The sequence below is a fragment of the Bos grunniens genome, chromosome 23 (genome assembly GCF_055505025.1).
Source record: "Bos grunniens cultivar Pamir isolate PY7600 chromosome 23, Bosgru_T2T1.0, whole genome shotgun sequence".
Taxonomy (NCBI): domain Eukaryota; kingdom Metazoa; phylum Chordata; class Mammalia; order Artiodactyla; family Bovidae; genus Bos; species Bos grunniens.
Genome location: NC_141187.1, coordinates 41,621,615 through 42,727,500, shown reverse-complemented (window position 1 = coordinate 42,727,500; position 1,105,886 = coordinate 41,621,615). Strand labels below are relative to the sequence as shown.

Sequence of the window (1,105,886 nt, the reverse complement as noted above, 5' to 3'; positions counted from 1 at the left end):
GATTTAAAGGCACAGAGACCAGTAGTATGAATGAGCTTATGGAAATACTTGTACCAGTTCCTAAGGGAGTAATTACAGAGAGACTTTGAAGCTACTTAAAAACTGGCAGCATCATAGATTTGTATAATCACCCTAGTAGCTGCACTAGATTAGCCTAATATAGTTCTGGACACATAAAAGATGTACAGTAACCACTTGTTGCATTGAGCTGAAGCTTAAGAAGGACTGAGGCTTAGTGCATGTAAGAGGGAAGGAGCATCTAATCCTTTTTCAGAAATGAATTAAATTTCAGTGTTCTATTATCCTCTTTAGAGTTTGAAGTCTATTTTCCTAAGGTCGATGCTTAAAGGAGAAGCTGAGTGTGTAGCAGAAGAAGATAAAAGAAGAGGTTATAAAGAAAATATCTCACATTTATAGGGAACTTACTATAGAACGAATATTATGATGATGACTTACCATGGCATCGGGGGAATAAAATGAAACTCTGGACCTATTAGCTTTGAACTAACTCTGTTCCTTAATTATGAAATTAATTTCTAATGTGTCTTCATAGTATTTCAATATACCTGGGCATTTTAAAATAAAGCAAAGCATTTTAGTTTGCTCTTATACTAGAAAACTCACGATAAAACAATAAAGGATTCATTATGTCAATGAAATGTAGGCTGTGGGTACAGCCAGACTGATGTTGATTTATAAAGAAGAAAAAATTGATGGGCCAAATTTTAACATGGCTTTGGACATTAATCACAATAGTCTTGAAAATAATCTATTGCAACCAGCCTGCCATTCTCCTCTGAAACAGGAAGAAAACAGTGTTCTGGGGGCTGAACAGGGGAGAAGGGCTTGCTCATTCATTTATTTATTCAAAAAATTTTTGTTGACTTTTATTAAGTGCCATGGGCTGTGCTAAGCACAGAGGATACATAATGACTAAAACTAATTTCTTCCTCCCAAGGAGCTCATGTCTAGAAAGGAACACAAATACATAAACAATTAGTGTTTATAGAATGTGAAAAAATCTTAATGGGGGAATGATCAAGTGTAAGGAACCTAAAGGGGAGCATCAAATCTAGTCTTAGGGAGGAAAGGGAGAGACGAGGAGGGCGTCTAAAGCAAAGTCCTGAAGAATAACTTAGCAGGGAACCAGAAGCAGGAACAGGAACATTCCAGGGAGAGGGAAAGAACCACCATTAAACAAAAGCCCCGAGATACTGGCTGTAGACAGGAAGACACAAAAACAGTAGTGGAGTCACATGGTGAAATAAGGTGTTGATGTGGGCACTCAGGCCATGTTCCCAAGGGCGACAGGACAAAAACCATTCATCCAAGTGGTGTCAGTAATTGAAAAGACTAGGACATTAGACACACGAAGTATGTCTCATGAGATCTGCGGCATGAAACCCACTACTTTAGACTCATAACTTGCACTTGTATTACATGGCTGACTGTGTGAACCAAAGAAAATGCATACTAAAAACTAACGTTTAATGACATGTCCACATGTATATAAGTGTAGGCCTATTTACTATTGAGCTGCACAGAAACTGAGCTTAAATAACTATAATCAACAGCGCTTTAACGAGTTAAGCCAATTTTCTTTTTTCACTCTGTTAGCTTCTAAATATCTATTATCAGTGAAATGTCATTAACTGTTCCTCAGCTCACAGCTCACTGGCAGATTATATACAAGTTAAAAACAAAAATCCTATATATTATTTCCCAGGATCTGGGGTTCTTCCCATCACTTCACACGCTCCATGTTGAAATAATTTATGTGTGAATAAATCAAACAAGTGTATTATTGTGTAGTTAAACAACAGTAGCCTAATAAGGCAGTGAGTAGATTTTGAAACACTAATTACTTTGGGGAGGAGCATTTTTATGCAAGCACGCGTGCTTTGTCACTCAGTCATGTCCGACTCTTTGTGACCCATGGACTGTAACCCACCAGGCTCCTCTGTTCATGGAATTCTCCAGGCAAGGATACTGCAGTGGATTGCCATGTCCCCCTCCAGGGGATCTTCTTGACCCAGGGTTTGAACCCCTGTCTCCTGTGTTGCAGGCAGATTCTTTACTGTCTGAGCCACCAGGAAAACCTCTACATTTTTATGGTGAGACATGAAAAGAACCACAGAGTAAAAGCCTCCTAAGGAAAGGCCAGAGAATATCTGGATTCGTGAAAACAAGAGGGCTTATATGGTTATTTAAAGGGTTTTGGTTGCTGTCATTTTATATCAGGCTTTCTCTTCTCTTTTTGTGTGTGTTTTTACACTAAGGGGAGTTGTACCTTTAGCAATGAAATAAATTGTGCAGCTCATAACAATTATGAACAAAAACAATAAATCAATGGAAATACAGTTGGCAAAGGCTTTACTTCAAAGATTGCCATCTCAAAAACTGCAAGCACAGAAAGATAAATCTTTGTAATTTGCATATTGACTAGAATGAACTTGATTAGGCTGATGGAAGCTACAAATGAGACAAGCTTCAGATGAACTAGCCCCAGAAGAACCGCAGAAGCCAGGGCCCAGGCCAAAACCAGGAGAGCCTTTCTCCCACCACTCTTAGTTACAGGTTCCGTCACTGACCTGCTCATGAGGAGGGAGGGCGTTCCACTCCTGGTGATCTGAAGTTATGCTGTGAATGATAATCAGTGTCAGCAAGAAACAAATTTTCTTCTCTTTTTGATCATTTTTGCTCAAAGTATGAACTACAGACCAACACTACAAGTATCACTTGGGCACCAGATAGAAATGCAGAATCTTGGGCCCTAAACCCCAGACCTACCGAATCAGAATCTGTATTTTAACAAGAAGCCAGGTGGTTTCAGTGCTGTGGATGAGCCACCCTAAAGAATCTGAAGCACCTTATGGGACTCTAAGAAGCCACCATCATCCAGCAGAGCAGAGCCAGGAATGCAGTCTTCACAATGTTCATGACAAGGGTCACCTGTTGGATGGATCCAGGATGCTGGGAAAAGTGGAGTAGAGAGGGGAAAATGAAGGGAGAGGGATGTTAGGGCCTCCTAGGAGCACACTAAGGCAGACTCTGAATGAAATGGGAGGTGAGTCAGCAGGGTAAGTGATGTTTTGTTCTATTCCTCCAGGCTCTTTTTCATTTGTAATCAGCCTCTTGTAGAAATGTGTTGCCTATGTGTGTGCTATTTTATGTTATTATAAGGCATGAAGACATCTTTCAAGTTTTCTAAGGGTATGTTGTTGTTATTGTTTAGTTGCTAAGTTGTATCCGATTCTTTTGCAACCCCATGGACTGTAGCCCACCAGGCTTCTCTGTCCATGGGATTTCCCAGGCAAGAATACTAGAGTGGGTTGTCATTTCCTTCTCCAGGGGATCTTCCTGACCCAGGGATTGAACCCACGTCTCCTGCATTGACAGGCAGATTCTTTACCACTGAGCTACCAGGAAAGCCCTTTTCTAAGGGTTTTTTTTTTTTTTTTCTAAGTCACTTCAGTCGTGTCCAACTCTGTGCAACCCCATAGACGGCAGCCCACCAGGTTTTTTTTTTTTTATGGCATCAGGGTATTTCAAAGAGTTTCCAGTGCTACTGTATCAGGACCGCCTCTCACATTCACGTCTTCTCTTTAGGGCCCCTCTCTCCTCCCTGCAGTGGACTCGGGGCCTTGGCCTGCTTTCCTCTCCTGTTGGTGTGATGAGCAGCCTATCTGTCCCTTTGTGTTCTGTTTCTCCCAAGACTGACTGCCTCCAGGGTAGCAGCTTGCACAAATAGCCCAGGCTCCTGCTGTACCTGAAGACTAACACACAAGCCGTGTACATTTGGTTTTGTTGCTAATCCCTTTAGGAAGCAGACCTGGGAAAACAGAAACTAAAAACATAGGGAAGTTCTAAATTATATAATCTTACAATGTTCTTTCCATTTTACTCTGTGGATATTAAGAATAGTTAACATCAAAAATAACCAAGATTTATTGGGCAATTACTGCATGCTAATCTCTCATAAGCATTTTCCAAACATCACAGTTGAAGTAGGTTCTGTGATTATCCCTATTTCACAAAGGAGAAACTGACATTCACAGAAATTAAAACCCTTAGGTAACATCACACAATGGCAGATTCACGGTCATGGTTTTCACCTTCGTCGTATAATTCTTTTCTATATTCTATCTTTTAGTTCATTTCTGAAATGGCATCTAGAACCTCCAATAAACTTCCCTTGCTTCTGTTTAACAGAGTTGTATTCAATAAGGTTCTTCACCAACTGCTCCCACCCCCATCAACAGCTAGTTGGGGATCTCTATTAGGAACCAACAATGGTGTCTTAAGAGATGTTGATACCTGTTTCATTTAAAAACAGGAGTTCTGTGTTAATACATTTGGAAAGCACTGGGTTAGACAAAATTTGAGAGATTACTTTTCTGAGACAACATAGGTATATATTCACCAAAACCATTTTTTTTTCTTTCCTGAATCCTAACTAACACCAGTGACAAATAAACCCATGCTTCTCAAACTTTAGGGGCTTCCCTGGTGACTCAGATGGTAAATAATCTGCCTGCAATGCAGAAAACCAGGTTTGATCCCTGGGTTGGGAAGATCCCTGGAGACAGGAATGGCAACCCACTCCAATACTCTTGCTGGGACAATCCCATGGACACAGGAATCTGGGGGCTCCAGTCTGTGGGCTCACACAGAGTCGGACACAAGTGAACACATCAAACCAAGAGGGCGTCTCAAACTTTAAGATGCAGACATGAGACCTGGGAGTTTGTTAAAACGAAGATTCTGGTTCAGTTAAAATGAAGGTTCTGGGATGGGGCTGAGATACTGCACTTTAATAAGCTCTGAGGACCACACTTTGAATAGGAGGGCTAGAATACAGTTTGCTCAGTGCTGGTCATGGAAGACATGCCTGCAAAAGGTTTATATTATAGAACCTCACCCGGAGATACAACTGAGTCAGAATTACAGATGTTCTCTTTGTCTCAAAGGAGCATTTGGCACCTTCAAGTGTCGCTACTGCTCCTCATTCTTTCCTCTGGATAGTTCTCCACTATACCCCAGTGACTGTTTAGAAGAGATACCTTAAAAAACTTACGTGGGAGGTCAGACAGAGCTGTGGCCAACATTTGCAGTGTGAGCCTCAAAGAGGGCCACTGGCTCAGTGGCCTCTCTTATAAACTGGCTCCTGTAGTCCAGCTTGGATGGGCTGCCCCAGGCCGGAGTCCTTAGCATATGCAGCCCTGCCTTACCCTCCTGTGGGTAGCCAGAGCCCTCCTGAGAGCCAGCATCCTTTCTGATGTACTTCTCTTCAGAACCAACCACCAGCACAATTTGATTTGAGGGCTGCAAGAGCCCTCACTTCATCTCTCTCTCCACCTTCCCCCTTCCTTTCCCCACCTGCTTGCTGATGTCTCACCCAGGTCGTAGAAGAACCAGGTAGAGCACTCAGCTCTGATCCAGCAAAATGCCTTTCCAGAAATGGGATATTTAAGTCTCTCTTCTGTTTACACTGACAGGTGCTCTCACAAACTGTGCTTTGGGGGAGGCCCAATTTCGATAGGATTCTCATTTGCAAACTTCTGCAGTGAGTTCTGAGTGAGTGGGGAGAGAAAGAAAATGAATTGGGGGCCCTCTCACTCCTGCCCTGCTAAGAACAGCTTCATGGCCATGGCCACATCATTCAGCTTCTTTGAGACTTGCTTTCTCATTTATCATAAAGAATAGTGAAGCTGCCTTGCAGAGCGGATATACGGAATGGATAACCGAAGGACTGGCACAGAATGGCCCCTGTGGCCGTGCTTTCTACTACAAATAGCTTGTACTTGACTAGACTCTAACACACAGCCCCAGGGCCCTCTAACTATCAAGAGCATGTGAATTTCTGACAGGCTAGTGGACATAAGCTGTGAGGACAAGCTGTGACCTCTGTCTCCCCTGGTGATCACCAGATCAGTGGGGCTCCTCCAGCTGGCTTCCCTCTCAGGCCTGTATGAGACCATTCCTCCCTGGGAAGAGGAGGCTGCCCACTCCTGACCTTACTGGGTTCTCTCCCCTGCATGTCTTCTGTCCTCCTCAACTTCATGGCCCAGCTTTTGCAATCTGGTGTCACCACTATCCACTTCCTATAGGCATTAGTGACCACTTCCTTCCCTCTGACCCAAGTAACCCCAACACACCAGATATGCTTATGTATGTACTACACATACCTTTTCACATACACACATCACACACATGCATGCATCACACTCACACACACAATACACACACATGAACACATGCACACACAGAATTGCTTTCCAGCAATGCAATTGACCTCTCTCTTATTCTTACCAGCTAATCAGTAGAAATTTGAACGGAATGTTTCAGAAAGCTCGTAAATAACATTAATGTCATTTTCTCCTGGTTTCAAATGCTAATTTCCAAATTTCACATCAGAACTTTAAAGAAAACCAATCTCATGATCAAATATTTTTAAAAATGTGTTTACTGAAAAAGACTAGCTCGAAGCTAGAAAAGATCTGAGTGCATTCAGAACAATATTACACCACAGAGTCTCTTCCTTCTACATTTCCTGCTCTACTCTCCCCACCTCTCCACCTCCTCTGTCTTTTTTTTCTGGCCATGCCACGTGGCATGCAGGACCTTAGTTCCCAGTCAGGAATCACATTCCTGCACCATGCAGTGGAAGCACAGTCTCCACCACTGAACCACCAGACAAGTGTCTCTTCACTTACACCCTGCCTTCATTTTGCTCTGTCTTAGGGCAGAGAAAACGATGATCTGTCCGTAGAAACTTTGTTTCAAGTTCTTCCATCATATCCTCTAAAGAAAGGCAGAAAAAATGAGGAAGAAAATGCAGAGTTTAAGATATGCTCCTGGAGTTTGACGCCTTGGTTTGAGATCCAGATCTGCTATGCACCAGCTGGGAGATTTGGAAATTTTGCTTCATCTCTCTGAGCCTCAGGTTACCCATCCAGCAGAGAAGGATAAAAATGCCTACTGACAGGGTTTTTGTAGAGGAAAAAGATGAAAAACTTATAAAAGTACTTGAAGTTCTTGAATGTTGCCTGACACAGATAATATATTATTTATGTGAAAGTCTTTTGTCATCTCTAAGCCACTATATAGTTTTTAAAATTAGCTTTATAAATATTGGGCTTCCCTGGTGGCTCAGACAGTACAGAATCCACCTTCAATGCCGGTTCAGTCCCTTGGTGGGGAAAGATCCTCTGGAGAAGAGAATGGCTACCACTCCAGTATTCTTGCCTGGAGAATTCCATGGACAGAGGAGCCTCGTGGGCTACAGTCCATGGGGTCACAAAGAGTCAGAAACGACTGAACAACTAACATTTTCACTTTATACATATTAGTTGTATAAATTAGTTTTAATATTATAACTATAATACATATGAAATGAGTTTTATATATGACTCATTTTTTTACACACCCTGATTTCTATAAGGCTCTAAATCCACAGTCTCATAATTGTTCACATTGTAAGGCAAAAAATAAATAACAGCATTTTGTTTCAACTAAAATTTTGCTGTTCATAACTGAAAACTAAATGGCCTTGAAATGAGACATTTGGGGATATGCTGCTAGGCCCATTCAATTCTTATATGTAATAAAACCCTTCTTTAAAGAAAAAAAAAAATAAGTAATGCAACTAGAAAAAATGTACAATTAAAAGTAATTCCTGCTTCTAAAAGCTTTTCTAATCATGTCCACTACCAGATTATATTAAAATAGAGGAAATCTGAATAAATAAAATGTGTAAAAAGATCAACACACCTCTTGTCTTGGTTTTTATAATCAGATTATTAGTTGAATTTCATTTAATCATAATTAGTTTTTTCTCCCAAGTTTACATGTGAGCACAAACATCTATTTTCTTTTGTTTTTATTTTTTCTTCTTGAGTATCCCATGGAAGTGAAATCAAAGTGATATAAATTCACCCTTTCTGCCACCTCTGGTTTTATGTTATAATCTGATAAACAAGACATACATTTCTTTTCTCAGTTCCAAAAATATTGAACTCCTATAGCCAGAAATCAATTATAAATATTTAATTAGACTTCTAGAGGAAACATCTCAACTCAGAATGGTGATTTGGTTTTAAAATTTGGGGGGAGAAAACTATGCTCTGTGGCTCCCTCTTTGATTGCAGTCCTCATGGTTTTCCTAGGAGCAAACCACCACCAGGTCCCTGGCCAGTTAAGAGATGAGCCTCACTGCTGTGAGGAAGGTTGGTGGTGGGTGGGTCTTTTAATCAGTAAGCTGACATTTCCATGAAGTCAGAGTGTTTTGGTTGTAATAAAAACCTGGTTTTCACTACATTTAGAGGTGGTTGATTGGCCTTATTCTATCTTTCTATGCCAAGTGCAGAACTGTAACTCAGCTAATATTTTCATTTCAGTTGAATTAGATCTTGCTCTTGACCTTGTACTCAGAAACCTAAACAATGGCGGTGGGGGGGGGGTGGTTAATTCAGTTGAGAGTATAGCCTTTTGTCATATTTATAACTAATAAATTAGCAGACTTCGACATGAGAAGGTAAAAGAATACAAGATCCATGTCCAGGTACCTAGAGAAGGATAGAAATAAAAATAATTTGGGGAGATGGACTGGGTCATATTAAATATATGTGATGTTTCCCAGTTGGAAGAAAATGGCTGCTGGAAAAGTGAGTTGAAGGTCAAGGTTTTAGGGATACTTCCATCTCACTGATGTGTACTTAATTCCATGAGTGTCTAAGCATGGATGCCTCTTATTTTCACACATCATTGTTTCTACTCTAGTGACCCCCAAGACTATGTATATGTATGTCTTACTATAGAAAAGTCATCTGTTCAGTTTCAACATTATGTTACCTTATTCCTCTGCCAGCTTTACTGAGATATAATTAACATATACCATTGTGTAAGTTTAAGGTGTACAATGTTATGATTTGATTTGATATAGATATAGATATAATTTCAGTGATATGCACAATTAGGTTAGTTAACACATCCATCACCTCACAAAGTTAACTTTTTTTGTGATGAGAAGTTTTAAGACCTATTCTTTTAGTAAATTTCAAGTATACAATACAGTACTGTTAATTATAGTCATCATGCTGTACTTTTAGATCATGCTGCTGATGCTCAGTCCCTTCAGTCGTGTCCGACTCTGTGTGACCCCATAGACGGCAGCCCACCAGGCTCCCCCGTCCCTGGGATTCTCCAGGCAAGAATACTGGAGTGGGTTGCCATTTCCTTCTCCAGTGCATGAAAGTGAAAAGTGAAAGTGAAGTCGCTCAGCCGTGTCCAACTCCTAGCGACCCCATGGACTATAGCCTACCAGGCTCCTCCGTCCATGGGATTTGCCAGGCAAGAGTACTGGGTCTTATTAATTCTTGTAACTGGGATTTTGTACTATGCTACATTTTTGTGATTTTTTTAATAGCATATGAATTTTTCAATACTGGTGAAGATCTTTTTGATGATTCCCTTAAAGACATTTTAAAATAGAAAACATTAAATTTTTCTTGAAATAATAAAAGGCTGGAAGTCAAATCATAAAATATATCCATAATATAATAATGAGGCTGTGGTTTTTAGCACTATGAAGGGAGATTTAAGATAGGTAGAAAAATAGGTGTTTGTTCTAGAAGGAACCTCAGAGATCATCTCAACTGTCCTATTTTACAGGTCAGAAACTGAAGCCTGGAGAGTGTTCATGACTCGCCAAAATCACATTCAGTTCTCTTGACAATTCAGTAATTCTTATGCACTGTCATTATATCACTTAAGTGATTATATAAACATTATTTTTAAAACATTTAAATATTATAATTAATACTTATAAAATTATATGATTTGTCTTATAATCTTCATCAAGGATATACACTTAAAAATGTATTATTACACAAATCTTCTTTCCTCTGCCCAGGAATCAGACTTGTTCTAATAGATCCTGAGTAGTTGGTTTCCCTTCACATTCAAAGCAATAGGAAATACCCAGCTGCTTAGATAATAAAGCCTCTTATTTGTTTTAGGAAAACAATTCATTTAAGAAGTTTACCAGAAACCTTTCAAATCTGAGATATTATCTGTGTGAATAAACTGTTTTGCTTAAAAAATAAATATTTAAAATAAGAGATCACTGGATTACTATTTATCATTGCTGTACAGCTCTCAGGATTTTGGAAAAATAAAATAAATGTCTTTCTTCCCAAACCCAGAGGTAAAATTCACTTGTTCTCTTCATGAAAGAAAATTCATGAAAAGAAAAAAGATTCAAAGCAATTCCAATCAAAAGCCTTGTAAGGCTTGTTTCATTTCCTTTTGTTTTTATTAAAAAAAAACTAACTCACTGATTCTAAAGTTTATTTATGAATGTTGACGGAGAAGGAAATGGCAACCCACTCCAGTAATCTTGCCTGGAAAATTCCATGGACAGAGGAGCCTGGCAGGCTACAGTCCATGGGGTTGCAAAGAGTCAGGCATGACAGATCGACTATCACTCATGAATGCTGAGGGCCACAAACAATCAAGGAAAGCCTAAAGAAGTACAAAGTGGAAGAACTGGCTCTACCAGACATAAAAAAATAATGTAAAATGATGAGACGGCGTGGAATTGTTACAATGGTAGACAACCCAACGGAACAGAAGAGTCCTAGAATAGTTCATGTGCATATGGTCACTTGATTTTTTACCATGCTGACACCACAAAAGAGAGGAAAAAGGATGATCTTGTCAATAAATAATGCTGGGTCAGTTGAGGTCCACACAGAAAAAAAATGTGACCTCTATCTCATGTCGCAAACAAAAACCCATTCCAGACAGATTGTTAACTAAAGTAAAAGGTTTTGTTTGTTTTTTTTTTCAGCTGAAGCTGAAACTCCAACACTTTGGCCACTTGATGCAAAGAACTGACTCATTAGAAAAGACCCTGAAGCTGGGAAAGATTGAAGGCAGGAGGAGAAGGGGACAACAGAGGATAATGGTTGGATGGCATCACTGACTCAATGAACATGAATTTGAGCAAGCTCCAGGAGTTGGTGATGGACAGGGTGGCCTGGCATGCTGCAGTCCATGGGCTCACAAAAAGTCAGACATGACTGAGCGACTGAACTAAACTGAAGGTAAAAGTACAACAATAAAATTTGTAGAAGATGCTAGATAGAGATTTCTTAAACTAAATGCCAATAGTATAACTGTAAAAAGGGGACTAAGTTGGGCTTCATCAAAAATAGGAGCATATGTCCTTTGAAAGATACAGTTAAAAGAGTTAAAGGCAGCTGAAAAAGTAGAAGATCTGTGCTATATTCAGCATATAAACAGAATTTCTACAACTGAATGAGAAAAAGATAAGAATTCTACATGAATATTCAGCTAGACATAGTTCATTTTGGGAATAAGTCCGTTCCTTCTCAGAATCTTTTGAGCTCTCTTTGGGCATAGAGTATCCTACCCTTAGGAAACCACCCACTCCTTGATTTAAGCAGTAGATTCAAAATAAAGAATATGAGAGCCCCGTGATAGTAAAGACAAAGAAATAGAACTTGAGTTGCTTTGAATCTGTTATTTCGTGTAACCTTTCAGAGTTTTTAATCTGTGTTTAAAATTTAAAAAACAATGAAACAGTGCAGACTGCAAGGTGTAATTTTGTTTGGCGATGAAAAGTTTTACCTCATGCGTGAAATATTTCATAGAGTTTAAATAATATTTTTAAGATTTAAGTTTACTATTTTTAATTGTTACTTTATGTTAAAACTAAGAATAAATCAGGAAAATTATTTTTCCTGATAATTATGTTAACTGCTTCCAAAGTGTTATAGATGCCTACCCAGGTGTCAAATGCTCTCATATTCTGATGCCTTGGACTCCAAAGATGTGTAAGACTTCTACTCAAAAAACTATAAAATGTTATTGGGAGATATTAAGGATATAGATAAGCAGGGGGTGTCTCTTGTTGAAGGATTGAAAGACAATTATTGTAAAAAATTGTGTGTGTGCACATGTGTGTTAGTCATTCAGTTGTGTCCGACTCGTTGTGACCCCATGGACTATAGCCCGCCATGCTCCTCTGTCCACAGAATTCTTTTTAAATTGTGTATTACAAAGTCAAATCAACATCCCTCCAATTTTTAAAATGAGACATAAAAGAATACAAATAAATTTTAATACTTAAAAATTAGAATATGTGCTTTCCAACAGTGACTATTAACAGAGTAAAAAACAAGCTATAGAGTGAGAAAAGTATTTGAAATACATATGACTGACAACTAACTCATCCAAAATATACTATTAAGAAACAAATATATAATTAACAAATATAAAATGAAGAAACAAAACATTGAACAAAACAATCCAAAAGCCAGACACAAAATAAAGCACAATGAAGATTTCCATTTATATAAAGCTTTAAAAGAATAGGTAAATGTGTTAATAAAGTCTAGTTTTTTGACTGGATAAAGAAAATGTGGTATATACATAGAATGGAACACTGCTCAGCCTTAAAAACAGAAGGAAATACAGCCAATTGTGAAAATACAGATGACTTGGAGGACATTATGATCAGATGGGAACGTTTACACCCCCCACCAAAGGGAGGTGCAGAAGTTCTGTCCAGTGTAACTGAAACCATGTACCACAGACATGCTTCACATGCAGGTCCTAACATGACATATGAATCATGCTTAGGGTGCAAGTATTCTGATCTAATGGCTTAGATATCTTGATCTTGACTAGGGGTCCTTTAAAACTATTAGCTCATGAAGTTACCGAAAAAAAAGCAAAATATTTTATTTAAGTAAAGGACTCACAATCAAGTCACATCGTTGGAGCATTTTAGAAATTGATTCCCATTTCTATTAGTTGAATGCATAATTTAGTGATTATTAAGTATATGGTCTAATATTATTTAGATTCTGAAAGAGTCAAGAAAATGTAGTATAAGCGATAACTTTATCTGAAAATGGGTGTGCTATAATAAAAGTCTATATAAATCATCTTAAATACTGCATATCAGTTTTTAGTTCATTTTGTTAGAAATCTTTGCATTTTCCTATAAATAAAAAAGGTATTCTTTTATTTTTCCATATTAAAATGTACTCCCTCTGCATGGGAAGAATGACATTTCCTAACAGGAATTTAAAAGTTCCAAAATAGTTAATGTCCATGGTTTAATAAATGACCACGGTGTTGTATGCAAGTATAACTCACTGTTTGATGTTTCATTTTAATCCAGTTTTCAGTGGACACATACTCTTCTGGTATAGTAAGGGAAGAAAATGTATAGTACTGGGAAGAAAATGAAGAATCTTTCTCCTTGGAAAGCTAAATATTTTAGTTAGGTTTAAAAAGTATGAGCACAAGCCCCATAGCAGTTGTAATGAACGATAAAAGTCATTCTCCAAGGATTTGATATAGTGTGGTCATTTTTCATCACTATTATTTTTCTGTCATTTCTTTAAAAAGCCCAGCAGATTGCCTTTTCATGTTACTGTGTGTGACTTTTTGCCCCCTCAAGATTTCTAGGCTATTGCTATTGCAAAAAATAATGAAATTTTGCTTAATGTTCTTTTGCTCTTGAATTTTTTAAAATATAAATTTATTTATTTTAATTGGAGGCTAATTACTTTACAATATTGCTCTTGAATTTTTTAAATGAGGAACTCTGTACTGCCTACATCTCTTTCGATGACCACCACCGGCCTTAATCATGAAAGAGAAAAAGGTCTCCCCAACCCATTTATTTTGGAAAACAGTAATTTCACTGGTAAGCAACAATTTCACCATTTCTACAATCCATTTCCACTGGAATGAAGAACAGTTTTGAGATGAATTTGTATAGTGCCACTTAGGTATTGTTTTCCTAAATTCAGATAGTGATCCCTAGAGAGTACGTAGGAATGCTGTAACAAAACTAGTAAGACTATATTGTATTAATTTATTCTACAAATATTTATCATTTTCTACCAGTATCCAGGCTTCTCTGGTGGCTCAGATGGTAAATAATCTGCCTGCAATGTGGGAGACCTGGGTTTGATCCCTGGGTTGGGAAGATCCCCTGGAGGAGGGCATGGCAACCCACTCCAGTATTCTTGCCTGGAGAATCCCCAAGGACAGAGGAGCCTGGCGGCCTACAGTCTATGGAGTTGCAAAGAGTCAGACACGACTGAGCGACTAAGCACAGCACCCCATTAGCCAGGCACTAGGCTAGGGACCAAGGATACAATATGGAAAAGACACCCTGCCCTCATAGGAGACACAAGCTCATGTCAACCCAGAAAAGTTCATGTCCCAAGTATTACAAAAGCACAAGATAAAATTGGAGGGTTACTTGATCAAATTTTAAGGAATCAGAGAAGACTGCCTGAAAGAAATGATAGCTAAACAGAGACATAAACAATGAATAGAAATCAGGCAGGCAAAAAATAAACCCAAAGGAGAATATTAGTTATTTCACTTGGAGTGTGGATTTTAGGGGAGTGTGGATTGGAGGTGAGGGCAGTGTGCCAAGATGAGGCCAGAGAGAATGCAGGAATTGGAAGGCCAGTTTTTTTAAGGACCTTGTATGCTGAGATAAAGGGCTTCCCTGGTGGATCACTGGTAAAGAATCCACCTACCAATGCAGGAGATGTGGATTCAATCCCTGGGTTAAGGAAGATCTCTTGGAGAAGGAAATGGCAACGTGCTCGGGTATTCTTGCCTGGGAAATCCCATGGACAGAAAAGCCTCGTGGGCTACAGTCCATGAGGTCACATAAGAGTCAGACAAGACTTAGTGACTAAGCAACAACAAAGCTGAGATAAAGACTTTGGGTTTATCTGTGTAATAGGTAGAAAAACACTGACAGTTTTTCGGCACGTACAGTTCTAATATCACAGCTGGCTTCAGAGGAACAGAATCACAGGATGAGTTCTGTGAATTGGTGACTGTTCCATGTCCATCCTACAGAAGTCCTCTGGGGCTGTCATTGGAAAGTTGCTTGATGAAGGGGCACCCTCTGAGCTGATGAACAGTACAAAGAACCAGTGGGTAGTGGCTAATGTGGCTTTGGAATTAACTCTGTTTCACTTGGCTTGGAATTTTCCTTTTTTTTTTTTCCTGAATTTTCACTCAGGTTGAGAGTGAATTTGGAGGGAGGAAACTAATGATTAGGTTGGGTCTGTACTGGAAAAGTTCAGGGCATTGGTCGAGTTATTCTTCCCGAATGAGCACTGCTGCTGCTGCTGCTGCTGCGTCACTTCAGTCTTGTCCGACACTCTGTGACCCCATAGAGGCAGCCCACCAGGCTCCTCCATCCCTGGGATTCTCCAGGCAAGAACACTGGAGTGGGTTGCCATTTCCTTCTCCAGTGCATGGAAGTGAAAAGTGAAAGTGAAGTTGCTCAGTCCTGTCCAACTCTTAGCGACCCCATGGACTGCAGCCTACCAGGCTCCTCTGTCCATGGGATTTTCTAGGCAAGAGTACTGGAGTGGGGTGCCATCACCTTCTCCAGAATGAGCAGTAGTAGTTGCTAAAAATAACATCAGCATTGCTAAGTAGAGAAAGGATCATTTTCAAGGCTTGTTGTTTCCCCACTCCCGGTTTTCTGTGCTATTTAGGTTAGGGAGCAGGTCACTGTTCAGGAAGCAGGGTGCGGGACATCCCCTGGGGCACATGGTGAGCACAAACGCAGAGAATTGTGTTCTTCGCCACAGTTTCGGCTCAAATTGAACACAGATGTCAGTGCAGACTGTCATCACATCCTCATGACTGTACTATTGAGAGAGACTCCCGACAGACTCCTCCTTCCAGGCCACCCAGGCTCCTGGGCATCAGCTCCCTGAGCATCAGTTCTAACATGTTCCTCCACTAACATGTTTCAAACTGCCAATGGCCCCTCAGTCCCTGTACAATGGTTCTTAGCTCTAACAGCATGTTATAGTCACTTGGAGAGAATTTTTTAATACTAATGGCCAGACACTTGAATCAGGGCTACGGACTGAATGTTTGTGTCACCTACCACAAATCCACATGCTGAAATCCTAACCACTAATGGAATGGTAAGAAAGAGTAGAGCCTTTGGGAGGTGATTAGGTCATGTGGGTGGAGCCCTAATGATCTGGATTAGTGCCCTTAAAAAGGAGACCTAAGAGAGCTCTCTTGCCCCTTTGCCATGAGAGGACACAGAAAGAAGATGGTTGTTTCTGAACCAGGAAATTCTCACCAGAAACCTAATTGACCAGTGCCTTGACCTTGACCTTGGGCTACCACACACGTGTCCCTGTGTTTCACTGCCAATGTATGAGAGAGTATGCCAATGTAGCCCCAGAAGGGAAATGACACAAAAGCTTGTACCTGAGCTTTCTAGACACCAACGATGCAAACCTTTCTCCTGTTGCTTTTGCTCTGTATTGTTGCTATAACAAACCTGACCCATGGATAGGACATTCTTTGAATGAATGAATAGGTGAATGACATGAATGCAATAAACAACGAAATGAAATGGCCATCCAACACATATGATGTCTATCTTTCAGTGCAGAATGAATGAATCTGTACTGAGATGCATTTACTGTAAACTATAAAGCCTAAGATGAGCTCTGCTTGGGAAAATATTGAACATATATGATCAGATATAATAAAATTTAATAAATTCCTTTCAGATCTTGGGTACCTCTTTTCTTACTTAGTTCCAAAGAGACACTTTAAGACAAATTTTCTCATCAAATTGTTTGTCAAGCAGTCAGACTTCCTGCTGCTTCTCACCTGCTGTGGTATGTCCAGAACACTTTCCTTCCCAGGAAAATAGGATGCTACAGTTTCATGATGCATCCTCCATCATAATGTGAGTCATTTATATGCCAATATGAGGTTTATCTGACTGCATATACCAATGGAGAATGGTTTAGATAAGGAAGAATAGAAATGAGTTTAATAGTATCTATTGAGGAAGGCTAGTAGGAAAAGAAAAGGTGGCCATACTCTGAAATCTATGCAACTATTTTCTGAATTCTGTTCACACTTTTGATAGGGGAGATGTGGCAGGAGTGGTAATAGAACTGATTGGGATGACCTCTGGGAGTAAAGAGGTGAGAGACGTGAAGAGGAACAGATATAAAGTTCACAGACCCAGGCAAGATCCTTAGTGATGCTCATAATGGATCATCCTTGTTTAAATTTTTTAAAAGCCTTCCTCTAAATTTCTCTGTCCTCTGTGTTTTGAGAAGCTATAGCAGACACTTCTTCCTGAGGTTGACATTTTCATCAGAAGAGAAAGCCTGGGGACTTTGATAATAGCTGATCACAGGACTCCTGGGTGACCAGCATGGGCTCCCCATCCTTGATCCTACTCTAATTAGGTGATCACAGCCACCCCTCCTGACATGTCTGCGAGGGGCTGCAGATACTTGGCAATGAATCTGTCAGTCATGCAGAGAGCACAAATGGGCTGGGTCAGAGGTAACCAGAAGCCTTGTCTTTATGTCACGTATCTATTTGGAAATTGGTCCACAGGCATGGAAAGGAGGATATAAAACACTGTAAATATACACTATATATGAACATTGCCATTATTTAGTCTAGATTAAAATATCTGAAATTTGAGTTATTCTTTAGTACTAAAAATGAAGAACAATTTCACATAAGCTCAGGAATATTAACAAAAGCTATAATAATAAATTTGGGTAAGTTAATACTTTTTTGATATGCTGGAATAACTTGCTACTTAAAGGAATTCTGTAATGAGTATTTTTGTAACACAAGAAAATCTTCTATAGGTCTCTCTGCATTCTAAACTGTTTTATAATTTTGATTTTTCTGAAAGTTGTATATACCAAGGAGTTTATTACTGTTAGATAAAAGCTGTTAAATTTTGGATTGTGGTTATTGCTCCTTATTCTTGCTTCTCTGGGATATTTAAGCCATGATGGCAGAATGACTGCAAATTAGGGAATGTTTTTCTTATACTTAGCTCTAATAGTGTGGAGAGGGTGCAACCCAGGGGGTGCAGTGGTAAAGAATTTGCCTGCCAGTGTGAGATTGATGTGGCAAGAGATGTGAGTTCTATCCCTGGGTTGGGAAGAGCCCTTGGAGTAGGAAGTGGCAACCACTCCAGTAGTCTTGCCTGGAAAATCCCATGGACAGAGGAGCCTGACAGGCTACAATCCACGGGGTTGCAAAGAGTCAAATACAACTGAGTACAGCACAGTATGGGGCACGATTATACCACAGCAGTGCCCTATGCAATGAGGAGGCACGAAACGAAAACCATCTGAGCACCAATCATCGGTTTGTCTTCTCCTGTGTCCTGTAGACACCTGACCTTTGTTTTTGGCCTTGTGCTGCATGTGGGATCTTAGTTCCCCAGACGAGGGATCAAACCTGCAACTACTGAATTGGAAACTTGGAGTCTTAACCACTAGATAGCCAGGGAAGTCCCTGACATCTGACTTTTGAGGTGTCTACTTCAGAGCTGCAAGTTAGGGACCAAAGATGTTTCTTCACTGGGAGCTCTACTGGAGAGAAGGGATTCTTTGACACTCAAGACATTTTTGGCTCTAAAGCATATACCTATAATCAGAAGGAAATGGCAATCCACTCCAGTATTCTTGCCTGGAAAATCTTATGGACGGAGGAGCCTGGTGGACTACTGTCCATGGGGTTGCAATGAGTCAGACACGACTTAGTGACTAAATAACAGCAAAAAGTGATACCAACACATGGCCACAGTCAAAGCTGGCAAGAGGCAGAGTTAGCGAGGGGGTCTGGCTCCTGAGTAAATACTCTGAAATATTATGACCTCACTGGAGTTGCCACATCAATTTCAGTTTAGCATTAAGCTATTATTTCCTACTGAATCCCTTTTCAGCTTTCTGGATCCTTTTTACATAAAGACTCTAAATGCCCAGGCCTGCTAATTATATATTTGTATCTTTATGTATGCATCCTTGCATCCTTCTAGGATACACCGCAAAGGAAAGGTGACAAGCACGCTACTTATTTATCTGCCTATTTATTTCACCTGGTTTTAGACAACACTTTTAGTCCTGATACAGTCTTCATTTCCATCTGTCTTGAGGCAACAAGATGGAGAGAGAGTTCCTGCTGATGCCTGTCATAACTGATAAGCTCCACGGGGACAGAAAGCCCTCACTGTTCTCAAAATCTCTGAATTAAGTTTTAAAAAGGGCACTGGGGTCCAAGCACAAATAGCAAACCTTCCTTCCAATTCCATTTTTAGGCCAAACCGTTGGATAGTACCCGAGCACAGTAATGCTCAAATTCAAAGATAATTGTTAATGTTGATCACCCTAGTGAGTATCATTGTTCCAGCCACAAAGAACCAAGTTCATCACTATTACTGGTAGTACAAGGAATACAGAAGCAAAATTTACATGAAAATAAGCAGCAAATAATCTCTGAATACTTCTCATGTGTCACTAGAGATGCGATACTGACCCTCACGGTGCAGCAGAGAAATAAAAAAGTAACCATGCAACATCATCTACAACTGCAAAATGATTTCTCAAGACTTCTTCTCAGTCCTCATCTCTATTTCCCTTCTCTTTCCCCCTCCGCCCACTACCCGCTTCCTCCTCCACACAAACATACATCTCCTTTGTGTGCCCTGAATCTTTAGAGTCAGTGCTGGCTTTCAGGGCATAGGAAAGCCCATGAAGACCTCAATTTTTCCATAGCAGCAAAGATAAACCTGTACCAGCTTTATCACATATAACAAAATTTAATCTTCCTGAGTCCTACTTCCTCAAATGACAGATAGGCTCATCCAAAGGTGTTAATTGCTTATTAAGTCTTAACAACCATTTATATGTTAGCAATCACCTATGATATCTTGAATCCTAGGAGCAAGACTTGAGCTGACAAAAACAATAGGTACTGAGAGACGTGAACATCCTGTTAAGAGGCTGAAATTTTTAAAACTGTCTGTTTGGGCTTTTTAACATGAGATTTCCAATCATGTCACAGTTTCCAATTTGAAATACTCACCATTTATCTGAGCCTTCTAGAGATTTCTCTGATCTGTATATAATTTAAGAGGAGAATTTTATTTTCCGCTGTAAAGATTGATTTTGTTAGTCAAAGACAGCAGCAGCAAGTTTAAATTTGCATTTTAAATTTAGAATGATTTATTTCCAATGAAAAGTGTATCACTGCTGCAGTTATTCTAGGAGTGACTAGGGGACAAATAATTTATATTGAAAGACTATTAGAAATGTGAGCTTCCCTATAAAGGAAAAGATTGGCATCTTTGACTTCATATTTTAAAACCTCTATATGACAAGAGACTGCCTAAACGCAATTATGTGACAAACAGCAGACCTGGAGAAAATACTTGCAACATACATAATCAAAGGGTCAGTATTAAGACTGCATGAGAAGCTCCTGGCACTGAATAGCAAATGGCAAACAACCTAATTTGTATGGGGAAAAAAAACAACCCTCAGAGAAAAGTACAAATGACAAATAAGCACAGAGGAAGCTTAACCTCACAAGTCAGAGATGTGCGGATGTTCTCTTTGTCAGATTGGCAAGGTTAATAAGATTAATATTTAGTGTTATTGCTGGCAAAGGGTATTGCCAGTTGTCAGTAAAAATTGGGAGAGTCAACTGGCCTCAGTTCTCTGTAGAGTTATTTGGCAACATTTATCAAAAATTTAAGTGTCTTTTTGACATAGCAATTCTCCCAAGGATCTATCTGGCACAAAAATGTACAAAAGTGGAGCCTGTTATGTTAAAAAATCTTAATTGTAGCTTTCTAATGATGAAGTTTTAGAAACAATCTCAATGTTCACCAGCAGAAGAATGGATAAATGCATCAAATTACAGCCACACCACAGGGCTTCCCAAATGGTTCAGTGGTAAAGAACCTGCCTGCCAAGCTGGAGACACAAGTTCCATCCCTGGGTCGGGAAGATCCCCTGGGGAAGGAAATGGTGACTCTCTCCAGTATTCTTGCCTGGGAAATCCCATGGACAGAAGAGGTGGTGGGTTACAGTTCACGGGCAGCAAAGAGACATGACTGAGCCACTAAACCACGACAGTCACACCACACATGCAAAGCAGCTGAAAAATAAGTGAGCGTGTGCTCACATGGAAGGATGTTACCTGCTTTATTTTCTAAAGTTCTAGAGCAATATATACACTATTTCTATGTAAATAACAACAAACACCATAGTCATATATGTAGGTATAAATGTGGATGTGCGGTCATAAAAAAAATGCCTGGATGATCCAACTGTTGGCAGTGATCCCCAGTGAGGAGCTTGGGATTGGGGCAAGGGATTTTTTTTTAATTGATTTCTAACTTGTATTTAAAATTTTACTTATATTATTAACGCATCAAAGAAAAGTTCTAGAATTTTCTTGTAAAATAGTGTGCCAAATGACTCAGATCCCACTATAGTGCTGTTACGTTCCAGAATTCATATATTATCTCTTTACACGCTCCCATTGGTAATGCTCGTTTTGGTAACACTGGGCACCAAATTTCCCACTGATTCTTTAGAATTCTTGAAAGTGCACTGCACTGAAAGTCAGGATATTCAAGTTCTAGTTGCTGTTCTATCCCTCCCTCCTCGCTACAGGTATCCCCACTTTTCAAAGTTCACTATACATCACTTTACTTTTACAAAAGGCCTGCATTAGCACCTGTTTTTGCTAAGGGAAAGAAATCCAAAGAGGATTTTCATTTTCAGGCAAACAGGTGAAAAGGGAAAATAGTTCCAGCTTTGGTTTTGCTGCAGCTGTTAGAGAGGTAGTGTGCACCCCACCCTCGACCTCCCGAGCAGAAACAGTACCCTCCAAGCTCCTTCTCCAGGCTCAGCATCTCAGCATCTAGCCATGAGAGCTTTGAACTGTGTCTGTGGGCATCTGTGCTTTATCTCCTCTTACTTTTGGCATCTGTTAGCAAGACGTGTCCTAAGGTAACCGCTTCTTCACTTTACACCACTTCGGTTTCTGTTAAAAGGTTTAATGGGGGTGCCCAACTTTCAGATGGTGGGGAAATATGTTATCTCTTTGCAGACCAGTCATTCATCTCTATCTTTCTCTGAAAAACAAAATCTGGGCCCCATTTGTTGCTTTCTAACTCTGCTTCCCGCTGACCCGTGGCTCTTCTCCGCACTCATCTACAGTTCACCACTCTGCTTTTCAACTAAAGCAATTCTATTTCTCTTTGTTTTAATTATTTGTTGATTCACCTAAGATTTGGTCTGATTTATGAGCAAAAAATCATTTGAAAATATCCAGAAGAGATTCTTTTAAGGTTCCTTCCAGAACTAAGACTTCTTGAATCTATGAAATGCAGGCTCTGGTCAGGAATGCAGACCTGTTAGTCAATCCTTAAATTATCTCAGCCTGGAGCTGCCTCTCTCTCTGTACATTAGGCCAGAAACACAGACCTTCTTTATTTTTTTCCAGAACATAAAGTTGAACTGTACAGGCTGTGATGGAGGTAAGTGAGAAAGACCAACACATGTGTGTCAGGAAACAAGGGGCAACGTGGATGGCTGGCGGAGAGCGGGATTCTTCCTCCCCTGTTTCTTCAAACGGCCACTAGGTCAGTTGGTGTTGCTCCTAGCACGATGGTTTTGCTTTTGCTTATGAACATGCTCTGTTCAGAAATAATAGTTGGCAGAGAGCCCTGAGAATGCATTCATCAGGGAGCTGTAATTCAGGCTTCCCAGTTAAAAGTCAAACCAGAAACCAGCACCAGCTGTTAATCAGCAGCTGCTGAAGGAGTCAGGGCCTGATTTTCACTCTCAATGCCAATGAAACTGAGGGCCTGTGTTCAGGGTCAGCTCCATCCATTCTGTAAGCTGGGTAAACTTTGACAATTGGGTGGCCTTTTCTTTGCTCAGGTGAAAAAACAAAATTGAGAACTTCTAGATGCTGGGAGGGATTGGGACAGGAGGAGAAGGGGACGACAGAGGATGAGATGGCTAGATGGCATTGCCGACTCGATGGACATGAGTTTGGGTAAACTCTGGGAGTTGGTGATGGACAGGGAGGCCTGGTGTGCTGCAATTCATGGGGTCGCAAGGAGTTGGACATGACTGAGCGACTGAACTGACTGAACTGAACTGAGAGAGTTCTAAAAGGAATCAGAGAGAGCAAAGTTAGAGCAGATGCTACTCTACTGCTCCACCCAACCCATTATTTCAAGACACACAACAAAAACTCTGTGACTCATCTCTGACACCACCAACTGCATCACAAGGTAAGAAATCATGAAACTGTTTGTCAAAGAGGCAAATAAAGAGGTCAAGGTACAATATTCATTTCACAGCCCAAACACCATCTGTGAGGCCACTTTAGAAGTGAAGCAAATAGATTATTACTTATTTTTTCTATCCTATTTTTTTCCGTAGGAAAGTCTTAACAGCATGTTTAAAATATCACAGACTTAACTTACTTGACTCCAACTCCTTGAATCCCGTTTCCTCTCAACACCTCTATATATACCACATATCATTAAATTTGTTCTTATTCTTTGAATTTGTGTTATTGAGAGGAGGGCTCTGTGCCTTGTTTCTCTTCTACACCCGCCATCAGGAGCCCAGATGAAATGCAAACAACCTGTATACTAAATATAACTAAAATACTATGCCATTAAAAGGACAAGATACAGTATAGAAGCAATTTGAAATATGTTAAATTGCTAAATAAGCACATTACATTTGACAGGCACTTTAAGAGTAGATAGATGGAAAACTAACTACCTCTGTGATTTAAATAAAAATAAATTTTGATAACCAAAGGGCTACTATGTAAACCACCTTTAAGCACCTCCTGTGTGTCAGGAGCAAATCCCAATGTCCATGTACTTTACAAGCCTCTGCTTTCATCATGTCTGCTAACATCCTATTGGCCAAAGTAAGTTGTATGGCTGAATCCAGTGCAGAGCAGGAGGGAGGGCACTCAGAGGTAAGAATGTGACTATGTGAAGAAATAAAGAACTGGAGCCATAAATGCTGTTTCCCCAGAGGCCCTGTACTAATTTAATTGACTTTATCTCATTTAACTTCATAATAACTCTAAGAAGTTATTACTATTATCCCCATTTAATAAATGTGAATACTAAGGATAAGAGGGGCTTCCCCCATGGCTTAGTGGTAAAGAATCCACCTGACAATGCAGGAGACACAGGTTTTACCCCTGAGTTGGGAAGATCCCCTAGAGAAGGAAATGGCAGCCTACTCCAGTATTCTTGCCTGGAAAATCCCATGGAAGGAGGAGCTTGGTGGGCTACAGTCCATGGGGTCACAAAGAGTTGGACATGACTTAACGACTAAACAGCAACAAGAGAGGGAAAGGCTAACTAGCTGGAAATTGACACAGCTACTAACTCCTTCTGTTCTAATATGTGATCTTCTGGCTCCACACATTTCTAAGTTTCTTGGACCTTTATTATTTACCAAAAATATGAAAATTATGGCAGAGAGATATTTGGCAAAATTAGGAACCAAAGAACCTAGTTGTCTTATTTCATTCTCATGAATGAATCCTTTCCAAAAGGAATGGATTTAGTATATGTAAGTTATATCCAAATAGAATACAAAAGAAAAGAAAAAGAATCTTACTGAGTTAATTGACACCCAAAGAGAACACCTACTAGATTTTTGGGAGGCAACCAATCAAAATGACTAAAAAAAAATATGGAAAACTAATAAATAACAATAGCCAAGAACATTTTGAAAAGTGAGAGAACTGGAAAGTCATTTGTCTTTACAGACATTGCAACACATTTAAAAGTTACAATAATTTTTAAAAGTACTATCATATGAATTGACAGACAAATCAGACAGACCAGAAAGCACAGAAACAGGCCAGAATCCACACAGGAATTTAGACTATGATAAAGGTAGTGATTCAGGTCAGTGAGGAAATGATGGATTACTTAGTAAATGGTGCTGTGATAACTGGATAGTCATCTGAAAATTTTATTATATTTCTCCAACATCTTATACTATAAAAATTTCACACCTATCAAAGATGTAAAAGTGAAATGAAACAGTAATAGCATGTGAACAAAACACAAGCGTATGTTTTAAATATATGCAAAGTGAAAAAAGATTTCTTAGGTTTGACATAAAACCCAAATCCCACTGCAAGCCAGTGGAGGAACTGTGGAACATATCTCAGAATTATCCCACTGAGGAGCGAGGAGGCCAAGTTGTTTATCCAGAGCTCCTGGGGCATTAATTTCTGGCACTTATGGTTATTGCCAGCAACCTCCACAGCAGGCCAAGGGGATGTGAGGGCACTGATGGTGTCTGAAAAAATATGGGAAATAAAAAAATGTTGTCTGTGTTTTTATTTCCATTATTCTAGGAGGTGGGTCATAGAGGATCTTGCTGTGATTTATGTCATACAGTGTTCTGCCTATGTTTTCCTCTAAGAGTTTTACAGATTCTGGTCTTACATTTAGGTCTTTAATCCATTTTGAGTTTATCTTTGTGTATGGCAGGAGGAAGGGGAATGTGGGATGAATGGAAAGAGTAGCATGGAAACATATACACTGCCATATGTAAAATAGATGGCCAGTGGGAATTTGCTGTATGACTCAGGGAACTCAGACCATGGCTCTGTAACAACCTAGAGGGCTGGGATGGGGTGGGAGGTGGGAAGGAGGTTCAAGAGGGAGGGGACATATGTATACCTATGGCTGATTCATGTTGATGTATGGCAGAAACCAGCACAATATTGTAAAGCAATGATCCTTCAATTAAACATAAATCCTTCAATTGAAAAAAAATTTTTTAATGTTGTGTGTTTCATTCATTAGGTGAATAGTGAGAGAGAACTCTCCTACTTCCTTTCCTTGGTTCTGCACTCATGAAGTCTGGTTATGAGTGGACAGCACCAAATATTAATTGCTCTTTCAAAGTATATAGAACATCTTGGAAGACAGCCCTCCAAACTGTAAAAGTGTTGGTTTGCAGCTTCCATCATAGCTGGATCTTCTAAAGGCCATCCTACCATTTTTAAGGTCAGTTTTTCGTGGGTGAAAGGGTTCACAGTAGGATCAGTGAACCCCACACGTATGTGCTTATTGCCTACCTTCTCAGTAAAATGAGTTCCCTGTTCAGAAGCAAGACCACCTTTGGGTCATTAGGCCATGATGTCCAGGTAGAAGAGCTGCTTGCATTTCAACTTGAACCAGTACCAGTTACAGAACCTCTCTGGCTTTGAGTCACACTCAAGACCAGAAACTTTAAGGGTTACTTGGCAGGAGGTTGGAGCGTTGTGCCTCTTTCTTAATGTTAGAGAATGTAACATGCTGCAGATTATTTTTCACCTTGAAGGAGATACCTTGAATGTCTCACAAATCCCCAGAACCTTCACTGATATTCACTGAGGTCTCTGAATTTTCATGAGATTTATCACTCATTCTCTGGTACACATGTGTTTTGTCAATATATTTGGGGTACTTGGTACTTTTGGCTCAATCAGCATGGTCTAATCAGTATAGTGGAACAGAGTGTCCTATGGGATGATGAAATTATCAAGATCTCTACATATTAGATTAAGGCAGCCAATGGGATGTTGTGAGGGTATATAGCTGCTGGATTAAAGCAAACTGTGTTGAGTGGTGTCTGCTTATTGGTTGGGAAAAAAGTGTTTGCCAGATTGACATCTACATATGAAGCTCCAGGGATTATGTAGATTTGCTCCATAAAAACAGATCATATCTGTAACAGCAACTGCAATTAGAGCCACTACCAGTTAAGTTTCCTAAAATCCAGCTCTCCTCCTTGACCTCCAGCACATCTGCTCAGGCCAAATAGTAGAGGAGGCTAAATAGGGAAATGACTGCAATCAATTCCCACGTATTTTCCAGGTCCTTGATAGGGTCATTAATTCTATAACTCCTCCTAGGATGTGGTATTGTTTTGGAGTGGGGCTCCCACGTAGCCCTTCTTTCCCTAGTAGCCCTCCTTTCCCTAGTAGCCCTCATCCCAGAAGCCAAAGAATGAATATGGAATTGTTTTCAATTGCCAGATTAAGCATTCAGGAACTAGAAAAATAAACTCAGGATCTCTAATGAAAACTCTCTTATGTCACTAAAATCCCACATCTGCCAGTCTGACCAGTGGGCCTGTTGCCAGGGTCTCCAGGAAACTCTGTACACTGAGATGCTTGTGGTGCCCTACAACATTGCTTCCAACCAAGAAACTCCTCTTACCGCAAAAAGAAAAGTAATGAGCTCACACTCATGGGATTCTACTCAAAGACAATATCTAAAATTATTTTCAAATCTGGTATCCCACTTTCCCTGTTGCACAAGCACCTTGGTAGGTCATGGCAGAACTCTTTAAGGGTGGCTAAGAAAATTTATGATACATATAGGTGGTAATGTTGTGGGAGATTATTTTTAAAATATATATTTATTTATTTTCAGCCATGCTGTGCAGTCTGTGGGATCTTAGTTCCCCAACCAGGGATTTAACCCAGGCCCAGGCAATTGAAGTGTGGAGCCCTAACCATTGGACAACCAGGGAATTCCCATGTGGAAACTTTTTTAAAGGAATGCAGTCTCTCCTACAGTTAGGGGTTTAGAGAATGTGAAGTGGCTCAGATAGGGAAAACTTTGGTGGGGATTTGAGCATCCTCTGATGAACAGTCACCAGGCCTACCTAAAGTTTCATCAAGTATACAAATCAGGCTTTAGAAAGTTGCCCATATATTTCAACACTAGAGATAAAGGATCTGTTATCTACTACCAAAGATCTCTGAAAGGAAAACCATTTTGATCACGTCCCTGGCTCTGCTTCCTATTGCCGTGACCACAGCCATCTAGGCTATTGTGGTAAAGCTGCCTCTGTTGCTCTAGGATCTAACCAACCTCACTACATTTAGGAATCCCATTCCAACAGCAGGACCTCCCACCTTCACCCCAGGTTCACTGTCAGAGCCAGTTTCCTATCTAGAACACTAGCTGCAAGCAAATCTGGGAAATGTCATGTTTAGTTTTCTATGTCCTGTGATAACAAGAAGAGGTTGGAATGGATGCCAAGTCTAATAGGTGAGAACCTCACGAGAGGAAAGAATGTTTTCGGTGAATCTGGAGAAAAGGCTGAGCTTATGCTCATGAATAAGATAGATGAATGGATTAGGATTGTACATGGGGTGTACAAAAAAGCTTTTGAGTCTGAAGGGGTAGGAAACATGTCCTTTTGTAAAAATGGCCTTTCAATCTCCTCAAAAATAAGTGTAAGAGGACACATATCATCCCACAAAGACCGCCAAACACAGACCTTTGCAGTCAATAAAAACTGTGTTTGCAAAGAATACTGAATGGTGTGAGGATGTGCTGACTGTTACATTGAGTGAAAAGGGGGTTATACAAGAGCATGTATGCATTTTCAACTAGTGGGTGGGTATGTATGTATATGCACACATGTGCACACATATGTGTACACACTCATATACTGAAAGGAAGCATATCAAACTGCTAAAAGTGAATTAGAACTACAAATGACAATATTTTTTCTTTTATTTTTCCAAAAATTGGACTAAGTCATTTTAAAAGTTAGCATTACTTTATAAAAATATTATACAAGAAAATGGAATAGCTAATGAATGTGTTTTGTCTAAATACATTCCAAACAAGTCTAAAATAGTCTAGTGTCATTATTCTACAACCCTAGAGTTTGTTTTCTAACATAGTATAAAAAAAGAGTACTTTAAGAACTAAGCCCAGGATTGGGAGATAAAAATGTGTTTCTAAAATCCTTAGTGTGGGCTTGATCTCAGAATCCTGGAAATAAAAGCTAAATTCTGGACATTTAGCCTGATTTCATGTTTGATTGTAGCAATAAATCCTTCCAATGTTTTTAAATAAAAACATAGATGAACTCTAATATCTAGGAGAAACATGCTTCATTTGAAAACAAACTCTCTAGCAAGATGCTTAATTTTATAGAAATCTACTTGAAAGCCATCATTTTCCAGATAAAGAGATCTGCAAAGGGGAGGGGCTGATTGCTTATAACCAAAGGTCAGATAAGAGAAGGTCCCCATGACACACTCAGGAGGCTGTGGCCAGGGGCCTCTTATCACTATTCAGGGTATGAAGTCAAAGGTACAAAAGGAAAACATGTCCCAGAGGACTGTGAGAGGGCAAAGCCAAGGGTCAAAACTACACTGGTGCCTTGAGGGGTCAGAAGGCAGGGAGAGAATGCAAAGATCAGCTGGTGCTTTTCTGAGGCTTCAGTGATGGCTTAAAGAAGTATTGTAGGTTGGTTTAAAGAGTCCGAAAGGGGCAGACAAGTAATAGCTTGCTGATGATTACATGACCCTTGGGACTTAAAAACCAGGTATCTCAACTCAGCAGGATGGCCTGGCTAATCACACACACACACGCACACACACACACACACGCACGCACGCACGCCTGCCTATAAGTAATCCACATAAACTTGGTAGCTCCCGTATTCACCTTACTCGAACAGCATTTACCCAGGTCCTCAGAGACAAGCTTATTGCCAATCTAATGGAAAACTTCATCCATTTTCCTACTTGGTTTCTTTTTAGTCCTTTCCTTCGGCCACCCTCTCGGAATTCTACTGCCCTATCCGACTGCATCAATTAGCATCTTACTATGTGATCATTTCGTAGCTCAGTTGCTAAAGAATCCACCTGCATTGCAGGAGACCCAGGTTCGATTCCTGGGTTGGGAAGATCCCCTGGAGAAGGAAATGGCAACCCACTCCTGTATTCTTGCCTTGGAAATCCCATGGACACAGGAGACTGGCAGGCTACAGTCCATGGGGTCGCAAAGAGTCAAACATGGCTGAGTGACTAAACCACCACCCCATGATGATCAAACTTCAGTGTGCTTGATAATTATCTGAGAATTAAAATGGGATTTGAGGTTCCAATCCCAGAGGACTTGGGGAAGGGAGGTACAACTGTACACAGATGGCTCTTGAGTCACAACTTGAGAAAAACTGAAGAATATGGTCATGAGTCTCAGTCTCCAGCCCAGATCTTTTTCTGGGGTTTAAGGCCTGAAATATCAACTGCCTGATTGATTTGGACAAATTCTGCCACCTTAAAATCATCATGCTCTTATCTGCTCACTCCCAAATCTACTGTGCATTTTCCTACATGCCCCCTGTGGTCCTGCTGCCAGCTGGGCCCAGGTCCTCTACAACCATGAGTCCACGGCTGGCCTCTGGTCTTCTCTCTCACTCATTTCTAATGGCTTTAGCTCACCTAAAGATAGGAAGAGCCACTGACTTTGCATTGCAGGCAGATTCTTTACTGTCTGAGCCACTAGGGAGGCCTTACGATCATCTACTGTCCCTAAATCTCTGAGTCCAATCACTGAAAAGGCTGCTACCTGTTTCGATGGAGGGAAGGAGAAAATATGAGAATAAATATATGACTATTTATTCATATATGAATATGGTGGCTCAGACGGTAAAGAATCTGCCTGCAGTGCAGGAGACCTGGGTTCCATCCCTGGGTCAGGAAGATCCCCTGTTGAAGAGAATGGCAACTCACCCCAGTATTCTCGCCTAGAGAATTCCACAGACAGAGGAGCCTTTGGGCTACAGTCCATGAGGTTGCGAAGAGCTGGACGTGACTGACTGACACTTTTACTACTTATGCCCATGTGAATTCCCCAAAACACTATGTATCAAAAGCAATTAGGTAGTCAGTTGAGGGACATGAGTAAGAACAGTGAGCAAGGGGATTATACAACTGATTTCTTAAAGCTAAATACTGAGTAGCTTTATTCTAAAAAACCCTTCAGTCAACCCCCTCCCCACCTCCCTCCATGTGGATCCGACTTTGTTTGAGCTTTCTTCCCTCTCCTCCCTGTTCACCCTCTGAGACTTCCACTTCGTGGGCATCGTTCCTGCAAAGCGTTGGAGCTGTTCCTTTATCTCAGCCAAGCTCATCCCAACCACACTTGACGAGCAACACTCTCCCAGCCCTGCCACTGCCTCCCACCCCATCCAAGCTAGAATGAACCATCAGTGGATTTTAAATACAGAGATGTTTCTCCTTCAAGAAAAAAATTCTGCTACCAGCTCTTAAACCAACGATTTTTCTCTCTCTGTGCCATATCGTTACTTGGCTCTAGTGAAATTGCTTTAATATTAGCCACAGTCTGACCACAGTGGTATTTTTAACTCCTTTCCTCTTGCGAGGGCAGCTGTCAGTTGCAATCAGGTGTTAATGAGGCTGGCCTGGGGTTAAATCCTCCTGAGTACTAGTTAGCTTTGTGCTGGTCCCAGGTGGCAGTTCTTTCTCCTCCCTCCTGCTAGCAACCTTGCCAATGCATGTTGTTTATTACAAGGAAGGCCAGTGTAGTGGGGAGAAAAAGGAGGGAGTGGGAAGATATTTTTCTCATTAACCCTAAAATACATTTTTTTTAAATTGGAACCAGAACCCATATGTCGCTGAGCGTTCTGGTAGTGGATTTTTATGATAATACTTAGTAGCCCCCGGTGCCCTAGATGTTTCTTGGTAAAATTAGGTTGGTTTCTTGTTAAATCTCTTAGACAAGGCAACAGGCTCTGCTTGTCCTTGACAATAATTAGCACTTTCTATTGAAGGTAGCCCTGAAGAAATTATGTTTTCAGTTTTTGAATTCAAAATGTAAGACTTTACATGTGCCAAAACTGGATATACCAATTGCAGAACAGAGACTTGTGTCACCAGGAAACAGGCTGGATAGGCATGCTTATTTTTAAAGGAAAAAAAGCTTTTAAATAGTCATTCAACAATCACCTAGCTATGAGCAGAGAGACATAAGGGTAGTGGATTGATGGCCATTTTAACAGGGAATGAACCAATTACAAAGTTTTACCGATATGATGTATTGATGATGTCGATACAAGAAAAGATATGGCTTAAATATTTCTGTAAGGGTTTTCCTTAGCTCCAGGACTATCTCAGTATACTGAGGAACATACTATCCAGTAGGGTCCCTGGTTTTAATGGCTGTCAAATGAAGGAGTTACTATATCTAGATCTCTCCATTGCTTTATGACCCTTTTGACAAAAAAAATTTTTTTCAGTAGGACTAGCAATACAGTCTGTTTCAGTGAATAACTCAGGCACCTTCAGGCCTCTGTGCTATTCTTATGTTGGACAAATTCAATATTGCTCTTCTACTTCCATTAAGTGGTCCTTTTGGGGGTCACAGATCCTTTTGAGAAGCTGGTAGATATGAAACATCTCAGTTTTGGGTAAAAAGAGGAATCTATACACAAATATACAACATATTACATACGATTTTAGAAGATTCATTATTCAAATCTAAATTCATTAAGATTTTAGAAGATTCTTCAAGGCTTCCTTCTGAAGCCTGTCAATGGACTTTGTAAAGGGGCATAGGCTCCAGTTTTTTTAAACCCTGGACTAAATGTTAACTTTCAGATTCCATCCTTAAGAATGAAAATGTAAACAAGATAATGAATGAATATAAAACAAGACTATAAAAAAAGAATCTTCCTCAACTTAAGCCATATTTTAGAATATTACCAAACAAGTCTTACAGCAAAGGCAGGATACATTTCTCCCTGTTCCGATCCTCTGCAGCCCCCAGTGCCCTTGAATTGAGGGCACAATGCTCAGGATGACCTGCAGGATCTTGTCTACTCTCCTACCTTATTGCCTAGGGTTTCCAAAGACCTCTGTCGCAACAGGTGTGATTTCTTCCCCCGGGATTGCCACCTCTGAGCCTTTCCCATGGTTTCCCCGTTGTCTGGATTGCTGCGCTCCTTCTCGATTTATTTGTCAATATCTCTCCACTATTTGCATCTAAGACCAAATGTCACCACCTCCATAAAGTTTTCCCTGAGACTTTTTACTGGATGTGATCAGGCCTGCCTTAAAGCCCCGTGGCACCTTATTATCACACTTTAACTTAGTTCCTTACACTGATATCGGCCATGATGTACACTCCTTGTCCTGTGCAAGTCACTCATATAAAGGTTATTGAATGGATAAGTGAATGAATAATAGTGATGAAAGTTTGCATCAGAAAGAATAAACTTCAGACACTGTGAAGCAGAACATTCTAAACAACAGGATGAGAATGATCAGCACTGGTCTAGGTGCCAGGATTCCAGAGTTCCAGCCCCTGTTCAACCACCTCCTCACTGTGTCAGCTCTAGTAAAGTCATTTAATTTCTTTGATGCTCATTTTTCTTATGTAAATCAAATGGAATATGTATGTGTGTGTGCTTTGTAAACTGGTAAGTGAATTGCAATGTCAAATTTTATATCAGTCATTATTGTTCATTATATGACAATAATATTGTCATATTATCATTATGACAATCAAGAAGAAAGTGGAAAATCTATCAATCCAGATATAGATAGCTCAAATAACTATGTCAACCACTTTGAGTTTTTAACATTTGCAGACATTTATGAACTAAAGTATAGACAGTCACAGACAGTATATCACATTTGTATCACAATGTGATATTGATATCATCCACCTTTCCTTTTCTGTGAATTTTTTAATACAAGTTTTTGAAAACAAAGTTTATTTCAAATCAATTAACCTAACTGGCCTTTATTGCAGAGATCCTTAGTGTGGAGTCCATGGATCACAGGTCCATCAATGGGCCATGGGATACCGGAGGTTCCAAGAGTCTCTGGAAGTCTATGCAAAAGTATATGAATATGCATTCAAGAAGAGAGATTGCAGTTTGCAAACCCTCAGATTAATGACCACAAACATTTAAGAATTACTATTAAAGTTTAATTGCACCTGGGAAACCCACTGGATTTGTACTTATTTAATGCAATGACAGGAATAGGGCCCAACGGTGTGTAGGAATAGGAATCTAGCTAAAAAGGTATTAAGAGTTGTCGAAGGAAGCATTAAGAGGGCCTGATCTGAGGATGACAGTGAAAACAGAAAGGAAAGAGTAAATGCAAAAGGCATCTTTTAGACAGTCCCACCCTCCTGTGCTTTCTCCTGGATGGGTTTTCATGGATGAGGGATCCTCTTCCATCCCTGGGTATTTTTAACATTATCTACAAGTTATCTCTCCTGGTGTAAGAGTTCCATTTTCCTTCTAGCCTTATAGCTTTCTGAAATGTAATACATAAATAATTTAGTCCTAATTTTGGGAGGATAACTTGAGGCTCCTGATGTATGAGTGAGGAATAAAAGATGTTTTCTTGAGTTTGATTTGAGAAGCAGTGTAGAGAAAAAAAGGCATGGCTATGGGAGAAAGTGGTTTGAAATGCTACTGGGGGAAAAGGACTTCTGGGAGAGGGAGAAAGAAAGGAGAGAGAGATGACTCTTTAGCAAAAGGAACTTTGGAGAAAAGCAAAGATGTTAAATAAAAAGGAATATTTTAGAAGCTACACTGCACGGCATGCAACAGAAGGCTTTACAGTACTTTCTTACTGATGCTTTAGTAAAATCTACATCATGAAGATTGGCATAATCCAGTGTAGACGAACAGTTTTCAATCTTGCCAATACATTCTAATCACCTGAAGAACTTCTAATAAATACCCAGCCTGTTATAACCCCATCCCAGATAGTCTGATATATTTGGTCTCAAAGTGGGGCCTCAGCATCAGCATTTTTTTAGAAGTTCTCAAGGTGATCTATGTGATTTTGAAACCAGTAGTCTAGGGTCTGGAATTGTGGTTTTCAATATGCCAGTCATCAGAATTATCTGGTGAGCTTTTAAGCAAGATGGATGCACCAGGCCCCCTCACACCCATTAGGTTTGACTCTCTGGGCATTACACTTTTCTTTTAATTTCCAGATGATTCTGATGCAACATGAAGCTGCAGAGCCACTGACTATAGAAGAAAATTATATACTAGAGCCTAAATGAATCTATTTAGGCAGGATTTAGGCAGGATTTAGGCAAGATGAATCCATTAAGAAGCCATATATACTGCCTATTATTGGCACTAACTAAATAACTAGTTCCCTGGCTTCCCAGGTGGCACAGTAGCAAAGAATCTGCCTGCTAACACGGGAGATGGGGGTTTGATCCTTGCATGGCAAAGATCCCCTGGAGGAGGAAATGGCAGCCCTTTCCAGTATTCCTGCCTGGAGAATCCTATGGATAGAGGAAACTGGTGGCCACAGTCCATGGGGTCACAGGGAGTCGGATACGACTGAGCAACTGAGCATGCAACTAGTTCCCTGCCCTTGGTGTCTCATCCTCAAAAACTATCAACATTTTATTTCTATGCCAAATGAGTGGGAAAAAAAAATAGTAAGAACCTAATAGACACTGAAACTATCCTCTGGATGAAAAAAGAGCAAGATGTTTGGATTGAAAGAAAATATCCAACACAAACCCTGTTTTGTTTAAATAATTAGCCCTTTCAGATTGGCTTCTTATTAAAAAAAGAATTCCAGGCGGTAAGCAAATGACAGGAACTCTGGTTTACAGTGATATGGGGTAAAATAAAAAAAAGACCACCTTTAGAAGAGCTGAGCCCTTTCCACACTGGTACGTGGTAATATCATGAAGGCTTTTGTTTCGCAGCAAAATAGCTTCCAAATAACTCACCACACGGTAGCAGGAGGCATTTACCACTGTCACAATATAGATATTTGGAGCTCAGATTTTTACAGAATTACACAGATTTATGGGCTTCCCTGGCAGCTCAGCTGGTTAGGAATCCACCTGCAATGCAGGAGACCCTGGTTTGATTCCTGAGTCAGGAAGATTTCCTGGAGAAGGGATAGGCTACCTACTCCAGTATTCTTGGGCTTCCCTGGTGGCTCAGATGGTAGAGAATCTGTCCGCAATGAGGGAGACCTGGGTTTGATCCCTGTGTTGGGAAGATCCCCTAGAGGAGGGCATGGCAACCCACTCCAGTATTCTTGCCTGGAGAATCCTATGGACAGAGGAGCCTGGTGGGCTATAATCCATGGGGTCACAAAGAGTCAGACATGACTGAGCAACTAAGCACAGCACATACAGATTTATACACATACACACATGATATCTTAGATATATGCATGAGCATGCTCACACACGTGTGCACACATGCACTCACATGGTTTAGCTGATTCTGCAAGTTCTGCTCTTGTTTGTAATATACAGAAGCAGTTAACTGATAACTACAGTGACTATTGCAATTATTAGGGCAATGAAATAGGTTTCCTGCAAGTCATAAAGACTCTTTAATTTTCAAAAACAAGGCCAGCATTTTGTTTTTTGGCAAAATTAGTTCCTTACTTATAGAGGACAAACTGTAATTACACGATAAACCTGCATTTTGTCACTCTGAAAGCTGCTGGCATACCACGTGTTTAAGAACGTGACACTATGATTACCCTCAGAGTACCTGAATTCTAATCAAGAATTTTCAGTGCTGTAGTTTCAGCATGAAAAAGAAAACAGAAAGAACAGTTGAAGCAAAAGCCTAATCCTGAGAACTAAACAGAGCTAGAAAGAGCCCATAAGCCATTCTAGAGAAAGGAAGATGATCTTTAATTATCCTAGAACAGTTTGAACTGAGCCCAAAGTCCAAGAGACTAAAGCCACTGAAATAAGATCAGATTGATTAAAAAACTATCCACGTTGCAGGAAGAGTACTGATATGAAAAATGCCTTTCTACTGACACATGGAAGATAATTCAGGCAGGACTTATTTTGTTTTGTTTTACCATAACAAAGTAATAAATAAAATGGAAACCTTAATCATGATACCAACTGCTGTTATGGAATTTTTTTAATTGAATACAATGGCAGAGTTTTGTGTTGCCTTTTAAAACCACTACCTATTTTGTTTCAGTAACAAAAACAAACTTGTTTCCAGGGACTGTGGTTACTTTCCCTTTGCTTCTGTGAGTCGGGACAAGAGGGGATTCAATTGGCATGTGTTTATTGAATGGGCAGAGGAGAAACCATCCAGCTGGGAATTACCTGGTGAAAGGTGGGTGGGAGGGCTTCCCAGGTGGTGTTAGTAGTGAAGAACCTGCCTGCCGATGCACAGAGTTGAACACTATTGAAGCCACATGGCACACACACGTGGGGTAGGAATGAGCAGAGCACCACAGAAGGCAGGATATTGAATGACTACTGGTGAGACATGGGTTAGAATTCTGGAGAAGACATAGAATCTCCAGAAATGCCTCAATTTTCTTATCTGTTAAATGGGGATACTAATACTATCTACTATTAGAAGGATCAAATAAGTTAACACATGTAAAGGGCTTAGCACAGCTTTCAATAAATGTTCGCCCCTATTAGTCATCTTTGACTCATCCTACCTACTGCATCCAGTTCATTACCAAGACTTACAGGTTTTATCTTCACAATACCTCTTGCATTGCCTCCACCTTTTTTATTTCCACTGTTGCTTTCCTGTTCAGGCAGGACCTCATTATTTCTGATCTGAAATCCTGCAGTAAAACTCCACATTGACCTCCTCACCCTCAACTTTCTCTCTGGTCCCTTGTGTACACTGAGACCAAAGTAACCGTAAGAACCATGGATCATGGGCCTCTACTGTGCAAACAGCCAGGTGTGCCCTGTCCCACAGAATGAAGCTCCAGGAGCTAAGGCTGTGCAGCCTGTGGCCCCCAGCAGGTCTCCCCACTATACGGCAAGCTTACGAATGAGGCGCTCATCTGAGCAAAACACTGGGTGTGCCCTGTACCGCCTCCTGTGTTCAGCCTGGGCTGCATCTCAGCTCCCTTCCTCTTCTCTCTCCCCTACTCCCTCCCACCCCATCTGAATGTCTCTGCTTGTTAACATCATACCCAATCTTCATGTGTGAGCTTATATGCCACCTCATCGATGAACCAGCCTCCCTCCATCTCAGCAAACAGATTTAATAGCTCATCCTTGAATCCTTGTAGCACTTTCTGAATATTTCTCTAAAGTAATCCCCCTTCCCTCCTGGGGCACAGTCATGTGTAATCCTCCTTTTGTCATTGTGAGCTTGTTCAGGGCCTGGCCCATGTCTTACTTTGTCTCCACTGCAGTACCTAACCTCTTTGGTAGCACCTAGCCTGTATTGTGGAGAAGGCAATGGCACTCCACTCCAGTACTCTTGCCTGGAAAATCCCATGGACGGAGGGGCCTGGTAGGCTGTAGTCCATGGGATCACGAAGAGTCGGACACTTACTGAGCGACTTCACTTTCACTTTCATGCATTGGATAAGGAAATGGCAACCCACTCCAGTGTTCTTGCCTGGAGAATCCCAGGGACGGCGGAGCCTGGTGGGCTGCCATCTGTGGGGTCGCACAGAGTCAGATACGACTGAAGCGACTTAGCAGCAGCAGCAGTAGCAGCCTGTATTGAGAGCTCACTAAATGTTTATGAAATAAAAGATGTGCATTGCAATTGAAAGTTGTTGATTTTGCAATGACCAATATAAATATACACACACAAAGAGATGATTGGAATAACTAACCATGAGAAGCTGAGACTAAAAATTTGAAAATATATTTCCATCACTGAACAGAGGTCACTTGGCAAATATATAATTATTGTGGAGGTGGCACCATCCAGCCTCTTGAAGCACATAGAAGATATTCCTTAAGGAATTCTTTGCCCTTTGTCCTAATGTTTAATGAGGTGTTTCAGGTGTCTGGGTTCCTAGGAGAGAATAGACTTTTCAGTGGTAAACACCTAGATCTTCATGACATACATTTTCCATAGAAAATTAATAGGTCAGTGCTTCTGTTTACAAATTAATGCAGAGTGGAATCTTAATTCAAGGCCTGATCATTGCTGAAGTGGCAAAGGGCTCTAGATGTCCAAGCAGCTAAGGTCTGGTCCTGTCTTTGGATGCCCCACTCAAGGCCTTAGAAGAAAGAACTAAAGCAAACCAAGAAACATCCTGTGAGAGCCCACCTCTTACAAGTTCAAATGCTCCTTTGGATCTCAGAGTACTTCTGGGCCTTCTGATTCACGCCAAGCCTTTATAAGCCATCTCTCCTGCCCTCTCCACACTCTGCTCAGGGCCATGTCTAAAGGTCAAAGATGACAAGAGTTGGAAACTCGGGCTGGTAACTTATAGTGATCTGCTGGCCAAGGAGGGAGAACCAGTGGGCAAGTTCTGTCCTCGCAGGCCCTCTGTTTTTCCTTTAGAGCCCTCCCAATCCTCCTTGATCTCATGGAACCATCCCCAGCTCGTTCCCAAGCTTGGTTTGTCTCTGGGTGGGAGTCTCTGAATGTCAGCCTGTGTGTGTGTGTGTGAGCATCTGTCTCTGCTAATCTGTGATGCTATTAAAGTCATCAGGATTGTATAGATCAATATGCAAATTTATGCAACAACTAATGCGTAACTTAGCATTTTACTTTTGAGCCAAAAGACAACACATGATTACTTACAGTTGAATATATGTCCCCCAGAAACTTTCAGTTGCTGAAAAAAAACCTCTCTGCAGCTCATCTGGTGTAGCCCTTGTCTCTCTTGTTTTGCCACCAAGAGAAGGCAGAAGGAATGTTACCGAAAGGGCTGAACATCTTGGAGTGGGCCCTAAAAAAATAAAGCATAAAAGAGAGGTGTACAAACTGCTAGCATATGGAAGCCAAGAAGGGAAACTTTAAGCTGAAGACACTGAGCATAATCATTTTTAAATGGCACTGTGTGAGTGGGAAATGCTTTTCTAACCAGTCCTTAGAGAGTTGAGTTCTACACTAAAGAAGGAAGAATCAATAAGCTTAAATGACCTGAAAAGAAAGCAAATGCATGACAACATTCATCCACAGCATAGAATTAATGAACAAAGCAGCCCAAGTTTGCTACATGGACCTAAGGATTTATATGATTAGAGTTTTCATCAAAGTAAATTCCTTCTATTTCCTATTTGTCTTATTACACAATAAATCAAGAAATTTAAAGGAGCTAGATAGTTTGAGAACCTCATCATTCAAAACAGTATCAAAAAGATTTTATTCCCAATATTCTGCTCTTACCCTTTAAGGACAGTCAAGGTCATTTCTCACTGCTAGGGCAGCCACATTCTGCAAGGACAGATGCTTAGGCTAATGATTCAGGGACTGTGTTTTGTCAATTAGCCTCAAATTCACGATGTTTAAAACAATTCCCCAAGGAAGCCTGACTATCCAAGCACCATGCCCCAAACTTCTAAGAGAAGAAACGAAGTGAAGTCACTCAGTCATATCCAGCTCTTTGCGACCCCATAGACTGTAGCCCACCATACTCCTCTGTTGATGGAATTTTCCAAGCAAGAGTACTGGAGTGGGTTGCCATTTCCTTCTCCAGGGGATCTTCCCGACCCAGGGATTAAACCCAGGTCTCCTGCATTGCAGGCGGATTCTTTACCAGCTGAGCCACAAGGGAAGCCCAAAAATACTGGAGTGGGTAGCCTATCCCTTCTCCAGCAGATCTTCCCAACTCAGGAATCGAACTAGGGAAGTCCCTCATAGCTAATGGGCACCTAAGAGCTGCCCATTGGTGCAGACGGAGGCTGCGTGATCAGGAGCAGGCAGTAAATGAGATGAGACGTGAAAGGCAGCTTAGCCTCTGATCTGAGTTTATCTAGAGATGTTTCCCCATGCTGTAGGGTCTGTGACACATCCAGCTTCTTTTCTTCTCTGTCTCCTTTTCTCTCCTTAGGTTGACTTGGTTCTAGAATCTCATTTGTCAGGGCTTTTTACACTTCTACAACATGTCAGTATCCCTCTGGGTCATATGTAACAAAAGCCAACTATATTGGCTTAACCAAATCAGCTTTATAAGCTGAACTGAAAGTCTAAGTATCAGCAGACTAGGGCAGAAACTTAAAGTCATCAAGGGCCCAGGCTCCTTCTGGTTTTTTGCTCCTCTGTCCTTACTGTGGGTTCTCATCCCAAGGGTTGCAGGATGCATACCCCACATACAGAAATGTATCTACATCCCAAGCTGGAAGAAAATGGAAGGGAAGAAGGGAAAGGGCATAGCCCAGCTGAAACTACCTTTCTTATCAGATTAAACAAAAACTTCCCTCGAGGTCCTTCCCTGTAGACTTTGATTACACCACCAAGCCTGGGTCACATGGTCACTCTTAGCTGAAGAGACCCCTAAAGAGGTGACGATTTTTAATGAGGCACATTATCCTTCTAAATAAATTTACATTTCTCTTTGTAGAAAAGAAGGAATGAATTTGGGCAAGCAAGTAATTAATCAAGAATATACAAGGTGTTGCACCAAACAGAGGTTAAGACCATCACATTACTTACTGTATAAACACTATGGGAAGCTCGGTAAAGGTCAGGGATATCCTAAGACCTGACACTATTTACAGTAGGAGTCTGCAAGGTCAAAACTATTTTCCACATGAAAAGATGTTTGACACCATTGTCACTCAGTTCAGTTCAGTTCAGTCGCTCAGTCGTGTCCGACTCTTTGCGACCCCATGAATCGCAGCACGCCAGGCCTCCCTGTCCATCACCAACTCCCGGAGTTCACTCAGACTCACGTCCATCGAGTCAGTGATGCCATCCAGCCATCTCATCCTCTGTCATCCCCTTCTCCTCCTGTCCCCAATCCCTCTCAGCATCAGAGTCTTTTCCAGTGAGTCAACTCTTCACATGAAGTGGCCAAAGTACTGGAGTTTCAGCTTTAGCATCATTCCTTCCAAAGAAATCCCAGGGCTGATCTCCTTCAGAATGGACTGGTTGGATCTCCTTGCAGTCCAAGGGACTCTCAAGAGTCTTCTCCAACATCACAGTTCAAAAACATCAATTCTTCGGCGCTCAGCCTTCTTCACAGTCCAACTCTCACATCCATACATGACCACTGGAAAAACCATAGCCTTGACTAGACGGAACTTTGTTGGCAAAGTAATGTCTCTGCTTTTCAATATGCTATCTAGGTTGGTCATAACTTTTCTTCCAAGATTAAGCGTCTTTTAATTTCATGGCTGCAGTCACCATCTGCAGTGATTTTGGAGCCCAAAAAAATAAAGTCTGACACTGTTTCCACTGTTACCCCATCCATTTCCCATGAAGTGATGGGACCAGATGCCATGATCTTCGTTTTCTGAATGTTGAGTTTTAAGCCAACTTTTTCACTCTCCTCTTTCACCTTCATCAAGAGGCTTTTTAGTTCCTCTTCAGTTTCAGGCATAAGGGTGGTGTCATCTGCATATCTGAGGTTATTGATATTTCTCCTGGAAATCTTGATTCCAGCTTGTGCTTCTTCCAGCCCAGCATTTCTCATGATGTACTCTGCATATAAGTCAAACAAGCAGGGTGACAATATACAGCCTTGACGTACTCCATTTCCTATTTGGAACCAGTCTGTTGTTCCATGTCCAGTTCTAACTGTTGCTTCCTGACCTGCATACAAATTTCTCAAGAGGCAGGTCACCACTGTCACTAGGGAAATGCAAATCAAAACCACAATAAGGGACTTCCCTGGTGGGCCAGTGGTTAAATCTGTGCTTCCACTGCAGTGGGAATTGATCCCTGGTCAGAGACCCCACATGTGGCACAGCCAAGAAACTTTTTGTAAAGAAAAGAAAAAATGTAAAAGTTTGGGACTTCCCTGGTGAGCCAGGGGCTGCAGTTCCAATGGGGGCAGGGGGCTGGGTTTGATCCTTGGTCATGAAACAAGTCCTTGACACTACCCCCCACCCCAGCAACACGTCCTCTGCCTGCCTTTGCCTGTGGAAAACTTGAGTCAAAGAATAAGTTTAATCAGAGAAATGAGAACATACAAAAGCAAAGGAAAACAGACAAAGACCAAATGATAATAATGTAGTCATTAAGCATAGTTCTTTAGTTCTATCTCAAGAACTATAGATAATAATCTGAGGCATATACTGTGAGCGGTCTTATAGATACTAAAGATTCCCTGATGGCTCAGACGGTAAAGAATCTGTGAATCTGCCTGCAATGTGGGAGACCTAGGATCAATCCCTGGATCAGGAAAAATCCCCTGGAGAAGGGAATGGCTACCACACCAGTATTCTTGCCTGGAGAATCCCATGGATATAGGAGCCTAGCAGGCTACAGTCCATGGGGTTGCAAAGAGTCAGACACGACTGAGCAACTAATAAACACATTCACTTTCTTCGGGTGGGAGTCGTTAACTACATGATGACCAGACTGTACCATGACATAAGCTGCTATAATTCTGAGAACCGGCCTCAAAGAAATGGGGACAAATGGACCCTGAAACTGAAGATTAACTGTACCTGAAACAACCAAGATGACTCTGGTCAACCACCATTGACCAATTTGAAGATGACTGTCAGAGTTGACTATACTGTTTCTGCAGGTAGCCCTGTCCTTCTGTCTATAAAAACTCTTGCCCCACTGGTTGTCAGGGGCGGGGTGGTGGTGGGGGGAAGTCAGCCTTTGGACAGATGTCTGCACCCTCCCCCAACAGTTGCGGGTTTCTGAAATAAAGCAAACTTTCCTTTCCACAAAACTGGCTTATTTATTGGCTTGTGAGCGGAAACCAGCCAGACCCCACACTCCGTTAGGTAACAGTCAGGGAACTAGATCCTGCAAGCCCCAGCAAAAGATGCTGGGTGCCGCAATGAAGGCTTTTAAGGCTCCTCTATAATTTTTAAGGTCCTGAGACCAAAAAGTTTAAGCATCACATCTGTAGATTGTGCCTTGGGCAAAGTACCACTTAATGAAGATTGAGTTGAAATGAAGGTCTGAGAGAGGAGGTCTAATTTCAAGCAGACCCTGAAACCTGAGAAGGACTCCGTAGGGAAGCGTATGGTAGGGGGAGGGGCAGATATTTCAACCTGAGACAACCATCTGAATCTGTATGCTCAATTTTTTGTCCCACCAAATACACCAGACAAATAATATTTATAAATGTGAGGCACTCCACTTTTTTCCTTCAGAAAACTGAGAGCAACATCGTCATAGTTCAGTTCAGTTCAGTCGCTCAGTCGTGTCCGACTCTTTGCGACCCCATGAATCGCAGCATGCCAGGCCTCCCTGTCAAATTCTCTTTAGTTTTTTTTTTTTAATAAGTCACTGACAAATATCAGTAATTGAAATCTTACCAATGACTCTCTGTTGATTACAGTAAAAAATTTTTAAAAGCCTCCTTTCAGTTGCTCTGGTCTCTTTAAATACCACGTGGGCTGCTTGCGGCACCTGCTTTACCTTGAAAGTCTCGCCTTTATAAACAGCACTTCTGTGAGACTCAGTTTCCTCACCTGTCAAATGATAGCAGTGAACCAAGCTCTGATGTTCCTTCGGGTTCTAAATTTAAAACTGGAATTGTCATGGCAAAGCCCCTTAACAATTCCTAGGAAATTAAAATAGAATCTGGGTAACAGAGTCTAAAATTTTTTTTTTCTTCTCATTTCCCTTGTGCTTAGTGAGTTTCACTGGCTCACAGGGTGCCATGGGCAGAGGTCCCACATCCGGCACCTGAATTCCTCGTGCCGACTGTCAGCAACGGAAACCTCACCTCAAGAGCCGCGCACGACACTGGGACTCAAGATGGTGGCAGCGGGCCGTGTGCAGACACGCTGCACACACCTCAGTACAAGATGGTGGCAGCGGGCCGTGTGCAGAGACGCCCTGCACCCTGACCTGGACCTAGGGCAAGAGCAGCACAGCTGCAGCCCCCTCCCCACTAAAGAGATCCCAACAAAACAGCCCCGCCCACCGCCTACGGGAAGAGCATTTGCTCTGAGCTCGCACGTCTCCGATCTTTGATGAAAGAATAAAGATCAAAGACCTTTGCTTCTGAACTAAACCCGGTCTCATTCTGTTGGCACAAATGACACTGGGCAGGAGGACCCTAGCTGGGACCCGACTAGAAAGGGTCAGTAACAGAATGAATGTCACCCGCCCTGAAATGGGCCCAGAGGGGTTAAAAAAGCAGTGCCTGCCCCTTGGCTGCTAGGGTGTGTACACCTGTTAGACTCCTGCTAGCTTCAGGAGCATATAGCGTCTGCAGCCACACCGGGCCTCACATTTGGCTCAATGCTCCACTGCTGCAGTCTTAAAATCCTAACAGTTTTTGAACAAAGGACCCTGAGTTTTCCTTTTGCATTGAGCCCCACAAATTACACAGCTGGTCCTGCTATAGGTTGTTATAGAAGAGTGATAAAGGACCCAGATGCAGAGTAAACACGTCTGGCCCCAATCCCTGGTCTATTGTTGACTAGCTGAGTAATTTTTCATACATGATTCTATATCTAAACTTCAGTTTTACCACGGGTAAAGTGATACCAAGGGCTTCCCAGGTGACTCAGCGGTAAAAAAAAAAAAAAAAAAAAATCCACCTGCCAATGCAGGAGATGCAGGTTCCATTCCTCTGCCAGGAAGATCATCTGGAGGAAGAAATGGCAAACTGCTCTAGTATTCTTAACTGGAAAGTTCCATGGACAGAGGAGCCTGGCAGGCCACAGTCCATGGAGTCGCAAAAGAGTTGGACATGACTGAGTGACTAAACAGCAAAAAGTGATACCAACATCACAGAGTAGTTGGAAGAATCCAATAAGGTAATGCATTAAAAAAGACTTAGTGCAACACTCAAAATACCAGGAAATACACACAAATATTAGCAATTGTGATTTGCTATGTTTCATTTGTTAAATTCATTCAACAAAATATTTATTGAGTACCTACTATGTCCCAGACTATCCTGGGCACTTGAGCTATGCCTGAAAATAAAATAGAAAAAGAGTCTCATCTTCCTAGAGCTTGTGTTTTTCAGGGTAAGGGAGGAGTTTCACAATGAGTATAACAGATGCTATAGTAAGTTAGAGGCTTCCAGTGGTTCAGTGGTAAAGAACCCGCCTGTCAATGCAGGAGACACCGGAGACATAGGTTCGATCCCTGGGTGGGGAAGATCCCCTGGAGAAGGGAATAGCTACCAACTCCAGTTATTCCCTCCCTAGTGGCTCAGATGGTAAAGCATCTGCCTGCAATGCAGGAGACCTGGGTTCAATCCCTGGGTCAGAAAGATTCCCTGGAAAAGGAAATGGCAACCCATTCCAGTACTCTTGCCTGGAAAATTCCATGAACGGAGGACCCTGGTAGGCTACAGTCCATGGGGTCGCAAAGAGTCAGACATGACTGAGCGACTTCGCTTCACTTCACCAACTTCAGTATTTTGCTAGGAAAAATCCCATGGACAGAGGCATCTAGAGGGCTACAGTCCATGGGGTCTCAAAGAGTTGGACATAACTGAGTGAGCCCATGTGTACACATAGTAGGTCAGAAGGAGGGAAGAGCTATGGATATAAGAAAAAACACAGCAGGATAAACAGGCCAGGGAAGATAGGGAGGGTTGTAGCATTAAGTGGGAAGTTCCAGTGAAAAGACAAGATTTGAACAGACTTGAAGGAGCTAAAAGAGTGCACTAAGTGGATATCTAGGGGAAAATATTCTAGGTGGTGTTTCCCAATTAATGAGGGGAAGGGGCGTGCTTAAAGGCAGTTGTTCAGTTGCTCAGTTGTGTCCAGCTCGTTCTGACCCCATGGACTGTAGCCGGCCAGGCTTCCCTGTCCTTCACCATGTCCTGAAGCTTGCTCAAACTCATGTCCATCAAGTCAGTGATGCCATCCAACCATCTCATCTTCTGTCGTCCCCTTCTCCTCCTGCCTTCAATCTTTCATCAAGGTCTTTTCCAATGAATTGGCTCTTCCCGCCAGGTGGCCAAAGTATTGGTCTTAAAGGCAGAGCCTCTGCTAAAGTTAGGTCCATCCCAGCAAAAGACAAGAGAAGTCTAGAACTATCTACCAGCAGTACTCCTCCACAGCAGTGAGGAAATACTGTATAATCTGCAATTGCTAAAATGTTTTTACATGGTTAGGGGTTGCAACTCCCAAGTATTTGCATGAATTTATCTGATAGCACCCAGTTAGTGAAATCTCTCATTTTCTTAAAGTTTCACTTTGAGGCGTAAAGACAGAGACAGAAAAATTCTTACAGATATTATTCAGATAACCAAGAGAACAGTTTCTTGTGAATCAAATAGTCCAATTAATTGAGCCAGGATGGATTGTAGAAGAGCAGCCAAGGAGAGAGGACCAAGATAAGAACCTGGACTGAGGTGTTCTTCTCAGCCACACCTGGGAAAGGCTTTCACCTTGTTGATGGTGGAGGGTGGTTTATAATGATCAGGGCTGCTCTGTGTCTATCCTGTGTGCTATATGGTAGGTTTTGCATTGTAAACAATTCAGGAATTTCTGTGATTTTATTTAGGGAATCTGCTCTGATCAAGGTATAGTTAAAATCTGAACCAGATGACCCAAACTGGCAATTACCACCCCAATTCTGGTATCTAGGCTGGATGTTCTATAAAGCAGCATTTATAGAATGTATCCAAAACAAGCTACAATTCCTATTCCAGAAGGCCAAGTGTCAAGAAAGAAAAGAGGGGAGGAGGGAGGGGGAAAGGAAGGGGAGAGAAAAAAAGAAAGAAAAGAGACACATACAGTGATGAAATACTATTTACACCACTTGACACTTTTGTGTGGCCTCAGGGAAACGTCTAACTTTAAGATAAAAGAGATGCCCGCGGGCAAATTGTCAATCATGAATTGTTTAAAATATAACTTCAAATCCCCAATATAATGAAGTCCATTTTGAATCTTTTGCTGAACAAAAGTAAAAGAAACCATGAAGTGAATGTTATTTAACATTCTAAAGGCAATATCCTTGTAACTGGGATAATTAGATGTTCACAACAGAAATTTCAACCCAGCATGCTGATTCAGTCTCCACAGTAAAATCTCAGTAATTTAAATCCTGCTAAGACACACAAGAACTGAACTGAACTTTACCTTGGTACCATCTATGAGGAAACAGATTGCTTAGCCAAATTAAATATGAATAAGGATTTAGATGGGCTGCTTAATTTATCAAGACAGCCAAACACTCCTTAGCAGCACTATTTGCCTTCAATGTACTAATTACAGTAAAAATTGAAAATGGTGTTAGTGTATATTACTGGCTTAAACTTCACCTATTTTTTTTTTAATTTTTATTTTATATTAGAGTATAGGTCTTCCCTGGTGGCTTAGAGGGTAAAGAATCTGCCTGCAATGCAGGAGACCCAGGTTCGATCCTTGGGCTGGGAAGGTCTCCTGGAGAAGGCAATGGCAACCCACTCCAGTATTCTTGCCTGGAGAATTCCATGGACAGAGGAGCCTGGTGGGTTGTAGTCCGTGGAATCTCAAAGAGTCGGACATGACTGAGCAACTAACACAAAGGTTCATAGTTGATTTACAATGTTGTGTTAGTTTCAGATGTACATTTACATGTATCCTTTTCCCATACGGATTATTACAGACTATTGAGTAGAGTTCCCTGTGCTGTATAGCAAGTCCTTGTTAATTATCTGTTTTATTTATGGTGGTGTGTATGTTAATCCCAACCTCCTAATTTACCCCTCCCCCTAACCTTTCCCCTTTGGCAACCTTAAATGTGTTTTCTAAGTCTGTGAGTCTATTTCTGTTTTGTAAATAACTTCATTTGTGTCATTTTTTTGACTCCGCATATAAGTGATAGCATATGATATTTGTTTTTCTCTGACTTCAGGTAGGATATAATCTGCAGGTCCACACATGTTGTTGCAAACACTATTTTGGTTTTTTATGGCTGAGTAATATTCCATTGTATGTATGTACCACATCCTGTACGTACCTTTGTATGTGTGTGCCATTCCTTTGTTAGTGGACATTCAGGTTGCTTTCATGTCTTGTAAATAGTGCTACAATGAACACTGGGGTGCATGTATCTTTTTGAACTATGGTTTTTTCCAAATATATACCCAGGAGTGGGATTGCTGGTTCACATGGTAGCTCTATTTTTAGATTTTAAGGAAACCTCCATACTGTGCTCCATAGTAGCTGCACGGGTTTACATTCCCACCAACAGCGTGGGAAGGTTCCCTTTTCTCCACACCCTCTCCAGTATTTACTATTTATAGACTTTTTGATGATAATCATTCTTACTGGGGTGAGGTGATACCTCGTTGTAGTTTTGATTTGCAGTTCTATAACAGTTAACAGTGTTGAGCATTCTCCATGAACTTTTTGCTTATCTGTTTGCCTTCTTTGGAGAAACATCTGTTTAGATCATCTGCCCATTTTTTTGATTGGGTTGTTTGTTTTCTTTGATATTGAACTGCATGAGTTGTTCGTATATTTTGAAGATTAACCCCTTGTTAGTTGTATCGTTTGTGAATATTTTCTCCCATTCTGTGAGTTCTTTTCATTTTGTTTATGGCTTCCTTTTTTGTGCAAAAGCTTTAAGTTTAATTAGGCCCCATTTGTTTATTTTTATTTTCATTACCTTAGGAGGTGGATCCAAAAAGATATTACTGCAGTTTATGTCAAAGAGTGTTCTGCCTATGTTTTCCTCTAAGAGTTTTGTAGTATCCAGTCTTACATTTAGGTTTTTAATCCATTTAGAAACTTCACTTATTTCAAAACACAGTGTTGAGTAATTCAGATCGTATTTTATTTTAAAATAATGAACTGTATATTGTGTCAGGCAGATTCTAGTTCTGGCTGAGGCTCCCACAAAACAGAATCTAATTGTTAGTAAGGGTTGTCTTCAGGTTAATACAAATCACAGTTCTGTCTAGAAATTTCTCCTCGAGCTAACTTGCCATAGGAAAGAAATCTCTGTTCTGCAACACATCTTTGAAAGCAGCTTCTAAAGAGCTGACATGTGGCAACTGTCAAGCTCCCACCCGAATTCTGGCTCCCTGGACATCTAAAACTATTTTTAACCAACTCTGCCCTCTTCCACTAATAAGTGATTTCTGCAGCTCCACCATCGTACTGCAACTCCTCAGTTTTCCCGAGCACGGCCTAAATGCAGGCGTTTGTCCTTGTCATAAATTTGCTGTGTGGTTCGGTCTCCTCTGTGCGATGTTGCCCAGACACACATTTGAGCTTCTTCGCTTTGCAGTGATACACAGGTGCATCTCGGAGCTGAGCTTGGGGGTTAATTGTCTACCTGTGAGAAGCTGGTCAGCCCATCTCATCGTCTTTCCTGCTGGCTGAACCAGGTGGCTGCTGCTGCTGAACCAGGTAGAGGCCTACCCTAATGATCGTACTTAAAGAGAAAGAGCAAAGGGCAGGAAATGAGTGGTATATGTTTTCTTTGGGAATTACCATATAGCATAGGGAACTCTACTCAATATTCTGTTGTAACCACATAGGAGAAGAATCTGAAAAAGAGTGGATATATGTTTATTTATAACTGAATCACTTTGCTGTAGCCTGAAACTAACACGTCGTAAGCCAACTCATCGTCGTCCCTTCGTCACTAAGTTATGTCCGACTCCTTGAGACCCCATGAACTATAAACTGCCAGGCTCCTCTGTCCATGGGATTCTCCAGGCAAGAATCCTGAAGAGGGTTGCTATGCCCTCCTCCAGGGGATCTTCCCAACCCAGGAATTGAATCTGCATCTCCTGCTTGGCAGGCAGATTCTTTACCACTGAGCCACCTGGTAAGCCCCTGTAAACCAACTATACCCCAATATAAAATGAAAATTAAATTTAAATAAATAAATAAAGGGATGGAATGATGTACCTATAGCTGAATTGCCTCCTCGAAACTGTCAAAAAATAACTGAGGTGCATGAAATCCTCCTGGAAAGAAACAGGGGGGCTATACCTGCCCACCAAGTCAAAAGCACCTCCTGGTGAGTGGACTACACTAAGAGTGGTGAACGGTTTTGTCCTAGAACAGAGAGTTAAGAGTTAAGATCTTTCTTGTTCGTGCTGGGACCATGCTGAGACTGAGCGTCTTCTACTCCTTAGTACTGAGGACAGGAGCAGTTCAGTTTACAGAACAAGTGCAAATTAGCAAAAATCAAAACTTATTGTAATTAATAGGCTAATGAGAAATATCATATTCACTGTTAACCTCCTGTTAACTCTTCCTCTTTTTTAGGGAAAGGCACTCAGTATGCCATGCAGGTGTCTTTGCTATTTATCTCTACCTCTGAGTGGTTCTCGGTTCTATCTTTTCCTCTGTTGATACTTTATTTTTTTTAATTAATTTTATTGGAATATATTGCTTTACAATGTTAGTGTCTACTGTACAACAAAGTGGATCAGCTGTACATATACCTATAACCCCTCTTTTTGGGATTTCCCTCCCATTTAGGTCATCACAGAGCATTGAGTAGAGTTCCCTGTGCCAAACAATAGGTTCTCCTTAGTTATCTATTTTATACTCTTTTGATACTTTAGAACAAGTTTGCTGATAGTCTTGAACACGATATTTGTTTATTCCAAAAGAACATATTTATAACAAAATCATTGTAGAAGGAGCTCTAAAAAAAAAAAAAAAAAGACAAACAGATACAGAGAGACACATCATAAACAAAAACATACAGGGCCCATGACATCATTAATCGTCAGGAAAATGCAAATCTAAGCCATAATGAAGTATCATTTTACACTCATTACAGTGACTATTGAATAAAAAAGAGAGAATCGTAAGTATGGTGAGGATGTGGAGAAACTGGAACTCTTATGCATTGCTGGTGGGAATATAAAATGGTGCAGGTGTTGTGGAAAATCATATGGAGTTTTCTCAGAAAATGAAACTACTTTATGACCCAATGCCACCTTTGAGCATTTACCCAAAAGAACCGAAAGGAGGGACTCAGATATTTGGATCAGTGTTTTTAACAGTGTTTTTCTCATTAGCCCCAGATGTAGAAACAACCCAACATGCATCAACAGATGAATGGATAAACAAATGTGGTACATATATACAATGGAATATTATTCAGTCTTAAAAAGAAGTAAAATTCAGACACATGCTGCAATATGGATGAACACTGAAGACATGCTTCAGGGAAAGAAGCCAAGTAGTAAATGACAAACATTATATGATTCCATTTACATGAGGTACCTGGAATAGTCAAACTCACAGAGACAGAAAGCACAGTGATGGTTACCAGGGGCTGGGAAGCAGTAATGGGAGGCTATGGTTTAATGGGAACAGAGCTTCAGTTTGGGAGGATGGAAGGGCTCTGGAGCTGTGTAGATACGATGATTGCTCAACCATGATAACGTACTTCTTGCAGTGAATTGTCCTGTTAAAAATGGTTAAAATCAGACATGTGAGTTGTGCATATTTTACTGCAATTTTTTAAAAAGAGCAAATGTGACCCAAGAGGCAGAGTGGGCTTCAGTAGGATTCATTCCTTTTGCAAAGAGGAAAACTACACTGAAAATTGTTTTGTTTGTTCCTTAAGTCAAAACTTAGCTTGTCCTTTGTTTCTACTGGCTGAAAAGTCTTCAGAGAAAGTATTTGTGGTATCAAATCTTATCATAAAATCAGATAAGAATGTTCAGGAATTCAGAACATCAAAGGAAATGATATAATTTCATGGCTAACCTGGATAAATTTTTTTGCTTGTTTTATTGGCCGAGCCCACAGCAACTGTCTCCCCTGAGGACAGTGCAGTAATGGAACGCTTGGGAAGGGGACCCCATCATATGCCAAGTAGGGTAGAGCCACCTCTAGAGGCACCACACAGAGGATGGGCCAGCATCGAACACATCATCAAGGATGCCAAGAGCAGGTGAGTGGAAGAGAGCCAGGGCAGGGTTAGTGTGTACCTGGGCCATGGTCCAGACTCGTCAGGCCGACACCCCGGGAATGGGTCTGTTATTTCTAACCAGTTGCTTCCTGCTTCTTTGCCTTCTGCTTGCCTTGAAGAGGCCAGTCCAGGTGGTGTTTGTCAAATCAGGTTGAAAGCATATGTATCCCTTACCCTTATTTCCTAAATATAACGAATACTTTTTAAAACTGGGGGAAAAATGTTAAACCTGGGTAACAACTCTTGTCAAAAACTCCAGTCCCTGAAAATCTCCACAGTTGTGTGAGTCAAAAAGTGAATGCTTTCAAGCAGGATGACTCATTTATTTCACGCAGACACCTGTAGCTTCTTACCTAACGCAGGTCTAGAGTGCGTTTTACCTTGTTTGAGGGACCTATCGTTATCATCTCTTGATCCAGCTACACGACTGTTTCACACACGGCCACAGACCTCCCTGTGGCTATTTGCGTAACTGAGCTGGGAAGTCTATAACCTGTCATCTTTGGGGCCAAGAAATGAAGAGACTGAAAGAATACATTTGTGTGGACTTCCCTGGCCATCCAGTGGTTAAGACCCTGCACTTCCAATGCAAGGGGTGCAGGTTCGGTTCCTGGTCGAGGAGCCCAGGTCCAACATTCCGTGAAGCACAGCCAAAAGAAAAAGAAACACATTTGCTTGACAGCAGTCTCATGAGATGATCCCTACCGAAGCAATTATTTTGGGTGAGTGATATGACTGTCTTCTATTAGGCGGCTTTTCAAATTTTCATTATAGGCCTCAGCAAAGTTAAGTGATTTCTCATCCCTGTGATATGCACTCAGCTTTCTGTCAACATCTAAATCAACATTGAGATAGGATAACTGCTTCTACTTTCATCTGGCCCTCTGGCTCAAGGAGATATTTGCAGTTTTGTAGAAATTTAAATGACCCACACTCCTCGAAAAGCCAAGAACGTCACAAAATGTTGTCTATTTCAGTCTCGCTAACACTCCCAATAATGGTGACAGGGAATGTAGGTTTAAATGTCAGTTCTCTGAACAGAGTTCCCTGTTCTGAAAGATGCCTTCATTTTGCAGCTTCCCTTCTTGAGCCTTGAAAACCTGCAGAAAATCTGCAGGGATAGAAATTACTAAGAGTTTCTTCTGTTTCCGGCATTATTGAAGCTAAGTTACTCCAGGCAACCTTCCCTCTGAAATGACTGAACATGCTGGATAAGGTTTTTAAAAGTCATTGACGATGCATCACTGAACCAGTGATAAAGAAAGGCATCCACAGAGAGCAGACATCCGGTGAGAGCAGGAACGTGGAGATGGATGGAGGCTCGGAAACTGGCTTTCACCCTGGGGGCAGGGGTTGTCTCTGGCCCCTTGAAATTTCTGCTTTGACAGCTGTGGGGGGTGCTGGGACAGAGAGACAAAGACAAGAGCCCATGCAAGGTGGACATCTACTAAGAGACCCTGCAGAAAGCCGGGACACCAAAGGATGATGCTCACTGTGAAGGTCTACCAGAAATACACCCGCCTCACAGATGGAGACAGCAAGGAAAAAGGCAGCTTCCAGCATGACTCTAGGTAGAAAGGAGAACAATTCGATTCCAAACATTCACAGCCAACAGCTGTCTCTTCTGAAGGTCTCCTGTCCAGATTCACCCTACTTATGTTGTTCTGTGGGCTTCCCCGGTAGCTCAATGGTGAAGAATCTGCCTGCAATGCAGGAGATGCAGGAGACATGGGTTCAGTCCCTGGGTCGGGAAGATCCCCTGGAGGAGGGCATGGTAACCCACTCTAGTATTCTTGCCTGGAGAATCCCATGGACTGAAGAGGCTGGTGGGCTACAGTCCATAGGGTCGCAAAGAGTTGGACATAGCTGAAGCAACTCAGCACACACACCTTGTCCTACAAACCTCGATGAAGTAAGTTCAAGTGTCATGGGTCAGTAATGCCTGCAGTAGCCTAGATAAAGCCAACACAAATCCTTGTTGGATAAGCCAAAAGGAATTATATATCAATCCTCAAAGAATTCATACAAATGAAGTATGAGACGATGGTGAGTCAATACATGTGCACAAATATACACACACACATACACACACACACACGCAAATTATAAGTCACCGCATGCAAGAGTCAGCAGAAATAACACATAGCAAAATTAAAGCTGCAAAAATTTTAGGTATTGGACAGAGGCTAAAAATTAAGTATGATTTAATTGTTTGAAACTATAAAAGAGAGAGTAAAAGTATAACTAAGAGATGATAAAAATAATAGAGGTAGGGAAAGAAAAACTATTCATTTTATTAGTAAAAAATATAACAGTTAAAAAGGAAAGTTTAAAGGACTTACTGATGGCAAAAGAGGCCCAATTCAAGAAAAAGTGAAGAAGAAAATGGATTTGAAGAAATTGCTCAAAATGCAGCACAAAAAGAGGGAACATATGAAAGATTAATAAGATAAAGAACAGAATGAGATCAGATATACATTGACTGGCAGTTTATTTATAAGAGAGAATGAGACAGAGGGGATAGTCAAAGAGATAGAGTTTCTACAATTGTTGCAAGATGCCAATCTTCATATTCAGAAATCGAAAGGAGGTATCAGTTCAGTTCAGTTCAGTCACTCAGTCGTGTCCAACTCTTTGCAACCCCACGAACCGCAGCATGCCAGGCCTCCCTGTCTATCACCAACTCCTAGAGTTTACCCAAACTCATGTCCATTGAGTCAGTGATGCCATCTAACCATCTCTTCCTCTGTCATCCCCTTCTCCTCCTGCCTTCAATCTTTCCCAGCATCAGGGTCTTTTCAAATAAGGCAGCTCTTTGCATCAGGTGGCCAAAATATTGGAGTTTCAGCTTCAATATCAGTCCTTCCAATGAACACCCAGGACTGATCTCCTTTAGGATGGACTGGTTGGATCTCCTTGCAGTCCAAGGGACTCTCAAGAGTCTTCTCCAACACCACAGTTCAAAAGCATCCATTCTTCTGGGCTCAGCTTTCTTTGTAGTACAACTCTCACATCCATACAAGCCTACTGGAAAAACCATAGCCTTGACTAGACAAACCTTTGTTGACAAAGTAATGTCTCTGCTTTTTAATATGCTGTCTAGGTTAGGGTTAGTGGTCATATATTAGCTTCTTTTAAAATAATTACCATTGAGTGTAAGCACTGTAATAACATTTTATTATGGAGTAATTTTACAGTCACAGACTCAGGCTTCCAAAAATGTATCTTTATCTTTGTAAAACTCAATGCTGTATTGCATCTCTAAGCCCTATTCTGTGTGATACAGACATCTAATCCAGTGGCTTCTACATAAACTCAGTCTGTTTAAGTGACTTTTTGAAATCCTCTTCTCACTGTTCCCCTGCCCTTGCTCTACGGGAGGTATCTGCCTGTAGGGTGGGAGCTGTCAGCTTTTTGATGGAAGTCAGCAGTTCTTAACCCTGGTGGCTCGTTACCATCTACCAATGTGCTTTTGAAATATGGCAAAGCCCAAGTCTGTCATCCACATGGCTGCTGCTGCTAAGTCCCTTCAGTCGTGTCCAACTCTGTGCAACCCCATAGATGGCAGCCCACTAGGCTCCCCTGTCCCTGGGGATTCTCCAGGCAAGAACACTGGAATGGGTTGCCATTTCCTTCTCCAATGCAAGAAATTGAAAAGTCAAAGTGAAGTCGCCAAGTTGTGTCCAACTCTTAGTGACCCCATGGACTGCAGCCCACCAGGCTCCTCCATCCATGGGATTCTCCAGGCAAGAGTACTGCAGTGAGTTGCCATTGCCTTCTCCAAACAGCAGCCTTCTCTAAATTTAATGTGTATATGTGATCCCTGAGATTGTTTTTTTAGTTGTAGATTATAGTACAGAAGATCTGGGGCCTGAGACTCCATATTTCTAACACACACCCAGGTGATGTTGATGCGGCTAGTCTGTGGACCCCACTTAGAGTAAGTACAGAACAAACTGAATCAATGCTTCCTAACCTTGATTCCACGTGGAAATTACACAGGAAACTTTAAAACCTAGTCATGCCTGGATATCATTATGTGTTCAAGATTGCGATTAATTGTACTGGATGTGGTCCAGGCATTGGGAAGTTTAGAAGCCCCCAAGATTGAGAGTGTGCCTGTTAGGTCATCTTCAGTTGTGTCTGATTCTCTGTGACCCTGTGGACTATAGCCCACCAGGCTCCTCTGTCCATGGGATTCTCCAGGCAAGAATACTGGAGTGGGTTGCCACACCCTCCTCCAAGTGCCACCTGGCAAGCCCCAAATAATGACCTATGTGAAAGTGAAAATCATTCAGCTGTGTCCGACTCTTCATGACCGCATGGACTATTCAGACCGTGGCATTCTCCAGGACAGAATACTGGAGTGTGTAGCCTGTTCCCTTCTCCAGGGAATCTTCCCAACGCTGGGACTGAACCCAGGTCTCCCGCATTGCGGGCGGGTTCTTTACCAGCTGAGCCACCAGGGAAGCCCAATAATAACCTAGGGTGATGGTAAATTTTGTGTTAAATTGGCTGGATTGCAGGATGCCCAGATATCTGGTTAAATGTTTCTGAATGTGCCCGTGGGGATGTTTCAGAAGAGATTAGCATTTGAATTGCTAGAATGAATAAAGCACAATGACCCACTCCACCCAGTGCATGTGGGCCTCTTCCAATCCTTTGGGGGCTTGTATAGAACAAAAACTGGGAGGATGGGAGGATGGGCTCGCCCTCTGCCTGACTGTGCAGCTGGGACTTCAATTGTGTCCTGCCTACCCACTCCTGGTTCTCAGGGCTTCCATCTCTGGCTGGAGTCTCTGCCATTGGCTCTCCGGTTCTCTGGCTTTTGAACTACACTGCCAGCCTCCTTGGGTCTCCAGCTTGCAGATGGTAGACCATGGGGCTCCTCAGCCTCCATAATCACATGAACCAACATCTTATAATAAATCTCTTTCTACGTATAAATACACATCCTGGTTTGTTTCTCCGGAGAACTCTGAGTAACTCACCTAGCAACCTGCTGACGTGGACTGTTCCCCAGGCGCTGGTGCTGAGGGTCTGCTCAGCACCTGCTCAGCCTGCCCCACCTCATCCTTGTTCCCACTCTAAAGCAGCCCGTCATTGCTGTTTGCTCTCACTCTTGCACCAAATAATGTTTTCCTCCCACTTGGGGACCCTGGGGCCTTTGAAATGAGCTGCAGCCCCACTGCTCATCTGGAAGACGCTGGCATTTTGGGATGGTCAGTAACCGCTCATCCTGTCCCTCACTGTCCTTCAGCCAAAGGTCTCTGGGGCTTCTGGGGGACTTGGGAGGGGTTTTTTCCTGCTCTCACATCCCCCAAACTTCAAATAGGAGCTCTTTTCCTGTGCTTTCAGACTTTCTCTTGGTAGGACCTGGAGACCCATCTAAGCTGTCTTGATTTCTCCTCCAATGCTCACCTCCCCTTCAGCTGAGAGAGAGAGTCCTTATCTCTGGGAGGGAGTATAAGCTACTTGAGTTCACACCTGCTTTGGTGTCTGCTTTGTCCCAGTATTAAGATCCATTTTAACTTAAAAGCAAAGAAGTTGGTACAAAGATACAGACAACATGTGTAACTTAGCCAAGGACGCACAGGAACCAGGCAGCTGACGCTCAGCACCAGCACGTCCAGAGCTGTCACACCAGCCTCCCTGTCACCATGCCCTGTGTTTCCTAAGTGAGTGAACATCTGGTACCTTTAAACTACACAGAACTCCATGTGTAGCTCAAAGGGCTTCTGAAGTCTGTAGCTGGAGAAGAAAATGAATTCAACGGCCAGCCGGGAAAAAACATTCTGTCTTCCTTCCTTTTCACCTTAAACAACCCTTAAGTATATGAGGAGCACAAAAAGCATTACTCACCAGAATCTTCTAGTTGTATATGCAGTGAACTAAAAGAAGAAAAAAATTAACCATATTGTTAAAAGATTCATAAGTTAATCTTGACCTAATGGCAAAAGCTTAACTCTTAAAACAGAACCTCTGTCAACACCTCTCTTCTGACAGTAAGTGTTCCTGATGCTCTGTGTGAAAAATGACATAAAATGTGGATGTATAAATAAAGATTAGAAGGGATAAAGCTATGTAGTCACATTAAAAGTAATGTTACAGATTCTTATTCCTTTGACAGTCATCTCAGATTGTCAGGCTCTAATCAACAATGATGTGAATTCAGCTGTGAATCAAAGATATTTTTACAATTCACATTCTTATATATATTCTGATTTACTTGAGGCGAAGAATGATGGTAGATAATTCCAGCTGTGTCTAAACAAGGCAAATGTTTTAGGCTGAACAATCAGTTATAACTGGGAAAATGGGCTTTAAGATTTTTTCCTATTCATCTTCCATGATTCCTGAGTATTTGGAAAGTTAGAACATGAAAATATTTTGAAGCAGATAAGATTCACATCATTATGAAATCTCTCAGAAGTCAGAATTCAAGTCAGTAAAAATAGCAATTCTGGAACAAGTCTCTTCAGAACCAAAAATATTTATTGCAAGAAGCTTTGTTCTACTTCTAGCCTCAAAGCTGTGAGAAGTTACAGGGAGTAGGGTGATAAGCGATCAGATAATAAAGCTCTTGTCACCTAAGGACTCACGCATTGAGAGCAACCCAGGAATTGTGGAAGTCCTCTGGATTCCTAAAGAGGAAGAGAGAGCTAGAAATTATTTTCCATGTCTTCATGACGTTGGCAAAATAATTTGGTCATAAGCCTCTCCTTATTACAACATATTAAGTGTTTTTTAAAAAACATTCAATGTGACTAATGTTCTCCTTGTAATCACTGTACATGTATCCAGGTGCCTAAGTCTATGTTTTTCCAGTAGTTTGATTTCTAATATTTCTCATGTGTGGCATGATCAAGAATTTTTAATAAGATAACACTATTAATAAGTGCTAGAGAAAAGAAACATTCTTTATGTTTATGAAGCTTTTTAGGAGTTCAAAACTTGTTTTTCTGTCTGCACATGGCTATATATATATATATATTTCCCCCTTAAGAGGTTTCCTTAGGAGGAATTAAAGAACTTCAGTGTGAAATGATGTGGCTCAGTGGTAAAGAATCCGCCTGCCAAGGTTCAATCCCTGGGTCGGGAAGATCCCCTGGAGGAGGAAATGGCAACCCGCTCCAGCACTCTTGCCTGGGAAATCCCCTGGACAGAAGAGCCTGGCAGTTAACGGTCTATGAGTTCAAAGAGTCGGACAGAACTGCTCGACTGAGCACACGTGCACACGAGACCGTGAGAAGTGATAGGTTCTTGGATTCCACTGCAGAATTTAGGACTGAAGTATGACTCAGGAGAGAGTGATGGGACAGCACAAGGGCTGAGGGACTGACTGCATATATTGGAGTCCAGCAGATTTTCCACTGGCCGCTGCCTCCTCCCCTCATTGCAATAAGTTGGAGAGAAATGGGGATTGATTGTGTTACAGTGAGCAAACCTTCCCTAGGCACTGCTGCTGCTGCTGCTGCTGCTGCTGCTAAGTCACTTCAGTCTTGTCAGACTCTGTGCGACCCCATAGACGGTGGCCCACCAGGCTCCCCGTCCCTGGGATTCTCCAGGCAAGAACACTGGAGTGGGTTGCCATTTCCTTCTCCAATGCATGAAAGGGAAAAGTGAAAGTGAAGTTGCTCAGTCATGTCTGACTCTTCGCTACCCCATGGTCTGCAGCCTACCAGGCTCCTCTGTCCATGGGATTTTCCAGGCAAGAGTATTGGAGTGGGGTGCCATTGCCCTAGGCACTACTGAATCAATTATTCCTCATCTGATACCTCTGAAGCCCTAAACACCCAACCTCAATTAAGGTCTATCTGCTCAGGCTTCTAATACCCAGCATCCAACACCCGCCCTCAATTAAGGCCTATCTGCTCAAGCTTCCCAGGTGGCACTAGCAGTAAAGAACCTGCCTGCCATTGCAGGAGACATAAGAGACGTGAGTTCTATCTCTAGATCGGAAAGATTCCCCCTAGAGGAGGGCAAGGTAACCCGCTCCAGTATTCTTGCCTGGAGAACCCCATGGACAGAGGAGCCTGGAAGGCTACAGTCCACAGGATGGAAAAGAGTCAGACACAACTGAAGCGACTTAGCATGCATACATGCTCAGTCACAATAGTTCAGCCAGAGCTGACATGCTCTTCTTGTATCCTCTGCTTATATTTACCTCAATGGATGGCAATTACCTATTTACACTTTGATCTATTCTGCTAAAATATGAGCTCAGAATTCCTTGGGCTAAAGAATCATGTATGATTTGTTGTTGTATCCTTAATGCTTAGATCTGAGCCAGGTACACAGGAAACTCAGGGCCAGAGTGTACTGCAAGGATAATGTGCAGGGAGACCAGGGAGTCAGCGATGGGAGATAGTGTCACAGCCCAGACTGAGATCTCATATGTTAGCATCTACCTCTGTGTCCGTATGCTCTGCAGAATTCCACAGAGGAGCCTGGTGGGCTACAGTTCATGTGGTCACACACACATACATACACATACACACACCTCAGTGTCCAGGACACTTTTGCATTGTCTACACTAACAAAGCATCCATGGGAGATGGCTCTTGACATATTTTTGTTGGTGCAAGAATGGCTTGTCACTTACTCAGAATGACCTGTTTGTACCTTTGCTCGTGCAAAGCTTGTTACTGTGATTGGAAAAACTTTTGCAAACTGCAAGGGCAAACTCCAAGTAATTGCTAAGGAGATTTTTCTTTTCCATTTTCTCTTTCATCTCTTATGTAAAAGGAGAAGCGAGAGTATTTCCTTCCACAGAAATGATAACCATTAAGACCTGGCTTCACCATTTCCCAAAGCAAGACGAGTACATTTCATGTCTCTTTCCAAGAAAACAAAAGTTATCCCAGCGTGCAAAGTGTGTAAAGCTTAATGCTTACATAGAAATGAAGTCTTTAAAGAAAACTGGATTTTAATCATTGCCCTGTTGTAACGCCGGCAGAGCAATCTGTGGTCAGGGAGGGGCTGCTATACACTAGAGAACCAAAGGCTAGAGAAGCTATCATTTCTGCTCACCTACCTTTTGTGAATTCACACAATGAATTATGTTTCATTTTTATGCTTCACAAAAACTTCCAGAAAAGACAGATTTCTAAAAAACCAAAATCTCTTCCTTCATTAAAAAAAAAAAAAACCTCTTTCACATAAGCAAAGCTTTTATTTCAGCTTTTACAATACTCTACGCCCTTCTTTGCTTTGTCCTGAAATCTTATAAAACCAAGATTTCGTTCTTTATCATTCATGGCATGTGATGTTTTTGGCCCTTGAATTTTCTTTAGACAAGGAAAGCGATTATACAGTTCAGTTTTATTAGAGCAGAGAGTCTTTATTTTTCTATGAAACCTCAGGATTTAGACTTTTCCTGACAAAGTAAGGTACCGATATGCTGCTGTTTCAGAGCAAAGTCTAACAAAAAAATATAATCCAGTGTCACAGTTTTTAAACTTAACTAGATGAGAAAGCAAACTAAATCAATAAAAAGTTTGAGTTATTGACGCCACTTAAAAGAAATACAATTTTATTTGCTTTCAAGCACATATAAACTCATGTTAGGTTAATCAAATGGTGTCTGATAAAGGTTCTTTGAGGACTTGCTTTAGCAAATGAATAAGGATGAAGTGCAATTACCACAATTCATTGACTAATTAGTATTCTTCAATAGCCCTGGTTTATTTTTATTGCACAACCATCCTGCTTGTGTAGGAGCAAACGTCTCAGGTTTATTTACTTAAGTAATTTGACTAGTCTGTATATAATTCTTTTTTACACTGTTAATGTGCTTAACACAGCATGATTTCAACCTTACCACTTTATAGTCAAGGTTTAGAGCAGGGGTCCTCAACCCTTGTGGCATGAGGGACCAGTTTCATGGAAGACAATTTTTCCACAGATGGGGTGGGGTGGTTTCAGGATGATTCAAGCACATTACACTTAGTGTGTATTTATTTCTACTTTTACTACATCAGGTCCATCTCAGATCATCAGATCCTGAAACTTGGGGATCCCTGGTTCAGAGGGAATCTATGCATAAGAGGGATCTGAGGCTAAATAATCTTTGCCTCTGCTTTGATGGTGCCCTTCAGCCAAGTGTGATTTAGTAGAGGGAAAAATTAAAAGATCTGGGTGGGAAACAAATTATGAACCCTCCCTGACTGTATGTGTTCATCTGTTTGGGACCGATCCATACCTCCAGAGATTGTGTTAGGATGAAATAGGTTTGTGAAATTGCTCTTTATACAGAAAAGCACTATTCAAATATTGGGTATCATCCCTATTTCAAAATCTGGATTGCTGAAGTTCAATTTAATAAGATGGGTTTTATTTTATTTTTTTTCATGCATGGAAAGAACTTGTTTACAAGGGTGAAGAGCTCCCTGTGAGTATGGAAGCTTATCAGGAACTCCTCTACCATTTCCAGGAGTCCAGAGGGCTACCCTGTTTGCAAAGTGTTATCAAGGAGCGGGGTGTTCAGAAAAACAAACTCGCCTGTCCTGGGGTGGCTAGATTAAGGTCTGTCTCCTCCAAAAACCTCCTGGGATAACTTCATCTCAGTTCTCTCTCTGCCTCAGAATGACTAGAGCCTGCTACTAGATTCAATTCAACAATAACCTTGTGGGGAAAAGGTCACTTTGCTGGGTGCCGGGGTAGGGGGTGAGGGTGGTGAGATCTGAGATGGAGAGAGGGCTCAAGGGCAGAGCCTGCAGTCCACCGGCCTGGTCCTCAGGAATTCACGGTCTGCAGATGGACACTTGTTGGACATTCACACCCTATCAGGCAAGTAGGGGTAAATGCAAAATACAGATATAAAATGTGTATACAAAGGAGAGATCGATTAGGACTGGGAGTGTCTAGACTGGCTTCCAAGAGGAGACGGGATTCTAGCCACATCTTTAAAAATGTTTGGGATCTGGGGAAGAGGTTAGGAAGTGGACTAGAACACTAAATAGAGGCTCTATGAGCTTCCTCGGGCTGCTATAGGAAATTACCACAAACTTGGTGGCCTGTAAAAATAGAACTGTATTCTCTCATGCTTTTGGAAGCCAAAAGTCTGAGATTAGTATCGCTGGGCTAGGATCAAGGATCAACCGGGCTCTCGCTCCTCCCAGAGGCTGTGGGTTCTGAGACGCCTTCCTGGCCTCTTTGGGTTTTAGTGGCTCTGACTTTTCCTGGCTTGTGGCTGCCTCCCTCCAGTCCTCAGGGTCAACAGCCTCAAATCTCCCTGCTTCATCTTCATACCACCTTCTCCTCTGGGTGTTAAAACTTCTTCTGTCTCCCTCTTACGAGGGTATGTGACTGCATTTAGGGCTTATCTGGATAATCCAGGATAGTCTCCCAATCTAGAGATGCTTAATTGAAATCACATTTGCAAAATGTTTTTTCCATATAGGATAATGTTCACAGGTCCCATTGATTAAAACATGAATATCTTCTAGGGACCACTTTTCAGCCTATCATGCAGAGGTTCTTATGACCAACCCCAGAGACCCTCTATTATTAATATTAATGGGATGATTATCTAGTGTGTAGATTATTTGGGCTTTTGCTTCTCTTCTCCATTTCTCTTTTTTTCTGCCCCATTACCCTAGGAGTTGGGAGATGAGGCACAAAGAAGTCAATTTAACAATTATCAGCTCTGGTCAAATATTGACGAAGAGCTTCATTAGGTGACTACAATGAAAATACTATTACCTGAGATTTATTTATTTATTGCCTAATTAAACTCAGCTAATCAAGAATCAATGATATTCCTGCAGTAGAGAACACAGAGGTAGGTCAAATAGATCCTGAATTTTCTTTCTGCCTTTTCTTTAGGCTTTTACCTTGCTAGTTTAGCAAACTGAAAATTAATGAGCCATGGAGAAGTGGATTGTGAAATACTGACCTAAGAGACAGATTCTATTTTGGACTGTTTACTCTGGATTTACTCTGACAGTCACTTCACTTCACTGTAGAAAGTTTAAAAAAATGAAAAGAATGGTTATATTTATTTTCTGTGTATTGCATTTTTGAAAAAAAGTAAAAGTGTTGGTTGCTCAGTTGTGTCTGACTTTGCAACCCCATGGAATTTCTCCAGGCAAGAATACTGGAGTGGGTAGCCATTCCCTTCTCCAGCAGATCTTCCCAACCCAGGGATTGAACCTGGATCTGTTGCATTGCAGGCATATTCTTTACCATCTGAACCGAAAGACAGCAGATATAATGGACTCATTTTGTACAAAAGCTCTAGAAAGTAAAATATTCTAAGGTGTTTGAGGAGGAAACGGCAACCCACTCCAGTATTCTTGCCCGGAAAGTCCCGTGGACAGAGAAACCTGGAGGTCTACAGTCCACAGCGTTGCAAAGAATCGGACATGACTGCAGTGATTTAGCACAGCCTACAAGGTGTTTCTAATGAAATATTTAAAACTGTGGGTTTAAATATTTGTACATTCATTAATTCATTTAACTGTTTGTTCAGTAACTATTTACCCGATGCCAACTGTGAGTCTGCCACTGTTCTGGTTGCTGGGTATTTTAAAAGCTGAACGTGCCTTGTAGTACTCTAAAAGCATGGCTTAAATACTGGGATAATCTCTAGTTTAATTAACATACATTGGTTTGCACTCCTAAGAAGAAGGGGGTTAGAGAAATCTGAGTCAATAGTGGCCTTCTCTTGCTCCTTTGTTTCAGGCAGCACAGCAATGATGCACTGCAGATAGAAGTACCTCTTCTCAATTCCTCCCAGACTGGATGATGCATCAGAAAACAGCTTTACAGCAGGCCTATTCTGCCAACTAGGATGGAGACTGGAAGGCATGCCTTTGGAGAGTTTAAATTTATGTTTCAACAACCCCATGTGAAATAAAGGTCTGGTTGATTAATCAGTTTCTTGAGTCAATGAAGAGAGCCAGTCAAAAGTATTCTAACTCTGGAAGGGATTTCTAACCTGAATAATCTACCTTAACAGCCCAATACATCAATTAACTGTATAGTGATCATTATCAAATTACCAATTTCACTTAGCTTATATGATTTTAGTGCTATGTAGACACAAATTCGAATTTTGCATAGATGTAGGCTCCCTTTCTTCTGTACTTCCTTTATGACCTGACTTTGTATGCTTATAATATAATTTTTATTATAAATAAATATCTATTCTAAAAAAAGTAAATTCCTTTTTTAATTAAATCTCTTTACTTACAATTCAGGCTATGTTGGAGGAGGAAATGGCAACCCACTCCAGTATTCTTGCCTGAAGAATCCCATGGACAGAGGAGCCTGGTGGACACAGTACATAGAGTCACAAAGAGTCGGACACGACTGAGCTGCAAGCAGCAGGCTATGTTAGGATGGTTGACTTTCTTCATTGCTTGGTGCTTACTTCCCAAGTGACATAAGGGATAAAAAAACACCTGCCAGCGAAGGAGATGCAGCTTCGATCCCTGGGTCAGGAAGATCCCCTGGAGGAGGAAACGGCAACCCACGCCAGTATTCTTGCCTGGAGAATTCCATGGACAGAGGAGCCTGGTGGGCTGCAGTCCATGGGGTCACAAAGAGTTCGACATGACTGATAACACACACATATGTGTGCATGCAATAAAACCAAGAAGCAAATGAATGTAACTTAAAAACTAGAGCTAGCAGTTGAGAGGAGGGTTAAGAAGGACATTGTACCATCCTGGTATTGAGAGTATGCCTGATCCAGAAAACAGGAATTCTCTTTTTCTGTTTAGAGTGACTAGGCTATTTTTTGGCAGGAAAAACTGCCTACTAATTCATTGATTTCATCTCCTCCTATTTAAAAATGTGAATATTGTATTTATTTCAAGGATTATTTCTGAGTATCAAAGACAAAAATATTAAGGCATCACCTTGACATTTGCATACTCCAAACATCCTATCTACTTTTTTACCAAGAATTTTATATTACCAAAACAGGTGGCTGGGTTTTACCTATTTGCTCACATGTGTTTATGAAAACCATTCAGTACAAATGAATGTTCACTGGGGCACCACAGTCAATCCCCAGTCTTTAACTGTCTTTCCTTGCTTGCGTGCATGCTCAGTCATGTCCAACTCTTTGCCACCCCATGGACTGTAACCTTCTAGGCTCCTCTGTCCATGGATTATCCTGGCAAGAATACTGGAGTGGATTGCCATTCCCTACTCCAGAGAATTTTCTCGACCCAGGGATCAAACCCACATCTCTTCCGGCTCCTGCCTTGACAGGCAGATTCTTTATCACTGAGCTACCTGGGAAGCCCCATCTTCTCCTTACTCCCACCCAAAAACACTTTCTGAATTACTAGTCAGGTGATGTTTTTATGGTTTTGTTAGTGCAAGTGTATTGAATCTAGGCTATCCAGATGACCTGGCATGGCTGGGTAGGATTATATCCTGAAAGCATTGATATGACAGTAGGGGGACAGAGGGGAGGATGCCAAAAGGCTCTGGGAGGAACAAAAAGGAGTCGCAATGGTTTGCCCATTGCTAGCTACCTGATCAAGGCCAATAGATCTACCCTTTCAGAACTGTCAGTCTCCCCACTCTAAAATGTAGTCAGTGATAAGCCCAGTGATTGCCAAGTTGATCAGTACAGTTCAGTTTAGTCCTTCAGTCATGTCTGACTCTTTGCAACCCCATGGACTGCAGCATGCCAGGCTTCCCTGTCCATCGCCAACTCCCGGAGCTTGCTCAAACTCAAGTCCATTGACTCGGTGATGCCATCCAACCATCTCATCCTCTGTCATTCCCTTCTCCTCCTGCCTTCAATCTTTCCCAGCATCAGGGTCTTTTCCAAGGAGTCAGTTCGTCACATCAGGTAGCCAAAGTATTGGAGTTTCAGCTTCCGCATCAGTCCTTCCAGTGAATATTCAGGACTGATCTCCTTTAGGATGGACTGGTTGGATCTCCTTGCAGTCCAAGGGACTCTCAAGAGTGTCCTCCAACACCACAGTTCAAAAGCATCAATTCTTTGGCACTCAGCTTTCTTTATTGTCCAACTTTTACAACCATACATGACTACTAGAAAAACCATAGCTTTGACTAGATGGACCTTTGTTGGCGAAGTAATGTCTCTGCTTTTTAATATGCTATCTATTTTGGTCATAGCTTTTCTTCCAAGGAGCAAGCATCTTTTAATTTCATGGCTGCAGTCACCATCTGCAGTGATTTTGGAGCCCCCCCCCCCAAAATATAGTCTGTCACTATTTCCATTGTTTCCCCATCTATTTGCCATGAAGTGATGGGACCGGATGCCATGATCTTAGTTTTCTGAATGTTGAGTTTTAAGCCAGCTTTTTCACTCTCTTCTTTCACTTTCATCAAGAGGCTCTTTAATTCTTCTTCACTTTCTGCCATAAGGGTAGTGTCATCTGCATATCTGAGGTTATTGATATTTCTCCCGTCAATCTTGATTCCAGCTTGTGCTTCATCCAACCCAGCATTTTGCATGATGTACTTACTCTGCATATAAGTTAAATAAGCAGGGTGACAATACACAGCCTTGATGTACTCCTTTCCCAATTTGGAACCAATCTGTTGTTCCATGTCCAGTTCTAACTGTTGCTTCTTGACCGACATACAGATTTCTCAGGAGGCAGGTAAGGTGTTCTGGTATTCCCATCTCTTTAAGAATTTTCCACAGTTTGTTGTGAGCCGAGTTGATGGACTGAATCAAATCAGAGTATTTATTTATCTAAGGTGCACAGTCAAGTGCTAACTTGATAGGGCTTATCTATATCCTGTTCCCTCTGTTCCAACCAGTCCTCCACACCTTGCCTCAAGGAGAGTTAAACAGAAGTGAGCTTTTGGTTTGACAGACGCCCTTTCTCTCCCTCTCTTGACTGTGAATTCCTTAAGGTGTGGACTTTGTCAGTGTCATCTTTGGCCACTGTCTTACAACATGTAGTTGTTTCACATGGGTATGCTAAAATGAAATATAAAGTAGACATAGAACCCTCCAGAAGGTTGTTTCTCCTCAAATCTGAGTATAGACGAATATATGTATTCATGCATGCCTCAAATTGTATTAAGTGTTTTTTATGTGAAATATCTCCAAGCTTCTCTTATCAGCTGTAATGCTTCAAGTATATAGAAACCTTCCATTGTGCCCATGAGGAAATATAAACATAGCATTTTTAATGACTTATCTAAGGTAATTCAGCTATTTGAAGGCCTTCTTAGTGCAAAACATTACTATCTACACTGTGAGAGTGTGTGTGCGTGTGCGCGCGCGCGTGTGCGCTTCAGTCGTGTCCGACTCTGTGACCCCATGGACTGTAGCCCGTCAGGCTCCTCTGTCCGTGAGATTATCTCAGTAAGAATACTGGAGTGGGTTGCCATGTACTCCTTCAGGGGATCTTCCCAACCCAGGGATTGAACCCAAGTCTTCTGCGTCTCCTGCATTAGCAGGCGGGTTCTTTACCACTGAGCCACCTTTAAAACCCATCTATCTATATATGTACCTTTTATTTTTTTAAACCAGGATCCTCTCACGTAGAAGCCCCAGTCAGCTTTGGTTGAAATCTGCACTGTTTTGAAGAACTTGTCCTTCATTTTCTTTGCCTTGGGGAACTCGGAACACTCCTCTGCTATTTTCGTCACTCCATTTGCCACATACCTTTACTGTCTGCTTTGCAATCTTGCCTGGTCTCTCTCAACCTGTTCACTCCAGACCGTCCTTGCATTGTGTCATCTGAGAGAATAACTCACTTGCTAGTGAAACTGCCCTTGGTCCCAAACGATAAACAGTAGTAGTAATAATAACAATCACAAGAGTATGGCTAACACATACACAGCACTTACTCTGTACAGGGTGTCATTCTAACAGCTTATACTTAATAACTCACCTTCATCCTCTCAGGTAGGTATTACTCTCCCCATTTTGCAGACGAGAAACCTGAAATTAACTTGCTCAAAGCCCTGTATCTGGGAAGCAGTGGAGCTGGAATCTGAGCCCAGGCAGCCTATCAGAATCGGTGCCTATCCCCACCAGGCTCTGCTATCATAGGGTCCAATGAACACTGCAGGTCAGCTACATTCAGAGCTTTATCTATACACAGACAGGGGCTGCATATGCAGGTGGAGAAGCCCTTTGAACACTCCCGTGACTCTGCGGTGTCATCTAGTTAATCTGTAAACCTAGAGGGAGTCCTCCCTTCTGTTGTACGACTGTGATGCTTAGTATCAGCACTGTATTCAGGAGCAGCCCAAGATAGGACTAGAGTCGGTAGCGGACCTCTGATGGTGAGTGCTCAGTCGTGGCTAACTCTATGCGACCCCACAGACTGTAGCCCACGAGGCTCCTCTGTCTATGGGATTTTTCAGGCAAGTGTACTGGAGTGGATTGTCATTTCCTTCTCCAGGGCATCTTCCCAACCCAAAGACTGAACCTGCATCCCCTGCATCTTCTGCATGGCAGGCAGATTCTTTACTGCTGAGCCACCAGGGAAGCCCCATAGTCTGTAGTGGGTGCTCAGAAAGTACTAAGCAAAACACAAAGCCATTATTAGATACAAAAGGGAGAGAGCTTCAACCCTCATGGCAGTGGCTCGTAGACCTCCCTCTTAAGTGATAAAGAATTAATTTATAATGTCAATGTAGCTTTTCTATATATCCTGTACTCAACATAATATGGCGATGTTTTCAAACTGAGTACAAATGTTTGCTGCTCCACACATATTACTCATGGCCCCTTTATTTACACTGAATTATTGTAATTTAAGTTGGCGGCCGTGGTAGTTTGATGCTCAGCCACTTGCAAATTTGGTTAGCCAATGTAAACTAAGAAGTTTGGAGTTAAAACGAAGATTCTTGTTTCCAATATGTAGGCAATAGAGTGATTCGGTGTGGGGGTATCAATTTGATTACTTCGTTATCTGTTACATAAATATCTCAAAAGAAAATAGAGTCTGTTTCTGTCTTATCTTGTAGACTGTTACAAAACCAAATGAGATCATGTCTGTACACTGTTTTGAGCTTTTCAGTGGAAAATACATTATAAACAATGTGTCTTCTTATTATACATAATAACTTGTTGCTGATAGAGAGCTCAAAACTACCTTAAATGGAAAGTTATTAGGAAATTAATGTTAGTCTCCGTTGCACTTATTTTCGGAAATGGCAAATTTTCTAAAATAAGAAATGGAAAGTTCCAGGGGCAAGTGTAGACTATTACAATAAAGTTTTGGTTTATTTAAAATTCTTCTCTAAACTAAAGAAACAAAACCAACTCTGCACATTGGGGGAGGGGGAGTGTAGTTCTCATGAATAAACTAGGTCCATTGATTTTGGAAACTGTTCAATCCCTTTATGATGGGGGAAGGGGAGGGTTACTGCTGTTCTCATTGTGTCATTGTTATTTCTGAAGTACTTACTATACTATATTCCCTACCCTGAGTTTCTTTCTACATTTGCAACATGGACTGAGGAGTGAGACACTACTGAAGTAATCTAAGTGACAGTAGTGTGACAGAGATGTCACAACTTTGTAACCATATCAGATCTTGGCACCCTGGGAATAGGCAGAGGCCAGTTCTGGGTCTGCTGGCTCGGTCACTAGGACCCAAGGTCACCTGCAACCGTGGCCACATCATGAGCAGAAGCCTAGTAGCCATGACTGATCGGGCAAGGCAGCCTCCAGGGGCCCTACCAAAGCCTTTGGAGGGACCACAGCCCAGGAGGAGGAACCGGAAGAGGGAGCAACGACCTGGCATACAGAGGCCTGTGCGGACTTAGCAGAACCTTCTGTGGCCATTTTAACTGACTTCTGTGGCTACATGCTCGGGCAGAGGCTTCCACGGTGAGGCAATTCACAGGTACCAGATGAACTGTGGCCAGATACGTTGGGCAAACAGAAGCAATTGTCCAGATTATTATAGGAATTGTTCACTTTATACAGCTGACTAGAACCTGGGACCAGAACTTTGTACAATAGAAATAAGGTTTTCCTTCCAGGATTTTCTGAATTTGTGTCGCAATCAATTTCATTAACACAGAGCAAAGTCCCTCAACAGGGCAGATGTGAGAAGCAGCTGATGTGAATGGAAAATCACCCACAGTGTTGCCTAGTGGATATTGACAACACCAGTCCAGGGTAGGCCAAAGGTCTGTGTGTCCAGGCGAGGCGAGGTCAGGTGCTGAACACAAGGTCAGAGGAGTGCTGGACTTTAAGGGACCATGGCCGTCAGGAAGGATCATTTTTGTCCATTTCACAACTTGACCTTGGATCTAAAGGGTCTGGGTGTGGATGGCCCTAAAAAAACACTTGCATTTCCTTTGCTTTCAGGTAAAGGTAGACACCTTTATATGTATTCTGAGGCTGGGAAAAAACTGACCCTAACCATACAATTACATTTTTTTTTTCACCTTGTAGAATAAATGAATTTGATTAAACCACATGAAATTATCATCTGTGACCTTAACAGATTCATGTTACTCAAACTAATATTCCTATTCATCATCATGCTTAGTCAGTCATGTTTGACTCTTTGTGACCCCATGGACTGTAGCCCACAAGGCTCCTCTGTCCATGGGATTCTCCAGGCAAGAATACTGGAGTGGGTTGCTATGCCCTCCCCCAGGGGATCTTCCCAACCCAGGGATCGAACCCAGGTCTCCTGCATTGCAGGTGGTTTCTTTACCATCTGAGCCACCAGGGAAGTCAATATTCCTATTGAGTATTGTTTAAACATATTGGTATTACTTACTGCATCAATGAAAGAAACAGGAACTAGTAAATGTAAACACACCAGGTGCAATGGTCCCCAGCCTTTTGGACACCAGGAACTGGTCTCCAGAAAGACAATTTTTTCAGGGAGCAGGGTGGTGGGGATGTTTTCAGGATAATTCAAGCACATTACATTTATTATTATTACGTCAGCTCCACCTCAGATCACCAGGCACTGGATCCCAGAGGTTGGGGACCCCTGAGTTAGAGGATGTTTCTGACTCAAGGGAATTATTAGTAGAATGACCTTATAAGTTGTAATTTTAAAGTCAGACAAAGCCATACAAAGAATCTGTTCAGTCTAATGTTGTATGGTCCTAAAACATAAAAGACTGAAAGACTTCATCAATTTCCAAGATCTTTAAAATGACATTTCTTGTAATCGCATTAAATTTAAGGTGTAGAGTTAGGAGAATGACCCTTATTTGTCTTAAAGACTTAGCAACTTGAGTGGAAGCTGCAGGCTCTTAGGGTTGACAGAAGAACAGGTCATGTGCTTAACTTGAATCCAGGGGAGGGGCAGGTGATCACCCCCACCCCTCTTAAGGTACTATTGACAAAACAACTGTAAACAGGTTTAGGCACCTTACCTTGGTGTCACAAGAGAACTAGTCAGCCTTCCACCTAAATCTCTATTAGCAGATATCATCAGTTGCAACAAAACCGGCTGCTAGCAGCCTGAGGCCCTTTCATGTATGCTGACCAAAACGGCTACCTTTCAAAGAACTCTGGAGCTCACCCCAGAAGGTTTCGATTCTCTTTCAGCTGTTGCCTTCCAATGCCTGGAGGGCACACTCTATTATCATCGGCATCACTTCTATTCCAAGTATTTTTTATGCAAAAGTGTGGACTGCCAGGCCAACAATGGACTCTCAGCAACATAGCCTTATGGGCCAGGAGTGCATGTGTGCAAAGTCTTCTCCAACTCTTTGCAACCCCATGAACTAGCCCAACTAATTTGCCAGGCTCTTCTTCCATGGAATTTTCCAGGCAAGAATATTGGAGCAGGTTCCAATTTCCTACTCCAGGGGATCTTCCTGAGCCAGGAATTGAACCTGCGTCTCCTGCTTTGGCAGTCAGATTCTCTACCACTGAGGCACCTGGGAAGCCCACCAACCAGCCAGGAGCTATGACCACAAAGATTCTGGGGAAAGATTGTCTTGGCCCCAGTGAACTGAGACGGTGAAATTATCTTGACCATCCTCAAAGACAACAAGCATGTCATTGTGAGCTCTTTCTATGCCACTTTCAGAGACACTTGAATGACAAGCCCCAACCACATCCAATTTACCATCAAAACTAGATGAGGCTAGTATTCCAAAATATTCAAAAAAAAAAAAGAACAATCTGGACTTTGGTATAAATAGGCTTATTTATTTTATTTCAGTTGAGAAGATAAACTGACACACATGCTACCATTAAGGGGTTAACAAACCCTCCTAAATTTGTAATATGTGCTTAGAACATTTCTCAGTAATCTATGAGGTCCATACCAACTGGATCTAGAATGTCCTGCACATCAGCTATTGATTTTGAAATAGATGAGAAATAATTTCATTAAGGCTTTTTTTTTCATTATTCCTGTAGGGAAAAAAAGATGAGGCTGATTTATACAAATTTTGAAGATCATTTAAGACCTCAGAAAAGTCCTAGAGGATCTTCCACAGCTTTGTGGCAGCTTCAGATAAGAGGCAAAGTGGCTGAACAAAGACCACAACCAAACTTTGAAGGACTGGGTAAGAAGGCAGAAGGCATGATCTCAGGGCTGTTAGCATGAACAGGAAAATCAGCAAGCTGATACCAGTGGTGGGTGCACAAGTCTTGCTTACCGCTGTGGTTTGCTCCTCCCTACGTGGAGGATCTCGGAGAAGGCACTGGCAACCCACTCTGGTACTCTTGCCTGGAGAATCCCATGGATGGAGGAGCCTGGTGGGCTGCAGTCCATAGGGTCGCTAGGAGTCAGACATGACTGAGCGACTTCACTTTGACTTTTCGCTTTCATGCATTGGAGAAGGAAATGGCAATCCACTCCAGTGTTCTTGCCTGGAGAGTTCAGGATCTACTTATGCACATCCATGCATAAGTGCATGCCTGATTAAATATGCAGGGGGTCTCCCAGCATGTGCAGGGCCACTCAGAGACACTCTGTTCAGGGCTGGCTGCTTCTTAGAGAAGCCCATAGGTGTACAATCTGTATATCTATACACATGGCTCCTACTTCTTGGCTTCACTGGCCATCCTGCGAGGGTCAAAAGCCTGTGTTTTAGCATGGGTCAAGTTGATGGCTCTTTAAGGCCAAACTAGGAGTTCCGTGAGAGGTACCAGACCATTTCACTACAGCAAAAGCCCAGAGCCCCCCAAAATGTTCAATGTAGTTTTAGACTTACTTGTTTTACATGCATTCACTGACAAGGGAGCCTCTTGGCTCATTAGTTTTAAGTGCTCCAGCTAAATCATTTACATTTCACAGAAAATGTAATGTGTCATTTAAAATGTCACCAGAAAAAAGATATGCAAAAATACCACCACTGCTCTCTCTTTATTCTTTTTTTTTTTTTACTGAATTTAACAACTAGTTTCCTTTATTACCTTTCATTTTCTCTGCAATTGCCTAAAAAGTGAAGTCAAAGAAAATGTTTTTAAGGATCACTGGGTTAAATTTCAGACACACAAGGAAAACGTTGCCACCCGCTACCCTCAGAAACCACCCCCTTGTGTCTCTATGTAACACACAGTCAAATGTTCCAGTAGGATTGCTAAGGTGATGGCAGTCTTCTTCGGAAGAGCTGAGTCAGAGTCCCTGTCCCGGCTTCTCCATCTATGAACTCTGTGACCAGGTTACTAAGTTACTGAATCTGAACCCCAGTTTCCTGTTCGGTGAGATCCGGGCAGCCTCACAGGGTTGTTGTCTTAAATAACACATGGAACCCTCAGACAGAGCCAAGCATGGAGCAAGCACTGTGGCTGTAGCCTTGGGGTAGGAATACAAGCCAATACAAACTTGACAACCCAAGCCCCGCTCTGCAATCTTTAAGTAGCAAAGCAATATGGCTGCTCCCATGGAAGAAAGGGAGCAAGCTGAACGTGGTTACTCCCTTGCTGTATGGCAGGGAATATTCATTTCCTGCAGCTACACTCAGTGCTAAAGAAATCGCCTGCAATGCAGGAGATGTAGGTTCGATCCCTGGGTCAGGAAGATACCCTGAAGGAGGAAATGGCAACCCACTCCAGTATTCTTGCCTGGGAAATCCATGGACAGAGGAGCTTGATGGGCCGCAGTCCATGGGGTTGCAAAGAGTTGGACACAACTGAGCAACTAAACAACAACTGGATTGTAACAAAATGCCACAAACTGGGTGGCTTGAAATAAGAAGAATTTATTCTCTGCCATTCTGGAAGCTAGAAGTCTGAGTCTGAGGTATTGACAGGTTGCCTGCTTCTAGAGTCTCTGAGAGAGAATCTGTTCCATGCTTCTCTCCTACCTTCTGGAAGTGGCCGGCAATCCTCAGCATCCCTGAGGATGAAGACTGGTGCGTGTAGCAGCTGTCTGAATTTTGTTGTGATCAGCAATGACCCCAAAGCCTGTGGTAGTAACCCTTGCTGACATGTCTTAAAATATATGACATTTAAGGGACTTTACCTCCCCAAGTTCATCTTGGGCACTATTTTAATTGTAGTTAAGCTGATCTTAGGAGAAGGCAGTGGCACCCCACTCCAGTACTCTTGCCTGGAAAATCCCATGGATGGAGGAGCCTGGTGCGCTGCAGTCCATGGGGTCACTAAGAGTCGGACACAACTGAGCGACTTCACTTTCACTTTTCACTTTCATGCATTGGAGAAGGAAATGGCAACCCACTCCAGTGTTCTTGCCTGGAGAATCCCAGGGACGGGGGAACCTGGTGGGCTGCGGTCTATGGGGTTGCACAGAGTTGGACACGACTGAAGTGACTTAGCAGCAAGCTGATCTTACAGATAATCAAAGAAAGTAGACCATTACTGGCTTGTTGAATGTAATTGTCCAACTTTTCTTTGTAATTATGAAAGAAGAATGAAAGGCATACAGCACAGAATTCTCTGGAAGCAGCAGTGCACTTCTATTTCCCATATGTATCTTATTGGTGGTGGTTTGCCCCTAAGTTGCTTCAGTCGTGTCCGACTCTGTGCGACCCCATAGATGGCAGCCCGCCAGGCTCTGCCATCCCTGGGATTCTCCAGGCAAGAACACCAGAGTGGGTTGCCATTTCCTTCTCCAATGCATGAAAGTGAAATGTGAAAGTGAAGTCGCTCAGTCGTGTCCGACTCTTAGCGACCCCATGGACTGCAGCCTACCAGGCTCCTCCATCCATGGGATTTTCCAAGCAAGAGTACTGGAGTGGGGTGCCATTGCCTTCTCTGTTGGTGGTGGTTTAGTCGCTTCTATTTCCCATATGTATCTTTTTAGTGTCTTACTCTTACGCCCCCATGACCTGTAGCCCACCAGGTTCCTCTGTCCATAGGATTTCCCAGGCAAGAATACTGGAGTCAGTTACCATTGACTTCTCCAGGGAGTCTTCCCAAGACAGGGATCAAACCCAGGTCTCCTGCATTGCAGGCAGTCTCCTGCTTTATTGCAGATAAATTTTTTACTGACAGAGCCACCAGGGAAGCCCCATGTAGCTTTCTGGATTCTTTTAAATTGTTCAGAACTCTCAGGGGCAAAGTGAAAGTGAAAGTGAAAATCCCTCAGTCATGTCTGACTGTTTGTGACCCCATGGACTGTAGCCAGCCAGGCTCCTCTGTCCATGGAACTCTCCAGGCAAGAATGCTGGTATGGGTAGCCATTCCCTTCTCCAGGGGATCTTCCCCAGCACAGGGATGGACCCCAGGTCTCCTGCATTGCAGGCAGATTCTTTACCATCTGAGCCACCAGGGAAGTCCTAAGAGGGGCAACATCCACATCAAATCAGTTTGACCAAATGAAAGTGTAATGAATACTAATCTTTCAGCCCAGTTTGACAATAGTATCTGGTCTAAAGTATGAATATGAGGTCAGCCTACAAAGGATTAAAGCCAATATACAATCTTGCTTCACACATGAGACCATGTCCAACCAAAGACCAACAGGTTTTTAAAGCCTGGTAGGTTACAGATTTTACAGTAAATATAGTGCTGGAAAAGTCATAGCCAAAGCTGTGGTTCAGACTTGTTAATTAAGACAATAAGAAGTAAGAGTTGATTTTTGATGTTGTTGTACTGTCTTAGGCATCTTTTCACTGCAACCTCACATGGCAGAAGGCACAGGAACATCTCTGGCATCTCTTACAGACACTAATCCCATTCATGAGGGTTCCAACCTCATGACCTAAGCACCTTCCAGAGGCCCCATCTCCTACTACCATCACCATCTCCTAATACCATGGGGATTAAGATCTCAAAATAAGAATTTTGAAGGCACATAAACAGTCAGTCCATAACATGTCCCAAGCATATTCTAAGAAGTCACTTTGTTTTTCTAATGCTCAGAGATCTTTAAGAGAATATCAGTTTGGCTGACACATAAAGTGACGTATCTATATAGATTAGATCAAGAAAGGGCATTTTCATATCAGGAATAATATACTGGAAACCATGCTGTTGTTTTGTATAATAAAATTTACTCAAACAATGAAAGCAGGACTTTGATAAGAACAAATGATACAACATCTAAAAGCACAGAACTTCCCCGCTGGCTCAGCGGCAAATGCAGGAGGCGCAGATTTGATCCCTGGGTTGGGAAGATCCAATGGAGGATGGCATGGCAACCCACTCCAGTGGTCTTGCCTGGAGAAACCATAGACAGAGGAGCCTGTCAGGCTATATAGTCCATGGGGTTGCAAAGAGTTGAACATGACTGAAACAACTTAACACGTATACACTAAAAGCACAGACTATCTTGCCTTTTATAAACATCCTTCTAAGTTAGGAGACTTGATGCTGTTTTGTCAAAACTTAACTGCTCCTTCTTTTAGTCTAACATATTATTGAAATGTACAGCTTTATCCTAAAGTAGGACTGATTAAAATTTAACGTGTAGAAAAAGTATAAAGATTTTTAAAATAAGCATTTAAAAATCTAGGCGCTGAGAAGTTTCTGAGTCAGATATTTCACTACGGTTAGGGAGTTAAACAGTAGGCAATGAAGGGAAAACATTCCAAGGTAAGTTCTAGGTGATATCTTATTTCCTCATTGGTTTTAAGCAAACATGTGATGCATAAGGACGAGTTTTTTCCATTCATTTGTTTTCATCATGATAATATTTTCCATTATAGTGCAGGGAAGGGTGGACGAATGTCTTATTTTGGCAGGCCTAAAATGCCAAATAGTATCTACAGTCAAAACTTGTTGTGGTACAAGTACACAGATCATGGACACACAGTGTGTGGTCTCTTCTATTTTTATTTTGTGTTGTAAATGGAAAATAACAGACTAGACGGTCTGGCCTTTATCCCCACAGATGCTCTGCTATAGATGGCTGAGAAACGCATGGTAGATTTGTTACCTATGTTGTTGTTCGGTCACTAAGTCATCTCTGACTCTGTGATCCCAAGGACTGCAGCATGCCTGGTTCCTCTGTCCTCCACTATTTCCTGGAGTTTGTTCAGATTCATGACCATTGAGTTGGTGTTACTGTCTAACCATCTCATCCTTCCGCCCCCTTCTCCTTTCACCTTCAATCTTTCCCAGTATCAGAGGCTTTTCCAATGAGTCGGCTCTTCACATCAGGTGGCTAAATAAAGTATTGGAGCTTCAGGCTCAGCAACAGTCCTTCCAATGAATATTCAGGGTTGATTTCCTTTAGGATTGACTGGTTTGATCTCCTTGCTGTCCAAGGGACTCTCAAGAGTCTTCCCCAGAAGACAATTTGAAAGCATCAAATATGTTACCTAGGGGTTAGCATCTTTCTGGTGTTCAGTATTTCCCTTTGCCATGGCCCTGGGTCTCTGAATCTGATGACACTGTGATCCTATTCCAACTGGTGGATGCTGGGAGTGTCCCAACTAGAGGTTTTGTGAATTGCCACAGCAGATGGTAAATGGCTCAGTCTTCCCCAACAGGGACTGAGTTTATCGCTGGCAAATTGAAAACAGAGATCGATGAGATAATCACTGACAAGGAACTTCCTCCTCATTCCAGCCACTGTTTATTCCAGCATCTGTAAGCATTCATTTCCTTCAGCAGACTGGGAATTACTGGTTATGGGCGGCAGCAGTAACGATAGAAGAACTTTGTTGACTCCTTTGGATCCCTTAAGGAAATCCAATGAGAGAAAACTCCTATTGTGCCCTTAATCAGTGCTCGTTCTTCCTAAAGAAGCAAAAAAATTCATGCTAATTTCTGCCTTATTGCTGCTTCTAGATGAACATCAAGTTGATTAGGTATTTTTTGTTGTTGCTTAGTTGCTTAGTCGTGTCCGACTCTTTTTGACCCCACGGACTGTAGCCCACTGGGCTCCTCTGTCCATGGGTTTTCCAGGCAAGAATTCTGGAGTGGGTTGCCATTTCCTTCTCCATGATTGGATTATAACAATTTTTTGTTGGAAAGATACTAGCCTGAGCTGATAGGATAGGAGGAGAAATGGGATTGATCCTAACATGAAACCAGAGGTTTGTTTCAAAACACACCGAACCTTTGTAATAAAAGGCTCATTTTCTGGGATTTCTCTGGTGATCCAGTGGCTAACACACTGCACTCCCAATGCAGGGGCACGGGTTCAATTCCTGGTCAGGGAGATGGATTTCACATGCCAGAACCGAAGATCCCACATGCTTCAGTGAAGATGGAGGATCCTTCGAGCCACAGCTAAGATCCAGCACAGTCAAATACATAAGTAAATAGATTTTTTTTTTTAAAAAAAGAAGACTCATTTTCTCATTTACAGGTGAAGCTAGAAATAGGTTCACATTCTGCTACACTGCTAAGGTTGTGCTCAAAGAGGGGGCTTGTACTCACCAGGTACAAGGGAAACACAAGCAAACTTTGAATGCCACCAGCCATTAGGTCCCCAGCAAGGAGTGGACTAGAGATTCTGTTTCCCACTGCTTGTAGGGGGGCACTGAGCATGCAAGGGGGTGAGAGAGGGAAATATCACTGCAGGCACATCTCAGGGGACACACAGCTCTCCTGCAACAGACCCTAGCTGTGGCTCTGACTGGGTAACTGCTGTGTCACATTGGTCTTCCCCAGAGAGAGGGGGCCACCAGTTTCTGTTTATGGAGTCATTGAGCATCCCCAAGCACAAGCAACCAGTTTTTAAGAATATATTGCAATATGCCACTAACATCCTTTAAGCTTTAACATAGCATTTGCAAGTAAATTAAAACTACCATTCTAAATTCAAGTGGCCTGGACCAGCTGTTTATGTTAGGGTCACAGGCTTCAGCTATCTCAGGAAAGTCAGCCAACTAAAGGAGGGAAGGAAGTCTGTTGCAAATTGGTATTTGAGAAAAATACAGATTTCCCCCACCAGAGTTCCAGGAGTCTTCTGCCAAAATGCAGCCTTTACATCCGCGTCGTCTGAATTTCAGTGGACATTTGGAGAGTGCCCGTTTCCATGGCAAATCCAAGGAACATATAGTTTCCCCAACTGTTTACTCTTTGAGTACAACCTAAAAATGGCAGTACAGAAGAAAGCCTGACCCACTTATGTAAGAGGCATAAGTTCACCTTCTGATGAAAGCTACAGTACTTTAGAACTTCCTATGCTATTGTATACACAGTAGATAATTAATGTTTGAATTCCTTTCCATAGAGACTAAAGGAAGCCGTAGAATATCCTGGAGAAAATTCTAGGAGTAGAAGCCAAGAGTTCTTCTGCTGGCCCCCAAATTTGTCGTGTGATCTTAGGCAAATGGCTTTAAATCTCTGGACCCAGTCTGCACGGTGAAAATTATGTCTGGGCCTCTAAGATCAGACTTAGTGCTAAAACTAGGAATGTCTGGTTGTGCTATAGCCTAGAAAAACCGTTCAGCATTCATTTTCAAGTCTTATATCTAGAAATACACTTTCCAAGTTTCCTTTACTTGCTGAATCAATATTTGCATAGGAGAACTTCCACAATAATATTTCAGAGATAGTCACCCTATGAAAAATTGCAGAACTCTTGTTTCTTCACATTTCATTTTTGTGTGTTTGTATTACATTTTTCGTAAGACTGTTTATTCTTTTCACTCTTGAAGATTAAAATATTAATAACTGTATCAGCCACAAGGCCACAACTGTGAACCAGAGTGGAGTTTACCTTCATGAGAAGGGGTTAATGTTACCCCTCAGGAGAGAGTGTTTTACTCTCTGCTGTCATAATATTTGGATTTTTCGACAAGGTAGGATTAAGTAAACATATGGGATGTTAAAATACACACACATGTATGTATGTAGGCACATAAGTATATATTGGGTTAGCCAAAACTGTTGTTCAAGTTTTTTGGTAACATCTTACAGAAAAACCCAAATGAATGTTTTGGCCAAACCAAAATGTCTATGTATGTATAAAACCATGCTAATTTTCATCAGAATTTAAAAGCTAATTACCAGGTTTCACTTAAATAATGCTCTAGAAATATCTATCAGGCAAAACATAAAATATTTATAAAAAGAAGCTTTATTGAACAAAGTTCATAAACTATAAGATATCACATTCAAATAAAGACTATAAGTACATTTAAATCTCTACTTGTCTCATTTCAGATCACAGTAAACCAGCCTTACTCTCACTGGTCTTTACAACTTGCAAAATGATTTGGCTTAAGTTTCCTTGGGGATTCTGTCCTGAGAAATCTCTCCACGATCTCACCATTACTGTGAAAGTCTCACATTTTAGAAGGCTGCTGCAAGCAAGTCTCCTTACCCCAAACTTATACAACTCCAGACAGTTTTTAAGGGTGTTTGTGTACACGCACATGTGTTTCCCCTCTCCTTTTAGCTCAAGGAAACAAAAGCAATACATGCCAACTATTTATTTATAATTCCAACATACCTAAATAAGATTCAATAAAAATATTTTAACCTGTTTCATCACAATAGCTATAATAACCAGTCTTCAAATTGTATTCAGCATCTGTCACAAATTATCTCAAATAGAAGTTTAATTTTACTTACATGCCCATAAAACAGAACCATTTTAAATATTTATGGTAGTATATTTATGCACTATGCAAATATTTATGTAGCTCTTTGTTTTTAGGTACTTTGCTAAGGATTGAACACTCAAAAAGCAAAAATCAAATCAAATAAAGATATTACACTAAAGCTATTACACTTCCTGACCCTGGATCCCTGGCTCAGGAAGATCCTCTGGGGAAGGGAATGGCAACCCACTCCAGTATTCTTGACTGGAGAATCCCATGGACAGAGGAGCCTGGCAGGCTACAGTCCATGGGGTCGCAAAGAGTCAGACATGACTTAGTGACTAAACAACAGCAACACATAAGCACTCTCTGCCTGGCAGGTGCCAAAGACTCAGAACTTCCACTGTGGTCCAGTGGTTAAGACTCCATCCTTCCCATGTAGGGGAGTGGGTTTGATCCCTGGTTGGGGAACTAAGATCCCACATGCTGTGCGGCATGGCAAAAGAATTTAAAATCTCGGACTCCCCAAAGCAAAGCAGGGGTGCGGCATAAGCCATGTTGTTTGTGTAGACAGCCTGGGCACCGTGAATCATTCTTGTCAGTTCTAGTACTTGTGAGTAGTTGTTTAGTCGCTGTTGTGTTTGACTCTTTGTGGCCCTATGGACTGTAGCCCACCAGGGTCCTCTGTCCATGTCATTTTTGCCTGTCCATTTCACAGGCAAGAATACTAGAGTGGGTTGCCATTTCCTCCTTCAGGGGATCTTCCTGATGCGGGGATTGAACCCGGGTCTCCTGCACTGGCAAGCAGATTCTATAGCTTTTCATTTCTGTGTGTAAACTTGTCTATATTATATATGCTGCTGTTGTGCTGTGCTCAGTTATGTCCAACTCTTTTCAACCCCATGGACTATAGCCCGCCAGGCTCCTCTGTCCATGGGATTTTCCAAGCAAGAATACTGGAGTGGGTTGCCATTTCCTTCTCCAGGGGATCTTCCCCACCCAGGGATCGAACCTGCGTCTCCTGCATTGGCAGGCAGATTCTTCACTGCTGAGCCACCGGGCAAACCCAGGACTGGTGGGAACCCTCCTGAAATCCAAATTCCCAGACCCAAGCCAAGGGCTAGCCTTGCAAGTTGTCCTTTCTAAAGAGCAGTCTCAGGTATGTTACAATGATCTATTACTTTTTAATTGACCAAACATGGAGCACTTTCGAGCTCAAGAGCAAGATAAGATCCATTAAAGAAAGTAAAGTTTCTAGTTTTGCAAATTGGAATCCCCTTGAATAGATTGTGAGCTTATTTATATTTCTCAACACAGTTTGCATGTTTTTAAAGTAACCTGGCATGGAAAGAAGATATGGTTAGAACTTCAAGCATTGCTTGGATTCTATACACTTAAAGATCTGTTTCTGAAGGGGATGAGAAGAAAGCTCTAGATGAAGTCAGCATCTATGAGATGATGCCTTTAGTGTGTGTATGCTTAGTCACTCAGTCATGTCTGACTCTTTGCGACCCCATGGACTGTAGCCTGCCAGGCTCCTCTGTCCATGGGATTCTCCAGTCAAGAATACTGGAGTGGGTTGCCATTCCCTTCCCCAGAGGATCTTCCTGAGCCAGGGATCCAGGGTCAGGAAGTGTAATAGCTTTAGTGTAATATCTTTATTTGATTTGATTTTTGCTTTTTGAGTGTTCAATCCTTAGCAAAGTACCTAAAAACAAAGAGCTACATAAATATTTGCATAGTGCATAAATATACTACCATAAATATTTAAAATGGTTCTGTTTTATGGGCATGTAAGTAAAATTAAACTTCTATTTGAGATAATTTGTGACAGATGCTGAATACAATTTGAAGACTGGTTATTATAGCTATTGTGATGAAACAGGTTAAAATATTTTTATTGAATCTTATTTAGGTATGTTGGAATTATAAATAAATAGTTGGCATGTATTGCTTTTGTTTCCTTGAGCTAAAAGGAGAGGGGAAACACATGTGCGTGTACACAAACACCCTTAAAAACTGTCTGGAGTTGTATAAGTTTGGGGTAAGGAGACTTGCTTGCAGCAGCCTTCTAAAATGTGAGACTTTCACAGTAATGGTGAGATCGTGGAGAGATTTCTCAGGACAGAATCCCCAAGGAAACTTAAGCCAAATCAGTTGGACTAAGTCATGTCCAACTCTTTTGCGATCCCATGGACTGTAGCCTACCAGGCTCCTCTCTCAATGGAATTTCCCAGGCAAGAATACTGGCATGGACTGCCATCTCTTTCTCCAGGAGATCTTCCCAACTCAGGGATCAAACCTGTGTCTCCTCGATCGGCAGGTGTATTCTTTATCACTGCACCACCAGGAGAGCTTGTGCTTATGTGACCAACTTACAATAAAAACCCCCTGGCCCCGAGTCTCTAATGAAGTTTCCTGGTAGACAGCAGTGTGCATGTGCTGTCATGACTCACTGCTGGTTGAATTGTGTTCTGTGTGACTCCACTAGGAGCAAACCCTGGGAAGCTCATATCTGTTTTCCCTAAACTTCACGCCCTGTGTTTTTTCTCGTACTGAATGCACCAAGTAGCCTTTCTCCGTAAGCAGTCTCAGCTATGACTGCTGCCAGTCCTTCTAGAAAATCACAGACCTGGGCGTGGTCTTGAGGGCCCCCAACACACATGTAATTAATGAGTATCTCCTCTCCGCCAAGCACTTTCTAACAGCTGAGCATATTTCAGTGAGCAAAACAAAGGCCCCTGCTCCAGGGAGCTTACATTCCATTTGGAGCAGTTAGAGGGAAGACAGGGAGAGGAGGGAGGAGTCAGGCAACTGAAAAAACAAACAAGCAAATTATATTAAGAAAATATGCTTGATGGCAAGAGGTGCTATGCCAAACAAGAAAGCAAGAAAGGGCTTCCCAGGGGGTCCAGTGACACAGAATCTGCCTGCCAATACAGGGTACACGAGTTCACTCCTGGGTTCAGGAGGACCCCACCCACTGCAAGGCAACTAAGCCCAAGTGCCACAACTGCTGAAGCCCACACACCCTAGATCTGTGTTCTTCAACAAGAAAGCCCACCATAATGGGAAGTCTGCAAACTGGAAAGAGAGAGTAGCCCTAGCTCTCTGCAACTAGAGAAACCCCTGAGCAGCAAGGAAGACCCAATGTAGCCAAAAGAAAATTTAATAAAAGAAAGCAAACAAGAAAGAAGGTATGGAGTTTAGTCATGGAGGGCTTTGAGTTAAGAGTGGAAGGAGGTATGGAGTGAGTCATGGAAATATCCAGGGACAGAGCTTCCTAAGCAGAGGGAACCGCTGGTGCAAAGGCCCTGAGGCACGAGCATGTTCAGTTCAGGAATAGCAAGAAGGGCAGTGTGGCGGCAGGGCAGTGAGCAACCCCCAGGAGTGGTAGGAGATGGGCTGGGGAACGTGGAGACCAGACCAGGTGGGCCATTACCAGCTTTCTGGCTTTTATTCTGAGTCAGACAGGAACCCATCAGAGGGTTATGAGCAGAGGAATGATTTGATTTTAAAACATCATTGTGGCTCTTTATGGAGGATACACTGTAGATTACTGCCAGAATTTGTGGATGACTTAGATGCAGAGTGTGTGAAAAAGAGGAAACCATGATTCTCGGGCTTCAGTTGGTGAAGTTACTGTGTATTGAGGTGGGAAAACCGAGGAAGGAGCGGGTTTGGCAAATGTAGTTGTAGATCCAAATCAGAGATGTAATTCTCTCCTCCAAAAGGAAATTTTCATTTCTCTTTTGTGCAGACCAGCAAGGGAGATGGCAGAGCTTCCTTCAAAAGCCACCGCTGCTTCGATGGTCATCACACAGAGATCTGGCAGGATCCCATATTCTACATGACTCTTAAAAGAAAACACATGTGGCTTGTGATATCATTGCATAGCACAGTGTTTTTATAATTTTACTTACATTATGTTATGTACTTTAATCCTTTGAACTTTAAGAAACAGAAAATTAAGTATCTCTCCGATTGTGCATAAAGGAAAATATATCTTGCCTCATATTTTGATAATACTTTTATGTAACTGATCTCATTTAAATCATATAACAACCCACTGTGGCCAATTACAGGTCTTACCCCAACTTTACCGCTCTGAACACTGAGCCTCGGGACATGGCTTTGATGTGATTTACAAGGTCAGCATTAAAATTCGCATGAGTTTCATTTTCTAGCCTATCAGTCTGAAGGCTGGCGATCTTCACTGACCATGTTTCCATTTTGCCTGTGTGGATATTGCATAAAGGACTCTGAATGAGAACTTAGAGCAGAATGATCTTACAGGGAGGAAGAGGAAATATTAGAAGTTGGTAACGAATGACCTACTGTTTAACTTAGCTCATAAGTTTTTAGAGACGGCATCGCTTTATTTCTCTCTGGAAGTATCTCAGACATTATCATATTAAAATATGTACTTGGTGTATATATACACATAAAGACACTTCCTTCCATGTGAAAATCTCTTTGGTGTGGTACAGCTTGTTTCTCAAGTTAAATTGGCTGCTTCCTTTGTATCTGAAGCTACATGTTGGTGTTACAGGAAGCACCATCAAAAAGGTCTGCCTTAATAGTTGTCCTGGAGCAATGAGATAATATTATTATAATTAACAAGGTTCAAAGGACTTTCAGGTAATGAGAATGTACAGTGTTTTTAAAAATAAGAAACATGGGCTTAATAGAATTTAAAGACTGCAAAAACTCCCTACTTCTTTTCCAGTAACCTACTTGTCCAAGCATACATATCCGCTAAACAGTATTTGGGGAAATAGCCTGAATAGTTAATGAGTACCTTGAATTGACAGAGTGGGTAGAATAATATAAATATTTATCCTTTGAAGTGTAACTAATGGAGCTTCAGTGTATTCATAGTGGAGCTCCATATCAAAGTTCCATTTCTTTGGTTAGTTTAAAATACCTCATTATATTTTGAGTAATGCTGAGGAACTACAAGACTATTTCTAATACTATTTTTAGATAACAAAAACAGTGGCGACTCACTTATATAAAGTTCTAAACTAAAGAAAATTGGTTCTTTTACATCTCTTTTTATAAAATTCTTGCTCACTGAAACAATCGCAGCCAACCAACACTTTGGTATATTTCCTTCCAGGTTATTTCAATTCATAGATTTGGTGTGTGTTTTACATTCTAGTTATATTACCCCCTGGGTTCTTTATTTATGTATTTATGTTTTGCGCAGTGCTAGGTCTTCATGGCTGCACGGGGGCTTTTCTCTAGTTGCAGAGAGCAGCGGCTTCTCATTGAGATGGCTTCTCTTGCGGGGAATGGGCTCTGGAGAATTCAGGCCTCAGTGGTTGTGACTTATGGGCTGAGTTGCCTTGAGGCACGTGAATCCTCCCGGACCAGGGATCGAACCCGTGTCCCCTGCATTGGCATGCAGATTCTTAACCACTGGACCACCAGGGAAGTCCCTGCCTAGTGCTTCTTTCACTTCACTCAGCAGTGAAGTAAGGAGGGAGGGTAAAGGCTCTGCTACCCGGACAGATTCTGTCTGCCCTTTGTTCTTCTATTAATTTTTGCTGGGTATGGTGGATGCTGAGCCCCCAGTTTTTGGTCATCCTCAGAGGCCTGCAGGAGAATCTTCCCCTGGGGTGAAATATGCAGACAGAAGTTGAGAGTACCTTGAAGGTTAAGCACCTAAGGGCGAGACTGGACTGAGGTATGTGACAAGCCATTCACACAGGACTTGCCTGCTATGTGCCAGTTGATGCTTGCATACTTTTCCTTCTCCCAGGTGGACCTGATGTTCATTTTCCATTGCCACAGCGACAGGAAGGAAAGCTGAAACCAGGAGTGCCGGCGGGAGAGCTGCAGGGCAGGACGCAATGCCATCAAGTGACTGGAGTCTCGTTATTAGGAAATGTGGAAAGGTTACTGAAACTGGTAAGCAGGTCACAGGAACTGAATACTCCCAGGGATGAGGGAAGCACTGGTGAACACTGAATCCTTTTTCATAGTTTGATTTCTTTTGATGACAGCATCCAGTGAAAGCTTTATAGTTTTTAAAAACCTCAAAATGAAGGTTAGTCTGGCAAGGGATGGCCAACCCCTCACAAAGCTATTAACCCATCTAATTGGAATTTGATCATGACAATTAAAGGCACATGTCAGTCTTTTCTTTTTATGACCTTCAAATAAGATCTACGTCTGAAAGCCCTGTCTATGACGACAATTGATTTCAGTTCAGTTCAGTCGCTCAGTCGTGTCCGACTCTTTGTGACCCCATGAATTGCAGCACGCCAGGCCTCACTGTCCATCACCAATTCCCAGAGTTCACTCAGACTCATGTCCATCGAGTCGGTGATGCCATCCAGCCATCTCATCCTCTGTCGCCCCCTTCTCCTTCTGCCCCCAACCCCTCCCAGCATAAGGGTCTTTTCCAATGAGTCAACTCTTTGCATGAGGTGGCCAAAGTACTGGAGTTCCAGCTTTAGCATCATTCCTTCCAAAGAAATCCCAGGACTAATCTCCTTCAGAATGGACTGGTTGGATCTCCTTGCAGTCCATGGACTCTCAAGAGTCTTCTCCAACACCACAGTTTAAAAGCATCACTTCTTCGGTGCTCAGCTTTCTTCACAGTCCAACTCTCACATCCATACATGACCACTGGAGAAACCATAGCCTTGACTAGACGGACCTTTGTTGGCAAAGTAATGTCTCTGCTTTTGAATATGCTATCTAGGTTGGTCATAACTTTCCTTCCCAGGAGTAAGCGTCTTTTAATTTCATGGCTGCAGTCACCACCTGCAGTGATTTTGGAGCCCCCCCAAAAAAAAGTCTGACACTGTTTCCACTGTTTCCCCATCTATTTCCCATGAAGTGATGGGGCCAGATGCTATGATCTTCGTTTTCTGAATGTTGAGCTTTAAGCCAATTTTTTCACTCTCCTCTTTCACTTTCATCAAGAGGCTTTTTAGTTCCTCTTCACTTTCTGCCAAGGCAATGCCAAAGAATGCTCAAACTACCACACAACTGCACTCATCTCACACACTAGTAAAGTAATGCTCAAAATTCTCCAAGCCAGGCTTTAGCAATACATGAACCATGAACTTCCAGATGTTCAAGCTGGTTTTAGAAAAGGCAGAGGAACCAAAGATCAAATTGCCAACATCTGCTGGATCATCGAAAAAGCAAGAGAGTTCCAGAAAAACATCTATTTCTGCTTTATTGACTATTCCAAAGCCTTTGACTGTGTGGATCGCAATAAATTGTGGAAAATTCTGAAAGAGATAGGAATACCAGACCACCTGACCTGACTCTTGAGAAACCTATATGCAGGTCAGGAAGCAACAGTTAGAACTGGATATGGACTGGTTCCAAATAGGAAAAGGAGTACGTCAAGACTATATATTGTCAACCTGCTTATTGAACTTATATGCAGAGTACATCATGAGAAACGCTGGGCTGGAAGAAGCACAAGCTGGAATCAAGATTGCCGGGAGAAATATCAATAACCTCAGATATACAGACAATTGGTTTAGAAAACAGAAAATTGTGTGAGGGGCATTAAAAAGAAGGTCTGGCCTTCAGTAAACCTTTTACCCTTCTTTGGAATAAGTGTGTTACTTCGTGTTATCTTTGCTTTTACTTTTAAAATGATTATTCTCAACTTGAGGCATAATCTACAAGATCTGTGCTCTTCAAAATATCAATGTCATGAAAGACAAATAAAAGCTGATGAAGTGTTTCAGGTCAAAAATGGGTAGAGTGACAAATAAATGTAAAAAACAACACTGGGTTTTTTTTTTTTTGCTATAAAAGACACTAATGGAAAAAGTGGTGAGATATGAATAAGGCCTGGATATTAGATAACAGTCTCACATCAATATTAATTTGCTAATTATGATAATTGTGTGTGATTCTGTAAGATAATATCCTAATTTGGGACTATGTAGATATTCATTTCAATTAATACTTATCCTTGAAGTATTTAGGGTTAAAGGTAGCATTGTGTATGCAACTCACCCTCCGATAGTTCAGGAAAAGATTACACATACAAAGAGAAAGAAGAATAAAGCAGTGTGATCCATATCTGAGGATCTGGTGTGAAGCTGTTTGGAAATCATTGTATTATTCTTTCCTGTAAGTTGAAAATTATGTCAAGTACAAAACTGAAGTAATGAAAGATGGCTTTTAAATCTTAAAACATGTTTAACATGGTCTTATTAACATTATATAAATACTGCAAGGCACCACCATAAACACTTAGGATAGTGCTTTTCCCAAAGCTTTTTATTTTGTATTGGGGTAAATCTAATTAACAATGTTGTCATAGTTTCAGGTAAACAGTGAAGGGACTTAGCATACACAGTCATGTCTGCATTCTCCCTCAAACACCCCTCCCATACAGGCTGCCATATAGCATTGAGCCGAGTTCCATGTGCTATACAGTAGGTCCTTGGCGGTTACCCATTTTAAATATAACAGTGTGTACATGTCCATCCCAAACCCCCTCACTATCCCTTCCCTCCATCTTCCCCACCACCATCCCCGCCTCAGCAACCAGAAGTTCATTCTCTGTCAGTCTGTTTCTGTTTTGTAAATCATTCATCTAATTACTGATAATATGTGTTTTCCTTTTCATGACATATACTAAAATCCTAATGGTGAAACCTGATTTTGAATTTATAGTAAGAAATGAGCTAACTAGTCTTACTATTATATATATATATATATCACCAGGAGCAGCAAATCCTGCCCGTCATCCAACAGCAAGAATTGTCCCCTAAGAGAGCTGATTTACACAGCAGGACATCAAATAGATGATAAAGGCACAGAATATTGGTGAGCAATTTAAAGGAATACTATCATTTTTACCACTGTACATTTGAATATCACTTTTCTTTTTTTTCTAAGTATTTTTGCCCATATTATCTCATTGTATACCCTGCCTTATATTTAAAACTTGCCGTTTTTCAAGTGGCCATTTTCACAGCTAGATGGGATTTTTTAAAAATCTATGTATATTTGAAGCTGGTTAAAAACATCTATAATCTGAGAAAGACCTCTTATTGACTGGAGCTAGAAAAGGAAGAAGGGGATTTTATTATTCTCAAAACTCCTGGAAATTTGATGTTGCTTATTGTCAGTCTATATCACAATGCTGAAATCCAGCACTTGCTCTGGGCAGTCTGTCTACGATAAATAATTTTTAGTCATGAAAAGAATGGGCTTCCCTGGTGGCTCAGACAGTAAAGAATCTGCTTGCAAAGTGGGAGACCTGGGTTCGCTCCCTGGGGTGGGAAGATCCCCTGGAGGAGGGCATGGCGACCCTCTCCGGTATTCTTGCCTGGAAAATCCCCATGGACAGAGGAGCCTGGTGGGCTATAGTCCATTGGGTTGCAAAGAGTTGGGCATGACTGAGCGACTTAAACTTTCACCTTCACCCTCACCAAGTTCTGTGTCACACCCATCCATACAATATATCATGTTAGCTCCTTTTTTTTTTTTTCACGAAGGGCATGTCCAGACACGGTATGAAGGGCTGGGAAGAGGGGTGTCATTACAGATCAGTTGGTTGGAACACCTACCAGTTAGGGCAGGTTTGTGAGTATGAGCCTCAGGCACAATGGATCTGTTCTCTGTTCCACGGCTCCCAACTACATCCCCGGCATCTACCTACACAAATTCAATCAAGATCAGAACGACTATATACCTTGTTGTGGGTGGATCAGCCTTTGCATATCACCAGACTTGAGAAGTAGTTGCCTAATCATCTATCATCTCCATAAATAAAAGACATGTATCCAAAGAATGAAAAAATTATTTTTGTTGTTACACAACACTTGCCAAATTAGAAATTATCTCCCAGTTCTAAGCATCTCTCAACTAAATGATACATGCATTTCAGGGTATACTAAGAAGGGAAACAGAAGAAAGGGTAATATTTCAGAAGATTTTTTAAAAGGAGAAAGCTGAGAAAGAGTAATAATTGGAATTTTTCATGGAGGTTATTCTTTCTGTTTATGAAAATGAAAGTATCAGTTGCTCAACTGTATCTAACTCTTTGCGACCCCATGGACTGTAGCCCGCCGGGCTCCTCTGTCCATGGGATTTCCCAGGCAAGAATACTGGAGTGGGTAGCCATGCCCTTCTCCAGGGGATCTTTCCCACCCAGGGATCAAACCCAGGTCTCCCACATTTCAGGCAGATTCTTTACCATTCGAGCCACTTATAATTGTTTATAATTTTCCTAATATTCATAATACTAGGTTTAGATTTGGAATTCCCCACCGCAAGTGTCTCTTGATCCTTCTCCAGAATTTCATATGCAGTATTTGATTATACAACAATCAAAATTTAGAGCGCATTGCATGCAAAGTACAAAAGTAAAACATCAACACTAACTGGAAACACCTGATAAAATACAGGTACTTCGTTCTTCCCTTGTACTTTTCAGTCTTTTCTAAGGAGAACACCATAAACTACAACTAGGGGAAAAAACCATTTAAACCGCCTGCTAGTCAAGACAATGCCATTTCATATGTTCCAGAGTCTAACACAGGTGTTGCTTCTCCTCTCCTTCTTCCACTCTTCAGACAGCCAGATTTGGAGATGAGATGCTTTACTTTGATGGCAGGCCAACACCAAATTAAACTACTCCTGAATTTCACAAGTCTAACGTTTCAAATGAGAGATTTCAGCTCACTCCACACAGTTTAACACACTTGTGCTTGATGAAGCATTGCTGATAGAATAATTAGCTTGAATAATGTGTGAGAGGGTAAAGACAGCTTTTTAGGCAGTTGCTCACCGTCCTTCCCTCTGTGCCCTTACAAACGAATGTGTAAGAGGTAAAGAGAGAGAAGGGCCTTTCCTTTGACCCAGCACAGGATCTCTGCAGCAGTGTGCAGTGTTTAGAAAGGAATGCACACGGAGAGGTAGCCAGCTAGCCAGATCAAACCTCGTGCTCAGCCAGAAGCAACATTTTGAAGCCAGACTACCATCGTATCGCATCTTACAAATCTTATCTAGTGGTCCGTCTTTAGCCTTCATACCTGTGACAGAAAAAAAAGGTGTGGACGTGGGTGTACTTGAACAGCCATTTAAGCTATGGTTTCTATTAGTATTTTTAAAATCTACCTTCCTGCAACCAATCCTTTTACTTTGCTGGTTAATTTTAACACCATCTTTAGGAGGTTATAGCTAATGGAGAGCGTAAGAGAGCAGACACAAGTAAAATGTAGCACTTCTCTGGCTAATCCGGAACTGCCAGTCACAGCTCAATCCAATACAGTTACCACCCCCAGGCCTGGGTGTGCAGGCTTATTTTGGAGTTAGACCCAGCTGGGGCTTGAAACCGGCTCCAGACGTTTCATAGCATTGCCAGATGGTGGGATCCTCTAGGAAGCAGTTCTCCTGTGGGATTTTTACTCCCTAACCAGGTCTTTGAACATAATCTGCTTTCTCACCCAGGCACCAGCAAACTCAGCCTTCTCATTCCTAACTAATCTGCTCTCTATATCTCTACTCAAGGAAGAAATGAGGAAAGAGAAAAACCAGGGAGAGAGAGAGGAAGAGAGGGAAAGATTAAGGTCTCCTATTTCCTGGACATGCTAATAGAAGCCAGTATTCTTTTTCTTCTTGGTCATCATGATTTCTACCCTCACCCCAAGTGCTGCTTTTCCTATTTTTAGCTTTGTTTTAAGAAACCCTTCTCCTCTTCAGTCTTATCTGATGATTCAATTTCAAAACCCACTGACATCTTTACCAACCGTCCCACAGTCAAAGCATGGTCTGGGTTTGTATTAAGAAATATCCCTGGCAAGCCAAAAATATGCTATTTTTAAAGTAGTTTCTCCACAGCATGAGTATTTGGTTTCGGTGTTCGGTTGTTTTGGGTTTACGTTTCATTTTTTAATTTTTGTTCTTGGCCAATTGATATGTCTCCCTTTCCATTCATTTTCAAGCCTCGTCCCCACTGATTCTGTGAGCGCCCCCAAATTTTGTGCACCAAATTCTCTTTTGCTTTAATTAGACAACTTTTGGTTCACTGGCACTGGTTTAGCCAGCGTGGTCACTCAATAAGCAAAAATGTTTACTGATACACTTGGCCTCTGTCTTGCCCCTCACCTCTTCTCCCAGTTCTAAAATTTCTATAGATTAAGCACAGATTAGATGACAATTACACAAATGTTATCTCCTAGATAAATTTCCTAGATCAGTAACTGAAATTAAGTGAATCAGGAACAAGAGTTGATACAAGACAGGACTGTTTCAGCAGCATATCTTGAGATGTATTATATATATATATATATATATACACACACACACGGCTGTGTTTGGTCTTAGTCACGGCACAGGGAATCTTCCTTGCATCATGTGGGATCTTTCCTTGTGGAGCAGGGACTCTCTAGTTTTAGTGCTAGGGCTCAGTACTTACAGGGCTAGGCAGTTGAGGTGCACTGGCTTCTTAGCTCCCCAGCATGTGGGATCTTAGTTCCCCCACCAGGGATGGAACTCATGTCCCCTGCATTGCAAAGCAGATTCTTAACCATTGGACCACCAGGGAAGTCTTGTGAGGTGTATTCTTAAAAGACACAAGGAAAGATATGTGTGTGCATGCCCTTCTGCAGCACTGGAGGTTGGGACGTGGTTTAGTTTTAGCCATCGTGGGCTTTAGTGAAAGACTGTGGTAGGATCCTGACTAGTAGTCTTTTCCTCTGATATTCTTACTTCTTTGTAAATAAATGTTAGCAGGACAGAAACAATCTGAATTCCGGGAAAGGGATAATGACGGAAGTCATCAGCAGGTGGTGACAGAGCTGGCTATATAGATCTCCTTACGTATACCATAAACCAGGTCATCCAAATGCTTTCTTGAAAACTACCTCTGCTGCTCTTCCCAGCAACCCTGGGGAAAGGCAGGACAGACACTATAGTCTCCATTTGCCTGATGAAACACTGAACCGCAGAGAGAAGTCAGTTTTCAAGGGTCCAAGGCTGAAAGCCACATCTCTGGCTTCTCCTATAAAGAAACCAAAGATATAGGCTGAGTAATGTGTTGGCTAAGAGAAACAAGTGGCAAATGAGGGAAGAGTTGGAGACTTTTAATTATTAATAGCTTCCATGGAGGTTCTGAGATGAGTCCCTTACCCTGAAGTTGAGGATAACACCTGGTTGTCTGAGAGAAAAGGCTGGCACTGGAGCAGGTGCTCAATTAATGTTTAATGAACAAATGAGACAGGGCATGAGACAAGGATGGGCAACCTGAGAGAGGGCCTTAGTGCCCTACCAGTGTTTTGATTCAGCACAACGGGTAAACAGAAGCCTTCGGAGAGGGTTCATAGAGAAAGCACTAGAGGAGAAACTCCCTGCCTTATTGAAGAACAACTGCACAAACTTTTATACTCAGATTTTGGGGTTTTTTTTTTTTTTCAACGACGAGATCTAAAATAATGAACAAGAATTCTGCCTTCCAACCAGTCACTGTGGCAAACCCCAGAGACAAGAGTTTTTTCAAGCTTTGGAGCTGCTCTGCCTTCACCCCAGAAACGTGCTATTGGAGCGACCCAAGGCTTCTAAAGAATAGCAGCAGCTTGCAGACGATTAATCACTGTAAATTCAAGCCCGTCAGAAAGGCTCAGGAGCTGCAGGCGGTCGCGGACTCGGAGCAGCGTCGCCCAGCGGGCAGACGCAGCGGCTGCGCTCCGAGGCCTCCCTCCTCTCCACAGCGTTCCGGCGCCTGGGAGCTGCCACCTCCGGGGCGGCCGGCGTCGGGGCCGGGGGGACACTCCGCCGGCGCTGGGAGGGCGGGCGGCGGTCGAGCGGGCGCCGCTATTGGCTGGCCGGGCGGCGGCGGAGGGGCGGGGCCGCCGTGATTGGCGGGGGGGGCCCAGCTGAGTGGGGCGGGGCCGTTATATCTGAGGAGTCCCGGTCGCGGCGCAGGCAGTCGGGCTGCTGGAGTGCGGCGCCGCCGCGGGACCCGGGAAGCCGGCTGACGCGCGGGCTGGCGAGGCGGGGGGGGGGTGGTTGGTGCGCGGGGCGCGGCGGCTGCGGGGCGTAGGGCAGGGGTCTGCAGGGCTGCCGTCTCCCGGGAGCCAGCCTCGCCGATCCCGGAGCTGGGTCTGAGCCCCGCGCACACCAAAGACGAGGCGGCTGTGGCAGCAGCGGCGGCCCCAGCCATGCTGTGCTATGTGACGAGGCCGGACGCAGTGCTGATGGAGGTGGAGGTGGAGGCGAAAGCCAACGGCGAGGACTGCCTCAACCAGGTGAGGACCGGGGGCCCCTGCCGGCCCCCTGAGGCCGGGGTCAGGGGGTGCCTCGCGGTGGTGCGGGCGGCGACGGCGGCGGTGGGGAGTGCGCCTCGGGCGCCCGGCCTGCGCCCCCTCCTTCCCGAGGCCGTAAGGGCGCGCGGCCCCCTTCCTGGCGCGCGCGGGGGGGGCCCGTTGGTGGGGGTGGGGCGGGGGCGCGGAAGACGGGCCCGGGCCTGCCACCCGGTCCCCCAGCCCGGCACTTTGCCGGAAGAAAGCGGCCCGGCACACCTGCTGCAGGTGGTGTGTGCACGAGGCTGCCTGTCGTCCCCGCGGGGCCCGGCGGCGCCACCTGCGTCCCGGGATGAGGTGGCCGGAGGCGGTCGCAGGTCCCTCAGGTTGCTGGGCAGACAAGCCGGGCCCCTTGCCTCTCACTGCTTCTCAAGCGGACGGTTCACCGCCCTGCCTCTCCCGATTCGCTGGGGACGGTGGGTTTGGGTCATAAACTCCTTGGTTGTCTGTCAGCACGCGCGTTTCCTCGGGAGTGAAAAACCGTTCCAAACAGCGCCTAGTGGTGTGGCAGACGGCAGGATTTGCTCTCAAGTGAAACGCTGTGCCTTCAACCCCCCTCGACCTGAGATGTTTGGAAAGCCTTCTGTAAAGCTTAGTGGACACTTGTGGCGTGTTTCCTCAGTGTGTTTATTTTTTTGGAACCCAGATGGTTAAAATTGTCCAGATAATCTGCCAAATCAGCTGTGCAGATTGTGCTGGTGGAGGGAATTCCAGTGATTGGAATAAGAAGGAAAATACCCCGTGGATTCCCCTCCTCAGGCTTTCTGGAAGGCTGCATTTTGAGAACTCCTTTTGTGCCTGCCTCTGTACCACGACTAGCGGTTTAGCATCACTGGAGCCTTAGAACTTTGTTCTTACAGCCTACAACGGGAATTGTAAGACCGTTGTTGAACTTTGTGTTTTTTTAAAAAAACATATGCAAGAATCTTCGATGGAGTCTTGGTTTGCTTTGACCACATGGACCGCTTGCTTATCTATGCTGCATTCATTTTTGTTTTAGGTGTGCAGGAGATTGGGAATTATAGAAGTTGATTATTTTGGACTGCAGTTTACGGGTAGCAAAGGTGAAAGTTTATGGCTAAATCTGAGAAACCGGATCTCCCAGCAGATGGATGGGCTTGCCCCTTACCGGCTTAAACTGAGAGTCAAGTTCTTCGTGGAGCCTCACCTCATCTTACAGGAGCAGACTAGGTAAAATGATGCTAAAATAAACCAGTGTCAAATAGACCTTTGATTCCCTTTAGGGAGAACCACTGCACCTTCCTGGAGATGCTCAAGGCACGTTTGTTTTGATACAGAGGTGGTTCATAACTTACAAGTTTTCCATAGCACAGTTATTTTGTTGAGGTGAAAAGAGAGCAGCATAGTTGGCCAGGGGTACATTTTCCAGCTCTTGCGGTATTTTTCTTGTCATTGTAAACAGTGGGAGAGCAGGGATGAATTCTTACAAACATTTGAGATCAGCACCACAGCTCAAAAAACTTTTAAAAAGAAAGAAGAAAGACCCAACTGACTTCCTGATAACAGCATCTACTGCCCGATAGTAACCTCTGCCTCAGCAGTGTTACTATAGGTCATTGCAGACTGTTCTAACAGAAAGCAGGAAACAGTTCCTCTTGGGTTACTTAAACTTGGTCAACTTCTTCAGCCTAGTGTCAGATTACAGTCTGTAGCAAAGAGCTCTTTCCGAATTTTTTGAGTTGTTCAGTTTCTTACAAATGCAGTTAAGAAAACTCGTCTAACGCCAGTAGTAACATGCTACCCCACAAATACATTACACGTGATTGTTGAGTTTAGACTGCTAAATTTCTCTCTCTGCTTCTAGAAAGCTACCAGTAGTGCGAGACAATCAGAGTGTGCGGTTTCCTTTTTCAAACAGAAAATGGATTCTCCCCTGGACTAGACGTAATACTTTTCTCAAGGATGAACTAAGCTAGGAAACTGGTGTTTAATATTTATTGCTGAAATGCAAGAGACCTAAATCTTATATAGTGGTGTATTTACTTAAAAAAAAGGAAAATGACTACTTTTAAACACAGCAAACTTTGGATCTTTGGATCTTAGTTTTAGTGTTTTCCTACTTTGGCTTAGAAATTTGCCACGACCATAAAAAATGTGAGTGTGACAGTTTTGAGTAATGATGAGTGAGCCATATTCTTCAGCATTTTTTAGCATGTCATTTTATTTTTTTGGTCGTTTACCAGAGGATGGCTAGACACATATTTTGAAATACTGTTTATTTGAGTTTGTAATCTCTGCTTTGCCTTGTTATGGAGCTTTAAAGGGTGAGGGAAATGTTCAATTTTGTATCTGAGAGAAGCTACTATATTGAATTCTTAGTGCTTCTAAAAATGTCTTGCAAAATATTCAAGTAATTCCATGTTTAAGAATGTCTTAGCTGTCTGTATGACATCAGGATAGGTTGTGTTATTGCTTTTTTAACTTAAAGCTGATTTGTGAATGCTTCTACTTTGCAGTTCAGTTTGATAACTTGCAATTGAGTAAGAAAAAAATATGTGTGTATATATAAAACACAACCTCTTGGAATTTTCATTGTTTAGTTTTATCCTGATTTTGCAGTTATTTCAGGGTCTCCATTTACAAATCTATTTTGATGACAAATTTATTTTTTTAATCTGCAGAAGCTTGGACTAAATACATCATTAAATGGTAGCAGTCATAACTGTATAACATGTGCATTTGTATTATAAATGCTTACAGATTTTACAGTTTGCTACCAGACATTCTTTACCTGTGCTTTCTTATAATACAGTTAATAACTATTATCAAATCCATTTTATTCATGCAAGAAATACATTTTATGAGTTAGAATTGGAATCAAATTTCCTACTTTATTGACTCAGTGACTTTGACTCTTGAGATTCAAGCCTAACAGCACTCAAAGAATGCACATACCTGGTTAGACTCGGTAATTTTAATTGATTTTCATTCCATTTGAAATCATACCAAAAAATTCAGGTGATCTAAACTTTTGATTTTTAAAATATTGGTGTTTTACTTTTCTGTGGGGTTGTCTGAAGTAACAGAATTTTAAGAAAATGCCACCTAAAGTGTATATAGCATTCAGCTTTAATAAATAGATAAAGTGATTTATAATTAGCTTTATATCTTTTCATTAGGAACATAAGTTGTGCTGGGCCCAGTTTTGCTACAATTAGCATTGTGTTTATATGCCAGATACTACAGAACAGGAACACTTACTTCCCTTAATGTTAACATGATAAAGCTGGTGATTAATGTTTTTGATGTTCAATCATTTGTTATAAAATATTGATATAAAATGCCATGGAAGTAAAATAGATCTATTTACATAGTGAGTAAGCTCAGCTCTGCCAGTCCAGTTATGAGAGGTGATATTTTAGCATCTCCCAGTCAAGTCATGAGGGTACACTTAGTATACTGAAAGTGTCTGGACAGTTTATTAAATGGTGCTGAAATATCCTGGCCAAGCTGTCCTCCGTGGACAATTAAAGCAGCCTGCTTACAGTAGAGCTGGCCTAACTGGGGGCACTTCATACATTAGTTTGCATCAAATTAGGGAGGCTGCTAGATGACAGGCGGGAAGGCCTGTCTAATAGCAGAGTCCTAGGGGCCACACGGAAGCCCTGCGTTCTAGGTTCAGCTCAGCCACCAACCACCAGTGTAAACAGCCTTCTAAGACTTGAGCCCTGCTGAAAACCCTGAAAAGAGTTTCTTTAAGATCCCTTCTAGCCGATTTTTTTTTCTTGGCTTCTGTTTCTCTTCATATCACTTTTCTAATGCTTTTTTTCTAGATAACATTTCTCTGAAGATAGAAAAAACATTTCCAGTGTCTGCTTAGATAGGGAGATAGAGTTAGTCTGGTTTCTGATGTGGCCTAATTTTAGATTTGATTCTTTACCCAGACTATTTTGTTTGCTCTTGAATGAGGAATTCTGGAAAGTAACCGGAGAGGTTTGTTTAGACTCAGCTGGAACATTTCAGAGAGGAAGACAGCAGGTATTTTCAGCAGATGTTTGCCATGCTGTGGATTAAAACAAAACGTGAGACTAATATATTCTGAAAGTGGATCTGAAATCCCAGTGATCTTTGAAATTCTTACGTTTCAGAGGCTCTTGGTTATTCACAGCAATTTAGACCAGATTTTGTCAACATTTTCAAAACCAGAGGTTAGAGAATTATATGCTACATCTTCAGGGATCGTAGGTATTTATACCATCTACTGCCAATAAAAGCTTTCTGTTTCTCCTGATTTTGCCACATTTTAGCAGAGCTCTGTGTTCTTTGCTAGAGGGCACCCTTATTAGTTAGGATTCACCAACACCTGAATCCTTTATCCCAGAGAACAATCCTAATACAAGCACTCTGTGAGTACTGAAGTACATGTTCCTGGAAATGCTGTAATCCTGAATGTCGCATCCCATTAGGGTCTTAAAGTTGTGAGCAGTGATGAGTGTGATTGCAGGCCCCAGCTCATTCATCACTCCTTGGAAAAGCCTTCTCTAGGCCCGCTTCGGAGAAGGCAATGGCACCCCACTCCAGTACTCTTGCCTGGAAAATCCCATGGACAGAGGAGCCTGGTAGGACACAGTCCATGGGGTCGCACAGAGTCGGACACAACTGAGCGACTTCACTTTCACTTTTCACTTTCATGCATTGGAGAAGGAAATGGCAACCCACTCCAGTGTTCTTGCCTGGAGAATCCCAGGGACGGGAAGCCTGGTGGGCTGCTGTCTATGGGGTCGCAGAGAGTCGGACACGACTGAAGTGACTTAGCAGCAGCAGGCCCACTTAGGAGACTGAACTCTCCGAATGTATCATGCCGCTTTCCTTTACAACATTTAACGAATGTGTAGCACTCATTTACTTTTGTGACCGTTTGCTTATCATCAGCTACTCTAATTATCTAAATTCCATTAAGAAGGAGCTGATCAACCATGTATCCCCAGAGTCTAACAAGTACCTGGTGTGTAAATATTTGCTGAATCAATGAATTAAGAACTTGGAAGTCAGTAAAAATGGGGTTAACTGATACTGATAATACAGATTTTCTTGTAGATGTTGACATGTTTTGCCAGTTTGCTTCTATAACCTGAAACGTTTGAGATAATCTAAAAGAAATCTCACCATTAAAAAAACGTTTTCTAGAGGTTCTTCTTGGTTAATAGTTTGCTCGGTGCTTGGCATTCTTCTGTTTGCTGGCTGCCTTCCTTCGCCCCCTCTACTCCATTCAGAGCCGTTTGTTCATTGTGGCTATTTGTTCTTATCAAGGATGAACTACCGCCCACCTGGGCCTTTTATGACGTTCAGATAGTTTTCAAGCTGCAGGCCGGCTTTATCTAATTTGAGCCAATTTGTAGGTCCTTGGTACTTATTAAATTCAGTTTTTCCCCATCTCCCAACAAAAATCATTTAGACATGTGAAAGTTCAGGAACGATGGCATCACTGAAACCCACAAAGCAAATACCAGATGTAAACTATAGGCAGAGATGAGGTGATAATCTCAAATCAGTCCACAGCTGAATCAGGTTGACCCTAGCCCATGCCTGTAATCATGTTGAGAATCTTATAAAACATTGTCATGAGGGTAAATGTTGATTACAGAACTTACCTTTGTGTGATTCAGGATGGGTAAATTCCATAGGATGCATTGCAGGAATATTATGTTTTTTATATCAACTACATGTCTAAGAGTGGAACAACACATTCTTTTTTTTTTTTTTTTTTGATATGCCCAAATATAACATAGGCCCCAGGAAAGTAAAAAAGGTTAAAAACAGACATGTATATTATTTCAAAGAAAGTATTAATTACATTTCTGAATTCTAATTTAAGTCTTTCTGCTCAGAATATGGGATGTTTGTGTGGTTTTATGTTTATTTTAGCCACAGGATGCCCACCCGGGCACCTTCAGTCTTTTTTGAACTTCTGATACTTATATATACATATAAAATATCAGAGAACATTGAGAAATTGATTTGTAGCCCAAATGAACTTTTCATTTTGAATGTCATTATAAATAAACTCTGACTATTTAGAGGGCATTGAGAGTGAGACCAGGGTGACCAGTGTGGGATTAGGTTCCAGGTATATTTATTCTGAGTTGTGTCCCTGATTCCAGGCCTCTAATCTAGATTGCTGAGAAAGAGATTGTAGTTGACACTCTTAAACTCTGCGATTGCCTGGATTGTTATTTGCCCAGGGACAGCTATCTCCAGTGAGTGAGTAATCATACCTTTTAGAAGTGAGATTTTATGCTTCCAGGTATTTTTCTGGAGTGAGTTGTAATCAATTTGAAGTTACGAATTTCTCACACCTGTACCCTCCTTACCATTTAACTGCTTTGGAGCCTGAGGAGGAAACAAATTTATCAGGGATTCCCATTTTACATTTTGGGCTTTGAGAAAGATTTCCTTAAGCCTGAATAGAGACCTGACTTGGTAATTACTGGCTGTGACAGGTTTCTCAGTTGCAAACTTTCCATGAAATGTGTTAGATTTGATGGTTCATTTTAGTTATGGCTCCTCATTTGAATTCTGAACCTTGACCCTAAGGGGTTTTTACTAGTATTATGTTCTCAATCTCTTACTATAAAGATTTTCAAATGTACAGATAAGTTGAAGATTTTTAGATTGAACACCAAAAACACCTAGATTCTGCTATTAACAGTTTAACATTCTTGTTTGATTGCATATTTATCTACTTATTGGCCCCTCTACCCATCTATCAGTGTATCTTTTTTTATGCCTTTCAAAGTAAGTTGTAAGTACATATCCCCCTAAATACTTCACTATGCATATCATTAACTAGAACTCAGTCTTTGCCTACAGTTCTTTTTTTCTTTTGATATAAAATTTACATATGATGAAATGCATAAATTGTAATATTTCACTTAGTTTTGGCAAATAGATGTACCTGTTTAAAACCCTTATTAAGATTTAGACTATTACCATCACTCCAGAAAGTTCCCTCATGACCTTCTGCAGTCATTCTCTACTCTCCTTCCCTACCTCCACCCACCCCACTCCACAACCAGGTTGTATGTTTTTCCAACATAAATTAGTTACAACCTGTTCTACCTCTTGTCGGTGGAATCACACAGGTATTCTTTTGTGTCTGGCTCCTTTTGTTCATCATAAATTTTTTGAGACCCATCGTCTTGTTGTATACATTAGTGACTTGTTGCTGTTTATTGCTGAATAGTATTCCATTGTATTATGTACTGCTGTTTGTTTATCCATGCTCCATTGATGAATATCTGTTTTCCAGCTGTCATGAAGAAAGCTGCTATAAACATTCAAGCACAAGTCTTTTTTTGTAGACATGTGTTTTCATTTCTCTTGAGTAAATAAGATTGAAATAGCTGGGTCATAGAGGAGGTAATTGTTTAACTTATAAGTAACTGCCAGACCTTTTCCAGAAACGCTTGTACCATTCTGTGCTCCTGTCAGTAGTGTACAGGGGGCCAGTTCCTCCACATTCCTGCCAGCCTTCTGCTGGGTTTGCAGTGCTAGCACACTGTGGTTTTAATTTCTACATCTCTATTGATTAATAACGCTTTCTCATCGGCTTATTGGCCTTTCAAATATCTTTTGTGAAATACCTGTTCGGGTCATTTGCCCATTTTTACTTTAGTTGTTGCCTTTATTTTGAGCGGCACACATTCTTTGTATATACCAGTTTTTTGTCAGATATTTGTTTTATAAGTGTACTTTTTTCCTGTGATTTGCCTGGTCTTTTTTTTTTTTTTAATGCATTTTGACTGGAAGAAGTTTTTAATTTTGGTTAAGTTTCACTTATGCACTTTTTTCTTTTATGATTTTTGCTGACTGCATCCTGAAAAACCTTTGCCTGTCTCCAAGTCATGAAGATACTCTCCTGTGTTTTGTTCTAAAACTATTACCGTTTTGGCTTTTATATTTAGGCCTGGATCCATCTTGAACTGATTTTTGTTGCTCTGGAGTTTAAGATACAAAACAAACGTATAGCAGTTCTGTTGTGGTTTGATAATTTTTAAATATAACCTGGCAGTTAGAGCTTGTGGTTTAATGACTCATTGAACTGAGGCACGCGTTCAGGTGACCTCAGTGGGTGTCTCACTCTGCGAGGGACTAACCAGCTGTTAAAATGGAGAGCCAGGTTCAGTCAGTCTCTTGGGGAGAAATTCACTTCAGTTATTGGGACCGGAGAGTTTTAAAAAATAACTATTTAGTAATTTGCATGCAATGCAGGAGACCTGAGTTCGGTCTCTGGGTCTGGAATATCCACTGGAGAAGGGAATGGCAACCCACTCCAGTATTCTTGCCTGGAGAATTCTATGGACAGAGGAGCCTGGTGGGCTACAGTCCATATCTGCAGAGAGTCGGATATGACTGAGCAACTAACACTTTCACTTTGAGCCATTTGAGAGATGTTTTAGTTGGTTACTTCATTTGGAGTTTAATAGTGAGTGTGGATATAGTTGTCTTATATTTGTGTCGTGAAAAGCTTTTCAAAATTACATAACCGGCAAGGTAACTGGAGGGCAGTAATAGAGAGTAACTGTCCGTGATGAGCAGATCCACAACTCCCGATTGGTTTGCAGAAAATTCTGCTTTGATTATTAGATGATTTCTTTATGAGACAAGGCAGGGTTTAGAGGAGAGCATTCTGATTACAGTTCTTAAAAGATAAAAGACCTAATTTTATGGCTTAAAATTGTGGAAAGGAATTCATTTTAAAAATAGAGGAAATTCCAAGTACATATTTCTAAACAAAACGTATTAAGGATGTGTGGCTCTTTTTTTAAATTAAAATATATATCCTCATATTTATTCCTATTTTCTTTTTTTTTTAATCTTCTCTAATGCTGCAGTAAGTGTGAATTCATGAATACAGAGATATGAGTTAGCTAGTAACTTTTCACTTTGGGCTTCCAAGCCCCATCCTATGCTGAAAGTATCCAATTTCTTAGTAACTGAGTAAAACTGGAAAAATCAAGAATTTCAAGGTGCAGCCAAAGGAATGTTTAGAAAATGAGCTTGTCTGTTAAGATATATTCATAGACATTTGCTTAAGACATGAGTTTTTTCAAAGGCTTTCTTTCTGTTTATGCTTCTAGCATGTAGCCTAAATTGAATTAGATATGCCAATCACTTTTGATCTTTAGTTAAAAAAAAAAAAGCAATTCACTGCAGGTCTGACTTCTTTGAATACATCTACTTATTTTGATACTATTGGTAACGGTTAACCCAGCCTACAAAAAGGGAGAGGGTGAAATCCATGAGCCAGTCAGTTACAGGCCAGATAGTTCAAGGGAAAATAGAAGAAAATACTTGACTCAGAACCACCCCTAACTATTGAGCCATCCCTGGATTCCTTGCTGGCAATGGTTCTGCACGCCCTGTCATCCTCCGTCTGGGAAGAGCACATTAAAGAAAGTCTGCTGACAGCCTGCCGCCACTGTGACCTTTGCTATCGCTGCTTCACGTGCTCTTCTGGAGAGCATAAACTTGTCACCTAAGTGCCAGTTTGCAGCCAGTTATTTTGATAGGATACTTTCCTTCACACCAAAAGGCTGTAAGTTCCATCAAAAGAGGAACTATCACATATGTTCACCCTGGAACCCCAGAACTCCAGCATAGGGCTTGGCACAGAGACAATGCATGACAGACTTGTTGACTTGAAAAGGTTGCTTGATAGCCATGAAATGGCAAAATGCAGGAAGCGCCCTACCAGAAAGTTTCTGTAAAGAGGGGGATTTTTGTACTTAAGAGGGTAGCAGTTGCAGTACAGCCTAGAATGTGGAGTATATAGAAAAGGCTATTGGCCTGCACCCCCTTTTTAAAAATTCCAACTCACATGCCGAGAAAGGATCAGTGTTACTCTCAGGCCGCTGGCCACCTGTTAATATTTTGTTATTGCTTCTCTGCCTTTGATTTTGGCAGCTGTCTGTCTAGGAGTTGGCATGGATAGTTTAGAAAAAGAAATTAGATTGATTTTGAACCTCTTTTGCCAGCTATACTAGTCTCTAACTTAATACCTAGGAAATCAGTTAAAAGACACTTTCACATACTGCTAAGTCACTTCAGTCGTGTCCAACTCTGTGCAACCCCATAGATGGCAGCCCACCAGGCTCCCCCATCCCTGGGATTCTCCAGGCAAGAACACTGGAGTGGGTTGCCATTTCCTTCTCCAATGCATGAAAGTGAAAAGTGAAAGTGAAGTCGCTCAGTCGTGTCCGACTCCTCTCGAACCCATGGACTGTGTCCTACCAGGCTCCTCTGTCCATGGGATTTTCCAGGCAAGAGTACTGGAGTGGGGTGCCATTGCCTTCTCCATAAGCAGTGATTAAATCGAGAAGACTTAGTTTGGGTGATACCCTTGAAAATCTTTCAGCACATGCTTTCTTGTTTAATGTAAGCATATACTGAGATTTTTGTTTGCTGCTAGCATGTCCTCTGATGACTGCAGAGACAGGGGTACATAAACCAAGATGAAGTTTACCGAATGGTTGTCTAAAAAGCCTTCTGGGGACTGAAGCAGTGTCGCAACACCAAGGTTTTATGGGGCTGCTAGATCTCAGTCTTTGGATATTTTAGAACAAGTTATTTTTGTAGTCATTTCTTTCCCCCAGTAGGGACCCCCTTCTCAGTTTAGCAGTATGTCAGAAATACTTTAAAGACAAGCAGATGTTTGGTTTAATAAAAACCATGCTTATCGTCTCTCAGTGCTATTATTATGCATTCTTACTGTGATTTCTTCATCACAGTAAGGGGCTTTGAATGAAAAAAAAAAAAAAAACACTGCAGTGTTTGGCAGAGTCTGATAATTTTAAACATTTCTTTATCGTTGTAGAAGGCACAAAATGTTGAATTTAAGCATTTTTTTAAAGGAGGATTAATGGCTCTTGTCAGCCCAAAGTTTTGAGACACTTAGCAGTGCCCCTTCTTGTTTTTTCTAGCCTCAGGTTCTCCTACCTCCTTTTCTTGCATTGTTCTCATTATCCCTTCTACCTGGATGTCAGACACAAGACTAACATAAATAAAAGTGACTTGAGGACTCGAATAAGGGTATCCAGCTGGAGGGGGAAGCTGAGTTTAGGAGCCCTGTTCAGAGCTTTACAATGATGATCACAATTCATTTGTTAATTGAGGGAGTAGTGTGGCATTTCAGCATGTTTGAGAGGATGTATTGAATCATCAGGGAAAGTTATACTTCTGCATTTGCCAGAGGCAAATTTCATAACCCTGGCCAATCTGTCTGTGACAGTTTAAGCACTCTGTTCAGAGTCTTGGGCAATACAAATTATCAGGTAACAACATCTGAAGTTTTCAAGGATTCTAAATTTCACTTACTTTTTGGTAAATGTGGAATGCAGTGTTGTGTACAATTAGGACAGGGTCAGATGGAATGAAACTAGGATGGGCAGGCAGTGTGTAGTTTTATGTACATTTACAGAACTCTCTGATGTTAGACACACTTAGAGAGTCAGTTCACATGCAGCTAAATGGTCTGTGTGTGAATTAGACAAAAGGGTATCCGATGAGGGGATAGGAAGAGTGGCCTTCAGGACAGAGGGAACAGCAAGACCAGAGACGTGGGAGTGTGAATGTGCTTGGTTTTTCCAGAAAAAAAAACTTGTCTCTTTCCTGGGGCATAGTGGCTGGAGGGAATGACAGGAGTGCACGTGTGTTTGCTCAGTCGCTTCAATTCTGTCTGACTCTCTGCGACCCTACGGACTGTAGCCTGCCAGGCTCCTCTGTCCGTGGACTCCCCAGGCAAGAATACGGGAGTGGATTGCCATGCCCTCCTCCATGGGATCTTCCCGACCCAGGAATCGAACCCACGTCTTTGATGTCTCCTGCGTTGGCAAGTGTGTTCTTTATCACTAGTGCCACCTGATATGGCTGGAAATCTGGGGCAAGACGTTGAGAAGTCTGGGTTCATGCTGACAGTGTGCTTCCTTGGCAAACAAAGGGGATGTCTTGAAGGATTCTGAGCAGAGGAATGGCAAGTCTGTATCAGAAGCAAGCAGCTTGGAAGGTGGATTCACGCAGAGTCTAGAAGAGAGATCAGCTTAGGGGACATTGTGAATTCTCTGACGGCTGAGAGCTACAGCAGGACAGAGGAAGTGAAAGCGGGGAAAACGGAACTGGATTTAAAAGAACTTTCAGGGACAGAAATTAGACAGAAAGAAAATGAAGAATCAAAATTGAGTGTGCCGTAAAAATAGCAAATCAGTCGCTGGTTTCCACTGGGAGAAAAGTGGGTTTGGGGAGGAAGATAGTTTGGCTCCGAACAAGGTGAAATTGGGATACTGAAGAACATCTAGCGGAGAAATCTCTAAGCTCTTGCACATTTGAGTATGATCCTTAGCAGAGAAGTTAGGGTGAAAACGAGAGATTTGAGTGTCATTTGAATCAGATATCAATTACACATCAAGATAAAGTTTTTCTGATTAAGATCATTTCTTTTGAAATGTATAATGCAGAAACGTGTATATAATTATTATGTGTGTATGTAATCCTTAGACTTATTTTTTCTTACTCCTCATGATTTTAATAAAAGGTCTGTAAGTGTAAGCATTTCCCAGGTAGCTTTCTACCCTGCTCTGTTTTCCTTACTTAAAAGGGATTATGGAATTGCCATGCAGTGGGTCTGATAACCATGTTAGTCCCCCGGCATAACCTCATTCTCCCATTGCTTTGCAGACATATCTTTTTCTTGCATATCAAGGAAGCCCTCCTGGCAGGCCACCTCCAGTGTTCCCCAGAGCAGGCAGTGGAACTCAGTGCCCTCCTGGCCCAGACCAAGTTTGGGGACTACAACCAGAACACAGCCAAGTACAGCTATGAGGAGCTGTGTGCCAAGGAGCTCTCTAGTGCCACCTTGAACAGGTGAGGCCTCACTTCAGGCTCCTGTGTGTTGTCATGGATCTAGCAGATTTATAAGAATCTCCAGGAGAAACATCAAACTATGATAGATACAGGTAATTTGTGAGGTTGAGACTAAACCATTGCCCACTCTAACCAACTGTTTTCAAAAGATTCTTATCCTTTTCTTTGAGAAACTTATAAACACAAGATATAATCCACACAAATAAATGCCCTTATACAAAATGCTGTATAACGGAAATTATAAAGTCTCTGGCCTTTTAAGAATGTAAGTCTCTTAGAAAGTCTATCAGATATGTTGACTTTTCCTTCATTCCAGAAAGGATTAAATCAAGAGACCTAACATAGGTGTTTTAATTATCTATTCATGGCTAATGAGTTGACCTCCAAAACTTAGTGGCTTCAAACAGGAAACGTCATCTCACAGTTCTCTGGGTCAGGAGTACCGGCCATGGCCTGCCTGGGTTCTCTGGCTTCGGATCTCTCAGGAGGCTGCAGTCAAGCTGCCCGTGGGGTTCAGCCTCATCTGAGGGCTCAGCTGAGGGAAGGATCCGCTTCCAGCTGGGCTCAGGTGGCTTGTTGTTGCCTGGCCTGTGCCCTCACCACATAGGCCTCTTTCCAGAGGCTGTTTGATAACATGGTGACTAGCTTCCCCCAGGACAGGCAATCTGGCCAGAGCAAGAGCGAACACCCAAGATGGAGTCTTTATAAATTAATCTCAATATTGAGTGACAGCCCATCCCTTCTGCCATAATCTGTTCATTAGAAGCAGGTCATTAATCCAGCCTATACTCAAGGAAGTTATACAGGGGCATGGATACCAGGGGGTGGGGTTCTTTAAGGACTATATTGGAGGCTGTTCCACCTCAATAGATAAAATAAATCTTGCATATTTCAGTTGCAAATGACCTAATCAATCCCATATAATGCTATATTATAATGAAACAGAAAGTAAACCTAGACAAACGCATGAGACATTCCTAGGTATAAATTTCTTACATATATTTTTAGAGATTTTCTGTTGTTTTTTTAATTCATTCTCATCTGGCATCCCCAGTAGTTTTTTTCTACTAAATATTTAATAGTTGAGATCTTGAACAGTGTCTTAAAAGTATTTTACAATAAGTTTGCTAAATAGATGAAACATCAATAATATATAGCTTTAAGTTTTTATGATTCATAAATGACAGTGTCAATCTAATTCACTAGTGGAAATAATAGATTTCTCTCTGAAAACTGCATCAGTTAACCTCTTTGTACACTCTGGCCTTTTGGTGTCTTACAGCATCGTGGCAAAGCATAAGGAGTTGGAGGGGACCAGCCAGGCTTCGGCCGAATACCAAGTGTTGCAGATTGTGTCGGCAATGGAAAACTACGGCATTGAATGGCATTCTGTGAGGGACAGCGAGGGGCAGAAGCTCCTCATCGGGGTTGGACCTGAAGGAATCTCCATTTGTAAAGATGACTTCAGCCCAATTAATAGGTATCCCAAGTCTTAAATTTGTTTAGACCTAAGTGTGTATATACTCTTGTAGCTCTGATCATGAAAATAGGAAGTGGAGAGGGCTTTACTAGACAGTCATCCTTTAGGGATAACATGTTTCATTTGGGGTAGGTACATTAATTTTATTCAGGCCTTGATAAGCATTCCATTATTTTTTTAAATGCAGGCTTAAGTGTACTCATGTGGCAGAGTTAATATTTCTCAAATGTCACTCACGGCTATAAAAATCTCATTTCACCTACACACAGTTCCCCAAAACTCACTCCAGTGCTCCTCTTCACGTACCCCAAGCGCTTTTCAACGGACCTTTATAACTTGCGAGCAGAGTGCTTATCTGATGGTCTTATTTGAGCATCTGGTTTTGCAGCTGGACCACGGCACATGGGAACCTGACTAGGTGCCTGCGCAGTGGTGGAGCTCCCCTGAGCCCACGCTTTTCCTCCCCCTTTCAGGATTGCTTACCCCGTGGTGCAGATGGCCACCCAGTCAGGGAAGAACGTGTACCTGACCGTCACCAAGGAGTCTGGGAACAGCATCGTGCTCTTGTTCAAGATGATCAGCACCAGGGCAGCCAGTGGGCTCTACCGGGCCATCACAGAGACACACGCGTTTTACAGGCATGTACCCCGCTGTGCTCCATGACCCCCGTGTCTGCCTCAGGGTTGAGGTTTCCAGGTGACAGCAAGCCTCCTACAGTTCCTGGGATCATTGTGTCAGTGAACCATGTACAGAGTTTAAGAAATTGGCTATTTGTGAGCCCTTCATTTCTGCCCTAGCAGCGGTCCTTCTCAACGTTGTCCTGCTTTTCCTTCAGCACGTGTGCATGTGGCGTGGAGGATGTGAGTGTGATTTGCACGGACTCGCCCCACTGCTCATCTCTTAGCCCATTTCCTCACCACCCCCACCACCCCCACCCCCCGACCGGGGTAACTGAGTGAGGGCTTGTTCAGCCACTGTTTTTGCCCTTACCCTGCAGAATGACCCAAGTTGTTTTTCCTCCCTGGGAGAGTAGCTGCCCTGAGTCCTCAGTGTGTAATGAGGATCCCTGGATAACCATATTGATTCCCTCATTTCTGAGGGTGCTTTAGCATTGTGATTTGACTCAAATATTTGGAAAATCAAAAGCTACAAAATGTAATTGGCGGGCAACCGAACTATTTTTTGTTAAAATAGACACATTGTGAAGCAGAATGGAACATTTGTAGAAATTTTTAGCATAAATCCAAGGTTACAAAGAAAAACGTCCCTTTTCTCGCCATAAGCTGCTTTCCACTGTAGCTACTGTCCCTGGAGGTAGAGGTGCCCTCTGTTTTCACCGCTGCCCGACCAGAGATCCTTACTCAGGAGACATTTGAGAAGCATAGAGGTGGCATCATTGAGATGCTTAACACACATGAGACTGGAAGGATTTATTTTCAAGCATGCAGACAAGAATGTTAAATATCTGCCAACATGAGCCTCCCTGTTCACTGCAGCATTTAAGGTCCGGCTCATGGGGCCACCCAGGCCTGTTAGCACTGAGGTGGGTGTGCGTCTCTGTCCGTAGGTGTGACACGGTGACCAGTGCCGTCATGATGCAGTACAGCCGAGACCTGAAGGGCCACTTGGCTTCTCTCTTTCTGAATGAAAACATCAACCTGGGCAAGAAGTATGTCTTCGATATTAAAAGAACCTCCAAGGAGGCGTATGACCACGCCAGGCGGGCTCTATATAACGCGGGTGTGGTGGACCTCCTGCCCAGAAGCGACCCCAGCCCCCCGAACTCTCCCCTGAAGTCCTCAGAGAGCAGCACCAGCTGCAGCAGCTGTGAGGGCCTCGGCTGCCAGCAGACCCGCGCCCTCCAGGAGAAGCTGCGTAAACTCAAGGAGGCCATGCTGTGCGTGCTCTGCTGCGAGGGCGAGATCAACTCGGCCTTCTGCCCCTGTGGCCACACTGTGTGCTGCGAGGGCTGCGCCGCCCAGCTCCAGGTGAGGGTCTACCTGGTTACAGGTGAGGGGGCTGCCTGGTTCCAGGTGAGGGTCCACATGGCTCCGGGTGAGGGGCTGCTGCTTAGCTGGCTGCCACAGCCCAGGTGCTGACTTGTGGAGGCACTGATGGAGAATGTCCATGTCCACCTGGGGAAGGTCTTTGTACTTGGTGACTAGGAAGGTGTGGCCCTTAGGAAACAGTATAGATCAGCACACTCTTCTCGACAATGTAATTACTGAACCACAGGCTTCTTTCCAGTCCTGGAAATGAGGATCAGATTTACATGGTAAGACATCTAGTTGGTTGGCTGAGCTGGGTACTGGGATCCAGGCCTGCTGGGCTGGATCTCCCAACAAGATCTCCCAAAAGAAGGCTGAACTCCTTCTTTTCTGTTTCATGTTTTCTCTGCTTCCTGACACTTAGGAGGACGGTGTCTTTTACTTCTTATTTGTGGAAGAATTCTTAGAGTTTTGGGTGATAGTTAACTCACAGTAGGTTGTTGCCTGATTATTTATGATTCATTTCCTTTTATTACCAACTGTGCCTCTCAGGTCCCCTTGGATTGGCTCTCAGTTAGCAAGTCAAACTACTTTTAAAGTTTGTACTCAAAATAAAAGTACCGCTTACATAGTAGGTTTTCCTTTCTTGCACCTTGCATTTCCTTTTACAATAATTTTTTCAGTTTGTTTTCATCCCGCAGAACTGTTAGCTACATGTTGCTGTGGTTTTATGTAAAATTAGTCCTAAATAACTTCTGGTCCTTAAGAAGCTGCTTTTAGGGCTACACATGAGCCAAGAGGATGCCTGCATTCTTCCTTAGACTGTGCAACACACTCTTTCCCCAGGAGTGGTCATGAATTTGCCTTTTGCTGTCCACATAGTCTGACCCTCACACCCAAGGCCCCCCCTGTGATTGAGCAGGGGATCTGCTTGCTGAAAGGCCAGCCCTGGGGTGGCGGGGTGTGACTGTCCTGTGACTGGAGCAACCATGCTCCCTGGCCACGTGGCATCTGCCCAGTGATGTTGCCCAAGCCAACTAGCCAAGGACACAGTCTCTGGAATGGTCTCTGGGTCTCCTGCATCCCTGCCTGAGGCTTCATAGTCACCCCACATGGGGACTACAGCCTCATCTCACAGCAAAAGACTGTGAGTAATCACTTTACTCACTGTGCCATGTTTAGGGTCTGACTGAAAACCTGATTAATTTCCTTCAGTTTATACTTTTTCATAATCTTTAGTTTTATTTACTTTTAAAACTTCTTATTTTGTGTTGGGGTATAGCTAATTAATAATGTGATCGTTTGAGGTGAACAGTGTAGGGACTCAGCTATACATAGACATGTATCCTTTTCCCCCAAACTCACCTCCCATGCAGGCTGCTGCACAACATTGAACTGAGTTCCCTGTGCTATACAGGAGGTCCTTGTTGGCTATCCATTTAAAATATAACAGTGTGTACATGTCCATCTGAAATTCCCTGACTATCCCTGCTCCCCATTTTTCCCCCTGGCAGTCATAAGTTCATTGTCGAAGTCTGTCTCTTTCTGTTTTAAGTAAGTTCATTTGTATCATTTCTTTTAAGATTTTACCTGTAAAGGATGTCAGGCTTCCCTTGTGGCTCAGATGGTAAAGAATCCATCTGCAATGCAGGAGACCCAGGTTCGATCCCTGAGCCAGGAAGATCCCCTGGAGAAGGGAATGGCAACCCACTCCAGTATTCTTGCCTAGAGAATTCCATGGACAGAAGAGCCCTGGTGAGCTACAGTCCATGGGTCGCAGAGAGTCGGACATGACTGAGCAACCACACTTTCACTTTCATAGGTGGTGTCATACAATATTTCTCCTTCTCTGCTTGACTTACTTTATATAACAATCTCTAGGCCCATGCATGTTGCTGCTGCTGCTGCTGCTAAGTTGCTTCAGTCGTGTCCGACTCTGTGCGACCCCATAGACGGAAGCCCACCAGGCTCCCCCATCCCTGGGATTCTCCAGGCAAGAACATTGGAGTGGGTTGCCATTTCCTTGTGCAATGCATGAAAGTGAAAAGTGAAAGGGAAATCACTCAGTCATGTCTGACTCTTAGCGACCCCGTGGACTGCAGCCCACCAGGCTCCTCTGTCCATGGGATTTTCCAGGCAAGAGTACTGGAGTCGGGTGCCATTGCCTTCTCCAGCATGTTGCTGCATATGGCATTATTTCATTCTTTTTAATGGCTGGGTAATATTCCATGTATATGTGTATTATCATCTTTATTTTTAATCCTTTGTCAAGTGCAAACTTACAAACTGGTCAGAAAGCAAAGATCTCTCCCAGGGAAGAGCTAGAAATAATTGTAACCACAGCGTATTTAGAAAATGCACTGTAACAGGTACCACAGGTAAACACTGAAGACACAGATCCGTGAAGGTGTCCTAACCTGTAGTGCCGGCTTCTTTTCCAGTCGTGTCCCGTCTGCAGATCACGGGTGGACCACATCCAGCACGTCTACCTGCCAACGCACACCAGTCTTCTCAACCTGACTGTGATCTGATCTGCTGTGCACTTACAGGACATGCCGTGTCTCCATGAACTGCACTAGTATAAGCTAAAAAAAGATAGATTGTGGAGAGAAAAAATACTCCAACACCCATCTGCCATGCAACGTATAGGGAAAAAAAACCAACAAGGAAGAATAGAAAGAATATAACTACTCCTCACCGCCAAAATGTACCATGTGTAGAATCAGCACCTGCTGGGTGGCGACCAGGAGGAGCTCTGGGACCCAGACACATTCCTTGGACTTCCTTCTTTTTATGATCAAGTAAGGAATCAGGAAAAATCTTTGACATCTGTTAAGTGGCAGCCTAACCCTAAAGTGGGTACCTTTTAGAAAATGATGTTTTAAATCTCCTTAACATATCCCAAGGTAAGTTTCCTACCTGCAGCCAATTTTGTAAGAATTTGTTTTAAGGATTTACTTGGTTCTTTTTGTACGGGTCACGGAGCTCCGGACATTTTTAATAGGAAAATTTTTCTTAAAGAGATAGTCATCGTTTTAATGTCATTTCTGTTTTTTCTAACTTGTTCAAAATGATTGGGAGGCAAGCAGATTTAAAAATTGATTCGGGGACTTTTGTTTTTAAAGTGGGCAACAAAGTTGTCAGATTTAAACCAGTCTGGCCAGTGGAAAAGAGATCACTCCACATGGATGGTTTCCTATCCCTTCCTCCTCCCTTCTTCTTACCACGTCCCCGAGCCTTTCAGTGATAAAATGCTACCAGTTTAGTTAGACGATTTCTATGTAGTAGTTGGCACTCCTTGGGCCTCTTGAGTTGGGGGAACGTTTTATTTTAAGATTGAAAAGGGAGCGCATGTTCCTTGGAAGGGAGAGCATTGCTCGCTGAGACGAAGCTTCGTGGCATACAAAGGGGGCGGTTCGTGAGTTCTCCCATGCACCCTGCTCCAGCTTCACCCAGTGGGGCTGCTTTTGCTTGATCCATCCAGCCTTTTACAGCCTTGTCATAGATGTCCTAGATATTGGATGCTTTTCTTCTTTTTTGGTAGTAAATGCTTAAGTATTAACTTTTTGTTGTCCCTCTATGTTATAGAGGGGTTTCGGGTTTGTTTGTTTGTTTCTGTATTCTTAATCATGTTTTTCCACTCCCACTTGGGAATTTTGGACGCTGGTCAGCTTGTGGGTTTTCTAGGATGTTGGGAAACCTAGATGACCTCACTGGGTGCAATACTAGCTACGTTAAAGCTAGAAACCTACACTGTCACTTTACTGAGATTTCTGAGTATACTTTCCATATTGCCTTAATGTAGCAGTAATGTGTTTATGCATTTGTTTCTTTGCACAGACATTTTGTCAAATATTAAAACTCTACTTTTTTATGGCACATATTAGCATATAAGCCTTTATTCCAAGAGGTATTTATTTTTTCACTTGTAAAAAAATAATGTTTCCACATAAAAAACTCTGTTATATCCTAGAGGACTTCTGTCTTTTATATTCAGGATAATAAAGACTTTAAAGCAAACATGGGTGTTTGTATTGTCATAGTGATTGTCATTTAAGCCGGTTTTTAATCATTTAAAAAGAACATGGATAACATCCTGGTTGGTATCTACTGTGGTCCTTCATGGAAAGTTTGAAAATGTTCAGGGTATTGGCTCTAACTGAGGAGACTGTTTACCAGTTACTCGTTCATCTGTGTTTTCTGGTTTATAGGATTGGAATGTAGGTGACAGCGGGGTCATATGCACAGGCAGAAGAGAAGTTGGGAAAAGGACTATGAAGTATTGGAGAAGGAAGGGAGTGGCAAAGTTGGAAGTTAAAAATGTAAACCCGGGTGGTACCACTAGTACGTGGCCTAGTCAGGACAGGTGAGTGTCGTCCTGGGTCCCAGCACAGACAGCCCCAGGCTGCAGACACGACGGCTTCCGTAGGACGGCTTGCCTGCTTCTGCCAGTACCTCGCTGCCCTGCGTGTGCCAGTGTGTGCTCACGAAGTACGTTGTGGAGCAGAGAACAGCACACGTAATAGAAAGAACTCAGAACTCTCTGTGGCAGTTGAGTACTTTCAGCTGCTGCAGAAGTTCAGTACAAGTGCAGTGACTTTAAGTAAATAATTTTCTAAAAGTCAAGAAAAGCAAGATTTGTTTTCCACAAGTCAGCCCACCATCAATTTCTAGGAATTAACTCATTTGTCCAATCAGTACATTTATGGAGCACCTGCTAGGTTATTTTGCAGCACTGGAAATTTAAGAATGACCATGACATGAATGATATAGGACTTAACCTGTAATTTACACTGTTTTCTCTCTATATAGAAATTAAATAATATTCAGAGTCATAGGATATTAACACTGGAGGGAATCCTAAGAGTGATGGTCTCAAAATGCTGGCCAGAATAATGGATGGATGGATGACAGGCCAACAAATGAATGAGATACTGTTCATTCTTCTAGACCATGGACTAAAGTTTAATGACTAACATAAAAACTACTATATTACAAGGTGACTTAATAGAGCTATAAGAAAAGTGCCATGGAGGCACAGAAGTTGATGGTTAATTCTCCTTAGGAGCCAAAAACCCTGTAAGCTGAGCCTCAACGTTATAGTGGAAGTTTACTAGGTGGTAAAGAAAGTATATGGTGCACACAGGGTTAGAGTGCAGTTTGGGGGTCTGGACCGTCCGCTGTTGTCAGTGACGTGGTAAGAAATGAAGCTCAGAAGGGCATGTGGTTAGAGTTACAGTAGTGGACGACCTTGAATTCTAGGCTTCACTTGGACTTGGTTCTCCACTGCATTCAGAACCAAGAACTTTTGGGGATGAGAGGGTGGCAGTCAGATCTGGTTCTTGCACAGGGAACTCCTGCCTCAGAGGAAAGGATGCACAAGAGCAGGAAGAGAACAGAAAACTCAGTTTTGATCACCTGTTGACATTACTTTGCTGACAAAGGTCCCTATAGTCAAAGCTAAGGTTTTTTCAGTAGTCATGTATGGATGTGAGAGTTGGACCGTATAGAAGACTGAGCATTGAAGAATTGATGCTTTTGAACTGTGGTGGTAGAGAAGACTCTTGAGAGTCCCTTGGACTGCAAGATCAACTGGTCAATCCTAAAGGAAATCAGTCCTGAATATTCATTGGAAGGACTCATGCTGAAGCTGAAACTCCAATACTTTGGCCACCTGATGCGAAGAGCCGACTCATTAGATTAAAGGCAGGAGGAGAAGGGGATGACAGAGGACGAGATGGTTGGATGGCATCACCAACTTGATGGACATGAGTTTAAACAAGCTCCAGGAGATGGTGAAAGACAGGGAAGCCTGGCATGGTGCAGTCCATGGGGTCACAAAGAGTTGGACATGACTAGCGGCTGAACAACAGTTGACATGAAAATGAGACAGATCAAGAGACTTCAGAACTATGATCAGTATTTAGTGGGACAGACAAGTCATACACCAATTCTAATTTGTGTAAAAACCTGGGTTGGAACTTCCAGAGGATGGAAATGGTAAAGAGAAGCATTTGATGGCCATTGCATTTAATTGATATTTGAAGATGTGACAATTTTAGAAGTCATGCATAGGAGAGCCTTAAAAGGAGAAAAGAATAAAGCTGAAGAGGACCCTGAAATGACCCAGATCTAAGGTGGACGGTGAGACTAGGAAGGAGTCTGAGAAAGACAAAGGGATGAGGAAAAATCAAGAGATTGAAAGCCACACCTGGAGACAACTTCAAACAGTCAAGACTGCTACATCCAAACAGGCCAGCAGAGTCAAGGAGCTGGGGGACCGAGAAAGGTCCATACAGATGTGGCAATGTTAGGTGGTCCCAGGATCCAAGAAAGAATTGGTGCATTGTGAGACTGAGGGGATACTCCAAGGTTGCCAAATTGTGGTGAGCTGAGTACAAATGTGAGATAGAGACATGGCAGCAATACAGCGGGGCCGACATGCATTGGTGGGTGTGGAGTCAGTCAAGGTGGTGCCATAGGACATAAACAGAACTTTATAAGGGAGCGTGATTCAGCGATGCCACATGAGAGGATGGTTGTTCCATAGGTTTCTTTTTTTTTTTTTTTTAAACTTTGCAATATTGTATTAGTTTTGCCAAATATCGAAATGAATCCACCACAGGTATACCTGTGTTCCCCATCCTGAACCCTCCTCCCTCCTCCCTCCCCATACCCTCCTTCTGGGTCGTCCCAGTGCACCAGCCCCAAACATCCAGTATCGTGCATCGAACCTGGACTGGCGATTCGTTTCATACATGATATTATACATGTTTCAATGCCATTCTCCCAAATCTCCCCACCCTCTCCCTCTCCCACAGAGTCCGTAAGACTGATCTATACATCAGTGTCTCTTTTGCTGTCTCGTACACAGGGTTATTGTTACCATCTTTCTAAATTCCATATATATGCGTTAGTATACTGTATTGGTGTTTTTCTTTCTGGCTTATTTCACTACCCTTTCACTGCTATTTGACACTCCCAGTAACGTAAAAGCAGCATACCATTCACGCTTCACTGGGTTGTGTGCTTTAAAAAAAGTTTCAGCATGCTATTTCCTTTAGTGTTATAATGCATATAGAAAGCACTTTTTACAAAATCTAGGAAGGGTCCACTTTAATTTGGAATTCTGTGTGAGCTAAGAACAAAGTTACTGGCTCTTTCCAACTGTAAATTTTTTTATTGTTAAAACACCTTCTTAGAAAATTTTAAATATTTATGTCTAGAACAGTTTTCCCAAAATAATGAACTGTGCAGTTCTTGACATTAAAAAAAGAAAAAGATGTTACCATAGGAGGAGGCAGGCTCAAGAGAAGCATTTGGGTTTTGCATTTTAAATGGGAGGGTGTGGAAGGCATAGAGGAGGGGGCCCTGGATAGGGTGAGTCAGAAGGTGCAACAGAGAGGAATCAACTTTGGAACTCTGGAGAAGCTGTGGCTGTTCTGCCAAAAGTCATGGTTTATGAGGCATTGGGAAAAAAGCATTCTTTCATCTTTTTATTAAGGGCTACAAAGAAGCTAGACCCCACCTGACCCCATTCCGGTAGGTCTGCACAGATCCTGTTGCAGATGTGGAGCTCAGATGCAAGGCGGGTACATTCTGGGGTTGTCCCCTTAACCCTGCCATTGGACACTAAGGATCAGAAGCCCCACAGGTTCCTACTGCTGGGCAAGGCATAAACTATATTTCAAGAAAAATGTGAGAAGGAAATGCCCCATAGACCGGAAGTTGGAGCAATTTCCAAACTCAAGCATGGGGAAAGTGTGTATATAAGTTGCTGCAAGTATGCCTAAAGCAGGATGGTGCAGAAGATACTCGGGTGTTGAGAGAGCCCAGAATAAACCAGGAAGTCAACATTTTAAAGGTAGTTTTATCAAGCAATGGGAAACGAAGCCTAGATGGAGTCCGAGCACAGTCAGAATTTAAGTCCAAATGCAGCCATTGTTGCCTTTCTCATTGCTTTATCGTATTTAGTGCCTTCTCACAGAAATCCTACAGCACTGCAAATTACTTTTATTCATATTTGCAGAATCTCCTTGAAATGAGTTTTAAAACAAGATGTTAAAGACGGAGCCCTATGCCTTTTAAAAGCAAAGCTATGTCAAGACCACACCCATTACACAGAGTTAACACACCTGCCAGAGGTTTATGGAAAAAAAATTCACTTCAAGCACAAGCTAAACATCTGTTGCTCATAAACTTGTACTAATGCTAAGGGGAAGGAAAATCTCAAAGGCAGAAGCAAGCGAGCCATTCTTCTAGTTGAGAGAAATATTCCTGTACGTGTGTGTGAAACAAAAAGTTGATAATCGTTCTAAGACCAAAAATACTGCACGCAGAAGTATGTATGTATACGTATGCACATATGTGCATATGCGTGTAATTTTTCATGGGTGAAATGAGTCACTGTGGATTGGGTGCACTTGGGGAGGCTTTTTGAAGTAGGTAAGTTGTTCTCTGTCTTGCAGTCAGTACAGAATTTGTACTGGCGGGAAGGAAAGCAAAGCGTGAGGATCTGGAAGTGCCTGCAGGTGAGGGACAGAGGATGTGAGAGACGAAATAGGAAGAACGTAGAACCAGTTCATACAGAGACTTTGGGAACAAAGATCTTAAGTTTGATTTGGTGAGTGTGTCAAAGATACTGTAAGATTCTTCCTTATCTGTGGTTCACTCGGTTTCTATTCATTAATTTGGACATTGATTTATTAACTCGACAAATATGTATTAAGCACTTGGTAGACATCAGGCTGTCTGTTAGGGCCAGAGCTGTGGTTCTCATCCAGGCTGACCTTCTCCCCCAGGGGGTGTTGAGAAGTCTAGAGATGGTTTTTGTCACCACACTGAGGATGACGTGCTACTGGCATTTAGTGGGCGGAGACCAGGAATGATGCTACACATCCTGCAGTGCGCAGGACAGCCCCCACTCCAAGGCGTTTTCTGGCCTGAAATGTCAGTATCGCTGCTGTTGGGAAACACTGGGCTGGAGAGTTCAGATATCCCAGGGCAAGTCCTCGCCCTTTCAGGATCACAGGGAGAGCCGATACTGTAAAATATTCATGATAATCCTGCTGTCCTAAGCGCCACAGTGAAGTGGGTGCTGGGTGCTATGGAAGAGCAGAATCAGATGTCACTGACTGCTTGGGGTTGAAACGATTTCTGGAAGAGAGTCACATTGGAGATCAGTCTTAAAAGATAAGTTGAAACTTACCAGGAAGTTTGGAAGGTAGGAAGCGGGGGTGGAAGGAGAGTGTTCAAACATGCGGCACATTTGGGACCAGTGGCTGGTGTGGCGTAACTGGAATACAAGGTGTGTAGTTGGAGGTGATGGTGAGGGATGGGGCTGGGCAGTGAGGTTGGGACTGCATGCAGGAGGGTGCTCCAGGCCCTACGCCTCTCTTCCCTGCGTCCACCAAGGCCACGTAAGGTAACCTAGAAGGTGCTGGGTTCCACGGTTCTCTCCACGGCACTCTTGTCTGTAGATTTTATTTCCTCATCTGGGCTCCGGTAAGCATGTGTCCTCTGAGTTTTGAGTAAAAGTAATAGAGAAGTAAAACCCTTGCTAATAATTTGCCCTAAAGATGGAATCTGTCAGATAATCATTCAGAATTTAAAAGCTCATCTCAATATTCCTTCAGATGAAGAAAATGGTAGGATAAAAATATAGCAGAGCTTATTAGTAACATCTTACCCATTTTTTCCCTAAATGGTTAGAACATACTGCCTTAACCCGCTCTTTACATCAACGTTCCTGTTACTAAAGCTGTCTATATTTCAGTTCTAAATCCTGGGAGGATTTCCTCCATGAATTTAACATGACTGAGGAAACTTGCTCCAGGGTAGAACCTTGCTGCAAATTATCTAACTGAGACTAGGCTGCTTAATAAAGAGACTAAAAACTAATCACAGCCTTTTTTGTAGCTTCAAATGTGGAATTGCCTTTCTCCTTCACCCTCAATTTCATGATTATTCATAATAGAAAGAGACCAGCTTTATACGATGATTGCATGGAACAAATGTCCTTTGTGTTCAAAACCGGATGCTGCCGCTGATACGGGCCAGGAGGGAGCATGTGGGAGAGAGTTGAGGGTACTACCTAGTTCTAGTTAGGGGAGTCAGCATTTCTAAGATGCTTATAGGGGGGCGTGTATGACACCTCTAGGGTCAGGCAGTGTCTTCTGAATGACCCTCAGGCTATCTGTTCAAGCCCAAATCTCTACTAAGGTATAACCATGACTTTCCTGGGTTTAGATATTATGTAAGTTCTGCCAAGAGTCAGTTCAGTCGCTCAGTCGTGTCTGACTCTTTGTGACCCCGTGAATCGCAGCACGTCAGGAGTAAGTGTATACAAATAATCCATTATGCTGGAAAAGGAAACTTAAAGCAGCGTTACAGATGTTTCTCAGTGCCCTCGCCCCGCTTCTGCCCTCTGCATCTTCGCAGGGCTAAGTGTAAGGCACACCCTGCACTCAGTCTGTGGGAAAGCTTTTCCCTCTTCATATCACCTGATGTTTGAAAGGCGTTTATCCTTCGGAGCAACCACCAAGCTTCCCGTCTCCCTGCTGGTGTTTAACCTCAGTTTATGTACAGTATCACCTAAGACTGTTCGGAGGGTCTTAGCACAGGTGTCAGCAGCAGTCCAGTGTCCAATGCTAGACTGTACTAACGGCTTTAGGGGAATCAACTTGTTTCATCCTCACAACGTGCCTGTGAGTAGGTACTGGTTTTGGCCTAATTTATAGATGAGAACCTTAGGCCCAGAAAAAAGGAAGTGACTTCTCAAGTTCACAGAGCTAGAAAGACAAGAGAGCCAGGAGTCAAAGTGTGATGTTGTGATTCATAATAAAAGTATATATTTGGTCTTTGTCACCATTTCTGACACAAAGCCCCCAAAGCCCTTGCTTGGGATTTCTTCAGTGATGAAAGCAATAAAGATGTCTTTGGTTATGTTAATGAGGTAACATTGGAACCGCACCTTGCCAGGGGCCCCAACCTTGAGATTAGAGGGTCAGAACTTTCAGTCCCATCCTTCAGCCTCTGGGGAGGGGAGAGAGACTGGAGCTGGTATCAATTACCAATAGCCAATGAATTGATCAGTCTTGCTGATGTAATGCCAAAAGGAGAGCTTCTGGTGGTGAATGTGGAGATAAGAGAGATTCACAGTGCCTAGAGAGGGCGTGGAAGCTTGGCACCCCTTTGCACACACCTGGCCCTATGCACCCCTTCCATTGTCTTTTTCCTGAGCTATGTATTCTTTTTTTATAGTAAACTGGTGATCTGGTAAAGTGAAAGTGAAGTCGCTCAGTCGTGTCCGACTCTGTGCAACCCCATGGACTGCCGCCTACCAGGCTCCTCCGTCCATGGGATTTTCCAGGCAAGAGTACTGGAGTGGGGTGCCATTGCCTTCTCCAATAAGTGAAGTGTTTCTCAGAGTTGTATGAGCTGCTCTAGCAAATTAACCAAACCTGAGGAGGAGGTTATGGGAGCCCAACCTGGGCTTTCAATTTGCATCTCAAGTTGGGGAGAGCAGTCTTGTGGGACTGAAGCCTTACCTTGTGGGATCTGACGCTGTCTCAGGGTAGATAATATGAGAACTGAGTTGGATTCTAGGACACTCTTGCTGGTATCTGAGAATTTCTTGATGTGGTGTGGGAAGCTTTCCTCCATCCCCAACACCCACACTGGAATTCGTGCACAGATGCAGGCCAGGGGAGGTCTGAAGCGCCACCCAACACTGCTGCAAAGGCACACAGGGCCTCGGATGCTCTCTCCCAGAACATCTGAAGGGGCTTAATGGGCAAATAAATGGTTTCGTGTCTCTGTTTTTGTTTTTTAATGAGCGTGACTAACAGTCCAAATTCTGCCCACCCCCTTAAGTTTGAGGGTACAGCTGTTGATTGCAAGAATCCTCACTATTAACCGTTCTTATGCTTTGAAGCAGCCTAGTTCCACCCCATGAAGCAATGTTTTTTTTCTTTTGAACTTATTTTGTATTGGGGTATAGCCAATTAGCAATGTTGTAATACTTTGAGGTGAATAGTGAAGGGACTCAACCATACGTATACATGTATCCATTCTCCCCCAAACCCCACTCCCATCTACGCTGCCACATAACAGAAACGGTTTTTTTTTTTTAACAATCCTGTGTTTTCTAGGAAATAAAAAACTTTTTGAAAGTATACAGGTAGAATTAAATGGGATTAGGAGTCTGGGATTTCCAGCACTGTGTTTTTTGACCAACCGAAAGGATTGTTGAAAACAACTGAAGGACTTAAATCTTGACTCGCTTTTTCCCTTTCAAAATATCAGTGTTAATACCCATTTCTTTGCCAGCCCTCCTCTCTACTGGCTTCATGTTACCACCACTAATCCCGAGGAAAGAACAAGAGCCTGGGCATATTAGCCCTTCCAGTTGGAGGGGAGAATGTGTGCATTGCATCCTCTTTCTGTAACCAGCACAGTGGACCCCCGGAGGGTCTCCCCTATTCCAAATCCACACCCACCAGGGGAAAAAAGCCAGCATACTAGAGCCAGCTCCACAAAGCATTCCTGAAAGATGGATGCGTCCCTCAAGACTGAGGAAAAGTGGAAAAAGACTCTCCTCACGTACACAGTGTGGGAAAAATGTCTACAAACCCTCATGCGTTCGTTACACCATAAACAGCAACAAAGAGAGAAGCAAGTAAATGGTCCTCATAAACGTAGGGAAGGAAACTGTGGAAGAAGAAAGAACAAAAGTTAAAAATAGTTTTCTTTAGACTCAGGTGAACCAAATATGTTTGTCTGAGTTAGCAAGGAGAGTCAGCTGGGGGGTGGGTGATAGACACATAGCTGATGAGATAGAAGTACGGGTTCCTTCTGTTTGCGCGCGTGCTAAGTCACTTCAGTCATGTCTGCCTCTGGTAGGCTCCTGCATTGGCAGGCAGGTCCTTTACCACTAGCGCCACCTGGGAAGCCCTCTCTTCTCTTAAGGCCCCCTATTACTTATGAACCACGAGGGTCAAGGGCAATGTCAGGAGAGTGAAGATGGTAGAATTCATTCCTCATCATATGTCTCTGACCATCGACAGCCATCCCTCAGTATCCACAGGAATTGGTTCCAGGACCCTCCACAGATTCCAAAATCTGCACATACTCATGTTTGTTATGGTGACTCAGATGGTAAAGAATCTGCCTGCACTGCAGGAGACCCAGGTTCGATCCCTGGGGTGGGAAGATCCCTTGGAGGAGGGAATGGCTACCCATCCCAGTACTCTTGCCTGGAGAATTCCAGGGACAGAGGAGCCCGGCAGGCTACAGTCCATGGGGTTGCAAAGAGTCGGATGCAACTGAGCCACCTTCACTTCTAAGCACACCTTCCTGTGTGCTTTAAATCCTCTCTAGATACTTATAGTACCTAATATGATGTAAATGCCATGTAAATAGTTGTCAGCATACAACAAATTTCAATTTTACTTTTTGGAGTTTTCTGGAATTTTTTTTTCAAAAATTTTAAACTTTCTATTTTATATTGGAGTATAGCCAATTAACAATGTGTTAGTTTCAGGTGGACAGCAAAGGGACTCAGCCATTCATATACATATATCCATTTTCCCCCACACGCCCTTCCCATCCAGGCTGCCACATAAATATTTTTGATTCACAGTTGGTTGAATCTTACGAATATGGAACCCACAGATACGGAGAACTGACTGTATATGCAGTTTGTCAAGAGAAGGTACAAGCCACACCCTTTGTTGCAGGCCATCTCGGAGGCTTGGTGTAAGAAATCATTATGTTATCAGTTGATCTCAGCTTTTCAGCTCCCTAGTTGCTCAACTACACTGTAAAAGGAAGAAGCTGTGAATCTGTCAGGGCCTCGGTGTACTGCCCTTAAACTTGAATATCAATGGCTTAGGAGTGAAGGAGAGATCATGTTTGAATGTAAATGTCAACTTGTTATCTTGAACCATCTGAGTCATAAGATAATGTCGCCTGTTTTTTAAGGAAAACCAAAGACAGCTTGTGCTTCCCTAGTGGTTCAGTGGTAAAGAATCTGCTTGCCAATGCAGGAGACATGGGTTCGATCCCTGGGTGGGGAAGACACCCTGGAGAAGAAAATAGCAACCCACTCCAGTATTCTTGGCTGGAAAATCCTATCAGAGGAGCCTGGTGGTCTACAGTCCATGGAGTCACAAAGAATCAGACACCATCTCAATGTTACTGGGTATCAGCCACCCGGCAGGCACCAGCCCAGATATCTCCTGCCCCTGGTCAGTGCATCTAGCTGATATATCACCGTCTGACACATTGCTGTCTGTAAACGCATTAGCTCAGGGTTCTCTCCCCTGCCAGCAGAGCTCAACCTACACTCCCTGAAAGTCAAAATGCTTCATCACTTGGCCTCTACATACTTTTCCAGGCTGCGTTCCCGTCCCACCTGTTATCCCACTGGTGCTGAGACTAGACTAAACTATTCAGCTCTTCTGAATGTGGTTTGCATCCCCTGTCTTCTCACACCTGGACCTTTGCTGAAATGTTTCATAATGTCTGAAAGTGTTTTCTTCTTGCCTCTTTGCATTGTGGCTGTATTCACTTGACCTAAACTTTCTTCCGGGTCCAGCTTCGATCTCCTCACTTGCACAAAATCTTCCACAAATCTCCCCTCCTCTGTTAAAGTGAATGTCTCCTTCCATTGTAAGTGAGAGCACTATGCACCAGCACACAGCATCAGGGGGTTTTCGTTGCTTTCCAGTGTAAATGCCTGCATTACAATAGTTCCTCCTTTGTACTTATCATTATCTAGCATGCTAGATGTTTACTTATTTATTTCTTCACTGTCTGCACCACCAGAAAGTCCTGGGACTTTATCATCTTTTTTATTGGCTTTTTAAAATGCTGTATCCCCATTGCCTGAACAGTGCCTAACAGATAGTAGGTGCTCAATAAACATTTATTAAGTTAATAAGTGAATGAGTCATAGGAGCCTAGAGGTCCCAGATTGCCCCCATCTTTCCATCACCTCAGAGTAGCTGGCAAAGTGCTTTGCACATGCTTCTCAAATCCAACTGCATTCAAGAGCCAGCCACCTGGATCTGGCTATGTATATCTCTTCTGCTTTGAAGAGAGGATGTGGATTTAACTGCAATTATACAGCTGTGGTGCCATGAGGCAGGCAAACACGATGGAGGATGAGTCTTTTATAGGAAAATTCTAGGTTAATGGGCAACCCTAATTGCAAAATCTAATTAGGAAGAGGAAATCAGTTAAATTAAGAATCCTTCATGTAAGAGAACCAAATAAGCTGTTGGGCAAAATTTTTCATTCCTCATTCACTTCAATCAGCTTCCTCAGAGAAGATGGCAAGACAGCAGGACTTCCGTAAGAGGATTTTATTGGCCCAAAAACTATACTCTCATGACTACAGAAACCAAGAAGAAAAGAAAACCTGGCCTTTGGTCACCAGATTCCTCTTTGGCATGTGTTAGGAGGAAGCTGCCATGTCGCCTCTCTTAAGATCGAAAGGATTATCACTGTGAAAGCCCAGGCTCTCATGCTTGAGTCTCTGCCAGCATGCTTCCAATTTGAAGAACTAATCCTCCTAATTGGTCACAATCACACCCATCCCCACTGAAGCAAGCAACACAGAGGCCCCATGCAATTCACCTCTATTGCTGAAACAGTTACTTGTCTTCTTCAGTCATTGGTCTGAAAAGACAGCTTTTTTTCCCCCTTAATATTTGCAAGTATAAAGTGTTTATATCCTCATCTTCTGCAGCACCTTAAGAATCACAGAGTCTATTCCTTTTTTTCCTAATAAATCCAATGGAAATATATTAAAATAAAGAGACATAAGATGAATATAAGAATTACCAACATCAATTCCAACAGAATTATTTTATATAAATATATGTAATCAGAAGCAGAGTGATAACCTTAATATCAGCTCCATCAAAATATCACCTTTATCACTAATGGTGTGAATTAGGGCAAGCAATAACCCTGACGTTTGTCATATGTAAAGCAGGGATAAAAATAATCCTGTTCACAGTTCTGCAAAGATTAAATGAGATGACACTCATATGGCACTTAGCAGCGCACCTGGAATATAGTAACCAGTCCATTAGAGCTGAATGAATAAATTAATAAACCTCTAGATATCCTTCAAACCACTGATCCAGACCGGCTATGTTTCTGAAAGAAGACTTATTCTCATGCCCCAAACAAGTAGATCCCAAGGCTTCTCTTTACAGCTGTACTACTTGTAACTTAAGGGACACCACTCAAAGTTCATATCCCAAGGATTTGTATATTGACTGTTGACGTTTACTGAATATTACAGTGCTTTTCTAATAGATGGGAAAGTATTGTGAGGAAGAGGAGACCTTTTCTACTTTGCACAAAGCACTATATGGACAAGGGCTGGCCCCGGATAGTGAGACAAGCAGTGGCGCCAGCTCCCTGGATGAAAGCAAGCCGGGTTGGATGACTGGTTTTAGCCACAGTTGGGCTCATTCACAGGACTCTAAACACTGTAAGTATTGTTGAGTAGAGCTGAAAAGCTGCTCTTGCTGGACAGTCATTTGGTTTGTAAATGTTAGCTAATGTGTTTGCTGTCCTTATTATAATCATCATTTCATCTTACTGTATGATTTATTATGTTCAAATTCATCACAGAGGCCATGCTTCTCTTCTAAAATAGTCTGCCAGCATCATCTATCTGCCATATTGAAGTTCAAAGGCAAACCCAAGTCAGCATCATATTGTCCTGAAACCAGCCATTCCTCCCTGGAATTAGACCCTCTGCAGATCCACTTCCCTCTCTGAACTGAAAACAGGTCCTGAGTCTGGACAGAGTACTTGAACTACCCCCAGCTGCCTAACTGGTTGACGACAAGTTCAGTTTAGTCACTCAGTCGTGTCCGACTCTTTGCAACCCCATGGACCGCAGCACGCCAGGCCTCCCTGTCCATCACCAACTCCCGGAGTCTGCCCAAACCCATGTCCGTTGAGTTGGTGATGCCATCCAACCATCTCATCCTCTGTCGTCCCCTTCTCCTCCTGCCCTCAATCTTTCCCAGCATCAGGGTCTTTTCAAATGAGTCAGCTCTTCGCATCAGGTGGTCAGAGTATTGGAGTTTCAGCTTCAACATCAGTCCTTCCAATGAACACCCAGGACTGATTTCCTTTAGGATGGACTGGTTGGATCTCCTTGCAGTCCAAGGGACTCCCAAGAGTCTTCTCCAACACCACAGTTCAAAAGCATCAATTTTTCTGTGTTCAGCTTTCTTTATAGTCCAACTCTCACATCCATACATGACAAGAAGGATGGGCAAAATTAAACAAGGGTTGTGAGTTCTGGGAAGCAAAGTTAACCATCAGGACAAGCACAGGGCAGCAACCAGAGATGGCCTTCTGAGTGGCTACCTGAGCAAGGTGTCCTGGGAATCAGAAATAGTCACAAGGACAGAACAGACTATAGCTCCAGAACCAGGAGTCTCTCCCTTCTTTAAGCCCCCATAACATGCTATTTGACTTCCTGGTGGCTCAGATGGTAAAGCGTCTGCCTGCAATATGGGAGACCCACGTTCAATCCCTGGGTTGAGAAGATCTCCTGGAGAAGGAAATGGCAACCTACTCCTGTATTCCTGCCTGGAGAATCCCAGGGATGGAGGAACCTGGTAGGCTACAGTCCATGGGGTTGCAAAGAGTCAGACACAGCTAAGCGACTTCACTTCACTTCACGTTAGACTTGTACATTGCCTGGTCATCTTCTTGGAAGTGTGTTCATAAAGGACAAAGGTGGGAAGAACCATAACTGCTCCCTCTCCTTGCTGCTGTCATGATAGCAAGTGCATGCTGGTTGATCAACCCACTTTTATAATACACTTTTCTCTACCTTGATTGTCATGGTGCTGGTTACACAACTCGATGCATTTGTGAAAACCCACTGAACATGACATCACAAAGAATGACTGTTACTGTGTGTAAATGAGGAGAGGTGATGACAGACACCGTTGCTGCCTACCCAGTGACCTTTCTCCCACGCCCTGCTCCCTTACTAATTTTGTTGTTCAGTCGCTCAGTCGTGTCTGACTCTTTGAGGCCCCACAGACTGCAGCACGCCAGGCTTCCCTTACTAATAAACCCTGATTTTGTTCAGGTATCTATTGGATTTAGAGGTGGCTGGACCCGCCCAACCTCTCTTGGAGATAAATTTTGATTAATCTAAAACAACTGGTAATCTAATTCCTCTTGTCATTGGTTGGTTTAAGAATGACCTTTGAGAATGAAAACACTATGTCAAAGAGATATTTGAATCTCCACATTCACTGCATTATTTACGATGGCCTAGACATGGGAGCAGCCTAAGTGTCCCCCAACAGATGAATGGATGAAGAAGATGAGTTTGGCCATAAAAAAGAAGAATATCCTGCTATTTGTGACACCATGGATGGACCTTGAGAGCAATATGCTAAGTGAAATAAACCAGATAGAGAAAGGAGAATACTGTGGCATTTGACATAACTCTTGGCAATCTACTATGTAAAGCTCTGTAAGCTTCTGCTTGAGTTCTGCCTTTTCTTTAAAAAGGGGTTTAGGGTGCTCCTGTACCCTCTTCTTTTGTGACTTTCAGTTGTGTGCGGATATGATGCCTGGAGCTGCTACTGCAAGCTCGTGAAGATGAGGAGGACTAGCACACGGGCGAAGGATGGCAAATCAGACAGATGGAAAGAACCTCGGTCAACCTGACAGCACCGAGCAGCTGAGTTCACTGCTCCTGAAGACCCAGCCCACCCCTACCACCCCCTGACTTAACCACTATGAAAAGTAATACATTTTTTTTTCTTATTGTTAAAGCTGCTTTATTCGGTTTTCCAATTACCTACAGCCAAATACATCATAATTAACACACTGGTGCCATGCTGCTAGAAATGGGTCAGGAGTTCTCCTGTGCATTGTATCCAACAATAAACACACGTCAGGTGTCTGTTACACCATCGCCAAGATACCTTGTTTGTTTTGTTGCAGAACTGTCTCTTTGATTACAAGTTGGCTTTTGTTACCTGGGAGCCACTTGTAACCTAATTCAACCAATGACAAATGCTAGAAACTAAAGCCAATCGTGCCTTTAAAGCTGTCGAAATTTGTCTTTATTTCTATGATGATCTTTTTCTTCTTTTTCTAGGCTCTTTCCTGCTGGATAGAGCATTTTCAGCCCTTCACATGCACAGTTTCTGACTGAGTCTGCTCTTAGGCTTTCTGAGGACTTTTTGTTGTCTTCTGTCTAAAGCTTCATCGTTCTTTAGCATTTATTTTTATCTAAAAATTCTATATTCTTCCTTTCCCTCTTTTCTCAACTTTACATAAAATCAAAGTGGTCCACTGAAAGTAATGTTTAAGAAATAATGTGAAGAAAGCAATCTTTAAATCTTTGATGTCTTTTTTTTTTAAAACCACTTTATTCATCGCCTTATTATTTTTGTTTTTCATATTCTTCTCTTGGTTGAAAATGTTTATCATCCAGGAAGCCTTTTTATCCCTATTGAACTCTTCCAGATTCGACACCTTTGTCCTTTATTAACTCAGATTTGATGATTGCCTTATTAATCCAACAGAAAAGGCTCCTCCCCTATCCTTCCACAATTGCAAGATAAAAAATTATCTGCTGCTGACATCTTTCAGGCAGTGTGCCAAGCAAACAATACATCAGGCAGCCAACATTTTTCATCAGAACTCAGAACTATTTCATCAGAACTATTTCATATATCTCTCCATAAAATGCCTAGTGTAATAATTTGTTGAGTAGAGGTTCAATAACACATTTTTTTAATAAAACAAAGTTGAATGTTTATAGTCACTACTAGATGACAAATGACACGTGTGAATTTTGGCTGTTTTGGAACACATAGTAAAGGACCTCAACACTGGCAGCATCTTGAGACCCCAGTATAATTCAAGCAATTCAGGACCATCGAGGTCTGAATGTTTATGATGTGAATTATCTAGTTACTTCACCTTCTGCTTGCTGACACCTCTAGCACATTTTATTCTAATATTTAAAATGTCATCCAGGCTTCGCTGGTGGTCCACTGGTTAAGACTTCATGCTTCCACTACAGGGGTCACAGGTTTGAGCCCTGGTCGGAAAACGAAGATCCCACATGCCGTGTGGTACAGTCAAAAAGTAATAAAAATTATTACTTTTTAAAATTATTATAAAATATCTAGAATGTATAGATTAATTAGTTAGATGCCAGGAGTCTGACCCTAATGTAAAGATTTGGGAATGTTGGAATTACAATACCTAGGATCTTAGCCTTCATGTGGAAGGAGACAGGATGAAATTTGTATGAAGATTCTCAAAATGTCGACTCAGTTTATTATATTTTGTTATTGCAGTATGATATCTTATAGCCTTTTCATCTCTTGGTTTTTATTCCTTCTTACCTCTGATGGCAGCTGGATTTCATTTCATTAATTCATTTTTTTCCATTCATTCAACAATTATTTTTGTGCATCACCTGGGGGACCAACCACAGTCATGGGTGCTGAGTATATAACAATGAAGAGAATAGACAGAACCCCAGCGCCACTGGAGCTTACATTCTAGTTTTGGAGACAGTAGAATGTAACACAACCATAAGCTCATGAACCCAGTTCTTTTCAGGTAAATGAGGGCTGAGTAAGGGATGGAGCGATGGCCTCTCTAAAGAGGTGCCATTTGAACTAAGGCCTGATTTTAAGAGATTTCTTGTTTTTTGGACACTTTCGATAATCCCTTCTTTTGTCTCTATTAGAAGTATCTTGCATCAAGGAATAGAAAGACTGAAGTCTAGTGATGTGATATTCTCTGGTCCCATGACAGCAAAATAAGGAGGCTGGATCATCCAGAGCCTCTTTGCTGCTCTGAAATAATAACACTTTGTTCCCACAGAACACACGCAAGAAATCCATCTCATTACTTTTTCAGTATCAGAAATCTAGGAGGCCAATACTCTTTTAATGACTTTATCTTTGGGATCACTTTGTTTTGTAAACCGTGTAACGACAAGTTGGTACAACCCTAGCATTTTCATGAAATAGGAAGCAGGATTCAGACATGTTGGCAAGATACCCAATACCGGGGACATGTCTTCCTTTGGGGTTTGGATTGTCAACTAACTAAACCAGAAACATGTCTAAAGGGGTTCTGAACTTGTCTACTTCTGCTCGCTCTATTCTTTTAAGGGATAAAAAGTTCAGAACACTCAGGAGAAAAATAAGTGAAGAAATAAATATTCAAATCTCTTAAGGCAGCTGTTTCTGACCAGGAAAAACCAGCACTAAATGACTGTCAGTGCAGGGGTCCGCGGGGGTGTGGGGAGGAGGGAACAGTGTTGCGATTTACAGACCTCTCGTGCTCATTTTACCGCGGGGAACTTTATGGACAGCAGATGCCAATACTCAACGACAGTCATGACTGCCTGGTTAAAAGTCAGGTCTCATTATCTCCTGGTTAACAATTCACATTTTGAAACAGACGACCTAGACTCAAATGTAATCCTGTCTTCAGGCTTGAAGGGAAGTAAAACCCTATTTTAATCTAACACATAAGTAAAAGCAGGAAAATCCTCGCCAGACAGTGGAAGAGGTTCATGGTTCTATTGTACTTCCTGACTGTAAATGTGTGAAAGAAACCTTCAGGAGAAGATGTTCCCCAAAGCAGCCTTTTTAAATGTTAAACCACTGCACTTTGGAAACCGAGATAAAGAGCTTTGTACTGCGAGCTGCTTCTCTGTTCCTTTCTCCTGAGCTAAACCTCCTGTGTAATAGCTTCTTCAGTGTGCTTTGTTCTGCAGAGATGTTTCATATTGCTGCAGTGCCTTCTGTCAGTAATCAAAGGCACACTGAGTCAGACTTGGCCTTTGGAAAACAACCAGGATAATGACTGCCTGTAATTATATAAATGTTTAAATGACAATGGGTTTTTAATTTAATTTAATGAAGGCAAAACTGAGCACACTCTAACACAATGCCTCTCCATGTAAGTGGCTACCTTGTCCTTTGGGTAACCTTAGGATAGAACCTGGTAGCACAATTAGAAACATAGTAGGTGCTTTAAATACATATATATATATATATATATATATATATATATATATATATATATATTTTAAATGAATATATGAATGAATGCTTAATAAATGTGCCTGGTCTGATTCTAAAACACCCTTATCTTCCCTTTAGAAATTTGGCCTTTTAGTCATCACTTTTTTAAGTGTTTACCTCAAAAGCATATGAATATTGAAGAATAATTAACAACTGAAAGTAACATACAGTATGCCTTCTTTAATGCTGCTTGCTGCACCCTCCCACATAAATTCATGTGATATGACTCTCCAGAGATTTTTGTTGTTCAGTTGCTCAGTTGTGTCCAACTGTTTCCGACCCCTTGGACTGCACCAAACCAGGCTTCCCTGTCCTTTACTGTCTCCCGGAGTTTGCTCAAACTCATGTCCATTTGAGTCAGTGATGCCTTCCAACCATCTCATCTTCTATCGCCCCCTTCTTCCCTTGCCCTCAATCTTGCCCAGCATCAGGGTCTTTTCCAATGAGTCAGCTGTTTGCATCAGATGGCCAAGGTATTGGAGCATCAGCTTCAGCATCAGTCCTTCCAATGAATATTCAGGGTTGACTTCCTTTAGAATTGACTGGCTTGATCTCCTTGCTGTCCAAGGGACTCTGAAATTGAGAGTCTTGGTATTATTGGTATTGGTATACCAATAATACCAGCACCACATTTTGAAAGCATCAATTCTTCAGTGCTCAGCCTTCTTTATGGTCCAACTCTAACATCCGTACATGACTACTAGAAAAGCTATAGCTTTGACTATACAGACCTTTGTCGGCAAAGTGATGTCTCTGCTTTTTAATATGCTATCTAGATTTGTCATAGCTTTTCTTCCAAGAAGCAAGCGTGCTCGCCTAGGCAGCACATATACTAAAATTGTAACGATACAGAGAAGACTTTGGGGGTATTAGTTCTGTAGGAAAGAGAAGCAGTCCCTGACATTTGAGAAGTGGCCTGCCACAGCTGGACCTCAGAGCTACCAGGAGTTTGCCTGGTACTGATGGCTAGATGGGTGTCCCCCCATTGGATATAAAAATCACAAAGAACACTAGCATCAGATAGGGTCACTTTGCAACCATGATAGACAAAGCAAACCAAAACAAACACCATTTGAGAATCTTGTCTAAGCACAGACAAAAACACGATTCCTGTGTAAACCACAGAAAACAAAACAAACATGGTCATCTTCCTATACTAGCTAACATGAGTAACTGCTGCTTCTCTACCAATTATGGCTTTAGCCTTGATTAATTTCTCCTGCCCCAGAGATAAAGTTTAATAAGGTATTCAATAATAGATTTGCTACTGTTTCCTGACAGGATCCAATGCAGAGCAAAGCTCCACTTTCTTGAATGTTTGCCAATGATGCCTAACCAAAGCCCAACTCCTACAAAAAGTCACTTTCAAGACAGTCTTCCTGAATCCCACTGTGGTGGCCCCTGGCATACAGTCTCCATTGTTATAAGGGGCTTAAATCCTAACTCATTCATCTGCAGGTGTGTGCTTGGTGGTCTCTGGCTGGAAGGTATTGATTACATTTTGTGATTTCAGTTGCTGATATTTTCCCCAGTTTGTCATTTTCCATTTTACTTTACCAAAGTCATCTTTTTCACTATGCAAGTTTGTATTTTTTAAGAAGTAAAAAATAATTTTAATTGCTCTGGATTCTGAATCATAGCAAAGGAAAATTTCCCCAATCCCCAATGTCAGCAAATTAGGAAAACTCAGCAGTGGCCACAGGACTGGAAAAGGTCAGTTTTCATTCCAATCCCAAAGAAAGGCAATGCCAAAGAATGCTCAAACTACCGCACAATTGCACTCATCTCACACGCTAGTAAAGTAATGCTCATCATTCTCCAAGCCAGGCTTCAGCAATACGTGAACTGTGAACTTCCAGATGTTCAAGCTGGTTTTAGAAAAGGCAAAGGAATCAGATATCAAATTGCCAACATCCACTGGATCATGGAAAAAGCAAGAGAGTTCCAGAAAAACATCTATTTCTGCTTTATTGACTATGCCAAAGCCTTCGACTGTGTGGATCACAATAAACTGTGGAAAATTCTGAAAGAGATGGGAATACCAGACCACCTGACCTGCCTCTTGAGAAACCTGTATGCAGGTCAGGAAGCAACAGTTAGAACTGGATATGGAACAACAGACTGGTTCCAAATAGGAAAAGGAGTACATCAAGGCTGTATATTGTCACCCTGTTTATTTAACTTATATGCAGAGTACATCATGAGAAACGCTGGGCTGGAAGAAGCACAAGCTGGACTCAAGATTGCCGGGAAAAATATCAATAACAGATATGCAGATGACACCACCCTTATGGCAGAAAGTGAAGAACTAAAGAGCCTCTTGATGAAAGTGAAAGAGGAGAGTGAAAAAGTTGGCTGAGAGCTCAACATTCAGAAAACTAAGATCATGGCATGTGGTCCCATCATTTCATGGGAAATAGATGGGGAAACAGTGTCAGACTTTATTTTTCTGGGCTCCAAAATCACTGCAGATGGTGATTGCAGCCATGAAATTAAAAGACGCTTACTCCTTAGAAGGAAAGTTATGACCAACCTAGACAGCATATTAAAAAGCAAAGACATTACTTTGTCAACAAAGGTCCATCTAGTCAAGGCTATGGTTTTTCCAGTGGTCATGTATGGATGTGAGAGATGGACCAAAAAGAAAGCTGAGCACAGAAGAATCGATGCTTTTGAACTGTGGTGTTGGAAAAGACTGTTGAGAGTCCCTTGGACTGCAGAGAGATCCAACCAGTCCATCCTAAAGGAAATCAGTCTTGAGTGTTCATTGGAAGGACTGATGTTAAAGCTGAAACTCCAATATTTTGGCCACCTGATACGAAGAGCTGACTCATTTGAAAAGACCCTGATGTTGGGAAAGATTGAGGGCAGGAGGAGAAGGGGACGACAGAGGGTGAGATAGTTAGATGGCATCACCAACTCAATGGACATGAGTTTGGGTAAACTCTGGGAGTTGGTGATGGACAGCAAGGCCTGGCGTGGTGCGGTTCATGGAGTCGCAAAGAGTTGGACATGACTGAGCGACTGAACTGAACTGAACTGAACTGAAGCTATAAAGGAATTTATTCATTTTTGCTTCTAGTATCTGTATGGTTTCACTTTTTACATTTGGATCTTTGATTCAGTTGGAATATATCCAGATATGTGGTGTGAAAAAGACATTAACTTTTTCTAAATAGTCATTCAATTATCCCAGTACCACCAATAAAAAATCCAACTTTTCTCTGATTTGAGAGGCCACCCTCATTACATCCTACATTTGTGTATGTAATGACGTCTATTTCTGTATTTTCTATTCTCTTCCACTGGTCTGTCTGTCCATTCTTGTGCAATATCACATTGCTTTAAGACAGAAGCTTCATAATATGTTATTTCTGGAAGGGCTAGCCCCATGCTCTGCATTATGAGGTTTGCCTACTATTCTTGTTTTTTTTTTTTCCCCTTCTAGATGAATTTATAATCAAGTTGTCTTGTTCTAGGGGAAAGCCCTAATGTTAACTTTATTGGGATTACATTAAACTTATAAACTAACTTAGTGAAAACTAGCATGTTTATGCTGTTGGGTCTTCCCACCCACGACCACAGCGTGCCTTTCCACTTTTTCAGGTCTTCTTTTATATCCTGAGCAGTGTTTTAGAGATGACCTCACATAAGTCCGAAGTGTAGGTTCATCCCTAGCTCTTTTTGTCTTTTTACTGTCAAAACTAGTGTTCTCTCTTCCATTGTGTCTTGTATTGGATTTCAATTACCATATGAGGTGGTTATTGGTTTTATATGTTAATTTTATAACCTGAAACTCTATTTTTATTGCTTAGGGTAGTTTTTCACTGGATCTTTGGAATTTGCACATATGTAAAACCCTATCACCTGCAGAGAGTTTTGCCCCTTCCTTTCCATTTTTTAACCTTTCTAATTGCTTTTTCTTATCTGATTGTATAGGCTAGTACCTCCATCCCAGTGTAAAATAGTAGTAAAGATAATGCATCCTTGTCTTGTTAATCATGTTATTGAAAAGTTTTTAGTGTTACCATGCTACTAAAATTTTGGCTTTCGATCATAAAAAGGAAGTAGTCATCAATTTCTATTCTATTGAATACTTTTAACAGGAGTGAAATTTCACATAACCAGATGCCTTATCTACCTCTGTGGAGATGATTATATATAATCTTTCTTTTTAGGTCTCTTAAGATAAAGAATTATATTATTGAATTTTCTAATAATGAATCACCCCTGCTTCTCAGAATAAATCCCAGGTGCTTGTTATATATTTTTAATGAGCTGATATATTGTGTGTTTTAATATTTCATTTAAGATTATTTCCTATGATATTCATAAATGATATTGGTCTGGAGTTTTCTTTTTGATGCAATCTAGTGTACTTATTAGTATAGTCTTTCCAAATCTGGAAGATACAAAAACAGCACTGGGAAACAGTGTTAAAGATAAAACCTGATTCCTGTAGCAATTAAAATTAAAAATGGAAAATGACACAAATTATTTCAGAAAAAATCCACATCCGATATTTGACAAGGAAAGAGAATTTATATACCATTCATGTTTGTGACTAAAATAATCCAATGCTACTTTAAGTTTTTAACTCTCCCTGCACAGCAACTATAATTAGAAATGAGTTCTATACACACCCTTTTTTTTTTTTTAGCAGCTACCGCCAAGCACATCCCCAATTTCTAAAAATGCTTTTATTCTTTAGCTGAGTAAATAGCAAAAAGTGCTGGAAGGCAAATAATAATAAATGTTCAGGACACAGATCAGCAGCTGCTCAGGGTAAGTTTCTTGCTGTGTAAAACAGTTTGGTTTTGAAGAGAGTTAAAGAAACAACCATCTGATGTTCAGAAGTTAAGATGAGAAAGTTAAAGAGCTGCCTCCCCCAAACCCATAACCCCAGTCTAAACATAAGTAAAGCATCAGTTGAATCCTAATTGTGGGACAGTCTACAAAATTCCTGACCAACACTCCTCAAAACTGTCAAAGTCATCAGAAACATAGAGAGAGATACTTAAGGAGTACTGAAGACTAAATGTGACCTAGATGGGTTATTGGAACAGAAAAAAGACATTAGGTAAAAACTGAGAAAACACGTAAATTATGGGCTCTATTCAATAACAATATTATTGCTTCACTAATTGTGGCAAATGTGCTATAAAAATGTAAGGTGTTAATAATAGAAGAAAATGAGTGTGATGTACAAGGCAACTTTCTGTACCATCATCACAATTTTTCTGTAAAGCTAAAACTATTCTAAAGTTAAAAGTGTATTTTTTTAAGGTTAAAGGAGCTTAAAATATAATATGCTGCTGCTAAGTCGCTTCAGTTGTGTTCGACTCTGTGCGACCCCATAGACAGCAGTCCACTAGGCTCCCCCGTCCCTGGGATTCTCCAGGCAAGGACACTGGAGTGGGTTGCCATTTCCTTCTCCAATGCATGAAAGTGAAAAGTGAAAGTGAAGTTGCTCAGTTGTGTCCGACTCTTAGCGACCCCATGGACTGCAGCCTACCAGGCTTCTCCATCCATGGGATTTTCCAGGCGAGAGTACTGGAGTGGGTTGCCATTGCCTTCTCTGAAAATATAATATAGGTGTGCCTTTTCTCCTGCTGCCAAAAAAAATACAGAATTAGATCAACAGGTACATGCAGAGGTGCTCATCACTAATCATCGGGGAAATGCAAATCAAGGCCACAATGAGATGTCACCTGACACCTCTTGGAATAGCTATCACTAGAAAGACAAATGATAATGTTGATAAGGATGTAGAGAAAAGGAATGCAAATTAGTGTAGCTACTATGGGTAACAGTAGGAAGTTCCTCTAAAAATTAAAGACAAGACAGAACTACCATATGATACAGCAATTCCACTTCTGGTTATATATCCAAAGGAAATTAAAACAAAATCTCAAAGCAGTATCTGCACTTCCATATTCATTGCAGCAATATTCCATTGTGTGTGTGTGTGCGTGTGTGTGCGTGTGTGTGTGTGTGTGGACTATTATTCAGCCATGACAGAGAAAGAACTCCTACCATTTGCAACAAACATGGATGGACTTTGAAAGCGATGTGCTAAGTGAAATAAGCCAGACAGAGAAAAGCAAAATAAATGGCATTGATTGCATATGGAATCTTAAAAAAAAAAAAAAAGGCAAAAAACTAATCAAAGCAGATAACAGATTAGTGATTGCAGAGGCAGGAGACTGGGGTGAGAGAAATGGATGCAGATTGTCACAAGGTACAAACTTCCAATCATAAAGTAAATAAGTTCTAGGGATGTAAAGTACAGTTTGTTGACTACAATTAATAACACTGTTTTGTATTTTTGAAAGTTATTTAGAGGATACATCTTAAAAGTTCTCATCACAAGAAAAGAAAATTGGCCACCATGTGAAGCAATGGATGTTAACTAGCCTTCCTGTGGTGATTACTTTGCAATATACACAGGTATCAAATCATTAGTGGTATGCCTTAAACAGATACAATTTTATATGTACATTATATCTCAAAAAAACCTGGAAAAATGTAGAATCATATTCTCCAACTCTCTATCAGACTTTTCAAAGTACCTACTAGTGTCAGCTCAATTTGCAGTTTGCTTTTTCACTCAGAAGTATATTTAGGCTTGTTATGGTGAAGACGAATGGTGGGTGGAGTGAAATGGGGAAATGGTTTGTTTGGAAGAAAATCAAGATGCAGAATCAGAGTCTCAGGAGGGACAGATTCACTGCCTTCCTTTTACAAGAATTTGCTGATCAACAGCCCTCTTTTCTTTCCTCTGATCCTTTTCTGCTGCTCCTGTCTTTTTTCATTCTGGGAACTTGTTGGGTCAAACCTGCAAAGTGAAACAGAAACAGTCCCCCTCCAGGCCTTGCTAGCTCACGGTCATGAGAATGTGGGAGCCTGCCTTGAGGCCAGTCTGGTGGCTTCAGGTCATGACACACTTTTCGCGTTCCTGTTTATCATTGGCTCTTGTTTTCCACAGTCTGTCCTAGAAAACAGTCAGTCCTTAACCGTGATCTCTGAGTTAGTATTTTCCAAGACCCTTAGTTTTGATTGTCCTTCTATCCTGCCCAACATAGAGATAAAGCTCTCTTGTTCTTTTGGAAGCAGCTGGAGTCACTACCCAGAAGATGTAGCTGCGTCTTCCTCAAGATGTCCATAAAGAGGAACCAGGCTCAGTTCCTCAAAAGCATTTCAAAGACACTCAAGCCACTTTAGCCTTAAGAGCCATTTAAGTATATGGTGCTTGGTCAGGAAACCTGGGAAAAAATCCATTGCAAAGTTCATTATTTTAACTAGGAAGCAAAAGTATCCTGAGTTTTGTGACATGTCAAAGTACACAAGGGAAAAGATACAAATACGAGGCGGGCCTAGACATCACCCACGACGGCTGTTGTCCAGCCAGCTGCGGGGCCTGGGGCATAGCTGGCTGCCCAGGCCAGCTGTACGTTTCAGTCCCCTGGGGATCTTAACCTTGGCCCTAGAATGTCCTTACTGTAGTTTAGTTCCCTTTCCTTTGCATTCAGATTCCATTCAGTTCCTTTTTTATCATATTTTCTGTGAGTAGAATTTTAAAAAGGACTGCTTGTGGTTTGGATCCGGAGCGAGACAGGGAATTTGTTTGAGTTAACACAAAAATGACATTAGAAGGGGAATGTTCTCTTAGTCTTTGGGGATACCTACCCAATACCATCAGGCTTTTAGAGAGGATGGCTCTAGTGTTCAAAAGATCACAGCATGATATAACGAGTTTTTGCCATTAACATTTTATTACGGAATATTTCAAATACATACAAAAATATGTATGTTTTGATTGTGCTGTTATCCTGCCCAACATAGAGATAAAGCTTTCTTGTCCTTTTGGAAGTCGTACCTATAAAGAACCCCCAACCTCAACAGTTATGCCCTTAAGGCCAATCTCATTGAACATATACTTTCAATCACTCCCTGGATGCCTCCCTGCGTCTCCACCTGCCCCAGTATTCTGAAGCAAATCCAAGACTGTAATCTCCTCTAGAAAGAGCAGGGCTCTTTTTCAAAGCATAACCACTATTCTGCTATCACATCTCACACATGGACAGTAATTCCTTAATATGATCTCATATCCAGTCAGTGCTCACTTTTGCCCATTGCCTCATAAGTATTTTTTGAGTTATTTAACTCATTTATTTTAATCCGGATCAGAATAAGATCTATACTTTGCAATTGTTTGACATGTCTCCAGTCCCTTTGATGTACAAAATTCTCTCTTTGTACCTCTCTTGCATTGGGCACAACTTTTTTTTTTCCTAAGAGAAACCTGATCATTTCTTCACAGCCTGGACTAGCTGGACTTTTTCTACAGTCTAGATTTTGCTGTCTACATCCTGACATTGTTTAATGTTTTACTCCTTCCCCTTGTAGACTCCCCACCCTTACCCCCCACCCCCACCCCCCATACCTATTTTCTTTTTTAACTTGGATTCAGTAAAGTAAAGGTTTTGAGCTTAAACTCAAGGACAACAGATTGCACTGAATACGTTCTCCTTTTGAAAAAGGCAGGGCTTCCCTGGTAGCTCAGCTGGTGAAAAATCTGCCTACAATGCAGAAGACCCCAGTCTGATTCCTGGGTTGGGAAGATCCCCTGGAGAAGGGAAAGGCTACCCACTCCAGTGTTCTGCCCTGGAGAATTCCATGGACTATACAGTCCATGGGGTCGCAAAGAGACACAACTGAGCCACTTTCAGTTTTGAAAAGGTGTTTCACTTTTTTCCCACAAACCCCACTGGTCTACCAGGTCACCCTGTAATTTGTCTGGAGGGTTGAAAGGAGAGCAGTAAATCCCAGAACACAAGCAAATCTACTCATTTTCCAGAGGTTTAAATAGAAGCACCCAGGTCCTGAGTTTTAAGCAATCAGCATTTGTATGGACAAAGTGTACTCTTATTTATGGCAGCATTTGGTTTTTTAAATAATCTGTTTTAACTCACTCCACCCCTCTCCTGCTTGCCATCCATCCAGCCACAAGGGGAAAAAAAAGAAGAAAAGTTGAAATATTTAATATGTTGCCACCTGAGTCCATTTTAGTTACATCACACAAACTTAACACAAACAACCTACGATCTTGGTCTTAAAACAGCACAACAGGCTCCTTCAAGACTTCATGCCTCTCTCTTCCTTTCCCTTCCTGTCCCATCTGACCCCAATCCGCAAATGGTTTCATGGAAAAGCTGTGGACCAGCACTGTTGAGAAGGAAATGCCGAGCTCTTTCCCAACTTGAGGTTTGATTCAGATACCTGGTCTACACTCCCTGACCTGATAGAACACTGACCTCAAAAAATTAGGATGTCTGTCCAAACACCCGAGGTTTCCGTTCCATTACAGACTGATTATCATCAGTTCAGTTCTCTAAAACTTCCTTCTAAAGCAGAGTCTGGCTGGAAGAGGAGCTTTTCTAGAGCACTTGGCATAGCCTTTAGTTATGCTCACTGCAAAGCAGGCTTAACTACATCCTCTCCAAGGAGCCCCACCTGGGGCTTCTGTGCCCATCACCTCCCCCACCCCAGGGGACTTTACTCTTCCTCCCCACCTTTCTCAACACCCATTGTCTCTTCTCTCCCTCCCCACTGGGCCGCACTTGGGTTGAAAGATTCTTGGTTAGTTGAAGGAAAATAGCAGCTGGTCAAAGAATCTGCCCTCATGGTGTTTCTTCTAAAACAGCATCTCTTGAATTAGAATAGGGGAGATAAAAGAAACGGGTTTCTGCTAAGATCTGCTAGTTCAGGGCAACTGATTCAGTGAGGGGTGTGATCCCCACTCTAGCCTGCCCTGTTGTGCTGGGGATTTCAAGACCTTTGTGATCAAAGCCCTGACTACTTTTAACGGTGAATGCTGTATGTGATCTGGAATCTTAAAAACCTGAGATCAAATTCTACCTCTGCTATGTATGACCCTTCCTACTTTGGGCACCTTTACCTCTCAAAAGTTGAATTCATACCTCATGCCTACTTTTTGGAGTCTTTAAAAATTATACATGAGCCAGAAAGAAAAAATACTCTAATTGACATATTGCCATAAAAACAACTTAAAATAGATGTTTAAAGCTTTCAGCTAAGTTTCCTAGGCAAATGAATCTTTCATATAACAAATGGCAATAGCAAAATCTTATGGCTTGAATTGGAATAGCTATACCTGGTTTTCTCCGGTGGGGGGTGGCGGGGGGGGGCAGCGGGGAAGTTAACTCTCCAAAGGACCCATTTTGAGAAGGAGCCAGTCCAAACCTGAGGATATGTAGAGTTGCACCCTTCAAGCAAATAGGGGAGAAGGGAACTAACCCAAGTTTATTTCCATGAAAGTATAAATATGTTGGGATCGAGTTTACTGTAATGGTTGCAATCTACCATGTAGTTTATGTCGTCTCATTAGAGCCGTAGATTGGTTGTATAAAACATACATATGGAACCTATAACACATCCTCTATTTCCTCATCAGCAAAAGGAAATAAAACAAAATTGAATGCCTGTTAAGCACTCGATTCTTCATACAACAGTATGGAATTAGACTGTGGTTAAGAATCCCATTTTTCAGCCAAGGAATCCTATGTCCAAGAGCAACTTGCCTGAGGTCAGTAGGTTAGTAGGCAGCTTAACCAGGAGTCCAACTCCAGCGTGCCAGTTCCAAAGTCCATGCTCGTTTTGTTGCAGTGACACAAATGAATAACACACCAGAAAACTGTTAGTAGGCATTTAGTAAATGTAAATATGCAGTAAAAACACATTCCACTGAGAATCAGGGGGAATAAAGGTCATACTGAAACCAGGAGAGAGCAGTCCACTTCCCCCAAGTGCTGTCAATTAACTTTTTAAGACCCTGTAGAGCAATATGAGGACAGCCATTCAATCTGGTCATAAAAACTGGTTGGAACCTTTACCACCACCTAGAGGTCATTGGCTGAACTGCAAAAAAAAAAAAAAGGAAAATGTTATTGAAGTGGCTGTACTCCTGTGCATATTATGGTTTTTTCATTACCATGTTGAACTGACATAATATTAGATCCCTGGGAGAAACAGATGATCCTCAGAAAAGAGAGAGTTTCCAGCCTCCTGAACATCAAGTAGGTCAAGGAGTGGGGAAGACCATCTGGAGAAAGAGGTTGTTCCAAGAATATTCCTGCCTTAGTTTAACTTGCCACTTCCTGTACCAGCAACTACATTTTGAAGAACATATGTTCCACACGTGCTCCAGAGAGGCAGCCATTAATACCATCATCTTGCTTCCTGGGAAGGATGATGTAAGGGGCAACGAGAAAGGAATATGTAAGAATCCAACCTTTCACATTCTTGAACCTGGACTCCTGGTTCATTCTTGATGGCAAGATCTTTGGGCAAGATCAGAAGAAGCAAATTTAATATGTAGTCCATGATTTCATTTCCTTGAAAAAATAATCATTTTTATTTTAATATTTGTGGAACAGATCACAAATCTCCCATCTGAGACACTTGAGAGAAAGAAAAGGAAAAGGAAAAGGAAGGGTCTCATACTGCTTTAAAAGAAATATGTCTTCTATGATTCAGACTTTGCCTCTCAAAGCAGAGACATTACTTTGCCAACAAAGGTTTGTCTAGTCAAGGCTATGGTTTTTCCAGTGGTCATGTACGGATGTGAGAGTTGGACTGTGAAGAAGGCTGAGCGTCAAAGAATTGATGCTTTTGAACTGTGGTGTTGGAGAAGACTCTTGAGAGTCCCTTGGACTGCAAGGAGATCCAACCAGTCCATTCTGAAGGAGATCAGCCCTGGGCTTTCTTTGGAAGGAATGATGCTAAAGCTGAAACTCCAGTACTTTGGCCACCTCATGCGAAGAGTTGACTCATTGGAAAAGACTCTGATGCTGGGAGGGATTGGGGGCAGGAGGAGAAGGAGATGACAGAGGATGAGATGGCTGGATGGCATCACTGACTCGATGGACGTGAGTCTGAGTGAACTCCGGGAGTTGGTGATGGACAGGGAGGCCTGGCGAGTTGCGATTCATGGGGTCGCAAAGGGTTGGACACGACTGATCGACTGAACTGAAGGGTCTCAGTCCATTTTGTATTTACACAGCCAGTGTGCTGGTGACTGTGAAACCACCTTAGATCTGATACTCTGGGTTTGGGTTGACTTCTTCTCTATGGCACATGAGCGGAAAGTTTGGTTATGAGTCATTGCATACCAAGACCCTTCACACAACCAAACAGACCTTCTGGTGGAGGTTATGGAATTGACTCCTTCTGGAGAAGGCAAGGGCAACCCACTCCAGTACTCTTGCCTGGAAAATCCCATGGACGGAGGAGCCTGGTGGGCTGCAGTCCATGGGGTGGCTAAGAGTCAGACACGACTGAGCGACTTCACTTTCACTTTTCACTTTCATGCATTGGAGAAGGAAATGGCAACCCACTCCAGTGTTCTTGCCTGGAGAATCACAGGGATGGGGGAGCCTGGTGGGCTGCCGTCTCTGAGGTCACACAGAGTCGGACATGACTGAAATGACTTAGCAGCAGCAGCAGCAGCCTCACACCTATACATTTTATAATTAAATTGTCAAAAGCTAAAGCCAGGGAAAGCCTTTTAAAAGTAGCAAGAAAAAAGCCACTTATTCACATACGTGGGAATCCTCATAAGACTATCAGCAGATTTTTCATCAGCAACTTTACAGGCCAGAATGGAGTGGTATGATATATTCAAAATCCTGAAAGAAAGAAATAAACTTGCCAATCAAGAATACATTATCAGACAAGGTTTTGCTTCATAACTGAAGGAGAGATAAAGAGTTTTCTAGACAAACAAAAGGTGAAGACAAGTTCATCACCCTTCGACTAGCCTTCAAGAAATTGTTAAAGGGAGTTCTTCAAGCTGAAACAAAGATACTAGTTACTAGCAGGAAAACAAAACAAAGTTATAACTCATTTGTAAAGGTAAATATATAAAGTCCTGAATATGCTAATGTCATAATGGTGGTGAATAGATCATTCATAACACTAGAATGAAAGTTAAAGGACAAAAGTATTAAAAATAACCTAAACTATAATACAATTGGTTAATGGAAATACAATTTTTTAAAGTTGTAAATTGTGACATCAAAATCATAAAATGGGGGTTAGTGTCTAAATGTCAAATTTTGTTCAAAATTAGGTTGTTATCTGCTTAAATATACTTATTAATATAAGATGTTTTATTTTAAAAATACAATAAAAATACATGCCCATCAGCAGGCCACATCATTAGAGTACCACCTAGTGGTCCAGCCTCTTGCCCAGAGCATCCTACTGTAAGTGGAGCTGATTGAAGCTATGCCTGTGGATAGGCTACTTAGAGTGTGAAGAAGGGGAGAGCACACAGAATTCCTCATGTCTTCTGGGTGCCGTGTGTGGTATAATGAATAACTGTTCAACATCCAAAGTGACTTGAGGTTCAGTTTAGTTCAGTCCCTCAGTCGTGTCCGACTCTTTGCAACCCCATCAACTGCAGCACGCCAGGCCTCCCTGTCCATCACCAACTCCCAGAGTCCACCTGAATTCACGTCTATTGAGTCGGTGATACCATCCAACCATCTCTTCTGTCGTCCCCTTCTCCGCCTGCCCTCAATCTTTCCCAGCATCAGGGTCCTTTCCAATGAATCAGCTCTTGGCATCAGGTGGCCAAAACATTGGAGTTTCAGCTTCAATATCAGTCCTTCCAATGAACACCCAGGACTGATCTTCTTTAGGATGGACTGGTTGGATCTCCTTGCAGTCCAAGGGACTCTCAAGAGTCTTCTCCAACACCACAGTTCAAAAGCATCAATTTTTCTGTGTTCAGCTTTCTTTATAGTCCAACTCTCACATCCATAGATGACCACTGGAAAAACCATAGCCTTGGCTAGACAGACCTTTGTTGACGAAGACCTTTGTTGTCTCTGCTTTTTAATATGCTGTCTAGGTTGGTCAAAACTTTCCTTCCAAGGAGTAAGCATTTTTTAATTTCATGGCTGTAATCACCATCTGCAGTGATTTTGGAGCCCAAAAAAATAAAGTCTGACACTGTTTCCACTCTTTCCCCATCTATTTGCCATGAAGTGATGGGACCGGATGCCATGAGGTCAGTGAGCAAAATTAATAAGTTAGACTTCAAAAAGGAGTTTACTTCCCAATTGGATGACATCAAAATGAACTGCCTGCAGACGGTTTTCATTGCACGTAGCTGGAAAGTGCGTGCTTTTGCCAGGTTTGCCCAGTTCGCATCTGGGACTGTAGTGGGGGATGAACGGCCCTCTGTGGTTAGACGCCCTCTCCTTTTATGGTGATGCTGGAGTCAGACTTGGCTCCAGGGCTCTCGAAGCCTTCATCTCTCCACTCAAGAAATTGCCTTCCACCCAGTGTGCTCCTTTGAAACACAAGAACAATACAGTTCCCTGAGATGCTCTGCTAGTAATTAACTGCCTCGGGGCCCAGGATTCTCAGATGGGAGCTCAGCATCCTTCTTTCATTTACAGGGAAACCATTCAGACCTCCTTAGATGAAAGCAACCAGAGTTGGCCATGAAAACAATTAGTGTACTTTAGAAATAAGCAATTTAGAAAAACAAAAGACAGGAGGTTTGAGGCATCCCTTTAAGAGTAATTCAAATGGGAATGGTAAGGAAAATGCCATGGGAAGAGTTTGGGCATGTTATATATTTGTGACAAATACAGGGCAACAGGGGGAAAAAAAGTGTCACATAGATGTCAGATGGTGTCAGTGAAATCTCAGTTGGGTGAGAATGGCGTTGGACTAAGTTGGAATCCTGCGAAGGTGGGAGTCTCTTGAGTTAGAATGTGGTGGTTCTAAGTGTAGAACGTTCCTGGTGGCTCAGACGGTAAAGCGTCTGCCTACAATGCGGGAGACCTGGATTCGATCCCTGGGTCGGGAAGATCCCCTGGAGAAGGAAATGGCAACCCACTATTGCCTGGAAAATCCCATGGATGGAGGAGCCTGGTAGGCTACAGTCCATGGGGTCACAAAGAGTCGGACGTGACTGAGCAACTTCACTTAAGTGCAGACTAGAGCAATGCAACGGCACCCCACTCCAGTACTCTCGCCTGGAAAATCCCATGGATGGAGGAGTCTGGTAGGCTGCACTCCATGGGGTCGCAAAGAGTCGGACATGACTGAGCGACTTCACTTTCACTTCTCACTTTCATGCATTGGAGAAGGAAATGGCAACCCACTCCAGTGTTCTCGCCTGGAGAATCCCAGGGATCGGGGAGCCTGGTGGGAGGCCGTCTATGGGGTCGCACAGAGTTGGACATGACTGAAGCGACTTAGCAGCAGCAGCAGCAGCAGCAGCAGAGCAATGACAGAAAGACCAGTGTTATGCAAAGAGAGATTCTCAGAGAGTTCTCCTCAACCATGAATAAGTCAAGGAGCTGGACCGAGGGTAGGTTGTTTTGTTGGAAGGGAAACTTTGCAACCTTTAGGGGAAGTTAGAAGGGGAAAACTAGGAGAGAGGTGGGGCCCAAAGCATCCACTGTCCTGGTGGATACACCCTGACTAGAATAACTCCTTTTCACCCTCTAAGAGCTCTCCAGGCTCTGTTTTATGGTAAGAAAAGTATGACTCAGAATCTATTTAAATTACACTGTGAAAGTTGAGGCCCTTGAACTAAAACTTACAGAGGCTTACGTCTAGTAAAGTGGTTCCAAACAGAAATGCCTGAAAATTTTGATTATTTTTTTTTGGAAGGCTTGAGAGTAGGAGGAAGCAGAAATAAGAACTCTTAAAAAGTACCTGGGACTTTATTATACGGAGCTCTCACATTCCTCTAGGGTTTCAAATGGAGTGTTTGCTCTTCTATCTTGATGGTGATTGGTGGTCAGGATTATTATAGCTAATTATAACATTTTGGGGGATTGCTAGGTATGACTTGAAGTATCGGGTTCATGGGCTCTGTGGTACACCCAGCTTAAGGAATTTGGTGTTTTCATCTTTTGCTTTCCTAGCACTTTAAACTGAACCAGTCCCCAGACATCCCTTGAGAATGTGCAATCAGAAACACTGTTTACACATGCAGAGACAAAGATGCGCATTGTTAATGCAGAGATGCAGGGGAATCCAGGGTGTCCTCTTTCTGTGGACATTGCTCCTGACTCTCGTCCTGTTATACCGACTGCAGAATACAGCTCTCTCCCGATCCTCTCCCTGCCTATGGTTCTGGGTCAGTGAGGTCTAGCTTTCCTGTGGAATTTTAATTATGCTTGTTTGAGCCTATGCTAACCTCCTGTTTGTGCGATGGCCTGGTCTTGAACACATAAAAGGCTAATGCCACTTGGTGGGGGGTGTGCTTGGATGTGCTATGCTCACATGTTCCTGCACCACTGAAAGAGGGGATTCGCTGATGGGTTTTCCATTTTAGCATCTAACTGTCCTTTCTAGAAGACCAGTCTCTCTTTTCACTTCCACACCACAGATACCACGAGTTATAAATTCTTTAAGTTAAAAAATTGATACAAAAGTGCCAGGGTCCAGCCCCGGTGGATCCAGGGAATTCGAAGCGAGGATCAGGAAACAATTGCTTAATTAAACGTTAATTAAGGATATAAAGAGTAATAGAATAAGGATAGCTCAGTGAGACAATTTAGTGGAGAAAAGAGGCTGAATAATTCAGCCAGAAGATGAGAGAAAGAACGACATGGGGAGACCAAGCTTCGGTGAACAAGGCCCACACTTTATTTTCCAAAATAGTTTTTATACCTTAAGTTATGCATAGAGGATAATGGGGGAAGGGGTAGAGTCATGCAGTAAGCCAGGCTTTCTTCCTGCAAACTTATCATATGCAAAAGTTTAGGTGATTTGCATCATCTTCTGGCCCAGAGGCCTGTTAACATTTTAAGACCCTTTCTTCAGAAAACTTATTTTTCTCTAAAGGTGATTAGTCAGGCGCCACCCTCCAAAAGCATTAGATAAAGTTGCATTCCAATAGGGCAAAGGTGTGGTGGGCTATAACAAGAAAAAGAATTAACTCAAGGGTCCAAGGTTACAAACATTAAAGCTACTTCTTACACCAATTATATTAATCAATACACTGCCAGGGACACAGCAGGTAAGGGATATGGAAACTTAGCAGCAAACATTGGCCCAACAAGTGAAAAACCCTTCACCAATACAATTTCTAATCAATCTTTTAACTGCTCAAAGGAATCTGTATTCAGACAGTTTAGAACATCTCATGCCTCTCACAATTGTGAACTAAAACACTCTTGTCACACCCAGGACAGCCCCCCCGTAAAGTCAGAGGTGTAGGTGAGAGCCCAAAGCAGTAAAGTAGGCAGACTCTGGTTTTAGGGGTAGATGCTTGAGAATTTCCAGGGGGAACTCCTGAGGCTCGATCCCGCCTTTGCGTATGCCGAGCCTCCTTCCTCATGACCTTTGCCAGGGGCGGAGTTCCTCACGCTGGCTCCCGGCACAAAAGGACAATTGGTTTTTCCAGTAGTCAAGTATGGATGTGAGAGTTGGACCAAAAAGAAGGCTGAGCGCTGAAGAATTGATGCTTTTGGACTGTGGTGTTGGAGAAGACTCTTGAGAGTCCCTTGCACTGCAAAGAGATCAAACCAGTCAATCCTAAAGGAAATCAATCCTGAATAGTCATTGGAAGGACTGATGCAGAAGCTGAAACTCCAATACTTTGGCCACCTGAATTTGAAAAGCTGACTCATTAGAAAATACCCTGATGCTGGGACAGGGTGAAGTTAGGAGGAGAAGGGGATGATAGATGGTGAGATGGTTGGATGGCATCACTGACTCAATGGACAGGAGTTTGAGCAAGTTTTGGAAGATGGTGAAGAACAGGGAAGACTGGTGTGCTGCAGTCCATGGGATCATAAAAAGTTGGACACGACAGAGTGACTGAACAACAACAACAAACATTCTCAACTTGAAGCCTGTCCCATTCTTCCTGTAGCTCAAAGTCTACATGCTTGACTAGTAATAGTGACCCCTAGGCTGCTCTTCTGGCAAAATCTTCCCAAACCAGGTCTGGATACCTGTGGTGTTAAAGTATGGTCACTCTGTCCAGTTTCCCATTCTTTAACTGGTTTATAAAAATTAAATTGGAACTGAGTTGAATAGAAATGAATTGAAATGTTTAGAATGATGGCAGATTCATACTTGGGGGAAAAACATGTATTCATTCATTTATTCATGCAACAAAATTCTGCCATTGTGAAGCTCACAGCCAAGCAAATGTCTCTCAGAAAAAAATATGCCCAAGGTTACAATGAGGATGGAGAACGCACTGAAAAATCCAAAAATGTAGAGCCCAAACTTCCAAGTAAGAATGACAGTCTTCCTTATTATAGCAATGGAGAGGGAACTATATTGGAAAAAATGAAAAATTACATCTAAAATTTAGTAATTTGAAAATTTTTTCAATTTTATTTATGCATATTTCTACACAACCAAAGAATTTCAAAATAGAGCTACATCAGAGAAATCTTGGGGAAATGCTTTAAAATAATGAGGCTTTTGAAAGCAAAGTACGTGTTACAGAATCAGCTATTCGTTTTGCTTTTGGGTGAAATCATTTTCAGAAACATGGACCATCTGAGTTCGTAAAACAAAATCTTGTGTTCCAGCAGTATGGACTTTGAGCAGCTTTCACTACTCAGTTCACATAAAATTGCAAGGAAACAAGCAAGGCTCAAGGCCCAACTTCAAGCTTTCCAAAGACAGCCAGTGGTGCTCAGAGATCTAGGATAGGGAAATGGAGTTCTCTAGCCTGAAGTATGAAGCATGCTGTGACCTCTCCCTGCAGAGGAATGAGCTATTTCTTTAACCTCAACCCGCCAGCTTGATTTGGGACTTTGGCAGCACTTACTGGATCCTGGCATCATCAAGAAGCCCAAAGGAATAATTGCTTATTTAGTGTAGATGGCAGAAAGAAAGCTCAAAGCTCAGATAGGAGACCCACTCTGATACTCTGCTCATTGTCTCCAGTAGAATTTCCACAGCACTTAAGACAACGTGCTTTCCCTTTGCTTGGTAGAAGCAATGTCAGAGTCTGCGGGCTTGAGATACTTGTACAATATGAGAAGAGGGAAGGGTGTCCCTGAACTAATAGTCTTAGAATATCAGGAAACTCAAGAACAGAAACCAGTGAAGCCTCAAAGGCCTGGGGCATTTAGTTAGGGTATGGCAATCTCTCTGGCTCTTCATGTAAACCGTGAGCCACAGTTAATACACTGCCCTCTATATAAATTAAGAATATTCAGACTCAATAAATAAGGTCAGTAAATATTTGATGAATGAAGGAATGGTGAAATTTATGTGGTAGAAGCCAGTCAATTATTATAAGTCCTCAGTGGGTGTTCCAGGGAGTGTTTTGATCCTTTCTCCTCCTGAAGCTCCAGAGGTAACAAATCCAAGAACTTAAGCTTAGCTTGAAGGACACGGGTGAAATGAACTGAAAATAAAGGCACAGGTCTAGGTCAGGCACAAAGTGAATAATCAGTGCAGCCACCGATATGTGTTGGCCAGAGCTTGGCAACCATTGTGGTTGGGCTCTTCTGAGAAGTAGGGATAAGTTGATGGTTAGACTCCTAGAGTCAAGACACAGAAGAAGGAAGGAAGTTATGGTCCTCTGCTCCACCCAACAGATCTGCTCTGCTTGCTCCTCAGACCACATGCCACTTCCCATCCCCATCTCTTTACTCTCACCGTTCCAGACTTGAAATGCCCTCACTTAAACCCTCTACCTGTTGAAATTCTACTCATGCTTTTTTTTTGGTATGTGTTTATGCAAAGCTGATTCACTTTGTTATATGGAAGAAATTAACCCAAGACTGTAAAGCAATTATACCCTAATTCTTAAAATTCATTTAAATAATAGAAAATAAAAAGTTAAAAAGATAAAGACAAACCCCCCCCCCCCCCAAAAAAAGAAATAAGCCCCATGCCTGGCACAGGGAAAGACCCAGCTATCGACAGGCACGTTCAACTTTCCTCTAAGAATGTAATTTCTTAGACCCACTCATGTAATCAAGATGTCAGCAGTCTCCCTGCCCCCTGAGGTCTGATAACCTCATCAAACGCCTACTTTTATGGCCCGAGATAACACAAAACCCACCTCATAATGTCTGCAAATACTTGCATCCTGTTCCCTTCTGTCTCTCAGCCTCAACAGTCTCACCACCTCCAGGCCTGTGTGTGCGTGCTAAGTTGCTTCAGTCATGTCTGACTCTCTGCCACCCCATGGACCGTAGCCCCCCAGGCTTCCCTGGCCATGGGATTCTCCAGGCAAGAATACTGGGGTGAGTTGCCATGCCTTTCTCCAAGGAATCTTCCCGACCCAGGGATGGAACCTGCGTCTCCTGTATATCCTACATTGGTAGGTGGATTCTTTACCACTAGAGCTACCTCCAGGCCTGCTGACTCCTAAACAGCTTGCCCAGCTCTCTCTTCTCATTTCAGCAAGAAGTTCAACCACAGCAAGCAGCCCTGGTTGTTTTGCAGACCTCCTTCAGTCGCAGCACAGGGGCATTCAGGCAAGTCTGGGCTCCTCTACACTCCCCACACTTCCTTTTCTCCTCCCCTCACCATCCTGGAGTTATCAATAAATCCCTCCTCCTACACTGGCCACCAGGCCCATCCCAGATTCCTTGGGGCTCTCACCTACTATCTCAAAGGGCTTATTAAAGTATTTTTTTCAGACCTATACAGTGGTTTTATATGAAGAATTCTGGAGAATATTCTCTCCATTCATTGCCTACCTATATGCCATTGTTTCAGTTCAGGTCCGACTCTTTGTGATCCCGTGACGCCAGGCCTCCCTGTCCATCACCAACTCCCAGAGTTTACCCAGACTCATGTCCATTGAGTCGGTGATGCCATCTAACCATAGAACTATGATATAAGGAGCCTGTTTGAGGTCTTCCGGTTTTCCATACTCTTAGAACCAGATCAGTCAGTCTTGTGTGCTTTTTTTCTCTTTCACTTCAGTATTCCTTATTTCCAATTCTTAGCTCCTAGTTCTGATTTCTTTCATTCATTTATCTATCTGAGATAGATTTACTGAGACTCTACTATGTGCCGTGGGGCTCTCTGGGCAAGAACACTGGAGTGAGTTGCCATTTCCATCTCCAGGGTATCTTCCCAGATCAAGGTTCAAAACTGCATCCCCTGCATTGGCAGGTGGATTCTTTACCACTGAGCTGCCAATAGCAGCTGGTAAAATCGATCATTTTGAAATTCAAAGACAGACATCTTCTAGTCCAGTATTTCTCAAAAGTGGGCTGTACACAGGTTAATCAGAATCACTTGGTCCATGTTGCAAAATAAAGATTCCTGGGCCTCTCCCAGGTCTTCTTCAGCAAAGTCTTCAAGGCAGGATACTGGGAATCTGCATGTTAAAATTTCTAATTTGATTCTCCTCATGGCCTGCTTTTGGAACCACATTTCCAAGGCTGTCTCCAACTCAACAGAAGAATCCACCGAACACATTTTTGAGATGTAAACAAGCAGCCTCATCCTGGACACATGCAGAGATAGAGAATTTACAACTTCACAGAGAGGATTTTTTTGTGCGTGGGTTTTTGTTTTTTTAATGGGATAACACTATTAGTTTCTTGCATGCTAAGTTGCTTCAGTTGTGTCCAACTCTGTGCAACCCCAGGGACAGGACAGGCTCCTCTGTCCATGGAATTCTCTAGGCAAGAATGCTGGAGTGGGTTGCCATGTCCTCCTTCAGGAGATCTTTCCCACCTAGGAATCGAACCTGAATCTCTTATGTCTCCTGCATTGGCAGACAAATTCTTTACCACTAGCTCCACCTGGGAAGCCCTTAATCTTTCTGACCAGTCACAAATTCAATATCCTTCCCAATATCCTTCTATCCTTCAATAGAAGGACAAATCCAGAGGCCACAAATATATAAACATTAATAGTATGGAGTATAAGTTAAAATAACATTTTATTTTATACCCATCAGAATGGCAAAAATTAAAAAGAGGAATAGTGTTTATTGTTGGTAGAGATGTAGGGAGAAGAGTATTCTTTTGTATTCTTGGTGAAAATGTGCAGTTATGCAGACCTTTTGGAAAACCGTCTGGCCACATCTGTTAAAGTTAAAAACACATACACACTTTGACTTAGTAATCTCACTTCTGACAACCTATCCCACAGAAATTAAAGAAAAAAAAACCCAAAAACTTATGTACAAGAAAAATGTCAAGTTTTGGCAAAAGCAGGGAACAAGCAAAACTATGGTACACTCCTGGTAGAACTGTAAACTGATACCGCCTCCTGAATACCTATTTGTCCCTGTCTTTATGCCCACCGGAAATGTTTACGTATGTTCACCGGAAGAAGTGTAGAGGAATGTTGACCACAGCACTGTGCATACTGGAAGCTACACAAACAGTCACGAAGAGTAGGATGGACAAATGAATTGTCATATCCATGTACTGATACACGGTACAGGAATAAGAATGAACACATTATAACACCAAACATCAGTGTGGGTGAATCTCACAAAGGAAGCTATGTATGAGAGAGTCATAAAAACCCTGTGATATCATAGGGTTATTATTCCCATTTACAGATGAAGAAACGGAGGCAAGAAAGATTAAGTGACTCACCCAAAGTCACAATGCTGGCATATGGTGGAATTTCTGAAGCTAGAAAAAGCAAAATAGAAAATTTCAGGGACAGTAGCGAGAACCACACAGAGAACTCTCTATCGATATTTAGTCACAAACCCAAACTCTTTGGAAATGAATGTTCTATAAGGTGCAAAGCCATCTGACAATGTTACCATCCAGTGTTTAAATGTCTTTTCACAAGACTAATAATAAGTTAATATTTGTGGAGCGCTAACTGACCAGGAGTCAGCCACAGGTCTGAGCCCTTTACCTACCTTTTCATTAAGCAACCCAACCACACACGAGCAAGTACTGCTGATCGTCTGCGTCCTGCCGATCAGCAACAAATTCCGGGCCTCGTCTTCTCTAGCGCATGCTCTTTCCTGTGACTTCATGGAAATCGCATATGCTCTGAAGTTGGTGATCTGGGTCTGGGTGAAGTCCCAGGTTTTTACTAGCTGTGGGACCTTGAACACGTTATTCAGCTTCCATGTAAAATTCTATAACAAGACCTTCATGAAGCTGTTAGGAACTGATAAGCTGAGGAGTAAGAATTAGGAGCTCACCAGCTGGCACACTGAAGAAGGCTCTCTAAAAGCTGATGTCATTTGGAACATGGAATACCCTTCCATTGCCACACTCCACCCCCGATTTTTAAAAAATTGTTTTATATTAGACTGTAGTTAATTTACAATGTTGTGTTAGTTTCAGGTGTACAGAAAAGAGATTCAGCTATACACATATGTATTCTTTATCAAATTCTTTTCCCGTTTAGTTATTACAGAATACTGAGTGAGTTCCCTGTGCTATATAGTAGGTCCTTGTTGATTATCTATTTTATATACAATAGTTTGTTAATCCTAAGCTCCTGTTTTTTCCCCCCACCTTTCCCCTTGGAGTAAGAAATGGCAACCCACCCCAGTATTCTTGCCTGGAAAATTCCAAGGACAGAGGAGCCTGGCAGGCTACAGTCCATGAAGAGACTCACAAAGAGTCAGACACAACTGAGCGACTGAGCATGCACACACCATTCCACTTGTTGTTCAGTCACCCAGTCGTGTCTGACTCTTTGTGACCCCATGGACTGCAGCACTCCAAGCCTCCCTGTCCCTCACCATCTCCTGAAGTTTGCCCAAGTTTGTGTTCATTGCATCAGTGATGCTGTCTAGCTATCTCATCCTCTGACGCCCTCTTCTCCTTCTGCCCTCAATTTTTCCCAGCATCAGAAACTTTTCCAATGAGTCATCTGTGTACACCAGATGACCAAAATACTGGAGCTTCAGCATCAGTCCTTCCAGTGAATATTCAGGGCTGACCTCCATTTAGATTGACTGGTTTGATCTCCTTGCTGTCCAAGGGACTCCCATGAGTCTTCTCCAGCACCATAGTTTGAAGGCATCAATTCTTTGGCATTCTGCCTTGTTTATGGTCCGGTTCTCACAACCATTATTGACCACTGGGAAGACCACAGCCTTGACCATAGCCTTTGTCAGCAGAGTAATGTCTCTGCTTTTCATCACACTGTCTAGGTTTGTCATTGCTTTCCTGCCAAGAAGCAATTGTCTTCTGATTTCATGGCTGCAGTCACTGTCCACAGTGATTTTGGAGCCCAAAAAGAGGAAATCTGTTACTACTTTCTCATTTTTCCCTTCTGTTTGCCATGCAGTAATGGGGCCGGATGCCATGATCTTAGTTTTTTTAATATTTAGTCTTAAGCTGGCTCTTTCACTCTCCTCCTTCACCCTCATCAAGAGGTTCTTTAGTTCCTCTTCACTTTCTGCCATTAGAGTGGTATCATCTGCACATCTGAGGTTGTTGATGTTTATCCCGCCTATCTTGATTCTGACTTGTAACTCATCCAGTCTGGCATTTCTAATGATGTGCTCAGCATATAGGTTAAACAAGCAGGGTGACAGCATACAACTCCTTTCTCCATCTTGAACCAATCAGTTGTTCCATACCAGGTTCTCACTGTCACTTCATGACTCTCATACAGGTGTCTCTTACCTTTCCCCTTAGGTAAACATAAATTTGTTTTCTACACCTCTGACTCTATTTCTATTTAGTAAATAAGTTCATTTGTATCATTTTTTGATTCTGCATGTAAGTGATATATGATATTTGTCTTTCTCTGCTGACCTACTTCACTTAGTGTGAAAATCTCCAGGTACATCCATGTTGCTGCAAATGGCATTATTTCATTCTTGTTAATGGCTGAGTAATATTCCATTGTGTGTGTATATATATATATATATATATATGTATATTACACACACACACCACATCTTCTTTATCCATTCATCTGTCGATGGACATTTAGGTTGCTTCCATGGCTTGGCTATTGTAAACAGCATTACAATGAACACTTGGGTGCATGTATCCTTTTGAACCATGGTTTTCTCTAGATATATGCCAGGAGTGGGATTGCTGGATCATATGGTAGCTCTATTTTTTTGTTTTAAAGTTCATCTTGATGGAAAAAGTACCATTTTGTTTAATTTTGAAACCTATTGTAGTACAACTTTGCAGCACAAAGATGCATATCCAAGTTCTGCAGATTTGATATTAATACCTCTGTGTAGTAGACATTGAGCTATGTACTTGGTATACATTATCTCACTTTTTAATGAATTAATTTTAAATATTTTATTCTGAAATAATTTTAAATTTACAGAACAGTGTCAAGAATCGTATCAAGAGCTCTCCTATACCCTTCATCCAGTTTCTTGAGTTTTTACTGGTTTTCAGCGTGGGCCACATTTGAGTGCTCTGTGTCCTGCACGCTCCCTCCCTCCCTCTCTGCACACAGACATACGTTAATCTTCTCTGAACCATTTGAGAGAACTCTGCAGACATCATGCCCCTTTACTAGTTCAGTGTGTATTTTCTGAGACCAAAGCAGCTATCAAATTCAGGAAATTTAATACTGATATAATACTTTAATCTACCATGTTATGTGAATTTCATCCATTGTCCTAATAATATCCTGCAAAGCAATTTTGGGTACATTATCCTGTCCAATAACACATTGATACTTTTTAGAATAACTAAGACATCTGTACATTATTTTGAAAACATTTTGTTTTCATGAATTTATTTTTAATGTCGGATTTCCATAAAGTTTCTTCAAAGATCAACTGACCGATTCCCCTTAAAGAGATCAGTCCAGTCTCGAAAGGACCAGGTTTGTGAAGATAAATTCGTTTACCCATTCATTGAAGCATCAAGGCAAAAATAAATAAATAAAAAATTCAGAGGGAAAGACTTCAAACTATCTGTTTGCTATTTGCCCGAGGGCCAAAGGGTGAAAGAAAACAAACCCGTTTTCCACTTCTCTGCCAAAATCCTGGTATGTGGTGAACCCTCTGTTTTCACAATTAACTGCAGAATCTTGACTGATGAATGGGCATTTTTTAACCCATGTCTGATCATTTCAAATTTAAAGATAGCAACATAATTCCATTTAGTGGGCCACTGATTGAAGGGAAATTGCACTCAGCTGATGAATTTCCATGTTGCGAAATGGGTCATAGCAGCAGATGGCCTTCGAAGAAGCAAAAAATAACTTTGGAGTTGGTTGCTTTTTCTCCTGGCTTCCTTAATTGAACCCTGCTGCCTGGGAATGTAACTCCTCAAAGTAGGTCAGGGGAATTTGGGGTGTTGGATAGTCAAAGGGAACTGTGAGTTGTCAAAGAATAATAATTTGAACTTAAATCACTCTATGTTGAGATCTGAGTACAAAACTAATGCTAACTGTCAGATCATAATTAATGTTTATTAAGCACTGACTATCACCGGCACCACTCTAACAACTACACGTGTATTGACTTGTTTAATCTGTAAACCTATGAGTAAGGATTATCATAGTCTGCATTTGACAAATGAAAAAAACAGATTTGGAGAGTACATCAGTCAAGTTCAAAATAAATGCTTTTCTCTTTTGTCATATGAAATACTCCATTGAAGGACCAAGAGACTTATGTGCACGTGTGCTAAGTTGCTTCAGCTGTCTCCAACTCCAACCCTATGGACTGTAGCCCACCACGCTCCTCTCCGGGATTCTCCAGGCAAGAATACTGGAGTGGGTTGCCATGCCCTCCTCCAGGGGATCTTCCTCGCCCGGGAATCGAATTCTCTTACGTCTCCTGCTTTGGCAGGCGGGTTCTTTACCACTAGTGCCACCCGGGAAGCCCTATGTTTTTAAAATTGATACTATTGATATAATTTTATCTATATTAAGCTCTAAAAAATCATATTTATACTGTTTTGTAAATACATTTCCCAGTTAAAAAAACAGAAACAAAACAAAACCAGGGCACCTTGAAAAAAATGATTCATTCCGGGCCTGGTGCTGGAAATGCAAGAACCTGGTATATCTTGTCATACCAGAAACAGATCAAAAGCTATGTGGATTGTGTGAAAAAGACTCGGGAACTTTGTGCAAAAAGGGACAAATTTGAGCATCAGTAAGTGTGATAATTTAAAAAAATTTAACACATAGAATATGTTTATATAAATACATAAGTGTTAGTCACTCAGCTGTATCCAACTCTATGATCCCACAGACTATATAGCCCACCAGGCTCCTCTGTCCATGGAATTCTCCAGGTAAGAATACTGGAGTGGGTAGCCATTCCCTTCTCCAGGGTATATAGTGGTCCACAATAATAAGAAAATGGTAACACACTGATAATTCTTTAATGGCTCATGGGAGCCAATACTATATTTTGAAAATTTTAAAGTAGAAAGAATCGGATTTTTTTTCTTGCCCTGTCTATAGACGTTGTATCCCAATGTAACCATTTAACAAGAGGGTGTTTATTTTTGCAGAAGTAATCTAGATAATAAATGAAGAAGAGATGATAGAAACGTCACGAATTGAAACACCTAATGAGTTAGTGTTTTTAGTCAATGATCAACCATGGAACATTGCATGTCTCTCATCAGGAGTATTCCACTCACCTATATAAGAGTGTTGCCAAAGAAATCAAACCAGAATCTGTGTGAGCTGCTGTGCCTTATAGGAAATACAGAGGACAGAGGAATATACCAAGAGACACCATGAGGATGTCATCTGGACTAGGGAAAGCTGAAGACACAGGGGCCAGTTTTGTTTCTGTTTTTTAAACAATAACAAAAGAAGAAGTATAAAGGTGGCACTGCTGCTGCTGAGTCGCTTCAGTCGTGTCCGACTCCGTGCGACCCCATAGACGGCAGCCCACCAGGCTCCCCGTCCCTGGGATTCTCCAGGCAAGAACACTGGAGTGGGTTCTAGTGGTAAAGAACCTGTCTCCCAATGCAGGGGATGTAAGAGACTTGGATTCGATCCCTGGGTTGGGAAGATCATCTGGAGGAGGGCACGGCTACCCACTCCAGTACTCTTGTCTGGAGGGTCCCATGAACAGAGGAGCCTGGTGACTACAGTCCATGTGGTCACAAAGAGTGGGACATGACTGAAGTGACTTAGCACGCACGCATGAAGTGTAAAGAGGGAGAATCTTTACTAAAATAGACTTAAACAATTATTAACCAATAGTAACATATGGACCTTTTTGGATCTTATTTCAAACAAACTGTAAAACAAAACACAACAAAACATGCTAAACACAGAAGTGTTAGAACATTTATAGACAGTCAGGAAGATAGCAGTGAAATTAAGGATTAGACTTGCCATTTTCAGGGTGTGCTAATAATTGAAATTGTGTTTAAAAAAGAGATTCCTTGTCTTCAGAGATACATACTGAAGTGTTCTCAGATGAAATCATGTGTCTAGGATTTGCTTCAAAATAATCATGAGTGGTTGGGGAAATGAGTGGTGGTATGAAGAAGCTAATGACAAGTGCTGAGTTAGGTGATATGCACATGGAATTTATTATACTAGCCTCTCTGCTTTTGCATACAGTTGGGCAACTCCATGTCAAAAACATGTTTCTGAGTTGCCTCATACATCTAAAATTGAAAGTTTGTTGTTTATTTTGTTATATGATAAAATGCAGCCATGATATTAAGAGATGCTTGCTCCTTGGAAGGAAAGTTATGACAAACCTAAACAATGTATTAAAAAGCAGAGACATTACTTTGCTGACAAAGGTCTGTATAGTCAAAGGTGTGGTTTTTCCAGTAGTCATGTCCAGGTGTGAAAGCTGGACCATAAAGAAGGCCGAGCGCTAAAGAATTTGTGCTTTCAAACTGTAGTGATGGAGAAGATTCTTAACAGTTCCGTGGACTGCAAGGTGATCAAACCAGTCAATTCTAAAAGAATCAACCCTGAATATTCACTGGAAGGACTGATACTGAGGCTGAAACTTCAACACTTTGGCCACTTGATTCAAAGAGCTGACTCACTGAAGAAGAAGACCCAGATGCTGGGAAAGATTGAAGGCAAAAGGAGAAAGGGGCAGCAGAGGATGAGATGGTTGGATAGCATCACCAACCTAATGGACATGAATTTGAGCAAATTCCAGGAGGTAGGAGAAGGCAATGGCACCCCACTCCAGTACTCTTGCCTGGAAAATCCCATGGACGGAGGAGCCTGGTAGGCTGCAGTCCATGAGGTCGCTAAGAGTTGGACACAACTGAGTGACTTCACTTTCACTTTTCACTTTCATGCATTGGAGACAGAAATGGCAACCCACTCCAATGTTCTTGCCTGGAGAATCCCAGGGACGGGGGAGCATGGTGACTTCCATCTATGGGGTTGCACAGAGTCGGGCACGACTGAAGCGACTTACAGCAGCAGCAGCAGTGGAAGACAGAGGAGCTTGGCATGCTGCAGTCCCTGGAGTCACAAAGAGTTGGACAAAACTTAGCAACTGAACAGTAACACCACCAGCATGATATGATGCCATGTTTCTTAGAGTACATTCTTTGTAACATTAGTTCTGAAGATGTTAATAAATGTCCTTCATGTAATAGATTCTGCTGTTAGATTGTGTGCATGTGTGTTAGTCACTCAGTCATGTCCGACTCTTTGTGACCCCGTGGACTACAGCCCAACAGGCTCCTCTGTCCATGGGATTCACCAGGCAAGAATTTTGGAGTGGGTTGTCATTGCCTACTCCAGGGGATCTTCTCGACCCAGGGATCAAACCCAGGTCTCTTGCATTGCAGTCAGATTCTTTACCAAGTGAGCAATTAGATTAGAAAATACCAAATTAAACAGATTTCTTCACTGCTCAGAATCTTAAAGATGTGAATGTAATTCTTCAAGAGGATATAATATGTAAAGTTTCCTAACTTAACTTGGTCCATATACGCTTTTTATATCCTTTTATAGGATTGTGTTCCACACAACATATTTTAGTAAACTCTAGTGTGGTGGATTGAGTCGTGGATGAGGAATCATTCAGAACTCTGAAGTTGAGCTGTTAGGTATAGACTGAGCACAAGAGTTCTGGAATGAGCATAAGACAGAGGTCAAGTTTAGAGTCAGAGTAGTTATAGAGCTTCCAATTACTGCAACGATATTATTGCTGGCAATTATGGTTGTGGTCCCACTCCAGGCAATTTAAGGATCTTAAATTCCAGCAGTGCATAAAAATGAACAAAGCTGGCAGTACAAGCTTTGTTTCTCCTGTCAATATCACCTGTGAAAGGAAAAATGGCAGCCCTGAGTGCTGTTTGGCGCTGGGAACTTTGACCACGCCAAGGTTTTGCCTCTCAAGGCGAGATGCTTGCAAAGCTCAACTTCTCACTCTCCTCAGAGATTCCTCACTGTACTGCCTTCAGGAATGACTAAAACAGTTTAATGAAACCTCATGTAAAGTGTCATGTGATTGTATTTGAAATTGATGTCACCTTTTGTGGCGGTTTCTGAGGGTTGGTGGGTCTGTATCTTTAGTATTTGGGAGTCCTGTACTCACAGGAGCTGCAATGGACTTCATGTTACCCCATCTACTCCTCATCCACAGCAACGTTCTTGGGAACTGACCCAACTCCAGACATCTAGGGCTTCCCTGATGACTCAGACAGTAAAGAATCTGCCCGCAATGCAGGAGACATGGGTTCGATCCCCAGGTCGGAAAGATCCCCTGAAGAAAGAAATGGCTACCCATTCCAGTATTCTTGCCTTGAGAATTCCATGGACAGAGGAGCCTGGCAGACTACCATCCAGGGGGTCGCAGAAGAGTCAGACACGACCGAATGACTAACACTTTCATTTTCCAGACATCTAAGTTAATTTTAGGAAACCCATTTCCTATCTTCAAGACTGGGATGGTTACAGGGTCCAGTGATGGCAAGTGATCCACGTTGGCTTTATCAGATTTCAAGGAAGACCCTTTATTCCACGATGACAAAGAGCCTCCTTTTCCCCCTATGAATGTGAATTATGAACCTTGAGCCTCAAATACTGCTGACAGCCCTCCTCGAAAGGTGCCCAGCCATAGGGCAAAGCTGACTCTCGAACAGCGTTAAGAACAGGGGCCGGTAATAAGATCCTTTTAAACACCAATTGTTTGTCAGATGGATCCAAAAGCCTCCTCATACTTTAAAGTGGTGAAAGATAAGAGTTGAGTTTGCAAACTGCAGTTGGCAAACTACTCTTCTTCTGAGATACTCTTGATAATTAGGTGAAGGAATTATATCCTCGCCATCACATAGAATTATAAGAAGTTTTCATTTTTTTCCCATCTCCTCTAATTTACATTTCCCTGATTACTAGGGAGGCTGAAATTCCTTTCTGTATGTGTATTAGCCAATTGGATTTCCTCTTCAGTGAGCTGCTTAATTATATCCTTTGCCTATGTTTCCACTGGATAATTCTTCTTTCCCATGTTGATTTTAAAGTTATATGTTATTTATATAATTCTTGTTATTTATTTGTATTTATTGCAAATACCCTCTCCCATTCTAAGTTTGTTTTGACCTTTGCTCTTGGTCTTTTACTGTGTAGAAATTTTTAATTTTAATGTATTTGAACATATCTTTTTCTCGGTAGTTTGTGCTTGTCTGATACATTGCTTTAAGAAATCACTTTGTATTTACAGAACATAAAGATGCTCTTTTTCTTTCTTTTTTTTTTCCCTTTTGGCTGTACCTTGAGGCTTACAGGATCTTAGCTCCTCAACCAGGGATTGAACCCTAGCAATGAAAGCTTGGAGTCCTAACCACTGGACTGCCAGGGAATTCCCTATTTTCTTAATAAAAATAAACTTTTGCTTGTTTACCATTATATATTTATTGCACCAGGGATCTATTTTATATTTAATGTTGGATGGAGTCCCAAGTTTTTTTCTACATAGATTACCCATTTTTCCACAACCATTTATTTAATTTGTTGTTCAGTTGCTAAGTCATGTCTGACTCTTCGAGACCCATTGGACTGCAGCACACATGCCAAGCTTCCCTGTCCTTCACTGAGTCCCAGAGTTTGCTCAAAGTCATGTCCATTGAGTCGGTGATGCTATCCAACCATCTGTCCTCTGCATCAGGTGGCCAAAGAATTGGAGCTTCAGCTTCAGCTGTTTATTCAATAGGCAATCATTTTCCCCATGTATGTAACATTAACTCTGACAAATACATTTTCCACATAGGGTTGTCTTTCGTTTCTAGGTTTCTATTCTGTTTCATTGAACTATTTGTGTATACCTATACCTGTGTTACACAATCATAATTAAATATCATGGCTTCCCTGATAGCTCAGTTGATAAAGAATCCACCTGCAATGCAGGAGATCCAGGTTCAAGTCCTAGGTTGGGAAGATTCCCTAGAGAAGAGAAAGGCTACCCACTCCAGTATTCTGGCCATGTATCCAAGGGGTTGCAAAGAGTCAAACATGACTGAGCGACTTTCACTTTCATTAGCCAGATACTGTATCCAGGTCTCACTGTTCACCTCAACATTCCAGCCAGCAAAAAGAATGAAGTACACTCCTTTTGTTTAAATGGCATCACATGGTGGTAAAAACATTTCCCTTCATATACTCCCCTTCATTATTTCTTTATTCTACTAGGAAAGCAATAACCAACTTCAGGTTTATCCTATTATTGTTTTCCTAGCCTCGAGAGTTAAATCTTATTTTCAGTCTTTCCTGTTTTTGCTTAGTATATTTGTGTCTACCACTTAAATTACATCCTCAGTCCTTAAGATGCAGTCATTTCACTTTTTAAAAAACTCCTAGTATTTAAAAATGTTCACTGATAAATTTGGTTAAATTAATATCTATTTACATAAAAATTTTAATTGATTCTTTTTCATACCTTCCCAGTTTATATTTGGCTAATTTTTAGAAATATGATCTCCTGTTCTAGTTCATGGATATAATTTCCTTATCTCTCTGAGTATTCCAGGCATAACATTTTCTATTCCTGATCAAAACAAGTATTAACTGCATAGAAATATGAAATGGTATTGTCATTGAAAACTCATAACATTGTTTCTGTGAATTTTATCTCTACCACTATAGCAACACACTGTACTTGGAGAAGGAAATGGCAACCCACTCCAGTGTTCTTGCCTGGAGAATCCCAGGGATGGCAGAGCCTGGTGGGCTGCCGTCTATGGGGTCGCACAGCGTCGGACATGACTGAAGCGACTTAGCAGCAGCAGCAGCAGTACTTGAAGCAAAGCATAACTGTTAGGAGCTCTTGATTCGTTTGCTGCTATTTGAGGAAGCATCCAGTAACAGACTCCTTAACACAAACCTATCAGTTTCAAACTGCTTGACTAGACATGTTTTTGCCAAACCCCTTTAATATAGGTTATTGCAAGACCATTGGCTAGCTCTGTGCAAAGACCTCAAAGCACAGTTTGTCTGAAGGCAGTAGGCACTCGCAATGCATCTTCAATCAACCAGGAGAGAGCTGCCCTTGTTTCATCAGGAATAGCAAAGAAGTCTGAGTCATCTCGACCACTCGTGGCAGGTTCTCCCTTGTGGCTTGACCACATGCCTTCTCTTCCTTTGACAAACGGTGGCATCTCAAGAGCATACTAAATATGTCGTCTGAGATTTCTGTTTAGAGATGACAGCAGAAGTAAATGCCTCTGCCTGTCGAGTCTGATTCTGTCACAGGGCATCTCCTGCTGGGGTCTTTTGAATTCAGACTTTTCTCTCCCAGCTGCCCTCTCACATGCTTGCTTCAAATTGTCAGCTTCCAAAAAGCGATTTTGCAGATCATTTTACCCGGGGTCTTCCCTTCCCTGGGTACTGTTGAGGTCAGGACAGAATGAACTCCCAGGTAATGTTGCCACAGGAGGTTTCCCATAATCTTCTCTTTGCATTTTTTCCTATGTTTGCTTATTTTCATCTTTGGCACCTTGGTTTCCTTTGAGTTCCCCAACTATCTTCCTTTCCTAATTTTTTTGGCAAGCCTTCATTTCTTTATTTCAATTATAAAGAAAAAAAATTTCTAAATCCTCCTTAAAGTTCAGAGCTTCCTTGGTGGCTTAGCAGTCAAGAATCCACCTGCCAATGCCGGAGATGCAGAAGATGTGGGTCTGATCCTTGGGTCAGGAAGATTCCCTGGAGTAGGACATGGCAACCTGCTCCAGTATTCTTGCCCGGACAATCCCATTGACAGAGGAGCCTGGCGGGCTTCAGTCCATGGGTTCACAAATAGTCAGACATGACTGAGCAACTGAGTATGCACCCACTTAAATTAAAGCTCATCTCAAAGATGCAGCTGTAGAACAGTTTTGCATCAGGAGACTTCAACCAATCTGTTCTATTTCCATAGAATAGCTTTAGGGAATCTGTGTTTTTGTGTTCATGTAGAATTTTCTGGGAAGAAGGTCCATAAATTTTATTAGAATTTCAAAGTCAACTAGGACTAAAGAAACTTAAGGACTATTACTGTTGTCAAACTAGCTTTTTCCTGCCGCATCCTAGTAGTGAGAGGTGGAGAAAGCTCTTAGGACCAGTTATTCTAGTTTACAATACACCTTGTCTTTGGTGGGTTCTTCTGTCAACCTCACCAGTAAAAATAATAGACATTTGAACCAAAAGTCTTGAGCTTGCTTAAGTTTGGGGAAGTTAAGTTTGCTTAACAAGGGGGAAAAAACCAAGATCAATGTCAAAGACTTAAGACTGAAAGATAATCCCTGTTCTGTTTCAATTGCAATAAAAACTCTTGTGTTTTGAATTAAGTGGTGAGATTAGAAGGGGCAAGAGTGACAGAGCAGGGAAGAAGCCTTTGAAAAGCTCAGTTTGAATTATTTAAAAATCCTAATTACAAATTCAAAGTATAATTGCAATCATTTCATTACATGTATCGTATACATTAAAAATATAAATGGTCACTCATAAAGGAAAGTGAGAGAGGTTAATGAAGAGATTACAGTCCAATGTAATAAGCCTTCAGTATATTAACATAAAAGTTAGTTCCTTCTAAGAAACCTTTATTAAAGAAAGGTATTTCTTAAGTCATAAGACTCTTCTGCTATTAATTCTATGAAAGGTCAACCTACTTTCCTCCCCAGTGGTTAAGGCTCCTGTGGAGTAATATCTTCATTTTCCATTTCCTTGACTTTCTTGGTGTTTGGGTTCACCAGATATCCTCACAGATCTGTAATTCTACTTCTGGCCTCTGGGCCTTGGTTACTGACCCCCCTCAAGTCATCGTTACCAAGTGTCTCATCATTTGGTGTCAAGGAATTGGATGGAGCCTGGATCCTACAGCAGTGCAGGAGATACAGGAGACACGAGTTCAATCCTGGGTCAAGAAGATCCCCTGGAGGAGGGAATGGCAACCCACTCCAGGATTCTTGCCTGGAAAATCTCATCAACAGAGGAGCCTGGCGGGCTACAGTCCACAGCATCGCAGAGAGTCAGACACGACTGAGCACACGCGTACTTGAAGACACATAAGCAGCTGTCGGCCAAGCATGGTCAGAACCCAGATGTTTCATCAGGGTCCGTTGCCTTGCTTGACTCTGCAGTCAACATTCCTTACTCTGAGCCTGGCTGGCTGCTCTCTCCCATCCTCACTTCATGAGCACTGCCTACCAGAGCTTTCCCCAGCAAATCTGCTATGGAGTCTCAACATCGGTAGGGGCCCAAGACGCCACATACAGAGAACAGGAAAGGAAATCCCCCACCAGCAAGCCCCAGATTCTATTTTAGCCACACAATTTGCTCCCTTTTCCTGATCAGATCGCTTACAGGAATTGCTCACATATGGTAAAAATATTTTTAGTCTCTTTTTCATTCTTTCTACTCTTTGGCCTCAGCTGAACAGCAACATCCCTAAAAGTCAGAAAACCCTTTAAAAGGAGGAGAAGCCCAAGGCCAGTGAATCCATGAAATGGATAATCAGCCCCTGAATAATCAGGATCTGACTGTACCGTAAACAACTCCTCGCCCCCCTTTCTGGGAGCCAAAGGCAAAGCACAGCCAAAAACTCTCTCTGCAGGAGATCCAAGAGATTTCCTTCGGCATGCACCCTGCCCCCACCCCTACAGTGCATTCAGGACCATAAACAATTCCCCTTCAGCTCAGACATATCTTTCTCCACATGAGTAAATTTTCTGGACTTGAACAGGAATGCAACTTGACTGGCTTAGAGTTTGCATAAGCACCGCGTCATGGCTCTCTGAGTTCGCCCCAGTGCACAGATTTTACATCTGCTGGCAAAGCTGGGCAGCGGTACTCAGAGGGGCATTTGAAACCACATTTTTTGGCTCATTAAAGCTATTCTACCGATGTTGCTCCCCATGTCATTCAACCTATTTTCAAGCCGTTTTCTCAATGGGGCACTTCAGGGAGGTTGGGCATGGATTTTGCTAAAAACTGGATTGTGTCCATAAGCTGCATCAAAGCCAGTTTATTCTCAGGCTCTGGCAACCTTTGAATAGCTCTTCGACCTTTGCAGGCTCCCCCACAGAGCCTGCTCTGCACGGTCTGCCCACGGAACGCTGATTTCATCTTGTTGCTGAAGTTGTGGGGAACAAGATGTTGCCTCCAGTGAGGGAGAAGGATCTGTGACCACCTCACAGCAAACAGCCCCCCGGCAAAGATATACAATCTCAGCTCTCTTTGGCTATTTTCCTGAGCCCAGCCAATCAGGGAAGTGTTAGGAGCACAGAATGCTTGAAAGCAATAGAAAAACATGCCTGGCTTGGCGCTTTCTTCATTAATTAGGATGGCTTACAGAGTTTGTTGACTCCAAGTCTGAGAAGAAAAGAGCCTACTTGGTTAGTAGCCTGAAAAAGCAGTGATTTTATTTTCTGTTTTGACCTGCAGTGGGCAGTACAGATGGCTAAAGCTGGGAGGTTTGTCCAGGCCATGGCTGCAGTTCTATGTATGTGTGTGAATCCCAGTCTCTTCCTCTGTGAGCTCCACGTGTTATTGTTCAGCCACTCAGTCATGTCTGAGACTCTTTGCTACTTCGTGGACCGCAGCACGCTAGGATTCCCTGTCCTTCACTATCTCCAAGAGTTTGCTCGAACTAATGTCCATTGAGTCAGTGATGCCATCCAACCATCTCATCCTCTGTCGTCCCCTTCTCCTCCTGCCCTCAATCTGTCCCAGCATCAGGGTCTTTTCCAGTGAGTCAGCTCTTCCCATCAGGTGACCAAAATACTGGAGCTTCAGCTTCAGCATCAGTCCTTCCAATGAATATTCAGGGTTGATTTCCTTCAGGATGGACTGGTTTGATCTCCCTGCTATCCAAGGAACTCTTTAAGAGTCTTATTCTCCAGCACCACATTTTGAAAGCATCAGTTCTTTGGCACTCAGCCTTCCTTTTGGTCCAACTGGCCGTCCAAAAAGGGCTCCGTGTCCAAAGCTGTCCCTCTTCTCTTTCTTTTCTGGTGTCCCAACATCCCACCTAGGAACATGGAGTGAACTGACCAAGCATGTGTCTGATTAGTGCAAGAGGCTGGTTTTTCTCTACTGAAATATACCCTGAGGAGTGTGTATCTTTCGATTTGGGTGGTAGGCTAAATATTAAGCATTAACTGCCTGGTTGAAGGAGCTGGAGCATTTAATTCATCCTCTGTGATGGCTGATAACAGAAATCCAGCTCCTTGGACAGCTGAGATACAAAAGACCTTGGCCAGGGCAATTAGGTAAGAATGAAACAAAGAAATCCAGATTGGAGAGGAAGATGTTAAACTATATTTTCAGATGACCTAATCCTGGTGATAGAAAATCCTAAGGAATCTGCTAAAGAACCATTAGGATGAATAAATGAGTACATCAAGGTTATGCAAAAATCATTTGTATCTTTATGCAGGAGCAATGAGTAAACCAAAAATAAAATGAAGAAATTAATTTCATTTATAGCCTTAAAGTAGTAAAATACTTAGGAGTAAATTTAACCTGCCAAAAAGGATAGAACCAGTATACTCTGAAAACTACAAACATCGTTGAAACAAATAAGATGTAAAAAGATACCCTATGTTTGTGGGTAAAAAGCCTTAGTGTTGTCAAGATGGTCATACTACCCAAATTGATCTGTAGATTCAGTGCAATTTCTACCAAAATCCCAGCTGACTTGTTTTCAGAAATTGACAAGCTAACCAGAAAATTCATATTTAAATCGAAATTGTAGGTATCCAGAGCAACCAAAATCATCCTGAAAAATAGAACAAAGTTGAAGGAATCACACTTCCCAATTTCAACACTTATTGCAAAGCTGCAGTAATCAGTACAGTGTGGCACTGGTATTAGGGCAGATGCATAGATCAATAAAACAGGTGTAAGAAATGAATAATGCCTCTCACATTTACAGTCGGCTGACTTTCAACCAACATACAAGACCATTTAATGGGGAAAGAAGAATTTGTCAACATATGCTGTGGGGATAGTGGATAGACATACACGAAAATAAATTTAAAACCAGAATTTGGACTCTTTCAAACACCATATACAAACCAGAATGGATCAAAACCTATGCAATAGCTAAAACTAAAACTTTTAGAGGAAAACACGGGTGTAAATTTTTGTGATCTTGGGGTAGGCAGTGGATTCTTGGATACGATACTAAAAGCATAAGCCATTAAAGAAAAGATTAACAGGGCATAATTAAATTTTGAAACTTTTGTATTCCAGAGGATATCATCAAGAAGGTGAAAACAAACCCACAGAATGAGAGAAAGTTTTTGCAGATAGTATATATGATAAGGGACTCGTATCTATAATATACAAAGAACCATTGCAACTCAACAACAAAATGACAACTCATTTGAAAAATGGACAAAATATCTGAATAGACATTTCTCCAAAGAAGATATAAAAATATCCAACAAGCAGATGATGCTTTACATAATTAGCAATCAGGAAATGTAAATCAAAACTATAGTTAGATACCAATTAGCACCCACTAAGATGGCTGCAATTTAAGAAAAAAAAAACCAAAAACAGAAAATAACAAGTGTTGTTGAGAATGTAGAAAAAATTGGAACCCTCATATACTACTGGTCATTGGAACATAAAATGGGACACCTGCTTTGGGAAACAGTCAGGTCCTCAAATAGTTAAACAGAGTTATCACGTGATCCAGCAACTCCACTCCCATATATATCCTCAGGAAAAATGAGAATATATGCCCAGGGACTTCCCTGGCGGTCCAGTGGATAAGACTCTGTGGGCTTCCAATGCAGGGGGCACAGGTTCAATCCCTGGTCAGGAAACTAGATTCCACATTCCACAACTAAAGAGCCTGCATGCCGCAAACTGAGGCCCTTTGCTGCTGCTGCTGCTAAGTCGCTTCAGTCGTGTCTGACTCTGTGCGACCCCATAGACAGCCGCCCACCAGGCTTCCCCGTCCCTAAGATTCTCCACGCAAGAACACTGGAGTGGGTTGCCATTTCCCTGTGCAGCCAAATAAATACATAAATACATAAAAAATTAATATTTTAAAAATAAATAAATAAAATAGCCAAATACAGGAGGCTCAACTCTCCCAAGACCTTAGAAAGAGCAGCTTGAGGAGTAAGAAGAACGTCAGGTAGACACAGTGTATGAAAAAAAAAAAAAAGGTAAGTCCACATAAACATTTATACACTAATATTCAAAGCTACATTGTTCATAACAATTAAAAGTGAAAACAACCCAAACGTCCATTGTTAGATGTATTAGGAAAGGTTCTGAAGAGAACAGAAACAATGGAATATATAAAGGTCCCACTCCAGTACTCTTGCTGGAAAATCCCAGGGACGGAGGAGCCTGGTGGGCTGCAGTCCATGGGGTCGCTAAGAGTCGGACACGACTGAGGGACTTCACTTTCACTTTTCACTTTCATGCATTGGAGACAGAAATGGCAACCCACTCCAGTGTTCTTGCCTGGAGAATCCCAGGGACGGGGGAGCCTGGTAGGCCGCTGTCTATGGGGTCGCACAGAGTTGGACACGACTGACGCGACTTAGCAGCAGCATATATGTAAGATGAAATTTATTATAGGAATTGGCTCACTTAGTTATGGAGGCCACAAGTCCTAGAATCTGCCATCTGCAGGCTGGAGAAACAGGAAAGCTGGTAGTTAATTCACCCTGGGGCCAGGAAGCCCTGAAAGCAAGGGGGCCACTGGCATAACTCCCAGAGTCTGAAGGCTTGAGAACCCAAAGCTTGAGGTCAAGGGCAGGAGAGGATGTACATCTTAGCCCAGAAGAAAGAAAAAAAAATTGTGTCCTTCCTTTGACTCTTTGTTCTCTTTGGCCCTTCAGTGGATTCAACGATGCCTGCCCGCACTCGTGTGGATAAGCCTTCTTTACTCAATGGAAGCCAGGCCTTATTTGATTCTTCTTTTTCCCCGCTATGTCTCAGAAATCCTCCTGGTTTGTAGAGAGAGTGGTCTCACTTTTGGCTTGTAAAAGGCAAAGTTGATGTTTTCTGTTGTGTTTTGTTTTCAAGGCTCAGACTAGCAAGCAACAAAGGCTTGCTGGACCTCACTTCCTGTCTGGTTCCCCAGCTCCCTGGAGACTTGAATCTCAAATAAATGTTTCTGTCAGGAGACTGAGCTCCCAGCTGTGTAAATTGGTCACAGATGTAATTGCATTTGCCCTCTGCCCTGGAGGAACACAGGCCTGTGGTTGTGGGGTTTAGACGTCTCAGAATGAAAGACATTACTCCTGACTCTGGGTAATAGCCGTGAAGCCCAAAATCAGCTGCCCCAGAGACAGGCTGCAGTGTGGCCAGATGTCCAGGGCTGTTGCTAGCCAGACTCCAGGCCTACATAGCCAGCTACCCAGTTGGGATCATTTCATTGGCCAGTTGGGCACAGTAAAAAACAAAAAAATAAAAAAACAGCTTTTCCATTGGTTCTTCTTCCTTCCAAACATGACTCCGCCCACCCTTCATCCTCTCCCTCCCTAATGCCCACAGGACCTCTGCCAACAGCTCCAATCCCCATTTTCTTGAACAGTAGGCAACTGCAGCCCCAGTACATCCACACTGCCCATGGGGTAACTACTAGAATCCAGTGAAAATAAATAGAGAAATATGCAGCTGACCTCCATCCAATACCTCGAGATCCTAACACAAGGTTGACTTAATCGACAGCATTCAATGGGGCCTGGCAGAGAAACTGAAACCTGGCGACCTCAGCAGGAGGAAACAAGGCTGCGTTAGACCAACTCTTTGGGCATTTGAAGCCCTGGACTTAGGAAGAAGGCTGTACAGGATGGAGAGTCAGAGCAAGTCTGTACTTTGCTGGGACAGAAAGGGTGAAAAACACTGCCTGACAATCCCTGAAAATACTGTGAAAGGCTCTTACATCACGGCAATCCCTCCAGCTAGCTAGCAGTCTAAAGATCACTGGCCAGGCAGCTAGGTCTTTTGTTCAGGAGCTGCTGGGTAGCAGATCTCCAGGAAATTGAAGATGGGTTGAATGAACTTTTAAACAACGTTTATGGAGCTTTCCTTTTTCTGGGGTTTTTGCCTTCATTAGAGAACCAGCCGGCAAATCCGTGCTTCAAGTGCTGGGACAGAACTGGACTTCACGGTGCCACCTGCTGTGAGGGGTCGTGGCTGGGAGGGCAGGCTCCAGGGTCATGCTGCCTGGCTTTGAATTCATGTTCTGCCACCTATTAACCTTGTGACTTAGAGAGTCAATCTCCTCAATTTCTTCATTTGTAAAATGGGAATAATAAAGGGCCATACTTCATAGAGTTGCTAGGAGACTACATAAAATAACTCATGTAACATGCTTTGGAGAGAACCTAGCATATGAGAGAGAGAGAGAGGAGGAGGAGGAGGAGGAAGGAAAGAGAACATCATATGATTCTTAGCATATAATTCTGTTTTCAAAGAACAAGCAATTTGCTGTGACAGAAGTATACCAATTCTCATTCAACTATTTTTATGAGCTAGTTATTCAGTATTTACACTTAGTTATAAAAGAATAGGAATAGAATTAATGTTTAACTGTGTCTGAGAGCTCTAAAAGTAAGTAATATTCGTTCGTTGATATATGAACTAAGTGGAGGAAACACACATCTCATTAATAGATGAATTTCTAATAAAATTTTACTTTCTACATGTAGTTATCCTTTTCAAAACGTACTAAATTTGTAGATTGTTTTGATCAGTTGTGTAAGAACAATAAATTAATAATAACTCAATCCAGATTACTGTTTAACACTTTAACCATTATTCACAGAAATTTTTAAAAAACTAATTTCATTTGTTTTGTTGAAGAAAAATATAATAGGGTGATCAGTAAATGACTCTGAAGTATAAAATGTATTATTACAATAGGATGTAATTATTTGGGGAAGTGAAATTGAGATACAATGTCAAGGAGAAAAAGGAGTGATTTACAATTTGTGTTCATTAAAAAAGAACTTGTATTTTTTAAATAGTAAATGAGCAATGTTCTTACTTTTACTTTAAAATTTCAGTGTTCCCAATACATCACACCAGACGTTTAATCTTTGGCAACAACTTAAAACCTTTTAAATGACAGTCTAAAAATGCAAGGAATTGGATAGCATTACTATTACTATCAAAATTACTATGGTATGTGTGAAAAATGTCTGAAGAAGACCTATTCTATGTGTGCATGTGCATGTAATTATTTCCTTGAGACAGTTTTTACCTTCCTTGCGTTCACAGTCACTTCAGTCATGTCTGACTCTTTGCGATGCTATGTACTGTAACCTACCAGGCTCCTATGTCTGTGATTCTCCAGGCAAGAATGCTGGAGTGGGTTGCCACTTCCTCCTCGAGGGGATCTTCCTGACCCAGGGATTGAACCTACGTCTCTTATATCTCCTTCATTGCAGGCGATTATTTACCACTGTCCATGGAAATAACAGTTCAGTTGAGTCACTCAGCCATGTCTGACTCTTTGTGACCCCATGGACTGCAGCAAGCCAGGACTCCCTGTCCATCACCAACTCCTAGAGCTTGCTCAAACTCATGTCCATCAAGTCAGTGATGCCATCCAACCATTCCATCCTCTGTCGCCCCCTTTTTCTCCTGCCTTCAATCTTTCCCAACATCAGGGTCTTTTCTAATGAGTCAGCTCTTTGCATCAGGTGGCCAAAGTATTGGAGTTTCAGCTTCAACATCAGTCCTTCCAATGAACACCTAGGACTGATCGATCTCCTTCAGGATGGACTGGTTGGATCTCCTTGCAGTCCAAGGGATTCTCAAGAGTCTTCTCCAACACCACAGTTCAAAAGCATCACCGAAAATTCTTCGGTGCTCAGCTTTCTTTATAGTTCAACTCTCACATCCATACATGACTACTGGAAAAACCATTGCTTTGACTAAATGGACCTTTGTTGACAAAGTAATCTCTCTGCTTTTTAATATGCTGTCTAAGTTGGTCATAACCTTCCTTCCAAGGAGCAAGAGTCTTTTAATTTCATGGCTGTAATCACCATCTGCAGTGATTTTGGAGTCCCTAAAAATAAAGTCAGCCACTGTTTCCACTGTTTCCCCATCTATTTGCCATGAAGTGATGAGACCGGATGCCATGATCTTAGTTTTCTGAATGTTGCACTTTGAGCCAACTTTTTCACTCTCCTCTTCCACTTTCATCAAGAGGCTCTTTAGTTCTTCTTCACTTTCTGCCATTAGTGTGGTGTCATCTGCGTATCTGAAGTTATTGATATTTCTCCCGGCAATCTTCATTCCAGCTTGTATTTCATCCAGCCTGAAATTTAACATGATATATACTTCTATACTCTGCATAGAAGTCAAGTATTACTTTCTAGATCTTTTTTCTCCTGTTTCAGGGCTCCCCAGTCTTCTCCTGGTGTTATGGATGAATTGTATCCTCAACAAATGTGTATGTTGAAGCCCTACACCCCAGTGTGATAGTATTTGGAGACAGGGCTTTTAGGGAGGCAGTTAAGCTTAAATGAGGTCACAAGGATGGAGTCCTAACCTGATTGGATTAATGTCCTTGTAAGACGAGAAAGAGATACCAGAGATCTTTCTGCTTTCTCTGTCTCTCCCCACACACATTCAGAGGAAAGGCCATGTGAGAACACGGCCATAAGGCAGCCACCTGCAAGGCCAGAAGGGAGACCTTACCAAAACCCAACTCCGACAGCACCTCGATCTGGGACATTCAGCCTCCAGAACTGGGAGAAAAATACATATCTATTGTTTAAGCCACTCAGTCTGTGGTATTTGGTCTTAGTAGCCCTAGCAAACCAATAGACATGGTGATGATCCTTTAAATGATCACTTGGAAATATACGTTGATAATGCAAGCTGGCAACAGTTACAGGTGAGGCAGGGTTATGAGGTAGGCTGCAAGACCAAGATGACCCTGGCAGCTGGTGATCAGACTGCCAGCAGATATGCAATGACTTCTGTATGGGGAGATTTCCTTAAAGACGCGATAAGAAGAGAGCACTCACTGTGGGCAGGATCACTGCGGAATATTTCATAGAGGATGGAGGTGAGCAACGAAAGGTGGGAGAGTTCTAGGGGTGGCATTTAGGATGGAAGGAGAGCATGACCCATGGCTCCAAGGAGGAGAGGCCATGACTGTGCCAACTGTGAGTAGGCATAAGGTAAACCTGATCAGCTAAGTGGTGGGCTCTGTCTCTACCCTGAGATTCACCAACACATTTACGTAGAAGGACCCCCAGTTGCTTTGTGCATGAATGTGCTTTGCTCTGCAATTGGATTTAAACTCTTATAAGGCTAAAGAGCCCTTGACTGACTTCTTCCACCTGCTGGACCTTCTGCTGTCTGCATGTCCGTCTTAGTATGGAGGGATCACACACTCCCACAGCTTTCCTTTTCACCTTTGCACACTCTCCTTTATTTCTTATCCTTTAGGACAGCATCATATGGCTGCCCACTCTCCCAAACTCCACCCTGCATGCCCTTCATCCATCACCCCCTGAGTACCTTCATGGACTTCACACCACCTGTGAGTATACTAAAGACCATTGAATTGTGCACTTCAAAATGGTGCATTTTATGGCATATTAAAGTTAGACTATAGGCTTCCCAGGTGGCTCAGTGGTAAAGAAGCCACCTGCCAATGCAGGAGCCACAGTGACTGAGACTCCTTGCTTCCAATGCAGGGAGCCGGGGTTTGATTGCTGGTTAGGGAACTAGATCCCACATGCCACAACTAAAGATTCCGTATACTATAACGACTGTGAAGAAAGCTGAGCGCCGAAGAACTGATGCTTTTGACCTGTGGTGTTGGAGAAGACTCTTGAGAGTCCCTTGGACTGCAAGGAGATCCAACCAGTCCATTCTGAAGGAGATCAGCCCTGGGATTTCTTTGGAAGGAATGATGCTAAAGCTGAAACTCCAGTACTTTGGCCACCTCATGCGAAGAGTTGACTCATTGGAAAAGACTCTGATGCTGGAAGGGATTGGGGGCAGGAGGAAAAGGGGACGCCAGAGGATGAGATGGCTGGATGGCATCACCGACTCAATGGATGTGGGTTTTGGTGAACTCCGGGAGTTGGACAGGGAGGATGGACAGGGAGGCCTGGCGTGCTGCAATTCATAGGGTCGCAAAGAGTCGGACACGACTGAGTGACTGAACTGAACTGAACACAGCCAAATAAATAAGTAATTAAAAAAAAATCTTTCCTATAAAAATGCAACTAAGAAACAGGTTGAAGTACAGAATAATTATTATTCTGTTTAGATTGAATGTTGATGTTAGATAATCAATATAAAGTTTTATGATATTTGTTTTAATTTTTAAAACCCAGTGGTAAATAATTAAACAAAAATAGTGGAAGCATGGGAGAAATGAAGGGAATGGAAGGCATTTCTGTAGGAATGAGAGAGCTGGGTGGGAGACCAATCTGGAAGGAGAATAAATGCTGGCTGAATGAATAGTTTCACATTTTTGTATTAGGGTAAACAGGAAATTAACAGCAATCACTTGCATTAACATTTGAACAAGTTCTAACACTGCTGTGCATGCCAATGGAGCCAATTTCCAAGACTAAACAATCTTTTATGGGACATGAGCTTGCAAATGGAATGATGAAGAATTCTGAAAACATATGCTGGTGTCAGATTTTACAGGCAGTGTTTGAATTTGCATTTTAATGTCATAAGAAACATCTTTAGTGAATAAAATCCGTGCTTCTGGCCAAAGGGTATCTTTCTATCAGGGGTTTTCAGCTCTTTGACTGTCTTCATTTGGGAGTTCCTGGACTTTCTTACATTCAAAAGCCGGTTCCTCCCAAAACAGTTACCATCTCATAAACAGTACAGTTGGTTGACCTTTCCGTTGAAGGGGAATAGCGATACCATCTCAGGAACTGTCTTTTGTTTCTCCCCATCCAAGCAGAAATCATGTGGGGGTAAGTAGATACAGTATAAAGTCGGAACTAGAAAACATGTTAATGGCATAATGATTAAATCTCCCAGGAAACACAAAAGAAGGGCAAATGAAGATTTAATACATCATGGGATAGTATAATATACTGAGCTTAAAAGACCTTGGGAGAACAATATGAGAAAATTGAACTCTGATGACTGCCAGCTGTATGCCTGTGTCAGACAGAGCTTACACTTCAGTCTGCACTGTTTGGTAAATCATAGTATTATTCTGGGTGCTTTCCTACTAAGGCAGACAACCAAAGCACAGGCACCATCTCTTCTGAGTTTCCCCCCCCTAATTCCTGCATTTAGAATTCTGCCCACACTAGAGGGTAACACTTATCAATTTCCTCTTAATTAACTAGAATCCCTTGCAACTGTCCCCATCATCAACCAATATTTGTTAAGAATCACAGACTGTTATCTTGGACAGGGAGAGCATTTCTTTAGAGCTGCTACGAAATACTACTAATGTGTAAACACAACAGGTACCGATGTTTGCAATTCGGGAGTCTGAAAAACTGTAGTCAAAAACAAGTGTCAAAGTGCCCTCTAGTGGTAAATACAGAGTACTGACACAATGCCTTTCTCCAGAGCAGAGACATAGGTTGTAAATGATACAGGATGATTGGATGCCTGGCTTCTTGAATCCTATTTTCTTCCAGAAACCCTGAGGTTCAGACAAGATGTGACACACGAAGATTTAAGTTAACTGGAAGAGACTTCCAGTACCCAAGACCAGGAAGAAATAATGAATACCGAAACGCGGCAGAAAACACTCATTTTACCCTAAGGATAAGCCTTCTCAGTATCTCTTGCAGTCTTTTCAGAAAAATTGAGTTCTGGTTAGCAGTTTTTCATCCAGGAGCGACACTCTTTGATTGGTTAATGATGCATTGCTTCATTACACGTTGACTTAGAGGGAGCACCTCCTCTAGGCCATTTCTTCAGTTTGATGATAAATAACCAAAATCACTGCAGATGGTGACTGCAGCCATGAAATTAAAAGATGCTTACTCCTTGGAAGGAAAGTTATGACCAACCTAGATAGCATATTGAAAAGCAGAGACATTACTTTGCCAACAAAGGTCCATCTAGTCAAGGCTATGGTTTTTCCAGTGGTCATGTATGGATGTGAGAGTTGGACTGTGAAGAAAGCTGAGCACCGAAGAATTGATGCTTTTGAACTGTGGTGTTGGAGAACACTCTTGAGAATCCCTTGGACTGCAAGGAGATCCAACCAGTCCATTCTGAAGGAGATCAGCCCTGGGATTTCTTTGGAAGGAATGATGCTAAAGCTGAAACTCCAGTACTTTGGCCACCTCATGGGAAGAGTTGACTCATTGGAAAAGACTCTGATGCTGGGAGGGATTGGGGGCAGGAGGCGAAGGGGACGACAGAGGATGAGATGGCTGGATGGCATCACTGACTCAATGGACGTGAGTCTGAGTGAACTCCGGGAGTTGGTGATGGACAGAGAGGCCTGGCGTGCTGCTGCGATTCATGGGGTCACAAAGAGTTGGACACGACTGAGTGACTGAACTGAACTGAACTGAACCAAGAAGTATTCCTTTCTGAATTCTTTGAGAAGAATCCTTAATTTCAGTTATTCAAGTTCTTCTGGTACAGGTAACAAGATTGTACCATTTTCATTAAAACTTAAATCCAGTACAAATGATCTAGGGTTGATTAGAAATCCTAATCTAGGGTTTAATATAGTAATTGAGTTCTTACCTAAGGGGCAAGACAGTCTTCTGGAAGCAATACTGGCCTGAAGACAAGGAGATATGGACCATGGCATTGCCTCTACCACTAACGAGGTGACTTTGAGCAAATCCTTTAACATCTCAGGGCCTCAGTTTTCCCATAAATAAATGCGAGAACTAGACTAATAATTGGTTACCCTTTTCAGCTCTAAAGTAGTAGAATTTATAAAAATCATTTGGCAGGTGGTATTTTGAAGCATGAGAACTTCCCCGGTGGCTCAGACAGTAAAGGATCTTCCTGCAGTGCAGGAGACACTGGTTCAATCCCTGGGTTGGAAGGATCCCCTGGAGGAGGGCATGACAACCCACTCCAGTATTCTTGCCTGGAAAATTACATGGACAGAGGAGCCTGGCGGGCTACAGTCCATAAAGTCGCAAAGATGGACACGACTGAAGCGACTGAGCAAGTACACACACATTTTGAAGTACTGTGTTTGTCTTGGGTGTGTATTTTTCCTTCATTGATTTCAGGAGCCCTCTCCTAGCTTGCTCCTCAGCAGAAACCAAGATTCAAAGAAGCAGCTGAACTAAGAGGGAGACAAAGAGTAGGATGCCAGAGCTTTCCTATTCCTGAACCTAGAAAACACAAGGGCTGGGGAAAGGGGAAGGAAGAAAGACCGTGATGAGTTAGTCAAGTGAGAACAAAAAGCCGGGATGGGTGGAGCTAGGAGATAGGAAAGAAGAGCTGAAACTTTTCAGCATTAGGGTCAGGACCCAGCAGAAAGGGACAGCAGGAAGGATCAGCCTCTGGTGTGTGAACCCACAGACTCAGCACCCACAGAGAACCCCATCCTGGACTCGGTTGTCATTCCTGAACAGAGGTGGGGTGCGGATGCTACATGTGGGGTCACGGCATAAAGGGAGCACTTCCTTCACCCCTCCCCCCCCTGCAGAAACGTTGAAGAGGACAAGTCGGGCAGATGTCCACGAGAGGGACCCCGATCCACTGCTGCTGACCCACGACAGAGCCCACAACAGAGCCCACAGGTTTGTGCAGGTGTCCTTGGCAACACCAGTGAGGGACGTGGAGACGTGTGCTTATCAGGTTTTACCATCTGTCCTGTTTGAGAGGAATTTTCTTTTTCCTTTTTAAAATGGGAAGCAGCTTTGGCTATAGAGTTGATTTCCTTTCCCAATTGAATGAATTGTCCTGCAAGAAACTAAGGCTTTGGTGATCTCTGATAACACTTTCACATGTGAAATATAAGTGTTCTAGGTCTTCTCAAAGCTTAGGTTGTTATATGTTGGGCCTTAAAATAGGCTTACTCATACTGGAATTTTACTACATGAGATATTACTTAAGATGGGTCACTCACCACCTGAAATGTGGAATTCTTTATATTATATGGCAGAGTTGTATGTGTCTAGTTTATGTATTAAGTTTCTATATGAAGTTGTTGGTAAGAGATGGAGCACATGCCCCAAATTAATTTAAACATTAGTATAAATGTACTAAAGAATGGGTTTCCCAGGTGGCTCAGTGGTTAAAAAAAAAAAAAAAAAAAACCCCACCTGCCAATAAGGGAGACATGGGTTCGATCCCTGGGTTGGGAAGATCCTCTGGAGAAGGAAATGGCAACCCACTCCAGTACTCTTGCCTGGGAAATCCCATGGACAGAGGAGTCTGGTGGGCTACAGTCCATGGGGTCGTAAGGAGTTGGACACGACTTAGCGACTAAACAACACCAACAACATAACACCTGAAAAAATACATTCTATCAATACAATACACTAGGTACCACAAACAGAAATTACAGGTGGCCTTGAATTTGATCAGAAACAGAGAAAACAATGCACCAACAAAAAAGATAAAAAAGGGAGAGTTTGATTCATTCCTAAAGAGAAAGTAAATGGGCATATTTGTATGTGTTTGCGTTTTTCAAGGAAGACTTCTTAGGACGCAGGATTTTCATTTGATGCCATTTTTATTTTTAAAAAGAGGTTGAAAGAAGGCAGAGAGATCAATAAAACCTTCTTGGCTGGAAAAGAGGAGCTGTTTCCAGGGCAACAAGGGAGGATGATATGTTATGGATTTGAAGGAGACAGCATTTGACTAATGCAAAGAAAGAAGTGAGAGAAAACGGAGATCAGACTCTTGGCCAAACGGAGAATAAGAGACTGTGACTCGAGCCTCTGCCGCTTCTCTGTTGAGCGCCCCAAACCGCCCTCCCCCAGCTCCCAGCGCCCAGCTCCCCTCCCAGCCCACAGGCCTCTCAGGCTTCCATGGCTCTTCTCCCTCCGGGGAAACCTCACTACAGAAAGAGACCAGACACACGGAAACTCTCGACTTCTTGCAGAGGCTGTGGAGTTTCAACGTGAGGTAAGATCTCCTGCTAGAGTTTCTTCAAGGATGGCAATCACTTCTCAGGAGCCGGGGTGGCAACACCCAAGACTGGGGAAGAGTGAAATGTACCTGAAAGTCTCTGGTCAGTCATTTTTTTATTCCAATTTATTTTAAAAAATGTTATTGATATATAGTTGATTGGCAATGTGTTAGTTTCAGGTGTACAGCCAAGTGATTCCTATATATATATATGTGTGTGTGTGTGTATTCTTTTTTATATTCTGTTCCATTATACGTTATTATAAGATATTGAGTATAGTCCCTGTGCTGTACGTGTATAGTAGGTCTTTGATGGTTATCTATTATATATATAGTAGTATGTATATTTAATTCCAAATTCCTAATTCATCCCTCCCCTCCTGCCCTGAGGTAACCATAAGTTTGTTTTCTACGTTTCTGAGTCTACTTCTGTTTTGTAAAGAATTCATATGTGTCATTTTTTTAGAATCCACATTCGTCTTTGTCTGGCTTACTTAGTATGATAATCTCTTGATCCATCCATTTTGCTGCAGATGGCATTATTTCATTATTTTTAATAGCTGAGTAGTATTCCATTGTACATCTATATACCACATCTTCTTTATCCATTCATCTGTTGATGGACACTTAGGTTGCAACATATGTTTAGTCTTTAACATGTACACACAAATCCACATTACTCATTAATTAGTCTGAGTTCACGTCTACATAAAATAATATTAAAAATAACATTATTACGGCTACTATTTATTAAATCATATGTTCCAAGCACAGTGATAAAGAATATATATACATTATCTTACTTAATTCTCTCATTGAACTGGGTATCAGTATTATCTGAGCATTTACATGAGCAAACAGGCTCAGAACAGATGAAAAACTTACCCAGGAACAGTTAACAAGTGGCAATGCTGGGTTTCAAACCTAGGTGTGTCCTGTCAGCAGAGTGACCTTGAAAGCTAGAATTCATCAATCAGATAAAGCTGTGAGAGAAATCCAAAAGTCAGCTCGCTACCATTGGTAATATCTGTAAGAGTGGCCTGACCTTAAGAGGCAGGAAGTTTATAAAAACATTTCAGGATTCCATCAAGTTCAAAGATTTTAAAAGTTGGCCAGAATAGAGATCATTTGTTAGACAACAAAACGTGTTGAAAAGGCCTCACTTGCCAAAGCTGACATGATTTAAGCTTCAAAAAGAGAATAATGACTGTGCCCTCTGATATACATTAAAAATTGGAAAGCCATGGGGTCCAGAGTGAGATGCAAAAAGTGAGAATTAACAGGATTTTAAAAATTTGTATAAGCAGGTGAATAGATGCATTTTTTTAAGCCTTGTTGCTGTTATTGGCTCATTTATTAAATCAATGAAGAATACAGAATGTGGAAAATTGAACATTAAAAAGCATCGTCTGGCTAATAGAGAATATCAGTTCAGTTCAGTTCATTCGCTCAGTCGTGTCCCACTCTTTGCAACTCCATGAATCGCAGCACACCAGGCCTCCCTGTCCATCGCCAACTCCCGGAGTTCACTCAGACTCACATCCATCGAGTCAGTGATGCCATCCAGCCATCTCATCCTCTGTCGTCCCCTTCTCCTCCTGCCCCCAATCCCTCCCAGCATCAGAGGCTTTTCCAATGAGTCAACTCTTCGCATGAGGTGGCCAAAGTACTGGAGTTTCAGCTTTAGCATCATACCTTCCAAAGAAATCCCAGGGCTGATCTCCTTCAGAATGGACTGGTTGGATCTCTTTGCAGTCCAAGGGACTCTCAAGAGTCTTCTCCAACACCACAGTTCAAAAGCATCAATTCTTCGGTGCTCAGCTTTCTTCACAGTCCAACATTCACATCCATACATGACCACAGGAAAAACCATAGCTTTGACTAGATGGACCTTTGTTGGCAAAGTAATGTCTCTGCTTTTGAATATGCTATCTAGGTTGGTCATAACTTTCCTTCCAAGGAGTAAGCATCTTTTAATTTCATGGCTTCAATCACCATCTGCAGTGATTTTGGAGCCCCAAAAAATGAAGTCTGACACTGTTTCCACTGTTTCCCCATCTATTTCCCATGAAGTGATGGGACCGGATGCCATGATCTTCATTTTCTGAATGTTGAGCTTTAAGCCAACTTTTTCACTCTCCACTTTCACTTTCATCAAGAGGCTTTTGAGTTCCTCTTCACTTTCTGCCATAAGGGTGGTGTCATCTGCATATCTGAGGTTATTGAGATTTCTCCCAGCAATCTTGATTCCAGCTTGTGCTTCTTCCAGCCCAGCGTTTCTCATGATGTACTCTGCATATAAGTTAAATAAGCAGGGTGACAATATACAGCCTTGCTGTACTCCTTTTCCTATTTGGAACCAGTCTGTTGTTCCATGTCTAGTTCTAACTGTTGCTTCCTGACCTGCATACAAATTTCTCAAGAGGCAGATCAGGTGGTCTGGTATTCCCATCTCTTTCAGAATTTTCCATTTTATTGTGATCCACACAGTCAAAGGCTTTGGCATAGTCAATAAAGCAGAAATAGATGTTTTTCTGGAACTCTCTTGCTTTTTCCATGATACAGCGGTTGTTGGCAATTTGATCTCTGGTTCCTCTGCCTTTTCTAAAACCAGCTTGAACATCTGGAAGTTCACGGTTCACGTATTGCTGAAGCCTGGCTTGGATAATTTTGAGCATGACTTTACTAGCGTGTGAGATGAGTGCAATTGTGCGGTAGTTTGAGCATTCTTTGGCATTGCCTTTCTTTGGGATTGGAATGAAAACTGACCTTTTCTAGTCCTGTGGCCACTGCTGAGAATATCAGTTAGTTAGCTTCATAAGTAATAACTTCCAGTGAGTGAAAAACACCTAAAAATACAAAATTTAATTGATAATGTTTCAATGTCTGAAAGGGTTATATCATCTCGTTTTTAAATACGGAAGACTAGAAGGTTCTGTGAGGCCTGGAGATCTTTAAACATGGTAGGGTCCCATCATGTTCAAGGTTTCCAGGGTTTTAGGAAAAAAGAAAGTTCACTTATCTAAAAGTTTACCCGTGAGGTGGAGCTGGGGCCTCCTGCCTACTCCTCAAAAGAATTAGGTCAGGTGCATAATTTAAACCCAAGGAAGCAGGTGAGTGACCACTGCTGTCTTGTTATGGAATCATATAGGAATAGCAAGAACCATGCCCATTTTGTCAGGGTCCCAGATGAGAATCCGGGACCTTCAGCTGTATGTCTCGAAGTATAGAACTTGAGTTAACTGGTAGCGAAACCATCTTCCTTGAACAAATAAGTGTTTTGCAACCTGGGGAGATTCAGAGTTAAATATGGAAATGCTTAAGAGAATTGGAACGCTAGTGTCAACACCCTTATGTTAAGCAGGTGTCTGCATATTTGGTATTTTGCCTTTTGACTGTAATTTGAAATGTGTGTTTGTGCAACTGATTTCAATATGTGGTTTTAAGGTGAAATCTTCCAAAGTCATTTTCAGTATTGAAACATCTAAGATAACTTCATTGTTGTTATTCAGTTGCTAAGTTGTGTCCGACTCTTTTGCCACCCCAGGGACTGTGGCCCGGACTTCCCTGGTGGCTCAGATAGCAAAGAATTGCCTGCAATGCAGGAAACAAGGGCTCGATCCCTGGGAAGATCCCCTGGAGAAGGGAATGGCCACCCACTGCAGTATTCTTGCCTGGAGAATTCCATGGGCAGAAGAACCTGGCAGACTGCAGTCCACGGGGTTGACAAGAGCTGGACACGACTGAGTGACTAAGCACACACGCACCTTTGGCACACGCAGACTGTAGCCCACCAGGCTCCTTCTGTCCATGGGATTTCCTGGGGAAGAGAACTTTGTTTACTTTAGTTAAAGGATTTTTGTGAATAACAATTGCTTAGTGTTCAGGAAAGCTGTGTATGGATCACTGATGACTTAAGAAGGAAAAACTTGGGTTGATGCAGCTGCTAAAGGCACTTCCCCCACAGAGCATCAGCCCTCCACCTTGCCACCTTTGCCATTTCCTGAGCCAGTGCCTACCTCCAGGCCTTAGAAGGGTGCCTCCGCTTCAGTGGGCGTCTTCCTACATCTGGTCATAAATTCTGACTATGACCAGATGGATTTTCCATAGCCCCAGGTCCTCCTCCCTGCCTGAGACAATGCATAACACTCAGCAGCATGTTTGGGCACAGAGAGGGCAAAGGAACAGACTAAAAACACTTGTTTGTGTCTGATTTTTCCAGTTATTACTTATCATGTGCTTTGGCCTATTTGTGCCCAGTGTCATTCAGGGAACCCAGTCCCACCCAGCATAGCACCCAACTGTGACATTATCATACCTGCCCACCCAACCTGGCAACTGACTTTTTTAAACTTCCTTGGTCAATGTGATATTCCCATGTCTTAGTTGTAATACAACACTTCAGTCTGCATGGCCCGAGGCTCTCCCCTGCAGGAAGGAAATGCTATTATTATAGCAAAAAATTGCTCCAGAAATAGTCTCACTAGGCAATTTCCTTGCTAGGGAATTTCTCTTAACGTAGGCTCGGAGCCCAAGGTTCTCATTCTAAATAGACAGGTTTTCCAACATGCATGCAAATGTCAACCATGTAACCTGTACCACCCTCAGAGCCCTGGCAAGGAAGAAAGGAAAAAACTGAAACCTGAAAGCAAAGGTTAAGTAAATTTGTTTTCAATCACCCTTCCAATGATCCTGTTGAACAGGGAGCCACAATTCAACTGCTCAAATGACTCAAAATGCATGGAGATAACATGAGAGGAGCCATAGTCCACCGGTTCCTCTAGCACTTGGAGGACACCCTGTGGTCATGACCATAGGTCACTTGTCCTCCAGGGATTTTAAAGAGTGCTGTGGGTGCCCCGACACAGTTACTCCTGCCAGGAGCTAATGTGAACTAGGATTCTTATCATCTTCACTTCATAATGTGTTCCTGGGGCCAGGGTGAGGCCAGCAAGCCACCTCCAGTGCAGACGTGAAGGAGGCTCTTGGGCTCAGGGCCCCGTATGCTGACCCCATCCTCCTTCCCCCCTCCTCTCCATGTGTGTTGTCTTCAAGACTCTCTGTATTCATTTGCTAGGGTTGCCGTGGCAAAGTGCCACACACAGGGTGGCTAAACACAGCAGGAATGTATTCTCTCAGAGTCCTGGAGGCTGGTGCTAAGTTGCTTCAGTCCTGTCCAACTCTTCGAAACTCTCTGGACTATAGCCTTCCAGGCTCCTCTGTCCATGGGATTCTCCAGGCAAGAATACTGGAGTGGGTTGCCTTGGCCTCCTCCAGTGTCTCAAGCTTCACTCTCCGTGTCTGAGGACAGCATCAGCGCTCAGCATTCTTGGGCTTGGAGATGTATCACTAAAGTCTCTGCAGCCATCCTCACCCTGCATTTTCCCTGTCTCTCTTCTTCTAAGTTCACCAACTCCAATGGATTAGGGCCTAATGACCTCAGTTTAACCTGATTATATCAGCAATGATCCTATAACCAAGGGAATAAAGGTCACAGTCATAAATTCTGGGAGTTGGGACTTCAATGTATCTTTTGGGAGGATCTTAGTTCCTGACCCAGGGATCAAGCCTCTCAACTGGAAGTGCAGAGTCTTAACCACTGGACCACTAGGGTAGTCATTTGTTTGCTGATTTTTTGATGACGGCCATTCTGACTGGTGTGAGGTGGTATCTTGTTGTAGTTTTGATTTACATGTCTCTAATAATCAGCAATGTTGAACATTTTTTCCTGTGCCTGTTCACCATCTATATATCTCCTTTGGAGAAATGTCCAGACTGATGGTTTTAATAAAAAGTACATCTTAATGTTATTTTACTTTTGATGCTTAAAATTACTTATATACATAATTTATTTAGGTAGTTTTGATCAGTGGTGAGTACATCATGAGAAACGCTGGGCTGGAGGAAGCACAAGCTGGAATCAAGATTGCTGGGAGAAATATCGATAACCTCAGATATGCAGATGACACCACTCTTATGGCAGAAAGTGAAGAAGAACTAAAGAGCCTCTTGATGAAAGTAAAAGAGGAGAGTGAAAAAGTTGGCTGAAAGTTCAACATTCAGAAAACTAAGATCATGGCATCCGGTCCCATCACTTCATGGGAAATAGATGGGGAAACAGTGGAAACAGTGGCTGACTTTATTTTTCTGGGCTCCAAAATCACTGCAGATGGTGACTGCAGCCATGAAATTAAAAGACGCTTACTCCTTGGGAGGAAAGTTATGACCAACCTAGACAGCATATTCAAAAGCAGAGATATTATTTTGCCAACAAAGGTTCGTCTAGTCAAGGCTATGGTTTTTCCAGTGGTCATGTATGGATGCGAGAGTTGGACTCTAAAGCTGAGCGCCAAAGAATTGTTGCTTTTGAACTGTGGTGTTGGAGAAGACTCTTGGGAGTCCCTTGGACTGCAAGAAGATCCAACCAGTCCATCCTAAAGGAGATCAGTCCTGGGTGTTCATTGGAAGGACTGATGCTGAAGGTGAAACTCCAATACTCTGGCCACCTGATGTGAAGAGCTGACTCACTGGAAAAGACCCTGATGCTGGGAAAGATTGAGGGCAGGAGGAGAAGGGGATGACAGAGGATGAGATGGTTGGGTGGCATCATCGACTCAATGGACATGGAATCCACCCTGGAGTTGGTGATGGACAGGGAGGCCTGGTGTGCTGTGGTTCATGGGGTGGAAAAGAGTCGGACGACTGAGCGACTGAACTGAACTGAACTGATCAGTGGTGTCAAATAAAGGTTATAACTCAACCCATAAGAAAACACAGGTGATTAAATCATTACAATCACAGGAAAGAATAAAATATAAATTGTGGTGGCAGATATAGATTTTTCTGATGGAGAAGCATAATGGGGTGATCGAGAGAAGCCTTTTATCCCAATTCAATTCATTTCATGAAGCTTGAAATGGGTTATACTATAAATTCCTGTCGGGAACATGGAATGGAAATAGGAAGTCAAGGACAAAAAGGAACGATATGAATTTTCAACTCTAAAAGCAGAGTTTTTTCATGTATTTTGCAAGTGAATAAGGATAAACCCTGAGTAGTCCCGGTGTTGTTTTCATTTGATATGTTTTAAAATAATATAATGTTTACACTTGAAATACGCTAGGAGCTACATCTTTTTCAACTAAACTTACGATGAAAAGTTTTAGATTTCAGTTAAAATATGCAAGAGAGGGACTTCCCTGGTGGTCCAGTTGCTAAGACTCCGAGTTCCTAATACAGGCAGGGGAGGGCCAGGTTCAATCTCTGGTCAGGGAATTAGGTACTACACGCCACAACTAAAGATTCCATGTACTGCAATGAAGACTGAAGATCCCACGAGCTGCAAATAAGACCTGGTTCAGCCAAATAGATAAATATTTAAAACACATGATAGAGAATAGTTTTGGAGGGACACGTGGGAAAAGAAATTGAAGGCCACAATCTGTATCCATGTAGGGCAGGGTGTCTAAACCTCAGCACTAATGAAATTTTAGGTCGGGTGAGTCTCTGTGATGGGGGTTGTCCTATACGTTGAAGAGTATTAAGCAGCACCCTGGGCCTCTACCTACTACATGCCACTAGCATCCCACCTTCCCAGCTGTGACAACCACAAAGGTCTCTGCTGCTGCTGCTGCTGCTGCTGCTAAGTCGCTTCAGTCGTGTCCGCCTCTGTGCGACCCCATAGACAGCAGCCCACCTGGCTCCGCCATCCCTGGGATTCTGGAGAAGCCTGGTGGGTTGCATTCCATGGGGTCGCCACAAGTTGGTCGCGACTGAGCGACTTCACTTTCAAAGGTCTCTAGACATTGCCAAATATCCCCTGGGAAAGTAAAATTGTTCCCACAGGAGAACCACTTGATCTGTGGATAAACGCTCTTTTGTCTTCTCATTTCCACTCTCTTCAAAAGCATTGAAAAGTGAAAGTGAAAGTTGCTCAGTCGTGTCCGACTCTGCAACCCCATGTATAGTCCATGGAATTCTTCAGGCCAGAATACTGAAGTGGGTAGCCTTTCCCTTCTCCAGGGGATCTTCCCAACCCAGGGATCGAACCCAGGTCTCCCACATTGCAGGCGGATTCTTTACCAGCGGTTGTCCAAAAACACTGACAGTCACCCTAGAATCCCCTCAACCTTATTTATATTCTTGTCCAGGCTTATGAGAAGTGGCCGGGAAATGACGAGTTACACCAGGACCAGTAACTTATTTATATTTCCTGCCTGCCCCTGCCACACACATGTGTGTGACCCCTGGTATAAACTGAATTCAGTTTGGATGAAGAATGAGAAACTTGAGTTAGCACTGCTCTGGGCTGTTCCATGCCAAACTACATTATGTCCAATATTACGTTAGCTATATGAACACACACAGGAGAAGAGAGACTCTGATTTTTTGGAGATCTTACTGATTCTTGAAAATGGGATCTTTTTAGCTCTTGAGGAATAATAGGTAGGGGGAAAGAGATTTTATGAATCAGTAGAAGCAAAATAAAGGCAGCTCAGTTCAGGAAGAAAATGGGCTAAGGGTCAGCAGCCAAGTAGAAGAAAAGAGTGGCCGTCACCTCATTTTGTATATTCTGCATGTAAACCAGCCTGAAGCTGAGAGCTGAGGTCTTCATTCATTAACACAGGAGGAGGGAACATCGTGGTCTCATTAAACGTCTGCAGAAGCCAGATGCTGTGTGGATAGTTAGCTTTTTGTGGTCTGAGTGTGGGGTTGTTTTTCTTGCCACCCTATTTAACTTGCTGCCCTGCAAGGACAAGAGAAACACAGGGAAGAAAGTCAGCTCTTGGTTTTGGAAAGTCCAGAGAACCTAATTATTTAGATACCCAAAAGGTTATGGGAAGAGCCAGAAGAATAGATTTGATTTGAGTTTGCTCCCTCTGGTACTGGAAGAAACAAAATTTTGCTGCTTAGGGTGCCCAGAATAGTTCAGTGCTTGGTTTCTTACTGCTCTCTGTTCTCAAAGAGGACCCCTTCCCTTTAAAAAGTATAATGGGACTCCCATGGTGGTTCAGTGGTGAAAACTCAGCGCATCTAATGCAGGAGGTACAGGTTCAATTCCTGGTCAGGGAGCTGAGATCCCACATGCCACATGGCATGACCAAAAAAAAAAAAGATAAAAATTATAATAAATCAAAAGTATGATGGGGGGGTGCTATGAGAAGAGTGCTGAAATGCTCCCCCTTGATTGCTCTCCCTCCATTGTTTTTCTACAAATTTTCATAACTTCAAGGGAATAAAAAAATCCCTAGGACAGCAAGGAGATCAAACCAGTCAATCCTAAAGGAAATAAACCCTGAATATTCATCGGAAGGATGATGCTGAAGCTGAAGCTCCAATATTTTGACCACCTAATGTGAAGAACTGAGTTTTTTGAACGTTGAGCTTTCAGCCAACTTTTTCACTCTCCTCTTTCACTTTCATCAAGAGGCTTTTGAGTTCCTCTTCACTTTCTGCCATAAGGGTGGTGTCATCTGCATATCTGAGGTTATTGAAATTTCTCCCAGCAATCTTGATTCCAGCTTGTGCTTCTTCCAGCCCAGCATTTCTCATGATGTACTCTGCATAGAAGTTAAATAAGCAGGGTGACAGTATACAGCCTTGACGTACTCCTTTTCCTATTTGGAACCAGTCTGTTGTCCATGTCCAGTTCTAACTGTTGCTTCCTGACCTGCATATAGGTTTCTCAAGAGGCAGGTCAAGTGGTCTGGTATTCCCATCTCTTTCAGAATTTTCCACAGTTTATTGTGATCCACAAATCAAAGGCTTTGGCATAGTCAATAAAGCAGAAATAGATGTTTTTCTGGAACTCTCTTGCTTTTTCCATGATCCAGTGGATGTTGGCAATTTGATCTCTGATTCCTCTGCCTTTTCTAAAACCAGCTTGAACATCTGGAAGTTCACGGTTCACATATTACTGAAGCCTGGCTTGGAGCATTTTGAGCATTACTTTACTAGCGTGTGAGATGTGTTCAATTGTGTGGTAGTTTGAGCATTCTTTGGCATTGCCTCTCTTTGGGATTGGAATGAAAACTGACCTTTTCTTGAAAGGTTGTAGTTGAATCATGCATACACACCAGGATTCTTGGCCCCCGGAGGAGAAGAATTCAATCCGGGGCCAGAGACGAGGCTTGATCGCTCGGAGCTTTTGTGTAATAAAGTTTTATTAAAGTATAAAGGAGATAGAGAAAGCTTCTGACATAGGCATCAGAAGGGGGCAGAAAGAGTACCCGCTTGCTAGTGTTAACAATGAAGTTATATAATCCAAAGAATATCTGGAGGTTGTAAAGACCTCATCAGACCTACTCCCATAATTTACATTTTAAGATAACACTGTCCTCAGGCAAGATACATCCTTGTAAAGACCAGGTCTACTCCCATAATTAACATTTTAAGATAACAGAAGGTTGAATCCAAAGACTGTCCTTAGGCAGGATACATTATTGGTATATAATCCTAAGGAATGTGGAGAAAGAAAAAAAGTTTGTCCTTTCTTCCTCCTTGAGAATTCCAGACCCCTCTCTTCTTGGGGACCCCTAGACTCCCTATCAACCTGCCTAGGAAATGACTCTCTCATTCTAGTCCTGTGGCCACTGCTGACATGGGGAAACAGTGGAAACACTGTCAGACTTTATTTTGGGGGGCTCCAAAATCACGGCAGATGGTGACTGCAGCCATGAAATTAAAAGATGCTTACTCCTTGGAAGGAAAGTTATGACCAACCTAGATAGCATATTCAAAAGCAGAGACATTCCTTTGCCAACAAAGGTCCGTCTGCTCAAGACTATGGTTTTCCAGTGGTCATGTATGGATGTGAGAGTTGGACTGTGAAGAAAGCTGAGTGCTGAAGAATTGATGTTTTTGAACTGTGGTGTTGGAGAAGACTCTTGAGAGTCCCTTGGACTGCAAGGAGATCCAACCAGTCCATTCTGAAGGAGATCAGCCCTGGGATTTCTTTGGAAGGTATGATGCTAAAGCTGAAACTCCAGTACTTTGGCCACCTCATGCGAAGAGTTGACTCATTGGAAAAGACTCTGATGCTGGGAGGGATTGGGGGCAGGAGGAGAAGGGGACGACAGAGGATGAGATGGCTGGATGGCATCACTGACTCGATGGACATGAGTTTGAGTGAACTCCGGGAGTTGGTGATGGACAGGGAGGCCTGGCGTGCTGCGATTCATGGGGTCACAGAGTCAGACACGACTGAGCGATTGAACTGAACTGAACTGAATGCGAAGAACTGACTCATTGGAAAAGACCCTGATGCTTAGAAAGATTGAGAACAGGAGAAGGGGGCAACAGAGGATGAGATGGTTGGATGGCATCATCAACTCCATGGACATGAGCTTGAGCAATCTCCAGGAGATAGTAAAGGACAGGGAAGTCTGGCATGATGCAGTCCACAGAGGTGCAAAAAGTTGGACACGATTGAGTGTCTGAACAACAACAAAAGGGGAAAAAAAAGCAAATTAGTTATCAGCTTCTCAGCTGTAGGAGAAGCTTAATTCTTCTTACTGATGTCCCAGGTCACCTAGTCCTGGAGACAAGAATGTAGCCATCTTGGTAGCCAGCTGATAGCAGATGTTAGAAATTAGGTGATGTTCTCCTTTCGTCAAAGCTGGGAAGAACACTAAACAACGTTTTAAAAATGAGGAGAGCCTGGGTATTCGCCTAGGACACAGCATTGAAAAAAACTGAGCTAATACAATCATCCAGTCTCCATGCAACTCAGCTGAAAGTCCTCCTCACCAAGAGACTTAACAGCACCTTTTATTTGAAGAGATCCTAAAATGTTTTACACGGTGTACCAAAGACGTGTCACATACTTGTGTTACACACTTAGAACCTTTGTCATTCTGTTTGCTCTCCCTCCAAGGCACGGTTCTGCCTAAAATAGCTCTCTGGTGCTCCTGGGTTCTGTTACAAACCCCAGAGACACATTCTAGAAGTAGAAATCAAATTAGATGGCCTTTTGTTTAAAGTTTCTTAGCAGCATTGGAGAATGGTGTCCTGTAAATTCAATGAATCAGTAGCTGTGGAATGAGATTGTCATTATCATCACAAACGCGTAGCTAATGAGGACAAAGGCCATGGGAGAGGGGGGAAGTTGGACACTTTTATTTAAGCCCAGCTTCTTATAGTAATGGTCAATGAGAAAGAGAAAAGCATATCTCCTATGAGAAGACCCTAAGGTCTGGAACACTGAAATAAAAAAAATCTCAAGCCAAACGTGATGCTGAAAGGTCACTGACCGTTCGCTTTGTATCACACAAACCCCAGTGAGATCCTCAACGTGATGAAGCAGAATAACCCTAATCAGCTGAGTAATAACAGTAAAAGCCAGGGTGTATTTTTTTTACAGCAATAATTAACAGGTGTGAAGTCATTCGAACATTGCAAATAAATGTCTGCAAAGGTCAGGCAAGCAAAATAAATACATATTATCAGGCTGGGGGTCATATGGTGGAAATTGGTGGGATCTGCTCTGAGTCAGAAAATGTATCATCTGCTAACAACAGGCACTTTCAATTGAAAGAAAGAAAATAAATAAAAGCAAAACAAACAAACAAAAAAACCCCAAAACACTGTGCTGGTTAAACCAGACAGGTGAAGTTTAGGTGAGGCAGAAGTTTGCAAGCCCTGTAAATAGCACTGGCTCTTTCTTATTCACTGGATTCTACCCCGGTTCCTGGATGAAATCTTTGAGGATAGGTTGAGAATTTGTCATATTTATGCAAACAGCTTAGTGAGTCAAGAAATATTTGTTGAGCTATATAACATAATCTTTTACCTACAGAGTTTCTTCCCTTGAATTATTGCTATGGGTTTACCTATACAGGCAAATGTCATAAGAAAAAAATCATGGGACATTCTCACATTTCCATCACGCAAAGTTCTCTTAGCAGAGACCCATGAGAAAAATGCCTTTTAAATCTCAGTTCAGGAACAGGAAGAATCTGGGACTTTGTTTTCATATTTATGGACATTGAATACTGTAGCTACATTTTGATCCTAGAAATCGGAATGCCATATTTGGAGAACTTTTTTTAGCTTTAGGACCATGTAATGCATTTCTATGTGATGAATTTACACTGGCTTTTATTATTCTCTTAATACAATTTTCCTCTCTCCTTAATACCCTGATCTATATATCCTTTTGAGTAGATTTTTTTTTTTTTTTTTTGGTGTGCCATTTCAAATCCACTGAGAATTGAGTATACTTTAATTGAGTTCCAATCGGAATTTGGAAAACCTACATAGACCATTTCTCAGTAAATGGTTTTAGGATTGGGACCATGTTTTTCCATAACCCCAAATGACATTGCTTTAGAAGTACTGAATTAAGGTAAAATATGGTGGGGTGGGGGGAATGAAATATTTTATATCAACAAACTACTTAAAAAAAAATAAAACATGATTTACTGCATTTACATTTTGGTGACTTTTTACTGTGGTAAAATACACATAACACAAAATTTACCATTTTAACCATGTTAAAATGTGCAGTTTGGTAACATTATGAACATTTATAATGTCATGCAACCATCACTACTATCTCCAGGAAATTTTCATCACCCAAGCAGAAACTCTGTATGTACCCATCAAACCCTAATTCCCCTCCTCCCAGCCCCTGGTAACCTCCCTTCTACTTTCTGTGTCTGTGAGTTTGTGTAGATTCCTCCTATAAGTGGAATCTTACAAGATTTTTCCTTTTGAGATGGGCTTATTTCACTTAGCATAATATAGTCAAGGTTCATTTATGTTAAAGAATGTATCAGAATTCCGTTCTTTTTTAAACGTTGGATACTATTTTATTGTATGAATATACCACATTTTGTTTATTCACTCATCCATGGACAAGTTACATATTTCCATTTTTTGGCTACTGTGAATAATGCTACTATGAACACTGATGTTCAAGGGTCTGTTTGAGTCCCTACTTTCAGTGCTTGGTGTATATACCCAGAGCTGGAATTGCTGGATCGTATGGTAATTCTGTGTTTAGCTTTTTGAGGAACTGCCCAATTGTTTCCCACTGCACCCTCACCATTTTACATTCCCACCAGCAAGAACTAAGTGTTCCAATTTCTCTACACCTTTGCCAACACTTTATATTTTTAAAATAATATCCATCCTAATAGGTGGGAAGGAACAACAGACTGGTTCCAAATAGGAAAAGGAGTACGTCAAGGCTGTATATTGTCACTCTGCTTATTTAACTTATATGCAGAGTACATCATGAGAAACACTGGACTGGAAGAAGCACAAGCTGGAATCAAGATTGCCGGGAGAAATATCAGTAACCTCAGATATGCAGATGACACCACCCTTATGGCAGAAAGTGAAGAGGAACTAAAAGGCCTCTTGATGAAAGTGAAAGTGGAGAGTGAAAAAGTTGTCTTAAAGCTCAGCATTCAGAAAACGAAGATCACGGCATCTGGTCCCATCACTTCTTGGGAAATAGATGGGGAAACACTGGAAACAGTGTCAGACTTTATTTTTTTGGGCTCCAAAATCACTGCAGATGGTGATTGCAGCCATGAAATTAAAAGACGCTTACTCCTTGGAAGGAAAGTTATGACCAACCTAGACAGCATATTCAAAAGCAGAGACGTTACTTTGCCAACAAAGGTCCGTCTAGTCAAAGCTATGGTTTTTCCTGTGGTCATGTATGGATGTGAATGTTGGACTGTGAAGAAGGCTGAGCGTCGAAGAATTGATGCTTTTGAACTGTGGTGTTGGAGAAGACTCTTGAGAGTCCCTTGGACTGCAAAGAGATCCAACCAGTCCATTCTGAAGGAGATCAGCCCTGGGATTTCTTTGGAAGGAATGATGCTGAAGCTGAAACTCCAGTACTTTGGTCACCTCATGCAAAGAGTTGACTCGCTGGAAAAGACTGATGCTGGGAGGGATTGGGGGCAGGAGGAGAAGGGGACGACAGAGGATGAGATGGCTGGATGGCATCACTGATTTGATGGACGTGAGTCTGAGTGAACTCCGGGAGTTGGTGATGGACAGGGAGGCCTGGCGTGCTGCGATTCATGGGGTCAAAAAGAGTTGGACACGACTGAGCGACTGAACTGAACTGAACTCAACTGAATGTCTCCAAGATATATTTTTAATTAATGGAGTCTCTCTTGAGAAACCTGTATTCAGATCAGAAAGCAACAGTTAGAACTGGACATGGAACAACAGACTGGTTCCAAATAGGAAAAGGAGTATGTCAAGGCTGTATATTGCCACCCTGCTTATTTAACTTACATGCAGAGTACATCATGAGAAACGCTGGATGAAGCACAAGCTGGAATCAATATTGCTGGGAGAAATATCAATAACCTCAGATATGCAGATGACACCACCCTTATGGCAGAAAGTGAAGAACTAAAGACCCTCTTGATGAAAGTGAAAGTGGAGAGTGAAAAAGTTGTCTTAAAGCTCAACATTCAGAAAACGAAGATCATGGCACCTGGTCCCATCACTTCATGGGAAATAGATGGGGAAACAGTGGAAACAGTGTCAGACTTTATTTTTTGGGGCTCCAAAATCACTGCAGATGGTGTCTGCAGCCATGAAATTAAAAGACACTTACTCCTTGGAAGGAAAGTTATGACCAACCTAGATAGCATATTCAAAAGCAGAGATATTACTTTGCCAACAAAGGTTCGTCTAGTCAAGGCTATGGTTTTTCCAGTGGTCGTGTATGGCTGTAAGAGTTGGACTATGAAGAAAGCTGAGCACCGAAGAATTGATGCTTTTGAACTGTGGTGTTGGAGAAGACTCTTGAGAGTCCCTTGGACTGCAAAGAGATCCAACCAGTCCATCCTAAAGGAGATCAGTCCTGGGTGTTCATTGGAAGGACTGATGTTGAAGCTGAAACTCCAATACTTTGGCCACCTGATGCGAAGAGCTGACTCACTGGAAAAGACCCTGATGCTGGGAAAGATTGAGGGCAGGAGGAGAAGGGGACGACAGAGGATGAGATGGTTAGATGGCATCACCAACTCAATGAACATGAGTTTGGGTGGGCTCCGGAAGTTGGTGATAGACAGGGAGGCCTGGCGTGCTGTGGTTCATGGGGCCGCAAAGAGTCAGACACAACTGAGTGACTGAACTGAACTGAACTCTATTCAATTCAACAAGGATTTTTGTTTTTTTATAGGTAAGACTGTTTGCCTAGCGGAAGTCTGAAGTCAGGCAGGTCCTAGTTTAAACAGCTCTATTTTGCCTTGTTTCTTCAACCTTTAAATGGGAATAAAAACAGACTGTATTTCATAGCTTTGTTTCCATAATCCACGGAGACAATGCACCGCAAGGGTTTAGCAGAAGGGCAGGTGGAAAGTAATCACTTTAGAAATGGAAAGGACCGTGGCCATACTTTACCAAACGTGATTCCTTCAAACTTGTGTCTGACAAATGACAGCTGGCCCAGTCACTGTTAATCCATAAGCCTTAGTGCTTTTTAAAAATGATTTATTTTTGGATGTGCTGAGTCTTTGTCGCTGCAGTGGGCTTCTTCTAGCTGCAGCGGGGGCTGCTGTTTGTAGTGTGCAGGCTTCTCCTTGCAGGGTCTTCTCTTATCGACGAGCACAGGCTACAGGGCATGCCAGCTTCAGAAGTCGCGGCTCCCAGGCGCTAGAGCACCAGCTCAGAAGTTGGGGCAGTATGTGGGATCTTCCCAGACCAGGGATTGAACCTGTGTCTCCTGTATTGGCAGGCAGATTCTTTACCACTGAGTCATGAGGGAAACCCTAAACTTTAGTGATTGAGCGACCATTGTCAGGTTCTAATTGCTGGTTAACGATGGACTAGGTCATACAGATCAACCCTCCCTCTAAAAATAGTGAAAAATATCAGACTTCACAACAACTTGAAGCCTGTTCAGCATTGGAGAACTGAAGACACTGGGAAGCTCATGGGCTAGTGTTCAGCCAGACATCAGTATCTGTAGAGGTAAACACATTATTGGAGCATCTGCTGACACCCCTCACCTCTGCTTCGGTTCAGTATCTGTGTCAGGGGAAAGTGAACTGTCAGAGCTCAGGTCTCATGCAAGGAAGAGGGTCTGATAGTAGACCCTGCCCACACAAAATGGGGACCCCCCAAAGGGGAACCCTAAATCTTCAGTGTTAGGATGAAGGGGATCTACATTCAGCTCCCAGCTTCTCCCCACTGCCCAGCTGAGTGAAAAGAGGGCTGTTTGACTGTTGAGCAGAATAGAAAAAACAACAAAGCAAAGGGGGGAAATGCCTGAGCCATCATAGCTTCAATACAGTACCGCCTCCGTTAAAGGATGTACAGGTAGATTTACAACTGACTCCTTCACAGCAATAATGGACACCAAAAGGCACTTCTCAGAGAAAGATTATCAGTGTGCTGATGAAAGTAACTAGCAATCTAGAATTCTATACCTGTGAAAAATATTATTCAAAAATGAGGACAAAATAAAGACATGTGCAGACAAACAAAAACTGAGAGTTCATCACAAGGAAAACTTCACTAAAAAAAATAAAAGAATCCTAAAGAATAGTCTTCAGAATTAGACATCCATCCCAGCTAGCAGACCTGAGATCAAAAAGATTAAAGTGGTAACATGGGTGAAACTAATTAGTGATTTAAAAATAGCAACAGCAATGAAATAAATAAATATTAATAACAAAGAGACTCAAAATATTGTGCTAAAAATAGCATGTAAGTCAGGAATGTGATGAATGGACTTGGAGTGTTTTGCAATCTTTGTACTATTTGGGGATGAGGTAAAGATTTTAATAATTTAAGAACTTAATAAGCCAAATACACGTTATTCAGTTCAGTTCAGTCACTCAGTCGTGTCCGACTTTTTGTGACCCCATGGACTGCAGCACGACAGGATTCTCTGTCCATCACCAACTCTCAGAGCTTATCAAACTCATGTCTGTCGAGTCAGTAGTGCCATCCAACCATCTCATCCTCTGTCATCCCCTTCTCTTCCTGCCCTCTTTTTCAGTGTCAAGGTCTTCTCCAATGAGTCAGTTCTTCGCAACAGATGGCCAAAATATTGGAGTTTCAGCTTCAACATCAGTCCTTCCAACGAATATTCAGGACTGATTTCCTTTAGGATTAAATGGTTTGAGCTCCTTGCAGTCCAAGGGACTGTGAAGCGTCTTCTCCAACACCACAGTTCAAAAGCATCAGTTCTTAGGCACTCAGCTTTGTGTACAGTCCAACTCTCACATCATGACTACCGGAAAAACCATAGCTTTGACTAGACAGACCTTTGTCAGCAAAGTAATGTCTCTGCTTTTTAATATGCTGTCTAGGTTGGTCATACCTTTTCCTCCAAGGAGCAAACGTCTTTTGATTTCATGACTACATTCATCATTTGCAGTGATTTTGGAGCCCAAGAAAATAATGCCTGTTACTGTTTCCATTGTTTCCCCATCTATTTGCCATGAAGTGATGGGACTGGATGCCATGTCTTAGTTTTTTGAATGTTGAGTTTTAAGACAGTATGAAAAGGCAAAAAGATATGACACATGTTATAGTTTCTAGGAACTGAATAAAAAAATAGAAACAGAGACTTCCTGGTGGTCCCGTGGTTAAGACTTTGACTTCCAGTGCAGGGGGTGTGGGTTCCAAACACATTTAATAAAGACTTTTTAAAAACATAACAGAAATAGAGAATATAACTTTCATATTAGTAGAGGAGAAGAAAAGCAAATAGTAAAAAATTTTCAAACATGAATGCTAAAATTAATAGAAGCTTCAATGAGAAATAGGATAGTTGTACAGCCTCAAAATATCTCCCCAAATTTATTTACTAATTACTGAGCAGTATTAAGGACTTCCCAGGTGGTACTAGTGGTAAAGAACGCAGGAGATGCAAGAGACACGAGTTTGATCCCTGGGTCAGGAAGATTCTCTGGAGAAGGAAATGGCAACTCATTCCAGTATTCACACCTGGGAAATCCCATGGACAGAGGAGCCTGATGGGTCCCAGTCCGTGGGGTCGCAAAGAGTCAGACACGAGTGAGCATAGCACATTAACATACATCATGAACTTTTTGACACTCTTCCCTCCAAGTGAAGTGAAGTCGCTCAGTCGTGTCTGACTCTTTGCAACCCCGTGGACTGTAGCCTACCAGGCTTCCTCTGTCCATGGGATTCTCCAGGCAAGAATACTGGAGTGGGTTACCATTTCCTTCTCCAGGGGATCTTCCCGACCCAGGGTAACCCTTCCCTCCAAGAGGTGGAGCTAAATCCCCTCTGCCCGAGTGTAGACTGGCTTAGTAACTCTCTTCGAAAAGAACGTGGAGAATGGAAAAGGATCACTTTACAGTACAGAAACCTGGCAGACACGACCTTATCAAAGTCATCAACTTCCACATCACCAGTAACAAATCACATTAATACCATGAGCCCCTGACATAATACAATGAGATGAGTGCTTCACGTCTGTGGTATTCTTCACACACGCATACACATCCTAACCCAAGTCTTATATTAAGAAAACATCAGGTAAACCCAAACTGAGGGAGAAAATCTATGACCAATTCTCTTCAGAAGTGTCAAGGTCATGAATGATAAGGAAAACCTGAGAAACTGTCTCAGATTGGAGGAGACTAAGGATGCTCTTGGTGCCGAGAACTAAATGAAATACAGTTCAAAATTCTGGTTTGAATCCTGGGATGGGGGAAAAAAAAGTAGAAAAACAGCTATGACAGGCCCTAGAGTTTCCTCCATGCTCCCCACCTCCCGGAGCTCATGCCCTTTTAATATTCTCTTTGTTGAGTGTGGACAGGACCTGAGCTTCTTTCTAACAGAATATAGCAAAGTAATGAGACATTAGTGATTACACTTTGTTGAAGAGGACTCTGGTCTTCCCAGGTGGCTCTAGCGGTAAAGAACCAACCTGCCAATGCAGGAGACATAAGAGACATGGGTTCAATCCCTTGGTCAGGAAGATCCCCTGGAGGAGGGCATGGCAACCCATTCCAGTATTCTTGCCTGGAGAATCCCATGGACAGAGGAGCTGTCACGGTGGTCTATAGTCCATAGGGTTGCAAAGAGTTGGACACAACTGAAGCAGCTTAGCACACACGCGCGCACACACAGACAGGACTCATCTGGCTAGTAAACTCAAATTCTATTGCCAGCTTTGAGGAAGTATGCTTTTAGGAAATACGCGGGCATGTTGGAGAAACCTATATGGCAAGGATCTGCAAGCAGCCGCGAGGAGCAGAGGGGCTTCCCAAGTGGAGCTACTGGTAAAGAATCCACTTGCCAGTGCAAGAGACACAAGAGACGTGGGTTCCATCCCTGGGTAGGGAAAATCCCATGGAAGAGGAAATGGCAATCCACTCCAGTATTCTTGCCTGGAGAATCCCACGGACAGGAGCCTGGCAGGCTACAGTCCATGGGGTCACAAAGAGTTGGACATGACTGAGTGAATGAGTATGAGCAGGAACAGAGAAAGACCTCTGAAAGACTGAAATCCTCAGTTTCAGAGCTGCAGGAAATGCATTCTCACAACAAACTGAGAAAGTTTGAAAGCAGGTCTTTCCCCAGTTGAGGTTCTTATAAGATCACAGTTCTGGCTAACACCTGGATTGTAGTCTGATAAAAGCTTGAAGTAAAGGAACTGACTAAGCCAGACACAAACTTCTGACCTATAGAAATCGTGTTTTTAAAACTGCTAAATTTTTTTTTGATAATTTGTTATACACCAATAGAAATGAAGACAACTGCTAAACCTACCCCCGCCCCCCGAAGTTGCACTTTTAAAACCTCAAATTCTTTAACTTTTCAAAGTTAGGTTCCTAATCATCTTTTTATAAAGTTAGGAAATTTTACCATCAAGAAGCCTTTGAAAGTGTTTAGTCCTGTTCATAAATGTAATTAAATTTCTATAAACATGTTATACCGCATATTTAATATATTCATTTTCCTTTTAGTGCTTCAATTAAGTCAAATCTTCCCCTGTATTTAAATACCTTGTAAATCTATTACATTTAAATCATAAATAGATTGAACCTTATGTTCTCCTATTTCAACTCTGCATACTGACTTGGTTAGACTGTAACTTAAAATAACAAATTTTAGAGAAGAAACAATTGTTCCTCTGCCCTTCTGAGTTCTTAGCTAAGACCCCTGGAACATGATTTTGTGCCTGGGAAGAGGAAAGGTATGATGAAACATTCCAGAAGGAAAGGAAATGGAATGCACAAAGTGGGCTTCTGTCTCTATCCTATAGAAAGGGAGTGGGCAAGAGACCAAGAGGAGAGGTACCTTCCTAGTTAATCAGCAAGGTCATCCAAAGGAGGCTTTTCCTTTAAGATGTCAAAGTAAAGTTGCTCATTTGTGCCCTACTCTTTGCGACCCCATGGACTGTAGCCTACCAGGCTCCTCCATCCATAGGATTTTCCAGGCAAGAATATTGGAGTGGGCTGCCATTTCCTTCTCCCTGGGATCATCCCGACCCAGGGATCAAACCCAGGGATCAAACCCAGGTCTCCTGCATTGTAGGCAGACGCTTTACCGTCTGAGTAAGATGTGGTAGGTAATAACAACTATAAAGCACACATTCACCCCTGTTACTGTAACCCCAGGCAGATCCTTCATAAGCTTAGTTTCTCTTCCCTGCTGGGAGTATCATTTTCAAATAACCATACCATAAATAATTACATTTTACCTTGTTTTTAGTTAGGAACTTAAGATCAGAATTAAGATCAGAATTAACTTAAGACTTTGAAAATAAGCAGCCCATCTGGCTGGCTCCCTTATGATTCCATAAGGGTCATAAATATTTAGCCTGTCCAGCTAATTGTGGTGATTTTCACTCTCTCCCTGATAACTTTCATTTCCTTTCATGAAAGTTTAGGAACTTCCTATGCTGCAAATGTGATGGGCTGAGAACTTTATCATTTGCAGACATTTGTGTTAAATGAACATTGTGATGTTTCTTTATGGTCAGTTGTACCAAATATGAGTTCCCTGAGAACAGGTCAAGCCTGCAGACAAGTGAAAGAAAATGAAAGTTGCTTTTGCGCAGTTAGCAATCTAGTTTGAGGATGCAAAGCAAAAAGCACATAATGCTACATGTGAACCTAAATAAACAGTTCCCATGTATTATGGGAAACCCACAAGAACAAACAATTTAATTCTCTCCCAAACGTGGGAGAGGATAGCGTTAAATGTTTTTCATCTAACTTATGAGAAAACAGGTTTAGATAAATTAAGTGGCTTCCCCATGGTCATCCAGCTAGCATGTGGTGGGCTCAGGTTTTGAACCCAGGCAGAGAGAGGTTCCAAGACAAAAGCAGCTTTAGCTAAGGTTGTAATAAGTTTTAAGGACTGAGAGATTTCTATTTAACTTTACTATAACCTTGGGCAAGTTATTTCCTTTATATGTCCTCAAGTTCCGTATCTGCAAACCGGCTCCTTCTTCCTTGGGCTGTTGTGCAAGCGAATGAGCAGGTGCAGGGCGGGCACTTAAGCACATTCCTAATGCATAATGACGGCTCAGCGTGGTCAACAAGTGGACTAAAAATAAACTGACATCACTCATTCTCAGGAGGACTAAGGTCCCTAGAATCTCAGGATCTCCGCCGACTACAGACGTCACGCTTTTAGATTAATACAAACTCGTGAAATCCAAAGGGAACACAAAGATTGCCTCAACAAGTCCACCACGGCTAGAGTCACCTGCCCACTCTCTTTTCCCAATTCTCTCCACCTTCCCAAGGGTTTCTTCGGTTTTGGCATGTGAGAGGTGTGACTCAGCACCTGACGGGCACACGGGGCTTGAAAGGAAAGAAGGGAAGCCTTTCAAGGAGTGGACTTTTCCGTGGGTGAGGGGGTCACAGGCCAAGTCTCCTCCCTACAGGGGACCTCGGTGACAGACGAGACGGTGTGCACTCCTCCTCCCCCCACACACATACTTTGGTCACCGCAGTGAGCACGCCCGTAAACAGGGGCGGGCAGCGGCTAGAAGTGTCACACGAGCGGACTTCCTAGCGTCCATCTGGTCTGTCCGCACCGCGTCAGTCCCCGGATCCGCTCTTTACCTCGGCCGCCGCCGTTGGGGGCGGGGCCTCCGGAGCGCGGGGCAAGGCCGAGAGCGGCTGGGGGCGGCCCGAGGCCTTAAGGGGGCCGCGTGCGCGCCGGCAGAGCACCCGCCGCGGCACAGTCTCCCACCCTCACGCTCCCGCGGCACCGCCCCCGCCCGCCGGAGCCCCGCCCCTCCCACCGGAGGCCCCGCCCTACCCGCCGGAGCCCCGCCCCGCCCGTCCTAACCTTCCCGGCTCCCCGCAAACCCCGCTGCTAGCGTCCCGCGCCGCCTGTACTGCAGGAAGGAGCTGCGGGCTCCAGCCGCGCTGGCCCGAGCGCGCTGCCCGCACCATGCCCCGCATAGATGCGGACCTCAAGCTAGACTTCAAGGATGTCCTGCTCCGACCCAAACGAAGCAGCCTCAAGAGTAGAGCCGAGGTGGGGCCCTTCGAAAGCCGCATTGGTGCGGGATTGTTTGTTTGTTTGTTTTTTCCGGGGTGGCGCGGGGGAGGTGGGTGAGAGGCGCTGTACTGTGCGCCCACCTCACCTGCTTTTTTGTGTGTCTGGGGGTGGGTGGGACGCCGACCCCTTCTGCTCTTCTCACCACCGGAGAGAGGGAAAGCCAGCTGGTCCCCTGCCAGGACAGGAGGTGTCTGTAAGAGGTCCGAGTTGTCCTTAAGGGGTCCGACTCCGGCCTAAAATCCTCAATGCGTCCGGTTGGGGCGGCGAGGGGAAAGGCACCACGGAACTAAACCCCAGAGGAGCGAAGACCAAGTGGTCAGCTGATTCAGAAAGAGTGACGGCGAGGGCAGGGGCCGGTTGAGGGGTGTATATATGGTGAAAAGGACGCAGCGGAGCCCAGGTGTACAGGGACGGGGATTTTTTTGGCAGCGTCTCTCTGCGGAGAACTCTGACTGCTTTAGTATCAGGTCCAGCCATGGAATTTATTTTAGGAGGTCTGAAACTCAGGGAAACTCCGGCGCAAAAGTTCAGGGTTTACCTTCTGCGTTCCAGTGACTTCTGGGAGAGAGGCTGGGGACCTGTGCCTGGCGGCACCCCCTTACTGGACAGCTGGAGTCCAACCCAGTCTTCCAGAAGCTGGAAACACTGGGGTGCGGGTGTGGGGGCTAATGGGACCGCTGAGGGGCAGGGGTGGGGGCAGTTTTGCCCATTGTGCCTTAATAATGAGAGCAAAGCCCGAGGAACATGTGGAGACCAGACTGGAAAGAGCTAGAGGGTGGGGGCAGGAGGAAGGTCAAGTCTTGAAGGATAAACTAGTTGCACAGATAGGCAGAATCCCCTGGAGATTTGTATATGGGTGATGATGGCTTTGCTTGGGGCTTCGAGCTGGAGAGGAAGGTGAGGAAACTGCTGTGTCCGGAGGCAGGGGTTGCACAAGTAAACAGGGGGAGGCTGAGCCAGCATAGGTTTCTCCCCCCACCCCCCTTCCAGGACCATAAATAAATCCCCTTGCGAGGATCTGGGCTGCCTGCCTGCCTGCGCCGGCTGGGACTCCTAACTGCAGTGCCTGGTGCTGCCAGCTGAGGGCTTGTTTGAATTAACTAGAAGCCTCCTGCTTTAGCCAATAATCAGAACTAATCAACTCACCTTCTCAAGCTGGAGGGTTGGCAGCTGGAGCCCAGACTGGAAGAGGCGGGGAATGAGTAACACTTTTCACTCTGGATTGGTCAGCTCTCTTCCTGCCCCTTCACTTAGAAGAACAATGAACAGCTTGGATGGCAGGCCCAGACTCCTGAAGTCCCAGCAGTAGCTGGTACCTGAGTCCACACTGAGACGAGATGTGGGGATTTGGGGCAGACTAATAATTTGGTGGCCGCAATAATCTAAATATTGGGTCACAATTCACTTAGTAAAGAAAAAGTTATTTTGAGAAAAATCATATATTTAAAGCAAGGATGTATTATGTGTATTTTCTGAAGCAGGAAACCTCTTGTAAAGGTAAAACATTCAGATTTTATGTTTGTTGTTGTTGTTCAGTCGCTTAGTCGTGTCTGACTCTTTGCAACCCCACGGACTGCAATACACCAAGCTTCTCTGTCCTTCACTATCTCCCAGAGTTTGCTCAAACTCATGTCCCTTGAGTCGGTGATGCCATCCAACCATCTCATCCTCTGTCACCCCCTTCTTCTTCTGCACTAGAATGAATTACTCTTTTCCAGGGAATAGTATGATGTTGTCTTGAGTCATTTGGTTTCGTAATTTGGGCTGACTGAAGCTGTGAATGTCCCAGCTTCCCATGATACATTGCAATCTACATGCACACACAGCAGTGAGATCTCGGTGCCCTTGAGAAGTGTTTTCATATTTCCATGTTTGTGGGAGTTTACCAGCTCCCTTCCTGGAAACCTGAATTAACTGGTGTTGCCTTTCCATTTGGTTCCTATCATGGCTTAGCTGCCTGCTGGCCACCCCCATCACCTGACTGCCTGTTTCATTGATATTGTGGGATCTAGGAAGTGAATGGCACCCCACTCCAGTACTCTTGCCTGGAAAACTCCATGGACGGAGGAGCCTGGTAGGCTGCAGTCAGAGAAGGACACAACTGAGTGACTTCACTTTCACTTTTCACTTTCACGCATTGGAGAAGAAAATGGCAACCCACTCCAGTGTTCTTGCCTGGAGAATCCCAGGGACGGTGAAGCCTGGTGGGTTGCCGTCTATGGGGTCATACAGAGTTGGACACGACTGAAGTGACTTAGCAGTAGCAGGAAGTAAATTTGCTCAGTTGTGCCTTACTCTTTGCAATCCCATGGACTGTAGCCTGCCAGGCTCCTCTGTCCATGGGATTCTCCAGGCAAGAATACTGGGGTGGGTTACCATTTTTTTCTCCAAGGGATCTTCCTAACCCAGGGATCAAACCCGGGTTTTCTGCATTGCAGGCAGACTCTTTACCATCTGAGCCACCAGGGAAGCCCATTTGGATACCATCATGGTTTAGCTACCTGTTGGCCACCCCCATCACCTGACTGCCTGCTTCATTGATATTGAGGGATCTAGGAGGACCTCTAACCTCCTCTCAAGTTGTGCTCAGTCGGCTGTGGATGCCTGAAGTTTCCCATAGGCAGATGAAAACTTTGCATTGTACGACCAGGTATAATCCTGAAGTGCGTGCCCGCAGGCACAGGGATACCTGAATGTAAATTTGAAACTAAATGGTAAATGGCCGGGCTCACGAGAGCAGATGTGAGTGGAGCCAGGAGAGCAAACAGCCCCCATGATAGCAGTCTGGCTGGGAAGGGAGCCTGGTGACTGTTGACAAGATTCATCTCTGCAGCAGTTTTGCTCAGAGCTGGACCAGCTGCTGGATCCACCAGACAAGTGAGCAGGAAATGGGGAGAAAGGCAGGGTGCCCTCCCACTCAAGTTTAGTGCTCCTTCCAGGGCATTGCCACAAGTGTCACATGAAATGAACTTGAGATCAGCTCCCGGAGGCTAAGGTACAGGTGGAGACAGCCTAGGTGGCCTTCCTGTGGTTGTACCACATCAACAGTCATCGTCAGCTGTCCCTCTGTTGTCCATGCTCCTGTCTTCATAAGTCCTTGGGCCACAGGAATAGAGGGCCATGGGGCTGCATTTAGGTAGTGTTTTTAGAGGAAGTGACATGTTGGTTGAGCAGGACCTCTGCCACACTGAGGGGGTGACCTCCTCCCTGACTGCCTGAGAATTTTCTTCTTTGGGACCCATTCCTTGCTCCAGTGTCCCATCCTTGTCCTTAAGCTAGTAAGATGTTTAAAGAAAACCACAAACCTAACAGCACAACCATAATGTTGGAAGTCGGGCAGTGAGGAGTTTGCAGTGGAAAACCGGTCACTTGGGCTGGGACAGACAAGACATAACCCAATGAGTGATCAGTCTCCTAAATGCTCCATAGTCTTTTTCTCACCAGAGGTCCAGTGAGAAATGAACCAGCTCTGGTGAGTTCTGGTCCAGCTTCCGTGGACAGCAGGCTGGCCTGAGAGGAACAAGACCATGGCAGAGTAGAGAGGATATTGGCTGGAAGAAAGGAGACCTGGGTTCTTCCAGGCTCTGAGCCAATTGTGTTATTACCTGGGCTCTGTTTTTTCTGGGGCTGCTGTAACAAAGAACCACAGACTGGCTGACTCATACAACAGGGGTTTACTGTCTCTCAGTTCTGGAAGCCCCAGGTCAAGATGTCAGCAGGGTGGGTTCCTGCTGAGAGCTGTGATGGAGAATCTTCCTTGCCTCTCCCCTGCCTTCATGTTGTTGCCGCACAGCCTGGTTATTCCTTGGCTGCAAGCATTGTTCAGTCTCTGCCTTCCCCGTCAATCAACATTCTCCCTTGCTGTGTCTCTGTCCAAATTCCCCCTTTTTATAAGAACACCAGTCATACTGGAGTGGGACCTACCTTAATGATCTCATCTTACCTTGATTACCCACAAAGAGCTTATCTCCAAAAAGGTCATGTTCACAGGTACTGAACTGGTTGGTATTTCAGTGCCTTTTGGAAGAGAGAGTCCAGCTGTAACAGCCTCTGTAAATGTGGCTGTGTAACATTGGAGGATTTGACTAGGCTTGCTTTTCATGAATGCATCAGAATCACCTAGGAAGACATTCCTAGGTACACACAGTGTCTCCATCACAAAGGTTCTGATTTAGGAGGTTGGGGCGGATTGAGCATGTGTATTTTGGGAATCATCGTGCGTGATTCTGATGCGCACACAGGCGCCGGGGCTGGCCACTGGAGCCTTTCCACAGTGGAGCACTGTGGTTTGGTGGTGGTATGCGACTACACGTGCTTCCCTGAATCCTGACACGTGATGGTGAAACATCCAGGGGGCCAGGCACGTTCAGAGGGCTGGGCTGGGGCCCACCACACAGTGCCCTGAGAGACTGGGAGCCAAAACACAATCCCATCCTTACCCTTAGCCAGACATGAATTATTTGCACCCTTTTGAGCCACTCGGACCACAGAGGGGAGAGGCATTGCCCTGCGCTTATAGTCCAAGGTAAGCAAGTAACCTTATAGGTACCAAGTAACGCAGTCAGAGAATTGCTTTAATTGGCACCATCCATAGATTTAGGCCAAAGAGGCCCCTGCCCCAGACCCCATTTTTGTCCCCTCCTCACTGGACAGAGCTGAAGGCTGGGCCTTTCCCTCTGGGCCGTGCTCTAGATACTCAGAACCCTGGATTTCCTGCCCAGATGACTTTGAACTGATTCCAGGGCCTGCACAGGGCAAGAGGGCAGGGGGGTGGGGGTGGGGAGTCTTCCCGGGGTGTGCTTTCTAAGGGCCAGCCATGCTGCTCAGATGCTCGCCTCTCTATCTCAGAGAGTGGCCAGGTCACTGCTGTTTGAGGGATAGGCGTGTGGACATGGAGGTTAGCATGTAGACTGAAGTGTCCCTGCGTGCACAAAAGGATGTGTGCGAGAGGAGATGGCCAGGACTGGCTCCCATGATGCCATGTTCTAGTACTTTCTAGGCCCTGAATGAAACTGTTGTCCAGGAAGGAGGACAGAGCAAAATTTGTGCAGCAGCTTCTTACACATTGCTCCTGGCATTGAGATATTTAGAAATGTGGTAGATGGGCTTCTGGTTGTACTTTTGGGCCCTCAAACAATGGGCTGTAGGGCTGACTGTGATAAAAGTGAAAGTGTGTTTGCCCAGTCATGTCTGACTCTTTGCAACTGTATGGGCTATAGCCCACTGTCTGTGGGCTTCTCCAGAATACTGGAGTGGGTTGCCATTCCCTTCTCCAGGGGATCTTCCTGACCCAGGGATTGAACCTGGGTCTCCTGCCCTTGCAGGCAGATTCTTTACCGTCTGAGACACCAGGGAAGCAAGGGCAGTAGAAACATGTATTTTTGAGGTGGAGGAGGGGTGGCTTATTACTTTATGTGCCCTTTCAAATCAGGCTTGGCAGAGAGGGGGTTTGGAGGTGCTATATTTGGTGCCTTGACCAGCTGTGGCAGATTAAATGCCAAGTTTAGTTTCTAGTGGCTAGGATATTTAAAATATTTCTCTCAGCAAACAACTGGTCTGTTTTAGGGTGTGTGTGTGTGTGTGTGTGTGTGTGTGTGTCTTTCTGTCCGTGTACATAAGGTCGGAGCAGATATTTTATTTCTCATTCCCAGAATTAAGGATTGCATAGACTCTGCCACGTGGAAGAGACTAGACATGAGGGGAAGGGTTCATTGTCAAGGCTGACCTCTTCCACGGAGAACAGCTTTTTGCCTACTGCCTATAGGTTTTTGGAGTGCCAAGGAGAAAAAAATACCATTGTGAGCTCAGCCAGGTGCAGAGTGTAGCCGCTATTCCCATGCTTCTTGGAAGGAGTATTAGTAATTCGAGACCAAGAAATCCTGATTGTCGTGAGCCTGCGAAGCCAAAATGTTAGAGGGCCATTAGCAGCCCAGAAGGGTGCCATTAATAGTTCCCATCAGTTATCTTTCAGGATGCAGATCGAACTTGCTTTACTGAAGTAGAACCAAGCATGGTAATAAAGGAAGTGGGGGAAAGGGATGTGCCGCCTCCCACCAGTGCCCCCGCAGTCAAGCATCTCTTTTCCCCTCGCTGATGCTGTTTAAGGCCGATGTCGTCATGTTGATGACCTCATTGGCTCAGGAAGCCTTCTGTGTGTGGAGGAACAGGAGATGTGAAAAGGCCAAAAGACCTAGGTGTCCCCTGGTGTCTTGACATGCTGATGGCAAAGCGAGGGTTACTTCCTACAAATAGGTGTCTCCTGGTGTCTTGACATGCTGATGGCAAAGCGAGAGTTACTTCCTACATATAGGTTCATCGGTACCGTTTTTTCCAGATTCTGTGTATGCATGTTACTATGCGGTATTTGTTTTTCTCTTTCTGACTCACTTAACTCTGTAACAGGCTCTAGGTTTATCCACCTCACTACCACTGACTCAGGTACTGAGGAACCTATTTGCAGGACAGGAATGGAGACACAGATGTAGAGAAGGGACTTGTGGACATAGCGGCTGAAGGAGAGGGTGGGGCAAACTGAGAAAGTAGCATTGACGTGTATGCACTGGTGGTGGTAGTGGTGGTTTAGTCACTAGGTCATGTCCAACTCTTGCGACCCCATAGATTGTAGCCCACTGGGCTCCTCTGCCCATGGGATTCTCCAGGCAAGAATACTGGAGCAGGTTGCCATTTCCTTCTCCAGGGGATCTTCCCAACTCAGGGATTGAACCCAGGTCTCCTGCATTGCAGGTAGATTCTCTACCAGCTGAGCCACAAGAGAAGCCCAAGAATACTGGAGTGGGTAGCCTATCCCTTCTCCAGCGGATTTTCCCAACCCAGGAATCAAACCAGAGTCTCCTGCACTGCAGGCGGATTCTTTACCAACTGAGCCATCAAGGAAGCCATGTGTACACTGTCATGTGTAAAACAGATAGCTAGTGGGAAATTGCTATATTACATGGAGCTAAGCCTGGCTCTGTGATGACCTAGAAGGATGGGATGGACGAGGGGTGGGAGAATATAATTATGACCAATTCACGGTGTATGGCAGAAGCCAACACAACAGGGTAAAGCAATTTTTATTAAAAAATAAATTTAAAAGAAGAGAAAGTTACTTCCAACGAAAAATAAAAGGCTCTAGATAAACACTGGTAGGAAATGATTATTGCCGTGGTCTTTAGTCAGCTGGGATTAATGTAGGTCCAGATTCTTGCGGCAGCTTAGGATTCACACCTGGGTTTGTGCTGCCAGTTCTCCTTGGGAAAGCGTCCCCTTGCTTCTGTGCGGGCCGTGTCCCGCAGGGTCTGACTAAAGAAACAGACAGGACTGAATATTTAAAACAGGAAATTTAATGCGAGGCAGCATGGCTCAGCAGAGATGCCAGAGGGGATACGAGGGACCCCAGAGATTGGCTGCAGAGAAACCACTTCCAAAGGGGAGGGTCCCAAGGCCTGGGATCACTCTGTGAGCTAGAACCATGACCTGGCAGGCCAGGGCCGAGGGGGTCTGCAGAACTACTCTTCTTGGACCCAGGCCTGTCTCCTCCCTTGCCCCACCAGTGACTCCATTGGCCAAACCCAGCCAGAAACCAGCCTGGGAAGTGGAGCCTATGGTGGTGTGTGTGTGGGGGGGGGGTGGTGGTGTGTGTGTGGGGGGTGGGGGGGGCGGTCCTTAGATAAGAGCAGAGCACTTAGATAAGAGCAGGCGTAGGATGAGCACTGCATCTGGGCACATACATGGCTGCTTTTGTATGGCAGCCGGAGATCTGGCCCAGGTTGAGACCATGATTTCAATTCTGCTAGCTCTTGGAGTGGAGAAGGCAATGGCACCCCACTCCAGTACTCTTGCCTGGAAAATCCCATGGACGGAGGAGCCTGGTAGGCTGCAGTCCATGGGGTCATGAAGAGTCGGACACGACTGAGTGACTTCCCTTTCATTTTTCACTTTCATGCATTGGAGAAGGAAATGGCAACCCACTCCAGTGTTCTTGCCTGGAGAATCCCAGGGACGGCAGAGCCTGGTGGGCTGCCGTCTATGGGGTCGAACAGAGTCGGACACAACTGAAGTGACTTAGCAGCAGCAGCTCTTGACGAACACCTGGCCCTACTCACTGCTTTTGCTGAGCCCGCCTTCCTGGCTTAGCTCTCATTCTGGATTCCTGATCACTTGAGTTAGTCATAAATACCCTGAAGCTGGAATTAGGGTAGAATTGGAGCTGTATTTGCAAATCAGAAACCAGTGGTTATGTGCACAGACATGGCTATCTTTGAAAGATGCTGGTAGTCATGAAACAGTGGAGAAGGTTGAAGGGCAAAGGGATTAATGGGGGTTGCAGCTGACTGCAGGGTGAAGGCCTAGTTCTCTCTGAAGGTGGGAATTAAAGGGAGGGTCTTGAATGGCAGGGGAGACTGGAGTGGATTTTCCCAGAAGGGGAACCGTCCCTCCAGAAGTGGAGAACAGTGACTTGTGTGTGGATGTTTGGGGCTGGCATGAAGCAGGCTGGGGACAGAAGGTGGCGGGAGATGGGAGAGGCTATTGAAGGAGAGAGCTTCCAGTTTGGAGGCTGGGCTTGATGGCAGAACATGCAGTGCCTTGTCCTGGTTTCTTGAGGATTGTAAGGAGCTGGGTTCAGTTTTTGCACCTGGATAACAACCCATGATTCCATTTCCTTAGGGACTCGCTTGTGTTTGGAGCCCCTGGCCCAACCCCTAACAGGACCCAGGGACATACACTTCCTTTGTGTCTTTTCATTCGCTCCAAACTCTAGAAATTCTGCCCCAATCACATAAAGAACCAAAGACTTCTTTTTCCTCTTGCAATAGGTGGACCTTGAGCGAACCTTCACATTTCGGAACTCGAAGCAGACCTACTCGGGGATTCCCATCATTGTGGCCAACATGGACACCGTGGGGACGTTTGAGATGGCAGTGGTGATGTCACAGGTAGGACGGTGGGCTTTTTCCCTCTGGCGCTCACACTGGACAGGTTGTCATACATAGGGGAGAGGAGAAAAGCGAGACATTTCAGGTCATTCACTTTGGCCAAACTAATTGGTTCTGAGTCTGATTGTTGCTGGAGGCCCTTCTTTTTCTCTCTTCCATCAGAAGGTAGGTGGAGTCTGGACTTTGTATTCATTGAGATGGTCTAGATCTGATGCCCAAAGCTCAGCTTCTTTTTACATTGGTGCCAATCAAATCTTGGAGACCGTTCTTAATCATTAACTTCTCCCACCTGGAGGGTGTTTCAAGTATCTGCAAAATAGCTCAAAGATATTGTCGTATGTATCCCATGATGGGGAGTTTTGGGTGAAGTGGAAAAGGATAGCTTTATTGCTTTGCCATTGAATCTACCTGCAGTGCAGGAGACTTGGGTTCGATCCCTGGGTCAGGAAGATCCCCTGGAGAAGGAAATGGCAACCCACTCCAGTATTTTTGCCTGGAGAATTCCATGGACAGAGGAGCCTGGGGGCTATAGTTCACGGTGTCACTGACTGAGCAACTAACACACTTGTTGCTTTGCCAGGCAAAGGGGGACACAGTGGACTAATGTCTTCAAAACTGTGTGTCTGCACTTGGGGAAGATAGTGACAGGTTTTGTAGTAATTGTTCAAAGAGGGTGTGATCAGCTCTCAGACATTCTTCTGATGGGTTGGTGGCGAGGTACATAGGAGTCAATGTTTTCAACCTTCAGGTCCAATTGTCTGCGGTCTACAGGCTTGTGGGCAGCGTGAGAAGTAGTGTTAGTCACTCAGTCGTGTCTGACTCTTGCGGCCCCTGGACGGTAGGCCACCAGGCTCCTCTGTCCATGAAATTCTCAAGGCAAGAATACTGGAGTGGGTTGCCGTTCCCTTCTCTAGGGGTCTTCCTGACCCAGGGATCGAACCCGTGTCTCCTGCACTGGCAGGCGGATTCTTTACTGTTTGAGCCACCAGGAGTGTGGGCAGCATACCATCCTTAATCATTAACTTCTCCCACCTGGTAGGTGTTTCAGTATCCGAAAAATAGCTCAAAGATATAGTCATGTGTATCCTTTGATGGGGAAACAGGACCTTGCTCCCAGGCTGCTCTTCCCTGTTTGTTGCTCCCTGGTCTCCCCTCTCTTGCCTGATCAGTAACTGAATCTGCCCATTGGAGCTCAGGGAAGGTCATGGAGGCTGAGGAAGGCTGTTTGCTATAATCAAAGCAATGGGGGACACTGAAAAGCTGTGCCCAGAAGCCTCACAAGACCTCGCTAAGTTTCAGACCGGCATCCATTTCTTCCTTGAAAATGCCTGTGATAGTTTTGGAAATTAGAGATACAAAACGAAGTCGGATGTCATGCCATATTATAATGTTAGATAAGTGTTGTATTTAGTAGAAGAGTGACGGCACCTTTAAAAAGACAGAATCACTTTGCTCTGTAGCATTTATTATATCACAATATAGAAACCTTAGGTGCCAAGAACTGGATGGAATGTGGAGGAGGTGGTCGCAACTCCACCAGAGACAGAGAGGAGAGGTCACTTCGCCCAAGGCATTTCAGCAAAGCCGAAATCTCGTAGAGCCGAGATGCAAACCCAGACTGGCTCTAGCATCAGGGACCTGCCTCCCAACTTACACTGGCAGATAATAGTACTGATATAAGCTCAAGGTCCCTGGAGCCGGCTGCTGTCTTTCTGCCTGTAAAGGGACTAGTATCCTGGGCTTGGGAAAATAAAGGCAAAGTTACTGTGGGCAGAACCTTCATCTCATGCATCTGCCTCTGCATTGGATTCAAGGTTCAGTGCATCTTAACTCATCATCGATGTGAAATGTGCGCTTCTGATGCTCAGAGTCTGTGCATCTATTTCCGTAGACAATGCCTGCCAAGTGAAAAGATAAATCCAATTAGTTGAAAGAGCTTCTTGCTGTGGGCAGCATGACTAACCTCAGGAGGTGCTGGGATTCATTATTAGCCAGTGATTAGAAGGAAGATTTTCAAACAAATTATAAACTCACCAAATAGTGTAGGGGGTGGTCTGCCTGAGGTCTGAGTCCAGGATCAGTTGCATCATCTGTCTGCCCTCAGCCCCCATTGAGCTTTGGGCCGGAGGCTAACAAATTAATTGGAAAAGGAATTTGTGTTTTTTTTTCTCCCTATCTTTCCCTCACTCTGCTGTGATCAGCCATTGCTCTTCATGAATTCTGTATTTGTGTAAAAGTGCATGGAATCAGGGAGTGATTAATAGCCCTGATTAATTCACATATCAGATTACTGTTTCATGAGAAACAGAGAACTTGCTAGGCTCTTCCCATTTGCACAGGAAAGACTTTCCATAAATGAAACAGTGTTCACTGAAATAGCTAATTATGTGTGGGTCCTATGAATTTTCCATTTCTAGAATGCTGAGTTAGTTCCGTGCATCAGTAAAGTCAGAGAATTTTTTAATGGGGGAGATAGACTGAGAGAAGTTAGGAGTGAGGCCCCTATACAGGAGGAGGAGGAGCCTGGGTTCTGGATTCAGATTTGAGTTTGATTCTGTCCTTTGCCCCACTTTTGGCCAAGCAGTTGTTAAGTTTCTTAAATGTCAGTTTCTTAAGTCCTGTCTTTGCCCACGAAGTTACTGCTGTTGTACAAAGTTGTTCTGAGAAGTACATGAAATAACGTATGTGAAGTTCTTGCGCAAAATAGATGTTCAGTAAACCCTTACTGGGTTGATGGTCATAGTTTTAGAATTAGGATTTATGTACTTCCTTCCCTCAAGAATACCAGCTGCCTGATGGATGGGTTTAGCTTTTATCAGGAAATGTTTAGATCGTGAACACAAAGAGAAGCTTTCGCATAGAAGCTGAGGTTCTTTTGGGTTGACTAAGCATCACTCCAGTACTCTTGCCTGGAAAATCACATAGACGGAGGAGCCTGGTAGGCTGCAGTCCATGGGGTCGCAAAGAGTCGGGCACGACTGAGCGACTTCACTTTCACTTTTCACTTTCATGCATTGGAGAAGGAAATGGCAACCCACTCCAGTGTTCTTGCCTGGAGAATCCCAGGGACAGAGGAGCCTGGTGGGCTGCCGTCTATAGGGTCACACAGAGTTGGACATGACTGAATCGACTTAGCAGCAGCAGCAGCAAGCATCACTAAGCTCCAATACTTTGGCTACCTGATGTGAAGAGCTGACTCATTGGAAAAGACCCCGATGCTGGAAAAGATTGAGGGCAGAAGTGGGCAACAGAGGAGGATGAGATGGTTGGATGGCATCACCAACTCAATGGACGTGAGTTTGAGTGAACTTTGGGAGAAAGTGGACAGGAATGCCTGGCATGATGCAGTCCATGGGGTTGCAAAGAGTCAGACGTGACATAGCCACTGAACAAGAAGAAGAAGCATCACTTTGCCTTCGGGCTGTGCTGCCGACCAGCAGGAGACCAGCCCTCTGTGCTGCTCTTGGCCTGTCACGTGTGGGCTGGACCAGGGCTCTCAGAACCCTCCCCTATCCTCTCCCACCCCTGCTTCTTGGCATTGCCTCCTACATCTTGAATGCTGTGTTGGCTGATGAGATTAGAATGGAACACGGTCCTGTGATTTCCCTGGTTACACCTTCCTCTGTTTGGGGCTCCTCGGAGCACATTCAAAGCAAGCGAAGCGTGAATGGCTGGAACACTGGATGGTTTTGTGTTGCTGGTTTAACCTCGCCATATGGAGGAAGGCGGGGCAGGGCTCCCTTGACTTCTCGTCCTAACGGTGCCTTTCCATTTTGTTTCCTAGCACTCCATGTTTACAGCGATTCACAAGCATTATACCCTGGATGACTGGAAGCTCTTTGCAGCTAATCACCCAGAATGCCTGCAGGTAAGACTCTACGCTGGTTATAAATGGCCTTTGTTGCCCTGGAAAGGAAATCATCAGGGTAGTCAAAAGGATTTGAGTTGGCAGCAGATAGAGACACAGACTCCCAGGAGATAGTGAAAGACAGGGAAGCCCGGTGCTCTGTAGTCAACTTAGCAACTGAGCAATAACAACAGACACAGTCCCAAAGAGAAACTGGGGAAGGCGATAGTGAGTCCCCAGCCCTTGATTGGTGCTAGGAATTTGCCAAGGAAACCTGTTCTGTACTCCTTTTAAAAAATATGATTTACCTATAAGGAGCCTATTTTTTTCCCTTGGAAAGTGAAGTGTTTTGTCATGAGAGCTTGTGGAGGTCCCAGCAAGGTCAATCCTGCCAGGGATTGAGTCTGTTCCAAACATGCCTTTTATCTAGAAAAAAAACCCATCTAATTATAATAAGTTATAATTGGAGCTGAATATGATGGAGCAGAATAAACAGTATGCTCTCCAGGATGACTTCAGTGAGAAAGGCAGATAGCACAAAGTATTGGTGTAGGTGTGCAGCAATGGGAACCCTCGACATGGCTGGTGGGATTGTATTATGGTGCCACTGCTTTGGAAAACAGTCCGGCCATTTCTCAGAAGGTTGAGCATAGGAGTTACCATGTCACCTAACAATTCTATTCCTAGAATAGACCCAACAGGTGTAAAAATACATGTTCACACAAAACCTTATACACAGATATTGAGGCATGCTTAGTCGCTCAGTCATGTCTGACTCTTTACAACCCCATGGACTGCAGACCACCAGGGTCCTCTGTCCCTGGGGATTCTCCAGGCAAGAATAGTTGAGTGGATTGCCGTGCCCTCCTCCAGGGGATCATCCCAACCCAAGGCTCGAACCGAGGTCTCTCATGTCTCCCGCATTGCAGGCCGATTCTTTACCATCTGAACCACCAGAGAAGCCCACACAGATGTTCACAGTAGCAGTATTCACAGTAGCCAAATGGTGGAGACAACCCAAGTGCCCATCAGCTGATGACCAAACAAACAAAACCTAGTATACCCATAGGGCGGAATATTCAGCTAAGGGCAATACAGTATTGATTCATGCTACAACATGAAGGAACCTTGGAAATGAAACTGTTCACCTCAGAATGAGACTTGGACCCACATAGCTGGGACTCAAACCCAACCAAACCCACGGGCTTTCAACTGATCTCACACCCTGGGGTTTCAGGACCTAATGAAGCTCGAGTTCTTGATGTTTCATCGCAGAAAGAATTCATGAGAGACAAAGTGATGGGTGCGCTGCATGCTAAGTGGCTTCAGTCGTGTCCAACTCTTTGACCCCATGGACTGTAGCCCACCAGGCTCTTCTGTCCATAGGGATTCTCCAGGCAAGAATACTGAAGTGAGTTGCCATGCCCTCCTCCAGGGATCTTCCTGATCCAGGGATCAAACCCACATCTTTTATGTCTCCTGCATTGGCAGGCAGGTCCTTTACCACTCATGCCACCTGGGAAGCCCAAAGAGATAGGTAAGAAGCGGATTTATCTGGAAGGAACACATACCACAGAGTGTGGGCCATCTCAGAAGGCAAGAGTGGCCTTGAAATGTGGTGCTAGTGCTCAGTTGCCTCCGTTTTGTCTGACTCTTTGCGAGTCTCTGGACTGTAGCCTGATAGGCTCCTGTGTCCATAGGATTCTCCAGGGAAGGACTCGGGAGTGGGTTGTCATGCCTTTCTCAAGGGGATCTTCCCGATGTAGACATTGAACCCACACCTCTTACATCTCCTGCACTGGCAGGCAGTTTCTTTTACCACTAGTGTCACCTGGGAAGTTTGAAATGTGTGGTTAGCTTTTATGGTGGAGAAGGCAATGGCAGCCCACTCCAGTACTCTTGCCTGGAAAATCCCATGGACGGAGGAGGCTGGTAGGCTGCAGTCCATGGGGTCTCGAAGAGTCGGACGCAACTGAGCGACTTCACTTTCACTTTTCATTTTCATGCATTGGAGAAGGAAATGGCAACCCACTCCAGTATTCTTGCCTTGAGAATCCCAGAGACGGGGGAGCCTGGTGGGCTGCCGTCTGTAGGGTCGCACAGAGTTGGACACGACTGAAGCGACTTAGCAGCAGTAGCAGCAGCAGCTTTTATGGGGTGCTTTCCTGCTGTCTCAGTCAGTAAAGAATCTGCCTGCAATGTGGGAGACCCAAGTTTGATCTCTGGGTTGGGAAGATCCCCTGGAGAGGGGCATGGCAACCCACTCCCGTATTCTTCCCTGGAGAATTCCATGGGCAGAGGATCCTGGTGGGCTACAGTCCATGGGGTCGCAAAGAATTATACACAATGAGCTGAGTGACTTAACACTTTCAACTTGTCACTTTCACTAGCTTCTATGGCCTGGGTAATTTCATAGGATAATGAGTGGGAGGATTATTCCATCTATTTTAGTGAGGGGGTGGAGATTTCCAGGAACTGGGCCACTGCCAACTCTTTGGTCCTTGACGGGCGGCCTTGGAACTGTCACGGTGCCTGTGGTGTGTCGTTTAGCTTGCTGATGTGTTACAGTGAGCATGTGCTCAGGCTCAGTTTCTAGTGGAAGTCTGCTTGTTCTCCATCTTGAGCGTATTTGGTTCTGATCAGCTTTTGTTGAGGGTTCCAACGTCCTCCTGCCCATGGCGGCTCAGCAGCTAGTTGTGATGTTGATGCTCTCTCAGGAGAAGATAAGCACACGTCCTTTTACTCACCGTCGCCTCGGCGTGCTAAGTCGAGTTAGTGACTGAGCAACAACAAAAACTGTTTGTGTTGTGTCCTTGGTCTGTGTCATTCTTTTAAAGGTCCGCTTCACTCTTGTTTCAAAAACATTTTGCTAAGTGAAAAAGCCAGACACAAAAAGCCCCGTATATGATTCTATGTACGTGAAATGTTGAGACAAGGGAAACCTGTAGAGACAGAAGTGGATTAGTTGAGAGTGAGGGCTAAAGGGTGTGGCGATTTCTCTTGCAGGTCGATGAAATGTTCTAGAATTGATTGTGGTGACGGTTGCACAACTCTGAATATACTAAAACCCACTAAACTGTGCACTTTAAATAGATGAAGTGTGTGTGACTAGATCTCAATAAAGCTGTTACTGAGAAAAAATAAAGGCGATTTGAAAATAATAAATCCAGTAGAACATGCCAGTCTTTGATCCTGGCACCTTTGGGTGGTCCTGCATCTTGATCCTGGCACGCTTGGGTGGTCCTGCATCCATACCGAAGAGACATCTCTACACTGGAGATGGTTTCCTCCATGGTCAGATCATCTGGATCGGAAAAGGACTTCATATTGTACCGCTTTTGAAGTTACACTAGTTTCTGGCTATTTTTCTTTGCTGTGCCATGACCGTGTGTGGATTTTGATTGGCGGAGAGGTGGTTTCAGAGACAAAATAGTTCTGGCTCACACTCGAGTCTTTTCTTTTTGGCATACTTTATTCTAATGGATTATCTCTGTTTCACCTTCTCCCCGTCTTCTCTGGAGGAAGTTTGGGGAGCGTGAGTTTCCAGCAGCGCACTGCAAATCAGAACCGGGGCTTTCATTACCAAGGGCGATCATTCCACTTACTACCCCACTGCCACCGAAGTCAAAGCTCATTAAAAAGGGAACGCATGGTAAACTCAGTGGCACCGAGAGAAACTAACCAGTCTCCAGTCCCAGCTGCAAAACTGTAACAGAAATGAAAGATTAAAAAGAGAGCAGAGCTGAGTGGGAGGGACAGAACCTGTGGCCTTGGGGACCGGTCAGACTGTCATGGGAGGGAAGGTGGGCATCGGTGTGTGTCACATTATCAGTCGCTTTACACTCAGCCTGTGGGGTTGAGTTGTGATTTGTGGTTTGGGGGGACTAACAAAGGATAGTAAGATGTGCTGCTCACCGGCAGTTTATAGTTTAGAGGTGTGAGCTAAAATATTGAATTTACAAATTTTAAATTTATAAAAAATAAATACATCATAGAACGTGAGACGCAAACTCTGGGCACAGTCCCACAGGCTAGTTTTAATGAGGCATAAACTACTAAAACCCACAGAGCAGATTTTGAGAGCCGCACAGGGGTGGGTTGGAGGCACCGGTGCTGAGGAATGTTGGGGGAGAGGGTATCACGGAGGAGGAGGTGGCGGCATCAGATGGAAACACGTCCCAGCGCAGATAGGAAGGATCCTTTCAGTCTCGTTCATTCTTGTGCTTTGGGACATTTTGTCTTTTTTATTGGAGACATTAAGACTTGTATGTCATTTTTCTTCTCTCTTTTTAAAAAATACTTATTTGGCTGCACTGGATCTTAGCTGCATCATGTGGGATCTAGTTCCCCTGACCAGGGGTTGAACTTGGACCTCCTGCACTGGGAGAGCACAGTTTGCATGTTGTGATAATGTGGTATTGGGAGTAAAAATGAAAACAGGAAGGAGTTTTATCAGGGAGGTTTTAGACATCCTTCCCTCTCTCTTCCCCCACCCCCATCTCAGTGGGATGCTCAGGGTAAGGCCACGGCTTGGGCGTGAGGAACCCGAGCAGACTGGTCACCTGGTTCTCCTTGCCTCTCCTCTGCTCCAAGAGGAGAATTTGCACCAGCCACTCCACGTGGTTCTGCTTTCCACGTGGCGATGTTGTTCAGTTGCCAAGTCGTGTCCGACTCTTTGCAACCCCATGGACTACAGCATGCCAGCCATCCCTGTCCCTCACCATCTCCCCATTGAATTGATGATGCTATCCAACTATCTCATCCTCTGCCATCCCCTTCTTCTGCCTTCAGTCTTTCCGAGCATCAGGGTCTTTTCTAAGACTGGCTCTTCGTATCAGGTGGCCAAAGTAGTGAAGCTTCAGCATCAGTCCTTCCAATGAGTATTCAAGGTTGATATCCTTTAAGATTGACTGGTTTGATGGCCACGTGGAAAGCTTGAGGAAATTGAACAAAAGCCATGGATGAGATTGTGTGGCCGAGGTGCAGGGCTCAGTTTAGCATTTATATGCCGTTTAGTGTTGGAAAAGACAATGGTCAGTTTAGATAACTGACCGTGAGAATCTCCTTTGCCTCTGCTGCTGCACGTTTCTTGAGCCGGTCCCCTGTGTGTGTGATCAGGGTGAACCTCAGACGGGCACGGTACTGTCCCCAGAACTGGAGGGTGGATGGAGGCAGGGTCTGGCCTCTGAACGCCACTTACCATTCCTGTCTTACACCTCTTGGTTTATTCGGTACAGCATGTAGCCGTGAGTTCGGGCAGTGGGAAGGATGATCTGGAAAAGATGAGCAACATCCTGGAAGCTGTGCCGCAGGTTAAGTTTATTTGCCTGGATGTGGCCAATGGGTACTCAGAGCATTTTGTGGAGTTCGTGAAGCTGGTCCGGTCCAGATTTCCAGAACACACCATCATGGTAAGTGTAATGGGATGACCCTCTAGATGGGGAAGCAGAAAAGAGTTACATGGTGTGTTGGGAGAGCTGTGTTCTCTTGGGAGCTTTTGGTGCCTTCTTTCTAGAAGAATAGTTGAGAATCAGTGGGAAAAGCACAGGCAGCAGCTGCGAAGATCTGAGAAGTGGCTCCGCTATACAAAGTAAAATCCAGATCAACGCCATAGGGTGTCGGCTCCTTGTCTCTGCTAAATATCATCAAGTGTCTCATACCATATGAGACCTTTAAACCAAGGTGTATGTCACTGCTTAACAGAGTCTATTTAAAAAAAATAAAAACAACACAGTTGGTTTTCTCTTTATCATATTTGTCATCTCTGCCCTACTCTCCTTGCTAGGAGAAAACTGCTGTGAGAGTTGAAATCCACAATATGAACATTTCGCCATAGTCAGCTATTATTTGCAAATCAGTTGGTGTATTGCTTTATCTAGGATCTTTATTTTTGAACTTCCCTACCTTTTGAGGAGGGTATTTTACTAATTTTTTACACCTTTACTGATGAGAATGTGTGTCTGTTATCGTTGGGAAACATAGATGTATAGAAAAAAGAACTAGAAGCTTTAGGGTTAAATTTGGGCTTTTGGAAAATTTATATGGTAATTATGTGTCTTTATTGGTCTTAATTAACATGGTGCTTACTGATTGACCACTAGATAATTTACCTCTCTTTTTATAAGTTTTTTCGAACCCAGTTCTTTTCTTTTTTACAATTTATTTTATTGTTTAGTGGATTTACAATGTTGTGTTAATTTCTGCTGTACAGCAAAGTGCTTTAGTTATACATATGTGCACATATACGTTTTTTCATAGTCTTTCTTGTTATGGTATATCACAAGATGTTGAATATAGTTCCCTGCACTATACCATGGGAGCTTGTTGTTTATCCACTCTGTACATAATAGTTTGCATCTGCTAATCCCAAACTCCCAAACCATCCTTTCCCCAGTCCCCCTTCCACCCTGACAAGCACAAGTCTGTTCTCTGTGTCTTCCTTTTACAAATTTTTAATTTATCTTCACATTTCATCATTTTAAGGAAGTTGGGAGACAGGAATTGGTATTCTGTTGACAAAGTTAAATCACCTGTGAAGGATTTCCAGAACATTTTAAAAATATATTTTTATTTATTTCTGGGTGTGCTGGGTCTTTGTTGCTGCTCAAACTTTTCTATAGGGTTGTGGCCAGCGGGAGCTACTCTCTCGTTGCGTTGCACGAGCTTCTCCTTGCAGTGGCTTCTTTTCTTGTGGAGCACGGGCTCTAGGGAACGTCGCTCAGTGGTCGCAGCTCCCGGGCTCTGGAGCACAGGCTCAGTAGTTGTGCTGCTCGGGCTTAGTCGCTCCATAGCATGTGGGATCTTCCTGGACCAGGGATTGAACCCTTGTCTCCTGTACTGCCAGGTGGATTCTTTACCACTGAGCCACCAGGGCAGCCCCTCCCCCCCAAATTTTTGAGATAAGTATTTTTATGCTTTCCAATCAAGTGAGAAGAAAGCATCAAGTATTGTCCTGAGGTCAACCAGCTGTACCATGTTTGAAGTTGGGGGGGAAACAGCAAGATTCATTTCACCTCCATAAGAGTGCTGCCAGCATTGTTGGGTTTTGATAAAGAAACACCATTTATTGAGTTCCTGGAGAAGGTGATGGCACCCCACTCCAGTACTCTTGCCTGGAAAATCCCATGGACGGAGGAGCCTGGTGGGCTGCAGTCCATGGGGTCGCAAAGAGTCGGACACGACTGAAGCGACTTACCAGACTTACCAGCATGTTTCTCAGAAGGTAGAGAATTCACCTGCAATGCAGGAGACCGAAGTTCGACCCCTGGGTTGGGAACGTACCCTGGAGAAGGGAAGGGCAGTGAACTCCAGCATCCTTGCCTGGAGAATCCCATGGGCAGAGAAGCCCGGCAGACCATGGGCCATGGGGTTGCAAAGAGTCAGACACGACTGAGTGACTGACACTCTCACTCCTCCGTTTCAGGAGGCTTCCTTCTGTACTTTCTCTTTACAGCATCTCTGTAAAGAGTAGGAACTGTTGTCCCAAGTTTACTGCAGATGAGAAAGCCTTATTCCTGATCCTTTGACTTTGGGATTTTCACAAGGGCACACCCTTGTGAGTGTGGCACACCTTGTGGAGTGGCAGAGCTGGGGTTTGAGGTCAGGGTGGTCAGAATTCAGAGTCCAGACTCTGCCCCTGGAGACCTGTAAACATGCCCCATCCTTGTTAACTTTAATGCTGAAGCTCCCTCCTTCCACTGGGCCATACACGTGACCAGTCTTCTGTTTCTCAGTCCTGAGCTGGGCAGCTTCCTCAGGCTCCTGTCGTGACCCAGCAAGGATATGTATCTAGTCCTGAGGCCCCAGCTGGCTCCTCTGCCCCTAGTCATCTGTGGCAACGGAGGAATGAGAAAACTGGCCTCCCGGGAGGGCAGACACCCCCTCCCCTCTGCTGGGACCTGGGAGCCCTGCAAACATTTGGTGTTAAACACAAACTCTGTGCAGTGATGACTGGGATGGTAGAAGTAGGACAAATATTTGAGCAGGAGAGGTCCTTTGTTGATTCCTTCTGGTGAGTACTTCTGGGTTGCTGTTGACATTACCCCTGCTCTCTGGTAGTGGGATCTAGATCTTTCCAGGTCATTCCAGTGCACCTCCAGTACTTAGTGACCAGAAATTACACTTTTTGAACGAAGCAATCTAGTGGCTCTACTTTTTTGTCTTAGATAATTGAAGTATTCAGTTGTGAAATATGACATACATACAAACAAGGGCATAAAACAGAGGTGTTTAATCAGTTCAGTCGCTCAGTTGTGTCTGACTCTTTGTGACCCCATGAATCACAGCATGCCAGGCCTCCCTGTCCATCACCAACTCCTGGAGTTCACTCAAACTCATGTCCATCGAGTTGGTGATGCCATCCAGCCATCTCATCTTCTGCTGTCCTCTTCTCCTCCTGCCCCCAATCCCTCCTAGCATCAGAGTCTTTTCCAATGAATCAACTCTTCGCATGAGGTGGCCAAAGTACTGGAGTTTCAGCTTCAGCATCATTCCTTCCAAAGAAATCCCAGGGCTGATCTCCTTTAGAATGGACTGGTTGGATCTCCTTGCAGTCCAGGGGACTCTCAAGAGTCTTCTCCAACACCACATTTCAAAAGCATCAATTCTTCAGCGCACAGCTTTCTTCACAGTCCAACTCTCACATCCATACACAACCACTGGAAAAACCATAGCCTTGACTAGACGGACCTTTCTTGGCAAAGTAATGTCTCTGCTTTTGAATATGCTATCTAGGTTGGTCATAACTTTCCTTCTAAGGAGTAAGCATCTTTTAATTTCATGGCTGCAGTCAACATCTGCAGTGATTTTGGAGCCCAAAAATATAAACTCTGACACTGTTTCCACTGTTTCCCCATCTATTTCCCATGAAGTGATGGGACTAGATGCCATGATCTTTGTTTTCTGAATGTTGAGCTTTAAGCCAACTTTTTCACTCTCCTCTTTCACTTTCATCAAGAGGCTTTTGAGTTCCTCTTCACTTTCTGCCATAAGGGTGGTGTCATCTGCATATCTGAGGTTATTGAGATTTCTCCCAGCAATCTTGATTCCAGCTTGTGCTTCATCCAGCCCAGCGTTTCTCATGATGTACTCTGCATAGAAGTTAAATAAGCAGGGTGACAGTATACAGCCTTGACATACTCCTTTTCCTATTTGGAACCAGTCTGTTGTTCCACGTCCAGTTCTAACTGTTGCTTCCTGACCTGCATGTAGGTTTCTCAAGAGGCAGGTCAGGTGGTCTGGTATTCCCATCTTTTTCAGAATTTTCCACAGTTTGTTGTGATCCACACAGTCAAAGGCTTTGGCATAGTCAATAAAGCAGAAATAGATGTTTTTCTGGAACTCTCTTGCTTTTTCCATGATCCAGAGGATGTTGGCAATTTGATCTCTGGTTCCTCTGCCTTTTCTAAAACCAGCTTGAACATCTGGAAGTTCATGGTTCACGTATTGCTGAAGCCTGGCTTGGATAATTTTGAGCATGACTTTACTAGCGTGTGAGATGAGTGCAATTGTGTGGTAGTTTGAGCATTCTTTGGCATTGCCTTTCTTTGGGATTGGAATGAAAACTGACCTTTTCCAGTCCTGTGGCCACTGCTGACTTTTCCAAATTTGCTGGCATATTGAGTGCAGCACTTTCACAGCATCATCTTTCAGGATTTGAAATAGCTCAACTGGAATTCCATCACCTCCACTAGCTCTGTTCGTAGTGATGCTTTCTAAGGCCCACTTGACTTCACATTCCAGATGTCTGGCTCTAGGTGAGTGATCACACCATCGTGATTATCTTGGTTGTGAAGATCTTTTTTGTACCGTTCTTCTGTGTATTCTTGCCACCTCTTCTTAATATCTTCTGCTTCTGTTAAGTCCATACCATTTCTGTCCTTTATCGAGCCCATCTTTGCATGAAATGTTCCCTTGGTATCTCTAATTTTCTTGAAGAGATCTCTAGTCTTTCCCATTCTGTTGTTTTCCTCTATTTCTTTTCATTGATTGCTGAGGAAGGCTTTCTTATCTCTTCTTGCTATTCTTTGGAACTCTGCATTTGGAGGCTTATATCTTTCCTTTTCTCCTTTGCTTTTTGCTTCTTTTCTTTTCACAGATATTTGTAAGACCTCCCCAGACAGCCATTTTGCTTTTTTGCATTTCTTTTCCATGGGGATGGTCTTTATCCCTGTCTCCTGTACAATGTCACGAACCTCACTCCATAGTTCATCAGGCACTCTATCAGATCTGGTCCCTTAAATCTATTTCTCACTTCCACTGTATAATCATAAGGAATTTGGTTTAGGTCGTACCTGAATGGTCTAGTGGTTTTCCCTACTTTCTTCAATTTCAGTCTGAATTTGGCAATAAGGAGTTCATGATCTGAGCCAATCAGTTCCCAGTCTTGTTTTTGCTGACTGTATAGAGCTTCTCCATCTTTGGCTGCAAAGAATATAATCAATCTGATTTCGGTGTTGACCATCTAGTGATGTCCATGTGTAGAGTCTTCTCCTGTGTTTTTAGAAGAGGGTGCTTGCTATGACCAGTGCGTTCTCTTGGCAAAACTCTATTAGCCTTTGCCCTGCTTCATTCTGTATTCCAAGGCCAAATTTGCCTGTTACCCCAGGTGTTTCTTGACTTCCTACTTTTGCATTCCAGTCCTCTATAATGAAAAGGACATCTTTTTTGGGTGTTAGTTCTAAAAGGTCTTGTAGATCTTCATAGCACCATTCAACTTCAGCTTCTTCAGCGTTACTGGTTGGGGCATAGACTTGGATTACGGTAATATTGAATGGTTTGCCTTGGAAACGAACAGAGATCATTCTGTCATTTTTGAGATTGCATCCAAGTACTGCATTTCGGACCCTTTTGTTGACCATGATGGCTACTCCATTTCTTCTAAGGGATTCCTGCCTGCAGTAGTAGATATAATGGTCATCTGAGTTAAATTCACCCATTCCAGTCCATTTTAGTTCGCTGATTCCTAGAATGTCGACGTTCACTCTTGCCATCTCCTGTTTGACCACTTCCAGTTTGCCTTGATTCATGGACCTGACATTCCAGGTTCCTATACAATATTGCTCTTTACAGCATGGGACCTTGCTTCTATCAGTAGTCACATCCACAACTGGGTATTGTTTTTGCGTTGCCTCCATCCAAAGCCATTAAACATCCACGGGTGTTTAATAAACAGTCATAAAAGCAGGGGCCCTTCAGCGCACCTGTACTCTGCAGCCCCTCCTCCCACCTCGGACAAAAGCCCCACCCTTCTTGGTGCTCTTTTCCTTCCTCGAGTGTCCCTGGTTTTGCCATCTACCAATGCGTTCCTAAAGGACAGCACTTAATTTGCCTATTTTTGAACCTCGTATAAATGGTGATTCTACTGCATATCTTCTGGGCCTTTGCCTCTGTAGTCCATTGCGATGGCCCACATCGTTTTGTGGAAGCTGTGGGGTCATATACTGTTCCTGGGGTGAATCTTTTTTTTTTTTTTCCTGGGGTGAATCTTAAGCCTGTTTCCCAGGCGCCTCCCTTGCCCTTGACCTCTTGCTCTACCTGCATGCTGGTTGTACCAGCATTAACATCGCTGAGGGTCCCTGATGTCGGTGTGGCCATATGAGCACCATGGTTCAGCTGAACCACGTTGGGGACATCGCCTACCTCCCGAAGCTCATTCTTCTCCTTGTGAAAAGCTGGTCGAGATAAAAATGGTTGGAGCGTCATCATGGGGATCAGATGGGCTGATGGTAAGGGTGCAGTAGTCACCCAGTGGCAAGTGGGCAAGTACCATTGAGGGCACATGCTCTGGGATCTGAACCAGAGGCGGGAGGCTGATGGAGAAGAGAAATGGGGGTGGGATGAGGGGGTGTTTATTAGTTTTAAGAAGAAGGAGAAAACATGAGCCACTTTTTGAAATAAGGACAGTGAGAGCAGAAATGCCCCAGCGCCCCAGAGCTCCCAGTGCACCCTGCACACGGTTGCTGGTGAGTTTAGCTCACAGCTGGCTGTACCCGGGGCTGAGCAGGCTGCCTGTTGTGGAGCCTGGCTTCCAGCTCCAGGGAGAGGAGCAGGGGAGACGGGCGATGCAGGAAGGAGGTGGGCTGGCAGGGCAGGGAAAGGGCCTAGTGCAGTGCCTGGGGGCTGCTGGGGTGGGGTTGAGGTGGGGAGGGGGAGAGTGACACTGAGTTCCCACGCCCCCTGGGCACCCAGGGGTGCTGAGCCACACGGAGGCCCCGCCTGCTCTGTGCCTCTTCCCCGGCGAGGCAGCGTCGGGGGGGTACGGGGTGACACTTTCCAGTGTTCCTCTGCAGCGCCTGCCGACTGCCCAGGGGGCGTGTTCCCAGTGTTGGGATTGGTCTCCCCAGTGATGAGCAGGAGGCTCTAGCCTTTCTCCCCTGGCTGCTTTACCTACACTGACCCCTCAGGTTCACGTGGAAACCTCCAGTACTCTTAACACCCTTGGTCTTTAGGAAGATAATTTTTCTCGTGGCATTTGGAGGTGTTGTGAGGATGTACTTGTCCACTGATGAGGAAATGAAAGGTAGATAACTTAGGGGATGCTGAGTGCTGTCCTGATGGTTACTCTGCAGTGAACGGAAGGGCGGCTCAGAAGCGTCTTGGCAGAGCCCCAGTTCCAGGCTTGCTGCTCCCATTGCCCAGCACATCTGGGATTCACGTGGACCCTTTGCTTCTTACCTTTCACCTAAGGAAAGCACCGCTGCAGGTCAGGAGGGAGGAAGCGGGGATGTTTAGAGAATGTCACTGGCAGAAAAGGGGCTTGTGAAGGTGCTGAGTGTTAGAGTGTGACAAGTCCTCTGGGCCTCTGCCTGGTGGCTTTCCGAGAGGAATGGGAATGGTGTGTTCTTGGGTGGATTCCAGGGACTGTGGAAAGAGGCACTAGCAAGGACCAGGCACTTGTCTTTTGTGATAACTCGTGCTCGAATAAGGCTAAGAGCACCTACTTTAGTTGGTGGGAGGCTTCAGCTTAGAGGGGTCAAGAAACTTTTTGATGTTCACACAGCCAGTGAGAGGTGGGACTGAGCTAGATGGTGTGTCCCCAGGGTCTGGAATCCCCCTTTCCAGGCCCCCTCATTGCACCCTGCTGCAGCCAGACCCCCTCCCAGCTCAGGCTCCTTGTGACGGAGAGGTTCCTATGTTGGGTCTCTTTTGTGGGTTCAATCGTGTCCGACCCTATGGACTGTAGCCCACCAGGCTCCTCTGTCCATTCAATTTTCCAGGCAAGAATACTGGAGTGGGTTGCCATTTCCTCCTCCAGGGGCTCTTTCCAACGTAGAGATTAAACCCACGGTGTCCTGTGTCTCCTGTGTTGGCAGACAGATTCTTTACCACGAGAGCCACCTGCAAAACCCAGGTTGGGTCTGGGAGGTGCTTTTGTGCTGGTGGCTCTTTCTGATCTGGCCCTGAGGACACAGGCTTGTGACACCTAATCTGTTCAGAGGAGACTAGCTCTGCTCTGCTGGGCAATGTCAAGTCAGCCACTGTTGGCAGACCCTTGGAAAGCTGTGGGCACGTCCTTGGCCTTTCTCTGTGTGGCCAGTGGCTCAGACACCTGTCTGGATCCTTTTCTCCAGCATTTCATGGTCACACAAGGTTCTGAGTCACACGGGGGCCCTGCCTGCTCTATGCCTCTTTCTGGGGAGGCAGGAGGGTGGGGCGGGTGATGCTCTTCAGTGTTCTCAAAGGTGGCGGCCGTGGGCACCAGAATTTACCTCCCTGAAGCGCAGATGCCCTCTCAGGCCAAGTTAGCCTAGATTTTCTGGCTCATCCTCTCTTTGGAACTGATGTAAACTGAAACTGCGGTAGGAGCTAGGAAGGGCCCCCAAGATTCAGCTGATGTGTGTCTTCGAGAGTCACGCAGTAAATTTGGTTGCTTGTGTTTTTCATGTGAAAGGTGGTTATTGCCTTGGTGGCATCTCCTACTCCCTGGGATGCCCAGGTAAATAGAGAGAGATCCTCGGGTGCATGGGGGAAGACTCTGGCATTGATGTTCCAGCACTTTCTGTCAGGAGTTGGCCCTCAGGCCAGATTCAGTCTGCTGCTGTTGGCTGCTTGCTCAGTTGCTCAGTCCTGTCCGACTCTTTGTGACCCCATGGACTGCAGCATGCCAGGCTTCCCTGTCCTTTGCTGTCTCTTGGAGTTTACTCAAACTCATGTTCATCGAGTTGGTGATGCCATCCAACCATCTCATCCTCTGTCATCGCCTTCTCCTCGTGCCCTCAGCCTTTCCCAGCATCAGGGTCTTTTCCAATGAGTCAGCTGTTTGCATCAGGTGGCCAAAGTATTGAAGCTTCAGTATCAGCATCAGTCCTTCCAATGAATATTCAGGGTTGATTTCCTTTAGAATTGACTTGTCTGATCTCCTTGCAGTCCAAGGGACTCTCAAGAGTCTTCTCCAGCACCACAGTTCAAAAGCATCATTTCTTCTGCACTCAGTCTTCTTTATGGTCCAACTCTCACATCCGTACATGACTACTGGAAAAACCGTAGCTTTGACTATATGGACCTTTGTAGGCAAAATGATGTCTCTGCTTTTTAATATGCTGTCTGGGTTTGTCATAGCTTTTCTTCCCAGGAGTGAGCGTCTTTTAATTGCAAGACTGCAGTCACCATCTGCAGTGATTTTGGAGCCCAAGAAAATAAAGTCTGTCACTGTTTCCATTGTTTCCCCATCTGTTTGCCATGAAGTGATGGAACCAGATGCCATGATCTTAGTTTTCTGAATGTTGAGCTTTAAGCCAACTTTTTCACTCTCTTTCACTTTCATCAAGAGGCTCTTTAGTTCCTCTTCACTTTCTACCATTAGTGTGGTGTCATCTGCATATCTGAGGTTATTGATATTTCTCCTGGCAATCTTGATTCCAGCTTGTGCTTCATCCAGCCGGGCATTTCTCATGATGTACTCTGCATGTGAGTTAAATAAGCAGGGTGACAACATATAGCCTTGACCTACTCCTTCCCCAGTTTGGAACCAGTCTGTTGTTCCATGTCTGGTTCTAACTGTTGCTTCTTGACCTGCATGCAGGTTTCACAGGAGACAGGTAAGGTGGTCTGGTATTCCCATCTCTTTTAAGAATTTTCCACAGTTTGTTGTGATCCACACAAAGGCTTTAGCGTAGTCGATGAAGCAGAAGTAGATCTTTTTCTAGAATTCTCTTGCTTTTTCTGTCCAGCGGATGTTGGCAATTTGATCTCTGGTTCCTCTGCCTTTTCTAAATCCAGCTCGTACATCTGGAAGTTTTCAGTTCACATGCTGTTGAAACCTAACTTGAAGGATTTTAAGCATTACCTTGCTAGCATGTGAGATGAGTGCAGTTGTACAGTAGTTTGAACATTCCTTGGCATTGCCCTTCTTTGGGATTGGAATGAAAACTGACCTTTCCCAGTCCTGTGGCTGCTGCTGAGTTTTCCAAATTTTCTCATTCTACAGAAAGGATTTTTCTTGGCAAAAGACTTCTGAAGAGGCAGTAAAAAGTGGGTAGAAAACTTATTGTTTAATGGGTATAAAATTTCAGTTTGGGATGATGAAAAAGTTCTGGAGATGGATATTGGTGAAACTCCTTTGTAAACCCTCCAGTGACAAGGACAGGTGGGTCTGATCAGCCCCGCTTTATAGCAGGATAAATGGAGACTTGGAGTGGATATGATTTTCTTAAAATTACCCAGTGAATGGGAGGGCGTTCAGTCAGCCCCAGCTTTCTGAAGTTATCTTGCCATGGATGTCTGGGTCCAAAGAAGAACTGGAAGAATTGGGGTTGGATTTTTCCCAGAAGACTTTTTAATTTATTTTTAAAAGTTTTAATTAAAAAAAAAATTTATTTAATTTTTGGCTGTGCTGGGTCTTCGTTGCTGCGCAGGCTTTTCTCTAGTTGCGGCTGGCGGACATCTCATATGGTGGCTTCTCTCATTGCAGAGCTGAGCTCTAGGGTGCTCAGGCTTCAGTACTTGTGGCACAGAGGCTTAGTCACTTCTCGGCCTGTGGGATCTTCCTGGACCAGGATTGGAAGCCACGTCTCCTGCCTTGGCAGGGGGATTCTTAACCACTGAGCCACCAGGGAGGCCCCTAGAGGCCTTTTTTAAATGGTACAGAAGTACGTGAAATGTTCGTTTTGTTCCTTTTATGTGTTCTTTGGGCCCTCCCACCTGCCCTGGACACAGGCGCAGGAGGTGGTGTCCGGACAGTGCTTGGCCTCCCTGGGGAGAGGGGCCCTAACAGAAATCTCCGCCTGTCTGCACTGGGACCCAGCTAGGGTCTGCGGCTTCTATTTGTCCTGGCTGCCCCTGTCATGACCGAGCTGGACGTGCTGCTACCTTCTGAGCCTCTGGTATCCACTCCCCACAGAAGCTGTTTCTGGCCAAGATAAGCCGACTGCTCGCTAATCACCCCCGGCCAACTACCCACCCCCACCCCAGCGCATCCCACCCCGAGCCCGCCGGCTGCCTGTGCTGTGGGCTGGGCTTCCCCCAGAGCCTAACCACACTCCCGGGGCCTCTCGTGTTTCTGAACGTGACTTCTCCTTTCAGCTTTTGTGTTTGCCCGTCTTGGTTTCAAACTTGGATAGGTTTTTGTTCTGCAAGGGGACACTCAAAGTCCTCTCCTGGTCATCAGCATTCTTGTTGTGTGGTCCTCGGGCTGGAGGCTTTTCGTCATCACTCTGGGTTTTTCCATGCTCAGTCCTCTTTGTGGTGCCCGCCTCTGGTTCAGGAGCCCCGAAGGCAGCTCAGGGGACATGGGGACACCTTGAGAAGCCCCTGGACTCTTAATGGCATCAGCTCCCTCCACACTTTTAAACCTACCTTGACCTCACATGGTTATACTTGCTATGTCCATCTGAGGTGATTTGAATTGACTTCTTTGGTATAAAGTGAACCCTTTTAAACTGGTCTGTAGGCAATACCAGAATGGAGAGAGAAATCCACAGTGAAAGTGAAACCTTGTAGGGAGCTTCGAGTAGCTTCTTTAGGTGTTTTATTTTTAACTTCTAATTGATTTTTATTTGTAAAATTTATTTTGAATTTTTAGCAAGTCAACCAGGGAGGAAGAATGAGAGCTTGGCCTGCTGTTTCTTGGGTTCCTGTGTGCATGCTAAGTCACTTCAGTTGTGTCTGACTCTCTGCGACCCTATGCACTGTATCTGCCAGGCTCCTTTGTCCATGGGATTCTCCAGGGAAGAGTACTGCAATGGGTTCCTCTGCCCTCTTCCAGGGCAATCTTCCCGACCGAGGGATCGAACCTGTGTCTTCTGCAGCTCCTTCACTGCAGGCAGATTCTTTATGCTGAGCCACCAGGGAAGCCCTTCTTGGATTCCTACTAAGTTTTTTTCCAGGTTCAGAGTTGTATGCTTAGGAGAAAAAAAAAAACCCTAAGAAAACAGAAACTATAACTTTCAATTGTAAAAGTAATGCAGTTTCTACTGTCAAACTCAAGAAATTGTAAGGAATTATTGATAAAAGTCAGAATATTCCCTCACCAGGACATGTTTTATCAGCATTTTGGTGTATATTTCCATCTATACGTATACTTTGGAGAAGGCGGTGGCACCCCACTCCAGTACTCTTGCCTGGAGAATCCCATGGACAGAGGAGCCTGGTGGGCTGCCGTCTCTGGGGTCGCACAGAGTCGGACACGACTGAAGCGACTTAGCAGCAGCAGCAGCAGCAGCATACGTATACTCGTTTAACAAAACTGAGATCTTACTATTTCCTTCTGTTTCTCCTAACATTATACTGAAAGCATTTAAGCATTTTCCCATGGCATCAAACCAATCTTATAAACATCACACGGGTTGGCCAGAGATTGTTGAACCATTCCCCTTTGGGGGAATGTATTTGCAGTTTTGCACTGTTAACAGTAATACATGTTTGTAGTTAAATCTTTGACCTCATCCATAATGATTGCCTTGAGAGAAAATCCTGGAAGTTATTGGATCAAAGGATATACATACTTTTCATTTCTGTATATGGGCAAATTATTTTCTAGGAAAACTTGTACTGGAGTAGGCATTCCACTGGCAGAGAATGAGTGTCTGTTTTCAGCATTTAGTTTTTATAATCACTGACAATTTGTTAAGTGAAAAGTGGTAGCTTGCTGATGTCTTCATTGAGATTTGATTGCTGTGAAGGTTAAACACGTTCCCTGTGTTTATTGGCCACTGTTATTTCTCTCGTTAGTTCATGTCTTTCGGAAGTTATTCTGTGCGGTGCTTGCATTTTTCTTGTAGATTTGGAAAAGCTCTCATAATGTTAGTCTTCTTCGTAATTGTAAATCTTTTTCTCCAGCAGGTCATTAATTTTGTTGATTATATGTATGAGTGTGTGTTTATGCAGATTTTTAACTTTCATGTAGACAAATCTGTCTTTATGTTTTTTCACTTGTATGTGTATTACGAGTATTCAGTTTTCCTCTAAATCTGGGAGGAGACAACTTTTAATTTATCTGAAGCTTATTTTGGTGCAAGGTATGAGTGATAATCCATATCTGTTTCCAAAAGATCCCTTTCCCCCCAAATTTCAATATTTCTGTCTATTGAAATATTGTTCCTTTCCTCTGTGACATGAAATGCCGTCTTTATCATATACTGTATTCTCATATGTTCCTGTCCTTTCTCTGGACTAGCATTTTCCATTGTCAAATGCTGTTGGGATTAAAGTAACTTTGAGCCATCCTCATCACCCCTTTTGAAGATGCTTATATACAAAGTTAAAAGTCATGTTTTCCAGGTGGAGAAAGAAAAATTCCCCTTGGAATCAATTCAGTGAACAGACACTTTTGGGGCTTCAGTGACAAAAAACAAGTTGTATGAGTTAGGGATGCACTGCCCAAAATAAGACTGTGCACAGTTGTGAACATTCAGACAGGCATCCTGCCAAGTATTCTACGCACCAACCGAAGAATCCACAGGCCAGTGAGTTGTAATAAAAAGGGCTATTTTCATGTTCCCAGGCTCCTGCAGTGAAAGAACATGCACTGTTTTCAAACCAGATGCATCCGTCTGGTTTTTAGTTTCTACCACTTCCTGGCTTATGGGTTTATTCTTAGGACCACAGTTTCATGTTGTTCTGAAAATGAAGTATGTACCAGTCCCCAAGGTGCCTTTGGGGTTTGGGGTTCATCTGCCTTTTCATATCTCAGTGGGAACCACTGACCCTAGGATGGGTTTAGTTCACCCCAGTCGCTCAGTCGTGTCCAACTCTTTGCAACCCCGTGGACTGCAGCATGCCAGACTTCCCTGTCCATCACCAACTCCTGGAGCTTGCTCAGACTCATGTCCATCAAGTCAGTGATGCCATCCAAGCATCTCATCCTCTGTTGTCCCTTCTCCTCCCGCCTTCAGTCTTTCCCAGCACCAGGGTTTTTTCGAAAGAGTCAGTTCTTGGCATCAGGTAGCCAAAGTATTGGAGTTTCAGCTTCAGCATCAGTCCTTCCAATGAATATTCAGGACTGATTTCCTTTAGGTTGGGATACCTAGGCATTTTCCCAACTGTGAGGTGACCAGTAGTCCCTAATTCTGGGTTCTATTGGTTCCATAGAAGTTCTTCAGGGGTTTTACAAACTGTGAACCACGATTAACATTTTAATCAGCTGAGAGAGTGTTTCATTGCTATTTTATATGTTTGGGTTCTCCGTAAGAGTTTGTCTTGCCTGACCTGGAAAGACCAAGGTCTCTTGGAGTTCCAAAGTCATGTAGTTCTGTAAATTCCTCATGCTGTCAGCTCACCCAGAGGTAGCCTGGGGTGTCCAATTCTGTGTTCTTGATAATTGTTGTTATTTAGGGTTGTTTCCAAATTTGCTGGTATACTGAGTGCAGCACTTTAGCAGCATCATCTTTTAGGATTTAAAATAGCTCAGCTGGAATTCCATCACCTCCACTTGCTTGGTTGGTGGTGATGCTCCCTAAGGCCCAGCTGACGTCACACTCCAGGACGTCTGGCTCTCGGTGAGTGATCACACCATCACAGTTAATTGAGAAGAAAGGAAACCTGGAGAAAACCCTAAGCCACCAACTGGCTGAAAGTTGATTCAGGGGTTGGGCCCTTGTCTTCTCCTGTGTTTTACTTTTGTCCCCTTGGCTGCCTGGTGGCCTCAGAACTGGCTCCTCCTCGTGTTCAGGTGTGGGGCTCCTCCATCACTCACCTTTGTTCCTCCTGGGGTAGTTCATGATCATGAGCTATATTCTTTCTATCCCAGGCAGGGAACGTGGTGACGGGAGAGATGGTAGAAGAGCTTATTCTTTCTGGAGCAGATATCATCAAAGTGGGAGTTGGACCAGGTAAGACTTGCTGGGAGGATTGGGGTCTAACACTGGGAGATGCCCAGAAGGGACCTCAGGAATGATCCAGCCACAGGTTTAAAGCACATTTCTTTTGGAAGTATTGTTGAGCTTCTGATCGGAAGAGGCTCCTGAATAGAAATATCACTGAGCTGCTTTCTGATGCCTCTGGGAATTTCTGAATGAACTTGAATGTGGTTCGATTCAAATAAGGTCTTGGTTTCAGAACATTCCTGTGGAAGAAAAGAGTGAGAGTCATGAATGATCCCATTCACCTCGAAGAGGAAGGTGAGGGATGAAGAGCTCACAGGGACAGTTAATGGATGTGAATGACTCCAGTTTATGTGAATGTTTGAGGGACCCCAAACATTACAAATAAGCATGCAGCTGAGGCCACATTTGAACTTGACTCATGGCCCAGGCAGTTATCACCTTTGGCTCTTCAGCTGATACATATCCAGCTCAGATTTTGCTGCATCCTCCCAGGCCTTCTCTCCCAGGGCCAGCAGTGGCATTCTGAGTGGAGGAATAAGGTGGCGCCTTTCTACCGTCTTCTGGGTAGATCTGTTTCTCTCAGGGCCACTTGATGCTGACCTTCCCTTTCGGCCAGACAGGTGCATGAACTTCCTTATTTTTAATTTCTTCATATTAAAAATTCCTCCTCGCACATCCATGACTAACCAAACACTAAAATGGGAGAGAAGGAAAAGAGATATACATTTTCACTTGAGAATAAAAAAAAACAGCAAAGTTTTTTTTTTTTTTTTTAACAAATACCATGCTCTCAGAAGACACTACCAAAAAAGGAAGCAAACCATAATCTGCGAGGGAGGCAGAAAACTTGGTTGTGTTGTGACCTGGCACAGTCGTCAGCCTTGAGGGACCTGGATGGGCAGGAAGAGACTCTTCAGGAAGGAGAGCCCTGTAGGCTTGTAAAAGGCCCTAAGCATTTTTTTTTTCTTTAAATAATTTTATCTTTATTTTTGGCTGTGTTGGGTGTTTGTTGCTGTGCAGGCTCTTCTCAAGTTTTGGTAGACGGAGGCTACTCTCTAGTCGTGCTGCAGGGGCTTCTCATTGTGGGGGCTTTTGTTTCGGAGCGCAGGCTCCAGGCACGTGGGCTCAGTAGTAAGGGCTCCCGGGCTGTAGAGCACAGGCTCAGTAGTTGTGCCACATGGGCCTAGTTGCTCCCTGGCACGTGGGATCTTCCTGGACCGGGGGTCAAACTTGTGTCTCCTGCCTTGGCTCAGCTCCTTACTACTGAGCTCCACCAGGGAAGCGCGGGTGACAGCATTAAATAAGGTTCATCATAGAACAACTCCTGGGACCTGGGGGAGAAAAGCATTAAAAATGCGCCCCACGGCCACTGGGGCTGGGAGGAAGTGGGTACCCAGTTTCTCCTTTTAACCTGGGGGTTCATCAGGACCACTCCCCCGCCTTGTCCCCCACCCATGCAGAGTTCCAGGCCACTGCAGCTGAGTCCCTGCCCACCAGGATCTCGCAGTGGAGTGGGAAAGGAGAAAGGCCGATTCTGAACCAGAACCAGAGGTTGTAAAGCTCCAGTTGTGCCTCGCACAGTGCGTGTCTGGGGCAGGGGTGCCTTGGTCGGGAGGGAAGTGCCACAGCCCCCAGGGAGCGAGTGGCTGTGTTGTAAGGATGGACAGAAGGAGACGGCTCCTCCCTGCAACTGGATGTGGGGGAAGGCGGCTCCCCTGGTCCCGGTGTCTCTGCCGGAGCCAGGCCTCAGAGTATATATATAGCCTTGGCTCTTGACCTGTCGGGAGAGGTTTGTGGGCAGCTGGGAAGCCACTGGTGATGGTGGGGGAAAAGGAGAGGAGGCAGAGGCTTAGCACGAGTCTGGTGGGAGTGGAGGAGTTCATGCCCAGCTTTTACACGGGCCCATAGGCAACACCCCCAGACAGGCAGGAGGGACGGAGTGAGTGAGTGAGTGGTGAAGCGGTGGAGACAGGGACGTGACTCATTCATTCTTGAGTTCACGCATTCTTTCAGTGACTATTTATAGAGGCCTTATTATACACAAAGCTATGTTCTCAGTGCTGGATCCACAACAATGAATATCCACGGAGCTTACCCTCCAGCGGAGAAAACAGATCCTCAGTTCTTACACAAATAATGACTTAAATGCTCTTTTTGAAATGAGGCTGTGACGAACAACGTGCCTGAGGCAGTGACATTGAAGTTGAAGCCTGGAAGATGAGAAAGGGTTGGCCAGACCAGGGGTTGGTGCAGAGGGGAGCGCTCGGGGAACAGAACATCACGTACAGATCCCTGAGGTGGGAGGAACGGAAAGGTCATCGAGGCTGGGGGGTGCCGAGTGGGGCGGGCAGAGAGAAGAGGGGACAGGCAGGTAGACAGTACAGAGTGTGAGCTGGGTGGCCTCGGAGCGGGCGCTGGTCTGCTGGGAGGGAAGGGGAGGTTTGAGCACGGAGATGTGCTGGAGAGGCCCGTCTAATTTGGCCTGGACCTAACTGGGCTAATGCACTGCAGACAGTGAACTAGAACTGGAGTTGACCATGGGGAGGGCAGAGGTCAGGGGGGATGAAGGCATCAAGGTGGCTGGTTTGAGTTCTGCAGTGGAAGCTCACCTCAGAGGCTGGGCTGGACAGGGTGAGAGATGGACCAGGAGAGGGTGAGGACCGGGAGGCTGGCGTGTGTAGAGGCCAGAGCCGAGGCAGAGGGAGGCTGGACTGGGAGGCTGGCATGTGTAGAGGCCAGAGCCGGGTCAGAGGGAGGCTGGACCGGGAGGCTGGCATGTGTAGAGGCCAGAGCCAGGTCAGAGGGAGGCTGGACCGGGATGCTGGCGTGTGTAGAGGCCAGAGCCGAGGCAGAGGGAGGCTGGACTGGGAGGCTGGCATGTGTAGAGGCCAGAGCCGGGTCAGAGGGAGGCTGGACCAGGAGGCTGGCATGTGTAGAGGCCAGAGCCAGGTCAGAGGGAGGCTGGACCGGGATGCTGGCGTGTGTAGAGGCCAGAGCCGAGGCAGAAGGTGGCTGCTAGCACGCCCTGAGCACCGGCCTCTTTTGCTCAGCGGATTACTGGAGGCTGGGCAGTCTTCATCCCTCATGCCATTTCATCTCCATCACAGCCCCATGAGGTCAATGCTTTCATTTCAACCTTTTAAGCGACACACTGAGGCTTAGAGAAGTGAGTCATTTGACAGAAGTTGAAGGTCAAGGAGGCTCAAGGCCATGGGAGGCATCTGAAGGTCCCTTGTGGTTGTGTGGGAAGTGAGGGAAGGTGGGAAGGAGTGGAGTTGGAGGCTGGGAAGTCAGTAAGAGGGAGCTGATGTCGTGGAGAGTGATGGTGACCGGTGTAGTGGGGTGTGTCCTGGACTTGAGCAGATGAGGGTGATATGGCCCAGAAGGGATGAGTGGCCAGGACAGCGGTTATACCCACCTCTGCTGAGCTGCGGGGGGCTGCTCTGCCCCGCGCCCCACCTCCCCCCTGCTCCGCCCCCAGGAAATGGGGGTAGGGCTGTGTGATGGGAGAGGAGGCTCATTGTCTCGAGTCCTGCTCAGCCCTAACCATCTCTCTCTGGGGTCCCCCTCCTCCTCCATCCAGGTTCCGTGTGCACCACCCGCACCAAGACAGGGGTGGGCTACCCCCAGCTGAGCGCTGTGATCGAGTGCGCAGACTCGGCCCACGGCCTGAAGGGGCACATCATCTCGGTAAGTGTCCCGGCAGGGCTGGGAGGGGACGTTTCCGGGAGGCCCTTGCTCCCCGGCCACCCTTCACCTCGTTGGTGACCCTGCAGTCTCGGGAGCCAGCTGGGGACCATGCTCGCAGTGTTCGGTGATGGTGACACTCAACAGAGATACAGGCCCTACTGCCTAGGGACTGCAGAGACGGGGGCGGCTCCTTGGTCAGCAACTACTCTGTAGTCAGTAATAGCTGGAGGTGGTGCGTATCATGATGGGATACATGGGGAGCTTTGAGAAAATGAGAGGGTCACGTATTTGCTTGCTAGGGCTCGATGTAACAAAGTGCCCCTTACCAGAGGAAGCACAAGCTGGAATCAAGACTGCTGGTGGAAGTATCAATAACCTCAGATATGCAGATGACACCACCCTTATGGCCGGAAGTGAAGAAGAACCAAAGAGCCTCTTGATGAAGGTGAAAGAGAAGAGTGAAAAAGTTGGCTTAAAACTCAACATTCAGAAAACAAGAGATCATGGCATCTGGTTCCATCACTTCATGGCAAATAGATGGGGAAACAGTGACAGACTTTATTTTTTGGGCTCCAAAATCACTACAGATGGTGACTGCAGCCATAAATTAAAAGATGCTTGCTCCTTGGAAGAAGAGTTATGACAAACCTAGACAGCATATTAAAAAGCAGAGACTTATTTGCCAACAAAGGTCTGTCTAGTCAAAGCTATGGTTTTTCTAGTAGTCATGTATGGATGTGAGAGTTGGACTATAAAGAAAGCTGAGCACTGAAGAATTGATGCTTTTAAACTGTGGTGTTGGAGAAGACTCCTGAGAGTCCCTTGGACTGCAAGGAGATCCAATCAGTCCATCCTAAAGGAAATCAGTCCTGAATATTCATTGGAAGGACTGTTGCTGAAGCTGAAACTACAATAGTTTGGCCACCTGATGCAAAGAACTGACTCATTGGACAAAACCCTGATGCTGGGAAGGACTGAAGGCGGGAGGAGAGGGAGAAGGCAGAGGATGAGATGGTTGGATGGCATCACCGACGCAATGGACATGAGTTTGAGTAAACTCTGGGAGTTGCTGATGGACAGGGAGGCCTGGTGTGCTGCAGTCCAGGGGGTCGCAAAGAGTTGGACATGACTGAGTGACTGAACTGAACAAATAAGAGAAGTATATTGTCTCACTCTTCTGGAGGTCAGAGGTCCAAGATCAAGCTGTCAGCAGGGCCACGAAGTCTCCAGGGAAACCCCCGTTCCAGCCTCCAGAGTTTCTGGTAGTTGCTCAGCTAAGGGCACCAGAGCTCTGGTTTTCACAGGGCATCCTCCCCGCATGCACGGCTGCCTTTGTGTCCAGATTTCTCCTTTTTATAAGAACATCAGTCGTATGGGACTAGAGCCCACCTTCCTCCAAGGTGACCTCATCTTAGCTATTCACATCTGCAGTGCTGTCAGTGCTCCGGCCGGTCACCGGTTTCTGTAGTGAGCACGATTCGGTGCGATGCTGGGGGCAGAAGTTAGATTATGCAGGTGGAGGGGTATATGGATGGAGGTGAAGAGAGTCAGTGATCTAACAATACTGTTATGGAGCTCCTTGAGGGAAAACACCCCAGTACTCAGCGACTACATGTTACAGATTGAATCTGTGTCAATTTAACCCTCATTTTATCCGTCATTCTCCTCTACCTTTATTGACATGTCCATCATTCAAGTAGTCATCACATCTGTCTCCTTCTAGGTGAGATGCTCAGAACAGGGCAGAACTTGTCAGATACAGTTGGATGGACTTGGACAGAGCTATGGCTTCAGTTTATGTGAGTTATACATGTATATCCTGAAAGTGAAAGTCTCTCAGTCGTGTCCTACTCTTCGCAACCCCATGGTCTGTACAGTCCATGGAATTCTCCAGGCCAGAATAGTGGAGTGGGTAGCCTTTGCCTTCTCCAGGGTATCTTCTCAACTCAGGGATTGAACCCAGGTCTCCCACATTGCAGGCAGATTCTTTACCAGCTGAGCCATAAGGGAAGCCCGGATATATATCCTATAAACATTTGAATTATATATACTTAATAATATATATCTAAATTCTGAACTTTTGGCATGTTTTTAGCGGTGCTATAACAATGGACTCATATTAAATATAGTAAATTAAATCTTCAGTCCTTTTCACTTGTTCAGTTGCTAAGCCAAGCTCTCACATTAAATAATTGACAGGATATTTTGGTTAAAAAAAAAAGTGGGTATAGTAAATTAACATATTCTGGTGGAATGATCTGTTATTGGTTTTGGTTCAGCATTGAAACTAGTGAGATTTGATTTCTGGACCTGCTTTGAGGACATAATTTGTTGTTGTTCAATCGCTTAGTCGTGTCCGACTCTTTGCTACCCCATGGGCTACAGCACGCCAGGCTTCCCTGTCCTTCACTGTCCCCTGGCGTTGCGGAAACTCATGTTCATTGAGCCAATGATGCCATCCATTCATCTCATCCTCTGTTGCCTCTTTCTCTTTCTGCCCTCAATCTTTCCCAGCATCAGGGACTTTTCCAGTGAGTTGGCTCTTTGCATCAGGTGGCCAAAGTATTGGAGTTTCAGCTTCAGTCCTTCCAATGAATATTCAGGACTGATTTCCTTTAGGATGGACTGGTTGGATCTCCTTGCAGTCCAAGAGATTTTCAAGAGTCTTCTCCAACACCACAGTTCAAAAGCGTCAATTCTTTGGCACTCAGCTTTCTTTATAGTCCAACTCCACATCCACACATGACTACTGGAAAAACTGTAGCTTTGACTAGATGGACCTTTGTTGGCAAAGTAATGTCTCTGCTTTTTAATACACTGTCTAGGTTGGTCATAACTTTTCTTCCAAGGAGCAAGTGTCTTTTAATTTCATGGCTGGAATCACCATCTGCAGTGATTTTGGAGCCCCAAAAATAAAGTCTGTCACTGTTTCCATTGTTTCCCCAACTATTTGCCATGAAGTGATGGGACTGGATGCCATAATCTTTGTCTTTTGAATGTTGATTTTTAAACCAGCTTTTTTACTCTCCTCTTTCACTTTCAACAAGAGGTTCTTGAGTCCCTCTTCGATTTCTGCTGTATGAGTGGTGTCATCTGCATATCTGAGGTTATTGATATTTCTGTCAGCAATCTTGATTCAAGCTAGTGCTTCATCCAGCCTGGCATTTTGCATGACTTACTCTACATATAAGTTAAATAAGCAGGGTGACAATGTACACTCTTGACGTACTCCTTTCCCCATTTGGAACAGTCTGTTGTTGCATGTCTCGTTCTAACTGTTGCTTCTTGACCTGCATACAGATTTCTCAGGAGGTAGGTAAGGTGACCTGGTAGTCCCATCTCTTGAAGAATTTTCTACAGTTTGTTGTGATCCACACAGTCAAAGACTTTAGTGTAGTCAATGAAGCAGGTGTTTTTCTGTAATTCTCTTGGTTTTTCCATGGTCCAGCGGATGTTAGCAATTTGATTTCTGGTTCCTCTGCCTTTTCTAAATCCAGCTTGCACATCTGGAAGTTCTCAATTCACAGACTGTTGAAGGAGCCTAGCTTGGAGAATTTTGAGCATTACTTTGCTAGAGTGTGAGATGAATGCAATTGTGTGGAAGTTTGAGCATTCTTTGGCATTGCCTTTCTTTGGGATTGGAATGAAAACTGACCTTTTCCAGTCCTGTGGCCACTGCTGAGTTTTCCAAATTTGCTCGCATATTGAGTGAAGCCCTTTCACAGCATCGTCTTTTAGGCTTTGAAATAGTTCAGCTGGAATTCCGTCATCTCTGTTAGCTTTGTTCATAGTAATGCCCCCAAAGACCCACTTGACTTCGCACTCCAGGATGTCTGGCTCTAGGTGAGTGATCACACCACCATGGTTATCTGTGTCATGAAGACCTTTTTTGTATAGTTCTTCTGTGTATTCTTGCCACCTCTTCTTAATATCTTCTGCTTCTGTTAGGTCCATACTGTTTTTGTCCTTTATTGAGCCCATCTTTGCATGGAATGTTCCCTTGGTATCTCTAATTTTCCTGAAGAGATCTCTAGTCTTTCCCATTCTGTTGTTTCCCTCTATTTCTTTGCATTGTTCACTTAAGGCTTTCTTATCTCTCCTTGCTATTCTTTGGAACTCTTCATTCAAATGGGTGTATCTTCCCTTTTCTCCTTTGCCTTTCCCTTCTCTTCTTTTCTCAGCTATTTGTAAGGCCTCCTCAGACAACCATTTTGCCTTTTTGCATTTCTTTTTCTTAGGGATGTTTTTGATCACCGCCTCCCATACAGTGTTAGGAACTTCCATCCGTAGTTCTTCAGGCACTCTATCAGATCTAATCCCTTGAATCTCTTTGTCACTTCCACTGTATAATCATAAGGGATTTGATTTAGGTCATACCAGAATAGTGGTTTTCTCTACTGTCTTCAATTTAAGTCTGAATTTTGCAATAGGAAATTTGTGATATGAGCCACAGTCAGCTCCCAGTCTTGTTTTTGCTGACTGTATAGAGCCTCTCCATTTTCGGCTGCAAAGAATATAATCAACCTGATTTCAGTATTGAGGGTATATAATATACTTTAAAAATCCCTATGAGCACACAGTCTCTTTCAGATTTTACTACAGCATCTGAGCCTTGCCGCCAGTGCTTCCCCCACATGACTTGATAAACCGAAATGAAGATCTAGGTCTTTGATTCGTGGTCCCACGCTCACTTCCTGTGCTCCTTCTGGTTTCTCATCCAGGCTTTCCGTCCATCCATCCATTCAGTTAGTTCGTACTCATTGAGCATCTACTGTGTGCTTGGGGCTGGAATAAATGACCGAAGATTTATCGGGTGCTGATAGAGTCCTTTCCCAGGTGGTGCTAGTGGTAAAGAACCTGCCTGCCAGTGCAGGAGGCATGAGATGCAGCTTCGATCCCTCGGTTGGGAAGATCCCTTGGAGAAGGGCATAGCAACCCACTCCAGTATTCTTGCCTGGTGGGCTATCGTCCACAGGGTCATGCAGAGTCAGACATGACTGAAGTGACTTAACGTGCATGTACGACAGTTCTAAGTTCTTCCACTCAATATCATTCTTTTATCTTTTGCCTCAGTGAACAAATTAAGACCCATTTGTTGAACAATTTGTGCATAAAAGGCTGACATAGAGCCAGCATCCTACATTTACGGAGTGAGTTGATTTATGGAGTGACATCATTGGAGTTACCAAACAGGGCTGTCCTCCAGGGTGGTTCTTGAATGCTCACCATAGCCGCCTCTTGGGCTGGTTGTATGACAGCAGGGAAGCTTTTCACCATACACATTCCTGGCCCCCATTCTGTTTAATTAAGAAAAAGTTTTTATTGAAGTATAGTTGCTTTACAGTGCTGTGTTTCTATTGTACAGCATAGCCACATGGATACACATATCCCCTCTTCCTTCCCACATAGGTCACACAGAGCATTGAGTGGGGTTCCTGTGCTATGCAGTCGGTTCTCACTAGTTATCTGTTTTATGCATAATAGTGTATAAACGTCAATCCCAATCTCCCAATCCATTCCACCCTCTCCTTTCCCCCTTGGTATCCCTACATTTGTTCTCTACGTCTGTGACTATTTCTGCTTTGCAAATAAGTTCGTCTGTACCATTTTTCTCGATTTCACGTATATGTGTTAAGATATGATATTTGATTTTCCCTTCTGACACAGGTCCATCTGTGTCTCTGCAAATGGCTCAGTTTCAGTCCATTTTATGGCCGAGTAATATTCCATTGTGTGTGATTGTGCGTGTGTACCACGTCTTCTTTATCTGTTCATATGTCAATGGACATTTAGGTTGCTTCCATGTCCTGGTATTGTAAATAGTGCTGAAATGAACATTGGGGTGCATGTATCTTTTTGAATTATGGTTTTCTCTGGTTATATGTCTGGAATGGGATTGCTGGGTCATATGGTAGTTCTATTTTTAGATTTTTGAGGAATCCCCATACTGTTCTCCATAATGCATGTATCAATTTACATTCTCACAATCCTGTCGAATTAGACTCTTCACAGTTTGGCCCCTAGAGCACCATATGTAATTAGTCATAAGTCTCCATTCACCATCAGGAGTCTTAATAACAATTTAGACCTTATATATATTCCTTCAATGGCTACCATTTCTAAACTTCAAATTAATGACGTTTTACTGTGGACTTACTCTGAGATTGCATACTTGTGTCTTTCTGGAAATTTCATACTTGCTTAGTTTATAGGACTTTGGGGGGAGTAGGGGTGGTAGGCTTGTGGTGACTTGTATCACAAGTCACTCTGAACATCAACCTGGGATCTCCTTACCCAGCACCCTCTAATATATAGCTTCTGTCAGCCGTTCTCTAAGTGTGTGTCCAGACCAGCAGTGCCAGTATCAGCTGAGAACTTGTGAGAAGTTCTCAGGCCTCATCTCGGACCTAGTGAATGGGAAGCCCTGAAGGCGAAATTAACAAGCCCTCCGAGTAACCTGGGTCTGTTCTCAAGCTTGAGAGGCACTGGCTTCTAGAGTCGAGGCTCAGCACACACAGGCTGGGTCCACGTGCCAGAGCCATCTTTTGACACCCACAAAACAGCTTCTCTGAGTTTGTCAGGGACAGTGACAGCCCAGGCTGGTGGTCCTGATGCTCTGAGGTTCTTATTTTTCCATTGATGGCCAGAGCTTTTGTAGGTAAGGCTAGAAATTCAATTTATAGCCAGCAGAGACCCCATGAAGTTCACAGACTTACATAGGTTCTGCACCCCTGACTTCAGCTCATTCCTCTGATCAGCTAAGCATCTTGTGGTTCAGAGCAGCTGTTTTCTTTGCTATCTGTCTAATGGAGTTTCACAAACAGGTTTTTCCCGCTTGCCTAGAGTCCTAAACCCAGTGGAAACCTGTCAGTTGTTTGGATCCTGCCACTTTGTCTGGTTTCCTTCCAGCTGCCTCATTTTACGGTTTAATCGCTGAATTTGCACATCTTTGCTACCGGAGTTCGGAAAGAAGCCACAGCAGGGTGTTGGCCACCGCCAAGAGGCTGGACTTGAGCTGGGTTTCTATTTATTGTGATCCATGTGGGCTTCCGAGAGGCAGAGGGCTGAGAAATCCAAGACACTCCCTGGGATAGGTGAAGAGTAAGGTGTGACCAGTTCATTTTGTCTTGTCATCTGCTGGGGACGTGACACAAAGCATTTTAAAGGTAGAAACAGCTTTAGAGGCTGTCAGGTATTGAACATTTATCTTCTGGGCATGGTATATCTGTAATGTCTAATCCCTGGAATGGTCTAGGTATTAAGTAGCTGTTATCTTCTTTGGACAGGTGTGTTAGTCAGAATTCTCCAGAGAAACAGAACCAGTAGGGTGTGTGTGTGTGTGTGTGCACATGTGTGTTTAGATAGAAGTAGATTTATTATACGGAGAAGGCAATGGCACCCTACTCCAATCCCATGGACGGAGGAGCCTGGTAGGCAGCAGTCCATGGGTCTCTAGGAGTTAGACACGACTGAGTGACTTCACTTTCACTTTTCACTTTCATGCATTGGAGAGGGAAATGGCAACCCACTCCAGTGTTCTTGCCTGGAGAATCCCAAGGACGGGGCAGCCTGGTGGGCTGCTGTCTATGGGGTCACACAGAGTTGGACACGTCTGAAGCGACTTAGCAGCAGCAGCAGATTTATTATAAGGAAATAAATTGGTTCATGTGATGATGGGACTGAAAAAAATTGCAAGATCTGTCGGGTGAATTGGCAAGCTGGAGGCCTAGGAGAGCTGATTGTGTGGTTCCAGGCTTGAGTTCGAAGACCTGAGAGCCAGGGAGAGCCAGTGTTTCAGTTGGAGTCAGTATCACAGTTCTAAGGCAGTCACTGAGGAAGAATCCTCTCCCTTGGGGAAGTCTCAGCCTTTTTGTGCTACTCAAGCCTTCAAGTGATTAGGTGAGGCCCATCCACATGTGGGAGAGCAATCTGCTTTACTCTGATTTGCATATTAATCTCATCCACAAAGGGCTTCCCAGGTAGTACCAGTGGTAAAGAATCTGCCTGCCAGTTTAAGAGACATGGGTTCAGTCCCTGGATTGGGAAGCTCCCCTGGAGAAGGGTATGGCAACCCACTCTAGTATTCTTACCTGGAGAACCCCATGGACAGAGGAGCCTGGTGGGCTACAGTCCATAGGATTGCCTAGAGTTGGACACGTCTGAAGTGATTTAACACACACACACTCTTATAACCAAAACACCCTCTCAGAAACACCCAGGACAATTTTTGACCAAAGGCCACTCCACAGCCCAGTCAAGTTGACATATAACATTATCACACCTGGTGAGGAGACTGAAGCTTTGAGACCTTAGTGATTTGCTCAGCATCACACTGCTGGTGGCGGGCAAAGCCAGCTCTGAAACCGAGGCCTGTTGACCTCCTGTGTTCCACGCCTTCCCTTGATCACCCTCATTTAGAAAATGTGGAGACTCAGAGGGTGAGGGCTCGCTGAAGTCACCAAGAATGCAGGGTTGGCCCAGCATTCCCGGTCCGCCCCTTTCCCACCCCAGCGCCTTGGGGGGAGCTTCAGCTTAATCTGTGCTTATAGCTTGGCCTTTCCCTCGGGGCTCCCAAGCTTGTGTTCCAGTGAAGAGATCAGAGTCAGTACCTGATGAACCCTGAGGAAGGGGAGGGATTTGAAGAACCAGATGAGTTCACTGTCCATACCCAAAATAGTCTGGACTCTGTAGTGCTTCCCAGGCAGGACCTAAAAACAAAAAAGTCCTGTGGTGAGGTTGGCTGGAATCACTGTTATCTCTTTACTCAGGGCCAAAGTTTTAACCGTTGTAATTGATAAAGACTGAGAGAGCGTACTTCTCCAGTTTGAGGAGAGAATGATAGAGGTGGGGCTGATTCAGAGTAACCCCCAACCCCCTGCTTGTCTCCACCCAGTCAGTAGAGCTCTCATCCACTTCACTGACCCTCCACAAAGAGGGATCCATTGATCCACAGATTTATTTTGTTGCTTTAATGCATTAGCTTAGGAATGGTTAGTTTAGGAATGGTCAGACCATTATTTGAAAAGATCTAAACAAAGTCATTCAAAAAATTGCATTTTTTGAGGCTTGAAAAATCCCTCCACCAAATACATTTAGCCTAGTAAAAGGTAGAAATATAGAGGAAATAAAGATTACAAGAAATGCCATCTTTTAAAAAAATTATTAAAGCATGGTGATTTACAGTGTGTTAATTTCTGCTGCGCTGCAAAGTGATTCAGTTACACACACATATATATACTTTTCCATTATGATGTATTGCAGAATATTGAATATAGTTCCCTGTGCCATATAGTAGGACACTGTTGTTTACCCATTTTATGTGTAATAGTTAGCATCTGCTAATCCCAAACTCCCAGTCTAGCCTCCCTCCAACCCCTCCCTCTTGGCAGGCACAAGATGCCTGGTTCTCTGTGTCTGTGGGTCTGTCTCTGTTTTGTAGATAAGGTCGTTTGTGTCATATTTTAGATTCCATACATAAGTGGTACTGTATTTGTCTTTGAAAAAAATAATCTATTTTTGGCTGTGCTGGGTCTTTGGTGCTGCGCGGGCTTTTCTCTGGTTGTGGCGAGCAGGGGCTAGTCTCCAGCTGCGGTGCGCAGGCTTCTCATTGCAGTGACTTCTCTTGCTGCCGAGCGTGGGCTCCAGGGTGCGCAGACTCAGTGGTTGTGGCTCCTGGGCTCTGGCACGCAGGCGCAATACTTGTGGTGCACGGGCTTAGTTGCTCCACAGCACGTGGGATCTTCCTGGATCCGGGATTGACCCCACGCCCCTGCAGTGGCAAGTGGCTTCTTTACCACTGAGCCACCAGGGGAGCCCCTGTCTTTCTCGTTTTGACTTGCTTCGTTTGGTATGATAATCTGTAGGTCCGTCCATGTTGCTGAGATGGCATGATTTCCTTCTTTTTAAGGCTGTGTACTGTTGCTCTGTGTGTGTGGAGAGAGCTTTATCCATTCACATGTCAATGGACAGGCTAGGTTCTCTCCGTGTCTTGGGTGTTGTGAATAGTGCCACTATGAACAGAGGGATGCGTGTTTCTCTTTAAATTAGAGTTTGGTCTGGATGTATGCCCAGGAGTGGGATAGCTGGATCACATGGCAACTCTAGTTTTAGTTTTTTGAGGAACCTCCATACCCCATCCTCTTCCATAGTGGCTGCACCAATTAGATTCTCACCAACAGTGTGGGAGAGTTCTTTTCTTCACACCCTATCATTTGTCATTTGTAGACTTTTTAATGATGTCCATTCTGACTGGTGTGAGGGGTACCTCATTGTAATTTTGATTGCATTTCTCTAATAACTAGAGATGATGAGCATCTTTTCATGTCCCTATTGACTATCAGTATGTCTTCTTTGGAGAAATGTCTATTTAGGCCTTTGGCCTATTTTTTGATGGGGTTGTTTGTTTGGTTTTGAGTCATATGAACTGTTTGTATATTTAGAAAATTAAGGTCTTGTCAGTTGTATCATTTGCAAATAGTTTCTCCCAGTCCATAGGTTGTCTTTTTGTTATGATTATGTTTCCTTTGCTGAGCAAAAGCTTAGAAGCTTGATTAGGTCCCATTTCTGTTTTTGCTTCTATAGAAATGCCATCTTAAGATAACCACTGCTAATGTTTTGATATGTATGCTTCTAGACATTTTTAGAGTTGACTCTTAACTAGGGTTCTAATCTCATTCATCCATTATTACAGCTGTGTGACCTTGAACAAGTCATTCCACCTTTCTGAGCCTTCCTCTTTGTTTTTCCCCACCTACAAAGTATCAACTTCTGGTACTTGTGGTGCTTGAATAGAAAAATGAAATTTGTAAGAACCCCTTGTTCATAGTTGGTGCTCGATTAGTCCCCTCTGTCCACTACATCCTTGTTTTCACTGCCCCTTCCTTTAGGGCTGGGCAGCTGTTTTTAAGAAGAGGTCATGCTGACAGTTCACAGATCGAATCATCACTCATGTCATGTGATACCTTTTCTACTAAAAGACTTCAACACTCTTGGAAAACAAAACAAGTAACCCTTGAAATATTTGCATGTTTAAAAAAAAACAAAACCTCCCTGCAGCTGTGCCTGTTCATGAATGAAAGTTACATGCATGTCTCTGCCTCCTGAGAACATGAAAGGATGCTTTGAACCTCCTTTGGAGATTACCTGTAAAAGTAGTTGGGGGCAGACTCCTTTGCCCTAAGGTGTTGTGTGACGTTGGGTTGCACTGGTTACACTGTAGCCCTGCCTGCTGGCCATGCGTTGTCTGTTTCATAAATCCCAGCCTGGCACAGTGAGTAGATGAGGTGCTATGTATGGTTTCCTCTCCCAAGCACATCATGCAGTCCTGTTAACTGTGGACATCTTGACATCTGTGGACATCCTGGGAGGAGAAGAGCTTGTTTTCTGGGGGTCCCTAGAGCGCAGGCTTTCTGAGTCAGGCCTCATCACTGACCACACAGGTGTGACATTTGCAGAAGCCCGCACGAGCAGTCACGAACTATTCACAAGTGAGATAAAGACTTAAGAACACGCTTGTGTGTGTGTGTGTGTGTAGGTGTGCACACATATTTTAAGTCAGGCCATGCTAGGGACCTTCTTATTGGGAGCATGAGTGTATTTAATCTTCTTTGTTTCTGGCCATACTGCATGGCGTATGGGATATTAGTTCCCCACCCAGGGATCGAACCCACGCTCCCTGCAGTGGACGCTTGGGCATCTTAACCACAGACTGCCAGGGCCAGTCCCTATTTATTCTTTTGAGGTTATAAGTTTGAAACCCTATTGTGGAGAACTGGTTTTGATAAAAAGATAAAGCAATTTAAAAATAATTGGCAAGTCAAGTGAAGGGCATAGAGAGGTTGCACCTTTGAAAGAGAAAGTAAAAATATGCGGTAAATTTGAAGCACCAACAAGACACACGGCCATGTGTGTGACTGTATTCACATGAAGAGCTTTGGCCACGTGCCCTTTATGGAGAGCCTGCTTCTGAAATAAATCCTTGCTTGTGACCCCATGGTCCTCCCGGGTCAGGAAAGCCAGACATGAATGATGCAGTTGATGGAGGAGGTAATTGCAGTCAGTATATATTCATAAAAACAAGAAATTGAACCCCCACCCCTGCCTTTTGATCAGAATTGCAATGAAGCAGTGTTTGAGATTCAACCAGCCAATCCTAAAGAAAATCAGTCCTGAATATTCATTGGAAGGACTGATGCTGAAGCTGAAACTTCAATACTTTGGCCATCTGATGTGTAACTGACTCATTGGAAAAAACCCTGATGCTGGGAAGGATGGAAGGCGGGAGGAGAAGTGGATGACAGAGGATGAGATGGTTGGATGGCATCACTGACGTGATGGACATGAGTTTGAGTAGGCTCTGGGAGTTGGTGATGAACAGGGAGGCCTGGCGTGCTGCAGTCCATGGGGTTGCAAAGAGCTGGACACGACTGAGCAACTGAACTGAGTGTTTGAGGTCTAGCTCCTGGAAGGACAGGCTTAAAAGCAGACCAGAAAAGGAGGATTGAGTCATAGGGACCCACGTCCTCAGTCAGAGACGCTGTTTGTAAGGTGGTTCCTCTCAGTTCCACGGAGATGCCCTCCACCTTCCTGCCATCACCATATGGGTAGCTCGGGTGGCCTGGGTCTTCTGCATCCTTCCCAAAGTGTGTCCCCTCTCCTGGGGACAGGCAGCACCTGAGCACTGACCTGGCTTCCCAGGGCCTCTGCTTCCTTGCTTTTCTCTGTTGGGTGGGCAGCTACCCCAGGCCACGTGGCTGGCCTTTTCCTCCTCGGACCTCACACAGGCCACACTGCCAACAGCAGGTAGCAGCCTGGTTCTTTTGTGCCCCTCGTGCTTGTAAGAAAACCCAGTAGGTGTGTCCTGTGGTTTTGTACTGGGTCCCTGGTGTTGAAACATAACCCCCGTGGCCAAACTGTGCCAGCAGCCCACAGTGATGGGCAGTGAACCAGTGCAGGGCGCTCTGTGGGTCAAGGGGGTGCCGGGAGCCTGTGTTTGACTTGAAGGAAACTGGGGACCTTACAAGACAGTGACAAGGAGACACAAGGCTTGAAATACAAAGGAGCAAACTCAGTGTCCTTTGAGGCTCATAAAATACTAGTGCTCTTGTGCTAAATAAGTTTCACTTCATGTCGGGCAGCGGGGAGAGGGGATGACTGAATGCTAGTTACGTGGGGATGGCCAGTGGCCAGGCATGTTGTACGAGGGCTGGTGGAGATGAGGTCCAGCCCCCCGATCCTGCCTGCTCAGTGGTTCCTGCATCCTAAGTGGAGTACTGATGCCCAGTGGGGGAGCGTGGGCGGGTGGTGGGGGCGGCGGGGTTGGGGGGTGGGGCGTGTACTGGCCTGAAACATGACTGACGGGGCCTGGGAATAGCAGGTGCAGTGGTGAGGGAGGGTATTAGCACAAGTTGGAGTGCCCGATGCAGTGAGGCCAAACAAACGGAAACATTGGAGTTTGGAGCAGAGAAAGGTTAATTGCAGGGCCATGCAAGAGACAGTGGCTCGTGCCCTAAAAAAACCCTAAGCTCCTGGAAGGGTTTTGGCAAAGCACTTTTAAAAGCCAGGTTGGAGTGTGGGGGGCAGATTGCAGGGTCACGTGATCAGCTTGTGCACAATTATCTGATTGGTTGACGGTGAGGGAACAGGGTGATGTCACAGGGGTTCATGTTATTGGTCCTTAGGTTCCAGGAGGCCTGGGGCTATGTGCTCATGGTCATCAAATATTAGTAGAGTAGTTAACATCTTCTGTTTGGTGGTGGGTTTTCATACCTGCAAAGCGACTCAAGAACTGTGCATCAAATAGGGGCTTCTCTGGTGGCTCAGATGGTAAAGAATCTGCCTGCAATGCAAGGGACCTGGGGTCAATCCCTGGGTCAGGAAGATCCCCTGAAGAAGGGAATGGCAGCCCACTCCAGTATTCTTGCCTGGAGAATTCCATGGCCAAGAGGAGCCTGGCAGGCTACAGTCCACAGGGTCACAAAGAGTTGGACACGACTGAGCAACTAACACTTTCACTTTTCACTTTCATATCTGCAAAGCAACTCAGGAACTGTGCATCAAATACTATTATCTAGGTACTTCAGAGAGGAGCTTGAGCAGACAATACGGGGGCGGTGGCCTGTCTCCCAGGAAGGGCCCCATGGGGTCCTGCTGGGTTGCAGTTTCTCTCTTTTTTCCTGTTACTCCTCAGTCTTGAGGAGAACAAGGTTTTGAACAAGAAAAGGAATAAAAGTTCAGAGAAGGAGGTTAATCGTAAACTTGACAGAGCTACCCACACGGTCCGGCTTGGTCACAAGGGGAATGCTGGGCCTGGACTCTGCTGGGTGTGGCCGGAGGGGGCCAGGCCAGCAGACACCATCTCATTCCCCCGGGGGGAGATGGAGGGGGCAGGCAATGGCCTGGCCCAGCTCCCACTGACCTCCTCTCTCCGCTCTTCCCCTTTTTGAAGGACGGAGGCTGCACGTGTCCAGGAGATGTCGCCAAAGCCTTTGGTAAGAGGCCGTGGAGGGGCGGGAGCGTGCAGGGTTTGGCGGGGAGAAGGGTGAGCTCCATGTGGGGGTGCCGGAGGGAGGGGGCAGACACGTTCGGAGAGGATCGGGGCCAATCCTGAGTTTCCTCTCCCTGGATCTCAGCCTCTGATTGGGCCACATCCTGGCATCCTTTGGTTCTAGCCCAGTGCCCAGGGATTAGATAGTGGGCAGAGTCCAGAAGTCACCACTGAGAGGGCTCAGGGGACCCGTTGGAAGGGGACTGTACCAGGTCTGATGCCCCCCGAAACTTCAGCGAGGGGGTGTTTGGAGCCTAACCTGGGGTTAATATCCCCAGGGAGGGACTGAGATCCCAGCCGCAGTTTCACTTACCAGATGCTGAGGAGCCTGTTTCCCACTGGGGGCAGCAGCGTCCGGCTGTGGTCTGGTGGGGCTGGACCACGGGCCGGCTGGCCAGGTGTTTCCTTGGGAAGGCACTGGGCCATGCAGCATCTCTGCAGGCTGTGCCCCGTGCCCGCCACTGAACCTTTGCCAACTGCAGTCCACAGCTGTGAGGTGTACCAGCCGGAGGCAGCCCTTCCCTCCTTTCCTGATGCCAGGACCGGGTTTGCTGCTGGTTTATTTTTTTCTTTTTCACTGGAGGGAATTTTCTGCCTTGGGCACCCCTCAGAGATGCCGCTGGCCCCTCCTCTCACCTTAAGAGGTGATACCCCCTCTTGTCCTTCTTTATCACTGTTTTGGTTCAGTCCGTAAATCGTCTTAGGTTCATTACGCAGGGCAGTGTTCTTAGCAGCTAGGTTTCGTAGCAACCCTGGAGAACGTGCAGGGGACAGAGGCCCCCAGAGGCGAGTGACAAGGTAAGGGTCCCGCACTCGAGGGCAGAGTCGGGATTCCTGCTCCACTGGTCTTTCACTCACCTCTTATAATAACGATCAGCCGCCAGGGACGTTTCTCCTGTGGGGTTTTCAGCTGGATGTACTGAACACTGTGGGGTTTTCAGCTGGAAGTACTGAACACTGAGGGGTGTCTGTCTCGGGCTCCCCTCTAATAGGGCACACGGGCACCCTGTGCAGAGTGGTCTCTGGACTCGGGCTCTGAAGGCTTGTCTCCACCCCCATTCCAGGAAGTGTAGCCATGCCTTCGGACGGAGAGGAACCACTTTGGGAAAAAATGCTGGTTGGGAAAGGACACAAGAGCGTTCAGAAAGGGAAGTGATTGGAAGCCTCTTAAAAGCACTGCTTCCTGAGTTGTGGTCATCAGGAGGCCTGACCAGACACCAGTTGTCCCTGCCCCCTTATCATCATGGCAGGGGGACCGAGGAGCTGGCATTTGTGTTGGGTACCCTGCGGGGAAGTCGTCAAAGCTTGCTGCCAAGTCGAGAGGCCCTTGCTTGCCTGATTCCCAGGCCCAGGGTCCAGCCCTGCAGAGCCGGCCTTCTGTGATGCTGGACGGAAGGGCCTGGGACACCCGAGGCACACCTCGAAGTCCTCTTACAGATATTTAAGCGACCAGCTGGAAGTGGTCAAGGCCAGTTTTTAGGGGAGTCTGTGCTTGCTCCTTCTGATCCTTCATCCTGACTGTGTAACACTTCTGTACCCTGATATCCCCCAATTCTGAACTTAAACCCTCAGTAGGATGGTCAGGATGGTGAACGGTGACTGTTTCTCTTTCTTCCGTGTATGCCTTCTACTTTCCTGACAGATAGTCACGCCACCTCTGCCATGTGCTGTGATAAACACTGAGGACAGAGCAGTGAGCCGGCCCTGGTCCTACCACTCCTGGTTCGGATCCAACATAACCTCCAAAGGCCGCTGCAACACCCCAGTCTCCTCTGTACCTGTCCTGGAAGTTTCATGTCATTCGGTGGTTTATATGGGGTGTTGTTTACACTGGAAGTCAAATGTTTCTCACAACAGAGGTGTGAGTCGAGTTTTACAGGATATATCTTTAGACAGATGTGTGTATATGTTTGATGTACACAGACATACACATGTGTACACACAAACACACCTATATACATACGTACAAATATCTCTCCTTCATGCCCAAGCTCTAGGGCAGGAAGTTCTGTCTGTTCTGAGGTCCCTTCCCGTCTCTACAGAATGTGAGAGTGCAGAGACCTTTAGGTAGACCAGATGCCCAATGGGGACATGGCAGAGGATTTATTGTATTAAGTATGAGATTGGACAACATGCTGAGATGCTGCTCACTTCTAAAGCTGCTCTGATTTTAAGAGAGACCTGTGGAAGATGGTCATAGGAAGTCAACAATAACCATTAAGGATTGCCAAGTGTACCAGTCACCAAGCTTCAGTAGGCTGTGTTGCTCGGACTGTCTGGTGCCCGTCTGCCCTTAACTTTTTTCCCCGAGTAGGGAAGTCGAGCTTTTTCTCACTATAGCCAGGAGAGGGAGTGGGAGTTGGTAGTCCTTGCATCTTTCTGGAGCTGATTTTTCCCTGACTCTTTTCTCTGCTGCTGCTTTTTGTCCCCACTTTGGGGTACAGGGGCTGGAGCAGATTTTGTCATGCTGGGAGGAATGTTTTCGGGCCATACTGAGTGTGCCGGAGAGGTGATCGAGAGGAACGGACAGAAGCTCAAGCTCTTCTATGGGATGAGCTCAGAGACGGCGATGAAGAAACACTCCGGAGGGGTCGCGGAGTATAGGTATGTAGGGGTGGGAAGGGGAGTGGGCACAGCGCCATCACTGGTGAGGTTACATTCCCTTGCTTCTTACAGGAATGGGATGGAAATAGGTCTCAGAGAGTACAAGTTTATATTATGGTGGCTTCCCTTGTAGCTCAGCTGGTAAAGAGTCCGCCTGCAATGCAGGAGACCCTGGTTCAATCCCTGGGTTGGGAAGATCCCCCAGGATTCTTGGGCTTCCCTGGTGGCTCAGCTGGTAAAAGAATCCACCTGCAATGTGGGAGACCTGGGGGATGGAAGTAGGTCTCAAAGAATACGAGTCTCTCTATATTATGGTACCAGGGGAAAGACCTGGGAAACACTTTTAAAATTAAGATATTTAAATAACTGTATGGCTTACCTTTTTTTAATGGAAGTATAGTTGATTTACAGCATTGTTAGTTTCAGGTGTGTGGCAAAGTGATTCAGTTGTACATACGTATACATTTTTTTTTCAGATTCTTTTTCCTTATAGGTTACTGCAAAATATTGAATAGAGTTCCCTGTGCTATACAGTAGGTCCTTGTGGGTTATCTACTGTAAACACAGCAGTGTGTACATGTCAGTGCCAGACTCTGAGTCTGTCCCCCCATCTTCCTTCCGGGTAACCGTAAGTTTATTCATAAATTCATTTGTATCATTCTTTTCAGATTGTGCATAGAAGCCGTGTCATATGATATTTGTCTTTTTCTGACTTCTTAGTAGGTCTATTCATGTTGCTGCAAATGGCATTATTTCATTTTTAATGGCTGAGTAATATTCCATCGTGTACATGTTATATGTACCACATATTCTTTATCCATTTATCTGTCGATGGACATTTAGGATGCTTCCATGTCCCGTCTATTGTAGACAGAGCTGCAGTGAATGCTGGGGTACATGTATCCTTTAGAACCATGTTTTCCCCCAGATACATGTCCAGGAGTGGGGCTGGATCATATGGCAGCTCCGCTTTTAGTCTCCTAAGGAGTCTCCATACTGTTTCCATAGTGGGTGTACCAGTTTGCATTCCCACCAATGGTGTAGGAGGGTTCTCTTTTCTCCACACCCTTTCTAGCATTTACTCTTTGTAGACTTTGTGATCATGGCCATTATGACTGGTGTGAGAGGTGATTTCTAATATTGAGCCACATGAGCTATTTGTAAATTTTGGAAAGTAATCCCTTGCTAGTTGCCATCATTTGCAAATATTTTCTTCCATTCTGTGGGTTGTCTTTTCATTTTGATTATGGTTTCCTTTGCTGTGCAGAAACTTTTTTGAGTTTAATTCAGTTCAGTTCAGTTCAGTCACTCAGTCGTGTCTGACTCTTTGTGACCCCATAAATCGCACCATGCCAGGCCTCCCTGTCCATCACCAACTCCCGGAGTTCACTCAGACTCAGGTCCATCGAGTCAGTGATGCCATCCAGCAGTTTATTTTTATTCCTGTTACTCTAGGAGATGGGTCAAAAGATATTGTGATTTATGTCAAAGAGTTTTACTTATGTCTTCCTCTGAGTTTCATAGTATCAGGTCTTACATTTAGGTCTTAAATCCATTTTGAGTTTCTTTTTGTGTATGACGTTATGTAATTGACCATAGGTGAGTGGATTTGTTTCTGAGCTTGCTGTCCTGTTCCATTTACCTACATCTGTTTTTGTGCCAGTACCATATTCTTTAGATAACTGTAGCTTTGTATATAGTATAGTCTGAAGTCAGGGGGCCTGATTCCTCTAGCTTCATTTTTCTTTCTCAAGATCACTTTGGCTATTTGGGGTCTTTTGTGTCTCCATACAAATTGTAAGAATTTTTTGTTGTTGTTCTGTGAAAAATGTCATTGCTAATTTGATAGAGATTGCATTGAATGTGTAGATTGCATTGGGTAGTATAAGCAAGTTGACAATATTGATTCCTCCAATCCAAGAACACGGTTTCTTTCCATCTATTTATGTCATCTTTGATTAGAAAACCCATCCTGGCCTCTCTCAAAACAGCCATAATTTTTATCCAACTAACATTGGCAGTGTTTGGGGTCGAGTTGGAAATGGAATTAGGGGTATGCGTGAGTAGTTATGACTTTTGTTGCCAGCCCTGGAGGGGACCCACTAGGCTTCCAGGGGGCTAGGCCAGAATATCCCAGCCTCGTCCTGAGAGAGCCCCTGTGGAGCCTGGCGTGAGTCAGGCTGAAGGGTCTCCCACCGCATGTGAGATGGGGTGGGTGAGACCCCCTCCCGGAGGTCAGACCTTTGGGAAGAATGCCCAGTGTCACCTGCAGCAGCTCCCACCGGACTCGCCCCGCCTGCAAGTTTAGACAGCTGACACAGGCAGCATTTGTAGGCATCTAATCCTATCAGTCTGTGGAAGGGATGCTCACGTCTGCTTATCTGCTCCACTTCCGTTTTAATTGTGTGTACGTGTGTTTGAAGAACGCTATGGCAGAATTTACTCACCACCTCGCCCTGCTCTGTAGAGCCTGCCGTTGCGTCTCATCAGAGTTGGCAGTGATGACAGGCTGCACCATGTGGATGGGACAGGAGCTCGGGCATTCTGGCCCCCTGCCATGGGCCGATACCCTCCATTTCCTACCACTTATTCCACACCCAAAAGCTTACCATGAGGACGTGGGATTTGGATGCATCATGTAAGGTCTGAGCCAAGCTCAAGGTACACAGTTCAGTCACTGAGATATTTCAGGTGGGCAGGCTGGTGGGAGGGGTGGGGTCCCCCCCCAGAGCTCTGCTCCTCGGTACTGGTAGTCTAACTTCACTCCTCTTTCTCTGCAGTCTTTTTCTCTCTTGGGGGGAATCGCAATAAGAAAAAGATGTTGTAGTTATGGGGACAGCGGGGTGGGAACAAGGAGCTGGGGGCTACATTCATACCTTCATCCTGGAAGCTGCAGACAGTTTAGGACAAGAGGGACACCCCTGTCCCACGCAGCCTCCAAAGGCCTCTTTCTCCTGTGTGATGACTGGTGGAGGAGGCTGGACAGTGTCGGGGGAGAGAGAGAAAGGGGTTTACTGCCTCCCCTTCGACCTGAACCTCTGCCAAGCAGCTTAGTGCTTTACCAGTACCACTGTTCAAGGGCCTGTGCTGGTCTGGGAGAGGAGCCATGGCGATTGCATGACAGCCAGATGCTTTGCCTGGAGGACTTTTTTTGCCCTCTAGCCACTGCATCTGTTTTGGGTTTCTAAGAAAAGCAGGTAGGGAAGGCCGGACCAGGCTAGAGCACGAACAGAAACCAGCTAGAGCTGAACAAAAAACCATCTTCTGTGATTCCAGCAGGGTTTAGACAAAACAGAAAATAGAAGATTTGGGAGTACCAAGACTCAGTTCCGGAAGTGGATTCAATCAAATCTTAGACACGGAAGGAAAGTGCTGAAGGAGTGAGAAGCGTAATCCAGAGGCAGCGTGAGCCCTCTAGGCTGCATCCGTGTTCTGTCTCTGCACCACCCCCGCCCCCCCATCATCTAATCTCCTCCTAAGACTGGTTCTCTTACTTTGACGTTGTATTTAATTAAGGCAGAGTTATTTATGCTTTGCTAGTTCCTTCCCAGTCATTACCCATTTAGTTCTCACACTGTCCTTGGGAGACACATCAAAGCCCTTCATTTTACAGATGAGAAGACTTGGGCATCGATGATAAATGACTTGCAAAAGGTACCATCGCCACTTAGAGAAGAAGTGATGCTGAGGATCTGGAGGGTGTCTGTAAGCCTGGGGAGGCCATGGAACTGTTTGTTAAAAAATGAAATGGTTATCATTTCTGGCACATGTTGGTCTGTGGTCAGAGAATATAGCAATACCAGTCATCTTGGGTGTGACCAGTGACCGGCTTCATGAACTTGCTGTAAACTAGCCACTAGGCCAGCCCTTGGTCTGGTCAATGGTTGTGTTTTTGTTTTTCCTTAATTTTTATTGGACTCTAGTTGTTTGTTTACAATGTTGTGTTAGTTTCTGCTTTACAGCAAAGTAAATCAGCCATATGTATACCTATATCCCCTCTTTATTTGCATTTCCCTCCCATTTCTGCTTTGTAGATAAGTTCCTTTCTACCATTTTTCTAGATTCCACATATACGTGTTATTGCATATTTGTTTTTCTCTGACTTGACTTCACTCTGTATGACTGTCTCTAGGTCTATCCATGTTTTTGCATATGGTACAATTTCATTCCTTTTTATGGCTGAGTAGTAGTCCATTCTGTATGTGTACCACATCAGTAGCCATTCCTGTTGATGGACATTTAGGTTGCTTCCACGTCTGGGCTATTGTAAACAGTGCTGCAGTAAACATTGAGGTGCCTGTATCTTTTTTGAATTCAGGGTTTTCTCTGGTATATGCCCAGGAGTGGGGTTGCTGGGTCATAGGGTAGCTCTATTTTTAGTTTTTTAAGGAACCTCCATACTGTTCTCCTTTAACCAAGGAAAGGTCTTTGCTTCAAGTAGGCTTATTCCAAGGTATTTTTATTTTTTGTTGCAATGGTAAAATGGTATTTCCTTAATTTCTCTTTCTGATCTTTCATTGTTAGTGTATAGGAATGCAAGAGATTTCTGTGCATTAACTTTGTATCCTGCAGCTCTACCAAATTCCTTGATTAGCACCGGTAGTTTTCTGGTGGCCTCTTTAGGATTTTCTGTGTATAGTCTCATCATCTGCAAACAGTTTTACTTCTTTTCCAGTTTGGATTCCTTTTATTTCTTCTCTGATTGCAGAGGCTAGGACTTCAAAAACTATGTTGAATAACAGTGGCGAGAATGGACATCCTTGTCTTGTTCTGGTCAATGGTTTAAACTACTAGATCTTACCTGAGGGTAGTCTTACATGTGTAGATTTCAATGCACAAGAGTTAATACCCTTTTGAAATTCTAGGTAATGACTTTTTGATCAAGAGATGCTGTTTTTTCATGTGAAGAGACCAGCTAAAGTTCCGGTATTTGGTAAATTGTTAGAATTTCCAGATTTCCTGACCCTTGGATGGGGGCTAGTTGTGTGTGGACTGGAGATTCCCTTCTTGTAATGTCCCTTCTAACACAAGTCTAGATGGTATCTTCAGAACCTGCAGTAAGGGGTGTGACGCGGAATCTGGCAGTGTTGCTTGGTGGCCTTGGGAAGAGTGGGACAGGCACTCAGCAGGACAGTCAGATGTGGTTTAACGTTTGTGCCATGAGCCAGACCTGAATTTCTAAGTGTCACCCAGAAAACATGAAGGATGCTTACCAAAGCCTTGGGTGTTGAGGAGGTCCTTAGTTCTGCTCTGGGTCCACCTTGCAGAGGCCCCACACCACGTCCAGGCATGGTGATTTGTGCAGACGCAGGGAGGTAAGCTGAGGGGTGCCCAACAGAGGCCGTGTGAGTGGAATCACTTACCTCACTCGTGGAGGTCTCCATGCAACCTCACAGTGCCCACTTGTCCATTTTCTCTGTCCCTTCTTCCTCTCTCGATCGTCTCCTGTGAAGATGCTCTGTCTGATGCCATTTGGAGGGCTGGCAGGGGTACGGGGGAAGGGCACACTCTGGGCTTGTTCTGTTATTGGTTAGGGTGGGCCAGCAGGAGAGGCCTTGGTGGGAGGTGGCCGTGAGGTCTGCTCCCCCACCCCATCGGTGTTCTGGACTCTGGGTCAGCTGGAGGCCCGTATACAGATTAGCAGAGGATGGAAAGAGGGGGCTGGTTTCCGATGGAAGGTGTCGCGTACCTGAAGGAGGTGGTGGGGTGCGGGCCAGGTCTGCAACTCTTCCAGGAGTTGCTGATGGAGACTGTGTGTTCCCAGCACTCTGGGCAGTCAGCAGCCAGGTTGTGCGTCTTGGGTGGGAGGAGTGCGTTCACCCGCGATGCTGGCCTGACCCACGTGGCGTGTGCAGCAAGGCTGAGGTCCTCCCAGGGTGGGTTGGATCAGAGAGTGGCATGCAGCTGCCCGAGTGCCTTGGGGTGGGTTCAAGTGCCAAAGCTGGGGATCCTGGCTGGGTAGTTCAGGGAAAAGAACCAGACTGAAAGAAACGCTTCCTTTTTCTTCCAGAGCCCCTGAGGGCAAGACTGTGGAAGTGCCTTACAAAGGGGATGTCGAGAACACGATTCTGGATATTCTCGGGGGACTGAGGTCTACCTGCACCTACGTGGGGGCCGCCAAACTCAAAGAGCTCAGCAGGAGGGCGACGTTCATCCGAGTGACCCAGCAACACAACACCGTGTTCAGCTAACCCTGAGGACGAGGCCACCTCCGGCCAGCGGAGGCATCCACACACGCCTGCTTTTCCATCTCCCTCCTCGTGTTAGGGCAGAGGTTCCAGCAGGTCCTGGGGTGTGGGGGCTGCCCCCTCTTCTCCCGTCACCTGGAGGCTGCGGGGCTCCCCTAGGTCGAGGGGCCCAGAAGTCAGGCACTCAGTGGGTCAGCGGTTAGAGCTTACCTGCCCGAAATGTGTAACCTCATTGTTAAAACGAGTACTCATGCCTTTTTTTTTTTTTTTAAAGAAAAGTTTCACTTTAATATAATGCTATGAAGACTTGCTTGCGTGCTGGAGTTTGCATTTACAGGACCACATTGTTGGGGGAGCTGGGGGTTTTCTGCTTCCTTCCCATGATTGGCTCTTGGTGGTCAAGGTACCTGGGTGGGAAGGGTGGGGCCGCGGCCAGGGGAGCCAGCCCCCGCTCCATCCAGCTCACAGATGCTGCAGAAGAATGAGAGCAATCAACCGGACAGCTGAACTTGGTTTCCTCTAGGTGTCCCCAAGGTGCGGGGACACACTGTCGCCACATCTCTTACCCATGCCTTTGGGTAACAGGTCCTCTGTCACTGTGCTCACGCTGCTTTTAGTCTTGTCCTGGGTTTTCGTTAGGTTCATTTCCCTCCATCTCTCCCCTCTCCCCCTCAGTTCCAGGCTGTCCTCTCTCTCAAAAACAGAACATTATTTTGAAGTTCCAGGGGATTTTTCCATTGCAAGGTTATCCACTAAAAAGTTGGCAGGTAGAGTCCCAGTGAAAAAAAGCAGCTGAAGCCTTGACATTGGTTTAGAATCGGAGCTAGCGACCCCTCGTCACAGCGATGAATACTCCCCAGGAGGGACCCTGGGTACTGCTAAGGGTCCATTCATTCATTGGTGACATTCATACTTTGTTGGAGAAAAGACTCATGGCCTTGGTGGGAGTCCCACCCCAGTGCACGGTGACACTTGTCTAAACGGTGAACCCGCGTGCATTAATGACTGGCCACTTCTTTTGAAGCATTACTTGAGTATTAGGACTGGGAAGTGTATGCAGCCCAGGATGTTTTGCTTCATTTCCTTTTAAATGGGGCTAAAGAAGCAGATACAGGAGTTAATTTTTCTTTGACGAGACAAGTGACGGCCCTAGAGGAGAGAGGAGCCACTCATTCCTGCTGCATGAGAGCGAATTAACAGCCGATGCTCCTGGTGACTGACACTATGAGGAATCCGAACAAACCACCACACTCCAGGGACTCACAGGCCTGAGTTTATAGTCTTTGCTGTTCATGCAGTTGCTCAGTTGTGTCCGACTCTTTGTGACCCCATGCACTGCAGCACATCAGGCTTCCCTTTCACTATGTCCTGGAGTTTGTTCAGATTCATGTCTGTTGAGTTGGTGATGCCATCCAACTATTTCATCCTCTGTCGCCCCCTTCTCCTGTCCTCAATCTTTCCCAGCATCAGGGTCTTTTCCAATGAGTCAGCTCTTTGCATAAGGTGGCCAAAGTATTGGAAAAACTTCAGCTTCAGCATCAGTCCTTCCAATGAATACTCAGGGTGGTTTTCCTTTGGGATTGACCAGTTTGAGCTCCTTGCTGTCCAAGGGACTCTCAGGAGTCTTCTCCAGCATCATGACTCAAAGGCATCAATTCTTCAGTGCTCAGCCTTCTTCATGGTCCAGTCTTAGAAGAATACATTCAAAAATCCAGCAACTTGAGCTCCATGGTAATACTTTTTCCTCCTAAATCCACCCAGAGTAATTCTTGTAGGAACACGAACACCCACACACTCAAGGGTTTGAAGGATACTGAACCTCTGGCAGGATTTGCGTTGCTGCTGGAGGTACCCCACCTTTTCTGTCTGGTTGTCTGAGGTGTGAACCCCTGTACCTGTGCTAAATGTGTGTCACACTCGAGCCCTTGAGTTCATTAGTTTTAAGAGATCCTTTATGGCAAAAGAAGGGAAAGAAGTGGAGGAGAAGTCTTAAACCTCTTAAAAAGGGACTGCCAGTAAGTAGTCAGGAAACTTCCAGAACAGCATCCTTCATACTTCTGTCTTGGCTTGGGGCTGTCCAGTCCTATCTGTGAGGACGTGTGCCTGCTTTATCCATCTTGTGCAAAGACTTTCCAGACTACCCGCTCTGTTTCCACCAAGGGGAGTGAGGCAGTTCCTCACTCACCTGGTTTTTAGGGAAGCGAAAACAGATCACAGAAGCCAGAACCTCATCAGGAACATGTTGAAGCAGAGGTTTCACTTCTAAGGCTCCCTGACCCTCTGCAGGTTCATCGCTGCCTCCAGTAGCAGTGGGCGTGGGGGAGCCTGCCCTGGATGCCCTCCGACCTGCTGATTGTACAGGGCTTCCTGTGCACTGTAGGCTCCTGGTGGTTTCAAGGTCGACCTCGTTGCCGCCTGTGAAGCAAAGGCTTTCCTCTCATCAACCAGACTGGCTCAGGTAAGACTCGCAGCTCTTGGAACCCAGACTTGTCAGGACCATTAGCAGCTACTATTACAACAGCAGAGCAGGTGGCGGTCCAGACTGCTGCATCAGAGCGGCCCACGTCTGCCCAGACTGTTCTGGAGGATGAGGGCTTGAACAGCCTTGTTGTCTGGGTTTCAAGGCTCAGTGCATCACTGCTAATTTACACACCAACATTCGTTCACACTAGCATTCTTAGTACAACAGGACCTCGATGCCGCAGGCCTAACAGCAGAGTCCTGGTGAGATGTCCCGATACACCGAAACAAGACGACTAACAGGAAAAGAGATACCCGTCCCTGCCTGGGGTGAGCAACAACGCTGAATTGGATGCCAAGAGTTCTCTTCCAGCGCTGCAGAAGCTGGAGCCTGGAAGGATTGGACAGCCACGTGTGCAGATGCAGGTAGAGGGCCTTACCTGACTGGGTCCTGGAGGAATTCCTTTCTGGGGCAACTGCCAAGTCTCCTCCATCTGAGAGCGGACACCGTGCAAACCTCTGAGTTTCTAACAGGCATGAACTCCAAGAAACACAAATGAACTTTCCACCTTCAGACCATTAACCAGTGTGCAGCAAAGCTTACAGAAACATACCGATAATGCTACAAGCCCACAAAGATGCCAAATTCTGTTGAGAAGAAAAATCTCTTGTAAAAACAGCAGTGTGCAGAGAGGAGAAACAAATGGAATGAGCTGAAACATCAGATGTTGAAACCTGACTTTTATCTGATTCTCATCTCAAGCACAACCGACCCACTTACCACTCCCCAAAATTAGTAAGAAAGGCAAAGCCTTATGTCACCTTTGCCACCACAAACCTACCCAGCGATCACAGCGGATCAAGAAGGCGGCCCACCACTTCCTCAGCCTCCCTGGTTTCCAAGGACCTGACACAAGGCACAGACACGTTTGCAATTGGCACGGTTATTTTATTAGTACGAGTATACTGAAACAATAAACTTGTACTGGTTTACAGACAATTTATTTAAAACAATTTTGTTCAAATTTTGAATCAAACATTGTTTTATTATAATAATGAAATAATTTCTACCTAGAAAACCTGCAAGCACCATCAAAGAAAGGGACCATAAAATTCAATAAACAGACTCGAGTGTATCCTACAAATAGACACACCACGATTAGAAAATAGAATAGGAATTCTTCCTTTTTTTTTTTAATATTTGTTTTAAAAAAGCTAGTGCAAGTACAATATTTTACACTGGAATTACAGAGAGTATGCACGCATATGGAAAAAAGTTCTCCTGTCACAATAAAAGCTCTTAACTATGTATGCACTTAAGTTTTTCTTTTCAATAAGGTGCAAATCATCATCCCTTCCCTAGTTCTCCTCTGTACTGGCCATGTCAGTCTGATAGTGCCCTCAAAGTTCTGGTGTCTCTTTTTCCTTGGCCGGTGGGAGGCGTACAATTGGAAGGTTGGTAGGTCGTGAGCTGATATTAGAAAAACACATTCGGTGTGATTCTCAGAGATGGCCCTGGGGCCAGGACCCCACTGGCTAGAAATTAGGACTCTTGTCTTAACCAAAGGCCACCAGAAAATGCTGGCAGGGCTCTGCTGGAGCCTTTCAGCTGACACTAATTTGGGTGTACAGGGAGCAGTGAAGGCTGAGGAGGAAAAAAAAAAAACCTCCCCTAAAAGGCCAAATTCACAGAACTGATGTACACAGGTATCAAGTTTAATGTTCACTGACAATAAAGAAATTCACCCCACTCCTGAACTGGATTAATTGAAGAGTAGGCGGTTCGTGTTAGGAACCAGAGGAAACCTACACACCCAGCTTGGTAACTGTTCAGACTTGCCATTTATTCCAGAGGACAGTTCCTGTTACCTCGGCAAGGATGACTGCAAACAGCACTTCCAAAGGGGGCCTTCAGACTGGCCATGGAAAAGGAGACTGGCTCATCGGCCGTCCCAGACAGCAAACGAACAAACTAAAGGGAAAGAAAACTTGGGTGAAGTCTCCAATTATCTGCAGTGGAAGACTGGAGTCCTTTCAGCTGAGAAAAGTGACGGAAATTCTTAAGAGACGGTTACTGGAGAGCTACCACCTATTGGCCAAAAGCACTTAATTTTAATACAGCTGAACCATTTGTATGCAAGTCGTGAGGACGCGAGAACTGAAGCCGCTGTTCCCTCCCGCCGTCGTACAGGTGAATGTCAGCTACCAGAAACATTGCGTGTAATGTAGGGAGGGGCTCAGATTCTGAATTTTAAGAACTGGAGGGGGGATCTGCCCAACATCCTGCCCCTCCCCTGCCAGCTGTCCAGTTTCTGCTGGCTTGATTTCTGGACAGAATATGACTTCTGAGAAGTTGCTCCACGTTAATTTTGGCCTCTTAATGGTAAAGAAAGAAAAAAAAAAAAACCAAAGTGAAATGAGGCATCTCAACTAAAATTCTTGTTTAACCCCCCACCCCCCGCCATTGAAATGAGGTGTCGGGGGGCAGAGAAGGCTGAACATTTGTGTGTGTGTGTGTCCTCGTGATGAGCCCCGTTTTCTTGGTAGCCAGGATCCCTTGTTACAAACACTTCTTGTTCAGAATTATATTCTTTGGGTTTACTGGAACAGGAAGTGCTGAAAATGTCAAACATCATCTCTGGAGAAAAAGGAGTTGCAATGGCTTAAGAGTTTAAACTAAGAAGGGAGCTCGGAGAAGTACTTTCGGCATAGGAATGAACAGTATTCTCTAATTGCAAAATACAGAATTAGTCTCCCTCAGAAGAGGGTTCTATGTAACAAAAACCTAGAGGAAGTATAGGCATAGTTGAAGAGCCTTTTAAGTAGTAATCTTTCAGGCCATAACCATACAAATCTGATCATTTAGACATGACATATTTCTATATACAAAAAAACATGTAACTTTCAACCTTTATGCTTTTTTTTTTTTTTACAAACAAGGTATGAAACTCATTGTTTCAACAGATCCATATCTTTCAAACACTGAATGAATCATTTTGACATTCATTTTTCTTTTGTGCAATTTTGTAAAACATTACCTGTACTCCTCAAAGTGAGTGCTTCAAAGTTTTTTTTTTCTTCAGCTTCTCAAATTAGGTGTACATTAAAAAAAAAAAAATTTCCCACAAGGTATAGTGCTACAAGAAAAGATCTATCAGTAAGGTAACTTATTTGAAGCGAGGTCATCTATGTAAAAGAAATCTTAGCTCCGGAGTAGAGATGTGCAAACAGTTTGGAGTTTCCCTATCAACAGAAACACAACACTGTCCGTGGAGGAAAAAAAGAGGAAACCAACCTAACACAATGGCATAGATAGGCATGTGCTTTATAGCCAAGTATGTTCTCTGTATAGTTATTACTAGATGTGTTCTTAAATTTTCTATTTCAGAAATTCTGGGTTGAAAACAAAGGTGGGAAGCAGAGACTTCCGCTTCTCTTGAAAAGCCCACACAGCGTCATTTCCTTTGCTTTCACGTCACCCTGAAGAAGCGGGATTGGACCACGGAGACTGCTGGCCCTTTTTTCACCTGGGATTATCATGGGTGACTAGGACATAGGATGTGCAAAGGGTTTTAGGAGGAAACGGACCACGGTTTGTCGAGCTGCTTACAGTTCATCAAACAGTAGCCATGACAACCAACACAGCTCAAAAAGCCCGGCCTTCCATCCCCAGAGCTCTGCTTCTTCACCCAGATCTGAAACAGCATGGCATTTAGTGTCTTCAAAAGCATTTGAGACTTTTTTTTTCCTCTATGAAACAAACAGGCTTCCTTAGTAGTCACAGATGTTAAACGGTATTGTCGATTGTTTCCTTAAAAAAAAAAATTCCAAAGCTATACAACAAAAGTAAATTTTGGCAATGTATTTCAGTAAAGATCGAACTATGTGCAAAGAGTGGATTTTATGATTTCTAGGAGCTACTGTTCGTCTTGAACATGCAGCATTATATTGCAATCTATGCAGTATCTAAGGAGAAATCCACAAGATGCAGGAAATCCAAACATTCCTTGAAGTTGTACAACCCTACTCCCAGAACAGTCAAAGTGCTGCTTCTGGACACGTCAGTGTACCACACACACGCCAGCCCCGTCCCTGAGTTAGAGGTGTGAAAGGTTCTGCAGAGTTCCTTGGGGGGGAGGAGGAGGGGGTGCTGCCATTTCCCGGTGGGCGAGAAAACCCGAAGCGCTCACCTAACCGAACACACAAAGGGTCATGATTCAGGGTGAGATGGGATTGAGGACAGCAATGGGAAAAAAAAGAAGAAATTCCTCCCAAAACAAATGGGGGTGAGTTGGAAAAGACACAAAATTGACCGACATAGAAAATCATCCTGAACGTCCAAATGAAAAAGCAATTTTGGATTTCCACTTGAAAAGATTTGAGGTAAGTGGTATCCATCTCTCTAGCCGTCCCGCCCCGCCCCCAATGTGGCCCAAACTGAGATAATTCTGAAGTTGAAACATCCTAAGGAACAGTCATTTTATAGATTTAGAAATCCCTAGAAAGAGAGGTCCTTGTTTGTTGGTGAATTTTTTTTTCTTTTCTCCCTGACTAATTTCTTTGTGATTGTGTTCCACTGTAAACGCGAAAGGCCTGCTGTTACTACTTTAAAAATGGAAAACGGGTAAGAAGAACAAAAGATGGGTTAGGTAAATATTGCAAAGTGGGCACGGCACAGAGGCACATGGCTGCTCCTCGCAAGCTGCGCGGCGCCGGAGAGTTTCTACGCCCGGCAATGTTAGGTGGGCTACGCGGGTGCGGTGACCGGGCTGCTCTGGGGGCCTCGGCACTCGCCCACGTGTGCCAACGAGAGGAGGGCCCCTGTCCTCCGGATGGCCTTCCTATTTGGAGGCGAGAGCTGCCACAGAGGAGCGGTGGCCATTGTCCGCAGGAGGCCCGGCCCCTCCGCAGCCGCCTGCACCCGAGGCTCGGAAGGCGCGCACGCGGTGGACCACGCTTCCTGCTCACGCTCGGAGGAGGCAGGGCTCCAAGTCTCCAGGATACAGACCTGAGCGGGTGGGGGCCCACCTACTTGAGGAAAGGACGGTGGAACAGGGGCTGATCCTGGCTCGATTGCCCCAGAGTGCGCCTTAGAAATGAGTCTGCCTGCTTCCCGTCTGCGCGCCACTATTCCTCGCGGAGAGGAGGGGACGATCTCCTTTGTTTGCTCTTTTCTGCACCAGGGGAAGGGAAACGCGGGGCTCCTCCGAAAGTTCCCTGCCCCGGGGCCTCGGCTTCCCCGAGCAGGGCAATCGCCCAGCAGGAGGCTCTCCCCTTCCTGGCTCCTTCCTTCCAGCCCTTCTCCGGCCGGCCGGCACAGGAAAAGGATGGAGAGAATAAGGAAAAAGCCAAGAGGGGCCTACCTACACTTTCTCTAGAGCACACTGATCAGACTCTATTGGCACGGAAAGTATTGCCCACACTAAAGAAGCAGGAAGGTGAAACGGGACAATGTTTAGAAAGAACCGACTCTTTGATAATTCCTATACCTGAAACAAAAGCACGAAAAACAATGATGATGTTCCTATTGCTCCAAACCACGCATGTTTTCCCGTTTTAGTGTTGGAGGTGTGGATCCGGTTAGTTCAATACTCAAAAGAAGCCAAAAGGTGGTGGGTGTTTCTCTGAGTCCACGTGAATGGGACTGAGGAGGACAAAGTCTGTATGGCAGCCCCTTATTCCTCTTACCGTCAAAACAAAAAAAGAAAAACAAAACCTAATAATTGCAAGTGCCCTGAGCAGAATATATGGAAGATTAAGCAAGTTCTCTGAACAGAGACGTTTAAAAAAATACAGCACTAAATAAGCAATATGACTGCAAGAATGGACTCACCCAGCTCTCTGCTAGCATGCTGAGAGGGTAATGAACACCGAAGAAAGTCAAGGACTGATCTAGCAGTTCAAAACCTACTCCAATGTTTTTGGTACACCCCAGAAATGGTTTCTAAAAATCATCAGTTCTGCTGAGAGCTAAATGTGAAGGAATACTGGAAAGCCAGAATGTGGGCTGACGAGAATTTTTTTTTAATCTGTGAAATGGAAAAAGTACTATTTTCAATGGCAAAAGAAAAATCAGGTATTTGTTCAGATTCTTTGCAGCCATTCCAAGTAAGAATATTTAAAAATTTCTCTCTCCTTATAAAACTTTTAAGCACTTAAAACGCACACTCAAAACCCACAAACAATTTTTCAGATCTCTGGGGATAAAAGGTCTCAACTGTGAAAGACCCTATCTGGGTTTGTACCAAACATTAAATCTTGATTTCAGATGGAAAAAGAAAGTCATTTTGAAAATAACATTAATAACAACAATAATAATTGTTTTCTTAAAAAAAAACAAACTTGCTCACATATATAAATGTCTTCATGGAAAACTCTCTCAATGAATCTGAAGAAAATTCTCAGAGTTGTCCTGCTAAGACCTGGTTTTATGTGACAGATACGGTAAGAAGACCAAAAATGAATCTTGAAAGGAACATAACCTTATAAAAGGCCTAGAGTTTAGGCAGGTTAGAAAGTAATTTTGCTACATTTATTTATGCTCGTTCAGTCCCCCAAGCCTTTCCCACAATGTTATTTGATAAAAACTGCAGGAATATCACACAAATTTATAAACTCAAGATGTGCAAATCGCAAGGTTCTTTAAAAGTTCATCTTAAAAAGAAAAACACTGGACAAAAGTGAGTATTCTTTTTTTTTTTTTTTTCCCCATCCCTTCCCTCTCAGTTCCTCTGCCAGCTCTGCATATGCTTTTTAAATCCTTTCAGAGACATCAAAGTGAAGAGTGCCTCCTGTCAGGCTGTACTTGGTGGTCATTCATTGTCACATACAAGTTCATAATTCACATTCATCCCTTGAAACCACTTTGAAACTTTCAGCATCTTGCTCCGTGAGAAACTCTGCAGAGCTGAAATGTAGTTACAGTGTTAAAAAAAAAAAAAAAAAAAAAGAAAGCAACTTAGTTTTTTTTTTTTTCTTTTCTGTTTTTCTTCCCAAAGAGTTTAAAGTGAGATACAGTACTTGTTGAATGAGAGACCAAGATGCTTGGTAATAAAGTGTGAACGGCATTTTAAGTACTTAGAGATAGTAATATATATGCTTATCTTCAAAATCTTATTTCCTCACGTCACACTGGAATCTGAAAAAAGTGGCACCCGAGTTGTCCATTGTCATGAACTATAAACAGTACTAGAGTTAAAAGACAAAAGATTTGCAAACCCAAAGCAAAGAGCTTCTGCAGCTCTTTTGAAGGGCAGTTTGTCTGTCTCTTGGGAGCGAAGTCAATGCAATTAACCTGATTGGTTTTCCTAACACTGCACAGAGACTGGAGGGGGTGTTCACTTTCCCCCACCCCTGCTGCCCAGCGCCCCCCCCCAACCAGTGCGGAGCGATGCCAGCAAGGGCCGCCTGCCCACCACGATGCCCTGGAGACATCACTACTGCACTAGTAAAGCAGAAACGAAATCCCATGGGTGGCAGTTGCTCTTTAAAAAAATATCAGTGCAGTCAGGCCCCATAGGGGGAAATATATATATATATATATATTTATCTCTATGATTAAAAGTTGCTTTTATTGTAAAATAAGTTGGGGGGGGGGGCGGGGAATGTTCCTTTACACGGTTAGCTTTCCATCTGCTGTCTGGTACCTCTCTCGGAGGCCCCGATGCTGACTCTGCACGGGAGAACCTCCTGAGGACATTCCCCCAGACCTCCAATCTGGTGCTGAGAGCAAGAGAGAGGGAGGCAGAGAGAAAGACACCCTCACAGAAGTGTCACCCAGGCACACGCACACCCCCCTGACGCAGCTCCCTTCCCGTAGACCATCCCTCTGAAGCCGGTGGAAGTCGGTGCCCCCGTGGGTGCATCCACGATGCCAGAAAAGGCGGGTGCCATGGGGCCACCTTCATCTCAACCAGGATGCCCACCACCTGCCTGGAGCCTGGGCTGGACCTACCCTGGCACCCCACCTGCCGAGAGACACGCCTGGAAAAAGCATATGCACCGATCGCCTGCCCAACGCCCGCTGTAACTCTAAAGACAAGGTTATAACAGAACCCTAAAGTAAGAGGATAACATGTAAATACTGAGTTATTTAACCTACAGTACATCTGTAATCTGGATACAAATGATAAAGGAGGGCCAGCTTTCCCTTCCCCACGCGGCTTCTACTTGCCTACGTTAGAGCGGCCTTCGATGCAAATCTTAACCTCCTGAGAAATGAGAGAAGGCTTGGGAAGAGTCAAAGGTGGCTCGTCTTCCGACTTCTCCAGTTTGCGGGTCTCGGGCGCTGACCACCTCCTCTTCCTCGTGGCCGCGGGCTTGCTGGGTTCTATTTTGGTGAGCAAGGGCGTGGCCGGCAATCCTATTTTTTCGGGAAACTTCAGTTCGCCGTTCTCAGAGAGCATCTGGGCGCTTCCCTGACTGATCCCGTTTTCCTGCTCGGCATACCTGTGTCTACTGCCCGCGAGGCTGTCGGCTTTTGAGTGCTTCAGCAGGACGCTGGCCGGATCCACGGGCTGGCCCTTTTTAACAGAGCCGTTCTTCAGGTTCTTGAGGGTGAGCGAGATACAGACGTCCCCGACGGAGAGTTTGGAACACGGCAAATCAAAGAGCTGGCTGGTCCTCTCCGGGCAACAGGATGACCAGCCCTGTCCAAACACAAAAAAAGGATACTCTACCAAAACTTCCACGCTGACCTGTGGGAACAGGGAGAGAGAGGGAGAAGAGAAAGAAGGAAAAGATGAAGATGTTTCATCCTTGTTTTATCGCATATACACATGTACACAAACATACATTCGCACATAAGCTGATGGGAAGAAAAGACAGACTCAGTTCCCCAGTCTGCCTCTACCAACACATGTAAATAAGCCTCTTAATTTTCTGCTGTACCTGTGTTTACCGTATAGCGAAGCCAGTCAAAGTTAAATTCAGTATTCAAAATATAGTTTTACTGTGTATCTGCTCTGTAGCTGGTCTCTGTTAAAACAAGTCAGTGGACCCCCCCTAAGGATGACGGAACACCTACTTAGTGTTCAGGCGCTGAGCGCTGCATGTGACTCAAGCCCAAAGTATGTTCCTGTGCTTTATTAATCACTGGACAGATGCTATCCTCACCGATGGCAGCGCTGAACAGGCATCAGAGTTAAGACTGTATTTTAGCTTCATGAGGCAGGCACTTACGTGTTCATCACTGTGTCCCTGGCCCCGAAAAGAGTACCTGGCACGTAGTTGAAAATAAGTATTTGTTGGACAAATGAATGCATATTCTAGGAATTTAGGAGAAGGAGAACCAAAGAGAGCTGGAGAAAACAGGGAGGGCTTCCCCAGGACCTGAAACCGGGCAACACTGCAGGGGTTTGAGGGTGCAGTGAATACAAAACAGTTCACGGGCTTGGCCCAGCCACACGGTCAGGCCCAGGCACTCCAGTCAGTCTCTCTTTTGTCTGAAAGACAAATACTGAAAGCAGGGGAAGCCCAGCATGCTTTCAGTAGCTGTTGTTTTCTCTAGGCTGCAGGCTTCCCAGGTGGCGCTAGTGATAAAGAAACTGCCTGCCAATGCAGGAAGTGCAGGAGACGCAGGTTCAATCCCTGGGTCAGGAAGATCCCCTGGAGGAGGGCATCGCAACCCACTCCAGTATTCTTGCCTGGAAAATCCCATGGACAGAGGAGCCTAGCGGTCTACAGTCCATAGCATCTCAAAGAGTCAGACACGACTGGAGCACGCACACGTGTGCCATGTATTACCATAAATTTCGATACATTGAAATGACTGAAAGGATACTCAAGTCCATATAAAAGGGCACGGTATTTGCATATAACCTACACACATTGTCTGCATACATTAACTCATCTACATTACTCATAATGTAAATGCTATGTAAATTGTTGCCTAGGAACTACTCAAGTTTTGCTGTTTGGAACTTTCTAGAATTTTTTTTCTCCATAAATATTTTCCATCTGTGATTGGTTGACTCCACAGGTGTGGAACCCGCAGATATAGAAAGATGGCTGTATTGACTAAATACAATAATATTGAAAATGTTGTTGAATTTCATGCACAGGCACACATCCAGAAACACATAAATAATTAAGCTATCTCACTTTAAAAGTAGTATAATTTCATGTAATTTACATGGATTGTGGCTTTTCTACTTAACCTATTTTTTTTGATAACTGTGATTAATCCTGTTTTAGATGCACTTCTTGAATGATATATTTTATTTGCTCCATAGAAGACCTAAGTGTTTTTAGAAAAAACAACTAGAATGAATTTATATGAAAGCCTATGACTACAGTATGTGTGTGGGCATGGTGGTGGTTTAATCGCTAAGTTGTGACCGACTCTTGCGACCCCATGGACTGTAGCCTGCCCGGCTCCTCTGTCCATGGGATTCTCCAGGCAAGAATACTGGAGTGGGATGCCATTTCCTTCTCCAGTGTGTGGGCATGAGCCCATATAAATGTTCATATTATCTGGGGAAAATTTCATTGTTATGGACTATCTGAATAACGAAAAGAGAATTAAAAAAATTTTTGAGTTCCTACTATCTGTTAAACATTTAGGTACACACTTCACAAAAAGTATTTTGTTTGACACTCACATAAACTAGTGAGAAAAATGCTGTTGTTCCGATTTTACAACTAAGGATCTCTAAGTGTCAAAGAGATTGAATCAGTGACCTAATGTCATGACTATACCCTGATGGAGTTGGGATTTAATCCCAGTCTCTGTAGCCCCCAAACCCGTTTTCTTTTTTCTTATGTTATGATCTCTGCCCCTGTGAACAAAGATATTATAGTATCACCAGAAGAGATGAACTTAACATTTACACTACCCCCAAAGTGGTGAATGTTACTTGGAATAAATAGAATCCAATGACCCGAGGTTATGGATTTGTTCCATGAGACAAAAAATTGTGAAATAGCATCAGCCTTACATCTGCTATGTGAATCAAGTATCTCTCTATATATGAGGCTGATATTCAATTACAGAGCTATGTTCACATCATGCAGACGTATACAAACATACCTACGCGTTATAGTATCAGATGGGGATACCCACTGAGTTCCAATTGGGAGGACCAACCTGGAGCTAGTTCCATGAATCCTGTCCCAAACCTCTTAAAGCCATTATCATCATACACAGAGTAGAGGAAACAAATCCTACTTCAAGTGGGGACTGTTGGCTGCATTTCCTAGGTGAGCCCTGCTTCTGGGTAGAGCTGTGCTGACGGTCAGCCCAACAACTACCAACCAAGGGGTTCTTGCTGTGTCAGCCATATTACACACATCCCTCGGAGCAGCCGGTGTTCACATTCTGAAAATAACTTCTGTGTACAAATCTACCTGAAGACTTTTACATGTTGCCAAGTGCAACAGACTCATTAAGAAGATGGCTTCAAAGCCTTTGTGACAAGTAACGTTACTGATGACTCCATAAGGAATGATACAGATGTACCTGCTCCCCCGTTACATACACCATATTTGGGGGCATTTTAAAAGCCCTTCATTGTTCTATCATCTCAAAACTCTAAAAGCAGGTCTTAGAATGAAATTCTGTGAGGTGCCTGATAGCTTGAACAGCCTACCTAATAATGCATGAAAGAAAAGTGATGAGGAGAGAGGAGAATATTTGAGAGGTATGCTGAAAAGGGCAATGATAATGGGTTATTTTAACCTAGAGAGCTTTGGGGAAATCTCTGTCATTTCAAAAGCTTGCCTTTGGTCCCTTCCTCCTAAAAGCTTGCTTTGTCTTCTCCCCAGAGAGCTCTGCCATCCCAGGAAAAGATGCCACCCCTTCAGCTGGGTCCATACAAATTAGGAGCAGAAGATTCAGGTCATCTGATTGTGGTAAGCATGGCTTACCTGCATGGCTCAGGCCCCATGTTATCTTTCTCCTAGTTATTTATCCTCGCTAATATTTATCCTCATGAATATTCTTCCCTTCCTAATGCTGTAGCCTGAATTATCTAGGTAATGCACTTTTTTGGGGGGGGGGCTGGATATATGTGAACTAAAGTAAGGTTTTGCCCTTCCTCAAGTGAAGGTTAAACTCTCATTTACACATATCTCAAATAAGCACACTGAAGTAGTCATAACAAAAGTATTTTCATTTTGCAATTAGGTTTCTCAGAAGGTCATAAACATTCTCAAAGGTTAACTAATCATTAACAATTAATGAAGAAATCATACTGACAGATTTTCCAGTGAGAATGTATATGGCTGGGTCTGCTGCTTGAAATTCCCTTACAGAGGAGCATTATCTGCCTCAAAACATGCTGTCAAGGCCAACAGGTACGACTGTGGATATGAAACAGACATGGTGGGATTCTGGGACATGATGTCGCTTTAAACCAGAAATGAGTCTGAATTCCTTGAACTTGAGGCCCGTGTGGGGCTCCCTCTGGTGCTGAGAAATATTATTAAGTGCTTCACATTCCAGGTTTTGCAGTTTGAATCAAGTTCAAAATGTAACACTGAGAGTGTGAGACTTACTGTTTAAGACCTAGTTCCTGCCTTCAGTGAGGAGCCAGAACACGCATACAAAACCAGTAATTTCACCAAGGCCTGTTTGGATACTGGCAACCATGTTACCTGGCGATGTCCACTTGGCTATATACTGGCAACTCTAACTGAACATGTCCCAAACAGACCCCTGATACGCCCCTCCTGGGTTCCTCCTGGCACCTCCAAGAGCCGCGTCCTCACACTTCCAGTGTTCAGGTCAACAGCCTGGGCATCGTACGTTCCTGGGCTCCTCCTCCCAGACCGCACGCATCCAAATCACAAGCAAGTCCAAGGGGTTCTCTCTTCCAAATACAGCTAGGATGAGCCTATTTCTCACTGCCTCCTCGGTCACAGTCCTGGCCAAGCCAGCTTCTCACTGGGAGAAAAAGCCCTGTGAACAAGCCTGGCGTGGTCTGCATCCCACCCCTTCAATCCTGCACCGCAGTAATGCTGGTCTTCTCGTTGGTCTTTCACTTCAAAAGACGCTTGTGCCTCTGGGTCTGTGCATCCGCTATTCCCTCCACTTGAAAGCCTTTTTGCTCTGTGTCCTGTCACCTCTTGTTCCCCTTCTCAGAGTGTCACCAAACACCCTGTTGAACTATTCTGCATCCTTCTTTTCCCCATCCTCTTTAGTCTGCTTTATTTTTTCCCACAGCACGTGTTATCTTTTGATGTGTCATTTTCTTTACTTCCATAATTCTCCACTTCACCTCGGCCCATGAACTCCCAAGAGACGGTATGTTCTGGGTGGGGGGTGCTGTGCTGAGATCCCACCTGGTTTGCTCACTGATTTATCCCCAGGGTGCAGGACACCTCCTGGCTTGTAATGGGTGCTCAGGACAAATCTGAAAGACTGGTTCTGTGTTTGCCCTCCATGAGTGAAAACACCGCAACGTACCACTGGCCAATAGCGGCCAGTGTTTAGATGCTACAGAGAGACTGCCTGGGCCTGCGACTGCCAGCCGGGACTCCGCGGGACACATGCTCCTGGCCCAGAGAGGAGCTGCACCTTCCCTGGGTCTCGCTCAGCTCTTCACAGGCGCCGTTCCAGGCCGAGCCACAGCTGCCTCACCCCACGGTCCCCTGTCAGACGCAGTGCTCACCCTGAGCTCACTGAGTCATACTTCAGTTACTTTCTCCCCAAGCGTGAGGTTCCTTTCTGTGCTTTCAGCTGCGCTAATAACCACGATTTCGTTTTATGACCTTGTCGAGGTTCAAATGGGCTCCGATTAAACCCCAACAAAAATATATTCATGAGGGCAGGACCATACAAGACCAAAACCTGTTATATAACTCCTGGCAGCTCGACACAGCCAGTTTCTCTTTTTTCATCACATAAATACATCCTTTTCCAAACACTTGAAGCAAACTGGAGGATGAAATGGGAGCATGAATAGCCTTTGTTCTGGTGTCAGCTTGAGGCCCCCTCTGCCTTTCATCCCTGGATGCCTTGCATCCAGCACCTCTCTTTTTCAGGGGTGGTCACCTTCCAGCCTCCTGTGCCCTTTCCCGCCCTCCTCCCGTGGCTCCAGACACACCCACTGCTCCCCAGGGCTCCAAAGAGGAACCTGCCCCCACCTCTCCAGCCCCGCTAAACCAGCTCCTCTAAAACGATCGCCTCCAACTTCTATTCAAGATGAAGAAACCAAGACAGGGAGATGCCATCCTCACTTTGGGCTGATAATTATTTAGTGTTGCCTCCTGATCTGGCGACTGACCACCTTTTATGATCATTCTTAGCTCTTGTTTAAGTTCAGTAAAATACCTCTAGCTACTCAAAGACCGCCATATCTAAACTGTGCATGCATATACGCACATCTATGCTGTTTGGCTGTATTTTTCAACAGTAGATTGGTGCTCTGTCTAGACACACACATATGTACGTATCACCGAGAGCAGGATATAAAGAAAACAAAATGCCTGTTGTTTAAATTTGTCTCCCTTTTCCTTCATGAGAATCCCTGTTTTCACAAATGTGAAGGGCTTCTGTTTTACGAAGCATTTTTTTCTCGAGCCTATGGCAAATATACACATTTTGCCTGCATCCAGGAGTGAGGACATGACTCAGAAGTGGGTGTCGGTGAGGACCTCTCACTTTCGGTGACATGCTTACACTGGGAATCCCTAACTTTGTCTGCAAGTGAAGTTCTGGGTCCTGTTTCACCCATAGACAAAAGTCTGTCTGCTCTCCTCGAAGGCTAGTTTGCATGACCACATTCTCCATGTCAAAAAAAAAAAAAAAATTGAAAACACTGGAGCAAAGACGGAGGGGCTGACGGAGGCCCAATTTACTTCAATGTTGAAAAATCATTAATAAAAACAGTCACACCTCTTCAGTCGAGTGTAAGAGCGTCTGTGAGTGTTCTATTTAAAACACTTCATCACGTTCACGCTAAGCCTGACTCAGTCTTTGGTGGAAGCTGTTTCATTAAACCCACATCCCAGCACAGAGACGCCTCCAAACACAAGCCCCACATGATGGATGAGCTGAGTTCTTCTCGCAATGTCGCTTGGCTCCCAGAGACCCAGTTGGCAGGTGCCAGGGCAGCTCTGGGGCACACGGGTCTGTCCCACTTGCCTTCCCTCCCTACCAGGGTCTGAAAATGCATGCCTTAAAGAACAAACGTGCACTATTCAGTGCTATAAGGAAACGAGCTTTCAAAACCACAGAACAACATGAAGGCACTGTAAATTTATGTTCCCGAGTGATAGAAGTCTGAAAGGCGACACACTGTAGGAGTCCAACTGCATGCCGTTCTAGAAAAGGGAGAATTACAGAGATGGAAACAGATCAGTGATTGCCAGGGTTGGGGGTGGGGTGGGGAGTACCCATAGGTAAAGCATGAAGGATCTTTTTAGGGTGGGGAAGCTATCTTCTAAGACGCTTGGAAGGCTGGATATGTGATATTACACATTTCTCAAAACCTACAGCATGTACAGCACAGAGTAAACCCTAATATAAAGTATGGACTTTAGTTAATAATAATGCATCAACATTAGCTCATCAATTACAAGTCACACATGTTCCATTAAAATGCAAGATTTTAATAACGGGAAACTCGAGGTGTCTGGGAACTTTGTACTTTCCGCTAAAACTACTTTCAACAATAAAGTCTACTTAAAAAAAAAAAAAAAGCTATAAGCTACAATGGTCCCAGATAATCTGCTTCAATAACACATGTAAGATCCCCAAGCTGGGGGCACTTATATCACACACATGCTAAAGCAGAGTATTTTTCTTCTTTTGGGGGGAGTGGGAGGGAACACAGACAAACAAAAATGTGTTTGATATTGCTTCTCTGCTAGAGCCTTTCTGGCATTAGAGCTAGGAGGTTTATCACCAATCACTGGACCCCAGGGCCGTAATGAGCTTTGCATCGAGGGCAGCCACTACCCACTTTCTGATTCATCAGGGTTCACATCCACCAAGCCCCACGTGTAAAATGTTTGGCAAGTCGGTCTGCCTTGGCTGCTTAGGGACTATACAGGCGTCTGTGCTGCCTGCAGGAGGGCTCTGGCTATTTTTAGGCACCGGCTAACCCATTAAATGCATAATGCAGACACTGGTGGCTCACAGAACACAGCGGTCAAATGAAAAAATAGTGAAATGGAAGAAAAGCCAACAGTAGATTTACAGTAAGCATGTCATTGTAACATGCTGTATGGGTGTGTGTGTGCATGCACACGCATGCACGCACACACACACACACGAGTTGGGAGAAGAGAATGACATGGAATATTAAGCAGCCACCAAGGAGGTAAAAGGAAGCAGGCAGCTCCTGACTCTGGGGGAGCGACAGACAGCCCTAATGAGAGACAGAGCCCAGCACTAACGGAAAAAAGGCAGCCTCATCACAGATAAATTGTACTGACAAAATGTTGTGTACTCTTCAGAAAAGTCAAGCTTGGGGAACATGAGACGGAGGGCTGCAGAGGCTGCTCAAAGATGGAAGCCAGGGCTCCCCCAGTGGGGCTGTCCCAGGCCGGGGGTTCCTCAGTGGGCATGGTGCCCAGATCCTTTCTGCAAAGGAGAGGTGTGTGAGCCCGTTTCTGCATTGGTCACTGATGTGCAGGGCTCAACCATTAGATGACCCCTCCAGTCCAGCTCACACTCAGGAAAACCAGACAGTGTTGTGTGCACACAGGCTGGCGTGAGGTCATGGTACTTCCTTCACAGAAACACGATGGCGAGGGATGCTCCTGGACCTCTCCTGGGAATATGCCGCAAGAACACAGGCAGAGTGAAATGGCAGAGACTCACCAGAAAAGTTCAGCCTTCCTTCCAGACTTTTCTAAACTGTCCCTCCTTCCAAAAGCTCTTGTAAGAGCATGAAGCCTTTTACTCATTCACTTTTCAGGACCTAACCTTTCTCTTCTTAGGGTCAAAGTCCCACCCAAGCAGAAGCAAGGAAGGGAAACTAACACTGCTGAGGCCCTCCTATCCACTACTGACTGAACTGGTTCTTTTGAGCGAATTTCCTCTCTTCCCTGGTGGTTCAGCTGGTAAAGAATCCGCCTGCAATGCAGGAGACCCAGGTTCAATCCCTGGGTTGAGAAGATCCCCTGGAGAAGGAAATGGCAACCCACTCCAGTATGCTTGCCTGGAGAATTCCATGGACAGAGGAGCCTGGCGGGCTATTGCAAAGAGTAACACCACTGAGTGGCTAACACTCTGGCTTCACTTCACTTTCATTCTTACATCACTTTCATTCTTCACACTACAACACGAGCCGGATGGAAGGCACATGTGTCATTTGCACCATCAAGCATGTGTGCACTAGTCTGTTTGTGATTTGCACCAAGTCCCAAAGCTCCGGGGGTGGAGGACAGATTCAGCCTCGGGTCTTTTCGGCTCCAGGTCTTGCATTTTCTGACCTCTTAACCTGCTTCCCACCCAAGCAGACGATGCTCTGCCCTCCAGTTGAATCACACGGGCTCCCATGTGGATGTTATTATCATCTCAGGATCCCTTCTGGGCTCACCATAGACTCTGGAGACCATGGGTGGCTACCGAGAGGCTTCATGTGGTGCACACGGGCTGACAGATGGTGCCTGAGATCCTTCAATTCTCCTGGAGGAGAACCAGCCTGGGGGAACTGGGATGCAAGGATACTTTGCCTGGGCCAAGAAATACTGCTCTGGGAAGGACAAAACCACAGAGATGGGGATGGATATGCGAAAGCATTCTTCTGCTACACTGCCTCACAGGGAGCTTCAGATCCACCACCCTGGAGGGCTCTTTTCACAATAATAATTAGGAATTCAGCTCCTGAAAATAATCCCTCAGTGAAAATTCCCTTGTTTCTATAGAGGGTGGCTTTCCTTCTCCCTGGATCTACATGCTGATTATTAGCATAAAGTCAGGTAACTTTCCCTGTATATATCCCTCCCCCCACTCCTTTTTTTTGTTTAGTGGATGCTAGTAAATTTTACAAGGGCTGTTCTGCACGGCAGGAAAGCAAAGGAATACAAAAACAAAGAGGATGCTGAAGATATGATCTTGTATAAGGAATCATTTGCCCATTTTAGTGATGAGAAAAACCCTAGCTCAGAGAGAAGTGAGACCATTTTTGTTCTGCTATTGTCCAGACCCCAAGCTCGGGGCTTCTCCCACCAGCCACACCGCATCCACTGGGGACGCCTGTGGTAGGTCATGAAGTCAAGTGTCCCTGTGGTCCTGCCTCCATGCAGGATTTACGCCTGGGGTCACAAAGCCATCCGTCCTTTAGAAAACCACCCCCTTCCTCCCACAACTTCCCCAATCAAATCTGTGATTTGGCTAATTAAGTGAAAACGCTCTGCACATCTCTCAACCTTCCTAATGGGTGCAAGTGTTAAGAGATTTCTAATCAGTTGAAAAGACCGAGACTGGATCTCCAGGCCTGGGGAGAAAACCCCTCAGAGAGCCCCCTGAGGAGGAAGGGAAGCCCTCAGCCCTTAGAGTGTAAATTAAATCCGGACCTTCCTTCTCCCTTGCCGCCCCTCTCCCCCTCTCGCTTTCTCTGATTCTCGGCTGACTCTGCCCCCGTCACTTGTGGCAAACACAGCTGGTGGAGTATTTTAGCTGGGATGATGTCAGCCTGTTTCTGATAGGCTTCTGGGTAAAGAGACACATCACTGGCGTGCCGGGCCCTGCACTTGTGTTTCTGAAGCTTGGAACCCCAGGCACCCTTTTGAGTCCTTCCCAGCGGGCGGCCGGGCCACACAGGGGCGGCCTCACAGGCCTGCAAACAGGCCCCGACAAACCCGCTACCTTCTAATTTGCACCTTGGCCGTCAGCAAAGAGACCGGTGGCCTGGCGACGGGAAGGAAATGAGACTTCACACTCGGAAGCCAATTTCTCAATCGTTTAAGCATTCGCTCTGCGGAGGATCGGGCGGGAGGTGCATGCAGAGATGCTACCTCTCAGCACTGCCGGTCAATCTGGAACTTAGAGGTCTGTGAGGCTCTGGTCTATGGGGTCTCCTACGGCCTTGGAGATGAGCCTGCAGCTCAGAGCGCTTCTTTACTGAAAGCTGAAAAGAGGTGCTGGGCGGGAGATAGTTGCATTTCAAAATAACCCCTCTTCCTCTGCTTACCTCTGTTCACAGTAGTGCTTTAAGGATTAAAAGGATCATTAAAAAAAAAAAAAAAAACACATTTACTTTTCCTTCTTGTTTATTTCCCAGGCTTCACTTGGGTTCTGTTAAAAGACAACTTTGCTAGTAAATCAGTTCATTCTTTTTTCAGTGAGGATCCACCTACTCCTAATCCGCGTAGGATGCGGAGAGGGAGCAGACACTTAGACATGGGTAGGGAGTTCTACATAATGATGCCCTTTTCCAAATATCCTGATTTTTGCAATTTTTTTTTTTGCATCAGAACCCTGAGAAATTTTCTTGGGCCTCACCAAACTTTACAGCGACATCTCACCATTAAAAAGAAAAGTCTTCAGGGCTAAAAGCTCCTGGCAATGCAGGCCCTCTGATATTGAGCAAGATCCCACATCCGGACATTCACAAGCAGTCCTGGAAAACGCTTTGGAAAATCAGACTCCCCCACCTCACTTGATCTTTTTAAAAATATTCTAAAAACAATTCAAACCATTAACTAGTTTGTTTATCTTTGACTGTCCCAAATACCAGCTACGCCATGACCATTTTTCAACTCATTTCAAACTGAAGGAGGTGCTGTCATATCCCATTCCCAGAGGCACTGCGGCTCTATAGCCTGGGAAGTTCCCCGCCTTGGGGCCAAACCTGACTTCAAGCAAGCTGGTCAGTGAAACGGTTGTTTCCATACACATGGGCAGAATAAATGCATTCAAGTGATTTAAGAAGCTGGAAAAGAGTGGACTGAAGGAACTCATGGAAATTAAGAGCTGATCTCGGTTCTAGTTTTAACATGACTCAGCTTGGCTGCATCTGGCCCTTGGGGTTCCTATTTATCAGGAGTCCAGGAGATCACCTGGGACAACCTTGACCTTCCACCTTCCAGATTATATGAACCATGCTTTTTATTTTATCTGATGCTTTGACATCTTGGGGTCTTGCTGACACTGGAGGGACTGTCCCTCCCTCCATTAGGTAATTCCTAGACACAGCTAACAGCTCCCCTACCGGAGATAATGTTCTTCACATGTAAAGAAAACACCCACACCCCAGCTTCCTCCTCAGTGAATGGGACTTGCACTCTCTGGGCCACTATCAGACACCTAGGGACAGCTCCTGTACCCAGAGCCTGCTGAAATGATTCCAACTAGCCTACCTACCGGAGAAGGCAATGGCAAGCCACTCCAGTACTCTTGCCTGGAAAATCCCATGGATGGAGGAGCCTGGTAGGCTGCAGTCCATGGGGTCGCTACGAATCGGACAGGACTGAACGACTTCACTTTCACTTTTCACTTTCACACAATGGAAACCCACTCCAGTGTTCTTGCCTGGAGAATCCCAGGGACGGCAGAGCCTGGTGGGCTGCCATCTATGGGGTCGCACAGAGTCGGACACGACTGAAGCGACTTAGCAGCAGCAGCAGCAGCAGCAGCAGCAGCAGCAGCAGCCTACCTACGCTTGCTACCCTGCCTCACCCACTCCTTCCCACTGAAACAACAACAAAGGCTCTTGTCCATGTTTTCTCCTGGGTCCCAGTGCCTTGTAACAGACCCTGGGCTTCTTCTGCATGTCAGCCCATGTGGCCGGACATATCCCCTCTTCTTGGGATCTGAGTATAACACACCACCTTTTCAATGGCAGATGCATTCTCCTCTGTTGGCCTCACCATACCTAAATGATAACAAAACCTACATGTTAAAACATGGATGTTGGGACTTCCCTGGTGGTCCAGCGCCTAAGACTGCAAGCTCCTGATACAGGGGGCCTGGGGTCGACCCCCCGGTCAGGGAGCTAGATCCCACACACTGCAACTACGAGTTCACACACCACAACTAAAGATCAGATTCCAAGCGCTGCAACCAAGACCTGGCACAGCCAGATTAAAAAAATAAATAAATAACAACAACAACAAAACACTGATGTTGTAATGGGATATGGCAACTCTGGGCACCTAACACCCTCCCCTGAAGCAGCATTGTCTTTCCCTGACCAGAAAAAAAAAGGGGGGTGGGGGTGGAAAATGGCTTTTCTTAATCAGGGTTAAATTGAAGAAAGTAGGGAAAACCACTAGACCATACAGGTATGACCTAAATCAAATCCCTTATGATTATACAATGGAAGTGAGAAATAGATTTAAGGGACTAAATCTGATAGATAGAGTGCCTGATGAACTACGGAATGAGGTTTGTGACATTGTACAGGAGACAGGGAGCAAGACCATCCCCATGGAAAAGAAATGCAAAAAAGCAAAATGGCTGTCTGGGGAGGCCTTACAAATAGCTGTGAAAAGAAGAGAAGTGAAAAGCAAAGGAGAAAAGGAAAGATATAAGCCTCTGAATGCAGAGTTCCAAAGAATAGCAAGAAGAGATAAGAAAGCCTTCCTCAGCGATCAATGCAAAGAAATAGAGGAAACCAACAGAATGGGAAAGACTAGATATCTCTTCAAGAAAATGAGAGATACCAAAGGAACATTTCATGCAAAGATGGGCTCGATAAAGGACAGAAATGGTATGGACCTAACAGAAGCAGAAGATATTAAGAAGAGGTGGCAAGAATACACAGAAGAACTGTACAAAAAAGATCTTCACAACCAAGATAATCACGATGGTGTAACCACTGACCTAGAGCCAGACACCCTGGAATGTGAAGTCAAGTGGGCCTTAGAAGGCATCACTACGAACAGAGCTAGTGGAGGTGATGGAATTCCACTTGAGCTCTTTCAAATCCTGGAAGATGATGCTGTGAAAATGCTGCACTCAATATGCCAGCAAATTTGGAAAACTCAGCAGTGACCACAGGACTGGAAAAGGTCCGTTTTCATTCCAATCCCAAAGAAAGGCAATGCCAAAGAATGCTCAAACTACCACACAATTGCACTCATCTCACACGCTAGTAACGTAATGCTCAAAATTCTCCAAGCCAGGCTTCAGCAATAAGTGAATCGTGAACTTCCTGACGTTCAAGCTGGTTTTAAAAAAGGCAGAGGAACCAGAGATCAAATTGCCAACATCCGCTGGATCATGGAAAAAGCAAGAGAGTTCCAGAAAAACATCTATCTCTTCTTTATTGACTATGCCAAAGCCTTTGACTGTGTGGATCACAATAAACTGTGGAAAATTCTAAAAGAGATGGGAATACCAGACCACCTGATCTGCCTTTTGAGAAATCTATATGCAGGTCAGGAAGCAACAGTTAGAACTGGACATGGAACAACAGACTGGTTCCAAATAGGAAAAGGAGTACGTCAAGGCTGTATATTGTCACCCTGCTTATTTAACTTCTATGCAGAGTACATCATGAGAAACGCTGGACTGGAAGAAACACAAGCTGGAATCAAGATTGCTGGGAGAAATATCAATAACCTCAGATATGCAGATGACACCACCCTTATGGCAGAAAGTGAAGAGGAACTCAAAAGCCTCTTGATGAAAGTGAAAGAGGAGAGTGAAAAAGTTGGCTTAAAGCTCAACATTCAGAAAACGAAGATCATGGCATCCGGTCCCATCACTTCATGGGAAATAGATGGGGAAACAGTGGAAACAGTGTCAGACTTTATTTTTGGGGGCTCCAAAATCACTGCAGATGGTGATTGCAGCCATGAAATTAAAAGACGCTTACTCCTTGGAAGGAAAGTTATGACCAACCTAGATAGCATATTCAAAAGCAGAGACATTCCTTTGCCAACAAAGGTTCGTCTAGTCAAGGCAATGGTTTTTCCTGTGGTCACATGTGGATGTGAGAGTTGGACTGTGAAGAAGGCTGAGGGCCGAAGAATTGATGCTTTTGAACTGTGGTGTTGGAGAAGACTCTTGAGAGTCCCTTGGACTGCAAAAGGATCCAACCAGTCCATTCTGAAGGAGATCAGCCCTGGGATTTCTTTGGAAGGGATGATGCTAAAGCTGAAACTCCAGTACTTTGGCCACCTCATGCGAAGAGTTGACTCATTGGAAAAGACTCTGATGCTGGGAGGGATTGGGGGCAGGAGGAGAAGGGGACGACAGAGGATGAGACGGCTGGATGGCATCACTGACTCGATGGACGTGAGTCTGAGTGAACTCCAGGAGTTGGTAATCGACAGGGAGGCCTGGCGTGCTGCAATTCATGGGGTCGCAAAGAGTCGGACATGACTGAGCGACTGAACTGAACTGAACTGAATCAGGGTTACTCATGTAAACCACAGAACAACATCAGCAAAATAACCCGAGTGGTGATTTTCTTAACTGTCCCAAGCATGGTACCTGACCAGCCCCCATTGGAGAAGCAGAGAAATTAATTCATAACAAATAGCGGATGCTTCGGGGTGCATTAGGGCTTAATTCTCTTAGAGAACGGTGGTTGGGGGAACGTGAGAAGTCTAACTTTTAGGTACAAAGTGAAAGTGAAAGAAAACCCTCAATCACCCCCACAGCCGCAGAAAGGCAGACAGGTCTGCTGCTTGGAAGAAACTCACGGTGGCCAGGAGGTAAGGGAGGCGGCATGGCGCGGTGTCCCCCCTACCTGCGTGATGCGGAGGCAACATTACCTGCGCTCGGTGATCCCCGACGGCAAACTGGATCACGGCGACGCCGGGGCTGTGGCTGTCTGCGATCCTCTCCACCGTGCTGGAGTCGATCTTCAGGTCAGTGCTGATCTCCGCGCTCTGGATGAAGTCCTCCGTCTTCAGGTCCTCCACTTTCTTCAGCTCCCCGTTGGCCAACTGGATAATGGAGCCTTTCATGAAGTAGGGCGGCAGCGTAGGGGGCGCAGCGGCAGCGGGGGAGGCCACGGACTGCGCCACGGGCAAGTGGATCTGGGCCTGCACCATGGCCGGGTAGGCGGCCTGGGTGACCAGGGCCTCGGGGCCGAAGTTCTCGCTCTTGGGCAGGGCGGTGGTGACGAACGTGTGAGGCACTGCAGCAAACTGGGGCGACGATGTGACGATGGCCGAGGCGGCGCCCGACCCCTCCAGGTCAGCACTGCCCACGGGGATGAGCAGGGGCTGGGTGCCCGGGATGACCAGGTGCGGGGGCAGGCCGCCGGCGTAGGTGATCGCTTGCTGCTGGCCGCTCAGGTAGCCGATGACCGGCGGCTGCGTGCCCGCGTAGAAGGCCGTGGCCGGCAGCCCGACGGGGAGGGCCTCAGAGGCGCTGTGTGTGGTCTGGATGACCGTGTGCGGGGACAGCGTGGCGACGGCCTTCACACCTTCGGGGCCCAGCACCTGCTGCGGGGACAGTGCATAGGAGCGGTGCCCGGGCTTCCCCAAGTGCAGGCCACTCTTGTCGTTGAGGGCGGACGGCGAGTTCTCCCGGTGGGTGACCTGCTGCCCCTCGAGGTCGGCGGCGGGGGTGCTGCTGTTGGGCAGGACCATCACGGAGGCCCGCACCCCCGACGCGTCGCGGACGCTGTAGTCAGCGGGGCCGGGGTGGACCACCACGTGCCTGGACTCGTACGGGTGGGGCACCGCCTTGCTGGCCGCCTTCACCAAGCCCAGGTCGGCCGCGGGGGGCGCCCCGTACCGGCGGCCCTTCTCCACCTCCCCGTTCAGCATCTCCTTGGCCTGCATGGCCTGCTGCAGCCGGCTGCTCTCGGCCTTCTTGGTGGCCTCACGGGTGACAAAGTGGCTGCCGGAGTCGGTGTACTGCACGACCACCTGCGGGGAGGGCCCCAGGGTGAGCGTGTGTGGGATCATGGTCGGGTGCGTGTGCAGGTGGACGGGGAGGGTCGGCGGCGAGGCCGGGCGTGCGGCGTTCTGCGGCGAGCTGGAGATGCGCACGTACTGGCTCTGCTGGGGGTGCGGTGGGGACCCCGGGGGGAGGAGCCCTGCTGTCCGTCCTAGGTGCTGCGGCGGTGGCGGCGGTGGCGGTGGCTCAGCCTTGTGTCCGGAGGCTCGGCTCAGCCCGCCCATGTCGGCCAGCAGGCTGCTATAGGCCTCCAGCTGGGAGCGCTGAGCGGGCGTGGCGGCGCCCACCGCCGAGGCCACCGCGCTGGTGACCGGGCTGGCTGTGGGCGAGATCAGCTGGGAAGGGATGAAGCCGGCGTAGGGCCCACTGTACTGGGAAGACCCGATGAACTGTAACGTGTGCGGCAGGTGGGCGTACTGCACCGGGGATACTGGGGCCCCGGACGGAGGGGGCGGCGGGTACGCCGCGGGCATCGTCGTGGTGGACGTCACCGCCGGGACGGACCGGGGCGCGCTGGGCGGGGAGTAGTCCAGCCCCGTGGACAGCGCTTTGTGTAAACCTATTCCCTGCTGTAAACCGAGCTCCGCTGCGAGCTCCGCCGGGGGCCCCGCTGGCCCCAGCCGCCCGCCCACGTGGCCCCGGGCGCCGGGGAGCCATGCCGCGTTCTCCGCGCGGTGGTTGTCGCTGGGCACCGCCTTGTCCTCCGAGGACGGCCGGCTGGTGGCGGGGATCTCGCGCTTCTTGGGAGGCAGGCATTCGTTGCTGCGCTCTTGGTTGGATTTCATTTTTCGCCGTCCCCCCTCCACGGTGACCGTCTCACTGTCGGACTGGCTCTGGTTTTAGTCTGATAAACGGAAAGTCACATTTGATTTCTGTAGGGGATCCAGGCTCTTCATGAGGAATCATCTCCCCGTGGGTGCGATCCTCCAGCAGCTGCTCTGGAATCTGGGAAAAGGCAGAGGGTCGGGACCAAGGGGGAGAAAGGGGTGGGGGAACAGGGCGTCAGAACATCAACACCGGAAAAGAACCCCCTCCCGCGAGATTCATGTGAATCCCCCAAAATCCTGCCGCCAGCCCCACTATTAGAGCAGGTAAAACGCTGGCCGTGCTGGGTAGGACATCAGGAAGATCATTAAGCCACGGAGCAAGTCAAACCTTTTTTATGGATTTAGTCAGTCTTCTAAGATCTCTCTCTCAATACCCTCTTCTCCTACCCCCACCCTTTCCTTTTTGGAGGGCAAACAATGCATTTCTTAGTTTCCCTCCCAGAAATGGCCCTCCCACTCTTCAGCTCTAGCTTTACCCAGTCTCTGGAGGATCAAATGAAGCCTACAAGGAGGACGGCACCAGTGACGATCAGCGGTCCTCAGCCAAGCACTGCAAGGACCAGGTTAGGAACGGAAGTCCCCAGTGGATTTCATAGGTTATCTGAGTCCTCCTCTGCCATAGTGAAAGTGGAAGTGGCTCAGTCATGACTCTTTGCGACTCCATGGAATTCTCGGTTTGACTTGCTCCATGCCTTAATTCTCCAGACCAGAATACTGGAGTGGGTATCCTTTCCCTTCACCAGGGTATCTTCCCAACCCAGGAATTGAACCCGGGTCTCCTGCATTGCAGGCAGATTCTTTACCAGCTGAGCTATCAGGGAAGCTCTGCCATAGGCGCTACTCAAAGATTCTAGTGATTCTGGGTCCATACTGGATTTACAACAATTCTCTCTTGCCTAACACACACACACAGACATAAACACACACACTACATACAGGCCAACTGAGCAGAGGCAGCCCCAAATAATTATGTTCTCTACACGTTTCCAAACAGCTCCCAGTACAGCTACTCATATGGTAACAGCCAAAAGGAATCTATGAGACAGTTAAAACAGGAACATGGTTTGGTTTTTAAAAATGCAATATTCAGGCATTGAGGGTGTCCTTCATGAGGGCAACATGCTTGCTTCGTCTCTGCCTCGTACTTCCTATCCAAGCTCTTTGAATTCTCTCTCCATCCTCTCCACCCTCTGCTTGGAAAGGGCCAGTCCACCATGAACCCTAGAGATGCAGCCTCTGCCAGACCAATCAGGGCTGTGTGTTTCAGCCTGGACATACAAGTTGCGAGCCAGTTTTAATCTGAGATAGGACACCTATCTCAGTCTTTCAGGAACCACTGAACTCTGTTTCCAGGACTGTGTAGGCAGACAGATGTCCACCTGGCAAGAGGCAGATCATCAGTGGAACCAACAGGAACTAGGCTAACAGGAGGCAGATGTGAGGGTTGCCTACAGGCTTTGAGCAGTCTTGTTCTGTGATCCTGGACAGTTGCTGAATCTGGGAATTCCAGGACCTGGGTTTTAGCATTTCTCCTACCCAGACCCACTTTCTATAGTATGATGTTAAAATAGACACAATAAGGCAGCAGTTTTCAGCATTACCCTCCCAACCTCCGGCTTTATTAAGCCGCAGGTATATATATAGCCTTCTCTTAGGAAGTTCATGGCATGTAATTTACACCTAATATTATACAAATCTACTGAGATGACAGTGCTGTTTTCAAAACGACAGAATAAAATTAAACTACCAAAACTGAAAACAGTTGACGCTTTTGACTGCTTAAAAAGTGCTGATACTGATCTTTTATCTCTAGGTTTCAAGTTACTCTAAGAAAGAGAACTGCATAAACTGGCATTCCCACTGGGACTAGCAAAGGAAAGTAATTTAGGGGATGGACTGAACGTGAACTGCTCCATGCGCCCCCTGCTGGCCCCACAGTAACACTGCTCCAATAAAACCCCACAGGATTTCATTAGGGATGTTCATGTAAGAGTAGTGTGTCAGAATCCAGAAGGAGAGTATTTGCATATAGTAGGCCCAGCCAGTAAGGGAATAGGTTAATTAGCCCAAGGCAGCTCTAGGGAAGGAAAAAATAGCAGCATAAAAGTCCTTTCAAAGCCAAGCAAAATGTCAAACACGTTTGCAGAGAGGTCCATTAGCAATGCAAATGTGAAATTGCTGCACGATGGAATGCACCATACACAAAGCTAGAAAACTCCTCTGAAGGTACTTTTTAAAACAGAACTCAGCTTTAGTGAATTTGAAAAAACAATGCCGACTTGGTTCTTAGCAGTGCCCTGGTTTATTTACAGTTTGTTTGTTTGTTTTGAGAGACACTGGGTGGCTTTGTTGGTCTTAAAGATCTCATTATAGATTCCATGGCTGGTTTTTCTGCTAATGGACCACTAAAACACATCGGCCTTAACACACAACTTCAAATGCACTCTTCTGAAAAGTGGTCCATTGATAAACATCTTTTCCAGATAATACTGACAATAAGTCAAGGATACAAAGATTAACTGGAGCAACCCTGGGGCCAGACGGATACAAATTTCAACTCCCCCTCCTACATTTAGAAGGACCATATTTCCTATTTACCAATGCAGCTACCGACTTGGGTTGCTGTAATTCTGGGGCACCTGTCCCTGTTCTGCGCTTCAATGGCTCTCCGTGCTGTCTGTATCTCTCAGCAGGGGAAGTCATTGTGAGAGTAGGGACTGTGTCTAGCTATATTTTCAGTGAACCACGAGAGGGCACCACAGGATGCCACCATGTCCCTGGTACACTGGATGATGGTTCACGGGATGAAAAAAAACGGAGAGGTAAAATCTATGAAGGTAGAAAGTGCAGGAGGGAAAAGGGAGAGAGAAAGAGACTAGGAAGAAGAGAATAAGAAAGGAGAGTGGATGTCTGCTTTTAGGGTTTCTTTCTAGCTGCAGACAAATGGCCTTCATGTCCCTAATTGCCTTTTCAGTGCTGAAACACACCAATGGTTCGTTCACCTGAGTCCCCCAGTGGAGGCGTGTGCCTCCGGATGCACCTGCCGCAACAGAAACATGGGGCTGAGCACGATTATATAACTGCAAAGGTAACAAAGAGCCACACATGCAGATCATGTTTAAACATTATTATTAGGAAAGGGGAAGTGGACAGGGGTCAATAGATGGATCAAGGCAAATTTACATAGGGTTTACTACGTATGATTTGCCTGTTAATCACTGTTCTGAATAGAGTCATCTTAAGCATCTTCACATCTACATTTGTATCTCTCTCTCCATCAGTATCTTAAAATTTAGCTCAGTGGCATAGGGCCTTACTATTCCAAGTGTGGTCCTCAGACCAGCTCCCCCAGCAGCTTTAGAAATGCAGAGACTCAGGTCCTATCCAAAGCTCCTGATTCAGAGTGCATTTTAACAAAATCCCCAGATGATTCATATGCACAGCAAGGTGTGAGAATCTCAGCCTGTACACCTAAGCTCCTAAGTAAACACCTCAGCCTCTTCCTAATGGAGTAGGTGCTGGGAAACCAAACTAGGCGCTGTGAGCAAACAGAACTGATGGCGCCTTGGAGACCAGCAGCTAATATTTAGGGTTATTCCCCTGGTGGCTCAGTGAAGAATCCGCCTGCAATGCAGGAGACCTGGGTTCAATCCCTGAGTTGGAAAGATCCCCTGGAGAAGGGAATGGCAACCCACTCCAGTATTCTTGCAGGGGAAATCCCATGGACAGAGGAGCTTGGCGGGCTATAGTCCATGGGGTTGCAAAAGAGTCAGAAACGACTCATTGACTAAGCACGTACAGGAATATTTAGGGAGAACTCAGCTGTTTCCTTTGAGGTCACCTAAACCTGATACAGTTCTAAATAACAGATGCTCCTTTTCTTCTGGTTCTTTCTGTCTTTGAAAACTCTAAGGAAACACACTTTAAAAAGACTATTATTGTAAATTATACATATGATTCAGTCATCTCTGGGAGGAAAAGCAAACTTTAATAAAGGAAGACACTTCTATCTTTGCTATCATTCAAAAATCCCTGGAACCCCCTACCCATTACCGTGGATTCAGCTTGTTCCAGAAGTGACAGGAAAATGAGATGGTCCCTACTGATTCCAAGTCCCATAAATACAAACTAACTGCTCTGAATGGAAAACACGCCTAGAATCTGATACATACAGTCCTAAACATGCATTCCAAGGTCAGGGCGATACACTGGGTTGCTCTGCCCAGCACCCACCATCCTGTGAGTTTCTCAGTTTGAGTGAAACCCATGACTGGCATATAATGTCCATGCACAACAGATACACAGTTTTCGTTTTAAAGAGGAGGAAATAGAGCCTGGTGAGCTTGTGTCAGCTCTGGAAAAACCATGCGACCATTTAAAAGACAGAACACCTGGACCCGATGGGAGGGGTCACTAGGACTTGGCAAGGATTCTTGAAGTCCTGGCATACAAATCTCTTGTTTTACTGAATTATTAAACAGGTTGATCTGTGTAGTGCAAAGGCAGAACGCACTTTGTTTAGGTTAAATGTTAAAAGTAAGCCCAACTCTGACATGTTTGAAATTTCCAAAATGGAGAAAGGTATGCTAGGTGATAGCATAATTAGATATCTTCATGGCTGACTGAATAAGCATACCTCAAAGGAGGTGTATCACATAGTCATTCATCAGACACTTAGTTTCTGTATCGTGGACCTTAACTGTTCAATGTCAGTGTGGGGCAAATGCTACGCTATGCTTTGCTAAGTCACTTCAGTCGTGTCCAACTCTGTGCGACCCCATGGACGGCAGCCCACCAGGCTTCCCCGTCCCTGGGATTCTCCAGGCAAGAACACTGGAGTGGGTTGCCATTTCCTCCTCCAATGCATGAAAGTGAAAAGTGAAAGTGAAGTCGTTCAGTCGTGTCTGACTCTTAGCGACCCCATGGACTGCAGCCCACCAGGCTCCTCCGTTCATGGGATTTTCCAGGCAAGAGTACTGGAGTGGGGTGCCATTGCCTTCTGGTACGCAAGAACTCTATTTTCAGTTCTATTCTGTTCAACATCTTATTAAGTGGTTTGGTTATCATATTTAGAGGCAACAGAAGGCTGGAAGGGGTGCTTACTATATTATACTGAATACTGGAGTGGATAGCCTATTCCTTCTCCAGCAGATCTTCCTGACCCAGGAATTGAACCAGGGTCTCCTGCATTGCAGGCAGATTCTTTCTCAACTGAGCTATCGGGAAGCTGGCTTAATATATTACCTGCAATTAATATTCAAATATATCCTAAGAAGCTGGAAGTGATGGCACAAAGCCAGAAATACTAAAATGAACAAGAATAAATAAATGTCCTACCCTTGGTTTCAATAGCTCAATTAATAGCAGGGTTAGAGAGATCTGGTTGAAGAATAGTTCATTTCAAACAGCCCAGGAATTTTCTGTTCGACCATCCATTCAATATGAACCAACAGTTGGGTTGGTGCCTAAAAGTTGGTATAGCTTCATTTAAAAAGCACAGTATTCTCAGTAACAGGATAAATACTGCAATAGCATACAGCATTGGTAAGGTCACAAAGTCCTGAGGCAAGGGGATACTGGCGGGCATGCCCAGGATGGAGTGATGGGGTTAGCAGGAGGTCTGGACCCAAGACAGGTAAGTAACAGCAGCAGAAACTGAAGATGTATGGCCTGGGGAAGGACAGAAAAAGCCAGAGCAGAGATGTGATGCTCAGATCTACGAAGGACCATCAGTGAAAGACAGCAGAACAGAACTGAGCTCCAGATTACATTGATATACACTTTGCCCTTGAACAACGTGAGTTTGAATTGCACAGGTCCATTTATATGGGGATTTTTTTTCAATAAAGACCTGCTGTGTGCTGTGCTCAGTCACTTCAGTCCTGTCTGACTCTTTGTGACCCCATGGACTGTAGCCCGCCAGTCTCCTCTGTCCCTGGGATTCTCCAGGCAAGAATACTGGAGAGGGTTGCCATGCCTTCCTCCAGGGGATCTTCCTGACCCAGGGATCGAACCCACGTCTCCTGTATCACAGCACGACATAATCTGCGGTTGGCTGAATTCCAGAGTGCAGAACCACTTCTATGGAGGGCTGACTATGGGACTTGAGCATCGGGGGCTCCTGGAACCAAACCCCCAAAGATACTGATGGACGACTGTATACAGTAGAAATTAGAAACTAATCAGAACTGGTCAAATGGGCTGGGCTGCCTCATGAGGTAGGGAATCCCCGTGTCATCTTAAGCATTGAGGCAGAGTTTAGAGACACTTGCTGATGGTCCCATGTGGAAAAGAGAATGCAAAGGGATCAGAGGGGAAGATGATGTCAAGGGCACTGCGGCATCCCTCCTAGCTCTGATCATGGGCTGCAGTGGGTGTGGCATTCCAGGGTAGAGGCTGAATTGAATAAGGAGGTGAGCCCGATCTTCAGACTTCCCAGGCAAGGGAGCCAGGGACCCTCAGCCTCACCCAGCACCAAGCTCAGCACTCCCACCTAGTGGTGATCCAGGGCACAGCAGTGCTGAAACCCCCCAGAGGGCAAGTCGTACAGATCAGGCATGGAGAACCATGAATACCATCGTGCGGTTAACAAGCTCGCTCTCTTCCTCTGCTGCTGCTGCTAAGTCGCTTCAGTCGTGTCCGACTCTGTGCGATCCCATAGACGGAAGCCCACCAGGCTCCCCCGTCCCTGGGATTCTCCAGGCAAGAACACTGGAGTGGGTTGCCATTTCCTTCTCCAATGCATGAAAGTGAAAAGTGAAAGGGAAGTCGCTCAGTCGTGTCCGACTCTTAGCGACCCCATGGACTACAGCCTACCAGGCTCCCCCATCCATGGGATTTTCCAGGCAAGAGTACTGGAGTGGGTCTCTCCCTCTAGGGTCACCAAAAGCAAGTTTGGTACCAGAGTCTGTATCAGGATGCAGGACCCTTCAGTCAGAGCAGTGATGTATGCCACACAGGGCCGGGGAGGCCCTGGTCTGCCATTACCATCCACACTGGGATTTCAGGGGAATGAGGATTGGCAGGAGAAAACTGTCTCCTTCATAGAACCAAAAATAATAGTTTTGGGGTGGCCTGTTTATCTATAGGGGCTTCTCTGGTGGCTCAAATGGTAAAGAATCTGCCTGCAATGCAGGAGACCCAGATTTGATCCCTGGGTCAGGAAGATCCCCTGGAGGAAATAATAGCAACCCTCTCTAGGATTCTTGCGTGGAGAATCCCATGGACAGAGTCTGGAGAGCTAGACTCTGTGGGGACTTGGGGGCAATGAATACAATCACTCAGTGTCATATGTTAATTCAAAAATTTAAGTCTACCCACAAGAACACAGCTGCATTTGGGGGCTCCCTGGGCTCAGGGAAGCTCTGAGGGCAATAAATGGACTCAGAGTCTTTGTTTTGATTAAAATCCACCTCCATGATGGAGACGTGGAGGGGACTGCTCCAGACACACGGCTGCTCTGCTGTCCTCCTTCCCCTGAACTCCTCTGCTTGGCGTGGAGCTAACCCCCATCTCCCTCCTCCCTACGTCAGGCTCCAGCATCTGCTTCTACTGTCTGCATCACAGAGCAACAGGATTCATCAGGCCCAGGAGAAGCTTTCCTCGGCTCCTGGCTTCTGCCCTACCCGTATCGCATCCACGTGATAACAGTGTGACACTGGGATGGTTTCTAGCGGGTCCTGCCACCTCTGGAAAACAGTGAGGTCTGTCCCATGGGTGGGGCCCACAGTATGGGGATATGGTCCACGTCTCTGTCTGCAGGAGGCCAGGCCGAGAGAGGAGGGCCCAGGCCCGCAGCTGGGCTGGCCTGTCCCTGGCTCACATGGGATGTCGCTGCAGCATCTGGGCAGCCAGTGTCCCCTGGCAGCCTGCCCGTACTGGAATTCCTGGAAAGGCTGAAGATGGAAAAATAATCACTTGGAGGGATCACCATCTGGATTGAAAGCGGTCCCAAGTGAGCTGTCCAAAAGACGTTTTTAAGAAAAGCTGGAAATGCCTTTCTGTCAAGACCTTCCCTGGTTCCATACGTGAGCAAATACCTTTCTGCTCTCACGTGTCCTGTGTGGCAGGTAAGCTACCCCAGGAGTGACGCCCAAATCTCCATTTACCCACCGAAGGCTGCAAACAGTTCCCTGGGTGCTTTCCCCAACCCCGCAGCAGTTTGCACCCCGCTCCAGGGTGAACTGCTTTAAGGACAGAGGGACTGTGGCGACAAGGTGCAAAGAACCGGCCATAGTAACACGGTGAGAACTGGGGTTAGAAGACAAGTTATTTTTGACTCTCAACTGAATGTGCTTATTAGCACGGCAGTGAAAAATCTCACTATGGAAGTCATTCTGCACTCACTTCCACTGGCATCTTTGGAGTATCAGGATAAAATATTATTACTGATAGGAAGGTAACATGCATAGTCTTACTAGTACTAATAAGGAGGAGAACACAGAGAGTAGTAGGAAGAATAGCCTACTCCTGGGGTGGAGGTGAAGGACAAGGTCAAAGCCTGGCTTCATCCATGAGTAACAAATGCTGGCGACGGTGCAGGGAAAAGGAAACCCTCGTGCAGTGTGGTGGGAATGTAAATTGGTGCAGCCATCATGACAAACCCCTAGAGAAGGAAACAGCAACCCGCTCCAGTATTCTTGCCGGGAAATCCCATAGACAGAGGAGCCTGGCAGGCTAGAGTCCACGGTTGCAAAGAGTCAGACACGACGGAGAGGCTGAGCACTCACACGAATTATGACGAACAGCATGGAGGTTCCTCAACGAACTAAAAATAGAACTACCATATGATCCAGCAGTTGCACTCCTGGGCATATATGGCGGGCAATATATGCAAAAGCAAAAACACTAACTTGGAAAGATACACGCACCCTAATATTCACACCAGTACTATTTACAATTGCTAAGATGTGGACACAACCTAAGTATCCATTAACAGATGAATGGATAAAGAAGATGTGGTCATGGAATATTACTCAGCCATGAAAAAGAATGAAATTTTGCCATCGGCAGCAACATGGATGAACTTGGAGGGCATTATGCTACGAGAACTAAGTCGGGGAAGATAAATTCAGAGTGATACTTATTATATGTGGAATCTAAAAAATACAACCAACTGATAAATACCACATAAAAGAAGCAGACTCACAGGGAGAACAAACTGGTGGTTAGCGGTGGGAAGGAAGGAAGGGCAACATAGGGGTGGTGGGAGGGGAGGTACAGCTGGTGGGTGTAAAGACAGGCTCAAGGATTTACTGTACAACATGGGGAATATAGCCAGTATAATAACTAAATGGAAAGTAACTGTTAAAAATTTTATTAAAAAATTTTTTTTTTTAAAAAAGACCCTCAAATTGAAAAAAATAATGACAAAAACACCCTGGATTCACGCCTACTGCCCGTCTCCCTTCTTTTAATGTCATCCTTATTTTACTCCAAATTATGCAGGTGTCCAGTTTAGAGAGATTCTCAATACTGTGTGACCTTGTAATGAGTATCTCTGCCTATAAAATGGGGAGGAATTAACACGCCCGGTGCCTGGCATAATGTACACACTCAATACACGGTCGCCATCCTAACTGTACTTCAGCACACGCTTCCTGCGGAATCCCTTGTTTTCACCCACGCTGATTTGTCACTGATCTCTCCTGGTTCCATGATCAGATTAACACGATACCCTCAGACTCTCAATCCTTCCCAGCATCTGGGACTTTTTTTTTTCTCACACCTGTAACTCACACAAGAAAAAGTCATGGATGTTTGAGCATTTATTCTCTTTCTTCAGCTGACAGAAGAGATTATATTGGTAACAGCTCCCAGTGCACAGGCCCCCAGTTTATACCCCAAAGCACAAGAGCCGCTCAGCCTATACAAACGGAGTCCACAGAAGGGTGAGCTGGGAAAACTGGGGCCTGGTGTGTCTCTGCGAGGGTTAAGCGTGATGCTTCCTGGTTCCACGCGGTCCGCTTTTCCACAACATGAAGATGAGTAATTCCCCAAAGGCCTGGTGGGGAAAGGCGGAACCTTCTCTCCCTACCCCACAGGGATGGCTGCCAGCTGTCTTCTGACACATGCGCTCAGCAGCTCTGCTACGCACTGCACAGCAAAGGGCCAGCGGGAGCTGGAGGAGGCTTGGTCAGATCCCACCAGTGACCAGGGTGCCGGGGGCTCCCACGCTGACAATTGGAGAACATGAAAATCCCTATTGGGTCAGAAAAATGCCTTTCTGGAACTGAGGCATCCTGAGAGGGTCTTGAGGCATCTGCTGCCCTGGGATGTGGCTGAGTCGAAGGACAGTGGGACGTTCTAGATAACCATGAACTAACAAGTCATTCCCCCTGGGAGTGCCATGGCAGCGTCCCCTCTGTGGTTGTCCTCTAGTCTCTAGGATGCTATACCACTCTGCCCTCTTCTTAGTGACAAAGGCCCTGAGACCTCCTGGGACCCAGCGTCCCCAAGCAAAGCGGGTTATGACAGAAGCCACTGAGGCTGTTTTTGTGTGTGTGAGGAAAACAGAGCAACACTTTTCCTGCAAGCTACACCAGTGTGTGACCATCCCATTGTAAAGACCAGGACACTGAGGCTTAGCATGTTAAACAAGTCCCCTAAGGTTCCATGAAGGGCTTCCCAGGTGGTACAGTTAGTAAAGAACTTGCCTGCCAAGGCAGGAGACCTGGGTTTGATCCTTGGGTTGGGAAGGTGCCCTGGAGGAGGAAATGGCACTCCAGTATTCTTGGCTGGAGAAACCCATGGACGGAGGAGCCTGATGGGCTACAGTCCATGGGGTCACAGAGAGTCAGAGGCGACTGAGCATCCACACACGAATCTAAGGTTACATGGCTCATAAATGACAGAAATAAGATGAAAATCTTGGTTCATCTGATACAAATATCTGGGTCCCAGTGCTCAGATTATGCAGTGAGCTGCGGGTATACAGTACAGGATTAATCTCACCCAAACAGACTTCTCATCATTGTCTTTGGCGACTGGGAGGTGACCTTTAGGCCTCTGGAATGTCCTGCCTATGGGACTGTGTTTGCCTGGGGGCTTTGACCACTGGACAGTCTAAAATATCATTTATGATGGGGGCTTTGGGCCATAGGCGGTAACAGTGCCAGCCTCTGGAGGAGGTAACCTCCGGGAGGAGCTGGGAGTAAAGACCAGCCATGTGCTTGGTTTGCAACTGAGCTGCAATGACTCTCCAGACACCGGGGCTAGGGGAAGCCTTGCTGGGTGGCTGTACTGTGAGTGAGCTGTCACACTGAAGGGGTGGGAGAAGGTGACACCCTCCACGACCCGCCCCACCCGAGGAGAGGACGCCTGGAAGCCCCAGGTTTGGACCCCCTCCAGACCTCTGCCCTATATGCCTCTTCCTTGTGTGTGTGTGTGTGTGTGTGTGTGGTGAAAGTCCCCTAATATAAAATATACTATTTTAATCATATTTAACTGTACATTTCAGTGACACTAAGTATGTTCACATTATTGTGCAACTCTGGACGTCAGACATCTCCCTAATCTTCCCTTTCCTAAACTGAAACGCTGTCCCCATCAAACACTAAGTCCCCATTCTCCCTCTCTCTCCCTAAACCCCATCCCTACTCCTGCCCCTGATCTCTACCATCTACTGTGTGTGTGTTAGTTGCTCAGTCGTGTCCAACTCTTTGCCACCCTGTGGACTGTAGCCCACCAGGCTCCTCTGTCCATGGAATCCTCCAGGCAAGAATACTGGAGTGGGTTGCCATTCCCTTCTCCAGGGGATCTTCCCGACCCAGGGATCGAACCCGGGCCTCCTGCATTGCAGGTGGATTCTTTACCATCTGAGCCACTAGGGAAGCCCACCATCTACTGGAATCATCCCCTAAAATCATGACAAAGCCACTTGAGGCACTGCAGCGTTGCACAGCCCTTCTTCTGAGGCTTGACCATCACTTATGTAACATGTTCACTGCATTCTTTACCTACTTCCATGCATTTTTCTCACTAGACGGTCAGCTCCCTGTGCTGGAGGCAGATTGAATTTCATAACCCTGTGGGACGCTCGGGCTGCTGTCCTTTCTTCATTGGCTGACTGTTCTCATCCTGTGTCTGTCTATTGCTGTTCGGTCTCCCTTAGAAGCTGGCTTCTAAAAGGCAAAGTGTTTCTGGATCTTCTAAATTTCTGGACATGATCATGCAGTGTTGGATCGAAAGTGAATCTCATGACAGAGGGACATAAAATACTGGGTAACTAAAAAGCATCTGGCCTGAGAGATTCCATTTCTAAGCTCAGATTCTCATGTGAGATTATGAACCCCGCATACTTCCCGGAGCTAGGCTGCAGCCTCTTTAACCCCTAAAAATCCACATCCCATGATCCAAAACTATGTCCAGATTGTCCCCCATTTATCCCAGGGGAATGCTGAGGATCCTCTTTGGATTTACTGGAAGGAATACGTGCTTACAAGGACAGTGATCTTATTGAAACCAGCTTAAATCAAGCATAGAAAGAACAGGGAGAGGAGCTAGTAAGGATCAGCCAAGATAAGAATTCTCCCTGAAATAAACGTTTGTTTTAAAATTAGGGCTCTGACTCACAGTCACTGAATGGGTGGCTGAGTTCTGACCCTCAAAAGATGAATGGTTCATTTTGAAAAGCGGAGCAAGTGGGAACCCTACTCTCTACCTTGTTCCCCGCATCCCCAACCCCCGCTCCCCGGAGTGAGGCTGCGCAGTGGAGACCAAGATGCCCCCAGTCATTTCCAATCACCAGCAAAACGGACAATGGGATGACGCGCTACCTGCAGCTGTTTTCAATCAAAACGCTGAGTAATTACCGGCGGCCCCTCCCGGGGGCTCACAGGCGGCCCAGCACGAAGCCGGTGGAACATTAAGGACGTTGAATGAGCTGCCAGGAATTCGGCTGCCAAATCGCTCCTCCTCGCCCTGGCTCAGCACCATTAACTTAATCAGGTATTCATTCAATGAGAACAGTTTACACTCGCCCTGGAAGAATGCCGCCGCCCTCCGAACGAGGCACACGGTCAAGTCGACAGCTTTCAGCAAGGATGTCAGGGACGGGTTTTAGATTCTTTTATTCAATTTAGGGTCTGGGAAGAAGGGAATTACCCCCTTCTAGGCAGGACTTCTTGGATATGCCATGAAGGGAAGGCTCTGATAAAAAGCTGGTCAAAGACGGAAGAGAGGACAGGCTTTGCTTATTTCTCTGTATTTAGAGACATCCCATCCAGACTTTAGACTACAGCTCTGACTGCTGGGCAGTCAACTGATGATTGACTTTGATGTTGCAGAGACCCGGGAGAGACTTCTGGCATTTGGTGACCGGTGACTTTAAGGAAGATATTCAACTTTCTAAGCTTTGGTTTCCTCTTTAAGAAAATGGAGATAATAATGAACTCTATTTCATGGGGCCGTTAGGGAAATGGCACGGGATCAGGCAGTGCCCCGCAAGCAGGCTGAAGCAGGCCAAAGAAAGTCATCCCCAGCCATGAACCACTTCCAGGCATCAAATGACCTCCCCTTGTGGATGCTGAGGGCACAGGCTTGGGACCCCAGTTGCTGGAGTGGAAATCCTGGCTCCTTCACCCACCAGCTGTGCCTCAGTTTCCCCATCTCTACAGTGAGAATACCAGTCCTCTGCTCACATGGGCTTCCCAGGCGACACAGTGGTAAAGAACCTACCTGCGTTCCATCCCTGGGTCGGGAAGATCCCCTGGAGAAGGGAATGGCTACCCACTCCCACTCCAGTGTTCTTGCCTGGGAAATCCCCTGGACAGAGGAGCCTGGTGGGCTGCAGCCCATGGGGTCGCAAAGAGTTGGACACCACTTGGTGAATAAACAACAAATCGGCCCTTATAGACTTGTTGGGAGTTCACACATTCAAAGAACTCAGACCAGGGCCTGACCCACTGCGTGACCGATAAATACTGGAGGCTGAAGTGATGATTCTCTCTTGAGAAGGACCCTCCTCCCCACTTCCTTCACAGAGGTGGTATTTTCTTCTGTATTAAAAACGCATACTTTCTTCCCTTGACTTCTTTCCTGGATTACTTCAGGCAACACAGGTGCCAGTCAACTGCAGCAAAGATGATGTGTGCAACAGTCTCTGACTCCTTGCCTCACCTCCGCTAATGAGGAATTTCAAGTCTCAGCTGCTTAGAAAGTTTACTATTAGTAAGTCTCTAAAACTTCTTCTAGAAAATAATCGATACAAGTGCACTGGTATTTTCCCCCCTAACTGGACTAAAGCCTTGCCTGCAGAACAAATGATCAATCACATCTGCATTCAAAAATAAAATTCAAATACGCTCATGTTTAAAATGTGGAGTTGTTTGTATTATCTGCTTTCTCCCCACAGTTATCAATAGAAGCTTTCTGGCTTCTTTGAATGTGGAGCACGGTACCTATTTTACTCACAATTACTCATTACAAATGAAATCAACCCCTTTCCTATTTAACCTCTTTAGAATACCCAGGCCCCACTGAAAATCTCCACATTATAAATGCACAAAAATTGGCCAGCTATTTTATTTAAGACCCTCGTAGCAAATGAAAGACAACAAGCGAGGCTGCTGGAAGCTGCAGGCATCGAATGAGTATAATCTAAAGAGGCAATACAATGTTTACTGGAGAAGCAGAAATGCAAAAAAGTCAGTCAGCGCCCTGTTGACAACAAAGCTCATTTTCTTCACGAGCTCTGTGACCTCTCTGAACCTGAACTGAAATCTCTGAACTGAAAGACAGTTCACCTCTCTGAACCTCCATTTCCCTCATCTATAATATGGGAATGATGATGATAACATTTCCAAAAGATTGCTATGAGATGAAATAAGATGACAGACGGGAGAAAGTGCAACGTCTATCACAAGAAATGCAAGTACGTTCTCTTTCCTGAATGTTGCTTTCAGCTCCATCTGCCTCTTGGGAACCTTCATGTAAATACTTCAACTTTGTGTCTGACTCTGTGACCCCATGGACCGTAGCCCACCAGGCTCCTCTGTCCATGGGATTCTTCAGGCCGGAATACTGGAGTGGGTGGCCATTCCGTTCTCCAGGGGATCTTCCCAACCCAGGCATCGAACTTGGGTCTCCTGTGTTTCAGGAGGATTCTCTACTGTCTGAGCCAAAGGGAAGCCCTTCATGGAAGAAAGTGCAATGTCTATAAGAAAAAATCCAAATATGTTCTCTTTGCTGAACATTGCTTTCAGCTCCAATTACCTGTGGGTCAGATACCTCCATGTAACTGCTCCAACTTCCCTTTATCATCCCTCTCAAGCCAGCATCCCCTCTGTGTCCATGCTGGTGCCACAGTTCTGCACCCTTTCCCCAAGTCTAGAAGCACTGATTTTGAAGCCTTCTTGCCACTTAACCCCTCTATCCAGCTACTCCCCTAGAAGGGTCAATCTTTCTTCAAAACATCTCAACCATCATGGAAAGAAGCCCCCCCCCATCTATCCCTTTTTTCCATCTCACCATGGAGAAAGGAATTTAGCCTTGTTCCTCCCTAAATGGACTAGGCTTTGCCTTAGGCTTCTGGGAGATAATCTATGTTATACCTGATAGCTATAGGGTAGGTGCCTTGAGTCACAGCAGGTTACTTAACCCAGGGCTCTGCTTCCGTATCTTAACATATCTACTCTGCAGGATTAAGTAAAAGTGTTAAATGCTCAGTCGTGTCTGACTCTTTGCAACCCCACAGACTGTAGCCTACCAGGCTCCTCTGTCCATGGGATTCTCTAGGCACGAATACTGGAGTGGGTTGCCATTTCCTCCTCCAGGGGGACTTTCCCGACCCAGGAATTGAATCCTGGTCTCCTGCATTGGCAGGTGGATTCTTTACCATCTGAGCCATCAGGGGTGAGATCATGTATATTAAGCATTCAGTGCAGTGTCCAAGCACAGGGTATGATGCAGTATGTTAGCTAAGAAATGCTCCTTATCTTCAATAGGAACTACAGGCATAGTAGGGTTTCCTTTGTGGCTCAGTGGTAGAGAACCTGCCTGCCAATGCAGGAGATGCAGGTTTGATCCCTGGGTCAGGAAGATGCCCCAGAGAAGCAAATGGCAACCCACTCCAGTGTTCTTGCCTGGGAAATCCCATGGACAGAGGAGCCTGGCGGGCTACAGTCTGTGGGGTTGCAAAGAGCTGGACGTGACTGAGCGAGTAAACACCACCACCAATAACACCCACAGTAACTTCTTTCCCTCTATGAGGAGATGATGGAAATGGTCAGAACTCTTGAAAATTCCTTCAGTATATTTAGTGGTTGCCTCATTTGCCACAAAGGATTTTCATTTTGAGTTTTTTTGCTTGTGTTCTTTTCTAGGAAATCTATTATTTTTCCCAATTGATTTTTTTTTTAAAGTTCTGCCTTCAGTCTGGAGAATGTAGGGTTGATGCGCTTTCCTTACAATGTAATCCCAGCACAGCGAAGGGAAACCGTGCCTCATTTCAGTGTTTTCAGCTCCTATCCGTCAGCGTGCCCTGACTTCAAGGTGTGGGCTAGCCACAGTCCCGGATGTGTGCAGAGGACGACTATCGCTCCTGATCTCTTCCAGAGTGTACTTTAGACTGGGAAGTGGGGGGAAAAGGCCTTTATTTCACTAAGAGATAATTTCTTACAATAAGTTAGGCTTTTCCTAAAATAAACAAAAATATAAATAAAGGAGCCTTCCATTAGAAAAATGTCTCAGTGTCAAGTAGAAAAATGTGCCCCTTCCATTTTGAGACATATGATCTCCTTGTCTGGCACACTTTCCCCACCCCCTCATAAGAGCACATTTCAAAAATTGGGATCTTTCTCCCCTTTGTAGGTTTGAAAAATATACAGTTAGCTTCCATTTTGCTGGGGTTACCTCATGAGGGGTGGGTAGCCTGGTGAAGACCAACAGGAAAGCAGTGACCGAGGCGATTGATAATGTTTCCGAATTAAATGATAAAAATGAACCCATCCTAAACGTATGTGGTAAAACATACAAAGTGTTAGCTCCAGAGAACTTCACAGAGAGCTCTCAACGGGTGATCAGAAAGGGACCGGCCTGGGAGGCTGACACGAGCTCCAAGCAGCCAGGTAGGAATAACACTTCAGACGGGTGGGTCTTGTTTTCTATTTCACAGCTGTCTTGGAACTCTCCTCAAGGTCAGTGTGGAAGACGTTTAATTAAATGGATTTACAAGCTCCCCCACGCTGACTGCCAGGACCACTGTGTGGTCAGTGAATCTCAGGACGGTGGGAGATCTTCAGAGAAAATGAACAAAGCTAGACACATCGCACAGAGAAGGAAACGGCAACCCACTCCAGTACTCTTGCCTGGAGAACCCCAGGGATGGGGGAGCCTGGTGGGCTGCCGTCTATGGGGTTGCACAGAGTCAGACATGACTGAAGCGACTTAGCAGCAGCAGCAGACACATCTCGACGACCGGCTTTGTGGTTCATGAGACGGTAAAGTTACAGATTCAGTAACAGAGGAGGGCTGTAGATGCATCAAGATGGGGACAGAGGAGCCTGGTGGGCTATAGTTCATAGGATCGCAAAGAGGTGGACACAACTGAAGTCACTGAGCATGCGCGCACACAAGAAAACACAGCACTTAAAAGGGATTATTTTAACAAGGCAGAAAACAAGTTCCCTGACAGACACATGGCAGAGAAAAGAGCTCAGAGAATGGGGAGAGCTGTTGGTGGACTGGTAGCTTTAGAATTGTGAAATTCTCGTTAAGAACCACTACAAACACTTGGCCATTATCCAAAGGAGTAAAAATGGCTTTGTCTATGAGAATAAAGGAATCAAAACTGTTATAAGCATTATGTTTCTAGATCACAACCACGCATGAGTACATCGCAGGGGGGCGGGCTCCCCAAGCTGGTTATCAGAAACACTGGTGACTCTAAAAGTACACATTCCCTGTAGATTCCCAAGATTCAGCAGATCTGCGCCGTGACCCAAGAATCTGCATTTTAAAAAACTCTGGCGATTCTGATCAGCAGCTCAGTTTGGGAACTTACTACACCAGACCCACTGGCAGCAGGTTAGGAATGTGTGGGGAGCTTTATAAAAATCCTTCTGGTAAGGCTACACCCCCAGCCATCATGTCATAAAGCCTGGACCAGGAATCCAGAATTTCAGCTCAGGTTGAGAACCATCACTCAGAGCCTAAGTTCATGTTCATTTAAGTACCAGCCACTCCAGTACCTAGGACTGTGGCTGACATACAGCAGGCCCTCCTAAAGCCTGCAAATGTCCCAGCTTCAGAAAAACATAAATGAAATGCCAAGTTCCCCAACAATCTATGAAGGTACTGAGCTCCGACTTTATTTATCAGCTCATGTGAAATTTGCTTTTATTGAACCATGCTTTCCCTAGAAGACAAAACCTAGGTTTTTGTTTGCAGATTTTTTTTTGAGATGTTTAGAGATCATTTCCTGTGACTTTGGGGGTGCAGAGCCCCACAAGAAGTGCCGAGTTGCTCAAGGGCCAGCCTCGAGGTCAAGAGGAAAGACTGGCTGGAGCCTGATGTCATTTGGACTGTGATAGGGACAACAAATACTCCTCATGGATATCAGGCCCCCAGTTCTCTGATAATCAGGAAGCTCCGTGCGGCCACGGCCATGCTGTTTAGCTCACATCTTACGATCAGGACCACAGCCAGCCTCAGCCACCAGGCCCTGCCAGCCGCATGCTCCTCTGTGCTATAACACGTCTGACTTCAGCACACCTCGAGTCTCCGGGTACCCTGTGTGCACGCATCTCCTCCTCCCTTCCTTCAGAGAAGACCTCGATTGTGTATAGCGTCTATCGGCCTGTACTGGGCTGCATAAAAGAGAAGGCAGGTCCACAGCTTTTTTTCCCTTGGCCTGATGCAGGCTTGCTCCAGGTGTCTGAGAGCAGAATCCAGTCTGCTTTGCTGCCCACAGGCACCTCTGGCCCCAGGACAGATATCTGTCACTCGCCTGGGAGGACAGAGAGCAGGTGAGGGGAGCAGAGATTTCAGGAAGCAGAACTATTAACATCCCAGGAAGGAAGTTGAGGCTGAGAGAGATACCCAAGAAGGACAGTTGAAAAAAAAAGGAGGGGCCAAAACACCCAATTTTGGCTCAAGAGAGGAAAAGTGGTCAAGGAAGTGGAAGAAAACTAAGACATCAGCTATATTAAATGGAGCCAAGAAACTGAGTAAGACATGAATTAAGGAAGGCCACTGATTATCCCAGTGGTTGAGTCCATGCTGAACATTAGAAGCACTGGTAAGCTCCAAAAGATATTGACTCAGGATCTGGGTTAATGACCATTGGATTAAACTGTGTGACTGCAGATGACTTCAAAGAGAATACTTTATAGTCCTCCTTAAAAGGAGGGGAATGGATATATGTACTAAGTGACATCTTAAGTGTGTTCTCTAGTCCTTAGGTTCAATGGCGACATTGGCATTATTGATTATCTTAGTTTAAATTTAGGTATGTCAATGGGAAATAATGTCCTTGAATAACACATCCAGCATTTGGAAACCTCATGCCTGGGATTATTCTGGCTGAGCCTCCCACATCATCAAGCAAGTGCTTGAATAAACAGATGGGCTTTGTACAAGTGCCCCGAGAGCTAGGGAACATGATTATGCTTCAGTTCAAGGGAAGTAAACCTCTTGGAAAATACTGTTCTTGTGGTTTGCTCCCTCTTCAACTGAGTTTTAAGCCTAGGGCTCAATCGTGGGAGACCCTTAGCCAATCTCAATTCCTCTGATGGTAAACTTGGTGAGAGGTAATGCAAATTATGAGTAACATGATCTCGCAGGTTTACCTTTGAAGAAAGACAGTGGAGACCGCACACACACACAAAATCCTATCTCCATTATCCCAACACATCACTAGAGTCCTTCCTTAAAGTAGAAAACTGGATTCTAGAATAGCCCTGTCAATCTGTGATGGACCAACACACCAAGGTAAGAGGTTTGAATCCAACAATTGAGAAGGTCTTTACCTATCCAGCATAGGTAATACATGCCTCCCAGGGATCAGGATGCATGGAGATAGAAGCTTCTCCAATGCCGTTGTACATTTATAACAGGCATTTGTTTTGGGTAATTAAAATACTCAACAGTTAATATTTCTCTGGAAAGCAAATTGTGTAATACTCAAAACCATGAAGCATTCTGAAAGGCAAGAAAAGTGAGGAAGATGGCTCTATACAAGGACATTAACTTCATAGCCAAGAAGGTACTAGCGATGATTATAAAATCTGGAGTAACATGGGGGAAAAACAAGGAGAGAGAACTTAATGTTTCATTCAAGTTCTGTTTTGAAACAGGATTCAGAAAGGATATGGTACCATTTGGTATTAATTATTTTGGTTCGTGCACATGGCTAATTATTTCTACAGCATCTAAGATCTCTTTAAAACAAACATAGTTTGCACATACACACCCACCTCTTAAACTATGCCTTTTATCCCCTTTTCCAGAGCCTTGAGGAAATTTCTGATGGACTGTCTCAAGGGCAGCACTCTGGGAGTAAGTGTGGATTGTAGACTAAAACATGTAACTGGCCCCTAAATGCGTATAAACAAATTAACTAAAAGGATATTGCAGCATTTAAGATATAAACAAAATGACTCTCAAAGGTAATTTGCAGTTTTTTTTAATGTTCCATAATAAATTTTACTCCCTGAACATTCCACTGACCTCTCTCTTCCCAAAGTTCCCCTCCTCCACTCCTTCCGTTGTCTTAATGTCAGACTCACAATTCCATTGTCCAATTTGAACTCATTGCATAAATTCTTATATTAGATTTTCCTGTGAGGCCAATCTCGAGTGAGGATCTTCTGATCCTAAATGACTGATGTTTCTGGAGTCCTAGGAATCATTCACTTAGAGTGTTTCACCTTACTGGGGCTGTGTGCACGCAGGGGTAAGAAGGCAGTATTAACACTGCATAAGGAGCTGGTGAATTTGGGCAACTCTAGAAAATCCACGGACCGCTTTACCTGAATTGCCTGATCTGACCTATGGATGCCCTTTCTTCCTTCTAATAAGCTGGCCAAGTGTCTGGTCATACCTGCAGACCGCCAGTTCCTCATGCCCTACCAAACTGCTAAAGCTTGCTTCAGACCAACGCACAAATTGGAGACAACAGAGGCCATTCTTGTCTATTCACCCCTCATCCCCCCAACACTAATCAGCTCATAACGATAGAGAAACAGGACAATTAAATCTCCTGAGCAGATAGCATTGGAGGCTGGCTCACAAAGCTCTTGGGTTGGCCAAAGAGCTTGGGTTTTCTGTACAATGTTACGGAAAAACCCAAATGAAGCTTTTGGCCAACCCAGTGTTTGTAATCATCTGGAGCATTATGCTTCTAAAGCAAGAAGCTAGTTCTAGTCTGGGCACTTTGGATAAAGGATGCTGCTGGCATTGGGAGATATTCCAGGGAAGTCATTCAAGTGCCTACCTGTCAGCCCTGTCTGCTGGTTCACACTCTCCTGGTCCGCACCCTCCCCCTTACCGCCTCGGCCTCCATCACCACCGTCATCACTTCATTCCTGCCTGCTTCCTCTCCCATTATCACCTTTCCTCTCCAGAGTGAAACAGAAGGACACTTTCCCATGCCTCTTCCTGCCAGCAGCACCTTGGAGATGCTGCTGTCATTTTTTTTTTAATGAAAGCTGATGTTGGACAGAGAAACATGTTTGAAGCCTGTGCAGTTATATGAAGATTTCTGATCATCTTTGTCAGGATAGAATGTGAAAATCTCACTCATGCTATACAAGGTTCTCTACTCATATAGATATCATACTCAGTTTATGTACAGGTTTAAATTCCAGTGCTTAATTCCATCTCCTAGTCACTCATTTGACAAGTTTTATTGAGTCTCTACAATGTATTAACAAGAAGTAGGAATAGTAGCTAATATGTATGAAGCACTTAGTACATGCTAGCATTTTATATGGAATGTCTCATTTAAGTAAGCACTTGCCTAGTTGCCATTATAATATCTGATTAAGTGAGATGATTCACGGGTACAAGTACAGACCTATATCATATAAATGTGTGTAGTTCCTTTGTAGGATTGGGCTTCCTTGGTGGCTCAGTGGTAAAGAATCCACCTGTCAATGCAGGAGATGCAGTTTTGATCCCTGGGTTGGCAAGATTCCCTGGAGAAGGAAATAGCCATTCACTCCAGTATTCTTGCCTGGAAAATCCCATGGACAGAGGAATCTGGTGGGCTACTGTCCATGGGGCTGCAAAGAGTCCAACACGACTTAGTGACTGAACAACAACAGGGCTTCCCTGGTGGCTCAGTGGTAAAGAATTCGCCTGCCAATGCAGGAGACATAGGTTCAATCCCTGATCCAGGAAGATCCCACATGCCGTGAAGCAACTAAGCCCAAATGCTACAACTGCCAAAGCCCACGCACCCTAGAGCCTGTGCTTTGCAACAAGACAAGTTACTGCAGTGAGAAGCCCGGACACCACAACTAGAGCAAAGTCCACAAAGCAGTGAAGACCCAGCACAGCCAAAGACAGACAAATAAATCTTTAAACAACAGTTTCTTTGTAACGGTATCTCCCCCATTTCCAGCCTGCCCACCCCTGCCTATTTTTTCTCATCTCTCTTACTACATTATTTCATCCCTAACAGAGTTCTTCTGGAAAAATGGATGCTTACTGGATGTCAGTTGGCTGTTCAGCTTCAGAATTAGAAGTGGAAAGACACAGAAAACCTCTAGACTCTAAGATCCTCGAGGGCAAGCAAATGTTTTTCTTTTTCCCAACCTGAAGGCCCTGGCATAGTGCCCGACACATACTTGATATATGCATGCTGAATATTTGTTACACAAATCAGTTCCCCCAATGTGCTAAGTGTCATGTCTTGTAAATAATCCTGAGCGTTTCATAGTATTTGCTGACTGGGCTTTTCTGCTGCCCCATGTGCCACTGAAAGATACAAAAGTTTTAGATCAATTCAAGGTTCCACCAAGAGTAAATCAGGTATGAATTGGGACTTAAGCCAAGGTTTAAATAAGCAAAACCTGATGCTGATAGAAATGGATCTATTCAGGATGGTCAGTCTAATCATAAAAGAAGGCACATTTTTTTCCTCAACACAGAGAACTGAGTTCCTACTGAGATTTTTTAACATGGAACAAAACTGGAGGCAGGGCCACGTTTCCACCTCCACCATGTAAAACTAGTCTTCACTGCATTCTCAAATTTTCCCCATTCCCTTTCCCTTAGCCACTCCTCTTTCCAGTCTAGTTTATTTCTTGGATTGATGTGGGGAGTGAAGGCATGATTTGAGTTTGTAAGCTTTTCATTTCACCCCAGGTAAGGGGGACATGATATAATTTGTGGGCCTGCTGAGATAACTACCAGAACAAGAGTTAATGGGTAAATATTGCAGTCATGACATCTGGTGAGATCTTTCTATTAAGTGACTGTGAAATACAGTTACAACCCGATCCGGCCATGTCAGTGGGAGTTTCTCGGGGTATCTGCTGTCAAGTAGGCCCTAGAAATCATTTTGATTATGGGACAATGCATTCTGGCAGCAGGGGCTAGCTTTAATTTCCAAGCTTAGAGCTGAAGAGTGTCCAGTTTACTAAATCCACCATAGAGTCTATTAAAAGTAGATCTCTAATAATGACCTAAGACCTCTTGGCATTTTAATTCCTCTCAACATTGGCACTTGGGCAGCTGATAAAACTGAAGTCAGACTATCAGAAGTACCTTCTTTACAAAAAATAACTCCCCAAGTCGAACTTATTGTATTTGATGGGGGTGGAGGGGTGGGGTGGAGGGGTGCACCGTTTTTAAATTGACTTCATGACAATGTTCTGGATATTTTTAGGTTGTAAGACACAAGCATGGTTTCCCCCCACAACAGCCCAATCAATAGAAAGTGTGGTACTGCATGAACCACACTGTTTATGAACGTAACCTTCTACTTACATCCCTCTATAAGTAGGGCTTCCCTGGTGGCTCAGGTGGTAGAGAATCCGCCTGCAATACAAGAGACTGCCTGCAGTGCAGGAGATGTGGGTTCAATCACTGAGTCAGGAAGATCCCTTGGAGAAGAAAATGGCAGCCCACTCCAGTATTCTTACCTGGGAAATCCCATGGACAGAGGAGCCTAGTGGGCTACAGTCCATGGGGTTGCAAAGAGTCGGACACGACTTAACAACTAGACCACCACCTCCGTGCATTAGAAAGTGATCCATTCACTGAGATTATTCGATAACCAGGGGAGGGACCAGGAAGAATAGGGTCATGGGAAATGAGGTGGAGGAGGACCTGGTGCCTTGTCTCCTGCAAAGAGGTTCCTATCCAGAAGCGGGGACAGAGGGCATGACTGCCAATTACTGCCTGAATCTTCTCAGGACGATGGTGTGAAGCTAGGGCTGTGCACGTTGTGGATCAAAAACACAGAGGTGTGTCGTAAACCAGCACTGAGTTTTTTAAAAACAGGAGGAACAAGGAGGACTAACTCTGCACTGCTGGTTTTCAAAGTGCCGTGTTGTCCTTCTGCTTGGCACCAGAGAAACGGCTAACGACGCTGCAGGGGCTTAACCTCCCCAGATCCATTAGTGAAAGAAAAGCTCAACATAATCAAACAGAAAATCCCTTGAAAAAGTATCTTCTTTCTCATTTTTTTTTCAATTCAAATCAATTCATAGCACACTCTACAGTCAAAGAGTACATTCAAACTTGCAAACTGTTTACAAGCAGTGTTTAGGTAAAACAATGGGAATCCTACCATGTCCAAACAACCTGTAATGACCTCATATTGAACTATTCCCTTTTCTTTTCCTTCCCTTCCTCCTGCTGCTTCTCCATACTGCACTAGAATTCCTTCCGTCGTTGTCTAGCTACTAATCATCTCCACTGATACACCTGCCTCTGGTGGGTCCATTCAGAGTCCCCCATATGTACCATCCCCATCTACACCAAAATGGAAAAAACAATAATTTTCTGCTTACTTATTTGTTCCCCTGACTTTCAACTTATTCTGACCTCGTTTCAACATCAGGGATTCAATTTATTTTTGTTGCCAAATCTTGGTCAGACCAATAGTGACATTAAAAAAAAAAAAAAACAACTCAGCTGTCTGCCTTTTATTACCTATAAAGCCTTGTTGATATATGGAAAGGGGACCTTTGTGGTGAGTTTTCATAACATGTCTGTCTGTTAGAGACAACAATAATAACAGTTCTAATACCACCTCCACTGGCTTGACCACTTGTGCTCCTGGAAGTTAGCCAGATACTGGCAGTTTCCTAGGAAATGACATTATACCACACAGCAACACCACATTAATTCAGAACCTGCCACTTAGCTAAACTCAGGCTCTAGCATCCTATGAGCTGACCTCTTTGCTACCATCAGGAGCAGAAACAGACTTAACAAAAGAGACTCCAGGATGTTGTGGGTTGATCAAGAATCTGAGACACTTAAAAATATGAACGATTCAATAAAACAGACCCAAACCTCCAAGCAACTCAAATATGACATATTCACAAACGTCCCGTGGAGATTCCGTCACAGAATAGAAGACTCCTGGTTTTAATTAGCTATTAAAATGGGGGACTGATTTTACAAAAAGTACAAATGTGTGATTTCTTTTTTTCTCTTTGACTTGCAAGAATGATCTTACGCATAGAGCCCAAACCAGAGTTGTAACTCTTGTTGACTTTCTCCCTTGGTTATCCCAGGGGAATCTTCTCTTCCTCCTCGGCCACCATGCCTGTTTTAACAGACAAGGCATGGAGCATAATACAAGAGTGCTGTAATTACTAGTAACCTAAGCAGATGCATGCAACTCTCATGGAAAGCATACATTTCCTGGTCACTATTAATCATGTGAAGTGCTGACAATGTGGGGTGAACATCATGTGTTCTAACCCTGGAGAGGGAGGTAGGGAAGCTCTAGACTGCTGGGTAATGGTGTACACACACATCACACCTTGCAGGACAGATTTTGTTTCTCCCTCCTATACTGTTGGTGGGAATGTAATCTGGTACAGCCACTATGGAGAACAGTAGGGACTTTCCTTAAAAAAACTAAAATTAGAGCTACCATATGATCCAGCAATCCCATTCCTGGGTATATATCTGGAGAAAACCACAATTTGAAAAGATACATGTACCCCAATGTTCGCTGCAGCACTATCCTACAATAGCCAAGACATGGAAGCAACCTAAATGGCTATCGACAGATGAATAAAGAAGATGTGGTGTATATATACAGTGGAATATTACACAGCCATAAAATGAATGAAAAAAACGCCATTTGCAACAACATGGATGAACCTAGAGATTGTCATATTGAAGTGAGTCAGACATAGAAAGACAAATATCCTTGATATCACTTATATGTGGAATCTGAAAAAAAAATGGTACAAATAGACCCATTTACAAAACAGAGTCACAGATGTAGAAAACGAAATTATGGTTACCAAGGGGACAGAGGGAAGGGACAAATTGGGAGATTGGGATTGACATGTACACACTACTATAAAATAGATATTTAATGGGGACCGCTGTATAGCACAGGGAACTTGACTCAGTGCTGCACAATGACTTCTGTGGGAACAGAATCTAAACCAGAATGAATGAAAAAAAGGATTTCATTTCTCTCTCTCTCATACACACACACATACAGCCAAAGAGTCAACCAAAGGATTCTGAACTGGGGCTAAAAATGCAATCTCAGGTCTAAAAAAGGGGCAGAGCTAATGAAGGTAATAGTGCAAGTTGCCTGATTTGTATACACTTGGTATATATTCACCTTGACTGAACAGGTCAGATTTTCCCCGAAATATGACATCACAACATTCTGAGCTTGAAATTTGTGGCTACTCATTGTTTCTCCCAATATCCATTCTCCCCACTTTTCTCAGAAGTAGAAACCTTGAGGCCTACTGTGCTGCCTGTGGCACTCTGCTCAATGTTATGTGGCAACCTGGATGGGAGGGGAGTTTGGGGGAGAATGGATACATGTATATGTATGACTGAGTCTCTTTGCTGTTCACCTGAAACGATCACAACATTGCTAACTGGCTATACTCCCAACACAAAATAAAAAGTTTTAAAAAAGGAAGTAGAAACCTTGATTTTTGAACTGCACACATTTCTGCAGTTCTTATCTTCATCATCCCTCGCTGCCAAGTGTACTGAGAGTAAATTCTGGCTGACATGAAGTAAACAAAAATGTTATGATACCTCTTGCAGACATCTTTGAAAAGGTGGCTAGGCCTTTCTTTTCCTTCTTCCTGGAATGCAAATGTAATGGCTGGAGCTTAAGCAGCTATTTTGTACATAAGAGACACACTAAGGATGGCCAAACAGCAAGATAGGATTGGGTCCCCACTCCTGGCAAGCTGCCATATCTGCCCTGGAATCCTACCTCCCAATCTCTTTTTCTGTGAGAGAAAAATAAATGTCTAATTTTCTTAGCCTGTGTGTGTGTGTGTGTGTGTGTGTAGGGGTGGTGGTGGCATGGAACTGCACCTAATCCTATTGCAAACAGACCTAAGTGGTCATAATAGATTTCATTTTATACATAAGGAAACGAATAATTAAAGATCAACATTGATAAATGTCTCAATCAGGGAAGCAGAGTCGGCAAATTAATTACACTTCTGTTTAATCTTCTACTTCTAAAGATAGATGATGGAGGTTCTATTATATATGCCCATCCGTATCTGTCAAATGAATATCATTTTATATTTCATGTCTTTGAATTTCTGAACCTCCAAGGTTTTCCAATTGGCACATCTAATCCCAAATCACACATACTCAAGGAATGAGATATTAAACAATAAAAAATGTAACAAGGCATAGGAATGAATAGACTTGAGAAATTTTTCTTTCCTGTTATATTCACTAGCTGGCACATGTCTTAATCTGCATCTCAGTACTTAAATTGATAAAACTCTATTAATTTGCACTGATATTTTAGAGAGGGCTAAATGAAGATTTTCAAATTTGGGGGATGAGTCAGAATCTGGAATGTTAAAAAGTACATTTCAATATGTATGCAAGATAATCAATATACCATAGCTCTAAAACACACTCCTAGATGCATTTACAGAATAACCCTCTGAAAGTAATGGATATGACTAAACTCTCTAAATTCAGATAGTGAGAAAAGATAAGCCAAATGCCTCCACCTGGGGCAGCCCCATCCCTCATCCCACAATCTTCACTTCCAGAAATCACTCTATGGTTATGACAAACAGAAAGAAGCTTTCCCCCTTTACATTACAGTAACTTCAGATTGTCTGCCCAGTCTTCTAAAACTCTTTAATATTCAAAATGAAAATGGTAACAGAGGGACAGGCAATATGCAGTTCCGCCTATTCTGCTCCATCTCCAGTAACATCTCTGCCCAGTCCCCAAGGACAAACAAACCCAGTATCCAGCAGAGTTCTTCTGCCCCCTAGTTACTGCCTTACAAGGCGCATCCTTGCAAATTAGAAGCATGAGCCATGGAGTAGACGAATCAGAATCTTGTACTGAGTGATCTATTTCACTTCCTTGATGAATGCCTGCAGGTGGGGTTAACCTGTAACACTTGAGTGCATCCATTGTTTCACTCCTGGCTTCTGAGCAATTACAGACATTTAAAGACATACAGAAGCTCAGAGTCTACAATCCGCACCGCCCCGCCTTCCACAAGCATGTCTGGTAATCTCCAGCATCTGCTTAAATGCTAGCTTACCTTTAAGATAAACTGCCTTTCTTGAGTTCATTCCACCAAGACCGACTCCTTCACTGGAGACTATATGCCTTGGAAAATGAGTTTTCCTTACCTCCATGCAGGATGACTACTGTGTATAATGGTCTCTGAAATGCTAACTGAAACCAAGAAATCACCTGTCATGAACTATGAGGCTCTTCAGTTATGAAGAGCAATATTGATATTTACCTTCTGACTCGTCATGCTGGAGGGCAAAGCAGAAAAAAATCTTGGGTTTCCCTAGTTTCTATGCCGAGATAAAGAAAACCTCAGCATCTCACGTCTTCTACCCTTTCAGATGGGGAAATAATGCCAGTGGTGATAAGAATGTCATGATTGTCATTCAGAGCACTTCCACGTGCATTATTATCTGACTTGCTCCTCACAGGAATCCTGCGTGAGACGGGTATTACGAATACTATAATGTCCAGAAGAGAGAACGGACGCAGAAGGTTAAATGATACGCTCCAGGCAACCCAGATGGAAAACAGCAGGGCTTCTGCTTCCGCCGTCAAGTTCAGGAGGAGCGGTTCTTTCCACATTAACTATTCCCCCCCTCCCCCATCTCCCCGCCAGACATACTTTTTAAATGCAACTGTTTTTCATTTGGGTCCATTCTTCTCTTCACTAATAACCATCAAAGCTCTGAAAGGTACAGCTCTATGAAAGAACAGAAGTTACTCAAACTGCTTTCCCATTGGTTTTATAAAGTTTCAAGAGCAAACACTAAAAACTGAGTAACGTCTAAAGAGAGCAAGCACACAAAGATGGTCTTAAGAAAAGTTGAGACAGCCATGAGAAAAGAAATCACAATTTTTTTCAGATACTTAGATTATCACCAAAACGAATATTTGTAATGTAGGACTGAAATATTTTTGCTTTTCTGATATAAATACAAAATGGGCTGATTTTAGAAATATAGAAACTTTAAAAATATAAAAATTGTTCATAACCCCAATCTGATATATTTATATTCCAATTATTTTTGGCATGTATATATATGTAAAACATATAATGTATATATGTAATAAATATACATACTTTGTATATTTAAAGCTCACATTTACCCATGTATATTTAAAAAATTAGAATAAATCCGAATATATAGTTTAAAATTCGACCTTCACTTAACACTGTATTGTAATTCAAAAATTATAGGATGGAATCAACTATTTTTTAAAACTAGTTAAAGACAAAATAAAATTAGAAAAACCTTACAGTTCAGATTGCAACTAATTGTGAAAAGCACTTGGTAAGTGATTTTGGCATATAATTTAATGGAGCTAAATCTTAATCAATCAGCAAATAGTGACTGAGTCCTAAGCAGCTGGAATCCTTGTGGGAGGCAGGCTTGGGGATGTGATGGGTAAGACAGAGTTCCTGATGTTCGGAGCTTACATTCTAGAGCCTCAGAAATCAGAGAATTACAGTAAATTTGAGTGACCTGGGCTCAATTTGCCTTCACATTCCCTAGAAAGAATGGTTTTGCAAAGCAAATTAATGATGTAAATCATGCTCTAAGATTAAACACCTAATTTACTTACAAGAAGGAACCATAATCACTTTAAAAATATCCAACTGCATACAAATATTTTATTAATTAAAAATGAGCACCACTCAAGCATCTATTGGAGGAGGGCATGGCAACCCACTCCAATATTTTTGCCTGGAGAATCCCATGGACAGAGGAACCTGGCAGGCTACAGTCCATGGGGTTGCAAGAGTCAGACACGACTTAGCGACAAAACTGCCACCACAAACATCTATATATGCTAAATATGAGCTAATACAGGAACCAAAAATGAAGTAGTTATATTCTTTTTATGTTTTTGACTTTTTCTAAGCACATGTGAACAAGTGGGGATTTACTGTACCAAGAAAACTTATGATTTTTGAAGATGTTAGTATTTCTAATTAACACTAGTCCCAGTTTTAGCTGGTCAAGTAAAAGAAAACTTGATAGCAAAAGATATGCAATACGCTGATCTAGTCTTCAAAACACCAATATTTAAACTGAATTGACAGAAATGTTTTAATTTGGTTTAACCTCAGGTGTCTAAAGATGTCCTAGAAATGTACACATTTCTTTGACTCCCTTCTCTACTGGACCAAGTGATTTTTCAAAATTTCTTTAATTAAATGACTGTTTGATTAAACCCTGGGCAGGCTAGAGTCAATAGCCAGTTATCTCTCCATTATGTTGTTGATACACATTTACTTAAATCACATTTTCTTAACATCAACCAGTCAAGGCATTTTGCAAATCTGACCTACTTCTCTTTTATAAAACCGGAAGGGATATTAGAAAAACAGAAAGTCGAGCATCTCAGTGAATGCCAAGACGACGACTATGCTTTGGAAGAAAGGTTGGCATGGAGCCTGAATCCTCCCACGTCCCTGGCCTCCTCAGATCCAGGGCCAGACCAGTGAGAATGAAGAAAATGGCAAGTAAAAGCAGCAGAGGATATGGAGAGAAAGAAGAGAAGGAAAGAAGCTGAGAGAGATCAGGAGGAAAACTCACAAGAGGGACAGATGGGTAAGCCAGGAAGATACCACAAAGAGGGAAGGCCCCCCAGCACCGAAATGCAGTAACTCCTCTCCATCCACCACACATTTAGCTCCAAGCCTGTCCATCTGGAGAGGGTGAACTCCAACTGGTGATGGAAATGGTTATTTCTGAGGCATTGAGGGCCCATGTATGCAATTCACTGACTCCTTCATCGTAGTCTTATTAACATCTAAGACCCTGAACATGTGGCTAGGGTGGAGTGGAGAAGGTAAAGAGGAGGGCTTTCTATGGCAGGAAGGCAGCGTGTGATATGATGCTGGACAAGAGGCCCAAGTGAAAGTCCTGATCTTGCCACCTGAGTTGCCTCTGTTTAAAGCTCACTCAATGCCAGACAGAGAAGCCTGGTGGGCTACAGTCCGTGGGGCCACAAAGAGCTGGACATGACTTAGCAACTGAACACCAACTAGTCCTGGAAGTCTACAACCATTGCTTGTAATCAGTATCTCCACTCTGGCTTGACAGTATGGTTCTACTTACAGATGATCCGGCCATCACTTAAAAAGAACCTAACATTTCTTATTTGTGCCTTAGTTTTTCCATTTATACAACTGTTAATTTCTTTTCTATCTGCCTCCTGGGCACATTGATGTGTACCAGCGAAAGGCAATCATTAGCTAGAGAAACATTAATGACAAATAGACCTTTTGATGGGTTCCACCCTTATTTCTGGTAGAGCAATCCAGCTCATTCTGGGAGGCAGTCTGGAAGCCACTTGTTTATCAGGTTAATGACATCACACCCAGGTTAGATCTGTTTATCCCCTCCACCTCCCTATGAACTTTGTAGCACTTTGCCTACTGCGGATAACAACCTAGGTGCACATCAACATGCGCTTTCAGTGTTTTTTTTTAAAAACACACATAACCCTCACATACATCACGATGACATAAATCATGTGATAACACTGTGGTGACTTTCAAACGATGTAGCGATCACTCAATAAACAAATTCCTAAGCAGCTGCTCAGCACCTAGAAAGGCACCGGAACCTGTTAGGATGGGAGCAGGAAAAAAAGAAGACAGTGTCCCTGCTAAAAAAGAATTTATGACCCAGCTGGAAAAAAATAATGCTCACCCATAACAAAATTAGAGGACAAAATCATATTCGGTTAAGTGCAAAATTGCAGAGTACAGTCAATTAGCAAGCTAGAAGGTTTATTAGAAGAAACAGTAGCTTAACAACTTTTCTTACTATAAAGCCATAGTGCAAGTTGGCTTAAACATCAAATCTGGTTTCCCACAACTGATTAGCCTGAAAATGGTTTAGCAAAACACTAATCCTTTAATTTAACAATCTATAAATGCAGTCTCTAATAAGTTCCATAGAGCCCTTCCTTGGATTCATAGAGACGAGGCAACTCTAACAGGTTATCCAATGCTTGTTTTAATGAGCACCTCTGGACCTTAATGAAATATCACAGGTCCAACTGAGCATCAATTAAAGAGAAATCATCTCCAAAGGTATAAACGGTGACGCATCAACAGTGGCACGTTGCTCCAGGTTAGCAGTGTTGAAAGGATGCTGTGAGGTCAGAGGGTAAACATGCCCCAGAGATCAGCCACTTCCACCTCTGCCTGACGTGGACATAAGCTGGGCCATGGGATAAAAGGAGGAAACCCCAGGACATACATAGTATGGGAATACTATGGGAGGAGAAACTCTGAAAGAAGAGAAATACATCGGTTCAACACAGAATACCTTTGATGAAACCTGCGTGTTTTCTTCTATTTTTCCAAGGCAAAGTGGAGAGCGTGGCATTAGCCGGAGTCCCTGAAAAATGTCGATTTTTGCAGAAATGCAAAAAGCCTTTGTGGCAGCAGTGAGCCCTGCTTAACTCTGCTTCCGGAGAACACTTCTTAGACAGGCAGAGAGAAGGCACCCACTCCCCCCCGCCAACCTGGTGACTTGGCAGAAGTGCTGTGGAGGACAGAGGATGAGAAAGGCTGGATCAGGGCAGGACGGCTCCCTGCTCCCTGCAAACAGAGACCAGATGTGCCCAGACCCCAAAACCACATCAGAAGAACTCCAAGGAGAAAGGCGTACTAAGGAAAGCTCTGGGATTAGCAGGAAGGCATGAGGATTTGGAAACGATACATTATCGCCCAGGCTCCACTTCTCTGATTCCCACGACTAAGCCATCTTCAACAGACTACTCTCCCCACTGACCCCAAGCACAAATAGTTAAACTTGAAGATCTACAGCCCTGTTGCTTAGGGTCCAAAGCAAATATCTGCAGGAAAAGTGTCTCTGAGGACACAGCTGTCAACGATTCTGCAATTCTTTTATCTACTACAGATGCTACCCCCAGCCCACCAAATGTCCCTCTGTGTCTGGTTACGAAAATAGGAGAATTTAAAAATTCCTTTTTCATCCTCATTCTCTCATCCTGAAGATCACGGCAGTTTCTGGGGGAACCTGGATGGAACCCTTTATTTAATTTTGGATCCTGAGAAAAGGCTTGGCAGTACAAACTCCTTGTGATTTGTAAATAAATGCTGTGAAAATTCCCGATAATGTTTGTAGCTACGTTTCTTTTCCTGTTTCTTGCCGTCCTATGATGGTTACAAATTTAAGGGCTCCCTCTAACTCCAATTTAGCCATCTGTGCCCTGTTCAGATATGGGTCGGGCACCACCCGTGTTAGGTCAACACTGATTCGAGAATCCAAACAGTTCAAGCTACTCGCTTTGGAAAATATACTCTCTTGTGAATATATTCCATGGCCTCTATGTTTCCTTCTGCTATAAGAAAAAAAAAAAAGACTGAACAGGAAAAGGAAAGAAAAAAAAGCCGGACAAAAATGGGCTCTCCGTCCAATTAGCTGTAGAGTTTCCAGCAGGGTTTTGCTTCAGACACTGTGTGAGTTAAATATCTGCACAAACCCTGGGCATGGGTGTTCCTAACCCCCACAGCACGGCTGCCTGCAGGATGGTATATGGAACACTAATAGCACACTTATTATTAGATTTTCTGCATGGTTACATAAGCCTACAAAAGGGGAAAATGTAAATGATTCAGGAAGATATTCTTCATGTGGTTCTCATGAAATCTTTAATATCTTAAGACTTAGGAAGAACTCTCCTGGCAAGATACAATCAATTTTCATGCTTCATTGGCGGGGTTGGGGGTGGGGAGTCCTTTCAGTAATGTCAAGGAAATGGCTATAGGCGAAAAAAAAAAAAAAAGGAAAAAAATTACACCCTGGACTGAACAAAACCCCAAGGCACTTTGGACTAAATCCTTCCTTCGTGCCCACAGCATAGTGGAAATGAAAAGAAATATTCACTCGGGGTCTGCGGGGATTGTCTTTGGACTAGTATGTCAACCCACAGGATTTCACTTCATCTGGCAGAACTCATTATCGATCGGCCAGTTTTTTCATGAATCTGAATAGACTGTAGGTTAAACCGACCACAGTGCCCCCTTCCAAAAAGACCACACACACACACACACACACACACAGAGCAATGACAGGGAGGGGGAAGCCAACGTGGGGCCTGAGGAGGTGAGGCAGCACTGGAAGGGAGACCCCCAGGCACCGAGCTTCTTCAAAGGTAAACAAGTAAGCCACACCAGTGAGTTACTTTCATTTTCATTTAAAAAACAACAGCTTTTCAGACAGTTTCCCTTCATTTCTTAAAAACCAAGGATACAAAAATACATTTCTTAAGAATGCCACTTACATTATGTTTTCTACCGCTCGAATAATAGATGGCAAACTCTAAATTCCCTCCTTTTTAAAAACCAGATGTTGACACCAAGTTCTACTTTTGGTCTCAAAATAACCCGTCTTTGGAACTGTTCAATTCAAAAGCATTGTCATTCGGTACTTACACTCACTCAAAGAAGTCACTGTGCAAAAGGAATAGTTTTTCCTGAAAGGTGGAAAAGATACCTGACATCTAGGCTAGGGACCTGGACAGCTAGTTTCAAAATGGTTTCATTCATTCATTCACTTACACAAGTGCTTTTATCAATTTATTTCCAGTATCCTCAAGAATTATACCATAAAACTCCACATATTTAAATAAAAATGGACCGTATTTATAAATGCAAATAAAAAAAGCAACCTGATCACTATTTCTGCCAAAAGCCCCAAAATATGTCATCTGCTTCCTTGGTGGCTCAGATAGTAAAGAATTTGCCTGCAATGCAGGAGATCCAGGTTTGATTCCTTGGTTAGGAAGATCCCCTGGAGAAGGGAATGGCTACCCACTCCAGCATTCTTGTCTGGACAATTCCATGGACAGAGAAGCCTGGTGGGCTATACAGTCCATGGGGGTTGCAAAGCCACTCCCCTCCTCCTGCACGTCCAAAATGGCCTTAGTTTAGGAAGGTCAGGTCAAATTCCTCTCCCTCTGCATTACTTGAAGCTCAGACCATTTACTGCCCATACCTCTCTGCTGGTTGGTGCTAACCCAGATGACGCCGTGTGTCGTAATAACAATACACCTTATAGTTACACATCATTTCATCACTTACAAAGCTCCCATACATCATTCCCTTTAATACCCACACAGTAATCCTTTAAGAGTGGCACCAGGCCCATTTTCCAGACCAGTAAACTGAGGGTCAGCTAGGTTACATTGCATGGCCGTAGAAAACATAACTTGTGGAGCCAAAACTGGGCTCTGAATCTCTGAAGCCTATATGCAGTGCTCTTTCCATTATACTACTGGGCCTGCCTACCAACCTATTAAAGTACTAGAATGCTACTTGCTTGCAATAAGTCTATGTTTTATCTTTCACAGTGTAAGCAGTTTGGAAGAATGCCCTCCCGCAAATTACATTTCTTTGAGTCCTCCACGACACAATGAGATGCGAGCACACAGCCAAATTCATTCATTCGTTTGGTCAGTTTATCAATGACCACGTACGGAACACCTACTTTGTGCTAGCCACGCACTATTCTAGGTATTAGGAAAACAAAGACTCCCTCCCCTGCCCCCACCAGAAATGCAGTTGAGACTCTTAGTTCTACTGGGAGACAGGTGTGTGTAGAGGTCACTCTAGTGCAGGCTGATAACAGAGGCCTCCACGAGATGCTGGTAGGACAGGAGGCAGCAGCAACTGACTGCCCCCAAGTATATGGGCAAAGACGGGTCATTTCTGAAGACCCCTTCAAGATGGGGCTTGAAAGGATATACGTAAAAACTGGCTTAGGAAGTAAGGAAAGAGAGGAAGGGAAAACAAGAAAGAAGGAATGAATGGTTCTGCTTTCCTCAGACTGGCCTCAGCTGTGCTGCAGGATCTCTGCCAAGTCAGGCTGTGGATGTCTCTGACTGCACTCAGGATGCAATCCAGGCTTCCATCACTGACTCATGAGCACCCGCATGCCCGGATTGTGTGCACAGGGTGATGCGACCCTGGGAACGGGGCATCAGGCTGCCCCCTCCTTAGAAGAGGGGTCAGAGGAGGGGACAAATGCAGGGACCTTTACCATCCAAGCCCAGGGGACAGAGACCCCGGCTGTCATCTGTTCATAAACTTCCGATGGGTGTCTCCTGCATGCCAGGTGGGCTAACAGTACGAGAAACTAAGCTTAATGGTCCTTAAATATTAGAAGGCAGCAGACACTGCGCCCTCGTTCTAGGCTTATTCAGAGGCTTGATCACGGTCTGATAGCCCAGCAGGTCCTGGTGTCTGGATCTCTGTGTTTGGGCTCTTGCAGGGAGAGAGTAAGGAACTGGCATCCACGTGATTTTTTTTTTTAAAAAAGGCTTCTCTACCTGAAAATGCCAGACACATTTCAGATGTCAAATGTAATGCGATGCTTGGGGTGGGTGACTGATCCATGTGAGGGCTCTTAAGTGGGAGTAGAAGCCTGTCTGGCTGATTGTCTTTCCCGCACACGCGCATTCCGGTGCTCGCAGACTTGTGGGCCATAAATAGCTCTTAGGGGAGGGTGAGAACGCATCACAGGCTCGAGAGGGCCTCGGCACCTGAAATCAACGAACGCCTGACACTCGTCTCCCTGAGGGGACTCTGTTCAACGAAGGGCCGCTAGACTCAATCTGAGCCCTCTAAACCATCACTTGGGAGCATCGTTAGGGGCTGAACTGTGACCCCTTAAGTGCGCATGTTGAAGTCCTGACCCCCAGCATCTCAGAAGGGGACTGTATCTAGAATCAAGGTTGTCATAGATGGAATTAGCTAAAATGGGGCCGGACCAGAGTAGGGTGGGCCCCTGACGCAGAGCAGCTGGTGTCCTTACAAACAGGGAAGTCTGGAGTCAGGCTCCCACAAGTCAAGGGATCATAGAGGCCTGAGACCGATTCTTCCCCAGCACCTTCAGAGGGAGCATGGCCCTGACACCACCTTGGTTTTGGATTTCTAGTCTCCAGAGCTGTGAGAGAAAACATTTCTGTTGTTGAAGCCACTCAGTCTATGGGGCTTTGTGAGAACATCCCTGGCAAACTAATATAGATAGGGGCGTGAAGCTGTATGTGTGTGAAGGAAGGACTTGAATCATGGAGTGACTGAAATTCAGTTTTCATGTGATAATATTTAATGTCATTGAAGTTCTCTCAGCTTATATTGTGCCCACGCACCCAAACCACAGAATTCCTACCAAACACTAAAGACAGGTGCATTAAATAATACAGTTACCTGAGCTGTCGCCCTTCCAGAATGGACAACTCAATCGGCCAGGTTTATCCACGCTGGATATCACAATGTACCACACGATGTCTCTGGGTAGGGACCAAACCTCCCGCAGAAGTTCCCGGCGGTCAGACCGATATGGAGTATCATTATTAATGTATTCAGTCTAAGAGCTGCTGACATTTCTATGTTGATTACACTTCTACACTTACAGCTTTACAACACTGAGTCATACTGAATGGAGGCTTATTCAAAATAGACCAAACAGCCTGAATTGAGACTCCACTATCGGTAATTGAGTATTATTAGTAATTTTACCCAATGAGGAACTAAGCATTCGCTCAGAAGTTTGTGCTTTTTCTGGAAATAGGATTGACTAAGAAAGTGAATAATGCAAAGAAGCTAGGGATAGGGTAGGCTAAGAGGACAGGAATGTTTAGACTATTATTTACCCATATATTTTTTAAAATGCAAAACTCTTTTAAAGCTGTCTCCCCATTTCCCATTCATCCATGGCCGTGAAAGTGCTGACTTCCAACGTCTGTGACTTAGCCCAGGTAGAGACGAAGGCTGGCCTTCCACAGCCTGTGTTACATGTAGTTTTTCTTTAGTTGCTCTGTCATGTCCGACCCTTAGCGACCCCATGGACTGTAGCCCACCAGGCTCCTCTGTCTGTGGGATTCTCCAAGCAAGAGTACTGGAGAGGATTGCCACTCCCTTCTCTAGGGGATCCTCCTGACCCAGGGATTGAACTCAGGTCTCTCGCATTACAGGCAGATTCTTTACTGTTGGAGTGTCACATGTAAAGGAAACATAAATCTGACACCAGGAAGCGCTGGTTTCAGGCTGTTAGGTAGGTCTGGGCCCTGTCTTCCGAGGAAGCGTGGAGAAAGCAGGAGTGGATGGAAGGGTGGGGAGTAGGGTGGAACCACTCTAGGGCGCCAGGTGCAGAAAGACTTCCTGGAAACCCTTTTTACACCTCTCCTCCCCGAGTGTCAGCTCACGTGGTAGCTGCTCCTCATCTTGCCTCTCACCTCCCCCGACTGTCTCTCAGTGGCCCCCACACTAGCTGTTCTCATACCCCTCCCTCAATGGTCACGGGATTTCGCTCAAGGAGCAGTCTGGCCTACTCTCAGTTCAGCCATTCAAAACTTTCTGAGCTCACAGCAAAGAGCACGGTAGACAAGCAGGGAACTAGTCCTCAGATGGTGTGGGATGGAGAGGAGGACTGTGAATGTTTATGATTTGTCATTTTTCTTCTTTTGCACGCGGCACACCCCATATTAATGCAAGCAGAACCGGGAGGGCGTCTACTTGGGAAGACTCTGTCATACCAAACTTATTCCACTCGAGCTCTTTCGCTACTAAATGCACTTTTAAATTATACGTCCTTTTCTTTCTCTAAACTATAAAATTTAGTCTTTCACTTAATGAGAGAGGCAGTAAAGCTTAGTATGCACAGTAAATGCTCAATATATTTCATCCATTATTGATGATAATTAATACTGGATTTACACCCCAATAATTCACCACTTATTAAAACATAATTCTTGAAATATAAGTTGCCCCCACACACTTTCTTATTTATGGTCATTAGATCATTCCACTAACAGCTTTGCCTGAACAATATATTCTTTTAACACTGAAGTACCAGGCATTCAGCTAGTAACCTGGAGGCAGAGATGGTTAAGATCCCATTATTCCTGCCCCACAGGGATGATGGGCTTCATACACAAGGAAATTAGTTGGACTTGGGTCGACTGTCTTTTGGCCAATGAGGTAAAGGGCAGTGTGCTAGTATACAAAAAAAAAAAGAGTAAGCTGCCTTTGAAAAGCTTATGAATGCAATAACAACTACAGGATACTTCAGTTTACTATCATGAACTTGAGTCTATAAAGGAATTCTTCATTTAAAGGGAAACCCTGAATAAATTAAAAAAAAAAAAAAAAGGCAGAGGAACCAGAGATCAAACTGCCAACATCTGCTGGATCATGGAAAAAGCAAGACAGTTCCAGAAAAACATCTATTTCTGCTTTATTGACTATGCCAAAGCTTTGACCGTGTGGATCACAATAAACTGTGGAAAATTCTAAGAGATGCGAATACCAGACCACCTGACCAGCGACTTGAGAAACCTTTATGCAGGTCAGGAAGCAACAGTTGGAACTGGACATGGAACAACAGACTGGTTCCAAATAGGAAAAGGAGTACGTCAAGGCTGTATATTGTCACCCTGCTTATTTAACTTCTATGCAGAGTACATCATGAGAAACGCTGGGCTGGAAGAAGCACAAGCTGGAATCAAGATTGCTGGGAGAAATATCAATAACCTCAGATATGCAGATGACACCACCCTTATGGCAGAAAGTGAAGAAGAACTAAAAAGCCTCTTGATGAAAGTGAAAGAGGAGAGTGAAAAAATTGGCTGAAAACTCAACATTCAGAAAACTAAGATCACGGCATCTGGTCCCATTGCTTCATGGGAAATAGATGGGGAAACAGTGGAAACAGTGTCAGACTTTATTTTTCTGGGCTCTGAAATCACTGCAGATGGTGATTGCAGCCATGAAATTAAAAGACACTTACTCCTTGGAAGGAAAGTTATGACCAACCTAGATGGCATATTCAAAAGCAGAGACATTCCTTTGCCAACAAAGGTCCATCTGGTCAAGGCTATGGTTTTTCCAGTGGTCATGTATGGATGTGAGAGTTGGACTATAAAGAAAGCTGAGTGCCGAAGAATTGATGCTTTTGAACTGTGGTGTTGGAGAAGACTCTTGAGAGTCCCTTGGACTGCAAGGAGATCCAACCAGTCCATCCTTTAGGAGATCAGTCCTGGGTGTTCATTGGAAGGACTGATGTTGAAGCTGAAACTCCAATACTTTGGCCACCTGATGCGAAGAGCTGACTCATTTGAAATGACCCTGATGCTGGGAAGGATTGAGGGCAGGAGGAGAAGGGGACGACAGAGGATAAGATGGCTGGATGGTATCCCCAAGTCGATGGACATGGGTTTGGACAGACTCTAGGAGTTGGTGATGGACAGGGAGGCCTGGTGTGCTGTGGGTCATGGGTCGCAAAGAGTTGGACATGACTGAGCAACTGAACTGAACTGAAATGAAAAGCATAAAAGGAAAACCTGGGGCAACTTTGCTAATCTGTGAGCAGAAAATTAGCCAACGCCACTTCATACCAGTGGTCAAGTGGTCATGCCAAGGTTATACATGGACTGGATTCTCTCTGTACTCTGTCTTAAAATTTATTTTGTACTTCCAGGTAATTCAAGGAACTCATGGACCCTACTGCAATTTATGTCACACTTTTACTGTTTATATAACAATATTTTTATTATTTAATAGCAATACAAACGATACCACTGTTTGAATGGCAAGATGACTCCATCTCTTTCACTATCAGAAAGTTGTATCTAGGCTGCTTCAGATACACCTGCCTTTTCTTATTTTCTCCATGTATCCAAGACAAGCGAAGCTTTCAAAAATCCTCTCATTGACTATTTGGGACACGGACCCCATATAAAGAGAATTGTGATTAAAAAAAAACTGAACATGAGTGAATCCCCAGAAGGTTCTCTAAATACAGTGTACAACCTTCCTTGGGATGAAGTGACTATGAGATAGGAGAACAAATGGTCCAGGTGCCCAGGAACACAAACGTGTGATGTCTCTTCATAGTCAACGCCACTTGCATTCAGACCCAAGACCTCATCCGCTCACTGAAGTAGTGAGTGCTCGCGGACTGTCTCCTCTGTTCCAGGCACATGAAACAGAAGATCTAAAAGATATCGTTCTTACTCTCAAGTCCACGGTACCTACTATGCAAACACTCTCAAGAGGACAGACAGCAGAAATCCTACGTGGGCAGGAAGCACACACAGCCTGGCTCAGTAAGACCACGAGGGGGCAGTGAGGCTAGACTCCTTGGAGGAGAGAGAAACCTTGAGTTTGAAGAACACACAGGAATTATCTATCGTATATGAAACCAAGGAGAACAGCTCTAGACAGAGGACGGAGCGTGTGCAAAGGCACACGGTGTCACACGAGGGATCATGGCACACGGAGGGAGGTAGGAGAACATAGTGTCAGGAGGGGAGGAAGGAAGAGAGCAGGGCCCCTCCCTACACAAGGTGTCTCCTGGAGGCCATGAAAAATCTTCCAGAGGCTAAGAAGGGCCATTTTCATATTAAAAAGGTCCCATATGTACACTCTGTGTGTGTGTGCACGCCTAGTCACGTCCAACTCTTTGGGACCCCACAGACTGTACAGCCTGCCAGGTTCCTCAGTCCATGGCAATTCTCCAGACAAGAATACTAGAGTGGGTTGCCATGTCCTCCTCCAGGGGATCTTCCCAACCCAGGGATTGAACCCAGGTCTCCCGCTTTGCAGGTGGATTCTTCACCATCTGAGCCACCAGGGGAGCCCAAGAATACTGGAGTGGGTAGCCCATCCCTTCTCCAGGGGATCTTCCCAACCCAGGAATCGAACCAGGGTCTCCTGCATTGCAGGCGGATTCTTTACCAGCTGAGCTACCAGGGAAGCCCATACATATACTACTACGTATAAAATAGATAACTAAGGAGAACCTACTGATCAGCAGAGGGAACCCTACTCGAGGCTCTGTGGTGACAAAGAGGGGATATATACAAATGTATAGCTGATTCACTTTGCTGCATGGCAGAAACGAACACAACATTGTAAAGTGACTATACTATGATAAGCATTAAAAAACATACAAAAAGTCAAAACAAAGAAAAAAGGGTCACTCTGGTCACAGTGCAGAGGATGGTGGGAAGAGACCATGTTCCGCAGGCAGGGGAATGGTTGGGAGGATCTTGCTCCAGTGTTGCTGGAATATCATGAGGTCCAGCCAGGTGCTGGGCAGTGAGGGTGGTGAAGAGGGGAGAGAGGGTGTGCAGGGGGAGTGCACACCAGTCACTGGATAGCCAGATGTGCACACACGCAGGAGCAGGCGGGGAGGTGGGGGGCGGTGTTGGCTTGGCTACTGCCACTCACACAAGGGATACAGGAGAAATGATGCAACAGCTTCTTTCTACTCCCAGAGCTCTAATTTCCCATTTTGACTCTAGGATAAAGTTAAAAGATGTTAACTTTGCATCAAAGGCTCTCTCCAGTCCTTTACACACGGTGAGTACTCAAGACACATCAGTTGAGCACTCACTGGAGACGTGAACAGACATACAAGAATCATTTGCTCCACCTGACAACACATCCGCCTTTCCTGAATTACTCTGCCTCCATGAAAGAAGAGAGACAGTGTGCAACTTATTCAAAGAATAAATGCAAATATTCCAGTCCATTCATCTGATTATCACCAACAACCCCTCCAATCTTTTTCTTGGGTAGGGTCTCTGTCCTCTCCTTCACCCTGAAGGCTATTCATCTTCCACAAGATAAAAGGGTTTCCTTTATCCAGGTGGAAACAAATGCTGGGTCTCAGAGAAAAAGCCATCATCCCCAGACACAATGACACATCCCAGGCTCTTACAGCAGTCTGCATTACTGGATTTTTTTTTTTTTCTGGCAAAGAAGCCACAATTCAGGAATCTATGCAAAAATCATTAAGTGAAGGCTGCTCCTCAAAGGCCCCATCCGTCACTCCTCCCCCTGATCCTGCCCCTCCTGGGATGACAACACGTCAGCTCAGTCACTCGAGTGGATGTCTGCAGCAAGGTTTCTGCCTTGCATCTGCAGCTGCTCTGTAGACTGCTGGGGAGGGGTGAGAGATCGCTTGCTACAAAAAATGTGAGTTCGGGACTGAAGGTGGCTGAGAACATTTTTATGCTGAGAATGTTAACGTTCCCTTTCAGATCCTACCGAGCCCCCAGCTTAAAACTTTTTCATAAAAGAAGGAGACATGGATGATAAAGCAACACATGGACAGAGATGCTGTGATCTTCTAGGAAGTCCAGAGAACAAATGGGAGAACTCCCTGACCTGCTGCCTCAGGCCACCTGGATATCAGCTCCCTGGTGAAGGAGCACAGCGGGAGATGAAATAAAAGAAATATAAAGAAACGTCCATCACGACTAAAGGAGGTATGCATAGAGCAATTAGCGTAACCCGTTAGGCTGACAGACTGAATGCCTCCAAACAGGAACGGAACACCCTCCCCCGTATCACTTCCACTTCCTATTACTTAAGGACAAGGGTCACATCTTAGTCATTTTAAGTACGCAGTGTTTAACAGCACCTGACATATAATAGATGCATAGTAAAGTGCCTTTGGAACAAGGGATCAAGCAAATCCCTGAATTCCAGATTGATTAGGAAGCTTAATGTCTCGATGGTGGTCAAGGACTAGCACTTAAATGAACCAAGAATCCTGCTCGAAGTGTGTGTACAGATGAAGCAGAAGGAAGGTCAGCCCTCCCGCCCCTCCACTGCACTAAACTGCCTCTGTTCTCTGCAGGGTTATCAGAAAGCTTAGCCCCAGCCCCTCCGGAGGTACAGAACAGAAAAGACAAGTCAGAGAGACCAGAAGGCCCTCCCTTGTAAGCTCAGAATGGAAGACCTCTGCCCTGGCCGCTGGGTGGGGGTGGTGGCCTTGTTGCTTTAGTTCGGAGTTAAGCTCAGACTGTGCTTTGCCAGTGATTCTCAACCAAGGAGGGACATCTGAAGAGGAACGGGGGCATTCTAGATTGCTACAGTAACTTGGGGACAGGACTAGAATATCAAGCCTAGATCAGGGGTACTAACACCGTTATAATGAGCAAGAGGGTGTTCATCGCTGAGGACTGCCTGCTTGCCTCCCTTGTGAAACGCTGACAGTTTAAACACTCTCTAGAGTAGATGGCACTGTCCTAGGGTACTTGTGTATTTAATTCTCTCTGCATGGAATATTGAATCAGGTTATCCAACATCCTCCGTCCAAGTCTTCTGTCTGAGGATATCTAGGAAGCCTGGCCTGCTGCAGTCCATGAGGTCACAGAGTCGGACACGACTGAGCAACTGAACCGTGTAATAGTAATGTTGATAGCCAACGCTTATCGAGCATCACTGCATGCTGGTGGTGGCTATCTCACACACAACTGAACCTTCACAGCAACAGATTTGGTGGACACTGGTTTTTAATTCCCAGATGAGTAAACTCATTCTGAGAGAAAAATGCAACTTACCAGTAAGGGGAGAAGCCCAAGATGTGAACCCAGGTTCCTCAGGTCCCCAAGTACACATACTTAACCATCCAACAACCATCCTGGTTCTCAGTTCACGCAAGAACCCAAAGCCTGGTACACACAGTTCAGTTGCTCAGTCGTGTCCAGCTCTTTGCGACCCCATGAACCACAGCACGCCAGGCCTCCCTGTCCATCACCAACTCCTGGAGTTTACCCAAACTCATGTCCATTGAGTTGGGGATGCCATCCAGCCATCTCATCCTGTCGTCCCCTTCTCCTCCTGCCTTCAATCTTCCCCAGCATCAGGGTACACACAAGGCTTGTGAAGACGCCCAGGAGCTGGGGCTGAGCCGGAACCACTGAAGAAGTCTCCTAAGCAAAGAACCCGCAGCAAGGTGAAAGGGACCGCAGGTCCCCGGACAGTGCTGACCTCTGGAGTCCTGCGGGGAATCCGGTCAGCAGCACGGGTGCTCTACTCATCACGTGTATTTGACTCACTTCTTGCTGAGGTCTCCGCTACCAAAACATAGAACTTGCCTGAAAGCAATTCTTCACATAAAATAACACATGAAATTCCTGGAAACAATGGAGGATCCAGAGATTTTTCTTTTGAGGAGCGCTAGAATGGAGAAGGCAATGGCACCCCACTCCAGTACTCTTGCCTGGAAAATCCCATGGATGGAGAAGCCTGGTAGGCTGCAGTCCATGGGGTCGCTAGGAATCGGAAACGACTGAGCGACTTCACTTTCACTTTCCACTTTTATACATTGGAGAAGGAAATGGCAACCCACTCCAGTGTTCTTGCCTGGAGAATCCCAGGGACGGCGGAGCCTGGTGGGCTGCCGTCTATGGGGTCGCACAGAGTTGAACACTACTGAAGCGACTTAGCAGCAGCAGCAGAAAAGACCCCAATGCTGGGAAAGATTGAAGGCAGGAGGAGAAGGGGACGACAGAGGAAGAGATGATTGGATGGCATCAACCCACTCAATGGACGTGAGTTTGAGCAAGCTCCGGGAGTTGGTGATGGACAGGGAAGCTGCAGTCCATGGGGTTGCAAGGAGTCGGACATGACTGACTGACTGCACTGAACTGAGATAATATCTGGGCCTTGCAGGTGACACAGTGGTAAAGAAAATGCAGGAAGCGTTTTCTCCCTGCAAAGTGTCAATGCAGGAAAAACAGGAAATGGGTTTGCTCCCTGGGTTGGGAAAATCTCTTGCGGGTGGAAATGGCAACCCACTTCAGTATTCTTGCCTGGGAAATCCCATGGACAGAGGAGCCTGGTGGGCTACAGTCCATGGGGTCACAAAGAATCAGACACGACTGAGCAACTAAACAACAGCAACACCTTCATTTATGTAATTACGATTTATCATTCTTCTCTCTTCCTGAGTCCAGTGTGGCCAGATTAAAAAGACCTTAGCATCCCTCGGTGGCAACTACATGGAAAACCTCCACAAAGACTTTCATTGCCAGCAGAGACTGCAGAAGGAACTCTAAGTGGCAGGCACTCTACACAGCACTGACTGAAAAGCCGCTTCCCAGGCTCACTGGACTTCCTTCTGTCTTGACAGCCCTTCATTTTCTTATCACCTTGAGGCTGTAAAACTAGTGAATGAATGAAAAGGAGGCAGCAATCATGGTTTCTGGGTTTATTGGAAATCCTGTCCCTAAAACTCCACAGCCGATAATATGAAAGTGTGTGATGTACCTTCTGTTCACTTTCCTTCTCGTGAAAAAGAAAACGGTGGCACCAAAGAGGGTCAGTGGGGTCATGACCATCACAGGCATGGCATCGCTCTCTTCCAGATAAGTGGGACCAGTCCACGGGGCTTACGGGCTGGCAGTGCATTCACTGGGCTGCAACTAACTGTTCAAGCTGTTCCCCACGCATGAAAGGAGGTGCCCCTTGCAATAAGGCCAGTGTCCCAGGATCAGTGCTGAAAAGCCCTGAATAGGGGTCACCTTCTGCCAACCCCCGTCACCCACTCACTGCCCAAAGCCACATTCTTGCTATTCATTTACCAAAGGTAGATTTCTTCCCTGTGAGGCATGTATACAGGCTATCAATTTGCCAACTCTTTATTTTGCAGCTGGGGAAAGCAAGGCTTGTTCAAGGTGATTTAACAAAGTATATGCAACATCTTGGCTAACCTGAGCTTCCTGGACTTCAAAGAGGGGGTGGTGCCAACCTGCAGACTCAGGACCACCCTCGTGCTAGTCCTCTAAGTATGAGATCCTTGACCTGTAACCCCCAAAACTCTGGTTTTACTTCCCAAGTGCTGGTAATGGAAATCCTTATCTCTGAACTCTGGTGTTCTCCTTACCATGTCATCAGTATCTGTTGCTCGATCACCTTCCTAACTAAGCTCCATTAACCTCCATGGCCTGGATCTTGGACCTCACTGGACCCCACACATGCATACATTTTTCTTGTACATTTCTCTGTATGGTATGCATGCAAATAATCTCCTCTCCTGGACCGATCTGCTTTTTTGATGCTTGCTTCTCTCATACCCACAATAGCCCGGCTGTGCAATAGACGAAGCCTGGCCTTGCTCCCTAGTTTAGAACCTGGGCTGTAAGACGCTTGGGTGTCGCCTCCAGCTATGTTCAATTTGGCTTCTCCACTTTGATCATCTCCCTGATGGTCCGTGTTAATGGCAGTCATCCACTCGTGGAAAGCAAGACGACAGACTCGAGGTATCAAAAACAAATACCCACAAGAGTAAGCAACAAAGCTGGAGTCGTGGAAAGCGCACGAGACGGGGAGCAGCAGGGTCCCTGCCTCACTTAAGCTCCCCTCTGCAGAGGCATCGCAGACGTACAATGGTGCCAGTAATACATGTCCTGTCCTCCCGCTCCCAGGAGCATTGGAAGGAACAATAAAACAATCATTATAAAGGCTTTTCAAAAACAAGAGAATACTATTCAAATCAAAACGATCAGAGTTATGGATTTTGGCCCTTCCTAAAGAAAGAAGCTTTTTTCCTTTGAATTTCCCATAAGGCAGCGTCACCATCACCATCAAACCTGAGCTCTGCTCAGAGTTCTCACCCATGATGGCCCTTCAGGATCAGGGCCATGCCTTACAGGGAACACAGATGCTCAGACAGCCCCAAGGACCTGTGGAACTTGAATTTTCTGGCTTGGTGCAAAGGAATTTTTTGAAATTCCCCAAAGGATTCTGATCAACTAGGTTTGGGGTCCCAGTTTTAAAAATAAGTTCCTCAGGACTTCTCGGGTGATCCAGAGGTTAAGAATCCGCCTTCCGATGCAGGGGACCCAGCTTTGATCCTGGGTCAGGGAACTAAGATCCCACAGGCGGCAGGTCAACCAAGCCCACCCACTCTGGAGCCCACATGACACAGAGAAGCCTGCAACTAAGACCCAACACAGTCAAATAAATTAATTAAAAGCAATTAAAACAATAAGTTTCTCTGTAACAGAAAAAATTTAAGTATAACTATGATTCATGAATTTGTTCCTTCCTGCAGAGGCCATCTGTTTAAGTATAGGTTTTCTCAGTGGAACTCTGGAATTGAACAACTTCCCTGGCTAAAGAGTTTTCAGGAAGTACGCTGGCTCTGGAAGGCACTGGAAAACCAGTGTGTCCTGTGTACCAAACCTTGACCCACAGGTATGGTGGGAGGAGCGTGTACATGGCAGCCGATGACCCCAGGGGCTTCGCTGCGGCCTCCAAGCCTCGCATCCCTTTCAGGTCTCCTTCCTTCTCTGCGGTCCAGGCCCAGTGGCCCAGAGAGAAGTCAGCATCCTTGATCCCTTCCTGATGCTTCTGCCCGCCCCAGGGTGGCCCCGTGGCCTCCTCCACCTAGCAGTCTAGGGATCGATTCTTGCAGTGAACACTTGGTAGCCAGTTACCAGGATCAGTGACATCGGAGAGACGGCTTTGGAAGAAGTCAGGAGGGGGAGAAGCTGAGCTCAGTGGCAGAGAACTCTCCGATCCCCCAACGGGAACATGCGACTCTTTCCAAAGGTGATCAAGTGCGTGCCGGGAAGCTCTGACTGCCTGGCTGGCAGTGGAAACGACGCTCGCTAGCAGTCATCAGTAACCTGCTCCCTTCTCCTTTTCAGATGGCTGTTCTGTCCGTCTGCTCAGTTTGGGGGAAATTCCAATGCCACCAACAGAGGCACGCTATGTGGAGGGGGCAGCTAAGAGCATAGACAGAAACCTGGGCTTCCCAGCTGACACCCAAGGATGCAGAAACGGGCAGTCTTAGAAGTCCCCTAGAAGTGAGCTTAGCAGCAGTTGTGAACTGGAAAGCTGCCAGGTATAATAAATATAGCGTTTCTGGAGAAGGCAATGGAACCTCACTCTAGTACTCTTGCCTGGAAAACCCCATAGATGGAGGAGCCTGGTAGGCTGCAGTCCATGGGATCGCTAAGAGTCAGACACGACTGAGCGACTTCGCTTTCACTTTTCACTTTCACGCATTGGAGAAGGAAATGGCAACCCACTCCAGTGTTCTTGCCTGGAGAATCCCAGGGACAGGGGAGCCTGGTGGGCTGCCGTCTATGGGATCGAATAGAGCTGGATATGACTGAAGCGACTTAGCAGCAGCAGCAACAGCAAAATAGCCTAATATCTTCCCTTCCTCCTCAGAATTCTGAATGCCTGATGAGCTAGTGATGGTCATTTTACACTTACTGATTTGCTTGACACTTCCCCAATCCATTCATTATCTCTAAAATCACTCGTCAGTGGTTCTCCACGTGTGGTCCTCAGGATCAGGAAGACCACCATCACCTGGAAACATCAGAAATCCCAATTCTCAGATTTCATTTGGACAGATGGCATGAAGTGCAGGGCTAGGGTCCAGCAGACTGAGTTAACGTCCTCCAGGTCAGGTGTGCTGACCCACTAGAAATTTGACAGCTATTACCATTGAAATCCCTTAATGTAAATGCACCAAAATGAAGTAAGAATCATTTTCTTTCAAGAATCTTCAAAATCTTACTTGATCTAAGTGAATTCATAAGCAAAACAATAACAGTCTGACATTTTTGCTTGATGAAGGCTATTTTTTTTAAGAATGATTAAAAGAGCACATATTTCCCCAACACAAAAAGAGTCTATGATTTACAAATTCTCAGATAGAATTATGATGAGTTGTTTCATTCTAAAAGGCATGACTTGACCACTTTATTTGCCTGCAAACAGCTCTACCAAATTCATGATAGGTGATCCATGTGTTTAAAAATCATGGGCCTATGGCATTAATGTTTTAAGTCCTGTTCAGGAAAACAAAATGCTGTATTTCAGAAGGGACTGAATTTCAAAATATGCTTTTTTTGCATTTAACCTACAATAATGTATATACTTTATTGTAGGTTAATTGCAAAAAAAAAACAAACAAACAAACAAAAAAAACAAGTGTATTTTAAAATTCAGTCCCCTCTGAAATACTGCATTTTCTTGGGCTTCCCTTGTGACTCAGCTGGTAAAGAATCCACCTGCAATGCAGGAGCCCTGGGTTGGATCCCTAGGTTGGGAAGATCTCCTGGAGAAGGGAAAGTCTACCCACTCCAGTATTCTGGTCTAGAGAACCAAACCCATGTCTCCTGCATTAGCAGGCTGATTCTTTACCACTGTGTCACCTGGGAAGCCCGAGGCTTTTAGGTCTTTTGATGTTAACTGTAAGGCTACCTTTTCTCTGTGTTAGCCGGGCTTCTCAAATCCTCCAGAGTCACAACATGGCTGGTCAAACATGAGGCCTCCATCAAATCACCTACTGATTAAAGAAGGAGGTACAAGTCATCTGAAAGTCTCTTTTCATGATGAACATCTACATCATGGATGGGCAAAAATTTTAACCCTTTGTTCCCCAATGGTCATTTCCTCCTGAACCTTTTGGGATAGCTTAAAAGAAGAAGAAAAAAAAAATTACCCTTTCTCCTTGGGAATAGTTTCCAGATTCTTTCAATGACCAACAAAAAGATCCTGCTCTAAGTCTTCACTAGTCTTTCAAATAATTAAAAAGCTGAAACTTTCAAATACTAACCGCAATAACTAGACCCATAGATCATTCTCATAAACCAATACTCACTCTGTCAGCCTAAGGGAAATACGGTATAAAACTGTGAGACCTAGAGTAGACGGCTCATCCAAAGTCCACAGAAATTAAAGTCCATTTATGGCTGCACTTTCCACGCCAGTTTTCCAAGACGGCCCTGCACTTGCTGACTCACGGCACAAGACTGTGCTTTAAGGTAACTAAGCTCATACCAGCCGGTTGCTAAACTTGTGAGTGTCAAACAGTCAAACACCACCATGATTAAACATTAAATTACATATAACTTACAACTTAACGAGTTACATTCAAAACTCATCACTCCTCACTATTTCATCCTGTTTGACTATTGTCTCTATGACTGAGGCTAGTTCCATCAACCTGCATAGTGGAAACACTACATAGTGGGTGAGTCACTATGTCCCTTTCCCTGAACTCTCACTGGGGGATGTCCTCCTGATGATGTGGAACTGTTCACTGTGGGAGCATTAACATTTCCATCACATAAATTACCAAAATGCTACCAATCAGAATCTCTGTCATCTCCAAGCCAGGAGCCAAGCTTGGAATTCCTGTTAAGCAACTAATGGCATTCACTCTAGTTTTTTCTTAATGGGACTAGAGTTAGAATTCTGAAGGTGAGAAGAGACGGGCCAGTGGACTTTCCATCATGACAGGCCCAGGCACGTGCCAGCAAACCAGCTACCACCAGATCATTACGGGTCCAGAGCTTCCAATTAAGCTACGGCTGATTTACTATTTCCATGATCTGCAACAAAAGCATGGTAGCTGTGTGTGCATCACCAAGAACTCACTCAAGAATAATATCTGCAAGAAAAAAAAGGCCACTTGACATTTGTACAGTCTTTCTCCATGCTCACAGCATTTGATGGATCAGCTCATTAAGTCCCCATAACCACTCTTAGGTTGGCTTTCACTATCCCTGTTTAAAGATGAGAAATAAATAAGGTCAGGTGGCCCACCCAAGGTCACGATCTAATATGTTGCACAGCCAGCACTCAAACCCAGAAACCCGTGTCTAGTCAGTGTTACTTAGTCTCTACCACAGATTACTGCTTTTCTGTCAGTTTGTTTTGAAAATAGGAATTTTCCTTTTCAAATGATCAACATCTGGATTCACTTTCCTCCTGCCTTTGATTACCAACGCAGTCAGCTGGGACAGCGCACCCATGTCTCCATGGATGGATAACAACCCCCCACAGCCCAGCTTGCTTCTTGACCACACACAGAAATGATGTCCACCCTGCCATGCCCCACATAAATCAGACCCAAATGCACTTCAGCTTGAATTCCTAAAGATGCTGTAGGCAGGTGGGCATGATAAGGAAGGGTTCTATGCTTTGGATCTGACTTATTCCAATCCAGGGGAAAGATCTGCAGTATCTACTTAAAGTAAAATCGTAACAGTGAATTAAAAAGCCAGATTCTCACAGTGGTAAAAATGGATGCATATGTATGTGTACAAGTATAGTTTGTTTTATATATTTTATTTATGCACACACATACATACTCCATGCGCATACATATACAGAAGTATGTGTACACATGTGTGTGTATACATATATATATATATATATATATGCTAAGTTGCTTCAGGCGTGTCCGACTTTTCACAACTCTATGGACTGTAGCCTACCAGGTTCCTCTGTCCATGGGATTTTCCAGGCAAGAATATTGGAGCAGATTGCCATGCCCTCCCCTCCAGGGGATCTTCCCCACCCAGGGATCGAACACACATTTCTTATGTCTCCTGCGTTGGCGGGCAGGTTCTTTACCACTAGTGACTCCTGGCAAGCACCATATATATATACACATACATGCTTTTCCCTATAGTTCGTTTTTTCCCATCTTTATGGAGCTATAGAGCAGAAAAGAAAAAAAAATCACTGCCTTTATCAGATATGTACACATTTTATCCTTGCAATATGTTTAAAATGATTTTATGACTAAATCCTGGGAAAAATGTGAAGAATGCCTGGCTAGATGCATGCTTTTCCAGTAAAAACACAGCATTGCTTATTAACTGTAGCGTTTGGAAAAGCCTTTTCGACATGATGTACATTTTTGTTTTAGCTTGAGACTAAATCCTGTTTGGATCTAAGTTTTCTTTGGCTTTAAGAGAAAGTTTAACTGATTGTACAAGACGTGCCCTTGGGCTCTCCAGGGGATGTTCATTGCTTGCCCCCTCCCCGCCCCCCTACAACTGCCCCCCCGAGGCCAGATGAAGTGCTAGCCTGTTAAAGTGCCTCTCTCCCAAGACCGAGCCAGGGTTAAAACCTTGAGATGTTTTCTCAACACATTAAGCAGAAATAAACTCTAACAATGGGGAAAAAAAAGCAAACCCATCTGTCTGCTTGTCAGGAATTTCGAGATTGTCAATTGACTGACCTTGGAGCTGGAAAGCATTTTCCAGGCGGTGGAAGAAAAGTTCAATGTGGCCGGAGATGGATACAGAGAAATTCTTAGAGGTCACAAGTGAATCATGAGCACTGAGATCCTGAGAACAGATGACGGAGTTTCCATTTTATCTCACAATTTTGGTGGGTGTGTGGTGATGACTTAAAATGATGTTAGGTTACTGAGCCAACATATTCTTGGAAAGAAATTTCCCTACTGTTTTAGTCAAACTGTAAGTAAATGGGGCCGAGGTGTGGGTCTGAGCTGAGGACACTTTAAAGTAATCAGGCTGTCAAATTAAAAGCAAACACTTTCTCAGCATTTCTGAAGACTGAAATAGTGAAAAGTGCATTGCCTTCTAAGTATATCAGAGTTAAGTCATTTCTGCCTTGTGGTTCTGGAAGACAGGAGGTGTGCAAGTACGGGAAGGCCCCTAATTCTCCTTCTAACTCACTGAATCTCAACCAGGGAAAATTCTGTCCCCCAAAGGAGAGGACTCTTGAGAGTTCCTTGGACAGCAAGGAGATCAAACTAGTCAATCCTGAAGGAAATCAACCCTGAATATTCATTAGAATATTGAAGCTGAAGCTCCAATACTTTGGCCACCTGATGCTAAGAGCCTACTCATTGGAAAAGACCCTGGGGCTGGGAAAGACTGAAGGCAAAAGGAGAAGAGGGCAGCGGAGGAAGAGATGGTTAGGTAGCATTACTGACTCAACAGACATGAGCAAACTCCGAGAGATAGTGGAGCACAAAGGAGTCTGGCATGCTGCAGTCCATGGGGTTGCAAAGAGCTGGACACAGTTGAACAACAAGGGACCCTTGGCAATGTCTGGAAATGTTTCTGTTGTCACAGACATGGGGGTGGAAGGTGAGATGGGGCTACCAAGCATTCAGTGGGCAGAGGCCAGGGGTGCTGCAAACATCTTACAAAGCACAGGACAGCCCCTTGCCTCCAACCTCGCACTCCAACAAACACTTACCAGGCCTCAAATGTCCAGAGTGCTACTGCTGCTATTCCCTGCTCTAACAGGAAGCAGAAATGATCAGCTGCGACAGAATCTTCCATCTTTCGAATTGGTTCCTGGGCTTCCCGGGCCCCCACAACACCCTTCTCTCCCACAGCCTACAGAGATGCTACTCACAGTGTGGTCCACAGACCAGCAGCATCAGCACCTCCAGTGAGCTTCCTACAGATGTAGGACTTCAGGCCCCAGCAGGTCAACGGGACTAGTGTGTGCATTTCAGTAAGAGCTCCAGGGAACTCCTAGACATTTTCCAGTGTGAGAGGCACTGCGCAAGTGCCCTTCCCCTTCTCCTTCAGTCCTTCCCCACAGGGCTGTCTGTCCTTCTCCTGTTCACTCATCATTAACTCTGCACTCTGCCTTCCAAGGAAGCAGATCTAGTAAAAAGCAGCTCTCCTCTCCAACGCTTTTTTCCGAAAACTTCCCTCCAGCAGAGGCTCTCCCTGGCTCCCTGCAACACCAGTTCATTCTATAGCCCTTTTAGGAGAAGGCAGCTCATCTCCCACAGTGCCTTTGGCTAGTCAAGGAGCATGCCATGTGGAGAAAAACATCAGAAGGCAAAATCATTAAATTTAAAAAGAAATCTTGTAAAAGCCCAAAGAGAACTTTTGAAAAACATCTGAAAAGTCAAGGTGTTCAATATCTATATTCATCTATTTATCTGTCTAATGTTGGATACAAGGCTTCCCAGGTGGCTCAGTGGTAAAGAATCCACCTGCCAATGCAGGAGATGCGGGTTCAATTCTTGGGTAGGAAGATCCGCTGGAGAAGGGAATGGCAACCCACTCCAGTATTCTTGCCTGGGAAATCCCATGGACAGAGGAGCCTGGAGGGCTACAGTCCACAGGGTCACAAAAGACTTGGACAGGACTTAGCAGCTAAACAATAACCATGTTGGATACATGAATGCATTTTCTTCTCTGGATGCACACTTTATAGAAATTTGATTTTCTAACTAGAATCTAATGTAGAAGCTCATCCTTGAGTCTCATCAGAAGCAAGGTATCAAACAGAGAAAGGAAAAAGGAAAGAGAATTCCTGGCTGTAGCACTGAGAACGATGTCAACTTCTGCGTTCTCTTCCTCGGCTACCTTTGCCAGGTTGTAAAAGCATAAAAATTGGTCTAAAAAGGACTGGGAAATAACTGCTAAGTTATCAAGACAACAATAAGTCTAGTTAGCTAAACAGGAAGCTTATTTCATTAATACCATACTTTTGTGAACAGGGGGTCAGTTTCTCTTTTACAAGGCATGTGATACATGTTGTCATAATTTGGACAGTTATGTCTCCCGAACGTCAAGCAGCTGGCGAGGATGTGGGACTCACCCTGACAAGAGTTTAACACTTTACATGTCGGTATAAACTACTTATCCACCAGTAAGACTGTTTTTTAGGATATGACACTGGTATGGTTGCAAAGCTGTAAAGAGTGGAAACAGAGAGAGCTGTGGCTGAGACTTTTATCTTAGTTGGAGCAGATGAGACGGTGTCAAGAAAGGTTATATCACCAACAAAAAAACCTCTACAGAGTTTGCCTCTAGTAGGAGGAGTGCCCGGGCTTCCCTGGTGACTCACCTGGTAAAGAATCCGCCTGGTATTCAGGAGACCCCGGTTAGATTCCTGAGTTGGGAAGATTCCCTGGAGAAGGGATAGGCTACCCACTCCAGTATTTTTGGGCTCCCCTGGTAGCTCAGATGGTGAAGAATCCACCTGCAATGCAGAAGACCTGGGTTCGATCCCTGGGTTAGGGAGATCCCCTGGAGGAGGACATGGCAACCCACTCTAGAGTTCTGGCCTGGATAATCCCCATGGACAGAGAAGCCTGGCCGGCTATAGTCCATGGGGGTCACAAAGAGTCAGACACAACTGAGCGACTAAGCACAGCACAGGAGAAGTGCCCACTGGTAGAAACCCTTTCAGTCTCTAGTTAAAGAGGAAAATAATCAATATTGACTTTTAACTGTTCAACTTTCAGTGGTTGCAACTGAAGTACAACTGACCCTTGAACAGCATGGGTTCGAATGCATGGTTCCACTTCTATGCACATTTTTTTTCAACAAATATGCAGACAGCTCTTTGGGTTCTCACATTCAACTAACCTATATGCTATCTGGATGAACCTGTGGATAATGGGGGGTGGACCACAGGACTTGAGCATTCCTGGAGGTTGTTATTCATGGCGGAACCAATGGAACCAATCCTCCTTGGATACGCAGGGTTGACAGTGCGGTGTGTAAATCTCTTGAGTGTAACGGAGTACTTTTCCCCCTGTAGGGCCAGCAGCTCTGCCCCAGGGCTCGCGTGATTCTGAAATCTCAGGCTGCTACACTTTCTCAATCACCAGTTGATCCATGTGGTTGAAGAAAACAAGCTCTTCTGTATTGTCCATCGTTTGTTTCTGGGCCCATTACTTGCCACTCGCGTATTTCCCTAGAACTTATTTTGTGTGCACGCTTCTGACTGCCTCTCTTTCTTTTCATTTGCCCTTTTAGTGTAGTTTCATAAAACAGGGACAGTGTATACTGCTCAGGGAGTTTCTATGGGTTTTCTAACTTTTTAAAAATTGGAGTATAGCTGATTTATAGCGTTTCAGTTGTATAGTACAGGGATTCGGTTATATAAACTATATCCTTTCTCGGTTTCTTTTCCATTAATATAGGCTGTTACGAGATACTGACTATAGCTCCCTGTGCCATACAGTTGCTGCTGTTTAGTCACTAACCCACGTCCGACTCTTTGCGACCCCATGGACTGTAGCCTGCCAGACTCCTCAGTCCACGGGATTCTCCAGGTAAGGGTGCCAATAGGTTGCCATTTCCTTCTCCAAACCTGCTGTACAGCACTCAGCCATCAAGAATCTGCCTGCAACGAGGGAGATGTGGGTTTAATCCCTGGGTCGCAAAATCCCCTGGAGTGGGAAATGGCAGCCAACTCCAGTATTCTTGCCTGGAAATCCTATGGACAGAGGAGCCTGGTAGGTTACAGTCCATGGGGTCGCAAAGAGTCGGACGTGACTGAGCGACTTCACTTCACTATACACATGTCCTTGTTTATCTATTGCATACATGGGAGTGTATATCTGTTAATCCCCAAATGGTTTTTAAAAATTAGAGATAACTGTGGCTTTGTAGTAGAGCCTGAAGTCAGGTAGGTTGATTCCTCCAGTTCCATTTTTCTTTCTCAAGATCGCTTTGGCTATTCGAGGTTTTTTGTATTTCCATACAAATTGTGAAATTATTTGTTCTAGCTCTGTGAAGAATACTGTTGGTAGCTTGATAGGGATTGCATTGAATCTATAAATTGCTTTGGGTAGTATATCATTTTCACTATATTGATTCTTCCAATCCATGAACATGGTATATTTCTCCATCTATTAGTGTCCTCTTTGATTTCTTTCACCAGTGTTTTATAGTTTTCTATATACAGGTCTTTAGTTTCTTTAGGTAGATATATTCCTAAGTATTTTATTCTTTTCGTTGCAATGGTGAATGGAATTGTTTCCTTAATTTCTCTTTCTGTTTTCTCATTATTAGTGTATAGGAATGCAAGGGATTTCTGTGTGTTGATTTTATATCCTGCAACTTTACTATAATCATTGATTAGTTCTAGTAATTTTCTGGTGGAGTCTTTAGGGTTTTCTATGCAGAGGATCATGTCATCTGCAAATAGTGAGAGTTTTACTTCTTCTTTTCCAATTTGGATTCCTTTTATTTCTTTTTCTGCTCTGATTGCTGTGGCCAAAACTTCCAAAACTATGTTGAATAGTAATGGTGAAAGTGGGCACCCTTGTCTTGTTCCTGACTTTAGAGGAAATGCTTTCAATTTTTCACCATTGAGGATAATGTTTGCTGTGGGTTTGTCATATATAGCTTTTATTATGTTGAGGTATGTTCCTTCTATTCCTGCTTTCTGGAGAGTTTTTATCATAAATGGGTGTTGAATTTTGTCAAAGGCTTTCTCTGCATCTATTGAGATAATCATATGGTTTTTGTTTTTCAATTTGTTAATGTGGTGTATTACATTGATTGATTTGCGGATATTGAAGAATCCTTGCATCCCTGGGATAAAGCCCACTTGGTCATGGTGTATGATCTTTTTAATGTGTTGTTGGATTCTGATTGCTAGAATTTTGTTTAGGATTTTTGCATCTATGTTCATCAGTGATATTGGCCTGTAGTTTTCTTTTTTTGTGGGATCTTTGTCAGGTTTTGGTATTAGGGTGATGGTGGCCTCATAGAATGAGTTTGGAAGTTTACCTTCCTCTGCAATTTTCTGGAAGAGTTTGAGCAGGATAGGTGTTCGCTCTTCTCTAAATTTTTGGTAGAATTCAGCTGTGAAGCCGTCTGGACCTGGGCTTTTGTTTGCTGGAAGATTTTTGATTAAGACAGCCTTCAGAATGGGAGAAAATAATAGCAAATGAAGCAACCGACAAACAACTAATCTCAAAAATATACCAGCAACTCCTACAGCTCAACTCCAGAAAAGTAAATGACCCAATCAAAAAAGATCTAAATAGACATTTCTCCAAAGAAGACATACAGATGGCTAACAAACACATGAAAAGATGCTCAACATCACTCATTATCAGAGAAATGCAAATCAAAACCACTATGAGGTACCATTTCACACCAGTCAGAATGGCTGTGATCCAAAAGTCTACAAATAGTAAATGCTGGAGAGGGTGTGGAGAAAAGGGAACCCTCTTACACTGTTGGTGGGAATGCAAACTAGTACAGCCACTATGGAGAACAGTGTGGAGATTCCTTAAAAAACTGGAAATAGAACTGCCTTATGATCCAGCAATCCCACTGCTGGGCATACACACTGAGGAAACCAGAAGGGAAAGAGACACGTGTACCCCAATGTTCATCGCAGCACTGTTTATAATAGCCAGGACATGGAAGCAACCTAGATGTCCATCAGCAGATGAATGGATAAGAAACCTGTGGTACATATACACAATGGAGTATTACTCAGCCATTAAAAAGAATACATTTGAATCAGTTCTAATGAGGTGGATGAAACTGGAGCCTATTATACAGAGTGAAGTAAGCCAGAAGGAAAAACACCAATACAGTATACTAACGCATACATATGGAATTTAGAAAGATGGTAATGATAACCCTGTATACGAGACAGCAAAAGAGACACTGATGTATAGAACAGTCTTATGGACTCTGTGGGAGAGGGAGAGGGTGGGAAGATTTGGGAGAATGGCATTGAAACATGTGAAACGTCATGTATGAAACGAGATGCCAGTCCAGGTTCAATGCACGATGCTGGATGCTTGGGGCTGGTGCACTGGGATGACCCAGAGGGATGGTGTGGGGAGGGAGGAGGGTTCAGGATGGGGAACACATGTATACTAATTAAATAATTTTCTATTAAAGAAAAAAAAAAAGAAAGAAAAAAAAATTAGAGATAACTGGCTTATAGCAATGTTCTGGGTGACAACAGACACACAGCTTCATGAGCTAAGAACGACAGAAGAGGGAGACAGAACACACTACTTCTGAGACCCTTGCCACCCGGGATCAGGACTATAATGCATGCAAGGCTTGGCTGGAACACATTTGGAGAGCTGGGTCTCCTTTCGAGTGAGAACGATTTCCATGGGCCCAAGCCTCTCCTGTTCTCATTAATCCAACTTCCAGCTCTCACTGACGTGAAGCAGGAGCAGACATCATCCCTGATATCAGAGCTGGCTCCTGCCCACCCAAGGCTAGAGTCTCCACACTGCAGAAAGCGGAGGGGATGCCAGTACACAAGGAGGTCATGGCCTCAGAGTCACTAAGCTTTGAAGGAGAACGACCTTCCCTCCACCCCACATCAAACGGTATCTTGAAAGATTTTACAATACCCAGAACCTTTCGCTGCCAGCCAAATGAAGGAGGTGGTTTGATCCTGGGCTGAATTCAGATTTGCTGATGAAGAATTTTTAATAACTGTTAAAACAATGCTTTGGATTTTGAATATCTTGTTGGATATGCATGCATATGCATACATAGGTGCATGGTGAGTGTATATAAACATATATATACTCACACATATGCAAGTACAACACTCAGAAAGACTGGGACTCTAGTGCGAAGCAGAGCTTTGGCAATCCCAAACCTAGAAGACATCCAGCTGTGGACAGGCATTGCTGCCTTCACAGTAGAGCTGAACACGTGAGACACTTCATGTGGCTTCATATGATGCCAGGCAAGCAGATGGAAGCCCAGGGCCCTGGCTCGTCAGCTCAAAGATCGGGCTTCTGCCGTTCCCTAAGGCGGGGAGAGCTGCTAGGCTCTTTAAGCTAAGCCACTTGTATAGCACATATCTCATGAGTTCCTTCTCATCACCCTTGTCTGACCACTTCTTCATCCCCCTCTGCTCCTCCCCTCAAACTTGCCTGATCCTGAGAGAAGTACAGACAGCAGGAACAGCTGGTCTCTGGTGTTGGGGAAGCACAGCAGGACCCTGTGATCCTTGCCTCCCATGCCCTCTGCCTGCCTTCTGTCTGCAGAAAAACTTCAGTTTTTCTGATTAAAAGAACAAATGTAATCAGAGAAGTGAGAACATGCAGAAACAAAGGAAAACAGTCAAAAGGAAACCAAATAATAATACTTTAGTCAATAAGCATAGTCGAGGACTTCCAGTTCCTTCTCAAGAGCTACAGACAGTATTCTGAGCCATATCTTGTGAACCGTTTGGCAGATACTGAAACCCCTACCAGGTAGAACAAGTTAACTACATGATGACCAGACTGTAGCCATGATATAAGCTGCCACAATTCTGAGAATTGGCCACAAAGAAATAGAAATAAACCAGTGCTGGAACTGAAGACTAACCGTACTTAAAACAATTAAGATGATGCTGGTCAGACCACCGATGACCGATTTCAAGATGACTGTATGCTGTTTCTGCATGTAGACCCCTCCCTCCGCCTATAAAAGCTCTGGTCCACTGATGGTCAGTGTTGGGGGAGTTGGCCTCTGGACAAGTGGCCACCCTCCTCCCTGGGTGCAGGCGTCCCAAACAACACAGACTTTCCTTTCCACCAACCTGGGCTCTTTAATGACTTTTGAGCAGCGAGCAGTCAGACCCCACTTTTGGTTACGCTAGGGATGCACAAGACATTTCCAGGCATCGTGTGCAGCTCTTAACATGAGTATAAAGAAAACAAAAATGCTCTCCCTGATATTGTTAAAGAAATATTGATCTTAGGGAAAAAAAAGCTTAAAACTAATATGACAACACAGTGACACTGGAGGGAGCTCTAAACATCTAGTGATAGGAAAAAATACTGAAATTATGCACTCTTAAAATTTTAGAGAGATGTTTACATTTAGGGGATTGATACTGTGCTGAATTCTGGCTTTTGCTGGTCAATGTGTCCATCCTTGATATGGACTCAGAGCAGCTGACTGTTAGTAATATGAATATCTATGTGTGCACGGGGGTTGGGGGAGCAACTAAAACTTGCCTTGACTTCAGTCCTTGGCCAAAAAAGGAGGCCAATTATTCTTGGCTTCCACAGGACCTCTAAAAAGCATTCCCTGGAAATCTTTTCTTGGAGAGTTCTTTTAAGCAAGAGTATTTAAGAGACAGAGGAAAATAACAACAACAAAAAGATCAGGGAAAGTGAAACTTGTTGAAACTGGGCACGTTTTGGCTTCTCCTCTTTCCAAAAGATGTTTTGGGAGGAATGTGCCCTCTCGCCTCACCTATGCCCTCCCAAAGCCTCCAGTGATGAAGGTCATGTGGCCCACATCTGCCCTGGGGGCCAGAACCTACCCAGATACAAGTTCTGAACCGGCAGGCCATGTGAGATACCGGGCAAGGGGCCCTTTCGACATGCTGGTGTCTCACACGCAGTCACCTACTTGACCTTAATGTCCAAGCTCACAGGAGGAGGGCAGAGGCCGCCTAGTGCAGTCTAGTCCCTGGGTCGTCACTAAGCTGTGTCACCAGCCCCCCACCCGTACGCATGCTTGTATACACACGTTCCAAGTGGGCTGTTTTCTGATCCACACCCTGTGAAATGCCAGTGCACCCTCTCAAGCTGTTCATCTTTCAGCCCTATGAGTGTGACTACAAAGGGCTGCCGGTGCAGGTCGGAACGTCTGTCCAGCCAAGAAACACAGGCTCTATCTTATATGCATGATGATCACTTTTCCAGTCCCCGTCTCTGAGTCTAGGAAAATTTCTTCCTTCATTTAACAATATTTATTGAACATCTGAGACATTCATCCACTGTGCTAGGCTTGGAAGATGTCCTGGGATTTGTCTAATTTCTCCAAAGAAAGCCTTTCACATTTGGATCTTGTGGAATACCAATTGCCACCTGGACACAGAAAGCCACACTCCAACCTACTGCCCCACCCTGCCCTGGAATAAGAGTCAGATCCACATGTGAATTGCATTTGCATCAGCATTCCCCTACACACATATCAGAAGATAAATCTGCTCCATAATAAGTACATCACAGGCACACAAAACTTACTAGTCAACTTTTGACTCAAGACAGTCTCTATTCTTAAGGAGTCATCTATTTATATCATACTGATAAAAGCCAAAAGTCCTTGCTTGGGCTATGAATGACTATACAGTGAGAGTTTGGACCCACATGATATTTTGTATTTTAATCTGGAAACACCTTTATTTGAATTTCCCAGCCTATCTCCTCTCAATTTCAGTTAATGCCGGTTTGACACCATTTCGCCAATGTCCACTATGATGTCATGAACCTTGTAGATGGAAATCACCCAAGCTATAATTCAAAGCACTCTCAGGGAGCTGAGTACAGAAATCCAACAGACTGGTCATGCAGGAAGCAATAAAACAATCTGGTTTAATAAAGCCTGGGTTTCATAAAACCAGCTGAGAAGCGATCTCAGAGGTGAACCCCGCCAAGTGCTCCTCTTGGCGGCTGAAGCACCAGGCTCCTGGCCGCCATGGTGGACTGGAGGAGACCCAGTCTTCAACCACAACTCCTGCCCTCCACCCCTCCCGCAGACCACGGACAGCACATCCTGTCCCTCTGTCTTGGCTAATTTTCATGCATTTCATGTGCAAAGTCTGCTGATGTCCTTTACAGAACATTCATAAAAGCGGCGCTTGAATGGCAGCGTTTAGTTTACTGGAGGTGAAAGAAGAGACAGCAAATGGGGAAAGGCACTGGCGTCAGGGGGCTGAGAAGGCAATCTGGGCTTGGGAGCCTAAACCCTGCTACCTGCTACTCCGTGAAATGACAGAGCATCAGCCAGCGCAGGAAGGAGCATTTACCCCATGCCGTCCATTTTGGGAAGGGAAAGACTAAGCGTGTTTGGGATGTTTTCTTCTACTTTAAATGCATACGAAGCTGATGGTCCACAGCTCATCTTCTCTTTCTTTTCATCCTCCAGAGGTTTCCTTCTTTCAATTAAAATGACAAGACACCGAAGAAGTGGAACCCCTGGAGGAATGGTGAGGTGGCTAGAATTTTTTGGATCCGTTTTCTCTCTAAATTAATCATATGCCAAAGAACCCAAGTGAAATAGCTTTTCAAGAATCTATAGGAAACTTCGAGCACACCCTACTATGATTCATTCCTAGTCCATTTCTAATGGAGCCATTTCTATATTCAAGGTACTGGGAAGATGGAGCTTGAACTTAACACGTGTACTGCGTTCATAACCTTTGAAGGCATGACTAGGTGTCCTGTTATCTGCCACATGGAATCAGGTTGGTGCAAGTTCACAGCATGAGGTTAGAGGTCGTTCACGGGGAGCTGTGGCTCGGAGAGAAGATGAGACGTGGCCAAGGTCACAGAAGTAGTAGCAATGATGACTGTTAACTTGGCTCAAGTTTAAAAGAAAACATTCCAAAGGTACTATCCTTATCTGAAAGTTTTAATTTCAGGTTAAGAACAAAAACACATTATTAAAATGTTTTTCTTTTTAATTCTAAGATTATGTTTTAATGATGCAAAATAATACAGATGGAATGACTGGAATGTGATATTGCATGCAAACCAACGTCTAGGTCAGTCTGTCCTAAGAATACATTGATACATGCTCCTCAAAAGTGTCTGCATCACCCTTTGGATACTGAAGATGGTTTCATTTACAACATCTTATTTACTTATATGTCACTTTCAATTGTATATTGCAAGGTCTTTAGTAAAAGCCACGTTTTAAAGAAGTGGAGAAGCAAGGAGGTGACTAAAATGCCAGAGGGCACTATACTGTTAGCAAGTCGAAGAATTAGCTAGAAACCTACGCTCTAAATCCCAGCTCAGTAGCTTCTCACCATTGGCTCCTGTAGCGAGAAGCCCAGCTGGAGGGTATGAGCTGCTGCACACCCACCATGAATCTGGGCGAGTCTGGGTGGCCTGTGACATAAGTAGAAAGACTTTGCATCTGTATAGCAGCCTGTCTGATGAGGCTCATGGCAGAAAACCAACAGTGACCAACACACAGTATCTGAAGGTCAGCATTTCCTGGATGTTCTCAGGGCTGAGTGTCTAAGGAAGGAACTGACTCTGAGCACAGGGCGAGGTATATCTGCGAGGGATGCTGGGGGAGGGTAGAATGACGCTGATAAAAAGGGAAGTCACGGCGGGAGGACCACCAACCCAGCCTCTTGGAAAGGCTGTAGGAAGGGCAGTGGGGTCATAGTGCTGTGTTTCAGGGTCTATAAAGATAAATTATGACACTCAGGAGGGAGGGGACACATTTCCTGGTCTCTGCTTGGCAAGAGAACAGAAGAATGGCCAATCACCAACCCTTTTGACATCAAAGGGCAGAAACAGGAGCTGATGAAATATTCCAGAAGGGTGTCTGGGGGCCACACCATGAACATATAGGGCAGGATGGAGGGAGGAGGGGATCACTGCAAGCCTGCCAGGAGCAGGGCTGGAAGAAGGTGCTTGGGAGAAACTTGGTGACATCCCTGGAACAGGGAGGAGGACAAGTAGACTAGGGGGTGGGTGGGAGTTTGAGGAAGAAGGTATTGACTTACAAGTACCTTAAACGCATACTCCTCGAATGTATCCTTAGGATGGTGTAGCCTTGTGAAATGTGAGTTACTGTCTGTTCTAGATTTTTAAATAAACTGTAGTTATTTTAAATAATGGCTTTACCAAAGCTGGCTTTCACATTTGCTCCCCCTTCCCACTTCTAAATCCAGTTCGCTGTTAAATGTGTTAATGTTAAGCTGCTGAGTTAAACATTTCTTTCACCAAATTGGTACCCTGAAGATAAAAATGAAGAGTATGATGAGAAAAAAAGAAGATGATGATGATGATGATGGTAATGAAAGTTAATGATAACTTAGGCCTTGCATTCTGACAGGCAGACATGCATTTTTTCATTTAATTTTCAGAATAACCTCTGTGGCTTCAACGTAAGGAAAACGAGGACAGTATGGTTAAGTGAACTTGTTCAACTTCTCACAGTTAATTGGTAGTGGCAGTAGAATAATTTGAACCCGAGGGTATCCAATTCCAAAACCTACTTCTTACCCTGGCCCTTAGCAGAATGTTCGGCACACAGTAGGTGCTTAATAAATATTGGTGACAGAACAAATGAACTGGTTAGAACAAAACGCGGCTTCTAACGTTTAGCCAATCAAATGGCACAGTGCCCTTCATTCTTCATTGAAATTGGTTAAATATACCACAGTCACTTAACACAATAGAAACAGTTATTATAATCGAACAATGTCACCAGATCAATATTTCCTGCCAAGGGATAAATGACTCTGACTTGCTTTTGACATTTATTTCCCAAAAAACGAACTCCGCTTTGCCCCGGCATTTACAAATCAGCAGGAGATGGGTACCCTGAGAGGTTGCCTGTTCTCCAGAATTGCCTTCGCTTTTGTCTTCTCTATGCAAAGCACAACAATAATAAAGGCAAATTTTAAAAAAGAAACAAACATGGTAATTGTTGTTATTGTGTACCTACTTGTTAAACCTAGTTAAGAATCTGACTTGCAGTTTGTATAATTTAAAAATCCGGTTGATGGAGGTCTAGGGTTGTTTAAAGACCATTTTAAAAAGCTCTCAGACATGCAGAAGCCAGGCCCTTCTTGGCCCCTTCACCTCACATAGCGTGGTCTGTGGTTTGGTTTCGTGTTTTTTTAAAAAGAACAGTTGGTTTTGTAGACGTTCCACGCAAGTGGACTCCCCCTGCTGGTCTTCTGTGGAAGTGCTCCCTGGACTGACATGCTGAATGACAAAGGTAAAGAAAGCAAAGAGCAGGTTGAAACTGGCTCTACAAGGATGCTTTACAAGGAGCCCTCCCAGAACTAAGCTTAGGTTCAGGCTCTTTGGCTGGAGGGGGGATGTGTGCCAAATTATCAAAAACCTATGACGACCTTGACACGAAAGGGTTCTTATGCTGCTTCCGTCTCATATCTTCTGTGACCCTGGGCGAGTGACAGTCCCAGGCCACCTTACTCTCTCCTGATGATTACTTTCTGTTTTGAAACACTATGCATCCACTGTGTGCTTAATTGAGGTCTCTTCCCTGAAGGAATTTATAATCCAGCAGATGATTTAAGACCTACTATCATAAGCCAATTAGAGAACCAAACAAGTGATGAAAGGCCTTTCAGGGAAGAGGAGAACCTGAGATGACCTCTGAATAATGCATCTGATTTACGAAGGTGGGGAGCAGGAAGCCATGCCTTGCTGATCTTGCATTGGGATTTCCAGCTGAGACTAACTTCACAGGCTCTGCCTGGCTTTTTTTTTTGGTCATGTAGCAACATTTGGGAGATGACAGTTGAAATAGTGGTTTGTCTAAACCCAAGTAAGGGGATGCCTTCTAACATATGGCCCCTTGCTTTCAGAGAAGCTGACATGCACAAAATTCAGAGATTTAGAATGGTGCAATCCTTTGCTTTGCTAAATTTTTCTTTATTTTCTAAAGCCTTCATCATGAGCTTCCTTTAAATTGGGAACCTCCTAAGAACGACAAGTGTATCAGAATCACATATATTCAGGTCATACACGACATCTGTGGAACAGAATGAATTGAAGTATTCTCTGAAGTGTAACAGTGGTTGTTTTGAATGAGAATGACCAATGCTAAAAGATGGGACGTATTTAGAAAATAAAGTCTAAAGGATGCGTGCTGATATTACCCACAGTCTATGTTCTTGAAAATGACTTCTATCAGGCATAATCAATAATACTTAAATCAAGCATAATCAATAATAGTTACATATCATTAGTTTTCATGTCTTATTGACTCTAGGTCTGGCTGTCTATATTCATCTTACTAATATCACGTTACCGATACCAAATTAAAGTCAAGAGTAGATCTGTAATAAATTAATAGGCACATAGGAAAATGGGAGACCGAGACACCTGCGTATGGGTAACGCTCAGTGAAAGCCCTTAACAGCGTGGTCACTGCTGAGACCTGGAGCTAGCACACCCGATCGTAGCAACGTGGACCTGGTATTTTCCTATGAAGACAAGCAGGAATCCAGGAGCCCTCACCCAGATTCTTCTTGAAGGTAAAATACAAAAGAGCCCTTGCTGACTGCATCAGGATTTAAGAAACGAAGGAGCCTGGAGGGATACAGTGCATTGGGTCGCAAAGGGTCGGACACGAGGAGCATCTGAGCACACACTAGGGAGGGGGTGAGGTAAGGCCAGGAGGGAATGGGAGGAGGGATGCAGATCAGTGATGAGGTTCAAGGATGAGGAAACTCCTGCCTGTTATTGACCTGGGAGAGAAATGAATGTCATCACAGTGTGGAGGTTGCTGGTCCACAGTGTGGAGAGAGGGGACCCGGTTTCTAGTGAGTCAGAGTCCCGACTCAGAAATACCTCCTTTCTCTGATTTCCTCGGAGGGAAGTAATTTCTCCAGCCACTAGAATCCAGTCTCTCTTCATTCATAATAGGATTGCACATCGTCCCTGTGTTTAAACTGTTCATATAAGAGTCTTCCCTCCCTATGTAGGCTGTCAGCCTTCTTGAAGTCAGCTTATATGTTTTCATTCATTTCTCTCAAAGTTTAATATATGGAAATATTAAGTATTAGTTGAACACATAACTAAATGTATGAAATACAGGTTTGCTCAATCAAGGCAGCGATGGTAGTTTAGACACTAAGTTGAGTCCGACTCGTCTGTGACTCCATGGACTGTAGCTTACTGGGTCTCCTCTGTCCATGGCATTTTCCAGACAAGCATACTGGAGTGGATGGCCATTTCCTTCTCCAGGGGACCTTCCTGACCTGGGGACTGAACCCGGGTCTCCGGCATTGCAGGTGATCTCCTGCATTGCAGGCGGGTTCTTTACTCTGAGATGTCATCACCTAAGTTAATGTAAATGTTGACTCCTGGAATTGTGAACTACAGAATACAAACTCTGCCAAATAGCAGAGAACTTTCTAAAAGCCTTCCCTCTTGCTGTGCTTGCTCCCTGGCATCCAGTCCAGACCCTGCCTCCAAACACTCTAAGGTAAGAAAAACGTAGCTTGAAGTAAGCCAGGTCTTCATTGGGAGAGCCTATTAAGATGAAAACACAGCCTTGGGCAGCCTGTGAGTCTTTATCTCTGAAGGGTTTACTAACACTGTTACCCAGTCTTCCTTATCGTAGGAGACCATCAGATCATTCTAACTCCATTGCCCACATTCCTCTCTGCCCTGACTTACCCCAGTTTAATTGTCCCTTTCCAGAAAACAAAACAACAAAATCAAACTCCACCAAGTACTTAACTGTATTCAAATATCCATACAATTCTATCTATGGCAACAGTCTCCGTCTTCCAGAAATTTAATTGCCAGCATCCCCCACCTCCACGGACAATAGAAGAAAATGGGCCTCAGTCTCGCAAACTTCTGCACCTCTCAAGGAACTAATTAAATCTCCTAGGATGCCCTCACCCACACCCTAAGAAATTTGAAGGGTGTGCAAAATCCCAACCCAATTCAACGCTCTTATAATAAAAGCCCTTTACTTGATATAAAGCTTCAGCTTGAATTTCTTTGTCTCTCTCCCCCCACAGAGTAGTAAATTTCCAAATTCCCGAAAGGTCATGCGCTTGGCAATGGAACAACAGCGTCCTGAGAGGGAGCGTGTTAGTGAGTGTACTTTTCTCCAGGCCACTCCGCGGGCCTGCTGTCTCTCTTGGGAGCTACAGGCGTCATCCAAGTGGGTGAACGCTGGGCACAGCGGGAGACAGTCTCTGGGGGTGATGGTGGAAAACTCGGTACCTGCACCCGGTGGGGGGTGCAGCAAACCAGATCTTCGGGATTAGGTGCTGTCCCCTGGGGAGCTGCCAAAAGTCCTCCTACCCAGCTCTCAAGTACTGGGGTGAGGAGGTGTCTATTCACAAGAGGAAAAGGGTTCTCCCAACTCCTACCTTGGGAAGCTTGAAAACAAAGGAGAGAGAAGGGAAACAGCACTTGCTGAAATGGCTTAAATGCGCCAATGATCATGCCACGTGTTTCATCCTCCTCATACGACCCTACAAAGTAGGAACCATTACTCCATTTAAAGATGATCTGAAGCTCAAAAGAACATCCTCAAAATGACACAGCTAGTAATTTACAGATGCAGGATTCAAACCCAGGCCTGTCTAGGTCTTTAAGCCCTGTTCTTATCTCATAGCACGCTGCCTTTCCAAAGGAAAACCTGGCTTTTAGGTGCAAAATAGAATTTGTTCATTTGATAGAAGGTGATACTCTGAATTCATCCTTTTTGTTATAGACTTGGGTTATCAGATCCACTTATTCTTAGTCTGACCCTCTTGTACTGTGAGCTCTTGCCCATGAAATAGGAACCCAGTAATGGAGGCCAATCTTGCCCTTTTATCTTACGCAACAAATGTTTAATGAATGGATGAATGAATGTGAGTCAGTGGTTGAAAGAAAGAATGAATGAATCTGACAAGTCCATAAGGGGAACTGAATCAGCAATCTTGGTCTTCAGTGCTTCTTAATCACTTTTTTTTTTTTTTTAAATCCACATGACATGACATTTCGGTGTCTATAGAGAAAGCCTGGAAGTGTGTTACTGGTCTGGGCTTTTTCATTGACACAGCAGCCTGCCTGACACAATGCTGATTTCTACAAGACATTGAACTTAGCCTGAAGCCATGATGTCCTTTGGAAGGATAGAGCCTGAGGAAATAGATATTAAAGAGGTGGCTATCTGGGCAAACGAGTTAATTCAAATTCCTCTCTACATTCTAAGAGTGAAACACATTCTCAAAAAGTCAGCGAGTCAGGAAAACCAAACATTGTTTCATTTTGAGTTCTGAAAATAAAATGCTGTTTATAGAAGAGATGCTTAATTCAGGGGATAAAAATTGAACTGCTTTCTGGGGCCTCCAGGAGCTAATTAAAATGGGACCAGGCAGTGATTATATACTCAGAGGTGTCCCACGGGCCCTTAGATTTCCACAGCTCAGATAATCTCACTCGCGACCATCATTTATTTATACCAGGTGTCGGATACTTGATACAGAAATGGATTTCTACCATCTCATCTCACTGTTTAGGGAATCCTGGTCAATTCCTTGGCATGTTGTACATGAAATGAGGTGGCGAGACACTAGATCTAACAACTATCAGAGAGCGAGGTTATAATGCTTATCCAACCAGCTCATTTAGGTATGATCCCCGAAGTTCCCGAAGCCCTGGCCTTCATTCTCTCTCCACTCGGAATTCACGCGAAGCTATTATAAGGAAGCCAAAGATAAAACAGCTTCTGCATAATGAAACGCTAATCCAGGAGTGTGACGCCCACGACACGAATGAACGCTAGACAGAAGATAACAAAATGTCTAGACTTATTCAAACCTGCTTCTCAGAGTTCAAACTCCTATTCCAGGCTTTATTAGCGTGTGAGGCGTCAACTGGTTTAAAGACACACAGCTAAACAACAAGGAGCTAAATCCTGTAGAACCTCTTCAGTGAAGAGGTTTTAGTCAGTGATTTTAGTCATTTTAGTGATTTCATTCAGTCTGTGTTTATCTATCCAAACACAGGAACACCTTCTTAAACCAATAGCCACTTATTGAAAGTAATATACAGTTTAAGGATGATGACTTTTGTCCAGACTTTTACTAAACATATTGGTGGATGGGAATATTCCCTGGTAAGTCTGTTTTTCTGGCTCCTTCAAGTTAACAAAATTGTACCATTTAAAGGTCTGTGGGTTTGTGTTCAGTACAATGGACTGAAAGTATGGCTCTCTGGGTTCTAGAATAATGTTAATATATCTCAGGCATTTTACCAGGAGCCTCATTTCATTCCTATTATAACTGTCCCAGGGACCCAATTTCCTACCTAGGATATCAATCGTGTCCTCTGGCAAATTACCTTATGCTTTGATTTGGAAGGATTATGTGGAATAAAAGGATGCCCAATTCATATTAAACCTCAAAACAGTTGGTATATAGGCATATATAATATATAATTTTAACATAAGTAATTTTTTTTTTTGAGCTTTCAGCACAGGTTCCCACTAGCTATCTATTCTACACATGGTAGTGTATACATTGGAGCAGAAAAGGCACCCCACTCCAGTATTCTTGCCTGGAGAATCCCATGGACGGAGGAGCCTGGCGGGCTACAGTCCACGGGCTCACAAGAGTGGGACACGACTTGGCGACTAGAGAGAGAGTGTATATGTGTCGATCCTAATCTCCCAGCCGTCCCACCCTTCTCTTGCCCCTCTCCATCCACACATGTGTTCTCTGTCTCTGCATCTCTATTCCTTCTCTGCAAATAGTTTCATCTGTACCTTCCTTCTAGAATCCACATATATGTGTTAATATATGATATTTTTCTCTTTCTGTCTTACTTCATTCTGTATTAACATAAGTAATTCATTTTTCTTTTATGCCTTTGTCAAGGCACCTCTTAGAACAATTTCTAATAAACGTAAAAACTGGATTCGAATTTTGGAGATCACTTTGACAGAGATTAGGTATTAATGTAGAAGGCCTCACTGATGTGCACCCCCATGGAATGTACTCATTCACGCTGGGGCTTTAACATTTACCTCTCATTATGCACAGAAATAAAATCTGCTAAGAAAAGTGGCAAGTCAATTGTATGATCTATCACTTTGGCACACATATTTTTATTGTACAATTGTAGATTCCACAGGAGTTATCTCAACATCTAAGTCCTGGTTTTCCCTAGGTAGGTGGGAAATAGGACTCCTTAGGAAGCAAAAAGCGGAAGCAACTGAGAAAAGCATCCAGGAGTGAATTCTGCCCAGTTTGTGACTCCCTCTACTCCAGGGCCAGGGACGACTGAGGCCACCTGTGAGAACCGAAATTTACCCTTTGCCCGTCAAAGTCAAGGTAACTTTTTTGTTTTGTTTTTTTTTTTTTATCCCCAGCTTACTGTTTTTTTTTTTTTAATTTTATGTAGTTTTTAATTGAGGTAGAGTTGATTGACAATATTATGTAAGTTTCAGGTGTACAGCGTAGTAATTCATAAATCTTAAGGGTTATTCTCCATTTATACTTATCACAAAATATTGGCTATATTCCCTGTTCTGTACAGTATATCCCTGTGGCTTACTTGTTTCATATTACTAGTAGTTTGTACCTTTTAAACCCCCCATCTCTATCTTGCCTCTTCCCACTTCCCTCTCCCACTGGTAACCACTAATCATTTTTATTCCTGGGGAAGAAAAAATCCCTTAGTTATAGCCAGAATAAATACTTGAATCTCATTTGTTCTGCTCTTATCTAGAGCCTTCCTGCCTTAAGTGTGGAACAAAATGGGGTTCTGAGAGCCCCTCTTCCCATATCTCTTTTGGAAGCAAGAGTTATCTCAAGGCAGGAAAAAGAAAGTGAGGATATTTTTAATTGTTTTTTTTTTCCCCCTCCTCTCAAATAAGTGAGGGGAATTCTACACAGTGAGGAGAAACAGGACCAGTACCTAAGTCAATAATGTAAATAGGATTGTAGATAAATGTTTAATTTATTCACGGGGAAAATACCAGACTTTCTTTCGCATCCATTTTTGCAGCCAGTGTGCTGATAACAAACGGCCACTATCTAATTTCTATAAGGCAGTGTTTATGAATTAAAAAAAAAAAAAACTTTAACCAATAATTTATATGTCTGGGGTGTACACGAAGTAACACAACTTATTTTTTTAGAAGGATCCCATGCTGCTGCTACTGCTGCTGAGTCGCTTCAGTCGTGTCCGACTCTGTGCGACCCCATGGACTGCAGCCCACCAGGTTTCTCCGTCCACGGGATTCTCCAGGCAAGAACACTGGAGTGGGTTGCCATTTCCTTCCCCAGAAGGATCCCATAATTTAGATTAAATGAATATAAAATGATTTTTCTCCCCCCAAACCTAAATTAGAGAGATTTTCCTGGCCCAGTAATTAATACTGCATCACATACAATGACTTTCTTTTGTATCCTTTACCTGTGTGGCCTTTTAATAGAGACAAAGCTTTTGCTATAACCATGGAGCATACAATAGAGCAATCTGTAAAATATCAGAAAGAATAATATTGTTGTGGGGGTTTAATGAGACAATTCACAAAAAGCACTTAGTGTAATGCCTGATACATATTAAATATTCCATAAATGTCAACTATAATTATTATTCCTCTCAGTGTATAAACTTCTATAGAGAGCTATCTTCTAAAGAAATCTCCAAGTTATCTTGCACACCTAAATTTTAAAAGAGTTTCTCTACATATAATAGCTCGGACCCCCCGAATCCCATCCTATTTCCCAAGTACTGCTTTCTTAGTTCCTATTTTGTTCTCCTTGTATTATGACATGTACGTATCTGAACTCCTCTATCAGAGCTTTAGTTTCTAGAAAGCAGAAACCCTACTTATCATCATATACTCAGTAGAATATGGCTTAGTACCATGTACAGTATAGGTGTTTAGTAAGTATTTATTGAATGAATAAATGAATGAATGAGTGAATAAATAAATATGTAATGACATAAATCCTAGGGTCCAACAGGCAACTACCCCACTGATATTTTACATTTTTGTCAACTTCCTCTAAAATGAACATTTAGTGTTCCTTTCACACACCCCAAATTGTTAATTCTCTAGGATATACCTTCAACAGGAAAAAAAAAAAGGTTGCCTGTAAAAAGGAGAATGTCCATCCCATCTGGATTAACTTTTGTACCCAATGTACTAATCCCACCCCAGTCTGGTTCTTAGACAACACTGCTGGGATTTGGGGAAGGATTTTTGTCATGAAGGCAGGGCAAACACCAACAATAATTTCTAAGCCATAGTTCCTAAGGGAAATCAGAATAAGAAAGCATTTGATTATATGCCTACTTTAATCAACAGAGGGAGTTACAGTTTGTTTTTTAATGGCCCACCCTGCTTTTCAGTTTATGAATACTGTATCTAGCTATCAAACAATTGATGCCCTTTGGGTTCAAAGAACAAACCCATGCCTCTGTCCCTAAGAAGGCTAATCATAAATTATCAGCATCTCATACTTTAAGGATATTGCCATTCATGCAATAGTACTCTGTACATTGAGATCTGAGCCAAATAAGTATATGTTCAGTAGAACAATATAATCAAACTCTACACAACGTAATTGAGAAGTACACCAGCAATGATGATCAATTCAGGTAGAATTATATTCAGTAATAACAACTTACATAAATGTGTACTTTTTGACAATTTACAGGCTCTTGTAGAAGGGCAGGACTACATAAGTCTAGCATAGGATGATTGGCTGCCACTGATGTGGGATTTCTAAGTTTTAGCTTTTTATCAGGAAGAGAAATTGGAGGAACATGGGACTTCCATGTTTAGAATACAATTCTCCAGTTTAGAATATAATTCTTCCTTTAAAGACTTGGTTCAAAAGTCAACTTCTCAGAAGCCCGCCATATGAACTTCATCTTTAACCTCAGGACTCTTGAGATTAAAAACTGTGTGAATGAATGAATGAATGAATAATTGAAAAGAAAGAGTAATGAGCTAAAGTGATTAATGGGAATGTGTATCCATTTACTGTGGTACAGCAGAAGATTGAGAAGTGAACACTGTCCTAAAGCTACCAAAAGCACATAACAGATGCTTAAAATGTTCATTAACTGAAAAAAACTAATGAATAATTCTCTGTTGAACTGGTTATGTGCAGAAGATGCACTTTCTCAAATTATTGTCATTATCAAAGTAGATATTGTTCCCTGTGCTATTATTTTCTTCCTCTAATCTTTGAATCCCTGGTTCCCTGTTAAAAGTTCTTATAGTCATACAAAAATGGAATTGTTGGGGCGGCAGTCATACTAAGTGGTACCCCTCTCCGTAACACATTAACTTCCCCCTCGACTGCCTCCAATAGAGCACTTCCAGAAATGTTTGGTCTTTGGAATAAAGTAGAAATCCACTGCAATACAGGGCATGGTATATGTCCAATCAAAGAGGAAACAGAGAAGCAGGAGTCACTCATGAGACTGCAACAGTTTGAGCAAGCAGCCCTCCGAACACTAGTGTTTCCCAGGTATTTGATGTGGACATCAGGCATGGTCTGGAACTTGACCAGGACATTCCATTTCAAGATGTATCCGAGTAGAGTAGATATCACACATCATCTATGTGGGAATCACATGCTGTCCCCAGCCTGGGACACGTCCACAGAAGGTGGCCTAGTTAGTTCTCCTGAATCGGCTCCTCCATTTACTACCCACCCTAAGCCCCTAACCAGCCTCAAAGCCTCATTTCTACTGAATGAGGCTAAGAGGACGTCATGAGCTTCTGATGAGCTGATGCTCATAGGTATTTTAGCACAGTGCTTGGCACATAAGAAATGTGCCAAGTAAATGTGCCAGTAAATGTTATTATACTCATTATTACTTTACAAAATGATTCCCACTCTAAATTTTAAAATATTTAGAATCAATGAATGAACGAATCACCATGTCCAAATGCTTTGCAATAAGAAGGAATATTTTCCTCCATGGTAGAGGATCTGAGCCTTGGGAGTACCATTTTCAGAGGAGTGAGATCCGAGCTGGACCACATTCTTTGGAGAAATCAGCAAATACGATGATCAAAGGTGCATGGGGAGTTTTGAGGGGGAAAGCACACAAGGGAAACAGCTGGATGTGTGCGGTGAGTGGATTCCCAAGGCTGTCACTGAGGTGCTAAGGGCAGGCGAGGTGAGGCTGGGAGGGGAAGAGATGGTAACACAACTGAAGCAATCTCAAGGCTTTCTGCCAGCATTTGGCAAAGTCCACTCTCCTACCCCAGCGGAGGGAATGTGTGGGGGGTGGTGCTGGTTCTATTATCCATGAGCTTCTAAAGGGTGAGCCCTCAGTCTTTGGTCCACTTGGCCATAATCAGAGCACACGTGGTACAAAGATGCAAGGATGGGGGATGGTCTGGGAGACCAGTTACTTTTTATATAACACACACACACACACAGAGCTGCCTTGGAGGATACAACCGGCAAGTACTCTGTCGCAACACAAATGTACTCTTATAATGATAGAAAGTCGCACATTAATGCAAATTATGTAAATCCTCACTAAGTAACTTGAATCAAATGGAAATTACAACCACACCAAGATCCTCTATAAACGTTCAGCTGGAGTATTCTATGCTGCATTTTGCCTCTGTGGTGTGAAGGTGGCTAGAGATGTGGTGGTATGACTGTCACTGTCCCCAGGGACTTTCAAACAAATGAGCTGTCTGGTGAAACAGTCCCAGGATGCCAGTTTTCTAAATAAATATTAAAATGCATTTACTGTCTGCATCACTTAAGAGGTTGAGGATGAGGGGGGCATGCATTGAAAGACTCGCATGGTTTTATTTAACAACAGCTCAGCTATTAGACAACCAAGATAATTAGGAAGACAGTCTCAGAGTTATGCTGGTGTTCTGAGGGTATCGTCACAGCATGCCCGGACTGGAAGATCATTTACAGATATAAATGATCTTGTTGTTGTTGTTTAGTTGTGAAGTTGTATCTGATTCTTTTGTGACCCCATGGACTGTAACCTGCCAGGCTCCTCTGTCCATGGGATTTCCTAGGCAAGAATACTGGAGTGGGTTGCCATTTTCTTCTCCAGGGGATCTTCCCAAGCCAGGGATTGAACCCGAGTCTCCTGCATTGGCAGGCAGGTTCTTTTACCACTGAGCCACAAGGGAAGCCCCAAATGATCTTGTTCTTCTGCCCTAAGTGGTTGAAACGCAGACCCAAACAATCCACAGTTGACTAATCTGTATTCACTGTGACAAGTCCTTACTGTCAGACCTGAAGTAATTATCAGAAAGTGAGAAAACAGACTTTCCTTTTGGGAAGCTGGGAGATGGCTTTCTGCTCTAAGTTGGCACTAAATAGAATGACCCATAAAAATAACTTGGAAGGCTATTACCTTACAACCAGAACTTATAATATCTAACAGTTACAGACAGTGTGCCTTTCTCCTGTGTGTTTTAATTAAAGATTTCAAAGACACAGAAACTGAAAACGTGTACATAACCCATCTAATTTCGCATAATCTCTCATTAGTTGCAGAGCGGATTGTCACCCTGTGTGACCCTGATTTATGTGTGATACACACACATTTATGAGCTGCTGGCATTAAAAAATGCTCTGGATGGGAATCAGCGTCCTCTTTTTGATTCACACACGAAACCATCAGGTTCCCAGCTGGAATTGAGTAGAAGCACATTAGGAGAGGGGACAGTTTTGGATTAAGCTTGTTCAACGCAAGTTGCCAAGGGAGCATGCGCTTTTTAACAACTGCTGTTTCTGGCCTTGCTGTTTTAGGATTTTCTCTACTACAGTGTGAGAAGACAGAAGTTCACAGGCATCTAAGGGTGCGATTATTCAAACAAAACAGAACACAGCACACGGCTCCCACATATCAATCAGCAGTGTCATTTTAACAGTGGCAAGGACATAGAAGAGAAAAGAAGCAAAATCATTTACTGCACTAACGGTTACATTTGCCTGCCTCTCCTTGGAGAAACAATGACTAAAATCAGTAATTTTTAAATAATGGATGAGTACAGCTCTGAGATCAAGGGGATGGAAAGTAACGTACCAACGCTCAGACTTGTGAGCACTGGAGTCTTTCCTTTTCCTCCGAACAAGCATTTTTCAAAAATATTTTGAACGTGAAAAGCCCATAGAGTTAAATACTGGGCTGCCTCCTACTTTATCAAGTTATACGCAGGCCCAGGGGGAGGCCAAAGCAGACACGTGCAAAGCGTCACACATGCGCTGGGCAGGGGCATGAGCTTGCTTGCACGCACGCACACGCACATGCACACACACTTGCATACCAAGGTAGGGATTAGGACAACCACACTATGACAAATTCAAATCAAGCACAATTATGTCCCAAACTGATCATTTTCTATGGAAATTAACAGGGAGAACAAAGTTTAGCCAAGATTGACTTTTAAGCCCATTTCATGGCTATGGTACATGTATTTCTTCTAATATTTGAATCTCAGCACCTGTTGCAAAGGCAGTGCTTACGCAGGGTATTCATTTTCTGAAGGACATGAGGGCTTGCTTTTTGCCGCTGTGTGCAAAATGAATGGCAAAGTCATATTCCTGCCTGTACTCAGTTGGAGCAGAGCCGCCTGGGTTTGCTGCCCATGCTTCTCCTTAGAGAGGCCACAAAACTGGAGATGGGCGGGGACTAGACTCTAGTCTGATATACGCATCAAGATATATCAGACACTCAGTCCTTTGGCAATGCACTGAACAAATGTTTCTGCCAACAGGGAGGCTTCAGTGGGCTCACCACATGGGTGAGGAGAGCGGGTTGTGCACAGTAATTGGGGCCAGGAGAAATCCAGATCACACCACTCTCTTCCACTTACAATACGTTCATCTCTCGTCTTCTGATACCTTCAAAACCTTTGCCTTCAATGAATGGAAGGTCTGAGACAGCTATAACCTTGTTGGGTGAGATTCTTACTCTTTGACTTGAAAAGATTCCCCATTCTTGGAGTGAGACTTAGCAGAGAGGGGTTCCAAGTCCCTCCAGTCCTGGCTGGCAATTCTGCATCAGTGAATCATATTCCTAATTCTACAGTGAAATCTCCCCAAGAAATTGAGGGGCAACAATAGAAAAGAATGAAACGCTGCCATTTGCAGCAACATAGATTGGACCCAGAGACTGTCATACTGCGTGAAGTACGTCAGGCAGAGGAAGACAAAAACTGACATTACTTGTTGGTGGAAATCTAAAAATAATGCAAATGAATCTATATACAAAACGGGAACAGACTCACAGATACTGTAAGCAAACTTAAGGTTAACGAAGGGGAGAGGAAGTGGGGGAGAGATAAATCAGGAGTATGGGAGTAACAGATACAAACTATTAATACTACACATTAAATGGATAACCAACAAGGATTTACTACATAGCACACGAATTGTCCCCAGTGTCTTGCAATAACTTATGAAACTGAAAGTTGCTCAGTCATGTCTGAGTCTTTGAAACCCCACAGACTATACAGTCCATGGAATTCTCCAGGCCAGAATACTGGAGTGGGTAGCCATTCTCTTCTCCAGGGCATCTTCCCAACCCAGGGATTAAACCCAGGTCTCCCACATTTCAGGCAGATTCTTTACCAGCTGAGCCACCAGGGAAGCCCATTTGATTATAAGTAACACCCTGTTTATTTAACTTATACGCAGAATACATCATGCAAAATGCCAGGCTGGATGAAGCACAAGCTGGAATCAAGACTGCTGGGAGAAAGATCAATAACCTCAGATATTCAGATGACACCACCCTTATGGCAGAAAGCGAAGAAGAACTAAAGAGCCTCTTGATGAAAGTGAAAGAGGAGAGTGAAAAAGTTGGCTTAAATCTCAACATTTAGAAAACTAAGATCATGGCATCTGGTCTCATCACTTCATGGCAAATAGATGGGGAAACAATGGAAATAGTGACAGACTTTACTTTTTTGGGCTTCAAATTCACTGCAGATGGTGACTGCAGCCATGAAATTAAAAGACGCTTGCTCCTTGGAAGAAAAGCTATGGCCAATCTAGACTTCATATTAAAAAGCAGAGACAGTACTTTGCCAACAAAGGTCCATCTAGTCAAAGTGTGGTGCTGGAGAAGACTCTTGAGAGTCCCTTGGACTGCAAGGAGATCAAACCAGTCCATCCTAAAGGAAATCAGTCCTGAATATTCATTGGAAGGACTGATGCTGAAGCTGAAACTCCAATACTTTGGCCACCTGATGCAAAGAACTGACTCACTTGAAAAGACCCTGATGCTGGGAAAAATTGAAGGCGGGAGGAGAAGGGGACAACAGAAGATGAGGTGATTGGATGGCATCACTGACACGATGCACGAGTTTGAGTAGGCTCTGGGAGTTGGTGATGGACAGGGAAGCCTGGCGTGCTGCAGTCCATGGGTCGCAAAGAGTCGGACACGACTGAGCGACTGAACAACTTTTAATTGAACATAATCTATAAAAAAAAACGCACAAATTAATCACAATGCTGTACACCTGAAACTAACACAATACTGCAAATCAACTATACTTCAATTTTTAAAAGTTACTTAATAAAATTAGGCTTTCAAATAGTAAAATAAATATTTGGATTTATGTATTTTTTTTTTTTTAAATGAGGGACAGTAATAATAAGAGGTCCTACAAGTTGCCAAATCAAATATGGAATTCACTCAACCAGGCACACCCTATCTCTCATTATAAAGACCCAGTTGTGAATTCTTTCCTTCCACAAAAGTCTCCTTAGGTGTGGACATGCTACCCAAACAAATGCAGGGCAATAGTAGGGGTTGGCAGGGGGTGGGGGCTCCGTTATTCACAGAGAGATGTTTCTTCCATCTGTATTATTTCTGCACTCTCCATTGTTGAACTTGGGCCAATGAGGTCTTATTTTCATTTTTTCATATTTTTCTAAGGCAGAGGGAAACCAGGAATGTTAAAGTTTTACTACTGAAAAATACTTTATATTTAGTAAAGTGTTTCAAAAATTGCCTTAGCATTTTTGAAGTTTGTAACACAGTACTGTTGACTATAATCACTATGCTGGGTATTAGATCTTCAGGATTTATTTATCTTCTAGTTATAGGTTTGTATCTTAAACAACATCTCCCCAGTTCCACCCCCACCAAGACCCTGTTAACCACCACTCTACTCTCTGTATATCTTAACTGTTCTTACCATGAAGAAGAAATGATAATTATGTGATGAGACAGAAGTGTTAGCTAACATTATGGTGGCAATCAGACTGTAATATATAAATGTATCAAATCAACAAAGTGAAGTGTTAGTCACTCAGTCCTATCCAACTGTTTGTGACCCCATGGACTATAGCCCACCAGGCTCCTCTGTCCATGGAATTCTCCAGGCAAGAATACTGGAGTGGGTAGCCATTCCATTTTCCTGGGGAACTTCCCTACCCAGGGACTGAATCCAGGTCTCCTGCACTGTAGGCAGATTCTTTACTGACTGAGCCACCAGGGAAGCCCATCAAATCAACATGTGTGAGTTAAACTTACTGTTACATGCCAATTATATCTCAATAAAAATAACACTGTCACAGGACATCCGATTTAGGTAACAAATTTTGGAGAGGGAACTCAAATTCATTTTTAAGGAAGGGGCAATGAGTGACAAAGCTGGGGCAGGGTAGGATTCTTATAATCACACACCCATCTCTGCATATATTTCCTTTGTTAATTCACAAGTCTGAGAGTTGTAGGGATACTTCTGATCTATTATCTTTTCAAGAATGAGCTCAACAGTGCTGAAAGTTGGTGGTGAGCTCAGCCTGGAACTCGGGGGTTCTGACCTTGAGTTCCATCTGTAATTGTTGCTACAATATAATTGCTCCTAGAAGCCAAAGCAGAGGTATGCATTCAAACAAAGGCAGGAAAGAGGCATATAAGTGTGTGTGTGCAAGTGTGTGGGAGTGGGCCGAGAACTGTCCACATGACTCACGTGGAAAATCACTGTGGCAGAAAGGTGACTTTTGAACCCTGTTGGGAGCCTGACTGCTGACTGTACCTCCCTCTACAACCTGTAGCGGTTGCATCAGCAAATCCTGGCGATTTAACATCGGTATGGAGTTGACTTATTTCCAGGGTCTGCCCTGTTTTCTAAGCACAAGCACACATCAGCTCATGCTCCCCAAAAAGTGGCCATTTCTTGGAGAATAAACCAGAATTCTCCTCATTGTTCTTGCTCCCTCCCCACTTCGAATGCTGGTTTGAGGGATGTTTATGGAAGCCTCTCAAAGATCTTGCTGTGTGTGGCTTTGACAGGTTCGCCTGGGATTGCTGAAGGGGTTAGGAGTCAAGGGGTTGAGAAAACTGTCCTAGGGACTAGGAAGTGTGGGTGCTCTGTGACTAACCATTGGGAAGACTCAGAGCAGCTCAGGTCGGGCTGGAAACACCCAAGCCCTGGTGCAGTGTCTCCTCGGAGGACCTTCCAGAATCTTCTGATGGTCTGGATCTGGGCAGGGACTCTCCACTTCATTGTGGGCCTGAGGTCTTCTATGAATGGCCATTTCTGGTGCCTATGCAGATAATTTCACCATATGCCCATGAATAAAAGTGAACAACCAAAGCAGAGCAATATTCTAGCTACTGTTTCTCTTCCCTCTAAAATGCTTCCAAGTACTAGCTCTCCTTAATTCTTTCCTATTCTAAACACACAGATACGGTTGATTTCAGGGTCTCATGGAGCAGAATAGAACAAATACCTATGGGTGCTGTCTCAGGACCTCTCTGAACTCACAAACTTCACATTTAGGAAAAGAAGGACCCCCACGTCACTGTGCCAAGCTGTTCACCCAAAGTGACCCATCACGCACTTGCAGTCCTCACTCAAGTGTATTAGTTTAAAATGTCTTTTTGTACAGCAGCATTTTAAGAGTAATTATCCCTTATTATCTAGAAATGGTCTGAATATATTATACTGGAAAACAAAGTCTAGTTACAGGTCACAGAAAAGCATCATTCTCACCCCCTGGGTTCTTCAGATTTTTCCTACCTTCTTAATCATCCTTCAGATTTTTCCCCTTTCCTTCAAAGCAGCAGTTTTCAGCTGTTTTTTTTTTTTTTTTTTTTAACAAAACCTTTCCATTATAATCTGGGTCCATAAGGCTTCTGGCTTGAACATTTATCTTCTAAACATCAAAGAGTTTATCATTAGATTTACTTCTTGGTTCTTGCGATATCCCTTCCTACTTGTGCTACTCGTTTTTTCAAAATTTAGGAATGAGAAGTCGTTTGGGAGAAGGTCTCTCCCACGCCCATCACACATTCCCTTGCTCAACCACAAACATGCCTGCGATAGCAGAGTTAGTGGTCCATGTCCCATACCTTGTTGGCCAGTGAGAGATGACCCTGCGTGTTAGAGTGAGGCGTGTGCACTGTTTCGGCATGATGACACTGGAGTCAGACTTCAGAGCTAGCCTCAAGATGCTCACAGACTGATATTAACCACGGTCTGCTGCAAGCATATGGGGATAGACAGGCTGGAGCAGATCCCAAAGAAAAGACGCAGTGGCATATTTGCCCACAATACTGCTATGGTGGCAGAGTTTGGAGAGAGTGAGAGGCGGGCACCCACCCGCTGCGTCACCCTGGAAGGGGGATCATGCGTGTGGAGAGCGATCTGCAAACCTCGTGAGGACCAAGGCAACACTGCCTGAAAGCTGGGAGTCGTGAGCCGCTGGGGGCGGGGGAAGGAAGTTGATTGTCTTTCATTCTGACAGGGCTTCTTAACGGGCACGGAGAGGGCTGAGGGTGGGGGCCGGGCGGGGGCGACACAGAGAGAGAGGACAGAAGGGTGAAGCCAGCCAGGCAAACGAGAATGAGAAATTGCAATTACGGACCTTATGGAGGAGCTGCTGGTAAGCTACTCCGGCCAAAGGAAAATGTTGATTGGACCAGTTTTCTGAGGGAAACAGACAGCCCTTCTGCAAGCAGATGGATGACAAGTCTCTGGGAGGAGGCTGTGTTGTTCATGTGTGAAACGGTCTCAGCCGAGGAGTAAAAGCGCCAAGCCATGTATGTAAGCAGGAGCCACCTGGCCCGCATGTGGTGGGGTGTGCGTGCGTGCGTGTGTGCGCGCGAGAAGGATGGAGACGCTGGCAGCCAAAGCTCTAGCTGAGAACTCCAGGACCACTCAACCAAGCGAGTCTCCATTTGTACATTTCTCTTCCTCTCTTGCCCCCTCCCCTCCTCTCTTCCCAGCAGCCCCACTCACCCAGCACCCTCCTGCCATTTTAACTCTTCTCTAACTTCTAGATGTGTCTTGTATCTCATGGCACTATTCAATATAAAACTAAGAAACTAGAAGTAACTCAAATACAAGGCAGGAACTGAGATGAGGGGACCAGAAATGATCTGCCAGCCAAGAATAGAGTCAGAACCAGCCGTCCTCATGGACTAGGATTTCCTGAGGAGGAAGACCAGGAAAGGGCCTGTGTGGAAGTGCTCGGTGTGGGTCCACAGGTGAGCCCTACGTGGCCTGCAGTGAGGTCTGTGGCTCTCTTCTGGGCAGATCCAATAGGCATTCCTTGCCAATAATTCCTATGGTTCTTTTGAGGCTAAAAAGTAAACCAGGCTGCTCAAGAAATTCTTTGATGGACTCAGAGCTTTCATTGCCAGGGCCTGGGTTCAATCCTTAACTGGGGAACTAATATCCCACAAGCCATACGGCAAAAAAAAAAAAAAAAAAAGTAAACTAGGCTTCTCAACCTCAGATGTATTGACTTCTTGTGTCAGATACTTCTCTGTAAGGGGCTGTCCTGTACTTTACGGATGCTGAACAACATCGCCAGTTTCTACTCACTAGACGCTGATAGCAATCAAGTTGTGACAATCAAAAATGTCTCCAGATATTGCCACCTGCCTCCTGGGGGGGGGGGGCGAGATCAGAACCACAAGGTAAATGTTACATAGGTTTGGCTGGTTCCAAGTGGAGATACCACCTTGCTCTGTGCATGAAGGTTAAACACACACACACACACGCATAAGCACACCCTCACACAATATTATATACAAAGACTCTAAGGACAGGTGGTTCTCACTGCTGATTTTTTTCATACTTTTATCCACCTGATTTGCTGTAAATGCTTCCAAAACTGGAGAAGAACTTCCAGGGTTCCATTTTCAAAGTGCCCGCCAGTGTTTACAGCCCTGAGCCTTAGAAACTGGGAGGGAAACATTCAGCCAGGATGAACTCCCATTCTTTCATTCGGCTTCTGCAAAATAAGGCTGCACACAGACGCTTGCCTTATCATCAGGCTCTGCTGAGTGTCTGCACCCAAAAGAGAAAGCAGACGCCTAAAGACGACTGGAGATGTTCCCCATAGGGCTTGGCACTTGAGATACTCTGACTCTGCACAGATTTTTCAGTGACTGGAAGGATGGGGCTGTGGGAGGGGAGGCTTGCTGCACTCTGAATTACTTAGCTGACTCAATGGAACAGATTCGCATGTGGTCAGATGTACCTGAACCAATGTGATATGTATGGATTGGGTCTTTGCTACGTGTAAAGTCCAGTTACAAGGGCTAAAGGCAAGTAGAAGACATCAGGTCTACTGCTGCTAGTATTGAAGTGCTTACACAGTGCTGTAAGAACAGTACATGCATTTAACCCCCACAATGTCTTTGTGAAGGAGCTATGGTGGTGTGAGTGGCAAAAAACCCACCTGCCAATGCAGGAGACATAAGAGACGCGGGTTTGATCCCCAGGTCGGGAAGATCCCCTGGAGGAGGAAATGGCAACCCACTCCAGTATTCTTGCCTGGAGAATCCCACGCACAGGGGAGCCTGGTGGGCTACAGTCCATAGGGTTGCAAAGAGTCGGACATGACTGAAGCGACTTAGCACACACATTAGTAAGCCACGTCTGCAAACGAGGAAACTAGACATAGAGGTTAAGTACTTAGCCCAGTTACAGCACTAGGAGATGGCCTGGTAAAGGGGCATTTGAACTCAGGCAGGCTCATACCAGCGCCTGCACACTAGCCAGCATTCTGCACTATCTTTTCTGCTACAGCAGTTATACAGAACTACACGAGGCAGGCAGGCTGTGCTAAGTATTATAAATAGCAAAGAAGTACAAATAATAAAGGGATCTGGGAGCCCAACAAAGAGGCAGACTAGCTGGCTTTGCAGTTGGAAGTGTTCCTGGAGGAGACGGAGTGTAAGCTGGGTCTGGAAGCCTGGGGAGGATTCTGTGATGGGCTGGGGTCAGAATAAAGGGAACGTGGAAGTGAATACGCAGGGACTGTTGGAACTACGATGGCCGGAACGTGGGCTACCAATGGGGAAAAGAGAGGGAGGGAGGGCTAGGGAGGGGGCACAGCGGTCACCTTGGCCCTGTCCCCTCCTCACCATATTGCTGAGACCTTAGGGGTTTCTGAGAAGAGGAGCAGCACCTTCTGAACTGTCTCTCTTCCCAAGAAACCAGAGTCTGCCTAATACTTCTTCCCCATAAAGAGATGTCCACCCCTCCTTCTTCCAAACACCTTTTGCTCTGTTGACCAGGGACTCCCCAAGTTTCTCACATTCTAAAGTACATGTGCCCGACAGGCTTGCCATTCCGGCAAAATCATGAGTCTCAGAAGAAGGAAAGCAACTAAATTCGCCTGGAACGACATTATTTTCATGGTGGGTGCTGAGATTGAGAACAGTTAAATGCTGAAAAGGAAAAGAATTCCCGAAACTGAGTGGCTTGGACCCACACTGCCACACTCCTGGGACCAGCACTAGATGGGAACGATCCAATCAGGAGTTATGGTGTGGGGAGGGGGCTGGTACATTTCAAGACGTTGAGTCCCCAAGTCACCCACGTTTTTGATGTAGCTTTCCAAATCACAGCAACTACTGTAATAAAGCTATATGGTTTGTTCGACAAGAACCACAAAGAATAAAGGAAGGAGGGAAGGAAGACAGAACAAAAAAAAAGAGAAGAACAAGAAAAGGCATACCCTGCAGAGGCCATGAGGTATTGAAGAGCCCAGTCTGTGGTCCCCAAAGCTGACAGCTATTATGCATAATTAGCACAAAGCAAGATTCTGTATATACACACTATCTCCAGACATGTTTTTAAAACAAGGGCTCTGCCTTTTACCACCAATAATTTGTCTTGTTGTATGTTGTTACTTACACAGATGTTCCATAATTTTTTACATATGGCTCAGCCAAAGAAAGCTTTCCCCCCTTCCCTTTTTGGGAAAGATGCAAAGATGCGCCCGCCTGTGTGAGGGAGAGGAGGATGACTAGTTTTTACAGAACTTTGGTGGTGATGATAGGGGTGGGGGTGGCTGGGGCGTACATGTGCGCGCCTGTGTGTGTATCTGTGTATATAATAACAAGATTCTCTACCCAATCCTGCCAACCACACTTTATCTCTCTTTTACTGAGTCATTGCAATGGGATTTGGGAGTACTCGGTCCATCCAGGGTTCATGGCATTTGCTGGGATAAGACATTATCAAAAGCCTCTCTAAAAAGGGTTTGAATATTTACAGAAGAAAAAAAGAGGCGGGAGAGATGCAAATACATTTGAGGTGGTTTTTTTTTTTTTCTTTCTTTCTTGGCAGTCTTTGCAACTGAGAACAGCAGAGCCCTCCCATGTCTCTCTGGCCTTGCTCAGCGTGGCCAGTATGCACATATACGGCATCAGAGAACGGCCCTGCTCCATGCTTTCTTGGGAAGGAAGGTCTGTGCGGATGTGGTTTATTTGAGGTGGGGGGTGGGAGTGCAGATATCAGAGGGATGAGGTCAAATCCAAGCAAACTGGGTTTTTAAGATAAAGAAATACAACTGGTTGAAGAGAAGAGGAAGAAAGGCAGATTTAAAAAGATACATCTTCTTTTTTATTGCGATACCACCAATTGAGAGAACATTCTGCTGGGTGGGGAGGGGGGGATGTCTGCCAAGGACTTCTAATTCAGTTTGTTCCACCATTTTATTTTTAAACTCAAGTGCAGATTTTATTCCTGGAATGTTATAGGATTGGTGTGGGCAGAAATGGGCAAATTTACTTCAGAGGTGTTTTATAACAACTTGGAAAAGACCCTCTAAATTCCTCCAAGTCCATTTCAGGGGCGGATTTCATTTCCTTTCTCTTCTTCGGAAAGTTACCTTGACGGTTTTAAAATTTTTATATTACAAAGGAAAACCTGATTATAATTTGGAAAGCATTTCAAAATTCTGATAGTATCTATTAGGCATTTACTATGAGCCAGGCACGGTAAGAATTTGCCTTCTCTCTCATTTAATGTTCACAGCTCTCACATACGGGTGAGAAACCAAGGTGGGAAGGGATGCCAGAGCGTATAGTTCAAATCCCAGTCTTGACAATAGCAAATCCTTCTTGGTCACCATGCAATTATGCTTCCACATGTCAATGTCAGGCAAGACATACAATTAATCAAACAAATACACAACTTGGCCAGTAGGCTACTATCTCTTATTCTAACAGGATGGTGGCAAAAGCAGATTCCTTAGCCTGCTTTTCTGGTGTTGATACAGCCAACAGAGGCTTGCAAAATCTCTCCAGTCTCTGAGCAAAAGTTTTGGTGCTGGGCATGTAGTACTCTCAAAAGAACAGAGGAAGGCTTCCCAGGTAGCTCAGTGGTTACGAATCTGCCTGCAACGTGGGAGAAGAGGGTTCGATCCCTGGTTCAGGAAAATCCCCTGAAGAAGGAAATGGCAAACCACAGTATTCTTGCCTGAGAACTCCCATAGACAGAAGTGCCTGGCGGGCTACAGTCCATGGGGTCACAAAGGAGTCAGATACGACTTAGCGACTAAAACAAAAGAGCAGAGGAATTGGTGGGTATATATTTATTTCAAAATGCAATGGCACCAATACCAAAACTTGCTCATCCTACCCTGGCAACATTAAAGACTGATAGAATGTCCCTCCCTGCCCTGGCTGCCAAGGCCTTTACTTCAAAAATCGGTTTCCTCTGCCACTATTTACTGCCGCATTTTGCTCCGTGGTTCTGAGAAACCTCATGGAAAATTACAATGTTACACTTGTTAAATTGACCCTGCAGGGCGCTCTGCCACTGGGACATGCCACATCCCAAGAGGTAAAAAGGCAAGTCAGCCAGGCTCACGCTGAGAATATCATCATGAAACCAACAAGGATATGCAAATCTGTTGCTCTAGCTCATTTGCATAGCCTTTCATTGGTTTTGTGGAACCTCTATACTAAATGTCAATTTCCTTTTCTTTCCTAAAGCTTATTAGCTGCTTGTGATGTTTACAGCTTGAAAACCAAACAGATTTAATAGGCAAAACATTTCAGCTATATAATTAAAAAGCATGAAGAAGAGGGGAAAAAAAAGAGGTTCTGATATAGATCAAATGCAGAGATCTACTTGGGCTGTTAAAATATGCTTTCCAAGTTTGGAAGCTGTAGGGGCCTCATGCATGTCTGTGCACGCATAAGCACCACCACAAAATTTGCTTAACCTATTTTTTTTTTTTTTGGCAATGATTTAGGAAAAGTAGAAAGATTTGCTTATAAACGACCAAGGGCTTGAACCTAGTCACTGAGTACACATTTTACTCACGACAAAATCTGAATGGAAGTCTGCCAGCATCTGGGCTGACATTCAAATATTCTGAGTTTCTGTGTATCCTGATCCCTCAAAGCTATGTTTTAGAACTTAAAGTTCTGATCTTTTCTGAGGCACCACAGAACTCAGTCCTCACCTCTCAGTATGGAGTGAATATATAGCAGTAATACTATGCTCTAAAGAAGTGCAAAGTCCTTTCCCACATAGCATTTAATTGACAGCATCAGTTCAACAAGTACATGATGGGTTCTGTACCAAATTATTTTCCTGTTTGGGTGTCAGATTTAGGAACTGGGTGAAGGTTTGGAGAAACCTTGGCAAAGTCTATAAATATTCCTTAAAGTCTATAAATATTCTTTAAAGTAATCACCTAAATAGGAAGCAGTATCATTCAGACACACTTTGTGAAATCAAGTGTAGAATCTTTTGTACTTTGAATGCAGCAGCTGAGGTCATACCTACTGCTATTAACCCTTAGTTCAGTAGCTCCTCCGAGAGGTAACTGGTGATTCACACTTTCAAAGGGTTTCTTTACTGGCAACTTTAATGCAATTAGCTGACACCCCAAATTTCACATAGGCTACAGGAGAAACAACTATTCCACCTCAAATTAAATTTTAGGATTGGGTTTACGAAAAGCCAAACACTCTTAGGAGGTTCTGGAGGTGGGCAGACAAGAGCAATCTATCACTACACAGAGAGAGAGGGGTCTTTCCAGGTTGGGCCCCTCCTTGTCACGTGGAGCCCTGGTAGAGCCATGGTAAAACATCACTGGAATGTTTTAATACTGCCAGGGCTACAGGTACTTTTATGTCTTGATGGAATTCAGCTGTGCAGCTCCTTACTCTCACACACAATCCATTCTGTTGTAAATTCCTTTCTCCCTCTAACAGTGATGGCAGCAGGGTGAAACAGGTTGCATTCAACGGCGTGAAAGAGAAGGGAGGCAAAGAAAACACTGAAAGTAAAGGCAGAAATGGTGAGGCTTCAGCCACAGTCCACAGACCTACCTCTCATTGGCTCTACTGATGAGTTATTCCCAAAGCTCAGGCAAGCCCCACGCCTCTGTCCTCATCTGCTAAACAAGGGTCACCACACATCCTTTGACCTCAAGGAATTTTTGTGAAATTGAGAAGCTTACAAAAAGCACTGCAATCACGGATGCCAAACTATTATCTCATAATCAATGTGCCCACATCAGACTGAGGCAAGTGAAACCCCAAATTAATCTGATACCATATGCTATGGGTTGCATTTTCCAACAGCCTTCAAAAATTGGCATTTATAATATTTGTGGGTTCATCCTTTTCCGTGTACAGAAACATGTGCACACATCAAAACAGACCCAGTTAAATCGTAATTATCTGGTGGAGGATTATCCAAGAATCTTACTGTTTCTTCTTTTCCCTTGATGCCCATTTTTTAGCCTTTCTGGCAATTCTTATATGATCAAGGAAAAGAGATGGCATGGAAATCAATAAATCCTTTCCTTATTCACTGTCATTTCAATGCTCTGTGTCCCCTCAGCCTCCACTGGCAGAAATAAGGGACAGGACACTATTTGTGCTCACAGTGGGATGAAAACATTTATCTGTGTTATTGGGAAATGAAGTATTTACAAAAATTAACTGCTCTTCACTTTCTAAAACTTCACTTACCAAATTGAAATTTTTCTAAGATCTGCTTCTTTCACAGTGCTATATTTAGGTATCTTTTATTTATTTTTTAAAAAATATTTATTTGGCTGCGCCAGGTCTTGGTTATAACATGTGGGATATGGGATGTTGCAGCATATGGGATCTCCCCTGACCAGGTATCGAACCTGGGCCCTCTGTATTGGGAGCTCAGAATCCCGCTGACCACTGGACCACCAGAGAAGTCCCGGTAACTGCCTTTAAAATAAAGAATAATAAATTTTAACCTTTCTTTGATGACTCAGTATCATCAATAACCATCCACATATTATGATGCTGTACTTCACAGCCTAATTTTATATCTGCTCTTGAACATTCTTTCTTCTCTGATCTCAGTCTATCATGTGATACATCTCAGCTATTTTTTCATTCAACAAACCAAATCTTATGCAGTGTCTCCCATACGCCAGGCACTGTGCTACTAGGAGCTAAAACAAGCATGGTCCCTACTCTTGGAGAGCTTGCCTTCTCTTTGGGGAGAAAAGACATTAATGATATTATCACACAAATACATATGCCTATATGTGAAAACAGCTCTCAGAGAAAGGTATAGGATGATGTCAAACAGGTGAAAGTGCTATAAGAAGGCCAGGAACTTGGGGCTCCAAGAGAGAGACAGGGGTGCATTAAGGGTATTATATTAAGGAAGATCTATCTAGTTACTGGCATAAACATTCAGACAGGAACTGTTCCAAGTGACCCCAGCACATTATGAAGTAACTGTACGTCCTTAGCCCAAAGGACTAAAATCCAAAACAAAAGTGAAAAGTTTTTGGTAAACATATTGTTGGGGTGTCACTGGTATTTTTATTCAGAAATTATGGTGAGTGTAGTGTGGGTAAAATGAGTAAATTGTGTTGGTGCGAATGAGAACTATTTTCCGCTTGAAAATAGAAAATACTGGAGTAAGACAAAAGAGATCAAGAAGAGTTGGCACACCAGTGCACACCAGTATAAACTCATGATGTATTTCACCTAAAAAAATAAAAAAAATATATATATATACACGTTTAAATTCATAAATATATAAATATTTAAATTTATATATTTATATATATCTATAGAGAGAGAGAAAGAGAAATTGATTCATTTCCTAACTCTGGCTGTGCCCACTGAAAAGGCTGAGAAACAATGACAAACCCAGTCATAATGAGAACACCTGAGCCCAGACTGTGGTCTCCAAATGCCATTGCTCACTAATAGGAAGCAGGTTTTCTTACAAAAAAGGTGATCCCAGGTCTGAGGTAGGAAATGTACAGGAGTCTAGAACTTACTGTCATATTAGAAAGTAAGACAACTATATATATATATATATATATAAAAATCCAAAAAAACAGAAAACTAGTATTACATGGAAAGGACTCAAGAACCAAACTGAATAGTTTGCAGGCAATAGTCAAAATGAGGCCATTTGCGTGTTAGTTAATGGTAAAAACTATAACTGATTGAAACACACCAGATATATATCATTTAAGTTCAAGAGTTTACAGTAATATTTTTAAAAATGGTGACTAAGGAGAAAATTATGAACAAATTTTATGTTCAAGACCGGTAAATAAGAGTCAAGTATTCATCCTGCTTTTTATACAGAACTGGAAGCAGTGAGTAAACAAACAGTAGGTGAGGGGAAGTTTCTCGTCTCGAACAATGGTTCCTGGTAATAAATGAACAAAGAATAACAGAATTAGACTAGCATCATTTCGCAATCGCCTGTAAATTTAGGAATTTAAACAAAGATCTCATTGCGAAAAGATACACTACTAACCAATGACCTCCTAACACAAGACCAACTGTGAAGCTGTCAGGCAAAACAAAACGAACCAAACACTGCCTCTAGGGCTTCCCAGCAGTCCCCGAGGAAGACAGACAACAAGGGGACATGCCCAGCGCCACCAGCGAAAGCCAGATGGTGGACATTCTACTGCACAAATGATCTGGTTTCTTCTACAGAAAAAAAACTATATAACATAAAAAAAAAGGGTAAGATGTGGCACCAGTAGCTTATAAGAAGTTTAAGGGACATAAATAGACTATTTATACTCTGATTCGAGTAAACTCTGAATTCTGGCATAATAAGTGTGTGGCAGAAAATGGTGGAACAAAATTGATGTACTGGCATTGCAGTGACCTAGGTTACCATGTATGATAGCAAAATGCCAGCATGAAATTCCAAGATTGGACTCACTATGCCAAACAAGGTAAATTGTACCTTCTGGAATTGAATAGACAGAGGTTGTCTTATAGGTTTCCTTTTCTTTCTTTTTTTTAAAGATATCAGTGAGCATCTTATTAATGTTATAATTTGAAAAGTATTTTCTGCTTCTAATGGAAGATTTGGACTAGCTGAGGAAACGACCATTGGTTCCCCAAATTGCAGCCTTTCCAATTAAGAACTGCAAATTGTTTCATATAGTTAATGATTTCAACTTTGAAAGAAGCCGTTTCTACTCTTCCTTTTAAGTGAATAAGTTCTAAGTGGATAAGTTTAAATGTAAAAATACCCTGAGATTGCAAGGTAGCTCTTTAAAAAAAAAAAAACAAAAAACAATACCCTATCATTACTTGCAACTCACTTTTTTAGGGAACCAAGATTATTTTCTCAAGACTGTGCAATAATATTAAAAAAAAAATCAACAACAACAAAAGGGAATAAATTGGAAACTGAAGTTAGAAAAGCCTGCAGCTGTCATCCGTAACACTGATTTTAAATTTCTGCATTCATCCACAAAGCCTCATTGTTCTTTTTTCTGGGTTTTATGTCAGCATTATACATTGAATTTTAACAAACATTATACTAACAAATTTTTCCTTTATCAGTTTTATATATTGAGGTTTCACACCAGATTGTGTTTGAAAAAGGAGTTGATACTAAAAATCGACAAAGTAAAGAGGGTCCTGGGTGTCGGTGGGCGTGGGGTGGGGGAAATCTTAGAATTTGGAAAGTGAAGAGAATAATGTTTGCTGATCTGTTTATTACTGTATTAAATTCTATACTTGTCTTTTTAAATGATTCATCATTGCATCAATGTATTGAATACTATACATTTTATGGGTAGCCTTTCCCTTCTCCAGGGGATGTTCCCAACCCAAGGAATTGAACTCAGGTCTCTGGCATTGCAGGCGGATTCTTTACCAGCTGAGCCACAAGGGAAGCCCAAGAATACTGGAGTGGGAAGCCTATCCCTTCTCCAGGGGGATCTTCCTGACCCAGGAATTGAACCAGAGTCTCTTGCATTGCAGGAGGATTCTTTACTAAGCTATGAGGGAGGCCTTATTGAATACTTTTACCACAGAAAATATCAAATCAATGTCATAAAATACATATTTTGGATTCAACTGCAAAAAAGAGAAAAGAAAAAAAGATAATAAAAATATTTGTAAATCATCAAATAAAGGTAGAGGATGATATTTGTACCTGTGGGTGATTAGTGCTGTAACTCTACAATGCCTAAATACAGGAAAGAAAAGGAAAAGGAAAAAAATGCAGTTCTTGTATAACTTTCCTCCCACGTGACAGCAAATACTTGGATGCCAGTAGTGTCTCCGTGGTCTCTTGAATCTTTTTCACGTGTAGAGTTATGCAGGCAAAGGGCTGGAACCATCATGTACACAACACATTTGCATACGTGAATGGGGTTTCAGAGAACAGGAGGAAGGAGGCAGAAAGCATTTCATCTACCTGTGGTATCATGGTCCCTGCCATCACCTGTCCCGCCGGGTACTTTCTGATTCAAGGGAAGAAATGTGATGTGGTGTAGAGGGCATGGGTTTTATTACTCAGACTGACTTAGGGTCAAAACCAGCATGTTTATTATTAGCAGGGTAGCTTTGAGCTGACTCACTTCCATTTTGCGTAGGCTCTCTTATCTGCAACATAGAGATAGCAATATCCACCTTGTCAAGATGTCTGTATATCTTCCAAGAAATAACATATAAAATCCACCTAGACCCAGACTCAGTGTTCAGTAAATAGCTTCCACTCTGTTCTCGGGACCTTGCAGGAACGCTGACCAGCCTATTTGAGCAACAGGGATCAATGTTCTGTCTTGGAAATGGACTTTCCAGGCCACAGATGCAGCTTATCCTGTTCCTGGGAGTTACGGAGAAGCTCTGCCAGAAATCCAGCCTTGGGTCTCATCCTAGCCTCCCTGAGCCCCACTTTAGTGGTCATCTGTGAACACACCTGATCCAGAGAAGAGGAATAAAAAAAGGGGAGGGAAAGAGGAGCAGACTCCACCAAAGGCCAACACCAGGAGAACAAAAAGTCTGCCTCTTGACAATACCAATCCCCATTACGAGGCTCTGGAGACCTTTCCTTTTGTTTAAATCAAAGTCAATATTTTCTAAGCCTTACATGAAAACCGAAAGTGAAAGTGGCTCAGTTGTGACTCTTTGCGACCCCATGGACTATACAATCCATGGAATTCTCCTGGCCAGAATACTGGATTGGGTAGCCTTTGCCTTCTCCAGGGGATCTTCCCAACCCAGGGATCAAACCCAGGTGGATTCTTTACCAGCTGATCCACAAGGGAAGCCAAGAATACTGGAGTGGGTAGCCTATCTCTTTTCCAGTGGATCTTTCCAACCCAGGAATTGAACTGGGGTCTTCTGCATTGCAGGTGGATTCTTTACCAACTGAGTTATCAGAGAAGCCTAAAATGAGGGGGCACCTTCTCTCCATATTTAAAAGCAAGCACTTGCCACTTCAGCTTTCAAATTATATAGCATTGAAAATAGTATAGCTGAAAGAAATGTGGCCTTTGTAATTAAGAGTTCTCTCTCTCTTCTTCCCCCTTCTGAAAGCCAACACGGGAACAAACTGAACTGAAACATGGTTGTTGGAAAGGTTAAAAGGTTTTCATGCCCCTGGATTCTATCTTTAGCCTTGCTTTCTTTGTGTAAGACACAGAAGATGTTGCCCCGATGTATAGAATATGCGCGCGCACAGGGAGCTGCATGGCAAAGCTCTTCCAGGATCACCGGGGCAGTCCTCTTTCCTGGAAACCAAACAGCAAGCTACTCACTGATTCCTTTGCCTTTTTCCCTCAAACTCTCGAGCTTTATAAAGTGCCTACTGAGCTAGATGGCTGCTCACTACAAGCAGGACGAACTCTGCAAACAGCATTCAGTTGTATCCAGAGACAGAGAAAGTCTGGAATTTGGTGGAAGAGAAACAAGGTGTTTGGTGAGTCGAGAACCAGAGTCAAGACTGTGAGCTTCTTTAGGCCAAAGATTCTGTGGCTGGCATTCAATAAATATTTGGAGAATTACTTAAATGCAGGAATGAGTATGGGATGTCCAGAACTGCTCATGAATTGTATGAGAAAACCTTTCCCGATTTTGTAGATAGTGTAAGATTAAATTCAGCTGACAAAACGAGAAGATGTAGGAGTATCCATCTCATGTCCCAGTGATTGTGTCTGTTTTCAGAGGAAAAATTAAACATTTCATTAAAAAAAAAAAAAACAACAGGAGGGCAGTTTCTGAAAACTCATTTGTGAATCAAAACTGAAGTAGACCAAAGTGACTAAATATTCAAATGAAAGGGTAAAAAAAGAAGAGAGATTGCCGATTTTCTTTTCCTCTTGCCAGTGTGAGATTTTAAAGGCCTTTCTTCCTGTCCAAAGGTATCAAGTGTATTTAAAGGGTCCACATAAGCCTGCCTCTTCACAGCCTTCTTGTTCTCATAGTGCACCGTCTAGTCTCATCTCATTTCACCTCACCTAGTTCTACAACAGCAGGTAGGTTTATGCTTTAATCACTTTATTCTTTGAAAATGCGACCATTAATCCACATTAAAACTCCACTAATTCAGACCTTTAAGAGTTAGTTAGACCTGAAAAAGTCTCACTAGCATCTAGCTTAAGCCTACATTTTTCAAAAAAAGGTTTAGAAATGTTTACCTCATTTAAGCATTCCTAAGTTTACTTTATCACCATCAATTTGTATCAAATAACATCTAGGCTTTAAAGTGAGTCTCTGTGCTGTGCTTAGTCACTCAGTCATTCCGACTCTTTGTGACCCCATGGTCTGTAGCCCACCAGGCTCCTCTGTCCATGGGGATTCTCCAGGCAAGAATGCTGGAATGGGCTGCCATGCCCTCCTCCAGGGGATCTTCCCAACCCAGGGATCGAACCTCTCCCTTCTCCCTCAATGCAGGCAGGTCCTTTACTGTCTGAGCCACCAGGAAAGCCCTAAAAGTGAGTCTAGAGGAAACCTTATAATGTTTGGTACAGATGAAAAGTCCTTGAGATTTGAAGTAAACAGTTAAAATGTCTGGGCTCAAGTTCTGTTTATGCCATCTTCCACAATCATTTAACTTTGCTGAGCACCAGTTTCATCATTTATGAAAATGGGAATAGAAAGAAATACTTCTCTAAGAGCCGCTCTGAGGATTACATCGATGTAAAGCAACAAATTTTATGAGCTGTATGCAAATTACGTAATTATCATCCCCACCATTGTCCAGACTTAAAAATAATTCAGATAAGAGAGGGTAAGAAAGAATCAATGGCTCCTCAACCTCCTTAACCAGCACCATGCTGTTGGCTGTGCCACTTTAGGTCACAAAAAGAGCCATACTATCTACATGTAAATTTCTACTTGTTATATAGACATAAATTGGTTCTGGCTCTAGAAATTGAAGAACAGAGAGGGTGAAGCAACGTGTGATGAATTTATTATTCAGGTATGTTTCATGAATTAAATTGATAAATGTTTATTGAGCATTTATTATATAACAAGCTCTGTTTTAGGTGTGAGGACAGAGCAGTGAGCTAAGCAGACACAATCTCTGCTATTGGAGAGCTGACAATGAACTGATACTTGCGGATTGTAGATCGCTATCTTCCCCACTTCATATTATGCCAGTGAGTGTTGGGGCTCTCTCCTCCGCGTGTTTTCTTTCTCCCCCTTCCCTCTCTCTCGGCACAACTTACAGAGAAACTAACACCTGGCCAGCAACACACCAGCATGAGTGGTCAAGCCCCGGCCTCCCGCCCCCACCAGGGCTTTATAACCTCAGGGTTTAAGGATGCCCAAAGGCTGACATATCTGTAGCCCATTGTAACACATGGGCTGGGAAGCTCTGCATTATCTATAATGTAGTCAGCGACTCAGAAATTAATTAATATTGACTTCCTCCCACATTAACTATTACTGCACACATAGAACATGCAATTCCTCGTATTAGATACACAGCAGCTTGTTTCTCTCACTTATTGCAGTCAATTTACTGCTTTTAGCAGGTGAGAAAGATGAAGTTAAAATGACTTCTGTAGTCTGCAGGGAAAACTACACAGGCACCCGAAATAACATTTTAAAAATACGCTATTAAATCATTACGGCAAAGAGTAAAATTTAGGAATTAATGTAAAGGAGCCAAGGAATTTCTGGAATTTAACACCAGCTTCAGAAATCGACCTAAATACTGTGATCTACGTTATGCAAGCTACATTTCTTGATTCTTGCTCTTGTCTTGGATATTCTAACAAAGCAGCAGCCTGGGTACAAAAGGAGGTAGATAAGCTCATATCAGGAGGACTCAGAGTGAACACCACTCTGAGAGATACATGGGTTCATCAAGGAAGGAGAGTGTGCCTTCCAGTAGTAAGCAATCTAATGAGCAGTAAGAACCAGCTTGAGTTAAAAGAGAAATAACAGCAAAAATAGAGCTACAGGAAAAACGACGCTATTAGAAAACAAACAATCCAATTAAAAAAAAAATACATAAAAGACCTAAATACACACCTTCCTACAAAAGATCTTTAGAGAGCAAATAAGTTATGAAAAGATGCTCCAAATCATGTCTTCAGGGAATTTCAAGTCAAAACAACAAAATAGCACTAAACACACCAGCCAGAATGACCAAAATCCAGAATACCAAATGTTTGTGAGGGCGTGAAGCAATGGGGACTCTCACTCATTGCTGGAGGAAACACAAAATGGTACAATCACTGTGGAGAGTTTGGCAGTTTCTTACGAAATGAAGCATAGTCTTACCATATGATTCAGCAATCACACTCCATGGTATTTACCCAAAGGAGGTGAAAACTTAGGTCCATATACAACCTTGACCGTGAACATTCATAGCAGCTTTATGAACTGCCAAAACTTGGCAGAAACCTAGACCTCGTTCAGTAGGTGAATGGATAAATTGCAGTAATCTGTGCAATGGAATATTTTTCAGTGATCAAAAGAAGTAAGTTATTGAGCCATGAAAAGATACAGAGGATCTTTAAATATATGCTACTGAGCGAAAGGAGCCAGTAAAAAAGACTACGTTCTGTATTGGTCCAACTATCTGACATTATGGAAAAGGCCACTATGAGGATAGTGAAAAGGGTTTGGGGGTTGGGAGGGAGATAAATAGATGGAGAAGAGGGAATTTTTAGGGTGGAAACTATTCCGTATGATACTGTACTGGTGGATACATATCATTATGCTGTTTTGTTGTTTTAGTCGCTAAGTCATGTCCAACTCTTTGCGACTCCATGGACTGTAGCCCACCAGGCCCACCAGGCATGGGATTCTCTAGGCAAGAATACCGGGGTGGGTTGTCATGCCTTCCTTCAGGGGAATCTTCTTGACCCAGGGGTTGAGCCCCCATTTCCTGCATTGGCTGGTAGATTCTTTACCACTGAGCCACCAGCAAAGCCCACATCATTTTACATTTGTCAAAACCCATAGACTGTATCAGAACTATGGAAAAATCCAAATAACCTTTATGGTCAAGCCAATACAACAGAAAGAATGAACTCGACTGTAAATCTTGGACTTCAGTTACAACCAATATATCATTATTGGTTAATAACAGAGGCCACTGGCTTGGGGCAGGAGCGAGGCGGGGAATGTGGGAACACTCTGTACTTTCCCATCCACTTTCTGTAAACCTAAAACTGCTTGAAAAAAATTAAAGTCTGTTAATTAAAAAAAACAAAACTGGTTTGAGGTTTTTCCTTCCAGATGACTTTCCAGATTTGATTGGAGCCCTATGGAAGGCACCAGAGAAGACGCCATCAAGATGACTCCTGTCCAGGTTTTGAAATCCCAGCAGGGACTGGTTTGCGGGTCAAGAACTGGGAGGACATGGTGTTTCTGATGGAGGTGATGGCACAGGCAAGGCTTAGAGGTAGAGCAGTTGGGAAGATCGGCCAACAGAGCACTGCACTGGACCACGAGACAAGGCCACAAGTTGACAAGGAACTGCAGATCAGACTGAAGGTGCTGGACTTGGCCTAGAGATTCAAAATGGGGTCTGAAAGGCGAGTGAGCTCACTCCAGACAACTGGAAAGGGATGTGATGGAGTCAAAAAGAAGTGTCTCTGCTTGATTCAGGCCAAAGGAAGAGACCCAAGAGAAAGGGAACCCCACTGCAGGTGAGGTAATGACTCATCAGACTTGAGGGAAAGTCAACAGAAGATACTGGGAATCTAAGGGAAAGTAAAATTCCCAAGAAAAGACATGCTGAGTATGTCGAGGAAGCCAAGACGGAAGAGTAATACTCTCTCAGAAGTCTGGATTCAGAGAACTCAAGAGCACAGCTCTCTATCAAATAGAGGTCCTAGATCTTGTCTTCATTCGGGTTTTTCACCTGACCATAGTCAAGAGCAGAGCAAGAGGCATGTGATGGATCCTAGCAGAAAAGAGAACAAACAGAGGAACAAAAAGGGCACATACAATTGGTGAAGTCAGAGAATCTTCACTCTTACATCCGTGCACCAGAAAGCTCAGAAGCCATAAACATTTTAAAGACCTATATTTATCAACAAGGAAAGATGTTCCCAACAGAAGACAGAGTGAGAAAAGAAGGTTCAGAAAAGTTTATCAATTACAATTCCATTTTTGTAAAACCGCCTCTGTTTATTTGTACACATATCCATAGAAAAGATTCTGGAAGAAAACACTCAAATGCCAACATCTACAGGTGACAACCTGCAGGAAATCAACCATGAATATTCATTGGAAGGACTGATGCTGAAGCTGAAGTTCCAATACTTGGGCCACCTGATGCGAAGAGCTGACTCACGGGAAAAGACCCTGACGCCGAGAAAGATTGAGGGCAGGAGAAGAAGGCGATGACAGAGGATGAGATGGTTGGATGACATCACTGAGTCAATGGACCTGAGTTTGAGATGCTCCAGGCAATTGTGAAGGACAGGGAAGCCTGGCGTGCTGCAGTTCATGGGGTCACAAAGAGTTCGACATGACTGAGTGGCTGAATGACAACATGGCAGGTTTTTTATGTTGCTGCTGCTGCTGCTAAGTCGCTTCAGTCGTGTCCGACTCTGTGCGACCCCATAGATGGCAGCCCACCAGGCTCCCCCGTCCCTGGGATTCTCCAGGCAAGAACACTGGAGTGGGTTGCCATTTCCTTCTCTGTTTTATGTTGCTACTCTAGTTTAACTCCTCTTCAAGCTATTGCAGAGATTACTTGTAAGAGACAGTTGTTTCAAAGGAAAGAGGTAACACTCCATCTCATAATTCAAGTTTCCAGTAACGTTCTCCTTGTTAAGGGCAGAAAAGCTAGTGCCTTACACAAAAGCCACGCTGGCTTCAGATCACTGTAGTGCAGCCTCTCGTGACATAAATTACTTCAACAGCCACATTCTGATGTCTAAAGAGAAAAAAAAAAAAAAAGAAATGGAAATTCCAAAGAACTAAAGTTACAAAAAGTAATGGCAAGAGCAGCAAGAACAGCAGCAGAGGGAAGTGTCTGAGGAGGAAAGGAGACAGACCCCCCTGACATATTCTCAGCACTTGTTTCCTTGACTCTGGAGGAGGCTTCTTGATTAGTCTATTCAAAAAACTGTTATTGTAAAATAAAAATTTCTGGCTAAAAATAACATTAAAATGCACAAGATATGCAGAAACACCCCACGATGCAAATTATTTATGAAGATAATGTAGCAACACGACCAGAAATTAGCATGACTGAGTTGTTTTACAACTGAGCTGGGTTCCCCATCCACAAACCAGAGGGACGCACGAGCCAATCAGCAACGTCAGATTCGGTGTTTGTTCTTATCCTTCAAAGCTGTTTTTACATACAGAGGAGGGAGTGGTGGTGGTGGTGGTCCTTAGGGTGGGGAGGGATCTTTTAAAAAACCGGTACTCCAGCAACAGTGTTTCTAAAGACTTATCGTCTTTTGCTAAACTAACAATTTCATCTTGAAATCTGTTACAGGAAATACCTTTAACCAAAAGCCATCTGTTTCAAATTCTTCCTTTCTATGGGCATAAATTCACTATAGCTATTTACTGTAGTTCAGTATTTAGGCATATTGCTATTACCTTTTCTGTAACTTTCATTTCGACTGCATTAAAGTAGGAATACGAGAGCGCCAGAAGGGGAAATGTCTTAAAACCAGTTGACTTTAAACTTTATTACCTGCTAATAACTCTGTCCAAATGTTTAATAGAGGAAGAAGCCAAACTATGGTCTAAAAAGAAGACTAAAAGATTGTCTGAGGATTCCACTTATTCCTGTTTTTTTCTGTTCCTTGTAAAATGAATCCTATGAATCCTATAAATATGTTCTTGGTAAAGATTTCCAATTTGTTTTGATCTAGTGACCAACGAATCTTTAACTCTGTTTACCTACCAAATAGGGAACTGTACCAATAATCACAGTTTCATCTTGAAATCTCTTACGGGAAACACCTTTAACCTTTAATGTCACTGTTAGAATAACAGTGACGACAACAGTATAAACCCAAATGATAATCTATTAGCTTTGATAGTAACATCGCTGAGAACTAACAGACTCTGAGGCTGGAGCCTAAAGTCATAATTTAGTTCAGGATAGATTCATTTACAAGGTAATAACCATCACCTGATGAAGGGGGACATACCTTAAGGGAGTGCATGTTATCCCTGGGCTGTGAGTTGCTAGTATACAGTGAGGTATACAGTTATAAGTCAACACAGAGCATACTAACCCAAGGACTCGAACCCTGGCCCCCATTCTAAGGAGATTACTATTAACAATGGGCTAAGTGAATGCATGTATTTATAAAATGTCCATGCTTGATGTTGGTTGGAGACAGGGACACAGTCTCCTCGTCTGTCTTAATTTTGAACAGAAGAATGTCAACCTACTTGCATAGACGCTGCTTCTGAACAGGAGCGCAAGAAACTGGGGAGATTTGTGATAGAAAACTGAAAGGTTGAGTGACTCATCTGGTTCAAGGTTCGGCACCAAAAAGGGTAAAAGGCAGATCTGAAGGTTTCTAAAATCTTCCAAAACTGTACGGTGGACAGAATTGATCTTCAGCCACCCAAAACTAGAAAGTCAGAATTTTAAGATTCATTTGAAGACATAGAGTGGGTACTCAATAAATGCCTGGTGAATAAATGGATGAATTTTTATTTAGAGGTGTCTGTGGGCAACATTTACTAGGGCCTGAAAAACCAACGTAAATTGTACAAGGATCTTGTCCTTAAGAAGCTTCTATCAGGAGAAGCAAAATAATATCATTGAGTAATTTTAATACAGTGTGATACTTGTAGTAATAAGGCAAGGCTATAATAAATGCAGTAAAAAGGCAAGGCAATAAATATATTTATTGGGCTTCTCAGGTGGGTGCCAGTGGTAAAGAACCTGCCTGCCAATGCAGGAGAAATAAGAGTCACAGGTTTGATCCCTGGGTCGGGAAGATCCCCTGGAGAAGGGCATGGCAACCCATTTCAGTGTTCTTGCCTGGGAAATCCCATGGACAGAGAAGCCTGACAGGCTACCATCCATGAGGTCACAAAGAGTGGGACACAACTGAAGGGATTTAGCAAGCACACACAATAGGGAACCAACAGTTAAGAACTAGGGAGAGGGACAGATAAGGCTTCTAAGATGAGATCTGATTAATTCACACCAAGTGCTAAAAATCTTATCTGTAGCTTCTGTCCCAGGGATATTTGCATTTTAAAGTAAAACAAGTAGACGGCTTTGCTCAATTCTGGAGGAACAAATGCGTGAATGTGTTAGTTGTGCAGTTGTGTCTAACTCCTTGCAACCCCATGGACTATAGGCCACCAGGCTCCTCAGTTCATGGGATTCTCCAGCAAGAAGACTGGAGTGGGGTGCCATTCCCTTCTCCAGGGGAGATTCCTCACCCAGTGATCGAACCCAGGTCTCCTGCACTGCAAGCAGATTCTTTATTATATGAGGCCCCAGCGTTGAACTGCTATTCATGGCATATCAGGTGAGATTTAGCAGAGAAGATACTTCAGGCAACACACCTGGGCATGAAAAAGATAATTCAGATAACACTCCTGGGCATCTTTTTCTATTCAGTGAAAAAGAGTCATCGAGGGTAGATGCATGTCTTCTTCAAGCAACTATGTCCAGCAAGCACATACAAGAAAGCTGGTGAAGTGTCCTGAACAGATATTTGCACACCCATGTTCAAAGGAGCATTATGCAAATCAGCCAAGAGGTTGGAAGCAACCCAAGGGTCCATCAATGGGTGAATAAATTTAATATATATTCAGTAGACTATATATTCTATATGTTCAGTAGAATGTTATCCATCCTTAAAAAGGAAAAAGATTCTGACACATGCCCCCAGCATGGATGAACCTTGAGGACATTATGCAAGATGAAGTAAATTGGTCATAAAAAGACATGCACTGTAGGATTCCACTTGTGTGAGGTACACAGAAGACAGAATGGTGCTTGCCAGGGGCGGGGAGGAGGGAGAATGGAGAGTTAGTGTTTGATGGTAAAGAGTTTCCATTTTGCAAGGTGAAAAGCATTCTGGGCTGGTGGTGATGGTTTCACGACAATGCTAATGTACTTAACACCACTGCACTTACACTTAAAAATGGTTAAGACGATACACATGGCCGGGTCCCTTCACTGTTCACCTGCGATTACCACAACATTGTTAGTCAGGTATATCCCAATACAAAACATTAAAAAAAAAATTTAAGTGGTGATGGACAGGGAGGCCTGGTGTGCTGCAATTCATGGGGTTACAAAGAGACACAACTGAGCGGCTGAACTGAACTGAACAACAAAAAACCCCAAAATGGTTAAGATGGTAAATTGTGTGTATTTTAATCACAATTTTAAAAACTGGGAACAAAAGAAAGTTGGTGAAGCATACCATAGCTTTGAAATTTATATGCAAAGTTCTTAAGAGTATTATAAAGATTGCCATCAGTTATTATACATGAAAATTTATAGCACAGAAGACCAGAATGGATAGCATGTATTGACTGGATGGGCAGGTGCTTGCTTCCTAATATGTTTGAAAAAAATGACACCTAAAGGGTCTCCTCCACAATCAGCTGAAATTCCACCATTAAGAAATTTCAATCCTGAATCCCCGAGCTTTTGTAAAGCGTGACTATTCTGGCTGAGGTCTCTATCAGGTTAATATGCTGTTACCAGACTGTTTCTCCCCAGCTCAGTCAAGGTACATGAACTGATTAGAGGCATCTGGGAGAGAGAAAGATCAGGTCCAACACAGAAGAGGGAGTCCAGACAGTGAAAGCCACGGGTCCGCAGGAACCGCTGAAATCCAGTTGTGCTACTTGGAAATTCTCCCCACATGACCTATGACCTTTTGACACAGGTGCTCACATACCTGCTTTCTCATCCTGTCTCTCTCCCTTCTGTCTGAAAAGGCTCCCAGCAATGCAAAACGTCCCAAGGCAGAACCTGGATGGAGTTCTATCCAAAGATCAAACGTGGCTTCTGCTAAACAGTTTTCTACTCTGGCCCCATATTTCATCATGGAAACTAATTTGGAGTTTTCAGTTTCGTGAACTGAAGTACGGCCAGCAAATCTAAGATTGAGATGGAGTAAGTAAATACATGGGCTTCAGAGCTCTGCATTTCTGAGTCGGCTGCAACGAAGAGGTTAGATTCAACGAATCCAAATCTGTGAACGGCATAAGAGCTAAGAGGCTGGATCAGAAGGGCTTTAACCTTATGCCCGTTATCCTAGAATCTGGGCCCAGAAAGTTAGCGGTATGCAAGGCTGCCATGCTCTCTGGAGTCATGCCACCCCTCTGCAGCTGGTCTGCCTTCAGTGGAGCACACCAGGGGAATAGGTGTCTATGTATGTTTGTGTTCGAGAGAGCGAGAGACAGAGAGAGAGAATCTACTGTGATTACAGAGAGTGTACCTAAAATGGGGAGAAGCAACCATATTCTGAACGGGATAGCCTGTCTCCCATCGTAAGACACTCAGAATACTTACCAGGCGTCCCAGTCTCCACACCTGCTGTCAGACCTTAGCTGACAGTGACTACCTCTGGATATTCATCAAGGAGCTTCAGAGAAAGTTCCACCTGTTCAGACTTCAGCAATATTATTAAAACTTCTCAAAAAGTCTATAACAGGAGGTGGTTTTGATCAGCATTCATTTTAATTGTGTGCCCATGTCCCTGGTGGATTCCTGGCCTCGTTACATTGCTTAAGTACTGGAGAAAGCACAGGTGGGTGAGGAAATAAGCTGATGAAACCTGTGAAATAACATACAGGTGGTAGCAAACACACCCTGCCATCTTCACCCCACTTTAAAAATAAGATTCTATTTTCCTCCTGCATACGCTGCACGTGCTCGGACAGACTGAATAGGTATCTGTAAAGAGATACATATTATTTTGATTAATATTTCATGATAAACCTCCTAGAACCTTCCTCACTCTGGAAACAAAACAAAACAAAACAAAACCTCCTAGAAGGTCCTGCTTGTACTGAAAGAATACAGGAGTTGGACCTTCCTTGATCCACACGGCTGGGCTCCCTCCCTCACCTGGCATCGTTCTGGACTCTGTGACGTCACCAGGCTGAGCACAGTAATTATATCTTCCTCTCAGGATCAGATACAGTCAGTCAGTGTTTGTCCTGTGATCCTCCAGTAAAGCAAGTAGGTAGAATCGAGAATTCCCCAATGGGGCTTTCCTGGTGGTCCGGTGGCCAGGACTCCACACTCCCAATGCAGGGGGCCTGGGTTCAGTCCCTAGTCAGGGATCCCACAGGCCACAGCTAAGAGTTCTCATGCCACAACAAAGATCTGGCACAGCCAAATAAATAGATTTTATATATATTTATATATTACATATAAAGAATTCCCCAGCACACCACATTTTCATTTCCATTTCACAGAACAGTGAAGCTCACCCCATTGGGACATTTTAAATTCTGAGGTTCCCTTCCTTTACATAATTGTTTGAGACATTCTGCTAAAAACATCTAAAATGTTAGCTGTTTCTCAGGAGCAAACAAATGCTTCTATTGCCTCTGACCCTGCATCGGAGTTTCTGAAACCCTCTCCTGTTTGAAAATGCGTCCCATTCAAGTGGCAGTGCCTGGAGATTAGGGCTGCCCAGTACAGGAGCAAAGTCTCCAGTCGCAGAGGGGCAAACCTGTCCCCTCAGTTGACTTTGGTGGTTACCCAACACTTGTATCAGTGAGCACAAAATAAAGAGCTAATACCATTAAGTATCCTCACCAGAGGTTGGTTTTGAAACTCTCTAAGTAGAGAAAATATAGGACTCTGAGCTACAACAGCGGCCCGCCTGCTCCTGGAGGACCAGGCTCTGGGTTTTCAGTCCTCCTTGTCTCGTCCTCCTCTCTTCCCTTGATTTTCACTTGCTGTCAGTGTGACGGGCAGGGAAGGTGTCCCTCAAGGCAAAGAGTAGAACTCAGAGGCCACCCCAACTGCAGCCTGCACCACCCTATCCACGCTCTTCTGTACTTCCCATTTTTTTACTGGAAAATTAAAAACAAAACATGGCAAATTATCATCTGCTTAATGCATATTTAGGTGTCCCCTGCCTCTCTTTTTTTTTTAATCTATAAAAGATAGTACTTTCCACATCGGGGCTATAACCTCCAGGCCTGAACAGGATCGTGCCAACTCCTACCCGATATCACACAGTTTCGGTGACAACAAACTGGGTCCCAAACGGCCCGGTGAAAACCACAAGTTCTCGGTCTCAGTGACTTGAATTTAGTGAAATGAAACAGTCACTTCTATTTTAGTATTTTTAAAGAGTGACGCTGAATAGCATAGTTAAAAGGTCAGTTCTTGAAATTAATGAGTGAGCCCTGGTCCCATCCAAGGATAGAGACGGATTTTTTAGGGGGTCTGAGAGCCCCTGGAACACACTGCCTATTTTGAGGTTAACAGGGAAACCAGTTGGCAAGAAGAGTCTTCAGCTGGGGTGACGCTGTAACACTACCTACCAGGCAAAGACACATTTTTTTTAATGAGTCTTTCAATCAACCCATCAGTAACCCATCAGAAGCCAGGCAGGATCCCATCAGGAAGAGATGTGACGAACACTGCCCGCAAAGTCCAACCCCCTTCACCCCTCCCGGAAGACTTCACCGAGACACTGCCCATGACCTGAGCCTCTGACCTTCCTGACACGCCAGGAGGCTCTGCATCCTCTTTCTGGTCTCTGTTTAGAAAGCACATGTCAACTTGGAAGCACCTCTCAGCTGCAGTGTTTCTGTCTTCTCCAGCAATTCCTGGGATGTCTAGGTTGGGATTAGAAAGTTTAGAAACTTCCCCGAACTGTCCAGGTGGACAAATGCTTTTAGGCATTTGCCATCACCCATGTTTTTACATATGGAATTGATTATGTCCACATCCTAGTACAAATCTTTCAAGGACTCCTCTCCTGTCTTTAAGATAGATTTCAAACTTCTCCGCAGAGCTTCCTGAAAAGAAGCTCTTGGTGATCTGGCCTTGCCACTTCTCCCCTGCTTTGCTCTAGACACTCTGGACTCTGTACACTTTTCCAAGATGGCACATTCTCTCTCATCTCTGAGCTTGGCACACAGCATCCCCCAGGCAATCAACCAAAGTTAATGCCCATGCTTCCCCCATCCCTTGAATCTGAACTTATTAGATGACTTGCTTTAGCCACAGGGAGATTAGCAAAGATTTTCCAAGGAGAGGTTTAAAAGCACTTGCGTGCTGGACTTTGTCCTCTCTTGCTGCTCCCTGAGACCACAATAAGAAAGCTCAGACGAGCCGCCTGGAGGATGAGTGACCATGTGAAGCAGGGACCAGCTATCCCAGTGGATGGTCCTGCCCCCAAACCAGCCTTACAACAGTTGGACATAAGAGTGAGGTCATCACGGACCAACCAGTCCTAGTCAAGCTACCCAGCCTAGAATAGCTCTGGCTCACAATACATGTTTGGTGTCTCAAGTCATTAAATGTTGGGGTGGCTTGTTACATATGTATGCCAAATGGTACACCCACTTTGTTTCCCAGTTAACACCTGTCAGTTCGTCAGGTCTAGGGGTGAAGGCTTCTCTGAGCCCAGAAGATGCCACATTGGTCTGCATCCATAGCATCCTCTGGGTACCACTAAAAGACAGGAATTGCCTATCTTCTCACCTCTCTTTCCAGTGACTGGAAGCTTTTTTAGCTGTTATGGAAGCTTTCCTTAGCGCACACACCAGGTACATATTTGCTGGAAGAAGATACAGGAATGTATACCTCCATCTTCTGACTTATTCTGTCTTTAATGTCAAAGAATTAGCCCAGGTAATTTTCACCTATCTCCACCTAGACATGGTGACTACATCAAAATACTGTAGTTTTTCTTTCTCAGAGTCCCACTCATATCAGTAGGTTTTGGGAATCTCCCTACTCTTTTTGAGACAAGACTAGTGTCTCTTCCAAACTCGCTGTGCCTTTCAGTTTGACTAATGCTAAAAAATTTACCTAAAATACCAAGGTCCCTTAGACTATGCACATGGATAATTCTGACAAACGATGCCACCTTCACCATCATAATGACTCTACTACACATGTCAAAGAAGCAGAAGACTTTGACAAGACATAACCGACTTCACTGGCAACGCAAAGACACTGACAGTTAATGACAATTCCCATTACAGAGGAGACATCTCCACAACAAAGAGACTAGCAAGTTTCAACTGTTCACCTGTTCTGTTCACCTGTTTGTTTCAGCAACACATCACGATAAACTTTGTTTTGTGCAATTTATTATCATAACAGCATTATAGCTGCCATGGTTACTAGGGAGCAATCTCTGGGCTAATATTTAGCACACATTATCTCATTCAGTTCTCTCAACAATTCTGCAGCATAGGTATGACCATCCCTATTTTACAGATGAGGTAAGTAAGACTCAGAGAAGTTGGGCAGTTTCCTCAGGGACACACACAGCTACTGAGCAGCAGATCTAGGATTTGAATCCAGGTATGAGTCCCTGTAGCTCAGATGGCAATGAATCCGCCTGCAATGCAGGAGACCTGGGTTCAATCTATGGGTCAGGAGGATCCCCTGGAGAAGGGAATGGCAACCCACTTCAGTATTCAAGCCTGGAGAACTCCATGGACAGAGGAGCCTGGCAGGGTACAGTCCATGGGATCACAAAGAGTAAGACAGAACTGAGTGACTAACACTATACCTATGAGTCCAAAAGTCCTTAGTTGGATGAACACCTTTAAATCTGATTGATGCTGTCCAATGGAATAAAGAACTACCTTCCTTTGGAAGACATGGGAATAGGTGCAGAGAGAAAGAAGGTGGCTTGCCCTGGGTCTCACAGGGGTGGAGGGGAAAGACCCAGGGGTCCATCCTTAGTCTGATGCTTCTGCACCAAGCCCCGGGCATCCCCATCTTCTCCTTGCGTTATGAATATTTAGATTCACACCTACCTCTGTGACTCAGATTCAAGAGGGAGGGAGACCCCAGTCTTTCTGTACTAGGTATGCTTCCAATTACTGTATATCTAGAGAGGTTGTGAAAAAGAAAAAGGAGCATGAAGCTCATGAGTCCTAATTGGGCTCTCATCTGCTTCTCCAGATTTCTTTTAAAAAAGCAACCAACCTAGAGAAGGATTTTAATCTTCCAACTTTAATGTGATTCACAGTCTGTATCTATTATTCATATCAATATGAGAGAACTGATTTCATTGCCTGTGTACCATGAAGAATGATGACTATTTAGCATCAGATACTGAATTAAGAGTTACATAATGATCCTTAAAAAAAAAAATCAACCTTGTTTCTCCACTGTATCAAAATGCACTTAAGAGGTATTTATTGTTTGAGAAACACACAATGTCTTCGAGAATTTAAACCCTTTCAACAACTTAAAATAATGACCTGGTTGAGCATACCACATGCTTGTTAAACAAAACTGATTTATTCAAGAAACATCTTGGAAACATAGGATACTCTGAAAGTACAATCAACTCCCGTGGAGTTTCTTTTTTCCTCCAAATAGTATTTCTGTTAATTTCAATTCCAGATCTTCAACATTTATCCTTATTCTAGCTATGAAAGGAGGCATTTATATATGTTGAGTATAAATGTGCTCGGCTTCCCAGGTGGCTCAGTGGTAAAGAATCTGCCTGCCAATGCAGCAGACCCAGGTTCGATCCCTGGGCCAGGAAGATTCCTTGGAGAAGGAAATGGCAACCCACACAAGTCTTCTTGCCTGGAAAATCCCATGGACAGAGGAGCCTGGAGGGCTATACCCCATGGGGTTGCAAAGAGCTGGATGAAACTAAGCATGCAAACAGCAAACAATAAAATGTGCTAGAAATACCTGGTTACACCCTAACTGGCTTCCTCATCCTGAAGACACAGGTACGTGCTATTATCTCAGCAAATACTAAAAGGTCTCTGTGAATACAAAAAAATTCTTTAAGTAATGAAAGGTACTAATAATATTTTATGTCATTTGTGGGTTTCAACTGTTTTGGGGATATCTCTTTCACCAGATTCCCTTGCTCCCCAGCACCCAAATTTTGCTGGTAGACCCACCTTTGCTTTGTGTGTGTGTGTGAGAAACATATCCTGACATCTCCATGCCAACAGAAACAGATGCATTCCCGAGGAAAAAATGTCAGCCACAGGCACTGGCCAGGGGCTTCTCTGATGAAATGGTTATAGCATGCAATCCCTAAGACATTCACTGCCAACTGACTGCCCAGTTTTAGGCTCAATCAAGGCAAGGCCAACTAAGTGAGGGACTTTAAGATAGAAAGCTTCTGTGTTCTTTTGGATCCAAATCAGGAGGGAGGGGCAAGTCATTTAGTGCCAATTCAACTTGACATTAAGGGAGGAGGAGAGGAATTAAAGAGAAGAGGACAAGGGGTGCTCCTGTGCAATGCTGTGAACACAGATAATTACTGGAGCCCAGTCAGAGAGCTCTAGTTACACTCAACTGCTTTTAGGCCAGACCTGTCAACAGGACAAGGAGTCAAGATCCACTGTGGTGTTTCCCTTCTACCCTCCTCTCTCGACCTCTGACTCTTCCCAAACATCTACCCCATGTCCCCAACTCCGAACACCAGTGCTGATGAACAACAGGAACGTTAACCCGATTCACAAGAAAAGCTGATACCTATTTCCAGTTTTTTAAGGAATCTCCACACTGTTCTCCATAGTGGCTGTAGAAAGAGACACGTGTACCCCAATGTTCATCGCAGCACTGTTTATAATAGCCAAGACATGGAAGCAACCTAGATGTCCATCAGCAGATGAATGGATAAGAAAGCTGTGGTACATATACACAATGGAGTATTACTCAGCCATTAAAAAGAATACATTTGAATCAGTTCTAATGAGGTGGATGAAACTGAAGCCTATTATACAGAGTGAAGTAAGCCAGAAGGAAAAACATAAATACAGTATACTAACGCACATATATGGAATTTAGAAAGATGGTAACAATAACCCGGTGTACGAGACAGCAAAAGAGACACTGATGTATAGAACAGTCTTATGGACTCTGTGGGAGAGGGAGAGGGTGGGAAGATTTGGGAGAATGGCAATGAAACATGTAAAATATCATGTAGGGAACGAGTTGCCAGTCCAGGTTTGATGCATGATGCTGGATGCTTGGGGCTGGTGCACTGGGACGGCCCAGAGGGATGGTATGGGGAGGGAGGAGGGAGGAGGGTTCGGGATGGGGAACACATGTATACCTGTGGCGGATTCATTTTGATATTTGGCAAAACTAATACAATTATGTAAAGTTTAAAAATAAAATAAAATTGGAAGAATAAAAAAATAAAAAAAATAAAAAAATAAAATAAAAAAAAATAAAGGAAATCAATCCTAAAAAAAAAAAAAAAAACAAAACTTACCTCCTTGCAAAAATGTATTGAGCTGTATACTTATGATCTGTGTATCTTTATGTATCCTTCAATATCTTTCAATAAAATATTATCAACTAAAAAAAAAAAAAAAAAGAAAAGCTGATACCATCTAACGTCCTGAGATCAGCCAGCACCCGGTCTGGCAGTCCCCACACTCTGCCTGGATCAGCCACTAATCAGTGTGTTATTCTCCACGGGATGCTATCTGGACGAGAAAGACCATGTGGTTCACAGTCCCAAGCGACACTCCCATGATATGGACATCTTCTTCCTGGAGGCCAGCCCAGATGCAGGAAATGGAAAATCCTCTTTGAGCAAGGTGACTGCCAACTCCCTTCCAACCCTCTGGAGGCCACCCTCGTCCACTGCCATCCCTCTGCTGGCCTTTATGGATGCGCCAGCCAGCAGGTTGCCAGGACAACTGGCGTCATCGCTGGGACTCAGAAATAGATCGCCAGCAGAGCTGGGGACCTGGACTGCAAACTCCAATGACAGCAACAAGATACCAATTGGCAGCTTGTCTGCGCCACTAAAGGAGTGATGGCCTAACATAACCCAGCAGAGAGCTCTCACCTTGACGTACTACCCTTAATGTACACATGAGCTTGATGCGGTGGTGACACAGAAAGGGCTAAAACCTCACTAAAGATAGAGGCTGAATGACGTTCGGAATTATGTGAGCTGGTAGATTCACAGGAGCCAACTGGCACTTGTATCTTTAATTTATTAGTCTCCTGAAAGTGGGGCGGGGCAGAAAGGTTCACTGCGGAAGGAGGAGAGCCAGAAACAGGTAGAACAACTGAAGCTGCCAAAGAAAGGGAAAGGAAAACTCTGTTTGCACAGGCAATAGCTGTCCCCATTCTGAACAATAGCATCCTAATCTCATCCCCCCCTTTTCTTGGAGAACAAAGAGAGAAAGACAAAGGACACTGGGAAAGAAGAGCTTGCCAGGTCAGAAGAAGGGGACGATCTTTGGGTCCAGTTCTCTTTGTTCTGCAAGGTAAGTCTTACGATGCTTAGAATGGGCAGCAACTCATAGGAGCCCCAGGCATTGAGACTGCCTATCAAAGTCTTGGATGTTAGCCCTGGAGAAATGACAATTTTTCAGTTGTATGCGAGCTGCAAAGGCTGCGGGGGAAAGAAAGAAAAATGAAGTGAAGAGCCACCTAATACAAAATTTTTAGAAAATAATTTTAGCAAGAGCATTTTCATTTCCAAATATGCAAAACATCGACGTCCCGACGTGAGGATGGCTTATGTCCAGAATGAAAGATGTAGCACAGTCCAGCGCCTACCTGTGCAGGGGTCTCAAGCAGTGAATTCTGTTGGCACTGTGGACAAGTCCTAATGCTGGACACTTGTGGCCAGAAGGTCATAAGACATGCGTGATAAAGGTATTGAGAAAGATGTGCGAGTTAGAGGTGGAATAAGATGCTGAGGAGTCCAAAGAGCATGACGAGAACTTAACTGAATTTTGGAAATAAAAAGATTCTGAAGGACGTTGCCATTTGCATCCCATTAAGGTTTCTACTTCAGGGGAGTCTACTTAAGGAAGTAGTTTCAGGACAGAAGCACAAATAGAGAACTGGGGACTTCCCTGGTGATCCGTTGGCCAAGACTGTGCTCCCAATGCAGGGGGCTCAGGTTCAAGCCCTGGTCAGGGAACTAGATCCCACACACTGCAACTAAAGATCACGCTGGATGCAACTAAGACCGAGCAAAGCCAAATAAATACCTTAAAAAGTAGAGGAGCTGACACCGAGACACTAACATCCTCCAACACAGATGTCAAACAGCTAATTTTACTATCTCACCTTAAAAGCAGCTTATACTTGTTGCAAAAGAGTTTTTTTTTTTTTTTTTTTGAATTATATAACATTCTTGTTCAGGGGTCTGCAAAAGGTTAACAAAATCCTCAGGACACAGAGAAGATGGATCCATTCTTTCACTCTGCAAGTCCACCTACCATCATTTATGACATAGCTAGCACTGGAAATTTAGTATGAAATGTTGAGGGAGGGAGGGATGAATGATTTTCTTAAAAAAAAAAAAATGACTTTCACAAAAGTTGAAAAATGTGGGAAATTAAAAGAGTGAAATTATTCATTTCTCTTTATACATCTGTCCCCAAAATTGATACGTTTGCTGGTAAGAACCATCAGGTTTTGTTTTGGCTTTATGACAAAACGATGTCATTTAGTCCCTATCTGTGTCTCACTCTTTCCTCTAAGAAAACAAAAGAGAAACAACAGTCTTTTAGACGAAGAATGAAAATACTACTATGATGATATACTTGGAAAGACAGACATGCATCACTCATATTTATACATGACCATCATATTCATACATATTTATAACAAAGGTGGTAGGGCTGATCAGTCTCCAAGTTACCGAGTAGGAGAAAGATTTGATCTCTGTCTGGAAGAATTTGCAGTGGCTTAAGACTCCCCGTCCTGGGCATCACCCCCATCCAGGCATCCTCGCCCTGCCTTCGGTGTACACAGATTCTCCCACAGCGAGCGTGTCAAAGGCACTCCACTTGAGAAACACATTTTTAGTCCTGGGTGCGGTTTCAGCCTGAAGTTCAGTTGAAAACACTACATTTTACACAGGTTGGGGAGATGCCGCTTCTCTAAGTGACCCAAATTCTTGCTTTAGCTATTGCTCATAAACACATAAAATGACTCCGAAGAGGAATGGGTCCCGCGTGCCCAAGCCCCCACTCCACGTCTGGATCAGTGGTCATGGCACCTCAGTCCTCACGGATTCTGAGGTCTCACCTGCCCAGGCGAAGAAGCAGTTAAACAAAAAGACTTGAGTTATCGTCTCTCGCTCTGCCGCCTTCTCAAAACACACACATATATGGGGTGGAAATCCAACCCCTGCTTCAAGGCCGAATTCAGATGCTCAGTTGTCTGTGAATCCTTCCTTCTCTGAAAACCCAAGTCTCAGGAATCGTACTCACACCCGCTTCGGAACACTGACTCTGTGCTGACCAGTATTGACCAGCACAGTGGAGGGAAAATCCCAGAGGGCACTGAATACAGATGACTCACCCCTGCCTCCCTCACAGACCTGAGCACACCAGTCTTTTCATAAACAGGATCCAGTCAGTGAATTCAAAACAGTAAACAGAACATAAAACCTTTTTACTTCAGCACTACTCTGTTAGAAAGCGGTCTGACCAGGCTGTGGACACGTTCCTTTACAGGACAAAACACTGCAGAAGATACACGAATGTTTTTCCTGCCACAACTGCTCAGCACTCTGGGTATTTCTCTCTTCCTCTCTGAGATGCTAAGGCAAGTGGGCTGAACAGGTGGGGAAGACGATGTCGAGGAAAACAGGTGTGCCTGGGATGGGCTGCCCTCGGCCAAGCAACTCAGAAGTAGGGCTGACATCAATTCTCAGTTCTCAGCAGCTCATGCAGAGCCCCCAACACCACCACCAGCCGCAAGGCAGCAATGGCCAGGAATGAGTGAGGCCATCTAGAAGAAGCAACTGGAGGAAGTTTGGGAAAGAGAAAGAAATGGGTGAAAGAGAAAACTCTAGAAGACTTGAGGCTACATAAAGAACACCCAGAGTGCTTGCATGAAATATGAGAGCCTCTTTGCCTTTATAACATGCAGACCAACTGGTAGGGTCATTATAAGCAAAGAATTTTTTAAAAAGAGACTTTCCCCTCATTTATCTAATAGTAAAATCTCTTCCCTTGTGATCCCTTTTATCGACTTCAGTTTTTTTTTTCTATGATAGCACTAGAGATCATAAAAAAAATTGGTATCACAGATGGCAAATCTAAAAGGTACAAATTGACAGACACATAGGGAAATTCCCAAATCGCTCTGATTAGAGTGTGTATATGTAATTCTCTCACTCTGGAGACTGGAAATTCAGTTCCCATTTTTCAAAGCTTATAAAGACAGCATAATGCTGTCTAAATAGGCACAGAGGTGTTTATTTCAGTCTTTCCATTTCTTCCCAGGAATAATGTAACTCCTGCACTCTGAAAAGGGGGTTGATAAACAAAAACTTCAAGAAACCTTGATACCTGCTATCCTCAAAAGCCACAGAAGACGATGCCTCCCTAAGAAAGTGATTGTTGGTTTCTCCCTTCCCACCAGAGAGACATTCGATGGACCCAATTTGTATCAGTTCACTATTCCTTCATTCCAAAGTACACATCTCTCAAAAGGAAAGAAAATGAAAATGATGCTATTCAGTAAATGGTGAATTTCTAGGTAAACCGACGACGCCAAGTCTATCTCTCAGTTTGGAAATGGAAAACATGAAAGATGATAAAATAATGGGATTATAAAACACAACACCCTGCCTTTCACAGAATGCCAGGGCAGGCTGCTCACAAACAACCCATAAAGCAAACCACTCAAATGGAAGCGGAGAGGAAACACACATCAGGCAGAATTTAAGTATCAGAAAATCCCCAAACACTACTGATAGTTCCATGAAGCCTTTTTTTTTTTTTTTTTTTTAAACAAACAGCTTCCTTTCCCACATTGACTTATATACATTGTCAACATTTGACGTCTACTTCTAAGGAAAAGACAGTGAACTAGTCTTTGCATGTCACCCTCTACCTGACCAAACTACTATCAGATTGAAGCCGTTTGCATATGAACCATGTTTTGGGCTCTTTTCTGAATGGCTTAGGCTCCCACAGGAGAAACCCAGGCACAGGCTCACTCTGTCCTTAGTTGCTTGACAAATATTTACTGAGTGCCCACTTTAGGACAAGCCGCATTTTAGGCGTTATAGATTCACCAGGAAAATAATAAGAACAACATCCCTGTTTTTGTGGATCCTACAGTCTAGTTGAGGAGATAGGGCAATTAATAAATGCATGTATAAAATGTATGGTGCTTAAAAGAAAAAAAAAGTAGGCTAGGGAAGTGGTCCCCAGCCTTGGTGGCATCAGGGACCAGTTTGTGGGAAAAAAATTTTTCCACAGACCGGGGAGGGAATGGGAGATGGTTTGGGGATGATTCAAGCACATTGCACTTACTGCTGCTGCTGCTAAGTCGCTTCAGCCGTGTCCGACTCTGTGCGACCCCATAGACGGCAGCCCACCAGGCTCCCCTGTCCCTAGGATTCTCCAGGCAAGAACACTGGAGTGGGTTGCCATTTCCTTCTCCAATATTTACTGTGCACTTTATTCATATTATTATTACCTCAGTTCCACCTGAGATCATCAGGCATTAGATTCTGGAGTTTGGGGACCCCTGGGCTAGAGGATACAGGGACAAGGTGCTGCTTTATATAGGTCGGGGAAGGCTGCTTAAAAGAGGCAGCTGGAGAAGAGCTACTCAAGAAAGCAGAGCAGCTCAGAAGAGAATTACAGATCACGGCCTCCCGGTTTATATACTAAGTAATATTTGAGAACAGAGGTGGATTATTTTTCAAAAGTTAAATTTCAAAAGTGGCTCATATTTAATTTTCAAAAAGACCAATGAGTATGGATCCTAAATTTAAATGACTAAAACTGCATTCTTAGAAAAAGCGCTCAAGTGAACACCTTTTGACTGTCACATGTTCCCTGGGAAGGTCCTCTGCAAAGGGTAGTGTTGTTGTGACACACACAATAATTCTTTTTTTTTGGTTTTTTAACCACAAGACTGTGCTAAATGTTTTAAATGCTCTTGTATCAATAAACTGAAGTTGTGCCAGATCACTGACTCTTAGAGGCCAAACGGGGGAAAGTGACCATCCAGCCAGCCTCATCCAAAGTTGATATTCGAAGCAATGTTAGAGTCTTTAGAAGAATCATCAGAGCTCTCTACACTCAACTTTCTCATATTACTCAAGATAAAATGGGTCCTCAAGGCTGTAGGGTTAATTGCAGCGCCATGGGTAAAATCCAGGTCTTCCAACTCCTAGGTCAGTTTTCTTGCCTCTTCTCTCTGTACAAGATACCACACCTTAGAGCCAGTTTGAGACACTTTGAGAAGCAAAGTCCATCTGCAAGAGCCACAGTGGCATTTGACAGGTGGATGATGGGGACAAACAGAGAACAACAAAGGTAGTGAGTCTGGGGCAACAAGCTGCCGAAGATGGACACCACTAATTCCAGCGGCTGCCATGATTATTACTAACACGTTCATCTACCCTCCACCATACCCCATCTACATGCAAGCTCAAGTCCTTCGAAAAATCTCCTGCCTCCTCTATTATAATGGCATGGCTTTGGGACACCAGGATACCAAAATAAGGAGAAAATATCACTGCAGATGGTGACTGCAGCCATAAAATTAAAAGACGCTTACTCCTTGGAAGGAAAGTTATGACCAACCTAGATAGCATATTCAAAAGCAGAGACATTCCTTTGCCAACAAAGGTCCGTCTAGTCAAGGCTATGGTTTTTCCTGTGGTCATGTATGGATGTGAGAGTTGGACTTCGAAGAAAGCTGAGTGCCAAGGAATTGATGCTTTTGAACTGTGGTGTTGGAGAAGACTCTTGAGAGTCCCTTGGACTGCAAGGAGATCCAACCAGTCCATCCTGAAGGAGATCGGCCCTGGGATTTCTTTGGAAGGAATGATGCTAAAGCTGAAACTCCAGTACTTTGGCCACCTCATGCGAAGAGTTGACTCATTGGAAAAGACTCTGATGCTGGGAGGGATTGAGGGCAGGAGGAGAAGGGGACGACAGAGGATGAGATGGCTGGATGGCATCACTGACTTGATGGACGTGAGTCTGAGTGAACTCTGGGAGTTGGTGATGGACAGGGAGGCCTGGCGTGCTGTGATTCATGGGGTCGCAAAGAGTCGGACATGACTGAGTGACTGAATTGAACTGAACTAACTCAGTGCTGTAAAAATATAGCAAGACTGCAAAAGGTTACTAACTTCCAAATTTACTAAGAAAACTGGGACTTCCCCCGCCTCCCCAAGCGAATGTAATTTGGAAGAAAAAGTCCTTTGGAGTTCAAAAGAATTTAGCATTTTCTTCCTCTTGCTCAACCCATTCCATTTACAGAAGGATTTTTAAATGACTTTAAGTTGTGGCATCTTAAGGTTTACACTCTAGAATGTCTTTGAAAACCTCACTTAATGTTTGAGGTCTGACAGGGTATCACATGAGCAGTTCAAAGCAATGGTTTAAAACAAAAACACACACCACCAGATTCGAAACAAAAGCTATATTGATTATAGTTCCTGCACTGTTCTTTTTAAATGTAGCCTGAAATCTACAGCACTTTTCCATAAGATACTTGTTTCCTAGGTTAAAAGATGCTTTAAAAAACATCATCAGACGTGCATTCTGTTGGCTACCTGATTGGGAAATACTTTCTAGAAAAACATACAGCTATAGTAGCACCCAGATCTAACAGGGCCCCCAAAGTATTTCTTAATAGTGATAGAAGCTTTTAGAATAAGAGTTTTTTTAAATAAGATTCTGCTGCTTGTGGGAACCCCAAACTAAGATGGAGACTCATCAATAAACAAGCAGCATAGAGCAACACAGATTATAAACCAACACTTCGCAGGAGTTGGTGACTTGCCCAAGGTTGCAAACCTTGACCTTGACCTTGACCTTAGGACCAGAAATAGAATTGAGGTCAATAATTCTAGGAGCCCTGTACTTTCCACCAGAACCAATGTGATCATACGTACAAAATGAGAATCCATGAAAACACCAGCACCCCCCATCACCCACTTACCCTGAGGTACTGGGAGCGCTTGAGTTCAATAAGCTTATTTTAATATGGCTATTTAACCCTCAGGAAATATGGATAAACATGCATATTTAATACAAATTTTTAGAAAACCAAGAAATAAAATTTCAGTGGAAATTTATCTTTTCAACGGTAAATGCTTTTTCTCCTAGACACATGCCCTCATATCACTGCTCCTTGCTCTCTCAAAATTGTTTATGCAACTGGAAAAAAAATAGGTAATAAATGCCTGGAAAACTTTCCTGACCAAATTATTAAGAAACTGAAAACTTAATGCACAGTTATATATATACACACACACACACACACATGTGTATATACATATTTATATTTAATACACATACACACAAATATGTAAAGATGTGTGTGCACAAATATATATGATAGATATTTCCACACACACAAAAAAACCTAGTCAAAGATGGTGCTTCATGTTCTAAAATTTGAAGGTAATATGTTCATAGGCTAGCCTGGATTTCCTGTAGTTTTATTCTTTCCTGGACAAAGCTCTAAGCATTTTTTTCTTATGACACAGTCTAGCAATGAGGTAAAATCTCCAGAAAGCAGCACAGCTGAGTGAACCCTTAAGTTCTGTGGTAAACTAAAGCTTCTGGAAGCCCACAGTGTGCTTTCTCTTCAATTACTGGATCCTATACCTCCTCATGAAAGGTGACCAGCAGCTGAATGCAGAAACCACTCATCTCAAAATCCCAACCCAGCAGCCTGACAAAAACCAATAAATCAGCCAATTTTAAGCAAGAAAAGCACCCTGAAGAGCTGACCGTACTAGCTTGCATACCTCAGATTTTTCAACGCCAGAAACATTTCCTTCCAATCAAAAACCCCATGTAAAGAAAATAATGACAGAGTGTGATTCCCTGATTGGGAATCATTAGCCTGAAAGGTTTTACCCCATACCCACTAACCTAAAAGAACTGCAGAGCAGGGTTTAAAGAGGCTGCTATAAACTTGGCTCTAGGCTGAAATAATCACTGTCTTCCACCCTTTTATTCCAGAAGGAGAGAATGAGCAGTTCCCAACAGAAGCTGAGAAAGTCAACTTCACAGCAAATAACAACAGAACCTCTCCCCTTTAAAAAAAAAGAAGAAGAAGAAGAAATTAATTGGAGGATCACCTAGAGCTAATGCTAACACGTCTTCAGCACCCTGGCTCGAGCATCCAGTGATTCACAAACCGTTGCAAGGCAAGCCAGTGCAGATTCGACTCTTGTTAACTTACAACATTCACTATGCGCGGTTCACAGGTAGCCCCAGCTTGTACGTCACCATGGAGACTTCCCACAAGAAGCTGGAGTGCTCCTGGGCCTAGGTGTGTTCTTTCTTCCTTTCACAGAGAAGGGAGAAGTACCTAGCGTGGGAACAGAAGAGAAAATAAAAAGCTGAACACTCTGTCAAATCCCTTGTTATCGCAACAAACGAAGATCAATTAGACTGATGGGTAATTCACCAAAGACCATTTTCCAGTACACTTTGCTTAAAAAGGAAATGCGATATTTTTGCTCTTGCCCCAGGAGACGGCATGGTGCAGCCAAGCGTTTCCCCCACCCCCACCCCAAAGTTGAAGCCAATTTTGGGAGACTTCAGACGCAATCCCAGCTGAGATGCAAACTTGCAACATGGCCTCAAAATAAGCCACCCGAGTTGACGCTCTTGCAAAAGGGCGGGTGCCCGGACTATGACCTTTTGCCATATTCATACCTCACCAAATTGTTGGGAAGATCAATAAGAACACTTTGGCAAGGCACTCCAAGTTCCCAAGAAGAAAGGCACCCCGTAAAGACAAAGGATTATTCACCGTCAGAAGTCTGTAGCTTAGCTCTGAGCCAGAATATAAAAGTCAGCTTTGGCAAGGCACCCACAATCAACCATCGCCGGTGCACTCAAGCGTCCAAATGTTTCTCCTTCCACCTAGTGGTCAAGGGGTTCACAGGGCAGGAAACAGAGCTGTCTGGAATCTCAGGGAGAAAGAAAGTAAAGCCTTGGAACAGGAAGGGAAGAGAAAGAGGCGACCAAAACTAATAAGGAAGGCATGTGCCGGGGACATGATTATTTGGTCCACACCACCCAGCTCGCTCGCACTGCTGGTCTGCAGTGTTTAGTGTGCTGATGTTTGCAGGGCTGTGAAATTTTCCACTTGGCCATCTGCCATTTCCAGCCACCAAGGATAACATGATAGAAGTGGTATGTGGAGTTCTGCTGACCACTGCCAAGGACAGACCGTCTGGTCATCTGCTGCAATCCAAGGAGGCCTGGCCACGTGGCAGGCAATACCCAGTATCTGCTGAGTCAGAGATCTCCGTTGTGTTCTTGTGCACTGGTTTTTGGAACTCAAGTAAAGGTCCTTTCATTTCAGGTGAAATTCCTCTTGGTAGACTGGACCTAGGCTGGTCTTTGGAGAGAGATCAAGCCCTGAACTTTGGAGTGCGAACACTGACTCTAAGACACTAGACACCCAGAGAACTAACCCTAGGGGGTATCAAATAGTGAGAACTCACACAAAGGAAACCACTTGAATACAAGACGGGGCATCACCCAACCACAGCAGCACCCTGTGCAGGACGCCTCATCTAAACAACAAGCAAAACAAAAATACAAACCCAGTCACCAGCAGACAGGATCACCACCTCACTCAGCCTTGCCCATCAGAGGAAAAACAAACAGAAACTCAGCACAAATCTCACCCTATACAAAGCTTACACAAACCAATGGACCAGCCTTAGGAGGGCAGAAACCAAAAGGAAGAAAGAATTCAACCTTGAAGACTGGGAAAAGGAGACCTCAAACACAATAAGTTAAAAAAACAATAATGAAAAGACAGAGAAATACTACACAAATGAAGGAACATACTAGAAACACAGAAGTCCAAACAAATGACGAGGAAATAGGCGAACTACCTGAAAAAGAATTCAGAGTAATGAGAGTAAAGATGATCAAAAACCTTGGAAACAAAATGGAGAAAATGCAAGAATCAATTAACAAAGACTTACAAGAATTAAAGAATAAACATACAGAGACAAACAACACAATTACTGAAATTAAAGATACTCTGGAAGGAATCAATAGCAGAATATCTGAAGCAGAAGAACAAATCAGTGAGCTGGAAGATAAAATGGTGAAAATAATATTTGAAGAGCAGAATAAAGTAAAAAGGAATGAAAAGAACCAAGGATAGACTCAGAGACCTCTGGAACAATATCAAATGCACCAACATTCAAATTATAGGGGTCCCAGAAGAAGAAGAGAAAAACAAAGGGTTTGAGAAAATTTTTGAAGAGATTATAGCTGAAAATTTCCCCAACATGGAAAACGAAATAGTTAATCAAATCCAAGAGGCACACAGTCCCATACAGCATAAACCCAAGGAGAAACATGCCAAGACACATACTAATCAAACTAACAAAGACTAAACACAAAGAAAGAATATTAAAAGCAGCAAGGGAGAAGCAACAAGTAACATACAAGGGAAACCCCATATGCTTAACAGCTGATCTTTCAGCAGAAACTCTGCAGGCCAGAAGGGAATGGCAGGATATATTTAAAGTATTGAAAGGGAAAAATAAACAACCAAGATTATAGTACCCAGCAATAATCTCATTCAAACTTGATGGAGAAACAAAAAGCTTTTCAGACAAGCAAAAGTTAAGAGAATTCATTACCACCAAACCAACTTTACAACAAATGTTAAAGGGACTTATACAAGAAATACAAGAGAAGCAAAAAGATCTACAAAATCAACCCCAAACAATTTTTTAAAATGGCAATAGGAACATATATATCAATAATTACTTTAAACGTAAATGGATTAAATGCTCCAAACAAAAGACAGACTGGTTGAATGAATACAAAAACAAGACTCATATATATGCTGTCTAAAAGAAACCCACTTTAGACCTAAAGACGCATACAGACTGAAAGTGAGAGGATGGAAAAATGTATTCCATGCAAATGTGAAGCAAAAGAAAGCTGAAGTAGCAATCTTCATATCAGACAAAATAGACCTTAAAATAAAGATTACAAGAGATAAGGAAGGACACTACATAATGACCGAGGGATCAATCCAAAAGGAAGACATAACAATTGCAAATATCTGTGCACCCAACATAGGAGCACCTCAATATATAAGACAAACACTAACAGACATAAAAGGAGAAACTGACAGTAAAACAATAATAGTAGGAGACTTTCACACCCCTCTCACATCAGTGGACAGATCATCAAAACAGAAAATTAGTAAGGAAACACGTCTTAAATGATACATTAGATGAGATGGATCTCATTGATATCTTCAGGACATTCCATCCAAATGCAGAAGAAAACACCCTCTTAAGTGCACATAGAACATTCTCCAGGATAGACCACATCTTGGGTCACAAATCAAACCTCAGTGAATTTAAGAAAATTGAAATTGTATCAAGCATCTTCTCTGACCACAATGCTATGAGACTAGATATCAATTATAAGAAAAAAAACTGTCAGAAACACAAACACACAGAGATTAAACAACATGTTTCTAAATAACCAACAGGTTACTGAAGAAATCAAAAGAGAGATAAAAAAATTTCTAGAAACAAATGACAATGAAAACATGACAACTCAAAACCTATGGGATGCAGCAAAAGCAGTCAAAAAAAAAAGTTTATAGCAATATAATCCTACCTCAAGAAACAATATCGAATAGACAGTCTAACTTTACACCTAAAACAACTAAAAAAGAACAAAAAGCCCCCAAAATTAGTAGAAGGAAAGAAATCATAAAGATCCAAGTAGAAATAAATGAAAAACAAATGAAAGGAACAAACAATAGAAAAGATTAACAAAACTAAAAAATGGTTCTTAGAGAAGACAAACAAAATTGACAAGCCTTTAGCCAGACGCATCAAGAAAAAAAGAGAAGAGTCAAATCAACAAAATTAGAAATGAAAAATGAGAGGTTGCAAGAGACAATGCAGAAATACAAAGGATTATAAGAGACTATTATGAACAACTATATGGCAATAAAATGGATAACCTGGAAGAAATGGACAGATTCTAGGAAAAGTTCAATCTTCCAAGACTGAACCAGGAAGAAATAGAAATTATGACCCCAATTACAAGCACTGAAATTGAAGCTGTGATCAAAAATCTCCCCCCAAAAAAAGCCCAGGACCAGATGGCTTCACAGGAGAATTCTATGAAACATTTAGAGAAGAGCTAACGCATATCCTTCTAAAACTCTTTCAAAAAATTGCAGAGGAAGGAAACACTTCCAAACTCATTCTATTAAGGCCACCATCACCCTGATACCAAAACCAAAAACACAAAAAAAGAAAACTACAGGCCAATATCACTGATGAACATAGATGCAAAAATCCTCAACAGAATTTTAGCAAACAGAATTTAGCAACACATCAAAAAGCTCATACACCTTGATCAAGTTGGGTTTATTCCAGGAATGCAAGGATTCTTCAATATATGCAAATCAGTCAACAGGATACACCATATTAAGAAGCTGAAAGATAAAAACCATATGATCATCTCAATAGATGCAGAAAAAGCCTTTGACAAAATTCAGCACCCATTTACAACAAAATCTCTTAAAAAAATGGGCATAGAAGGAACCTACCTCAACATAGTAAAGGCCACATATGATAAGCCTACAGCAAACATTATTCTCAATGGTGAAAAACTGAAAGCATTCCCTCTAAGATCAGGAACAAGACAAGGGTGTCCACTCTCACCACTATCATTCAACATAGTTTTGGAAGTCCTAGCTACAGCAATCAGAGAAGAAAAGGAAATAAAAGGAATCCAGATTGGAAAAGAAGTAAAGCTCTTCCTGTTTGTAGATGATATGATACTGTACATAGAAAACTCTAAAGATAGAATCAGAAAATTACTAGAGCTAATCAGTGAATTTAGCAAGGTTGCAGGATACAAAACTAATACACAGAAATCACTTACATTTCTATATACTAACAATGAAAAATCAGAAAGAGAAATTAAGGAATAAATCCCATTCACCATTGCAACAAAAAGAATTAAATATCTAGGAATAAACTTACCTAAAGAGACCAAAGACCTGTACACAGAAAATTGTAAGACACTAATGAAAGAAATCAATGATGACATAAAACAGATGGAGAGATATCCATGTTCCTGGGTAGGAAGAATCAATATTGTGAAAATGACTATACTACCAAATGCTATCTACAGATTCAATGCAACCTCTATCAAATTACCAATGACATTTTTCACAGAACTACAACAAAAAATTTCACAGTTCATATGGAAACACAGAAGACCCTGAATAGCCAAAGCAGTCTTGAGAAAGAAGAATGGAGCTGGAGGAATCAACCTTTCTGACTTCAGATTATACTACAAAGCTACAGTCATCAAGACAGTATGGTACTGGCACAAAAACAGAAATATAGACCAATGGAATAAGACAGAAAGCCCAGAAATAAACCCAGGCACATATGGGTACCTTATTTTTGACAAAGGAGGAAAGAATATACAATTAATTTTGGAAATTAATCCTTTGTCAGTTGTTTCACTTGCTATTATTTTCTCCTATTCTGAGGGTTGTCTTTTTACCTTGCTTATAGTTTCCTTTGCTGTGCAAAAGCTGTACAAAATTAAACCTCTTCAATATTGAAGCCTCTTCAATAAATGGTGCTGGGAACACTGGGCAGCCACATGTAAAAGAATGAAATTAGAATACTTCCTAACACCACACACAAAGATAAACTCAAAATGGATTAAAGTCCTAAACGTAAGACCAGAAACTATAAAACTCTTAGAGGAAAAAATAGGCAGAACACTCGATGACATAAATCAAAGCAAGATCCTCTATGACCCACCTCCTAGAGTAACGGAAATAAAAACAAAAGTAAACAAATGGGACGTGATTAAATTTAAAAGCTTTTGCACAGCAAAGGAAACTATAAGCAAGCTGAAAAGACAACCCTCAGAATGGGAGAAAATAATATCAAATGAAACAACTGACAAAGGATTAATCTCCAAAATATACAAGCATCTCATATAACTCAATACCAGAAAAACAAACAACCCAATCAAAAAGTGGGAAAAAGACCAAAACAGACATTTCTCCAAAGAAGACATACAGATGGTTAACAAACACATGAAAAGATGCTCAACATCGCTCATTATTAGAGAAATGCAAATCAAAACTACAATGAGATATCACCACACACCAGTCAGAATGGCCATCATCAAAAAGTCTACAAACAATAAATGCTGGAGACGGTGAGGAGAAAAGGGAACACTCTTGCACTGTTGATGGGAATGCAAATTGACACAGCCACTGTGGAAGACAGTAGGGAGATTCCTTAAAAAACTAGGAATAAAACTACCATATGACCCAGCAATCCCACTCCTAGGCATATACCCTGAGGAAACCAAAATTGGAAAGACAGGTGTATCCCATTGTTCATTGCAGCACAATTTACAATAGCTAGAACATGGAAGCAACCTGGATGTCCATCGACAGATGAATGGATAAAGAAGCTGTGGTACATATACACAATGTAATGTTACTCGGCCATAAAAGGAACACATTTGAGTCAGTTCTGATGAGGTGGATGAACCTAGAACCTATTATACAAAGTGAAGTGAGTCAGAAAGAAAGATAAATATCATATTCTAACACATATATATGGAATCTAGAAAAACATACTAAAGAATTTATTTTCAGGGCAGCAATGGAGAAAAAGACAGAGGATAGACTTTATGGACATGGGGAGAGGGGAGGAGAGGGTCAGATGTATGGCAAGAGGAACATGGAAACTTAAATTGCCATATGTAAAACAGACAGACAATGGGGATTTGCTGTATGGTTCAAGAAACTCAAAAAGGGGCATTGTATCAATCTAGAGGGGTGCCATGGGGCGGGAGATGGGAGGGAGGTTCAAAAGGGAGGGGACATACGTATACCTATGGCTGATTCATGTTGAGGTTTGACAGAAAACAACAAAATTCTGTAAAGCAATTATCCTTAAATAAAAAATAAATTAAAAAAGAAAAGAAATGAGGATCTTAAAAAGAAAAAAAAGAAGTGGCACGTGGAGGCCCTTCTGGGAAAGGGCTGGGTGATTTTTGTTTGTTTGCTGCTTTTAAAGAAAAGACCTGAGTTTACTCTCAGTATCTCATTAATTATTTCTTGAATCTAGATTTCTTGCCCCACCCCCCAACCACCCTTCTGTAAGACAGGGCCAGGAGTAACTTCTCCTAGGCCAATATTATTCAAGGTATTTTGACGTGTGTACTTTTGCAGAGAGTGACGTACGAGAGTGGCTTTGGGGATGACAAGAAATAGAAGTTAAATACTACTCTAGAATCTTGTTTGCTTCCCAAATAAATCATTCACAAGTACCAGCCATGTTTTCCTTTCAAAGTCATAAGTGCACACTGAACAAAAATTGGAATCCCAGCATTAGCGTGGTTGGTAAAGAATATTTTTGAGGGAAAAATGTGATCTCTTATCTTAAAAAAAAAGGCAAGAACGAATAATACCAAATCTTAGGTTTGGAACTGGCAAAACACTGACAAGCAGACCTTTAAAGAAGTAAAAAATTGGAGAGAAAAAAGTGAGGATTAAAGAGAGAAAGGAGGTGTCTTCTATGAAAATACTTAACCATGACTTTTATAGTGAATTCAGTTTACAAAGTGCTTTCTTTCTTCTAAAATAGAGGTTGTAATTGACATAAAACATTGAATTAGTTTCACGTGTACAAAGTGCTTTCTTATTCATTCATTCACGGGACACATTTTTTACTTGGAGCTTACTATACCCAACAGGTTCTTTGTTCACAACAGTGAACAAAACAGACAAAGGACCAGGCCTTTAAGGACCTCATTGCCTCAAGCGGAACAGATGTTAAAAAATCAGAGTATGTTATTTTTAACATATGCATAAAATTTAAAAATCAGATAGACATCAAGAAGGACAAATAAACACTGCAATTTGCAATCACCCTATAACGGGTTATGTCACTTAGAAGGAGGATCTGTCTTACAAAAACAACATTTAAATAGGGAAGAAAAAGATGAGCAAGAATTACCCGGCATCACATTTCTAGGCAGAGGAAACAGCCTCTGCATTATGTGATCTCACTAGACCTGTACTATTAGGTTCTGTTATTTCATCCTTTTCCCTCCTGGCTATTTCAAATGAGTCTCCTTGATCAAAAGATGATCAACAGAACCGTTCTCAATACCTTGAAACAGGAAACGATTCTTCTTTTCAACTATTGGGCCATCAGAGCAACAAACGCTAGCAATTTTTGCTAGGGGAACATCATTCAGTACAGATATCATACTTAATGTGGATTCCTAAGGCATCATAAATAACCCCATTATCACAATGAAGTAAAGTGAAGCTCCCTCTTCATACCCACATGCCACAGCTGGAGTTAAGAAACTACCCCGCAAAGGGCTAAAATCAGATCACATTACATGTAAACTTCTTAAAACAAAACACTTCTGACTACCTTCTATTAGGTTCCAAACTGGCTGGCTTCCTCTTGACTATTACAACATCTTTATTATTTCTTTCCTGGACTGAAATGGCATTTTTGCCCACTTTCTAGAGTGTCTGAGTGCCTTCTCTTTTGGTTCTCGGTTTGGTATCTGTTTATTTACCCAGGTAAGCAGCATGGTTTATAGAAATAAAAAGCCTCGGAAATACTGTGTCCGTCTGAACTGTCTTCTTGTTCCCTACCATCCCAGAACTGCATGGTGTATAAAAACAAAAAGCCTCAGAAATATTGTGTTTATCTGAACTGTTTTCTTGTTCCCTACCATCGCAGAACTGGTACTGCTTAATTTTTTCACTAAGGAAAATCAGTAATTTGCTTTCTTCATCTACACAATGAAGGTATCCTCAGACAGGCTCATTCATGTTCTTCCATGAATGGAGTGAGTTTGAAAGTCTGTTTGAAACGAGTAAGTCAAACTTCTGTTTGAGTCTCTTTTCACTAAAGACACCAGATAAAATGTGGTATCTCCTACACATTTGGTTTTTCCTATAAACCCAAATATCAACATTCTCTCAAGTTCAAAGTCATGAAATATAAACCTTTACTTTGACTCAGTAGTTCTGACAAGCTTTCACAGATTCGGGAAGAAAAGAATGAGCAAGAAGAAAAAGTTGCCAAGTTGTCTAAAACTCTGCCATGAGACCTGGGAAATTATGCCAGGCTGACAGTTTCATCCTCTGTCCAGAGATGAAAATGACACAATGTCAATTTCTCCTCCTCCTGACTGCCCACAGCACTTACAGCCTCTACCGCTGGTTCTCTTCAATTCAGCACTTTGGTATATTGTCTTTTTATAGTCCAGTGGATTGATTTAAGTCTTGAAAGGCTCAAAAAGTTTATAAGCTCCTCGATGAAAGAAACCTTGCCATGCCCTTCTTCTGCAGCCTCCTAGGAGTGTCGAGAAGAGCCTGAATTTAAATTAAACAATCCATATCCAAAACCGGTTCTACGACTTCATCCTTACGCCAAAGGAAGCACCACTCTCAGCTATAATGTCAACCCTTCTCACTCTGTCCTCCAGGGAGGGACTTGGGAGGTCCTCTGTGCCTGTCATCAAAATGAAAGCACTGCGTGAACCTGAGAACAATTAAATTATAACGTACCCTTCTCTCTTCTATTCAAGTCTATTCTATTTTTAGTCACTAATGGCTTTTGAACAGTTGCCATCGCCTTTCAAGACGTGCAGTCCCCTCCCCCACCACCAGGAGCCTTTATCCTCGATTTTCCTAGCTTCTCAAAAGCCATCATTATGGAAACCCTCGTGGTATATGAAGGAGAGATGAGCACGCTCTGAGGCAGTGGTTCTCAGACTTGAAGTGCTATCAGAAACACCCGGAGAGCTTGTGAAACTGTGTCTCTGGGTCCCACTCCCCAAATTTCTGATCCAGTAGGTCTGGGGTGAGGCCAGAGAACCTGCATGTTTACCAAGTTCCCAGGTAATGTTAATGCTGCTGGTCCAAGGACCAGGCTTTGAGAATCACTACTCTAAGCCTAAGTCTTTCTGTCAATTACATAGCCGGACAGAGACTAAGGATTGGTTTAGTATCACTATAAGATGATTACGTTGGAAGGAATGATACCTGTTTATTCCACAGAAGTGACAAATGACCAAACCACCCCAAAATCCCATACCACTTTAAAATCTGGGAAAATTTTGGGGGCTCTTTGTCTCCTACTGGCTCAGGTCCTGTTGGGGTCAATTCTGCCCTCTGTCTCTCCTTCAGTCTTCTCTCTACCAAAAACTTCTTCACAGCTTACAAACACACTCAATCATCCCCAGACTCTGATACATTTCCAAATGGCTGTCACTTCTCCCCTATTCACCATAAAACATGTTAAAGTGTAGTATAAATTCCACACTGTATTTCATCAGGTACCTCTTAAACCCGTGGAGTTTGATTTCAACACTTTAAAAAGTAAACTTCTCTTTTAAAGGTCAGGAATGTTTTCCTGTCTTCTAAATGTAGTGGCCTTTTCCTGATTGACTTTCTTATAATGCTTGATAAAGGGGTTCCGTAAAATTTCATTTTATTTAGGACTAGAACTTTTCCTAAACAGCAATCTTTCTAGAATACGACCTTTACCTCACTTTCTTTGTTATTTGGGCTTGGTCAACCTCATGCCTTGGGTCCAGAGATGCTATGCTATGCTATGCTAAGTCACTTCAGTCGTGTCCGACTCTGTGCGACCCCATAGACGGCAGCCCACCAGGCTCCCCTGTCCTTGAGATTCTCTAGGCAAGAACACTGGAGTGGGTTGCCATTTCCTCCTCCAATGCATGAAAATGAAAAGTGAAAGTGAAGTTGCTCAGTCGTGTCCGACTCTTAGCGACCCCATGGACTGCAGCCTACCAGGCTCCTCCATCCGTGGGATTTTCCAGGCAAGAGTACTGGAGTGGGGTGCCATTGCCTTCTCCGGGGTCCAGAGATGGGCATATGCAAACTATCATATACAAGATAAACAACAAGGTTCTATTGTATAGCACAGGGAACTATATTCAATATCCTGTGATAAATCATAATGGGAAAGAATATTAAAAAGAATATACATATATGTACAACTGAGTCACTTTGCCATACAGCAGAAAATTACAACACTGTGACTCAACTATGGGCATCCCTGATAGCTCAGTTAAGAATCCACCTGCAATGCAGGAGACCCCAGTTTGATTCCTGGGTTGAGAAGATCTGCTGGAGAAGGGATAGGCTACCCACTCCAGTATTCTTGGGCTTCTCTGATAGCTCAGTTGGTAAAGAATCCACCTGCAATGCAGGAGACCTGGGTTCGATTCCTAGGTTGGGAAGATCCCCTGGAGAAGGGAAAGGCTGCTCACTCCAGTATTCTGGCCTGGAATATGTGTATAAAAAGAATGTACATATATGTACAACTGAGTCACTTTGCCATACAGCAGAAAATTAACACTGTGAATCAACTAAAATTTAATAAATTTTAAATAAATAAAAAGACAGGCATGTGATCTAGGCTTGGAGAATCAGAATACATATCCCTCTTGTGATGACGACTGGATCTAGGTAGGGATGGGCATGAACCAAAGGCCCTCTCCGACTGACTGGAACTAAGAGGAATCAGGAAACATGGTCTACTCACAGAGCTGTTTTTACCATCAGTGAAGCCCACATGAGGATGAAGCTCTGCAGTATGGAACGAGGTTGAAAGCCAGGACGTCTGAGTCCTGGTGATAGTGAGTTACCTTGGATGTGGCCACGCCAAAAGTCAGATCCATCCCTGGATGTTTTAGTTGTGCTGTGACAGACAAAATTCAAAAGTAGCCCTCAAGACTGCCTGGCCCCCTAGTGCACATGTACCCTCTCCTAGTTATTTAATCAAACACAATCTGGGTGGTGCTGCTGTGAAGGATTTTGCAAATAAAATTAAGGCCCTAAATCAACTGACCTTAAAACAGAAAGCCCGTCCTTGGTGGGCCTGACCTAATCAGGAGAGCCCTTCAAAAGAACAGGCTCTTCCAGCAATGAGATTCAAACCACGAAAGATCACACTGAGGGAGAGGGGGAAACTTCGTGTGGCAAGAAACTCGAGATGGACACCAGGAGCCAAGTGTGATGCTCATCCCATCACCAGCATTAGAGTGAGGGTCTCAGTCTTACAACCTGCAAGTGAGAATCCAAGGCATACCTACCAAGACCCACTCAAGTCCTACTTCTTCCATCACTTTTTCCTTTACATCCTCCTGTGCTACCACTTTCTCCATCAGAAGTATTTTTTGTTTGGTTTTGGAGGAGAACTCCTATGGTTTTGATTTCTTTTCCTGAGGATACTAGCCATTTTATTCTTTATCCTCAAACAGGCACCATTTCTCTAGACAGACTGTAGTGAACTCTAAGAAGGTGGGTAGGCTAATGCCTTTGCCAATGGTAAGCCTTTGACACATACTGGGTGACTTAACTGAGAATGTGGCATTTTTCTTTTCCTCTGACATGTCCTCAAGTCTCCTCACTCTGTGAGCTCCTTTCTGGTTGACTTGGAGAAAAGTCACGACATGACCCAATATGGAAACTGCTCTGTCAATCAACCACAGAGCCTCTTTTTCCAACTCAGGACTAAAGGCTGACTCTCTTGGTATTTTCATCCTGAGGGAAGAAGAGGAACAGCTACTGACTACAGAGTTCAGAAATGCCTCTTCTGGGTAAGCTCAGACTAGCAGGTCCAGAGCTTCTGTCTGCACCCTGCTCACAAAGGAGCATCTATGGTGGTCGTGGGGGACCCCCAATGCTCCCCTTCCCCAGGGACAGCAACAGAACTTCCCCGAGAGTATAGGCGTCCAGTCAGATTTCAAGTAGAACTACAGGGAGTTGATTGTAGCTCAAACCTAGGGTATTCTGAAGAATATGACTCATTCATCACATCATGCCATCCTTTTCAATCAACCAATCAATCATTTGTTTGACTTATCCATTGTAAAATCCTTTTCCAAACTGGCAGTCCATGAATATCTAGCAGGCAATATCTTGTGGACAATCTCCCTGATATTATCTGGCTGGTGCTTAGGTAATGAAAACTAAAATTAGCATCCACCGAAAGGACACATAATCAGAGAGAGAAACATGCTGGGAAAAAACCCACGATGAAACTTAGAAAAGAGCCAAAAAACTCATCTTGATCCATGCCACTGTTTCCTAGGATTAGCACAGCTTATCACAAAAGGTAAGGCTCTATCCACACACATACAGACCTGGCAGGTGTCTGTATTTGTATGCTGGTTATATCTCCGTACTGTTATACAGCAAAGTTTATTGAGAAATACAATTATGCATCCAGAGAAACGTATGTCTGCATATCAAGAAGTAAAGGCAAAAAAAATATGAGAAATACATAATCTTCACTGAACAGCCGTAGAATGATGTCTCGAGGAAATTAGGATTTTAAAGATCAAGATGGCATGTGCTCCTTATTGACAATTCCTCCCCAACCTTATTTGTCTAATACTCTGCTTTCAAAGGGGGTTGCTAAGACCCAACAGAAGGCACTGTGGCCCAGGAGATAGAACAATCTAGATGAAGACACTTAAAGACCATACTACGGCTCCGCACCCCCTGGGTTGCAGGTCCCTTTCAGGCTGCCAAGAGTCATCACACACCTTCTCCCAGGAGGAGGGTTCTATTCACACCTGCTGGAGAAGGTCAGTGAGAAGTCTGGGTGCATGCTGCAAAAGTGCCTGATAAAAATGGCAAAGGCAGGGACAGAACCTGTTTCATGTCTTGATCACTTATAACCATTTATAAACCATGGGCTTCCCTGGTAGCTTAACTGGTAAAGAATCTGCAAGCAACGCAGGAGACCCCAGCTAGATTCCTGGGTCAGGAAGATCCACTGGAGAAGGAATAGGCTACCCACTCCAGTATTCCTGGGCTTCCCTTGTGGCTCAGCTGGTAAAGAATCTGCCTGCAATAAGGGAGACCTGGGTTTGATCCCTGGGTTGGGAAGATCCTCTGGAAAAGGGAAAGGCTACCCACTCCAGTATTCTAGCCTGGAGAATTCCTTGGACTGTATAGTCCATGGGGTTGCAAAGAGTCAGACATGACTGAGCAACTTTCACCTTCACTTTTTTCAGAAACTATGAGCTGTTATGGTCCCTGAGTAGCTATTGTGAAGAGTTCCCCCTGGCTTTACATTTCTTTCTGTTTCTGCTCTATTTTAATAACAAATATTATTTAATAAATATTAATATTTAATAACAAATTCTCTCCTTTTAATAACAAAATCAGTAAAAATCTCAAGAAAAAAAATTCCAAGATGTTGCTCTCATTCTCTTCTCACCATAACATTAAGAGTAGTAAGATAGTACCGTCAACTATTTTATCTGGCCTGACTTCTAAAAACACCAAATGGTAAGTCATAGTAAAATGACAAGACAGAATTTGCATACACTCTCCAGCCCCATCCTTTAGGACAGAAACAAGGAACAGAATTCACCACAGGTATTAAAATTTTAGAAGCACCCTATCAAAGCCATGACTTCCTTTTCATTTAATTTCATTTAATGAAATGTTTTTACGCAAAAGCAAAGTTCCAACTAGGACCTCCAACCATGCTTTGGATACACGTCTACATATGGCTGAGTCCCTTCATTGTATTTGTTAATAGGCTATACCTCAATATAGAATAAAAAGTAAAAAATAAACCAATAAAAGTTGTGGTATTGTTACATGATTAAAGGCTATTCAAAGACTTTTTTTGTGAAACAGAATTATTTCCCCAAATTCAAAATCAGCAAGTTTAACTATCCAACTTTGCATAATGTTTGGATCAATAGGATTTCCATAATTACATTAAAATCAACCTCCTTTGCCTACTTTTTGTCCATTTTCTTAAATTAAAAGCCAAGAGATACAATGACTATATATTAACCTCTTTTTTTCACAAGTCTCTGATGCAATCAGAACAGAGGTACTTCTTGACAAAGATGCTGTTGAAAACCTCTTCTTTGGGAGGAAGCTTAATAAAACTATGCTAGCTTAAAACTGAGATTTCAGTGGGTTCATCTGAGACACCATGGAACAGAAATGCCACTTGGCATTAAATCTGGGGATTACCTGTTGAAACACCAAAGGCTGGTAGACTTTGATGTGGGTTACTTGGTGCCAAGAAAGTACCAATAAACACAATTATCCTTTTCTTTTTATTAACATGGAGTTGAAGATTTGATACGGGATTTGGAGGAAAGATTTGTTGCGTGGAGGGTAGGAAAAAGCATGCACACACAGACACATGCCTGCTTCAACTAGTTACGAGTAATGTTGTATAACAAAGTACCTCCTATGCTGTAACTGGGAAGGACCTTTGTATTTTTTTAAAACACTTTTCATTTTGTATTGGGGTATAGCTGATTAGCAATGTTGTGATAGTTTCAGGTGGACAGCAAAGGGATTCAGCCATACATACACACATATATATATATATATATATCTACTCTCTTCCAAACTCCCCTCCCATCCAGGTTTTCATATAACAAGGAACAGAGTTCCCTGTGTTATACAGGAGGTCTTTGTTGGTTATCCATTTTAAATACAGCAGTGTATATAGGTCCATTCCAAACTCCCTAACTATCCCTTCCCTCCATCCTTCCCCCTTCCCTGCCAACCATAAGTTTATTCTCTAAATGAGTCTGTTTCTGTTGTGTAAATAAGTACATTTGTATCATGTCTTTTTAGAGTCCACGTATAACTGAGGCCATATGATGTTTCCCCTTCTCTGTCTGACTTACTTCCATCAGAATGACAATCTCTAGGTCCATCCAGGAAGAACCTTTATGTTTTACTACAAGTAAATCACTAAAGATGTGTTGCCTATAAGCTTAAAATATACCTAATGGGCCATCCCAGAGAATCCTGCCTCCCCCCAGGTAATGAGCATTTAGCTAAGATAACTTTTGTTTAGCTACATGAAACAGCCAGACCAGGTCCTCCTGTGAATGACTACAGAAAGCACAAAATTAACACCTCCCCTCCAGAGGCTGACCTAAACCAGGAAATGTTTGACTTTACTTCCTCCCTTTTTAGTGTAAAAGAAGTCTGAATTCTAACTCAGTCAAGATGCTTCTTTGGGACAAGAGTCCACCATCCTCTCCATCTGCCAGTTCTCTGAATATCAAAGTAACTACTCCTTTCCCCAACAACTCATGTCTGAATTTATTGGCCTGTTGCCTAGGGAGCACTAGGAGCTTGGACTCAGTGACAATTCCACTTGCTACAATGTCAAATAAGGGGCAACATCAACTATTCTTTTCTAAGCAACAGGACCCCAGCAACCCCAGCAAGATACAGCCACAGTTGGCTTTCAGAGTCCTATAACAGATGACCACATTTTATGAAAAACTACAAGGAATTTCCATATATAATGAGCATCTTAAAAGTGTCCTGCTGCTGCTGCTGCTAAGTCGCTTCAGCCGTGTCCGACTCTGTGCGACCCCATAGACGGCAACCCTCCAGGCTCCCCCGTCCCTGGGATTCTCCAGGCAAGAACACTGGAGAGGGTTGCCATTTCCTTCTCCAATGCATGAAAGTGAAAAGTGAAAGTGAAGTTGCTCAGTCGTGTCTGACTCTTCGTGACCCCATGGACTGCAGCCCACCAGGCTCCTCCATCCATGGGATTTTCCAGGCAGGAGTACTGGAGTGGGTTGCCACTGCCTCTCCAAAGTGTCCTACATCTCTTTAAAAACAAATACTTAAAACTCTTTAGAAGTAGCAACACCTGGGGACGTCCCTGGTGGTCCAGTGGCTAAGACTCTGGGCTCCCAGTGCAGGGAGGGTCCTGGGTTTGATCCCTGGCCTCAGAGAAGGCAATGGCACCCCACTCCAGTGTTCTTGCCTGGAGAATCCCAGGGATGGGGAGCCTGGTAGGCTGCCATCTATGGGGTCGCACAGAGTCGGACACAACTGAAGCAACTTAGCAGCAGCAGGGAACTAGATCCCACATGCCACAACTAAAGATCCCGCGTGTCATAACTAAGACCTGGCACGGCCAGATAAAATAAATAACAAATATTAAAAAATAAATAATTAACAACACTTGGACGCACGCCTCTGGAACCCACATGCTAGGGAGTGGTGCACCTCCACTCCTTCTAGAAGAAAAAGTAACATTCTCCCACCACCTTCATCTGCCAGGTTTATGGGTTTATCCTAATACCATGGCTCAGGGGATTCTTACACTTAGAACTCCTCACATATCAAAAGAGGAGAAAAATCTCTCGCTCCTTAATTGTTTTGTCGAATGAGCTCTCCGAAGTTCATTTTTGTTACCTTTTTCAGGCAAAATAAGAGGCTTTTTACAAAAATTCTATTGCTAAAACAATGGAATTCTCCTGGGAATGACTTCGTTATGGAAATGAAGTGACAGCTTCTTTTATCTAGCCAGGCAGAAAGTCTGCATTTATAAAAGGCATTCAGAGCACTCAAGTGCTGTGTGTGGGAGGACAGAAAATGCTATTTTTAATTCAGATCGCAGCATTCCTCCCATACAGGTCTTTCAGTATAATCAGAATCATAATAATACTGATCTAGAAAGGAAAAAAAAAAGAAAGATTCCCATTTCTGCTGACCCCAGCAGAAAAAGAATGTGGGGAGGGGAGGAAAGGGGGAGAAAGAAATTAAGAGAATGTTGAATACAGCTTCCTTCCACTTTTAGACCACTCTATAAGCTCTGAGATCAACCTCCAAGGCTATCAGAGCTATTATCTAGAATGAAAAGGACTTAAGCTCTGTGAGTAACAGCCTTAGATCTTCTCATACAAATTTACATTTTCCTACCTGTGACTTTCACTGTACTGAGCTTGCAGGAGTCACCAAGGGCCTGCCAGGAAAGGTTATGAGGGTTTTCCCATCTGTCCCTAAGAGCTTACATTCTGTGGCGATGCTGTGGGGGATGAGTCCATTGAAACCTAGTTTCCAGTTTTGGAAACTGGAAGGCCTCATGGGCAAAGCAGGAGGCACCCGAGCTGCCAGGTGGGGGTGAGCAGATGCAGAACTTCCCAGGTGGAGTGTGGAATCGGCAGAGGAACCTTGTACATGGCTGTTGTATTTCTACTGGCTCTGCTGGGGACCAGAGCTTGAGGAGTGATGAATGAGATCCTGGTAAGAAGTGAAGACCAGTGTTCTGGTCCCTGCAGAAGCTGACATTGGAGGGGGAAAAGTATAGGATGAGAGCAGAATTACAAAGGATAACTGATGGAAAAAGACCCTTCAGTAACAGCTAAGCTTGGGCTACCAGATTTGGGCTTCCCGGGTAGCTCAGTTGGTAAAGAAACTGCCTGTAAGGCAGAGACCTGGGTTCAATCCCTGAGTCAGGAAGATCCCCTGGAGATGGAAAAGCCAACCCACTCCAGTACTGTTGCCTGGGAAATTCCATGGACAGAGGAGCCTGGCGGGCTTCAGTTCATGAGGTCGGCCATGACCTAGCAACTAAACCATCACCACCACCAAGGTGTTGGTTTACAATCAAAAGTGCAAAATTGAAGAACAGATGGGGTCAGAGAGAGAGTTTTTAACTGAGGTAAAATTCACATAATATTTGCAATTTTAATCATTTTTAAAGGGAACAATTCAGTGGTTTTTTACTACACTCATGCTGTTGTGCAACCATCACCATGATCTAATTCCGAAAGATTTTCATCACCCTCCAATAGCCATAAGGCAGTCACTCCCCATTCCCTCCTCCTCCCAGCCCCTGGCAACCACTGACTTGCTTTCTGTGTCTACGGATTTGCCTGTTCTGGATATCGCATCTAAACAGAATCAGACAATACGTGGCCTTTGGTGTCTGGCTTCTTTCACTGTGCGTAACATTTTGAGGATTCATCCATGTTGTTACATGGATCAGCACTAAATTCCTTTTTTGGCTAAATATTGGCTACACTGCATGTATATACCATATTTTGTTTACCCATTCATCAGTTGATGGACATTTGGGTTGTTTCCACTTTCTGGTCATTATGAAGAATGCTGCTATGAACATTCCCGTACATGTTTTTGTTTGAACGCCTGTTTTCAGTTCTCTTGGGTACATACCTAGAAGTGGCACTCCCGGGCCACGGTCATTCTGCAACCTTTTGAGAAACTGCCAAACTGTTTTCCATAGTGTCTACACAGTTTTAAAGCAGTGGATGAGGGTTCCAATTTCTCTATATCCTTGCCAATATTTGTTATTTTCTTAACTTTTTATCATGGCCATCTTGATGGACAGCGGTATCTCATTGTGGTTTTTATTTGCATTTCTCTAGCCACTAAAGATGTTGGGCATCTTTTGAACATGCTTATTGATCATTTGTATTTCTTCTTTGGAGAAATGGGGCTGCCCTCATGGCTCAGACAATAAAGAATCTGCCTGCAATGTAGGAGATCCCAGTTTGATCCCTGGGTCGGGATGATCCCCTGGAGAAGGGAATGGCTACCCACTCTAGTATTCTTGCCTGAGAACCCCATGGACAGAGAAGCCTGGTGGGCTACAGTCCACGGGGTCGCAAAGAGTCAGACACGACTGAATGACTAACACTTTTGCTTTTGGAGAAATGTCTATTCAAGTCCTTTGTCCATTTTAAAATTGAGTTGTGTTTTGGTTATGCAGTTCTAAGAGGTCTTGATCTATTCCAGAAACTAGACTTTGTTATCAAATACATGATTTGCAAGTATTTTCTCCCATTTGTGGGTTGTCTCTTGACTTTCTTCATAGTGTCCTTTGATTCACATGAGTTTGCTTTCTTTTTATGAAGTCCAATTTATTTTCTTATTTTACTTGTGTTTTTAGTCTAAGAACCCATTATCAAATCCAAAGTCACAAAGATCTATCCCTATGTTTTATTCTAAGTTATATACTTTAAATAAATGGATTAACAACTTAAATAGGACTAATTTTTTGCACATGGCGTTGAGTCTAACTTCATTCTTTTGCATGGATCCCATGTGTTTTTCCAGCTTTCCCAGCACCCCTAGTTGAATAAAGGTCACAGAGATTTGAATATGGAGTGATTTTAGTTCCTTCTTTTAAGTTTTTTTTTTTTCTTTAAAAAATAAGTCGTTTTGCAAATTTCCTTAACTGACTTTTGGTTACAGAGAAGGTAAGTGAATAAACTTGTCTTCCCCAACCCACATTCTGAAGATATAGCAAGTTTTCAAGAAACTTGACTCCCTAGGGCCATAATCCTGAGCTTTCCAGGAAGTCAATCAGTTCTTGGATGGTGCTTTGGCAAGGACCAATTTCCAAAAGCAACAAGTAGCTTGAAATTGCTGGGTTTTCCATTATTTTTATTCCATTTGTCACCTGTTTCTTCAGCTCTAGTGAGCTGCTTCTGTCTTCTCTAGATTCAGAGATCTAGAGACCTCTGTTCCTATTACCACCCCAATACCTGCCTATTAATATTGGCTCCTTGCAGAGAACTTAAGTGAATTCACACTGAGTCAGATATAATATTCTTTCAACATGATGTTCAAGTCCTTGTTTTGTTGTGCTGTGTGTTAGTCGCTCAGTCATGTCTGACTCTTTGCAACCCCATGAACGGTAGCCTGCCAGGCTCCTCTATCCATGGAGAATACTGGAGTGAGTAGCCATTTCCTTCTCCAGGGGACCATCCCGACCCAGGGATTGAACCTGGGTCTCCTGCACTATAGGTGGATTCTTTACTGTCTGAGCCATCAGGGACAGATATAATATTCTTTTTGCATGATGCTCAAGTCCTTGTTTTGTTAAGCCAAAAGAATGAAATATAGTTTGTGGCAGTCTGGACATCGTCCATTCGGTCTGTAGGGGAACTGGAGACTTTCAAATCCCTCTGAAACATCGTTTCTCAAGCTTGGCTGCACATTGAGATCACCTAGGAAGCTCTAAAAATACTGCTGCCTGGGAACCCCCAGCAGAGATCTTCACTTAACTGATCTGGGGTGCAGTCCAGGCAACAGGATTCTGATGTGCAAGCCAGGGGGAAGCCAGTGTCCTGCAGTCAGGCACCTGGGGTTGCTACGTACTCCTCTGGGTCTCAGAGCCCGCTCTTCCAGCCACTTCCCACTGCTTGCAGGCAGTTAGGGATACACATTCATCTATTTTTTTTCAAGTTTTATAGTTGCAGATTAAAACTAACAAAAACAGTTCTCTGTATTTGCTCTCATTTAATCTTTGTAAAAGCCACAGACAAGGAGGGCTTCCGTTATTATTATTCTCCATGATTGTTGGGGAATCACATGCCGACAGATTAAGCAACAGCCCCAGATCACAATATCTGAAGTGGCAGAGAAGGGATTTCAGTGCAATTCTTTCCAACCAAAAGTCTGTATCCTTTATGTCCTCTCTCTCAGTCATTTTCAAGGGGGTGGAAGTTACGGATGTGGTCACATCATTCGGTACCAGGGCCCACAGGGGAAACAGCAGCTTTACATCTTGCATCCAGTATTCACCTTGCAGGATATATGTACTCACTGAAAATAACAGTGGGCGCTGCCTCCGTGATTTACTTCTCTTTCTCTGTTGTATGTACATGGGTGTGTGAGGATGTGTGGGTGTGTGAGTGTGTGTGTCCACACAAGGGAAGTGGGCCTCAGGGGTATGTCTGACTTCAGGACGGTGTGACATGACTTCCGAACTGTAATAACTGGGTAAAGTTTCCAGAGATGATGGGGGAACAGCAGCTCTTTTCCCAGTGTAGGATAAGACTGGCAACACGCCATGAAACACCTTTAATGCAGTATAGAAATAACAAGCACGGAGGAAACACTTGGTTCACTTGTGAATTTAATCTCATGCCTACATATGATTACAAAGCTCAAGCAGCTGAAAACCACAAGAGTCAAGAATATCAGGCAAAAACACCAATACTTAAATATTTAGATTCTTATAGCAGAGAAGACACAATAGCAACATAAGTTTGTCTTGTCTATCAAAGCACAGGGCACATTCACAAACCTTTCCACCACAATAGAAAAAAGTCAGAATTGATAAAAACATATTGGTTATGGAGGGAGAAGCTGGGAAGTGAGTTTCAAGTTACTTTTTCCTCCTTTTTCTAACTGGTGCACTCAAACAAATGTGTGGGTCTGCGAGTGAATGTGTGTGCACATACACACAGGCCTGTAGAAAAACACATTTCAGTCTGATCATTTTTCATAGATCTAATTTATTCATCCTTCAGACTAGGGGCAGTGGGCTCCAAAGTTATTATTCTGTATCTGTTATTACTACATAAGGAAATTGGGAGAGTTTCTATACAACAAACTTGGAGCTGTAAAGGAATAAGAATTTACCGGAGGTTTTCTTAGGCCAGTGTCAGAAGTTGGCTAGATGAGAAAAAGTTTTTCACAAGTGGGAGTCGTAGCTGCTTGTCTCTTAATTGTAGTGAATCTGTCAAGTTTCTTTCCAGTGTATCAAGACTTTACTCTTCAAAATCATTCTTTGTATGCTCTGAATTGCTACACTTTTAAGCTAACTACTTCTCAAAGCGCTGTTTAAAAACTGACATTTTCAACCACATCCCAGGCTTAGAATATATCTAAATTTGCAAAGTCTCATTGGCTCTTAGGAGAGTGCTACTTTAAAAAATACACTTGACAGCCAATCTCTTGAAAATGATTTGTGCAGAAATTGTGTTCAAATTACTTTGTATCAAGAGATTTAAGAGAAAATGTGGTTTTCTTTGTAATCGGCTAAAAATAATGATATCCTTTATCTTCAACTGAACATGTACATATGTTGTATAAGCTGTTGCGTTTAAACAAATTGAAAAACAGTAGGGATCTGGCTATCGTCCATAAAGAAACAAAACTTGCCCGGAATATCATTGTAAGCATTAAAAAAAATACAATTAACTATTATTTTCCACTAAATTCAATCCCACATACAGAATCAGATTGTCAGCTGGGTCCAAGGCATCAAATTATAAAAGCTAATGTCTCTAAAACAGACAGGAAACTCAGCTAAAAGAAATTACTCCAGTACAATTTTACATAAGAAAAAAGAGAATAAGGGGAAAGTGCATTTATATTTCTACAAATTCCTTTTGAGTCACCGGGCAGTATGTTATTTAAATTCACCCTTCTAGACACAGCATACAAGTCACATCCCTAAAACAGTCCCAGTGAACATTTTACTGAATATCAAGTGCAAAGTGCTGCCAGGTGAGGTTCAGACATGGAGAAAACATGTTCATCACTCTGAATTCTGAATACTGATTTTTGTCACCAACTTTTATCATTTTGGGGTATTTCTCATCACCATCAGTGATTTTCACAAGTGTTCTTTTTTTAATCAGAACCCTACCTTCAAATGAAATTTTATATAGAAATCTAACACAAAAAAACAAATTAAATTCAGACTATTCATAGTGACCTACTGGTTTCTCCATTCCTTACACATCCCCTCATCACCACCAAGGACTTTTGGAGGCAGCCCCATGGGGGTCTGGGGGGCTTTGAGAAAATCTTAGGCCACTGGTCTGAGGGGTCTGAGCTCCTTATCAGGGCATAATGAACCCTCTACACTTTGCTCCTTTATTTCACAGACTTATGACCTCACTACCCACCAGTCCCATGATACGCCCTCAAGTCATCATGCCGACTGTTCACTGCACACATTATGCACCACGCTGTTTGCTCCCCACATTTAGTCTAATCTGTCAGCGGCATGAGGTACATTCACACTGCATAGAACCACGACCATCGTCCATCTTCAGAATGCTTCATTTTGCAAAACTGAAATTCTGTACATAAATATGTTATTTTAAAAACCTCTTGATAATGTACTTTAATGATCTAGGGTGTGGAATACCCAGCTTCTTCACTTCCCCTTTGCCCCCCACCTGCTGTATCTCTCACTCCTTCTCATCCACACTTGGGACCTTCTTTAGTGAGAAATGTGGTCAATGTGGTTAAGACATATGGTCAGTGAAACTCCTAGTTACCAGCTTAGCTACCAGCTACCAGTTTAGGTTGCTAGAAATGAATACTTTGGATTTTTTTTCCTTAATCCCTCACTGATCCCTATTAACATGAACTGTTAGGAGTCCGTCTGCACCCCAGGACTGTCTGGGGCTCCACGGAAAGTACACCTTTAAGGAGCAGGTGCATCCGGGCCCAAGAGCCTATGGCTATCATCGAGCTTGTCTGTGATACCCATGCAGTTTTATTTCCCATATTTTAACACCTCTGAACTTGGGACTTGTTTTATAACCTCATGAGCTCATAAAAAAGTGATAGCATTTCTTTTATTCCCCTAGGAAACTAATCATTACATCTATCATGCATCTTATCACCAGAGGATCAGAGAAATTAGAGAAAACTGGTACATATTTTACTTTTGAACAGAGACTTTTAGTTTAAAATGCTTGCATGAACATGGTCATATCTCCGATCTTACAGTCAGAGGACTACAAAGCAAAGCAAAGTAGAAAAGACTTAAAAAGGGTGACAAGTCATTTTAGTGGCTGACAGAAGCCAGCGGGTGACCTGGACGCCAGGCTGGAACCGCATGCTAACTGCTACCCCATAAAAGTCTCCACTGCTTGGCCTCCGGTTCATCATGTGTGAATTACACAGGGCAAATTAAAATTCAAACTGTGTTAAGCCAATCCTGAATTCTTTCCTGCACCTGCATTCAACAGCTCTCTGACCTCGCCAAGAGTCCTCTAGGGGAAGAGTTCAAGTACGAACCACTTTGCACGGCTGGTTGAGGTGCTAGATGAGGGCAAGAGCCCACCTCTTCCTGTGTTCACCTCCCCCACTTCCACTTCTGTAGCTTTTGTGGCTCTAGTTCTATTTCCCAACTTGGATCACAGTTACTGCTTTCCACTTCATATCAGCTATGTATACCTAGACCACTGAGCGAGGGGCCAAAACCCAGCCAGATACCATCTATATAGTTCTCTCTCTCAGCTGTGATCAGCCTGGATACCTTGAAACACACAAGGGTGGGCCACCAGTCCTCACAGCGAACACGGCAAACACATCAGTAACCCAGATGCCAACCTTGACTCATCAGTAAGCCTACCATGTATCAAGTTTAACCAGCCAGCACCAATGCCACCAGACTTTTTTTTCACCAAGAAGTTGAGTAAAGAGCGTGGAATAGGTCCTTCTATCAGGTGTGCCTGGGGTGCTGGTATCAGTCCTATTTTTGAGTTTCTATCATTAGGTTAGGCTGGGCATCCCCAATCTTATAAAAGTCAATAAGGTAAAGAACGCCTTTGGGCTTCATCGGAAGGGAGAAGGGCATCTACAGCCTTCTAAAATAGGAAGCTGCAGTCAGGAATAAGGTCTGGAGAGTACCCCTTCCAAAAAAGGCGGGGGGAGGAGGGTGGCATTTAATACGAACACGAGCCAGATTTGCTGAAAAAGCAGGCTTCATTCCTTAACAAAACTGCAGCTGACTGCTTACCAAGTACTTAAATTCCCTGAAATATTGTATTATAACCGATCCATGGGCGTTATCACGAGGCCCTTATTCCAAAAGCATGGTCGGGGCAAAGCAAATTAGGGTCTTGGTGATAACTTCAGATGACGGAGAACAAACTGTTATGCTCCTATCTTTTAGACATTTAAGGAATTTCAGTGTTGCTTCACTTGCCAGACTAAGTGAGTTATAAAAAATCTCTGCTTTCTCATAAAAGCCTCCACAGACCCAGGCATGATGAATGCTGTCCCAAGGAGGAATGCTATCCCATTTCCTCCTGGAAGAAATAATCCTTTTTTTTTGTGGTTCTCCTTTTCCCTTCATCCGTGGGACAGTGCCTACTCCCAGGCTGAAAGCATCATGGTTTTGGCAGGGAAATGACTGAAAAATCTTGGCATCGGAGTTTATTATAAACTGGTTGCACAGGACTGGAAGGCCATCGGAAGCCCTGGAAAAATGAGAACTATTATTTCCAGGGTAACAGAGAGGTTGGGCCTTTTAGCTAGAGATTTGTTTTCATTTGTTCACATGCTGTGATTCATCTTTTGGGTGACAGCAAGCAGGCTGTATCATTTTTAAGTTCATCATTTTATAAAGAACCAAATCCAGTGGAGAAAGTGTTTTAAGGAAAATGGTCATTTGGGGTTCTAATGATTTTTTTCTAGTATGGTCTCGTTGAATATTTTTACAAGAGCAGTGTTAATGTTTGCCCACCCCTTTTTAATTTCCAGAAAATAAGACTGTGTGTGTGTGTGTGTGTGCAGGTCAGGCCACCAAGAAGTAGTTTAGAAATGGAGGATTTTAGCTTTAATTCCCCTCCTCCCTCCTTATTTAATGGTAGTGGCTAGGCCATTCCACAGAATCCATTTTTATGCTGAGTTCAAGAATCCTGATGTCTTGTTCAGAAGTGTTAGGAGGATTGATAAGTTAATGTTGGTAAATCTCTTGCAATTCCCAGGTCAGAGCTGTGAAATGAGTAATACCAGTATTTGTTGTAGTGGAGTCAAGGCGATGGACTCAGTCCAGTGGGCCTCAGTAGCATACAAAGCTTGAAACTTAAAGGTAAGAGGAAGGTCTTTTGCAGTACTTACTTTTACCCAATTCTCTTCTATGCTCAAAGCATATGCTATGCTATGAGTAAAGGGCATGCTCATGAGTATTGATAACGCTGTATTAAGTTGATGAGGGTAAAAATAAATGAAAGGATGAGTGGATGAGTAGATAAATGACCCGCTGGCAATCAAATACATATACTCCTTCCAGGTTACACATGAAGGCTGCTTCTTTAGAGCCCTGTCTTCCTCACCCAAATTAGCACTGCAGAAACATATCATCGGGCTTTGAGTCTTAAAATATAATGAAATTCCTTAAGTCAAATCTATGAGATTTGGTTAAAAACTTTCAATATGGATTTGTCCAGTATTTGAGGTAATACAAATATTTTTGATTTAATATTTGTTACTATCCTTCCCTCTGTTGCCTGAACTGATAAAAATAAATAAAGCTTTTCTATTACATTGTTCTTAGAAATTCTCTATAGAAGGTACTTGAAATTAATGAATAAGTAAGTGGATGGACAAACGGGTGAGGGATAAGAGGCATTACCCAATCACAGCTTTGCAGAGTCAGAATGAACCCTGAAAGCTTTCTCATGCCTCTAGGAAGGGCTGAAGATGTACTGAAGACAGCTACTATCAAAAATACAGAAAATAACAAGTGCTGGCAAGGATGTGAAGAAATTGGAACCCTTGTGCACTGTTGGTGGGAATGTAAAGTGATGCAGCCGTTGCAGAAAACAGTATGGAAGGTCCTCAAAGAAAAAAACAAAACAAAACAAATAGAACTACCATATTATCCAGCTTGTATTTTTCTTAACAAACCTTTATGAGAAATGGGCTCAATCACGATTTTAGTGTTTAAAAACTTCTACTGTGTAGAAACTCTTCTTTACACTGAACACTCCAAAGCCAAGTTTATAATTTACTATGTATGCCCTGAATACAAGGGGAAGGCTTTTTCCCAATGCACCAAAGACCGAGTTCCCTTAATTTCTGAGTCCACAGAAAGCTTACCATACTGCTGCTCTCTTAAATTTTACTCAACAAAGTACTCTCTATGGAAAACATACTCTCTTGAAACCACCTCCATCAAAGCTAGTTCTTGAATACTTACAAAAGTCACCTAAAAAGATTGTTTTTTCTTTTAAAGGAAGAAAACAGATTTAGCTAGTAATTATTCTTGGGAGTCTGACTTTACAGCTGCAAACATTGGATATGTCATTATAATTTTTAAAAAGCATTTTAAAGATTGCTTTCTAAAGCAACACAGTAAGAGGTTAAGTTGTATAGTTTGTGAATACATACTCACTGGAAGAATAGAAAAAACTCTCCGTATTGTTTGGATCTCATACTGTTACAGCATTGGTCCCCAATATATCATACCTTCCTGTATCTATGTTCACATTAACTGAGCTTGGTTACGTGGTTTGTTTTGGCTGGGAAGGTATTTAAAATGTAATCAATACATATAGACCCAAATACTTGTGATCTGGGATAAAATTTCTGGTGACAAGAGCATCTCACACAGATTCAAAACATGTTGTTTCTCAAATGACTTAAATGGAAGTCAAGATCATCTGCCCTCAAAATTATTTATCAGATGCCTTATAAAGTGGTTCAAAAGATGATAAAGATAATGATACTGTAAAGTTGTAAATTATTTTACATAATATGAAAGTAGAAGAGAAAGAAATGTTTTTAAGTTAATCTACTCTGACTCCAAACATACTTCTGAGTTTAAGTACAAATCTAATTCTTTGAACTGAATCTCTAAGTCCTTAAAATGTTTACAAGTCAAGTTGGCAAAGGATGGAAGATAGCTTAAATCTGAACCTATATCTCAGATCCAAATCTCTTCTTGATCTGTATATCTGAAAAGACACAACATCCTATCTGAGAGATCTACTAAAAATAAGTTTCACCACCTTAACAAACAAAACCGAATAAAAACCGAAAATAACAAGTGTCAGCAAAGATGTGGAGAAATTGGAATCCTTGTGCACCACTGGTGAGAATTTAAGATGATGCAGACACTGCAGAAAATAGTATCGAGGTTCCTCAAAAAATTAAAAATAGAATTACCACACAATCCAGCAACTGAACTTCTGGGTGTGTACCCGAAGAATTGAAAGCGGGAACTTGAACAGATATTTGTATGCCCATGTTCATAACAGCATTATTCACAAAAACCAAAAGATGGAAGTCACTCAAATGTGAATAAACAAAATGTATATATATTCAGTGGACTATTATTCAGCCTTAAAAAGAAGGAAATTCTGACATATGCCACAATATGGATGAACCTTAGGAAAACTGTGGTAAGTGAAAGAAATCAGTATGGTATCTAGAATCCACTTACACGAGGTATTGATAGTAATCAGCTTCATAGAGACAGGAAGTAGAATGGTGTTTGCCAGGTCCCCGGGGGAAGAAGAGTGGGAAGTTGTTGTTTAATGAATGTGGAGTTTCAGTTTTACAAGATGGAAAGAATTCTAGAGACTGGTTGCACAACACGTGTGCATTGATACTTAATACTACTGAGCTGAACACCTAAAAATAATCAAGATGATAAACTGTAGGAGTATTTTACCATGATTAAAAAAAAAAAAAAAAAGAATGTATACCTTAAACTCAACATTTTCAAAACTCTGTTCTGTGCCTCCCCGTCCCTATGAATAACATATTCATTTCCTTTCTTGCTCAAGCCAGAAGTCTGGGAATTATCCTGAGACCACCTCCCTATCCTTCATCCACATCAGAAACCTACAAGTCCTACACAGCTGGCCTTGAGAAGACATGCATCTTGAACTCATATACTTGTAACACTGCTGCCACCATTCAAGTCCAAACCACTATCACTTCCTCTCTTGTCAGCTTCAGGTTCCCCCCACCCCCCCATTCCCTGTTTCCTTGCCATCCTCCAATCCACCTGTCTACCGAGGCCCTCATGTGACTTTCCAGGTACTTACAATGAAATAAACCTTGTCAAGTCCAGGCTCTTCGTTACCTGTGGCTTGCCAGCTCTAACTTCATCTCCGTCTCACTCACCCTGGCCTTCGGTCACTCGGGTTCAGGTTCTTTGAAAGTGCCAAGCAGTTCTCACCTCAAGGCCTTTGCATATGCCACTCGCTCTGCCTATGCTCAGTTCAATGTAATCTCACAAGCACATAAGCTCCTTGAGGGCAAGGCTTTCAATACTTAGCACAAATTTAACAAATCATGTCAGATAGCAAAAAGTATCATGAGAAGAAGCAAAGCAGGGTAAGAAGCCTGAGGGGCTATTAATATTTTAGATAGAAAACACAAGGACGGCCTCTTGCCAGTGGCCTTTGCATATTCATCCAGGTCATTTTCCTGTTCAAACATGTGTAAGAGCTCCTTTTGACTTTCCTATTTATGGTGATTATGCAACTATGTTTCTAATCATCCAGGATTAAAACCCTGATGTCTAACTTCTGACCCTTCTCTATCCAATCTACTCTCTAGTCTCCCTGCTGCTGATTTTAATCACATTATCTCTCTTATCACTCCCTGTCTGGAAAATGATGTCCCTCCCCACTCTACTCCATCCTTTACACATATGCTAGATTAATCTCTTTAAACTATAGTCTCGATCAATTTACTTTTTTGTTGCAAAATCTCTTGTTGTCTGATTTAAGTCCAGACTGTCTCTGCCTGACAGTCCATAGCACCGCTTCTATTTACCTTTCCAACTGCATCTCACATCTTCCCCATCCCAGGCAAATGGGCTGCTTCTTCCCTGGACATACTCTTTGTTTCCTAGAATCTGTGCTTTTTGACTCATTGGCCTTCACCATCCTACCCACCCCTGCTGCAGACTAACCTAAACTTCAAGTCCACTTTCAAAAATCACTTTCTCCATAAAAAATTTCCAACCTTCCCAATCAGAAATGATCACTTCCATCTCTAACTCCCTAGGACACTTTACCTTAATTACACATTTCATTACATTGCCTTTTATGCTGTAATTACTTGTATACTTTTTCCTGTCGCTTTTCAGCTTATAAGACTCTGGAGGACACAGCCTGTGTCACCTGCTAGCTTGACTGTTGTAAAGTCACTGTCTTGTCTGACTTTTTGTGACCCCCATGGACTGCAGCATGCCAGGTTTCCCTGTCTTTCACTGTCTCCCCGAGTTTGCTCGAGCTCCTGCCCATTAAGTCAGTGATGCCATTCAACCATCTCATCCTCTGTCGTCTCCTTCTCCTCTCAACTATTATTTTGTTCCCCTGAGTTCAGTCCTTGGACCAGCAGCATTGGTATCACCTAGGAGTTTCTTAGAAATCCAGAATCTTGTGCCCCACCCTCAGTCCTAGGATCCAGAACCTGCATTTTAACAAGTGATTCCTATGCATTTGATCAAGTTCATGCTAACCACTCATTTCATATCTGAGTGTCTTAACTGACTAGGGGAAAAAATGATCAAAAACAGAACAAAACTTACACAATCCAAAGATAATTGTGAATGAATAAGGCTTTCATTATATAAAACTGTATGAACGCTCCACAGTCAGTGGAAGGTTAACTATCAACCTTCTGAGTGAGAAAGACAAATCTTGCCTTGGCCAACAGCTGAGAAGATTTTGTGGTTTTATAAAGCTTGTCCACTTGTGAATAGGAAGCCAGCCAAGGATTTGACCAAATGCTTCCCTGGTGGCTCAGCTGGTAAAGAATATGCCCACAATGTGGGAGACCTGGGTTCAATCCCTGGGTTGGGAAGATACCCTGGAGAAGGGAACAGCTACCCACTCCAGTATTCTGGCCTGGAGAATTCCATGGACTGTATATAGTCCCTGGGGTCCCAGAGAGTCAGACATGACTGAGTGACTTTTAACTGGCCTAACTTCACTGGCCAACATTATAACTCTCCTGTAACACATTAGTTATGAAAATATTTACATCAAAACTTTAAAGAGTTTTCCATCACCTCCAAGTAGATTATAACACAAGTGTGCTATAGATGTAAGATTTCTCATTTGGTGGAACAGCAAGTTTGCTCTGCTCTGTAATAAAGCTTTGGATTTTTTCCTACCTGGTAGACAAAGCATACTAAGGAAATACAGACGTGATGTGACATGTACTCAGCTGCTGGGAAGATGGTGTTTCCTGGGGGATGGGAGGCAGTGGCCGTGGGGACGGGCCTTCAAGGGCACGATGCTGGCCACTAGGGGGCATCCGCATGCGAATCAAATCAGCCCGACTTCAGACTTCAAACAGGAGCTACCCTGCAGGAGAATTCACAGGGCAACCATAGCCACCCTCCACGCCCCCTCATAAACGGGCAGAGAGCAACTTCCACGACGCGAACGATCCCTAACTTCCTTTGTCTTGTAGCACAAAAGATACTGTGTGAATAAGCTGGCGTCTGCTGCAGGACTAGGGGCTGACTCGTGATGCTATTGCCTGCAGGCTGCTCCATCTCTCTGTTGTTGGGGTATCTCCAAACTTCCCTTTCTCTCGCAGAACCATCCCAGCCACAAAGAGAGCCTGGGCCACGCCCTTTCTTCTCCAGACTGCCGTCTCGTGATCTCGGAAGTTCAAATTGATAGACCCGCTTGTAAAAGTGGTTTCCAAGGAGCGGGAATACGAGACGTGAGGCCGGGGAGGCCTGGAGCGAACAAGATCGCCTCTGAGGGGGAGCAGCAGCAGGAAGTGACAGGGTCAGTCTCAGGCCGCCGCGCTGCCCAAGCCGTTAACCCACCAACAGAGGGGTGGCCCAGGCGGCCGGCCGGCCCCCTGCACCTGCGCGGCTCAGAGAGTGGCCGCGGCCTCGCCCCACCACCTTTCTCCTCACCAGGTCCCTCTCATCTTCGGGCAGACTCCAGGGTGGGTCTAATTACAGGATGGGACGCCCGGAGGCAGCCAGGTGTGAGCTGGCAGCAGAACACACAGGCCCGCCGCTCCCGGGGCCTCACAGAGACAGGGATGCTCTCACCCTCCAAGCCGGCTCCTCAGCAGCTCTGCCGCCCAGGGCTGATAGGAAAGGTTTCCCCACAGGGTTTTCATCCACAGCCTCCCTTCCTCAGAAAGCCCCACTGGTTTGCGTGTCCCTAAATAACTCCTGCAAAAAACGCCAGTGCCTCTGATACTGCGGAGCTGTGGCATCTACGATGATCACAGAACCAGGAGACAGCTGGATGTGAGGAAAGGATGATCTCCAATCCCGTCCCCACACCCTCAACTCCTCGGGAAGGAATGCACTGTAAATGAAACGGGAAGCAATGGCTTTGTTTATTGTTCCCCCTCAATTAGGAACCTGAACTCCATGGACACCCATTTTGCACAAACTAAGTTTATTAAAAAGAAAAAAAAGGGTTCCCAAGTCCTAAACATTTAAAAGGCGCTCTCTTTTATGATAGAAATAACTTTAGAATGCAAGCCCTATTTTTTCCCCAATATGTCAGTAAGCAAAGAGCAACAGAATGGGCTGAGCACCGTCTATCGCTGAGCCTGTAATCTGCTTGCTCAAACTTCTGCCTGTAGGTTTTCAGACACCAAGAAGAGCAGTTATGGCCTCCCTCCTGCAAGTCAGAGAGTCAAAGCCCAAGTCAGTAGCAACAGAAGAATATGCATTACAACAGTGACTGGAAGAGCGGCTCAGGTCCTCCCGCACCCCACTGCCACCACCTAAAGAACAACGAACAGCCAGCATCACTTTCTAGGAATTTGTCAGTGGCTGTGATCACATGTCCTCCTTAAACGTAGATCTCCTTTGACCAAATATTGCATAGCAACGATGTGGTTAAGAGGCCCCTGGGACTCACCACTGAAACAGAAGGCTTTGTAAGTGACATATCTGTTCAGTATCTGTTCTTTTTAGCAAAGCACATTTCCAAAGTTCAGCCAATGGCTAGGGAAATGTTTGGGCCGTTGAGAATCCCCTCTCTGGCAACAGAGCTAATCTCATGTATGAATTTTTCAGTCCCTGCATTGAGAAGATGTCTTAAATACCCAGCAACATGTTTATCTTCATTTAACAGTGAACGCCCTTTCAAATAAAATCTGCCAGGACAGAGATTATTGTTCGTGCTAATGAAAAGTGATCAAAAGCCCGCAATGCTTTAGTTAGCTTACTCTGAAGCCTGTTCCTGCTTGAGTTTCCCTGCAAAGTACATCAAAAGAACATAGATATCACTGAAAACTCGAGACGTTTACAATCTTCTAGTAACAAGTGAAACTCTGCAAGATGGGGAGCAAAGCTTATCTCCACCTTCTCTCTGAAACACAATATGTCATAATCTATACGTAGTTCAGCCTTTCTGTCTAAATGTACACCGTCCCCAATCCCAGACATATTCTAGGCTTCTGACCATCTTGCTATATCACTTAAGAATCAATCTAACAAACTCTGGTGATTTTATGGGTTGGCAAGAGGGCTTGAAATGAGGAGGAATGTCAGATATCTCCACGTCAAGTGGGACCCTTGAAGTTTGAAGAAGGGGCAAAGCTTTCATAGAGAGGCAGTACAGATGTCAACGAGGGCAAGCAGGAGGGTCTGCCTAGCAAGAGAAGCATCAGGAAGGTCAAGGGCCTTCGAGGAAGAGGGATGGCAACCTGAAGGCCTCCTCCTCTATCACACTTTCTGCATCCCTGGCTGGAGATGCCTGCTTCCAAGAGCCACGCGGAAAGCAGAGAATAAGGGCAAGCAGTTAGGAGTTTTCTTCTCCCCTGCAAGCATCTCTCCAGGCTACATTCAAGGAAAAGAGACTGGGGCTGATGAATTCCTGAGTCCCAGGAATCCGGCACCCAGCCTGGTTCTTGGGAGCTGAGTTTAAATTGTGTGCAGTTCACGCACTTTGCTCCTCTCATTAGACTGTCCTCTACCATTAGAGACAGGAGCCTGTGAAATGTGACAGGACAAGTCCCAGGAAGTAAAAGGGGAATGCAGAGTGTTCCTCCTCTCTTCCATCAAACAGCCTTTCTCCTCTCCTTCAAATCAAAACTGGCACTCTGTTAGACCAAAAAAGAGAAAATGGTGTGCAGTGACCTGGTGAAGCTCAGATGAATTGTCAGCTTACAAAAATTTGACCGACCAGCAAAATGTTACCACGCACCTCCCAGAGCCGTGGGAGCTCATGTCTGGTAATGAGGCAAACCAGCAGGAAAGAGAGACACGGTTCTGAGCATGGACCACAAGGCCTCTTTCATCAGCAACTAGATGCCCCAACATTAAATTCTACTTTCTCGCTCATGTTTAAGCCATTTTATCTCCACCAGAGGGCCAGAATGGAGATGAAATTGTAACCTGATGACTTTGCTGCTGATTTAAGAACTGATCCAAGACCTTGGGGAGGGCAGGGCAGCGAAGGAAGAGAGATGTGAAAAAGCTGGGGTCAAGACAACACTCAGTTACTCAAAGGGGGCTTATCTTAATCTAAGGCGATCCTCCAATTCTACCCAAGAAGCCTCAACTCACAGAATGACATTGTCATTAAAATAAGCTCAAAAAAATATATAACATAGGATAGCTTCAATGGCTACTTGGGCTCAAAAAGTCCATTATCTCTGACTCCTTCCATTGCTTCTTACATGCAAACAGTCACCCTGTCCTCATCAACTCTTTGCTTGTAGAGTTGACCACATCTGCCCCTTCATAACGCTCCCAAGTTTTCAAAATCTTATCTCCTTTTCCTGTAATAACCTCCCAACCATGGCCCCCGTCTCTGGTTTTCTCCTCACCACCTCCTACGCTGTGAACACAGTTATAAAGCTAATCTCACTGAGACAGGAGTGGTTCCATCACCAGCTTGCTGAGAAACGTCCAGTGACTACCAACCTCCACTTTAAGGCCGTGTCCACAAGCACTGCCCTGTCCATGCTGAGACCATATGTACTCAGAGCCCTCCCTCTCCCCTCCGTGACATGTCCCTGCCCCCAACCCAGAAACAAACAAGCACCGTTTTCAAGAATCTGTGAGAAACCACATTCATGGGTCCTCCAGCATTCAGGCTTCTCTGGATCAAATACTACATCCAGCGATGTGGTTGAAAGGCATATTCTTTAGTCTCACACACATGGTATGACCCCACCCTATGTTTCCAGTACCATCTTTCCACTTCTATGAGTGCACCACTGCCCATGTGGATTCACACCCAGAGCTTCCAACTCACTGTTCACATTCGGCTGCTATGCCTTGCTCAGCTATGTTTTGCCCTTGTCCAGATGTCCCTTCTGGAGAAGGAAACAGCAACCCACTCCGGTACTCTTACCTGGAAAATCCCATGGATGGAGGAGCCTGGTAGGCTATAGTCCATGAGGTCACAAAGAGTCAGACATGACTGAGCGACTTCCCTTCAGATGTCCCTTCTCCACTGACCTGGAGCAGGATGCTGCAGCCTGCCAACCCCAGGATGGGGGGTAGCAGGTACACCTTCGACAGCCTGATGCCAGAGTGCAGTCAGATACCCCTGGACTGGAATCCCAGCAGCATCCCAGACAAGCTAACCTCTCCTTAATTGAGTGTCTTCATTTTTAAAGGAGGATAGTGATCTCTACCTTGTTCAGGAGGAACCAGGCTAGGAGGGCAGCCAGATAACACATGAACCGAGAGGTCAAGTTGCAGACAGACAGTGACGTGGCCGAGACAGGGCTGAAGCCTGAAAGGCTGGGGAGGGGAGCTCAACCCCCAGCTGACTTGGATCTAACCTGCCCAGGTCTTCATGATTTTCCATGCACTGTGATGAACTAATGTTAGCTCTGTTATTTTATCATTATTAATCCTCTTTTGAGTCAATGTCATCAAGGCAGGCTTAACTTCTTCAAGTCTGGGTTTTGGGGCTGCCACGTGCATTCTTGTTACAAACATGATCAGGAATGAGTGACATGTCATCCCTAGGCTCACCCACTCCTTCACCCTACAGATATTCATGAGGCACCTACTGTGTGCTGGGTGGAAGAGAACCAAAAATAAGCAGACTTGAAAGATGGGAGCTTATGTATAAAAGACTGAATACCGTGTTTAGGACATGGCAGGGGGCACATGCCCCCTGCAGGGCAATGCTTTCATCGCTGCTACAATTCTGCAGGCTTTCTCTCTTTCCTCTGTGATCATGGGGAAGGCCTCTAGGATGAAAAGATCCATGCAGCCCACATTGGGGAGCTATGCGTGAAGAATAGGGTCTTTTCTTAGAAGAAAGGCAGAGACACCAGATCCACTACACCCTCGATGAGGGAGGAGGGAACTTCTGCTTTAATTTAAGCCAGTGAGCATGCAGGATACTCTCTGCAGCACAAGCCCATCCTGTCCTGACTAACACGATGGCTTTCCTTTCCTCCACTATCACCATTTGGCAATTAATCATGTGTAATAATGCCTTGTGATCATCCTTATACTCACTGACCTTTATTTTTTTAATTTCCTTGACGTTACTTGTCATCATGCCTCTTTAACAAGAGCCTCTTAAACATGGTGACCTTCGTTTCTACTCACAGGGCTCTCCTCTTCACCCTGTCCCCCTAAACTTAGCAGTGAGCCTTGCATACAGCAACTGTTCAACTCATAATTGATGATTTAACATTTTCCCATTAAGAAATAATCCCCCTAATATAATGACAATTATTTACTTTCAGTAACTAATGCCATTCTACTGGCATGGATAATTAGGAATTAAGCACAATAGCTACTGTAAAACTTTAGGGTCTCACCTATGTCAGCATGGGCCTCAGGATTCTTTGTCAACTAATCATAGGTTGGCCTGGTGACCATCTCTTATTTGTGTTGATCCCAGTGTCTGTGGTCCTGTTTAATGATATGTGTCTGGGCTTCCTATTCCTTCATCTGTATATTTAAACAGTCCTAAGGACCAGCAATGATAACAGCTATGGAAACATACTAGCTGTGAGACCGTAGGCTAGTCACCTCATCTCTCTATGCCCCAGTGTCCTTATCTATACAGTGAGAGCAAAAAAAATGTATCTTGTAAGGTTGTTGTGAGAATTACATATGTTAATACGTGTAAGGTACTTAGGAAGTTAAGTACTGAGACACAGCGGAGGGGTTTCCCAGGTGACGCAGTGGTAAAGAACCCACCTGCCAATGCAGAAGACACAAGAAACGTGGGTTTGATCCCTGGGTTGGAAAGATGCCCTGGAGGAGGAAATAACAATGCCTGGAAAATTCAATGGACAGAGGAGTCTGGCGGGGACAAAGTCCTGCAGGGTCGCAGAGAGTCAGACACGACTGAGCAAGCACACACAGTAAACGCTAAAATCATTTCCTGAGCTCCTGCTGGATGGCAGGTATTAGAGAAACAGGGATGAATAAGGGGCTGCCCAGTTTCTAAGGAGTTTACAACCCAGTAAAGGTGATTAAATATTGATACCTAAACAAGTGAATCCAAGTGTTACAGAACCAGATCCAGAAAGTGCGTGCACACACAGAAAAGGCAGACTTGCATGCACACACAGCTGCACACACTCACGTGTACACAACTCCTGGCAACCGCTTACAAACAAGAAAGTGATCCTTTCCCCTGGAAGAAAGGAAGCTGGAAGGTTCCATGGAGAACTGACAGCTGACCTGAGTTTATGATATGAATAAGGTACAAGCCAGGCAAGATAAGGCACAAAGACATCCAAGTAATTAAATGTAAGAAGAGGCAAAAAAACATTTATTCACATATTCATCCAGCAAAGATTTATCAAATGCCTCCTCTGCGTATATTGCTTTGAGTCCTGGGACACAGCAGTTAATGGTACTGACAAGACTTCTGCTTTCGCCACCTTCTAATAGAGGAGACTAACAATAAACCAGTTAAGAGATATGCAAACCAAGGAGCTAGGAAGAAAACCCAGTGGGTTGAGACGGCCAGAGGGAAACGGGACACACCAGACCCCCTCCCTCCATTTGTAGACGTGTAGAGAGAGAGAGGTGAGAGCAGAGCCAGAGGCCGACACCAGACTCCATCCCTTTTTTTTTTTTCCATGGGAAGAATTTCCCCTAACCCTTCTGGCCTTCTACTCCATCCTTTTTCTTTCCCAGGGATGTGGAGCGAGGTACCTGGCTGGGGGCTAAAGCCAGGGTGGACCACACCTCTCCTTGGGAACCCATAACTTCACTGGGTAGAATTACGCTACCACAGGGGTGGGAGGGGGAGAATTAGGTTCTCTTTTTCCTTCCTTCTTCACACAGACAGTGGCCCACAGGCTCAAAACTTTCCTGCAGGTAGACTGTGACCAAGCCCAGACCAGAGAAGCTCTTTGAGATTCTCATCCTAAGATACAACTTCTCAGTTAACAGTTGCCAGTCCCAGAGGTTCACCCTGGCTCCATCTGCCTTATTACACTTGTCTTATTTCTCAGTTGGCTCAGGACTTGGGAAGGAATGAGTACTCTTTGAAAATAAAGGTTTTCATACAATAAAAAACCTTTCCTCCCTCAACAGACCTCAGAACTAAATTAGGAAGCACTATCCCAATCTATCAAACCTGTCATCTTAATGAAAAATCCTTCAAATCTCTTACTTAATAGCTCCAAAGACACGGTTGGGGTTTCACGAGAGGTCTAGCTCAAGAGGAATAAGGCAAATTCAACAGAAATAGCAAATATTGAGGGAGAAGGGAGATGACTTCAGTGCCACTGTGAAACCCTAGGGTACACAGTTCATGGTCCGTAGCCAAAGAGGAAGAGGAGGAAATGTGAAATCTTCAGATAGTCTTACCTTATGATTTCCTATCTACATGTTTTTTTAAAACCACACCAGCAAACGAAATTTTTGAATCTATCTTTTCTCTTTTAAAAAATTGAAAGACGTTTAATATTTACAGACTTGCCTCATTGCTTCCTTATGAGACTGGATGAGACCAAAACATTATCATGAAGAAATTATTAATGGTATAGTTACTATCCATAAGACTCAGAGAGAAATAATAATTTAAAAAAGATGAAGAGTAAGAAGGATGGCTCCTAGGTTCTTTACCTAAAAAGACTGCTCAGGCCCCCAAAGTGTTATATATCAAAAAAGGAAATACAAATCAAATGTCAAATGGATGGTAAAGATTTTTAAATGAGTCAGGAGTTTGGTGGGGGGAAGCATCTGCTAATACCCAAAGTGATCACAATGGTTTCACGTAGGATTTTTTTTGGGGGGCCACACACATGGCATGTGGGATCCTAGTTCCCCGACCAGGGATTAAACCCACACCCCCTGTATTTTAAGTACAGAGTCTTAACCACTGGGCAGTCAGGGAAGTCCCCATGGAGGATTTTAGAGACGAGAAAACATCAAAGAAATGTGAAAACCCCACCCACACACGCTGGAGAGACTGCACTTAGAAACTGCACCTCTGGTGGAAGCCCCTAGAAGATATGCCATGTGCAACGGATCGCTGGGTGCAGCCCTACAGGGCCTGGCCTTGCACTGCCCTGAGAGGGGTCTCCTCAACCCTCTGTGGACCACGTTAAATGTGGCCTGTTTCCCTGTCCACTTTCAGCCAGGAGCAGCTGAGCGCCATGTCCAGGAAGCACTCTGTCCACCATGCCCCTCTGCCAGGGCTGCCTGGCCAGAGGGCTGATTAGAAGAACAGGCTCTCACCGCCTCGAGCTGGGCAGTTCTCTGCCAGCACACTCGGGGACCCGCACAATTTTACTACAGACACCTCCTTCCCCTCGAGCCCCCAGCTCGGTGGGGACAGGAGGCAACTGTTGATAGCAGAGACGGATAACAATGACCCAGTCCGCACTCTCTACAGGAGAGGAAAGGCGGGGCGGGATAACATGGAAAAAAAGGCGGGAGGCATAGGGCTGTGTTCATCCTGCTCAGGACACACAGGCTGCCATGGCCATGATATTTTTTCTGGCTGCACAGACATGTTGCTATGGAACCAATACATGCCACTGCTTCTTGGCCTCTGGCAAATAAAATCGCAGTGCTGGCAGGAGGATTTCCCTTAAAGGGATACCATCGAGGCCGGGCGCTGTTCGAGCTTGGAAACGGCGGCAGCGTTGTTCCAGGGTCCAGCCCTACCAAATAGCATGAGCTGGAGCCCAGTGGACCCCTGTTTCCCAAGGTGGACACTTGCACAGCACAGGAAACTGTGTGGCACCAACACGAGGCGTGGGGATCAGCCTCTGAGTTGCTTTTTAAGAAACTCACAGCTTCGGTGTATTTTTGGTTCCCCACAAGCAGTAAAAGCAAACAGCGTGTAGTTTTTGGGGACAATGATTTGATGCCTCCAACTCCTTACAACCCAGCAGCAAGCCGAAGTTGTCGTTAAGTGGCTCAGCGTGGGTTCAGGTGGTCCTTATTTTACTGCTTTACCATTCCTCAGGTCATACCCATCTCTACCAGTTTTTTTACTTAAAGAACAGCACAAAACAGGCAAGGAATTCGGCACCTTTTCCCAAGGCCCTTCACTGTCTCCTGCTTTAGTCGTGATCAATCTCTTGGTTCCACTGAGCCCCTCCAGTTTCCCCGGGGAACAGCAGGCCTCGGCGTCCCATGTTATAGCGGTGTGCTCTGGGGGATAAACCTTCGGGGCTTTTCTTGGGTAAGATGAGGGAATGGACACCCTCACACTTCTAATGATGCACAGTTCATGCACAGGGAGTACGTGGGGCCAGGAGACATCAATTCTAGAGTAATAAGCAGGCGAGATAGGCAGTCCCTTAGTGAATCAGCAATCCACGTTCTAAATTCTATACAGGACGCTGGTAGAAAGCAGACTATCTCTGTAACCTGATGAGCAGAAAAATCAAGTTCCTTTACAAGGACTCCAGGAAGGGCTGAAGAGAAGCCCTCTGTCTGTCAAGATAAAGTGATTAAGCTGAGAAGTGGGATACAATGAGGGACATGGGCTCTCAATACTAGGTTTAGACCAAGCTCTAGAGGTGATAAGACATTTTGGAAATAACTGCACTTAGATCGTCAACCTAAATGAAGGTGATCCAGAGCCAGGTGTGGCACAGGTGTCTTGAAAGAATCACAGGTAGGTCCACCTTCTGGGATCCCACATTTGTACAGTCTCCATCAGATCAGATCAGATCACTCAGTCGTGTCTGACTCTTTGCAACCCCATGAATCGCAGCACGCCAGGCCTCCCTGTCCATCACTAACTCCTGCAGTTCACTCAGACTCACGTCCATCGAGTCAGTGATGCCATCCAGCCATCTCATCCTCCGTCATCCCCTTCTCCTCCTGCCCCCAATCCCTCCCAGCATCAGAGTCTTTTCCAATGAGTCAACTCTTCCCATGAGGTGGCCAAAGTACTGGAGTTTCAGCTTTAGCATCATTCCTTCCAAAGAAATCCCAGGGCCGATCTCCTTCAGAATGGACTGGTTGGATCTCCTTGCAGTCCAAGGGACTCTCAAGAGTCTTCTCCAACACCACAGTTCAAAAGCATCAATTCCTTGGCGCTCAGCTTTCTTTGAAGTCCAACTCTCACATCCATACATGACCACAGGAAAAACCATAGCCTTGACTAGACGGACCTTTGTTGGCAAAGTAATGTCTCTGCTTTTGAATATGCTATCTAGGTTGGTCATAACTTTCCTTCCAAGGAGTAAGCGTCTTTTAATTTCATGGAAGCATACCTTTTTTTTTTTTAAGAGAAGGAATGCTCCTCCGAGAGTCTACGACTGCATGCCAAATTTGCACAGCACGGAAACCCTGGTAAGCTGGCTCTGCAGGTGCCGGCGGTCCCGGGTGGGGGCGTGCCGCTCTGCAGCTGGCCCGCACCCACCTGCAGGTGCGCCTGGGAGTCCAACAGCAAACAGGTGGACCACGGAGTCCCAGCACGTGACGGGGTGTTGCAAATGTGGTGGTTTGGGAAAGGCGCAAAGGAAAGAAAAAATAGGCCTTTTCAGATGAGGTCCCAAACAAAAATGGTTCTGGGTACCTCCATGCCATCAGCTTCTCTAGGTAGTAGTCAAGTATGAGAAAGTTAAATAGGGGAGAGTGCTCCTCCTGCCACTTGTCTTGACAGATGGAGGTATGGTGTGGTGAGGGTGCCTTCAGCCGTGTCTGACTCTGCGACCCCATGAATGGAGCCTGCCATGTTCCTCTGTCCATGGAATTTCCCAGGCAAGAATACTGGGGTGGGTTGCCATTTCCTCCTCCAGGGGAACTTCGCAACCCAGGGATCAAACCTGGGTCTCTAGCCTCTCCTGCATTGGCCGTGGATTCTTTACCATTGGGATAACATCAAGTTGAACCACCTGTTGACTGTATCCTCAGAGGTCACTGGGATTCAAAAGACACCTGTGTGTGGGACTGGGGGGCCATAACCGCACACAGCTGAAAGTCCAATGCCTCCCTCATAATCTAGGCTCAGAAGAGGGTAGCGGGGGAACGGAAGCCCTCGGGACCTCAGCTGTCCCGTCTGTATACAGGGGCTTTGCCAGATGGGCTCTAACGTCCCAGCTAGCGCTCACATCCCATTATTCCCTGTCGTGGTGTTAAGACAGTATGTCACATGAACAAAATGCATGGGTTCCCCTTGCCCACGGCCGTGGTTCTGTGCAACAGCCAATGGAGGAAAAAAAAAATTTCCTCTCTCATCCCTTCTGCGAGATGAACAAGGTAACACCAATGAGGAAGACCAACTTAGAGGAGACAAAACCTGTGAACAGCCAAAACAAATGGCAGAAAAACACCAGGGGGAACCCTCCCCTCTGAAGGGAAGAGGAGACGCAATGAGTAGGAAGAGTATCTCAGTACCAGGTGGGAGAAGGCCTATGGATTATAAGCACGTACCAAGAGAGGCGAGTAAAACACACCCGTGAAGGAGTCAAAGGATCACTCACCCTGTGAAAATAGCAGTCTGGTCTCTCTCCACCCAGAAAACGGACTAATTTCTTTGGAAAACTGGAAGAGAAAAAGATTAAAAATAAAACATTAAACCCATCCTATAAATTGGCTTGGGGACGCGGGCCAGGGAGATGAGACGCCCCCCTAGCACCGGGCCCCTGATTACTTACTAGGCACGCAGCTAATTTCTGAAGACCGTGGACCTCCCACCGCTTGGCTGAGTACGAGAATTTTAAAGACGGAGCTCTGAACAATTAATATGAAGAAAATAATCATGTGCATGATTCCTTTATCTCCAGAGGAGTGAACCTTTGAAAAAGGAGTGTCGTGGGGCCGCACCCCGCGGGTCTTCAAGGCTTGTAGTTGCCCAGGCTCGAGATGAGAGGAAGAGCCCAGAGACAGCAACAGAGACATCTGGACAAGGGGGTCCTCCACCGAGGCCTTGGAGAGACAAATCCCCGTGTGCAACAGACGATGAGCAAGACACGGACATGGCCGCACTCCTCACTAATTGGGGGAGGAGGCTACAATTTATAGGGGGAATAGAGGGCAGGTGGGCTCCCCCAGTTACCAGGGAAACCCAGAGGTTAGGGCAGAGCAAGCACGTAGGCAGTTACTGATTAAGCCCTGTAATTAAGGGATTGGATAGTCATGTGAGTGAAGCCGAGCCTGGTCGGGCAGGCGATGCAGAGACCAAGGGAACTGCCATCTTGATTGGCCTGACCATACAATATATAGTTCATATATATTGTGGTGCCTGGGAAATCATTTTTAGGTAGACCTTTAAAACCGCCACGTCTGCACCCCAACAATGGGGCTAACTGAAGATGTCTTCATAGTAACCAGAGCATCCCATCACGTCACTTTGCCTTCTCCCAAAATGGGGTACCCACAACTCCATCCATTCCTCCCCCCTGGCCGGCGCCACTGAAGTCCATGACCCCAAAGGGATCCATAATTAAGCTCCTACGGGAAGGGGGACTTGGCAGAGAGGCGCCCACATATCAGGCGGACTGAGTAATCCCATGAGGAAGCCACGGTGTCTGAGATAAAGTGTGGGAAAGAACCGAGATGATGTGAGTGTTGGAAGAGGAAGCCTGGAAGACAAAGGCAGATAAGGCGGTGACAGCCACAGACCATTTAATCTGCATCACCCAAGGAACTCGGCGCAAGATCCAAGTTTTTAAAAATTTCCACAGGCTGTTTTCAAGACGGCTTTGCAGGTTCAGGAGGGGAGGAGGCAAGGCGAGCCTAGCTCCCCAGACTGGTAATTTTCACACGATCCCAGAGTACCAGGGATCCAGTCTCCAGCCACTGCTTTTCCTTCCTTTTCCCTAAAAGGAAAAGAGCACTGCGACCTCTAGGGCTGGATGGACAGTCTCCTCTCGGGGAGGTGTCCACTGGCCACAGATTCCCAGACTTGATGCCTCAGAATCTTCTAGGCTGTCTTCACAGCCCCAGGGAGAAACCCCCCTCCCCGACCGCCAGCCTGTGCGGGGAGAGGAGAGGGGTACTGAAAGCACGTGATCCTGCCTCTTGGGAAGTTCACACGCTGACTGAAAGCCCTGCAGGGAAACACTGCAATCCCCGAGAGATGGTCCTGGCCCCACTGGTGAAATCTCTGAGCGCCGTCTTTCGAAAGCAACACTTTATAATTCACTCGCATACATTAACCTTTTCCTCCTCAAGGCAGACAGGAGGTTTAGAGTGAGATTCACCAGGACCCCACACACTGATTTCAGAGTCAAACCTGAATCTGAGTCTCAGATGCGTCACCCACCACCTGTGCGATGCCGGGGACATAAACTCTCGGAACCCTTTCCTCATTTGCATTGATGGCGGTCATAATACCAACTTCACATCATGTCTCAGGTTCTCAGTGCAGTCCTTGGCACGCAGAAGAGACTTAATAAAAAGAAAATCCCCTAATGCCGTGCAGCATAACACATTTACAGATCTGTGACGACAAGACACGGCAGAGAAAACTGTGGGTATCTGTATTGTATTCTCTTTTTCTCCACGCCCCAAAAATGAGATGAGAAAAATGAAAACAAAGTAAAACCATTTACTGTGAACAATCAGGGCTTGTCAGGTGGCTCAGTGGTAAGGAATCCACCTGCCAATGTAGGAGACTTAAGAGACTCAGGTTTGATCCCTGGGTGGGGAAGATTCCCTGGAAAAGGAAATGACAACCCACTCCAGTATTCTTGCCTGGAGAATCCCATGAACAGAGGAGCCTGGTGGGCTACAGTTCACGGGGTCACAAAAGCCGGACACAACCAAAGCAACTAGGCACATGCCCACATGAACAATTAGGTAATACAGATAAGGAAGGAAAAAACCCCAGATAATACAAAGCAGCAAAAGTTCCACTAATAACACTTTGAACATTTTCACTTCTACAGCAGCAAGGTCTCAGCTATGCTCAAATATACAGAATATAACATACACATACTTATATAAATAAAATTATATACATATATACAGTGTATTTATAACATTCTATGATACCATTCATATTGTTCTTGTCTAATATTTTACTTGTTATATTGTAAAACTTTTTTAACATCAACAAATTCATACCCATCATAATTGTTTAAGGACTACAAGAGTATTGCGATGAAAGAATGAACCACTAAATCCGTATTTGTTGAATTTACAGAATTTATCAGTGTCCCACATTTATGAGAAATGACTACATTTATGGTAGCGTGTGATTCTTTTGCTTCTACATCATCATCAAGATTGGGAAAGGCAGCGTGTATAAATATCAGAAGCCTTAACAACAAAAAATTGTTTTGGTTTGAGTGGGTGTAGCTGAGAAGACTACAAACTAGTACATATACTGCAGGGAATAATATCACAAATCACAATATTCAGTGAGTCTCCAATACATTGAAAGGGGACAAAATTTTAAAGACCAGGAGTACCAGCGGATATAGATGCCTCTTTCAAGTGTGAAAATCGTTAAGTCTGAAGTTCAAGAGGTGTCCCTGTTTACGGCCCGATTGTGGTGGAGTGATTTCATGATACAGAGAGAAGTAAACTGGAAATTGTAGACTCCTGTGTGAACGTAAAAATTATAATCACATTATACAAACTAGAAAACTTTTTTAAAAAAAATCAGAATTTACCATATTTAGAAGAGATCAAGAATGGGAATGTTTGTGCGGTCTCGATATTTCTAATCTAATTTCCTTCTCAAAGAGAATGGTTGGTCTGGTAAAAACGTATGTGATACAGCTTAACTGAGTTGCACGACACGTGCTTGTCCTCGGCTGAGAAACTAGTAACCGGGAAAGTGAAGGTATGCCCGCGATCAGCAGAGTGTAGAGTGAACTCGTCCTCCAATTATGAATGGAACCCTTTAATGCATTGCCAACCCTGCTCCTACAAGCAGGCAGGAGGTGGGGAACTGCCAGGGAGCACAGCGAAAGAAAGACAGGGCACATTGCGGCAGCAGAGAAATGCCAAATCAGATACCAGCTGAAAAATTCTGGTATCTGAGACCAAAAGTGGAGAAACACAAGAGTTCGACTTGTGGGTTCCCACAAATGCACAGGTGATAAACCCTTCACACGCTACGTTCTCAGAAAAGTTCATGCTTTGTCCAGCTTATGCGACTTTTAGGGGAAGTAACAATTTGTGGTGGGGGGCATGTTCGTAGAAGAGATTTCTACTGTTCTATGTTGTCCATGAGTAACAGCATCAACACCTGGAGATAAGAACTTAGATCTTAAAATTTAGCTCTGGATGGAAGCAGAGAAAGCATCGCTTCCACAACTCCCTCTAGGGACTTTACTGTATGGAGGAATATGGAGTGAGCTACGTTTAACAGATCTCTTTTGATGGTACAGTTTAGGAGCTTGTGAGAAGTTCCTAGATCTAACCATGAACTTCTTAAAGGGACAGAGTTTCTGCTTTGCTTCTCTCTGTCGTGGTCCCTGCTTTCTGCATGAGAGGAAACCAGATGGTCAGGCTGTGTTGTGCACTATCCAGTATAATGTCTCTTTTATGCAGTGGAACCTAAATGACACACATTCTTAAATGTGCTTTCAAAGGGACCTTTGCATCCTTTGATGGTGTAGGTGGGCTGGCCCGGAGTACATCCTTTGATGGTGTAGGTGGGCTGGCCCAGAGTACATTCTGTAGAGCAGACCCAGCCATGGAAAATGAGGGTTCAGATTCTGACACCCCCATCCAATTGTGTGTCTCTGGTAAATATGATGTAGCTAGGAAAACTGGGCTGACACTCTCTATTCCACACTTACAACATATTTTTGGACTACTGATTTAGGAAAGTTCTGTGTTGCCATTGTATAATGTCATCCTGAGTAAGCACTGGATTCCTTATTATTAACTATTCCCATTTACTGGGTGGCTAATTATGCCAACAAGGGCTTCCCTGGTGGCTCAGCAGTAAAGAATATGCCTTCAATGCAGGAGACACAGGTTCAATCCCTGGGTTGGGAAGATCCCCTGAAGAAGGAAAAGGGAACCACTCTAGTGTTCTTGCCTGGGAAATCCCATGGACAGAGAAGCCTGGCAAGCTATAGTCCATGAGGTTGCAAAAGAGTGGGACACGATTTCATGACTGAACAACAACACTTATGCCAACAAGTTTTATCTACTATCTTTAATTCTCACAAAATCTCTGTAAAACAGGTTCTCTTAGACCCAGTGCGCAGATAAGGAAAACAAGGTTCAAGACACGTGGCCTACCCAAGGTTATGTAACCAGTAGGTGACAAAGCAAGAATTCTAAGCCAGGTCTGCCTGGCTTTTCTGGCCAAAGAGAAAAAGAGAGGAGCACTGTGGCAACAAGCATGTGGATTTCTGTATGGAAGCCCTGGTACGTAGCATTCTGTTGAACACAAAAGCCAGCACTTGCTCCCACTAAATAAGCAGACATTTCTTTTTCAGGTTATAAAATAGATGGGGGGCAGCAAGTGAGGATGCTAGAACCGATGTCACCCACAACAGTGAAGGGCGACTCGCGCCATCCAACAGGTGCTGGGCAAACACGCTTCAGGCAGAGGAGCAGGACCAAACTGCTGACAGTTGCAACGACACAAAACGTAGCCGTGGCAAGTCGCTTGAACAATTACTTCGCATCATTCTGATTATGAGCCACAAGCATGCAATCAGCAGCACAGAGACGATCTCAAATGATCTCCATCAGCATTTTACTTCAGCTATCACAGCAGATGGAACAGACTCTCATCTGACCTAAACACAATGTTAATGACCCACATACGAAGAAAGTGCAGGCAGAACAGGGGCACGGGGGCAGTGGCCTTGCTGGACGCCAGTGGTCATAATATATGCATTTTATTTCGTTCAACTTCTCCATTTACTACCTCAGAGTAAATAAACACCATTTACGTGTTTCTCATCTGATACACTTATCCACAGTCTAACTCAATTGAAAGACTTAAGTAAGCTTACAAATTCCCCAGACTTAATAATGCATGTGGTACACATCTCTACAATCATATTCCATTGTAAATTTTTGTGAGTTTGCATTTCCCCCACTCAATTGTGGCCCAGCCCTGAGAGCAAGGAATTGACATCATTTATTTCTGTATTCCCAACATCGAGTCCAGTGTCTGACATCAACAGTAGACAACAAAATATGCAGAAATGAATGAAGTCTCATCGGGCCATAAATAAGAAGGCACACTTACTGAGCGGGTGGATGACCCCCCAGTTGTTCTAAGGGCAAGATCTGAATTCCAAAATGTGTCTACAAATTGAAACGATGATGGTACAAATTGAAAAGATTTGGGGAAATATATATCATGAAAATCTGTTCCTAGGGGGAAAAAACACACAGATACAAAAATAAGGAAATACTGCCCTCATACCAACTGAAGAAAATCATTTGCAAGGGGATTCTCACCAGACTGTGCTCAACATTAAAGCCTTTAAACTCATGGAGGAGAGAGTATTTGGGGAGCGGTTCCCGAGGAGAGTAATTAAAATCACTATAGGTTAGGAACCACATCTGGAAGAGAAATACTGATTATTAGATTAAGGGGGGGGGGCGGAGAATTCAACTTTTCTTCTCAAAAAGTAAAGGAAAAAGGCTATAAAGCTTTCAATAGATCAGCACTAAACCATGGGCTTTCCTGGTGACTCGGTGGTAAAGAACCTGCCTGCCAATGCAGGAGACATGAGAGACCTGGGTTTGATCTCTGGGTCAGGAAGATCCCCTGGAGAAGGAAATGGCAACCCACTCTAGTATTCTTGCCTGGGAAATCCCATGGATAGAGGAGCCTAGTGGGCTACAGTCCATGGAGTCGCAAGAGTCGGACGTTTAGCAACTAAACAACAAGAAATGAAAACTAACGCTTTCACTATGAGTTGGGGCAGTAAGCCTCATGAAATGGGATAAAGCCTCTATTTCGCCTTTAGATAAATATTATATCTACAGCAAAATGTGACATCTCACCAGATTCATCCACTATTGAGATCCTACTTGGATTGTACTGAATGGTTACCTGCCATTCTGTGTGAAAAGGCATTTTCAGGTAGACGTTACTCCTAGCTTCATGATTTCCTGGGAGCCTGTGTTTGTGGGTGATTATGAGTGTATGTTGTGTGTGCACAGGTCTAGAATTCCCAATGATCTCAAAGGATATTATAAATAATCTTTTTTAAAACTTTTATATTGGAGTTTATTAATAACGTTCTGTTAGTTTCAACTGCAAAGCAAAGTGATTCAGTTATATATACACATGCATCTATTCTTTTTCAAATTCTTTTCCCTTTAGGTTGTTACACAATATTGAGCAGAGTTCCCTGTGCTATACAGTAGGTCCTTGTTGTTATCCAGCAAAGGAGGGATATAGTTTGGGAGTTTGGGATTGAGATGTACACACTGCTATGCTTAAAATAAAAACCTTTTAAATTGAATATTTAATATCCTTGAGTTGCCAAAACATACTATATAAGCTCCTCAAAGTCCATGCCCGTACACCTTAACAATTCTCCTGGTAATTAGCATAAGATCACTGCATGAACGGCTAAACGGTTGAACAGAGGGCAAGACAAAATCAGCAAACCAACGGCATCTTAAAATTCCAAAACTGCCCATTGCTACCTTAGCAAGGCTGCACCTCTTGCTTGGAGGGAGTGGTAAAAGAAGTAGGATGCTATTTTTAGAGTAAAAAGCCACAAGCTTTCTGTGCTATACGTTTCCCAGCCACGTCCCTGCAGTATAACTCCTCTTACTGTACGTAAAGATCAGAGCTACTTCACTGAAGTTTAGTATAAACAGGGACTTTCACAGGGCAAAGGCAAGCGTCAAATACTGTGACTTTTTTTTTAAGCTATGGCATGTGGGATATCTTAGTTCCCTGACCAGGGACTGAACCTGTGCCCCTTGCACTGGAAGCGTTGGAGGCTTCAACCACTGGAGCGCCAGTGAAGTCCTCTAGATACTGTAACTTTAAAAAATGCTGCCTGTGTTAGAAACCTTTCAGCCACACTGGGCAGGAGTCCTGCTAGATGCAAAAGTTATGGCCCCAATCAAACAAAAAAGCCTTAATTAAAGAACACATCTGGACACAACATTGGAGTTCAGCAAATTCTCAAAAGTCATTTTCTCTTACACCTCCATGAGCTTCACGGCTTTCAAACTACTCGAGTGTAGAGTGAATGGTCAGCCGTCAACACCACTATATCGTGTCGATTGTTTAACGGTACTTCTTAAATGTCTAGAATAGTCAAGGGCTGGCAAACTTTTTCAGTAAAAAGAGCCAGACAGGAAATGTCTTAGGTTTTGTGGGTCTGACAATCTGTCACAACCACTCAGCTCTGCCACTGTCCCACAAAGGCTGCCATAGACAATACTATACAAACGGGCATGGCTGTGTGCCAATAAAATTTTATTTGTAAAAGCAAGAGGAGGTGGGATATGGCCCATGGGCCAGAGTCTGTCAACCCCTGGTGTAGAATATCATCACATTGGGAACCTGAAAAACAGAATCTGTTTCCTCCTTTTCCCCAAAAGAGATTTTATTTTAACTTAGTAAAAAGTCAAATGACAATATCACACACTATCCAAAAGCAGTAACTGGCTTATTTCTGCAGCACTCACCACTGAACTTCCTTTACAATAAGCGGGAAGGGCAAATCTTTCAGTGTCAGGTGGAATTTTCCAGAGGGGCAAGTCTCTGCATTTATGTCTGCATGACATACATGTAAAGGGAAGAGGCTGCCCAGAGAACCCTGGGTAAGTGCCCAATAGCCTCAAGAAGCAGGGAAGAGGCTGCCCCAGAGAAACCTGGGTAAGTGCCCAATAGCCTTGAGAAGCAGGGAAGAGGCTGCCCAGAGAACCCTGGGTAAGTGCCCAATAGCCTCGAGAAGCAGGGAAGAGGCTGCCCCAGAGAACCCTGGGTAAGTGCCCAATAGCCTTGAGAAGCAGGGAAGAGGCTGCCCAGAGAAGCCTGGGTAAGTGCCCAATAGCCTCAAGAAGCAGGGAAGAGGCTGCCCCAGAGAACCCTGGGTAAGTGCCCAATAGCCTTGAGAAGCAGGGAAGAGGCTGCCCAGAGAACCCTGGGTAAGTGCCCAATAGCCTTGAGAAGCAGGGAAGAGGCTGCCCAGAGAACCCTGGGTAAGTGCCCAATAGCCTCAAGAAGCAGGGAAGAGGCTGCCCCAGAGAACCCTGGGTAAGTGCCCAATAGCCTTGAGAAGCAGGGAAGAGGCTGCCCCAGAGAACCCTGGGTAAGTGCCCAATAGCCTTAAGAAGCAGTGACCTTTCTAGGCAATCAGGGAGACATCTGTGCCAGGGCCAAAAACAAACCACCTGATTAAAAATGGGCAAAGGACTTGAACTGACATTTCTCCAAAGAAAATACACAAATGGCCAATAAGCACACAAAATAATGCTTAGCATCGCTAACCATTAGGAAAAGGCACATCAAAACCATACTGAGATACCACTTTGCACTTCTTAGGATGGTGGCGATTATCAAAAACAACAAACAAAACCACAGAAATACCATGTAATGGCCAGAATGTGGAGCAACTGCAATGCTTATGCATTACTGGTGGGAATGTAAAATGGTGCAGATACAGCTACTGTGGAAAACAGTATGACTGTTCCTTAAAAAAAAATTAAACACAGAATACCATATGATCCAGCAATCCCACTTCTGAATATATACCCAAGAAAGGAAGGAAGGACTTGAACATACATCTGTACATGCATGTTCATAGCAGTCTTATTCTTTAAAAGCAAAAGCTGGATGCTCTCAAGTGTGAATGAGCAAATGGTAGTCATCAAACATGCAGGGGAATATTATACAGCCTTTTAAAAGGAGGACATTCTAACACATGTTACAACATGGAGGAATCTCGAGGACATTATGCTACATGAAATAAGTCACAAAGGGACATACACTATATGATTCCACTTATATGAGGTACCGAGAGCCATCCAACTCATAGACAGAAAGTAGAATGGTTGTCAGGGGCTGGAAGGAGGGGTAATGGAGGGTCTGCTTCATGGGTACAGAGTTTCAGTCTGGGAAGACAGAAGGCATTCTTCAGATGAATGGATGATGATAGCTGCACAACACTGTGAATGTCCTTTATATTAGTGAAGTGTACACTTAAAAATAATAAATTTCATTTTATGCATACTTAACCACAAGTTTTTAAAAAAAGATTTTTGAAAAAAATCACATTTTTCAGGTGATCTGTTTAGACCAGGTTATCCCAAGGAGGTCCAAGTCTGTCATGCTTGAGAGGGCTGGTTTACAGGAAGCAGCTGAGGAATTGCAACTGGGTTTGAAAATTTGACAGCCCCTGTTCCCAGGTGGCTCAGATGGTAAAGTGTCTGCCTGCAATGCGGGAGACCTGGATTCGATCCCTGGGTTGGGAAGATCCACTGGAGAAGGAAATAGCAACCCACTCCAGTACTCTTACCTGGAAAATTCCATGGACAGAGGAGCCTGGTAGGCTACAGTCCATAGGGTTGCAAAGAGTCAGACACTTTCAGTGACTTCACTTTCACTACATCTAGAATCATTTGGACTAGAAGAAAATACGAGCGTTCCCACTAACATGGAATAGGACCTTATGGTCCCTGCCCACCCCACCCATGTCCTCCACCTGCTTTTTGTCTGCAGAAAAACTTTAACCAAAAAACGTTTAATCAGAGAAATGAGAAAATACAGAAATAAAAGAAAACAGTCAAATAATAATAGTTCTATCATTAAGCAAAGTCAAGGACTTTTAGTTCCTCTTCAAAGGCTGCAGATAATATTCTGAGCTGTGAGAATATCCTGTTAGCTGTTTTGTAGATACTGAAACCCCAACCAGGTGGAAGAAGCTAACTACATGATGACCAGACTGTAGCCATGACATAAGCCGCCACAATTCTAAGAACTGAACTCAAGGAAATGCGAACAAACCGACCTGGAACGGAAGATTCACTATACTTAAAACAGTCAAGATGACACTGATCAGACCACCCCATGGCCTAGCTCCCTCCTTAGTTGATACATCCCTGAAACCCCCATTAAAGGCTATTGCCCACTGACTGCCAGGAGATGGGAGAGAGTCAGCCTTTGGGCACAAGTCTGTCTCCTCCTCCATTTGCACATTGCAGTCCTCCAAAATAAAGCAAACTTTCCTTTCCACCAACCTTGCCTCTTTATTGGCTTCTGAACGGTGAGCAGCCAGACCCCACTCTCAGCAACGCTAAGACTCAGAGTGAACCAGGGCACCCAAGATCTGTGATGTGGCCAGAAGACGAGCACTCTGCTCTCTGAATGCTACAGCCTCAGAGACTCAATATGACAGTGAATCAGTCAGTGACAGCTAAGAAGAAAAGGGAACTTTACCTATCTACTTCACGGAAGGACATAAGAAAGAACAGAGAGGTAAAAGAAATCCCTGTCATCAAGGCAAAGCAACTCCCTGTGGAAAATTCTGAAAGAGATAGGAATACCAGACCACCTAACCTGCCTCTTAAGAAACCTGTATGCAGATCAGGAAGCAACAGTTAGAACTGGACATGGCGAACAACAGACTGGTTCCAAATAGGAAAAGGAGTACGTCAAGGCTGTATATTGTCACCCTGCTTATTTAACTTATATGAAGAGTACATCATGAGAAACGCTGGGCTGGAGGAAGCACAAGCTGGAATCAAGATTGCTGGGAGAAATATCAATAACCTCCAATATGCAGATGACACCACCCTTATGGCAGAAAGTGAAGAACTAAAGAGCCTCTTGATGAAAATGAAAGAGGAGAGTGAAAAAGTTGCCTTAAAGCTCAACATTCAGAAAACTAAGATCATGGCATGTGGTCCCATCACTTCATGGCAAATAGATGGGGAAACAGTGGAAACAGTGTCAGACTTTATTCTTCTGGGCTCCAAAATCACTGCAGATGGTGATTGCAGCCATGAAATTAAAAGACGCTTACACCTTGGAAGGAAGTTATGATCAACCTAGACAGTACATTAAAAAGCACAGACATTACTTTGCCAACAAAGATCCGTCTAGTCACGGCTACGGTTTTTCCAGTGGTCATGTATGGATGTGAGAGTTGGACTATAAAGAAAGCTGAGCACCAAAGAATTGATGCTTTTGAACTGTGGTGTTGGAGAAAACTCTTGAGAGTCCCTTGGACTGCAGGGAGATCCAGCCAGTCCATTCTAAAGGAGATCAGTCCTGGGTGTTCATTGGAAGGACTGATGCTGAAGCTGAAACTCCAATACTTTGTCCATCTAATGTGAAGAGCTGACTCATTTGAAAAGACCCTGATGCTAGGAAAGATTGAGGCAGGAGGAGAAGGGGATGACAGAGGATGATATGGTTAGATGGCATCACCGATTCGATGGACATGGGTTTGGGTAGACTGTGGGAGTTGGTGATGGACAGGGAGGCCTGGCGTGCTGCGGTTCATGGGGTCGCAAAAAGTCGGACACGACTGAGCGACTGAACTGAACTGAACTCCCTGAGGATGAAGGTGATAACTCAGAATCTCCAGCTACAATAAGAAAAGTCTTTCCCTCCCTAACCCTGCTCTCCTTGGTCACATCCATCTGACTGCTTTTAGTTGACGCTCTTGAAATATAAGCTCCTCTAATTCTGAACAATGCTCAACACCATAGAACCATGCCCAGGAGGTGACCTTATGAGAACTGTCCGTATTTGCAGATCACTCTTCCAGGGGTTACTCGGGTATGCTTACATTCTTGCAAAGTCAAGCTAACGGAGGGCCACATGACCTACGACCAACAGGGTGATGCTGAGTCATGGTTTCTCAAGTGAAGGAAAATGATACTTCTTCCCGTGTTCTTGATAAGAAACAGGAAGATTCTTCCAAGTATAAGGAAGGAGAAAAATCCTACAGCCACACTGCTTATATATGACATGGACAACTACATACTGGTGATGATGGATCTTCTCCCACCCAAAACAAGGAGGAAGACTGGGTTATCTTCCAACTCAGTTATCCAGAATGGCCATCCGAGGGTCTCAAATATCCCCACTAACTACAGTATTTTCTAACTATCAGAGTTTTAGCCAACATGATGGAAAATGCAATTTTTCTTCAAGAGCACTCATCTCTGTTGTAACCTTGTTTTTTTTTTTTTTTGCCAGTTCTTGTCAGAGAATTCAAAGCACTGAAGGGAAATGTGTATATGGGGGGAAAAAACTGCTGGAGGAAGAAAAATAAACTCAGAGCAGGGGTATAGACAAGATTTTTAGATAGCAAAAGCCATTAGTAAACAGGGTAATGTTGAATAACCAGCTGGAGGGAAGAAAGAAGCCCTGGTTTGTAGCGTTTGCAGATTTCTATAAACCCTCCCACCATGACCAACTTCCGGCTAGCAACACGATGCCAACTTGTTCTAAAATTTCCTAAAAATTTAACCACTAACTTGTGAAAGCCAGTGCAAGCTGGCTCCAACACACCGCTGGCTGAAGCCCATTTCCCTTATCTCATCAAAATCAATTAGCCCTGTTTCATATCTGAAATAAACCCCCAAAGCTACAGTCCTTTCTTAATTTCAGGCCTCTTCTTATCTTTGTTGTTCTTGTTGTTGAGTCACTAAGCCGTATCTGACTCTGCCACCCCATGGACTGCAGCACACCAGGCTTCTCTGTCCTCCGCTATCTCCCAGAGTTTGCTCAAACTCATGTCCATTGAGTCGGTGATGCCATCCAACCATCTCATCCTGTGTTGTCCCCTTCTCCTCTTGCCCTCAATCTCTTCCAGCATCAGGGTCTTTTCCAGTGAGTTGGTTCTTGGTGTCAGGTGGCCAAAGGATTGGAGCTGAAGCTTCAGCATCAGTCCTTCTGATGAATATTCAGGGTTCATTCCCTTTAGGATTGACTGGTTTGATCTCCTTTCAGTCCAACGGACACTTGAGTCTTTTCCAACACCACAATTCAAAAGCATTAATTTTTCAGTGCTCAGCCTTCTTTATGGTCTAACTCTCACATCTGTACAGGACTACCAGAAAAACCATAGCTTTGACCCTATGGACCTTTGTAGGAAAAGTGATGTCTCTGCTTTTTAATACGTTGTCTAGGTTTGTCATAGCTTTCCTTCCACGGAGCAAGTGTCTTCTAATTTCACAGCTTCAGTCACCATCCACAGTGATTTTGGAGCCCAAGAAAATAAAATCTGTCACTGCTTCCACTTTTTCCTCTCCTATTTGCCATGAAGTGATGGGATCAGATGCCATGATCTTAGTTGTTTTTTTTTTTTTTTTTTACTGTTGAGTTTCAAGCCAGCTTTTTCACTCTCCTCTTTCACTTTCATCAAGAGACTCTTTAATTACTAAAAGAGATCTGTTGGGATTTCCCTGGTTCAGTGGTTGGGACTCTGCCTTCCAATATAGAGGACATGGGTTTGATCCCTGGTTGGGGAACTAGGACCCCTACATGCTACATGCATGGGAAAATAAAAAGATTAACAAAAATAATTTGTTTTAAGATATCATATCTTTTCTTCCATCTCCCCGCCTGGAATGAAATTAGCTCAAGCCTGATAGTGTATAAGAAGCCTTCTTCAAATGCTCTTTGACTGTATTAGCTTTTCTCCGTTCTGATTTTCGACAGCACTTCTCTGTTACTCGTCTTGGATTCTAGAGGGTTGGGTTCCATGAGGGCAGAGAAGGTTCTCATAGCACTTGGCCCCCGCCGAGTCCGTGACCTGGATTGAACTGAAGGAAATCCTGCTGACTTTTCCATCCGGGCTGATGCTGTCCAGTGAGTGAGGCTCACCAGCTAGGACCCATGGGCACAAGGGCACTCACTACTGTACATGCCAAACTTCCCTGGCAGGAAGGGAGGAAACTGATATTTGTTGAGCAGGAAATTTCTGTAAGCCCTAGAGCCCAGACCTTGGTTTCTAACACCGTTTTGTAGCAAAAGGAACCAGAGTTCTTTGGAGAAACAGCGAATTCTAGAACTGGGGCAGGGAACATTCAAGATTAATATGAAAGCAATGCTTAAAAAAAAAAACCACAATGATGATGGCATATCAAAGCAAAACAGGAATCAACATTCCTAATATTCCCCATGGCCAAAACTGGAACAATTTAAGAAACAAGATAACTAGCACTGGATTATAACCTAAAGAATAAAAACACTCATTAGTTTATACTGATATAAGAAATGAGATGGCTGGATAGCATCACCGACTCAATGGACATGAGTTTGAGCAAACTCTGGGAGAGAGTGAACGACAGGGAAGCTTGGCGTGCTGCGACTGTGGGGTCAAAAAGAGTCAGACACGACTTAGTGACTGAACAACAGCAAAGAAATGACAGTCAATAAATAAATGGAGGAGACTACACAAAGCTGTGCAGAAGACTTCATTAAGACACACTGATCGCAAAGAGAGGGAAGGCAGCTCCCGGCTCCTTAGGTGTGGCTTTTCCCAAAGAGTATAACGTGGAAGGTGGGCGGGTGGGGGTGTGTACGCCAAGAGTAACTGAGTGGAGAAAGGGCATGAACACCACCTCAGACCGATGATCAAGGTCAACATCAACAGGGATAAGTCACGTTGATAGCGTGTCCCTGATATACATGATGTGACGAAAATGGCAACTTACCAATTTTGAGGAGTACTGATCAGTTCTTTTGCTGAACGTCCTTCAGCTGGGGTTTTTCTAATCCTAACAGAAACCTAGGAGAAATCCCCAATGATCAGCACTCCTCAGAACTGTCAAGGTCATGTCAAGTCTGAAAAACTGTCATGTTCTAGAGGAGCCTCAGGAGAGATGACAGCTAAATGTAACACGGCCTTCTGGATGGGGCCCTGAAACAGGAAAAGGACATCGGGTAAAAACTAAGGAAATCTGAATAAACTGTGGACTGTAGTTACTATATATATATAGTTTTACTTAATACCCCAAATGCTGTTCAATGGTTTCATTCTCATTTTACAGGACAATGAGGAGAAAAAAAAAAAAGATATAACTATTTTGCCCAAGCAAACAAAGTTAGCAATTGGTAGAATTCAAGTTGAAACTCATGTTGAGTTGTTCTAAGAGATTTAGAAGTTTTAACTCATTAATCCTCACAGCAGCACAATAAAGAAGGAGGACTAAGATTATTCCCTTTCCTGGTGTAGAAACTGAAGCTCAGAGAGGCAGGGTGAGTTTTTCAGGGTTGCACAGCTAAGGTTGCTCACAGTAAAAAAGTTTCTCAGGAATTGTTTATTTGACCCAAATGTAAACGTATCTGATTATTCTGGAGCATCTCATTTTAGAAAGTTAGTTTCATGATTTCTCCCTTTAACCTCTTTTACAGAAAATTTACCCCCAACCCCACCATCAGCAGTGAAAGACTGCATTCTTGCCAATGAGCTGCAATTAGGCTATTAAGTAACAGACACAAGGCCAATGTTTATTAATTAGCCAAAAGCCATATAGGATAACGAGCTCTAGATTCTGCAGTTTTATATTCCACACGGACCCTCCAAATCATGCGTGTGGCTTGGATGGATTACAATACTTGCCCTTATCACAGTTTAAAAACACATCATTATTGCTCTGGTCAATAAACATCTTGAACAGTGCATTCACAATACATCTACTTCTTTGATAATTTCCATTTACTCGGTTATTTACTCACCTGATCTTCAATTCTTAGTTGACCTTACCTACCTTAGGACTTTTTTGTGTATTTGTTTCATATGAAGTTTTTCTTGAGAGATAGGAGTTAATTAAATGATTTAGGGAAAATGTGCCTCTTCTGACTCGAATACTGGATTGTTATTATATTTTACGAAAGTTAAAGTTTATTCCAGATCACTTTAAGTGTGTGCTGTCCTGAGTTTAGGTGCTTGACAGACTCATGAGTGCCAGCAAATGTTTAAGCTGTCTAGAAGGTTTCCCTGTTCTCCTCCTCTATGAATCGATGGCCTTGCCAACTGCCACCAGAAAAAAAGTGTTTCTCTTCTGCCACGTGACACGACCAAGGGCGAAAGCCAGCTCTCTGCTTACCCTCAGGAAAGGGCTCAGTGCACGAGTATCTGTATACTAGCAATGACTTTCTAATCAGAATAAAATACAATTCAGGCAAAAAAACAGATGCTCGACTAGGAAGGGAAAAAAAGTCTTACTTCCCAGAAGTGATGCTATAATCACTACATTCTTCCAATCAGATACAATGAGTTTAATGGCAACATGCCAGATTAGGACATTTGATGAAACCCTTTGAAAGAATTAAGTTCCTTCCTACCTGCATAAGAAATCTACCCTGGGGACAGGTATTCCCTTCTTCTCTACGCCCCCAAAACCCTGCCAGCCAGTGAGAGACTATAAGTGGTCAGGGCACCAACTCTGAAGACAAAGTCTAGGTTTAAACAACCTTGGACTAATTACTTAATCTCATTGTTCTTGGATGCTGAATTTGCATAATAATGGTTGTAAGGATTAAAGGATTAATATATTAAAAAGCACTCAGAATTTTGGGGCACATTATTAAGTACTACTTTTGCTATTTGTTGTTTAGTCGCTCAGTTGTGTCCGACTCTTTGCAACCCCATAGACTGTAGCCCGCCAGGCTCCTCTATCCATGGGATTTCCCAGGCAAGAATACTGGAGTGGGTTGCCATTATGGATAGACAACAAAACAGCTGACTGCTGCCCAATGATTCCAAAATAAGTATTATAACCTACCCTCTCCCCCTACCTCCCCCTCACCCACTCACTGTCCTTCACCTGCCCACCTGCTCTCAAAGTTTGTTCATTTAAGACCTGTATCTATTCCAAAGCCATTAAGGCCTGGTCTGCAACCACAGGATGTTGGCAGATAGAAACCCCTATTTGCATGGCTAATGTATTTATCCAGATTAAATGTATGGCTAACTATACAGTTCACTTCTTCTTTTTTTTTTTAAACTAGGGTTTTTCGCATGCAGATTTTATCATCATGCTTACTTCCTCTCTTTTCTTGTATTAAAAAATCTTTTCATCTTCTGCTGTGTCCCACCCCACTGTTGAATTTTTTAAAAAGGAAAGAAAAAGCACACCAGCCAACAGGCTCAGAACCCTAAGTATTTTGCTCTGAACTTCACACTGACAGTATTCTACACTGTCATGGCAGTTTAACAGAGAATTGAAATTTAATGAGAAGAGATAAGAGAGAAGTACAGATAAAGGAACTCTTGAAAATCAGCCCTAACAGTCCCACGAAGGCCTGGGTGGTCTCAGAGCTTATTAATATAGACTGCCTCTCACCAAGGGGCATGTAATTTCGTTTTGCAGTCGTTTCTTTAAAACACCATCATACCGCTTTACCTTTAAACAAGGACATTCTGTAACCAGGGATTCACCTATGGGGCTTAGTCATCCGATCGGCCTCAAGGTCGCCGACTTGAGTAACACGATGAGAATGACCTCATTCACCCACTATAGAACCGTTATATCACCGATCGATACAGGAGGCCTCTGCGCATTGTCAACAAAGCCTTCTCGAGGGAGCGCCCTGCATACGTCAGAAACAAATTACACCCTTAAAGGCAGATGACATACGAATGCAGAAAGATCCTTTCTGCAAGGCAAAGCTTTTGTTCAGTGTGAAAGGAGCACCAATCCAACCTCAAAAAAGGGCAGGGGGTGGGGGTGAAGGAAGAGAGAGAAGAGAGAATCTTTGACATGTTTCTCTTGCCTTGCCTCTCGGATGCAGGATGCATCTTCCAGGGGCTCACGAGGCAGGAGGGGAGACAAAAATGGGAGTATGATTACAAGGGACTGTGATGCTGAGGACCGAGAACCAGCAACACTCCTGGCACACCCATTAGGAATGTGCTCTACGGCACCAATTTCACAAGGCATGGTGAAATAGTAACAGTGTCCACGATATACGTGGGAAATGGCTCACCACGTATTAGTCGTTATTCGAATTAGTTTACAAGTATTGGCTCTAATTTTAGCTCTCTGACAACCTGGTGCCCCAGGGTCTAATATCATTCCCATTGTACAGATGGGAACACTGAAGCACAATAAAGTTAAGTAGAGGTATTGAAGTCACACTCCTAAGTGGTGGGAGTTGGGATTCAAGCCCAAGCAGTTAAGACTCTGGAGTCACTATATTAAACTGGGTAGTTAACACCAACACCACCAGCACCAAGAAGTTATCTTTGTGCTTTTTTCTGCAGGTGCTTCTTCCCTCTTCTTGGAAGAACAGTCCCGTACATTTGCTTATGGATTTCTCTCCCAGCAGAGCCTCCCCCGGGCAGGTGTTCCGTGCACGGCTGTGGAATGAAGGATGAATCACTGACCCTAGTCAATCCTTCTTCATTCATTCTGTGAGACAGGCTGAGGATTTCCAATTAACCTTGTTTTCAGATAAGGAAAGTGAGGTTCGGGGAAATCAAGTGACTTGTCCAAGGCCATATTGCTTTGAACATGGTTTCTTGCAGAACTTAACAGTGGTTTTTAAATTTGAAAACCCATGGGATGTTTGTAAGAAATCAAGATAAATATTCTATTTATAGACTAAATACATCTCTTTAGAGATATAGGAGAGAGGCCACATCCAGTGCACAGGTCTGGCCTCTCTAGTGATTCAGGACAAAGCACAGGTGGAGAGGGCACTCTGCCCGAAGCCCCCTAAACTCTGAGAGAAGGCAACCCACCTTTCCCCTCACACTTCACAGAGCTTCTGACCCACAGAAGGAGACCCAGGATGGCATTCCTTCTCCTTCCAAAGCTTCAGGGCCCGGTTCTTTCCCCCCTCAACGGGGTGAGGCTTTCCCCCTCAACAGGGTGAGGCTCACCTTTTGCAGGCACCTCTTTAGCTATTTCCTTCTCTGGAGTTGCTCTGCATCTGTTCCTTTTTTAGCCCTGGGGGTATCCCCTACTGATAACTGGAAAGGAGGCAATCCCCTAGTGACTTAGGTTTTCATCACCAACCAGAGCAGAAGACGGCAAAGCACACACAGGGGTTTCACAAGCTGCTCCCGAGGGCCGGACACCTTCGACCAGACCTGGAGCCCTTTGCTGGCAGACTTGGCTCTGCAGCGGTGGGAAAGCTGCTCAGGCTGAGGCAGCAGTTTTGCAAGGACGGTGCTGAAGGCTGATCTGCGTCCAGTCGCACCCCATGGTGCTGAGTCTCAGCAGGCAGGACGTCCGAGCTGGAGGGAACCTTGGAAAGCCTTGGGTCCAGCCTCCCATTTAACAAACAGGCAACCCGCTTCTCACTCATGAAAAGTGACTAGGCCAAAGCTAGACACTGGCATGGCTCAACTAGGGGACTTCTGACCTCCTGCCCCATGCACCCAAAACTCTAAGGAGAGACAGTAGGAGGTGACTTGCAGATGGAACCCAAAAAGATTTTCTCCCAATGTCAAATGGTGAAGTGAAGTGAAAGGCACTCAGTCATGTCTGACTCTGCGATCCCATGGACTATACAGTACATAGAATTCTCCAGGCCACAATACTGGAGCGAGTAGCCGTTCCCTTCTCCAGTGGATCTTCCGGACCCAGGAATCGAACCGGGGTCTCCTGCAATGCAGGCAGATCCTTTACCAACTGAGCTAAATGAGAAACAGTTGAACGCTTAGGATCGAACTGAATTCATGTGTGTGCACGTGCTAAGTCATTTCAGTCATGTCTTACTCTTTGCAACCCTATGGACTGTAGCCTGCCAGTCTCCTCTGTCCATAGGATTCTCCAGGCAAGAATACTGGAGTGGTTTGCCATGCCCTCCTCCAGGGGATCTTCTTGTCTCAGGCATCTCCTGCATTGGCAGGTGGGTTCTTTACCACTAGCACCACTTGGGAAGCCCCAGTTCATGTAGGGGTCTGCATAAATCATCTCTTGAGACCTTCTGGGAAATGTTTAAAATACTCTGCCCAGAAATACTTGAGGACTTGTCAAGTGCTTTGTTGTTGCCTAGTTACTAAGTTGTATCTGACTCTTTGTGACCCATGGACTGTAGCCCACCAGGCTCCTCTGTCCATGGGATTCTCCAGGCAAGAATACTGGAGTGAGTTGCCATTTCCTTTTCCAGGGGATCTTCCCGACCCAGGGATCGAACCTTTGTCTCCTGCACTGCAAGCAGATTCTTTACCACTGGGCCATCAGGGAAGCCCACTGTCAAGTAAAAGATAACCCTTTCCCACAGCCTCAGTTGTTCTGGAACATCTAGTTGGTTAACGGGGGAGACAGGAGAAGCACCCAGGCTTCCGCTGGGCTCCCTTTTTCTGCTCCAATGTGAGAAACGGCCCCACGATCATTAGCATATCTGATTTGCATTCACTCCAGATGAGATTTCATCACTGCATCCTATTTATTCATTCCTTAATATAAATCTAAATTGCTCTCTTCAAATAGCGGAGAGCACTCTTGCCTCCGTCAGGGGAAAGAAACCATCACAGCAAGGGATGTGCCGTGCCTTCGTCTTCTCCCCTCGCCGACACCCGCCCCGGCTCATCCCGGGAGTCAGAAAACACGCCTCTGTCTCAGGCGTGTCATACTGGGGCTCTCGGTGGACAGGAAACCTGGTAGCCGTCCAGGGTTCTAGATACCTCGGGAGCCTTTGCCAAGTCCTGATCTAGGTGAGCCTTGGCACCTTCACAGCAACCAAATACAGTCATTCTCAAGGAGGAAAAAATCTACAATCAGGTATTAGAACCTGGAAAAGGTCGGGACTTCCTTAGGGTCCAGTGGTTAATTCATCTTCCAGTGCAGTGGGTGTGAGTTCAATTCCTAGTCAGGGAGCTAAGATACCACATGCCTTGCAAAACACCAAAGCATAAGACAGACACAATATTGTAACTTTTAAAATGGTCCACATAAAAAAAAAAATCTAAAGAAAAAGAAAAGAACCTGGAAAAGTTTCCTTGGAAGTCAAGAGGCAAAATTTTTAACAGAAAGTGAGGCACCAAATTATGGCATGTCCACCATCTTCAGGGAATGACGTTCAAACACATGGGCTGCACCAAGCACACAGGACCACAGAGGTTTCCACTCATTCCTCCCCACCACGGCCACCCCTCCATCAGCCGTGGAAGCAGCCTATCCCCTGAGCACCAGTTTTCCTGATGAAAAGTAGTTTCTGGTGCCTTTTCCTGTGAAAGGAAAGTTCTAGAAGTTTATATGCAAACGAGCCGCTTCTAATTCTTTGCCCTTTAGGATCAGACACTTTTTCTCCCTCCTCTGTGTGTGTTTATAGAATAGCAAAAATATTAAATGAAAATCTTGTATCAGCTTGCACCTGTGCTAAAGAAAGTTCCTGTGAGACTCTTTGAAGGAAAACATGGTAAAAGAAAAAGAATGCTCGATTACCTATAAATTCAACTCCTCAATGCCCCTCCAACCAGGGTATATGTGACAAATTTTATCCAGTCATTCTGTTTTCCTGCGTCCTAACCACTGCATTTTTAGCGATTTTCTAAAGAAAGAGTTCAAGTGTGGTCAGAACTCAGAGGAATTGAGCTGTTTTCAAGCATTACTACTTGAGTGCTTTTAGAGCTTCATGCTTGAGTTAAAGATGAGCACTTAAAAATTAACTCTCACTTCTGGGCTTGGGGCTGGAAGCCAATGACATCCCCGAGGGTCACCAAAGACGATGCTTGCTGGTGAGACTCTGCCTAGCGGTGCTTCAGCATCTTGGCCCAAAAGTAACAGAGATGGTCACTCCTGAACCTCACTCAGTTACAGAATGTAAAGACACAGAAAATATAATGCCTTTACCAATAATCTCTTCTCACCATGAGTCTGAAACAATCAAGATGTGCAAAGAAATGTTAGGGCGTTGGACCTTTTTTAAAAATATATGAATCATTTTTAAAGTCTTTATTGCTACAACACTGCTTCTGTTGTTTATATTCTGGGTTTTTTTTTTGGCTCAAAGCAAGTGGGATTTTAACTTCCTGACCAGGGATCGAACCGGCACCCCCTGTATTGAAAGACAAAGTCTTAACCACGGGACTGCCAGGGCAGTCCCAGGGCATTGGACCTTGAGTTAGAAATTTCCAGTCCTGGGTCTGCCATCGTCTTGACAATGGGAAGTCACAGAACTTCTCTGGGTCTCAGTTTCTCAGTCAGTAAAACGAGGGGGGTTAACAGATTTCTAAAGCCCTTTGCATGCTCCCAGCCCCTGCTTCCACGCTCCTTCAGCTCTCCCTTTACCAGCAGGGACTGAGCGTGTTGGGGAGGTTGTGCCTTTGACCCTGGAGGAATGTGACAACGGCCTTCCTTGCATTGTTCCCACAGTAACCAGAGCCAGCTGTCCGTGCCGGCCGGCCAAGTTAGGGTGCAGAATCGCACACAACTTGGAACTCTGTTGGTAGGACTGGGCCTCCAGAGTCTCCACCTTCCTCGGGGCCCTTGTCTGCAGGTCGGTACACCCCTGGGAACACAAGAGTGGGTCTGTGATCTTTATTAAGTAACATGTGATTTTTAAAAACTGGAGTGTCGCCACCAGCACTTGGGACTTCCCCCAATCACAGCTGGACGATTTGGGTATGTCTTTACCTTCCTGGGTCCATGAACCTCTCTCTGGGGTGCTCTGGGGTTGGCATCACCTAGAATCAGTCGGGACTTTCCAAGCCTGTTGGCATGGTCTGACACTAAGGCAAAGATCCTGGGATTCAAGTCAGAGTGAAAATCTCAGATGACATTTTTCATCTGAAAATCTCGGGGTGAGCCAAGACTTGTAAACACGCACTTCTGAGCAGGACCGACCGTGACGGGTTTCCTTTTTGCCTGCATCTCCGATACTAATAAGGGAGGGTCACTGGAAAGCATAGGCATTATTTTTAGCTTTTGTAAGGAGGGAGGAGTTTCTCAAAGGGCAAAATGGAAAGGAATTTAGGGCAAGGGTGGAGGGAGGAGGAGAGATTAGGAAAAATCAGGACTTTCAGGAGAGATAAGGAGCTTCCTCCTCGTTTCTTAACCGACTGGCTCTAGCATCAAGGATTTTGGGTCCAGATAGCTGGAGACAAAGAGGCTGTTGGAAGGAAATCACTTTTTTCTATGAATGTGGTGAATGTACCCTTCACGCCCTCGGGTTTTTCACTTTCCAAATGTAGCAGATGAGGCCACTCGTGGAAGCTTTCTTGGGAAAGAATTTGGAAATTCATGTTGGATTTGAACACCGCTTTAACTTCCACAGGCCCCAAAGAAACACAGGCTTTGGATCTGCAGAGATCGTGAAAGTTCCAGATTAAAAGGAGATGAATTCCTCTTAAATGGCCTTGTTACTTTAACACACAGCAAGGTAGAGTCCAGCAGCTTCTGGGGAGACCATGGTACGGGCCAAGAACATACTACTTTTTTTTTTGTTAGTTTATTTATTTGGCTGCACCAGGTCTCCAGTTGCACACACGGGATTTTCAGCCTTCATTGCAGCATGTGGGATCTAGTTCCTTGACCTGGAATCAGAGCTGGGCTCCCTGCATTGGGAGCATAGCCTCTAGGCCACTGGACCATCAGAGAAGTCCCAAGAGCACACCATTTTGAGATTTCTTTTTTCTTCTTCTCTCTTTCCCCCACCTTTCCGCCCCCCGCCCAACAGATAGTAAGGTGGTAAAGTGGAAGTCACTCAGTCCTGTCTGACTCTTTTTGACCACATAGACTATAGCCGCCAGGCGCCTGTGTCCAGGCATGAATACTGGAATGGGTTGCCATTCCCTTCTCCAGGGGATCTTTCAGGGGATCGAACCCAGGCCACTTGAATTGCAGGCAGATTTTTTTTACCATCTGAGCTACCCTGTAGATAGTAAAATATCTCCTTAAAGAACTGCAAAAATCAAGTCATGCATTCCTCAATTCAGATCTCCTGGTAAATTGCTAGCACCACAAGTTCAAATGCCATAGAGTTCATAAGAATCCTTAAAAGACGCAAACCACTTCATCACAACCTATCTGCCTGCTGAAATTTTGAAAGCAAGACTGCAAAACATTCAAGTAATCACCCTTGTGGCGTGACTGACACTAGCCCAGAGCTAACAACAAGGGAACACTAGAATTAGTTCCCCACTTCCAGAATAGGACCTAAAGAAGTCTGTGCTACAGGAGAAGAGTTGCTGTGTTTTGTTTAATGGAACTAAATTTGTGCCCATTTAAATCACAAGCAGGTGGCACTTGGTAGCAAAGAAAGGCCTGAAAATATTCGCATTTAGTGAATGCAGTTGTATGTATAATTAGATGAGATGTATTTTAAAGTACGCTAATCCTTTGTACTCTTTTCTACAATTCAAACTGGTGAGGAACAGAAAGCAGATTTTGAATTTATTATGAAAGCTCAGCCATCATATTACCAGTTACAAAATAAAAAATGAGGAAAGCATCAGAAAGTCTTTATTAATATATATATGTTTACATAATATATATGTATATAATAACATATACATTAGGGTAAGTGTAAGTGGCTCAGTCGTGTCCGACTCTCTGCGATCCCATGGACTGTAGCCCACCAGGCTCCTCTGTCCATGGGCTTCTCCAGGCAAGAATACTAGAGTGGGTAGCCATTCCCTTCTCCAGGGAATCTTCCTGACCCAGGGATCAAACCCTGGTCTCCCACATTGTGGGCGGATTCTTCTTTACCATCTGAGCCACAGGGAAGACCAATACATATATTAGCATTTATTAATATATATATATATTAGTCAAAAGAAGAAGAGGGCAGCAGAGGATGAGATGGTTAGATAATATCACCGACTTAATGGATATGAGTTGGAGCTGACTCCAGGAGATAGTGAAGGACAGGGAAGCCTGGCCTGCTGCAGTCCATGGGGTCACAAAGAGCTGGACATGACTTAGTGACTGAACAACACATTAGCACCCGACCAAAGGGAAAGGCTTGCTTGCTTTCAAAGGACTTTGTGTTCAGGAGAAATGAGTGAGCTAAACAATAGCGTCTGGTAGGAAAGGAGATGGGAAGAGTCAAAGGTACACATTTATTTTGCTTTTGGGCCACGCTGAGTAGCATTATACTACTATAATTAAAAATATACTACTATATTATGCTACTATAATAAAAAATAAAGTAGAATCTTGTAGTTCCCCAACCCGGGATTGAACATGTGTCCTCTACAGTGGAAATGCAGTCTTAACCACTGGACCACCAGGGAATTCCAAAAGGTACACATTTTAGAAGCATAACATTTTTTTCTGAAGTTTTTCTATAGAAAATGTCAAACATGTACAGAAGACGTTCAGTAGAATGCCAGATATTCACTGATGCTGCTGCTGCTGCTAAATCGCTTCAGTTGTGTCCGACTCTGTGCAACCCCAGAGACGGCAGCCCACCAGGCTCCCCTGTCCCTGGGATTCTCCAGGCAAGAACACCGGAGTGGGTTGCCATTTCCTTCTCCAATGCAGGAAAGTGAAAAGTGAAAGTGAAGTCGCTCAGTCGTGTCCGACTCTTTGCGACCCCATGGACTGCAGCCTACCAGGCTCCTCTGTCCATGGGGTTTTCCAGGCAAGAGTACTGGAGATATTCACTACCCAGCATCAATACTCATCAACTCACAGTTCATCTTACTTCTTCAAGCAAATCCCCCAAAAATCATTTAATCCCTAGATATTTCAGTATGAAGCATAGACTTTTTAAGCTCCCGCTTTTGTCCTGAGATCTCTGAGAAGCCAAAGGCCCCAGGGTCATGCAGTCAGACAGTGGCAGAGGCAGGGGAACTCCTTTTCTCACTGGAGGCCGAGGGGCTTCCGTTGCAAGCCCTCTGGCTCTCTTGCCCTTACACCCCCCACTATCTGTGTTAACTGAACCCTGGCCTGCAATAATATTAGCATGGAAAACAAGCGTTATACTGGTTGGAAATCAGGAAATCCTGAATTTTAACCTCAGCTTTGCCATTTTCTCTGAACCTTAACTGCCCCAGGTACTAAGTAGGGATATCAAATTGCCGCTACTCACAACATCCTAATGGGCTTCCCAAGTGGTGTTAGTGGTAAAGAACCAGCCTGCCAATGCAGGAGACTTAAGAGAGGTGGGTTCAATCCTGGGTGGGGAAGATCTCCTGGAGTAGGAAATGGCAACCCACTCCAGTATTCTTGCCTGGGAAGTCACATGGACAGAGGAGCCTGGTGGGGTCCATGGGGTCACAAAGAGTTGCACAGGACTGAAGCTACATAGCACGCACATACAACATACTTCTAAAGATAGTGGATTTTCAACTTATAACAGCTATTTTTAATGTGTTTTCAGGGAACTTTGGGAAAAGTTGTTAGAATCCATGAAGTCTTAGAAAACTATTAATATGGGGAGGTGAGGTCTACTATATGAATGAGTTGGGGTGGGCATACATAATTATTATGTAACTGTACCCTCGGAGCATTTCCACGACAAGTTCATTTCTTTTTCACATATAAATTAGAACCAACTATTTCAAAATGTTGAAATGGAAGCTTCTATGAAAAACAAATGTTTCATGTAATATACATCAATATTTCCCAAAGAGGAAAGAAGCTGCTTCCTTCCCCTCCCCACCCCCAGAGGAGGGGAGGGAAGTTCTAGCATCCTTTTGGAGAAGGCAATGGCACCCCACTCCAGTACTCTTGCCTGGAAAATCCCATGGATGGAGGAGCCTGGTGGGCTGCAGTCCATGGGGTCACTAAGAGTCGGACACGACTGAGCGACTTCACTTTCACTTTTCACTTTCATGCATTGGAGAAGGAAATGGCAACCCACTCCAATGTTCTTGCCTGGAGAATCCCAGGGACGGGGGAGCCTGGTGGGCTGCCGTCTATGGGGTCGCACAGAGTCAGACACGACTGAAGCAACTTAGCAGCAGCAGCAGCAGAGAAGGAACAGACAAGCCCAAGGAAAGTGAAAAGAAAAAACAAACATTCCCTCTTTGTTGTGGACTTGGCAAAACTCTAACCAAAGCAGACTTACAATAGAACACAAAATACTCCCAAGAAAGCACTCGAAGCTGGAAAAATAATAACCGAACACAGGACTTTAAGTAAGTGACTGTAAAACACAACTCAATTGCACTCTTTTTTCCTTCTCAACACACATAGAGGTACTGTATTTGAGGAGATAATGAAAGTGAGGTCATGACAACCCTTAAGAAGCCCCAGTCTAGGGACTTTCCTGGTGGTCCAGTGGCTAAGAACTCCACACTCCCAAAGCAGGGGACCCAGGTTCGATCCCTGGTCAGGGAACTAGATCCCATATACATACAGCAACCAGGAAGTCCACACATGGTAACTAAGACCTGGCACAGCCAAATAAATACATATTAAAAAAAAGAAAAGAAAAGAAACTCCATTCTAAGTCAACTCCAAACCTTGAGATTAGACACTAAACATACTTGCTGCCAAAAGCCAAACCACAGGAAATCTTGTCATTTTGAATATACACTGGCAGCAAATGTGTACCATGTGTAGCCTCATCATAAAACCCAGGCTGTGGACCGAGTGTCACAGAGAAGCAGTCAGGTCTGGGGAAACGGCCCACCCGCCTCTCTTAGCTTCCTGGGGCTGCCAAGACGAAGGCCCATAGACTGGGGGCCTGCCTTATACCGCCAGTATCTACGGCCTCACGTTCCGGAGGCTGGAAGTCCAGGATCAAGGTTTCAGTAGGGCTGGCTCCTTCTATGAGCCTTGAGGGAAGGTTCTGCCCTGTGTCTCTCTCCTAGCTTCTGGTGGGTCTGTAAGGCATCTCAAGCTTGTGACAGCATAACTCTAATCTTAATACGGCTTTCTCCCTGCATCTCTGTCTTGGTGTCCAAATGTCTTCTTTTTATAAGGTCATACTGGATCGGCGCCCATCACAGTGACCTCATCTCAACTTGATCATCTGCAAAGACCCTATTCTAGATAAGCCACAGTCACAGACACTGTGGGGGAGTACTTTCAGTATCTTTTTGGAGGGACATGGCTCAACATATAACATCACCTCATCCCCACCCAACTTAAGAGAGGTACGTGAGGGAAGCTGAGCCACCTCCCATGGAGTTTCCTGTGGTCCCACTGAATACACCACCAGTGCCCGACCACTGCTTGGAAGGAACACTCAAGAACAGGCATGCCATGCCCGTGGACACCCCTGGCAAACCATCACTGGCTTTCACATGCTATCATGGCCCCTTCCCACTGCCTTCTCTCCCATACCCATCTTCAGCTTTGGCCGTGTGGCTCCCATGCAATCCACATATCAACTTGGCCCCTTTCAACTTCAGGGTAGGAGGGACATCCATCAGAGTCTTCTGCCAACTTTGCATCCTCTTCTACATATTCAGCTCACTTTTGTTCCTCCTCCTTTTATCCCTTGCACGTTTGGGACAAGTTGAGAGGTATCTTAGGCTTCCCAGCTGGCACTAGTGGTAAAGAACCTTCCTGCCAATGCAGGAGACATCAGAGTTGGGGGTTCGATCCCTTGGCTGGGAAGATGCCCTAGAGGAGGAAATGGTAACCCACTCCAGTATTCTTGCTTGGAAAATTCCACAGACAGAGGAACCTGGCAGGCTACAATCCATAGGGTCACACACAGTCAGACATGACTGAAGTGACTTAGTAGACATGAGAGGTATCTAACAAAAGAAAATCATAATATATTTTTGATCTCTTTCTAGCCGGCATAATTATTAGGCCACAAGAGAAGTCATGATGGTTATGTTGAGTATGTCCTTTGGCAATTTAAAAAGTATTTTTCAAGCATGATAGTGGCAGACTATAATTATTCAACAACCCTAATAGACAGCAGAGACATCATTATTCCCAATATACAGAGGAGGAAAATGAAGCTCAAAAAGGTTAAGTAATTCAGTAATGGACACACTGCTCATAACCCAGAACCAAAACATGGATTCATCTCGTCTGATGTCAAGTTCTGCAAAGTTATAAAATAAATAATATGACATGGTCTATATGAAATCATCAAGAAGGACTAAAGGGTTTTTTTTGTTGTTGACTAGAAGCAGGATGGTAGCAAAAATAAAGCCTTATGTTTACATTCCATGTTTTAAAACATTTTCCAAAATGTTTCAATGCTAGATTTTATGTATTCTTATAAAAACCAGATGCGTTATTCTTAGGCTCATTTCACAGATGATAAATGAAGGTAGAGGTTATATAACTTGCCTAAATGAACCAATAAGCTGAGAATGCAGCTACAGTAAGAATCTCTGCATTCTAGGTAAAAAATGGGCCTTTCCAAAGAGGAAAATTCAATACAACTTCCTTGGAAAGGAAACATCTGAAAAGAAAATAATGTAAATGAAGGATAACTACGTAGAAAACTGGATACATTTCCAATGTATAGATACCTATTTTCTTGCAGGCAGCAAGGTATATGTCATGGATGTCAGGATGGATCCCTGAGCCCTGAGCTTGGCCAGCCCAGACAACCACTCACGTCCCTGAGAACGAGTACAAGGCTATTCTAAGCGGGCCACACAAGACTTGTGACTAGTGATGAAGGAGGAGAAATATTTTTCTCATTCATCACAGGCCTCGGGAGTCCTTTTAATTTTTGACCACCTGAATGCATGAAAGAAGGCTTCCAGAAGGAAGGGAATCTTAGCTAATTCTAGAAGGATAAACAGCTTTAGAAAACAGAGGTAAGAGGCATACGTGCCTCAGTGTGGCCAGTGGACCATTGTGGCTGGAGCTGTGTGTGTGGAGACACAGCGGTGGATGACGAGCTGGGAAAGAAGAGTGGGGGCCAGATAATGAAGGACCCCAAAGGCGTTTCTGAGTAATTGAGATGATTCTGTAAAATCAGAAGGGGCTTAAGAAGGTTGGGAGCAGGGGAATGCCTCTATCAGAGGTACTCCGTTGCCTCGACACGAAAAACTCCGAAATCGTAAGTCCAGTCCTGCCCTCTCTTCCAAGATCCAGATGTGTTTTCCAGAACACCCGCTGACCATCTCTGGATGGGTCCTGCTGGCATTTCCAACTGGGCACGTTAGATCTCTACAGTCCCTTCCAGACCTAACAGTCTGTGATTCTAGTTAAAACTGACATTTCCCTTGCAGAGACTGAAAATAAACAAAAAGCAGAGAAGTCATATTCAAGAGGCAGAGCAAAAAGAGCAGTGTCTTTCAGTTGAAAGGAGAAAAAAAAAACCTTTTAATCATCTCTCTCTGACTGCCCAGGCTCTCAGAACTAAGTAACGCATCTGAGAGTGTATGTGAACAAGCCGTGTGCATCCGTGGTGGGGTACCCAGAAGGTAGAACTAAAGCATTCTCCAAGGACACATGCTCTTGATGACAAGCCAGAATGGCTTTCTGGCTTTCAAAGCTGCTCCCTTGCACCCGGAAATGTTGGTTCTGGAAACAACAACTAAAGTACAGAATAGGAATCCTGCTTTGCAAAATATTTTAAGCATTCCACACTTCTAGATCCAAAACTACTCATGCTCATCTCTAACCAACTCAGGCCATTTCTAAGTCACCCCTGAATTCCTAAGAGGCTCTGTGGAAGGGCATGTCTCCCTAGAGACAGGTGAAAAACCGCCAAGTTCCCTTTTATGAGGAGTAAATATGTTTCCCTGTTAAACTTGCCCTCTGCCATTGCAAAAGAAACAATATTGTGAAAACCCTTCCTTTAGTAGAGAGCAGTAATTCACACAGTGTGTTTTGAATAAGGTGTAATTAATAAGGTAGAGACATTTTGCTTCTCTTTTCTGGACATAAGTTCTGAAAGCAAAAATGAAGAGTGTAGTTGGGTTACCACCCCAGGCGTGTGTGCGTGCTAAGTCACATCTGATTCTGTGCGACCCCATGGGCTGGATGTAGCCGGCCAGGCTCCTCTGTCCATGGGGATTCTCCAAGCAAGAATACTGGAGTGGGTTGCCGTGCCCTCCTCCAGGGGATCTTCCCGACCCAAGGATTGAACCCGGGTCTCTTCCCGGGTCTCCTGCGTTGGTAGGCAGGTTCTTTACCAATAGCACCACGTGGGAAGCTCTACTACTCCATACTCAGAATTTAGAAAAGATACACTTTTCACAAGCCCACGTCTAACAGTCCGCTTGGCTGTGACCCACTGGCCAGTCTTGACCAAAGGATTAAGTCAGCATGAGGTCTCCTTGGGCCCTGTTCTCCCTGATGCCTCTGTAACCTGCTGGCCCCCATCAGGGCTATTCAACTCAACAGAGCACCTCGATCATATACTGAATCTCGCTGAGAGTCACTGGGCTCTTCTGTCTGAGGGTGGGGCTGCTCCATGTATTCCAGAGGATGTGATTCATTGTTGTTTAGCTGCAAAGTCGTGTCTAGCCTTTTTGTGACCCCGTGAACTGTAGCCCACAAGGCTCCTCTGTCCATGGGATTTTCTAGGCAAGAATACTAGGGTGGGTTGCCATTTCCTTCTCCAGGAGATCTTCCCAATTCAGGGATCGATGGGATCGATCCAGGGATCTGTCTCCTGCTTGGTAGGCTGATTTTTTAGCCCTGAGCCACCTGGGAAGCCCAGAGGATGGGATACCAAGTCACTAAAAGCACAGACAGCAAAATGGCTTCAACTTCAGAAGGTGTTGAGGGCAGCTGTGCGTGTGTACCCTGACCCAGAGTCTCTCCAGAGATATTATTCAGATTCTACTTTCTTTCAGGTCCCTGACGTCTAGGATCTGTGCCTTTGGCCAGCTGGCAGTGCTGAGACACACAGGAAAGAAAACTGTGTCTGATAAGAGATCTGAGCCAACTGACCTACATGACAGTAGCCAAGCATATATTCCAAACCCTGTACCGCTCAAAGGCTGTTTTGATAGACTTACTCAACTTTTGTAAAACATTCATAATAAAATCCATGATACTCCAATGTTTCCTTATAGATAAAAAACTACCGACCCCAAACTCTCTAAGATCTGTTTTACTCTGCTTCCTGTTCACTCTCTGGATCCTCACGGCAGTCTCCCCTGGCCTCCCAAGTGGGGCTCAGGTGCCCCTTCTAGATGCTTCCTCCACACCCTGTATTTCCCTCACACCCTGCTTATCACTGTGGATTGTAACTGACTAATTCTTTTTTCATCTACAGTACTAAAATAACTATAACCTAGCACGATGGGGAAGGGACCCTTTGCTTTTGTACTACCTTAGTATTTCAGTACTTAAAACCCTACTTGGTACCCAGTGGAATCTCAAAGAATGTTAGTTGAATGACTGATGGAAAACAGAATCCAAGCTCTGAATAAATGCTATTTATAACTGTTTATTCAGGTGGTGCTAGTGGTGAAGAACCCACCTGCCAAAGAGACACGGGTTCAATCCCTGGGCCAGGAAGATCTCGTGGAGGAGGGCATGGCAGCCCACTCCAGTAGTCTTGCCTGGAGAATCCCATGGACAGAGGAGCCTGGGAGACTGCAGTCTATGGAGTCGCATGGAGTCAGACATGACGGAAGCAACTTAGCACGCGTGCACATTCATCCAGTACACGACAGGAACACTTACCCCTCACTCCGTTCAGTGCTATCTGCGGCCCTCAGAGGCTGGCGACGCGGCCACAGTTACTGCTTTGGCCACCTTAATTAGAAGGTATCATGACTCCAAAGGAAGACCATGAGCTTGCTCTGTTTGAAGTCAATCAGGAGCTAAAAGCTTTGAGAGTTTTCCCCTTCAAGAGCACCAGGACGTTTGAAAGAATCTTAAAGCAGGGAAAGCTTTGAAAGAGAGTTATGGGCAAAGCCTAAAGTGTTCAGGACTGGAAACAATTATTCCTCTGCACAGAAACCATTTCAGGGTGGTGGGGGGGAGGGAGCATCAGCGAGACTGGTGATTTTCATGCAGTTCTAGGCCAGCGCCCTTTAAATAAGAAGACATGAGACAGACGCTTGCACAATAAATTAGAAATAGATTAGGGTAAGTTTATGCCACAACACACAGTTGTTTAATAAGATAATTTAATCGAGGGTCAAAAATAATTGGGGGGAAATGATCAAATCCACAGGAGAATCATCTATGAATGCTAAAACAAACGAATCATGGAGAAGACAATCTTGGCCAAATAAGCGCTTTGGTCCAAGTCTGTCAGGCAGCTTTTCCTGACCACCTACTATGTGCTCGGCACTATGCAGGGTGTGTGGGGGACGTGGCACGAATCACTGCCGTGGCCCAGAGTTCACTTCCTCTTGGTGGTCTCTAAAGGCACCCCACTGATGCCGCTGCCATCTTTCCAAAATGCAGATGCAATGGTGTCCCTCAGGGTGACAGCCACCATCATCGTAGTCCTAATCCAACAGAACAAACAGGAGCACTCCCAGGGTTGAAGACCTCTCCTGACTTTTATTCACAACTCCCCCCCCCCAAACCCCCATCCATAACCTGAGACTCAGCCATACTCTCTTACTACCCACGCTTCCCTGGGTTTAAGACTTCTTGACTCAGTCACGCCTGTGCCTTTGAAAACGTTGTCCTTTTCCACCTAGAAGCGCTACCCTAGCACAACCTGTCTGCCCCGGCTTCATGACTCACCTCTCTGAGACGTCTTTCCTAGAAACACCCCTTATCCCTGGCCCTGGTGTGATATTCTTTAAGAGTTTCCCCATGACTCTCCATATATCAGGATTGTGGAACTCGATACATGGAATTCTCCCTTCCTGCCCTCCACCCTTGCTTCCTCTGGTTCATCTCTGTCCATCTGGAACACCTACTTAGCAATTACTCTCTACCAGGCCCATGCTATGCTAGGTGCTTTGGGCCCAACACCTCTTAATAAAGCCACACGAATTGTAAACATGACTTGCAGATGAGAAACACAGCTCAGAAAGGTTCAGTAACTCGGTCAAGTACACACAGTCAGCAGGCGGCTGCGCTGGATGCCTTTGTTCCGAGCCCGAGCTCTTTTTTCCTCAACACGTCAACTCACAAGAAGGCTTGGGGACTCGCCCATGACGCCCACGCAGACCCCAGTGGTTCTTGCAAGCTTCAAAATCACACACGTGGTTTTGACAGGTACAAGCCGAAGGTGTGCGTGGCCAAAACCAACCGGATGGGCACACGCACGCAATCTGTGTACTTCCGCAAACTTTCTCTTTTCTGCATGTCATAGAGATGATATAGCACAGAATCCCCAACGCTACCCGTGAGCCCTCCACTTTATGGAGTCAGTCTAAATGCCTTTTGTTTATAACCACAACTGCACCAACTCTGCATGGTAGATGTTTCCAAGGAGCCTCAAAGCCTCAATTGTTACCATCTTTCATTTTGGTTTCTAGTTCTGCTCATGTAAGGGATGGCCTATCCTTGTATTTATTACTATCAGAATAATGTCAGGTTCAGGATTAGCACATACAATAGATGTTTCTCTGATTTCTGTGCAAAAGATCAAAACGCTTTTTATATGGCAACATCAAAAAGAATCAACATGTAAACATATTTCAACAGGCATTCTTTTTCCCTCTGGTGGTTTTCTCAATATTTGGAAGGCCTTATTAGCCTGCTTTGCTTACAAATGGTAGAAGAGTTCACTATTTCTTCTAAGCTTTTTCTGAGACTACTGTATTTGCTGACAATCAGTGTTGGGTGCCCTCCTTTTGGTAATATTTTGCGGGAGGAAACTACCTGGGAAATATTTTGGCTTATCACACAGCCTGCTCTGGGAGGACAGTGAGGAGAGGGGTGTAGATTTTTACCTCTTTCTTTCCATTAATTCTCCCTTCCTTTCTTTCTTTTCCTCTTTGTTGTTGTTCAGCTGCTAAGTCATATCTGTCTCTGCCACCTCCTGGACTGCAGCACGCCAGACCTCCCTGTCCTCCACTGTCCCCCAGAGTTTGCTCAGATTCATGTCCACTGAGTCAACGATGCTCTCTAACCATCTTATCCTCTAATGCTCCCTTCTCCTTTTGCCTTCAATCTTTCCCAGTATGAGGTCTTTCCCCCTTTGTGTGATCAGTCAGTCGTGTCCAACTCTTTGCCACCCCATGGACTGTAACCCACCAGGATCCTCTGTCCACGTGATTTCCCAGGCAAGAATACCAGAATGGGTTGCCATTCCCTCTTCCAGGCAATCATCCCAACTTAGGGATCGAATCTGCATCTCTTAGTCTCCTGCATTGGCATGTGAATTCTCTACCACTAGCACCAACTGGAAAGCCCAAAAGGAAATTATTTAATTGACTATAGCTTAAAGCCTAGTTAACCATTTGATTAGTTGTTCTTAGTCGGACACAACTGAAGCGACTTAGCATGCATGGTGTTCTAAGTTCATAGCTTTGAGGCATTAATAGGCTGGTGTGTGTCCTTAGCCATGGGCTGCAGCCCACCAAGACCCTCTGTCCATAGAATTCTCTAGGCAAGAACACTGGAGTGGGTTGCCATTTCCTTCTCCTGGGGATCTTCCTGACTCAGGGAAGATTTTTTTACCATTAGCGCCACCTGGAAAGCCCCATCTCATGGTGCTACCTATAGCTTCTTAGACTTTTCATTTGACTGGCAAAATAAACGTAGCATGAGATTCAAGTATAATTGCTGCCTCTTTCCTCTAGAGCATGGACTTCCCACTCACATGCCTGTCAGTGCCAGTGAGGAAAATCAGTCTGCTATTTTATCACTGCAGGAGAACTGGCAGAGCAGGCCGCTGTCTCTGCAAACCATTCAGTCAGCTCCAGCATTTCCAAAAGGCTTTCTGCTCATGATAAAGCCCCATAAATGCCCAATGAACATTACACATGCCAACCCCAAAGGCAGCCTCACTGTGAGTGGTGACACATAAGAAGCGTTCTATTAAACTTAGAACCCACGCAAGGCTGTCTACCATTATAGCTGTTAACACCATTCTGGTGGAAGTAGCCAATTAAATTATGTAAGGAAGAGAGATAAGAAATCTAAAAACTAGCAAAGAGCAGCAAAATGATCATTATTTGCAAAGATTGTGGCTGAAAATCACATGAGCAAGTCAGCTGAACAACTGTTACAATTAGAGAATTCTGTAAGGTAATTCACAAGTGCTGGTTTAATTGCTAAGTCATGTCCGACTGTTGTGACCCCATGGACTACAGCCTGCCAGGCTCCTCTGTCCATAGGATTTCCCAGGTAAGAATATTGGAGTGGGTTGCCATTTCCTTCTCCAGAGGATCTTCCCAACCCAAGGATCAAACCCTGGTCTCCTGCACTGCAGGTGGTCTCCTGGATTCTTTACCAACAAGAATAATATGCAAAAGTCAGTAGCCTTCCTAAGGAACAACCATTAAGAAGACATCCCAGTCTTTAAAATTACAATAAAAATGAAAATGGCTAGAGATAAATAGAAATACGCAAGAACTAGGTAAAGAAAGAAAATTTCACATTATTGAAGGACAGAGAAGGTACATTTACCTTGCTGGTCTTTGATGAGGAAATCACTAATTCTTTCCAAAGTAACTGATAAACATGATATGATATCCAAGAATACCATGAGAAAGCTAACTCTGAAGTTTATCTGGAAAAATGCATAGGAAGGAATAGCCATAAAAATGAAACAACAAGAAATAAGGAAAGAGGACTTCCAGGGTGATACAGCCACCTGCCAATGCAGGGGACATGAGTTCAATCTCTGGTTCCGGAAGATTCCCATGCCACAGAGCAACTAAGCCTTAGCACCACAACTACTGAGCCCACAAGCTGCAAGTACTGAGGCCCAGAGACCTAGAGCCTGTGCTCAGCAACAAGAGAAGCCACTGCAGTGAGAAGCCTGCAAAGCTCAACTACAGAGTAGACTCCACTCTCCTCAACCAGAGAAAGTTCGAGCACAGCAACGAAGACCCAGTGCAACCAAAAATAAAAGAAAGAAGGAAAAAAATAAATAAGGAAAGACTAGCATACCAGATATGTAAAATATTTTAAAGCTCCAAAAATTAAATCAGTATGCAATGGCACACAAACAGAAAGCAAGATCAGTGGAAAAGGAACAGACCCAAACACATCCTGCGATTCAGGGTATGACAAAGTTGGCAGTGCCTGTTATTGGGAGAAGAAAGTCTTTCAATAAGTGGATGGCCCCCTGGCAGAAATAAAGTCAGATCCCTGGTTCAGATCCTACACTAAAATAAATTCTTGAGCAACCAAAGATTTGAATGTGAAAAATGCAAATGTAAAAGCCCTAGGATAAACCTCGATAACATGACGCTAAGTGGAAGAAGCCAGTCACAAGGGGCTATGCACCGTATGAGTCAATTTAAACGAAACGTCCAGAACAGGCGAATCCATAGAGAAGTAAAAGAGATCAGTGGTTACCAGGGGCTTTGGGGTGGAGGGAATGGAGAGTGACTGCTTAATGGGTATGGGGTTTCTTTTTGGGGTGATGAAAATGTTCTGAAATTAGATTGTGGTGATAGTTGTACAATTCTGTAAACAGACCAAAACCACTAAACTGTACACATGAAAAGGATGAATTTTATGGTATGTAAATTACATCTCAAAAATGCTATGATTTTAAAAGTGCTAAGAAAAAATATAAGACAATTTAAAAAATATAACGTTTGAGCAGAGAAGCCCTAAGTATGCCAAAAAGTTAAAAGTCAAAAAAAAAAAAAAAAAAAAAGGTCTGATGAGTAAGCCTACATAACTTTAAAGACAAATCCTGCGGGGGAAAAAAGCCTAAGAAGTCCAAAAATAAATGGAAAAATTAAAAAACTCAGGACAAAAGGATTAGTTTTTTTAAGTTACTTTGTGCTCCTAAAAATGAATTAGCTGGAAAAGACCAAAAACCTAGGGGAAAATGGGCAATAAAAGTCAATACACATTTCTCAGAAAAGAATATAGGACTGGCTCGTTAAACATATGAAAAGATATTCGATCATTTGCTTGTGAGAACAAGCAAAACTCTATATTAAAGCTACTAAAAGATAGTAGTTTGCACCTCTTAGATTGGCAAAGATCATGCAGTTTAGTAACACTGTCTGTGGAGAAAAGGCACAAACCCACGGTGTTAGTGGGAGCATGCATTAGTACAGATGCCAAATCTGAGGGCAATTTGGCAAGGTTTACCAAAATTAAAACTGCACATTCTTCTGATCCAACAATTCCACTGTAGCAATTTCTCCTCCAGAGAGCCTTGCTGACATAGAAAATGCTATTTATAGATAGTAATTCACTGCAGCATCGTGCCTAGTATAAAATGATTGGAAACAAGCAAAAGTCCATCAATGTGGGGCTGAAGTAATTAAGGCAAAACCCTTACAATGGAATACTATTTAGGTATTAAAAGGAATGGGTTTCCCTGATGGCTCAGTGGTAAAGAATCCATCTGCAATGCAGGAGGCGTGGGTTTGATTCCTGGGTTGGGAAGATCCCCTGGAGGAGGGCATGACAACCCACTCCAGTATTCTTGCCTGGAGAATCTCACGGACAGGGGAGCCTGTGGGGCTACAGTCCATAGAGCTGCAAAGAGTCAGACAGGACAGAATAGACTGAGCGTGCACACACTAAAAAGAATAAGACTGCTCCCTATGTTGTGACAAGAAAGGTTTTTGAGGATACAGGCTTAAGTCAAAAAAGGTAGGAAAAAAAAAACACAGAACAGTGTGCACGGTGCAAATATTATGCTGAAAAAAACCTGTACCAGAACGTTCCTGGTGGTCCAGTGGTTAATAAGACTCTGTGCTTCCAAGGTAGGGGGGAACAGGTTCAATCCCTGGTCAGGGAACTAAGATCCCACATGCCATACAGCCTGGCCAAAAAAAATATATACATATTAAAAAACTCCATATTTTTTCTCCTATAGTTTACATAGTTATAAAATATCCCTTGGAGAAGGCAATGGCAACCCACTCCAGTACTCTTGCCTGGAAAATCCCACGGACTGAGGAGCCTGGTGGGCTGCCGTCTATGGGGTCGCACAGAGTCGGACACGACTGAAGCAACTTAGCAGCAGCAGCAGCAAAATATCCCTATATTTATATTGTGTTTATATTATGTATATTTGGATTTTCTATTTTCTTTATATTTTATAGTTATAACTTAGGTTTTATATTTTTAAAATATCCCTAAACAAACCCACAGGAAAATGGTAATGAAGCTTGCCACTAGGAGTGAATTTGGGTGACTTGAGAGACTTACTTTTCTTCTACCTCTTATTTTATCCTTTTGTACTTTTAGTGATTTAAAACAAATTAGTTAATTCTTTCAGTTAAAAGAAAATAAAGAGAAACAAATATGACAGATACTGAAATACAAAATGAATAAAATATTGTGGTCTAATTCTAGAAAACTCTGTTGGTTATTTTTAATATAGGTATATTCAAGAAAGAAATTAATAACTTAAAAAATCCCTCATAAGGGATCACCCGTCTGCAAAACAGATGCATTCAACTAAGCTTCCTATATGTGGGCCATTGGTGAGACCCCACCCTACTAACACACTCCTCTCCAGAGTGGGAGGACTCCCTCCAAGACCAAGGAGCTAATTCAGTCTTCATAATTCACTTAAACCTGAACTCTGCTGCAGCTAGAGACATGCCAACTAAACAGGTTTCTTTGGATTTATCCTCAGGACATAAAGAAAGAGACCAATTTTGCCTGTTTCTACTCACTGAACTGTTAGGTCTTCCATTGGCCATCAGCTGAATTAAGAAAAAACTAGCTGTAAAAACGTCTTGACAAACACTACAGTGAATTCATAAGAAGTTCCCTTAGGTGCTTGCTCTAAGAAGGGTGGAGGGGAGGAGGTGTGAAGAGGAGAGAGTGGAGATGTAGCCCCCCAACTCCCCTTTGAAGGGGTCCTGAGTGACCAGGAGGGACAGAGTGGTCCTTGGTGTTCAGTTCAGTTCAGTTGCTCAGTCATGTCAAACTCTTGGCGACCACACGGACTGCAGCATGCCAGGTCCCTGGTGATGGGTCAGCAAAAGGACAGGATTCTGGGCTCACACAAAACTTTTCATGTTAACCCTCTCACAGGCATTACAGCACATCTGTGTACTTTTAACCTCACCTGTCAAGCAGAACTTTTTGGATTCCCTTGAAGACACACATCTATCACGGCAAAAGAGATGGCAAGGCTTACTCAGCACCCCCATCCACCCTTATAACGTTCCCGAGCCATTACAGCCGTTTTCCATTGTCTGGTGGATAGAATGGAGGGCAGCGTCGCTGACTGGCCAACCCCAACTTTAGTTTAGTCAAAAATGTCAATGTCGTCTTTCACAGATGAGAACATAGCCCCTCTCCTTCCCTTCTCCTGTGTCCAGAGAGGAGAGAATGGGGGTGAGTGATTGGGGTGGCCTCAATGGCACCCCACTCCAGTACTCTTGCCTGGAAAATCCCATGGATGGAGGAGCCTGGTAGGCGGCAGTCCATGGGGTCGCTAAGAGTCGGACACAACTGAGCGACTTCACTTTCACTTTCATGCATTGGAGAAGGAAACGGCAACCCACTCCAATGTTCTTGCCTGGAGAATCCCAGGGATGGGGGAGCCTGGTGGGAGGCCGTCTATGGGGTCGCACAGAGTCGGACATGACTGCAGCGACTTAGCAGCAGCAGCAGCAGCTACACAGCTTAGAGAAACTGCTGAAGAAATATAGTCAAAAGAATTTTGAGAAACATTCTATAAAATGCAGGCTTCCCAGCTAGCTAGCCTTCAGAAAAATTTCTCTGAATTCTTGATGTCTTGGTTATGTAGCACGTGGTAACATCTGATACTAGAGGCCAGATTCAATTGTGGATCTAAGATAAGCAGGGCCGGGACGATGCACAAAGCTCAAGGGAAAAGGGGAGAAGTGGAGGAATCATTGCAGGGCCCCTCATTCACGGAAAGCGGGAGACATGGTACGTTTTGAAGAGATAAGAAAAGTTAGGAACAGGTTGCATGGGGAAATGTGACAGTGCGTATGCTGGAGAAGAAACCATGGGGACCTGTCTCAAATGAAGAGCAAGGATCGACAGCTGGCCCAATCCACTGGGTGTGGGGACCTCTGGGCAGCTGTGTGAGTGGCGCGGATCACCCAGGGTTGGTGTTTGGAAAGGACTGTGTGACACTCAACTATTGGGAGACTATAGTTCAGTTCAGTCACTCAGTCATCTTCAACTCTTTGCAACCCCATGGACCACAGCATGCCAGGCCTCCCTGTCCATCACCAACTCCCGGAGTCTACCCAAACTCATGTCCATTGAGTCGGTGATGCCATCCAACCATCTCATCCTCTGTTGTCTCCTTCTCCTCTTGCCTTAAATTTTTCCCAGCATCCGGGTCTTTTCAAACGAGTCAGCTCTTCGCATCAGGTAGCCAAAGTATTGGAGTTTCAGCTTCAACATCAGTCCTTCCAATGAACACCCAGGACTGATCTCCTTTAGGATGGACTGGTTGGATCTCCTTGCAGTCCAAGGGACTCCCAAGAGTCTTCTCCAACACCACAGTTCAAAAGCATCAATTCTTCACTGCTCAGCTTTCTTTATAGTCCAACTCTCACATCCATACATGACTACTGGGAAACCACAGCCTTGACTAGACAGACCTTTGTTGGCAAAGTAATGTCTCTGCTTTTTTTTAAACTTTACATAATTGTATTAGTTTTGCCAAATATCAAAATGAATCCACCACAGGTATACATGTGTTCCCCATCCTGAACCCTCCTCCCTCCTCCCACCGCCATACCATCCCTCTGGGTCGTCCCAGTGCACTAGCCCCAAGCATCCAGTATCGTGCATCGAACCTGGACTGGCATCTCGTTTCATACAGATGGCTAACAAACACATGAAAAGATGCTCAACATCACTCATTATCAGAGAAATGCAAATCAAAACCACTATGAGGTACCATTTCACACCAGTCACAATGGCTGCGATCCAAAAGTCTACAGGTAATAAATGCTGGAGAGGGTGTGGAGAAAAGGGAACCCTCTTACACTGTTGGTGGGAATGCAAACTAGTACAGCCACTATGGAGAACAGTGTCTCTGCTTTTTAAATATGCTGTCTAGGTTGGTCATAGCTTTTCTGCCAAGGAGTAAGCATCTTTTATTTTCATGGCTGCAGTCACCATCTGCAGAGATTTTGGAGCCCCCCAAAATAAAGTCAGCCACTGTTTCCACTGTTTCCCCATCTATTTGCCATGAAGTGATGGGACCGGATGCCATGATCTTAGTTTTCTGAATGTTGAGCTTTAAGCCAACTTTTTAGTGAACCTTTTAAACCATGGGCCGGGGAGGGAGAAAGTGAACCTGAACGCAGCTGAAACAGTGAGCGTGGTGGCTGGATGAAGAGGAGGGGAGGGAAAACAGGGGACCCTGTGACCAGAGAGGGGAATTGCAGAGTCTGAGATTTCAAGACATAGAAAGGTCCAAAGGCTACTGGTTCAAGGTGATACACAGGTCATAGGTGTGCCAGTGTCTGCAGGTGGCTCGAGTGAAGGAGAGATCAAATCCTAAGGTGAACAGACGGAGCAACGGGAGGGCAAAGGGTCAGAAGAGTCGGGCTCACCTGACCCCTGCCGGCACCAGGCTTCCATGACGCGCCCTCATCCAGACAGACAGGGGGATACTCCACAACCACTGTGTCAGGGGAACACAACTGCCCGCCCCAGGTCCAAGAGCAGGTGATGAAGAGTCTCGGAACCACGTTCCTCACTTTTCACAATCAAATCAGAGAAAGGCCCGTACATAGAAACAGAACTCTGTCAGACGAACAGGTGTATGACCTGGGTTAATATTATCCTGAGGGAGGCAACAGAGAGCAGTGCATTTAAGAGTAAAACAGTGGCCGGTTCAAGTTCCAGCTCCCCAACACTGACTGGCTGGACACTTCAGGCTTCATGGAGCCTCTTTAAACCTGACCCATCACCTCGGCGGGCTTCCCTGGTAGCTCAGACGGTAAAGAATCTGCCTGCAATGTGGGAGACCTGGCTCGATCCCTGGTGGTAAGATCCCCTGGAGGAAGGCATGGCAACCCACTCCAGTATTCCTGCCTGGAGAATCCCATGGGCAGAGGAGCCTGGCAGGTTACAGTCCCTGAGGTCACAAAAGAGTCAGACATGAGTGAGCAAATAAGCACAGCACATCACATCAGTAAAGAAGAAATGCTGCAACATTTCCATGATGCTTAGATGAGAGGCTGGTGACAGGGACTATCTTCAACATCTTGTAATAAACTATAATGAAAAATAATCTGAAAAATTATAACTGAATTACTTTGTTATAAACCAGAAGCCATGACAAATCTAGACACTGTATTAAAAAGCAGAGATATCACTTTGCCAACAAAGGTTCACAGAGTCAAAGCTATGGTTTTTCCAGTGGTCATGTTGGACTATAAAGAAGGCTGAGCGCTGAAGAACTGATGCTTTTGAGCTGCGGTGTTGGAGAAGACTCTTGAGAGTCCCTTGGACTGCAAGGAGATCAAACTAGTCAATCCTAAAGGAAATCAGTCCTGACTATTCATTGGAAGGACGGATGTTGAAGGTGAAACTCTGATACGCTGGCCACCTAGTGAGAAGAGCCAATTCATTGGCAAAGATCCTGATTCTGGGAAAGATGGAAGGCAAAAGCAGAGCGAAGAGGCAGAGGATGAGATGGCTAGATAGCATCAGCGACTCAATGGACATGAATGTGAGCAAACTCTGGGAGACAGCAGAGGACAGAGGAGACTGGAGTGCTGCAGTCCGCGCAGTGGCAGAGAGTCCAGCACGCCTTAGCGAGCGAACAACGACGACAGATACCAGAAATTAACACAATGTTGTAAATCAACTATATTTCAATTATGTTTAAAAAACAGCTTCAAAAAAGAAGAGATGCTAGGGGTTGGTGATTAGCAAAAGGTAACTGATGTTCTTACTCCTCTACAACAACGTTCTCAAGGAAAATTATTTTTAGGAGAGCGAGATGGGCAAGAAAAGAGAAGAAACAGAAGTGAAGCAAACAAACGTATGAAAGGGGAAAGAATCATTTACTCTCTGAATTCCTAACTGTTTAAAAGCAAGCTACCCAGAGAAACAAAAACATGGCCCCACAAAAGCTTGTTCAGGAATGTTCACAGCAGCATTATTCATGACGGCCAAAAAGCAGAAACAACTCAAGGCACCACCAACTCACGAATGGATAAACAAAACCTGGCCTCTCCACACAATGGCGTATCATTATCACAATAAGAACGGAACACTGATAACAAGCTTTTAACGTGGATGGACCTTAAAAACAACACGCTAAGTAGAAGGAGCCAGGCACGGAAGTCCACATAGCGCATGATTCCATTTATAGGAAACATCTACAACAGTCAAATCTATATGTAAAGAAAACAGATTCCTGGTTGCCAGGAGCTGGGGGCGAAGGGTCGCAGGAAAATGGGAACTGACTGCTAATGGATATAGGGTTCCTTTTGGGGCTGATGCAAATGTTCTAAAATGTATTGCAGTTAAAGAGATGCACAGTTCTGTGAATGCAGTAAAAAGCACCGACTGTACAGTTTTAAAAAGAAGAACGTTAGCTACATGGTTCTGAAAGCGTCCCGCTTCCTCTCTCTGAATAAAGACTCTTGGTCTTCCCTGGGTGAGAGGCCCTGATGGGCAGAGCGTAGGAAAGGCTGCATTCCAGCAGTTCCCTTCCTTATGAATATCACGAGATATTGATCCTCCTCCTCCTCCGGAGACGTTCTCAGGTGGGTGCCAGGGAGGTTATTTCTCTTCTCCTTTCTCTGCTTCTTTCAATCTTGGCTAGTGCCTTCTGTTTCCCCAGGCGCACAGTGGGTAAAAATCAATCTCTGCTTGATCTTTCACAGGCAAAAGCTTTAAGGTGGACGGGCCTTTTATACACAGGAGTTTAAAGCTCCTGAAAAATACCGAGGCGGGTGCTCTGAAGCACTGTTGTGGTTTCTCCACACCACGAGGACAGGGTCCTTAAAAGCAACGTTTCCTCCAAATGACTCCACTGAACATCATTTTCTTTGGGGAACAAATTGCAAAGAGAAAGTATTGAAAAACCATTCCCCACCGTGCATCTGAGGTTTGATTTACATGCTAATAACTGCCTAAAAAGTGGCCTCATAATATTATTGGTTCCAGGAAACCAAGCTTTTTCATAAGCGTCAACAGTGTTTTTAAGGGAACACTGATGTTAAAAAATCAGAAGGCTAATTTACTCATTTGCAACAATAATAATCACAACAATAACAATGATTATTATTATTATTATTAACACTTCCACATGACTCTGAGGGTCTCTGGTAATACTGGCTTTTGTCCGCACACAGAGAAGTGCCTTTATTATTTGAATGGTCCAGGAATCAAAGATGGAAGCATTGCTCAAAGAAGTCTCATGTAAACTGTCTTAAAACATACGCTTGATAGCACCTTTTTAAAGTCTCTTCATGTTTTGGCTTTAACGTTCATGGCTGAAGACGCAAAACAAATGATAAAGCATCATGTTTTATAACAAGTTCCTGTGGTCAATGGCATGTCAGTTGTAAAACATCAATTTCTACCGAGGTAAGCACATTAGGAAACTGTGAAGTCTCCCACTGAGCCCAATTTCCATGAAGAGGTGCCAACCGCATTATGTCTATATAATCTACAAACGCATCCAACTCCTATCGGAGCCGGAAACTTCAGGATTCTACCTGGTAGGGGATGGGCATAGGTGTCTAGAAAGACACAAAAGGGATTTTTTATGACACTGGAAACTAAGAGAAATTTATATAAGATTTAATTTTATATAAGATTTAATAAGAATAAATCTACTATGTATCTCTAGGTATCTAGAAATCTGTAAAACTGGAGATGGCCATAAAACATAAACCCATTAAATTTAACGATTTATATTCTACATTCAGCATTCATGTTTCTGTATCCAGATATAAAAAGTACAACATTCTATTTTGCTTTTGCTTGGGTAAGGTTGAAACATTCAGATGGTACCATGTTTCCTGTGGGGTCTTAAAGAGGTGGGTCCAAGAGTTTCCCCTCTGTTGGCTTTTAGAACTCTTCAATTCCCCTAAATGCCCACTTCAATATTGGAATAACTTCTAGCTACTCTTGTAACATTATCAGCAGCGTACTTACAGGAAAATATATGTCTTTTATATGTTTTGACAGTCAACGTTCAGTAAAAACCTAAGAGTATTTGATTTTAATGCCTCACTTTTATATAGCACTCCACTGTTCATAAAGTGCTTTCTTTCACAGTCATATGGGCTTCTTTGTACTAAACCTCAGCTTTCTGTCATTCAATTTCTATAAAATACTTTCAAAAGTATTAGTTAATTAATGAATATTTGGTGGTGGTTTAGGTACCAAATCGTGTCTGACTCTTGTGATCCCATGGACTGTAGTCCGCCAGGCTCCTCTGTCCATGGGATTCTCCAGGCAAGAATACTGGAGAGGGCTGCCATTCCCTTCTCCAGGTAATCTTCCAACCCAGGGATCTAATCTTTGTCTCCTGCATTGCACACATGTTCTTTACTGTGGAACCACATTTAACATGAAGTTAACCTGGAATCTATGAGGAGAATTCGGGGCACAGTGACTGCAACCTGGGGATAGCAGAAAGATCATGACATCAAAATTATTCTCATAGTTTCAACAGAAAAGAAAAACCATCAAGAGATACAATAAAGTATGCAAACTTAAAATTAAAAGAAAATGTTTCTTGCATGGGCTGCAGTATGGTTTTAAACAGAAGGGAGAGATCATTACACGTGACTGCTATTCACTAAACATTAACTACGCTAGCATCAGAATCTGAGCCTGCAAGTACCAGTCAGAGTAACAGCCGAAGCAGTTTCTTAACACTGCTGGGGTGCCTACATGTTCAAGGGTGGGAGGAACACAAAGTATTCTTTTTAATATGGAAGCACTTCACCCTGAAAATTGTAACTATGACAAGCTTACACAGTCCTCAGTTTTCTACCTCAGAGCAGAACAGCATCCGTAACATTTGTGATCTTATTCTGTCAGCTGCTCTACTAACAGTAGAAATTTTTACTTGTATATGGATAGCAAGTTCTCCAAGAAGAAGCATTTCTAAGATCAGCGTTCCACGATATTAGGAATATTTCTGTGCTCGTGTTACACACGCTACAGATTAGAAATAAATGGGTTTGTAATCTCCAAATGAGCTCCATGGAGCAAATAACTGATTCATCAGATATTAGTGAAAGCAAATGTAAAAGCCAAGAATTATGTCTCTGTGTTGACAAACTGTAAACTGCTCAGAACTTTTATGTTAACAAGGCATTTTGTAGCGATCTGTCAGATTTCTCCCTTTATGTGTGAAACACACATGCAAAAGAGAATTACAAACTTCAGAGTTCTTTAACCTTTACAAACCAACGGAGTAATTACATTGCAAGATATTTGACAGCCCAGGGTAATATGAGAAGCGAATTCCTTACCCCCCCCCACTTCCTTTTAATAGCTCTCAATTTTTCTACAATTTAAAGACTGCCTGAGCAAAAGACTTTCATAGCCATGAATCCCACTAAAGATACATAGGGAGATAAAATCACTATTCCAATACACAGAATATTTAAGGCTCCTCCAAAGAAAATATTTCTCAACACATAAAGACAGTATTAAATTTTAAGAGGGAGGCTATCAACAAAATGAAGGCAGAGAAAAGTAAACATAAGTTAACTTGACAAGCTCATATGGATAAGGCACAGATAAATGTTATCTCTGGGTTACATGCCTCATACAGGCAGTCCTCAACTTATGAATGAGTTGTGTACAGAAAGTTCACTTCTAAGTCAGTTGTTTGCAATTCCAAACTCATTTTCTCAGAGAAATGATGTTATAAATAAGGCTTGATTTTGTAGAAAGGCAAACAAGATATAGTAAGCCCATGCTGCTGCTGCTGCTGCTGCTAAGTCACATCAGTTGTGTCCGACTCTGTGCGACCCCACAGATGGCAGCCCACCAGGCTCCCCTGTCCCTGGGATTCTCCAGGCAAGAACACTGGAGTGGGTTGCCATTTCCTTCTCCAATGTATTAAAGTGAAAAGTGAAAGGGAAGTCACTCAGTCATGTCCAACTCTTCGCGACCCCATGGACTGCAGCCCACCAGGCTCCTCCGTCCATGGGACTTTCCAGGCAAGAGTACTGGAGTGGGGTGCCATCTCCTTCTCCGAGTAAGCCCATACGGTAGACAAATTCTAGTATGGATAGTTCTCAAGCAAGTTGACTCTATGCTTCAATTGGATACCTTCACGAGCAGGATATCATCCTCTGCCCCCATCCTAGCCACACCCTGTGATGATATCCTGCTCTTGAAGGTATCCAATTGAAGCAGAGGCTGGTTTGTGTTCAACAAACCAGCTTCCCTGGCATATAGTTTGACATTTCCCAGTTTTAGTTGCAGTTAGGTATGTCCATGGTACTAAATCCTGACCCAGGGAATGTGAAAGAGAACCACATGTCCACTAACAAACCTCCAGTGAGAAGAGTCACACTCTCTTTTCCTCCTGGCTATTGGCCAAATAGCTGCAGAAGATGGTTAAGGTCTCCCATTGACCCTAGGGAACAGCTGAGCCACGAGATGGAAGGACTCAGGGTCTGAGAATTACCACCATGCGTGTATCTCTACCACAGCCTGTGGAATCCCCCAAGTTAACTATACATGCATGTGTGTTCAGTTGCTTCAGCCGTATGCAACTCTTTGAGACCCCAAGGACTGTAGCCCACCAGGCTTCTCTGTCCATGGGATTCTCCAGGCAAGAATACTAGGGTGGGTTTCCATTTCCCCTCCTGCAGGGGATCTTCCCAACCCAGGGATCGAACCCCCATCTCCTGCATTGCACGTGGATTCTTTACCACTGAGCCACCAGGGGAGCCCCAAATTAACTATAAAATGACTGAGAAAGAAACTCCTATTGTGTTCCTCCTTGAGGCCTGGGGTTGTATCTTACCGCAACAGCCTTGCCCTCTGCATCATCACCTTTTTGTTGCATCTCAGGAAAAGTCCTTTACGTTTGCCTACCCTGAATAATCCACTGAGTTGGTCTGCCTGCAAACTAAACGCCCCACCCTGCTGAGATTTATATTGCTTCTAGTTTTACTTCTTCCTTCACTGTGGTCTACATATTTACACTAGAAGGTCTTCTCTTTTTAATTTACTTGGGGAACTGGATAAGCAAACTTGGTAAATCATTAACCTTACGTTGAGTGTCCTGCTAAGCCAACAGGGCTCTGAGTATCTCAGGGCCTCACCTACAGGGTCAAGTGCAGGATTTTGGTCTTTCATTTTTCTCTTTGCTGAGAAGGCTTTTCCCTATTATTTCCAGATTTTACAAGTGGATTAGGGTTGCAGAAGTGTATGCGCTGGATGGGAAAACGAGGATTATATAATTTTTAGACAAAATTCACAGAAGTGGCATCACTCAAATTTTGTTAAAAGCAGCTTGTTCACTTCATCCTCTTATTCATTCCTTCAGTTTACTTTTAATGGGAAAGGGGGGAAAAAAGACTAAAGAAGGAAAGATGAGAGTGAAAAAGGGAAAGAATTTTAACTACCCTCCACCTCTTGCTCTGTAAATATCCTCCATATTTCATTATTGAGTTGTTATAAGGTACAATAAAACTCTAATATAAATTTAAACAGATTTGGTCTAATCCTAAAAATTGGCTTTCTAGCTTTGCTCCTTCCAGCAGCAATTTTCTGGCCCATTCCACGCTCATTTCTTTGTTGTGTCTCTGAAAGGCCCGTGAGGTTAAACGGTCATGCACTTCCCACGTGGCATCTTAAGAAATAATGAATTAACCTGTATGATATGTGTGTACCACCTCATTGACAGGGGATGTCTTGATGGGTTTCCCCATCCTATGGAACTCCACTGGGGATTACAGAGCAGGGGTCTCGCTTGCCTTCGCCTTGCAACTTTTTTGAGAACAAGTTCAAAATGGTTCCCCGCACTCAGCATGCGACTTCCACTTCGGCTGCCAAAAGAAAATGAGACACCCACTGCAGTAAAGGCACTCTGAGAAGGGAGGAAAACGGACTGGCATCTATGGGACTGTAGAAAGACCCACTGCACAAAGTATTTTTCTATAAAATCTTTACATAGAACCACTGACTACAATTACAATTTTGAAATAAGTTCCCTATGAAAAAGTCCTGAAGTCAGTGCAGGAGTTAAAAAGGACATAAAAGACTCTTTATCCTGCCAGTTTGAACATATGTGCCCCCACAGCAGGCCCATAAAGGGGACCCAGTAGTCACCTACCAGAGTGTTCTGCCATTGCCAAAAGATGGCATTTCTTTTTACATTCTCCAAAAAACATCTATTCATATTATTCAACACACTGCCATTTAAGTCATGTTTTGAATCCACCGTGGGCAAACTCACATTCCATGGAGAGTTCTCATTGTTAAAAACATATGTGAAAGTCAAGTTTACATGCTGCGGGAACTTCTCTGGTGGCCCAGTGGCTAAGAATCTGCAGTCCCGAGGCAGGGGACACAGGTCTCATTCCTGGACAGGGAACTAGATCCCACATGTCACAACGAAAGATTACAAGTGCAGCAACTAAGAGCCAGCACAGCCAAATAAATATTAAAAAAAAAAAATTTCTGACACCCCATCCTTCCCAACCCAGGCCTCAGATGTATAAGCTCTCATTACCTATTTCTAACTCCTAGCCTACGACCTCCATCGTTCCCAACTCCAGCCACTCTGGATATCCTGTCACCAACTGCATGCATATGTCATGTTACGGAGTCACTTCCTTTAACAAGAACTTGCAGTTCTGCATCAACTGCCCTAACAACTTCAAACTCTTCCGCAATCTTAAGGATCCTCTGCTCTGTCTTTCCCAAAGCTTCTCAGTGCTCTTTCACACGGATCTCCAGCAATAGCACACACATCACTCAGCCGCACAGGTCACCAGTATTCCCCTCTCGTGCCTTTGCCCCCGCTGTCCCTGCAACTAGAACAACTTCCCAGCATGCACCATCCGTCACGTCTACCCCTCCTCTCAAGGTGCAAATCAAGTTTTCCTTCTCTAATGAAGCTCTTGCTGGCCACTCAAATCCCAAGTCAACTCTCGTTCCCCTCAACACAGACTCAGCCCAGAGCTGGCCACCTCCAGTGACTCTCTACTTGCTTCCTATGGGTTGGTTTTGCACCTTCAACTAAATTTTCATAAAGATAATTTTAGACATTTAGGGCCACCTGATGGAAAGGGCCGACTCACTGGAAAAGACTCTGATACTGGGAAAGATGGAGGCAGGAGCAAAAGGGGGTGACAGAGGAGCAGATGATTGGATGGCATCACTGACTCAATGGACTTGAATTTGAGCACACTCTGGGAGATAGTGAAGGAGAAGGAAGCTGGGGTGCTGCAGTTCATGGCGTTGCATAGATTCAGACATGACTTAGCAACTGAAAAACAACAGCAAGATACACAGAGAGCTGCCGAAACAGGAGTGTTCCCCTGTACCCATCACCCAGCTTCTCTTTAAGTCAACCTCTCACATAACCAAAGAACAATGATCAAGACCAAAACATGAACCTTGGTCTATAACCCCATGGACAGAGGAGCCTGGTGGACTACAGTCCACGGGCCTGCAGAGAGACCCAACTGGGCAACGGAGCACTCACAGTTCCGCTAACTAAACTACAGAATCCATTAAGATGCTACCAGTTTTCCACCAACACCTTTTCCCTGTTTCAGGATCCAGTCTCAGGTTTCCCCTTACATTGAGTTGCTGTGGCTCTCTTCCAATCTGTGGCCATTCCTCAGTCCTTCCAGATCTTTAAAGAATCCTGGCACTTTTGAAAAGTAGGTGTTTGATACATCAATTGAGTCATTCATTCATTCATTAAACAAATTATGTTTAGGCCCTTGGCTTAGGTGCTAGCGGGACAGCAAATAAAACAGTTCCTTTTTTCAAGATGTTTATAGCTTAGTTAACAGAAATTCATGTGACTGTCTATACATCTCTGATAAAAGTATTTGGAGAATGCAAGTATCACCCACTTCTCAAAAGGTCACTTCATGATACTTCCTTTTTACGAAAGGCCTACATTAGCACCTACTTTTGCTGATGGAAAGAAATCCGAAGAGGATTTTGGCTTTCACAGAAACAGGTGAAAAGTGAACACAGTTGCAACACTGGTTTTGCAGCAGCGGTTAACACCCCCAGCAAAACAGCGGCACTGCCAAGCTCCTTCCTGGGAACTACAGTCAGCACCTTAGCATCCCAGCCCCAGAGATCTGAACTGCATCTGCGAGCATCTGTGCTTTCCCTCCATTCATTTTGTGCAGCCGTTAGTGAGATGTGTCCTAAGGTAATAGCTTCTTCACTTTAAAGCCATTTCAGCTTACATAAGATTTTTCACAGGCACTCTCTACTTTCGGATAGTGGGGGAAGCCTGTATAGCGATGGGTCAAATGCTAAGACTGTAAATTTTACCTGGAGAAGAAAATGTAGGGTGACAGGTAGGCAGGAAAGACTTAAGAAAAACAGTGTTTTGTCCTCCCTTTTACTCCACTGCTCACTCTATAAAAAAGTAGGTATATGCAATAAACAGAGACAAATACCATCACACAGTTACTAGATACACTCTGCCTCTGCATCTTCTAAACTAATTCCTAAAATCAAACCTCAAGGACACACTGTTTAGGAAGATCTAATGTAGTAAACATAGACTCTTTATATAGTGACTCTGTGCTTTACTAAAAAAATTGCAAACAGTTAAGGTAAAAAAAAAAAATTTGAGAAGCTATTTGTCTTAATCCAGTTTTCAAATCCAATTTCATAGTTTTTACTCCTTCACAGGGAATAATGAAGAGCAAATAAGAAGCATCATCAATCAAAGACGGTCTCCCTAAGTTTCTTTACTTAATTCAATTTTCTTGTACTGCTCCGACTGCATTTTCCAAACAAAGCTGTTCTTTTCTATATGTGATAGTTCAGTCCTGCAAACATTCTCAGGAATAATAAACAAACATCCTGGACACATTTTCTGCCACAAATTGCATTCTGCAACATTCTTTATCCAAAGCACTTTGAATTCCAAGCAACCAGACATGTTTGTATTGCAAGACCTGCACACAATAGGGAATGCCTATTTTTAGACCCTTATTGACACTTAAATCTGTTAATATTTAACTCCTACTATTGTTCTGAAGGATGAATAAGCAAACTCTCCTGCACACACAATGTTGTATCCAGCACTTTAATTTTAATAGTAACGGCTGCTAAAAGGAATTCTACTTTCACTATTTGGTATCATCCTTTCTAATTAACGTCAATGTGTCTTTTCCACGAGAGGGTGTATAGAGCAGATGCACCTATGTGCCGTGTCTGTGCATATCCACACAAATGCACACATGTACATGAGTACAATATACAAATACACTCATATGCATACAGACTGGTCCCTATGGTAATATTCACTTATAAATAGAGCTTGTTCCACACCCGCAACTTGCATGGGAATATACACAAACAGCATCTAATCCAGTTGATTTCCTTTCATTAACTTTTGTAGCAGATTAAGATAAAATGCTTTAAAAGAGCCAAGTAGACACTTCATGGAGTCTGTGATTAAGAGACACAGAAGCTAATGAGACAGATGGGCTGCTGCATAAAGGGAATTTCAGCATGCCAGCCCACACTGTGGATAAATTTACTGTGCTTCACCTTTTCTGTGGCAAAGTCTTCATCACTTAGCACCCTACTTATTTAACTCTTGTCCCTCTCACAGACCCCCCTCCTAGTTCTGCCCAAACCTCCTAAAATGAGGATTATTAAATAAAATAAGACATTCTTTTTTTTTTAGTCTGTTATTCAAAGTTTACTCAGAAGCAATATTTACTATAAAATCATGTGGTTTCTAACTTAACAGAGAATGGACAACTCTGTTAACAGAGCTAGCTGGAAAATTTTTAGAAAAATACCATAAACATAGAATTTCTGGGCCAGAAAAATGAGGAGACGAAAAAAATTCACATATATTTTTAAATTATTCACAATAGATTTTTCCTCCAAGTGGTTGGTCCTCTAAGTTATTCTTGCACACACAGGGGATTACTCTCCCTATCAGCTTCTGCATAAGAATGCCGCATGTTTACAAAATAACATATGCAGAGGGCCTTACAACTCACCATACAGTTTTTAAGCATTCCCACACTTGATCACAGCATACCTGTTAGATATAATTATCTCTGTTTCATAGATTTAAAAAAAAAAATCTCAGATTTTTATGAGCTTCTAAATGAAACTGCATACTTTAAAATTTTCCCTATATATATATTTTAAAAGTTCTCTCTTCTCTGGTAAAATTAAAATGCCCTGGTTCCTTTAGTATCTGCTTCCTTTATTCCCTGGAATCTCCCTCTTGAGAGATCTGATGTCCTATGAACTGATGATCTGATTATTTCTACATTGACAATTCTTTCCTCTGGGCTTTAAAAAAATTGTTTTGTGCACATTGTTGAATGTTTTTCAATTTTATCAATTTTACTATGACTTCCATGATCTTATTCTAATATTTATCACGACGTTAACTTGTACTCCTAGAAAAATCTGAAGAAGTTGCCATTTTTATCCAACTGCATTCATCTACCAGGCCCATTTCTTGAATCTTCTTCCCAGTCACTGTTACTGCAAAGATCTTTGAATTAAATAGAAGGGCTGTCCTTTCTTTTTTTGGAGGGGGAGGGGGCTGTCCTTTCTGATCTGCAAGATCATTTTGCCTGAGCCATTTAAAAGGTGCTTTAATATAACAACTGTTCAGCATGGTACATTCTGGTGTCATAAACACTGCACCATGATATTATCCTATGCAGGGGGCAAAAGGAAGAGGTGGCTCTAAAAGACAGATCTATTTAAGTGCCAACACAGCCTAATAATTAGACCACTGGGAACAGAGAGAGAAAAATCACAAGATTATAGCCCAGTGGCCTAGCAGACAAGCCCCCTCTCCGGCGGGTGTAGGAGATTATTGAGTGTGGCCACCATTGAGCTTCTGGACCTGAAGTCTAGCCTTTCTAACCCACAGAGATAATCCACCTTCGGGGCATCCCATCCTCCCTTCCTGTTGCCCAACTCCACTTTCCAGGCTCTTTTAATTGGATTATTTTGGAATCTGCTATTTCCATCTCCCTCCTTTCCCCAAACTGTCATATAAGTGCTGCAGCTCGACTTACACAGCTGCCAAATTTCACTCCAGAGATGGCTGTATTTCAGTGGCAAGCGAAGTGCTCGTCCTGTGCCATCTGAATACCCGTTTAAGAGGTTCGGCATCTGGAGGGGGTTGCCTTGATGCAGGAAAGCAGTGATTTGTTTGGCTTTATTTTGTATCACCATCACCACACTGGAGGAGCAGATCATTCTTTAGCTCCACCTGAATATGAAGGAGGAAAAAAACCAGAAAACACTCAACACATACACAAGAAACGCACAGAGAGAACAGAAACGGTGACTGGGGCTTTTCACAGGTTCTTTTCTACAGGGACTTCAAAGCCTTAAAACATCAAGGATGTCAGCTGACGATCTTTTTCAGAAGTGGAAGAAGCCTCAGAGAGTAGCCCACTCACGAAACAGATATTTCATAGAAAACTTGGAGGCAAAGCGAGTACTTTGTTCAAAGCTCCCCTGATCCCCAGACCCAGGGCGTTCCACTTGAACTTGAGTTCAGCCATAGATGCACTCAGAAGCTCACATCTCTGCCAGGGGAGCCAAACACACCCCCAGCTTATAAAGCATATGATATCAGCACTCAGTTGCTCGTTTTGTTTGGTTATATTTATTTATTTTAGCTACTCAAGAAAACTCTCTACCAGGAAAAAAAAACAGAATGTGAAATAGGAGGGAGAAATAACGGAGTAGAATTAGCAGTAGCAGATGCTTTAACCAGGCGCCAGGACAGAAAATGTTCTAAAAGTTTATATGCATATAATCCTCACAGTGACCTGTTGTCTTCACTTTAAAGAAAAGAAAAATGAGAAAGAAGAATGAGTATTCCCAAAGAGAAAACAGGAGGCAGAGTAAATTGCCAAGTCCTAGAAAAAAACCTTCCTAAATTTTATTCAGACAGTAAAAATCTAAAAAAATATCACTGATGTAGTTCTCATTTAATCTAAAGAGATAATCATAATCCTTGATACCGCTTGGCCTCTAGAGGCATGAGTCTTCCGTTTCTTGCTAACTCAAGCAAGTACATTATTCCAAAGAATGTCTGTATATCGCATATTTCTAAATCTCCTAATAATAATGGTTCTTTTAACAATCAATGAACAATCAATGACTCAATATTTGACCCTTGGTGAAATGAAGCACTAATGAGTTTTGAGGGGGTCCTGAGTTAGCGGGGAAAGGGGTCTAAATGATTTTCATGTTCCCTTCCATCTCTAAGGGCTTCCCTTGTGGCTCAGCTGGTAAAGAATCTGCCTGCACTGAGGGAGATCTGGGTTCGATCCCCGGGATTGAGAAGATCCCCTGGATAAGGGAAAGGCTACCCACTCCAGTATCCTGGCCTGGAGAATTCCATAGACTGCATAGCCCATGGGGTCGCAAAGAGTCGGACACAACTGAATGACTTTCACTTTCATATTTCACTTTCCACCTCTACATACTCTAACACCAAAGGCTATAGTAGGTAATAGTCTAGAATTTAGAAAACATATTTAAATGCTTCATCTCATTTGATAAACTCTAAAAGGAAAAAAGAGAGTAATTCAAAAAGTACCACTGAATACTGACACTTTGATATTTTTACGTTTAGTCATCACTCACACTTTGGATAGTACAGTTTGCCAACACTGAGAGCAGTGTTAGTGTATTAGAAGGAAAGAAATTTCTGCAGCATTCTACTTTAGCATCCCAACATGGAAAGCAAAAACAAAAACAAAAATGGTAGGCTTTGGTATCAAACATTTTCTCATGGGTTTCACTGTCATATGACAAAATATTCTACCTCATTTCAGGAAAGGTAAAAAGACTTATGTGAATGCTTGCATACTGACACAGTAAATTATATTATTTATGAGACTTTTCAAAGAATAAAATGCTTTATACAGAAGTCTGGTAAATTACTTTAGATACTCAAATACACTCCAAAATAGTTTTGAAAAGCTATGCCTACATAAAAAACACTACATACCCTGGAGTCTTTGTCTCTATGATTTTCATTTTGCCATGAAAAATATCATTGTCTCAAAGTAATTTTTTGTTGTTTAGTTGCTAAGCTGTGTCTAACTCTTTGAGACCCCTGGCTGGCTCCTCTGTCCATGGGATTTCCCAGGTAAGAATACTGGAGCAGGTTCCTTCTCCAGGGGATCTTCTCAACCCAGGGATCAAACTGGCATCTCCTGCACTGGCAGGGGGATTCTTTACCACTGAGCCATTAGGAAAGGCTGTCTCAAAATAATACCTTTCCCCAAATTGGCTATGAGTTACGGAGACTACCTTCAAATGGATGAAACTAGTATAGAGAAAGGAAGAACATATTTATTCTAAAAGATAATTTAGGAGAAGATCTCTATTTTAAAGATTTAATAAATATCCATAGGGTTTTCTTAACCATGGAAATGGGCATTGCAAATCCCAGTGTGTGTGTTGGGGGTCTGGGTGGGTTGGGTTAGGGAATGGGACGGAAAACTAAACTAAATGAACTGGGCTTGTCAAAGAAAGGAATAGTATTTGAGTCAAATATATGGTAGAAGTTTGAGCACCAGAATAAGGTGACTAGGAAGGAAGAATACAGAGAAAAAGCGTCCCTCAATGATAGTAAATCCAAAGCCAAAAATGTAGCCTTTACCAAACCCATGTTGAAGGTCAAAGGAGATAAAATAAATCTCTGAGTGGATTTGTATTATTTAAGAGACCACTAAAAGCATCCAGGAATGGAGGGAGGAAGGTAAGAAGAACCACAATCCCACAAATAAGCTGAGGGGAAGGGTACCAAAAAATCAAAGAGGCCAAGAGGTGACAACTGGAGACTCTTTTGATCCAGAACTTTAACCTGTGTGAAGTTAACTACAATTAATGGCTCTTGCCCACAGAAGGGAAAATTAATTATATCATTCGTCTCACTCTCTAAAGATGGTGGATAAGGTAAGAACAGCGAAGTAATTAGTCAAAGTTAGAGTAAGGTCAGTGTGTTCTGGGGATGATGCCACCTCAGTTCTTCCTTTGAGTGACAGTTGAAAAAAAGACAATACCACTCTCCACTGTGAGCCATCGACTCTTCTGTCTCCCATGTTTATAAAGTCATAGAGTAAAACGTGGAGAAGGCAATGGCACCCCACTCCAGTACTCTTGCCTGGAAAATCCCATGGATGGAGGAGCCTAGTAGGCTGCAGTCCATGGGGTCACTAAGAGTCGGACACGACTGAGCGACTTCACTTTCCCTTTTGACTTTCATGCATTGGAGAAGGAAATGGCAACCCACTCCAGTGTTCTTGCCTGGAGAATCCCAGGGACGGGGGAGCCTGGTGGGCTGCCATCTATGGGGTTGCAGAGTCGGACACGACTGAAGTGACTTAGCAGCAGCAGCAGAGTAAAACGTACCCATTTCACCCTTTGTTAAAATACAGATTATTGACAGTGTGTACTACTTCTAAAGCAATGACAAACCTAACAGTGTGTTGAAAAGGAGAGACATTACTCTGCAGACAAAGATCCATATAATCAAGGCTATGGTGTTCCCAGTGGTCACTTACAATTGTAAGAGCTGGACTGTAAAGAAGGCAGAAACACATCAAAGAACTTGATGCCTTAGAACTATGGTGCTGGAGAAGACTCCTGAAAGTCCCTTTGACAGCAAGGAGATCAATCAATTTTAAGGGAGATAAACTCTGAATATTCACTGGAAGGACTGATGCTGAAGCTTCAGCATCTTCAGCATATCACCTGATATGAACAGATGACTCATTGGAAAAGTCCCTGATGCTGGGAAAGATTGAGGGCAGAAGGAGAAGAGGGCATCAGAGGATGAGATGGGTGGACGGCATCACTGATGCAATGAACATGAACTTGAAACTCCGGGAGATGGTGAGGGTCAAGGAGGCCGGTGTGTTGCAGTCCATGGGATCACAAAGAATCAGACATGACTAGGTGACTAAACAACTATTTCTGTTACCTAAACGGAGAGACTTTTTTTGCCAACAAAAGTCCATCTAGTCAAAGCTATGGTTTTTCCAGTATTCATGTATGGATGTGAGAGTTGGACTATAAAGAAAGCTGAGTGCTGAAAAATTGATGCTTTTGAACTGTGGTGTTGGAGAAGATTCCTGAGAGTCCCTTGGACTGCAAGGAGATCCAACCAGTCCATCCTAAAGGAAATCAGTCCTGAATATTCATTGGAAGGACTGATGCTAAAGCTTCAATATTTGGCCACTTGATGCAAAGAACTGACTCATCTGAAAAGACCCTGATGCTGGGAAAGATTGAAGGCAGGAGGAGAAGGGGACAACAGAGGATGAGATGGTTGGATGGCATCACCAACTCAATGGACATGAGTTTGAGTAAGCTCTGGGAGTTGGACAGGGAAGCCTGGTGTGCTGCAGTCTATGGGGTCACAAAGAGTCAGACACAACTGAACAACTGTAGTGAACTGAAACTGAGAGATGAATGGCTGCAAGATTTCTATAGACCCTGACAATTGCGCATCCACGCCAAGTTTGACTCTTGTCTTCTCTCTGCATTTCCCAATCTGGTCCTGCTGTCAATAGTCACGGCCTCCTGCTGGCCCCTATCCTCTGGCTCTTTTTGCCTCTGCCTTCCAGATCAACAGGTCTTTCTCCACTGGTTTCTCCAGTCTCTCATTTCAGATGCACTCTAAACCTTTTATTTTTTCAATTTTTTCATTTGCTTCAAAGTTAAACCCAAGACACAGTGACGTCATAAGAAATCCATTAAGAAACATTTTTCTAGGTTGAACACCTGTTGCCCCAGCAGAGTGTGCACCTGTTAATTACTTTCATTTTACAATCACTGCTGCCTCACCACTATACCAACATCACCTAAATGGTATGTGTGGTGTTCCCAATATTCTCAGTTATACCCTAACTTCACTAACTGCAAAAGTTTTCTGGCATAACCTGTCACTTGAATTCTTTGGCTACCTTTGAAGACGAAGTCCAAAGAACTCTTAAATGATTCTCCTTTGGAAGAAATTATTTCACTGGTATTAGCAACTAGCAACTGGTCCAAGCCTCCTTTTTGAATGGTCCAGATCATCTCCCCTCTTCACCCAAACCAGGTTCAGATGCCATCAACAGTATCTCCCTTAGAAATGTAAGCTCCATCAGGGCAGGCCCCACGCCCACATTCTTCCATTCCATATCTCCAGTGCTTAGAACTCTGCTAGTACCTGTGTGTGTGTGCATGCGTATGCTCAGTCACTCAGTCATGTCCAACTCTTTGCAGCCCCATGGACTATAGCCCACTAAGTTCCTCTGCACATGGAGATTTCCAGGCAGGAACACTGGAGTCGGGTGCCATTTCCTCCCCCAGGGGATCTTCCCAACCCAGGGATGGAACCCGCTTCTCTTGCATCTCCTGCACTGGCAGGAGGGTTCTTTCCCACTAGCGCCACCACCCAGTAGCCCCCAAGAGGTATTTGAATGAATACATGAGGGATGAATGACTAAGTGAGACCAGGATTGAAAGACATCATCTCAAATTTCTTTCAATTCAAAACCTGTACTCTCGTTCTGCACTGGCAAAGTCTGAAGGCACCCCCAAAGGCCCTACGGGACTCTGTGAATTGAGTTTTCAACAATGATTTGGCCTGGCCTTGCAGTCTCACATGACTGCAAAAACGGTTTGGTTATGGAGGCAACCCCAGCTGCTGTGAAACATGGTTAAATATTCCCACTCTTCTGTCTCCCTAGAGAAATTCATCCGTAAGCCCCTAATAATCAACATGTCTGCATTTCTGCACAGCAGCCAGCAAGGCACAGCAAGAGCATCCTTTCTTCCTCTCTGTCTGAGTCCCTGTTGCTTCTGTAATTGGGGAGGAATTGAATGCTATCCAAATACCAAACCTCCCATATGGCAGCTTTACCACGTCCTTGCTGCCGAGATGCATGGCCGTGCTACCTCCGCTCGCTGGAGTCTGGCAGAACACGATGCACTCCTTTCCCGACCTATATTTGCTGACACATTTGCTGTCCTCTCTCCCTTTATGAACTTATTAATATTGCTGGGATAACATATGTACGTGCATAAATACAAGTTTCATTTTCTTAGGTGTCCTCATAATCATTTGGAGGAGAATAATTTATGGCCCACTAAAGAGGAGTTCTTAAGCTAAACGGTCTTAATTAGGAATTCAGATGTTCCTCTCTTTACTGAAAAATACAGAGCTGTGCAAGTGAGACTGGAAACCTGGGCCAAAACAAATGTACATACACAGGACTTGCAGAGTCTCCGGTGAAAAGCATTAGCTTTCCTGAAGCCAGACCAGTCCCCCTGGGTTTGTCTCCTTAATGCCAAATCTCACTCTGCCTCTTTTTCCCTTCTACGTTTCAGCCTTGTGATGTGGCTCAGGGGCTGAGGGACTCGCACCTCCACAGTTTTCTCTTGTGTGCTTATGAAGGATAAAGTATATATTTCCTAAGAAGTATACATTTCCTAAGACCTTCTTCCTTCCTAAGAAGGTCTCTGATTCTACCTTCTCTTGCATTTTTTTTTTAAGTGAAAGGAAGCTTATTTAATACCACTGAGGGAATAAGATGAGCCTAGCACGGCAGCTTGCATATGTGGAGCTGAATGGTTGGGAATTCAGTGCAGCTCCAAGAGGCCAGAAAGGCGGCCTGATCCAAGGTCCTCGCTGTATCTCAGGAGCAAGGTGGCCCAGGGAGCTGGAGGGGGATTTGAGGCTCTGCTCCAGGGCTGCTCCAGGGACCCACTGGCCAGGTGTCGTAGCAGTTCTGAGACTTCAGAGCTTTGTGGGAAATGGTGGTCTGACGTGAAGACTTCAGTCAGCCAGTTTCTCCAGACCTAGGATTACTAATATACTATACCCTTTCTGCATCCCAGAGGAGGATGAAACAAGAGAGGAAGAAGGAAAAATAAAAAAACAATTTTACAGGAATGGGATTATGCTACGGTTACTGTCATACTTTGCTTTTTTTTTTTACTTTGATCATGACCATTTTCTCATAGCATTACTCTTTTGGAATAGGACTCAAATGATTTCATGCTTCTTGATTTAGTCTTATTTCTCAAATGTCAACTATTGGTTAAGTTTCAAGCATGCTACTATCTACAGAGGAAAGGTCCTTCAAAATGGTATGATTTACAAATAATGCACTGCCCCACCCCCTAAAAAAATAACCCAACATGTGGAAAGACACTGGTTCTCATAATCAACTGGCAGATATTCTTCCTTTTTTCAAAATTCTGGGCAGTGGCAAAATTTTATGGAAGTAGGTCTCTCCTACACTGCACCTCTGGAAATATAAACTGGTATGACTTTATTGGAAAGTAATTTGGCAACAAGTGTCAAGAGTCTTAAAACTTGAAAACACTTAAATTCAGAAATTTACTGCTAAGGAACTATCCCAAGGAAACCATCAATAATGGCAACTAACATAAAGCCATAAGAACATTCTTGGTAGCATAAAGGCCAAAAAAAAAAAAAAATAGAAATAACTTAAATGTCCAACTAGAAGGGATCAATTAAATTACCTTAGGATATGTATTCAATGGTATACTATGTAATCACTAAAATCATATTGTAGATAAAGGACTTGCTATGAAAAGATGTGTATCACTGCACTGTGAAGAGGAACAAAAAGATTATATAACAGCATATATTGCATTGCTCCCTTAGACCATCTGATGGGACATGGTCTCTGTAGCTGAACTGATAAACACAATCGCCAGGTATCCCCTTTCTTGTTAATGCCTTGTCACCATCCTAGTCGATGATCTGAAAATAAGTAGCAGTTGATTTCTTTCCCAAAAAGCAAGAGGTCCATTTTTATAAAGAGATGGAAAGAATACAGAGGTGGAGAACACATGAATCTGCAGATGTATGCTTGTTTTGCGTGTGTGTGTGTGAGTGTGCACGTGAACAGGTATGTAAGCATCCCCACGACTACCTTGGATCTTGTACAATGAAATGAGAGCTATTTTTGGTTAAAGATGCCAGAGATATTTACCTGTACATGTGCTTTCATCACAAGGGAGAGTCCTAAGCAGTTAGTTCCTTCCCATCAGATCTTCTCAGACAGATTTTGCTTGAGCAGAAGGGGAGGCAGCAGAGAAGGTCAATGTGAAAAGCGTAGACCTGTAATTATAAAAACAACATTCCCACTGAGTTAGGCTGTTTTCTGCAGTCTTCATTCACATGAGCTGAATTCTCAGAAAAGAGAAACATATTTGCATAATCTCTCTCGCCCTCTTTCACACACACACACACACACACACACACACCACACAGTTCTTAATTCAGAATGCCAAAAACTCAGCGAGCAGACCCATGGTAGGTCCTCGGGTTCTGCTGAGGGATTGCTTCCCACCACATCTCCTGACCTTAGGAATAACACCGTCAAAACACTCTTTTCTTTCCCCTCCTTCTCTGCCTATTGATCTCAAGACTTCAGAGAAATGAGAAACAATTCTTCTGCAGAAAATGTCATAAACATGACTGAATCTGATGCTCTCTGAGATTTTTTTCCTAACCACAGAGGTAAGCAAGTTCGATACATGTATTTACATAGAAGCCTGACTTTCACTTTCGAAATGGAACAGTGCCTCTCTGTTGATGACTCAGGTGAAGCCTGGAACCACTGATCGTCAAAGTCATCATGGACATGTATTGAACACCGACTATTTTCCTGGCACCCCGCTCCACCACAACCTGTGAAGTAGTGAAAAATCATTATTACCTGTTATTGACAAGAAAACTGGGCATTTGCACGGCTAACAGATGTTAAAGGCAGTATTTTACGCCACTATCTTTCACACAAAGCCATGCTAATAATCTCAGTGCTAGAGATTTTTCCAAGACTGATCTATCAACACTCTCGTACTTACTATAAACACATCAAGTATTAATTCAACATCACCTTATTTTTCCCCAGAGTTGACGTGTCACCTAAGTTTTAGCATTACTAACGCTTTTTGGATTGGATTGTCCTTTGACATTCGTTTCCAAGCAAAATCGAAATCAACATGTTCCTATTTCCATCAGGAGTAAATTCATAGTTACTTCAATAAATTTAAAATGTCAATCAATCCCAAATCCAGATGCCGAAACACTAAGGAAAAACCTAAACTCTAAGCCCTACCCAAATGACTAAATTTTTTTAGAAAGAAGGCAGATAATAAAATCAAGAGTCATATGTGAATTCCTCATTTAAAATATGGAAGTAAAGACAGAAATTTCTATACATTATGCCTATGAAATAAAAATAAAACATTTACACATTCTAACCTATTTACAAATTCTACCTACTATAGGTCTTACGATGACTGTGCACAAAATAGAGATGAGCGTATCAAGAAACCAACATTGTTATTTACGGGTCACATGTTAATTTCCCTTTCGTACCTATGGACGTTTGCAGCTACTTGCTCGTGCTGTTCTGGTTATGCCCCTGTGCCTTTGCACATGCCCTGCCCTCTGATTATCATACCTTTCCCCTCTTGCCAACTAGAAAATGCCTACTCATTCTTCAAGGCCAATCTCCAATCTCAATCCCTTTTGATGACTTATCCGTTCTTCCCTGACGTCTTCCGGAGATCCAAGCAGAGCAGATTCTGCCCTCTCCTGTGTTTCCTTAACAATGGTACCGGCGGAACCTTAACATCTTCCTTTTTCAAAGTGAAAGTGAAGTCGCTCAGTCGTGTCTGACTCTTAGCGACCCCATGGACTACAGCCCACCAGGCCCTCCGTCCATGGGATTTTCCAGGCAAGAGTACTGGAGTGGGGTGCCATTGCCTTCTCCGTTAACAGCGGCTAGGCATATTATATTTACTTGGAGCTGGTATGCTCAGTGACAGCCTTAGTGCCCACAGACACGGCGTGCTTGGCCAGCTCCCCAGGTAGCAGCAAGCGCAAGGCGGTCTGGATCTCCCTGGATGTGATAGTCGAGCGCTTGTTGTAATGCACCAGGCGCAATGCCTCGCCAGCGATGCGCTCAAAAATGTCGTTGACGGAGGAGTTATCCGACCATCCAGTCACTGAATCTGCCACCCTCCCCTTCTCCCCTGACCACCACCTCTGCTCCAGGCTGCCCACCATCACGATTCATCTGGACTATTCAGTGGCCTACCAAGTGGTCTCCCTGCTCCCACCCCGCGACCCTACAGCCCATCCTCAGAGCCTGCCTAAAGCATGGCAATGGCTTTCTACTGAGCTTGGATTCTGACCATGGGCCCCAGGGCCCAGGGTGGTCCAGCCCTTGCATTATTTTCTAGCCTGCATGCAGCTCTCCTGGCTTACTTTTAATTCCTGGGAAGTACCTTGCTCTCCTAGACCTCAGGGTCTTTGCACATGTCCTCTTCCTTGCTGAGACTTCCCCTCAAATCGCGCATATTCTTCACAAAATAACCATGTACTGTTCCCTCCTCTGGCTCAGTCCTTTTCTCCTCAGAGGTGCCTTTCCTCACCTCCTCAGCTAGCTCACTACCTCCTTGTTGTTCAGTTGCTAAGTCGTCCGGGCTCTTTGAGACCCCAGGCACTGCAGCACACCAGGCTCCTCTGTCCTCCACTATCTCCCAGAATTTGCTCAGATTCATGTCCATTGAGTCGGTGATGCCATCTAACCACCTCATCCTCTGCCGCCCGCTTCTCCTTTTGCCTTCAATCTTTACCAGCATCAGGGATCAGTACCAGTAGCCCTTACTATATACTTTACAGAATCACTCTCTCCTTGGTTATGCTGATCACATTTGTAATTTTACTTTTGAAACTTTTAATTAATTTTTTAAAATTAATTTAATTTAAATAAAATTAATTTTTACTAATTTAGTAAGTTGTTAAATTCATTGATGAATGGTTGTTTCCCTCACCAATTAGTAAGTTCCAGGAAGGCACAACTGTATAAGTTCTTGCCCATGCTTTTATCCTATTTCAACACGATGCTGTGTGCATTATAGGCATTTACTAAAAATCTGCTGAATCTTCTGTCCTCCACTGTGTCCCAGAGTTTGCTCAAATTCATGCCCAATAACACCTTGTACCAACTCTTGTTAAAGCAATTATCATATTTTCTTGTACTTGTGTCTTAGGCAAGTTCATCCCTCCCAGGACACTGTTGAGTCCCTTAAAGGCAAGAAGGGTAGGTATTGCCTCGTTCCACTCTCCCCATGAGTTTAGCACAGCAGCCTGGCACATAGATATTCAATAAATGAGCATCTGTTCAATGAACAAAAGAAAATGTGCGTGTATGTGTGTGTGTTCAGTCATGTCTGACTCTTTGAAACTCTATGGACTATAGCCTGCCAGGCTCCTCTGTCCATGAGATTCTCCAAGCAAGAATACTGGAGTAGGTTGCCATGCCCTCCTCCAGGGAATCTTCCCAACCCAGTCTCATGTGCCCTGCATTGGCAGGAGGGTTCTTTACCACTAGGGCCACCTGGAAGCTCCATATATATATATACACACACATACATGTGCATCTGTATATACATATATATGAAATATGTGTGAAGCTGCAGACTTGCATCTTTTAAATACACTATTGATATAGTATATTTAAAGTATTATTATATGTTGTGATGAATAATGGTTACAAATTCATCTGTAAAATGGGCATAAAAACACTCACATAGTAGTTGGGAAAAAATATGTGTAAGTAAAAATTTTATATCTATCTATCTATCTATATATATATAATATGTGTAAAGCTCCAGAGTTATACATTTTAAATATTATCATACATTTTATATATATACATAGAGAGGGGGAAGGAAATGGCACCTCATTCCAGTAATCTTGCTTGGAAAATCCCATGGACAGAGGAACCTGGCATCCTGGCAGGCTACATTCCATAGAGTCGGACAGGACTGAAGTGACTAAGCAGCATATATTACGTACATATAAGTAAAATATTTGGCACTGAGTTCAGAATACTGGAAGCACTTTATGGACATTATCATCAGGGCAACCAAGTTGAATTTACAATTCATGCTTCAAATTTAACAGGTTTACTTGCTAACATTTTTTTCCTATTAAAACATTAATTAGCATTAGCATCTCCATAAGGCCATAGAGAGATTATCAGAGAGGCCCTCAGTAAACTAAAGATAAAGGAGAGTTTTACTGTCTGCAGCTGAAGGGCCAGTATTGTTTCAGTAATCTGCAATGTATCTGCAGAGGTACAGACACTCTAACAGAAAAGAAGTGTGTCTGTCCAAAAGTGATCTATAAAATCTAAAGGACAGAAACAACAAATATTATCATTCAAGTACTATAAATATTTAGCTGAAATAATTAGAAACACTTACTGTGAATTATTTCTTTTGCTAAAAAAAACAAGAAAGTGATACATATTCATCTATTTCTTTTAATTACTAAACAGACTTTATAAATATTATGTATTTGTCTAATGAATACACCATAAATGTTCATGCTATTCTGGTTTAGAATTGCTAAAATTTAACAGATTATGCAAAGAAGGGAAAAGAAGCAAGAAAATTTTGCAACTGTTTTCTTTGAGGGGGGAAATAACATAAGAATGAACTATTTACAAATGCTACCAGTACACAGTTGAGCAGAATGTACTGGTAATAGTTTATTCTACAAAGCAAACTTATAATTTAGTTTTATATTGCTCTTTCTGTTGCATACAGGCTGAATTTAAATAATAAATACTATTTTATATATACTGTGTGCTACTGAAATATAAAGTACTATCATTGTATTTTGAGATTTCTATTTTCAATTCATTTTTATCTCCGTGATAAATAATAAAACTCAAAGCAAGTCAGATTTCTAATTGTGACTTACCCATCTTCTGAGAAGTAATAGAGTTACAGACGGGAAATGTTATAAAAATGCTAACTTCCTTTTTTATTGAAATACAGTGAATTTACAATGTTGTGTTAGTTTCAGATGTACAACAAAGTGATTCATTTACACATATACATATACATATATTTTTCAGATTCTTTTCCATCATTGGTTATTACACAATAATGAATATAGTTCCCATTGCTATATAGAAGATCTTCATTATCCATTTTCTATATAGGAGCATGTATCTGTTAACCCCAAACTCTAATTTATGTAAATTTATCTAAACACTAAACTACCTACATTTACTTAAATGCTAAGTTCCTAATTGTTTTACCAGTAGGATTTTTAACTGAGTTATAATTCTACTCATTGGCTACAACTATCAACCAGTTTAATATGATGCAATCTAGTGTACCTTGCAACATAATTAAGATGAAAAAGTAGGACAGATAAATTTAGCAAAAAAAAATGTCTTAAATCTACTTAGATAATTTTTCTCTGAATTTCTGAATAATTTCATTATTGTGATGCTTGTGTTAGTGTCATAAAATCTAGTGAAAGCTTAGGAATTTACAAGGCAAAATTTCTTTTTACTTATGCTGGTCCTTTAATTGGGAATGCCCTTCTTATTCATTCAAATGTTACTCTTCCTTTAAGATTCAGCTCAGATATCACCTCCTTGGTGAAACGCTTCCACATATACTGTATTTGTCCTACCATGTAATGAATGATCTGTGTCCCTCTCTAGACTCTGAGATGCTTAGAGTCACTGATCAGGGCTCGAATTTTTCATAACAGCCTGCACAGTCCTCTGCACATAAAAATTCTCAGAAAAGACTGGTTCAATGTGTCAATGAACAAACACATCCGGATACTCTTAAGACTATGGTGAAAATGTCCCTAAATTGTGATCTGAAGTTAGAGGTTAAAGTAAAAAGAAAAAAAATTCACTTTTAGTGAAATGAAACTCTTAAGCATTTTCACTTCCAGATGCATCAGCATCACATAAAAGATGTTGGAACTATTTTAGAAAATAGACATTCTGCACATTTTCCCGTCTGAGAATCGGTCTGAAAAATACCAAGCTACACAGGGGGCCTCTGGGTGTTCTCAGGACAAACGTTCAGCTGGGTATTGATTCCACACACTCGCTTAATGGAAATCCAGAGGAAGACTCAACATCTACCACGCCTGCCGGTCACGCACTATTCCCCTATGCAGCCGCTGGAGAGTAAGGCGGGGGCGGGGGTGGGGAGAGAGAGGTTCCCCGGAGACGTCTGTCCTCCCCTCCCAAGACCAGCCAGCACTTCAGCGATGATGCATCCGAGCAGGAGAGAACTTAGGCACTCAGAGAAGCACCACACCCGGCCTGATGGACATTTTCCACTTTCATGGTCATTCTTCTCCCGCATGGATCAATTTCTCACATATCCCCTTATAATTTTTCAAGACTGAGCCTTTGCAAATATCTGCCTGGCTGCATTACCTAAGCCATCATCGTACACATGCCAAAGCCCCACCTCACTCAAGGCTAGTTCTGCTCTGAAAAGCACAGTGGGCAGCAAAAGAACAAGTTCCTCCTAACAAGGATCCGGGCTGATCGTCCACATTCGGAACCATTCGTCACCGTTGGGACAATAACTAAGGATTTTCCAGGAGGTCACGCCAAACCTCCCTTAATGGGTTCTCTTTTCTCCATGGCCCAAGATTTTCTAGGCATTATGCAGGAAGAGGAGCAGAAGGCTTCTGTCAGCCTCATCTTATATCCTCAGCCAGCCAAAACAACCCCAGGGATTTCCCTGTCGGACCACATCTTTTAAGCACCCCGTGGGATGTCAAAACACTGTGGATGATGAAAAGGGACTATGATATGAAAAGGGTAAAATATGGGAGTAACAGATTTCTCACTATGTTATCAACTTAAAAAATTTGTATTTTCCAAAGGTAATAATGTGCAACAGGATGACTGAAGTTCACACTACTGTATGACATAGATGAAACTTGAGAGTAAATCCTCAGAGTTCTCATCACTAGGTAAAAATTTTTTTTTTCTTTTTTTCGTTTTTGTGTCTATATGAGATGATGATTGTTAACTAAACACCGTGGTAATCATTCCACGATACACATACAGTCAAACCATTATGCTATATACCCTAAACATACACACTGCTGAAAGTCAACTATACCTCAAAAAAGCTGGAAAACACTGTTTAATCCCCCCTATCTTTTGTATTATGCAAACAGTGGAACGCACCTGGTTAGGGAACTGGATCCCCCATGCTGCAGCTAAAGATCTCACATACCACAAAGAAGATGGAAGATCCTGAGTACGCCAGCTAAGACCAGCAAAGTCAGATAAATAATTTTTACTTTCTTTTTTTTGGCTTTACAACGTTGTGTCACTTTCTGCCATATGTCAGTATGAATCAGCCACAGGTGTACCTATGTCCCCTCCCTCTTGAACCTCCCTCCCACCTCCCATCCCATTCCAACCCTCTAGGTTGTCACACTGCACCAGCCTGAACTCCCTGAGCGATACAGCAAATCCCTATTAGCTCTCTATTTGACATATGGTAACGAACGTTTGCATGCTACTCTCCCCATTCACCCCGCCCCGTCCTTCCCCCACCGTGTCCACAAGTCAGTTCTCTGTGTCAACGTCTCCACTGCTGCCCTGAAAACACGCTGTTCTAGATTTCATAGATACGTGTTTTTCTCTTTCTCACTTACTTCACTCTGTATAACAAGCTCTAGGTTCATCCACCCATTAGAACCGACTCAAATACAGTTCTTTGTGTGACTAATATTCCACTGTGTATATATGTGCTATAGCTTCTTTACTCCTTCATCTGTTAATGGATGCCTAGGTTGCTTCCATGTCCTGGCTATTATAAACACTGCTGCACAGAATATTGGGTACATGTGTAGTTTTCAATTATGGTTTCCTCAGGGTATAATAAGCCCAGTAGTGGGATTGTTGGGTCATATGATAATCTTGGGCTTCCCTGGTGGCTCATAATGTAAACAATCCACCTGCAATGCAAGAGACCTGGGCTTGATCCCTGAGTTGGGAAGATTCCCCCAGAGAAGGGAATGACTACTCATTCCAGTATTCTTGCCTAGAGAATTCCAAGGACAGAGGAGCCTGTCGGGCTACAGTCCACGGGGCTGCAAAGAGTCAGCCACGACTGAGTGACTAACACTTTCCCTTTCACTTCAAGGGAGCTTCATTTATAGCTTTTTAAGGAATCTCCATAGTGTTCTCCACAGTAGCCATATCAATTTACATTCCCACCACAATGCAAGAGGGCTCCCTTTTCTCCACACTCTCTCCAGCATTTACTGTTTGTAGAATTTTTGATCATGGCTGTTTCTGACCAGTGTGAGGTGATACCTCATTGTACTTTTGATTTGCAGTTCTCTAATCATGAGCGACATGTCAGTTCTCTAATCACGTCGACATTCTAGGAATCAGTGAACTAAAATGGACTGGAATGGGTGAATTTAACTCAGATGACCATTATATCTACTACTGTGGGCAGGAATCCCTTAGAAGAAATGGAGTAGCCATCATGGTCAACAAAACAGTCCGAAATGCAGTACTTGGATGCAATCTCAAAAACGACAGAATGATCTCTGTTCGTTTCCAAGGCAAACCATTCAATATCATGGTAATCCAAGCCTATGCCCCAACCAGTAACGCTGAAGAAGCTGAAGTTGAACAGTTCTATGAAGACCTATAAGACCTTTTAGAACTAACACCCAAAAAAGATGTCCTTTTCATTATAGGGGACTGGAATGCAAAACTAGGAAGTCAAGAAACACCTGGAGTAACTGGCAAATTTGGCCTTGGAGTACGGAATGAAGCAGGGCAAAGACTAATAGAGTTTTGCCAAGAAAACACACTGGTCATAGCAAACACCCTCTTCCAACAACACAAGAGAAGACTCTACACGTGGATATCACCAGATGGGCAAACCGAAATCAGATTGATTATATTCTTTGCAGCCAAAGATGGAGAAGCTCTAGACAGTCAGCAAAAACAAGACTGGGAGCTGACTGTGGCTCAGATCATGAACTCCTTATTGCCAAATTCAGACTTAAATTGAAGAAAGTAGGGAAAACCACTAAATCATTCAGGTATGACCTAAATCAAATCCCTTATGATTATACAGTGGAAGTGAGAAATAGATTTAAGGGACTAGATCTGATAGATAGAGTGCCTGATGAACTATGGATGGAGGTTCATGACATCGTACAGGAGACAGGGAACAAGACCATCCCCATGGAAAAGAAATGCAAAAAAGCAAAATGGCTGTCTGAGGAGGCCTTACAAATAGCTGTGAGAAGAAGAGAAGTGAAAAGCAAAGGAGAAAAGGAAAGAGATAAGCATCTGAAGGCAGAGTTCCAAAGAATAGCAAGAAGAGATAAGAAAGCCTTCCTCAGCGACCACTGCAAAGAAATAAGAGGAAAACAACAGAACAGGAAAGACTAGAGATCTCTTCAAGAAGATTAGAGATACCAAGGGAACATTTCATGCAAAGATGGGCTTGATAAAGGACAGAAATGGTATGGACCTAACAGAAGCAGAATATATTAAGAAGAGGTTGCAAGAATACACAGAAGAACTGTACAAAAAAGATCTTCACGACCAAGATAATCACAATGGTGTGATCACTGACCTAGAGCCAGACATCCTGGAATGTGAAGTCAAGTGGGCCTTAGAAAGCATCACTATGAACAAAGCTAGTGGAGGTGATGGAATTCCAGTTGAGCTCTTTCAAATCCTGAAAGATGATGCTGTGAAAGTGCTGCACTCAATATGCCAGCAAATTTGGAAAACTCAGCAGTGGCCACAGGACTGGAAAAGGTCCGTTTTCATTCCAATCCCAAAGAAAGGCAATGCCAAAGAATGCTCAAACTACCGCACAATTGCACTCATCTCACACGCTAGGAAAGTAATGCTCAAAATTCTCTAAGCCAGGCTTCAGCAATACATGAACCATGAACTTCCAGATGTTCAAGCTGGTTTTAGAAAAGGCAGAGGAACCAGAGATCAAATTGCCAACATCCGCCGGATCATGGAAAAAGCAAGAGAGTTCCAGAAAAAAAAATCTATTTCTGCTTTATTGACTATGCCAAAGCCTTTGACTGTGTGGATCACAGTAAACTGTGGGAAATTCTGAAAGACATGGGAATACCAGACCACCTGACCTGCCTCTTGAGAAATCTGTATGCCGGTCAGGAAGCAACAATTAGAACTGGACATGGAACAACAGACTGGTTCCAAATAGGAAAAGGAATACGTCAAGGCTGTATATTGTCACCCTGCTATTTAACTTCTATGCAGAGTACATCATGAGAAATGCTGGACTGGAAGAAGCACAAGCTGGAATCAAGATTGCCGGGAAAAATATCAATAACCTCCAATATGCAGATGACACCACCCTTATGGCAGAAAGTGAAGAGGAACTAAAAAGCCTCTTGATGAAAGTGAAAGAGGAGAGTGAAAAAGTTGCCTTAAAGCTCAACATTCAGAAAACTAAGATCATGGCACCTGGTCCCATCACATCATGGGAAATAGATGGGGAAACAGTGTCAGACTTTATTTTTTGGGGCTCCAAAATCACTGCAGATGGTGATTGCAGCCATGAAATTAAAAGACGCTTACTCCTTGGAAGAAAAGTTATGACCAACCTAGATAGCATATTGAAAAGCAGAGATATTACTTTGCAACAAAGGTCCGTCTCGTCAAGGCTATGATTTTTCCAGTGGTCATGTATGGATGTGAGAGTTGGACTGTGAAGAAAGCTGAGCACCGAAGAATTGATGCTTTTGAACTGTGGTGTTGGAGAAGACTCTTGAGAGTCCCTTGGACTGCAAGGAGATCCAACCAGTCCATCCTAAAGGAGATCAGTCCTGGGTGTTCATTGGAAGGACTGATGCTGAAGCTGAAACTCCAGTACTTTGGCCACCTCATGCAAAGAGTTGACTCATTGGAAAAGACTCTGATGCTGAGGGGGATTGGGGGCAGGAGGAGAAGGGGACGACAGAGGATGAGATGGCTGGATGGCATCACCAACTCAATGGACATGAGTTTGAGTGAACTCCGGGAGTTGGTGATGGACAGGGAGGCCTGGCGTGCTGTGATTCATGGGGTCGCAAAGAGTCAGACACGACTGAGCAACTGAACTGAAATGAACTGAATCATGAGCGATGCTGAGCATCTTTTCATGTGTTTATTAGCCATCTGTATGTTTTCTATGGAGAAATGTCTGTTTAGGTCTTTTGCCCACTTTTTGATTGGGTTGTTTATTTTTCTGGTATTGAGCTGCATGAGCTGCTTGTATACTTTGGAGAAAAGACAACCCTCAGAATGGGAGAAAATAATAGCCAGTGAAACAACTGACAAAATAAATATTTTTTTAAATAGCCATTAAAACCTCATGAGCTTTTATGTTAGAATAGCAATTTTTTAAAAAATCCCTGTAATTAGGTTTTGCCAGGCTTAGGCTTAGAGTAAAAGGCTTCTTCCCTCTCCCAAAAACCAAGGTCAAAGCTGGAGTCTACTGAACTCTAGGTCTGAGGTCCAGATCATCCAGTTCTGATCTTTCCCCGATGTGTATCTACAGACCTGCTGGGTCTGAGGGTAGACTTAGCAAATAGAGGGCAAGAGGAGGGGCAAAGAGTACAATGAACAGAGCCTCTTTCTGGTACAACAGCAACAACGGCAGGACCGCACTACAGCAGCCCCAGAAATTAATTGGAAGGGTAACTAGTCTACCTTCTTGAGTAACAGGAACAGAGACCAGGGAATGGTCAGTGAAACCTAGCCAGCTTCGGCCAATATCGTTGCCAACTGTTTCAAGTTTCTTCCCCATGGCCTTTTACTATTGGTAGTATCCACTCTCTGAATTTTAAATCATCTTGACCATGTTTTTGCATCCCTTCTCCATTCTGGTCTCTTTCTTACTGGTTAGCCCCAACAAGGGCTTCCCAGGTGGCACCAGTGGTAAAGAACCCGCCTGCTAAAGACTTGAGAGGCGGGTTCGATCCCTGGGTCGGGAAGATCCCCGGGAAGAGGCCATGGCACCCCACCCCAGTATTCTTGCCTGGAGAATCCCATGGACAGAGGAGCGTGATGGGCTATAGTCCATAGGGTCACAAAGAGTCAGACACAACTGAGGTGACTTAACACACATGCACACAACCCCAACAAGCAGTGAGATGTATGAAAAGCAGACAGTGAGGGAAGGAGGAGGAACTGCGCACGTTCGGCTACGCCAGTGGTCCCCAGATTCTTTGGCAACAGGGATCGGTTTCATGGAAGACAATTTTTCCACAGACTGGGGGGGAGGGGGGATGGTTTCCGGATGACTCAAGTGCGTTACACTTATTGTGCACTTTATTTCCATTATGATTAGATCATCTCCACCTCAGATCATCAGGCATTAGATCCCAGAGGTCAGGGACTCCTCACCTATACAATGAGTGTCTCTGAATGTCTATATGTGATTAAAAGTCAAACAAAGAAGTTAATGTTAGTAGTGCCCAAGCCACCTACTGGAGAATATTTGTTGTCTGTCGGTGAGGTCTTCTGCTTCTTACTAGGTTCTTAAACTGTTTAAATTAAGCAGGGCCAAGGGGCCTTACATTAATCACACTAGTGATGCTGCCTCTTTTTAGGCCAGAGAGCTGGAACTTAGCCAGGCAGTGTTAAGAGAACAGTCTTTCCTTCTTGGTCAAAAAACCTCTCCCATTGATTTTCTACTAAGAACATGGTACTGGATGCCCACAAATAGGATGGAGAAAAAATGTGTCTGTAACCGCAGGTGAAATTCCAGATTATGAAATAGCTCTCAAGATCTGCAAAAACACTAAAATCATCACATTTTATAGGATCCCTTTGTTACACTGATACGTAAAAATTCTATTAAAACATCGTCATTTGCCACAATGACAAAAAGCTTTTATTTCAAATGACTTTGTATTCTGATGTTATGATAAAAGTGGGTCTGGCTTTCTCTTCAACGACTAGACCATCTTTTCAGGAGAATTCCTGTACTTCACTTGTAAGTGCTTAATGAGGGACTAATTAGTCCTCCCCGCTCCATCCCTTTAAGCTCCTATGGGAAATGAGGTCGTGCCCAAAGCACCAGGTGGAGGTGCCATCAACTACTACAGCAGCATAAAGGGCAGCCCTTTCCCAAGGCAAAACAGGTACGAGGTCAAGTCTCCTACAAGTGCTCTGTTCTTCACTATCAGGCACAGAGTACAAAAAAAAGCTAGGTATTTATTATTAGCTCTTGGGAAAGCACTGCTGCAGCGCTGTACCAAGGTTCATTGATCTTAGCTCCTCCTCTCCTTCACTTACTGCCGCGTGGCCCCTTCCCGCTCCCTGGTTGGCTGTCCCCTGGGCCCAGACGCACACCTCCAGGGAGCAGGGCAGAAGGCGGGGCTATGGGCTGCTGTTTCAACCTGCATCCCTCCTCCTTCCCATCTGCATACCAGCATCCTCCAGCGAGCCTCTCAGCTCTAAGACACCATCCCGAGGTGGCTCGGTGGCAGCCTGCCAGTGGTTTGAGCTCCTACTCCCTTCTACAAGAGGCATGGTGAGCAAATTAGAGGTTATAAGCACCTCCGGTGGAAGGAGGAAAATTCCTTTGGGCTTTGTAAGGGAACTTCGTCAGCGGTGTCTCCAAGGTGGAAGACGGATGTGTTCACCCACGCCCCTGAGCCCTGCCGAAATGGGTGGACCACCCCCTTTTGTTGGTTACAACCAAGGGAGCAGGGCAGGAAAACGTTTTCCTTGAGAAGAATGTCTTTCATGTTCAAGGTCACTGCGGACCCAGATAAGCAACATAAATCTATTTTCAGTGTAAGGTACAGCATATTCCTAAACGGTGGTGTTGCCAAATTCATCCTGAAAGAGATGATGTTGGTTCAGTCGCTAAGTTGTGTCCGACTCCTTGCAACCCCCTGGACTGCAGCACACCAGGGTCCCTGTGTTTCGCCATCTTCTCCAGTTTGCTCAAGCTCATATCCACTGAGTCAGTGATACCATTCAACCATCTCATCCTCTGTGGCCCTCTTTTCCTTTTGTCTTCAGTCTTTCCCAGCATCAGAGAGAGGTAGCTGGAACTAAAATATTCAGTTCCCACCATGGGTTAAAGCTTTATTAGAAAACCAGGAAAGCACACATCCTGGCCAAGGGACAGCCAAGTGAAGCTGGTGAGTTCTAAACTATGCTGGAAATAGCAGCAGTGGGCAGTCTAGGATTAAGTAAAAGCAACAGTTAAGAACGATGCTTTGATGCGTGTTACATAGCTGGTCACACCCTGCAGAGGCTGGTTGCCACTAGGGTGTGGCTTTAAGATGACAGCCTCCCCAAAACTCAAGGATACCTGAAATTCCATCATTAGAGTCTTTCCTTTGCTTTATAGATCCCCTCCCTCTCTCTCTTCAAATTTCAGGATAATATGCTGTCTTGGAAATAGACTATCCAGACATCCAGAAAAAGAAACACACACACAAACATATGTGGAAAGAGAGCAAGTTTTGAATTAAAGCTGAGTTTTAAATCCCAGCTTTACCACCTTCCAGCTCTGTAACTTCAGGGAAGTTACTTATTGGCTTGACTCTCAAGTTTTTCAGCTGTGAAATGAGACAAACACCTGTCTCAGAAGGTTAGTGCGAAGATGAAGTTCCATTAAAAGTACATAAAAGTCCATGGCCCAGACCACACACATAGCAGACATTTGGACATGAGTTTTCCTCTGCTTTTTTTTTTAACAGAGCAGGTCATAATAGGGGAACAACTGAGGATGAATGAGGATACTAGCTTCCGGATGTGGAAATAACAAGGAGGTCAGCACAGATGGAGAAGGAAGTGGCAGGAGAAAGGGCCACCTGGGACCCAGGACAGGACCTGTTTCACAAATGTGCTGGGGTCAGCTCTGCTCAGGGCACATGGTGGCTACAGACTGACATTCATTTGCAATGTAGACTGGCTGACAAGACTGTGAACTTAGAAATGGGCCTTCACCAAAAGCCACACCTAGCCCCTCCCAAGGCTCTCCATTGCTTGGTGTCTGGCTGGGGAGACGAAGTATCTGGGTACATATGAACAGCCATTCTATAGGATCACCTGCAAGGGTATAGGTTAGGTGAAGCCATGAGCAGGTGGCAGGCAGGCAAAAGAGTAGAAGAAATTAAATGTAGCTTCTGACTTGCTGAAGCCCAATGATGCCAATCAGACCCCACTGACCCACAGGCCAGATCACTGAGGCTAGAGACTTTCTGCGAACTTACTGAGGACAGGCCCCACACCAAGGTGTACATCCAGAGATGGTTCTCTTTTCCTAGACATCAGCACCTCCACACTTAGGGACTGCCCCTTACTCACCCTGGAGAGCCAGCCATCCTTGACTTCCAAGGCATGACCCAAGCCATCTCACCAATTTCTCAGGTGAATGGACCAATCAGAGGGCTTTAAAAATGGCCGGAGGTGAGGGGCTCTAGAGCAGGCTGATGCTGAAATATATTTTTAGGCTGAGAAGACTTTAGAAATCCAAAAGGCCGCTATGGGACTTCCCTGGTGGTCCAGAGGTTAAGAATCCACCTACCAATGCAGGGGACACGGGTTGGATCCCTGGTCCGGGAAGATACCACATCAGTTTGGTTCAGTCGCTCAGTCGTGTCCGACTCTTTGCGATCCCATGGACTGCAGTACACCAGGCCTGTCCATCACCAACTCCCTGAGCTCACTCAAACTCATGTCCATCGAGTCAGGGATGCCACCCAGGCATCTCATCCTCTGTTGTCCCCTTCACCTCCTACCTTCAATCTTTCCCAGCATCAGGGTCTTTTCCAAAGAGTCAGTTCTTCACATCAGGTGGCCAGAGTATTGGAGTTTCAGCTTCTGCATCAGTCCTTCCAATGACTATTCAGGACTGATTTCCCTTAGGATGGACTGGTTGGATCTCCTTGCACACATGCCTCTGGGCAGCTAAGCCCAAGCGCTGCAAGTACTGAGCCCGCGCTCTAGAGCCTGTGCTCCGCAACAAAAGAAGCCACTGCAGTGAGTAGCCCGAGCACTGCAACTGGAGAGTAGACCTGCTCTCCACGACTAGCGAAAGCCTGCACGCAGCAGTGAAGACCAGAGCAGTTAAAAATAATTAACACACACACACAAAAGGCCACTATGCAGAACATAAACTTTCCCCAAATTTCCTCCTATAATTGCTGCCCATAAAAATAAGCTTAACCTGTACAAGTAGGAAGGAAAGAGGGATTTTTAATAATAAACAGAAATAGCTAATGCAAGTTAACAGGGACATTATTTAGAAACATTAATAGGTCAGGATACCAGCCCTTCTGTTTCCCCAAAAGGCCTCCGTGGAGCACTGCTAATGTGCAGAGCACATTCTGGAGATCACGAAACTGAGTGTTTACTGCTGTAGTAGTTACTGGAGTGTGACTTCAGCAGATTCACTTTTAGAAAATTTCACAATGCAGAACTGGGAAACAAAAATACACGAGCATGGAAATCTGGTTAGTGGCTTATTGTGCCTTTTTCCTTATGCAACTGAAGTGAATTACTGGCCATTACTTTCTATCTAATAATCAAGATGAATAACCTTGGGTTGATTCCTTCTGTGTATTATCAGTAACAAATGAAAAAATTCCAGTTGACCTTTCCCTAACCCTTAGTATACTTTTGGCCCATTCCTTCCTTCCTTCCTTTGATGAGTTGTGCACATAAAGAATTTGGCATCATCTTAATACTAGTTGAGCAGAACCATTATGGAAAGTGAAATGAAAACATCATACAATGATTCCTAAAGCCAAAGGAAATGATTTTGGAATATACACATCACTGATTATATTCCATCAGTACAGATAATTAAAAGTTGACTATAGAATAATATTAAACAGCAGGTACAATTTTTTGAAAATTTCTCCCTGATTTTAGCTATGCAAAAACACCAACTGAATTGTTCAACGCTAATCAAATTCATCTCTTCTTAAGAGCAGAGTATAATAAGTAGGTTGCCTAAAAGGAATGCTTTGAACAGAATGCTTCACGATTGTCTGATTAGTCTAAATTTAAAACTCCAACAAAGGCAAGATTATTCTTCTTGAGGTTCAAGATTCACGAGGATTTGGTAATGAAATTCCTTTAGGAGAGCAAATTAAAAAAAAAAAAAAAACCTGCTATCTACAAACTGCCAGTGTTTTATGTCGGTAGAGTGTTTTTAAATCAAAGTCACCATTCATTCAACGATAAATGTTTGTTTGAATAAATGAATGGAAAAAAAAAGGCCTCAAAATAGTTTACAAGTTCAATCACCTCTAAGTTATGAATCAGGCAGGAACTTTAATCATCTCCAAGCGCACAGGCTGAAACGGGTTAAATGTCAGCACTCACCAAGCCAGCCAAAGCCAAACCTGGAAACTGAAGTCATGTCCTTTGATTCTTAGAAAATGACCCAGCTGTTAGGGCCCGTTGCTTAGCGGCCTCACTGCAAACTCTCAATACAATTTGGAATGCATGTTATCTAGGCCAGGTGAGGTAAGATGAAGGAAAACATAACAAAGCCAGCCTTGTTCTGGAAATTATTACAGGTAGTCACCAAAAAAAAAAAAAAAAATCAAGCAGGGAAAAAAAAGGCAAAAGCTCCATCAAAATGCTACAATTAAAAATGAAATTCTTAATATTGACGTCTTCACTCTAATGAGACACCTAGAGAGAATTTCTCAGTGCCAGAATTGATACTATACTGAGAGTGAGGGAAAAAAAAAAAAAATGAGACTGCAGGATATCGGATAAGAAGTGGAACCCAGAGTCTCCCCAGGCACTTTCAAGTTTCTTCCAGGAACACTGCTAACACCCATCTTTTTTCCGTTCTGACCTTCTAACAGGATGCAATCCCTGAGCCAGCCAGACACTTAAAATCTATTTGTTTCAGTAACTCAGATGAAAAATGTAACTAGAAGATTTTTTGCAAGTGGAATCTATTTGGCAAGAGGAATCTGTTTCTATGAGAAAATTCTCATGCATTTCAAGAGCGAGGGTTCTCAAGTCGTAAATCTTGAAGTTTTCAAAATTCATGCCAACGGAATGAATATTACCCCCACGCTAAACTATCCTTGGTGAGCTAAGCATAAGCAACAAAGCATGTGCCCCAATATCTATTTTTCTGATCTCAGAGGAAGGTGAAACAGAGCTGCCCAGACCCAAGTTGTCTGTCACAGGATCCTTTCCTAAGGTGCCTCCCCTTAGGCCCCGGGTGTTTCTGCTCTGGCTTTTCCACCCCTACCCTGTGGACATTAACACCAGTGAGACATCATATTGTTTCAAAATGAATATTCATCACTGTTTTGCCTCCTAAAAAGTTTTCGTTTAAACCTTTTCATTTTTAAATGGAGAAGTCAAAAGCTGTACTTGCCTTAAATTCCAGCATCAGCTAGCAGCCAACCTTCTGATCTGGGAGACAAGATAAGGTAACTCCCCTATTTTTAAAAGCTTATTTTGTTTCATGTGCAGGCCTGCCATAAAAATCGCTGAAATCGCAGGCCGGGTTCATACTCCACTATGACTGTGCGCAAAAACCCTGTAACTGAGTCTCAGTTACCTGTGTATGAAGTAGGAATTCTTATCACAGAATATAACAATAATTATGATCATAAAGTGGTTGGCACATTGTTATCTTAAAGGCTAAACAACACCTAGAAAGGACACAGTGGTTCCCAAGTGTAGCTAAACGCGGCCCAGGGCTGATCCAGACACATTTGCTAAGGGCCAGAATCACTGAGAACCTAAGAGCCTGATTCTTACCGGTTTCTCCAAGCTGGTGGCCTCCGGCCATGGAGCCAGGCGCCCCCTAAAGGCAGGCTTGGGATTAGTCCTTCTCTGTTACTCTTTTTCTCTGGCCCTTCGCCTGCCTGACAGCATCTCAGCCCTTCCTCACTCCTCTCCTCTCCTCCCCACCCCCTGGTCCAAGAATCCCAGAGATACCGGGCCGTTCCTCCCCGCACCCCACCTCCCAGTCTCCACCCTCCCTCCTGGAGGAGAGTAGACACAAATTCAACATGCCCCGGGTGGGAAACCCAAAAGCCCGTGTGACTGGCTTTACTACAATATTCTCTTACAGACCGAATCCGCAGAACCTCTGAGGTTGGCCTGTAATGGATTTTTCATGGGGAAACCTCCAACAGCCCCCGCATTTGAGTTTACACAGTTTGAGCCCTGGCAGCCAAGGGCCTCATTTAAAACAAATTTCCCACAAGGAAAGGCACATTGTGAGAAGGGCAAAGAGGACACAGGAGAGACAGAGAGGGCCCCACCCCACCGTAAATGGGGCAGGAAAGTAAAAGTGAAGTTGCTCAGTCGTGTCCGACGCTTTGCGACTTGGTGGACTGTAGCCCACCAGGCTCCTCCCTCCATGGAATTCTCCAGGCAAGAATATACTGGAGTGGGTTGCCATTTCCTTTTCCAGGGGATCTTCCCAACCCAGGGATCGAACCCAGGTCTAGACTCAGGCTTCTTGAGGCGGCCTGAGCTTGATTTTTTTTTTTTCTTTCCTTTTTTGACCATGCCACATGAGGCAATCTTAGTTCCCCAACCAGGGATCAAACCCATGTCCCTCTGCACTGGAAATCCATCTTAACCACTGGACCACCAGGGAAATCCCTGAGCTGGATCATACAGATCAAATATCACCATTCTGCAAGGTTTGGAGAGGTAGGAGAGGACAAAACCACAACAGGACAGGGAGGCTTCAACCAGAAACGGGAGGCATGGATGCTGAGTAGGGCTAACAAACAGAGACGAAGCTGCAGAGAAGGAAAGAAACAAGCGGACTGAGGCAGGGGACAGGGGAAGGGGAGGGCACCCCGAGGTGAGATTCATGGAAGGCAATGCAGGGGACACTTGCAGGCAATACCCCGGGAGCTCTCAGGTGGCATCAGAGATGCAGGCTGGGACCCTAACAGTCCCGTCGTCTCTGCCAGGATTATGCAGCTCAGCATCTGGAGGCACTTCCCTGGAAGCGTCAGGACCTGGTGGGAAGGGCCACAGAAGTCGAATCCACAAACCAGGCGGCTCCTTGTCTGGTGCTGTCCTGGAAGAAGACCTTGTGGACGGGACATCAGTTAAGGGCCTTTGACCAGGTCTGAACACAGCACGTGGGCCATGGGGAACAGCTGCAGGCATTTCCCTCAATAGAGAAAGAAGAGTAGGATCACAAAAATGCTTCACTCTCGGGATTTTGGAAGAGGTGGATTTGGGGAAGCCCAGCTGTTCCAGGTGGGACTCAGGTCGGGCACACGTGATCCTACATCCACACACGTGTATGTGTCATACAATGTACTGCATTGGGAGAAAGAAAACCACACTAATTATAGACATTAGGAAGCAAATCAAGGAGTGAAAAATTATCCAAATTACTTTAATGGTGTAAGAGTAGTACAGATTAGAGTCATTTACAGAACTGCTTCCACTAATGCCCCAAGACCATGCAGCACAGTACCAATGAAAGGTATCATGAACTGCGTGTGCGATCAACTCACTTGTGTAAGTTACATTTTATGACAACACTAAATTCTGTTTTATGTGTTCAGGCTTCTGGTGTTGCAATGTGTATAACTGCAGAGTCCGGGAGTCTGCAGAGTCATGGACCTTAGGGATTGCCTTCACTTTAACCCTTTTGTTTGAGATGAAACAGAGGTGAGGTGAAGAAGTCAGGGCTAACAGAGGGTCTGGCTTTCTCAAGGCTGCAGGAGTTTGTTTAGAGCAGGGGATATATGAGGTGCTCTCGATCCCCACCCTGCTACAGTGCGTGCTGCATGCTTAGTTGGTTAATCATGTCTTTACAACCCCATGAACTGTAGCCTGCCAGGCTCCTCTGTTCGTGGGATTTTCCAGGCAAGAATACTGGAGTGGGTTGCCATTCCCCTCTCCAGGGGATCTTCCCAACCCAGGGATCAAGCTCGTGTTTCCCGCATTGCAGGCAGATTCGTTACCCGCTGAGCCATCTGGCAATCCTAAAAATGCTGTGTGCTTGGACAACACAGCAAGGTCATAGTCCCTTACCTTTCATTCTGCAAGACCATTTGCTCACAATTCAGAGTTAATTCAAGGACCTTGAGAAAGAGGCATGATGCTTGGAGGGATGGGGTAAGCTCAGAAAGAGATGTTGGGAGCTTTCAGTTAAGCGACTTTTGTATGATACGATCTTTGGAAGAATTTACAGTCTCTGTTAAGAAAATCAATAGGAGAGTAGCATGAGTCAGTAGGAACAATATAGGTTAGCCAGTCAAATACCACAGTATGAGGCTCAAAGCTCACTAGCTACGTGGCCTAGGATAGTAATAGTCTCTTTTTCAAGCCTATAGCCATAACTTTTCAAGTCTTTAACCATAAAATGGGCAAAAACGGTCATTTATTCAAAGAGTTATAAGAGTAGACGAAATTATAAATTAAGAACACCTAGGGAATTCCCTGGTGGTCCAGCGGTTAGGACTCTGTGCTTCCGCTGCAGGAAGCATGGGTTCAGTCCCTGGTCGGGGAACTAATAAGGCCTTGTATGCTGCAGTGCAGTCCAAAATAATAATAATACAATACAATAAGACAAAACATTAAAAAAAAGAGCACCGAGCACAGCTAGGTGAGACAGAGAGAAGACAGACGTGGACCTGGATGTTCTGGCAAGCAAGCAAGCAAACCAGCTCTACCTCCGTCTTCTCGCTCTTTCACAGAGTGATTTACACACACACACACACACATGCACACACACGCACACACACACAGTCGCCAAGGTCTTCCTTTCCTGAATCACCTTTGTTGTCAATAATTGAAGCTCGGCCAGTGAAAGGAAGAAAACGCAAGCCAATAAATGACTCCTCCGGATCCATGAAGCCCTGGCCCACCTTCTGCCTTGTGTGCCCTTCGCCTCTATTTTGTTGCTTCTGACTACACTGTGTTCAGATGTGGAAAGAACTATTTTCTTTCACTCTTATTCAAAGACATGGGACATTATTGTTCTTTGTTTCCTTAAAACACGTTGGCATTCTTGCTCTTCCTTCTAGGAGAGGGACTGCAAGGGTCTCTGAAGCTTCTGGGGTGAAGCAATTATCTGCTGGGCTGCAAAACCAGAACCCAGCTGCCACTCGCCACCAGGAAAAGTGCACAGGGTAAAACCAGCATCCCTCAAAGTCATCAGCATCGGTGAAGGCGAGGTGACTGGTGCTACTCAGATGCGCTGCGTCGGACTGGATCGCACAGCCTGAGCCTCGTGGGGACCATCATGAGATACAGGATACAGGGGGCTTCCCTGGTGGTCCAGCGGCTAAGACTGTGCACAGGGGCCTGGGTTCACTCTCTGGTCATGCAACCAGATCCTACATGCCACAATGCAGCCATCGGTTCAGTTCAGTTGCTCAGTCGTGTCTGACTCTTTGCAACCCCAAGGACTACAGCACACCAGGCTTCCCTGTCCATTCCCAACTCCTGGAGCTTGCTCAAACTCATGTCCATTGAGTTGGAGATGCCATCCAACCATCTCATCTCACAACGCAGCCATACACATAAATAAATATTTTTTAAAAAGATATAGGATACAAGTGTGGCTCTTGTTTTCTTCTCATGATGCTACTGTTTCAAGGAGAGTCACAAATCACATGGCTGCATCGGCCCTCTAGAGTCTTACGAATGATGATGGCCTATGTCTGTTGCTCTCTCTGTTTTCCGGCACTGATGCATATTTCCCCCTATATTTACAGTCTTTTGTTATTGATATTGAGATTGATGATGGACTTCAAAGGCAGCAGATACAGAGAAGCAAGGTAAAATAATATAAGGCTGATCTGATGATTAGATAAACTTAATTATCTGAGCATGCATCGTCTGTACAGGGACTCATGGAATGTTAACAAAAACTAAGCACATGTCAGGACACCGAGGAAACTTTACTACCTCTTGATATTCTGTGATCCCAATGCAGAAAAACTCCACAATAATAAATGAAAGCATAAACAATTCAAATAAATTTGTATACACTTAAAAAATACCCTTTTAAAGAGATTTAGAGTCTGAGAAACACTAAATTATGTAACTGCAGCTTGAGACAATAAGGATAAAGAGAACATAATGTAACCAGAACTCAGAGGCAAAGACCTGAAATATTTTCAACGTTAAGGAAAATCCAAAACTAAAGAATAATTAACTCAAGAAATTAGAAAAGGGAAATGAACCTAGGGAAAGCAAAATGAAGGCAAAAAAAAACACAAAAATAATGAAAGGCATTCAAAATTTCAAAAGGCAGTCCTTAAAATCCCTAAAGAAAATAGATTTACTGCTAGCTAAATGGATGCTCCAAAGAATGAGCAATTAAACCAAATTGCAAATGAGAAGTAGGATAAAACTAAAAATATTGAGGATATTCATAATTTTAAGAATGTATAATATGTTTCTATGTTAATAAAATTTTAAATATAGAAATGGCAGATTTTCTAGAAAAATTGAAATCTTTAATATTAATTTCAGAAGTAAAAATCTTGATCAGAAAACTTACTGTAGAAAAAAATTGTAGGTGGTCTTGCATTAACTTTTTTTTAAAAAAAGGACCTGTGTCAAATAATTTGGAGGACAAATAATTTCAAAGCTTTCCAGGATGGACATGACATGTAAATTACATTATGCAATTCACAGCATTGCAAGGTTAAGAGAAAAAAAAAATTCTCGTATTAAAGATGTTTAAAGACATTTTATAAAAAATTTCTGTAGGAAGTGCTATTGAAAATTCAAATAGAATACTATTTATTTGCCACAATATAGGATGCTTGCCACAAACCAATAACCAACATCTCATTAGAAATTAAAAAGAAGAGTCAATAAAGAGTTAATCATTAAATTCAGGAAGTCAAGTATACCTCGTCTACCATTGTAATTTAACATGGCATTGGGATGTTCTAGGAGAAATGAAAGTTAAAACATTAAAATGTGGGAGACAATATCTTCATTAGTAGAAATGCTGTGCTATGCTTAGTTGCTCAGTCATGTCCGACTCTTTGTGATCCTATGGACTGTAGCCCACCAGGCTCCTCTGTCCATGGAATTCTCCAGGCAAGAATACTAGAGTGGGTTGCCATGCCCTCCTCCAGGGGATCTTCCCAACCCAGGGATCAAACTCAGGTCTCCTGCATTGCAGGTGAATTCTTTACAATCTGAGCTACTAGAACATCTAAAGGAGTTAGCTGGAAGATTACCAGAATTTAGAAAGGCTGATAAGATGGCCAGTTATTAGAAGATTCACAAGTGTATGTACATGTGTGCACAGAGACATGTGTGTGTGTATACACGCACATACATACAGTTTTTCAATAAACTAGCAATAAGGGAAATAGAGAATATAGTATAAAAACATATAAAATATATAAAAATATAATTGAAACAAAGATCAAATGCACAATTATAACCAATACTGTAAAATCCCCAAGGAAAACATTAAAAACTCAAATCCTACGAAAACAGGAATGTAAACTAAGGGACAATAAAAGTCTTGAATAAGACTATATACGGGGATCAAAAGTTCCAAGCATGTAAAGACTTAAACACTCTCCTGTTTAATATGTAATCTATGACAACTAAAATTATTCCGAAAAAAAGTTTTAAAATCTGAATGTAAGGGCCAGTTCGTTCAATTTGTTAGCATGTGGTGCTAGTAAAATCTGACCAAATTAGTCTTATGTTCACATGGAAGAATAAATGAATAGGCTTAAAATAGCTCTTTGGGAAAATTTGGGGAAAAAATTATATGGAAGAATCTAAGACTACTTATGCTAAAAATATTAAAACTATAGAACCACGAATGTGCAAAATCACAAAGATCAAGAGAACAAAATATAATGCTCAGAAATAAACTCAAGTCACAAAAGTATTTATTACACGATAAAGGTAGTGTTTCCTACCCATGGGGAAAAGAGTATGAAATAAATGACACGAGAAGAACTGATAAACTATTTGGCAAAAGTTCATTTGATTCTCACGTCTGAGATCACACATCAAAAAATCTAAATATAAACTATGGGGTAGTAAAAAACTACAAGAAATTTATAGGCTATTATTTGTCCAATTTCAGTGAATGGAATGCTTTTCTAGGTTAAAAAAAAAAAAACAAAATCACTAATATATTTCACTACACAAACACTTTTAATATTTGTTACATCAAAACCACCATAAATAAAATTCAAAGGAAAATATCAAAGTGAGAAAATACTTGTAACACCACTGAGAGTTAATATCCTTAATATAAAACGTGTGTCTATACACAGACATCTTATATATGTATACTTATATATATAATGAGTAAATGAGTTCAAGATATATGTCCTAACACAAAAACAAGCAAAGAACATAGTCAATTTAAAAAGAAATAAAAAAAAAGAATAAATGTCCAACTTAATTCGAAACCACATCAAAAAAAAAACCTAAAAGCAAATTAAAACAAAATGCAATTTTTAATTTATCAAATTGGCAAGGTTTTTCCTTGTTTTTGTTGTTTAATTATAGTACTTGGCATTGTCCAAGAGTGCAGACACATGGACACTCTTTATCCTGGTTGGTAAAGGATAAAATACAGTACTTGAACGCTATATATCAAAAATCTTATAGACTTACTATTTGAGCCGACAGTTCTAGTTCTAGAAATGAATCCCAAGGAAACAATCAGAAATGTCCAAAAAAGATAGACGTCCAAGAAAATTCAGCACAGCCGTACTAACAATAGCAAAAAATCTGGAGAATTAAATGTTCAGCACATTAGACTGCTTATGTAAATTACAGTATCCATAAGAGACGTGGAACTCTATAGCAATAAAGTCATGCTATGTGGGATTGAAAAGACACGGCAACATGTTTGTAATATACAGACCACTGATAAAGGCAGTTCACAGACAATCCAATCAGCGTGATCCCTTAGTTATAAGATGTGTATGCCTAGAAACGCTAAAAATGGTTGCAGTTATCTTGTGGGTGATTTGCCCTTCATTTTCTTCTCATTTTTCACTAACTGAATATATATCACTTCTGCAATCAGAGGAACAAGAGATGGAACAGGCTTTTCAGTCAGACTGCTTCGACTCAGATCACAGCTCTGTCATGTAAGCTCTGCAACCCTGGGCAAACTACTTCCCCTCTCTGAGCCTCAACTTCCTCATCTCTCGATGGGACTAGTATCAGTAGCTACCAGGTTGGGCTGCTGTGACCATCGAATTTTACAGTGTACACAGCTCACTGAGTACAGTATCTGGAAATAATAGTGCTCAATGAATATTAGTATTATTTTGGTTTTAAAACAACAATTACACACACACACCCCCCTCAACATTCAGAAAACCCAACATTCAGAAAACTAAGATCATGGCATCTAGTCCCATCACTTCATGGCAAATAGATGGAGAAACAATGGAAATAGTGACAGACTTTATTTTTTCTTGGGGGGGGGGCTCCAAAATCACTGCAGATGGTGACTGTAGCCATGAAATTAAAAGATGCTTGCTCCTTGGAAGAAAAGTTGTGACCAACCTAGACAGCATATTAAAAAGCAGAGACAGTACTTTGCCAACAAAGGTTCGTCTAGTCAAAGCTATGGTTTTTCCAGTAGTCATGTATGGATGCGAAAGTTGGACTATAAAGAAGGCTGAGCACCGAAGAATCGATGCTTTTGAACGGTGGTGTTGGAGAAGACTCTTGAGAGTCTCTTGGACTGCAAGGAGATCCAACCAGTCAATCCTAAAGGAAATCAGTCCTGAATATTCATTGGAAGGACTGATGTTGAAGCTGAAACTCCAATATTTTGGCCACCTGATGGAAAGAACTGACTCACTGGAAAAGACCCTGATGCTGGGAAAAATTGAAGGCGGGAGGAGAAGGGGACGACAGAAGATGAGGTGGTTGGATGGCATCACCGATGTGATGCACATGAGTTTGAGTAGGCTCCGGGAGTTGGTGATGGACAGGGAAGCCTTGGGTGCTGTAGTCCATGGGGTCGCAAAGAGTCAGACACAACTGAACTGAACACACCACCCCTGCCTCCAAACTTTTATAATACAAGAAACTTTGCCTTGAATTTATTTCTACACCAGAGGAAAAGTAGAAGCCTTCAAAGGTTATATAGTCTCCAAATAATTACTCTCTTTCCCCTTCTCTGTCCCTGCCTCTCTGTCTCTTTCTCTCTCCTTTTGTCTCTTTTTCTCTCTCCTTCTTTCTGTGTCTTTTTTTTTCTCCCTCTCACACACACACACACACACCCCTCCCCCAAGATTACAGTCTCCATGCCCTAGGATCCTGAGGAGTTTGGGCCACAGCTAATTATGCAGCCCTAATGGAGACCATCTGAGCTCTGCCAACTGTCCACCATGGTCAACCAAGGTCAAAAAGAGATGGCTTTGATAAAGAAGCCAGATGACCTAGGAGAACAGAGGCTGCTGATAACCAATTGGCCAACATGTGATCCAAGAAAAGGCTTTTACTGTTCTGCAGCACATTTGGCTTTATAGCTGAATGAGCAAAGCATGGGGGAAGGAGCTCCAGACAAGGAGTCAGAATACCCAAGTTCTAGGACCCTCACCAGCCACACATTCTCACTGGCCAAATGAGAACGCTCCGGGCTTCCATCAAGATCTGGGGTTCTATTAAAAAGGATGACAACCTCAGTTTAGAACATTAGTTGTTTTATCAGTAACTTCAAATCTGGCTCCTGTATCCCAAAACATGCCAAAGAAAAGTAAAAGAATAAACAAAGCAGCCCAGGCATCTGCAATTTTTATTCCGCTTTCCCCATCTGTGTTACTTCCCTAAATCGAGCAGGGGTGGGTAAGTGACAAATGAGTACAGATTACAAGGCAGCACATGTTCAGGACAAGGTCATTAGATGCCATCAGAAACGGTGTAATGACACATGCATTTGAGAGATAACACAGCTCCGTGGGTTATCTACAAACCCTTCCCACTCAGAGTCTCGTCTGTTGCACTCACACACCCACTGTGGTCTCCAAGCCTGCTGCTGCTAAGTCGCTTCAGTCGTGTCTGACTCTGTGCGACCCCATAGATGGCAGCCCACCAGGCTCCAGCCCTGGGATTCTCCAGGCAAGAACACTGGAGTGGGTTGACATTTCCTTCTCCAATGCATGAAAGTGAAAAGTGAAAGTGAAGTTACTCAGTCGTGTCTGACTCTTAGCGACCCCAGGGACTGCAGCCCACCAGGCTCCTCCATCCATGGGATTTTCCAGGCAAGAGTACTGGAGTGGGGTGCCATTGCCTTCTCCGTGCCTAGACAGTGGCATTAAACGGGACATGCAATGTCAGCTGGAGAAGGCAAGGCAATCCAAAGAAAATAAATGGGGTGGGAGGGGGGAATCTTTGCACATGCAAAACAAAAATAGTCCTAAAATGGGACATTAATGATTTGTTATAAAGGTGCATTCAGGTGCATTCATCTGAAAAGAAGGAAAGATGCTCTATGCAAAGGAAGGGGGAAAAAAAGTCACATCAGTGACAGATGATACCAGGCAGCAAACTGGAGCGTTTAGAACAGGCTTTGGTGTCAGACAACCTGGCTTTAAATTCCAGTCGCCACCACTCATCTCTGGACCTTCATTTTTTAAACCAACAGAATGGTTGTAGCACTATCTATCTCAGAGTTACTGAAATGATTCACAGTCATTCACTCACTCAGTGTATAATTACTAAGCTTCTATATGGGCTGGGCCCAAATGCTGGAGTGACAAGACAGAGAGAAACAGGCAGGGCCTCCACTTACATGGACTCTACGTCTTTCTTAGATTTGAGTGGAAGAAGAGAGTCAAAGAAATGTATGTGAGGGCAATGAGGAAAAATTAAACCAGTTACAGGGATGGAAAGTGAGGGGGGTGTTATTTCAGTTAAAGTGACATTTGAGCAGACAGCTGGATGGAGAGAGAGAGAGTGAGTCATCAGAAGGGGGAAGAAATCAAGTAGCGGGACCAGTAAGGTAGAGACCCTGAGGCAGGAAGAAGTTTGCATTCAATGGGATGTTTGTAAGAAGCGTGTGAGCTCAGGGCTCAAAAGAGCATGTGGTCCAGATGGTGAGGGTGAGGATGGTGATGGTGATGGTGGTGCTGCTGCTGATGGCCATGATGCCGTGGTGATGATGGTGATGTTCACAGCAATAAGCAGACAACAGAGTTCAAAGGATGTGAGAATAGACACAGCCCACGTTCACTAAAGTACCACAGTGACAAAATTAGTATTGAACGCAGGAAGTACTGATTAGGATCTGGACTAATTTTCATTTATTAAAAATTGCAGCTCTATTTTTAGTTATATCCTTTAATCTGACTTCATTCAAGAAAAGCTTCTCTCTGAACATTCTATTTCAGGAATGCAAAAATTTTTAAATAACAATATTCTTTATGCATGATTTGTTTTTTACTCAGCCATCGTTCTGTTGGCTTTTTGTCTGCTAGTGTGGCGTGTATGTGGTGTTTCAAAGAGTTATTATGCAGGGTACTTGGAAATTTCATAGGAGCATTTAAATGGCAAAAAGAGCTGGTAGTTTTCATTTCCACATATATACTCTCCCACAGAAGAATTTTAATATACGTCCTTTGAGGCTTTTAGTCTTTTCTGAACCGTCTCTGGGTGAAATTCTACTTTATGTAAGTTATGGATATTTTTGAAACTTTATAAACAGATTCATTGATGCTGTAAGAATTTTTCTGCAACCATTTTTTTTTTTTTTTGCTTAATATCAGGTTGTCGAGATTTATTTGTATCACTCTGTCTCATTTTAAATCATTTCATTTTCACTGCTGCATATTCTATTATTTGATCTTATTATAATTTGCTGTTCTGCTTTGATAAACATTTGGGTGGTTTGCATTTATTTTGTAAACCATTATTAATATCAGAAGAGCTGTAGTGGACAGCATACATGTTTTCTGATTCATGTGTACCAAAGATTTCCTTGGGAAGAGACTTAAAAGGAAAACTGCCTCATCACTAGATATGTATATGTATATATATACACACACACACACACACACACACCCATCTTCACTGGATAATGCTTAACTGTTTTCCTAAATGTTTGCACCAATTAACACTCCCACCAGAAGTAGATAAGTATGAAATGCCATTTTTCTAACTTAGACCAAAATATCCTCTTTGCCACAGGGGATTCCAGACCTCAAATAACTCAAGTGCCTGTTCCATCTACAGCCTCAGTCAGTTCAAAACTGGTCTTTGAACAAATCTAGACTTCAAGAAATTTCAGTTCTGTTGAATTTCTGGCTCACTCATTATAATCAACTTTGCAAGCAAATAATATCCCCTCAGAAACAATAATAAATAATCACATATTGCTGATGCCAGGATGCAAAATGAAGATGTTTCAAGGAAAACAAACATGCTTACAAAAATATTTTGGTTATGTGAATTAATCTGAACCAAACTAAGCGTCATCTAGATATTTGTCCCTAACCCTTTATTAAATAAAGTTGCCTTTATTCCATGGCATTTTTATAACTGGACTGACCAGATTTAAAAAAGAAAAAGTGTGCAATAAGGAAAAAAGTACTGAATTTACTCTCTTCAGAAATTTATCAGTTATGAATATACTAAAAACTATAGAGTTGTATACTTTATAGGGATGCACTTATGGTATGTGAGTCATATCTTAAAGCTGTGGTTAAAAAGTATATCAACTAAGCGAAATAAGCCAGTCACCAAAGGATGAATACTGTATGATTCCACATATATTAGATACCTAGAGCAGTCAGATTCATAGAGACAAAAGTAGAACGGCAGTTGCCAGGGGCGGAGGGAGGCGCAAATGTGGAGTTACGGTTTAACGGGTACAGAATTTCAGTTTTGCAAAACGAAAAGAGTTCCAGAGATGGACGGTGGTGATGGTGGCAGAACACTATGAATGCACTTAATGTCAATGACCCTTACGCTCCAAAATGGTTACGATGGCAAATTTTATCTTGTGAGTATTTTACTACCCATGAGAAGTGAAGGTGGCTGTGTTTTGTTTCAGGATCAGGTCATATTCAAGCAAAGATAGGAGTTCTTTTTGCATAAAGTCATAGGGATTGTGCACCATAGATTGGGCACTGCATCCCTTTCTTTAATTTTCATAAACAATACCGAATTCCAGTGCACAAATGTTACAACAGCATATACTGTGGGTGAGAAGAAGGTTTAAAAAAAAAATCGTGAGAGTCTAAAGTTACTGCTCATATTGCAACCTTGACACGACAATTTTGCAAAAACAAGGGCTTAAATTTAACAGAATATGCCACGATTCAGAAAACGCTACTACCATATGCCCGAGGGGACTGAGTCACGCCTGCAGTTTAACTCTAACTCCTGAATTTTCTGACTTTCTGTATGTTTAAATTCTCATCACACCGCAGCTTCAACCTTTGTTTCTGTCACTGATCATACGATGCCCCTCTTATCATTTGACATAATCTCTACCATGCCATGCTTGTTTTTGAACAGCCCTGAGGTTCAGAGGACACCATGAGAAATGTTAAACAATAAAAACTGTCAACGATGACTGGAAATGGAAAAACAGCCCAGCCTTTTTTCGATGCCATCTTTATGCCTAGAACAACCTTCCCACTCTCACCCCCACATCCATCAAGTGAGCTGTATCTCTTCCTTCTTGCAAAGTTCACCTTAATTCACTTCTCTGGGATTCTATAATGAAGGCAGCTGTGATTACAGCAGACACGGAGAAGAGAATCCTATCCACCCCTGAGGGGGAAAGAAATGAGTACTAATTTCTGTCCATAAGTCTAAAAGGGGTAAATGGCGCAGATCACATTTTTTTACCTTGAGATGATTTTTGTAATTACATTTTTTATTGAAGTATAGTTGATATACGATCTTTCAGGTGTACAGCAAAGTGACTCCGTTATATATCATATGCTATATATATTCTTTTCCAGATTTGTTTCCAATATAGGTTATTACAAGATATTGAGTACAGTTTCCTGTGCTATATGTAGGTCCCCGTTGTTTATCACTTTTATATATAGTAGCCTGTATCTGTCAACTCCAAATTCCAAATTTATCGCTCCCCACACTTTCCGCTTTGGTAACCCTAAGTTTGTTTTCTGTGTCTATTTCTCACAGATTACATTTTTAATGTGCGTACGTGTGTGCTGTCGCTTCAGTCGTGTTCAACTCTATGATGCTGTGGACTGCAACCCACCAGGCTCCTCTGTCCATGAGATTCTCCAAGCAATAATATCGGAGTGGGTTGCCATGCCCTCCTCCAGGGGACCTGCCCGACGTGGATATCAAACCCATGTCTCTTATGCCTTCTGCACTGGCAGCTGGGCTCTTTACCACTAGGGCTACCTGTGAAGCCCTTTTTAGTGTATGGCTGGGCAATAACCTATATCTGTTTTTTCCATCTTTGCTCTCAGAATCTTCCAAGATCCCCAACAACCGGGCATTCTTGAGGGCCCTGAGGATTTAGCATGGCCTATCTGTCACTTACAAGGCACTGAGTCAAAAACACAGTGTGTGACTCACAGTGTTCCTGCTCGGAAGCCCACAATCTTTCTGGGAAGGCAAGGCAGGCATCACATGCAGAGAGTTAGTAATAGTAGGCGATTTTTCAATTTACACACACTTATTCAGCAAATATTTACTGAAGACCTACTAAATGCCAGGCATTCCGCCAGACGTTTGGGACAAAAATATGACTAAGACGTGGGCCCAGGAGAGAGACAGATGGGGTTCAGTGTAGAACCGTTTTATCATGGAGCCATCAGAACACTAGTAGGTGGTAAAATTAGCAGCTTCCCTCTCTCCAAAAAAAAAAACCACTGAGCACTTAAGTAATCCAGTTACTGACTGAGTGAGCATTCTGGCCATGAAAGAACAGATTTGGAATGAACATAGTGATGCTGAAGCTTGAATACTCTGACCACCTGATGTGAAGAGCCGACTCATTGGAAAAGACCCAAATGCTGGGAAAGATTTGAGGGCAGGAGGAGAAGGGGGTGACAGAGGGTGAGATGGTTGAATGGCATCACCAACTCAATGGATATCAGTTGGAACAAACTGTGGGAGATGGTGAAGGACAGGGAAGCCTGGCATGCTGCAGTCCATGGGGTCGCAAAGAGTTGAACACGATCGAGTGACTGAAAAACAACAGGGATGCCTTCTGATGCTTTCCTCTTTAGAACCAGCATTCCAGGCACACAAATGCTCCAATAATCACTGAGAAGCAAATGACGAGCGGCCCCTGATGCAAACTTGCCCCCATGGAAGGACAGGAATTCGGGTTGGCACACGGACTTCCTCTTTCCTAACAGTTTTCACAAATCCCATTTTTTCTGTCTTCTCTGCAAGGCTCTAACCTCAAAGAAGGCAGAAAGTGAGTCCTGTGTGCATTTTCCCCAGCAGCTAGCAGGATGCGTGATACAGAGTGAGCAATTAAAAACATTTATGACATTAGCTGGAGAAGGAAATGGCTACCCATTTCAATACTCTTGCCTGGAGAATCCCATGGACAGAGGAGCCTGGCAGGCTATAGTCCATGGGGTCGCAAAGAGTCAGACACGACTGAATGCACAACTCAGCATGCACACATGCTCAAGAGTGTATATGTGTCATCTGTTTCATCTGCTTCTTGAACGACTGAATCAACATCACCCAACATCTAAGTCCAAGATCCTCTCCCAACAAATCTTCTAACTCAAAAGGGACAGATGCCACCACTCAGCTCCTCTGGACCACACAGCATCTGGGGAAGATCAACTCCTTGAAGGAAGGTGAAGAAGAAACAAGAACAGGCTGATGAATGACTCTACATTTTGGGTGATTTTAGCATATTCCAACCAGAAAAGAACTGATCATTCTGAGCAAAGATGTTAATGAGCCCTGCAAACAGAAATTACCACAACAGAACCATAGACATCTTAATTAATTCTTCTCCTCCAGCAATATTAGCACTAATGATCACAAAGTCTTCAACAGCAGTACAAGCGAAGATAGAGATACAAACACACACTTTTGGTACAACTTCAGTACAGACACAAACACAGGACTGTTCAGTATCTGTTTTTCTGAAAATTGCCTAAACACACAGGTGGGAGCAGTCCTGTTCATACTATATGATTCAAACCCCAGACACACTGTGGGTGGGTAATTTGGTGGTTTTGTTTGTTTGTTTTGTTTTCCAGCACTGAAGGCCCATCTGCCCCACCCTTTACTAAAGTCCACGAGACATCCTTGTGTTCTTATCAAAATCCTTCGTTTCTCTGAAGCTGCCTCTAATGAGGCAATAAAAAGAGAACTAATTAGTAAAACCAGATTTCAAAAACAAACAGAAAAGCAGGACAAATTTCTTAAAAATAAAAACCCAATTTTTTGAAAAGTTGATCAACGTTGCCTGCTTAGAACCTCTATAACCCTCTAGTGGAAAGAGGAATTCATTTTTTTAAGTCCTGACCATTTATTAGATATTTTTAAGGTGACAATGAGAAAGCTTCTGGGAGGGTGTCTGCCATGTTTTTCCCGTCCAATAAGCCATGGGTCTGTGGACAGAATCACGGACCTAGACTGGATCTTAGCACTCCTCTTACTCGGGCAACTTCCTTCCAACTATGGGTGTTGCAGTTCAGTTCAGTTCAGTCACTCAGACGTGGCCGATTCTTTGCAACCTCATGGACTGCAGCACGCCAGGCCTCCCTGTCCATCACCAACTCCCGGAGTTTACTCAAACTCATGTCCATTGAGTTGGTGATGCCATCCAACCATCTCATCCTCTGTCATCCCCTTCTCCTCCCGCCTTCAATCTTTTCCCAGCATCAGGGTCTTTACCAATGAGTCAGTTCTTCATATCAGGTGGCCAAAGTATTGGAGTTTCAGCTTCAGCATCAGTCCTTCCAATGAATATTCAGGACTGATTTCCTTTAGGATGGACTAGTTGGATCTCCTTGCAGGCCAAGGGACTCTAAGAGTCTTCTCCAACACCACAGTTCAAAAGCATCAATTCTTCAGTGCTCAGTCAGCCTTCTTTATAGTCCAACCCTCACATCCATACATGACTACTGGAAAAACCATAGCTTTGACTAGATGGACCTTTGTTGGCAAAGTACTGTCTGTGCTTTTTAATATGCTGTCTAGGTTGGTCAATAACTTTTCTTCCAAGGAGCAAGCGTCTTTTAATTTCACGGCTGCAGTCACCATCTGCAGTGATTTTGGAGCCCCCAAAAATAAAGTCTGTCACTGTTTCCACTATTTCCCCATCTATTTGCCATGAAGTGATGGCACCAGATGCCATGATCTTAGTTTTCTGAATGTTGAGTTTTAAGCCAACTTTTTCACTCTCCTCTTTCACTTTCATCAAGAGGCTCTGGGTGTTTCACCAGGTCTTTCTCACTCATTCATTCCTTCAGTAAGCATTTGGGCCCCTCTGTATTTTGTGACGGGCTTGCTGGGCGTCAGAGCCAAACAGGGACAATCATATGCCCCCAGGGGGAGTTCTCCCCAGGAAAGGACACAAGTCACTCTGTTGTTGAGTTAAAGTGGTGAGGCTGACTTAAAGAAGCAGTCTTATCACGTAACAGTATACCTCACGTGTATGTGTATGTGCTCAGTTGCTACGTCACAGCTGAGCAAAGACTCAGTGTCCAAGTATTTGCAATCCCATGGACTGTAGCCCACCAGGATCCTCTGTCCATGGAATTTTCCAGGCAAGAGTACTGAAGTGGGTTGCCATTTCCTCCTCCAGGAGATCTTCCCAACTCAGATATCGAACTCACATCTCTTGCATTGCAGGCAGATTCTTTACCACTGAGCCACCAAGGAAGCCCATATCTCACATACAGATAAAGAAACTCAAGGGCCCAAGTGAGTACAGGACCGTGTGGGCCAAATGTGCACACAAACATGGGCTGAAGTTCGGAGTAGGGTGACTCACAAGGGATTCATTAGAAAAAAGCTGAGAGAAGCAGTCACTTCAATACATAAAGGTAGAGAGCCTCTCTCTCCAAGCACCATGCTGACCAGAGCATTTTATGCTCATCTGTAAATCTGCACCGGAGAAAACAAGCAGTGATCTTACCTCCTAAACGCTGACATTAAAATAATGCATTATTTAAAATGAGCTGCTTAGGTAGTAAACTAACATTCAAGGAGTTTACGAAATTAGAAACACTAGAATAGGAAGTAAGAAGATAATGATACTTGTCAGAAGATATTAAGAAGACAAGTCAATAAAAGGGGTCTGTTCACAGAATGATTCTAAATACAAAATGGTCAGATTGATACTCAGAAATATGGCTTTTCACAGAAATAACAATAGAGAGGTTTCATTATGTAAATGGCTTATATGTCCGCCCAAAGTGCATGAAGAGGTAATTTGCATCTTTGCTAATCTGCATTTTTGTTGTCGCAGAAATGTCAAGGATTTCTCTTGCTGACTTCTGAGGGAGCCTTTCATTGGTATACCATAGCCTTTAGTTAGTTAGCATTAGTTCAGTTGTGTCTGACTCTTTGCAACCCCATGGACTTTGCAACCCTCAGGCTCCTCTGTCTATTGAATTTTCTAGGCAAGAATACTGGAGCGTGTAGCCACTCCCTTCTCCAGGGGAACTTCCCAACCCAGGGATCGAACCCACATCTCCTGCACTGAAGGCAGATTCCTCACTGTCTGAGCCACCAAGGAAGCCCATAGCCTTTATGACGGCAAAAAAAAAAAAAGACCACTGTGCTCTTAGTTGCTCTTAGATAATAACATATGCTCCTGGATGATGATGATAACTTCTGTGCTGGGCACTGCTCAGTGCGGCAGAAGCAGTCATATGAAACACGATTATTATCCCAGGTTCACTGCTGAGAGATGGAAGCGGTGTGCCCAGGGTCTCGTGGTCACTAACAAATGCAGGCTGGATTTGAATTCCCGTCTCGCTTATGGACCCCCAAGCCAGGCTTCTTTCCAGTGCCCTGCATATCCAATGGTGCAAACTCTGCCGGTATCATGACCATAACACTTCAGAAGGTATACAGAAAGATGGCTACAGCTGGTCAGTCCTGGGTGCGCATCTCGCTACCTGTCCCACTCGGTGGCACCCGAATTTGCCACCTGAGACCCCTGGATAATTGGTGCCATACTCTGGTCAGCTCTGGAAATGATTCAAATTACTCAGATCACATAGGGCTCACAAGTCCACATCTCACATCAGTCCAGAGTTAAAATCATCTGTCCCACATCTCCTCTGGGGGTCTCGCTGGACTTTCCATTAACATCTTAACTGGATTTCTACCTCACCACTCCTCAGTCAGACTCTTGGTTTCATGATCCACATTTCATAGGACCCTCCTCTCCTTAGTTCTCAATTATTATTATGATTAAAATCAGCGCTCTGAAATCCCAAGGTGATTGACTGTATACCTCTCTTCTCAGCCACAGACTTGCGTTAGAAAGGTCAGTCAACAACAGTTTCGTTTCAGCTACCTTGACTTATTTTCCCTATCTATCTGCTGAACAATTCTTCAGTTCTCCATCAAATAAGTAAAAACAAATGGAAACCCACTCCAGTATTCCTTCCTGGAGAATTGCATGGACAGAGGAGCCTGGTGGGCTATATATAGTCCCTGGGGTTGCAGGCTGACATGACTGAGCACACAGGACATCAGAAGGAAAGAGGAAGAGAGGAGAAGCTCTAATGCTTGAAAGAAGAGTGTGAGTTTAACCTCAGACAGCGCTGGTTTCGAGTCCTTATTCTATATCTCAGGGGGCAGCTATTAATCTGATTCCCTAACCCCGGTCTTCTCAGGTGTCTCCAGCGGTAAAGAACTCGCCCATCAATGCAGCAGATATAGGAGACACCGGCTCGAGCCCTGGTTGGGAAGATCCCCTGGAGGAGGGCGTGGCAACCCACTCCAGTATTCTTGCCTGGAGAATCCCATGGACAGAGAAGCGTGGTGGGCTGCAGTCCATGGGGTCACAAAGAGTCGGACACGACTGAAGCGACTGAGCATGAGCGTGATGAATGGTCTTCTATCATCTGTGAAACAAGCAGTAAAGCTCACCTCCTGGGGTGGGGTGGGGGTGGGGTTTGGGTTTAAATAGAGGTTGTAGGTCATGCTCCTAGTGTTGTACCCAGCAGATTCCTTCCTCTTCTGTTTTCTTTGGTCGAAAAGGAATAAGTAAGTGTTGGCTGCTCAGTCGTGTCCGACTCTGTGCAACTCCATGGACTGTAGCCTGCCAGGCTCGTCCATCCATGGGATTTCCCAGGCAAGAATACTGGAGTGGGTTGCCATTTCCTTCTCCAGGGATCGAACTCGGGTCTCCTGCATCGCAGGCAGATTCTTTACCATCTGAGCCACCAGGGAAGCCTTCGACAAGGAGTAGCTTTGCCTCATTCACTCAGCCCCCCCTCACTGTCTCCTTAAGGAACGCCCAGCCCCTGGCCTGTGCCCTGCAGGCTGGAAGCATCCTGGGACAGTGAGAGAGGGAGTGAGCGTCTCGTCACCCGGCCAGCGTGGCCGGCAAAATCTGCTCCTCTGTCAATACAGCCACAGGCACTCATATGGCTGTGACAAGGACACATGTGGCAACGTGCCTGAAAAGGCAGAAGGTAAATGCTAGTTTACACTCTTATTTCCATGAGATTAGGGGGAAGACACTGAGTCTTTGCTCTCTTGAATTTCTTCTGAGCTGAATTCCTACAGGCAAGATTTTTGTCAATGACCCAGAACTGCTTAAGCTTCCAAGAAGCCAAGCAACAAAACACAGCAAGAGCAGATAATAAAACCCGGGTAGCGGGGGTGGAGGAGGCAGTTAAGGGTCCCATTCACAGCGCTCCAAAAGGCAAGAGGGGCTTTCAGGAAAACAAAACCCAAGAGTTACCATGTCAGCACTACAGTTTCACAAACACCAGCCTCAACAGAAACCAGAAAATGGGAAACTGCTAGACAATCTGAAGTTTAAAGGAAAAGCCTATTTTTTAAAAATGGAAAATAGATGAGAACTGCCAATACCTAGGGCACTCAGTTTTAGAATATCTTCCCAGGTGGCGCTAGTGATAAAGAATCCACCTGCCAAGGCAAGACACCTGGGTTCGATCCCTGGGTTGGGAAGATCCCCTGGAGGAGGGCATGACAATCCACTCCAGTATTCCTGCCTGGAGAATCCCATAGACAGAGGAGCCTGGCGGGCTGCAGTCCATGGGGTTGCAAGAGTCAGAGACGGTTGAAGCTATTTAGCAAGCACGCACATTGACATTGAATTTCTTATTAAATGTTTTTGTTATGAAGACACACTTAACAAGAGGCATAGATAGCTTGCTAACCTGGCCACTTCATAAGATTTTCTTGTTTGATAGATTTAAGAGATTTAAGGCACAGCCATAAATCTTTTCCAAACAAGGAGGATTATAAGCAAAGTAATTAGTTCATTAATTAATTAGACAAACAAACCAGCCATTGACAAGCCTAGGGAAATTCCTTCCACTGCTTTTTTTTTTTTTCCTTTTTCCAGTTTAGGAGGGGAAAACCTGGGAAACAAACATGACCTACTACAGCTACAGTTCCTCATTTTATTTTTTTCCCCAAGCACCCACAAATCCAGGTCGCCCATTTGCTTCCAGGTCTTGCCCAAGTTTAAATCTCTTACCCAGTGCCGACCATCTGGAGCCCTCAGGGGGTTGCCACTGTGTCCTGCGTTTGCCCACAGATGCTGCTACACACCCCTCCCCCAGAGGCACCTGCCTGACCAGAGTGTCACAGTGGCTGCCAGGGCAAGACAGATATGTCGGAAAAGGCAAATATCTCCCGCTGTCCAGGAGGGGCTGGAGCAAGGCTCCTGAACAGCTCCAAGTGATTACAGACCTAAGACTCGAAGCTAATTAATGGAAACTGAAGTGAAGATGGTGACAGCTCAGAGCTAGAGTGTGAAGCTCATGTCATCTGGTGGAGAGAACCCAAGGAGAAATCTCCTAAGGGCAGGGCATTAAGGCTTGCACTTGATTTGCTTTGCAGACCTAACACATTTCTGTTGAAAACATGTCTTTACACCCTGGAGAGACTTCATAAGGTGCTGACCTGCTACTGATTCCGGCAATGCCTGCACCACAGCCCACAAAGTAACTCTTTGCTCACTGAATTCGGATCACCCAGCTGTCGTCATAGGGAGGGAGGTCCTTCAGTCCAACTAAACAAACCTATTTGTTGTCCAGCTTCTGGATCTCCGATCCTCACAAGCAATCATCTCCAGCATCAAATGCCCCTTTGTCCTCCACATCACACCATCAGGACTCTTTCCTCCTATAAAACACAGTTTAAACCACCCTCTCCCTTAATCCCATCTAAACGAACCCTCTCTAGCTCTCGCATCCACACAAGCAATAGACTTAGCTCTTACTTCCCACTGACATAGATGTTTCTATAGTGAAAACATTAATCCAGGGACTTCGCTGGTGGTCCACTGGTGAAGAATCCACTTGCCAATGCAGGGGACATGGGTTTGGTGCCTAGTCCAGGAACTAAGATACCACATGCTGCAGGGCAGCTAAGCCCACATACCACAACTGCTGAGCCCGTGTGTTCTACAGCCCAAAAGAAGTCACTGCAAGGAGAAGTGTGCACACCGCAACTAGAAAACAGCCACAACTAGAGAAAGACTGCTCAGCAATGAAGAGCCAGCACAGCCAAAATCAATAAATAAAATTATAAACACAAACAAAACAACACAATCATCCAACTCATGCTTAATGTATAACTTTGGGCAATTTACTTCTTCTTTCCCGGCCACAGTTTTTTCACCAGCAGAAGGCAGATAACAGCAATACCTATATCAGAGAGTCGTTGTGAGAATTAAACATTTATCTTTAATGTGTGTATGTATGCAGACATACAGACTTAGGGCATGCAACGTGCTTAGCACAGTACTTTGGGTACATGGTAAGCACTCAGAAAGTGTCTACGCTTTCAACCAGCATGACTGTTATTACTGTTACTCTGTCGCTCGTGCGCCCATTTGCATTGGTCTCCACCACTTGATTACTAAACTCTTGAGAAAAGGAGCTATTCTTACACACAGCCCAGAAAATGAGGACGTGACAGAAGTTCAGTAAGTGTTAACTGAACAACTAAGCAGCAGCTTGGCAAGGATTCAGGTATTTCAGACTCAACCTACACTGCTGATTACAAAAGCTCATTCCCATGTGTGAGTTTGGGCGAAAACAAGTACAATAGTATCTGACTATTTAAGGAGGACAGTGGTAAGATAAATAAATACTCCTGAATCTCCAGAGAAAGGAATTGTAAGAAGGCTTTGGAATAAGAAAAAGGATCTACGAGGGCCCCCAAACATCTCCAGAAGCATCCTGAAGATAAAGACTGAAGAAAAAGGGAGAAGGTGGCATGGAAGCCAGCCCAGCACTGCGCACAGGACAAAGCCCAGCCCCTCGTGCTGGGGGAAGGGCAAGGGGCACCTCCTGTGCAAGAGAAATACCATTCCTTGAGAGGCGTTTCCCAGGTGTAAGTTACCCCAGGTCTCATCCCTAACCCCAGCAGTATTCAGTTGTCCTGCCTGTGCAGAGAGACATCCACCTGAATTTACACAGAGAGTATTTCCACTCCATGTGCTAGACCGCCCTCTTCGTTTCTGCCTGCCCGCCACCTGCTTCGCTTCCACCTGCTTCACAGAGACTTCCTCTGTGACATCTCATGTCTCTCTTAATCTTCTGATACAGAATGTCCCAGGCCAAGGCAACCTCCCAAAACTATCCAGGCTCCTACTGACCTGCCCCCTATAGAGGAGGAGACTGTTTTGGAGAGGTTAGTCATTTTCCAAAAGTCACAAAAGTAGGGGCAAGAACTGAGCCAGAACCGAGACCTGGACTCTGTGACCAGTCCCCTCCTCCCAAAGCAATCTAGTTTCCAACTCTGCAGCACCCTGCCTGCTCACTGCTTCCATTCCCAGCCCTTCCCAGACTCAGAGATTGCTAAGTCATGAAGATAAACTGTGTTGTCAAGCAGGCCACTGAAACAGGCCTCCTTGCTCTGGGAGGACTAAATATATTTGGCTGTTTCTACTCCATGGTCACCCTGCTCTGCATCACACCAACTGCCGTTCACTCGTAGCAGTCCATGACATCACATCTCCCTAAGATTTCTGACTAATAAGCAAGTTAAATGGCTAATCAATAATATCATGAACTGATTTAAAACCTTTTTTACAGACAGATTTGGGTTGGCCAAAAAGTTCATTTGGGTTTCTCCATTAAAAAAATCCAAAGAATTTTTTTTGGCCAACACAATACTTAATTCTTTCTTTTTTTTTTTTTAAATGGGTTATATTTTGTTGGGGTCTTTTTCTCTCAGGCCATCACAATGCTAGTTCAGCAGGAAATGTCATACTTTGAATGCCAGAGGCACTAAAAAAATAATCTAAACTAAATTAGCTTTTTTACTCCTAACAACCGACTGGGAACAATAAAAGAATTCAAAGAAATAAACGCATTTAGCACACTAGAAATCAACAGCTGCTTCTCAAATCAAAGTTACCTGGAAAAAGAAACTGCTTAGTAGGGAGAATAATTTACCTTCAACTAACCATGTCAAGCTAGGAAAAAAAAACATCTTGCAAAATAGCCATTAAATTAATTTTTCTTTAGGTGGCTTGGGGATAAGAGAAGAAGGGATATAGCTCAGTTTTACTAAACTCCTAAGAAACTCTGATATACTGTACATGCTCCAGGCAAATGGCAAGCCGGGGGGAGGGAGATTCCCAGGAATCTGTGAATCATAACAGTTAGTCATCGTTCGGGAAACTTAGGAACCAGCTCCTATCAGTTAAGTGCATTATTATTTGCTAAGTGCCCAAGATATAAATTTCCCTGGAAACAATTGGTGAAGACACTACAGGCTATGCCCGGCCTCTTCACTGTCCTACTGTGTGGCCTGGCAGATTCAGGATAATTTCATATCCTAGTATGAAGGAGAAGTAAATATATGTAATTAATATACACACAGGCACACTCATGCACACAGAACTCTGGGCTTCCCCGGTGGATCACTGGTGAAGGATCCACCTGCCAATGCAGGAGATGTGGCTTTGATCTTGCTGGGTTGGGAAGATCCCCTGGAGCAAGAAATGGAAACCAACTCCAGTATTCTTGTCTGGAAAGTTCCATGGACAGAGAAGCCTGGCTGGCTGCAGTTTCTGGGGTCGCGAAGAGTCTGATACAACTGATCACATGCACACAGACAGGCATGTGTATACATATTCCTAATCAGAGGTGGATCCAGTGTTTGGGGTCTGAAGCTGATAAAGTTAGATAAGGGACAGAGCAGTGAATAGGGACAGGAGTGGGTCTTTAAACAAAGAGTTCACAAAATTATCTGCATAAAATTCGACACTGGGCCTTAGAAGGGATCTGTACAAGTGAGAGGCTATGAAGTTGAAGTGGCATTAGCCTGCAGATGGCTGTGCCTGGTCTGTAACACACTCACGTGTATTTGAGCAACTCAGGGTGGGGATGCCTGTCAGAGGCCAAGATCTACATAGTTCACTACAGCCCTCTTGAGCATCAAGTGTATCGTAAATACTTCAGCACACATTTTTGCTGAGTTCAGGTGGCCACGGGAAAAATGTTTACACAGTGTGTTTTAGACAAGCTGCTAAGTGAATTCCAGTATGCAGCTTTACTACCGTGGCAGGAAAACCTGCCGTCCACAGTAATGGATTAGGCAGCCATGCCTACAGTCTGGAAACTCACCTAAAGGTACCTGAGAGAGCACCTTGGACCAGAGTCACCGTGTAGCTAAACACAGAGGTTACAATTACATGTGGACAATGTGGGTTGGAACGGCGCCCCTGAAGTCAACGAGCTTAGGTTGGGGCTCAAGCGAAGCTGGGAAAAGGACAGTTTACAATACATGGTGTTTGCCACCGCCCTGCACTGGGAACCCAGGGCAGGGAGAGTCCTCTATTGCATCTTATTTATGGCTGGAGAAAATGAGAACAGAGAAAAACTCTGAGCACCTCAACATGAAATCAATCCATAGAGCTCTTTTTCACCATAAGAAAAACATGTACCCTGAAAGAAGATTAGAGAATCACAGTCTTCTGGGATTTGAGGCAAATGTCCACCTTAGGACAGCAGAAGGTCATTCCTGTTCCATTAACTTTCAGGAAGTAGATTAGCCCCTTCCGGGCTTTCTTTATTCAGGCTCTCAGAGCTCCAGGGTGCCAGTGGAGTGTCGCTGAGATCAGCAGTGGTGGCTAGAATAGAAATCTGAAAATAACACAATCGCTCCGCCACGCCAACTCACTACTTTTAATTGCGGCTCATTAAAGATGTAAATAGAAGAAGAATTATGTTCACCTCTACTACAATCTCATCGCTGCAGTAAAATGACACTGCTTCTGCCTCTATGCAAAAAGGAATGCTTCTACTTTGCGTAATTATCACCGCAAGTGGAAGGCAATGATTCACCAATTTTCCAACAGCAGTGTGATTCACATGTTTCTGCTTGTTGTTTGACAGAGGCAGGTAGACAGAATGATTCATTTAAAAATCGCCCAAAAGAAGAAGAAAAGGCACGTCCGACAAAAGATGGAATCTAAAAAATTCTGAACTCTTCTTAGTAGGTACTACAGAAATGCAAGCCTGCTTGAGGAAATTCTGCAAAGAATTTAAGCCAAAAGGGGGCTAAAACCAAAGCGAGGAAGAATCAAGAGGGAATGTGAAACTAACTACCCAACAGGAATCAGAATTTTGTCTTAGAAATGTTATTTTCTGCTGTGGCTCAGATCATGAACTCCTTATTGCCAAATTCAGACTTAAATTGAAGAAAGTAGGGAAAACCACTAGACCGTTCAGGTACGACCTAAATCAAATCCCTTATGATTATACAGTGGAAGTGAGAAATAGATTTAAGGGACTAGATCTGATAGATAGAGCGCCTGATGAACTATGGACTGAGGTTAGTGACAATGTACAGGAGACAGGGATCAAGACCATCCCCATGGAAAAGAAATGCAAAAAAGCAAAATGGCTGTGTGGGGAGGCCTTACAAATAGCTGTGAGAAGAAGAGAAGCGAAAAGCAAAGGAGAAAAGGAAAGATATAAGCATCTGAATCCAGAGTTCCAAAGAATAGCAAGAAGAGATAAGAAAGCCTTCCTCAGTGATCAATGCAAAGAAATAGAGGGAAACAACAGAATGGTAAAGACTAGAGATCTCTTCAAGAAAATTAGAGATACCAAGGGAACACTTCATGCAAAGATGGGTTCAATAAAGGACAGAAATGGTATGGACCTAACAGAAGCAGAAGATATTAAGAAGAGGTGGCAAGAATACACAGAAGAACTGTACAAAAAACATCTTTAGGACCAAGATAATCATGATGGTGTAATCACTCACCTAGAGCCAGACATCCTGGAATGTGAAGTCAAGTGGGCCTTAGAAAGCATCACTACGAACAAAGCTAGTGGAGGTGATAGAATTCCGGTTGAGCTCTTTCAAATCCTGGAAGATGATGCTGTGAAAGTGTTGCATGCAATATGCCAGCAAATTTGGAAAACTCAGCAGTGGCCACAGGACTGGAAAAGGTCCATTTTCATTCCAATCCCAAAGAAAGGCAATGCCAAAGAATGCTCAAACTACCACACAATTGCACTCATCTCACATGCTAGTAAAGTAATGCTCAACATTCTCCAAGCCAGGCTTCAGCAATACGTGGACTGTGAACTTCCAGATGTTCAAGCTGGTCTTAGGAAAGGCAGAGGAACCAGAGATCAAATTGCCAACATCCACTGGATCATGGAAAAAGCAAGAGAGTTCCAGAAGAGCATCTATTTCTGCTTTATTGACTATGCCAAAGCCTTTGACTGTGTGGATCACAATAAACTGTGGAAAATTCTGAAAGAGATGGGAATACCAGACCACCTGATCTGCCTCTTGAGAGATCTGTATGCCGGTCAGGAAGCAACAATTAGAACTGGACATGGAACAACAGACTGGTTCCAAATAGGAAAAGGAGTACATCAAGGCTGTATATTGTCACCCTGCTTATTTAACTTCTACGCAGAGTACATGAGAAACGCTGGGCTGGAAGAAGCACAAGCTGGAATCAGGATTGCGGGGAGAAATATCAATAACCTCCGATATGCAGATGACACCACCCTTATGGCAGAAAGTGAAGAGGAACTCAAAAGCCTCTTGATGAAAGTGAAAGAGGAGAGTGAAAAAGTTGGCTTAAAACTCAACATTCAGAAAACGAAGATCATGGCATCTGGTCCCATCACTTCATGGGAAATAGATGGGGAAACAGTGGAAACAGTGTCAGACTTTATTTTTGGGGGCTCCAAAATCACTGTAGATGGTGATTGCAGCCATGAAATTAAAAGATGCTTACTCCTTGGAAGGAAAGTTATGATCAACATAGATAGCATATTAAAAAGCAGAGACATTACTTTGCCTTCAATGGTCGGTCTAGTCAAGGCTATGGTTTTTCCAGTGGTTATGTATGGATGTGAGAGTTGGACTGTGAAGAAAGCTGAGTGCTGAAGAATTGATGCTTTTGAACTGTGGTGTTGGAGAAGACTCTTGAGAGTCCCTTGGACTGCAAGGAGATCCAACCAGTCCATTCTGAAGGAGATCAGCCCTGGGATTTCTTTGGAAGGAATGATGCTAAAGCTGAAACTCCAGTACTTTGGCCACCTCATCCAAAGAGTTGATTCATTGGAAAAGACTCTGATGCTGGGAGGGATTGGGGGCAGGAGGAGAATGAGAACAGAGGATGAGATGGCTGGATGGCATCACCAACTTGATGGACGTGAGTTTGAGTGAACTCTGGGAGTTGGTGATGGACAGGGAGGCCTGGCGTGCTGCGATTCATGGGGTCGTAAAGAGTCGGACACGACTGAGCAAATGAACTGAACTGAACTAATGAGAAAAACAGTTTCCCGTATCTTCTTTTACCCATATTCTCATAGGACCTAGTTTGTGAAATTAGAATGAGAATTATATCTTGTGGATGATTATTGATACAATGTAATAGTGAAAACAAATACACAGAAAAGTATGCTTGAAATATTGTGTTAAAAATTAACCTAAGGGCCAGACACAAAAGGACAAATATATGATTCCAGGTAGAAGTGGTACCCAAAGTTGGCCAACTCAGAGGCAGAATGTAGAGTAGAGGGCACTAGGAGCTGGGAGAGGAAGGAACAGGGAGTTCGTGGTTAATAGGTACAGAGTTTCTTTTGGGAAGATGAAAGAGCTCTGGAAATGAACAGTGCTGATGGCTGCACAATATTGTGAATGTACTTAATACCACTGCATTGTTACACTTAAAATTGGTTAAAGTGGCCAATTTTATGTTACATATACTTACTGCAATTAAATGTATATATGTGTGTGTGTGTGTGCACTAAGCTGCTTCAGTCATGTCCAACTCTGTGCAACGCTATGGACTGTAGCCAGGCTCCTCTGTCCACGGGATTCTGCAGGCATGAATACTGGAATGGGTTGCCATGCCCTCCTCCAGGGATCTTCCCAACCCAGGAATCAAACCCACCTTTCTTAACTCTCTCTTGCATGGCAGATGGGTTCTTTACCACGACTGCCACCCGGGAAGCCCCTTATATCTATATCTATATATAGTATATTTAAACATAAAATTCAGGACACATGCGGGATTGATGGCTGGGCTCCCAGGAGACAGTGCTGTTGGTTCCCTGACTCTCTCACGTGGATGAGGGCAGGACAGGCAAGGGAAGGGATGAGGCCAGTGTGGATACTCACCAGGAAACGGAGAAACGCCCACTCCTGCAAAGAAGGGGACAGCCACAGCTGAGCTAAGCCTCTGAACATCGGCACCGGCACGGAAGCTAAGCATTCAGAAGTCCTGATTTAAATGCATTAAGCAGATCTGATCTTTTGCAGGCTCTTACTCAATTTCATAGAGCAGAAAAGCACTCCAAAATTTGTCAAGTTAATAAATACGGATTTGGGTTGAATTTGCACAATATGCGCTTGTAGGTTCACTGGCCGTGACCTTTGATGATCCGAATTGAACTTCCCCTTTCACTAAATGTCACTCCAAGTTTCAGACAGATTTGGAAGCGAATGCCGCTCTGTGCCCATTACTAAGTGTTTTTTAGTATCATAAATTTGGTTTCAATCAGGCAGAAGAAACAAAGCATTTAGCGTTCCTGCAATGTACTCACTCTCAAACTCTATTTTACAATGGAGAGCAAGTTCTGTCTACGTGACCGCCCAACACAGGGCACAAGGCCCTTACACAAGTGGCTAATTTGATGACCTCCCAGAAATGGCCACCTGCCAGGAGTATCGTTGAAAAAGGATGCTGGTCCTGAAGACAGTTGAAAATAATCCCTTTCTCATCAACTCCAACCAAGTAGGTTAGGTCCTCGGAGGGCTCTAGTTTCTCTCAAAGCAGCAGAGTGCAAGCCAAGTGCCCTTAAACCACTGGAAGAAACCACCCGAGTGGAGATTGGAAATCAGAAGTGTCCGAAAGAGGTGGGGGTGGCGGCAGGGCACAGGCAGGGGCTCGGGGAGAGACCAGGGCTGGAGTCCTAGCTTTATTCCTATAAGCCCATGTGATACCCTTCAACACCAATAACCTCATCCTTTATAATAACATACCATTTGAATGTAAAAGTCACACCATTGTCCTTCATTGTGTGTGTGTGTGTGTGTGTAAGGATCAGACGAGATGAAATAGGTACACACACAAAGAAATTGATATATAAAGTATTCTTAAATTAATTTTCTCCTTAAAGGGGAAAATGTACAAAATGTGTCTCCCAGGTTTTGCTGAGGAAGCTTTTAAAGAGAGTCAACCAGTATTTATGGAATATCCACCATTTTAAAGTGTTAGTGCTATTGCTCACAAGCAACACAGGGAGATGTAAATTATGTCTTTAATTTTGAGAAAATTCGAGTCTAACAGCAGATAAGTAAATCTCAGCTAAGTCTGATCACAACCCTCTCCCATCCCCAAACCTTCAGTGGCTCTCCACCACTTCAGAAAATATTCTGACCTTAATATGAGAGTAATTCAATAGTTCATCTGTAAAATGGGGATACCTACGTTGCAGGGAATTGCAATCAGAGCTAATTTATATAAAGCACCAATTGCACAGGCTGGTGTAAGGTGGCTATGCAATCAGTAATTCACATTAATTAGTATCATCATCATCATTATTAAATCAGTCTCCTTCCTCCCAAGCTCTCATTATTCCACCTCACACACCTTACCCTGGACCCAAACCAGTCCCTGGGGTTCCTTTGGCACCCAATGCCCGTCCCTTCTCACCTCTGCCACGTGGGATCCTAGCTCGTTTCCATGCTGGGCTCAGAACGCCTTCTCCAGATCGTCACCGCCAGCAAGGAGACCAAGCCTCTCACTTCTCTGTTTTCTCACAGCATTTCCTCACCTTCCCTAACTGAACTCACTCATAGTTTCCCCCTCCATAACTGACTGTAAATTCATAAACTCAGTTTGAAGGAAGGCAAAGGTTGGAAAAGTTTGATTACCAAATGAGGACCAGTCCAACTGAATACCATGACAGTAACATGATAACATTGTTGTTGAGTCACTAAGTCATCTCCAACTCTTTGTGACCCCGTGGACTGTAGCCCTCCAGGCCACTCTGTCCATGGAATTCTCCAGGCAAGAAGACTGAAGAGGGTTGCCATTTCCTTCTCCAGGAGATGTTCCCCACCCAGGGATCGAACCCGCATCTCCTGCATTGGCAAGCAGATTCTGTACCACTGAGCCACCAACGAAGTCTGGCAGGAAAATAACAGCTAACATTTTGTTACGGCTTTAACTTTTTATTTCATTCTCACAAGTGATAGATGCTGCTTAATTTCTCCTAGTCCATGGATGGATGAACCAAGACCCAAGAAGGTTAAGTAACTTGGTAAATATGACAGAGCTAGTTAGGGGCAGGTTTGCATTCAGACTCGGGAAGTTTGCCTCAAGAACCTATGCTCTTATGCTGCGTGACATTGTTTTCCAATAGCATTATAGCAATTTATTATGTCCTATTTTAGAAAACCTCTAAGGACCATAATCAGTTCTCTCAGGGCTGGGTTTTAAAACTTTAGATCCATCAAGGTGTCCTATTCTGCATTCAGATCCTTAAAGTCTCAGGAAAGGACTTCCTAATTGGGCTCCTCTAGCTTGCAGACTCCTCTGCGTGCACTCACCAACACTAAACAGCCTCCAGGAACTACAGCCATAGGATCAGCCCATGGACCCACATACGTGGTCTGCAGAGGGCAGTTCAAGATAAGCACCTACTACCCCGAGTAGCATCTGAAGCTGTAATGAAACTTACAGATGTCTATTGCCTGCTGGAGGTTTTGTCATGAGGTAGTTAGGATGCTTTCGAGGATTGGCTCTCACAAAAGGGCAATTCGACAGTCAGTACCTCCTGCTAAATGAACTGGAGCAGTCACCGGGCAAGGCCGCAGCCCCGCGGACAGTGCAGCAGAGGATAACTAACAGTGTGCATTCATCCACCTAAGCCCTGGTCTATTTCTTAACGCATCTTCTAGAGAGCCGAAGGGTCTGGCTTTCACATGAACGCGAGGCACAGGACATGAAAAGAGGAAAATTCAGCAAAGGTTCTTCACTGTGGCAAGCCAAGATCAACTCACATGCAAGGCTGAGAAGCGATGTGGTATTTAACGCATCTCATCAGTAGTCAGTGTTGTTGACTGGCCAATTTCTTAAAATCTGCTCATCTAACGATGGCTCAACTTTTGGCGTAATTTTATACACAAGAAAACTGAAAGCTGGGTAAGAATAGCATGCAAAGGAAAAAAAAAAACTGGCAAACCTCAGTCTTGCTGAAGAACTCGTTAATTCTAATAGTTTGTCTCTAGATCCTCTTGGACTTTTATGTAGACAGCTATATCACTTATTCAATATTAATAAAAATATTTTGGTTCCTTTTTTAAAAAAAAACCTGGCAAACCTCAAATTGAAATTCTCTATTCCCAGCTTACTGACTCTAACTAAAACATTAATAGGAAAAATGATATGTTATAAAATAATATACAGTATTAAACATTCTTACCCCGATGACAAAATATTCTTTAAAAAATGTGTAACATGCCTCACACATTCATCTCCAACAAATCCCATTCTGAATTCCTTGCAAACAAGTGCCAATGATGATGTTTTTAGTGGCATTTTTAACACGTGACACTAAAAAAACCACCCTACTCCCCCATTTGAAAAGGAAATTTTGAGGATGCCAAATTAATTTTGAAGATGACTTTTCATTCTATTTAAGCCAAGATATTTTTTTCTCCTTTGATATTTTAACCAAATAGAATTCTTAGAAATGAAAAAATAGTAACAAGTATATTTCCAGAGCAGAATAGCCTTTCAGAATCGAAAACGTTACATCAATGCTTTCCTGCTATCCACTCTTGACTTTTTAAATTCCCTTAGGAAAAAATACCACCTATTCATACTACGTTGCCAGCACTGGATGTGTTATTTCTTTGGATTTATGATTTGGCTGATATGATTTTTCATGACATAATACAGTTTTTTTTTTTTTTTTTAAAGCAATTTCTAGTAACTTCACTGATATGGCTACTGAGAAGCTGACAGGATCCTCCCTGATGTTAGAATTTTCAAATACCAAAGATCCACCCTATTTCTTTACTGAAAATGGTCTGATGCTGAATCCAACAACTTTTGTAAAAACTATTTAACCAAAACATTTCCTTTATATCATTTCTATAACAAGGTAATTAGCACTGAGCTTATCTGAAAAATGTTACATCTCCCCTGAAGGATTACTTGTATATTCATAAATGAATTCTTTCCTTTCTTCTCACCTTCCATAAATATGTACTGAGCTAAATTATGTGGCGGAATGGGCTTAATACTTGGAATACAAGGTTTAAAATAAACCAATCTCTGCCGTCATGAGCCACCCACAGAGATAACTTTGTAAACAAAGAATTGCAGTACATAGAGCAGGAAAAGGGGACATTTCTATTTGGCCTCAATGAAAGAGGAGTCCACTGGGTACAGAAACAGAATCTCACACCGAAGAATCAACGTGAAGAAAGGCATGATTATTAAAATACACAGTATGTTCAGAGTAGAAGGAAGTGTGTGGAGAGATGCGAGGGGTGGCAGATGAGGTTTAAACACTAAGCTGATAACGAGGTCCTAGGGGGTCTCAAATATCATGCGACGAAATTCACTTTATCTCATAGGGAAGAAAAAAGCTAATGAAAACGCTTTAAATTTTTCCTTGCATTTCATCTTATTCATTCATTACTATGAAAAATACCAAGAGAAATATTTTAAAAAAAAGAAGTACCGATCACTCTCACGCTGCAAACATCTTTCCTGTTTGCTTTATTCACGTCTACTCTTTGCTGACAGGCACCCATTCCCATCATGACTTTGTGACCAATACGTGTATGCAATTTTGAATTATGAATTTTACACTTAACATTGTATTAGAAACAGTCTTCTGTACTTCCACACACTGTCAAGGGTTTTCAGGAATAATTCAATCAGATCCTTTTCTTTAAGAAGGTAATTTTCAAAATAGTAGGATGAATGGGATAGAGAAAGGAAAGACTGGAGGCAAGAATACTCTTTGGGGGCTCTCCTGGTGGTCCAGTGGTTAAGAATCCGCCTTGCCATGCAAGGGACATTGGTTTAATCCCTGGTCTGGGAAGATCCCACATGCTATGGAGCGACTAGGCCCACCCACCCCAACTACTGAGTCCACACGCTGCAACTACCGAAGCCTGAGTGCCTAGAGCCTGTGCTGCAGCACAAGAAAAGCCACTGCAATAAGTCCATGCATGGCAACCAGAGAGTAGCCCCTGCTCACAGCAACTGGAGAAAGTCCATGCACAGCAACAAAGACCCAGCACAGCTAAAAAGTAAAATAAACCTTAAAAAAAAAAAAAGGCAGACTACTCTTTGGAAGTAGCTGCCCTAGTCCAGGCAAGTGATGCTAACAGCCTGAAAGAGAACTTGGGTGAGGAAAGGAGAAGAGTGGATAGTCTGAAATCTATTTAAGAGGCAAAAACTACATGTGGTCAAGAGATGACATACAGGAAGAGGAGGAGGTGACCAGCCTCGGTGACTAGCTGGCTGGTGACCTTATTTCTCTAAACAAGGAACCCATAAAGGGAGACAGGAGACTGAAGGTACACGTTTAGCCTCAAGGTGAAGACACCTTTGGAATATTCAAATCAGAGCCATCTGGGAGGAAGTCAGAAGCTAGTGACCTTAAACTCTGAGGAGAAAGGGGAACAGTGTTAGTCATTTGAGCGGAGCTGATAATGATGCCACGAAGCAGTGAAGCCTTCAGGGCGCGCGTGTGCAGGAACCAACATGGGTGAGTTTCAGTTTTCACTCCAACAGTGTGCAAACGCGGCTGTTAATTCTAACTTCTTTGAGGCAGAGCAAAGACCTCCCTTCAAAGCTCTCAAACTGTCACCAAGGAAGGGTACCTTTCACGGCAATCAATGTGGGCTTTGATGACGCCTATTACAAGACAATTCACTGCGTTTCCTGAACTGGTGTGGTTTCACTCACAGTTAGACCAAACCACACAGCCGCTCTGAAGGGCTGATGTAATTATTAGCCCGTGATGGTATCAGGAGAAGAGCGAGCTGTAACACATCTCACCGAAGGCATGCTTGGTGCTGCTTTACCGCCCAGCGTCTCAGGGACGCGGAAGGTAACTAACTCCTCTGAACTAGAATGTATTCGGAGAGCTCTCCGACCATGGTCTTCAAGGAGGCTGCTGAGCTTGCTCTTTTCTTCCATCGGCCTTCCAGAAGCAGGGCCTAGGTGGCCATTCAGAACCCCTGCAATTCTCAAGGCTGCCTGTGCTAAACAGCACAAGTGACATAGTTTCTAACTAGACAGATCTCCTTTAAAAGCAGTTTTTTCTCTTTTCAAACTGTGGACAGCTACTTAAAAGGAAATATTCCAGGCACCGCTAAAGACCTCCCAAACAGCAATGCCAGCACCTGGTATTTCGTGAAAATCACACACTTTATCATTTCTTTAATTTTCTCCCCGGTTATCGCTTAAAGCCTTTAACAAAGGCTCGAAGATGCTTATATCAGTAACTTATATCTGGAAGAAGTCACACAGAGGAAAATCGAGTCAGTTCTCCACGAAGCACATATTAAAAAGCCTCTTTTGCCCTTAACACCGCTTTGGAAACCCATGCGTTTCTTTCCTTCCCTTAGCTGAGAATCTGATAAAAAGCCCCATCTACTCTGGTCCACTCTCTGCTTACCAAACCCCCAGCAGATGAGGTTAGGTGGAGACCAGGAAGAAGATGCTTTCCTGTCACCAGGCTCAAATGTGCTCTTAACACAAGCTTAATTCAGCTTTGGCGCAACTGTGCTAAGAAAAAAAACAGAGACAAAGCAAGAGTCAAAAGAAAGGCTGCAGAAAGCATCTGGTGCCTGGGGCAGTGGTTATCCTGGCAGCTAATAAATTTCCTGATTCCCCTACTTGTTCCCTCCTCGGCCAGCCAGGCTTCTGCGAGTCCTTCGGTTTAGTTTTTGGCTTGAACTAGCTGTCAGGTGTTCTGCCGGTTGTGGATCCTCCAGCAAAGCCCTTCGGGAGACGCACCAGAAGCAAACACCACATCTCTTCTGGATCATCCAAGGCCGGGCTGGATGTGGAAGAGGGAAGGAGAGGGCCAAGCATCACCATGGCCATCTGTCAACGTGAGAGTCAGATCCTGAATCTGCCACCACCACTGCGGGGGCTTTGACGCATGTCCACTGCAGCTCAGCTTTTTCCCTTCCAGCAATGGGACCACTCTCCTGCCACCCAAATGGACAACCTGCGAGGCTAACAGCTGAAAGTAACAGCATTAAACGAACAGCCACAGGCAGCCGAGGAGGCCCTGGGAGCCAAGGATACAGCATCCAAATCACCACAGCACCGCGCCATCCTCCCATCCTTCCCCCCGTGGGCTCCATCGAGTCCTGCGCCCACAGCTAATGTTTCTGCTCTGCTAGACGTGGGCTTAGGGCTCCTGCCATTACCAGGGAACAGTCAAGAGTCAATGGTAACACAGCAAGAGACATAACCAGAAGGTTTCTAAAGGAGCCGCTGACCTAGGGGAACATTTCACACATTTAGATACAAAAAGGGGTTTCTCAGGGGTTCAGAGAATACGCTGACTCCACATCCTGATAAGGTCGGGAGATAGAAGAGCGATTGCAACCCTCATGGTTTGACACTGCTCAGATCAACAAGGAAGTATTTCCTGGGCACATTAAATTGTGCTCAGATCTGGACCCTCTGCTGTGGGCAAGGAGACCAAGAAGAGGATGAAGAAGTAGCCTCAGAGAGTTACTCGCACACCTCAGTGCGGAAGAGCTCTCTGTGAGGAGTTTCCTGGGCTTAGCACCCTCAGAAATTGTGACTCATCGAGCCCAGTGTTGCTAAATCTGCAGCTTTAATACGCACGTCCCAGCGATTCTGCTGGAGGGGGTGCTGGGCTTGGACCACCTTTGAGAACCACAGGGCTATGACCTGATTCCTGTCCTCAAGTCTACAATGCACAAAGTGGTGCACAGCCAAGGATTTTTTTAATTTTTTTTTTTTAAGATGCAGGCTGTCATTGGTACAGGAGTTCATAAGGAGAAGCCAGTCATTAGGTCCTGAGGATTCAGGGCAGACTTTGTGAGTGTGAGCCAGGCTTGGCGGTCAGGAAGGACTTCGATAGAAAGAGACAGCCCCATGCAATCATCTTAAACCAATCTCTCTGTTCAGAACAAGGCATAACAGAAGATGGAGACGGGGCTACAAGGCCACCACGGAACAGGTAGAGAGGCTTTGTACCTCGACTGCAGGGAGGAGATGGTCACCAGGAAAATCATAAAACTGGCATCTCCAGATAACACTGTGTTTGCATTTTTTCATTCTGCCACATTCGTGTGGTTTCCTGCACTTCATAATTTAACATTTGTAAGAGGAAAAAAAAATGCTGTTATGAAACCCAAATAATGCACCACTCTGAGGCTGACAGCGAGCCAGCTGCTAACAAGAGTGACATGTGAACATCATTTAACGTGTCATTCACAGCTCTGCTTCAGAATAAGGGATACTGAGTAAGAAAGAGAAATCATAAATTCCATTCAACGTGAAACAAAGTTTGGGGCTCTGAGGGGTTAAAGGGCTGGCAGAAAACCCATGACACAGCAACAGCGGGCATAGAGAAAGAAGAAGTTAGATCCCCAAGAGAAAAATAGAGGACAAGAATTCAAAAGCAACCTATCTCGTTTATTCTAATGTTATATTCATAGAGCACTACGCCATGTTTTCTTTAATGCTGCAAGGGAATAAATCACGAGCCGGAACTGCAAAGCCTGCTTGTCCAAAGGGCTGTGTCACCAAACAGAAGGAAGGAGCAACCCCAGGTGCCTGCACCCTTTTCTTCACAGCGGTTAGTCCAGTGAGCCCCCTGCCAATGATGACTTGCCAAGGGCACACCATAAATTCAGAGAAGCAAGAATCAAAAGGTATAATTATTTCATTAACTTCATTAGAATGAACTGTGGAATTTCACATTTGCAAGCCACCCTGGACATCCTCAAGACGGTGGTGTTTTTACAGGTGACTCATTCCAAGAGGGTGGATAAGTTGTCCAAGGTCAAGATATGTGAGCAGAACTGGGCTTCCATCTGAGGCCTTTGTTTCCAAGAAATACACTGAAGCAGGCTGATAAAACTTCCTTGGAAGTCCACATTATTTTGGTGTTGAGTTTGGAATTTATTATTTATTTATAGCTTGGCACATTTGCATTCCACCCCTCTCCCCTCTCAAACCAAGACTGTTGTTCCAGGACACCATGGTTAGTTAAAAGGTTCACAATAGGGACTTCCCTGGTTGCTCAGTGGTTAAGAATCCACTTTCCATGCAGGGGATGCAGACTTGATCCCTGGTCAGAGGACTAAGATCCTACATGCCGCTAGAGCAACTAAGTCCTTGTGCTACAACTACTGAGCCAACGCAAGACACTGCACGACACAACAAGGACCCCACATGCCACAACTAAGACCGATGCAGCCAAATAAATAAATGAATAAATATTTTTTAAAAAGATTCACAATAGATCCTGTTGAATAGGCTCTGGAAACTCGCAGTGCCTCTCACCTTGCTCATCCCAATACTTCACTTAAAGGATAACAAATGTGCCCCTAGACTGAATCTACTGTCTCTCATGTGATTAACCCAATATTCTCTCCACTGAAATGCAATACACGGAAGATGAAGTTTGTTGCCTATGTGTTTAGTTCGGTTCTTTCTAGTCTTTCCTAACCACCAATGCATTCTGCTCAAATCCTACTCTTCTGCAAATTTCAGAAATGAACACGCTAAGTCACTTTCATTGTTCTTTCAGCTCTCCAGCACTTGATCAACATTTCCTCAACATCCTGTTGCTTGGGTTGAATAAGATGTCCTGGGACACCAAACCAACGATGATGGATGAAATTTACAGCTGATGGATGCCAAGCCCTTCAGATGACTTACCCAAGACCATTTGTGTTTCAGGATCATTCGTGCAGGCTGAGGTCTCCTCCTCCTCTCTTGTTCATGGTCTGTAGCAGCACTGCTTGGGAGGCCTCGACATAAGCTCTTTCATTTTGCTCCAGACTGCTGCAGTAAAACAAAACACAACACCAAGTCAGAATGAAAAATAAATGCCACTTCAAGCAGTTCGTTGATATTCAGGGGGAAATCCCTGGCCTTTCTCAGATGTATATTTTATAACCTCAAACAAGCATGTTAATTACCAGAACGAATCTATCACACAACTGATCTCCATATGGTACTTTGAAATGCCGGTGATGGGGAGGGGAGGGGAGTACAAAAAAAGACAACAAAACCCCTACTAGATAGGTGCTGCATCTCAGGACACTTACCGCTGATACTGCGCTTGCAAGATTTCAAGTTTACTAACTGAAATAAGAAATTAAAGAAGAATTCATGATGTTGAAACAGAGATGCTGACGTGCAGTTCTCGAGGGCAGAAAGTGGAGAAAGTTATGTTTTGAATTAAAATTCATCTGATTCTGCCCATGAAAGACTCAAATTGAAGGAGCTAATATTAGTAGTTTTCAACGAAGGATTACTAGGATTGAACAGAAATGGCAAAGTGTGAGAGAGAGGACATTTTCCATTTTGCGCTCCAAACAGGTAATTGATGGGCTTTCGTTCTGACTTGGTCTATCTTGATAAATAACCTTCTCCACCCAAGCTGGAAAGCGGCATTTACTTCACACACTGAATATGTAATGAATGGGTAAAATATGCATGCCTCTTAACCCCCACTCAGAGCAGCTGATAAAGCCCACACATTAGAACTGTGTGTGACAAGTCGCTCTGAAAAGTTCTCCACTGGGCTGTGAGCTTCCAAGGCTCACTGCTCACAGGGTGCTGTTCGGGCTTCTTCGGATGCTTAGTCAAACCACCACACCGCCCCCTACCCCCCGCCATTGTTTGTTCTTTGACAATGGCCATTTGAGAGCCTGGAAACGATCCTCAAAAGATGTCTGCACCCTTTCTGAGCCTTTTCTGAGCTCTTCCGCATCTATTCTGAAAGCCCATTGGAAGGCTGTCACCCCGTTCTCTAACTATGGTGACTGCACCCCACTTGTAACTGGAAACCCTCTATGAATCTCCAAAGGTCCTGAATCAAGGAGCTCACCATGCACTGACCCAGTTGTAAGAGACAGCATATACTTTCTGCACCTCCCTAGGCTGCTGTGTGAATAATCAATTCCTTGAAAGCCTTCTGAAGCTATTACTTTATAGAATACTCAATGTTTTTTTAAGAGGACTTGGGTGGGGGGTGTGGACTGCTGGTTCAATTCATGTTGGCACTTCAACATTTTGAGGAGGAGGAGAAAGCCACTTTGGTTAATGTTTAAACAAGCGAGTTGAGTGTAAGGCCATTAGATTTTCAGTCTAGCTGGAAGAGCAAATGCCTGAAAATGGCCAAGGCTCTTTTATTTTTCTTGATGCTATCAATTCCCACTGAAAGTGAGGTTGTAACAATTTTATTAGTTTTCTGAGCAGTTTTCATGAAATGTAACTCAGCTCCCACTCAAATGTGTAACAGTAACATATTGATACAAATCAACACGAGCCAGGAAGTTCAAAGCATGACAAACTGTCTTCAGTTTACCGATTTGGTAAAAACAGAATTTGGAAGACAGGAGGATTTAAGCAAGCCCACTGAGAGTTACTGGCTGGTATCAATCTTCTTTTACTAAAAATAAACTGCTGCAATTCTCTTGTTACCAGCTTTATGTACTGGTATTTTAGAACTAGAAGTGTCTTTGTCATCTAGTTCAAGATTCTTCTGCAAATAAAGCTGCTGGCCCAGAGAAGGTGAAGAGCCTCTTAAAGTCACACAGCAAGTTTATCTCTGCCTTGACTAGACTCTGGGTTTAATCACTCATGCCCTCTGACTCTTAATGGGCATAATAATGTCACTGAGTACAATGTAATGTGTTGATTTGAAAAGTTTACCAGAAGCACAACACTTTCTCATAATATTCTTTCTCTTTTTCTGTTTTATTTCTGTGTAAAGAAATTCATTTCTGGATTATATTCTTGTCACCAAGCAGAGCCAAGTGATCTGGGAGAGGAGATAACGTCTCCATTATTAGCTCAGGGCCCTATCTCTGGCTTCAAAAACCAGGTGTTCAGAGGAGTAAGGTTTAGACTATTTGCAGAGGAGAAAAAAGAAAAAAGGACTCATCTGAGTGACAAGATTTTCCATTCTTATCTCTGTAGATGTGAAGAACTTGGAAGTGATTCATTTTGTGTTTTATAGCTGACCCTCAATTACACATAGTGTAACAAGCATGAAACCATTTATATCAAAAGAAAACCACTGAAAATTCTACACACCTCCTTTTAAGCAAGAATTGTAATATACTTTCCTCCTTCAGCAAAACTTTTCAGCAGTGCTGCTGCTGCTGCTAAGTCGCTTCAGTTGTGTCCAACTCTGTGCGACCCCATAGACACCAGCCCACCAGACACCTCCGTCCCTGGGATTCTCCAAGCAGGAATACTGTGCTGCTAATCACCCACAAAACAAACTGGCTTGAGTTTAATCTCCTTTGCCTGCCCATTCTTGCTTGCCGGTTGAAGTTATAAATAGAGATAAGACCAAAAGTCCAGAAAGACGAAAAGAACACCAGAGGCCTAGAGCATTCATTGATTTGCCTGAGCACTGAAAGTTAGCTACAGAAACAGGGATTGCCCTCTAGATGATATCCTTACAGGGTTTTAAAATTTGATAAGTGTTTTGTGATAATTTTCTGAACAGTTATAAGCAGCAGCAACAAAATATAGCATATCAACATAACTCAAAAGCAGTGGTCTAAAAGCCATGAGGTTTTTTTTTTTTTTTGTCTGAGTTTTGCAGCTTAGTCTATTTTTAAATTTAAGTCATAATCTCCTATGCAGAATTAGTTCCTTATCTATCAAATAAAGGGACCTAAGTAAGGGCTCTCCATAATGAATTCCTAGTGATAATTCAAGTTGTTTTCATATGCAATTGAGTATACCATATCAAATTAAATTTCCACAAACACAATTTTATCTTATATGATCCATTAAGATTCATTTTAATCCTAAATTCCAACAATTAGACACAGATTGCATAGAAGGTGAGTAATGGGTTCATGGTGGAATAATCCCTTGGTGGGGAACGAGTGTTCTTGTCTATCAATAGCTCTGGGGAGATTAGCTTTCCATTTGAGAAGAGTCAGATCACTCCCTTACACCATTCACAAAATAGAAAGATGGTAACAACAATCCTACATGCAGGGCAGCAAAAGAGACACAGATGTAAAGAACAGACGTTTGGACTCAGTGGGAGAAGGCGAGGGTGGGACAGTTTGAGAGAATAGCATTGAGACATGTATATTACTGTATATAAAATAGATGACCCATGCAAGTTTGATGTATGAGGCAGGACACTCAAAGCCAGGGCTCTGAGACAACCTGAGAGATGGCGTGGGAAGGGAAATGGGAGGGGGATTCAGGATGGGGGGACACGTGTATATCTGTGGCAGATTCATGTTCATGTATGCAAAAATCATCACAATGTCATAAAGCAATTATCCTCCAATTAAAATAAATAATTAAAAAAAAGAGAAATAAGGGTAAAAAATAAATTCTAGGTAACTTAAACATATTAAGATGTGTTCACCCAGACATAGATTAACATAGTATTTATTATGCATACTGACAACATTTTATGCAGTAACACACAAAAAGAATAATGTTACAATCACAAAAGGCCTCGGAGGCCACTGGAAAGACTTTGGCTTTTTACCTTAAAATACAAAGACAGTAGAGGATTTTGAAATGAGCAGGATAATGATCTGCCTTATGTTTTAAGGGATCTTTATATCTGTTGTCTGAAGAACAGATTCTAAGGAGGCAAGGCAGAAAACACAGAGTCCACTTAGGCAACTGCAAAAATTCAGGTGAGACGCTCGATACGTGGACTGAGGTGATGACACTGGAGGAGGAGGCTGTGAGAACTGGCGAGATTCTGGACACACGGCGAAGGTCAAGGTGACAAGTGGTAGAAGAGAAAGAAAAGAGTAAAGGATCTTTCCAAATTTTTGACCCAATCATCTCTAAGAATAGAGTTGCCATTCACCAAGATAGAAAAAACTGGAAAAGGCAGGTGTCAGGAAGGGCCACTTTTCCGTGTTAAGCTTAAGATGCTTGTTAGACTCCTAGTGAGCTATCAGGTAGACACCTGGATGTGGGTGTTTGGAATTCACTGACATGTAGATAGGATAGAAGATACATGTGAAAGCATGAGTTACTGTTACGGGCAGCGTCCAAGAAGATGGTGCCCAGCTATCCTACCTTGGTATTCATGTCCTTATTATAATCCTCTCCCCTGAGTGCAGACTGTATTGAGCGACTCCAGCAAACAGAGTGGGGCAGAGGTAATGGAATGTCACTTCCAAGGTGAGGCTACAAGACTGTAGCTTTCATCTTGGGTACCCTCTTGCATTCTCTCCTGGATGACTTAATCTGGGGGAAGCCAACTGCCAGACTGTTGAAGCCATCCTGTGCAGGGGCCCACATGGCCTGCTGGCAGATCCCAGGCACACACAGCCTGCCTCCACCCTTCAGATGAGACTGTAGCTGATCCTTCACATTAGCCTGGGCTAATGGCTTGACTGTAATCTTAGGAGGGGCCTTGAGCCAGAGATACCCATCTAAGGTGTGCCCTGATTCTTACTCATGGAACTGTGAGATAGTAAGTTTTTGCTACTTTAAGCCACCAAGCTTTAGGGTAATTTGTTACAGAGAAATAGATAACTAATACAGTTATGATGCACCGGGCACTGTCTAGAAATTTTACCTGACTTATTACAGTTGGAGACACTGAGTCACAGAGAAGCTATATCACTTGCCCAACATCACACATATGTGACTGGGCAAGAATCAAGCCCAGGTCATCTGACTCCAGAGCTTCAGCTCTTAATGACCACATATCAAGACTCCTCTAGAATAACCTATTCTCCTGCAATGAATGTACAAACCTGAAATTTGACCTACTGCAAAAAGTGCTAACATCACATAGTTCATACAAGCAATGGTCCATATGCATTTTCATCAGATTTCTTAAGCTGCCACATAGCCTTACAATTCTCCAGTCTTTGCTATCCCAACTACGTCATGCTTAGTCGCTCAGTCATGTCTGACTCTTTGCAACCCCATGGGCTGTAGCCCACCCACAGGCTCTGTCCGTGGGGATTCTCTAGGCAAGAATACTGGAGTGGGTTGCCATGCCCTCCTCCAGGGGATCTTCCCAACCCGGGGGTCAAACCCAGGTCTCCCACTTTGCAGACTCTTTACCATCTGAGCCACCAGGGAAGCCCACCTGTACTACAATCTACACTCACCTGTCAAAGAAGAGATAAAAGCAGCCTCTTGCTGTCTGAACAGTAACCTTAGTCTGGTTAATTTCAATCTGGTTAACTAGCTGATTTAACTATCAAAGAATTTCCAGAGTGTTAGAGTTTCCTAACACTCTAAAATATTGACTGAATGTGGTCCCTTTGAACATGTAAAAAGTTCTCTCTCAAACTACTAAAGTGGTAAGAAAAGAATAAGATACTGAATAAGATAGTCACAGTAAATTCTGCTTGAATTTCTTAAATAATAAGGGAAAGTATGCCAACAATATTAAGTTTTTAAGTAGAAACTGGCAAGACCAGAATATTAAAAATGATAGCTCTTGAACTGTACAAAATCCAAAGGCTGTTGTCCCCTTAATTATTGTAACACATTAAGACGTTCCCATTCTTTCCCTGACACAGACATGTGAAATACAGAAAAAGAAAGAAGTGACCTCTGAACGTTTGCCTCAACACAAATTTAGAATGTCCCTGTCGTTGAAAAGGGCTGCTGCTGGCTAATCCATCACTCCTATTTTCCAGGAGGAAAACACCCATGTAGTTGCAGCCAGCAGCCTGTCCCCCCATCCACACTGTAGAATGCTTTTCTTTTGTTAAAATTCTTAAGGTTGTGCCCACCACCAATGGGAGCCAAAGAGCTGGAAAGAAAGTGTCATAAAAAAGAAATACAACAAAACCCACTGCCATTTACAAATCTGTCACAAAAAGCGCCTGTGTTTTATAAAGGGGCATGAGACACATCACCAAAGGTATCTTTTGCCATTTAAAAATACCAAACAGTAGTAACAGTTCCACTGCTAGGCTGCTGGGACTTGATCTGCAGTTTGGACAATTTGTGTGGGGAGATTACTTTGTCATAGGACACAGGGAACAGATGCAACCAATTAACACAAAGAAGTGTTTAAAATAGTTTCAAAACATATGAGTTTGGAAACAGAAGTTCCAAGCAGCTTCAAAGATGATAAGCAAAATAGTTTAATACAAGGAAGTATGAGTAGTTTTCCTTTTAAAAAGAGAGGCAAGGAGATAAGGTGGTGAATTTCCTTGGGCCTTCCTCTAAATAAAGCACGAATTTTAAGGAAAGTACCTGAGAAAAACTGCTTTTTATTTTTGAAAAATGGGGAGAGGGCAACCTATATGATAATTAGTCAGTATGGTTTAATGAGCTGATAAGAGTTCATTGTGGGACATTCCATTATCCTAAAAAAAAGAGACAAAAAGGTTGCAAAAAATTGGGGAAACACACTTGAGGGACTTTGATGTATTAAAATGTATGATAAAGCTCTAATAGGGGACAAAGCATGCATCTTGGTCCAAAATATATTGGCCACAGAATACTTTTTTCAAATAGGCAACCAGTATACATGCGTGACAAGAATACACCCCTGGAAAACAATACACGAGGCCAGGGGTTCTCAAAGATTTTGGTCTCAAGTCCTCTTTATACTCATAAAATATACTGAGGACCCCAAAGCACTGTTAATGACATAGATTACCTTTAATGATATTTATATTAGAAATGAAAACTGAATTTTAAAATCTGTATTAATGCATTTAGCTTAAGTAACAAGGTACCAACTGCATCTTACATAAAACAGCAAAATAACCATATTTTTTCAAAACCAAAAAGTTAATGAGAAGAGTGAGACTGATGTTCAATTCCACAAATCTCTTTAGTGTCTGGGTTCACAGAAAACAGTTAAATTTTCACAAGTGTCTCTGAATTCAAGTTGCTGTGATATGCTGTTTGGCTGAAACAGAGGGAGAAAATCTAGCCTTTGTTTTCAGCTCCTGGTGGAAGTTCTCCTTTAGCGCTACACCAAAACTCAACAAGGGCTAGTTTCTTAAAGGGTGGTAGCAAAGTGGAATCTGAAACTTACCAACGAACTCCTTGTACTCGGTTCTATTAAAATCCGTTGGTTTGTCTTGCACTTTGGATGGATCCTTTTCCATGTGTGGTTTCGTAAAATCACACACTGGTTGTACACACGTGCCTGCTTGGTTGCTCAGTCGTGTCCGACTCTTTGCAACCCCCTGGACTGTAGCCCACCAGGCTCCTCTGTCCATGGAATTTCCCAGGCAACAACACTGGAGTTGGTTGCCATTTCCTACTCCAGGGGGTCTTCCCGACTCTGGGATCGAACCTGTGTCTCTTGCGTCTCCTGCACTGGCAGGCAGATTCTTTACCACTAGCACCACCTGGGAAATCCCATACACTGGTCACTGGAAAATAAAATTAGCTCACTGACTTACACAGACTTCCGAGCAGTGTTCACTATACAACATCATCATACATCACGCAGCTCTGAAAAACTCTTCTATACACCTGTGAGAGAGCAAGACTGGATACCCAGTAGTATTATAAAAATAGTTTTGACCCTGCAGACCTCTCTCACCCACCCAAAAAGGTCTTGGAGCTTCTCAAAGCAGGAACTGCTGACTAAGGAGACTAAGTTCTGAAGATCCCTCCCAGAAGAAAAGCATAGAACATTGTTTCCTTCCTATCCTAGGATTCTGTGACCCTAAACAAGGTCTACTGGTCCACAGCCATGGCATAAACCATGAGGGGTCAGTTGGACAGGATTGACTATAAAGAAAACATTTGGTTATTTGGGTTATCCCAGGTAGGAATCTGTGAGAAGTGTACACTTTAGAATCTTTCAGCAAACACTTTCTTCCAACCTAGGCCTTAATAATTTAGGAAGGATTTGTTTTAACCAACAGCAATCAACTTTTTAAGTACCCTGAAAGAGACTCAGAAAGGCCTATTTCATGAAATCAGTTAATGAAGTAACTATGCAGTTATCAGGGAGTAGCGACCCACTCCAGAATCCTGGAGAATTCCAAGGATAGAGAAGCCTGGTGGGCTACAGTCCATGGGGTCTCAAAGAGTTGGACACGACTGAGCAACTAACACTTAGCTTAGCACTAGTTATAAACCATCCCCTCTTTAAGAACTAAAAAGAACTACTAAACAACACTGGTTATCTTTGGGTGTCGATGTACACATGCAATAATACTAATAGCTAATATTTCAGTATTAAACTTGCAAATTATCTCTTTAAGCCTGACAACCATCCTAGGTGGTGACACTTTCCTATTATTTTGTTGTTTTTTTTAAATTGGAGTATAATTGCTTTACAATGCTATGTTAGTTTCTGCGGTGCAGCACTGAGAATCAGCTATCTGTCTACATATATTCCCTTTTCCTATTTTTAATAAATGAAGAAATGAAGCTGAATGGGGCTAAATAACATACTCAAAGAGCTAAATAACCAAGAGACAGATCCAGGACTTTAACCTCTATCTGTATCTGTCTGACACCAAGGGTCTCTCCAGTCCTCACTATGCTGCCTCATTTCCAATTAATCATTTGCTGACCTTCCCAGTGGCTCAGCAGTGAAGAATCCGCCTGCAATACAGGAGACTTGGGTTTGTTCCCTGTGTCAGGAAGATCCCCTAAGGGAGGGAATGGCAACCCACTCCAGTATACTTGCCTGGAAAATCCCCAAAACAGAGGAGTCTAATGGCTCCACAGGGTCGCAAAAAGTCAGACCCGACTGAGCACACACGCACAAACTTCAGCAATCCAGATTCTTTCGCTGGCAGTTATCCCCAAAATCATGAAATACTTTCATCACTTTCCTGTTGCAAAGTGAAGAGGTGCTCAATGAATTGGCTCAGAGGCCACCCCAATAAATGTACAAAGCAGGAAGATTCTTTCACCTCCCAAAGCGGAAGGGTCACCCCATGGAAAATGAAGTCTCACTCAAAAGCCACATAAGCAGGATGCTGTGAAGTCCAATCTTTTGATCCCTAAAAGGTCACGAGGCTGGAGCACAGAGCAAACATAATGATGTTCTGGGAGCAAGACCCAAGGAGCCCTCGGCTCTATTCCCTCTCCATTCCTCTGGAATTAAAATGTATTAAACAGGGCAGTGAAATGCCCGTCATCTCGAAGGCACCCCAGTAAGGCAAGGGAGATGGGATTATTCTCTTCAAATGCTTTCTAAACCCTTAGTTCCCTCAGGTCACTATAACCTCTACCCATTATTTCTTGCACATCAATGCCCTTTCTTCTGCTAATTCAGAATCAATCAAAACATACTGAATACCAACTTTCTAGATCAGTCCTAATAATTTCCCAACGCCCAGCTGAAGACATCTCCACTTCCAGAACTAGCCCAGCTCTTCCTTTCTTCAAAGTGCCTCTGGCAGGGACCCCCATCACTACGGATCTCCTGTGTGCTGCCTGATGGTAGGTGACGTGGCTCCATTTATGTGAGTCTCTTTCTTTGACATTTAGAAGCTCTGACTGTGTGGATCACAACAAACTGTGGAAAACTCCTAAAGAGATGGGTATACCAGACCACTTTACCTGCCTCCTGAGAAACCTGTAGGCAAGTCAAGACGCAACCGTTAGAACTGGACATGGACCAGTGGGCTTGTTTAAAATTGGGAAAGGAGTACAACAAGGCTGTATATTGTCACCCTGCTTATTTAACTTATATGCAGAGTACATCATGTGAAATGCTGGGCTGGATGAATCAAAAGTTAGAATCAAGATTGGGAGGAGAAATAGCAATAACCTCAGATATGCAGATACCACTCTAATGGTAGAAAGTGAAGAGGAACTAAAGAGCCTCTTGATGAAAGTGAAAGAGGAGAGTGAAAAAGTTGGCTTAAAACTCAACATTCAAAAAACGAAGATCATGGCATCTGGTCCCATCACTTTATGGGAAATAGAAAGGGAAAAAGAGGAAACAGTGACAGATTTTATTTTCTTGGGCTCCAAAATCACTGTGGACAATGACTGAAACCAAGAACTTAGAAGACACTTGCTCCTTGGAAGAAAAGCTATGATAAATCTAGACAGTGTCAGGATGGGGAACACATGAATGCCTGTGGCGGATTCATTTTGATATTTAGCAAAACTAATACAATTATGTAAAGTTTAAAAATAAAATAAAATTAAAAAAAAAAAAGCAGAGATAACACTTTGCTGACAAAGGTCCATATAGTCAAAGCTGTCGTTTTTCCAGGAGTCACGTATGGATGTACAAGTTGGACCATAAAGAAAGCTGAGTGCCGGAGAATTGATGGTTTCAAACTGCGGTGCTAAAGGAGACTCTTGAGAGTCCCTTGGACTGCAGGGAGATCCAACTAGTCAATCTCGAAAGAAATCAGCCTTAAACATTCAGTGCTGAAGCTCAAGGTCCAATACTTTGACCACTTGATATGAAGAGCTGACTGACTAGGAAAGACCTTGATGCTGGGAAAGACTGAAGGAGAAAGGAGAAGAGGACAGCAGAGAATGAGATGGTCAGACAGCGTCAGCCAACTCAACGGACATGAACTTGAGCAAACTCCATGAGACGGTGGAGGAGAGAAGCGCCTGGCATGCTGCAGTCCACGGGATGGCACAGACTCAGACACGACCGAGCAGCTGAGCAACAGCAACATCTTTGACAACTATTAGTAGATGGTGAGTGTTCCTGAGACTTTCTGGGGAATCTCTCACAACACTTCCCACTGTGCAGAACACAAAATATCATGTTTGTTCCTATTTCTCCTCACTTGGATGAACAGTGAAGAACACAGGAAAGTATTTTTATGACAATTTTATTTTTAAACATCTTTCCCTTCAGTCCCAAGATTGAACAAAATTAGCAGTACACTCAACCGGAAGTTTTAGGTATTTTGAAAGAGAGTAATTAGTCTATAGTACAATCTATGGTATTCACTGAGGAGCTCCATGACAGCTTATCTGCGAGACTCCATCCTAATGTGAAGTGATTTTAGAAGAAAGAAAGATAACGATAACCCTGTATATGAGACAGCAAAAGAGACACTGACGTATAGAACAGTCTTATGGACTTTGTGGGAGAGGGAGAGGGTGGGAAGATTTGGGAGAATGGCATTGAAACATGTAAAATATCATGTATGAAACGAGATGCCAGTCCAGGTTCAATGCACGATACTGGATGCTTGGGGCTAGTGCACTGGGACGACCCAGAGGGATGGTATGGGGAGGGAGGAGGGAGGAGGGTTCAGGATGGGGAACACATGTATACCTGTGGTGGATTCATTTTGATATTTGGCAAAACTAATACAATTATGTAAAGTTTAAAAATAAAATAAAATTAATTAAAAAAAATAAAATAAAATAAACCTAAAAAAAAAAAAGAAGAAAGAAAGATAATATATACTAACTCGTGGCAAAAAAAAAAAAAGAAAGAAAATGGATTTGGAGTACAATTTAGAATCCATGGATCAGTTGTGTCTTGACCTTTCTAAATGCCCAGCCATTCTTAATGACACCCATATCTGGTAGCCCCCACGCCCCTCTGAAATGTTCTATACGTCTCTGTTTCCAATATGAATGCCACAATCTGCCATGGAGCTTTTCAATGAATGCTAAAATAGCCAACTCACTGAGCACCTCTTCACTTTGCAGCAGGAAAGTGATGAGAGCGTTTCATGATTTGGGGAATAACTGCCAGAGAAAGGATATGGATTACTAAAGTTTGTGCCTGCTCAGTCGTGTCTGACTCTGCGACCCCGTGGACTGTAGCCCACCAGGCTCCTCTGTTCATGGGATTCTCCACGCAAGAATACTGAGGTGCATTGTGATTCCTTTCTCTAGGGGATCTTCCCCACCCAGGGATTGAACCCAAGTCTTCTGTGACTTCTGCATTGGCAGGCAGAGTGCCACTTGGGAAGTTCAGTAATATTTAGAAGTTCCTGGGGCAAGGACGACAAGATACAGAAGAATTCAGTTCATTCCCTTAGCACTGTGCTACACACTTGGTATAAAATGACACAATCATATCAACTGATGGTAACAAAACTCTTTTGATACTGTGTCCAACTCATGAGATTTTTTCCTTCTCCTCCCAAATGCCTCTTTCTCTCAGACAAACCAAGTCAATTCAAGGTTTGTGTATTTGCAAGCAACACAGTTAGGAGCAGACGTGTGTCTTGTTCTATTTTGTTTTGCTCCGTTGCCATACCAAACTTCTGTACAGAAGTTAAGAAAGGAAAGCCACTGTAACGGCTCGTGTCTAATTACGATGACAGCGTACCTAACTTAAATACTGGACTCCCATTTGTAAGGTACATCATTGGATTTTAACTTTGTAAAATTAAAGGCCATGAAAATGCTGGCTTTGCTATGAAACTTCACAGCCTGACCTTAACCTTCTTTGCATATATCATTCTTGGTGGAAATTTTCAACAACCACAAAGGTGGGGGCTAGAGGGTGTGTCACATCTTGACTTCTTAGTCATATTTCCTGATGTTGCCGTTTTTGTATATTTAAAATATTTACTTATGGCAACGTTGAAGTAATTATAGTTTAGGAAGCACTGTTCTCTTTTTCTATCTTGGTAGAAGCCCCTCAGTATGCTGCACCACAAAAGAAAGTTCTCTGAATCAGGCATTACTAAGTGAGGGGCTGATGTTCCTAGCCGGTAAATACTAAACTTCTCCCGTGGCTCTTGAAATCTGAAGTGAGTAATTTTAGTTTAGCAAACATTTTTATCCTGCCTTTCGTATTAAGCACTGGGACAGCTCTAGACTAACACTTCTCTTTCGCCTCTACATTTATTCAGTGGAGCCCACACGCCCCTGATGTCACTTCTAAGCACCTGACACCTGAGGCCATCCAACGGAAGCTGAAGGTGCCATTAGCCATGGTTCCCAATCAAGAAGGGCTAAGCTACAGGGTCATGAAGGAGAGAAGGCAAGCAATGCTGGATGACGGCCGACAGTCTGGGGGCCCATCGTGTCTACAGATTCACTGAGCTCCTTCTGGTCCCTGGCATCACTGAGTGGCCCAAACTGGGAACAAGCAGCACCCACACCTCCGCCTTCCCTCATATTACTCTCGGGAGCTGTGCCAAATTCTAACTGTTCTACTTCCTGGTTACACTACTTGAATTCTTCCCTTTCCATCCCTCCAGCCTTGCTGCCTCAGCTCTCACCCAGCTCTCCCACTCTCCCATTGAGATTTCCGGCCGTTCTCATGTTCCGCCATTCACCTTCCCAGATCACCATCAAAGCTGCCTCTGGAAAACTCAGGTCTGATGGCTGTACCTCCCCAACCAAAACTCATGGACAACTATAGTACATTCTTCAAACCACCAGGGAAGAGAAAGGAGAATGCAAAAAATACACCAATGGGACAAACTCAGAGGGACCTCAGACCAAAAACAAAAAGAACAAAACAATACAACATACTCTGAGATCCCCATCACCTTTCCCCCTTTGTGGTGAATGAGCAAGAAATAAGAAATCTGGAGAAAATAGACTTGGCGAATACACAAAGGGCCAGGAACCCACATTTCATTCATAGATTTCTTTCTGGGTTTACTTGGCTCATCTGCATTTCAGGTCTTTTTTTTTTTAAGTTCAATTTGACTTTTAATCATTAAAAATAATCCTAGAAGCATGCTCTGTTATGCATTGCCAAGCTGCATTGATGCATTTCATTACTTCTTGAAAGGTCACATATTAAAAACATTACTAGCAGTCAAACTAAAGAAAATAAAAAGATTTGAGATATTTTTTAAAAGCAGTTACTAAAACAGAAACAACTGGTATTTTCAATCTCTGGCTCACTACAAACTGACAAGATATGAATATGAATTTTACCAAGTAATGTATAATGACTGCTTCTGCTCACCACAACCACTTGCCAACAACTCAGTGTTATAGTTCATTTGGATGTTACATGTGGAACATGTCATCTAGATAACAAACCATCCTCGTTAAAGTAGATTTACTCTAGCTAATTTTTGATATCGTGACATCATTAACATAAAAAGCTGAGTAAATAACTATTCTCAAATTGTTTTTACAAAAGTCATTGCAACATTTTCAATTTCCAAACAAGTGAGAGACAATATCTGAGAAGTTGTAAGATGGTGCCATAATTGTCTAAATTGTAGTCATTCCACCAACAAATGTACTGAGTAAGTGCTTTGGAAAGAGAGTCTGCCAGGGGCTTATCTGGAGTATAAAGTATTTGATACGATGGGTCATGGCCTTGGGGAAATTAGTTTCCATCTGGGAAGAGAGTGTGTATAAATGGTACAACCTCTTTGCAATAAAATAAGAGAATAAGAGAAGAACCATGGGACTTCAGAAAGGAAACCATTTTATGCAGGAGAGGTATCGGGGGCGACACCATAGCAAAGATCGGCCTTATGGACTCGATGGATAGGAATTATGAACTCTTAAGTTTATACTCTTAAAATGAAAGTCCCAGAAAAATTCTCTAGCAATTTGTTTGTAAAGTTAGCATTTACTGAGCAACTACTCTACGTTAAGAAATTCACAAATGCTACATGCACTCCTATATTTACAGCAGCACTATTTATAACAGCCATTTAGAAACAATCTAAATGTCCATCAACAGATGAATGGATAAGGATGTCCTATTATGGCAGAAAGTGAAGAGGAACTCAAAAGCCTCTTGATGAAAGAGGAGAGTGACAAAGTTGGCTTAAAGCTCAACATTCAGAAAACTAAGATCATGGCATCTGGTCCCATCACTTCATGGGAAATAGATGGGGAAACAGTGGAAACAGTGTCAGACTTTATTTTGGGGGGCTCCAAAATCACTGCAGATGGTGACTGCAGCCATGAAATTAAAAGACGCTTACTCCTTGGAAGGAAAGTTATGACCAACCTAGATAGCATATTCAAAAGCAGAGACATTACTTTTCCAACAAAGGTCTGTCTAGTCAAGGCTATGGTTTTTCCAGTGGTCATGTATGGATGTGAGAATTGGACTGTGAAGAAGGCTGAGCGCCGAAGAATTGATGCTTTTGAACTATGGTGTTGGAGAAGACTCTTGACAGTCCCTTGGACTGCAAGGAGATCCAACCAGCCCATTCTGAAGGAGATCAGCCCTGAGATTTCTTTGGAAGGAATGATGCTAAAGCTGAAACTCCAGTACTTTGGCCACCTCATGTGAAGAGTTGACTCATTGGAAAAGACTCTGATGCTGGGAGGGATTGGGGGCAGGAGGACAAGGGGACAACAGAGGATGAGATGGCTGGATGGCATCACTGACTCAATGGACGTGAGTTTGAGTGAACTCCGGGAGTTGGTGATGGAAAGGGAGGCCTGGCATGCTGCAATTCATGGGGTCGCAAAGAGTCGGACACAAATGAGCGACTGAACTGAACTGAACTGAACTGATACATATACACACATACTAGAATATTACTCAGCCATAAAGAAGAATGAAATAATGTTATTTGCATCAACATGGATGGACCTAGAGATTATCATACTAAATGAAGTAAGTCAGAAAGAGAAAGACAACTACCATATGAAATGACTTAAATGTGGACTCTAAAATATGATATAAATAAATACACCAAAGAAACAGACTCATAGACACTAAGAACAGATTTGCAGTTGCCACGGGGGAAGCGGGGCTGGGGGAGAGGATTGGAAGTTTGGGATCAGCAGATGCGAACTATGGGCTTCCCCAGTGGCTCAGCAGGCAAAGAATCCACCTGCAATGTAGGAGACCCAGGTTCAATCCCTGGGTCAGGAAGATGCCCTGGAGAAAGAAATGGCAACCCACTCCAGTATTCTTTCCTGGGAAATCCCATGGACAGAGGAGACTGGCAGGCTACAGTCCATGGGGTTACAAGAGTCAGACATAACTTAGCAACTAAAACTGCCACCACCAGATGCAAACTATGATGAACAGGTCCTACCGTAGCACAGGGAGCCATACTCAATCCTTTGATAAACCATGATGGAAAAGAATATGAACTGAAAAGATTTTGAAAAAAAATATAAATAGAGTCACTTTCCTGTACAGCAGAAATTAACACAGCATTGTAAATAACCTATACTACAACAAAAATCTTTTTTAAGAAAGAAATTCATAAATGTTATCTCTTAGCATCCAAACAAGCCTGTAATAATAGCTTGGTTATATCTGACTTACAAAGGACTCACAGAGTCACTGACATTCCCAAGAGTCATTAGTTCTTACTGAACATTAGTAAGCCAAAATCATATTTATATCAACACAACAATTAATCACACAGGGAAGATGACAGTCTTAACAAGAACAATCAAGGGTCAAAATCATTATATACTTTGAATATAAATATGGCTTGATATAATAAGGATTCAAATATGCCTAAAACAAACCACATCCCCCAAAATGTAACTGAAATGTCAAGAACTTACTATGCTTAATATACTTCCTTATTCTGTCCTCTAACATTAGTATTATGCAATAGTTTCATTTTATACTCAATTATTAAAATATGTACATATTTTAAAACAGTTATTTACATTTTGTTTCTTAGCATGTGATCCAAGAACCTTTTGTGCTAAATGTATCACAGGAGTGTGTTGTGTTAGTCGCTCAGTTGTGTCTAACTCTTTGCGGACTATAGTCCACCAGGCTCCTCTGTCCATGGCATTTTCCAGGCAAGAATACTGGAGTGGGTTGCCTTTCTCTTCTCCAGGGGATCCTCCCTGGAGAATTCGACCCAGGGATCAAACCCAGGTCTCCTGCATTGCAGGCAGATTCTTTATCATCTGCGCCACCAGAGAAGCAAAAGGATGCGTTAAAAATACAACCCCCAGAGCCCCACCCTAACCCACCTACCCAGGCTGCAGGGGCCCAGGAATCCGAATCTTCCCTTATCCCCAGGTGAGTACTAGCTGCACATTCAAGTTTTCAAACCCTTCATCTGGAGTTTCCTTGGCTACTCGTTTCCCTCTTGGTTTCTCTTCTACTGGAATGTGTCATTGCCACTTTAAACAATTCCTTTCAACATTCTCCAAATGTCTTCTAGAAGTCACAACACACTAACTAAAAGAAAAACGGCTTCTAAAATGCTGAAGTTATACCACTGAAAAGAGGATTATTTCAAACCCTTTTTACAAACTTTCTTTTTCTGTCTCTAGCTCAGCGAAAATGGCACTGAAAAATGCTCTGGGTTCTGTGTAGGCAGAAAAATGCCCCACCCCTCCCCCAAAGGAGAGGGAAGCCTGGCGTGCTGTGGTCCATGGGGTCACAAAAGAGTCGGACACAACTGAGCAATTGAACAGCAGCAGCAGCGGCATCCGGACCTCTACCTACGAGACGCCAGCACAGCGACCCACCTCCTCCCAGTTACGGCAATAAAAAGTGTCTCCAGACCCGGCCAGCTGTCCCCTGGGTACTCGAAATGCTCCCAGGCTGATACCCACTGGTCTAAGGCATACATCAGTCTACCTGGTGTTCTGTGCTCTCTCCTTTCCTGCATCAGTTTCTCCCTCTGAGGCAGAAGTCTCCAACCTGCATGTATATTTCACTTACATTACAGCCGGTCTCACTCAAACTCTCCCATGAGTTCAGTCTGTCTGGCATTTTTAAAAGAGCTCTAAGTCAAAACTCAACCACAGGCCTTTTCTAATGGCCCCACTACACTTACTCCCAGCCACAGGCCACGGAAACATGGCTGCTCCACAGTGACCTGACGATGAGCTCACAATCCATTCCACTGCTAGACGGGCCAAAGCCTGCTACTTGACTGTTACACAGAACTGTCGAAAGCTCTCTGCAATTTATTATCTTGACATCACTAATAAAAATTCTTTCAATCACAAGGTTTAACACAGTGTAAATCAAATACCCATGTGATTGACTTAGCCTGACTCTGATGACAGAACAGATGTCTGGGAATCAGATCGCAGGACATAGCCACCGTCTCAGAAGAAGAAATCAGTCTACCAAAGAAATAAGGGAATTTCCTCAACAAATTCTCTCTAAGAAAATGACTTAAACCGAGATGTTAAAAGATCCTGTTTTATGGAGTTCTTAATTCCGCTCAGACTTTCCACTTCGATTTCAGAATAACAAAACTGTAAATGGAAAACACAGCTTCTATTCTTACTGAAATCTTAAACAAAAAATACAGCTTCTAAGATTGGATATTAAATTCATAAAATCACCATCAGTCTTTTTGAGGTGGAGGTGGTCGTCTGAATTGCACAGACTGGTGGCTCGACACAAGGCTCTTACAGGGAATATAATAAGCATACAGATCCTTGGTAACAAGTAACCAATAGCATTTTAACAGATCAACCTCAGGGCGTTAATCCTCTGTAACTGTGGCCATATTAATTAGTTCTAAGACATTAGAATTCGACGTTTTTCTCTCACTGGCCTTTCTTCAATGCATAATAATCTTATAAATTCTGCAAATAATGTCACCTTACTCTGAAGGACTAAGGGCCCAGGTCCTGAACCAAACACCAAGCTCTTCCTGGATTCTCCTCCATTTCTGTAATGATACTGGCCTTTGGGCAGTCAATACTGCTTCCAACAGACTCACAGTTTCTCTTTTACCTTTCGGGAAGGTGGTGCTGTTTAGTCACTAGGTCGTGTCCAACTCTTTTTTGGCCCACCAGACTCCTCTATCCATGGGATTCTCCAGGCAAGAATACTGGAGTGGGTAGCCATTCTCTTCTCCAGGGATCTTCCTGACCCAGAAATGGAATCCATGTCTCTTGCATCTCCTGCACTGCGGGAGGAATTTTTTTTTTTTCTTTTTTTAACTGCTGAGCCACCGGGGAAGCCCTCTGGGAAGGTGTTACACATTCTCAATTTGTTTTGAGGATTTGAAATTCAAGCCTTCATGGCACCTGAAGGGCTAATGGACAGGCAGGAAGAGTTCTCAGGGAGAGGTGAAGATGAATCCCCTATGCTATTTATTTTTAATATTAATTTACTTATGGATTTGGCTGTGTCGGGTCTTCGTTGCAGCATATGGGGTCTTCACTGAATCGTGTGAGGGCTTTGTGCGTCATGGTGCACTCTCTTTAGCTGTGGCACTCAGACTTAGTCGCTTCACAGGATGCCAGGTCTTAGCTCCCAACCAGGGATCAAGCCCATGTCCCTTGCATTGCAAGGTGGGTTCTTAACCACCGGATCACCAACAAGTCTCTTCTTTGCTATATTAAATTGGGTGTAGGAACTGCCAGGAAAGATGATGACAGGATGGGGTGGGGAGAAAAGAAACTCAGACATCATACACACTGTCTTCAATATGCAAAATATCAAACTCTAAAGTGTTACATGATGAATGAAAACATCAAGACAGATAACAGCACAGAGACTGTCTCCAACCTGGCTACCCCCATCAAGCTGACGATGACAGCACCTTTGATACCAAAGTACGAAGGGTGGGTGAGTTTACAATCAGGTGGAAGTACATACAAGCTAAGATTTCCAAAGACTGCCTACTAACAAACAGCTTTTATCTGGCTCATGGAGAAAAGCAGGGTGATGCTCTTAAAAGGACTGAATACCAGATTGAATACTCCGTAACTGTAATTTTTACTTTGAAAGTTACTCAGGTATACACACACTTTTCAAAAAATAAGGTACATAGTAGCTCTTTATTTCTAAACCCACAATTACTAGCATATGAAACCAATTCTTGTTAGTCTTAGCCCCAGTTTTATATATCTTGCTCGCTGCTAGGGAAATTGAAACATCTTATTTCCTCATTCAGCATTTGCTGAGTACCTAGGCCCCAAGGATATACATATGAATAAAATATGGTCCTTGCACTCTTCATGTAGTGGTGGGAAAATAAACAGTCAATACTAACAAATAATAATAAACAACGGCAGAGCCATGAAAAAAGCAGTACAAGGGGCAGAATGGATATTTTCTCCATAAAAAGGACACGAACGTGGGTTTCCCACCCTAACTCCCAGCTCACAAATTACATTTTCTGTTGTGGATGGTTCATGGTGACCAAAGACTTTCAGTGTGATTCTTTTTGGTTCAAATCTTTCGGTTTGTTCCATCTCCAGGACAGATTTAACTACAATATTGGCCTCTGCTCTGGAACGTTCAGCTGACCAAGACAAGTTTTACGCGAGCATCAGTCATTGATTTTCTTCTAGTTCACCACAGGATCTAGAATAGCAAGTTCATTTTATCCCACATTCATGGCATCCCTACATGATTTTGTTAGCATTTCAGATCTGAGCTTTTACCTCATTTGGCTCTTTTACTTTCACTTACTAGCTAACAATTTTTTAAAAAAATCAATGAATAGCATCTGAGTGGCCACAGGGCATAAAGCATCACGGGAACTGTACAAGAGTTTGTCCCTGTCCTAAAAAAGCTCTCCAGCCTTCGTCCGGGAGACAAACCTGTAAACAAACAATAAGGCGTGAATCAGGGGGCCGCGGAGGAGTCCTGGGAGATGACAAGCAATGAATTTGGCAAGTGATGGGCTCCAAGTTGGAACACAGGTATTCATTATGTGCAGACTGGGGGAAGGCGTCTTCTATTTTTAAATCCCCCTTCCCAGAATGAACAAAGTTTGAAAACCCCACCTGGATAAGAAGACAGGGAGTCACATAATGCTTAGCCAACAACATTTATTTTTAAAAGTCATATAATACTTGAGATGTCTGATGATAACACTTGACATGAAATTATAATTTTGAATCTTGGCTTATTTTCCCTCTGTACTCTCATCATTGGGTCTAGAGTGGTTTCTCAGAGCTTTCTCACAGATGGCTAGCTATGGGAGAAAACAATATTGGGGAGGGGAGAATTTTATATACTACCTGGGTATTACTTTGCAACAGGTAAGATCAAAAGCCAGCTTCCAGGCACATCTATTCCAAGACTAGCATCAAACATGTGCAAAAAGATTTTACTATAAAGAATGCTTTATCATGAACTTATTTTTGATGTATTTGGTTATAAAATTAGAAGGGTCAAATTAATTAATTTAAAAAAATTTAACCCTGTATACTAGGATTTTCTCCAAATCCTATTTACTCTACCCATTTTACTTGTATCCTGCTTCATTCATACTAGTGAAGGTTGATGTGTTTTCACAATAGTGTTTTGAGGCTTACTCTTCAGGTAAATTCAACAGGAACACTTGTCTTTTCAAGCAGCTAATTCCTTTTTAAGCAGCTAAATGTTCACCTGCATTTGTTTTTCAATAGATAACTAATTGTGAATGTAAGCAAAAAGCAATTGATGAAATTCAGATAAAATTGTTTACAATTTCCTATTACTGCTCTTAATTCACTATTTTCCTCAACCATCATGCCCTGTTTTCTGTATCTATCACGCACTTCAAACTGTGAAATTTTTAGACACTAAATGGTTGTCTGAAAATGTTTGGTGCATGCTGAACTTACGAGTTTTTTAATTTTTTTCTTGCAACTTTCATCCATGACTGTTTGCCCGAAAGACCTTCTGTTTGAACCAAAATGTTGTTTGTTTGGTTTTTTCCCTAAATCCTGGCAATAACTTTAGACGTAGCTTTCATTTGTGCCACTGAATTTTAACAATGGCAAAAAAGGCTTCTTTATAGGACTGAATTATTTTAATTTTGCCAGCCAGAAATGACAGAAATAAATTAATGGGGTTGATGTCACATAGCAAAAGTGCAGGGTAAAATTAATCTTCTGTGACAGATATAAGTGAAATATGTACAATGCCAATGTTTAAATTACTTTCAGGATCTTCACTGACATTCTTACTTCATAACCCAACTTCTTGGGTACTAGTTTAATTTCTCTTGATTTTTGAGAAAATGCACATATTGTATCACGTAAGTCTTGACTTACGTGGAATATCTTGAGTTATTTATAGGAAAATCTTATTTTCAAATTCTTAATAACAATACTGTATACTCTATCAATCATTATAATTTTCATTCTGTCTTACATCAGAAGGTGGCTTTTAAGCCAAAATGTTACTTTTTTATCTACAGATGGTTTGATATGCTTTGCTTCACAAAGAACCTGGCTGTCTTTTGGCTGGTACACTTTTCCAGCTAAAAATGAGAAACTGAAGGCAGAAAGCTGAGTAGGAACACCGGATGGGGAATTCAGATAGACTTTTACAGCATATTTTCATTATTTTCTCTAAGAGATCTGAATATTCAGCAAGCTAGTAAGGTTCTGGTTTGAATATAAATTGACACCACTATTTTAATTTCACCAAAAAAAAAAGAGAGAGAGAGAGAGATCTGTAGAATTGAAACTACCAAACAGGGAGGGAAATAAGAAGGGAAGAAAAAAGTTAATCTTTTTTGAAAAAAGAGGGGAAACATGTATGTGTGTGTCTGATTAACTTTGCTATACAGTAGAAACTAACACAACATTGTGAAGCAACTATTCTCCAATAAAAATGAATTTTAAAAAACTGAAAATAAATCAATAAATATTCCAAAAAAAAGGCAAGGAGGTAAGGAAAGGAGAGAGGGATAGAGAGAGTAAAAAATAGTCAGTTTTTATGTGGGAGGTTAAGTTCGAACATTAAACAAATGTCATATATAATTCAAATTCACTTTGAAAATCCCTGATTTTTCCCCATAAGGCACTGCAAACATGATTTTGTGTAGACAACACTTGACAGCAACTTTCACACACACAGAAGTCTGGGAACCACTGAGTTAGACTCACTGGAGGGACACACAATAACGTCCAGACACTCAAACCATTCCTCTCTTATTATTACATCCCTCGAGTGAAAGGCAAGAATTAGCTGAAGAATGCTAATGTGGCCGTGCTTTCCAGCAGGTTTTAATTCATTCTGTTGTAAGAGGAAACCCCTTAAACTCTAATGCTTATTAATAAATTTATTGTTATTGCAGTTTAAAAAATCGCAGCTTCATATCTTGTGTTTTTAATGCCGTGGCATGAAGAGTAACTTTAAAAGTCTTTTCTTTAAAAAATACTGAATCTGGTTGCTAGTTTAAAAAATGAAACATGTAACCAAATAAGTACCAAAGATTTCCCAAGGTCCTTCATGCCTGTTTTTTTGTTTGTTTGTTTGTTTTCCCTTGCTTCTCCACTGTTTTGGAGTATTTTACCCCTGGTCTCCCCCATGAAGTACAGATAATAAAACTTGAACAGAATGTGAAGGACTTAAGTTAGATAAGGATGCTGTCCTGGCTCCTGGCTCTGTACCCCAGATTTCTGGCGAGAGCAGACCAGAACTTAACCTGTGCGGGCAGCCCCCAGAAGTCTGCTCAGCCCCCAGACACCTCTTTCTACTCCTTCCCTTTCTTCCTTTTCGTTTTCTAGTCCACAGTGTCCTGAGCTCCAAAATAAATTCTCATTCATTATACCTCCACTCCAGTAGCTTTAAAACTTTCAAGTGAAACAAATCACACTGAAGCCCACTGGCCATTTAATTCTTAAACAGCCAGAAAGAAGGGTAAGCATTACCACAAATGTGGGACACAGAAAGCGTGAAAGGACTCTTTTTATTTTTTTTTCTTTATGAATGAACTGACGTGTACCTAAGGAAACAGTCGATCGTTTTAGAAAACACCAAATTCCTAATGTTTTAATTAGGAACGATTTAAATTATTACATCGAGAAGAGACTAGCTTCTAGAAATTGAAAGATGTCATCAAAAAAATTGAAACATTCAATTGGGAGTGAAGATAAGAAAAAATTTTCTATGAGAAAGGGATGGATGGGGTAAGAGGTGTAGAATTTAGGGGCTCTCTAATAAATCCCTAAGGAAAGGGAACGAGATACTGATGACTGATACTCCTGCTCAACTTTTCTGGGGATCCTTTTATTTTGGGGGGCAGGGCTACTCAGTTCCTTTGCAAGTCTCTACCTCTGTGCATCTCAGCTGTGCGTTTTGGAAGGAAAGGTGCCACTGAGGATGACAGAACGTGTCGATCAACCATGTGCCCAGGTAGGTCTTGCAGCCAGGCTGGCATAGTCTCTGCTGTAATTCTATCCTCAGAACCCCAGGGTGACGCCACAGAGGACACGTGAGACCAGCAGCCTCGCCAGAGCACCATTTAGAGGAAAGGCGCAGAGTTGCCATATGTGTAACATGCACATTAAGGAACACCCGTAAGAGTCACTCAGGACAACCCTGGGGCATTCCAGGCTCAACGCCGGGGAACAATGAACGATGATGCACCACCAACAAGCAAGGCTGCAGCGGTTTGCGGGATGTGCAGGCAGGCTCTGACTTCAATACCCCAAGTCGCAGCTGCACACCTCCGTCTTTGCCGTTCCCATTAGCTCACCCTTGTCTGGCTGAAAAGAGCTCAGTGAATCAATGGCTTCTGTTGAACTGTTTATATATTTTTCAAGTTCTGATTAGGCCATTAGTCACTGAACATATTGTACAGTCAACTCGAGTAGCTGCAATTATGCAACTTCCCAAGAACATACCGGGAGCATTTACAGTGAGACCATGGTGCCAGTGAAATGTGAAATAGAGATTATTTGTCAGCAATTTTAAGAACCCTGCGCTTCAATGCCAGTGGAAACATACACGTGGCAGATAACAGAAGCTGGGAGGGAAAAAAGATGCGTGCTGAAAGTACCCATGTTGACTCTTCTGAACACAGCTGGGACCTGAAAATGAGAGCTCCCTGTACAACAAACAATTGCCAGAAAACCCTGCTTGATGTCACCTATCCCCTTAATGGTAATGTCCCCAAAAGCCTTGAGGGACTGCCGCCGCCAAAGGCACAGAACTCCTGAGTCCTGACCTCATTCTCAGGGAGCAGCTGGTTCCCCTGCAGAGCGCCCCTCCATACCTGCCCACATGTGTATCCAAACACAGTCAACATCAGCTCCCACATGAAGCATCTCCCTCCTCCTTTCTACTCTCTGTTCTCACTTTTCATTTTCAAAATCAGCAATAATCTTGTAATTTGATATTCGAGGATTTCTCATTCAAAGCAACAAAGGACATTCATGAAAGAAAAGAAGGAACATGGAAGGGAGGGGTGTCACAGAATCTCTTTTTTATCAGAGAACCACTGATAAAGTGGTTCAGTGCTGAACCACTTCCACATGCAGCGCCTGGGATAAAGCAACGGCATACAGGACATCAAGGAAATGTGCAAGGGATTGGCAGTTCGCAACCTTCCGGCAGAGAAATCTGAAATGATCGGTCATGAGAAGTGGGTCAGCTCCTCTACATTTGCTGCACAAGTAATAACACAAGCAAGAACCTTCCTAAGAGTGTTTTATAGTATTTTTCATGGCACAACTGGTACTTTTTGGTCTATTAATCCACACTTTCCTACTTCTATTCATATACTTTATATGTATTTATTTGTTGAGTTATATATTTAAGCTGAACTTGGAAGGACAGTTATTTTTAAGAGGCTGCCAACATGAGTCAGGAGGAACCTCAGAAACCTGGCTTGCACTGGCTCTGGCATAAGGAGCCTTGACAGCCAAAACCAACCAGAAGGTTGATGCGATCCAGGTTTCCAAAACATGAGAGAAAAGAAAAGGCATCCTTTGCCTTCTTCCATCAGGCCTTTAAAAATATGTATCAGGCCATTTACCAAAAAGGACTCCTTCTGTAAGGTCACCAACCACTTGCTGGTGTGTTCAGAGCGCAAAACTAGATGTCCATTCATCAGTCTAGCTTCAATCAAGATACAGCTTTCTTCGCCTTGGATGGAGACGAGGTACGGAAGAGATATGGTACCCAATGGGCCAACACACCGGAGCGATCCAACACAGCTGCTTTCTAAATGAACGGCCCTGAGTCTCTGCACCGACAGCCTTCCAAAACTAATTGTGGCTGTGGGGATGAAGAGGACAGTTTCTCGGCTTCTGTGCCTTTAAGGTTATTTCAACTTTCCACCTCTGTTAACCCTCCCGCAGGAACTTTTGACAGAGAGCTCTCCTTAATTCTCACAGGCAGCGACGTCTAAGAAAAACATCTCGTTCCTCACTAGATAGCTGAAAACTGTCTCCCCTCTTTTGGAGATCAGATTCAAGGGGGCTTGAAGACGACCTGAGAGTGTTTATGACAGACAGACTCCTCCTGGATTTCAGCTTGGGACAAACAAACCTTTCACATGAGTCCTTGCAAACAGACAGTGCTCTGTTTGAATGTCTGAACCCCATTCTAGTACAAACATGCTTGGCAACCTAGTGCCAGCATTTTCTTCTTGGCAAACTGCTCTGCCGCCACCATGGATATTACCACTTCGGGATCCCTGCGACTTTCCTTTCCTCCCCCGCACCCCATCCCCATTCCCCTGAGATACTATCTGTGCCCGGGCGGTAGGGGCGGAGGCTGTGCCTCTAGGTGCCAAGGAGCTGTCAGCGCCCCTGGCAGGGGCCTGGTCCGTGCCACACTTCTTCTCCTGGCGCCCCCATGGTCTGACACCAGGACAGAATACGGCCACTTTTTCATCATCTGACTGTTAACTCAGATGCAGACCACAGGGCCGACAAATCAGCTCGTGGGTGATAGCTCAGGCACGGGGACATCTAGCAGCATCTTGACTCCAGGGATTTTCTTCTCTCATCTCCTAAGTTTCTCTTCACAGGGGACATGGTAGAGAGAAATCACCTTTCTCAGCTCTCATCTCTGTTCCTCTGGGAAGATCTTAGACTCCTCTGACAGCAGGAAAGCTGTAGCCTTCGCAGATGATGAATCCATCCCCCTCTTTACATTGAAAACTTTCTCTTATGAGAGGCTCAATTCCTTACTGGATGATCAAGAGCTACTTTTTTGTAGGGACTAAAACAGAAGACTTGGAAGTGGTCTTAAAGATCATTTGATTTTGTGGCTTCATGAACTGAAATTCTAATTTAGAGATCCTGGGGCCTCAACCTCTGCTCCCTGCCCACCCCCCATCCTCACCTCCAAGTCTTTGGCTCATTCAACAGAGGCTGGTGGGAGGCCTAGAATTCTCCAGGGGTTTCTGAAGCCACATTTAAAAACCACTGATGTAATCCAACTTCCTCATTTTCCTAAGGCACAGAGAAGTTAGGTTATTTGTCAAAGGCCACACAACAGTTAATGACAGGCCAGAGACTTCACCCTAGCCCCTGCTGTGCCAGGCCAGTGACATTCTTTCCTGCTCCTTCCTAAGTATTTAGTTAGCATTCTGCAAAACCACAATCATTGAGTCTCTGCTAATAAGGATAATGCCTTCTTAATGAATACATAATTCAATTTCTTTGAATTCATTATACAACCTCTACATTTTTAGAGTCTTATATGCAAGTGAAGTGTTACCTTCCTAGGAGTGTTTTCTAACAGAATAAAGGATTCCTCATTAATTCACCTTCATATTCTAAAGGTGCACGAGACTTTACAGTTCACTGTCATACCAGGTGAACTGGTAAGCACACGGGAAATTTTGTTCACTACTATACTCCATTTTCATCACTCGTGCCATTTATATATTAGCTTGGAATACACACTGGAGAAGGAAATGGCAACCCACTCCAGTATTCTTGCCTGGAGAATCCCATGGACAGAGGAGTCTGGCAGGCCATGGTCCATAAGATCGCAGAGAGTCGGACACGACTGAAGTGACTAAGCACGCACACACTGGAAGTCAAATAATAAAACTGCATTTTGCTAAACTATTCTAAAATGAAGCCTTTGGGCAAATGATCGTGGCATCTCCAGCCCCTCTCCCCCACCCCCCATTATTGAGAACAAGTTGGGTACAGACTCTGGGTTTTCCCTTTACTGGTGAGGAACAATTGAATGAGTAACAAGTGAGGGCACAGAGGTGGTTCCCCCGCCCACAGACCCGGACGCATCTCTGCACATTTTGAAAGGCAGGCTCAGGATTACTGCTGCACCCACGCCACATGCCAAAAAACCACCACTTTTAAAGTCAACTTATGTAAAACGCAGCAGTCTTCCCTGTTAGAAGCTGGAGAAGGCTGCTCTCTGCTCATGGTAAGATGCATCAAGAAGTCAGATTTTGTTAAGTTGGCATCTAACTTACACAGCTGACATTAAATGTTTACAGGTATTCATTGTGTACAGGTGATTAAAAATGAAGTTAGCCTTTATTGCATGGCAACAAATCAGGAAACAGAGAAACCGGTCATTGCTCAATCTTTAAACTGTTAAAAGATGAAACATGCTTCAAGTGGTACCAAGCCCGAGATATTTTCTTTTTCAGTAAGTTCTTCTGAGAGCAGAAAGTATTGACCTTAGCTCCACCTGTTATGTATTTACTGCTGCTGCTAAGTCACTTCAGTCGTGTCCAACTCTGTGTGACCCCATAGATGGCAGCCCACCAGGCTCCCCCGTCCCTGGGATTCTCCAGGCAAGAACACTGGAGTGGGTTGCCATTTCCTTCTCCAATGCAGGAAAGTGAAAAGTGAAAGTGAAGTTGCTCAGTCGTGTCTGACTCATAGCAACCCCATGGACTGCAGCCTACCAGGCTCCTCCATCCATGGGATTTTCCAGGCAAGAGTACTGGAGTGGGGTGCCATTGCCTTCTCCGTATGTATTAACCATCTTAACCATGTATTACTTAAATTTTTTGATCCTGGAGCTCTTTCATTTTTAAAAGTTTGTGTATAGACTAGAGATAGTATGTATTTACTTACAAGAATGCAAATTCAAAAAATTACTCAAAACATATTGACTTTTAGCATCTTGATACTGTATCTTGCAGGGCATGATGGTACAGGCCATAGTGCTTCCAGTAATACCTTGTTACAAAGATTATATATAATCATCCTACAGTAAATAACACAGACTCTAAAGTGAAAAACCATATCAGATTCTGAAATATATAATGTCTCCTTCTGAACTTCCAACCTTATAGTCTTCTGAAGTACTACGTCCAGAAGCATGAAAAACAGAGGTGATTTCTAATCTGGTAACACACCATGAATTAGTGAATTATTCTCATAGTTCTTGCTCTAATTAAGGTTAAATAGAAAAGCACCCATTGGCTATTCCAACAGACAACCAGAGTTTCTGGTTGTGTAGTTACTTCCCTCATAGGGGTCCACCTCAAAGGTATGAGACACACAGGTTTTCGAGAATTATGCTGGAAACAGATGTTTACGTAAAACAAAATACACAGGATGGTCAAACTTGCTGAAAATAAAGATTCTTGGACACTAGACCCATTTAATATTATACTTCAAGCTAGAAACAAAGAAGGTTAACTAACATATTCATATGGGGGGCCAATTTTTTTCCATCCATAACATGCAGAAAACCTTAAGAGCCTTTTCCGACAAGATTTCTTTTAAGCCCTACAAATACTTTTAAGTACAACCTCCCCAGACTTTAAACAAAAAAAAAAAGTTTATTTAAAGGTGTAAATGAAGTCAATCAAATAAACAACAAATATTTACTGAGAACTTTCTATGTGGCCAGGATTACGTTTCTAAATCCCATTACAAAATTATTTAACTTTATAAAGAATGTCAATAAATAGTCTTCCAAAATGTGCCTAGGGCTGTAATTCCATCTAGTTTCTATGATGACACCGTAAACCCTGGATGGAATTACAATCTTAATGTGGACAATCAGGGTGCACTACTCTTCGTGCTTGGGGAATCCATGATGAACTCAACTTCTAAAATAATAACCACCAAGCCTTTGGCATGTAATTACAACCAGGAAGCCAAGCCATCCACTGGCTAGTACATAAGAAATGTTCCATTGAAAAGTACCTCTCACCTCACTGTAACAAAATCTAGTTAATACATCTGAAAAACCTCTTCATCTCCAAAATTAAACTTTCTACTTTTGTCATGAGAAAATATCCAAAAGGGTTTACTTTACAGATATGTTAATATATTTGGTAGGGACCAGACCATCTGATATTCAGAGAAGGAAATGGCACCCCACTCCAGTACTCTTGCCTGGAAAATCCCATGGATGGAGGAGCCTGGTGGGCTGCAGTCCATGGGGTCCTCTAAGAGGACCGCTAAGAGTCGGACACGACTAAGTGACTTCACTTTCACTTTTCACTTCCATGCATTGGAGAAGGAAATGGCAACCCACTCCAGTGGATTCTCTTGCCTGGAGAATCCCAGGGACGGGGGAGCCTGGTAGGCTGCCATCTATGGGGTCGCACAGAGTCGGACACGACTGAATGACTTAGCAGACCATCTGATATGACCAGTAAATTCTTAGAATCTTCCAATCTCACCTTCAGACACCTAAAATGAAAGTCTTAAAGGGCAATATATTAAGAAACAAGGGGGAAAAATCATACTTAAGAGCCCTAAGAAATTACTGGCATGTCTTCTAATTCCTTGAGATGAACCTGACTTCTATTCACATACACAAAGCCAAGTGTCTTGTGTCTGCAAGAGGGGGAACAAAAAAAGATTTATCTGGAGAGATTAAACTCAGGATTATAGCAAAATGAATTTAGAAACAAATCCAGAATTTTCCTGGGAAAACAAAAGACAATGATACTATGAATCAGTGTCTTTTTTTTTTCTTTCCTCAAGAAGCCTGGATAAAAGAAGAAACACACACACACACACACACACACACACACATGATAACAAGCACCACAGGGTATGAAGGCAAACATGCATATAAATTCAATCTATATATCTGTATTTAGGACACATATGGCTTCCTTTATCATATCTAACTTTATTTGGTACTTGTAGAGGTCACTAAACCTCTATAAAAATCAGTATTGCCATAGCAACTAAGAGGCTAAAAAAAACCTCTGTCCGAAGGCCTCATCAAATCCAATATAAGGCATACAGAAACTGTCCTTTATGTGGCCACCTTTAACACCATCATGCTTCTAACAGCAAAGGTATGTGACATTCCCATGAAAACTCAGTTCCTGCAGGGACCACTTGTGGATTATGCTTACTGAGTTCCTACAACACTGATTCCCATGAAAACTCAGATCCTGCAGGGACCACTTGTGGATTATGCTTACTGAGTTCCTACAACACTGATTCCCATGAAAACTCAGTTCCTGCAGGGACCACTTGTGGATTATGCTTACTGAGTTCCTACAACACTGACAGTAGGGAACCTACTAATAGCATTAGCCCTTCAGCTTATTTTCAAACTCCAGGCAGTTGTATCACAGCAGTTACCTAAAGTAAAAAGCAGTCAGACAGGAGATAGTAGGCCAAAACAACTCTGATGAATTTCCATGAATATGAAACATATCATTTAGTGGCTTTTCTTAAAAAACTTTGATTTAAAAAAAAAAATGGACTGATGAAATGTCTGCCTCTTGGGAGTTCATCCCTCTCCTATAACCTGAGAAAACACACGTGGTACAAGTGAATAATTTTTCTTAGAAGAAGTAATTCCTCTTCTTCTTTTTATTTTTTGGCTGTGCTGGTCTTAGCTGGGCGTGTGGGATCTAGTTCTCTGACCGGGGATCAAACCCAGGCTCAAGTAGTAGAGTCTTAGCCAATGGACCGATAGGGAAGCCCCAAGAAATAGTTCTTGAAATAGCTCTGACGTCACAGAAAGAATAAGAAGAAAAAGGGCTCTAAGTTTAACTCCAGCAGTAAGGTGGTACTAGCCTACCAACTCAGTTAAGAGTCCAAGGCTTTCCTGGTTGAGACCTCTATCTCAGTGACAGGAATAACGCCTGACTCTGGCCTTTGCCCACGGTTCTCCGAGGAAACTCAGAAATGGTTAAGTAAGTACCTGTTCAACACTGAAGCACGCTAACATTGAAGGCTGAGTAATTTTCGACAAGTTGTAACATGCTGCTGATGGAATATACCCATCCTCACTCAACATAATACAGCAAACCAAAAAATAAAATAAGGGGAATGGGGAAAAGAAGGAATTCATTATACGCCCACTTTCTACAGAATATTCCTGGTGATCCTTGCTGTCCTGCTGCTACTGCTAAGTAGCTTCAGTCGTGTCTGACTCTGTGCAACCCCAGAGATGGCAGCCCACCAGGCTCCCCCGTCCCTAGGATTCTCCAGGCAAGAACACTGGAGTGGGTTGCCATTCCCTCCTTTTATCGGATCTTCTCGACCCAGGGATTGAACCCAAGTCTGCTGCATTATAGGAAGATTCTTCACCATCTGAGCTACCATGGAAGTAATGGGGCTATCTAAAAAGCACTGCCATTCTAGAACTACCAATAAACTACTTCAAAAATTAAGCTTAACATCTTGAGATTCCCACTAATGACATTCCTGACAACTACCAAAAGCTGGGTAGATAGCTCTTCTTCCTTCCTGTCATGCTTTACTGAAAGGAAGCAAGAAAATAGATATGTTTGGTGGTGTGTGTGTGTGTGTGTAAACATATACCTTTCCTATATGCAGCAGGAATTTCCTGTCTGGTATATTTTAAAGCAAATCAAGACAATACTCTTCAGGACAGAGCCTGTGAGTCAGGCAGTATTATGGGGCTAAAATGCTTGGGACTGCTTAAGTCATAGGAAAGCAAGTTGAAAGGCCTGGGGCTATTCCACTCCAGACAGAAAAGAATGGGAAAGAAGATGAACTGTGTTGGCAGTTAGAATGCTTTTTGACAAATGTTCTCATTTGCTTCCTCATTTGGAGTTTTTAGCAACTACAGGAGAACAAGATGAAACAATCAAAAATGGCACTATTTAAGACCTACTGTATAGCACAAGAAACTCTAGTCAACATCTTGTAATAATTTATAATGAAAAAGAATCAAAAACTGAATATATATACATAACTAAATACTTATATATAACTGAATCATTTTGCTGTATACCTGAAACACCACAAATTATATTTCAATTTTAAAAATGAAAAAAAGGTTTACATGGTAAACCATAGAGGAATAAGTTGTTTTTTAAAAAATATTATAGAGGAGGGAGGGGACATGAAGAAAAAAATAAAAATAAAAAACATTATTTGTTTTCTGGTTGGAGAAGCTCTCGGAGAATACAGTCCTGATAGATGATGATATTTGGTACTCAATGCCATCGGCAACTTGACCTTCTCCAGGCCACACAGCCCAGTACTGTCATGCCTCCACTTGGAAACTAGATACAAGGAGGACATTTGTTTATTCACATTACCGAAGAGGTAAACTCCAAAGCTCTCCTGGACGTGTGACAGGTCTCCAGCAGCTCCTTATTCTTTACAAGTAATTAACCTCTTGATGGGCTTAGAGCAGTCACAGCGTTAGAAGCCACAGCACACAGCTGATAAGTTGTAAACCCTGGGGAGAGAATAATTGCAAAATAGATTCCCAGGCTCATTGGAAAATAGATTTCCACTTACTGGAAAAAAAAAAAAATACACTCAACTTTTCAGGAACATCTGAATCACAGAATTGCAGCATTGGCAGGGAATTTAGAAAATGATGCTACTGCAACTTCTGACACCAATAACAAGAAAATGGAGGCACAAAGAGTGACTTGCCCAGATACAGTCTCAGTTCAGTTCAGTTCAGTCGCTCAGTCGTGTCCGACTCTTTGTGACCCCATGGACTGCAGCACACCAGGCTTCCCTGTCCATCACCAACTCCCGGAGTTCACCCAAACTCATGTGCATCGAGTCGGTGACGCCATCAGTCTACTGGACACAAACTGGGTTAGCACTGCCTCAGGTCAGACCTGACTATCCAGCGTGGCAAACTTTCACATCCAAGCCCCTTCATAAATCATGCTGGTGCCATTCAGACAACCTTCCTGCCCTTAGGTCACCCGATTACGTTTTAGGAAAGGACTAGGAGATAATGACTAAGCTATGAAAACTGAGAATGCGACAAAGGAAAGGCGCGAGGGAAGAGAGACAATGAGAAAAGAGCCGAAAGACAACTCATGCTTTCAGTGCTCGCAAACACCACTTGTGCTTCTCCCTGCATTTAAGTGCATGATGAAATCTGTGATACAAGCCTCATGTAGTCTGCAGTGACGAGGACAATTTCTGGCCAGAATCTCGTGGAAAGTGTCACAGAAACATTCCTTTGGAAGCAGGTCCCAAATCTTGACATGTTCCTTTCACCACAGTCATCACGAAGTCTCACGGCAAAGCTCCTGAGGGTAGGGACCTGGTCTGTCTAGTTCACTATGATACTCCCTGGACCTGGGGAATATGCAGCCCAGAGCACATACTCTGTAAAATGTACTGAAAGAATGAATAAAAACTCCTAAGAGGAAAGAAGAAGAAATATGCATAGTTTGGAAATGCATATGCAGTATTATCATTTCCTCTAAGGAAAAATGAAAAAGATACCTATTTGAAATGTAAACAAATGTGAAAAGATAGGTGGTTTTTTTAAATATTTGTAAAAAGTTAAAAATGTAAAGCACCTATTAAACAGTTACCATCACTTCCATTTATTAAGTAGGTACCATTAGTTAAGCCAACACAGTTCTCAGGTTATAAAGAGCTTACAGCCCCAAGCACAACATCAAGAAAACACCTTAATTAAAGGGTAGCAAATAAATAGTTACTGGGAAGATACCATGAACAAATAATAAAAGAAAAAGCAAATGTAGTTGGAATAGAATAGAAATGGAAGGTCTACGCACTGGGTGTTCAGACAGAATAAAGGTGATCATTGTATATTTTCTAATGACCACCGTATAGTTCATATAATTGACCTGTGTGCAACCACTGAAATCAACATTTCTCTCTGTGCTTTTAAATCCGAACCTATACTTTAGCAGCTCTATCTCAGCCCCAAATAAACTATCTGACAAATAATTTGGACAATTACTTTGGGTCCTCATATAACTTGCTGGCTCTCTAATGAAATAAACTTATAAATTAAGTATCAGTTCAGTTCAGTTCAGTTGCTTCGTCGTGTCTGACTCTTTGTGACCCCATGAATCACAGCACACCAGGCCTCCCTGTCCATCATCAACTCCCGGAGTTTACCCAAACTCATGTCCATCGAGTTGGTGATGCCATCCAGCCATCTCATCCTCTGTCATCCCCTTTTCCTCCTGTCCCCAATCCCTACCAGCATCAGGGTCTTTTCAAATGAGTCAACTCTTCGCATGAGGTGGCCAAAGTACTGGAGTTTCAGCTTCAGCACAGTCCTTCTAATGAACACCCAGGACTGATCTCCTTTAGGATGGACTGGTTGCATCTCCTTGCAGTCCAAGGGACTCTCAAGAGTCTTCTCCAACACCACAGTTCGAAAGCATCAATTCTTCGGTGCTCAGCTTTCTTCACAGTCCAACTCTCACATCCATACATGACCACTGGAAAAACCATAGCCTTGACCAGACAGACCTTTGTTGGCAAAGTAATGTCTCTGCTTTTTAATATGCTATCTAGGTATAGGTAGGTATAATATGAACAAATGTAATTATAAGATTTGCCAATTTTAAGGACTTGGGAAAGACAATTAGATCCAATTAATATACTCACATTTGCATGGAAGTGAAAGTGAAGTCGCTCAGTCGTGTCCGACTCTTTGTGACCCCATGGGCAGTAGCCTGCACCAGGCTCCTCTGTCCATGGGATTTTCTAGGCAAGAGTACTGGGGTGGGTTGCCACTTCCTTCTCCAGGGAATCTTCCCAACCCAGGGATCGAACCCAGGTCTCCTGCATTGTAGACAGATACTTTACCATCTGAGCCACCAGGGAAGCCACATTTGCGTAATGGGAAGTAAATACAAATAAATTTTTCTTTTAAAAAAATTAATATGATTTTAGCCATTATAAATGCCTAATAATAAAGGTAACAAAATCAGCAACCACTTTGAAAAATAAAGGCTATGGAGTAAGCATCACCAATTCAACAGACATGAATCTGAGCAAACTCTGGGAGATAGTGAAGGATAGGGAAGCCTGGTGTGCTGCAGTCCATGGGGTAGACTGAGCAACTGAATGACAACATAGAATAAGCACCATAGTAGGTGCTTTACACGTACCTCAAGTGGCTATTCTACCTTTTTGCTTTACAGATGAAGAAACAGGCTCAAAAGCTAAATAAAGTGGCAGATAGGTCTTCAAAGATAGGAAGATACGTTTAAATGCATAGCTCTTGATCTATTCAATGGCTGTATATCTGTACACTGAGCAGTCAGGCAGCATAATGATGAGACCTAGGCTTTGGAGTGGAGAAGGCCATGGCACCCCACTCCAGTACTCTTGCCTGGAAAATCCCATGGATGGAGGAGCCTGATAGGCTGCAGTCCATGGGGTCGCTAAGAGTTGGACACGACTGAGCGACTTCACTTTCACTTTTCACTTTCATGTATTGGAGAAGGAAATGGCAACCCACTCCAGTGTTCTTGCCTGGAGAATCCCAGGGACGGGGGAGCCTGGTGGGCTGCCGTCTATGGGGTCACACAGAGTTGGACATGACTAAAGTGACTTAGCAGCAGCAGCAGCAGCAGGCTTTGGAGCTCAAGCTCCTAGGTTTACATTTCAGCTCTACCACGTGCTAGCTATACACCCTGACCCCTCTGTGCCTCTGTGTCCTCATCTCTTAACATGGAATCATAACAATACCAAAAGACCTGCTACCTACCAGCTCATCAGGTGGTTGTAAGGACTAAGTGAGGTAATACACATACAGCCCAGAGAACACCGTCAGGACTCAAGACTGTCACCTGTGCCAAGGTTTAGTATCCTTAGGGATGCTAAAAAGAACACTGAATTTGGAGTCAACTGGCCTCAGACACACACACACACACACACACACACATTATCTAAATACTGTGTGACCTTTCCCAAGTCACTTAAACTTGCTGAGCTTCATCTGTAAAAATGAGATGCCAGCTGCCTTGTATTTCTCCCCAGGATTGTTATAAGTAACAATTAATAGACAATGTATGTGACAGTGCATTAAAGGATTCAAAAAAGTGCTCTGAACTACCACAGCCATGTGAATTATTAGCAACTTTCAGCCTCTCAAAACCAAAGAGCTCGTCTTTATTACATTCTCTCCAGCCTGAGAATTTAACATTGAGCATTGGTTCCAGTCTTCACACTGGACTACTTATAATAATAGAACAAATGTCTGGTCATTCAGGACTCGATCAAACGGAACTCTATTAACTATCTCCTTCTGCACACCCACCGTGAGAAGGTAATTGATGTTCACCATGACCCCAGAGCACTCCAAGACTCTGAAGTACCTTCGGGGAAAGATTAAATTATGTTCAGCCTAGTTTATTAAGAAATGTATTTAATTATATTCAAGATCTTTGAAAATTCATGACCTAGAGAGTAATCACAGGTTCTCTGGTCACTGGAAGCTTCTGCTCAACATCCCATCCCCAAATGCACTTTATCAGAGTTTACTCTAAGATACAGGCCACCCTGGGATAAGAAATACTGGGAATCCAGTGTGGTAATTAAACAAGTCAAAAGAACTTTGTCCTGAGCAATCCTCAAGGACCACAGAAATAGTAAAGTCAAAATCTTGAAACAACGAAAAATTTAAACTATGTAAGATTCCAACATGCTTCAAATATATTATAATCTTGGCTTTGTTAATAAGGAATTTAAACATTTGAACAAGGAATACCATAAAAACACACCATTAAATATCTTATTATTCTCAGTACTTAGAAGTGTAAAAACAGATGAGTCATACTGAATACAACTCTCCTCAAGAGTAGGAAAATAACATTTTGCTCATTTTTGTCCACTGGTTCACAGAAATTATGTGTATGCTAACGAGGAACATAGTACACAAAGCAAAAAGTTAGACCATATTAGGGGTATGGCTATTTGCCTTTGTCAAAATTACTACAATGCTGTTATGTTATCTTTTCCAATTAAAAACTGGAACACAAATGTGCCTAAGTCCTGTATCTCAGTGCTGGGAGAAAAAGGAATAGTCATCCATTATAACCCTCTGTTCAACAGACGGCTTACCTCTGGAGAATTTTGGAGAATTAAGGAGGTCCTCCCACCTCTGCTTGAACATCTCCAGTGACAGAGGTCTCATTACCTCTTCAATCAGCTTGTTCTATTTTTAGGCAGTCCTGATGTTAGAACATTCTTCCCCAAGTGGAGTCCAACTCTCCTTACCTTTAACTTCCTTCCTGTTCTTAGTTGGGCTCTCTGGACCCACTTCAGTAAAAGTGAGTTCACTTCCCATCAGGCTGTCTGCCAGTTTCACTCACTCTATCAGTTAAATAATGACCTGCTTCTACTCATATTTTTCACTGTTCTCCTACAAACCATGAGGACCATTCTTCAGAGTCATATACCACCAGCTAAGGGGCTTCCCTGGTGGCTCAGTGGTAAAGAATCCACCTGCCAATGCAGAAGACGTGGGTTTGATCCCTCGGTCAGGAAGATTCCCCTGAAGAAGGAAATGGAAACCCACTCCAGTATTCCTGCCTGGGAAATCCCATAGACAGAGGAGCCTGGCGGGCTGCAGTTCATGGGGTTGCAAAGAGTCGGACACAACTTAGCAACTAAACAACAGGGCTCCCGGGCTCCAATCTCCATGAAGACTGTGATGGCCATGGTCCTATGGTCATCAGGGTACTCTGTGGACTTTCCTGGGACCCCGCTATCACACACACTGTTTCTGTGAGAAATGTATTCTGAGTTCCCAAGGTATGACTTATCATCTTTCTGAAAAGATCCATTTATAAACTACTATTTCTACTTACGGGGAAAATACACTTAAGAAAAACTCCACGAGGTATAAATTATCACTCTGTCTTCTTACCTGTCTTATGAGCCAAGTAAGTATTTTGGTGTGTGCATAAAAATCCTCAGCTACTCCTCCCTTGGCTAAAAGGAGCTGACTAGAAGCAGCGTTAGCAAACCCATACTATTCAGATCTCTTCTGCTGCCTGGGATCACAGAGGCTGAAGACAAATGCCCTGAGTTTCTCTAAGTCACCAGTCTCCCAGGTGTTTACCTACGTACACCATGCCCAGCCAGGCATGTGGGACAAATCCAGCACTCTGGGACCTGCTGGCATTGACATCCCTTCTGAAGCTCCTGGTCTATACCTTAACAGGCCTTCATGTATACCTTGCAGTAAAAGCAATGAAGTCCTATACGATGTCTTACTAGCAGCTTTGTCTTGAATCGTAAACGGCTTAAGCAGAGAGGTGATCGTATTTATTTTTATTATTTTATCCAATGCCCGTTTCGGGCTGTTACTAAAATTTTTAAATGTCATGCACACAGACAGCCCTTACTTTATATATGAATGGCCCAATTTAGCTGGGAACCGTCCTTCCTGAATCTCTCAGTCTCCACCACAGAGAACGTGGCCAGCACTGCCTTGGGCCAAAGTGAATAGCTGGAGAGAGTCAGGGGTTAGAATCAGGGTATACAATCCAGCCCAGTAATTTTATAAGCTTGCTTATCTGGTTTCCCTTAAGTTTACAACAGATCAGATACAGGCAAATGAAAGGAGCTTTAAGACATGACAACCAAGAAAAGTGGATAAGGCAGAGGCCATGGCATCAAAAAGAATTATGAGCTTCTGGGGCCTCATGCATGACTCTACTATATCTGTGTAATCACTTCAGAGAAATGACAATAAATCTCCAAGAAGAAAGTTAAATTATGTTCACTCTATTGTACTCTATTTAGGAAACTTTATACCGCATTTTGGGAGAAGGCGATGGCACCCACTCCAGTACTCTTGCCTGGAAAATCCCATGTACAGAGGAGCCTGGTAGGCTGCAATCCACGGGGTCACGAAGAGTCGGACATGACTGAGTGACTTCACTTTCACTTTTCACTTTCATGCATTGGAGAAGGAAATGGCAACCCACTCCAGTGTTCTTGCCTGGAGAATCCCAGGGACGGGGGAGCCTGGTGGGCTGCCGTCTACGGGGTCGCACAGAGTCAGACACGACTGAAGCGACTTAGCAGCAGCAGCAGCATACCGCATTTTGCATTGATTTCTGCCTGAAAACGTTGAGGTTTTGTTTTTTTTTTTTTCCCCTTCTAACAAAGTCAGCACTTGATGTATTTAAATATTCTGAGTCAATATACTATATCTGAAAGCAGTTAATTCCAGGAGTACACAAAATTAAATATTTAAATCTTTACTAGGGAAATCTGAAGTAAGAACAGAAGTGAATAATCATTAAGAAATTCTAAAGAAGTAATGGGTTTGCCTTCTCTTGTGGAGAGGAACATTTGAAGGAAAGAAATTTACTTGCAAATCTATACTGCTCAGAAGTCCAGCTGTCGTAAAAGCCCTTACGTTTAGGTGGACCCAGAGAATTCTGACACCTCTCACAAGAATAATGTGAAGAGTTCTCTCCTCTTCTCGTTTTCAATAAAAAGATGGTTTTGATTCTAAAAGCTAAGAGGGGAAAAAAAAACTAGGGATGCTTTGAGTGTAATACTTTGCCAGCTCATCTCTTAAACATCCTTGCTATGTGGATATGATACTTCCATTAATAAGAGTTTTAGGGAAATTCTGGCATGGCTTTTTTACTCTTGGAGGACACTGCCCTGGGCTTATTTAGTGCCAACATCACCATTTTAAAGTGGAAATGCCTCAGCGAGGTGAGGAATGGAAGTTCGTCAAACTAGCATACCTATCGATGCATTTTATTAAGTGGACTTCCATTGCAGCATATATAGCAGATAATTTTGTTTCAGATTACAAATCAGGAAAATTCCTTAACATATTATTAGCGACGGTGTAGTCAGGCCTCCCTATCCGTGGGTTCTGCATCCTTGGGTTCAACCAAGAGCAGGTTGATAGGACTTGAGCATCCTCAGATTTTGGTACCTTTGAGGAACCCTGGAACCAATCCCCCATGGATACCAAAGGAAGACTGTATTATTAAGTGTTAAGGACAAAATAATTCTAAGAGGAAGTAAATCCATCATTACCATCCATCAAATTATTACAAACTCCACTTCTTTAAATATCTATTAACTTTTTCACCCTTGGACTCCTTGAAGACCCTTCTCAAGCCTTCAATTCCCTTCAAATCCATCTCAAAAAAGTTTGTGAGATGCTATATAGAATACAGCTGTTTATTCATCTTTCTAACAACACTTTTTCCATTCTTTTTCTGTACTAAAAGTATTTTAGAGCTTTTATTAGCCGCTTCTTTGCACTTAAATTTTGGGGGAGGGGAGATGGTGGTGGTAATCTGTGGAAAGCTAGCCTAATTTATTTTCCTTTTTTAAAATTATTTTTTTTTTAATTTTTATTGGGGTATAGTTGATTACAATATTGTGTTAGTCTCAGGTGTACAGCAAAGTGACTCTGTTATACACACACATATCCCCACTCTTTTTTAGATTCTTTTCCCATATACGCCATTACAGAGTATTGTATAGAGTTCGCTGTGCTATACAGTAGGTCCTTATTAGCTTAAAATTCTTATCCTTTGTTTTCTATAATTATTTTTCCCTACAGTTGCCCCTCACTCCCCAATTCTCTCATAAAAGAGACAAAGCTCCCACTGGGCTTAATCTTCAATTTTTTTTGGAGGGGGTTGTTATCAAGAGGATAATTTATTGGTTAAAAGAGCCAAAATAGTGCTTAATGATCATCTAGCGAAGCATATTCTTTTCACAGTGGATGAATCAAGGCAGAGAGCTACAAAGAGTGGGAAAAAACCCTCTATATACAGAGGCCCACCACTGAGAGTATAGGTACTGTGTAGGGCTTCATAGATGTCAGCAGATTGCATCCTCAGAAGGCACCAGCGAGGCAGGAATTATTATCCCCATTTTACAGGTGAAGAAAGCTGAGGCTCCACAATATTCCATAATTTGCTCTCGGTTTTTCAGTTAGGAAAGGAATGAGCACAGGACTCATTTGTTTTCATCTCCACCTCACTTTCTGTTAGGACCTTGGCCTCAAGGCCTAGGCTAGTGTTCCCCTGACTGCATCAGCGTGTTTGCGTGTCCAGTCGTTCAGTCATGTCCAATTCTCCTGTGACCCCATGGATTGTAGCCCACCAGGCTCCTCTGTTCATGGGATTCTTCAGGCAATAATATGGGAGTGGATTGCCATGGCCTTCTCCAGGGGATTTTCCCGAGCCAGAGATCGAACGCGCATCTCCTGCATCGGCCGGCAGATTCTTCACCACTGAGCCACAGTGGAAGCCCATCAGAGTTTCATTAGCTTCAGGTGTTTTTAATTTACTCACCGGGTGCTGCTCTCTGTAGAGAAATGACCAACCTGTGCCTTCCCAAAGGGACCAAAGACTTCTTCCTTCCAAATTTTTAACCCACTTCTAACAAAGCCACACATGGAGTAAACAGCACCCAAGTACAAATAGTACAAATAAATAATCAAGTCCTGAGAGTCAGTGTGTGCCGTTCTCATCAATAAATAGCTTCAACCACTGGGAAGAGACCCCCCCAGGCCCTGGGAAGTTTTGCCCAAGGTACAGAACGAGGTCCCTTCCTGAGTCTGTAGGGCCGTGCTGCACACACATCTCATGCGATGCTTCCTGACTGCTCCGAGCACCAGGAGCGTGTACTTGCCCACCCCAACCATCTGTCCCAAGGTCACAGCAGAGATAATGCCACAGGGTAACAAGCGGGGGGGGGGGGGCGGCGGGGAGAAAAACTACAACCTCTTGGAATATAACTTTTAAAACTTGTGAATCACTGTGTCATACATTTGAAAATTATATATCAACTATTCCCCAATTAAAAAAAAAATTAAACAATGATGAAAGAGAAAAAGACCCAACCAACCAACAAAAGGGGCAACCGGTGCCACTTCTCAGTGATTGAATTTTCACTTGCACGCAGACTGACTGCGTTCATTATTCCTTCGAGCAGTGCCTAGAACCTTCAAGTCTCAACACATCACTCTATCATCAGAGAGTCCCGCTGAAGAAGGCCTTCTCTGATAAATTATTGTGTTAACATGTGAGAGGCTAGAACAAAAATGTGTTTGAGCTGCCCACAGGACCGGCCACTCCCTACCCCTCCCACTCTCATTCCCAATACCTAGGAGGTGATGTTTTATTGTTCCAAGTGTATACTTAACACAACACTGGGCTTTTCTTAAACAAATCAACTTCTTTCCAGAGAGGATTAAACACCTAATGGCTACGGCACCGTTAAAATCTCTGCAGCGTTTGTGTATACATTTCCCATGTTATATGATAACATAGACATATTTCAAGTAAGCAAAAATAATAAATTTTCAAGGCCAATCTATTTTAAAAAATAATCTCAATAACGAAAAAAAAATCCTAACTGAAGCTAAAAAGCTACGTCCAATGAAGAAAAAAAACACTCATCCAGGTGTCTCTGGAGAGATGGTTTTTTTCAGTCCCAGACTGAACACACACAAGCTGTGTGTTGTGGGGTTGATCATTTAACTTCTCTATGCCTCAGATTTCTCATCTGTGAAATTAGAACATGAGGATAGATTAAAGCTCTTTCAGCTCTAAGATTCTGATTCTATGACTGTCCTTGCAATTCAGTAAAGTACAATATAGTGTTTAACACGGCCTGCCTTTTCAATGAAGCTAAATTTTTTTAAAGGCAGCAAAGCTCAAATAGGTCAAGAAAACACATCCAGAAAAGAATTTTTCAAAATGTAACCCATGCAACACCACGTCTGTCCAGAAATTATTAATATCTGATCTTCCAGAAAAAAAGCCCCATTTTTGTTTTATGCAATGTTCAGTTCACCACTGGACAAGAAATGACGAGCCTGTTGAAGTTCTCCTGTGTTTGCTGATCTGCTGTGTACAGCACCTCCCCAACAGAAAGGAACACCTCTATTACTCACTATTAAACTGCATCGAAAAGACTGTGGAAAACAGCTCAGAAATAAGCAAGCAAAATCTTGCTGTCAACTGTCTGAAACTGTTACAAATTACAGGCTAATCTCAGAATCTGTGACCTCACCACCCAGCCTTTGACAAATTGAGTAACTATTTCCCTGTCGGTGACTATGAAAAGAATAAAAATAAAAGGGCAGCAGAACACAGTAGGTGAGGATAGGAAAGCAGAAGGAAAAACGAACACATCTCTCTGAATTCAGAGGCAGATTCCAAGTGGTTTTCAAGGAGGGCTGAAGTCAGAAAAGCAGAGATGTTGTTGCCCTGTTTATTCGTGGTTTTTACCTTTGGCTCCTTAGAGTGAAGTCTGAACACTGTTTGTGGGTCATAGTAAAAGAGAGCTCTGAAAGCACAATGAGACTTCCAGGGAGAACTAAAGCCAGACCACACTGCGTGAGCCAGCCAAGCAGATAGTGAGAGGCGATAAGGAGAAAAAGAGGCACTTGTTTTTATTAACAGAAGCCCTCACCAACTTCCTTAGACTTCCCCAAATGAAATGTCAGACTTGCCCAATTTTGAATAAGAATCACCGGTGCCTCTTAGCAGAAACAACATTCAAACTTCAGGACTTGACCACCTAGATGTTGCTCACAGGCAATAAAATGACATGTATAGGTTACATTGCCCAGGAGGAAGCAACACGGTACAGGGTTGAAAAAAAATAAAAATTCTTCATCTGATTTGGATGAAACACACAGCTTAAAATACACTGAATGGCACCAAAAATGATCTGCTGAATGAAAAGAAAAGCCATTCTGACTCAAGGCAAAACAAACTATTGTTCAGCGAGGGGGGCTTTCTCTGGATTCCCACTCTCCTTTGCAATCCCATTTTCATGAACCACAGGTGGCAGGCAGGTCCTGCCTTTCAGCTTCCCTGACTGTACACGGGAAGCTTTCCTCACTTCCCTCCTGGCTGCACCCTCCCTGCTGGTCTAGCTGGTCACTTGCACACATGCTCAACCAAGGGCCTGGGGAGGGACTTCTCTCTGTATCTGGGGTACGGACGAGAAAACACTCCCCGTTCTGTCTCTGTGGTCACTATGTCTCTGCTGGGTACTAGTCTCAGTGTGTTCTGGACTCCCTCCCCACGTCCATTCCTGCCTGAGGATGTGATCAAAGACGGTCAGAAGACAGCCAAGTCTGAGCTTACCAGGAGATCAGGTTGTCTGGTGCCGAGCAGAAAGTCCAGAGATAAGTGCTGAATCCTGGCCATCTACAGAGCAGCACAAAACTAGTCCTGTTCCTTTTTACTGCTGCGGTTGCCATGGCCGACCCAAACAATATACCCCGGCTTCTCTCTCTCTCCTCCGGCTTCCTAACCACCTCCCACAGACCTCCAGCGTGGGCAGGACCAGGCCCTAACTCCTTGCTGATAGGAATTTAGAAGCTGGAAAGCATTTTGAAAGGGATCATACAGGCAGGTCGGCCCTGAGGGGGTAAAGTGGTCAGCAGATGGTCGGTTTTTAGCTGCAGGGCTCCGCTTCCCTGAGTTTCCACCTAATTCAAAGTGGAAAACAGATCTTAAGAAGGAAAAGAAACTGGCTTAAAAAAAAAAAAAACCTCATCTTGGGAAAATGACAATCACCTTTAAACTGTGATTTCACCACACTCAGCAAAACAAATGGGGGTTAAAAAAAAAAAAAGAAAGTAACATCCTGGATTTAGAATATCTGGACAGAGACAAGAAGGGAGAGAATTCACAGTCTCAGTCATGGGTGATAAGCCCTGGGAATGGCATGAATGTTGTGATTTTCTTGTTTAAAACAAATTCCTGCTTAAAGACGCCACTTAAAAAAAAAAAAAAAAAATCCAGACATAGAAACCACAGAGAGAGAGAGAGAGAGAGAGAGAAGGAAGATGACCCTAAAAATAAACCACAGATGAATTTTTTATAATAATTTTGAAACTAAAGACAGAGCCGCCCAGGACAGAGGGAGACCCAGCTCGGCTACTGTCCAGCTATGCAAGCCATTTTGGTCACTCAGGTCTTAACCTAAACAACGGGGGAAATGGAATGAAGCATCTTTAAATTTCCTAACAGTTCTAAAATTCTCTTTATGAAGAGTATGAACAATATTGCAACTAGGCTTGAACAAAACCGTATGAATAAGGAAAAAAAGAGATGGGAGACTGACTCTTAACGGTGGTTACACTGCGCCCTGGGGTTAAGGGTGACACCACCCTAACTGTCAATTTGCTTCATTTAGGAAACCTGGGCCTAAAATAATAATTACCACGACAGGGGGGGAGTGATGTCCATCACTGTAATGCTCCCGATGTCACTTTGCACACGAAGAATGTGCAAGTTTTATGCTCTATACATTTACCACAATAAGAAAATAGAAATCTGCATCGAAGAGGGGGGAAAATTGTGACGAAGCCCACACTGAATGAATGTTTTGAAGGTGGGCACCGAGTTGAAAATGAAAACACGGACTTGAGTTTCCATTTCCTATCTCCTTTAATTTGGTCTCCGGGGCCTGCTAAGCCCAGTTTCCACTTCTATCCGCATCTGAGAGAAATGGCTTATTTGCTGTTTCACAGAGTGGCTCCTTAGCGGTCTCTGCCTCTCTCTCCCCTTCCCCACAAAGACGGGCTGTCATTCTACAGAACTAGACAAATGCTGCAAATCACTACTAAAAGCTCCTGCGAGGCACTCCGTCGAAGAATCTGTACAGATCAAAATCTCAAGTGCTTACTTGCCTAGGGACTGCCATAATTTGAGGTGTTGCTTCTTTTTAAAGAACAAAAAACAGATGCTCTGAGCTGATGAAAGTAAATGTCCTTTCAACACATCCCTTCTCTAGCACTTGAAACTCTTACCAACAAGAAGGGCTTCCCACACTCAGTTCGGTAGTTTCTGCACTCTTTTTATTCTTTGAAGTGGCAGTGCAACGTGATTCTCTACCTGGGGTCAAACGACGCCTTCCAGGGAGCCTTTGGAGGGCACCCTGAAGCAGGGTGCACTCAGGGAGCTGCCTGCATCTAACTGCGACACCAAGGACGCGTCTCTCTGCATCAGAGCTAGAATGACCCAATGCTTCTTGACAGGCTTTACACAGAGTCTCAAAGTTACATACACAGGCTTAGGCATTTCCAAACTTCTGCACAAATATATACCTAAGAGCATTTCTGCCTGGATCTGTAAGCACTCCAATGTGAATCAAATAAGTGGGAGGGACGGTGGTGAAGGCAGTGGCAGAGAGACCAGTGAACTTGGAGATCTAATCTCAGCCCTGCTCATACTCTGAAAGTCCCCAAACCTCCCCAGGCCTCATCTCTTATCTGTAAAATACATAAATAGGGCCAGATCATCCTAAAACCCCTACAAGCACTCATGAATACAACCACTGCCCACAGCAACCTACATAACAAGGCAAAATCAAGTAATGAGCTCACTCCCAGGCTGGAAAGGTGAAGGGATGAAGGGTGAGTAATGAAATTAATGGTACTGGACCCCGGATGTACCTAAAACAACTAAACCTCCTGCTTTGCCCAGCTGCACACTAAGTTATGGGAGATATGTAAAGAAGTCTGCTTCTCAGGGAAGCAACCATAATAGAGACTGAAACTGAATCCTGGACCTGAACAAAATCAAGTATGTTTAACACCTAGTCCACTTCTTTCATTCAGTAAGCTTCCTAGGTGGCTCGGTGGTAAATAATCCACCTGCCAACGCAAGAGACACAAGCAACACAGGTTCGATCTCTGGCGGGGGGAAGATGCCCTGGAGGAGGAAATGGCAACCCACTCCAGTATTTTTGCCTGGAGAACCCTACAGACAGAGGAGTCTGGTGGGCTATGGTCAATGGGGTTGCAAAAGAGTCAGACACAACTTCGCAACTGAGCACGCACACAAGTTGCAGAGGTCCCTCCAGAGGTCTGGACCTATTCACGTGCTGGACACGTTTGCCTGGAGGTTCTGCTGGGCTCTGCTGGGTCCCCCACCATAGTGAATGGGGTCATCATCCACCGAGTAATTCAAACCACAAACTCCTCCCTCTCACTCACCTCCAACATCGGATGAGTCACCAAGTCCTCTGGGTGCTGTCTCATCTCCACCTCTCCAATCTACCCACTCCTTCCACCATCACTCCAAGCTCTCTGAGAACAAGGGACCTATCTCCGTGGGGCCAGGTGGGATGACCAGCACACAGGCCGGGGATGAGCATGGAGCAGGTGCTTCATGGCTGTTGAGTAAGCATTCCTCTGTCACCTGAATTTCTAGAACTGTTTCTCCTCTGGGCTCCCAGCTCACCACCTGGTCCCTTATCACAGCAAATGCCCAGTACAATAATGGGATTTCTAAAACACACACCTGATTTTTCACATCCCTGTTTCAAGTTTTTCAGTGGGTCTGCATTCCATCCCAGATAAAACCCAAACTTCTGGGTTTGGCCTACCAGACCCCTCCTGCCCTAGACTTTGAACCTCTCCAAGGCGGTCGGGCCAGCCTGACTTCAACAGCTTCTTTAGCCCATCTGTATACCATTCTGCACTGTTTTGTTCCTTTTTGCATACGCTGCCTAAATTACTTTGCATACGCTTGTCTAAACTACCTCTCATTCTGAGAAGCTTAGTTTGAAGGACACGTGTCCTGAAAGCCTTCTCACACTCCCCTTTTCCTTCCTTCGATCCGATTTATTTTTCTTAATAAACTTACAGAGAACTATTGTGTTTTATTTACCTAGTTACTTTTAAATATTTATTCTTATTATTCATTTGGCTACACCAGGTCTTAAGTTGCAGCATGCAGCATGTGGGATCCAGTTCCCTTACCACGTATCAAACCCAAGCCCCCTGCACTGGGAGCATGGAGTCTTAGCCACTGGACCACCAGGAAAGTCCCTTCAATTTAATTTAGACGCCCCTTCTCTGTGGTTTTGTAACGCACAGGTACCACAATGCTTAACAGAGAGTAACGGTTGAATCTGTTGCCTGCTCTCAGCACAAGGGGTCAAAGCCCACACCTTATCTGATACTTTAAGCTCAGGACCTACAGCAAAATTTGACATATAATGAGGATTCAAGAAAAATATTTGAATTAATGAAGAATGGAGGGGAGGAAAGGGGAAGGAAAGGGAAAAAAAGGGCTTAAAAGAAAGAGAAGCCCCTGAAGGGATTTGGTGCTTTTCAAAAGGTTAAGCAAACCAGTCAGTGTCGGAACCGGGTTAAGAATCCAGTCCTCTATTTTCTCTGATGCATCTTCCATCCTCCAAATCCATGCTTTTTTTTCAAGGATCTCTACTCTTGAATTTCTTTGGTGGTCCAGTGGTTAATATTCTGTGCTTCTGATGCAGGGGGCGCAGGTTCAACCCCTGGTCTCGGAACTAAGATCTCACATGCCACATGGTGTGGACAAAAAAATAATAATAATAGAAAAAAAAGTTTTTTTAAGTAATACAATTTAATAACAGGGATCTCTATTCTTTTGGACCCTGTCACCTTCTCCTGGAAGATCCCCTATAGGGTCTTTACAAACTACTCTCAAATCCTTCTCTCCTATCAGCTCTCTCTCTATATAGAATTATATACTCAATTATCTGCCATCTAGATGTCCTACTGATGACCCAAATTTAAAACAACAAGAAATAAATAAAAATAAATACATTTCCCCCTGCCTTCTGCAAGGAAAAAAAAAAAGCAACAACTCAAACTAAAAAGCAAAACACTTGTTCCTTCTAAGTCACCTGAGCTTCCCTATGCCCATTCATACAGTCATCTGAGACAGAAATGTGGAAGTGGGCACTTTTTTAATTACTTAATTTTTTTTCTAAATTATTATTTCCATTTCAGGATATATGTTGTGTCTTTTACATTTTGCCTCATTTAACCCTGATAAGAAACCATGTAACTGGAATTCAAGAAGGGGATAGGGCTAAAAAAAAACAACCCCAGAAATTTAATATATTGGCCATTCATGCTTAGCACCATCACCCCCTCTTTCTCTCACATATGAGAAGACCTACTGATTGTTACACAATACACCCACTCTTGACAGCCACTGTATTCACTAGAAACCTCTGAAACTCTCATGACTATTACACTGGGACCCCTAGGTAGTGTCTCTGTCTCCAGAATCACCCCCATCAATTCAACAGTCCACTCTGCAGAAGAATAAACTTTCTTAAAGTACCAGTCACTTCTGGTTCCCAACAAGATGGGGAAGTTGCATAGACTAGAGGTTGAATCATCTTAGAGTTATGCCCGTTAACTAATGTAAGTATTCCGGGAACTCTTGGAGGAAAGAAGGTAGTAAAGTCTCAGGAGGGGGAAAATCTCAGACTGAGGCAGGAAAGGTCTAATGGTTATGAAGTGTGGAGTGATTTGGGGAACAGAGAAGTTATTGATAAGCCTTAGAGAAAACTAAGTTTATAGAAACATAAGGTTAAACATGATAAGAATAAAATAAAATATATTCCTTCAAAACTAGCAAAAGAAAATTCAGTCTATCCAAAGAAAGGAAGGAAAGCAGTTTAAAAAAAAAAAAAAGAAGCAAAAGGAAATAGCAAGTAGAAAACATTAGTAGCAAGGCTAAAATGTCTTAATAAAAATAATTTAAATAAGTGAAATTGGGTGTAAAGTCAGTAACTAACACAGACAACATTACATTTAAACTACATACAATAAGTAGTAGAGGAAAATGAACCACTTTAAAGTGAAAGTATAAACCAACATTGAAAATAAGGAATTATAAAAAAGAAAATATGAACAAAAATAAAGACAAAATCTAGGACAGTACTTTTAATATCAGACAAATGGAATGTAAGTCATAAAGCATTAAAAATGACCATGAGGGATATTATATACCTGCAAAAGGAATGCTCAGTAAAGAGGATTTTATGATCATGAACATACATGCATCTAATAAAATGATCTCAAAATTTTAAGGCAAAATTATGGCAAAAATCAGGTAAATCAAAAACGTATCTAGCAATCAAGAAAAAAAGGAAAAAATTCTGTATAGCAATTATCCTTCAATTAAAAAATAAATAAATTTAAAAAGAAAAAGAAAAAAGGAAAGCTAAAAATATTTCTGGGAATTAAAATACTTAACTATTAACCTGGGGAGGAAATAAAATAGAAATAACCAAATACTGACTTAAGCAACAATTAAAGTATTATGTATCAAAATCTGTGCAGTGCAGTTGAAACATGAGAATTCACCCTAAGTCCTTGGCTGAAGCCTGAACAGGCTACAGCTATTAAGCCCATACCCATATAGCAGGTTGTAGACAAGGAGAATTACCAGAGTTCTAGAACAAATGTCATAAAAACTAAAGAGCATTCATTAGAAAGAAATAATTCTAGAAATGTATGTACCTGTACACCTAGGAAAAGAAAAGAATAAAAATTTCAAATCAAATGATCTACAAAAAGGAGAGAAAATTATGCCAAAAATAAGGAGTAAGAAAGAAATAGTAAACCTAAGAGCAGAAATCAGTGAAACAGAAAATCGGCAACAGTTAATTCTTCAATTCCCAGCAAGTCTAATTACAAAAACGAGAAAACAAAATAATAATAACGGAAAAGCAGATATTGCTACAAATCCTACAAATATTAAATGTTACAAACAACTTTATGCCAATAATTTTGGCAACTTACAGGAAGTGAACAATTTTTTGAAAAATGGATACAAAATTTACCTCAACATAACCAAAAATGTACAAAAACTCTGCTAAAAAAAATAGGTTACTATCAGTTAAGAAAATTGAATTCCTTATCAAAATCCTCAGCACACAGTGATATAACTGCTTTGAAACCTGATTACAGTCACAGTTACGCAACGCTACACGTGTTAAAACTCAGAACTGTAACCAAAAAAGGATATTTTGCTGTATAATATTTTTAATTAAATTAAATACTTTTAGAAATTAAATACTTTTAGAACCTTTGCACAAAGGAAACTCCAGGCCCAAGTGTTTTCAACTATCAAATTTCACCAATTATTTTTAAAAGAAATAAAATCTTACAGAAGTGCTTTCAGAAAATAGTGAAAACAGGAACACTCTAGCACACACTTTATAAGAGCAGCATAACGCCAATACTAAAAGCTAGCAAATACTACACAGGGGGAAAAAATTAAAGACAATTCTTAATGGGCATATTTGTAAAAACAATAAAATATCAGCAAAAAATTCAGTAATAGGTAAAAAGAACTGTGCATAATGATAACTTGTTCTTATCCTAGGAACTCAAGGTTGATTCAAAGTCTAATATCAATCAATGTAATTTACCAGATAGAGGAGAAAAACAATATGATATCTTATTAGAAGCAGAAAGAGAACTGTACAAAATTCAAAATCCACTGCTGATAAAAACAAACATCCCTAATAAAGCTAGAAACAGAAGGTGCTTCCTCAATCTGATAAAGGACAACTATGAAAAAGTTATAGTTAACATCATACTTGATAGTAAAAGAGCAAATTCTTTCCCTGTAAGGTGAGAGACAAGGTGTGGTTATATATCCTCACTCATAAATGAAGTTAGCAGTCCACAAATATAAGGTCAATAAGGTAAAAATCAACTGTATTTCCTTATATAACATCAAGTAATTTGAAAATGAAATTCTAAAAAATTAAATGTATCACAGTATCGGAAAAAAAAGCAAAATGCAGTTACATTTTACAAAAGACAGGCAGTTCCTTTGCACCAAAAATAGGGAGCCATCATTGAAACAAATTAATAAACAAAAAGAAATATACTGTTTTTGAATTGGAAGTCTCAATATTGTTAATATACTTATTTTCCTTAAATTGATCCCTTATAATTCAATGCAAGCCAAACAAACTTCTCAAAGGCTTTTTAAAAAATTAAAGTCAATTATAAAATGTGTATGGAGCTCTAAAAGAGCTGGACCACCAAAAACCATCTTGAAAAAGAAGAATAAAATTAGAGAATACATAACACCTGAGTTACCATGAAGCTGTTTTAGCCCAGTATTGACCTAAGTTTAGCATGCACATCAATCTAATAAAACAGAGTCTTGAAACAACAAATATTCTCAACTGATATTTGACAAAGACATTAAGGTAATTTGATGAGGAAAGAAAACTTCCTCAATCATTTGATACATTTCAATAAATGTTTGAAAAAAAATGGAACCCTGACCCCTACCTCACACCATACATTAAAACTAATTTGAGATGCGTTAGAACTTTAAATATTAAGACTAACCCAAAAAGCTTCTGAGAGAAAATTTAGGGGAACATTTCAGTAACCAGAAGGTAAGCAAAAGCTCCACGAAGACATGAGAAAAAACATTTATCTTAAAAAAATGGTAAATTGAGACTTCATTAGAATTAAAAACTGCTTACCCAAAAACACAGTTTAAAAAAGAAAGATAAGCCAAAACACTGGGGGGAAATGTTGTAATACATACACTTGACCAAAAAAAAAAAACTTATATTCAGAATATATAAAGAACTAAATATATCAAAAAAAAGCAACCAACCCAATTTTAAAAACTGTCAAGGAATTTTAAACAGACACTACAAAAAAAGAAGATACACAAATGGCCGAAAAGCACATAAAAAGATGCTCAATATCATGAGTCATCAGGAAATGCAATTAAAACCATGTGATACTACTTCATTTAACCACTAGAATAGCTAAAATTAAAAAGAATGGGGCAGGGGGTGGACCAGATGCTGGTGAGGATGTGGAATGACTGGAACTTTCATATACTTGGGGAGGGAACATAAAATGCTGCAACCACTTTAGAAAACAGTCAGGTTCTTATAAACTTACACACCTAACCAGTGTCCCAGTAATTCCACTCCAGAGAGAAATGAAAATATATGTCCACAAAAAGACTTGCAAAAGAGTATTTACAGCTGCTGTCTTCATAATAGTCAAAACACAGAAACAACCCAAAGGGCCATAAACAAGTGAAAGAATAAACTGTAGTATTCACACACACACTGGACTACTAGTCAAAAAAAAATTTTTTTAACTGATACATGCAACAGTGTGGGTGAATCTCTAAAATGATATGTTAAACAAAAGGAGGCAGATACCAAAAAAGTACCTACTGAACGATCTCGCTTGTATAAAGTTCAAGAATAGACCAAACTCATCTACAGTGAAAGAAATCAGAGCAATGGTTGATTATGGGCAGGGGGCGAGGGCGGGGAGATTAACAGGAGAAATAAAGACTCTCTTTGGGGTGATGGACATGCCCTGGATCTTGAATAAGGTGCTGGCTACACAGACATATCCAGTTATCAAAACTCACTGAACTATACATTTAAGCTGTGTGCATTTCACTGTATATAAACTCTTCCTGAATACAAATGAATTTATTAAGTTAAGATAAAGATATACTTTCCATCTGGAGCACCTGCCTGGGGATAACCCATGCTCTTTGTAAGGAAAAAGTGAACAGAGATGCGCTTCAGTGAAAAAAAAAAAAAAAGCCGTGCAAGGGAGGCCAAGTAAGAAAAAGCTAAAGGCAGAGGAAGAACAGTGGTCTGGTCGAGTGAGAAGAGAAATCGAGAAGACTGAGTCAGAAGGGGAAGGTACAAGCCAAACAGGAAGACGCGAATGAGCTGAACGTAAGGAGCAGAAAATTACAGACATACAATTGTGTTTTAAAATAATACAGCTACCGCGTTACACTCTGAAAAGAGCTGAAGGCAGTTTTATTTGGAAACTGTCCTCTTCTTCCCTCCACACCTCAGTTAATCAAGTGGGAAACAGGGGAATTCGGGGAAGGCATGAACCTAAATACATCCCTCTCTTTTCTTTTTTGAAAACCAACCACCATCAATATAATCCTGAGTTAACACATTCCTGTCTATGGCATTTGATCAATGATAAACATCACAAGGTCACATGTGGCCGTTAATATATTTACGTATAGACATGCTAGGATAATGAGATTCACAATCTATTCATTCCTTTAATAAGTGAATGAAACCATGACCACAAGTCCCTCTGAGGGAGTATCCTAGTTAACTGAAGCTGGCCTTGGAACCAGAGATAACATTTCTCCTCCTTCCAGTTGAATTAATAAGACGAGCAGGAGATGACTAACACGAGCAGTTGATGAAGCAATTAATGCCAACTCTCTCTCTTACTCATCCCCTCCAGCAAAAGAATTAACCCCGGCTGAAAAAGTAGACACCATGTGAGCAGAATGAACTTTACCACACCACGGAGCTACAAGCAATGAGTAGGAGGGTTCCGGTCCAAACTCTCTGAATCTAGGGCGACCTCTACGAGATCAAATTTCAATAAGATTGCGTTCATCAGCGCTGCTTCCTCTATTTCAACTGACCAATGCTGGCTTTACAGGAATAGCTTTGAGACATTCCTACAAAATTAGCTGACTCACTGAATTTTTAAAAAAGGAGAACAGAGCAGAAAAGACATCACTGGCCTCTGGTGCACATGCATGTGGGAAAAAGCATCTCTGTGTTGGAGTGGATGCCGAAGAGTAACGATCTGTCAATGTTATTTAGGCTACTTGTGGGAGAACTGCTTAATCCCAAAGTCCCTTCTTGTTTCTACTGGCTGAGGTATCTAGAGAGAACCAAATATTCAGGAGTAGCCAAGAGTCTCAGAAAACGTCTGGTTCAGGCGATTTTGGTGTGTGTGGATGGGGGAAGAAGGGGACATTGAATATTATTAAATAAATTATATATATATATAATATGGGTGTTGAATATTATTTATCATATTGTATACTAATATATCACAGTGATATTAATAAATTCAATTGGATGTGTTTGTATATATTAATAAACTTGATTTATTATTACATGTATTAATATTAATAAATTCAACTGGATGCTTTTTCATAATGCGTTCAGTTCTCCCACCACCTGAATACCCACCCTCATCCTTAGAGTATGGTTCCTAGAACCCCAGCATCGATATCATGAGGGAATTTTGTTACAAATGCATATTCTCAGGTCCCAATAGAGGAAATCAGAAATCCCAGAGCCCAGGATTCTGCAGTTTCACACGCCTTTCCAGTTAATTCTGATGCTGTCTCAGTTTGAGACCTACTGCCCTAGGTGATGCTCCTCTGGCCCACTGTTTCTGAACCTCGGTCTCCACTGTCTCAAGACAAAAAGTGAAGACTCGGTAGCCTTTGTTTTGCGGTGCCAGGTCGGCAGAGCTTGAGTCACTTGCCCACGACCACAGTGTTGAAGCAGGGCCAAGCCAGCACTGAAAACAACTCTCATGTGTATGGGGTTTTATAATCTGTTCAAAATGGATTTCCAAAATAACCCTGTGAGGTAGTCAGAACTGTTACAGATATCCTTCATTCCCAGATGAAAAGGCTGGGCTCAGGGAAGTTAATGACTTAAGTCTATAAAACTAAGTAACAGAGTCGAGACTAGATCACCACCAACCACCCCCATTTCCTGATTCCTGGATTGGGGTTGTCGCTGCTCCTGGCAACTGCCCAGCACCCCTTCACCGTGTACCCACACATGTGTGCCAACACCCAGGTGTGAGAATTTGCACATTGAGAATGGATGGTAAAGTAATAGGAATCATTTGTCTTCGCCTGGATTGTAACATTAAAAATAATCCAATAAGATGTAATAGTCACATTCTGACCGGCCCATTAGCATGTACTACTGCTACTCTCGTTTCTCACTTCCGCCCACCTCTATGAGCTGGTCCCCAATTCCGCAGATTTAGGAGAACACCATCTGACTGAAACGAGACACTTGGGAGAGCACCCACTACCACTAGCGTTTATAAACAGCTTCTCAAAAAGATGGGGAAGGCAAATTCCCTTCAGCCTTTCCAATCCAGTCCTTTTTAAAGTTTCCCTTTTTAGCACTTTAAAAATACACGTTGACAAGTACACACTGCTACACATAAACCAGAAACCAACAAGGACCTACTATATAGCACAGAGAAGTCTGTTTAATATTCCGCAATAACCTAAACAGGAAAAGAATTTTAAAAGAATAGAAAAATGTATATGTATTAATGTAACTGAATCACTTTGCTGTACACCTGAAGCTGATGCAACGTTGTTAATCAACTATTCTCAAATACAAAATAAAAATATTTTTCCAAAATGCATATTTTCACTTTGGAAAATACAAAAATGACCCAAAAATACAAACCTCTCAGATAACACTTAACATTTATCCTGTTTGATTTTTTTCTAAGTACAGACAAAAAATAACTAATAATATGCAAATAGAACAATTTTTTAAAATTTGGACTATGTCACTTATTGTCCTATATACATTTCTTTGAAAGCTATGATGGGGATAGGCTGAACTGCAGTTATACTACATCATCATGAAGCAAGATACTTATATTCTAATTCTAGTTTTAACATGTTCCAAAGAGGGCTTATTAATTCATTAAACTAATAAATAAAATTTATTCTAGGTGAATTCTTACCTAGATCAATTCTAGGAACTAAGAGCTATGGAACCTGCCAGATAATTCACACTATATACTGCCAGGAAATCACAGGAACAAGGTTCACTGAAGTCTAATCTCTACCTCATCCATTGCTATGGACATGAATGGAAGCTGGGTTCTCTCATTTTCCACGTCATCACCTGAGGCGGATGTTCACTCTCCCATTCTCTCCATACCGCTGCCCTCTGCCCATGCCAGCCCCATTGTTACTCACTTGAGTAACAAAAGGTCTTACAACTCTCTGCTTGGAATTTGTCCTCCACCCTGGGTCAGATCTAATACACATTTGCACAGACTACCAGAAATAATGAAAACAGCTGAAATTACTGGGCACATCTCATGCAACTGGCACTATGCTAATGCTTTTCATACATCTTCATGACAAAGAGGCAAATGTTATCATGTTACTATTAGAGATAAGGACTTTAAGGCTTGGAGAGGTCAAATAACTTGGTCCAAGTCACACAGCTAAATAGATTTGGAGCAGCATGACCCCAGAACCAATCCCATTTGTTAACTCAGAAAACTGCATGCTATCTGTCATCAACAGCAGTGGTTTCCAATATTATTTTTTAATCCAAAATTTTACCGACTGTGAACAATAGATATTTTGCTCTAAATATCTGTTAATCAAAAAAATATACAGTGACCAAAAAGATACTATTAATTTAGTAACACTTTAAATGAATTTGGGGTTGATGAATTATATCAACCAGCTACATATATTTGGGAGAAAGCACTGATTTCTGTTAGTGATATTAATTATTAAACCCACACACGAAGCTTACACTGCATATGGATTTATGTGTGCATGCTAAGTCACTTCAGCCATGTCCCACTCTGTGTGATCCTATGGACTGTAGCCCACCAGACTCCTCTGTTCATGGGATTCTCCAGGCAAGAATACCGGAGTGGGTTGCCATGCCTTTCTCCAGGGGATCTTCCCAATTCAGGGATCGAAACCACATTTCTTACATCTCCTGCACTGGTGGGCAGGGTATTTACCTGCTAGGACCACTTGGGAAGCCCATATGGATGGGTAGGTCCTCCTTCATAAAAACTGTGGTCTCCCGTTGTCCTAAAATCTACAGGTTAGAGACCCCCAGAAAGTAAAGTAAAGTCTTTATCATGAAATACCATAAACTCCACTATTTAGGCCCAATCTACATTTCCAACTGTGTTTCTTGTCCCCTCTTCGCCACATACCCGCCGCCCTACCTCTGGGTGTGGTAGACAAATATTCCTACACTATTGGATTTCATGCCTAGAGGCCCCCAAGCCACATCCATCGCAAGCCTCTTATGAGAGAGTTCTTTAGCTCAAACATCTTCAACTCTGTGGAGCCACCTCTGATAACACCTCTATCCCCCATGATCAAATGAACACAGTTTTCCGTTTATTTGATTGTGGCCCTGTGATGACATTTAAACACACTGCAAATAAAAAGATGTGCAAATATCTGACTCTTCCTCTCATCCAAATTTCCAGAGGGTAAGGATAGCACTTATTCATCAGGGTCCTTATCCCTTCTCTCCACTCTCAGCCTCTGGTAGGTGCTGTCAAATGAATATCAGTACCAGCCTGGTTGGTAATTTTATCCGGGGGAAGTCAGTTTGGCAAATAGCTCTTGCCACTAAAGGAGCTCTATTCTGTGTGTTGTAATGGCTGATCATCTGTAAACTGTAAAACTCCCAACGTCCCACCTCCAAAAGCCAAAGGCAAGTACTGACACTAGGAACTGGAAAGTCTGAGTCCAGTTTCTGGCTCTCTCACGAAGCAGCTCTGTGACCTTTACGCAAGTCTCATTCTTCTCTAATCCTCCATTTGTTCACTGAATTTCGGTGGGAGGAGGGGGACTAAGCTTCCAGTTCTTACTTGTTGCAATTCTATGACTTGCAAATTCTACAGACCAAGGTTGGCAAACATTTTCTGAAACGCACCCAAGAGTAAATATTTCATACTTTGTGTTGGTTGACGATCCCTTTCTCAACTACTCATCTCAGTTCTGTAGTTATACAGGGAAAGCCTCCATAGACATTAGATAAATGAATGGACACTGCTTGTTCCAATAAAACTTTATTTCTAAAAAAGTGGCAGCAGGCCAGATAGGGGCTGTAGGCCATAATCTGCCTACCCTTGCTCTGGGCAAATGCCTCCATGTTGCTGTGCAATTCCCAGTGCTTGATCTGAAGTTATAATTCACGGGGTGTTTATTACAAAGTCTCCAAGGGTCTTATAAAGAGTATAATGAGGAGTATAATAAGATATACACCACCACTCCCCACCAGGAACTTGAAAATGGGAAAAAGAGATTGCCAAGTCAGAGGTTTACAGTAAGAACTAGACTTAATGGATAAGAATATACACACACAAAGTCAATGAAGACAGCAAAGTCCCACCCCCACCCCCACCACAGCCCCCTGCTCCAGCCAGTACCTGTGAATTACACTCAAAAATTTAAGAAAAGATTGTCTTCCAAAGGGGCCATGGGTTGGCTCTTCCAGGGATGAGTACAGTCACTAAAGCAAATGTGAGCAGTGCCAAGGCTGTTGTGGGGAAGAAAGTGGCTTCACTATCTAGGCAACCCTGGTGAGATGACTGTGGGTCCCACTAGAAAAACATCCTTCTCCTGAGACAAAGAGAGCAACAGCTCTTCCCTGCTCTGATTCCAGGCTCACCAAACAATTACCTAACTCCCTATGAAACATTTCTTAAGGAGACGGAAGTGCTGTAACCCTTACTGCTACCTGCATCGAGAAAGCAAGCAATTTCTCAAAGTGAATCAACAGAATAGCTTCCACTTGTGATTTACATTCCAGAGTAGCTTGACACAGAGCATACGCTGATCTCGGCGCCCAAGGATACTCGAGTGACGCATCTCACTATGAATTACCATGCCGGCATCAAAGTGCATGCTCCGCCCAGACGTTACTTAGCTCTCTGAGTCAGTGTGGCAAGTCCTGGACACAGACCTGAAGCCATCTCTGGGCTGCAGGGCGGAGGGTGGCGAGCGGGTGGAGACCCAGCCAGCCCTCTCCAACAGCCCGGCTGACACACCACTTCCAGCTCTGCTCACTTTCAACTGATTTGAAGCCAGAGCATTGGCGAGTGCAGAACAGGGTTTCTGTTTGCCTCCCTATGCGTGTGTACAATGAAAGTCAGCAAAAACCAGACTTAAGTTGAAAAGAGCAACAGCCAAGTATTCATAGTTCTAATGAGTGACTGGCTTGGCTGCCACCATAAGGTGCAAGGAAGTTTATATAAGGGGTATTGGGGGTTTTTCTGCCCTAATATATTGTCTTCATTGGAGTATAGTTATATTACAATGCTGTGTTAGTTTCTATTGGAGAAGGAAATGGCAACCCACTCCAGTGTTCTTGCCTTGAGAATCCCAGGGACCGGGGAACCTGGTGGGTTGCCGTCTATGGGGTCGCACAGAGTCGAACACGACTGAAGCAACTTAGCAGCAGCAGCCAGCAGTGTTAGTTTCTGCTGCACGGCAGAGTGAATCATAAACCTCAATTGTGGTGAAGGGTCAGTGATGTCCAGAAAATGCTAGATCTCTGGCCCTACTCAGCTGAAAAACAAAAGCTCAGTCCTGAAGTCGGAAGAGTTTTAGCCACACAAATACGACACTGAATTTTGCCTAGTAATAAGCCTGGAGCAAAATGAAAGAAAGGGCTTCAAAAGGTCAGGGCCTGCTTCCCTAAATGATGCCAGGATATCTGAGGCCAAGCGGCCCCAGACCTAGGAGGAAAGGCAGAGCAGAGCAGCTCACTGCAGAGGAGCAGGAGCAGGGAGCACCTCCTTTCCTGTTCGCTGTGACACGATCCAAGTTCCACCTTCTGTTCCAGAACTTCTAACCCACAGGTCACGCTCCTACTCACAGAAGAGCCGACGGAGTGAGCACGTCCCCTAGGAGAACTCTTAACTTTCTAATTTGCAGTGTGTTCTGTTGGCAATGCTGTGTTTGGTGGCACAATCCAACTGGGAATTAAATATTATACGCTCACTAGTAAATTATCAAAATGTAAACTAACAGCTATAGCCGACACCATCTGAAACTGCCAAGAACTTTCACACTGTGACTCTAGTGGGAAGGAACATCCCCCCACCCCCCACCCCACTCTGTTTAGTCTTTGGCTAGGTTTGCCCTTGATGACAACGTGCTCATGTATGTGTGTGGATAATGTCGACAAGAAGATGACCATGCACTTTGGTTCCTGGCTTTTTGCTTGGAATTTCCAAGCAGGATTATCCTGGGTGCAGATAATATTCAGCAAGATAAAACTGTAATTTTTCTAAGCATTTCTACTCATCATAATTTTGAAAATCACTTTCCCTGACCACTACACTTCTTGGAGAGAGAGAGAGAGAGAGTGTGTGTGTGCGCGCGCGCGCGCGAGCACGCGCATGTGTTCCGTCAGTCATGTCCAACTCGTGTATTAATTTCTTATCACATTTAACATAGTGCCTTGCACACAATGAGTATTCAATAAATATTTGGCGAAGGGCTGACCTCACAATATCAATTCCAATTAACAGAAATCCAGCCTTTCAAGTGAATTAATGACAGGAACAAAATGCTACATCACAGAAAATGTGACTGTTCTATAGTCCTCTATCTTCCTACATGGAAAACTATGAAGTTCTTCTATATTAAAAACTCCTTAGGAAAGAGCAAAACATGACTGTTTTCCTATGCCCCCGCAAAGTAGAGGATGAAAGAGCAAGTTTACTTCCCTTGTACAGACTGAGAAATCACCTTTGAAATTCACGCTAAACAGCTAAATGGAGCAGCAGACTGTCAAAAACTGTCAAGCGAAATAATTATTGATTGGAGCATTAAAATTAAAAATGAATGTAGGTTAATAGATGAAGATGCCTGGAAGAAAAAGCATATCATTTAAAACTAGAAAAAATCAGACAGTGAATCTGCCAATCAGGCTTGTCGAGCTTAGAATGAAACAATTCAAAAAAAAATAAAGATAGCAATGAAATAAAAATTAACCACACAATGGCCTTTGTGACAGCCAAGGATAACTGAGCCAGGTTCTCTTGATGGCTTGCTTCCCTCCCTCAGTGTTATCTGCTCAGTTGTGTCCAACTCTTTGCGACCCCATGGACTGTAGCCCGCCAGGCTCCTCTGCCCATGGAATTCTCCAGGCAAGAATACTGGAGTGGGTAGCCATTCCCTTCTCCAGGGGATCTTCCCAACCCAGGGATTGAACCCAGGTCTCCCGAATTACAGGCAGATTCTTTACCATCTGAGAGACCAGGGAAGACATTGACATAAATGCCAGGGTTGAGAGATTGAAACTGGTGATTATCAGTTTGGTGATCTTCATGCGAATGGACTGAATTGTGGTCTCCAGTCCATGACAACCCTCTTCCTGGAGAGGAGTGTCCTTTGGTACTACCCCGTCTCTAGGCTGACAAAGCTCTCCTTTATAGATCTGCTGAGCTGCAGATCCACACGTCTAAGTTAATGAATGCCCAGCATCTCCCCCTCGCAACAGTTCACGTGCCCCAAACAGAACTCTGGATGGTACCACCCCTGCCTTGGCTTCCTCCTAAACCCAACTCCCCCATTCTCTATGAAGGGCACTGCCATCTTGGATTGTCTCTTTTCTTTCCTTGCTACTTCTAATCCATCAAACAAGTCCCCGCTGCCCTACTGTGATGCAGAACCGAATCCACCCATTGCTCTCTATCTCCCCCGCTCCCCTAGCTCATCTAGACCACTGCAGGAGCTTCTCCTGGTTGATTCTTCATTCACCTACAACTGCTCTCCCATAGGATCCAAGCCATCTTTATGAAACACCGCAGACACCACCACTCCCCCTGCTTAAATGCCCTCCATAGTTCCCGTGATGAGTTGAACAGCAGGCCCCAAAATGGTATGTTCACATCCAGAACCTGTGACTATGAGCTTCTATGGAAAAAGAGTTTCTGCAAGTGTACTTAAGTAAAAAAGATCTCAAGATGATATCACCCCGGATTACCTGGGTGGGCCCCAAATCCAGTAACCAGTGTCCTTAAAAGAGACAGAAGAGGACAAGACACAGACCCAAAGGAGAAGGCCATGTGAACACAGTGGCAGGGACTGGAGTGACTCTGCCACAAGCCAAAGAATGCCTGGAGCTACCGGAAGCTTCAAGAGGCAAGGAAAGATTCTCCCCTGGTAACTTCAGAGCGAGGGAGGCAAGGTGACAGCTTGGCTTCAGACTTCTGTCCTCTAGAATTGTGAGGGAACAAATTTCTGTTGTTTCAAGCCACCAAATTTGTGGTCCTTCGTTAGGACAGCCCTGGGAAACAAATTCAGTCTCCTATCACAGGTAGAATAAAATGCAAGTCCTCTTGCCTCTCACTCCAGAGTGAAAGCCTCTTCCTGACCGCAGGGCCTTTGCATGACCATTCCCTCCATCTGCAAAGCTCTTCTGATGATGTCACCCCCACAGCATTCCTACACATCACTGAGGTCTCTGCATGAGTGTCACATGCTATGAAAGGGTTTCCCTGACTTCCCCAAATAAAGTCACCCTCTGTCTGCCACCATCACTCTTTCTCTCCTAATGCACCCTGCTCTGATTTTTGTCTGAAATACACAGCACACTTATGGATTTATAAGCAGTCTTCCTCCCCTATGAAAAGGTAAGCACTCCAAGAGCAGGGGCTCACACTGCATTTGTTCATTTATACACCCAGTGTACACACTCTGCCTGGCACCTGAATATCCAGTTGCATAAGAAGGAATAGTTTTCTTTTCTTCTGCTAAATTATAAAAACCTGACTTGATAGCACCATCAAGAGAGACTCTGTTACAGGTCCAACAGGCGACTATGATTTTTGAAGTCTCTGAGAGTTACAATCCCTCATCCATTATATCAAAACACAGTTAGTTGATCAAAGTGTGGCTTTTCCACTTCTATTACTGGAGTTAAGATGAAGCACAGTGTAAAGGAGAGATCTAGATCCTTCAGCTACCAGGCCATGTGACCCTAGGTAAATAACTGTCCTCTTTGAACCTGGAGAATGGAATGCTGAAACTTGTTGTGTCTGAATCCACAGGACGCCCCTGAGAACCAATTGAGGTCATTTAATCAACAAAGTATTTCTCTGGATATTGTGCAGGCCAGATGTTGTGCCAGCATGGTGACACAGCCAGAACCTAGACAAGGTATGTCTGCCCTTATCAAACGCAGATCCAAGCACACAGCTTTGCAAGTGGCAAAATGTGCATATGTAAAAGCAGGGGGGTGCGATGTGTGCTTGACACTCCAGTGTAACCAGCTCCCCATTTCCAAACTGTTCAAGGCTTTCTGCTCTGCATACTTCTTAACACAAATGTGAACAAGAAGATGGATCTCCAACGACATGGATTACCCTCTTCACTCAATTACCCGCACAGTTCGCATGGGAACCTCATTTGTCTCCTGCTTAGCAATTTCTAATATAGGAAAAAAAAAAATCAGAGCTACCATGAACAAGGGTATAACATTTAGTCATCTAAAAATGGGGATGGGACAAACCATGAGATGTTATTTATTTATTTATTTTACTTATTTCAAAATAAACACGCTGTTTTAAATACGTACCAGGGTGTGAGCAATACCAACTCAAGGTAGTTCATATGTGGCCATGTCACAATAGATTTTTGTTTTTTATTGACACACAGTTGATGTACAATGTTACGTTAGTTTCAGATGTACAGCAAGGTGATTCAGCTATACACGCATGCGTGTGTGTTCAGTCGGTTTAGTCCTGTCCGACTCTTTACAACTCCATGGACTGTAGCCCACCAGGCTCCTCTGTCCATAGGATTCTCCAGGCAAAAATACTGGGTTGCCATACCCTTCTCCAGGGCAACTTCCTGACCCATGGGCTGAACCCAAGTCTCTTACATCTCCTGCATTGCCGGTGGATTCTTTACCCACTGAGCCACCTCAGTGGGTGGCTCCCAGTTATACATATATACGTATATTCCTTTTTTTCAGATTATTTTCCATTATAGGTTATTACCAGATTCTGAATATAGTTCCCTGTGTTATACAGTAGGTCCTTGTTGTTCATCTATAGGAGTGTGTATCTTAATCCCAAACTCCTAATTTATCCCTCCCCACCCCCACCCCCTTGGTAACCATAATTTGTTTTCAAATGCTATCAATTATATGTGGAATCAAAAAAAAAAGATACAAATGAACTTACTTAAAAAAACAGAAATCAACTCACAGACACAAAAGAAACTTAGGGCTGCCATGGCCATTTTTAATCATGTGAAAAAAGGTAGCCCACAGCTTGCTTTATGTAACTCAGACATAGCATCTTATCCTCAAAGCTGTCCAGACCTTTCAATTCTACATTAGTGGTTCTTATAAAACTCTGGAGGGCCAGAGAATTCTTTGAGAATTTGGTGAAAGCTATAACCTTGTACCAGAAAAACACATATTCATATAATGTCATGTAAATACAGTTACTGGGGAGTCATGGGGCATTCTGAGAAAGTCCAATGACCAGAAATGCAAACTCTCCAACCACTCTACTTTACTGTCAGCCCACGGGCACCTCACCCAGCCTCCTCACCTGATCACTCACCTGTGTTTCTCTCCCCTGCTCTCCCCTTGGTGTATGCAAGTGCTGAAACCACAGTATATGTAATATAAAATCCAAAACAATAGGAAAAAATTAGATTATACAGAGAAAATATGTCAAATTATAAAGTCCTGAATATTGACTGGAAGGACTGATGCTGAAGCTGAAAATCCAATACTTTGGCCACGTAATGCAAAGAGCTGATTCATTTGAAAAGACCCTGATGCTGGGGAAGATTGAAGGCAGGAGGAGAAGGGGACAACAGAGGATGAGATGGTTGGATGGCATCACCGACTCAATGGACGTGAGTTTAAGTGAACTCCGGGAGTTGGTAATGGACAGGGAGGCCTGGTGTGGTGCAATCCATGGGGTCGCAAAGAGCCGGACACGACTGAGCGACTGAACTGAACTGAACTGAGTCATCATAGTAAGCAAATCTGATCCTATACAAGCTTTGCTAATTAAGCTCTGCTATTAGTATTTTCTATAATGAAAATTAAGGTTTTGTCATTCAAGTTCTTTAAATGAGTAAGTTAATGCATCTAACTGGCTAAAGTTGAACATATAGTGTTGCTTCACCCACTCTGTTAGTGACAATACAAGTAGTAAATGTGGGTAACAATACTAGTGGTAACTGTAAGTAACAATACTGGTATAAGTGTGAATAACAATACTATAAGCATGAGTAATAACACTGGTGGTAAGTGTGAGTAACAATACTAGTTTCCCACTCTGTTCAAAAGTTCTGTTATGGTAGGAATTAAAAGGGGAAAAAAAAAAAACTAAGATTTTTCTTCCAAAAAAGGTACAAAGCATTTTTATCCAAGAACTTTGAATGTGCACTGTCATGCATAAAGTTGTCTTTAAGGAAGGTTGGTATGCTACATTTTAAATACTTAAGGTTATGTTCATATAAACATTTATGCAGGCTTCTTAGAAATAAAGAAGAATTCTGCTAAGGATTAAAAGCCAGTTCCATGATTTATAAATTATTTCAACTAAAAATTCTAAACTATGAATTCTTTAAGGTTATTTTCCAATAGAAGAGGTCATTGCTTCAAGAGACAGAGTAACATACTATATTATCTTTCTTTCATACTTTAAGGTCTTAGGCAGGTCATCTCTGGGGACATTTTCACTTAAAAAAAAATGCCTTTTTGTGATCCTTTAAAAGGTAGTTTATCCTTATGCACTTAAAATGAGTTCAATTACCCATGGTCAGATTGCACAAAACCTATTACTATAAATCAACTACCAAAAAACAAGCTACAATTATTACTTAATCCTAAAAAAGGGTTAAGAGACAAAACTCAAAAGCAATCTTTTATAGATAAGATAAAATTCTGTTATGTATCATCCCTTTAGTTAAACCTTTTATTTATAAATCTAGCAAATTTCCCTGTGTAGGCTAAATTTCCTTAAGCTTTTCTGGACAAATTCCCTGCATTCAACATCATAAATTCCAATGTTTAGTCAGAAAAGAGGCTCTGGAGCATTAAGATAATTACACAACTTGAACTTCTAAGTATATATTTTTTAAAAAATTAATAATATACTGTACTTCCTTGCTTAGAAGGAAATTTAAATTACAAAGAATCTGACTTTCAAAATTCTTGAATCCAAAAGCCATTAAAGAAAAAAAACAGCCCATGAGCCAAGGAGCTTCACGAAATATTTATCAGAGTATAACATTTCTATAATATGAAAGCTTCTGGCTTTCAAACTCATGTCCATTTTTACTCCATGGTATTTTTTAGCATAAAACAAATGCGTGTTGATTCTGGTACAAATCATAAAAGAGACTGTGAGGAATGTTCAAAGTAACCTCAACCATGATGACTTCATGTTCAAAAGATTTTTCTCATGTTAATAACATTTAAATCTTTGCTTCTCTCTGACTCACATGCTTCAGACTGGAAAGTTAACCAAATGGGCTGTCCCAGCCAGGTGTGGGAAGAACTTCATTGTCCTAAGCACAAAATGGATGGCATTCCCTTTTGCAACTGGACAGACTAAATATGGGTACATTTCATGAGGCGAAAAAAAAAAAATAATAACCCTTAGCCCCAATTCCTCAATAGGAATCTGGAGAAAATTCATGAAATCTCAGCAGCTTATTTAAGGTGTCTTTTTGATTAATGGGAAATCTAAAAAGTCCCCTGGCGTTCAGATTCTGTGGGCACCAAAGTTCTCCTCCAGGCATGTATGGTCATGAAGGAGCTGTAATATCTTCCATGATAATGGCCTCTAACCAAGTCAAGTGTTCATCCTGAGACAGGCTGGGACCTGGGACCTGGGACCCTTTGCTGCAGCGCTTGCACCTGGACAAACATCTCCTTGCAACAAAATACAAAGAAATAATATGGAGCTAAAAATAGCTGGGTGCATGTGCAGTTAGGGTGACGTATGGACAGCAGGATACGAAAAGACCAAAAACCCAACTGCCACGTCTGAGGATCTGGGAGCAAAAAGACAGTACTGGGAATGACAGCCAAGTACAATGCATGCCCCCATGCACAGAGCACCACCGAGGGGGTGGGCAGATCACCTAAGCCATCCTTTGGGCCCGACCCCTGAACCCACCCCTACCCTCAACCCATGTATGGAACCAGCTCACCCTACTCCTGAGTGAGCAAGCAAAGGAAACTGTTATTTGTTTTTGGCTCCTTCCTGCTGCAGCAGGAGCCCCAATAATTCAGCCCTCACCTGAATTTCTCATCTGGCCTCTTACCAGTTTCTATTGACTAGGGAAAGTCAAGAACACCAGTTGGTAATGATCCCTAGATTATACATCTGCTCCATCTACCACCACCAGAGTAAGCAACCCTATGAATAGAGTGGATGGACATACCCCCAGGAGCTATTTATAATCTCGTTGTGACTGAAAATTCCAATGGGACACTCAATGGGCAGACCAAGGTGGCATACACACAAGCAGGGCTGGGCTCACTCCATCTCAGGACTGTGCCATTCACGTCTTTCCCACCAAGGTCAAGGCCCTGGGCTAGTCCCAGTTTCACCAGAGAAAGACAGGAAGTGAAGAAGCCCCAGGCCACCGTGGGGCTCCCAAACAAATACAACCCACTTTAACAAGTCAAACCTGCTGATCCTTTATGGTCCATTTGAGGGAAGGAAGGTGATAAGATGGAAAATAATTTACCTAGTAAGTTCTTAAAGAATGAAAGTGGCTCTACGGTTTTCAGCCCACAGTCCCTTGGACAATTAAAATGAAAGTACATTCATGCCTCTTTGCTTTACACGGTGTATCTTGCCTGTATCTGTTGGGCGTTAGATTCCTTCTCTAGAGCCTTCTTAAGCGGGAGAGTGGAGTTTTCTGTTTACTCAGGTTTCCAGAACTGCTATTTATTTCTCTGCTACCGAGTGTTTTCATTCCAGCGGAGTGTGATTGTTAATTTGTTATTGCGAGTTTCTCAAGGAGTCAAAACAGCCAGAGAAAAGCATGAGCTACACACAGCAATAAAGGCTGGAAAATGTCTCAACAACATGGAAATGATTCGCTGCCTAAAGATCTTGGGCTTAAGAAACACCCTACCCTTCGATTCACTGTAAATTTGTTCAGATGAAACACAAAACAGCCCGGTCCGGTTTTCAACTCAGAAACCAAATTCAAAAAAACACCTTGCTTGAAATATCCTGTGAAAAGGACTTGCAAACTATTTTTCCCTCCTCCCTCTAGTCAGTGAGGTCAATTATCACTTGCACCCAGGATTCCGACTTTAGTACCTACTCCCACCGTCTCTCCTCCAACAAAACTTTGCCCAGTTAAGAGAGACAGCTATCGCCATACAAATGGACTACACACATGCCAGCATTTTTCTGCACTGCTTCTTAAAAGAGAGGTAAAAGCAGCCAAGTGAAGCCTAAGCATTTCTACGAGGAAAGACTCCATACATGCAGACCTTTTTGATCAATTCAGATCCTGGTACGCAAGGAGCACAGGGGTAGAAATGATTGGTAAATAGTAATATTTGCTAAATAAAAGCAGCTGATGTTTCTCTACCCTTGTGACCCCGTGTCCTGCAAGCTCTCCTTCCCCACAACACCCAGAGACACTTTCCTTTTGGTTATAGCATGGAAGCCAACCACTGGATTCAGATGAAAATACTAGGAAGGAGCTTCTTCCTCTTAAACTCAGTGAACTATAAAAGGTTTGATGTGTGTGTGTGTGTTGTGGTGGTGGTGGGGGGGTGTTCCCAGTAATATGAAAGAGATTTTAATATAAATCTTAGTGTCAGTGTTAAGCTGAATCAGAAAACATCTAAGGTCACAGATCTCATCTGTGAGGATGATGCCAATTATCATTTTTCAATGCAAATTACAAAGACCTCTTGAACATGATTATGTACGACACAGAATAATTTCTTAACAGGGTCCTATTTCAGGTGGCTCTCTGAAGAGTTCAAGCCATATGGAGCCTAATTAGACAGTCAACTTACACCCTTCTTGGTCTGAACTTGTATGACAAACAATATTTCAAAAGCTATTTTTTTTCTAGAGAGTAATGTGTTTGAAAAAGTCATGGTTTATTACCATAAAGTCTCCTCAATCATGAAGTCATTTCTCTCATATACAAAGATGGTTACAGCCATAAACAAATGGCCAAATTCTATTCCATCTCTATCTCTCCCTCCCTCTCTCTTTTCCTAGTAAATTAAGATCAGTAAGTTCAAAACTTTTCGTAGTTGTTTAAAATTTACAAATATTAGTAAAAGCATAAAGTAAATAGATGCCTTAAATATGATCAAGGAGCAATCAATTTTGGATCCAGATGTAGATATTAGGAAAGAGGAATAAATGAAATGCATAAATAATTCCAAATTATTGACACTGGATGCTGAAAATTTCAGCCACTATAAATGTATCAATTCTCCTAATATATCAAAAACAACAAAACATGCTCAGCAAATTGGGTTCAGATAAGATACCTAAATGGAGAAGGAAATGGCAACCCACTTCAGTATTCTTTGCCTGTAGAATCCCATGGACAGAGGAGCCTGGTGGGCTACAGTCCATAGGGTCGCAGAGTCGGACACAATGTAATTGACTTCGCATGCATACGAGATGCCTAATATGAATGAAAAAATAAGCCCAAATTATAATTTTTTAAAAAGAGATATAGTTTCAAAGAAGCAAACTCACAGAGGAGACAAACTAGTGGTTATCAGTGGGCAGAAGGAACGGGGGAGGGGCAATACTGGAGTAAAGAATTAAGAGGTTCAAACTACTATGTATAAAATAAGCTACATGGATCTACTGTACAACACAAGAAATACAGCCAATACTTTAAGATAATTATAAATAAGCACAACCCTTATAAATTATGAAATCACCATATTATACAGTGATTTATATAATTATAAATTATATAGCAATAATTTATATAATACCGTACATCAACTACACTCCAATGAAAAAGAAGACATAGTTTTAAATTTCTTAAGTACTTATAGAAAAACCTCAAAATGAGCAATAAATTACTAAGTGAATAGGCTAAGAGCTTGTATATATAAACTAAAATAGATAATATACATATAATACATAAAATAGATGCATGAAAATAGGGACTTCTAAAGTGCTTTCTTGTATACTCTTTTCTTTTCTAATGTGCTCACTATTTTGTCTGTGATATAATTTGTACTACTTTTTCAGAGAAAATCTTTTATCATTGGCAAATTACTCACATAAACTCAGATGTGGACACGAATTCAGACCACGAAAGGATCAAAATGAACAAAATCTCTATCCAATGAAAGTGAAACCATCATCTAGCCTGTTTCCTCCATTCACCAAGCAGAGATGCTACTGGGCATAACTAAAGCTGTGCTGAGCAAATGGAAGCGTGGACACTCGTTCACTCTTTCCTCACATTTTTATGCACATGTGTACTACCCTCAAACGATGAAGCTGCAGGGAAAATTTAGAGAGCACTCAGTCCAGACCCTCCTTTTACCTGTGATGCTCTGAGGGTTAAAGAGATCAAATGCCTTGAGCATGCCGAGTTGATTAGCGAGAGCAAAGCAGGTTTCTTTCCTTCCTGATCCTTGCTCTTTCTGCCTCATTGCCTGGGACGCTGAGAGGCGGCCAGAGCCTCCAGTCACATGGAGGCTGACTAGGAAGCAAGACTTGTAACAGAATGAAGCAATAATGACATGATAAAATGAGCTGTGCAGACAAGTACACAGGAATTGAGGGAAGTGGGGAAGGAGGCTGGTTTGAGCAGAAATAGCTGGGGAAGGCATTCCGTCCTGGAGAATGGGAGGCTCATGCTGGACATTCAGGGTGGGGCAGAAGGTGGGGGTGAAGGCAGAGAGTGAGGGAAGAATCTGAGCAAAGCCTGGTGGTGAGAAATAAACATGATATGTACAGGCAAAGGCTGACGCCTGGGGTGGACACCAGATTATGTCCACACTCTACCACTCTCAGTCTCCCTCTCACCAACCCCACCACCCCCACCTCCTCCCACATGCCTAGGAGTCTGCCCTAAACATGATAGAAATAAATTAGAAAACCCCAAAGGAGAACAATGGGGATTTCCAGGTGGCTCAGTGGTAAAGAATCCTCCTGTAAAAGCAGGTTCCAGCGCTGGGTCAGGAAGATCCTCTAGAGAAGGAAATGGCAACCCACTCCTGTATTCTTGCCTGGAGAATCCCATTGACAGAGGAGCCTGGCAGGTTACAGTCCATGAGGTCTCAAAAGAGTTGGACACCACTGAGCAACTGAGCAACAACTAGCACCCTGGGTCTCCCTGTCAGCAACCACATCGCCACTGCCTCCCATAGACATAGTATGCATGCATGCGTGCTCAGCCACTCAGTCATTATCTGACTCTTTGCAACCCCACAGACTGTACTCTGCTCTAAATACACACAAATACTACACAAATAAATTAGAAAATCCTAAAGGAGAACATTATCATGATAAAAAGTAACTAAGTCATAAACAGCATTTACTAGTTACCAAGGGCTCTCCTAGGTGTCATAAAAAAAAAAAAGTAAAGTGAAAGTGTTAGCCTCTCAGTCCTGTCCGACTCCTTGGCCGACTGTAGCCGGCCAGGTTCCTCTGTCCATGGGATTTTCCAGGCAAGAATACTGGAGTGGGTTGCCATTTCTCTCTCCAGGGGATCTTTCTGACCCAGGGATCGAACCCTGGTCTCCTGCATTGCAGGCAGATTCTTTACCATCTGAGCCACCAGAGAAGCTCTTCTAAGGTGTCATATGTATCCTGATTCATTTAATCCTCATGCTGATTATAATCTCCACTTTGCACTTTTCAGATGAAGAAACTGAGGCCTTAAGTGACTTGGTCAAGGTAGTATATGTCAGGGCTGGTGTTTAAATCACAGGAGATTTCAAAATTCTGGGATATCCAACAATAACAAAACACATGGGCATAACCAGCCAAGTTTAAGCTGCCACTGCAAGACAGCTTGGCACCCCGTGCCCCACCGCACAGGCTTCATTCCTGCCTGTTCTCTGATAATTCAGTCCTCATTGCTAAGGAATCTCCAGGCTGTAGTCACACCTGCGGGGCTACTTCCAAAAGCCCAGGAGAGCTGATCCAAAAGGGACCTCAGCAATCCAGACACGGTGGACATCTGAGACAAGCCCTTCTACAGAGAGATGGCTGCCTGGCCACCGAGAACAAATTTTATAACATCCTCTCTTCCTGTACAGAGTATCTGGTCATAGAGTTTGTTATCGGCAGAACCAGGATTTAAAAAAAAAACTGTGACCTGTGCCTGTTTTCTCTCTCACCCTTTTTCTCCCAAGGTGTATATTTATATTTTTGGCAAAGCAGTCAAAGGGAAAACATCACAAGAAGCCTTCCTGTGGGGTTCGCGGTAAAATGAGTAACAGCTGGAACGAGAGAGCAAAGAGAAAGTGAGTCATGGATACGGAGTTTAATCTGTAAGATTTTTCCTCTGGCTTTCTTTTAAATGTTTTCTCTAAACTCAGAGCTGGAGGCTTACATTTACACACTCCAGAATTCCACCTGAGACTGTAGCATCTCAGCCCTCTGTCCTTTTCACAACAGTGCAACTTAAATGAGGCCATAACTGCAAGAGATTGGCCAGGGAGATGTGGACTAGGGAGACCTGTCCGCATTTGGTTTACTAAGACCTCACAAACTCCTTTTCCAAAGAGTCAGGGTCTTTTCCAATGCGTTGGCTCTTCACATCAGGTGGCCAAAGTTTTGGAGCTTCAGCTTCAGCTTCAGCTTGACCTTCCAATGAACAGTCAAGGTTGATTTCCTTTAGGATTGACTGGTTTGATCTCCTTCAAAAAGACCCTGAATCTGGGAAAAACTGAGGGCAGGAGGACAAGCGGTGACAGGGGATGAAATGGTTGGATGGCATCACTGACTCAATGATGAGTTTGAGCAAACTCCAGGAGATAGTGAAGGACAGGGAAGTCTGGCGTGCTGCAGTTCATGGGGTCACAAAGAGTCAGACGTGACTGAGCGACTAAACCAACAGCACCACCTCCTGCATCAATGTGCAGCTCTGAGTACCACGGACTAAAAAGCCCTCCTTTGATTATTAATCCCCACAGTCCTATTTTACTTTCTCCTATGAATTCTGGTCCTTCCAACTAATTCCTGACACAGTAGAAAGGGGAAACAGACCCACTGACCGTAAATCACATGGGTACTTAAGTGTTTTTGTGCTTACTAGGGCTTCTGGCATATTAAATGTTGAATACTCTTCTTCCTGACTCCCCAGATGAATGAAAAACCACTGAGATCATCAATGCAGGGGCAGCAACAGACTAAAAAAGAAATAAACTTTTCAAAATAAAGAATAACTTCAAGTATCTTACTAAAAATAAAATTAAATGTCTTTGTATAGTAAATGAAATCTCTTTACTGCACAATTACAATTTAAATTGTTAACTATCTTAAAGGAAAAAAAAGCTTTATATAAGGTGAAACTTATAGGGGAAAAAAATACATGAACACAAAGCTTTCTGGAATTAAAAAGCAGAACAAAAAATATAGACATATATACACTATTGATACTATGTCGAGTAGGTAACTAATGAGAACTTACTGAACAGCACAGGGAGCCATGCTCAAAGCTCTGTGGAGACCTAAATGGGAAGGAAATCCAAAAGTGGGGATATTTGTATACGTATAGCTAATTTGGGGCTTCCCAGGTGGCTCAGAGGTAAAGAACCCACCTGCCAATGCAGGAAATGTGGGTTCGATCCCTGGGTCAGGAAGATCCCCTGGAGAAGGAAATGGCAACCCACTCCAGTATTCTTGCTTGGGAAATCCCATGGACAGAGGAGCCTGGTGGGCTACCGTCCATGGAGTCGCAAAACAGTCAGACATGACCCAGCGACTAAACGACAACAACAACAGAGCTGATTCACTCTGCTGTACAGCAAAAACTAACAAAACATTGTAAGGCAACTAACTGTATGTCAATAAAAAAGCTTTTTTAATGCTCATGGTAATAAAAAATGATAACAGCTCTTTAAAAACCAATAAATATATGTTTTTTAATTCTACAAAATACAAGAAGAATATTAGAAGAAAACCCTCTATCATTCTTAGGAGCCATGTGTACCAAGACTTATTAATCGTACCCTACATAAGGCTTGCATTCAGGTCTACTGCTCTTTTCTAATAAAATTTTCCTTCAAGTTCTCCTTTTGTCGTGAACTTGGGTTATGGCCTTCCCACTGGCTATATACAACCACACATATCTTTCAAAAGCTAATTGAAGCATAGAGAAGTTAAACATGATTTATTCAAGGTCAACTCTCCAGTCAGTGGAAAACCCATAAATACAGCCTCTCCATAAACACTGAAAGCGAAGAGGAACTAAAGAGCCTCTTGATGAAAGTGAAAGAGGAGAGTGAAAAAGCTGGCTTAAAACTCAGCATTCAAAAATCGAAAATTATGGCATCCGGTCCCATCACTTCATGGCAAACAGATGGGGAAACAATGGGAACAGTGACAGACTTTATTTTCTTGAGCTCCAAAATCACTTCAGATGGTGACTGCAGCCATGAAATTAAAAGATGCTTGCTCCTTGGAAGAAAAGCTATGACAAACCTAGACAGCATATTAAAAAGCAGAGACTACTTTGCCGACAGAAGTCCATCAGTCAAAGCTATGGTTTTCCCAGTAGTCATGTATGGATGTGAGACTTAGACCATAAAGAAAGCTGAGCACTGAAGAATCGATGCTTTTGAACTGTGGTGTTAGAGAAGACTCTTGAGAGTCCCTTGGACTGCAAGGAGATCCAACCTGTCAGTCCTAAAGGAAATCAGTCCTGAATATTCATTGGAAGGACTGATGCTGAAGCTCCAATACTTTGGCCATCTGATGCAAAGAACTGACTCATTGGGAAAGATCCTGATGCTGGGAAAGACTGAAGGCAGGAGAAGGGGATGACAGAGGATGACAGATGGCATCACCGACTCGATGGACATGAGTTTGAGCAGGCTCTGGGAGTTGGTGATGGACAGGGAAGCCTGCTTGGCATGCTGCAGTCCATGGGGTTGCAAAGAGTCAGACATGACTGAGCGACTGAACTGAACAGCCTCTCCACCATGAAGTTTCTGGGTACTGGGCCATACTGCGTGAAGTTTTGACTCTTGAATGTTGTTTTCAAAATTCCCTTCGGTATTTTAAAGCAGCTCATGTTGAAAAGCTAGCAAATTTCCCTAACACTGCACAGTTTCGCATTCTTGGGCCTATCACACATGCCAATTCATTTTTAACATGTGCATTTAAAACTTCCTTAAGATACTGTGTAACTGACTCAAAGATACAGGAATGGGAATGGGTTTAGTAGCCTGAAGTATATTTTCTTCCTATTAAATGCAGCTGAATCACAGTACAGGGTAAGAAGTTGCTGCAAAAAGAAACCCTCTTCATTTAAGGCATCACCCAATCATAGGAGACCATGTCCTAGGATAAGACTGCATGAGCAGTGTCTGGCAAGGGTGGAAAAGTAGGCTCTGGGAGTGCAAGATGCATTTAGAGGGGAAACATCATGAGAACTAAGCTGTATCAAGAAATGAGGGCGCCAGAGCTGTCATAAAAAAAAAAAATTTAAGAGCATGTGCAGATTAAACAGATAACAAGAGGGATTTTTTTTTTCTTTCTGTTTTATGAAAAGGGAGGTCATTCCTCTTGCTTTCAGGACCTTAAAAACTAAACCAGAGTGGCCAAGGGCTGGAAAGTTTTGAAGAGAGCCTTGAGCAGAACGCAGGACCTTAAAACAAGGAGAAACCTAACCCCAGGGAGTTTGTTTTACTTTGCTTTCTGCTACCACACTCAAAGACAACTTGATTGAACAAATGGGCTTTTTTTTTCTGGTATTGCTCTATCATGAAAAAGCTCATTTGCCATTTAATTTTTATCTAATCATGCTGGCTGTTTTCTATCTGTCTCTTTCTCTTGTCTACCCCCACCCCACCTACATTGGCATTCTCTGTGGTCAAAGAATCTGTTTCAGAATTAGTGTTCAATATAACAAATGTCAAGTAAACACTCTACACATTTCCTGTGCTATTTAAAGCATCCTAAGCAATTATTTGCTCTAAAGTATTAAACTGTAAATTTTCTTAGCTGTGCCAATTCCTATAGTAATAGCTGTCACAGAACAGTACTTAGAATCCTCAAATGCAGCTTTTAAATCAGCTACACTCTAAGTCTACATTTGCCAAGATTTTTCTAGTTTCCATATTTTTACAGCATGTTTTTGAGACAATGTACAAAACTGCAACAAAGTGTTATATGTAGCTCTTTTTTTCATATTTGAAGCTTATTAGTAGGCACATTGGTGTCTTTGAACATAGATTTTCTCTAAGCAAAAAGATGAGCGCAAGAAGATACACAGACCCCGACCTTAACCTCAATACTATACTGTTTTTTATTACAGGCCAAAATCATGACCTTTGAAAAATCACATTTGATAAAGCTCCAAATCATATAGTTGGTTCATAAAAAGGTCTCCTAACATTAGTTCTGTAAACAATGCATACTGTATCTATACATACAAACACATGCAACCCCAGAAAAATATTAATACAAGACATACATATATAAATGTGTATGTGGCAATGACTATCTACAGATACATATATGCCTTTATAAGCACTTTTATGTCTAGCTAGATGCGATTTTTTAAAATCTTTTAAATTCATTACATATTTCTGTGATGCCATGAGAGTAATGTAAAAGTAACCCAGGTCTATGCTCTTAATAACTAAGAGTGCATTAAACTGCCACCTTCTACAGTACTGTCTGACCTTGGGAAAAGATTTCATGCAATAGAGTATGATTTACAAACAAAAAACCAAAAATCTCCCTTGCTTATTTGTTTCAAGTAGTTAATTATTAGAATGTATTTTCCAAGTGATGAAAGAATTATAGTATTCCCACCACACCCGAGCCCATTTTGATTTTCACACGCTGCACCAGGTATTATTACTACTTGCTGAAAGATAGCATGAAAGCAGTCAGGGACAACAAGGTTACATTATCTTAACATGTTCCACTCAATGGCTCTCGACTGTGTTATGAAGTGCCTCACATTAGTTACCAAAAATGCATTGCTATTTTAAGAGTCACGCTATTAAGGAACCACATGTCTGTAGGGCTAATATTTGTGACTTATAACCTGACAAGATTTTTAGAGAGGTGTCTGCCCAGTTACATGAAATCAGCCTCTCGGATGGCCTATTTGTTACCATCCCTCCAGAGCATATGCCTTGCCTGGGAGAGGATGCATCCTTCGAGAGCACCAAAGAAACCATCACTCCACCTCAAAATCCCCTACACTAGTTCTGGTCCTCCAGCCTGCACAACACAGCAGAGGACATGCTCCCTAACCTCTTTGTACAGATCTGACTCAGTTCCTCTTTAAGCCCACAATGGTGAGAACAAGGAGGAAGAAGTAAGAGATGACTGAGCCACGAGGAGAGATGAGAAAAAGGAGGGAAAACAAAATAAATATCTGACTGGGGATTTATCTCTGTGCACTTTCGTTAAAAATGTTTTCAAATATCACTGTTCTTTAGTGGCTACTACTTGCTTTTTTTTTTTGCCTGCATCATGTGACATGGGGGATCCTAGCTCCCTGACCAGGGACTGAACCCCTGCCCCCTGCCCCCTGCCTTAGAAGCACTGGATCACCAGGGAAGTCCCAGCAGCTACTGCTAAGGTGGGAAGAAAGGTGACGTGATGCAGAAGGGCCCCACAGAGAGGATGTCAAATTCGTGATAATTATGAAATCTGGGTGGACAGTTACTAGAGTGCTCACTGAATTCTTATGCTCTATAGTTTATCTTAATTTTGCAACTACGCTTTTGTATAGAGCTCACATTAATGAAAGCAATTTTGCAAGTCTCACAATGACATGGGTGGTAAGTGGTAAAGTATAATTAGTTAAGGGCATAGGGCCTGAAGTTAAAATGCTATGAATTGAGTCACAGTCCTACCACTTACTGGTTGTATGACCTTGGGCAAGCTACTAACCCAGTTACCTTATCTGCAGACTGGAGATAATAACTCCCAAATAAGTTGACTGTGAAGATTAAGTGATCAGCACAGTGACAGACACATCCTAAATCCTCAATGTGCCAGCTAGCCGTTACTATTATTAAAAGGGTAGGTTCTTTGCACAATGACCTTTCTTGACTGTGTCCAGTAGATCAGGAATCTGGTAGATAAATACTGGTCAACCAATTTACAGTACTGAATAAAGATATCCACAATCAAACACAGACTTTTAAAAATGAAATCCCATATGCTGTTGTCTAGAAGATGTCTAAATTAATTAAGGAAACAAATATAACAGTCCACAAGTAAAGTGTGAGGAACCCAAGGGTCAAGGCACCTTTTCCAGGGAGCCTAATTAATATTAGCAATGTTAGCTGCCTCATGTAAGAGAAGATCAATCCAGCATTAACTTTCAAGCTTAAAAACATTTACCATTCACCCTTAGCAGTATTCACAGTGCACAAAATATGTTAAGTCCTGATACCTTATGTGAGCAAAGAATAACAATTAGCAAAATCCATGTATATATCTTTCTAAAAGTTAGTCCCCTGATACTTATGAAAAGGCAATCAAACATGAATTTGTTTGAAGCCACAGGCCACAATTTATTCAACTTTATTGTTCCCTCTGAACAGTGTGCTTTGCACATACATAGTAGGTTTACAAGAAATGAACAAAATTAGGTTGACTGTAAAATGAGGAGGCTGGACAGAAAAATGTGCACAGTCCCTTCAACACCATAAATGATACACTGCCCAAATGATCAAACTACTAAATTCTGAATTTCATGGATGACCAAATGCCTCAATAACCAAACTATTAAATGTTCAACTTCCCAAATGCAAACTGCCTATATGATCGAACCATCATCAACCTTAGTTGATCCTCACAGCTAAATTCAACAATGAGCTGCAACATTAAAAATGACAGTTATTGAAGATATTCTTCCTTCCTTAATTTCAATTTATGTGAGCATGAGCAACCCACAGCTCCTGGTTTCAGTATTTAATTCTATTATCACAGTATTAAGAGTATGCCAAGGCTCTAAGTCCCCAGAAGCATAAAGAAACTAGCGACTCTGAGAAATACATATGTTTTGAAGCCACAGGAAGAAAATTAGGACATTTCCTTTTTTTCCTCAATAATTCCTAATCTCCTTTTTGTGTATTTTTTGAGCATTAGTTGTTATTTAATACAATGGCTCTCCAGGGAGAAAGAAAATCAACCTAAAAATAAGACTTTTCCAGAGATAAAGAGAGATAGTTGCAATAGAAATTCACCAGAAGGGAATAATCTATTTTATATAGCAGTTAGAACCTTATAAATAGAAAATATACTTTTAAAGTCATAGCATAGGTTTAGAACTGGCCAAAATTGAGTTTGATCAGTATTTGAGGAGTTACTGATTACTGATGAAAGCAAAGGAAAATCCTAATTGAAGGATTAAATTTATCTCAAGATCAGCCACTCACATGTCTGTACCTCTGTCATAAAGTGTTTATGAGTTTGATGTACAATATAGTCCAGACATAAGTCTCCTTCCAGAGAGCAGAAACTCCTTATTATACACGTTCCAAACTGAGATAGATCCATTAGCATTTCACCTACATAAGAACAACTCCTAAAAGTTATTGGCAAAGGTTATTTGTAGATAAAGAATCAAAAGACATAAAGATTTCCAAATCAAAATGTAATGGTCTTTAATCTTGTGAAGCACATGTTTAAAGAAAATTTAACTAAAAAGCAAGAGCAAAACCATGTTCCCTCTACAGAAACTAGCAAATAAAGAATATATGCACAGAACACCTGGATTTGCTTCCCTGTTTCCCTGCCAGTGACTTTCATATATACATATATATGTATACACACACACACACACACAGAGATAAAACAACTAACAGTCAAACATTCGGAGCACTGAATGACATGCAGTCATCAGATACACTCTCACACAAAAGAGAGCAAGGCTGATGCTATTTCAATATCATGAAATATTTTCCTAACTGTGCACAGATGGAAGTACAGACTTTTCTGCCAACTGCCTGGTTCAGAAACTTTGCTCTATTTTTAATTATTTGGTTCAGAGGACCCGTTTGTGATTAACTTCTGTGTTGGATGGAAAAGCAAGTAAAGTTCCTGACCCCACAGCAAAGAACACTGAGAGAAGTTTAATTATTTTTCAACAGTGAGTGTAATATTGTAAACCATGTGTAGGGACAACTAATTTATCAAAGACCTGTTGAAGGTTCTTGTAGTTCAAAGCTATGAAGTGTTATCAGTAAAACAAAAATTCAGGAAGTCTTAAGGAAGTGACATCAAAATGAAGTTCTGTTTTTGTCTCCTCTTTTTTGTTGTTTTTAAAAATTGAGATATAGCTGACATATAATATTATATTAGTTTCAGGTGTACAACATCATGGTTGCATATTTGTATACACTGCAAGACGATCACAGTACGTCTAGTTATCACCATCTAATGACGTCCTTAATGACAAATAAATGTTCATCTTTGAGAAATGCCAATGGAATGAGAAATGGGGAGGAAAGAATTAATAGTATTACAAGGCCTAATGTTATTAGCACTAGAAGTTTCAGTTTTGACTGGGATCCGGGAATGGAATGCCAAAGTTTTACGCACAGGAAATGGACTCAGATGCAAGGAGAAGTTGGTCAGGAAACTCAAACCATAGAATTCAGAATCACACACCAGAATCGCTGAGCAAGATAAAATCCCAGAAGAGAAGTAGAAAGAGAAGCAGAGGTTCAGCAATAAGACAGAAAAGATAGTCAAGGTAAGAATGGAGCAAGTTGGAATTGATTCGTATTTTTAAGAGCTGTGTTACTTTTTAAAAGTTGTTTCAAAAAGAAAACAGTAAATCCAAGGAACAGATTAATATAAATACAGAAAGAAATAAAACAGAAGGGATCCAGTTAAGAACCTTGAAGGTAGAATAGACCTAAAACCTAAAAAACCTTTACTCCTAGAGTAGTTTTCTTTTGATCAATTTCTCTAAAAGTTTAACACATCCTGTATTTTAGTCTTTGATGTACCTGTAAAATCTCAGATTCTACAAAACCATATGCCACAGAGAGCCAAATGTTTTAGGGGTACTGCTGCTGCTGCTGCTAAGTTGCTTCAGTCGTGTCCGACTCTGTGCGACCCCATAGACGGCAGCCCACCAGGCTCCCCCGTCCCTGGGATTCTCCAGGCAAGAACACTGGAGTGGGTTGCCATTTCCTTCTCCAATGCATGAAAGTGAAAAGTGAAAGTGAAGTCGCTCAGTCGTGTCCAACTCTTCTCAACCCCATGGACTGCAGCCCACCAGGCTCTTCCATCCATGGGATTTTCCAGGCAAGAGTACTGGAGTGGGGTGCCACTGCCTTCTCCTTAGGGGTAATAGTCATTGCTAAAAACCATGTTTGCAAATGAGTCCAGGATCAATGCCAGAGTGATCTGGGAACTGAAAACACAAAGCAACAAGCACCTAATTTCTCCTTGAGAAGTGCAGACATGGAGAGAACCTTTGCAGAGTGGTCTTAATTCTGGGCTTTCCAGGTGGCGCTAGTGGTAAAGAACCCACCTGCCAGTGCAGGAGATGTAAGAGACGCAGGCTCAATCCCTGGGTTAGGAAGATCCCCTGGAGAAGGGCATGGCAACCCACTCCAGTATTCTTGCCTGGAGGATCCCAGGGACAGAGAACCCTGGCAGGTTACGAGTCCATAGAGTCACAAAGAGTTGGACATGACTGAAGCAATGTGGCACGCACGCACTTAATTCTGAAGTTCAGCTTCTTTAACCACTAGCACAGCTTGTGACTGGGTTGGTTCATATGGCAAGACCCTTAAATGGACACATACACACTTGTGGGCAATTATGAAACTTCAATAACTGGAAGCAATTCAAGCAGTCATCATATGGAAGGAAGAAAGGTGATCTGTTCCAAAACGTCCGATATAAAGCTGACTCCTGTTATGCATATTCATGCTCTTCCTTCTCTACCATGCAAATCAGAGAAGTAGATGCATGGGTATGTGTGTTGGCAAAAGACTAGAATATTTTTAAAAAAACAGAATTAGAAAAAAGCACATCTAGGGCTGAATTATTGATAGTTGCAAATAGCTTCATAATTCCAATGTAGTATGATTACTATGGGCCACAGGCCATGGCTTAGAAATGGTTTTTATTTCGTTTAGAAATGTTTCTATTTGCTCTAACAATAGCCACTATGCTAGGATGGGATTTGACCTGTGTCTTTGTCCATAAAACAATCCTATGAAATATGTAAACACGAATTCAATTTTCTTTAAGTCAAGAAAAGCAAAAATACGGTTGTCAGAACAAGAACGGCTTTCTGTGGGATATTCTAGTTAAATGAAAGCTATTCAACTTGAATCAATTGCTGTATCCATTCTCCAATACACAGCAGATTTATATTTCACAAGGTTTTTGACACAGAACAAAATGTTACTGAAATATCTCTTCCATTCCTTTTGTCCTACATAACATTCCAGGGGCTGAACTCCCAACATGGGGCATATATTTGTCAGCTTCTGTTTGCACTGTTCTATTCTCGTTTGTCTTTGTTGCAAATTTTCCATGTTGACCCTTTCCTGGCCAAACATTAATATAGACCTTTGGTTGTGTTGCAACTCATAATTTAAAAATCTTATGTTTTTATTCTGCACCATCTTTAAGCATCCATAACTTTTAAAATTAAGCCCTGCTGTTTACATCAATGATAAAACTTTTTTTAACATACATCTGCTTGTATAAACACTAGACATCCAGGGAGAAAATTATTGTGATCCAACAATCCTCACATTCCTATATAAAACCAATCGCTTGAGGATTTAAAAGCTAGATCTGTGGCGACAGACAGGCTAGAACTAGCAGGAACAAGTCTGTACAAGATGAATTTATCCTCCACTGCCTCTGTGCCAGGTCATCCCAGGACTAGGCTTGTGGGCAAATGCCAAGATGGAAAGAATGGGTTGGTGCCTGTTTTCTAGCATATCTGTGTAAAGACTCAATAAGTGCTCGGAAGGAGTTGCTGCTCTGAAAGCGACATACGGTGAGTCGCTGCCACGCGGTCCTGGCCACTGAATGCCTAAAGCCGGGGCAGCTCAAACTCGGTCAGAAACAGATTTCAGACAGTGGGGAGCTAAAACCCTGGATCTCAGAGATGATGTCCAAGAGGAGGTCTCTGAAGCTGGGTGTCATCCTTTAGGGTGGCCCAGAATTAAATGGTGACGCATTATGCCTCCTGGTGAGTTCATATATACTTTGAATGGCCCAGACACCAAGTCCCGTGGACTTCCACCGAAGATCTTGGGGCAGGGAGAGTTGTCCACCAGCACTCTCTGTGACCTGTTAGAGAGAAACATTCTTAGCTACTCCGTCACCAAGCAAAACTCCCCAGCCAGGCTCTAGTGCCTTTACGCCTAGGAAAAATCTGTAAAGAGACTGCGGCGAGGACGCCTACAAGAGACATGGCCTTTGTCTGGTCTGTAGAATCCCCGGGGAAGATTCCACATCTAAAATCTAGCTTCAGAGAGTCTCAGGGCGAATCAGATTCTAAGTATTTTTGAAACCTACAGCACAGTCGACCATCAGTGATCAATTACTTCTGCAAAGACAGAAAAGGCTCCATGATAGTTGTTATATGTGCTTCTGACATCAAGAGATGGATGGTGATTTCTACTCAAAGATGAACCGCTAGATGTCATGGGACCGTAGAGGATTGTCATCAAAGCGATAGGGGCTTCATGGGATTCTTAACTCGCTTCTGCATCATCCAGCAGAAAGACACACAGGACCTATCTATCTGGAAGTAATCTGTCTTCCCTTCCACATAGGAAAGGACTTCCCAGAGAAGATGGCATCAATTTTCAAGATTCCATAGACGAGATCAATACAATTTCCTGATTTTTGGGGGTTTTTTGCTGACACTGTTGCATTAAAGGAAATAAAGCCTGAGAAGCTCAACTTCAAAGGTGCAGTGACTGCAGAAGAAAAAAATAAACACTCTCTACCTATCCATCAAATTCAAGCTAGGCCAGGAACCAACATCAAAACTTATAAAGAAATGTTTCAACAGGCAAGAAGGGCTGGCTTACATTCAAGGGGCTATCCTCTTTGGCCATCTTTCCAGCTCTATCTCAAAACTGCTGTTAGGTCACTTCAACTAAGCAAAGTTGTCTTTTCAGTCTACAAATTCAGAGACACAAATGAATAAGACTTGAGAGATCTTGGCCCCACAAGGTGATGAAGAAAGTCCTGAGCTTCATGCAAGTCGGAAGATCTGGGTAGACAGCCCAGGCACATGCATTTTAGTCCCTGGAACCAAGGAAACCTGTCAACCTCTTTGGCTTTGTTCCCTCCTCTAGAAAATGCCGAGGATACCCTCAAGGAGTTATGATGACCGTCCAAGGAAACCCTTCGTTCAAGGCACTCCAACTCCTGTGATATGCTATTATCGTCTGAGCTGGACCCATGACACGGCTAGTCACTGCACACAGTCCAGAAGACTGAGGTCTTTAGGACTGCATTTACTAATCAGAGGCTCAGACTGCCAAACATTGCTAAGAGAAAAGGGTAGTTCTGACTAGTCCTACTGGAGAAACAGGAAAACAAAGAACTTTCATCCCAGCAAAGTCTTTGAAGACCCTACATATTTAAAATGGGAAAGTGTTGTTTTTTTTTAAATTTTTTAAGGAAATCATTTCTGGAGACTTCAGGGCAAAGAGTAAGAAGGGTAGCATTTAGAGAAAGAAATTCTGAGATTAGTCAGGTCACTGAATGTTCTCTGCACAGCAGAACAGCAAACAGTGGGTGAGTGTTCATTTCCATAGATTAATAACCCTCTCTCCAGGGCTTAAAGATGATATGAACTGTGACTTCCAGAGTTTTGTTTGGAGAAGGCTCATCTACTCCTGGTAAGGCTTGTGTTTCAAGGACACACTCAAAAATATTTTTCTTCATTTCAGATTGTTTCTTACTCACATTGGCCCGTTCTAATCTCTAGGATGACCAAAATGGATCAAAAGCTTGCTGGGGTGACGGGGGTGGGGAGGGCGGGGAAACAGTTTTTCCTCTTTTTTTGGATCTGTTTACAAGGATCATTAAAATAGTCTTGTTCATTCGGATGACTCTGGGATGGAAAAAAAAATAATAATAACCTGTTCCTTCTGAAGAGGAGACAGAGGTCTAAAGGGTTACAGAGGCTTCAACAGAACAGGAAAGCCAAAATAAAACACAAAATTTGATCTTAGATGCTATCACTATATTTCCTTCAAATGCAATAGAAAGCCAAGTTTTATGGATGGAGATTTTTAAATAAATAACTACATCATCTTTTTTCCTGTCAACAAACAATAGATAACTGGTCTTAGGGGCCTAGGGCCACTTATAAAAGAAAAAAAAAAAAAAAAAAACCAACATGCTAATCTTATGAGAAATGTCGGATCAAGCAGCAGAGGCAGCCGCCGAAAGGAAACATTCTTTTCTCAGCTCCCTATAGAAAGACTGTCTCCCCACAAAAGCCACAACTTGGGGTCACACTTCTCAATGGTGTGGGTGACCGCCACAGAGGCAGCTCCAGAGGTGAATCGGGAATGGAGCCCTGACAAAGGGAAGAATATTCTAAATGCACCCAGCAGTCTTTCTGCCCCCCTCTGAGAACCTGCCCGAACAGAGCAAGGTAGAAAGGGCTTTGGGGCGCTGTGGTGGACAAAGGGCCCTGGGTCGCGGTTTCTAATGACAGACTCCCTACAGAACCTCCGTCGGACGCACACACACCTTCACATCAGTGATCGCCAGTGGACATCCTCTACCTGGAAGAGGCATTTTCACCCACCAGCAGCAGGGCAACTTCTAGACAAACTCACAAGACAAGACAGAGGAGGTGCGCACTCACAGGGGCAGGGAACACCACGGCCAGCGGCTGGCCCACCCCACCAGCCCCCTTCCTCCTGAGCGGGTCAAAGCCGGAGGGGTTTAGGGCTCCCCATCCATGGGGTGCTTTACTTCCACTTGACCCATCTCGCTTAAGCCTCCAGAACTACTCTCTTCCAGATAAAATGATCTCCCTGGGGAAATTATCCTATCAAGAGCTTTCACCTGAATTGGAGAGCCGGGTCACAGGAGCACGCGCGTAGGGAGACTGATCGAAGCGAAGAACAGATGTTAAGGAGGTAAACCTCGAATCTGCTCATTCATCCCACAGGACGGCGGTATTCCTAAGAATCCTCTCATATAATCAAAATCCAACAGGAAAATATTTTCATTACAGAGAAAGACAGTTTTAGACATTCAAAAACAAAAGTAATTTTTGCCCTGCACTGATGTTCAATAATAATAGTGTTTGGCATGGCTATAAGTGTAGTATTACAAAACTGAGATATCCCTAAGCAAATCCAGCATTCTAGTTTATTACTTTCATTCTAGAAAATTCATCACTGGGCTTTTCTTTCATCTGAGCATAGCTTTCTTACAAATTTTGCTCACCTTTATCACCAATTGTTTGATGCACAAACAACGGTATTCAAACCAAAACAGTATTCAAACCCAAAGACACCACGGCTTTTTCCACCACTTAGGTCCATGAGGCCCCAGGCTGGTTCCAGACCACAATCCTTTAAGTCATGGTCTGTATAAATAGATGAAATCACATCCAGTTTGTATCCTGAAAACCCACATTGTAGAGGAAATGCTTAACATTTATTGCAGCCCTACTGGGTGCCAACTGCCAAGAATGGGGGGGAAAGACAAAGGTCCCTGGTGTCTCCACGCTGGGAAAAGAGATGTGGAATGTTTCAAAAGCAGAAGAGCAGGGGGCCTGACAGGCAACACAAAACCAGTCCTGGGAGGAAAGGACTCCAAACCCAGACTCTAAGAATGGGCCAGAGTGAGCCCCCTAGATAGAGGCAGGTAGGGAAGGGGAAGAGCGTGGCTAAATGCTGTAACACAATAAGAAAGGACAAGGTACTTGGAAGGAGAAAACTAAATGACTGAAGCGAATAAGGGGCAATAGACGAGGGACAGGGCTAAACTTGCAGGACGAAGTTAAGTATTCAGAAGTTCAATGAAAAACCAAGGAGAGGCAGACGGACAACAGAGATGCAAACAGATGTCTAAGAAGAGGAAATGTCCACTTCGGCCTCAGAGAGGAATACCACTGAGGAGGGATTTAGCACATCCCAGACCATGGGGTCTCGAAGAGTCGGACACGACTGAGCGACTTCACTTTCAGTTTTCACTTTTCACTTTCATGCACTGGAGAAGGAAATGGCAACCCACTCCAGTGTTCTTGCCTGGAGAATCCCAGGGACAGCAGAGCCTAGTGGGCTGCCGTCTATGGGGTTGCACAGAGTCGGACACGACTGAAGCGACTTAGCAGCAGCAGCAGCAGACCACTGTAGGTCAGCAGGGCCACTGGGCCCAGTGCAGGCCTGGAGGCCAGATGCCCTCAGAGCTCCAGACCCAGGAAACTGCTCCCAATCTCCTGCCCGAAGAGCTCTCTCCAGGGAAGAGCTGCAATGGCAGGGAGGCCGGGCAGGGTGAGGAATGTCAAACCCGTGGGAGGCCTTTAGGACCAAGGGAGCAGAAGGTGTGGGGAGCCCTGGAGAAGGGGTCAACCTCGGCCGGGCCTGAAAATCCAGACTGATGGCTCCAGGCCCACGTGAGGGCGGCTGCCAGGCCTCCTGCACGGCCCCCAAGTTCCCCGAGAGAAAGAGGGTCAGCCACAGAGGGCGGAGAGCCCCAACGGCAGGCAGAGGAGACGAGACACCTAGAAGAGCCGTGTCCCCTTTTAGGCACCAGGAACCGGTTTTGTGGAAGACAACGTTTCCACACGGGAGGAGAGGAGGCATGGTTTAGGGATTACTCAAGCACACCACATTTATTGAGTTCACTGAGCAGGAGGGAGAGCTCAGGCCGTAATGCGAGCGATGGGGAGCGGCTATAAACACAAATGAAGCTTCCATAGCCTGCCCGCCCACCCGCCCGACACTCACCTCAAGCTGGGCGGCCCGGTTCCTAACCAGCAATGACTGGGACTTGGTCCGTGGCTGGAGGTTGGGGACCCCTGACTAGAAAACTGACCCAGGATGAATCAAGGTCAAGGAGTGAGAAGTAGGTGGGAAAGTAGAAAGGGCCCTGAGCAATGGAAAAGCACTAGGTGGCGCCAGTGGAAAAGACCCCACCTGCCAATGCAGGAGGCATGAGACACCGGTTCAATCCCTGAGTCGGGAAGATCCCCAGCAGGAGGGCCTGGCACCCCACTCCAGTACTATTGCCTGGTAATCCCATGGACAGAGGAGCCTGGTGGGCTGCAGTCCATGGGGTCACACAGAGTCAGACACAACAGAAGCCACTTAGCACACACGCAAGGTTTCAACGTGGAGCGGTTCCCAAGGGGTGAAGTGGGCAGATGAGAAGGAGAACTTATCCAAGCCAAGTCGCTGACCAGCCTGGTGCAGAATGTGACCTGGGGTCACCCCTCTTTGTCCTTCCAGGTTGGCCCTGGGCACAATCACAGAAGAAAAGAGAGACATCCTACAAAAAACTTGAATTTTCTTACAACACAAAGTCAGAGAATCCAAATAAAAGGAAATCAGACTGGAGAAACAGCTGCAGTACATATGACTTTAAAAAAGATCAATATCCAGAACACACAAAGAACTCAGAGACACAGATGAGAAAATATCAAGACTCATTGCTAATTGTGTAAAAGAAAATCAGTAAATAAACACATATGGAAATGTTCTATGACTGAGAGAGATCAAAGGAATGCATATTTTAAAGCCAAGGAGGCCATTAAATTAGCCAAAAAGAGTAAGTCTCACCATGAATCAGGTGGAAGCAAGACAATCATATATCATCAGTAACAATGCAAATATTGTCTTTTAGAAAGTAATTCAGAGCAAGGGCCCCTCTATCAAGGAATGAAGTCTTCTGATGTGACTGTAATCCGAAGAAAATACTTAAGCGTATAGAGGTATTCACTGCAGTTTTCTAACAGTAAACAATCAGAAGCAACTCCAACGTCCACAAATAATACAAAACTGAAATTAAAAGAAAACAACTTGGTAGTATCCTTGCAAAGGATAACTGCACAGTCGAAGTTGTAAATTGGAATGCTCACACTAAACAGAAAAAGCAAAAGTGAAAAAAGATATATGTTAAATTGTCAAGACTAAAAGACAATGCCTAACAGCAATTATGATTGATGGACTGGGATGGCAGAGTCAAAGGGGACTTTTGCTTTTATTGGTTTCCTCTTACTGTCGTAAAGTATAGGCAACAGACGTTTAAAATGTAATATTTCTATCCATTCTATAGCAGTGAACTCCCTCTTCTTCTTTTTTTTTTTAATTTTTTTAAATTTTATTTTATTTTTAAACTTTACATATTGTATTGGTTCTGCGATATATCGAAATGAATCCGCCACAGGCATACACATGTTCCCCATCCTGAACCCTCCTCCCTCCTCCCTCCCCATACCATCCCTCTGAGTCATCCCAGTGCACCAGCCCCAAGCATCCAGTATCGTGCATCCAACCTGGACTGGCAACTCGTTTCATATATGATATTATACATATTTCAATGCCATTCTCCCAAATCATCTCACCCTCTCCCTCTCCCACAGAGTCCAAAAGACTGTTCTATACATCAGTGTCTCTTTTGCTGTCTCATATACAGGGTTATTGTTACCATCTTTCTAAATTCCATATATATGCATTAGTATACTGTATTGGTGTTTTTCTTTCTGGCTTACTTCACTCTCAGGCTCCAGTTTCATCCACCTCATTAGAACTGATTCAAATGTATTCTTTTTAATGGCTGAGTAATACTCCATTGTGTATATGTACCACAGCTTTTTTTTTTTTTAATTTTATTTTATTTTTAAACTTTACATAATTGTATTAATTTTGCCAAATACCAAAATGAATCCGCCACAGGTATACATGTGTTCCCCATTCTGAACCCTCCTCCTTCCTCCCTCCCCATACCATCCTTCTGGGTCGTCCCAGTGCACTAGCCCCAAGCATCCAGTATCATGCATCGAACCTGGACTGGCAACTCGTTTCTTACATGGTATTTTACATGTTTCAATGTCATTCTCCCAAATCTTCCCACCCTCTCCCTCTCCCACAGAGTCCATAAGACTGTTCTATACATCAGTGTCTCTGAACTCCCTCTTCGATGGAGCAAATTGACCTTCTAGAGAACATCACACGCAGATCATGGAAGGCTGTCTACATCCTCTCAAGTATCAGTGGTCCATGTAGGATTTAAACCTGGCCACAAAGGGCTGAAGAGACCCTCCTACCCTTAGTACCCACCCTCCAAAGACACAACTCTTTCCTTTGCTTTTTTTTACGGCCCTTAAATTCCATACTTCCCCCCTCTTTCTTTTTATAAAATTACATATTGATAGGCTTTGTTGTTGTTCAGTCGCTAAGTCGTATCTGACTCCGCGACCCCAGGGTCTAGCTCGCCAGGCTCCTCTGTCCATAGGATTTCGCAGGCAAGAATACTGGAGTGGGTTGCCATTTCCTTCTCCAGGGGATCTTCTCGAATCAGGGTTCAAACCCGTGTCTCCTGCAGGTGAATTCTTTACCACTGAGCCACCATGCAATATAAAGTGAACATCCATTTGATTCTTCCAACAATCCTGTGAGAAAGATGTTGTCATCATCCCCACTTTACAGATGAGAAAACCGAGAATCACAGACTTATGAAAAGTGAACATCCATTTGATTCTTCCAACAATCCTGTGGGATAGATGTCATCATCCCCACTTTACAACTGAAGATCACAGACTTAAGAAATGTGGCCTGGGACACACATCTAAGCAGCTGGAGCCAGAATTCAGACCTCAATCTCCCTGTCTTCAAAGCCTTCACTTCTTACCATTCCACATCCTGCCTCTTCCCTTCCTTCCTCCCTCCCTGTGAAAACAAATAAGACAACAAAACAAGAAGACTCTTAAATGTCACCTCTTCTACTTGCACTGGCTGCCTAGAAAAACCATTCCATGAATCAGGAGACATCAGTACCAACTGCTTACAGATTAACCAATAAGACAAGGTAATGGTCTGTGCACACCAATTGGGAAAGTTGATGCAGAAGAGAAAAGAAATTACCTCCAGCCTCAACTCTGCACCTGCAGGTAAAAGCCAAACGGCACCCAAAAATGATTTCTACTTGCAAATTAAAAGCCAAATGTGACCCTTGACGCTATTGCAGAGAAGAGATTCTTCGCTCTCCTTGCAAAGAAATTATCCATAATTAGCAGAAAGATTCCTTCCAGCGATAACACAGCCACTCCAGAAAAGGATGTTGTTTGGGGTACGGTAGCAAGAAGAGGGAAAAGAAGCTGAAGAAGCAGTAAGGTATAAAACTAATAGAGATGGGGTGATGGATGATTTTAGGCACCCCTTCTGACTTACTTTATAAACAGTGACACAATAATAGCCGAAAATGTAAATTCTAATTAAAGACGAAACGGAACAAAGTCAAACAACAGCAAATGATGTTTGACAGAGCAAAGGTCTGGTGGGGGGAGGAGGCATGGAACCAAGAGGAAGAATGACAATCAAGTCTGTTCATGGAACTGTGCCTTGTGAGAGACAGAAGGGGCCTGAGTGCTTATTTCTTTCACCCACTTGCTTTACTGTAATTGGAGAAACTGAGGCCCAGAAAGGTGGGTGGCTGGTCCAGCTCACCTTGCAGCAGGGCAGTTAAAAAGAAACTCTCGGTCTCCCCAAAACCGGTCTAACAGCTTTCCACCACACCCCATTCATGCCACAGAGTCCTGGAAAGCCACTCCATGTGAAATCTTTTGGGGGGGAAAAAAAAGCATTAAACATTCTATAACTATTAAATTCCTTTTTAAATAATTTTCAAATGCACAGGGGTACGCTGAAAAAGAAAAGAAAAAAAGAAGCCTGGTTTTGATTTCTTTTGGAAAATCGCACAGCGCTCAACACTTAACCTCGTATTGAGTGAAATATTAACAGGCCATAGAATGGTTTCAGTGTTCCTTCAGTAAAGCTAAACAGAATTCGAAAAACATATCCCCCAGGCCTACAGTGGAGTTTCTGGAGCACACATTAAACTCTACGCTCCGCTCAACAAGCCCGTCACTGTTAAGTAACTCATCAGAAAATAAAGAGGGAATTACCAAAGGGGAATTGCCAAGCAATTAGTTCTCTGAAGCAGATGACATACAACTGTTGTAAGGGAGGAGCTTCCCCGTTAGTCATATGTCAGAGTCAGAGCTTCCTAATCTGTAAATAAAATGCATCACATATGATTACAGCTGGGCTGTAGGCTGGGGTTGCCAGCCTCACGCACAAAGAGTAAATCCCAAATCCTTCTGTTCTGAGTGTCTACAAAGCAAGACTGGGCTCTGAAGACACTTTAAAAAAAAAAGAAAATCCATGGTAATTTTCTTTCCTTTATGGAAGTATAATTGACCTACAACACTCCGTTAGATCCAAGGGCATGAGAGAGTGATTCGATATTTCTACATGTTACAAAACGATCACCACGTTGGTAATTTTCCTTCAGTGTAAGAAAGACAAGCTCTCTGTTTTCCCTGCACAGGCTAAGAGAGAAAAATGATCTTGCTTCTCTATCCTGTTGACATGAGTCAGTGAGGACTCATCTCTGGTCCAGTGGAGGTGAGACAGGGAGGGGCAGGGACAGGAGGGGACCCAGCACTCGCCTCCCAGTGGATCCCTGACGCAGGAGTCACCTCCCTTCACTGCATGCTTTGTTCTTAAGAGTTGGATTAGGTGCCACCCCCCATCTATCAAACTGGAGACAAAAATAGTTCCAATCGGCCAAATCTGGCAAGCGGAGCGTGGACCCAGTGAAGCTCTTTTTGAGAGTCAAAAGTTCACCACCTTGCTGGGACTCTGGACGCCAAACATTTGGAGCCCAACTTAAGCCAATCCTCTGAAACACAGATAAGCATATGCCATGGTCATCATTTTCTTCCATTAATAATTATTGAAAGTGCGTAGGAATCTCAGGGAGGTAAGACAAAGACTGAAAGAATGGGAAACAGCTTGTAGGTGACCCTGGACAGACAGGCAAGCCTGGAAAAGGAGGGCTCATGGCCCGTGAACCTCCCCTGATCCCGACCTCTGAGAGCCTGCCACACTTCTGCCATGGGTCTTTAAATGCTACTCCTGGGCATTACCCTGCCTTCTTACAGACGGGGCTGGGGGCTTGAGAGACAGTGCCTGGCAGCAACAAATACAGGCTGGGGTCCCAGCATGACTCCACCGCTTGACAGCTGGGCAGTCTTGGGCAAGCGACTTAACCACTCTGTGCTTCAGTTTCCTCACTTGTGAAATGCAGATAATAGCAGTGCCTGCCCCGGAAGGTCCGCAGTGAAGATTAAAAGAGTTAAAACACAGAAAGCGTGGACTATGGATCATCTCTTTATTTCCTTTAGGGTCTAGCTGGCATAACGCCCTTCACACCTTAGATGTTTATTAAATCTTTACAGACAGTACCGTCTGCAGCCCTCTGGAGTTGCTGAGCTGTTTTCTCCAGTTATATCACTCCTATCTTAACCTTCTGATCTTTTATAAAAGTTAGGTAAGTCACAGCCTCATTCTGGGCCATTTAGGGGAATACAGAAGGCCCAATGAAATAACACAGGTTAAAAAATAAATACACAGTCCTCAAATATTCCTTAGTTATATTAAGACTGAGTCCCCTGTAACAGCAATACAACCTGATAATTTCCAGCCTTCTCCTTCACTTTGAGCCATATAGTCTTAGGATCTTTCTCCCTAGAGCCAAGGCTCACTGATTCTATATTTTCTATAAAGTATAAATGAGAAGCCAAATTGTTTGCAAAGCTGTGGCTAGCAGCCGGAAATATATTTGTTGTTGTTGTTGTTTAGTCATAAGTCATGGATGACTCTTTGCAACCCCACGGACTGTAGCCTGCCAGGCTCCTCAGTCCATGGGATTTCCCTGGCAAGAATACTAGAGTGGGTTGCCATTTCCTCCTCCAGGAGATCTTCCTGACCCAAAGATCGAACTCAGGTCTCCTGCAATGGCAGGCGGATTCTTTACAACTGACCCACCAGGGAAGCCCAGAAATACGTAATCTGGAACCAGATTACAAATTGCCAACATCCATTGGATCATCGAAAAAGCAAGAGAGTTCCAGAAAAACATCTATTTCTGCTTTAATGACTATGCCAAAGCCTTTGACTGTGTGGATCATAACAAACTGTGGAAAATTCTTCAAGAGATAGGAATACCAGACCACCTTAGCTGCCTCCTGAGAAATCTTTATACAGGTCAAGAAGCAACAGTTAGAACTGGACATGGAACAGACTGGTTCCAAATTGGGAAAGGAGTACGTCAAGGCTGTATATTGTCACCCTGCTTATTTAACTTATATGCAGAGTACATCATGAGAAATGCTGGACTGGATAAAGCACAAGCTGGAATCAAGATTGCCAGGAGAAATATCAATAACCTCAGATATGCAGATGACACCACCCTTATGGCAGAAAGTGAAGAAGAACTGAAGAGCCTCTTGATGAAAGTGAAAGAGGAGAGTGAATAAGTTGACTTAAAATTCAACATTCAGAAAACTAAGATCATGGCATCCGGTCCCATCACTTCATGAGAGATAGACAGGGAAACAATGGAAACAGTGACAGACTTTATTTTGGGGAGCTCCAAAATCACTGCAGATGGTGACTGCAGCCATGAAATTAAAAGATACTTGCTCCTTGGAAGAAAAGCTATGACCAACCTAGACAGCATATTAAAAAGCAGAGACATTACTTTGCCAACAAAGGTCCATCTAGTCAAAGTTATGGTTTTTCCAGTAGTCACGTATGGATGTGAGAGTTGGACTCTAAAGAAAGCTGAGCACCGAAGAATTGATGCTTTTGAACTGTGGTGTTGGAGAAGACTCTTGAGAGTCCCTTGGACTGCAAGGAGATCCAACCAGTCAATCCAAAAGGAAATCAGTCCTGAATATTCATTGGAAGGACTGATGCTGAAGCTGAAGTTCCAATATTTTGGCCACCTGATGTGAAGAACTGACCCACTGGAGAAGACCCTGATGCTGGGAAAGACTGAAGGCAGAAGGGGAAGGGGACAACAGAGGATGAGATGGTTGGATGGCATCACTGACTCGATGGACATGCGTTTGAGCAAGCTCCCGGAGTTGGTGATGGACAGGGAGGCCTGGCGTGTTGTAGTCCATAGGGTCCCAAAGAGTCAGACACAACTGAGCGACTGAACTGAACTGACTGATATATATATAAATGTGTATATATATGAATATTCACGCACATTGGAAAAGGAAATGGCAACTCACTCCAGGATTCTTGCCTGGGGAATCCCATGGACAGAGGAGCCTGGTGGGCTCCTGTTCATGGGGCCACAAAGAGTCGGACACGACTGAGTGACTAAGCACATACACACACACACATACACACTAACACACACACATCACATTCAAGAGTCCACATGGAAGCTATCAAACACACTCATATTACTGTGATTTATCAAAGTATAGTAAATGAATTACCACAAATGAACAATTGCTCCCGAACAAGTAGGTGGCACAATGTGATTTACGCATATCATATGAGATGAATAAATCCACGGTGGAAAAGATCAAAGGCAAAGCTGGAATTGTTGTTAACATGTACAGGGCTTCACTGAAAATCTTCTTAATAAAACTGTTTAGAGGAAAATAGAGGGATCATTTGTTTAAATGAAAAGAGATACTGCATATGTTGAATTTCAAAAGCAGCATTCATTTTCATACACACACATTAGATCTGGCTAAAATTAGCTCCAGTTTCTACTTTATTTTTTTTAAGTCTTAAAGAATAAAGGTTTCAACAAAATTTCATTGAGCCGAAGCTCAGCCCTGAGTTTCCAAGGTACCTGAGCATCTAGGGAAGACACCCCCCCTTGCCGCACTCCATTATCCACTTGGGCATCATCCCAATTTTTCCACCCACTCTCCCTTCGCCTCAGGTCTTAAACAGGAAACATACACAGGCTGTGTCACACCAGCGCTCCATTTCTGCTGCCTCCACTGCCTCTTGCCTTCCCTCACATATTCCACTCTGGCTGACTTCATTGCTGAAAGAAAACTCATTCCCGCCTGCCTGGTAAACTTCCTACCAGGCACAAGAACCCAAAGCCCAGACTCAAAGATCACTTTTAGGCCAGTGGCTCCTCCAAATTTATTTCCAGATTGGACCTCCCAGCAATCTTCTTCCCACACTCTCTAGCGTCTGCTGGACTCCAGCAACTCAGATGTCCACCAGCACCTGGGCTTTCGCCAAAACGGCCTGATAGATTACACACCATGCTACTTGCCTGTAAGGGCCCAGCCACCAAAACAGTCATCCTTCCGCCCTCTCTTCTCTTCCCAAAGAAATGTTAACCAGCCTCCAGAGTTCAACCCAAATGGTGCTTCCTCCTCCAAGTTTTCCCCATCATCCTACTCAGCACCATTCTTCTGAATTTCCGCTGTGTTAGAACCTACCCCAGTAAGCACAACCCACCCCCTCCTGCTCTGTATTAGTAATTTCAGAGCATGTCTTCTTTCCCCTACTTGACCACGAAGAATATAACCCCCTTCTGGTAGCTCTTACTCACTCTGTGCAGTAGTAAAAAAAAAAAAGTACACATTGAATAAATGAATGAATCATTTCTTTATACAGACAGTGCCTGTGAACAAGGTAAGTCATAACTTGCTATAGCTATATTATATTGATATGGCTTCCCTGGTGGCTCAGTGGTAAAGAATCCTCCTGCCAATGCAGGAGATGCAGGTTCAATCCCTGGGTTGGGAAGATCCCCCGGAGAAGGAAATGGCAACCCACTTCAATATTCTTGCCTGGGAAATAACATGGACTGAGGAGCCTGGTGGGCTACAGTCTATGGGGGTCACGAGGATTCGGGCACAACTTAGCAGGTAAACAACAGCAACATTGATAAAATAGCTAGAACCTAAAATAACTGTAATCTAGGTTTTTTTTTTAAAAAAACCTAATGACTATAACAAGGTACAACATGAATGATACTGTTTCCCTGCTCACGTTTAGCCATCAATTGTGAGGACTGTAATGAGGCCATTATTTATGCATCATGTTTAGCTAATACTTATACGCTTCCTTTAAATGTGATCCTAGGACATGTCAGCTGCTTAAAACTCAAGGTGACTCTACTACTTTGTCAGTAATACAATACGAACATTCCTACAACCCTTCATGCACTGTACCAGGTACTACAGAAACCTGGATCTCTTCTCAATAAGCTTCCCGTACTGACTGAGAGACAGGACTGTTTGCTGCCTGATTTTTTCATAATAAAATTCTTGAGACATTCTTGTTTTAACACATGACTCTCTTTAAACACCGCAGATTAAAAAAAAATTGCATATGTATTAACCACATGTGCAATTAAGCTGCTTCCCCAAAAATGTGAATGTGAGAACTTTCTGCCTAAAATGGATAATACCCCTAAGAGAGAAACTAGCAATAAGACACTGCACCCCTTTCAATGGAGTTGATACTTACAGACCTCATGAGGCTTCCCTCTGCACATAATTCCGGAGTTATTCTATTTCCTTTTAAAAGACACCTCCCTAACCCAAGGCCCATAAAATATAAAGTACCCAGTTCCATATTTTACAAGGACAGAACGTGTGTGATAACTTCCCCCCTCCCCTGCCTTGCACCCCAGTAGGACTTTACTGATCCCCCTTCCTGAGTCACCGTACTTCAATCATTCAGGGGTGTGTGTGTGTGTGTGTGTGTGTGTGTGAGTTTTCACTCAGACCACAAATAACTTCACTTATGCCTGCAACTCAGCAGTTCATCCTACAGTAGAAAAACAACACACAGGGATCCTGGGTCAGGAATCGAGGCAGACTAACACAAAATCCAGAAAAATAAATAAAAGGCCTTTTGGCTCTCGGGGCTGCAAATGTCCACACTGTTGGTCCAAAGACCAAGGTACAGGGATATTTACTTACTCCTCGTCACTTATGGTTAAGGAGCAACCATCACCAAACAAGAACGTTACAATCACCCTGTCAAGACAAGTCACATGCTCACAGTGATAGCTTATGTTCATGGATCATAAACCATATACCAGGTTACTATTCTGTCCAGTGTACAAATATTACATCGTTCCAACCTCACAGCAGCCCTAGCGGAAGTTCTCATATGATCTCCATCTTACACATGAAGAAACTGAGGCCCAGGAAGGTTACAGTGGCACTTCTATATCTTAAATTCAGACAGGCTGGTTCCAGAGCCCCGCATCCTTATTTTAAATACCACGGAATTTATATAGAACTTAAAAAACTGGACCTTAGAAGCAGGGTGTCAGGGACGAGGGGCAAGCTCTTTATTTAAAGAAATCTAGTGAATCAGTTTCAAAATGAACATTCCGATAAAGCAAGGATTCGCCTCTTAAACATGAGCTGAAAATCCAAATTTCTGTATGTAAGGTTGGATAAAAGTGGTTGATGCATCTTATCAGGGAAAGAAACAGAACATGACTTGGGAAGAGCTGCCTTGAGACCACCAGATCCAGCCCACGACACAGCAGTGGAACATCAGTGTGACTCCAAGAGAACATTCCGGTTCATTTGGATTCAGTGGGTCTAGGGTGGAGTCCCGGTTCTATTTTTTTCTTTTTTTTTTTTAACCTCTCCTGGCGATTCTGGTGTCCCGCCAGGCTCGAGAACCTCTGAACTGGTCTATTTCCACAGCTTGGAGCAGGACTACTCCCAAGGCAAACAGAAAGAGGGGATCGATTTCACAATCTCCTCTGGTTGCGAATACCAGTGTTCCCAAGCCCTTATTGCCCCAACTTCGAACTAACTTCCCCTGCTCTCCTGATTCTAGGCAGGCAGTCTTCCCTTCAACAGAGAACCATGAGTCATCAACCCTGCATCCACCCTGTGTCTGCATGACTCTCCAGGTCAGAAAAATTTACTGTACATGAAGAAAGCAGGAAGTTGTCAAATCCAAAACTGACACAAAGAAATTCAAGATCCAGCCAACATGGGTTGCTACGGAACCAACAAGCTATCTCCCTGCACCACAGTCACACAACGACCACGACCTAAAACATGGAGACAGTGACTTAAGGTAACCGTTTGGTAGCAAAACCTGCTCATCGGCTCCAAGTACAGGTGACAATTAAAACGATCAGGCTCAACCCCAGCACACAATAATGAACCATCGGCAAGGCAGAGGCAGACTGTTATCAACCAAATAAACCAAAAAGGAGGATACCTGAATCCAAGTTTAAAAAAAAAAAAACACCTCTCTGCGATTTCTCCATTTCCCACACAGTACAGTTTGCAAAGACAATTATCTTCAACAGTCTGTAAAGTGCTAAAGTATGACTAGTAAGTGATTTTCCCAGGCCAGACTTTATCCTCAGATAGAAACCAGACAGCATCGCAAAACTCTTACCCGATGGGTGTTGGACTCCCCCAAAGCAGCCGTGGAGGAAGAGACTGCTGTCCAAAGACGACAGACAAATCTGCAGCTTGAATGGAACACCTCGGTGATTTGCAGCCGGCTCCTCCTGCAGTGGTCAAGGGGGTGCAGAAGAGGAAATCCAAAATGAGAAACAGCACGAATGGCTTTAAAAAATAATTCCACCTGAAGACACCATGCAGGGAAATCTAAACTTTAAGAACATCAAATTTTGCATCGTTTTATGAGAATTACACAGGCACCAGCCAGCTTAAAAGGCAGATCTGGTTTGATTCAACAGGGCTCGGAGGGGGGCCAACACACAAAAAGGTCATCCCTTCAATCAAATTAAAAGCTTGGTCTCTCCATTTGAGCCAGCTACTGTCAATCTTTTCTCTAAGATTCTAACGAATCACCTCATAAACACATGCTGGTCATTACGGGACTATCAGGTGGAAATGGGCACGGACTGAATAGTAATTGAGCCAAAGACTAATTTTCATGAGGCATATCTTACTATCAACATGCAACTTTAGGCACAATCATGACACAGAGCACAGTTGTTAGCATACCAGTCTAATGGGATAGAAAAAAAGAATCAAACGCAGAAAAAAAATTTAAGTATGCATATACTCACTAGAGTTTCCTCTGAACTTTAAAGGATTTAATTACTGAATGTACATCTACTTGATTTTCATTCTGCCATAACACCTTGAGCATGTTTAAGGAAAGATTACCCACTGTAGGATGAATGAGTGAATGCGTGAATGGATGAATGAAACAGAAGGAATCAATCTTCCATATACCTTTCCATCAGGGAGCCTGGCGCTCCTAGTAGTTTTTGTGAGGTAAACACCTATGCATAGAAACAGAAGAAGTTGAGGACTCGATCTGCTAACATACTTTCCTATCTATTCAAAGCATATTTTTAAATACTGGTAGTTCCCAACTGTCCACATTAAATAGAATCAGGAGCACAGTTATTATAAACTAATCCCCAAACTCGTCATTGCTGATTTTTTTTTTTCAGCCTTTCATTACTGGAGCTGATCTGCATATTTGCTTAGGCTGGTTTTAAATTTAGTTTGGGTTTCCTAAGCCCACGCCAGGTAACAGTAGGAAGGAGAAGGCCCAGGATTATATTGGGTGTCAGAAAGAAACTATTCTGGAGCTATGAATATGATCTCCAATGTGAATAATCTGTAAACAGGTAAGTGAGCCAATTAGCCTTGGGTACATGGCAACACATCTCATGATTATTTTCATCCATACACACTCACTATTTTTAAGAGCACAGCCCAGCTGGAAAGGAAAATAATGTCGATTGCTTTCCAACACTTTGCAAAGTAATGAATAGTAGCCAAAGTATTCTTACTTCTAGCTAATCCATTCACCAACTATTTATTTAGGCCTCATTTGCATGCCATAGACTGACATGCAGAAGGAAGTTCTCTAGGCCTTGGTTTCCCCATCTGTAAACAGTTAGGTCTGTGTGCTGTTGTTTCAGTCATGGCCAACTCTTTATGACCCTATGGACTGTACCCCACCAGTTTCCTCTGTCCATTGGATTCTCCAGTCAAGAATACTGGAGTGGGTTGCCACACCCTCCTCCAGGGGATCTTCCGAACAGATCGAACCCAAGTCTCTCGTCTCTTTGGTTTCCTGCATTGGCAGGCAGGTTCTTTACCACTAGCGCCACCTGGGAAATCCCAAACAGTTAAGTGTAGAGAAAGGAGGAAGCCTTTCTAGACTATCACATCTCTGAAGTCCTTGGAAGACAAGCCCTCCAGTAAAAAGCTTGTTGAGTTACAAACATTAATAGTGGCCAAGTTAAATAAAAGCTCACAATATTCTATTTATTCTTACACAGTACTTGGTTTAAGGGCCAGGGGGTGATCTTGATTTTATCTAGTAACATCTCAAATGAAGCCTCAAAATCCTTGATCATCATTTTCAAACAATGTGCAGGTACCACGGATTTGCAGAGTGCTTGCTTTATGAGCTAACAATTGAGAGTGTTGGCTTGTGTATCGACGTGTGTGCACACTATCCTATTTACCTATCACCTGGCAGATAAGATTTTATAGAGTCCAAATTACAGTCTCCTCCTATTCTGCTGAAGTGCAGAGAACAGTCAAACATGATGCAAATGCTGTAAAATATTAATTTACTCTCGCGTCGGTATGCCTGCTTATTTCAAAAGTATCTGTGTTGCTACACCAGTTAGAGTAACTAAAGAGTTAACATAACTTGCTGGGTCCTATCAGAGGGAAGAAGCCAAAAATAAAAGCAAGGCAGAATGGACTCACTGCAAAAATATACAGACAACGTACAATAAAATAGCCTATAGACTGTTTAAGACAATATATCTACTAGAAGTGGAATTTTTAATATTTAAAAAGCACAGCAGAGCAACATAACACAACACTATAAATAGTGGGAGATAGAAAGGTGGCCTAAGTAATACTGATGTGACAGTAAAGAGGAGATACTATACAAATAATGTAGATACAGAAGAAAACATAAATACTTCAGGGAGAGTAGGCCAAAGTTAAGGGTGCACTAAAAGAAAATATGCCATACACGGTGATAGAAAAAATATCTAGCATTTGAATTCTAGAATTCTAGCATTTGAATGCTAGAAGCATAAGCATTTACAGGTTAGCAGCTATAACAGTGATGACTAAAAACTTCTGATAAATAACTCAAAAGGTATCCATTAAAGAGCACCTAAGTAGAAAAAAGAGAACTTCCTCTTAGCCTGAACCCAAATGCCACCACCAGGGGAGCCTCTGCCCCCTGAAGCCTCAAACTGATTACATTACAGTGAGTTTTCTGAAAAGTAACATTCAGGTTTAGTATACAATTTTTGCTTGCATTATTGCCATCATTGGTGCTTTCTCATCACTTCACAAATGGGATGCATTAAAAGTTATATTTTTAAAAAATCAATGAAATAGTTCTGCTCCCATCAAATGTGTCAAAGAGGATACAATGCTTATTGCTTTTTTGTCTTTAATAGTTCTAAACATGTTTTAGTACATTTGAGGTGGCAATAGGTAGTACATGAATTTATAGTGCATTAGCCTGAAAAGTTCAGATTTATAAGGATTATAAAATATACTACTACACTGATAAAGACAAAGATACATAAATTATGAAATAGGAAAGAGATTTCTGAAAACTGTTTCCACCATTAAAGATTATTTACCTAAGCCTTTTTATTACTCCTGGAATTTTAAGCATTTACATATTTTTAAAACCTTGATCCAATTACAACTCTTTCAGCCAACATTTGAAAATATTCTCTTAAAACTAGCACAGAGTATACACTTATCACCTCTTAAAGAAATTTTGAATGTGTATTTTATTAAACTGAATTAAATTAAATTAAAATTTGAACAGCATAATTGAGGACTATAAAAGTCTTTCTTTAAAAAAGGGCAGTCCTGTGTGGAACGCCTTAGAACAGAAATTATTATCTCTTTTGGAATTTCTATGATTTCTTATTTTCGATCTTTTCACAAAATAAGGAGAGCCTGCTTCTGATAAGCTGGGAAATATAAGCAGAACTAAATCTGCTCTTTGAAGCAGTTAAGCTGCACATATCAAAAGATATAAAGCAATGGAAATCAAATCATCTGTCTCCCCATAAAAATAATATTCTGTCTTGCTGCACTATGTCATCTCACATATGCACGTATTTAAGCTTTTCAGAATCAAAACTATGTGTTACTTGCAGACAACTATAGTTTAAAGAATTAACATTCACTCCTACCTTCGCTAAATTTTAGGCTTTTAGTAAAAACATGTTTATTGACTAACTTCTCATAGGAAACAAAATGAGCCGGTGTTACCATGCGTTAGTCATCAAAAACTGTCATTCAAGGTAAGTGCAAACAGAAAATCCACTTGACATTTCAGAATGGAAAAAAAATAAAGGCACATTATACAAAAGGAATGTGAATCAAACTCTGTAATGACAACAAAACAAGAAGTCACAGAAGCATGTTTATTAATATTTTAATAAGCTCTTTAGGCTGGCCTTTCCTGGGACCCCCAGACAACTGACTTAGACCTATTGAAACGTAAGGCCAGCTACATGTACAGTCTGATGGCTGAAGAGTTATTCTTGAATCTATTTGCAAGGGTAAAAGACAAATTAGAGGCCAGGAAACCTAGTCTGATTAAATATCACTTCTGTTTATCAAACCCTCTTAAAATGAAATCCGGAAGGGAAGGAGAAGATACCCATTTTCACAGTTCCCAATCAAGCACATTTTTCATACTTATTTTAACACAAATTTATTTGTGCACTCAAAAATACACGTTCACATTTGGCTGCCAGTAAAGTGTTTTTCTGTACATAGTAAAATGTAATTCAGGACCTCCAAGGCGTTGTGTAAAACTTAAACTTCTGTGCTTCATTTTATATCCTTGCCTCTCCCATCTATTTACCTCCTAGAAATAATGGCTTACTTTAAACACAGCAACACTTGATCTGAGCAGGTCGCAATCATGTTACCAACTGCAGAGACTCACTAAAGGGTAGAAACTCATAAGCCCTCTGTGAGGAACACTGAATAGCTCTCTCAATCCAGGCCCCAGAGGTTTAAAAAAAAAAAAAAAAGGATTTACCAGTTTAGCTATGGGGTTGTAAAACTGTAAACTGACTAGCAAGGTCACACAGACATCCAGACATTATTATTCTCAATTATTTTTTCTTTCAAATATCAGAGTTATTAAAATACTCCCTCTTGTTTGGATTGCCTGAACAACACAGAGCTTCAGCAACCAAAGCTACTTTCCTTTTTTTCCCCAACAGTATTATTTTTCTTTGCATAGAAGGCTTATTAAGGTGGCCACCTAATGCAAAGAGCAGAATGTTGTTCGCTGTTATTAAATGCTCATTAAATTTTATTCCCAAATAGAGTACAAATTACCGTGCAAAAGCACCAAACATTATCAGTCTACCAGCTAAAGGCCTGTATCATCTCTTACCTGAGACAAAAACCTTTTAACTTACTACCTCCAAGGTAAGGATCCTGGCCAAGAAATCCAAGTTAAGAATGAATACATTCAGAATGACTGCCTACTGCCAGTAGCATTTTTTGTGTGTGTCATTAGGATGGCCATAAAGTTTTTAAATATGACAACGGGGATATCCTTCTCAAATAAATTACTTCCGCTGAATAAATCCTTTAGAAAACCCCGCTATTGGCAGCTTGGGTTCTAAAGGATGAGTTCTTTTGCACTTGAAAGGGTTAAGTGCCTGCAAGGCCAAAGGCACCAGACAAACTGCAAGAGAAAGGTTGCTTTCCTCAGCTCCTCAGCTCTGAAAGGTTTCTAGCAAGTACCAAATACTTGTTGATGTGTTCACAAGCAGGACTGTCAGGCTCCTTTCACGGTCTGGGGAGATGCATTTACATACTGCACCCAGTAAGCACAGCTTGTTGGTCTCCTTTTAAAAGTTGAGTAGCTAGAAGCCTCATTCAGCGTCTCCCATCCGAAGTGACAAAAAGAAGATGCGGCTGAAATAGTAAAGAGTCTCTCATCTGGTTGGGGCAGCACAAATACTGTGCATCAAACACTTGGGAGTAGTTCAGGCACAGACAAACCCACCTGAATGGACGGGAGAACACTGTCTGTTGCCATGGCAGCCTGATCTAATTACATGAGTGATCAGGGATGGAGTAAGTGCACCGAAAACCTACACCCGCTGACAGGTATCTACGAGATGAGAAAGGCAGGCAGGCGGAAGGTTCAGGGGAGCCCTTCGACCTCTGCTTTCTGTAGAAGGTGGCACTCAAGCCCATTTATCTGTGGAGCTGCTAAAATATTGACTGATGCAGGCACAGTTAGAGGGCAATCAGAGGAGATTAAATGCCATAGCATTAGCCCTTAAAGTGCAATCCCTTTCCAAGAGTTCATGTGCAGGGTTTTCTCATCCTTCTCTCTGGTGGTTTCTTCAGGCAGACGCTCCATTCCAAAAAAAGCTCAAGTGTCAAACTACCCTCATCCACCAAATAAACCACAAGGTGGGCTTAAGACGAGGGCTTCCAGGAACTGTAGGGTTCCTCAGAAACCCAAATGAGATGGCTTAGCTAACACGGTCGAAAAAGTAACTAGCTGTGCCTAAAAATAACCCATCAAGTACCCGCTGCTGCGAGCGATATGTAACGATGATGTTTAAATATTAAGAACAGCCTGCATTATAAAACACAAATGTCATTGAGATGTGACTACGAGATTGCCAAAGGAGAACTTATTTGCATACACACATTCCCGTGCAAGCTCCAGGATGTGCAAGGAGCATGCCACTCTAAGCCATTAGTTTTTATTTATGTGGGTGTAATAGGGTCTTCTAATTTTGCTAATTGTATCCTGTGGCTCTCACAGGGAAGCTAAGAATCTCTTCGGGGACAGAACCAGTTCGGAGGAGTCCCTACTGCACAGCATACGGTAAACAAAATAAAAATAGCTTGCCATTCTCCTTAGCCACATCGCGCATTATATAACCAGCTTCCGACTGGCTTTCTGTGTGTGTGTGCCCTTACTACTCTTCAGCAATTTCCCAATCTCTCGAAGTATTTATATTACCCTCTTATCTGTAGGATTATATACCAAGAAAGCAAAACAAAACAGAGCAGCCACGGGATTGAACTGAACCCCACTAGTCCTTAGAAACTGCTTTTTGTTGTTGTTTGTTTTCTGGCAGGATCTCCACAACCACCCTACTTCCACCCCCCACTAAGGTTCTTGCTCAATCTCCCTAGAAAACCTGAATTGTTCCATCGCTTCCAGTCAGCCCCCTACGTGGTCTGAAATAAAATGAAAGCACCAGCCGCGGAGTTTAGGAAGGCGGCCTGAGGGCGAGGGTGGCCGAGGAGGGGTCAGGGCACTGCGGAGTCAGCCAAGCGGCCACGGCGGGGCCCCCTCCCCACCGCGATGGCCCTGCCGCCCCCTCCCCCGCGGGCGCGCACACACACACACGCACTCACACACTCACGCCGCGCTCCGCCGCCGCCTCACCTCTCGCTCCGCCCGGCCGGCCCCCTGCCCTGCCCCCTGCGGGACCGGCCTGCGCGCAGCGCTGGAACCACGTAGGAGGCGGCGGCGGCCGCGGGAGTGGCGGAGTCTCCGGCCCGGCCCAGAGTGAGCGAGCAGCGGGGCTCCGGGCGCATCCCAGCGCCCGCAGCGCCTCCTCCGCCGCCGCCGCCTCCCCCCTCCCCTCCTCCCGGCTTCATTCACCCTCTCAGCAGCCGCGCAGCCGCTCACTCCCGGCGCGGGCAGGGCAGCGCCTGCCGCGGCTTCCCGGCTCCGGCCGCGGGCGCTGGCGGGGGCGCCGGCCCGGGCTGGGGCGCTCGCGGGCTCCCGGCTCCGGGCGGCGGCGGCGGCTGCACATGATCAGGAAGCGGCCGTACCAACAGGGCGGCGGCGGCGGCGGCAGCCGCCCGAGCCGCCACCGCTACTCCGGCCGCGCTCCCGGCACCGCGCGCCCGTTCCCCCCGCGCCCACCTCCCTCGGTGCCCCCCGCGATCCCACCGACCGGCGGCGCGCGCAAAGTCCCGACCCGGCCGCGGGCGCAGACCCTCCTGGTCCGCAGTCGCGCGCCGGCCCAGGCGGGCCTCCGTCGGGAGACCCCCGCCCCGGGGGGCTCCGGGGCCAAGCGGCCCCCGCGGTAAAGCCAGCCCTTTTCCAGATCCGCTCGCTCTCGCCGCCCTCTGCGAAGAGAGGAGTGAGGAGGGGGCGGCGGGAGGAGGGGACAGCGAGACCCCCGGCCGCCGCCTCCCCCCTACGCCACCTCCTGGGAAGAGGACACGGCTCTCCCCACTGGCGATCGGACCGGCAGCCGCCGTAGTGGGGAGCCGTCGCGGATCTCCCCGCCCGCCCGCGCCCCCCGCCCGGGCGCGCCCCCTCGCCGGGCGGGCGCCCACCCGGCCCCTGCACACCACCCTCCCGCCGGTCGTCTCAGCGCCCACAGCTGGGGAAGTCGGCCTGGGAGGCTGGAGCCGGGGAAGGGTGTATGTACACACACACACACACACACACACACACACACACACACAACACAACACAACACAACACGACGCGTCGATTTCCTTCGCTCCTCTTCCAGCTGTTTTCCGTGCCGCCGAATGGGGTTTGGGGTTTGTTTGCTGGTTGTTGCTTTTGCCCCTCTCGGGAGAGCGGGGTAGGGGGGGATCTTGATCTAAATCAGGGGAGAAGGAGATGGGGGGAGGGGGGAGAGAAAGAATCAGAGGAGGAAAAAAAAAAATAGCCACTTACTGTAAAGTGTAAATGGATCTGGGGTTGCGTGGGGAAGGGGGGGCAGAGGGAGAGAAACAGTGTCTTGCGGCTGCTGTAGCTCTGGCTGCTGCTCCACGGGGCTTGTTTTGGATCCCCCTGCAGTGAAACAGGTCCTGTACGGCTCCGCCACTGTAGTAGAAATGATGTCTGCGGTATACTCTGCTCTCTCCTCCTCCTCCCCCCTCCTCCCTCCTCCCTCCTCCCTCCGCCCGCCCTCCCTCGCGCTCTCTCGCGCTCGCTCGCTTGCTCGCTCCAGTATGTAAATGTGTAATAGAAGCCAAATATGGAGCAGTTGGCTGCCGCCGCCGCAGCTCAAGGATCCGACTTCGCGGGGGTTGGGGGGGGCCACCCTCCGGCGGGGCGGCGGGGCGAGCCGCTCTGAGCACCGCGAGCGCACGGCGCGGCCGCCGGCCGGCGCCCTTAACCCTTGGGTGCGCGCATCTCCGGGCCCGGCAGTCCCCCCGGGGAGGCGGGCGCGTTTCCCCGAGACCCGCTCGGGATCGGGGTGGCGGAGGGGGGGGGGGGGGACGCGGGGCGGGAGCGGTGACCGGGACCGGAGGGGACAGTTCTTCCAGGTTTGGGAAAGGGGCGGGGAGCTGAAGCGATGAGGTAATTGGAGCGGTGACCGGTCGGTCCTCGCGCGCCTCCTCGGGTCCCCGCATCGAGTTGTGAAGGCACAGGCTGGGCGCGACTCAGGCACCCTGGAGGGACTCTCCGAGGGGTGCCGGGCTGCAAACCGGAGCCCGTGAAATCCCCTCTGGGGAAGCAGAGGTGGGCCGGTTCCGATCCCGACGTTCCCTTCGGGCGTGCGGAGAAGCGTCTTAAGAGGGCTGACTCCGACCTTCACGCACGTTAACCCTCAAACCGGTTTAGCTTCGGCGTTTTGGAACCCAGCCCACCGAGCCGCGGGGATCGCCTTGGCGTGCAACTCAGGAAAGTTTTAAGGGTCCTCCCCCTCAACCCCCCGTCTGCACGTGCACCCTCGCCTTTCCTGCCTGTGAAAGCTGGTGACCACCCTGCTCTCCTTTCTCTTTCTGCAGGTCCGGAAATCTGCTCAGAGCACGGAACTACCCAGCTCGAGCCTGGGTAGACGACCCGCGCACTCCTCTCGCCTCTAATTCGGGATCATTAATTTCATCGGAAATGAGGTAACCAGTGTAGGAGATAGAGAAAGCAAACCGAGCATCAGATGGCAGTTCTCGTGAATACGCGCGGTAAGAACTTCCTCTGGACTCAGTTTTTAAAGTGCAGTTCTCAGTTCCTCGCCACCCGACCCTCCGTGGGTACCACCGCCAGGCATTAGCTGGAAGGGAAGGACTCTTCTTTGGACTGGTGGTACCTGGCCAACAGGTGTGCCACCTGGAGGAGGAGAAGGCACAGCCATGCTACAGGGAGCTCATTGCGGCGGCGTTCTCCTGGCTGCAGATAATTCTGGAAGGCCGGTAGGTGTCGGGCAACATTTGACCTTTTTCAGGTGCTTCGAACCAAATGGCTAGAAATAGAATCCCTCCACGTAAGTTTCTCTCTGAAAGTCTCCACTTGACTGCAAGTTGTATTTGAGAAATCTTTTGGCTTAATTTACTTATGATCTAACCGTTAGTCACCAACTGAAGCAGGATACAGAATCACCAAGAGAAATGTGTCAACTTTTAAACAACTGTATTGTAGAGCCAAGGTGTTGCAGAAATAAAAGCATCCTAACTAGGAAGGTGTAGTGCCCCGGAAATATTTCTCACATTTTGAAATACCATGCACATATACATGTCTATTTTAAAAGAACTACTACTGTTTACTCGTTTCTACAACTTTTTTTTTTTCCACTTAAAAATCAATGATGGTTACAGTTTAAAGCCCGGCTTGGTCTAAAGTGACATTGTTGGTCTCATTACAGCCTCTAGTGGACAATTAAAATCAGTTTCCTGAAAAGGCTCTGCCTGGCGATGTGTTCGTTGACAAGCATTATCAAGGTGAAGGTTAATAACCGGGTAATAATATCTTTTCTCCTGAATTGGCCAGTGGGTTTCTGAAAGGAGTAGAAGCTGTAGGCTCTGCAGGGAAAAGACCTATGCTTTGTGAGGCAGGTATTATTATTACTGGCCTGTGAATAAAAAGAGAACTTCTGCTCTTCATTTCAGATTCAGACAGCTTTCATAAAAAATTAATTCATCTAAAATATTTTTATAACAGAAAATATTGGTTGCCATGTTTTTGGCTTAACTGAGATGCTTTCATTCCAACTCCTAATCTGCAGATTGTCCAATCCACCTCCACTCTATTTTTAGACATCTTACATTTAGACAATTTGGGGTTAAAGAAAAAAGCTAATACTTTCATTATTATACTGATGCAAGCAGTTATTATAACAACCTTAGACAAATTAAAACACATAATTCAGATTACAGTTAGTCAATTAATTTAAATGTTCCCTCAAGGAAGATAAATATGTTTATTACCCAAACAGTAAGAACAATTAATAAGAACTGTGTCATTTAGTTACTTAGCCATTAAGGTTAAAACCATAATCTGCCGTTAAAATCTGTAACTATTTCTTCCTGCAAGGTCCAACATAAACATAATACTCACAATATAGTTTCATTACCTTTAGTACTGAAATGTTGTATTTTCAGATGGCAAAATATGAAATGTACAATCACAACTGGCCCTGATTTCTTTAAAAACAATACCTTCTCCAGCGAAGAAAAACTCAGTGAAAGAAGGGTTTTCAAGAAGCCAGTAAGCAACTCTGTAGTACTATGCTTCTATTCATAAACCTGGTACTACATTCATGCCAGCATGAGTTGAACTTTGCAATTAAAGGAGATTGAAAAATAAGGCCTGCTGAGCCTTCTTCCTCCTAATCTGTGTTCTGCATTGCTTGAACACTCATATCTACTTCACTGTTAGGGTAATGTCTACTTTTAAAGGTTTAAAATGGCCTATCAAGTATATTTTATATCATATAATTATATATCACATCGTACTTCTGAAAGCATAGTCTTCAGAGCAGCATCTGGAAGCTTTTTAGACCTTCAGAGAGTTCTACCCAAGACCTACTGAATCACAGTGTAACCAACATCCCTACCCCACCCCAACCCCCTACCCCACAGTGATTGCTGAGTGCATTACCCTGTCTACACTCCAGGGCTCTGTCTAGATGAATTTATTCACAAACGTGGAACTTGATTCTTCAATGTATTCCTTTTTATTCCCTTCCCTTTTATTACTTTGCACTTTTCAAATGAAAAATCATTAACATTCTATGCTTTGGTCAAACAGTACTGCATTTCAGAAGGGCCCTGAGTTATGCACAAATCTGCATCATCATTGCCAAGGGAACACTCTGTAAGGAATATACCAGGGTCTTGGACATGGAGGTTTTCTTCAGGGCAGCAGAGGGAGCACAAGAGTGCTTAATAAAGCAAGTGTACAGGCCCTTCAAATCGCAAGGGCTTTTTAATTGTAGAGTATGTCTTCATTGGACGTAGCCTCTTACACAGTTCAAAGACAAGCAAACACAAAGGGCTCAGCGGCTTGTAACAACTAAGTAATAGAATGGATTGGAAGCTAAATAGTCAGTAGCATATAGATATAATTATTTACAGTTTCAGGCTTGAATTCTTAAAGTGGGCCTCAATAGTCATACTTGAGAAAGATGCCTTATCTTTTCTACCATGAAAAATAAAGATATACAACACGGAGTAAGGCAAGTAAGAGTCACTCCTGTTTCTCTAAAAATCTTGGGGTCAATTAACTCAATATGATATCAGATAAGTTCACTTCATTTGGAATCAGATATGTTGCTGAAAGGAGAGGTATTTCTTAGTGTGTTTACTTTCACAGTCATCTTAGGGGGTTATCCTCTATGTTTGTAGAAGGGTAGATTTATGTTTCAATTATATCAATGTAGCTTTTCATACTTTTTACAGTCCTTCCACATTGCATCTTCCAGTGGTTCTGGGAGATGAATGAGATGGCTATAAAGCTCAGCCTCTAAAAAGTTTTGGAATTGGCTCATGCCTGAACAGTATTGAGTTGTTTAATGATGAACAAGTCATTAACTTATTACTAATGAACAAGTGAGTAACCCACTGATTTGTTCAGAAATGAGGGAAATCATAGAGGTTGAAGACCCAGCAACATGTTCTTTATAGTTTTTAAGACTTTTCGAGTTATCAGATAGTAAATATTTAATAATTGAATATTTAAATGAGAAACTTATGAACAACAGAGACAGTCTTCATTCTCGAGCTATATTTTTATGTGTTTATCACTTATTTACCAGCAGCTGTTCATTTTGCATTTACAATAACGAGGCCCTGAGACTATAAAGATGAGTAAGACATTTCCGTCTGCAAGGAGCTCATAGCAAAACAAACCTTATCTTTTGAAAAATGTCTATTTTTACCATGATAAAACTTAAAAGATTCATAGTTAATTGTTCCAGTACCTCTCAGAAGCAGTATATTGATCAGACTTCCGAATACAAGGCTCAAACACTAGGATCATTGAAAATGTGGTTGGGGATCAGGGAATTGTGTAAATCATCAGCCAAAGTTATTTATAAAGCTAATATTAATATTTCAAATTTGTAAAACAACCAAAATGTAAAGATACAACATATATTTTATCTGATATCCTTGCCTATCCAAAACAGAAAAAAAAAATCACAGTGAATTTAAATGGTCAGCATTTAATAATTTATATCTTTTTCTTAAAAAATTGCTAAAAAGAATTTCCTCCAGGCTAAAGAAAGATCTGCCAAATTTCAACCTGCAGCAATTTGTTATGGTTGTGTAATAAAACCCCCAAAGTTAGTAGAAACACTGACAGTTCTTTAACCACGGTATTATAAGGAGAGTGGTAGCCTATATATATCATTTAAAAATCTGAGCAAACCATAGTATGCTTACAAAACCAATATGCTTTCCTTAGACTGCACTTCCAAATAAAGCTGAGAGACCAGAGAAGTAAAATAAACTAAAAACAAAAGTGAAAACCACTCACACAATAGACTCTGAGGTCAACTCACCACACCCAAACTGAAGTCACTGGGCTCTGTTCTTGGCATGGAGACTCTTAAAAGACATGCTTCTGAATCAGCTTTCTTGACCCTCCACTAAACTGTAGCACCACAGGCTTCTGGGTAATGAATGTGAGATCAGCAATAGTCAAGAGTGAAATTAAAATCATTGTGTTTAAACATCTGCTGACAGTTTATGACTTAATAGTACACATATTAGGCAATTTTAAATAAGATTCTGTCTACAATGAAAACAAAAACAAGTGCTTTAGCATAGGTCTGTTGCTGCTGCTGAGTCGCTTCAGTCGTGTCCGACTCTGTGCGACCCCATAGATGGCAGCCCACCAGGCTCCCCTGTCCCTGGGATTCTCCAGGCAAGAACACTGGAGTGGGTTGCCATTTCCTCCTCCAATAGCATAGGTCTAGTACTGTCCAATATGATTGTTAAGCACTTGAGATGGGCTGTAATTGTAAAATATACCTTGGATTTTAAAGACTTGAAACATATACGTACATACACATGCACATATATACACATAAATTCATATAGTATCTCAATGTTTATATTGATTAAATGTTAAAATGAAAATATTCTACATATATTAGGTTAAATTAAAATATTGTTAAAATTAACTTACCTGTTTCTTTTTACATTTTACTGTGACTACTATAAGATTTACAATGACATGTGTCCATTATGTTTCTAATGGACAGCGCTAGTAAAGACATTGGGGCTGGGGAGGTGTAGGGAATTAGTTCTAAGAACCATAGTTGGAGACCTTATTGCAGTAGTGTAGTAGGTAATTTCGGAGAAGGTGATGGCACCCCACTCCAGCACTCTTGCCTGGAAAATCCCATGGACAGAGGAGCCTGGTAGGCTGCAGTCCATGGGGTCACGAAGAGTCGGACACAACTGAGTGACTTCACTTTCACTTTTCACTTTCATGCATTGGAGAAGGAAATGGCAACCCACTCCAGTGTTCTTGCCTGGAGAAGAATCCCAGGGACGGGGGAGCCTGGTGGGCTGCCGTCTATGGGGTCATACAGAGTCGGACACAACTGAAGCGACTTAGCAGCAGCAGTAGGTAATCTGGTTACTTTTCTACCTTCCTGAGATTCCCCCCTTGCAGTGTATAACACTGACCTTGAAAAGTGAGTGTTAGTCACTCAGTCATGTCTGACTCTTTGGGACCCCATGAACTGCAGCCTGCCAGGCTCCCCTGTCCATGGAATTCTCCAGGCAAGAATACTGGAGTGGGTTGCCATTCCCTTCTCCAGAGGATCTTCCTGACCCAGGGATTGAACCCAGGTCTCCTGCATTGCGGGCAGATTCTTTACCAACTAAGTCACCTGGGAAGCCCAACATGGACTTTACCCCTTATTAAAATGATCTGTGAGAGTAAGCTATTGGTAAATGCATAATCCTGAGATATGCTATGGGCCAGCAAACAAAAATTTGTTAGGCTTTATGTTAGACTAAAAATTTGTTAAGAGTCAGTCTCTCGGGGTGGGGTAGGGACAGGCCTCAGATACTTTGCCACCCTGGGAAGCTGATGGAAAACTTGTTCTCTGTTTTAGAATCCACACTTTCTGGAGTGACAGCTGAATGGTTGAGGGTGACATCTTTTAATAAGAAATGGCTTTAGGCGTGGATAATGAAAAGTATACAGTTACTGCTTCACTAGAAAACAAATCAAAGCTAAAAGGAAATCTGTGGGGTTGTTTTTTTTTTAACAATTTCTAATATATTTAGTACAATAGGACATGTCCAGAAAAGAGATGAATTTTAACCATTACCATTTATTTTGCAAGCAAGACCTAGATACATTTTCATCAATATAAGTATTATCAACATTGAATGTACTGCAGTGACTTATGAAGTAACAGAATTTGTGGTTTTATGCATCTATAGAACATAGCTCTTCTTATATGAAATTAAAATGAACATTTTAAGGCTCAGAATGAGTGAATTGAACTTTGCTCAGTATTGGCCAGGAGCATTTGGAAAGCTATTAAAAGCACATCATTAACAACTTGGCATTTTGTTTCCTCGAAAGAAATATATTTTCCAAATTAAAACCAAAGCCCAAAGCCACCATTGTTTACACTTAAGATAGAGGCTGTTGATAGGTTGTGAGGGTAAAGCTTGGGGTGCCTTCAAACTAAGATCAGGGAGAACAATAGCCATCACATTGTTATTCTGACTTCAAAACATTAAAACACATAGCTATAAGCTCTTACCGTGCCTTTGTTTTTCTTGAGTCTGTTTCGGCTAGGAAAAGCTGATCCAAATGCAGGTCAGAGTTTAAGACAATTATTTTATGAGGAATTTACCAAGTTTACCCCAAAGAGGAAGAGTCAGAGAAAAATGCATTGGCAAACTTTGCCTTTTGACATAAACAAGTAGAGGAAACTGTCCGTGTCAGGATTTCAGCAGGGTTTGTCAGGCAGTTTGTTATTTGCAGAAGCCCTGTGCGGCAGGGCCGCTCCACAGTTTAACTGCTGGGTAACTTTGGGGAGCTCTCAAGACTGATGACTGAAGATCCAAATTTGCTTTGTGCCCTGGCACTGACACGGAGCGATTGCTCCTGCTGTCCATGCTCTCTGACCGAGCCGACTAATAGCACTCAGGCTTCAACTGTAAATTACAAACAATCCCTTTTTAAGTACAAAATGAATGCACAGAATGGAAGACCCTGTCAGCTAGAATGCAAGTAAATCAAGTAGAAAAAGACAAACGGTTCACTCACACCACTTACAGCCAGATTCTTATTCTGCTAGCCATACTGTCATGGGAGAACTTTTCTTTTTTTGTCAGATAAAAAGAGAAATTAATACGCCCATTGTAATTCTAATCAACATGCCAGCCATCAACGGAAGCATCTCCTCTGAAAGCCGATCAGGCTTCAAGGTGATGCTTCCCAACCCCTCCCCCTACCTCTGGTTTAAAACTTGTAGCTGAAATACCAATAGTAAGACCATGTGACCCCAGCACTCCCAGCGCCAGCTTTTCTGCAGTCAATTTCATAATGACTTCGCTCCGCCTCTCAGCTCAGCACTTCCTTCCCCCTCACTCCTCTCGCCCCCACCCCCAGCAATGAATCATCGCGCATTTAAAGAGACTTAGATGACCCAGCGTGAACTTTACTGGCATCCTGTACATTCTTATGCCAAAAAAGGGAGTTGCTCTGTGGCAGAAACCTCACCAGATCCCGGTGCTGATCTGAGAGGCAGCAAGATTGGGAGCTTATCTAGGAAGATCAGTCAGGAGTTAATTTTCCTAGATCCTGGTGGTGATTCAGAATTGCCTATCTCAGTTCACGATCGGGTTTTTAAGAACCCAGTTCAGCTCTCTGTGCAGAAAGGAATATATCAGAGAAAAAAATGTTGGCACATCTCCTTTATGCAATCAGGGCAGAGGAATTTATACCACATCAGCCTTTTGATTTCTTCAGATCTGGCTGAGGGCGGGGTTTCCATATTTGTGCTTTGGCAAATGTGTCCAAGAACAAACTCCGCCTTAGAGATGCTCCTAGAGTTCCTCAGGTTACTGTGTGCTGATTTGTGCATTTATCAAAACCAGAAACATTTCTGCCTCTTCCTTTCTTTAATACCATTTCTTAGTAATAGAGATTAAGCAGACAATCTGGGCGTTGCTTTTAGACACTCTTCACCCTACTTAAGGCGTAAAGGGATCGCCTAAATAACATTGTGTTTTTCCATATACTTTCTCCCTACCTGGGAAGCCCTTCTCTGCAGGGTAATTTTTATTCCCATCCTCCAGGATCCAGCTCAAGCACCAACATTTCTGCGAAGTCTTTCCTGATTATCACAAGAGTTTGTGGCTCTGCCCAACGTGTGAGTCAGCTAAGTGCTATTTTCTTATTCTTTTTATTTATACAATTTTTTTTTAACTCTGACAGAAAAGAAAAAAATCAGGGCCGTAAGCACAGATGGAAAGAGTCTCCTAAATGAGAGCGTCTCTTATCTAATATTTCCTGTTACTCCCAAACCCGTCTGACCTCCACTTACAATTTCACGTCACTGTTTTCCTTTTATTGCTCCATTTATGTGGCACCCCAACTAGTCAGTTCTCCCTGCGAGTTCCCATTGTTGTGGGTTGACTTGTGTTCCCGGAGAGATATATTAGTCCCCAGTGCCGTGAGTATGGCTTTATTTGGAAATAGAGTCTCTCCACATAGGTGGCGCTAGTGGTGAAAAACCCACCTACAATGCAGAAGACACCAGAGACGCTGGTTCCCTCCCTGGGTTGGGAAGATCTGCTGGAGGAAGGCATAGCAGCCCACTCCAGTATTCTTGCCTGGAGAATCCCATGGACAGAGGAGCCTGGTGGGCTACAGTCCATAGGGTCCCAAAGAGTCAGACATGACTGAAGTGATTTAGCATGTACAGATGTAATTAGTTGAGATAAAGTCTTACTGGATTAGGGTGGACCCTATGTCCAATATGACTACTGTCCTCCTAAGAACAGGAGTCACAGAAGAGACACGGGGGAGAAGGAGCAGCCACATGAAGACGGAGGCAGAGACTGGAGCTATGCTCCCCCCAGCCAAGGAAAGCCAAGAATGGCCAGAAACCATGGAGAGCTAGAAGAAGCAAGGAAAGATTCTTCCGTAAAGCCTCAGAGGGAACAGGTCCCTGCTGACACCTTGACGTTAGGCTTCTGGTCTCCAGAATTGTGGGAGAATAAATTTCTCTTGTTTGAGGCCACCCAATTTTTTTTTTACCACAGCCCCAGGAAATTCAGACACCGTTTCTACAAGAGCAATGGCAACAGATGCGTTGCATTCTTTCTTGTCTGTATTTACACAGATGGCCCACTGTCTTCCCTCCATAGATACACATCGGTAATCAGTTCTGGATGTGTGTTTGCTCTTCTAGCCATGACCACAACAATAAACAAAAGTTGCAGTGGAATAGGAAAGCTGGCAAGAGAGTTCTAGAACTACCTTCCCATCCTCCCAGAAACACCCGGCTTCTGGCCCAGGCACAGAGGTTGCAGAGGTCTGAGATAGACCTGTCTCCTCCCACACTGGGCCACAGCTCAAAGGTCTTCCCAGGGCTCCTCGGCTCCCTCTACTGGTGCCAGGATGCCACAGCAGCTCTCCTCTTGAGAAGTGGCATTTCAGGGACTTCCCTGGTGGTCCAGTGGCTAAGCCTCCGCACTCCCAATGCAGGAGACCTGGGTTCCATTCCTGGTCAAGGAACTAGATCCCGAATGCTGCAACTGAGAGTTCACATGCTGCAACCAAAGATCCTGCGTGCCACAATGAAGATGGGAGATCCTGTGTGCAGCACTTAAGACCCACGGCAGCCAAATAAATAAACAAATATTTAAAAAATAAATAGATAAAACTTTAAAAGAAAAAGAAGTGGTATTTCTCTGTGTGGAGTAGGGGTGAGGAAAATACTAAAAACACAATTAATTGTTTGGCACGGAGGAGGAAATACAACCCCCAAAACTGCTGCCCTTTTTGTAAACTGTTCATTTGAGTCTTATAAAAGTCCTTAGGAAAAACTCAGTCTGAGTCCCATCTTTCAAAAGCACATCCGGAAGCTCGTTGGTTTCAAGAGGCTTCCCCCAGCAGGTGGAGGGAGGCCTTCCACTGGAGCCTAGAATCCCTAAGTGTCTGTTCTCAGAGTCTCCGTGAGAAGGATGGTACAGTCCTCACACACTCATCTCAGGAAAATGGCAGCTCCGTCCTTCCAAGGGCTCAGGCCAAGAAGCACCTTGACTCCTCTCTTTCTTTCACACCCCCACATCCAACCTGCCGCCAAATCCAATTTTTACCCTCTAAAAATGTATCCGGACCATTTCTCACCACCTGGGCTGCTGCTGCTGGAGCGGAACCACCACCACCCTTCATCAGAATGTTCGGACTGAACTCCTAAATCCTCTCTCTGCTTCCACCGTGTTGGCCTCAGGCCTGACTGGGGCTTCTGTGTGAGGTGATGCCACAGCTTTGCTCGAAAGCATGTGAAATGTCATCTTCCACCTGGAGTCAAAGTCCTCCCGTGACCTCCGAGGTTGCACACCGTCGGGATGCCCTCTGTCTTTCAGATCCCCTGCCTCTCTCTCTCCTCCTCAGTCCCACAGCTCCGGCCCCAAACAAACCAGGTGCTCCCTTGCCTCCAGGCCTTTCCTACTTGCTGGTCCTTTGGCTTGGAATGCTGAATATCCACATGGCTCGCTCCATCACTTTCTTCAGCGTTTTTGCTTAGGAAATTAAAAACCTCCCAGCAAAGCCTGCTCTGACCACCCTACTTAAAACTGGACCCCTGACTTTCCTGATCCACTTTGCTCTGCTCTGTTATTCCATCGATGTGTTACCTTAGAACGTTCTGAGTCATTTCCTTTATTTATTTTTTGTCGAGAGCAGAGGTTTTATCTGTTGTATTCACAGATAAACCCCAAATATCTAGAACAGTCCTTGGCACACGACAGACTAAAGGTTTATCAACCATTTAAATGAATTAATGAGTCAGTAATATTTTTCAGGACCTACTATGTGCAAAGTTTTAAGTTCTAGCACAATGATTCCCTCATTATAAGCTAATCCAAAACCAACGCATTGTGTCCACATGTTCTATTGATCTTTGACTTAATCATATCTGGTACGCCTAGTAAGACTGGATCAGAAAGAGCTGAATTCATAGTCAGGCTCAGATTTGTGAAGGACTTTTTAAAAACAAAATTTGAAACCAGAATTGAAGACAATGTACAAACCTGACAGCAGGTTTTGAGGAAAAACAGAAAAAGCATAGCGCCAGCTTTCAGTAATAATAATTGTTAAAAGCTGCCATTTATCAAGCTGTTATTCTGTGCCAGGCAACGTGGGGAGAGCTTGGCAGATGTCATTTCATCTAAATCCCCACCGCAGTCAGGTGAGCTTGAGATCATGCTTCCCATTTCTTTGATGATTAAACTGAGGCTGGCAGTTTAAGGGGACCTGCCCAAGGTCCAAGCTCACCCAGCACTGGTTTCAAGGTAGGAAGCTATCCACTTACACAGCCTGAGAGTTTTTAACAAGTCATTACCTGAATGATATAGGCCAAGTGGAATCGTAACACTGCATTGTAATTATTTTGGCTAAAGCAACACTTTTAGTACAACTCTCTATTAGATTTTATTTTTGAGTGAATAATATATGTCCCAGAAATTAAAACTAGTGATGCTTATTGAGGACTGAATATTCCTACATAAGCCAAGTGGCTTCAAAGCAACCTAACTGGTTTCCCAACTTGCCAAACTATACTCCAGCTTATGACTTTTATCCATGCTGCTACATGGCTGCCATGACTCTCACTTGAAGCCCATGGTCACATTCTGAGGACCCTTTCCTCTCAGAAATTTTGTCTGGAATCTGACACATTCCATCATAGTAAGGTCTAAATAGATTGTAAAGGGCCCACATGAGTTTCCAAGCCTAACTTAAAATTTAATTTCCTTTCTGTTGACCTGGGTTTGACTTCTCTTGTTCTACTCTTGAACTTCCCAAAGGCCACTGTCACCAGAACTCAAGGCCAGGATCTCAAAGTAACCTGGCCATACAAAGGCGTATAAAACACTACCACCTGTTCACAGACTCACTCCACTTTATATTTGCAGGAAACAATCCTAGAAGCTGAAATACTTCCAGAGTTCAACAGTCTGGGAAATTTAAAAGAGGGAGGAAAAAAGCCCTTCATCCAAAGATCTGAGGACAGAACTCTGTTCTTTGAGGATGGGAGGAGGTAAGAAGACCCTATTCATGGCTGCAGGAGAGGAAAAGAGCCCCACAAGGAAACTACCAACAGATGGTAAATACATTTTTAATTCTTCTGTCATACTGTGTGGACTTGTACACATTTGTCCTGCTGTGTTAGGCTCCAGAAATAGCTAGCCATGGAATTGCAGAACAGTTCGGCTGCAATTTGAGATTTAGGAAACCATGCTGGCTGACAAAACAGGAAAGGCTCATAGTAGGATGGAGTGGATTTGCTCCCAGTTTGCAGCTCTTCCATGTGGCATCCGCTGTAGCTCTTAGTGCAGAAGAGTCTCTCACATGTCAGGTCTCATTGATGACGTTTTAAAACATACTATTTCAAATGGTCCCCCGAGCTCTAGTTACAATTATTCAACACTGACATGATCCACTCGGTAACTCCCAAAGGTTAAAAGGAGTGCAATCCATTTATTTATGGATTCTGAGTCTTCCGGGGAACATCACAAACACATATGGCAGCCTGGAGCCCTAAACCTAGCTTTTCTCATACTTTTTGTTTTGATCTAGTGTTCCCATGGAACATCATGGGAATTCTAATGCCAGGAAAAAGACCAAATATGATAATGGATTTCTCTGAAAGGAACCTAGGGAGATAGGATGTTAAAGCACATTCAGTTGACTCTGGATCTAAGAAGTGACCTGAGATGGGTACTGGGAAATGAATTCGGTTCCCAGTCCCATCACCATCTCTCAGTGCATCAGCAAGAAAGAAAAAGTGGATGTGGAATAATGGGGAGAGGGTGGGCTATTCCTTAATCATGATCTAGAAATATAACTTACACAATTGCTAGACCTGGAAGGATCCTTACAGAATCTAGTTCAATTTTGTTTTCCTTTCATTTTATAGACAGGAATCACCGCCAAAGAGTTGCAAGAAATTGGCAGAGACTATACTGGTTGGTGGCAAATTCAGTTCTGGAACCCAAGACATCTATTTCTCGGTTCAACGTGTGTTCTGTTTTAACACCCACGGACATTTCCGTGATAAGCAAAGTCCAATTCTAGAAGACCTTTCTCATGGTAATCTTCCCTCTTGAGTTCTTGTAAGAGGATAGAATCTCTGACTGGTCTGTGAATGTTTGTAGATATTCTTTATAGCTAAGCTTTCAAGTTTAAATATTTGGGGTTAATTTTTGTTCTAAGCCCCTGGGGACTGTGTCTAGATTATATAGCTATCACACAATTTGGCCCAGCTGGGATCCTCTTTTCATGAAATAGCAAGGAAGACTGGTACATAGGGATTAAGAAGCATTGGCAAAAGAGAGCAGTCTTAATGCAATGACTTCCCACCCCGAGCTTTACTGGCCTAAGAATTTCTCCTGGCCTTAACTGAAGAGAGGGGTGTGCGTGTGTGCTAAGTCGCTTCAGTCGTGTCTTATTCTTTGTAACCTCATAGACTGTAGCCCGCCAGGCTCCTCTGCCCATGGAATTCTCCAGGCAAGATTACTGGAGTGGGTTGCTATGCCCTCCTCCAGGGGAATCTTCCTGACCCAGGGATCAAACCCATCTCTCTCACATCTCCTGCACTGGCAGGCGGGTTCTTTACTGATAGCACTGGAAGAGAGGGGTAGGTAAGAGCAAAAAGGGGTTTTTATCTTCTTAGTGAAGGAACTGAGAAGGCAATGGCACCCCACTCCAGTACTCTTGCCTGGAGAATCCCATGGACAGAGGAGCCTGGTGGGCTGCAGTCCATGGGGTTGCTAAGAGTCAGACACGACTGTGCGACTTCACTTTCACTTTTCACTTTCATGCATTGGAGAAGGAAGTAGCAACCCACTCCAGTGTTCTTGCCTGGAGAATCCCAGGGACGGGGGAGCTGGTAGGCTGCCGTCTGTGGGGTCGCACAGAGTCGGACATGACTGAAGCGACTTAGCAGCAGCAGCAGCAGTGAAAGGAAGTATACTGAAACAGTTCAGAACTTCTCAATTTGTTGAAATCTTGATTTTGCTTATTTTAAGTTTATATAATACTAATTATATCCTTGTTTGAATGTCCTATATATTCATAGATCATTTTTTCCAGTGGGTACATATGTTTGTTAACAAAAACTATTCTCAATCAACTATTATAAAAAATGTTATTTTTTGCTGTTTGTTTTTTTTTTTAAGAAAGTTAATCAGTAATTCATGGCTACTTTAGCAATAAAGTCTTCTAAATTTTGCATTTTTATTCAGCCTTTTAATTTCTTGTTCCTGCATGTGATTTTGGCAATGTTTTATTCTATTTTTACGGTGGAGAAATATTGGCATTCTTTGCTTTGAGAATCAATTTGACCCTTTTGACTACTCTGGCTAGTTTTACTGGCTCTCTCCATTGTCTGGTTACAGATTTGTGGGTGGGGGGGAGGGTAGAATTATCTTAAGTGAATTATTTCTAGGGAAGCAGTAATAAAGGCACACTTCAGGTTATTTCATTCCTGTGATCCAAATTTGATTATCTAGCTGATATCACTGGGGACATTTGCAGCTTTAATAATTACATCTCAAGGCCTAAAGAAAAAAAGAAGAAAAATTACATTTACTACATATTCACATGCAGCCTTTCAGAGACTTACCAGAGCCTTTCAGAGACAAACTGAAAGCCTGTTTGGCTGCTTTAAAAAAAAAAAAATAGATTGATATCAAGATTCTGCTTTAAGAGTTCAAGCTCAGTTGACACTTTGTTCTTTCAAAAAAGAAAAAAACCAAAAGCTAGATTTAAACAACTGTTTTGGTAGAAGGGTTTAGTATTGCTTATCTGAAAGAGTGAAAAACCCAAGCTATTGATTTTACCTTTCCTTTTGGAGGACAGTTTTAGGATTTTTTTTTTTTTTTTTTGGCCCCCAGAAAGTTTTGAGGCTCTGATTCATGTTAAAAGTGCCTTGTTCCATTATAAACCAACACAGCTTTGAAGCTGTCTCCACTTCTAGGTCAAGGGCTCTCCCTGTGGCCAGATGCCAGTTTTATCCTTGGACTCTCATGATCCTCGGAAATAAATCAACTTTCCAGTAAAATCCTATGACTGCTCTGTTTTACATAAAAGTGTGCAGCCTGGGGCTGTGATATTATTTTGTATTTTAGGTGGAGAAGAAGGGAAAGAAAACATTCATTATTGCTGAGAGACAACTCCAAATGGAGCCATAATTATGGATATCAGAGGGCAGCTGGGTACCATACTCACTCTCCCAGCAGCACCTAGAACCCCAAAGCTTATTATTGATGTGGAAACAAACACACAGATGACTGTGAAGTGTTCTAATCCACATGTGGCAAGGGTCAATACAGTCCATGAGTTAAGAAAGCACTGAGTAGGTTGCCTCTTAGGTCAAAATTTCTTCCTTGTGGCAGGAAAAAAAAAAAAAAAAGAATGAATTACTACTAAACATAGCAATACAGATGAATCTCGCAATGTTGAAAAATAAAAGCGGCTACACGTGAAATAAGGTCTCCTGTATTGTTCCACTTGTATAAAATTCAAAATCATACAAGACTAATCTATCATGTTAGAACTAAATATATAGTTTACTTTTGATGAGGGAAAGGATCGTGCCAGATAGGGGGCATGAAGATGCTTCCAGGAGGCCAGAAAATTCCATTTCTTGACCCAGGTGATGGACCCAGAGGTGGGTTCACTTCGTGGTAATCCATTAAGCCATATACCTGTGATCTGGGTGGTTTTTACGATAAGAATGATTTACTTCAATTTAAAAGTTTAAAAATAATATTCACATTGGGAAAGACAAATTTAAGACATATTAGAAAAGCATTCTGCTAATTAAATATTGGATATTTATATTTGTAGAGGAAAAATAGACAATTCAAATGAGCTAAAGGAAAAAAACGTGCAAAACTTCAGTGTAGGACGATGGGAACACTCCCACCCTGCTGCAGAGAGTATTCATTGCTACTGCTGCATTTGGCTTTATCTATTAAAGATATACACATCTGGTGACCCAGATTCCCATCCCTGGGTGTATATCCAATAGAAATACGTGCATGTGAGCACCAAAAGAATAGCAACTCCATTCATAATGGCCCCAAACTGAAAACAAGTTGTCTACCAACAGTAGAGTAGATAAAATGTGGTATTATTGTATCCAACCTTGGAATACTATACAGCCTTTCAAAAGGAATGAACCATAATACCCTTCGCATAAATGAAGCTGAGAAATCTAATGTTAAAAGATAGAAGTTAAAAAAAAAGGCATATGTTCCCATTTACTTAAAGTCCAAAAAATAAGAAAAGATAAATAAGTGAAAATATCAATACACACTTAGGTGGAAAAACTAAAGAAAAGGAAAAAAGAAGTTATCATAAAAGTAAGGGTGCTGGGGAGAGGGTGGGTTGTGAGTGGGAAGGGGTGGATGGACAGCCCCTGGGCCATATTCAATTTCTTGATTTGAGTAATGGTTATGTGAGGGCTCACATAATAAAAATTTATGAAATTATACTTTTATATATCATACACTTTCTCTAATGTATATTTCACAATAAAAAGGGTATAAAAATCACATGAAACCCAATTACTCAGAGATAGTTATCAATTTAACACTTTGATATGTATATTTTCCAGACCTTCTTTAATGCAATATGTACATCTTACCCACACGGCTTTGTAGCCTTTAATTTTCGTTTTCTTTAATGATTGGATCTCCCAGAAGAAACTCTTGGGTTTTTTTGTTTTCAATTTCCATTTAATTTTAACTAAGAGTAAATATCATACAAGCCTTATGCCCCTTTGGAAGGCTAAAGCCATGGAGTGGCTTTCAGGAAATTAGGTTGCTTTAACCTAAGCTACAGTGATTCATAAACCAATCTGCAGGATTTTGTCGTAGCTCATGGGAGACTTTTACTTCTCTGTTAATAATGCTGCAGCTTCAAAAGAGAAAAGCCTCTTTCCACCTCTTCGGTGTGCTGCCTCTTCAAAAGGAAAGGCCAGCCAGTGAGGGGAAAGGCCAGTATGGGAGTGGTCAGGAGGCTTGCAGGGAGGAGGAGGTCACCCTAAAATGTATTCTAATACTCATCATGCTGATCCTGACCTAGGAAATATTATAAAGTACTGAAATCGAACAAAAAATGATCCAGATGCTTTAAAAAAAAAAAGTCGTTCCGTTGCTCTCCTTGCCCAGAGGGCAGTCCAAGTTTCCTTCCCTCTGCCTGGAACACGCTGCTCCTCCCCATCGCCTGATCAGCAATGATCAGAACTGATCAGTTCTCCTTTACCCTTTTCATCATCTGCATATTTCATCCTCCCCAACATTACATGGTTGAAGAAACCTTCTATGACCACCCAAGCAACAGCTTCATGGCACCCTGAACCTACCACATCACAGCGCTGGTCACCTTATTTTGAAATAGCCTATTTTCTTGTCCACAAATATGCTGCAAATCCATAAGCTTCACACATGCAAGGACATGCATGTCCTTCACGCACGCATGTCTGTTTCACCATTGAAACTGCCAGCTCTAGTGCACACTGGCACCCAATAAATACAGTTATTGAATGGGTGAAAAACAGTTGTGAAATGAGATGGAGTGTGAGGAGTGGAGCTGGGATTTAAATTATGCTCTTCCAACTCACTTCACCCATTAAACACAAATGGCTTCAAAGAGTCCAATCAAACCAACACAGGATGGTGTGAAGCTTTAAATTCTACAATGGCTTCATTTCAAATACTTACTCTGTGTGACCTCAGAGACAGCAGCCCACCAGGCTCCCCCGTCCCTGGGATTTTCCAGGCAAGAACACTGGAGTGGGTTGCCATTGCCTTCTCCAATGCATGAAAGGGAAAAGTGATAGTGAAGTCACTCAGTCGTGTCTGACTCTTTGCGATCCCATGGACTGCAGCCTACCAGGCTCCTCCGTCCATGGGATTTTCCAGGCAAGAGTGCTGGAGTGGGGTGCCATCACCTTCTCCAACTAGTGAAAGAATCTACTGGCCAATGAAGGAGACCCAAGAGGTGTGGGTTTGGTCCCTTGTTCGGGAAGATCCCCTGGAGAAGGAAATGGCAACCCAGTCCAGTATTCTTGCTGGAAAATTTCATGAACAGAGGAGCCTGCAGGCTACACTCCGTGGGGTCTCACAGAGTCGGACACAACTGAGCACACACACACACACACACCAGTAATAGCAGTTTGTATCTTGTTTTATATTTTGTGAAGCAGTTTCACAAGTCTTATACAATTCCAACAATAAAACCTCCAACATGAACTGAGAGGCTATTAATGTCATCATTTTATAGATGGGAAAACTGTCTGAGCTTAAGTAACTGGCTTCATAAGATTATTTTTCAGTCTAAGCCAGGAACAGTAGGCAAGAATACACTGAAGAACTATACAAAAAAGATCTTAATGACCCAGATAACCATGATGGTGTGATCATTCACCTAGAGCCAGACATCCTGGAGTCCAAAGTCAAGGGGGCCTTAGGAAGCATCACTACAAACAAAGCTAGTGGAGGTGATGGAATTCCAGCCGAGATATTTCAAATCCTAAAAGACAATGCTGTTAAAGTGCTGTACTCAATATTCCAGCAAATTTGGAAAACTCAGCAGTGGCCACAGGACTGGAAAAGGTCAGTTTTCATTCCAATCCCAAAGAAAAGCAATGCCAATGAATGTTCAAACTATCACACAATTGCACTCATCTCACACTCTAGCAAAGTAATGCTCAAAATTCTCCAAGCAAGGCTTCAGCAGTACATGAACTGAGAACTTCCTGAAGTTCAAACTGGATTTGGAAAAGGCAGAGGAACCAGAGATGAAATATCCAACATCTGTTGGATCATAGAAAAATCAAAAGAGCTCCAGAAAAACATCTACTTCTGCTTTATTGACTATGCCAAAGCCTTTAACTGTGTGGATCACAACAAATTGTGGAAAATTCTTCAAGAGATGAGAATACCAGACCACCTTACTATCTTCTGAGAAATCTGTATGCAGGTCAAGAAGCAGCATTTAGAACTGGGCATGGAACAACAGACTGGTTCCAAATTGGGAAAAGAATACATCAAGGCTGTATATTGTCACCCTGATTATTTAACTTATATGCAGAGTACATCATGCAAAATGACAGGCTGGATGAAGCACAGACTGGAATCAAGATTGCCCAGAAAAGTATCAGTAACCTCAGATATACAGATAATATCACCCTTATGGCAGAAAGTGAAGAACTAAAGAGCCTCTTGATGAAAGTGAAAGAGGAGAGTGAAAAAGCTGGCTTAAAACTCAGCAATCAGAAAACTAAGATCATGGCATCCAGTCCCATCACTTCATGGCACATAGATGGGGAAACAATGGAAAGAGTGAGAGACTATTTTTGGGGGTTCCAAAATCACTGCAGATGGTAATTGCAGCCATGAAATTAAAAGACGCTTGCTCCTTGGAAGAAAAGCTATGACCAACCTAGACAGCATATTAAAAAGCAGAAACATTACTAGCAAAGGTCCATCTAGTCAAAGCTATGGTTTTTCCAGTAGTCATGGATGGATGTGAGAGTTGGACCATAAAGAAAGCTGAGCACCGAAAAATTGATGTTTTTGAACCGTGGTGTTGGAGAAGACTCTTGAGAGTCCCTTGGACTGCAAGAAGATCCAACCAGTCCATCCTAAAGGAAATCAGTCCTGAATATTCATTGGAAGGACATGCTGAAGCTGAAACTCAAATACTTTGGCCACCTGATGTGAAGAACCGACTTACTAGAAAAGACCTTGATGCTGGGAAAGATTGAAGGCAGGAGGAAAAGGGGATGACAGAGGATGAGATGGTTGGATGGCATCACCAACTCAATGGACATGAGTTTGAGGGGAGTTGATGATGGACATGGAGAAGGCAGTGGCACCCCACTCCAGTATTCTTGCCTGGAAAATCCCATGGACGGAGGAGCCTGGAAAGCTGCAGCCTATGGGGTTGCTGAGGGTTGGGCACGACTGAGCGACTTCACTTTCACTTCTTACTTTCCTGCATTGGAGAAGGAAATGGCAACCCACTCCAGTGTTCTTGCCTGGAGAATCCCAGGGACGGGGAGCCTGGTGGGCTGCCCTCTATGGGGTTGCACAGAGTCGGACACGACTGAAGTGACTTAGCAGTAGCAGATGATGGACAGGGAAGCTTGGTGTGCTGCAGTCCATGGGGTTGCAAAAAGTCGGACACGACTGAGTGACTGAACTGAACTGAAGCCAGGAACTGGTAACTCCTTAGAGCTGGTAGTGTATACCACATGTTTTTAGGCAGTAGGGACATAAATATGTGACAACATTCTAATTTTTTTATCTTATAGTAGATATTTCCTTTTTTAAAGCATTAATTTTTTAGCTTTATTTTTATTACAAAACTAGCACATTTGATGTAGGAAAGAAGAGCACAAATAAGAAAATCAAAATCACTTATGATCACATTAGATAAAATATCTATCATTACACCGTTTTAATAACTGACTACATATTCAGTCTGGAGTTTCGCTAGAGTGAGAACTCCCCTCCCACACTCTCCTCTTCCCACCCCCCACCCCAACTCTGTTCTTTATCTTCAAATTTTTCTGAGCTATTCTTGCCCATTTGCTCTTTTATTTGAATTTGAGAATTAGGTTTTACCAAAACTCTGTTGGGATTTTTATTGGATTTGCATTCCTTTTATAGATTAATTGGAGTAGAACTGAAAATTTTACTATCTTGGTTCCTGTCTTTCATAAACACAGTATATTTCTCCATTAATTTATGTCTATTTTAATGTCTTTTTTAAAATATGGAAAGCTTCAGAAATTTGCATGTCATTTTTGCACAGGGACTGTGTTCATCTTCTCTGTACTGTTCCAACTTTAGTATATGTGTTGTCTAAGCGAGCATTCAGACAAATTTTTCTTGTAATGGTTGGATTATATCAGGAGAGAAAGGTAACATATTCTTCACTTTCTTTATGAGACCAAAAAGGAGATTAATCTGGACTAGTTATTTCTATCAAACATAAAAGCATTTAGTTGCGTGCTAGAAATGGAGGAAATGTTTCTGACTATGTTATCTCACACCATCTATCATCTAAATGGAAGGTTTTTTAAAAAAATTATTTATGGTTTTTTGGACTAAAAGTGAAGAAACCTTTTATTTATTTATTTTTGTGTGTGTCAGATTTTTAAAATTTTTATTTATTTTTCAATTGGTGGAATATTGCTTTACAATTTTATGTTGGTTTCTGCCCTAAAATAACACGAATCAGTCACAAATTGTATACATATCCCTTACCTCCCTCTCCTCCCCCAGTATTTCTGTGTATATTTTATTTTTGGCTGCTCTGGGTCTTCCTTGTAGCACGTGGGCTGTAGAGCCCTTAGCTTCAGTAGTTGCGAGGGTCGCCCTGAGGCATGTGAGATCTTAGTTCCCTGAGTAGGGATCTAACCTGAAGCCCTGCATTGGAAGACAGATTCCCACCAGGGAAATCCCAAAGTGGAAATTCTTTGGTAGTCTTGACAGAGAAATTCAGCCAATCAAAGGGGTTGGGACAACAGGGGAAAAGGAAAGGAAAGGAAAAGAAGATGGTCAGACATGATTTGGAGGAGGGCTGGAGAAATGGGTGGAGAACAGTGGGGCGGGCGGAAGAAAGTGGGGAGGAGAAAATGACAGCAAGTGTGGATTTTCTGAGTTCTGTTATTCTAGAAAACCAGCAGCATCCCTTGGGATCTTGTTAGAAATTCAGAATACAGGCCCCAACTCAGATTTACCCAGTCCAAATCTTCATTTTAACAAGATCCCCAGGTAATTCGTATGCACAGTCAAGTTCCAGAAGCTCTTAGTTGCCCCCAGCCAATCTGAGCCAGACCTGATCAATGTCATCAGCCTTAGCCCTATTAATAGACAAAACTGGTTTGGTTGCCTAGAGACCTGGAAATCTGGTTCCTCCTGTAGACTCTGCATCTCAGAGTGCTCCTACCACTTTGGCCAAAGCCGTGTGACTCCAGTTGGCCTCAGTTTCTCTGCTAGCGTGTCAGTTCTCTGCAGGGATTGGATCCTGGCCAGGACCCCAGTTTCCTCAGTGCGGTCCTCACGTTCCACCAGAGGCTTGCACTGCCCCTCCTCTGGGACGCAGGATGTGATTTTCTACTCTCTTCTCAGCTTCTGCTGGGGACCCGCTGTGACTGGCCCGATCACCTGGAACTGTGCCTGATTTTGAATATTGTCACCTGGACTTCTTCCAGAACTGCGTTCTGCTGGCAGAGAGTTCACAGTCAGATGTCCAAGTAGCCTGGCTCAATCTGAGTTAGTCATGGCCTTTGACTGCTGCACACAAGTCTGCCTCGCTGCCTCCTGGGGACAGGCTAGCTTCTGAAGACACGCTCTGTCCCCTCTGTCCCCCTGAATCTTGGCTTCTTCCCCCTTCCCAGGGCCTGAGCTGATGCGGTCTCAGCCTGCCTTACACACAAATGTCTCCTACTAAAGAGAAGGAGGCCAGCACAGAGCAAGGGTGGCAGGACTCAGTCCCTTCTCTCTGTTAACATCTAAGATGCTGGGACTTCATGGCCCTGCTTGTGTGTGTAGGCCAACTCCAAGCACTGCCCTTGGAGCCCTTTAGGTAAAAGATATCCTAAAAGTCTTGGAAGACTACTGACTACAAATGGGCCCAGTTGTTTTGCACAGCTTGTAGTTTGGGCTCTTTTCTCCAAGGTGGAGAAAAATCTTTGTGGCCTAACTTACTTTATGAACGTGAAAGTGAAAGTCGCTCAGTTGTGTCCTACTTTTTGCCACCCCATGGACTATACAGGCCATGGAATTCTCCAGACCAGAATACTGGAGTAGGTAACCTTTCCCTTCTCCAGAGGATCTTCCCAACCCAGGGATCAAACCCAGGTCTCTTGCATTACAGGCAGATTCTTTACCAGCTGAGCCATAAGGGAAGCCCAAGAATACAGGAGTGGGTAGCCTATCCCTTCTCCAGTGGATCTTCCCAGCCCAGGAACTGAACCGGGTCTCCTGCACTGCAGGTGGATTCTTTGCCAACTGAGCTATGAGGGAAGCCAACTTACTTTATAAATACAGGCTAATGCATACAGAAGCTCAATCATTTCTCTGGTTCCCATACAACCATTTCACTTTGACCTATGGTGTTATACCTCTTGCCCTGCTCAATCTGTGGTGGAACATTATACAAAGTGTATCACATCTGCTACTGTGTTTTAAGCCACGTCAGGTCGGCCATCAGCTAGAGAAGCCAATTTTTATTACTCTCCCCTAATTCATAATAAAGCACTGACTTTATCTTTAAGATTGTTACATCATTTCTATTCCTAAGAGCTATTCTTATGGTGATTAAAAAAAAAAAAAAAAAAGATGAGAAAGAAGAAAGAAAACAAGAAGAAAGTGTGGCAGCACCCACAGCAGCTAAGGAATGGTGTGGGTGTTGTTTCCATTATTTACATACATAACACTTTCACAAGAATCCAAATGTCTTACAAAAGAAAATACAAATTGCAGGAAAGACGCGATAACACAGCAAGACACAAAGAAAACAATTATCTAGAGGAAGATTTGAATTTGGCATCCATCGTTTGCAGCAAAAGACTGGATAAGTATCCACTGGCTGCTTGCACATAGCAAGGTAGGCATGTAGTGGCATTTGCCATGGTCCAAAAAGAAGTTCCATGGAAAATAGAAGGAAATACATGCTATGCAATGTAGTCATTCCAAGTTTCTAAAGTTGCATGGCGATCTCATTAAATCAGCAGCGGTACATAAATATATGGTTTTCCAAAGACACTCTTGGCCAAGCGAAATCAAAGGTCCAGGAAGAAGTTACTCAAGATTAGCAAGAGTGTTTGGATAGGAAATAGAACATACATAAGCATGAACCATTCACTGGATCATTCTAAAGGTCCAGATTTTCTCAGGACAGACTTTAATGATAAGTTATGAAGAAGCTGTATTTGAAGTTAGTCTAAAAAAACCCAATTTTGACGGATGGCATGAAAACTCCCCTTTAGTGGTTTTCAGTGCTATGCCTGATGTTATGTCATTATTTGAACAGGGTTCCAACCAACCGTTTAAACTTTTGGCAAAGGGGAAACCTGGTATGGGGGTGGTGGAGGGTGGGGGTGGGAAATGCTCTCAGGAAAAATGTCTAACATGTTGCAAAGCCTTAAAAAGGGAGAAGTAGACAAAACAGCACATCACTACTAGTGTCGTATGTGCAGTTACAGTCAAACCACTCAAAATTACAATGTCATTTGTCTTCTTTGTATCTCTTTTGTTTTCACAAGTCACATGGCAAAATCAACAAATACTACATCATCCCTCTGAGGATTCAGCTGGGGGAAAAGCATCGGTTAGCTCATCTCTAGAGTAGCTATGATTAGCATGCTTCGATTCTCTCATACGATCTGTACCCATGCTTATTAAGCTGCTTGCTCGCTTCCTTTGTGCTATGATTATGACTACAGCTATGCAGTGCAGTCTAGTGCAGCCCAGAGGTACCCATTTCCACAGGTTTTTCCAAACCTGATGTAAGCTCCATAGTTTGCAAAAGGTTATTTGTTGGAAAAAACATGCAAAGTCATATTTGCAACTGATGTTGAACTTTTCATAGATAATATTAGGGACTTCCTTGGTAGTTCAGTGGGTAAGACTCCATGCTTCCGTTGCAGGGGGCATGGGTTTGATCCCTGGTGGGGCAACTAAGATCCCACATGCTGCACAACATGGCCAAAAAATAAACAAATAAAAATAAATGTATAGAAAATATTACTGTACCTGTACTGGATTGTATATTCTGTGTTACCCTTACCTCCCCCCAATCCATGATTACTCAGAACTTGTGAATATGACCTTATTTGGAAATAAGAGTCTTTATCAATGTAACCACATTAAGATGATGTCATACTGGATTAGTGTAGGCCCTAAACCCAATGACTGGTGCCTTATAAGAAGGTCCTTCAGAGATGTAGACATGCCGGAAGACCATCATGTGAAGACAGAGGCCGAGACTGGAGTGATGCAGCTGCAAGTCAAGGACTGCCAGTAACCCTCAGAAGCTAGGAGAGAAGCTCAGTACAGGTTCTAGTCTGAGTCTTTGGTGGAGGGATGTGGCTTTGGTGACACTTTGATTTTGGACTCCTAACCTCCAGAACAGTGAGATATAAATTTCTATTGTTTATACCAGGGGTCCCCAACCTCCCGGATCTGAATGTCTGATGATCTGAGGTGGAGCTGATGTAATAATAATAGAAATAAAGTGCACGATAAGTGCAATGTGTTTGAATCATCCCAAACCATCTCCCCCGACCCCTGTTCCCTTGAATCATCCCCAAACCATCTTCCCCCCAACCCCTGATCCATAGAAAAACTGTCTTCCGTGAAACCAGTTCCTGGTACCAAAAAGTTGGGGACTGCCCAACCTTTAAAACACCTAGTTTGTGGTTATTTTGTCGTGGTAGCCCTAGGAATCTCCAGATTATGAAAGTGAGTACGTCAAATTACATAAAGACTTGATATTAACTTTCCCTTAGATGATGAAACTAGGGGAAGAAAAGGCTACTTCTCATGGTGACATGGCAAGTCTAAACCAAAGGTGGGGTTAGAAACTGGTCATTCTAGGATCACAAGGCAGGTAGACCTGTAGACGGATGAAAGTTTCAGCTAACGCACTGTGACACTGATGTCACATTTAAAAGTGAGGTACAAGACCTCCATGTGCAAAATTTGCGAGAGAGGTTATCAAAATCTGATCACATGGCTTTCAACCCCTTACATAAATATAAAGTACATAAAAAATGAAAACTAGAGGTTAAAGATGGCAGTTGTTTTGTATAGAGTAGTCTGTGTGCTGGGTGTCCTCCCCCCACCAACTTTTCTAAATCTTTAGGGGCAAAGAAAATGTGGGTAGTTCCCCTGGATCGGATGTGGGTCACCCACAAAAGAATGCAAGCATGGGGTTATCTTGCATCCTTTCTAAGAGGATCATTTGGACGTGTAGCCAGATGAACAAAAAGGCTGGAGTTGGTAACAGATTCCTGGGGTCCCAGGAAAGAGTAAGTGATCAGCCATATTAAGATGGATCCATTTGTTCGCAGGGAAATCTTGGTGAGATAACTCTACCCCCGAGCATCTCCAAAAATTCATACAAACCAACAGGAGAGGCAACTTTATATACCTGTGAAGATCAAAGAACTGTAACACCAGATCTTCACAAGAGGACCAGACAAGTAAGAACTTTCCTGCCCCGCCTTCTCCTCCTCCTCCCAGTATTCTAACCAGAGAAAAGTGCGCAGCCGCCTTCTACAGACTGCAAGGGGCAGGGATGTGGAAAGGAAGGGAACACAGGTTTCTCTCCTAACCCAACTGTAGCTCTTTGTAGGAGGTTGAGCTGGGGATGGGAGAAACCTGTCGATGTTTTTTTTTTACTGTGACGTGAATCCAGACACGTTAATTACTGACCAATGGATATATTACCTGGAAGTAACTGGAAGAATAAAAATTTCCTCTAAATTTCAAACCCAAGAGCCGAGAAAGTGCTAACTCTGTGGAATAAATTTGAAGTGTTGCTTTATGATTGATTACATCCTATGAGTCATGCTAGTTCAGTGCAACAGTTACATAACCATTTCTAAATGCAACTGAATAGAGTAGTTCTTATAGAGCCTTCTATAGACTTTTCCTCTATGAAGTCACTGTGTTTCTGTCTGAATTTGGAAAATTATATGTCAAATTGTCCTCAGAGAATTTTGTCCTTTCATTAGCACTTGTCAATGCTCAGTCAGTCGCTCTGTCGTGTCCAGCTCTTTGCAACCCCGTGGACTTTAGTCCACCAGGCTCCTCTGTCCATGGGATTATTCTTGCAAGAATGCTGGAATGGGTTGCCATTTCCTCCTCCAGGGGATCTTCCTGACCCAGGGACTGAACCCGCACCTCCTGTGGCTTCTGCACTGGCAGGAGATTCTTTACCACTGAGTCACCTGGGAATGAAATGTCTAAACCGAGAAGCATGATACGCTTGGTACATATTAGATTCTCAACAAATGTTGCGTTAATAAAGAAATGAATGGGCAGTGAAGAGAAACCCTGCTTGCCTGGGTTCTTTATAAACCCAGGTTATCCCCAGATTCCTTTATGGTAAAGTAAGAAATATTTCAAGTTGATGATTTCTAAGAAACTCCAGCCAGACATTTATGGTCTCATAGAGTATATGTTCCCGAGAAGGCAATGGCACCCCACTCCAGTACTCTTGCCTGGAAAACCCCATGGACTGAGGAGCCTGGTGGGCTGCAGTCCATGGGGTCGCTAAGAGTTGGACACGACTGAGCGACTTCACTTTCACTTTTCAGTTTCATGCATTGGAGAAGGAAACGGCAACCCACTCCGGTGTTCTTGCCTGGAGAATCCCAGGGACGGGGAGCCTGGTGGGCTGCCGTCTCTGGGGTCGCACAGAGTCAGACACAACTGAAGCGATTAAGCAGCAGCAGCAGCAGCAGAGTATATGTTCTTCATTCACAGTGGGATTAAACTAGAAACTGATAATTGAGAGATAATAGAAAAATCTCCCAACATTTGCAAACTAAATACCATGGTTCTAAATAATTCAAGGGCCAATGAGAAAAATTTCAAGAGAAATCAATACATCAAACTGAATAAAAATTAAAATAGCAAAATTGTAGGATGCCATTAAAAGTAGTGCTGAGAGGAACATTTATAGCTCCAAAGGCATACATTAGGAAAGGGACAAAGTCCCAAATCAATAATCTAAGATCTCACCACAAGAATGTAGAAAAAGAGAAGCAAAATAAACCCAAAGCAAGCAAGAGAAAGGAAACAATGAGGTTAAGAGCAGAAATCAATGAAAACAGGAAAAACAATAGAGAAAATCAATGATACAAACCTTGGCTCTTCAAAAAGATCAAAACTGACAAACTTCTATCAAGACTGACAAAGGGAAAATGGAAAGAAGACACAAATGACCAATATCTGGAATGAATAAAAGGTATCACTACAGATGTCAAAAAGAAAAGGGGACACCATGAAAAAAAAAAAAAAGTAACATATAGATTTGACAACACAGATGAAATTAACCAATTGTTCAAAAACACAAGCCACAACAACTTCCCAAAAATGAAATAGAAAATTTCAATAATCCTAACATCATTAAGGAAATTGAATTGGCAATTTTTAAAAATTCCCCCCCAAAGAGATCTCCTACCCCAGAGGGTTTTACAGGAGAAATTCTACCAAACATTTAAGGAAGACTTAATACCAATTCTATATAACCTCTTATAGAAAAAAGAAAAATCACTTCCAGTTCATTTTATAGAGCTAATATTATCCTCACACACAGGCAAAGATGGTACAAAATAAGAAAACTGCAGACCAATATTTCTTGTGAATAATGATGCAAAAAATTTTAACAATATATTAGCAAATAGAATTCAGCAATATTGCCAAAGAATTATACATCATAGCTAAGTAGGGTTTAATCCAGGAATGCAAGTGTGGTTCAGTATTTGGGAGTTAATCAACATAACCCACAATATTAGTAGGCCAGGACACCTGGATACATCTACACACTTGCCTAATGGATATTTTACAATGATACAAAAGTGATTCAATGGAGGAAAGGTGAAGAAGGAGAAGGAGGAGGAATAAACGGAAGAAGAGAGGAGGAGGAGAAGGGAGGAGAGAAAACTGAGACTCCAGAGTTAACAAAATGGAATGTTTCTGCGTGCCAGGAGCAGAAGAGTTCACGACTTCTGCAAGACTTTGGAAAGGATGAGTAACCACGTGAAGAGATACTTTTCTCATTCCAACAACTGGATTGGATTCACTGGTAGTTTGGTGAAGCTGTCCTAAGAAGCCATTATCTTTTCCCTTTTTTCTTCTCTAGGCTGCTCCCACACCTAGAGAACACAACGTGGTTTCATTGTTTTATTTACTTTTTTGTTTTCTTAGTTTGTTTGTCTGCTTTCCCAACTGACTTTATTTCTTAAGTCAACTGGGAAAATCAGGGGTGGAAAGTCAATCTGGGGCATCCAAATATGGAATGGATCCTGGGTCAGTATCCACCATGGAAGCCACCTCTTCTATCATCTTCCTGCCCCTTGATAGTGGGTTCTTGATTTCTTGGGGTAGCCTCACCTGCTGCTCCTGAGCCCTTTTAGGAGGGGAGATGGGTCCTGGGGAGTGGAGGGTGTTACGAAGGCGGGTACCCATCAGTTTGTGTAAACCTGAGTTCTGATCACAGACATGATTCCCTCTGTATCTTGGGTCCTGAGTATTAATGGTGGCATCACCCACCTAACCATCCTCAAATACAGAGAAGAACCATGTGCAGGCATTATCAGACCCAGGGCACATCCAGATGTTCCATGCTTCTTTAGATCCTTAGATGTAATCACTTCACGAAGCGCTATACAGTTGAGATTTCAACTCTGCAGGAACCTCCAGGACTTTTACAGTAAATAGTGCTAGAACAGGTGGACATTTATAGACAAAAATTGAACTTTGACCTTATACAATAATTAATTCAAATAAAAGTACAATATAAACAAAATAAAACCGAAATCTATGTACTTTCAGGAAAGAAAGAAAGAAAAAAAAAAAACCTGGAGAATATCTTTGGAATCTAGGGCTAGACAAAAAAGTCTTAGACTTCATGCCAAAGTATGATTCATAAAAGGAAAAACTGATAAATTAGGCTCCACCAAAATTTTAAAATCTGCTTTTTAAAATTTATTTTAATTGGAGGATAATTGCTTTTCAGTGTTGTGTTGATTTCTGCTGTACAGTGAATCATCTGTAAGTATACAGATATCCCCTCCCTCTTGAACCTCCCTCCCACTCCCCACCCCCCACCCCTCTATGTTGTCACAGAGTTAGCTCCCTGTGTTATATAGCAACTTCCCACTAGCTATCCATTTTACATATGGTAATGTATATGTTTCAATGCTACTCTGTGAAAGACCCTGTTAGGAGGATGAAAAGATATGACACAGACTGTGAGAAAATATTTGCAAACCACATATCCAGCAAAGGACTAGTATCTAGAATATATAAAGAACTTGGAAAATTCAACAGTAAAAATACCAAACAATCCAGTGAGAAAATGAGCAAAAGAGACATTTCACCAAAGAGGTCCTACAGATGACAAATAAGCACATGAAAAATACGTTCAACATCACTGAGTGCATGCTCAGTAGCTAAGTCGTGTCCAACTCTTTGTGACCCCATGGACTGTAGCCTGCCAGGACTATCTGTCCATGGGATTTTTCAGGCAAGAATAGCGGTGTGGATTGCCATTTCCCTGAGGCGATCTTCCTGACCCATGGATTGAACCTCCGTCTCCTGCATTGGCAGGTGGGTTCTTTGCCACTGACCCACCAGAGAAGCCCTCAACATCATTACTAATCAGGGAAATGCAAATTCAGACCACGAGATATCTCGACATATCTATGAGAATGACTAAAATAAAAAGTAGTGATACCACCAAATGGTAAAGATGCAGGGAAATTGGATCCTTCCTATATTTGGTAATCCCAAATAGAACAGACACTCGAAAAGTTTACAGTTGCTTTAAAAAAAAAATATGCTGGGGATTTTCCTGGTAGTCCAGTGGTTAAAACTCCATGCTATTCGTTTGATCCTTGGTCAAGAAACTTGGATTCCCACATGTTTTGGGGTGTGGACAAAAAAATGGGCAATTACCATACAACCACATATTACACACTACAGTATTCATCCCAGAGAAATGAAAACTTATGTTCACACAAAAACCTGTCCATGAATGGTCATAACAACTTTATTTGCAATAGCCAGAAACTGGAAACAACTTGACTGTCCCTGAATGGGTGACTGGTTAAACAAACCACAGCACATCCATACCATGGCATACTACTCAGTGATAATCAGAACAAAGTAGTGATACAAGCAACGAGCTGGATGAATGTCAGTATCTTTTATTAAACTCCTGAGAAGTATGTTGAAATGTCCTTCTATTTAGAGGTCACGCTTTTACTCTTGACATTTGGATGCACTATTTTAATATATTCATTTATAATCATTATAGTGTGTTCTTCACATAAGAAAAATACTAAAAAGAAAAACTGAAATAATAAATAGCTTATATTTATGTAGCATGAATTATGCCCAGAGCACTATTCTAAGCGCTTCTTGGGCTTCCCAGGGAGCTCAATGGTAAAGAACCCCTCTGCCAATGCAGGAGACATGGGTTCAATCCCTGGGTTGGGAAGATTCCCTGGAGAAGGAAATGGCAACCCACTGCAGTATTCTTGCCTGGGAAATGCCATGGACAGAGGAGCCTGGCGGGCAGGCTACAGTGCATAATGTAGCAAAAACAGCTGGACACGACTTAGTGACTAAGCAACCACCAAGCACTTTTTAGATACTGGCTTCTACATAACCATAGGAAGCAGCCCTATCATTATCCCCCATTTCACAGATACCATAACTGAGGCATAAAGAAACTTGCCAAGGTTATCTAGAAAGTATAAGCCAGAGATGAGATTTCTAACCTAGCAATCTGGCTCCATATTCTGGGCTCTAAACCAATCAAAAACACTGCTATGACATTCATGGAGATGTTGCTATTTGAAAAGTCTAGATTGCTCCTATTGGCCAGTGTGGTGGGCTGAGTGGCTTATAAGGTCACTTACAAGGAAATAAAAAAGCTACTTTTACTATTCACATCTTTTGCCACCCGACAACCTACCTAATGACACCTCCTGTAATAAATGCCTGGTTTTCCAACTTTATACCTTCATCCGTAAGTCTTCACCATCGTGTGGAAAAGCATGGAACTGGCAAAGTTCTGCACCAGTAAGTTCATGCACTTGAGCAGGGCTGAGCTTCAGTTTTCTTACTGGTAAAATGAGAGATGGTTGTTTGAAAAATTTCTAAGAATTTTTCTAGGTCTTCTAACCCCATGACCCTATGAAATATCCTCATCTTGCAACGCTGCCTTGACAAGTTATCATGGTTGCATGCTAAAAATAAAATTATACCAACCAGAGTTTATCTTAGAGGGAGGAAAACAGTCTTTAAGAAAATAAAACACCAATGGGTCACTTGTTAGGAAAAGTAGGCCATAGTTCCTAGTGTAAAGGAAGAGTGTAACCTACAATTTAGGTTGAAATTCTGTGTTTAAGAAAATGAATGGAGGGGCTTCCCTGCTGGTCCAGGGGGTTAAGAATCTACCTTCCAATGCAGGGGTCATGGGTTCAATACCTGGTCAGGGACCTAAGATCCCACATGCCGAGGGGCAACTAAGCCTGTATCCTGAAACTAGAGAAAGCCTGCACGTGCCATCAAAGACCCAGTGCTGCTAAAGTAAAAATAAATTAATTACTCTTTTATAAAAGAAAATGAATGGAATTTGGGGGGTTTTGACCAAAAGAGAGGCAGCAAAAGGGAAAATGAATGAGCAACAGGGTGGGGCTCCCAAAGGATTTTTAAACACAGAGATGACAAATGTTCAGTGTTAAGATCATTGTGTGAGTGCTTGCTAAGTCACTTCAGTCCTGTCCGACTCTTTGCAACCCCATGGACTGTAGCCCGCCAGACTCCTCTGCCCACGGGATTTTCCAGGCAAGAATACAGGAGTGGGCTGCCATGCCCCATTGAGATCATTATTGGGCTACAACCCATCTCTCCAACCCCTTCAATAATAATGGCATCTCAGAAAGGCTTGTGTAAGTGGTTTTTTGTGGAAATCAAGAAAAGAGATGGGGTTTCAGCAGAGGGAATGAATGAGTGGTGACACCCTGCAGAGCAGACAACGGGCACATGCAGGGGGTGGGGAAGTGTGGCGGGGGGGCAGGGCTGGATTTTCCAGGAGGCCTGGAGTGGGTATTCAGGCCTGTCCAACCTAGAGCTTAATGGCAGGGAGGGCCCAGCTGGCACCTGGCTTCCACAGCCTTTTCCCCCCTTAGCAGTCTCCCTCCAAAACCTTTGCTGAGCCTTTTCAAATGGTGATCCACCCACTCCTCCAGATTTTTAGCACCTTTGGTAAGACCCTTCCCTTACTTTGTCCTGATTTATAGTTATTAGTATATCTGCCCTACATAGTCTGCTGGATAACATGCTCTTTAAGGATGCTGGCCTCATAGCGCCAAACATAGTAAGTGCTCAATAGTAATTTATTGAATGGAATTTGCTTCTTAGCCTTCCTCCTCTATTCTCCTGGGGGCTTTTAGTTGGAATGAGTCACACTGTTCAGACCCAGCAAATAGTAATAATGACAATGAATGTGAACATAAAAGGTGTTTCTTATTTAAAAAAAAAATTTCTGGAGTGCCTGCAAGGAGGAAAGCAAGTACCTCTGATGGGGGTGGGGAGTAAGCCTTACATATTGAACCACTAGCTCTTCAACCATATTTTCAATGGACAAAGATCCACATGGAATATAAACTCATCCCCCGTATAAAATCACAGATGTTTCAGAGAAAAACCACAGGAACAAACTTGAACTTCATGACTTCTATTATTTTGTGATAAAAGGTTTAAAACACGATGTGAGCTTTTTTAAAATGCTAAGTTCCCTGTGAGGAGTGTGGTGTTAATTTCATCCTGATTCAGGGTGCCAGCAGAACTCAGCACAGAATCGAAAAGAGAAAAATTACTTTCCTGCAGCTCTGGTACCTACCTAGTGACCAAGCTTTTGCTGATTTTTTTACTTTCTCCCAGATGAAATGAGGGCTTCCCAGGTGGCTCAGTGATGAAGAATCTGCCTGCCAAACAGGAGATGGGGGTTCAATCCCTGGGTGGGGAAGATCCCCTGGAGAAGGAAATGGCAACCCACTCCAGTGTTCTTGCCTGGAGAATCCCATGGACAGAGGAACCTGGCAGGCTACAGTCCAGGGGGTTGCAGAGTCGGACACGACAGCAGCTAAACGGTAGCAGAAGCAGATGAAATGAGTATCCTTCCCACAATGATGCCCTTTAGACATTCATAACACATACACTAGTTCTCCCCACGAAACTAAAGAGAATTTCTCTACTAAACCATAGCTCTCTGTTAGCAGCAAAGGTGAAGTCCCTACTAAGCATGAATTAGTATTTGTGCCCCATGACCTGCTTCTCTTTGTGAATGAAACCTTGCAGAACTGTGGTTTTCCTATTTCTATGCACTGGGTATAGATTCCTACCTGCCCTTATCATATTCCCGGGAGCTTGATATCAGGAGATATTGTTCTTGTATATTTCAGGGAAATTTTGACAACACTCACATCGTGTGCTTACTAATGAGCTTCCTGGGATAGAAGATGATAAACCAAAATCTAATCACAGTCATTTCTTCAAACATGCCACCAGTCTGTTTGCCTAGTTTATTGGAAGGCTTCACATAATTCACCCCCGCCCCCTGCCCAGGTATTAGGTTAGAGCCAGTTTCTTCCTGATCATAGTGCTTCATTCGAACTGAAGCCTTCCGCTGGAGCTGATATGTTCCTGTTCTTGCCCAATCACTGTGGTATTCAATGACAATGTTTTCTCCTTTCATCTCTCTCTTATAGTATTTCCTTTTGGCTGTTGGTTAGTCGCTAAGTTGTGTCTGACTCTTTTGTGACCCCATGTAGCCCACCAAGCTCCTTTGTCCATGGGATTTCCCAGGCAAGAATACGTGAGTGGACTGCCATTTCCTTCTCCAAGGGATCTTCCTGACCCAGAGTGAACCTGCATCTCCTGCATTGGCAGATGGATTCTTTACCCTTGAGCCACCAGGGACCACTTGATGTAATGTGGCTATTTAAACAGGTAATGTATAGAACAGATAGGAGGCAGGTAGTCACTGAGCAGGCCAGATGAGCTGGACCCCAGAGGGGACTGGGCCCCAGGGGACAGCAGACCATTGAAACCCTCTGGCCCCCATCATCTTTCCTCAGCATTTTGAAAAACTTCAGGACAGAAGGAAAACAGCAACTGAGGAATTTTCAGCAACAGGTGGTCTCTTCAACAGGTACTTAGGATGCATACACCATATGAGATGCTTGAGCATCCTGTGGTTTTCCTGGGGTCCAAGGCTTCACTTCTTCTTTACTGTTTTTCTCTTCCTCTTTGTATTCATGATTACTGTGGCTAATCTAGTGAAAGCCAAAATAGCTGTTCTAAATAGAAACATTTACAAACCTTCATGGGGGAAAGAAGGAGGAAGATGTGGCATTCCAATGAACAGCTTTCTCTTTGGGTTTGCTTCTACAAATTCCCCTAGGGCTGCCAGACTCTTGGGAGTGACACGTCGCACAGCATCACATGCGTCCAGGTGTTTCATAAGTCAATGAATACTAGCTAACAATGAGCAACAACATCACAGCGCCTGCCACATTTTACTTGGGCTGTAAAATTAAAACAGAAGCCACTTTAAATTATTTTGGGAAAAAGGAAACTATCTACTCAACCGCATTAGCCTTCTCCATTCCATTTGGTTAAGCTGTCTACAGAGCACCATCTCCATCATTATGACTGCTTTCCAGGTTGCTGCTGCTGCTGCTAAGTCGCTTCAGTCGTGTCTGACTCTGTGGGACCCCATAGAGGGCAGCCCACCAGGCTCCCTGTCCCTGGGATTCTCCAGGCAAGAGCACTGGAGTGGGTTGCCATTTCCTTCTCCAATGCATCAAAGGGAAAAGTGAAAGTGAAGTTGCTTAGTCGTACCCGACTCTTAGCGACCCCATGCACTACAGCCTACCAGGCTCCTCTGTCCATGGGATTTTCCAGGCAAGAATACTGGAGTGGGATGCCAATGCCTTCTCCAGGTTAGGTCCTCCTAATTCTGTCTTCCACTGTTGATTCTTTTCTCTTCCTCAGCACTGGGCTCTGCTCCTGAAACCGAAAGGCTATTCTCAGCCTGGTGTTTGATCCCCTCCATCGCCTGTCGTCTCATAGAGGAGTCTGGGTCTTTTCTGACAAGTGGTCAAGTCTTGGGCACAACCACCTTTATTCAGCTTTTAAAACTAATACGCACTGCAGGCTGACGCTTGTGGGAGTGACCCTGCTGATATAAAATTGTCAGTTCCCCTGTGGCCTCTATTCTTACATCTGTCAGACAGAAGTCCTCAAGGAGTCAGACTGAAGAAAAAGATGATGGTTTGCCAGAGATGATGTAAAGATCTGGACTGTCCCATATCGTGAGCACAGCCAGCAATTGTTGTGTGTCAAACGCAGATTCCAATTTCTGTCACTTTCCTTTTTCTGCTCATTTCTCCCATCCAGTGTGTCCACCGAGCAACGGGGAAAAGGGCAGTACCAACAATGTGGATCCCCTGGTAGCTCAGCTGGTAAAGAATCCACCTGCAATGCAGGAGACCACGGTTCGATTCCGGGGTCAGAAAGATCTGCTGGAGAAGGGGTAGGCTACCCACTCCAGTATTCCTGGGCTTCCCTGGTGGCTCAGCTGGTAAAGAATCTGCCTGCAACGTGGGAGACCTGGGTTTGGTTCCCTGGAGAAGGGAACAGTTACCCACTCTAGTATCCTGGCCAGGAGAATTCCACGGACTGTTAGCCCATGGGGTCACAAAGAGTCAGACACGGCTGAGTGATTGTCACTTTCAACAACTACACTTCAGGATACTTAAAATTTTTGCTTGTGTTTCCCTACTTTAAAACCCCTATACTTCCATTTTGCCAACATTTACCAAGTGGTACCAAATGTGAATTTATGTGAAGAATCATGTGTGCATTTGGGAGTGATAACTCCGTGTTCACCATTTTTCCATAGGGTTGCAAAGAGTTGGACACGACTGAGCAACTGAGCAGGCACACAGGCCTTCCTTTTAGGAAAACGTATCTAGTTCTTGATGTATTCCATAGACCAAGCTCTGAAAAAGACTGGAATGTTGGGGTGAAACTGAAAGTGGTGGATTTCAAATACAGGCGTCTTTGGCAATTGAGAGGACTTCAAGGTAGAAAACTCATGAAAGCAAAATATCTTGACAGCTTAAAAAAATAAATAAGGGGAGAAGCACTCTGAGCACTAAGTCACAGAACTGTCACAGGCATTTAATTTTAAATGGTGTTTTCAGATAAATACCAAATATTTCATTTTAGGTTCAAATATAAGAGTTAAAGTAAAATTTCTCTCTTCCTTCATATTTGATAGCAGCCCAAATTGATTCAACAAAGAGAAAACATTGTGGTTTTCCGGTGGGAAAAGTTGATAAACCAGCTCCCATTCTCTTCATATGTCTATCAACAAAAACTTCATCTTAAGAGTCTTATCAGATGGTAAACATTTCAGTTCAGTTGTTCAGTTGTGTGCAACTCCTTGCGACCCCATGGACTGCAGCACGCCAGGCTTCCCTGTCCATCACCAGCTCCTGGAGTTTACTCAAACTCATGTCCATTGAGTTGGTGATGCCATCCAACCATCTCATCCTCTGCTGTCCCCTTCTCCTGCCCTCAATCTTTCCCAGCATCAGGGTCTTTTCCAATGAGTCAGTTCTTCACATCAGGTGGCCAAAGTATTGGAGTTTCAGCTTCAGCATCAGTCCTTCCAATGGATATTCAGGACTGATTTCCTGTAGGGTGGACTGGTTTGATCTCCTTGCAGACCAAGAGACTCTCAAGAGTCTTCTCCAACATCACAGTTCAAAAGCATCAATTCTTCAGTGCTCAGTTTCCTTTATGGTCCAACTCTCACATCCATACATGACCACTGGAAAAACCATAACTTTGACTAGATGGACCTTTGTTGGCAAAGTAATGTCTCTGCTTTTTAATATGCTGTCTAGGTTGGTCATAACTTTTCTTCCAAGGAGCAAGTGTCTTTTAATTTCTTGGCTGTAGTCACCATCTGCAGTGATTTTGGAGCCCCCCAAATAAAGTATGTCACTGTTTCCATTGTTTCCCACCTATTTGAAAGCTAGTTATTCTGAATTCAGGGCAATGCTTTGAAATTTTTTTTAAAAAAATTCATTTTTAAAGTGATTTACAAGTGCAGATAATTTCCCTAGATCCAAAGCTGGCCTAACTTTTTAAGCAGGCAGTTCTGAAAGTAAAGAAAAAAGGGATTATCTGGAGTCATCCCTTAAAGTACAGCAATCTTGTGACTGCCAACATTTCTGCCCCCTGGTTTTTCCCTTTCCCACACCCCACAGACATCCATATTGGCTTTAAAAGTCAGATACTCAGAGAAAAATGAACCTGGCTGGAAGGGAAGCTTTGCCAGTGCTCCACGTAGGGGCCAGGATGGAGGCCTCAGGAGGTCCCTGCTCTGTGATTCAGCTCTGAGTCCTCGCGTTCCTCCCGGCTTTGCCCTGGAAAGAGCAGTGCCTGGCTGAATTTGGAGTTCCTGTTTGTTACAACTTCAGCAGTCTGCAGCAGGGAGACAGGCAGAGTCCTGCTCTGATTGGCTGCCTTTCTCTGATGTAACAGCTGGCCCAGCCAATCAATAGCCGGTACTCCGAGAGCTGAAAGATGAATTGTAACAGGCAAGGCCCTGGGAATAAAAAAAAAAAAAGCAACTACCCCCCACCCGCCAAACAAAACCATACACACGGCTTCTGGAGGGTCCCCCCGAGAGGAAGCCTGCTCTCTTCTGCTGCAAGCCCTCTGGGCAGGCCTGTTTGCCTCTCAATCCCTTGGCACTCAGCCGAGTTCACACCATTTTCAAAGTAGGTCATTCAGGTAGTCTCAGCAGAGGAGGGCTACGCTGTCAGCCTCAGTCCACGGAGCCTGCGTGGAGGCCCAGGCCTCGCAGCGGAAGGCTGGAACCTAATGCCCGGCTGCCCCGCGGGACGCGGTTGCAGCGAGGTGCACGCTCGCCCGCCAGCCTGGCTTGCTTTTAGTCAAATCCAGTTTCTTGGCCGTTTACAATTGGTCCGGGACTAACCATTCTTCTGGACAAAGCTTCAGCCGGGCTTAAATGTTTTCACCTGAATGAAAATTCACTACAAGAAGGATGATGTCATCTTGATTCAGTTCTTTGTTCTTTGTGCTGAGAAAATTCATCGTTATTTCTGAGGCTAGTGAGTTATTTCTAATAAGGCGGGCTGATACCCTCAAGGAGAATGCAAGGAAACACAGAGAGGCGTGAAGCATTTTCCTGAATAACATATTCAGGAATATGCATATAAAATGCATTTCTCATTAAAAATGTAAAACTCATACATGTTCATAAACACATAGAACATATACATTATTATGCAGGCACACGCTGATAACAAGGTAAACTTCCACTTTCTTGGTCAATGACATGCATAGATACATGTCAAATAATGTTTGAAAGGTAAATATTGTCTTTAAACATGACCTACCTGCAGGTATTATTTCGAAGTTATCTTGCTCTGCTGTTTCTTCAGTCTGCAGTACCCTCCTCTGCTCTTAAACCCTCCTCTTAAATTCTTCCTCTTTAGGAAACCTCTGACTTCTGATTCTCAGTGATTACTTCTCCCCATTCAGAAAGCCTGCAGCAATAAAAGCGGCTGGGAGCACACACCTAGGTATGACGTGGCTGTTCTTTATTACACAACTCCTGGAAAGCCAGGGCCAGTGTCTGGTATTTCAATTGTTTTTGTTTAGTTGCTAAGTCCTGTCCAACTCTTTTTGCAACCCGCTGGACTATAGCCCACCAGGCTCCTCTGTCCATGGGATTCCCCAGGCAAGAATACTGGAGTGGGCTGCCATTTCCTTCTCCAAGGTATCTTTCTGACCCAGGGATCAAACCCTCATCTCCTGAATTAGCAGGCAGAGTCTTTACCACTGAGCCACCAGGGAAGCCCACATTTCAATTGTACATCATCAGGACAATGGGAAAAATGAAAGGGAGGAGGAAAAAGGAAAACTAACCCTGGCATGCTGCAGTCCATGGGGTCCCAAAGAGTCGGACACGACTGAGCAATGGAACTGAACTGAACATTTATTGGGTGCCTGATAGGTACCAGCCACTCCACCAAGATTTTGATCAACTTTTTTTTTTTTCATTTAAAACTCGTAACTGCCCTAGAGTGGAAGATTTGCTTTTCATCATTTTAAAGATAGGAAGCAGAGGCTTAGAAGAGTTACATAATATATGGGATCAAACAGCCAATAAGCCGAGGATTGAACCAAGATTCAAACACAGCTGTTGGACTCCTTGCCCTTTTTGCTACTCCCCAGTTCTTAATCTTGGCTGCTCAGCTTTTAGAAATTTCAGATGCCTAGGCCCCACTCCTGAAGATCTGGACTCAGATTTCTTAGCCCAAGAGATCAGGGAGTATTTATTTTCTTAAGTGCTATGTTGCCAGCAAGGCCTGGCACATAGGAGCAGCCAGTCCTTATTCGTGAAATGAATAAGTGAATTCAATCCATCTCGAGGGGTGGTTCTCAGGCCTGGCTCTATGTTCAAATCACCTGGAGGACTGATTAGGCCCTACTCCCAGAGGCTCTGATGCAATTGGTCTGGGGTGGGGCAGCTTGGCAGGCATCCTAGCTTTTCAAAAACTCCCCAGGCGATTCACATGAGCAGCCCGGGCTGAAAACCATCAGTCTGGAGTGAGGTCCTGGCTTCTGCAGAGTTTTAAAAGCTCCACAGGTGATTTTGATTGGAAGCCAGGGCTGAGAACTACCACCTACATATCCTGCTGCCTCTCTCTGGGTTTTAAAAATGGGAAGGCATTACTTTCTAAAAATAATTCTGTCAACAAGTGGGGGAGTGCTTACCCATGCACTGCAGCGTACCCCTATGGGGGACATTCTACAAGAAACAGTGGGCCTGCTGTTGCCTGATTTCTAATCTGTAACTGGTTCGGTGCTAACATGTTCTTTGATTTTTGTCTGTCATGGACTAGTTGGGGAATGATTTATGAGACTGACAGATCAAGAGTCCTGTTTTGCAGCTAGGAGGGAGAGAATGAACATCCTGTCTACTGAGCTAACCTTCATAAGCTTCAATAATCAATTTGTGTGATGTTCATGCCCTAATGTGCATTTCTCACTCAGGAGCATATGTAGGGGGTGGGGGAGAGTGGGGAAGAAACAGTATTCAAATGTACAGCTCTCTGAAAATTGAGAGATGGGCAAGAGAAGAAAAAAAAAGACCATGCCTTCATGGAAACCCCAGATATGTTTCATAATGCCTCTAATGATCTGGAAATCAAAGAAAATTACATGCCATGAGTTTACACGTTGTTAGCTTTAAACATTTCGTAGAATGCATTATCTGGAATGCATCAGAAAACAATTTAATACTGGGGAGAGATCTTATTCCTCTGTGTAATAAGCCCAGCAAAACCTGATGCATTAAACATTTCTGTATAAGTCATCTTGCCATTATATAATATTATTATGAATACATAACCAACAGCCCCTGTTAAGAGTCAAGGATTGGGAACATTTTAAAGAGCAAGTTATTTTACAGTTGGGGGAAGCAGCTTTTTATATATTAAATTGTATGCAATTAATAATAGGTGACATTATTGAGCCCTTAACTCTGTGCCTGGCAGTCTTTGACATGCTTCTCATGTATTCTCACTTAAACCTCACAACAGAGAGATGACGTAGGTAGTATTATAATCTCTTTTTGCAGATAAGAAAACTGAGGCCCAGAGGGTCTAAGTAACTTATCCAAGGATCCACAGCTAGTAAGTAGTAGTAATTAAACCAGGATTCAAATTCAGGCAGTCTGATTTCCTAGCAGATGGTTTAACCAGTAATGGACTTCCCTGGTGGCTCAGACGGTAAAGAGTCTGTCTACAATGAGGGAGACCTGGGTTCGATCCCTGGGTGGGGAAGATTCCCTGGAGAAGGAAACGGCAACCCACTCCAGTACTCTTGCTTAGAAAATCCCATGGACAGAGGAGCTTGGTGCAGGCTACTGTCCATGGGATCGCAAAGAGTCGGGTACGACTGAGCAACTTCACTTTCACTAACCAGTAATACATAAGAAATAATGTTTTCCTTATGCTGATTTTATGTTCTTTTAAGCAAGTGCATCTTTTCCATTTTATGTGACCCTGACACGTGGTAATCAAGAATCAAATCAAGAATCAAATCAAGAATCAAAAAAGAGAAAACAGATTTCTGGAAGGAAAGCAACCATTGCTTCATCCCCAGTTTCATTCCACAGCCCCTCCATTACTTTCCACTGCTAAACACAATTTCTAAAACACCTTTCTTGAAGAACTGAAGTGCAGTTCAACAAAAGCACCGATTGTATGTAAGGATACTGGGCAGGATTGGAAAATGAGCAAAAGGCAGCCCTTGCCTGTAAGAATCTCTTAGAAATAAAGACAGATCTTGGCATCCTCCTGTCTCTTTTCTCTGTTCCTCTGAGTTCCAAACCCCAATCCAGCCTGAAGGACCTGGCACGATTTTGTCCCTCCCTCCCCTTTGTGGGATTGAGCTTCAACCCTACTGGGCTTCTCTTGGCAGTGTTAATGCACCACAGTCTTTCCGAGGTCAAGGTCACTGTGGGGCGTGGTTCCCATCGTGTCAGGCGCCCCTCCCTGCCCACTCTTGCAACTGAAATCTCCTCTGCATCCCCCAGATTTCAGCTGTAACATCACTTGCTCAGGAAAGCCTTCCCTGACCAGTGGGAATCAGGTCCCAGCCCCCTACTGAAATCTTTTTCATTCAATCTTCTCTTCATTCATGGAACTTAACGGCTATCTGTGATATTTATTTGTGGAGTCATCCGTTGAGTGTTTCTGTCTCCCACCTGCTTGTAAAGTCCCAAGAGGAGGGAAGGGAGTGTGTATTACTCAATTTCCTGCATTCAGCACCCTACATTCTACCACATGGTGGAAGCCAATTTTTGTTTTAGGGACTTCCCTGGCAGTCTGGGGGTTAAGACTTCTCCTCCCAATGCAGGGGGTGTGCCTGAGATCCCACAGGCCTCTGGGCCAAAAACCAAAACATAAAACCAAGGCAATATTGTAACAAATTCAATAAAGGCTTTAAAAAATGGTCCACATTTTGGGGGGAAAAAACACCCAATATTTGTTTAAAGACATGGTCTTCCATTTAAAGGACTTCCCTGGTAGCTCAGCTGGTAAAGAATCCACCTGCAGTACAGGAGACTTCAGTTCAATCCTTGGGTTGGGAAGGTCCCCTGGAGAAGGGAATGGCTACCCACTCCAGTATTCTGGCCTGGAGAATTCCACAGAGTCACAAAGAATCAGACACAACTGAGCACCTTTCTTGCATTTAAATGTCATCTGTCCCTTTGGTCCTAGGGGTAGTGATGGCTTGGAGGTCGCTGGTCCCAGGGTTAGTCAGTCGCTTGTTCTTCCCACATGCTTTGCTCACACGTCCTCAGATTCCCCTGATGTTAGGGTATCGCTTGTTTCCTACCAGGACTCTGATACAGGTGAGAATTAGACAGGCAACAAATAAGATAAAATGAGTGGTTCAGATAAAAATAAATTAGTGGTTTTAGAAGCATAGACAGAATCGAATGCTCTTAACCATTTTAATCTTTTCATTTAAACATTATAGGGGCTAAGAATTTACTGGAAAATTAAACATGTATTTGAAGAGTGCACTAATACCAAGCCAGATTACAGCATATTAGAGGGTGAAAAGCACAATTCAGCCCTTGTCAAACAGGCTCCAACTTCGATAAACCAGATAAGGAGATCCAGATGTCCAAGCACACACTGGCTCCTACTACAAAACCCCTTGTGGATCAGGAGGGGGGCTTTTTAAAAATTATAAAGCAAATTCAACTTTTTTTCCTCAAGACAGAAACAATCTCTCCCCAGTTTTTGAAGGCTAGAAATCTGAAATCAAAGTGTTGGTAGAGCCATGCTCTCTTTGAAGGCTCTTTTCTCGTCCAGCTTCTGCTGGTTGCTGGCACTCCAGTCTCTGCCTTTGTTGTCAGAGGGCCTCCTTCACTTTGGGTGTGTCTGTGTGTCTCCAAATCTCTCTCTCCTTATAAGAACCATGGTCACTGGAGTTAGGGGCCACCTAATCCAGTATTACCTCCTCTGAAAGTGCAAGTCACTCAGTTGTGTCCAGCTCTTTGTGACCCCGTGGACTATACAGTTCATGGAATTCTCCAGGCCAGAATACAGGAGTGGGTAGCCTTTCCCTTCTCCAAGGGATCTTCCCAACCCAGGGATCGAACCCAGGTCTCCCACATTGCATGTGGATTCTTTACCAGCTGAGCCATAAGGGAAGCCCAAGAATACTGGAGTGGGTTGCCATGCCCTCCTCCAGGGGATCCTATCCCTTCTCCAGGGGAATCTTCCTGACCCAGGAATTGAACCAGGGTCTCCTGCATTGCAGGCGGATTCTTTACCAAGTGAGCTATGAGGGAAGCCCTCTAAATATCTGCAAAGTTCATATTTCCAAATAAGGTCATATTTACAGGTATTGGGAGATTAGGACTTAAATACTTTTTTTTGGAATGTGTGTGTTAAGTTGCTTCAGTTGTATCCAACTCTTTGTGACCCTATGGACTGTAGCCCGCCAGGCTCCTCTGTCCATGGGATTCTCCAGGCAAGAATACTGGAGTGGGTTGCCATGCCCTCCTCCAGGGGATCTTTCTGACCCAGGGATTGAACCCGAGTCTCATGTCTCATTATGTTTCTTGCATTAGCCGGCAGGTTCTTTACCACTACCGCCACCCGGGAAGCCCAAATACATCTTTTAGGGGGGACAATTCAAGTCACAACACTTGCTAGCATATAAAACCAATTCTCTTCCTCCTTTCTCCTTCTCCTATGTTATATAAGGAACGCTGGTGGTTGTTTGGGTCTTTTCCCTCTCTGTCTTTTTATCGGCCAGTCTAGTTACACATCTGTCAGTTTTGTTGGCAGTTGTCAACTTTGCAATTTAATCTTTAGATTATAAAGTATCCAGGAGGGATTGCGGCTGAACTAGAAATGGAATTAATATCTCCAGGACATGGATGTGGTAATGGATAGGATTTTGCACCTTCTCTTGCACACTAGAAGCTGATGCATGATATTGCCACTTATTATTTGGAAGTTTAATCATGGTGAGAAGGCTGCTAAGTAGCCAAAACGTAGACTATTTTGGTTACTTATGTGAAACTGATAGGAAATTGACTAAAGAGAGGAGACGTCTTTTTTTTTTTTTTCCTGCTTCTGATGGAGCTTCTGAGGCAGGGCACTTCCAGCAAACCCTGTGGCAGAGTGTGCCTGCATTCATGGAGCTCTGATGGCAGGTGACTTTGGGCTCATGGTTTCCTGAATCTTCTGTGTAAATATGGTTCCTGGCTGACTTCATTTATTCCTTCTTTCATGCTCTTCCTTTCTTTATATAGACCCAAGTGTCTGATCTGTATAATTTTCCTTTTTTCTGAAGAATTCCTTTTAATGTTTCTTGCAAAGTAGTTCTACTTGTGACATATTACCTTAATTTTTGTCTGTCTGAGAAAGACTTCACTTTTGAAGGATCATTTTATTGGACACAGAATTCTAAGTTGTTGGATTTTTCTATCAATACTTTACATATTTCTCTCCATTCTTTCCTTGATAGCATGACTTTTGAAGAGAAGTATAATTCTTGCTGTGTTTCTCTGTAGGTAGGATGATTCTTGGTTTTATTTTCATCTCAAGCTTCTTTCAAGAGTTTCTGTTTGTGTTTGATTTTCTAAAGTTTGAATATGATATGAAAGAGTGTAGATTTGGGGGTATTTATCTTACTCAGTGTTTTCCAAGCTTCCTGGTTTCATATCTGTTATTAATGTTGGAAAATTCTCAGCCATTACTACTTCAAATATTTCTTCAGTTATTTTCTCTCCTTATTCTCCTTCTGGTATTCCCCTTATACGTATGGTATATCTTTTGTAGTTGTTCCACAGTTCTTGGACAGTTTGTTTTCTTTTTTCCTCTTTTCGATTCAGCTTTGAAAGCATTTATTGAAATATCTGATTATTTTCGTGGCCATGTCTAATTTACTGATGAGCCCATCGAAGACATGGGCATTCTTCATTTTTGTTAGGGCATTTTAATTTTTTTTTTTTTTGGTCTCCCGTACAGCTTCTGTGATCTTAGTCCCCCAACCAGGGATTGAACCCAGGCCCCTGCATTGGAAATGCAGATTCTTAGCCACTGGACCACTAGCTAAGTCCTCTTATTAGGGTATTTTTGATTTCTAGAATTTCCTTTTTTTTAATTCTTTCTTAGCTGCTTACATTACCAATTTGTTCTTGCATGCTGTCTACCTTTTCCATTGGAGCCCTTAACATGTTAGTCAAAGTTATTTTTAAATCTCTGGTCTGACCATTCTCAAATCTCTGTCATATCTGAGTCTGGTTGTGTTGTTTGCTTTGTCTCTTCAGACCTTGTTTTTTGCCTTTTATTATACCTTGTAATTTTTTTGTTGAAAGCCAGACATGATGTGTGGGGTAAAAGGAATGGAGGTAGATACGACTGTAACATGAGCTTTTGTGTTTATTTGGCTAGGAGTTAGGCTTCGTTGGGCTTCCCTTGTGGCTTAGCTGGTAAAGAATCTGCCTGCAATTCAGGAGACCTGGGTTTGATCCCTGGGTTGGGAAGATCCCCTGGAGAAGGGAAAGGCTACCCACTCCAGTATTCTGGCCTGGAGAACTCCATACAGTCCATGGAGTGGCAAAGAGTTGGACACGACTGAGTGACTTTCACTTAGGCTTTGTTTACTCCTTGTTATAGCTCTGGTGTCAGAGGTTACAGTTTCCTCTGATGTCCTTATTTTTGTCTCCTCTGTTGTTTGGGGGTTTTCCTAGAGACTACTTAAATAGCCTCTGAGGCTTACAGTTCTTCTTGCTGCAATCCCCTGTTATTGTGAGGAGCCCTGACTGTGGTGGTGAGACGTGGGGGGATGGAACATGTTCTCTGGTCCTGTTATTACAGGTCTCAGTCTTCCAGTGAGCCTGAGTGGGTATTTCCCTTCCCTCATGTCAAAGGCTAGACAGGACTGGAGTTGGGTATTTCCCTCCCCCTGGGTGTGTTATGATCTGGTAAAACCCCAGTCAGTTACACTTGGTTAAACAGGGTTCCTTGAGACTAGGCTTTAATGAAGGAACTGGATGCTCTGGGCAGATTTCAGAATGTTTACTTATCCCCCTAACCCTGCTGGAAGCATGTAGGGATTTTTTTTTTCTTCCATTTTCACAGTGGGAACCTGGTAGGGCTCCTGGAGATAAAATTCAGGAAAGTGTGGGGGCCCCTATTCTAGCTTGAGAATTTTTAGCTCTCGCGCTAGGACAGACTGTTGCTGTTTGTTGTTTAATTGCTAATCATGTCCAACTCTCTTGCAACCCCATGGACTGTAGCCGCCAGGCTCCTCTGTCCATGGGATTCTCCAGGCAAGAATACTGGAGTGGGTTGCCGTGGGCTTCCTGCAGGGAATCTTCCCAACCCAGGGATCGAACCCACATCTCCTGCATTGGCAGGCAGATTCTTTACCACTGAGCCACCTGGGAAGCCCAACAACAACTAGGATAGATTGAGCCTCCAGCAATTTATCAGTCACGGTTTTTAAGTGTTCATACAGATGCTGGCTGCAGTCACGGGCTTCTGCTCTACAGAAGCTGTGATTCTCTGTATCTGCCTGTTTGTCTCTCCAGTTTGAAGGCAGCAGTTTTGCTCTGCCGAGTTCTCTGATGGGTAATTGGATTTTAGTTTGTGCAGCTTTTTTTCTTACTGCAAGGACAGAGTGACAATTTCCAAGTTCTTCACAGGTTAGGCTGGAAACTGAAAGTTCAAATGCAGCTTTTTAAGTTTTTAAGTTCAAAGGTTTTAGAAAATCTGAAAAATACAGAAAAATTCTTAAGTAGACTATAAAAATCACCAATAATTCCACTAACCACTGATAATCAGTTAAATTGTGAATGTATATATTCTATGCCTATAATGTATACATGTTAAATACATGTAAAATACTTTTTAATAGAATTATGCTATGCTACCCATAGTTAAACAGAAAATTATGCTATGCTACCCATAGTTAAATAGAAAACATCTATTTCTGCTTTATTGACTATGCCAAAGCCTTTGACTGTGTGGATCACAATAAACTGTGGAAAATTCTGAAAGAGATGGGAATACCAGACCACCTGACCTGCCTCTTGAGAAACCTATATGCAGGTCAGGAAGCAACAGTTAGAACTGGACATGCAACAGACTGGTTCCAAATAGGAAAAGGAGTACTTCAAGGCTGCATATTGTCACCCTGCTTATTTAACTTATATGCAGAGTACATCATGAGAAACGCTGGGCTGGAATAAGCACAAGCTGGAATAAGATTGCCGGGAGAAATCTCAATAACCTCAGATATGCAGATGACACCACCCTTATGGCAGAAAGGGAAGAGGAACTCAAAAGCCTCTTGATGAAAGTGAAAGTGGATAGTGAAAAAGTTGGCGTACAGCTCAACATTCAGAAAACGAAGATCATGGCATCCGGTCCCATCACTTCATGGCAAATAGATGGGGAAACAGTGGAAACAGTGTCAGACTTTATTTTTCTGGGCTCCAAAATCACTGCAGATGGTGACTGCAGCCATGAAATTAAAAGACGCTTCCTCCTTGGAAGGAAAGTTATGACCAACTTAGATAGCATATTGAAAAGCAGAGACATTACTTTGCCAACAAAGGTCCATCTAGTCAAGGCTATGGTTTTTCCAGTGGTCATATATGGATGTGAGAGTTGGACTGTGAAGAAAGCTGAGTGCTGAAGAATTGATGCTTTTGAACTGTGGTGTTGGAGAAGACTCTTGAGAGTCCCTTGGACTGCAAGGAGATCCAACCAGTCCATTCTGAAGGAGATCAGCCCTGGGATTTCTTTGGAAGGAATGATGCTAAAGCTGAAACTCCAGTACTTTGGCCACCTCATGCAAAGAGTTGACTCATTGGAAAAGACTCTGATGCTGGGAGGGATTGGGGGCAGGAGGAGAAGGGGAGGCCAGAGGATGAGATGGCTGGATGGCATCACTGACTTGATGGACATGAGTCTCAGTGAACTCCAGGAGTCGGTGATGGACAGGGAGGCCTGGCGTGCTGCGATTCATGGGGTCACAAAGAGTGGGACACGACTGAGCTACTGAACTGAACTGAACTTAACCCATAGTTTATTTATCCACAAAACAATATGTTATATATTTCCCCACATCAGTAACTCTTTTTACTTTTAGTTATTAGTTGCACATATTGAAAAATATTTGGTCATATGAACATTTTGCTTATTTAATTGGGGATAACATAATATAAAAGCTAAAATCATAAATTCTGGGATTAGATTACCTGGCTTAAAGCCTAGTTCTTCCACTTACTAGCTACATGATCTTGGGGAAATTATTTATCTTCTCTGTGCCTCAGTTTTCTCACCTGTTAAATAGGGACAATAATTCCTCAGGATTTGGCAAAATAATAAAGAGGATTAGAACAATCACTTATTCAAGCATTTCAAAATAAATTTTAAAATAATCTATTTTGCATCTTGTTTGGGTTTGAAAATGTCAAGTATTTTAATGCAGGCTGTAATGTACTTAGGGGTTTCCCAGGTGGCTCAGTGGTAAAGAATCTGCTCGCCAAGGCAGGAGACTCAGGTTCTGTCTCTGGGTTGGGAAGATCCCATGGAGAAGGAAATGGCAACCCACTCCAGTATCCTTTGCTGGGAAGTCCCAGCAGGACAGAGGAACCTGGTGGGCTACAGTCCACGGGGTCGCAAAAAAGCCAGACGTGACTTAGCGGCTAAACAACAATATACTTGCCCTTTGGTAATTTCACTTGGGGACATGAGGGCAGCATTAGTGTTTTAACTGGCTTACCAGCGTTTACTGCCTCTCCATCTCAATTTATGATCAAGGATATGCTCTGTCTTCTACTTATGGGAAAACTCAGTCTTGAAGATTTGTTAAATGAAAAATGTCCTAGACTGAAGAAAAGTACATACCATCCACCTGAAACCATGAATAGTGTGGTGGAGAAATCCTGGTTCTTTTGGGGTTGGAATGCTCAAACTCTGCTGTGTTATTATTGCGTCATTTCCATTCAAAGGTTAATAACAATATTTTATGCAATATTTTAATGCAAAAATATACCACAAAAATTAAGCCAAAAAAGTTTTTGTTTATTTTTGAAGGTTAACACAGAACTAGTTTTGGAATTTAATGCTAACTGTTGTTGTTGTCATCAGTGGAGTTTCAGGGATTGAAAATTGTGTTTCACTGGGGCAAGACCATCTAACTACTGCGAGCTACTCTTCCTTGCCTGCAAACAGCAATTCTTTTGCTTGAGGGCTACAGAGACACACATTAAAGAAAGTAAATACTGAACTGGTAGGGTCCCTAGAGGCAAGTTAGCTCAATACTTTGATTTTACAGATGAGGAAACTGAGACCTGGAGAGGTTAATGATCTTGGCCAATGTGAATGGAGGAGGGAAATAGAGTAGAGATCTCATTCCAATTCAGAGTACTTTTCATTAAATCAGACCTTTAAAAAACAAAAGCTGTGATTAAATACTTTGGTTAATTCAAAGCTAGTCTTTTCCCTAGTTGAACTGAATTAAGGATCTACAATTATAGCTGATTTTTTTAACTGCTTCCAGTTTTATTAGAAAGCACTGACCCACATATGTTAAGACGAACATAGATCTTATTATTTTTTCTCACCATTTATCATCAGAAGAAGCTCAAAAAGTAAAGTGAAGTGCCCCCTGAACTTGAAAACACAAGCTTGACAACACTAAGAGTTCATATAAAACTGGTGAGACCAACTATAAGAGTCACTTAGGAAAGAATATCTGAAGAACCACCAACACTATTTGAAGCACACTGGTACTTCAAGGACGTGAAGTACATTGAAGCACGTAATTTCAGGGCCATGTGAGTAGAATGTGATTTTACTAAGTTGATCAGTAGTATTATAACATACAGGCTGGCCTGCTTAGGGTTTCTAAAAGGGAAAGTTAGAGAAAGTGTAAGCACTGTGTTATCTAGTATTATCCAAGGACTGAACCACTGGATCTGGGATTCATAAGCATCATGATCACTAGAGAGGGTACTCCAAGGGAAAGCAAGGATGGTTGGTTCATCAGGCTTTCCCGCGACCTAAATAAAGTTCTCTAAAGGATATCCAGCCACCCTTTTTTGTTCGGACTCTGTGCTCCACAAACAGCTTTTTTGTTCCAAATGGACTTTTCTGATATTGAAAAGAAGGTGATCTCGATGCTAAACTTTACATTTTTAGCCGTAAGAAAGGAATAGCTCCTATTGTTGTTTAGTCACTAAGTCTTGTCCAACTCTTTTGCAATCCCATGGACCGTAGCCTGCCAGGTTCCTCTATCCATAGGATTTCCCAGGCAAGAATACTGGAGTAGGTTGCCATTTCCTTCTCCAGGGGATCTTTTTGACCCAGGGATTGAATAGCTCCTATTATAACCTTTTACATTGATATTATTGTTTATGCATCAGTCTCTTTTGAGGTTGGTTAATGAGAACCAGACCTCCTGAATCTGGGCACAATGAAAAAACTCAAATGTCCAGATATATAAAGTTGAAAACTAGAACTTAGAATGTCATTACTACATAGGGTATTTCCACTGACTGGGTACTCAGTGGTAAATTTGTGTCTCCCTTCTTGAACATCAAGCCTAGATTTGCACTATATTTTAAGTTGAAAGGGATAACTAAAAAATGGCAACAAAGGGTATTAATAGATAGTATTCCCAATATCCACTTGCATTTTAGGTAGAAGTGTATATATTCTCCTATTCTCCCTTCCTTCCTTCTCAGGACCCAAATTTGAAGATGATTTCACTGCACCATGAATGGGTTAGAGAGGCAAATTGATCTCCTTGGCCAATGTAAACAGGGAGGGAGGATCCTGAGGTCTTTGAACCAACACCTGTGGTCTAAGGACTGCACTGAGGCTCCCTGATGTCTTTATCCAAACATTTCTTTGCAGTGTTTTGTGATGCAACAAAAGGCGGAGGAGGAGCACTGGTAACCAGTCTTAACGTTTGAGAGAAGCAGAAGCACCCACACCCCACAGTTAGTCACCTGGCTGTAGCAATTCCCGAAGAAGATGGGCAGATGGCACCATTTTTCTCTTGCGTTCCTACTGGCCCAACGCCCACAACGCGAGGTTGGGCCTTTTGCTGCTCCTGCCTCCTACTGCAATGGTGTCTGTGTTTAGCCTAGTTTTCCAACATCATTAATTAAACCACTACTCCCGGGGAAGGAAAAGCTACGGGAGCCAAATCATATTTTTCCCACCAGGAACCACAGATTTCTAAGTCTCTCAACTTTGAAAAGAGCTCATGGTGCCCCAGATGCCAAGAAGGACTGGGCACATTTGTTCCTCGGCACATGTACCAGAGACCACTAGACAAAACGATTCCAACCTAGGCCTCCCTGGTGTTATCTTCTGGTTTTTTTTTTTTTTATCTTCTGGTTTTTATTACATTTTTTTTCTCCTCCCAAAATAGGATTAAATAAATAAATAAATAAGTGGAAATAAGTGAAAACCTCCTGGGTATTGAAATATGTTATGCAAATTCCACAATGTTTTTATTAGACAAAATAAATGTCTGTGACTGAGGCCTCCAGGTTTGTTCCAACAGCTAAACAGGCCTGGAGAAAAGCCATCTTTGGGGTAAAAATTAGACTATGACCAAGCACACAGAAAATTCTCCCTTGAAAAGGTTTCACTTTTTAATTTGTTTTTAGCTCTCCATAAAAATAGAGCCTTATGAAGAGACTTTTCAGAAGCCTTTAGTGAAAGTATAGGAACAAATTAGGACCATATACCCTAACACTAGAGAATCAGAACGTGAAAAAGATACCTTTTCTCCCCCTTTGGAGAATGTTCTTTTATCATTTTCTATTTTAGGTTATGTAACACTATTATCTATCTGTACTAAATGCTAGAAGTATTTTATTTTATATGCAGTTTACCAAATGTAAAATAGTAGAATACTATTTATGTATAGCATAGAATTAGACCAAGGATTCTCTTTTTAAATAATATCAGGGTTACATGTCTCTTGTTACTTTCACTATTTTCTCCCAAAGTAGAAACATATCCACTCACGCACAGGTCACCTTAGTTCCAAATTATCAGAGCTATTTACTCAATGTGATTCATAACCATTGGGATCAACCAGAAATGAAGTACACTGAAAAAAGACTAAAGCGCTGGAGTTATACAAAAGACGGTGCAGTTGGCACAGTGGAAAGACCTCTCGAAGCTAGAATCCAATTGTGTCACTTTCAAGTCCAAGATTTCCATTTACCCAGTGTTTGACTTTGGACAATTCTTTAAAACTTTCTGGGCACCATTTTCCTCATGAGCAACACAGTATTAAGAGTTCCCTCCTGTCTCACAAAGTTATTGTGAGACTCAAATGTATGAGTGTTCTACAGGTCCTTTGTAAACTATGACTACTACTACTAAGTCACTTCAGTCGTGTCCGACTCTGTGCGACCCTATAGACGGCAGTGCACCAGGCTCCCCCGTCCCTGAGATTCTCCAGGCAAGAACACTGGAGTGGGTTGCCATTTCCTTCTCCAATGCATGAAAGTGAAAAGTGAAAGTGAAGTCGTTCAGTCGTGTCTGACCCTCAGCGACCCCATGGACTGCAGCCTTCCAGGCTCCTCCACCCATGGGATTTTCCAGGCAAGAGTACCTATTTAACTTAAACAAAAACCAACCCTACAGTTTATTGAACACCTACTAAGTGCCGGGCATTGTAATAGGTGATTTACCTACATTTGTTCAGCACAATTCCAGGAGGCAAGAACTGTTATGCATGTATAAGGACAGAGCTGTCACTCACATGGCCCAAGCCTTTCTTTGCCTTCTAATCCTAGTAATTCCATTTCAGTCCTCCAATCTCAGCTCTAGGGCCATGGGGTTTCTGGAAAGAAACACCAGGCACCTTGCACTTGGCTTTATCTCCTCTGCTCTGTAGCGCTCTGTATGTGGCCGCTTGGCACAGCCCTAGGGTGAAAAGGTTGAGCCAATGTTTAACTTTTTTCTTCCACTCCCCTCACATGTGCCAAACAATGGAAAAATAGATTGTGACCCTTTTGTTAAAACAAAGTAAAACCTGAAATGATGATACTGTCCTTCCGGGCAGTGACCTATGATATGGCAAGTCCTCTGGGTACCCTCAAATTCTGTCCTATCCCCCCATCCCCTCTCTGCAGGTATTTCTCTTCCCCTCAGCTCGCCCTTTCTTCTTGCAGAGCCTGCTCCTAACCCATCAGTACAGGGCTTGCTTTTAGCTCCAGTTCTGAAATATTTATGATCTAGCAGCCAACTCGGAATATGGGATAGAGTTTGTTCTGGTGTTCTCCTGTCCATATCGATTGGATCAAAGGGAGATCCATCTGGAACCCACTTAGAGTCCTTCCAGATGGTAAGCTTGCTTCCAGATGGTATATTTAGTAGGAGAGAGAGAAATCACTGAACACAAACACCATAGCACCAGGGAAAGTCCTATGACCTTATTTCTTTCGGGGTTTTTCAGGACTTGGAATGATTTTGCTTGTCTTAAATTTTCACAGGAATTATTTCCTCTGCCTGAACCTCAAGCTGAAATTAGGGGCTTTTGGAGAATTATGGTGTTACTGATAGCCAAATACTGACCATCTGCAACCACAATTACGGATTGTGGCTTGATTCTTCTTATTTTAAAAGTTGAGATGAATTTAAAAAGCTGTTGTCAAATTTCTCAGGGAGTTCAGGGACCTTCGTTGTCAAAGTGCCATCTACTGGATGCAAGCTCCTATTTGGCTAATCCTGAAAAGCAGAAGACTTATAGCAAACCTGAACTTCCCCAGCGCATCATCATCTTAAAAAAGGATGACTTCTACTTGCAAGATGAGTGACCCTAATAAAGATAGCAGGGTTGTGTCTCTGAAGAGGCAAAGTGGTGAGCTTTCCTATGAACAAGGAGTGAACCCTGGACCTGAGGAACCTGGGCTCCTAAGCAAGCAATTTCATTTATTTATTTGCATTTTCCTCATTAAAATATTTTTTAAATTTATTTCATCTATTTTTAACTGGAGGAAAAGCCAGCAACTTTGGAAAGGACACACACTAATTCCCTCAGCTGTCACCCTTCTAAGTGCGCTTTGCCCCACACTTGCCAATGAATGGCCTTGTGTGGTCTAGATACTTTGATTCACTCAACAAAGAAACAAATATTCAGTCATTCATTTGTTCACTCACTTTATTGAGGACCTACTATGTGACAGGCCCTGGGCTTGGATGATGATGGGAAGGAAACTGCTGGCAGAGCCTGGATCATCCCTGCTCTTGCTGGCCAGGTACCTTTCCTATTTGACTCTAGGATGAACTTCCCGACTGTGTGCATGGGCGGACCCCTCTGCACCCCTCTTCCTCAGCACACATCCCTGGGACAGTGGGAGTTGCAGGGTGGAGTCAGCATTCCTACCTTAAACCTATCCTTCTTCTCTACAAACCCCTGCAGGAATCACTGAGGGCAAGCCCACCTGATTTGGTAAACTGTGTGTGCGTGCTCATAGGCCCCTGGCTTTCAACCCAGCAACAAAAGGTCTGGATCTCGACAAAAGTTCTTATGGAGCTGAACCCACACACCACACAGGATAGCAAGCCAGTCTCTCTCTTACTTGTTTTCTCCTAGCTGGTCGGCAGGAGATTGAAGGCATTTTTTCCGCAGCCCAGCTGCCAACGGCCCTGTGGTTAGAGAGAAGGAGTGACAAGTGAGGGGTTCCTACGGACTGACCCACACTCCCCCCTGAAAGGCCACAGACTGAGTCCTCAGCATTCCTGTGGATTTTAATTGCAGTGTGGGGGTCTGCAGTCCTTAGGAATGCAGATTCCATAAATTAGAAATTGTGGTGACTGAGCTAGGCCTGAAGTTTACATTTGCAATATCAATGAAGATAAGGTTTGCATAGCAAACCAAAGGAATTCCTTTATAGAATTTTTCTCTTTTAGTTTTTGACCGCGCCATGCTACATGCAGGATCTTAGTTCCTTCTGTGACCAGGGGTTGAACCTGCACTCCCTGTGTTGGAAAGGTGGAGTCTTAACCACTAGACCACCAGGGAATTCTTTTGACACCTCACAGAAAACGGAACAACCATACCTCCAAGACTGGGGGCCAGAGACTGCAGACTAAAGTTTACATTAATTAAGAGAATAAATGGTTTGCCAATACCCTGGAACTCTCTATAAACACCTACTCAGGTATAAGCAACTGCATGTAATTTAAATCTATTCCTAAGAAAACTTCTCATAGGAACACTGGGTTAAAGGCCCACTTTTTAATTTTCTAAAAGGGCTAGATTTGACGGACTGATTGCAATAAAGTTCTGCTCTCCACTAATTCAGATGGGCTTCCGCCTTGTTCTCCTGAAACTGAAGAAACTGTACGGCAGTCACAGAGAATCATTTAGAAGGTGTTGGAGGTCATTTAGCCTCTAGGCAGAGCGGTTCCTAAAATTAGTTTTGACCTATGGTGGCTTCTATCGTTATCCTGCTAGCCGTAAATCATGACTATTAAATGATGCCACCCCTCTGTTTTATTTTTGCCAAGCGCTTTAACCCTCATTTTAATTATACCCAAACCAGTCCTAAAATGGTTACTTCCTGCTCCCTAGTAGGAAAATTGAGGCACAGTGAGGACCTCTCCCTGGCTTCATGCCTCAGAATCTGCTTGCTCTAAGATAGGAAGAGAATTCTTGCCTCTTACCTTCCAGCTCTTTGTGTAAGTGATCCCCCAGTTTCCTCAATTTTAACTGCCTGTTGAAGGAAGCTTCAGTGTGTGTCTCTTTCAGGTTTGAACCCTTTGGGGCTATGTTTTCTAGCCTCCAGAGAATGCCCTGGTTCCCAAAATATTCAGAACACCGTCATCTCCTGCAGATGTGGAAACCACCAAGGAGGGGTGGGCAAGAGCAGGAAGGGGCTAAACAAAGGCAGGAGGGAAGCAGGGAGCACTGCCTCTCAGGTATCCTTCCCAGGCATCAGCTGGCCGTTCAGAACCAGGGCGAGGCTGCCCTTAGCCATCACGTCAACAGATGCCAGGTGCTGGTCCAGAAACCGTAAAGCTAGCTTTGTTGAGTGCTGGTTCAATGGACAATATGCTGAGCTGCCAGGAGCAGGAGCTCCGCCCCTGGCAAAGGTCATGAGGAATGAGGCTTGGCATATGCAAAGGCGGGATCGAGCCTCAGGAGTCCCCCTGGAAATTCTTGAGCATCTACCCCCCAAAACCAGAGTCTGCCTACTTTCTGCTTTGTGCTCTCACCTATACCTCTGACTTCATGGGGGGCTGTCCCCCACTACCTCTCTCTGAAAAAAAGAGTTAACTTACAGCTCCAGTTAATAAAGTTCCTGGGTGTGATAGTGTTTCAACCTACAAACTCCTTTGGAAGTCCTCTAGCCTGCCTGAATAGGTTTTTCTGGCCACATGTGATTGCTCAGAGCCTCCCAACTGTGAGAGGCATGAGATGTTCTAAACTGTCTAAACACAGATTCCTTTGAGCAGTTAAAAGATTGATTAGAAATTGTATTGGTGAAGGGTTTTTCACTTGTTGGGCCAATGTTTGCTGCTAAGTCTCCATATCCCTTACCTGCTGTGTCCCTGGCAGTGTATTGATTAATATAATTGGTGTAAGTAGTAGCTTTAACATTTGTAACCTTGGACCCTTGAGTTAATTCCTTTTCTTGTTATAGCCCACCACACCTTTGCCCTATAGGAATGCAACTTTAATGCTTTTGGAGGGTGGCGCCTGACTAATCACCTTCAGAGAAAAATAAGTTTTCTGAAGAAAGGGTCTTAAAATGTTATCAGGCCTCCGGGCCAGAAGATGATGCAAATCACCTAAACTTTTGCATATGATAAGTTTGCAGGAAGAAAGCCTGGCTTACTGCATGACTCTACCCCTTCCCCCATTGTCCTCTATGCATAACTTAAGGTATAAAAACTACTTTGGAAAATAAAGTGCGGGCCTTGTTCACTGAAACTTGGTCTCCCCATGTCGTTCTTTCTCTCACCTTCTGGCTGAATTATTCAGCCTCTTTTCTCCACTGAATTTCCTCACTGAGCTATCCTTATTTCAGCCTCTTTTCTCCACTGAATTTCCTCACTGAGCTATCCTCATTCTATTACTCTTTATATCCTTAATTAACGTTTAATTAAGCAGTTGTTTCCTGATCCTCACCGACGCCGTCCCTGCTTCGAATTCCTTGGATCCACCGGGGCTGGACCCCGGCACTGAGCATCATCCTGATTCATCTTCACATCAACTATGGGAGCTGGGACTATTACTATTATATTTCCATTGTGTAGACAAGGAACCCAAAGCATAAGTGGGGGAAGTCATGTGCTTAAGCTCATGGCATCCATGAGCCTGTCTGACTCTGGAGCCACCTCTTAACTGAATCACCTCTTCCGAGAGCCTGGACAGGGGAGCAGGAACAACATGGCAGAAGTTTCAGATCTCAAGCTCCTTGTGCCCAGAGATAGGAGATGCCCGTCCATTGTTGACTTGGAGGTGTCCAAAATGGACAATAGACAAAGCTTTATAAAGGCAGTGCTGTGGTTTGCTGGAGTCTCTGTCACTGATTTTTTTTTTTTTTTTAATAACACCTATTTTCTGGAGGGGCTTCCCTGGTGGCTCAAATGGTAAAGAATCTGCCTGCAATGCAGAAGAGCCAGGTTTAATCCCTGGGTTGGAAGATCCCCTAGAGGAGGATGGAGCATGGCAACCCACTCTAGTATTCTTGGTTGGAGAATCCCATGGACAGAGGAGCCTGGAGGGCTACAGTTCATGGATCACAAAAGAGTCAGACATGACTGAGCAACTAACACACACATTTGCCAGAGAGCCTGAAACCCTTGGATGGAAATGGTCTGTCGTTCCCAAGAACTCTTTTGTCATGTCTATTGGCAGAACTTGAAACTGCACATTTCAGAGTCTGAATAGGTATGCCAAAGTCCACTGTTTAAAGGAATGAAAAACTCTCCTCTGGAGTTATTCATTCACTCAGAAATTTGTCACAATGTGAGCAACAAGTGTGTGCCAGACATGATGCTGAGCAGTAGGATGTCAAGGTGATCATGGGTTTGGTCCCTCTCTTGTGGCATCTATAACCTGGGTTGGGGTTGGGGGACTCTAACTGTGGACCAAATCTGGCCCACTGCTTGGTTTTGTAAATAAAGTTTTATTGGAACACAGTCATGCTCATCGATTTACATATTGCCTGTGGCTGCTTCCACCATGACAGTAGAGTAGAGTACTTGTGACAGAGACCACAGGGCCTGCAAAGTCTAAAACATTGACCATGTGGCCCTTTACGGAAAAAGTTTGCCAACTCTTGTCCTAAGATAACATTTACTTGTCAAGTCTGCATTTTTTTTTCTTTTGGATTGAACATGTATTAAACCCCTAACTGGTCATCCATGATCATTCCCGACTAGCAAAGTTACTTCCTATGAAGAAAAGTGGTCATCACTAAGGAACTCAGAAATGCCGAGAAAAATGTAAAATTATAATTATAGAGTAACCCCCAACATATCCTCAGCGTTTGTCACTTGCCAGAGTTCTCATTCTCAGCACTGCACATATATTCACTCAATTTGTTCTTGGGATAATTCTAGGCAGAAAGCACGGTCATTATCCCCATTTTACAGATGAGGGTTGGTTAAGTAATCTGACAGAAGTTCAGGGCTGAGCTGGGTTTAAGCAGAGGCAAGCGGGCACACACACTAAATGAGGACATGCCAAGGGGTGAAGGTGGTGTCCAAGTGGGTTGAAGAAAAGAAGGGAACCCCCTCCCCACACAACCCGGAAGTGGCAGGACAGTGCTAGCCTGGTGATTACAAGACCTATTTTTAGCCCTAAGAAAACCCTCATTCAAGGGAGGATGAGTCTCTCTGTCGCTTTCCAAAGTCAGACACTCTCTGATTAGAGGAGGATGAGCTCTGAGCTTCACTGTAATTAAAGCGCTTCTCAGATTCGGATGTGTCTAATGCCTCTGCTAATGCTGATCCGTGGAGGATGCCTTGAAACTCAGTGAAAAAAAAGCATTGATTGTCAGAAAGAGGAAACAGTGCAGAGCCCCCATGCAGTTGATTCCTGTATCGCTTTCTTGGGGATTCCCAAGACCCTAACTGGCACGCTCTTCCTTTTCTTCTGATACCCTCTGTGTTCCTTCTCCCCACTCCAGGGATATCCTTGCTCCTCCCCAACAAGGTTCTTTCTAAAATCTGGAGACCTCTCCTGGGGTTCTTGCTACACACTGGGAGTGCAAAAGGCATCCCCCCATGGCTGGGTAGGGGACAGTAGCTTACTGAGCTCAGGAAGCATTCATAATAGAGTTGAAAAGTCTATGTTCCTTATATATCTTCAAAATTATCATGAAAGTATAACCCCTGGAGTTATTCAAACTTTCTCTCTGAACATGATATTAGTTGATGAGTCTGGGAAGCTTCGTTCATGCTGTGGTTGTCCATAAAGAATCACTGGTGCCATTCATAGGACCTTGTAGAAGTGTAAGTTGCCGTAAGAACGTGTAGACTGGGATAGGGGTCCAGTGGTTAAGACTCCACATGCCCAATGCAGGGAGCCTGGATTCAATTCCTGGTCAGGGAACTAGATCCTGCATGCTGCAACTAAGATCCGTTGCAGTCAAAAATTAAAAAAAAACAAAACATGTAGATGATCTTTTCTGGATCTCCCATGCACTGGAGCAGTTGGAAAGTAGACGGATACTTGATTAATCTGGGAAATCAGAGACACGCCCACACAGGGCTTCCTCTGTCCTGGGAGTTTACGCAGCCACAGTTCCACTGGTCCATATAACGGGACACTCATCCAATAAGCCTTGTAAGTTATACCTTATTTCAGACATCAGCCTGAGTTCACTCTCAACCCTGATACAGGCGTAAGTATAACAAGCAAATGTATATAGTCTCTGAAATATGCATAAAATTACAAAAAAATTTAAAGGTACCTACTTTTAGGTCTGACAAGCTATTCCCTCCATAGAATTATGCACCGCAGTTCCCGCTGCTCTGTAAAATCTTTGGGAGGCCATGCATATCATATGCAAACCCTACCAGCAGGCATTCCTAGAACATTTAAATAGCCTGTCTCTATAGAATTAGCTCGACAGCCAGCATTGGACAAGCTAGGAGATAATTATGTCTTCCATAAAATGAAGTTCTGTTCTGAGGAGGGAAGATGGCCAAGATGCCAGGTATATTTTTCTTTTTCTTTGTATCTTGGCCATCTCATGCCAAGACACATTCCAAGCCACCCTTTGGCTCATATTTCTGTCTTTCCTGAAATGACTTTATTCTCTCGGCATTCACTAGTAACTATCATGATGAAAATGTAGATTTCATTTATCTCCAGGATTTTATTTGGGACACTCTTTGGGGCTCTTACATAATCTTTTTGAAAAGAAATTTGTAAAATATAATGATCTAGTCATCTGCTTTTCTTTTTTAGTTCAAATAATCAACTTAGCAGGTAGAAAAGACTGGAGCTCTCTATTTTAAATTTGTGCCAAATTGATTCAAAGTTAACATATTTTTGAAAGGGTTATCTAAATAATCTCTAATGGCTCTTGGGTGTATGTGTTAGTTGCTCAGTCGTGTCTGACTTTTTGGGAACCCATAGACCAGCCTGCTAGCTTCCTCAGTCCATGGGATTCTCCAGGCAAGAATACTGGAGTGGGTAGCCATTCCCTTTTCCAGATGATTATTCCAACTCTGGGATTGAACCTGGGTCTCCTGCACTGCAGGCAGATTCTTTACTGTCTGAGCCAGGAGGGAAGCCCAAATACCCCTTGCTTAGGGCCATTTCTTGCTTAGCCCTTTTTCTGATCCCAGTTCCGTAGTCAGTCTTTGAGAAACTGAGGAACTAGTAAATAAGAAGGTAAGGGAAAAAAGCGGGAGGGAAAAGGGAATCCATAAATTAAATTCATGTCTTTTGTGTGGTGCCTTTGATGTAACAGTCATTTTATATCAATCTCAGAAAAAAAGGCATTATTTGGAAGAAATAGGAGGCCAGCCCCAGTTATATCTTCTGGTGTCGTAGCTATCTTGAAGTGCTGCCATGGACAGTTGTTCCAGCACCACATAACTGAAGAGAGCACCATTCCTATTTTGATCTGTATGTATGGACCTGATGACTGACATTTCTTCTCTGGCACTGAACCCTGGCTTCCTGCCTTCCCTCCCTAGCTGTAGTCTGTCCACAGTCTGCAAAGTGAGCCCTTTTGCAGCCACTGTAGTTACCAGCCCAGGCTGGCACAGTCTGCTTCCTGAAGGTTCATCCATACAATCAACTGTTCTCCTAGCTTTGCCCCATTCTGAAGACAGAAACTTGGAAACCAGCTCTATTCTTGGCGATGCCTAGTGACTTCCTGGTGCAGCCCAGGCTCTCAGCCAGAACTCTGGGTCATCAAGGAATTGACTGTTTATATTTTCACTTCCAGTCATACCCTTAAACCCCTGCCCCAGGCTTCATGTTTACCTAGTTCAACTTTGTCCCTGGTATGTCTGGAAACAGAAAAACGTTTCCCAGACTTCTCCCCTATTTACAAGGCAGAGGAAGGGACAAGAGAAAAGAAGAAAACACTGGAGTTATCCCCCAGAGATCCAAGTCTGTCCCATTCTAGTCCACCCTGTCAAGTGCTGAGCTGGTCCTTAACATAATTTTCATCATGGAACCTGCAGACAGCTACAGAGTCCTTTATATATATATAATTTTATTTATTTGTTTACTTTTTGCTGTGCTGAGTCTTTGTTCCCTCAAGGGCTTTTTCTTTAGTGTGGTAAGTAGGGGCTACTCTCCAGTTGCGGTGCGTAGGCTTCTCAGTGTGGAGGCCTCTCTTGTTGCCAAGCATAGACTCTAAGGCACGCAGGCTCAGTAGTTGTGTTTCCCTGGCTTTGGAGCACAGGCTCAATAGCTGTGGCACACAGGCTTAGCTGCTCTGCAGCATAGGGGATTGAACCTGTGTCTCCTGCATTAGCAGGCAGATTCTTTACCACTGAGCCACCAAGGAATCCCCCACAGAGTCTTTTATTTTGTTACCAAAATGTTTTGAAATGCTCCTTTCATCCAAATCCATTTACGTTTTCCTCCGAGATCTTAAGAAGGCTTGTTTCAGTCACCAATGGAGAAATACCAAGTGCTGCTTGTCCTACATATTTGATTCGGCTAAAAATATTCCACGGCCATCTCTAGAAGCCTTACTTTATCTTCTGGAGCATTAGCTAGCTGGCTCTTCATCACACCAGCCTCTTCTGATTCTTTTCTTTTCTCTCACTCTCCTTTTTTTTTTTTTTTTTTGTTTCAAGGACTCATTTTCTCTAGAGATGAAAGGGACCTCAAGAAATCATCTAATTCAGCACATTGCATTGAGATAAAAAGGATAGGGTTATCCCCATTTTGCAGAAGAGGAACCAGAGGAAGAAACTGGCTTCAAGGCACAGAAACGTAGATGCCATAAGCTGTGGCTATGAATTAGCATCATCTGAGGACCAAGCTTTCAGAGCAATTAGATTAGGATCTCCAAGGATGGTGTTTAAGTCTAACCTGCATCAGAATCCCCTGGAGTGCTGGTTGAAGAACAGATTGCTGAGCCGCCTTAGAGTTTCTGATCCAAAACCAAAGTACTTGCACATATCACCGGATGAGGGGACATTCTTGCCCCACTGTGGGAACCCCTGGTGCTAGGAAGCCCCATTATGGGTAAGTTAGCAAAGGAGACGCTGGCTTGGAGGTGAGTCTGTGATTTCCTGGCCACTTCAAAATGCTCCACTCAGTTCCTGGTCAACGGGACCCAGGAACTCTGGCCCACGTGAAGACCCAACCTCATGTCTCCCAGAAGCTGACAGAAAGTACTGGATCAGAGGATTCTCTGTCTCCATCAGCACCTTCTTCCTTGTCTTTGGTCTCAGCATCATCCTTCGTCTTATCCCCATGACCTCAGGGCCCTGCCATACTTCTGACTCTGGGTCATTGTGTGTCCAAGGCCCTCCCTCTGACCCCATAGAGCCTTTCCTTGGGCCGTGCACCATCCTACCAAAACCTAAGGCACAGCTCCTTCACATCCCCGTGACTTGGTGTCCTGGTACAGGGCGGGTGTCAGTCTCTCAGCCCTGTCCCATTGCTTCTTCTCACTCTGTACTGTGTGTTGAAAACATTCACTGGCCAGTTGCTAGGCCTTTGTGCTCAATACGCTTTCTTATGCAGCAGCCTAAGAAACCGATCATTTCTGCTTCAAATGTCCACATTCCTTATGGCTCATTAACTAGATCTCTTTTAGTCCATTTGCAGAGCAGAGCTGATTAACATGCTTAATGCATTCACCTGTTTGCCAAACATTTATTGATTAACTAATATGTGGTTAGCACTATCCTAGATTTAAGGACAAAGAAAGAAATGGGACACATTTTCTTCCGGTGAGGAGTCAGAGGGGAGATAGGCTTATAATAGGAATCTTAGTTCAGGGTAATGGGTACAAAAATAGAACCACGTGCCAGTCTGAGTGGTTTATCAGGGCAGACGATGCAGTTGAACTCCAGGTTCCAGCAGCCCCTCCCTTTTCCTGGGACCTGGGCTTGCAGGTTTCTAATCATGACTGTTTGGCAATACAAGGTTGATTTATCTATGTAGGAACAACAGCACGTATGTACAAGAGACAAATGTGAAGACCCAACCTTGTGTCTCCCACAAGTTGTAAATCAACTACATTTCAACTTAAAGAAAAGAAAAGAAAAACCAGACCCTCCGCCAAGTGCCCAGGGCTGAGGGAAGAAGTGGCTTGGGGAGCGGATGCTGCGAGCAGTCGAGGGTGTGGTGCTCCGCGAGTGGCGAAACACCAAGTGCGACGCTGAGACGCATGCAGTCTAGTGCGAAGAGATAAGAACGACTCGCAGAGCAATCCTGCCATTATGCTTCCGTAATTTACTGACCCTTTCTGGGATCCAAGCTGCTTCCTTCTATGCTGTGGCTGTGATTAAGTAGGAATTTTTGTAAATAGAATCTTTTGAAAAACATGTCTGGGCGGTTGCTATTTAAAGGCAAAAGATTGCAAATCTTTATCTAAAAGGAGGACTTCTCTGGCAAGATGAATAATCACCTCCTATTCTACCTGTTTCTAAAGACTGAGTTAAAACAGTTTTTTTGAAGAGCAGTACAGTGCTTCAGCAACATTGCTCAGTGGACAAAAATCTCTCTTGAGTACTTTCCCACTTGCTCTAACTTGCTGAGGGCAATTCTAGATCGTCATTTTCCCGCCTGTTTATGAGCACTCAAGTTTTATTCTTACCATCAGACAGGCCCCTTCTGAACTGTACACTCTTGTGAAAAAAGCTGCCTGTTCTGTATCTCTATCAGTCTGCTTACTCTTTGCAAATATTATGAATGTTAGTGGATTAAAATTCTTGGGAGAACATTTGATAAAAGTTTGGGGGGAACTGGTACCTTAACCCAAATGAATGTTGTAATGATCTAATGGAAATGGAGGAGGTACTTTGGGTTTATATGGTTTTCCAATAGCTCCTCACGCTGGACATGAGTTGAGCAAATTCTAAATGCAAATCTTTATATGTACTCTAAGTTCCACCATGAAAGAGATTCAGAGAAGAGCAAACAGGAAAAAAAAAAAGCCCTTTGTACTGGAAAAATGATTTAAGGAAAAAAGTGAAAAGAATTGGTACTCTTCAAGGTGGGGAAGAGGTTAGAGAGGAATGATTAACCATAGCTTAAAATATGTTCAATAGAAATAAACATGAGCTGCATAAGTAACTTTAAATTTCCTAGTAGGCACATTAAATAATGTAAAAGGAAATAGGTAAGAAAAAATTGAATAATATATTTTATTTAACCCAATATATCTAAATGTAATTATTTCAGTATATAATCAGTACAAAATTATTTTAATGACATATTTTATGTTCTTTACATTAAGTCTCAGAAACCCAGTATGTATTTTACAAGTGAAGCCTTTCAGTGTGAACAAACCACATTTCCTGGGTTCAGTGGTCACATGTGGCCAAAGCGGCAGTGTGATGGACAGCGCCAGTCCAGACCCTAAACGAGGCTGCTGAGAAGGCCTGCGTGGCTGTTCAGAGCATCCGTGAGGAAGAAACAAGAAGGGATTAAGCTGGGCAGATGAAGTCCGTTAAACAAATATGGAGGCCTGGGTACCACCATTTTTAAGATTCTGACCTCATTGGTCTGGGGTTGGGCCTGGGCCTTAGGAACAAATGGGATTTTTGAAAAGCTCCCCAGGTGATTCTAATGTGTAGCTGAGGCTCAGACCCTCTGGGTTAGAGGAGGTATGTTCCCAAAGTGAGAGAACTCCCACATTAACATGAAAGCTTTAGGGGCAGGGGGTTCATCATCTCTTGTGTCCAGATTTAAGAACTGGAAGGAAACTTCAATGTCTCAGAGTCTTCCATCTTGTTTTACAAACGATGGAAGGCCAGTATTGGGTATTACTGTTTGATGTTTATAGATGATTTTGTTTGCTTGCTTGTTTTTTTTTTTTTTTACATCCTCAACTCCTCCTCCCCGCTTTTCCTTTTTAAACCTAGAAGCTGCTATTGCTGATGCTGCTGCTGCTAAGTCGCTTCAGTCGTGTCCGACTCTTAGCGACCCCATGGACTGCAGCCTACTAGGCTCCTCCGACCATGAGATTTTCCAGGCAAAAGTACTGGAGTGGGGTGCCACTGCCTTCTCCGATTTTTCAAACTCATTTCTGTCTGAGTTGAACTTGGGATTATGTGCTGATGATTCCCAAAGCCTCATCCTGTCCTGAGAGGCCATGGTTATCTTCTCCTAGGCTGCCTCCAGGAAGCTTTACACACAACAGTACCACTGGGTCCACAGGATGAGGAGCTAAGTCCCCAACTTCAAGCTGCTTGTGGGAGGATCTCTGTCCATTCCCTTACTGCCATCTTCCTTCCCACTTCCCTAAGACAGAGAAGGGTTTAGATCTGTGGGTGTGATTTATAACCCACGTATGCAAAACTAGTGCCTTTTCTCAAGTTCTTGCTAACATAATGGGCAATTTCTGCCAGCAAGCTAAATATTTAGAAATAAGAAGACATACTCTACTGCCCAATAAGAGCAGCTTTTAATGAAGGTCATATGTGGGGTCTAATAGGTTGGACAGAATCCTGTGTATAGTTGCCCTGTAAATGTCATCATGTCAGGAGAACTGAGTACATAGGGCGCTGTGGCCCCAGAGAGGATGGCAGGATCACTGCTGAAAACAGACTTTGTCAGGAGCTCAGATAACCACCTTCAGTACCCCTCTCATACAACAGTAAATCACTCTCTGGCAGGTTCTTGTTTCTAAAAGTGGGTCATCTTCACTGCTTGCCTTTCAGTTTCTGGAAAATGTCTATTGTCTTCTATCCTCTTGTTTAGCAGCTCTGGCCAAAAAGAATGAAATAGGCAAAGACTAGCCACTTGGGTCATCGAAAGAGTAAGCTGGAATTTTGCCCTTTGTTCCTCAAGGCTTTGCAACTGATTTGTATGCGATCGGGTTTATACCAGGAGGGCATAAGAATAAATTATTATTTAGCTTATTATTCTCTGGTTCTAATAGATCTATAAACCAAGATTCTTAAGAATCTTCTTCAAATTTCTTTAAAACACACACACACACACACAGTAATGTCTATTTGGGGCCCCTTTCTGAGGATCTCAGGGGAAGTTTGCTGGTGATAAATGCTGGAACCCTGGAACAGAACAAATTGGTCTCACAAGCAGTCGGTGACAGCCTTTCTGAATACAGCTGCTTTCTTCATTAGAAAACTAAAAATAGCCCCGATCATTGCAGGCTGATTTCACTTTAAGCCTTCTGCCGCATCCATTTGTCTGTTTCATTCAGGGTTTCTGCGTGTCTATGACACGGTGATACTATTTCAGATGAAAAGTGCATTGAAGAAATGTTTGCTTCCCTCCCCCACGTTCACTCCAGATGTCCCCAACTGTCCATTGCTGTTTCCTATTAGGAGAACTCACGGGAATCTTCCGGCATCCTTGCCATCCCCATCTGCTTCACTCATTTTTGGAAAAGTAAACACCATCCACATTGCAAACAAGAGTCTACAATTATTAGGGATTTTTTTTCAAGGAAATGTTTATTACATGTGTGATTTTTCTATGGATAGCTCATGAAATATTGAGTACAACTACCCTTTCCAGCTGATGTAGGATTTTACTAGATTCTCTACTCAGGCTTAGTTTGAGGAGACATTTCTCCCCCTCCGGGAGCTGGTGGACTCTGTGGCCGCTGGCAAAGCCAGCTCCTTTTCTAGCTTTCAGAGTGATTAGGAAGCCCTCTACAGGAGGCAGCATATGTGAGTAGGTCAGTCTATGGCTACTGGGGAGAATGTAGGCTTAGTCCCTGCCCTTCCCCATCCTGCCTCCCAAAGGAAGTTGGTTTTGCAATATGCATGGAGGTGGTACCATGATGATAGCTAGGTGGGTCCCTTGTGAGGTCTATAGCAGTCTGATTCTGTTATCTTCCCTTCTTTCAGCATCCAGGGTATTGAGGGAATGGAACATAAAAGAGGAAGAAATTTGGAGAAGAACAAAAGAAATCAACCAGCTGCTTAATACTCTCCATTTACAAAAGGTCCATTCAGGAAACAGGCATTCAAAGCTGTACCAGGAATCATTTATAATTAAAATATGGAAAATAAACCTCAACCCCTTAAATCCAATCACATTGTATATACCCTTGTATATATCAAAGTATGATTTTAATGGCTTTAATAGAACTGAAAATCCTAAAGATGAGAGCTAATGTTGCTATGGAAACTTTTACATGTCTTGACTGCAGAACTCTTAGTTTAAATTTGCAAACTTAGTATCACATTAGCTTTTTTTCACATTGGATTTCTGGTTGGTCTTTTAAGAAGATAAAAGGAGAAAAACTGCATGTCATACTAGTACTTCTTGTTATACTCACAGCCAAAGAAGAGAGTGGTTTATCATCATTTGACACTTTTTTTTTTTCTGTCTGCACAGGGAAAACTCCATCAAGGAGCTTACATAAGGGCTATGCAGGGTGAAGATTCTGGAGTCAAGCATGATTAATTCAATGCCAACAGTTTCAAAATTTGAATGATTTCCTTTTCTCCTAGAATTAGATATCCAAAGTCTGAATCAATAGCCAAGGGGGAGTGTGAATTTAAAATTCCAAATTTTACAGAGCTCAGATCCCTAGGAAGAGTCGAAAAAGCTCTGAATTCAGCCCTCAGAGGCATGGTGATGCCCAAAGCCTGAGCTCATTTGCTGTCAGCACACACGGCCCTGGACAGTTGGGCCCCTCGTGAGTAAAAGCGATATGAAAAGAATGACATTTGGAGGACTGTGCAATGATCGTTTGGAAGGCTTGAATACCCTGTCCTCCTGTTTCTCCATCATCTCCTCCCTTACTGTCAGCCCATCCTCAGCTAGGGGGTGGGGGGTGGTATCAGCAGAATGTATGGCAAACTGGAAGCTTTGGAATCTTTAGGGTCAGGTGGGCCTGGATATAAAGTGAGCTCCACTGTAGGTTGGGTTATCTAACTTCTTGGATCCTCAGAGTTCTTACTAAATGGAGATAATGATGCCTATGCCACATGGATGTTGTTAAAAAATGATTGAGATAACATGCCAGATACTGAGTACTTCACCTGGTGTGCACAGCAGGCTCTCTATGAATATGTCTGCCTCCATTTGAAATGCATCATCTTTGGGGCCAGGAAGAGACAAACTGTTGGATTAGCCAAAAACTTTGTGTGGGGTTTTCTATAAGACAGTATGGAAGTCCTGAATGAACTTTTTGGCCAACCCAATAGATCCAGGCTGCATCTACCGAGTCCTTGTAAAGTGGTCATAAACTCTTCTTCCATCTCGACTATCATGTATTACTAGTACATAGTTTGATTGTTTTCACATAAATCAATCCATTTACCCTGAAACTCATGCACCTGGGCTCTGATGGCCTGATTTTGGACCCTATTGTATTCTCAGCCCTTGGCTAAGAAATACCTGCTGGATGCAGGGGTGAGATGAAGGGGTATGAGGCATGTGTAATTTGGGAGGGGGAGCTCTAATGAAAACATTTAAAAAATACACAAACACAGAATCGGGTTCAGGGCTGAGGAAGGAGCCCATGCAGGTGCTCTGAAATTAAAGCTTCGTGAGCATGACAGTAAATCTCCCTTTGTCTGAGGAAGTGAACACACTATCCTGAGAACCTCTAATGAATGATCACCCGCTTTTTTGTGACTTTGTATGGTGCTGGCACCTCGCTTTGGTCCTACGACAATTTAATTTAGGTCTGTCACTTGATATGCTGACTCATGATGAGAAATCATTATACCCACAGAGTATGTCCAAGTGGAGTGGGATGGATATCTATGGGACCATATAGTGTCATGGGAAAAATTCAGAATGTGGCTTTCATCAATAACCTATATATCCATCTGCTGGGGCTGCCATAATCCTTCACACTGGTGGCTCAAAAAGTAGAAATTTATTTCTCACAGTTGTGGAAGCTGGGAAGTCCAAGATCAAGGGATGAGACAATTTGATTTCTGGTGAGAGCTGCCTTCCCCACTTGGAGATGGGCCCTCGGCTCACTGCATCCTCACATGTCCTTCCTTCTGTGAATTCCCGGACAGAAAAAGAGAAAAACCTTGTCCTTTTCTATAAGGCCACCAGTCCTATTGGATTAGGGCCCCACCCTTAGGACCTTATTTAAATTTAATTTACCTTAAAAACCCTATTTCCAAATCCAATCACATTGGGAGTGTATGGGCTTCAGGGTATGGACTTTGCAGGGGACACAATTCAGTCCATAGCACTGATTGTGCCCTACTTCTGGCTTGCTCTTGAGGTCTCACCTCTTAAGGATTCAATGCACTCAGATCTGAGGATAATGTTAGAGCAGGGTGGAGTAGAACAATGACCTCCAGGAAGTAGAACCAAATGGCGCCCTGCACAGAGCAAATTTCCCAGCAGAGTGCTGCAAAGAGAGCCCAGGCATGTCACAGAGAAATGGTTTCCTTGACCCCTGACAAAGCTGTGTTTCCCTTCCTTTCCTGTTCTTTCTCTTTCGTGTTTTATTCCTCTTTTTTCCCTTCCTTCCTGTTTTCCATGTCTTCCTTTCTCTCTCTGTTTTTAATAGTATACAGTCAGACACAGTGGTACTTGGCCCTCTTAGTGATGGTTAATCTGCTTTTGATTTTCCCAGAATGAAAGGTCTGACTTACGGGTAAGGAGTAGGGAAGCAGAGAGAGCTTAATAGATGGGAAGAGGGTGGCAGGTCGCGGTGGTGTTGGTGTAAGACACGAGAAACGAGTGTGATACCCCACGGCAGGGAGGAAGGAAGAATGACAGTGTGGAAACAGAGTGGTAGGCGCAGACACAGAACGAGAAATACCCCCGGTGATAACTCTGGGTCTCAGTCGCCTCATCAGCCAATAAATAAATAATGCTGAAGCAGAAAAATTGAGGTGCCCTCAATCTCTGCTATGCTGTACCTCTTTCTACCTTACCTTACTGGGAAATGGCATTGATAAATAAAACTCTTTGTGTGACTTGTAAGAAAATCATTATGTAAATTCAAAGTATTGCTCAAATTAATTCTAATGAGGTTCAGGGGGAAAAAACAAGTAACAACCAAAACTCTTTAATAAAGTGTTCTAAAAAGAAAAAAAGAATTATCGCCCACTTCTGCACTTCCTGCTTTTGGCAGGGACTCGAAGTGGAAATCTGAAAACACTGTGAGACAGTCTGTTCTCATGGTATTTCTAGCTGAGAACAGGAAGGAGGGGAAATCTCATATGAGTGAGAGAGCCTGTTTTTCAGTGATTAGCAGGCCAAAGAAGTTTCGCTGGGCAATCAAGCTTGACAGCACCTCTAAAAGTTCTACCTTTATGTGGTCAGCAGAGCAGATTTTGCCAGAAGCCCCACCCTAATCACCAAGATACAACTCTCATCCGCCATTTTTGCTGAATGGCTGTTCTCTCTGAGGTGGTGTTACGTGCTGGAGACCCAGACAGGAGCTGTGTGGCCCCTACCCTTCTGGAGCGCAGAGCAAAGTTGGAAGGATAAGGCATTTATAAATGACAAATAATCACAATGCTAAGCAGCATATGCTGAGTGCTAACTGAGCCATGCAGACAATGCTAGGAAGGAGCCTTCCGCAGGCTGCACAAAATTCATTTGGTTTGCATTTGCTCTCTACCTCACCACTGGGCTCTCATCACTCATCTCTGGTGTACTCTGCACCTTGAGGCATAATATGTTTCTTAATTCCTTTAACTCTTTTGCTCGTCTCAAGTCACAACACACTGTCCTGTGTGTGAAGCTGATGAGTCACTAAGGCTGAATCCTGTTCACTTGAGGACATAATGGTTAATGCATATTGATTGACTAGGCATGCTAGAACCAGAAAAATCCCAAAGTCTAGACTAGTTCCATTGTCCCTAATTACCTGCCAGAGGGGTACGTGCACTGGTGTCTAAGGCTGCAGCAGACACTCCAGGGAAACACCCTTGACTCCAACCGAGTCTCATAAATCACATGAGGCCTGTGGCAAAGGCATCATCTTTATGACCAGGGTCACTGGAGGGCTCTCATGAAGGGGTGAGAGTTCCCCTGCACTCCATCCCATCCCCAGAGAAGAACACGGGAATCCCCCATCTGAGAGCAAGTCTCTCACTTACTGAGGGGCAAACTTTCCTGGAAACAGATAAAAATGATTTGATGTTCTCACTGAAATAATATAATGATGAAGATTATGCTCTGAACAAGGGACTAACAGTATTTTGTTAAAATGACCATGACCACCATTACCATCTTTAATCAACTATTCATTTATACCTGGGTGATGTGCTCATACAGCGAATAGTAAATGCTTACGAAAGTGCATGTAAATCAGACAGATACAGCTGGAGGTCAACACCTTGTATTTACTATAATGCTTTAACCCACGTGACTGCTTTGTGCCCACACCAGGTGAAAGGCTGGAGGCGTGTGTTGGTGGTGGCATGGAAATCGGGGGTTTCTCTGGATTGATTTTCTCTGGATCTTTGAGAAAATCTAGGATCGCTTCCTGGGTTTTTATTTATTTTCTGTTGGGAATATGAAAATGAATCAGACACAGATTTGGCCATCAAAAGAGCATATACGATCCACTGAGTAAGCCAGATACCAGATAATACAAAGGAGGCAAGAGGACATTGGATAGGAAACTCTGCAAAATGGGACTGTAGAATGTGATCACCTTCAATCTTACAAACTAAAATGCTGATATAAAGTTATCCTTTTATAAATATAAATTTTGAAGGCAAGTTCATTGTAGAAAATATATAAAATAGAGAAATACACAAAGACAAAAGAAAAAAAATCACCCCTAATGTCACCTGGTGAAAAACACTGCAAAATGTCACTATATGTCATTCTAGTCTCTTTTCTGGGCTTCCTCTGATAGCTCAGACCGTAAAGAATCTGCCTGCAGTGCAGGAGACCTAGGTTGCTCCCTGGGTCCAGAAGATCCCCTGGAGAAGGGAATGGTAGCCCACTCTAGTATTCTTGCCTGAAGAGCTCCATGGACAGAGGAGCCTGGCGGGCTACAGTCCATAGGGTCACAGAGAGTCGGATATGAATGAGTGACCAACACTAAGTCACTTTTCTACGCGTATCTATGTATTTTAGAACAACAGTAGAATCATATTGTGTATTGCTTATAAACAGTTCTTTCCTTTATCAACAGGCTGTGAAATATACTGTGGTTTTCTGTCCCCTACATGATCTTCTGTCCTTCTGCACTGTGATGTTCAATGGTATAATGTTTTGTCCTGCAGATACTCTGCACTTGCTTTATTCAGTCTCCCAGAGTAGCCCATTAAGACTGTCTTCAGTATCTCACTACTCTAAACAATGCTGTGAGCATCTTTGTATGTAAATATCTGTGCCCCTAACTGATTATTTCCACAGGATAAATTCCTCAGATGTAGGATTGCCACATTATAGGTATGGGAATTCAAGTCCAGCAGCACGGCTGATATGGTGACTAGGAAAACAGACAAGATGAAAACTTAACCCTTGTATTTCAGAGATGCCTGTTTGTTTTTTTTTTGATTCCTTTATGTTGTGTAAACACTGATCCTAGAGATAAAAATGTAAAAATGGTCATCCTAGGTCTGCTGGCCGAAAGCTTCATTAGATTTGGGCTGCCATTTTGTCAACCAGCAACTTACTCTGCGTTTGGCTGACACAACCTGTTACCTGCCTTTAACACGCATAAATTGACCCTTCCTTACTTTCCACTTGCTGCCTTTTCATTCCTTATGCATTAGTACTTCATAGGGTCAAAAACATCACCATGCTAACTGATATGTCATCAAACTCAAAAGCAAACAGTGAATTTCATCATACATCCACAGTATCAAAAAAAAAGAGTTTAATCTCAGATGTATTAATTTAAAAAGAAAAAAAAACAGTTACAACTTCTCCTAGAGCTCTCCATGTTGGTTGTCATGTTTAGGGTGAAAACATCATTTGACTATGGGCTGAAAATGCTGATATCTTCACAAACATACGGAAGATATGCATCTGAAATGAGGTGGCCAAACGCATCTAACATGTTTCAGAGCTCTGCTTTCAGGACTGTCAGTTTATGAGATCCATAAGTAATTCTGTATTTTCCACTTTGAAAAAAGTGAAAGTGTTAGTCACTCAGTTGTGTCCAACTCTTTGTGACCCCATGCACTGTAGCCTACCAGGCTCCTCTGTCCATGGGATTATCCCAGCAAGAATATTGGAGTGGGTAGCCATTCCCTTCTCCAAGGGATCTTCCTGACCCAGGGATGGAACTTGGGTTTCCTACATCCCAGGCAGATTCTTTCCTATCTAAGCCACCAGGCAAGTCCAATTTTTTTTTTTCCACTTTAGGGTTTCAAAAGTCTCCTTTGCTCAGTCTCTTCAACAGTTATTGTTTGAGTGCCTATTCTGTACCTGGAACATAAGTCAGCTGATACTCTCAAAAGGTCATAGTCTCGTTCAGGATACGGTGTCATCATTGTTAGGACAGGGATCAAATGCACCAATAGCTCCCTTTGCCTGTCTTCCACTTTCTCCCCTGTGCTCTAGCTTCTTTGAGTTTTCCACTCGCTGTCTCTCCCCTCCCTCACATCAACGGTTTCCAGGAAGGGCCTGGACTGGGGGTTACCCCAGAGGTGCAAGATGGCGGTGGAGGTTCTGCAAGGCTGGCTGCAGCGAGGGACCAGGAAGCACACGCTGCAGCAGGCTCCCTGCCGCAGCCCCACCCTGAACATTTGTGGAGCCCGAGGCCAGAGCACAAATGGAGGCCACTTACCATCTGTGGAAACACATAAAAGTTGTAAATCAAGTTAATAAGCTGTTAACTAAAATACAGCTTCAGATGGACAAAATCGAAAAAATATGTGTAAGCTATGGTTTTATATGATAGGAAGTTGGAAGACTATCAGGCAATTGGATTTAATTATTGCTGTTCATATACGCATGTTCTGTTGATGGGTTGGCAATGTTTGGATAAGAACGAAAGGATACATACCCTTCTGGGGAAAACAGTGACTGTCCCTGGGATTGGGACTGGTGGCGTGCAGAGGGGTCTTTTACTTATTGGTTTAGGTAAATTTTTTAAAGACGTGATGAGAGGATGGGTAATTTTATTTTCTTTTTCTCTGCTTTTCTCTATTTTTCAAATTTCTAAAGTAATCATATGTTGCTTATGTAATTTGAAAAAAATTTAAAAAGAAAGAAGTCAAGACTAGAAAACTGTTCTAGGATTGGAAAGTGTCTCATTAAGCTGAATTCCTAGAAAAAGATTGTATTTCAGTTTTTAGGCTTATCTGACTTAAGAAACTAGAATTAACCCCAGAAACACCAAACATTTTTCTTCAAGAGGTCATGGGGGAATTGGAGAGGTACCCAACTATCAAAAAATGACAAATAGAGAACCTATATTTTAATGAGAACATGTATAGCCATAGAACTTATTGCCTGACTCTTTAGGCATATTATTTTTGGTGGCTCAGTGGTTTAAGAATCAGCCTGCTGATGCAGGAAATGCAGGTTCAATTCCTGGATTGGGAAGACCTCCTAGAAGAGGAAATGGCAACCCACTCCAGTATTCTTGCCTGGAGAATCCCATGGACAGAGGAGCCTGACGGGCTACAGTCCGTGGGGTTGCAGAGTTGGATGTAATTGAGCATGCACACATACAGGCTTTTACAAAATAACCAAATATTTCTTTTTCAATGACCTCAGACATTTCAGGATTATTTGCATAATAAGATGTTGCATTTACTCAGTGATTCCAGCTTTTCAAAGTGCTTCGTGTTAGTCCTTTCATTTTTATCCTCACAATAATCCCACAATGTAGGGAAGATGTCACCCCATTTTCCAGGTAAAGATAAATGAGGCTCAATAAGTTGAGAATGGTCCTGCATGTCACAACTAGATCCTGGTGGAACCAAGACCAGAGCATAGGTCTCTTGGATCAGAGTAGAGTTCTCTTGCTACTAATAAACTTACACAATGAATTTTCTGGAATGTACACTTATTTCTCAGAAATTTTTGTAAATGTCCTCCATTCTTCTTTTTCCTTTTTTAATTAAACTTATCTTTTAAAGGCTGCCAAAATTTCTCTATGGGCTACGAAAGAATATTCAGCACCCTTTTAAGAGATGCCTGACTCCCTGTAAGTAATTCTACAAATAAGGATCTTTATAGATAGTGTTAATTAGTGCTGAGTACCTTTAGAGATGCCTTGCAGGCTAATGTCCAAAGAGGCAACACATGGGGGAAGGAATTGTAATAACCTTTCCCTCAGGGTGTTAGCTGACTTCCTGTGACGATGAAAGACCATAAGATTATTTTACTCAATGCTTAAAATATACACAAGGACTGTATCTCATTTACTTAATCTATTTCTTCAACTGGAATTGTTTTATAATAGCAAACATTTTACTTATACTCTAGAAAGAGCACACTTTTAAAAGATAATTTGGATGAAATAGATGAAAGAGATCAAAAGATACAAAGTTCCAGATTAAAATATGTCATGGGGATATAATATACAACATGATAATCATACTGTTTATGGGGTTCTCAAGGCAAGAATACTGAAGTGATTTGCCATTCCCTTCCCCAGTGGACCAAGTGGAAAATGAGATGGTTGGATGGCATCACCGACTTGATGGACTTGAGTTTGAGCAAGCTCTAGGAGTTGGTAATGGACAGGGAAGCCTGGCATGCTGCAGTCCATGGGGTTGCAAAGAGTTGGACACGACCGAGAGACTGAACTGAACTGATGGTGATTATAGTTAACAATACTTTATTGCATATCTGTGAGTTGCTAAGAGAGCAGATCTTTAAAGTCCTCATTACAAGGAAAAAAAATATTTTTGTAACTATGTACAGTGACAGATGTTAACTAGGTTTATTGTGGTGATCATTTTGCAATATATACAAATATTGAACCATTACTTTATGTTGTACACCCAAAACTAATGTAATGTTATATGTCAAGTATACCTCAATTTCTAAAAAGCTTAGGTGGTTTTTTTAAATTAACAAATCTGTGGTGCCATTTAAAGAAAGATAACTTGATTTTTGTAATATATATTTTTGTACATTAAATTTTTTAATTTCAAAATGTTGTACTTCAAAATGTTTATAACTTGACTTATAGTTTATTTATCATTATTTTAGTGAGATGTATATAGAGCAGAAGTCTAAATGACCCTCCCCCCCATTGACTCTCATACCACACCATACAGGCCTACAGATATAATTAACTGAAGCTCTTAGCCATGGCAATTAGAGAAAAAGCTTTTCACTGGAAAAAGTTATAAAACAAAACCAAAAATATCATGTGATTTTATTTTACTTTATCTCAACATCTTAAATATGGGACTTCATGTAAAAGGTTACTGTACAACTAAAACCTAGCAAATAAAAATAAGTCCTATTTTTTTCAGAATATGCAGGTAAATAATGAAGGTATTATGTAATTGAACCAGAGTATTTCTTCCCTCCAAGGAAAAGGTCTGTGCTTGATCCAACTATCAGATCCATTACAGAGGTATTCTATACTTAATTAAACAGCAATTTAGAGAATAAGAGAACAGAATTTTAGGCTTGTAAAAATGTCTTGGAAGTCTTTAATAATTCCATAGAGAGCCTTGGTTTTAAGGTCTAAAGATTCTTCAGTCATGCAGAATCATGGGTCAGCAAGAACCAGTGTGTTCACTAGCACAGCTGCTTCAGGAGGTGGTGGCATGGCCCCCAAAGGGTAATGTAAAACCAACTCCCCACGTTAAATCGGGGCTTCACAGGTGGTGCTAGTGGCAAGAATCTGCCTGCCAATGCAGAAGACGAAAGAGAATATGAGTTTGATCCCTGGGTCAGGAAGATCCCCTGGAGGAGGAAAATGGCAACCCACTCCAGTACCCCACTTCAGTATTGAAGAGGAGCCTGGTGGGCTACAGTCCGCTGGGTTGCAAAGAGTCGGACACGACTGAGCACACAGCACACACACACCAGTCAAATCACTCTTCAAGTGCTTCTCCTACTTCAGAGTTCAACTTACTATTTGCTACTACCCGCCTGTCCCATGGTCTTAAGTTTACTCTTGAGTCAAGAGAAAGAGGAAAGCCAGTCACGGAAGGATTAATACTGCATGATTCCACTTATATGCGGTATCTAACATAGTCAGAGAAGCCAAGAGCAGAACGGTGGTTGCCAGGAGGAAGTGGGAGTAGGAAGTAGGGAGTCGATAATTGATAGGCATAAAGTTTCAGTGACTTAAGATGAGTAAGTCCTGGAGATCTACTGTATAACACTGTGCCTACCGCTAACGACTCAGTTTGTACGCTTAAAAAGGGGATATATGTTTATATATAGAGGATCCGGAAACTAACTACATTGTAAAGCACTTATACTCCAATAAATTATTTTTTTAAATAAAAGCTGCTTAGACCCTGAGGAGGGCAGGGGGAACCTTTCAAGGGTAGATCTCATATTGAAGATTCTTATCACAATAAAATTTAAATTTAAAATTTAAAAAAAGGAAAAGGAAAGCAGATTAGCAAAAATGTCAGGAAGAGAATTAAAGGAATATATTAGTAACACACCTCTTTGTGAATGTAAGATAGGGCCCAAGGCAGGTAGTGCATGCTACTGGGCCATTCCTGAGTTTTAGTTCAGAGAGTTGGAGTTGCTTGACTCAGTCACCAAGATGACAGGCGTGCTCCTCCAGCACGCAGACCTCTGCTTGCCTTTGTTTATAATGCCTCACGAGTGAAAGGGCATCCCATGGTACTCCCTAGAAATAGCCAACTTTATAGTCTAGGGACACTCTTCAAGTCCTATATGGCAGCTCCAGGACAGGCATTGATTAGGCAAGAGGAAGAGCCAGATAATAGAGATAAAACAGAGAAGTTGTCCTTGTAACTCTACTAATGACCTCAACACTATCTCCTTGGATGGGTGCTCCTTGATGGAGATACTCTTGGAGGTACATGGCTTCTGTGCTTGTCTGAAGGTGAACAGAATTCTAACTGTAACAATACGATCTTTGCTCTGACAGATTGGAGATAAATTAAGAAAGCATAGGCACCAGACCTCTTCCTCCTTGGGACAGGATTCAACAGCCCCTAGGCAAATACATTTTATTCCTATACATTCATTTTTTTCCCATATCCTTATCATAATTAGGTTGATACATTACTATAATTAATCTGTTCTAATTGAAGAAATTAGCAGGCTCCTCATAGTCTTAGAAAAGGAATGCCTGCTTCCTCCATTCACTAATTTCATGCCAGCTTCGACCATGGTAGCAAAATGTGCTGTGCTGTGCTTAGTCACTCAGTTGTATCTGACTCTTTGCGACTCCACCAGGCTCCTCTCTCCATGGGGATTCTCCAGGCAAGAATACTGGAGTGGGTTGCCATACCCTCCTCCAAGGGATCTTCCCAATCTAGGGATCAAACCCAGGTCTCCCCCATTGCAGGCGGATTCTTTACCATCTGAGCCACCAGGGAAGCTAGTAAAAAGCCACCAGCAGATCTTAGCATTTGCAGGGTAGGGTCATAACTGAACAAAAACTGTTAAGAAGTATGAGAAGGTCAGCTTTCCGCTGTCCTTAGCATTTGTGTAACACCAGGGAAATCTTAGCACATCTGTTATTTTTAAGTGGGCACCAGCAATTCAGAAATCTAAAAGCAGCTATATCTAAGCCTTTAAAAGTTTTCTTAGTCATTGACTCATGTCTTATCCCTTTGGTTGCTGGCAACCTGACTTTTAGCCAAGCAAACAATAAACTGAGAGCATAAACAAAATTGGTCCCTCTCATTTTATAGTTGAGGAATAGACATAACAAAATCTATAAATTTCCATGGGCATAAATCCCTGAGCACTACCTTTCAGCTGCTTAAAATCTAATAACACCAGGAGTTACTCTTCTGAGCAGGCTATAAACCTAAGCAGGGTGATTTTGGCATAACAGATACAGTTTGCAGGGAGATTTAAACATGATTATAGCTCATAACTGTCAACAACTAACACAAAGCCATATTCCCTCAATCAGAAAATCTGCACTTCAGGTGTTTAAGTTTAGCGGGGGTTGGAGGGGCTGCTGTATCTGCCAGAGTTGCCTGACAACCTACCATGTGAGGATGAACAGCCTTGCAAAATAGGTATGGAGGTCCAGCTCTCTTTGTCCCTGTGTTCTAGAATTTCCAGAAAGCTGGCTTCCCATGCTTCACTGAGAAAAGCAGGTGGGAATCTAGGAGACCAGCGTGGAACCTTAAAGCTGACACTGCTGCTAAGTCACTTCAGTCGTGTCCGACTCTGTGCGACCCCATAGACGGCAGCCCACCAGGCTCCCCTGTCCCTGGGATTCTCCAGGCAAGAACACTGGAGTGGGTTGCCATTTCCTTCTCCAAAGCTGACACTGCTAAACCACAAAGCAGGTCATGGGAGCAAAGGGAGTGGTGGCAGAACAGCCTGGTGGGGACGCCAGGACAGCATCGTGGGAGGGCTCTGTTCTCCTCTGCTACCACCTCAAATGTAGCGTTAGGAGAAGTCTCCTACCCCTCTCACCAGATTGTCACTCATTAACTCTACCCATAAGACATTATGTGGTTAATAGCCACACACCCCCGAAAAAACTGACTTGTCTAAATTTATTGGCAGATGTCCCAAACTTTGACCTCCACCTAGAATTTCCTAATGACATACGGTAATAGAATAAGCCAGTCTGAGTAGTATGGTATATATGTGTATTAGACTAAATCTAATTTTCAATGACTAATCCATTTGAGCCATGCAGCTCGCATTACGGAGGATGGAAGATTGAGCATTGCATATTTAGAGACTCAATAAAATGTGTTATGTAATGAATCATGGGACATAATGCCCTGTGCAACAGTGAACTCAACACTGGCAATTCCTCACAGAGTTCCCCAAGCTGCAGAGGGAGAGGAAGAGAAAAAAAGGAAAAAAAAAAATGCTGTCTGTATTGGACCAGAGGGACACCCAACTCAGGCATGCGGAAACTAGGAAGATTTCCCAGAGGGAGTCCTAGGGAAGTGGGATCCTGAAGCACGTGTGGGCAGTAGCAATGGAGGGGTTGAGGGAAGGGAGAATACTGCAGGCAAGGAGAGATGGGGTTTAGACGTCAGTGGTGAGACACCACAAAAAGTAGGCAAGACACGCTCAGTCATGTAGGGCTTTGCAAAATCTTGCAAGATTTGGGCTTTATCCTAATGGCAGCGGAGGCCATTGGAGGGTATAAGTAGATCAGCAATATGATCAGATCTGGGGATGGCACCTCGACAACTGGACCTGTGGCATTGCTGACCTATGGAATAATACCACAAGCCCACGTGGGATTTTATCCCCATTAGACAACTGATGTTGCTTCTCCAGCCCGTGTTACCAGCCTTAGTTCATCATTATTAGTGCATGCCCTTCTTTGAGAAATCACCTATCATCTCTTCTCATGCATGATGGTTGCTCTGGAGGAAGATAACTTTGTGCTTTTGTTAATTGCCTGCTTATCTGGGCTGACATTTCTAAACCCACACAGAAAGCCCATAACTTTCTGTTCAGGAATATTTTAGTGCAGCTAAATGAGCATATAACTGTTGACATACTAAACAAAAGAGTTGACTCACACGGTGCTCTGGAACCAGTGCTGTATTCTTAGATGGTGTCACCTTACAGGGCTCGGGTGTCCTTAAAAGGAATCTGCCTCTTCACGGCCTCTCATGAATTTCTACATCCCGGCCCTCGGAAATCTAGAGGCCTGCTAAGTGGTAACAACCGAAATGAGATGCTGTCGTGTGGGAATACTAAGCATGATAGGCTAAAGAAAGCAAAGAACTTCCTCGAGAATAATTGGATTTAACATCTTGTTCATAGAACAGACGTGATCTGCAGGGGAAGACAAAATTGATTTTTATGTGGCTTACTGGCTGTGCCCGCAGAGACCAAGCTCTCCTCCCGCCCGCTCCTGCAGCAGTTGTGATCAAGAAATGACAGTCCTCTCTCCCCTCTTCAGCTCTGGTTGTAGCACAGGCCGCAAATAAATTGCTAACATTTAAGTGCATCTGTTGCAAAGACAGAAGCTCAGAGGACACTGGGGAAATTTCAAACCAAATTTCAGGACTGAGCTCATAAAAGCATGCACCATCTGTGGAATTTTGCTCATATGCATTGCTATAATGGGGGGGGGGCAATAGAGATGGGGGAAAAAAGAGAGATAAAAGGGTTGCATAGGAACCAGCTTTGAAACCGAAGTCTCTCTTTTCAGATCAATTCGCAGGTGGCCTTTGGGCCAGGCAGGATCCCAAAACCCTTCCTCACCCCTAGAGCTCTGACCTACAGAGGCTTAATTGCATGTAAAGGTTATCGCGAATTTACCCTCTGTCTATACACAGCCCCTTCCCTATACTTGTGCAAGGACTCAAGACTTTCCATCTTTCCTCCTTCTGGTTCACTTGAGACTGAGGCTGAGTCTAGCTCTTTCTGCCCCATCGTCCATGCGGCAAAACAAAACCAATCCAGAGCATTTTCACATCAGCCCGTTACACTGTTTCAGTGCCGGGGAACGCAAGTTCCTTCAAAATCCCTTTATAGATGATCAAACTCATGGTCTAACAAGCTTTTTGTTGTTTGTGATTTTCATTTCCCTCCACAGTTTAGGGCACTTTGGAAAAAATTTTCTATTCAGCACTTCTCCACTCATAATTCAGGAGAAAAAGAGTCATGCGGTATAATAAGGATAATTAGCTTCAACTGAAAATAATAAGCTTGGCAGCACAGACCCCCTCCACTCAACACACTCTCCCATTTATTGTTTTGTGTACTCTCTGTCGAGGCTAATTACTACTCCTGTAATTACTAACCTGTTGAAAGAACAAAGGAAAATGCAACGTGGTACTTAAATAAATCCGTTTCTTCCAATACCATCTCAATAAAACTTTTTAGCACAGAATGTATCCTTGCAATCTTACAGTTAAAAACTGCTGCAGTTTGTCCTCAAAAGTATGCTCAGCTATTACTCATAGATGAATGATTTTTGGTGTGTATGTAGGCAAGTGGGAGTTGAGTTTCTTTCATTTAGATTCGTGTAAAATGCAGACGGCTGGAAGTGATGATCTCATGCTTAAAAAGGTTCAGCATTGATACAGCATGTTTCCTTTTTGTTAATTTGTTAACCCTGGTGCATTGTGGGAACAAGCACTGTTTAAATGACCACAGGCTTCCCCTGTGAATGTTTCTTAATCCAGACCAGGCAGACACTTGTCTTCTCCACAGGAGAAGAGATACTGCTGACTATGCCCAACCAAAGTAGAGAAATCTGGAGACAAATGTAACTCCCCCTTTTTTCTAGGGGTGATGCACATTAGGAAGTTTTAAAACACAGGAAGATGTAAAGAAAAGGGAACCCTCCTACACTGTCGGTGGGAATGTAAATTGGTGCAGCCACTGTGGAAAACAGTACAGATCAGATCAGTCGCTCAGTCGTGTCTGACTCTTTGAGACCCCGTGAATTGCAGCACGCCAGGCCTCCCTGTCCATCACCAACTTTTGGAGTTGACTCAGACTCATGTCCATTGAGTCAGTGATGCCATCCAGCCATCTCATCCTCTGTCGTCCCCTTCTCCTCTTGCCCCCAATCCCTCCCAGCATCAGAGTTTTTCCAATGAGTCAACTCTTCGCATGAGGTGGCCAAAGTACTGGAGTTTCAGCTTTAGCAGCATTCCTTCCAAAGAAATCCCAGGGCTGATCTCCTTCAGAATGGGCTGGTTGGATCTCCTTGCAGTCCAAGGGACTCTCAAGAGTCTTCTCCAACACCACAGTTCAAAAGCATCAATTCTTCGGCACTCAGCTTTCTTCACAGTGCAACTCTCACATCCATACATGACCACAGGAAAAACCATAGCCTTGACTAGATGGACCTTTGCTGGCAAAGTAATGTCTCTGCTTTTGAATATGCTATCTAGGTTGGTCATAACTTTCCTTCCAAGGAGGAAGCGTCTTTTAATTTCATGGCTGCAGTCACCATCTGTAGTGATTTTGGAGCCCAGAAAAATAAAGTCTGACACTGTTTCCACTGTTTCCCCATCTATTTGCCATGAAGTGATGGGACCGGATGCCATGATCTTCGTTTTCTGAATGTTGAGCTTTAAGCCAACTTTTTCACTCTCCACTTTCACCTTCATCAAGAGACTTTTTAGTTCCTCTTCACTTTCTGCCATAAGGGTGGTGTCATCTGCATATAGGAGGTTATTGAAATTTCTCCCGGCAATCTTGATTCCAGCTTGTGTTTCTTCCAGTCCAGCGTTTCTCATGATGTACTCTGCATATAAGTTAAATAAACAGGGTGACAATATACAGCCTGGACGAACTCCTTTTCCTATTTGGAACCAGTCTGTTGTTCCATGTCCAGTTCTAACTGTTGCTTCCTGACCTGCATACAAATTTCTCAAGAGGCAGATCAGGTGGTCTGGTATTCCCATCTCTTTCAGAATTTTCCACAGTTTATTGTGATCCACACAGTCACAGGCTTTGGCATAGTCAATAAAGCAGAAATAGATGCTTTTCTGGAACTCTCTTGCTAATACAGAGGTTTCTCAAAAAACTAACTAATGTATGACTCGGCAATTCCACTCCTCAATATACAGCCAAAAAAACTAATTCAAAAAGATATATGTACCTCAATGTTCATAACAGCATTATTTATTATTGCCAAAGAATGGAAATGACTTGTGTCCATCAAAGATATATGCATAAAGAAGATGGTACACACATACACTGGGATATTAGCTATAAAAAAGAATTTTGCCATTTGCAACAACATGGATAGAGCTGAAGGGCATTATGCTGAGTGAAATAAGTCAGACAGAGAAAGATAAACACTGTGTGGTATCACTAACTAAGATCACGGCACCTGGTCCCACCACTTCATGGGAAATAGATGGGGAAACAGTGGAAACAGTGTCAGACTTTATTTTTGGGGGCTCCAAAATCACTGCAGATGGTGACTGCAGCCATGAAATTAAAAGACACTTACTCCTTGGAAGGAAAGTTATGACCAACCTAGATAGCATATTCAAAAGCAGAGACATTACTTTGCCAACAAAGGTCCATCTAGTCAAGGCTATGATTTTTCCAGTGGTCATGTATAGATGTGAGAGTTGGACTGTGAAGAAAGCTGAGCGCTGAAGAATTGATGCTTTTGAACTGTGGTGTTGGAGAAGACTCTTGAGAGTCCCTTGGACTGCAAGGAGATCCAACCAGTCCATTCTGAAGGAGATCAGCCCTGGGATTTCTTTGGAAGGACTGATGCTGAAGCTGAAACTCCAGTACTTTGGCCACCTCATGCAAAGAGTTGACTCATTGGAAAAGACTCTGATGCTGAGAGGGATTGGGGGCAGGAGGAGAAGGGGACGACAGAGGATGAGATGGCTGGATGGCATCACCAACTCTATGGACATGAGTTTGGGTGAACTCCGGGAGTTGGTGATGGACAGGGAGGCCTGGCGTGCTGCGATTCATGTGATGGCAAATAGTCAGACACGACTGAGTGACTGAACTGAACTGAACTTGTGGAATATTAAAAATACAACAAAGTATTGAATAAAACAAGTAAAAAAAGATGCAGACTCACAGATATAGAGAACAAGCCAGTGATTACCAGTGAGAAGAGGAAAAGGGAAAGGGGCAATATAGAAGTAGGGAATTTAAGAAAGGGTTATTATAGGATTATATGAAATCACATGTGTGCAAAGTTTGAAAATTGAAAAGCACAATAGAATTGAAAGAACTTTCTTTCAATGATTGGGTTGGCCAAAAGGTTCATTTGGGTGTTTTCATAAGATGTAACAGAAAAATCCCAAACAAACTTTTTGGCCAACCCAATAAAAAGGCCATCTAGGAGCTTAGAAATAGCAGATTTTATACAAAAAGGAGTGACCACACCAGTCACACAAAGTTGTTTATGCCTTTATTCTTCTATTCAAATGGTGTTCCTCCCTCTATCTCTTATGAAAATATAAAAATGAGAAATCATGTTTGAGAAATTTCTAGATCACTGTTATTAATCTGTGAGGAATTATAGAGAATAAGGAAGATTCAAAATCTGAGATGACATTATGAATTCCAGAAAGAGAATTCAAATGGTTTCTGGGTAAGATGTTAGAATGGACTAATAAGAGAAGAATCAGTGACCACCAGGAACTAGCACTGATTCATTAAGAACAAGTCCTATCAAACAAAATTCATCTCTTTCACTGACAATGTATCAAGCTTGCAAATAAGGAAATCAGGGAGATGTGGACCTCATTCTTAGCCTGTATTTGAGCCTTCATTAAGAAAACCTCAAAATCACTCACAATAATCTTGTCAAGGGATTGGCAAATCATTAGCTGAATATTAGTACTGGTAATTATTATGAGTTATTACAAACAAGCTAGAAAAACTGGAGGTGTTTAGAGAGAAGAAAATAGGGCAATGAAGAATTTTGACAATGTATCTATGAGAAATAACAGAAAAAAAAAAACAGATAAAACAAGTTTCCTTGGCCAGAAAAAATATATATATGCATACATATAAATATTTGCACCCAGTCATTCAGTTGTGTCTGACTCTTTTGCTACCCCATGGACTGTAGCCCAACAGGCTCCTCTGCCCATAAAATTTTCCAGGCAAGGATACTGGAGTGAGGTGCCATTTCCTACTCCAGGGGATCTTCCCAATCCAGGGATCGAATCCATGTCTCTTGCATCTCCTGCATTGGCAGGCGGATTCTTTAGCACTGCACAACCTGGGAAATCCCATATATAAATATTTATTTACATATAAATACACAATTATATACATAAATAAAATGTATAATTATTACGTGGAAGGATGATTAGACCTCTATCTGGCATTGATGAGTAGCACTTGGACCGCACTGAGAAGAATGACAGGGACCCAGATTCCAGTTCAACCACCAAAGCTATCCAAAGATGGAATGGACTGCCTCTGAATGCTCAGTGAATACACTACTACTGCACAAGCCATAAAGAAACACTAAAGATCAGATAGATAATTTACTGAAATCACCTTAGCGGTGGCTACTTTACAACAGAACGGAATTATCATACAGTTTATACCACCTTCACATATATTCTTGTCCTAACACCCTTCCAGGCAGGCTGAAGCCTGAGGCTCAGGCCCAAGCAGAGTTTTAGGAGAAGCAGTTGAGCCCATGTTGAAGTGGCCTAGTTTATGACTCCTGGATATGGGTTGAAAAGGGGCTGAACGCTACATTTTGGCCATCTTGGGAAGTTCCAAAGTGTTTTGGCAAAGATGGTGTTGAAAAGGGAGGTAGAAGGGCAGCAAACACTCATTAGAAGTGAAGTCTGTAACTGGGGTTGGTTGACACACAGCTGGCAGAATGGAGAGATGGTTGACATCTACAACTACCTCTGTGGGCAGAGAGAAGGAGCCTTTGGGGAAATCTCCCTTGGACTTGATTTGTCAGTGAACGGACAGAGAACTCTTCTGCATACTGAGCTGGTTCCAAGGTTATCACATATTATCTTCACGACTACCCTCTTGGGTAAGACAATGAACACACTTGTGTCCCCACTTTTCAGAAGAGGACCCGAGACTCAGAGAAGGTATAAAATTTCCATACAGCAAGCTAAAGGCAGAGCCAGACATACAACACTGTCCTTCTGACTCCAGTGGACTGTGTCATGCCGAGGGGAATGTGACAGCACAGACAGTACATCAATAGCTAACAGAAATAAATGGTTCTTATTTCCCTGGCATCCTGTTGCATGGATTTCTATCATTTCTGCAGCTATAGGTAACTCTAAGGGCTTCCCTCCCTGATAGCTCAGTTAGTAAAGAATCCTGCAGTGCAGGAAACCTGGGTTTGATCTCTGGGTTGGGAAGATCCCCTGGAAAAGGGAATGGCAACCCACTCCAGTATTCTGGCCTGGAGAATTCCATGGACTGTATAGTCCATAGGGTCACATCTTTGTCAATACTGAGCGACTTTCACTTTCAGGTAACTATAAAACATTATGGGTCTCCCCATGGATCCACTTATAGGCCTACCTTTTTGATTTTCAAAATAGAGCTCATCACACTACCAATTCCTTTTTTGAACTCTGTCTTAAAATCATACTAGATGGACATTCATTTCCTTTGTTTATGATTACAGATGAAAGGAGATTTTCTCAGCCTCTGAGGAGCCAGATTTGCAACTGCTCATTTGCAATTGGACAACATACAGCTATCAGTCTGAGAGTAAGACAATGAGTTCTTTATTAGCCCACAGTCAGATTCCCAATGTTGAGGCTGGACCTCAGTGCTTAGGAACAGTTTGGCTTATTAAGTCACCTGGGCACATTGTAATTATTGCAGGAAGAAACCTCACTCCCACATTTATATTTGCATCTTTAAAAGCCAACACTTTGCTGAATCATTTATTGGGGTTAATCAAATATCATCATTAAGAAACCACTGCTTATCTTTCTGAAAATGATCTTTTTAAACTGGAAAAGATACAGCTACATACAATAAATCAACAAAAAGCTATGAATATGTAAAGAGGGCAAACTCATCAGGCCTGGGCATGAATTATTTCAAAGGAGAGGCACAATTACTGTCTGTGATAATGAGAAGAATCACAACCAATCTAAGATCGGCCCCATGCTCTTTGAAACATGAGTCTCAGTTACCCAAAGACTGTTGAGACTGATGTTGAGGAGAAAGAGGAAGAAAGTTTTGCCAGAGCTTTCTTCTCACTTTAGTTGAGCATTACTATAAGCTGCTGCTGCTGCTGCTGCTAAGTTGCTTCAGTCGTGTCCAACTCTTCGAGACCCCATGGACTGCAGCCCACCAGGCTCCTCGGTTCATGGGATTTTCCAGGCAAGAGTACTGGAGTGGGGTGCCATCGCCTTCTCCATTGCCTTCTTCTTCGACCATAACCTGAGAGAGGGGTAAAAAAGTTTATAAGGAGGCTCTCAACCTTAATTCCTGGGATCTTTGCTATGATTATTTGATGGGGGCATTAGGAATTCTTGGAAGACTCTTGTCTAATTTGTCCAGTGTAGGTAATTATGAATGAGGAAGGTAATTCTGAAAATCTTGTGGGACAAAGGAAATGGTAGTGTTTAGTTTAAACCAAACTCTCAGAACAGCAGTTGAACTTCCCCTTTAGCTTCCTCACTCTGCCTCTAAACACCTTCATTCCTTTCCAACAATTCCCCACAGTAGTCATGTTCTGTCTCAATTTCCACTTCACTCAAATAGGTAACTCATTGCCCCATATCACACTGTCCAGTTGATGGAATCTATGAGAATATCTCCTTGTTACTTTCTGTTCTGACATATTGTGGGAGATATAAAAAATTGTTAGACACAGTCCTCATCTAGTTAGGAAGACTATCCCTGTGTAAAAATAGAGCCAATGAGATAATCATGGAATTCAATGCCAGACAATGGTAAATTTCTGGCACTTGGTACCGACAATCAGAGCTATATAAATTCAGAAAAAAGAGACTCATTGGGGCTCAGGCAATCAGGGAAAGCTTCTCGAAGATGTGACTTGAGTTGAGCCATCCATGGTGGCTAGAGTTTGCATAGAAGTCAAGTCCATGACACTATACCTATATGACTTGATACAACTGTTAGTTAAATGTAGCCATTTAATTGTAAAATGACTCCATCCAAATGCTATATCCTTAGTATATATGGGGCTTCCCTAGCAGCTCAGGTGGTTAAGAACCTGTCTGCAATGCAAGAGACCCAGGCTCAATCCCTGGGTCAGGAAGATTCCCTGGAGAAGGGAATGGCTACTCATCCCAGTTGTTCTTGACTGGAGAATCCCATGGACAGAGGAGCCTGGCGGGCTTACTTTAGTTGAGCATTACTATGAGCTGACAGAGGGGTAAAGAGGATTCTAAGGAGGGGCTCTCCGGGATCTCTGTTGTGATTGCTTGATGGGGGCACTAGGAATTCTAGGAAGTCCATGGAGTTGCAAAGAGTTGGACATGACTGACTGACTTTCACTTGGTTTATTTGTGTGTGCTCAACATTCTTTGTTATTCCTCTATGCTCCAGCACACCTAAATGGACCTGTTAATATAATATTGTGCTGTGACTGGAGTTGGATTCAGGTTAGAAAGCAAATCTAGGTGAACAAAAGCAAGATAGAAACAATAATGGAAAGGTTAACATAGAGGTTGTTTCTCTGAAAACAGCTGAGCTGTCAGGAGTGCAATGGGATGGACATCTGTGCAACGGCACGTGTAAAATGATAGATGGTGGGAAGCTGCTTGGTGTTCTGTGGAGACCAAAATGGGTAAGCTGAGGGTGGGGTGGAAGGGAGGTCCAAGAGGAAGAGGATATATGTATACCTATAGCTGATTCGGAGAAGGCAATGGCACCCCACTCCAGTACTCTTGCCTGAAAAATCCCATGGGCAGAGGAGCCTGGTAGGCTGCAGTCCATGGGGTCGCTAAGAGTCAGACATGACTGAGCGACTTCACTTTCACTTTTCACTTTCACACATTGGAGAAGGAAATGGCAGCCCACTCCAGTGTTCTTGCCTGGAGAATCCCAGGGGGAGCCTGGTGGGCTGCCGTCCATGGGGTCGCACAGAGTTGGACACGACTGAAGTGACTTAGCAGCATAGCTGATTCACTTAATTGTACAGCAGAAACTAATGCAATATTGTGAAGCAACTATACCTCAATAATGAAAACCCAAAAACCAGTTCAGTTCAGTTCAGTCACTCAGTCGTGTCCAACTCTTTGCGACCCCATGAATCGCAGCACGCCAGGCCTCCCTGTCCATCACCAACTCCCGGAGTTCACTCAGACTCACATCCATGGAGTCAGTGATGCCATCCAGCCATCTCATCCTCTGTCGTTCCCTTCTCCTCCTGTCCCCAATCCCTCCCAGCATCAGAGTCTTTTCCAATGAGTCAACTCTTCGCATGAGGTGGCCAAAGTATTGGAGTTTCAGCTTTAACATAATTCCTTCCAAAGAACACCAAGGACTGATCTCCTTTAGGATGGACTGGTTGGATCTCTTTGCAGTCCAAGGGACTCTCAAGAGTCTTCTCCAACACCACAGTTCAAAAGCATCAATTCTTTGGCGCTTAAGCTTCCTTCACAGTCCAACATTCACATCCATACATGACCACTGGAAAAACCATAGCCTTGACTAGACGGACCTTTGTTGGCAAAGTAATGTCTCTGCTATTCAAACTATGAATGTGCTAACTTCCTTCCAAGGTCAAGAGAATAAAACTCAGCAAATAAACAAGATCTAGGTGAATCAGGATTTCAACAATCATGTAAACATAAGGTACTGGTCAAATGGACACCTCGAGACTAAGTCTGCCTTCATAGACTGTCTTTAAGACTTCATGCTGGAATAAAACTAAGGCAAGAATTGGATAGGCTAGGCTGGGAAATAGAGAGTGATTACTTAGGAGAAGAGGTAATTAGATTATGAAATTAAGTATATGGGGCAAAACATAAAGGCTAATTTTCATACTTAATGTGCTTTTGGGGTCTCAACTAGCTCATAGCTTACTCAGCTCAATTCCAAATAGTAGAGCAAGAAAATACGTGATATATTTAAAAATTGATTATGGGGAAAAGTAGTCTTATTGGTCCCAAAATGTGACTTATGTTCAGGGTGCTGAGATTTGATCTAATCAACGCAATAGGAATACCAAAAGTCTGCTGCAACTTCCAGGTCAATTTTTCACATACATCTAACTAGAGCATTCATCTTCTCAATGCAAACGAGTCATGATTTTCAATGAAAGTGCTCACATCAGACCTTTAAAAACCAAGACCTGCATGTTCTTCATGAAAATGTAAGAGTCCCTGACATTTAGGGTAACAGAAGGAGTTGCTCTGATATTCTTTGCTAAATTTACAAGATTTGGCTAAAACCCCAAGCGTCTGTCCTATCACAGTAGAGTATTAGTCAGTCTTGAAAGGATTTAGCATACTGTACTCTGGTGTGTGTGTTAAATGCCATGAACTATGTGACTGGTGGGCAGATCCAACTCCCAGATTCAAACTGAAGCAATTAGAAAAAAAAAATTTTTTTTTTTACTATTGACTATATAGAGTCATTTAGTTAGATTAACTGAGCTGAGATCTAAGCATACAAATTCTTTGTGAGAGGAAGAGCACAGTGGCAAAAGGGAGTCAGAGAGTGTCCATTACAATCAGAACAGTCATTCAAAGAATTGTCTAGAGTAGCATTTCAAAACGACTTCCTGCTGGTTCTTAATGATGGTAGCATATCACCAGGGAGAAGGTGTTGAGATCATATAATCTGAGGGACATCGAGTTAAGCAAAGATAAGCCAGTTTCTTTGCTGTAGAACTTCTTAGATTCTTTCATACACTAATATGCATTATGAATCAAGAGAGGTCACAAGCTTATTTCACTGAGATTCTTTTTCATTTAATGGACAGATTATTCCAAGAAATGCACATCCATCTATTTTTCAAAAAAGAAAGCAAGATCCAGAGTGGGTGAGGGCTTTGTCTAAAGCTACAAAACTACCTACATATAAATAAGACGACTTACTTGAATAGTGGGCCACAGTGGTGGTATAACACTGAATGAAAAGTGGAGAAAGAAAGGATGGTGGCCATTTCTGGAACAATTATAGGCTATAGATTTGAGGTTTTGAGATGTATTTGGAGAAGAGGCACAGGAACTGAGGAAGCAGTCCGGTACTGACCAGACTGGATGAGTGCGTGTGGTCTACTGGATCATGCAGAACACTTGGGCAAAGCCATAGCTCTCAGCTACCAGAGAAACTTACCATCAGTTATCTTCATATTGACTATAATCTGCATGGATAATTTGGCCTCAAGAATAGAACTAGATGCATCGACAGATGAATGGATAAAGAAGATACAGGACATGTATACAATGGGATACTACTCAGCCGTAAAAAGAATGAAAAAACGTCATTTGCAGCAACATGGATAGAGCTAGAGATTATCCTACTAAGTGAAATAAGTCAAAAAGAGGACAATACCATATGATATCACTTATATGTGGAATTTAAATGTGACATAAGACACACGGAACAGACTTGTGGTTGCCAAGGGGGAGGAGGGGTGGGGGGGATGGATTGGGAGTTTAGCATTAACAGATGCAAACTATTATACATAGGACGAATAAACAACAAGGTCCTACTGTGTAGCACAGGGAACCATATTCAATATCCTGTGATAAACCATAATGGAAAATAATATGAAAAACAATGTATGCATATATATATACATGCATATATATATCGGAGAAGGCAATGGCACCCCACTCCTGTACTCCTGCTTGGAAAATCCCAAGGACCGAGGAGCCTGGTAGGCTGCAGTCCATGGGGTCTCGAAGAGTCAGACACGACTGGGTGACTTCACTTTCACTTTTCACTTTCATACATTGGAGAAGGAAATGGCAACCCACTCCAGTGTTCTTGCCTGGAGAATCCCAGGAACGGGGGAGCCTGGTGGGCTGCCGTCTCTGGGGTCGCACAGAGTCGGACACGACTGAAGCGACTTAGCAGCAGCAGCAGCAGCATATATATATGCATGTATATAAATAACTGAATCACTCTTCTGTACAGCAGAACTTTGTAAATCAACTATACTTCAATAAAATAAGTTTTTAAAAAAATAGGACTAGATGGACCCCCAGGGGCAGTATGTAGACCTTCAATCAAAAGAGGGTATTACTCTCAAGAAATGAGCATTTGTGGTAATTTCTAAATTGGGAAAATAGTAACCCAGTGTATACTAGAAATACATTCTTTCTTTGTTTTAAAATTTTCACTGGAATATTTTTCCAAGCATATCTGGGAAAAAAAAACACTATTAAAGAAGGACTTTACTTTCCAGTAACAATTTTAAGAGGAAAAGTTTATAGTAGGATTTGTGACTTACAGATCCCAATGTGCTACATAAATAATACAGGAAACTGCAAAATGATCTTATGTGAAGTCACTGCACAAGATACATGTTTAATTAGCACCTACTAATAAAACAGATGCATGTGAAATTATTCAGGGTGACATGTACTATTCTGAACAATACGATATCAGCTCAGGATGCCAAGGGCAGGCAACATAACCTGTTTTTAATTGAGCATTTCAGCACCAAACAAAATAAGAGACAGCTTGTGTTTTATATATTTCTGTAGTACAGCATTATCCAACAATAAATTCAAAAATAATTTACAAAAAAAACAAATTTTAGGCAGAGAAAAATTTAAAGGCACAGAATATTTTTGGAGTTAGCTGTTCCACAATTTTATAGGGAAACTAAGCAGTGGATCAATACCACAATGCTTATTTTAAAAGTAAAACTTTAGTACTTTTCTTTTAACTTGACCACATTATTTTCAATAAATTAGAAGAACTACCTTTGAAGAATAGCCCAAAACATTCTTAAAGATACGACTCTCAGAATTTATTTTAACATTGTAAAAACTTAAAAAGGAAGCTTTCTTTTAGTTGAAATGGGTTATCTTCCCGCCCCCCCAGCCCCGCCTCCCCCACACACAGCCAAAGAAGTGACTAGCAAATGAGATGGTGGAAAATAGCAGAAAGAGAATATATAGCAAGACTGCCCTTAGGAGGTTTTAGTCTCCAGTGCTATCCTGGGAACTTCTGAGTAAGGGGTTACTTAATCACTCTTTGGCAACAACTGTGACATTTATAACTGGAATGAATGTCAAAAGCAATCTTGAAGAGGAAAAAAAACCCACAGAGTATTGCTTCTTGAGATATAAATATGAAAAGGTTAAAGGGCAGCTCTTCCTGTTTGCCTTGAGACCACCCATGGTGGGGACTTCGGTACTGTGGGTATCTGACCCTCATATCTTTTTGATTTCAGGACCAGTTGGGTCTCCTCTTCCTCACCTAGCAACTGCCTCTTCCTCTGGGCCCACCTCCGTGCCCTGTCAAGGTACCCCTGCCCTTATAAGTCACTACTGAGCTGCCTGGGGTCTCAGTCCCGCAGCATCAGAGTGGGACCCTGAAAAGAAAATGCATAAAGGAACGTAAATCCTACTTTGACTTGTAAGAACTATGGATTCAAAATTCAATAATGAATGTTTTCTTTTCTATTCTCCTTGCAAAATTCAGAAAATATTTCATGTGTCTACTGTATTTTCTGTACTGACCTGAGCGCTAACAGATGAAATAAGCCTATACTCCAGGAGGTTACAATCTAGCGAACATCACAGTAAGGATTTTTAGCAGATGAAGAGGAAGAAGGTAGGATGAGAACTTACAAATGTGTGATTCCCTCCTTAGCAAGGCAGCTTATGTCTCTGAAGTGGAATCCTGGCCTAATTGGAGAAACCTATGTGTTCGCTGTTCTCCAACTGGTTTCCTGCCTCATCATTCATAGTTTTGATTAAATATTTTCAAGGCACTTGTCAGTAGCATACCCTATAATGGTTGCTGTACACTCACATCCTAAGCAATAAAAGTGTTAGTCACTCGGTTGTGGCCAGCTCTTTGTGACCCCATGGACTATAGCCCACCAGGCTTCTCTGTCCATGGAATTCTCCAAGCAAGAACACTAGAATGGGTTGCCATTTCCTTCTCCAGGGGATCTTCCCAACCCAGGAATCCAACCTGGGTCGCCTGCCTTGCAGGCAGATTCTTTACCATCTGAGCCACCAGGGAAGGCTTCCTAAGCAATAAAGTATGATTTATTCATGCCTGTTTCAGCAGAAAGGATGTAAAACATCATATATGGATACACTGAAGTTTCGTCTACAACAACATGAATGTATTTTAAATGCAAATGCCTCATTATTTGAAGGAATATAGTGATGAATTGTTTTGTAAAATGAAAAATACTTCTGAAATGTAATTAGTCTAAGTTCTCTGGCTTAAAAGTCTGGATTTGTATATGTTTGGTTCTCCAAAAGTTAGACAGACATAGGCATATTTCTTAGGTGAACTATTCTAGCACTGACTTAAGTCTTTGCATCTTAAATTTCATATAAACATACTGCCCTCATTTTCCTCTGGCTTCAACTTTCTCACATTTCTTCTGTTTCATTTGTCTTCTTCTTATACTCTAAGTCTCTATGGAAGCTGCTTTAAATCTTTTCTGCAACTAGATGAGGTATTAATAAATAAAATATAATTATATATCTTCTTCCTTCTATGACACAAGACGTCCTTATGTTGAAATACTAAACATAGTTCAGAGGCAGAAGAACCCTATTCAATTCCATGGTACCTTTCAAAATATCCAGTATCTAATGGACAAAGAAGATGTGGTATATATACAACAGAATATTACTCAGCCATAAGAAAGACTGAAATTCTGTCATTTCCAACAACGTAGATGGATGTACAGAGTATCATGCTTAGAGAAGTAAGTCAGATAAAGACAAATACTGTGTGTTTTCACTTATATGTGGAATCTAAAAAATAAAACAAAGGAATGAAGGTGATAAAACTGGACTCATAGATCTGAAGAATAATTTAATTTGCAAACACATTAAGAGGATAGGGATGGGACGATGTAGGGAAAGGGGATTAATGGGTACAAAGTATGAGGTATAAAAGAAATAAGACAGACGGATGAATGTACAGCACAGGGAATATAACCAATATTTTATAATAACTAAATGGAACATAATCTATAAAAATAATGAATCACTTGTACATCTAAAACTACTAAAACATTGTAAATTAAGCCTACTTCAATAAAAACAAGCAGAAAACATTCACTCACTGGGTACTGGCAAAGCTCTGTTTGGCATATAATTTATTAACAGTCACTCTCGGTTAACGACCGGTGGCTTTTGTGGCCTGAAAAAGAGGGACACCCGTTTTTACTCCTGAAGACACAACTAACTTATGTCAGAAGAGTGTTTCTGATACAACTTTTGCATGTGAATAAGAAAAAACCCTGTTTCCAGCTCTTTAGCCTCCTTGAACATCAGAGGCCGAGAAAACAACATTTTCAAACCTTTTATGTATCAACAGAATAAAATATTTTGAAGACACACGAGTCACATATGGCTCTCCCAGAATATCACAATCCATGAATATGAGTGTTATTGTTTTTTGTTCTGCAAGAAAGCTTCACACGCTCTTTCACAGATTTGCCAAGTATAGCTTGATTCATAATAGATTCATAATAGACGCCGAGAGATGAATACATGAACTGATTACAAAGTAGTTACCCGTGTTTTATTTGCTGTTGACAAAGCTAGCCACGGTTTTTCGCTTTGGAGAGGGAATGGGGAAATTCAACCATGGGTCTGAAAAGCAAACGAGAGAAGTGTAGGAAACTAGCTGTGTGATGAGTTTTCAGGGCTTTTTCACCTCAGTGAGTCCTTCAGGAAATCTTGGTTTGTTTTAACAACAATTTCTCCCTACTGAAATGTAAATGGTAAAGGAGAAATTATTTGCAAAATCCTTTAGTACACTTTGAGGGGAAAATATGATAAGATACACAGAACTATTTTAAAGCCGGTATTATATACTTTGTTTTGTAATTCAGAAAATCCAAGAAATCAGGAAACCTGAGTTCTGGTTGCCTCCGGTTTGAGGACAGGGAGGAGGGTGGAGCCATGGGGTCACAAGGAGACAGGTAATGAGCTGTAACAAGTCTCATGTAATACCTAACTTACTTGTGGACTTCCAATTATGTCTGTGACCTTGGACTTAGACTCGGTCTGTTCACCTGGCTCAGTTAGTCCACTAGCATTTAGCAGGAACTTCAAGGTGCCCTTCTGCATAGAACAAGCATAAGACGGAGCCCTAGTTGTCTTGGAACTTAGAGTCACTAGGCTGTAAGAGGGAGAGAGAAGATATATATAAAAACAGACTATAAACTGGTAAAACTTAGTGCTATGGGAGTCTAGAAGTTTGCACTAAACCATTTTGTGAAGTCTGAGCTCTATGATGCAATGAAAACCTTCTCCTAACTAGGAAGACAATTTCTATATCTTAAGAAATGATTGACTAGCACAAAGGTTGATCACATTAGGAATGGGACATGCCCCTTACAAACTTTGTGATGGAGCTGGTAAGGGTTCATAGGAATGAGCACTGGGCCTCTAAGTAGGGGCAGGGCATGGGGCTAGAAGTTGAGGCTCACCATCAAGGCAAGTAATTGGGAATGAGAAGTCCAAAAAGAGATGGCAAAGCATCCCAGGAACTGGCCAACTCAGTGTGGAAATTCAGAGCAGGAGACACAGACTAACAAGACAGAGCAGACAAGTGGCTGACATGGAAGACGGTCATCGAAAGGAATAGGTTTCAAGCTTCTGAGAGGGGGTCCATGGCCATGGTGGCAGCTGGGAAAGAAGAAGCAAAGAGTCAGAGTCATGGGGCAAGCAGAGAGCTGGACAGTTCCCCAAACAGGAACTCAGGATCAAGGATCAGGGCAGAAGGGGCAGAGAGAGGCAAAGGTGATGTGATGCTAGAGACTCAGCTGTTGATTAGAAAATTTAAGTTGCCACCCAAGCAATGACTGAGAAGTGACGATAAGGCAGAGTCTGAAGTGAGAGGTCCTGGATGGGGGGACACGGGGCTACGGGACTAGGAGAAATTCAGAGCCAAGCAACTAGGCCAAGGACGACTTTCATAAACTAGGCTTACTCAGATATAATGAAGCCTTTTTTCACTGATGGATGTCCATTTGTCTTAAATGTGGTGTACTAGGGCTCTCCAGAGAAAGAAAACCGATTGGGGGACTTCCCTGGTGGTCCAGTGGTTAAGATTCCATGCTCCTACTGCAGAGGGCACGGGTTAGATCCCTGGCCCTGGTTGGGGAAGATCTCACATGCCTCACAGTGCAGCCAAAAAAATAAAAGAAAGAACCAGTTGGGTGCATGAGTTTGTGTGTGTGTGTGTGTGTGTGAGAGAGAGAGAGAGAGAGATTTATTATAGGAATTGATGTATGTGATTATGGAGGCCATCAGTAAACTGGAGAATCAGGAAAGCTGGTATAATTCAGTCCTGGTCCAAAGGCCCGAGAGCCTGTAGAGCCCCTAAGGACAGGAGGAAATGCATGTCTTGGCCCAGGCAGAGAGAGCAAATCCGTCCTCTCTCCACATTTTTGCTCTTCTTGGACCCTCAGTGGACTTGATGATGTCCACTCACACCGATGAGGGTGACCTACTCTCTGTTATTCAGTCTACCAGTGTTCCAGAAACATCCTCACAGACATACTCAGAAATAATGTTTTACCAGCTATCTGGGCCTCCGTTAGCCCATCAAGCTGACAGTAAAATTAACCATCACACGTGGCAAGAAGAAGTTTATTAGAGGCTTCAGGTAAGGGTCCTTGCCCCTCACAGAGATGCACAGGAAAAGGTACTCTCCCCTTGCCCCCACCTCGCAGAGCACTAGCAGGACTCCTGGTACTATGGTAGCCTTTTCACTGCTGGTTTGAGGACAGGGAGGAGGGTGGAGCCACGGGGTCACAGCGGGACAGGTAATGAGCTATAACAAGTCTCATGTAATACCTAACTTACTTGTAGACTTCCAATTATGTGAGCTAGTAAAATGCTTTATTAAGGCAGTTGACTTAGATTTTCTGTCACTTACAGCCAAACGCAACTTATCCAACATAGTGGCTTAAGTGGGAGCCATTTCAACATTAACAAGCTAGTCTATAGATCACATCTGATCCTAGATAATTCTAAAAGCAGAACAAAGTTATTAAGAGAGAGTCAATTTAGTAACACTGGACCAGCTTCAATTTTGAGGCTGTGTGATATAGAGCAATGGACCAGACTTGACTGGTTCAGCCACTACCTGTTCATCCATGGACAATCCGCCTGGCTTCCCGGATCCTCTTCTGTAGCACAAGGTGTTTGAGTTACATCCTCCGTACATTGTCTCTGCTCTACGATTTTTTCAAGCAATTCAGTCAAATTCAACAAGACGGGGAAAAGAACTATTCCAGGCATTGTCTTAAGCACTGGAATAGAAGGAAAATCAAAGCAGAGAAATTTAGAAACTATAAAATGCTTTTCTATAGTGTGCACTCCTAGCGCCGAAGAATTGATGCTTTTGAACTGTGGTGTTGGAGAAGACTCTTGAGAGTCCCTTGGACTGCAAGGAGATCCAACCAGTCCATTCTAAAGGAGATCAGTCCTGGGTGTTCTTTGGAAGGAATGATGCTAAAGCTGAAACTCCATTACTTTGGCCACCTCATGTGAAGAGTTGACTCATTGGAAAAGACTCTGATGCTGGGAGGGATTGGGGGGCAGGAGGAGAAGGGGACGACAGAGGCTGAGATGGCTGGATGGCATCACTGACTCAATGGATGTGAGTCTGAGTCAACTCCGGGAGTTGGTGATGGACAGGGAGGCCTGGCGTGCTGTGATGCATGGGGTCGCAAAGAGTCAGACACGACTGAGTGACTGGCCTGAACTGAACTGTGACATAAGGTTTCTGTTTCCTTAATGCATTGAAAAGACCGTGAAAATTATTTGTTGAATAATATTTTTTGCAATGAAAATGATAATTTGCTAGAGCCACAGAAAAGCAAAATCACACTTTAATTGGAAAAAAAGAATATCCAAAGCGGCAGTTATCGCGTGGTCTGTCACACCCAGAAACTTTAGGTGAGGTAAGTAGAACTAGCCACGTCCCCTTCTGGAGCTCTGAGGGCAAGACGGAGAAAATAAACAAGGATAGAGGAAGGACAGAGGAAATGAATGAGGCCCACAGGAAACTGAAGTCTGATAAACTAAAAGCCACCATGAACAGCCTCTGCAACCTTTCAAATGCTCTGCTCTCATGTCCTACCTAGCAATGGATCATACGGAAATAAACCACTACATCTCTGTAAATTTTGCTTACCCATCAATGGCCATAAAAAGTGACATCACAGAAGCTTCCCTGGTGGTCCAGTGGTTAAGAATCCACCTTGCAATGCAAGGGACACTGGTTTGAGAAGTGTCCCGGTCTGGGAAGATCCCACATGCCACAGAGCAACTAAGCCCGTGCACCACAAGTACTGAGCCAGCACTCTAGAGCCCGAGAGCCTCAACTACTTGAGCCCACGTGCTGCAACCACTGAACCCGTGCACCTAGAGTCTGTGCTCCACAACGAAGAACAGCCCCTGCTTGCTGCAACTAGAGAAAGTCCGCGGGCAGCAACAAAGACCCACCACGGCTAAAAAATTAAATAAATCAATCTTTTAAACAAAAGACAATGACAAATTCTCTCCTCTCTGGTCTCCAGCAACTTTCCTAACAGACTTCTAAAGAAGCTCAATTGAGACTGGGTTAAAACCCAGTTGGGTGTCTGCTCGTCCACTGTCTCACTGAAACTTACGGCAGGTAGCTTCAGCCCCTGCGCATGCTTGCCTGAAATTTAAAAGAACGGATGTCCTGGGGGAAAGGGTCTAAACTGGGGGTATTCATTCTCTCAGGGGGAAAGATGGTCTTGGGAGATACTAGTACCTGAAGGCACAGGATAAACTTCATGGTGTTTGTCGTCAATTTTGTCCAAAGATTTGGTAGGTGGACTATTTTAATTTTAGTACAAAAGTAGAGAAGTATGGGAGAAGGCAATGGCACCCACTCCAGTACTCTTGCCTGGAAAATCCCATGTGAGGAGCTTCGTAGGCTGCAGTCCATGGGGTCGCTAAGAGTCAGACATGACTAAGCGGCTTCACTTTCGCTTTTCACTTTCATGCATTGGAGAAGGAAGTGGCAACCCACTCCAGTGTTCTTGCCTGGAGAATCCCAGGGACGGGGGAGCCTGGTGGGCTGCCGTCTCTGGGGTCGCACAGAGTCGGACACGACTGAAGTGACTTAGCAGCAGAGAAGTGTGTGTGTGTGTGTGTGTGTGTGTGTGTGATAAAAAGAAATTTTCAGCAATTTTAAAGAAAAAACAAGAGATTTTTTTAAATGTTCGGGCTTGCCTAAGCCTCCAGGCCCTAAGATGTACTCTTCAACTCTCCTTTGCCATTACTGGACAATTCAATAAAACTGTTTAAAAAGCCACTTCCCTAAGGAGGGTAATTTTCTTTCCCCACCTTACCAACACTCTGTTGTACCTTCCAACCCCCAGCTCACCCCAATATGAGTTGTTGCTGAGCTGTTATAATTTTTGAGAGAAGTAAGACAAGGAAACATTTTGTAAGGTATACGGGAGGGTGGAGAGAGGAGAGGGAAGAAGAATGAGCAACAGGGAACTGTGCCTCTGAGAGGTGAGAAGAAAACTGACCTTCTCACAGCATAAGAGTGTGTACAACTCTATCCCCACTTCTCTGGGAAGAACTTTGAGGTAAAGGCTGGAATTTTCCAATTCTAGGGAATTAAATTAGCTCCTCAGGTTTAAAACTTCATAGAACTCACTGCAGTAAGTAGAAGAGAGAAGGGCGGGGTGGGGGTGGGGATGATGGGAGACTTTTATTCCCCTGATTTATCTGTTCTTTGTTTTGGCTCCTAACTGGGTCATCGTATTGGCAGGGGGCCTTCAGTTTCAAACTGTGTCTTTTCACCGTTTCCAGTCATTTTCATTGAAGGGGAAACCTTTTTCTTTAATGAAGGCTCCCAATAACCTGTTATCTGGAAGAAATCTTAGTGAGAAGTGGGTCATCCTTAGAAAGAATCTGAAGAAGGGTGGGTGGGAGGAGGGACAGACTTCTTGAAAGGAGGTCAAATCACACTGGAAAAACTCCAAGTGTTTTTGGAGAAGCCTTGTCTCTTAGAATCCTTCTTTGCTCCCTAACACCACTGTCATCATACCGGCTCCAGCCATTGTCACAGGGAGACTTGCAATGTCACCATTTTTTTTCATCCATTTATACCAGAAACATTCATTGACCACTTACACGTGTTGGTATGCATGCTGGAGATAAAAAAGATGAATGGATTCTTTTTTTCAGAAAGTTCATTGTCTAGTGGGTAACCAACACATAAAAAGATAACCGTAAGATAGCAAAAGAGTAGGAAGAGCTGCAAACTCGGGTTACTATGGAAACTCCAAAAAAAAAAAAAAAGGTACTGAACTGAGCTGGTAGTGATCATGGTGAATATTTAAAATGGTGACTTCCAGGAAGACGTGATGGCTGAGGATGGTTTGGCTCCATCTCCTTCTTCAACTCATCTGTTCTATTATGGCTTCCCAGGTGGCATTAGTGCTAAAGAACACGCCTGCCAATGCAGGAGACAAGCAAGAGACTTGGGTTTGAGCTCTGCGTTGGGCAGATCCCCTGAAGGAGGGCATGGCAACGCACTCCAGTACTCTTGACTAGAGAATTCCATACACAGTGTCAATCCTGACAGTCTCTCCTACAATCCATTGAGTAGGAAGAGAATCGTTCTGAATTCTAGCTAATAACTCCAGTCACGTTGCTGAAGTGCTTTAATGCTTTCAAAGAAAACTGAACTGTCAGTTAAGCTCAAGGAAAAGTACACTGCCGGTTTGTTGATTTATGACCAGGAAGATAAACCCATTGGTTCACTTTGGTCTTATTTAAGCCACAGGAAATAAGCTGTTGGCCATCCATTAAGCATCAGCCACTGACTGGGCAGAGATGATGGTCTGAGGACCACTTCTGGTCCTGCTGAATCTCCAGAGGCCACCTGTGCTCTGAAAGGGGCAGAACTGGCAATATTGTCCTTTCTCTTTCCCAGCCTGGCTTTCTAGTGTGGTCATTGTCGCTGGTTTTGACATATTGTACTTTCTGAAGGGGAAAGGGATAAACGCGGTGATGAGATGACCTGGAGGAGTCCTGTAGGAAGATGGGATGGTTCGGTTTCCTCAATAAAGTCATCGTATCAGATGTAAATGTCACAGTGGTTACTGTGGCCATCCAATGCTTCCGTACTATGAGTCTATGCAGATACCCCTGAATTTATTTTATTCAGCCATATGCAAGAGTGAAAAACAGAAGGAGTATGAATGAGTGAATTCCACCTTGTTTCATCAGAAGTCGGCATCTCCTCTTCTGTGCCTCTGACGAACAGAAAATGTCTCCATGCTTTCATACTTTTATCTCTTTATCTTACTCAGCCCTCTCTCCAGTAGCCTGGAAGGGATCTCCAGAGGGTGAAGGGGGAAATTAACTGGCTTGGATAATTCCTAAGATGGATATTTATTTATTAATTAAAATTTTCTTTTTCAAATTACTTCATATATATTTAACATTTTATAATTTATTTATTTACTTTAGCCACACCACACAGCACGTGGGATCTTATTAGTCCCCCAACCAGGGATTGAACCTGTGCCCCCAGCACTGGAAGCATAGAGTCTTAGCCACTGGACCACCAGGGGAGTCCCCTAAGATGGATATTGAGATCAAAAATTGTCAGCCATATGGCTTTTCTTGCTTCCTCTCTTCATTTTATTCCACCCAATCGACCCATCTCACGTGTACCCTGCTCCCGCAATGTAAAAGCTTACTGCTGATACAGGGAGGCCTCCCAGCCTCTAGCCTGTTCTTCATTACACACATGTAACAGGAACATTCGGTGCTCAGCAAATATTCCCTGTGCTCCCCTGTATTCCCAGTCTTCTTTGAGTTAGACTGGGGTCACATGCCTGGTTCTGACCAATGGATTTGGAACAGAAGTGCTAGGTGACACTTCTGGGCTAAGGCTGCTAACTGCTCAGTGTCTCTTCTGTTGGATCATGCCTACTCCAGATGATATATCTTCAAGAGGAAATAAATTATATCTTGCTTGTATAAAAGCAAGCAAGAAACCTTATTTATTCTCTGAGATAACATGGATTTGTCTGGTGCCACAGTTACCTTTAATTATCCAGTGTTCTTTGGAAGGAATGATGCTAAAGCTGAAACTCCAGTACTTTGGCCACCTCATGTGAAGAGTTGACTCATTGGAAAAGACTCTGATGCTTGGAGGGATTGGGGGCAGGAGGAGAAGGGGACGACGGAGGATGAGATGGCTGGATGGCATCACCGACTCGATGGACATGAGTTTGAGTGAACTCCGGGAGTTGGTGATGGACAGGGAGGCCTGGCATGCTGCGATACATGGGGTCGCAAAGAGTCGGACACGACTGAGTGACTGAACTGAACTGAATAACCCTACAACTGAAAGTAGTATTCTCAGCACTTACGTGTTTCAAAACTTATTTTAAAATTCTATTTTTTGGAAGTACATTTGAAGGACTATAAACACGTAAAGCAAGTCAGCAATAATTACTGCACAGATACAGCAGTGGTGTGATTATGGCTTGTAACACCTACAAATGCATCCGCAATTATTGCACTTCTTTCCGTATGTCTTTCACCATTGTTCTCAATTGAAAAAGATTGTTTTCTATCCAGCCAGGTTCTCCTATAGACTTATGAGGAAAGTTTTACATGTTTCAATAAACATATAATATTTTGTGTACACCAGCCTATTAAATTATACCTCTTAACTCTTTTCTTTTTCCCCCTAAAATTACACTCCTGTCTTTTAGACTTAGCGTTCCAGGTGAGATAAGAAAGACAGGAGGAGAAATAGGAAGAGAATTTCTGGAGGCGAGTAGTGCAAGAGGATGGCTCATTCATAAAGTTAAGGTATTTATGGGATATAAGAGCTGTACTTCTTAACATTTAATGCAGCCAATTCGTGCTCTGTGCTATATTTTGTGACCTGGTCAGCTCAATATTGCTTCTACAGGCACTGCTATGATTGCATACATTTTTGGTTAAAACACGCTTAGGTGTTACTTAAGGATCAAAGATGCAACAGTGTTTGTGGTGTTGCAGCATGCTGCTAACCTGGAGCGTGAAGTCCATACACATCACACCCTTTTTCTAGTCTTTCCCAAACTCTCCAGTCCCACTACTGTCATGATCAAAAATCCAAACTTCCATTACTACTACTTTCCCCCAAACCTTTGCTCATGTTATCCTCTCTGGTATTAATATTCTCCTTTTATGCTCTTACATTCCTTATTTTCCCTGTCTCTCTTCTACAGGACAATTTCTACCTATATTTTAGAATCCACCTCAAGTATCACTGGAGAAAGCAATGGCACCCCACTCCAGTACTCTTGCCTAGAAATCCCATGGATGGAGAAGCCTGGAAGGCTGCAGTCCATGGGGTCGCTAAGAGTTGGACACGACTGAGCGACTTCATTTTCACTTTTCACTTTCATGCATTGGAGAAGGAAATGGCAACCCACTCCAGTGTTCTTGCCTGGAGAATCCCAAGGACAGGGGAGCCTGGTGGGCTGCCGTCTATGGGGTCACACAGAGTCAGACACGACTGAAGTGACTTAGCAGCAAGTATCACTTCCTCCATGAAGCTTTCCCTCACTTTCTCATCAGCTCCCAGAGTATCCTGTGCTTATTTCTGGCACAGCAAGCATCCAAGAACAATTCACTGGGTTTTAGGATATTCATGGATATGTGCAACCACCACCACCATCAATTTTAGACCATACTGTTCACCTTAAAAAGAAAGCTCCTGCATTTGAGCTATCATTCCCCCACCTCCTTCCTTCAGCCCTACGGAACCACTCATCTACTTTCTGTCGCTACAGATTTGCCTCCTCTGGACATTCCATATAAGTGCAATAGTGTAATATTGTGTATGGCTTCTTTCACTTAGCATAATGTTTTCAAGGTTTATTCATGTTGTTGCATGTATCAGTATTTCATTCTTTTTTAATTGCTGAATAATATTCCATTGTATGGATAGCATATTTCTGGATGAGACTAACATCTGAATCCGCAGCCTGAGTAAAGCAGATTGCTCCCACTTAATGTGGGTGGGCCTCATCCAATCAGTTGAAGGCCTGAAGAGAACAAAAAGGCTGCGCCTCCTCCAGAAAGAAGGAATTCCTTCCACCTGACTGCCTATGAGCTGAGACATTGTTTTTGTTCTTCCTTAAGACTCGAACTGAAACTTTGGCTCTTCCTGGGTCTTAAGACTACTCATCTTCAGACTAGAAATACACCATCAGGTTTCCTGGTCTCAGGCCCTCAGACTCAAACTGAAACTACAATGTTGGCTCCTCTGGGTCTCCAGCTTGCTGACGGAAGATCTTGTCAGAATTCTTAACTCCATGAGCCAACTACTTATAATAAATCTATTCTCTAGCTGTCATCTGTCATCTATCTACCTAGCTCCTCCCGGTTCTGTTTCTGTGGAGAACGCTGACTAATACAGGAGGGAACATGCCAAGAACTAACATTCTTGATATATTAATATTTCGATGTCAAGATGAGCATTTTTGGCATGTATAGAATTTCATGACATTGTTTCTTTTAGTTATCACAGCACTAAAAGTAGCATCCTCACTATCGTCATTGTTTCCTTGGAATCATTAAGCTATCTAACCATTCTCTATATCTCCTTTAATAGAAGATCCATTTTCAAATCAATTACTCCTTGTTTATCTAAGTGAAATCAGTGATAATCATATCCACTATCATTGATTTCAAATGTTACCTTTAAAACATGTGCAGTTTAAAAACACAGTGTAGATGAGTATTTGTTGGGAATACATATGAAGCTTCATCAACCTAACTTCTTGAGAGTTAAACTTGTTTTGTTTGTAAAATAATCTTCCCCAAAGCTTAGAGAAATCACAATAAAATGGCAGTTGAGAGAGAGGCATTTTTATATTATGTGCCCCAGTAAATGAAAGTCTCAGCTGAATAATTTCTATTCTGCATTACCACGTACCCCGCCTTTCTCTCTCTCTCTTTTGCATTACATTCACATAGATCCTATTATCTGGTCCAACAGAGATCATGCTTACAGTACACAAAACTTCCCTGGAGGGTTTTCCATTTAAATCTAAAGAACCAGATCAACAGGACTCTAGTGCAATGCTCTAGAAAGATGCAAAGCCTCCATTTGATTTCCAATGTGGGGGACTGTATGGCATTTATGTGTTCACCAGCCTCAGTTCAAACTCAGCAGTAAAGCTAAGCCAAGGACTGGGAACTGGCTTCTGAGAACATCAGGGAAACAACAGCCTTTGCTCGACCATCTATTTTTTGCCCAGTTTTAACACTGAAGGACTTGGGAAGAGAACTGACAACATTTTCAACATGAAGCTTATTCAATGTTTCTCTGTTGCTACAATTAAGCATTTCAGCAGCATATGGGCTGCCTTTCAGTTCAAACCCAATCGTCCGCTCTGACAGGTCACAGACAAAAACCAGGATAATGACATTCTATCTTGATCACAGGATCCAGACACACCAGTCTGGTGGAGAACAGAAAAGAAAACAACCACCCAAATGCTGATTTAATTTCCTTTTCCTCAAATATTGAGTTCATATTGAAACTGAGCATACCAAGTGTGAATTTTGCTAAGAATAGCACTCTCAGTGTTATATGAAATCTGCAAAAACTCCTCCAGGTAATCATAAAGTCCTAACGTGTTATGGACAAAGATCATTTCCTTTTTTGTATGTTCAGATTCAAGCCTGCACATTATCCTATCTATCTAGGGAAAATGAAGGGGCTAGTTGAGGAGATTATCTAGGTAGTTTGGACATTTAAGGAAAAATGACTTTCAAAGATCCAGAAAACTGAGGGGAGAGTGACATAAAATATTTTGACTAAATATATAACCTCAATTAGCTTGATCATCTCCTCAATTCTCCTTTATCTTTTTGTGTTGGTGCCATTCAAAGTCATCAATAATCTAGTTTGCCTGGTACCATTCAAGACATAGTGAGACCAAGTGTCTTTTCCTGGAGCCATGGTTGAACAGGGAATCATGCTGTCTCAAGCACTGCAGCACAGTCATTTCTTCCCATTGCTCAGATTTGGTTCCCATCCTGTAACTTCCATGAGGATAGAAACTTGGAGGACGTGGTAAGTCAATGCCTACTTTCAATTTCCGGTTAGCACTTCTACCCAGAACCCCTGGTCCTCTGCAAAGTAAAACCCTTCAAGCACCATATGGTAGTTTGAATAATGGCCCCCAATGATGTTCTACCTCCTAAATCCCAGAATCGGTGAATACATTACCTTACACGGCAAAAAGGGATTCTGCAGATGTGAGTCAGTTAAGGATCTTGAGATCAGGAGATTATCATGAGTTACCCAGATGGGTCCTCTGCCATCCCAGGGTCTTTATAAGAAGGAGAAGAGGGGGTCAGAATCAGAGAAGGAGATGTAATGATGGAAGCATAGGTAGGATGGAGCAGGTTATGAGCAGAGAGTTTGAGCAGCCTCTAAAAGCCAGAAAAGTCAAGGAACCAGATTCTCCCCGGGAACCCCCAGAGGGAATACAGCCCTGCAGAACAATTCTAGGCTTCTGATCTCCAGAACTGTAGGACAACTAAATTGTGCTGTTTAAGGCACCACGTTTGGGATAATTTGTTATAGCAACTATAGGAAGCTAACACACACTCCTTCCCCCTTTTAGCCCTGCAGAAAGTATAAACCTATAAAGATCACCCCTTGCTGTCTTTCCTTTAATTCTTCAGAACTGAGCTCCTAAATTGGGTTAGTAGCGGTGGTCAGCCTTCCAAAATTATATTTGTAATTTTGTGTCACATGCACTTTTTAAGAAAAGGAATCCATAGGTTTCATCAGGTTAAGACAATGATCTATGAATTCTAAATTAAAAGTGTTCTTCTTGACTGGGCATTCCCATCTTCACATCTTAACCCCTCGCAGGCTGTGGGTGGAGTAAAAGAAGGAGTGTGAGAAAGAGAACTTTTCAAGTATCTTCATTCTTTCACATGCGGTCCTTCCTCCACCGTTAGAGCTGAGGCTGGTGGGGTTTTGCTCTAAAATGGTGCTCCCACGTGCCATGTTGGTGCTGTTCTTGTTTCTTTTTCTTTTTTAAAAATAACAATTATTTATCTGGCTGCATCGGGTCTTAGTTGCGGCATCCAGGATCTTCACTGCAGCATTTGGAGTCTTGTTCTCTGACCAGGGACCGAATCTGGGCCCTCTGCATTGGGCGTGAAGAGTCTCAGCCACTAGACCATCAGGGAAGTCCCCGTTCTTGTTTCTTGCATATGCCAAATTCTGTTCCTCAGAAGGAGGCCTCACCGATTTCACGGAGCTTGGGGTGGGTGACTCTGCTGGACTCCTCACTGCTCCACTATGCATGGTGGTGGTGGCGGTGCTGGTGGTGGTAGATGGGGAGTCCATATGGACACAGCATCACTCAATTATTATATGTGATTCTCAGTTGATGTCTTGACTGTGACATGGAGTCTAAGGGCATCTCTGTGATGTGGAGCCCTTTTCCATGCCTGGAAGGAAAGTTTCTCCCCTCCAATCCCCAAAGGATGTATTACCAATATATAGAGTGGGAGAAACAAGTTATTCAGAAATAGAGACAAGGTATTATCTGCAGAGGATTCTATTTACTGTTAGTGTAAAGAAAAGCAGAGATGAGGCTTCTCTACCCTTCACTGTGTAGCGGTTGTTCCTTTGGCTCAGATGAGCGTAGTTCTACTCTATTGTGATTCTCTGGTGCCTGCCAGGACAGAAAGACTCGGTTCACTTTACATCTGCTATACCTTTAAAGTAGTGACATGTGGGGAAATTGCTGTCTTGTTTGTGTCAGACAGCCATTTTCCCCTAAAATACTTACTGTTACTCCATATTTAATGAGTGCCCACTGGGTACTGGGCAATGTCCAAGACACATTGACAATCCCTGCCCACACACACGCATGTGCCAAGGCAAGTTGGCAATTGGTGCTGCGATGTGCTTCTCTGACCACTGTGGATGGCATTCTTCTGAGACAAAGAGCGTCAACAGCAATTCAGCTGTAGATTTCTTCCAAGAAAGCTGTAAAAGAAACTGAATGCGCTTTGTTTGCTTAGCAGCAAATTATGAAAGAACCCATAACAATGACTTGACAGTACATGCGAAAAACACTGTAGTTGCCAAGGACTTTCACATCGGCTCTGTGTCACTGATTCTTGCCATTTTTGGAGGCATTTGGGGCAGTTGTTACTATCTTTCCAAGGATATGGGTCTCCAAGAGATTGAGTGACTTGTCCAAGGAGAATACGGCAGCAAATGTCAACCACGAGCAGAACCCAGCTATTCTGACTCTGATTTCAGCAACTTCCCCAGCGACTCAGGTATTACAGGGTCCCTTATTAATTAGGGAGCTTCCCTGGAGAAATTTGAAAGTCTTGTATTTTAACCCTGCTTTCTTTCATACAATGGGAGAGCCTAGGGAAAAGTCATTTAAATTGTCTTTTCCTTCAGTAAAAAACTTACTCTGTGCAATCTGTATGTGCCCATCAGTAACTATGTACTGATGTTTTGGAATACATAAGGCAACTAGGTAAATGCTTAGTTAAATGGAATTAAAATTATCTTTGGCTGTGAGTTGGGCTTCAATTGTGGCTCAGCTGGTAAAAGAATCTGCCTGCAATGCACAAGACCTGGGTTCAATCCCTGGGTTGGGAAGATCCCCTAGAGAAAGGAATGGCTACCCACTCCAGTATTCTGGCCTGCAGAATTGCTTGGACCATATAGTCCATGGGGTCGCAATCTGTATGTGCACATCAGTAACTATTTACTGATGCTTTGGTATGCATAAGGCAACTAGGTAAATGCTCAGTTTAAATGGAATTAAAATTATCTTTGGCTGTGAGTTATCTTTGAAGATGGGAACATTTTCTAAAACACAATTTTGTCGTTAGGCATTAATTTGACTTAAACATTTAGAATCACCTTTAGTTATATTGTGTGTGTGTGTGTATAAACTCACTAAGTTCCCTAGAGCTCCACAGAACATGAATAAACATATGGACTGTTCTCTTACACCTACCCCACAAGTCTGAGTATTGAGGATTTATATAGTTAGAGACTATGTGGTGTAAATATGTATAAATTTATATTGTGTTAATTTATGGCATGTGCTACAGAAGGCTGTTTGCAAGTTGCAGTGTACTTCTTCCCACGTTTCTGCTGAAATATTCATTTCTGGGTTCCTTCACCATGTCTCCCTTTGTCTCCCCACAGATGTTTAGGCAGTTCGTTTTCAGGAGAGCCTGTGCGTCTTGGAGGTGTGCTTACTGAAGGCAGGTCAGGTGAAGAATGCATGACCCCTGTCTGGATTTGGCTGAAGGATGCTTGCCTTTCCCCTTCGGATCTTCTTGCTTCTGTTATGAAAACTATGGCTCCAAAACAGTCACTCTGGGTGACTCCTGTTCCCTGGCCTCGTGTCCCTACAGTCTAAAGAGCAGCTTTCAGGAGTCAAACAGCATTTCATTACTCGTAAAAGGGAGAAGAGGGCACCCTGGCGCGTTGTGGCTCTTTGCCAAAGAAGCTGAATTTCTGTGAGAAGGGCTCAGTTCAGTCCACCTCTGGTTTACTTGTGGTTATGTTGGAGGGGAAAGGATGGTGAATGAATGAAATTCACAGAGTGCTCACAAACCACATTTTATGTGACCTGTTCTTTCACCAGTTTAAGTTGTTAAAAAGGACTCTTATTGACTTATTTGAGTTAATCAATGTCTTCTTTCCTGGCCCTCCCTTGGGGAGGTGTGCTAATGGGTAGGGGATGATGAAGAAGGAGGCCGTGGGCAGGAAGAGGAAGAAAAGCAAAGCCCTAAACGGAGTGAGCAGTCCCTGGATGATCAAAAGCTGGCTGTCAATGGAAAGAGGTTTAAAGTATACTGTGAGTGCTCTGAGGCAAGGCAACTGCCTGCTCGGATAATATCTGCTCTCCAAATTTAAGGGAAATTCGTGTTTTTAGGTTGTTTAACTGCTTTTCCTCTCCCCTTAGATTGGCTCTGCTTATGAAAATTTGAGGATAGATCTATGGAGGGAATGATGGAATCACCTATTTTGGGGGAGTACAGAGTTTGTTGATCAAAAGAACTGCTCTGCAGGTATTTGTCAAGCGCTGTGAACTCACCTGTCCTCACAATGACCCGTTAATGGCAAACTACCGTTTGTGTAACCCTTTAACATTTTCCTTTAACTTTATTTTTAACATACATTGGCTCATCGATTCCCCCCAACAATCTGCTAACATTCAAAATGTTAACAGAGAGAGAAAGGAAATCTTAGGGCGTTGAAGAGAGCATCCTAAGGTCACACACTTGGAAAACAGTGCCAGCCAGAAACCAAGCCTTGGTCATTTTTGCCAAAATACGGAATTGGAAAAAAAAAAGACGGAATTGGTACACTCTACCTTCAGGAGTCAAGTGAGAAAAAAGTCTGTTTAAAATGTGTATTCAAATCTAAGTTCTGCCAAGTCATCTGGTGTTTCTGCCATGTTTCTTCAATGTCCTGAATTTTTCTGGACTTTATTATTCTACACCAGCCACACCCAGTGAGAATATGGGTACATATGTCCAGCTGGAAAAGAAAGTTTGTTATCTGGGGGGAATAGAAAATCAAAACAATAAACGGGTGTTCGGGTGGGTTTTGGACTTGGAGTCGTTAAAATGCCAGGGTGGAGTTTGAACTTTGAGTAATGAGAAGCCACAGAAAGATCCTGAGAACTAATGAACACTGCTAGGGACCCTTTAGAAAGCCCTTCATGTACAAGCTTTCAGTGAATCCTCCTAACAGTCCTTCAAGGAAGAAACATAATCATCCTAATGTTACTTCAGGAAGGTGAGGCTCAGAGAAGGGGTGACATTAATAGATTGGATAGCCAGTCAACAGCAAAACTAAATCTCTAAGCTGAGCATAAACTGTGCTTTCAGAAGTTTGATCGAGGAGTGGCTTGTAGAATGTACCAAAAGGAAAGAAACACTTAAAAGCTATTGCAGAAATGCATTCAGCAGATTTAGTTATAAATCTAAATGCAAGCAATTCTCAGGACCATGATGCAGATCACTTCTTAGGGGGTGGGGGTGGAGGCAAAGGAGTGGCCTCTGGATCTAAAAACAGCTTCTACTCATCTCTGCGTCTTTCTCTTCATCTGACAGATATGTGAGTAACTGACTTTTCATTTACCAAACAGTCTGAGCACAGCGTAAAATCATGCTACTCATCTGAACTGAAAAATGTTCTCTATTTTCCAGAAGTCTCTGAGCACCATGTGTGAGAGAACATGACAGAATAGAAACTGATTATGCAAAACGTGTGAGAGCGAACTGCAGCTCTTGGTGACATGTGGCAGCCTCACTGGGAAGGAAGAGCCATGAGACGGTAGTGGGTGCCGGCTCAGGCTGGCTGCGGCGTGTCACGGGCTGAGTGGCAGGAGGGGGTTAAAACAGTTTATGGGCTGTAGCTCCTAGCCCTTGGAGGCATTCACGTGCTACACACACATGCAGGAAGATATCCTGAAAGATGACACTCAACTGCCACGCTCACATAGAGGCAAAGAGAGAAATGCCATTAATTTCTTTGTTTGATGCTGTGTCCCAGGGTCCTCATTCTAGGCTTTGTAGATCCTTCTAAAGACATGAATATTCCATGAGAGAACCTCCCTCTCAATATAAAACTTGCAAAAAAACACTCTTAAGAGGATTGTATCTGAGTTCTCCAGAAAACCAGAACCAATAGAATATCTATCAATCTACCCATCCACAGATTTATTATAAAGAATTGCCTCATGCAATCATATAGGCAGAGAAGTCCCAAGATCTGCAGTCAGCAGCTGGAGACCCAGGAGAGCTGGTGGTGTACCCAAAAGCTGGTAGGCTCAAGACCCAAGAAGAGATGATGTTTCAGTTTATGTCTGAAGGCAGGAAAAACCCTGCCGTTCTAGCTAAAAGCAGTTGGTCAAGAAGAGTTCCTTCTTATTCAGCCTTTTATTCTATGCACGCCCTGTGTTGACTGGATGCGATTCTTCCGCAAACAGGAAGGGCAATCAGCTTTACTCAGTCTACCAATTCAAATGTAAATTTCACCCAGAAACATCCTCACAGAAACACCAAGAATAACCATTATCTGCTCTGGGGCCCAGTCAAACTGACACACAAAATCAACCATCGCAGGAATGGAAATGGTCACCAGGTTGGGTAGAGGAAGAGAGGGAACACAGAGGGGATAAGAAATTTTAAGTTCCTGAGAATTCCAGATAGAGCAGAGAAGCAAAATGGCGTTCTGAAGCAAAGCAAAGCTATTGCGCTCAGGGAGCTATCCAGGGTACTGGGCTGCTTCCACCTTTGATTCTCCCTGATCTGGAGGCCAGAGCCTTCTGTTTTGTTCCTGAAGTCTAGCCTCTACCCTGGACTTGACTTAAGTTCTAATTCATTCTGGCTTCTGCCCTGATCTGTGTTCTGCTGGACTTCACTGATTCCAGTAGCAACCTCTTGCAAGCACCAAGCTTAGTCTGGAACTGATAACCAATTGTACCCAATGCTACTTTCACTGTGGTTTTAATAAGGGATAGCCTGTTCCCTGGATGGTTTCCAACAACAGTGGACACACTTGTGCATGTGCACACACACACACACATCATATTAGACTGTGCAGCCATAAGGTTCGTATTTTTAGATGGATATTTGCATAAGCACGTTTGAACTTATGTTCAAAATGTCAGATCTTGCTTTATGATGATCTAACCAAAAAAAAAAAAAAATCAGATCTACAGATTTCTCTAATTTAGACACATGCAAGTATATACAGAAGCTTGTAGCAATCAGTACAAAAGAATACATCATCAGAAAAGACTTGAAGAAATAGAGAACGAACTCAGGAGATGCTGTCTAATGCCTAGTCTGGCCATGGGGGAATATACAAAGAGAAAATGATGGTAGCTTCTAGGACAGGCTGATGATTTGAGCTTAGGAATCTTATTCCCTGCGTGTTAATTTTGTTGGAAATGAGCAATTGAACGTCAAGAGAGGGGGTGTCAGATTGAAAAGGCTTTCACTGGATAGGTCTGGGAAAATCTGAATGTGAAAAAAAATTAAGTATAGTAATGAAATGTAAACCATTGAAAAAACCAGAAATCCTGCATCCATACTTATAACAAATAAATAAATAATTCAGGGAGAAGAGAAAGCTCTTGCTTACAGTTGAGTGCCAGAGACCAAGTAGTAAAATTTGGAAAACCATCATTTTGAAAGCATCATGGTAAAGATAGAATCAGACAAGAAAAGTTACTGAATGATAAATCTCATAGGAAAATTTGAGGAACAGAATATTTTCATGGTCTCAAAGTTTGCATGTGGTGGGGCAGGGGGGAGAGATGGGGGTCTTCTGAAATAAGAACTCTTCCCTGAAATTTCAGCTGGCAGCAATGGAAAGGAGGTTGGTCAAAGGAAAATTGGGTTGGCCCCAGACTACTTCTCCACTACCTTAAAATATAGTAGATATTGGAAAAAACATGTAGAGGATTTGAAGGGATGGTGATTCATGAATTTTATACCAAGCCAAAGCATTGTTCTGAGAAGGGAACAGAATGATATTTTAAGATATGCAATGACTTTTAAAATATACAACTCATATATTCTTTCTGACAACCACTCTAGGTAACTGAGTGATTAAGCAAAGTAAAGTATTCAAGAATAGAGTAGACCCAGGATAAAAGCACTAAAAATGAGCCTTCAAAGCATTTAAACAAAAGTTATTCTAAACAATATTAATAAGTATGACTGAAGAAATGCAAAATATCACTAACATTTCCTATAGACAAAATCTCAGTTTAAAATAAATGATAATACTAACAACTGAAAACTGTGAAATCTCATCTAAAATTCCATATTAACAAACAAAAACTGTGGTTGGAAGGGGAAAGGGGATGTGGAAGTGTGAGTTAATTTCAGTACTATAAACAGACATTATATGAATCAGGAAACAGAGGACTCACTCAAGTGGTGAAATCAAGGAGAGTTTAATGAAGAAATGATTTTGACATATATACCTTATACAGAGTTATGTGGAACCAGCAATGGATGGTGAAACACCTTGGCAGTGGTAACAGCAGGTAGCTGTTACCAACTGCTAAGCCTGAAGAAATAATGGAAAGGAATAATGGTTTCTGGAACCTAGAGACAGCTGGAGCTGGAGCAGTAACTGTAGAACCGGCTTCCCATTAGAAGCTGTGGCCTTCAAGAGGAAAGCACTGCCAACCCCTGGTCCAGACGGAAGGAAACTAGGAGAGTGATATTGGGCTCTTCCTTTTTTTATATATTTATTTATTTGGCTGTGCTAGGTCTTAGTTGCGGCATATGGAATCCAGTACCTTGACCAGGGATTGAACTTGGCCTCCTGCACTGGGAGCAAGGAGCCTTAGCCACTGGACCACCAGGGAAGCCCCATAATGGGCTTTCTTCATAGCCTCTCATCTCCTGCCAGGGCCTCCCATTGGCTGGCCCAGCTGAGTCTGATGAGGGAACCCAGAAGAACACAGAGGACAGCCCACGAGCCTTCAAGCAAATTGGAGATGGATGGAAAATAGACCCGGGGAGGAACAGAATATTTAGTGCAGACAACAGAGGCATTTTTAATTTATTAATATTCACATGAATATAGGGTATAAGTTTTTTTAATATTAGGAAATCACTAGCATAGCATTTCTCATACAGGTTTTATAATCATTGTTTCAGTAAAGGTTCACTGAAAAAAGGATTCTGTGGTCAAATAAATCTGGCATATCCTGTATTCTACTTTTGGAGTCTAAAATTCATTAACATATTGAAAGTTATAAGAAGAACTACAATAAGAAGTATTTTTAACTTTATATCATTCTGAATTTTCCAAACTTATTTAATGAGAACATTCTTTTAAAAAAATATTTATTTTAATTGTAGGCTAATTACTTTACAATACTGTGGTGGTTTTTGCCATACATTGACATGAATCAGTCATGGGTGTACCTGTGTCCCCCCATCCTAAACGCCCCTCCCACCCTCCCCATACCATCTCTCTGGGTTCTTCCAGTGCACCGGTTTTGAGTGCCCTGTTTCATGCATCAAAATTGGACTGGTCATCTATTTCATATATGGTAATATACATGTTTCAATGCTATTCTCTCAAATCATCCCACCCTAACCTTCTCCCACAGAGTCCAAAAGTCTATTCTTTACATCTGTGTCTCTTTTGCTATCTCGCATATAGGGTCATCATTACCATCTTTCTAAATTCCATATATATGCATTAATATACTGTACTGGTGTTTTTCTTTCTGACTTACTTCATTCTGTATAATAGGCTCCAGTTTCATCCACCTCATTCAGTTCAGTTCAGTTCAGTCGCTCAGTCGTATCTGACTCTTTGAGACCCCATCGACTGCAGCACCCAAGTCTTCCCTGTCCATTACCAACTCCCGAAGCTTGCTCAAACTCATGTCCATCCAGTAGGTGATGCCATCCAACCATCTCATCCTCTGTCATCCCCTTTTCCTCCTGCCTTCGAACTTTCCCAGCATCAGGGTCTTTTCAAATGAGTCAGTTCTTCACATCAGGTGGCCAAAGTATTGGAGTTTCAGCTTCAACACCAGTCCTTCCAGTAAATATTCAGGACTGATTTCCTTTAGGATGGACTGGTTTGGTCTCCTTGCCATCCAAGGGATTCTCAAGAGTCTTCTCCAACACCACAGTTCAAAAGCATCAATTCTTCGGTGCTCATCTTTCTTTATAGTCCAGCTCTCACATCCATACAAGACTACTGGAAAAACCATAGCCTTGACTAGATGGACCTTTGTTGACAAAGTAATGTCTCTGCTTTTTAATATGCTGTCTAGCTAAAGTGTAATAAGAGTCAATATTAAAATTCTGATGTGTAAATCTAGAAAGCTAGGCTATATTGGTAGAGAAAAGTATTATGATTTTTAAAAGTCTCCACCTTTTATATTGTAAGAGTTATAAATGGTGGGTCAGTTTTAGTTTATACTTGAGGTCTACAGTAGAAGCACGTGATAAAGAGAAAGCCCAAGTCAAAATCCCACCTCTCTCAACTCCCCGAGAATGGTGAGAAAATAAAGAACTATAGGCGGAAGAAACCAGTGGTCAGACATGCATCCTGATGGACCCTTCCCAGGATCAAGTTTCAAGTTGGCAAGATGTATTAGATAGGCTCACTGCCTGTCCCCACAACAAACTGAGAGTGACCACATCAAGCTAAATTCAGTGGCATCATGTCGTCAGGCAGAAAAAGCTCCACAGGAACTCCCAGGTTGGGGATAAAATTAAGTATTTCCAGTGTGCCTTATGGAGAAATGCCAAAGGTAGCTAGGCGTGCTATCTGGAGAGCTTGCCAGTATGAGCCTTCATGCAGTGGCCCTGTCCTTGAGGTTGTAGGTCAGATCGTTCAAGCTGGAGAACAATGAGTATCCTTATAAGAACCCGTGGGTTCCTTGGGCCAGTGAGACTGAAGCAGATCCTCATCAAGAGTAGATGGCCATTGCTCCCTAGATATGCGGCTACAGCTCCAATAGAATTACCAGGAATGGAACCAATTGAATCTTTGTTTACCAGTTCTGGCTAGTGGCCAGTAAGAATTACTGCTCGATCTTTCTTCTGCAACCACAGGGATAGGAAAAATGTACCAGTGTCTCAACACTCAGGCACCATCTTGGAGAGGAGTAGGGGGTGATGTAGTGACCACCTGCTTCAAATTTCCCTGGAATTGAGAGATTTTCCAGGATGCAGGACTTTTAGTGCTAAAACTAGAACACTTTGAGGGTGAACTACTACCTGTTGATTACCCTAAGAGGATGTGAGACTGAATACAATTTTCTCATCCAAACAAAAATGGAGTCACTAAAAGAGACAGTTTAAACTGATGCAATGGAACGATTCATCCATATCGGGCTAAAATTTAGTCTCTGATCCTCCCCCACTTCTACTGGTCTTCAACACTTGAGATCAGAGCAGTTAAGACCAGTTTTGCTGTACATCTGAATGTCTTGTGATATATCATTCAAAAGGAAAACTATTACCACAATAGCAAACCTAGATAAATAGCACCACCAAAATATAGTGGAAAACCTTGCTTCTGCTTGTGAAGGGTTAACTGGTATGGAATTTGCTCTCCTGCTGCTACAACTAGAAAACCAGATAAATTTTATGAAACAGTTGTCAGAAGTTGGGCAGCATGGAATTCAGGACAATGACATCTAAAGCAGGAAAACAAATGGGTGGGTCCTATGATTGTTGCAGTTTTTACCTGGAGCAGTTTCCAGTCGTAGCACAGGCTGGGGAAACCCAAACACAACCCAGCAGTCTTGTTGAGTTAAGAAAGCCAGAGGTGAAGCTCAGAGAGATAATACAGCTAAATTTGTGAACATACACTGGAGGGGAGGGAGGGAGAGAGTGAAGGGTGGGGGAGAATACAAATGTTCCAAAGATGTGCAGAGAGATCCCTTGATATTTTGGCGGGGGCTGGGGTGGGGAGTACAGAAAAAGTTTGGTAAAGAACCATCAGAAAGAAGCTGAAAAATCCCCAAGCTTACATAAGACTGGGGTCACATTTTCACTGTCACAGGGAAAAACTTTGTAATAAATGGGCTTTGGGTATAGAGTTGAGAATGGACTCTCCCAAGCAGTGGGGCTAAATTATTCCCAGACTAAAGGCTTCTCAGGCTTATCAAAAGCAAGTCATGAAAGAATCAAATTGACATGAAGTACTTAACTGCGTATAGAACAAAGTCCCACACTGAATGAACACAACACAGTCTAGCACCCAATAATGTTTAGTATCCAATAAAAGTATTAATAGACATGCAAAGTAGCCAAGAAAGTATGACCCATGATGAGAAGAAAATAAACAATAGAAATAAATCAAGAAGTAGCAGAGATGCTGAAATGGCAGACAAGGACCTTAAAACAGCTTTATGAATCTTACAAATATGGCCCAGGATATTATGAAAAAGATGAACATGATGAGGATAGAAAGACTAAAAAAGAACTAAATAGAACTTCCAGAAATGAAAAACTCTATAATTGAAATGAAAATTATAGCGAATAGGATTAACAGCAGATTGGACAGAGCGGTAAACTTGGAAACACAGCAATTGAAACTCCTAAAATAAAACACATATTTTTAAAAGCCTGGAAAAAGTGAACATACCATCAGTGATCTGTGGGAAAATATCAACAAGTTTGACATATGTGTAATCAGAGTCCCAGAGGAAAGGTAAGAAAGAAAGAATAGGGGAATATTTGAAGACACGTTGACTGAATTTTTCTGAAACTTGATGAGAAGTACAAACTTATAGATCGAAGGTCAATGAACTCAAGCAGAAGAAACATTAAGAAAGTGTTACTAGGTCACATTATAAGCAGATTGCTTAAAACCAGTGATAAAGAGAAAACTCTAGAAGCAGCAAGGAGGGGGAAAAAGACACAGTATATGCAGAAGAACAAAATATGCATCACAGCAGACTTCCTGTTAGAAATAAAGCAACTTAGACAACAGAAGAGCAACACCTTTACAATCAAAACCAAACCAAATCCTGTCAACCTAGAATTCTATACTAAGAATATCTTTCAAAATGAAGACAAAGACTTTTTAGACAAATAGAAGCTAAGAGACTTTTTGCCAGCTATACTGGACTACAAGAAGTTTAAAGAAAGTTCTCCAGGTGAAAAGAAATTAATAGTACATGGAAATTTGGATCTATACATAAAAATGAAGGACTAAAAAGGGTGAGAGATGAAAAATATGTGGATAATTATAAAAAGACAATGTTTTATTGTTTTAAAATACCTTTAAAGGATAAGTGATTGCTTAAAGCAAAATTAATAAATAAATAAAATATATTTTGGAGCTCATGACATATAGAAGTTAAATGTATAACAAGAGTGGTGTAAAGAAAAGAAGGGTAGAAATGAAAGCATACGATTGTGAGTCTCTTACATTGCATATGAAGAGATATAATAGTACTTAAATATAGATGGTGATAAGTTAAAGATATATATTAAAAACTTTTGGTTTCAGCACTAAAAAATAAAACAAAGGAGTATAGCAATAATGGAGATGGAATCCTATTGCTTAATTAATCCAAAAGAAGGCAGGGGAAGGAAAAAAATAACCAAGAACATATGGGACAACTAGATAATAAATAACAAGGTAATATGTTTAAATCTAATAAAATAAAATATTACATTAAATTTAAGTGGTCTATATATTCCAATGAAAAGGCAGTGATTGTCAGATTGGATCACAAAGCAAGATCTTATATATGCTACATATAAGAAACTTATTTAATTTAAATATGAAGATGCATATAGGTTAAAAGCAAAATGATTAAAGAAAGTTGTATCAATAGGCTATATTAATATCCAACATAGTAATTTCAGAACAAAGAATATTATGAAAGATAAAGGGAAACATTTCATAATAACAAAGGGATAATTTCATAGAGGAAGACATAAGAATTTTAAATGTGTATGCACTTCATAGAGCAAAACAGATGAAGCAAAAACTGATAGAATTGCAAGAACGAAGCAGGCCAACCCCACAATTATAGTGGAGATTCCAATACCACTCTCTCAATAACTGATAGGGCAAATAAGCAGAAAATTAGAGTTTAGAAGACTCGAACAACACTATTCACCAGTTTGACCCAACTGACATTTATAGAACAAGCCATCCTACAACACCAGCAGAATTCACTTTCTTTTCAACTGTGTGTGGAGAATTAATCAAGACTCACCATATCCTGGGCCATCACACAAGCCTCAATACATTTTTTAAAAACTGGGATTATGCAAAATACGTTCTCCAGTGACAAAATAGGTTCTTTGGAATTCACTGAAATAGAAATTAACCTTTATACACTGACATATTTTCTAATGTAATGAGAAGTGCTCATTTAGTTGTCAGATGAATCAGAAATACACTTCAAACTAACTGAAGCAAAAAAAGGGATGAATTGGCTCATGCAGCTGAAAAGAATGTGGAGTCCACAAAGTTAGAGAAATATATAGGATAGGGATGTAGAGATTAACACTTGGGACTCAGTGCCACAGGTCACAGTGTTGTTCTGCTCTGTTTTTTTATTTATACCAGTCTCTGCATAGAGTCATTCTAAGAACAGTCTCAACTAACATGGTGGGAAGATAGCCTCAGATGGGTCTTGTCACATCCAGCAATTCCAGTGTCTATATATCAGTGCCAGTGAGCGACTCTGATTAGTCAAGTTTGGTGCACCTGCCCCGACCTGTGGTTGGAAGACAGGCTCTGATAAGAGATAAGAAAAGAACTCTTGTTGGGAATTACAAAACCAATAGCTATCATTGTCTATCATATCAGAGTTTTGTGAAAAAGAAGTGATACTCGATCTGAGTGTTTTTATTTTTAAGGTATTTGTAGTGTGGGTAAGATCATCTCATTTTGTGAAGCTGGTATGCTCAGAGGCTGAAAAAAATTGCCAAGAGATCAACCAGAACGTTTTAATAGACAGTAATCTCCCATCTTCTTTAAGCATGAGACTCTACTAAGAACCAGGTGTCAAGAGGTGATTTTCATTAAAAAGAGTAGGAGATGAAGACAGGACTGGTGAGCCACATATGCTCTATAAAGTGGTTAAGAAGCTGAAGGACAGAGCTTTGTTTATTCTAGATGGTTAATTCAGATGGTTAAGACATCATATCTGCTTCTTAACCCTCTTGGTTCTAAAAAAGGAGCTAACTGTATGGAACCTACATTTTCCCCCCTGAACTCAGTGTTCTTGGAATTGCTAGAGACCTACTTTTTATCCTCTTGCATAAACCCTGCCTCCCACCCCCATCCCCAAGCTTAGTTTTGTTTGTTTGTTTTTTCTTTTAGCTGCACTGCACAGCTTGTGGGATTTTAGTTCTCCAACAAGGGGTCAAATCCAGGCCCTCAGTAATGAAAGCAGAGGCCAAATCACTGGATGGCCAAGGAAATTCTCCCCATACCCATTTTTGAAAGAATGATTCCGTAAAGTAGGTTCCTCTCCTGCCTCTATAACATGCAATGAAGAACAGGGTCCATTTTTTTCGTACCCATGCTGAACTCACTCTAAAATTATATTCAAGCAGCTATTAGAAAACTGCTTATGCAAGAGACACAGGAGACATGAGTTCGACCTCTGGGTCAGGAAGATCCCCTGGAGCAGGAAATGGCAACCCACTCTGATACTTTTGCCTAAAAAATCCCATGGACAGAGGAGCCTAAAAGGGTCACAGAGAGTTAGACACAATTGATTGACTAAGCCTACATGAACGTTTATTAATTACTAGCTGTATTCATTTCCCATTGTGTTATGATGAATTACCATAAACTTAATTACTTAAACACAAAGTTATTCTCTTCCAAGGTCAGAAGTCTGAAACGGGTCTCAAGTCCCATCTTTTTCTTATTTTTTGACCCTCCTTGTAACAACTCTTGTGATTATATCAGGCCCACCCAGATAATCCAGAATAATCTCCTGATCTCAAAGTCCCTTTTGCCAAGTCTTGAGTTTTGTCTTTTTGTGCCATCCCTAGAACGTTCTGGAGGTTTGGATATAGAAAAGGGCTCTATTTCTGGAGTTTGGTGATAAATTTTATGGATGGGTTTTACTTTACTGTTACATTCCATCATTGTCTACAGGGAGATAGTCCCTGCAACCAAGTGGAAATTAATTTTAGAAACTAAATGGCTGTAGACTCACCCCCTCTAGTTTCAGCTTAGAAGGATATCTTTCGGAAAGATGAAACTTCTAAGAGAGGGAACCAGGAGCTGGAATGCCAGAACTCAAGGGTACTCTTATTTGAGACTCTTGTTTCTTTGTATGCTCACCCCCAGATCGACTTTCTGAGCACCTGTAACACCAGCTAAAACACAGATGGCCAGTCCCAGCTTTATCTCATCTAGGAGTTTAAACACTCAGTATAGTCTACCTAGTATTTTGAATTCCAATTTCTAATTTCTTGGAGAGAGTATCTGATTTGCTTAACTTGGGTTGATGTCTAATCCGATTTTATTCAATTGTGACAAGGAGTGGAAGAAGCAAGATATGGGGTCCACTGCTGCTCAGTGGGGTCCAAATGATTGGACTTTATTAGGAGGGGTGAATGGTTCTCTGTGAAGAAACATGAGGGGAGGAAGGATGGAATATTTCCCCAATAAGTCTTCTACATCTTGGGAAAGGAGCACCTGACTTGCCACTCAAAACAGAGAAAGCACCAATGTTACTGAGCCCTAACTTGCATTGCTCATGACACAATAGGCCAATAAACTGAGAGAAACCACTGTAAGACTATTAAAAGGGGGATTTTTGCTTTGGCATCAAAAAACAGGGACTACAATGTAGTTCAAAAGAAAACTGGTTATTTCTGTAACATGCAATTTAATTACCAAAATTATGACTGATACCATTTACCAGGATATACCAGAATTTTAGGAGTTCCATATAATTTCTAGAATGTGTATATTAATAATATTTACCCATATAATATAATCTAAGATATGTTATCACTGCTTATTTGACAATGCCTCTCACATGGTTTAACATACCAAATAATCCTAGTTAGCTTAATATTCCTCTCTCTGAGATGAAGAGAGAACAAATGTTTTGAGGTGTTCCAGGGACCCTTTGGAAAGCCTCAAAAATTAGCTAGAGGTCAAATGAACTTCACTGAGAATTTGATCTTTGGAAAGTTTGTTAAAAATATCAAAAAGTTTTAACCAGTGATAAAAAAAGATCACAAATACAGATCACTTAAAGAAACTCACAATTATTAAAAAGCAATTCAATATTTAAAGAACTTCGTTCCCTTAGAGAATTAAATTCAGGTTTTGTACTTCACCTTTAAAATTCATTTGCTTAATTAAGTTCAATCTTATCTTAGCCAATCATGACCATGTACAAAACTTTGTGTTCCTCGAGAAACCTTCCATAACTTTCTGTATCCATATTTTTCTGTCCCTCATTTGGCACAGTGGTTAAGAATTCATCTGCCAATGCAGGAGATGCAAGAGACGTGGGTTTGATCCCTGAGTTGGGAAGATCCCCTGGATCTTTCTTGCCTGGAAAATTTCATGGGCAGGGGAGCCTGGTGGGCTAGAGTGCATGGGATCACAAAGAGTAGGACATGACTGAACACGCATTTTCTTTTCCCCTCAGAAACAACAGAATGCATTTCTATTCCTCATATCTTCTTTCCTGAAAACACACATCCTAAATCTTTGCATATTAAATATGTCTCTTATAATTCTTAACCTCTATCTCTAGTGAAAAGCAAGGAGCAATTAATTATCAACTATCTGTCACACCAGCATTTCCTAATTGACAAACTTACACTTAGTCTTCCTCTTCTAGAAAAGCAAATGCAGACCTGCCCAGTAATTAATGTTCTAATATGCTATTCTATTTAAAATGACCCAGTATACTTATGGCTGATTCATGTTTTTGTACAACAGAAATACATTGTAAAGCAATTACACTGAAATTGTGTGTATATATACACAGAAAATAAAGTGATCCAGATAGTCAATGAATTTTCTTCATTCAACTTACTTCAAAGACATGAAAATCTGGAGAGACTATTTTGGATGGACATTCAAGACATTCCTAAGACACAATTATTCCTATGGAGTTTACCTAAAACTCTAACACTTCATTTACCTCTATTTTATTTTCTTAAAAGCTCTGTCATATTGTTATTTTTCTTGCTGACACACTTTGTAATGGGAATAATAAGGTCTTATTTGATTTCTAGTAAACCCAGATACAAAAAAAGCAATATACTTAATCAAACCAATAAGCTTAAGCTAACTTTAATAACAGATATCAAAATAATTCAATACTGAATTTTAAGATCACATGAACCCAAAATTCATATAATGTTTGAATTGAATGTTCATATAAGGGCTTAATTTCCTTTAAGCCAATTGAATACAGCTCTTTTACAAATTAACTGTGGTAATGCCACACAACGATAGCACATGTACAAACAGACAAACACAGGAACCTCACAGTTCCCATTCCGAAATTTCAGCCGTGAGTCAGGTACAACGATGTAAAACCCATTAATTACAAAAGAGGTTGGGTTCAAATTGGGTTTCTGGCAGATGGGACATGTCCAAGTTACCTGCCTAAATGGCTAAATCCTCTTTACTAATATTTATGGAAAAGACCTTTATGTCTATTTGTAGCTTCTGATGATTTTAGGAAACATGTGGAAATTTCTCTTCTTCCTGGGACTGTCCCATTCTCGGACAAGAACAGACAGGGTTTTTTTTAGTTTTTTTTTTTCCTGTTCCTTTTCTCCATTTCACATCAGTAAACGTTTTATATATCACAAAACTGATTTGGCTATAAGTGGAGAAACAGTACCAAACAAAATGAAATGAAAAACCCAAAAAAGACAATCAGAAAATCCTAAATAAACCCTCAAGTTTGGTCTTGGAGTTTCGACACAGGAGACCACAGACAACATAATTAACGTGACAAGGGGAGCCCACAGTGTCCCAGGATCACTCTGCCTCAGCCCCTTGTGGAGGCCCTAACAGTACTGCTGCCACACACTGTTTCAATTAAGTACCATCCTCCCCTCACACATGGGCTCAGAGCTGTAATCAGATCAGTTACCCAAAGTGCGCCTCCGGGGACTTTCTTCAGGGATCGTTAAACACTGCCCGTGGGCTTCCCAGGTGGGGCAGTGGTAAAGAATCCGCCTGCCAGTGCAGGAGATGCAAGAGACGAGGGTTCAATCCTTGGGTCGGAAAGATCCCCTGGAGTAGAAAATGGCAGCCTGTTCCAGTATTCTTGCCTGGGAGAATCCCATGGACAGAGAAGCCTGGTGGGCTACAGTCCATAGGGTCCCAGAGAGTCAAACACGACTGAGCACGCATAAAACATTTCCCATTTTAAAGACAGAAATTCAAGACAAAATACAAATGGCACACACACACATGCACACACACTCGCACACACACGCTAGCATCCAAAGAAACAAATGAACCAATTCACTGATTCACAAATCAGGTAGAAGTCCAGCAACTCCTCTTTACAGGGCACCCCACTCAGATACAAAACAAATCGGCTTATTCCACACAAAAGGCACCAAACGAAGAGAAAACGCAACTATTTCCTCTCTCCAATAGGGTACCCCCAAAACAAATTAGCTTATTCTGGAGAAAAAGCCCCACATATGCAGGAAAAAAAATTTCTGGCTGTACATACCAGCGCAACTTATCCATCTGTATGCACTCTTGGAGTCTGGTCACCTCCCAAATGTCCATTCCTTGCTCCAACTGCCAAGCACTGGGCAGCCAGTGCCGCTTTGGGGAACTTTGAAGGAAAGACCCTCAGGACAAGCAATGGACAGCTGCTAGGGCCTCACCTGAAAACTCCCCAAATGGGGCTGCGGGCCACGGGCAGCAAGGCTCCTGGCTGGCTGCGTGGAAATTCGTTACCGAGTGTACGCTCGCCTCGTACTGCTCACTGCAAGACAGGCCAATAAATCGAAAGATGAGTTGTCTGGGCAAGGAATAGAGACTTTATTCAGAAGGCCAGCAGACTGAGAAGATGGTGAACTTGCATCCCAAAGAACCAACTTGTCTGAGTTAGAATTCAGGCTTCTTTTACGCTAAAAGGGAGGGAGTCAATTTAAACATTTCCTCATTCTGGTCAGCCTCAGGAGGGGTTGTGTTAATTTCTTCCTCCCTGCAGTCATTCACAAGAGGGCCTGGTCAGGATGTTTCCTGTAGGTAAAACAAAGGCTTTTCAGCTTTATGTTCATTACTTGGGAGGCAGGGTTCCCAGAGATGGGCTGTTATGTATGGTTTAAGGTTATAGGCAATGGCACCCCACTCCAGTAGTCTTGCTTGGAAAATCCCATGGACGGAGGAGCCTGTTAGGCTGCAATCCATGGGGTCGCTAAGAGTCGGACACGACTGAGCGACTGCACTTTCACTTTTCACTTTCATGCATTGGAGAAGGAAATGGCAGCCCACTCCAGTGTTCTTGCCTGGAGAATCCCAGGGACGGGGGAGCCTGGTGGGCTGCCGTCTATGGGGTCGCACAGAGTCAGACACGACTGAAGTGACTTAGCAAGGTTATAGGCAACATTCTTTCAGTGATTAATTTATAACAGACTATAAAGATTCTTCCCTATTACTGAAGGCATAAGGGCTGAAGATCTCTAGCATTTCTGAGTTTCAGATTCAGCACTTGCCTTTTCTCTCACTCTAAACCCACAGAAATATTCTATTTGGGATTATATAGTGCCCATACTTCCAGTGGCAGTCAGCTCTTTATTCACAGAACAATCTGTGTCCTTCTTTCCTGGTGTACCGCTGTCACTGGGCGGTAGCATCTTCGGGGTTAGGAGCAGACGTGTGGCTGAGCTGTTTGTAATGAAATGTGAACTAAAGCCTCTAATGGAACACTCATCATGCTCTCTCCCAATTGGCTGCTGGTCTCCAAGGACTCAGCTACTGGATGGAGGAGCCATAATATGGAAGGAGCCTGGGCCCCTGAATCGCCACCGGAGGAAATCTGTCCACCCATCAGGAAACCTTCACTGGACTGTTAAATGAGTAGTAATTAACTCCTGTTGTGTTAAACCACTGACAGTTTTGTGATTTACGGATGGCTGCTAGTACTTGAAAATAATTTTAAGTCAACAAAGGATAGCACTGGAGAATTATTAGAATTTTCCTGCATCTTTACCTAAGACTGAGCAAACATCCACTTCTGCTGAACTCTACAAGCTGAAGGTGTAGCGAATGATTGTGCATAGGCTGTGCAGTCTGCTGATGGTTAACTATTCTGATACTTTTGCCTGGGGAAACACACAACAATGAGAAAAGAGGTTGCTTCCATTTTCTTCCTTAAATAAATAATTTAAATATAATGTACTTAAATATATACATATAATTTATAAATATATATTATATAGAAATATATATGCACATGTATATTATATCAAGAGTAGCCCTGCATTGCAAGGGACAACGAAAGTTTGAAAGTTTGCTCAGGGGCTTAAAATTCTTAGGTTCATCACTGAGTCATCAATCCGCTGTGATATAATAAGTAATAGAATGGGGGGGGGGCAGATTTTTCTCTGTGGTACATAAACTGGTAATTCTCCTGTGACTTAGTTTGAAGTTTGGAGAATAGAGGGGATATATTGTGAATCATATTCTCAATAGGCAATAATTTGAAAATTGCACAAAATTTATTATATTGGTAAAAAGCAGCTTGCCAGACATAGGAAAGAAAGAACAGCTTACCTCAGAATTTCCGGGTAATTTCATAGGCTGCTAATCAATTTCAAAAGAGCTCAACATACACCTAATAGGTAGGAAATACCCTGGCAAGACAGGCTCCCCTGTTGACTCATGTGGTAAAGAACCCACTTGCCAATGCAGGAGACTGAGATTTAATCCTTGGGTCTGGAAGATCCCCTGGAGAAGGAAATAGCCAACCCACTCCAGTATTTTTGCCTGGGAAATCTCACGGACAGAGGATCTGGTGGGCTAGAGTCCATGGGATCACAAAAGAGTTGGACACAACTGAGCAACTAAACAACGACAACAAGCCTGGAAAGAGCTGAGAGGCAGAACCCTTCATAGTAAGGGGACAGGAATCCATGGCATTACTCTGTGCCCCTCAAGCTTCATAGCTCTCAACTTACAAGTGAGTTACATTTCAAGGCTCATTGTCATTTATTCATTCTTTCATTCACTTAATAAATGCTTATAGTGCCTCTGTACTAAAGATTATAGCTTTGGAGATAAAATGATAAATAATATAAAGACCTTATTATGAGAATAAGTATACTACTCTGGATATTTAAATAAATGTGATACAAGAAAAATCTCATGACAAAAGTATCAAAGCCAGTTGTTAGGGCAAAGAACATGTCGTCTTCAATAAGTAATGTATTTAAAATGGGTGGAATATAAAACCAAAAGACCAAAGCCTCTTTGATCTGTAATGTACCTAAGACACAGTAAAAAAAGAAAAGGATTACTTCAGTTTCTTGTAACTGGCATCTTACCACCTTATTTTAATGAAGGATTAAGACAGAGTAGGCAACCCTGAGTAATCTGTTATCATTCTATATTTAAATAGAATAAAATCTTTACACGTCAGATGCTTCTCTAGCTCTGCCATATTAGAGATTTCCACTGTATTAGATGAACTATCTGAATTCTTCTTTCCTAGGTGACACAAAGTCTTCGGTTGAGTGAGGGAAATAGTCATTGCCAAACAAACCTAGATCAGTGGGTGAGAGGGTCTGGTCACCAGCTTTGGAGAGGGGTCTTTAGGTACCACTGAGCTCAGGGGCTCTGAGCTCCTGTGTCCTCCCAGCCGGAATGGTAAATGAGAAGATGTGCCATTCAGGCTATTGTCTCAGTCAGGCTTCTGGCAGGAAACAGATGCCTACTCAACCAGGATTTTGAGAAAGTTTATTGAAGGGATTATTTGCAGAGGTAGGAGGTATATGTGTGTGTGTGTGTGTGTGTTCAATCACTCAGTCATACCCAACTCTTTGTGACCCCATGACTTGTAGCCCACCAGGCTCCTCTGTCCCTGAGATTTCCCAGGCAAGAATACTGGAGAGGGTTGCCATTTCCTTCTCCAGGGGATCTTTCCTGACCAGGGATCAAACCCGCATCTCCTGCATTAGCAAGCAGACTCTTTGCCACCTGAGAAGGCCTTGCAGAGGCATGGGCGGGGCTAAGCGTACCAACAAGCAATGTTGAAGTACCCAGAGTCTGACAACACTAGGAAGCCGTTACCATCTCTAGATCTGAAGGGATATAGTAATCAGGAGAAAAAAAATTAGCCAGAGAAACAAAACCAAAAGGGTATGTTGTGTATGCATGAATTATAAGGAATTGGCTCATGCAATGATGAAGGTTAAGAAGCTTCATGACCTGCAGTCAGCAAGCCGGAATCCAGGAGAACTGATAGAGAGCCGAGGGTGTAAGTTCCAGCCTTAGTGTGAGTTCAAGGACAGTCAGAAAGAAATCATTTTCTTTCACTCAGACTTTTATTCTGGCTGTCACCAGACTGGATGAGGCCACAGTGGGCAGGGCAATCTATTTTACTCAACCGACTGATTAAATATTAGTCTTCTCCAGAAACATCCTCACAGGCACACTCAGAAATAAGACTTAACCACTTATTTGGGCACCCCATCAACCCCATCCAGTTGACACACGAAATTAACCATGACAGGGGCAAAGGACAAATACTGTTCCCAGAGCCTTGCAGGAGCTGGAGTCATGAGTCTTGAGACAGGATCTGTGGTTGAGAGAGGTGCAGCTGCTGTTAGAACAGCTCTCAGGCAGGGAAGAAGAGAAGTGAATACACATCCATTCTTTCTCTCTGCATCCCCATCTTCTGCTGGTGTATTCCACTCTCCCAACCCAACCGTAAGCCAGTGGACTATGGAGCCCGTGTGATACAGTCAGTAGTGTAGGGAGAGGTCAGCCTCCTGGGACTCAGAGCAGGCAGACAAAAGAGGAGAATATGAGGAGGGACAAACAGAGGCTACCCAGAAGAGAAATGCCAGACACTTTTTGGAAGTACTTAGTAAAGGAAATTGTGGGGGAAAAGATTGTCATTTATAACCATGGAGAGCTTAGAGTCATTTTGGATCTCAACATTAAACAATATGATGCAGGGACTTCCCTGGTGGTCCAGTGGTTAAGACTCCATGCTTTAATGCAGGGGGCATGGGTTCCATCCCTGGTCAGAGAACTTGATCCCACATGGTGCAACTATGACTTGGTACGGTCAAATTCTTTTTAAGTGTCTGCATCAACATTAAAAACTAAAAAACCAATATGAAGCATCAAACCAAAGAAAGACTTATTTTATACCCCTTTCATAAGCTTGGGGCATATAACGGCATACAGATGCATTTATCATTTAGAAAGCTGTAGTTCTGAGAATGTATATGTGCATGCATATCTTCTCTTTGAGGCTATAAGCTATTGCAGGGAAAAGATTATCTTAGAGTTTTAGTTTTCCAAGAAGTGCCTTGTACGTGGTAGGTTTCCATAAATATTTGCTGAAGAACTGTTTCAACTTCTTTTCTTTGAATTTAACAGGAACTGATGAAATGCAATATAAAAAAAAAAAAAAAAACAAGAAAGGTCTCCTAAGTGTCATATGGAATCAGCCAAGGAGATTTTTAGCACAGCAGGTAGTGAGGATGGAACTAAGTTGCTTTGTCTAAGACTTCTTAGAGCTCATTCATCCCACGAATATTTATGGAGCAGCCATGCTGTGCCAGACACTGTGTTAGGCTCTTAAGATACAAAGATCATGTTTTGAAGGAAGAAATCTATTAAGCACACGAACTGCTCATTTTTTATGGCATGCAACCAGCCAACTGCCACACAGCTAATTGGATCAGCCTTACAGAGATCTGAATCAGTTAAGTCAATGAAATGGGTGGCTTATCCTTTTATTCTAGGCATGTAGAAACAGCCTTAATTCTACTGGCCTACTGCCTGTTTACTCCCTGACTGAACTTGGGTAACACAGAGTCAGAGCTATACAGATCATGACCGCACTAGCTTAATAAAGCTACTGCTATATCACTTACTCAAAGTTCTCCCAAGATTCAGGCCCAGTGATGAGAGGTCCTTGAAATTGAGAAGTCCAAATAAGAATTGTAATCACAGAACAGTTAGGCTTTCTTTATTGTTGTTGTTCAGTCACTAAGTCGTGTCCAGCTCTTTGTCACCCCACGGACTGCAGCACACCAGGCTTCCCTGTCCTTAATGTCAAATGCCAGCACCTCTCTTGGGGGTGCATCTCTTATATCAGCAGACAAAACAATGTCCTCATCTGCTAATTTCAGCTGGCTTTTCCTTCTGGACCCTGAGGTATGAAAATGAAAAGCTGCTGTTTAGAAGCCAAGAATATTCAATGGGGGAAGAGGACAATCTCTTCAATAAATGGTATTGGGAGAACTGGAAAACCACCTATAGAAGAATAAAATTAGACCTCAATCTAGCACTACTCACAAAAATTAACTCAAAATGGAATGAAGACTTTGATACTGTAATTTATAATAAATATATATTTAGCCTTTGACCTATTCCTGGCACACAGCTGGATTTCTTAAGTGATGAAACCATAATAGCATCTCTTATTATGTTAATTAGGTGACTTCTAGAAAGTCCAAGGTAGCCTAAGATGGGATCCTTCTTCTGAGGAACCAACCAGATGGTTAGATGGTTGGAAATGTTTACAACCGAAACTTCAGTCCTAGCTCCTGACCTCTGGGAGGGGAGTGGGGTTAGAGACTGTTCAGTTACCAATGACCAATCATGCCTCTATAATGAAGCCGTCTTACAAAGCCCAAATGATGGGTTTGGAGGTCTTCCACATGGAGGTGCTGGGAGTGTCAGACACTCTGAGATGGTATGGAAGCTCTGAGCCTTTTCGTGTACAACTTCCCCAGTGCATCTCTTCCATCTGGCAGTTTATGAGTTATATCCTTTTATAATAATTAATCAATCTGTAATAAAATGTTTCTCTGAGTTCTGAGAGTGACTCTAGCAAATCAATCAGACCTGATGAGGGTTTTGTTGGAACCTCTTATGTACAACCAATTGGTCAGAAGCACAGGTGACAAGCTGGACTTGTGACTGGCATCTGAAGTGAGAGACGGACAGTCTAGTAGGACTGAGCCCCTTAGCTTGTGAGATCTCATAGTATCTCCAGGTCGGAAGCATCAGAATTGAATTGAGTTGGATTGTAGGACACCAGGCTGGTGTCAGAGAGGTGCTTGGTCGAATGGGGGGAAACTACACATATTGGAAAGACTTAACATGAGAACTGAAACTGTAAAACTTCTAAAAGAAAATACTGGGCAAAACCCCCTTGACATTGGTCTTAGCAATGATTTTTGGGGGATATGACACCAAAAGCACAAGAAGCAAAAGCAAAAATTAATAAGTGGGACCATATCAAACTCAAAAACTGCACAGCCAAAGAAACAATCAATAAAATGAAATGGCAAACTACAGAATAGGAAAAAATGTATAAATCATATATCTGATAAGGGGTTAAGATCCAAATTATACAAAGAACTCTTATGACTCAACAGCAAAAAAAACAAATGATGTGATTTAAACTGGGCAGAGGAACTGAATAGATACTTTTCCCACAGAAGACATACAGATGGCTAACAGGTATACAGAAGTACTCAACATCAAATATTCAGGGAAGTGCAAATCAAAGCCACAATATCACTCACACCTATTAGAATGGCCATTATCAAAAATACAGCAGATAAGTGTTGGTAAGGATGTGGAGAAACATGTGCTACTGGTGGGAATGTAAACTGGTACACAGTATTAAGTTTCCTCAAAAGATTAAAAATAGAACTACTGTACGATTCAACGATCTGACTTCTGGGCATATATCCAAAGGAAATAAACATTAGAACTGAGAAGATATCTGCAGTCCCATGTTTATTGCAGCATTATATATAAAACGGAATATTATTTAGCCATAAGAAGGAAAGAAATTCTGCTGTTTGAGAAAGGGTGGACCCTGAGGGCATTATGCAAAGTGAAATCAATCAGAGAAAGGCAAACACTGTATAATGTAACTTATATATGGGATCGAAGAGACCAACTTATAGAACCAGAGAGAAGAATGGTGGTTACAGGCTCTGGGGTCAGGTGGGGGAAATGGGAAGATGTCAGAGAGCACAAACATGCAGTTATAAGATGAATAATTGCTGGGGATCTTATGTACAGCAAGATGACCTTAGTTAATCATACTGTATTATACACTTGAAAGTTGCCAAGAGTGTAGATCTTAAATGTTCTCACCACAAAAACAAAATGGTAATTATGTGACACTGAAGTGTGAGCTATGGTGGTAATCATCTTGCAACATCTAAGTATATTAAACCACCCTGTTGTACGCCTCAAACTACACAATGGTGTAGGTCAATGACATCTCAATAAAGCTGGGGGCAGGGGAGAGAAAAGCCACCTTTTACTTGAGTGGGTTTCTCAGAGTCATGCAGCCCTGTTTTCCAACTTCCTTTTCTAGAACCCTGTCTTGCTTCCATAGTGCTGGAACAGTGGACTGGAGTCCCCTGCTGTTTGTGTCAAATAGCAATTCTTTTGTGTTGCTCCATTATAAATGCTGCTCAGACATTTTGAGTCAAAACTGTGAAATATCCCTTCTTGCCTTCCCATTATCCATTTTATTACTAGATTTAAGACTGGTGAATAATCCCATATGTGACCTTGGTTAGAGGATTCTTTTTTTAACCAGGACAAAAACCAATTACGTGATCTCTTCATGTAAGGTTTGCCAGTAGTTGAACATCCTACGTACTTGTTAAAGAGCCCTATTATTTGATCTCAAAATATTCTGTAACAGGATGGAATATATTTTCTCCAGAATTTAACTTTATGCTCATTATATCTATCATGGGCTCTGAGACGTGTATTAGAATGACTGAATGGATGTCAATCAAAGTTTTACCTTGAGTAGTGTCAATCAAACTTGAGAATTTGTCAGCTTTCTTATTATGATCATTAGTAATATCTTTTAATTAATTTGCTGATAATCTCATTAGTTGCACTTTTGGTTTAGAAATGAGAAGAATACTGATGGCATTTCTTCCTTGTCTACTTTTAGAGTTGTTGACTCAAATTAATATAGCTTTTATTTCATAGATATTTGTATATATGTTTATATTAAAAGCTTTTTTAAAATCTGTCTACAACTCCCAACAAACCATTCCCAAATGCAGTAAACTTAATATAATAAATATGCAACAAATGTTTGTGGAATTGAATCAATATGTTTTTTTGAAAATGATAACATGTAATAATAGGAATAAAATATTCAGTAGAAGACTTGAAGATAAGTTTGAGAATTTCACTCAAAAAATATGAAAATAAGACACACACACACACACACACATATATATATATATATATATATATATATATGGAAAATATAAGGGAAGAAAATTAGAGACCCAAATATCAATAGATTAACACAGTTCTAGTGAGAGACAAGAATACAAGAGTGAAAGGGATATCATCAAGTAAAATATTTTAAGAACAGAAAAATATGGATTCACGATTTAAAGGGGCTCATTGAGGGCTAAAGGGCTTCCCTGGTGGCTCAGCCATAAAGAATCCACCTTCAGTACAGGAGACATAGGTTTAATCCCTGGGTCAGGAAGATCCTCTGGAGAAGGAAATGGCAACTCACTCCAGTATGCTTGCCTGGTAAATCCCATGAACAGAGGAGCCTAGCAGGCTACAGTCCGTGGGTGGCAAAAGGGTTGGATACAACTTAGCAACTGAACAACAACACCACCAACAATAACACGTCAATTCACATAATTGTGACATTTCAGAACCTGGGGTAAGGAGAAAGTAAGGCTTACTTTTTCCTGTAAGGCTGCTACAGGAAAAAGAAGATCAAAGACCAATACTTAGAAATTATTTGTATCTGGTTTTTTGCTCTAAAATAACAAAGTGATATTTGAGGGAAATGAATCCAACCTAAAATTCTGTGCAATAAAACTACTATTAATCAAGTATCAGAAGAAAATAAAAACATTTGGGGGCATTCGAGCTTTCAAAAATCTGCTTTCCACATATCCTGCCTCATGAAGCAACAGGAGGATGTGTCCCAAGCAAGAGAGGAAACCAGCCAAGAGGGAGACTGTAGATGAAGGCAACAAGAGACCAGCAGAGGATCCCAGGGATTAGTGTTGCTAAGACAGACATGCAGACCAATGTAACAGAGAGTCTGGAAGTATATTCACGTACAACTGTCCTTTGACGAAAATGCCAAGAATAGAATGTGGGAAAAGAGAGTCTCTTCAACAAATGGTGTTGGGGAAACTAAATCCATATGCAAAAGAATGAAACTGGACCCTAATCTTACTCCATAGATAAAAATCAACTACAAATGGATTAAAGACTTAAATACAAGACTGAAAACTCCCAGAAGAGAACAGAGAGAAAGCTTTTTGACATTGGTCTTGGCAACTAGTTCCTAGACATAACATGAAAAGCACAGGCAACAACAAAAAAGAGGCAAGTTGGACTACACTGAGCTAAAAAGGATCCACAAAGCAGAGAAAACCCTCAGGAAACGATTCTTCCATTTTTTGTGAATCCTGTATCTGATGGGAGGTTAATATCATTAGCATACTTTTACTTCAATTTAATGTTAATGATAATATTTGTGATATATTAGGATAAGTGCAATAAATTATTAAAGACTATTTTACCTATTACTGTGGCTTTTTGTTAAGTGTGGCTAGTATAAAGTTTAAAATTACATATGTGGCTTGCATTATGTTTTTATTGACTTTGTTCTTTCAGTGCAGGACTGTATTTTATTCATTTTTAATCTACATTTAGCCTAGCATAATTTGGGTGATAAAAATTACTTGTTTAATGAAGTAATGAGCAAGACAATGATTATTAGGATTGAAAGAAAGTGAAAATGACGTCGCTCAGCTGTGTCCGACTCTTTGCGACCCCATGGACTGTAGCCGGCTAGGCTCCTCCATCCATGGGATTCTCCAGGCAAGAATATTGGAGTGGGTTGTCATTTCCTTCTCCGGGGATCTTCCAGACACAGGGATCGAACCCTGGTCTCCTGCACTGCAAGCACTCTTTACCGTCTGAGCCACCAGGGGCTCCTTGAGGACTGCTGTCAGTCAAAATTCCATCTCACTACATTTAATATAAAAATCTCATAATAACAGTGGTCTGAAAAATTCAGAACTTTACTTCCCGTTTCAAAGGTAGGTGAGTGAGTGCTGTATGGTGACTCCATCAATTTGTGAGAGGTATAGTCCCCTCTAGCTTTCTGCACCCTCATCTTTGTTCTCAAATATGCTCATCAGATACAGAATTGCAGATGATGCCAAAATAAACTACAAGTAAATATGTGTTTACCTCCATTATAATCCATATCACAGAGGGACAACTTCTGTGTGAGGCTCACAGAGCGTCCAGATACATTATTTTCGAAATATTTACATGTAAGAGGGAAATGTTTTCACTTAGGTACCTAAAGGAATGTGTAGTTAGCATGCCTTAAAGACTCTCCTTCAAATATCAGATGTTTCAAGTGAGCTTTTGCCAAGGGCTGGATCAGAGGCAGGACTGAAATCTCCCAGGAGCGCCTGAAGAGCCTATGTTTTGTGTTGTTGATTAAAGAGAGAGCCGTATGCTTTAGATAACAGGTGTGCAGATGGCAAAGCCAACATTCTGTTGTGTAAATTTAGCAACCTGACTTGTACGCTAGCCCAGATTGGGGGGGGCGCTACCTTATTGGTGTACACACTTGATAACAGGGTAACTGTGCAAAGCCAGACTTTACTCAAAAAAACTTTGAATCAATGCATGCACTTGAATAAGAATTTGGTTCAAAACCCTTGCCCAAAGAACGGATTAGAGTTTGGGACTGGGAAAGGGCAGGTGGAACAATCTGGCAGTTCCAATTTTAAAATAACTTAATCATAGTCTGGGTAGAAGAATGAATTTTAGAAGGGGAATCCCAAAGAGTACACTGCAAAATATATTCTGAGATTCTGAATAAGTCAACCTGAGGCTAAGGGTGTTGTCTATTTGAATGATGGAGACTGTCTAATAAATTCAGTGATTATAGTTTTTGTTTAGGAAATGTGTGGTAGCCTGATAGCAAATTTTACTCACGCTATAATTTGAGTGTGTTGTATAAATTCAACTCTTTTTGTTTCTTTTTTGTTTTTACTCCAAGGTTCCTTCCATTGTATCATCCTACCATAAAGCTTCTGGGCTAGCTGAAAAGGATGGAAGTGGTACCTTCTCTACAATTAGAAGAAATCTATGAACTAGGTCCTTCAAGTTTGGCCAATGCCACACTAAAGAGAAAGATGAAGAATTTGGAAACTCTAAGGTGGTAATGTGGATTCCTTGGTTTATAACTGGCTGCATAATCCCTCTGAATGACAAAAGTTGAATATTATTGTAGCATTTCTTTGTATTCTATTTGTAGTATTTCTCCTTTTTTTTTTTTTTTTAAGGTAGATGAATTCCTATGGAGACTAAATGAAGGTCACCTATTTGTTGAGGCAAGTGAGGAGATTGCATTGAACTTTTTAAAAAATGTGACCACCCTTTCAGCTAATCTCCACCTACTTGATTCTGGCAGTTTATTGTTGGCACAAACCTGGCGGTCTAGTAGATCCTAAGTCTTCTGAGAGCAGAGATCATGCTTGTTGTTTCCCCACTGTACACCAGGCTCCTAGGATACTAGTTTAAGGACTCAGCAAGCAACCAGTAAATATTTTTTGAATGAACAAATAAACCATGAAAAATCTGGAATCTATACTCAAATGGAACAGATTAACCCAGAGATGACTCATGTTCATCTAAATCCAAGAAAATTTGTCTTTTGTAATCTTAAGAAGAAAGCTGATGTAGACCACTGAAGAGATGAATAGTAAACCAATGAGTCTCTAATTTGGGGCAGATGTGGAACATTCTAGGTTAAATGTGGGGTGGATTTCACTTTGAAAATACCCCAAATTAACTACATCTGAAGAGAAAATTAGGGCAAATAATTTGGCAAAAATTGGAGGTCACCAATAAAATAGTACAGGACTCACTACACACACACACACACACACACACACACACACACAATCTGAATACGATCAGTGAATTGCATCAATGTCAATGTCGGTTGTGAATATTATACTTTAGTTTCGCTAAATGTTACCATTAGGGGAAACTTGGTCAAGTATACAACAAATCTCTATCACTTCTTATACTGCATGCAAACCTACAAGTATCTCAATAAAATTCCAATAAAAGAAAAAACGAGGGTGAGCGAGATCAGTGTGACAGTACTCATGAAAACTGTCAAAGGCTCCAAAAATTGGGGACCACTGAATTCAGATGGAATGAAAGCTATTTTTACTACAACCCTGGAGCTTTCTCAGCTTTAGATGCTTAAAACAGATATTTTTTCCAGAGTCAAAACCGGGATCTACAAAACATTAAGAGATTGTGGAGATTTCAAGTTGAGAAAAAGAATTCATGAAGTTAAGAAAGACTGATCCTCCTGGTAACCTTTTTTTGCAGAGATTACACCAAAGGCAGCTACTCTATCTCCACTTACTGTTGGCCCTGATAGTGAAACATACTACTTTGGAGGTCTATAAAATTCAGTTTCGTAAAAGGATGTTTTTCTTTTTAACTTTGCTATTTCTTCCTTTTCCTTATTAAAAGCCTCTATTAAACTAAAATATACTGCTTATCCAAAGAGGACAGTCAAGATGAATTCCAGCTTATCTATAATTTTTTGTTATATATATTGATTGAAGTAGATATCTTGAAAGCTTGCTTTAAATCTTTTGATCATCTCATGATATTATTAGTTTTCTTACCTCATAATCCTACGTCTGTAAGTTTTGTGTATTATCAGATTCATTTTTAGTGTTGTTTTTTTGCAATAAGACTGTTGGACATAGCAAGATGAAAAATTCCTTCAATTTGATTACATAACAAAATCAATATTATCATTTGTCCTTGTTATCTTTTAAATCTGTCAATATATATATTTGGTTTTTAGACATTTGCAGCAACATTATATCCATAAATTTAAATTATTCATTTTTTTCCATGGATTCATTCATTCATCTTTTTATTCATTCAACATTCAACTAGCATTTTTAATTATTAATAAGCATATGCCACTGTGGTCAGAGTAAATTTAAGAAACTAATTTAAGAACTAATGTTGTTCAACACAACTTAAAATATCCACCTTGAAAACAGAGAAAAACTAAAAAACAAAGATTACTAAAGGGTATATTCATTCTTGATTAAAAATATAAGCAAATTTCATGACAAACTCACCGAATATGCCATCAGTGAGTCATCATGGTATGCATTTAGTCCTTATTGATTCATGCAGACATCCCTAGGGAAATGACCAATGGGGATAAATCTCCACATCTCTTATTTTCTGTAGATGGAATTTTAAAGAACCGTTGCCAAATCTGTCATTCAATTTTCCAACAAGTGTTCAGTAAGCTAATGTATGCTGAAAACTGTCAGAGTGATTCCACACATTAAAGGACTCTGTGTGCCCATTAGCAGGTAGGATTGATATATGATGATAGACCAAGCTGGTCCCATCAGGAAGCCAGACCAGAATTAGGAGGTGTACATTCTTGCTGTCTGAATAAAATGAATCACATTCGCTTGATATTCCACAAGCTGACCCTCTAATGTCAGCAAAAATCAATGTAGCCAGAGCCTTTACTCCCACTAGAATTCCTCTGCCTTGAAGCTTGAGAAGAATACAAGGAGGAACTGAAGAGTCAGATAAGGAAGGATTTTCTGGAACACGGGGTAATCTGAAAATGGGCGATATTAGCATCTAAAAGATACATTTTAAAATCAGAAAGTTTGCCTCTACCTTCCCACTTTCAAGGCAAAGATGAGCTGTCACCAGAAGACACTTCCAGGTGTCAGAAAGAAAGGCCATATTTCTCTTTAAGGGCTTGACCTTAAACGGTTCTATTATTGTTGACCTGTGGTTGGCGAGGCCTGACTTATCAGGGCCAAGCATAGCAGTCAAAGGAAGGATTTGGGTCTATCGGGCCATCTTTGGAGGGAAGGTCTTGCAAAGAAGTCATGCAGATACAGGGCAGGATATTGTTCTGGGACTGCTGAGAAAGAGATTGGCTGAGGGTTAGGGTTAAGCTTCCCGGGGAGAGATGAGTAGAACAATTTGCCTGAGAGTTTCTACTGATGAAAATGTTATCACACAAGATTCTGCCTCATGAGGAGAACTATGGTTAAAACCTTGACCCTTTTATTCTGTTTGCTTTCAAAGAGCATGAAATCTTTTTGCTCGTCCTCAGGAAGGCATATAGAAGATCCTGACCTTTCTCACCTGACCTTCTTGACTCAATTTCCTTTCTTGGGAGGTGAGCTAAGCCTTATTTGGATGTGTGCAGAGACGGGTACAGAGTCTCAGTCCCTGAAGGGCTGCAGATTTCTGTTCAGTTTCTTGTTGGGAAAGAAAGTTATGGGTCCTTTATAAAGAGGGCTATATTAGCAGGTCTTGTCTCTCTCTGTCTTAAAGATACTGTGGGAGCTGACTGCATTCCTAGCTAGCTTCTTTTTTTTTTAATATTTATTTTTATTCATTTGGCTGGGCCAGGTCTTAGTTGGTGGCATGTGGGATCGAGTTCCCCAACCAGGGATTGAACCCAGGCCCCTGCATTGGGAGGATGGAATCCTATGCATTAGACCACCAGAGAAATCCCCACCTAGCTAGCTTCTTAATGCTTTTCCCAATGAAAGAAGCGGGTAGAGACACTAGTACATAAGAACTCAGAAGTCTAGATTTGGGGACAAGGGATTCAGTTTACCCAGTTCTTGCTTTAAAGGCTGGCAGTTGTTAAAAGGCTTCTAATCATACCACGAACTGTTCTTTATTGGTTCTCTGTGTCTGAGGACCTGAGATTAGTTTCTGAATTTAAATATGTGACGTGCTCATATTGATGAGCCTTTTCTGAGTGTGAATTCTCAAACATTTCTTTCTCAGTTCTTGACATGGTCTGCTGGGAAGCCATCAGCATCTACTGGATGATGCTGGAAAAGCAAACATAGAGCATTTTGAGTGTTAGCGCGCACTCTTTTCAGGTGAGGACTGACTGTCTTACATTATACAAGAAATAGTTTCTAAGACCTTATCTGAGTGACTGTTGAAGCTGAATTCTGTTCTCCATACAGGATATTTTTGGCCGATAACTTTTCTTGCCAGGAACTATGATTTTAGCTGTGGAGGTTTAGCCTTACCCAGGGGACTATCTCTAGGATCTGAAAGATCTTTTAGCTCTGTTATGAGTGACATGACTCTTTGCAGCTGCTACAATGACCAAGTAAGTCTTATATTCACTAAAACAGCTAAGGGCTAATAACAAGTGGGTCCTACCACCAATGTGAGCAAGTCCTGTTTGATTTAAAGTCAATAAACAAACAACATTGTAAAGCACAGGTTTAAGCCATAAACTGACATCTTTTGCTGAGGTTTCTGGTAGAGATCTCTGAGGGGCCTGGTGGTTCAACTGATGGATCTGATTTAAAACTAGAATATAATAAACCTGCAGGGCTTCCCAGGTGGCTCAGTGGGTAAAGAATCTGCCTGTAATGGAGGAGACACAGGAGACATGGGTTTGATCCCCTGGAGGAGGGCATGGCAACCCACTATAGTATTCCTGCCTGGAGAAGCCCATGGACAAAGGAGCCTGGCGGGCTGCAGTCCATAGGGTCACAAAGAGCTGGACACAACTGAAGTGACTGAGCACATACATACATAATAAACTTGCAAGGGAAAGGGATTTGGTGATGGACAGGGAAGCCTGGCACGCTGCAGTCCATGGGGTCGCAAAGAATCAGACACAACTGGGTACCTGAACTGAACTGAAGGGAAAGGTAAGTTACAGCCTAGGGTGAAGCTGGGGTGTGGGAGGCTGATTCAGCTACTCTGTCAGGTCAGCTACATTCAAAATCTGGCAAGCCAACAGACGTTTTTCCCCTTCACACTGAGATCCCCATTCCTGTTCCCTCTACTCTGTAAGACCATGAAGTGCTTTATTTTAACTTGCTTTATAGACTCAAGGTTATAGAGTTTATTGATCTTACTTCCAATAAAACATCTTTCATTTTCATTAAACAAAATGCCTAAAATTTGTTATGTTGTGAGTAATAAATGTGCATTTTCCATCTTTACAATAGGTTAAACACGCAGTTAAGAATGAAATCAACTTAAGTTCCATTAGAGGCTTCATGAATTATTTGAATCAAATTATAAGTCAAATTCATACAACAAAAAAATTCTTCCAAAGTCCATATTTAGTTTTCCCAATTTTTCCTAGGGCAGAAATTGTACTCTTTCATATTCTTTCTGACTATAAAAATATTATTGACAATAATAAAGAATATTATTGTAAAAATTTCTTAATTTTGGGAAAGGATAAAGAAGAAAGTAAAACTCAGTCTGAATCCATTTATAATAACACCAAAAGAATAAAATACTTAGGAGTAAGTTTAACAAAAAAAAGTGTAAGACTTATGTACTGAAAACTACAAAGCTTTGTTGAAAGAAATTAAAAGAGATTTAACTGAATGAAAAAACATCTCATGATCATGGATCAGGGGACTTAGTATTATAAGGGTAGTAATAGTCTCCAAATTGATCTACAGGTTCAATGCACTCTGTATCAGAATCCCAACTGCCTTTCGTTGGGCAGAACTGATAAGCTGATCCTAAAATTCATATGGTAATTTAAGGAACCCTGAATAGTCAAAACAATCTTGAGAAAGAATAGCAAAGTTAAAAGATTGTTACTTACCAATTTCAAACTCCACTACAAAGCTATAATAACCAAGACACTGAGGTACTGGCATAAAGCTGGACACTCAGATCAATGGAATAGAATTGAAAGTACAGGATTAAATCTATTTATTTATTGTTTTATTTATTTGTCTGTGTCATGCAACAGGCATGAAGGATCTTAATTCCCTAACCAGGGATCAAACCCAAGCCCTCTGCAGTTGAAGTGAGAGTCCCAACCACTGGACCACCAGGGAATTCCCCAAATTCATACATTTATGAATTTGTTTTTGACAAATTTATGATGTTGTTTTCGACAAGGGTGCCAAGAACCCTTGTTCCATTCGATGTGCATGGAACAGTCTTCTCAACAAACAATGTTTGGACATCTGGATATCAATGAAACAGGACCTTTTCCACAAATAAAATATAAAATTAACTCAAAACAGATCACTGACCTAAATATAAGAGCTAAACTTATAAAATTCCTTGAAGAAAACACAGGCATAATATTTGTGACCCAATCAGACAATGGATTCTTAAATATGACACCCAGACCACAAGCAACAAAAGGAAATATAATTGGACTTAATGAAATTTAAAACTCTTGTGCTTTAAAGGACACTGTCAAGAAAATGAGAAGACAACTCACAGAATAGGAGAAACTATTTGCAATTGTATATCTGATAAAAGACATATATAGATTATATAAAGAAGTCCTACAGCTCAACGGGAAGAAGACAAGCACTCCAATTGTAAAACAGGGAGAAAATCGAATAGACGTTTATCCTGAGAAGACAGACAAATGGGTAACAAACACAGGATAATAAACCTGAAATCCTTAGCTTTCTGGGAAACATGTAATAACCAAAACCACAATAAGATAACCATTTCACATCCATTAGGATAGTTAAAATCAAAATGACAGACAGAGACAGATGTTGGCAAAGATGTGCAGAAAACGGAATCCTCATTCACTGTTTCTGGGATTATAAAATGGTGTAGCCACTTTGGAAGACAATTTGGTAGTTCCTTAAACTGTTTAACATAGAGTCATTATATAATTCAGCAATTCTACTTCTGGATAGAGACTCATGGAAATTTAAAACATATGTCCACATAAAACTTGTACATAAATATTCATAGCAGAATTATTTATAATAGCCAGAAAGTACGAATAGCAAAATTGCCTACCAAATAATGAATAGATAAATAAAAATATGATATATCCAGGCAGGGGAATGCTATTCTATAATAAAGAGGATTGAAATACTAAAACATGCTCCAGCATAGATGAACATTGAAAACATTATATTAAATGAAAGGAGCCAATCATAAAAGGCCATGTATTGTATGATTCCATGATTCCATTTATATGTAATTTGCAGAATATGCAAATCCATAGAGACAGAAAGTAGACTAATGATTGCCAGAGGCTGGATGTAGGGGACAATAGGGTAATAACTCCTAATGGGTACAGAGTTTCTTTTGGGGTGATAAAATGTTCTAACACTAGATATTACTGGTGGTATACAACTTTGTGAATATGCTAAAAACACTGAATTTTTATTTTAAAAGTGTGAATTTTCTAGTATGTGAATTATATCTCAATAAAGTTGCTAAAGCTGAAACTCCAGTACTTTGGCCACCTCATGCGAAGAGTTGACTCATTGGAAAAAACTCTGATGCTGGGAGGGATTGGGGGCAGGAGGAGAAGAGGACGACAGAGGATGAGATGTCTGGATGGCATCACTGACTCGATGGACGTGAGTCTGAGTGAATTCTGGGAGTTGATGATGGACAGGGAGGCCTGGCATTCTGCGATTCATGGGGTCGCAAAGAGTCGGACACTACTGAGCGACTGAACTGAACTAAACTGAAAGTTCTTATTAAAATTAAGCCAATGAGTTAACCATCACTTTTAAGTATAGGTGGCACTTGTAAAAAAGACATAACTCAATCTGAGACCATATGACATATTAATAGAGTTAATGCTATTCTCATATTGGGGATGCACAAATACATATGTGCATTTTTCACACAGACACACACACACATTATCTCCGCAAGATTTTGATCAAGCACTGCATTCTGCATTTGCTGTTTTTCAGGTAATGGCATAGCCTTTCCCCCAAGGACACCAAATACTCTTATAAAGCAGGGTTTCTCCAAAAGGTGGGAAGAGGACCACTGGGGATGCTCAGGACAATTTAAGCTGATACTTGAGTGAACTTTTTTTTTCCCATAGGGAATGTGAGATCTTAATTCCTTGACCAGGGATTGAACCCACACCCCCTGCATTGGAAGCATTGAGTCTTAATCACTGGACTGCCAAGGAAGCCCCCGAAAAGTTTTTATTTTAGTTGTCTATTTATGTTATTGTGTACTAAAAAAATATAACTAGCTCATCAAACTGATGTCACACATATAAGTGCTTAGGGTCAGGAGAGGAGGGAATATATATTTTAAAAACTGAACAAATTTAAAGAAATACACAAAGTATGTAATAGTAGGGCTAAACAGGGCAAACGCTCTGAAATGGTACTGAAACAATGGTAGTTAAAAAAAACTCCTCCAAAATATTATTTTTAATCATGTCATAGTATCTGTTGCATGGATGATATAGCAGGACTCAGTCTCTCTTGATGAGCCATTGGGCTGTCTACAACCAGGGTTTGTTACCCTGGTGAATCTCTCCAGGGCCCAGTTAGTGTCCTCCTTGCCACTGCTGGCCTGGGACGGCTCACAAAGGAAGAGGAAGTCGCCAGAGAAAACCTGTCTGGCCATCCTCGAAAGCAGACTCCCTTGGGAAAGGTTTGCTTGTGTTAAGTTCAGAATGTGAATTTACTGGATGGATGCACTGGAGTATATTTTAAAGCTACCTTTCCTCTTGGTAAGGCAGGACAAATAAGGGGTGGTCAGGAGTCATGCAGGGTGAAACCATTTCCCTTCCCCTCAGTTCTCTTGCCCTCCTCCTTGACTCTCTCCAGGACTCATAACCTGATGAGTCCTGAAACGGGGACAGCAAAACTCAGGGCTCTTCCCATAAGAAACCTCTTTCATTGCAGTCACTTCCTTCCACTCCCGCCCCAAGCGAATGGGCTGAGAACAGCAAGCCCACTTTGTGAAACCAGCTCTCAGAAGGACAGAAATGCCTGATCTGTGTTTAAAAGGCAACACCATGTATTTAGAAATAACCTGCTTTCAGGAAATTCAGAACAATCTTCTTAAAGTTCTGCTGGAGCTAGCCAATTTCTCTTTTAGGGTCACTTGTTTGTATTAATAGAAATCCATCTGCATAAAGTGACAGTCTACGTTCCTGCTCCCCCGCCTGTCACCAGATGGAGACTTGGTCAAAGTGGGATGCTGTCTTTCACACAGATGCCAGCATATATAAAAAGACAAGTTATTGGTGGAAATTATAATAGATGGAGATTAGGACCATTCTAAAACAGACTTGGATCTCTGCTTTTGACACAGGAAATGTTGTTTACACCATTTCAGTGGGACTGCCAAAAATATACCAGTTCCACGCTAAAGATAATTACTTACACTACTTACTAACAGATAATGCATCCTTCTGAGTAAGTTTGAAAAAAAATTTTAAATGAAACTCTCCCAGTTAACACTTATTTATTTATCCCTTTTTACTCACCTTTCCTTGACTATGGAGATTTTTTTTTTTTAATTAAGAAAAGTAAAAGTAACAGAAGTGAGCAAGTGACGGTGGGCTGTTGGAGGAGCGTGGTCACCGGAGTACAGGTCTTCCCCTCCCCCATCACGTCCAACAGCAGGCCATTGGCTCGGCCAAGCCAAACACCCATGAGCAGCTGCATGCAAATGATGCCTGAAGCTCTGAGTCCTGGCAGAGAAATGAAGGCAAACGACCCAGAGATTTCACCACCATGGCCTGGACGAGCACCTGCGAATCAAAATCAACCCCACAGGTTGAGGACCAGAAAGCAGCTGATCCTGGCAAGAGTGTGGAACCTTCTTTCAAGTCCTTTTTAGACCACAGCTAGAAGTCACCCCACTTTGTGTTACCTGCAGGATCCTGCTCTACAAACAGACCGCTGATTTTCAGGTGCCTCCTAGGCACCTACCAATATGCAGCCTCCCTTGTGTTCTCCCAGGTCCTTGCCCAGCTTCTCCTGGAGTTTCCTGGTCTATTTTCCAGACTCCCCTACTCAGCAGGATCACAGCCTACTCGTACAGAGTTCTTGTGACTCATCCCGAACTGAACAGCCCTTTGTTTCCTCTCATCTGAACCTTTGTGGAGGATCCAGAATTGGTTAGAATTAATTACCTTTGACCACAGACACCTGATGTCAACAGCTTAGCCAAACAGAGGGCCGTTTTTCTTGTATGACTGGAGCTCCAGAAGGACTCCCAGGCTACCTTTGCAAGTGCCCGAGGTCCTCACGGATGACCTGCTTTACCATCTTTACGGTTTGATTTTCATCTTCGTGGTGCAAAGTGACTTTTCTACCCCCAGAACTCAAATCTATTTCCAATCAGGTTGAAAGATGAAGGCAAAAGGCATAAGTCACTGAATCTGTCCTTTTTATCAGGAAAAGAGAAAATTTCAGATAGTGTCACCCAAAAGCCTTTGCTTTCAAGCTATTGGCCAATACTGAGTAACTTGGTCACCTCTAACATTAAGAAAACCTGCGGAAGTGATTGTGTTTAACTGGGTACTCTGTGGCCCCAAAAGAAATTCTGGCTCTGTAATAATGAAGAAAAGGAGAATAGATATTGGGCACAGTGGTAAATAATCTGCCTGCAATGCAGGAGACACAAGAGATGTGGGTTCAATCCCTGGGTCAGGAAGAGCCCCTGGAGAAGGAAATGGCAACCCATTCCAGTATTCTTGCCTGGGAAATCCCACACAGAGAAGAGCCGGGTGGGCTCAGTCCACTGGGCGGCAGAGTCAGACACAGCTGAACAACTGAGCACCTGAGCACAGGCACAACATTGCAACAGTAATGTCCACCACAAACCAAGTTCAAGGAAAAAGTTGGACAATTTGGAATGATGATGCCACATGCTTGACTTCCTGTGTCACCTCCACCTGGTAGCTCCTACACTCACTTCTGATCAGGATTTTCTTGACATTGCCAGTGACTGGAACCCACTGGCTTCCTCCTTCAGAGGTCAACCCCATGGCTAATCAAGTTCTGTGACCTCTATCTTCTTTACTTTTCCAACCAGTCTCATGCAAGCTCATATCTTGTAGCCACTACTGTATGATTTATGACAATACCGGGGTCTCAAACATGGTGGAAAGCAATGAGAACTGGAGGAATCGAGAAATACTGGGAGTTAGGAAGTATGAGTAACAAACAAAAGTCTCCATTTATCTCTAATTCTTCATCCCAACCACAGAGGAAATTTTGGGGTTTGTTTCTGATATGTCCTGCCAAAATTTTCTAACCCTTTACAAACATATATAGTGGAAATTTTCAAAGTGTAACACAAATGGGAGTACAACTAAACATCTGTTCTGTAATGATATTTTTCAAATGAACAATGTATCTTGAATATTTTCCCAGACCAGTACACAGTGATCTACCTGATTCTGCTTGGTGTTATATTATATGGATGTATGGATATTTCTTAAACTCTTCTCCCTACTGAAGGACATTTAACTTGTTTCCAGTTGTTTACCATTACCCACAAGGGTGCAGTGAACAGCTTTCTACAATGGACTTTAATCACCTGTATGAATACGTGTGTTGGACAATTTCCTGTAAGTATAATGGAAATTCACATTTATTGAAAAGAATGAAATTGGGACTGTCCCAGAAATTTTGGTTGCACAGTCAGGATAATTAAAACTATTTTCTGCTCACAAACAGCCATGTAGATCTAAGTGAGAAGTGATTTCCCATTCACTATCAGCTACAATTGAAAACTCAGAGGAAAATTTCCCTCTCATTTGGTTTCTCCTTAGGGAATATTTAAACAATATTCCTACCCCCCAAAAAATCTGCAAGTTAATAAAAAATTATAAGATTTCTTAGTATTATACTTATGCAAAGTGTGGGGCATGACTAGGTATGGAGATCTGAATAATTCAAAAGAAAAAATAAACCAAAACACTTGGCCTGAAAATAGCCAGAAGATTGAATCCAAAGTGTTGTGGGCTTTCTTTTTGTTATATTGTACTGATGGATGCCAATCATACAAAATAATATAGGAAATTTTGGAGGAAAATATTATTTCAACAGTAAAAGAAACTTGTATATAACCAAATGTATATTTTTAAGTTAACATTAAAAGAAACTTACATATATCACAATGTACAATTATAATTTTGTGTAAGTTTCTTGATAAACAGGAGATTTTGAAGAAATTTTATTCTTGCTATATGTCAGTCTGTGATCCTGGTCTCCTATACATTTACCTCCACCATCAGGAGTACATTTATGTCAAGGTTTCACTGGACAAACCCATTAATTTTTCTTTCCATTCTTCATTTTGTAAGAATGTGTGCCTGTGTACATGTCAATTTTAAAGAGCCCTACAAAGGCAATTATTGTTGAGAGCCAAATGGAGAGCTCGTGGCATCAGCAATGTTAACTATTGTTAGAGTAATACATTGTCCTGTGTTGAAGTTAATAAATATTAAGGCCAAAGGTATAAAATTAGATGTAAACTTCCAAAGTTATGGATTGTTTAACCCTGACTGATCTTAGATCAAGACAGAGAGTAGACTGGAGAGCTCTGGAAAAAAAAAATTGTTTTAAAAAGATTTAAAAGAGAGAAAATGATATTCAATATTTTGTAATAACCTATAAGGGAAAAGAATCTGCAAAACACCCAAAACTAACACAATATTGTAAATAAACTATACTTTAATTTTTTTAAAAGATCCCCCAAAAAATGAATTTAAAAGAAATAGTGAACAAAATTTTCTGTCCACATCAAAAGGCCTTTCATGATGTCTCCAAGCATTTGTTGGAAGCAGAAGTATAGCATTTCATAGCATATTTCCTAAAGCTTTGTATTTCTCTGTCATGCTCAAGGCCTGTGGAATTAAGCTATTTCTTTCACATGTCCTGGCGTTATGTAAAAGTAAACGCTTTACCTTATTCATCTTTGTTCAGTGTCTCCTTTTATAAAGATGAATGATGACCTTGTGACTTCTGAACACCAGTGATAGGTTATTTCAGGGCTTTTTTCCTCAATAGAGCAGCCTCTCTCTTTTTAAAAAAATCTTTTATCTATTTTGGAGTTAAGCATTGGCGGTATTACCCTGTCCCTCTTACTTCTGGAATGACTAAGAAAAAAAATCAGCTTCTTAAAAGGATTATCTTTTTAGGTTTTTTTTAATCCTTAAAACTCTTCGTACTTCCCCAGCTTTTTTGTTTCTATTTGCATCTGAAATCTGTTTTATTTAGTGGCCGGTTGATATGCATTCCATGTTTGTTCCCAGAGTTACTAGCATCTTCATCCTTTAACAAGTAGAAACACTGAGGTAGCAAAGGCAAGGGCTTGGCAGCACCCTTAACTCAGTTTTTGAAAGAATTGATGAGAGCGTGAGACGCTGAGCTTTTCTTTCCAACCATGCTTTCCCTCTTGGTTCATAACTGATTCCCTCTGAACTCTGGTACTTCAAGTGAAGGGGTTATAAACGGAGAGTAGCTGGTGAGGCAGAAGTGGCTGCTGTCTCCAGCCTCAGGCACTCAGGAAGGGCTAGTCGAACATTAGGGTAACCTTCCTAAGAGCTCCTTAATCTTGTGGGAGGAGAACAGCCGCTTCAAGTCTGTTAATCAACCAATCTCTGGCCTTCTATTCTTTCAGTAATGCTATACTTGAAGCATTGAATTGGAGGAAACGGGAACTCCAGAAGGAGAGCCAAAAAATAATTATATTCTAGTGTGGTTCAGTGAGTGTGGGATTGGAACAGCCTCTTAATCTCTTAGTATTCTACTTTGTAAAATTAGTTTGGTCTTTTGGTTGTAGGTTTCTCTTCCTGTCCTATCTATATGCTGTGATTCTTCTGAGGATGAGTAAATACCAAAGAATCGTGAAAAATAATTCTAAGAAATATCAGTGTTCTTTTTGTCTTCTAACTTTTGTATCATTTGCTAATTTAAAACTTATTTTATCAAGCAATGTAAAAAAATAAAAACAATTCATACTACTCTTAATGACTGGTAGCATTTTAATTGGTTTGGGAGGAAAAAATGGTATTCTGTCAGATAGTTCATTGAAAGTATTAATAAGTTATGTTTAAGTCATCATGATTGACCCTGGTGGTAACATGAAAGTGAGTAGCAACTAACAACCTCTGTCTTCAAGCATCAATAATAAACATGCTATGCTATGCTATGCTAAGTCACTTCAGTCATGTCCGACTCTGTGCGACCCCAGAGACAGCAGTCCACCAGGCTCCCCCGCCCCTGGGATTCTCCAGGCAAGAACACTGGAGTGGGTTGCCATTCCCTTCTCCAGTGCATGAAAGTGAAAAGTGAAAGTGAAGTCGCTCAGTCGTGTCCGACTCCCAGCGACCCCATGGACTGCAGCCCAACAGGCTCCTCTGTCCATGGGATTCTCCAAGCAAGAAGAGTACTGGAGTGGGGTGCCATTGCCTTCTCCAAATAATAAACATGCTTGTGGCTAAATCTAAAATGAGTACAAGGATTTGATATGAAAATTCGAAGGAGGGGGAAACTGCTCTCGGTGGGAAGATCTGGGAAGTCTTGATGGAGACGTTCTCTTGCTGGTACACAGTAAATATTCTGCAGAATGAGTAAGGTTGCATGTGAACTAGATCATTGAGGATAGGCAGAAAATTACTCATACTGAGTTGAGAAAGTAGGAGATCAAGGCAGAGGCAATGGTGTGAACAAAGGTGTGATATTTTAGACACATACAAAAAAGAATTAACGTCCAGCCAGGTGTCCCAGCCCCTAGAGCCCTCCTCTCCTGAAGCTGTGGCTGTCTGACCTCTACCCCAGCTTACTGGATGAGCTCTTGGCCCCTGGGTGTCCACATGCGCTTGTGTGTGCGTACATGTGTGTGAATCTGATATTCAGTTGCTAATCAAGCCTTGACTGCCTTGTTTCTGAGCCCCACCCAGTACTAATCTCTAGATTTCTTCCCCATTTCCTGAACCTGAACCCATATTGAGTCATCAGCATGCACTCCAGACTCTCTCAGATGGAGGCACCACCTCATTCTTGGTCCTTCAGCACTTTTGAGACGCTGATCCACTTTCTTATGACCTCCATGGTTTCTGAGATGCTCACAGTCCTTCAAATCACTTTGCCCCGGTGTGCGATGTGTCATTTTTTCCCTAACAGCTTTCAAGATTTTTTTTTTTAATCCTTGGTTTTCAGTAGTTTGATTATGATGTGTCAAGTGCAGTTGATTTTGAATGTAACACACTTGGAGTTCGCTGAGCTACTTTAATCTCTAAGTTTATGTCTCTCTCCAAAATTTTGGAAGTTTTCAGCTCATATTTTCTTTCCGTCCCTTTCTGGAATTTCCATGACATATATGTTAGACCTTTCAATAGGGTTCTTTGGTCCCTGAGGCTCTCTTTTCATTTTATTGTTTCTCTCCATTCTTCTAATCAGATACTTTTTAATTCATCTTTCTTCAAGTTCACTGATTCTTTTTTTCCCGTCATCTCTATTCTGCTGTTGAGCCTATTCAATACCTTTTAAATTTTCAGATATTTTCTTTTTCAATTCTATACTTTCCAATTACTTCCCTTTTATAGTTTCTCTTTCTCTGCTAAGAACTACTTTCTGTTCATTGCAAGTACTTTTAGATTTATTTTATGGATCATAGTTATAAAAGCTGCTTTAAAATTTCTACCTGGAAGTGTTAACATCTGGATCATCTCAGCATTGGCCTATGTTGCTTCTCTCTTCCACTGCGGGTTGGTCATATTTTTCTGGTTCTATGTGTGTCTGAGTAACTTTGCATTGTCAATGGCCATCATGAGTATTATGTCATGTAGATTCTTGTTCTCATTCTCTGGAAAGTGTTGATTTTTAAAATTCATTTGATTCAGCAGGTAATCAACCTCATTCGATTCAGACTGAAAGTTCTGTTTTGCCTTTTGTGGGCGGTGGTTCTAATCTCAGTTCAGCTTTTAAAGCCTTTAGTATGCTGCTTTGAGTATGTCCCTTGTGTGTGCCACTTAGGGATTAATGAGAGTTGGGCTGTGGTTTACATATCAGTTCAGTTCACAAAGTCTTGGCTATGTTGGTTTGGGTCTCATCCACACATGTACTTGTGTAGGTTCTAAAACAGAATTATGGATCCCCTTGTGTAGTTCTCTCTCCTCCACACTCTCTGGCCCATAAAACCCCCTTTTCCAGGTCTCAGTCCAAAAAGCTGGAACAGCAGTTTAGTTTTAGGCACCTGCAGCCCTGACCCCTTTCCAGTTCTGTACTTGGGGGTCATCCTCAGGGCAAAGCCAGGGTAAAAAAGACCTGAGAAATTAATTCACTTGCAGGTCACTTCAAGTTTCAACTCCTTTCTCCAACCCCTGCCTGCTTAGGTTTGGTTTCCAGAGTTCTCAGATAATTACTTTTTGTGCTCTGTCTAGAGTTTTTAGTTGCAATCTGCCAGAGAGGTAGGCTGTGGTGGGCTTGCCCTGCTCTGCCAGAAAAGGAGTCTAAGTTCATGTGGGAAAGAACAGTTTCAGGAAGCTTGGAGAAAAGAAAAAGAAGAGAGCAGGATGGAATTTTGGTATGGAGGCAGGGTGGAGAGAGGGATTTTAGAGAGGAGGACTTGCTTACAATTCACGAGCAGAGACAGAGACCCACAGGAGAGAGAAAATAAGAAAAATGACCTGCCTCAAAGATGAAACTTTGCTAAAAAGACTCTGAAAATTAGGTCCATACAAGCAGATCATGGGATAAGGCTGAAAGCTGAAGAAATCATCTGCGAGGGAATGAATTTCCCAAGTTTCATTTTTTTTTTCTGTTTTTTTCCTTTTCCATGACTCTGATCTCTGAACTATCTCAAGTACAGAGATGGAAGGGGAGTTCTGAGGTGCTAGCTGCTAAAACTCAGATAATAACCCATTTTTCCTGATCTGAAAAACTGAGTAAAGGGGTACTTGTGGGACAGAATATGAAGAGGAGAAAGTCATGGAAGGAGATCCATAATTCTGTTTATGAACCCACACATGATATGTATGGTCAGATTGGGGAATCAAGAAGGAGGAGATGAGATTCAGGGCAAAAATGGTGGGTGTGGCTTTGAGTAGACGAAGGATGCTTTTTTAAAAAAAAAATTTTATTTACTTATTTGGCTGCCTGGCATCTTAGTCATGGCACACAGTCTCCACTGTGTCATGCAGGATTCTTCATTGCAATGCATGGGTTCTCTAGTTGTGGTGAAGGGACTCCAGAGCACAGGCTCAGCAGTTGCAGCTCGTGGGCTCAGTTGCTCTGCACCTCACCAGGGATGGAAACTGCACCCCCATATTGCAAGACAGATTCTTAACCACTGGACCACCAGGGAAGTCACAAGGATGCTTTTTGTCTCTGAGATGGATAAAAGTTGTTGAGAATAAATGAGGATCCCCAGAACTTTGGGGTGAAAAAAAAGGAAGCCAAGTTGGCTGATACCTTACCTGCTGCTGAGATCACCTGCCAGGAAGGAGAGGGGCCATGCTGACGAAGCCTTTGGCTAATCAAACCCTCGTGAAGGGACTTGAACTTAGTTGCTGTGCTAGCTCCGTTTCCTCTCTGACTGTAAACCACCACAGTTCCCATAGGAGCTAAATGCTGGGCAGAACGTGTCAGGGCACAACTTGGTCTAAACTTGGGTAGCATGTGCATTGCATATTCTCTCCATTTCTAGAGTTGAAAATGGCTTTGGAAAAAAATCATACAATTATAATATGTGGACCGCAGAAGAAAGAAAAGTTAGCAATGTTCTGGGAATCCTGCCCAGCTCTTTTATGATTCTGAGTAGTAAAGTTACAACATGCCACATGCAAACTTGTTTGGCAGAGCATGTGCTGAAGTGTGTGTGCTTAGTCAAGGCCTCTCACTCATCTATTTCATTTTCTGCCAGCATCCCCATTATTAATGAAGAGCGACTGAGCCTCATGGCAGGTTTGAGTTAGTTCTGATGTAATTGTCCATTATCTCTCTTGTAATCGCTTTCAGGCAGTTCAGATGCATCCCCCTCCTATTCCCCAAGACCTGACTTTCCACACTCCGGTTCTAGGTGAACCAAAATGCCAAGTCACTTTAGCTCAGGTTTCTTTCTGCCTTTCTTCTCTGTATATGAAACTGTGGACCCCTCCCATGCGCAGAGAAAAGTCATTTAGAGATTTAACGTTGATTTCATGTCTATTAATCATGGTACAATATCAACATTTTCCTCCAGGCAGAGGTACAAATGACACATTTTTTCCATGTGTGGTGGGTGCGTGTGTATGTGCTCTAAGATTGTTTTTATTAAAACAAAGCAAGATCTACTTCCTGTGAGACTCAATGTTTTGTTGTCAACTGATAGGGCTTTGTGTTTCTGTGTTTGAGTCCCCCCTGCTGGGGTAGGGATGGGCGGGGTGGGTACTGACTAGATTCGCCTGAGAGTGTCAGAGTGGTGTCAGACGAACCTAAGGACAAAGAAAGAAGAATGCTTTGGAGAATGGCAAATGACAAGGAAATGGGCTATCAACCACCAACTGCCAAGCTGATTAGTTTAAAATTAATAATGTACTGAGTGTGATGATCTCCCCTTGACTTTGGTAGGGATTTAATATGTGTTTTAATCAAGATAATATTTATTTCTTAAGTGAATTCCAATGTCAAACTCAATAGGACACAAGTCTCATGAATGAGTTTTTGTCTCAATAAGTTAGAATCCAGGGGATGGTTTTATGAGCTCTGCTAATGCTACTAAGTCGCTTCAGTCGTATCGGACTCTTTGCAACCCTATGGACTGTAGCCATCCAGGCTCCTCTGTCCATGGGATTCTCCAGGCAAGAATACAGGAGGGAATTTCCATGCCCTCCTCCAGGGGATCTTCCTGACCCAGGGATCAAACCTGAATCTCTTATGTCTCCTAGAAAGAAACTAAGCTGTAGAAGCCTAGATATTAAGGGCTAAACAAATATTTTGAAATCTAGTTCAACTTATTTCATAACCAGAAATGGAAACATAAGAGAAATTAAGCAACTTGCTAAAGGTCACAGAGCTAATTACCGATAGAGTCAAAATTCAGACGCGTGTGTATTTACTCCCTATGTGCTTTCCGTTGTACCCTGAAGAGTTGTGCTTGTCTTGCTGGCTTTGCTTTGTCTCTTTCCATCGAAAAGTTAAAGGTAGTGGAGCGTGGGAGGAAGGGGAGAGTTTGCGGAAAGAAAGTCCCCAGAAAAGGACTCGGTTTCTCAGAAAGAGGTGGCTTAAATATGTTGATACAAATTTATTATTAGATTTTCATTCACTGAGGAGAAAGCCTGTGATTCTCACTATAAGACGATGCTATGGACTTAGAGACTTCTAAGACCCTCCAAAATTTAGCAGTGATGCCAGAAGACCAGCAGCTTCCTTGAGCTCAAAGCACTAACTGCTACCGATGCTTTCTGCCTGTTTATCTTCCCCACACGCCCACCGCCCTCACAAGCTAACACGCACAGCTCATCACCTAATTATAATGGATATGTTGCGAACAGAATTAAGATTTTGGGGGTGTCCTGAGATTCAGTTAGCATGAGTCTTTTCCCTCGAAAACAGCCTCCAAAGGAATGCTTCAAGAAAAATGCTGGTGACTTCCAAGCAACTTAGAAACTGTGGATTTTATTTACATTTTCAATAACCATGCTCTCTCCTACATTCATTCTCATCCACGTGGGCCAGTCTGATGAAGATAAAACCAGGTAAGAACAGTTTTTAAGGTGTTATTTAGGAAGTAGCCATCGTCAGTGTTGTGAAATCAGAGCAGGCAATCAATCATTTCCCAAGTTAGAGATAGGGAAGCCAGACTGTCCAGATGACCCTAGAAATTCAGTCTCAGGACCTAGCCACCTGGACATGAGCTAGCCTGTCCCAAAAATACTGATAGGCAGGCTGCTGGGGTGAGGCATATATCCTGATTCAGGCTGCAAAGGTTATTTTGTGGGATGCTCTGAACGCTGTATTCCACTTCTTTCTCCCTGCTGCAGGAACCAGACACAGGCCACCTGGGCAGTGATTCAGAGAAAGAAGGTAGCTCAGCTATGTTACCCGAGACCCAAGATTCATTTACACTAAGGCTGTAAGCTTAGACCACATCCCTGGTCTCTGCAGGACATGCTCTTCCTCACATAGATAAAGTGACTGCTCTTAAATTTGTTAATCAAAGTAGACACCTTAACTTGTGGAGAGAACAGGAGGTTTAAAATCAGAAGTTCCAAGACCCAGACCCAGTGGGAACAAACCACAACTGGCTAGAGGGCTTCAAGAAGGTCATTTTCAACCTCTTTATATCTAAGGATCCATAGCACGCCTCCAACATAATCTCTATCAGATCAGATCAGATCAGTCGCTCAGTCATGTCCGACTCTTTGCGACCCCATGAATCACAGCACGCCAGGCCTCCCTGTCCATCACCAACTCCCGGAGTTCACTGAGACTCACGTCCATCAAGTCAGTGATGCCATCCAGCCATCTCATCCTCTGTCGTCCCCTTCTCCTCCTGCCCCCAATCCCTCCCAGCATCAGAATCTTTTCCAATGAGTCAACTCTTCGCATGAGGTGGCCAAAGTACTGGAGTTTCAGCTTTAGCATCATTCCTTCCAAAGAAATCCCAGGGCTGATCTCCTTCAGAATGGGCTGGTTGGATCTCCTTGCAGTCCAGGGGACTCTCAAGAGTCTTCTCCAACACCACAGTTCAAAAGCATCAATTCTTCAGCGCTCAGCTTTCTTCACAGTCCAACTCTCACATCCATACATGACCACAGGAAAAACCATAGCCTTGACTAGACGAACCTTTGTTGGCAAAGTAATGTCTCTGCTTTTGAATATGCTATCTAGGTTGGTCATAACTTTCCTTTCAAGAAGTAAGCATCTTTTAATTTCATGGCTGCAGTCACCATCTGTAGTGATTTTGGAGTCCAGAAAAATAAAGTCTGACACTGTTTCCACTGTTTCCCCATCTATTTGCCATGAAGTGATGGGACCGGATGCCATGATCTTCGTTTTCTGAACGTTGAGCTTTAAGCCAACTTTTTCACTCTCCTCTTTCACTTTCATCAAGAGGCTTTTGAGCTCCTCTTCACTTTCTGCCATAAGGGTGGTGTCATCTGCATATCTGAGGTTATTGAGATTTCTCCCGGCAATCTTGATTCCAGCTTGTGTTTCTTCCAGTCCAGCGTTTCTCATGATGTACTCTGCATATAAGTTAAATAAACAGGGTGACAATATACAGCCTTGACGAACTCCTTTTCCTATTTGGAACCAGTCTGTTGTTCCATGTCCAGTTCTAACTGTTGCTTCTTGAACTGCATACAATGCCAAAGCCTTTGACTGTGTGGATCACAATAATCTCTATAGCTATTTCCAAATAAAAAAATTCTGTGTTTACAGCCCTGTCCTGGTCCCACGATGCAGTCCTTGTAACTTCTCTGCCTGGACCTGAATACCACTTCTGTTTGGCAGTGTATGCTTTGTCTCCACACACAGTCAGTGGAAGTTTGTAACAAATGCACATCTCAGACCTTGCCCCCAGACTTACTGAATCAGAAGTTGCAGTTAAACAAAATCTCTGCGTGATTGGTTTTTAGAAGCATTGTACTATTAGAGTCTCAGAAAAACAGCCATGAGACTGACAAATTTCATCTATCTTGTTGTTCGGGGAGGTGGGCTTTCTGTGGGTAAAAACGGGGCTTCCCTGGCAGCTCAGATGGTAAAGAATCCACCTACAATACAGGAGACCTGGGTTCAATCCCTGGGTTGCAAAGATGCCCTGGAGAAGGTAATGGCTACCCACTCTAGTATTCTTGCCTGGAGAATTCCATGGACAGAGAAGCCTAGTGGGCTACAGTTCAAGAGGTCACAAAGAGTCAGATATGACTGAGTGACTAACACTTTTACTTGCACATGAGTAAAAACAAACTAAAAAGTCTGTTGTTTGTTACATATATACATATAGCAGATAAACTTTGAGCATGAATCTGCTTGCTACACTTCACATATTTGGGTATTTTGGAAGGAATAATGCTAAAGCTGAAACTCCAGTACTTTGGCCACCTCATGCGAAGAGTTGACTATGCTGGGAGGGATTGGGGGCAGGAGGAAAAGGGGATGACAGAGGATGAGATGGCTGGATGGCATCACTGACTCGATGGATGTGAGTCTGAGTGAACTCCGGGAGTTGGTGATGGACAGGGAGACCTGGCGTGCTGCAATTCATGGGGTCGCAAAGAGTCGGACACGACTGAGCGACTGAACTGATATATATGATAAAAGTGTTATGTCAGTGATGTCTGACTCTTTGCAACCCCACGGACTGTAGCCCGCCAGGCTCCTCTGTCCATGGGATTCTCCAGGCAAGAATACTGGAGTGGGTTGCCATTCCCTTCTGCAGGGGATCTTCCCTGCAGCGACTGAACCCAGGAACTGAAACCAGGTCTCTTGCATTGCAGGCAAATTCTTTACCGTCTGAACCACCAGCCATTTTTGTATAGGGAGGCATTCTCTCAGTAAGGAGGTAAACAAGATTAACTCAGTAATCAAGTTCTTGGATCACCAAGTCAGTAGTCTGGAGCATCCCATTTGCAGGACTGCTCTAGGAACCGGTTACACAGTGATAAACAAAGCAGATGTACTTTCTGCCCTCCTGGAATTTGCAGTCCAGTAAGAAGCTCTCACAATAACTAGAAAACAGAGACCAAGTCTTTTACATCTCTTTGCCTTCCAAAGGGCCTAGAACTAGAACAACACAGTATTCAATAAGCTTTGCTCCAATGCAAATAGCAGAATGCCTGAAAATAACCTGAGTAATATTTTGCAATTTTTCAAGCTGTTTGGACAAAACCCATCAGGAAGCTGAGAAAAATGTGGTTTACCTTTTCATTTGTTCCATTTCTCCTCCTATTATCAAACTTGGAACAGTTTGTCAGGTTTTGTTTGTAACATGTAACTTCCTAAATGTAATAGAACCATGTTTCTCATCACACATAAGTAATATTTGGTTAAATACTACCTAAGCTGTTTCTCCACGACAGGGGAAAAAAGATTTCAGCAGAAAATAAAGCAATATGTTTGGTTGGAACTTGTTCTACTTTTGTTTTTTCCATATTGGTTTCCACCTTTGTTTCAAAATGTTTCTGTCTGAGGGGAGATTTCCAGACCACAGCCTTTGGGCTGAGTGACAATGACTCAGTTCCCTACCCTGTCTTATCTTTAATACTTTCTTTGCAAATTAAACAATAGAAAGATGGAAAGATATTTTGGCTCTATCAGTACAGAACAATTTGAAAACACCTGCCTAGGGGGAAAAAAAGTCACTGGAAATAAAAGCATAGGGAAAATCACAGAGCTGGAAGAAAACCTGGATAAAGTCTAATCCTGTGGGAAGAGTTAAGGGTGAGTGGGGGCAGCCCCCACCCCCTCACTCTGCAGAGAAGTAAAAGAGAGCCCAGAAGGGAGAAGGGTCCTGCCTAAGGTCAATCATATTTTAGGGGAATGAATGGAAATTCTTTTAGATACGGTTCGTGTAGAAGGTTCTCTAGTGAAAGCACTACACGGATTTTCACTTTTACAAGGGATGTATGTGTGCAAAACAAACTGGGAATAGGTGATATTTGTTTGCGATAGTCCAAAGGCCTTTTCTTCCTTCATTACTCACTTTTACGTTATTCTGTTCCGTTTTCTCCAGCTTCCCTTGCTGATTTTTTTGGTTTGTCTACTTGTTTCATCAGTTACTTAGAGATATGTCGAAGTCTCCAACTATGACTGTGGATGTGTCTACTTCTCCTTTCAGTTCTTCCAGGTTATGCTTCAAGTGTTTTGAAAACTGCTGTAAGATGCATTCACATTTAGGACTCTTATGCCTTCTTGGCGAATCAATTGTTCTATCATGACGTAAAGTTCCATTTTATCCTCAACAGTTTTCTTTTCTCCGACTCTACTCTGATTATTAATACAGCTACACATTTTTCTTTTGATGAGAGTTTGCATAACTTCGCCATCCTTTACTTTTAATCCACTTTTATCATTGTATTCAAAGTGAATCTCTTGTAGACAGTATATATAGATGGGTCATGGACTTCCCTTTAATCTAAAATCTCAGTCTTTTAATTGGCGCACTAAGAGTATTTCCATTTAATATAACTATTGCCGTGTTTAGATTTAGGTCTACAGTTTATTACTTGTTTTCTGTTTTATTATTCTATTTTCATCCTTCTCCTTCCCCATCCCTGTGTTCTTTGGGGTTATTTGAATGTTTTTCAGTATTCCATTTAAACTCTTCTATTGTGTTTTTGGATAAATCTCTTTGCGTAGTTTTGTTGCTTGTTATTTTGTTCTTGTTTTTATTTTCCAGTGGTTTCTCTAGAGATTATAATAAGCATACTTAAGTTTTACAGTCTACTTAGGGTCAATATTTTATCACTTCAAGTGGAATATAGAAATTTTATCAATATATATTAATAGATTCCTTCACCTTCTGCTATTCATATTGTAGTTGTCTTATATAGTATATATACATATTTTGAAACCCAATCAGATGTAATTATAATTTTTGCTCTCAGTCATCCCACATATTTTAAAGAATGAAGTAAGTGTAGTCTACTACATTTCCCTATATACCGAACGTTTCTATGGCTCTTCCTTCATTTTTACAAACTTCCATCCGAAATTTTACAAATATCTGTCTGAGCTTTCTTTTAGGAGTCTTGGGTTTGTTTGGTTTTTGTCTTTTGTGGGGTTTTCATTTGTGGTTTGAGGGGATAGAGCTGCTGGTTAAGAATTTTCATGGTTTTCCCTCAGAGACTACCTTTTGTTTTCCTTCATTCCTCAAGATTATCTTTGCTGAATATACAATTCTGAATCAATAGTCCTTTTCTTTTGGCGTTTAAAATATATCATGACATGCTTTCTTCTGATAGCCATGGTTTTTGATGAAAAAATCAATGACATTTTTAAAATGTCATGCCACTGTCTTCGGCTTCCATGGTTTCTTATGAGATGTCCACGGTCAATTGAAACGTTGCCTTGCCTGCTTTTAACACTTTGTCTTTAGTTTTTAGCAGTTTGATTATGGATGTGTCATGGCATGGATGTCTCTATGGGTTCCCCCCCCACCCCATTTGGAGTTCTCTGAGTTTCTTTAATCTGTAGGCTGATGTCTTTCATAAAATTCAGGGGATTTTCAGAAATTCTCTTCAAATATTTTTTGTATGTTTTACTTTCTCCTCTTTCTGGAACTCCAATAACATGAATATTAGGTACTTTGGTATGGCCACATAACTTCCTAATTCTCTATTGTTGTTTTTTTTTTATTTTTTTTTTCAGTCAGTTCAGTTGCTCAGTCATGTCTGACTCTTTGCGACCCCATGGACTGCAGCACCCAAGGCTTCGCTGTACATTACCAACTCCCAGAACTTGCTCAGACTCATCCATCCAGTCAGTGATGCCATCCAACCATCTCAACCTCTGTTATCCCCTTTGCCTCCTGCCTTCGATCTTTCCCAGCATCAGAGTCTTTTCAAAGGAGTCAGCTCTTCGCATCAGGCGGCCAAAGTATTGGAGTTTCAGCTTCAATGTCAGTCCTTCCAATGAATATTCAGGATGGATTTCCTTTAGGATGGACTGGTTGGATCTTCTTGCTCTCCAAGGGACTCTCAAGAGTCTTCTCTAACACCACAGTTCAAAAGCATCAATTCTCTGGTGCTCAGCTTTCTTTATAGTCCAACTCTCATATCCATACATGACTACTGGAAAAACCATGCTTGAACCAGATGGACCTTTGTTGGTAAAGTAATATCTCTGCTTTTCAAAATGCTGTCTAGGTTGGTCATAACTTTCCTTCCAAGGAGCAAGTGACTTTTAATTTCATGGCTGCAGTCACCATCTGCAATGATTTTGGAACCCCCAAAAATAAAGTCTGTCACTGTTTCCACTGTTTCCCCATCTATTTCCCATGAAGTGACGGGACCAGATGCCATGATCTTAGTTTTCTGAATGTTGAGCTTTAAGCCAACTTCTTCACTCTCCTCTTTCACTTTCATCAAGAGGCTCTTCAGTTCCTCTTCACTTTCTGCCATAAGGGTGGTGTCATCTGCATATCCGAGGTTATTGATATTTCTCCCAGCAATCCTGATTCCAGCTTGTGCTTCATCCAGCCCAGCATTTCTCATAATGTACTCCACATATAAGTTAAATCAGCAGGTTGACAATATACAGCCTTGACGTACTCCTTTCCCTATTTGGAACAGTTCCATGTCCATTTCTAACTGTTACTTCTTGACCTGCATACAGATTTCTCAAAAGGCAGATCAGATGGTCTGATATTCCCCTCTATTGAAGAATTTTCCCCAGTTTGTTGTGATCCACACAGTCAAAGGCGTTGGCATAATCAATAAAGCGGAAGTAGATGTTTTTCTGGAACTCTCTTGCTTTTTTGATGATCCAACAGACATTGGCAATTTTATCTCTGATTCCTCTGCCTTTTCTAAATCCAGCTTGAACATCTGGAAGTTCACGGTTCACATACTGTTGAAGCCTGGCTCGGAGAATTTTGAGCATTACTTTGCTACTGTGTGAGATGAGTGCAAATGTGTGGTAGTTTGAACATTCTTTGGCATTGCTTTTCCTTTGGGTTAGAATGAAAACTGACCTTTGCCAGTCTTGTGGCCACTGATGAGTTTTCCAAATTTGTTGGCATATTGAATGCAGCACTTTAATAGCACCATTTTTTAGGATTTGAAATATCTCAGCTGGAATTCCATCACATCCACTAGCTTTGTTCGTAGTGATGCTTCCTAAGGTTCCCTTGACTTCACATTCTAGGATGTCTGGCTCTAGATGAGTGATCACACCATCATGATTATCTGGGTCATGAAGATCTTTTTTGTATAGTTCTGTGTATTCTTGCCACCTCTTCTTAATATCTTCTGCTTCTGTTAGGTCCATACCATTTCTGTCCTGCATGAAAAGTTCCCTTGGTGTCTCTAATTTTCTTGAAGAGATCTCTAGTCTTTCCCATTCTATTGTTTTCCTCTATTTCTTTGCATTGATCACTGAGGAAGGCTTCCTTATTTCTCCTTGCTATTCTTTGGAACTTTGCATTCATATGGGCATATTTTTCCTTTTCTCCTTTGTCTTTAGCTTCTCTTCTTTTCTCAGTTATTTGTAAGACCTCCTCAGACAACCATTTTGCCTTTTTGCATTTCTTTTTCCTGGGGATGGTCTTGATCCCTGTCTCCTATATAATGTCATGAACCTCCATACATAGTTCATCAGGCACTCTGTCTATCAGATCTAGTCCCTTAAATCTATTTCTCACTTCCACTGTATAATCATAAGGGATTTGATTTAGGTCATACCTGAATGGTCTAGGGGTTTTCCCTACTTTCTTCAATTCAATTTCTTGAATTTGGCAATAATGAGTTCATGATCTGAGCCATAGTCAGCTCCAGATCTTGTTTTTCCTGACAGTATAGAGCTTCTCCATCTTTGGCTACAAAGAATATAATCAATCTGATTCCACTGTTGACCATCTGGTGATGTCCATGTGTAGAGTCGTCTCTTGTGTTGTTGGAAGAAGGTGTTCGCTATGACCAGTGCATTCTCTTGGCAAAACTCTATTAGCTTTTGACCTGCTTCATTTTGTACTCCAAGGCCAAACTTGCCTGTTACTCTAGGTATCTCTTGACTTCCTACTTTTGCATTCCAGTCCCCTATGATGAAAAGGACATCTTTTTTTGGTGTTAGTTCTAGAAGGTCTTGCAGGTCATCATAGAACCATTCAACTTCAGCTTCTTCAGAATTAGTGGTTGAGGCATAGACTTGGATTACTGTGATATTGAACGGTTTGCCCTGGAAACAAACAGAGATCATTCCGTCATTTTTGAGATTGCACCCAAGTGCTCATTTCAGACTCTTTTGTTGACTATGAGGGCTACTCCATTTCTTCTAAGGGATTCTTGCCCACAGTAGTATATATAATGGTCATCTGTATTAAATTCAGTCTTTCCAGTCCATTTTAGTTCACTGATTCCTAAAATGTCGATGTTTACTCTTGCCATCTCCTGTTTGACCACTTCCTACTACTACTACTACTAAGTCGCTTCAGTCGTGTCCGACTCTGTGCAACCCCATGGACTGCAGCCTACCAGGCTTCTCCGTCCATGGGATTCTCCAGGCAAGAACACTGGAGTGGGTTGCCATTTCCTTCTCCAATTCATGAAAGTGGAAAGTGAAAGTGAAATCACTCAGTCGTGTCCAACTCTTAGCAACCCCATGGACTGCACCCTACCAGGCTCCTCCATCCATGGGGTTTTCCGGGCAACAGTACTGGAGTGGGGTGCAATTGCCTTCTCCCTGACCATTTCCAATTTACCTTAATTCATGGACCTAACATTCCAGGTTCCTATGCAGTATTGTTCTTTACAGCATTGGACTTTATTTCCATCACCAGTCATATCCACAACTGGGCGTTGTTTTCACTTTGGTTCTGTCTCTTAGAGGGGACACTTCAACTCACAACACTTGTTAGCATATGAAACCAATTCTTCTCCTCCTTTCTCCTTCTGCTATTTTATATAAGGCATGCTGGTGGTTGTTTGGGTCTTTTCCCTCTCCCTCTCTCTTTATTGGCCAAACTAGTTACACATCTGACAGTTTTGTTGGCAATTGTTAACTTTGCAATTTAATCTTTAGATTATAACATATCCAGGTGGGATTGCAGCTGAACTAGAAGTGGAATAAATATCTCCAAGACATGGATATGGCAGTGGATAGGATTTTGCACCTTCTCTTTTGGGGAAGAGGGTGGGCTTATCTTCATCTTCAGTTCAGTTCAGTTGCTCAGTCATGTCCAACTCTGCGACCCCATGAACCGCAGCACGCCAGGCCTCCCTGTCCATCACCAACTCCTGGAGTCCACTCAAACCCATGTTCATCAAGTCAGTGATGCCATTCAACCATCTCATCCTCTGTCGTCCCCTTCTCCTCCTGCCCTCAGTCTTTCCCAGCATCAGGGTCTTTTCAAATGAGTCAGCTCTCTGCATCAGGTGGCCAAAGTTTCAGCTTCAACATCAGTCCCTCCAACGAACACCCAGGACTGATCTCCTTTAGGATGGACTGGTTGAATCTCCTTGAAGTCCAAGGGACTCTCAAGAGTTTTCTCCAACACCACAGTTCAAAAGCATCAATTCTTTGGTGCTCAGCTTTTTTCACAGTCCAACTTTCATATCCATACATGACCACTGGAAAAACCATAGCCTTGACTAGATGGACCTTTGTTGGCAAAGTAATGTCTCTGCTTTTTAATATGCTGTCTAGGTTGGTCATAACTTTCCTTCCAAGGAGTAAGCATCTTTTAATTTCATGGCTGCAATCACCATCTGCAGTGATTTTAGTGTAATTTTTTTTTTTTTTACTCAATTGTTAAATTCTATTGCTATATCTTCATTTTACTGCTCTTTCCTTTGTCATTTCATTCTACTAGTGAGCTCATCTAATGAGGTTTTTTGTTTTTGTTATTCTGTTTTTTAGATCTCAAATTCGTATTTGGTTCTTCTTTACAATTTTTTTTTGGGGGGGGGGGGGCTTCCCTGGTGGCTCAGATGGTAAAGCGTCTACCTGTAATGTGGGAGACCCGGGTTCGATCCCTGGGTTGGGAAGATCCCCTGGAGAAGGAAATGGCAACCCACTCCAGTACTCTTGCCTGGAAAATCCCATGGACAGAGGAGCCTGGTAGGCTATAGTCCATGGGGTTGCAAAGAGTCAGACACAACTGAGAAACCAGCTCTCCTTACAATTTTTACTTTTAATGAAAAATCTATCATTCTATCCCTCCAGCCACTTCAACAGGATTTACTCTTACTTCTTGGAGCAGATTTGTCCTATTTGTCCATATTTGCTTTAGAGTCTTTATCAAATGATTCTGACAACTGTATCACCTCAATGTTGACATTTGTTGGTTGCCTTTTTCCATGCAAGTGGAGATTTTACTGGTTCTTCACATGCTGAGTACTTCAGGGTTTCATGCTGGACATCTCTGAGGGTTATGAGACTCTGGGTATTATTTAAATCTATGGAGATTTTTGAAGTATTCATTTTACCAGTCAAACAAGCTGGTTGGTTCCAGCGAGCCTTCAGGAGTTTTGTCTCTTCCATATTCAAAGCCTTGCGCTGCTACTGAGATCAGTCTTACATGTGCACCACTCAGTGGCCATTCTAGGACCTGGGTAAGAATCCACCCCATAGGTCAGCTCTCACAACCTGTGAGATGCTGGTCAGGATCAAATTTATGGGAAGAGTTCATGGGACTAGAGGCACAAAAACACTTTTTTATGGGGTTGCTTCCTGGATCTTCTCCCTTTCGGCCATCTCCACCATACATGCTAGTTTCCCGAGGCACCCTTTATGGTCTTTTGAGGCTTTATTTGTCTACTCTGTCACAGACTTCTTACTATGTACCCATATCCAGGGCCAAGGAGTGAGAGGACAGAGAGAGAAAAATAAGTAGGGGAGTTCCCTTTACCTTCTTGGGACCACAGTTCTTCTCACCTGAGAGGAAGGACCCCCTCCTTTAAATTCAAAGTGCCTACTGGTCACTGGGACCTGAGGATCAAGAGAATAGAAAAAAAGAAAAGAGAATATTATAAAAACAAGATTTCTCCTACTCTGTCTATATATTGGGAGACCATTTTTCTTCTTCTTGTGCTGGAAATAAAGGGCTTCTTGTGGAAATATTTCTGTCTGTGCCACTGGGTTTCAGGACACCTTGAGTTTAAGTGAAAAAAAGAAAGAAAGAAAAGATAAACTTATGGTTTATCTTTTGATGGTTTAGTGGGACTGAGAATTCTGGTATTCTTCCCCAATCCACCTGCTTTTTTTCTTATTACTTTTTACTTTTCAGAACCCTCAAATAGCTGCTTCACGCAATCTGTTCAAGTTTTATAATTGCAGTCAGTGGGAGAGATTGGGTGGCATGTGCTTCTCCATCTTACTGGGAATCAGAACTCCAGAAGCTTTAAAAATACAAAATAAAACACATACCTAGGTCTCAAAGATTCTGAAAATAAAAATAAAACATATACCTAGGTCCCAAAGATATTGATTTCATTTGTATGGGAGGAAATGTGAGCAAAGGTTTGGTTTTGATTTGTTTTGAGATAGCTCTTGTGATCTGAACATTCAACAAAGTTGAGAACCTCTTTCATAAGCAAAGATACCTACAGGCAGATTTTATTTTAAAATCCACAACCACGGTTTATTACCATTTTCGACAGACACTCTACTCTGCTGGATATGTGAAGGGTTATTTAACTTTATGGAACATAGTTGAGTTTATACTCTGGATTATGTTGTACCTGGTCTTGAATCCCTACTAGGACATTCATTAGTTGTGGCATTTTTAACAATTCATTTGACCTCCAAGTCTCAGTTTTGTATCTGGAAAATGGGGATAATATTAAATCCTACATTAAAGGATTGTTGAAAGTATTAACTGAGATAATGAATGTAAAGCACAGAGCAGAGGGTCTGGAATGTGGCCAATATTCAATGAATGTTAACTATTAACACCACTCACATATTATAGGCAAGAAATTTGAAACTCAGCCAGATAAATAACTAACTGAAACTTTTTTTCTCGTGTCTTTTTTTTAAATTGAAAAGAAACTAATATTTACCTTAAAGGGAAATACTAGCATATTCATCAGATTTTTTAAAAGATTTTATTGACATACAGTTGCAAACGTTCAAGCTTTTCCACAGTGACAGAGAATAAGTAAATCCCAGACCTGTCATTCCCCCTTCTACCAGTTCAAGCCCAGGAACAATAATTTTTTGGAAAGTTCTTGAATGGGATGCATATAAATCTAGGATTGTGTTTAGAAGCATCAAGTAAATGATTGATGGACTTTATAATGCATCTGTATATATGATATATACTGTTGCCGGGAGAAATATCAATAACCTCAGATATGCAATTGACAACACCCTTATGGCAGAAAGTGAAGAAGAACTAAAGAGCTTCTTGATGAAAGGGGAGAGTGAAAAAGTTGGCTGAAAGCTCAACATTCAGAAAATGAAGATCATGGCATCCAGTCCCATCACTTCAGGACAAATAGATGGGGAAACAGTGGAAACAGTAGCTGACTATTTTTCTGGGCTCCAAAATCACTGTGGATGGTGACTGCAGCCATGAAATTAAAAGATGCTTACTCCTTGGAAGGAAAGTATGACCAGCCTAGACAGCATATTAAAAAACAGAGACATTACTTTGCCAACAAAGGTCTGTCTAGTCAAGGCTATGGTTTTTCCAGTGATCATGTATGGATGTGAGAGTTGGACTATAAAGAAAGCTGAACACTGAAGAACCGATGCTTTTGAACTGTGGTGTTGGAGAAGACTCTTGAGAGTCCCTTGGACTGCAAGGAGATCCAACCAGTCCATCCTAAAGGAGATCAGTCCTGGCTGTTAATTGGAGGAAGTGTTCTGTTACCCCCAAAATTTTAAATAACCAGGAAGATCTCCCAAATTTTCTAAACTAAAGGTGTCTAGTGTTATTTTCATTTCTTTGCTTCTCTTTAATTTTAATTTTTCTTTCTAGTCCTTCCTTTATTATAATTTTTAAACAGAAAAATATATGTTTTTCTTCAAGGCAGAGGAGGTCCTGGTGCATTAGTAGGAGAAGTTTTATCCTTACAACATGCTTCGCTATTTGAGAATTAGAACGGTGGCTCACTCTGACATTTTATCAGCCAATTTATTAATAGCAATAGCTCTTTGGAGGTCTTCATTCCATCATGTAACATTATCCATGTCAGAAAGATGATCTCTAGAAAAATTTTAAAATACCTTTTAAAACCACACTGCTAAAATACTCACCAGCTGTAAATGTTTTCCTGGCCTGCATGTGTAGGAGGAGGGAGGCGGAGTGGTGGTAATAAAGTGGGAGGGTTGGGGGGAGCCACTAACTGTACAGGGGAAGTGACTCTGTTGATTCTCTGATGGTAAAGGTCAATGTTTTCCCAAATCCAAATCTGACATTCAGAACAAATCTAATTTTTGTCACATCTTCATGGAACAATGATGAGTTCTTTACTTTGTGATTTCTATTCCTCAACCTTCAATCTTTTGCTTCTTTGTCAGCCAGCCCTGGTAACTCACAATGTTGAGTACTCAGCATTGGCAGTCAAGAGTCTCACATGACCAACTGGTTTTTGCAGAAGCTGTATTCCATGGGAACAAATTGGTACATGGGCGTGTGAACAGTGAGGCCCAGTAACTCTATCTCTCGTGTAGAAACTACCATCAGCACAGATGACAATACCTTGAATGGGGGATCTTAGAAAGATCCATGACATAGTTGTAGTATGCCAAAGGTTTTCTTGGGAAAGGCTGTGTGCTTCTGACACAGGATAGGAAACCTTGGTTCTGTACTGCCCCTACTACGTGTACACAAAGGGTAGATGGCTCTTAAGACGTAATACCTCTGCCAATGCAGCTACTCTGAACAGAGATTAGGACTGGATACATAGGCTCTGAAAGTTGAGGTTTAAGCCAGTTTTTTCACTCTCCTCTTTCCCTTGGACTGCAAGGAAATCAAACCAGTCAATCCTAAAGGAAATCAGTCCTGAATCTTCATTGGAAGGACTGAAGCTGAAGCTGAAGCTCCAATACTTTGGTCACCTGATGTGAAGAACTGACTCATTGGAAAAGACCCTGATTCTGGGAAAGATTGAAGGCAGGAGGAGAAGGGGATGACAGAGGATGAGATGGTTGGATGGCATCACTGACTCGATGAACATGAGTTTGAGCAGGCTCCGGGAACTGGTGATAGACAGGGAGGCCTAGCGTGCTGCAGTCCATGGGGTCACAAAGAGTCGGACACAACTGAGTGGCTGAACTGAACTGAACACAGGCTTAGATGAATATTAGATTGTTTTAGAAAAAAATACAAGGGTGTCAAGTTGGCTTTTGATTTTCATTTGCTAACGGTATAATATGGAGGTCTAGGAGGAGTTGTGTTTGGAAAGAAAAGACAGATGCCCATAGCTGATCACAGTTATATGCAGCGTGGATGCCTTACTCTATGGCATTAGTCCTGCCAGTTCTCTTTGTAGCAGACAATGTGGAGGAGATGAAAAAAGTTGGATTTGACTAGACTGAGTCTTGAACCTACTGTTTAGTAACTCAATTTTTAGTAACTCAGAAATACATTTGTGTCAACTCTCTGCAACCCTATGGACTATAGCCCCCCAGAATCCATGGGATTCTCCAGGCAAGAATACTGGAGTGGGTTGCTATGCCCTTCTCTAGGGGATCTTCCCAATCCAGGGATTGAACCTGCATCTCTTATGTCTCCTGCATTGGCAGGCACTTTCTTTACTACTAGAGCCACCTGAGTCTTACCAGCTATCAATGGGACACATCTCTTCTCTGAGCCTCTGTTTCCTCATCTATACAATAGGAGCAACACCAACAATGACCCACTAAGTTGTGATGATTAAGAGAGAGAAAGCAATTTAAAAAAGACTGAAAACCATCATGCTTTAAATCAATACTGACAGTAACCATGGTAATATTAATGAACATTTTTAATGGTAAACACTGATTGACCATGTACAATGTGCCAAGGTTTGCCCTAAACACTTTTTGTGGATCTTTTTAATTGATCTTCACAGCAACTGAATTTAATCTTTCTTTCCCTCATTCACTTAATGTCCACATTCATGCATTTCATTTTGCAAATAAAGAGTTCAAGCTCCATGAAGGAAGAAAATACATATCTCTCCAATTCACAGGATGCCTGGTATGAATGTTTGAATACATTTAGGTCAGTAAGGGGCAATTTTGCCACGTCAGGGACTTTGAGCAATGTTCAGAGACACTGTTATTCGTTACACCTGAGGAGCAATTTGGCATTTAGCCCTTAGAGGCCACAGATGCTGCTAAACATCCTACAATGCACAAGACGTTCCCTAACAACAAAGAATTATCCAGCCAAAATGCCTGTAGTGCTGAGGTTGAGAAATCCTGATTTAGATAAATGGAAAAAAAAAATCACTAAATGAATGCACGTGCTGAACAGTCTCCTCGGACATAACGTGTCATGCAAACTCTATCTAGACGTCAAAAGATTGCAAGCTCTTTATTATTTTTTTTTTCTGATTCTGGCCTCACATCATTCCTTCATGCCCCCTAATTCTTCATTTTGTGTCTGATGAACCTTCTCCCAGCAAAGGTAACTGCTTCATTCACTTTACTGATACAACAACTAAATAAAAAACAGAAATCCAGACAATCTTTTCTCCAAGGAAGATAATCTCCTCCGCTACCTCTGACAAAGGGGGCTTTGCTAAAACAATATCTTTGAATACATCTGGTCAGCTAAAAGGAAAAGAGGAGCCAATCTGAGCAAGTTTAAAACATGATCTGTTCCTGGTTTCTATCTTTATTTTTCCTTTTATCCAACTTCTGATCTGCTTTTAATTTACTGTATATTTCCAAATTATTCCTATTTTTGTGGGTGATCCTTAATTTCTGGCATAAGGCAGGAAATAAACAAATTAAACAGCAAAGAGAGGTATTCCAAAGTAACATTTTTCTCACACATTTTCTCCAGTAGTATTTCTTGGATAGGATTAGAGTTTTCTGTTAAGTATCACTCACCTAGTGTGTAAGGAAGCTATAAGTAAAAGCAGCAGCCAACAACCAACCTACAGGGGGTGAGGAGGGTTTGGGGAGAGACCAGAGTGAAAGATACAGAAAATATTTGATCTGCTTTACATTTTTGAGGGAAAAATACAACTTTGATTCTTAAATGCAAAAATATTCACATGCTTCAAGTACATATTTTCCAAAGAAATGAGACAATGCATAAGAAACAGGCTGAGGGCAGCTTTCAGAATGGGAGAAAATAACAGCAAATGAAGCAACTGACAAAGAATTAATCTCCAAAATATACAAGCAGCTCATGCAGCTCAAAACCAGAAAAACAAACAACCCCATCAAGAAGTAGGCCAAAGAACGAAACAGGCATTTCTCCAAAGAAGACATACAGATGGCTGATAGACACATGAAAAGATGCTCAGCATCACTCATTATTAGAGAAATGCAAATCAAAACCACAATGAGGTACCATCTCACACCAGTCAGAATGGCCACCATCGAAAAGTCTACAAACAGTAAATGCTGGAGAGGGTGTGTAGAAAAAGGAACCCTCTTACACTCTTGGTGGGAAAGCAAACTAGTACAGCCACTATGGAGAACAGTGTAGAGATTCCTTAAAAAACTGGAAATAGAACTGCCATACAACCCAGCAATCCCCACTGCTGGGCATACACACTGAGGAAACCAGAATTGAAAGAGACACGTGTACCCCAAAGTTCACTGCAGCATTGTTTACAGTAGCCAGGACATGGCAGCAACCTAGATGTCCATCAGCAGACGAATGGATAAGGAAGTGTGGTACACATGCACAATGGAATATTACTCAGCCATAAAAAAGAATGCATTTGCATCAATTCTAATTAGGCGGATGAAACTGGAGCTTATTATACAGAGTGAAGTAAGTCAGAAAGAGAAACACCAATATAGTATATTAACACATATATCTGGAATTTAGAAAGATAGTAACAATGATCCTATATGCAAGACAGCAAAAGAGACACAGATGTAAAGAACAGACTTTTGGATTATGTGGGAGAAGGCAAGGGTGGGATGATTTGAGAGAATAGCATTGAAACATGTATATTACCATATGTAAAATAGATGACCAGTGCAAGTCCGATGCATGAATCAGGGCACTCAAAGCTAGTACTCTGGGACAACCCAGAGAGATGGGGTGGAGAGGGAGGTGGGAGGGGGGTTTCAGGATGGTGGGATACATGTACACCCATGGCTGATTCATGTTGATGTATGGCAATGGCAACCCACTCCAGTGTTCTTGCCTGGAGAATCCCAGGGATGGGGGAGCCTGGTGGGCTGCCATCTATGGGGTCACACAGAGTTGGACACGACTGAAGCGACTTAGCATAGCATAGCATAGCATGGCAAAAACCAGCGCAATATTGTAAAGTAATTATCCTCCAATTAAAATAAATTAATTACTTCAAATAAAAGAAGCTGAGAGAAAGAGGAAAAAGAAGGAAAATACAAAGACAGAGAGAGAGAGTGTGTATGTGTGCATGTGCGCACAAAAGGAAGCGCAAGTCAGAGGGACAGATGAAGGCCAGCCTCTTCTGCAGTTAAGGATTCCCTGCGACTTTCATCCCCGAGCCCTGTTCCTCCAAGCCTCACTTCCCTGGCAGGCAAAGCCTCTAGAGAGTATTTGTCCATGCAAATTTTATGGTGGGACCTATGAAATGTCAAATGAGAATAATCCTTTTTACTTTTCCAATATTTTTTAGTCTTTTATTGCCTGTAGAAAGCAGGAGGCTTTATTTCTTACTTAATTATTTGCTAAGCAGTCCCCCTCTGTCCCACCGTCCCTCCCAAGCCACCAACAATCCTCTTTCCCTTTAGGGAAAACTAGGATAACATGAGTCCTGTCCTCCTACCATTTACAGTCTCCAAAATAAATAAACAGAACACACACACAGAAGCCATCTAAGGAGAAGATAGAACAACTTGCTTTCTCAAGTATAAGCAAAAAAAATTTCTTTTTTTTCAATATTGCAAATGCTTTTCTGCAATGTTCAGTTCTTCAGGGGGAAATGGTTGGCAATTTTACACACACACACACTCTCTCTCACACACACACACACAAACTCTCTCTCACACACACATTCTCTCTCTTTCTCTCTCTCTCTCTCTCTCTCTCACACACACACACACACACACACTCCAATAATTAGCTTGTTGGTTGAGTTGACCAACCCTTGAAATAATAGGTATTTTTTTTTAGTCATGAATGATGGCTCTTGGAGGTTAGTTATCTTATGTAAAAATTTCTGGTAAATTAATTGCTCTGCTGTTTGACTGTTGAACATTAAATATTTGATCTCCCATAATTTCAACATTAAAGGCTTTTTCTAATTTGTTGTGTTTAAATCACCAAAGCAAAATGTCTTTGACTAACCAAAGACATGTTTAGTTCTTTCAAGATTCCAATAATAAACAACTCCTAAATTGACCCTAATACTGAGTATTCACAAAACCAGCAAAACAATTTTTTGAAGAAATGTTACAGAAAGCAGGGGATTCTCTGAGGGAAAAGAATGAGATATGTATCTTATCATCATGGAATAGGACATTCTGAAGTGCTTGGACAGAATTATTCATTTTCCTATGAAGGTAAAAGTGGTTCTTTATTCCTGTGTTCTGAACCTACCCTGATAGCCTAAGGGCGAATGAGCAATATCACAGGAAATCATGTAGAAAGTTTACAAGCCACAATGACTATCTCATTTGCAGTGGCAGTTGTTATTTGTGCCCTTGTCCCTCAAAGTTTCATTGTGTCTTAGACTGATGGATAGTCCAAGACTTGGTTAGAAAAATATCACCTAGGTTTTCAAAAGTGATTCCAGACTCTTCTCATTGCTAACTTCCCATTAGATGATCATTATAAACCAGTGCTTCTGAGAGGGATCTTCTTTCCAAAGGTATTGCCTATTTTGTGATTGCTGAGATACTGAAATGTCATCACTAGGAATTCATTCACACGTTCTATAGATAATAAATGCCTCCTGGACATATGAGAAGACAAATCACAATCCCTTTTCTCAAAGAGTTTGTGGATTTGTGCTTGAAATAAGGCAATAACCGGATTTTGAAGGTCCATTAGGAGGCTTCATGATTCCATGTACATGACCTCCTGGAAAAGGCAAAACAATGGCGATAATAAAAAGATAAGTAGGTTCCAGGGGCCGGTGGGGAGGCAGAGAGGAATAGGTGGAACACGGAGAATTTTTAAGGCAGCAAACTACTCCACGTGACACAATAATGGTGCATTTGTTGTCGTTGTTTAGTCGCTAAGTTAGTGTCAACTCTTTTGTGACCCCATGGACCGTAGCCCACAGGGATAGAACCCATGTCTTCTGCATTGGCAGGCCACCAGAGAAGCCCATAATTGTGGATACATGTCATTACATATTTGTCAAAACCCATATAACACCAAGCATGAACTCTAACATGAACTATGGACTTAGGGTGGTTTTTATGTGCTAATGTAGGTTCATCATTGTAATACCTGTGCCATTCTGGTGTGGGATGTTACTAATGGTGGAGGTGATGCATGTGTGGGAGCAGGGAGGATGTAAGAAATCTCTGTACCTTCCTCTCAATTTTACTGTGGACCAAAAACTGTTCTAAAAATAGTCTATTAAAAATGTCCACTAGTAAAATGTGATCTATCTTGGAAAGGGCAAAGCCTTCCACTGATCAGCTCTTCTGAATTCTAAGAAACCATCAGTTACTTCAGTTCTTTTCCACCGCCAACAGCAAAGAACAGGATATTTGAAGGGAGCACTATGAAAGAAGATTTTAGTGGCTGGTACTTTTACAAAGATCTGGAGAATGGGGCACTATCCAGAGAAAGAAGGTCTAAATAGACCATTGTGGGAAGGTAGTGAGCAGGCAACACTTGTCAGAGGAGGTTGGGACATGGAGGTTGGTAGGGCAACTTGTGAACAGAGTTCTACAGAAAGCAAGATAATTCAAAAGACAGTATGACTCAAAATGGATCAAAGATCTAAATATAGGAGCTAAAACTATGAAACTCTTAAAAGGAAAGAGAGGGATAAATTTCCATGACCTTGGATTTGGCGATGTTTTCTTAGATGGACACCAAAAGCAAAAGCAACAAGAGAAATAAATAGATATACTGGACTTTGTTAAAATGAAAACCTTTTGTGCACAAAAGGACACCACTGAAAGACTGAAAAGATAACCACAGAACGGGAGAAAATATTTGCAAATCATGTATCTGTTAAGGGTTTAATGTTCAGAATATATAGAAAGAATTCTTACAAGGCAACAAATAACTCAAAAAATGAGCAAAGTAACTGAATAGAATTTCCCCAAAATAAGATTTACAAAAGGCCAACAAACACATGAAAAGATGTTCACAGACATAAGTTATTATGCAATGAAATGCAAAACAAAGTCACAAAAAAATACTTTAGTCTAAGATGGCTATAATCAAAAAAAAAAAGAGAGAAAGAAAGATAGATAAAAACAAATATAGATGACCTCAGTGTGTTTAGTAAAGTAATAGAAATACCCCAACCCCTTGGCCCCAAACACTAGAATTTTGGGGTAACAGACTGACAGCTTTGTTGTTTGCACAATTATAATCTGCATTGTATACACAAAGGATACAGGTACCTTTTGTTTAATCTGTACTTTCTAAATATAAAAAAAGGGGAAATGGGGTATATATCAATTTTCGTCTAATCTGTTTGAAACATGAATTCTATTTGTTTAAAATTAGGGCTTTACTCCCTTTTCTGTAAGTCTCTTGTGATCCTTTGTAGAAACTTCTCCTTAAACCTCAGTTAAGTCCATTCTCTGGTAATAGCTTGGTTTCATATTCTACTTAACAATTTAAATAAACTGAAATATTTCTAAAATGGGAAAAACAAGGTGATTCCATTTACTATTTTGCCTGGCTGTCGACTAAGAGGCTAGATGTCCCGGCACGGTGGTTGCATTGAGAGATTGGCTCGTAGGCTGTAGAACTGTCTGGTTTCTTCTTGAATTGGGGAAGAGACAAGTCTCCCACAGTCCTTATTGTCAAAAGAGGAATAGGATCATGTACTATCCTGATCTTACATAAACCACAGATGGCTGTCACAGTATCTCTAGATAGGGAAAAGGTAAGAAGTATTTCCAGGATCTCACTATAGGACGTGGAGACAGGCTGCAATATTCTTTTGCCTGGTTCCTAAGACTTTCCACTCCACCACATTACAGTCCAAACTTCTCAGCCAGATGTTCAAAGCTCTTCACAATCTGATACCACCTATTTAAACACCTATTTCAAAACTTCATAATTTCAGTTTCCTGCCATAGTCAGGCTGATCTTCCTTTCAGCTTGCAAACATGGCTTTTCTTTCCTAACTTCAAGCCTTAGGTTATTTCCCCCTTCCTGACTTTTATCACCCACTTTGCTGTCTCAGCATATAGTGATTCAATCCTTCACCATCTGCAGAATGCAATTCGGTCCCCATGTCATTCATGAAAAATTCTGGACCCTCTCCAACTCCTGCATAATTGATATTCATTAAAAATAAATAAATAAAAATCCCATTGAGACTAATTATTTGTATAACCAATCCGGGTCCTTCATCATTGTTTGACACAACGGTTAGATTTAGTCAATTTCTATTTCACCCTCTTTCTATAACAAAGTTTCTGTAACCTCAGCACCACTGATATTTGGAGCCAGATAATTCTTTGTCATGAGGGGCCGTCATGTGTACTGAGTTTAATGACCTCCCTAGCTTCTACCCACCAGTTGCCAGTAGCATTCACCCTCCAGCTATGACAACCAAAAAAGTCTCCAACATTACCAAATGTCTCCAGGGCAGTGGAGAGGGGAAGAAACTCACTCCCAGGGGAGAACCACTCCTAAGGTACCTCTCTGAACCTTAGAGGCAAGAAGGCTGAAAACCACATTTCTCAGACTATTTCATCTAGAATTCAGGGCAGGAAATAGGTTTTGACAAGCAGGTGAACTTGTGCTAGATTTGAAAGGCTACAGTGAGGTGGGGACCATATTCCTCTACCTTTGGCTGGTTTCAAATGACAGAAAGGGTTGTGAGGATGCAAAACATTTCTTCAGCAATATTCCACATCCATTCTCCTGGGTGTTGAAAGGAAGCTCTGTGTGTGTGTGTGTATGTGTGTATGTGTGTAGGGGGCGTGGGGTGGGGTGAGGCGTGGCTGGGCTCAGTGTTCCACATCCTAGTATCCAGTTTTTCTCAGTATTAAGAGACAATTTCCATAATTGCCCAGTGCTGGCCACTTCCAGATTCCAACTTCCCGAGTCCCGAATAGCAGTTGTTAAGGCGAGGTTTTGAACTCAACAGATACACTGGTGCCTAGCTCCCTGGTGGTCAGTTCTTTAATGTTAAAGGAGTCAGCCCCGGGGCCCGTTGAAAGTGAACTCCTGAAATCTTCCACAATTTTTTACGCACCTAGTTCACTTCATCCATCGTTTTTTTCTGAATAAAGTAACTAGTTTCTCTTTCCTGCACTGAACCCATATAATGCCTTACCTATGATTACTTTACTCTTTCACTAACTTCCTTTCTTTCTGAGTAGTTAAGCTTTTTACAGGGAAGAATTACACTTCTTTTTCTCATCTGCCTCCCATAATCGTCATCCAGGGCTTTGCTCAGAGTGGGAAGAGGAAAGCAATTCGATTCATTTGCGTCTGGAATTCACTGAAAACTTGCTCAATGAATACAATCTTGGAAGAAGGGATGGAAAAAAGAGACACACACCCCTCAACCCAGTTCTCCCTCTTCCTCAGTGTGTTATAGAACCCAGACGTGCACATCTGATCCAGGAGAGAAAAATTGCTTCTAGTGGGAAACTGTCGTGAGACTTTCTTACTAATGGGCTCAATCATACACTCCATTCCAGGCAAACAGCCATGTAAAATATCCAGAACACACACTCTCCCTAGAATAATATCAATCAGGCATTTGGCTGTAAATATCTATTCGCTGATGACTCCCAGGTTTACTTCCCCAGGCCTGGCCATTTTCCTGGACCCCAAACTTGTGTACATAAATGCCGATTTGACATCTCCATTTGGATATCTGATGTTCACATTAAACGGAACATGTGCAAAACCAAACCTTCTTCTCCTAGCCCGGGTTGCCTCTTGCACTGTCTTCTGCTGCTTCTCTTGTAAATGCCAACATCCACGCATCCGAGCATGTCAAAAGCAACTAGAAATAAAGACTAATTTCTCCCTTTCCCTCAACTTCCACTGTCAGACTATCAGCCATTCTGTGTTTTAACTCAAAAGTCTATCTAAAATCCATCCACTTCACCCCATCTCTGCTGCTCACTGACTCAATGGACATGAGTTTGAGCAAACTCCGGGAGATACTGAAGGACAGAGACACCTGGCGGGCTGCAGTTCATGGGGTCACAGAGTCAGACACAACTGAGCGACTGAAAAACAACTGCTGCTGCTGCTGTCCCCTTGGTTTAAGCCACCACCGCCTCTCATTTCCTTACTGGGCTCAGTGCTTTCTCTCTTACTGCCATACTTTGAAACAAAAATTAGATCATGTCTCTATTCTGTTTAGGTATGTTCTGTAGCTTCTCATCAGAATAAAATCAACACCCTTTTATCGAGGGAACAAAGCTTTACATGATGTAGCCACTGCCCAGCTCTCCAAACTCACTCTGTCCCGTTCTCACTTCCTGCTCCAGCCCCAGGTCTTTCTTGTGCTCCCTGATTTCCCAAGCCTTTTACGATGTCTTTGCACTTGCTTATCTTATCATACTGTATACAAAGGTCTGTACAGTCAAAGCAATGGTTTTTTCCAGTAGTTGTGTACAGATGTGAGAGCAGCACAATAAAAAAGGCTGAGCACTGATGCCTTCTAGCTGTGGTGCTGGAGAAGACTCTTGAGAGTCCCTTGGACCAAACAAGGAGATCAAACCCAGTCAATCCCAAAGGAAATCAACCCTGAATATTCACTGGAAGGGCTAATGCTGAAGCCGAAATTCCAATACTTTGGCCACCTGATGCAAAGAACTGACTCATTGGAAAAGACCCTGATGCTGGGAAAGACTGAAGGCAAGAGAAGGGGATGACAGAGGATGAGATGGTTGGAGATGGCATCACCAACTCAATGGACATGAGTTTGAGTAAGCCCCGGGAGTTGGTGACGGATGGGGAAGCCTGGTGTGCTGAAGTCCATGGGGTCGCAAAGAGTTGGACATGACTGAGCCGCTGAACAACATCTTATCCCTACTCAGGCTCTTTGGATGTCTAATTCATTTCCGCTTTCAGATCTTGGCTCACATGTCATCGTTCAGATATGTTTTGCTTGATCAGCCCATCATAAGTAAACCCCAGCCTCTAAGTCATTCCTATCCTATCACCCTGTTCATTTCCCTTGCGCTCATCAGTATCTAAACTGCCTTGCCTACTTCTCTGTTTTCTTGTGTATTTCCTGTGCCCTGCCCAACCCTCCCCCCACCAATTAGACTAGAGCTCTCGTTAGTGCAGGACCATGTATTTGTCTCACCACTGCGTCTCAGCACCTGAAAAGGAGCTTGGCACATTACAGGCCCTTAGGAAATATTAATAGTTATTGAAGGAATGAGTGGTTGAATATGTTCTTATCCAGGTTATTTCATTCTGGCAACATACATAATACATGAAATTTACCACCTGAACCATTTTCAGTGCTCTCTTTGGTGGCATTCAGTACAATTACATGGTTGTGCAGTCATCACCACCATCCATCTCCAGATCTCTTTTCATTTTGCAAAATGAAAATTCCGCACCCCAGAAACAATAACTTCCTGTTCTTCCCTCCCTCCAGACCTTGGGGACGGCCATTCTCCTTTCTTTCTCTATGAATTTGACTACTCTCAGAACCTTATACAACTAGAATCCTACAGTATTTGCCCTTTGGTGACTGGTTTAGTTCATTTAGCACAGTGTTTACAAAATTCATCCATGTTGTAACATGTGTCAGAATTTCCTTCTTTTTAAAGGTTGAATAATAGTCCAATGCATGTATAGACTGCATTTTGTTTACGGATTCATCCTTCTATGTATACTTCAGATGCTTCCACCTTTTGGCTATAATGAATAATGCTATGAACATGTGTGTGCAGATACCTCTTTGAAGTCCGGCTTTCAATTCTTTTGGGTATATACATATCCAGAATTTCCGATAATTCTACTGTTAATATTTTGAGGAACTGCCATACTGTTTTCCATAGCAGCTGCATCTTTTTACATTCCCACTAACAGTGCACAAAGTTTTCAATTTCTCTACATTCTTGTCAATGTTTGTTATTTTCTGTTTTGTTTTATTTTCTTATAGTAGCCACCTGAATGGATGTGAGGTAATCTCATTACTGTTCTGATTTACATTTCCCTAACGATTAGCTATGTTGAATGCCTTCTCAAGTACTTTTTGGCCACTTGTATATCTTCTTTAGAAAAATGTCTTTTGAAGTCTTTTGCACATTTTAAAATCAAGTTTGTTGTTGTTACTGAGTTGTGGGGGTTCTTTATATATTCTGGATGCTAAACTGTTACACGATATATAATTTGCAAATATTTTCTCTCCTGTGGATTTCCTTTTCATTCAAGGGAGTGTATCCTTTGATGAACAGAGATTTAAATTTTGGTGTAGTCCAGTTTATCTATTTTTTTTTCTTTCTTTGCCTGAGCTTTCAGTGTCATATCCAAGAAATCATTGCTAAATCCAATGTCATGAAGCTTTCTTCCTACATTATCTTCTAAGAACTTTATAGCTTTATCTCTTATGCTCAGACCTTTGATCAATTTTTTTTAATTTAATTTTATTTTATTTTTAAACTTTACATAATTGTATTAGTTTTGCCAAATATCAAAATGAATCCGCCACAGGTATACATGTGTTCCCCATCCTGAACCCTCCTCCCTCCTCCCTCCCCATACCATCCCTCTGGGTCGTCCCAGTGCACTAGCCCCAAGCATCCAGTATCATGCATGGAACCTGGACTGGCATCTCGTTTCTTACATGATATTTTACATGTTTCAATGTCATTCTCCCAAATCTTCCCACCCTCTCCCTCTCCCTCTCCCACAGAGTCCATAAGACTGTTCTATACATCAGTGTCTCTTTTGCTGTCTTGTACACCGGGTTATTGTTACCATCTTTCTAAATTCCATATATATGCGTTAGTATACTGTATTTATGTTTTTCCTTCTGGCTTACTTCACTCTGTATAATAGGCTCCAGTTTCATCCACCTCATTAGAACTGATTCAAATGTATTCTTTTTAATGGCTGAGTAATACTCCATTGTGTATATGTACCACAGCTTTCTTATCCATTCATCTGCTGATGGACATCTAGGTTGCTTCCATGTCCTGGCTATTATAAACAGTGCTGCGATGAACATTGGGGTACACGTGTCTCTTTCCCTTCTGGTTTCCTCAGTGTGTATGCCCAGCAGTGGGATTGCTGGATCATAAGGCAGTTCTATTTCCAGTTTTTAAAGGAATCTCCACACTGTTCTCCATAGTGGCTGTACTAGTTTGCATTCCCACCAACAGTGTAAGAGGGTTCCCTTTTCTCCACACCCTCTCCAGCATTTATTATTTGTAGACTTTTGGATCACAGCCATTCTGACTGGTGTGAAATGGTACCTCATAGTGGTCTTGATTTGCATTTCTCTGATAATGAGTGATGTTGAGCATCTTTTCATGTGTTTGTTAGCCATCTGTATGTCTTCTTTGGAGAAATGTCTATTTAGTTCTTTGGCCCATTTTTTGATTGGGTTGTTTATTTTTCTGGAGTTGAGCTGTAGGAGTTGCTTGTATATTTTTGAGATTAGTTGTTTGTCAGTTGCTTCATTTGCTATTATGATCAATTTTAAATTAATTTTGCCATGTAATGTAAGATAAGGGTCCAACTTCGTTCTTTAGCTTATGGATATCCAGTTTTCCCAGAACCATTTTTTGGATCAGACTCTCCTTTGCCCAATGAATGATCTTGACATTTACAAAAAATATTTGTCCATGTATATGAGATTTATTCTGGGTTTTCCATTCTAGTTCATTGGTCTTGTTGTTGTTTGTTCAGTCATGTCCGACTCTTTGTGACCCCGTGGTCTGCAGCATGCCAAGCTCCTCTGTCCTTCACTATCTCCTGGAATTTGCTCAAATTCAAGTCCATCGAGTCAGTTATGCTATCTAACCACTTCATCCTCTGCCGCCCCCTTCAATCTCTTCAATCCTTTTGCCTTCAATCTCTCCCAGCAACAGGGTCTTTTCCAAGGAGTCAGTTCTTCACATCGGGTAGCCAAAGTATTGGAGCTTCAGATTCAGCATCAGTCCTTCCAATGAATATTCAGGGTTGATTCCTTTAGAATTGACTGCTTTGATCTCTGCTGTCCCAGGGGCTCTTCATTGCTCTATATATCTGTATTTATGCAAGTACTGCACTGTTTTGATTACTGTGACTTTGTAGTAATTTTGGAATCACGAAGTGTGAGATCTCCAACACTGCCCTGCTTTAAGACTGCTTTGGTTATTCAGAGTTCCTTGAGATTTGATGTGTATTTTAGAATGGATTTTTCTATTTCTGCAAAAAAAAAAAAGTCAGGATTTTGATAGGCATTGCACCGAAGCTGTAGACCATTTTGGGTGGTACTGACTTTTTAATAGTATTAAGTCTGCTGTTAAATTCTGTCTCCTACAATCTTGTTAAGAATTTTTCATCAATATTCATCAGGGTCTGTAGTTGTCTTTTCTTGTAGTGTCTTTGTCTGGCTCTAGTATTAGGGAGATGTTGCCCTCCTAAAATGAGCTTGGGCGTGTTCCCTCCTCTTCAAGTTTTGGAAGAATTTGAGGAGGCTTGATGTCATTCTTCTTTAAATGTTTGGTAGAGTTTGCCAAAGAAGCCATCTGGTCTTGGGCTTTTCTCTATTGGGAAGCTTTTTATTACTGATTAAATTTCCTTACTAGTTATAGTTCTGTTCAGATGTTCTATTTCTTCACAGTTGAGTCTTGATAGGTTGGGTTTCTAGGAATTTGTCCCTTTCATCCAGGTTATTCAATTTCTCGGCCTACGATTGGTCACAGTGCTCTCTGACAATCCTTTTTGCTTCTGTAAAATCGGTAGTCATGACTTCTCTTTCATTTCTGATTTTAGTTATTTAAGCACTCTCACTCACTCTTTTTTTCTTAATACAGCGAAAGATTTGCCAATTTTACTGATCTTTTCAAAGAACCAATTCTTGATTTTGTTCCCTTACCCACTTTTTCACACTTTTTATTTAAAGAGAGGTGGGATGAAAAGAAAATAAACACTTTAAAGATAATTATAAACTTGACTGTGTAAGAAAGGAAAGAATTGTTGAACTGAAAATGGTATTGTCACCACTTAGGTACAAAATTGGAAAAGTTTTTTTTCATTCTTTATTCCAGACACAGCCAAGCATGGAAAAGAGGGGCTTTATTGTGATCTTTGTGCAAAGCAGATAATTTTTTAGCTTATATTTACATATGCACTTACTATGTACCACATGCTATTCTAAGCACTTTACATATATGAACTTGTTTAACCTAATGAAATAAGTGCCATTATTAGTCCCATTTTCCAGATGAATAGACTGAGAGAGAGCATTTAAGTCATGCCTAGTAAATATCAGAATTGTGATTTCCACTTAGGGAGTCCAGCTTGAGAGTTGCTATACTAAGTGCATCCTTTTGATGGATGACATACACACAAATTGGCCTTTCTTTTAAAGAGGTATGAGTGCTATTTAGAAGTTACCAATGAGATGGCCTTGAAATATGTTATTCCAGCCCAGAAAGTTTGTTCTTTGAGCTTTAGGGTCCGGGTCTTTTCTACTCTAAGCTTTCTTCCCAGTGTCTGGACATTCATTTGAATCACCGTGATGGACACATTATTTGCTAAGCTCTACAATCACTCTGACTCAACCAGTGTCAGGGTCATGCAATGCCAACATGACACCATGCTGGGCCCTTGGGTGTGCGTGATCAGCTTTCCCTTAGGTCTTCCCTCTTCTGCCCCTCCCACCTGCCATGGCACCTGTCCCATTTTCAGACCTACTGTGCTCCCCTCATATTGTTGTGTTGGGCTCAGCAAGTCTCTCAAATAAAACCTGACTGCTGCCTTTACTTCAAGGCTGAACAACTTGATAAGGCCTGTTTTAAAAGGTCATTCTTGTTATTCATTGAAAACAACAGTAGCCAAAGCAAAACAGATTTGGGGCATCAGTGCCCTGGTCAGAACCTTCCTGGGAGTTGGTGGAGAGGAGAGCAGATGGAAGCCTACCTTGACACAACCCTGGCCCATGGACCTGACTCAATAATCTGTAAGGACACACACGTGTGCGCACTAGTCACAGATTTCTTCTCCCTCCTGCTGGAACACTGAGTCAGGAAAAACATTCAGAGCCTGAGCCGGGATGTTGCTAGTGAAGCAGAGATTTCAGGTGAGAAGTAAATGTGCAGAGCGGAGGCAGTGACCTTTCTTATTTGCAGTGTTTTCATTCTGCAGCTTGCGCGGCAGGGACCGTGACATCAGAGGCTCTGATGGCCCGAGGCTGTGTTGGAGAGGAAATAAATGAGCCTGCCCTACTTCCAGAGGCGCTAGTACTCCGTGTGCGGCATGGAACCTGGGCAGGGCGAGATGTGTGTGGCCGAGCGACCTCTAGTGCCTGACACTGGGAGCTGCATCGCCTGCTCCCAAGGCGGAGGGAGTTTGAGGGGAATCCTGAGTTTAAAAAGCACAGGGTCTATTGTAAAGATTCTGTTTGTCCAGCGCCGTCCAGGGTGTTAGGGAGGATTCAAAGGAATTACAACTAGGCAAACTTAAGGAGCTTATCCTCCGGCCTGGGGAAATCAAAAGAGCATATGGTTTCTGTATTGACATGATGTCATGGGAGGAGTTTCTGAGAAGGGAGAGGACACCACGGATCAGAGTAATCCAGGAAGCTGAACCTAGAAGGACGAGTGGACTTTACATGAAAAGAGGGAGGGCATCCTGGAAGGGGCGGAAAGCAAGCCCGGAAAGCAAGCCAGCAGGAAGAGGAACCTTGACGACGCAGGGCAGAGATTTCCAATGACAGGATCTGTTAGTCCACAGTGTTAGGATGATTGACAGCAAAACCCAAGAATAGAAGATCCAGCCCCCTGAGGGTTCTCCGTAGAGGACCCACCTCACCACCCAGCCTTTCCTGCTCTTCCAGTCAGAAGGGAGCCCAGCAATGCTCTTTCTGTCCCCAATGCCTGGGGAACGATGGGCATGTGACGACATGACCAGGGGCTGCAAACTCAAATACAACCCAGGCCAAAGAGTCAATGCAAATGCCTGAAACAGATGGGTGGAGGGTTCTGGCACTTGGGAGATGTCCGATTTCGTTTTTAGCCAGCCTAGAGTCCTGAATTGCAGCAGGAAGGGGTGGAGGCTTCCTCCAATGGGCAGCGGTGACTCAAGCCTGGCTAGTTGTTACGGTCAGGAATGTAGGACCCAGCGCCAAGTATTCCAAGCCTGCCCAGGAGGTACATTATATTAAAACTTTAGGTGAGGTCTCTCCATGTTTAAACTTTGGGTCAACTTTTTATTTTATTAATTTAATTTTTATTTTATATTGGAGTATAATTGATTTACAATGTTGTGTTAGTGTCGGGTGTATAGCATGTCAGGGGTGAATATTCAGTTTCATATGTGTGTGTGTGTGTGTGTGTGTGTGTGTGTGTGTATCTCCATTCTTTTTCAGATTCTTTTCCCACGTAAGTTATCACAGAGTATTGAGTAGAAAGCATTGTACAGACCAAATAAACAGTTAAGCTTGCAGGCTGATCCTTTATGAATTGGGATTCAGATTGATCACATTTGTTCTAAAAAAATGTTGTAAAACGCTGAATTAACAGACAAGTTTTACTATAATTCTTATGACTTAGGGGAAATTACTGACTTTGGGAGCTGCTTAAATTTCTCTTTGGTGAGAGAGGGGACTGATTATTCTCTCATGAGGGCCTTGAAAAGAGCTTGGGCTGAGTTCCTGAAGCCCTTTGCTCCTCTCTCTCTGCCCCTCATTTGCAAGTCCGGTTACCTTTCTAACCCACTGTTTTCTTTTTTTAATAGGTGTGTAATTGACATGGGGCTTCCCAGGTGGTGCTAGCGTTAAAGAACCAGCCTGCCATTACAGAAGACATAGACTTGGGTTTAATCCCTGGGTCAGGAAGATCCCCTGGAGGAAGGCATGACAAGCCACTCCAGTATTCTTGCCTGGAGAATCCCATGGACAGAAGAGCCTGACAGGCTACAATTCATAAGGTCACAAAGAGTTGGACACAACTGAAGTGACTTAGCATGCACATACTCATATATAGTGCCCTGTCAAAAACCTTGACCCACAGAATCGTGGACATAGTAAAATGTTCTCCTTTCACACTATTAAATTTAGGGTTGGTTTGTTATGCAGAGAAAGTACGGAGAACATAACTGACATAGGTATAACTGACATATATTATACATATTAGTTTCAGGTGTACAGCATAATGATTTGGTATTTGTTTATATTGCAAAATCACCACAATTGGTCTAGTTAACATTCCTTACCACACAGTTACAATTTTTTCCTTATGATGAGAACTTTTAAGATTTACTCTCATAGCAACTTTCATATATACAGTGGTGTATCATTAACTATAATTACCATGCTGTACATTGCCATGGCTGATTTATTTTGTAACTGGAAGTTTGTACATTTTGACCACTTTCATCCATTTTGCCCACCCCCACTTCTAGTCTGTTTTCTGTATCTGGGGACTTTGGTTTTATCTTTTAGATTCTACATATAAATGAGATCATATGATATTTGAGCCTCTGTTTTCTCATTAATAAGATTGGCAATCTAATTAGAGGTCCTTTTAGCTCTACAATCTATGATTCCTAAGGCACCATCTAGATCTAAAATTCTGATTCTTGTTCCAGTCTGAAAGAGGATGTGCTTTCCAGCCAACTTCACCTTACAGAAAGTTCATTTTGTGTGTTGGATTTCTGTCATCCTTGAAGGGAGGCAGTGCAGAGTGGCAAAATCATTGTTAACCTTGGGCACACATTAGAATGAACTGGTGAGTTTTGCAACAAACCCAAAGCCAAGCCGCATTCAGAACCACCCAGGCAAACTAAAAGGACTCTGAGGATGGGTCCTGGGCATGAGGATGTTTTGATGGTTCCTCAGGTTATTTCAATGTGCGGTCAGGATTCAGAGCCACAGGTGTAGGCAGAAGTACACTTTCTAACCCAGGATCTAGAATTTAACAAACCTGGGCAAGCCACATTTGTAGCCTGAGGCAAAAGAAAAAAAGTCTGACCTCTAAGTGAGTAAATGAAAGTTGCTCAGTCATCTCTCACTGTTTGTGACCCCATGGACTATACAGTTCGTGGAATTCTCCAGGCCAGAATACAGGAGTGGGTAGCCTTTCCCTCCTCCAGGGGATCTTCCCAACCCAGGGATTGAATCCAGGTTTCCCACAGTGCAGAGAGATTCTTCCCTCTGTAGAGGGAAGCCCCGACCTCTACTATACGCTTATCAAAACATCCTTCTCTAGTTCAGACAAAATGAGAAACGTTTATAAAATCTCTACAATCAGAAAGCAAGACTGCATATAACGTCTATGTTGTCCAATCTGTTCATGAACTGTGGTCAACCCTGGGCATCAAGGCAGTGGAGACTGAAGGGCCTGCAGTGCTGGGAGCAATGAGCTGACTGAAAGCAATTGTCCCTGTTGCACAATAGTGTAGGGTCGCAATCAACAGTGTCTTTATGTCAAATGATGGTAATTTGTTCATCATGGATACTTCTGTATTCGGAGTCTTTAAAATTATTGAATTTAAATATTATTTACCTTGATTACTGAGTTTTTTGTGCCCCCTCCCCTTACAGCTTGCACTGGAGAGCATTTCATTCATTCCATCCTAATCTGAATTCTGAACCTGAGTTTAAATTATGCTTCTGCTTGGGTAGGTTACTTAACCAATCTAACCTCACTTACTTGTGTGTAACAACTGTAGTGTTGGAGAAGACTCTTGAGACTTCTGGAGACTACAAGGAGATCCAACCAGTCCATTCTAAAGGAAATCAGTCCTAAATATTCATTGGAAAGACTGATGCTGAAGCTGAAACTCCAATACTTTGGCCACCTGATGCAAAGAACTGACTCATTAGAGAAGACCCTGATGCTGGGAAAGACTGAAGGCAGGAGGAGATGGGGACAACAGAGGACGAGATGGTTGGATGGCATCAGCAACTCGATGGACATGAGTTTGAGCAAGCTCTGGGAGTTGGTGATGGACAGAGAAGCCTTGAGTTCTGCAGTCAATGGGGTCGCAAAGAGTCAGCTGAGCAACTGAACTGACTGACTGACTGACTGACTGGTGTGTAAGATGTCATTCATGCCAGCTCTCCCCACAGCCCTGTGAAGTGTAAATGAGGTGATGTGGTCAAGTGCCCAGTGCCAAATGGGAAGCCTCTATATGCCCTAATGCGGGTTGGCTAATATCACACACAAAGATTGCACAACACCCTGGTTACCATGGTTCTCATATGTGTATTCCAAGAAACTTGTCTTCCCTGGGGTCTGTTGGTTCTAGGGTATAGGATTGGAATTGTCTTGACATTGAAAACTGTCTCCAACCAAAGAATTCTAGACTAAAGGTGTTCAAGCTCTTCCATAAAATCCTAGGGATCCACAAATAACCTGATATTATTTAAGCTGATCAATTATTATATAATTGCCTAATGGGCATAATTATTTTCATCTATTTTATATCTCTGGATCTGTGCAAATTTTAATCAGTTTAAAGAAAGAGTCTGTAGATTTAAAATGTTTGAGAATTACTCTTCAAAATCCTGGTTCTCAAAGTTTAATGTCCATAAGTCATCTGTGCTCAGTCAAGTCCAGCACTTTGCAACCCCATGAACTCCTCTGTCCATGGAATTTTCCTGGCAAGAATACTGGAGTGAGTTGCCATGTCCTCTCCTGAGGATCTTCCTGACCCAGAGATCAATCCTGCGTCTCCTGCATTGCAGGCGGGTTCTTTACTGCTGAGCCACCGGGGAAGCCCTAAGTCATCTGGGAGTCTTGTTAAAATTCAGGTTCTGATTCAGCAAGTGTAACTGAGGTTCTGCATTTGTAACAAGCACCCAGGCAGAAGTGGTTGCATCATTTGTGGGGCTCGGGAGGGAAGGAAATTTCAGGATTTCTAATTAAAAAATTAACAATTTCAAAATAGTGACAACAAAGTATTAAACCACAAGCAGAGTCCTTGAGGTCTTCTGCCTTTCTACAGGCCACATGCCCATGAAGCCACCCCTGCTCCCAGGAGAGGCCAGTGCTGCTGGTCTATGATTATACTTTAAGTAGAAAAGATCTAATCAGTGGTGTCCAGTAGAACTTCCTGTGATAATACAAATGTTCTATTCCTGTGCTATTCAACATAGCAGCCATTTAGCCACATGGGGCTGTTAAGCACTTGGAATGTGGCTAGTATGACTAAAACTAGTTTTATCAAATTTTAACTAAATTTAAATAGCTCCGTGTGTCTGGTGGCTGCTATGTTGGACAGCACAATTTGGTTGTCAGCTTTCTTCGGCAGAAAACATGCTATTCTGGCATATTATCTGTCTCCAGGCTGCTTATGGAACATCACCTTCAAGGGAAGTCAGACGAGATCTTTTTCTTTATGCTTTAATAAGTCTATTATTATCATTATTGGATTGGAAAAGTTAAAAAAAAAAGTTTTTTCAAGTTTCTCCCTTACATCTTCCAGAAAAACTCTAACAAACTTTTTGACCAGCCCAATATTATTATTTAATCTGACAGGCAATGAATGCTATTCCAAATATTCTCATGGAAAAAACCTGGTCTTTTGGTATGGCAATTTTTTTTTTAACATTAAAAGCAATTTTCTACTTACCTTACTGTGGAAAAATATTGGCAAGTCATATGTTAAAAGTTTCTTGTCTCCCCTCAAGGGAAATGATTGACAGCCTTTAAGTGCTTGTCTGCATCTTTTAAGACGAAAGTGACTGACACTCTTCAAGAAGCACACACCTTCCTGCAGTCTGGCAATGTGACTTGATTCTCCTGATGTGAAGATAGTTAGTTTTCAGGTGTCTGAGCTTCTCACGGTGTTAACCCTCTGTGGTCAGACATCTTGTTTCTTGGACTGAGCATGCACGGGAAGAACGCGCGATCTCGCGGGAGTGCCCCCAGGAGCACTGTTACGAACGGAGAGGTGCAACAGTTCTGAAGGTGGGGTTTTGGGGGGTTTTTTTTTTTTCGGTCTGTGTGAAATCTCCAAGTTGCTAAATTGCTAATCTCCAGAGAGGTTTTCTGGTTTCCAAGCTCTGTTCAAGACTTCAAACTTTGTTTTTGAAACAGGATTAATTGGGCACTGAATGAGACGGGGAGACAGAGATTTAAAATCTGACTTCTTGGGACTTCCTGATGTTCCAGTGGCTAAAACTCCGAGCTCCCATTGCAGGCGGCCTGGGTTCCAGCCGCATGCTGTAGCTTGCTGCTGCTGCTAAGTCGCTTCAGTCATGTCCGACTGTATGCGACCCCAGAGACAGCAGCCCACCAGGCTCCCCCATCCCTGGGATTCTCCAGGCGTTCTCCAGGTTGCCATTTCCTTCTCCAGTGCATGAAAGTGAAGTCACTCGGTCGTGTCCGACTCTTAGCGACCTCATGGACTGCAGCCTACCACGCTCCTTCATCCATGAGATTTTCCAGGTAAGAGTACTGGAGTGGGTTGCCATTGCCTTCATGCTGTAGCTTAAGATCCGGTATTCCCCAGCAAAGATCGCAGATCCTGAGTGCCGCAGCTAAGACCCAGCCCAGACAAATAAATAAATAAATAAATATTTAGAATAATAATAAAAATATAACTTCTTGAGTCAAAGAAATGGAAGAAGATGCTACAAGACGTTTGGGAGACCAGGAAGGAGGAATGTGAAAGCGGCTCGCTCATTTAAGAATAAAAGCCAGAAACCAAAGTTCCATCCAACAGGAATTTATAAGTATCAGGAAAAAACAGCCCTTGGTTTCTGTGACTGTTTTTCCTTTGGATCTGTAGTTAGTACATGGCTCTTGACATCAAAGCACAAAGCACAGGAGGGATTAAACATTCCCCAAGTGGGTCACTGCTTGGCAGCCCCAAGATACACTGTTTAGAAACCTAAAACCTGGAAACAGACCCAGGAATCTATAGGAAGTCAGTAAATGATAGAGTGACAGTGGAGGAAAAGGTAGTGTTATCCAAAAGTGTTAAGTCAACTGGCCAAACATTTGGGGAAAATAAATATTGCTCAATACTTACACTCTACAACACAATAAAATCCCAGATGGAGTAAATATTTATGTGCTAAAAATAAACAAACCCCCAAACTATAAAAGTGCTGATGGAAGAGTGGAATTTGGGGTCAGGAGTGTGTATGCACTTGATTTGACCGCAGTTTACACTCCCACTGGCAGTGCAAGGGTTCCGTTTGAGCAGAATATTTTGTGTCCCCCCACACAAATATGTGATATTATCTAGTTTCTGGGTTTTGTCGTTCTAATAGCACAAGTTTGTTTAAAAATGCACATCTCAGATTATTAATTTGAACATTTCTTCAAATACTTTTTAGCTTTTTGTACTTCCATTTTTTATAATACCTGTTTACCTCCTTTGCCCAATCTCTACTGGGCTTTCTGTATTTTTCTTCTTGATTTGAGAAGGTTCCTTGTGTGTTGTAGATATTGATCCCTTGTTAATTTGCACATTGTGAATACCATTTTCCTCTTTGTCATTTTAAAAATACCAGTTTTATAAATGTTAGTCTTTGGTGAACAGAAGTCCTTCATTCCGATAAAATGAAATCCATCTCACACAATCCGTAAGTGGATGCAGTGTTGTTTGTGATGGGAAGCTGGAGGCAGTTGGAATATTCAGTGCTGGGACAGCAGATTGGTAAAATGTTAAGAGGCACACCAAGGAAGGCTGAGCAGAAATTAGAAGCGATGGACCAAGTGCACACAGAACATCTTAAAAATGCAATGCTGAGTGAAACAAGTAAGAAGCATAATGAGGAATATAACACAATATCGTTTATGTCAGTTAAAATGTGTGAATCTCATACAATACATATTTAGCAAAAACATATGCAAATGAAAAAGATACATATTCAATACCTTAGAATGGTTTTATGAAGCAGAGGAATGGAATAGAAAGTGGGGATTACAGGAAAAAAGTAAAAAGAGAGATGCCTAAGAACTGATTATTACCAACCACTGGTAATATCTTAGGAAATGAATCAATAGGACCTGAGTATCCCACACTCAACCACAGAAAAAAAAAAAAAACACAGGTAAAAACATTTTTCACGTGGAGGTAAAAAAAGACTTCCTAAGCATGATACAAAAGGCAAAAACTATAAAAGAGAAGGATTTTCAATCTAGTGAAAGAAAATATATTTGAATTATGGTAAATATACATAACATAAAATTTATTATCTTAACTATTTTTAAGTGTGCAGTTTGGTAGTGTTAAGTACTTTCTCATTGCTTCACAACCAATCTCCAGAGCTCTTTTTGTCTGACAAAACTAAAACTCTGTAACCCGTTAAACAACTCCCTGTTGCTCCCTTCTCTCCTCCCCTGGCAACTACCATTCTGCATTCTACCTCTATGAACTTGACCCTTCTAGGTACCCCCGTACAAGTAGAATCATACAATATTTGTCCTTTTGTGACTGGCTGATTCCCTTTAGCATAGTATCTTCAAGATTTACCCATGCTGTGGCAAGTGTTAGGTTTTCCTTCCTTCTTAAGGCTGATTAATATTCCATTGTACTACGTGCTGTATTTTGTTTATCTGTTCATCTGCTGGTGGGCGTTTGGGTTAGTCCCACATTTTGGCTATTGTGAATAAGGCTGCCATGAATGTGAATGTACAAATATCTCTTTAAGACCTTGCTGTCAGTTCTTTGGGGTCTATATCAAGTGGAATGACTGAATTGCCTGGTCATTCTATTTTTAATATCTTGAAGAATTGCTATAATGTTTTCCATAGCACTTCATCATTTTACATTCCCATCAACTGTGCACAAGGATCCCAAATTCTCCATATCCTTGCCAACAATTGTCATATCTTCTGGCTTTTTTTGGATAGTATCCATACTGATGGCTAAGGGACATAAAATATTTTTTTAATGGTAAAATTTTAAAAACGGGGGAAAAGTTTGCCTGGTATATGGTTTATATTTCTAATAAATAAAAGGCTGTTAATAATCAGTAAGAAAAAGATGAAAAAGAAAAGTAGGCTATGGGTATAAAGAGCAACTTATCAGAAAAGACTACCAGTAGTTAATAAATATGCGTCCATGCTCACTCTTTTCAGTAATGAGAGAAACATAAATAAAATAACATGATACCATTTAGAGCATGTCAATGGGCAAAGATGTTAAGAAACAGTAATACTCAGTGGTGGTGAGGATATGGGAGTATGTGCTCTCATACAAACCTGCTTGAAGAGAACAGAAATTCTAATCATCTTCCAACATGCATTCTTCCCATTTTGCTTAGTCATAGAGTCCATTACTTTTTAAACTGACTGTACTGTTGCTTGGAATAAAGACAAGATTTTTAAGCCTTCCTCACAGCTATGTTGCCAAAGTCTAGCTATGACTTAATTTTAGTCAATAAGATATAAGTGAAAGTACTGTGTAGGAACTCTGGGAAGCTTCCTTAAAAGAATGGAGAAGTTCCATTTCTGCTGTTTTGCTTCTTCCCACTGTTTTAATGGAACAGAGATGTGATGGCAGGCACTCAAGTAGCCATCTTGCAGCCCAAAGACACTTTGAGGATGCTAAGAAAGAGAGACCTTGAGCATAGATTTGCGTGTCTGAAATGTGGCCTTCGGGTTCCTAATAGTCACCAACTCCTGATATGGAGGGTCTACATTCAGCCACCTAACCATGGAAAATTCCCATTATGTGCAGGTCAGGAAGGGGAGTCACACATCTCTAAGGGGAGCCCTGGCATTCTGAAGATTACCAAGGTTGCCAGAAACAAATATTCTCATAAAAATGTTTTATTAAAAGTTTGTAAGATGTAATAAATACAATAGAAATGTACACAATTTAACTTTCCAGTGGTGTGATAGTGTGAGATTTTAGCAAATATACTTCTGAAGTTCTTAAAGCTGCTGTAAGACTTGAGGGATCCCTCATATGGCAGGCAATGTCGTTGCACTTTAGCTACTCGCACATATGTACAGGTGATTTTCATCTCCTCTTGGAGCCTTTATGCCTCTCTTAAGTGGTACTCTTTGTACGTAGATCTGCTAATGTGAACTCACTCCCTGCTTCCCAAAGCTGTGCTGTGTCCAGGAAGTTACAAACTGGAAGTAGTTGCATCAAAGCAAAGGCATGGGGGCAGTTTTAAAAATGGGGAAACTGTATTTGTTTGGCCTGGAGAGGAAGAAATTCAGTATAGTGAATAGTGGATAGTGGTCTTTAAATATCAGAGGGGCTTTAAGAAGCAGAGATGACAAAAGGAAGTGCTTTCTAGGAACGAAAGCTGTCCATCAAAGAACTGTGCTCCCTTGAGAGGTAGTGAGCTCCCCATCCCTGGAAATGTTTGTCTGATCTGGATCAAGGTCCCGTGATACCCTGGGGTTTTGTGAATGACTGAACATGATAGCTTTATGAAAAGACAGGAAGAAAACGTTAGTGGGAATTGTGTGTCTGAGGAGAAGGCTTTGTGGTACATGCCTGGCAGCACGTGGAGAGCAAGACTGAGGTGTAAGTTTAATTTTCTTAATGTCCTTTTTCCCAGATGGTTAACTGGGACTGCCCTGCCCATTGTCTCCCAGTCTGTCTCCACCATCTAAACATCCTTTCCCTTTGCCTACTCAACCCTAACAATTTTTGAAAACCTTTCTTTCTCCCCAGAACCTTCTCTTAAAACTTCCTCCTACAGCTGTCACTGAGGCATGTAATGGAGGTGTGTTTCACAGTTACTGGCACAGATCATGGGCTCTACCCCCATGCCCACTCAGCACAGAGCAGTAAGACCTCAAAGTTAAGGGAATGGCCTTGGGACTCAGACCACTGTTTGAATTCAGGTTTTCCCAACAACTACCTACTACTTACCACACTCAGCTTTGGTTTCCTTATCCTTCATTTGGGGAAGACAATGCAATTCAAAGCTCATGTTAACACCAGGAGTTAACTGAAGGCATCGTATGGACAACCTCTCCTGAGAGGTAGCTATTCTTCATTTTCTGCTCTTGACCACACACAGCATTGCAGTGAGGCCCTAAAGCGCTTCACTCCTCACCCCCTGCCCCCAGCACACCTGGCGCTGTCTGAATGCTGCCTGTGATTGTGGTAAGACAGGTCGTGGAATCTGGTGCTGTAGCAATGGGTACGTGTGTGCTAAGTCACTTCAGCCATGTCTGACTCTTGGCGACCCCATGGACTGTAGCCTGCCAGGTTCCTCTATCCCTGGGATTCTCCAAGCGAGAATAACTGGAGTGGGTTGCAGTGCCCTTCTCCAGCAGATCTTTCCAATGCAGGGATTGAACTGGCATCTTTTATGTCTCCTATATTGGCAGGCAGGTTCTTTACCACTAGCACCACCTAGGAAGCCCCCTACAGCAATGGTGGCCCTAACTCCACTTTTTTCTCTCCCCATGATCATGACAACCTTGAGAACAGCTGTTCTGTACACCAATTTGGCATATATTCACATTCAACTTGGACTCATACTGGGTTGCTCACAAGTCTATGTGTGTCTTGTCTCTGGAGGATAAGATCTATTTGTGACACTGCAGGGCACCCCCTTCAGAGAGTGCTGAGCCTCCCAAGCCCATGGGGTTACTGTTACTGGAGAGTTGATGTTGGATTAAGCAGATCCCAGCTGGGCAGTTCCTCTAAGTCAGCCTGGGGAACAGAGCTTCTCCAGGTGCCAAGCAGATGCCTTGGAGAGAAATGACAGCTGTGGGTGGGACTCAGATACTGGAGAACTCTTGGGTCTTACAGCCTTGAGCTCGCCTTGGCAACAGCTCTTTTCCCTGTTCTCTTTTGAAAGGGAACTATGTGACTGCTGGCACTAGGCAATTATCATTTGTGAACATTTTTTTTTCTTGTGTCATGTCAGAGAAAGACACACACAAACCTTGCCTGTGAACAGTACATTGAGGAATTATAGGCATAAGCCAATCTAGTTTTAAAAATGATGTTGCCATCTAAATTCTATTAACCCTACAATGCAATCTCCCTTAGACCAAAATATTGCAATTTCCTTCTCTTTCTACTTTCTTTTTCTCCAATTTAATTTGATTTTTGCTCTCTTTGGAGGATACACAGTAATCGGGTTAGGCCATTGCCCATTCAGCATTGCCCGTAGAGTTCCTCGCCTTTCTATTTCAGCCCATTCTATACTTCTTCCTTAATCCACTTTCTGCCCAGTGAATATCCCAAGAAGAACTGGACAGAGATAAATCATTTCGCCTTGGAAACTTAACAGGTTGAAAAAAAAAATAAACAATCTGCTGCCCTCCAAAACTCAGAAAATCATGTTAGCTTAAGCTACCAAGTCTGTTTGTTTTCTTTTATCTAAGGGATAGATTTCATTATGAAAGCTGGGCCAGATTGAATGGCCCAAGAAGTCCCTCACACCTAGGGAGTGCCAGAAAAAATAAATGTATGTTTTTGTGATTGAAATTGTCCAATCTGAATTTCAGAAGGGATTATGTTTGATTTTTTGGAGGAGGTGAATCATATAGATTTTAAATAATAATTCTGCAACTTCAGCTCTTTTTGAGGGCATGCAGAATTGCTTGCCAACTCCTGAAAGCCCAGAGAGTAATTGATTTAACAAGACTGAAGCAATATTGCTTTTTATGCAGCTTAAGGTGTAAACAAATATTTCCTCTTAACGCATTTCTAAAACTGGGTACAATTACATTTATCAGATTCGATGAAAACAGACATACCTTTCAAAAATCCAGTCTACTCTCATTCCTTCTCTTTCTATAACCAATAAAATGAAGAAGAAAATGCAGAAATTAGAATAGGGCAAGTCATGGAGACTAAGTGGCTTGTTTATTTCTTTCTTATAAATTTCAGTTACATGTTGACTTGTAAAGAAGGAAAAGGGCCCTCTACCTACAAGATCTAGTCAGAAGTGCCTTTTGTTCTTTACAAAAGGAGAATGAAGAAGTAATAACAATATGGTAATATTTCCATCCTGGCAAAGTAGTCCCATGAATGGTTAGTGCAGTTAAGGTCTGGAATCATTCAAAGGAGCATCTCTGGCAATTGGGAAGCTTTGGTGAAACCCCACATAAAAACTCAGACACCTTGAACCTGTTTACTAGCTCCAACATTCTGGTCAGCTTTGCTGCCATCCTTGGTCTGGCTTTCCACACTGGCTCTCTAGTTCACGTCTTCCCTGGTGGCTCACATGGTAAAGGATCTGCTTGTGGTGCGGGAGACCTGGACTCGGTCCCTGCACTGGGAAGATCCCCTGGAGAAAGGAACGGCTGCCCACTCCAGTACTGCTTTCCTGAAAATCCCGTGGACAGAGGAGCCTGGTGGGCTACAGTCCATGGAGTCACAAAGAGTCAGGCATGACTGAGCAACTAATACTTTCACTTTCACTTTTCTAACCCATTGGGATCCTGCCACCCTGAGACATGATGGAATTGACATTGAGATGACCTTAAAAAACATCTTTCAGGTAACAGGACTGCTGAGTTACAGACATCCTTGGTTACAGCCCAAGCAACGTGGCTTGAAACATTCTTCAACCAGGAAGGCTGGGCATAAACCAGCAGGCATTTCCTATAGTCTTAAGGTAGAGTCCATGTTCCTCCAAAGAAGAATACAAGCCATTTAATCTACAGGGACAAGAAAGAACATATAAAGGTCCGTCAGCAAAATCTTGATCTTTCTGTCAAAATTAGATTCATCACTGATAAAGAGATGAATGGATCTGTCTAGATATGTATAAACAAACCAACACAAGCTGTCATGATATGAATATAATTCCAGGTAATACATCTTGTTAATACTTACTGTACTTTATTTATGCAACTTGTATATATGTGCTCAGTTGCTCAGTCATGTCTGACTCTTTGTGGCCTCATGAACTGTAGCCCACCAGGCTCCTCTGTCCATGGAATTTTCCAGGCTAGAATACTGGAGTGGGTTGCCATTTCCAACTCTGGGGGAATCTTCCCGACCCAGGGATCAAACTCACATCTTTTGCATCTCCTGCATTGGCAGGCAGGTTCATTACCATCACACCACCCTGGCACAATAATGCCATGATGTTTACTCTCTTTTCTTTTTAAATGCGCAAAAGTAAAAATAGCTCCTCCTTAGACAATGCAGCAGGCAAAAGTCTGTTATCAAATCATTGTCAGTGACGCAAAGCGAGCTGTAGAGAAAAACCCTCAAAAATGAAAATTGACTGGAAAAGAAGGCTTGTACACATTGCGAAGCAGACATGAACACAATTACAATTTGTCTCAAACTTTGCAGGCAATTTACCTTTGGATTGATGTCAAACAGGGAAAATTTCAGCCTGAGGACACTTTTTAAAGGAACTGATCAGTACTGGAGAATAGGGGAAACAGAGAGAACTCGGATGGGCGTGTTAATGGAACCAGCATCTCAGTCCTGCCTGCAGTGTTAATGGGACCAGGACCGGGGAATGAGTATCATTCAAGCAGATAATTCCTGTTCCTGTTAACCCACCTTCAGCCTGCCAATCTGTCATTTTTCTAAAGCTAGATTCTTTTTCTTCTTTCCTATTTTTAGTTGGCAATTATATCTGAGCACTAAGGTGCCGCCATCACATTTCTGTGAGACATCCTAGGAGGGAAGCCAGTCGACGACCACAAAGAATACTTGAGGATCTTCAGCCTAACGAGAGGCATGGCAGAAAACTGCCTTAGTCGAATCATCCTGCTGCACCCCTGAAACTCACACGGTATAGTGCAGCAATTATATCTTAATAAAACTGGAAGAAAAAATAATTAAATTTAAAAAAATTACCTCAAAGCAACTTTACCGTGATTTGTGCATGCTTAAGTCACTTCAGCTGTGTCCAACTCTTTGTGACCCTAAGGACTGTAGCCCGCCAGGCTCCTCAGTCCATGGGATTCTCCAGGCAAGAACCCTGGAGTGAGTTGTCTTGCCCTCCTCCAGGGAATCTTCCCAACCCAGGGACTGAACCCCATTTCATATATCCTGCATTGGCAGGCAGGTTCTTTACTACTAGTGCCATATGGGAACCACTTTATCATGATGGACCATCTTTATTTATCACACATCTAGTGTCTCAGTTCTGTTCAGTCACTCAGTCATGTCCGACTCTTTGTGACCCCATGGACTGCAGCACACCAGGCCTCCCTATCCATCACCAACTCCCAGAGCTGGTATCTAGCTAGTGTCTAGCTTATCATCTAGTCTAGTGTCTAGCTTATCATCATTGGCTACCTTTGTTTATTAAGTGGCCACCTATTGACTTGTTCAAATGGAAATGATGGGTCATTAACATTATCTGAAACCAATGTAATTCATTCAAAGGGTTCCCATTGTCTGGGGAGGGCCTAGGTCCTGATGCCATCTTCTGTTTCAACAAACAAGCAGAAGGAAGAGCCTGGGATTAGCTGATTTAATGTGATACTTTAGCGCCTGTTGTGGCCCAGAGCACGGCCTCTGTACCTTTGGTACTAGAGGAAGTCGAAGCAGAGTGCTTGGGCTTGATGGCATCTCATCCTTACTTCCTTTTTACTGGGTAAAATCACAGAGAATGGAAAGTGCATTTGGAAAAAGAAAATAAGGTCCAGGGGATTGGAGTGTGGAATTCTAGGTGGGGTTCTCATCAATCCTATCTCCCTTCTAGGGAGCTGTTTGTGCAGTAGTGGGTGGATAGCTTTCTCCCTGGCTTTCAATTCATTCTAGTCCATTCTAATCCAATTCAGTCTATCAGCGTGTGCGCATGCACACACACAAACACACACACACACCCCTTCATCTCCACATGGGGAAGACAACAGGGAAGGATAACCAAGGTGATGGTGGAAGTCTTGAGTTAGGCGATGAGTGAACTAAGAGGATAGCCAAGAACACAGATGAGGCAACAAGGAGATGCTTTGGAACAGTGGCCATGAGAGGTACCAGTTGTGCGTGAAGCATGAATGACTTGGGAGGTGAAATCACATCAACGCTTTTTCATCAACCCCATCTATAGTCTGACCCTCTTCCCCAGGTTTTGCTTTTCTCCCTCCATGGGACTTTATGCCTATGTGCTGGGGGCAGAGAAGAACAGAAGCTGGGTTTGGAGGGGTAGAAGGAAAATACGAGAAGAAAGAAACAAAGGTGAGAACTAAAGGACGGCCAGCAACCCCCTTGATTTCCCCACTTTCTGGACGTTGCCTCTGTGTTTACTCTGCAGAGGTTGTGATGATGAGAAGCCAGTCCTGCAGATTCAGCAGCCGAGGCATGAAAATTGGAATTACTCACCTTTGGAGAAGGACACATTTGTGATGGGCTAAATGGAATGACTATGTTCATTCATCAGAGGCTGCGATGCAATGAATTTCCAATTGGTTAACTTCTAAATAACAAGACTTGCTGTAATGAAGGCTGAAGGGTACTTGAGTTCGGTTTTCATACTATAAAAGGCATCAGAATTTGCACTTCTTTCAAGCTCAGTAGGAAGCTCTTGATATTAGAAAAAAGAGCAAATTCTGACCAGTGGGTCTTCATCTGTGTGGGCAAATATCTGAGAAATCAATGGCTGAAAATGAAAAGACTATGGTGCAAAGAGAAAGAAAAGTGGGAGAGATAAGCTTGGCCATGCCTGTCCAAGCACTTCTGAGGGGAGAGGGTGAAAGTTATATTCCCATCTTAGCGAGGGGACTATCAGACTTTATGCCATTAAACATTCCAATCCAATTCTGATGCCACACTCACCAAGCCCCTGTGGTGATTTCACTTTCTAGAGAGCTTGCTTCACAGGAGAAGACATTGCTCAGGCCAGTGCAATTTCTGACCTAGCCAGAATTACATTTTCTATCATCCATCAATATACTTGCATGTTATGAATCTATTTGAATATTTTAGGTGCAATTCTCTGTTTATCAAGCTGAGTCAAAAATGACATCTTGTAAGCTCACTGGGGGGATACCCTGATGGGGCAGTGGTAACGAATCCACCTGCCAATGCAGGAGATGTGGATTTGATCCCTGGGTTGGGAAAATTCCCCTGGAGAGTGAAATGGCAACCCACTCCAGTGTTACTGCCTGGAAAACTCCATGGACAGAGGAGTCTGGTGGGCTATAGTCCATGGGGTCGCAAGAGTCAGTCATGACTGAGCATGCACACGTGCACACACACACCTAAGCTCACTTCCTTCAGAACCATAGGTAATAGTCATTATCAAGATCAGCAGTTGTTTCCAAATGTGCTGCTCCCCAAATCAAGGGAAGCTGACATCGACAAGGAAATCAAATTGTATAAGATTAGTCAATTTTGAAGGCACCGTACATGAGCCATTTTGCACTGTTGACTCAATCAGTTTTCAATGGTTTTGAATTTACTTACCATACACTTTCCTTTCCATTACTAACTTCGTCTTGCTCCTTAGCCTCCATTTTTGCTGATGGCACACAACACGTGAGCTTGTCATCTCTTCTAGCTTAAAGACATCTTCTCGAGGTAATTATCCAGTCTTTGGGGATTTCTCCTGTTTCGTTGATGGAGCTATTCTCTGAGTCTTTCCAGAATCTGCAGTGGTGTTGCCTCACCTACAACCTGATGTTCCTTTGGGCATCAGGTTAGCTCCAAATTCATTGCCTCTGGAGCTTAGGCCCCTACCCTCTATGACCTCCTCATCTTGAGCCGTTTTCTTCCAGGCAACCAGATCGCTGAAATCACCTAGAACTCCCAAGGAAGTTCTAAAACATGTCTGCCATCCCCTGGGGTTATTGGCTTTCTCCCCACCCCCACCATGTCAATTGTAGAGCCATGCCACTCGATTCAGTTTTTGTTCCAATTCATGGTCTGAGTGATCTTTTAAAAACTCAGATTTTTTTTTTAATCACTCCATCCCCCAAAGTTTTTGAAGGCTCACCATTGCTTTGACAAAGATTCTTGACGAAGTCAATGGAGCTCCAAATGGACTGCTCCAGCCCTGTCCCCACCCCCATCAGGTTCTATATTCTCTCTGACCTCTGATCCTGCTCCAGCCCCACCAGCCCTCTTTCTTTTTATACAAGCTATTGTGCACCTGCCAACCACAGGGACTTTGCACATGCTGCTTCCTTTACATTGAATGATCTTTCTCCCCTCTTGCCTGGTTAACTCCTGTTTGTTCTTCAAAACTCAGTTCAGCCATTAAAAATTCAATGGATGAATATGCTGTTAAGGTATTTAACATACCCTTATCATGCCAAGGGATTCAAAACTATTGCTCAGGTTCTAGTATACTCCAAATAATTCTCTTTTCTGAAATAGTGAGGCATACTATTAAGGTCTAAAACCTCGGAGGGAGGTCCAAGAGGGAGGGGATATATATATACACACACATATAGCAGATTCACTTTGTTGCATAGGAGAAACTAGCACAATGTTGTAAAGAAATTATACTCCAATGAAAATAAATAAAGAGTCTGTGAATAGTGGGCAAATGCAAAGACAGAGGGATTTGGGAGGAGTTTACCACTAATAAGAAAGCAGGATAAAAAAAGAATGAAATAATGTCATTTGTAGCAATCTGAAAAAACCTACGGATAAGCATAACTAAGTGAGGTAAATCAGAAAGAGAAAGACAAATATGGTCTCACTTACATGTGGACTCTAAAAACTTAATACAATGAACTTATTTACAAAACAGAAACAGACTCACAGTTTTTGAAAACAAACTTATGGTTGCTAAAGGGGGAAGGTGGGGGTAAATGAGGAGTTGGGAATAACATGTACTCACTACCTGGTGGGCTGCCGTCTATGGGGTCTCACAGAGTCGGACACGGCTGAAGCGACTTGGCAGCAGCAGCAGCACTACTATATTTATATATAACAGATAGTCAACAAGGACCTACTGTACAGCACAAGGAACTCTACTCAATATTCTGTGATAACCTAAATGGGAAAAGAATCTGAAAAAGAACAGGAATATGTTTATGAACCAGCAAAGTAGTTCAGGATAACTGAACCACTTTGCTATACACCTGAAAACTAACACAACATTGTAAGTCGGCTGTACTCTAATATAAAACAAAAATTAAAAAAAGAAAGCAGGAAGGAGTGGGAAGAGAGAAGGAAGGTCACTAAGATGGAGATAGAAGACATTCCAGTTGGCTGAGACCGGGGTTGCTGAAAACCCACCCCACAGCTCTGCCCTTCTTGTAACTTAATCCCCGCCCTTGCCTCTTTGTCTATGAAATGCCACAGAGGCGATGAGGGGTCCAAAGCCCTGGAAGATTCTTGAATTAAAAGGCAAGATGGAAAGGCCAAAGCACTACCATTATTATTATAAGGAACGTGTCATAGACAGAAACAGACACCACAATGCATAATTTTTTAAAAATAAATACCATGCTGTCAAATTGGAGAGTGACTGGCTGTGAGATAATTTGGCAACTGCAGTGGAGCAAATGTTCAGGAGAGGTGAGTATTTTTCCACTCTTCCAGAAGGCTGGGAGCATAAACAGCAACAATTTTTCTTTCTTTTTTTTTTTTGCCTCAATCTTTCAGTCGTGTCCATCAAATGAAGCTTTCAAGTTGAATGCTGAATAAAATACCCTAAACACAGCACAGAGCAAGCCCAGACTGAACATCTTGAAACTGGTAAGCTGAGAGAGAAAGCATGCATATTCCACGTGAATGGCTTCGTCAGTGTCAGAGAATGAAGCACGTTAAAAAAAAAAAAAAATCAGGCTGTGGTTCTCTTCAGCGTGTTCCCTTTTAACAGTCAGTCCAAGGGGAATTCACATCTTTAACTATAGGATGGACTGTCATAGCAGTTTAGGCGGTGTTGACAGCATCAGAGGGGGAGCAGTTAGCCGGATACCCTATACTCTGTGACATACTAGGGCGCCCTGAGAGCAGAGAAAACTTACAGAAGAGGCACGCCGTTTGCACAGGCCAGAGCTTCATGCCAAGCACAGGCAAGGGGTGAAGCAAGCACAGCCGTGTTTGTGTGGATTCAAGACCAAGGGCACAGCGAGAGAGTGGATACTGCAGCGACAGACTTGCCCACCAGCAAAGAGATTGGCTAATAATAGTTGTGTTTATACCAGAGAGAATTGAAGCCACAGCAGAAGGGGAAACTAAAGACATTAAATTTTAGTAGAGCTAATTTTGGAAGAAGGGGGAAAGTGCTGAGGGAAATGAAACAGGATAAAGCTGTTGAAGAGAAAGCCACGAAGGAAACAGTGTGCAGAGGGAAATGAATGCATGGCCGAAATCGCTACAAGCTGCCCAGCCATAAATATTCCAACAGGGTGAGGGGAAAAAGAAAGCCAAGGTGGACTGAAATCAATGGCAAGAGAAATAGAAATGCTTGTATAAGAAGAATCTGTAGAAGGGTAAGACATCAAGGGTTGGCTAAAAGGTGATGACTGAATGAAAGTAAATTGTGGAGAGTTCCTTCTTTGGTTGAACAAACACCTCTGTTTAAGCCCATTTGCATTTTCTTCCCAGCTCCCTTTCTGTCATCCTATGTGCTGTGCTGAGTCGCTCAGTCGTGTTCAACTCTTTGCGACCCCATGGACTGGAGCCTGCCAGGCTCCTCTGTCCATGGGGATTCTCCACTCAAGAATGCTGGAGTGGGTTGCCATTCCTTCTTCCAGGGGATCTTCCCAACCGAGGGATTGAACCCAGGTCTCCTGCACTGCAGGTGGTTTCTTTACCATCTTAGCCACCAGGGAAGCCCAAGAGTACTGGAGTGGGTAGCCTATCCCTTTGCCAGGGGATCTTCCCAACTCAGGAATCAAACCAAGGTCTCCTGCATTGCAGGTGGATTCTTTACCAGCTGAGCTACCAGAGAAGCTCTGTCATCCTATAAATACTCCTATTTGCACTTTTCTGTCTGGCATCCACTTCCGTCCACATGCATCGTGATTCAGGTTGTGTTTACTCCCATATGTTCTTGATTAAAGTTAAGGAGGTGTTTCATCTGAAGATGGGGTGATGAGGGGGATCCACCTTGAAGAAAATACTAAAGATTTAGGCAATGGCTACCCTGCCTGTTAAGAATGCTTCCCTCAACATCAAAACAAGAGGCGAGTGCAAAACTTCTGAGGTACACACCAAATAAGTGAAGGTGTCGGCAATGGATGTTTAGATCAACACGATGCAATGGAGAACACAGTCACTGAGGAAGGCACAGGCCAGCACCTCTGCCCTGCTGTCCCCTGAGGGCGGTCCCTGAATTCAATGGGAAGAAGGCATACATCTCTCTGTGGCTTTGCATAGGGTGAGAAAGACACTGGAGGCCTACGGCTTTTAAGCCTTAACTCTCTAATAAGTAGGTCAAGTGGAAGTCTGCAAATTAAAAATGAAAAATCAGAAAGGAGCAAAAATTGTACCTCATGGCTACATTATCAGCAAATAACTCCAGCTCAGCATGGTGAAAAGGGAAAAAAATAAGAAAAAGAATCATCTGATCTGTGGAAATCAAATACATTTATCAGCAAGCGCACACACTCTGAAATCTGAAATAGCATGAGTTTTAATATTTCATTTTAACAGATTTTGAGAGTCTCAGTTTGTTGGATAGCTTTCATTTGGTACAAGAGTCCAGAAAAAATTCCAGGCACTAGGAATTTCTACTTACAGGTAGGCCCCTGTATGCTCATTCTAGAGACCCTGTTGGGAGCTAGCTAGGGGTTGGGCATCCCCAGCCTGCTCCATCTTTGTGTGAGCGACACTGAGAAGAGAGATAAATGGCTAGACTTTCCTCTTACACTTTTACAGTAGAGGTAGTAACATTTCCTCACTCAGAAATCTGGGGGCTAGAGCCAGCTTGATGACTGAGGGTTGTGGGCTAACTTCAGGCTGACTTCTTCTGGGGAAGAAGAGGCTATGCTTGGCTAGAGTATTAATGTCCCAGCTTGTAGTATTGAGCTAGCGAAAATTCTCCTTCAGGTTTTTCCATAATATCTTACAGAAAAACCAGAGCGAACTTTTTGGCAAATCGAATATATGAACAACAGGATATTAGAACAGGGCTGTACAAGGTTACATAGAGTGCCCCCCAAATGCATTATCCATCATTCTGAAATCTCAGAGTGTGACTTTATTTGGAAATAAGGTTGTTACAAATGTGATTAGTTAAGCTGAGATCATACTCGATTAGGACAGGCCCTAAGTCCAATGACTAGTGTCCGTATAAGACACAAATACAGACAGACAAACAGACACACACACACACACACACACACACACACACACACAGGAAAGATGACCATATGAAGATAAACAGAAGCAGAGAGTCAAGTGATGCAGCTACAAGCCAAGGAATGCTGAGACTTGCCAGCATCCACCAGAAGCTAGAAAGAGGCTAGAAAGAATTCTTCCCCAGCCTTTAGAGAGAGTGCAGCCCTGCTGACACCTAGATTTTGGATTTCTAGCCTCCAGAATATGATGTAAGAGAATAAATCTTTGTTTTAAATCATGCAATTTGTGGTGCTTTGTTATGACAGCCCTAGGAAATGAATATGTAGACTCCAACGGTCGTAGGCAGAGTCTGCCAATAAGTGACAAAAGGAGTGAGAAACAGAATAACCACAAAGAAAGACCCGAGGACAATAAAAGCACAGCCTCTCAGGACCTTTTACCACAGAGTAAATAACCCGATGGAGCCCACACACACAGCTGGTGATGGAGGGGAAAGGGAGAGGACATTTTAAAAATCAAGTCTCAGGACAATTTTGATGTGCATGAAAGTAAGTCCTCATTGGCCAGATGCTGCAAAGGGAACAGTGGGCAGGGGCAGAAAAGAAAGCATCTTTTGTTTCCAGGGGGCAGTGTTTTTAGCTGCACTCTGCTGGAAGCTATTCCTTCCCACTCAGAAGCTCAGGGGAAAGATAAATCGCTCCTCTTAGCAGGTTGCAAGGAGAGATCAGAGGGTTGCTGAAATCAATAGAGTAGGAGATGCAGGGACTTAGAATAAACCATGGAAGTCAGGCTGGGCAGACGTGTGGGGCAATTGCTTCTCGAGTATTAGCCTACATGCCCAAGGCCAATTTTTTCTTCCATTTCACAACGTGTGGTTCTAAGCCTTTGAGACTTTCCCTGAAGCCCCAGGCCTCTTCCTTCAGTTTTCTTCTTTCTTGGTTTGGTGCATCTTTGTACTGCATTGCTCTGAGAAAGTTTAGGCCATCCACTACACATTCATTCGAGCTCCTGCCCCCTTTCCTACAAGGACCCATTGTCTTTCTCTCCTCGCCTGAAAGAATGGAAGTCTTCCTCGTGTTTAAAGTCAGCTCCCCTTCCTGGTCTCTGTAACTCCTCATCTTCTCAGGGACTGTGCTCCATCAGCTATCTCCTCCTTCACATCCCTTCTGTATAAAATACATTCAATCCTTCTCAGTTGAGGAAATCTCACCATGGCTTCTGGGGCAGCTCCCATCAGCCTCGATAGTGACCCTTTTCTTCTCCTCCTCTTCTTGAGGCTTCTTGGAAGAACAGACTTCATTTTTGTACCATCAGGCTCTTGGCCCTGACATTACACTCAAACCTTCCTAGCCAAGGTGACTGCCAAGTAAGATGGTACATCTACTCTTATCATAGGTGACTCTCTCTGTGGTATTTATGAGCTGCTCTCCTTGAAACTCTATTCTGTGACTTCAGGGACACTATGCTCTTCTTGTTTTAAATTCTCTTCCCTTGATTTCTCCTTTTATCTGGGAATCATCCCATGGTCTTCCAATAGCCAACCCCCCCTTTTAAAATTCTGAGCCCTCTCCTTTTTACTCTGAGAGGAAAATGTTTGGGAAGCCTCTGCCCAAAGACTGTCATCTATACCCAGATCTTAATACATGCTGATGAATCCAAATGTATGTCTTAAAAAAAATTACAATAGACAACAGAAAAAACAAATATATATATATATATCTAAAACTCTTGTTATTTCTCATTATATTCATATTCCACAAGGTCTCCCAATTCAATATGTTCAAAGTTCAGCTAATCATCTTTTCTCTATTACTCCTTTACCCACCCCTAACCCCCAATCAAAGACCCTTGCTCTCCCCCTAAGCTTCTTTCACTCACTACTGATAATTCAACTAAGGTTTACTGAAGTACCAAGTATCTAAGTGTCTGGTCCTGAGCTTGCAGAGATAAATGAGATCTCCAAGAACAGTAGGAAAGAAAGAAAAGTAAACATATGTTATAGTTTAACAGCAGAAGCAAACCTAGATGATGTACAAGATAAAGAGGTAGCGTGGAAGAGAAGATGATTATCTGGATCAGAGTAGGAGAAAGATTAGGTCAGCTGTGCCCAGGAATGCTCCCAAAGATAGATGAGATAGTCTCTTTCTTACATGAGCTACAGCTCTGTCTCCCTTAATCCTCACCACCACCAATCTCCATCCAAGCCTGACTCCTGGGAGTTTTCCTAGAGTGATCTTCTACATCTCTATAAATTCCTATCAGACCTATGTGCAAAAATCTCTCAAAGCTTGTCTCTTGGATGAATTCAATGTATTTCCTAATGGGCTTAGCTCCTATTTCACTTTCAACTCTACTCCCATGAGTGCAAGGAATTCACCCACTTTGGTTGCTTGACTATCGTGCGTGAATAGATCTATTTCTGTACAAAGTTGATGCTTAATTTCGTTGAAGGCAAAATGCTCCAGAGTGAGATTCCTAAAACTTAGATATGATCATGCCACTTTGCTTTTTGCAAATCTTCAGGGCTCCTCATCACAAAGTAAAACTGAAAACTAGCTTGGCAAACAAAGCCATCTTTACATTCTGGGCTCTGAAGATTTTATCAGCAGACATATCATTTAGTCAAGCTTCTGTGTTTTGTTTTCTGTGCCCCCTCTTAGAATTCATTTACCTTTCTGGTCCAGATGGACTTTTTTATCATTTAAAATTCAGGCATCTTATTTTTATTTATCTCATTCACCCTTTCTGTCCCAGCACAACTCTAACTTGTCCTAGACTGTCTATCTTCTTAGGCTGTCACAATATTTATCACTAATTATATCTTTGATATATTCACATACCTACTTCCCCCCCAAAAATTGTGAGCTCCGAGCTCCTTGAAGACAGAGCCTGGGAGTCAGAACAACAACAAAAAAAATCAATCTAATTAGCTTATGATGGTGTCACTCTTGGGTCAAAGAGAAAACCATAAATATAAACAAACACAAGCTGATTGGAGATTCTCCTTCTACTGTACACATATTGCTATCTCCCAGGGTAAAATTATATCACGTTTATATAAGAAGGCAATCAAGTGTATAATATATTTGAAAAGATTTCTATCAAAACGGTTGAGATTTTTTTAAATATTTGGGAGCTTACAGAGGATAAGCTTTAATTATCTAAAGACTCATTGGTATGGAACACCTCATTGCTTTCTAAAACTATATAAATGGATAGATACATAGGTTACAAAACATACAGCAATACCTTCAGAGCAAACACAAGATGACTAACTCTGCTGATGTGATCTGCACCATTAAACCCCAAAGGAGAAACTAGAAAAAACACGGATAAAAGCCACAAAGCTGAGGAGACTATAAAACATGCAGCAGGAGAAGGGAAGGGAGGGCCGGAGTTCTAGATGCCCGAAAGAGATCTTTCTTCTTTCAGATGTAAAGAGTGACTACTGCTTATAAAGTGTTTTCAAAATCATGATATTTAGCATGCATTTGACTCTCTTGATTTGCAAAGCATGATTGTGAATATCAACTAATTGATCAACCTGCAAAACAGTCTTTAGAATTCAGTAATTTGTGTTGTTTTTCAGTCGCCCAGTGGTGTCAAACTCTTTGTGACCCTGTGGACTGCAGCACACCAGGCCTCTCTGTCCCTCACCATCTCCCCGACCTTGCCCAAGTTCATTGCATTGGTGATACTGGACCCCAATTAATTAATCCTGGATCCCAACTAAAGAAGAGCAGACGTGCCTGGAGAAAGTGAAAGTGAAGTCACTCAGCTGTGTCCGACTCTTTGCAACCCTGTGGATAGTAGCCTACCAGGCTCCTCCGTCCATAGGATTTTCCAGGCAAGAGTACTGGAATGGGTTGCCATTTCCTTCTCCAGGGGATCTTCCCAACCCGGGGATCGAACCCAGGTCTCCCACATTGTAGGCGGACGCTTTACCGTCTGAGCCACCAGGGAAGTCACAGAAAATCCCGTGGTTGGGTTAGAATCCTCAGGAGGAATGAGATCAGCCAGTGCAGATGTAAACTGGTCAGGTCTTGGTCTTGGGCCAGTGGCTCCCAAGTTCCGGAACCTCCATAAGATGAATTTAGTTGGAAAAGGACAGTTTTTTTTTTTCTAGCTTTATTGAGGACAGATATTTTTACTTTTAATAGTTGATTATTTTAACATGCCTTTGGAAAATTTATAAATATAGCATCTTACTCATGATTTTATAATGCTCAAGATGGGTAAAAAATTCAAAAGGAAATCTCTTCAAAGAAAAACAGAGATCATACCGACATTGTGTGCCTATGGGAAGAGTCACCAGGGTGAGAGGTGACTAACTGAAGTTTTGGCAAATGCTGAGTAAGAACAAGTCTGACTCTTATTATCTCAAATCTGTGCCTGTTTAATCTTGATGTCCAAACTAAATGATTCCAAATTTGTGAAGCTTTTATTTCTGATGTGGAGTTCAAGGAAAAAAGATAGAAAAGGGGGATGATCGGAGGAAAAGGAAGCAAGTAGGGAAAGCCTTGGGCTCCCCAGGTGGCAGTGTGGTAAAAAGAATCCGCCTGCCACTGCAGGAGACGCAGGAGACATGAGTTTGATCCCTGGGTCGGGAAGATCCCCTGGAGTAGCAAATGCAACCCACACAAGTATTCTTGCCTGGAAAATTCCATGGACAGAGGAGCCTGGCAGGCTACAGTCCACAGGGTCACAAAGAATCCAACATGATTGAGCACAACAACAACAGGAAAAGCCTTATATGCAAGTTCTAAATATCAGATAAAGAAAACCAGCAGAAACAGATCCTTTGAATTCAGTGCACAAAACAGTCTTCGTGAAGATGCAGCTCTATTTCACTTAGAATCTGGCTCTCTCTCGAGTGTCCTGGGGAGACAGGCATCTCATTTCCAGAGGGCCCCAGAGAAACAGCAATCGCTCGCCATTCTCCTTGCCAACATCTTGCACAAACAGCACGAGGCAGTGGCTTATCCTCACAGACAGTACAGAGCACTCAGAAACTGGTTCTTATGGCAGAGACAAGGCTCTTGGATGGGTTGACTCAAAAAACAGGATATTTTTCTAGTTCCTCCCCCCACTCCCCATTTTCAAACTACCTCTTCTAATTGCATACTTGCAGTTTATAGGAATTTAATAGAAAAAAAAAGCCCAAGAAATGTCAGAGGTGACAAAGCAACATATCAGATTAACTCTGCAAAGGTCACAGAAGCCAGGAACCAGTCAGCAGATTTGCCAGAATAAAGTCCTAGAACTTCACGTTTTAGCCCCTAAGGGATGCTCTGTGGTCTCCCACAGGAGGGCCCAGCCTCTGTGCTAGGACATCCCTCAGCCTCATCTCTGACTACTCCAGCTCGGCCTAGTGGGACTCTCTCAGCCTAGTGGGAACCTCTTCGTTTCTCAAGACTCAGCCCAACTTCCCTTCTTTCAGAAGATCCCTTGTTCCCATGTCCTGAGTTAGATCCAGTGCTTTGGGCTCCTGCAGTGCCCTCTCCCTCCCTGCCTCCCTCCCTCCTTACCTCCCTTAGTAGATCCTTTAGCAAATTTTTACTGAGCACTACTGTGTTCTGTTATTCTTAAGCACCAGAACTATAAAAGCAGCACCTGTTTTCATGGAGGGTACATGGGGATACAGCTTCCAGAAACCACTCCAATTTATCATTCTTTGGGGTTTTGGTTTTTGTTTTATTTTATTTAAAATATTGTGTTCATTTCAGGTATCCAGCAAAGTGATTCAGTTTTGTATACACACACACACACACACACACACACACATTTTTTTCAGATTCTTCTCCATTATAGGTTATTGCAAAATATTGAATATAGTTCCCTATGCTTTATAGTAGGTCCCTGTTGTTTATCTGTTATATATATAATAATGTGTATCTGTTCATCCCAAGCTCCTTATTTTTCCCTCCCCACCTCTTTCCTGCTTTGGGAGCCATAAGTTTGTGTTCTCTGTCTGTGAGAACAACATGCTTTTTGATAATGAAAGTTCAGTGATGAAAACAAAAAGGAGGGAGGCGGTTTACTGAAGTTGGAGAGACAGACAAGTAAGTGGTTGTTGAAGGGAGAATTTTAAGCTGAGACCTTGATGACACAAAAGAGTCATAAACGAAAAGATCTGGAAGGTCAGTGGGGACAGAATAGGAAAAGGTTTTAAGCCCCTTAAGACCTCTTGGGAGTTTCAGGAACAGGAACAAGGCCAGTGGGGCTTGTGTGAACCAGTGAAGAGGGGATCAAGATGAGGTTAGAGAGGGAGGTAGGGGCCAGGAACCACGGGCTTTCTAGACCATGGAGAGGCATGTGGATTTCATTCTGAGGGTGGCTGGAAGCCACCCAAAGTGGTTTTCAACCAGGAGGAGGTGGGAGGATCTTCTCAAAATCACCGCAGGAGTTAAGGACACCCTTGTTTGCCAGACATTGTAAATCCTCAGGTCTGGGGCAGGCTGGGCATCGCAGGTGGTGAACCATTGACCAAGATCTCTGTCACATCAGACTTGTGTTCAAAGCCATGCCACATCTTCCCCTCACTCACCCTGCCTTTCCCTGCACCTAACCAAACTGGCTGCTCCTCCTGCGTCCTTTTCCAGCATTGGCAGTTCATGGCTCTCCAAGTCCTGCTTTATGCTGCCTACACGGCCTCGAAGAAATTTAACCAGACTCAATCCTGATCATTTTATCATCAAAATATCTTTTGATTTGGCCTCTCATTACCACTGTCAACTGTCGTAGTTCAGTGCATCATCTCCCATCTGACAGTCACAACAGCCTCCTATACTTGCTCATGGTCTCCGCAGGCCAGGTATTAACATCTTCCGTACTGCAGCCAGCGTGCTCTTCCTAAAAGAAAGAATGGGATCATGGTGAGCAAATCTCCATCTATGAGGGCGTCTGCTGACATTTCCTTCCCAGATATTATTGACTCTCTTGCCTGTTAAATATCACTAATAACTCCGTATGCTTACAGAATAAATTTCAAGTCTTTACCATGGCTTACCAGACCCTTTTGAATCTGCCTTCAATGTACGGTCCCTTACATCTCTTTCATTCTATTTCCCACAGTTACTTCTTGCTTCTAGAACATTCCCTGCCTTTTCATGCCTGACTTCTCACAAGCTCTTTCCTCCGCCTAGAATGCCCTTCTTCTCAAGCAAACTTCACTTGTTTTTCAAGTTCCAGCTCAAATGAATCCTCTAAAAGTGTACATGCAGCATTCTCCATGCCCCCACATACAGCATTTAGCACTTTACATTCCTGGACTTCTGGTTTAGGTTATAAATATTTGAATCCCCATGAACCTCTCAAGAGCAGAGCCTGGGTCTTATTTATCACTTTATTTCTAGCACCTAGTGTAGTGTCTGGCACAGACCGCCTAAAAAGATACTTGTTGAGTGGATAAACCAGTGAATTACCTTCAACTCCCACCCCCGTTTGCCATACATTTTGATATCCGCCCCCTCTTTGCAAGCAAACACAAAAAACAAACAAGATCCAAAACTTCAAGCCAGTTCTGTTTGATGGCCCCTGTGGATGCTTCCTCAGCCACAGCTTTAAATAATGTAAGGTGATGCTAAATTGGAATTATCTTGGCACAGTTAACTGCATCTGAGATTTAACTGAGTTTAGGCCAAAAGATTTCATTTTTCAAGTGGTTTGCCAAAATGGCTAGAACAGAAACAAGAAGGCACTGCTTTAAATATAGTTTGCTTCCTCTTCTGTTCAGAGAGTTATTGGCCCACTTTGAAACTGGAGAAAGCTCTCCAGGGGACAAAAGCAACGATCACTTCTTTTAGTTTAACTACAGGTAGGACAGGGCTTCCCTGGTGGCTCAGAGGTTAAAGCGTCTGCCTCCAATGCAGGAGACCCGGGTTCGATCCCTGGGTCAGGAAGATCCCCTGGAGAAGGAAATGGTAACTCACTCCAGTATTCTTGCCTGGAGAATCCCATGGATGGAGAAGCCTGGTGGGCTATAGTCCATGGGGTTGCAAAGAGTTGGACACGACTGAGCCACTTCACTATACACTATACAGGTAGGGCAGCCACTCAGAGACACTGAAGGGTTTGTCCTGGCACTTTCATTTGGGTTTACCCGAGACAGTGCTTTGCTGCTGCTGCTGCTGCTGCTGCTAAGTCACTTTAGTCGTGTCCGACTCTGTGTGACCCCATAGACGGCAGCCCACCAGGCTCCCTCGTCTCTGGGATTCTCCAGGCAAGAACACTGGAGTGGGTTGCCATTTCCTTTTCCAATGCATGAAAGTGAAAAGTGAAAGTGAAGTCGCTCAGTTGTGTCCAACTCTTAGCGACCCCATGGACTGCAGCCCACCAGGCTTCTCCGTCCATGGGATTTTCCAGGCAAAAGTACTGGAGTGGGATGCCATTGCCTTCTCTGAGTGCTCTGCTAAGAACTTGCTGATGAAAAAGCAATATTATTAATGGTTGGCTGTGCTTAGGAATCTAGGCAAGGGGATCAGCAAGATCTAGAAAGATGTGTATATATCTCCCTTAAACAGAGGTTTGCCCACTGTAATCACAAAGTAGCAAAGGCAGCTTCGGGGCTGAGCTGGAAGACTTCTGACACATAAACACAGAGAAACACAACCAGAGCCTGGGGAAAAGAGGGCTGCCATCACACGGAGAAGACCCCTGTTGGTTTCCTTGGATTGTTCGTCTGTGTCCCTCTTTGCCTCGCCAATCGGAAGGGGCTTCACTGAACTGTGCTCCCACTCTATACAATGTTTGTTGCCCAACTTTAGGATGAAGCCAATTCCACACTGGTGCTTTTCCATCTCCTCACTATAAAATAGGGGAATTCCAGTCCAGGAGGGTAAGAGTCTTTGTGATCAGACGAACCAAAGATTGTTGACAAAGGGATAAGGCACATCTCAGGGGAGGCTGCGTGGGAGCTCTGGACTCTGAGCAGTACCTAGGAGAAAACTTTCCTAGGTTTCCTATAGCTCAGATGGTAAAGAATCTGCCTGCAATGCAGGAGACCCAGATTCAGTCTCGGGGTCAGGAAGATCCTCTGGAGAAGGGAATGGCAACTCACTCCAGTATTCTTGCCTGGAGTATCCCATGGACAGAAGAGCCTGGCGGGCTACAGTCCATGGGATCGCAAAGTCAGACACGACTGAGTGACTAACACTAACACTACTAGAAGAAAACACGAGAATTAGATGTTAGAGAGGAGGAGAGTGCTGCCCTGGAGGGAATGCTGATGGACAGAAGGCAGAGACAGAGCAGGGCGAAGTTTGTCTGAGGACAGTTAGTAAACCTATTTGGCAGGAGAAGTAAGTCCCATCTTATCTGTCATTTAAATCTTTAATCTGCTAAAATTAATCGAATTTTTCTATAGGTTGAGTACTATACTAGAATCCTGGGGAATCAAGAAAAAAAAGACAGTTTATCCTCAAATAACTCAGAGTCCAATGGAGGAATCAGCCTGGTAAACCAGTTCAGAGTGATTGTGATGGATGCTGTGGTAAGAGGTATCAACGAGTGCCTTGAAAGCTCACAGAGAGGATGGCCTGATTGTCTGGAGGATCACAGAAACCTCCATGGAAGTGATGACATTTGGATGGGGTCTGGTGGCTCAGACAGCAAAGAATCTGCCTGCAATTCAGGAGACCTGGTTTCGATCCCTGAGTTGGAAAGATCCCCTGGAGAAGGGAATGAATACCCACTCCAGTATTCTTGTGTGGAGAATTCCATGAACAAAGGAGTTTGGCAGCCAAAGGAGTCCATGGGGTCACAAAGAGCTGGACATGATTGAGTGACTTTCACTTTCTTCAACATAAGCAGGAGCTTGCTAGGTCTGCAGAAGAGAGCTCCAGCCAAGAGAATAAGTTTTCTCTAAACCTTTCCTCCATTATTGTTCACCATGAACCTTCACAGTTCCCTTAATGGTTCTCAACGATGCCAGACTCACTTTTGGCCCACTCTTTCAGCTTGTTACCTGTTGTATGTGCCACACTCTGGATGCCCGCTCCTTTATGCCAAGGCCCAGCACCTCCCTGAAGCTTTCCACATGATCTCTCCAACTCTAGTTCATGGGAGAAATGACATGAATGCTGATACATCTGAGATTTCCAGCGATCAGGCAAGACAGTGCACAGCAGTGTAAGGACTGGCATAAATTCATATGAAACAACCGTTCATGGGGGTCCTTCTACGCCTGTGCCCAAAATCATCTCAGGAAAATGCAACACCAAGTTAGCAAGTGGCTGTCACTATTCCAGCTCAAGGTGTTCTTTCCCTGCTCAGAAACTCTAAAACGCTCTTAGTTTGTACTGCCAATTTAGAATATATAAATGCTTCATTTTAAAAATAAATTCATCATTTTAATTGTTTCTTGTGTGTCACTAAGTAGACAATAGTTGGTTGTATAGTCAGCTGTTATCTACCTAACTTGACCATAAGGTCCTTCAGGACAAGACCCAACTCTCATGTTCTTCTATCAGGAGCATGACCCTGCACCGCAGGGCACCTGTAGCAGTCCCAGTTACAATGATTACTTGATGGCCCTACTCAGAAAATCCCACGAACCAGCCCTGTACTGGAAACATCCATCCACTCAGCTGAAGGTACACAGAAAATATTCGATTTGTTGCTTTTCTCCAAAATTTCCCAACCATCTGGTCCTGAAGACAAAATGTCTCAGAGCCTTGCCTCGTATGTGACAGCAGCTCTAAGGTATTGATTGGATCTGATACCATTTCTTTTATGCAAATGATCCTTAAAGCTACGTCTCTGGCCCCGACACGTCACGACATCTTCAAGATTCCCATTGTCCTCTAACCTCAGTCCTAAACTCAATGCGTCCGGAATGTCCAGTACGTCTTCATCCTTACCCCTGCTCTTTCTCCTTCATTCTCTGTTTCGGTGAATGGCATCCATTCTGTGGCTCAAACCAAGACCCCACAAGATATCTTTCACTTCTAACAGGAGTAACTGTAACATTGATCACTTGAAGTGCTGTGCTCTTGAGAGTGAAAGGAGGCACTAGTAAGTAACTACTCTGACGCAACCAGGATCCGTGGTGACTCTCCTGCTTATTTCTCTCACCACTTGATGACCCATCAATCAATCATCAAGTCTTGTCAGTTCCATCTCCTAAAGATCTCTCAGACTCCACTGACCCCGTTTTTGTTGCCTTTATCTCTTGCTCTCAGTTTTGCAGTTTCCAGTCCATATTCTACCTAACAGAGGCATCTTTCTGAAATATACATTTGAGCAAAACTCTTCAGTGGTCTTGGATTTTATTTTTAAAGAAACAAGTTCAAGCTCAATATTGTCCCCATTTCCCATTTTTAACCCCCACTTTCACCGCCCTCGTCTCTTATTACCCTTGCGATTTACACTGCAACCAGAGGACGGTGCTTTAGGTTCCCAGCAAATGCCGTACTCTTTGACCATGCAGCCTCTCCACACGCTGGGCCCAATGCCCCAAACCCTTCTGTTTTCTCACATCTTTCACGTGGTGAACTATTCTTTACCCTTCAACACCCCTTCAATCTTAGCCCAAGGTTTACAACTAACCTCCACCCAGCAACTGGAACGCCTCAGCTAAAACATAAATCTAACCATGTCATTTATTTGATTGAACAATTCAGTGATTTCTGATCTCCTGCAGCAGAAAATTCGACCTTCTTAGTGGATCTCTGCACGTATTGATTTTCACTGCTCTACGTTTGCTCTCACCATTCCTTGTGCCTGCAATGCCTTTCCATATTTCTGGGGGTAGTGCTGGGTTTCAGTCTTGGTTCTAACACTTATTGGTAGGTGATCTTTGGAAAATTTTTAATCTATCTTTGTGTGTTAGCCTTATACTCAGTACAATAAAGATAATCATAGTATTAATCTCAGAGAGTTTGGGGGGAAGGTGACACAAATGAGGATTTTAAACAATGTACATAATAAACTCTCTGAATATTAGCCATCATTATTAGTATCCTTATAGTTACTGATGTTCTAGACATTATCTCCTTCCAGAAATTCCTGCTTAGTCTTCACGTTTCATTCATTCATTCAGTATACAGTTTTTAAACCCTACAAATCTTCTACACGTTCTCTGCTGCTGCTGCTGCTAAGTCGCTTCTGTCGTGTCCGACTCTGTGCGAGCCCATAGACGGCAGTCCAACAGGCTCCGCCATCCCCGGGATTCTCCAGGCAAGAACACTGGAGTGGGTTGCCATTTCCTTCTCCAAAGCATGAAAGTGAAAAGTGAAAGTGAAGTTGCTCAGTTGTGTCTGACTCTTAGCAACCCCATGGACTGCAGCCTACCAGGTTCCTCCGTCCATGGGATTTTCCAGGCAAGAGTACTGGAGTGGGTTGCCATTGCCTTCTCTGAGACATTCTCTAGATACTAAGAAATAAAACTGAATCAGGTAGTGCTTGCTTTCAAGAATATCAAGATGGTGGTAATTTCATAGTAATGTCTCAGTATCATCTGTTCCTATGGCACCTTCTCCATGAGGCTGTATGATCTTCAGAGACATAAACAGATATATTCACTCTTGATCCCCCAGGGCCTGGTATTCTTACTGGCACACAGGAGGTTCTCAAGTAATATTTGTTGGAATATATACTGCATTTCGGAGAAGGCAATGGCACCCCACTCCAGTACTCTTGCCTGGAAAATCCCATGGAGGGCTGCAGTCCATGGGGTCGCTAAGAGTCGGACACAACTGAGCGACTTCCCTTTCACTTTTCACTTTCATGCATTGGAGAAGGAAATGGCAACCCACTCCAGTGTTCTTGCCTGGGGAATCCCAGGGACGGCTGAACCTGGTGGGCTGCCGTCTGTGGGGTCGCACAGAGTCGGACACGACTGAAGTGACTTAGCAGTAGCAGCAGCATACTGCATTTAATCATTCTAGTCTCACACAACTCTTGGCAAATACTATGCAAGTGAGTCTCAAATTCATAAAAACCACTTTATACCAGTTCTAAAAATTGTCCTTGTTTCTGCTATGCTAGAGAAAATAAAAGTGCTACCGTACTGTTTCATGAGAAATCATGAGAAACACTGGGCTGGATGAAGCACAAGCTGGAATCAAGATTGCTGGGAGAAATATCAATAACCTCAGATATGCAGATGACACCACCCTTATGGCAGAAAGTGAAAAAGAACTAAAGAGCCTCTTGAGGAAAGTGAGAGAGTGAAAAAGTTGGCTTAAAGCTCAACATTCAGAAAACGAAGATCATGGCATCCGGTCCCATCACTTCATGGCAAATAGATGAGGAAACAGTGGAAACAGTGGCTGACTTTATTTTTTGGGGCTCCAAAATCACTGCAGATGTTGATTGCAGCCATGAAATTAAAAGACACTTACTCCTTGGAAGAAAAGTTATGACCAACCTAGACAGCATATTAAAGAACAGAGACATTACTTTGTCAACAAAGGTCCGTCTAGTCAAGGCTATGGTTTTTCCAGTGGTCATATATGGATGTGAGAATTGGACTATAAAGAAAGCTGAGTGCAGAAGAATTGATACTTTTGAACTGTGGTGTTGGAGAAGACTGTTGAGAGACCCTTGGACTGCAAGGAGATCCAACCAGTCCATTCTAAAGGAGATCAGTCCTGGGTGTTCATTGGTAGGACTGCTTGAAGCTGAAACTTCAATACTTTGGCCACCTGATGCGAAGAGCTGACTCATTTGAAAAGACCCTGATGCTGCAAAAGATTGAGGGCAGGAAGAGAAGGGGACAACAGAGGATGAGATGGTTGGATGGCATCACTGACTCAATGGACATGGATGTGGGTGGACTCCGGGAGTTGGTGATGGACAGGGAGGCCTGGGGTGCTGCGGTTCATGGGGTCACAAAGAGTTGGACACGACTGAGCAACTGAACTGAACTGTACTCTTTTTTTATTTCTGATAATTTCAGAAGTCTGAAAACTTTAGACAAAAATATGTGACAGCCTGTTAAAAGTTATGGGATGGGAATGAAACATTTATTTAGACTAACTTTTCTTAGTAAGCTTCATAAAAATAAATATTGTATATTTCTCTGAAGCATTAATATCAGTACTGTATTGTGGGCAAATTTCAGCAAGGATCATCCAAACTTCAAGTCTTCTGTCTGTCCCGCTTTCCATACATCCATCTATCCACCCATTCATTCACCAATTAATGTCAGTTAAGCTTAAACTCTATCAAAAAATGGTGTCAAGTCACTAAAGTCTTAATGCATCTCAGTCTTTCTTTTTTTAACATTTTAATTTTATTGGAGTATAGTTGGTTTACAATGGTGTTAGTTTCAGGTGTACAGAAAAGTGATTCAGTTATACATAAACACATATTCATTATTTTTTGGATTCTTTTCTCATATAGGTTACCACAGTATATTGGGTAGAATTCCCTGTGCTATAAGTAGGTCCTTGTTGGTTATGTATCTTATATTAACATACAGTAGTGTGTGTATATTCATCTCCAGATTTATTCCTCCTTCCCCCAGATTTCCCCTTTGGCAACTGTAAGTTTGTTTTTGATATCTGTAAGTCTGTTTCTACTTTGTAAATAAATTCATTTGTATCTTTTTAAAATTAGCTTCCACATGAGTGATATCATATGTTTGTAGTATTTCTTATAGAGTCATCAGCATTAGAAGTAGGATAAAAGAAAAAGACAATATGGATGTATAATTTCTCCTTAACACTTTTATTATGGGTATTTTTATCTCATCATAAGCACTTTTATCAGTGTTTATGAGCATCACCAACTCGATGGATATAAGTCTGCGCAAACTCCAGGAAACAGAGGAGGACAGAGGAGCCCGATGTGCTGCAGTCCACGGGCCACAAAGAGTCAGACACGACTGAGGACTGAACATGCCACATTTGGGGATAAGTTTTTTTGAAGAAAGAAAAATATTTTTTTTTACATTGCTTTGGGAAAGCAAACCTTAATAAATAGGTAAAAGTCTTGAGAATTTAGTAGAACTAGGACTTCAAGGCCTAATGAGCAAATGGAGAGAAATGATCATATGGTTCAAAGTTAGACAGTAAACCTCCCATTGCTCGCTTGGCAAATTGTAATCATTATCAGTGCCAAGTACGCTAATAACACTAATAAATCCAATCCCCCAAACCGAACTTAATTGACCTGGAATAATTGCAAAGAATACCAGTCATAGTAAAAGGGAAAATGCTTATCATGGACTCTCTCTATGTTGCACACTCTCAGAAGCAACTTGTCAAGACACACTTTTTTTAAGGAAACCCCACAAGAGCAAATCAGTCACCAGAGTCCGTGGGGTTCTACCCTCTCCAAAAAGTCTGATCTGTATTGAATCAAAGAAGAAAACTCTCCAGGCTTAGACATGTCATTCCCTGAATAGTTGTAGAGCTCCACCTGCTGAACAAGGAACAGAAAGCACACCCTAAAGCCAGGAAATCTCAAAGGTGATAAAAAGTTGGGATCAAACCTGTGATGACAAGAAAACCATCACATAGTCTTGCGAGACCTCATTTTTAGAAGCCCTGAGCCTACTACATTTCAGCCAAATTCAGTTAACTTCGTTAAACAGCAACAAGCAAAAGTTGTATTATTTACTTGGCATCATCTATCCCTATGAGAATAGTCAGGAAGTTGGGGGAATAATATAGGGCAATTTCCAAGCTCACCTGTCTTCCTTCTACTGTATATGGGGACCTTTAGCTCCTAACCCTATATAGAACCAAGACAAATATATCCATCTGTGAATAACAGATGACAGCATTACAGAAGAGCTTGCTTTCTCTCTCTGCTCCAAAACCACTGCCACACTTTTCAAGTGTTTCCCGAGAGGATGGACCATCAGCACTTCCTAATGTATGATGCTCACCTGCTCTTCTGAAAGCAACCCATGAGCTCAGAGGCAGCATCTGAAGTCATTTTCTTCTTTGGGGTGCTTTTTAGTAGCATGTGTCTTGAAATCTGAAGAGTCTGGCAGTTAAGACTTCTTCCATGAAGGACCTTAGGAAGACATTCTGCCAAAGAACAACTCTCAAGCCTTCTGGTCTCCCTTGTTGTCCGAAAGATTCTAATTCCTCATTAGCAATTAGTCATTGTTTTCTAGGATCCCAAAGGCTTTCCTAGTTACCCCTAAAATGTAAATACTTTCTTCTATGTTTTATCTGTGACTTTTGCTCCTTCACTTTGAATTCTATTTTACTGTTTGCTGACTTATTCTGGAATCATCAGCTCAATGGTTGGGTACCTCCTGTCCCCTCCTGGTGCCCAGAAGCAGCTCTCTGGCTGGAGGCAGTCATCTGCAAGGGGACTCGTGGATAAGGACCACAGGAAGCCTCTGAGAGACCATGTGAATCAGGCCAGCCTTTCCAAGTGATGAAATGAACCTGCAGGAGCCTTGCAGGCAAAGGTATATTTTGGGAGGCACTGTATATTAAAAGTTAAATCCCTTGTTTCACATGAGTATCTCTCTCTTGCTCGCTTGCTCTCTCTCTCTCTCTCACATACACACACACATCCTGAGACAAAATAGATACAGTCTTTCAATTCTCATTACATCTGATTGTCTCTTTCTCTTTTTCACTCTTTCTATTTCAATCTCTGTGTCACTGTCTCTCTGTGTCTATCTTTATCTACTTCTCCCATGTTACTTTCCCCAACGTATCCCTTTAAATAAAATAAAGAAATCCTATCATCAAATGGCTGTCACTAATTGGTCACGTGAGCCAATGTGACCTACCCCATTCACAAGTTATTCTTCTTGAACTACAGAGACCTGAATGGATAAGGGTTTTCCAGGAAAGAAGAAATGGATGTTTTTGTATCAAGATTTAGATGCTTAAAAATGGTCTAGCATGGGAATTCCTCAGTAGTTAGGACTCTGATCTTTCACTGCCAGGGGCGAGGGTTCAATCCCTGGTCAGGGAAATAAGATCCCACAAGCCATGCCACGTGGCCAAAAAAAAAGAATGGTCTAACAGTCTGCCAAAAGATACAGATAAGAGGAATACCTCTGGAAATACAGAGTGCCCTTCTTCTAACTATGCCCAGGCAATAATCAGGAATTCGATAACTCTCAAGGAGTGCTATGGAGCTGAAGCCAAAGTCCCATGATGCCGTCAGGATTCAGATAAAGACTCTTCTGATGATTTTGGAAAATTGATTGTATTCAACCTTTACTATAGGCATGTCTCACACTAGTGTTCCACAAGTTTGTGATGAAAAGGACTAAAGGCAATTTCTTGTTTCCATTCCTCCCCCACATCAGTGGCCACATCAACATCTGGTGGACATGCTGAGTGGAATGTTAAACAGCCTTCCTGATTGGGAGGAGGAAAGTGGAGCATTAGTACGAAAGAATAGGAAAGATAATCAGAGAGGACAAAAACAAAGGAGAAAAGCACTTTTAAGAAACTTGGAATAAATATATTCCAACTTGAGAAACGGGTGACAATAAATGAAAATTTACTAAAGGTACTCGTTTCTAAAGTAGATTCTAAGAGAGTGTTTTTCACATATGAAATTGGCATAGATTCTAAACTGACACCACCTAGTGCTGTTAAAGATTCAGTGGAAAAGGGACTTTTCGGCTTGTCATAAAAGGGTATGAAGGTTTTGGAAACCAGTCTGATGAAGCATCAAGACCCTTAACTTTCCTTTTCATGTCCCTGGACACAGTAATATAGAATTTTGGATAGAATTCTAAGCATATATTCTGAAATAGATTTAAAAATTAATGCACAGAGATGTTCATTACAGCATTATTCATCTTGGTTAAAGAAAACAAAATTGGAAACAATCTGAATATCTTCCATTAGGGACATAGTTAAGGAAAACTCATTTGCAAGTAGCTTTAAATATAGAGAAATGTTATAAAAAAGATGCTATGAGAAAAGATATGATCTAAACTATGATGATAGTAAGAAAAACTGAATGTGCACTTATAAGTACTTTTTTCCTTTTGATTTTTTGAGGTCTTACAAAATCTCTTATAATATGAAGATATTTCTTCAACAATCATCCTCAGAAAACTGAACTCAAAGGCAAAAATGCAAACACTTGTATAAACCTTCTGACCAGACACACCAACCAACTCTCTGGTGCATGACTCCATGAGAAAAGAAACTGTATAAATGTTTCTTTCTGAGGTTCTTAGACTCTCTGACAACTTTCTATGTTTATCCTTTATTGGATTAAAATTACCACAGCCCCAATTACCAAACCACATGCAGAATTTTCAGAAACCCTTTGGAGCAGCTGCCCAATCCTCCAGGGTTTTTCTGCAGTTGCAGACTTCAGAAGGTTTAGCTAAACGGGGTATTGCATGAAAATATCGTGTTACCAGTTGACTTGCAAAAGTTCTTTGGTAAGATTTTAGTAACCATGTTTTGGTGAATAAATGGAGCAAGGAGAGTGAATCATGTCCTGAGATGCCTTTGTCTGGGAAAACCTATTTTTGGTTAGAAACCTCTCCCCTTAGGACCTTAGGGGTGGGTGCAGGGAACCATCACTGTCAGCAGTACCTACATCTGTCTAAATGTAGTAGACTCTATTATACAGAATGAGGTACGTCAGAAAGAGAAAGACAAGTACTGTATATTCATGCATATATACGAAATCTAGAAAGATAGTGCAATGATCCTACATGCAAGGAAGCAAAGGAGACACAGACATAAAGAACAGACTTTTGGACACAGTGGGAGAAGGAGAAGGTGGGATGATTTGAGAGAAGAACATTGAAATATACACATTGCCATATGTAAAATAGATAGCCAGTGGGAGTTTGATGTGTGATGCAGGGAACCCGAAGCCAGTGCTCTGTGGCAACCTGAAGGGATGAGTTGGGGAGGGAGATGGGGAGGGGGGTTCAGGCGGGAGGGGACATGTGTATGCCTGTGGCCGATTCCTGTTAATGTATGGCAGAGGCCATCACAATGTTGTGAAGTAATTATCCTCCAACTAAAATAAATAAATTATTAACAAAAATAAATGTGGTAGGCTCTCACAGAAACTGCGGGTCTGATAGCTCAACCTTATTCTTGATTTGTCTATTCTGGAGAGTTATAGTTGTCAGATATAGGTACAGGGAATATTTTCATAACAATAACTTTTTATAGGTAATCTTTCTTTAACTTTTTATTTTATGTTGGAGTACAGTTTATTAATATGGTTGTGTTAGTTTTAGGTGCACAGCAAAGTAATTCAGTGACACATATACATACATATACATGGTTTTTAAATTTTTTCATGAAATAGAATTTGTTGGATTTCCTTCCTGTTAGTTTTAGTGGTTTTATGTCCTTTCTAAGAAATTTTTACCTACCCCAAGTCACAAAGATACTCTTCTATGCTTTCTTCTAGGATCCTCAGTTTTAGCTTTTAATTATAGGTCTGTGATACATCCTGAATTAAGTTTTATGAGGTACAAGTTCAGGTTCCAAGTTGATTTTCCTATGCATCTGTTCAACTGTTCTGAAACTATCCTTGTGGGCTCTGTGTAACCTGATCAGTGATTGGCCCGTCAGCATCCTGAGGTTTCCCTGCCATAACTCTAATTGCATGATAATATCTCGAAATGTCTGTCTTTGTGTTTTCCTTTCCCCGGCATCCTGGTGCTTGCGTGACTTTTCTGTTTGTCAGAGGCATTTGCTTTGCCTGGAGGAGAAGTAGGATAGTTAAGTAGGAATTTAAAAAGCAGGAAACAGTCAATGTTCAGTATTTCTTTTTAACCTCTAAACAGGCTTTTGAATATCTGAAAAGAAGTCCTGAGGGAATCAGAGAACAGAATTTAGACCACAAAAATAGAAGTAGAAAGAGGATGAAAGAAAAATGGAGCATTGCTTCCCCACCAATACATATAAATAGAGGGTCATTTGGGTTGAGGAGCAGGAGTGTGTGGGGTAGAGGATGTACATGACCTTAGAAGAGGTGGGTACTGGGAATGCGAGGGCTGACCGGGCAGGACAGATACAGACCAGCAGGGTCAGCATCACGAACATTGCTAACCATAGTGAACAGCGCTGGGGATTCCTGGTGAAGCTCAACCAGTGCCTGTAGACCCTTGGTTGCCTTTCCGGGGCATCCTGCAATCTACCCAGCTGGGGAAGTGTTAGCTATTCATCTTGTCCTTGGCAGCTTCCGTTTTATAGTTCAATTGTTTGTTGCTTTCCATCTGGAATGTATAGGTAGTCACTGCTCCCCTCCATTTATTAAGAGCTTAGGGTCCCCATAAATTCTTCTCCCGATTCTTCTTTGGGGTGTTTGGGCCCTGAAACCCAGAGATGAGATGGTAGACAGTTCCTGTATTAAGACTTGAGCGTAGGGGGAACAATAGTGAAACCATTTACGTCACACGCTTACTATATAGTATTGTAATAATTCCTGCACTTTTCCTATCTTACACTAGATTGTATGTTTAGGAGGGCAAAGATCTTGTCACTCTTGGTCAATATCAGACCCCGATGCCCAGTGCAGTGCCTGGTATGTTGTGGGCCCTCAGTTAGCACTATTGAGGTAAATTAATGATTCAGTAAAGAATGAGTGATTTCTAAACACACTGACTTTAGTGGGTTCCTTAGAGAGAATATCAAGATGATAATGCTTTTTATCCTAAACATGTAAGGTCTAAAACTTTAAAAAATTAAGAAGCTAAACTATTAACAATTATATTTTTAGACTTTCCTGTTTTGTTGTTAAGACTTCCCAACCTTGGAAGTCTGTTCACAGTCTCCCATATTCATTCTTTGGAGTCTTGTATATATTCAGTGTTTCAAATGGTGAAGTCATTGAAAGGACAACACCCAGAGAGTTAGAGCAAGCGTACAGGCCATCATGAGAAAACTCCATTTCTTCTATTTGCAGGAAATAGTTTGACAAACATAAAATTATTAAACTTTTTCTTTTGTACTTGTGGTAGAGAGAATAAGGGTCCTCCAAAAATGTTCATGTCTTAATCCTTGGAACCTCTTACCATATATAGCAAAAGGGATTTTGCAAATGTGATTAATTTCAGGATTTTGAAATGAAGAGATTACCCTGGATTCTCCAAGAGGGCCCAATAGAATCACAAGGGATCCCTTAAGACAGGCAAGAAGGTCAAAGTCAAAGGAGATGTGATGATGGAAACAAAGAGGGAGATTTGAAATTACTCTATTTCTGGTTTTGAAGGTGGTAGAAGAAGCCATGAACCAAGGAATGTAGGCAGCTGCTAGAAGCTGGAAAAAAACAGATTCTCTCCTAAAGCTTTCAGAAGGAGCACAGTCCTACTGACTCTTTGATTTTTAAGACTTCTGACCTCCAGAATTAGAAGCTAATAAATTTGCATAATTTAAACTACTAAGTTTTGGGTCAATTATTATATAACAACAAAAAACTAACACAGTTCTATAAACTTTACCAGTTGCATTAGGCATATTCAGAATGCTGGCTGAGAGGGGCTTGAGAAGAGCTTAATGAGGTGATGCTCAACTGGGACAGAACAGGAATTCTATAAACAGATCAGGTGATGCTAAGGAATTTAAATTATTCAGTTATGTATAAATTGCCTCATGAATATTTATAAGCATATGTCTGAATATCATAAACATATCCAGATTTTATATTTTTATATATATATATATATATATGCACACACATCACACCCAAATACACACATATATACTATCTTGGGACAGGTGTAAACAAAAGAGTGTGATATAAGAGTACCTAATCCATTTTTAATTACACATGCCTTACCCAGACTTTCCACATATAGTACTGTACTTGAAAAAATAATGTTGTAAAAGTTAGTTTGAGAAGTGGGAAATAGAGTTCTTGGGAAGTAAATGAATGAATGATTAGAATTGGTTAATTAATTAATTAAGATTAAATAATGATGTACCTGTGTTTCGTGGTGGACCAGTGATTGATTTCATTGGGTTTTTCCAAAGACTGAAAAATACTGATCCTTGAGCAAAGCTGAAAAAATTCTGTTTGCTTTATCTAGTCCTAGGGTCAAGTTTAAATGTATAAATAGAAGCCATGAGTCGTGCTGCCAACTTCTAAGTCTGAAATCTACCCCAGTTACAATGTTTTGACAGATACCAATGAGACCCTCATAGTCAAAAGACACCCTCCACTTCCATTGTAATGCCTGAAATTCAGTTAGCAGCAATTTGTTCATTTAGGTGACTAAGATTTTTTACCTTAGTTTTCTCTTAAAATGCCAACATCCGTATGGATAGGGAATCTCTCCAGGTCATTATCACCAGCTACCTTAGCAGGAATAATTCATGTAGATTCCTTTCTAGGGGAGTAGGAGGTGGGAAAGGTGGGGAATACTAAAAAGGAAGAAAAGAGGACACCAGAATGTGCCTAAGGCTGGCCATAGCCAAGTTTAAGAACTCTGCACTCAAACAGTTACCAAACTTAGCTGCAAACAAAATTGCAAAGTAACAATTGCTACCAGATTGCTCTGTCATCTATCCCTGCAACAGCCTTGTTTATTAGGTGGTAATATGATTCCAGATTTAAAGATGCACAAAGTAAGGTATAGAAGTGAGCTTGAAGTGGACAAGTCAGGACTAAGTTTAAGTGCCAAGTCTGTAGGACTCATGATGCAGCCCCCATTCCTCTCGTGAAGCTTCTCTTTGGTACCAGCCTCTTCCCGCGCTGCCCCCTGACTTCCCATCTCAGACGCTCTGTGCTCTCCTGTCACCCTGTCACCCAAGCCCTCTCACACTAGAGCCCCCATTTCGATTGACTTCACACTCCTATCCTATTTTTCCCCTTGGCAGCAGAGCTGGGGTTCATTTAACTCAAGGAGGGTTGCAGAGGGCATAGAGACATGCCTGAGAGGTCTCCCATGGGCTTAGCAGGGAGTTCAAAGGGGCAGAAAGTTAGCAACCCACTGATTCAGTAATAAGCAGCAAACCATGACCGCACCTGTATTCATTCAATGACCAATGAAGGCCACTCTTCGCAGGGTGCTACAGTAGCTGCCAGACAACTGAAGTCAGAGTTTGGGAAACCTGAGAGCACGCAGCGGAAACGCAGCCACACAAGCAAGCCTTCAGTGTAGGAAGAATAAAACACAAAAGAGAGTCTTATGCTGGAGCCCCAAACAGTGGTCCAGGATTGGAGTTTAGTACAATAAACAAAGCAAGAGTCTGATTGCTAGACTAGGACTCCAGGTGAAAGTCAGCTGAGCACAAGTGTGCCTTGACTTTGACTGACTCATCTGAGCCTCAGAGTTTCTGCCGGCTTCCTGGAGCTGATGTTGTATAGGCTGGGCCAGTGTTTTTCAAGCTGTGAGTCATGACCCATCCATGGTCATGAAGTTGGTTTAGTGGGTAGTAAAGAGCACTCATGAAAATAAATAAAATAGGGAGAATACCATGTGAAGATGAAGATAGATTGGGTTGATGCTTCCATAAGCCAAGGGCTTCCCCTGTGGTTCAGCTGGTAAAGAATCCACCTACAATGTGGGAGACCTGAGTTCCATCTCTGGGTTGGGAAGATCCCCTGGAGAAGGGAAAGGCTACCCACTCCAGAATTCCGGTCTGAAGAATTCCATGGACTGTATAGTCCATGGCATTGCAAAGAGTCGGACACGACTGAGCAACTTTCACTTTCCATAAGCCAAAGAATGCCAAAGATAGCCAGCAAAATACCAAAAGCTGAGACAGAGTCATGGAACTGTCTCCCTGAAGCCCTCACAAGGAAGCAGGTTTAAGAACTCTGCACTCAAACAGTTACCAAACTTAGCTGCAAACAAAATTGCAGAATAATCATTGCAAAAAATAACCAGAGCAATCTATCCCTGTAACAGCCTTATTTATTAGGTGGTAATATGATTCCAGATTTAAAGATGCACAAAGTGAGGTGCCTACTGGCACCTGTTCGTGAACTTCGGTCCCCAGAACTGTGAGAGAATACAATTCTGCTGTGGAAGGCACCCACTTTATGGTACTTTGCTACACAGCCAAAGCAAACTAAGACACATTCTCCAAGATCTCCCCCAAGTTGGCATTTGTACTGGAGGAAAACGGAACTTTTTCTAATACCACTTCTTTCCTTCTACTTGAGGTCAAGAGCATACCTCCTGTTTCTCCTCCTCCTCCTCATTACTGCCCCCTACCCATCAGCCCCTATCCTGGAGGCATTTGGGGGATGGAGTGAGCTTGTAGGGTGCTCAGGGTAGGTAAGTTGGGGTGGAAGGGAGGGAGGTTATTGCAAGTTCCCTTTTCCTACTTCATCTCCCACCAGCAGTTCAAACAGAACAAAATAAGACGCAAGACCACTGATCAAACTTAGCTCTGCGTCAAAAGACCAGCTAGTTCTAAGACTAAGGCAGACCATCAGGGCTGATGTGGCTTGGCATCTCAGAGGAGCAAAGAGACCTTGGGTAGTGCCTTCTCACTCCTTCATCTGTTTTCCTACAAATGCAGACCCTCTTTGGGTAATGAGAAAAGGAAAAAGCAGATCTGTGGAAGGCGAGCCAAGGCAATCCATGCTGGGCTGCCCCCAAATTAGACTGGAACCTTCACCACCTAGGAAAGCAAGGCACCGGCCCCCTCCGTGAGCCTGGATCCACATGCACATGTTGGGAGCAGGATGTGCTGTGTAGATCTGAATTGTTCCAGCTTCCAACGTTGCACCCAGGCCTTAAGTGGAATCACTATCTGTGGGAACTTTTGACAAGAGCTGGCAAGCTGAGCTTTTCTTTGACATGTAGCCGGGGGCGTAGCACTTGCTCTCACATGAGAGGCAGGGCTCTGCAGCCTGTGTGAGCCACAGGGCTTGCCCACCTTCAGCAGGAGGGGAAATTGCCCTGGTAAATTACCAAGTGAGGGGGAAATAGGAGTTAGAATCTCTATAGCGGAATTTATTGTGAAGTTCCAAGATTTTGCGAGAAGAGACCATTTTGACGTGTGGTGTCGTGCATGCTGCAGGCTCTCTTAAGCCAGGAAAGCTTTAATTTTGAATCACGAGAAAAGCCGTGACACACGATTTGAAAATATCCGGCCGTGCTTTGCCTTCCCTTACGGCAAATAAAAGTCTTGAAATAAAAATGTTTCCACGGATTTTCAGATCTTTGCATGGGTTGCTCCTTTAGTCACACGTTCTCTTTGATATTACTCACCGGCAGCTTAAATGGAAGTTATTAGCATGAATGAACACTCTTTTCTTAATGGCTGGATGAAATCCGTTGTGAAGCCCAAACAGTCAGACAGAGAAAAGCAATTAATAGAATTTGCCTTCCTCTAAAAGAAACTTGGAGTGTTTGTGCAGTCATGTGCTGAGGGAAATGAATATGGTGGTTGGTTGTGGGGGAAGGGGGCGGATAGAACAGACCCTGCCCACAGGTCAAGTCGCAAATGCGCTCCAAGTGAAAAACCCAAGTCTGCGACCTCGAGGAATTGCATAAATGTATCACAAGACAAGATTTGGCTCAATGCCTAGAAGCCGATGAGGTCACAAAACCGAGTACTCAGAAAATATGCCGTGGACCAGACTCTCATTCTATTGCTTTCCACCATAGAAAGAGGATCTCTTCCTCTTTTCTCCTGCCCCCCAACTGCCTGTTATTAGAAGTAAAAATGGGATTGCCAGGTGTTTAACTTATGTAATCTTACAAAGATGCGACATGTACTCTCTCATCCCACACTCGAATTTTAGCTGTGGCTCTTCTTGCTCTGTCTGGAGGCATCTCAGCAGTTAATGGGAATGATTCAAAAGATGCTACTCCAATTCTGGCTATTTTAAGATCCTTAGCTTTTCTTAGCTGTGGATTTCTTCTGTCTAAATCTGCCCGACTGAATTGGAAGCTGCCCAGAATCATCTTCTTTGGAAATTACATTTGTGCATCTAGGGTATATTTGTCGTTCCGCCCACACTCAAGCCACTTTTTGAGAAGTGCAGAGCAAGTCATGTGACAGTCATCAGTGTATTTGCACCCTTTTTTTGTTTAAAAACATAATCTGCATTACAAATTGCACCAATTCCTGTATGTAGTAAGTCATCATTCAATAAAAAGCCCAAATGTATGCCTGTCACATTCAACATAATAAACTGCAAGTAAATACATCTTTTCTTAGTCCAAATCAGTCAGTAAATGATGTCTTTATTTTCTCTGTTATGCACCAAGTTTGCAATCAGCTTGATTCTTGATTCTCTGAGGCCAAGACCGCACAGCTTCAGAGCAGGGGAAGAGCGTGTTTTGTCAGAAGCGTTTGGACATCTGAGGACAGGAACGTAGCCAAAGCAATCCATGTCTCCAGTTCTTTGCTTTACTTTCTTCTCCCCACTCCAGTATTATCGCCATCACCATCTTAACCTCCAGGTAGAAAAGACTTATTACACAGTGTCTTCATCGGAAGTGATGCTATTAATCTGGACGAGACATTGTTCCCCGCGTGCTGTGGATGAGTCTGTGATTCATAAAGACGTATGGTATAGAAGAAACACTTCGGCTTTTTTTAAATTTCTTGATTGGAATATAATTGCTTTACAATGTTGTGTTAGTTTCTGCTGTAAAACAATGCACTTGGGCTTTAAAGTAAGACAAGACTGGGTTAGGACTGCTGTCTTCTAACATACATTAGGTCTTTGTCTTTGGAAATATTGCTTAACCTCTGAGATCTTCTATTTAGTTGTCTACAAGATGAGGATAATAGATGCTTTCCAAGATAAATGTGATGACTTTAAAATACATGTGTGTTGTGCTAGGTACACAGTACCTGCTCAATTAAACTTTAACTAGTAGCATAGATGTGGTCTTATGGAAAAAGGCAAGCAAGCCAGGCTATATTTACTGTGGACAACTTAATTTTTTAAAAAGATTTTAAGTCTTTACTGAATTTGTTACAATATTGCTTCTGTTTTTTGTTTTGATTTTTTAGCCATGAGGCGTGTGGGATTTTAGATCCCCACCAGTGACTGAACCCACACTTACTCCTTTGGTATGAGAAGTCTTAACCACTGGACTGCCAGGGAAGTATTAATAACAGTGGTTATCATTCTGGCTACCACAATCTCCTTTAATTGTGTAACAAGTAAGGTCGACTTATCATTTCCTTTTTGTAAATGAAACTGACACTCAAATATAAGTCAGACTTTTCTGCCCTAAATTTGGATTCCTTTTTCACGAAGATTATAACCACTCCATTGCCCTCTATTTGTACTTCAAACAATTCAAGCTTATTTCTGCCTTCAGATCCTCATACTAGCTGATTTCTCTGCCTCAAAAACTCTGCTTTCAGTATTTTACATATCTGACCACTTCTCTTTACTTGCGTTTCAACTCAAATACTCCCTCCTCGAACAAGTCTTCCCTGACTACGCTGTTTAATGCAGGCTCCTCATCCCAGCCACAGCCCCAAGTTCCCCCGGAAACTTTATATGTTTCACTGACCCAGGGCCCTCCTAGCAGTGCAGGAGTCACACGACATAATGGTTAAAACTGAGGGCTCAAGAATTAGGTGGTCTGAATTTAAATGTTACTTGTACCACTTACTGGCAGGGTGACCTTGGAAAGTGACTTGATTTTGCTTTCTGTACTTCCATTTCCTCCTCTATAAAATGTGGATGATGATAATGTCAGTGGTAGCATAAAAGTGTTGGGCGGGATTAAGTGGATTAACACACATGGAGAGGATGTGAATCAGTGTCTGATGAAGACATGCAATAAATGTGGATGAAACTTTCAGGGTTATGGGACACACCTCATTCTCCGATGTTATCTTATCTGCGTGTGTTTGTTTATCATCGTCCTCACCACAGGGAAGGCATGGAGCCTCCCATCTTTTTCACCATTCTGTCCCCAGAATCTAGAATGGCACTTAGTAGGGACTTGATAACTATGTGATGTTAATGAATGAGAGAACATTAGTTGTGTGTATATTAGAGACCAGCAAGCAAAGGTGTGATGAGAAAGAGGTGAGGCTAGAGTAGCTGCATATCTGGATGAGATGGTTTCTGGGGACTTTCTGCTTCTGTTTCACTGTGTATCAAGCATTTATTCTCTCTGTGCCTTCCAAAAGCCCTCTGTTCCTCTCTTATCTTGTCTCTGGGCACGCAAGGAAAGACCTCATCTAACCAGCATCTCCACAGGTGTGCTCAAGACCCACGGGTGTAACTTCATAAACCATTACAACTCAAGGAAAAAAGTCAAGTTGAACTCTTTAGAATAATAGCAGATTTAATGGCTACTCAAGAAAGGTGAGCCATGATCCATAAAAGATCAGTATCCTCGTAAAAATAGAGCAGGATCCAGAAGTGAGCAAAGGTGGGGAGGGGAAGAGCCTTGACAAAAGCTGCTTCACACACACATACACACTCTAACACCATTAAATACTCCCCCAGGCAACACACCAACTGTGTCAGTCATTGTTTTAAGACATTTTTAGTGTATAGAGCCAGAAAATATATATATATGAGATAAAATGCCCGATGAGTTCACACTGATATTTTCTATTTAAATTCAAGATTACAGAGTTTTTTTTCCTTGAACTTTTCTATATTACATTCATATCTCCTTTCTCTCATAGTAAGAATCCTGGTTCCAAAGGACACTGGGAACAACAGACTTAGAATATAGCATAATTATTTGTTTAAGCTACAAAGCATAAACAACAGTCTTGGAAAAGCAAGCTAATTCCACCAAAACCCATGTAATTACAGAAACATTTTACAAAGTTTTCACACATTCTCTCCATTTTTAACAATCATCCAATATCTCTATTGTCAGAGCATATATCCATTACATACTATAGTCTCTTCCTTTGAGTCTCTTTTGGGCTTAGTTCTAAAAGTAACAATACGCTTAATGTTCGCCAATTGTTCTTCTGTAGATGTCTCTCTAGTTATTTTGGTTGTCCAAAGATCATTCTTTAGTAGATCTTCAGGAGGAGCTCATACAAACAATATTCCCTGCATTCATGCATGTTTACTACTTTGTCTTAGTTATATCTGAAAGTCAGTTTTGCTGGGAATAAAATCCTTAGCTCACATTTTTCTTTCTTTAATGTATTATATATACTTGCATATCTGAGTGCTAAGTCATTTCAGTCGTATCTGACTCTTTGCACCCCTATGGACTACAGTCTGCCAGGCTACGCTGTCCATGGGATTCTCCGGGCAAGAATACTGGAGTGGGTTTCATGCCCTTCTCCATGGGATCTTTTTGACTCAGGGATTGAACCGGCTCTCGTGTCTCCTGAATTCGCAGATGTGTGCTTTACCACTAGTACCACCTAGGAAGCCCTATATGTACATATACATACATATATGTTATCTGTTTACTCCTGTGATTAAACAGTCTGACAATAATCCAATTTTTCCCTGTATAAGTTGCATGTTCTTTTTAGCTAGATGTCCAATAGATGTTTTTCCAGTAATTTTATTGCCAAAAGCCTTGGTATTGGTCATTTTAGGTTGATGTTCTCATGTGTACAGTATGGTTTTTCCATATATTGTTTCAAAACATTGCTCTGTCAAAAAAGTTATCTTCAGTTATAGGACTTGAGAGGATAAATGAGATCATATAAAGTGCTTAACACCTTACCTTACATATATGAGAATTCAATTAATGTTAGCTATAATGTAAAAACTCAGTGGTAAAGAACCTGCCTGCCAATGCAGGAGACCTAAGAGATATGGATTCGATCCCTGGGTGGGGAAGATTCCCCGGAGGAGGGCATGGCAACTCACTCCAGTATTCTTGCCTGCAGAATCCCATGGACAGAGGAGCCTGGCAGGCTACAGTTCATAGGGTGGCAAAGAGTTGGATGCAACTGAGGTGATTTAACACACACGCACACATGTAATGTAAATAACAAAATTCAGAATCCCTCCTCCTCGCCCTGAAAAAGATGAAGGAAGATCTTTAGCTTCAGATTTCTAAGAATTTGAATACAATGCTTGATGGAAAGAGGAATGATGGAGCTGAAGCAGCTGTGCTCACCAGGGGCTATCACGAGCGAACATCCCCACACAGGCACATGGTAGCCAGCAGGACTTGATAAAGATGTGCTGTGACTTTTGAGCTTTGGAGCCAGAAACCCCTTGAAAATTAACCATAGTCCTTGGAAACCTGGAGCAATGTAGAGTCTTCACGTGTGCAATGTATTGTCTCGTTACTCCTGATAGGCCTGGTCTTATTTTTATACAGTTGGAAGTTGGGATCGATTATGTCTATATGAAGTGCTGAACATTTTGTCTGCCCCATTAAATCTCTCTCACCAGGCCGATCCAAGGTTTGAAATCTGCCCCCACGAACTTGCCAAGGATAGCTCAGGTCGTAAACACACAGCTGGTCTTTGAATCTTTCTCATCCTGATGACAAAATCCTCTGCATTCTGGTCTACCTGGTTTCACATCGTTTAAGGCACCCATCAGAACCATAGCATCTTGATGGGGTATGTTCTCCCGGCCTGTCTTGAAGAAAAACCATACCTTCGTTCCAAGCATTTTGCGTGCAGGTCCCCAGTGCCAATCTTAATAGTCGGTCCTAATGATGCTTGACTTCACGAGTACATGTGCTCTATTGACTCGAGCTATATTAAACCTGTTGGACTCAGCTCCACGAATGCCAGCAAGCTTTGGCCTGTGTTACCTCTTTTGCCCTTAGTCTTCTCCTGCTGCTTTGCTCCAACAAAAGAGCCCTCTTGAATGCTTTTCCCTGCCAGGCTAGCCAGGCTGCAGGGTTGCTACCCACATTCCACGGTCAGGCTGCATTGTCGGGCATTATGTTCCAGTGTTTACTTAGAACGCCACTGGGGACCTTTTTCCTCTACAAGGTCACTGACTGTGATAGAAAGTTTCTCAGAGGCTACACAAGCAAAAAGCAGGTAAATATCAAATATAAGGCTCAGCCACTTTGTGTATTTAAAATTGTCAACAAGAAAACAAATTATAAGAAAATAATAATAAATATTATTGTTTCATATCTTGGCTCTTTTAAAAGGAGAGATTGGGAGACGAATGGAAGGAGGAGAGAAAATAGCATTGAAAGTTTAAAAAAAAAAAGTGCTGATGGATGGAGTTAAGACCCAAGGTTTAAAGACAGCAATTGAATATACATACACACATACACACACATATATAGGTTTTATTCATACATGCACACATATGTATATACATATATATTTAGTACTGTGATAGTTGATTTTTTTCTATTTATGTGCTGCTTGTAAGAAAAACAATCAAAATATTAGGATCTAGAAAGGTTGAAATTAAAGGATAGAAAAAGGTATCTGTAAAAATATCAACTGTGTTGTTCTCTATGGTATGTAACAAATCATCACAAACTATACTGCTCAAAGAATTTCAGGGGAATTCCCTGGTGGTCCAGTAGTTAGGGCTGCGTGCTTCCATTGCAAGGGGCAAGAGTTCAATCCCTGTTTGGGGAACTAAGATCCCACATGCTTTGCAGTGCAGCCAAAAAATTTTTAAAAATAGGTGGCTCAGTGAGCAAAGAATCCGCTTGCCAATGCAAGGAGACATATTCTAATGCACATATATGGAATCTAGAAAAATGGTTCTGAAGAATTTATTTACAGGGCAGCAATGGAGAAACAGACATAGAGAATAGATTTATGGACATGGGGAGAGGGGAGGAGAGGGTGAGACGCCTGTAAAGAGTAACATGGAAACTTACATTACCATATGTAAAATAGATAGCCAATGGGAATTTGCTGTATGGCTCAGGAACTCAAACACGGGCTCTGTAACAACCTAGAGGGGTGGGATGAGGTGGGAGATGGGAAGGAGGTTCAAAAGGGAGGGGATATATGTATACCTTCCAGCTTCCCTGGTGGCTCAGAGGATAAAGCATCTGCCTGCAATGCAGGAGACCCAGGTTCGATCCCTGGGTTGGGAAGATCCCCTGGAGAAGGAAATGGCAACCCACTCTAGTATTCTTGCCTGGAGAATCCCATGGAGAGAGGACCCTGGTAGGCTGCAGTCCAGGGGGTCGCAAAGAGTCGGACACCACTGAGCGACTTCACACACTCACACACACATATGTATACCTATGGCTGATTCATGTTGAGATTTGACAGAAAACAATAAAATTCTGTAAAGCAATTATCCTTCAATAAAAAAATAAATTAAAAAAATAAAAAATAAAATAAATTAATTTTTTATAAAAAGGTTCAATCCCTGGGTTGGGAAGATCCCCTGGAGAAGGAAATGGCAACCATTCCAGTATTCTTGCCTGGAGAATCCATGGTCAGAGAAGCCTGGTGGGCTACAGTCCATAGGGTTGCAAAGGGCAATATTGTAAAGTAATTAGCCTCCAATTAAAATAAATAAATTTAAATTAAAAAAAAAACAACTTAGCGACTAACCAACAAAAACGAACAACAACATGTATATTCACACGTATCACACGCTTATGATAGATACACATTCCTAGATAGACAGGGAAGTCCACGCGGGGTTGCCTACTCTTGTGGCCTCCCTTGCTCTCTCTGTTTCTCCCTCTCCAGCTCCTCGGGCTGCTCTTCCCTGAGGACCCGCTGCCTCCTGTGGCCCGGTTCCTGAGCCCATTGTGAAAAGGAAGACTGGACAGCCACCATCCCACTGATCGTCGCTAAAGGATCTTAGAATTGCGTCTCAGGACCCAGACACGGCTTCCAGTTGCCCAGCCTCATCCACTCCACAGCCTCATTTGCAGTGAGTCTCTGTGACTCCTGAGGAAACCTGGAAGCTTGGCGGAGGGTGGGGGTCACCGGTTCTGGGGCTCCGTTCCCCACTCAGTTGCTGCCAGTGCCATTCTTTAACCATGGCCGAAGCTTATTCCTCCAGGCGAGGTGGGTTCCCTCCCACAAGAATCACTTTAGGAAAGAATAGAGAACACAGAAGCAAGCCTGATATGGGAGTGAGCAAAACTGCGCTCTTCTCTCTGAGGCCTGGAGTAGTTTTGGCCTCACCTCTGAGCTACAGAGCGGTTTTGGAACTCTTCTTGTGGGGACCCAGCAAGGCACCTGGAGGATGGCTCAGACTGTGCTGTGTTGGTAAATTTCTCTCTGAATTATGCTTCCTACCCACTATTTCTGAATTTCCAGTAAACTCTCATTGAGATGCAAGCTGATGCCTTCCCAGTGACGGAGATTAAGAGAAAGGACCTGTCCCAGGTGGGTTACAGGATAAACCAGAAAAAGCAATGCTTTTTCTTTTGCTGCCAAAATGGCCAGACAGCATCAACAGTAGCAATGGAGAGCTGAGCCCAGAAGGATGAGCAGCAGGAAATGACAAGAGGAGGATTCTGGGGGACGGATCCGACAGACCTGCACCAACTCCCAGAAACTGCTGGCAAACAGCTTGGGAGGAATGATTTAGGTAACACAATACATGATGTCAACGCCACTGGGTTACCATAATAACATCCACAGCTGTTTACTGTGTACAGAAAGCTTTCCATAAATAATCCCACTTAATCACCCCCAACAGCCCTAGAAGGTTAGTGTCTCTACTACTGTTTTACACCTGAGGAAACCTTAACTGAAGCTCAGAGACAACTGAGCTCAGCTGAAGCAAACAGCTATTAAACGGCACTTGAGGCCTTGAACCAGGCTGTGAAAGTCTAAGCCCCGTGTACTTCTGACTACTCACCCTGCTCCCTCTTCACCTAGCAGATGAGAAAATTACGTGAGAACGGTGCCAGTACTGCATGCTGTAAAGAAAAAGTTGCAAGGGCCATAGGCTAGGCTCCAGCGTGCTCCTCATCCTGTGGATTTTAAAGAAGTTGCCAGTGGTCCCCTGTATGATGTCACTCTGTTTGGGTAACCGTGGATAGGGGAGAATACAGGCTTTTGTTATTTGTCTTGTGCAGAAGATTAAATTGAAGTTGCAGAATCAATTTAGCTCCAAGTCCAAAAGTTCCCCAAGCTGGTCCAAAATCATTTCCTCTCTTTATTCCACACGTAGACATCTGGCCTCAGCCTAACCCGAGTGACTACTATCTCGAGCTATTTTGTTCTTTGGCTTATTTGTCTTCTGAATTATCATCACGACTCTTCCATAATCCCCCTCCAAGTAAATATCAGTTCCTGAAAGAAATTAATACGCCATGGAGACGTCTTCCAACAACAGAGAACGTATTGCGGTCACGTTTCAGTACCAGGAAGCTGCTAATTCAGACACAAGACGTTTAAACAGCCGTTAAAGATGGACCTTGAAACACTTTTCTTTGAGAAGAAAACGTAACACAAAGCATAGGTTTTAAAGTGTATTCGCGTAAGACTCCATAGATACCATTATTTTCTCATACCTGATTCCTTTCATTTCATATTCATTTCTGAACCATTCATGTCACCATTGATTTGCAACAATTTCAGAATATTCTAACAGATACACCACTTTACAACACTTATATTTGTTGTAAGGATAAGAGTATTTAAATACTGTATTGAAATTGTGACGATGTTTTACACGTGTCAAGCAGCTTTAGAACGAGAACAAAAGCATTCCAGTCACCTGGACTGCAGTCCTATTTCCTCTGTATCTGAAATAGACTATCATCTGCTCATTTATCTTTGAGTGATGGGATATTTTTGAGGTTTCAGTTCATACAGTATTTGTACAGCCATAATCTCTCAGATGCCTTGCCCTCTCATACTGTGATCCTATCACATTTAAATGGAAAACAAATCAAGAGAAACTAAAATTATCCGGGTTCCCATTATTAGGACACCTATTAGTGCCTCGTCTGGCTGTTCTATGGAGTGATGCCAATATCCTCTCTGTTTAGGAAGTCCATGTTTAGCACGGGCCATTTGGATGTTGACTAACACACAAAAATGGCCTTTATGCCATAGGAACAAACTTAAAATAGTTTATTAAACTGGTGCATCGGAATTTTCCACCTGAAACCATATTCCCAGGGAGAAAGTCTCCCTGGTTACAGTTTTTACTGGTTGCTTTGTTTATATCTGCCCTGTCCCAGAAAGAATTTTAGACAGCTAGTCACCGCTGTCAGTCTAACATGGTGCCCCATGTATTATTAATAAAAATCCTTCCAGTGCCCACTCTGATGACTCGAAGATGAGGATAAAGCAAACACTTTGGAGTTTTTTAGTGCACCATTAAGATATCACTGAAACATCATTCTGACCCTAGCTGTCACTTTTAATACTTTAACCCATGATACAGATTTTTATATATAGATGCTATGGTTTTCGTTTAAATGGCTAGGAATTTTTTATGTTCACAAGTAAAACAAAACAAAATGATAAATTCTGATCTTAATCTCCAAACGGGAAAGTATTGACGGAGGCGTTCTAGGTAATTCTGTCTTCTGGACAGATTCATTCACTCTAGGGGAGTGAGAAATAAGGAAGATTTATTTACCCAATTAATGAAGACCAGGAAGTGGTGGCTTAAGTTGTATACACTTCCGCGGTAGCACTAACATCTTCCATTGATCAGATACATATTCCATAGCAGGCACTATAATAGGCAAGGCTTTTACAAATGTTTGCCCTTTACCGTGATCCTACTATTACCAACAACCAACAGGAGGAAAAAACGGAGGTGAGGGAAGGTGCGGACGTTGCTCAGAGTGATTCGCAATATCGGGCTTCGGAGCAACATCAGGATTTCCCTGGTGGTCCAGTGGCCGAGACCGCGCCCGTCAGTGCAGTGATCCCCAGACAGGGAGCTAAGATTCCACACGCCTCATGGCCCAAAAAGCCAAAAAATAAAACAGAAGCAATATTGTAACAAAGTCAATAAAAACTTAAAAGAAAAAGGTTCACATTAAAAAAAAAAAAAAGAAAGAAATCTTAAAAAAAAAGCTCCATCGATCTGGCTCCTGGCCTCACCTTCTAGCACAGTGATTCTGCCTCTCACAGGATGCTATGATAATACACACCTGGCATCATGAAGTACCAGTCTGCTTTCTAGATGGCCGAAAGAAGTTTCGTAGATTTCATGTACACCCACATCATAGCTAATATTGGCCTTTCTTTGGGATAAGCCTGGAGTAACTGGAACCCTCTGAACAACCCTGGTTCTAATTTGGATTATCAAATATTTTGAGCCTCTTAAACAGAGACTGGATCACAGACACTCTCACGCAGGACCTAGTTGGCAAAGATTTCCCTTGCCCTTGTCATTCATTAGCAGAATTTGCAGGATTAGATTGGAAGAGACCGACACTTGGAGAATTTGGTAGAAAAGAGATATCGGGATCAACGAGAACAGTGTCTACCACAGTCCACCCTTTTCGCAAGATGAGTGGGCAGAGAGAAATAGGGAAGGGAACCATGGATAGTCACTTTCTTGTGGTTTTTGAGGGAAATAATGGGCCTGGCATGGTAGCAGGCAAAGCAGACTGAGGGTTGGCTGGATTGAATAATGTCAGTGCACTCTGGGACATAAGGACTGTCCCAAGTCATCTGATATCTGGCCCTGGGGTGATTAGGGCAGGATGAGAGGGGTCCAGAATCTAGTCCCCATCCTTAGGAAGTTTCCTGTGTCCTTGATGAAACATAACTAATATGCATGAAACAGAGAGCAAAGAAATAGTAATTATTTGACCAAGACGCATTTTACAGTCTTTAGAAAAAGGAGAAATTAATGTGGACTACCCTTTTTGTGAGGCTGTAACAGGAAGCCTTGCACCTAAAAGGGTTTAAATAAGCATAGGCCAAAGTATATCCATCAGTTCCTATTTTATCTTTCAGTGCCTTGGTTTTCACATTTGAAAAACTGGAGGTAACTAACACTTGTCCTTTCTCATAGCTGGAAGGGATAATTACCAAGATCCTTGGAGTGAGGGTGCCAGGATGCACAGATATCTGAAGGAAGGATATCATCCTGTTAACCAAACAGAAAAGGCAAGAAAATAAGAGACGGGCATCAAAACCTGGACAAATTGCTCTGCACTCCCAATGTAGGGGGAGTGGGTTTGATCCCTGGTTGGTGAACTAACACCCCACATGCTATACGACGTGGCCAAGAAAATTTTCAAAGTAAATTAACTTTTTAAAAAACTGAACCAATTGCATCCTTTGACACAACCTGGACTTGCCCAATGGCACAATATGGAATGCTTCCTGTATGATGTTTCTCTAACTTTGTGTTGGCCAGAATTTAGCATGTCAATCTTTTTTCACACATTTCTTATTATTTGGCAAACTTTGGAATCTTCAGCAAGAGCAAGCAGTTATCTAGTGCCAGGGACTATTTCAAGAGCTTGAGGGATGTATCAATAAGCCCAATCCTCTTGAAACAGTTCTGTGTGGTAAGTACTATTAACACTCTGTTTCACTAATAAGGAAACTTAAGTATGGAGAAATAGCTTGCCCAAGGTGTCACAGCTGATGAATGAAAGAAGTGATAGTCTAACTGGAGCCCAAGCACTTAACCTTCAAGCCGTAAAGAAATCTCTCAGCACGTCATTGTGAGGTACTGCCAAGCAAAGGAAGAGCCAGTATAAAATTCCTGTTTTTATGGACAGAAGTGTTGTAAGAGATATCGTACAAGAGGTGTCCACAGATGACAGTTTCACTGGTAGGGTAAGGGGCCACTTTTTACTATTGAGGTGCCCTATAAGTGATTCTGCATACAGCCTAGTATGGAGGCCTTGGCGGGAGAGGATTGGGCAACTAAGAAACAAAAGACGATGGCAAGAGGAGGGATGCAGAAGTAGGACAGCCGGAACGGATCCAAAGTAGGGTACAAATCTGGAAAGGATTGAAAATCAGGACAGTGGTTTAGGCATCCAGGTCTCAGTCTGTTCCTGACATAAAATAAATGAATTATCTGAGTATCCTAGGCCTTTTCTCTATGTTCAAATGTTCATGCAATGAACCACAAGGAGTGTGGTTTCAAAACTAGTGGCCAGCAGCACAAACTGGGAAATTGCTTACTTAAACCTCTATGACAGTGAGATTTAACCAGGATGATTTTGTGATCTTTGGCATGTTTACAAAGGCATAGTCTGGGTAATTTTCCACTGGACACTGTTTATCCAATTTGCAGATACTAATATTGTAAACGGAGAAGTCAATGGCACCCCACTCCAGTACTCTTGCCTGGCAAATCCCATGGACAGAAGAGCTTGGAAGGTTGCAGTCCATGGGGTCGCTGAGGGTCGAACACAACTGAGCGACTTCACTTTCACTTTTCACTTTCATGCATTGGAGAAGGAAATGGCAACCCACTCCAGTGTTCTTGCCTGGAGAATCCCAGGGACGGGGGAACCTGGTGGGCTGCTGTCTATGGGGTCTCACAGAGTCGGACATGACTGAAGCGACTTAGCAGCAGCAGCAATATTGTAAACACGGGGGTGGACACTCTGGTAGATGCTGGGGAAACAGATAGAGAAGTTCAGCCCCTGCTCTCAAGGATCTCATGGTCCAGTGAACAGTCACACCCGTATTTCATCAATGAAAATGCAAAAAGTGTGACAAGAAAGGGTACATGGTGCCATAAAGGCACAAAGGGAAAAAAATTCAACTGTTCTAGAAAGTTCCATGGGAGAAGTGTCGTGGCTGACTATCACAAGATTTGGAGTCTTCCAGATGGTGGGAAAGGATAAGGAAGGACATTCTTGGTGGAAGGGATAAATGGACAAAAGACGCACATGTGAGAGGGCATGATGAATTCATGCACTTATAAGCTGGTATTTGTTTTCCCAACTTAAACAGCACACATTCATTGTCTCACGGTTAGGGCGCCATGGTCAGGAGTCTGAGCGTGGAGTAACTGGCTTATCTCCTTCATACCTTCTCCCTGGTCTGCCTTCAAGGTGTTGGCCAGTGGTGGGGTCTGATTTTAAGGCTTGACTAGGGGAGGATGCTCTTCCAAGCCCATGAGGTTGTTGGCAGGATTCAGTTCCTTGAGGCTGTTGGTTGAGCAGCCTTAGTTCCTTGCTGACTGTTTGGCCAAAGGCTGCCTTGAGGTCCCAAGATCATGTGAACTTCCCTGACACAGCCACTTACTTCATCAAAGCCAGCCATGGAGAGTCTGCCAGCAACTGGGAAGGGACCATCTTAGATCATTTAATCCAGAAAGGTAACCCTCTGTCTTGATGGATTTCATTGATTAGAGGCAAGTTACTCGACCAGCTCACGCTCAAGGAGAATAGATTACACAAAAGCAAATGTACTGGAAGGTGGGGATTTGGGAGGGTGAAGAGCATCAAGTCTCTTTGCCACAGAGCCAGTGCCAAGTCTAGGAGACTGGTAACTTTCTATCCATACGCCCTGCATTGTGAAATACCATCCCAATTGAAAAACATGATGAAAAATTCTGGCTGGATCTGTAACAACCTCATTTGCTTTTCCCGCCTATCTTCTCAGTCTCTGCTGAGAAGAACTGGTGCCCCTGAAACCAAGCTCCTCCTGGGATGATAATGGCCCTGGCTCTCAGTCTCCTATCTCCTGAGTTTCTCCCTAATCAGATTACTACTGCATTATTAGGCTCCGTTATCATATTATGCTTTTCAGCGTATAGATAGAATTTGGGATTTTCCTAAATGCTTGAAATAATTTTAACCCCTTTAAACCCTCATTAAATGCTTTCTCAGTGAATGTTACTCATTACCAGTGAGATGTATTCACCTCTGGCTCTTTCCAAAGGGCATAGCTTTAAGGAGATAACAGATTTTTGACAAGTTATTAAAGAAGGGTTAAGTCCACAGATTTCATTATCATTTCTGGCACAGAGTTTGAGGTCATGTTTTCTTTTTATTTTGTTGCTTGGGTTTTAACACATGAGCCCCACCTGCCACCGTCACCTGAGGACCTTACTATGTGAGAGTTTCAGTGACAATACAAGGCTTGTGAGTTGCCTGAAAGAGATCAGAGAGTATCTTAGAAACAAAGTAGAATTTCTCTCTCTCTCTCTCTGATCACGATAACCAGAAATGGAAAAGAACACCCAACCAAAAATAGTAGCACCATTTACTCTGACAGAATAGGAAACTAGCAGCTTCTGCTTGTGAGTTTTAGGACTTCAAGCAAGCAACACCTCTGTGACTCCTTCTACTCATCTGTCAAACAGCAAGGATGACAGAGATGCAAATGTATTTCCCTAAACAGAGTCCAGATTTAGTACAATGCTGAGCCCAGTGTGTACAGCTCTGAATTTTACCGAAAGAGAAGCCCAAAATAACTGAGTAGTCCACGCTCTCAACAGCAAGCAGGGGTTGCCACGGGTTTCAATAAAATTCTATTTATAGCCAGCATTCTGGAGCCACAGTCACAATTGTCTGTTAAATAGAAGAAATACAGGATTATTTTACACATCATTTAGAACACAGTTTAACAGAACCTTCTAACACAGAAATGAACAATCTTTAAGAACAATCTTTAGATGTGTGTGGGAAGGTAGAGAAATCACAAGCTTTGGGGTCCAGAATTATGGTTCCTAACCTCCATTTGGCCTCTGAGGGAATCCCACACCCACTGTGGCCTACATCATTAGTTCTCAGATTTTTTTCATATGGGGCCACCTCATGCGAAGAGTTGACTCATTGGAAAAGACTCTGATGCTGGAGGGATTGGGGGCAAGAGGAGAAGGGGACGACAGAGGATGAGATGGCTGGATGGCATCACTGACTCTATGGACATGAGTCTGAGTGAACTCCGGGAGTTGGTGATGGACAGGGAGGCCTGGTGTGCTGCGGTTCGTGGGGTTGCAAAGAGTCGGACATGACTGAGCGACTGATCTTATCTGATCTGATGGTTTTTCCAGTGGTCATGTATGGAAGTGAGAGTTTGGACTGTGAAGAAAGCTGAGTGCTGAAGAATTGATGCTTTTGAACTGTGGTGTTGGAGAAGACTCTTGAGAGTCCCTTGGACTGCAAGGAGATCAACCCTGGGTGTTCTTTGGAAGGAATGATGCTAAAGCTGAAACTCCAGTACTTTGGCCACCTCATGCAAAGAGTTGACTCATTGGAAAAGACTCTGATTCTTGGAGGGATTGGGGGCAGGAGGAGAAGGGGATGACAGAGGATGAGATGGCTGGATGGCATCACTGACTCAATGGACGTGAGTTTGAGTGAACTCCGGGAGATGGAGATGGACAGGGCCTGGCGTGCTGTGATTCATGGGGTTGCAAGGAGTCGGACACAACTGAGCGACTGGACTGAACTGAACTGATATATAGCTGATACACTTCCTTGCACAGCAGAAACTAACACAACATTATAAAGCAATTATACTCCCCAAAAAATAATTTTTAAAAAACAGTCAAAACAAACAAACCTCACTTGATTTCGTCTCCCGTAAGAGCTATCCTCTCCTGTTTCTGTTCAGAACCAATGTTGTTCCGAACTGTCCCTCGTAGTTTCCATTTCTTCACCTCTCCTTCATATAAAAATTATTTTCACATTTTAAAAATTAAAATTATACACACACACAGCTTTTAAAATTCGACTATTACTACAGAATATATTGAAAATAGTCTTCTGCCCTACTCTCTATGCCCAAGTTGGTCAGTCTATCTACTGATCAGCGACAAATACTTTCAATTCTCTCCAGCTTTTTCTTTGGATAGTCACATTTCTAAATGATGTTCTTGAACTTTGTATAACTGGATGTACAATGTAATATTCTACACATCAGATTTTTTGCTCAATGTTACGTGGGTGAGAAAGACCCATATAATCCAGTCACTTCCATTACATGTCTTGCTGTGTTACATTCTGTTCAACAAAGATAGCAATTCTTTTGAGTGTGGTCATCTGAGCTGTTTATAAATGACATTACTATGAACGTTCTTATACATATCTCTGGGCACATGAGTAAGACTTTTTCTGCATTTCTAGATGTGGGATAGGACCAATGCATCTTGGATTTTTAAATTCTTTATGAAACAGAAGCTCTTAATATTAACTTGACAATAAAATAGTCCATGTTATCAGTTTATCTTTTAGGATTTGTCTCTTTTTTGGCATTGCTCAAAAAAGTTGTTCCTTATACTAAAATCATGAAAATATTCTTCCACATTTCCCTCTAGAAGTTTTAATTTCACCTTTCACTTTTAAGCCCCTAAAGCATCTTTGATTTATGTTTGAGCATTGTGTGTCCTTCTTCTCTTCAAATCTGGATTCCATTTCCACCATCTAACTGAACCAAAGGCTTTCATATTGCTTTCCATATGGATTATTCTAAACTCCAATTCTCCTCTCAGGCTTTATCTTGCTTCATAATCATTCACACACTTGACACAGTGGATGACTTCCCTCCTTCTTGAAAGATCCTCTTTTCTTGGCTTCCATAATGCCACATTCTCCTAGCTTTTCCTAAACACATCTGACAGCTCATTCAGAGTCACTTTTGCATGAGTCCATTTCCTGCCTGACTTCCAAATATCAGGGTCCTCCTGGGATCACTTTTCAGCCCTCTTCTCTTTCGACTCTGTTTTCCCAGGTAATCCCATCTACTCTCGGGATTTGTGCGGATAATCCCCTAAAACCGAATCTCTAGGCTACATCTTCCTTCTGCCCACCAACCTTCTATCCCCTTTGGACAGATTCCTGACCTCCCACATTATCATGACTAAAATTGAATGCCTCCAATCCAGTTAATGTCGGCCAGCCACCCTGTCCTGTGCCCAGTATCTGGGGAGGGTCATTCTCAATACTTCATTCTCCCTTAACTCTCCATACAAGACAACGACAGATCTAGTCTCACTCAAACTACATGGGCAATCTGTTTAATTCTCTCCATCTTCACCACTAGACATTCATTGTTTATCACCTGATGATTATAACAACCTCCTAATCATTCTCCCTGCTGTAACTCTTGTGCTCTTTCCATTTTTTTTCTCCAAATAGAAACCAGACTGATCTTTCGAAAATATAATTGGATTCATGACAATCCTCTCTGCAAAACCCTTCAACGTTTATTATTGCACTTAGGATGAAATCCCAAACCCTCGACTTGGCCCAGAGGGCACTTTGCACTAAATGGCACCAGCTTCTCTCTATATAATCCAGTATATCTCGGTGTCAGCCTGGAATCCTCTCCAGGTGTTTGTTTCTTTGTCTCTTCCCTTAAGCCTCAGGTTAAGTGTCTAACCCTCACTCCCATCTCATTATATGATCTCACACAAACTTGTGCTTTCCTTTAGATCATTAGGGCTTCCCTGGTGGCTCAGTCCTGCCAATGCAGGAAACAGTTCGATCCCTGATCCAGGAAGATCCCACGTGTAGAGGAGCAACTAAGCCGTGTGCAACCATTGAGCCCAGTGCTCTAGAGCCGGGGAGCTGCAACTCCCGAGCCTACGTGCCTGAGCCCACGCGCCCTAAAGCCAGTGCTTTGCAACAAGAGAAGCCACTGCAATAAGAAGCCCACTCACTGCAACTAGAGATGAGCCCCCACTCACCCAACTAGAGAAAGGCCCGCACAGCAACAAAGACCCAGCACAACCAAAAGCAAACAAATAAGTATATCATTAAATACAGTTTGTGATTAGATGCTTATCTGATCATTAACTCATTATCAGCATCCCTACCAGACCCTGAGTTCCTGGGGGCAGGGGTCATGTCCTTATTGTTGTTATTGTTATTATTATTGTTCCTCCCTCCAGTACATGGCGCTGAACTCGCCATGTACAGAGTACAGAACTCGCTAAGCGCATGTCAAATACTGAGGGCGCACAAAGATGAGCGATGCCCAATTCTTCACTGAGAAGGCGGCATAGTCTTGTGGGGTTCCTAGTAGGTGCAATTCAAAATCTCTGGGCTCTGACCCTGTTTCTAGGAGGAGGATGCTGGAAGCGCCATTTTTCCTGTCACTGGGCTTCATTGTCCTTACCTGGAAGCTTCCCCACTCCTGTCTATACCCACCTCCACCCCATGATTCTATCATCATCCCTTTTAAGGCTATGATTTCTTTCTATGGGGGAAGGTAGCCTGGGGGAATAAAAGTTTCCCCCACAGAGCCTGCCCAACTGTACTGCCCAGCTGCGTAGGCTATTATTACTTTAAAGCCGTAATTAGTGTATTTGTTCTTAAATTCCATCGTTGACCATGAGTAGCACAAAATCCATTCACCTGAGATTATCCTTGTAGATGATTTGGATACAATAAAGGCAAGCTGATTGCTATTTCAGCATCACTGTGGTTTTATTGCCCCCTGGTGGACATACTAATTACTTAGCCCTGCCCGTTTCAAGATGCTGCTGTTTAAACAGAGGTCCACAGATTTTCCCCTGGAGATCATGGTATTCACTCCTCTCCAAGTGAAACTAGAGACAAAAGGCATAAGAGAATTTTCTTGATGAAAACTTCTATGTTGACTCCATCTGCATTTTTTTCTTTAAGGGCAATTTCTTCATCCATCTACTTTCCTTTCGCCCAGGAGACGTTTCTGACCCCTCGGAGACACTGTCCAAGGAGGCAACCACCAGATTGATTAGCTATTTGGTCTCAAAGAACAATTGGTTGAGGACCCCCATTTTAGAGAGTAATATTCAATCCAGTGGAAGCTAGTTTTCCCAGGGGATCTAAATGCTCAGGCTGTAAATTTTTTCAAATGTATAAAAATAATAGAAGTACTACCAACACATACACACGAAGTTACGTATAATAATTGCATTATAGGGACATGTCCCCTGTACACATGGTTTCATGTTTCCAGATGCATTTTCACTCTCCGAATCAGAAACTTACTCATGAGACACAATTCAGCTACTCACAATTGTACCTCCTTGTTTTATGAAGTAGAGGAAAGGTGGATAAGGGGAATGACATTTCTAATTGACAGAAAATATTTTAGCAAGGTTTATATATATATATATATATATGACTTATATATATATGGCTCAGATGGGTCTGCAATGCTGGAGACCCAGGTTCAATCCCTGGGTCAGGAAGATCCCCTGGAGAAGGAAATGGCAACCCACTCCAGTACTCTTGCCTGGAAAATCCCATGGACAGAGGAGCCTGGTGGGCTACAGTCCATGGGGTCGCAAAGAGTCGGACATGACTGAGTGACTTTACTTTACTCTACTTTACTTTACTTTATATAGATAGATAGATTACTCTTTCCAACAGATAGAACATTTCCCAAAAACTAGAGATGGCTATATTTGTCATTAATGGAAAAATTCAATGAGAAATGGCTGACTGTTCAAAAAGAAGAACCAGCAGTGGAAATGCAGTTTTCCCTGTTATTTGCATTCCCATTTTTTCTCTGTAGCACTGGATTTAGCATCAGACAGCTCTGGGTCTGAATCTTGACTCCTTTCTAACGAGTTTTGTTCCTTGAGGCAAGTTACTTAAGATTTCTAAACCTCAGGATCTTCTTATCATCTACAAGGCAGGTATAATAATACCCACCTCACAGATTTGTTGTGAAGCTTGAATGTGATATTATATGTAAAAAGCTGTGCAAAATGCCAGGCACATATTAGGCATTCAAGCAACAGTAGCTGATATCATTACGGTAATTATTCTTAAGGTTATTCAGAAGGTTATGAATGATCTTGAGGGGGAAAAAATAACACAAAGCCAATCAAAGCTAATTGTTTGCATTCAGGAGCAGTATTTAATCTCTTTTAAGAAAAGACTCTCTTTTAGAAGAGAGTATGAATCTCTTTTAGGAGAGATTATGAATAGCAAATAATTAATAAGTAACGTTCATTTTCTGCACTCATTTCTTCCTATCTCCCTGGGGCAGGCAGAACTCTAAATTGGCTCCTAATATCCCAGGACCCTAGCGTGTACCCCCTGAATGACCCCTTCTCCTTGAATATGGGTGGACCCTGTGAATATGATGGGGCATCACACTCATGGTTGCAGATGAATTTAAGGTTCCCCATGGGTGGACCTGGCCAAATCAGGTGAGCTCCCTTTTTTTAAGTGATTGATTTTTTTTTTTATTTTTTACTGAAGTATAGCTGAATTTAAATGCTGTGTTACAATACTGGATGCTTGGGGCTGGTGCACTGGGATGACCCAGAGGGATGGTATGGGGAGGGAGGAGGGAGGAGGGTTCAGGATGGGGAACACATGTATACCTGTGGTGGATTCATTTTGATACATGGCAAAACCAATACAATATTGTAAAGTTAAAAAATAAAAAAAAAAAAACATTAAAAGAAGTGCTTGAAGATCTAAAAAATAAAAATAAAAAAAATAAATGTTGTGTTAATTACTGAGCACAGCAAAGTGACTCAGTTATACATATATATGTATGTATATATATATGTATACATTCCTTATTATATTCTTTTCCATTATGGTTTATTCTAGGATATTGAATATAGTTCCCTGTGCTATACACTAGGACCTTGTTGTTTATAAGTCAAGCAGCCTATGGTACTTTTTAATAGGATCCTGAATGGATTAAGACTGTCATTAATCCCATTCAGAGTATTTTTTTTTAATCTCAGACATTAAAAATTTCATTTCCAAAATTTCAGTTTGAGTCCTTTAAGTATCTTTCCTGTCTTTTGCTGTTTGCTCAGTCACGAAGTCGTGTCGGACTCTTTGCAACCCCATGAACTGCAGCACGTCAGGCTTCCCTGTCCTTCACTATGTCCCAGAGTCTGCTCAAACTCATGTTCTCTCTAATCTTCACCTGCTTAAACTTTCCTCTAGGTGTTTGAACACATAGAATATAGCAATAATAAGTTTTAAAGCCCTTGTCTGCTAATTCCAACATCTGTGTGAGTTTGGGGTCTCTTTTAGTTAACTTATTTTTCACCTAATTGTGGATCGTAGCTTCTTGTTTCTTTGCACGCCTGGTCCATTTTTTTAATTAGATTTCTAACATCATCAGTTTTATTTCGCTGGCTCCAGAAGAGTTCTGTGTTTCTACAAATATTCCTAAACTCTTGGGTGCAGTTCCATTACTTGGATGCAGTTTCAAATATTACTTTTATGATTTGTTAGGTGGGACTGTGGAGATGCTTTGTTGCTGCTGTTGTTTAGTCACTGAGTCATATCTGACTCTTGTAAATCCATAGACTGTAGCCTGACAGGCTCCTCTGTCCATGGGATTCTCCAGGCAGGAATACTGGAGTGGGTAGCCATTCCCTTCTCCAGGAGATCTTCCCAACTCAGGGATAGAACCCTCATCTCCTGCATTGGCAGATGGGTTCTTAACCCCAGAGAAGCCCATAGTGATGCTTAGTGAAGGGTTAGTTTTCCCCCCTACCAAGGACAAGTACTTAGTACCCTCTGAGTACTCTAACCTATATGTTCTGAGCTTTTCTAGTCCAACAAGTGAGAACAGGCATTGTGAGAGCTCTGGGTACCATTTCCTCTAATCCCTTTGGGTGGTTCTTTCCCCAGTCTTGAGTAGTTTTCTCACCTGCCTGTGTTGACTAGTCCTGTGCTGAGTACTCAAGGAGACCCTGTGCAGTCCCCAGAGTTCTCTCTGTCTCCTCTTAGTACTTTGCTCTGCAAACTCTAACCACCTTTTCCCTTCCTGAACTCCCAGCATCTTCTTCCCAATTCAAGGACTCCATTGGCTGTTTGGGGTTCTCCTTCCCTGTACCATCAGCTGGAATCTTTATCAAGGCAGTTAGATAAGGTACTCACTCTATTTGCTTTCCATCTCTCAGGGACCATTGTCCTTTATTGCATGATGTCCACTGTCTTAAAAGTCACTGTGGGCTTCTGTGGTGGCTCATTGGTTCAATACCCGTCAGTGCTGGAGGCACAGGTTCAATCCCTGGTCTGGGAAGATCCCACACGCCGTGGGGCAACTAAGCCAGTGTGCCACGATTACTGAGCCAGCACTCTCGAGCCTGGCTGCTACAACTACTGAGCCCAGGCTCTACAAGAGAAGCCCCGGCAGTGAGAAGCCCGTGAGCCGCAACTGGAGAAGAGCCTGCGTGGCAACGAAGACCCAGCACAGCCAAAAATAAATAAGTCATTTTTTAAAAGTCATTGTTTCACGTATTTTGCTTCTAATTGTTTCTAGTGGGAAGGTCATCTGGTCCTTAGTATTTGATCTTGTCTGCAAGTCTACCTGAATCATGTTACTTCAGGGGAAAGGGAAGAAGTTTGAAGGCATCCTTTTACCAAATTTCTTGAAGCTGTCAGGATACATAATAATCATACAATTGAGAGAATTTTTGTTTTTTAAAAATATATGGCAGATTCAGGAAAGACGGGGAGAAGGCAATGGCAACCCACTCCAGTACTCTTGCCTGGAAAATCCCATGGATGGAGGAGCCTGGTAGGCTGCAGTCCATGGGGTCACTAAGTCAGACACGACTGAAGCGACTTAGCAGCAGCAGCAGGAAAGAGGACAGGGAAGATGTCTCTCTCTTTTTTTTTTCCCTCCTGTGCCAACGATGGAACATTCTTTGCCTTTTCCCTAATAGAATGGGAAATAAAAGAATTTTTAAGTGGTTGCAAAACTGAATTCATCTGAAGCTAAATGTAGAAGAAGATAACAAGCTGAATATTTCCCTCTAGCAGTTTGGAGGGATAACATATCTGCTCTGAACAACTGAAAGCACAATTTACTACATTGTGTGGTGTCCTTTGAAAGTAAGATTCTCCCTGCTAGGTGAGCATCACTGCTAATATCACTGCGAATATCTATCACTGTCACCCTTTCGGCACTTAGCTGGTAAATAGCAATCTAATTAATAGTCAGTTGGGATTCACTCTGGAGGAGGAATAAGAATAAACTCAGCAGGAAAGTTGTAGGCTTGCCCACTGTGGACAGTTCTTCAATTACTTCTTTTAATTCTTCAGAGGATGTACTGAAAGAGACTGATGGAGCCATTAGTGATAAACCCTGTCAGGAGAGAACGTGCTCCCTCTTCCAGTGCTTCTGGGGTACACCACTGTCTAGGTGTCATCTTGGGGTCCCCATCACTACTAACACCACCTGTTTGAAAAGTAAAAACACATTTGGAGAAAAATGGAGGATTGGTGTCATGAAATATACTACGATCCTCTGCTGAGGGCCAGAAAAACTGCTAAGGGAAGAAGGGTTTCGTGTAGGATTCATGCAAGCTACATGGACTTAGGATAATTGGGTATAACTGTACATGGCCCCAGAGGTTGACAAATAAGCCCCTTTCTGATCCTCAGACACCTTATGTGGCACCTATAATAATACATGACCTCTCCAAGATCAAGAACGAGATGATGCTACTTCTCCTGGGGTCCCATTCCAGTCCTTTAAACCATGATGCTGATACGAGCTGCCTCACTGACCTGGACTCTATCTTCTCCCAATTCCCAGGCAGCCACACTGGACTCCACGCTCTCCCTTGCACGGTCTAAGCATGCTCTGAAGCAGGGCATCCTTGCTCACTGTTCTCTCTTCTGAGAAGCTGCCACCTCCCTCCAGCCACAAGGGTCATTTCCTCTCCACCTCCCTTGACCCCCCCAATCTAAAATTGTGCACCCTCCAGTTACTCTCTATCCTCTTCTGAGCTTTATTTTCCTGCACAGCACTTTTTACCACCTCCCAGAGTATCCATCTATTCTATCGTTTATCCCATTGCTGATTGACTTTAAGCTCCCAGAAGGCAGGGACTTTGTTTTGGTCTCTCCTGCACCCACAGCACCCAGACTGTGCCTAACGAACAGAAGGAGCTCAATAAACATTTGTTGAGTGAATAAATAAGCAAGCATGTAGAACAATGGAAAGCTACATGTGCGTGTCTTGTGTGTGTGTGTGTGTATAGATGATAAGAAAACTGGCTTGCCTAGGTTAAAGTAACAAATGATGCCTGGCCATAAATTAAATTTTAATACACCAGGAAAACTGGAGATGTAGAGATATGAGGAGCCTACAGGTATGGGGTCAGCTGGGGTGCCTGAGGAATAATCCAGGAAGGTGATGAAGGATTCATGAGAAAAATGAGCAGATTAGGTCTGAGACACTTCCCCAAGAAAGAATTAGTAAGAAGAGAGTCTGAAAGGAGAGGGGCTGCAATTCCTCCCATAGCTGACTGACATACCCTCCATTAAGAATGGAACAGCTCAGGCTTTTTTCGACCCTCACAGTTACTTAATCTTAGCATCAGAGAGTCTGATGGCTAGTACCCAACCATGTGCAAAAACTGACCATCAGCTGCACTCAGGACCATTCACAAAACTGAGCCGGAGTTTTGCATTGGCTCTTGAACTGGCATTCTTTAAAAACGTCTATTTATTTATTTATTTCGCTTGGCTGTGCTGGGTCTTAGTTACAGCACTCAGGGTCTTCCATCTTTATATCTTTACTTCGGCACATGGGATCTAGTCCCCTGACCAGCGATGGAACCCAGGCCCCCTGCATTGGGAGCACTGACTCTTAGCCACTGGACCACCAGGAAAGACCTGAGCTGCCCTGCTGAACACAGATCTTTTTGTTTTTAACAATGATTAACATTTTTTTCATTCTAGGTCCACAGTCTCTGCTTGATCCTTGGACTCTTAATGACTGTCCCTAAAAGAATGTCACCCACTGACCCATTACTGAAATGTAGGGTTAACGCAGACATTATCATAGACCAACTATGGGCTCAGCAGAGCACCTGACACTTAGTAAGTGCCCAATCCATGTTTAGGGAATTAAATAAAAGAGCCATGTCTCCAAGCAATGACAGTGGTGCCACCTGGTGTGTGGACGCAGCCCAGACAGGCGAAGAACTGAGTTCCTCCTTCTCAAAGGGCTTCTCAGGTGGTTCTAGTGGTAAAGAACCTGCCTGCCAATGCAGGAGACATAAGGGACCCAGGTTCGATCCCTGGGTCAGGAAGATCCCCTGGAGGAGGGCATGGTGGGCTACAGTCCATAGGGTCACAAGGAGTTGGACACTTTAGCACGCACGTCCCTCTTTCTCAGTGGAAGCTGGTCCAGAGCATACTCAAGACACACACACTTCTTTATTTGGGAAAATCATCCTGACCTTTCCCCTGTATAAACAGTCTCCCTCTCTCTCCCTCTCTCTTTCTCTTTCTGTCATTATCTCTGCCTCCTTCCCCCATCCCTAACTCCCAACAAAGCTGTTGTACCTGAATTTCAGTCTTCACACAGAGAGAGAAATCTGTAGCAGCCTCCCTGTGATGGATCTCCTGGAGAGACTCAACAGACTTTCCAAGGGGAGAAGAGCTATAATTTCCTTCCAAGTAATTCTGACTATCAAGCCCTCACCGCAGCTTATCCGGAGAGCAAGGAGCAGGCAACTCGCTGGAGCTGCTCTAATTGTAGAGCCTGATCAAAGGCAAGACGGAGGGAAGCAAGGAGTCATGCCGCTTGTGTGACCCCCACCCGCTCAGAAGGGGGTTTCTCCAGAAGAAAGAAAACTGGCAGCACACACTGTGAACAGGGCAATGCTTGCTTTCGGTTGGTGGTAAATGACAACTGATACTTGCACTCTTTTTTCTTTCCCTAGAGCTTTGAGGCCTGATACAGGAGGGCTAGAGGGCAGTTGAATTGTCCTTGTGGGTCTAGAAAGGAGACGGAAGTAAGCTTGTGGCTAAAACACAAAAAGAAAAATCTTGTTCAAAAGCTAGATTATCCAACAGGAATTTTCTTCACTTGCAGTGATGTTAATCTGATAAAGTTGTGGGCTTCCGGCCAGAATTTAGAATTATATCTCCTTTACAATAAAAAATAGGTCAACTCTAAATGTCAAAGTGTAGTCTAAATAATCTTAGCTGCCATGAATTTTATAATTACTGTGGATAAGTGGAGCATTTGCCATGCCTGTATATATTTAGTCATTAAATGTATATGTGTATATATATTTAGTCATTAAATGTATATGTGTATATACATTTAATCCTCCTGATAACTTTAGGAGGTAGACGTTGATATTATGGCTATCTACTATTTTTTAAGATGAGTAAACTGAGACTTAGGAAGGCGGTATAATTGGTTGGCCTTCTCTGAGCCCAGACTCTTCTCCTCTCTGCTTTCCTATGCACACGAATAATTCCAAATGCTTCTTAAAAATGCAGACTCTGGAGCATCCACATCGGAGATTCTGATCCAACATATCTCTTCCAGTTGCTGGGAATCTGCATTTATGACATGCCACAGAGGGTATTTTGAAACGGACATGGCAGTACCTCACTTTGAGAATTGGTGTTCCGGGGGTTATTAAGTATTCAGCATATTCCCAGTCGAGTCCTTCTACTAGAAGAGCAAGGAGCTGGCCCCCAGAGGTTAAGCAACTTCCTGGAGGCCAGTCCACTACCAAGCCAGCTGGCCCAGCATTCTTTCCACCACATTCCAGTGGAGAAAAAATTCAAGTCTCTGAGAGAGCTTTGTTCTCCCCCAGTCTTTCAGTTCTTGCAAGCAGCCAAACTCCCCTGGAGCGTCCAACAATATGTTCAAGGCCAGCGCAGAAAAATCACACCACTCATTCGAAAAGTCTCCGAGCTCTGTGCCCACGTACTGCCAAAATTGGAAGCAGTGAAAATCATTTAAATATTACTTTTCTTTAATTGTGAGAATATCAGTGTGTGAAAATTACCATGTGTAACCTTAAGAGCTGTTACAGCTTTCTGAAAAGCAAGCTTGCCTTTCCAACTGCCATTCATCAAGGACTGGCTTTCCTCTTATACATCCCTGTTCAGCCCTCAGCATCGTCTTAGACCCACATATGACCTAAAGGTGGCTCAGAACTGGTTCTTCAGGATAGATGTACAATAGAAGGCTTATAATTCTATGAGATTATTATGGCTACATTTCCGGTGACGCTGTCATCCTTGGGGCTATTCCTCTGAGATGGGTGTTTTCTCTGTATGTTTACCCAGTTTGTGTTGAATGAACCAACATCGAGATCGGTGGCTTAATGCCAAAGTTCGGCAAACAATTGTTCCCCTGTCTGTGGGCTTATTCATTTATTTCTGAGAGTTCTTTGCCAGAATCTGTCCTGTCAAGTCCCTTAGAGGGAGGTGTAAAATATGCTTGCACTCTGCATTTTAGGCCATTCCATTAATTCATCACTGGTGTCATGGCAAGTTTTCGCACATGGATGTCACAAATCTCAATTATGCAAATACGTTGTCTATTTCTTAACAACGCGCTGGTACAACTTGCCTTGACTCATTGTCGTTCCCTTCATCGCATGACCGCTCACAGACCGATTTGTGAGGTCTCTAAATGCGCTCGGTTCTGTTACTGAGGCAACCTGCCCCAGCGGATTCCACAGATAGAAACTTCACATCTGAGCGACACAACGTGTGCATGAAGGGGAGGACTGTTCTCCAGAAATACAGTGTTTGGGTTGAAGCGTCTGACAAAAGGACATGAAGAACCAGACCAATACCGGGTTTTAAAATTAGGTCTTTAAATTCAAGATGACACTCGAAATACCACTCTTGTTTCTTACAATCTGGAGCTCTCTTTTCCTTTTTCCAGAAGCTGCACGGCTCCCTGTGCTCCATCTCAGGATGCAAAACAGTTGAGCCTTACGGGGGAGTTTTGTTCCCTACTCTATAGCCGTCCTGTTGAACAGGGCTCTCCATGTGGCAGGGGAGGGTTTTAGCAGTTGAATGAAGCCACGTAACAAAATGTTTCATGCGCCTGGGAGTTGTTAGTTAATGAGATAAATCCCTCTCGTATAGAAGCTATTTCCTGGGAATTTTGCGCCTTCCTGGAAGTGGTACAAACTCTTTCAGGCCATTAGGGTCTCACAGAATCATTTCATACTCTTGTGGGAATTACTTTATCATTCTAAATCAGAGATCAGCAAACATCTCCCATAAAAGGCCAGATAATAAGTATCCTCCGCTTTGTAAGCCATATGGTCTCTGTCACAACTATTCAACTCCGTAGCAGAAAAGCAGCCAGAGACAGCATGTGAACGAATGGGAGTGTCTGTGTTCCAATAAAACTTTATTTATGGACACTGGAACTTGGACGCCATGTAATCTTCATGAATCACTAATTAATGTTCTTTTTCCCTCTATTTTTCAGCCATTTAAAATCTATTCTTAGCTCATGTGTCAGATAAAGACAGGCAGTGGGCCATAGTTTTCCCCATCCTTGCTTTAAGCCAACTGACTGATAAAATAGAAATACCAACATAGTCATCAGCTTCTCTCATTTACCTAATCCTTAGCAAGCACTAGAAAAATGTCAGCTATTCCTGAAATAATCAGTCAGTTGGGACATGTTTGGGAATGAAAGTCAGCACATAATTTTTCTATGCATAGGAAGAATGCTGGTAAACTCAGTGGATTTGGTGGTTGGAATCAGAATTGATTTCTCTAATGTCCCACTGCCTAGAAAATCTTAGGGTCTGAACTAAACTTGGAGAGTTTTCGATGTGAATTCTAATGCCCACCCTGATATATGAATGTTCCCAGGGCTGCTCTCTAGTTTTCCCATCATTCTTGGAAGTATAACTTTCAGAACAGAGGAGGAAAACTAACTCCACAGCTTGGGTGATGGCAAGTAAGGATTTTCTTTTCTTCTTCACTCTGACCCACTAACCCACAAAGATCCATTCTCTACCAGGGAAAAGGATGAGAAGAAGCTGGTATAGCACTCAGGCTATAGTTGTGATTTGATGTAATAAAGTTCCTACCTGGAGGACGAATACCTTGATAAAATGAGGCCAGGGTTTCTTTTTCTCTGTGCTTGATTGTCTAATGAACTTCATCTTATTCTTCGTTGTCATTTTCCTGCTCAGTCCTTTCTCCTTCTTGCCATTTTTCCTTTTTCCTTTCTGTCTTTTGAAGTAACAATATGGGGGGATTCCCTTGCGGTCCAGTGGTTAGGACTCTGCACTTCCATTGCAGGCAGGATGAGTTCGGTCTCTGATCAAGGAACTAGGATACCAGATGCTGGGCAGCACAGCTAAACAAACAAACAAAAAGATGACCAAAAGTAATGAAGTAATGATTTGATATTCTGATGTGTTCTATACCTTTCCAACTCCAAGTGTGATCTTCTGACAACAGTGACAGAGCCACTGGGAGCTTTTCAGAAATCTGGGATTTGAGGCCGCATCCCAAAACCTACTGAATCAATTATCTGCATTTTAACAGGGCCTGCACCATCAACTTTAAGAGGCACCAATTCTTATGATACCCCCATCACTCCAGGAAAAAAAAAAAAGACAAAACTCAGGAGTACATAGATTCCAAATGGAAGTAAAGACTTTACCTTCCAGAGATTACTCATAACTGATGAGAAAAATTGGGCTTCTCCATTGGCTCAGACAGTAAAGAATTCGCCTGCAGCGCAGGAAACCCAGGTTTGACACCTGGGTTGGGAAGATTCCCTGGAGGAGGGCATGGCAACCCCCACCCAGTATTCTTGCCTGGGGAGTCCCCAAAGATAGAGGAGCCTGGTGGGCTATTAAGTCCGTGGGTTCACGGAGTCAGACACGAGCAACTAAGCACACATTGCACATCCAACTCTTGGTGAGATTTGAAGGATTTTTTTGCTCTCAGTTCAGTTCAGTTCAGTTGCTCAGTCGTGTCCGACTCTTTGCGACCCCGTGAATTGCAGCACACCAGGCTTCCCTGTCCATCACCAACTCCCAGAGTTTACCCAAACTCATGTCCATCGAGTCGGTGATGCCATCCAGCCATCTCATCCTCTGTCGTCCCCTTCTCCTCCTGTCCCCAATCCCTCCCAGCATCAGAGTCTTTTCCCATGAGTCAACTCTTTGCATGAGGTAGCCAAAGTACTGGAGTTTCAGCTTCAGCATCAGTCCTTCCAAAGAACACCCAGGACTGATCTCCTTTAGAATGGACTGGTTGGATCTCCTTGCAGTCCAACGGACTTCAAGAGTCTTCTCCAACACCACAGTTCAAAAGCATCAATTCTTCGGTGCTCAGCTTTCTTCACAGTCCAACTCTCACATCCATACATGACCACTGGAAAAACCATAGCCTTGACTAGACGGACCTTTGTTGGCAAAGTAATGTCTCTGCTTTTTAATATGCTATCTAGGTTGGTCATAACTTTCCTTCCAAGGAATAAGCGTCTTTTAATTTCATGGCTGCAATCGCCATCTGCAGTGATTTTGGAGCCCCCAAAAATAAAGCCTGACACTGTTTCCACTGTTTCCCCATCTATTTGCCATGAAGTGATGGGACCAGATGCCATGATCTTAGTTTTCTGAATGTTGAGCTTTAAGCCAACTTTTTCACTCTCCTCTTTCACTTTCATCAAGAGGCTTTTTAGTTCCTTTTCACTTTCTGCCATAAGGGTGGTGTCACGTGCATACCTTTTTTGCTCTAGCAGCCTTCAAAGTGGAAAAAGGTTATCCAATAGCAGAGCAGGATAGTTAAGGACACAGAGCCTGGAGCCTTAGCAGAGGGCTCCAGCTCCAGTGAAGGGAGACATGGAAATGATACCAGCACACATTCTGTGGCTCAGGCTGGGCGTAACAGAGCCTGCTTCACTGCAGAGAGGGGTCAGAGGAGAGTGAACAGGACGGAATCATTCCTCGGCATTCTGGAAAACAAACAGGCAGTGGTGTGTCCCTCGGGGGCCATGGAGGTGGGGTGGGGGTGGTGAGGAGAAAGCCTTGATTTGTAGCATTTATCAGTTTCCATGGTGTACCTGGGTTTCCCTGGTGGTTCAGACAGTAAAGAATCTGCCTGCAATGCAGGAGACCTGGATTCGATCCCTGGGTCGGGAAAATCCCCTGAAGCAGCACATGGCAACCCACTCCAGTATTCTTGTCTGGAGAATCCCCACGGGCAGAGGAGCCTGGTGGCCCACAGTCCACGGTGCTGCAGAGTCGGACGCGACTGAGCACCTAAGCACAGCACAGAGTGGACCTAGTCCTACCCTGGCTGATTTTAAACCATCCATGTGGTATCACTGACGGCGGAGTTGGGAAGAGACGCGGAGTAGCACATCACGATTCAAGAGCCGTAAATAAACTCAGAAACGCAGTAAGTTGTAAATAATTGGGAACTGATGCGTTGTACTTATTACCTTTGTTTTTAATATAACTAATTGTGAGTTTATATAATGTAAGTTTTAGCAACGGCTGTGTTGAACAACTAAGTTCAAACAGTCCTGAGAATTGGCTCTCATGAGACACTAAGAGTAGGCTCCAGCATGTACCTTTAAAAGGGGCATTTTTCACACATTTGGACTGTAAATCGTAGGAAGTCTCAAAAGGTACCTGCACAACGCATTTGGGTATCATTTCTTCACACTGATATCCTAGCAAACATCTGTTCACAGCTTGCCTTCAAAGGAAAAGAAGAGAAAACATCTGTAGAATTTCACTTTTAAGGTTCATCCTGCAAACTTTCCTTAAACTTTCTCCAGAACATTTTATAGGCGTCCCTTTTGTTGAGTTCTTCTGGTTGAGGATTTTCCAGTTTGCAGTTGGAACGTTTCATGTGACTTACTGCACCCATGAGTTAATACTTTCGGAGATGTTCCTAAAACACCATATTAGCCTTATTTCAACTGTTCATTCACAAATTTTTAATGTTTGTTGCTCAATAATCGTAAAGCCTTGGTTTGAGTTTCATCTCATCTTTCTTCTTCAGTTTTAGTCAAAGGAAAACTGACAGGCATCACAGCCGTAAGGAGAGAAAAAGGAGTTCAAATGCTATAAAAATAATCAGTTTCCTATAACAGAGCTGACCATTAATTTCCTTAGCAGAATCCAGAATTTTACTACATTTCCAAGAATCCATACTAGTATTTTCCCGGTGTTGTGGATACATGGGACTGAATAAGGCCATCTGGTTCCTCTTCAGAGATCCCTCATTAACTACTCCCCCACCCCCACCCCACTCCAACACACACACACACACACACACACACACACACACACTCCCCATCTAAGTCACAACCTCTCTGAGCAAAGGTTTGCAGCCTGTGAAATAAGGGACCGGTAAGCAATGTCTAGATCTCTTTCAGCTTTTCAAAATTTATTTAATTTAGCTTTTCAAAATTTATTCTAGAAAATTAAAATTAATTGGAAATAGGATAAAAAGAAAAAAAAAAATTCAGGAAAGAACTTGTTGCTCATTTGGGCAGTCCGCCTAGTCTGCCGTTTTGGGATGACACCATGTTCATTCTTTGAGAGAAATAGGTACATTCATCCACTCTCTTTCCTTACAAGGCAACAGTTCATAAAAATGCCTCTTCCATAAAAAAGATTTGCATGACCCATTTCGCGGCTGCTGAGCTGTTTGTGATCCTAAAAGTCTGGTTTTCTTCACTGTGTGGGTTTCGGTTTGCGTCACCGTCCTCTCCGAGGTCGCCCCGCGCGACACTGCTCTGGGCCGTCCAGGCCGCCTCCACCTCCCACCTGTCCTCCAGGGCTTCGGCGGACTGCACTCCTACGCCGCCTTCCTGCAGCCGCCTCCTACCCTCTCCTCGCGGTCTGTAACCCCAAAACCAACAGCTTGAGCCCCCGGCTCCGGCAGCAGGGGTAGGGGCGTGTCCCAAGGTGCCTTGGAAAAAATAAGACGTCCTCGAAGGATGCCAGCGCCTAGGATACTTTTAAAACGCACTTGGCGGGGCAGCGGGAGCTCTCCCTCACTCCTCTCTGGAGAGAGGGCTTCCCAGGTGTGCCTTAAATGCCTCCGATCTTGCAGTTTCCGGTTACAAAGGTCCCATCGCCGCGCAGGTCCCAGGTCCGCGTGATGTGGTTTATTGTGGCAACAGTTTCCTGGCGTCGAGCGCCTCCTGCCGAGCCCTGAAGCGCCCGAGGCTGGGGACAGCGGAGGCGCGGGGTCTGGGCGCTGGGCGCGCGGGGGGCGCCGCGCGCACGGGCAGCGAGGCCGCAGGAATCGCGCGCACCGCGCACGATGGGCTGCGGACCTTCCCAACCGGGTGAAGAAAGGAGACGCGTGCCCGCGCCCAGGAAGGGCTGGGAAGAGGGATTCAAGGTAAAAGCACACACACAAAACAGACAAACTGTACAGCCTCTTGCTTGGGAGGCCTGGCGAGTCCCACGCCTGGAGGCGGCTGGAGAGGGCCCTGCGGGCTATCAGAGCCCACCTGGTGGTTGAGCACTAGGCGGACCGGGAGGGAGCGGCTTGCTTCAGCGGGGATTTAATTGCCTTCTCAACCAGGACTCCTGTTGCTCCAGGCCTAGCTTTCGGGTTTCAAGAACCCACAAAGGTGGTCACACCCCCGGACCAGAGGCGGGACTACCGGGGACGACGGCGCGTTCTGCATGGAACTGGGCTTGTGGTGATGCTCCAGGGAAGATGAGACTTCCTGGGAGCCGCCCTATATTATCAGCTTCCCTTATGGGAGTAAGACCCGGAGGAGACCTCCGTAGCCGTCTGGCTGAGCTCTCTTGCTTCTCACAAGAGGATCCCGAGGCCCAGGGAGGTGGACCACTTGCCAGAGGCTGTACAGCTTGTTTTGGGGGGACAGCCGGAGACAGTACAGAATTGTCAGGAGTCTCATTTTAGGACTCCACCCACACTCCCATAATTCTTCTAGAGACACGATGGGGCATTTTACCCCCCAAGGGCATGGAGGAATGGGCTGGTGGAGGCAAAAATGAGGCCCATGATTCTTGACATCATCACTACCATCGCGAGACTTCCACAAAGAGAACTAGGAACCCACCAAGGTCCCTTCTAGAGGGATTATCCCAAGATCATATTGCTGCTGCTGCTGCTGCTAAGTCGCTTCAGTCGTGTCCGACTCTGTGCGACCCCAGAGACGGCAGCCCACCAAGGCTCCCCCGTCCCTGGGATTCTCCAGGCAAGAACACTGGAGTGGGTTGCCATTTCCTTCTCCAATGCATGAAAGTGAAAAGTGAAAGTGAAGTCGCTCAATCCTGTCCGACTCTTAGCGACCCCATGGACTTCAGCCTACCAGGCTCCTCCATCCACGGGATATTCCGGGCAAGAGTACTGGAGTGGGCTGCCATTGCCTTCTCCTCAGGGAAGTGTAAGCAACCCTATTAATAAATTTACCCAGACAATCCAATTTAAGCCCATACTGTCTGCCGCAAATCAAGATATAATGTCGCCCTTCCTATATTCCCTGATGGCTCAGTCGGTAAAGAGGCTGCCTGCATTGCAGGAGCCCGGGGTTCAATCCCTGGGTCTGGAAGATCCTCTGGAGAAGGAAATGGCAATCCACTCCAGTATTCTTGCTTGGAGAATCCCATGGACAGGTGGGCTACAGTCCATGGGGTCACAAAGAGTTTGACACGACTGAGTGGCTAACACACACACATTCCTTAAGGGCATGTTTGGAAATACAGTTTAAAGAGCAAACACTCTCTCAGCAGGCAGTGGGTAAGTCATTCTTCAGTATCAGTTACAACAGCTACTGTGTGTAAATACATCAGAAACAAACTGGACTTTAGAGGCTGGGACTCAAGCATGGTCCACGGGGGACTCCTGTGCCCAGATGCACACCTATTTCAGCACTGTTCTCTGCTTTCCATCCCAACTGCCACTGTCTGCTTTCAGGAAACCATTTCCTCTTACACTGGGCCTTTCTGCCTCTCTCATCACCACCCTAACCAGTCCGTCTTCCACACTGCCACCTGTCTTCCTGAGAAGAAGTTGCCTTTGTTGTGTAAAAGTTTACATTTGGTCTCATCAGTCTCTCTGATGTCATCCTCTCCTCAGCAGTCCCTTGCATTCGTCTGCCAAACCCAGAAGCTGCAGTGCCCCGTTCTTCCAGGCTTCATCACACTCCGTGCCTTTTCCCCATGCCATTCCCACTTCCTGGAATATCTTCCCTGGGCCCCATTCCTGGTCCTCCTGATGGACTCCTACCTGTCCCTCCACACTGAACCCGAGCTCCACTGCCCAAACACTGTGACGTTCCCTTATCCTGTCGTAGATGTTTGTTTAAAGCTCCTTCGCCCTCATAGATTTATGGGCTTCTTGGGAGCAATTTGATCATCTTTGTTATTCATCACTGTTGGGGAATAACATTAAGAATACTTTATTTTTATCTTTTCCCCCCAAATATATTAATGTGACTTTAAAGTACTAATCCATTCTGTTTTTCCCTTTTTTGGTACAAAAATCTTTTAAAATTTATTTTTACTGGCATGATTACATAGAAGACTTCAGTAGAAGAAAATTTTCACTATTTGTGTTTGTTTTATGGCCATTATCATTTGTCCCATCTCATGGTTATTACTGAAAAAAATATATATATTATTTTTTATAGAGGAGGAGTGCTGAAAAGCAATCGTCTCCAAGTGTCAAATACACTGGGTCCCTTTGGACCAATCATTCCCAAGGCTGGGAGGGGTTCTGGGTTTCTTCCTGACCTTTCCTGGGTAAGACAGTCATTGCCCCTTGCTTGGATTTTTGTACAACACTCCTAACTAGTCTCCCTGGGTGCTTCCTTCACAACCAGCTTCCACCTGCCCTGTGGCTCCAATCTTCCACGTGACCTCCAGAGGGATCATTCTAAAATAAAATCTGATTATGTCCATTCTCTGCTGGAAAAAAGTCACTGACCCACTAGGTAGGCATATCCACCGATGGTCAAGAGTGTGACTACCTAGGTTTGATTTCTGGATTCACCACTTGTCAGCTGTGTGACTTGGGTCCAATTATTTGACCTCTCTGTGCCCTGGCTTCCTTCTCTGTAAAATGAAAGTAATGATAGTTATTTTGTAGAGTTGCTGGGAGGAATAAATGAATTCAGTTCACATTAAGTGCTCATACCAAAGCTTGGCACAGGATAAGCACTTAATATTAGTCATTGCAATCACTGTTATTACAATTATTGGTTATTACACTCACTAATAATGATAGTTATTGTAATCGCTATTATCACAATTATTTATGTGAGAAAAAACGCAAAGTTCTTAGCACACCTTACCAGCCACCCTCAAGCTGATGCCGGTCAAATGCCCCAGTGTCATCTCTCCCTGCTCGCCTGTTCTAATCAAACCTCACCACGGGTTCCCCAACCCCATTTTGTTCCTACCTCTGTGCCTGTGCCCCCACAGCCTCTTTCCTTCAGCTCTACCTCTACATCTTCCTGGACCACAGAGAGATATACCCCCAGGTTTCAAGATGACTCAAGACCACTCTTCTCCATAACCCTCCCCCTCCCCCCATGCTGGCAGAGTGAAACTCATACCTTCTCCCATCATATTTCAAAACATTTATTGTGCTTATTCATTTCCGTGCTAGCCTCCCATCCTAAGCTATTACTGAAGAAAAGAACTGTTTTTTGTCTCTGAGTCTCCAGTGCTCACTACAGTGTCTGATGCAAAGCAGACATTAATGAATGTTTTGGGGTGACTGCATGTAAAGCTGATGCTGACATGAGCTCCTCAGATTTCTTCACCTCTTCTTGTCTCCTAGGAGCATAACTGAACTAATGATAGTCAGCAAGGAGGAAATTCGATATTAAAATGACCTGAAAATAGACTCAGACTTGACTCTCTTTCCCTACTCCCAACATTTGACTTTGGAAATGCAATCTGGGAAAAAATATAATTATTAACTAAATACTCTCTGGCTATCAGAACAGTACTTTTTTTACCTTCATAAATGCACAGGGCTTGAGAGTTCCCTAGTTACACAGTGTCTTTTAAATGAGATGAACACGTTTGCTTGCCTGAAATATTTATGTTTCTTAGCAGCTTGACTTTAAAATATTCTGAATCAAACTTCTTGAGATCTGCCTGCTGACTTTCTGTTCACTGTACCTTTAGTGGCAAGAAGACATGGTAATAAAATAATACATAATAAAGAAAGCATGGGGAACTGTTCTTAGAAGAAATGCTCTTCTTCCATGTGATCAACTCAAAGTTTCTTGCCTTATATAAAAGGAGAGAGACTAGATTGGAATAGATGATTTCTGAGTATCCTTTGCAGTTTCCCCCTAAACTTTGACAGGAAAATTGTTTGTCATCAGTAAACGGAGTTAACTTTTTAAAGTGCATTTTTTTAAAAAAGTTATATTTCTAGTTGTTTTTGATTCAGTTCAGTTCAGTTGCTCAGTCGCGTCTGACTTTGCGACCCCATGACCCCATGGACTGCAGCACGCCAGGCTTCCCTGTCCATCACCAACTCCCAGAGCTTGCTCAAACTCATGTCCATCAAGTCGGTGACGCCATCCAAACATCTCATCCTCTGTCATCCCCTTCTCCTCCTGCCTTCAATCTTGCCCAGCATCAGAGTATTTTCCAATGAGTCAATTCTTCACATCAGGTGGCCAGAGTAATGGAGCTTCAGCTTCAGCATCAGTCCTTCCAATGAATATTCAGGATAATGTTTTTGGAGGGTTGCTATTTATTATTATGTTTATTTGAAGTAAACTACAGAGAATCAAATTTTAATGAGAAAAATTCTTCCTATATATTTATAGACAAATACATTTATCAGTTATCTGCCAATAATTTGATTTAGGAAGGTTTCAGCTCCAGGGAACTGTGACAGATGACTCTTCTTCCAAACTGTTCATCAGATTTGTTTCCACAAAGCGTTAGAACACAACATATAATGCCATCAGACCAACCAACCAACAAACAAAATACCTTCTATAGTTAAAAATAATACCTTTCTTGGGATGCTGATAATGCCCATGCATAGCTGTTACTTTGGAATTCACAGCTTTTCACTTCTGTCTAACATTGGTAGATTTTTACCCCAAGACAGTGAAGCATAAAATAAAATTGATACAAAATATGAAAACGTTGATTCTGTACTTCTGCTACAACTTCATCTCAAGGACAAAATAAAACCTTCTACCCACCTCCCCACCCCCATACCATCACAGTTGGACTTCTCATTGGTGTAAAAATATAAACTCTGCATGCATAGACAGACCAGGAAAACTGTCTACACCATATCCCCATGAGGCATAGATCTAATTAATTTGTAAATATCTCTCGTCTTTGAACTACATCTTTTCTCAAGTCTAGATTATGAAATTGGGTGTTAAAACTTCCAGAATGTGTTGCACATAGATAAGATATTTGAAAGACATCGTTAGTTTGCAAAAGAGAAAAACCTTAAATTTCTGCTCTAGAAACTGAAGGCTGTTGGTATATGTTCTTTTATGCTGGAAGATTGTATTTCATTGGCTACAATTTGAGTTTTGGTCACTGACAGAGCTTGAAGGCAGACTGTATTTAAATAAGCATAAATGGGAAAGATTCTTGCTCAGGCCTGGATGAGCTGCTTTGATGAAACAATTGGGAGGTTGTGTGGAATTTAAATCTACTCTGACTTGTAGTTGACAGATATCTTTGTGAAAATCCACGTGTTCAACTAAAAACATTCAAACTTGCTCTCAGTTCCAATGTGGGCATTTTGTTTGTTTTGTTGTTGTTGCTGTTAAATCAGTTCCCCATTTCAGGATCTCCCCTGGGAAATCTTAAATGGCAAAATTAGTCCCCATGCATAACTCCATGCTTTGCTAGGTTCAAAAACCGATGAATCTGTGAAACAAAAGGAACTTGTAAAAAATATCTGTTTTACTATCACTTCATAGATTGGGTTTTAATAGCTCATTTGGCAAGAGGAGCAAGAATGGTGGATATAATCTTTACCTTCAATGTGAACTGTGAGCCCCTTAAAGATAAACATCAGACAGGGTCTCCTTTTCCTGTTACCTGAAATATAAATATAATATGAGATATGTATACCTATAGCTATGTATATATATTTCATATAACAAAGGAAAAGGAGGCCCTCTCTGATAAAATATGACTGTTATTATATAATAACATAGCATGGAAAATGTTATATGTAAAGACTATTTTCCTGGGTCCGCTTACTATTCAGGGACTGTATGCATAATAACTAAGTCTGAGAAGAAAGAGATGAAGAGACAAAGAGAAAAGCCTGTAGTTGTTCTCACCCTCTATCTTTGCGCTGAGTCGTATTTCAGGACCGTTGAGTTTTTGTTTGCTTACTTCTTTGTTTGTTCAGTTGGTTGGTTTATCATATTTTCTCATGTAGTTCTGAACCACAGAACTAATTAGGTCTCAACATAATGAACTGATATTGGTTTAGCTGGAGTGATTGTGTTCTGTAAACAGGATGATAAGCAATGCGAGTCTCCCTACTAACAGAACATACAAGAATGGCTAATAGAATTACGAGAACCTGAGGATGACAGGGGCCCTCAACCTATCAATGGTGGTTCCTCCTTAACCTCTGAGGGAGCTTTGGAATGCTTCCAGAAAGTGGTCAGATGGACTCAACTATTTTAAATTGTTTTTTTGATTTGTTTTTTGTTTTTATTGTGAAAGTACCAAGAGCCAACTCACTGGAAAAGATCCTGATGCTGGGAAAGATTGAGGGCATGAGGTGAAGAGGGAAACAGAGGAGGAGATGGTTGGATGACATCATTGACTTGATGGACATGAATTTGAGCAAACTCCAGAAGATAGTGAAGGATAGGGTAGCCTGGCGTGCTGCAGTCCATGGGTTCACAAAGAATCCAACGTGACTGAGGGACTAAACAACAGCAATCAAGAGTTTTATGCCGATGTCCTGGCTTCTTATTCTTTTCCTAGAGGGAATGTTTTCTGCCTGGTCCCTAGAGTCATAATTTAGAGCCAGAAGGGGCCTCCCTCCTTTAAACTGAAGCTCTGAGAAGGTCTGTTATCCCTCCTTTCTAATATTTTGGGGCCCACTCTTTCCCCCACTTCCAGGGCCAGGGTCCCAGTTCCTGTTTAAATCCCATCTCACCTGGACAGTTGCAGTCCTCATACTGGTCACCCCGTTTTGTCCCTTCCTTCCCTCTACTCCTGCCATGGGTGCTAACCCAAGAGTGATTTTTCTAAAAATCACACCTGATCACTTTATTTTATGTAGAAAAAGCCTACAAAGGATTCTTGTTGCCTTCAAAACAAAATGGCACGTGTCTACTTGTCACAAAAGACTTTCCCACCTGAGCAGCTACCACTTTCTACATCAGTCTATTTCTGCTTAACTGGAATAACTCAAGTTTCTGAGCACGCCGTGTTGTCTCACACCCCACCGTCCTGTGTACTTTTCCTGTGTCTAGAATGACCTTTCCCTTTCCATCCTGGGACTTCGGGTTTCTCTGGTGGCTCAGTGGTAAAGAGTCTGCCTGCAATGCAGGAGACCTGGGTTTGATCCCTGGGTTAGGAAAATCCCCTGGAGAAGGAAGTGGCAACCCACTCCAGTATTCTTGCCTGGGAAATCCCATGAGCAGAGGAGCCTGGCAGGCTACAGTCCGTCGGGTTGCAAAGGATTCGGACTAAACAACAAGTGGAAGCTCCTTCATAAAGACCCAACTCAAGCATCTTCTCACTGACATTTTCTTTGATTTTCCCAGCATCTAGAGCTGCATTTCTTGGCTGCTGGCACTGCAGCATCTTGAACTGTGTCCTGCTTCTGACGTCACATCACCATCTCCCTCTCTGTAGTCATATCTTCTTCTGCCTCCCTCTTCTAAGGACACCTGTGATTACTTTCAGAGCTCCCTGGATAACCAGGATACTCCTGCTATCATAAAGTCCTTAATTTAGTCACACCCGAGAAGTCTCTTTTGCCTTAAAAGTTCACATCGACAGGTTGCTGGGTACTATTCAGCCTCCCACAGATAACCAATTGACTAAGTATTCATAAAGCAGACCCTGCGACATTTTCATTTTCCAAGAAACCATTTTCTGGGACTTCTCTTGGTGCAGTGGCTAAAACTCCACGCTCTGAATGCAGAGGGCCTGGGTTCAATCCCTGGTCAGGGCACTAGATCCCACATGCCACAGCTAAGACTTCAACTGCCGCAACTAAAGATCCTGCATGCCACAATGAAGATTTAAGATCCCACGCGCCGCACCTAAAACCAGGTGCAAACAAATAAATAAATAAAAATACGTTTAAAAAACAAAGAATTGTATATCAACTGTACTTCCAAAAACTTTTAAAAAAGAAGCCATTTTCTAAGAAGTCTTGACTCACAAAGCTATTCCCTTTTCACAGGCTGATGTCGGCATGGCTCATAGACCCCAGATCGAAACTTCACTGCCTGAGGATGCAATGGGCAGCCCTGGAGACCTGGACAAGCAGGCCCACTTGGGAAGCTTACCTGGAACTATTCCAGAAAGTTTCCCATCTCCTAGTGAAAGAAACGGAAGACTAAATTCAGGTAACTTCCCTGTGCGTGTTGATCTCTGTAACACACTGTTTCTCTGAATACATTTTATAATGTGTGTTTGGGGACTCGCATCACTGCTTCTTGTGTTCCAGATAGTGCTTCAAGTGATAAGGTCCCATCACCAAGACCTTAGGAGTTAGCCTTAGGCCTTCATTATGTGAGTAATACTAACCATTACTTACTCACATCATGAGTTAATAAGATACTAAAAATTTTGTTGATGACATAATTAAAACTTTCTTTTTTACTTAAAACTAAAAGCCTTAGGACTTGCCTGGTGGTCCAGTGGCTAAGACTCTGAACTCCCAGTGCAAGGGGCCTGGGTGCGATCCCTCGTCGGGGAACTAGATCCCACGTGCTGTAACTAAGCTGCAGGCTGCATCGAAGGTGGAAGCTCCCACGTGCCGCATCTAAGACCCGGCACAGCCTGATTAATCGTTAACTCAAAAACTAAGAGCTCCTATTAGTGGTTGCATAAGGCCTTGGGAATAGGAGTTGCCCGGGCTGCAGTCCATGCGGTTGCTAAGAGTCGGACATGACTGAGCGACTTCACTTTCACTTTTCACTTTCATGCATTGGAGAAGGAAATGGCAACCCACTCCAGTGTTCTTGCCTGGAGAATCCCAGGGACGGGGGAGCCTGGTGGGCTGCCATCTATGGGGTTGCACAGAGTCGGACACGACTGAAGCGATTTAGCAGCAGCAGCAGCAGGCTTTAGTTAAATTCCTCAAAACTCCCACCATACTAACATCTTTCCAAGGCAAAGTTCTACATTTAAAAAATTTGTAAAACCTACATCAAACTATTTCTCCTGTCTCTCCCCATTCAAAACTATCAGCAGATATATAGTAAAAGTATCTTCCGAAACATCAAAGACATAATTTTGACCTAGTGTGTTCTTTAGAAACTGTTAGTGGGCCTTTTTTTTTTTTTAATGGTGTGTTTTCACTTTACTTGAGCTACCTTCTGGTGTTAAGAGATTTATTTATATTTCTTCAGCCTTTAAAACAAATTGAACTTATCAGAAGTCCAAGGAAGAGTACTCTCTTTTATTCGAAGGGGAAAGCTTTCATTTCATTCCTCATTCCCGTAGTTTCTTCCCTAGGAACCAGTTAGAGTTGGAAAATAGATTGGATAGTAAGTGATATTCTTTTACTTGGACTTTTGTGGCAACTTGGGTTATGACAAACCTCCTTTCTTTAATGCCCATTTTATTTATCTTTTAAACTGAAGCATAGTTGATTTACAATACGGTATTAGTCTTAGGAGTATAGCATAGGGATTCAGTATTTTTACAGATTATATATGCCATTAAAACTTATTACAAGATAATGGCTATAATTCCCTGGGCTATGAAATACATCTTAGTTGCTTATCTACTTTATGCATAGTAGACTATCTCTTCATCACCTACCTCTATCTTGCGCCTACTCTTTTCCTTCTTGCCTTTGGTAACCACTAGTGTGTCTTCTATATCTGTGAGTCTGCTTCTGTTTTGCATATACATTTGTTTGTTATTTTTTAGATTCCACGTATAAGTGGTATTGTATAGTCTGTGTCTTTCTGTGTCTGATATTTCATTAAGCATAATATTCGCTAAGTCCATCACAAGTTTCACATTGCTCCTCGTCTTGTGCTTCTGACAGGGTGTAGCATGACCTCTAAGGATGAGGGAGGGGTAGGGGGAGCAGGGAAGAGATGCCCCCCCTCACCCTCAGTGTTGGGCCAGCACATGTATTTTTTCTCTCTGATAATTCTGTTGATGAGAATCCCTCCTAGACTGCAATACGAATGCTCGCTATCGTGTTAACATACTACAGATCGTCAGGAGGATGGGGACCTGGGTGCCTCTGGACAGGCAGTCCTGCCATCTGTATACACTGTTGAGAGCAGTGTGGGGAGGGAGGCCCCAGGGAAGCAGGAGAGAGACCAGCGGGGGAGGGGCTGAGGCACAAGAGCAGGTGTTTTCAAAATGCAGTACTAATTTGTTTTCAGGGAAGGGCTTCCCACAGGATGAATAAGAACCAGTGCCCTGAGCCTTCTATTTGTTCTCACCCCAGTTTCCTCTGGGACTTCCCAGGTGGCGCAGTGATAAAGAATCCACCTGCCAAGGCAGGAGACACTGAAGACGTGAGTTTGATCCCTGGGGTGGGAAGATTCTCCTGGAGAAGGAAGTGGCGATCCACTCCTGTTTCCTTGCCTGGGAAATCCCATGGACAGAGGAGCCTGGAGGCTACAGTCCATGGGGTCGCAGAGTCAGACACGACTGCAGCAACTTAGTGTGTATGCAGTTTCCTCTCTGTCTCCTCTCTGCATCCCTGCTCTTCACAGCTACAGAGTATATTTATTAAAAATTTCAAGAAGGTTAATATTCTTAAGTGAGGGACATCTGGTTTGTGTGTGTGTACATCTGGGGGTTTTTCCTATCTTCCCATTACAAATTCATGAAAACTGTCTTCGTTAAACCGTGATGTTAGAAATTTTTATGAAAAGACTTCATCCACTGGATGGAAAGAGCTTCTTAAAACACAAGAGAGCTCACTTCTTTCATTTTTTTTTAAGTGTCAGTGGCTGCTGCTGCTGCTGCTAAGTCAACTTCAGTCGTGTCCAACTCTGTGCGACCCCATAGACGGCAGCCCACCAGGCTCCTCCGTCCCTGGGATTCTCTAGGCAAGAACACTGGAGTGGGTTGCCATTTCCTTCTCCAATGCATGAAAGTGAAAAGTGAAAGTGAAGTCGCTCAGTCGGGTCCAACTCTTAGCAACCCCATGGACTGCAGCCTCCCAGGCTCCTCCGTCCATGGGATTTTCCAGGCAAGAGTACTGGAGTGGGGTGCCATTGACTAGAGACTATTTATTTAATTTATTTTGCCTGTGCTGTGCAGCATACAGTATCCTGACCAGGAATCGAACCCGTACCCCCTGCACTGGGAGCATGGAGTCTTAACCCCTGGGCCACCAGGGAAGTCCTGAGAGCTCATTTCCAAGGACCCCTCCTGGCACCTTTATTTTATGAGGTTGTGAAAATGGGATGCTTCCTTGCTTCCTTATATAATTGGGTGATGTGTAATGGGGCGGTCCCTCTCATTAGTGCTCCCCTAGAAACTGTTTCTGTGCCATTTTTAGAATCACTGATAAAAACTTGGCTACCACTTGACTCCAATCCTGATTTGGTTCAAAGACTCTTTTCAAAAAGGCATGCTTTTACTTATGTAGATTTAGCAGATGGCGTAATTGTAAACTCAGGGTTGCAGAACTAGAAGTCTCTTGGCAACATCACGCTGTTTATCTTTTGTATACAAAGCATAGAAACCAAACTGCAACTCATGAGAGTCACTGAAAGACTATCTCGTTTGTGCCTGTGGTTTAGCTTCATAATTATTGCACAGAACCCATGTAATCGTACCCAAGTGTATATGTGTTGTTACAACAAAAGTGTAGTATATAGCAGCACATGAAAGACTTTTTTGTAATGTTAATATTCCAACCTGCTAAGTAAACATTATATTATGTTGATGTGTATCCTCTGTAAGAACATTAAGGATTTGAACTTCAAAGGATTATAAAGATTTGTAATAGAAACATATTTGGGTACAAGTGTTGAGACTAAGAATTAATTATTTAGCATGATTTATAAGGCATGTAATTAGCATTTGATTGATAAAATCATTGTGCTTAAATTTCACTGTCTCTTTCTTTCCCTTTGGAAGACCTAGTGATCAATGGATTAATCCATAAACCCCAACCCTTAGAGAATCGAGAGCGACAAAAGTCATCAGACATTCTGGAGGAGTTAATTGTTCAAGGAATAATACAGAGCCACAGCAAAGTATTTAGAAATGGAGAATCATACGATGTCATGGCAAGTAATTTTTAATTAACACTAACTTATAGGAAAAATGAGCTTTCCAGGTGGCTTGGTGCTGAAGAATCTGCCTGCCAGTGCAGGAGACTCAAGAGACTCAGGTTCGATCCCTGGGTCAGGAAGATCCCCTGGAAAATAATAATCTACTCTAGTATTCTGGTGTCCATGGGGTTGCAAAGAGTCAGACACGACTGAGCGACTTCACTTTCACTTTCTAGTATTCTTGCTGGGAAAATTCCAAGGACAGAGGAATCTGGTGGGCTACAGTCCATGGGGTCGCAAAGAGCTGGACATGACTGAGTGACTCAGCATGCCCTACATAGTTAAAGATAGCAACAGGATATGACTGATTACGAGTTATTTTTTCCAGCAATATGCATCTTAGTGTCACAATACAGATTATACTATAGCATTTATCTAAGCCCGTTTTTTCCTCTCATTAACTCCCTCACCCCTCCACACACCATCCTTCTCTATGGATTCAGAAATTGCCTGATCATTAATGATTAATGAATCCAATAAACATATCTTGGGTTTTACCAAACTTGAAACCTAAGACCCACTGAATAAAATGCCTTCCTTCTTTCAGCAATTTTTATTAAACATTACCTCTGTATTAGGTATGTGACTATAGAACTAAATGCTGGCTTATCCAATAAGAAAATAGGCCTAAATACCAAAGCTACAGCAGATATGCTTATCACTTATATACACACCTAGAAGTCAATCATGAGGAAATGAAATGATAAAAATTGTTATACCCTATTTTTCTTTGTCAATTCATCTTAACTAATCAGTCATTGTTTTTCTGTAGTGTGAGCAGTTCGTTTTAGCCTGATTTTAACTGATTGTGGTCAAAGTCTTGAGTCCTTCACTTTTTAATAAGTTCTTTGTAAACCTGTAGTGAGGATAGCAGGCTTGGTGTTGTTTTGCTTAGTTCTCTTGTTTGTTTGGGTTTCTTTTTAAGCCACTGCTCCCGGCAGTACCTGTAATCCTAAAGCATAGACAGAGGAAAAAAGAAGATAAAAAGAAGAAATAACACAGAAAAGAGGCCTAAGGGAAAATGAATAGGAAAGAAAAGAATGAAACTGAAATGATGGAAATTAAGGCCTGAAATTATATCAAAGCCGCCTCAGTGGTGGCCAGTCTCCTGTGTTGTAGGGAAAACAATCAATAGGGGATAAAAAGATTCATTATTGAAGTCAAGTTCGCCACCTAGACTAAGTCACTTAGTGTTTCAATAAAGGTAATTTCCTCCTCTGTGTGTGGGACTTGCTGAGAACTCATGAATAAAAGCCAACATGGTATTTTCTTTTGAAGAAGGCAAAAATAGGTGCTACAGAAAGTATTCAGCGAAAGGAAGGAGATTGTTAAGCCTTATGAATGATATTATCAAGCTGCCAATAATAAGAGGAAGTGAGGGAAGATAAAAATGGACCATATGATGGAAAAACTGATGCCAACACAATGACAATTTACATTTGTATAAGGCCAGCTATCAGGATACAGGGCATTTTGGAGTACCTTATCTTACTTTCCTTTGGAGAAGGAAATGGCAACCCCCTCCAGTGTCCTTGGAGAATCCCAGGGACGGGGGAGCCTGGTGGGCAGCCGTCTATGGGGTCGCACAGAGTCAGACATGACTGAAGCAACGTAGCAGCAGCAGCAGCAGCATCTTACTTCAAAGTACTAAAAAATGATGTGTCTTTAATATGAAAAAGGCTAGAAGAGATTTTTTTCTTGTAGATGAATCTCGGGAATCAGAAAATAAAAAGTGGATCAAAAAAAAAAAGACAGGAGAGCCATCTGGAGGAAGATAGATTGTGTGGACATTCAGTAACTAAGCAATGCCTTCTGAGGAGAAATGCTACTGTCCCTTGATGCTCACACCAGTGGGAGTAGCATTAAAATATTTTTCAGTGATTCCAATGCCAGAGATGAATGAATTCAGACTCAGACCTCACTAGGGCATCAGCAAGGTTAATTAATATAAGCTACATCATGAAAGAAATGTATCTATTAAAAAATGAAAACTACAGGCTTGGCTTTCAATAACATCATTAAGAGAGCCAAAGATGAAGGCGCGTTTGTATTCGTATTATGCAGACATGGAATGGTGGTGGAGCATAGTCGGAGTGTTCTCAGAAGGATTTAAATGTGACAGGACTTCAGAGGTAGGCAAGAATAACACAGTTTGTGTGTTATTTTTTTGGTTTGGAATTGGGCCAAGATGTCCAACAAAAGCCAGATTTGCAACAGGCCAGAACAGTAATGCATCTTATTACCTAGCACAGTCCTTAACCTGAACATTCGCATCACCCAGGAAGCTTTCAGAACTCCTGGGGCCAGTGGCAAAGGCTGGGCCCCAGAATGTGGTGCTTTTGAAAGCTCCCAGGGTCCTCCTGAGCAGCCCAGGCTGAGAAGTACTGCCCTGAAGTGTCAATAAAAATGTACACCAAGCCCTCACATTCATGATCAAGCTGGGAAGGGTTAAAGCTTTCGAAACTAAAATTCCCCCATTCACCCTGAAAGAAAGTCCTAAAATATTCCAGAAAATAGAGCATCTGTTCACTAGAGGACTAAGATGGTTCCTAGGAAGCGTACGGAAATGAAGAGATAGAATTGCTCAGGGTCATGGGTGAAGTCTCTTTCAATTCACGTGTAGCTGAGAATGTGTATGTTAGACACCAGAGATCTTGAATATCTGGGGGAAAGTTATAAGGCCAGTGCAAAAAGATGAGAATGAATATCGAAGGACTGAAAGGGGAACCGTATTAAGAATGAAAATATCATGAGACAGTTAATACTTTTAACTAAGAAACAAAGAGCCGAAGGAAACAAAAGGGGGATAGTCCAAAAAGAAAGCAATGTTAGTGTCAGTAGGTACTACAATAGGTTGGATTCAGACATGTAAATACCATTCTTCACTGGGGGCTTTAAAAAAAAGCTTTAAATGAAATATTATGAGAAAAAAAAAATCAGAACAGTAAATGTGAGAATACTTAAAAATAAGACTTCTTAAGTAGACCAATAGTTACTTAAATATAAGGGAATTTATGACGTAGATCTGTCCCCGTCTTAGCTAGGTTGTTATCTTTAATTCTGTCATCCTTTAGAGTGAAATAGAATAAAGGATGCTGAAAAGGGGACTCCCCTATGACCTAGTCTCTTTCTAGAAGTCCACAGCTGTGTCTTTGTCCAGGGGTCCCCATTGTCTTTTTGTTTGTTGGTTTGGCTGCTCCATATGGCACATGGGATCTTAGTTCCCCAACCAGGGATGGAGCTCCTGCCCCCTGTATTGGAAGTGCAGAGTCTTAACCGCTGGACCACCAGGGAAGTACCCCCTGTCGTCTTTTTTCTCAATTTTTTTCATCATCTGCTTTTTAGCCAGTACTATGTCCATTCCTGGATAACCCGCCTGAAAGCATATTCATACTAATAGGTGTTATGTTCACTCAGAATTATAATGATATGTAAGAAATACAATGTTAAGAAGCTAAATTATCAGACCAAGTGAATCGTCCAGTACGTTTTAAAACATTCTCATAAGACTCCAGTGACTGTATTATAAATGTAAATTGGTTTTATGTACACATGTAAATAAGTGTATGGCTTGGTACAGATCTCTAAAGAGATGGGATCAGCTCTCATTTATCCACATAGGTATTATCCACTTGTTGTTGTTTAGTCACTAAGTCAACCAGTCAATCCTAAAAGAAGTCAGTACTGAATATGCATTAGAAGGACTGATGCTGAAGCTGAAACTCCAATACTTTGGCCATCTGATGAGAACTGACTCACTGGAAAAGACCCTGATGCTGGGAAAGATTGAAGGCAGGAGGAGAAGGGGACAACAGAGGATGAGATGGTTGGATGGCATCACCAACTCAATGGACATGAGTTTGAGAACACTCCAGGAGTTGGTGATGGACAGGGAAGCCTGGAGTGCTGCAGTTCATGGGGTTGCAAAGAATCGGATACGACTGAACTGACTGAACTGAGTCTCTAAGTGATGTCTGATTCTTTGCAACCCCAGAGGAACCCCACCAGGCTCCTCTGTCCATGGAAATTCCCAGGCAAGTATTCTGGAGTGGGTTGCCATTTCCTTCTCCAGGGGATCTTCCTGACCCAGGGGATCAAACCCAAGTCTCCTGAATTGTCAGGCAGATTCTCTACCACTGAGCTACCAGGGAAACCTATTATCCACTTAAGATTCTTTTATCCCAAACTCATTTCTCCCATCCTGGGTTTCCCTGCACAAGACTCTCAATCCTCTGTTGAGTCCTCCTATCTCTGATCCAAGATGATTCCCATTCAAGCCAACTCCTGTCCTTGATAACTTTCAATACTGTTAGGGAATTTGTTGACAATATATCAGAGTTTCTAACATTGTTGAACCACATGGGGAGTTTTTTTTAAGGGGGAGGAAGTTGACCAGATAAAGACAAAATAATGGCAGTTCACGCTCAGAATGACTGTCTTGGAGGTTTTAACAATGAGCAGGAATGACAGATCTCTTCTGAGAATCTGCCTTACTCTAAGCACAAGACTCTCATTAAGAGAGTATAGCCAAAGTAAGTTTATTTGTTGGTCAATAGTTAACTAGAAACGTGCTGAGGGTACCAGAAGTAATGTATACAAGGTAGGTTGGCTAGAAACAAGACCCCTCAACTTATTACAGCGTCTTTGGGCGTGCAATCCCCTGCTGCTGCTCGTAAAGAAAACAGTTGAACTAACAACTTCTATAGCTTTTGAAGTTGATTTTTTTGTATGGTTTCTATGGGTAGCTCTCTAGGTATAACATGTTCATATAATGCTATCATTTTTGATAAACGGTACAAAATGATAGTTGATAACACCTGACTTCATAAAATCCAGTGGTAAAGAATACAGATAGATTTTCTCAGGGCTTTGAAGGCTTTTCTTTAAAATGTCAAACTCAAGAAAGGACAGGGGTTGCCCAGGTAGGATTAACCTCCACAAGGGGTAGGAAGCACATGGTTTCTTAAGAGTCATTTTTGGATAAAGCCACAGGAAGAGTCCACCCAAACTGGAAAGCCCAAGTTCTCTGAAAACTGTTGATCTCATCACTTAAATCAAGGTTCAGATCCTGTGTAAGCCTGAAGGAACCTTTGTTTATTGGATTTTAGATGACTGTATCATATTCTCCTTAGCCCTCTCTGAGTGAACATCCCTAAAAAAACTATCTTCTCCTAATTTTACAGTCTCTCTAACTGAGCCCCCATAGCAAGCATATCTGCCTTTTCAGCAGATGGCTTTGGCCAGCAGGGAGCCTAAAAGCCAATGGTCAATAAAAATAAAAAAACAAGGGTGGGGGAGGGGAACTTGCTTTGACAAACATCTCCCAGTTTTCCTGCACTGCACAATTTCTCACCACATAAAACTGTCTGAAGGCTGCAACTGAGCCAAAACTTTAATAAATGTTTTCCCTCTAAAAGGCTTTCCAAGAATCACAGATATTAAAGCTGGAAGGAACCTTAGCCATCCTCAGCAGATTGCAGAGCAGCGTCTATGGTCTGATTTTGAGAAAAGTGAGTCCAGAGAGACGAAATGCTTTGTGTCAGGTCACCCAATGGGTAGCAGTGGTAGACACGGGATGAAATAGAGTCCAGGACCCCTGCCTGCTGGCCCCCAAACTTCTGAATCTCATTTGTCCCCTTCTTGACAAGTACTGTGGTGTGATTCCGTGTGCTGTCATTGAACAAAGTCCACGCTTTCACTGAATGAAAAGCAATCACCGTTTATCGAGTGGCTATTGCATACTTTCCTTTTAAAAAAACAAAGACTGTGAAATGTGTATTACCAAACCTATTTTACAAATGAGGAAGGGAAAGCCTACAGAGTTTACGAGTTTGCAGAAAGCCACACCGTGACTGAGCCAGGATTCAAACCCGAGGCTGCGCGAGTCTGGGTCTGGTGCTCTTCCCGCTGTGCTGAACTGTCTCTCTTTGTGTGATTTATCTTCTCAGTAACTACCATCTTGCAATCTGAAGACACAGTCTTTTAGATATGAAAATGAATATCAATAGCTCCTTTGTCTTTAAAAGTCTTTAGAGAAATTAACTAGAACTATACACAGGGGTACTACCTAGTCTGGAGATACTGTGGATTCAGTTTCAGGCTACTGCGATAAAGTTAGTGTGTTAGTTGCTTAGTTGTGCCCAACTCGTTGTGATTCTATGGATTGCAGCCTGCCAGCCTCTGTTCATGGAATTCTCCAGGCAAGAATACTGGAGTGGGTTGTATATAGTATAATTTCATTGAGTGGTTGAACATGACAGATGCACTGTGAATATATTAATATATGTATATAGATACATGGGCATGGGGCTTCCCTGGTGGCTCAGACGGTAAAGAATCTGCCTGCAATGCAGGAGACCCAGATTCGACACCTGGGTTGAGAAGATCCCCTGGAGAAGGGAATGGCAATATGAGCATAGAGAATATCTGGAAAGACCCACACCAAACTCTTTAAAATAGTTTATGCTGATGAATGCATTCAAGGCCCAGCTGGTTAACAGAGGATTCAGTTCAGCTCAGTTCAGTTCAGTTGCTCAGTCATGTCCAGCTCTTTGGGACCCCATGAATCGATGTCAGGCTTCCCTGTCCATCACCAACTCCCGGAGTTTACTCAAACTCATGTCCATCAAGTTGGGGATGCCATCCAACCATCTTACCCTCTGTCGTCCCCTTCTCCTCCTGCCTTCAATCTTTCCCAGCATCAGGGTCTTTTCCAATAAGTCAGTTCTTCGCATTAGGTGGCCAGAGTTTTGGAGTTTCAGCTTCAGCATCAGTCCTTCCAATGAATATTCAGGACTGATTTCCTTTAGGATGGACTGGTTGGATTCCCCTAAACAGAGGATTGGGGGACTATTTATGTATCATTTTAATTTTTCATAACCAAGGTATATTATTTTTAAAAATTAAACTTTCTTTGCAAACCCTTTACAACAGTTTAACCTTTTTTAATAACTAGAAATTATAATCAAAGTCATTATCACTGCTCTAAACTATATAAAGGATGGCCAGTCATAGGAGATGTGCATGCGTGCTAAGTCACTTCAGTCCTGTCCAACTCTTTGCGACCCATGGACTGTAGCCCACCAGGCTTCTCTCCATGGGATTCTCCAGGCAAGAATACTGGAGTGGGTTGCCATGCCCTCCTCCAGGGGATCTTCCTAACCCAGGGATAGAACCCATGTCTCTTATGTCTCCTGCATTGGCAGGCAGTTCTTTACCACTGGCGCCACCTGGGAAGCCCTCATAGTAAATAGTATGGGTTTTTTTGTTTTTTTTTTTTTCCTGTTGTCATGAAACATGTGGAAAGAACCAACAGCAAAGCCCAGTGCAGAGCAGAGTTGCTGTATCAGTGATTGTTAAGCCTCTCCTCCATAAGACCGAAAGTTCTAACACTAATCTCAATCCCAAATGAAAGTCTTTTGTTGCTTGTGGAATATTAAAAATCATGGGGTTTAACTTTTTACCTTGAATTACAAATGCATCCAGCATTCATTTGCCACCTTTTCCCATCTTGTTTGTGTTCTTCGGATTTATTTTCCTTCTTTTTTTTTTTTTTTTCTTTTTTTTTCTTATTTTTGTTTCTTCTTTTTTTTCTTTTTTTTTTTTTTTTCCTTCTTATCAGCCCTCTTCCATCTCTGCATTTTTGTTTTTTGGGTTTTTTTTTTTTTTTTAATAACAGTTTGTTTTTTTCCTAGACATCCAATAGATATGTTTTCTTTAGGAATTAGTTCTGTTGTTACCAGGAATTAAGTCTTTAGGAGTGAGTTCAGTTTTTACCAGTTTTCACATAATTGTTTTTAAAATCTATCCAAAAATCTGTTTAGATTTTTGGACTAACACCTTAAACAATGTTTATTCACTCTCTCTTGCCTTTCTCTTTGCCAGTGAATACACTTGTCTGTCCATTTAAAAAAGTGTCTTCCTCCAGGTGAGCACTACTGAGAAGCCACTGAGAAAGCCACCAGCCAGGCTGAAAAAACTTAAAGTCAAGAAGGAAGGAAAAGATTTCACGATGAAGGACATAGAAGAGAAGATGCAGGCAGTGGAGGCGCGCAGGAAGGTAGCCCAGCTCTCACGTGAGCGGCGCTGCTCTGAATGAGTGCATCCTCTCTAATTGGCAGCTTTCAGACAAATTGCACGGATTGTATTAATTCTTTTAGTGATCTCTATGCTTCCCATGCTGTATACTTAATTTTTTAAAGTTCTCTTTGTGTGGTGAAGAAATGAAGCACCATCTTGAATTTGATCAAATTACAGCTTCATCCATAAAGCCTAAGGAAGCAATATCTAGTTCTGAGAATTAAGTATGATATTTTCTTCCTATTAAAAAAAGAGAGAGAAACATCAGCTGGGGCCCCGGGTGGCAGAAGGTCTCGGTTGGAGGATGGGAGCTGAGTGGAGGCTGTGCAGACCTCAGACAACGCCTGCAGCATTCACACACACATGGTCCACATCACCCTCTGTCTGCCATTATTTTGGGAACCAGCCTTCATGGCTTTGGTCTGATAGCCTTTACCTGCGTGTCTCTTGTTGGCCTCCCAAAGAGCAAGGACTAGACCATAGCTCCTTGAGAGTGTCTGGAGGGTATGGGGGGTGGGGGGAAGGCTCTGTCTCCTTCAATAGTAATTCCTCAACCTCTGTTGAATAACTGCATAATGAAATAGAGAAGCCAGGAATGTTCGTTACAGGCAGTATTAATGAGAACTTGGAGAGAGTTACTTGGACTCTTTTTTCACCCTTTAACCCTGCTTTTCAGACTAAAGAAGAAGAAACAAGAAAAAGGCTACAGAGTGACCGACTTCCGGCCCCAGCCCATCATTCAGATTCAGCTGAACTGGTTGGGGAGGACAATGTGTTTGCAAAAGGACTCAAAACCGAAAGTTGTGCCGAATTTGAACCGTCTGACCTGCAGGAAGGAAAACTGCTGAAAAGGAAGAAGAGTACAAGCGAAAGTACCTCTGACGATAGAAACCACAGTTACGAAAATATCGGGGCTGTGGAGTCAGACGCGTCCTACAACCAAGCGGACGGCGTATTCTGATAAAACGTAAGCCATTTTATGTGAATTTCAGGAAAAGGCATCCATTTCCCCAGGTGTGACATTCTTAGTCTGTCTCCGGTTTTCTTTGACTGCCTGACCCCCTCACCCCCTGGGATGTGCCTTGGGCCTTAGGAATGATTGCGAGAGCTGCCTGGGCTGGAGCTCAGTTGAGTCGGCTAAACGGCTAGTCTGGCTTTCAAAAAAAATAAATAAAAGGAAAATTTGACCAACTTTGGTTTTATAAAGTTGCTGTTCTCCTTAAGTGTGGCTTCAAACATCGTGAAAATGCCTTTCATTTGTGAGCACCTTTCAGCTTCCGTTAATGTATTTGTGACAAATAAAATCCTTCTTTGTGGTTCCTGCCCCTTGGCTGTGTCCACCCTCTGAGGGTCCTTTAAGACAAATTATATGGATTTGTGTTAAGTATTTTCATGATCTGTATGCTTCATATGCTGTATGTTTAGGTGTGGGTTTTTTTTTTTTTTTCTTTTAATTCTCTTTGTGTTGTGATGAAAGCAAAATTCTAATGGTGGCTAAATTACACTTCATTCATAAAATTTAAGAAAGCAGCACCCAATTCTCAGAATTAAGTGAAGTATGGAATTTTCTTCATGTGAGAAAAGAAAAACTTTAATTGGAGCTGGTGGGGGAGGAGGTCCAGCACCTGACTTCCCTAACGAGTTTCCTGGCCCTCATCTTCCTGGAATTACACTGTGGTTCTTCTGTTTCCTCACCACCCTCGTCCAATCAGTTGTCAGGTCCTATGAGTCTACATTATATGAAGCTCTCTTGTATCCATGTTTATACTCTCTCCCGTCATTACCTAGTTCAGACCATCTGACCATCATTCAGCTAGATTACTACAATCGTCTTTCTTTTTCCAATGGTCTTGAGAAATGGAATATTCCTGCCATATCTGTAAACAAGGATGTCACAGTCATCAGACTGTGACACTCAGCCCTGCAGCGTGAGTCGATGAGCCCTGAGGGATTCAGGTAGGAAAGCGTACGTGCCATAAGATTGCAGCCACTCCCTACGATGAGCCCTGAGGAAACTCAGGATCTGAAAGTACAGGAAAGGGCCCCAGATAGCTGAGGTGCATATCAAAGGCATGATTTCAGTGAGCCCAGACTCTTGAATCTTCCCATACATAGAAAAGGACTAAATTCCTTAACTTGACACATCTAGTTTCTTTAATTAACAGTGATCTTTTGATGTTCCAAACTACCTGCCCTTTATTGTAAAACTCTTATATATCCTAGCTCCTCTTCTCGGAGCCTCGGAGGAGTTTCTCAAGCTATCTGAAATGCTGTCTCCTGGGCTACAGTCCTCATCTGTCCCAAATAAAACTTAACTCTCAACTCTCACATTGTGCAATTTTTTTCTGATAGTAAAAGAAGTCTGACTTTTTTATACTGAAAAAAGTCTTTTCAGTATTTATTCAATGGTCTTCTGCTGAAACCCTTTTTTGGTTCCCTTTCATGATCAAGGTAGAGTCCAGACTTCTTTTTCTGACTGCTAAGACCCTCCGCTTTCATAATTCACTTCTGCTGAATTTCTGCTTCTTCAAACTTCACACACTCCCTAGTCTCTGGGCCTTTGTGCTGTTCCCTCCTTCCTCTCTCCCCATCTCACGGCTTTACTTGACTAATACCCTCTTGTTTCTCCCGTCTCCATTCAGACACCACTTCCTCTGATGCCCCTGGTCTCGGTTGATGGCCCTCTCTCATAGTTGCCCTTTGGTATTCCGGGTTACTCAGTGTCACACCTGCCACCTCTGTAGGAATTGGCTGATGCATGTCCGTCTTCCCCACCAGACGTGTCAGTTCTAACAGGGCAGAGGATGGGTTCATCTTGACCTCGGTTGCGGTTTTGTACCTTGGAAAGTGACTAGCACATGATATATGCTGTGTAAATATTTGTTCAGTGGGTGAGTCATTACACCCTCCTCCAAGAGCCGGAGGAGAGCCCAGGAGATGGCCGGGGAATCATGGCTGGGGGCAGTGCTGACTTGAGCAGAAGACCACTGGGTACCTCCTGTTTGTACATTCCCTTTGGGATGGTGTAATGGATACCACATCTTCCTACAGCCTATAGGACCGAGGACTCCTTAAGCTGATGTATGGTGGTGCTGGTGGGGAGGCTTCTTTCAAAACTCATTTCAGAACCAAAACCTTTGAGAATCAGAGTCTACTTCTTACAAGGGTACCTTGGAAAGCCCTGTAGGCTCCCTGTGCCTCTTTTGTGAAAGTGTTAGTCTTTCAGTCATGTTCAACTTTTTTCGACCTCATGGACTGTAGACCACCAGACTCTTCTGACCATGGGATTTTCCAGGTAAGAATACTGAAGTGGGTTGCCATTCCCTTCTCCAGGTGATCTTCCCAACCCAGGGATTGAACCCAGGTCTCCCGCATTGCAGGCAGATTCTTTACTTCCTGATCCACCTTACTTATATGTTAATTTGTAATCACCCTTTTCAGAGTTGTACCAGATGAAATACTGTGTTTTAAAGTACTGTGCAAGCTAGAAAATGTCAATTTATAGCATATTATTGACATAAAATCCTATGTGGGCAACATGATGTTTTTCATCTATCCATGGGTTTTTCTACAGAGATGATCTTGCGGTGACATGTGCCAATCCCAATCATGTGAAATATAAAAGTAGCTAATGATTGACTACTATAAAATCATTGTGCTAGGACACTTTGGAAGAGTTGGAGTATCATTCAGACCTATGCAAAGAATAAAATTTAATTGACTAAAAATACATTCAATGCAAATTTACAGTAACTGTTGAAAGTTAAATCAATCTTCAAATTTGCTAAATACCAAAATAATACTTTCCCTTGAAATCTTATGCTTGTGCCTATGCTATTTATAGGCATGTTTATTGAGCTAAAATAAATGTAATTATAGGGCTTCCCCGGTGGCTCAGTGCTAAAGAGTCCGCCTGCCAGTGCAATAGACACAGGTTCGATCCCTGAACCGGGAGGATCCCACATGCCACAGAGCCACTCAGCCCATGCACCACAACTCTTGAGCCTGTGCTCTAGAGCTGGGGAGCCGCAACTACTGAAGCCTGAGCACCCTAGAGCCTGTGCTCGGCAACAAGAGACACCAGTGCAATGAGAAGCCAGAGCACCACAATTCGAGAAGAGCCCCCGCTCGCAGCACCTAAAGAAAAGCTCGAGCAGCCGTGAAGACCCAACACAGTCCCAAAATAATAATAATAAATAAGTGAATAAAATTATTTTTAAAATATATACAATATAGATGTGAGCATTATCGTTGATATCCTGGCTTGAAACCTCTCTCTATATAGTTAAACATGCCAAGGAGTAAGACACCCTAGATGATAAGCCACATATTTTCTTAGCAAGACCATTCATTTTAACAGCATGGAAAGAGAGAGATGCAATGAGTTACCTGAATACTGGGTATAGCCCTAAAACTCTAGATATGTGTTGTATGTGCGCTCAGCCACATCTGACTCTTTGTGACCCCATGGACTCTAGCCCACCAGGCTCCTCTGTCCAAGGAATTCTCTAGGCAAGACTATTGGAGCAGTTTGCCATTTCCTTCTCCAGGGGATCTTCCTGACCCAGGGATTGAACCCGTGTCTTGCATTTCCTGCACTGACAGGCAGATTCTTTACCACTGTGCCACCTGGGAAGCCCAAAAACTTTAGGCATGTTACTACTCATGAAACCGTCTGATGGTTTAGGGAAGAAGCGAAGGAGGTTCAGAGGCTGTAAGTCCTTCCCGCCTTCCCAGAGCCACAAGCATCAGCAGGACACGAGGTTTGTGTTTGAACCCACTCTGCCTCCAGTAAGCCACCAACCCCATCCCTGCAAAATTTAAAAAACGAACAAAGCAAAACCAACCACTTCAAATGTAAACATGACTTTTTACCAGGATCAACTCTCCTTCTTTTTTAAAGATGATTCATACTAAACAGTAAGGACTGAGCTTTCTAAAATATAGTCTCTAGGAATAATGTTAATTATCTCTACTGAAGTAACATAATTGGTTTTCTCATTCTTATAACGAAGTTCTGAACAATCACCAGGGTATTTCAGTTAAAACCAAACCACAACCTTCAGAAGTTATGAGTCAGGAAGGTGAGATTAGGCAAATGTCTTTATAATAATTTTAATTGAGGGCAGCTGAAAAATGCCTGTATTGATTTCCTTGTGAAAGATGGCCTTGCTGTGTCTAATAGAAAGTACTTTGATATCTAGCAAAAAAATCCTCCAGTTTTTTCTGGGAGAAAAAAAACTTGTGATAATTTATGTTTATTTAAAATAATGTATAAAAGGTGTATTTAAAATATTTCACATATATTTAAAATATACACGATGTAAGACTGTTAGCAAAAGTACTTTTGTAATCACAAGGACAAAAATAGAATTCCTCATAGGGTGTTGCTATGGTGACTACCAGTAATTTATGACTGTGCTGATTTCTGTGTTTGTTATTTTATTATCAGTAAACAGCTAGTATTTGAGGGAGTAATTATATAGTAAATGCCACATACTAAAGATGTTTAAGGCTGCAGTGTGTCAGCGGACAGATCACTTTTGCATCCACATAAGCTATATATGCAGACCTTCTTGTAGGATGGTGGAATGTTTGTCTCAGGAGATCAATAAAGGCATTATTTTAAAACAAACTGTGGGAGATAACTGTTATGGTCTCTCTGTCACTCCTATCTGCTTCTTAAAAATGATAGCCACATCTTTGTTTTTATTTTTCTAAATCCCATAAGTAATATGTTATAGGCAATATGCACTGAAAAACATAGGAATCAAAAAATACCAAGAATCCAACATTTTTCCCTCCTATCAAGAAAACTACTAGAAATATTTGACTGTATGGACTTCAATTTTTATTTCCTGCCGTAAATGGACTCATACAACATAAACTGTTTTGTAACTTGCATTTTTCAACTCAGAAGTACAATATCTTTTCATGTAAATAAATCTACTCCCACTGTATCGTTCTGAATGATGTAACATTGTTTAGTTTCCCTGTTATGTGTTTAGGGACTCTCATCCCTAAAGATGATCATAAACACATTTCTGTTTCTGTTTTCTGGCAAGTTGGTAAGTAAAATAATTTGAACATTGCTCCTTTAACAGCAACCTACACCACTGGGAGGGCAGACAGCTGCTTGCTCACCCAGGACCCTGCTTCCTACTGTCCTTATTCTTGGTCTCTGCCCCTCAGAGGGCAGAAGATCCGTCTTGCAAATTCACCTCAAGATTCTCACCCTGTCCAGGAAGCTGCATTCCCCTTATCACAGTTAGCATTCTGCACACTGAGATCTCAAGTATGCTTGAAAAGTCCAAGAGATAAAACGTTTCAAAAAGGCAACCGTTATATCTTACTTTTCATTGTTGTAGTTGTTCAGTGGCTAAGTTGCACCCAACTATTTGCAACCCCATGGGCTGCAACACACCAGGTTTCCCTGTCCTCCACTATCTCCTAGAGTTTGCTCAAACCCAAGTCCACTGAATCAATGATGCCATCCAACTAACTCATCCTCTGTCATCCTCTTCTGCTCTCAATCTTGCCCAGCATCAGGGTCTTTTCTAATGAGTCAGCTCTTCGCATCAGGTGGCCAAAGTACTGGAGCTTCAGCTTCAGCATCAGTCCTTCCAATGAATATTCATGGTTGATTTCCTTTAGGATTGATTGGTTTGCTCTCCTTGGAGTCCAAGGGACCCCAAGAGTCTTCCCCAGCACCACAGTTCAAAAGGATCAATTCTTTTGTGCTCAACCTTCTTTATGGTCCAACTCTCATATCAATACATGACTACTGCAAACACCATAGCTTTGACTCCATGGACCTTTTCATTGATTGGGGATAAAGGCTACCTGCCTTTGCAAAGTGTAACTGACAGAAGAGTGTTTGCAATTAAAGATCCATACATTTTTCTTTTGTCATTTAGAAACAAGAAATTACTGTCAGGAAAATAAAGTGATCAGCTATTTTAAGCACCAAATGCAGTCATTCTAAACGTCAGGATCATGAAAGCAATAATCATTTCTAGTAATTAATATGTACATTTCCTCTCTATGGAATACAATTTAATTCCTGAACCAAACATATTATTTTAAAAGGAGGATATTGCTTTATCCTCCTTAACTTAAGGAGGAAAATCAGTGCTAACTTGTTAAATCCTAGAGTATTAGCCCTTAACCATCACACCAAACTGTGGAAAATTCTTAAAGAGATGGGAATACCAGACCACCTGACCTGACTCCTGAGAAATCTGTATGCAGGTCAAGAAGCAACAGTTAGAATTTGGACATTGAACAACAGACTGGTTTCAAATCGGGAAAGGAGTATGTCAAGGCTGTTGTCACCCTGCTTATTTAACTTATATGCAGAGTACATCATGAGAAATGCTGGAGTGGATGAAGCACAAGCTGGAATCAAGATTGCCAGGGGAAATATCAATAACCTCAGATATGCAGATGACACCAGACTTACGGCAGAAAGCAAAGAAGATCTAAAGAGCCTCTTGAGGAAAGTGAAAGAGGAGAGTAAAAAAGTTGGCTTAAAACTCAACATTCACAAAACTAAGATCATAACATTTGGTCCCATCACTTCATGGCAAATAGAAGGGGAAACAGTGGCTGACTTTATTTTGGGGGGGCTCCAAAATCATTGTAGATGGTGGTTGTATCCATGAAATTAAAAGACGATTGCTCCTTGGAAGAAAAGTTATGACCAACCTAGATAGCATATTCGGAGAAGGCAATGGCACCCCACTCCAGTACTTTGCCTGGAAAATCCCATGGATGGAGGAGCCTGGTAGGCTGCAGTCCATGGGATCGCTAAGAGTCGGACACGAATGAGCGACTTCCCTTTCACTTTTCCCTTTCATGCATTGGAGAAGGAAATGGCAACCCACTCCAGTGTTCTTGCCTGGAGAATCCCAGGGACGGGGGAGCCTGGTGGCTGCCATCTGTGGGATCACACAGAGTCGGACATGACTGAAGTGACTTAGCAGCAGCAGATAGCATATTAAAAAGCAGAGACATTACTTTGCCAAGGTCCATCTAGTCAAAGCTATGGTTTTTCCAGTAGTCATGTATGGATGTGAGAGTTGGACTATAAAGAAAGCTGAGCACTGAAGAATTGATGCTTTTGAACTATGGTGTTGGAGAAGACTCTTGAGAGTCCCTTGGACTGCAAGGAGATTCAATTAGTCCATCCTAAAGGAAATCAGTCCTGAATATTCATTGGAAGGACTGATGTTGAAGCTGAAACTCCAATCCTTTGGCCACCTGATGTGAAGAACTGACTCATTTCCCTGATGCTGGGAAAGATTGAAAGTGGGAGGAGAAGGGGACGACAGAGGGTGAGATGGTTGGATGGCATCACCAACTCAATGGACATGAGTCTGAGTAAACTCTAGGTGTTGGTGATGGACAGGGAGGCCTGGCGTGCTGCAGGCCATGGGGTCACAAAGAGTTAGACACGACTGAGCGACTGAACTGAACTGAACTGATGGGACTGACCCGTGCCAGTGGTTCTCAGCCTGTGACCCCCCTACCGGTAGCATCAGCATCACTTGGGAACTTGTAATAAATGCGTTTATGACTAAAAGACCACTTTCCAGCAGGTTCAATTAATTACCCCTGCACCCAAGGATCAAGTTGAATATCTACCAAGAGTTGATTATTATCTCTTCTGAAACCTAATTTATTGCCATTTGTACTGGAGTATGGTGAGACCATTCAAGATGGCGGTTCCCTTGCTCTTTGTACATCTCCTGCATGACCAGTGCCTGCTTCACTCACATGCCTATCCGGTCTTCTTAATTATAAGTCTTAATCAGTAACTGGCTACGTGCTTGCCCGCTGCCCCAGACACTGGTTTCCCTGGTGACTGATGAGAAAACCTCACATTGATTCCCCATATAAAGGGCAGTCTCCTTGTCCCTCAAGCTGCGAAGGTTGAGATTGTGTCCTGCCTGCTCTTACTGTCTGCTGTTCACAGTGGGGTGTCACTCTACGCCCTTTTGTTTCAGACACCTAGAAACATAGACCTTTTGGTTCAGACATATAGAGCGGTTGTTCAGACAGCGGTTGCATCTCTGTGTCTAGTAGCGGTTGATGTTTCTGTCACTGTCTCTGGGCTTTCTTTCGTCTAGAAGGCTCATAAGCCTGTGGCATCCAGCCCAACTACTAGCTATTACATTTAATTTTGAAAAGCATTTTTTCTTAAATATGATCTAAAGGAATAGACAAGATTGTAAAAAAAAAGAAATCTTTGAAGCTTATATTCATATGGTTTCATAAAATGTACAAATTTCACCCTCCAATTCAAGAAAACTAAACCTGCAATTATAGGTAATACATTACGATGCGATCTTTGTAACTAATACAATTATGTAAAGTTTAAAAATAAAATAAAATTAAAAAAAATAAAACAAATGTACTTTGAAAGACACTAGCAAGAAGCTGAAAGACTTCTTTAAAATCCTTTTTTTTTTTTTTTTAATAAAATGCCCTTAGAGAGTTGAAAAGAATTTAGGAAAGGTATTTACAGTTTAACTAAATAATAAAGGTCCTGAGTCCATCCTAAAAAAAAAAAAAAAAAAAGAATTCCGACCACGCTTCCATGTTACATCAAAGTGCTCTCAAGTGAAAATGTTAGTCGCTCAGTTGTGCCCGATTCTTTGCAACCCCATGGACAGCCACCTGTCCATGTAATTCTCCAGGCAAGAATACTGGAGTGGGTTGCCATTCACATCTCCAGGAGATCTTCTTGACCCAGGGATTGAACCTGGGTCTACTGAATTGCAGGCAGGTTCTTTACCGTCCATTTTCAAGTGAAAGTAAAACATTTATATTTTCACTTTCAAGTGAAAGTATATATAATTGTTTTAGGTTGAAACAAAATATTTAGGGTATATATACACTGCTTTGTTTAAGACTCCCTAACTATTTTTATTAACTAATAATCTCCACACATGATTCATCTATTGTATTTTTAAGAAATTTTCTAACACTTAATATATTGACCCTAAAATGTGTGTTTCATATTTTAAATTTAAAATGAGGGCTTTTTTCCTCACATGCCATTCAAAATTATAAAAATATATTTTTTAAACCACTTAAGGAGTTAGCAATTTTTAAAAAGTTGAAATATGCTATCATATATTTAACCAATGCTTCTTTATTGGAGGATTTGGTTATTTTCAATTTGGCAGTAAGTTATTGCAAACAATTTTACAGTCAACACCAAAATACCAGCTTATTAGTCTTAAATTTCATCTCATAAATTCATGAAATGAACATTTTGATTTTTAGCAATGCAGGAAATTGCAATTTCCAGAGGCATATTATGGCAATGAGCAATTGCTGATTAGTCCAGAATACTTGGAACCATTTATTTTATTTAATTCTCCAAAAAAGGACAATTTATCCCTTTGTCCTTCTAGACTTGTTGAAATCTGTACAACTTGAATGAGGGAAATTCACACCAGAAAAAAAGCCAAACAAGCAGCTGATGTAGAGAAATTCACTTGGACGTTCGTCCTTGACTTCAGGTGCTAGGGGGCTGCCAATTAGGTGCTAGAAAGAGGAACTTCTCTAGTGCAACCCTGTCTACAACAAAGCAACATCTAATTTATTCACGCTCTGGTCTTGAGGCAGTTTATTGTCAATACCAAATCATTCTATTAGATAGTCTTTTTTAATTGAACTTTTTATTTTGCAATTGTAAGAAATAATACAGCGAAATACAATGTGCTCTTTATCCAGACTTTCCCAGAGGTAACATCCTGCAAGACTGTGGTGTAATACAATACCACAGCCAGGATGTCTACATCAATTCAATCTAGACCCAGGCTATTTCCATCGCTCCAAGGACCCTTCATGCTGCCCTTTTAAAATTATTTTATAGTTTTTATGGGGCTTCCCTGGTGGTGCAATGGTTAAGACTTCGTCTTCCAACGCAGGAAGTATGCGGTTCCTAGTCAGGGAGCTAAGAAGATCCCACATACCTCAGGGCCAAGAAACCAAAAAATAACACAGAAGCAATACTGTAAAAAATTCAATAAAGACTTTAAAAATGGTCTACATTTTAAAAAAAGTATTTTAAAAAATAATAATAAGATTATTTTATAGTTTTAAATTTCTGAGTTGAAAGTCACATAACATGCACCATCTTAACATTTTTTAGTGCACAATTTGGTAATAAGTATATTCATATTGTTGTACAACTGTCTACACTCTTTTCTTAACTGAAGTATAGTTGACTTACAGTACTATGTTAGTTTCAGGTACCCAACATAGTGATTCACTATTTTTATAGATTCTACTCCATTTAAAGTTACTACAAAATAATGGCTGTATTTCCCTGTGCTACAATATATGCCTGTTGCTTATCTATTTTACACAGAGTTGTTTGTATCTCTTAATCTCATACCCCTTTACTGCCCCTCCCCCATTCCTTCTCCCCATTGGTAACCACTAGGCCTGTTTTACTTGTCTGTGAGTTTGTTTAAAGTATCTTTACTGTTGTTTCTTCTTACTCCAGTCTTTGAATATTAACCATCTACTCTTTGCCAGGCCCTGTCCTAAATACAGTGGTAGGACAGGCATGTCACCAGCAATATGTAAGGTGGGAAACCTGATTATGAAAATTTAACCCCTTGGGGAGGGGAAAGCACGTGTATACATGAGACTTTCAAAATTGGATAGTGTATGTCCCAATTTCTAAAGTGGATAGTACATTTTCCAAAAGACAAATCATAGAATAATCAAACAATCCTTCTCTTTCCACTTCTTTTTTTTTCCCTTTGTGTGCCTACTTTTTAATCTCCAAATTTCTTCCCTCTTTATACATCCTCCTTTTCTCTATTTTTCCTTAGATATTTAAGAAACAAAGCTTGGTGAAATTGAAAAGTTACTATCTAATTACTCTCAGTACACTAAGAACTTTTTTATTTTCTGTGAAATTTTCTTAATCACAAGGACTTTCTTTAAAAGGTTCATCCTTCTGTAGTTATTTGCTTTGGTCTGTGTCCAGCAGGTGGCACTAAAGGATAGTTAATAGAAGTCAATATGTGTCTCCACTGTAGACTAACAATCTATTGGAGTTTATAGCATTTTTCAGTCCTTCTACTTGACTGTATAATAATCAAAACTTTGGATGGTCTATCTCATGAATATTTTAGCTTCTGGGTCACTATTACATTCTCCAACATTTCTCTTAATTCTTGATGATTTCAATGTCCTTGTGGAAGATCCTTCCTACATCCTTCGCTTCTTCATTTGGTTCCTTGACTTTCTTATGCCCCTGATCTTTTCCACTAGAGAGCTCAGAACATTTACTTTGTACTTGTCCTCTTTTCTATCTACACACTTTTGACCTGAAACAAACAGACTACCAGACATTTCTCCAATAAAAATGGGTTAAGTTGGGATCAACAGAGAATTGAAATTTGGGGTGTGCAACCATGGCAGGCCACATGCAAGCCCCCACCCCACCCCGCCCCAGAGCAGTGGAAAACTTTTATAAGAGGAAAGAAAGTCAGCAGAGTCCTTGTCGGGAAAGGATCTTTTTCTTCCTGCTGGGTCAAGCATGTCCCAGGGTGTGAGAGCTCCTCCTTCAGGTTTCCCAACTCTATTTAATCGTTGTTTCTGCTTATTATTATTACTTTACTCACCTTAATAGCATTCATTCTGTCTGATGGCTTTAAATAACAGCTACATGCAGAGGATCGCCAAATTTATATCTTCCTTAAGTCTAGGCTTCATTTGGCTGTGCCATCAGCATCTCAACATGTTCCAAATAGAGCTCTCTCCCTCTCAAAGCCATTCCCTTTACCACTCCTCCCCAAACAAACCCTGACAGCATCCATGACTTCTCTCTTTCTCTCACGTTTTCTACCTGGGCCTTTAACAGATCCTGTCAGCTCTTCTTTCAAATTATATCCAGAGTCTGATCACTTTTCACCACCTACACTAAATCCCTGTCTGAGCCAAACCCATCTCTCACCTGAATTGTTGTCATAGCCCTCTAATTCATCTCCCGGCTTCTGCCCCTTCTCCCTTCAGTTGACTCTGAAGATAGCAGCCAGATTGACAATTCTAAAATAGGAGAGATCTTATTATCGCTTTGCTACTCAACATTACAAAGTCTTCTCATCTCATACCAAGTAAAAGCCAAAATAGAGGTCTACAAGGCCATGTAAGACCAGACTCCAGCCCCCACCTCACCATCCTGTTCTCTTGGATCTCATTTTCTAATACTCTCCCTTCATTCCCTCCAATCACACTAGTCCCTCTATGTGATCCCACCGCACAATCTTTGTACATTTTGTTCCCTCTGCCTGGAAGGCTCCTCCCCCAGACAGCTGATTGGTCACTCTTCCCCCTCTCCAGGTGGGACAGCCAATGAGCTTTTCCCTGGATGAAAACTGTAGTATACATAATTCTTTAGCCAGCACGAAGCTTTATTCTGGGGTGGTTTATGCACACACATGTGCGTTCATGTACGTGCACGTACACGCACACACATTTTATTACTCCTCTTTCCCCAGCTAGAGTGTGAGACCCACACGGGAGAAGACTTGTGTCTGTTTTGTCATTGCTGTATCTTTAGGGCCAACAAGGGGGCCTTGCAAGCAATTGGCCACCAATAAGAACTTGTTGAATGAGTGAATGAATGATTACTCTACATTGAATTAGTGGTTACATCCCAGAATATTTCTCAGCTGGCCAGTCTCACCTCGCCCTCGTGACATAGAGTACTTTGCCCTTTTGAAGTACGAACAAGCAGGGGCAGATCTCCAAGCCCTTGGTCAAGGTCTTTATTGAAAAAGAAGACTGAAACTCAGAACAAACGAACTCATTTTTTGTGAATCATTCACTGACAAATACTCTGCCAACTATCCCCTTTCCTTGATCCGGCTTTTATCTGAAGGTATGATTCCTAATATAAATCCTACAAGGCTGAACACGATGACACATATTATAAAATACCAACCAGTGAGAGAAAAACATCTTCACTCAGAATCGTCTATAAATTTGGAATTTCCTCAGCCTAGCCAATATTTTTGGAGAAGGCAATGGCACCCCACTCCAGTACTCTTGCCTGGAAAATCCCATGGACGGAGGAGCCTGAAAGGCTGCAGTCCATGGGGTCGCTGAGTCGGACACGACTGAGCGACTTCACTTTCATTTTTCACTTTCATGCATTGGAGAAGGAAATGGCAACCCACTCCAGTGTTCTTGCCTGGAGAATCCCAGGGACGGGGGAGCCTGGTGGGCTGCCGTCTATGGAGTTGCACAGAGTCGGACACGTGACTTAGCAGCAGTAGAAGCAGCAGCCAATATTTTAGAGCCCTGAAAATGGATGATTGTAATTTGTTTTTGTGAACCAGGCTAAGTTTCTCCAGTGGCCGTGTATTTGTCTTTAAGCCCTAAAATATTTGCACTAATATAAATAAAAAGGAAAGATTTGGGGCTTCTATCCTCCAAATTACATGTCCTATATTTCAAATGTGATGGGTATTATCAAACCATTTCTCTTGTCAGATGAAAATTTTTTATTTGCTGTATATTTGCTTAGAGGAGAGAGAAATCACACCCAAACTCTTTTGCATCAGATTTTAAATACTAAAGTCTTTTTGGGAGGTTTGGGCAAGGACTGGAAAACGTGACATTAATCCTTCTGTAGAGAGTATAGTGTTCTAAGGATGTTCATTATGGAAATTTGTGTATTTCCCACAGTGTCCAGCCTTAAACAGTTTCCAGAGCTAGGTAACTGATAGCTCAACTGCCATCTAAAGAATGATTCTGCTTTTTCACTTTAAGTACTTTTAGGCTTTAGGAAAAAATCAAACAACCCTTTGCCTAACTAGTGTCCTTGATTCTCCCATCTTTCAGGCAACAAGTGTGAATTTAGCATGTCTTTTGTGCTAGGTCTTTGGGATATAGAGAATAAGCAATAAAGAATATAATTTATCTTTATTTGAAATGCTGATGATGAATTAGCGAATTCTGCAGGTAATCGAGATATTCAGAGGATCAAAATGCAATGCACTGGGGGACTTTCCTGAAGGTCCAGTGGTTCGGACTTCAGCTTCCAGTAGAAGGGGTATGGGTTCCCACATGCCTTTTGGCCAGAAAACCAAAACATTAAAGAAAGACGAAGCAATGTTGCAACAAATTCAGTAAAAACTTTTTCAAAGGTCCACATCAAAGAAATCTTTTTTTAAAAAAATGCAATGTGCTGTATTCCAAATCAGAGGCACAGAGAAGCAGAGAGAGAAAAATGCTATTTCTGAAGGATCCTGTGACGGTTTCGTGGAGAAAGTGACATTCCAGCAGAATCTTGACTGATGAGTGGGAGTTGACCCAGTATAGAAATAGAAGAATCTCTCCGGAGAGAGACTTGTATCTGCAAAGACTGCAAGTGTGAAGGAACGCAGCATGGGGTAGTGTTTGGTGCATACGGGGAAGTGCTTGGTGGGCTTGAGCCAGAGATGTGAACAGGAGAAGGAAGTCTCTGGAAAAGCTACAGTGTCTTTGGACTCTGCTCAGTGGCTGGGCTTTCTGCTGTAAACACACAAGTCTTCAGGTGATGGACAAACTCAGCATCTGCTTTAGGATGACCCTTCCAGTACAGCGCTTCTCAAAGTGTCCGGACCACCAGGAACAGCCTCCCCCAAGAACCTGATGAAAAATCCAAATTTTCATCCCCAACCCCAGCCTTCAGAATCAGAAATTCCGGTCATAGGATCTGGGAATCTGTGTGTTGTGTCACGGCACCCAGCCTATCCTGACGCACGCTTAAGTTTAGGAACCACTGTTCCGGTACCAGCATGGGAGATGCAGTGGGTAAATACAGATTGAAGCTCAATAGATTGTTGCAAATAGCTCAGCCCTGAAAAAAAAAAAAAAAGCCAGAGGCATGAGTGTGGGCAGAGCAGGATGTATGAGAGAGGACTTTGTGAAACCTTACACTTGGCAGGAGATAAGCAAAGGACATCTGGAGCACCAGTTGTCAAATTTCATTGGTTCCCAACATTTTCTGGGTGCTTTTCAAAACCTGTACCTTCTAGGTCCCACTCCTGACTCATCAAACAGAATTGGCATCCCGTTCAAGGATCCTCTTTCTCTGCTGCTCCTGTGTCTTCTTGGCATTTTGCGGTGGTTTTTTTCCCTGGAATTGTCCATCTGGCTGAGGTTGGTCAACTCCTTGCACTTTGGGAGAGTTTTTGTTAAGTAACACCTGCTTTCTTTAGGGAGGAAGAGCACTTTACAGAATCAGAGCTTGGAGGTGCCTGCAGAGCCCCAGGACTCTCCATTCCTGCCCCTCATTCATCCCCTGTGCTGTGTGCTAAGCCACTTCAGTCCTGTCTGACTCTTCGAGACCCTGTGGACTGTAGCCCACCAGGCTCCTCTGTCCGTGGGGGTTCTCCAGGCAAGAATACTGGACTGGGTTGCCATGCCCTCCTCCAGGGGATCTACCCAACCCAGGGATCGAACCTGAGTCTCAGGTCTCCTGCATTGGCAGGTGGATTCTTTACCACTAGTGCCATCTGGGAAGCCCTTACTTAGCATTAGAGCATAAAGATTTTGATACGAAACATTTTCATTTCTAACAATGTTTATAATGGCTGCATAATGTTCTACCCAATGGATATGTGATTTATCTTTTTAACCTTTCTCTTACTGTTTATACTTTGACTATTTCTTATATTGTACTATTAAGAATAATTATGATTAACCTTTTCATCCATGTAGATTTTCCCATATTATAAAATGTTTCCTCAGATTTTCAGGGGAATTAGGTGGTTAAACAGGAAACTTTTTTTTTTTCGTATTGGGATATAGCTAATTAACCGGTGTTGTGATAGTTTCAGATGAACAGTGAAGGGACTCAACCGTACATGGACATGTATCCATTTTCCCCCAAACTCCCCTCCCATCCAGGCTGCCACATAATATGGAGCAGAGTTCTATGTGCTGTATAGTAGGTCCTTGTTGGTTATCCATTTTAAATACAGCAATGTCTACATATCCATCCCAAACTCTCTAACTATCCCTTCTCCTCATTCTTCTCCTAGCAACCGTAGGTTCATTCTCTAAGTCTGTGAGTCTCTTTCTGTTTTGTAAGCTCATTTGTATCATCTCTTTGGATAAACAGGAAACATTTTTATCAGCCCTGACCCGTGCTGCTCAATTATTTTCCAAAGCGGATACAGTCAATGGAAGATGAGTTTCACTCTCGCCCTGTTAACACTGAATATCATTAAAATAATTTTTATGGTAATTAGGAGGGAAGATATGTTTATTTGTACACATATAATTACTACTGAAATTAAACATATACTCTTTATTAATTTATTTCCCTTTTGTGAACACTTTTCAGTGCTAGCTTGTAAACCAATGAGAGGTTCGTTTCTGGAGCTTTCTGATGTCCTCATGCTCTTCCTTTCGTTCAACCACCTGTGACTGGCAGGCTAGAAGAATACCCGTAACACTGTTCTCACACTGGGTGGTGAGTAGCACCAGGTAACCAGTTAATTGCCAGTTAACAGCACTAGGTAACCAGTTAATAACCAGGTACTTGTGTATGTGTTGGTCACTCAGTTATGTCCAGGAATTGAACCTGTGTCTCCTGTGTTGCTGGTGGATTCTTTACCTTCTGAGCCACCAGGGCCATGAGGTTGCAGGCAAGTTCCCAGCCTCCTTTTCATTACCCTCTTCCTTCTTGCTGGCTTCTGCTCTCTCAGAGGAGTGATACTGCCGTTTCTGCACTTGGGAGAAGTTATTGAGGGCACATTAGAATCATCTGGGGAGTGTTTAAAATTCCCAATACTCAGCACCTTCTATACACCAATTAAATCAGAGTCTCTGGGGGTGCGACCTGGCATCACTGTTTTTTGAAAGCTCTCCTGAGGATTCCAAAATACAGTCAAGGTTGAGAACCACAGCTTTAAATCTGCAGCCACAGGCTACAAACCTCCATATGCAGTGGCCCCTGCCCTCACGGGGGCTCACAGCAGGGCAGTTTTGGTGGCAAGTTCGGTTCAGTTCAGTTGCTCAGTCATCTCTGACTCTTTGCAAACCCAAGGACCGAAGCACAGCAGGCCTCCCTGTCCATCACCAACTCCCAGAATTTATTCAAACTCATGTCCATCAAGTCGGTGATACCTTCCAATCATCTCATCCTCTGTCATCCCATTTTCCTCCTGCCTTCAATCTTTCCCAGTGTCAGGGTCATTTTGAATGAGTGGCAAACTTTCCAATGGGTGGCAGAGCACATTCTGCATGCTTTTATAAGGAAGTGACTATATACCCTACACACATTTGTGTATACATGCCTATGCGCGCACACACACATATATACCTGAATGTGCCACTTAAATAATTATAACCTATAATTTAATCAACCAGTGACCTCATTTCAAAAAGCACGATCGGATTCTGACTTACCTAAGAAATGGTTACATTCAGTATGCTGTATTTACTGAGGTAAAACATTTATACTCATTGGGAAAAAAATCCTGATGCTGGGAAAGACTGAGGGCAAGAGGAGAAGGGAGCAACAGAGGATGAGATGGTTGGATGGCTTCACTGACTCAATGGACACGAGTTTGAGCAAACTCAGGAAGATGGTGAAGGACAGGGAAGTCGCACAAAGAATGACGGAACAACAAAAACAGATTGGAAAAATCATTTACAGACTACAGGTTAGAGAAAACTGAGATTTACGTTTACAAACTAGAGATTTAAAAAAGGGTTTCACATTGTTTCTATTAACAAGAAATTCTGATTTCTCTTGAGAAGAAATTTAAACACCATTACCCGCGGAGGTTTCTGCAGCAATACTTCTCTCCACTAGGTGGCGCTCCGGACAAATTCATAAGTTGCTGCCTTTGCCACAATGCAAAGGTCTCTAGAGAAATTCAATTTTCCTGTGGCAGGAATGGCTATTCATTCATGGCCTGGATCGACAGCAATCAGAAACGGTTTTCTTACCTTTTTCTAAGTGAGAAATAAAGTTAGGCCTGCTTGAACTGTATTTAAATGATCAATCCAAATATTGTCTTTAGAATTTTTAAAAATCTACATTATGTTATTGAATTCTATTGCATCTCCCATTCTATTGCATTATCAAGATAATTATAGGCTTTAAAATGGCTTCAATGGCTTCATTTTACAGACACGCAGGGCCTGCTTTTTCTATTAAAGCCAATATTGAAATATAGTCCCCACTGTCTATATATAAAGACCCAAACACACATTAGACCTCCAAGAATTGAATTTATTTTTATGGGCTAAAGCATCTGAATGTTATCTGAGACAGGATTAAATGGAAAGCATTCCTGACCTTTCTCAACAGAAATAGGACCATCCTTGGCCCCGGGCCTGGGCGGTTGAGCCCTGGGCTAGACGAATATACAGTTTCAGCAGCAGACAGGTCTGGGTGGAGCTGCTCACAGCGCCTGTGGACATTCTCAGGAACCTCCATAGAATTTCCCGAGGCAGCCGGTCACTGTCATCCCTTCAGTTGTGCTGGAAAGGGCAGGATTCTTGACCATCCAAGAGGTCCAAATGCCACAGCGTATCCCGTGTTCATCCACGTCTAAGTGTAGGTCCTGCCCTAAAGATTCTTTCTGCCATTTTTGTTGACATGGATAAGTCATTGGAATGAGCCTGGGCTCATCTGTCGTAAAGCTAAGCTTGACATGAAGAGCCAGAGAAGGACAAAGACACGTTTGCTTTCTTCTCGCACTAGGAGCCGTGTCACCTCAGGAAACTGGACGTTAATGAGCAGAGAAAACGACAGCAGCGTTTCATCCTTCCACTGGCACAGCCTAGAGCTTGGCTGGCCTCTGAGCCTGCCTCAGCAATGACGACGCGCTTGACATTCGTAGCAGCTTCTTGGATGAGGATGCTGGTGCCTGAGTGTTTACATGGCACTCTTTCTGATGGCTGGTTGCTTCTCTTTCCTGCCACTCCCGGGGCCCAGGTCAGCCAACCTCTCACGTCACAGAGCAGAGTCCCTCCAATCATGCTTATGCTTTTACACCAACGCTATTACTTCCTTCTAAGAAATGTTCTCCAAGGACATGGGTTCTTGGAATGAACACAAAAGTTGACTTGGGGGAATTCCCTGGTGGTCCAGTGGTTAGGACTCTGTGCTCTCACTGCCGAGGGCCTGGGTTCAATCCCTGGTCGGGGAGCTAAAATCCCATAACACCCTCCCTACCCACTCCCAACCTCCTCTTTAAAATAGAAAAGAGAGAGAGAGAGAAAAAGTAAACAAGGAAGGCGAGAGGACACAGGACTGAAACGCCTAAGTCATGCGGTTTATTGATTTCTTTTTTGGCCTCACCCTGCAGCCTGTGCAATCTCAGTTCCCCAAACAGGGACTGAACCCTTGACCCCTGCACTGGAAGTTCTAACCATTGGACCACCAGGGGAGTCCCAAGTCATAGGTTTTAAAAGGGCAGTCTTGTGCTCAAGGCCGGCTTCTCACCTCATTAGGGAGCTGGACTAGCAGGACAGGTGGACACTCCATTTTAGAGCGGTGCTCGCACTGTGACAGGCCAGCTGACTGACAGTGACCTGCAGTTCATGTGAAAGCAACAGAGAGGAAAGGGATCCCTGGGGTTAACGGTGCCCCTGGAAGTCAGGCTAACGTGGGTGTGGTCAGCCTCTCCCTCAATGCCCTCTGCCCACCCCGTGCTGGGGGAGCAGAGGGGACCAAGAGGGAGTCAGATGACCCAGCAAAGGGAAGGAGGTCAGCATGGCTGGGACGAAATACAACCCTACCAAGTCATCATGTGCCGTCCTTTAAAACCTCAGTTCAGGGCTCTGCGATGACCCAGCGGGGTGGGATGGGGAGGTTGGAGGGGGAGGTTCAAGAGTGAGGGGTATACATTAATCATACAGCTGATTGACTCACTGTACAGCAGAAACTAACACAATATAGTAAAACAATTATATTCCAATAAAAACATTTTTAAGGTTAAAAAAAAATACCCCAAACAACTCTGGGTAATAGCATCATCCCAGTTTTACAAATGAGAACATACTAACTTTATAATGTCGAGTATCCTATTCAGTCCCACATAGGAAGTGGCTGTGTGTAAAACTTGAATTCAGGCCTGTCTGCCTCTACGTCTCACCCTCCGTGAGATCAAGGTTGGTCTTTCAGAGTCAGTCCGCATCCCTCGAAGGAGGCAAAGGAGTAGATGCAAATGAAGTGCTCGTCATCCTCAACGAAACGGAAGTGGGGAGTGGACAAGACAATTACGATCTGTGAAGGACGGTTGAATGAAACAAGGCTGAACCTAATGGTAGAATCCGGCTTGCTTTTCTGTTGCAATCGATACTTGGCTTTTTCAAAGATGGTGACATATACTACCAGCACTCATTCCTATTTTAAAATATGGGGACTTAGCCCAGAGCTACTGTAATCAACTTCCCCCGCTAAAACCTCAGCTTTAATTCCTCAATAAATAAAAAGTATATTAAAACAGCTTTTTTCTTGCTAGAAACGATAATGTAGTCTTATTAAATCTATAAATTATTCGCAGTACTAAATATTCTTTAAATAATAGCATTTAACACAGGATTTAAGCAGAATATCCCACCCACTTTAAAAAAATGGCAGATGTCTTTGCTGAAATGGATATTTCCACTCGTGCCAGAAAGGTTCTGTTGAGGGAAGCAAACACCGTAATCAAAGCACCCGTTTTTCCAAAGGCAACATGTGCACTGGGAAATCATCAAGAGTTGCATTGCACAAAAAAGATGATTTAAAGTCAACCGCTCAATACAATTTGATAAAACTTTTCCAGATATCTGAGGGCTTTTGCCTCCAGGAGTGACGTGCTTGCGCCAGTTGAACCAATCACAGCCCTTCCCTGGCTGTGATTATTTAACCTTGGGACCAAGAGAGAGTCAGTCCCGGTCCCGTTCTAGTTGTGGGAACAGCAAGATGTGAAATGTGGGCCAGTGTGTAGTGATAAAGAAGTCGACAGGAGAGAGAAGCAGAGACAAAACACAGATCCTTGAGACATTTTGGTCTCTCATTATAGTTTCTCAAGTGGGTTTGGCTGTCAGTTTCCTTTGATGATATAAGCAATTCCCATATCCTATCAAACTCCTCTTTGTACAGAAGCTCATTTGAGCTGATCTTTTATCACATTCAGAGAAAACAACAATTCATGACTAATGTGCCATCAAACTGAAAATATATGAACTATTTGTCTCTAGAAATTTCAGGGCTATTGTCAGGCTTTTAACTTCTTGATAGAAGGAGGCCAACTTATCTGTGACAGAGCTGCCACATGGTCCCTACCTTAAAAGGGCTCTGTGAGAGCCGAGCAAGATGAAAGCGGGCAGGGGGTAGTCCTGTTGTGGATCAGACATTTACAGAAAAGGAAAGCACTCAGTGCATCTGCATAAAAGCACACAGCCTGGCGGGTGGGAAATGCTATTAGGGACGCTACTCCACCCAGGGCTGGTGCTCTGTCCCCAAAAGAAGCCACATTCAGGAATCTGTGCAGCATAAGCCTTTGAATGTGGAGATGAAACTATCCAAATAGAGCTCAATAGAGAGGTGGAGAGGATCCAGTCACGTCCAAGCCACCTGTCAATAATTAACAGTTAGGGTCTTTCCTGGCGGTCCAGTGGTTGAGACTCCGAGTTTCCATGGCAAAATAGGGTGGGGGAGGAGGCAAGCCTGGTCAGAGAAGTAGGATTCCAAGGATCTGGGGACACGTGGCCAAAAAATAAAAAGTCAACAATTACTCTTGGACAATTGGAGAATGCCATTTATATGAGTGAATGCCACTCGTCATTTCTTTCCTGGGCAGAAACCTCCAACACCAGGCTATCACGTTTAGAACACTTCAGCTCTATCCCTGTGAAGCTTTACCAGGCATCTTGGGATCAGGTTCTCTGTAGGAGGAGTGAGCAGGCAGGGGAGAAAGGGCTGGAAAAAAAGTTCCACGTATACAGCAGGTCTAAGGAATGGAAGAGAGCTTGACACCTCAGGTGGGCATCTGCAGGTACCATCTCCTACTCCCTTGGGTCTGATTTTCCCAAAGGAAAAGCCAGGTCTCACCTGGCAAGAGGAGAAAAGACCAGTTCTAGAGGAAACATTTATCTCTGCAGCTTGTTCGCATCCTATCCAGCACCACCCATAAGGCTCTCCCCTCTCTTCTGCTCTTGAAATAGTGGTTGAAGACGGTCCCACCCCCCTCCTTCCAGATTTGCCCTGGGCCTTCTCTTTCTTTCTTTTGTCTTTCTTCCTCCTCCCAGCCTGTCAACTGCTCCTAATATTGAAGTCTTCCTGGTAGAATCTGTTGTTACGTTAGATTTGTTTCATGTTCTTTATCCAATATTCTTGCTGGGAGAACCCATGGACAGAGAAGCCTGGTGGGCTACCATCTATGGGGTTCCTCACACGCGTGCGCACACACACACACACACACATCCTTACGTTAAAAAACAGGTGAGTTAAATGTTTGGGCATGATCCCTATAGAAAAATTCTCACAAAATGAACACAAAACCAAACAACCTTCCCCACTTCTCTCATGATTGAGTATATTCAGTGTTTGTTCACATGAGAGAAAGAGCTAGCAAAAAGCAATATCCCGCAGGGCTCTCCTCTTTGGTTTGATCTAATTCACTCAGCCCTGGCAAACAGCACAAAACCATATGGGCTATGATGAAGCCCAGCGAATATTCATGTAGCTGGATCCTTCTAGGTACTTGGCTACCGACACAGAGACCTGGTTTGGACCCAGCACTGAGTCAAAGAGTCCTGCAAAGTCCATCAAAGTCCATGATATGGACATGAAGACACATCAAGAAGGTGGCTGTCCACAAGCCGAACCAGCCAGTAGCACCTTGATCTTGTACTTCCCAGCCTGTGGAACTGTGACAAAGTTAGTTTTCATTTGTAAGACCACCTGACCTGCCTCCTGAGAAATCTGTATGCAGGTCAAGAAGCAACAGTTAGAACCAGACATGGAACAACGGACTGGATCCAAATTGCGAAAGGGGTATGTCAAGGCTGTATATTGTCACCCTGCTTATTTAACTTATATGCAGAGTACATCTTGTGAAATGCTGGGCTGGATGAAGCACAAGCTGGAATCAAGACTGCTGGGAGAAATATCAATAATCTCTGCCACCCTTATGGCAGAAATTGAAGAGGAACTAAACAGCCTCTTGATGAAAGTGAAAGAGGAGAGTGAAAAAGCTGGCTTAAAACTCAACATTCAAAAAAAATGAAGATCATGGCATCCAGTCTCATCACTTCATGGCAAATTGATGGGAAAACAATAGAGACAGTGACAGACTATTTCTTTGGGCTCCAAAATCATTGCAAATGGTGGCTGCATCCATGAAATTAAAAGACATTTGCTCCTTGGAAGAAAAGCTATGACCAACCTAGACAGCATATTCAAAAGCAGAGACATTACTTTGCCAACAAAGGTCCATCTAGTCAAAGCTATGGTTTTTCCGGTAGTCATGTATGGATGTGAGAGTTGGACTATAAAGAAATCTGAGCACCAAAGAATGGTACTTTTGAACTGTGGTGTTGGAGAAAACTCTTGAGAGTCCCTTGGACAACAAGGAGATCCAACCAGTCCATCCTAAAGGAAATCAGTCCTGAATATTCATTGGAAGGACTAATGCTGAAACTGAAACTCCAGTACTTTGGCCACCTGATGCAAAGAACTGACTCACTGGAAAAGACCCTGATGCTGGGAAAGATTGAAAGCAGGAGGAGAAGGGGATGACAGAGGATGAGATGGTTGGATGGCATCACCGACTCGATGGACATGAGTTTGAGCAAGCTCAAGAGTTGGTGATGGACAGGGAAGCCTGGAATGCTGCAGTCCACGGGGTCACAAAGAGTCTGACATGACTGAGCAACTGAACTGAACTGAACTGAAGCCATCCAGGCTATGGTATTTTGTTATGGTAACCTGAGCTGACTGATATAGGGGGCATAGTGTCAGAGCCAAGATTAGGTCAATGTGGGACCATTTCCTCATCCACTAAAGATCCACCTCCCAAGGAGGCTCTGCTTGTTCACTGATGAATCAACAGAATAAACTCTGACTTCTTGGGGGTGGGGTAGGAGGGTATGAAACATTCCTGAAGTTCATTTTGCCTCTTTCACATCTGTGATGAGTTCTCTACTATTTCTGGGATGATTTCTTTCTTTTTAAAATTTTGTCCAAGATTTCCCTAGCAGTCCAGTGGTTGGGACTCCATGTACCCACTGCAGGGGGCTTAGGTTCCCTCCCTGGTTAGCGAACTAAGATCTTGCATGCTGCCCAATGCAGCCAACAACAACAACAAAAATCTACTTTAAAATTTTGTCTGTAAAATTTTCAGTATACATTTCCAAAAGATAAGGAGTCTTTAAAAATAACCATAATGATCACATCCCAATAAATTTCCAGAAATTCCTCAATAGCTCAGACAGTAAAGAATCTGCCTGTAATGAGACATCTGCCTGCATAGAGACCCATACTCAACTGTCCTGGGTTGGGAAGATCCCCTGGAGAAGGAAACGGCAACCCACTTCGATATTCTTGCCAGGAGTATCCCATGGACAGAGAAGCCTGGCGGGCTGCAGTCCATGGGGTCACAAAGAGTCAGACACGACAGAGCAACAAGCACTTTCCTCAATACCATCAACTATCTAGTACCTATTCACATTTCCAATTGTTTCACAAAAGCATTAACATGTGCCTTTTTGTTTTACAATTTTTTTTAATCGAGATCCAATTAAGGGCTATCAATGGCAGTGGTTACGATGCCACTTGAGTCCTTTATAATCTCTTGGTCCTCTTTCATTGTTTTATTGACTTGAATTTGTTACTGTTGTTGTGGGGAAAGACAGATGATGTCTCATATGAAGTTTCCCTGTTTGGATTTACTCGTTACATCTTCATGGTATTTTAAAATGTTTCTCTCTCTTTTGTGATTTCTTATAAATGGCTAGTTGGATACATAACTTGACAAGATTCAGGATGACTTTTTTAAAGACTGCTTTATAAGAGTGGTGCAATCTTCCGTCAATAAATACAATATTTAGTTGTTTCTCTTTGTGTGATGTTTGCTGCCACTGATGATTAATACATAGATCCATTAATTCATTAAGGGATGTAAAATGATAATATTCTGTTGATCCTTCATTTACTCAGTTCAGTTCAGTTCAGTCGCTCAGTTGTGTCCAACTCTTTGCAATCCCATGGATTGCAGCACACCAGGCCTCCCCTGTCCATCACCAACTCCCGGAGTTTACTCAAACTCATGCTAATTGAGTCAATGATGCCATTCAACCATCTCATCCTCTGTCATCCCCTTCTCCTCCCGCCTTCAATCTTTCCCAGCTTCAGGGTCTTTTCAAATGAGTCAGTTCTTCACATCAGGTGGCCAAAGGATTGGAATTTCAGCTTCAACATCAGTCCTTCCAAAGAATATTCAGGACTGATTTCGTTTAGGATGGACTGGTTGGATCTCCTTGCAGTCCAAGGGACTCTCAAGAGTCTTTTCCAACACCACAGTTTAAAAGCATCATTCTTCAGTGCTCAGCTTTCTTTATAGCCCATCCATCCATGACTACTGGAAAAACCATAGCTTTGACTAGACAGAACTTTGTTGGCAATGTAATGTCTCTGCTTTGAATATGCTGTCTAGGTCAGTCATAACTTTTCTTCCAAGGAGCAGGTGTCTCTGAATTTTATGGCTGCAGTCACCATCTGCAGTGATTTATTAGTTGAAAAAATTCTATAAAATTGTCCTTTTCTATTATTTAATTATCCAATATAGTGCATAGAGTAACATCAGGATAAATGCCTGATATTTCCCTTTGTTTATTGGCTTTAAATTAATGTGTTGGATCACCAGCATTCTCCAAAGGGGACCAACTGGTAATTAGTCTGAGTTGTTTTTTTTTTTTTTTAACTTGTGTTTTATATCTTTATGAACTCATGGATTTTAACATATATGTTTCAATCCACTGCAATTATTATCCTTATTAATGTTAAAATATCTCAGTCGTTAGTCAAGGAGAGCCTCTTAGTTTGGCTCAAGTCCTTTTGACATGCCTTAGTAAGATGTCTTTACTGTTGTCCTTTCTGCCTTGATTTCTGATTCAAAAAGATATTCCAGATTTTCCCTATGCCTTTTCTGACCCAGACCTAGAAGTCATCTCTCCAAGGAGTTCCTTCCTAGTATTGGGAAATGAAGTTGTACAATCACAATCTGGCCACTCGGGTTTACATTGTTATGAAGTTGGTCATTATTTTCTTGGCTATTTCTATGCATGCATGAGCACTAAATCATTTCAATCATGTCCAACTCTTTGCTACCTGACAGACTGTAGCCCACCAGGCTCCTCTGTTCATGGAATTCTCCAGGCAAGAATACTGGAGTGGGTTGCCATGCCTTCCTTCAGGGGATCTTCCCAACCCAGGGGTCAAACCCGCGTCTCTTACATCTCCTGTGCTAGCAGGTGGGTTCTTTACCACTAGCACCGCATGGGAAGCCCAGTTATTTCTTACAGATAGAACTAAGAAATATTTTAGAAAAAATTTTTTTTAATTTTCAAAAGTTAAAATACATCATGAAAGCATATCAATATGTCTTCCAATTCAAATTCAAGAGGTAAAGTTTTTATTTACTTTTTTGAACTTAAATATATCCTTTCTCAATCTTAAATATATCCTTTCTCCTATACCAATAAAATTTGTTGTCAATGACACTGGAAATGATCAAATTAGAATATCATGCTTCATTTTTTCATTTCTTTTATCTTGCAATATACTCACAACACTCTCAGAGAAATAAGGCTTCCCTGTCCCAGGGACGGGGAGCCTGGTGGGCTGCGGTCTATGGGGTCACACAGAGTCGGACACGACTGAAGTGACTTAGCAGTAGCAGTCCTTCACTATCTCCAAGTTTGTTCAAACTCATGTCCATTGTGTCAGTGATGTCATCCAACCATCTCATCCTCTGTTGTCCCCTTCTCCTCCTGCCTTCAGTCTTTCCCAGCATCAGGGTCTTTTCCAAAGAGTCAGCTCTTCGCATCAGGTGGCCACAGTATTGGAGCTGCAGCTTCAGCATCAGTCCTTCCAATGAATATTCAGGGTTAATTTCCTTTAGGTTTGACTGGTTTGATCCTTTCAGTCAAAGGGATTCTCAAGAGTCTTCTCCAGCACCACAATTCAAAAGCATCAGTTCTTTGGTGCTCAATCTTCTTTATGGTCCAACTCTCACACCCTCACATGACTACTGGAAAAACCATAGATTTGACTATATGGACCTTTGTTGGCAAAATGATGTCTCTATTTTTTAATGTGCTGCCTAGGTTTGTCATACCTTTCCTTTCAAGGAGCAACCATCTTTTAATTTTAGGGCTGCAGTCACCATTCACAGTGATTTTGGAGCCCAGGAAAATAAAATCTGTCACTGTTTCCATTTTTTTCCCCTTGTATTTGCCATGAAGTGATGAGTCCAGATACCATGATCTTAGTTTTTTGAATGTTGAATTTAAGCCAGGTTTTTCACTCTCCTCTTTCACTTTCATCAAGAGGCTCTTTAGTTCCTCTTCACTTTCTGTCCCATTAGCATCAGGAAACTGTCAAAATGTAAGCCAACATTTTCCTGGCTGAGCAAATACCCTCACGACACAGGACTTTTAAGAGCTCAGGTCCCCATTTAGTCCTCTTCGGCCCCATTTCCATTTAGATTTTTAACCTGTCAATTTCTTCTTATTATCTTCTCAATGTTTTAATAACCTCTTCTGAAGTAGTAAGGGCTTCCCTGATAGCTGAGTTGGTAAAGAATCTGCCTGCAATGCAGGAGACCTGGGTTCAGTCCCTGGGTTTGGAAGATCCCCTGGAGAAGGGAAAGGCTACCCATTTAAGTATTCTGGTCTGCAGAATTCCACGGACTGTATAGTCCATGGGGTCGCAAAGAGTTCAGACACGAATTTCACTTTCACTTTTCACTTCAGTAAAAAGAAGAGCAATTCATCAATTTCATGGGAATATTTTCCTACTACATTTGTGTTGTGTTTTTATTTTATTTTTCAACGTGCAGAGATGGAATTACTAAGCCTAGCAAGGCCTCAAGCCCTGAGCACAAAGCTAGTCACAAAATGAGAGTTCATTAAATATTTGTTGAATAAATTAATAAATAAATGTTCTTTATGTGGCCAAATACACTACTCTTTTCCATTGTGAATTTTCCTGTTTGCTGGCTCCAAAGTTTAAAAAGCTATTTCTATTATTCATACATTAAATGTAAGATATATTCTGAAACAAGAAAAATTAATCAGTATTTCTAAAATATATGGGAGTTACAGGAACTTCCCTGGCAGTCCAGTGGTTAAGGCTTCATGCTTCCAATGCAGGGGGTGTGGGTTCAATCCCTGGTCAGGGAACTAAGATCCCACATGCTATGTGGCCAAAAGATAAAAGTAAAATAAAATAGATGGCAGTTACAAACACAGGTGAAATTAATACAGACCTTAACTTTAGCCAACCTGACCACATGCCAGGCCTCTGAAGACATTCTGTGATTCAAGACTTCATCCCGGGTGATTAGCACCTTGGTTTATGTTTTTCTTTTCTCCTAAAGTCAGTTAATCATATTAGGAGATGGGCCTGAAAACCACCAAGGGCATTTCACCAGTTTACTCACTGGGAACTTTTTTCCAAGCTGTTTTCAAGCACCTGAACCTCGGAAACACCAAGTCCGACACAACTTGGCAAAGGAATTCACTTCTCACAGTTCTCTCCCCACTTCCCCTCAATTCATAATCCCTTTCACCTTTCCCATCTGCAGTGACTATGGAGCAAGAGGAACAGTAAATCTGCATCTTAGTGATGGTGACTAGTACTCACTGCGGGAGATCCCTCACTTCCAAAAGTCCTGGGAGCATGTGGTGAGGTGTCCTATTTATACCAATGACCTTCCGCACGTCCAGAACTTGAACAGCTGCACAATATATATAACGGAATGGAAAGTAACATGACACACATTTCAAAGAGAAAACTGGAAAGGCATATACATCCAACCTTCCTTTTGGCTCTATGTGACTATGTTTCTTTGCGTCCATGTCATAAAAATAACAAAGGGGCCAGCATGGGGCATGAAGGCAGAGACTGTTTTAGGGGAAATTATTTGACTCCCCAAAATGAAAGCCTGAAATGAAGAAGAAAACGTTTGAGAAAAAAATGGATTACTGATAAAGACTCTTATGGAATGATATCATCACTTTCTGAATTGGAACGGTACATTATAAAAGGTACCAATCATTCCACTTAATAGATTTTAAAATGACTACAGATTTTTTTTTTATTGGAATCCTTGAGCTCCAGGATCCTGTGTGCATGACTCTGTTATCTTCAGGGGGTATCTACAATAGTCCTACACATAAAATAGTCACTCAATCCAGGTGTTGTAATTAATACATTGTGAAAATCTCAAGAGCGATGAAGGATATGTGTGTGTTGTGTACACACAACTGTAGCCATAGGAAATTATAAGCTTTTATGGAGTACCTACTGTATACATCATACTGCTCAAGGGAAGGAGATAACCCAGGGCTCAAGTAGCATGCAAACACTAAGCTTTATAAAAAGGAATGGAATTGGGTCATTTATAGAGATGTGGATGGATCTAGAGTCTGTCATATACACTAAAGTAATTCAGAAAGAGAGAAACAAATATCGTATCCTAACACATATAAATGGAATCCATCAAAATGGTACAGATGAACCTATCTGCTGGGCAAGAATAGAGACGCAGATGTAGAGAACAGAGATGTGGACGTGGGGTGGGCGGAAGGGGAGGGTGAGACGAATTGGGAGAGTAACATTGACATATATACACTTTCCTGGGTAAAATAGCTAGCTAGTGGGAAGCCGCTGTATAGCACAGGGAGCTCAGCTCGGTCCTCTGTGATGACCTAGATGGGTGGGATGGGGAGGTGGGAGGGAGGGCCAAGAGGGAGGGGATATATATACATATAGCTGATTCACTTCGTTGTGCAGCAGAAAGTAATGCAACCTTGTAAAGCAATTATATTCCACTTAAAAAAAAAGAAAAGACACTGGGCTTTGTGGCAAGATAATGACAAAGTGTAAAACCATTTAAAATCATCATTTTAAAAGTCAAATAAACTCTTTTCTCCATCAACAAAACAACTCCCCTGTCTGTCCATTTACAAAAATCAATGAACCCACCTCTGGCATCCTGAGCTAGAAAATCAAGGTTAAAGGCAAGGACCCCTTGTCCCCCTGGCACTCACCTCCTTCCTCACCCCCATGACCCATCCTCTGGTTTACACACTTCCGTTAGTCTGGAAGCAAGTGTGCTGCTTGCTCAGATTGCTGCGATTGCTAGAAGAGGCTCTGGAAGATGCACTCCCACACTTGTATCATCCTTGGCTCTGAAACACGCTCCTTCTAATAGTGTTGCGGGAAAACAGTTAATGTTGTTTTGCCATCATTAAACTGTCAGTGCTGCTCAGTTGAAAGCACAAATAGCATACACACACATAAAAATGCTCAAAAAGCTTGGAAATAGGTTTATTTTTCTCTGAACACAGGAAGAACATAGGGACTTATTTCTGTTACACCTCACCCCATTTTACCCCCTAACCAATGTCTGGGCTATAAATGTAATTGTTGCTGTTAGTCTTCTCAGAGAAAATATATATTGAATAAAAGCATGGGAATGTCATTTGACCGATATGAAGGGAAATCTTGCCTCCAGAATTCACGTGAGTACCAAGGTGGAAATATGGCAAAAATACAGAGATGGGCTGGTCAATACAGTTTGAGGACGGGGGTGGTTCTAGACAGACTCTATCTCCCCTTTCTGCTCTAGAACTCTAAATCTGTGATCTGAAAGAAGAAACATGGTAAGGAGGGAAGACAGGTGAGCAAATCGCTTGGAGCTACATCAAGAGATGACTTCCTGGGACTTTCCTGGTGGTTCAGTGGCTATGACTCCTTGATCCCAATGCATGGGGCCTGGGGTTCAACCCCTGATCTGGGAACTAGATCCCATACGCCGCCATGCTGCAGCTGAATACTCTGCATGCTACCACGAAGGTCAAAAATCTCGGATACCGCAATGAAGACCTGGTGCAGCCAAATAAATAAAATATTAAAAAAGAGAGGGAGAGAGGACTTTCATTCTCTGTCTTAGCTACACAGCAGGACAAGGCTGATCAGGAGGAACCAAGACCTAAAAGTAGAGCTGCTGCTGCTGCTGCTGCTAAGTCGCTTCAGTCGTGTCCGACTCTGTGCGACCCCATAGACGGAAGCCCACCAGGCTCCCCCGTCCCTGGGATTCTCCAGGCAAGAACACTGGAGTGGGTTGCCATTTCCTTCTCCAATACATGAAAGTGAAAAGTGAAAGGGAAGTCGCTCAGTCGTGTCCGACTCTTAGCGACCCCATGGACTGCAGCCTACCAGGCTCCTCAGTCCATGGGATTTTCCAGGCAAGAGTACTGGAGTGGGGTGCCATCGCCTTCTCCGAAAAGTAGAGCTAGCTTCTGCCTATTTGTTGGAAAGGGCTTCGGAGAACATGCCTAGTTTTGGAAGCTAGGAGGAGGTCGAGACTGGAATCACACTGGTCAGACAATACAAAGTGGATCTCAGAGGGGTCAACACCAGAATTAGTGAGTCTCAGATAGCACAGGAAGAACAGAGACTTTCTGCTCCCCTTGTACACAGGATGCAAGGTCCTGGGGCCAGCACTCCACTTTTCCAGCTTTTATATCTATTTCTATTAGTAAAGCTGTTACCATGACTAGCTGATTTTTCAGCATCAGGAGAGAAAGGCAAAGCAAGAACATAGTCTTGTGTTTTACACTTATTGTATTGCATTTTTTACAAACGGAAATCTCATGGCAACCCCGCGTTGAACAAGTCTATTGGTGCCATGTTTTTCCAAAAGCCTTTGCTCGCGTCCTGCCTTTGTGTTGCAGTTTGGTAATATTGAAATAATCAAATGCTTTCGTTAGTGATCTCTGTTGTCACCACTACCACTAGCTCAAGGCTCAGGTGATGCTTAACATTTTTAGCAATAATGTTTTTTTAAATTAAGGTGGGTACATTGTTTTTTAGACAGCATGCTCTTGTATATTTTATAGCCTACAGTATAATGTAAACACTACTTTTATATGCACAGGGAAACCAAACAATCTGTGAGGCTCATTTTATTGTGATTTCATCTTTATTGTGATGGTCTGGAATCAAACCACAATATCTCCAAGGTCATGCCTGTGCTCTATTAGAGATGTAATCTAGAATTTAAAATATCTTGTAGATAGTCATAATAGAGAAGCAAGGAAAACGTTCTCTCAGTAGTAATGCGGACCACCATCTACCTTGGGTAAACCTGATTGCTCAAGTGGAAAAGCTTCTTTTCATTTGGTTCACAATAAGTGGACAAGGGCATTGGTGGGAAATGGTGCTGAATAGAATCCTCGGGGACAGAGCGAGTTAACATCCCCCAAGTAGGGGTGGGCATCCCTACATTTCCCTAACTCCTTACAGCTGGGTTAGGTAACTAATGACTAGATCAGTACCATGAACTTCAAGTGGAAGTGACGTTTGTCACTTCCAAGCCTGGATATATCAACGCCAAGTGCTTCCTCCCTTCCCCTCTCCACGGTGATTTGGAAGTATGATGCAGATGGCACAGCAATAAGATGGAAGCCTAGCCTCCAAAGTCTCTGCTTGAATGAGAGCTGCCAAGGAAAGCCTGCATCAACCTGTTACAAGCACAAATACATTTTTGTTACTGAAGCATAACCTAACATTATCCTGACTCACATGGTCCCTGGGGAAAAGGGGGAAGCGATTCTGCTCTCCTTCTTACTGGAAAACTATGGACCGAAGAAAGACAATGACTACTTCAGAAAGACTACCTTCCCCCTCAATGAGATCTGCAAAGACAGATGACATAGAAACACGGTGAAGCAAGATAATTTTGTATCTATTTGCCCAGTTCTCTGAGGTCCCCACCGATCTCCTGACCAATGCCATTTGTGACCAACTTTTCAGTAAACCTTACTACGTTTACCTGGAATTGAGCCTGGACAGAATTCTGTGCTGACTTGGAAGAAGATGCGGCAATACCTTTGATGAAGCCATGAGTCTTAATCTGCTTAATGATTTCAAGACTGCGTTCTCATTTATTCTATTGATGTTGAAGACGTTCTATAGCAGTAGAGTGCCTCCAGGTTTCCAGGATCTTTTCCTCCAGTCCAGGTGCTTCAAAGAAACACCGACCTCTTGGCTCTAGGCCCCCAGGCTTTCAAAGTAGCGCTAGAGAATTTAGCATTTAGTCAAAAGGACACTTCATTGTTACACAAATGAAAGCCAGTGGTAAACTAAAACAAATGAGATCTCAAAATCAATCCTTTTTATTTAAAACTAAGAACTTTAAGGACCTGATGATCAAGATGATGTTTTTGAACATCCGATTGGGCAATGTACTTGAAAGCGCTTTTTGGGGAAAAAAAAAAAAATTATTTTTTTGCTACAGTGCACAGAAATGCTCTCTTCCTTGGCTTTAGACAAATGGAGAATACTCACCTTATTTTTTTGAGACTACTTAACCCCAATAACAATTTAGAATTACTATCATGCAGCCGGCTGTCTCATAGTCTCCTTTGTCTTTATCTGCTAGAGCTGTGGTGCCTCCTCACTGCCTGCCTCTGTTTCAATAGTGTACAATCTGGTTATTATGTGAGTTTTATTTTTTTAAGCACCAAAACCCTGCTTTTAGCCCATGGGTTTCTTTATTACCATCTAAGGAGCCCTGGCAGACTGGAGCCATTTTTCCCTTCGACAGACCTTTAAATGATTCTTCATGCTTTTGTCACATAATTAAAATTAGATTACTTTAACTCCCTGCTGGCTGGCCTGAGTGGGGGCCCTTGTAAAGCCTCCAGCTGGCGGAGGGGCCATTGAAAGGTGGAATATGGTCCAAACACACTCAGCCGCTGCCTTCCCCCACCCCCAGCCAGGAGCCATTGTGTGCCTTGCCAGTTAGACAAGATTTACCCCGAGTTTATCAATGGCTGCTTATTTTCTAAGGGCTGGATTTTCTTTTCAAAAGACTTGGAGTCAGGGATTGGTATGTTTGTTTCTAAGGAGCTGGAGCTCTTCTAGTCCCCATTTTCCAGCCCCCAGAGAGCTCACCTCTTAGTGCTTTGCCTGGTGGCTCAGCCAAAATGGACCAGAAAGAACAAGCACCTGAGCACATATACTGTCATACAAGTTGGTATCCAAACATTTGCTTGGTTTCCCCGCCAAGGCCGAATGCAAAAATCCCTTCTCTCTTCTCTGGGCTGTTCTCCTTTAAACCTCCCCCTTCCCCTCTGTGATCAGGACTCTCCTTGGCTGCATTTCTAAGCACAGCCTCAATTGGGTTTCCACTTGGAACAGCAGTGAGAGCTCCCATCACGGTAGATCTACAAAACAGCTCTTCACAACACACCTACTGCTGCTGAATTTTTAACACCTGCGGCTTCTCGCTTCTCCTCCATTTCCTCCCCAAAACAGAGAGGCAGGACAAGTGAAGTCCAGTGTTACTATCCCTCAAGGAATCTCAGCTCTGTCTGCTAAAAGAACAGCTCTGGGTCACTCTTGGCATTTTCTGTAGCCAAAGACCTCCTCCCAGCCTTTCCCTGGATCATTTCATCCATCCGTCTCTCTGCCTGCCTTTCACTCGTCCACTTTCTATTATACAGCCCAGCCAAAAGAGACGGTTTGAACTTGATCAGATGTGGACTAGAGTCCTGTGTTAAACACTTATTAGGGCTGTGACCTAGAGTGAGTGACTTAATGTCTCTGAATTTTATTTTCTTATGATAAAATTAGGGATAATAATACCGCCACCTTATTACTGAAGTTAACAGAATTTCTTCTTCCAAACTAAGCTCTGATTAAAATGTGTGGTGCCCTTAAGAAAGAATCTTCAATTCCCAGAATTTCATTTCTTAGTGGAAAACTACCAATACTTCACATAAAGTCATCTGCTAACATTCACACAAGTGTGCTTGTAGGAATGTCTTGAGATCACAAGGAACCAGCTTTGTTCTGGTCATTGTGTCCTCATTTTATATCATCCAAGAAAATAACTCTCATAATTAGAGGGAATATGACAAAAACATCCAGCAAAAACCAATATTCCTATTTTTAAGTGGTACGTTTGTGGTCCAATTCCTGTTTCGAGTTGTTATCAGGGTTGCTACAGAAATTTCTTTAAAGACAGACATGCTGAGAAGAATGTCAAGAAACTTATTTTTAAGTACTTTAAGGTTTTGATGTAAGAAAAAAATACATCAAAGGCAAGAAGGTGATAAAAACAATGACAGCAATAGAAAGAGTTCTAAATCATCAATGAACAGCTCTGAAACTGGAAAATCGAAGGGGGAGAATTAAGTCAAATTTATAACTTTCCTAATTTGTAACTACTGAGAAAGCACAGTAATGCACTGGTTCTGTGATATAAAACAATACATTCTAAAAATCCAACCTGTTCTAGAATTTCGTATCCCTTTCAATTACTTCTTTGTTTTGAGGCCTTATTTAAAACAAAACGGAATTCCCTGACAGCCCAGTGGTTGGGACTCATGGCCGAGGCCCGGGGTTCAATCCCTTGTCAGGAAACTAAAATCCCACAAGCTTTGCAGCCTGGACAAAAACAAAAAGAAAGAAAGGGGAAAACATGAAACAAAATATTCACCTGTAAAGGCTGGGAAGCCTTTATCCTGCATTTCCTTATCAGATGGGTTGTCACCTACAGGAATTCTGATGGAATGGGATACAAGAATAAAATTTTGATCATTTTATTTATCATTTGGAAGCAAGAAGCACAGCCATGGGTGAACATATTTAGCCATTCAGTAGAGAATCTTGGTTAATCAAAAAGTGGCATGATACAATAAGTAATTGATGGAAAGTTCACAAAGGATAATTTAGTGTATGCTAAAGGTGATATTTCAAATAAATGGGGAAATTTCAAGCTATTCAATAAATGGTATTAGGACAAGAAGGTAGTCACCTGGAAAAAAATTAAATAAACCCACATCACATTTCTTGAACCAAAATAAATTCCAGATAGAAAACATATTTAAATAAAACCATAGAGTATTAAAGAAAACAAAAATGTTTTAAATAATTATGCAGTGGCAAAAGCTTTTCTGACTCAGAACACATAAATTATAAAAAGATATATTTAACCATGTAAAAATTTTAAATTCTGCACATCAAAGAAAAAACAAAAAATGCAAGACAACCACCACACAGAAAAGTAACTACAACCCATATCACAGATGTGGAGATAACATCTTTCTAACAGAAAGACTTTAAAAATGGCTCTTAAGTACATAAAAATAGTCTTAACCTTACTCATATTAAACAAAATGCAAAATAAAACCATAATTAGACACCGAATGACATGTCCGTGAAAAGTCAACAGTACTTCTTAATTCTTACACTCAGAGGAACCACCTGGAGATGGGCTTAACCTGCAGAATCTGATAGATCAAGTCTGCAGTGAGGTCTGAGAGTTTGCATTCCTAACAGGCTCCCTCCTGCCAGCGGCCCACTGACCACACCCTGAGCAGCATGCATTGCTGGTGGGCCTGTATATTTATATTAGCAGGCTGGAAGCAATTTGGTAACAGCTTTCAAAATAAAAAGTGCACAGGCTGTCAGCAATTACACTTTAGTCATTCACAGGGGAGCCTGGGATGCAACTGAATATGCAGATGAGAGAAAACCATATAATCCAGATACAATCCATGCAACTGAATATGCAAATGGAAAAAAGAATAAGGCTGATACTGATGCAGAGAAATCTCCAAGATACTTTAACTTGATAAAGAAGTTTCAGAAAAGAAAAACCACCTACATGTGTCTGTGTGTGTGTGTTATTGAATGGGCTGAAGACATCTCTGAGTGTTTTTTCCCTCCTCACCACCTGTCCAAAAGCACTCTGTGATCTAGTTCTTCTGTCTCAGATAGTTTCCATAACTTTTTCAAACTTGCTTGGTAACACACAAGCATGCAGAGTGCTATTTGCTTTCCATGGAATTCTCTGTTCCACCACTGTCACAACTTCCAGCTTTTTGATTGTCCAAATACGAATCACCAGACATGCATTATTTTCCCTCCAGCTCCACGAGACACACTTCAAGCTGTCCAAGTAGACTCCTTGAAGTCCGTCTCAGGTTTAAGGGGTGGTAAGGCAGGATCTTGTATCTTGTTTAAACTGCTATTTCTGGAGCCTCTGCCACTTGCTTCACTGAAATAGAATGTAGCTAGAGATCGTATTGTTGCTGCTGTTATTTAGTTGCTAAATCCAGTCCTACTCTTTGGTAACTCCATGGATTGTAGCCTGCCAGGCTCCTCTTTCCATGGGGATTCTCCAGGCAAGAATACTGGAGTGGGTTGCCATTTCTTTCTCCAGGGATCTTCCTGACCCAGGGACTAAACCCAGGTCTTCTGCACTGACAGGCAGATTCTTTACCATCTAAGCCACCAGGGAAGCCCCTGCTGCTGTTGCTGCTGCTGCTAAATCACATCAGTCATGTCTGACTCTGTGCGACCCCATAGATGGCAGCCCACCAGGCTCCGCCATCCCTGGGATTCTCCAGGCAAGAGTACTGGAGTGGGTTGCCATTGCCTTCTCTGAGGGAAGCCCCTAAGAGATCCTATTACATAGACTCTAATCATGTTAAAGACTACAAATCTGTAGCCTAGGCCATGTCTGGCAGTGGAGATATTTGGATTCTGTTTTTATTTTGTTTTGTTAAAAAAATTTCCCAACCTCATTGAGAGAAATTGACACATAATACTGTGTAAATTTAAGGTATACAACATGCTGAGTTGATACTGTTATAAATTGCAAATGATGGCCACAGCAGTACTGGCTACCACCTCCAACCCATCATACCATTACACTTCTTTTTCATGCTAAGCATATTTAATATGTACTCTCTGTGACATGCAAGTACAGGATACAGAATTATTACCTACAATCACCACGCTGTCCGTTAGATCCCCGAATTGTTAATCTTCTAACTCCAAGTTCACACCATTTGAGCAATGTATCCCCATTCTCCCACCCCCTCACCTCCTAGTGACCACCACCTCTACTCTGTTTCTCTAAATTTGCCTTTTTTGAGATTTCACAAGAGATGTGAAATTTTGTTTGACTCTCAGAGTCTTGGCCATTATTCTCTAACCAGAAGATTTTACATGAACTTCCAGATTTCCGAAAATCTGAAAGATCTGCCAATAAATGGCCTGCATTCCTCCTTTGCAAGATTTAGCTGGAGCTAAGCTATGGCTGGGGCTTCCCTGGTGGCTCAGATGGTAAAGAATCTGCCTGCAATGCAGACTCAGGTTTGACTCCTGGGTCAGGAAGATCCCTGGGAAAGGGAAAGGCTATCCCCTCCTCAGTTCGGTTCAGTTCAGTCGCTCAGTCGTGTCCGACTCTTTGTGACTCCATGAATCGCAGCACACCAGGCCTCCCTGTCCATCACCAACTCCCAGAGTTCACTCAAACTCATGTCCATTGAGTCGATGATGCCATCCAGCCATCTCATCCTCTGTCATCCCCTTCTCCTCCTGCCCCCAATCCCTCCCAGCATCAGGGTCTTTTCCAATGAGTCAGTTCTTCCCATGAGGTGGCCAAAGTACTGGAGTTTCAGCTTTAGCATCATTCCTTCCAAAGAACACCCAGGGCTGATCTCCTTTAGAATGGACTGGTTGGATCTCCTTGCTGTTCAAGGGACTCTCAAGAGTCTTCTCCAACACCACAGTTCGAAAGCATCAATTCTTCGGCGCTCAGCTTTCTTCACAGTCCACCTCTCACATCCATACATGACCACAGGAAAAACCACAGCCTTGACTAGACAGACCTTTGTTGGCAAAGTGATGTCTCTGCTTTTCAATATGTTATCTAGGCCTACCCACTCCATTATTCTTGCCTGGAGAATTCCATGGACAAAGGAGCCTGGCGGGCTACAGTCCATGAGGTCACAAAGAGTCGGACACAACTGAGCAAGCTTCACTTCACTTCACGCTGTGGCCATTCCTTTAGTGGGACCCACAGGGTGCCATGTTCCAACCATTTCCTTGTCTTGGGTTCACCCATTATTATACTGGCAGTGTAGTCTTTCTTCTACCCTCCTGTTTCTTTCCCAGGTGTACATTTTGGTGTGTGACACCCCCACCCCATGCCACAGAGCACATTCCCACTGGAGCAGGGCTGGCCCAAAGCAAACCTGCAAAGCTCTGGAGCATCTTATCACTTCTTTCTAAAACACTTCCCCACACTGAATGCCTTTTCCCTCCCTCCACATCCACCAAGTTGGTGCTTTCTTATTGCCTCAAATTCTCTTTTCTGAAAGAAATAGATCATCTCATTCATTCACACTAAATTGTTAGTGATTTAATACATCTTTGTGGGGGGGGTGGGATGTCCAAAAATGTTCAGCATTTCCAAATGGTGACATTCCAGCCAACCAGACACTTTGGATGAATTGAGGCATTTGGGGGCAGGAGACTAAGATCCTCCAAACCACACCTAGTGGACAGTTACCTCTCCACTTTACATCAGCCAGCTAAAATATTTGCCAGCACCATCAGAAGTGCTGTTCCTTTTTGTTTCACTGCCTAGGGGTTTGCCAAGGAATCCCTACCCTAGTTGGTTCTTCCTGGGAGAAATATTTATATAATTCATTCCTATTCTGAGATGGGGCGCCCTGTGTGTTTTAGCCTACCAGAAGCTTAATATATGCCAACAGTGCAGTATGGCTCTAGACAGGCACACACACATGCATGCATGTGCACACACATAGACACACACACACTCGAACATAAACTTAGCCATGTCATCCACAGATAAAATATAAGCAGTAGCTTCACTGAAACTTTAACCCACCTCCAGGGATTTGTACAGCTCATTCTGAGAGTCCACATTTTGAGAAGGATGCTGATAGGTTATGAGCTTTCTGATGAAAGAAACCAGGAGAGGGATGATATTGGAACCACACCAGTAATAAGAGAAGGTTTAAAGAAAGACTCAGTGGCTGTCTTCAAAGGTTTGAAGGGCTGTCACCGACAGGGAACCAGATGGATTGGGTTGTTGTTGTGCCAAGGAACAAACTAAGACCAGTGGAGAGATGCTAAGGATGAGAGTGGGAGGCGATTTTGGCTCTGGAAAGAAATTTTAACAGCTACTAGATAGAGATTACAGGAAAATGACTTTCCCTTTCACTAAAAATATCCCAGGAGAGGCTGTCTGACCATCTGTTTGGAATGCTATAGAAAGAAACCTTACAATAGTTGGTGGCCTGACTTGAGTTTGCTGGGACTTTTGATACCAAATCCCACTTTTTGTGTGATTCTGCTTGCATTTCACAGAGAACATATCATCCACAAATGCAGGAAAATGCCTCTACCTATTCCTTTGGAATTTCAGTATAGTCATTCAGGTCCAATTACATCAATGTTCTCTTTCAGACCCAGCATCTGGGATTTCTATAATTTCACCTTCATGACCCTTGGATGTGCAGCCTTTGTATTTCTGTTGTCAGTAAGCATGTGAAATGGATTTTTGCTCAGTGGGTCTTTCCTAAGCATGCTTGCAAAGCAGATGATGTAGCCAATTGTTTATTTTATGGACAACCTTTTTTCTGTCCCCAGAACATGGCTAACATATCTATGACTCACATTCACAGGACAGAAGGATTGTTCTGGCTTGTGTTTTTACTTCTTTTGGCCAATTGGAGAGATATTTATAAACATTTATTGATTTGGATTCATAAGCCAAAGCAGGGGGGCAAAATCTTGCTGGGCTGGTTGCTATGGTAACTAGCATTTCACACGTGTACTCACCAGCCAGCAGTGAGGGCTCAGAACAAAACCCAAAGCCTACCTGTAGCTTCAAACTGCGTATTTGCTCCTTTTACATTTCTAACACTATTGATAGGATGTGTAAAATAGATAACTAAAGAGAACATGCCGTATAGCACAGGGAACTCTACTTAGCGTTGTGTGGTGACCTAAACGGGAAGAAAATTCAAAATGTGTATAAGCTGATTCATTTCACTGTACAGAAGAAACTAAAACAGCATTGTAGACCAACTATACATCAATAAGAATTAAGAAAAATGTTATGTAGTAAGGCTACATTTTTAATTCTGTCTACTAAAATAGGGGACGACAGAGGATGAGATGGCTGGATGGCATCACTGACTCGATGGACATGAGTCTCAGTGAACTCTGGGAGTTGGTGATGGGCAGGGAGGCCTGGCGTGCTGCAACTCATGGGGTCGCAGAGAGTCGGACATGACTGAGTGACTGATCTGAACTAAAATATTCACCTCTCTTCATAGATGTACAGGGACACTTCTGTCATATATAAAGTGTCCTCATATGTGTGTTGTTCCCAGGCTGTCTTTGTTGGTTCCCACACAAACACGATGGGGTTTCCCAGGTGGCTCAGTGGTCAAGAACCCGCCTGCCAATGCAGGAGACTCAGAAGACGGGGATTTGATCCCTGGGTCAGGAAGATCCCCTGAAAGAGGAAATGGCAACCCACTTTACTATTCTTGCCTGGAAAACTCCATGGACGGAGCAGCCTGGCAGATTGCAGTCCGTGGGGTGGCAAAGAGTTGGACACAACTGAACGACTGAGCTCACTTGCTTGCACACAGATACCATTCTTTAAAAATCATTGATAGAAATGTTCTCTTAAATCAAATACTTTTTAAGCAAAAAAGAAAGAAAATCAGTTTTTCTCTTCCACAGTGCCATGTGATAGCATATTGCACTGAAATAGAAAAAAAAATTGTTTTTATTCATCCTTGAGAAGAATAATTGATTCTGTACCTCTCTTGGGGACATTTTCCAGATTTGTGACTTCTAATCAACTTGATTGTCGAGAATTTAAAAGCTTCTACCTCAGTTCTCTGCCCTGTGTTGCAGTTGATTTGTAAGTTTGGGTGGTATTTTTTATTAAAGAATTTACAGCTGGAATCAAGGACCACAAATATAAAGCAGCAGACAGACAACTCAAGAAAAACCCAATTAAACGAGATATTAGGGAACACAGAGGGTGACAGAAGCAAAGCATGCTGGGTGGAGCGCAAGAGCTGCAGAATCAGACAGGACTAATTTGACCCAAGTGTTGCCTTGAGTAAACAACTTCATTTTGCTGGAACCCTCTGAAATGAGAATCGTATCTTCCCATAGGGTTGTCTTAAGGATCAAATGTCAGATTTACACAAAGTGCCTAAAATAATGTCAGACCCAAAGCAAGCACCCAAGTAATAAGAATTATTATTTTTGTGTTGGGCTAATTTATTGGGATAATAAATTATGTTTTGTTTTTGCCAGAAAATATCCAGGTTTTATGATGCGGTGGAGCTTATATAATTTTTAAGTCCTGTTTTTAAAAACATGACGAAAACTTATGAATATAGAATCAGGTATAAGGAAGAACTATAAATGCAAATTCAAGCAGACAAAAGCCCCCAAAGTGACACATTTTATTATTTAATCACCTGACACATGTCTGTAATATTTCTTTCTACACTTTCTGACTATACACTCTTTGATTGCCTCTTCATACAACATTGGTTTTGTAACACATTCTCTGAAGCAAATACGGAGATAACTCAGTCATTCTTCCAACAGGGTTAATTGAAATTTGCTTTTTGTTATTGATAGCTGGGATGCATAAAACATGTGACTTCACATTGGTTATACTTGCTGTTTATACTACTGCCACAGGCTTATGTCTTACAAATACAGGATTATGATCAATTTTATTTTATGTGATTGCCATAAAATAGGAAGAAAATAAAGAAAAATAGAAAGAAAATATCGTGCATGTATAACTATGTATAGCATCGCAGGGTATATTCTAGAAAGCTCCGGTTTTGATTAGGCATCCATGAGAATGAAATAGTTGGTGTATATTTTTCTCCTTAACATTCAGTTCCAATATCTGTGTCGTCAGCACCAAGAAGAGGTAACCTATCATAGCTTCTCAGGTCGGGGTAGGAACGCATGAGCTAAGTTGCTTCAGTTGTGTCCGACTCTTTGCAACCCTATGGACTGTAGCCCATCAGGCTCCTCTGTCCATGGGATTCTCCAGGCAAGAATACTGGAGTGGGATGCCATGACTTCTTGGTAAAGAGCAGATGGGGAGATTAGTCTTTCCTCTGTGGGATTTTCTTCTATCAGTCCTAAAACCTGACCATTTCCTCCTACTGACAAGAAAAGGAGAACATGGCTCTATGGCAGAACTGATTTTATACCATGACAAAATGCGTGTATGTCCATATAAATGCTTTCCATACGGGGTGTGCCCATGTACAGCCACACTGTTTAAGTAGATGAGACAATAACAAGACAGGTTTCGTATGCATATATGCAGGTATGTAAAAATCCTATTAAAGATTCATTAGAGATGGTGAAATACAACTGTTCTATGAGATCACGTCAGAGTCAAGGTGATCTTTGTTTAAAAGATGCTAATCAAGGTTGCAGGAGAACTACTGTAGGCTTTTTAAGGGATAATAGGAGAAATCAGAGATAGACGAGACCGTTTAGGTGATTCAGCACTTCAAGCTCTTGACGGAGAAGATTTGCCTGGTGCCCTACGTTCACTTATTCTTTTCCCAGGTAAGTTATAACAGATTCAAGAAACCAGGCTGCCATCAGCTCCTCAGGAGTTTCTCCTTTGTGGAATTAAGACCTCTGGCCTTGTTCCACTCTGGTTTAATTCTGTTGTTGCCTCCTGGATATACAGTGAAATTCCTGAGCCTTTAAAAGTCCCTTCAGAATATCTTCAAGGAAAGAAGGAGGGGGACTTCCCTGGTGGTCCAGTGGCTAAGACTCCACAGTCCCAATGCAGAGGACCTGAGTTCAATCCCTGGTCAGGGAACTAGATCCCACAGGCTGCAACTAAGACCTGGTACAGCTATATACATATATATATATATATATATATGCTATGCTAAGTCACTTCAGTCGTGTCCGACTCGGTGCGGCCCCATAGACGGCAGCCCACCGGGCTCCCCCGTCCCTGGGATTCTCCAGGCAAGAACACTGGAGTGGGTTGCCATTTCCTTCTCCAATGCATGAAAGGGAAAAGTGAAAGTGAAGTCGCTCAGTCGTGTCTGACTCTTAGCGACCCCATGGATTGCAGCCTAACAGGCTCCTCCGTCCATGGGATTTTCCAAGGAAGAGTACTGGAGTGGGGTGCCATTGCCTTCTCCGATATATATATATATATATATATATATATTTTTTTTTTTTTTTTAAAGGAAAGAACAGAGGGAGAGAGTGTGAGTTTCTTTATAAGAAACTTTGGACCAAATGACACTCCCACATACACAACCAGCTCACTATTGCCCTAAACCATAGACTATTACAGAGCCCTTCCCACTTGCCATAAGGACCAATAAAGAGAGCATGCCAGGTCTCATAAGAGGATCGTTAGCTTGACAGGAGAGGCCATAAATAAGTAATTCACTCCCAGGTCCGATTTCTTTTGTTTATTTTAAGTGTCCCAACGCTACCTTGCTGTTTTATTAATGCAAGTGTCTCATTTCCATTCTCAGTTTCAAAGCCGATGGAATTGAAAATAAAAAAACAAACCCCAAACCAGACCCCTATATCTGTCAGTAGGCCAGTCCATCAGTCTCCCCATAAAAAGTATGTCCGTTTGGTATACTAAAGACAAAAACTCTAGCGGCATTGTCTCTAGTTTGATTGTTTGGAACGCGTATTTCCTATCCTATCTTGGTTTGCCGTATCAGTGCTGCCGTACAATGAGAAACCATGCCTGGCTGACTGTAAAGCAGACTCTACCAATCTGTGCGATCAGCTGGTTAAGGAAAACTGGCTCTCATTCTCTAGGATGGATCACGAAAATGAACTCCAGACGTGACTGAGTGATGCTGGAGGAACTCAGGAGAATATTGCCCACAGGCAAATGCCAACATTGAACTGAGTAAGCTGAGGACCTGGAAGAGGTCCACAGAGGCTCAAAACTGGAAGGAGCTCTAGAGATGGTCTAGTCCTGTCTCCTATAGGCAAGAAAACAGAGGTCTAGGCAATTCAAGTAAGTTCTCTGACACTAGCATGAACTGGGAGCAAAGACAAGAATAAAATCTAGTCCTTCTGACCCCCAAGCTAACAGTATAACCTGAGGTTCTTAAACAGAATGACCTAACCCTGAGAATATAAATTCACCTTCTGGGGACTTCTCTGGTGGTTCAGTGGTTAGGACTTTGCCTTCCAATGCAGGGGGTACAGGTCCGATTCCTGGTCGGGAAGCTAGGACCCCACATGCCCCATGGCCAAGAAAAAACCCAAAACATAAATATGGTAACAAATTCAATAAAAACTTTAAAAATGGTCCACATCAAAAAATAAATTCACATGCTAGGAAATACCCAAAGCTGTAGCATAACTATGCCACTTCTTTTAAATCTTAAATACTGCCTTAAGATGGGCTTCCCTGGTAGCTCAGATGGTACAGAATCTGCCTGCAGTGCAGGAAACCTGGGTTCAATTCCTGGGTAGGGAAGATCCCCTGGAGAAGGGAATGAATACCCACTCCAGCATTCTTGCCTGGAGAATTCCATGCACAGGGGAGCCTAGTTGGCTACAGTCCATGGGGTTGCAAAGAGTCAGACATGGCTGAGTGACCAACACACTTAAGATAGGTAACTTAATATTAATTTTAAAATGGGCATGTATTTATTTTGCAGAAAGACAGGGAGGAGAAAGCAAAATTTCCATGAATTTTTAAAAAGAACCCAAATATCACAGGATGTTTACGCTTGGGGCAGATTCTCAGAAGGAATGTGTTGCCACTGCTCAGGGCACATAGTGGGCTGTTAATAAGCATTGCTTTATCTCTCACTGGCTCAAAAACCCAGGAAGTCCCTTCAAGAACCATTTTTGGCTAATTTCTTTCGTTCTGGCCATTTTCCCCTTCTCTGCCCCTACATAAGCAAGTACAAGTGACTCAAGCCCATATATACTAGATTTTGGTTGGTTTCTTTCTTCTTGGATCGGGGGGTGGGGTGGCATCAATGTCTTATGTTGAAACTTCAATCATTTCCGTACTTCTCTGCCATATTCTTTTTGAACTATAAGTTCAATTTAGCATGGCTAAGTTTGGGAAGGAATAAGTTTATATATTTTTAATCTTCTCAATTTTGCATAGTGCTTTTTCTCAGTTAGATAACAAAGATATTACTCAAATTCATATCTACTTGTTTTCCTTTATTCCAATTTACTATCAGTCCTATGTTTCAAAGAGTAAACACAAATTTTCCCCTTCACTGAGTTTACCTCCTGTCCTGCTGAAATTGCTGTTATATTAATAGTTAAATCATCTGTGGTATGAAGCATCTATTTTCTGAAAGTATAAACTGAAAGAGTGAACACTCTTTACACCTCTTATCAAACCTCTTGAGATTTGTTCAGAAGAATGGCTAGGTTTAGTTAGGTAGATATTCCTGATTTGTTTCTGTCCAGAGAAACAGACGACAAGCCTTATCATCTATATAGCTCTTCACACTCATGTCTCCAGTTCGTTACCACTTATCTTATCCATGTATTATACTTTCCCACATGCCTTTAGACCCCTTCCTGTGCAGCAGCAGAACATATTTCCCTGTTATTTGATTAGAAGTTTAGTCAGGTGAATTGCTTTGGCCAGTGGTATCTAACAGATGTGACATTGGCAGAAACTTAAAATGTGCTTTCATATATCTGCTTGCTCTCTTATGTCTCTGCCATAACATAAGACCATTCTCAAAGCCTGCTATACCCAGGAGGAGGATGAGAGACAGATGGAGCAGAGTCACCTCCGGTTAGCTCCAGGTGTCTGGGTGGGTCCAGCCAAAACCAGTATTTGGTTATTACATTTGAGAACCTCAAAGATATCATTCTACTGGCTTCCATTCTTCTGTTGAAAAATCAACTGTTACTTTTATTGTTTCCCACCTGGCTATGGCAAGATTTTTTTTCTCTCTCTTATTTTTCACATTTAATTGTGATGTGCTTAGACATGGTTTTCTTTATATTTATTTTTCCTGAGGGTTTCTTAAATCTGTGGCTTGATGTCTTTCAGGGTTCTTGATTTCTTGTTGTTCGTTTTTATTCTCAGCCACTGTCTTTTCATGTATTGCTTCTGCCCCATTACCTCTTTCCTCTTCTTGTAGAACTGCAATAATACATGGACTAATGTTTTCACTATATGTCCTGTCTCTTATATTCTTATGGGTATTTTCCACTTTTTGTTATTATGCTGTTGCTCTGGGATTCAGCATGGATATTTTCTTGTGATTTATCTTCCACTAATTAAGTCTCTTTTCATTTGACTCTAATCTGCTAATAAACTCATCCACTGAGTTCTTAATTTCAACCATTGTATTTTTTTACTTCTAAAGTTATCATTTGATTCTTTTTATGTTTTCCGTTCATCTGTCAAAATTCTTATCTGATTTTTAAAAATGTTCTGAACTTTCTAAACCTCATTTGATACTCCATTTTCTACAGATTTATTTCTATTTTAAATGATTTCTCTTGCGTTTTTTCCATATCATGTTGGATCCTCATGTGACTGGTCAGTCTTTATTGAGTGTGGACATCAGTTGATCTCAGATGATATTATTTTCCTCTAGAGACATATTTGCTTCTAACAGGCTAAGGCACTTGCAATCCCAGGTCACCTGAATCCAACCAAAGATTGAGATTATTCAAAACTGGTCCAAAAAAAAAACCCAAACTGGTCCATTTGTGGTTTACCCTACTCTAAAGATATAGTTCTTCTGGGTTCCAAAGCTTAGGTGAGGGTTCCCGAGGTATTGCTCATCCTTAGCAGACCAGAATCTTCATTTTCTGTCTTCCTAGATTTGTGAGTCAGTGGAGAGCTTTTCTTTTTTCTTTATTTTGGTTTTGGGTCTTGTTGCATGCACGGGCTTTCTCTATTTGTGGCGAGCAGGGTCCACGCTCTAGCTGTGGCGCACGGGCTTCTCGCTGCAGCGGTGCTTCTTTGTTGACGAGCACGGACTCTAGGCACGCAGGCTTCAGTAGCTGCCGCATGGGAGCTCCAGAGCATGGGCTCAGCAGTTGTGGTGCGTGGGCTTAGTTGCTCCCCGGCATGTGAGATCCTGGACCAGGGTTGAACCCTGTGTCCCCTGCATTGCAAGGCAGATTCTTAACCACTGGACCACCAGGGAAGCCCTGGAGAGATTTTCTTAAACTCTCAGCTGCCTTTTCTGAAATTAACAGCTGCCTCCAAGAGACAGTTGTTACAAATACTGAGCTTAGTTTTCTGAGTTTCCTTTTTTTCCCTTCCTTTTTTGTCATGGCTCTGAGTTTCTTGTCTATGACACCTAGGCATTTCTCTTTCTATCAAGCAATGTGATGTATTATATTTTATTGTTGGTATTTTCTTATGATTTAACATGGATGGAGGAGCCTGGTAGGCTGCAGTCTATGGGGTTGCTAAGAGTCAGACACAAGTGAGTGACTTCACTTTCACTTTTCACTTTCATGCACTGGAGAAGGAAATGGCAACCCACTCCAGTATTCTTGCCTGGAGAATCCCAGGGACAGGGGAGCCTGGTGGGCTACCGTCTATGTGGTCACACAGAGTCGGACACGACTGAAGCAACTTAGCAGCAGCAGCAGCAGCAGTCATTAAAAGCGTGAAATCAAACCATCTGGATTCTAATCCCAGCTCTGCCACATATTGGCTATGTGACCAGGAGCAAGCTACCTATGTTCTTTGAACATCAGTTCCTTCTGTAAAATATGAGTAATAATAATATAGACCTCATATGAGGATTAAGAGGATTAACAGAAGTGGAGTGTCTACAGCAGTATGTGGCACATATTAAAAGTTCAATAAGTTATTAGCTGTTATTGTTCTATTATTCTCATGATCATCACCACCATTATCATCCCATGCATTCCCATGTGTTTATACCAAAAATAAAGCCCCTTTTTAATGGAAATGCAATATATTTTCTTTTTAATCCCCAAACAGTGTCACCCTGCCATCTGCCATACAAAATAAGATTCCCTCCTCTCTAAGCTCAAGTAGGCTCAGAAGATGCAAATCAACTTTAAATTTAGACTGTATAAACTATAATCAGCAAGTGCAAAGTGTTTCAAGGGCGATTTATATATTTTCAAACTAATTATAAATAATTTTTATTATCTTCTCTCTCTTTTTTTGAATCATCTGAATCATGGCTTCTCTACATCAGGGCGAATAATTGAAAGGAGGGACTTGCAGATTAGTGATACCACCAATGGCTCAACTATCAAAACATGCTTTGAATTGAATACACGATTGTGAATCCCCTGGAGACAGAGGTCCCCAGACCTGTGAAGGCATAGCAAGAATGAATCAAGTGAAGGATAATGAGGGAGGCTTTGTAGCAAAGTCTACTGAATGACTCCTTGACATTCTCCGATCTCTGACATGACAGACATATGGTGTTTATCAATAAATAAAAAGGATATAATTATGTTGAGGCTGAAGCATTCAGGGCTTGGTAACATTTGGTAAGCTGGAAGGCTGTCTGACCTGCTCTTTATCCTGACAGGTAGAATAAAATAAAGTATCTCCATAAAAATCTATTCATAGTACACAACAATCTTTGGTTGTCTTTTGCTTCCTCAAAGAAGCAGTAGGTCATGTTCTAATTTGTGCCATGAATGTATGTTAATATATTATTTAAATGACACTCCAAGATAGTCACAATGAGTCGTTACAACTTTCAATGCACAGCTCCTTATATCCCCAGTCTGAAGGTCAGGGTTTTTTGTGGCGTGTGCTTAGGGTAAGATCTTTGCTATCATCCATAATTTCTTTTTATGGTCACATCTCCTATTCAGTCTTTAGGAAGTCTCATTGGTTCAACCTTCAATCTGTCTCGGGAATCTTGCCCTTTTCCCTCCTTCTTTATTTTTTTATTTGGCTGCATCCGGTCTTAGTTGCAGCACACAGGATCTACTTCCCTGACCAGGGCTCAAACCCTGGTCTCTTGCACTGGGAGCATGGAGTCTTAACCACTGGACCGCCAAGGAAGTCCCCCATTCCCCCCAGTTTTGCCACCACCATAGTCTGTGCCCCTTCACCTCTCACCTTGATGATTATGGAAAAAGAAAAAAATGTGAAAGTGAAGTCGCTCAGTCATGTCCAACTCTTTGTGACCCCCGTGGACTGTGGCCTGCCAGGTTCCTCCATCCATGGGATTTTCCAGGCAAGAATATTGGAGTGGGTTGCCACTTCCTTCTCCAGGGGATCTTCCCGCCCCAGGGATTGAACCTGGGTCTCCCTCATTGCAGGCAGACTCTTTACCATCCGAGCCACCAGGGAATCCCTTGAATGATTATGATCACCTCTTAACAGTCTTCAGCTAACATCTAGAGTGATGTCACATCACACCCCCACACAAAATCCTGCAATGACTCCAAAGTCCTTACAACGGCTTCCTAGGCCCTGTGATCCAGACCCCCATATTTTTCTTCTGCCACTCCCTTTACTCCAGCTGATTGGTCCCTTGCTGTTCCTCAATATTTTAGACACTGTCCCTCAGCCTGGAATACTCTTACCCTAAATTCTAGAAAAATGCTTCAAGTCCTCGTTCAAATCTTGCCTCTCAATGAGGCTTAACTCAACAACCCTACTGAAAATGAGAACACGCCCTCATACAAGTATAGCCTAAGTAATATTAGTAAAAGAGTGGCAGAGAAATCAGGATACTGACAAACATCATACACACCAAACACTTTTCAGAAAAGTGCTTCTCTGCCTTATGCCAGTAAGAAATAACATAGAGGGGGACATATATATACCTATGACTGATTCATGTTGGTTGATGTATGGCAGAAATCAACACAATACTGATTTAATTGAAGCAATTATCCTTCAATTAAAAATAAATACATTCTAAAAAAAGAAATAACATAGAGCAATCCATCTTCTTAACTCATCTTGTCTGTGGATTTGTATGATCTGGGGAGAATTCTGGAAATCCCTAACCAATGTATTTTGCCATTTAGACTTTTGTGATAGAAGTATCCAAAATGGTTCCAGGAAAACAGAGGGAGATTTGGATTTTCAACTTCAAATGTGGCTCAGATGGTAGAGTCCACCTGCAACACAGGAGACCTGGGTTGGATCCCTGGATCAGGAAGATCACTTGGAGAAGGAAATGGCTACCCACTCCAGTATTCTTGCCTAGACAGAGGAGCCTGGTGGGCTACAGTCCGTGGGTTGCAAAGAGTCAGACATGACTGAGCAACTGACATTTCCACTTTACTTCACTTTTCAACATTTAAAAAACCTCCAAACCTACAATATTTATCAGTCATAATTGTTTTATTCTTCCCAAGCTTACCGATATGACTGAAATAATCAATATGAGTAGGAGGGAAATAGGTAGATATTATATTCATGTATATAAATATATATATATTCACTAAGGAACATATTTTTAAGAAAAGTTAAATAATTAAAGGCCATATATGTATACAATAGTTGGACCTAAGCTAATTTATTTTGATACACAGTACTATGATATTTATTATAAAGTACAAAGCAGCCTAAGAAAATGTTTGTTTTTTTCATGTAAAATTGCTTATTGGTCTTTTCCTAAGAAAAAAATAATGATGGGTTTTCACCCATAAAAGTGCAAGAAAAAGAAAAGGTAAGTTGAAATTGGAAGAAAAATACAATTAGGAAAAAAAATCTGTTTTTAAAGCTGTGAGGGAAAATATTTTATAAACATCTTTCTAGGATTAGAAAAATTACCAACTGTGCAGTTTGTTACTTAAGTTAAATAACTTGTGTATCAGTGATTCACTCTTGAATTATCCTTTTAAATTAAAAGACAAAGGATTTAATTGTGATAGCCTATATTGACGCGGAATCTCAGTGCACATTGAAAACGACATTGTTCCATATCCAAATAGGGGCTGAGTGCTTTCATGCAGTGTAACATAAATAGAAACAGAACAGATAAGCCAAAATAAATTATTTTCATAAAATGTTTGGGTTGTTTCACTGTGTTTTTATGGGTATAATTAGATGAATTGCTTTGCTTTGTTAACAGAAAGAAACAGATATCGTAACCATAATTATGCATATATTCATGCATATTAATCTTTATATATTTATTTTCACTGTTTATGTGATTAAAACACAGTACAGAAAGTTTTCTTTATTTGCACAAGATCGCCTCAGAATCATTGCCAGAATCTGACAGAAACTCTGATTGTGTTTGACTCTTCAGTGTGTTTTTTGGCTCATTTATTGGTACTTGACTCTTTGGCAGAGCCTAATATAAGAATAAGCTTCCCAGGTGGCTCGGTGGTAAAGAATCCGCCTGCCAATGCAGGAGACCTGGGTTCGATGCCTAGGTTGAAAATCCCACGTGCCAAAGAGCCCACACACCTGCAACTAAAAAAAAAGAAAGATCCCTCATACTGCAATGAAGACCCAGTGCCACCAAAAAAATTTAAAAAAAATTTTTTTTAATTTAAAAAGACAGTCCTCAAAAACCAATAGTGTATAGAAAAACAAGCAATGAGAAAAACTTTTACCCCAAAAAATAAATATATTTTTTAAAATAAATGCTAATACTTACTGTAATTTTTTATTGCTTCCAAAACATTCACTCCAGTATATCTTCTTCCCAAAAGAACCCAGAAGATTATAACCATTCTGTTGTAGGATTCAGTTCAGTAGGCTTCCTCAGTTCTGGGCCATTCTGTGTGCTGTGCTAGTAGCTCAGTTGTGTCTGATTCTTTGAGACACCATGGACTATAGCATGCCAGGCTCTTCTATCCATGGAATTCTCCAGGCAAGGATACTGAAGTAGGTAGTCATTTCCTTTTCCAGGGGGATATTCCCGACCCAGGGATCGAACCCAGGTCTCCCACATTGCCAGATTCTTTAACGTCTGAACCACCAGGGAAGGCCATCCTGAGTCTGAGCAAATCAATGTCATCCATCTTGCTGCCTGAGGCATGCATCGTCCCATGACGGGAAAACAGAATGGAAGCCAGGCCTAAGAAAAGCAGTAAATCAGAGTCCTCGGCTTAAGTTTGGTTCAAAGGTGAAATTGCAACCTAAGATGGTACAATCAAAAGGAAGATCAGATTTTGGTTTGAAAATTGGGCAAAAAGAAGCTCAGTTCCCCCTGCCTATGACCAAGGAGGCTCCTGGCTCTGAGAGCTGCCAGCACTCAACTTTCCGTCTTGAGGGAATGGGCTCAGGATCAAAGCCAAACAGCAGAGGATGGATGATGAAGCAGGAGGATCTCATCGTCTCGGTGACAACATGACCCTTGGGGCTGAGTCACACCTGAAGCCTGCCCTGCCTCTGGACTTTCCAATTACAGGAGACAAAAAGCTCCTTTTGATTACTTGCGTCAATGTGAGTTAGGATTTTTCTCACTTACAAACAAAATTATTCTATTTTATACAGCAATGTCAATGAGGATTCTAGAAACTGACATTAATAGGCTCCTGCTAGAAGTAAAATCTGCCTTACCTTTTGAAGGGCGATTTGGCAATGCATATCAAAATACCTAAATTTAGGGTTCCCTAGTAGCTCAGATGGTAAAGCATCCATCTGTAATGCAGAAGACCCAGGTACAATCCCTGGGTGGGAAAAATCCGCTGGAGAAGGAAATGGCAACCCACTCTGGTATTCTTGCCTGGAGAATTTCATGGACAGAGGAGACTGGCGGGCTACAATCCTTGGGGTCGCAAAGAGTTGGACACGACTGAGCAACCAACACACACTTCAATCTAATATATAAACTTGAAAGAATTTATTCATTCATTCCACAAGTATTTAAGCACTTCTTAAGTGCCAAGCACTATTCTAGGAGTTGTGGGTTCAGCCATGGAGAAAATAAATTCCCTTATGGAACCAGCCTTATGAAATAATAAAAAATGTGTAAAAAGATTTATCAAAAAGGATGTTCATTTCAGAGCTCTTTATAATAGGGAATAGTTGGAAACAATAAAAATGTCCAACAAAAGGAGATTGCTTAAATAAATTTGGGGGCATTGACATGATAAAATGCTGTTTAGGAATTTTAAATAAACTGTTGAAACTAATAGACAAAATTATTTACCATGTACTATTAGGTGAAAAAGACCCTGGTGCTGGAAAAGATTGAAGGCAGGAGAAGGGGACGACAGAGAATGAGATGGTTGGATGGCATCACAGACTCAATGGACATGCGTTTGAGTGAACTCTGGGAGTTGGTAATGGACAGGGAAGCCTGGCATGCTGCAGTCCATGGGGTTGCAAAGAGTCGGACAAGACTGAGCAACTAAACTGAACTGATTAGATGACAAAAGCTGACAGTAAAACAGAATGTAAGGGTAACTTATGTTAGCACATTTATAAGTGTGTATTTATGTACAAGACAAACCTGATATTAGGCATTCTAAAATATTATGTTATTTTGAGTAGAATTGTGAGTGATTTGGATTTTCTGTGTATATCTTTATGCTTTTTCATAATTTTCTGCCATAAATATGCCTTTCCTTCATTAGCAGGGAAAATAGCAATCTTACCGAATAACCTCAAGTAGTTTACATTAAAAAGTAAATAAATGACACTTGAGTGCCAACGTGGGGCTGTCTCATAAATCCGAGGTGACCCTCTAAACATCTATAAGTAAAGGGTCAGGCTAGTGTTCTCCGTTCTAGGGCATATTTGCTCAGGAGGCACTGTCTACCATTTTTCCAATGACATTCGTACTTTTTACATATATATATATTATAATTAATTTATTTAATTTTTTGCTGTACTGTGTCTTTGTTGCTGCATTCGCTTTTCTCTAGTTGCGGCAAGTGGGAGCTACTCTTCGTTGCCGTGTGCGGGCTTCTCTTGTTGCAGAGCACAGGCTCCAGGGCACGTGGACTTCAGAGCTGTGGCACGTGGGCTCAGCAGCTGCGGCTCCCAGGCTCCAGAACACAGGCTCAGTAGTGGCGGTGCACAAGCTTAGTTGCTCGGAAGCATGTGGGATCTTCCCGGATTAGGGATCGAACCTGTGTCTCCTGCACTGGATTCTTTACCACTGAGCCGCCAGGGAAGCCCCCGCATTTGTACTTGGTAAACGGAGTAAACCAAACCAGGTCTTAGAGTTGGTTAATGACTGCTTGGACTAGGCCCTGGGTCTCCTGCTCTTGGGCCCAAGGCTATTTCCACCACACCGTCCTCTGCTTCTCAGCAACATCATTAGAATGAATCTGTCATCAAGAGAAAGTCATTCAATCCTTTTGGAGTGTTCATCAGCTCCTTAAAATAACTTGGCAGCTCCAAGGCTCACTGTTTAAAGACTTAAAACCAAAGCAGCACCCTGAATTTAAAATGTGAAGAAACACAGAGTGGATTTCAAATGTTTGCACTCTCATCCTTCCCTTTCAGATTTATGTAACAGAATTCAAAGTGTGCGAACACTTAAAGCCACTTCTACACCTAAGGCAGAGTGAAACTATCCCAAAGGCGAGGTTGGCAGTGAACACTCCCTCCACTTTCAATTTTGCCCTATTCTCATCCTCCAAAGTGACCTTTTCTTTCTATTTTCCGGATGCTTGATGTAAAAGCGGCATTATGACTTTCATGATTGAATAACAGTTACGAATTTCCATTTCACTTTTCTTACCAGCTTAGATGTGGTTTAATGCAGCATGCTAGAATTCTCCCAGAGGTGGATCTGAGCTGAACCGACTAGGTTTCTGACTGCCAACTCTTCTGCACACAAAAATAGCAGCATAACCTATTACACACATTTGTTATCTGTTACTAAGAGAAAATTACCAACCCACCCAGAGAAACAGAAATACATCTGATCATGGGACTTCTCCAAAGGGCAGAAAACCTGTTAGTTTTATATCAGAGGTCTCACACAGACTCTCAGAAAAAGGTAAACGTTTCCAAACAATCAAAACAAAAGACTTCAAGGAGGCCATATTTTTGTTTTCCAAATTAAAAAAAAAAAAAAGTGCCTGGCCTAAATACTTTACAAGTGGTTGGTGCTAATGAAGAATGCATTTTCTTTCACTAAGCTTGCAAGTAGATGTCTTTAAGACAGCAATTCTATTCGGTAGATATTTCTTCGGTGTTTACGTATGTCAAACCCTGGGAATGGATGTGATTGTGGATGTACTCAGTCCTGTCTAGACTCTCTGTGACCCCATGGACGGTAGCCCGTCAGGCTCCTCTGTCCATGGGATTCTCCAGGCAGGAAATCTGGAGTGGGTTGCCATTTCCTTCTCCAGGGGATATTCCCGACCCAGGGATCACACTGGCAGGTGGATTCTTTACCATTGCAATACCTGGGAAGCCCCATGTAGAACCCTGCAGAGGACTTAACTGACCTACAGGAGATCCAGTAACATCTAAGCCACCAATCCTGCCTGGAAAAGACCTACTGTCCAGAGCAATACTACTTCTAAAGTAGGCATCTCCTTAAACCACAATAGCATAATGCTTCTCTCCCTTCGTGAAATATTATTACTCTCTTTTCTCAACATTCTTCATAGGAGTTGATTTCCATGATTAATTTAAGAGGAAGAGGGAGCGGAGTGGGGCGGGGGCTGAAATAGATAAATGAATGTGAAACTTGTAATTTTGATTTTGGCCTTTAATAGTCAAATAAAGATTTTTAACAAAGTGGACAATAATTCACTGTAAGTAATAAAATCATACCAGTCTTGCCATGGAGTGGGAACCAAGAATACAGGGCTATACACATGTAGTCGCTGGGATATGACAAGCTTGGAACCTATTTATAACTTTTAAAGTATTTTATGACTCTTTCTTTCCAAAGAAGCACACATCACATTGCATGAGGTCTGTGAATATACAAGTGTTCTTCTCTGCCAAAGGCAGCTGAGAAAGCAAAAGGATTATCCAAGTATTGTTTTTCAAACCTGAATCTATGAAGGGTAATTATACAGAAATATTTGGTACTTAATAACCTTGAAACTTTGAATTCAGAAAGATTTTATGTCCCCAGGGCTACATGGTCTGATGGCTCAGGTTCATAAATCCAACGAGAATGGATCTGGCTATTGTAACTCTACCCACCTTTGTGCAGTTGTCAAACAAACCCAGTGTCCGTAAAGCCTCACCCTAGCCCAGTGCCGGCCTTTGGGGGGCGCTTGATGTTTTGTCAAGCAGAGCCCAGTATGAGTTACGGCTTCTTTTTAAATTGGTTTGGATACATGTATATGTACGGCTGAGTCCCTTTGCTGTTCACCTGAAACTATCACAACATTCTTAATCGGCTATACCCCAGTAAAAAATAAAACAAATTTTCAAAAAATAAATTGGTTTGGAAAATAAGGAATCTCCATTCTGCTTAATCTTTGTTTTCAGTGAATCACATAACACTAGATTATTAGTAATGCTTTCATTATCTCTGGAGTTCAAAATCAGGGATATCCAGGTAATATTTAATACAAAATGAAGGAAGTTTCAAACCAAACTATCAAATATTGTTGGACTGAAAAAATAAAAGCAACACCAGGCAGGGGTTACATGGGATAGGAAGAGGGTGGCTGAATTATTTTCTTTGGGACAACTGCATGGGAAGCATCTTGTTTCCAGAAGCTGAGTTCTGTGACACAGTTATCCCAGTGTAGGATCGGAATTTCCTTGTAGACTTCACCACTTTACCTAGTGAACATCAGAGCTGCTGGCTACCCTCCCAGACACACTTCTTCCCTTATCACAGTCCCTCTGGGGTAAGTTCCCTGTCTGGGTAGGAAGAAAAGTGAGACAGCCAAAGTCAGTCTGTTCTGTAAGTAACTTCCCTTCACAAAAGATGTCTTGCCTGAGCCTCTGGGCTTCTCTGGTGGCTCAGACCATAAAGAATCTGGGTGCAACGTAGGGAGACCCAGATTTGATGCCTGGATGGGGACGATCCCCTGGATAGGGGAATGGCTACTCACTCCAGTATTCTTGCCTGGCGAATTCCACGGACAGAGGAGCCTGGTGGGCTACAGTTCATGGGGTTGCAAAGAGTCAGACTTGACTGAGCAGCCAACACTTGGAAGTATAGTAATTCTTAAGTGGCACCACAAGATAGATGTCCTATATTAAAAAACATGCCTCCTCTGTTTCACAGCCTGCTTTGTTTTTCTAATTTTTAAAAATCATCTTTATCGTACCAGTACACACAGTTCCTTTTAAACCTGTATTTTACTTCAGCGATGAGGAGAGGATGTTGTTTACAATTTCACTTTCTGGCTCTTATGCGCCTGTAAAATATTTTTCTTCAATTGGTTTTAAAAGCATTTTTTTTTCCCAAGAAATTTTGGATTTCTTTCTGTCTATCTTTCACTGGGGGTTCAAACTTGAAGAAACTGATGACCTTCAAAAGCCAACCTCATGCAGATGTCAGCAAGATAAAAAACAGAACTTAACATTTTTCACAACAATATTTGCATTCCTATTAGCTTTTGCAAATGCAGTACATCTCATCCTCTTGGGCAGACTGCAAAGGTGCCCTGGCAAGAGGAACAGGACTATGTGACTCTAATAGGTTAACATTCTGAACTGAGCTGCTTTGAAAGGAATAAATGCTGTGGTCCAGGTGCAATTACTGGGTGGACTTCAGTGAACACTCTTAGAAATGACTTAACAGCAAACTATGTGTCAAGAGGGGGCAGGGAGACACATTCTGCTCCCGTTAAATATCTTCATCAAAACCTCAAATAGGATCATGATTTTACAGCCTAATTGAATGTAATCTTGATTTTTAAAACAAGCTGCAAAAAGTCGATATAAAAAAATAAATACATATGAGCTGCACTCAAGTCTGTATTTCCACAAATGCTTTAAAGGTTTGCTGTGTAGAAACCAGTGATTATGTAACAAGTCGATTTCAAAGATTACATCTCTTACAATTACATCCCCGATAAAACAGTTGAGATCAAGTCACTAAACATTCTTGCAATTCAAATAGAAGAAAATAGATTAACTCTTTGCTTGGCGGGGGGTGGGGGTGGGGGTAACATATGATGAGAAATCTGTACCAATCATCCCGAAAGGCTAGGGAGGAATAAGTTAAGGAGGAAGCACAAATTTGGTGACTGTGAGGTGAAGCACTAATTTGTGGTCCTTTGAAAGAGAAGGCGGTGTCTGACAGACAGGTGTCTACCGTTGCTTAGCTTGGCTGGGCGGTGAGCAATGAAAGCTAGTGGCTCCCCCGGCACACCCGAGGGCCAGAGCTTTTTTTCCTCCTGGCTCTATCTCGCTGATTGTCCCCAGCATCGGCTCTTTGGGGTCAAGGGAAGTTGGGGGCCCTCCTTGTCGCCCTGCAGACCTCAGAGCATCCAATTCCGGGTATCGTCGGCGGAGCTCGCGGGCCCCAGCACCCAGGTTGGGGAACTGGCCTTCCAGCGAAACCGGCCCAGGGCTCCGGCCCCCCAGCTCGTCTGTCTGGGTGTCCGGCCCTGTCGCCGAGGCCGAGCGCACAGAGCTCGCGTCGCTGTTTTGGAAAGCGACGCAGCTCCCTGCTCCCGCGCGCTCCCCGCGCCCCGGGTCCCGGCTGAGGCCGCGCCGAGTCCCCGGGACTTTGACGGGTTAGGACTGGCGACGCCGAGGGCCAGGCGGCCTCCAGCCGTCCCCAGCCCTGCCCCAGCGCCGGTTCCAGCGCCGCACCGCGCCGCGCCGGCAGAGAAGCAGCTGTTCCCAACAGCTGGGGGGCGGCGGCGCCGGGCGCCCCAGGTGCGGCCGCGGCCAATCGCAGGCGTCCGGCCCGCCCCCTCCCCAGCCGGGCGCCGACCCCCGGCCCGCGGGGGGAAGGGAGCAGAGAGGTGGAGAGCCGTCCTCGCCACTTGTCTTCCAGCTTCCGCGGCGGGAGAGACAGGATCCGGAGCCGAAGCCGCGCGGAGTCTCCCCCACACCGACCCCCGCCCCGCACCCCAATACCCGGGGCCCCGCCGCCGCCGCCGCGCCCCCAGCTCGCCCACCTCCGCGCCTGGACGCTCTCACTGCCGACCCTCCCCAGGCCCCACCCGAGACACCTACCTAATTTCTGCGAAAGAAAAAAAAATCTACCTCTAAACGCACCCTGATCTTCGCTTGAGGACCACCCCTCTCATTTCACATTTTGGCCTCCCAGCCGGGTGAGTGGAAAGCGTTTGCACATCCTACAGAACCGGAGCCTCAGCCAGACGATCCGGAGGATTTGTACCGTGACCGGCAGGGGGGGCGGGAGGAGAGAGCGAAGTCAGGTCTCCCCGGGCGGCCGCTGGCGACTTCGGCAGCCGCGCGCCCCGCGCCCTCGGTCGCCCCCGGGCCGCTCGCCCCCGCCGCCGCGCCGCCACCCTCGCCCCCAGGCTCGCCCGTAGCCCCCGGCGGCCGCGAGAGGGTGCGGGAGACGCGGAGCCGGAGGAGGACGCGCAGCCGCTGCCCGAGCCGCAGCCGCAGCCGGAGCCCCAGCCGCGGGGCGGGCGCGAAGATGCACACCACCCAGAAGGACACGACGTACACCAAAATCTTCGTCGGGGGGCTGCCCTACCACACCACGGACGCCAGCCTGCGCAAGTACTTCGAGGTCTTCGGCGAGATCGAGGAGGCGGTGGTCATCACCGACCGGCAGACGGGCAAGTCCCGGGGCTATGGATTTGTAAGTTGCGCGGATGGGGGGGTGTTGGGGGGAGCGGGGGTAGCGTGTATGGAGGGGGCAACCGAGAGCCTGGCGGGGAAACTGAGGACCGCGGGGGCGGGGAGAGAACAGAGTGGCGCTGGGCCGGAGGGGTTGGAGTTTGGAGTGAGGGGCTCGGCGCGCCCGTGCGAGGACCCCAGCGAACTGGAGCGGTGCTGCCCCTTCGCTCCCGCGGCTGAACTGAAAGTTTGCGCGCCGTGGCGCTGGGGACGGAGGGCCGGCGCCTGCCTCGAAGGGTTCCGGGGGTACCGAGAGCGCGGTGGCGGGATCGGGGGACAGGCGGAGCAGGGGTGGAGGGGAGGGAGCGAACTGTGATGTCTGCGGGATTTGGGGGGTGCGGAGATCTGAGAGGGAGGGGCCGCAGCCCCTGGGAATAATTACACTCCAGGGTTGGAGGCTGGTGGTTAAGCGCGCTGTTTGCTTTGTAAAAATGAGTGTCTTCCTGGCGTTCCGGCTGGGGCCGGGAAGGGACACTCCAGGAGGTCTGGGACTCTTCTTCTTAGGCCACCCCCCTCACCACCACTACCTCCCCCCTTTTTTTTCGTAATTGCAAAGATGACTTCTTTTAAAAGATGAGGCTCTGCCTTTTTGCCGAACTGAAGGAGAGCATAGTTAAGCTTCCCGGAGATTTCAGCGTGCAAATTCAGCTGCCGAGGAGCAGGGAGCTCCCTCGCAGGACAATAGCTATTGTGGTTGAGGAGTATTTGCGGGGTTGGGAACGCCGGGCGGGCGCGAGGCTAGTCTTTCTTGAAAGCAAACCTTGGCTCTCCGGGCCGGGTAGGGACACGGGAATGGTCGGGGGAGGGGGAATCTGGAGGAGTTCTGAGACGGAATTCTGGCTTCCGAGTCTCTGCTAGGCCCTACCAGCAGCACCCTTAGAACTTTAGAGGTGGGGGAGGCGGTGGTTCTTTTTTTCCGCCTCTCTGTATTCTTATTTTTGTGTGTTTTGGAAGGAGGGTCAAGGATTATTCTAGTTTCCTCTCCCCCCACAACCCCCACTGCCAGAAAAAAAGAAAAAGTTAAAGAACCAGCGCAGTTTTACCAATAAGAATAACTTCTCCAGCGCGACTCTTGCTTTCTTCAGGGGTTGACTTAGAGCTCTGTGTGTATGTCTGTGTGTATGTTGCTAAGGTCACCATGGCTGACCGGGCTGCTGCTGAAAGAGCCTGCAAGGATCCCAACCCCATCATTGATGGCAGGAAGGCCAACGTGAACCTGGCATACTTGGGAGCAAAACCAAGGATCATGCAACCAGGTGAGAAAGATCCCTGGACCCACCTCCACCTCCACCTCCCCCCCATAGAGACCCCCACTTCTGAATAGGGTGAATCCCTGATTGAGAAGACCCTAGTTCCCTGAGCATCTGAAGATGTGTTGAGTAAAGTTGATCTGTGGCTGGTTATTCTACCAAGACATGAAAGATAGATGAGAGTTGAAAAGACTCCTTTCTTGACTTGAAATGTACCTGTGGGCAAAAAATAGATCTTGGGGTTGGGTTCCGTTTGTACACACCCAGACTGGGGCTTGACTCCTCTGTTTTCTGTATACATAGTTAAGTCTCCATTTTCCTCTTCTTGGCCACTTGTTGCCCATTCCCGTGTGGATGATATGGGCCAGATCTGTCAACTCCAGCTGGTTATACGTCTCTGCTTGGTGGTGTTTCTTCTTTTGCCACTAGTTGCCCTGTGCTCAGAGTGGGCAGTTCAACCAGAACACTGACCCAAAAGAAACAAAGGGGCAGTGGTGGTGCCTAGTTGGTAAATGTTCAAAATAAAATCACAGCATATTTGTAATGACAGAAAATAAAGAGATTCCATGCACTTCAGGACCCTTACGTTACAGATGAAGAAACTGATGCAGAGATGAGAAATGGTTTACTCTAAAGTCATACAGCTGTTAGTCACCAAAAGGGAGAGAATTTCGTCTGTGTGAAAACATGATCTTTTGGATTACTTACCACACTGTCTTTTGCATTCGCACAAGTAATTGTGAATCGACTACTGAACAAACGTAATCTTTTTCTTGGGCATGCAAATTTAAATCGTATACTCTTCATTCTTAAGTCTGTCCATCTGAAATTTTGGAAAGAGGTAGACATTTCCATCCAAACAGATTTGCTGGGAAAGTAGATTGTCAAGAAAGGGTGTGCATGTGCAAATATTCATGAGCATTAAAAAACATTTATCTGTCTAATACAGTGTGTGTTGTTTTGCTGTCCAGAAAAGAGTTTGTTTGGTAAATGTTTAATACTATAATCTGTAAAAGCCATAATCTTCCAAAGCATTGTCCAAAACATTCGAGAATGTTCCAAATTAAAAAGGCTTTTTTATAGATCATGATTCAGAATTGTTGGAAGATTTGCCACGTGTAACTTCATTATCAAGTCCTGTTGTTCTTGGTTTCATTCCACAAGAACTTTATGTCTGGTTTTCTAAGGTCTTACTCTATGTCTGTCAACTGAACTTTGGGGATCATTTCTAGTTTCCACTTGAAGACTATTGAAAATTTTATTTAAATTAACAATAACATTAGTAAAGTGAATTTTAAAAACCTATTTATAATATTTTCTCTAAAGTATTAAAAGAGTGATTACCTTTACTAAGTGAAAGATGTGATTGCATTTTATTTGTAGAAGTAATAAATGCCTAACATGCACAAATAGAGAATGTGGTATGTTTTATTGTTAGGTTTTGCCTTTGGTGTTCAACAGCTTCATCCAGCCCTTATACAAAGACCTTTTGGGTAAGTCAATGAATCAGGCCTAAGTTTCAATATGACTATCATTTGTTAACCTTCATTTTCATTATATCCAGACCAGACCATTATGTTATAGACTGTTCCCGGTTTACATATTTATATATGTTTGTGTATTTTGAATGCTGATAATGTAAATATTTTTAGATGAGTCAAGTTATCTGACCAAGTATGCAGCCTCCCAACCAGACCCATTTTGAGCTTATGATTAACAAAACAAAACAAAAATACCAGGTATGACTTGTGTACAGACGATTGTGTCCCAACACCATTACTGCTGTTCAACTTGACTCAATTGTATTTATCTCTTTCTAACCTGACAGGGCTCGTATACTGTTAAGCTAACTGATCAGAAGGATACCATGATAAGAGGTGGAATAGTTCTGTTTGGAATTAAACTCTGTAACCGGTAGACTCAGACACACAAGCTCAGATGGTGATTAACGATGCATGGATGTTGGTGTTGTTTTATTTTTTCACCATAGTCAATAGACCTCCGTGTGCTTTATTTTATTACAGTCATGAAGTGGTGTTGATAGCTAAACTGTGTGCTTTTTTTACTTAATTGAAAAGAGCTGTAGTGAAAGTGTTTTCTTTTCCTCGGGGAAGGGGCTCTTTGTGTTTTTGGTTTTGGTGGTGGTGTTGACGGGTGTTGACTTTTGACTTTGCCATGGGAAGCAAAGGGCCTTTTTTTATTTCCTTGCTTTTCAGCTGTAGCCTGTAACTTCCACTTAACCATATTTTTGTAGTGAGTGCTAAATGGTGTGATTTCCCTCTGTAAGAACACAGATTCATCGCTTGCATGTCCTAAGTTTCTGTATTACTGGGGCGTTTTTCTGGGGATGGGGTTCTTTCTTTGGCAGTGTGTATCTACTTTTAGGCCTTCTAATTTAAAGGTTCAACAACTCTCATCAGATTTCATTAACACTGGCCAGTTTTTTTGAGCAGAGTAGCACTAACCTTCGCCTTTCAGATCTGACTCGGGTGAACAGCTGGCTTATATTTGTGTTCTCTGGGTTCTGTGATTACGATCCTTCCCTGTCCAAGCTCCCCAACTTCCCTTCCATTCAGACACTATATGGGGGGGAAATCCCCAAGCACCTCAATTTATTCTGAACACCTAGGGTCTGTTTTGGCTGTTTTCTACCTGATCCACTTGGCTGTAACTAATGCCAGAAATTTACGCTCTCCTTTTGAATATTCTAACTGTTTAGAAGTGTTTCATCCTCAACAATATTAATACTTTCTTCTGCATCTTAGCACCTGAACAGCTACATGTGTAACCTGAAAGGTTAGATTCTATCTGCAAAGATAGATATCTACCAGGACTAGATCCAAAGAAGCAATAATAATTTGACTTGGAAGATTCAAGTTATATTTTCCATGAATACCTTCTTTATAACCTTCTCTTAACCATATCAAGATTCTCACTCTTACTACCAACCCTTACTTTTTTTTTAAACCATAGAAGAATTTTTTGTCCAATAAGATTAGAAAGGGCCTTCGTGTATCCATAATGATGCCCCATCTAAATCATTCGGATATCGACAACAAATAGTAGTTGATGGGTCCAGCTACTTCTGTGGATACCACTTCTCATTGGTCTAGACTATGTTCAAGGTAGAACTGGGGAGAACAGACATCTTAAGAAGTGACGGTGAACTTAACCATGGTCTCACGTTACTAATCCTGAGACAGCTGCTATACAGCTAAATTGATCAACCGGTATTAGCATGTGTGTATTTTTCTCGATGCTAGTGGATGGTACAAAATAAGGAGACTGCATTTTGGTTTGGGAAATGAAACTAACACAAACCCATCAGGAACTATTCATTGCTAAATTACTTGGTATTATTTGAAGTACAAGAGGAATTCTGAATAGCAAGAAAATAGATGAGTCGGAGGAGTTGGACAAAGCTTTGTGGGGACTGGAACAAGACTTGGACCAGTGGTATGTCTGGACAGGTGAAAGGAAAAAAGGGACCTGTCTAAAGGGTATAGGATAGGGGAACATCAGCAAAGAGGAGGAAAGACTCAGTACGTGGAGAAATGAGACTTCTATGGAGGGTCTTGAGAGGCAGACATTAGAAATTTGAACTGGCTGTGATAGTCCTTATGGATCCATGAGAAAGAAAGTAGTATAAGGGAAATAAGAACAAACAGTGTGTCATGTGGAAGTTTTAAATCAAGTGTATTTGGATAGTAACCTTTAGCTGTTCATCCCTTCTAATAGCAGCTGTCTTTATAAAGGATGGTGATTATTACTGTTTGGATAAATTGAACTTGAGGTTCTTATTAGAAATAGATAGCATTCCAGATAGACCAAGCAAGGCTTCTCTTTTTTTTTTTTAGGGGTTCTTAACACTGCTCTAATTCCCAGAGTCTGTACCTAACAAATCACACCTGGTCATCCTCAATTCTATTTGAATGCCACATGTTCTTATTTTTAGGCCTGGAAAGAAGTTTGAGAATTTTTAATAGTGAATTGTTTGAAATTCTAGAACTATTTTTTATATGGTCTTTAAATGGCCCCTACATTACTCTAGGCTTTTAAAGAAAAAATCTTGGCCTGAAGGAATTTCCGATGTAACACAGTGGGCAGATGTATAGAAATTGGTGAATTTGCCAAACTACATCTTATAAATATTTTATATTTGAAAGAATCATTTTCATACTGAAATCTTGGAGAGGAGAGATTATGGATCTGTGAGTAGAAAATTCCAGGCTAGTTTAGACCAAGTTGAAATACACTTAAATATTTACTCAGTCCTCCTTTAAGTGCTAAGTTTTATTCTAGTTGCGTTAATGCATAATAAGTATTATACTGTCCACTAAGTGGGGCAGGAGGGACAGTTAACCAAACATCTGCTACTTGCCTGGTACTGATAAAGGATTTACATAAATTATGTAATTTAATTATCACAGTAATTATCTGATAAAGACACTGTTAATGTCCTTTCCATAGGTGAAAAACTGAGATGCAGAGAGGTTAATTAACTTCCCACAATGGCTACTAAGTGCTAGAGTCTGATTCTAGGTTCAGAATCACGGTTTGCATGACTTCCAAAGCCATACTCTTTCCTCTGTGTCAGTCTGTAGCCCCAAAGACACAACTGTGCTCTCTCTTATAATCTAGTAAGAAAACTGAGAAGCATGCAGAAGGGCTGTCCATATGGTTTCAGATAAGGCAGAGCAACGTCACGTCGGTGGGATCTAGGAAGTCTTCATCAAAGAGGTAGAATCTGAAATAGATTTTAAAACACGATGGAGGCTAGGGAACTCTTGCAGTGAGTATATTTTTCATTGTAGGCTCTTCACACTGATAATTTTATTTAATGCACAGCAGTTCAGGGTTGGAACTATTAGGTTCATTTCACTTATCAGAAATATGTGAGGCTAAAAAGGTGAAGTAAATTCTTGAAGGCTTTAGACATGGTGAGTGATACAGCTAGGGTGAGTAGGATTGGGATTGCAACAGGTAGAGATGGAATGAGGGCTGGCGTCCCTGGCCAAGGGATGTCATGAGCCAAGGTGAAGCTCTGGGTATCTGTGATGTGTCCATGAAACCTTGAGGAGCCCAGCTGACCTGGATTCAAGGAAAGGTGGGAAGAAATACTGGAAGGAGTATTTTGGAGCTAGAGTATAAAAGGCCTGTCATGCCAAAGTTTAATTAAGAAGTTTGCAGTTAGCTTGGTAGGATGTTAGGGACCTAGGTTACTTTAAACAGACGTATGAGGTGCAGACTGGGTCAGCAGTGTATGCGATAGGCTGGAAGAAGAAACCCTTTAGGATGTCCAAAGTCACAGAGAGACACCAGAGGGACATGAAGAGACAGGAAGAAAAGGAAAACATAGTAAATTTTCTGTGAAAATTGTCCAAGATGTTAGCTTTGCTCTTCGCTTTTATTACTACTGTGCTGTGCTGAGTCACTCAGTTGTGTCCAACTCTTTTCGACGCCATGGAGCTCGCCAGGCTCCTCTGTCCACAGGGATTCTCCAGCAAGAATACTGGAGTGGGTTGCCATGCCCTACTCCAGTGGATCTTCCCAACCCAGGGATCAAACCCAGGTCTCCTGCACTGCAGCAGATTGTTTACCATCTGAGCCACCAGGGAAACCCCTTATTGCTACTAGACATGTACATTCTATGATTCATTGAGGGAAAGGATGTTGGTAGATCTCTAGTGGGAAGGAGATTTCCAAACTGCCTTAATGGGTTCCGCAGACTATTAATACAAACAGGAACTGCTTGAGAAGCCCCACCTCTCGCTTTGGTCGGATTCTGCTTCCCTTCCTGAATTGAGATATTTCAGTCTCTCCATGGTCTTCTGGATTCTCCCTTCCCTAAAGCCTTAAAAAAAAAAAAAAAAAAAAAAACTCCATGGTTTCATTTGCCTTCCAGATGGCTTCCTAACCCTTGCCAGACTTTGTGTAGGTTTCTGATATTCCTGGGAACTTTATACTCATTGGTTGGCAGCATCAAATGAAAGCTATTAATGTAAAATCAAATGCAGACAAGAGTCCTGTAAGAAACCCTGTCTATCTTACCAGTTAAAACATTCTACACACACACACACACACACACACACACACACACACACACTGATCCTACCTTTTTGTAGGCTAAACTTATTTTTAGTTACCACCTTTATTCAGAGATAGAAGCCTAGCAACCCTCCTGTTGTCTCTGGAACTTTGGGAGCACATGGGTTAATGTTCCAGTATCAGTGAGATTCATACTGGCTGGCCTTTGCAGCTGATAGATGTTTTACTTTGGCCTTATAAAGACATTTTACCCGCTGGAAACCCTTGTCGCATGACAGGATCAAAAATAGCCCGGCTGCAGCCCCTGCTGTCCATCACCACATGTAAACTGGCGTGAGTGAGGCTCTCTTATCCGTGTCTGCACATCGTGGACACAGCAGCCTCCAGGGACAGTGTTTCATAAAGCCACACCTGTCGCTGTGAGCCAGTCAGTCACCTGACCTGCAGAGAAGTTCTGAGTGTGTGCATGACCATGCATCTGGTTTCTGACAAGCAATTAAGAACATCTCTAAGTGTCCTCAGAAACACTTGATGACGTCGTTTCTTCTGGCACTGGGAAAGATCTCCAAGTCTAGTAAAATCGAGTGTATTTTTATCATTGGGGTCAAAGTTCATTACCCTCTGTGATAAATTCATCTTTTCCATGGATGTTCCTTAATGAGTGCTTTCAGTAAAACTCTGAAAAGGCAAAGCAAAGTTTATGTTTTAAACATCCTAATATGCAGTTTTCTGTTTTGGGTTCTTTAAAATTCAAAAATTTTCACTCGTGCTGTACTTCTTATATGTTGCTTTTGGCAACAAGCAGATGGCATTATGGTGTCGTATTTTTGGAAATACAGGGGTTTTGATGGAGATTATTCTAAAGAAAGATGAAAATAAATCAGGTATTCATGGTAGCGTTTTAACTGAGCCATTATGAATGGCAAGAGTGAGAATTGAGATGCATGGGTTTCAAAAATACCTCTTGTGAATTTTTTTTAACAACATTAACTTTTAAGTAAGGCCACTGGAGTGTGTTTTGTATGTGACCTCTGAATGTGTAATTTTAAAAGGTACTTAATTTTGTTTCACGTTAACTTTTTATAGGATAATACACCAAAATAGAATTGATTTTGTATAAAATATCTACCAGTAGGGAAGATTTAAAACAGATATGCTAATAAATCTGTTTCTGTTGAGTTTGAAGGTGAAACAAGAGTTATTAGATGCAAAAAAAAAGTTAGTCTTACTATTGTAACCCTATTAAGTTGATATTGAGAAATATTTAGTTTGTGTTTCCCTGTCCCTACCTTTTCCTTCAACCTCATCATTTCCCCCAAAACCCCTTCTGTCTGTCATAGAGATAAACAAGCTGGCTGACCTACAGTTGCCTGATAGTCAAACAGGTTTGACTGACCCTTGTGTCTTTATGAATTTTATGGAGAAAAAGAAAGAAAGAAAGACCAAAAGCGTGCTGCACATTCTTTTTGGGAATCACTGCCATGAATGTTAATAGCATTTCTGTAGCTTCCCACAACAGCCTCTTGTGATAGTGAGCTGCACTACAGTTCGTTTGAAAAAGTGTGATTCTGCTGTGTTTACCACACTTGTGAACTTTTAAATTCCTTTTTTTTTTTTATTTTGTCGCCTGCTTCTTTTTTTTATTATTATCTTTAATAAGGGTGACTGAGGTTGCAGAGAGATTAATGTGTGCTGAGTCTGCATAGCAATTTCCAGTAGGGTTGCCATGATAATAAACACAGATTTTGTGGAAATTGATTGTCGTTTTGAGAAACCGGCCATCACCCTTACAGAACTGAACAATCACGGATTCCCTTTGGAGTCCTCTGTTCACACTTAAGAAACTTTCCATTGGCTGAACCGCTTTTGTTGTACAAAGTCATCACAAAATGTTCTGAAGTCGTAATTCAGCACTTAGGAAATAACCTCCTCTGTGCGAGGCCCTCCTGAACCGTGAATTTTTTTTTTTTCCTAAAACTTTGGTTCCATGGTTATTTCTTGGTTCCAAAATGATCCTGAATAAAAAGTTCCAGCAGGGAGGGTATCCTATTTTCCTTGTTGAATTCCTTCTGGGGCACTCCATGATCTTGGCTCCGGCCAGACTCCTTTCGCCGATGAATGGCAAGTCGATATTGTGGCAACCCTATGCTCATAATAACCACTAAATTGGAGTTTGTCTGATCTCGGAAGAAGCCAGGCTCAACCCAGGAGGCCACTCCTGCCTGACTTTTTTTCTTTTTTTTCCCATTTCTCAATAGGATACCTGCACACTATGTCTATCCGCAGGCTTTTGTGCAGCCTGGAGTGGTCATCCCCCACGTCCAGCCCACCGCCGCGGCCGCCTCCACCGCACCTTACATCGACTACACGGGAGCCGCGTACGCACAGTACTCGGCGGCCGCCGCTGCCGCCGCCGCCGCCGCCGCCTACGATCAGTACCCGTACGCAGCCTCCCCGGCCGCCGCGGGCTACGTCACGGCCGGGGGCTACGGCTACGCGGTGCAGCAGCCAATCACCGCCGCCGCACCTGGGACCGCGGCCGCTGCCGCCGCCGCCGCTGCGGCCGCCGCCGCCTTCGGCCAGTACCAGCCTCAGCAGCTGCAAACAGACCGGATGCAATAGGCCCGCAGCCCCTGATCAAAGTCGAGTTGCTTTCTCTTTCCAAATTGTCCCAGTTTTCAGTAGCTAATGAGAGTTAACATTGACTTAACAGCTTTAAAAAAAAAAAAAAAGCTATGCTATTGTGAAGCAGAATTATGATTTTTTTTTATATACTCCAGTAGTCATTCTAGACGTGCAAGAGATAAGAAGGAAGGGGAGTGGGCGCAGTTTTTGGAAATCAATCCCAAAGAGCCTGAGTAAATACAAGGCCGCGACGAAATGGTGGCAGGAGGAAACCATGGAACTTCACTTTTATAACGGGATTTTTACTTTTGCTCTTTTTATAGTATCAGGGAAGCAAACTGCCTTTTACCAGTTAGAAAATGCTATTTGAATCTAGTTGAACCAGGGAATACAGAGTGAGCAATATGTAGCTTGAATTACATTTAAAAGCAGATTTAAAAAAAAAATGGTGAAAGCACTGATTGTCATTTTTAGCCGTCACTATGGCCTAGAGAACTTTTCTCAAGTAAGAAGGTGATGTTCTTACTCTCTCAAAAAAAAAAAAAAAAAATGGGCATCGAACAATCTAGGAGCGTGGCAGTGGGTGAAGTGGTGGACAGGCACCAAAGCTATTTTCTCATCCACCCAGTGGATGAGTGGGACTGTGAAACAGGTGATGTGGAATGAATGGGTGCAACAGCTGTACAGACAATCAATAACACACACAGTTCTGGAAAGAACACATCACTTGTGCTTGTTTGATGAGCTTGTCACATTCTAATCCCTCTCCCCATCCTGTTTCAATTTTGGGAAACTTGTATCTGCTGGTGTCAGCAATTCTGATTCTGAAATAGGATCAGGCTTTTACTACATACAACCGCCTTCTCTTTCTATTTATTGTGTCGACTCGTGGCTTATGATTAAAGGCAGGCAAAGTTTGCAGACTCTAAACCCTTAAGAGCTGTCTTAAGGACATTTATTTTTTTCCCTTTTTAAGTAATTTTACACTTTTTAGTATCTATTTCAGAGTCATATTTAAAACTATTTATTAGTGAATACCGTACATGAGACACCAAGGTTACTGAGATGACAATTCTTCAACGTTAATGATAATGTGGTTTATACTGTGCCTTAATAGTAATGCTATTTAAGATATTTATTTTTAAGTTTTACTATGCTGCACTCTAAAGAAAGGAACTTTAGATGTGACACTGTAAAATTATGTATTCATCTCATGGCATAAATTATTTAGTAGGTCTAGATGTAGCATATTAAATATTAACCTATTCAACTAAAGATGTTGACTTGGATTTATTTAAATTCATATGTGCACTGTATAAGAGAATACTCTTACATTAACACATTTTAGTTTATTTTAGTTTTTAGGGTTTTTTTTTTTTTAACAGGATCTATTGCTAGTTTCATGCTTCCTTCTCTGATTTTTGCTCATGCAGTCTCATTTACTGGTACTTCATTAGTTTAACACTTATGTAGTTTTTAAATGCTGCTTTACGTTTTTCTTCTGAAACTGCAATACTTGCAATTTTTATTAAACTAAATTGAATACTATTTTACACTGTATTGGATTTTTATACTTGAACAATTTCATACAAGGGAAGACAGGTTAGCATTTTTATGGACTTTCTCCATTATCACTGGATTTACTTTAAGTATTCCCATACTAGACAGTGTTATGTAATGTAGACATGACTCTCCTGTGCAAATTATTTATTCATTGTGTATATTGCTTTATAACATTTCAGATCTTCTAATCTATTCACTTGTATTAAATATAATTTTTAACAACTTCTGTTGCGTTGATTGTTTCTCCTTTTGTGGTAAAAATGGAATGATGTTGCCCTTTAATTAGAACTAATGATGTGATTTACAGGTAGCATTTTCAGTGAGCAGAAAGCTTCCCAGATGCCTTCTTTTTATACTTTTTAAGTAAATTTCAGTAACTCAGTATCTGCCTTACATTTAGCACATGATACAGGTCTTTCCCTAGTAGTGAACCCTAAAGGACGATTCATGGCACTGGAACTTGGTTAGGTGAAGGTTGTTTGGAAGGAGAGGGCTATAGGGGGAATGGTCAGCTCAAAGCTGGAGTGATGCTGGGCTCAGGTAAACTGAGGTTTGGTACTAACCTCTAACCGTGTACTAGCAATGTGACCAAAACACGTTGCTTTTTGTACTCCACTTTTAGGCTGAGGTTTTTATTGATTTCTCATCTATAATTTTAGGACAGAAATACCCATCTTACATGGTTATTTTAAGTATTAAAGTATATCAACTATCGGGTAGAAAGTTCGTTCGGGTTTTTCTACAAGATGTTATGGAAACACCCAAACAAACTTTTTGGCAAACTCTATACTTAGAACAGAGTCAAATGTATTACTATTTATCTAGATAAACGATTGCTGGCAGTAGTTTCTGTAATGTTCTATAGCAAAAGCTAACCAAAGAGGAAATCACCTCTTGGAATGTTTATATTTTTAAACTTTTGTCCACAGTGATGTGGCCTTGACTGTCATATTGATTGTCTTAAAGTGTACATGTTACGTTAATTATGGAATGGACTGTCTGCTGGTCCCTAGGTCTTAATGTTTTCCAAATCCATGACATAATATCTTTTATTGAGTTCCATTAGTTTTTGAAAATTACAAAGTTATAACAGATTCCAGCATGCTTTCCACTTGATGATAACTATCATCCTATTTAGAGCCACCATAATCGTCAACCTTAATTGCCTTTAAGTTTCCAAAGAAAATTAGACACCACCAAATACTTTGGGACAGATTGTATTGCACCTCAAGGTATTATCTGGGGTCAGTAAAATAATTTCTAAACTACTTAGTTCAGTCTGTGCATCAGTAATCATTTTACTCCAAAAGACAAGCTCTACATTTAATGTTTCAGATGTATGAAAAGTCACTTGTGCCCTCTGTAAGTCATGTGTTGATTGCTGAGCTTTAAAATGAAACATTTGATTTATCAATTAAAAATAGGTCAGATGATTCTGGGAAAAGCTTGTCAGAAATAGCCATACTCAGGGAAGCCAGAAGTTCATGTACACCTGACTACACCTTGGAGGTATTTACTGATCTATATGAATATCAATATTAGCAGTTACAGAGAGGACAAGATTTTTACTTAATAATGCTAGAGCACATATTTCTAAAAGTAAGTAAAAGTTCTTAATTTCTAATAAAGAGGGGGGCATACCCATGACACAAGGTCTCCATTGGTCAGGAAGCTAGTTATATTTATAGAGTTGGAGAACACGATGGTCTGAGATTCAAAGAGCTGGATGAGTCCTCTTTACTTACCAGGAGGGTGATCTTGTACCCCTCTATGGTGGTAACCTGTAAGCTGAAAATACCTAACATGTTGCTTTGTTAATCTCTCAGATTGTACTGATCAAATGAGTTAACTGACATGAGAGCATTTTAGAAATTTTGAGTATTAGACAAGTGGAAGTTATACTGTGGCAATATACACAATATTAATTTGGAAATAGACCTCTGTTGTCTTCTATGAAATGACTCTTCCAAAAGAGGGCAAAATCATTATTTCATGGTGTTATCTTTCCTCTTCCTGACCAAGTCACAGCTAAACTTGCTGTGCTGTGTGAGTGGCACAAAAATCACATTGAAAGATGGAGGGATTGCTTAAGGGAAGGAAGGGGAGATGAAAAGATTATGGAATATATTTCTCTCACAGGGAACTATATTTTTAGCTTCTTCCTCACTCCTGTCAAATATTGTTCTTAATTCCCTCTGAGGCTTGAAAGCGTTTATTAAGATGACAGTCTGAAGTTTACAGGGGCAGAGGTGAAGAAGAACCAAAAAAATAAGTAAATGCATTTTTATGCTTTTGTGCTCTTTTTTTCCTTCAAGAGTTCCAGGTTGTTTCCATGGAAATTCTAACTTCCCTTTGCTTAAGCACTTCATACAGAAGAGGTTTCATTTTGGATATCTGGTCCAAGTTGAATTTTGTAAGTTCAATAATGACTTTAGCTAAATTATTTACATTCCAGACTTTGAAATCCCAATCGCAAATCAAAATGAGAAAGAAATTAGATAATACATATATAAGCACTTTAGAAATTTTAAATACAAAGGACTTTAAGCTTTGATATCATGTATTAATTCTGTCTCAAAATTGCACAGTATCTGCTAATTGTTGACCAACTTTTTCAGAAAGAAAGTCTATAAAGTACCCTTCTTGGACTGCTCTGGTGGTCCATTGGTTAATGGACCAATGCAAGAATCCAGCTGCCAAAGCAAGGGACACAGGTTTGATTCCTGGCCTAGGAAGACTCCAAATGCCACAGGATAACTAAGCCCAAGCACCACAACCACTGAAGCCGGCAGACCTCAGAGCCTGTGCTCTGCAATAAGAGAAGCCACTGCAATGAGAAGCCCAGGCACTGCAATAGAGAGCAGCTCAGTCTCTCTCTAACTAGAGAAAGCCTGCAGGCAGCAACGAAGACCCAGCACAGCCAAAAATTAAATACAGTACCCTTCTTTCCAGTTACTTGTCTCTTGGGAGATGAATGTCATAGCTTTTTAAAATCCAAGATACTACCTCTAAGCCATCGATATGCTATCAATATACTTTAAGTGAGTTGGAGTGTGTGCATTGTTTTTCCTGTTTCCACTCTCAGAGGTCATTCTGATTACATCATAGGAGGGATTGAGTAGCAATCGTAATTTCTTTTCATTTAATAGCTCAGATAATATGTTCATAAAAGGGCAAATATTTCAAACTGACTTCCAGAGTGAAACACAAAAACCTTTTGCCAAGTATGTGCGTTTGTGCTCAGTCCCTCAGTCAGGTCCTACTCTTTGTGACCCCGTGGACTGTCCTCCACCAGGCTCCTCTGTCCATGGGATTTTCCAGGCAAGAATACTGGAATGGGTTGCCATTTACTCCTCCAAGGGGAATCTTCCCAACCCAGGAATCGAACCCATGTCTCCTGAATTGCAGGCAGGTTCTTTACCCGCTGAGCCACCAGGGAAGCCCAGAAATAACGAGGCTTATCTCTTATCTCTAAACTAGGTTCACCTGACAGTCGCAACCAGGTATGAACATGTTTAACTTTCTGAAACTCTCTAAGCTGCACCACTTGTGCTCAAGGTGCCTCAGGTGAGGTGAAGAAGATAGAAAAGATTCTTCGGAGCATCTTAAGGACTACGCACTTCCATTCTGCATTGTCTTGTGTCCGTTTTGAAATTTGAGAAAGAAGGGGTGTGAAAAGGAAGTAGAAGAAAATAATGAAGAAAAGAAAAAAAGCGTGCCCTAAAGCAAGGTGGCGGAGAAGGCAATGGCACCCCACTCCAGCACTCTTGCCTGGAAAATCCCATGGATGGAGGAGCCTGGTGGGCTGCAGTCCATGGGGTCGCTAAGGGTCAGACACGACTGAGCGACTTCACTTTCACTTTTCCCTTTCATGCATTGGAGAAGGAAATGGTGACCCACTCCAATGTTCTTGCCTGGAGAATCCCAGGGACGGGGGAGCCTGGTGGGCTGCCGTCTATGGGGTCGCACAGAGTCGGACATGACTGAAGAGACTTAGCAGCAGCAGCAAAGCAAGGTGGAAGGGGATGAGATGGAGTGGGAGTCAGGTGGGCAGATCACGTGTGGCGAGGGCCTGCCTGTGGGTGGCTCACATGTGGCGAGGACCTGCCTGTGGGCGGGTCACGTGTGGTGAGGACCTAAGCGGGTCACGTGTGGCAAGGACCTGCTTGTGGGCGGGTCACGTGTGGTGAGGACCTAAGCGGGTCACGTGTGGCAAGGACCTGCCTGTAGGCAAGGGCTTGCATGTGGCGAGGACCTGCCTATAAGCGGGTCACGTGTGGCGAGGACCTGCCTGTGGGCAGCTAGCGTGTGGCGGGGACCTGTCTGTAAGCGGGCCATGAGAGCAGGAGCCGGGAGGCGAGGGGGCTCGGCGGCAGGAGACTTCGTCTGGGGGTGAGGAGAAGCAGCTTATTTATTTACACTGATCAGCTATCTAGTTTTCTAATTCAATACAGAACAACAGCTGAATTTTTGACTATGCTCTGAAAAGTTTAGACATTTTTTAAAAAAGGTATATTCTTGGTAACTGAAAGTTTAGAAGCAGACACGAGTGCCTGCAGTAGTCCCAGACGGAGCTTCGTCATGGCCCTTGGCCCTCCAAGGATAGGACAGCATCCTTTCATCCCTTGTCACTTTCAATTTTAAGCAAACAAGCTGGGGGCGGTGGGGGTGGGGGGTTGGGGTGGGGGGTGGGGGTGGCACAGGACTTCCCTGGCTGTCTTAGCTGTTAAGCCGCCTCACTTCTATTGCGAAGGGCACCAGTTTGATCCCTGGTGGGGGGCGGGCGGGGGGCAGTACTATAAGATCTCACATGCCAAGGGGCTTTAAAAAAAGAGAGAGCGAAAGGTGGGGGAGATTAAAGGAAAATGTACTTACCTTGCTAACCAGTATAGTTTCCTTCAACGCAGGAACAGATTGCGTGTGGTGAAGAAAGGTGAGCTCTGCATGTCTCTATTTGCACATGTTTCTGCCTCAATGCGGGTCACTCCTACTGATGGGTCTTTGGGAGAAGTAACCAAGTTGAAGAAGGGATGCGGCCTGCACCGCTAACCACACGTCGGGTACCAGGTACTTAAATGTGAAGTAACTAATGGTATCCCCGGTTCGATTCCTGGGTTGGGAAGATCCGCTGGAGAAGGGATAGGCTACCCACCCCATTATGCTTGGGCTTCCCTTGTGGCTCAGCTGGTAAAGAATCCGCCTGCAATGTGGGAGACTTGAGTTCGATCCCTGGGTTGGGAAGATCCCCTGGAGAAGGGAAAGGCAGCCCACTCCAGTATTCTGGCCTGGAGAATTCCATGGACTATAGGTGGCAAAGGGTCGGACAGGACTTAGCAACCTTCACTTTCACTTTCAATGGTATCCCCAACTGCCCGGTGAGCAGCCTGCCCCAAGCCACAGCTTCAGCATGGCACAGAACCGGATTTCAAGGTGGGGTGGCCTGAAACCACCTCCTCTGTGCCGGCCACGTCACCACCTGCTTCTGGACCTGTTCTTTCTCATGAACCCTAGGTGCTTCCCCTGGGTTCCTCAGACAGAGCCACTGGTCCTCAATCTCCTGTGACATATGAGCAAGTGACCACTGAATTAGTGGAGGCAAAATTCCTGCACATAGATATGATTGCCTGAAAAGAATGGGAGTAGCAGATTCCAGGGGGCTGAGGAAGCTTTCAGTGTTGCTGTGAACAAGTCCGATTCATTCCCAGTTACACGTAAATCCACTCTTTCATCCTTTCACTTGACATCTAACTGTAGTTTGTGTACCTGCTAATCAGTGGGGACCAATATTACAAAATCTAATGCCAAATTTTCTGTACTCTGCCTACTTCATCAATTGATAATTTAAAAACATTCCATGTGGGGCTTCCCTGTGGTCTAGTGGCCAAGACTCCTACAGGCTCCCAACCCATTGGATCCCTGGGTTAGATCCCTGGTCAAGGAACTAGATCCCACATGCCGCAGCTAAAGATCCTATCTGCTTGCAGTAACCAAGACCAGGAGCATCCAAATAAATAAATATTAAAACAGAAAACAAAAAAGAAACAAGCACTCTGAGAACAGTCTAGTGGCTACCAGTGGGGAGAAAGGAAGGGGGAGGGGCAACATAGGCGTAAGGGATTTAAGAGGTACAAACCACTATGTGCACAATAAATAAGCTACAAGGATATATTGTACAACACAGAAAATATAGCCAATATTTTATAACTGGAAATGGAACATGATCTTTAAAAATTGTAAATCACTGTTCTATACCTGAAAATACGAAATATGAAAGTGTTAGTCACTCAGTTGTGTCCTACTCTTTGCGATCCCATGGACGTATGTTACAGGTATACAGTATGATTCACAATTTTTAAAGGTTTTACTCTATTCATAATGCCCTGGTGACTCAGTGGCTAAGACTCTTCACTCCAAATGCGGGGGCACGGGTTCGATCCCTTGATAAAGAATCTGCCTGCAATACAGGAGACCCAGGTTTGATCCCTGGGTTGGGAAGATCTTCTGGAGAAGGGAATGGCAATCCACTCCAGTATTCTTGCCTGGAGAACCCCATGAACAGAGGAGCTTGGTGGGCTATAGTCCATGGGGTTGCAAGGAGTCGGACATGACTGAGTGACTAACACTACTACTCTATTTATAGTTATCATATATAAAATATTGAATATATTCCCTGTGTTATACAATATATCCTTGTAGCCTATATTATGCCTAATACTTTGTACCTCTCACTCTCCTTACTCTTCGCTGTCTTGCCTCTCCTTTCTTCCATCTCCCCATTGGTAAACACTAGTTTGTTCTCTTAAGTCTGCTTCTTTTTTGTCTTATTCATTAGTTTGTTGTATTTTTTGGAGCCCAGGTATAAATGATACCACATAACATTTGTCTTATTTTACTTGGCACGATGCTCTCCAAGTCCATCCATGTTGCTGCGAATGGCATTATTGCGTTCTTTTTTATGACTAAGTAGTATTTCAGTGCGTATATATACACCACATCTTCTTTGTCCATTTCTCTATTGATGGACACTTAGGTTGCTTCCCTATCTTGGCTAATATAAATAACTGCTTACATTATCTTAAATCCTCACAGTCTCACTATAGACTTGGCGTTATTATCTTCACTTGTTTTGGAGGCTGATATAATTTCCTTAAAGTCGTAACTGAAGGTGATAGAACTGTGAGTTGAAACCCAGGTCTGAGTCATGCCGAAGATTAACTGCCACAGGATTATTTTAGCAGTCTCTTTCTGTGTCACTAGGAATTGTCTCAGAAATTTTAAGGCAAGTTTAACAAACATGCTTTCAATCTATAGACCCTTCAAAACCAAATCTAAGGACCCTGAGGCAGGTTATTTACATGATTAAAATCCTTTAAAATATATAAAGATACATATAAAGATAGCATAGCACAAATGCCTCTGTGCTCATTCTCTGAATTTAATTTCTGTGGTCAACCTTTATGTAGTCACTATACTAAGGGTTACGTAGAAGGCGATGGCACCCCACTCCAGTATTCTTGCCTGGAAAACCCCATGGATGGAGGAGCCTGGTAGGCTTCAGTCCATGGGGTCTCGAAGAGTCAGACACGACTGAGCGACTTTACTTTCCCTTTTCACTTTCATGCATTAGAGAAGAAAATGGCAACCCACTCCAGTGTTCTTGCCTGGAGAATCCCAGGGACGGGGGAGACTGGTGGGCTGCCATCTATGGGGTCGCACAGAATTGGACACGACTGAAGCGACTTAGCAGCAGCAGCAGCATACTAAGGGTTATAATGACTGTTTAGTCATCTTGACCTCCATCCATTTGTGATTTTGGGGAAAATGTATTATACTGTGATTTATTATTAGGAATGATCATAAAATTGAATGAGTATGTGTCAAAGAATGTCAAATAGTTATATACTTGTAATAAATATAGCCAATTTTAATAATAACAACATGGAGTTTAAATGGAGAATATGGATATTAAAGGTATATGGTTCAAGTCATCTGCCATGCATGAGCTAGAGTAGTGAGCTTAACTGTCTCCATGCCAGTTAAGAAAAGACAAAGGAGGAAAGGAGAACTTGATGAAGAAATAGTGCCCAAACCAGGAGCCATAGCAGCTTGGGAATGGCTGAGTGGGAGGTACGTGTTTGCAGAGTTTGAGGACTGAGACTGACCAGTGAAAGAATTCTCTGTGCTCACCCCTCAAGCACACATGGGGAATGGCTTTCCATCCAGGGCATACCGGGAATCTTGATAATTCACACTTTCCTAACAGCTGCATTTCTTATCATCTTTGGCATATTTCTCCAGATTGCACAAAGCCTCTTATCTTGCAAACATTCTCTCTCTGGACTCCTGTCTCTTTCAGCTGCTTAGAAGCCACGTCTCTTAAATCTCCCAGCTGTCTTTCTTACCTTTCAGCCCTTGTTTCCTTTATCTGTACTTTTTTTTTTTTTTTTTTAATCTTCCCCAGCTGCCACTTTTGGCACAGTAGTTGTCTCTCTGTTCTCTCAGAGTGAGACATTTCAGCACGCTGATGTGGGGAGGGAACATAACCATTATAACAATGCATTTGCAAAATTAGCCCTGAAATCTAGCAAGAAAAAAATTCATCTCTGCATTCTTCCAACCTGGTGCACTGCATGAATCAACTCACGCAATTCTGAAAAGATGAGACATCTAAGAGACTTGCACAGAGAAATGCCACAGAGAACCACAGGGCACTTAATTGTCCAAAACAAGAGATTTCTCCCCTTAGAAATGCAGAATCTCTGCAACAACAGCCTCACCAAGTTTATGTAACGCCTTCTCAGTGGCATAAAATGTTAACTGGCATCCCAACTGTGTACAGAAAGGTGAATGCCAGAAGCTGGTGACAAATTTCTGTTCATATTGGAAACTCCTTGGTTTTACTTGCCTATCACCAATACCTATAGCTGATTCTAAGTTTTTGTAGTCAATGTGATTGTCACACCTCATGGTAATTCTCTTGAGAGAATATTAGTGGTTCTGTGAGGTTATCAGATTTTCTTACCATGATGGATTCTGAGAGATTGAGAGAAATAATATAATTTTAGTTTGAGGGAATTTTTTTTAAAATACATAATAAGGGCTTGAGGACCTCTGAAAAAGAGGGAAAACTTTTGGGATGCTACACTGCTAGGCAGCTAGGAGTTTCTGGTTTGGCAGCAATCATTCATTTATTCCCACTCAAGAAATGCTCCAGGACTTCCCTTGAGGTCCAGTGGTTTAGACTCCCAAGTTTCCAATGCACAGGTGGCATATTCAATTCCTGGTCAGAGAACTAAGATCCCACATGCTGCACAGTATGTTAAAAAATGTTAATGCTGCACAAATGTTAAAAACAAAACAACAACTGAAAAAAATAAAAAACCTAAAGAAATACTCCAAAAGTAAAATGTCTTGGGTAATCCCTAGGTTCTCTTTGGAGCTGGCCAATAACCTCAGAAATTTGAACAAATCTGTTAAACTATCTTTGTGTTGCTAGTATGCTAACAAGAGTGTCATTCCAAAAATGATATCAACCAATATTGAAAGTAAATCTCTTGATTGTCCTAAATACATACCCACTATGCTTTGAAGTAAATGGGAACTTTTTATATACTTAATTAAGTCCAGGTTCTTGAGGGGAAAATCAACAAGCAAGGTCCATTTGAACTGGATTTACTCACTTTGACTGTCATCTCAATCAGATCAGCTGCCATATCTGAATATATTCTATAAAAGCCTGCATTGATTATGATATGCCAGAATGAATAGTTGAACACACACACACATATCTCCAAGTTACAAAGGGCAAACTCTTTCTGGCTATTGCTAATTAGATAACAATATGGATTCTGGTAAAAAATAGTCTGTGTTAGAAGGATAGAAGCTCATAGCTTTGTACTCAGTGATGATCCAGAGGGGTAGGATGGAAAGAATGGGAGGGAGGTTCAAGAGGGAAGGGTTAGATGTATGCATATGGCCAGTTTACTTTGTTGTACAGCAGAAACTAACACAACATTGTAAAGTGATTGTACTAAACTGAAAACAAATATTTTTTAAAAAGGATAGAAGCTCTATAACTCTAAATGATGAATTGATATCATATTTGAGATCCTGAAGTTCCAAATATTATCAACTCAGTACTTCATAACTCCAGGGAAGACAGGTCAAACAGCCAGTGGATTCTATAAATTACAATTGAAACACTAAAGTCATAATTATTTTTCAGAATCATTCGTATTCTTTTTTGTCTTGACAGTGTTCCACTTTCCTTTTCTGTTACAATGATATAAACACTGAAATCTCATCTTCCTTGGGTATTACTGGGCATTTCCTGTGTATGCATGTATGTGTGCTAAGTCACTTCAGTCACGTCCAACTCGTTGTGACCCCATGGACTGTAACCCTCCAGGCTCCTCTGGCCATGGGATTCTCCAAGCAAGAATACTGGAGTGGGTTACTGTGCCTTCCTCGAGGGGAATCTTCTGGACCCAGGGATCGAAACGCTTCTCTTATATCTCTTGCATTGGCAGGCAGGTTCTTTACTACGAACACCACCTGGAAGCATCTTCCCTGTGTGTAAGGCATGCTAAATATACTATTAATACATCTTTCTGGGATTTGGCTTCTGTGGAATAGCCAATGTATGACAGCTAACATTCCCTTGACATTATTCATTTTTATGAGATCTTTGAATAAATAACTTTTAAAAATCTCTGATAGAATAAGGTAGGAGTTATAACTAAAGTGGTGGGAACTGGTTATTAAAACTAAAATATTCACTATTTCATAGATCAGTTATCTTTCTTATAATTATTTCAGAGGCATTATTTGCAGTGGTAACCATAAAATTGTAATCATTTTTGTGATTTCGGTTATGTTGAGTTAGATAGCTAGTATGTGTTTACAGATTCTAAAGACACAGAGGAGATGTCAGTGTGGACATGAGTGCAAGCGTAAAGGCTATAAAAAGACTATGGGAACGTGCAAGTGGATTGAAGAATGATGCAAACTGTTCTCTAAGGGTGGGAAAATAAAACTAATGTGCACCATAGTGTGAAGAATCGGAAATCTGAACAAAGAAACACTGAGCTGTTGAACTGTTCCAGTGTTTATTGCAGTGTTACACACCACCCCAAAACCAAGGCGTACAAAATAAAAAACATCCATTTGTTCATTTTTGCTGTCCTGTGGGTCAGAAATTCAGAGGGGGACAGCCCTTCTCTGCTATACAGTGTCTGCCCTAGACCAGCAGTCATGGTTAGAATGGCCAAGGTGTCTGGAATGCACAGTGACCCAAATAGCTGGGCCTTGGAGGATCACTTCCAGGATGAGCTTGAGCATGGCAGTCTCAGGGCTGTCTGACTTTCTGCACAACACTTCAGACTTCACTGACCAAGGAGTTTGAGTTACCTCTCTTGGCCCAGCCTGAGAAGTTACGTAGCACTGCTTATGCTGTGTTCTGTGGATTCCAAGTAAGTCACAAAGACCATGCTGCACTTAGTAGACAGAAGACTTAGACCCTACCTCTTGATGGGAGGAATAAAAAGTATTTGGTGCCATCTTTAAAACTACCATCTTAGGGACTTCCCTGGCAGTCAAATAGTTAAGACTTCACCTTCCAATGCAGGGGGATGTGGGTTTGATCCCTGGTTGGGGAGCTAAGATCCTCCCATGCCTCAGGATCCCCCCCCCCAAAATTATATATATATATATATATATATATATATATATATATATATATATATATCAGAATCAATATTATAACAAATTATAACTTTTAAAATAGTCCACATTAAAAAAATTTTTTTAAAAACCCTGCCATATTAATAAAGATTTTTTCAGTGTAGATTCACTTACCTTGAATGCCTTTTTCATTCTAATACCTAATCTGTAAGTAATAAGTTCTCTTCCCCTTTCTGTGGCTGTGTTTGCTCATTTTTGAAATGTAGAATTGGTGTGCTGAGTTATGAGTAGTAGAGCCCTGGGATATAGCTGTATAAAAGGTTACTTCTGATATAAACTAGTCTTAATAATAATCAAATGCTTTAATAACCAATACTTTGGCCACCTGATGCAAAGAACTGACTTATTGGAAAAGACCCTGATCCTGGGGAAGATTGAAGGCAGGAGGAAAAGGGGACAACAGAGGAAGAGATGGTTAGATGGCATGACCAACTCAATGGACATGAGTTTGAGCAAGCTCTGGAAGTTGATGACGGACAGGGAAGCTGTGAGGTCTCAAAGTGTCGGACACGACTGAGCAACTGAACTGAATAATCAAATAGAAATTCAGATGTCAGCAGGGTATAGTAGTTGTTAGATATAATTTATCACAACTGTTTAGGAGACTGACAGTTTTTCTAAATCTGATAACCAGCTAGCCAGATGTTAGATTATGAGTCCAAATTCCTAGGGCTGGGATATGCACTGGAGGAAAATTAGCCAGGTCCATGGAGCACAGAGTGACCGTGACACTAACAGCAGGAACCAACATCCTGAGGAAGCCAGCAGCCTATACAATTAGAAGGACACTGTAGGGAGAGGTCAAAGGCTACAAGTTCAATTCCTGCCCCCCCAGTAATTGCCATTATGCGTCTGGGCAAAGATAAAGAGTCTATCTTGTCCTCTGTTTCCTCATCTGTAAGAGGTTTGACTAGGGAACCTCAGGATTTCCCTTCTTCCAGTTACAGTGACAGTGACTTTCATGCAGGTCCGTCCTACTGTGCTCCTAACAGGGCAGCTCTTAAAGCATGTATGAAAAGAAGCTAGGAAAAAAACTAAAAAGCGTTTTTTTGGTGACTGTCTTACAGTAGAGCTTCCAGCCCTTTGCATGTTTCAGTGCATTCTTGCCTGTATTAAAATACTTACATGAGGAAAAGAAAGACATGAGAAAGAGCTTGAAGAGGAGGTATTTGATGCCAATAGGCCATAATTAAGACAATGGGTCCCTATGACTCAGGCAGTAAAGAATCTGCCAGCAATGCAGGAGACCGAGGTTCAATCTCTGAGTGGGAAAGATCCCCTGGAGAAGGAAATGGCAACCCACACCAGTAATCTTGCCTGGAGAGTTCCATGGATAGAGTAGTGTATGGGGTCACAAAAAGTCAGACACAACTGAGCAACTAACACTACGTCAATTTAAAAATTAAAATAAAATGGCTGGTTAAATATATTAAAATTGAAAAAAAAAGATTTGAGTCTAAAGAGAGCTTCCTGGTCAACCTGAGAGGTACCCGAGAGTGATGTCTCTCCAGAGCAATGAGGACAATGGCCAGGTCCCTTCCCACCCACTCTACACACTCAGCCAGGGAAAAGCTGCTCTTCCTCTAAGAGGTAGCATAAACAACAGCCACCCTCACATTGCCTGGGGTAAGTACACAAGTAGGCTACTGGAGGAGACATCTGGGCCTGCTGAAGTGAGGCTGAAAAGCTGTGTCATATTTGTCTAAGGCAACAGGGGCCTCGCTTAACAGTGAGATCCATCAATAATCCATGGCCCTGTGGAGAAAAAACCCTATTAATAAGATATGTCGCTGTTTGTGGGAGACAGAGCCAATGAGGCCCTCGTTCCAGGGAAACTGAATATGCTCAGAGTGACGCAGCACTCTCTGAACTTTCCAGTGACACCACCAGATAGCTTAGATCAGAAGCAATTTTAGAAGATACATTCAACACACAGCAGTCCTTTCTGCCAGCCTCATTTGTTGGGGTCAAAGGCTGGTCAGAAACACACTTGACCCGTGCGCCATTTATACCTCAATAGAAAGAGAAAAGGGAACTTCCCTGTAGCTCACAGGGTAAAGAATCTGCTTGCAATGCAGGAGACCCGGGTTTGATCCCTGGATCAGGAAGATCCTCTGAAGAAGGGAACGGCAACCCACTCTAGTATTCTTGTCTGGAGACTCCCATGGACACAGGAGCCTGGCAGGCTACAGTCCATGGACTCCCAAGGAGTCAGACATGACTGAGAGACTAAGCACACACAAGGGGTGGGGGGACGGAGAGGGAGAGAAAAAGAAAGAAAAGGAAAGGGGGAGGGGACAGGGGAGGAAGGAAAGAAACTTGACCAGAGGTTTTCTTGTTTGTCTTTAAGAACGGTCAAGGGCACTGAGTTATTTGGGGGCCTTAGGCTTTATATTAGGTCACTGTTTAAGCATAAAAATGTTATCTGCCTGGTTTTAGACCCAATATGGAAGATTGAAAATCAACAGAATTCCCAAATCTATTTTTCATTCCATTTAGAGCTCATCATCTTCTAGATCTATCTAGTTCTTCTTTATGGTAACATTTAATTATTAATTCTTCCTTACTTTTAGCTTCTAATTTAAGAATACATTAATAGATTGCTCACGAGGGAGTTAGCCAGAATCATGGCAGGACAAGGTCATCAGTGTATGATGGCTAGGCGCTCGGACTTGGAGGCAGATGGATGTGGGACTGAGACTGGCCTCCACCACGTACCAGCGAGTGACCTTGGGCAAGTTCCATATCCTCCCTAAGTCTCTGTTTCCTCCTCTGTAAGAGGGGGATGATGCTTTCCTCATAAAGTATGATAATGTAAAGCATTAATAAAGGCAAGGAGTAAGCACTCAATAAAGATTTTATATTTTGTTTTTCTTAATTATTCATCTGACAAATATTAAGTGTTTAATAAGTGCTGGATATTGTCTTAGGCAGTGGGGACATAGGAGTAGAAAAAAAGTACAACTTTGGTGCTCATGGAACTTATATTCTTGGAGGAGAGGAGACCAAAAATAAACAAACAAGTAAATATAAGAGGTGAAAAAGTAATGATAGAGAATAAAAAAGGAAAAGGAATTGAGGGTGAGAGAGGTAGGAAGGAGGGTAGTGGCATCTTATTAGTTTCTCTGATAAGATAACATCTAAACCAGGAATAAGAACATATAAGGAGTAAGCCATGTGGGCATTTGTAGGAAGATCATTTGAGGTACAGGGCATTGCATGTTCAAAGGCCCTGTGGCAGGAGTGTGCTTGATGTGTTCAAGGAAGGGCAAGGAAGACAGTGTAGCTAGAGCAGAGAAAGTAAGGGGGAGAAGTGGTAGAAGATGAGGTCAGGGAGATGGAAGGGAGCAGCCAGAACACCATACAACTTTATAGAAGATGGCGACTTAGGGTTTTACTGTGGGTAGGGTAGGAAGCCACCCACAGGTAGAACAGTGTTGATGTCACTGACATGCAGAGGGGGTGAGCTAGCATTCAAGAGTTGAGGCGGGAGTGTGGGCAGTCTTCCATGGTCAGAGGAGAGAAGACAAATTGTAAGGGCACAGATACAGATAGGGTAGTAGGTGGGGTGGTGAGGGACAAGTTCTCTTGTGACTGGTTCAGTTTTTTTCAATGCAGTACGTAAATAGTAATGTCATTATCTAAGAGCAAGGGCAGTAAATGCATGTTCTGCAAGGTTCTGTGTGTTCTGGCTGCTCCCTGCCACCTCCCTGACCTCATCTCCTGCCACTCCTGCCCATTACTTTCTCCACTGTAGCTGCACTGTCTTCCTTGAACACACCAGGCACACTCCTGCCTCAGGGCCTTTGCACGTGCAGTTCCCGTGCCTGGAATGATCCTCCTGCAAGTGCCCACGTGGCTTACCTCTCTTATTCTTGTTCTGTGTTTAAATGGCATCTTATCAGAAAAGCTTCCCAGACTTGCCCGCTTCCTATCTCTGTCTCTCCTTTTCTACCCTCTTTCCTTCTTTATTCCTTGTTATTAGCTTTATCACCTATCTGAAAAGTATATTTGCATGGTGATTTATTTTGGGTCTTCATGCCCCCAGAATTTAAGCAGCACAAGTACCAAAATTTTGTGTTTTGAGAAGGGAGGTGAAAAAGTCTAGGAGAACGGGCTTGTGGTGAGACACAGAATAGGATCAACAAGCAGTTGTTCTAGTAAGGTTAATGGCCATGAATTTAAAGCACTGTATCTTTTTTTAAAAATATGCCAATATTTAGAAGTATGGAAAATTATGAAAGAGATGGGAATACCAGACCACCTGATCTGCCTCTTGAGAAATTTGTATGCAGGTCAGGAAGCAACAGTTAGAACTGGACATGGAACAACAGACTGGTTCCAAATAGGAAAAGGAGTAGGTCAAGGCTGTGTATTGTCATCTTGCTTATTTAACTTATATGCAGAGTACATCATGAGAAACGCTGGATTGGAAGAAGCACAAGCTGGAATCAAGATTGCCAGGAGAAATATCAATAACCTCAGATATGCAGATGACACCACCCTTATGGCAGAAAGTGAAGAGGAACTAAAGAGCCTCTTGATGAAAGTGAAAGTGGAGAGTGAAAAAGTTGGCTTAAAGCTCAACATTCAGAAAACAAAGATCATGGCATCCCATGATGCCATGGACTTCCATGCCATGCCATGGAAGTCCCATCACTTCATGGGAAATAGATGGGGAAACAGTGTCAGACTTTATTTTTCTGGGCTCCAAAATCACTACAGATGGTGACTGCAGCCATAAAATTAAAAGACGCTTACTCCTTGGAAGGAAAGTTATGACCAACCTAGACAGCATATTCAAAAGCAGAGACATTACTTTGCCAACAAAGGTTCGTCTAGTCAAGGCTATGGTTTTTCCTGTGGTCATGTATGGATGTGAGAGTTGGACTGTGAAGAAGGCTGAGCACTGAAGAAGTGATGCTTTTGAACTGTGGTGTTGGAGAAGACTCTTGAGAGTCCCTTGGACTGCAAGGAGATCCAACCAGTCCATTCTGAAGGAGATCAGCCCTGGGATTTCTTTGGAAGGAAAGATGCTAAAGCTGAAACTCCAGTACTTCGGCCACCTCATGTGAAGAGTTGACTCATTGGAAAAGACTCTGATGCTGGGAGGGATTGGGGGCAGGAGGAGAAGGGGACAACAGGGGATGAGACGGCTGGATGGCATCACAGACTCGATGGACATGAGTCTGGGTGAACTCCGGGAGTTGGTGATGGACAGGGAGGCCTGGCGTGCTGCGATTCATGGGGTCGCAAAGAGTCGGACACGACTGAGCGACTGAACTGAACTGAATTGAACTGAAACACTATAACAAGTGTTTAGAAGTATCTAAACACTAAACATTATAACTCCCTTGTTTTCTATCTGAAAAAATATTTGTACAGTTTCATGAACAAACAGGAGAAGTTAAGAAAAAAAAGTCATGAGATTCCTAATGAAACGTTTCGATTGTCATTCAAATGATGCTGCCAAAAAATATTCCAAGAGTATTCCAAAGTATTCCAAGAACCTGATATCTTAGTTTAGGTCTTTGCTCCCAGGATGCTTTTCCACTCCACTTCATCTACCTCCCATTAGACACTATCTTTCTAGGAGACTCAGAAAAGCCATCTGGACCAAGGAACAGACTCCGACTCTCACTACAGAAGGCTGAACAATAGAAAGGAACTGCCTTTACTTAGAGCTTTTCAGGTCTGTATGTATAACGTTGAGTGTTTGATTTGCCCCTAAAGGGCAGGGGCTCTATCCTAAAGGATAGAGCAAGGGACAGTCTTTGTTTATAATATGGCTAATTTATACATAAGTGTAGATTTGCAATTGTGTGAACTTTTCCCTGGTGGCTCAGACGGTAAAGAGTCTGCCCGCAATGTGGGAGACTCGAGTTCAATCCTTGGGTCAGGAAGATCCCCTGGAGAAGGAAATGGCAACCCACTCCAATATTCTTGCCTGAAAAATCCCATGGACGGAGGAGCCTGGCGGGCCACAGTCCATAGGGTCACAAAGAGTCAGACACGACTGAATGACTTCACTTTCACTTTCAACTAAACTAAAAGGATAATATGACAGAAATTGTTTCCTCATCACTCGCTGAGAGAGAAATGTGTTTCTCTCTGGAACAAAGGTGAACTACATCAAGATTATGTGCTCTCCTTCCCAGGACCTATCTTGGATTGCCTTGTTCATGAATGGTATGGTTTGGGTGCTGCTGATCCCTGATATTTTAGTAAATTATGGCCTTGAATTTCTTTCAAGGGAAGAAATGGAAAAAAAATGATGGGAAGACTCAGCCCATCGTTGATCAGCCCCCAAAGGTGTGCAGTGTGAATAGATTCCCAAATCTCAGTGGCTTATGATAACAAAGTTGAATCTCAGTCAAGCTACAAGGCCATTGTGTTTGGCTGCCATGTTGTTTCATGTCATCTTCACACCACAACCAAGGATACCCTGGCAGAGACTATCTGGTATGTGGCTGGTGACGGGAAAAAGATGAAGCAAAGCACAAACTCCTCAGGAATTCCCTGGTGGTCCAGTGATTAAGACATGGACTTTCAGTGTCATGGGCCCAGGTTTGATCCCCAGTCAGGGAACTAAGATCCCCACAAACCATGCAGTGTGGCCAAAAATAAATTAAAAAGCACAAACTCCTCTTAAACTTTTGAATGAATGTGATACATATCACTTCTCATACTCCATTGGCCAAGCATGATTTCAGAGGGTTGAGAACATAGAATCTTCTCCAAGGAAGAACAAATAGATATTGGTTAACTGTAGTACAATCTACAATAGATGCTTTATTGAATTAAGTAGTACTGGATGGATTGATTAAGATTGGATGAATTGAGTAGATTTGGATTGGATCAGACTGATGTAAAGCAGAGTATTTGAATCAATGTGTTGGTGTGTAGTGTCAATAATTAAGCCTGAATTGAATATAGCATAAGCCAAAATTGACTTAGATGGGACTTTGAATGCAGAGAACTGTTTACTTAATGATGATGCTTTACTGATGAGAAAAGTAAAGCCTACATAGAAGAGTTGACTGGTCCCACATCACACAGAGTCAGTGAAGAAACCAGATTTTGACTTTTCCTAGTTTGGTTCTTGTTCTGTCATAACTGGAAGCCCCTCGGGAAAAACAACAATACCACCACAGTCCCCACCTATGTATTTGCCTGATATTTATTTATAAAATGCACATTTGAGGTAAAATTTGAAATAATAAAAAAAAAAAAGCAAAATCCACCCTCCCCACATCGTACCTCAGCTTTACCTCCAGACAAGTAACCACCATTGACACCTGTTTATATACAGAAACCTTCTGTCCATGCACAAGCATGCATATGTGATCTATTTTTACAAATTATATGATATATGTATCATTTGCTTTTAAAATTTAACAATATGGACAGCAGAAATGAACACAATATTGTAAAATCAGCTATATTTCAATAAATAGATAATTAATTTAACAATTATCCTGAACATATTTAGTCTCTGTCTCTGTGAATCTAACCCTTGTTTAATGGCTATGTGATATTCTCCTATGAATACCACTATCTATATAACCAGCTAGCTGTTATACACATTTAAACATTTCATGTATTTTCATATTACAAATGATGAAATCCATCACCTATATGCTCAGACTTTGCAACTTATGTCTCAAGCCTTGACCTTCCTCTGGATTATTACACTACTTATCCACTGTGTATACTGCTTATACTACTTTGTACTGTCATTTTTTTTTTTTTTTTAGTTTTTTTAAGAGTATGGATCATGTTTAAAATCTTTGTTGAATTTTTAAATTCACTGGACTTTATTGAATTTTTAAAGTCTTTTAATGAATCCCCATCCAGGGATTGATCCCACATGCTTTGTGGCCAAAAAGTCAAAACATTAAAAAAAAAAAAAAGGAAGCAGTACTGTAACAAATTCAATAAAGACTTTAAACATGATCCACATTTGAAAAGAAAAAAAAGTGAAGCTACAAAGTAGATAAGTAGTATAATAATCCAGAGGAAAGGTCAAACGGGAGTTTAGCTCCCCAACCAGGGATTGAGGGCTTCCCTGGTGGCTCAGCTGGTAAATTATCTATCTGCCTGCAATGCAGCAGACCTGGGTTCAGTCCCTGGGTTGGGAGGATCCCCTGGAGAAGGGAATGGCTACCCACTCTAGTATTCTGGCCTGGAGAATTCCGTGGACTATATAGTCCATGAGGTTGCAAAGAGTTGGACACGACTGAGCGACTTTCACTTTTACTTTCAACTAGGGATTGAACTCACATGCCCTGCATTGGAAGGTGAAGTCTTAACCACTGGACTGCCAGGGAAGTCCTTGTATCTTCACTTTGAATATCTAATAGCTATCAAAACTGAGATGGTCAGAAAAGAGAATTTTTGTGCATCCCAATCAAATTTTTCCTTTCCTAATCTTCTTCGCAGTTAATGACATTTCTGTCCACCTAATAATATAGGCTAAAATATTAACAGTCATTCTTATTTCCTATCTTTCTTCAGTTCTTATATCCAATTTCTTGTTGGCTCCCGCTCCAAATTAAATCATGACCTCAGCCACTTTCCCTGACCTCCATTGCTGTTACTCCAGGCTAAGTTCTCATCACGCTTCACTTAGTTCACTGCAGTCGCCTGCTTGCTGGATTCCCTTGACCCTTTTGGTCCATTTACATTCACTGCAAAGTAGCCGGAGTGATCTGTTATTTTTATTATCAAACAGCAATGTATTGGGTTGGCCAAATGTTCATTTGGATTTTTCCAACCCAAACATTTTGTGCTACATGTCTGTGTACATTCTGTCTAGCACACACAAGGCTAGACAGACAACAAGCAAATAAATACTATAATTTCTTATGGTGATAAGAGCTAAGAGAAAATAAAAGACTGTTGGGATAAAGAGTGATTGGGAGGGAAGAAAGTTACTTCGGATGCCCAAGTCAGGAAAAGATATTAAAGATAAGAAAGAGGCAGCCAGGTGGAAGAATCAGCAATATCCCAAGATGGAAAAAGTTGGCTGTGTCTCAGGACCAGAAAGAAAGCCCACCATAGCAGAAGTGGGCTGCATGACAATGTACACAATGCTACATTTTGGTCAACCCAATATATAAATATGTATATATGGATACCAGTTCAGTTCAGTTCAGTCGCTCAGTCGTGTCCGACTCTTTGCTACCCCATGAATTGCAGCACGCCAGGCCTCACTGTCTATCACCAACTCCTGGAGTTCACTCAAACTCATGTCCATCAAGTCGCTGATGCCATCCAGACATCTCATATACATGGATATATACATCCATAAAATTTAAGTGAAATGAAACATACAAATTTTTATTCTTCTGTTTTATAAGCTTTAATCCTATCACAATATATCGATAGAACACTAACATAACATCAGAACATTTTCTCACATCTCTTTATAGTCAGTCCGTGTCCCCTATCTCCAGCCATAGCGATATAAAAAAGTTTGTTCAGATTTTTTCTTCCTTAGATAAATTTAGCTTGTTGTAGAATTTTATATACATAGAATCAATTGTGTTCTTTTGTGTGAATCTTCTTTCAATTAGCATAGTGTTTTTGAGATTTATTCGTGTTGTTAGATATATCAATAGTTTGTTCCTTTTTAGTGCTAGCTAGTACTCTACTGTATACATATACCACAATTTTCTTATCCATTTTTGGGTTAATGAACACTTGGGCTGTTTCCAGTTTAGGGTTATTAGAAATAAAGCTTCTGTGAACATTTCCATACAAATCAGTTTTTGGACATATATTTTCATTTCTGTTGGGTAAAGACCTCAGGAGTAGAATTGCTGGGTTATAGGGTAAGATTATGCTAGGTTTTATAAGGAACAGTCAGATCATCTTTCAAAGCTGTTATACTATTTTATACTCCCAGCAACAAAGTATGGGAGTGCCTGCTTTCTCTTTCTGCACTGTGGTTTTATTTCTTGTTCACTTTTTAACATCCAGTATTTGGGGATGTGAGCTTTATATAGGCATTCCCTACAATACTCCCAGGGCTTCCCTGGTGGCTCAGGGGTAAGGAATCTGCCTGCCTGCCAAGCAGGAGATGTGGGTTCAATCCCTGGGTGGGGAAAAATCCCTTGGAGAAGGAAATGGCAACCCACTCCAGTATTCTTGCCTGAAAAGTCCCATGGACAGAGAAGCCTGGTAGGCTACAGTCCATGGGATCACAAAAGAGTTGGACATGACTTAGTGCCTAAATGACAATACTCCTGCCTTGACTGGACAGTAGACTTTATCTCCTTCTCTGTGCCCTGAGCATCAATCAAATTAGAGATTAAATTCAGCAAAGTTAAGCATATACCCTTAGGATAAAAGCCAGTTTCAGGGATGTACCAACTAGGATTCTGGTGTTATTTCATTTTGGCATCTGCAAACCCCTTACTTATTTGCTAGATCTTGAAAGCATTAAACATATAAAATTATCCAGAATTTTTAGTTGTTTTTAATGAGAGAGATTCATTTCACATTTTAATTGGATTAGATTTCATTTGGGACATCTAGTCTGCCTTGCTGTCATAATTGGAAGTCTCCAGAATGTACTTTAAAAACTGTAAACACGGGTTACATCACATCTCTGATTAAAATTTTCCAATGGTTTCCTATGGCCCTTAGAACAAAACTGCAACTTCCTATTTGACCTTCATGGCCCTGTGTTGTATGACCTGTGCTTACTCCTGTGATTTCATTTTAAAACACTACACTTCTGCTACGTGGGCTTTCTTTCTGGTCCTGAGACACAGCCAACTTTCTCCATCTTAGGATATTGCTGATTCTTCCACCTGGCTGCCTCTTTCTTATCTTCAATATCTTTTCCTGACTTGGGCATCCGAAGTAACCCTCCTCCCTCCCAATCACTCTTTATCCCAACAGTCTTTTATTTTTTCCTAGCTCTTATCACCATAAGAAATTATAGTATTTATTTGCTTGCCTTGTGTGTGCATGCTAAGTCGCTTCAGTCATGTCCAACTCTGTGCAACCCCATGGACTGTAGCCCGCCAGGCTCCTCTGTTCATGGGATCCTTCAGGCAAGACTACTGGAGTGGAGTACTCTCGCTATGCCCTCCTCCAGGCGATCTTCCCGGCCCAGGGATCAATCCCATGTCTCTTATGTCTAACCTGCATTGGCAGACGGGTTCTTTCTCACTAGCACCGCCTGGGAAGCCCTAGCCCTGTAAGAGAATGTAGATTCCATGAGCACAGAGACTGTCTCTCTTGTTTTCCTGCAGTTTTCCCAGTGCCTAAAATTGTACTGATAACCTGGAAGCACTCAGTGAGGACTTGTTAAATGGAAGCACGAATAAACACATTGTGAAGGGACTAACCTCTGTTTACAATAAATGTAGCCATGCTGGAACATGTAAATATTAAATCTCCATTTAAAAATGAAGCTGATTTTTTTTATTTCTCCTTTACCTAGTGTTATTTGGATTCTTAAGAAACTTACTAGGGACTTCCTGGTGGCCCAGTAATTAAGTATCTGCCTTCCAAGGCAGGGGACACAGTTTTGATCCCTGGTTCAGGGAACTAAGATCCCACATGCCGTGGAGCAACTGAGCCAGCGCACTGCAACTGCTGAACACTCGAGTTCATTGGCCACAACTAGAGAGAAGCCCTTGTGCTGCAACCAAGCCCCAATGCAGCCAAATAAATAAATTTTAAAAAATATTTACTATATGTGTGTATTATCTGATTTACAGGGGCATTATTATTTGTTGTATAAAGAAGATGCTAAAAAAAAAAGGAATTTCCTGGCAGTCTGGTGGTTAGAACTCTAAGCTTCCACTGCTGGAGGCCTGGGTTCAGTCTCTAGTTGGGGAACTAAGACCCCACAAGCCTTGTGGTGTGGAGGAAAAACAAACAAACAAACTGGTTTTCAAAGGGTTGAGAACCATTGTGTTAAGGCCTCATGTGCTGTTCTTAGTTGCTCAGTCATGTCTCTTTGCAACTGCCACACTCCTCTGTCCATGGGGATTCTCCAGGCAATAATACTGGAGCCGGTTGCCATGCCCTCCTCCAGGGGATCTTCCCAACCCAGGGATCGAACCCAGATCTCTTGCATTTCGGGTGGATTCTTTACCGTCTGAGCCACCAGAGAAGCCCTAAGTGCTCGTGACTGCCTATAACCTAAGCACCTATGTTCTATTGAACAGCTTGCCCTCAGACACTGAATGGCATTCTAGACGTGTCCAAAGCAAATTTCATCATCTGGCTTCACAAAACTTTCTCTTTGTGCTTGGTTCCTGCGTGTTTCACTCTTGGTCACCATGTCCCTCAGTTCACTTCAGTCGCTCAGTCGTGTCCGATTCTTTGCGACCCCATAAATCGCAGCACGCCAGGCCTCCCTGTCCATCACCAACTCCCAGAGTTCACTCAGACTCACATCCATCGAGTCAGTGATGCCATCCAGCCGTCTCATCCTCTGGCGTCCCCTTCTCCTCCTGCCCCCAATCCCTCCCAACATCAGAGTCTTTTCCAATGAGTCAACTCTTCGCATGAGGTGGCCAAAGTATTGGAGTTTCAGCTTTAGCATCTTTCCTTCCAAAGAAATCCCAGGGCTGATCTCCTTCAGAATGGACTGGTCGGATCTCCTTGCAGTCCAAGGGACTCTCAAGAGTCTTCTCCAACACCACAGTTCAAAAGCATCACTTCTTTGGCGCTCAGCCTTCTTCACAGTCCAACTCTCACATCCATACATGACTACTGGAAAAACCATAGCCTTGACTAGACAGACCTTTTTGGCAAAGTAATGTCTCTGCTTTTGAATATGCTATCTAGGTTGGTCATAACTTTCCTTCCAAGGAGTAAGCGTCTTTTAATTTCATGGCTGCAGTCACCATCTGCAGTGATTTTGGAGCCCCAAAAAATAAAGTCTGACACTGTTTCCACTGTTTCCCCATCTATTTCCCATGAAGTGATGGGACCGGATGCCATGATCTTCATTTTCTGAATGTTGAGCTTTAAGCCAACTTTTTCACTCTCCACTTTCACTTTTATCAAGAGGCTCTTTAGTTCCTCTTCACTTTCTGCCATAAGGGTGGTGTCATCTGCATATCTCAGGTTATTGATCTTTCTCCTGGCAATCTTGATTCCAGCTTGTGTTTCTTCCAGTCCAGCATTTCTTATGATGTACTCTGCATATAAGTTAAATAAGCAGGGTGACAATGTACAGCCTTGACGTACTCCTTTTCCTATTTGGAACCAGTCTGTTGTTCCATGTCCAGTTCTAACTGTTGCTTCCTGACCTGCATACAAATTTCTCAAGAGGCAGATCAGGTGGTCTGGTATTCCGATCTCTTGAAGAATTTTCCACAGTTTATTGTGATCCACACAGTCAAAGGCTTTGGCATAGTCAATAAAGCAGAAATAGAAGTTTTTCTGGAACTCTCTTGCCTTTTCAATGATCCAGCGGATGTTGGCAATTTGATCTCTGGTTCCTCTGCCTTTTCTAAAACTAGCTTGAACATCTGGAAGTTCATGGTTCACATATTGCTGAAGCCTGGCTTGGAGAATTTTGAGCATTACTTTACTAGCGTGTGAGATGAGTGCAATTGTGCAGTAGTTTGAGCATTCTTTGGCATTGCCTTTCTTTGGGATTGGAATGAAAACTGACCTTTTCCAGTCCTGTGGCCACTGCTGAGTTTTCCAAATTTGCTGGCTTATTGAGTGCAGCACTTTCACAGCATCATCTGTCAGGATTTGAAATAGCTCAACTGGAATTCCATCACCTCCACTAGCTTTGTTCGTAGTGATGCTTTCTAAGGCCCACTTGACTTCACATTCCAGGATGTCTGGCTCTAGGTCAGTGATCACACCATCGTGATTATCTGGGTCGTGAAGATCTTTTTTGTACAGTTCTTCTGTGTATTCTTGCCATCTCAGTATCTTCTGCTTCTGTTAGGTCCATACCATTTCTGTCCTTTATCGAGCCCATCTTTGCATGAAATGTTCCCTTGGTATCTCTAATTTTCTTGAAGAGATCTCTAGTCTTTCCCATTCTGTTGTTTTCCTCTATTTCTTTGCATTGATCACTAGCCCCACCATCATTTAATCAGTCGTCTAGTGTTATCTTTGTACCTCTTCAAATTACTTGTGACTATTCTTTTCCATCCCCATTTCCATGACTTAGTTCAAATGCTCATCATCTTACCTGTAGAACCTTGAAACATTCTTCTTTTGCATCTTCTCGCCACCCTCTATCTCTGTTATCCATAGACTATATAAATATCAGTCATATTATGGGCATGGAATAATAAAGAGGCTACTGTGTATGACATTGACCATATTACAAAATTCGCATTACACAGCACCCTTTCTAAAGTTTCAAATCTGATCATATTCCCGGCACATTGCCTGCCAAAGGAAATCCGTTCCCCTCAGCGTGGTTATTACCACCCAGGCTCCATCTTAGTTCTTTAGCTTCTTCCCCAACTCCATCCTATACTCCAGCCATACAGACCAGATCTGCAGTTCTCAAGACAAGTTCTTATGTTGCCTGAACAGACTTGGACATATTTTCTCAGCAAGAGTCATTCCCACCCCATGTCCTCTGTCTTGCTGCCAGAATCTATAACCATCCTCCAAAACTTAGCTCAGCCTTCACTTCCACTGTGGAGTTTTTCATCTCACCAGACTGGGATTGCCTGGGTCTGAAAAAGCCTGAAATCTCCCATAAGTCCTTGAAGTATTACACTTCTGTGCTGTCCTGTAACTCCTCATATATATCCCCCAACTGTAATGCCAGCTCCTCATAAAATCACGACCAGCCCCATGTTTATAAGAGACTAGACCATAAGAGATATATAACAAGTATTTCTTGAGTAGATTAATGAATCTTGCACTTGTATGGTATATATTTCTTCTAAGGAACATAATTTTCAATATCTAGTTTGTGAGCTTGAATTAATATTTCCCCATGGTACTTGAGATTTCTTTTATACGTCCTCAGAGTGGAATTTAATTAAACCATACTTAACATAATTACTGCATATCTGCCACAGGCAAAGCAATCTGGGCTTGAAAACAAACAAAAGACAGAATCTACAGTGTTGTGAACTCACAGTTGTGAGGTCATGGTGGCATCGTAGACTTCTGAACTTTAATCAAAGTTCATTTTAAGGAGTGGAAAGTAAGTGAGGTGAAATCTCAAAGACAGCCTGTAGCAGAATTAGACTAGAGCCAAAATTTCCAAGTAGGAAAAACACAACACAACACACACACACACAGAAACAGAGAGTAGAAGAGTGCTGTGTAAGTGCAGGAAACATATTTAGCCAGTAAATGACACCTGTTTATTTTTTTGTTTTCAAAGAGTTATTTATTGTTGTTAATGTTTGGCTATGCTGGGTCTTCGTTGCTGCACACAGGCTCTCTCTAGTTGCCGTGATTGAGGGCTACTCTCCAGCTGCAGTGCACAGGCTTCTCTTGTTGTGGAGCGTAGGCTCCAGAGTGCTCGAAGCTTCAGAAATTGCAGCACCTGGGCTCTAGAAGGCTCAATAGTTGTGGTGCGTGGGCTCAGCTGCTTCCCGGGGATCAAACCCATGTCTCCTGCTTTGGCTGGCGGACTCCCAAACGGCTGAACCAGGGAAGTCCTGTTTTTATTTTTTTAATTAATTATTATTATTATTATTTTGCCACACTGTGTGGCATGTGGGATCTTAGTTCCCTGGTCAGGGATTGAACCTGCGCCCCCTGCATTGAAAGTGCAGAGTCTTAACCATTTGACTGCCAGGGAAGCCCCATGACACCTTTTTAAAAATTGGAAACACTAGTAAAGTGATGCGATCGTTCGTAGCCTCAGACAATTCAGTTAGGCTCTGTGCCTCACTTTCTCTCAGTTATAAAGCAGGGGTAATAATGGCTGCCATCTGGAGTGTTGAGGGAATTATAAATGTTACAGGTGAAACACTCCATCAGCTAGGAATGCTTTGGCTGTGAGCAGCATAAAACCCAGTAATACCTGAAGAAGGAAATGGCAACCCACTCCAGTATTCCTGCCTGGGAAATTCCATGGACAGAGAAGCCTGGTGGGCTACAGTCCATGGGGTGGCAAAGAGTCAGACGTGACTGAGTGACTGAACACATTGAGGGCTAAGAAATACAAGATATATCACTAATATAACACTAATTTGTACATATTATCACTTATTAGAACATCTGTAGGATATGTCAGCTATCACTTTGGAGAATCACGTTATCATACTGAAATTATACTCAAAGAAGACTAGGAAAAACAGTGGAAATGTTTAAAGTATATTTTCCCTATGAAAGAGTATTCATAAACCTTACAGATTTCAAAGAATATAAAACATGAACTGGAAAACCCATGAAAAATATATAAAGTCTTTGGGTATAATAATTATATCTCTCAACTAAGTGATGTATTATATGTTGTATCACATGCTTTTCACAAAATAAAACACGAGATTTAACAAATGTTTTTATTGTGGAAAAAAAAAACAATTGTAGGATCTTAAGCAAATAAGCTTTTTTTGTAATATATATTAAAAGTCTGAATGGAGGAAGTTGCTGGCCTTAATCCAGCAGCATGAGTCTTTGAAAGTTTCTTGGCCTTTTCTTTATGTTGGTGGCCTCCTGCTGGTCACATGGGGGTTAAAGGGCCTGCCATCATGCCTGCATTCCAGACTGAAATGATGGGGGAAGGAGAAAGGTCCTGCTGGAACGCCTGTCCCTTGTTATGGGGACAGCAAGTTCATCTAGAAATGCCCAGCAGAATTCTGCTTATAACAGTGCTATCCTGTCACCATCCGTAGCTAAACAAAAAGCTACAAAAGCCGCGGTTTGACTTTTAAGCGTCTGGAGTAGAAATGTCAGGGGAAGGGGAATGGGGAGTAGCTTTAATTTTTTTTTTTTTTGGCTGTGCTGGGTCTTAGTTGTGGCATGCAGAATCTTTTAGTTGTGGCTTCTTGTAGGATCTAGGTTCCTGACCAGGGATAGAACTCAGGCCCCTGCATTGGGAGAATATAGTGTTAGCCACCGGGCCACTAGGCAAGTCCTGGGAATAGCTTTTCAGTAGTCAATGAACAAGACCTTTCACAGGAACCTACCATAGGAGGCTTAATTTTGTTCTTGTTGTTTAGTTGCTAAGTTGTATCTGACTCTTTGTGACCCCATGGACTGTAGCCTGCCAGGCCTCTTCGTCCATGGGATTTCCCAGGCAAGGACACTGGAGTGGGTTGCCATTTCCTTCTCCAGGGTATCTTCCCCACCCAGAGATCAAAGCCGCATCTTCTTCAATGGCAGGTGGATTCTTTACCATTGAGCCACCTGGGAAGCCCCAAGAGGGTTAATGATGAGCAGTAGTTGAAATTTTAAATTAATCTTTGAGGTTTGCTATGAATTTTGCAGTCGTCTTGATCTCTGCACTCTTAAACAATGAACTTCTCATTACAAAGAGTAAACAAAGAATTGGCTGGTTTTGGTGTGTGGTCTGTGGCTTCACCACATATCTTACACATTTCTTGAGGCTGCCTGGGATGGTGGGGATTTGGTGACTTGGGTCATGAACGCCATTATTTTGTCATTAGCCTTCATGGTAAAGATCCAGTATTAAGCTGGTCTTTTTATCTATTTTTAATACCTTGGATTTGGAGGTAGAGGAAATTAGATGAAACCCCCAAACACACCGAAGATCATGAAATAATGAAAATGTAAGTGGAAACATGCAGAATCAATGCATCCTTTATCATTCTTAACGGCTTAAATAAAATGACTGACTATTCCCAAAGTCAAAAATAATTCAGAATTTAATTGGCAAGGGTATTTTAAGGTTCTGTCTTTTTCTATTTTTCTCCCGCTTTGGTGAAGCTATGAATTATGTTGCAGGCACTGAGCATCTTGAAATAGTAGTTACTAAGACAACGTCTTGAATTAGGAATTAATTGAATCTTTAAAAATTCTCCTATGTGCACATACAAACATACTGGTATTGTGCTTCTCATCTTACCTTGGCACAACATCTTCCTAAGAGGAGATTATATTCTTTAAATTTTGAAAGTTAACATTTTCACACCTCCATAAGTAAGTAGAATCCTTTCCACATGATAGAGAATCTTGTTCCAAAAGGAAAGCTACTTGCTACACATAACGGAGTCATATTATATGACTCAACTTCCACCAAATTATGGTAAATAGCTGCTGTTATCTGAAAGTTGATTCCAGAGTTCCCATGATTATTTGTCAACGATACCTGGGCCTGTTAACTGTTTGCTTTTCTTAATTTCTTGTTGTGAGCATGAGGTTCCTCCAACATGGTAAATTATGGACACTGAATTTGAGCTATGTAAGAGCTGGAAGACACTCCTGATGATATGAACTAAGTATTCCAGCAGAATATTTCTGTTCTTTAGGGAAGCATAAGTCTTCCTATAGTCACAGAAGTTTAGAGGTGAAAGATACTGTCAAGGACACATGACTCAACCTACTTGATGTTATTCATAGAGAATCAAAGCACCGATTGGCTAAGTCACTTTCCCAGCACTGCCAACTAGTGGCAGAGGGAAAGCAAAACCCCAGGTCTTCATACACTTGAACTCCTTCACACTGTTTTACAGAAATAATAACGGGCCTCCACCATCTGCTTCATTCTCTACCTCCAGGTTGTGTGTCAACCACTGTAGTAGGTGCCATGGATACAAAAGGGGTTGAGACGTGATCTTGCCCTTACAGAGCTCATAATCTTTAGAATCTTTGAGAGGAATGAGAAAAATGGGAAGGCCCTGGTCTAAGTAAAGTCATCTCTGCCCATATAAGACAGGCAACAGTCACATGGTAGTGATTTAAATTAAACGAAGACTTTTCTCTTACTAATTCTCTCTGCTCTACAAAATCTGTCTTAAAAGGTTGTGTTATGGCTTTGTGTCCAGCAGAATGAGAAAACGAATCTCAGCTCAGCCTTTTGTCTTTCTGCCTCTCCATGTCTTTGCCAATAAATAAGGATGATGACAGGGCTTAACCCCTAGACTTGTGGCAGTTACAACACAGAATCTCTAATATGTGCATTACAGAAAGAACTTACTATAGGCCAGGTGGTCTTCAGAGACTCTGATTTTCTTCTTATATTTATGCAGTCCAGTTTTCGTCTCTCAAACAATTTGACCTTCAAGACTACAGGGTAAAGTTTTCTCAATACCCTTCCTTTTATGCCTTCAGGATCTGGTGACTCCCGAAGCTGTTGGCAATGCAGAGCTCTTAGAAATTTACAGGAGTGACTGTGGATTAGGGGTGGGAGTGGGAAGAGTTGAGTAGGATGTGTGGAGTGGGAAAATGGGAAGAAAGTTGTAGCCAGCAGCCACTGCAGGCTCCCCCACCATGATAGAAGTGTGGCTGCCAGTCCTCCAATCCAGGCCAACTCTAGAGCAGCCAACTGAACTAAGAGCCTTCAGCCTCAATGTTCAGGATTTCCATTCTATTCTCATTTCTCACCCACTGCCATATGAGTATCAGCAGGGGCTAGTTTAACATGATTTAGACAAATGTCATTCTCTACGCTGGAAATAGTTAGAAATTTCTGAGGGTTTTTTTTATTATTATAAAACAGTGATGGCTTTATTCATTGTAAAAAGAATATGTCATTTTTAAAAATTGGAAAGAAAAATGTTGAAATATAAATACAATATTTTGAAATGTCACCATCTTCTAAACACAAGCATGGCAGTGAATTGTTGAGAAAAGATTTGGTATATGAATAATCAGTATTTCACCAGGGCTTCCCTGGTGGCTCAGTGGTAAAGAACCCACCTGCCAATGCAGAAGACATGAGTTCGATCCCTGGGTAGGGAAGATCCCCCGGAGAAGGCAACCCACTCCAGTATTCTTGCCTGGGAAATCCCACGGACAGAGGAGACTGGTGGGCTACTGGACATGATTTCACGACTAAACAACAACATTTCACCACTGTTTCAGGAAAAAATGTTTTTCTTAGCTTAAGCTTTAAAGTGTCACAATCAGTCAGTCAGTTCAGTCTCTCAGTCATGTCCAAGTCTTTGCAACCCCATGGACTGCAGCACACCAGGCTGCCCTGTCCATCACCAACTCCCGGAGCTTGCTCAAACAATAATAAATATATTCAGAGAATTCATTTGCTTCATTTCAGGTATCTTTATTGGTATGTATATTAGTATAGTATGTATATTTTGTTCCCGTAAATTTGGGAAACGTAAGTGAATATGTGTATGTCAAGGACAACTTTGATCTGTAATCATAATGAATTAATATCTAGTACTCTATGCTTTCTGGACATTATGAAATACAAAAATAAATGCCCTCAAAATGCTCAGAGTCTAGTTGGGGAAACAACCATTTCATTGCTGCCAGAAACTGACCTCATTGTCTTGCTAGCAGCTACTGACTGTGGTCCAAGATTCTAAAAAAAGACATCCCAACTCACAAGTCAGCTCCAAATTGCAGAAGAAATACAGTTGCACATTCACCACCAGTTCTCTTGTCTTCGTTTTCTATCTCCCAGTGCTACCTCATCTACTGTCTGTTCAAGGAGAAATGTGTTGCTGAGCCTTTGTTCTACTTACACATTAAAATGTAGGATTGAGGACATCCATTCACATGGGTCAGGACATTGGGCTTTAAAATTTTTAGATTATTCATAGAAATTTTTGTTCTGAGTTACCTAAATATCTGCCTTAGTTCTTTAAAAGTATACTCGTAGGATAAGATTGAGTCATAGTCAAAAGAATGTTTGTTTATCCACTTAGCTGGTACACCAGAAAAGGGAGCCATATTTATCCAAATCTGAGTTGCTTGGCAACTGCATCAGCCTTCCATTCTAGTTAACCAGCTGTGGATGGAGCTGTTAGAGTCCAAGGACTGAGCTAACACTCACATATTCACAGAAGGCCTAGATCTACAGCCAACCTGGCCTATGATCTCAATAGAATCAATGCTTCTGGCATTTATAAGATAATAAGCTCCCAGATTTGAAAGGGGCCCACAATGTTATTTAATCTAAGTGCCATCCTGTCTATAACTTCGCTGCTGAGCTCTGGACCAACCGCTGCATAAACATCTGCCAAATTCAGTGAACTAGTAAACGCAAAACTTTTTTCAACAGTGCATTAGCATGCTTGAGATTAAACAGATGGTGAGATTTCCAAATAATAACAGTGTTTATGTTTCAACATTTTTTGTTCTCCGATTTTCTTAAAAGGACACATATTCTTTTTACCATGAAGAAAACCATTATTGTTTATCCCATCTTTGGACAGTTTTTACCCTTAAAAATTCTTCCTTAGACTGAGACAAAAATCTCTCTTTTAATTCTCCCCATTAAAGATAGTTTACCTCTTAGTGTCTTATAGATCAAATCTAATTTCTTTCCCATATAACAACCTAGCAATATTTTATCTTCATCTAAGTTTTTCTTCGAGGCTAAATTCTCCTTTCCTTTAATCAAACCTTGCATACATAGTGCTGAGTCCTTCGTGATTTTGATTACTTGTCTCTAAATTTAAACTAGTTTTCGTATATTGTTTTGAAAGTGCTACTCTTAAGAGTAGATCATAGCCTTCCAGGGGTCACAGAATAAGTTGGAACTATGAATTTATGCCTGAACTTGAATTTATGCCTCGTTTCTAGTAAGGCAACTCAAAACTGCATGACCTTATTAATACACATCATGCAAAGAGTTGACTCATTGGAAAAGACTCTGATACTGGGAGGGATTGGGGGGAGGAGGAGAAGGGGACGACAGAGGATGAGGTGGCTGGATGGCATCACTGACTCGATGGACGTGAGTCTGAGTGAACTCCAGGAGTTGGTGATGGACAGGGAGGCCTGGCGTGCTGCAATTCATGGGGTCGCAAAGAGTCAGACATGACTGAGCGACTGAACTGAACTGAACTGATTAATACACATAATATTTGAACTTGATACATTTTGAGTTATTGAAGACAAAAACTTCTGTGGCTTGTCCACATACAAGCTATTAAACAAAGTCTCCATCACATTCATATGTTTTAGAGTTTGGGGACCCAAATGTAAGACCTTAAATTTACCCTGCTAAATCTCATCTTATTTAATTCTGTCTCTTGGGTTAATCAGTCAAAGTCTCCTGATTCTTCTCTCCAGTATATCCTTTCTTTCAGCTTAGGTTCTTATAAATATGTGATGGACCTCACTGTTTATACTCTTCCCCAAGTAGATGACAAAAATGTTTAATGGATGCAAAGGACAGAATCCCATTGTAAATCTTGAAACCTATCACCAGACTGACAGTGATCCATTAATCCACCTTTGATTACAGTCACTGAAGCAGTTACTCATGTTTGCCTCTAGCCCATAATCCACTCTTCATGAGGGATATATGTATCAGGAAGAACCTTGTCAAATGCCTTCCTGGAGCCAGAAGAAGAGAACTAAGATATACTGGCCACCTCTTGCCTTCAAGTAATTTATACTACCTCATTTAATTCATTTGGTTAATTAACAAATGTTTATTGATCATGTATTATATTCCAGGTGCTATTCTAGGCTCTGGGGCTATATAACAATACAAGATTTTTAAAAATTACCATACATACAAGTATTATCCTCATTTTGCAGAGTAGGAAATTGAGGCCTAGAGATGTGAACCGATTCCCAAAGTGAACATATAATTCACACACACACACACACACACACACACACACAATGAGCTGTGGAAGAACACAGAGATAATTACAATCAGCAGTTGTTTCTGAGTGGCACAGAGACTTGGGGATTTGGGAGGCTTATTCTTTTTATTACTATAATAATATACCCTTTTTTCTGCTAAAAAAATCCAGTTTCAGTTATTACTTTTTCAATAAAAGTCTGGTTCCTTATGGTTTTATTAGTGGCAGGGTGGGGGAAGGGGGAAGGGTAATGGTGAAAGATTAAGGACGTGAACTTAAATTCGTTACCTAGAAGAATAAAGACAAATATAAGATATTCTAAATTACTTTGCTGGTATCTTCTGAATTAAATATAGTATTAGTGTTCTTTTTGGGAACTGAGAGCACTAAACATCCTCAATCCTCATCTTCTTCTAAGCCATGACTTGGGGCCATGGTACAGTATATATCAGGCTTCCCTGATAGCTCAGTTGGTAAAGAATCCACCTGTAATGCAGGAGACCTGGGTTTGATCCCTGGGTTGGGAAGATCCCCTGGAGAAGGGAAAGGCTACCTACTCCAGTATTCTGGCCTGGAGAATTCCATGGACTATACAGTTGCAAAGAGTGTCAGACAAAACGGAGCAACTTTCACTTTCACAGTATATATAAAAGCACATGTGTATCTTTTTTCTTGAAGCTCTTCCCATGTAAGATAGGAGAACTTACCACATTCTTTTTAATACTTACATTGTATAATCCTGCAGAAATGTACTATATCTGATTTAATACCAGCCTCCTATTGATGGACAGTTGCCTTGTTTCTAGCCTTCACAATTGAGAGCAATTATTTTAATTTAGTTACTTCAAAATATATAACATATACCAAGTGCCAAGCAGTATTCCAAGCAGTTTACAAAAGCGAGCTCATTTAATCTCTAAAATAACCCTTTGCGGTAGGCACTGCTACTATCATGACTGCTCTGCAGATGAGGAAACTGAGAGTAGAGCAATGAAGTGATTTGTCCCTGGCCACACAGCTTAAAAGCAAGAGCTGGCATTCAAACCCAGGCTGTTCTAGCTAAGAATTTGTCTTAACCTTTGATGGGATTTGATTCCTCTTCATTGCTGCAACATAATTGTCTGTTCCTGAAGCAGATCGGTTGCTAGGCATAAGGAATGAAGCATGCTTTTAGTAGCCAGCATTAGCATGTGGGGAAAAACTGAGAAGAGAAAAAATAGATGGCAAAATGCATCTAGAGCCACTTTCATTCCACTCTGCCGTGCTTACTCCCAACAACCTCTGCAGAGCATTTTGAAAGGCAGGCAGACCAAAGCCTCCCAAGTGCTACGTTTCCCTACAAGTAGGAAGTCTCTTCAACCAGGCACACTGAAGTAGAAATGACAGCCCAACAAAGACCATCAGCTTTGAAATTTTGCAGAAAAATAGTACAGACACTAATGTAATTTTGTATAAAGTTTCATTAGGGTACATAATTTTAAGTTAAGGGTAAACAATCTAAGTTCTCTAAAAGAAGAATTTGTTTCAAGAAAAAAAAAAATTTTTTTTCCGGAACTACAATTGTAGTTTCTCAGTCAGAAGAGAAGTAATTTTGTTGTGATGAAAAACTCAAAAGCCAAAATGCACTCAATTCTTTCCCCCAGATGTAGTGCCATTGGTTTTCTGGTGCCAGTTTTTATATTTCTTAAAGATGACATTGCATGCTGCCAGTTAGTAATACTATTTGAATCTCATAAGTCTTCAGGGGAACCTTGTCAACGCTTTTAAACTTTTATACTTGGGTTTTAAACTTGACAAGTTCCACTCTCCCATGCTCAAGTGGTAAATACAAAAAATAACTTCCAGTTTCTTTTAGTACATATAACGCTAATTAGTTCATTGCTCTAATTTTACATCTGGCCTTTGGTACAGCTGAAGCTTTGCCTGTATATTAGTAATGACATAAACGTTTGCACATCTTTGAAAGTCTGAGAATATGAATCAACTTAAGAGAAACAGATTTGATTGGAACAGAAGAGATACATCTGAACAATTTCTTTACTGTTGTTAATGGTGGTAGAAATGCAATTTGAACTTCAAGATGAAAAAAAATTATGGAGAATAAATGAAGAGAGGGAGTGACTGCAAAGTATATGCAACTCTTGGCAGTCAAAAGAGAAAAATTCAGAAAATTAATGGCTCATGTGGGAGACATGAATTAATTTGGTGTTCTAAGCAAAAAGATAACATTTTCCAAGTATAGAAGAATTTATAAATTCTGCCGTTTTGAATCAAGAGGTGGTATCTGCACACAGCTGAGAGAGCTGTGCTGCCAGATATAGCCATTTCACATTAGGAACTCTGGCCTGAAGTGATGGGTGCAAGGCCTCCTGCACACAGCACCCTGTGAGTAAGCAGAATGACTAAGCACAAAGGAAAGAGAAGGGGAAAAAAGATTTTATTTTATTACCCAGATTCTGTTTTTATTTACCAGGAATTGTTAGAGGGCTTTGCTAGTGACATTCTCCCAAGTAAACAATGAATCTTCACCCTCCAAAACATAGATGTAATTCATTGCTCTGTGTATTTGGAATGAAATTAAATCTGATAAGGCTTTATATACATCAGAAATGTGAAGAACTTTAGATAGTCATGGGAATAATTCTGCCTGATCTCATATCACCTGTGTAGGAAAAAATTCTGATAGCCTTTGAAATGTACTGAAAGGTTCAGTTTAGTTCAGTCCAGTTGCTCAGTTGTGTCCGACTCTGCGATCCCATGAACTGCAGTACACCAGGCTTCCCTGTCCCTCACCAACTCCTGGAGCTTGCTCAAACTCATGTTACTAGTGGTTTTCACGGAAAACTATGTTCAGTTTAGAGCACATTCTTTTGGACTATCTCGTTCTAGAGGGCTTGTGTCCTTCATTGCCTTTGAGCTATTTTACAGCTCTGTAATTTGTAGATAATGAATGCAATGCAAATATTTTTTGTCAATAGTCCCACAAATAAATTTTGGAGCATCAGGAGACAATTGCTGTCTCTCTCTTACCCTGCAGACATAGACAATTTTTGCATCTATTTGCATATTTATTTCATAATTTTCCTGTACCTCCACCTTTGAAATTCTCCTTGAAACCAGCTGTAACATCTTATTGGTTCCTTTATTAATTAATGAGTTAAATGTCTTGGTACTTATTGATTTTAGATGTACTATATAAAATTCACAGTTTCTCTTTTTTGAAAATTATTTTTAATGATTTAACCAATTCCTATACATTCCAATTTAATTAACATTTAAAATTATTCAAGACATCACTTCATTTTTCAAGAGAACCTCCAGGTTCCATTTCCAAAGAACAGAATATGGAAATATGGCTATTCCCCCCAGCTCTGCTCATCATCCCTATCTTGCAAGTAAATTTTTTCTCATAATTTAATAAGATCTTTTGTTTCCCTTATAAATGTTTCATTCATCAACTTCCTTGGAGCCAAGAAAACTCGTCAAAGAGACAGCCATTCTGTGAGTGGAGTAGGTTTTCTTATTTCCCCCCTTTCCTTGTTTTTGGTACTTTTAAATATATACTTTTAATATCAGTACTATCTTTCTTTTTTTTCTTTTTATTTTACAGTGTGTAAGCCGACTGATATTATGTATGAGTGAGTGAGTGAGTGAAGTCGCTCAGTCGTGTCCGACTCTTTGCAACCCCATGGATTGTAGCCTACCAGGCTCCTCCCTCCATGGGATTCTCCAGGCAAGAGTACTGGAGTGGGTTGCCATTTCCTTCTCCAGGGGATCTTCCCAACCCAGGGCTCGGACCCAGGTCTCCGGACCCGGGTCCCCCACATTCTAGGCAGACGCTTTAACCTCTGAGCCACCAGGGAAGCCCTGATATTATATATAGTCTAATATTTATGTATATATATATAGTCTAATATTTATGTAGAAAGTATACTTGTGGTGGGGGTCAAATTCAAGAAATGCCCCCCAAGGAGGTCTTTCAATTATATAAGCCTTGCATAATCTGTTCAGATTCTCCTGGTGCATAAATTAATACTGAGTACTGAATATTTGAGAAAATAGAATCTCTAGCTTCCAGGAAATCTTTTAATAAATGAGTATCACAAATCTTTCAGCAATTATTACTAAGGTCTTATGTATTAGATAACCACACACACATATGCCCTCACCCCAAAATACTGAAAAGAAAACATATGTTTTTCATTGAACTTGATTTCAGTTTTAGACTTCCTTTAAATCTGCAATCAATATACCTTTGAAATAATGGGCTTCCCTGGTGGCTCAGACAGTGAAGAATCTGCCTGCAATGCAAAATCCCAGGTTCGATCCCTGGGTTGGGAAGATCCCCTGGAGAAGAAAGTGGCAAGCCACTCCAGTATTCTTGCCTGGAGAATTCTATGGACAGAGGAGCCTGGTGGGCTGTAGTCCATGGGGTTGCAAAGAGTTGGACACGATTGAGTGACTAGCATACACACACACACACACCTTTGAAATAAGTGGAAACATTTGAGGTGTTCCTATAGTATTCTGATTATCAGGAGCAAACAGGAACCAGCAGTTTGTAGTGACAGAATTTTATTAACAGCTTAAAACTATTCTTATGGAATCTACAGCTCAAGGGTCATAGAAGACTCAAGAAGTACTAGGAAGGTTTGGTTAGTTAACCCTCATAGTGACCCATGGTACTTCTTGCATCCACAGCAATCTTTTCAAGAATTGAGAGCCCTGTTTAGTTTTTTTTTTTTTTCTTTAACTTACTCTTTAAAAAATCTAGAAATAGGAACTGTTGTCAACTCTGTTCCCTAAGCTCCCCAGGAAACAGCATATTCATAAGAATAAATAGACCCAAGAATGCTACTTACATTTATAGCTAAATCAATTTTGTTTTAGTTTTATATTTCCTAATGCTATAAATGATAACACTTTCTATAATACTGTTTACTTAACAGCAGAGTTATCCTTCACATTAAAAATCCTCAGTCCTGCTGAGTCCCTTTCTGATCCTCCCAGTAGTTCTACTGGTCACCTGGGGGAAGTATAGGGTGGTATCTGAGAGTCAAGCCAGATCCCATCATTTACTTAATCACTTATTTCAATCGCCATTCTGGAAAATGACTAATAATGGTGTCTGTCTTAGAGAGCTGGTTTGAGGATTAAGAAAATCAATGTGGGGTCTTCCCAGGGGTCCAGTGGCTGGGACTCCGAGCTCCCAATGCAGGAGGCCCAGGTTCTATCCCTGGTTGGCGAACTGGATCCCATATGTAACTGGGAGTTTGTATGTTGCAACTAAAGAAAGAAAAAGAAAAAAGATCCTGCCTGCCACAACTAAAGATGTTGTGTCCCACTACCATGATCTAAGATCCCATGTGTCACAGTAAGACCCAGCATAGCCAAATAAATAAATACAAATAAATATTTTAAAAGGAAAATTGCTGTGTGTAAAGCATGGTATCTGGGCTGCAGTAGGCACTCAATAAACATTAACATGTGCAGGTCAAAGATTGGCTCAAAAACTGTTGTGTACCAAGGCAGATAACCCAGGAACAACCCACTCCATTTAACAATCCACTCCACTTAGACTCTGCTTTCCTCCCCGAGACAGGTAGCAGAAATGAGCTCTCTTTGCCTTGAGACCTGGTAGAAGTAGAAGACAGAGGAGGCAATCCCTCCCAATCCTCTCGCCCCTGGCATTTGTTAAAGTGTCCTCTGAGGCAGTGGTTCTCAAGGGTGGTACAACTATTTCTCTAGTGGCTCTTCAATATCCTCCCGGTTGGTTTGTGAACATCCTCCTAGATTCAAGCACAAGCAAGAAGACTTAAAGAAAAAATCTCACTGCTCTAAATAAATTCAGGTCTCCCAAACCAGATAAATTATTTGAAATTTTTTAAACAAGTTAATTTTTAAAAATTTCTCTGTATATAAAATCATCTCTGTGCTTTACTCATCCTGTAATGGCACTTCACGTGGAAAATATAAAGATATTTTTCTTCTATATCCTACAGGACAGCCAAACACTATACTGTCCAAAACAGTAGCCACTAACTCATGTGGCTATTGAGCCCTTGTAATGTGTCCAGTGAGGAGCTGAATTTTTCACTTAAGTCAATAAAAGTTATAATAGCCACCTGTGACCAGAAGCTACCATATTGGGCAGAACGACTCTAGAACAACCCTTGTCACCAGAAATCTGTTTCTTCATTCTTTCCCTGTCTGGTTGCTATTTTAACTTTTCAGCCCTCACCAAAGGGGGACTGATAAAGATGATTCCTGGCAGCAGTGGTAGACATTTCTGCTCTGGGAGGTGAAGTGCGTGGGATGGGGTAGGGAAGCACACTCGAGCTCTTCAGATCACACTTAGATGAACACATCCATCATTACAGAAAGTTCTTTTGGACAGCACTGCTCTCTAGAGGGTGGCTGAAGGTGTTTGAACATGACAGGTTTGAACTAATGGACAAAATGAAATCTGCTGTCTGCACACTTCCAAAGCCAGGACCAGGAAGAGTTATTGAATTATACTGGCTGTCTATCTTAAAATACACAGAGCAAATGCTAGAGTGAATCAGCCATCCTCAAGCAGGCTCAAAACATAACCTGGTCATCATTGCTCTGGACACCAGGGAAAGATGAGCTCTGGGACCTTGGCACATAGGCTGGATTTTATGTGGATAGTTGAAAAACTATCTACAGAATGTACTCTTACATAATGAATAAGCTTCCCTCACTGATAAATGCCAACTTTCCAGTGGACCATGGAAAATTGGCTATTTTTGGCCACTCAGTGGGAGGCCATGGAGCTCTTACTTGTGCTTTGAAGAGCCCTGGAAAATGCAAATCTGTGTCAGCATTTGCTCCAATTTGCAACCAGTTCCGTGTTTTTGGGTGGGTATGTTGGTTGCTCAGTCATGCTCTACTCTTTGAGGCCCATGGACTGGGGCTCACCAGGCTCCTCTGTCCATAGAATTCTCCAGGCAAGGATAATGGAGTAGGTTGCCATTTGGGTGGGTGGGAGGGCAAAAATCTCTCGATGGACATTTGAAATCAGACTGAAATCGTTGAAAAGCTTATGTCACTGCTGTTCTTTGTAAGTTTTATTCAAGTTCTTGCTATACATGATCAAGGAGGCAATGACTAAACATTTCAGCCACACAGTACTTCCTGACATCAGTTGTTTTTAGATTACAATAGGGTTATGATTATAGTTACTTTTCTTTGCAATCTTTTTTAATGACCACATCAGTATTTAAGCAGTATTCCCAAATTCAGGAAAAATCAGGCACTAGAATCTTTTTTGAGGTATAGAAGTTGAAATAAAAAAAAAAATACAGTTAATTTGATTTTAAAATATGAGTTTTCATGACACTAAAAGAGTTTGTATAGTTGAGTGCTTCAGTCATGTCTGACTCTGCAACACTATGGATTGTAGCCCGCCAGGCTCCTCTGTCCGGGGGATCCTCCAGGCAAGAATACTAGAGTGGGTTGCCATTTCCTTCTCCAGGGGATCTTCCTGACCCAGGGATCGAGCTCACGTCTCCTGGGATTGCCAGGTGGGTTCTTTACCACTAGCACCACTGGGAAGCATCTAAATACAAGAAAATACATAAGACAAGAAAAGTCCAAGTGCATACTTAGGATTGTAGAAGGCTTGTCAAACGTGTTTGAACAGTACCACACAATTATTCAGACTTTTCTATAGTTACTTTTTTAAAGAATGTAGGCAAACTGATCTTGTTTTACAGATCTCTTTGACACTTTTTATGAGGTTGTAGTAAATCATTCAAGACTTGTCTGAAGATTGAGTTTCATTTGAGTGAGGAATGGATTTTCATTGCTGCATCTGTGAGAGGTAAGAAATTAATCACTTTTTTCTCCCCAAAGTCAACTTAGAATTAAACCCCACATCTTCTCCTTCCTCATCATGTTAGAAACTGGAATTATAAACTATACTCCATTCTGGGCTGTAGAATCCTTCCCTTCCCTGGGTCTTTCCTGGTGGCCCAGTGGCTAAGACTCAGCACTCCCAATGCAGGGGGCCCAGGTTCCATCCCTGGTCAGAGAACTAGATCCCATGTGCCACAACTAAAGATCCCAAATGCCACCCCTAAAAAAAAAAATGATCCTTCATGACGCAACAAAGATTGAAGACCCCCAAGTGCCACCACTACAACCTGACACAGCCAAAGAAAGAATCCTTTTTCTCGCCCATCAACCTTTCCCACAGGTATTTGCAGAGGTTGCTACTGCTGCTAAGTCACTTCAGTCGTGTCCGACTCTGTGCGACCCCATGGACTGCAGCCTACCAGGCTCTTCCATCCATGGGATTTTCCAGGCAAGAGTACTGGAGTGGGGTGCCATTGCCTTCTCCTTTGCAGAGGTTACATTGATTTTATTTCATCCACTATTATTTCATCAACACTGGGAGAAATTCGCAAAAGTATAGATACTTATTAAAGCTTCAGAAATGCACAATTTCACCCATTCATGCTTTCATTATCCTTAAAACAGGGAATAGAAAATGGAGCTCCTCTAAATTCCTTCCAATTAGATTTAGGACTGCATAGGGAGACCTGCCACAGGGTCACAGGTGGTGAACTTGGAGGTTTTTATCCCAGGCCTTGGTTTGCCCCCACCCAAGACACCCACACCCATGCCAGCCAACGCTGGCACCACAGGCTGGTCCTGGCTCTGGCTCCATCCATCCTGTCTACCCTGTCGACAGTCCCAAGCCCTTTCTGCTGCCTGCTCCAGGCCTCCCTCCATGCATGCACTGCCAGATGGATCTAAAGTATTTTCACTTTTGCCTCACTGTCGCATACTTCCCATTTCTCCAGTCTGCAGCCCTATTGATCCTTGAGAAGTAGAAGCGTGGTCCATCCTAGAAGCATGGTCCAAGGGCCAACACTGAGCCAGATCCCAGCTCCTCAGTCAGAGCCTCCTCCCTTCCACCTACCACTGGTCCACTAACTATTAACAGGTCCAACAGGACCCAGAGAATTTCTGAAATGGCATAAAGTGAACAGTATGTTCTCTCTGTTTCATATAAAATCTAGCTGCCAGTGGTCCATGGGGATATTCAAAAGGACAGTTATGCAAAAGCTAAAAGAATAATAACAACAACAAAAAGCTGAGTATTTACGGTAAGTTCAGACATGCTTCAGGGAGCACTGGTGGATGTAGGCAGAGGTACCCACCATGACCACCAGCAGAAGCCCACGTGGTATAAGCAGAAATGTGCATGTTGACTCTCTGTCCTTAATTCCTCTGTATGCTCAGGTTCTTGTGTTGGCAGCTGAGAAAGCCACTGACAGCTGGGGAGTTATTTTCTCCTTTGGTCACAAGATGATGGAGATGATCTAGGGTGGGAAGTGAGGGGGAGAGAAAGAGGAGACAAATGCTCACTGCTCTGACCAGAACTGGTAAGAAGGCTCATAGGTCTTCCTTTCATGTAGGTCAGACACCTAAATAACTCGAGTCTATCCCTTGCATTTGACTAGAAACAGCAGGAACACACCAACAAAACTCTTGAGGTGTCATAACGAAGTATCAGGTTTAAATCAGCCTTTTTTTTCTTTTCTTTTTTTCCCTTGGATCATTACAAAATACTTAATCCAGATTGTATTATTTCCAGAAAACCTGAGGAATCCACAGAACTCAATAGAATACTATTTTCCAAGTATGAGAGCTAGCCAGGAAAATTATTAAAAGTTAATCTTTCCTGTTTTGTTGATGACTGTTGAACTAAAACAGGCAGAAACTTGGATATCTAGAGTCGTCCATTGTACAATGTTTTCAGGCACCCTGACTAGGAATATACCTGATGAGAGAGAGCTATTGTTTTGGAATTTTCCACTTGCTGTCTTAGTGAGTCCATGAATTTGCAGATCAATCCACTCTTTAGTTTACATGTGTTAAACATACTCTGTATTTAATACATGCTGCATCTATAATATATCTGTACAATGTTAAATTCATAATGGACCACTGATTATTATATTTACTGCTTAGAATTATCTTGAACAATGAAAGTTTTTTCCAGACAATGCATATTTTTTCGATTGTTCCCTAACTGAATGTTGTTGTTGTGGATAGATATTTTGGCATTTCCATCACTTAAAAGAGGGTTGTTAATTCTGGCCACATTCTAGGTAGAATTCTTTACATTCTTCAGTCTTTCTTCCCCATCATGAGCTATTCCTCTTACAGCAGTTCTATGTAAGCATTACTTCTTTTATGATCAAATTAGGCAAGTGTGTTCTACTTAATAAACTAATTTTATTTTTTACAGTAAAATTCTCTATTTTAGCTATACATTTTGACTTCACCTTTAAACTTACAGCAACAAAGTATATCATGTAAAAAATATGAAAAGTGGAAGACCATAAAAATGCCAGTGTGTCGTGTTAGGATGATATGATTACTTTTGCTGTGTATTTTCATTATTTTTTGTTTGTTTGGTTGGTTTTTTGTTTGTTTTTGGCTGCACCATGCAGCTTGTGGGATTTTAGTTCCCCCACCAGGGATTGAACCTGGGCCCATGGCACTGAAAGCACCAAGTCTTAACAACTGGACTGCCAGGGAATTTCCTGTTTTCTTTAGTTTTAAGATATTCCATTAAAACGAAAGATAAACTTGCCTTGTTTAACCATCGGTCTCAGGCAATTCAATTTCTCAAGCCTTCTTTATACTCAGAATTAAATACCGTGTTGGCACCTTTCTCTATCCTCTTTCTGAATTTATATTGAGATGGAGAAGGCAATGGCACCCCACTCCAGTACTCTTGCCTGGAAAATCCCATGGACCGAAGAGCCTGGTAGGCTGCAGAACATGGGGTCACTAAGAGTTGGACACGACTGAGCGACTTCACTTTCACGCATTGGAGAAGGAAATGGCAACCCACTCCAGTGTTCTTGCCTGGAGAATCCCAGGGACGGGGGACCCTGGTGGGCTTCGTCTATGGGATCACACAGAGTCAGACACGACTGAAGTGACTTAGCAGCAGCAGCAGCAGCAGGTCTCTTAAATTCTCTTGGATAATCTCTCCCTTAGGCCACCTCTAAACTTTTGAATCTTGTTTTATTATGTTTTATTACTGTGATTTATTTTTATAATTACTGATTGAGTGTTAGTCACTCAGTCATGTCCAACTTTTTTTGACCCCATGGACTGTAGCCCACCAGGCTCTTTTGTCCATGGGATTCTCCAGGCAAGGATACTGGAGTGGGTTGTCATTCCTTCTCCAGTAATTATAACAAATTATAATTAAATCTGTTACTTCTCACATTCATCATATTTTCAAATTCAGTATCTTATTTCTTCTCAGTAGTTAGAATTTTAAAAAATATATTAAACATCATGGACAACAGTTATATTTTCTGTACTATCTCAAATGCACTGGTCTATTTCTCTGAGCTCTGACTAAATCTGGATTTGTTTCAGTAAGCAAATCAATAAAAACTGCTTACTGACCATGGATTGCATGTCATGTTCTCCTTGGTTAGGACCACTGTGTACAGCTATGCAGGTGTGCCCTGCACAAGGGCACCTGGCCAACAGATGAATGGAGGCTATTTGTTAACATCTGCCAAGAGGAGGAGGCTATGGGCAGCCCTTTCTTTAGCATTCAGTTCAGTCGCTCAGTCGTGTCTGACTCTTTGCGACCCTGAATCGCAGCACACCAGGCCTCCCTGTCCATCACCAACTCCCGGAGTTCACTCAGACTCACGTCCATCCAGTCAGTGATGCCATCCAGCCATCTCATCCTCTGTCGTCCCCTTCTCCTCCTGCCCCTTATCCCTCCCAGCATCAGAGTCTTTTCCAGTGAGTCAACTCTTCACATGAGGTGGCCAAAGTATTGGAGTTTCAGCTTTAGCATCATTCCTTCCAAAGAAATCCCAGGGCTGATCTCCTTCAGAATGGACTGGTTGGATCTCCTTGCAGTCCAAGGGACTCTCAAGAGTCTTCTCCAACACCACAGTTCAAAAGCATCAATTCTTCGGCACTCAGCTTTCTTCACAGTCCAACTCTCACATCCATACATGACCACAGGAAAAACCATAGCCTTAACTAGATGGACCTTTGTTGGAAAGTAATGTCTCTGCTTTTCAATATGCTATCTAGGTTCTTTAGCATTACATCAAGTGTGCCTTAGAAAGCATCACTACGAACAAAGCTAGTGGAGGTGATGGAATTCCAGTTGAGCTATTTCAAATCCTGAAAGATGATGCTGTGAAAGTGCTGCACTCAATATGCCAGCAAATTTGGAAAACTCAGCAGTGACCACAGGACTGGAAAAGGTCAGTTTTCATTCCAATCCCAAAGAAAGGCAATGCCAAAGAATGCTCAAACTACCGCACAATTGCACTCATCTCACATGCTAGTAAAGTAATGCTCAAAATTCTCCAAGCCAGGCTTCAACAATATGTGAACCATGAACTTCCTGATGTTCAAGCTGGTTTTAGAAAAGGCAGAGGAACCAGAGATCAAATAGCCAACATCCGCTGGATCATGGAAAAAGCAAGAGAGTTCCAGAAAAAAAATCTATTTCTGCTTTATTGACTATGCCAAAGCCTTTGACTGTGTGGATCACAATAAACTGTGGAAAATTCTTCAAGAGATGGGAATACCAGACCACCTGATCTGCCTCTTGAGAAATTTGTATGCAGGTCAGGAAGCAACAGTTAGAACTGGACATGGAACAACAAACTGGTTCCAAATAGGAAAAAGAGTATGTCAAGGCTGTATATTGTCACCCTGCTTATTTAACTTCTCTGCAGAGTACATCATGAGAAACGCTGGGCTGGAAGAAGCACAAACTGGAATCAAGATTGCTGGGAGAAATATCAATAACCTGAGATATGCAGGTGACACCACCCTTATAGCAGAAAGTGAAGAGGAACTCAAAAGCCTCTTGATGACAGTGAAAGTGGAGAGTGACAAAGTTGGCTTAAAGCTCAACATTCAGAAAATGAAGATCATGGCATCCGGTCCCATCACTTCATGGGAAATAGATGGGGAAACAGTGGAAACAGTGTCAGACTTTATTTTTTTAGGCTCCAAAATCACTGCAGATGGTGACTGCAGCCATGAAATTAAAAGACGCTTACTCCTTGGAAGGAAAGTTATGACCAACCTAGACAGCATATTCAAAAGCAGAGACATTACTTTGCCAACAAAGGTTCATCTAGTCAAGGCTATGGTTTTTCCTGTGGTCATGTATGGATGTGAGAGTTGGACTGTGAAGAAGGCTGAGCGCCGAAGAATTGATGCTTTTGAACTGTGGTGTTGGAGAAGACTCTTGAGAGTCCCTTGGTCTGCAAGGAGATCCAACCAGTCCATTCTGAAGGAGATCAGCCCTGGGTGTTCTTTGGAAGGAATGATGCTAAAGCTGAAACTCCAGTACTTTGGCCACCTCATTCGAAGAGTTGACTCATTGGAAAAGACTCTGATGTTGGGAGGGATTGGGGGCAGGAGGAGAAGGGGACGACAGAGGATGAGATGGCCGGATGGCATCACTGACTCAATGGAGGTGAGTCTGAGTGAACTCTGGGAGTTGGTGATGGACAGAGAGGCCTGGTGTGCTGCGATTCATGGGGTCGCAAAGAGTCGGACACGACTGAGTGACTGAACTGAACTGAACTGAACTGAATGATTAACAGTAAATTTGAACTGTATATGGTTCTGCTTTGAGGCACTTAAATATAGATAGATGAGACCTTGAAAAAATTTTAAGAGAGTGATTTCTATATATTGTAATGAATAAACTGTAAATGTACTCAATTTCAAAGGTATTTAATGACAGAAGAGATGAATGTGGACTGGAGTATTTAGGTATAACTCCAACAAATCAGCGGAATATAAAAAGAATCCTTAGGTTTAAGCCCAGCAGTCTTATCTATTTCTAACTACATAAAATTTTCATGCAGGGACAGTCTTATCAGCAAAGTGGGTTAATAGAGACATGCCTGGTGGTCTGAGTGGTGTCCACCAGCCCTCTTCATCATCTCAAATGCCGCTGAACCGTTCCCCATGCTCTCCTTGATGCCTGCGATTAGTGAGTTAGCCCTTTGAGTTAAGGTCTGGCCATCACAAGATGCCCTTTAAATAAAGAAGATATTCCCCAAAGAGTGAACATACCAAACATGGTTAGCCAGGATGATTCTGATCAGCAAGGCTGATCACACCTTTGTTCTGGAGAGCTAGAGACTCTGTTCACCTAAGCCTGAGATGCTGGCTTTGTAGAGGGACTTGGGGAAAAAAGCAGGAAGGAACCTCTTCTCTGCACTTCTGTAAAATCACTGATACCTTGATCAATTTTTAGACATAGATGAGTCTGAAAAACATGATGAAAGCTGTAGAGTATCTTCCCAGATAAATGCATAAAACCTAAAACATTGCACATGCCTTATGGAGCTCACAGACTCCTGAAGCCTGTCTAGGGATCTCGGGTTAAGAATCTCTCTTCACTGAACGAATAAAAAGTGCTATTCTTATTGTCTGTAGTGCTGTGGAAACTGGCATTGCTCCCCTTCATTTTCTTCCATTTATAGTTCATCCACTCACCTTTCATGCTCATCTTCCCCACCCCCTACCCCCATCCCCACCCTCA

At 42.8% G+C, this 1,105,886-nt stretch overlaps 6 protein-coding genes, 5 long non-coding RNA genes and 2 other non-coding genes across 54 annotated transcripts; 8 read left to right on the top strand and 5 right to left on the bottom strand.

Annotated features, from left to right (window-relative positions):
• Positions 1-51,124: 51,124 nt before the first annotated feature.
• On the bottom strand, positions 51,125-69,492 carry LOC147347708 (uncharacterized). Its single transcript, XR_015152515.1, has 6 exons — positions 69,320-69,492; positions 65,671-65,747; positions 59,063-59,116; positions 58,335-58,363; positions 52,492-52,655; positions 51,125-51,962 (listed from the first exon to the last, which is right to left on the bottom strand). It is a non-coding gene; the product is annotated as an uncharacterized LOC147347708 (long non-coding RNA).
• Positions 62,995-65,353, top strand: LOC147347709 (uncharacterized). The gene is made up of 2 exons (XR_015152514.1): positions 62,995-63,267; positions 65,164-65,353. It is a non-coding gene; the product is annotated as an uncharacterized LOC147347709 (long non-coding RNA).
• Positions 69,493-96,198: 26,706 nt separating the features above from the next.
• MYLIP (myosin regulatory light chain interacting protein) lies at positions 96,199-116,944 on the top strand. Its single transcript, XM_086370199.1, has 7 exons — positions 96,199-96,523; positions 97,578-97,768; positions 109,271-109,456; positions 110,739-110,936; positions 111,410-111,574; positions 112,504-112,924; positions 115,366-116,944. The coding sequence occupies exons 1-7, from the start codon at positions 96,437-96,439 to the stop codon at positions 115,453-115,455; spliced, it is 1,338 nt and encodes a 445-aa protein (XP_086226325.1). The 5' UTR covers positions 96,199-96,436; the 3' UTR covers positions 115,456-116,944.
• A 91,807-nt stretch (positions 116,945-208,751) lies between these two features.
• On the top strand, positions 208,752-269,321 carry GMPR (guanosine monophosphate reductase). 24 transcript variants are annotated; one of them, XR_015152500.1, is made up of 12 exons: positions 208,752-208,917; positions 217,758-217,877; positions 221,662-221,745; positions 226,962-227,135; positions 241,910-241,991; positions 243,446-243,536; positions 245,569-245,675; positions 247,399-247,474; positions 260,122-260,164; positions 262,665-262,824; positions 263,301-267,757; positions 268,835-268,994. XR_015152500.1 is itself a non-coding variant. In XM_086370190.1 (9 exons), the coding sequence occupies exons 1-9, from the start codon at positions 208,831-208,833 to the stop codon at positions 269,013-269,015; spliced, it is 1,038 nt and encodes a 345-aa protein (XP_086226316.1). In that variant the 5' UTR covers positions 208,752-208,830; the 3' UTR covers positions 269,016-269,321. The 24 variants fall into 24 exon arrangements, 7 of the variants coding, with proteins under 7 accessions (XP_086226316.1, XP_086226318.1, XP_086226323.1 ...); XR_015152499.1 differs by lacking the exon at positions 263,301-267,757 and having other exon boundaries at positions 268,835-269,321; XR_015152504.1 differs by lacking the exon at positions 263,301-267,757 and having other exon boundaries at positions 261,285-262,824; positions 268,835-269,321.
• Positions 269,322-272,400: 3,079 nt separating this feature from the next.
• Positions 272,401-693,122, bottom strand: ATXN1 (ataxin 1). 14 transcript variants are annotated; one of them, XM_086370177.1, is made up of 11 exons: positions 692,983-693,122; positions 684,688-684,802; positions 628,788-668,545; positions 616,980-617,122; positions 583,729-583,854; positions 526,302-526,429; positions 462,888-462,948; positions 419,850-419,978; positions 295,092-297,174; positions 279,646-280,168; positions 272,401-278,379 (listed from the first exon to the last, which is right to left on the bottom strand). In XM_086370177.1, exons 9-11 carry the CDS (start codon positions 297,012-297,014, stop codon positions 278,285-278,287), a joined length of 2,541 nt encoding a protein of 846 aa, XP_086226303.1. In that variant the 5' UTR covers positions 297,015-297,174; positions 419,850-419,978; positions 462,888-462,948; positions 526,302-526,429; positions 583,729-583,854; positions 616,980-617,122; positions 628,788-668,545; positions 684,688-684,802; positions 692,983-693,122; the 3' UTR covers positions 272,401-278,284. The 14 variants fall into 14 exon arrangements, with proteins under 14 accessions (XP_086226303.1, XP_086226304.1, XP_086226308.1 ...); XM_086370178.1 differs by lacking the exon at positions 616,980-617,122; XM_086370182.1 differs by lacking the exon at positions 628,788-668,545.
• Positions 603,275-707,979, top strand: LOC147347704 (uncharacterized). Its single transcript, XM_086370597.1, has 7 exons — positions 603,275-603,382; positions 681,481-681,570; positions 691,551-693,434; positions 694,044-694,445; positions 701,808-701,881; positions 702,516-705,844; positions 706,658-707,979. Exons 1-3 carry the CDS (start codon positions 603,275-603,277, stop codon positions 692,376-692,378), a joined length of 1,026 nt encoding a protein of 341 aa, XP_086226723.1. The 3' UTR covers positions 692,379-693,434; positions 694,044-694,445; positions 701,808-701,881; positions 702,516-705,844; positions 706,658-707,979.
• Positions 707,980-714,525: 6,546 nt separating this feature from the next.
• LOC147347703 (U6 spliceosomal RNA) lies at positions 714,526-714,632 on the bottom strand. Its single transcript, XR_015153329.1, has one exon. It is a non-coding gene; the product is annotated as a U6 spliceosomal RNA (small nuclear RNA).
• A 107,883-nt stretch (positions 714,633-822,515) lies between these two features.
• Positions 822,516-888,518, bottom strand: LOC147347702 (uncharacterized). The gene is made up of 2 exons (XR_015152496.1): positions 888,222-888,518; positions 822,516-822,743 (listed from the first exon to the last, which is right to left on the bottom strand). It is a non-coding gene; the product is annotated as an uncharacterized LOC147347702 (long non-coding RNA).
• On the top strand, positions 888,438-897,366 carry LOC147347701 (uncharacterized). The gene is made up of 3 exons (XR_015152495.1): positions 888,438-888,559; positions 888,689-889,039; positions 897,120-897,366. It is a non-coding gene; the product is annotated as an uncharacterized LOC147347701 (long non-coding RNA).
• Positions 897,367-963,188: 65,822 nt separating this feature from the next.
• STMND1 (stathmin domain containing 1) lies at positions 963,189-984,784 on the top strand. The gene is made up of 5 exons (XM_086370174.1): positions 963,189-963,411; positions 971,434-971,599; positions 975,318-975,469; positions 983,442-983,573; positions 984,270-984,784. Exons 1-5 carry the CDS (start codon positions 963,331-963,333, stop codon positions 984,552-984,554), a joined length of 816 nt encoding a protein of 271 aa, XP_086226300.1. The 5' UTR covers positions 963,189-963,330; the 3' UTR covers positions 984,555-984,784.
• Positions 984,785-998,537: 13,753 nt separating this feature from the next.
• On the bottom strand, positions 998,538-1,003,548 carry LOC147347699 (uncharacterized). Of its 4 annotated transcripts, none has more exons than XR_015152493.1 (4): positions 1,002,930-1,003,459; positions 1,002,404-1,002,543; positions 1,001,238-1,001,347; positions 998,538-999,473 (listed from the first exon to the last, which is right to left on the bottom strand). It is a non-coding gene; the product is annotated as an uncharacterized LOC147347699 (long non-coding RNA). The 4 variants fall into 4 exon arrangements; XR_015152492.1 differs by having other exon boundaries at positions 1,002,404-1,002,583; positions 1,002,930-1,003,453; XR_015152491.1 differs by lacking the exon at positions 1,002,404-1,002,543 and having other exon boundaries at positions 1,002,930-1,003,548.
• A 164-nt stretch (positions 1,003,549-1,003,712) lies between these two features.
• Positions 1,003,713-1,003,785, top strand: TRNAE-CUC (transfer RNA glutamic acid (anticodon CUC)). The gene has a single exon. It is a non-coding gene; the product is annotated as a tRNA-Glu (tRNA).
• A 40,745-nt stretch (positions 1,003,786-1,044,530) lies between these two features.
• Positions 1,044,531-1,057,097, top strand: RBM24 (RNA binding motif protein 24). 3 transcript variants are annotated; one of them, XR_015152490.1, is made up of 5 exons: positions 1,044,531-1,045,351; positions 1,046,522-1,046,645; positions 1,048,078-1,048,132; positions 1,048,468-1,048,580; positions 1,054,946-1,055,698. XR_015152490.1 is itself a non-coding variant. In XM_086370173.1 (5 exons), the coding sequence occupies exons 1-4, from the start codon at positions 1,045,184-1,045,186 to the stop codon at positions 1,054,044-1,054,046; spliced, it is 366 nt and encodes a 121-aa protein (XP_086226299.1). In that variant the 5' UTR covers positions 1,044,531-1,045,183; the 3' UTR covers positions 1,054,047-1,054,072; positions 1,054,946-1,055,698. The 3 variants fall into 3 exon arrangements, 2 of the variants coding, with proteins under 2 accessions (XP_086226299.1, XP_086226298.1); XM_086370173.1 differs by lacking the exon at positions 1,048,468-1,048,580 and adding an exon at positions 1,054,028-1,054,072; XM_086370172.1 differs by lacking the exon at positions 1,048,468-1,048,580 and having other exon boundaries at positions 1,054,946-1,057,097.
• Positions 1,057,098-1,105,886: the final 48,789 nt, after the last annotated feature.

Bases quoted from the DNA above. Each gene is read 5' to 3' on its own strand.
- MYLIP (XM_086370199.1), top strand. From the start codon at position 96,437: ATGCTGTGCTATGTGACGAGGCCGGACGCAGTGCTGATGGAGGTGGAG. The intron at 109,457-110,738 runs GTGAGGCCTCAC...GGTGTCTTACAG, and splicing joins TCTAGTGCCACCTTGAACAG to CATCGTGGCAAAGCATAAGG. The intron at 111,575-112,503 runs GCATGTACCCCG...CTCTGTCCGTAG, and splicing joins GAGACACACGCGTTTTACAG to GTGTGACACGGTGACCAGTG.
- GMPR (XM_086370190.1), top strand. From the start codon at position 208,831: ATGCCCCGCATAGATGCGGACCTCAAGCTAGACTTCAAGGATGTCCTG. The intron at 241,992-245,568 runs GTAAGACTTGCT...TCCTCCATCCAG, and splicing joins CAAAGTGGGAGTTGGACCAG to GTTCCGTGTGCACCACCCGC. The intron at 260,165-262,664 runs GTAAGAGGCCGT...TTTGGGGTACAG, and splicing joins AGATGTCGCCAAAGCCTTTG to GGGCTGGAGCAGATTTTGTC.
- ATXN1 (XM_086370177.1), bottom strand. From the start codon at position 297,014: ATGAAATCCAACCAAGAGCGCAGCAACGAATGCCTGCCTCCCAAGAAG. The intron at 280,169-295,091 runs GTAATGTTGCCT...CTGTTCCCACAG, and splicing joins TCGGGGATCACCGAGCGCAG to GTCAGCGTGGAAGTTTTGGT. The intron at 278,380-279,645 runs GCAAGTAGAAGC...ACTACATTTCAG, and splicing joins CGAAGGCCGCTCTAACGTAG to CTCTGCAGAGTTTCTCACGG.
- LOC147347704 (XM_086370597.1), top strand. From the start codon at position 603,275: ATGAATGAAAACATCAAGACAGATAACAGCACAGAGACTGTCTCCAAC. The intron at 603,383-681,480 runs GTGAGTTTACAA...CACACTCTCTAG, and splicing joins TACCAAAGTACGAAGGGTGG to CGTCTGCTGGACTCCAGCAA. The intron at 681,571-691,550 runs GTAAGGGCCCAG...CGCGGAGTTTAG, and splicing joins ACACACCATGCTACTTGCCT to GAAGGCGGCCTGAGGGCGAG.
- STMND1 (XM_086370174.1), top strand. From the start codon at position 963,331: ATGGGCTGCGGACCTTCCCAACCGGGTGAAGAAAGGAGACGCGTGCCC. The intron at 971,600-975,317 runs GTAACTTCCCTG...TCCCTTTGGAAG, and splicing joins AAACGGAAGACTAAATTCAG to ACCTAGTGATCAATGGATTA. The intron at 975,470-983,441 runs GCAAGTAATTTT...GTCTTCCTCCAG, and splicing joins GAGAATCATACGATGTCATG to GTGAGCACTACTGAGAAGCC.
- RBM24 (XM_086370172.1), top strand. From the start codon at position 1,045,184: ATGCACACCACCCAGAAGGACACGACGTACACCAAAATCTTCGTCGGG. The intron at 1,045,352-1,046,521 runs GTAAGTTGCGCG...TATGTTGCTAAG, and splicing joins AGTCCCGGGGCTATGGATTT to GTCACCATGGCTGACCGGGC. The intron at 1,046,646-1,048,077 runs GTGAGAAAGATC...TTTTATTGTTAG, and splicing joins ACCAAGGATCATGCAACCAG to GTTTTGCCTTTGGTGTTCAA.